General features: G+C 40.3%; 3 protein-coding genes, 4 long non-coding RNA genes and 1 pseudogene across 21 annotated transcripts; 4 read left to right on the top strand and 4 right to left on the bottom strand.

Moving 5' to 3' along the window:
- Nucleotides 1-189,596: 189,596 nt before the first annotated feature.
- On the bottom strand, nucleotides 189,597-201,521 carry LOC144339516 (uncharacterized). The gene is made up of 5 exons (XR_013414545.1): nucleotides 201,497-201,521; nucleotides 193,314-193,627; nucleotides 192,174-192,373; nucleotides 190,820-190,929; nucleotides 189,597-189,719 (listed from the first exon to the last, which is right to left on the bottom strand). It is a non-coding gene; the product is annotated as an uncharacterized LOC144339516 (long non-coding RNA).
- On the top strand, nucleotides 198,233-232,750 carry LOC144339515 (uncharacterized). Of its 2 annotated transcripts, XR_013414544.1 has the most exons (4): nucleotides 198,233-198,575; nucleotides 227,018-227,118; nucleotides 229,484-229,629; nucleotides 230,823-232,750. It is a non-coding gene; the product is annotated as an uncharacterized LOC144339515 (long non-coding RNA). The 2 variants fall into 2 exon arrangements; XR_013414543.1 differs by lacking the exon at nucleotides 230,823-232,750 and having other exon boundaries at nucleotides 198,261-198,575; nucleotides 229,484-229,701.
- A 10,003-nt stretch (nucleotides 232,751-242,753) lies between these two features.
- IL12A (interleukin 12A) lies at nucleotides 242,754-249,249 on the bottom strand. Its single transcript, NM_001044734.1, is given in 7 exon segments — nucleotides 242,754-242,918; nucleotides 244,474-244,617; nucleotides 244,709-244,750; nucleotides 244,827-244,868; nucleotides 245,192-245,305; nucleotides 247,990-248,135; nucleotides 249,121-249,249. Coding segments are annotated over 7 exon segments (762 nt in total). The 5' UTR covers nucleotides 249,239-249,249; the 3' UTR covers nucleotides 242,754-242,762.
- Nucleotides 248,169-323,366, top strand: LOC144339514 (uncharacterized). Its single transcript, XR_013414542.1, has 3 exons — nucleotides 248,169-249,198; nucleotides 319,125-319,209; nucleotides 322,380-323,366. It is a non-coding gene; the product is annotated as an uncharacterized LOC144339514 (long non-coding RNA).
- Nucleotides 323,367-340,924: 17,558 nt separating this feature from the next.
- SCHIP1 (schwannomin interacting protein 1) lies at nucleotides 340,925-952,292 on the bottom strand. 9 transcript variants are annotated; one of them, XM_077990478.1, is made up of 8 exons: nucleotides 506,018-506,117; nucleotides 473,063-473,764; nucleotides 371,886-372,004; nucleotides 352,288-352,405; nucleotides 350,715-350,912; nucleotides 349,696-349,819; nucleotides 346,106-346,199; nucleotides 340,925-341,566 (listed from the first exon to the last, which is right to left on the bottom strand). In XM_077990478.1, exons 2-8 carry the CDS (start codon nucleotides 473,744-473,746, stop codon nucleotides 341,515-341,517), a joined length of 1,389 nt encoding a protein of 462 aa, XP_077846604.1. In that variant the 5' UTR covers nucleotides 473,747-473,764; nucleotides 506,018-506,117; the 3' UTR covers nucleotides 340,925-341,514.
- On the top strand, nucleotides 412,276-445,966 carry LOC144339513 (uncharacterized). Of its 6 annotated transcripts, none has more exons than XR_013414536.1 (5): nucleotides 412,276-412,472; nucleotides 413,393-413,468; nucleotides 414,523-414,570; nucleotides 415,751-415,973; nucleotides 419,472-420,064. It is a non-coding gene; the product is annotated as an uncharacterized LOC144339513 (long non-coding RNA). The 6 variants fall into 6 exon arrangements; XR_013414540.1 differs by lacking the exons at nucleotides 412,276-412,472; nucleotides 414,523-414,570 and adding exons at nucleotides 433,097-433,324; nucleotides 443,265-445,966 and having other exon boundaries at nucleotides 413,011-413,468; nucleotides 419,472-419,632; XR_013414537.1 differs by lacking the exon at nucleotides 414,523-414,570 and having other exon boundaries at nucleotides 412,286-412,472.
- On the top strand, nucleotides 493,677-516,925 carry LOC106997020 (splicing factor C9orf78 pseudogene; annotated as a pseudogene).
- An 8,521-nt stretch (nucleotides 952,293-960,813) lies between the features above and the next one.
- On the bottom strand, nucleotides 960,814-1,140,396 carry IQCJ (IQ motif containing J). The gene is made up of 4 exons (XM_077994173.1): nucleotides 1,140,274-1,140,396; nucleotides 980,132-980,196; nucleotides 973,183-973,263; nucleotides 960,814-963,338 (listed from the first exon to the last, which is right to left on the bottom strand). Exons 1-4 carry the CDS (start codon nucleotides 1,140,280-1,140,282, stop codon nucleotides 963,155-963,157), a joined length of 339 nt encoding a protein of 112 aa, XP_077850299.1. The 5' UTR covers nucleotides 1,140,283-1,140,396; the 3' UTR covers nucleotides 960,814-963,154.
- Between the last annotated feature and the right edge of the window lie 13,037 nt (nucleotides 1,140,397-1,153,433).

Raw genomic sequence — 1,153,433 nt, 5'->3', positions numbered from 1 at the left:
AGAAGGGCGCCTTCTTTGAAGTAAGTGCTGAAGAATTTAGTAATTTTATTATCAGCAATGTCTCTACCTGAGGTGTTATTTCTGAACTATTGGGTAACCTCTAGGACAAGTAAATAGTTCAGTCCAAACTCTCACCAACTCAGTTACAAGTTTGCCCCCTGAAAGGCCTTTATTGGGAAGCCCACATTCCTGCGTGAGGTAGTGAGGCGGTTTACCTCTTTTTAATACATTGTTCATCATGCTACATTGCTTAGGAAAGGTCAGATTCACGAGGTTTGTCATGGCATAAAAATACTTCCAGAACCCCTAGGAATGGTGGCTGCACAAAGCCACTCATGTAGGGGTGATGGTGCTTATTGATGGGGATCTGCAGGATGGGGATTGATTTTTCTCACTTGTCTCTTGGGGCTTATGGAGTGCTCATGAATACTATTGCCACATGACAAAGCTTAGTGTCATAAAACATTGGCCATTTGATTATGCCCCCAAGTGCTGTAGCCCAAGAATGTGAAACAGACACGACAGGGATGGATTTTCTCTTCACATGTTTGAGGCCTCAGCTGGGAAGACTGAAACACAGAGGGCAAACTGAGGCTCCAACTCCCATGTCTCTGATGCCTGGGCTGGGGGACTTGAAGACTCACTGCTAACTGGAGCATCTACATGTCTCTTCTTCACTGGATTGCACCTTCTTACAACATGGCAGCCTCAGAGAAGCTGGACTTCCTTCGTGGCAGCTTCGAGTTCCAAGAGTGTGTCACTGTCTTCCTGAATCATAGGCCTTCCCAGACTCCAGTGGGGGAGAATATGACTTGGGAGCTATTGTTATGATGGCCATTGTTGGAAAACAGCCTGCTATGGGAGCCCATGCCCCTTTCCAGCCTCGAACATCTCAGATTCCAACAGAGCCAGGTGAAAGGACGCTGCGCCTCTAGACAGGTACACAGCCACTAAAAGCACCAAGAACAATATCACTACACTGTGGAATTATTGTTTTATTCTAGAGAGTGAACAATTATTTAAGGTGTCTAAAGATGTCAAGAGCAGGAGTGGTTGTCCTGTCCTATTTTCAAGAGTACAGTGCTCACAGAGGGAAGCATTTCCTATGGGCCACTTGTTGCAGTGCCACTAAGCTGTACCTCAGGGATAAAGCTGTCTCAGGATCCAGGGCAAAATTCAAATTTTGTGACTCCCACCCAAAAGGGCAAAGACACCTCAGGGCATCATCATCATCGTTATTTTTAATTTTTATTTTAAAGAAATGGAGTCTCAGATATGTTGTCCAGGCTGGAGTGCAGTGGCTATTCACAGGCATGATCATAGTACACTACAGCCTCAAACTCCTGGGCTCAAGCGATCCTCCCACCTCAGTGTCCTGAGTAGCTGGGACTACAGGTATGTGCCACTGCACCCAGCAGGACATTATTTTGAATCTCCCCAAGTGAGACAGCAAATGTTTGAATCTCTCTGGTCCCTTTGGGTGTGGTAACCAGGATGGGCCATCCATTAAGGTTCATGGGGTTGGTGTTAGAGAATAGAGCTTCTCTCTCTGAATCATGGAGTTGCCAGAAGTAGAAAGTGAAGTTTAGCCAGAGGAGAAATGAGGTCCAAGAAACCACATGGAGGTTCAGAGAAGGGAGCAGAACTAGATGTAGAAGTTGTGATTGGGTCAGGCATTTGGGAGATAAAGAATTAGTTTGGGAGGAAATGGAGGAAGGGTCTTGTACTATGCTGTGCTGTTCAATATGGTAGCCAGTAGCCATGTGTGGCTTTTTAAAATTAAATAGCTACAATGAAATAAAATTAAAAAGTCAGTTTCTCAATCACACTAGCCACATTTCAAGTGCTAAATAGCTACATGTATCTAGTACATGCTGTATTAGGTGGCATAGATTATAGAACATTTACATCATCACAAAAAGTTCTACTGGACAGTGCTGACTCTGTAACAATTGCCTAGAGCAGACAGCTTTTTTCATGAACCAGCCTTAGCATGATGGGGGATGGGAAGGAGGTGAAAGGTGGGGAGGCGGACAGCAGAATGTAAGCAGTCAAGAGTGGATTTGACTTTCCAAAACAACCCAGAGTCATCTGGAGCCAAGGAGTTTTGGGATAAGACAATCGGATCAGACACATGGCTCCTTCTCAGAACTATCTTGACACGTCTGTCTCTCTCTGCCTGCCCTTTGCCTGCCTGAAATTTAATATTCAAGCTATCCTACTACCTGGATCTGGGAAGCCCCTCCATGTTTTGGATTTCTGCATGCTGGATTTGTCCTTTCTCCCCTGGCCCCAACTCCTTCCCTATTGATTTTCATCTCTAATAACCTCTGATCTTTCCTTTGTGCTCAACATTTCTTAACCTGAAATCTGTAGGGTAAGCTTTGCTCTAACCACAGGCCCAAGGTAATCAATGAAAACAATAGTATTGCCCATATATAGAGACTAAGATCTGTGCCTGTAAGCACTCCCTACCCTTCCCTTTGTATTCAGTCTTAGTGGCTCCAGACCCCTCCTTGTTAATGAGAAATCACTAGGATCCCTGTGACATGGTCTGCCTCCCTACCCCGGTTCTCAGAGGTAGCTAGCCACATGCAATCAGATGTGTTAAGTAGCTGCCTTGTCAACATGCAGCAGCCAAGAAAAGTCCTTTCTAATCATGCTTCCTGTGGACTTTGAGATTCAAGTTCCATTAGGTACTCCAATGATCCCAGCAATGTGATAACATTTCTATAGCAACCTCCTCAGGTTCATGCAAGCCAAGCACTCAGGCAACTTGGTTCCACCTCTGAGGCATGAGTGGACTGCTTATCTCCTGACTTTTAAACACCTATCAACTGTCCCCACACTTGTTTAAATTTGTCCATTTATTACTAGCCAAAGAGGAGAACTGAGCTTGGGAAGTCATGGGGAACAGCCATAATGCATAACTCAGTTTATCCTGGTTGCAAAATTAATTTAGGTGAACATAAGTCTACATGGTATTTAAAAGACTGCACACTGTGGCAGATTTCCCATCTTAGTGGGACACATACATGAAATTTTGCCTCAGCATCTGATCTGTAGTCCCTGCTCTATGCACATGGGCCTCTGCTCATATTTACCTGCTGTCTGGCTTTCAGATCTGTGAGTGCTTGACTTTCCTTTAAACTATAGATTAGCTATCTGGATTTCTGATCTCCTGTGTTAGCTGGCCTTTAGCAACAGCATGTTCTTGTATGCTTGCATATTTGTATCTCTGCACTGATGCATGTGGTGGTGGCTCTAATAATATATATTTGCTTACTATTTTTTTTTTCGTTGTTAACATTTCCCTGGAGTAGCCCTGTTCCCTAAAACCCATCACCCAGGATAATAGCCACAGACCATGATCCACATAGATATTTTGGACAATTTTCAATAACAGGCTGACAAATGTTAATCTCAAAAGTTGGTTAACATTTCAGAATACCAGGTAAATTCTGCATTACCGCCAACACAAGGTAATTAGTTTTCCTTCAGCTTAGGTTAGCTGAATCAATCTCAAAGAACAGGAAAAAAAAAAAAAAAAAACACAAAGACCATTCACACTTTAAAGGGTCCCCCTCAGCTGTCCTTTACCCCCTTCCCTGCAACCAACAGGCTCCTATGGACTTGGGATCTCCAGCATTCTCAGAGCATCTGTAGGAAGAGACGGAGTTATTTATGAACACTGTGCATGATTACATGATTGTTACAATAACTCATGTGAAGTCATCAAATGGATGCTTAAGCCTTGCTAAATATATCGGACGGAAACTTTTAAACATTTGAAACACGATTATGCAATTGGCTTTTGAGGTTCACATTCTGAAAAGTCATGTATTTAAAGATAAGGGGAGTTTCTTTCTGGCTTGGAAACTTCCCATCTCTGGCTCTGAAACCATTTTAGAAGCAAGATGACTCGGCAAGTTGGAACCAAACAAAAGAGATGAGAAATATTCTGCTGTGAGCAAGTATTTTCTTTTAAGTTATGAAGAAAGGCGTTTTCCTCAATACTTACACAAGATTTCACGTGATATTTTCCCTTCCCAGATTAGGTTATTTCTTCTGCTAACAAGTTGGATAATGTCCCAAAACAATCTAAATTACTTAACTCCACTAAATTTTGAAAAATACTGTAACAAAATCTCATCAACACCTTGGCTACTGTCAAAGTTCCCAGATTCTAGTCTTGTGTATGCCATTTAACCCATGTGAATTTAGATATAGTTGTCAAGGTAGGTTCAAACACATATGTCTTATTAGCATATGTGTGTAAGAATAATCATGATGATAGTTTTAATCTAATACTATTTTCTTTGTCATGACAAGAACTGGTTAATGTGCAAAATAATAAACATGACTTCATGCTTGCTGCAAAAAATGGTGAAAATCTGCATCAATCCAGAACCACACACCAAATGATAGTCTGAGTTGCTCTTCCTAATATGATACATTTTTAAAACATACATCCGGAATCACTGAAATGTATGAAACCAATGATTACATTTGCTGGTCTGGAAAAATTCAGGATAATGATCTGATGTAATAATAATAATAATAATAATAATAAAGCATTTATTTTTAAATGAACAAGTTTTTCAGACCAGAATTTTAAGTAGTGACATTTCTCAGGCAGCAGTAATGCTATTGCCATGGATTTTCCAGAGAACATTTCACTTCACTGTTATTTATAACTTAGCTGAGCCTCTTTCTATTATTTATATTTAAATGTAGAAAGAAATCTTTTCCTGTTCCTATTTCTTTGGATTTTTCTTTTCAACACCCACACAAATCCATGAGTCATAAATGAGACTATGAAAATGAATGGTCCCCATTGCAGAAGAACACTCTTTGGCTACCCATGTGAATTTAGATACAGTTGTCAAGGTAGGTTCGAACTGCAAATGAAACAATGTCATGTGAATTCTACTCAGAAAAAACCCAGAAATTAGGAAGTTGGCATATTGTCCTTATATTCTAATTTAACACAATATATTTTTTATACAAACACATCCTTTTCTGAACTCTCACATAAATACTGTAAAATATGTATAAGTAGTAGAATGGGATGGTAAGAATCCAGCTTCTAATCTTAGCTCTCCACTTCCTGATTAGGTGAAGAGCTAACTGTGGCCATCTGCAAAACAGACAATACTGTCTGTCTAGCCTCCCCAACAGTGTTGCTAAGAAGGTCTAATGCATAAAATATTTAAGAGTGTTTTGTAAACTATAACACACCATCACAATTTTAAGATATGTTTATTACCGTTTCTTTAGCTAAATTAATTGTATGGGCAGAAGAATGACTAGGCAGTGGAATGAACTGACAGGCAGATTATAAATTCGTCTGCTGCTGCAAACATATTTAATGTTAAACTTAGTCCCCAAGGATCTTATAATGAATTTGGTCCTGTAATACAAAAAGACATAATTGATCACCATAAGTCAAGTCCAATTCAACCTGAATGATCCAATGATGAGTAAGAAACAAACATCCAATATAGAGATCTTATTGCTTTTTGCAGTTGAACTCAGTTTTACTTTTATCCAAGAGTGAGCTGTCCCTGCAAAACTCCATCTCAGTTACTTTGCATATGAGTATATACCAAATCTTACAAATGTTATTCATCACTCTTTATAATAGTATCTCTGTTTGAGAGATGAAGAAATTGGAAAAACATTTTATTTTGAGATAAGGTCTCGTTCTGTTGCCCAGGCTGGAGTGCAGTGGCCTGATCATGGATCACAGCAGCCTCCATCCCTAGTAGATGGGAATGCAGTCACATGCTACCACACCTGGCTTTTTTTTTTTTTTTTTTCTTGTAGAGATGGGATCTCACTGTGTTGCCCAGGTTGGTCTTGAACTCCTGGATTCAAGCAATCTTCCTACCTTGGCCTCCCAAAATGCAGAGATTACAGACATGAGCCACTATGCCCAGGCTTGAAATCTTAGAATAGCTTTATTATTTTATATAATTATAATAGCATATACTTACAACTCTGACCAAAGTTTTACTGATTAAACAAAGTTGTAATTGTACGCCATTACTATTGTATTTGGACAAAAATTGTTAGAGTATTTGAATTGCATTTTTAAACTTTTTAGCTGAACTAGTTTACCAAACGTACCAAAGGGTGTAAAACATGAAAAAATTCAAAGGATAATAATATAAATGGTAAACATTCCAACAATATGAAAGAATATATAATGAAAAGTTAGTCTCTCTAGTAGGGCAAACACTCAAGTCACCCAACTCACTTCCCTCCAAGAACATACTCTTACCAATCTGGTGTGTCTATGCTTTTAGATTCTTATGCATATATAAGCATTTATATATATATATTTTAAAAACAAAATACACAGGGTAGCGTAATATACTTGCTATTCCACATTTTAAAAAATTTAACAATAAACCTTGGAGGTAGTTCTATATCAACTTATTTCATATTTGGACATATAACAATTTGTTTAACCAGTTCCCCAACAAGGGTAAAATCCTTGTACATACATCTGCACATATTTTAAAAGGAAAGAATAAATTGATACTCTAAGACTTATCGAAATACAAATACATCACAAGTAAAATAGAAAAAAGAGATTATCCATAATTTCTTTAAGTTTGAAAAAATCCTCTGAATTACTTTTTAACCAGATGAGAAAAACAGAATGGAATGCTATAGCTTAAGTAAATTTGACCCTATGCTGATTAACATTTGGATGTTGCATAAGATCACCCAAAAGCAAACTATTCTGCAGCCAATTTCAAGTGACACTCTAGTGTTTAGACAATAGTGTACTTCCTATAAAAAATACACAAAGCAAAGTCACCTTCAGCAAGTAGAGGAGATGTATGTAAGAAGATGATATTCAGCTTTGCTACATTAAAAAAAATTGGAGAATTTTGCTATTTGAACTTGGTTTGAGGAGTTGTTTGTGGCAAGTCTCAGGATGTAATATAATTTCACAAAAATGGTGCCATGCAGGTCATTTTCTTTGAGACTTCCAGGGAAGGAAAATGTAACCCTCCAAATGAGACATTGTCTTTCCCGGAGGCCCCGCTCTCAACTCTGCACGTCAGGCCCGCTTTGGTGGTGCCAAGGCTAACATGAGCTTGTTTGGAGATAAAGCCTTCCCATGTGCCCATATGATGGAGACCTTCCAGAGCATTGTCACCACACTCAAATCTACTCTACACCAGTCCCTGAGATCCAGGAGAAGATGGGCCTGCAAATGCTTTCCTTCACCTATGGCTTCATTTGTGCCTCAGTTTCCCCTGCATTTTCTCCTTCGTTCACCTAATATCAGTCTTTTTCTTTAATGGATATATTGTTTATCTAGCTTTTCAGGAAGAGATACATTTGCTTAAAAATAGATTGTCTTCATTAATATTCCAGTTAATTCCAGGATGATGTCAAGAGCAATCCTCTTTGCTAGTGGCTGTGAGAAATCCTGTGTCTGGTCCTGCTGTGTGACTTACCAGTGTCCTCCTCATCTGAAAAACTGGCCTGCCAGAGTTTTTGGAAGGAGCAGACATGCAATGTGGTTTAAAATGCATGTAAGTGACTAAAATTTATGGATCACTGTAAAAATGTCAGCCATCCTAGTGATTATTTATCTTATCTCTGTTGCTTTTATGGCTACGTAGGTCCTGAGGCCTGATGGGAAGGAAGTTCTCTAAAGATGAATCGCACTTAACGCCTCTCTTTTTCTCTGCAGTCAAACCAGTGTGATTGCATAATGATCCTAACTCCTTTCATTGGCTTAATGGCTACATTTCCTTCCATGGATGGAGACTTGGGGGGATGAATGTTTTTTATGGCTCTTTCCCTTTGGCCATATTTCCAAGTTGTAATCCCTTTTTGGGTTTTGTTAGAATTCTCTCAAGGAAGATTTTTAATGTCCTTGCTTGCCAATGTCCTGTTGGCAGGAGGACACATCAAGAGCCAGCCAGTACTAAAACTCTGCTGCCAGGAAATGAGGCAGCAGTTAACAGGCTGGAGGAGCGGAGCCGCATTCGACCTGTATCCTGCTCTGCGCCCGCCCGACAGGCTTTGCTCCTTCTGCCTACTTAAACAATGTATTGTTTTCTTCTGATATAGAAGTGAATAAGTGCTTGTAAATAATTCAAACAATCCAGAGATGTATAATTTAGGAATTCAAAGTCATCTATTATTCCTTTCTCTTAACTACTGTTAACAGTTTGTGGATTATTTCTCTGGATTTCTATGTGTATACTAAGATACGCAATCATTTTCTAAAGTGGAAATTAGAGTAGACACAAAGTTCTGCACCTTGCTTTTACCCTTAATATTACATATGAGACTTTTTCCTCAACTTTAAATGTATCTCGTTCTTGCTAAAAGCTGCACAGTATTGTATGGATGTAGCACACATTCATTAGAATCTTACTAAAGAATATTCGGGTTGTTTTCAATATTTCAGTATCATAAAAAGGAATAAAATAAACATTTTTGTTCATATTTATTTGCAATCTTGACCAAGTGTTTTGGTTGGATAAGTTCTGAGACATTGCTGTATACTCTTAAATAATGTTAAAATTTTAACTGCAAAATAAGACAAAATAAGCTGTATTCTGTTATTAGAGTAAGAACTGTTGCGTGAAGAAAATTTGGTCAAACCCAAGTGGAAATTTAATTGCCTTTGTAACAGTGGGATCTGTTAGTGGTTAGGCCCTGAGGGTGCTGCCATCATCAATGTATTAATGTTTTTACCTTGGGAGTGTGTCCCTCATAAAAGGATGTGTTTGACTCCCTTTTGTCTCTCTCTGCCCTCTCCCTCTTTCTGCCCTTTTACCGTGTTATGAGGCTGCAAGATTTTTGAGGTGCTGGAATTTTGATATTAGATTTCCCAGCCTCCAGAAGTGTGGGTCAACAAATTTCTGTTTATTATAAATTACCCAGTCTTAGGAATCCTGTTACGGATTCACAAAATAAACTAAGACAGGTATACAGGTGTTCACCACTCTCTTCTGTTCACTTTTCTATAAATGTTAAAACTATCCAATTAAAAAGTTGAAAAAAACAAAACAAAACAAGATAATTACCCAAAACCATAGTAAGTCCTCACTTAATGTCATGGATAGGTTCTAGGAAACCATGACTTTAAGCAAAATGATGTATAGTAAAACAATTTTTTCCCTCATCAATTTTATAACAAATCACATTGAGTGAAACAATGTTATTCTAGGACTGCTGTATGTCACTTTGCTTAAAGTCACAGTTTCCAAGGACCTATAAGGACATTGAGAATTTACTGTATCTTGCTTTAATTTGCATTTCTTTCATGAACAAGGTTGAATATTCTTTCTCATTTTCACTTGCTAATTCCCATTTTAATTATGTGACTGATCTGATCTGACCCTTTACTCATCAGTGGGGTCTTAATTGTTTCATATATAAGCTCTTTGTAGATATTGATATTAAAATCCTGAACCTCATCATTGCAAATATCTTTTTCTCAAGCTATTTTCCTTTAATATTGGAGAGCCTGGCTATAGGCTGGCCCGCTTTTCTCTGTTCTCCTCCCTGAGTGATCTTATCTGGTCCCATAGCTTAATGGATCATCTACACGCTAATGATTTCCAATTTTCGATCTGTAACTGTGACTTCTCTTGTGACCTCCAGCAACATCCCAAAGGTAATGACCACCTAGTGCCCCGACATTGGTTTCCAAATATCCTTGCCAAGTAAAATGAACGAGGGCTCCATGGAGAAATGGTTGATTTCAAGGCAGACGCAGGAAAAGTAAAAAATAAACCTAGAACATCTTGTTGTATCAGAAAGTAAGGAAGAGTCCAAAGAATGATGAAAATTTGTCAAAGGGACACAGAAGCCAGCTTGAAGTGGCTTTCAGTGGCCAAATTTAGAATAATTTGAGCATCAAAACCAACAATAAATGATAGTAATGGGGTAAAATAAGAATCCACAAGTCCACATGATACAAATCAGAAGTTGGCTTTTCCTACAAAGGGTTGGATAATAAATATTTTAGTCTTGATAAGCCGTACAGCCTCTGTCACAACTATTCAACTCTGCCATTGTAACACAAAAGCAGCCATAGACAATAGGTGAGTGCGTGGCTGTGTTCCAATAAAACTTTATTTGCAAACACAGGCAGAAGGCCAGATTTGGCCCATGCATCATAGTTTGCCTATCCCTGCATCAAATAAACAAATGAATAAATAAACAGGGAGGAGAAGAAGCTCTTAATCATAGCAGAATGCCAACTAATAAACCGAGAGGAGCGTTGGGGTTTAAAAAGTCACAATGTGGCAACCATCACAGTAATTATTAATTCAGGTAGAAAAATCAACAGATGCTAAAAAATAGTGTGTAAAAGAAGGATGAGCCAAGATGCTGCCATTGCACTCCAGCCTGGGCAACAGAGACTTTTCGAGGAGCCATGAGCAGCAGAAGCAGTGGTTCCAAATCAGCATCCAGTGAAGGTTATACATGGGATTGAGGTGGAGGCTGCAGCCTTAGCAGCTACAGAAGGGGGCTCTTTGGGCTGCAGTGTGGCTTGGGTTTTGCAAGGCTGGCTTCATGGGCAGTGGTCTCTACAGTCACAACTGCCCTGCACTTAGAAGGGCTCCACACTTGGTTTAATGCTCTACTTTGCTGTCTTAAAATTATTAATAAATTTGAACGAGAGACCTGCAAATTATGTTAACTCGTCCTGGGGTATTGGTCTGACTGTAGTTTTGGCTGTTGGTCCTGACTGAGGAATCTAAACCCAGTCCTTCAGCCCTTCTAGAGACCTGGGGAGTTACCCAATACCAATGGTGTGCCAGGGCAAATGTTTAACAGTTAGTAGCTTCTTTGAGGATAAAAACAAATACAAACCATTTGACTTGAAGTGTTTGCTGATTCCTGTGGTGCAAATATGCTCACCACTGCTGAGCTCAAGCTATCAGTGTAATGTCAGTCAATATGAAACTGGAAAGAAAAATACAACAGCACATTGCTATATGGTATTTCCACCACCCAGACACAATACATGTCATAGCCTCGAGGGTATAGATGCCAATAAAATCTAGAAACATACTTAAGAAGTGATGAGTTTTGAGCATTTATTATCTTTGATTTTGATATAATTTATTTAATTGTAAGTTTACTTTTTATTTATTTATTTTTTGAGATAGAGCTTACTCTGTCACCCAGGCTGGAGTGCAGTGGCACAATCTCGGCTCACAACAACTTTCGCCTCCCAGGTTCAAGTGATAATCCTGCCTCAGCCTCCCAAGTAGCTGGGATTACAGGTGCCCACCACCATGCATGCCTTTTTTTTTGTATGTTTAGTAGAGATGTGGTTTCACCATGTCGGCCAGGCTGGTTTCGAACTCCTGACCTCAAGTCATCCACCTGCCTCAGCCTCCCAAAATGCTAGTATTACAGGTGTGAGCCACCACATCTGGCCTAATTGTAAGTTTATAAATTTAATTTTTAATAATGGCTGTGTTTAACAACTAGCTTACAGAATTCTTAAAATTTCACAATTGACTCTTATGAGCCAGTACAAGCCAGCCCCAGCACATGACTCCTTTCTCCTTTTAATGAATTACTTTTCAGTTTAAGTCAGCCAGCATTAGCTTCTGCCGCTTGCAGTGAAAAACCCTGAGTGACAGGAGCAAGAATTATCAAGGTGTGTGCAAGGTGTAGCTAATTATCCAATGTTGCCTCCCATTTCCTGTTTTAATGATCTCACTAGAAACAGGAAATAGGAGGCAACACAGGAGACTGACATGAACTATGAAATCCCATAATTCCTGGCCTGCTGATGATCCCATAGAGATAGGGTCTGCTGAGGAAGACAGAGTGGGAGTTATCACAGAGTAAAGGTGGTCCCAATGCCGGGTATTACTTGGTTATGTGTTAAATTCCGGGGTTCACATTCTAACTGCTTCAGAACCTTGAAGACAGGAGAGGTCAGTTCTGAATGGGGCAGTCTAGAAAAGCCTAACAAAAGAGATTAGATTTGAGCTGGCTTTGGAAGAGTGATAGGATTCCATAAAAATTTGGCTTCCATTTATAAATGTGGGAACATCTTGGAACCTAGCTGCCCTAAAAAAGCATACACTTGTTAACTAATAAGCATTTTTTTGGTCATAGAAACCTCAGGAATATAAAAGTGTGGGCGAGGAAACTTGGAAAACTCCAAACTTGTTCTTTCTCATGAAGTCCCTGTTACATCAGCCAAATAATCTCAGCTAAAAGTTCTTGATACCCAATAATAAATTCTCTTTGTGTAGCAGTCCTAAGAGACAGAGTCTGTTACCATTCCCATTTTACAGATGAGGAAGCTGATGCACAGAGGTTAATAATGCATCCCGAGTTGCACAGTTAGAAAGTAGTGGAGCTGAGATTTGGCAGACTGGCTCCATAGCTTATGCCCTTATCCTGTATGTTCCACCACTTTTCCAAATGTTGGTTTTCTCATCTATAAAATGGAAATAATAATACCTGCCTACTCTATCTCACAGTTGTGTAAGGATCAGATGAGATAAGACATACGAAAGTGCCTCAAGAAGGCCATGAACAGACTAAAGACATGGTCATAGTCATCCATGTTTAAATGCCAATGGAAGGAAATGCAGCAATTTCTTGTTATTCTGTTTACAGCTCTCATTCTGCCTCCTGACATCTGGATGATGGATTTCTTGCAAGCCTATGTTTCTTCCCAACTGTAGCATGGAAAATTTTTTTCACACACCACATCCCAACTCAAACCTTAACTTGCCAACATCATGATGTCTCCCATTTGAAATGGCCTCCTTTGGAAACATTATCTCCTTTGGATAAGTGTGTAGTCTTTCTGATGACCTCCCTCTTTAAAATATACCTGGGATAAAGCCGGGGATGGTGGCTCATGCCTGTAATCCCAGAACTTTGGGAGGCTGAGGTGGGCGGATCACGAGGTCAGGAGATCGAGACCATCCTGGTCAACACGGTGAAACCCCGTCTCTACTAAAAATATAAAAATATAAAAGTATAAAAGTTAGCTGGTCGTGGTGGTGGGTGCCTGTAATCCCGGCTACTCGAGAGGCTGAGGCGGGAGAATCTCTTGAACCAGGGAGTCAGAAGTTGCAGTGAGCCGAGATCACGCCATTGCACTTCAGCCTGGAGACAGAGCAAGACTCTGTCTCAAAAATAAAATTAAATGTACCTGGGATTTGTTTGATCAGGTATGGTAAGGTGACTGGCTCAGAGACAATTGCCTTGAAAGAATAGCTTATTACACTTCCCCAGAGGAGGAGGGATGCCATGTCATGCAGGGCCCAGTGGGGAAGCACCAGGGTTGGTAAACGGGCAGAAGGAGTGAGATAAAAGCATGGGCCAGAGTCTTTATTGTGTTTTTTGCACACAATAAATATATATGCTGGGAGGATATGATGAGCACATTTAGGACTGGATAGTAGGCTGAGGCTGGCAGATCACCTGAGGTCAGGAATTTGAGAACAGCCCGGCCAACATGGTGAAACCCCCTCTCTACTAAAAATACAAAAAAATTAGCCAGGTGTGGTGGCAGGCACCTGTAGTCCCAGCTACTTGGGAGGCTGAGGCAGGAGAATTGCTTGAACCCAGAAGGCGGAGGTTGCAGTGAGCCAAGACTGCACCATTGCACTCCAGCCTGGGCAACAAGAATGAAACTCTGTCTCAAAAAATAATAATAATAGTAAACAAATAAAATAAAAACAAATAATATAGTTTCCTTCCCCCAACTCCTCTACAAGATGATATCTGGGAATATAGATGATTCTAGATTCATGAGTGTTCTCTACACCCTTAGTGGTCTGTTGCTGATTGTCTGCTCTGGACAGGCCCCTAAGCAGATGCATACACAGATCCCTGAGTGGATGCATGGACGAGCTCCTAAGCTGATGCAGAGTCAGATCCCAGAAAGAAGATGCATGGACAGGCCCCTAAGCTGATGCAGGGTCAGATCCCTGAGCAGATGGATGGACAGGTCCCTAAACAGATGAATAGACAGATCCCTGAGCAGATGCACGGACAGGCCTCCAAGCTGATGCAGGGTCAGATGCCAGAGAGGAGATGCATGGACAGGCCCCTAAGCAGATGAATAGACAGATCCCTGAGCAGATGCATGGACAGGCCCCTAAGCTGATGCAGGGTCAGATGCCAGAGCAGATGCATGGACAGGCCCCTAAGCTGATACACAGTCAGATCCCTGAACAGATGCATATTCAGAGTTCTGAGCAGATGCATGGACAGGCCCCTAAGCTGATGCAGGGTCAGATCCCAGAGAGGAGATGCATGGACAGGCCCCTAAGCAGATGAATAGACAGATCCCTGAGCAGATGCATGGACAGGCCCCTAAGCTGATGCAGGGTCAGATGCCGGAGCAGATGCATGGACAGGCCCCTAAGCAGATGAATAGAGAGATTCCTGAGCAGATGCATGGATAGACCCCTAAGCTGATACACAGTCAGATCCCTGAACAGATGCATATACAGATGCCTGAGCAGACGCATGGACAGGCCCCGAAGCTGATGCATGCAGAGGGGCAGCTGGCCCCATTGGGTCTTCTAGAGCATCTGCTGGCACACATTTGAAGTCTCTAGACCAGCCATTTGCCTCTGGCTGTGGAGGCCCCAAATGTGGTGGCTTTTGTCTGAATTCCAGCCTCTATCAGAGACTATGGAAAATCTCTATGCTCTGCGTCAATCAAGTGTGCTAAGCAGAGATGATGGAGAAAGAATATATTGGTTTGATATTTCAGAGTATTATTTGCCTTTGGGTCCCCCCTTCAGGTGTGTGTGTACTCAAAGGCAGGCATATGCAGTCAGAAAGGGTGAACTGGGTTTACTTCATGAGGATCAAATGACTTATTGCCTTGATTTGCAAAAGGAAGGTACTAACATGGATATTAGTTGTGAAAAGACATCATCTAAAGCTTCTGGAGAGATGACTGCCAAAAAGAACGAGAAGATACATTACCTGAGATGGTTTTTAATAGAGCAAGGTATTAATTTGGTCCAACTGAAGTTCTCAAAGTCAAAATGAAATTATAGCCAGGCCACATTGATTGGCCCCTAGCCAAATCCACACCTCGGAAGGAACCCTGCTGTTCCAGAAGACAGCAGTTTGCTAAGGTCACCTGTTTCAGTAGAAAGCAGGAAAAGGATGTGGTAGCAGCATATCAGAACCTCATCTTACGAGCTTCAGGTTTAAATCCCTGACAGGGAAGAAAGTATATTTATTGTTGTTGCAGCTGTTAACATATTTTAAAAAGAAATAAATGGAAAGGGAATGATTTATCTTCTGTTTACAGCTTGTGAAATGGACTTCTGTTTTTACTGACCTCCTCAGCTTTCATTCCCTCTCCATTTCCTCTTGAACCCTCACCCTCCGTCGAGCACATCCTCAGAGACACTGGAAATGGAGGTGTCCAATTCTTCCTGGCCAAGGTGGCGGCGGCAGGGGCAGTGTAGGCAGACTCTCCTTTATCCATGCTGTAGATAAAAATACTGCAGGGAGAGGGATGCAGAGAGCTGGGGTGGGAGTATAATTTCAAAGATGGTGGTCAAGAAGGGCCTCACTGAGATTTAGGATTTACCTGAGGCTCTTCCCTAAAATAAATATTGCTCTACCCACAATCTTCCTCATCTCAGTCTATGGTTTCACCACCCTTTCAGTTATGTTAGTGAAAAAGTAAACAAATAAAAATGAACAACATGGAATAATCACTCCCATTCTCTCACATCCCACATCGAATCAGTCATCATTACATCCTGTTTACCTTCTAAATAGATTCAGCATCAGACCATCCCTTCCCTGCACAGCTATCAGACTGACCAAAGCCCCCACTTCTAAACGGTCTCTCTGCTCCTGCCCTTACATCCTGTCATCTATTCTCAGCACCACAGCCAGAGGAACCTCTACAGGTAGAAGTCAGTTGATGTCACTCTTTTCAAAACCTTCTAAAGCTCCCCATCTCACTCAGAGAGAAAGCAGTCTTTATCATGACCTGCAAAACCCTAACTGATCTGGCTTCCTATTCAATTACTTCTACGACCACATTTTCGGTTATGTTCCCCTTTGCTCATTCTTCTCAGCTGCCCGGCCTTCTGTTAATCCTCAATGTCCCTGTGCAATCTTATGTCCCAGGGCCTTTGCACATGCTGTTCATAGTTTCAGATGTTGGATGGCTCACCCATTCAATTCCTTGAAGCCTGTGTGTTTTCTCTGGACTTCTTCAGCCGTGTGGGCACAGGCAGAGTAGGCAGAGAGCTGAGGTTGACCATGGGAGTTAAACTGGATAAAGAGAGCAGTGAGGAGAAGAGGGGCTGAGAGACAGTTAAAAGGCAGTAGAGTAGATGAATTATCAGCTCAGTGAGGTACTGGAAAGAATGAGATGTGTTGGGGCTCAGATTGTGATACCCCTAAGTATGGCACCTTAGCATGCTGAGTATTTTGAACTGAAAGAGACTGTAGCGCTTCAGCAGCAAGGTCCCTCTGCCCTTCTCCTGCCCTCCTGTGTCTCACCCCTCTCTCTCTCTCCCTAATTGAGTCGTAGAAACCAGAACTCCTGTTCTCTAAAGCTGACCATAGCAACTAGAATCCCTATCTCCAAAATCAAGCCATATGACCTAAAAGGTGTATACTTGCAGCCTGCAGCTCAGCCGTTTGCCTCTGACTGTGAAGGCCCCAAGTGGTGTGGCTTTTGTCCCAATTCCAGCCTCTACCAGAGACTATGGAAAACCTTTATGCTCTGTGTCAACCAAGTGTGCTATGCAGAGGTGATGGAGAATAAGAATATATTGGTCACTCTCTCCCTTCTCCCTTGAAGACCTTCATGTAAGAAGTATTCTGTCCTACTCCATAGAGGAGGAAATGCTACACAGAGAGACCAAGAATCTGAACACACAGGCCTTGCTGGGTTTTCCTCTCAGTCTATTACCGTTAGATCATACCTTTTTGTCTCATCACACTTTTACATGGCTATCCATTCTTCATAGAATCTAAGCTTAAAAACAGAATGTTTTTCCTGGGTCTTTGAGTCTTCATTTCTGAAGTGTCCTTTGTCACATAAAAATGTGATTAAATAAGTTTGTTATGCATTTCTCTTGATAACCTGTCTTTTGTTATAGCAGCGTTGGCCATGTCCCTTATGATGAGTGAGGAAAGGTATCACTCCTTACTGCCCCTACAGATAGAAAGATAGGAGATGGTGTTGGAGGACAGAATGCTTGGGATTAAGATTAGGGAGAGGTTGTTGTTGAAAATGCAAAGTTGGGATATGACTCTGAAAGTGAGTAGCTGAGGTCAGGTTGGGAACAGGATCCTGGAAGAGAAGACAGGAACTGAGAAGCCAAGAGTTTGAGAGGATCATCTTTGTGGATGTTGAAATCCCCAAGAATTAAGGCAAGAGTAGGGTTGGAGAGAGTGATAGCGAGCTAGCAGCTAGAATCACCTGGTGGGGTGTGTTCCAAGAGCTGGGGAAAACTGCAAGCAGTAGAGGTGTGGAAGGGCCTGCCAGAAGACCTGAGATTCAAAGATGCTGGAGGGTGCAGCAAGTCAGAAAGGAGAGAGGCCAGAGGATCTCCCACTCCCAGCCTCAGGGCCAGTGGTGTGAGGCCTGGTGGGGGCTGTAGGGGAGCTGTTAGAGCAGGAAGGCAAGGACTGCATTTACAGAAGAGGCTGGGGATAGAGAGAGTTTTGCTGATGACTGTGAGTTTCCAGGGGATGGCTTTGGGAGTTTGGGAATGGTGAGGAAAAGGTCAGGAAGGGATGTGATTTTGAGGTTCAGAGTGTGGGAAAGGAAGGTGATCTGAGTCCTAGGATAAAAGGCAAAATGAGATGAGTAACAGTGGTAAAACCCAAATTCCTTCTGCAGCTGCCGTGACTCAGCAAATCAACTAGTCGCTGGTTATTATGAGCAAAAATAACATTCAAAAGTATAAAAGAAATACATGCTCCTGGAAGAAAAATCCAAATAATTTAGAGAGGCATACATTGGAAAATGAAAATCCACCTCTCCCTCCCAGTCCTACACCCAGAAGTAACCACTGTTAACAGTTTCTTGGGTATCCTTGCATCCATTTTTTATGCATGTACAAGCAAAAACAGTAGGTTTTTTATGGAATAATTTTATACAGCTTGGTCTTATCCATTAAAAATATACTTGCTGTACTTTGTCATACATATATAAATTCCTCCATTCTGCTGCATAGTATTTTCTTATATACAATATATTTCCCCAGTCTTCTGTTGTTGGCCATGTATGTGATTTCCAATTTTTTGCCTTACAAACAGTGCTTCAGGGAACACTGTTGAGAATAAATCTTTATTTTATTTCTCATTTTATTTATTTGTGCTCACTGGTTAATATTCATATTGTTACAACTATTAACCAATGAGCACATATATACATATACAGTGTTACATATTGTTGATATTGTTGCATTGTAACATATTCATCCTGACAAAATAAGAAAACATTTCTAACATTAAAAGTACAGGACAGATATAATACATAACTACACACACACTACTGGGATTGAATATGTGTTAATGTTTTACCATAATTGCTTTAAGTCTTTAACTTTACTAGGTGTGGCTACCTTGCTTTTCCAGGCAGTTGTACTAATGTATGGTCCCACCAGCAATTATAAGTGTTCACATTTTCCCACATCTCTGACAACACATAATGTTGTTAAGCTTTTGTTTTGCCAGGCTGCTGGGTAGAGAAAATCATACTGCATTACTTCAGTTTCATTCTCCTGTTTCAAAAACTATTCAAATGTTTCTTGGCCATTTGAGTTTCCACCTTTATGAATAATCTGTCCTTCACATTTTCCTGGTTCTTCCTGGCAATATGCTCTTCCAAAAGGATACAGGATTAGTTTGCCAAGTTCTATGAAAAACCATTGTTTTAGCTATAGCTCTTTGCATATTTTTCCATTTGTTTTAGTTATGTCAGCAGTAGCCTTTTTTTTTTTTTTTTTTTTTTTTTTGAGATGGAGTTTTGCTCTTGTTGCCCAGGCTGGAGTGCAGTGGCACGATCTTAGCTCACCACAACCTCCACCTCCTGGGTTCAAGTGATTCTCCTGCCTCAGTCTCCCAAGTAGCTGGGATTACAGGCATGTGCCAACACGCCCGGCTAATTTTGTATTTTTAGTAGAGATGGGGGTTTCTCCATGTTGGTCAGGCTGGTCTCGAACTCTTGACTTCAGGTGTTCCACCCGCCTCAGCCTCCCAGAGTTCTGGGATTACAGGCGTGAGCCACCGTGCCTGGCCGGTACCCAACTTTTTTGGCACCAGGGACTGGGATGGTTCTAGGATAAAACTGTTCCACCTCAGACTATCAGGCATTAGTTAGATTATCATAAGGAGCGCGTCACCTAGATCCCTTACATATGTAGTTCACAATAGGGTTCATGCTCCTATGAGAATCTAATGCCATTGCTGATCTGATAGGAGGCAGAGCTCAGGCAGTAACGCTCCCTTGCCACTCACCTCCTGCTGTGCAGCCTAGTTCTTAACAGGTCACGGACCAGTACCAGTCCACGGCCTGGGGGCTGGGGACCCCTGCTCTACACCCTTTACTTTGCACAGTCTTTTTAGAGTTGACATTGTATCATTTTGTGTGTAAATATTGTTAAAAAGAAATATAAAAATTTTACAGTCATAGAAGTCTATTTACTCCCCTCCATGCTTTTGCACTAGTTCCTATATGTAACACATATAAACCCATAAATGTTATAATTTTTGCTTGAAGTATTACTGTGTATTTTTAAGGAACTAAGAGGAAATAATAGTCATTTATATATATCCACATCTAGTTACTATTTCATTGCTTTTTTTTTTTTTTTTTTTTGAGGCAGAATCTTACTTTCTTGCCCAGGTTAAAGTACAGTGGTGTGATCACAGCTCACCGTAACTTGGAGCTATTGGGCACAAATGATCCTCCAACCTCAGCCTCCTGAGTAGTTGGGGCTACAAACACATGCTACCACATCTAGCTAACCTGTTACTTACTTACTTACTTACTTATTTTTGAGAGAGTCTTGATCTGTCGCCCAGGTTGGAGTGCAATGGCATGATCTCAGCTCACTGCAATCTTCACCTCCTAGGTTCAAGAGATTTTCATATTTTTAATAGAGGTGAGGTTTTGCCATTTTGGCCAGGCTGGTCTTGAATTCCTGGCTTCAAGTGATCCTCCTGCCTTTGCCTCCTAAAGTGCTAAGATTACAGGCATGAGCCACCTCGCCCAGCCTAACTTTTTTTTCTTTAGATATGGAGTCTTGCTATATTGCCCAGACTGGTCTTGAACTCTTGGCGTCAAGTGGTCCTCTCACCTCAGCCTCCCAAAGTACTGGGATTACAGGCATTAGCTACCGTGTCTGGCCTTTATTTCATTGTGCTTTATTCCTTCCTAGAGATTCTCATTTCCATCTGGTACCATTTTCCTTTAGTTAGAAGAAATTCCTTTAGCCTTTCTTGTAGTGCAAGTCTACTGGGGACAAATTATCTTGTGCGTTTTGTTTTTTTAACCTGAAACTATATTTTGCTTTCTTTCTTGGAGGATATTTTTCTTGGATGTAGAATTCTAGGTTGATAGGTTTCATTTTTTCAACACTCTAAAAGTATTTTCCACTGTCTTCTGGACCTCGTAAGTTACTTTTCAAATCATCAGGAACTTTACCCATTGTTCTCCTGTAATGTGCTGCTTTTATATTTGGTTTTCAGCAGTTTCACCATGATGTGCCTAGGTGTGGTTTTCTTCATATTTATATTGTATGGGATTTACTGAAATAATTGAATCTGTTAATTTATGTTTTTCACCAAATCAGGAACTTTTTCATCCATCGTATCTTCAAATAATTTTCTGCCTCAGTCTCACCTTTCCTTTTGGGACTCCCAGGGCATGTTTCTTTAACTTTTTGATATTGTCCTTTAGAGCCCTAAGAGTTTGTTAATTTTCTGCATTTTTTTTCTGTTCTTAAGATTGGATGATTTCTATTGATTTATATCCAAGTTAATTGACTTTTTATCGTCATCAGTATTCTGCTGTAGAATTTTAATTTTAATTTAAACCTTTATTTCTGCTTGTGATTTTTAAATGTCAGAATATTATTGTGTTTGAATTTTCAGTGATTCTTTTTGAAGTTTTTATTACTCTGTTGGGTTTTTTTTCCCATTTATTGGGAAGATATACCCTTCTATTTTGTTGAGCATAATTAATATAGATGCTTTAGATGCTTTAAAATCCTTGTCTGTTAATGCCAAACTTTGGATAACACTGGGATTGGTCTCCATTGATTGTCTTTTCTCCTGACACTAGATCACATCTTTTTCTTTTCTGCTCTTCATACGTCAAATCTTGAATTGTGTCTTGTACGTTGTGATATGTTGTGTAAATTCTGACATTTGTTATATCCTTCCAAACTTTTGCTGTTTTTGTGTTTGGAGGCAAGTAACTAGATTGGACTCAAGCTGCAAACCATCTTTTGCTTGGCAGCTCAAGTTTCAGTTCAATTCTGTCTTTCTGTGAGTTGCCCTGAGTCTGCCCCATGAATGCTGAGAATTGGATATAAAATAGGCTCAGGATCTGGGGGTTCCCCTACTCAGATTCTTTCCTTTCTGGGATTCTCCCTTCATTTTCTAGTGTATGCAGCTGCTCGAAACTCTTTCCTCTGGTTTTCCAGCCCACAAAAACTATGCTTTTTTCTATCATACTTTTAGTACTCTGTGTAACACTGACCTCAGGCTAAAAGCATTAAAAAAAGGTAAATCACATTTTATTATTTCCTTCTTTTATAACTTCCTTTCAGAATAGATTAACTCTCTTGTTCACTGTTCAGTGTCTTCAGATCATTCTGTGTGGGTGTCCACATATGTATTACGTGTGATATTTTCTCCAGAGGTTATAGTTGCCTGTGGAAGTCATATCCAGGGAAAGCTTACTTGTTTACTTGGGCACACTGGAAGCAGAAGCATTCATTCTTTTTTTTTTTTTTTTTTTTTTTTTTGCATCTTTAAAATTAGAATATGGTGGAACATCTTTTTATGTGTTTGTTTATATTTGCATTCCTTTATAAAATCAATTATCTGTTCATGTCCTTTGGCTATTTTTTCATTGTTTTTTTTCCTTTGGTCTTTTGATGTGTAGAAGCTCACAATTACCTTTCCCAGATTGTTATTTTCTTTTGACTGTTCACTTTTAACTATTAGGAAGCTTAAATTTTTTATGTAGTCAAATTTATGAATCTTGCCTTTAATGATTTCTGGAGTTTTGGGTCATGCTTAGAAAACTTTTCTCCACCAAATACTAAAATAACTACTTTTAAATATTTTAACACTCACCTATTTAATCTATTTATAATTTGTCTTAGTGTAAGTATTTAGAAACTGAACCAGCTTATTTTTCCAAATATGTAACTAATTATGCCAATTTGATTTATTAGATAATTTATCTTTTCCTCACTGATTTTATACTGCCAACTATTTTACTTTTATATTTCTATTATCTTCCTGCATTTTCTCTTAAAATTTATATTTCTGACTCTTTTCATCAGTGTATATTCTACTTCTTGCTTTTTTTTTTGATGGCGTTTCATTCTTGTTGCCCAGGCTGGAGTGAGTGGTACGATCTCGGCTCACTGCAGCCTCTGCTTCCCGGTTTCAAACAATTCTCCTGCCTCAGCCTCCTGAGTAGCTGGGATTATAGGTGCACACCACCACGCCTGGCTAATTTCTGTACTTTTAGTAGAGACGGAGTTTTGACATGTTGGCCAGTCTGGTCTCGAACTCCTGACCTCAGGTGATCCACCCGCCTCAGCCTCCTAAAACGCTGGGATTACAGGCGTGAGCCACCGTGCCTGGCCCTCTTGCTCCTTTTAGGATGGCTTTCATTTTTGTAACGTTTATATCTTTATTTTCTTTTTATTGTCCTAAGACTCTGCCATCTCACTCTTCAACGATTTTGTCATCTTATATGATCTTATTTGATCTCTCGAATTTCTTCTTTGAGTTTTATTTCTTTCAGAGTTCATATCTATTCCAGTTTCTTTGAGGGCATAAAGAAGCATTTGTCTGACATTTTCTTCTGTTTCTGAAGTGATTCTTCTCCTGTTTCTGAAGTGATTCTTCTTCTGCTGTGAACCATTAATCTGTGTTTTGCTTATTCTTTTCCTTCCCCCAGCTTCTGCCAGTTTTGAACCACATTAATTTATCTGACATTAAATCCCAAGTTGCACTGATGCAGGATATAATATAAGGGGTGAGAGTGTAGACCCTGGAGCTGTAAAGGCTGGGATAAAATCCCAGCTCCACCACTTACCAGTTCTGTGACATTGGACAACTGAGTTGGTGTCATATTATCTGTCTTACAGGGCTGTTGTTAGGATTAAAATGTTTAATACAGTGTGTGGTACATAGTACTCAATAAATACTAGGGAAAGATAATTCTGGTTATTATTTTAGCAAGAAAGCTATAATACTTATATAATTTTGGTGTTATCTAATTAATATATGGACACAAGAATGCTAATTTAGTTTTACTTTTTGGTTAATCCAAAAAAATTACAAAATAGATTATTTGTGATATTTGTTATTATCCACCAATAAAGAACTATCCCCATCTGCTGGCCACACTCAAGAATTAAAAATCAAAAGCTGTTCAAATACGGTTGTTGGAATATTTCATTGTGTAGCCACTGTGACTTGGAGCTGTCTTTGTAGCAAACAGCCTCTCTCTCTCTCACCTACACAGTCAAACAGATTAGCATCTTGTCACACAGTGCTGGGTAATTGTTGATACACTTATTTAGTTGGAGGCAAACATTTATTTTCATTTGGGAATTTAGATTTGTCTTAGGTGCAGGCTATATAGGTTTCCCTTCTTGCTTAGCTTGGCTATTTCATAGGTTTAGCTTTCCAAATCTTGAATCTTTGTCCCAAGAAAGGAATTTCCCCTAATGTCTTTTTTATTTTTTCCCTTCTTAAGACTCACTGCAGTCAACACACAGAATATTCCTAACTACCATCAGTGTTTCACTGAAAAAAAAAAATCTCTTAACTGGTCATTCTCTCTCTCTCTCTCTTTTATGAAGATGTAAGAATTGCTGATAAATGAACTGTTGGGGAGAGTTCTATTTAAGTTCTACCTGCAGTCATTTCAGACTGAATAATGAAGGTCAATAGGTCTTGACCTTTGAGTTTTGACCTTTCTGAGATCCATACATTTCATCAGAGCTTTCTTTGGGGTACAGAAAAGTGGCAATCCAGACCTGGCTCTTTGGGGAACTTCCATTGCTGTGGGTCGCAGGGATTGGCTCAGGGCAGTGACTCAGGTCGGTGTAGCAGGAGGGAAAGTTGAAGCAGCACCAGCTGTGGATGCTGAGAAAGACCCCAGACCTGCCTGTGGCATTTCTGCATAATTGGTGTCAGCCTGTTTGCTCTTCTGGCCTTCTTGTTACCAGGCAACAGTGGGCCTATTCTGAGCTGACTGAGAGGTTGCTACCCTCCTCTGCCTTCCACCTTCACATTCATCGTGGCCTCCTCGCTGTGTGCCTGCTCCCAATGGCCTCCAGCTCTTTCTCTATCTGGATTCCCAGGGATTCTTTCCTGAGCCCAGCCAGAAGACAAAGGGACTCTCTTACTCTTTATTCCAAAGGATACACCTCTTACTACTTCACTTTCACTCCCTACCCCATACACAGCCTTCTGATGCTACTGCAAACCCTTTCCACCATCTTCTCTCCAACTCCTCCCAAGCCCATCTGCTGTTCCTTCACCAACTCTCTGCATCTCTTCCCACTCTGCCCCAGCCTCTATGCCTTCCCAACCGCTCTCCTGGTCCCTCACTCTACCTTCACAGGGCCTTTCTTTTCTGCACTTTTGTAATGTCTTAGGCTGTTTTGTGCCTACCGATGACACACCCTAGTTTTTTACTACTTTTTTTCCCTCCGTGTTCCTGTGACACCTCATTTGCTTCTCAGATAACCCCTCAACACAGCATCCTATCATTTTTGTGTCTGGATCCTTCTAGTCCAGACTCAGGCCTCACAGATATCAGGGACTGTCTTCTTCCTGGTTGTATCCTCACTTCTAAGAACAGCCCCTGGCATACAGTAGACCCTTTTTATTGAGCAAATGAATATTTCTGTCATTCCAAATCTTCATTTGTTGATTAAATTTCTCTGATGTTTATTTTCTCTGATTTTATTGTCCAAGTTTTAAAATAACTTTCATTTTGAAGTACTTTTAGACTTTTTAAAAACTTACAAAAATACTGCAAGAAATTCCCATACACTCTTCAGCCAGATTCCCCACATGTTAACATCTAAAATATCTACAGTATGATGATCAAAACCAGGAAGTTAACACTGATGCAATACTATTAACATCTCTAGATATTACTCAAATTTTCTCAATTTTCCCATTAATGTCCTTTTTCTGACCCAGGATGCAAATCCAGGGTCACACATAGTATTCAGTTTCCACACCTCCTTAATCCCCTTTAATCTGGTACAGTTCCTTCATTTTTCTTTGTCTTTCATGATCTTCTAACTTTTGAAGGATACTTGCCTTGCCAATCATTTTGTAGACTGTCTCTCAAATTCATTTTGTGTAATGTTTTCTTATTATAATAATCAAGTTTTACATTTTTTCCCAGGAATCTCCTTCACAGTGCATCATATCAGAGGGTATATGATGTCTATTTGTCTTATTACTGATGATATTAATGTTGATCTCTTGGGTAAAGTGGTTCTAGCAGTTTTCTTCAATCTGAAAGCATTATTTTTCCTTTGTAATTAACAAGTATCATGCAGGAATATGTAACTATACTGGTTCTCATCATACCACTGACTTTAGTATCCTTTGATGATTCCGTATTGCGTGATTATTATTATGGTGTTTTCCAAATGGTGGTTTTCTATTTCCAAGATTTTAAATGGGGCTGGGGAAATGATTTTCCCATGGTGAACTGTCAGGGTCTAATGCCAGGCATGACCCTAAAGCATTCTCTAAATGAGACTTGAGCATTTCAAGTAGCACTCTGGGTCACAGATCTCTGTAAACGACTTCAGTGTATGGACTGCTCCCTTGCTCTTTTCTCCCCCAACCCCCAAATCTCCTATTTGTGGACACAAATAGGCTTTCCTGATGGGATGGTAGTGTTCCTGATGAGACACCAAGAAGGGCTATCACAAGTAAATTGATCATGACTTAATTATTAATTCATGCCCTTAAAGTACATACTGTGGAGATTAATGCTCCTAGCCAAAAGATCCTTGGCTCACATTTTTAGAACCACTGTCTTAAAGGACAGCTGCATAGGCTAAGATCAAGGTAGCATATAATAAACCAAGACTTAATGTCTTTAGGGAATACGCTTCACAATCCATTATGAGCTATGTCATGAAATCAATGACCTTGGGATCTTTTCTAAAACATTCAAGCACAGAGTTAATGAGTTTAGGGAAGGAGTTGGAGGTGGCATGACATTTTAAAATGCTTAAGACACTGGATCCTTGACGGAATGCTTGTTAGATTCTGTTATTTCCTGAAGTATAGGGTATTTATGATCTACAAAAAGTTTCAAATCCATAGACAGTGTCAGAAAAGAAAATCTTTTCTTTTATCATGTTTGCAGTAGCTAGTTTTCAGTGTGACCAAGTCTGGGTTAATTATTCCCTGATTAGGAGGTCAAAGTGGTACAATTCTGAACTGTGTTTAGGGGACTGCAAAGCAGTCCACCAGAATTCCTAGCTGTAGGAGGACTCCTTGGGAAAATCAGGTAAGTGTATACTGGGATTCATAGTCAAGACTGAAATGAAGAAAAAGTAGCCTGCCTTTGACCCTGTGCTGGGATCAGTAGGCTGCTGAGGCAATTGGTGTCACCAAAGCAAGAGAGAATCCAAGTCATGGGCCTGGTTCTAGATTGAGTTTCAGTGCTGGAGGAGTAGCTCAACAACTGCCCTTCACCACATTACCTGCCCAGAAACCTGGGAATTATAGAGATGAATGAAAAAGAACAAAAGGCCTCAGTTTGGCTGAGAAACACGTGACACTTGGGGGACCAATCACTGCCCTGGCTTTCTCCTGTGTGAGAACACTGTAGGCAGAAGCTGAGGATGGTGTGTGCTACAGGGATGTGGCGAGGGCTGGCAGCAGCCCCAGGGTGACAGTTACGAAGGCAAAGAGAGTTCCTGCCATCATTAGAACCCCTGCCTGCGACTCCTCCGACCCATGGCTGGTATAGTCCAAGAAACAATGGTTACCTTCATGAATAAATTAGAAGCAAACATTATTTCCTCTTTTTGTGAAATTCCTTAATGCTGATTATTATATCTTCTGAAATCTATAAGAAAAGGTAGTCTTCCCTTGAGTTGGAACAGAGAAATCTTTATGCTCAAGTGACAGTGCTAAGTGAATTGTTCAAAATCTTTTAGGAATTAAACAGCCTAACTACTCAAAAGCTGTTTGTCATGAGAACCATATTCTCAACAAAGGCCTTCTTTGGAGCTGTAGACTTTGGACTGAGTTTAGCCTTTGGTAACTCATAAATTCTGGTCAGCCGTTGAAGAGGCCCTTTCTGAGGGTAGCTCTGCCCAAAGGGATAGCACTATCTAGGGAGGACTTCTCTCTCTTGTTTCTCAATAGCATCTCAGGGACAAAGATCTCACTTCACAGCTCTGAACTTCAAGATGACAGGCTCCTTTTAAGGCCTGGCTTCATCCAGCTGGATTCTCTGAAAGAATGACCACAGAAAGCACTCAAACATATACATCACCACTGTGCACAATAATTTGAAATAACCAATGCGCAAATGGGACACCAGGCTGGGTACTTGTCATGGGGGAGGAGGACGAAGTTAGGTCCTCGTCTATCACTGAGCAGTGAGCTAGGTGATGCTGAGACATGTTTTGCTTAAGACCTGTGTGAATTCTATCAGTCAGATCCGTCAGTCAACCTGGCCTCTCTTTGGCACAGCTTGATTTGGAAAGACCTTGAAGAGGCCTGAGAGACCCAGGCTGGAGGGAGGGGTAGTGACTGATCCCCTGCCAAGGCTATTTTCATTAGGAATATTAGTATTGTTTCCAGCATAGAAACCATTAGATACACAATAAGCGTCCTTCCTCTCCTAGAATACCCTGGGAACATACCAAAAAGAGAAGATCTGGTAAAATAACCTTTCACTGAATGTATTCATTCATTTAACTAATCACACTGCTGTTCCGCGAATATTTATTGAGTGTCTAGTAAGTGGCAGGCACAGTACCAGGTGCCAGGAATGACAGCAGTGAACAAGACAGACACAGTCCCACAGTCCCTGCCCTTGGGGAATTTGCTTTCTAGATGAGGGAGACATCATCAATACATTAATCAGATATATTGTGGATAACAGTGCTATAAAGGAAATAAGGCGGGTTAATGCAATGGAAATGGTTGGGGTCTAGAGGGCCCCCGATCTGAATGGCACGACAGATCCTGTTGTGCGAACACCTGAGGCATGTGAATTCCAAGCAGTGGGAGTATCCCAGGCACAGCCCGGTGGTAGGACCATGATGGAACTGTGTTTGAAGAGCAGAGAGAAGGCCAGTGGAACAGAGCTCAGAGAGCAGACGTGAGGGGGGCTGGAAGGTGAGGGTGAGATGGTGAATCTAGACAAGACCAGAGAGACAGGGAGAGACTGGATTGTGCAGGGCCTTGCAGGCCACGCGAAGTCTCCTCAAAGAAAACTAGGAAGTTATTCAGGTCAGTCTTTAAAAACTGTCTTCTCTAGGGACCTCTGTTTTATCTGAAGTCCAAGGGAGCAGCAGAAGGAGCAAGGCTCTGCCCCTCCCCCGGAGCCCCCACGTCCAGCTAATATGCCTCCCTCCCCGTTATCAGTTTTGCACAAATTCTGTGTAAGATTAGCCTCTCAAAGGTTTCAAAGTTGTGATAGGTTAAAGATGGACAGAAATTCTTTCACTCCCCCATCAAAAGGTGGAGTTTTTATTTACCCTGCCTTTGAAACTGGGCTGATTCTGTGACTGCTTTAACCAAAGACTGTGGTGGAAGTGATGCTGCACAGCCTTGAAGAGGACTGGCACTTTCCACGCCCTCCTTGACTGATGGGCTCTCAGAGCCTTCACTGCCGTAGACTAAGGTCTATTCTACTGAAGAGGCCATGTAGCAGACAGCCAAGCAACCAGCAGACAAGGAGACCTGCGGCACTGCCCCACGCCCTCCACTGGACCATTCCAGCCAGCCCCCATAGCCCCCATCCATCTGTGCCCTCTCGGCAGATGTGAAGAAGCGTGGGCATTCCGTCTCCAGCAGGCATCATCTGGGGCAGAGACGAGCAGATCCTAGTTGCCTTGCCACGGACCTCAGAACTGTGTTCAACATAAAATGGTTGCTGCTTTAATCCACTTTGCTTAGGGGCAGTTTATTACACAGCAATAGATAACTGAAGGAAAAGTTCAAACAAAGAGGTTGAAAACCACTTCTCCATACTGTTTTCCATAATGGTTGAACTAGTTTACAATCCCACCAACAGTGTAAAAGTGTTCCTATTTCTCCACATCCTCTCCAGCACCTGTTGTTTCCTGACTTTTTAATGATCGCCATTCTAACTGGTGTGAGATGGTATCTCATTGTGGTTTTGATTTGCATTTCTCTGATGGCCAGTGATGATGAGCATTTTTTCATGTGTCTGTTGGCTGTATGAATGTCTTCTTTTGAGAAATGTCTGTTCATATCCTTTGCCCACTTTTTGATGGGGTTGTTTGTTTTTTTCTTGTAAATTTGTTTGAGTTCTTTGTAGGTTCTGGATATTAGCCCTTTGTCAGATGAGTAGATTGCAAAAATTTTCTCCCATTCTGTAGGTTGCCTGTTCACTCTGATGGTAGTTTCTTTTGCTGTGCAGAAGCTCTTTAGTTTAATTAGATCCCATTTGTCAATTTTGGCTTTTGTTGCCGTTGCTTTTGGTGTTTTAGACATGAAGTCTTTGCCCATTATATGGAAAACAGTATGGCGATTCCTCAAGGATCTAGAACTAGATGTACCATATGACCCAGCCATCCCATTACTGGGTATATACCCAAAGGATTATAAATTATGCTGCTATAAAGACACATGCACACGTATGTTTATTGCAGCACTATTCACAATAGCAAAGACTTGGAATCAACCCAAATGTCCATCAGTGACAGATTGGATTAAGAAAATGTGGCACATATACACCATGGAATACTATGCAGCCATCAAAAAGGATGAGTTTGTGTCCTTTGTAGGGACATGGATGCAGCTGGAAACCATCATTCTTAGCAAACTATCACAAGAACAGAAAACCAAACACCGCATGTTCTCACTCATAGGTGGGAACTGAACAATGAGATCACTTGGACTCAGGAAGGGGAACATCACACACCGGGGCCTATCATGGGGAGGGGGGAGGGGGGAGGGATTGCATTGGGAGTTATACCTGATGTAAATGACGAGTTGATGGGTGCAGCACAGCAACATGGCACAAGTATACATATGTAACAAACCTGCACGTTATGCACATGTACCCTACAACTTAAAGTATAATAATAATAAATAAATTAAAAAAAAATAAAAAAAAATAAAAAAAAAGGGCAAATGCATTAAAAAAAAAAAAAAGAAAAAAGAAAACCACTTCTCTGAGCAAAATCAATGGTTTTACAAAGACCTCAGAGAACTCTGCTCTCACAGCTGGGAAGGCAGTGGAGTATGATGGAGAGGGCAAGGACTCGAGAGTAAGATGGTCCTGAGGCTGAGTCATGGCATAACCTTGAGATTCTTTGCCGCTTTGTTTCTGAGACACACAGAACGATATGTACTGTGAAGGGTTAATGTGAGACTTAAAATCAGACATGGTGTGTGAAGACCTTGGTACATACTAAGAACTTGACATGTTGTAACTATCGTGTGGTCATCAGGGCCCTTCCAGGGCTCCCAGCCACCTGGGTTAGGAGCCCACCTGGTGGGCCAGGCCCTGTCACTGCCAGAACCCAGGTGAAATCACAGGTGTGGGAAGTGGCAGGAGGAAATCTGTTACCCAGACTTACTGTTGAGTTTCCTTATGTGTTAATGTGTTTCATGAAGACGGTATTTCATAATGTTGAATTAGGATTGAGAATGGTTTTCCCTATTCAATTCTCTTTCAATCCTGATAAAATCTAAGCAAAATTGCTACTACAGCTTTAACATCTCTCTAGCCCTTGATGATCTCTCTTCCCTCCTTCCTTTTTTTTTTTTTTCATTTTGACAGAGAGAGTATAACCTCAGGTTTAGAGTGTTTGGCAGGCAACAGTATATAACTAGACTAATATAGATATCATTTAGTTTTCACTCTATTTGTGTTTTTTTATATTACTAGTTTCCTTTTTTTTTTGGACTTGATATAAAGATTTTCCTGAAAATGAAGGAAGAAAAGTGAGTCAATTTAAAGAAGACTATTAGATAAGAAATATACAGGTACGATGTGACAAAGATTGTGATGAAGGTATGCGGTTGACTGATGCAAATGTTGCTCCGTTGAATAGCCCCCAAGCTTTGTCTATGGGCCTACTTTGGGTTGTCATGTGGGGAAAAGCTGACAAAGCCACTGTGTGTGTGAACTTTCCCTCTGCCTCCTCTGAGGCCCATGCACCCTACAGTCCCCCACAACCCAGAGTGGTCCAGCAGAGGTGACAGGAGAGGGCAGTAGAAGGGAACAACAGCTTCATGCTTAAGATCCTAACACACAGTTGTTAAGACTCTTTCAGCCAGCCCCAGGCATTTGGCCTCTTGGTCTCTAAGTTCTTTTCAGAGCCAGGCTGGCCCATGAGCCATGCACCTGGCCCGGGACTCCTTCCCCGGGCAGTTCTGTCGGCTCAGCTCTCCCTGACCTTCTCCTTGTCTGCAGCTCTTCCCTCCCTAATGCGCTCAGCACTTTTAGCTGTTCTGTGATAGTCTCAAAGGGCGTGGGGATGAGAGCTTTGCTGAAAATGTGCATCTTCTGCAGAAAAGGGCCATGGAACACTTAGAGAGGAAAAGGACAAAAAGATCAAAGTGGTTTTGGAACAGAAGACGGAATGAGGAGCTATAAAATTTGAATGAAGAGGCTGGAAAAAAGAAGCAGGGGAAGGGAAATGGCTTTGTTTGGTAGTTAGAGCTAAGAAAGGAGAAATGATAAGAACAAGGATGGAAGCCCTTTAAACTAAGGGGCTGCTTTAAAACTAAAAATATCAATATGATAGTGATTAAGCTATCACAAACTACTATGGCGTGGATCTCAAGCACTGAAATCAAGTATAGCATTTCCATCTATCTATAATACAGTGTTTCTATGGTCCTTTATCCTCCCAGGTATCTGCTGTTATGTCACCTCCTCCGTGAGGTCTTCCTGGACCACATCATCTGAAATAGCAATCTCCTTTTCTGATCCCTGATCCCACTGTGGTTTTCTTCATCACATCCCTACATGGAATTTTGTTTGATCATGTATTTGTTATTCTATCTCCATTAGATAGTAACTCCATGAAAGCAGGGACTTTGCCCTGTCACTTTCTATCTCCAGTTCCTCTGGCACACAGAAGGGATTCAATTAAAAAAAAAAGTCAGAGGAATGAATTCAAATAGTTAATGTAGGCTGGGCACAGTGGCTCACACCTGTAATCTCAGCAATTTGGGAGGCTGAGGTTAGCGGATCACTTGAGACCAGGAATTTGAGACCAGCCTGGCCAACATGGCAAAATCCTGTCTCTACTAAAAATACAAAAATTAGCCGGGCATGGTGGCATGCACCTGTAGACCCAGCTACTTGAGAGGCTGAGGCAGGAGAATTGCTTGAACCTGGGAGGCGTAGGTTGTAATGAGCCGAGATTGTGCCATTGCACTCCAGTCTGAGCGACAGAGCAAGACTCCATCTCAGAAAACAACAATGACAACGACAAAAAAAAAAAAAGTTTTTGTATATAAAGCCCCTAATATTCTATGGAAAATACTAAGAGCAAAAGACAAGTCAGATATGAATTTTGCCCTCAACACATGGTCTAATAATTATGATAATCACTGTACATTTTAGAGGGCTTCTATGTGCTAGGCACTTTATACACATTATGTTATCTTTAATAACTAGTAGCGATGTTCAATGTAAACATATTTAACAAGTATTATAGAAACTGACCTATCAGTACCATGAACTGGCACTCCGACATATTAAATAATATTGCCAAGATCTGAGAACCAGAAAATGACAGGGTCAAAATCTGAATGAAGGTGTGCCTGACTCCAATGTGCATTCTTCTAGGTGTACTACTGCCCTTCTTGGAAATACATGTGAGCACATGTATTGAGACTCACAGTTCTTTGATGCTGGAGAACATTCTTTTATGTGTGTCATAAATAGTTGTCAAAAGACAGATTTTATGTGTGCACAGAAATAGTATCTTTCCAGCATCAGAGAACTGTAAGTCTCATTGAAGAGCTAAGGACTTTGGACCAGTTAGGAGCTGGGGAGCCAGCCAGCTCCTTCTCTCACAGCCATCTTAGCTTCAAGAGGTGCTAGGTTCAATGTCTATACAAAGAGAGATAGGAGAGAAGGGCAAGAGGAGTGGGGGAGAGCTGAGCAAGCAGATAACTTTGAGGAAGTTTATAGAAACTGGGAGAATAGGCAGAGAGAGCCCAGATCCTTGGATAGTTTGCTGGTTCCCACAGGGCTGTGTTCCTCCTCACCTCTTCTAAGTGACCTCCGTCATGAGGGAGTCCAGCCCAAGGAAGCGGCAGCAGGCTGAGCTCTCTAGGATAGGCTTTTCTCAGGCCTGGCAGTGCAATTGGAATTTTCATCCCAGATGATACCTAATAGAAACAGTATCACCACAATCAAGGAGAATTGGAACCTGGCCTTCTCACCGTCTGCAGAGCCTGTGCCTTTGGTAGTAACAGTTAGTGCACACCAAATGTCCATGTGCTCCCTCTGTTTCCCAGCCTTTCTTGCAGTTCACGGGTGGCAGAAGAGATGTGCCACTTTCAGTCTTAATGCCTCTCTTCCGCTGCTATGGCGTTAGAGTCACCTTTTCCAAATTCATAGTTACAAGGTGGCGGTCAGCCTCCTGACTCGTGACCAGCAACCATAACAAACTTGTATTGTGTTAAACCATTGAGCATTCGGGTTTGTCTGTTGCAGAAGCTAGAGTTAATTACCTCAGACTAGTATGTCTCCCTAAATGCGCTCTGCACTTCCTAATGAATCTGTAATGATCACTGCTAACAACAGATGTATCATACACTTTCATATTAACAGTGCTTGACTTAAAATTACATGGGCTTGGCATATGGCACAATTTTATCTGGTCATATGCCAGAGAAAGTAACAATGATGGAATTAAATCTGTGCTTGTGCCTCTACAGTGCTGTGGCACTATACGATAGCTTCCTAAGACATACCTATAGATTTTATACATCATCTGGGTAGGCAGACATTTTTGTATTTAACCTGCTAGGGAGATACTGTTCCCACCATGTTACAGAAGGAGAATGAACCTCAGAAAGGCCAATTAACCTGCCCTCAGTTGCATGGCTACTGAGCAGTGGAACTGGGCTTCTAACCAGGGAGCACTGATTCCAGAGCCCATTCCACAGTGCCATGCTTCCTTGACTGACAAGTTGCCTCTATTTAATTCACAAATAAGACTTGGATATTAACCTCAAAAAGAATAGAAGCCAGATGAGGCAACTAGCTGAACCCAGGTAAGATAGAAGGCAATATTAAAAAACACCAGTGTGAATGAAACAGATTTGAAATACTACAGGTACCCAGATAAGGGGAGAGAGAGAGAGAGGAATGCATGAGTGGGAACTCAAGGCTTCCCAAAGCTTAGAGAGCTGAGGGATGCCAAGAAGGATGGAGAAGGTAGGGGCAAGAGGAAGGAGGAATGTGTCCTACATGAGGGAGAGCATCCCTTCAGGGCCTGGGGACAGGGAGGGGGAACCAGCCAGGGGCATCAGGTGACAGGGAGAAAACTGATGTGGCAAAATGAAGGCTTTGTATGGAGATGAGTGGGATGGAGGCCACAGAACAGGAAGCTGTGGAAAGCCTGGCTGGGGAGTTTGGAGTTGACCCTGAGGCAGGGCAGAGCCGAGAAAGTGAAAATAAAGGAATCAGTTGTTTGGAGGAGACAGTCTAAGAAAGATTTTGAGTATGTACTTCCTTTAAAAATGGAATTGATTTGCAGGCAGTTAAAGGTAAAGGGATTTGACTCAGGAAAAATGAAGATCCAGGATGTCAATTTAGAAGATATTCCGTGGTTGCAGTTGGCACCAAAGTGAACCCTGTTTTCCTTCCTGAAGACCAGTCGACCCCTCCAATGACTTACCCTCTCCTAACGTGGAATGGAAAATGACCGAGGATCAACAGCTGTCCTTGGCCTTTATTTCAAATCACTTTATCTCCCTGGCCTCAGTTGCTTCACTTATGAGTTGGCAGCATTGGACCTGGCAGTCTCCGGGTGGTGGCTGGCCATGGTGATGGCAAGCTCTTCATTTATGTCTACCTTGTTCTGCTTCTTTTCATCAAGCCCTTGCTCCCCCTCCTTTTTCCCCCTTTGGAGGGTGTCTTGGGATATATGATCAGATTTCCTCTTTGAGGTCTTTGGTTAGGTGGGAACATAGTGCTCGGGTCCTGACTGCCTATTCTTAGGTTTGGGCCAAAGCTTAGAGTCTCAGGAAATATAGTTCTCTTCAGCTGCAGCCTGTGAGGAATTGCTCCCATGCTGACATTTGGGAGACCCTAGAAGAGATAAATGTTCAAAAACTACCTCTGTGAGTACACACTGAAATATTTATGGATAAAATGATACAATATCTGGGGGAGTGGGTCATGTATGAATGAAACCAGATTGGCCATGACCTGGTAATTGCTGAAGCTGGGTGATGCTACATGGGGTTTAACTGAACTGTCCTGATGACTTTTGTATATATTTAACATTTTTCCATAATGAAAAGTTGAAAAAGACACAAAAACACACTTTTTTTTTCATGTTGTGGTATTCAGAAAACTGGACAATTGAGTCTCCAGAGAGCACAAGTTGAATACCCACAAGGCAGTATCCATAAAGCACCCCGATATGTGGGACAACAGTAAACTTGATACAGCTAAATAATTGACTGTACATGGTAGGGTGTCTCTGAGCACACTGGCCTTGGATGCCTTGTTGATGGCCTTGGATGCCTTGTTGACCAGAGTATCTCCCTTTATTGTGCGCTATTTTCCTGTCTGACGACTCCACCTTCCACTTCTTTCTCTTTCCATTTCTTCATTGGCAAGTTAACTTTCTCCCATAGGCAGAGGGAGCTTCTCTTTGAGGAACCATAGAGGAAGGATGAGAGAGCCCTCCAAAGCTGCAGTTTTCAATTTTTTTGACCACAACCCAGTGTAAAAGATATATATTTTTATCATCATAGACAACCATAACTAAAATGTAAGTTTCACAAAATAACACCCTTTACCAAATGGGATACATTCTGATATTTTCTCTTCTATTCTAGACTAGTCTATTCTATTCCATATTTTAAAAGACTGTCATGATCCACTAAATGTAAATCACTAATAAATTCAGGATTCCTAATGGGTTGCCACCTGCATTTTAAAAACAAAATTGGTTAGTGGAAAAGAGATGTTGGGCAGGAAACTTACCATTTAACTCATCTGGCCTGGGGTTGAAGTCACAGGCAGCTGGATTTCATTTGCATCTGACAGTGGAGAAGCCCTCCATACTTTGTGTGGGTGTTAAGGTCAGATCTACAGTGCTAGCCAAGGATTGACTAGAGTATTAAATTTCAGCAGATGTGTTAATTGATGTGCTCATCAATAGGGAGAGATCACAAGTCACAGGCTTAAGATGGGAACTTTGTTGAACTGGGCTGTCACATGCCATCTTGTAGTTTTAAGGCAGGAAAAAAAAACAGGAAAAAAAAAGAAATACCTCTGTTATACACACCACCACTATGACTGTTGCTCAGAGAAGACACCAGGCAACAGGGTAAGGCAGTACCTTCAGAACCAGGTAGATCTGAATTTGGACCCCATAAACTACTAACCATGTGACTTCAGAAAGATTACTTAATCTCTCTGAATCTCAATTTTTCTCATCAGAATAGGAGAATGATAATACTTCATTAAGTGAGAGCATTCTGTATAGCATCTGGCCCAGAACCTGACCTGAGGGCAGACCCTCAAATGTTAACCCCTTCTTCTCCTTGCACAGAGGCTCTTTAAGGTTTCTTTCAAAGGTTGTCAATCTAGTACACTATATGACAAATCTATCACTCTACTTTGCTCAGAGATTTACTGGAGGGGGAAGAGAGCCAGGAGAAAACCCAAATAGAAACAAGTGAAGTGCCAGGAGAGAAGCCACATTTTCAGACTAAGTGACCTAGGCAGAGCCATTCACCAACTTTAGCTCTCCAGTTCTCAGTCATGAAATGAAGATGGGGGAAATCCAGTTCTCAGTCATGAAATGAAGATGGAGGAAATGCTATGTTCTCCAAGAACTCTTGACTCATATTTCCTAAAGATAGTTGGCTTCCTGGGCACCAACTCAGACCCAGTGAATCATAATCATTCTAAGCCAATGTCCAGTAATTTACCAAGTCCTTTCCAGCCTGCTTCCTAACCATATCTCAAGACAGCTCATTCTCTCCTCCCCACCGCCCCTACTTCTGTACCCTTCCCACTCCTGCTTGCCCTTTTCTCCTGTTGACTGCATTCCTGGCTTTCAGTCTTGCTTGTTCTTCACCCAGTCTTCACTCTGCAACCAGAGAGACAGTTTTATCATGCAAATACGACACCGAGACTGCTGTCCAAAGCGTCTAGTGATTCCTCTTTCTCCTTAAAATAAAGTCTAAACTCTTAACCTGTCCCCAGGGCTCATCTTGATCTTCTCAACACCAAACCTTGCTCTTTCTTTTTTGATCATCTGTCCCCACCCCTGGACTGTCAAGTCTGGGATAGTGGCAGCAGTGTCTCTCCTGCTGTTGATGTAGGCCCAATGCCCAGGACATGGCCTGATGCAAGTCAGGCACTGAATGAAAAAGCAGTTGCTGAACTCCAACTAATCTTTTTCCATAAAACGATAGCAAGTGACCTATTTTCTGGATAAAATAAATTCCACGTGCTATGGCAAACTGTCTCTTAAAGTCCTTATTGTGTTCTCTGCTGGCTGTGTAGAGACTAAATCAATTGTACTATAATGTCCATTATTTTATATTTTGGTACAAGGATGCTTTCAAGGATTTTTGGGGGGGTTTTGAAGAACAAATATGATTTGGGTGCCGTTTCCATACTCCTCAAATACTCTAAGTGGATAGTGAAGCTGTTCTTTATTTCTAAATCCTCATCTCGCGCAGACATAATGGCCAGAGATTTCCCTTAGCAGGAGGAATGTCACGCATTATGGTTTTCACTTCCATTTAACTGGATTAAGTCTTTGTTGAAGAGCTTTATGCTGATTAGAGATGTCTGAATATGAAGTGCTCCTTGAACAAAAGTTATGGGTAGTCACATCAATTTAATTGAAAAATGTTCCATAATTAAGGCAAAACCACTTCACTTAAATAATTAGCTTGAAGTGGTCATAGTAACAGAGTTCATAGATTTGCTTTTATTTCCTCTGTGTCACTGGTGCCTGCCTGACAAAAGAACACTGGTGACATGGTATTCTATAGAAAATTTTGGGCTTAGCAATTTAGGGTTCTGTGCCATATAAGTACTGTCCAACTCTCTTCCTAAGAAGGCACCTAAAGAGGTGTCAAAGTGCAATAATCACCAGATCATGATTTATTCATAAAGTTGAGTAAGCATTCAGAACACAGTGTTCTGGAGAGAATATGGGCGGTTCCACCACACTTAGTAGTGCACACTGGAAGAATTATTTCCAGAGTTTTCTAGAGTAGTGATCTTCCCATCACTACTGATTTAGGATGCTGCAAAATCTTTGGGGTGTCAATTGCAGGTGATTCACTGTAGGCAAAGGATTAGTAAATTATCAGTTAGATATGTGTTCAGAAGCTCATAGCAGAAAACCCAATTTATAATAGCTTAAACAATTTCCCTTTGACATCATCAAATGTCCAGAAGTAGATGGTTATTTGTCTTGGTTCAGCAGGTCCAAGATCCAGGTGTTTTCTCTTTCCATCTGCCGTCTTGTGATGTTGCCTTCACCCTTGGGCTCCTCCCGCCCTGGTCACAAGCTGCAGTACCAGCCATACATCATCAATCCAGGTGACAAGAGGGGAAAAGGCAGGTAAGCCACAGATAGCATCCTTTATCAAGAGAAAACAAGGGTTTCTTAGACCCCTCTACCTTGCTTAGATCTCACTGCATGGCCACTCAGGTCAGGAAATACAGGACAGTGGAGGACAGGAGTTTCATATTTGCTTTAGACCTAGTCTTATTGTAGGATAAATACAATGGACAGCAAAAATTTAAGGATACCCTTAGAATGACCCTGTAAGGCAGATGCACCTGAATGTGTGTACCATGCTAGGGAATCTGGGAGTGGCCAACTCAGAGACTTGCTCCTTTTCTATGAGGAACATCTGAGTGCCTGGCACATCCTATAGAACATGCACTGTGCAGGGTATTGAGGCTCTGAGTTTTGGATTAAATGAAGATTACCAGGCAGAAGTCATTAGGGGAGAGTGTTAAGTGAAAAGGCAATATCAACTGCATGATGTGTGTAGGTGTTTGCAGTTTTCCTGCCCAGCCCATCACCACTGGACCATGAGGTTATTTTGTCCAGCCCATGGCCCCGGACTGTAGGCAGGTAGATATCTTGCCTAGCCCACTGCCACTGGACTCTCTGCTTTGTATGTAAGCCCCTGGATTTAATAAAACCCTATGTCTTGTTTGCTGGCTCTGAGTCTCTTCATCGGCCTCTAGAACCTGGTGTCTCTTCTCTATCAAGGTTAATAGGGGTTCAGCACAACAACTATCAAGACAGGTCTTCCCTTTTATTCCCTCTTTTTAAAAAACAAATATTTCTTTGTAAACTATGCATTCAACAAAGGACGAATCTCCAGAACCTATAAGGAACTTAAACAAATCAGCAAGGAAAAAACAACCTCATTAAAAAGTAGGCAAAGGACATGAACAGACACTTCTCAAGAGAAGACATACACGTGGCCAACAAGCATGAAGAAATGCTCCATTAATATCAGAAAAATGCCTGTTAAAAAACACAATGAGCTATCATCTCACATCAGTCAGAATGGCTATTATGAAAAGGTAAAAAAAATAACAGATGTTGGTGAGAATGTGGTGAAAAGGGAACACTTATACACTGTTGGTGGGAATGTAAGTTCGTTTAGCCCCTCTGGAAAACAATATGGAGATTTCTCAAAGAACTAAAAATAGAACTACCACATGATCCAGCAATCCCACTACTGGGTATCTACCCAAAGGAAAGTAAATCATTTGATCAATAAGACATCTGTACTTGAATGTTTATTGCAGCACTATTTGCAATAGCATTCAGGGAATCAACCTAAGTGTCCATCAATGGTAGCTTGGATAAAGAAAATGTCTGAGGCAGGAGAATGGCTTGAGGTTAGGAGTTCAGGACTGGCCTGGGCAACATAGCGAGACCCCCTGTCTGTATGAAAAAATTAAAAATTAGCTGGGCACGGTGTTATATGCCTGTAGTTCCAGCTACTTGGCAGACTGGGGTGGGAGGATGACTTGAGCCCAAGATATCAAGGCTGTAGTGACCTATGATCACATCAGGCTGGGTGACAGTGGGAGAGAGAAAGAACGAGAAAGTAAGTAAGAAAGAAAGAGAGAGAGAGAAGGAGAGAAGGAGAGAAAGAGGAAAAGAAAAGAAAGAAAGGAAGAAAAGAAGGAATGAAGAAAGGAAGAAAGCAAGAAAGCAGAAAATATGGTATATATACACTCTGGAATACTATGTAACCATAAAAAAGAATGAAATCATGACCTTTGCAGCAATATGGATGCAACCAGAGACCATTATCCTAACTGAATTAATACAGAAACAGAAAATCAAACACCATATGTTCTCACTTATAAGTGGGAGCTAAACAATGAGTACACTTGGACATGAAGATAGGAACAATGGACACTGGGAACTCCAAAAGGGGAGAAAAAAGGATGGAGGAAGGGAGGGAGAAAAGGGTTGAAAAACTACCTATTGTGTACGATGTTCACTATTTGAGTGATGGGTTTCATGGAAGCTCAAACTCCAGCATTATTCAATACACTAGTGTAACAAACCTGCAAACGTACCCCCTGAATTTATAATTTAAAAAAATTTTTAAATAGAAAACAAATATTTTGTAATATTCTTTTATCCTTAAAGGCAATGAATAAATCATATAACCCATTTAAATTCATAATTTCAAAGTAATGCCCTAACTGTAACATAGGAATTAGAGGAAAGTAGCCCAAGCAGGACCTACCCCCACAAGACCTCTTATCTTGGAGGAGGAGAAGGTGGAGAGATGAGCATCCATGGGGAAGTCAAAGTGGGTGACAGGAGGACTCAAGGCAAGGTGTTAAATCTCAGTCCCACCGGTGTCAGAGCCTGGCACAGGGAGAAGCCGTCCGTGACACTCACTCCCAGCTCCCAGCAGGAGCAGACGGCATCTCCAAATAAGAAGCAGATTCCTAACCAGGGCGGTCATGGCTGAGGAAGGGTTAGATGCCCCAAGAACCTTGGGGTACACAGGAAACTCAGAAAAGAAACATCTGCAAAGCTTCCTCCAGCTGCCAGGCCCCTACTTCCCTCTTGAAACAAGAACTCTAATCTGGAAAAGCAGGATTAGAGAAAATCTAAACCGTTTATGTCAACAGTCCTACGAGATTTGATCAGGGATCCTCACAGTTGTTGCTAGAATCTATCTCACCTTCCAACGTTGGACACATAGAGACCGATCCTTTATATGGAGAAAAACCACTGGACATATTAATAGATATTTTTAAAGACACAAGAGGAGCCTAACCTGAAAAATCAGAACAACAATGTTCCCTTCTGAAAGTACTACTTCAAGCCCATTAGGAAGCCTTAAGCTAGCCCTAATTCGTATCCAATAGGGAGTCAAGGGCACATTGCGCTCAAGACACAGGAGCAGGCAGACAGGAAATGGGGAATGATTGGGGCAGGAAAATTGTTTACATGTTGCAGTGGATTGAATGTGTCCCCCCAAAATCCATATGTTGAGATCCTAACCCCCTCAATATGATAGAAGTGGGAGGTGGGGCGTTTGGGAGGTGACTAGGTCATGAGGTTGGAGCTTGCACGAATGGGATTAGTGTCTATATATAAAGGACATCAGAGAGCTCCCTCACCCTCTTTCTCGAATGTGAGGACATAGCGAGAAGATGGCAGTCAGCAACCCAGAAGAGGGCCCTCATCAGAACCTGACCCTGCTGGCACCCTGATCTCTGCTGGCCTCCAGAACTGTGAGCAATAAATTCCTGTTACTTAAGTGCTATTCAGTCTATGGCATCGTGTTACAACAGCCTGAACTAACTAAGGTACATGTGAAAGACACAATGTCATGGCTGGAAATATAGTGGAGACAGTCAGTGGAGATACAGCTGATGCTAAATAGGGCAAGAAGACAAATCAGACTGTTATGCCCAGACCGTTTATTCCCCGAAGAAGACCACCAGAGTCCAGAGTCAAAGCTAAGCAGCAAGGATCTTTATTACAGGTTCGAACCTGGAGCTCTCACTTGCTCGTGAAACGAGACGGGCAGGAGAGCTCCCCTACTGAGCTCCGAACAATGTTATATAGTCTAAGGAAAGTAGACATAGAATCATTATACAAATTAGAGGTATGATTGGCTGGAGTTTGAACAAAGCGATTTGGCAAACTATGATTGGTTCCCGCCATTTCTGATATTTCAGTACAACCCTTGAGGCGGAAGAGCAGTTTTACACAAAGGCAGTTAATTATATTGCATCAGGTTGCACGACCAGTTTATGGCTATCTTGCTTAAACACACCTTGTGACCTGGCTATCTTACTTAAACATTCCTTGTGACCTGGCCTCAGAAAGAGAAACATGTACTTACAGAACTTACGAAACCTCTGGTACGTGCAAAGATTAGAGAGCAGAACAAGGGTGTAGCGGGTGGGGGGCGGGTACACATCTATCTTTGTGTCCTTTCATTTCTCCCTTCTCATAAGTAACTGGATGTCCAATCTTGGATTTCCAGAGTCTTATAATATAGCCTCACTTTCTGGGTGCAGGAGAGGCTGGTGATGGCTACGGAGGACCATTAGTTGGATGGTATCAAACCTTTCTCTGACAAATTGTAAAATTTTATTTACCACACAGGGGCCTATAGTGAATAGAAGTAGACATGGTTACGGCTATGGGGATGACGGCGCAGGGTTAGCTTTAAGGGATTGTTCTTAGCTTTGTCTACAGTCCATGTAACCGGTGCTCCAGACGGCTCGAGAAGGTCGGATGTTGGGTCCACTGGTTTGACGTGTGTGTAGTGGATCCACGAAGCGATGCCTTCTACTTTGAGAGCGGTGGGAGTAGTCAGGAGTACTTGCAGTGGTCCTTTCCACCTGGGTTGAAGAGTTTCTTGCCGGTGGCGCTTGACTAGGACCCAGTCTCCCGGCTGGAACGGATGAGGCGTCGGCGGAGGTCCTGCCTCGTACAGTTCTCGTAGTCTGGGCCAAATTTCCTGGTAAATTTTCTGTAAGGCTTGTAAGGAGAACAGGAGCTCAGAGACATTTTCAGTTTCAGGTTTGAGTAAGTCATCTTTTAGACTGGGGACCAGGGGTGGGGGTCTGCCATACATGATTTCATATGGTGTGAGGCCTAGTCTGTAAGGGGTATTTCGGGCCCGGAACAGAGCGTAGGGGAGAAGTACTACCCAATTGGCGCCAGTCTCCATGGTCAATTTAGTTAAGGTCTCCTTCAGAGTCCGATTCATCCTTTCTACCTGTCCTGAGCTTTGGGGCCTATAAGCACAATGTAATTTCCAATTTGCCCCCAGAATGGAAGCCAAATCCTGACTTACCTTAGCAACGAAGGCTGGTCCATTGTCTGACCCTATTTGGACGGGAAAGCCATACCTGGGGAGGATTTCTTCCAAAATTTTCTTTGCTACAACCTGAGCAGTTTCTCTCTTAGTTGGGAACGCTTCTGTCCATCCTGAAAAAGTATCTACAAACACAAGTAAGTACTGATACCCATATTTTCCAGGCTTTATCTCAGTAAAGTCTATTTCCCAATAGATACCAGGCCTAGTTCCTCTACACCTAATTCCTGTGGTGGTCTGGGTTTGGGGGCAAGCGTTGTTTAGTTGGCAGGCTTTGCAATTTGTTGTGACATCGCTGGCCAGTTCAGCTATGCGCCTGATTCTAAACTTGGCGTGCCTGATTAAGTCCATCATTCGCCGGGCACCCAGGTGGGTTGTCCGGTGGATGTGTTCCAACACCTGCCGTCCTAATTTTTCTGGTAGGATGGTTTGGTCATTTATATCAGTCCACCACCCATTTTTAACCTGTTTTAGTGGAAGCGTGTTCATCCATTCGCGATCCTGTTCGGTATAGTCGGGAAAACATGGCAAATTTCGCGGGCCAGGATCGGGGAGCTGGAGCGCGAGGAGCTGACTGGGAGCTTTTACTATGCTCCTTGCGGTTTGGTCGGCTAAGAAGTTGCCTCGAGCAATTGGCGTAGTTGGTTTCTGATGCCCAGGGCAATGTACAATAGCCAATTTCTTTGGTTTCCACAAAGCAGTTAATAGAGCTAGGATCTCTTGCTTGTTTTTTATTTCTTTGCCTTCGGCTGTTAATAGTCCCCTTTCTCTGTAGATGGCCCCATGTATGTGCGCAGTAGCGAAAGCATAGCGGCTATCCGTGTATACTGTTAGTTTTTTCTCTGCCCCTAGGGTGAGGGCCTGTGTAAGGGCTATCAGTTCGGCTCTTTGGGCCGATGTCCCTGGAGGCAAGGGTTCCGCCCAGATTACCTCAGTCTCTGACGTTACAGCCGCTCCTGCATACCGCTGGCCTTGGTGGACATAGCTGCTGCCATCAGTGAACCAGGTGAGTTCTGTGTCGGGGAGCGGACGATCTTGCAGGTCCTCCCGCACCCCATGCACCTGAGCCAGTATCTCAGTGCACTCATGGGACGGGGCGTCCAAGTCTGGATTTGGCAGCAGTGAAGCAGGGTTTAAAGAGGTTGGGGGCAGAAAAGTTATTCTGAGGGGGTTTAACAGCAGTCCTTGATAGTGGGTGAGCCGGGCGTTACTCATCCATCGGTCCGGCGGCTGCCGGAGGACGCCTTCAATGGCATGCGGGGTTATAACGCGCAACTCTTGCCCCATGATAAGTTTATCAGCGTCTCGGACCATTAGGGCGGTCGCCGCGATTATCCGGAGGCAGGGTGGCCAGCCAGCAGCCACTGAATCTAATTTTTTTGACAAATAGGCAACTGGCCTCTGCCAGGGGCCTAGGTACTGTGTTAACACGGCTTTTGCAACACCCTTACTTTCATCCACGTATAAGTGGAAGGGTTTGGAGACATCAGGGAGCCCCAGCGCGGGGGCTGATAACAAGGCAGTTTTGATTTGCTGAAAGGCCAGCTCAGCCTCTTCCGTCCAATTGAAGGGCTGCCGTTCCTTTGTTGCCTGGTATAGGGGCTTGGCTAACTCAGCAAATCCGGGTATCCATAACCTACAGAACCCTGCCGACCCCAGGAATTCTCTCACTTGCCGTGTTGACTGGGGTCTAGGGATGCGTAGGACTGTTTCCTTTCGGGCTTTGGTTAGCCAGCGTTGCCCCCCTTTTAATAGGTACCCCAGATAAGTTACCTCCGACTTGCAGATCTGAGCCTTTGTTGCTGAGGCTCGGTAGCCTAGCTCCCCCAGAGTCTTCAGGAGGTCCTCAGTCCCTCGAACACAAGTTTCCGGGGACCTGGCCGCTATTAAGAGATCATCAACATATTGCAAAAGAGTTATTTCAGGGTGTTGCTGCCGGTACTCACCCAGATCTTCATGAAGGGCTTCATCGAACAGAGTTGGCGAGTTCTTGAACCCTTGTGGCAGTCTGGTCCATGTTAGCTGACCGTTGATGCCCCTCTCAGGATCCGTCCATTGAAATGCAAAGAGTTCTTGACTTTTGGGAGCCAGAGGAAGGCTGAAGAAAGCGTCTTTTAGATCAAGAACGGTATACCACTGTTTTTTGGGATGTAAGGCACTCAGAAGGGTGTATGGATTGGGCACAGTGGGATGTATGTCCATGACCCTTTTATTAACTTCTCTTAAATCCTGTACTGGCCTGTAGTCCGTACTGTTGGGTTTACGAACAGGTAACAGTGGAGTATTCCAGGATGAGTGGCAAGCCCGTAGGACTCCCTGGTCTAGGAGTCGGCGGATATGGGGCGTAATTCCTTCTCTTGCCTCCAGGGGCATAGGATATTGCCAAACCCGAACGGGGTCCGTCCCTGGCTTAACTTCCACAAATATGGCAGGTCGATGTTTAGCTAGCCCCAAGCCCCCAGTTTCTGCCCACACTTCAGGGAAACGCTGGAGCCAAGAGTCAATTCCCTGATCGGGGGGCTTTTGCTCTTGATGGAGTCGGTACTCATCTTCTAAGGTGACAGTCAGGATAGATATTGGCCTGTTTTGGGAATCAGTTATCTTGGGCCCTTCTGGCTCAAAGTGGATTTGGGCCCCCATCTTTGTCAGCAAGTCCCTCCCTAGTAGAGGGCAGGGGCTCTCTGGGATGACTAGGAAGGAATGGGAGACTTTTCCCGTTCCTAAGTCTACAGTCCTCTGGGTTGTCCAGGGGTATTTTTTGATGCCTGTGGCCCCGTGCACCCAGGATGTTTTCTTAGACATTTTTCCAATTGGTTTGGTTAGGACTGAGCGTTCCGCCCCAGTATCGACCAAGAAGCGAACTGGGGACCCCTCCACTTGCAAAGTTACCCTGGGTTCGGGGAGGGGGTCCGAACCCCGTCCTCCCTAGTCAGAGTCCTGGGTAACGAGTACGGAGGTAGGGTTAGCTGGTCTCCGTTTCTTTGGGCAGTCTTTAATCCAGTGGCCACGTTCCTTGCAATAAGCACACTGATCTTTTTCTAATCCTTGCCTAGGGCCTTGCTTTTTCTGCTTTCTGTTTTGGCCATTTCCTGCCTGGGGGAAAGCTGCTACTAAGACTTTGGTCATTTCTTTGGTTGCCTTGAACTGTTTTTCTTCTGGAGTATCCCTATTATTATAAACTCGCTGGGCCATCTGAAGGAGGTCCTGAATCTGCTTTCCCTCTAAACCTTCTAATTTCTGGAGTTTTCTTTTAATATCTGGTGTTGCCTGGTTTACAAAGGACATTACTACCGCTGCCTGATTTTCCGGTGCTTCCGGGTCCATAGGGGTAAACTGCCTGAAGGCTTCCATTAATCTCTCTAAATACACAGCGGGGCTTTCTGTCTTACCTTGTAACACAGAATATACTTTAGCCAAATTGGTGGGCTTGCGAGCTGCAGCCCGGAGACCCGCCATTAGAGTCTGGCGATAAATGAGCAGTCGTCCCCTACCTTCTGCCGTGTTGTAGTCCCATCTGGGCCGGGTCAAAGGGAAAGCCGCATTAATGAGGTCAGGATTTGCAGTTGGCTGGCCGTCATCTCCTGGAACCAGTTTTCTGGCCTCAACTTGGATTCTTTCCCGCTCCTCCGTTGTGAACAGGATTCGGAGGAGCTGTTGACAGTCATCCCAGGTCGGCTGGTGAGTAAACATGACACTGTCTAACAACGAGGTTAGATCTTTGGGATTATCTGAGAACCGAGCATTTTGGGACTTCCAATTGTATAAATCACTGGTGGAAAAAGGCTAATACATGAGACGGGAGAGCCCGGTATCATCGAGCGATCCTATTTCTCTGAGAGGCAGGGCTACAGTGGAGTCAGGGAGTCGGGAAGCTTGGTCCCGCTGTACGCGGCCTCGTGTTCGGCCGGCCGGCCCCCCCAGGTTACTTTCACTCTCGGCTGCTTCCGCTTCTCGGTTTCCCTCTACGGAAGCACCACCCTGGGGGACTGGGTCCTGCGGGATAAGGTGCTGATATGGTGGGGGAAATGTGGGTTCTAACGTTAGGGGGTCCTGGCTGTCCGGCAGCACAGGGGCCGAGGGAGCAGAGGGAGTCTTTTGTCTTGTAGGTCGCGTTACTAGGACTTTGCAGGGCTCAAGGATGAATGGAGTTATCCAGGGTGGTGGGTTTTCCACAAGATCCTGCCACACTAGAATATAAGGAATTTGATCAGGATGTCCTGACTGCCCTGGCAGGAAAATCTTAGTTTTTACCTTAGTAATAATAGAGAGACAGAAAGTTCCTTCAGAGGGCCACCCTACGCCGAAAGAGGGCCACTCCGAATGGCAGAAAGTAACTAGCTTTCCCTTCGTTAGTTCTACACTTAAGTTACGCCCCTGAGCCTTCACATCCTTAAAATTGGTAACAAGGAGTGAGAGCGGCGTGCTCTGGTTGTTGCCCATCTTTGGACTGCTCCTACAAAGAGAAGGGGGGACGAAAATGAGTGTGAAGCAGAGGGGAGTATCCGACAGGTCCGGTCCTGGAGGGGGAAGAAAAGGTTTTATGTTTCGTTTTGGGCTTACACTTAACACTTAACAATAACGGACAGACAGTAATAACGATGAGCATTCGCGAGCGCGTGTCGGACTTCCGACCTGAGTCAGACGGGGCAACCAAGGATGGAGGCCCCCAGATGGGCACTGGGGAACGTCTCCCACCAGTCCCGAGTGGCTGTCTTCTAGCGCGTCCGCCAAGACCGTGCCACTTACAGAACAGACCAATACAGATTACAGATTACGGATTTCGCGAAATTTCAGGGAGACAGACAGAGACAAAGACAGAGACAGTGACAAAGCCGGCTTACCTACAGATTAAGATCCGTTGACTTGGGGGTCTGGTGGGCTTGGGGGAAATCCCGGACGAGCCCCCATTTGTTATGCCCAGACCGTTTATTCCCCGAAGAAGACCACCAGAGTCCAGAGTCAAAGCTAAGCAGCAAGGATCTTTATTACAGGTTCGAACCTGGAGCTCTCACTTGCTCGTGAAACGAGACGGGCAGGAGAGCTCCCCTACTGAGCTCCGAACAATGTTATATAGTCTAAGGAAAGTAGGCATAGAATCATTATACAAATTAGAGGTATGATTGGCTGGAGTTTGAACAAAGCGATTTGGCAAACTATGATTGGTTCCCGCCATTTCTGATATTTCAGTACAACCCTTGAGGCGGAAGAGCAGTTTTACACAAAGGCAGTTAATTATATTGCATCAGGTTGCACGACCAGTTTATGGCTATCTTGCTTAAACACACCTTGTGACCTGGCTATCTTACTTAAACATTCCTTGTGACCTGGCCTCAGAAAGAGAAACATGTACTTACAGAACTTACGAAACCTCTGGTACGTGCAAAGATTAGAGAGCAGAACAAGGGTGTAGCGGGTGGGGGGCGGGTACACATCTATCTTTGTGTCCTTTCAAGACATTTTCCCAGAGTTGAATAGAGGCAAAAATGACATGGAGAAGAGAGAATCCATGATGCACAAGTCCAAGAAATCCAAATCTATAAAACAGGGAGGGACTTCCAAAATGAGAAAACAGGGCAGATGCTGTGATTACATCCAAGTGGAAAGTTACTGTTATTTTCTTCTTCATACTTTTTGCTTTGCTTTCTTCTCCTTCAAATTATCATGGAATGTGCTACTTATAAACTCAGAAAACTACAAACTACAAAAAGCATACAACTCGGACAAGAAAATCTGTATAGAGGCCATATTTTCTCTGCCTTTTGAAAGAGAAAATATTCTTTTTAAATTTTTACTTTTTAGAGACAGGGTCTTCCTCTGTCACCCAGGCCGGAGTGCAGTGGCATGACCATAGCTCACTGCAGTCTCAAACTACTAGGCTAAAGTCATCCTTCCTCTTCAGCCTCCCAAGTAGCTGGGGCTACAGGTGTACACCACCATGCCTGGCTAATATTTTATTTTTTGTAGAGAGGTGGTCTCACTGTGTTGCCAAGGCTGTTCTTGAACTTCTGGCCTTGAGTGACTCTCCCACCTTGGCCCCCCAAAAGTGCTGGGATTACAGGCATGAACCATCGCACCCCACCTGAAAGAGAAAATCTCCTAGAACTACGGGAGGATCCCAGGCTAAAGCCCAGAAATTAACACGTATGACTGTAATTTTCAATCAAAGGTGAACATCAGCTGCAAGAGAAATGCCCTGATAGGTTTACTCACTTGCTCCTAGGTCCCTTTCACATCTGGGGAAGGCTGAAGCAGTTTGGCTGACTGTAGTCCTCCTTTTGAGCAGGCCACATGCAACCTCCCTCATCTCATTGACTGGGGCACCCACCATGGATTGGGGCTCCCTCCTCTAGAACCCTCTGGCATAACCACAGTTATTGCCTGCAGTCTGGGGCTAGCATGCTGCTAGTGAGGAAATGGTCAGAGGTTAAATGCCAGAGTGAATCTGTGAGTTTTATGCAATGGAAGCTGCAGACCTTCTGTGCCAGAGAAGCCCTAACTTCGGTGGCTCAGGTCACAATCAGAGTCAAGGGCACCAGATGAGGACTCATTGCAACTCTTACAACTGGAAAAATAGCTCATATCACTGCTCTGTTAATGGTGTCTAAATGAAAGGAAGGGTTTCTCACTGCATGGACTTTGCAGTGGTCCACAGTTTTCTTTTAAGCAGAGTTAGGCAGACATTTAATTTTTTCATGGCCATCAATGAAAACAGCATTCCACTCTTAAGTCATTCATTGCACTTCCCAGGTTAGTATTTGCTCTGTGACACATTGCCCCTTAGAGGAAGCAGAGGCATTGCTCTTTTAAAGTGAATAACATGGACTGTTTTTTTCATACTCAAATGTGAAATGAATGAAACATGTGGCTAACAAGCAATTACAATTTCAGTCTTTCTCTTCAGCATAAACCTTAGGCATATCTTAACAGGATTGAAAATGCCAGCATGTGGTAAATAAAAGAATTCATCATGTCCTCACTCTTAATGATAATTCAGCTGAGTGTAAAATTCTGTCCAACTCATAAGTGGATAAACAAAATGTGGTATGCCCATGAAATGGAATATTATTCACTAATAAAAAGAAATGAAGTACTGATACATGCTGCAACATTGGATGAACCTTGAAAACATTATGTTAAGTGAAAGAAGATAGATCCAAAAGGTCACATAGCATATGATTCAATTTATATGAAATAGCTAAGATTGGCAAATCTATAGACATAGAAAGTAGGCTAATGGTTGCCTAGGGTTGACAGTGGGGTGGGGAGATTGAGGAATGGTAGCTAGGGTGTGGGTTATCTTCTTGGGCTAATGAAATATTATAAAATGGGTCAGTGATGGATGCATAACTGCGACTATAATAAAAGCCATTGAATTGAATTATACACTTCAAATGGTTGCATTGTATGTGAATTATATCTCTATAAGCCTGTTTGTTTGTTTTTAAGTAGCCATGGGCAGTCATTCTTTTCTGGGCATGTGCTTATATTTAGGACACTGTTTTTGGTCTCCTCTTTGTGGCCGTAATATTCCGAGCTTGTTTTTAATGCCTTCCTTTCATTGCCCTATTTGAAATCCCCTTTTCGTTTTATTGTACTGAGCTTTTCATTTGCCTTTCAGCTCTGCTTGCTCTCCTAATTTTGGTGAGTCTGTCAACCTCTTCTTTCTCCAGCCCCTGGCAGTCCTATCGATAGGCTTCCTCCATGATCTTGCGTAACAGATGAGACAGACCCACGTTCTCCTCCATAGCAGCTTTTCCTTGGACCATCAGAGGAGCTTGGTTATTTATCGGTACTGTAACTACCTTTTGTGAGTACAGTTCTTTCACAGGGCAGCTTTCTCAGTCACTATTATCCTTGCTTTTCACAGTAATCCTGTGAAGTGAATACAATAAGGGTTATCCTCCTTGTTTTACATGTGAGGAAACTGAGCTCAAAGAGGTTAGCTGGGCTCCAAGTCACACACAGGATCATACAACTCAGATCTTCTATTATTCTTTCCACTGATTCAGGATTTCCCAACATAAAATTCTAGGATTAATCCTTTACTCTAAATAAATTGTTTTCTTTAATCTCTGTTCTTATCTCATGTTTATTGAGCAACTACTATGAGTCAGACACTGCTAGGTGCTGGAGATATGTTTGAGAAAACAGATAGGGTCCCAGCCCTACAAACTATCAGAGAAAGTAGACATGCATCTCTCCTTACCTTTGCCCAAATAGTATCTCCACCGCCACCCAAGACCCCCACCTCCCATCTCGCACTACCACCCACCATCTGACGTGACTTCTATCTCCTCTCTAAAGGTTAATGTCTAACTTTGAAGGTTCTCCCACCTAGCATAACATACCTTTCTGAGAATACACAATATCCAGGGGTTTTTCTCTACTTTCTCTTGTTGTTACATACAGGTTTTAAGTGAAGGCAACCATGAGCTAAGTGCTGTTCCCTGCCACTTTCAGAAAAAAAGAAATAAATGATCCTCTGAGCCTGAAAGGGCTCAGAGCAGAGATATGCAAAGTCATCTTAAAGAGAGAGAGTGGCTCCCAAGTTTACTGCTGGTAACTTGATTGAATGTACTAAAGTGTCCAAAGAAGGAAACTATCATGAAGAGGGGTTGGTTAGCCAGGGAAATTAGAAAAGGGACAGTCCCTGAAGCAAATGTTACTGGTGCCATTCAAACGTCACTTAGGGAAGGGGGTGCCCAGCCAGCATGCAGGATAGGAATGGCTATTGTAGAAATGGTCCAGTGGCTACCAAAATCTTCTGGGACCAAGCCCCCGATTCATATAACTCCCATCTGTTGCTCTGAAACCATGCTGACCAGATAACCACCAGTTAAACTGGCTTCCCCTGCTTGCCTTTGGGGAAGAAGGAGATGTTCAAGCTGGCATATTATCTGACCTACCCATCAGTTCCTTTCTCTCTGGAAGTTAATAAATGAGCAATGGCTTTGTGCATCAGCATGGGAGTCTTTGGGAGGTGGTTAGGTCATGAGAGTAGATTCCTTATGAATGGAATTAGTACCGTTATAAAAGAGGCCCCAGAAAACTGCCTTGCCCCTTTGATCATGTAAGGACACAGCAAGAAGATGCCATGTGTATTAGTCAGGGTTCTCTAGAGGGAAACAAATATATATATATTTGAAGGCTCTCCCACCTTCAATATATATAAAAATATATATATTTTATATATAGGGAGGGGGAGTTTATTAAGTATTAACTTACATGATCACAAGGTCCCACAATAGGCTGCCTGCAGGCCAAGGAGCAAGGAGAGCCAGTCTGAGTCTCAAAACTGAAGAACTTGGAGTCAAATGTTTGAGGGCAGGAAGCATCCAGCACAGGAGAAAGACGTAGGCTAGGAGGCTAGGCCAGTCTCTCTTTTCACACTTTTCTGCCTGCTTATATTCTAGCTGTGCTGGCAGCTGATTAGATTGTGCCCACCCAGATTAAGGGTGGATCTGCCTTTCCCAGTCCACTGACTCAAATGTTAATCTCCTTTGGCAACACCCTCATAGACACACACAGGATCAATACTTTGTATCCTTCAATCCAGTCAAGTTGACACTCAGTATTAACCATCACACCATATATGGACCCGAAAGCAGTCCCTCAGCAGACACCAAATGTGAAGGTGCCCTGAGCTTGTACTTCCCACCCTCCAGAACTGTGAGAAATAAATTTCTGTTGTTTATAAGTCCATCAGTCTATGGACTGAGACACACGAGTCAGCCTTCAGTCAAATCTAGAACAGATGAAGTGACTTATCTCACTAAAACCTCACAAAAGCTGGTGTTTATCTCACCAAGGCCAATGACAGAACCCTGCACCGCCCTAAATCATCAATGAAAATGGCACTTTATGTGGCTGAGTAGGTGATACACCCACTTCCTTCAAACCCTAAACGTAACAACAAATGCTAATTGATTGATGCATTATCCTAGAGGGAAGACTTGAAGAAAACTCAGGCCTGACCCTTGCTTGCCTGAGGCTTAAGCCCTTCCATAATTTTGGTTGCTGTTATTAATGTTGCTCTTGCAGTAAAGCCAAATTATCAAGGCTATGGCATTTGTCAAGGGAAACCTGGGAAGAATGATCATTTGAACAAAAAGGTATTTTATTTTTATTTTTATTTTTATTTGAGACGAAGTCTATCACTCTGTCACCCAGGCTGGAGTGCAGTGGTGCAATCTCAGCTCACTGCAACCTCCACGTCCCGGGTTCAAGTGATTCTCATGCCTCAGCCTCCTGAGTAGCTGGGACTACAGGCGCACACCACCACACCTGGTAAATTTTTGTATCTTTAGGAGAGACTGGGTTTCACCATGTTGGCCAGGTTGATCTTAAACTCCTCACCTCAGGTGATCGCCCTTCTTGGCCTCTCAAAGTGCTGGATTACAGGAGTGAGCCACCACACTCTGCCAAAAATGCATTTTAAAATATATTTAGTTGTGACTATATTTAATAGACAATATCTTTACTCAGTATTTAATGTAATTTTCAAAAGCTGAATCCATTTTAAAGCTATACAATTTGGAACTTCAACAAGAGTCCATCTGTGGAGGTGGACCATCCACATAAGTCCCTGTGTCATTGCATATGGCTCCACTGTACAGAGGAAGGGTAAATGGCTTGTTTAAACAAATTTTTGTGTGTGTGTGGTGGTGTATCTAAATTTTATTATTTGACCTTGTATGTGTTATAGAAGTTCATTTAAATACTGAAACATCATTTATTGGAAGAAGAAGTAACTATTTTAGTCCATAGAGACTGTCCTGAGTCACCTTGACAAGCAAATTGGCCTCGATGACAGAGCTCTGCACAGATGCAGGAAGGTATACTCTGGTGGCTAGCTGGTAATGATAAATAACGAGTTCCTTACATTAAGGTCTCTTCTAATTTAAGAAAGAAAAATAACATTTGGTGACACAATAATTCAGGGGTATCTGTGTTTTCAGGCACAGACAAAATTGGAAAGATCTGTGAAGATTAAAGGAAATTTTAGAATTTTCTATAATGTACACTGTCTTCTAGGAGGAAAAAATAGTATCAGGTTGAGATAAATTAGCCTAATTCTGTTACCTGAATGTGTTCACTGGTAGATTCTTTCTTCTATTTGTTGACTAATTGAATATAAATTCCATAAAGGGCATTGGATTCATTTTTCATTTGAATAAAAGGAGCTCAATTTCCTACAAGAATTGGCTTGCTGAGAATTCTTAACACACTGCTAAAAGTGCTCTAAATTTGCAATTCAAACCCCAAGGGATGCCAAGCCTCACGTGATGAACACACACACACATACACACATAGACGCACACATACACACATAGGCACACACACACACACACGACGAGTTAAATTTAAGAATATTTACGTCATGAAATAAATTAGTTGTCAGATTATTGTGAATTACAGATCCCCAACAAGAAAGGTAATTCAGAGCTTCCTTTTCCCTCTTAACAAGTAGGTTAGCTTTATGAAGAACATACGAAGAAAATAAACAGTCTAAGGAGTAATCATTACATTTCCAATGGCTGGAAGCTTTTGGCAAAATGAGGAGGAAATTTAAAAACACATCATAACGTGGGAGAAAATTTGTAGTTTTAATTGGGAATGTACTTGAACAAGTAAATTTTAGTTTAGACATTGGTAAACTTGAATTTTAATCTGAAATTAAATCCTTATGGAATTACACTATCACATCCATGGTTTTTTTTGTTGTTTTTGAGACAGAGTCTTGCTCTGTTGCTCAGGCTGGAGTGCAGTGGCGTGATGTCGGCTCACTGCAACCTCCACCTCCTGGGTTCAAGCGATTCTTCTGCCTCAGTGTCCCAGGTAGCTGGGATTACAGGTGCCCATGCCTGGCTAATTTTGAAAATATTTTTAGCACAGATGGGATTTCACCATGTTGGTCAGGCTGTTCTCGAACTCCTGGCCTCCAGTGATCCACCTGCCTTGGCCTCCCAAAATGTTGGCATTACAGGCGTTAGCCACTGCACCCAGCCTCTCCTATGTCATTTAATCATCTATTTTTATGTAGGGTTTACATTACGGCAAAAGAAAAAAAATAGATACGGCTCCTTCATTCTTCCATGACAGCTAAATGAATGTCTTTTTTATTTGAATTCTTTAAAATTTTACTCTAAGTTCCACGATACATGTGCTGAACGTGTAGGTTTGTTACATAGGTATACATGTGCCATGGTGGTTTGCTGCACCTATCAACCCATCATCTAGGTTTTAAGCCCCACATGCATTAGGTATTTGTGCTAATGCTGTCCCTCTCCTTGACCCCCACCCCCCAACACAGGCCCCGGTGTGTGATGTTCCCCTCCCTGTGTTCATGTGCTCTCTTTCTTCAACTCCTACTTTTGAGTGAGAACATGCGGTGTTTGGTTTTCTGTTCCTGTGTTAGTTTGCTGAGAAGTCTCTGTTGGACATACAATTATCTAAGGCCTTCTCCCATGTAAAGGCCTCCCAGTTACCCTCTAGTCAAACAGATGAGTGTCAACTCTACACTGCTTGCTGGGACCTCATGTCATTCCACAGTCCTGTTCTTGTTTCTAGGTGAATCATACAAGTCAGTATATTCAGGGTGAAGAATCTCTGGGTATCATATACAGCAACTCAGCAGAATCACCAAATTTAGCTTGGCAGGATAATGCATTAGTCTGAACTGTTTCACCCAGTGTCTTAGCCCTAACCTGTAGGGAAGCCAGGTCTTTTAACCTGAGACTTGCTTGGCAACTTGAGCTGCAAATCCTAAGTGCTCCTCTGTAACCTCCTGACATCCATGCCATTTGTCCCATGCCTGGTCTATCTTGAACTCCTAGGTCTTCAGGGTCTCTCCAGCCTGAACCTTTACCTCCATCAGTTCTTGGACTTCTTATTCTAGTTCTTTTGAAGTTTTTGCTCTTCTTGCTCCCTTTTTTCTCAGTCTTCACAAATAAGATCTTGGGACCCATACTATCTGTTAAGATGGGGAAAAGAGAGGCTAGCTGCCTCTGGGCTCAGAAGTGCTAGTGACTGGATCCTTCCTTCCTAGCCTCTCTCCAGAAGAGGGGGAGGAGAGGGTTTGATAGGTGGGTGGGATTTTACCTGTGGAAAAGTAAAGACATTATGAAAGCTAGTGAAGCCTTTTTGGTGAACTTTTAAAGTCAAAGAGTTTATCAAAGAATCATGGGAAATTTGACTGGGGAGCTCTGGGTTGGTGTCTCTGATTGGTGGCTCAGGTAGGAAGAAGCCAAGAGCAGACTTTTTAGGCCCTAGGCTCCAGAAATAAAGAGAGCCTCCTGGTTTCCTTCTCAATGGTCTCACCTACTTCCTAAGCCTGGAGGAGGGGCAGGGACTCTGGTAAAACCTGGCCGTAAATCTTCCTGTCGGTTTTGGTTTTCAGGATCCTGACCCATTATATGTGGTGCTAGAGAGCAAGAAATTCTAAGCAGTAAAGACTTCAACCGCCCAAAGGTCTGGGAGGATATTCATTCTTGTCCTAAAGCCCACTGTGTTTTCCCATCTTGTAATGGGGTGGTCATCTAAATAAAGTTCCACCAAGCATTATGACCTGGCATAGTCCCATTGTCCCAAACCACTGTCACCACCCAAATGTTTGTGTCTTGCCTACAAATGTCAACCAAGTCTGTTGGTCACCTATCCTAGCATGCCACCTGTACTGAGTCCAGCAGAATTCCATAAGAGCCATTTTTGTATTTTTTTTTTTTTTTTTTTTTTTGCCACAGGCAGAGGAAAAGCTGGCCCTTGATGTTCCTAAAGCCAGCCCCTGCTATCCACAAGCTCCCTCGAACCCCCTGACCTTCCCAGGAGACCTTATCTTGGACTTGTCACTTCCATTCATTAAGGACAATATAAACTTGAGAGCTGTTGGGAAAGGCTATTTTAGTAGATCCCAAGTTCTCTGTGACCATGGCTATACAAGGCTGTGGGGTGGGGCCTGTCACTTCATTCCAGTTGTTCTCACTAAGCCTCGGCCATTAGAGACTCCTCTAGGAGGAAACCTGTCTTCTTCTGTGTAGATGCTTCGTCTACAAAAAGCATGATCTCATGTTTGTGGGGCCCCTTCTGCACCCTTGAAGTTGTCAAGACACACATGTGAGTCATCTGGGGGCACTCCGTCATGACAACTCTTCACCCAGTTCTCACCTCACTGAGCAGGCAAATTAGTTTTATGTTAGGGTTGATAGCATTTATGCTTCAGTTCCTTTCGATGCATGTATAACTGCTGAGCCACCAGAGATCTAATAGGTACCACATTCCAACACACAAGCTTCCAGAAGACTTAGCAGAAAAGTGCTTACAGACTCTCGAACTCTTCACCTATGTCAAGGGCACATGAAACATTGACGAGAGTAGGGACAGAAAGTTGGTGAAGTGAATTTTTGGAAAACGTTGTTGGTGCATGAAGAGTCTGATCCCCAATAAAGAGCAAGGACTCCTCCCATCTCAAACCCAATGAAAGGGGCTTCAAGACAACCTTGGGGGAAAGGGGCCTCCCAGAGCTGGGTCATGGCAGTCTGGGGTCAACTTTGAGAAGTGAAACTAAATGTTGAAGAGTGGGCTGGCCAACAGTTTTGGTTGTGAGCAAAGGAGTGAGACCCGGATAGGACCAGATGGCACTCACAGACTTTGTGAACACATGTTTCGTGTGCTCCAAATGTAGGTCACAGCATGAGAGAGAGCTGGGGGCAAACAGAGCTGAGAGAATGTGAAGGTCTGGCTGGATTCCTAGAGGCTGGTATCCGAAGTCAGGTGCCAGCAGATTAGAGATGAATTCACCTGCGGCATGATAGCTGCCAGCTGGATAACCTATGTTCTTGTTTTGGGGAGTCAGGTGGGGGTGAGCACAGCTCTCCAAAGAATCCACAAAATACCCACAGGAGGAAGCCTGCACTTTAAACACCTACCAGACCTAGAAAGCTTGGAGCCAGAAGATGACAGAACAAGTCAATTCAGAACCTTTCTGTGACCCTCTGACCCTGGAGAGATCAGAAGCTACTGCAGCAAAAGGGCAGGACCAGAAATTAGCAAGGCAGGGGCCAGAGAGACCAGCACAGGCTTTCCTCAAATTGAGGTTTCCTGTCAGCAGCGAGCCCCGGGTGGGCACAGACCCAAGAGGGACAGCTGCAAATTTAAGTCACAGTTGGAGTGTTTAATTTGATCCTGGCCAGATATATTAAGAACAGTATTGATGTGAGAGGGGATTTGTGACTTAAGAAGTGAACAGAGAAGTTGTAAGACCCACCTGATCTTTTATGCAGGGCATGGGGAGAAGGAGTACCAGTGACATTTTAAAGGGACAGTGGCAGGCAAAATTAAGTTGCTATGTGCCAATATTCCAGACGATTCACTTCTTCAATGTGCCTGTAACATATCTTTATAGTTTGCTTCATATAGTCAGCATACATTTATTGATTTATACCCAACACTGAGAACACAAAAGTGAAACATAGTCAGGATTCCTGTCCTTGAGGAATTCATGGTCTTGTCAGGGAAGTGGACATTTTCTCTACAATGAGTCTGAGTCTGAGTCATTTACAACTGTGTCTGCTATAGTGGTCTTGCGTAAGGTTGAATTGAATTGCATAATGCCAAACCCACAGAGCCTCTCTCTCTCTCCAAAGTTCTTTATTTTTTATTTATTTATTTTTTTAGAGATGGGGGTCTCACTGTGTTGTCCAGGCTGGAGTGCAGGGGCCCAGTCATAGCTCACTGTAATCTTGACCTCCGGGGCTCAAGTGGGCCTCCTGCCTCAGCTTTCCAAGTAGCTGGGACTATAACATATGCCACCATGCCTGGCTAATTTTTTATTTTTATTTTTTGTAGAGACAGGGGCTGGTCTAAAACTCACGGGCTCAAACGAGCCTCCTACCTTGGCCTCCCAAAGTGCTGGGGTTACAGGTATGAGCCTCTGTGTGCCTGACCACTGTCCCCAGAGTTCTAATCTAAGGCACACCAACTCAGGAAAGGTCAGGTGCCTCCCAGCTAGTCATGCCTTAATGCTGTGGCTCATTGTAAGTGGTCCTTGCTATTTGCAGGCGATGCACTCGCCCAGTAGGAGGACACTGTGTCTATGTGTTTCCTCCCAGGTGAAATGCAGGGACCTTGGTCACCACCCACTGAGAGTTATTCCTATGAATTGCAGGTGTGAAAGCTGAGCAGTAGCAATATCTGGACATGGAGAGAGCCACGCTTACTGTCCTGAGAGTCACAGGGATGATAAAGAAAGAGGTTCATGTAGAGCTTTCTTATGCAGCAGAGAGGAGAGAAAAGAGCACTGGGTGTGAGTAAGAAGACTGACCAGAGGAAAGGGATGGAACAGGCCAATGTGTTTGGGACAGTCTCTCCTCTTTACAGACTGAAGTTGTCAGGGGCTCTGCTGAGCTGCCAGGAGTTAGAGCAGCCAATGAAAGCAACAAGCCAAAAATGAGAGTCACAGTCAAGCCCTTAGTCACTTACTGTGATTGTATAAGCAAGAGCTAAGACCAGAGAAAGCGCCAGCTCCCCTGTGTTCCATCTTCCCCGTGGAACAGTGTATCAGTGGAGGCTCAGGTAGATCAGCATGGACGTAAAGGAGTGGAGGATCATCTCACCCCCAAAAGCTCTGGCAGCTTTATGGAGGAGCTGGGGGTGGTGTGCGATAGGGGGCATAGCAGGTAAGGGCTCAGAATGGAGAAGCGCTGAGTCAGAGCAGAGAAAAGTGGCTTGGACGTTCCCTGATAAGGAGCCCTCCAAATGGAGGCACCTAGGCTAGGAATCAGTGATGCATAACAGCGCAGGCAGCTTCCCCATGAGGCCTGCCAGGCTAAGCCTTGTCATTGCTCATAGACAGGCCTGAAAAATCACCCACAGGATTTTGGCCTGGAGGTGGACTTCACAAGAGTGACTTGATAATGCTGCTAACACAGATCTTTATGACAAAAAGCCTGTAGCTTCTACAAAGAGTGAGAAACAGACAGGCTCCTAAGGACTGAGACCTTTCCCCCACTTTTTTTAAAATTAAAAAAAAAAATTGAGACGGAATTTCACCATGATGCCTAGGCTGGTCTTGAACTTGAAGCTCGGGTAATCCATCTGCATTGGCCTCCCAAAGTGCTAGGATTACAGGTGTGAGCCACCACACCAGGCCAGGGCTGAGATCTTAAATCTGAAACACTTTCTTCCCGCAGTGTCACTAGGAAAACGAATCCCCTCTTGGATCTGGCTTTATCCAGGAGGGTTTGGGTCATCCCCTCTATGGGGACTCAGGGAGCCAGGAAAGCCTTTGTGGAAACCTGTGCCTTCCTTCCCTTGACCAGCTCCCCTCCCTCCTGAGGAGCTGAAGTTCCCTGCCCAGTGCTCCAGAGTTCATGCCACCCTGTTGGGGTTACAGGAGGGACGCTGAACCCAAGGTAATGCCTGTGTTATATTAAGTGAAGGTGAGGGTCATTTTAATCAAGCAATTGCCAACTCTGGGGATTTCTGGGTTATGGAGTAGGGTTCGGATCTGGAGTCAGAGTGTCAGGTTTAGAATCCCAGCTCTGCATCCTACTGGCCATGTATCTTGGGTTAATTATATAAATTCACTGAGCCTCAGTTTTCTCATCTGTAGAATAAGCATCTCGCCAATACCAGCCTTATGCAGTTGTTAGAGAGAATTAAATGAGTTAATGCACATGAAGTGCCTAGCCTATGCCCGGCACACAATGTGCGTCCAAAGGCAGTCATTGATTTGGGCTTATTTGACTATCTGGGGGAGAGGAGCAGCCGAGACGGAAGAAAAGTTGAGGGTGCAAGTGATGGGCATTTTGCTGCTTCATAGCTCCATGGAGGACGTTACTCTTGAATCTAGAAGCTCGATTCCCAGAGAGAGAAGAACTTTTCCTCAATCAAGGGTAATAGAGTAATTTCAGCTCCCTGCTTGAGTCTTCTTTTTCAAGGTAAAGAGTTGTGCCATAGAGTGCTGTATGATAAACACACATGGTAGCAATAACTTAAGCATACCCTGATAATGACCCTGTAGGGCGGGTGCACCAGAGTGTATGTTCCCAGCTAGGGAATCCTGGAGTGGCCAACCTGGAGATTCATTCCTTGTCCATGAGGAGCATCTGGGCCTGCAGCCCATCCCATGGAACATGGGCCCTACAGGGGATCAAGGCCCCGAGCTTTGGCTTGAATGAAGGTTGCCAGGTGGAGATTGTTAGGGAAGCAGTGCTAAGTGAAAATGCTACATAAACTGCATGCCTTTTGCAGTTGGGTTCTTCTGCCCAGCTCACTGTCACTGGACTCTCTGCGCTGTATGTAAGTTCCCAGTAAAAGTCTATACCTCATTTGCTGGCTCTGGGTCTCTTCTTTAGCCCCCTGAAACTGGTGCCTTTCCCACTGGAGTTGATTGGGATTTGGCACATCAGGCACGTGGGCAGAAGAACTCGTTTAAACCTAGAAGGGATTTCCCACTTGCCTACGAGTAAAGTCCATCTAAGAGTGGCTGATACTAGATGGCTTCAAGGAAGAAAACCAGCCTGGTTTTGACAGTCCTTATTTGCTACTATTCATAGTAGTGAAAGCATAAATGATTTAGGATTAACTCTGGAGACATCTTCTAAAAAAAGAAAAAGATTTTCTGCTCTCTACAATAGTGATTATTCTTTACATTGGCCCATAATACTTTATTAATAAATTAAAATTATGTTCTGAATGAATGTTTAATCAAATAACGCAAGTTGAACAATATGGTCAAAATATCCATGACCACACAAAACAACAACTGAGAACTCCCTTCTCCAGATTGCCAACGTGCCTTACCTGTTGATGCTGCTTTGCCGACTCGATGGCTACTAACATTGCCATTTCAAGTTCCACATATATCGTGAGTTACTCTTCACCATTCTTGCCACATATCTACATTACATTGGCTTGCCTATTAATGAAACTATATGCTATTTTATTAATTTCACACATGGGTTGCACACATATTCTCTTCAAGTTGGGAATTTGTATTTGCAGTTGAGATGGGGTTTCACCATGTTGGCCAGTCTGGTTTCGAACTCCTGACCTCAAGTGATTTGCCCACCTTCGCCTCCCAAAGTACTGGGATTACAGGCGTGAGCCACTGCCCCTGGCTCAGAATCTGCTTTAAGTTCCAGAATTCTATAATCAGATTTTATTTCATTTTTGTTTTTAGGATGCATGATTATAGATGAGATGGAGGGAGTTGGGAAAGGTAGGAAATGATTACAGAAACATTTCTTTAGTTTGAAATTGTAATTTTATGCTCTAGGGGCCTTCTATTAGTTCTTGGCACTGCTTTTGCTAGAGTCTTGGGTGTGATTACTCACCACCATGCTCAAGAGGAAAACTAAACAGCCAAGGGATCAAGAGCAAACTAAACAGCCAAGGGATCAAGGATACTCAGCCAGGCTGCACTCAGGGAACAAAAGCCCAGCTAAGCCCCTGAAGGGTCCAGGGAAGGAAGCAGGACAATTGAGGCACTCCTAGGAAAACACAAGCTGAAAGAAATTGAGAGGCTTCCTAAGAAAAATTATTAAGGGAGAAAGGTATGAGTTATATGAACAGTAGAAACTTGATAAATATGACTGAAATGGAGCTTACTTATTTTGATAATTATAATGTATTGTCAACCAAGTGTTGGCAAGATTATGCATTCCAGGCTGGGTGTGGTGGCTCACGCCTATAATCCCAGCACTTTGGGAGGCTGAGGCAGGCGGATCACGAGGTCAAGAGTTCGAGACGAGCCTGGCCAATATGGTGAAACCCCATCTCTACTAAAAATATAAAAAATTAGCCAAGCATGGTGGCATGTGCCTGTAGTCCTGGTTACTCTGGGGGCTGAGGCAGAAGAATCGCTTGAATCCAGGAGGCGGAGGTTGCAGTGATCCGAGATCACACCATTGCATTCTAGCCTGGAAGACAGAGTGAGACTCTGTCTAAAAAAAAGACTATGCATTCCAAATAGTTACAGATTAACATTATGGAGGGGAAAAGGAGTGTTTATCATAATTGTGTGTGAATAGATAGAGGGCTGAGCAAAGTAGGCATAAGGAAATGTAAGGGGAATATCAGGATAGGAAGAAAAACACTTCCAAACTTGATTGGCTGTGAACTAGCCTTGCAAGGATAGCAGTGGTGATGACTCTGGAATTCAACAGTTATGTACCTTCTCTTGGGACCACTGATGACTACAGACATGATGTATGACAATCACCCTGGTGATCTCAGAGAGCTTTTGGACCTCTAGGTTTTGGCCAGCCCAGCATCCAGAGTGTCCTTCAGGGAACTAGCCCTCCTCCAAAATATGCAGCCTGAGGGAATGTCAACCATGTCTCCTCACCTCCACCACAAGAGGTGTGCATGTGTGCAACGCAACTTTTACATCAGTTAGACTCCTGGTCGCAATTACTGTGGACTTGCTGTGTGCCAGGAACTGTTCTTCAAGCTTTACATATATGAACTCATCTAATCCTCAGAACAACTCTATGAGGCAGTTACATTTTTCAGATGATCTAAGTGAGGTAAAGAGACGTTAAATGACTTCCTCAAGGTCACACAGCTCATAAGAGGAAAAGCCAGATTTGAACCTGAGTAATCTAGTTCCTTCTGGCTGCAGGGAAGACAGGGAAAGAAACTATTTTAATTTTTCCAGCCTTTAAAGCAGAGTAAGGCAAGCAAAGTTGGGAGATACTGAATGAGTCAACTGTGATGTCTGCCAAATCTGTCTGGTCAGTTTCCTCTTCCCCTGTTGTTAATTATTTCCTCCTGTCTGTTGTGGCTTTGTATGTGATTCAAATAATTCTCCAATGTCACACTCATTGCTTCATGAACCACATCTTTTATGAGACTTGCAATTTCACTTTGCAATTGATTGCACTGTAGTCTTTGTAGTCATGAATATCATCTGAAATTGGCAGGTACATTTACAGTATCTGACAGCCGATGAGAGACTGACCCCAGATCTTTGACTGATAGCTGGTATGGGTACTAGTGTGTTTGAGCAGGGATGTTTCAGTAGGGGATGATTTAAATAAATGGACAGCTCAGGAGGACATTTTAATAACATATTTACTTTCCTACATAATCTGGTAACCCAAGTTCTTATATAATGAATACTAGGATCATGATTTGAAATTTGCAGATAGCAGGATGAAATCACTTTTGTCAGACCCAGACAAAATAGGGCCAGAAAAACCTGAAAGAGAGGAGGTCCATGCTTTCATGTTTGAGATAAGAAAGTCCCAGGATTTTCAGCTGGCACGGTGGCTCATGCCCGTAATCCTAGCACTTTGGGAGGTCGAGGTGGGTAGATCACCCAAGGTCAGGAGTTTCAGACCAGCCTGGCCAACATGGTGAAACCCCATCTCTACTAAAAATACAAAAATTATCTGGGCATGATGGCACGTTCCTGTAATCGCAGCTACTCGGGAGGCTAAGACAGGAGAATCACTTGAACCTGGGAGGTGGAGGTTGCAGTGAGCCGAGACTGCACCATTGCACTCCAGCCTGGGGGACAAGAGCAAAACTCCATCTCAAAAAAAAAAAAAAAAATGTCCAAAGACTTTCTAGAAGCCCTTTTACACCTCCTGCTTTGATAAGGCTTATCATTAGATATGCTTTAGAATTGGCAGTAATTCAGACAAGATGTTCTCAGAAGAATGCTTGCCCAGTAGTGGAATCTCCACCAATAACTGACAACAACTCTGGCTTTGAAACTCTGGAGTCAATGAACTCTGTTCTAAGCAACTTATGTAAATCTCTTTTTGCTAGTAAAAGCTCCCCTTATCCTTCTCTCACCAAACGGGCTGGTGGCTTGCCATTCTGTGCATTCCAGATTATAATCCTGAGTAAATGCAACATATTTAGACATAATTTTCTGTCTTTATTTAAGTTGACAATAAGAACTTCTTGAATGTGGTACACAGTAACCTAATTCTTAATTCCCCTCAGCCCCATATCTGCCTTAAGGAGGATATTCAAAGAATGTGGATGCCATTAATAATGACAACAAGAAAGATCTGTAGGCTTGAGGCCCCCTCGGCTCAGCCTCATGCATTCTTCAGTCCTTCAGGTTACCCCTCTGTCCATAGCTGGGTTTGATGTCCATCAGAATTCTTCAGTGTCAGCTGTAGATACAGCTCTCCTTGAGCCACTCCTGCTGCCTTAGGTCCCTCTGTGGCTGACCACAGAACCTGACTGCAGTTGCAGTCTTGCTTTTGACTTGCCTGGAGACCCTCTATCTGTTGTTCACCAAGGAGTGTCTGTTGAGCAGCTGATGCTGCTGTCTTTATGTGGAAGAAGATCTCTTCAACGAATGTTTCACAATTCTTTTTTAAGTCCTGAAATGGTGTCATTATTCCCTCAGTCTTCTGTGATTACATGAAGACCCTTAGACCATGAAGAAATTTGGAAGGAAGCAGGCAGTGTCTTACTTACCCTCCGTGAAAATTAAAATTATCACTGTCATATATCTATCTATCTATACATATATATATATACATGTTGAAGATTTTATTCATTGATCAGTGAAGGGATTGAATCAGGCATACATTACAACCTGAAGAATAGACATTTATAGATCAAGAATAGTGAAATGGGCCAGGTATGGTAGCTCACATCTATAATTCCAGAACTTTGGGAGGCTGAGGCAGTAGGATTGCTTGAGGCCAGGAGTTTGAGACCAGGCTAAGCAACACAGTGAGATAAAAAAAATTTTTAAAAATTGTTTTAATTAGCTGGGCATGGTGGCACACCTATAGTGCCAGCTACTTGGGAGGCTGAGGCAGGAGGATCACTTGAGCCCAGGAGTTCAAGGTTGTAGTGAACTATGATTGCACCACTCACCGCACTCCAGCCTGGGTGACAGAGCGAGAGAGGGAGACCCTATAACAACAACAACAACAACAACAACAACAATAACAAAAACGGAAATGAATATATATGAATGTATAAATGAAGACAAACTAGTTTTCCTGTAGAGGTAGGAGAATCAAGTGGACCTCTACCAGAAAGGACAGATTTGCATGTGGAAGTGAATCATTTTGCATTGCTATCAATGAATTACAACTTAAAAGGTTGTAAAATAATTCAAATGCAATAAAAGATTAGAATCCTATAAACTGGAGGGCTACCTTTTAGACAGTGTCTAATTTTCCATTGAAATACAATTCCTTTTCTCTAAGTTCCAAAGCATCTCTTTCCTTTGACAGTCAAGCAAGGCATCCTGGGGCCCCATCGTCATTGGGATAACCTTGATGTCAGGGTTCCTGAGGTTACCACTAAATGTTCTTTTTTCCTTGTTTCTCTCAGGATGATTTGGTCCTTATGTAAACTGAGGGCTCCTGGTGTCCTGCATTGGGGCTCAGAAAATGACACCCCCAATATGGAACTTTGACATGTTGAACTAAAGAAACAGACTCTCTGTTCACCCCTCAACCCCCACCCCCCCAACCATCCTCTCTCCCAAAGCACAGAACGAGGCTGTTCTCTGGAGTTTCCTTATCAGCCTAGAAACTGGAATCACCAAAGGGGAGCATAATTGCCTTCAATCACCTCTCTGAAATGTCATAACCAGAGAATATTAAAATTCATCGCACCAAGGAAGAAGCTGAAAATTATACATCATACCTAGAGCCCAGATGAACTTCAATCCCAACGATTGTCAATTCTCTGATCCCATTCAATTTCTAAAGGGAATTATTTGCTAGCCATTGTCTGAGCATTGGGCCCATTCATTTTTCCTTTTTTATTTTTGAGATGGAGTCTCACTCTATCACCCAGGCTGGAGTGCAGTGGTGTGATCTCGGCTCACTGCAGCTTCTGCCTCCTGGATTCAAGCGATTTTCCTGACTCAGCCTCTTAAGTAGCTAGGACTACAGGTGCCCGCCACCATGCCCAGCTACATTTTTGTAATTTTGGTAGAGACGGGATTTCACCATGTTGGCCAGGTTGGTCTTGAACTCCTGACCTCGTGATTTGCCTTCCTCGGCCTCCCAAAGTACTGGGATTACAGGTGTGAGCCACTACACCCAGCCCATTTTTTCCTAATGATCATTTACCACTCAAAAGAATTGTCCATGTCCCTCCCCATGTCTTCCTCCCCTATGAAGAAGGGTGTATAGGCACCCGTACCATGTTGGGTTATTGGGTAATCATTCTCCTCTGAGTCCCCGTACTATGCGTGTTAAATAAATTTTGTATACCTTTTCCCCCCAATTTATCCATTATTGGTTCATTTTTGTGAACCTTCAGAGTGTGGAAGGGAAACTTTCTCTTGTCTCCTACACTTGCCATAACCTGCCAGAGTTCCTATATGGGGCACATAGGTCAGGCCTCCCCGGGACCCCCACTGTAATGACAGATGCTTCATTCGTATTTTTGTATGATGTTCGGATGGGGTGCATGGCTCATTGGTTGCAGTGGGGGAGGCTGCAGGGAAGACATGATGGGACCAAATTGTGAGGCGCCTTCTGTGCCATGCTAAGCTGTTTGTTCTTGACCTCAAAGGCAAGGGAGAGCAACTGCAGGCTTTTGGATAGGTCAGTTAAGTGAGCAGACTGGATTTGAACCAGGTAACTGGAGGTGGTGTGAAGGACACATCCCAGTAAGGAAACTGAAGATTTTTTAGGGGGTGGGAGGGGTGAAGTAGAATGCAGGGGTATTGGCTTGTGGAATTGTCTTGAGTAAATGGAAATACCTTTTGTTTTGTTTTATTTTATTTTATTTTATTTTATTTTATTTTGAAACAGAGTTTCATTCTTGCTGCCCAGGCTGGAGTGCAATGGCACAGCCTCAGCTCACTGCAACCTCCACCTCCAGGGTTCAAGTGATTCTCCTGCCTCAACCTTCCAAGTACTTGAGATTACAGGTACCCACCACCTCGCCTGGCTAATTTTTGTATTTTTGGTAGAGACAGGGTTTCACCATGTTGGCCAGGCTGGTCTTGAACTCTTGACCTCAGGTGATCTGCCCGCCTCGGTGAGAGCCACCACACCTGGCCGGAAATGCCTTTTAAAGAATTTTCGCACACCTTTCACTCTTCTCTTTAAAATATCTCCAGATTTGCTGCCCACTATTCCTCCCTGCCTTCTTAGGGCTTCTCTCTAACAGTTCCTAAGCAAGGAGAACATTCAGCCACCATCCTCAGTCCAGTGCTGTGACTCAGTTGCACCTGAAATGTTTGAAAGGGCTCATGCTCCATGTAAAGACTGTATATGTCTTCAGGAAGAGGGCCAGGGGATGCCAAAGGCAAAAAGTCGGAAAAAGTAAGGAAATTATTTCTATTCAGGCTATTGGAATAGACAGAATACTCCAGGTGTAAAGATCAGAGGGTCTTAGCAAGGTTATCTCTTCTTAGACTTTGATAGGAAGGAGTAGACAAGTTATAGGGATGGCGATCTGGCAGGAGGGGTTGTTTTGTCATCAGGGGAAGTCCCTGTCTATCAGTTGAACAAGAAACATTTATCTCTCTGTGTTTAGCTAGTTTTAAAATTTTGTTTCTGGGCGAAACAACAGGAGACAATTCAGTTAATCATTTCTAAGAAGGAGAATAGGAATTGGGAGAGTCTGTATCTGGCCCTTTCATAGGTAAACAATGGGGTGCAAATTTTATCTAAGTCATATTAGGAAGGATGGAGGATTTCAGAAAACAAAAGGTCCAGGACTGGGTGTGGTAGCTCACCTCTGTAATCCCAACACTTTGGGAGGCCAAGGTGGGAGGATGGTTTGAGGTCAGGAGTTTGAGACCAGCATGGGCAACATAGTGAGACCCCATCTCTACACAAAGTAAAAAAATTAGCCAGGCATGGTAGCACATGCTTCTAGTCCCAGTTACTTGGGAGACTGAGGAGAGAGGATGGTCTGAGCCCAGGAGTTCACAGTTACAGTGAGCTATGATCGTACCAGTGCACTCCAGCCTGAGCAACAGAACAAGACCCTGACTATTGGGGCTGGCGGGGAAGAGAGAAAATAAAAAGTCCAACAAATTAATCCTCCCTGTTTTCCAGAAGCACTGGACTCAGGAAAGTTCAATATTGTCAATTATTATGGATTTATAGATCCAAACCCAGTGTGAAGAAAAGAAGCCAAATGTTCAGTGTTGATGAAGAGTCAAATTCTATAAAATATTTGAAGAGATTTATTCTGAGCCAAATATGAGTGACTATGGCCCCTAACAGCCCTCAGGAGGTCCTGAGATCATGTGTCCAAGGTGGTTGGGCTATGCTTGGTTTTGTACATTTTTGAAAGACTTAAGACATCAGTCAATACATTTAAGATGCACATTGGGCCGGGCGCGGTGGCTCAAGCCTGTAATCCCAGCACTTTGGGAGGCCGAGACGGGCGGATCACGAGGTCAGGAGATCGAGACCATCCTGGCTGACACGGTGAAACCCCGTCTCTACTTTAAAAATACAAAAAACTAGCCGGGCGAGGTGGCGGCGCCTGTAGTCCCAGCTACTCGGGAGGCTGAGGCAGGAGAATGGCGTGAACCCGGGAGGCGGAGCTTGCAGTGAGCTGAGATCCGGCCACTGCACTCCAGCCTGGGCGGCAGAGCGAGACTCCGTCTCAAAAAAAAAAAAAAAAAAAAAAAAAAGATGCACATTGGTTCCATCCAGAAAGATGAGACAACTGGAAGCGGGGGTTGGAGTGGGATGGGGTGGGCTTCCAAGTCATAGGCAGATTCAAAGATTTTCTGATTGGCAATTAGTTGAAAGAGTTTATCGGAAGACCTGGAATCAATAGAAGGGAGTGTTTGGGTTAAGATAAGGGGTTTGGAGACCAAGGTTCTTATTATGCAGATGAAGCCTCCAAGTAGCAGGCTTCAGAGAGAATAGACTATAAATGTTTCTAACCAGACTTAGAGTCTATTCTATCAGTCCTAAGGTCTCTGTTTTAATGCTAATGTTGGTCAGCTGTGCCTGAATTCCAAAGGGAGGAGGGTATAATGAGGCATGTCTGACCCTCACTTCCATCATGGTCTGAACTAGCTTTTCAGGTTTACTTTGGAATCCCCTTGGCTGACAGGAGGGTCAAGAGGCGAGGTCCATTTAGTTGGTTGGCAGTGCTTAGAATTTTATTTTTGGTTCGCACTAGGAAGAAGCTGGAAGGCAGATAACCCTGCTCCCAATATTGCAACTCTCTCCTTTACAGGGATGAAGACATCAAATGCCTGTCTGCACCAGGCAGGTTCCATTAATGAATGGGTAGTGCTGGGCACCAGGGTAACAGGGAAAGCAAGTGCCCTATTGAAAGTGGGGAAATGAAGCTGGGGATGGTGGCTCACACCTGTAATCCCAGCACTTTGGGAGGCCAAGGCAGGCAGATCACTTGAGATCAAGAGTTGGGGACCAGCATGGCCAACAGGGCAAAATCCCATCTCTACTAAAAATACAAAAATTAGCCAGGCATGGTGGAACACACCTGTAATCCCAGCTACTTGGGAGGCTGAGGCACGAGAATCGCTTGAGCCCAGGAAGCTGAGGTTGCAGTGAGCCAAGATTGCACCACTGCACTCCAGCCTGGGTAACAGAGTGAGACCCTGTCTTAAAAAAAAGAAAGTGGGGAAATGCTCCTCACTTCCATATGTGAGAATGTGAGCCCAATATTGAAAGGACTTACTTCCAGTTTTTTTTTTTTTTCCAGAAAAGATGGAAAATCAGATTTTTTAGCAAAATCTCCTAATTAAAACATTGAAGCTAAAATGGCTGGGTGTTGTGGCTCATGCCTGTAATCCCAGCACTTTGGGAGGCAGAGGCAGGAGGATGGCAGAGCCCAGGAGTTTGAGACTAACTTGGGCAACATAGGGAGACTCTATCTCTACAAAAAATTTTTAAAAATTAGATGGGTGTGGTAGCATGTGACTGTATTCTAAGCTACTAGGGAGGCTGACAGAGGAGGATCACTTCAGCCTAGGAGGTGGAGGCCACAGTGAGCTGTGATCGTGCCACTGCATTCCAACCTGGGTAACAGAGCAAGACTTTGTCTCAAACAAACAAACAAATACCCAAAATACAATCAAAGCCAAACAACAACAAGAAAACATCAAAACTAAACAAGAAAACATCAAAACTAAAGTAAATTTTAGGAAATCATGTCAAAAGAATGACAAGCCACTGTCAGGCTCAGAAAATGCTATCCCAAAGTATTTTGAATGGAAGGGGACCGGAAGGCCTCAGAAACAAGATCTCTTCAACATCTTGATCTCCTCCCATTCTCCTGTCTTCCCAACTACCCTCTGCAAAATTAGTTATAGAAACCAGAATTCTTCTTCACCAAGTTGGGTCACAGAAACTAAAAGTCCTCTTCCCCAAAGCAAGTCATAAAACATAGAAAGGTAACTTTGTCCCTTCTCTCTTGAAGACCTTCATGTAACAGGTGTCCTAACCTCTACTGGAGAGGAAAGGAATGCTACGCAGAGAGACCAAGAAGAACCTGAACAGACAGGCCTTGAGGGGTTTCCCCCTCAGTCTATTACCATTAGATCATAACCTTCTGTCCAATCACAGTTCTACACGGCTATCCGTTCTTTATCCAACCTAAACATAAAAACAGTTTCCCCTGGATCTTTAGACCTTCACTTCTGAAGGCTCTTGTGTCACACACAAGTTTGATTAAATAGATTTGTTATGCTTTTCTCTTGTTCACTTGTCTTGTGCTTTAAGAGTGGTAGCTGTCCCCCTTCTATGGGAAGGGAAGATATCACACTTTTCTACCCTTATACCACCAAGTTCAACCTCCCATCATGATGTTTTCCAGATACAAACTCATTTGATCGTACTTAACTTTTTTCAACATCCCATAAGGGGGGCACAGCAGCAATTGTTACATTTTGCAGGGGGAGACACGGTTGCAGAGAAGTTGAAGTAACTGCTAGGGTCACATAGCTGATACACTGCCTTGCCTGTATTGGAAACCAGCTCTGCCTGACAGCAGCTGCTGTTGCTCGGTACCACACAGCCTCCCTAGAGGCTGGTTCCCAAGTCTTCTCTTCTGTTAATAGAAAAATGGGATAGTCATCATTTTATTTTTCAATTCTAAGATTCTGGGCAGCTTCTCTAGTTTCATTTGCAATTCCACAGGGGAATCTAGCAGGTTTGTAAGTTACATCCTCGCTTACTCATTTTAGAAAATGGGTGATTATATTCACTCTCAAGCTGGTTGGCTGACTTTTCAAAAACCGTAGTCTCCCACAGTGAAGAATCTAAAATGACAATCAGGACCTTAAGAGACGCGAAGGTGAAGAAAAGACAAAATAATAATTCTAATTGTTCTATTGATCTCTTGGCCAAGGAGCAAGATAAAAATCAATTATAAATAGCAATAGCTTTTAACTCATTGAGCTATCTTTTCTCTTAAAATCAAGATAAAAGCCAAATTGTAGATAGCTAGAGATAGAATAAATGTTGATTTCCAGAAAGTCCCCTTCCGCAGTCATATGAGTAACAAATAGATTCTATCAGGGCTCAGAACACAGTGTCCCAAAATATGGCACCTTGTCATGCTGAGTACTTTGAACTGAAGGAGATTGCAAAGACTCAGAAGCAATGTTTCTCTGACCTTCTCCTGCCCTCCTGTCTCCCACGCCTCATTCTTCCCTGAATTAAGTCATAGAATCTAGAGTTCCTCTTCCCCAGGGCTGATCATAGAAACTAGAATTCTTCTCCCCACGAACAAGCCATAAAACCTAGAAAGGTCACTCTCCTCCTTCTCTCTTGAAGATTCTCATTCCAGAGGGATCCTGCCCCATACCCGGGAGGAAAGAAATGCTACACAGAGAGGCCAAGAAGAATCTGAACAGACAAGCCTTGCTGGATTTTCCCCTCAGTCTATTACCATTAGATCATAACCTTCTGGGTTTCACCCTCAGTCTATTACCGTTAGATTATAACCTTCTGTCCAATCACATTTATACATGGCTATTCATTCTTCATTGAATCTAAGCTTAAAAATGCAGTTTTCCCTGGGTCTTTGGGTATTTATATTTCTCAAGGCTCCTGTGTCACATAAAACTTTGATTAAATAAATTAGTTTTGCATCTCCCTCATTAACCTGTCTTTACAGAATGTTGGCTGTACCCCTTAATATGGGGAGGAAAGGCACACTTCTCTTATTTACCTGGGCTCTCGTTATCTTATTTACCTGGGCTCTTAAAAATATCAGCTACAATCAGAGGTTGTAAGAGAGCCTCAAGAAAGATGGCCTTTCCAAAAGCATATTTCATCTAGTGGGAGCTTGTTGTATTTTCTTGCCCTCTGTTGAAACTTTTATAGTTAAATGATGTGACAAAATAATGACACTAGCTTCCGTTTTGATGATGTGACAAGATAATTATATTAACTTCTGTTTTTCCTTTCTCCTTGCCTTACTAAGGGAATTTTATTTTTCTATAGTTTGGGAATAAAAGCCTAGAATTTTCAGAATCTGGGAAGGCAGCTAATAAATGTCACCCTCTGAAAACAAAAATCATCAGAATAAAAAAAGGATGACATTAACTGACTTCTGAGGAAATAACACATTGACGCAATGATTGGTAAGTGGGAGGCAGTTTAGATCAGAACATTTCTCAAAGTGAATTGTCACTAGAAACCTTCCTGAAAGAAAGAGTTCCATGGTCAAATATTTTCTCAAATGCTGAGTTAAATAATGTTCAAACACGTTTGTTTATTGTAGTACTTCTCAAAACCTTTAATATGCTCATGTACACTATTCTAAGAGAACCTATGGTATACAGTATTTTCCAAATGTATGTTACCAGAGAATTAATTTTTGTAGACAAACCTACTTTGAGAAACTTCTTACTAGAGTATTTTCTTAATTTCACATTAAGGGATTCACATTATCTACCTGTTTATATTTCTATAAATAATTTATACAAATAAATTTCTGTTATTAAGTTGATACGAAAAGATTATTTATACAAATGAATTGCCACATGTCTCAGTATGTGCTGTAATTCCACTCTGAGAAGCAGGGTTGACAAGGAGAGTGAGAGAGTAGGAAGAATTTGAGCCAGGCTCCCTAGGTGTTTCTCTATAGCAGTGTATTAGTCTGCTCGGGCTATCAATCTAAGTGGCTTGAACAACAGAAATCGTTCTCTCAAGTTCTGGAGGCTGGAAGGCCAGGATGAAGATATTGGCAGGACCGGTTTCTTCTGAGGCCTCTCTCCTTGGCTTGCAAGTGGCTGCCTTCCCCTTGTATCTTCCTGTGGTCTTTCTTCTGCACACATCTGTGTTCTAGTGTCTTCCTTTTAAAAGGACACCAGTCATATTGGATTAGGGCCTACTCTAATGACTTCATTTAAACTTAATTGATCTGCGAATGCAATTCTATTCTGAGGCACTGAGGAATCAGGACTTCAGCATGTGAATTTTGGGTTGACTCAATTTAGCTCACAACAGTGAAACCACCTTTGCAAAAATATGACTGAGATTGTGAAAGAGATCTAACCTAATCAACTCCATCTTGGTTCTAACCTTTAAATTGTCCTTGTTCCTTCCTGGGTGTAGGCTGAACTAACTTTGGGAGGAACTTAGTTTGTAGTTTAAACAAAGATGATAACAGCCCTTTTCCAAAACAAACCTCCTTCTTGCGTGGGGACTAGACTGCCTTTGTAGGACTAACAAATTAGCCACAAGATCAGAAATTATGGTTTAGGAGTCATGCAGCTGGAGGCTACGAGATTCTGACCCTACTTAAACTGCTCCTAAGATCAGTGCTTCAGATATTTTGCAGACCCTGCACTGGATGGATCAGCTGGCACCACCCAGATCAATAAACTGGCTCATCTGATCTTGTGGCCCCCACCCAGGAACTGACTCAGTGCAAGAAAACAGCTTCAACTTCCCATGATTTCATCTCCTACCTGACCAATCAACACTCCTGGCTCACCGGCTTCCCTCCACCCACCAAGTTGTCCATAAAAACTCTCTGAATGCTTGGGGATACTAATTTGAATAAAAGTAAAACCCCCGTCTCCCGCACAGTGGGCTCTGTTTGAATTACTCTTTCTCTATTGCAATTTCTCTGTCTTGGTAAAATGGCTCTGTCTAGGCAGTGGGCAAGGTGAACTCATTGGGTGGTCACAACAGTGGGCTAGGGCCATAAAATACCAAAAGCGGCTACACATTCCATGGAGACCCGAACATTTCTGCACTCCATCCTGGTCCTTCTTGAGCAGGCTCTGAGCCTGAATTGGTTTTTCATGAGGATGTTTCAACTAGGAGGAACCAGCTTCACAGCCAGACACAATCTCTTGAACTGTTCTATTTCCCCAAGAAAATAAAACAGTTAATGCCTGAGCCTGCTCTGTGAGATAATCTCTTGAAAATTTGGCTAAGTTGATTCAGTTTGCTGGCCCTGATACACTAACTGCCCTTACCTGGGAGTCGAGGGGAACGACTTTAAGGATCGGTGATGTGGCAGGGGCTATTAACAATAATGGCTCCTATGTCCTGAATTGTGTTGGGCATTCTGCATCAGTGTTGTCTCGTCTGTTGCATGTAACATCTCTGAGATAAAGGTGCTATTATTGCCTCTAGATTACGGATGAGGAAACTGAATCCTACAAAATGTAACTGCCATAGTATAACAAATAGGAAAAAATTTGAAGTTTCCTATGCTCTGAGCTACAATGTTACATACAGTTTAAATGATCTCAGTTGGTTTTGTAGGGGAGGAAAAACTCCTTCTATCGTTTTGGGATGTGTGGCTGGGAACTATGAATCGAACTGACAGAAAACAGATTAACAGGAGCAAAGGCATACAACTTTTATGAACGTTTTTACATGCACGAGAGGTTCACAAACTCAGGGGCGTGTATATCGTCCTAACAAAACATAATAAGTTGTGAAGGAACTAGATAAAGGAAAAGAGGGTTAAACCTCCTAGGCACAGTGAATTTTGGGAAGGCGATGAGGAAATGTATGGCATATAAGGATTGTTTAGTAGGGCTTGTTATGCAGACTCATTTTGGTGCGAACAGTCAGGCTCCTCTCCCTGGTATGGTACAGGGGGATACCTTAACAAATGGAAATCTATGCTTTACTTTTAGGCAAAAACAGGGAGGGCAGAGAGGCCTTCCCACATCTGCTGTTTTGCAGCTGCCTTCAGCTAAAAGTAATTTTTATGCCAAAGTGGCATATTTTGGGGCAACAGTCATATTCCCTTCAGTTTCTACAACACTTTGAGGCAGGTCTGATTAGCCCCATTTTTTCCTTCGGCAACTTAATGTTAATTTTTCATTTTTGTGAGGACACAGTAGGTATATATGTTTATGGGGTACATGAGATGCTCTGATAAAGGCAGGCAATATGAAATGATCACATCCATGGGGAATGGGACATCCATCCCCTCAAGCGTTTATCCTTGGTGTTACAAACAATTCAATTATACTCTTTTAGTTATTTAAAAATATATAATTACTATTGACTATAGTCACTCTGTTGTGCTATGAAATAGTAGGTCTTATTCATTCTTTCTAAGTGTTTTTTTGTACCCATTAATCACCCCCACCTCCAGCCCAGCCCCCTCACCAGCCTCTGGTAGCAATCCTTCTACTCTCTATCCCCATGAGTTCAACTGTTTTAATTTTTAGCTTTCACAAATAAGTGAGAACATGAGAAGTTTTACTTTCTCTGCTTGGCCTATTACACTTAACATAATGACCTCCAGTTCCATTCATGTTGTTGCAAATGACAGATCTCATTCTTTTTTATGGCTGAATGGTATCCATTGTGTATATATACCACATTTTCTTTTATTATTATTATACTTTAAGTTCTGGGGTACCTGTGCAGAGCATGCAGTTTTGTTACATAAGTGTACAAGTGCCATGGTGGTTTGCTGCACCCATCAACCCATCACCCACATAAGGTATTTCTCCTAGTGCTGTCCCTTCCCTAGCCCCCAATCCCCAGTAGGCCCCAGTGTGTGATGTTTCCCTCCCTGTATCCATGTATTCTCATTGTTCAGCTCCCACTTATGAGTGAGAACATGTAGTGTTTGGTTTTCTGTTCTTGTGTTAGTTTGCTGAGAATGATGGTTTCCAGCTTCATCCATGTCCTTGCAAAGGACATGAACTCATCCTTTTTTATGGCTGCATGGCCTTCCATGGTGTATATATGCCACATTTTCTTTATCCAGTCTATCAATGATGGACATTTGAGTTGGTTCCAAGTCTTTGCTATTGTAAATAGTGCCACAATGAACATACATGTGCATGTGTCTTTATAGTAGAATGATTTATAATCCTTTGGGTATATACCCAGTAATGGGATGGCTGGGTCAAATGGTTTTTCTAGTTCTAGATCCTTGAGGAATCGTCAGACTGTCTTCCACAATGGTTGAACTAATTTAAACTCCCACCAACAGTGTAAAAGCTTTCCTATTTCTCCACACCCTCTCCAACATCTGTTGTTTCCCGACTTTTTAATGATCGCCATTCTAACTGACGTGAGATGATATCTCACTGTGGTTTTGATTTACATTTCTCTAATGACCAGTGATGATGAGCTTTTTTTCATGTTTGTTGGCTGCATGAATGTCTTCTTTTTACAAGTGTCTGCTCATATCCTTCACCCATTTTTTGATGGGATTGTTTGCTTTTTCTTGTAAATTTGTTTAAATTCTTTGTAGATTCTGGATTTAGCCCTTTGTCAGATGGATAGATTGCAAAAAATTTCTGTAGGTTGCCTGTTCACTCTGATGATAGTTTCTTTTGCTGTGCAGAAGCTCTTTGTTTGAATGGTATTGCCTAGGTTTTCTTCTAGGGTTTTTATAGTTTTAGGTCTTATGTTTAAGTGTTTAATCCATCTTGAGTTAATTTTTGTATAAGGTGTAAGGAAAGGGTACAGTTTCAGTTTCTGCAAATGGCTAGCCAGTTTTCCCAACACCATTTATTAAATAGAGAATCCTTTCCCCACTGCTTGTTTTTGTTGGGTTTGTCAAAGATCAGATGGTTGTAGATGTGTGGTGTTATTTCTGAGGCCTCTGTTCTGTTCTATTGGTCTATATATCTGTTTTGGTACCAGTACCAAGCTGTTTTGGTTACTATCGCCTTGTAATATAATTTGAAGGCAGGTAATGTGATGCCTTCAGCTTTGTTCTTTTTGCTTAGGATTGCCTTGACTATAAGGGCTCTTTTTTGGTTCCATATGAACTTTAAAGTAGTTTTTTCCAATTCTGTGAAGAAAGTCAATGGTAGCCTGAGGAAGATAGCATTGAATCTATAAATTACTTTGGGCAGTATGGCCATTTTCATGATATTGATTCTTCCTATCCATGAGTATGGAAGGTTTTCCATTTATGTGTGTCCTCTCTTATTTCCTTGAGCAGTGGTTTGTGTAGTTCTTCCTTGAAGAGGTCCTTCACATCCCTTGTAAGTTGTATTCTTTGGTATTTTATTCTCTTTGTAGTAATTGTGAATGGGAGTTCACTCATGATTTGGCTCTCTGTTTGTCTGTTATTGGTGTATAGGAATGCTTGTGATTTTGGCACATCGATTTTGTATCCTGAGACTTTGTTGAAGTTGTTTATTAGCTTAAGAAGATTTTGGGCTGAGTTGGTGGGGTTTTCTAAATATACAACCATGTCATCAGCAAACAGAGACAATTTGACTTCCTCTTTTCCTATTTGAATACAGTTTATTTCTTTCTCTTGCCTGATTGCCCTGGCTAGAACTTCCAGTACTGTGTTGAATAGGAGTGGTGAGAGAGGGCATCCTTGTCTTGTGCCGGTTTTCAAAGGGAATGCTTCCAGTTTTTGCCCATTCAGTATGATATTGACTGTGGGTTTGTCATAAATAGCTCTTATTATTTTGAAATACATTCCATTGATATTTGGTTTATTGAAAGTTTTTAGCATAAAAGGGTGCTGACTGGCGAAAGCATTCTCTGCATCTATTGACATAATCATGTGTTTTTTGTCATTGGCTCTGTTTGTGATGGATTACATTTATTGATTTGCGTATGTTGAACCAGCCTTGCATCGCAGGGATGAAGCTGACTTAGTCATGGTGGATGAGCTTTTCATGTGCTGCTGGATTCAGTTTGCCAGTATTTTATTGAGGATTTTCACATCAATGTTTATCAGGGATATTGGCCTAAATTTTCTTTTTTTGTTGTGTCTCTGTCAGGTTTTGGTATCAGGATGATGCTGGCCTCATAAAATGAGTTAGGGAGGATTCCCTCTTTTTCTATAGTTTGGAATAGTTTCAGAAGGAATGTTACCAGCTCCTCTTTGTACCTCTGGTAGAATTTGGCAGTGAATCCATCTGGTCCTGAACTTTTTTTGTTTGGTAGGCTATTAATTACTGTTATTGGCCTATTCAGGGATTCGACTTCTTCCTGGTTTAGACTTGGGAGGGTGTATGTGTCCAGGAATTTATCCATTTCTTCTAGATTTTCGAGTTTATTTGCGTAGAGGTGTTTATAATATTCTGTGGTAGTAGTTTGTATTTCTGTGGGATCGACGGTGATATCTCCTTTATCTTTTTTTTATTGTTTCTATTTTATTCTTCTTTATTAGTCTGGCCTGCACTCTATTTTGTTGATCTTTTCAAAAAACCAGCTCTTAGATTCGTTGATTTTTTGAAGGGTTTTTCGTGTCTCTATCTCCTTCAGTTCTGCTCTGATCTTAGTTATTTCTTGTCTTCTGCTAGCTTTTGAATTTGTTTGCTCTTTCTTCTCTAGTGCTTTCAATTGTGATGTTAGGGTGTCAATTTTAGATTTTTCCTGCTTTCTGTTGTGGGCATTTAGTGCTATAAATTTCCCTCTACATACTGCTTTAAATGTGTCCCAGAGATTCTGGTACGTTGTGTCTTTGTTCTCATTGGTTTCAAAGAACACCTTTATTTCTGCCTTCGTTTCGTTATTTACCCAGTAGTTACTCAGGAGCAGGTTGTTCAGTTTCCATGTAGTTGTGCGGTTTTGAGTGAGTTTCTTAATCCTGAGTTCTAATTTGATTGCACTGTGGTCTGAGAGACAGTTTGTTGTGATTTCTGTTCTTTTGTATTTGCTGAGGAGTGTTTTACTTCCAATTATGTTATACCACATTTTCTTTACCCATTCATCTGTTAATGGACTCTGAGGTTGCTTCCAAATCTTAGCTATTGTGAACAATGCTATAACAAACATGGGAGTGCAGATAGCTTTTCAAAATACACATTTCCTTTCTTTTGGGTATATAACCAGCAGTGGAATTGCTGGATCAAATGATAGCTCTATTTTTACTTCTTTGAGGAGGCTGTAAACTGTTTTCCACAGTGGTTGCACTAATTTACATTCCCACCAACAGTGTACGAGGGTTCCCTTTTCTCCACATCCTTGACAGCATTTATTATTGCCTGTCTTTTGGACATAAGCCATTTTAACATTTTATCTGGGGTGAGGTGATATCTCACTGTAGTTTTGATTTGCATTTCTCTGATGATCAGTGACATTGAGCACCTTTTCACATGCATGTTTACTATTTGTATGTCCTCTTTTGAGAAATGTCTATTCAAATCTTTTGCCCATTTTTTGATCAGATTATTAGATTTCTTCCTATACAGTTGTCTGAGCTCCTTATATAGTCTGGTTATTAATTCCTTGTCAGATGGATAGTTTGCAGATATTTTCTCCCATTCTGTGGGTTGTCTCTTCACTTTGTTGATTCTTTCCTTTGCTGAGCAGAAGCTTTTTAACTTGATGTGATCCCATTTGTCCATTTTTGCTTTGGTTGCCTGTGCTTGTGGGGTATTACTCAAGAAATTTTTGCACAGACCGATATCCTGGAGATTTTCTCCAATGTTTTCTTGTAGTAGTTTCATAGGTTGAGGCCTTATATTTAAGTCTTCAATACATTTTGATTTGAGTTTTGTATATGGCAAGAGATGAAGGGCTAGTTTCATTCTTCTCCATATGGATCTTCAGTTTTCCTAGCACCATTTATTAATGTCTTTTCTTCAGTGTATGTTCTTGGCATCATTGTCAAAAATGAGTTCACTGTGGAGAAATGAGTTCACTGTGGAATTATTTCTGGGTTCTCTATTCTGTTGCACTGGCATATGTGTCTGTTTTTATGCCAGCACCATGCTGTTTGGGTTACTATAGCTCTGTAGTATAATGTGAAGTCAGGTAATGTGACTTTTGTTTTGTTCTTTTTGCTTAGGACCGCTTTGGCTATTCTGAGTCTTTTTTGGTTCAATATAAATTTTAGAATTGTTTTCTTTATTTCTGTGAAGAATGTCATTGGTTTTTTGGTAGAAATTGCATTGAATCTGTAGATTGCTTTGGGTAGTATGGACATTTTAATAATATTGAGTCTTTCAATACATGAACATGGAATATTTTTTCATTTTTTGGTATCCTGTTCAATTGTTTTCATCAGTGTTTTATAGTTTTCATTACAGAGATCTTTCAGTTCTTTGGTTAATTCCTAAGTATTCAATTTTATTTGTGACTATTGTAAATGAGATTGTGGTTTTTATTTTCAGATTGTTCACTGTTGGCATACAGTGATTTTTGTATGTCGATTTTTGTATCCTGCAACTTTACTGAATTTATCAGTTCTAATAGTTTTTTTGCAGAGTCTTTAGGTTTTTCCAAATATAAGATCATATCATCTGCAAACAAGGATGACTTGACTTCTTCCATTTCAGTTTGGATACCTTTTATTTCTTTATCTTGTCTATTTTTGCTATGACTTCCAGTACTCTGTTGAGTAACAGTGGTAAAAGTAAGCATCCTTGTCATGTTGCCATTATTAGAGGAAAGGCTTTCAGTTTTTCCACATTCTGTATGATACTAGCTGTGGGTCTGTCATGTATGGCTTTTATTACATTGAGGTGTGTTCCTTCTACACTCAGTTTATTAAGGATTTTTATCATGAAGGGATGTTGAATTTTATCACCTGCTTTTTCAGCACCAATTGAAATAATCATATGGTTTTTATCCTTCATTCTGTTGATATGATGTATCACATTGGTTGATTTGCATATGTTGAACCAGCCTTGCATCCCAGAGATAAATGTCCTTGGTCATGACAAATGATGAATGATTTTTCTAATGTATTGCTGAATTTGGTTTGCTAGTATTTCGTTGAAGGTTTTTGCATCAATATTCATCAGAGATATTGGCCTGTAGTTTTCATTTTTTTCATGTGTCTTTGTCTGGTTTAGGTATCAGGGTAAAACTGGCAATATATAATGAGTTTTGAAGTATTCTCTCCTTCTCTGTTTTATGGAATAGCTTGATAGGATTGGTATTAGTTCTTTAAATGTTTGGTAGAATTCAGCATGAAGCCATTGGGTCCTAGGTTTTTCTTTATTGGGAGAATTTTTATTATGGCTTTGATCTAGTTACTTGATATTTGTCTGTTTAGATTTTGGGTTTTTCCTGGTTCAATCTTGGTAGGTTGTATGTGTCTAGGAATGTCCATTTCTTCTATATTTTTGAATTAATTGACATATAGTTGCTCATGGTAGCCACTAATGATCTTTGAATTTCTGTTGTAGTGTCCATTGTAGTGTCTCCTTTCTCATTTCTGATTTTACTTATTTGGATCTCCTTCTTTTCTCTTTTTTTTTCTTTTGTTACCCTACTTAAAGACTTGTCAATTTACTAAAACTGTTCAAAAACCAACTTTTTATTTCATGATCATTTGTGCTATTTTCTTCATTTCAATTTCATTTATTTCTGCTCAGATTTTTATCATTTTTTTCTTCTATTAATTTTGGGTTTGGTTTGCTCTTGCTTTTCTAGTTTGTTAAGATGCATTATTAGATTGTTTAAAGTTTTTCCTCTTATTTTATGTAGGCATTTATAGCTATAAACTTTCCTCTTAGTACTATTTTTGCTGTATCCCATAAGTTTTGGTATATTGTGTTTCCATTTTCATTTGTTTCAATAAATTTTTTAATTTCCTTCTTAATCTATTTATTAACCCACTGGTCATTCAGGAGTGTATTGTTTAATTTCCCTGTATTTGTATAGTTTCCAAAATTATTCTTGTTATTATTTTCCAGTTTTATTCTATTGTAGTCAGAGAAGATGCTTGATATTATTTTATTTTTTGAATGTTTTAAGACTTGTTTTGTGATCTAACACATGGTCTATCCTTGTGAATGATCCATGTGTCAACAAAAAGAATGTATATTCTGCAGCTGTTACATGAAATGTTCCATAAATGTCTACTAGATCTATTTGGTCTATAATGCAGTTTAATGACTTTCTGTCTGGAAGCTATGTCCAATGCTGAAAGTGGGGTGTTGAAGTTCCCAGCTATTATTGCTTTGGGGTCTATCTCTCTCTTTAGCTCTAACAATATTTGCTTGGTATATTCAGTGTTGGATGCATATATATTTAAAATCATATCCTCTTGCTGCATTGACCCCTTTATCATTATACAGTGAGTTTTGTCTCTCTTATAGTTTTTGTCTTGGAATCTATTTTGTTTGATATAAGCATAGTGACTCCTGCTCTTTTTTAGTTTCCATTGGCATGGAGTCTCTTTTTCCATCCCTGTATTTTCAGTCCATGTGTGTCTCTATAGGTGAAGTGTGTTTCTTGTAGGTAACAGATCAATGGGTCTTGTTTTTTTTTATCCATTCAGCAACTCTGTCTTTTGATTGGAGAATCGAATCTATTTACATTCATTGTTACTACTGATAAGTAAGGACTTCTGCATTTTGTAATTTGTCTTTTTTTAAAATTTTTTTTTTTTGTGTGTGTGTGTGTGTGTGTGTGTGTGTGTGTGTGTGTGGTTTTCTCTTCCTTCTTTCTTTCCTTTCTGTCTTCCTATAGTTAAGGTGATTTTTCTCTGGTGATATGATTTAGTTTCTTACTTTTTATTTTTTGTGCTTCCAATGTGTGTTTTCTGGTTTGAGGTTACCATGAGGCTGGCAAATACTATCCAATATATGAGCATTTTAACCTGACAACAACTTAACACTATTTGCATAAACAAACAAACCAGCAAAAAGAAAGTAAAAACTCTATGCCTTAACTTCGTCTCTCTACTTTTTAACTTTTATAAATAGTTTCTATTTATATTTTATGGCACTGTGTATGTCTTGAAAAGTTTTTGTAGCTATTATTTTTGGATTGTTCATCATTTAATCTTTCTACTTAGGATAAAAGTAGTTTACACACTACAGTTACAGGGTTATAATACTCTGTGTATTTCTTTGTACTTATTATTGCCAGTGAGTTTTCTACCTTCAGGTGATTACTTATTGCAGATTAACATCCTTTTCTTTCTGATTGAAGTACTCCCCACTTAAGCATTTCTTGTAGGACAGGTCTGGTGTTGATGAAGTCGTTCAGCTTTTGTTTGTCTGGGAAAGTCTTTATTTCTACTTCATGTTTGAAGGACGTTTTTGCCAGATATACTATTCTAGGGTAAACTTTTTTCTCCTTCAGTACTTTAAATATGTCATGCTACTCTCTCCTGGCCCATAGGGTTTCCACTGAAAAGTCTGCTGCCAGACATACTGGAGCTCCATTGTGTGTTATTCATTTCTCTTCTCTTACTGCTTTTGTGGTCCATTTTTATCCTTGATCTTTGCGAGTTTGATTATTAAATGCCTTGAGGTAGTCTTTTTTGGTTTAAATCTGCTTGGTGTTCCATAACCTTCTTTTACTTGGATGTTGATATTTTTCTTTAGGTTTGAGAAGTTCTCTGTTATTATTCCTTTGAATAAATTTTCTACACCTATCTCTTTCCTTACTTCCTCTATAAGGCCGGTATGTCATAGATTTTCATGAGGAGGGCAGATAACTTGAAGTCAGGAGTTCGAGACCAGCCTGGTCAACATAGTGAAACACCGTCTCTACTGAAAATACAAAAATTAGCTGGGCGTGGTGGTGCACACCTGTAATCCCAGCTACTCAGGAGGCTGAGGCAGGAAACTTGAACCTGGGAGGTGGAGATTGCAGTGAGCTGAGATCACACCACTGCACTCCAGATTGAGTGACAGAGCCAGACTCCATCTCAAAAAACAGAAACAAAAACAAAAACAGAAAACACCAGGTGCAGTGGCTCACATCTGTAATCCCAGCACTTTGGGAGGCCGAGGTGGGTGGATCATGAGGTCAGGAGATCGAGACTATCCTGGCTAACACAGTGAAACCCTGTCTCTAATAAAAATACAAAAATTAGCCAGGCTTGGTGGCAGGTGCCTGTAGTCCCAGCTACTCAGGAGGCTGAGGCAGGAGAATGACATGAACCTGGGAGATGGAGCTTGCAGTGAGCTGAGATAGAGCCACTGCACTCCAGCCTGGGCGACAGAGCGAGACTCCATCTCAAAAAAAAAAAAAAAAAAAGTCTTAGATTTTCCCTCTTGAGGCTATTATCTAGATCCTGTAGGTATGCCTCATCATTTCTTATTCTTTTTTTTATTTTGTCTCCTCTACTTTCAAATAGTCTGTCTTCAAGTTTGCTAATTCTTTCTTCTGCTTGATGAATTCGGCTATAAAAAGACTCTTACGCATTCTTAAGTATGTCATTTGCATTTCTCAGCTCCAGAATTTCTGCTTGATTCCCTTTAATTATTTCAATCTCTTTCTTATATTTGTCTGAGAGAATTCTGGGTTCCTTCTCTGTGTTGTCTTGAATTTCTTTGAGGTTCTTCAACACAGATACTTTGAAATCTGTGTCTGAAAGGTCACATATCTCTGTTTCTCGAGGATTGGTCCATGGCGGCTTATTTAGTTCATTTGGTGAGGTCATGTTTTCTTGGATGTTGTTGATGCTAATAGTTGTTCTTTGGTGTCTAGGCATTGAAGAATTAGGTATTCATTATAGTTGGCACTGTCTAGGCTTGTTTGTACTCATTTATCTTAGGGAGACTTCCTAATATTTGAAAGGACTTAGGTGTTGTGATCTACGCTGTATCTGCTTTAGAGGGGTCCCCAAACTTAGTAATACTGTGGTTCTTGAAGACTTGTGGAAGTACTGCCTTGACAGGCTTGGACAGGATCCAAGAGAATTTTCTGGATTACCAGGCAGAGACTCTTTTTCTCTTTCCTTACTTTCTCCCAAACAAATGAAGCCTCCTGTTCTGAGCCACCTAAAACTTGGGGAAAAGTGACATAAGCAGTCCTGTTGCCACCACCGCTAGTCTGACCCTGAAGTGGTCAGACCTAGTGCCAGCACAGCACTGGGTCTTGCCCAAAGCCTACTGTAACCACTCCCTAGCAACTGCCTATGTTTGCTCAAGGTCCAGTGGCCCTACAATCAGCAGGTGGCAACCCAGCCAGGACTGTGTCCTTCCCTTCAGAGCAGTGGGTTCCCCCAGAACCTGGGTAGGTTCAGAGGTGCCAACCAGGAGTCCGGCACTAGAATCAAAAACCTTAGGAGTCTAGCTGGTATTCTATTGTACTGCAGCTAAGCTGCACTCAAACCACAATACATAGTCCTTTCCACTCTTCCCTCCTTTTTTTTAAAGGCAGAGGGGCCTCATCCCAAGTACACCACCACAGGCCATGGTACTGCCAGACTATCATTGATAGTCCCTCAAGGCCTAAGGGCTCTTATGTCAGCTTGTGAATGCTGCCTGGCCTGGGACTCACCCTTCAGGGCAGCGGGCTTCCTTCTGGCCCAGGGCAGGTGCAGAGATGCCATCCAAGTTAAGCCCTGGAATTGAGGTCCCCAAGAGCCTCCTTGGTGCTCTCCCACACTGTGGCTGTGCTGGTACCTAAGGTGCAAGATAAAGTCCTCTTTACTTTTCTCTCTGCTTTTCTCAAGCTGAAGGAGTTTCACCTTGCAGCCACCAAAGCTGATAAAGTGCTGAGTCTCACCTGAAGCCGACAAGTCTCAGAGGCTCTCTCAAGACACTTGACGTAGTACTTGGGTATCACTGCTTGTTATTTAGCACCCAAGGGCTCTTCAGTTAGCAGGTGATAAATGCTGCCAAGACTGGGTCCTTCCCTTCAGGGCTGCAGATTCTCTTCTGGGCCAGGGTGTCTAAAAATGTTATCTAAGAACTAGCATCTGAAATGGGGACCTCAAAACTTTGACTGATTCCCTATCGTGCTGTTGCTGAGCTGATATCCAAGATGGAAGACAAAGTCCTCACTCCTCTTTCTCCTCTCCTCAAGCAGAAGTAAGGAGTCTCTTTTGGAGCCACAAGCTGTGCAGCCTGTGGTAGGGGAGGGGTGATGCCACTCCCTTAGCCACCCCAGCTGGTGTCTCAGTATGTCATGTGCCTTCCACACCCCAGGTCCACTGTCTCTGGGCCCAGTTCAGCACTAGGACTTGCCTAAAATTTGCAGTCCTCATGGCCAAGACTGCCTTTTCAGTTTACTTAGAAACCCAGGGCAGTTTAGTCCTTGGTGGTGAGGTTTGTGGGAATTCAAGTTCGGACTGCTGGAATCAGCGATTCCCCTCTGGCTAGGGCTGGTTTAAATATTCCCTTCATGGGTGGGCAGCTGAGTTTGGTCCAGTTAAACAGGGAAGCGCTGAGTTCAATGCCTCAGAATTACTATGTTCTTATTCTCCCTGCACAAAGAAATGCTGTCTGCCTCATCTGCTGCTGTGGAGTGGGGAGGGGTAGCACTGGCCATTCAAGACGTTTTTCTATCTCTTCAGTGCTACTTTCAGAGATATGAAGATAAAACCCGTTACTATGAGGGTTAACCTGAGAGTTGGTTCTTATGCAAGCGATTTCCCTGTGTAGATAGTTGTTAAATTGGTGTTTTTGTTGGGGAGACGATCGGTGGTACCTTCTATTTCACCATCTTGCTCCACCTCTCTGCTTCAGCCTCATTTTAGAGATGAGAAAAGTAAAGCTAAGGGTTACAAGGTTTATAAACAGAAACTAAATTATAAGCCGGTGTCTATGACTTCAAAACCACTAGCATGTGTACCATGTAAATAAAATTTTCTTTAAAATTACCATTTTATTGCATAACAGTTTTAGATATATAGAAAAACTGTAGAGATAGCTCAGAAAATTCCTATATCCTCTGCACCTAAGTTCCCCTCTTATTAACATCTCACATTACTATGGCACGTTTGTTACAAATAATGAACCAATACTGACACATTATTATTAACTGAAATCCATACTTTATTTCAATTTCCTTAGTCTTTATTGAATATTCCTTTTCTGTTCAATGATCCCATCCAAGATGCCACGTTACATTTCCCTTCTGTGTCTCTTTAGCTTCCTCTTGGTTGTGACAGTTTATCAGACTTTCCTCAGTTCTGATGGCAGTTTTGAGGAGTACTGGTCAAGTAGTTTATAGAACGCTCCTCAATTGGAATTTATCTAATGTTTTCTCATGATAGGACTGGGATTATGTGTTTTGAATGGAAGACCACGGAGTAAAGTGCCATTTTCATCACATTATACCAAGGATACACACTATTACCATGAGTTACCACTGTTGATGTTGGCTTTTGATCATCTGGCTAAGATACTGTTTGCAGGTTTCTTCACTGTGAATACATATAATTATTTTGTCTGCCTATTTTCTCCTTGGTCTTACTTCATTTTCACATTTCTAGATAGTAGCAATCTCTGAACTTGTCCTTTTACAATAATTTCACATCATCCCATTGTCAACTTATCATGTGTACTAGCTGCTTGTCATTCTGCTATTTCAGTGAGAGGTTTGTTCTTGCCTTTGTCTTGTGTGTGTGTGTGTGTGTGTGTGTGTGTGTGTGTTTTGTGTGTATGTGTGGGTGCACATGTGTAAAAGGGAGTAGGTAGCTTGTCGCGAACCTTTTATTCTGTCTAAGGATTCTGCTGACCAAAAGTATAGAGTCTAACAGGGCTCCAGCACTGTGTTCAAGCAACAGCAATCAGAGGGCACTTGGGAGGTACCTAGACTGAGGCATTGAGGGGAGATGAAGTTTAGAAAAAGCTCCCTGAGTTGCAGTTTTCTCAATGGTAAAATAGTAAGATTGTGAATGCTAAGGTCCCTTCCCACTCTGGAACGAGGAATCTGGGGTCTGTAGGTTGGAAAATAAGCCTGGTTCTCTTCCTGTACCAACTTTATTTCTTCAGCAGTTCATTACAAGCTAAAGCATTAGCAAGAATCCCAGCTCATAGTCCCTGGGGGTATTTCCTTGGCTAGAGTCTCTGATTTAATGAAGAGATAAACATTTCTTGTGGAAACAGATCTCAGCTGATTGCTTTGCCCACACTTGCTTCCTTGAAGCAGCTCTGCCCTGTTTCCTCTTGTCCCTGTTGTGTTTCCTACTATCTTCCTTATGCCTTACCATCAGTAAGACACAGTAAGACTTGTAAGACTTCTTATTTATCCTCTGGGAGCACTTTTGTAAACCCAGGTGGGAGCTCACTCAGATTAGGCATGTATGGTATTTAATTTGGCCATTTTGGTTCAAGGCTCTTCCCATTTCTGTAATTATTTAAGGTAAAAGTCAGAGTATAAAAATTTTCATTTCTGCTTTGTGAACTTGAGAAAATTGCAGTTAATTTTTCTCTATCCTTGGCCATTTGCCACACAAATGAAACTTTCTTGTGAAATTTATGCCTGCTGATAACTACTTTTTGTTTCTTTAATTAAATCTTATATGTTAACTAAGTACCAGTAAACATTTACTGTATAAGCCTGTTGCAATCTTTCTGTTTTTGGCAAAGTACCCTTGCACTCTGCTATGTAACAATTAACTTTTTGCAAGCTAGCAACTTGTCCATTTACAATGCACACTGAATATGCTAATAATGATTGCTTCTGGATAGAAAAGGAAAAGTCTAGGAAGGTGTCGTCTTGTCCCACTTTGTCTTGCACTCATTTCTAATCTTCGGCAACTGAAAATTGAAGTTCTTTTTCCATCATTCTTTTTCCCTCATTTTCTCATAGCCCCATTTAAGACAAAAACTTTCACTTTGTGCGTTGTCAATTCCTCTGGGTTCACTTACATCAGCTTTGGCTGGATTCATGTTTAAAACATTTTCAGAGGACTAAATAATTTATTTGAAAGCTAGCGGCAAAAGACACTTAAAAAATTAAACCAAGAGAATAGGTTTGAAAGAAAAAATGTTGCTGAGAACCAAGATGTGTTCTCTAAAGGAGAGATCCCCATTTCCAAAGCAAAAGTAAATGTCATTTAAGTGTGACCTTCATACATATGATTTCATGAATCTTGTTTGAATGTATAAATATGGGTCAAAATATGCCTGAATAATTAAATATTTCTTTAAAATATTGGCTTAAAAATCCTCTAAGTTTTGATACTATCTTGTTACTTATGTTTGTATCACATTGCAGTTGTGAAAAGATTCACTAGCTCTTTGAATAATAATTAAATACTCTTCATGCCCAATGTCAACAAATTCAGATTTTGTAAAACTGTATTGGATTTTTTCTACTTTATTTTTTATTACAGATTCATCGTATCTTACTCTACTCTGATGTTATCTAGAATTAATTCTGCTTATACTTAACAAAGTTTTCCTTTTTCTAGCAAATTTTATTTAGGGGGACTAGTCTCAAAGTTTTCCCCCCAAAATTCGTGTTGGTTTGCCAGAAAAAAACTGAGGCCTTGAATGAACAGGCGCTGGCTTTTCAGGAGCAAAGCTAGAAATAAAAAACCAGGAGGTAGCTGGGCGCAGTGACTCACGCCTGTAATCCCAGCATTTTGGGAGGCTGAGCTGGGCAGATCACCTAACTTCAGGGGTTCGAGACCAGCCTGGCCAATATGGTAAGACCCTGTCTCTACCAAAAATACAAAAATTAGCCAGGCATTGTGGTGCATGCCTGTAGTCCCAGCTACTCAGGAGGGAGGCAGGAGAATCACTTGAACCTGGGAGGTAGAGGTTGTAGTGAGCCAAGACCATGCCATTGCACTCCAGCCTGGGCAACAGAGCAAAACTTTGTCTCAAAAAAAAAAAAAAAAAGAAAAGAAAAAAGAAAAAAAAGAAAAACAAACAAAAAAACCACACAAAAACCCAGGAGGTTCATTGGACTTTTCATGGGCAACTGACCTCCACTGGGCATCTGCCAGACCCTCAGTAGGAACAACTGAAACTGGGAAATTAGAACACCAACCCGATTTGCCCTTAAAAATTTGCAATTTAGTATGCTCTGCCTCTCATTATAATGTCATGCTATTTACATACATTATTTATTTGAAAACAGTCCCAAAGTCCAAAATGGTTGGAGGACAACTGAGTTTATTGTATTTTATAATTTGGGAGTCCGTGAAAGGAGAAAAGATGTGGTACATAGGATCTATGTATATACATAATTTGCAATCATATATTCATGCCACTTGCAAATTAAACTGTTTTTATGATAATTTTTCCTTTTTTCGACACAGGCTCTCTGTCACCCAGGTGGGAGTACAGTGGCACAATCATGGTTCACTGCAGCCTCGACCTCACTAGAAGGATCCTCCCACCTCAGCCTCTCGAGTAGCTGAGACTACATTTGTGCACCACTAAAACCGGCTAATTTTTTTATTTTTTATAGAAAGGAGGTCTCCCTATGTTGTCTGGGCTGGTCTTGAACTCCTAGGCCCAAGTGATCCTCTTGCCTTGACCTCAGTGCAAAGAGCTGGGATTACAGGTGTGAGCAACAGTGCCCAGCCTATGATAATAATAATACATCCACATGTTTAAAAAAAAATCAAAACATACATTTGGATATAAAATGAAGATAACTTCCCCATTCTAGCTATGGCTGTTAGGAACATGTCTATTCTATGCAAGACAGCGATTCTCATTCCTGACTGCAATCTATGAAGGTATGAAATAATACAGATACGTGGTTCTTTACCCAGAACTACCGAATCACAGTACCTAAGATTGGGAGCAACTGTGTTTTAAAATCTGTAGAGGTGCTTCTGATGTGTGCCTAGATTCGAGATCCAATGGTTCATCTGCTACTTTAACTTTTTACTTATTTATGAAGTTATCAAGTGTTTGGGTTTTCCTGGGAGTCCTTATCTTTACCTTAGGATACCTTAAAATTCTGGGCTCCTATTTTGGTCTCTAAAAGAAATACACACAAATCAGAGGGAGGACATACTTGCCCTCAAGAAAACTCCCCCTTGACCCTAGAGGAAGCACTGTGCAGGAAATATTGGTGAAAATGTAGTAGTAAAACTGTGTCCGCAATTGGTGGGTTCTTGGTCTCAACTGACTTCAAGAATGAAGCCGGGTACCCTCGTGGTTGAGTGTTACAGTTCTTAAAGATGGTGTGTCCAGTTCGTTCCTTCAGACATTCACATTTGTCTGGAGCTTTTTCCTTCTCGTGGGTTTGTGGTCTCGCTGTCAGGAGTGAAGCTACAGACCTTCGTGGTGAGTGTTACAGCTCTTAAAGGCAGCACATCTGGAGTTGTTCATTCTTCCGGGTGGGTTTGTGGTCTCGCTGGCTTCAGGAGTGAAGCTGCAGACCTTCGCGGTATTACAGCTCATAAGGTCTGCCTGGCTTCAGGAGTGAAGCTGCAGAGCTTCGCAGTGAGTGTTACAGCTCATAAGGACAGCGTGGACCCAAAGAGTCAGCAACAGCAAGATTTATTGCAAAGAGCGAAAAAACGAACATTCCACACTGTGGAACGGGACCCCAGGACGCTGCCGCTGGCTGGCTCAGGCTTTTATTCCCTTATCTGGCCCCACCCACATCCTGCTGATTGGTCCATTTTGACAGAGTGCTGACTGGTGCGTTTACAATCCTTGAGCTAGACACAGAGTCACAGAGTGCTAGTACTCCGAGTCTCCACAATTGTATTCACAAACCCTGAGCTAGACACAGAGTGCTGATTGGTGTATTTACAATCCTTTGGCTAGATATAAAAGTTCTCCAAGTCCCCATCCGGTTCAGGAACCCAGCTGGCTTCACCCAGTGGATCCTGTGCCAGGGCTGCAGGCGGAGCTGCCCACCAGTCCCAAGCCGTGCCTGCACTCCTCAGCCCTTGGGCTGTGGATGGGACCTCGCGCCACGGAGCAGGGGGCGGCGCCCGTCGGGGAACTTCAGGCCGCGCTGGAGCCCACTGCAGGGGGCTGCGCTCAGACATGGCGGGTTGCAGGTCCAGAGCCCTGCCCCGCGGGGAAGCAGCTAAGGCCCGGCGAGAATTTGAGTGCGGAGCCGGCTGGCCGGCTCTGCTGGGGGACCCCGGGCAACCTCAGCAGCTGCTGGCCCGGGTGCTAAGCCCCTCACTGCCCTGGGCCGGCGGTGTGTGGGGTCCGCTGAGCCCACACCCGCCGCAACTCACACGCGAGCGCAGCCCCATTTCCCACCCGCGCCTTTCCCTCCACCCGCGTCTCTCCCTCCTCACCTCCCCACAAGCAGAGGGAGGCATCTTTGGCCTCAGCCAGCCCAGAGAGGGGCTTCCACGGTGCCGTGGCGGGCTGAAGGGTTCCTCAAGCGCTGCCAGAGTGGGCGCGGAGGCCGAGGAGGCGCTGAGAGTGAGGGCTGGTAGCACATTGTCACCTCTCAAAACCACGATAATAGGCCGGGCGTGGTGGCTCACGCCTGTAATCTCAGCACTTTGGGAGGCCGAGGTGGGCGGATCCCGAGGTCAGGAGATGGAGACCATCCTGGCTAATATGGTGAAACCCCGTCTCTACTAATAATACAGAAACAGTACCCGGGCATGGTGGCGGGCGCCTGTAGTCCCAGCTACTCGGGAGGCTGAGGCAGAACAGCCTGAACCCGGGAGGCGGAGCTTGCAGTGAGCCAAGACTGTGCCAGTGCACTCCAGCCTGGGCTACAGAGTGAGACTCCATATCAAAAAACAAAAACAAAAAAACGAAACAAAAGCAAAAAAACCCCACGATAATGGTAGCAACATTAACATCAATCAGAAAACAACAACAAAAAACTGTCCATAAACCCTTTATTCATCCCAGTAAATCAGACTACTTTCTTTTGCTGTCGAAGTTTGTATACATAAACAAAGGAAACATTGATGAAACCTTCCAGCGTATGTTTGCTTCTCTCTCAGATCAAACCAAAATACGGAAAGAGTTGGTATTACCAGATGCTTAATCAATTACCCAAAACCATTGGGCTTTGAACTTTCTAAAGAAATAAGAATGCTTTTCAAATTCCCTTTACCAGGAACTAAATGTGACAATGCTTTATCCTCAACTCAGCTACTTAAAATCACCAACGAATGCATTTTAATTTCTTTCAAGGTACTATGTTCTTCAAAAGATGATCTCAAATCTATCCTTTTTCTTTTATCAGAAGCTTATAGGCTTCAAAACAACAATGATATATTTGAGGCTATGTGTTATAGTGTGCAGTTCTGAGTTTGGATTTTTTTAGGTATTTATTTTCAAATCTAAATATTTTAAAAAATTATCTGCCTATAGCTCCTGACATGTCAAAGTGGCAACATTTAAAATCAAGGATTTGATTTTTTTTAAAATCATTTGAAAGACTTAGCATCTCTCATAATTGGAGTTTGTGTAGTTTATTTGTGTTTTATTACTCTTAGACATATGGCTAAGCAATTTTATAAGATCCACAGGGCTATTGAGAAATGTGAGCCCTCTGCAATTCCCTCAGGTTCTTTTTGGCGCCATCAATATTTTATTGTTTACCATTTACTTCATGGTTTGGAACTCTTCCTGTCTTCCTCTCAACCCAATAAAACTCTGTAGTTTAAGCAGCTCAGGAAATGAGGGGGATGAGGTTGGTTTGGATCTTCTGAAATAGAGGGACTGCATAAGAGCCTAATGCCTAATATAAGAGGAACCTTTCTGACTCCTGAGCCCATGATGAAGAGATTTGGGGCTGGAGTTGAAATACAGGAGACTGTGCCTTTTATGAAAGAAATCTTCTCTGGTTTGTGTAGAACTTTAGTGTTTTGGACATAAAAACATGATCCAGAAAATCAAATGGCACACAAATATGTTCCAGAATTTATAAGGAATGTTCTGGACTCAGACTCTTAAAAACAGTGAGTTTAATTGGGGACCCATTTTATCAATTTACAGGGTGCCTTTCCTTGACTGCTTGCCCAATAAAAAGTGGGATTTTAATTTTGAAGTTGCCTTCAGCGTCTAATGAAAATATGTCTCTAATTAACAGTGACTTGGATGACTTTTGTCACTGCACTACACAATAAACCTTTGTAGTGCTACCTTGCATGCTAGTGGTAAGAAAACTATCATGCATCTGCCTGTATGTACTTCACTTCAGACTTGTGACTGGAAGCATTCTTTAGATAAAATAGTATTATCTTATAAAGTTACATGTCAGTCTCTTTGAGATTAACATTCACAAACTATGTAAGAGTGAAGCATATTTTTGTAAAGCATTCATACTATAAAGATTTCCAATATCTACCATATCCCAAGTGCTGCCCCAGAAACTATAGAAGCAGAGATAAGAGACGATCCCTATTCTCAAGGACCTCAGTGTTTCTGGAGAAGCCATTGGGTGGAGAGAAAACCGCTGATGATCCTGCTGTGTAGTGACTTCCATGGTCTGGGGCTCTCCAAGGGTCTGTGGGAGTGAGGGAGGCCCTCCTACCTGCTTCCTCATAGGTCCGTTAATCTTAAAGTTAAAAATCCTTTTATTGATGTGACTTTAACTTGGACTCATGGGACTCAAAAAAGCTGTTATACTCATGGTTGTAGTTTACTAAATATATATAGTTTGTGAAACATGTTTTAGTACAGTGAAAGAATATACATTAAAATCAGCAAAGGGAAAAGGTACATGGAGCCATCCCCTCCCAGTGAAGTTGCGCGAGAATGTGCTTAACTCTTCCAGCAACAATATGTGGCAACATGTGGGAAATGTTGTCAACCAGGGAAGCACATCCAGACATTGGACTGGGGTTTTTATTGCGAATCAGCCATGTAGCCCTTGTGTGACTGGTCTCAGATACAAGACACTAGCTCTTTTCCCAGAGTAAAAATAAGCATTCCCTATATATAACATTATTAGAATAAACCTATGTGGTTAAATGAGTCTTGCATGGCCCAAGACCTCAGCCATATGAAAGTACTCTCATCAAGCAGAATATTCTAAGGGCTCAGAGGTTGGCTCCTAGGAGCTGGCCGATGGCCAGTTCTGACGGTAAGCTAACTGTACTAACAGTCCTTGCTAAGTATTCCACATGATATGTCTTATTCTGATCTATTCTTGGGGTGAATGTAGTAATACTGTATCTGTTTAAGTTACAAGTGTCCCTAGAGAATGCTCTTAAGACTGGAGGTCCATAAGGTTACTATAAACAAATCTCCCCAGTGGCCCAGCAGGATGTAGTTATGAAAATTCCTAACTTAATTATCTCTTTTGTAGGAGAGGTAACCTGAAAAATAAAAGTCAAAGAACTGGAACATTACTAGAGTTCCACTCAGTCACTAACAATTCATTCAGTTTATCTGATGGCTAAAGTGTCTCCCAGAGCAATGCCACTCAGGTATGCAGATTTCTGTTTGACCTTGTAGGGTTCCAAAAGGAGGGGTAATCTTGGCAAATATATAGCTTTTCTTTTTCTGGCATCTAGTATAATTGTTCTAAGAGACAGGATCTTTCTATTGTGCTAAGCCTCTCTAGAGGCACAGTTGTAATATTGAATTTCCCTTGCTGCATAACCCACTTTTTTATTCTCTTCCTTCCAACAATAGTGTTGCTCCTTCTCTCCACTTGCCATTGATTTTTACCCAGACTTTTCCACCTGTAGAAGAGATATTAGGTTCAACAACTGTGCTGGTCCAGACTGCAGGCAGCAACACCACTCTAGCAAGTACCTACCTCTTAGACCACTAGTATTCATATAACGTAGGAGTACATAGGTACAGACCAGTGGGCTCTCTCAACCACCATGCAATATAGCTGCATTCACTGTCAACCAATTATGCCAGATAAGGTGAAGGCACCATCCAAACCATTAGGCCCTCTGGAATTCTGGCATAGATATTTAAAGGCTTAGTTACACTTTTTGCTTAGAAATCATCCCTACTTCATTCCTGTTTCTGGCACTAGAGTTGCAGCCCTGCTGGCAGGAACACTGTATCAGTTAGGAAAAGAGGAAGTTAAGGTGATGTGGGAATAACTGTACAGTCAAGGTAGCATTCTAGTCACCCACTTTCTCCCAAATCCACCAGAAAAGCAGAGGAATCTACTGACTGGAGACCCTCCTCTGGCCCCAATCAGGTTGAATCTGAGCACCCAAGAATGAAAGTGTGTAAGCCAGCCCTGCATGCCTTTTCTCCTCATGTTTGGGACAATAAATGTTTCCAGTGCCCCTACCAGTTCTCTAGCAAGCTATTCCTCTGAGGCTGATAAGCAACATGATGTATCCACTTGGTGTGATACCTCTTTTTCCACTGTTGGACATTATGGGCAGTAGAGTATATTCTTTGGTTTAAAGAAATGTAACTCAGTGGTTTTACGTGGTGTAGTATTTTTGCTCCATTCCTTTTACGGTGCGTCCACCCCTGGGTATGCAAAGTGTGGTCTGGAGTGTCTATTCCTGTCAGGACCCATTCCAAGGCAACTGGCACTGAATGGCATAATAAAGTCTCTTGGTCAGCTCTGCACCAGGGACCTACCCTGAGGAAATGTGCCCCATTACCTCCTGCAGTGTCTGTCTTTCCTGCTGACAGACAGGCCAGTTCTTGGCATTTTGTGCCTCTGAGGGTGCAGAGGAATATGTGTCTATGATTACCCCTCTCTGTATTGCTGCCACTCCTGCACGTCCACTCACTTCATGGACCCAGTTGGCCACCTCAAGTAAGTGCATCAAGATTTTGACTTAAAGTTGCAGTCACCTTTCAGTCTAGGAAAGAGGTTCTTCTCATGAGCATTGATTTCTCTTAATTAATGCATCCCTTAAATTCTTTATTTTGAGAAAAAGTCTCGCTCTGTCACCAGGCTGGAGTGCAATGGCGCGATCTCGGCTCACCACAACCTCCGCCTCCTGGCTTCAAGTGATTCTCCTGCCTCAGCCTCCTGAATAGCTGGGATTACAGGCGCCCACCACCATGCCCAGCTAATTTTTATATTTTTAGTAGAGATGGGGTTTTACCATGTTGGCCAGGCTGGTCTCAAACTCCTGACCTCAAGCAATCTGCATGCCTTGGCCTCCCAAAGTGCTGGGATTACAGGCGTGAGCCACTGCGCCCGGTTGCATTCCTTAACTTCTTATTGATGTTCATAGGGCCATGATCCATATGGACATTTCTTTAAGAATTCAGTTTTCCATTGCCCATCTTCCTGACCGTGTAGCCATCCATTGGCCAATGCCCATGAGTTGGAATGCACCCAGACTTTGGGGAATTGTTCAATTCTTCCATCACCGTGAGGAAACCAGGAGGCAATCAAGCCACTGAACTTATTTGTTCTCAACTTCTTCAATTAGAATTTTTGCATTATTTGGTTATAGTGCAGAGCCTTCCAAACAGGATGCTGACCATCCACTGTGAAACTGTTATCTGTAAACCAAGCAGCTTTTTTTGACCAATCAAGGACTGTTTATAAGGACCCCACCCCCCCCACCAGGTGGTTATACAATTTGGTATTTTCTCAGAGGGTTCCAAAGTGTGTCCTAGAGGAAATGAGGCTACCCATTCCTGAATACGATGAGAACCTCCTGGCATTCTTCCAGTAGTATGCTCCTGTATAAACCATTTCCATTTTATTACAGAGTCAGCTCTTCTGGTCAATGGCTTCCTCATCAGAATTTTTCTCTGACATCACCCAAGACATCATAGGTATATCAGATTTTAAGATTATCATATGTCTTTCAGTTATTGGAGCAGTTTCAATTAATGCCCAAAAAATCACAACACAACAGCAACACAAGAATTGCACAATAATGACACGTACTATACTGCCACATCTGGAAACTTTCTAGTTCCCAATTCCAGTGGTCACCATCAGGCAGCACTTATGTGCTTTTTTTTTTGTTTGTTTTTGAGACAGACTCTCACTCTGTCACCCAGGCTGGAGTGCACTGGCACGATCTTGGCTCACTGCAACCTCCACCTGCTGGGTTCAAGCGATTCTCATGCCTCAACCTCCCGAGTAGCTGGGATTATAGGCACGTGCCACCGTGCCCGGCTTATTTCAGTTTTTTTTTTTTTTAAATTAAGTAGAGACAGGGTTTCACCATGTTAGCCAGGCTGGTCTCAAACTCCTGACCTCAGGTGATCCACCCACCTCTACCTCCCAAAGTGTTGGGATTACAAGTGTGAGCCACTGCATCTGGCCCACTTATGCACATTTTAACTTCAGTCTGTAGAAATGTAAGTTGCAGATATTTCCAAAGTCAGAATATGGATTTTTTAAGGGCCTAATATTCATTCAGCCATCACTTCTTACAATTCAGACAGTTGGCTATTGTGAAGAGTTCCATTCAAATACAGCCTTCCTTCAGAGACTCTTTATTCTTTTTATTTTTTGAAACAGGGTCTTGCTCTGTTGCCCAGGCTGGAGTGCAGTGGTGCGATCACAGCTTACTGTAGCCTCAATCTCTTAGGTACAAATGATCCTTCCACCTCAGCCTCTGGAGTATCTGACACAACAGACACATGACACCGTGTCTGCTTAATTTTTTGATTTTTTGTAGAGATAGGATTTCACCATGTTGTCCAGGCTGGTCTCCAACTCCCAGGCTCAGGCAATCCACCTGCGTGGGCCTTCTAAGGTGCTGGGACTACAGGCATGAAACTATTTTGCACAGGTCAAAACTGAAGCTCAGACAAGATCAGAAACTTGTTCAAGGTCACAGAGTACCAAAACTCAGGGAGGAAAAGACTCCTGGTTTCCTGGTTGTCCAATATCTATTCTTCCCTTTATTTATTAGTAAAATCTGTAAATTTTAGCTGAGCACATGACTGCCTAGTTTAAAATCAGCATTCCCAAGCCTCCCCAGGATAATCTGCAAAACTAAGTTCTGACAAAAGGGGTGGGAACAGAAATCATTCATGCTCTTATAAAAAAGGGGCATGTGCTTTTATTCTTTTCTCCTCTTCCCACTGGCTACAAAGACGACTAGCTTGTGGGAACAGGAGAAACCCTGTTGATGGTAATTGTCAGACAGATCCACTAGGATTTGAAGCCACGTTTTTCAGGTGCTAGAGCCTGTGCTGTATTAGGGTTTCAAAGGAAAGAGTGTTTGAAGAATTTACCAAAACTTAGAGGTAACCTGTTCTAGGGATGCCAACAGGCTTTGGCAATGAACCTACATGAGGTTGGACATAGGCTCCAATATTTGCTAATTAAGGAACCATGGGCAAGTTTCTTAATCTCTCTTTTTTCTTATCTGGAAAATGAGAATGACAATAGTAGCTACATCATAAGGAAGATGTTAGGGCAAACAAGACAGTACATGTGAATCAGCTTAGCTAGCACTATTGCTGGCTACCTTGTACAAAGTAGTAAGTATTATTATTATTATTATTATTATTATTATTATTATAGCTATTCATCCACTGTAAAATGTTCATAACACCAAAGAGGATTTAAGATACTGTATTTAAAATGCTTACCACAGTACTTCTTATATGGTAAAGACTCCATAAATGGTTAAATATGTACCAACATTTATATATTTAAAATAGAAAGGATTTCTTTCCCTGCAAAAGAGTCAAATAAAATGAACATGAATAAAATTATTCCAGTTGAGATTTCACTGTAGTAATATTTACCATCATTTACTTGCAGAGCAGAGATGGCCTAACAGTAAAAAAAAGAAAAAAAAAAGCACTCATTCTTTTTTCACTGCTTCAGCTGACAACTTATTTCATTGGGCAGGATTTGCCAACCATATTTGATCTGAGACGTGAATTTAAAATTGTGTTGAAAAGGCTTTCACTTTATGTCATAACAATAACAGAAAACTAGAGACTGAGGATTCATGACAGATGATTTAAAAAAAATGAAACCCATAGGGGGTGTGACCTCTTATTAGAAGACAGAGAAGAGGAAACAAAATTTGTATACCTTTCTAGAGAAAAAAGCAGAAGAGACTCATTATTTAAGAAACTCAAGGCCAGGTGCAGTGACTCGCGCCTGTAATACCAGCACTTTGGGAGGCTGGAGTCCAGGAGTCCAGAAGTTCGAGACCAGCCTTGGCAACATGGCAAAACCCTGTCTCTACAAAACATACAAAAATTAGCCAGGCACGGTGGTGTGCAATGTAGTCCTAGCTACTTGGAAGGCTGAGGTGGGAGGATCACTTGAGCCCAGGAGGCACAGGTTGTTACACTGAGCCGAGATTATGCCACTGCACTGCAGCCTGGGTTAAAGAGCCAGACCCTATCTCAAACAACAACAACAACAACAACAAGTCCTCAAAATAAACACTGATCTTGAGAAGAGAAGACCTGAAATCTGGTCTTGTCATTGTCCTTCTCCTTTAGCTACCATTTACCTCCTAGAACTGGATGAAGAATTTTGTAGAACTTAAGAAGTTCATTTAAATGATCGCCATTTTATTTCCTCCGAAGAGTGCTAAAGAAACACGTGAGATTCTCTCAATTACTTTCTAGAGAAGACTCTTAATAAGGAAACTATTTTAATCAATTCCTTCCATCTGGGTTTCTGTGGCATTAATATGCACCTCACCACTGACATTAATTATTAACTTTTCCTAGTAATAGTTTTACGATGCCACTAAAAGGGAAAGGGGATTACTTTACTGATTCTGGGTCAACATCTTGGTGGCTGAATCAATTAAGTTAGATATGTATTTATAGAGCATTACTAGGGCAGTAGGCAACACCTTTTCAGGGGAATGACACATTACAGTGTTTAACTTACTTTCACACACATTAACTACTTGACTGTGGTTACAGGACTGCATTGTGAAGAGCCTGAAGACTTGGAGTTTCTTAGACTGGTCACTCCCAGCCTCTCTCTCTTCCCATCTGTAAAATGGAGATCACACTACGTTCCTTCTTTATCACAAAGAGTTGTACTGTGGCTCAAATGAAAACACATGCAAGGGAATGCTTTGCAAATTGTAAAGCCTTGTGTATAAAGCAAGCATCATATTTAAATACTGTAATATTAAAGATGAGGAAACAGGGGGTATAAAATATTCCTGTCCTTGGTAAAGGTAACTGGGCAGGTAGTGGCACAGCTGGACTCCCCAACTCTTCTGCCCCCAAAATATGCAGGAAGTGGAGTCTGTTACGTCTTTGGCCACACAGCAGCTGAACTCCCTTGCTTGTGTTTTGAAGCCTCCCCTCCTTCCTTAGGCACACCTCTGCTCTCATTGCTTAAACTGAAAATGCCACTCCCTCTCCTGGTCTCCCCTAAGCTGAGGGACAGGCTGTGGCCCAGGTCACAACGACCTTCTGTATCTGCCTTGGATTGAAAGCTAGAGAATGAAGAAAGGGCAGGCCCACATGGGCTGCAGGGTAAGGGAGGAGGAGATGGCAGCTCTGCTGTGAAAGCAGCTCTCCACTGTTAGTGGTGCAGCCTTCTGTTCTTGCCTGCCACCTGCTGACCCAGGCACTGGGCTTGTCCCCTCTGTGGAGTGATGTGGGTGTTGTACCTGATGGCAATATTCCCAGATCTGGCTCTCTGGCTTTCTGGAGAGTCTGTGAGCTACCCAGTGGCTTTAAAATGACTTCTTCTCACTCAAACATGAATCATACAAATCCCTGGAGGGTTGTGTTGAAATGTAGATTCAGATTCAGTAGGTCTGGGTGGGCATAAAACTCTGCATTTCTTTTTTTTAAATTAGTTTTTGTCTTTAGGCACTAGTCCACTATGAGAGATTCTGCATTTTTTTTTCTTTCTTTTTTTCTTTTTTTTGAGACAGGGTCTTGCTCTGTTACCCAGGCTGGAGTGCAGTGGCATGATATCGACTCACTGCAACCTCCGCCTCCCAAGTTCAAGCAATTTTCCCTCCTCAGCCTTCTGAGTAGCTGGGACTACAGGCATGCACCACCACACCCCAGTTAACTTCTGTGTGTGTGTGTGTATTTTTAGTAGATATGCGGTTTTGTCATATTGGCCAGGCTAGTCTTGAACTTCTGGCCTCAAACGATCCACCCACCTTGGCCTCCCAAAATGCTGAAATTATAGGTGTGAGCCACTGTGCCCAGCTGAGACTCTGCATTTCTTTTTTGTTGTTGTGTTTGAGACAGAGTCTTGCTCTTGTCACCCAGGCTGGAGTGCAGTGGTGCGATCTTGAGCCACTGCAACCTCTGCCTCCTGGGTTCAAGCGATTCTCCTGCGTTAGCCTCCCCAGTAGCTGGATTATAGTCACGCGCCACCACGCCCCGCTAATTTTTGTATTTTTAGGAGAGACATTTTGTATTTTTAGGAGAGACATCATCATGTTGGCCAGGCTGGTCTCAAACTCCTGACATCAAGTGATCGGCCCAACTTGGCGTCCCAAAGTGTTGGGATTACAGAAATGAGCCTCCGCACCCGGCTGAGAGTCTGCATTTCTAACAGGCTCCCAGTTGATGCCACCGCTGGCCTGACGTCCCCCACTTTGCACAGCAAGGTTTCACTCAATTTGTTTTTGGCTTAAACTAACACTCTGACTGATAGCTATAGATTCCAGCATCTAAAAACTTACAATGTATGGGGAGGCAGCATTTACACATACATTACCAAAGCACACTAAAGGACATTATCCAGTTTTTCTGGACTTGTAACACCCTATGTCATCTTTGGAAAAAAAGTTAAGATGGTATTTAATTTGTAAAATCAAAACAAGTTAGAGGCCTGGTGGGGAGCTCATGTTTGTAGTTCCGGCACTTCAGGAGGCAGAGGCGGGCAGATTGCCTGAGCCCTGGAGTTGGAGACCAGCCTGGGCAACATAGCTGGACCTCATTTCTACAAAAAATAAAAAAATTACGGCTGGGTGAGATGGTTCACTCTTGTAATCCCAGCACTTTGGGAGGCTGAGGCAGGTGGATCACTTGAGGTTGGGAGTTCGAGACCAGCCTGGCCAACATGGTGAAACCATGTCCCTACTACAAATACAAAAATTAGCTGGGCATGGTGGCAGGAGCCTATAATCCCAGCTACTCAGGAGATCAAGGCACAAGAATTGCTTGAACCTGGTAGGCAGAAGTTGTACTGAGCTGAGATCATGCCACTGCACTCCAGCCTGGGTGACAGAGTGAGACTCGGTCTCAAAAAATAAATAAGTAAATAAAATAAAAGTAAATACATATAATAAAATAAAATAGGCTGGGTGTGGTGGCTCACACCTGTAATCCCAGCACATTGGGAGGCCAAGGTGGGCAGATCATGAGGTCAAGAGATCAAGACCATCCTGGCTAACACGGTGAAACCCTGTCTCTGCTAAAAATACAAAAAATTAGCTGGGCGTGATGGCATGCACCTGTAGTGCCAGCTATTCGAGGTAGACTGAGACTGAGGTAGGAGAATCACTTGAACCCAGGAGGCGGAGGTTGCAGTGAGCCGAGATGGCGCCACTGCACTCCAGCCTGGGTGACAGAGATTCCATCTCAAAATAAATAAATAAATAAATAAATAAATAAATAAATAAATAAATAAAATAAAAAATAAAAAAATTAGCTGAGCATGGTGGCACGTGCCTGTACTCCCAGCTACTTAGGGGGCGGCAGTGAGAGGATCACCTTGAGCCCCAGAGGTCAAGTCTGCAGTGAGCTGAGATCATGCCACTGTCCTTCAATCTGAGTGACAGTGCGAGACCTTGTCCAAACAAGCAAACAAACAAACAAACAAAAACAAGTTAAAGTGTGCTGATGGATATTTTATTATTCTGTAAGAGCCCTCGAGTTAATTGGAGACACAGTGTCAAAGAAGATCTGGCAATCACTGTATAATGTAGTCACATCTTGAGATGCATGATTATATGGGGATATAAGGGTGTAAGTGGCAGGAATGATGACTCCCTGGCTAAAACTACTTTCCTGAAATCTCTTAGTCACACATTCCCAGTCTCTTTAAGTAACTGAGGCAAAGTGATAAAGTTTAGCCAGATAGAAGGCAGAAGCAGAACGAATGTATCCCTTACGTGTGTTGATTGATGTCTTATGTCTCTCTAAAGTGTATAAACCCAAGCTGTAACCTGCCCACCTTGAGCACATGTTCTTAGGATCTGCTGAGGCTGTGTCACGGGCCATTGGTCACTCATATTTCACGCAGAATCTTTTCAAACATTTTACAGAGTTTGACTCTTTTCATCAAAAACTGGCAAGATTCATTCACAATGTAAGTTTAGTGTCTTAAGTAATCTGGGGCTGCCATGAAAACATACCACCAGGACCAGGTGCCTTAAATGACAGCAGTTTATTTCTCATAGTTGTGGATGTTGGTAAGTCCAAGATCAATGTAGGGACAGATTTGGTTCTTGCTCAGGGTTCCCTTCCTGGTCTGCAGATGGCCTTTGCCATCTGTTTGTGTGTTCGTGACTTCTTGTGGGATAGAGAGCTCTGATCTTTATTCTTCTTATAACAACACTAATCTCATTGTGAGGGTTCCATCCACAAGACCTCATCTAAACCCCATTACCTGCCAAAGGACTTACCTCCCGATCCATCACATTGGGGATTAGGGCTATAAACAAAAAATAAAATTCTAAGCCTTCTGACTAACTGAATGAACTCCTTCTCAGAGCCAAGGGCACCCAAAGTCAACCTGAAAAACTAGTTCAGGTCATGATGAGAGGTGGGGATTGGACTTCCTTCATTACACCCTCCTCTGGTTGGAATTCAGGCACAGATGACAAGTATTAACATTAAAACAGAGATCTTAAGCCTGACCAAACAGACTTTTTTTTTAGCAACAAGACACCAAATTTCAGCCTGACTCTAGTATAGCATCACATGACATAGCAGGGCCGGAAAGAAATCTGAGTATTTTATCTCAAAATATGTTTCTTTGATGTATTTTGAAATGGTCCTGCAAGCTGTCTCTTGTGGGGAGATCTACATTCTGTAGAGAATCCCCATTCCTTTCCATATCTTTTCCCTAATCCAGTAGAGAATTAACTGAGAGTCTGACATCTTTTTAGGTCTGATAAGAGCCTGAAGCCTGCTACCTGGAGGCTTCATCTCTCCAATAAAACCTTGGTGTCCACAACCCCTTAACTTAGACATTCCTTTTGATTGATTCCAGGCCTGTAGATGGTAAGTAACTCTTTTAACCCATTGCCACTAAAAAAATCATTGAATGCACCTGTGACCATGAAGCCCACCATCCCAAGTTGTCCTGCCTTTCTAGACAGAACGAATGTATCCCTTACTTGTGTTGATTGATGTCTTATGTCTCTCTAAAGTGTATAAACCCAAGCTGTAACCTGCCCACCTTGAGCACATGTTCTTAGGATCTGCTGAGGCTGTGTCACGGGCCATTGGTCACTCATATTTCATGCAGAATCTCTTCAAACGTTTTACAGAGCTTGACTCTTTTCAGCAACAGGTCTTCCACATAAGAGATTTTTTGGGGGTACAAACACTGGGTCCATAACAACTAAGCTAAAGATTCTTTGATATGAACATTTTGGTTTCAGTGTTAGGAGTCTGTCAGTTCTGGATACAAACCTCTGTTGCCAGCAGTAGTGTGATTTGTAAACCTGGAATAGAATTTTAGTTGGTTTACAGATCCCAAGAAGTAAATGAAGGTGTCCTTGTTGGTGGGGGTTCTCGTGGTCTGCAGGTGAAAAATCCACCCATACAGGAGTATCTAATCCCAATCAGTGGGGAGAGGAGTTCTCTGCCTCTCCAGAATGGCAGCGGCCTTTTCTCTTCAAGTCCTTTCTTTTCTTTTTTTTTTTTTTCCTGTAGTAAGAAAATACTGGAGACTGGGTAATTATTAAAACACAGAAACGTATTTTCCAGTTTTTGAAGACTGGAAATTCAATATTCGCGTGAAGTTTAGGTATCCTCACATGCACAAAAGAGACCAAATCCGTCCTCTAAGTGCTTTTGAGGAGGACGCTGGTGCAGCACTGAGAACCTCCCAGCCCTCAGACCTCATCTCCTCCAGGCCCCACTCCTAATGCTGTTGCACTGGCGATTATTTTCACTGGGGTGTTGGCAGGGACACAAACATTCAAACCAAAGCGTCTTTCCACCTCATGGAAGATCCAGGGTAAGTGACACTAAGCCGGGTTCTGCAGAGTCAAGACACTCACAAGGCACACAGCGTGGGTAATGTGGGCTTGCCCAGCAGGCAGGCGTTTCTAATCCGGGATCACTGGTGGCCCCAGCGGGCACTAACCTGCAGCCACCGCCCAGCACCCGCCCCAGTCGTCTTCCGGGCAGCGTTAGCCTCAGGGTGCCCAGCGCAGCGCCCCGCACGCAATCTCTCCTGCAGCCATCCTGGGCAGAGAGCGCCAAGGCTCCCTGGGAGCCCTTCCCTGGGTCAAGGAGAGCAGGTGAGCACAGCCTGAGGACTCCAGGCAGAGAAAAGGTGGACGGCGTTGAGAGCAGAGGGCAGCTGGGCTCTATGTCCCACGGGCAGCACATGCTGTGCCCTGTCAGTATCCCCAACCTCGGGCTCTGATTCTAGTGTATTCCCAAAAAGTCCTCAGTGTTTGATATGAATATTGGTCCAAATTACAAAAGGTTAAAACATTAAAATTCAGATGCTTCCTTGGTGCAAAATAATTATACATGCTTATAATAGGGAAAAAGTTCAAATTTCACATAGGTCTTAATTGACTCCAAATAAATCTCTATGGTTAGAGTATTAATATGTCTATGCTTCAGAAACAACACCACAGCTTTGCGTGAGAATCCCGTTTACTTCCCAGTAGGTTTCAGATGTCTTAAAAACACGATCCTAGACTACTGCTTCAAGAGACCCAAGTAATCACATCCGCTGACTTCCAGGTTGCCCTCTAGAAGCAGGTCAGGTGCCTGGAGGGCCCCTCAGCATCCCCTTAAAATACTCTCTCCCCCAATGAGCCCCCACCGCCGGAGCAGCCCCACTTTTGAATGCTTTACTAATCCAGATGTAAGGTGACATTTCTTTTCACAAATGGCTTCCATGGCTAAGGAAGAATTACACACTCACTGAACTGGTCCAAGCCCCTCTCTATGGTGGTTTTTATAAAGTAACAGGACCTTATTGTGGATATTCAAGTTTCTTTCAAAATAAAACACTGCTATAAATCCATAGAATGTCCTCCCCTCTGAAAACTTGTGCCAAATGGGGAAAGCAAACAGCAAGAACGCGATTGTGCTGAATAAATGTGGCTGAACAGCTAGGCTTCCTAACTGTAGACTTACATCAGCATTGGAACAAATTAGATCTAAATCTACAGTGGGCTCCAGGGTAGAGCTGAGGTCCCAGCTAAGAAGCAGGAGGAACCATGGAACTCAGAGCCTGGAATCCAACCCCAGGGACTCTGTGTTAGCATCAGTGGCTGCAGAGCCATTGTCAGGACTTTTCAAACCCAGGCAAGCAGGCAGGAAGGTCAGGAACCCCTGTCACCTGAAAACACACAATCCCAGCAGTGAATCCCTTATCCACCTGGGATCAAGCTCTTCAGCAAGCAGTCTCCTGTATCACCCCAAGGACACCCAGAAAATGGGTAATGGGCTAACCCAACTTCTGGAAACCACCACCTTAATGGAAACACATTTAAAAAACCAGCGGCCGGGTGCCCTGGCTCACGCCTGTAATCCCAGCACTTTGGGAGGCCGAGGCGGGTGGATCACGAGGTCAGGAGATCGAGATCATCCTGGCTAACGTGGTGAAATCCTGTCTCTACTAAAAATACAAAAAATTAGTTGGGCGTGGTGGCGGGCGCCTGTAGTCCTAACTACTTGGGAGGCTGAGGCAGGAGAATGGCGTGAACCCTGGAGGTGGAGCTTGCAGTGAACTGAGATTGTGCCGCTGCACTCCAGCCTGGGTGACAGAGCGAGACTCCGTCTCAAAAAAAAAAAAAAAAAAAAAAAAAAAATCAATTGTTGTGTTCTCTACAGAGAATGGAGTGAAGCGAGCTTCAGCATGAAAAAGCAGGAAGAAACTTTTCCCCTAAAGCAGTAGAGCAAAAGAACCCCGACATGTGCAGAAAATAACACTTCCAAGAGAGATGCACAGGCAAGGAACAAATAGGAATCTGTCTGGCTTTAAATAAAAACAAGCTTTCCCACCCATGCAGGGGAGAAAACTGTAATCATTTATGTGGCAAAAGAGGAAGGGGGTTATGCAGGTTGACCTAGTGAACGGACTTACCCTGGTTTATTCTCACTCAGCCTCAGACTAAAACCCAAGTATCACAATCAACTTTTGGCAAAAAGCCAAAGGAATAATAACCAAGGATAGGATGCTTTAAAATATGGCCTGTAAGTAAGTAATAATACAAAGACACATGAGAGGTGTCAAAAGGCAAATTTACTTTCCTTCAATTCATCCATAATTTAGGAATTCTTCCAATAACTTAGAGAAGATATAGCCAAGTTATGAATTACTACACACACAATGCCAGGATAGTGGCAGTGTATATACAGACCAATAAAACCATTTCACCAGCTAATAAAAGCCAATGTGGCCCATTATTCCCTGGGTCAAGTACTCTTCAAGACAGCATGATCACTTTAGAAAAACCAAGGGAAAACAATTTCTGAGTAGCATTCTTCCCCCAAAAGTACATGATCCCAGAGTGAAAGTTAATAACTGTGTCCTTTGGCCTAGTGATTTCTGGAAGGTGGCTGAAACTTGAAGAGACTCATTGAAGATGGAGTGGCTTCTCCAGTGCGATAAGGAAATCACCTGTGAGCTTGCAGACCAACATTACAAGGTGGGGGAGAATTGCATTCATTTCTAATCTCTTGAGGCTTCAGCATCCAAAGACCAGAGAGTAGGAAAGGAAACTTCAGTGGCCTTCCTGGCAAAGTGGTCCCAGGGAGTTCGAAACGCTTGGCCAGCATGTTTGAAAAGTATCCAGAGAGATAATAATATTTGACTTCTGATACAATCTTCTGGGGATGTTTTCACACTTTTACATGATTTAAGGAATAAAAAATTTAATAGAATTTTAAATAAAACCTCTCCAAATTTCTGAGGATTCTCAGAAGGAACATGACATTTGTTAACCGTGGTAACAATGTATAACCAAAGTTTTGAATTGATTTGAGCTCAGTTTTAACAATGTACTAAGTCCAGCCACAAAAAGAGAAGTGCTTGAAAACCAAGATAGGAACCCTGTTGTTTTCTGGATCAAGACCAGAACGACTCCCTCCAGCCCTCCCTGGGCTCTGCTTTCTCCCTTCCCCTTTGCCGGTTGAGCATCACTGGCACCACCCAGTGGCCCCCATGACTCCTACTTCAGTGCCACGGAAGGCTCAGAAGGCTCAATGCTACCAACCCAGTCTCAAGTACCAGAGTGACATGATGGACCCCTTACTGAGCTTGACCACCTGCCTTGTCTCCTTTCACTCTCATCGCAGCTCAAGATACAGGGGGTTTTGCATCCATTTGGCAGATAGGAACACAGAGGCTTCAAGTTGTGTTAAGACTTTGCTTATAGTCGGAAAGCTAGCCGGCACTGGGGCTGGGCATTCAACCCTTCCTCTGACCCAGGTGCACACATTGTCCTTATGAAGAGGATGGCAGTACTTTGCTTGTTGTTTTATTTGCATAACTCTCGGAACCCAAGCTTATAAATAACCAAGCAACACATTCTATATTACACATTTGCTATTCCCAAAGACATAGCTTAATTCCAAATAAATGACCAATACAATTTTCTAAATGTATTACAGACTTAAATCTAAGACATCAAACTATGAAACTACTACAAGAAAACACTGGAGAACTCGTCTAGGATATTGGTCTGGGCAAAGAATTCTTGAGTAATGCCCCACAAGCACATGCGACCAAAGCAAAAAATGGACAGATGGAGTCACATAAGGTAAAAAGAGACGAAGGTGGGAGGATCGCCTGAACCTAAGAGTTTAAGGTTGCAGTGAGCTATGGTTGCGTCATCGTACTCCAGCCTGGGTGACAGAGGGAGACCTTATCTCTTGTGTGCAAGTGCCACAAAGAAGTTTATGTAACTGCTGATCCAGGCTCCCTTGGTAAAGGTGAACTTGAAATTTAGGTTTCCTGAAGTCAAGACCCAAGAAAATATTTTTCTACATAGGAAAAAAAAATCAATCAAAGAAGAAAGGTATAAAAGTAAATTATCAGCCAAGAAAGATGGCCAGCCTTTGCCATGCCAGTGTCCCTGCAGTTCGTGGTCAGGGAAGTCCGCAGAAGCTAATGTGATCACCTCTTCCAGATTCCCAGCAAGTATGCATGAGGCCTTTCTAGTGAATTTACTTTGAACAATGTAAACCTCATTAAATAATAGCACTTCTTCTGAAATTGTGGTAATTACACTTCATTGGTATTATTTTTATACCAAGTTGAAGATGATTTTCCAACTGAAAGTATTATGTGAATGAGATTACAGGAATCATGCTTTACCTTCTTAGGAACAAACTAAAAACTTACTATTTAAAAAAAGTTAAACTTTCATATATATTGCTAATTACAAGGATAACTTATTTGAAAAGCACTAGAAATAATACAAGCTAGAAATATTAGGAGTACTTTGAGTTATAGAATTGACACCAAACTATAATTAATCAAGAATAATTATTATAGATCGAATACTTCTTTAAAACCAGACATTCTTTTTGAATCTGAACGTGTGATTTTCAGTGACCATTGAATCTGTCTGCTTTGCTTCTTTCAGTTCACCATCCACTGCTGCAAACATTACGATTATACTGGTGATCAGTACAAGTATGAAAGGAGTTTCAAAAACCCCTAGGCTGATTTACACAAAAGTTTGGAAAATGTGCTGAAACAGTGAAGCTTTCTTCCATATTCTGGAAAACTGGTTCCATTTTGGAGTATCCAAACCATCGCCACTCAGGCCACACTGCCTTGCGCAAAAGAGGTGCTTCATAAATATTTACTGTGACAAGATCCAGAATGTTGAACCCATGAGCCCTAGGTGATTTTTAACTTAAAAAACTAGTATAAAATGGGTTAACCTGGGAGGGCTGTCTTATTTGAGGAGCTCTAAACTACGGAGAAACCTCAAATCACTCTGTATTTGACCCAAACACCTCAAATGGCTTCCCAGTGTATTCTAGGGCACTTGCTTCTCGAATCTTCAAGAAGCAAAGGAGTCACGTGGGATTCCTGCCTAGTGTAGGTTCTGATTCTGCAGGTCTGGGGTAGGGCTATGATTTTGCTTTTTGACAAGCTCCCAGTTGATGCTGATCCTCTGGTCTCCTAGTTTGTAGATCCTGCATTTTGAGTAGCAAAGATGCAGAAAAGAGGTGGCCTAGGCTGAATGTGGGGCACCCAGTTCCATGGCCAAACCTGCTTGCCGGGATTCACCCCACCTCTGGATAACTCTTCCTCATCTGTTATTTTCTTTTCACGTGTAGAAAAAAACCCTGCTCCATAGATTTGAGGATGCGGCACATGGGATTTTCTGTAGCAAGCTCCAAGTTAGACCCCCACAGTGGTGGCACCCACCTGCAGTCTTAGCTACTGGGAGGGGAACTTAAACAAGACCCACTTCAATGAACAGGTATGCTTGACCACAAAGTCTTCAACATTTATTATTCATTTCCACTGGCATTACCTTGTTAAAGGGCTCGTTATTGGTTGTTGCATACACATGAAGAGTCAAAAATGGCTAAAGGTAGATAACATCGTACAGAATCAGGAGCCCATGGAGGCGCAGTGTTTCTTCACCTAGACTATCCAGTACTGCAGGAGAAAGAGAGCTCATGTACCAGTTGATATGGGTTGCAGAGTGAACCACAGTATCTTTAACTTTTCGAAATGGGAGACATTGAACACTACATTGGCAACATGGTCTGTTAAAATATGATAATTGGCTGGGCATGGTGGCTCACGCCTGTAATCCCAGCACTTTGGGAGGCCGAGGCAGGTGGATCACTTGAGGTCAGGAGTTCAAGACCAGACTGGGCAACATGGTGAAACCCTGTCTCTACTGAAAATACAAATGATTAGCAGGGCGTGGTGTTGGGCACCTATAGGCCCATCTACTCAGGAGGCTGAGGCATGAGAATTGCTTGAACCCGGGAGGCGGAGGTTGCAGTGAGCCAAGATCATGACCCTGTACTCCATTCTGGGTGACAGAGTGAGACTCCTTAAAAAAGAAAAAAAATGAAGATAATTAAGTGTTAGAGGTTTTGTATTGGGTGTAGACGGTGTGGGTGCATGTACTCACGTGCATGCACATGCCCACAAATTAAACCTTAGCAGGTAAGGCGCGGTGGCATACACCTATAATCCCAGCACTTTGGAAAGCTGAGGCTGGTGGATTGCCTCTGGAGCTCAAGACCAGCCTGGGCAACATGGTTAAACGCCGTCTGCCAAAAGAATACAAAAAGTAGCCAGGTATGGTTGCCTGTGCCTGTAGTCCTGGCTGCCATCAGCCCTCCAGGCTCCTTATGCAGTTCAGACATGTGTTTGGAGGTAAGAAAGGCACTGACAACTGGTTTCAGGTGACTTTAAAAGAGAACTATTCTAAGAGTCTCCATCTCGCAGGAGCTTCTTTCATTGTGGCCAGGGCCCTCTAGGCTCTCACTGTCCTTCTTCCATCTCCTCCCAGCCTCTCTGTACTTGCTGTCCTCCAGCCACTCCTACCCATTTCTCCTTGAAGGCACGCTCCTGCCTCAGGGCCTTTGCACTTACTGTCTTCCCCCACAAATAGCCCTGTGGCTCACTCCCTCATATCTTCTGGTCTCTGCTCAGACGCTGCCCTGTCAGAGAGACTCTCCTGACACAGCCACTCTCCCCTTTCCTTTCTTTCAGGGAATGGGCCCCTCCTGGCATCCTGCACATTTTAGCATTTGTTTCCTGTCTCTCCCCACTAGAATGCAAGCTGCAGAGGAACTGTACCCCTGGGGCCTGGTAAGTGCTCAATGACCACTTTTTCAAGGACCACATTTCCATAATATTAAAATGTATTGTGAAAGGGAACAGCAGTGAATTTTCCTGTTGTCTGCACTGGCCACGTGTTGCATGAGCATGTGCCTCGACGTGTGTAATTGAGTCTCTCTGTGCCTCACTTTCCTTATCTGTTAAATGGGAGTTACAATATTATTACCTCCACAAAGTTATAGAAATTAAATCACAGGTATGGATTGTGCCTGGCAGGCAGCAAGCACTCGGTGAGTGTTAGCTATCTGATATTAACTATTATTTTGCTATGGAGATGGGTGGGGACCATGTAAAAATGCAAGACTTCAAAAGTAGACAACAACCCTCTCACTTGGGGTTCACACCTCATGTGTCACGAGATGGACTTTGGACCTTCCAGATCTCAGCCACCTTTGGGAGGGTCACCTGAAGGGAAGCTAGGCACTCCTGCTCAGCATGATTGGCAAGGTCCTTATGCCAGCACTAGTGCCCAGAAGGTGCAGGCAGTTCCAGCCGTTGCCACATATGGTGTCTAGACTACTGATCTATCAGGGCAGTGTCTGGGGTACCAGGGGATGGCAAGAGAACCAGCTTTTTTTTTTTTTTTTTTGTATTTTTAGTAGAGATGAGGTTTCACCTTGTTGGACAGGCTGGTCTCGAACTCTTGACCTCTGGTGATCTGCCTGCCCCAGCCTCCCAAAATGCTGGGATTACAGGTGTCAGCCACCGCGCCCAGCCTTTAATACTAACTTCATTTTGTGCTACCGAAGTCCTACCCAGCCTTGACTTGGCCCTTCTCCACCAGTCTTACCCCTGTGCCTGCACATCTAGAAGGCTCACATGCACAAGTTCAATGATACAACAGTGCAGAAAGCTGCACTGGGAATGCCATTTCTCCATTGCCCTACTTGCTCCTTTCTGTTAACCCATCTCCAACCATTCCAGGCTCCACTGCCCACTCCCAGTCTCCTTTCCACCTTGAGAACCCAGGGAGGGCATCTAACCTACTCCCCAGTCTGTGAGTAGGACCTCCACCTCAAGAAGGACCCGAGATTTCTCTAGCCAACCTCACAGATGCACCCCAGGTATACTGCTGTCCAGCACAAGCTCATGGCCTCACTCCCACACCTCCCAGTTTTACTGACATGACCTCACTCTCAACTCAGGCTCAGGATTAAGTGAGGAAATATAAGGAAGACATTAGCACTATTCTCAAATCTTTCCCTCCCTCCACATAACTATAGACAACCAGAACCAAGGATCAGCAGGAGACACATGGAAGAACAAAAGGATTTTAGTATAATGATGACAATAGTAATAATCGCAACTAATAGTAACTTTTAAAAAAGAGAGGGCCAGGTGGGGTGGCTCACACCTGTAATCCCAGCACTTTGGGAGGCCGAGGAAGGTGGATCATGAGGTCAAGAGATCGAGACCATCCTGGCCAACAGGGTGAAACCCTGTCTCTACCAAAAATACAAAAATTATCTGTGTGTGGTAGCACACACCTGTAGTCCCAGCTACTCAGGAGGCTGAGGCAGGAGAATCGCTTGAACCCGGGAGGTAGAGGTTGCAGTTAGCTGAGATCGTGCCACTGGACTCCAGCCTGGCAATAAAGTGAGACTCTGACTCAAAAAAAAAAAAAAAAAAAAAAGATAGGAGATGGGATCTCAGCTGGGCACAGCCCTCATGCCTGTAATTCCAGCACTTTGGGAGGCTGAGGTGTGTGGATCACTTGAGGACAGGAGTTCAAGACCAGACTGGCCAACAAGATGAAACTCTGTTTCTACTAAAAATACAAAAATTAGCTGGGAGTGGTAGCACACGCCTGTAATCCCAGCTGCTTGGGAGGCTGAGGCAGAGATTTGATTGAATCTGGGAGGCGGGGGCTGTAGTGAGCCAAAATTGCACTACTGCCCTCCAGCCTGGGAGACAGAGTGAAACTCCATCTCAAAAAAAAAAAAAAAAAAAAAAAGGAAATAGAGTCTCATTATGTTGCCCAGGCTGGACTCGAACACCTGGGCTCAAGCGATCCTCCCTCCTCAGCATCCCAAGTAACTGGGAATATTGGCAGAAACCACTCCGTAAGCATATAGCAGATTTTTTGATTGCCCACTATGTGCTAGGCACTGATTATATATTTATCCTTTTACATATATTTACTAGTTTACATATAAGTAATTTCACATGTATTTGTATGTGTGTATACAGATGTATAGATAAACACACCTCACATTATCTCAATAATGTCAGTGTGGCTCGCCTAACCAGTTGAAGATTTTAAGAACAAAAACAGGTTTCCGGAACAAGGAATTCTGCTTTAAGACGTTAGCACCAAGATTTGAGACATGCCAGCCCCACCCAATCACACAGACAATTTTTTGATACAGATCTCTTATTAATATTACATATCTCTCACTGGCTCTGTTTCTTTGGAGAACCCTGATAGACACAGGAGAACTGGAGATGGACCATTCACAGGAGCAGCAGGAGGAGGAAGACAGACACAATAGTCCCTAAGCTAAACATGGTTCTGGGAGGCTGTGATGTGGAAAAAAATTAGGAGAACCAGGTCTAGGACCCAGAAAGGGCAAGACCAGCCCAAGTTCCCAGCAGGAGCAGAAGAGGACCCAGTTTCCCAGGAATCCTAGAGAAGGGACAAGGCGGGCAGTTCTGGCATCTTCCTAGCAGAGCCACTGCTCTCAGATGAAGGCAGCATGGTGATGTCATGCTGGTTTTTTGGGTACTGAACTCTTCCTGGAATTCTCCTGAGGAATTCTGAATGCATCAGTCCTGAGGGCCGGAAAGCAACACCGAAGGTACCTTATGGAGGAGACAGAAGGACAGAAAGCAACGCGCTGTGAGTCCCCGCTCCAAGCCAGTCCTGTCCCTGGGCTCCAGTCTTACTCTGGCCTATGCTTTCCCCACCTTTTCCACCTGGACAGCTTCTGTTCGACCTTTAAAATTTCACTCAAGAGGTGCCTCTCCAGCTTTTCGAGCTTTGCTTACCAATCCTGGGTACCCAGGGCAGATGGTGATGATGGCCAGGGTCCTGTGCACTGTGCACAAAGTGCTGCTTAGGAAGTACTTCTGAGCATGAGACAGCTCCATTAAAGGACACTCCAATGTGGACAACCAGCAGGAGGCCACTGGACCCTTCCATCTAAGGAAATGCTAATAAATAACCAAAGTGAGCAGCTCACAGGAGCTAGAACACCGCCTGAAGTCACCCTCAAAACTCCTGGGCTAGAAATAAAAGGAATCTGCTGATGAAGTCAGCACAGGAGGGTGAAACGAGCCCAGGCACAGCCCAAGCTCATGTGCCTGAGGACAAGGGGGCAGAAGAGCCCGCAGGGTAGAGGGCACCCGGAGCCAGAACATAAGGAGAAGCTATAACTTCTCATTAGGAAACGGGATGGCTCCTGAGGCTCGTGGCAGGCAGTGGCTGTGCTGACAACAGCACCTCAGTGCCCAGTGGGAGCCACACCTCGAGGCATCGTCAGGTTCACACACAGGGCCCTCGGGGCTGAGACGCTTCCTCTGACACCCACGACCCTATTGCCCAGAACAGCATCTGCTGGGGAAGTGAGGACTATACACTCAACCAACACAGACACTCTCGCATTTGTTAAAAATAATCCTCTAGAATGAACATACCAAAGTAACAGTGGTGCTCACCTGCTCGGGTAGGAGAGAACGGGGAATGGAGCTGAGGGGGGACATCACTGTGCACCTTTTCAAACTTCAAAATGTTCAACCGACATGAGCGTGTCACTTACTGTTTTAAAATAAGTTTAACATAGCAGCTTCTGAGCTGGAAGTCAGAGGAGAAGGAGTGTGTGGGTATGGGTGCTGGTGCCTGGCAAGAAGCAAGAGGGCACAGCGAGGTGAGCCGCAGGGGGTGAGGCGGTCGGCTGCCCACTGACCTCAGGAGCACGACTGACCAGTCCTGAAGCTCAGGTGGAAGCAGAACAGCCATGACCCACAACTGAGGCTGCAGAAACACTCTGGATAAGCAAAAAGGGAGGTGAGATATGGAGAACAGAAGATTTTCTACGATGCAAGGAATTCATGCCAGAGGATTTTATTTCCTAATCCCTCCATTTCAACTCTGGTTCACAATTGAATTCAGTTTAGGTTTAAGCACAGATTTGTTAGTAAGAATTTCGAAGGAGATAATCAGTTTGTGATCATAAGAAAGCTTACTTGGATAGATCTAGGTAACAGGGGAATTCAAAATCAACACCAAATTAGACTGTCATTTCCAAGGAAACGCAGTGGCGATCTTTTTCATTATTATTTCATCTTCATGACTTGAATAGAAAATGTTGTTCGAAATTTCTGAAAATGTTAACTGTTCAATTAGTTACACTGAAATAGAATTTCTCTCAGGCAATCTGTGAAAGCTACAGATCAAGATGAAAAGCTCAAAAATATTGTACTTCATCCCAAGAGGGCTCTTTAAATGTAATCTCTATCCTTGGAAAACAAGCAGTGAAAGATCAAGGATCAGCCCCAGCAGAAAAACAGGACCCACCACGCTACCCCCTCCCCCCCATGAAGGAGCACACAGGGAGGGCTGCCCACAACCTGGAGATTAGAGTCCAGAGGGGCAAAGCGGCCAGAGAGAGCTGTGCTGTGCGGTGGACGGTGCTCTGCCGGGCCTGCAGCACCTGACCTCTGCAAGGCACCAGAAGATCCTGGAAGGGCATGACCTTGCTCAGGTCATGGAGTCAAGTCCTCTAAGGCTCTCTTCTCTGCCCGAGGGAAGAGATGCGACCAGGACACGAGAAAGGGCCCAAGGAAGCATGTGCACCTGATCTCATGTGGACAGTCATGGCTGGAGGTACATACCAAGCTTTGCTTTCCACACTAGTGCCAGGCACAAAAGAACAGATAAGCAGGGGCATAGACATGGCAGAAGACCAGGTGGGGCACCTGGTCATAACTTTGAACCTGCCCAAAGTTATAGTAAGCATCGAGAAACCACTTAGGAGTGGCTACTGTTCATAGTAAAAAGACACTATGTACACAAATAGTTAGAAAAATCAGAAATAATAATGTGTAAACAGAGCTTAAAACTGTAATACTTCAAGGCCTTTGGACTCCTAGTTTGCCTAACCCATGTGAGGTGGATGAAATGGCTCAGACCACTCACAATGATTTCACCTGGCGTTCTGCAAGCCAATTCTTCTTAGGAAAGTTAGGGTTGTCCACAGGCTGATCTTTCACCAATATTATAGCAGAGTGCAATACAGTTAGGTCGTGCAAATCATCGCAGCTTGATACCAACGCAGTCTTACAATGGGCGAGGCACTGCATATCAGTGCTTCCAACATGTGTGTCCTTTCGATCTGGCAATTCTCTCTAAGGATTGACCTGAGGAAGCAAGCAAGAGCACAAACACATGCATCAACAGATACTCACGGCAGTGTCACAATCAGGTCTAAAATGAAAATTCTGCAAATTATAGGATCATTGACGAGCTGTGACTTTAACCTCTCCACCTCACTTCCTCCTCAAGGAAAAGAAAAACATCAACTCCTCAAGATCTATTACATAAGATTCATTGACACCGAAGATACTCACTTTGAATGAGCTGTGCACCGAGGCCCACTGTGGATCCTTCTTTCATTTTAAATAGCATTGCTGTTGCTGGTCACACAAGACCCTCCTGAAAGAGTCCACAGTATTGGTGAGCTATTTATTATCATTCAGGTGAAGGAAAATAAGTGATCTTTTCTTCTTTACATTTCTCCTCATTTTCTGAACTTTTGCAAATAGTATATAAAACCCTATTAGAAAGAAGAATAAACAAAGCTACGGGTGTGCATCTGCAGGTGTCTTCTAAATGTTAGGAGGTCCCAGCGTCACCCATGAAGGTTCCCAGATTACGCCTATAATCCTGCTACTTTGGGAGGCAGGTGGATAGCTTGAGTTCGAGATCAGCCTGGGCAACATGGCAAAACTCCGTCTCTACCAAAAATACAAAAATTAGCCTGGCAGGGTGGCACATGCCTATGATCCCAGCTAGTCAGGAGACTGAGATGGGAGGATTGTTTGAGCCCAGATGAGCGAGGGAGCCAAGACTGTCCCTGTACTCCAGCCTGGGTGACAGAGCAAGATCTTATCTCAAAAAAAAAAAAAAAAAAAAAAGAAAGAAAGAAAGAAAGAAAAAGACTTCTCTATTGCCTTCAATTAGATGAACCTGCAGAAAATAACAATAATAAATACAATATCTAGAAGAATTATAAAGCAAAAGTTTTTACCAAAATTATCCTTGTTAGAGGATTCTACAAAATAGCACCATAAAAAGATAAAAAGGCCACTGTCAGGCAGGGGACTCCAGCAACAACCTAGGTCTTTGGAGCAATGCTGAAGCTGTGGTTACTTCCAGTGACCAAAATGCCAGTCTTCTAAGAAGCGGTTATGACTTCGAGAACTCATGCAATTATTAAATATCAAAAAGGCTTTCATGACAGAGGAAAATGCTGACAATAGAATGTTACATGAAAGGTACATTTAATTATCACATTGAATATAAACACCTAGGTCAACATCTCAAGAAGGGATCTTACCAGAACTATCAGCCTCATCCTGTTTCTCCAAGAAAGCCAGTGGAGACCTTCCATTCTGTCCCTATTCTAAGGGAAATGTCAGTTCCCAGGGGCAGGGCTCTTCCATGGATCTGCAACTCAAGAGGAAGCCTCAGAGGCGCAGGCTCTGGGAGCACCAGGTGGCAGCTACAACCCAGGAGGGCACTCGAGTGCAGTGCACTTAAACACTCCAGGTCAACTGTGGAAGGCCCCCTAGCTCAGGCAGTGGGATAGGAGACAGGAATGGGTTTATTGACTTCATAGAGTATAAAAGTAAAAACAAGTCAAATACACTCTCCCAAAGAACAAATTGAGGTAACAAAATGCTGGCCCATGATGAGATCCCAGATAAACATTAGGGGTCACCAGGGGTGAAGGAAACTGGCAACAAGTCAGGGGGCCAAGACTCAAAGCCTGACAAGACCACTGGGCAATTTCCTGGACTTCCTGAAAATTCCACGTTCCTGTAGAATATGAGGGAAGCAAGAGCTGCCCATGAGCTCTTGACTGTCACAGGATCATACCCAGTTTGGGCTAGAAAGACCCCCATGAGGAATCCACCATGGTGAAACCAGTTAAATTGCCCTTTTCTGAGTCACTCTGTGCTGCAGGCACTGCCCCGCCCCCCTTCCACTGAGACCTGATGGAAGACAGATTAAGGTGGCTTCTTGCTGACCTTGCGGTCACCGGCTACACAGACCAAGAGCAAGCCAGTGCACCGGGCCAGGTAAGTACGCAGGGCACTCGCATGGACACCCAGAAGTTTCAAGATCTGACCTTGGAGAGACCAGGTCCAGGAGGTTGCCGGGAAGTCTCCAGCACACTGGCCTCAGCCGAGTCACAGGAATGTAGGCTCTGCCATGCCCGGGAGCCCGAGATGCAACTTCAAGGACAACTGGAGCCAGAACACTCGGCCTCACGTGGAAGGTGCCTCCTGATCACCAGTATACTTGATGTAGCACCAGCACACGGAGATTAGGTGAGAGTGGGCTCTGGTGCAAAGGTAACAGTGCTGGGGACCTGCAAGCCAGTCACTGACCAGAGGTGGATGCGGCCTGCTGGATAAGGGCAGGGGGAAAGGCCACAAAGTTAAGGGCAGGTATAAGACCAGGTGACTGAGGCCTGGTGGGTGAGGCTAGATGGGTAAGGCACTAGGTTAAGGCACAGAAGATAGGGCAAGGTGTTTAAAACAAAGTGGGCAAGGCCAGAAGAATAAGATTGGTTGAGTATGACCAGGGGACTGGTAAGGCCATGGGGGATCTCTAGGTAAATAAGGCGCGGTGGTATGAACAGAAGCTAATGCCAGGGAGGTAAGGCCAGGAGGTTGCATCCAGGTTCATATGGTCGAAAGGTTGGTGAGACCAGGTGGGTAGGTCCAGATAAGTAAGGCAAAGAGTAATGCTACAGGAGTAAGGTGAGACATATAAACCAAAGGGGTATGGCCTGATGGGGGAGGCCATGTAGATAAGGCCAAGATGGGCAGGTGGATAAGGCCACTAGGTTAATAACTTGAAATTGAGGCCAAGTGGAAAAGGCCAGAGGGGTAAGTCCAGGTGGGCTGAACCAGGTGGGTAAGGCCAGCTATATAAAACTAGGTGGTTAAAACTAGGAGGTTGAGGCAGATTAGTGAGACCAGATATGTAAGACTATGTGGGTGGGGGCACGTGGGCAAGGCCCAAACAGTAAAGCCAAAAAAAAAAGAAAGAAAAGATGGGAGGAGGGAAGGAGGGTAATGCAAAAATGGTAAAGCTCTGGGGATAAGGCCAGGCGGTTATTTAGGGCACAAGATTTAAGGCCAGGAGTCAAAGCCAGGTACATATGTCCAATTAAGTAAGGCTAAAGAGTGAGGCTGGGGTTGGGGGGAGGCTAGAGGAAGAGCATGGCCTGGTGGGTAATACTAGGTGGGTGAGGATAGGAAATTAAGGTCAGGTGGATAAGGTCAGGTGAGTAACACCAGGTGGGTTAGGGTAGTGGCCTAAGGCCAGTGGAGTAAGGATAGGTGGGTAAAGCAAACCAGTTCTAGTCACCTGGCTAACCTTAGTAGATATGGCCCACATGGGTACCACTAGGTGGGTAAGGCCACCAGGCTAATGCCAGGTGAGTAAAGCCAGGAGAATGAGACCAATTGGGTTAAGGCAGGTGAGTACGGCCATAAGGTTAAGATTAAGTTAGTCAAGAGGCTAATATGGCCAGGTGGGCAAGCCAGGTGCATAAGGCCAGTAGATTAATACTGTGTGAAACCAGGAAGTTAATAAGACACGTGTTTGAGGCCGGGGGCAAAACCATGAGTTTAATAACTTATAAGTTTAGTAACTTATAAGTCTACTGGCCTTAAACCATTTGTTTTAGGCCAGTAGACTTATAAGATCATGTGGGCAAGGACAGCGATAAGACCATGTAGGCAAGGACAGTGAAATAATATCAGGTGGTTAACACCAGGTAATTAAGGCCAAGAGTGTAAGGCCAGGAGGCTAAGGCCAGGTGGATACAATCAGAAGGTAAAGGCCAAATAAAAAGTTGAGTTGGGTAAGGGCCAGTGAGTCAGGCCAGGAGTATAAGGCCAAATCTGATAGTCATATGCAAAGGCCAGGTGTGTAAAGTCTGCTGAAGACCAGGTGAGTAAGCTAGGTGGGTAGACCTGGTCTAAGGCCATGAAGCGAAGGCCAGCAGGCTAAGGCTTACTGAGAAATCCAGGGCAGTAAGGCCAGGAGAGTGAAGCTACAGAGCTAAGGCCAGGTGATAGGTCCAAGGGGCTAAAAGACTAGGGGGTAAGGACTAGAGGATAATGCTAGGTAAGGACAGGGGAGTTAAGTCAGAGGTAAGGCCAGGGTCGTGCCAGGCCCCCAGCTGACTTCCATAAGGGTGACACCATGTTTGAGAGGCCAAAGAGGAGACCTAGAGCCAGTGAAGAAGATACAGGGTTTATCGAGAGGCCTTACATACAGGGTGGTCGAGTGGCATTGGGCTGGACAGGAGAACTGCTACCTTTTGTAAAAAGTATGCTGTTTATGTAGCATTTTCACTTAGCACCCTCTTCCTAGCAATCTCCATCTGGCAAACTTCACTTAACACACCACAGGGTCCGGATCTTCTGCATGATGGGCTAGGAGTTCAGATGTTCCTCGTAGATAAGGAGTAAATCTCTGGGTTGGCCACTGCCAGATTCCTTTGCTGGGAACTCCGAAAGCACATTCTTTTTAGACTGCAGCGTCATTCTCAGGGTATACTTAAGTGAGGTCATTGCTGTCAACTGCATCTGGCATACAACTGAATGTGTGGGGCCAGATGTGGTGGCTCATAGCTGTAATCCCAGTGCTTTGAGGGTCAGAGGCAGGAGGGTTTCTTAAGCCTAGGAGTTCAAGACCAGCTAAGGCAACATAGCAAGACTATCTCTACAAAAAAACTTTTCTTTTAATTAGCCAGACAAGGTGGCACGTGTTGGTAGTCTAACTACTTGGGAGGCTGGGGCAAGAGGATCACTTGAGCCAAAAGGTTTAAGGCTGAAGTGAGCTGGGATTACACCATTGTACTCCAACCTAGGCGATAGAGCAAGACCGTGTCCCTAAAAAAAAGGTGAGGGTCGGGGGTTTGTGTATAAGGCTAGGAGATTTATTGTGCCAGGTGAGCAGGATCATAAGAATAAAGCTAAGTGTGAAGGCTGTGAGTTCAAGTCCAGGTGTATCAGATAAGAATTTTAAGGTCTTTAGGTAAACACAGGAGACAAGGTCTGGTCCATAAGGCTGGCTAAGGAAAGCTACATGGTTGACACCAGTTGGGTACAATTAGATAGGCAAGGCTACATAGGCATGGGCAGGAAGTGAACCTAAGCTGTGGAAAGCCACTTTTGTTTGTTTTTCAAGACAAGGTCTCACTCTGTTCCCCAGGCTGGAGTGCAGTGGAACAATCAGCTCACTGCTGCCTCAAACTCTTGGGCTCAAGAAATTCTCCTACCTCAGCCTCCTAAGTAGTTAAGATTACTACAGCAGCTGGGCTCAGTGGCACGTGCCTGTAATCCCAGAACTTTGGGAGGCTGAGGCAGGTGGATTACCTGAGGTCAGGAGTTCAAGACCAGCCTGGCCAATGTAGTGATACCCTATCTCCACTAAAAAATACAAAAACTAGCCGGGCATAGTGGCACATACCTGTAGTCCCAGCTACTCAGGAGGCTGAGGCAGGAGAATTGCTTGAGCCCAGGAGACTGGGGTTGCAGTGGGCCAAGATCATGCCACTGCGCTCCATCCTGGCCAACAGAGCAAGACTCTGTCAAAAAAACAAAAAAAGGAGACTACCATGGCTGCCTAATTTTTATATTTTTACCCTTTGTGGACACTGGGTCTCACTATATTGCCAGGGATGCTCTTTAACTGCTGGCCTCAAGTGATCTTCCTGCCTTGGCCTCCCAGAGTGCTGGAATTACAGGTGTGAACCTCTGCTCCCGGCCTTAAGTCTGATTTTATAAGCCAGCTGGGTGAAAGCAAGTGAGTAGGACTAGACAGGCAAGGCTAGCTGGATAAGACCAGGGAGATAATGCAGGAAGGGTAAAGCCATGGGGATTAAGCCAACTAGACTGAGGTCAGCAAATTACAACCAGGTGGGTAAGAACATGCGGAAAATGACAGGAAGTTATGGCCAGTTGGGGAAGGATTTTTAGGCAAGCTCATGAAGACGGGGTGAGTAAGGCCAGGAGGTTACTAAGGTCAGATGGATAACATCAAGTTTGTCATACCGTGAGGATAAAATAAGATGATGAAGGCAATCAGGTTATTAATAAGCTTGGCTGAGCTCAGCCAGGTTGTTAACACCAAGTGTTTAAATCCAGCTGCATAAAAGACTATTTCAGTAGCCCCAGGCTTGGAAATCAACAGGGGAAATACCCAGGAGGATTAAGGCACCAAGCTGGTAAAATAATGACAGGAGGCAAATACTAGGTGGGGAAGACAATGCGGGGACGGTGAGGTGGTGAAGGCCAGCTGAATAAACCAGGTGGTCAACACCAGTAGGGTATGAGGCCAACAGAGGAAGTCATGCTGGCTGAGGCCAGGCTGCTGAAGAGGGTAGGTGAGTATGGCCGTGAGGTTAATGACATGGTTAACCAGAAGGTTAAGCACAGCTGTATATACCAAGTGTGAAGGCCGTGTTTGCTCAGATTAGGTGGGAAAACCTGGTAGCTAATCCAGTTTCTTAAGGCTGTGAGGTTAAGGCTCATAAGATTAAGCCAGGTGAGCGAGGCTAATGGGGTCTCACCAGAGAGAGTGTGGAAAGGCCAGAGTGTAAAGACAGGGAAGTAAAGCCTCATGGGTAAGATCAGGTGGGTCTTGGTGGCAGATTGAGGCCAGCAAATTAAAGCCAGGTTGGTGAGAACAGGCGGATGATGGTAGGAAGTTATGGCCAGGTGGGTAAGGCCTAGGGCCATATGGATGAAGCTTGTTTAACAATGCCATGAAAATAAGGTGATAAAGGCAATAAGGTTGAAAAGGTCTGCTGAGTAAGGAAAGGTTGTTAAAACCAGGTATGTAAATCTGGCTGAATAAAAGACTATTTAGGTAACACCAAGCCAAGTAGGTACACCAGCTAAATCATCACAGGAAGCTAATACTGGCTGGGCAGGATGGTGAGAGGAAGGCTAGGAGGTGAAGGCCAGCTGAACAAAGCTAGGTGATTAACCCCGGATGGGTATGAGGCCAGCAGATTAAGTCATGCTGGCTGAGGCCAGGCAGGTGAATATGGCAGGTGAGAAAGCCTATAAGTTTAATTAAGGCCAGGTGGGTAAGTCCTAGTAAGTAAGATCAGGTGGGTAAGACCAGGTGGGAAAGGCCAATAGGTGAAGGCCAGAAAAGTAAGGCCAGGGGAATGTCCAGTGACTAATGACACCAGCTTAAGGTCAGTGGGGCTGGGACAGGTGAGTAAGACCAGAAGGTTGAGTATAATTGTGAAGGCCAACTGGTGGTTAAGCCTGTTAGTTGGGTAATCGGGTTGGTAAGGATGTGAGGTTAATGCCAGTAGGGTATTAAGTGGGTGCGGGGGTAAATCCAGGGAATAAGGGCAGAAGCATAAGTCCAGGAAAGTAAGCCTATGGAGGTAATTTTAGCAGGGTAAGGCCAGGCGAGTATAGCCTGGTAGATAAAACTAGAAATTAAGGACCAAGTGTGAAGGCCATATGGGTAACCTATGGTAGGTAAGACTAACGTTAAAACTAGGTAGGTAATACAGGTTGTTAAGCCCATTAGGTTACAGTCCATAAGGTTTGCCCAGGTAGATGAGGCTGATGGGGTCTGGCTAGGGCAGTAAAAAGAGGTGGTAAGGCCAGTGAATTAGGGAAGGAGAGTATGGTCCCATGCGTAAGATCAGGTGGGTCTTGATGGCAGATTGAAGCCAGCAAATTAAATCCAGGTGGGTAAAAACAGGTGAATAATGGTGGGGAGTTATGGCCAGGTGGGTAAGGCCAGGACGTTTAAGCCAGGAAATGAAGCCTGGGTCAGTAAGGCCAAGAGTTTCATAGGGCCACATGGATGAAGCTTGTTTAAGAATACCATCAAGATAAAGTGATTAACATAATGAGGTTAATCATGTCTGTTGAGTAAGGCCACGTTGTTAAAACAAGCTGCATAAATCCACCTGAATAAAAGACTATCTGGGTAATAACAGGCCTGTCAATCAAAGGGAAACAACCAGGAGCATTAAATCCAGGTCGGTAAGCCAGCCAATAATAACAGGAGGCTAATACCCGGTGGTGAGGGGAAGGCTAGGAGGTGAAGGCCAGTTGAGCAAAGTTAGGTGATTAACTTCACCTGGGCCAGCAAATTAAGTCATGCTGGCTGAAGCCAGGCAGGTGAATACAGCTGATAAGTATGGTCCTAAGTTTACTAAGGCCAGGTGGATAAGGCCAATAGAAGAAGCTCAGAAAGTAAGGCCGGGAAGGATGATCAGAGGATAATGACACTAGGTTAAGGCCAGTAGGACTGAGAGAGCTGAATAAGACCAGAAGTTAGTTATGAAGACCAACTGGTTAATGTTGGGTAGGTAAGATCAGTTGGGTAATTCCTGTTGGTGAGAACATGAGGTTAATGCCAGTAGGGAAAGGTCAGAAGGGTAAGGCAGGTGCATGAAGCCTGGGGCGTAATACTGGATGAGGAAGGCCAGGAGGCTAATAAGGCAGGTGAGTAAATCGACGTAGGTAAAACCATGAGGTTAAGACCAGGCCAGGAAGCCAAGCCATTTAAAAGGCCAGGTGGATAAGGCCAGCAAGTTAAGGCCTCCTGAATAGACCTAGGAGGCCAACTCCTACTGGGTAATGCTAAGAGGTTAAAGCTATGCAGATTAGACCAAAAGGTTAAGGCCATGTGAGTAAGAACAAAAAGTTAAGGCCAGGTGGAAAAGCCAGGTTGACAAGCTATATTGGCGTTCCAGGTTGGCAAAGCCATGAGGTTAAGGCCACTTGGATAAGTCTATGTTGTTAATGGGAGGTGTTTTAATCCAAAAGCAATGGGGAAGCCAGCATGTACATATAGGAAATAAGGCAGGGGAGTAAACCTACGGCTATACATCCAGGGTTACTACCTGGTAGATAAAACCAGAAGGTTAAGGATAGTTGTGTCAACCAAGTGTGAAGGCCATCTGGGTAACCTATGTTCTTTAAGACTAGGTAGGAAAACTAGGTGGCTAATACAAGTTGTTAAGGCCATGAGGTTAAGGCACTTAGGGTTAGGACATGTGGGGAAAGCTAATAGGGTCTGTCCAGGGCCCTAAGATGAGGTGAGTAAGGCCAGGTGTGAGGGGCAGGGGAGTAAGGCCCCATGGGCAAGATCAGGTGGGTCATGACCAGTGATTGAGGCCAGCAAATTAAAGCCAGGTGGGTAAGTACAGGTGGCCAATGGCAGGAAGTTATGACCAGGTGGTTAAGGCCAGGACTTTTAGGCCAGGAAATTAAGACTGGGTGAGTAAGGTCAGGAGTTTAATAAGGCCAGATAATGCCAGGTTCATAATACCATGAGGGCAAGATAAGGTGATGAAGGCAATGAGCTTATAAGTTCTGCTGAGTGCAGTCAGGTTGTTAAAACCAGGTGTTTAAATCCAGCTGAAGAAAAGACTGTTTGAGCAACCCCAGGCCAGGATATCAATGGGGGAACTGCCCAGTAGGATTAAGGGCAAGTTGCAAAACCAGCCAAATGATGACCTGAAGCTAATGTAGGTGGGTAAGACAGTGCAGGGAAGGCAAGGAGGTAAAGACCAGCTGGATAAAACCAGGTGGTCAACACCAGAAGGGCTTGAGGCCAGCAGATTAAGTCATACTGGCTGATGCCAGGCAGTTGAATACAGCATGTGAGTTTGGCTGTAGGGTTAACGAAGTCAGGTAGGGGAGACATAGTGGGTAAGACCAGAAGGTGAGCAAGGCCAAGTGGGAAAGCCCAGGTAAATAAGGCCATGTGATAACATCAAAAGGTGAATGATGTGAAAGTAAAGCCAAGGGTCAGGACAGAGGATAATGACATTAGGTTAAGGCCAGTAGGGCTAGGAGAGGTGAGCAAGACCAGAAGTTTAAGAGTAATTGTGGGCAGGGCACAGTGACTTGTGCCTGTAATCCCAGCACTTTGGGAGGCTGAGGTGGGTGGATCACTTGAGGTCAGGAGTTCAAGACCAGCCTGGCCAACCTGGTGAAATCCTGTCTCTACTAAAAATAAAAAAATTAGCCATAAATGGTGGTACACGCCTTTAATCCTGGCTACTTGGGAGGCTGAGGCATGAGAATTGCTTCAACATGGGAGGAGGAGGTTGCAATGAGCTGAGATTGTGCCACTGCACTTCAGTCTAGGTGACAGAGCAAGACTCCATCTAAAAAAAAAAAAAAAAAAAAAAAAGACTGAAGGCCACTGGGTAAGGCTCGGTTGGTAAGATCAGTTTGGCAAGTTTGGTTGTTACGAACATGAGGGTAAGGCCAGGTGGGTAAGCCAGGTGCAGGGGATTGATACTGAATAAGTCCAGCAGGTTCATAAGGCATTTGGGTGAACCTAAGTTGGCTAAACACTGAGGTTAAGACCAGGTCAGGAAGCCAAGCAAATGAAAAACCTGGGTGGGTAATGCCAATAAGTTAAGGCCTCCTGAATAGAGCTAGGTGCCTACTCCACATGGGTAATGTTAAGAGGTTAAAGCTAGGTAGATTAGGATAGGAGGTTAAGGCTATGTGAGTTAGAATGGAAGGTTAAGGCCAGGTGGGAATGCCAGGTTGGTAGCTATATTGGTCATCTAGGTTGGTAAGGCCATGAGGTTAAGGCCAGGTGAGTAAGTCCAGCTGGCTAATGAAAGGATTCTAAATCCAGGGGTTGGGGAGCAGTGGTAAATTCAGAGAATAAGGGCAGGGGGATAAGGCCCGGGAAGTAAACCTAGGGAGGTAAATCCAGTGGTTTAAGGCCTGGTAGATAAAGTCGAAAGGCTAAGGACAATTGTGTAAACCAAGTGTGAAGGCCATGTGGGTCATGTATAGCTGGTAAGACTAGGTGGGAAAGCTGGGTGGCTAATCCATGAGGTTAAGGCTCATAGGGTTAGACCAGGTGGGGAAGGCTAATGGGGTATGGCCATGGCCCTACAATGAAGTGGATAAGACCAGAGAGTAATGGCAGCCAAGTAAGTCCTCATGGGCAAGATCATGTGGGTCTTGACCAGAGATCAAGGCCAGCAAATTAAAGCCAGGTGGGTAAGAACAAGTGATTTATGGTGGACGGGAAGTTATGGCCAGGTAGGTGAAGCCAGGACTTTTAATCCAGGAAATTAAGACTCGGAGAGAATGGCCAGGAGGTTAATAAAGCCAGATAGATAATGCCAGGTTCATAATGTCGAGAGGATAAGACAAGGTGATGAAGCCAATGAGCTTAATAAGTTCTGCTGAGTGCAGCTGGGTTATTAAAACCAGGTATTTAAACCCAGCGAAATAGAAAACTATTCCTAGGCTGGGGAAACACCCAGGTGGATTAAGGGTAATTCTCCAAACCAGTCAAATGATGACCTAAGGCTAATATTAGGTGGGCGAGACAGTGTGGGGAAGGTGACAAGGTGAAGGCCAGAGGAATAAAACTAGGTGGTAAACACCAGAAAAGTATGAGGCCAGCAGATTAAGTCATGCTGGCTAAGGTCAAGCAGGTGAAGAGGGCAGGTGAGTATGGCCCTAAGGTTAATGAGTTCATGTGGGGAAGCCCTAGTGGGTAAGGCCAAGTAAATACGGCCACCGGGAATGCCACCAGGTGAAGGCCAGGAAAGAAAAGCCAAAGGCTGGGACAGGGGATAATGACACCAGGTTAAGGCCAGTAGGGGGGGCAGGTGAGGAAGTCTAAAAGGTTGAGACTAATTGGGAAGGCCAACTGGGTAAGGCTGGGGAGGTAAGATCAGCTGAGTGATTTGGGTTGGTAAAAATGGGATGTTAATGGCACTAGGGTGAGGTCAGGTGGGTATGGTAGGTGTGTAAGGTCAGGAGATTCATACTGGATGAGTAAGGCCAGGAGGTTCATAAGGCAGGTGGGTAAATCTAAGTTGTCAAAACCATGAGGTTAATACCAGGTCAGGAAGCCAAGCAATTGAAAAGTCCAGTTGGCTTAAACCAGTAAGTTAAGGCCTTCCTGAATAGAACTAGGTGGCTAACTCCACCTGGGTAATGCCGAGAGGTTACTACTAGGCAGACTAGGTCAGGAGGTTAACACCATGTGAGAGTTAGAATGACAAGTTAAGGCCAGATGGGAATGCCAGGTTGGTAAGCTATGTTGATCATTCAGGTTGGGAAGGTCATGAGGTTAAGGCCAGGTGGGTAATATAAGATGTCTAAGTATGGGGCTGGGGCTGGGGCATGGAATTGAGGGTGAAGTTAGGGGAAAAGGGCAGGGGGTGATAAAACCAGGGGAGAAAACCTAGGGAGGTAAATCCAGGGGGCTAATCCCTGGTAGATTAAAAACAGAAGGCTAAGGACAGTTATGTAAACCAAATGTGGAGGCCATGTGGGTCACATATAATCAGTAAGACTAGTTAGGAAAACTAGGTGACTAATCCAGGTTGTTAAGACTATGAGGTTAAGGCCCATAGGGTTACGCCAGGTTTGGAAGGCTAATGGGGTATGGCCAGGACTGTAACATGAAGTGGAAAAGGTCAGAGAGCAAGGGCAGGGGAGCAATGGCAGGAATTTCATAAGGCAGGTGGGTAAATCTTAGTGGGTAAAATCAGGTAGATTTTGATGGAATATTGAGGCAAGCGAATTACAATCAGGTGAGTAAGAACACGTGGACACAGCAGGAACTTATGGCCAGTTGGGTAAGGCCAGGATTTTTAGGCAAAGTCATGAAGACTGGACAAGAAGGGCCAGGAGGTTAATAAGGCCAGATGGCTAATGTCAAGTTTGTCATACCATGAGGATAAAATAAGGTGAGGAAGGCAATCAGATTAATAAGGTTGGCTGAGTTTGGCCAGGTTGTTAAAACCAGGTGTCTAAATCCAGCTCACTAAAGGACTATTTCAGTAACCCCAGGATGTGAAATCAACGGAGTAAATACCTAGTAGGATTCACGGCAAGTCACCAAGCCAGTCAAATGATGACTGGAGGCAAATACTAGGTATGTAAGACAGTGCAGCTAAGGTGAGGAGGTGAAGGCCAGCTGAATAAACCATGTGGTAAACACCAGGAGGATAGGAAGCCAGCAGATTAAGTCATGCTGGCTGAGGTCAGGCAGCTGAAGAGGGTGAGTATGGCCTTAAGGTTGATGACATAGTTAACCAAAGGTTAAGGACAGTTGTATATAACAAGTGTGAAGGCCATGTTTGGTAAGACTAGGTGGCAAACCCTGGCAGCTAATCCAATTTGTTAAGGCTATGAGATTAAAGCCCATAAGGTTAAGCCAGGTGAGTGAGGCTAATGGGGTCTCACCAGAGAGGGGAATAAGGCCTCATGGGTAAGATCAGGTTGTTCATGGCGGCAGATTGAGGCCAGCAAATTAAAGGGCGACATAGATGAAGCTTGTTTAATAATCTTGTGAGGATAAGGATGATTAAGGCAAGAAGGTTAATAAGGTCTGCTGAATAAGGCAAGGTTGCTAAAACCAGGTGTATAAATCCAGGCGAATAAAAGACTATTTTGGTAACACCAGGCCTGTCAATCTAGGGGAAACAGCCAAGAGCACTAAAGCAAAGTCAGTAAGCCAGCTAAATAATAACAGGAGGGTAGTACTGGATGGGATGACAGTGAGAGGAACACTGGGAGGTGAAGGCCAGCTGAATGGAGCAAGGTGGTCAACATCAGATGGGTGTGAGACCAGCAGATTAAATCATGCTGGCTGAGGCCTGGCAGGTGAATACAGTAGGTGAGTAAGCCCAGACTGCTTGAGACCCGCCTGGCCAACATGGTAAAACCACGTCTCTACTACAAATACAAAAACTAGATGAGAGTGGTAGCACACGCCTGTAATCCCAGCTACTTGAGAGGCTGAAGCAGGAAAATCTCTTGAACCCGGCAGTCTGAGGTTAACAATGAGCCAAGATGGTGCCACTACACTCCAGCCTGAGTAAGAGAGCAAGATTCTGCCTAAAAACAACAACAAAAAGACTAATTGTGAATACAACTGGGTAAGGCTTGAATGGTAAAATTAATTTGGGGCTGAGCGCAGTGACTCATGTCTATAATCCCGGCACATTGGGAGGCTGAGGCAGGCAGATCACCTGAGGTCAAGAGTTTGAGACTAGCCTGGCCAACATGGTCAATATCCATCTCTACTAAAACTACAATAATTAGCCAGGCGTGGTGGCAGGCCCCTGTAATCCCAGCTTCTAAGGAGGCATAGGCAGGAGAATGGCTTGAACTCGCGAGACAGAGGCACAGTGAGCTGAAATCACGCCATTGTACTCCAGCTGGGCGACAAAAGGGAAACTCTATATCAAAAACAAAACAAAACAAAACAAAACAAAAAAGAATTGGGCAACTGTGTTTGGTAAGGACATGAGGTTAATGACAGTAGGGTAAGGCTAGGTGGGTAAACCAGGTGAATAAGTCCAGGGGATTCCTAATGAATGAGGAAGGCCCAGAGGTTCATAAGGCAAATGGGTAAATTTAAGTTGGCTAAACTATGAGGTTAAGATTGGGTCAGGAAACCAAGCAATTTAAAAGGCCAGGTGGCTAAAGCCAGTAAGTTAAGGCCTCCCTGAATAGAGCTAGGTGGCTAACTTCAAATGGGTAATGCCATAAGGTTAAGCCTAGGCAGATTAATCCAGAAGAATGAGGCCATGAGAGTAAGGATGAAACGTAAAAGCCAGGTGGGAAGGCCAGGTTGGTAAGCTATGTTGGTCATCTCGGTTGGTGAAGCCATGAGGTTCAGGCCATCTAGGTAAGTCCAGGTGGCTAATGCAAGGTTTCTAAGTCCGAGGGTGGGGGGTAAATCTAGGGAATAAGGGCAGGTTATTATTCTAGGGGAGTAAACATAGGGAGGTATATCCCAGGGTTAAGGACTGGCAGATAAAACCAGAAGAATAAGGAAGGATGTATAAACCAATGTGAAGGTCATTTGGGTCATGTATGATCAGTAAGACCAGGTGGGAAAACATGCTGGCTAATCCAGGTTGTTGAGGCCATGAGGTTAAGGCCCATAGGGTTAGGTCTGGTGAGGAAGACTAATGGGTTCCGGCCAGGGTGGTAAAATGAGGGGGGCAAGGACAAGGAGTCAAGGCAGGGGACTAATCATGGGCAAGATCAGGTGGGTCATGACCAGAGATTGAGGCCAGCAAATTAAACCTAGGTGGGTAAGAACAGGTGGATAATGATGGGTGTGAACTTATGACCAGCTGTGTAAGATCAGGACTTTTAGGCCAAGAAATTAAGTCAGAATGAGTAATGTCAGGGGGTTAATAAGGACAGAAGGATAATGCCAGGGTCCTAAGACCATGTGGACAAGATAAGATGATGAAAGCAAGAAGATTAGTAAATTTGGCTGAGTGTGGCCAGGTTGTTAAAATCAGGTTTATAAATCCAGCTGAATAAAAGACTATTTGGGTAACAGCAGGCTGGTAAATTAATAGGAGACACATGCAGGAGAATTAAGGCAATGTCAGCCAAATGACAGGAGGCTAATACTAGGTGGGTAAGACAGGTGAAGGGAAAATAAGGAGGTTAAGGCAAGCTGAACAAAACTAAGGGGTAGACACCAGATGGGCATGAGGCCAGCAGATTAAGTCATGCTTTCTGAGATCAAGCAGGTGAATATGAGTGGTGAATATGGCCCTAAGGTTAATAAGGTGTGCTGGGGAAGCCCTAGTGAGTAAGTCTAGATAAATAAGGCCACATGGGAAGGTTAATAGGTGAGGTCTGGGAAGGTAAGGTCAAGGGTCAGGACTAAGGATAATGCCACCAACTTAATGCCAGTAGGGCTGGGAGATGTAACATCAGAAGTGGGGACTAATTGTGAAGGTCAAGTGGGTAAGGCTGGGTAGATAAAATTGGTTGGGCGATTCAGGTTTGTAAAGACATGAGGTTAATGACAGTAGGGTAAGGCCAGGGGGGTAAGGCCAGGGGGCTAAGCCAGGTGAATAATTCCAGGGGCTTCATACTCAATGAGGAAGGCCCAGAGGTTCATAAGGCAGATGGGTAAATCTCAGTTGGCTAAAGTATGACATTAAGATAGGGTCAGGAAACCAAGCAATTTAAAAGGCCATGTGGCTAAGGCCAGTAAGCTAAGACCTCCCTGAGTACAGCTAGGTGGCTAACTCCATGTGGGTAATGCCATGAGGTTAAAGCTAGACACATTAATCCAGGAGGATGAGGCTATGAGAGTAAAAATAAAAGGTAAAGGCCGGGAGAGAAAGCTAGGTTGGTAAGCTATGTTGGTCATCTACGTTGGTGAAGCCATGAGGTTAAGGCCAGGTGGGTAAGTCCATGTGGCTAATGCAAGGTTTCTAAGTCTAGGCGTGGGGAATAAATCTAGGAAATAAGGACAGGAGTATTAGTCTAGGGGAGTAAACCTAGGGAGGTAAATGCAGGAGTTAAGGGCTCGCAGAAAAAACAGGTGATTAAGGACGGTTGTATAAGCCAACATGAAGGCCATTTGGGTCATGTATGGTCAGTAAAACCAGGTGGGAAAACATGGTGGCTAATCCAGGTTGTTGAGGCCTGAGGTTAAGGGCCATAGGGTTAGATCTGGTGAGGAAGACTAATGGGGTCTGACCAAAGTGGTAAAATAACAGGGGCGAAGCCAGGGAGTAAAGTCAGGGGACAAAAGCCTCATGGGCAAGATCAGGTGGGTCATGACCAGAGATTGAGGCCAGCAAATTAAACCTAGGTGGGTAAGAACAGGTGGATAATCATGGGTGGGAACTCATGGCCAGGTGTGTAAGACCAGGAATTTTAGGCCATAAAATTAAGTCTGGGTGAGTCAGTCCAGGAGGTTAATATGGACAGAAGGATAATGCCAGGTTCCTAAGACCATGTGGACGAGATAAACTGATGAAGGCAAGAAGGTAGTAAGTTTGGCTGAGTGAGGTCAGGTTGCTGAAACCAGGTTTTAAATCCAGCCGAATAAAAGACTATTTGGGTAACACCAGGCTAGTAAATTAATAGGAGAAACATGCAAGATAATTAAGCCAAGTCAGCAAGCCAGTCAAATAATGATAGGAGGTGCGGTGGGTAAGACAGGTGAAGGGAAGGCAAGGAGGTTGAGGCAAGATGAATAAAACTAGGGGTAGACACCAGATGGGCATGAGGCAGGCAGATTAAGTTATTCTGTCTGAGAGGTGAATACGGCCGGTGAGTATGGCTTTACGGTAAGGTTGGCTGGGGAAGCCCTAGTGGGTAAGGCCAGATAAATAAGGCCACATGGGAAGGTCAACAGATGAGGGCTGGAGAAGTAAGGCCAAGGGTCAGGACTAAGGATAATGCCACTAGGTTAAGGCCAGTAGGTCTGGGAGATGTGAGTAACACTAGAAGTTGGGACTAATTGTGAAGGCTAAATGGGTAAGGCTGAGTAGATAAAATCAGTTGGGTGATTCGGGTTTATAAGGACAAGAGGTTAAGACCAAGTGGGTAAGCCAGGTGCATAAGGCCAGCAGATTATTGCTGAATGAGTAAGGTCAGGAGGTTAATAAGGCTGGTGGGAAAATTTATTTTGGCAAAACTATGAGGTTAACACCGGGTCAGGAAGCCAAGCGACTGAAAAAGCCAGTTGACTAAAGTTAGTAAAGTTAAGGCTACCGAGTACAGTTAGGTGGATAACTCCAACTGGGTAACACTGAGAAGTTAATTCTAGGCAGATTAGTCTGGGAGGGTGAGGTCATGTGACTAAGTATAAAAGGCTAAGGCCAGGTGAGAAGCCCGTTTGGTAAGCTATTGAGGGCATGAGGATAAGGTGGGATGGGTAAAGTCCAAATGGGAAATGTAAGGTGTGTTAAGTCCGGGTGTGGGGGTACATTGAGGTAAATAAGTCCAGGGGAGGAAATGTAGGGAGGTAAGTTTAGGACAATTAGACCAGGCGCTAAGTTCCGGAAAATAAAACTAGAAGGTTAAGGAAAGCTGTGTAAACTAAGCATGAAACCCATGATGGGTAAGTCTAGGTGGAAAAACTAGGTTAGTAATCCAGGTTGTTGAGACTGAGGCGAAGGTCCATAGGTTTAGGCCAGGTTTGGAAAGCTAATAGGTTCTGGCAAGGGTAATAAAATGCGGTGGGTTGGCCAGGCGCGACGGCTCACGCCTGTAATCCCAGCACTTTGGAGGCCAAGGCAAGCAAATCACAAGGTCAGGAGATTGAGACCATCCTGGCCAACATGGTGAAACCTCATGTCTACTAAAGATAGAAAAATTAGGTGGGCGTGGTGGCATGTGCCTATAATCCCAGCTACTTGTGGGGAGAATTGCTTGAACCAGGGAGTCGGAGGTTGCAGTAAACTGAGATTACACCATTGCACTCCAACGGGGCAACTTAGCGAGACTCTGCCTCAAACAAAAACTAATAATTAAATAAATAAGTAAATAGGCTGAGCACGGTGGCTCATGCCTGTAATCCCAGCACTTTGGGAGGCCAAGGCAGGCAGATCACAAGGTCAGGAGATCAAGACCATCCTGGCTAACACACTGAAAACTGTCTCTACTAAAAATATATATATATAAAATTAGCCAAGTGTGTGGCAGGTTCCTATAGTTCCAGCTACTCGGGAGGCTGAGGCAGGAGAATGGTGGAAACCTGGAAGGCGAAGCTTGCAGTGAGCGGAGATTGCACCACTGCACTCCAGCCTGGGCGACAGAGAGACTCTGTCTCAAAATAAATAAATAAATAAATAAATTAATTAATTAATAAAATGAGGTGGGTAAGGCCAGGGAGTAAAGAAAGGGCATTAAGGTGTTTGGGCAAGAGAGGGTAGGTTTTGACAGCAGATTGAAACCAGCAAATTAAAGCCAGGTGGGTAAGAACAGGAGAATAATGGTGAAAAGTTATGGCCAGGTAGATGAGGCCAAAACTGTTAGTAAGGCCAGGAAATTAAGGCTAGGTCAGTAAGGCCACGAGTTTCATAGGGCCACAAGGATGAAGTTTGTTTAATAATGCCATGAGGGTAAGGTGATTAAGGAAATGAGGTTAATAATGTCTGGTGAGTAAGGTCAGGTTGTTAAAACCAAGTGTTTAAATTTAGCTGAAGAAAAGACTATTCGGGTAACCCCAGGCCAGTAAATCAATGGAGATATTCCCAGTAGGATAAATGCCAAGTGGTCAAGCCAGCTAAATACTGACAGGAAACTAATACTAGGTGGGCAAGACAGTGTGGGGAAGGTGAGGAGGTGAAGGCCAGATGAATAAAACCCGGTAGTCAAGACCAGATGGGTGGGAGGCCTGCAGATTACATCACACTATGCTTACTGAGGCCAGGCAGGTTAATATGGCAGGTGAGTATGGCTTTCAGGTTAATCATGTTGGTTACAGAATGTCTAATGGATGAGGCGAGTAGTTGGAGAAGGCCAAGTGGGTAAGGCCAAGAAAATACAGCCATGTCAAAAGGCCAATAGGTGAAAGCCAGGAAAGTAAAGCCAGGGACTGGGACAGCAGATAATGACACTAGGTTAAGGCAAGTAGGGCTGGGACAGCTAAGTAAGACCAGAAGGTTGAGACTAGCTGTGAAGTCCAATGGAGTAAGGCCAAGTAGGTAAAATTAGCTGTGTCATTCTGGTTAGTAAGGACGTGATGTTAAGGCCAGTAGGGTAAGGCCAGGTAAGTAAGCAAGGTGCATAAGACCAGGGGATTAATACTGAATGAGTGAGACCAGGAGGTTAATAAGGTAGGTAGGTAAATCTAAATTGGCAAAACCATGAGGTTCTAGCAAGGGTGATAAAATGAGGTGGGGAGATTGAGGCCAGCAAAGTAAACCTAGGCATTTAAGAAGAGGTGGATAATGATGGGCAGGAACTCATGGCCAGGTGTGTAAGATCAGGACTTTTAGACCATGAAATTAAGTCTGGGTGGGTGAGTCAGGCCAGGAGATCACTAAGGACAGATGCGTAATGCCAGGCATCTAATACCGTGTGGACAGGATGATGTGATGAAGGCAAGAAGGTTAGTAAGCTTGGCTGAGTGTGGCCAGGCTGTTAAAACCAGGTTTATAAATCCAGCTGAATAAAAGGCTATTTGGGTAACACCAGGGCTGGTAAAATAACCAGAAATTGCAAGAGAATTAAGGCCAAGTCAGCAAACCAGCCAAATAATGACAGGAGGCTTATACCACGTGGGTAAGACAGGTGAAGGGAAAGTGAGGAGATTAAGGCAAGCTGAATAAAACTAGGGAGTAGACACTAGATGGGCATGAGGCCAGCAGATTAAGTCATGCTCTCTGAGACGAGGCAGATGAGTATGGCCCTAAGGTTAATAAGGTTGGCTGGGGAAGCCCTAGTGGGTAAGGTGAGATAAATAAGTCCACATGGGAAGGTTAATAGGTGAGGTCCAGGAAAGTAAGGCCTAGGGTCAGGACTAAAGATAATGCCACTAGGTTAAGGTCAGTAGGACTGGGAGATGTGAGTAAGACCAGAAGTTGGGACTAATTGTGAAGGTCAAATGGATAAGGCTGGGTAGATAAAATCAGTTGGGTGATTCGGGTTGCTAAGAACATGAGGTTAACGACAGCAGGGTAAGGCCAGATGGGTAAGCCAGCTGGGTAAGTCCAGGGGCTTCATACTGAATGAGGAAGGCCCAGAGATTCATAAGGCAGATGGATAAATCTAAGTTGGCTAAAATACGAGATTAAGACTGGGTCAGAAAACCAAGCAATTTAAAAGGCCAGGTGGCTCAGGCCAGTAAGTTAAGGCCTCCCTGAATAGAGCTATGTGGTTAACTCCAAGTTGGTAATGCCCTGAGGTTAAGCCTAGGCAGATTAATCCAGGAGAATGAGGCCATGAGAGTAAGAATGAAAAATAAAGGCCAGGTGGGAAGGCCAGTTTGGTAAGCTATGTTGGTCATCTAGGTTGGTGAAGCCTTGAGGTTAAGGCCAGTTAGGTAAGTCCAGGTGGTTAATTCAAGGTTTCTAAGTCCAGGGGTGGGGGGTAAAACTAGGGAATAAGGGCAGGGTACTAGTGTAGGGGAATGAACATAGGGAGGTAAATCCAGAGGTTAAGTCCTGGCAGATAAAACCAGAAGATTAAGGACAGTTATGTAAACCAACATGAAGACCATTTGAGTCCTGTATGGTCAGTAAGACTAGGTGGGAAAACATGGTGGCTAATTCAGGTTGTTGAGGTTATGAGGTTAAGGCCCATAGGGTTAGGCCTGGTGAGGAAGACTAATGGGGTCTGGCCAGGGTGGTAAAATGAGGGGGGCAAGGCCAGGGAGTAAAGGCAGGGGACTAAGGCCTCATGGACAAGATTAGGTGGGTCATGACCAGAGACTGAGGCCAGCAAATGAAACCTAGGTTGGTAAGAACAGGTGAATAATGATGGGCAGGAACTTATGACCAGGCGTGTAAGATCACGACTTTTAGGCCGTGAAATTAGTCTGGGTGAGTAAGGCCAGGAGTATGAACAGAAGGATAATGCCAGGCTCCTAATAACATGTGGACAAGAGAAGGTGATGAAGGCAAGAAGATTAGAAAGTTAGGCTGAGTGCTAGCCAGGCTGTTAAAACCAGGTTTATAAATCCAGCTGAATAAAAGACTATTTGGGTAACACCTGGCTGCTAAATTAATAGGAGAAACATACAGGGGAACTAAGGCCAAGTCAGCAAGGCAGCAAAATAATTACAGGAGGCTAATACTAGATGGGTAAGACAGGTGAAGGGAAGGTGAAAAAGTTAAGGCAAGCTGAATAAAACTAGGGGGTAGACACCAGATGGGCATGAGGCAGGCAGATTAAGTTATTCTGTCTGAGACCAGGCAGGTGAATACGGCTGGTGAGTACGGCTTTAAGGTTAATAAGGGTGTCTGGGGAAGCCCTAGTGGGTAAGGCTGGATAAATAAGGCTACATGGAAAGGTCAATAGATGAGGGCTGGGAAAGTAAGACCAAGGGTCAGGACTAAGGATAATGCCACTAGGTTATGGCATGTAGGTCTGGGAGATGTGAGTAAGACCAGAAGTTGGGACTAATTGTGAAGGCTAAATGGGTAAGGCTGGGTAGATAAAATCAGTTGGGTGATTTGGATTGGTAAGGACATGTGGTTAAGGCCAGTAGCGTAAGGCCAGGTGGGTAAGCCAAGTGCATAAGGCTGCAGATTATTGCTAATGAGTAAGTTCAAGAGGTTAATAAGGCCAGTGGATGAAATTATTTTGGCAAAACCATAAGGTTAACACCGTGTCAGGAAGCCAAGCAATTGAAAAAGCCAGGTGGCTAAAGCTAGTAAAGTTAAGGCCACCGAGTACAGTTAGGTGGATAACTCCGACTGGGTAATGCTGAGAGGTTAACACTAGGCAGATTGGACTGGGAGGGTGAAGTCATGTGACTAAGAATAAAAGGTTAAGGCCAGGTGAGAAGCCCGTTTGGTAAGCTATTGAGGACATGAGGACAAGGCAGGATGGGTAAAGTTGAAATGAGAAATGTAAGGGGTGTTAAGTCTGGGTGCGTGGGGACATTTAGGTAATAAGGGCAGGGAAGTAAATCCAGGGAAGGAAACCTAGGGAGGTAAGTTTAGGAAAATTAGACCAGTCGCTAAGTCCTAGAAAATAAAACTAGAAGGTTAAGGAAAGCTGTGTGAACTAAGCATGAAACCCATAATGGGTAAGTCTAGGTGGGAAAACTAGGTATGTAATCCAGGTTTTTGAGACTGAGGCGAAGGTCCATAGGTTTAGGCCAGGTTTGGAAAGCTGATGGGTTCTGGGAAGGGTGATAAAATGTGGTGGCTCACGCCTGTAATCTCAGCACTTTGGAGGCCGAGGCGGGCGAATCTGGAGGTCAGGAGATCGAGACTATCCTGGCCAACATGGTGAAAACTCATGTTTACTAAAAATACAAAAATTTGGTGGGCATGGTGGTGCATGCCTGTAATCCCAGCTAGTGTGAGTCTGAGGCAGTAGAATCACTTGAACCAGGGAATTGGAGGTGGCAGTGAACCAAGATCATACCCCTAAATAAAGACAGGAAATAAAGACAGGAAAATAAAGCCAGCGAAATAAAGACAGGAAAATAATACTAGGTAGGCAAGACAGTGTGGGGAAGGTGAAGAGCTGAAGGCCAGGTGAATAAAACCAGGTACTCAACACCAGATGGGTGTGAGGCCAGCAGATTACATCATGCTATGCTTACTGAGACCAGGCAGGTGAATATGGCAGGTGAGTATGGCTGTCAGGTTAATAACGTTGGTTGCAGATGGTCTACTTAGTGAGACCAGTAGTTGAACGAGGCCAAGTGGGTAAGGCCAAGAAAATACAGCCATGTGAAAAGGTCAGTAGGTGAAGACTGGGAAAGTAAAGCCAGGGTCTGGGACAGCAGATAATGACACAAGGTTAGGGCCACTGTGGCTGGGACAGCTAAGTCAGACCAGAAGGTTGAGATTAATTGTTAAGACAAACTGGGTAAGGCTGGGTAGGTAAAATCAGCTGTGTCATTCTGGTTGGTAAGGACATGATGTTAAGGCCAGTAGGGTAAGGCCAGGTAAGTAAGCAAGGTGCATAAGGCCAGGGGATTACTACTGACTGAGTGAGGCCAGAATTATAAGGTAGGTGGATAAATCAAAGTTGGCAAAACCATAAGGTTAAGGCTGGGTCAGGAAGCCAAGCTATTTAAAAAGTCAGATGGATAAGACTAGTAAGTTACAGCCTCCCTGAATACAACTAGGTGGCTGAGTTTAAGTGGGTACAACTAAGAGGTTAAAGCTAGGCACATTATGCCAGAAGGTTAAGGCCATGTGAGTGAGAATAGAACATTAAGGCCAGGTAGGAAGGCCAAGAAGGTAAGTTGGTAATCCTGGATGGTAAGGCCATGAAGTTAAGGCCAGGTGGGTAAATCCAGATGGGTAATGCAAGGTTTCTACATTCAGGGAGAGGATATCTAAGGAATAAGTAAAGGGGGATAAGTCTAGGTGAGTGAACCTAAGGAGGTGAATCCAGGGGGTTAAGGCCTGGTATATACAACTAGAAGGTTAAAGCTTCATACTGGATGAGTAAGGCCAAGAGGTTAATAAGGCAGGTGGGTAAATCTAAGTTGACAAAAACATTAGGTTATGACAGGGTTAGGGGGCCAAGTGATTGAATAGTCTGGGTGGCTTCAGCCAGTAAGTTAAGGCATTCCTGAATAGAACTAGGTGGCTAATGCCACCTGGGTAATGCCAAGAGGTTAGTACTAGGCAGACTAGGTCAGGAGGTTAAGGCCATGTGAGTTAGAATGAAAGGTTAAGGCCAGATGGGAATGCCAGGTTGGTAAGCTATGTTGGTCATCCAGGTCAGGAAGGTCATGAGTTTAAGGCCAGGTGGATAGTAAAAGATGTTTAAATAAAAGGCTGGGGCTGGGGCTGGAGCTGAGGCTGGGGCATGGGGTTGGGGGTAAGCTAGGGAAAAAGGGCAGAGGGATGATAAAACCAGGGAAGAAAACCTAGCGAGGTGAATCCAGGGGCTTAAGTCCTGTTAGATAAAAGCAGAAGGCTAAGGACAGTTGCGAACACCAAGTGTGGAGGACATGTGGGGCACGTATGATCAGTAAGACTAGGTGGGAAAACTAGGCGGCTAATCCAGGTTGTTAAGGCCATGAGGTTAAGACCCATAGGGTTCGGCCAGGTGGGGAAGGCTAATTGGTCTGGCCAGGATCATAAAATGAGGTGGATGTGGCCAGAGAGCAAGGGCAGGGGAGCATGGCAGGAGCTCATAAGGCAGGTGGGTAAATCCTAGTGGGTAAAATCAACTGGGTCTTGACGGGAGATTAAAGCCAGCGAATCACAACCAGGTGAGTAAGAACATGTGGACGTTGGCGGTAAGTTATGGCTAGTCTGGCAAGGCCAGAATGTTTAGCCAAAGTCATGAAGACTAGGTGAGAAGGGCCAGGAAGTTAATAAGATCAGATGGATAACATCAAGTTTGTGATACCATGAGGATAAAATAAGGTAATGAAGGCAATCATGTTAATAAGGTTGGCTAAGTTCGGCCAGGTTGTTAAAACCACGTATTAAATCTAGCTCAATAAAGGACTATTTCAGTAACCCCAGGCTGTGAAATCAACAGGGGAAACACCCAGTATGATTCACAGCAAGTGTCCAAGCCAGTCAAATGATGACTGAAGGAAAATACTAGGTGGGTAAGACTGTGGGCGAGGAGGCAAAGGCCAGCTGAATAAACCATGTGGTAAAGATCAGTAGGGTATGAAGCCAGCAGATTAATTCATGCTGGCTGAGGCCAGGCAGCTGAAGAGGGCAGGTGAGTATGGCCATAAGGTTAATGACATGGTTGACCAAAGCTCAAGGACCACTGTATACACCAAGTGTGAAGGCCATGTTTGGTAAAACTAGGTGGGAAAACCTGGCAGCTAATCTGATTTGTTAAGGCCAAGTATGTTTGTTAACTTTACAGCCCATAAAGTTAAGCTAGGTGAACGAGGCTAATGGGGTCTCACCAGAGAGGGGGTAAGGCCAGGGTTTTTTTTTTCCCCAATATTTAAAGTTTTATACTTTGTAACTTTATCATTATTTGGAGGAGGAGGTGTTTGGCATAGAAAATGCATTATTTGGTATGATGCTGAAGTTTCACATACAATTATTTCTTGATTATCTATTTCCAAACTGAAAAATAATGTATATTTCACTTAAATGGGGAAAACTCCTGGGCATATTTATGTATATTTTCAATATCTTTGTTGGTGGAAATTCTATTTTCCTGAAAATCTTAGCAGGTAAGAACAGATATGTCATGAAAAACTTTGACATTTCTGTAAGCTCCTTTCATTTTGCTCAGGTCAGAAGTGATGGTGCAGTCATAGAGATGGAGAATCTTCAATCATCTATAATTTTTGCAGAGTTTTTCAACTGCATCCAGGGTGACATTCTAACAGAAACTGAATTTTACACATTCCAAACCAGTATAACAATAATTAGCCACTGAACAACCTGTTTATTTCAGAGTCAAAAAGGCCTCTTCTGGGATAAGGGATCTCTGTATAATCTAAATCACTAGTTCTCAAAGGTAGATGAAACCAGAAGGCTGAGGACAGTCGTGTCAACCAAGTGTGAAGGCCATGTGAGTCATGTATGGTTGGTAAGACTAGGTGGGAAGGCTGGGTGGCTAATCCAGGTTGTTAGGGCCGTGAAGTTAAGACCCGTAGCGTTAGGCCAGGTGGGGAAGGCTAATGGGTTATGTCCAGGGCCCTAAAATGAGGTGGGTAAGACCAGGGATTAATGGCAGCACAGTAAGGCATCACAGGCAAGATCATATGGGTCTTGACCAGAGATCGAGGCCAGCAAATTGAAACCAGGTGGGTAAGAACAAGTGGTTAATGGAGAGTGGGAAGTAATGGCCAGGTGGGTAAGAGAAGGACTTTTAGACCAAGAAATTAAAACTTGGTGAGAATGGCCAGGAGGTTAATAAAGGCAAACAGATAAACGCCAAGTTCAAAATTCCATGAAGATAAGAAAAGGTGATGAAGCCAATGAGCTTAGGAAGTTCTGCTGAGTGCAGTCAGGTTGTTAAAACCAGGTGTTTCAATCCAGCTGGATGAAGACTATTCCCAAGCTGGGAAATCAATGAGGGAATCACCCAGTCGGATTAAGGGCAATACTCCAAGCCAGCCAAATGATGACCCAAAGGCAATATTAGGTGGGCAAAACATTGTGGGGAAGGTGACAAGGTGAAGGCCAGCAGAATAAAACTAGGTGGTAAACACCATATAACCATGAGGCCAGCAGATTACATCTTGCTGGCTGAAGCCAAGCAGGTGAAGAGACTAGGTGAGTATAGCCCTAAGGTTAATTAGGTCGGGTGGGGAAGGCCTACAGGGTAAGGTCAGGTAAATATAGCCACTGGGAGTGCCACCAGGTGAAGACCAGGGAAGGAAAGCCAAAACCCGGGACAGAGGATGACACCAGGTTAAGACCAGTAGGGCTGGGACAGTTGAGGAAGACTAGAAGGTTGACACTAATTGTCAAGGCCAACTGGGTAAGCTGGGGAGGTGAGATCAGCCTGGTGATTTGGGTTGATAAAGATGGGTCATTAACGACCCAAGGGTGAGGTCAGGTAGGTATGCTAGGTGCATAAGGCCAGGAGATTCATACTGGATGAATAAGGCCAGCAGGTTAATGAGAAAGGTGGGTAAATCTAAGTTGGCAAAACCATGAGGTTACGACCGGGTCAGGAAGCCAAGAGATTGAAAAGTCTGGGTGGCATAGGCCAGTAAGTTAAGGCCTTCCTGAATAGAGGTAGGTGGCTAAATCTAACCTGGGTAATGCCAATACATTAATTCTAGGCAGACTAGGCCAGGTTAAGGCCATGTGAGTTAGAATAAAAGGTTAAGGCCAGGTGGGAATGCCACGTTGGTGAGCTAAGTTGGTCATCCAGGTTGGGAAGGTATGAGTTTAAGGCCGGGTGGGTAATGCAAGATGTCTAAATATGGGGCTGGGGCTGGAACTGGGCGTGGAGATGAGGGTAAAGCTAGGGGAAAAGGGCAAGGCGATGATAAAACCAGGGAAGAAAACCTAGGGAGCGGAATCCAGGGGCTTAAGACCTGTTAGATAAAACCAGAAGGCTAAGGACAGTTGTGTAAACCAAATGTGGAGGCCATGTGGGTCACATACGATCAGTAAGACTAGTTGGGAAAACTAGGTGGCTAATCCAGATTGTTAAGGTCATGAGGTTAAGACCCATAGAGAGGCTATGGTGGGGATGGCTAATGGGGTCTGGCCAGGGCTATAACATAAGGGGGATAAGACCAGAGAGCAAGGGCAGGGCAGTAATGGGAGGAGCTTTATAAGGCAGGTGGGTAAATCTCAGTGGGTAAAATCAGGTGGGCCTTGACAGGAGATTGAGGCAAGCAAATTGCAACCAGGTGAGTAAGAATACATGGACATGGCAGGAACTTATGGCCAGTTGGGTAACACCAGGATTTGTAGGCAAAGTCATGAAAACTGGGCGAGAAGGGCCAGGAGGTTAATAAGGCCAGATGGATAATGTAAAGTTTGTCATACTGTGAGGATGACATAAGGTGATGATGGCAATCAAATTAATAAGGTTGGCTGAGTTTGGCTAGTTTGCTAAAACCAGGTTTCTAAACCAACTCAAAAAAGGACTATTTCAGTAAAGCCGGGCTGTAAAATCAACAGGGGAAATGCCCAGTAGAATTAAGGACAAGTCGCCAAACCAGTCAAATGATGACTGAAGGCAAATACTAGGGGGGTAAGACAGTGTAGGGAAGGCGAGGAGGTGAAGGCCAGCTGAATAAACCAGGTGGTAAACACCAGTAGGGTATGAAGCCAGCAGATTAAGTCATGCTGGCTGAGGCCAGGCTGCTGAAGAGGATGAGTGAGTATGGCTATAAGGTTAATGACATGGTTAACCAAAGGTTAAGGACAGTTGTATACACCAAGTGTGAAGGTCATGTTTGGTAAGACTAGGTGGCAAACCCTGGCAGCTAATCCAATTTTTAAGGCTATGAGGTTAAACCCCATAAGGTTAAGCCAGGCAAGCAAGGCTAATGGCATCTCACCAGAGAGGGGAATAAGGCCAGGGTATAAGGACAGGGGAGTAGGGCCTTATGGGTAAGATCAGGTGGGTTGTGGTTGCAGCAATTTAAAGCCAGGTGGGTGAGAATAGGTGGATGATGGCAGGAAGTTATGGCCAGGTGGGTAAGACTAGGAATTTTAGGCTAGGAAATTAAGCCTGGATCAGTAACGCCAGGAGTTTCAAAGGGTTACATGGATAAAGCTTGTTTAATAACGCCATGAGAATAAGGATGATTAAGACAATGAGGTTAATATGGTCTGCTGAGTAAGGCAAGGTTGCTAAAACCAGGTGTATAAATTGGTTGAATAAGACTATTTGGGTGACACCAGGCCAGTCATTCAAGGGAAAACAGTCAAACGCAACAAAGCAAAGTCACTAAGCCAACTAAATATTAACAGCAGGGTAATACTGGATAGGGATGACAGTGAGAGGAATGCTGGGAGGTGAAGTCCAGCTGAATAAAGCAAGGTGGTCAACACCAGATGGGTGTGAGACCAGCAGATTAAATCATGCTGGCTGAGTCCTGGTGAATACGGTAGTGAGTAAGCCCAGGCTGATCGAGACCTGCCTGGCCAATATGGTGAAACCACATCTCTACTACAAATACAAAAATTAGCCGGGCATGGTGACACACACCTGTAATCCCAGCTACTTGAGAGGCTGAAGCAGAAGAATCGCTGGAACCTGGGAGTCCGAGTTTGCAGTGAGCCAAGATGGCACCACTGCACTCCAGCCTGGGTGACAGAGCAAGACTCCACCTCAAAACAACAAAAAGACTAATTTGTAATACCACTGGGTTAGGCTCAGTTGGTAAAATCAATTGGGGGCCGGGTGCAGTGGCTCACACCTATAATCCCAGCACTTTGGGAGGCCGAGGCAGGCAGATTACCTGAGGTCAGGAGTTTGAGACTAGCCTGGCCAACATGGTGAAACTTCGTCTCTGTTAAAATATAAAAATTAGCCGGGTATGGTGGCAGATGCCTGTAATCCCAGCTACTCTGGAGGCTTAGGCAGAAGAATTGCGTGAACCTGGGAGGCGGAGATTGCAGTGAGCTGAGATCGTGCCATTGAACTCCACCCTGGGTGACAAGAGGGAAATTCCATCTTTAAAAAAGAAAAAAAAATCAATTGGGAATTCTGTTTGATAAGGACATGAGGTTAATGCTAGTGGGGTAAGGTCAGGTCAGCCGAGTGAGTAAGTCCAAGGGATTCATACTGAATGAGTAAGGTCCAGAAGTTCATAAGGCAGACGGGTGAATCTAAGCTGGCTAAACCATGAGGTTAAGACTGGGTCAGGAGACCAAGCAATTGAAAAGGCCAGGTGGCCAAGGTCAGTAAATTAAGGCCTCCCTGAGTAGAGCTAGGTGGCTAACTCCAAATGGGTAATGCCATGAGGTTAAGTCTAGGCAGATTAATCCAGGAGAATAAGGCCATGAGAGTAAGAATGAAAGGTAAAGGCCGGATAGGTAGGCCAGGTTGGTAAGCTATGTTGGTCAACTAGGTTGGTGAAGCCGTGAGGTTAGGGCCAGGTGGGTAAGTCCAGGTGGCTAATTCAAGGTTTCTAAGTTCAGGGGTGTGGGGTAACCTAGGGAATAAGGACAGGGTTATTAGTCTAGGGGAGTAAACCCAGGGGTTAAGTCCTGGCAGATAAAACCAGAAGATTAAGGACAGTTGTGTAAATCACGTGAAGGCCATTTGGGTCATGTATGGTCGGTAAGACCAGGTGGGAAAATATGGTGGCTAATCCAGGGTATTGAGGCCATGAGGTTAAGGCCCATAGGGTTAGGCCTGGTGAGGAAGACTAATGGGGTCTGGCCAGGATGTTAAAATGGGGAGGCAAGGACACGGAGTAAAGGCTGGGGAATATGGCTTCATGGGCAAGATCAGGTGGGTCATGACCAGAAATTGAGGCCAGCAAGTTAAACCTAGGTGGGTAAAAACAGGTGGATAAAGATGGGTGGGAACTTATGGCCAGGTGTTTAAGATCAGGACTTTTAGGCCATGAAATTAAGTCTGGGTGAGTAAACCAGGAGGTTAATAAGGACGGAAGGATAATGCCAGGCTCCTAACATCATGTGTACCAAATAAGGTGATGAAGGCAAGAAGGTTAATAAGTTTGGCTGTGTGCAACCAGTTTGTTAAAACCAGGTTTATAATTCCACCTGAATAAAAGACTATTTGAGTAACACCATGTTGGTAAATTAATAGGAGAAACATGCAGGAGAATTAAGGCCCAATCAGTAAGCCATCCAAATAATGACAGGAGGCTAATACTTGGTAGGTACACAGGTGAAGGGAAAACAAGGAGGTTAAGGCAAGCTGAATAAAACCAGGGGGTAGACACCAGATGGGCATGAGGCCAGCAGATTAAGTCATGCTGTCTGAGACCAGGCAGGTGAATATGGCTGGTGAGTATGTCCCTAAGGTTAATAAAGTTGGCTGGGGAAGCCCTAGTGGGTAAGGCTAGATAAATAAGGCCATATGGGAGGGATAATAGGTCAGGTTTTGGAAAGTAAGGCCAAGGATCAGGACTAAGGATAATGCCACTAGGTTTAGGCCAGTAGGGCTGGGAGATGTGAGTAAAAGCAGAAGTTGGGACTAATTGTGAAGACCAAATGGATAAGGCTGGGTAAATAATATCCGTTGGTGATTCGGGTTGGTGAGGACTTGAGGTTAACAACAGTAGGGTAAGGCCAGGGGGGTAAGCCAGGTGAATAATTCCAGGGACTTCACACTGAATGAGTAAGGCCCAGAGGTTCATAAGGCAGTTCGGTAAATCTTAGTTAGCTTAACCATGAGGTTAAGACTGGGTCGTGAAACCAAGTAATTTAAAAGGTCACATGGCTAAGGCCAGTAAGCTAGGACCTCCCTGAATAGAGCTAGGTGGCTAACTCCAAGTGGGTAATGGCATGAGGTTAAGGCTAGGCAGATTAATCCAGAAGGGTAAGGCCATGAGAGTAAGAATGAAAGGTAAAGGCTGGGTGAAAAGGCCAGGTTAATAAGCTATGTTGGTCATCTTGGTTGGTGAAGCCATGAGGTTAAGGCCAAATGCGTAAGTCCAGGTGGCTAATGCAAGGTTTCTAAGTCCAGGGATGGGAGTGTAAATCTAGGGAGTAGGGCAGGGGTATTAGTCTACGTTAGTAAACCTAGGAAGGTAAATCCAGGGGTTAAGACCTGGCAGATAAAATCAGAAGATTAAGGACGGATGTGTAAACCAACGTGAAGGTCATTTGAGTGATGCATGGTCAGTAAGACCAGGTGGGAAAACATGGTGGCTAATCCAGGTTGTTGAGGCCATGAGGTTAAGGCCCATAGAGTTAGGTCTGGTGAGGAAGACTAATGGGGTCTGGACAGGTGGTAAAATGAGGTGGAAGAGGCCAGAGAGTTAAGGCAGGGGACTAAGGCCTGAGGGGCAAGATCAAGTGGGTCATGACCAGAGATTGAGGCCAGCAGATTAAAGCCAGGTGGGTAAGAACAGGTGGATAAAGATGGGTGGATACTCATGGCCAGGTGTGTAAGATCAGGACTTTTAGACCATGAAATTAAGTCTGGGTGAGCAAGGCCAGGAGTTTAGTAAGGACAGAAGGATGATGCCAGGCTCCTAATACCCTGTGGACAAGATAAAGTGACGAAGGCAAGAAGGTAGTAAGTTTGGCTGAGTTTGGCCAGGTTGTTAAAACCAGGTGTATAAATCCAGCCGAATAAAAGACTATTTAGGTAACACCAGGCTGGTAAATTAATAGAAGAAATATGTGAGATAATTAAGCCAAGTCAGCAAGCCAGCCGAATAATGATAGGAGGCTAGCTGGGTAAGACAGGTGAAGGGAAGGCAAGGCGGTTGAGGCAAGATGAATAAAACTAGGGAGTGGACACCAGATGGGCATAAGGCAAGCAGATTAAGTCATGCTGTCTGAAACCAGGCAGGTGAATACGGCTGGTGAGTATGGCCCTAAGGTTAATAAGGTTGGCTGGGGAAGCCCTACTGGGTAAGTCTATATAAATAAGGCCACATGGGAAGGTCAATAGGTGAGGTCCATGAAAGTAAGGCCAAAGGTCAGGACTTAACCACTAGGTTAAGGCCAATAGGGCTGGGAGATATAAGACCTGATGTTGGGAATAATTGTGAAGTCCAAATGGGTAAGGCTGGTAAAAGCAGTTGTGTGATTCGGGTTGGTAAGGATGTGAGGTTAACAACAGTGGTTAAGGCTAGATGGGTAAGCCAGGTGGGTAAGTCCAGGGGCTTCATACTGAATGAGGAAGGCCCAGAGATTCATAAGGCAGATGGGTAAATCTAAGTTGGCTAAACTATGAGGCCAGGACACCAAGCAATTTAAAAGGCCAAGTAGTTAAGGCCAGTAAGTTAAGGCCTCCCTGAATAGAGCTACATGGCTAACTCCAAGTGGGTAATGCCCTGAGGTTAAGGCTAGGCAGATTAATCTAGGAGAATGAGGCCATGGGAGTAAGAATGAAAGGTAAAGGCCAGGAGGGAAGGCCAGGTTGGTAAGCTATGTTGGTCATCTAGGGTGGTGAAGCCATGAGGTTAAGGCCAGGTGGGCAAGTCCAGGTGGCTAATGCAAGGTTTCTAAGTCCAAGGGTGGGGGGTAAAACTAGGGAATAAGGGTAGGGTACTAGTGTAGGGAAGTAAACATAGGGAGGTAAATCCAGGGGTTAAGACCTGGCAGATAAAACCAGAAGATTAAGGACGGATGTGTAAACCAACGTGAAGGTCATTTGAGTGATGTATGGTCAGTAAGACCAGGTGGGAAAACATAGTGGCTAATTCATGTTCTTGATACCACGACCTTAAGGCCCATATCATTACATCTCGTGAGGAAGACTAATGGGGTCTGGCCAGGGTGGTAAAATGAGGGGAGCAAGGTCAAGGCGTAAAGACAGGGGACTAAGGCCTCTTTGGCAAGATCAGGTGGGTCATGACCAGAGATTGAGGCCAGAAAATTAAACCTAGGTGGGTAAGAACAGGTGGATAATGATGGGTGGGAACTTATGACCAGGCGTGTAAGATCAGGACTTTTAGGCTATAAAATTAAGTCTGGGTGAGTAAGGCCAGGAGGTTAATAAGGACAGAAGGATGATGCCAGCTCCTAATACCATGTGGACAGGATAAGGTGATGAAGGCAACAAGGTTAGTAAGTTAGGTTGAGTGTGGCCAGGTTGTAAAACCAGGTTTATAAATCCAGCTGAATAAAAGACCATTTGGGTAATACCAGGCTGGTAAATTAATAGTAGGAACATACAGTGGAACTAAGGCCAAGTCAGCAAGGCAGCCAAATAATTACAGGAGGCTAATGCTAGGTAGGTAAGATAGGCAAAGGGAAGGCCAGGAGGTTAAGACAAGCTGAATAAAACTAGGGGGTAGACACCAGATGGGCATGAGGCCAGCAGATTAAGTTATTCTGTCTGAGATCAGGCAGGTGAATACAGCTGGTGAGTATGGGAGTATGGCTTTAAAGTTAGTAACATTGGCTGGGGAAGCCCTAGTGGGAAGGCTATATAAATAAGGGAAGGTCAATAGGTGAGGTCTGGGAAAGTAAGGCCGAGGGTCAGGACTAAGCATAATGCCACTAGGTTAAGGCCAGTAGGGCTGGGAGATGTAAGACAAGAAGCTGGGACGAATTGTGAAGGCTAAATGGAGAAGGTAGATAAAATCAGTTGGGTGATTTGGGTTGGTAAAGACATGAGGTTAAGGCCAGTAGTGTAAGGCCAGGTGGGTAAGCCAGGTGCATAAGGCTGCGGATTAATACTGAATAAGTAAGGTCAGGAAGTTAATAAGGCCAGTGGGTAAATTTATTTTGGCAAAACTATAAGGTTAACACCGGGTCAGGAAGCGAAGCCACTGAAAAACCCAGATGGCTAAAGCTAGTAAAGTTAAGGCCACTGAGTACGCTAGGTGGGTAACTCCAACTGGGTAATGCTGAGAGGTTAACACTAGGCAGATCAGGCTGGGAGGGTGAGGTTATGTGACTAAGAATAAAACACTAAAGCCAGGGGAGAAGGCCAGTTTGGTAAGCTATTGAGGACATCAGGATAAGGTGGGATGGGTAAGTCCAAATTGGAAATGTAAGGTGTGTTAAGTCTGGGTGTTGGGGGACATTTAGGTAATCAGGGCAGGGAAGTAAGTCCAGGGGAGGAAAGCTAGGGAGGTAAGTTTAGGAAAATTAGACCAGTCACTAAGTCCTGGTAAATAAAACTAGAAGGTTAAAGAAAGCTGTGTGAACTAAGCATGAAACCCATAATGGATAAGTCTAGGTGGGAAAACTAGGTACGTAATGCAGGTTGTTGAGACTGAGGTGAAGGTCCATAGGTTTAGGCCAGGTTTGGAAAGCTAATGGGTTCTGGCAACGGTGATAAAATGAGGTGGGTTGGCTAGGCATGGTGGCTCACGCCTGTAATCCCAGCACTTTGGAGGCCGAGGCAGGCAAATCACAAGGTCAGGAGATAGAGACCATCCTGGCCAATATGGTGAAACCTCGTGTCTACTAAAAATACAAAAATTAGGTGGGTGGGTTGGCATGTGCCTGTAATCCCAGCTACTTGTCAGGCTGAGACAGCAGAATCACTTGAACCAGGGAGTCAGAGGTTGCGGTGAGCTGAGATCACACCACTGCAGTCCAACCTGGCAACACAGCAAGACTCCATCTTAAAAAAACAATAATAAAATAAATAAATAAAATGAAGTAGGTAAGGCCAGGGAGTAAAGAAAGGGCAGGAAGGCGCCGTGGGCCAGAGTGGTAGGTTTTGACAGCATTTTGAAACCAGCAAATTAAAGCCAGGTGGGTAAGAACAGCAGGATAATGGCGAAAAGTTATGGCCAGGTAGATGAGACCAAGACAGTTAGTAAGGCCAGGAAATTAAGGCTAGGTCAGTAAGGCCACGAGTTTCATAGGGCCACGTGGATGAAGTTTGTTTAATAATGCCACGTGGGTAAGGTGATTAAGGAAATGAGGTTAATAATGTCTGCTGAGTAAGGCCAGGTTGTTAAAACCAGGCATTTAAATTTAGCTGAAGAAAAGACTGTTTGGGTAACCCCAGGCCAGTAAATCAATGGAGACATTCCCAGTAGGATAAAAGCCAAGTTGTCAAGCCAGCTAAATAATGACAGGAAACTAATGCTAGGTGGACAAGACAGTGTGGGGAAGGTGAAGAGCTGAAGGCCAGATGAATTAAGCCAGGTACCCCACACCAGATGGGTGTGAGGCCAGCAGATTACATCATGCTATGCTTACTGAGGCCAGGCAGATGAATATGGCAGGTGAGTATGGCTGTCAGGTTAATAATGTTGGTTTCAGAAGGCCTACTGGGTGAGGCCAGTAGTAGAATGAGGCCAAGTGGGTAAGGCCAAGAAAATACAGCCATGTGAAAAGGCCAATAGGTGAAGGCCAGGAAAGTAAAGCTAGGGCCTGGGACAGCAGACAATGACACTAGCTTAAGGTCAGTAGGGTTGGGACAGCTAAGTAAGATCAAAAGGTTGAGGCTAATTGTGAAGGTGAACTGGGTAAGGCTGGGTAGGTAAAATCAGCTGTGTCATTCTGGTTGGTAAGGACATGATGTTAAGGCTAGCAGGGTAAGGCCAAGTAAGTAAGCCAGGCGCATAAGACCAGGGGATTAATACTGAATGAGTGAGGCCAGGAGGTTAATAAGGTAAGTGGGAAATTTACATTGGCAAAACCATGAGGTTAAGGGTGGGTCAGGTAGCCAAGTTACTTAAAAAGCCAGATGGTTAAAACCAGTAAGTTAAGGCCTCCCTGAATACAACTAGGTGGCTGAGTTTAAGTGGGTAAAGCTAAGAGGTTAAAGCCAGGCATGTTATGCCAGAAAGTTAAGGCCATGTGAGTGAGAGTAGAACATTAAGGCCAGGTAAGAAGGTCAGGGAGGTAAGTTGGTAATCCTGGATGGTAAGGCTGTGAGGTTGAGGCCAGGTGGACAAATCCAGATGGATAATGCAAGGTGTCTGCATCCAGGGAGGGGATATCTAAGGAATAAGTAAAGGGGGATAAGTCTAGGTTGAATGTACCTAGGGAGGTAAATCCGGGGGTTAAGTCCTGTTAGAAACAACTAGAAGGTTAAAGCTAGGAGGTTCATACTGGATGAGTAAGGCCAGTAGGTTCATGAGACAGTGGGTAAATCTAAGTTGGCAAAAACGTGAGGTTAAGACCGGTTGGGAAGCCAACTGATTGAATAGTCTGAGTGGCTTCGGCCAGTAAGTTAAGGCCTTCCTGAATACAGCTAGGTGGCTAACTCCACTTGGATAATGCCAGGAGGTTACTACTAGGCAGACTAGGTCAGGAGTTTAAGGCCATGTGAGTTAGAATAAAAGGTTAAGGCCAGGTGGGAATGCCAGGTTGGTGAGCTATGTTGATCATCCAGGTTGGGAAGGTCATGAGGTCAAGGCCGGGGTGGTGATGCACAATGTCTAAATATGGGGCGGGGCTGGGGCTGGGGCATGGAGCTAGGGATGAAGCTAGAGAAAAAGGGCAGGGTTTGGAAGATAAAAGCAAAGGAAAAAAATCTAGGGAGGTAACTTCAGGACCTTAAGCCCTGTTAGATAAAACCAGAAGGCTAAGGACAGTTACATAAACCAAGTGTGGAGGCCATTTGATCACATATGATCACATATGATTAGTAAGACTAGTTGGGAAAACTAGGTAGCTAATCCAGTTGGCTAATCCTTAATCCTTAATCCAGGTGGCTAATCCTAAAATCATGAGGTTAAGACCCATACAGTTAGGCCAGGTGAGGAAGGCTAATGGGGTCTGGCCAGGGCCTTAACATGAGGTAGATAAGGCCAGAGAGAAAGGGGAGGGGAGCATGGCAGGCGCTTCATAAAGCAGGTGAGTAAATCTTAGCTGATAAAATCAGCTGGCTCTTGATAGGAGACTGAGGCCAGCAAATTACAACCAGATGAGTAAGAACGTGTGGACAATGGCGGGAGGTTATGGCCAGTCGGGTAAGGCCAGGGTTTTCAGGCAGTCATGAAGACTGGGTGAGAAGGGCCAGGAAGTTAATAAGGCCAGATGGATAATATCAAGTTTGTGATACCATGAGGATAAAATAAGGTGAGGAAGGCAACAAGGTTAATAACGTTGGCTGAGTTCAACCAGGTTGTTAAAACCAGGTGTCTAAATCCAGCTCAATAAAGGACTATTTCAGTAACCCCAGGTTGTGAAATCAAGAGGGGAAACACCCATTAGGATTCACAGCAAGCTGCCAAGCCAGGCGAATGGTGACTGAAGGAAAATACCAGGTGAGTAACTGTGGGGAAGGCGAGGTGAAGGCAAGCTGAATAAGCCACGTGGTAAAGATCAGTAGGGTATGAAGCCAGCAGATTAAGTCATGTTGGCTGAGGCCAGGCAGCTGGAGAGGGCAGGTGAGTATGGCCATGAGGTGAATGACATGGTTAATCAAAGCTTAAGGACAGCTGTATACAACAAGTGTTAAGGCCATGTTTGGTAAAACTAGGTGGGAAAACCTGGCAGCTAATTCAATTTGTTAAGGTTATGAGTTACAGCCCATAGGGTTAAGCCAGGTGGGTGAGGCTAATGGGGTCTCACCAGAGAGGGGTTAAGGCCAGGGTTTTTTTTTCCCCCAATATTTAAAGTTTTATACTTTATAACTTTATTGTTATTTGGAGGAGGAGATGTTTGGCATAGAAAAATGCATTATTTGGTATGATGCTGAAGTTTCACATACAATTATTTCTTGATTATCTATTTGCAAACTAAAAAATAATGTACATTTCACTTTAATGGGGAAAACTTGGCATATTTATGTATATTTTCAATATCTTTGTTGGTGGAAATTCTATTTTCCTGAAAATCTTAGCAGATAAGGGCAGATATGTCATGAAATACTTTGACACTTTTGTAAGTCCTTTTATTTTGCTCAGGTCAGAAGCGATGATGCAGTCATAGAAATGGAAAATCTTTAATCGTCTACAATTTTTGCAGAGTTTTTCAACTGCATCCAGGGTGACATTCTAACAGAAACTGAGTTTTACACATTCCAAACTAATATGACAATAATTAGCCACTGAACAACCTCTTTATTTCAGAGTCAAAAAGGCCTCTTCTTGGATAAGGATCTCTGTATAACCTAAATCACTAGTTCTCAAAGGTAGATGAAACCAGACGGCTAAGGACAGTCGTGTTAACCAAGTGTAAAGGCCATGTGGGTCATGTAGGGTTGGTAAGACTAGTTGGGAAGGCTGGGTAGCTAATCCAGGTTGTTAGGGCCATGAAGTTAAGGCCCATAGGGTTAGGCCAGGTGGGGAAGGCTAATGTGTTATGGCCCAAGGCCATAAAATGAGGTCGGTAAGACCAGGGATTAATGGCAGTGGAGTAAGGCCTCACAGGCAAGATCATATGGGTCTTGACCAGAGATTGAGGCCAGCAAATTGAAGCTTGGTGGGTAAGAACAGGTGGATAATGGTGAGTGGGAAGTAATGGCCAGGTGGGTAAGGGAAGGACTTTTAGACCAGGAAATTAAGACTTGGTGAGAATGGCCAGGAGGTTAATAAAGCCAAATAGATAAAATGCCAGGTTCGTAATACCATGAAGATGAGATAAGGTGATGAAGCCAATGAGCTTAGCAAGTTCTGCTGAGTGCAGTAAGGTTGCTAAAACCAGGTGGTTCAATCCAGCTGAAGAGAAGACTATTCTCAGGCCTGGAAATCAATGAGGGAAACAGCCAGTCAGATTAAGGGCAATTCTCCAAGCCAGCCAAATGATGACTCAAGGGTAACATTAGGTGGGCAAGACAGTGTGGGGAAGGCAACAAGGCGAAGGCCAGCAGTATAAAACTAGGTGGTAAACACCAGGTAAATATGAGACCAGGAGATTAAGTCTTGCTGGCTAAAGCCAAGCAGGTGAAGAGGGTAGGTGAGTATGGCCCTACGGTTAATGAGGTTGGGTGGGGAAGGCCTACAGGGTAAGGCCAGGTAAATATGGCCACTGGGAGTGCCACCAGGTGAAGACCAGGGAAGGAAAGCCAAAACCCAGGACAGAGGATAATGACAGCAGGTTAAGACCAGTAGGGCTGGGACAATTGAGGAAGACTAGAAGGTTGACACTAATTGTGAAGGCCAACTGGGTAAGCTGGGAGGTAAAATCAGCTAGGTGATTTGGGTTGGTAAGGATGGGTCATTGACGGCACAAGGGTAAGGACAGGTGGGTATGGTAGGTGCATAAGGCCAGGAGATTCATACTGGATGAGTAAGGCCAGCAGGTTCATAAGACAGGTCGGTAAATCTAAGTTGGCAAAACCATGAGGTTAAGACTGGGTCAGGAAGCTGAGTGACTGAAAAGAACCTAATGGCTTAGGCCAGTAAGTTAAGGCCTTCCTGAATAAATGTAGGTGACTAACTCCACCTGGGTAATGGCAAGAGGTTACCACGAGGCAGACTAGGTCAGGAAGTTAAGGCCAGGTGAGTTAGAATGAAAGGTTAACCTGGGAATGCCAGGTTGTAAGCTATGTTGGTCATCCAGGTTAGGCAGGTCATGAGGTTAAGGCCAGTTGGGTAATGCAAGATGTCTAAATATGGGCCTGGGGCTGGGGCATGGAGTTGGGGGTAAAGTTAGGGAAAAGGGCAGGGGGATGATAAAAGCAGGGAATAAAACCTAAGGAGCTGAATCCAGGAGCTTAAGGCCTGTTAGATAAAAGCAGAAGGCTAAGGACAGTTGCGAACACCAAGTGTGGAGGACGTGTGCGTCTGAGCCTGGGCGTCTAAGCAAGACTCTGCCTCAAAACAACAACAAAAGACTAATTGTGCATACCACTGAGTTAGGCTCGGTAGGTAAAATCAATTGGGGGCCGGGCACAGTGGCTCACACGTATAATTCCAGCACTTTGGGAGGCCAAGGCAGGCAGATTACCTGAGGTCTGGAGTTTGAGACTAGCCTGGCCAACATGGTGAAACTTCATCTCTACTACAAATACAAAAATTAGCCGGGTTTGGTGGCAGGCACCTGTAATCCGAGCTACTCTAGAGGCTTAGGCAGAGAATCGCTTGAACTTGGGAGACGGAGGTTGCAGTGAGCCAAGATCGTGCCATTGCACTCCAGCCTGGGTTACAAGATGGAAATTCCATCTCAAAAAAAAAAAAAAAAATCAATTTGGGCAATTCTGGTTTGTAAGGACATGAGCTTAATGCCAGTAGGGTTAGGCCAGGTTAGTAAGCCAGGTGAATAAGTCCAGGGGATTCATACTGAATGAATAAGGTCCAGAGGTTCATAAGGCAGATGGGTAAATCTAAGTTAGCTAAACCATGAGGTTAAGACTGTGTCAGGAAACCAAGCAATTTAAAAGGCCAGGTGGCCAAGGTCAGTATGTTAAGGCCTCCCTGAGTAGAGCTAGGTGGCTAACTCCAAGTGGGTAATGCCATGAGTTTAAGGCTAGGCCAATTAATCCAGGAGAATAAGGCCATGAGAGTAAGAATGAAAGGTAAAGGCCGGGTAGGAAGGCCAGGTTGGTAAGCTATGTTGGTCATCTTGGCTGGTGAAGCCATGAGGTTAAGGCCAGGTGGGTAAGTCCAGGTGGTTAATGCAAGGTTTCTAAGTTCAGGGGTGAAGGGTAAACCTAGAGAATAAGGGCAGGAGTATTAATCTAGGGGAGTAAACCTAGGGAGGTAAATCCAAGGGTTAAGACCTGGCAGATAAAACCAGAAGATTAAGGACAGTTGTGTAAACCAACATTAAGGCCATTTGGGTCATGTACGGTCAGTAAAACCAGGTGGGAAAACATGGTGGCTAATCCAGGTTGTTGAGGCCATGAGGTTAAGGCCCATAGGGTTAGGTCTGGTGAGGAAGATTAATGGGGTCTTGCCAGTGGGTTAAAATGAGGGGGGAGAGGCCAGGGAGTAAAGGCAGGGAACTAAGGCCTCATGGGCAACATCAGGTGGGTCATGACCAGAGATTGAGGCCAGCAAATTAAACCTAGGTGGGTAAGAACAGGTGGATAATGATGGGTGGGAACTTATGGCCGGGTGTGTAAAATCAGAACTTTTAGGCCATGAAGTTAAGTCTGGGTGAGTAAGGCCAGGAGGTTAATAAGGAGAGAAGGATAATGCCAGGCTCCTAATACCATGTGGACAAGATAAGGTGATGAAAGCAAGAAGGTTAGTAAGTTTGGCTGAGTGCAGCCAGGCTTTTAAAACCAGGTTTATAAATCCAGCTGAATAAAAGACTATTTGGGTAACACCAGGCTGGTAAATTAATAGGAGAAACATGCAGGAGAATTAAGGCCAAGTCAGCAAGCCAGCCAAATAATGACTGGAGGCGAATACTAGGTGGGTAAGACAGGTGAAGGGAAGGTAAAGAGGTTAAGGCAAGCTGAATAAAACTAGGGGGTAGACACCAGATGGGCATGAGGCCAGCAGATTAAGTCATGCTCTCTGAGACCAGACAGGTGAATACGGTTGGTGAGTATGGCCCTAAAGTTAAGCAGGTCGGGTGGGGAAGGCCTACTGGGTAAGGCCAGATGAATAAGGCCACTTGGGAAGGTCAATAGGTGAGGGCTGGGAAAGTAAGGCCAAGGGTCAGGACTAAGCATAATGCCACTAGGTTAAGGCCAGTAGGGCTGGGAGATGTGAGTAAGACCAGAAGTTGGGACTCATTGTGAAGGCCAAATGGGTAACGCTGGTTAGATAAAATCAGTTGGGTGATTTGGGTTGGTAAGGACATGAGGTTAAGGCCAGTAGGGTAAAGCCAGGTGGGTAAGCCAGGTGCATAAGGTCAGCAGATTAATACTCAATGAGTAAGGTCAGGAGGTTAATAAGGCCAGTGGGTAAATTTATTTTGGCAAAACCATGAGGTTAACACCGGGTCAGGAAGCCAAGTGACTGAAAAAGCCAGGTGGCTAAAACTAGTAAATTTAAGGCCAGCAAGTACAGCCAGGTGGATAACTCCAACTGGGTAAGGCTGAGAACTTAACGCTAGGCAGATTCTGCTAGGAGGCTGAGGCCATGTGACTAAGAATGAAAGGCTAAGGCCAGTGAGAAGGCCAGGTTGGTAAGCTATGGAGGCCATGAGTTTCAGGCCAGATGGGGAAATCCAAATAGGAAATGTAAGGTGTGTTAAGGTTGGGTGCGGGAGGAAATCTAGGTAAGAAGGGCAGGGAAATAAGTCCAAGGGAGGAAACCTAGGGAGGTAAGTTTTGGAAAGTAAGACTGAGGGCTAAGTCTTGGTAAATAAAACCAGAAGGTTAAGGACAGCTGTGTAAACTAAACATGAAACTCACAATGGGGAAGACTAGGTGGGAAAACTAGGTAGGTAATCCAGGTTGTTGAGACCACATGGTTAAGGCCCACAGGTTTAGGCCAGGTGTGGAAAACTAAAGGGTTCTGGCAAGGGTGATAAAATGAGGTGGGTAAGGCCAAGTAATAAAGAAAGGGCAGTAAGGTGCCATGGGCAAGACCAGGTAGGTCTTGACGGCAGATTGAGGCCAGCAAATTAAAGCCAGGTGGGTAAGAATAGGTGGATAATGGCAAGAAGTTGTGGCCAGGTAGGTAAGACCAAGATCATTAGTTAGGCCAGGAAATTAAGCCTGGATCAGTACGGCCAGGAGTTTCATAGGGTCACATGGATGAAACTTGTTTAATAATGCCATGAGGGTAAGGTGATTAAGGAAGTGAGGTTAATAATGTCTGGTGAGTAAGGCCAGATTGTTAAAACAAGGCATTTAAATTTAGCCAAAGAAAAGACTATTTGGGTAACCCCAGGCCAGTAAATCAATGGAGACATTCCTTGTAGGATTATGCCAAGTTGCCAAGCCAGCTGAATAATGACAGGAAACTAATACTAGGTGGGCAAAACAGTGAGGGGAAGGTGAGGAGGTGAAGGTCAGATGAATTAAACCAGGTAGTCAGCATCAGATGAGTATGGGGCCAGCAGATTAAGTCATGTTATGCTGGCTGAGGCCAGGCAGGTGAAGATGGCAGGTAAGTATGGCTATCACGTTGATAATGTTGGTTGCAGAATGCCTACTGGGTGAGTAGGCATTCAACAAGGCCAAGTGGGTAGAGCCAAGAAAATACAGCCATGTGGGAAGGCCAATAGGTGAAGTCCAGGAAAGTAAAGCCAGGGGCTGGGACAGCAAATAATGACACTAGGTTAAGGTCAGTAGGGCTGGGACAGCTAAGTAAGGTCAGAAGGTTGAGACTAATTGTGAAGGCCAACTGGGTGAGGCTGAGTAGGTAAGATCAGTTGGGTAACTCTGGTTGGTAAATATATGATGTTAAAGCCAGTAGTGTAAAGCCAGGTGGGTAAACCAGATGCACAAGGCCAGGGGATTAATACTGCATGAGTGAGGCCAGGAGGTTAATAAGGTAGGTGGGTAAATCTAAGTTGGCAAAACCATGAGGTTAAGGCCAGGTCAGGAAGCCAAGCTATTTAAAAGGCCAGATGGGGAAGGCCAGTAAGTTAAAGCCTCCCTGAATACAACTAGGTGGCTGAGTTTAAGTGGGTAAAGAGGATGTCCATGTGAGTAAGAATGGAAGGATAAGGCCAGGTTGGTAAGCTCAGTTGGTAATCCAGATTGGTAAAGCCATGAGTTTAATGCCAGTTGGGCAACTCCATATGGGTTTAGAAGGGTATCCAAGTCTGGGGAGGGGAAATATAGAGAATAATGAAAGGTGGACAAGTCCAGAGGAGTCAACCTAGGCAGATAAATCCAATGGGGTAAGGCCCGGAGATTAAGGCCTGTAGATAAAACCAGAAGGTTAAGGACATTTGGGTAAGGCCCATAGGGTTAAGCCAGGTAGGGAAGTCTAATGGGGTATGCCCAGTGTAGTAAAATGAGGTGGGTGAGGCCAGGGTGTAAGACCTCATGGGTAAGATCAGTTCGATACTGACCAGAGAATGAGGCCAGCAAATTAAATAGCTGGTTATAAACAGGTGGATAATGGCAGGATGTTATGACCAGGCTGGTAAGCCCAGTTCTTCTAGGCCAGAAAATTAAGACTGGGTAAATAAGGCCAGGAATTTAATAAGGCCAAGTGGATAAAGCCAGATTATGAGGATAAGATAAGGTGATTAAGGCCATCAAGTTAATAACATCTGGTGAGTAAATCCAGGTTGTTAAAACCAGGTGTTTAAATCCAGCTGAATAAAAAACTATTTAGTTAACACACCAGGCGGGTAAATCAATGGGGAAACTTCTCAGAGGATCAAGGCCAAGTCAGTAAGCCAGCTAAATGACAGGAGGCTAATTATACATGAATGGGACACAGAGGGTACCGTTTAGAGATGAAGTCTCGCTGAGTCAAGGTAGGTGGTTAACAACAGATGGGTATAAGACCAGAAGATTAAGTCATGCTGGGTGAGGCCGGGCAGGTGAGTATGGTCATATGTTTAAGAAGGTCGGCCGGGCACGGTGGCTCACGCCTGTAATCCCAGCACTTTGGGAGGCTGAGGCGGGTGGATCATGAGGTCAGGAGATCGAGACCATCCTAGCTAACATGGTGAAACCCTGTCTCTACTAAAAATACAAAAAATTAGCTGGGTGTGGTGGCGGGCGCCTGTAGTCCCAGGAGGCTGAGGCAGGAGAATGGCGTGAACCTGTGAGGCAGAGCTTGCAGTGAGCCAAGATTGCACCACTGCACTCCAACCTGGGTGACAGAGCGAGACTCTGTCTCAAAAAAAAAAAAGAATGCCACATGGGTAAGGCCTAGTGGGTCAGGCCAGAAGGTGAATAATGCCAAGTGGTTAAGGCCAGGTAGATAAGGCCAGGAAGTGAAGGCCAGCTCTATAAAGCTATGTGGTTAACATCAGGTGTGTAAATTGAAGAGGTTAAGGTAGGTGGGTAAAATTCAGTTTGTAAGGACAGGAGATTAAGGCCAAAAGATTAAGGTCACATGGGTAAGGCCAGAGGTTAAGACCAGGAATCTATAGCCGTGTGGGTCAGACTGGAATGTTAAAGGACAGCTGTGAAGCCTCTGTGAATGGGGCTGGGAGGTTCAAACCAGAAGGTTAACATCAGGTGAATAACATCAGCTGTTTGAGGTCGAGTGGGGATGTCTGAGAATTTAAGGCCAACTGGGCAATGCCAGGAAGTTAATGTCAGGTAGGCATGTCCTGGAAGTTGAGTTTTTGGCCAGGTCTAAGCCATACCTGGGTTCCACGTTCAGCAATTGTAGTATTCCTTGCTTATCTGCAGTTTTGCCTTTTATGGTTTCAGTTTCACACGGCCGAGCGTCTCCAAAAATATTCAATGGAAAATTCCAGAAGTAAAGAATTCATAACTTTTAAATTGCAGGCAATTCTGAGTAGCGTAATGAAAATTACACCATTTCTAGCTGTCGTGCTCTGTCCTGTCAGGGACATCAATTATCCATTTGTCCACCATAATTGGACAAAGATTGATGTGTTCGAGTAACCTTTATTTTGGTTAATAATGGCCCCTGGCCAGGCATGATGGCTTTAGCCTGTATTCCCAGCACTTTAGGAGGCAAAAATGAGCCCAGGATCAGTTGGAACATACGAGTTTCAGACCAGCCTGGGCGACATAGCATGAGTCCATCTCCACAAAAAATTATTTTTTTTAAATTAGCCAGGCTGGGCACGTAATCCCAGCACTTTGGGAGGCTGAGATGGGCAGATCACGAGGTCAGGAGTTCGAGACCAGCCTGGCCAACATGGTGAAACCCCATGTCTACTAAAAAATACAAAAATTAGCCAGGCACGGTGGCGCATGCCTGTAGTCCCAGCTACTCAGGAGGCTGAGGCAGGAGAATCGCTTGAACCTGGGAGACGGGGGCAGAGGTTGCAGGGAGCCAAGATCATGCCACTGCACTCTAGCCCTCTAGCCTGGGCAACAGAGTGACACTCTGTCTCAAAAAAAAAAAAAAAAAAAATTACCCAGGCATGGTGGTACATGCCTGTGGCCCCAGCTACTTTGGAGGCTCAGGCGGGAGTATTGCTTGTGCCAGGATATCAAGGCTGCAGCGAGCCATGAGTATGCCACTGCATTCCAGCCTGAAAGACAGAATGAGATCCTGCCTCATAAATAAATAAATAAATAATGCTCCAAAGCAAATGAGTAGCGATGCTGACATATTGTCCTAATTCTTCTACTTTACTCTTGTTGATCTGTCACTGTGCTTAATTTCATAATTAAACTTTAACATAGGTATGTATGTATAGAAAAAGAGCAGTATATCTAGAAGTCAGCATTAGCTGTGGCTTCAGACATCCTCTGGGGTCTTGGAACACATCTCGGAGGATGAGAGGGGACCACTTACTGTACAGTATGAGGGGATCAGCTCCTCATCTTCAGCTTCCCCTACTTCTCATGGGCATGTCCCTGTCTCTGAACATTGGTCTGGGTATCTGTGAGGCTCTTAGTGCAGCACATGTAAGGCCACTATTTCAAGTTAGTGAATCTCTTGCACAATCACCGTCATGGTCTACTGGAGTCACTGGGACTAACTTACCTGCACACTGGACAAACAGTAGCTGTCAAAGGACGGCTGCCTTCTCACTTGATCAGTGTCAAGGCCATGCCAGCCCGCAGGTCCCTTGCAGATCATTGTTCTCCATGACAACCCCATTTCATAACTCCATAAGAGGATCATTTTGCTACTGACTTCTTTCTTCACCATGACAACTTACAAATGAAGGGACACTGTGTAAACTGCACAGGATCAGGGACTGCAGGTGGGAGGTGGTGGCATTCCCTGCCTTTGGTAGGAAACTGGGTTTACACATTGGTGGGGATGAGTGGAGCGGAGGCTGCTCCTCATCCCCGTGGCAGCAGAACATGCAGAAGACACCTCGGAAATGGGATCTGTTCACTGCCTAGTGCTGAGTCCTGCCTCAGTGGAACTCCGGCAAGTTGGGCCCCATCACAGAGGGACAATGCCCGAGGATGCAGCACGCTCACACACATTGTTGTTGCTCAAAGAAATCAGTTTCTAATAGAGGAGGTCCTCTGCATCCTGGGATTCAAACAACCTTGGATCAAATAATTCGGAAAAATGAACACAAAATAACAAAACAAAACAAAAATACAAGCAAAAACACTGTAATATCTATTTACACAGCAAAAAAATTGCCTCTACCTTGCTCCTGACAATGTTGTATGAGCCTCGCGGAATCTGAGACCCTAGTTTGTAACCTCCCATGTCCTATCCTATGTGAGTCTCTTCTCCACTGTCACTTTAGACATTAAAATGGTCCAAGGTCATCCAACAACTTAATCGATGAACGCCATTATCAATACAAGAATATACATCCAATTATAGCCTCATTATGATTTAATATTAAGTTAGTCTTACAGGTCAATGTTTAGTCAATCATACAACCACAAAGATGGACTTGAAAAAATTATTTGTTACACCACCCGAAACATACCATTCACAGGAGTCTTTCTTCCTTACATTTCATAGCACATAGGCTATCGCCTACAAGAACTTGATAATGAGTATCAAAACACAAATTATTATATTTTTTAAATATGGTGCTGAAATTGCTATTTTTTTTAAGATAAGTGCTCTCGACTTATTTTCCTATGAAGAATTTATACTCAAGATGCAAACCCACCAAGAGGTCAAGCTGCCAAAAAAATCAGTGCATAAACTGATGGCAAATGTAGTCAGCTACAACTATCCTTAATTTCTCTTAGAAAAACCATGCTTAACCATTTGTGTTTGTAGTTACTGGAAATAAAAGTTAACTATTCTCTTCTATCTTTTATTAAACTATACCATTAGTAGCGGCAATAAAAGTAAAACACGTGTTCCCAAAACACATCACTGCTGGAAAAAGCCAAAGCAATTAAATATAAGAACTAAAAATTTGTTTTTTTCTTTTTTCTTTTTGAGATGGAGTTTCATTCTTGTTGCCCAGGCTGGAGTGCAGTGGTGTGACCTCGGCTCACTGCAACTTCTGCCTCCTGGGTTCAAGCGATTCTCCTGTGTCAGCCTTCCAAGTAGCTGGGATTACAGGCATCTGCCACCACTCCCGGCTAATTTTTGTATTTTGTATTTTGATAGAGATGGGGTTTTGCCATGTGGGCCAGGCTGGTTTCGAACTTCTGACCTCAAGTGATCTGCCCACCTCAGCCTCCCAAAGTGCTGGGATTACAGGCATGAGCCACCATGCCTGGCCGAGAACTACAAATTTGAATACAATGACTTTGCTTCATTTAGCACATCTTTCTAGTGCTCATGGAGTGCCAGGCTTTACAAATGCCACTGATTTAAGCTCAGGCGCAACCATGGAAGGGGGTCCTATTACTGCCATCTTTTAAAAGAAATGCACAAGTGACCACAATTCTTGTAACCTGAAGTTGCACTCGTTGCCCACACAACAGATGCAAACTCCTAAGCAAGAAAGAGGCTGTGCAGAAAGGAGATGGTGCCCCGCCCACCCTTCCCCCACTACTGCCCCTCCAGTTTCCCCTCCCAGCCACTCAACACCCTGGCCACATGGCCCTGTGGTGACTGTGTCTTGTGCTCAGTCCAGGAGACTCTTCCTCTGGAGATCCATAGGACCCCCAGGAGGGGACTGATGAAAGGAGGTGTGAAGACATTCCGGTTACTCTGGAAGGTCCCTGTGTGGAAGGAACGTGGGGTGAGCACACAGGTGGAAGAGCAGCCAGGCTGGGCACAAACCCACAACCTCAGTGCGGCCTGTGCACACTTCCCACTTCCGCTCACCCCTCCTGGCTTGACTCTTCTCGCACTTTCTAATTTACTGTACACTTTACTTATTTTTTATTGCCTATTATTCCCCAACTGAAGTATAAACTCTGTAAGGGCAGGAATTTTGCCAGGTAAGAAAAGTGCTGAAGCAAGTGCCCTGTAGTCTGGACAGAACAGGCCCAGGAGGGGTCAGGGAGATGCAAGCAGAGGGTCAAAAACTTCTTAAAGGGCTGCCTCATAAATAATTTGGGCTTGAGGACCCTCGGGTCCTCATCACAAGTTCTGATCTATGCCACTGTGGCAGGAAAGCATCCAAAGATGATTGTAAACAAATCATCGTGGTTGAGTTCTAATAAAACGATGTTCCAATAAAAAACTACTGACAAGAACAGGCGGTGAGCGGGATCTGGCCCCAGGCAGTGGCTTCCTAGCTGAAATGCAGGTGATGTTCCAGCACAGAAGAAAGAAAACACCAAGATGGGGGCCAAATAACAGTATGGAAGAGGAGAGATTTTAGTAAGTATAATAATGACACAAAAATCTGAAAATGAGGCCACAGAACAAGAACATTGCAACCAATCTCATTTGTAGATATTTATTACCAGGCACATTGAAAACATCCACTAATGGGGAACTGGAGACAAAGCCACACATGGACACATTAGCAATCTGCACATATTACTGGCCACACTGCCTCAGGAACGCACATGGTAAGGTTAGCGCCCACTCTGACCAAGTTTTTCCCCACACATACATCTCAGCTCCATAACCAGCATCATGATTAGTCAAAGGTCAGAAGCAAAGGACAGGCAGGAATACTGAAGCCACCTGATGGTAGCTGCACCAGTTCCACAAGGTAACAGAAAGACACAGACAAATTCATCACTCTTTGCCTCCATGAACATCAATAGAAAAAATATATCAGTAGCTTTCCTGTACATGACCAATAACATGGTAGAAAAAATAAAAAATTAAATCCTTTTCACAATAGCCATCCAAACACAAATTACCCAGGAATAATTGTAATATTAAAAACGTATGCAGAGCCAAGAAGAAAGCTCCCTAACTTCACTGAGGGATACATTTAATGACTGGAAGAAACATATCCCATGTTATAAAGCAGAAAACACTAATGCTGCAAATTAAAATGCATAGTACAAGCACTTTTAATCAATACCACAAATGTTGGGTGTGATTTTAAGGAGCTGAGAAACAGATTTAGGGCCGGGTGCAGTGGCTCACACCTGTAATCCCAGCACTTTGGAAGGCCAAGGCAGGCAGATCATTTGAGGTCAGGAGTTTGAGACTAGCCTGGCCAATATGGTGAAACCCTGTCTCTACTAAAAATACAAAAATTAGCCAGTGTGGTGGCAGGCACTTCTAATCCCAGCTACTCAGGAGACTGAGGCAGGAGAATCGCTTGAACCCAGGAGGCGGAGGTTGCAGTGAGCCAAGATCGTGTCACTGCACTCCAGCCTGGGCGACAGAGCAAGACTCTGTCTCAAAAAAATGAAATAAAATAAAATATCCAACAGACAATGAAAAAATACCCAAGCAGACAGGAAGGAAAAGTTATGACCAAAAAGCGCAACCACAAAAATAGACACACAGGGATCAGGATGATGAAATCGCCAGGAGTAAACCCTAAAAAATCTATCATTAATATGTCCAAGATATTAAAGATCAAGGTTGAGAATTTCAACAAAGGAACTAAAAACCATAAAAGACATCAAAAGGAAGTTCCAGAGCAAAAAAAATACATTAATTGTACAGTAACTCCTCACTTAATAGAACCTGTGTCTTTAAGCAAACCTACAAATAACAAAAGGAATCTTAGCATAGGCTAATTAATATAAACCAGAGTTAAATTCCTCCAGCATATTTCCAGTCACAAAAATGTCACCAAACTTCTAAAGAAAGAATAAAAACATTTCTAACATTATACATTAAAATAAATATGAGCTATATATCCACTGAAGATTAATAAAAACAAGACAATTACTGAATTTTTGGTGAATGAGTGCGTGATGGTGATTGTAGAGGTGGTAGGTTAAAATCAAGAATAGGCTGGGTACGGCGGCTCAGGCCTGTAGTCCCAACACTTTGGGAGGCCGAGGTGGGTGGATCACCTGAGGTCAGGAGTTTGAGACCAGCCTGGTGAATATGGTGAAATTCCGTCTGTACTAAAAATACAAAAATTAGCCAGGTGTGGTGGAACGTGCCTGTAGTCCCAGCTACTCGGGAGGCTGAGACAGGAGAATTGCTTGAACCTGGGAGGCAGAGGCTGCAGTGAGCTGAGATTGTACCACTGCAGTCTGGCCTGGGCAACAAAGAGAGACTCCATCTCAAAAAATAAATAAATAAATAAAAATAAAATAAATGTTTGCAAAGCCACAGATGGAGGGAGCACCTCCTACCACACCATGCAGTCATGATCACAGATATGGTGACTGGATGCTTTCAGACCACATTGTTTATTGTCATGCATTTGTAAAATTATCTTATGTTTTAGGAATTTTTATTTCGTGATAATTTGCATTTATTCGTTTTCCAACCTGCTTATTGTATTTCAGGGTCTCGGGTAGTCGGAGCCTATCCCAGCAGCTCATGGCACAAGGCGCAAACCGATCCTGGCCAAGACGCCATCCCATATCAGGGAGCTCTCACATATGCCCACTCTCACTCACTGAGACTGTGACCAGAGACCCAGATTCACCTCAGGGGTGCAGCTTAGGATATGGGAGGAAACCTGAGTACCAAAAGAAAATTCACAGACAAGAGGAGAACATGCAAACAAAACCCAGACAGCAGCCGTAGCCCTGGCTGACAGCTTTGTTTTCTCATCAGTGTTATAACAAAATGAAGTTATTTGAGGACCTGCTATAGATGAGATGAAGCTAGAGAAAATATCGAGGTTTCAGGAGTTCAAATTCAGCCTAGGCAACAGAATGAGATGCAGTCTCTGTAAAAATAATTTTTTAGGCTGGGTGTGGTGGCTCACGCTTGTAATCCCAGCGCTTTGGCAGGCTAAGGTGGGCAGATCACCTGTGATCAGGAGTTCAAACCAGCCTGGCCAACATGGTGAAACCCTGTCTCTACCATAAACCAAAATTAGCCAGGCGTGGTGGCGGGCACCTGTTATCCCAGCTACTCAGGAGGCTGAAGCAGGAGAATTGCTTGAACCCGGGAGGCAGAGGTTGCTGTGAGCTGAGATCGTTCAGCTGCACTCTAGCCTGGGCGAAAGAGCAAGACTCTGTCTCAAAAACAAACAAACAAACAAACAAGCAAACAAACAAAAACGAAGGCACACAAAATGATGTAAAAACCCCTAACAAATGTGTAATTTGAATGGAAGAAGGAAAAAGAGACTAACGCAGAAGCAATATTCCAATAGAAATAGGCAGAATAATCAATCAATAATCTCTTCATCAAAAGAAACCCTTACAAATTTTAAAAAAGCAAGTCAGAGACAGGGACATGAGCAATTTTTGCATACTTGTTTGCATACAAACATATTTGCAATACATAGACATGAGCTAGTTGTATGTCCAAAATAGACAAAGAAGCCCTACAAATCACCACACAAAAACAAATAGGCCCCTCTTTTTTAAGAGATGGGATCTTTTGCCCAGGCTATGAGCAACACAGGGTCTATGCTGTGTTGCCCAGACTGGTCATGAACTCCTGGCCTCAAGCTATCATCCCATCTTGGCTTCCCAAAGTGCTGGGATTATAGGCGTGAGCCACCGTGCCCAGCCAAACAACACATTCTTTTAAGTGGACAAGAGATTCTAACAGGCATCTGATGATAAAGGTCATCTGAAAGCCAGCAAGCACAAGAAAAAGTGCTCAACATGCTTAATCACCATGAAACGCAAATCGAAACCCCAATGCTAACCAACACACACCAAACAAAATGGCCAAAAACTGTTGTATAGTGACATCACATGCTGTTAACCAAGGAACAGGAGAAGGCTCCCATGTGCTGTGCATTCTGGAAAACTGTTGGGCATGAGAGGAAGACCCCATGGGCTCACCACCTGCCCTACCACCCCGCCGTGCCGCCCTGTTTAAACACTCAACAGGAGCACACACAGATGTACACCAAAGCCTTTGGCAAGATGCTTAAAATTAGTTTGTCATTATTGCCAAAAACAGGAAATAATAAAACTCCTTTAACAGTAGAAGAACAGATAAAGGAGGTGCATTCAGGAAACAAAGTATTGCTGTTGGAAGCCTAGCTGACTTCTCATAGGCTTAACATTGAGCATGAGAAGCGAACTCCCCAGAGGGAGGGCACTGCAGGTCCCGAGCCCTGTCCCGTAGGGAGGCAGCTGAGGCCCTGCGTGAATTCCAGCGCTGTGCATGTAGCCCTGCAGTGCTGGGGGACCCGGCGCAACCTCCGCAGCCTGCCATGTCTGAGCCCCCCGCCTCCGCAGTGGGCTCCCAGGCAGCCCCAGCCTCCCCGACGGACACTGCCCCCTGCTCCGTGGCACTGGGTCCCATCAACCACACGAGGGCTGAGGAGTGCAGGCACTGGGGACTGGCGGGCAGCTCTGCCTGCAGCCCCTATGCTGGATCCACTAGGTGAAGCCAGCTGGGCTCCTGAGTCTAGTGGGGACTTGGAGAACTTTTATGTCTAGCTAAAGGATGGTAAAGGCACCAATCAGCACTCTGTGTCTAGCTCAGGGTTTGTAAATACAATGATCAGTATTCTGTATCTAGCTAACCTAGTGGGGACTTGGAGAACTTTCCTGTCTAGCACTCTGTGACTAGCTAAAGGACTGTGAACGCATCAATCAGCACTCTGTGTCCAGCTCAGGGTTTGTAAATACACCAATCAGTACTCTGTGTCTAGCTCAAGGTTTGTAAATACACCAATCAGCACTCTGTATCTAGCTAACCTAGTGGGGACTTGGAGAATTTTTCTGTCTAGCACTCTGTGTCTAGCTCAGGGATTGTAAATGCACCAATCAGCACCCTATTAAAACAGTCCAATCAGTGCTCTGTAAAATGGACCAATCAGCAGGATGTGGGTGGGGCCAGATAAGGGAATAAGATCAGGCGGCCCTAGCCAGCCTGCAGCAACATGCTTGGGTACCTTTTCACAGTGTGGAAGCTTTGTTATTTCGCTCTAAAATAAATCTTACTGCTCCTCACTCTTTGGATGCACGCTGCCTTTAAGAGCTATAACACCCACTGCAAAGGTCTGCAGCGTCTCTCCTGAAGTCAGCAAGACCACGAACCCACCAGAAGGATAAAACTGCGGACACATCTGAACATCTGAAGGAACAAACTATGGACACACCATCTTTAAGAACTGTAACACTCACCGCGAGGGTTTGCAGCTTCATTCTTCAAGTCAGCGAGACCAAAAACCCACCAATTCCAGACACACCAAGTATACAAAATATATACAAAATGGACCTGTAGTCCCATCTTGGGAGGCTGAGGTGGGAGGATCATTCTAGCCCAGGAGGTTGAGGATACATTCACCTGAGACTGTGACATTGCACTCCACACACTCCAGCATGAGTGACAGAGCTACACTCTATCTAAAAAAAAAAAAAAAAAAATTGCAAAATAAGTATACCGTTGTTTAAATTTTAAATGAAGTGTTTCAATGTCTATCATATTTTGTTATTTTCCATATGAACTCATTTCTTCAATAGCGAAACATTTACGATTCCCTAACATGTAAAATAAATATACACAGCTTCTAAAAACATGGTAGAAGGCCAGGCACAGTGACTCACCTGTAATCCCAGCACTTGGGGAAGCCAAGGTGGAAGCATTACTTGACCCCAAGAGTTTGAGACCAACCTGGGCCACACAGGAGGACCCTGACTCTACAAAACAATTCTTAAATACGCTTAGCATGGCGGCATACACCTGTAGTCCCAGCTACTTGGGAGCTGAAGTGAAAGGATCACTTGAGCCCAGGAGTTCGAGGCTGCAGTGAGCTATGATTATGCCACTGCACTCTAGCCTGGGTGACAGAGTGAGATCCTGTCTCAAAAAAAAATAAATAAAAAAAAAATAAAAAAAATGGCAGGAAAAATGACTGATATGGTAAAATACTGATAATACATTCAAGTGAAAAGGAAGATTAGAACAAAATGTCCAGTACATTCACATCTTAGAAAAGTATGCCTTTGTTACATATGGCTAAATAGAAATCCAACAGGAGTATACTACAAAATCCTAACAATTCTTCCCAGACATGAACTAAGAAAATTTTATTTTCTTCCTTTTGTTTTCCTAGGATTTTCCAAATCTTCTAAAACTAAGATTACTTTTATTTCTTCCTTCTTTCCCCCCCCCCGCCCCGGAAACACAGTCTCACTTACTGTTACCCAGGCTTAAGTGCAGTGGTGTGATCTCGGCTCACTGCAACCTTTGCCTCCCAGGATCAAGCGATTCTTCTGCCTCAACCTCCAAAGTAGCTGGGATTACAGACATGCACCACCACGCCCAACTAATTTTTATATTTTTGGTAGAGACGAGGTTTCACCATGTTGGCTAGGCTGGTCTTGAACTCCTGGTCTCAAGTGATCCGCCTGCCTCAGCCTCCCCAAGTGCTGGGATTACAGGCATGAGCCGCTATGTCTGGCCTAAGACCCTTTTTATAATCAGAAGAAATATTGCTTAAGTTTTTGTTAGTCTTTCAAATTCTTGTGGAAATGCCACTAAATGGATAATCAAAAAATGATTGTGTCAGAAAAGGCCTTTGAGGCTACATGAGCCCATGGAGGTCACTCAGTGAGACGAAAACTCAGTTTCTGTGGTGAATAGACTACAATGACACAGAATAAACCTGGACATGACTGAATTTCTGCTGCAGGGTAAACCACAGAGGAACGCACAGCACCCCTGTCACCCAGGGGTGGAAGGACACCAAGGAGGAAGGGAGGCAGGGCAGAGCTGGGGGGAAGCTCTGGTAAGGTCAAAGCCTGGGTTGATCCTGTTCAGATTTCTGACTTCTTTCTGCTCATTCTCTATCAGAGCTGCTCACACTGTCTCCTTTTCTCAGACCCTAGGGCCTAGGCGACAAAATGTTATTTAACGAGAGATCAGGGTGCACAGGACAAGCAACTGTGTTAAGAGGTGCTGTATCCTAGAACCACAGGGGACTCACAGTGGTTTCATTCCATCAAATACATTCTTTTTGGCTGGTGTAAATACAGGATTTGATGAAAAGGGTCCTAAGTTCAAATGACAGAATTTGATAAGAAGACATAGATACAACAGTTAATTTAGTTTCTGAGATAGGGTATCCCTCTGTTCCCAGACTGGAGTGCAGTGGCACCATCACGGCTCACTGCAATCTCGACCTCCCAGGTTCAAGTGATCCTCCCACCTTAGCTTTCTGAGTAGCTGGGACTACAGGTGCTATCACCACACCCGGCTGTGTGTGTGTGTGTGCGTGCGTGTGTGTGTGTGGAGATGGGATCTCTCTATGTTGCCCAGGCTAGTCTTGAACTACTGGACTCAAAAAGATCTTCTTGCTTGGATCTCCCAAAATGCTGGAATTGCAGGTATGAGCCATCATGCGCGGTCTTGAATTCTTAAAGTTACCTGTACCACATGTGAATAGAGTTTGTGATCTCTGCAGGAACTTTAAGTCATAATCAGCATCCACCTGAGAACCTCATAGCAGAGTAAGGCTTTTGCAGGAATCTCAGCCAGCCTAGTAAATATTCACGAAACGCTCACTCTTTTCCAGGCCCTGTGCTGTGTACAAAGATGCAGATTCCTTAGTAGTTGTCGATATCCCACTAACTATGATCATTTGAGTAGAAGGTGCTTGGAGATGAGGGGTCATCAACTCCAATATCTAATTCAGACAACGTCCACCCCCAGCCCATCTGGCACCAACCCCCTAGGCACTCTAAGACATTGTTGCCAATTCTCTCTGAGCAACACTTGAGAAACATAGTCCCTGATAAACAACAGCAGAAAGCTACACTGCAAGCCAAGCTAAATCAATTCCAATTGTAAATTTTCTAATTGTTTGACAACGAAAAAATACACAATTTAAATAATACCAGGAACAGGCTGGGCAGTGGCTCATGCCTGTAACCCGCAGCATCTTGGAAGGCAGAGGTGGGCAGATGACTTGAGGTCAGGAGGTCGAGACCAGCCTGGCTAACATGGCAAAACCTGGTCTCTACTAAAAAAATACAAAAATTAGCTGAGGGTGGTGGCATGCGCCTGTAATCCTGGTTACTCAGGAGGCTGAGGCCTGAGAATCACTTGAAACCAGGAAGTGGAGGTTTCAGTGAACTGAGATTGTGCTGCTGCACTCCAGCCTGGGTGACAGAGTGAGACCCTGTCTCCAATAAATAAATAAATAAATAATACCTAGAGTGAAGAGCTTTAAAAACAGATGTATGTAAGGCTGGGCACAGTGGCTCATGCCTGTAGTTTCAGCAATTTCGGAGGCTGAGGTGGGCGGACCACCTGAGCTCAGGAGTTTGAGATCAGCCTGCCCAACATTGTGAAACCCCATCTCCACTAAAAACAGAAAAATTAGCTGGGCGTGGTGGTGGGCGCCTGTAATCCCAGTTATTCAGGAGGCTGAGGCAGAGAATCACTTGAGTCCGGGAGGCGGAGGTTGCAGTGAGCTGAGATTGTGCCATTGCACTCCAGCCTGGGCCTTAAGAGTGAAACTCCATCTCAAAAAAAAAAAAAAAAAAAAAGAAAAAGAAAAAAAAAAAGCGCCAGGAATGATGGCTCACTCCTGTACTCCCGGCACTTTGGGAGGCCAAGGTGGGCAGGCAGATCACGAGGTCAGGAGTTTGAGATCAGCCTGGCCAACATGGTGAAACCCCAGAAGGCTGAGGCAGGAGAATCACTTAAATCCAGGCGGCAGAGGTTGTGCACTAAGCCGAGATCTCTTGCCATTGTGAGAGGTGACAATGTGCTAGCAGCCCTCACTCTCAGTGCCTCCTTGTCCTCTGGCCTCGGCATCCACTCTGGTGGCGACTGGGAAGCCCTTCAGCCCGTCACAGCACCACGGGAGCCCCTCTCTGGGCTGGCTGACGCCGGAGCCTCCTCCCTCTGCTTTCAGGGAGGTGTGGAGGGAGAGGCGCAGGCGGGAACCAGGGCTGTGCTCATGGGCCGGTGTGAGTTCTGGTGGGCGTGAGCGTGGGCTCGGCAGGCCCCACACACAGAGCGGTGGGCGCACCACTGGCCCAGGGCAGTGAGGTGCTTAGCACCTGGGCCAGCAGCTGCGGAGGTTGCACCGGGTTTCCCAGCAGTGCCAGCCGGCAGGTGCCGCGCTCAAATTCTGGCTGGGCCTTAGATGCCTCCTGGCGGGGCAGGACTCGGGACCTGCAGCCCGCCATGTCTGAGCTCCTCCCCCTGCGGTTGGCTCCCTGGCAGCCTGAGCCTCCTAGATGGGTGCCGGTCTCATCGACAGCCCAAGGGCTGAGGAGTGCAGGCGCGGCTCAGGACTGGCCGGCAGCTCTGCCTGCAGCCCCAGTGCAGGATCCACTGGGTGAAGTCAGCTGGGCTCCTGAACCGGATGGGGACTTGGAGAACTTTTATATTAAGCTCCAGGTTTGTGAATACACCAATTGTTACTCTGTATCTAGCTAACCTAGTGGAGACTTGGAGGACTAGCACTCTGTGACTCTGTGTCTAGCTCAAGGATTGTAAATGCACCAATCAGCACTCTGTGTCTAGCTCAGGGTTTGTAAATACACCAACCAGTACTCTGTGTCTGTCTCAGGGTTTGTGAATACACCCATTGGTACTCTGTATCTAGCTAACTCTGCATCTAGCTAACTAGCACTCTGTGACTCTCTGTCTAGCTCAAGGATTGTAAATGCAACAATCAGCACTCTGTCAAAACGGACCAATCAGCTCTCTGTGAAATAGACCAACCAGCTCTCTGTAAAATGGACCAATCAGCAGGATGTGGGTGGGGCCAGATAAGGGAATAAAAGCAGGCTGCCTGAGCCAGGCAGCGGCAACCCGCTGGGGTCTCCTTCCACACGGTGGATTCTTTGTTCTTTTGTTTTTTGCAATAAATTTTGCTGCTGCACACTCTTTGGGTCCATGTTGCCATTATGAGCTGTAACGCTCACCATGAAGGTCTGCAGTTTCACTCCTGACAGCGAGACTGCGAACCCAACAGGAGGAAGAAGTTCCTTCCAGACACATCTGAACATCTGAAGAAACAAACTCCGAACACCCCATCTTTAAGAACTGTAACACACCGTGAGGATCTGCTGCTTCATTCTTGAAGTTGGCGAGACCAAGAACCCACCAATTCCGGACACAATTGCACTGTTGCACTCCAGCCTGGGTGACAAGAGTGAAACTCCATCTCAAAAAAAAAAAAAAAAAGACCAGGTGAGCCAGGTGTGGTGGCTCATGCCTGTAATCTCAGCACTTTGGGAGGGCAAGGCAGGCGGATTATGAGGTCAGTAGTTCAAGACCTGCGTGACCAATATGGTGAACCCCATGTCTGCTGAAAATACAAAAATTAGCTGGGCATGGTTGTGCTCGCCCGTAATCCCAGCTACTCAGAAGGCTGAGGCAGAAGAGTCGCTTGAACCCAGTAGGTGGAGGTTGCAGTGAGCCAAGATCGAGCCACTGTACTCCAGCCCAGGTAACAGAGCGAGACTCCATCTCAAAACAAAAACAAAACAGATACATGTGGAAAAAGTCACCAAAAAAGCGCATTGAATTAAAAATGAAATGATTGTCCTTATTTCCCATATTACCTCAGTTCGTCAGTAAGTATCAGGCTGGGTGTGATGTGTCATGCCTGTAATTACAGCACCTTGGGAGGCCGAGGCAGAAGGAGTGTTTAAGCTCAGGAGTCTGAGACCAGTCTAGGCAGCAGGGCAAGAGTTCATCTCTGCAAAACATAAAAATAAAAAAAAATTAGCGAGGTGTGGTGGCGTGCACCTGTAGTCCCAGCTACTTAGGAGGCAAGATAGGAGGACACTTGAGCCGGGGAGGTCAAGGCTGCAGTGAGCTGTGGTGGTATCACTGCCTGGGCCACAGAGTGAAACCTTGTTTCAAAAACAACAAACAGAAACCAACCATGTGCAATTCTTCACCATGTCAAACATATTGGGAACAAGAAACAAAGAAGTGGAAGTCTCAATTCAGGGGTAGCTATTCCTAGCATCTTGCTAGACTTTTAAAGGTACTCAGTAATACACTATAGCTGAAGAGCGAAGCATGTTTTGTTGTTGTTGTTGTTGTGTTCCAAGACAGAGTCTTGCTCTGTTGTGCAGGCTGGAGTGCAGTGGTGCCATCTCAGCTCATTGCAACCTCTGCCTCCCAGGTTCAAGTGATCCTCCTGCCTCAACCTCCCGAGTAGCTGGGACCACAAGCTCACACAACCCCGCCCAGCTAATTTTTTTGTATTTTTAGTAGAGATGGGTTTTCAACATGTTAGTCAGGATGGTCTCAATCTCCTGACCTCATGATCTTCCCGCCTTGGCCTCCCAAAGTGTTGGGATTATAGGTGTGAGCAACCGCACCTGGCCCCTACTCCCAGCTACTTTTAACATTTTTTTTGGCCAGGCTCAGTGGCTTACCCCTGTAATCCCAGTACTCTGGGAGGCCAAGGCGGGTGGATCACAAGGTCAAGAGTTCAAGACCAGCCTGGCCAATATGGTGAAACCCCATTTCTACTAAAAAAAAAAAAAAAAAAAAAAATTATCCAGGCTTGGTGGCAGGCCCCTGTAGTTCCAGCTACTTGGGAAGTTGAGGCAGGAGGATTGCTTGAACCCAGGAGGCGGAGGTTGCACTGAGCTGAGATCGCGCCACTGCACTCCAGCCTGGGTGACAGAGCGAGACTCCCTCTCAAAAAAAAAAAAAAATTCTTTTTTCTTAGAGACAAGATCTCACTATGTCGCCCAGGCTGGTCTTGAACTCTTGGCCTCAAGGCATCCTCCTGCCTTGGCCTCTCAAAGTGCTGCAAGTACAGGCATGAGCCACCCTGCCCAGCCAAGACAATCATTTTTTAAATGAAATGTTACCTACTAGTCACCAAGGAGTTAGAATTATTTTCATATGTGGCTGAAAAATATGGTATTTATTTTTAAAAACTTATAGTGTTTTCTTTAGATATCTTTTATAAAAATATTCAAACGTTTATGTGTGTTTTAGAAACAGAATAGTGGACATAAGATTTACAATTGATGCCAGAGCCCACACATGCCAGCTGACAACCACCTGACTTTCTCTGAAACTGACCCAATAGTCCCAATGGCATTTTTTTTTTGAAATTAGAAACTTACCCTTCTGATCTAAAAGCTAGAAATCTACACTTGTTTTATCTGAGCTCCTTCCTCAGCAAAAGACCTCCAGACCTCTCAAAAAGTACCAAAGACCTCAGACTTAGCAGCTCATCGGCTCCAGACAGTGAGACGTCTGGCCCCTCATTCTTCATGACTGCTTCCTTATTAACCACCTGAGTTCCCGTTTTCCCACACATGGTTGCATTTCTCCCCCACTATTTAAACCCCCAATTTTAGTTGGTGAGGGGTGCAAATTTGAGATTGGTCTTTTACTTCCATAGCTGCAGCACCCGATTAAAGCCTTCTTCTCTGGCAATACTCACCTCTCAGTGATTGGCTTTCTGTGCTGTGAGCAGCAGGACTCAGGCCAAAGCCCTGGTGGTGTGGTAACAGCTGCACATCTGCATACATGTCTCTGCTGCTCTTCGGCCTTCCTGCTGCACTTCACACCTCCCTATTCTGGCATCTCCTAATGCCCTGCTCTTCCTGACCTGGCCCCCCGTGCCACCTAGTGACTGCCCTGAGCAGGTCAGACCATGCCATTGGTCACCAACTGGCCCTGCCTGGCACATAGGCACCCTGTGAAAGTTAAGAAAATGGATGTGAGAAAGAATGCAGTGAGGCTATCGTTATATCAGGTGTTTCTACTTTGTTCACACAGTCAGGAATCTGCTCACGGGCCCATATAATATTATAAACAAAAATACATATACCAGCCAGGTGTGGTGGCTCACGCCTATAATCCCAGCACTTTGGGAGGCCAAGGCGGGTGGATTACCTGAGGTCAGGAGTTCGAGACCAATCTGGCCAACATGGTGAAACCCCATCTCTACTAAAAATACAAAAATTTGCTGGGCGTGTTGGTGTGCACCTGTAATCTTAGCTACTTGGGATGCTGAGGCGGGGGAATCGCTTGAACCTGTGAGGTGGAGCTTGCAGTGAGCCAAAATCTCACCATTGTACTCTAACCTGGGCAGCAAGAGTGAAACTCCATCTCAAAAAGCAAAAACAAAAACAAAATGCATCTACCACAGGATGTACTAAAAGTGTCAAGTTCTTTTAGAAGGCATCTTAGCAGAAAGAATCCCTGAAGCACACTAGTGAGGTCCAGCATTTTAAGTAGAACCTCCATACTGCTCACTCCCCTTCCCACTCCCCACCAACCCCACTCACATCCCTACTCACTCCCCACCACGCAAGCTCACTCTCCCATTTGGTGTCCCTTTTGTGTGATATCTTTTCCCACTGTTGCACACTATGGACTGTAGAGTGTGTTTCTTCGTCTAAAAAAAGATAAGCCAGTGGTTCTGCATGGTACACTATTTTTGTTCCATTCCTTTTATGGTGTTTTAAGCATTTGCGTCTATTACTGGATGTGCGAAGTACAATCGGGAGCAAGTGTCTCTTCGTATCAAGACCATTTTATAGTCTTCCAAGGTGACCAGCACTGAATGGTCACCTGCAGGAAATCTGCCCTGTAATCATCCACAGTCTTCTGTCTTTCCTGCTGGCAGACAGGACAGCTCTTGTTGGCATTTTATGCTTCTGAGGGTGCAGAAGAGTATGTGTCTGTGATCACCCCTCTCTGCATGGCTGCTGCTCCCCAATGTCCACTCATTTCATGGGCCCAATTGGCCACCTTGGGTGTACCATGATATCCACTTGGGGTTCCAATCACTTTCCAGTCTGGGAAAAAGGTTTTTCTGATGGACATTAACATGTCCTATTTAATGCATCCCTTAAATTCCCATATGATTTCCATAAGGCCATGTTCCATATGGACGCCCCTTTAACAATCCAGTTTTCCATTGTTTCTCTTCCTGACCACATTGCCAGCTATTGGCCTGTTCCCATGAGTTGGAATGCACCTAGATTTCAGGGCTTTAATTGTTCAGTTCTTCCATCACTGCAAGAAAATAGCATGCAATTCAGCTCACTGAGCTTTACTTGTTCTCAACCTCTTCAATTCGTTTTACCATCAGTTGGTTACAGTGGCGAGCTTTCCAAACAGGATGCCGACCATCTACTTTAGAAGTGTTAATGTAAACCAAGGAGATTTTTATTGGTCAGTGGAGAGGTGTTCATGAGACATCATCAGCCACATGTCAATAGGATCTGGCAGCTCCTCAGATGGTTCCAAAGTTGGTCCTAGAGGTAATGAGCCTACCTGCTTGTGAATATGATGCAAACGTCTTTGCATTCCTCCAGTATCATGTTCCTGTATAAACCATTTCCATTTTATTACAGAGTCAGCTCTTCTGGGCAGTAACTTCCTCATTAGTGTTTCTCTGACATCACCCAAGACATCGTGGGTATTTCAGATCTTAAGAATATTTTATTCTTCAGTCATAGACTGCTTCAGTCATAGGAGCAGTTTCAATTAATGCCCCCCAAAATAGCAACCCAATAATTGTCTCTGAAATGAGACATACCATATTGTCCCATCTGGAAATTTTCTGGTCCAAAATTCAAGTGCTCACCATTAGGCAGCACTCTTGGGCTTTTACCATAGACTCTAGTCTGTGGAAATGCAATTTCAGATACAGGTGACCCTGGCTATCTGTGGGGAATTAGTTCCAGGACTCCTCCCTAAGGGGATACTAAAATCACAAGGAACTGAAGTATCTTTTTAAAAATGACATAGCATTTGCATATAACTCATGTACATCCTTCCCCATACTTTAAATAATCACTAGATTACTCAATAACTAACATAGAGAAAATGCTATGGAAATAGTTGTTCTATTATTTTAAAATTTGTATTATTTTTATTGTTGTTTTGAAAACATTTTCCAAATATTTCATATATATACACATATGTGTATATATATGTAGATGTGTGTGTGTATGTATTTATTTATTTATTTATTGAGACAGGATCTTGCTCTGTTGCTCAGGCTGGAGTGCAGTGGCATGATCATGACTCACTGTAGCCTCCATCTCCCAGGTTCAAGCAATCCTCCCACCTCAGCCTCCTGAGTAGCTGGGGCTACAGATGCATGCCACTACGTCAGACTCATTTTTGAATTTTTTTCTTTTTGAAACAGGGTCTCATTATGTTTCCCAAGCTAGTCTTGAACTCCTGGGCTTAAGCAATCCACTCTACTTGGCCTCCCAAAGTGCTAAAATTTCAGGTGTGAGCTACCACATGCAGCAGCAAATATTTTAGACCTGAGGTTTCTTCAATCTCCAGATATGAAGCCTACAGATAAGAGTGCTGACTGAGGCCAAGTAAGGTGGCTCACGCCTGTAATCCCAGCACTTTGGGAGGCCCAGGCAGGTGGATCACCTGAGGTCAGGAATTCAAGACTAGCCTGGCCAACATGGTGCAACCCCGTCTCCACTAAAAACACAAAAATTAGCTGGGCATGATGGTGGGCACCTGCAATCCCAGCTATTTGGGAGGCTGAGGCAGGAGAATTGCTGGAACCCAGGAGACGGAGGTTGCAGTGAGCCAAGACCGCACCATTGTACTCCAGCCTGGACAACAAAAGCGTAACTCTGTCTCAAAAGAGAAAAAAAAAAGAGTCCTGACTAAACTTCCAAAATCGTATCAGAGTGGACCATAAGGGCCTAATATATATCCAGACATCACTTCTTGAAATTCAGTCATAGACTGCTATTGTGATGGCTCCCATTCAAATACAGGCTTCCTTCAGACAGTCTTAATGGATAGGAGCTCACACTCTTTCCAGATGCAGAATGTGTCTTCCAAATCCAAACAACCCACCCGACACTGCTTCTCACAGAGTTCCAGTGGTAGGTAACAAAAGCAATCTATTTTAGCTGTCTGTGGGATGTGATAGCTCCTGCCCAGGTTATGCCTGAGAATTTCATTGTTGATATGGACTCTGGGATCTTTGCTGGATTGGTCAGCTAGCCTGTGCTAGTCATGACTGTCACTACTGCATTAAAGTCAACCCTGGCCTGTTTTTCAGTTTCTGATGTGATCGCAGCATTAGCGATGTAGCGTATCGACACAGCAGTAAACTGTGAAAACGATTGAAGCCATATCAGGAACTGCTAGTGCTGTAGGCAGGACTACTTTATTTTTATTTATTTATTTTTTATTTTTTTGAGACAGAGTCTCAATCTGTCGCCCAAACTGGAGTGCAGTGGCACGATCTTGGCTCACCGCAAGCTCCGCCTCTCAGGTTCAAGCGAAGCTCCTGCCTCAGCCTCCATAGAGTAGCTGGGACTACTGACGTGCACCACCATGTCTGGCTTATTTGTTTGTTTGTTTGTTTGTTTGTTTTTTGAAATGGAGTTTTACTCTGTCACCCAGACTGGAGTGCAGTGGTGCAATCTCAGGTCACTGCAATTTCCACCTCCCAGGTTCAAGCAATTCTACTGCCTCAGCCTCCCGAGTAGCTGGGACTACAGGCGCAAGCCACCACGCCCAGCTAATAGTAGTGGTGGGGTTTCACCATGTTGGCCAGGCTGGTCTTGAACTCCTGACCTCAGGGTGATCCACCCGCCTTAGCCTCCCAAAGTGCTGGAATTACAAGTGTGAGTCACCGTGCCCGGCCAGGACTACTTTATTCAAGTCTGGAAAAATCTACTGTAGTCTTGATGAACCACTTCCCTTTTCATGGGCCACACCGGACATTTGCACAGAAAATTTGTTAGTACCAGCACTCCAACTTCTAACATGTCAGCAATTAAAGTGGTATTCTCTTTTTGTCTGCTAGGATTCATCCGACACTGGGTCAAATTAACAAGCTATGTGGGCTCAGGCAATTCTACAGGTTCCCATTTAGTATGCCCAGTTAATGATTGCAGAAGGGCAAACTTATATACCTTTGATTTTATAATACTAGGAGTGGGAAGTGCTCCCAGTCAGATGTAATTCCATCTAATAATACACTTAGGTAGAGGAGACACAAGCACTTCACATGAAGTCCGTTCTAACTTTCCAATTTTTATCTGAACTTTCACCTTCATCTCATCAATCTTTATACCCCCAGATACTTCCTAGAAAACTGTCACTCAATTAGGACTTCACCAACAGGTTTTGATAACATAATGCATTGGGATCCTGTGGGAAGGACTCCCAAAAGTTTTTCTCCACTCCGTGTCCACTATCCTCACACATATGCACAAGCCCTGGGTCTGCTGTTGAGGATCAGGCCAAGGGACTCTGACCCCTGCATCAGTCTTTGTCCTGATTAATGTGTCTGATCCCTAGCCCCATGATTTGAGGTCACATTTGTCTCTTTTTTTTTTTTTTGAGATGGAGTCTTGCTCTGTCGCCCAGGCTGGAGTGCAGTGGTGCAACCTTGGCTCACTGCAAGCTCTGCCTCCCGGGTTCACGCCATTCTCCTGCCTCAGCCTCCCGAGTAGCTGGGACTACAGGTGCCCGCCACCACGCCCGGCTAATTTTTTTTTTTTTTGTATTTTTAGTAGAGATGGGGTTTCACCGTGTTCTCCAGGATGGTCTTGATCTCCTGACCTCGTGATCTGCCCGCCTCGGCCTCCCAAAGTGCAGGGATTACAGGCGTGAGCCACCACGCCCAGCCTTTTTTTTTTTTTTTTTTAGACGAAGCCTCACTCTATCGCCCAGGCTGGAATGCAGTGACCCGATCTTGGCTCACTACAACCTCTGCCACCCGGATTCGAGCAATTCTCCTGCTTCAGCCTCCTGAGTAGCTGGGATTACAGGTGTCTGTCACCGCAACCGGCTAATTTTTGTATTTTTAGTAGAGACAGGGTTTCACCATCTTGGCCAGGCTGGTCTTGAACTCCTGACCTCGTGATCCAGCCACCTTGGCCTCCCAAAGTGCTAGGATTACAGGAGTGAGCCACCGCGCCCAGCCAGATTTCTCATTTTCATCTTTGCCTTCAGTCTTTTCAAATTCCTGCAAACTCAGGTAAATAGGGTGAATCTGTTTAGGGCCCTTCAATGTTAGAACACCAGCAGGGGTGCCTGTGAGTCCCCTGAACCTTCCATAGGGCTGCAGTATTTCTTTTGAATCATCAATATTCAGCTTTTTCATCCCAGTTCTTTTTTTTTTTTTTTTGTCGGGGGGTGGGGTAGGGGAGGGAGTCTCGCTCTGTCACCCAGGCTGGAGTGCAATGGTGAGATCTCGGCTCACTGCAACCTCCACCTCCCGTGTTCAAGTGATTCTCCTGTTTCAGCCTGCTGAGTAGCTGGGACTACAGACATGTGCCACCATGCCTAGCTAATTTTTGTATTTTTAGTGGAGACGGGGTTTCACCATGTTGGCCAGGCTGGTCTTGAACTCCTGACCTTAAGTGATCTACCCACCTCAGCCTCCCAAAGTGCTGGGATTACAGGCGTGAGCCACCATGCCTGGCCCATTCCAGTTGTTAGTTAATATTTGAAAATTTCTACCCTGCTGGGATAAGTGTCTTGACTATTTCCTTTGACTTTGCCCATTCTTTTGTGACTGGGCATCATTTTCTTGGCATCTGTAAGACCCATGAGGGGAAACTGAGATAACAAATCTGCTATGATTTCTTGAACTGGGCTTGATTTGCAGCAGTAAGTTTCCATGGGATTCCTGTGCAAAAGGAGCTCTCGTAATCACACTGAGGCAGGAGATCAGCAGGACTTGTTTTCTGAGCACTGGTCACAACCCAGCTGATTGAAACAGGATCCGGTCAAAAAGGATGCAGTAAAGAAACTGGCCAACACCACCTAAAACCAAGATGGCAACAAAAGCAACCTCTAGTTGCCTTCACTGCTCATTACAGGCTAACTGTAATGCATTTGCATGCTAAAAGACACTCCCACCAGCAAGTGACAGTTTACAAATGTCATGGCAATGCTCTGGGAAGTTACTTTACACGGTTTAAAAGGGCAGGAACCTCAGTCTCTGGAACTCCCAACCTCTTTTGTAGAAAATTTGTGAATAACCTGCCCCTTATTTAGCTTATGATGAAGGAGTAGCTATAAACACAGCTCCCCAGCAATACCCAAGTGCTGCTCTGCCTATGGGGTACCCTGCGCTGTCTATGGAACAGCCATTTTCTTGTACTCTCTTGTTCTAATAAACTTGCTTTGCTTTCACTTTACTCTGTCAGTTTGCTCAGAAATTCTTTTCTGTGTGAAGTCAAGAACTTTACTGGGCTGAGCTCCAATTTGGGGGTTCACCTGCTCAATATCTAGGTGCTATGACCTGGTTAAGGGACATATGAGGGGATGAACATCCCAATCATTATAAAGTAAGTCCAGCCAGGATTGGATATGTGGCAAATCAGCTGCCTCTTCTGGGGAGGCCACTTAGCATGTAAAGGAGGGAAATGTCGATTTACCTTCTCAGGGTAAACAAACTACAGTGGCGTTTCTCCATTCCAGCAGGCTAGCTGACTCCTCAGGGACAACCTGCCATGTGTTGGGATCACATACAGGCATCTTTTATTGTTCCATAATAAGCTTGTGGGTCCTGCAGCAATCCAGACATGCTCTTCTACTCCACAGCATTCAAAATCTAGAAGGCTGCTCCTCAGTTAGCCACTCTCACAATCCATTTTGGTAAAACTTCCTCAGGAAGTTGCAGATACCTATCAACAAATGAGACATTCCTTCACATTTTATCCTCTGCTTTAGTAGTTTCTTGGGTTTGCACAGCCTTGCCATCCTGACTTTGCAACAGTGTTATCTGTTGTTCAGGCACAATTTTTCCCTTAGAGAGTGGTCCTGAGACTAATAACCATAGCTCTGACCAGCTGAAATGCAAGCGTAGCACAGCACCGGAATCTGTCCCAGCACTCTCCTTTACTGTCATTTTAGCTATTACAGATAAAAACCACTGAAGGAGGCCAGGCATGGTGGCTCACGCATTTAATCCTAGCACTTTAGGCGGCCAACTGAGGTGGGTGAATCATTTGAGGTCAGGAGTTCGAGACCAGCCTGGACAACATGTCGAAACCTCATCTCTACTAAAAATACAAAAAAATTAGTCCGGTGTGGTGGTGCATGCCTGTAGTCCCAGCTACTCGGGAGGCTGAGGCAGGAGAATGCTTGAACCTGGAAGGTGGAGGTTGCAGTGAGCCAAGATTGCACCACTGCACTCTAGCCTGGGTGACAGAGTAAGACTTTGTCTCAAAAAAAAAAAAAAAAAAAAAAAATCACTGAAGGATTTACACTTTACTTTGTTTCTCATTGTTTTCCATTTATTTATGTATCTGAAGAGTCAACACCTTGGGAGTTGGGGTCATCATTTCTCAGTCCCATTGACAACTACGCCTTCAGTAACAGACATCAGGGCAGCTGCTGTCTTGTTCCTGTTTTGAGAGACAAGACAATTAAATTGTGGAGAGGTTATGTAGCTCGTTCAAGGTCACACAGCAAGAAAATGACAGAGGTGGTATTTGAAACCACACTTATCTGACTTCAAGGGCTTCTCCTTAAGCTTTAGCAACACTTTCTCCTGTGAACAGATTCTAAACCTTAAAAACTAGAAGCTGCTCATGCCTGTAATCCCAGCACTTTGGGAGGCTGAGGTGGGAGGATCTATTGAGCCCACCAGCTTGAGACCAGCCTGGGCAACATCATGAGACCCCCAGCTCTTAAAAGAAACCTAGCTGAGTGTAGTGGCATGCTCCTCCTGTTCCAGCTACTCAGGAGGCTGAGGTGGGAGGATTGCTTGAGCCCAGGAGTTTGAGGCTGCAGTGAGCCCTGATCATGTCACTACACCTCAGCCTAGGTGACAGAGGAGACCTTGACCCCTCAAAAACCACAAAGAAACAAACAAAAACCCTAGAAGCTTCTCCCATCCCACTGAGCATTCCTTACATTATTCCATGGGTATTCTACTTTTGAGGCATAGCCCTCTTTTCTCTTTGGGAAGGCGCAGTCCTCTTGATCTCTTTCAGTTTTGCATGTGTTTGGGGGCCAGAACATCCTTTGGTCTCTCTTTTGGGCTTCTTGTCTGTTTGTACCCAGGACCTCTGCTGGGCACAACATGGCAGTTCAAGTAGACCAATGATTCTCAGCCTTGGCTGAACCTTGGAATCACCCAACGACCTTTAAAAAATACGAATGCTGCTCCGGACGGGTGTGGTGGCTCACGCCTGTAATCTCAGCACTTTGGGAGGCCAAGGCAGGTGGATCACGAGGTCAGGAGTTCAAGACCAGCCTGACCAAGATAGTGAAACCCATCTCTATTAAAAATATAAAAATTACCTGTGCGTGGTGGCAGGCACCTGTAATGCCAGCTACTTGGGAGGCTGAGGCAGGAGAATCGCTTGAACCCCAGGGGGTGAAGGTTGCAGTCAGCCGAGATCGTGCCACTGCACTCCAGCCTGGGTGACAGAGCGAGACTCCATCTCACAAAAAAAAAAAAAAAAAAAAAAGAATGCTGGTGGGCCGTGGTGGCTCATACCTGGAATCCCAGCATTTTGGCAGGTTGAGGTGGGAGGATCACTTGAACCCAGGAGGTCAAGGCTGCAGTAAGCTGTGTTTGCACTCCAGCCTGGACAACAGAGGGAGACCCTGTATTAAAAAAAAAAAAAAAAAAAAAAAAAGCAAATGCTCAGGTTTCACCCTAAAGACTCTGATTTACTTGGTTATATGTAGTGGGTTGAGCAGTCATTCCTATAAAGGTATGTTCATATCCTATAAGCTGTGAAATTTAACTTGTTTGGAAAAAGGGTATTTGCAGATATAATTAAAGACCTCAGATGAGATTATCACGGCTTAGTCAGTGAGCCCTAAATCCAACTACACGTGTCCTTGTAAGAGATACCCAGAGAAAAGTCCCATGAAGAAGAGGAAGAGATCACGTGAAGACGGAGGCAGAAATCACAACTATGCAGTCACAAGGCAAGGAACGTCGGAATAATCAGAAGCTAGAAGAGACAAGGCAGAGTTCTTCCTTACAGCTTGTGAGGAACTCGGCCCTGCCGACATCTTGATTTTAGACTTCTAGGCTCCAGAATTGTGACAGAAGAAGTGAGTGTGGTTGCAGCCAACACTTTTTTTTTTTTTTTTGTAGTTTGGTTATTGGTTGTGACAGACACAGGAAACTAATACAGTTGGTGGGCAGGGGCAGGGCCTGGGCCTTTGTACATTCTTTTATTTTTAATTTTTTTTGAGACAGGGTCATCCATGTTGTCACGTGGATCAGTACTTTCTATCTATTTGTCTGAAGAAGCAGAGTATGGTAGAAAAGGCTCAGGCTTCAGAGACTATCAGACTTGGGTTGCAACCAGCCACCTAGAAAAGCTCAGAATGTCAGTTCGGTTACTCCACAGTCGCACAGAGGAGGAACAGAATTCCTTTACCTGGAATACAGATGCCTCCTCAATACTCTCTGGCATCTGCTCCCCCAGGGCTAGATTGAAAGGAAACTAGACATCAGAAACAGCGTCTCCCTGTTCAGGGACACAGATACAGGGCAAAACATCAGAACCTCACTGCGGCCCTCTGCTCCTGTCCTACTCAACACTTCATCAGCCCTGATGACAAAGCAGCCACAGGTGTCCATCTGGAACCATTCTTTGTCCTTCCTCAGCCCAGTGTTTCCGGAGGTGCTAATGAGCCCTGGGATAAACTCCCCCAACACAGGCATGTGGAGGGAGATGGGAAGGCAGGAGAGGAAAGCAGCAGGATAATTTATAAATTAAACAGAGAAGCAGAAGCAACACTACAGTTATAGCCCAAACAGCCTTAGAGACACAAACTACTTAAGATATAGATACCTATATGCAGGCCCACAGAGCTTTTTATTTTCTTACCATCAGGTTTATTTATCCTGGCTGTTTTCATAGTGTATCAAATATTTACTCTGCTAAAAAATGATAAAAATACAATTAAGAAAACATTATGATAGCCAGGCACACGTGTGTGCTTGTAATCCCAGCTACTCAGGAGGCTGAGACAGGAGGGTCATTTGAGGCCAGGAGATCCAGTCTAGCTTGGGCAACATAGCAATACCCTGTATTAAAAAAAAAATTAAAATTAAAAATTAAAAAGAAGACATTTTGATATTGCAGAAGCATTTATACCCTAAGCTGAGGAAAACTGCCAGAGGGAGATGCTTCTGACATGCCCTATTCCAGTGGTCCCCAATCCTGGATGCACATTAGAAGTGCCTAGGAAGCTGTTAAAAAGGTACAAATGTGGGCCGGGAACTGTGGCTCACACCTGTAATCCCAGCACTCTGGGAGGCCGAGGCAGGCAGATTACCTGAGGTAAGGAGTTCAAGACCAGCCTGAGAAACGTGGTGAAACCCCATCTCTAATAAAAATACAAAAAATTAGCCAGGCATGGTGGTGTGCACCTATAATCCCAGCTACTCAGGAGGCTGAGGCAGGAGAATCACTTGAACCCGGGAGGCAGAGGTTGCAGTGAGCCAAGATCGTGCCACTGCACTTCAGCCTGGGTGACAGAGCGAGACTCTGTCTTGGAAAAAAAAAAAAGGTGTACAAATGTGGCCAGGTGTGATGGCTCAGTCTATAATTCTAACACTATGGGAGACCGAGGCAGTAGAATCACTTAAGCCTGGGAGTTTGAGACCAACCTGGACAACATAGTGAGACCCCCGTCTCTGAACCATCTCTGAAAAAAAAAAATTGTAATTAGCTGGGTGTGGTGGGGTGTGCCTGTAGTCTCAGCTCCACCAGCTTCAGAGTCTGAGGTGGGAAGATCACTTGAACCCCGAAGGTCAAGGCTGTAGTGAGCTGTGATCATGCTACTGCACTCCAGCTTGGGTGACAGTGAGAACCTGTCTCAAAAAAATAAAAAATAAAAAAAGTACAAAGGCCCAGGCCCACTCCCCGCCCCCACTAACTGTATTAGTTTCCTGTGTCTGTCACAACAAATAACCAAATTACAAAAAAAAAAAAAAAAAGCTTGTTGGCTGAAACAATACTCACTTCTTCTGTCGCAATTCTGGAGCCTAGAAGTCTAAAATCAAGGCGTCGGCAGGGCTGAGTTCCTCACAGGCTGTAAGGAAGAACTCTGCCTTGTCTCTTCCAGCTTCTGATTGTTCTGGTGTTCCTTGCCTTGTGACTGCATAGTTGCAATTTCTGCCTCCATCTTCACGTGACCTCTTCCTCTTCTTCATGGGACTCTTCTCTGGCGGCTCTGCTGTGAAGTCAGCTGCCCACTGTTAGCAGTGCAGCAGTGCAGTGCCTGGTGACCCGGGCACTGGGCTCGTTCCCTCTGTGGAGTGATATGGGTGTCGTACCTGATGGCAACATTACCAAATCGGGCTCTCTAGCCTCTGGAGAGTCTGTGAGCTATCCAATAGATTTTTTTTTTCTGTAATTGTTTTTTTGAGATAGGGACTCACTCTGTCACCCAGGTTGAAATGCAGTGACAAGATCATGGCTCACCGAGTCTCAATCTTCCAGGCTCAAGCAATCCTCCCACCTCAGCCTCCCAAGTCACTGGGACCACAGGTATATGCCACCACACCTGGCTAATTATTTTATTTTTTGTAGAGACAGTACTTCCCTATGGTGCGCAGGCTGGCCTTGAACACCTGGGCTCAAGGGATTCTCCTGCCTCAGCCTCCCAAAGTGTTAGGATGACACGTGTGAGCCACCACGCCCAGTGCCCAGTAGCTTTTGAATAACTGTTTCTCAAACAGTAATCAAACAAATCGCTGGGGGAGTGTGTTGAAATGTAGACTCAGGGCTGGGCACGGTGACTCACCCCTGTAACTTTGAGAGGCTGAGGCGGGTGGATCACGAGGTCATGAGATCGAGACCATCCTGGCCAACATGGTGAAACCCCGTGTCTACTAAAAATACAAAAATTAGCTGGGCATGGTGGTGCATGCCTGTAGTCCCAGCTACTCGGGAGGCTGAGGCAGGAGAATTGCTTGAACTCAGGAGGCAGAGGTTGCAGTGAGCCGAGATCTCGCCACTGAACTCCAGCCTGGGTGGCAGAGCAAGACTCTGTCCCCCCTCCCCCCCCAAAAAAATGTAGACTCAGATTCAGTAGGTCTGGTTGGGCATGAGCCTCTGCATTTCTTTTTTTTTCTTTTTCTTTTTCTTTTTTTTTTTTTTTTTTGTGTGTGTGACATTGTCTCGCTCTGTCACCCAGGCTGATGTGCAGTGGCATGATCTCAGCTTACTGCAACCTCCGCCTCCCAGGTTCAAGCGATTCTCCTGCCTCAGCCTGCTGAGTAGCTGGGACTACAGGCATGCAGCACCATGCCCAGCTAATTGTGTATTTTTAGAAGAGATGGGGTTTCACTATGTTGGCCAGGCTGGTCTCAAACTCCTGATCTCAAGTGATCTGCTGGCCTTGGCCTCCCAAATGGCCTTTAGGGAGAAAACCAAGATTTGCTTAAATATACCACTAAAGATTTCCACCAGCTAATATCAGCATCCAAAAAGAACTTCTTAGTGTTGATTTCTTGGCTGCACCTGCCTTTTCAGGTGTGATAACAGAAGACAGGAGTCTATGATACAGAGAAAACAGACATGGAGAGAAAACTGAGTAGCATCTGTCATATCAAATTTCAACAATGGGGCCGGGTGTGGTGGCTCACACCTGTAATCCCAGCACTTTGGGAGGCTGAGATGGGTGAATCACTTGAGGTCAAAAGTTCGAGACTAGCTTGACCAACATGGTGAAAACCTATCTACTAAAAATACAAAATTAGCCTGGCATGGTGGTGCATGCCTGTAATCACAGCTACTTGGGAGGCTGAGGCAGGAGAATCACTTGAATCCGGGAGGCAGAAGTTGCAGTAAGCTGAGATCGTGTTATTGCACTCCAGCCTGGGCAATAAGATAGAAATTCCATCTCAAAAAAAAAAAAAAAAAAGGAAAAAAAAAGAAAGGAAAATTCAAGCATGGGCTTTGCTGACCGGGATCCCCAAGTACCCCTACTTGGCCAGGCGTGGTGGCTCACGCCTGTAATCCCAGCACTTTGGGAGGCTGAGGCTGAGGCAGGCAGATCACCTGAGGTCAGGAGTTCAAGACTAGCCTGGCCAACATGGTGAAACCCCGTCACTACTTAAAATACAAAAATTAGCCAGGCGTGGTGGCAGGCACCTGTAATCCCAGGTACTTGGGAGGCTGAGGCAGGAGAATTACTTGAACCTGGAAGGCGGAGGTTGCAGTGAGCCGAGATGGCGCCACTGCACTCCAGCCTGGGGGACAAGAGCAAGACTTTATCAGGAAAAAAAAAAAAAAAAAAAAAAAATAGAACTACTCCTACTTGGATCTCAGCTAAAGGAAAAACACCACCTGTATAATTTTATACCTTCATGGGTTTAACCAAACATGTTGGGAAAAACAGTAAACAAATATATTTTTAAACCCCATCTCTACCAAAAATACAAAAATTAGCTAGGCATGGTGGTGCACACCTGTAGTCCCAGCTACTCGGGAGGCTGAGGCAGGAGAATCACTTGAACATTTAGATAAGGAAGTTGAGAAATGTTACAGGATTTCCTCAAGTTCCTACAGCCAGAAAAGGGCAGTGCTGGGTTGGAACTCCACTTAGCAGTTAAAGTTCATGTAAGTAAGCAAAATGCTAGCTTGTCGTCCAACAAAACTATGTGAAAATGAACCCTAGGTCTTCACTTAAAACCCAGCAGCCCTGTGTGAGCTATGTAATCTAAAAGAACCTCAGTTAGCTCATGTGGGAAGCGGGGCGTAATATTTTTCTTGCACTGTTATTGGGATGTGTAAATAATATAATTTGTTGATGCTCTCCAGCCAGAAACCACTAGGAACACATCTATAGTTAAGAAAGTTGGGTTTAATTCTCACTGCAAAGAGGGAAAATGCAAACAATGGGAAATCCTGGGGGTGTCTCAGTGAGAGGATGTTAGAAAATGTTATTAAAGGATTTAGGCTTTGGTTAGCTGCTTTGGGAGAAGTTGAAGAAAGCATAGCTTTTCTCTGGGTTGGATAGGGTCAGGAAACTGGGGTAATTTTATGAATGTGTATCATCATAAATCTTACCCATAGGGAAAGCAGACTACACCAAGTCTGAAGCTGTAATTGGGGCTGAGTGTGGTGGCCCACATCTGTAATCTCAGCACTTTGGCAGACTGAGGTGGGAGAATTGCTTGAGCCCAGGAGTTTGAGACCTGCCTGGGCAATGTGGCAAGACTCTGTCTCCACAAAAAATTTTTAAAAATTAGCCAGGTGTTGTGGCATGTGCTGTGATCCCAGCTACTCAGGAGGCTGGGGTAGGAGGATTGCTTGAGCCCAAAAAGCTGAGGTTGCAGTAAGTCATTGTACCACTGCACTCCAGCCTGGGTGACAGAGCGAGACTCTGTCTCAAAATAAAAGCTGTAACTGGCAATGAAGCAGCAGCCAGTTCTATTAGCCAAGACAACTGCTATATTTGTGTGTACGTGTGTGTTTTTTTGTGGCTTGAACAATGTTTATACTTTGTCTGTTTTCAGATACGATGTTGCAGTGGTCTTATTCTGGTCTAGATCCATCCTGGTCACAGAGGAGTCTTGTCTAACGGTGCTGTGGGAAATTGTTTTTGTTCATGTTCAACAGGAGAACATGGCCCAGGATAGTGCCAGGCCAGATCTATTTCAGAATATACGGTATTCATCCCGGTGCTGGACTCACAGGTGTTGGAACCACAGGGGTTATGACTCTAATGGTGTATACCCAAATGCCATCCCAGACCTCTGAACCACAGTAACACAGGCAGGTGCATTCTGGAGAGGCTAAAAGACAGATGTCCCATCAGGGAGTAATGACTCATTTTCTTCCTTAGCTTCAAACATTACATGAAGCCATTTCCATGAAGTCAGTGGTATTTCAGCCCAGCGAGAATTTTGGACACAGCAAAGAGGGGCCTGCAAGTTAGATGACCTATCTTGTGCTCTGCCGTTGCCTCCTTCATGCAGCAAATATGTAGGGTGTGTCTCAGAGCTGGGCTAGATACTGCGACACCCACCACCTCACGAAAAAGGCAGAGAAGCAAACAATCTAGCTGAAAAAAAACGTAAAAGCACATAGTGTTCAGTGAGGGCAGTGGTGCTCACTCTTTCCTATGTAATGGAATCACCTGTGAATCTTTTAAAACACTAATGGCTGGGGTCCCATCCTACTGAGTGAAGTGATCTGGGCTTCCACTCGGGGCTTCCAGCTTTTAAAAACTCCCTGGGTGATTAGTGTGCAGCCAAGTTTGGGTACTATTGGTTTAATCCATCATTTTTACAGGTTTGGAGAGGGGTTTTGGGGGGTAGGGGTGGAGGTGGGAAGTGGGCAATAGGGGGTGTCACAGATGTCGAATTGGATAAAAACTTTTGTCCCTCAATCCAGGCACTTGCATTTAGATGTAAAACCTGGCATAGTATTTCAGGGTATTTACAGATCCCAGGAAGTGAACCAGGGAATGCCTGTGAGCCGTGTGGTCCCCAAGTGAGAAAAGTCCAGCTGCAGGAGTGTCCACCTCCAATCGGGGTGACAGGAGCTCTCTTGTCCTATCCAGAATGGTGCTGGCCCTTTGTCTCAGTCTTTTTGTGCTGTAATAACAAAGTACCCAAGACTGGGTAATTTGTAAAAAGCAAAACAACAACAACAAACCAGGAATTTATTTCCCACAGCTTCTGAAGTCTGGGAAGTCCAAGCTCAAGGTGAAGTCTCCTCAGGTGGCAGAGAGCAGAAGCACACAAGAGACCAAACTCCCTCCCTCAAGCTTTTTTACAAGAACACTCAGACATTCACAAGAGCTGAACCCTCAAGCCTACTCACCTCCTGAAGGCTACACCTCTAATACGGATTGAACTTTCGCATGAGTTTTGAGGGAGAGCCATTCAAAGCCTAGCACCCTTCGACTTCAGAGAAGCTCCGGCCCTGCTCTCACCAAGCCGGTTCCCCCTAGGCAGAGCGCCAAGAAGCAGCCCAGGCGATCCCAAGGCTCACAAGTGCTCTCATCAGGCTGCGCGCTGGCCGGTCAGTGCACCAGGGCAGGGCCGCCGCCCACGCGCGCTTGGTTCAGGCAGTCCAGGCTGCCCCCACTGGCGGCTACAAAAGCGCGCCGAGTCTTCCTGTCCACCCAGTCGCCCCACATGTCAGCGGTTGGTCGCCTCGCGGTGCAGCGCTGGGCACGCAAGCCCCTCCCGCAGCCATTCGCAGCACAAGCACCACCCGCAGCGACAGAGCTAAGAGCCCCCACGCCGCAGAGGTCGCGCGGAGCAGGTAAGCGCAGCCTCCTGGGTGGGGAGCCACGGAGGAGAAAGGGCGGCTGGGTCCCACGGTCCCGCCAAAGGACAGGCTATGCCCTTTCAGTACCCCCTCATCCCCGGCTCTGTTTCTAATCTAGGAATAAACAAGAAAGTCCTTAGTCTTTGAAAAGAAAATGATTCCCAAATACAAAACAACAACAACAACAACAAAAAAGTTAAAAAGTGAAATATCACATGTTTGTTTGGCTTAAAATAATTATACATGCTTGTAATGAGGGAAATCAAAAATTCACAAGCCTCTTGATTTAAAATAGTTTAAATATCTTTGGCTTGGGATTATGTGGTTACTACCCTTCAGAAACAATGTGCCAACAAAACATACCACAGCTGATGGGAAAGTGGTTTACTTCCCATTAGGTTGCAAATGCCTTAGAAACACACTCCTGGACCACAGCTTCAAGAGACACAAGCAGTCACCTCATCTGCTGGTTTCCAAACTGCCCTGCCAGGAGCAGGTCAGGGACCCCACAGGGCTCCTCAGTAACCCCTCAAAATCCTCTCCCATCAATGGCCCCACCAGAGCATCCCTACTTTTGAATGCTTGTCTAACGCAGGTTCCAGGTAAGATTTCCTTTCACAAGCGACTTCCATGGCTAAGGAGAAATTTAACACTCTAGAACTAGTCCAAGCCCCTCTCTGCAGCGGTTTTTATAAGCAGTGGAGCCATCTTGTAGATTTCTAAGCTTGCTGGAAAATAAAACACTGCTATAAATGCATAGAGCCTTCTCCCTTGTGAAAAGGAAACTCCTGCCAGAGGTAAAAGCAACAGCAAGAATAGCATTGCTCAGAGTAAGGATGGCTAACACCAGTCTTCCTCCTGGGGATTTACATCAGGATTGTAACATATTAGATGTAAATCCACGTGTGGGCTCCAGGGTGGAGCTGGAGTCAAAACCAACTGTTGCTAAAAGCCAAGGGAATTACAACTAAGGAACAAGATGCTTTAAAATATGACTTGTGGCTGGGCGCAGTGGTTCACACCTGTAATCCCAACATTTTGGGAGGCCAAGGTAGGCAGATCACCTGAGGTCAGGAGCTCGAGACCAGCCTGGCCAACATGGCGAAACGCCCTCTCTACTAAAAATACAAAAATTAGCCAGGCGTGGAGGTACATGCCTGTAATCCTAGCTACTAGGGAGGCTGAGGCAGGAGAATCGCTTGAACCCAGGAGGCGGGGGTTGCAGTGAGCCAAGATCACACCACTGCACTCCAGCCTGGGAGACAGAGCAAGACTATGTCTCAAAAAAAAAAAAAAAAAAAATGCTTGTAAGTAAATAATGATACAAAGAAGATACATGAGCAGTATCAAAAGGCAGGTTTTTTTTTCTTCCCTTTATCCATAATTTAGGGATTCTTAAAATAGCTTAAGCAAAATATATCCAAGTTTTTAATCACCACATGCATGATGCTGGGTGGTTAATTTAATTGGTGAAATGGTTTTGTTGCCTCCGTAGAGTAGCAGTATCTATATGGACCAACAAAATCATTTCACCAATTAACAAAAGCCAGTGTGGCCCATTGTTCTCTGTGGCAAGTCTCCTTTAAGAAGTGACATGTACCTGTACTCCTAGCTGCTTGGGAGGCTTGAGGACTCCTTGAGCCCAGGAGTTCCAGGGTACAGTGAGTATAATTTGCCACTGTGCTGCAACCTGGAGGGCAAAAACCCCGTCTCTACTAAAAGAAAAAAAGAAGAAAAAGGAGAAGAAGAAGAGAAGAGAAGGAAGTTTTTCCTTGGTTCTTTGAAAGCTCTTTCTGAGTAGCATTCCTCCCTCACTACAAGTGTAAATGATTCCATGGTGAAAGACAAGAAAAGAACTTCTCCAATAGGATGAGGTGGTCTCATACCAACCAAAGCAACCAAGGTTTGCATACCAACATTGCCAGGTGGGTGAGGATTGCATTCATTCCTAACCTCTTGAGGCTTCAGCATCCCAAGACTAGATGGTAGAAAATCTCAGTAGCTCTCCAGGCAAAGCTGGCCGGGGGCGGGTGTTCAGAACACTCGCCTACCATGTCTGAAAAGCATCCAGAGAGATCATAATGCTTTGACTTCCGATATAACCTTTTGGGGTGTTTATGTACTTTTACATGCTTCAAGGAATAAAAAGTCTAAATAGAATTCTAAGTGCAAAACCTCTCTCTGTACTACTGAGGATTCTCAGACAGAAGAATACATTTGTTAACCATGGTAACAACATATATAATCAAAGTTTTGTATTGTTTTGAGCTTGGTTATAACAATGTGCTACATCCATACACACACACACAGAAGGAAGTGGTTGAAAACCAAGACAAGGAACCCTGTGGTTTTCTGGATCAAGACCAGGATCGACCCGCTCCAGTCCTGCCTGGGCTCTGCTTTCTCCCGTCCCCTCTTTGCCGGTTGAACATCTCTGGCGCCACTTAGTGGTCCCCATGATCCATGCTTCAGTGCCCCAGAGGGCCCAGAAGGCTTAATGTTACCAGCCCGGTCTCAAGTACTAGAGTGACATGACCGCTCCCTTACGGAGCCTGACCAACCGCCTGGATCTTGACGTGCATGGCCTCCTTTCACTCTCACCACAGCCCAGATCATGGGGGGTTTGTACCCATTTCACAGATGGGAACAGAGAGGCTTCAAGTTAGGTTGAGACTTTGCTTACACTCCCAAAGCTAGCCAGCACTGGGACTGGGCTTCCAACCCTTCCTGTGACTCAGCTGCACACACCATCCTTACTAAGAGGATGGCAACCCCTTGCTTACTGTGCATTTGCATTAACTCTCTGAACCCAAGCTTTTAAATAACCAAGCAACACATTCTGTACTATGCATTTGTTATTCCCAAAAGACACAGCTTGATTCCAAATAAAATGACTAAGTTTATTTCCTGCTCACCTTCCAGCACATCTTGGACTTCAAGAGAGATGACGTCATTCAAGCACTTACATAAATTCTGTGTTGCGGCAAGGCTCTGATCCTTTTCTTGTCACTTCTTCAGCATCCTAAACTTGCACATGATAACATCTGTTGTCCTCCATCGGATATCATCAGTATTGCTAATCTACAGTGCCACATTGGCAGTAGTGATTTTTTTTTTTTTTTTTGGAGACAGAGTCTCGCTCTGTAGCCCAGGCTGGAGTGCAGTGGCACGATCTTGGCTCACCGCAAGCTCTGCCTCCCGGGTTCATGCCATTCTCCTACCTCAGCCTCCCAAGTAGCTGGGACTACAGGCACCCGCCAGCATGCCTGGCTAAGTTTTTGTATTTTTAATAGAGACGGGGTTTCACTGTGTTAGCCAGGGTCGTCTCAGTCTCCTGACCTCGTGATCCGCCCACCTAGGCTTCCCAAAGTGCTGGGATTATAGGCGTGAGCTACCGTGCCCGACCTGGCAATAGTGATTTTTATCTACTTTTTCTCCAGGTTCCCAGAAAGAATATTCAACTTAATATCTATTTGGGTGGGAGGGCAGGGTGTTAGTGTTTGCTTCATCTAAAAGTAAATGAGGAATTCAGTATCTCCTCTGACCACTTCAATCACTTATAGACATGTATAATGAAAATATATTCTTCTTACTTAAAAAAGATTACCTGACGTCAGGAGTTTGAGACCAACCTGACCAACATGGTGAAACTCCATCTCTACTAAAAATACAAAAATTAGCTGGGCCTGATGGTACATGCCTGTAATCCCAGCTACTTGGGAGGCTGAGGCAGGAGAATCACTTGAACCTGAGAGGCAGAGGTTGCAGTGAGCCAAGATTGCACCACTGCACTCCAGCCTGGCTAACAGAGTGAGACTGTCTCAAAAAATAAATAAATAGGGTGGGGGTGATGGCTCATGCCTATAATCCCAGGACTTTGGGAGGCTGAGACAGACAGATCACCTGAGGTCATGAGATCAAGACCAGCCTGGCCAACATGATGAAACCCCATCTCTACTAAAAATATAAAAAACTAGCCGGGCATGGTGGCAGGTGCCTGTAATCCTAGCTACTCAGGAGGCTGAGGCACAAGAATCGCTTAAACCCGGGAGGCGGAGGTTGCAGTGAGCCAAGATTGCGTCGTGGAACTCTAGCCTAGATGACAAGAGTGAGACTCTGTCTCAAAAAAATAAATAAATAAATAAATAAATAAAACAAAATAAAAAACTATGCCATGATTGGTTACTTTAACCACATTTATTTACTTATTTTTTTTTAGACGGGGTCTCGCTCTGGAGTGCAGTGCCATGATCATGGCTCACTGTAACCTCTGCCTCCCGGGTTCAAGCGATTCTCCTGAGTAGCTGGGATTACAGGCATGCACCACCATGCCCAGCTAATTTTTGCATTTTTAATAGAGACGGTGTTCGACCATGTTGGGCAGGCTGGTCTCGAACTCCTGACCTCAGGTGATCCACCTGCCTTGGCCTCCCAAAGTGCTGGGATTACAGGCGTGAGCCACAGCGCCCAGCCTAACCACTTTTAAAATATATTTAAGTGCCCCCAATATCACTGCTTTCTAAACTATTTCAAAAACTGAAGGGTAATATTTGTATAATAATAAATTGTTAGAGTGTAATATTCACAGTGGTAATTCAGGTAATGAGTATTTTACAAGGCAGAACTAATTAGGTTGGAATAAAACAAAATCAGACACCAACAATAACTCATGTGTCTCAAATAGTGCCCTTGCCCACCTGTCTTTATCGAAATATTAGCTCTACACACTGACACCACCTTAGGAGCCACTAAACAGAACAGCAAGCACTCTGAATTTTAGTCTCTGTTACACCATTTCCTGGCATTTGGAGGAAAAGCACATTCCACAGAAAAGTCATGGGATGGTACTATGTGTTTCGTATCTGATTTTAACATGTGTTATCTCTTAGGTACAGGGTCATACACTTGGACGGTATGATATTGTGAAATATGTATTTGGTCTTCCTCATCTTTTCCCGACACATATGTCCTTCAATCCTTGGAATCTTCTGTGCTAATGAGGTGACTGGAGGCTGAGGGCCTCTAGATAGCCTCAGGGTGGGAGCTCGTTGTGGGAAAAATCAAGGTCTGATTAGACGGTTAAGATTTTCAGCCCCAGCCCCCAACCTCCAGGGAAGGAAGGGGGGCTGAAAATTGAGTTGATCATTAATGGCTAATGATATAATCAATCATGCCTACAAATGGAAGCTTCCATAAAAATTCAAAAAGAGGCTGGGTGCGGTGGCTCACGCCAGTAATCCCAGCACTTTGGGAGGCCAGGGTGGGCGAACCACGAGATCAAGAGATCCAGACCATTCTGGCCAACATGGTAAAACTCTGTCTCTACTAAAAATATAAAAGTTAGCTGGGATTGGTGGCGCAGCTTGTAGTCCCAGCTACTTGGGAGGCTGAGGCAGGAAAATCAGTTGAATCCAGGAGGTGGAGTTTGCAGTGAGCTGAGATCGCGCCACTGCACTCCAGCCTGGTGACAGAGTGAGATTCTGTCGGAAAAAAAAAAAAAAAGAAAAATTCAAAAGGACTGGGTTTGGAGACCTCCTGGGTTGGTGAACACATCTATGTGCTGGGAGGGTGGTGTACCCCAACTCCATGGGGACAAGCTCCTAGGATCGGGACCCTTGCCAACTTCACCCCATGGATCTCTTCATCTGTATCTTTTATCATATTCTTTATTTTTTAGGCTAGTCAGGTGAAGCTTTATTATATTCTTTAGTAATAAACTGGTAAATGTGTTTCCCTGAGTTCTTGTGAACTGCTCCAGCAAATTAATTGAACCTGGGGAGGGGCATGTGGTAACCTTAATTTGTAGCTGGGGGCTCAGAAGTTCTAGAGGCTCAGATCTGCAACTGGTATCTGAACTTGGGGTCAGTTTTGTGAGACTAGTCCTGAACCTGTGAGATCTAACACTATCTTTAGGTAGGGAGTGTCAACATTGAGTTGACTTAGAGGACATCCAGCTAGTGTCCACTGGAGACCCTGCTGGAAAATGGATTGTTTGGTGTCTGGGGTAAACCTTCCTCACATTTGGTCACAGAAGTATTCTGTGTTGATTGAGTGAGAGCAGAAAAAAAAAAGGAGAAGAAAAAAAAAAGCTTTGGTTTGGGTTTTTCCTCTCTATCTCCTGTATTGCACAAAAGGGCACATATGCCAATAAAATGTCTGCCAATGAAAGCCATTGACCCCATATAAATACTAGCCCTATCATTGAGCTAGTTTTTTCCTTAGCTGGTTGTGCTACAGGGTAGCACAGCTCCCTGGTTGCAGAGTTTTAGTTAAGGATCCTTGAATTATTTCAAATACTGGAGGGGAGCAAGAGGTGAAAGAAACTCTTCTTGCCCTTTCATCTGCAGCAACTATTTATTAAAGTGCATTTAATGTGTTTGCTTGGACTCTTCACCACTTCACAGGTTTCCTCTCTGACCACTTTCTATACTGAAGAATGGGCTCCAAGGGATGGCCCCTGCCACCTAGTGGCTTCCTGATGTATGGCAGATTGCTCCTGGCTTTCAAATTTCCACACTATGAAAGATGCCCAGGGAGCCTATGAAAAGTCCAAAATATGGCCGGGCACAGTGGCTCAGGCCTGTAATCCCAGCACTTTGGAAGACCGAGGCGGGTGGATCACCTGAGGTCAGGAGTTCAAGACCAGCCTGGCCAACATGGCAAAACCCCGTCTCTACTAAAAAATACAAAAAAAATTAACTGGGTGTGGTGGCAGGTGCCTGTAATCCCAGCTACTCGGGAGCCTGAGGCAGGAGAATGGCTTGAACCTGGGAGGCAGAGGTTGCAGTGAGCTGAGGTTGCGCCACTGCATTCCAGCCTGGCGACAGAGCAAGACTCCCCACAAAGAAAAAGAAAGAAAGAAAAGAGAAAAGAAAAGCCCAAGACCTCAGGGCCATCCCCAAACCTACTGTTATCAGATTTTGAATCTATCTTTTTTTCTCTTAAGGGACAGGCACTCACTCTGTTGCCCAGGCTGGAGTGCAGTGGCATGGTCATGGCTCACTGCAGCCTTGAACTCCTGGGCTGAACTCCCGAGTGGCTGGGACCACAAGTGTGTGCCACTATGCCTGGCTAATTAATTAGTATTTATTTATTTTTATATAGACAGAGGTCTCCCTGTGTTGCCCACGCTGGTCTTGAACTCCTGGGCTCAAGCAATCCTCCTGCCTCAGCTTTCCAAAGTGCTGAGATTACAAGCGTGAGCCATTGCACCTGGCTGAGTTTGGGATTTTAACTTGCTTTCCAATATATCTTCTGAGTCAAATGTTTCCCAAACTTAAGTCATTTGCCTTCCATTGTCATGATTTTTCCCATACTCATATGCTAGGTGAAATGTGATTTCCTCAATATTTCTTCAAATTCATAACTAATATAAATGGAACATTGGTATCATTTGCCATATGAAAAGGAGGTCAAAAAAGAAACATTTAAAAATTTATTTTCAGGAATTCCACCTAAAACAATTTTCTATATCATTCTGTACTTTGGAAAACAGTACTTCAGGAGTTCCTTCTGGACACTTCTCTGTGATTGAACACCACATTCTCTGTTTGAAATTTAGCTCCTTTTCTAACAGGTTTCTATGTTTCATGCCGAACTTCCATAGTTCCTTTTGGTGAAGATGCCTTAATAGTGATGCATGGCCTCAATTAGCCATTGGTGTAGGCCTGAAAAAAGAGTGGAGACCAGAAACATCTTACAGTGCTAATAATTATTGAAGAAGATTCTAAGGCCGGGCACAGTGTCTTATGCCTATAATCCCAGCGCTTTGGGAGGCTAAAGCAGGTGGATCACAAGGTCAAGAGATCGAGACTATCCTGGCCAACGTGGTGAAACCCCATCTCTACTAAAAATACAACAATTAGCTGGGTGTGGTGGTGGGCGCCTGTAGTCTCAGCTACTCAGGAGGCTGAGGCAGGAGAATCACTTGAACCCTGAAGGGGGAGGTTGCAGTGAGCCGAGATCACGCCACTGCACTACAGCCTGGCGACAGAGTGAGACTCTATCTCAAAAATAAAAATAAAAATAAAAATAACGCAATGTCCCAACTAGGACTCTTTATGGATCAGAAATTTTAGCTCGAATAAATAGGCCTGGGTTTTTTTTTTTTTGGGGGGGCGCGGGTGGAGGGTGTTGTTTGTTTTGTTTTTAAGACGGAGTTTTGCTCTTGTTGCCCAGGCTGGAGTGCAGTGGTACCATCTTGGCTCACTGCAACTTCCAGCCCCCTGGGTTCAAGCGATTCTCCTGCCTTAGCCTCCCAAGTAGCTGGGATTACAGGTATGTGCCACCATGCCCAGCTAATTTTGTATTTTTATTAGAGATGGGGTTTCTCCATGTTGGTCAGGCTGGTTTCGAACTCCTGACCTCAGGTGATCCGCGCCTCAGCCTCACAAAGTGCTGGAATTACAGGCCTATTTTAAAGTGGCTAATTGAAGGGTAAAATATCGAGAGCAAAAAATCAGTCACATCCATAGGAAAGGCTGAATTCCAAAACAACTGAGAATCAAAAACCATTTCCTTTTGAAAGATAAAGACATGATGGGAAATAATGATCTGTAATGATCATAATTCTGTGTCTTGGAAAACAGTCATCAATGGATGACTGGTGCAGAGCACTCCTTCTGCATCATCATCAGTACTTACCAGATCATCTGTCCACATATAACCTGATGAATACCACAGAAACAAGTTAAAAAATGATTCAAAAGTTATTCAGATAACTAGATGTATGGAATACCTAACAGATCCCTTATATCATTACATTTATGCAGCAAAATAAAAATTCTGGAGGACAGAGGCTGGGCACGGTGGCTCATGTCTGTAATCCCAGAACTTAGGAGGCTGAGGTGTGTGGATCACTTGAGGCCAGGAGTTCGAGACCTGCCTGGCCAACATGGTGAAACCCCATCTCTACTACAAATACAAAAATTAGCTGGGAGTTGGGGCACGAGCCAGTAATCCCAGCTACTTGAGAAGCTGAGGCATAACAATCACTTGAACCTGGGAGGCGAAGGTTGCAGTCAACTAAGATTGTGCCACTGTAATCCAGCCTGGGCGACAGAGTAAGACTCTGTCTCAAAACAAAAACAAAAACAAAAAAAGTAGGGGGGCGGTGCTGGGCTCGGTGGCTCATGCCTGTAATCCTAGTACTTTGGGAGGCCGAGGTGGGCAGATTGCCTGAGCTCAGGAGTTCAAGACCAGCCTGGGCAACATGGTGAAACTCTGTCTCTACTAAAATACAAGAAATTAGCCGGGTGTGGTGGCACATGCCTGTAGTCCCAGCTACTCAGGAGGTTGAGGCAGGAGAATTGCCTGAACCCGGGAGACGGAAGTTGCAGTGAGTCAAGATCACACCACTGCACTCCAGCCTGGGCGACAGAGCAAGACTCCATCTCCAAAAAACAAACAAACAAACAAACAAATTTTGGAGGACAGAAGAAAGAGAAGAGTGGGTTAAAACTCCTTTGATGTCCAGCTACTTAGCCCCTTGTGATGCTTTTCAGAATGATATGATAACCACCACTGGGCTGTGTGTGTTACTTACTGGGAAAGATGTGAAATATGATCCAAAATGTAAAGGATGCAGAAATCAAATCAATCAAGCTTCTGTACTGCTAAAACAGACAAACCAAACCGGTTCCACACCTGGCTGAGCACACTGACTATTTGAAGTGTTCCCACACTAGCTGTGCACCCCACTGACCTCCAGGGATTTGGGCTGTGGGTGCCTGTGGAACCAGAGCTGGCACCTCTGCTCCAGCAGCTGGGGCTTTTGTTTTGCTTAGTCAAATCTTTAAATGTTATAATGATGGGACAATTATGTTTTTTACTCCTCTGTCCCCAGCTCTACCCACCCCACCCCACAAATCAGAGTTTATTTATTTATTTAAAAATTTTTTTAGAGATGGGGGTCTCTCTATATTGCCCAGGCTGGTCTTGAACTCCTGGGCTCAAGTGATCCTCCCGTCTCAGCCTCCCAAAGTTCTGAGATTACAGGTGTAAGTGACCATACCCGGCCAAAATCAGAGTTCTTATTCAAGATACAACTTACATTATCTTAGTTTTCTGTCCATATAATTTCCTCAGAATCCATTTCAACCAAAAGTAATTTAAATTCCACTGGTTTCTCTGGATACACTTCAATATAACTATTTTATGTTGTTAAGTTTTTGAGACATGGTCTCACTCTGTTGCCCAGGCTGGAGTGCAGTGGTGCAATCATAGCTCACTGCAGCCTTAAACTCCTGGGCCCAAGAGATCCTCTTGCCTCAGCCTTCCAAGTAGCTGGCTACAAGTACACACCACCACACCAGGCTAATTTTTATTTTTTGTAGAGATGGAGGTCTTGCTAGAGGGCCCAGGCTATTCCTGAATCTTGGTATGAAGCCATCCTGCTGCCTCTGTCTCCCAAAGTGCTAGGATTACAGGTGTGAGCCACTGCACCTGGCAAACGTCATAATTTTAAAAGTGAATCATTAATATCAGTTTCCTTTAAGAAAACTTTTTAAATTAAAAAGTTGTATTAATTCAAAATATACAGTATCAAGATATAAAATGATGACAATTAGAAGGGTTAGATTGCTTGAGTGGTAACTGAAACTTCGACCTTGGGAATCCTCATCTGGAATCACACATCTTCTTTTCTTTTGCTACCAGCCCCACCTTCCAGACCCTGTTTTACTACTTCATTGAGGCTTCTAGCCCCTCACCTCCATTTTTCCAAAGTCTTATTTTTCTGCCCTCTCATAGTTTCACAGTGCTTCATGTTTCAAACTGGGACATGAGCTTACTTACCATCAACAACCATTGCCTAAGAGCTTTCTAATCTCCTCACCATCTTTGCCTAAATCATTCTCCAATCTGGAATTGACTCAGCATTTACACAACTAAGCTAGGGGTTTAACTGCCTCTCCTAATAACATATTTCCCTAACAAACCCTCTTATTGAGAGGTGACAACATGCTAGCAGCCCTCACTCTTGGTGCCTCCTCGGCCTCGGCATCCACTCTGGTGGTGCTTGAGGAGCCCTGCAGCCTGCCACGGCACTGTGGGAGCCCCTCTCTGGGCTGGGCGAGGCCCAGAGGGAGGAGGTGTGGGCAAGAACCGGGGCTGTGGGGGGCACTGGCAGGCCAGCATGAGTTCCAGGTGGGCGCAGGCTTGGCAGGCCCTGCACTCGGAGTGGTCGGCAGCCGCTGCTGGCCCTGGGCAGTGAGGGGCTTAGCACCCAGGCCAGCAGCTGCAGAGGGTGCACTGGGTCGCCCAGCAGTGCTGGCCTGCCAGCTCTGTGCTCAAATTCTTGCTGGGTCTCAGCTGCCTCCCAGCAGGGCAGGGCTCCCAACCTGCAGCCCACCATGCCTGAGCCTCCCCGAGGAGCGCTGCCCCCTGCGCTGGCGCCCAGCCTGATCGACTGCCCAGGGCCTGAAGAGTGCGGGTGCATGGCGCAGAACTGGCAGGCAGCTCCACTTGCAGCCCTGGCGCGGGATGCACTAGGTGAAGCCAGCTGGGCTCTAGAATCTAGTAGGGAGTTGGAGAACCTTTATGTCTAGCTAAGGGATTGTAAATACACCAATCAGCACCCTGTGTCTATCTCAAGGTTTGTAAATACACCAATCAGTACTCTATATCTAACTAACCTAGTGGGGACTTGGAGAACTTTTCTATCTAGCACTCTATGTCTAGCTAAAGGATTGTAAATGCACCAGTCAGCATTCTGTCAAAATGGGCCAATTAGCGCTCTGTAAAATAGACCAATCAGCTCTCTGCAAAATGGACCAATCACCAGGATGTGGGTGGGGTCAGATAAGGGAATAAACGCAGGCTGTCCGAGCCAGGCAACGGCAACCCGGTGGGGGTCCTCTTCTATGTTGTGCAAGGTTCGTTTTTTCTCTTTTCATAATAAATTTTGCTGCTGGTCACTCTTTGGGTCCATGCCACTTTTATGAGCTGTAACAATCATCGCAATAATCTGTAGCTCCACTCCTGAAGCCAGCAAGACCATGAACCCACCGGGAGGAATGAACAACTCCAGATGCGCCACCTTTAAGAGCTGTAGCACTCACCGCTAAGGTCTGCAGCTTCACTCCTGAAGTCAGCGAGACCACTAACCCACCAGAAGGAAAAAACTGCGGACACATCTGAACATCTGAAGGAACAAACTACGGACACACCATCTTTAAGAACTGTAACACTCACCACGAGGGTCGGCAGCTTCATTCTTCAAGTCAGCGAGACCGAGAACCCACCAATTCTGGACACATTATCGCTGTGGGGTTGCTGTTGTTGTTAGAGATGGAGTTTTACTATGTTGCTCAGGTTGGTCTCAACTTTTGGGCTCAAATGATCTGCTCACCTTGGCCTCCCAAAGCACTGAGATTACAGGTATAAGCCACCGCACCCGGCCTTATCACTATGTGATGGACAAAGAACCTCTGAGAAGCTACTCTACTTGCTCAAATCGTCATCTAGGAAAGGGTGAAACTAAAATCTGAGCCCAACCTTCTGGCTCTAAAGTGTGATCTCTGACTCTCACTACACAGATCGGGCTTTCCCTACTGGCCGTATGCGCATGGCTTCACGGACTTACATTATCCTCCTAGTTTACTTACCTGGTCTTATTCATCATACTTTACACACCTGACCTTTACATCTGGCCTTCAGACTTAGCTTTCCACTTCTGGTTGTATCTGCTGGTCCTTACCCAACTACTGGCCTTAAGCTTCTGGTTTTACCAATCTGGCCATAGCTTCCTGACCTTGTCCCCCTGGTCTTACCCCCCTGGTCTTACCTACCTGTTCTTACTCACCAGGCCTTAAACTCCTTGCCTTACCAGCCTGTTTCTATTAACCTTCTGGTGTTACTCACCTGGTCTTAACCTCATGGTCTTACCCACTGTGCTTACCCACCTGGTATTATCCACCTGGCTTTGATCTCTTGGCCTTAGTGATTTGGCCTTACCTGGCATTAGCTTTTGGCCATACCACGTTGCCTTAACCTAGAGTTCCTACTTAGCCTTATCAGCCCCTTAGTCATACTCACCCAGTCTTACTCTCCTGACCTTGCCCACTTTGCTTTAACCACCTCACCTTAACCTGGTGCTCTGTCCATCTAGCTTCACCCACCAGGTCTCACTCACCTGGTCTTACTGCCTGCTCTTAACCTTGTGGCCTTTCCATCCAGCTTTTCCCGCTGCCCTTATCCAGCAGGCTGCATCCACCTCTAGTCAGTGTCTGGCTTACAGGTCCCCAGCACTGTTACCTTTGCACCAGAGCCCACTCTCACCTAATCTCCGTGTGCTGGTGCTATGTCAAGTATACTGGTGATCAGGAGGCACCTTCCATGTGAGGCTGAGTGTTCTGGCTCCGGTTGTCCTTGAAGTTGCGTCTCAGGCTCCTGGGCATGGCAGAGCCTGCATTCCCGTGACTCGACTGAGGCCAGTGTGATGGAGACTTCCCGGCAGCCTCCTGGACCTGGTCTCTCCAAGGTCAGATCTTGAGACTTTTGGGCACCCATGCAGGTGCCTGACCTGGTGTGCCAACTTGCCGTTGGTCTGCGTAGCCGGTGGACACATGGTCAACATGAAACCACCTTAACCCGCTTCCCATCAGGTCTGGTGGGAGGGATGGGGCAGTGCCTGGAGCACAGAGAGGCTCAGTAAAGGGCAGTTAAACTGGTTTCGCTGTGGCGGATCCCTCATGGGGGTCTTTCTAGCCCAAACTGGGTGTGATCCTGCGATAGTCAGGAGCTCACGGGCAACTCTGGTTTTTCTCATATTTTATAGGAACGTGGAGTTTTCAGGAAGTCCAGAAAACTGCTCAGTGGCCTTCTCAGGCTCAGTCTTGGCCACCTGACTTGTTGCCAGTTCCCTTCACCGCTGGTGACCCCTAACGTTTATCTGGGGTCTCATCATGGGGTCAGAATTTGTTACTTTAGTTTATTTTATGAAAGAGTGCATTTGGGTGTATTGGAATTGTTTGTTTTATACTCTATGAAGTCAATAAACCCATTCCTGTCTCCGATCCCACTGCCTGAGCTAAGGGGCCTTCCACAGTTGACCTGGAGTGTTCAAGTGCACTGCACTCAAGTACACTCCTGGGTTGAAGCTGCCACCTGGTGTTCCCAGAGCCTGCGCCTCTGAGGCTTCCTCTTGGGTTGTGGATGCATGGAAGAGCCCTGCCCCTGGGAACTGGCATTTCCCTTAGAATAGGGAGATAATGGAAGGTCTTGACTGGCATTTCTGGAGATGCCAGATAAGGCTGACAGTTCCTCTAAGATTCCTTCTTAGGATGCTTGCCTATATGTTCATAGTCTATATTATAAACCTATGGTACTTTTCATTTAACATTCTATTTTTGAAAATTTTCCTCTGTTATGAAAACTTTCTTGATGTTTAATGGATTCTCCACTATTTTCTGGGAGACTGTGGCATTTTGGTAACTGGAAGTAACCACAGTTTCAGCATTGCTCCAAAGACTTAGGCGTTCTTCTGGTTGTTGGTGGAGTTTGCATGTCAGTCATGTATCTGCTTCTGATATTTTATAGAAATGTTTGACAAGGATGATTTTGCTAACTTCTGCCTTGCAGTTCTTCTAGATATTGTACTTATGATTATTATTCTTTTCTGCAGGTTGGTCTAATTGAAGGCAATGGAGAAGTAAGTCTTTATAGATAAAAAATCTTAGTTCTAGAAAAGGTGAGGGAGGCTGTTTTGGAAATACATCCATTCATAAATATATTGTTTGATGTATTTATGAATTTGATGATATTTAAGCCTCTCAGTACTCTCAGTTACCCTTATGGGTAATCTTAGGGCTTACAACATTTAGGAGACACCTGCAGATGCACAACAATAACTTTGTTTATTGTGGTTTCTAAGTTATTTATATGATTTGCAAAAATTCAGGAAATGTGGAATAATGTAAGAAGAAAAGAAAGATCACATGTATTTCTTCTGCCCGTAGATAATGAACACCTCACAATGCTGTAGACTCTTCCAGGTTCCTGTGTGGCCAGCCACAGTAATGCTGTTTATTTATTATTTTATTATTATTATTACTATTATTTGAGATGGAGTTTTGCTCTTCTTGCCCAGGTTGGAGTGCAGTGGTGCCATCTCCACTCACTGCAACCTCCACCTCCCAGGTTCAAGCAATTCTGCTGCCTCAGCCTCCCCAGTAGCTGGGATTACAGGCATGCACCACCATGCCCGGCTAACTTTTTGTATTTTTTTTTTTTTTTTTTTGAGACAGAGTCTTGGTCTGTCACCCAGGCTGGAGTGCAGTGACGGGATTTTGGCTCACTGCAAGCTCCGCCTCCCAGGTTCACGCCATTCTCCTACCTCAGCCTCCCGAGTAGCTGGGACTACAGGCACCCACCACCACGCCCGGCTAATTTTTTTGTATTTTTAGTAGAGACGGGGTTTCACGGTGTTAACCAGGATGCTCTCCATCTCCTGACCTCGTGATCCACCTGCCTTGGCCTCCCAAAGTGCTGGGATTACAGGTATGAGCTACTGTGCCCGGCTAGTAATGCTGTTTAAAATGAAAGAAGGCTCTACAATGGGGCCATGGTGCACACCTCATATGAAGTGAACATCTTCCGTGTCTGTAAGTTTTATGTATGTATTCTAATAATTCTTGAGGAACCTGTATTTTTCTGTTCCTAGAGGAATCTAGGGAGGAAGTAAGGTGGAGAGGTTAAAGTCACAGCTCTTCAATGATCTTATAATTCACAGTTTCTGTTTAAGTCCTTAAAGTGACACTGTGATGAGCATCTGTGAATGTATTTGTGCTCTCCTGGCCACTTCCTCAGATGAACTTCTAGGCAGAATTGCCAGGTCGAAAGGGTACACATCTTGGAAACATTGATGTGGGATGCCTTTCTCTCTCTCTCTTTTTTTTTTTTTTTGAGACGGAGTTTTACTCTTGTTGCCCAGGCTGGAGTGCAATGGCATGATCTTGGCTCACTGCAACCTCTGCTTCCTGGGCTCAAGCGATTCTCCTGCCTCTGCCTCCTGAGTAGCTGGAATTATAGGCATGCACCACCATGCTTGGCTAATTTTGTATTTTTAGTAGAGATGGGGTTTCTCCATTTTGGTCAGGCTGGTCTCAAACTCCCAACCTCAGGTGATCCGCCCACCTCGGCCTCCCAAAGTGCTGGGATGACAGGCGTGAGCCACCGGCCAGTCTCATTTTAAGACTGCATTGGTGTGGAGCTATGATAATTTGTGCAAGACAATTGAAGTGCAATTTATTGTAATATTGCTAAAGGTCAACTTGTGGAAAAGTCCACTTTGTCCTGAGAAGAACTGGCTTGCAGGAGGTCAGGTGAGGTCCTTGGCATGCTCTGAGCCATCGTGTCCACTTCTATGTGTCAGGCAGACTATGAGCCCAAAGGTCTTGAAGTATTACAGTTTTAGGTTTTGTTTAAACATAAGTTATTTCTGATTTTTCTAATTATTTGCATATACAATCTCTTTTTACTCTTAACAGTGAGACCCTAGTAAGTGGTCTCTTAATGCTTACTATAACTTTGGGAATGTTTGAAAGTGGTGACCGAGTCCCCCACCTGGTCTTCTGCCATGTCACTTGGCCCTGCTGGTCCATTTGTTTTTGGCCAGTGCCAGTTCGGGAGCCAAACCTTGTCACCTACCTCCAGTCCACCTTGCCCCTGGGGAGTCAGGTGCAGATGCTTCTCTGGGCCCTTCCCAGTGTCCTGTTCTGATCTTTTACCTGGTGCAGGGCAGAGGGGCTTAGAGGACTTGACCTCATTAACTGAGCAAGCACATGTTCTCCCTGAAGCCTCCTGGTGCCTGGCAGGGGTCAGGCACTGTACGCCAGTCAAGCCAACACATAATATTAACCATCACAGGGCCACTTGTGCCTCTCTTCTTCTTCCTCCTGCTGCTGCAGATAATTCATTTCCAGATTTCCCCTGTATGTATCAGGGTTCTCTAGAGAAACATATGCATTTATATGGAAGATATAGAAAAGATTCATTTCAAGGAATTGCCCTGTGTGATTGTGGGGACCGGCAAGTCTGAAATGTGCAGGACAGGCAGGAAGTGGGCAAGAATTGATGCTAAAGTCGAGGCAGAATTCCTTCCCTCTAAAACCTCAATTTTTTTCTTAAAGCCTTCAGCTGGTTAGTTGAGCCCCACCCCCATCATTGAGATATATGTGAAGTGTTTGTGCTTCTGTAGACCCACATAAATATATGCATATTAGTCATATATGTAAATGAGAATATATGGACAGTGCCTAGCACACAGTGGGCACTCACAAAAATCTGCTACTAGCCGTGTGCAGTGTTGCCCACCTGTAGTTCCAGCTACTTCTGAGGCTAAGTCAGGAGGATCTCTTCAGCCTAGGAGTTCTTTGAGTTCAGCCTGGGCAACATAGTGAGATCTTGTCTCAAAAAAGAAAAAATACGCTGCTATTAGCTGCTATTGTTATTGTTCTCTTTGTTAGTTCAAATCTTTTTCCTTCCTCCATGTAACAATTGCCGATCCTTGGTTCTGGTTGTCTGTAGTTATATGGAGGGAGGGAAAGATTTGAGAATAGTGCTCATACCTTTCCCTATATTTCCTCATTTAATCCTGAGCCTGAGTGGAGGGTGAGGCTGTGTCAGGGAAATAAGGAGGCTTGGGAGTGAGGCCATGCGCTTGTGCTGGGCAGGCCTGTGCATGGGCGCACCTGTGAGATGGAGTAGGAGAGATGTCGGGTGCTTCTGGAGGTGGAGATGAGACTTGCAGATTGGGGAGTAGATTAGATGCCCTCCCTGGGCTCTCAACATGGAAAGGAGGCTGGGAGTGGGCAGTGGGGCCTGGGGCATTAGCAGTGGGAGGTGGGATGACAGAGAAGAACGAGAAGGCCAGTGGAGAAATGGCATTCCCACTCCAGCTTTCTGCAAGGTTGAATCATTGCAGTTGTGCATGTGAGCCTTCTAGATGTGCGGGTAGAGGGGTAAGACTGGAGAAGCAGGGCCGAGTCGAGGCTGGGTAGGACTTGGGTGACACAAAACGAAATTAGTATTAAAGCCAGACTTGTGATTTGAGCTCAAATTCAAACAATTAAATTCTCTGTTATCCATTTTCAAAGAAGAACAGGCTCCTTTGATGTGAAACAGACTGGCTGTGGACTCAGTGAGAATTTAGAAAAGAAATTGAGTTTGGATCTGTTTTACAAAATGTATGATTTTTTAAATAAATCATTTGTACTCTTTATTCAGTGTGTGCATTTCCTGACCTTTGTTTTCATTTAAGAGAGGACAACAGTTCTGACAGCAGTTCTGGAAGTGAGTCTGTTAAGTAAGATATAAATTTCCTTAATTACAGAAATTACATAGAAACCTTTATTTTTATTTTAAATTGATACACCCATCACTTATTAATTATTGTTTCCAGATGTATTAATTACAAGCATGGTTTTAGACAGCATTGGTAAAGTAGTTATATGGCAAATAAAATAACTTCTAGTTGGCAAGGAAAGTGAAAAACAGGGTAAGTTCAAGCAAGACAAGACTCGTGTCTGTGTTTTAGAACCTTCAGATCAGCCTAGAACCTTCTGAGACAAGGATTCTGAAAACTTTTAGTCTTTATTTGCCATTTTATCTTCAATGCTGTTTTTAAAAGCTGGTTCTCTTGCAACCCCTGGTCCCCCAACACTGCCCTGATAGGCTAAAAGTCTAGGCAGCAGTTGTGGCAACAGGTGGAACTGCCTGCACCTTCTGGGCACTAGTGCTGGCATAAGGACCTTGCCAATCATGCTGAGCAGGAGTGCCTAGCTTCCCTTCAGGTGACCCTCCCAAAGGTGGCTGAGATCTGGAAGGTCCAAAGCCCATCTCGTGACACATGAGGTGTGAACCCCAAGTGAGAGGGTTGTTGTCTACTTTTGAAGTCTTGCATTTTTACATGGTCCCCACCCATCTCCATAGCAAAATAATAGTTAATATCAGATAGCTAACACTCACCGAGTGCTTGCTGCCTGCCAGGCACAATCCGCACCTGTGATTTAATTTCCATAACTTTGCGGAAGTGATAATATTGTAACTCCCATTTAACAGATAAGGAAAGTGAGGCACAGAGAGACTCAATTACACACGTAGAGATGCTCATGCAACACGTGGCCAGTGCAGACAACAGAAAAATTCACTGCTGTTCCCTTTCACAATACATTTTAATATTATGGAAATGTGGTCCTTGAAAAAGTGGTCATTGAGCACTTACCAGGCCCCAGGGGTACAGTTCCTCTGCAGCTTGCATTCTAGTGGGGAGAGACAGGAAACAAATGCTAAAATGTGCAGGATGCCAGGAGGGGCCCATTCCCTGAAAGAAAGGAAAGGGGAGAGTGGCTGTGTCAGGAGAGTCTCTCTGACAGGGCAGTGTCTGAGCAGAGACCAGAAGATATGAGGGAGTGAGCCACAGGGCTATTTGTAGGGGAAGATAGTAAGTGCAAAGGCCCTGAGGCAGGAGCATGCCTTCAAAAAGAAATGGGTAGGAGTGGCTGGAGGACAGCAAGTGCGGGGAGGCTGGGAGGAGACAAAGGAAAGGGCAATGAGATCCTAGAGGGCCATGGCCACACTGAAAGAAGGTCCTGTGAGACAGAGACTCTCAGAATAGTTCCCTTTTAAAGTCATATGACCAGGTGTCAGTGTCTTTCTTTCTTTTCTTTCTTTTTTTTTTTTTTTTCTTTTTTTGAGACGAAGTCTTGCCCTGTTGCCCAGACTGGAGGGCAGTGGCACAATCTTGGTTTACTGCAACCTCTGCCTCCCGGATTCAAGTGATTTTCCTGCCTCAGCCTCCTGAGTAGCTGGGACTACAGGTGCCCAGCACCACACCCAGCTAATTTTTACATTTTTAGTACAGACGGGTGTCATGAGCATCAGGCAAGGACTGGCCATTTTCACTTCTTTTGTGGTGGAATGTCATCAGTTAAGGCAGGGCAGGGCATTTTCACTTCTTTTGTGATTCTTCAGTTACTTCAGGCCATCTGAGCGTATACGTGCAAGACACAGGGGATGCGATGGCTTGGCTTGGGCTCAGAGGCCTGACAATGGGGTTTCACCACGTTGGCCAGGCTGGTCTCAAACTCCTGACCTCGTGATCCACCCGCCTCAGCCTCCCAAAGTGTTGGGATTACAAGCTTGAGCCACCATGCCCGGCCCTAGTGCCTTTCTTACTTCCAAACACGTGTTTCTGAACTGCATAAGGAGCTGGAGGGCTGATGGTAGCCAAGTGTCATCGTGAGCACTGTGAGACTCTAGCAGAGTTCTGGGGTCCTGGTCACCCCAGATGACTCTCGAATGGGAGCAGCTGCCCTCCAGTTGCGATGCAGGTCTCCGAGATGAGTGACTGTAATGAAGAGATTGATGATGACCCCATGTCCTCAGACCTTCATTGTTTCCGCAGAAGGGAACTGGGAGAGTCTTCCACCAAGGAAGCTTTTGTGAAGCAGTGAGCTTGCCTTCCTGTTTTCTGTAATTCCCCCCATTCTCCGGTGTGCTCATGGTGAGAGGACAGGAGGATTGTGCTGAAGGGTGATGAGAGAGCAGGAGTGGTTGCAGTTCTGGAAAAAGATAATAAAACACTTACCTGCCTTAAGGCAGTGCACTAAAATGAAGAGGCACGTTCAACAGCATTGTCATGCATTGGACCTCTGAGGGGTGTCATTGAATTGACCACTTGGGATGTGTAAATGTTTATTTAAAGTTGCCCTTGGCTGTAAAGCCTGAGGTGGATGCTGGAGTAGTCAATGACTAACCCAGGATGGATCTGTGCCAATACACAAGTGACAACATCTTTCACAGCTAAAGAGTGGGAGGATAAAGCCTTGCCCACAGATCGCTGTCACACAGGTGCAACCTTACATTTTCCAAAATAGTCTTTGAAGAGCCAGCATTGTTGAGTGGCATGCACTTTTTGAATTATGTAATCTGGGCATATTGTATACATTTATTTTAAAAATTTTGTTTAAAAATGCCAATCACATTTATTTTACTTTATACATATAAGTAACATTTTTTTTCTATCACATATAATTTAATAAAATCCAATCTCACTGTGAACACTGGACTGCTGAAAATGCATTTTTACTATAAAATAGGATTCTGTAAATTGCTTTAAGAAAGCATTTGTTGGCTGGGCACGGTGACTCACGCTTGTAATCCCAGTACTTTGGGAGGCTGAGGCGGGCAGATCAGGTCAGGAGATGGAGACCATCCTGGCTAACATGGTGAAGCCCTGTCTCTACTAAAAATACAAAAAATTAGCTGGGCGTGGTGGTGGGCACCTGTAATCCCAGCTACTTGGGAGGCTGAGGCAGGAGGATGGCGTGAACCGGAGAGGCAGAGCTTGCAGTGAGCCGAGATCATGCCACTGCACTCCAGCCTGGGCGACAGAACGAGACTGCATTTCAAAAAAAAAAAAAAAAAAGAAAGCATTTATTGATATAGTACTTCTATATTGTCTATGTACTTTTTCCCGGACACACACAGTGAACAAGTGATCACTGGGCTCCTTTCCTGGGCACAGTTTTTGTAAGTAATTGTGAAAGCAGGATACCTAATATCTTTGATCTTTTAAGTTTTTACATAAAACTAACTCTAGTGGGAGAAGAACAAAGGTGCATAAGTCACGTTCACACATCTTATGTAATCACTTTGATTGTTCCCTTGGGTAATGATGCTTTGACAGAGTGCTATTGAGTTCTCTTCCTTCCTTCCTTTCTCTCTCTCTCTCTCTTTTCTGTCTCTCTCTCTCTCTCTTTCTCTTTCTCTCTCTTTCTCTCTCTCTCCCCCTCCTAAGCTGGAGTGCAGTGGCATGATCTTGGCTCACTGCAACCTCTGCCTCCCGGGTTCAAGCAGTCCTCCTGCCTCAGCCTCCCAAGTAACTGGGATTATAGGTGTGCACCACCACGCCTGGCTAATTTTTGTATTTTTAGTAGAGACGGGGTTTCACCATGTTGGCCAGGCTGGTCTCAAACTCCTGGCCTCAAGTGACCCACCCGCCTCAGCCTCCAAAAGTTCCGGGATTACAGGCGTGAGCCACCGCACCCGGCCTCTTAGTGCTTTTGAATGAAATAAAAACCCATAATAATTGGAAGACATCTTCTTCTATGTAAAAATTAGAACTAGGCTGGGCGCAGTGACTCATGCCTGTAATCCCAACACTTTGGGAGGCTGAGGTGGGTGGATCATCAGGTGTTTGAGACCAGCCTGGTCAACATGGCAAAACCCCATCTCTACAAAAAATACAAAAACTAGCTGGGCATGGTGGCATGTGCCTGTAGTCCCAGCTACTCAGGAGATTGAGTCAGGAGAATCACTTGAACCTGGGAGGTGGAGGTTGCAGCGAGCCAAGATGGCGCCAATGCACTCCAACCTGGACAACAAGAGTGAAACTCCATCTCAGAAGAAAAAAAAAAAAAAAGAAAACAAAAAAAATTAGAACTAAACATGTAATCTTATTTGTCCAACATAGACTGGTAGACTCGGAGGGAGTATTCCACTGTTCAGAAACTGAAAACTTTATTTGAGGTCAACAGAAAAGAAGTTGAGATCAAGTATCATGTTTTGTCCTGCAGCCAAATATGTAGACTTTGTTGTTAAGCCTGGCTTGACACTGGACCTTTGATTGATGTTAACTGTGACTCACCCTTTCTTGCCTCCTTTCAGTTTCCATATTCTCTCTGCGTGTGTCAAAAGTGGTTGTTTGCCAAAAGTTTAATTGTGTGCATTGTGTGTTTGTGCATGCCAATATGTATGCAACCCATACAACGCCTATAACACCAATTTAGCTTCATATTTTAACAGACCACGATTCCAGCATCATGTCAAAGTCTCACAGGTTAAAAGTTCTGTGTCCACATTAGAAGGTACTGTGGATCGCTGTGTAGCCCATGCCAAATGGCACATGAGCTGTCTTTTTCCTCTGGGTCCTGGTATTGTAAACAAAGAAACAGTGTGCCATTATGGGCCCTTGATTCTGTGTAAAGTCATTGATCTTTACCCATCTTTGACTTGTTTTTTTGGTTTTTTTTTTTTTTTTTTTTTTTTTTTGAGGCAGTCTTGCTCTGTTGCCCAGGCTGGAATGCAATGGTGCGATCTCGGCTCACTGCAACCTCTGCCTCCTGGGTTCAAGTGATTCTCCTCCCTCAGCCTCCCGAGTAGCTGGGATTACAGGCACCTGCCACCATGCCTGGCTAATTTTTGTATTTTTAGTAGAGACAAGGTTTCATCATGTTGGCCAGGCTGGTCTTGAATTCCTGACCTCGTGATCCACCTGCCTCCGCCTCCCAAAGTGCTGGGATTACAGGCGTGAACCACTGCACCTGGCCTCATCCTTGACTTTTAACCGTACAGAGCAACCAATAACGAGTCCTTCCTCAAAGTAAAGTCAGTGAAAATGAAGAATAAATGTCTAAGACTTTGTGGTTAAACGTAACTCCACACTGAGGTGAGTCCTGTCTCTGTTTATTTAAATTTTCTTCCACTGGGGGCTCTAATTTGGAGCTTCCTTGCAGAGGATTGTGTGCTGCATCCTCAGATCCATGGTACCAGGTTTTTTCCACAAGTGAAAAGAAGATAACAGATGGGAAAGAGCTGTCCAGAATTGGTGTGGGTGCTGGCACCACGCCTGACCATGGAGAGGACTCCCCCATATGTAACCTAGGCCATCTATTTTCTGCAGGCTTGCTACTTAAAATGGGGTCTGGAAACCAAGGTACCATGAGGATCAGCATCAACTGAGAGCAGCTTGTTAAGATGTAAAATCTCAGCCCCTCTCCAGCCCCGCAGCATTGGAACCTGCAGCAGGCAGAATTCCAAGGCAACTCTTACTCACATCAGAGTTTGAGAAGCAACTGCTCTAGAATACACTAGGGAGCCATGTGAGATCTCGGGGTCAAGTGTAGAGTGACTTGAGGTTTCCCCTTGGTTGAGAGCTCCTCAAATAAGACAGGTTAGCTAATTTCAGAGCAATTTTTTAGATTTAGAAAGTTGGGGTCAGGCGCAGTGGCTCACGCCTGTAATCCTAGCACTTTGGGAGGCCAAGGCAGGCGCATCACCTGAGGTCAGGATTTCAAGACCAGCCTGGACAAAATGGTGAAACCTCTTCTCTACTAAAAATGCAAAAATTAACCAGGAGTAGTGGTGTGCACCTCTAGTCCCAGCTACCTGGGAGGCTGAGGCACAAGAATTGCTTGAACCTGGGAGGAGGAGGCTGCAGTAAGCTGAGATTGTGCCACTGCACTTCATCCTGGGTGACAGAGTGAGACTCTGTCTCAAAAAAAAAAAAAAAAAAAAAAAAGAAAAGAAAGAAAGAAAGGAAAGAAAAAAATGAAAATTGGGTTCATTTTGGGTTTTGTTGCACAAATATATATATTTAAGCAGCTGTTAGGTGCAAGGCATTATGGCCTGAGGGGAGGTTGTTTGGATATTCATAATGGAACGAGATTCCTAGAATATAGAACAAAGCTGCAATGTTTAAACCATTTTTCTAAACTTTTGTGTAATTCAGCATGGAGGTCATTGAATCTCCTTTCTCATCTGTGCCTATTATAAGTCCAGTTAGAACGAGGGTAGACGTGGAGGGTGAACTGAATGTAGCAAAGTAGACAGATGCAATGGTGACTACAAATCACACTTTCAGATTTGAAATGTGGGGTTGACAGCAGTTGAAAAATAAGGATTAGGTCTATAATAAACTGTCTTTATTAATGAGCTATAGTTTGAGTAATTAACACAAATTCAGAATAAGTAGTATATTTAATGAGTTTATGTTTTTAACAAGTACATTAGGTTAGTTAGAAAGGCCTCATGCACACCTCTGGGAAGCTAGAATAGCTGACCATGTTCAGCTAATGTGGAGGGAGGTTCCCCCAGGAGCAACAGGGACAATGACATGGGAAAGGCTGGATGTCCTTCCTGGCTGATGCTTTACACCTTTCTTCTTGAGTTGATTATTTTTTTCCTATGTAGAAGATTTCTTGGACTTGGCTTTCAGAAATTCAGAAAACCTAAATTTAAAGTTCAGCTTTATCAAGGGAGCCTGGATGAATGGTTACGTTAACCTCTATGTGGTCTTTGAACAATACATAGAAAATATCAAGGGATAGTTGTAAAAATGAGGATAGAAACATCTAAAGTGCTAAGTAGAAAGTAACTGAGTAGAACGGAAGCCTGTAGAGTAGAAAAGTTAGATTGAGGGTTGAGTGTGGTGGTTTATGCCTGTAATCCCAGAAATTTGGGAGGCCAAGGTGGGAGGATTGCTTGAGCCCAGGAGTTCAAGACCAGCCCGGTCAATTAGCAAGACCGTGTCTCTATAAAAAATTAAAAATTAGCTGGGTGTGGTGGCGTGCACCTGTAGTCCCAGCAAATTGGGAGGCTGAAGAGAGAGGATAGCTTGAGCCCAGGAAGCTGAGGCTGCAGTGAGCCACATCACTCCAGCCAAGGTGACAGATGGAGATGCTGCCTCAAAAAAATGGAGTTAGATTGTATTTGCATGAAGAGCATGTAGTTAGCCTACAGGTATGATGCTAGTGCTTATTTAATTTTCTGAAATCTTTTAGAAGAAGGTTGCTGGTGCCACATGGAGTACCTGTGTTCTTTTTACTGTGGAGTTTGTGCAGGAAGAGGTTTGGAGATCCAGGAGCCTAAAGTCAGATGACAGGTGCCTTGGCCTCTGTGGCATGTCTCTTTGGACTCTGTGAAAGTTATTTCATTGCTGTGGCTTTCTAGAATAATATGAAGATAACTGTAAGGTGCCACATGCACTGCTTGGACTCTTACAGTTCTGACAGTTATTCCTGACAAATTTCAAAACCAGAGTCTGTTTCTACTTGTAGGATATTTCAAAAATATCCCCTAAGAAATTAATGACAATGGAGAAGCCTCTTGTTTGCAAGAATTTATTGTAGAATGGAAATAAATACAGAGTGATAAGTGAACCAGAAGCTATAATTACCCTAGAAATACACTTTTTTTTTTTTTTTTTTTTTTTTGAGACAGAGTCTTGCTCTATGGCCTAGGCTGGAGTGCAGTGGCAGATCTTGGCTTACTGCAACCTCCACCTCCTGGGTTCAAGTGATTCTTCTGCCTCAGCCTCCTGAGTAGCTGGGATTACAGGCATGCACCACCATGCCTGGCTTATTTTTGTATGTTTAGTAGAAATGGGGTTTCACCGTGTTGGCCAGGCTGGTCTCGAACTCCTGACCTCAAGTGATCTGCCAGCTTCGGCCTCCCAAAATACTGGGATTACAGGCGTAAGTCACCACGCCTCGCCCAGAGACACATATTCTAAAAACCAACTTGAATTAGCAGCAGAGATGTATATCCCTTAGATATGGTATTTTTCCTTCCTTCCTTCCTTCCTTCCTTCCTTCCTTCCTTCCTTCCTTCCTTCCTTCCTTCCTTCCTTCCTTCCTTCCTCTCTCTTTCTCTCTTTCTCTCTTTCTTTCTTTCTTTCTTTCTTTCTTTCTTTCTTTCTTTCTTTCTTTCTTTCTTTCTTTCTTTCTCTTTTCTTTCTTTTTTCTTTCTCTTTCTTTCTTTCTTTCTTTCTTTCTTTCTTTCTTTCTTTCTTTCTTTCTGTCTCTCTCTTTCTTTCTTTCTTTCTTTCTTTCTTTCTTTCTCTTTTCTCTCTCTCTTCTTTTTTTTTTTTTTTTTTTTTTTTTGACAGAGTCATGCTACGATGCCCAGGCTGGAGTACAATGCCATGATCTTGGCTCACTGCAACCTCCGCCTCCTGGGTTCAAGCGATTCTTCTGTCTCAGCCTCCCGAATAGCTGGGACTACAAGTGTGCGCCACCATGCCTGGCTAATTTTTGTATTTTTAGTAGAGACAGGGTCTTACCATATTGGCCAGGCTGGTCTCGAACTCCTGACCTCAAGTGATCTGCCCGCCTTGGCTTCCCAAAGTGCTGGGATTACAGGAGTGAGCCACCATGTCGGGCCAGATATGGTATTTTCAATGTTTCAAAATAGTGTATTGTGTTCTCACGTTTTATAACCCTATTTCTGAGAAAACCATTGTTTGCTAACCTTGTAGTTTATTCCAAAGAAGCAGTTTTGGAGGATTTTGCAGAAGTGGCATCATGGGAGGGCATTTTCTGAACTCTATCGGCCCTGGTGATTGTCAGAGACTCAGATGATCCTTTCAAAGTTTCTAGGACTAGGAATGGAATGAGAGAGGAGTCAGGTTAAGGCAATCAAGTGGCGATGGCAATGCCCAGTGCAGTTAAGTGCTTTGTTCCTGTATTTCCACCAGACTTGCTGTCGAACCTGGAGAGGAGCTGAGGAGGTGGGAGGCAAGGGCCAGTGCATGTAGTGGGGTTCAAATTCCAGTTCCACACCTTCCTAGAGGAGGACTTGGGCAAATGGAGTAGCTCCTCTGAGGTTCTCTGTCCATAATATAGTGATAAGAGGGTTTTCTGGGGGAAGGTGGTATTCAGTGAGGGGAGACAGCTAAACTGTTAGCTTAGTTCTGTAAATGTTCTCCAATTCCAGGTTGGAGAATGATTCAAGCAAGCAAAAATTATGAGGAGGTTGGAAAGCTCCAATGAAACCATGGTCAGTAGGTGGTAAGCGTGTGTTGCAGTTTGATAACATGAAAGACTGAAACAGAGGGAGCTGAAAAATAAGTCTTTAGAAAAACAGAGTTTAGGGACTGGAAGCCTCAATGAGGTAGAAAACCAGGGTGGAGAAAGGAGGGACTGGAAGCAAAAGAAAAGCACGTGTGTGACTTGAAAGTGAGATTTCCAAGGTCATGGTTTCAGTTACTGCCCAAGCAATCACTGACCCTTCTAAATTGTCATTATATCATATATTGATGTTGTATTTTATTAATTAATACACTTTTTTTTTTTTTCAAGACAGAGCCTTGCTGTGTCACCTAGGTTGAAGTGCAATACCGTGATTATGGCTTACTACAGCCTCAACTTCCCAAACGATCCTTCTAACCTCAGCCTCCTGTGTAGCTGGGACCACAGGCATGTGCCACCTTGCCTGTCTAATTTAAAAAAATGTATTTTTTTAGACATGGAGTCTCACTGTTTTGCCCAGGCTGGTCTCGAACTCCTGGGCTCAAGGAATTTACTCGTTTTGACCTTCTAAATCCCCTCAGATTATAGGTATGAGCCACTGTGCCCAGTCTAAGTAAAATTTTAAAAATCTCCTTTTCTAAAGAAAATTGAATTTGTTGATAGTAAAGTTTTAAAATTAGGAAGTTATATTGAAATGTATCTGGTGCAACCAGTGGATTTTAATTTATCCACTGGTTGCATTTGATCAAAATGGATTCTGAGGAAATCGTACGGATAGAAAACAAAGAATATTAAGTTTTATCTTCAGTAAAAACTCTAGTTTTCAGGGTGGGGTGGGTGGAGCTGAGGGTAGAGAAGGGCGAGAAAGCAAATATAATAATTGTCTCATCTCTATCACGTTTGGAGATTTGATGGAGTGAAACAGAGCCCAGCTGCTGGAGCAGAGGCACCTGCTCGAGTCCCACGGACACCCGCAGCCCAATCCCCGGAGGCCAGTGGGGCTCACGGTGAGTGTGGGGCTGCTTCAAACAGTGCGCGTGCTCAGCTGGGAGTGGGTGTGGTTTGGCTTCGCTTGGTTTGGTTCAAAGGGGCAGAAGTCTGCATCTCAGCTGTCTTAATGTGAATGTGGGGTCTTGTGACAGGGTCTCTTCTGTATCATGGGGGTGGATCTGCACCCTGCCTGATGGCCCGACTGCTTTGCCAGACCCTGCCTGCTTGGTCTTTACCGGCTTGCTCCTGCTGTGTATGATTACAGCGTTGGCATGGGACCGCCTTTCCCCTGTTTCATGTTGGTACTGGGAAGCCCTTTTGCAACCACTCCTTTAATATCCTCCTCTCTCCTGGGAGAAGCTGGAGAGAGCTACAGGTCGTGGGGACCTCCTCTGGGAGAAGGAGTTGGAGAAAAACACCAGATCCCCTCCATCTTCTGCAGCTGTTTTGAGTTTGATTTCTTATTCTATTTCAAGGAAGTTTTTTAGAATAACAGACACATGTATAATAAACACATTTTCAAACCTAAAGAGGTGCAGTGGAAGTGAGACCACTGAAATTCACTGGCTCCATGTGGGGGTTCAGGGCCGTAGTGTCATCATCTACAAATGTCACTGAGGTTTCTCCTGCCATTGATACAAGTTTGGAGTAGATATTATTTCTGCATCATTTACATTTTCAGTTATGATACTTCACCTCTTTGTCAGCATCACACACAATTCAGTGTTGACTATGATATTCTGAAAAGCACACAGGCCGGGCATGGTGGCTCATGTAATCCCAGTGCTTTTGGAGGTAGAAGTGGGTGGATCCTTGGTGCCAGGAGGTTGACACCAGCCTGGGTAACAAAGTGAGACCCCCATTTCTTTTTTTCTTTTCTTTTCTTTTTTTTTTTTTTGAGATGGAGTCTCTGTCTGTTGCCCAGGCTGGGGTGCAGTGGTGCTATCTCGGCTCACTGCAACCTCTGCCTCCCAGGTTCAAGCCATTCTCCTGCCTCAGCCTCCCGAGTAGCTGGGATTATAGGCTTGCACCACCATGCCTGGCTAATTTTTTTTTGTATTTTTAGTAGAGACAGGGTTTCACCATGTTGGTTAGGCTGGTCTCAACTCCTGACCTCATGATCTGCCTGCCTCAGCCTCCGAAAGTGCTGGGATTATAGGCATGAGCCACCACACCTGGGCAAGACCCCATTTCTATAAAAATATTTAAAAATTAGCCAGGCATGGTGGCATGTGCCTGTGGTCTCAGCTGCTTGGGAGGCTGAGGTGGGAGGATAGCTTGAGCCTGGGAGGTCAAGGCTGTCGTTAGCCATGATGGCTGCAGTGAGCCATGATGGTGCCAGTGCACTCCAACCTGAATGACAGAGTGAGATCCTGTCTCAAAAGAAAAGAAAAGGAAAGAAAGAAAGAAAGAAAGAAAGAAAGAAAGAAAGAAAGAAAGAAAGAAAGAAAGAAAGAAAGAAAGAAAGAAGAAGAAGGAAGGAAGAAAGAAAGCAAAGCAAAGCAAAGAAAGAAAGAAAAAGAAAGAAAGAAAGAAAGAAAGAAGGAAAGAAAGAAAGAAAGAAAGGGAAAGAAAGAGAGGAAGAAAGAACACAAATGATTTTAGTAGTTGGACATTAAAAGAGTTTTAACTAACTCTTTCATTTCTTCTCTCTCTTAAAAAACTATATGTTGCCTACAAGAAATTCTATTTCTTCTGTCATGTGGAATTTTTATTTTGCTCCATAAATGTAATGACATCGGGATATCATGGATCTGTTTTCTGTACATCTACTTATCATTTAAATAACTTTTGAATCGTTTTTCAACTTCCTTCTATTATATCCATCAGGTTATATGTGGACAGATGATTTGGTAACAACCAATGCTGACACAGAATGAGTGCTATGCACAGGTCATCCATTGATGTCTGTCTCCTATCATGTCTTTGTCTCTCAAAAGAAAACTGTTTTGGCACTCAGTCATGTTTGGAATTCTCAGTTTAAGCATAAGCCTCTCCTATGGATGTGGCTGATTTTTGCTCTAGATGCTATCCCATTCAATTAGCCAGTTTAACACAGGCCAGTTTATTAAAAGCTAAAATTACGGCCCTGTAAAGAGGTCGTTTGGACTCTGTATTTCAGGAATTGGGTTGTTTTTCATGGTATTCATTGCCATGTTCAAATAAATGAACCTGAAAGATGTGACTACTTTTTCATCACTGCGGATGCCACAGTAATAGAGATATTTAACTGGTAGCAACCAGAATAACAGATATTCTTCTATACTGAGTTTCTTGGCTGTTTAAAAAACTGCTTTATAATACCTCTGGTTTATTTGTTTAGAATCTATTTTAATAATATTTTGCATTGTAAGATGCTTCTGGTCTCTGCTCTTTTTTCAGGCCTAAGGCAATAGCTAATTGAGACTATGCATCAATATTCAGGCATCGTCACTAAAGGGCACTGCGGAAGCGCTGCGTGAGATGCGGCACCTGTCAGAAAGGGGGCTGCATTTCAAATGAGGAATATCGTATTGTATCACAATAAAGTTAGTGTCCAGAGGGAACTTCCGCAGTACTGTGTTTTCTAATGTGCTGAGTGATATTGTAGATTGTTTTTTTTTTTGGCTGGAATTTCTATGAATACATTTGAAGTAAAAGTGTTTTTTTAATATTTAATTTTGTGGCTGGGTGCAGTGGTTCATGCCTGTAATCCCAGCACTTTGGGAGGCTGAGGCAGGCAGATCACGAGGTCAAGAGATCTAGACCATCCTGGCCAACGTGGTGAAACCCCGTCTCTACTAAAAATACTGGGCGTGGTGGCGCGCATCTGTAGTCCCAGCTCCTTGGGAGGCTGAGGCAGGAGAATGGCTTGAACCCGAGAGGCGCATGTTGCAATGAGACAAGATTGCTCCACTGCACTCCAGCCTGGCGACGGAGCAAGACTACATCTCAAAAAAAAAAAAATTAATTTTTTGGTACATAGTAGGTGTATGTATTTATGGGATACATGAGATATTATGATATAGAAATGCAATGTGAAATAAGCACCTCATGGAGAATGGGGTGTCCTTCCCCTCAAGCATTTATCCATCGAGTTACAAACAATCCAATTACACTCTTCAAGTTACTTTAACATGTACCATTATTATTGACTGTGGTTACCTTGTTGTGCTATCAAATAGTTGGTCTCAGTCATTCTTTCTTATTATTTACTTGGTACTCAAAATACAGTGTTTATTTTTATACTTCCTTCTCCATATACCTTTGATAGCAGTATAGCAGTGTTTTATTTACAGTAATTACAGGTTTTTTTTTTTTTAAACAGAGTTTCACTCTTGTTGCCCAGGCTGGAGTGCAATGGTGTGATCTGCAATGGTGTGATCACTGCAACCTCCGCCTCCCGGGTTCAAGTGATTCTGCTGCCTCAGTCTCCCCAGGAGCTGGAATTACAGAGGTGCCCACCACCATGCCTGGCTAATTTTTTGTACTTTTAGTAGAGACGGGGTTTCATTATGTTGGCCAGGCTAGTCTCGAACTCCTGACCTCAAGTAATCTGCCGACCTCGGCCTCCCAAAATGTTGGAATTACAGGTGTGAGCCACCGTGCCCACCCTCAAACTCATATTGGAAATTTAGAGAGATTGCCAAGACCCTAGAATTTTGCATGTTTTCGCAAATTGATTTCATTAGTTCAAATCTCATACCACTTTTTCTAATTGATGGTTCTTACAACTTGACAGGTGACTGAGTTCAATATGATCAGAATTGAACCATTTCAAAAAGCAGCGCAAGTGGCAACTGCTAGAAACCAGACTAACTGAGTTTGATCCCCCTCTTCTGCTCCTTCCCTCTGATGGAATTCTCATTTTCCCTGGCCTCCCACATTGACATTCATCCAATGCCCATGCTGCTGGATCAGCCTTCCTGGAGCCACATCCAGCTTAGAAAGATGAAGGGTTTCCAACCTTTTTGGAGATGACAATGTGTTATCAAAATCAACAAATTAATAGATTTGCTTCCTTTGTGTATTTTTTGCAATGTTCTGTGAGATATCAAGCCACTTTCCTGGTAGTTTCTTATTCAGTATTTCACCGAACTGCTTTAATAAAAGATGGTCAGGCCTCAACCCTAACAGTCACTTTCAGATCTTGTTAATAAGTTGGGTTTATAATCTGATACAGGTTTTGAGATGGCCCTGAGAACTTAGGTTTTTCGTAGGCTCTCTGGGCAACTTTCATGGGGCAGAGGTTTAGAAAGCTGGGAACAATCTGCCAGGCATCGAGAAGCCACTAGATGGCAGGGCCATCCCTTGGAGCCCATTCTTCAATCTAGAAAGTGGTCAGAGAGGAAACCTGTGGAGTGGGGAAGAGTCCAAGTAGACACGTTAAATGCAAGTTAATAAGTGGATGGTGGGGCCGGGCATGGTGGCTCAGGCGTGTAATCCCAGCACTTTGGGAGGCAGAGGTGGGCGAATCACTGGGGACAGGAGATTGAGACCATCCTGGTTAATGCGGTGAAAACTCATCTCTACCAAAAATACAAAAATTAGCCGGGCATGGTGGCGGATGCCTGTAGTCCCAGCTACTCAGGAGGCTGAGGCAGGAGAATGGTGTGAACCCAGGAGGTAGAGCTTACAGTGGGTTGAGATTGCGCCACTGCACTCCAGCCTGGGCGACAGAGCAAGACTCCATCTCAAAAAAAAAAAAAAAAAAGTAGATGGTGAAGATGAGCTTAGGCGTTGCATCCTAGTGGGAGAGTGGGAAGGATTCCTGTCACTTCTCACCTCTTTCTAGCTTTACCGCCAGTATTTGAAATGCGTGGAAGGTCCTTAACTGAAACTCTGCAGCAGTCAACTGTGCTTTACTATAGCACTACCACTTTAAAAAGGTGAAAGTAGGAAAACTAGCTCAATGAGAGGGCTAATATTTTTATGGGGCAAATGATTTGAGTTGGTAGACATATATGCCCTCCTACATGATATAGGAGATAGAGTGCAAAAACCAAACCAAGTGTTTTTTCCTACCCTCACTCACCACACGCTACTCCTCACTCCTCACATGCCAACCAAGCAAGCAATTTTTCTGCAGATTCTGCAGTGCACACCAGCTGGGTGTCCTCTAATTCAACTCAATTCTGACACTAGCCATCTGGAGATACTGTCAGGTCCCACAAGACTGTCCCCCACTTCAGAGCCAGTTATAAGACTGAACTGCCAGAACTTCTGATCTACCGGCTACACATTGGGGCTCCCAAGACTCTCCCCAGGGGTTCGATTAATTTGTTACAGTGGCTCAAAGAGCTCAGGGCAACACTTTACTTACATTTACTGGTTTATTAGTTAGATGTATAATAAAGAATACAGGTGAACAGCCAGATGACAAGATACTCAGGGAGCTATCTGGAATGGTCCCAGCACTGGAGCTCCTGTCCCTGTGGAGTTGGGGTGCACACACTCCCTGCATGTGGATGTATTTGCAAACCTGGAACTTCTCTGAACCCAGTCCTTTTGGTTTTGTAGAAGCTTTAATTTGTAGGCATGATTGATTTCATTACTGGCCATTGGTGATCAACTCGATTTTCAGCCCCTCCTCCCTCTCTGCATGGGGTGGAGCTGAAAATGCTAACCTTCTAATCCAGCCTTGGTTTTTACTGTGACCCGCTGCCATCCTGAAGCTATCCAGGGGCCCTCAGCTACCAGTCACCTCATTAACATATAAAGGTGTATATGCTAATTACATAGCATATATTATTATGTTATATAATTATAATAATATATAATTACATCTATAATTACATGCTATATTATGTATGCTATCTAATAATATAATTAGCATACAATCCTTTATATGCTAATATGTAATTTTGCTATATAATTAGCATATACACTGCAAACACTCCTTAGATTCTACGGATTTTAGGAGTTTTATGCCAGGAAAAGATAAGGAAGACCAAATGTATATTTCACAAAAATCACACCTCCTAAGTGTATGACACTTCCTAAGAAATTAGCAGGTATTACAAATCAGATACAAAACAGATGTAACTATCCCCTGAGGTTTTTTTTTGAAATGTGCATTTCCTCCTAAAACCAGGAAATGGCATAATGGAGATGAGAATTCAGATCTCTTGTTTTTCTCTTTAGTGGTCACTGAGGTCACTAAGTGTCTCAATGTGCTGCTAACATTCTGATAAAGACAGATGGGTAAGACCAAAGCTGTATTTCTTTTTAAGCCACTTGAATTATTTTTGGTGTCTGAATTTTTCAAAATTCCAACCTAAGTTGTGCTGCCTTCAAAACAGTCTTATTATTGGAATTATCACTGTGAATGAACATTATACTCTAACAGTGTAATATTATATGAAATAATACCGTTTAGTCCTTAAGATTGGTTGGAAAACAGTGATTGGGGGGCATTTAAATCTACTTTAAAAGTGATTAAAGTAACAATTAATGCTACACTTTTTTTTAAAATAAGGAGAGTATATTTTCATTGTAAGTATCTATTAATGATTGAAGTGTTCAGAGGAACTCCTGAATTCATCATCTGTGTTTAGATGAAGCAAAGACTAAATTTCCTTAACAGTTACTCAGTTGATTACCCTTGCTGGTGACTTGAGGAAAGAGTGGATAAAAACTGCCACTGCCAGCCAGGCGCGGTGGCTCCCTCCGGTAATCCCAGCACTTTAGGAGGCTGAGGTGGGCGGATCATAAGGTCAGGAGTTCGAGACCAGCCTGGTCAGTATGGTGAAACCCTGTCTCTATTAAAAATACAAAAATTAGCTGGGCATGGTGGCACATGCCTGTAATCCCAGCTACTCGGGAGGTTGAGGCAGGAAAATTGCTTGAACCCGGGAGGCAGAGGTTGCAGTGAGCCAAGACTGTGCTATTGCAAACAAAACAAAACAAAAAAACTGCCACTGCCAATCTGGAGTTGGATGTTATCAAAACTGGTGATATCTGGGAGAGGGCAGAAGATGTTACCATCTGCAAGTTTAGGATGCTGAAGAAGTGTCAAGAAAATGATCAGAGGCTTGCCCAGCCCAGAATTTATGTAAGTGCTTGAAAGACATCATCTCTATCTCTCTTGAAGTCTAAGATATAATGGAAGGTGAGCAGAAAATCAACTTAGTTATTTGTTTGGAATCAAGCTGTGTCTTTGGAAATAGTTATAGAACGTGTTGCTTGGTTATTTATAAGCTTGGGTTCAGGGAGTTAATGCAACTGCAAAAACAAGCAAGGGGCCGCTGTCCTCTTAGTAAGGATGGTATGTGCAGCTGAGTCAGAGGAAGGGTTGGAAGCCCAGCCCCAGTGCTGCCCTAGCTTTGGGACTGTAAGCAAAGTCTCAACCTAACTTGAATCCTCTCTGTTCCCATCTGTGAAATGGGTGCAAACCCTCCTATGTCCTGGGCTGTGGTGAGAATGAAAGGAGACCATGCATGTCAAGATCCAGGCAGTTGGTCTGGCTCAGTAAGGGAATGGTCATGTCACCCTGGTACTTAACACAGGGCTGGTAGCATTGAGCCTTCTGGACCTTCTGTGGCACTGAAGCAGGGGTCATGGGGGCCACTGGGTGGCGCCAGCAATGTTCAACCGGCAAAGAGGGGAAGGGAGAAAGCAGAGCTCAGGGAGGGCTGGAGGAGGTCGTTCCTGGTCTTGATTCGGAAAACCACAGGGTTCTTTGTCTTGGTTTTCAACCACTTCTCTTTCTGTGTGTGTGTATGGATGTAGCACATTGTTATAATTGAGCTCAAATCAATTCAAGACTTTGATTATTATATGTTGTTACCACAACAAATATAGTGTTTTTTTCTAAGAATCCTCAGTAATTCAGAGAGAGGTTTTAACATTCGATTTAGATTTTTTATTCCTTGCCAGGCGCGGTGGCTCATGCCTATAATCCTAGCACTTTGGGAGGCTGAGGCAGGCAGACCACGAGGTCAGGAAATCAAGACCATCCTGGCCAACGTGGTAAAACCCCGTCTCTACTAAAAATACAAAAATTAGCTGGGCATGGTGGCGCATGCCTCTAATCCCAGCTACTCAGGAGGCTGAGGCAGGAGAATCACTTGAACCAAGGAGTTGGAGGTTGCAATGAGTCGATATCGCGCCACCACACTCCAAACTGACGATAGAGCCGGGCTCCATCTCCAAAAAAAAAAAAAAAAAAAAAAAAAGTATGTAAACACCCCAGAAGGTTTATATCAGAAGTCAAAGCATTATGATCTGTCTGCATACTTTTCAGACATGGTGAGCGAGCATTCTGAATCCCCGGACCCACTTTGCCTGGTGGACCACTGAGGTTTTCTGCTCTCTAGTCTTGGGGTGCTGAAGCCCCAAGAGATTAGAAACAAATGCAATTCTCTCCCACCTAGCAATCTGGGATGCAAGCTGAAATGTGAGCTCCTCATCCTCTGGAGAAGTTCAGCTGGCCAAACACTACTTTTCTTGGACTTTCATGGTGGAATCATTTACTTTTCGTGGGGAAGAATGCTACTCAGAGATAGCTTTCACAGAACCAAGGGAATAATCTTTTCTTGAAAAAGACTTGCCTCAGGAAATAATGGGTCTCATTGGCTCTTGTTAATTGGTGAAATAGTTGTTTTGGTCTGTGTAGATATTGTCAGTACCTCAGCATCATGAGTGTGGTGGGTGATTAATATTCTGGATATATTTTACATTATTTGATCCATAAATTCATAAATCATGGATGATGGGAAGAAAAGGAAATCTGCTTTTTGACACTGCTCTTCTTTGTATTATTTACTTACAAGTCCTGTTTTAAAGCATCCTATTGCTTGGTTGTCATTCCTTTGGCTCTTTGGCAACAGTTAGTTTTGATCCCAGCTCTCTGGCTCCTAGGCCCAGGCTGAGTGAGTGCCAGCCAGGGTAAACTAGTTCACCAGGTGTTCACACAGGTTCAGGACAACCTGCATTGTCCCCACAGCCCTTTTGCCACAGGAATAATTATGGTTTTCTCTCTTCCAAGGATGGGAAGGTGTGTTTTTATTTAAAACCAGGAAGATTCCTATTACTTCCTCATCTGTGCATTTCTCTTGACCAGGGATTTTTCTGCACATGATGGCTCTCGTTTGGTCCTTTTGCTGTATTCCTTTAGGGGAAAAGTTTCCTCGCTGCTTTTTCATGAGAAAGCATGCTTCACGCCGTTCTCTAAAGAGAACACAGCAGTTGCTGAATTTTTAATGTGTTCCCATGAGAATGGTGGTTTCCAGCGGTCAACCTAGCCCACTGCCCGTTTTCTGGAAGTCCTTCTTGGGGTGAACCAGCACATGGCTTGCTGAAGAGCTTGATCCCAGGGATTCACTGCTAGAATCATGTGTTTTTAGGTGACAGGTGTTCTCAGCCTCTCTGCCTACATGCCAGGGTTTGAGAGGTCCTGATGATGGCTCTGCAGCCACTGATGCTAACACGGAGGCCCTGGGGTTGAATTCCAGGCTCTGAGTTTTGAGATTTCTCCTGCTTCTTAACTGAGACCTCCATTTCCACCCTGGAGCCCACCGTAGATTTAGACCTAATTTGTTCCAATCCTGATGTAAGTCTTCAGTTAGGAAGTCTAGAGTTAGTCAGCCACCTTTATTCTTTGCTATCCCATTCTTGCTGTTTGCTCTAACCTCTAGCACAAGTGTCCTTTTCAGAAAGGAAGACGCTCTATGCATTCATAGCAGTGTTTTCTTTTTGAGCAAGCCTGGGAATCAACAGGTGGTTCTGTTATAAAAACAACTGCAGAGAGGGGCTTAGAGAATTCAGCAAGTTTTCATTTTTCCTTACCTATGAAAACGTTTTCTGAAAGGAAATCTTACCTGAAAATATTCAAAAGTGGAGCTGCTGTGGTGGGACCATTGAAGGGAAAGGGATTTCAAGGGCTTACCGAGGAGCCCTGCAGGGCCTCTGACTTGTTCGTGGCAGGGCAGCTTGGAAATCAGATCAGGTCATTATTTGAATTTCTTGAAGCTGTGGTGCAGGAGTGTGTTTCTAAGACATCTGCAACCTAATGGGAAGTAAAGCACTTTCCCGTTCATAGGTGTGGTATATTTATTGGCACATTGTTTCTGAAGCATAGGAATATACTCAGACCATAGGTATTTAAATTATGTTAACTAAATCAAAAGGTTTATGAATTCAGATTTTTCTCCATTATGAACATGTATAATTATTTTAAACTAAGTAAGCATATGCATTTTCAATTTTTAACTCTGTTTTCGTAATTGTGAATAAGTTTCTTTCAAAGACTAGAGACTTCTCTTTTTAATTTTATTTTTATTTATTTATTTCTTTATTCTGAGGTGAAGTCTTGCTCTGTCACCCAGGCTGGAGTGCAGTGGCACGATCTCAGCTCACTGCAACCTCTGCCTCCCAGGTTCAAGCAATTCTCTGCCTCAGCCTCCTGAGTAGCTGGGACTACAGGTGCACACCACCACACCCGGCTAATTTTTGTATTTTTAGTAGAGACAGTGTTTCACCATGTTGGCCAGGCTGGTCTCAAACTTGTGACCTCAGGTGATCTGCCCACCTCGGCCTCCCAAAGTGCTGGGATTTCAGGCATGAGCCACTGCACCCGGTTGAGACTTCTTTATTTCTATCTAGATTAGGAAAAGACATGAGAATCATGGGGGCTCATGAAGATTCCCTTTGTCTGTGTATCATTTTTAAGTTCCTGGGGCTGGGAACACAAATACGTGGGTAATACTACATTGCCTAAATCTGAAGTTCTCACAGTTGAGCAAGAGGGAGAAGGGAGATACATAAATAATTGGGATGATAGTTATATGGTTATGGGGAAAGCGTTCCCTTGACTTACAGTGACTTTAACATGAGCGTAGCTGCTGGCACAGGCTGAGACCCCACCACTTAAGATGTTAATGATGTGAGCTGACATAATCTTATTGTTTATTATTTTTATTTTTTGTAGAGATGGGGATTTTGCCATGTTGCCCAGGCTGATCTTGAACTCTTGGGTTCAAGCAATCCTCTGTCTCGGCCTTCCAAAGTGCTGGGTTTACAGGCATGAGCCACTGCACCCGACCAACTTAAATAATCTTCTTCACTTTCCACATCCATAAAAAGAGTTATTAGGATGATTATGTTTATTTGTGGTAAACTCTTAGGAACATGCCTGGCATTTAGGAAGCACAATTGAGCAGTTGCTACTACTTTTTTTTTTTTTGTCTAAAACAGTCCATAAATATACTGTTTTTGATATTACATAGATTTAATTCATACTCATATTTTAATGTAAAATTGAAAGATCCGTAAGTATAACTAAAGTTTTTGTGCTTGTTCTCACCACATACATTTCACAACGTTTATACACATCCTACTTCACTTTTTAAAATAAAATATTTCAAGTACATGAATTCAAGTTTTGGAAAATGAAGCCAGATTTTTTTTCTTACTTATCATATTGTAATGCAATTTGCTTTAAACTAGGAAGCCGAATTATGCTTCCAGAACCAAAAGTGTTTTTTAATTTTTAATTTTTTTTTTTAGATGGAATCTCGCTCTGTCGCCAGACTGGAGTGCAGTGGTGCGATATCGGCCCACTGCAACCTCCACCTCCTGAGTTCAAGCAATTCTCCTGCCTCAGCTTCCTGAGTAGCTGGGACTACAGGCACACACCACTATGCCCAACTAATTTTTGTACTTTTAGTAGAGACGGGGTTTCACCATGTTGGCCAGGATAGTCTTGACCTCTTGACCTCGTGATCTGCCGGCTTTGGCCTCCCAGAGTGCTGGGATTACAGGTGTGAGCCACCGCGCCTGGCCCAAGATGTTTAGTCCTCAAATAAGGATAATAACCGAATGGCCCAGTGTGACACAGGGAAGAGGACTTATGATGGCTGTGGGTGCTGGTCCCCAACAAAGCTAGTGTTCTTTTCTTTTTGTCTGTAGTTTCTTATCCTCCTTTGGGTGTCTAAGGGTCTTTTACATCTCTTGAGTTTTTCAATACTCACCTTTGGATGTCTGGCCAGACCATGTCCTAGAACTGTTCTGTCTCCTCAAAGTCCTGGACCTTCAATGGGGCAGCTGGCAACTCAGTATGTTTCATGTTAATTCTCTGATGTGGCCATTCTGAGGTGTCAGATACACTTTCAAGGTTTAGTTTCTTTTGAATAAAGTAATTTGCTAATCAAACGAATCTCCAATTGACTGGGGAGTATTTTTTTTTGAGGGGGAGTTCCTTGGTTTTGCTCCTGGCTGGGCTCAGTGGCTCACGCTGTAATCCCAGCGCTTTGGGAGGCTGAGGTGGGCGGATCACCTGAGGCCAGGAGTTTGAGACCAGCTTAGCCAACATGGTGAAACCCCGTCTCTAAAAATAAAAAAATTATCTAGGCATGTGGTGGGTGCCTGTCATCCCAGCTACTCAAGAGGTGGAGGCAGGAGAATCGCTTGAACCTGGGGGATGGAGGTTGCAGTGAGCCGAGATCACGCCACTGCACTCTAGCCTGGGGTAACAAGTGAAACTTGGTCTCAAAAAAAAAAAAAAAAGTTACTGTGCTCTCCACCCTTTGTTCTTGGAAGGCAGAGGCCCTACCTTTTGCCCTCATACTTCACACCGGGCAACTGCTTGTCCTGACCACACTTAATACGCTGAGTGCCATGGGGGCACAGTGTATCAGCGGGTTTTCTGATGTCTTGTGAGAGCTTTAACAAATTTATGTTGAGTAATAACTAGGTGCTGGCACTGTGTTGTGTCATTTAATCTTCAGAATAACACAGTTAATTAGGTCCCACAGTTTTCTGAATTTCATCAATGAGGAAATAGCAGCAAAGAGGAGGTAACCAATTTGGTACAGGTGCCTAGCCCGAAGACTAATAATACATTTCAAAATGTGCTTACATTTACTGCGCACTTACTATGTGCCAGGTGCAATGCTAGCCCTTTGCACGAGTTGTTCCATTTTACCCTTTCTCTGATCCTTTGAGGTAGGTCCTAGTATTACCTTCCTTTTTCAGAAGAGGAAACCAGTGGGGAGCATTGGGATGATTTGGTTGCAAGCGTATTACACAACTTGTAAATTGCAGACACGGGCTTAAAAAAAAGTGAAAAACTAACCATGTAATAAAGACTGGAATGAATCGTGAAGCTGTTACTGCATCCCATCATGTTTTTGAAGCATATCCCATGTTAATTTCTAGAACAGAAGAAACACACGTGTTCTTGTGTATAAACCCAGTTCATAGAAGAGACAGTCCGCTTGTCCCTCCTGATTTCTGGGCCCAGACAACCAGTAGTCACCATTCCAAGTAACAGGTGGCCGCAGCTCTACAGCCTGTTTGTCTCTTCTCACTGTCAAAGCTGCTGAGACCCCAGACTCGACACTTGAAAGAAACCCATGTCTGTGAAGCACTTGTGGACCATTCAAGAGAAGGAGATAGGTGATGGGATCTAGCTTCTGATGGTTTCTATTTTATTAAATGTCTAATAGGGCAAGAATCTGAAAAACGAGAAATTTGTCATGCAGGAGGACCTGGGAAGGAGATAAAACATTTACAGGGGTAAAGATTGGGATTCAGTTGGGAGGAGTAACTGAGGAAATGGGTCACTCAAAATATTTTATGTTTTAGGTCCTTTATCTATTAAGGAAGAATGGATTGTCAAAGCCTTAACATTGCATTGTATTGTGTCAGGTGAATTGCTATGGTTTGAATGTGGTTTGCCCTCTCCCAAACTCACGTTGAATTTTTTTCTTTTTCTTTTTTTGAGATGGAGTCTCGCTCTGTTGCCCAGGCTGGAGTGCAGTGGCGCAGTCTCGGCTAACTGCAAGCTCCTCCTCTCCCAGGTTCAAGAGATTCTCCTGCCTCAGCCTCTCGAGTAGCTGGGATTACAGATGTTCATCACCACGCCTGGCTAATTTTTGTATTTTTAATAGAGATGGGGTTTCACTATGTTGGCTAGGCTGCTCTCAAACTCCTGACCTCAGGTGATCCATCTGCCTCAGCCTCCCAAAGTACTGGGATTTGAGGCATGATTCACTGCGACTAGCCTCACATTGAAATTTAATTGCCATTGTAACAGAATAAAGATGTGAGACCTTTACGAGGTGATTAGGCAATGAGGACTCTGCCCTTATGAATGGATTAATGCTGTCATCATGGGAGTGGTTATAAAAGGACACGTTCAGCACCCCTTTGCTCACTCTCTCACCTTCCGCCATATGATGACATGGCACAAAGGCCATTGAGGCTGGCCCGTTGTTCTTGGACTTTCCAACCTCCAGAGCAGTACAAAAATAAATCCGTGTTCTTTACAAATGGCCCAGTCTCAGATATTCTGTTACAGCAGTACAAAGTGGACTAAGTCATGAAGCCTAAAGATTTACATGGTTTCCAGTGGTGGTCCCCAACCTTTTTGGCAGCAGGGGCTGGTTTTGTGGAAGACAGTTTTCCCACAGACCCAGGGGGCAGGGGGCAAGGATAGTTTCGGGACAAAACTGTTCCACCTCGGATTATTAGGCATTACTTAGATTCTTATAAGGAGCACACAGCCTAGATCCCTTGCATGTACAGTTCACAATAGGGTTCACGCTCCTGTGAGAATCTAATGCTGCCACTGATCTGAGAGGAGGCAGAGTTCAGGCGGTAATGCTTGCTCACCTGCCACTCACCTCCTGCTGTGGGGCCCACTTCCCAACAGGCCATGGACCAGTATCAGTCCATGGCCTGGGGATTGGGGACCCCTGGTTTAGAGAATTGAAAAGATGGAATTTAACATTTAGCTCATCAAGAGCACATCTCTTAAGCCAAAGTAAGGCAATCATCCATGTGGTTCAGGTAAAAGTTCTATACAATTTTAGACAAATGGAGAGGTTTTCTGGTTGTAAATTAGGGACAACTTTTCTCTCAGAGACCAAAGGGTCACAAAAATTAGAATAATTAGGCTAGAAGGCCTCTTAGTGACATTTTTTTTCTGGTTGAAGAATATTATGATGTATTTGTCTAATGCACAGCACACTTTTAGACTCATGTTGAACAAAAATAATAAACCCTCAAAAACCATGACTCACTTGGCTCCCTTAGTAGTAAAGCATATCTTGTCTTACTAGGATCCCTTTAAAATGAGATGAAAGGAACTAGGAAAGGAATAAGAAGAATATTGTGGCATTCTTTCCAGAGTAATTTTGTTGAAGTCTCATCAGAGTTTTCAATGTTCCCACAATGTGTATTTTAACACTTAAAAGTACATTAGAAAAATAGGAGAATCACTTTAATTCAATAATTTTATTTTTAGAACACTTAAAAAATACTTTTCAAATCCACTTGATAAATAATTTAATAAATATAACATAAATAAATATAAGTTAGTTCAGATGCTTTCATGATCACAAAGTTATATAAATAAATAATTTAAAATAAATTATGCTTACATGTTTGTTTCTACAAACACTTTGGTACAGAAATAGCTTATAAATTCTTGCCCTTCTATTAAAATGAATGTAAAACGCCTTCAGGATGGACATTTTCCCTTCTTGGCAATTCATTCATGAAAACTGAAAAGCAATTTATCCACAGTAAATGTCAAAAATACTTGATCAGAGGTATCATGTGGATGTAATAGTCCCATCCTTCTTTCCCCCTCCCTAGTTCTTAATCCACATCCTATCAAAATTTCTTCATTTCAAATTTTTATAAAAATGACAATGGTTTGGAGAAACCTTGCTTTTTAGGAAGCATTCAGATAGCTCATCACTCTATCAATAGTCACTGCCCGAATTCTGAAAGCATGAAGAAGTATGCAGAGCTTGATTTTAGTTTTATAAAAATCCGGTTCTTCAAGGGAGGATTTTTGTGGCACAGTCTCACTGTTGAAATTCAGGGCCTAGGAGAATGAACAGTAAGCATGACTTATATCGTATTCCAAAATTCAAATATTCATTCATAAAAATGAGTGAAGCCAGTACATGTGTCAGAGCCTGCAACTCAGTCCCTTATGCCACTCCTAACCCAACCCACATCTACTCTCAGCCAGATTACCAGGCAGAACCTGAGAAAAGAAATACTCATTTTCCAAGCACAGCCATCTTCAATGAGCTCAGAAAAGACCCTTGAAACTATTTAGAAAAAAAACATCAGTGGGAGTTGTGTCTTAGAAAGAAACAGTTCCTTTAAAATGACATCTGCTGCACTATCTAATTAATTTTGTATATGTTACATTAAAAAGCCCACTTCTGTTTAGCACAGGGAGGTGATGGATTGCTATCGATCAGAACTCGCTATCAGTAACAGGCCTGTTTACTGAAGACATGCCATTTGTGTCAGATAAACCTGGCAATGAATTTCCCAAGTTTAGCACTTGGATTTGATAACACAATATAATTTGCACCCTTGATGAATAAATACTTTCATATCTTCCTCACAAAAAGTCTAAAAGAAAGCTAGAATAAAGTCACCCCATTTTATACCAGAGGAAACTGAGGCACAGAGGGGTTAAGTGGCTTGGGAATAGTTGTCTGGTTACTGGTAGAATTGATTCTAGCACCCAAATCACCCAAATCTTGGTCCTAAAAACAAAACAGCAACTACAGCTCTCTAGATGGTAACTTTTTTGATACTTGGATAAAGCTCATTGCCTTTCAAACAAGTAATCTGGCACATGCACGCGCGTACACACACACACACACACACGAAAAGAATAAAAGTAAATCAATTACTTTTCAGACAATGATTTTTGCAACCATATTTTTATCCTGTGTCCTAGTCACCAAAGCAATCACCCTCGCTTATATAAATATTTGCTTTATATTAGCATCTGTGTTACGGTGATTCGGAACATTACAAAGCAAGTTCTTGCCTATGAATAACATTATAGATGCCCCAGATGATAGGTCATTCTTTTATTTGGTTCACATTTTGGTTCACAATGGGTCATAATCAGGCACCAATCTTGCTTGTTTTCCCAGCAATATTTGCAGATGCGCAAGCTGGCCCCTTGTATGCACATCCGGGAGCACATCCTGGAGCCTTTAGAGGTGAGTGAGAAGGTAAGTGTAGTGAAATCCTCTTGAAGGATTTTAAGAGGCAGAGCCTCAGACAAGTGGTTTAACTCTCCTAAGGTTTGGTTCCCTCCTTTGTGCAGATCCCATATGGTTGTTTTGAGGCTGACATAAGAAAATGCACAAAAACATTTGCAGAGTGTGGGGGATACCACAGAGTGAATACTTTGGAGTCTGCTTTTCATAATGTCATCCGCTCACATTTGTGCTCCCTATAGGGGGCACCCTCAAGGCTGTCTCCTTGAAAATGTAGGTCTGTCAGGCCTTTAAAAGGCCTCCACCAATCCAGGAAGAGCTGATTTTATCCCCTCTTTATTGAGGACCCTGGCTAGGTATCTTTAGCATGAAAAAGGTGCTCTCACTGATAGAATGAAGTCTTACCTGCATCAGCTCATCAATAACTCCCAGTATGTTTTGATCTAGAAAGATCTGCCTCTTAGGATCCCTCAGAAGCTTTGCATTCATGGTCTTGAACTCCACTTGGTACATCTTCAAGTCTTCATAAATACTCCTAAGGCACAGGGCCTGGGTGACATGACAAGATGGGGAAGTATCCTTTGAGATGGGCTAAAAACATTTCTCCCATTGCATTTGAGGAAAGAGCTGTGTGTCTTACCATCATAAAAGAGGTCTTTCTGGAGGCCAGGCAACTCCCATTCTAGAAGAAAAAATAAACAGACATCAGCGATATGAATTCATCATACAGGCTGAAACTTTTCATTTTTTTGACTTACAGTTATGAAAGAAGTCTCTCTGGAATTTAGGCAACTCTCATTCTAGAGGGAAAAATATCATATATCAAAGTATTAAATCTTAGTATAAATCTGTCTGACTTTTCAGGTCAAACTTTTTTTTATTATGGTAAAAACACATATCATAATATTTACCATGTTAACTATTTGTAAGTGTTAAGTATATTCATATTATTGCAAAAAAACCGTTTATTTTTATAATTTTTCTCCCAAATCTAACTTCGGAAGTAGGACCAGTTAAAGTCCCATAATGATGGATACCAGAAACGTGAATTTTTAGAAGCAGGTGAGATTTGATGCACAGCTTTTAACCACACTGCAAGTTTTGGGAGGAAAATCCTCTATACCTTGATTAATTCCAATGGTAAACAGGCCTCTACTGTGCTGGTTTTATCTTTTGTGATATCTTCATGATCAATCTCTTCAGAAGTGCAAGGGTAAAATTCTAGAATTTGTCTGGCCTATGAAAAATGAAAGAGAAACTCAGTTTATAACATTGATAAGGCACCTGGCACCCCACAAGGCTGGTACGCCAGGGTGCCAGGCAGGCTCTGGCTGGCTGCCCTTGACCTCTGTTGCTTTGACCTGCAGGAAATTCTGGTTCTTCATAACACAAAAGGAAACAGATTCCTTACATTCTGGCTCTCACCCTCCTCTCCCTATGCTTGGGGCATGTTTCTCTGGATGACATATTTTTTCATTATGTAAACACAATAAATCATGTCATCAACCTGTGCTAACCAGCCTCCACACTTCACTGTGACACTTGCTTCTGGTGAAAACTGTTTCTTCTTTTGCTAAAGTGACTGTATTCTATGAATACCTATTTCAAGTATAACTTCTAAAGGGGCAACTATTAAGGTCACAGCTTGATGGGTATAACAAACATGCAAACCCTTAAGACAAGCGAGATTTAATTTGCAGTGCACACATGCGCACACATACGCGGAGATGTCATCTTAGTGTGTTGGAAAGCACCGCTGGGTAAAATTATGAAATGTATCTTAGGAAGTAAAGGACTGTATGATTGAAGATGACGATCATTTTTCCATTCAACAGCCTGATGGGTGCCAGGCGCTCCATTAGGTACTAAGAACATGACAGAGAAGAGGACCATGTATACCCTCCTGGATTGCAAGTTTAGCTGCTGAGACAGACAAGTGCCCAGATGGACCAGGAGGCATCAGTAGGTGAGACATGGTGAAAAGGGCATGAAGCTTCTGAGGAGGGGCAGGAAGGGAAGCGAAGCTTCCTAGAGATGGGACACCTGCATTAAGAGGAGTAAAATGTCATCAATGGAGGAGGGAAATTTCAGACAGAGGTAACAGCATGAGCCAAGAAGCAAGGCCTGAAAATTCAGAATATGTTTGGACACAAGTAGTAAAATCCCTTTCTGTGGTAGCTAGACCAATGCTCCGCCTCCAAAGACATCCACCTCCCAATCCCTGGAACCTGGTAATGTGCTATGTGACCTGCCAAAGAGGAATGAAGGTGTAGATGACATTCAATTTGCTAATCAGCTGATCTAAGAGTAGAGAGATGATCCTGGAGTATCTGGGTGAATCCAGTGTAAGCAGTGTCCTCAAAAGTAGAAGCGGGTAGAAGGTCAGTCCAGAGGGAGCAGCATGAGAAAGACTCAACCAGACATTGCTGGTATGGACAACGGAAGGGGCCACAAGTCAAGGAATGTGGACAGCCTTTAGACCTGACAAAGCAAAGCAACACATTCTCACCAAGAGCCTCCAGAAAGGGCTACAGCTTTGCTGACACATTGATTTTAGCCCAGTAGGACCCATTTTGGACTTCTGATGCCCAGAGCTGTAAGATAATAAACTTGTGTCATTTAAACCCACTACATTTGTGACAGCAGCAGGAGGACATGAATACACCATTCCTGGAGGTGTTTAAATAGACCTAGGCAATGCCACTATTCTGAGCAGGTTCTAAAGAGTTAGATTTGGAAGTGTGAGTCCAGTGTTGTTCTTGAGGTCTTTTCAAGAGAAGCTAGAAATTTGAAATCTCAATTGAAAGGTTCAGTTTTTGAATAGCATCAAACTAAAAAATAAACATATAGCCCAAACTCTACAAAACTGTGGGCTGGCTATGGCCAGTGAATCACTTGCATCTACCTCCTTTGTTTCCTACTGCAGCAAATTTGACAAATGATGTACAAAACATTACACTGATTTCTATAATCTTTTGACTGTACTGGGAGTAGAGGCGTCAGCTTTTGCACAAAAAACACCCATATGAATTGGAGCACCTACAAGTTATCCATTTTGAACCTTTCTTCAGGAAACAAAGCAGTTCTCACTTGAGCCCCCTGTCTGATGAAGATTCATTGAATTGTGAGGAGCAATGCACAGCACATTATGAAAGACTGAAAGGGGAAAAGAGCCCTTTTGGAAGGCTTGGTGGCATTGAGCTTATTTTAAGATATTCATAAGGCAACAAGCTAGAAAATACGCAAGAAAAATTTCCTAGAGATCAAAAAGGCAGAGGACATCTTTTAAAACACTAGCCTTTAGCCTTTGCAGCAATAGCTACTGGAGCAGTTTTTAACGGCAATGGTTTTCACATTAAAATATGAAACCTAAAAGAACGAAGCTGTAAATAAAATTAGGTAACTCTTCCCTAGAAAATGAAGGCCGCATGTGCACTGTCATAGTCCTCCCTGAGAAGTGTTGCTCTGAGAAGGAACTGTGTCACCAACTAGAAGCTGGTGGGCAGCAGGAGGGACAAGGCTATTTCATCTTTGTACCCCTGCCCCCCAACACAGAGTATGCACCCAAGTAACTATTTCCGGGTTTGATCAGTGATGCAGAGAAACCATGTGGACCTGACACAATTCTATCTCTGTTGGCAGGCTACAGGAACACTGCAAATATCCACTTTACTCTGTGTAGACATAGCCAAAACCAACATCATTATAATTTATTATTACTCTTGCTTTCTCTGGAGACACAATTTCACTAGGACTCTTTAACACTTGGGCCATTTGTAAAGTTCCCTCTCCTGCTGTTGACAGCTACTAATGAACCTCCACAATTTCTCTGCAGTTCCATCAGGTACCAGAGGGTAGGATGAGAGGCCCCTTCCTCAGGGAGGGTACAGGTGCACAGCGGAGAAGACAGGAAGAGCTCACCTTCTGAAGCGTGTTGCTGGCGGCCTTCAGCAGGTTTTGGGAGTGGTGAAGGCACGGGAACATTTCTGGGCCTGGGGTGGCCACGGAGAGGTTTCTGGCCAAACTGAGGTAGTCCAGGAGGACTAGGGTGGCCACAAGGAGGAGGCCTGGAAGGGAAGTGAGGAGCAGGTGGAGGAACTTCAGCCTGGATGGCCTCCCTGCACCACCTTCCCTCCATTCTAGCCACCTTCACCCATCCATTTCTGCTTGGCACCCACCTCCCTCCACCCATTTCCAACACTTTTCCCTCAACACCTGAGAGATGACTCAAGTTATTACAAAGCGCCACTCTATTCTAGGACTAGAAGCCAGCTCCTTGTGAGGGTTTAGGGATGAGCTTGGACAAGGGTGTCGAACCCAAAAATCACCCAGAGAAAGCCTTCATGTTTTTGATGAGGGAAACCCAGACCAGGTGGTGAAGTGGCTGAGTCAGACTTGGGACCCAGTGTTTTAAAAACAGTGGAGTGAGAAAGCCTGACTTGTTTGTTTTTTTAAGACGGAGTCTCACTCTGTGGCCCAGGCTGGAGTGCAGTGACACAATCTAGGCTCACTGCAACCTCTACTTCCGGGTTCAAGTCATTTTCCCGGCCTTAGACTCCCCAGTAGATGGGATTACAGGCACCCACCACCACACTCGGCTAATTTGTGTATTTTTTAGTAGAGACGGGTCAGGCTGGTCTTGAACTCCTGACCTCGGGTGATCTGCCCGCCTTGGCCTCCCAAAGTGCTGGGATTACAGGCGTGAACCATTGCACCCTGCCAATCCTGACTTTACAACTAGCTAGGATCTGGATCTGCCTTCTGTTTGTAGCTGAGGGACCCTAGGCAGAAAAGCAGGAAATCTCCCATGCTGGGCCTCAGTTTCTCCTCTACGAAGTGGGCATAATGATAGTTCATCAGGCTGTTTCGAGATGAAAAGAGACATGCCCTATTTAGAGCATGGTGAGACCCCTATTCTTATTCCTCTTTGCAGGAGAGGGCTGCTGCTATTCCAGTCTCTCCTTAGGCAGACTTGAGTTTCCACCCCCTCTTCCCAAGCAGCCGCCCCTCCGCACTCGAGCAAACCAGAGCCCTGGCCAGCTGGGTACTCACTGCGCGCTGGACACATGCTGAGCCGGCACTGCAGGGGCTCTGGGCGAGCCGCTGGATGCAGACCTGTGGCCGTGGCAGGTGAGGGCGGTGGCTGCGAGGCTGACCCAGGGGGCCACATTTTTATAATTGTCTCGAGGCGCGGCAGGACTTTCCCGGGACACTGGTCTGTTGCTTTCTGTCTCTTTCTCTGTCTCTCTCTACATCAGCTTTTCGGTGACACGTGCGGTCCCGCCGGCCCGCGGGGCTTGCGGCGCTTTCGGATTAACTCCCGGGGTGCCCGGCCGCAGCCGTTCCGGGACGGCCCCGCCGCCTCCAGCTCGGCCCAAAATGAAAGCGAAATGTTCGCAGTTACTTCGCGGGGTCCACAGGCGGGCGAGACACCCCGCCCACCACCCTGGGTCCCCGGCCTTAGCTGGACGCCCCTTGTCTCAGCCTCCCCGCCCCGCAGCTGTGCAGCGCCCCCTGCCGACGTAGGGAGAGGAGTGCCTCCCACTTTCCATGTCCTGCATAGGGATGGGCCCTAACCACAACCTCCAGCCTACTACTGGAAGGGGTAGGCAAATCATTCACTCATCATCGTTCCTTCAGATGGCTCACTAGATGCCAGGTCGACGTTGCACTAGGTGCAGGACACCCAGGGAGAACAGGACCCTCGGGGCATTGCCACACTAAATCAGACTCAATGCCTTTTGTTCACAGGTCTTTTCTGAAACCTGAAAAGGGATGAGAACTGACTGACTATGCAATTACTACTCTTGTAGAGAATCCAGTTTACCGATGGGATGAATGCACAGAGTCCTGGGAGGAAAGACCTAGAGAAAGAGTCCACGCTCAGCCGGAGCAACGGGGTCCAGGAGTCAGCAAAGACTCCCGGGAGCTGGGGCCCCAACCTGAGTGTTAAAAACAAGTAGGCATTAGACCGCGTCCAGCGGGAGGGCACGCAGGGTTTAGCCAGGGGAAACAGGGATCAGAAGCGCAGTCATGAAGGGTTGAGGGAGGTGGGGGTCTAGGTGTCCTTGCAGGTTGTGAGGCTGGAGAGCTGGATGGGGCCGTGCCATGAGGGCAGGGGATGCCATACTAAGGAGTGTACCTTCTGTGCTGGGAGTAGTGGGGAGTCTTCCTGGGTTTTAGGCAGGGAGATGTGGCAGAATTTGCATGATGGGAGGATCCCTTCAGCCACATCGTGACGGATGGATCCAGGGGTCAGGAGTGGAGCAGAGGGAAGAGTTGACAAGGTGTGGCCAAGTCCTTATTCAGTATGGAGAACACAGGGTGATCAGGAGGGACTCTCAGAGGGCCTGTGGGCCAAGGCTTGGTAGCTCCTCAGGTGAGAGGGACAGGAAGGCCCTGAGAATGGGGAATGGAGATTGTTCTCGCTTTACAGGGATTACTGTATAAGAGGACTGAGTTTGGAGGAGATGGTGAGAAGTTCCATTTTGGATGTGCTGGGTTTGAGGTTCCTGTGGGACTTTTTAGTTCAGTTGTTCTTCCCACAGGCATTAGTCACCCTAGGCGTGGGTAACGGGAGGATGTGTTTGGTCTCTGACTTGGAGCTTCCAAAGGGCCTGACTATGCCCAGGCCCCAGGGCCTAATAATTGGAGCTGCCTTCTGGTTGGCTCATCCACTCTCAAAGCTGATGAAGCACCGCTGTGGGGAGTTTTAGGTGTGTGTAAGAGAGATGGTTGATCTCTAAGGCCCCTTCTAATGCTGCTGTCTGTGAATTCCCCCGGGGATACAGAGTAATCCATTGTCAGAAACAATTGCATTTAGCAGTTTGTGTGAAGCAAATGACAGGCACAGAGCTGTGTTGTGGCTACAGGGGTTTAGTGTGGAGTTAAATGTACTTAAAGTCAGGATGGACACAAGTGTATCACAACTGAGCTGTTTCTCCCCTGGAAGGGACATCTCCTATATAAAAGTAATTTCCATTGCTTAGATGAGCACAGGGCTCATCTGTTAAAAATGGATTCTTGGCTACCGGACACAGTTTCTAACTTATATTTTTGTGAAACAGTTTCTTGATGCGCTCCATGTACTCTAGCTAAGATAAAATGAAAACCTTCTTCTAGGAATACATGATTTTTCTGTAAGCGACAGTCTTTGCTCACAATCACCACTTTACAGTGTGTAGCATTGTCATGGAGGTCTTGGCCAACACTATAAGGAAAGAAAAGGAAATGAGAGATTTAAACTTGGAAAAGAAAAGGTAAAACTGTCACTTTTTACAGTTGATATACAAAAAGAAAAAATTAATAGACTATTAGAACTAAGAAGATAATTTAACAACATCGCACAATACACATACATACTAACTTTAAAAAAATCAACCAATTTCTGCAACAATCCGTCAGAAAATATAATAAAAACAAGATGACATGCATAGAAGCAGCCAAACTATAAAGTAACTGACTGTAGATACAGAAGCAATACAATGGCTAAGAGTATGGACTAAACTATGTTAATCCAGGTTCTGCTACTTACTTGCTGTGTGTTCTTAGGCGAGTTATTTATCTCTCTGGGCTCAGTTTACTCATCTGTTAAATGATGATAATAAAAGTACCTACAGTATAGAGTTATTATGATTATTACATGAGCTGGGATAACTACAGAATAGTGTTTGGAGAAAAATTTTAAAGTTCAGTCAAGAATATAGTGTGATTTAATTAAATAATTCTATACGCTTGGGTGGAAGGTTTCTCTATATAGAAAGCTTAAGTCTCTTATCATTAATTCACATGCTCAATGTAATTCCAATATAAGCTACAAACAAATTTTCTCAGAAACTTAATAATAAACCTACTCTAAAATACAGATGTAATAACAAAATCTATGACTAAGTTAAATAAAATTTTTGGGAGACATGGTTTTGCTGTATCACCCAGGCTGGAGTATAGTGGTGGCACAGTCACATCTCACTGTAGCCTTGACCTCCTGGGCTAAAGTGATCCTCCCACTTCAGCCTCCTGAGTAGCTTGGACCACAGGCAACACCATCATATCCAGCTAATTTTTATTTTTATATTTTGTAGAGACAGAATCTAGTTTTATTGCCTAGGCTGGTCTCAAACTCCTGGGCTCAAGTGATCCACCCACCTTGGCCTCCCAAAGTGCTGAGATTACAGGTGTGAGCCACTGTGCCTGGCCTTAAATTAAAATACTAAAGGAATAATGAAAAGGGGGACTAACCCTATCACATGTAGACATAATTTAAAGCCATAGAAATTAAAGTAGTGATATTGGCAACAGATCAGGCATATGGACCATTGAAACAGAGTAGAGAAATTATAGATAGATTTGTATATTTGGGTATTAAGTATAAGGTAATATGTATGATTCCCTGATTAATGAGGAAAACATGCAATATTTAGTAGAAAATACTCAAAGGGCTGGGCATAATGGCTCACACCTGTAATCCCAGCACTTTGGAAGGTCAAGGCAGGAGAATTGCTTGAGGTCAGTAGTTCAAGGCCAGCCTAGGCAAAAACTCCCTATAAAAATTTTTTTGAAAAAGAGAACATGTACAATGTATGATGAAAAATAAAACTGGACTCCAATCTAAAACAACAGAGGTGAATCCGTTTGGAAGTGAATTAAAGACCAAATGTGAAAAGTAAAATTGTTACAGTAGTAGAAGAAAATATAGAGGACTATCTTTGTCCTTTATATCTTAGGACACTTAGAAGTGGGAAGGACTTTTTTTAAACTTAGAAGTGGGGAGGACTTTTTTAAAACTTCTAAAGTTCCAAACCATACGGCAAAATACTGATCAATTGGATTACATAAAAATTAAGATTTCTGTTGTACCCATTTCTGCTATGCATGAACCAAATGAACAGACAGCTGACAGGTTGGGAGAAGATATTTTTCAGTGTCTAAAGCCAATCTTTTCAATGTCTAAAAACAAGGAACTCTTGTAAATCAGCAAGAAAAAGACAGAAACACTAGTGAAAAATGGGTAAAGCTCATGAATAAGCAATTTAAAGAGAAGAAACCCCAAAGACTAATGAGCATACCTGGAGGCTCAGTTATATCTGAAAATGCAAATGAAAACAAGAATGAGATATCTCTTTACATCTCTTAGACTGACAAGTGGAGAACACTGGATACTGGTAAGTGTTGGGAAAATGGGGGACTACAGGATCTATTATACCACACCATGCCAGTAGATGGACATGGCTGTTTTGAAGGGTATTCTGGCATTCCTTGGCCAGATTAAGTATATTCACACCCATGACCCAGCTGTTAACCCTGGGTGTATATCCTGTGGAGATTCTCATACAGGTCCACAAAGGAACATGTATGAGGATGTTCATGAAGTCATTGTAGTGATGGGGAACTGGAGGTAATGTAGCTGCTCATTACTGGGGGAGTGAGTGAGTGGAATGTAGGACTCCACTTCATGGAGTATTCTACAGCAGTTAGAAGTAATAGACTAGATGTACATGCTGTAACATGAATATGTATTAAAAATATAATACTGAGTAAAAACAGGAAAACAGAGTAAGATCTCTCTATATAATGTATAAGTAGACAATTAAAACCCTTTGGGGCTGGGCACAGTGGCTCACGCCTATAATCCAAGCACTTTGGGAAACCAAGGAAAGTGGATTGCTTGAACCCAGGAGTTTGAGACCAGCCTGGGCAACATAGGGAGACCCCATCTCTACAAAAAATACAAAAATTAGTCAGGCATGGTGGCAATGCCTGTAGTCCCAGCTACCAAGGAGGCTGAGGTGGGAGGATCACCTGAGCCCGGGAGGTCGAGGCTGAGTGAGCCATGATTGTGCCACTGCACTCTAACCTGGGGAACAGAGTGAGACCCTGTCTCAATTAAAAGAAAAGAAAAAGGAAAGAAAGAAAAAGAAAAAAATGGGGGGCTCAGATTTGTTTTTGGAATTCAAAATACTTGGAATTTAGAAAAAGGAAGAGGTGGCATCACATAATCAAGCACAATAGTTCTGCAGCAAAATGTAGGAATAGTTACATCGAGTGGCTAAAGAACCCCAAGTAACCCCTTGTTGCTTCAGTCAGATTTCGCTGTTAAATGAGTTAAGAGAAAACTTCTGGTGTCCAGAGCTGTGTAAGTTTAAGAATTGTGAGTAAGTAATTGTGGAACTCTATTGACTTAAATGAGAATGATATATTCAAAATAGTATACATTATACAAAGACACAAACAAAAGGATATATGTTAAAGACATTAGGATAGATCCCACTGGGGAGTGAGGGGAATGAGAATGAGGACTAGTGATAATGAAAATATATAAATACATTTAGATGTTTGTATTTGATGAGGACAAATAATGTCATGGATTAAAGGATATGGTCCACTCCATCCTCTTCATCAGAAGTCCTTTGTTCAAAAGAGAGATAGACACCCTTTGTAAGCAGATGACTCAAGGTAGTTGTTTGCAAACTTCAAATTCAGGTAGTTTTCTTTCTTTTTTTTTGAGATGGAGTCTCGCCATGTCCCCCAGGCTGGAGTGCGGTGGTGTGATCTTGGTTCACTGCAAGCTCTGCCTCCCGGGTTCATGCCATTCTCCTGCCTCAGCCTCCTGAGTGTCTGGGACTACAAGCACTTGCCACCACATCCAACTAATTTTATTGTATTTTTAGTAGAGACAGGGTTTCACCATGTTACCCAGGCTGGTCTCGATCTCCTGACCTCGTGATCCGCCCGCCTCGGCCTCCCAAAGTGCTGGGAATTCAGGTAGCTTTTATTGTTAGTTATTCCCTTCCCATTCGGTTTGAGCTATGAGTCAGTCACGCATCCTTATCACTGAGAGACAAGGGTCTTTGCAAAAACTTGACAGCGGCCGGGCGCGGTGGCTCACGCCTGTAATCCCAGCACTTTGGGAGGCCGAGGCGGGCAGATCACAAGGTCAGGAGATCGAGACCACGGTGAAACCCCGTCTCTACTAAAAATACAAAAAATTAGCTGGGCGCGTTTGTGGGCGCCTGTAGTCCCAGCTACTCGGGAGGCTGAGGCAGGAGAATGGCGTGAACCCGGGAGGCGGAGCTTGCAGTGAGCCGAGATCGCGCCACTGCACTCCAGCCTGGGCGACAGAGCGAGACTCCGTCTCAAAAAAACAAAACAAAACAAAACAAAAAAAAAAAAAAAAAAAAAACTTGACAGCATATATTAAAGGTCTATTTCTGTGGTTCTCTGTTGGAGATCTTGCTCTCCAGGGGACACTTGGCAACGTATGGAGACATTTTGAGTTGTCATAATTGGAGGAAGGGGGTTGCTACTGGCATCTAGTGGGTAGAAGAATGTTGCTAAATGCTGCTGAACATCCTACAGTACACAGAATAGCCCCTCACTCGCCATCCACCCCCCCAAACAAAGAATTTTGTGATTCAAAATATCAGTAGTGCTGGAAGAGAAACCGTGGCTGATGTGAGTAGATAGCTCAGTATGCCTGCCTTCATTGTTATTTTCCCTGACAAGTAGACAAGGTCAGAGTCATAGGCCCTGAGCAGAAGATTTGGGACTATATCTTTGGTGCCATAATTTAGGGTGGCAGCTCATCCTCAGATGAAGTGAGATCCCAAAGAGACTTGTGATCAGTTGACACTGTAAATTTGCATGTGTAGGTCAGCACTGTAAATGTGAGTTTCCTTCATAAAGTAGCAAGGTCTCTGCTGTCACTTTTCCTGCAGTTGTTGTCTGTAAATGTCTTTCAACTTGAGCATAAATCAGCTGGTGCCCACATGGCATCAATCTGGGCTCCAATTCTGAGCTTCAGTCCTGAAAGGTGGCCTGTCAGGGTAAGAAGCAGAGCTCTGTGTTCCTTGTTGAACACCAGCCGGCAGTATTACATGCTGAGGAGCCTGGTTCTGTGGAGCTCTTTCTTCTTTGCTGAAATATCTGAGCAGGAGGGGGAGAAATAGTGAGTAAGCTGAGCTAGAAAGGCTACAGCACTAAAGGAACTTTGGGCCTACAATCAAAAGACCTAAGTTCTAGCCTCTTTCTGCTACTTGGTACCTATGTAAGCCGGGGCAATCCACTGCCTTTTCTAATTTTCATATCAGCAAAATGGAGATGGTAAACTTTTGTTGTGCTAGTTTTGTCATGTAGATCAATTATACAATGAAGAGGTAAGAATTTTGTAAAGTAGTAGAATGTCATCAATATTAGATATCATTCTACAGTGAGTGATAGTGAAGTATGGTTATTAATTTTGGATTAAGACACACATACAGTTTCTTCCAAAACTACTTCTTTGCTCTCTTTGAAATATTAAGTGGCAACTTCTCAATAGCGGTGGAGGGGAGTCCTAAATATTCACAAGACAGTGTCTATAGGTGAGCTATCTATACTGTTTTTGAAAGACTTCAAAAATCTTGACAACAGGCTTCAAGAAAAAAAAAATCCAGAAAGGTGTCATTTATTACTTATTGATGCTCCGGAAGAAAGATTTTATGAATACTTTTGCAAACTTTTCTGCATCTTGGGACAGTTTAACAACTTCTCTGAATATGATACAACACCCAGGCATTGTAGTCTCGTGAATAATTAAGATCATCTGATGCCCAGACATTATAAAGAAAAAAAAAGGAGAAATTTGACTATAAAAATCAAACACTTCTGCTAGGAATATTATAGACAACTTTTAAAGAGAAATCATAACCCAGAAAAAACATTTACATGAACGTGTAACAAACCAAGACCTAATGTCAGTATGTAAATGCAAAAGTCAATAAGAAAAAGGCCAATAATTCAATTCAAAACTGTGCATAGGATATGAACAGACTGTTCAGAGAAGAAGATACACAAGTTACTTATAAACATATGAAAAATACTCAGCTGCACTGATAATTGAAGAAACGCAAATAAAAATAATAGATATAATTTTTAACCTGTAGTTTGCAAAGCTAAAAGTTTGATAGTTTGTAAAGTGTGTAAGGGTATGTGGAAATGTGTAATCTAGTGAAATCTATTTGGAGGGATAGTTGGCAATAGCTATCAAAATTAAAAATGCACATACACTTGTTCAGCAAATCTACTTCTAGTAATTTATCCTATAAAACTATTTGCATGTATGCACAAAGACTTATTTCCATTAAAAGTATCATTTTTAGTATCAAAAAACTTGAAATGCTTCAAATGTCTCATTAGCAGGAACCTGTTTAAATAAAACATGACTCATCTTTTCAAGGAACTATTATGCAACTATTAAAAAGATTGAGGCAGATTTATATATATGACAGGAAAAATCTTCATTACTTGAAAAGTCATGCAAAATCAAGGTTCAGACTAGTTATAATATGCTTCTATTTGTACAGAGAAAAAGTATATCAATGTACAGACATATGTAGATACAGGTGTAGTATAGATATAAATCTATGCTTATAAGAGTAGTGACCATTGCCTCTAAAGAAGTAGATTGAGTCTTTGAAGTAGGAGGAAAACCTGACTTTTATTGAATATGCTTTGTACTTTTTGAATTATTTACCATACAAATATATTATAGCTTCATTTATTTTTGTTTGTTTTTATTTGTATTTTAACTGCTAAGACAGCTGCTGCAGCCATTCTGACGGCTTTTAGCAGAGAATTTCCTCTATGTAGCAGCATTCTTGCAGGGTTTACCATGTGAACATCAAACATTGAGTCTGTAAGTAGATTAACTCTCTACTCTCAAGTCAGGGGCTTTGTGTCTGACTCTAGCTATCCATCCATCTTTTCATCTATCTTTTCATCCATCCATCTATTCATCCATCTATCCATCCATCCACCCACCCACCCACCCATTTGTCTTCTCACTCTGTTTTGTAAGTATTCTGCATGTGTACTATGCACATTTAAATTTAGAATACCATTTTAACTCTATTATATGTACTAATATAATTTAACTGGCTAGAATTTTTCTGCCCTGTGGCCTTGTAAAGTGGAAAGACTATGGGCTTTGCAGTTCAGGCTAAAATCAGTTTCCATCCCTTTCTAGCTGTGTGATCTTGGTCATTTCCTTAATGTTTCTAAACTTCTATAAAATAGGGAGAAATACACCTGCCTGGTGGGGTTGTTGGAAGGAGCTATTGAGATACTGTGTACACAGTGAGACAGAAGGTAGAGCACTGTAACACAAGCATCATTGCCCTGAGCAGGCTGCCAGTTTCCTTTCATGGCATTGATCTCTAAACAGTGACTAACAGGGCTTTAAATACTCCCTCAAGGGTTCATCACATGCCCTCTTTGGTGAGTATTAGTAATACTATGATGATATTTGGGCTCCTAATGTGGAAGAAAAAAGAGTATTCCTAGTCAAGGTCATCTTTTTTTTCTCTTTATGATATGAAAATTTCTCAACATGAGACTTGCAAAGCAGGCTGCTGGCACTAGCTTTTTAAACTTCCCAAACAGCCACTTTTATTGTTTTATACAGTCATTATTCATGTTTAGCTTCCAGTGTTTATCTCTTTTTTTCTTTTTCTTTTCCTTTTCTTTTTAGAGACTTTTCACTCTGTTGCCCAGGATGGAGTGCAATGGTGTGATCATAGCTCACTATAGTCTGAAACTCCTGGGCTCAAGCTATCCTCCCACCTTTAGCCTCCTGATAGCTGGGACTACAGGTGTGTGCCATCATGCGTGGATAATTTAAAAAAAAAAAATGTAGATATAGGATCTCACTATGTTGCCAAGTCTGGTCTCAAATTCCTGGGCTCAAGTGATTTTCCCACCTCAGCCTCCCAACAGTGTTTTTCACTCATTTCACTTGTATATGCTTTTCCATCAGTGATAATGTTTCTTCTGCCTCAAGAACAAATGCCTTTAGACTTTTTAAAAGCAAAAGCCTGCTGACAACAAATTCCCTCACCTTTTGTTTGTCTGAAAATATTTTTACTTTGCCTTAACTTTTGAAATATATTTTTGTTTGGCAGTTATTATCTTTCATCACTTTAAAGATGATGTCACAATGCCTTCTGGCTTCCATTGTTTCTGCTAAGAAGTTAGCTGTCAGTCTTACTGTTGCTTCTTTGAGGTAATTTGTTTGGGACGATTATCTGACTGCTTTCAGAATTTTCTTTTTGTCTGTTTTTCCCTTCTGGCAATTTACTTACTACCTTTCTATGTGTATTTTTTTTGTATTTATCCTGCTTGAGATTTGTAGCATTTATTGAATCTATAACTTGATACCTTTAACTCAGCTTTGGAAAATTCTTTGTCATTACCTCTTCAAATGTTGGACCTATTGCTCCCAACTCAATTTCACTTTCCTACCCTTCTGGAGCTCTGATTACATGTCAGACCTTTTCCTGGTTTTATGGTATTGCCTACATATTTTTTTCTTTTTAAAAATACTTGGGTGCTTCCATAGGGATATTTTCTACCAACCAATCTTCTAGGTCACTAATACTTTCTTCACCTGTGTTTAAACTATTGTCAAATTTATTTATTGAAGTTTTAATTTCAGGTATTGTATTTTACAGTTTTATAATTTTCACCTTTTTAAAAAAAACATATAGATTTCGGTTCCCTAGTGAAATTATTTGTCATCTGTTTTCTTAAACATATTAATCAGTGTTATTTTATATTCTGTATCTGACAGTTTTGGCATCTGGATAATCTGTGTGTCTGTTTCTATTGTGTTTTTTTTTTTTTTTAATCTCTTGTTCCTGTCTTTGTATGCCTGTAATTTTAAATTGAATTCTGGACATTCCATAGGAAAAACTGTAGAGGCTCTCTATGATGTTAGTTTGTCAGGCATCAGAATGAAGCAGAACACTTTAAAACAATCAGTAAAAAAGCTGATTTGAACCTGAGTTACAATGCTTATGAAGGCTGATTTATGTCTGTGTAGTGTTATTTTTAGGATGTAATTCTATTAGTTCCTGCTAGAAGCAGGAGGTGATTACCATGGTTCCTCTGCTTTGGTGGACTCTGAACTCCAATGTTTATTTACTGAGCACTATGAGACAACCTCTAGCTCTGCTTCATTTCTCAATCTCTTAGCAGTCACTTTTTGTTTTGCCTCTCTAACTCTTGGCCTGCTCTGGGTGTGCTCACAGTTCCAGTTGCAAAGTTGAGCCCTCAGAGTGATTATGACAACAAATGATATCCTCCTCCTCCTTTCAGACATAATATACTTCCCTTCATACTAGATGGGCTGTGAGGGACCTAGAGTAATAATAATAATAATAATAATAATAATAACCTGTGGCATAGGCTTTGCAATTATCATCCCCATTTTTATGGCTAAGGAAACCGAGGAACAGAGAATCTAAGTCAGTCACTGAAAGTCATATAGCTAGTAAATAGCAGTGCTGGGATTTGAATCCATGTGGTCTGAGTCTTGAAGCTATTTTCTTAACAGAAAGGTAGACCTTCAAACAAGTTTTTATTGTTGAGAAGGCTAGATGGCATCTTTCTTTCCCCTCTCCCTCCAAATCTGTAACAAACAATGACAAATATGAGAAACAAAAACAAGAGCCTTTTATACCATAGCATCCTTCAGGAACCCATGGAAGTATTCTTCATTTGTGTACCCTGCACATCTTGCATAGAACTAGGCACATGGAGATTCATAATACAATGTTTTGATTGGCCAGGCCCGGTGGCTGACACCTGTAATCCCAGCACTTTGGGAGGCTGAGGTGGGCAGATCACGAGGTCAGGAGATTGAAACCATTCTGGCTAACACGGTGAAACCCTGCCTTTACTAAAAATACAAAAAATTAGCCAAGCGTGGTGGTAGACGCCTGTAGTCCCAGCTACTTGGGAGGCTGAGGCAGGAGAATGGCTTGAACCCGGGCGGCGGAGCTTGCCGTGAGCAAAGATCGCATCACTGCACTCCAGCCTGGGCGACAGAGCGAGACTCCATCTTAAAAAAACAAAAACCAAACAACAACAAAAAAAGTTTTGATTTCCAGAGCTTAGATCTGAAGTTGTATTTTACCACTTGTCCCTGGTGCTTTTCCTGTGTTACTGCAAGAATTAAGCAAAACGTATGTGAAAATAAAATGTAGGATTGCATAGTACAGACTAAAGAGGTAGTCTGGGGCAAAGTCTAGCCTGTGCCTTGTTTGTCAAACTGTGATCCTTACTGCAGAATGAAGGAGGGGGTACCTTTTTCTTATTCAGGTTCTAGGCAACTCTAAGATAGAATTTTTCCCTAATCCATCTCACTGGACTAGTTTCCTATCCTTTCAGGCAGAAAAAATTGGCTGAGAAGACAGTCTAAGCCCAACTGTTTATTATCACATATCTCGGCTAATTTGGTGACCCGCATGGGAAATTTACAGATCTGATGACACTGAACTTAGAGTAAAGAGAAGGAAAATAGGACAGGAAAACACTGGATATATTTGTATTTCTTACGGGTGCAAATCTGTTGAATCAGTTTTCTGTTCCCAAATACTTCATTCAGTGTCAGACTGAAGCTTTTTTTATTTAGTAGATTCCCAGAGAAGAAACTCCAGATGAAAGCAGCAGCTAGGACCTCTTATAATATCCTACAATTTCATTTCCCCTGTTGTTTTCACATCATGAAATGCCCCAGTATTTAAAGACACGAAGTTACCCAATGTCAAAAAACTCCAAAGAGTTTAGAAGAACAAATTCTGAATATTTATCCCCCTGGTAGTAATATCCTTTTAGGCAATGGACACTGAACAGTTTTGAGTGGTTTCTCTCCAGAAGCTGAATACTAATGTTCCCACGCCTAATAAATATGTAGTTTATAAAAAGATTAAGCAAATGTATGCCCATAAAGCAATATAAAATAATCTACTTTGTATTTAAATAGAGCTAAACCAATTTCATGCAATTGTTTCAGGGCATCCGTCTGACAAACAGCTTTTTCCAAGTGATTCTGTTTATCTTGGGATCATCTCAACCAAAAATTGTGGGAACCACCAAACAAAAAATTGACTGAATTTACACAAAATTCCAGAAAGACTTCCAAATTAATTGGAATGGCTTTTCTTAGTTAAACTTCTCAAGGACATTTTTAAAAGGCTTATAACATAGAACTCTTTTGGGGTGCTGAGGACCAGACTGTGGCAGATGATGCCTGTGAGGTCTGCTTATGATGATTAATAATGAAACTATTTATGTGGACTTCACCTTTTTCTGAAAAAAACTTATTTTCCAGGTTGAAGCCATTTCCCCTTAAATAAATTTGTTTCTTTTGGAATAATAAGGAAATATATGCCATTGTTAAAATAATATGTAGAGGGCAGAAAACACCTTTCTGAAGAGCCTTTTGCTTCCAGTGGTAACAGGCTATTATTTTTAGAATACTGAGATCTCTTGTGTGGATAGAGTAGTTGAGTGACTTCAGCTATTAAACAGTTTTATTAAACAGGGAAACTTGGTACTTTTTCCAACTGTGTTTAGGGGATTTTGTACCCAAATATTACCCTGGCCAGGAGTGATCTGGGGAAGAGTGATATTACTGGTTACTGGTAACAGTTGCTAACATTTATTGACTATATATGTTATAATGTTATTATAGACAATTTTACATTATTGCTTTATTAAATTCTCATAGGAACCCTGTGAGCTGGATATTATTACTACCCCTGTATTATAGACAAGGAAACTGGACATTGGCAAGGTTAAATAACTTTCCTAAGATAGTAAAGCTGGGATATGAACCCAGCATATTTTTGCTGCCCTCTTAAAATATAATGGGGTGAGAGGGCTGCTTGAGGGTAAGAGAGTATAAATTAATACGACATTTTTGAAAAGCAGTTTTGGAGTACTTATCAAAATTCTGTAAAATTAGCATACATTTTCATCAACTAATTCCACTTCTAGGGCTCCAGTTTCAGGCATTAATCAGAGATTTGGACAATGATTATGTACAAGAATGTTCACTGCAACGTTATTTACAAGACTTTACAATAGAGGAAAAAAAACATACTGTTTTCCTTTTTCCTCTCACAGTCAACAGAGAACACTTCTGTGACCACATTTATGATTCCCCCCACTCCCCTGCCAAAACCAAGGGATTCTCCAACAGATGCCAACTGGGTATGCTATAATTCAATTCTGAGGCTATCTACCTGGAGACAGTGTCAGATCCTACAGGTCTAGGGCTGAGTCCAATAAGATTGCCCCCACTCCAGGTGCCAAACACAAGTCCAGGCCATCCCTACTTCAAACTGACTGGCTGCAAATTGAGGTTCCCATCACCTGCTCCTTGGGTTCCATAATTTGCTGGACCAGCTCACAGAACCCAGGGAAATGCTTTATTGTATTTACTGGTTTATTATAAAGATATGACAAAGGATACAGGTGAACAGCCAGGTGAAGGGATGGATAGGGTAAGGTTTAGTGGGGCATGGAGCTTCCATGCCCTCTCTGGTTATGCACCCTCCCAGCACCTCCACATGTACAGCTCATCAAATCTTATTGTCCAAGAGTTTTTATAGAACTTGATCTCCACTAACCCTATCTTTCCTAGAGGTTGTTGGTAGGCCTGAAAGACCAACTTTTGGAGAAGTAGGGTAGATATGGGGAAGCCTTGATTATAATGCTCAGGACTTTCATTTGTTTGATAACCAGTTGCCCTCTGCTTTTGGAAGCTGACTGTTAGAGGGGAGAATCTGAGGGCAAGGACCAGAGAGCCGGCTTTAACCCATTTATGCTGGAGGTTACAAATTTTTTTGGTGAAAATCAGACCTTGGCAATGACCTTGAGCAGTAGGATATAAATCACTCACACAAGTTTAGGGTTCCAATAATGGAACACTAGGCATAAATAAAAGACTGGCTAGACAGGATCAAAGAGAGGGGCTTTGGTCAGGAGGTATCTTTAGGCTTGGCATTGGACTGGATATTTACAGGTGTGTGAGTGGGGACGAAATGCACAAACGCAAAGGAAACTCTGAGGCTTTAAGCCTGAGTGATCGGGAGAGTGATGATGCCATTTAGTGGTTTAGGGAAGAAAAGGAGGAAAAAAGTAGTGCATAGACACTACTCGTTGTCTACCCAACAGTCATGTCGCCGTTCTTCACAGAGCCTAGATTTTGTCAAATGGTTAACCCATCCTGAGCCCCTGAGGAGTGTCCTAGTTGGTGTAAGCCAATCAGCTCAGGGCATCCCTTTGCTGACTGTTCTTGGTCCAGGTGTAGACATGGCACTTAAATTGGCTGTTTCATATTGAGTGCATATTTTGTGGTTGGGGATGCATACAACGTATGTTGGGAAGTACACAGAAGAGTAGGGTAACTAAATACCCAGAATGAAAAGGGAAGCCATAGTGAATTGGAGAGAATCAGGGAGATCTTGGAGAGAGAAAGGCTCAGAAAGCCCATCCCATAGAGTTGTTTCTGAACCCCAGGGCTCACCCTTGACCTGCATTTGTGTACCTCTGACCATAGATAGAATACCAGACACTATGAGAAGATAACTATGGGATGGGGTGGCACATGAGACAGATCCAAGTAGCTTTGCAAAGGCTTTGTAAACTGAACTGTCATTAAAACTATAACCCACAGAAGTTGGTCAGGCTTTTGATCTGAACTCAACTAGGTCAGTTGCCTGCTAAAACAAAAATATCAAAATTTTCCATAGGATTTAAACAAGACTCTGAGTCTCATAATGTAACATTCAGAATGGCAAGAACACAATCCAAAATTGCTCAGTGTACAAAGAACCAGGGAAAATGTCGACTTCCATGAGAAAAGATAGACAACAGATGCTAACACTAAGGTGACAAAATTTTGAAATTACAGACTTTAAATGTTATATAAATGCATCACAAAATAAGCACAGTCTTTAAATGAATGGAAAGGTAAAAAGTCTCAGCAAATAATAGAAAATATAAAAAGAACCAGATGGAAAATTTAAAACTAAAAAATACAATAACCAAAATAAAAACCTTTTCAGATAGTCTGAGTAGCAGAATAAAGATAACAAAGAATCAGTACATTTGAAAAAAGATCAATAGGAATTATCCAATCTGAACAACATAAAAAAGGACTTGGCAGAGGTGGGAAGGGGAGAAGCACTCTCTCTCCTGTGGGAGAACATCAAAAAGTCTAAATTTATACCATCAGAGTCCCAGAAAGAGAGTAGAAGGAGTAAACTTCAGAAAAAAATATTTGAAGACTAATGAGTGAAAATTTCCTAAATTTTGAAAATGAGCAACAGAGATACAGGACAAGAATAAGGCAAAAAATAAATGTCATAGAAGACATATAAGAATTGGAAAGAGTTCAAGACACCTGAATGCCTAATACTGTCCGTTTACTCATTGTGTAACCTTGGAGAATTTTATTTATCTTTCCTCATCTGTAAAATGGATAGAATAAGGCTAAAGATAAGAGTGTCATGAAGACTGAATGAGATAATCTAAATAAAGCACTTAACACCAATTCCTGACTCACAGTAAGTGCTAGATAAATAACAGTTTGTTTTTTAAAGGGGATGGAAGGAGATCAGCAAAGGTTTTAGGAATGAAAAGGACTCTAAAGAGAACCCAGAGTTTTGCAAGGTGAAGATGATCCTCCGAGACTGTTTTGGTAGCATGGTCAGACTACCTTGAATTGAAAAGTAATTAAGAGCAGTGGAAAGGGAGAAAGTTGGCATAAACTTTTGGACAAAGTTTGATGGTAAGACTTGCCTGAGAATGCAAATCTGATAGAATATACCCAAATCTGATAGAATATAGCTGGGCATGGTGGCGGGCACCTGTAATCCCAGCTACTTGAGAGGCTGAGGAAGGAGAATCGCTTGAACCCGGGAGGTGGAGGTTGCAGTGAGCTGAGACCATGCCACTGCACTCCAGCCTGGGCAACAAGAATGAAACTGTCTCAGGGGAAAAAAAAGAAAGAAAGAAAGAAAAAGAAAACAACATCTACCCACATTATATGTTTATCTCTTAATTGGTTTCTAACTCATGAGAGGGAGGGGCTGTTATTTGCTGGTCCAGTTAAAACTCCAAAACTGGAGTAATTGGTTGGAGAAAAATTTATGTCCTAACACATGCAATATATGAAGAATGACCTCTATAAATGTTTAACTAATACAAATTAAAATTAAGACACATGATCAAATTTTTGGATTGAGGAAGACTGTCTAAGATTAAAAGCAAAGACAAATATCCCTAGGCAAAGACACACAGTAGCTCTAACAAGATTTTCTCGTAGTGTGTAGGCCAGGCACAGTGGCTCATGCCTGCAATCCCAACACTTAAGGAGGCTGGAGTGGAGGATCACCTGGGTCCAGGAGTTTGAGGCCATCTTGGACAATATAATTGGGTCCTCATCTCTACAGGAAAAAATCAAAAATTAACCTGGCATGGTGGTGTGTGCCTGTAGTCCCAGCTACTTGGGAGGCTGAGGTGGGAAGATCAGCTGGCCTCTGGAGGTCCAGGCAGCAGTGAGCAGTGATTGCTCCACTGCATTCCAGCCTGGACAGCAGAGCAAAATCCTGTCTCAAAAAATAAGTAAAATAGGCTGCGTGCGGTGGCTCATGCCTGTTATCCCAGCACTTTGGGAGACTGAGGCAGGTGGATCACTTGAGGTCAGGAGTTCAAGACAAGCCTGACCAACATGGTAAAACCCCATCCCTACTAAAAATACAAAAATTAGCGGGGTGTGATGGTGCATGCCTGTAATCCTAGCTTCTCAGGGGGCTGAGGCAGGAGAATCACTTGAATCCAGGAGGCAGAGGTTATAGTGAGCTGAGATCAGGCCATGGTGCTCCAGCCTGGGTGACAAAGCAAGACTCTGCCTCAAATAAATAAATAAATAAATAAATAAAATAGTGTGTATATACATTAATAAAAAAGCAAAAACAACAAAAAGGCAGTTATTATTGTTAGTAAATGTTATACGTAATTACTACATGACATTTAATAATAACATAGACAAAATAATCAAGAAAATGAACATTTCAGTAGATGGATAGAAAAAATATTAAGAAGGAATTCATAAAAAGAAAAATACAAATAGCTAATGAATATGTTTAAAAAGTCATATACACAAAAGAGCAAAGAGATGCAATTAAAATGAAACACCATTCTTTGTCTATCCAGCTAGAAAATAATTATAAAATGAGAATTTGTAGTCCTGGTGAAGGTATAATGAAATGGTCACTGTGAGTAGTAGGAACAAATCAGAGCAACTTTTCTGAAAAGAAATTTGGCAACATTCACTATGAGTCTTAAAATGTTTATACCTTTTAACTCCAGTAAATCTGGTAGTCTACCCTAAGGAATTTGCAGAAATGCAAAATAACAGCTATGTCCTCAGATTTTTGTAATAACGAAATAAATGGAAAAATATGTGTTCAATATTAGTGAAGATTAAGTACATTATCACCTAATGGAATATTATGCAGCCATTAAAATTAGGCTTACAAAGAGCTTTTAAATATCACCTAAGGACATTAAAAAATAAAACTGTGTAACCTCTGTGTTTAAAAAGAATAATAATTTAAGGCAGCTTATGAGCAGACTTGAAATTTAGCAAGATTACCTAAATTAGAAGCAGATGAGAAAAAGAGAAGACAAAAAGAGTAGGAACAAAAGACAAGCTGCGAAGAACCTATTACAAAAATGAAAACAATTGCTGGAGTCTGAACATTGGCTATGAGTGAGTTGAAAATCCCACTCTATGCAAATCCAAAAAGGAAAGGTGTTTTAGAACATCACAGCATGGAGTTTGCTGGGGAGGTAACATAAGATAAATACACAAGGTTTGTCAGGCATGACTGAGGCGCATGTGAGGTTTAGCAATACGATTTTACCGTGGATCCACTTGGCAGATGTCTGTGATTTTCTACGGTAACTCTCAACAGCCTGAAACTAGCAGAAGCCACAGCATCAGAGACTGAGAAAATGATGATGGATAAATTCAAGTTTGAAAGTTGAAACAATAAAGTGGGAGGACGCTGGGGTGGTGAAGGCATCTGGGGTGCTTTCTGAGCAATCATTTATTCATTCAACAAAAAGTTATTGAACAAATACTGTCTACCAGGCATTGTCCTAGTCATTCTGATGATACATCAGTGAACATAACAAAGATCTCTAAACTTTGTTAACAGATAAAGTGGGATGAGGAATATATAATAAACAGAATACATCATGAATACAATAAAATTGTGTGCTTGAGAACAAAGGAAACTAAGGAGCAGGGGAGAGGGAATTGGGAGTATAGTGTGTGTGTGTGTGTGTGTGTGTGTGTGTGTGTGTGAGAGAGAGAGAGAGAGAGAGAGAGAGAGAGAGAGAGGGAGAGACAGAGGCTGGGCAATAAAGACCTAAAGGAGGTGAGGGAGTGAGTCATGAAGATATCTTGGGGGAAAAGGTCAAGGAGTGAGAGCATCTGGACCACTAGGATCTAGAATAGGCAGCGCAGAAAGAAAGGTGAGTCAAGGACCTGCCTTATATGGAGAAAACAGAGATTGGGTAGGTACAATTTATTAGGGAAAGAGAGAGCAGTCAGGTGGTCATCAGCCAGAGTGGGGAACTCCTGAGCCTGGAGTCAGAACTTTACAACTCTCATCTTAAATCTACTCCCTTTGCTCACAGAACTACTGTTAAATGTTCCGGTGACACAGTCTGCAGTGGTGCACCCCTCTCCCTGCTTTGAGTTCAGAACAACTGCTAGGTGGGCATGCTGAAAATTAAAATTTCACAGGAGAGAGTTTTTTGGTCAAAAATTGTATAAAAAGAATTGAGTGACTCCCACATTCAAATATGCCTTCTTTAGAGGTTTAAAAACAAAGATAGAGGCCAGGCATGGTGGCTCACACCTGTAATTCCAGCATTTTGGGAGGTCGAAGCAGGTGAATCACTTGAGGTCAGGAGCTCAAGACTAGCCTGGCCAACATGGAGAAACCCCGCCTCTACTAAAAATATTTTTAAAAAATTAGCTGGGTGTGGTGGCAGGCTCCTGTAATCCCAGCTAGTAGGGAGGCTGAGGCAGGAGAATTGCTTGAACCCGGGAGGCGGAGGTTGCAGTGAGCCGAGATCACCCCACTGCACTCCAGCCTGGGTGACAGAGGGAGACTCCGTCTCAAAATAAATAAATTAAATTAATTTAATTAAATAAATTAATTTAATTTAATTAAATACATAAATAGATAAATAGAATTGTGAGGCATGTAATTGTACCAGTAAGATGATCCCAACATTGTTAGATAACACCATCCAAAATCATATGCATAGAAAAAAAGGATAGAAGAAAACACCAAAATATCTACTGTAGCTGGACATCGTTGGGTAGTGGGATTACACAAACTGTTTTCTTTATTTGTTTCTACTTGTTTTACTTTTAATAATGGCTGAATAATTTTTACTTAGAAGTAGGCTGTTTTTAGCAATGTTGGTTTAAGTATAGTCCTACTAGACAAGAAGAAAATGCAATAAACAGTACAAACAGATAACTAACATAGGAAATAAAAATAGTAAAGACATGGAAATATACTCAACATCATTAATTACCAAAGAAATGAAAATTGAAACTTTAAACATTTTTATTTTTTGCTCATTAAATTGGTAATTTAAAGAAGATTTATAATGTGGAACTAAAAAAAAATGGAGGCGAAATAATCAATGAAATCATTTGACAAAATTTCCCAGAACTAAAGGAAATTGAAGGAGTCTACCGAGTGGCCATCAACATAGATGAAAATAGACTCTGCTGGGCACGGTGGCTCATGCCTGTAATCCCAGCACTTTGGGAGGCCGAGGCGAGCAGATCATAGGGTCAAGAGATGGAGACCATCCTGGCCAACGTAGTGAAACCCTATCTCTACTAAAAATACAAAACTTAGCCGGGTGTGGTGGCGGGTGGCTGTAGTCTCAGCTACTTGGAAGGCTGAGGCAGGAGAATCTCTTGAACCCAGGAGGTGGAGGTTGCAGTGGGCCGAGGTGGCGCCACAGAGCTCCAGCTTGTGTGACAGAGCAAGACTCTGACTCAAAAAAAAAAAAAAAAAAAAAAGAAAGAAAAGAAAATAGACTCATACATATTCTCACAAAATCTCACAACACATGGGACATAGATAAGATCCTACAAATGTCTAGGGAGAAAAGAAAACAACTTATGTAGAAAGGGCTTATGAATCAGAACGGTTCTGGATTGTCCAACAGCAAAACTGGAAACTAAAAGAAAAATGAAGAAATGTCTTCAAAATATAGGAACAGAATAATTTCCAGCCTTTAGTTTTCAACCTACCAAGTTACTAATCAAATGAGGATAGGCATTTTCAAAATATCATAAATTTACCTCTGATTCATTCTTTCTCAGGAAGGCTATTGGTGGGTGTGTCCACAAAACTGGGGCATCAACTAAGAAAGAGAAGAGCTGAAAGAAGAGGCAGGGAAAGAGCATATCTAGACTGATGTTAAAGAAAGACCTTAGGCCAGGTGCAGTGGCTCTCACCTGTAATCCCACCACTTTGGGAGGCCAAGGTGAGAGGATGGCTTGAACCCAGGAGTTCAAAACCAGCCTGGGCAACATAGCCCCATCTCTACAAAAAATAAAAAAATTAAAATAAAAAATTAAATAAAAATAAAAAATTAAATAAAAATAAAAATAAAAAATTAGCGGGGAGTGGCCTCGGCTACTCAGGAGGCTGAAGTGGGAGGATCACTTGAGCCCAGGGTGTTGAGTCTGCGGTGAATTGTGACTGCGCCACTGCACTCCTGCCTGGGCAACAGAGTGGGACCCTATCTCGAAAAGAAAAGAAAAAGAAAAAGAATAAAAGAAAGACCTGCAAATGCCAGTTTAGACCAGAGGTCGGAAGTCTCCAAGAGAAAATTCTTCAGGGCTCTGATTTTATAAATACCTGATGCTTCTAAGCACCTTAAGAGGAATTAAGATGAGCCATAGAGACTTTGTGATTGATGCAATAGAAAGTACGTTTGAAAATAAAATTAGTAATTATTAACTTTAAAAAAACCCCACAAAGCTGTACAGGAAAGGAAATATAAATCCTAGTATCGCCTCTGACTCATTTCTGACTAATGTCTAAGATGTCATTGGAATGTAAATACTGAGTATGTCTCTAGTCGAATTGTGATATGACTCTGTTGGGAAGGTAGGGTACTGAGAAGGGCTATGTGTATGGTGGAGAGAAGAAAGTGAAATCCTTTCCTTTTATGGAAGCAAATTTAGAAAGAACACCTAAGCCAGTTACCCCTTCTCTTTCTGGACATTCTCATGTTTGGATGGGGAGTTATTAGAAAGGCAAACAGCCTGAGGATAAAGGTGACACACTGAGGATAGCAGAATGGAAAGCAGAAACTGGGCCCTTGATGATCTGTGACTGAATTAATGAATCCCAGAATTGGTCTACCTCCAATCTATTTGTGTAAGGTCCTCTGATGATACTGTGAGCCTCTATGGCTTCCACATTCAAGTACTTTGCACGGCTATCTCTGCAAATTGGCACAACTTCTAGACAAGGCATATAAAACTCCAGAGGCCATCAAAAAGGTCAATGTTAATGATAAGATACTATTAAGCACTGACAATATGTATGTCCTTCAGGTTACCTGAAGATTGATAACCCTTTCCGACTACGAGTTTTACTGCCTATGATCTTAAATCTTTGCATCCACAGAATTATTAAAAGAAAAATATGACTTTACTGAAAATAGCCACGCTAATGTTTATGTACAAGTTTATACTTTCAAAAAATAATTTTGACACATGGCAAGTAACTATTCTAAAGAAACACCTTGTTACGTGCTACCTACTTCAAAATGATAAACTAAGGAAGTGAGTAAGACCATATATAAATTTCTACAAGAACTTTTAAATACAGTTGACCCTTGAACAACATCAGTTCGAACTGTAAGCGTCCACCTATATGCGAATTTTACAAATATATTTAAAAACTTTTTGGAGATGTGCAACAATTTGTAAAAATTTGCAGATGAACTGTGTAGCCTAGAAGTATTTCTAAAATTAAGAAAAAGATATGTCATAAATGCATAAAATATACATACACACTAGTCTATCATTTACTACCGTAAAATATTCAGAAATCTATTATAAAAAGTTAAAACGGGACTATGCCCGGCTAATTTTTTATTTTTTGTGGAGACAGAGTCTCACTCTGCCAGCCTGGGCAACATAGTGAGGCTCTGTCTCTACCAAAAATAAAAAATTAGTCAGGCACAGTCCCAGCTACTCAGGAGGCTGAGGTGGGAGGATGGCTCTGAGCCCAGGAGTTCTAGTCTACAGTGAGCCATGATTCTGCCACTGCATTCCAGCCTGGGTGACAGAGCAAGACCCCGTCTCAAAAGAAAAAAAAAAAGAAAAGAAAATCACCCACACAAACACAGACTGTACATGGCACTATTTGCAGTTGAGAGAAATGTAAACAAATGTAAAGATGCAATATTCAATAATAACTGCATAAACTAACAGCAACAATACTCTAATCCTATACTACAGTAACAATTTTGTAGCCGCCTCTTATTGCTATTGCAGTGAGCTCAAGTATTGCAAGTATCTGCTTAAAATGCCATTGTGACGCTAATCATCTCCAAGTGAGCAGTTCATTTCTCCAGTAAATTGTGGATTGCAGTAGAAAGTGATCTCTCCCAGTTCTGCTGTATTTTTCATGTGTAGTGCAATAATGTAAACCTGGAATAACACCATGAGATGCACATGAAGTGCCACTAGTGATGCTGAAAGTGCTCCCAAGAAGTGGAGAAAAGCCATGATGTTGCAAAGAAAAGTTGAATTGTTTGATCTGAACCACAGATTGAGGTCTGCAGCTGTGGCTGCCTGCATTTCAGGCAGATCATTCACCTTATATACAGACAAGGTAAATCTATGGTGTCAATAGAGTACACTGTTGTACATGTATTTTTTCTTCCATATGATTTTGATTCTCTTTCTTTCTTTCTTTCTTTCTTTCTTTCTTTCTTTCTTTTCTTTCTTTCTTTCTTTCTTTCTTTCTTTCTTTCTTTCTTTCTTTCTTTCTTTCTTTCTTTCTTTCTTTCTTTCTTTTAAATTTATTTATTGTTATTATTATACTTTAAGTTCTAGGGTACATGTGCATAACGTGCAGGTTTGTTACATATGTATACTTGTGCCATGTTGCTGTGCTGCACCCATCAACTCGTCAGCACCCATCAACTCGTCATTTACATCAGGGATAACTCCCAATGCAATCCCTCCCCCCTCCCCCCTCCCCATGATAGGCCCCGGTGTGTGATGTTCCCCTTCCCGAGTCCAAGTGATCTCATTGTTCAGTTCCCACCTATGAGTGAGAACATGCGGTGTTTGGTTTTCTGTTCTTGTGATAGTTTGCTAAGAATTATGGTTTCCAGCTGCATCCATGTCCCTACAAAGGACACAAACTCATCCTTTTTTATGGCTGCATAGTATTCCGTGGTGTATATGTGCCACATTTTCTTAATCCAGTCTGTCACTGATGGACATTTGGGTTGATTCCAAGTCTTTGCTATTGTGAATAGTGCCGCAATAAACATACGTGTGCATGTGTCTTTATAGCAGCATGATTTATAATCCTTTGGGTATATACCCAGTAATGGGATGGCTGGGTCATATGGTACATCTAGTTCTAGATCTTTGAGGAATCGCCATACTGTTTTCCATAATGGTTGAACTAGTTTACAATCCCACCAACAGTGTAAAAGTGTTCCTATTTCTCCACATCCTCTCCAGCACCTGTTGTTTCCTGACTTTTTAATGATCGCCATTCTAACTGGTGTGAGATGGTATCTCATTGTGGTTTTGATTTGCATTTCTCTGATGGCCAGTGATGATGAGCATTTTTTCATGTGTCTGTTGGCTGTATGAATGTCTTCTTTTGAGAAATGTCTGTTCATATCCTTTGCCCACTTTTTGATGGGGTTGTTTGTTTTTTTCTTGTAAATTTGTTTGAGTTCTTTGTAGGTTCTGGATATTAGCCCTTTGTCAGATGAGTAGATTGCAAAAATTTTCTCCCATTCTGTAGGTTGCCTGTTCACTCTCATGGTAGTTTCTTTTGCTGTGCAGAAGCTCTTTAGTTTAATGAGATCCCATTTGTCAATTTTGGCTTTTGCTGCCGTTGCTTTTGGTGTTTTAGACATGAAGTCTTTGCCCATGCCTATGTCCTGAATGGTACTACCTAGGTTTTCTTCTAGGATAGAAAAGAGAGAAGAATCAAATAGACGCAATAAAAAATGATAAAGGGGATATCACCACCGACCCCACAGAAATACAAACTACCATCAGAGAATACTATAAACACCTCTACGCAAATAAACTAGAAAATCTAGAAGAAATGGATAATTTCCTGGACACTTACACTCTTTCAAGACTAAACCAGGAAGAAGTTGAATCCCTGAATAGACCAATAGCAGGCTCTGAAAATGAGGCAATAATTAATAGCCTACCAACCAAAAAAAGTCCAGGACCAGATGGATTCACAGCTGAATTCTACCAGAGGTACAAGGAGGAGCTGGTACCATTCCTTCTGAAACTATTCCAATCAACAGAAAAAGAAGGAATCCTCCCTAACTCATTTTATGAGGCCAACATCATCCTGATACCAAAGCCTGGCAGAGACACAACAAAAAAAGAGAATTTTAGACCAATATCCCTGATGAACATCGATGCAAAAATCCTCAATAAAATACTGGCAAACCGGATTCAGCAGCACATCAAAAAGCTTATCCACCATGATCAAGTGGGCTTCATCCCTGGGATGCAAGGCTGGTTCAACATTCGCAAATCAATAAACATAATCCAGCATATAAACAGAACCAAAGACAAGAACCACATGATTATCTCAATAGATGCAGAAAAGTCCTTTGACAAAATTGAACAGCCCTTCATGCTAAAAACGCTCAATAAATTCGGTATTGATGGAACATATCTCAAAATAATAAGAGCTATTTATGACAAACCCACAGCCAATATCATACTGAATGGGCAAAAACTGGAAAAATTCCCTTTGAAAACCGGCACAAGACAGGGATGCCCTCTCTCACCACTCCTATTCAACATAGTGTTGGAAGTTCTGGCTAGGGCAATCAGGCAAGAGAAAGAAATCAAGGGTATTCAGTTAGGAAAAGAAGAAGTCAAATTGTCCCTCTTTGAAGATGACATGATCGTATATTTAGAAAACCTCATTGTCTCAGCCCAAAATCTCCTTAAGCTGATAAGCAACTTCAGCAAAGTCTCAGGATACAAAATTAATGTGCAAAAATCACAAGCATTCTTATACACCAGTAACAGACAAACAGAGAGCCAAATCATGAATGAACTTCCATTCACAATTGCTTCAAAGAGAATAAAATATCTAGGAATCCAACTTACAAGGGATGTAAAGGACCTCTTCAAGGAGAACTACAAACCACTGCTCAGTGAACTAAAAGAGGACACAAACAAATGGAAGAACATACCATGCTCATGGATAGGAAGAATCAATATCGTGAAAATGGCCATACTGCCCAAGGTTATTTATAGATTCAATGCCATCCCCATCAAGCTACCAATGAGTTTCTTCACAGAATTGGAAAAAACTGCTTTAAAGTTCATATGGAACCAAAAAAGAGCCCGCATCTCCAAGACAATCCTAAGTCAAAAGAACAAAGCTGGAGGCATCACACTACCTGACTTCAAACTATACTATAAGGCTACAGTAACCAAAACAGCATGGTACTGGTACCAAAACAGAGATATAGACCAATGAGAACAGAGTCCTCAGAAATAATACCACACATCTACAGCCATCTGATCTTTGACAAACCTGAGAGAAACAAGAAATGGGGAAAGGATTCCCTATTTAATAAATGGTGCTGGGAAAATTGGCTAGCCATAAGTAAAAAACTGAAACTGGATCCTTTCCTTACTCCTTATACGAAAATTAATTCAAGATGGATTAGAGTCTTCCTTCCTTCCTTCTTTCCTTCCTTTCTTCCTTCCTTCCTTCCTTCCTTCCTTCCTTCCTTCCCTCCCTCCCTCCCTCCCTCCCTCCCTTCTTCCTTCCTTCCTTCCTTCCTTCCTTCCTTCCTTCCTTCCTTCCTTCCTTCCTTCCTTCCTTCCTCCCTCCCTCCCTCCCTCCCTCCCTCTCTCTCTCTCTCTCTCTTTCTTTCTTTCTTTCTTTCTTTCTTGCTTGCTTGCTTGCTTGCTTGCTTGCTTGCTTGCCTGCCTGCCTGCCTGCCTGCCTGCCTTCTTTCTTTTTTTTTGAGACAAGGTCTCAGTCTGTAGCCCAGGATGAAGTGCAGTGGTGGGGTCATGGCTCACTGCAGCCTTGGCTTCCCCAGGCTCAGGTGATTCTCCTACCTCAGCCTCCTGAGTAGCTGGGACTACAGGTGCATGTCACTATGCCTGCTACTTTTTCTATTTTTTGTAGAGACAGTGTTTCCCCATGGTTAGTCTCAAACTCCTGAGTTCAAGAGATTCATCCACCTCAGCCTCCTAAAGTACTGGGATTACAGGTGTGACCCACTGTGCTTGGCCTCCATATGATTTTCTTAATAACATTTTCTTTCTTTTTCTTTTTTTTTTTTTTTTTTTTTGGAGATGGGTCTTGCTCTGTTGCCCAGACTGGAGTGCAGTGGTGTGACTATAGCTAATTGTAACCTTGAACTCCTGGGCTCAAGTGATCCTCCCACCTCAGCCTCCAGAGTAGCTAAGACTAGACTATAGGCACACACCACTATACCTGGCTAATTAAATTTTTTTTTTTTTTTTTTGGTAGAAACAGAGTCTTGCTATGTTGCTCAGGCTGGTCTTGAACTCCTGGCCTCAAGACAGTACTTCCTGGGATTATAGACATGAGCCACCACACCTGGCCAACATTTTCTTTCCTCTAGCTTATGTTAAGAATATATAATACATATAACATACAAAATATATGTCCAGTGATTGTTTCATGTTTTCAGTACACCTTCCAGTCAACAGTAGGCTATTAGTAGCTAAGTTTTTGGGGAGTTATATGCAAAAGTTATGTGCAGATTTTCGACCGAGAAAGAGATCCATGTACACGTTGTTCAAGGGTCAATTGTGCTGTATATAGAATTAAAAAAGAATTTGTAACCTCACAGGACAAAATAATGAAAATAAAAATAAAGATGAAAATAGGTAGAAATTTTTAAAATTATGAAACTCACCTTTATAATAAACAATAATAATGTTGAACAATAATAATGTTGAAAGTAATCTTATAAATATGTTTGTTGGATGGGTGGAAATCCAAGGAAGCTTCAATCTCTAAACCTTTATCCTTAGCTGAAAAGGAATTCATTTATAACCAAATACACAACAGTGATAATGTTTATAACTAGTAAGTTTCCTGGATATGCTAGGCACTATATTCAGTATTTTATTTGCAGTTTTATCATTTAATTTTCACATTTATCTCAGGAAGGGGGTATTGTTATTCTCCCCATTAGGCTTGAGAAAAGTGTAGTTCATAGAGGTAAGATTTGTGCTTAATTCCAGAGCCTGGGTTCTTAACCCCTGTGCTGTATGCTCTTTCATTAACTATGAAGAAATCTGAAATCAAATACAATAATAATACCTCATCCATTTTCTAATAGATTTCTACATTACCTATTTCAGTGTAGGTTAATATGGGCCCGACACTCTGATTGCAGGTGCACACATTCTAGAGGCCCCACACCTCATATTCCCACAGCTCCTATCTCTCTTCATGCACAAATGTACTTGACCCTGGGCTGGAAGTACTGTATAAAGGCTGCTTCATATTTGCTTGGGATTTTAGTATTCTGTCTGAAGGTCTTTCACTTATTCACCATGTGGTGTGTGATGTCTGCTTTTGAATGCATGTGCCCAGCGACCACGGAGTGTGTCTGTCTCCATGCTTGTTACAGAGTTGTCACAGTCATCAGCTTTGCCAATCATTCATTCAACCTATGGGTAAAGAAAAAATGAGTGGGTTGGAGGGCCTCAGTAAGGGGAAGACAGTGTTCATACCCGCCTCATGTACGGAGCCTGGGAGCTGTCTGAACCAAGTACCCAGGGAAGCATTGGCCCTCCCCACACCAAGCACAGAGACACACAGAGTCTGAATTCTCCTGATATGGCCAGTGCTGACCCGCCACCCTCCAAAGGTGTTTCATTTGCTTATCGAGGAATCAGAATAAAATGGCTTGTGAATAATGTCCCAGCATGCTCCTGATGAACCCCAAAATGAGATTCAAAAGCGTTAAACAGGATTGGATTGTCAATAAATGATATGTAAGAACATTAACATAAAAAGCTTTTTTATCTGCCTCAGTTATTTAATCTCTGCCCAGTTCAGATGTGCATTTCCCCCGCCCTGCTGTTAATACATACTGACATCTGAAGTGAAGCGGAGGTTTCCATATCCTTTGGAAATGGAAATGGAGGTATGAAGGGAGCACAGAAAATAGAAATGATGAAATGCTGTTCATCATAGTAGTGCTAATTAAAAATGCGCAACAGTACCACAAGGGCCATGAATTTATACAGTGGGTCTTCTGGATGATAAAATGTTAGTCCACCCTTTTGTCCAACAGAGGAGGGAATACAACCCAGAGAGAGGAGACAACTTGCTAAGGTCAAAGTGATGATTTATGTCAGGGTCCAGAACAGAACCCAGGCCTTCTGGGAGTTCTTTCCCCTGCTCTGCAAGGCCTTCCCTAGCAAAATACTCTGTTGTCTGTTAATTCATCTGCAAGAGACATTCTCACATGGTGCTAACAAGCGCATGGTTTGGTTGACAGGCACATCCATCTTGTGATAGACTGGTCTAATCTTTCTGCCATGCACCCCAACTCCTGGCATCATACTTGCTCAGCCATGTTCTATTATTTCTGAAGGGTGGATCATGGGTGAGTTTATTTTTTTCCCTTTTTCTTGTTTTTTAATTTTTAAAAAATTTTTTGTGGGTACATAGTAGATACATACATTTATGGGCTACATGAGATGTTCTAACACAGACATGCAATGTGAAATATTGTTCCTTTCTTTTTTAAAAAGTTAGTATTTACATTGTTTCTCCTATAACTAGTCGGTATTTTTTGTGTGCTTTAAAATATAATATTTTAAAAAGGATTTCAAGGTCCAAATAGGATCATGAGAATAGGTGGTTGCATCAGAGTAGAGTGTTGAAGCTGGGGGAGAGGAGGTGTAAATACTTTAAGGCCAGGGTGTCAGCTGATTTGGCCATGTAGGTGTTGAAGTGATGATGGTGTGAGATGGATCAGAGTCAGAGAGAAAACTGGGCGTCAGGTGCCAATGTCTTCAATAAAGGGGCAGGGGTGTAGGGGGTAGAAATCAAGAAGGACAGTGGGTACCTTAGCAAGGCAGCATAGACTTCAATGGAAAATAGAGGAGTTATACTCTTGAAGCAGCACTGATGCACTGAAAGCGGGGGAGAGATGTGGATGAGAGTCAGAGTTCCACCAAGAAAAGGGGATTGAGTGACTATTTTGTCTGGAGTTTGAAGGTATAGGGAAGATTAGTTTCTCATTTTCTATTCTTTTTATTATAAAATATAACACACATAGAAAAAGTATGTTAATACCTAAATGTACAGTATAACAAATAATTATAAAGCATATAGCCATGTAACTGCTGCCCTGTTAAAGAAATAGCTTATTGTTGACACCTCAGAAGCACTCTGTGTATATTCTCTCTTTATCATATCCCCTTCCCTCTGGAATTAACCACTATCCTGACTTTTAAGGCAATTATGTCCTTCTTTTACATTTATTGAGGGTTTTTAAAAATTCCACTTTTCCTGTCTACTCATTTGGAAGTTATACATTACTTTTGATATGAAAACCTGTATCCTTAATATATTAAAGCCTAGTGTTATCCTCCTTAAGAGCAATAAAAAAATTAGGATACGTTTTCCTGGTATATATGTTATTATCATCATATATTTTAATTCTATATATTTTAAAAGCACACATTATTATCATTGTTGTTTCATACTGTTAGTGTTCATTTAGCTTTATACACATACTTCCTACTTTCTTTGCTCTTTTTTCCTTCTTACAGTTCAGAACTCTTTTTGCAATCATTCTCCTACTCTGAAGGGTGTCTTTCAGAATTTTCTTTCACATGGGGGTGATGATGGCAACATTGCTGTTTTGTTAGTTTGAAATGTCTTTATTTTATTCTCTTGTGGGGTATATTTGATGAGTATAAAATTGTAGGTGGCAGTAATCTTTTAGCATAGTGGAAATAATCATTCTATTGTCTTCTTGTTTCCAGTATTGCTGTTGAGAAATTATATGCCAGTTTAACAGATACCCTTTTGAAGTTAATCTGTCTTTTTTACTCCTCTGAATGCTTTTTGAGGTGTTATCTTTGCATCCAGTTTTCTGTAATCGCTGTTAATAAAGACATACCTGAGGCTGGGTAATTTCTAAGGAAAGAGGTTTAATTGACTCACAGTTCTTCATGACTGGGGTGGCGTTACAATCATGGCAGAAAGTGAAGTAGGAGCAAAGTCGTGTCTTACATGGTGGGAGGCAAGAGAATGTGTGCAGGGGAACTCCCCTTTATAAAACCATCTGATCTTTTTTTTTTTTTTTTTTTTTTTTTGAGACAGAGTCTCGCTCTGTCGCCCAGGCTGGAGTGCAGTGGCTGGATCTCAGCTCACTGCAACCTCTGCCTCCTGGGTTCATGCCATTCTCCTGCCTCAGCCTCCCAAGTAGCTGGGACTACAGGCGCCCACCACCTCGCCCGGCTAGTTTTTTGTATTTTTTTAGTAGAGACGGGGTTTCACTGTGTTAGCCAGGATGGTCTCGATCTCCTGACCTCGTGATCCGCCCGTCTCGGCCTCCCAAAGTGCAGGGATTACAGGCTTGAGCCACCGCGCCCGGCCAAAACCATCAGATCTTATACACTTATTCACTAACATGAGAACAACATGGGAAAGACCTGCCCCCATGATTCAATTACTTCCCACTGGGAATTATGGGACCTACAATTCAAAATGAGATTTGGGTGGGGACAGAGCCAACCCATATCACTCATTATGATGTGTGACATTTTAGTTATATTGCTTAAGAGTTGTAGTGATTCTTGAATCTGTGGATTGATAGCTTTCTCGAATTCTAGAATATTCTTAACCATTATCTCTTCAACTTTAATCTCTGCCCCCATTATATCTAGCTTCTTCTGATACCAATTACACGTACAGTAGACTTTTCGGTCTATCCTCAATGTTTCTTTTCTTCTCTTCTGTGATTCCCATTTTTATGTCTCTCTTCACTACACTGTGGATACTTTTTCTGGCTTATATTCCAGTTCACCAATTTTCTCTTTGGCTATGTCTGGACAGCTGAAGAGAAAGCTGGATGCCATCTGGAGGCTGAATGAGCCTGTATTTATTCACTAAATTTTTCTTTGTGGATTGCATTTTTCTTTCACTGAAGTTCTATTTGGTTCTTTAGAAATGTGTTATTTTGTGTTTTATGGTTTTTTTGTTCCTTCAGATATTTTCAAGCTTGTCTTTGTAACTTTAAACACCATAAGCATATGGTTTTTGTCTGACAATTTCAATATATGAAGTCTTGCATGTGATTTTTATTTATTCTGGTGCATATTGCTCTCAAGTTGTTAACTAGGATTGTGTGCTTACCATTATATTTGGAAAAAATTATAGTTTACAATTGAAGGCTTAGGATGACTCTCCAGAGAGAATTTTCTGTGTTTGGGATCTTTGTCCACTAATAGTCAAGGACCACATTATATCAAATTTAAGAATTGTAGTTCCCAGAATAAGCCAGGTCAGCCTTATTCTGAGTCTGTAGTCCTTTGAGGTTCTAGCTTACTGTGGGCATGTTTGTGTGTCTCCTGTTAGATCCTTTGTCTTGTGCAGGTCTTGGGATTGATAAATGTTCCTTTTGCCCCACAAGGACATCAATACCAAGGTTTATACTTTTCAGAATAAGGCAAATGCCCTCAGTTGCTTTTCTGCTTATTTAACTCACTAGGTTCTCATTTTCTCTTCAGTTTTGGAGTTCCTTGCTGTCTTCTCAGCTTTTGGATGTTTTTAAGAGTCTTAAATGTAAATTTAGCTTTAAAAAAAAGTCATTTCTAGTGGAATGTTGTTCCAAATAACCAATGATCTTAACATAAATAAAAGATTTAGACATTTTCTTACATAAAGTGAGAACTCTAAAGGGAATTGTAGGAAGTTTTCTTAGGAAACAAGGGTCATAGTAGAAGGAGGTGGAGAAAGAAGCTTTAAGAAATATAGAATTAATGATATATGAGATACTAGAAATCCAGAGAGGCTTACCATTTGAACTATGAAATATGAGGAATTACGGTTTAACCGGTCTCTAAGATCCCATTCATATCAGTCCCATAACTGGCCAGACATGGAGACTGGGGCTATGAGCACCAGCTTTGCTGGGAATGCAGACAGGCACTGAAAAGGCATTGTTCTAGTGATCCTGAAGATTTCTCTCCCTGGTAGTTTGGGAAGGGAATTCTTTAGTTCCAAGAATGCTTACCTCGTGAAAAAAATTAACAGCAGCACTAGGCGGCTTGGAAACCTCTGTGTCCTCACTATAATTTTGGATAACATCTGCAGTAGAAATTATGAACACTACTCATGTTAAAGGACCAACTATTCATTTTATAATTTTCAAAGATTATAGAAGTTTGTAGTTGTGGCAGTATTTTACGGTACATCATTTGTGGCCTCTGCAATGTATAAAATGCTGAAATCCAAATCAGAAGGCAATCCCAATTATAACATTGTTTCTATGGGAAAATAGATCATGCTTCTTAATGTTATAATTACAGATATATTCACATATGTACAGAAAAAAATTCCCTAAGAAAACATATCAAATTTTGACAGGAAATTTGTTTTCTAAAATTTATCAATAAGTATGTATTATTTGAATAATCAAAAAATAATAGAGGTTATTTTGGAACAGAAGCAAGGTGCCGTCTACCCCACAGCTGAATCAGAACAATCCACAAATCTTCTGTAATGTGGAATTGGAATGCAGTGACACCATCATTTAGAATTAGAACATACCAAAGAGTAAGTATTAGGAATATGGGGGAATGTATCTTATGTTCTCTGGTTTAGGGAATAAAGTCAAAAGCTTATTGAGGACAGGCTCCAGGGTTGTCTTGTTATCCCCAGTGCTTAACACTGAACTGGGCACAGAGTAAGGAAGAATGATAATAAGATTAAGTCACCTTCAAAGGATTAGGGAATGTTTTAAACATGTGCTGCAGACTATGAAGGCAGTAAGCATTTGTTCATTAAATGCATGCTACCTTAGGCACTAGGCTTACTGTGGTGAGTCAGAAATGCAGAGGACCTAGTCCTTATACCCGAAGAGGTACAGACTAAAGGAGGAGACAGAAGGGAATCTGGAAATCAGGTGACAGCAGGACATGTTGTGGAAGAGCTGAGGAGGAAGAAAGCTAGCATGAGAATGGCGCCTTATGAGGTGATTTCATTGATCACTGATTTGGGTGACAAATGCTGGCCCTATTGTTAAAACAGCAGTCTAATGAGATAGGGTTTTATTTTTATTTATTTATCTTTTTGGAGACGGAGTCTCACTCTGTCACCCAGGCTGGGGTGCAGTGGCGCAATCTTGGCTCACTGCAACCTCCACCTCCCAGGTTCAAGCGATTCTCCTGCCTTAGCCTCACTCTGCCACCCAGGCTGGGGTGCAGTGGCACAATCTTGGCTCTCTGCAACCTCCGCCTCCCAGGTTCAAGCGATTCTCCTGCTTTAGCCTCCCAAGTAGCTGGGATTACAGACGCGCATACCACACTCAGCTAATTTTTTTGAGTGATTTTAGTAGAGATGGGGTTTCACCATTGTTGGCCAGGCCGGTCTTGAACTCCTGACCTCAGGTGATCCATCCGCCTCGGCCTCCCAAAGGGCTGGGATTATAGGCGTGAGCTACCATGCCCAGCTGAGATAGGGTTTTGAAGGACCCATCTAGGTTTGGCTTGGCCTCAGATAAAGTTCTCTCACTGCCTGTCCTCCATTGCCTGACATTCCCATTATAGCCTACCCCTTTAGTGAATTGCATTATTTGCTCCAGAGTTGTTAAAATATGCATGTGTCTTGTTGAGATGATCTAAGAGTACCTCATATCCCCCAGACACCCCAGGATGATGGAGGTCATCCTGACTCCTCCATCTCCCTTGCCTCACACCTCTGCTCACTCTTCACGTCCTGGAGATTCTTCTTCCTCAGTGTCTTTCACATCTGGCACTTCTTCTAACTCTCATGGCCACCATTTTAGTTCAGGCAACAGCCCCCGGAATTATCTTCTTGACTTCAGGCTCTCCTCACTGTGCTCCATTGCCTGATTGATTCATCTACTGAAAATAGTATTCAAAAATCTTCAGTGGTTTGTCCAAGCTTTTAATTTAGCATTCAGGACCCTTTGTGAGCTGATTCCAGCTGGCTTTTCTAATTTTGTGTGGCAAATTAGTAGTTTCATTAGGAGATAGATTAGGCAGATGTAAGAAAAAGACTCCAAGTATGCTAGCATAAACATGATAGGTGTTTATTTTTTTCAAAAGCAAAAATCTGAGTAGATGGTCCAGGGCTAATACGTGGTTTAATAGTGACAGGGCAGTGGTAACCTGCCTTCAAGATGGTCCCCAATAATTCCTGCCTCCTTCTGTTCATAAATTTGCATAGCCCGTCTCACAATGTACAAAGGCAAATACAGACAAATATCTTTATTTATATTGTGTGATGATTGATTTTATGTGTCAAGTTGGACTAAGGGATGCCTAGATAGCTGGTGAAACATTATTTCTAGGTGAGTTTGTGAGGCTGCTTCTGGGAGGGATTATCACTGAATCAGCAGATTGAGTGAGGAAGCTTGCCCTCCCCAATGCAGGCAGCCATCATCCAGTTCACTGAGGGTCCACTGGGATAGAGAAAAATGGGGGAGCAATGGTGGATTCTCTCTCATTTCTGAGCTGATATATTCATCTTTTTCTCCCCTCAGACATTGGAGCAGCTCCAGGTTCTTAAGCTTTCAGACTCAGGGACTTACACTAGCACCCCCTGCCCTCCCACACCTACTCCCCCACCCCAGTTCACAGGTCTTTGGAGTCAAACTGAATTACACCACCAGCTTGCCTGCTTCTCCAGGTAACAGATGGCATATTGTGGGACTTCTTGTGAAATGAATGAAATCAAACATTTTCTATCTATTCAGATGGTTACTCACAGCGTTAAGCAGTGCCCTCACAACCAGAGGTAATATACAGTCACATTTATGCTTCAAAATTATTTTCAGTTAAATACATTAATAAATGATGAGTAACATCAAGAGGGGTGTGTACCCCCCATTTCCTCCTTCATCTTTTTAATTAATCACCCCATCCCATTTTCTGTTGGCTCAGAGATAGAAAGATTTGCATAATATCCTGGTGCCGTGGCTGATAACGTCCTCTTTGTTAGTTAACTCTTAAAGGAAGAGTCATGTAAAAGCCTGTAAATGACCATATGAATTATGCATAAAGGACTCAACTCAAGCCTTGCATATAAAATGGGCATTAAGAAGGCAACCTTGACTCTCCTATTCTTTTATAAATAGACTCTCACAGGGCTTGCTAGCCTAATTTGTACCCCTCTCCTAAGCACAAAATGGAGTTTGCTTTGTTGGTTTGAACTAATTTACAAAATTACTACTAAGAAAATAAAATTGTATAAATGCAGTGGCATCTGGTTAATAATAGTGTCTTTAAAATATTTTATGTATCAGGTTGGTGCAAATGAAAAACCACAATTAAGTTTGCACCAACCTAATATCTTGCACAACATTATATAACATTCCACACACAGTGACTGATGAAAGCTAACTTCGTCTTTTCTCGTGGAGACAAGAAGAACCAGTTTTAGACTGGTGAGAGACTGGCTGAAGAGCCCAGAGGGAACCAGAGGCAATCCATACTTGTATTAATCAGGGGATGCCAAAGAAATGGAACCAATAGGAGGTGGGTGGGGAGCCTGTGGTGGAAGTCCTAGCCCAAAAACCAGGAGTCTCAATGTCTGAGGGCAGAAGAAGATGATATCCCAGCTGAAACAGAAGAAAATTCACCTTTCCTCTGCCTTTTGTTCTGTTCAGGCCCTCAATGGATTGGATAATGCCAATCCACATTGATGAGAGTGGATCTTATTTATTCAGTTTACAGATTCAAATACTAACCTCTTCTAGACACACCCTCAGAGACACACCCAGAAATAAAGTTTTACTAATGATTTGGGCATCCCTTAGCTAGTCAAGTTGTTGCATAACATTAACTATTGCAATGCTTAAATTCTGTCTCCTGTTCTCCAACCATCCTTCCTATGACCCCTTTAAGATCAAAACTGCATCTCCACAGCCTGTGACATGGCCTTGCCTAGCTTATCTAACTAATTTTGTGCCACCCTCTCCCTTGCCCATCGCTTTCCACCCTTTAGCTTCTTTCTACTTCTTGAGCACATGAAGCTTATATCTACCTTAGACCCTTTGCATTTGTTCCTTTTGCCTGGAATGATCCCACCATCCTATCTTGACCTTTCTAATTCCTTTTTTTGGCATTTATGTTTCTTGTTAAATGTCATTTTCCCAGAGAATCCATTCCTGATCACCCAATCTGAATTAATAGTTCTAATACATAACTTGGTTTTATTTTCATCCTATCTGTTCCTGATATATCCTTGTTATTTAATCTTTTTGTTGTCTATCTTTCCCCTACCAAACTGTAAGCTCCACAGGCAGGAACTTGTGTGTCTTATTCTCCATTGTGCCTCCAGTGCCTACAACATTGACTAGCACTAGCAGACACTCAATGTTTGTTGATTGAACAAATGCCTTTGTTTTAGTTTGAATCAGTCATATTGGAAAAATACGTTGGTTTATTTCCATTTAAATTGATTTAGTCATTTTATAAAAACAAGTCTTTTCCAGTTAAGGTCAATTTATAGCTTAATAAGAATTAATAAGTGAACCAACCTAAGCTTCAGCAATTAATGTGCCATACCCCTTACATGAACAATTCAGATTCCTGACTCGGATACCCAAAATGTCATTTGAGTTACAATTGTTAGTTCTGGGACTGTCTTACCTTTTTCTGAGATCCAAGACCCAACTCAAGCCCCATGTCCTCTGTAAAGTGTTCTTTGACCACCCCAGACCACAGAATTGCTCTCCTCCTCTTCCTCTTCCCGTTTACAGCATTTAATATACCAGGTGCTCATAAAGCCTTGGATAGAGGTGACTCTTAGATAGTCTTGCTCTATGGAGAGGTATTTGCAGGTAGGTTGTTAACACTTTGAGGGCAGGGTGAGGATCTATGTATGTCCTTTATTTGTCCTGGGTTTCTTGCTTTGACACCTTCCCACAGTGTTTGTCCTTCGGATATTCTTTAAATATTCAACTTCAGTGGTTTATTCCTCCAGTTTTGTTTGTTTTAAAATAAGTGTCTTCTGCTGGCAGGAATGGGGTTCCAGAATGGACTGGTCCTAACTTTGGCCATGGTCAGTGGTAGTGGGCAGGGCAGAGTTAAAAGCTGTGGCTCTTTCCGGGATGTCAGAAGCATGCAGGGCACTTCACCTTTTCTTTGCAGTTGAGATCATCCAGTGACATCATTCTTAGCCAGAAACTGGTTGTAAAAAGACAAGAACTAGATCCCTTTACTTCCCATAATAGCTTTCTACAAAGGAAGGAGATCCTGCCAGCTGAGATAATGCCTAATTTTAGCTGATGCTGCTGGACAGACTCATGATGGTTTCTCCTCTCCATGGCCAGAATCCAACTTAGCACCCCTTTACCAGATAAATAATGACACATTAGCAAGAGACTCCCGGTGTCTTCTTGCCCTGAAAAGGGGTTTGGACCTTAGGAAAAATCGTGTTGTAAGTATAAAGATGTGGTAAAGATCCTACTTTTCTCAACAGCAAACAAGTCTTCTCCTTCCCTTGGAGAAACCTGTTACTACTGAGTGATTCTTTTAATAAGATACTTGGCCTGAGGATGGGGGCATTTGAATTACAAACATGGGTCCTAGGACCGATTTCTAATGAGAGTGAATTCAGATGATTGAAATGCGAGAGGAAAATCCCTGCCCTCAAATCTTTATTACTGGTAAGAAGCTTCTACCCTATGGATGAATTCCTTTTCATCTTGAAAGTCTTTCTGTCTTTCAGCATTTTTGTTAAAACACAACTCTCCCAGATAGGGGTAAACTCTGAGACATTCATCAGGTGATGAATTATGGGCATAGACCCTGTATATTCCCTGGAGTCCTATAATAATATAACTGTCCTATATTGGCAGAACTTATTACATTGTTTTTTTCTCATGTCTGTGACCTCACCAGGCAGACAGGTATCCTGGAGAGCAGATCATATATCTTATCCATCTTATCACTCCCAGGTCCCAGCACAGCACCTGGCACATGAGAGGTCCTTGATACATATTTCTGAATGAATGACTGACATTACCTGATGCATCCAAATCTAAAAGTCAACTTAACTGAGAATAGAACACAGATGCTGGAATATTTGTGGAGAAAGGGTCTCTGTAGTGAATGGTATAATGAGCCGCAGACTTCTGAATCTTCCGTTCTTGGCCACGGGAAACACAGATGGAGATAAGGATATCTGCCTCACCAGGGAGGAAGTGAAAGTTCCCTGGGAGCTCTATCTATATCTTTAAAAAAAAAAAAAAAAACATGTATTTTCTCTTTCCTACCGACAAGCCAAGGCTCCTCCTTCTATGACTGTGATGACTAAGAGAAGTAGTTTCATCTCATTGCTAATCAATAAAATTCTCTTCTTGCTAAAGCATTTGGAGTGGGAATTCTAAAGATACCCCTGGGAACAGCTGCTTCAATAAACGGGGGGGGAATTGATATAGTCTTCAGGGTTGCCTGTGCCTGAGATAATGGCAACTTGATTTTCTCAGGTCATGTCTCCTCCTGCAAGAAGCAAGCAGTGTTTCCTTGCCGACCACATGCTAAGGGCCAGGGTTGTGGCTGACTGTATAACTGAGGAATATTTCCATAGTGCACGCTGTGACAGAACTGGAGGCCCCAGCCCCAGGCAGCCCTCAGCCCTGGACAGCCCCCATGGCTTTCCAAGCCTGGGGTGAGGCAGGACTGTAGCTGGTGGAATTCTGGTGCCTTGGCTGAAATGGCCCATCTCCTAAAGCAGGAGGAATCAGTTCAGCAGAATGCTTTTTGAGAATTGCCAGCATGCTGTCAAGATGCATATTTGTCACTGAGGGGTGTGTGGGTTCCTGTGGCACTTCTTTTCTTGGAGCTGTTGTGGCTTCTGTTTAGGTTTAGAAACAACAGCAACAACAATAATCTTTGTTAAGCATTTACTACATGCTAAGCAGAGTTCTAAGTGTTTATAAATGTATGAGTTCACCGAGTGCTTACAATAGCCCTATGAGAAAGAAAGGCACAGTTTAAGGGCCACACCTTAGCAGTTCTCTCCTCATTTGAGAGTGATGTTTTATAAAAAGGTCTCAGCTTTTATGTTTTCCATCTCAGAGGGTCTCCATGCACCTGGCCCTGTCGTCTGATTTGCCTCCCTCTTCATGGCTTCCTCCTCCTGGCCCTTCATTTCCACTGTAGCAGATCTGACTGTTGATGTGACCTTTGTCTGTCTGAGTGCCCTGGGCTCTGGACTTACAGCACACAAACCAGCCTCGCCTCATCCTAGCACCCAGCTGGTCTCTGAAACCCCTACCTGGGGCCAGATGAGTGGTTCCACAGGCTTCCAGGGTCTGGAATTAGAGAATATGGTTGGGTGGAAACATCAGGTCCTCTTGCTAAAGCGGATACTTAGCAATGGGCAGGTCTCCCAGTGCTAAGTATTAACGTGCTTAGGAAGCACATTAATACTTCATTTTCATCATCTGGGGGTTCTCTCCATTTTCTGAGATGTTAGAGAGTAAAATGCAGCCATAGGTAATAGAGTCGTTTCTTCTTTGAAGAGTCATTATTATCACTCAAAATTCATAGTTTATATTAGGGTTCACTCTTTGTGTTGAACATTCTGTGGGTACAATGCATCTTGACATGTATCTACCATTACAGTATCACACAGAATAGTTTCACTGCCCTAAAAATCCTCTGTGCTCTACCTCCTTCTCCCATAACCCCTGGCAACCACTGATCTTTGTACTGTATCCATAGTTTTGCCATTTCCAGAATGTCATAGAGTTGGAACCATTAAGTATGTAACCTCATTTTAAATTCAACCTCCTACTTTTCATCTGTTAATTGTCTTCTTTGCTAGACCCTTTTCAAATACAATGTTTGGCTCCTGAGGTATCTTAAGTAATCACATTGTGAGCAAAGCCTATAGGCTTCCCCCAGATTGAGTGATCCAAGAGAGAGCAGGGATGAGGCCACAATGCCACTCAGGACCTAACCATTTCTATCATATTTTATTTGTTAGAAGTGAGTCACTAAATCCGGTCCATGCTGACAGGAAGAGGAATTGGGTTTCACATTTAAAGGGATGGATATTGAAGAATTTGTGGACATATTTTAAAACCACTGAACTTATGTTGTATGTGCTTGTGCAGTCTGGACTCCTGGGAAAGTGGAGATTGAGAGAAAATGATAGATAGATTGAGAGAGAGAGAGAGAGAGGTGATTGTCTGTTTCCTGTTGTTTATAACCTTGCTGGTGGGGATTCTGCAGAGTCCCAAGGCAGCGCAGGATATCACATGGCAAGGGGGCTGAGCGTGCTAATTTGCAAAAGTGCTTACTCAGGTCTCTCTTCCTCTTTTATAAAGACACCCATTTCCCTCCCATGATAACCCATTAATCCATTAACCCATTAATTAATCAATAAATGGATTTATTCATTCATGAGGGCAGAGCCCTCATGATCCAGTCACCTCTTAAAAGCCCTATCTCTCAGTACTGCCATAGTACATTGGGGATTAAGTTTCAACATGAGTATTGGAGGAGACATTCAAACCATAGCAGTGGTGTAGTGGAGAGAATAATCTATGTAGCAGCAGAAGACCTGGCTTGGTCACTGCTCACCAGTTGGCAAACTGCAACTGCTCTGAATCTTAGTTTTTTTTATCAGAATTATATAGTCAATCATGCCTCCCTACAAGCTGCCAAGAACCTAATAGAGGGCTAAAGATTACGTTTGTGAGCCCTATTTGCGCACCACAAAATACTATGCAAACTCAAGCTACTTTTATTTTACTTAAGTGGGCTATACATGTGGCCGAGGGAAATATTCATAGCAAAATTTTTCTGCACACAAATGTCCCCTATTCTCCTATCCAGTCACCCACCCTTTTTTCACCAGACAGTACAGGTCTCAGAGCTCCTGCCCAGGTTAATTTCAGGATCAAATGCCAGGGAGAAATTTGTAGAATCAGGTCTTTTTGTTACATATCCTTTCCCAACCTCATCCCAAAAGCCTGGGTGGAACATTCTATGCAAACTGTAACCCCTTTTCTTGTAGAAACAAGTTGGAAACATCTCTAAGGTCAGATAGACTTGAATTCAGAGAGCAGATTCAGCATTTTGTTTTTTTGTGCTAACAGATCATTTCATATGTAGCCATGTCTCCCTATTGTTAAGCCTTATTTGATTTTCTGTTTTATTCACTCACACAGTAGCAAATTTTCAGCTCAAACATCAAAATGATATAAGGCCAGACTTGTGTTGTGGGGATGCTATAATTTTCTTCCCTTTAAACTCACCCACCCAGTTTCTAGGGGATGGGAGACAGACTCCAACTCTTCATAGGGAAGTGACAAGTTTCTCGAAGAGCATGAATGATTGGAAATTATTTTTAGCCAATTTTGGAAAACAGAGTCTGTCACACTCCTAAAGCTTCTGGTTCCTCATCTGCAAATGAAGATAACCATATCTACTCCACAGGCAAGGGTGACATTAGAGGTATTTAGCCACAAGTACAGGATGGTCACTGACCAATCACAACAGTCGCTGGCATTAACACTTTAGTCCTGGATCATGCAACAGTCCTGGAAGAGGAAAGGTAATGGTAGAGTGTGTATGCATGAGTGGGAGGGGGCTGTTACTCAGTGGGGTCAGGGCAGTGTGTATATACCAACCAGTAAACAAATACTTATGTAGTTTAACCATTTACTGTTGTGTAGTAGCTGAGTGTCAGCTTTGCTGCTAGGATGATTTTGAGGATTAAATAAGATATTGCATATAAGGCACTTGGCTCATGGTAAATACAGAATACATGGCAGGTATTATAGCTGTTTTTGGTAATTTTCCATTCTAATCTGCAGCATAGAAATTAAAATCTTAAAAACATAAGGCCCTAATGTTTTCTCTTTCTTTTAACATAAGGACAGACTCCACTTCCCAAGAGCTAATACATTATGCAGCATCAAAGGTCTTTAACAGAACAAGTAGATGACATTTCAATGGACAGATTATTCTTAAGAAATAAGGAGTCTTGGTTTTTATCCCTCTTATTGGAAACCATGAGTCAATGGCAGTATTGCTTCGTGTAAGTCTCTTTCAACACTTATACAATGCTTAAAAAATTCCTAGAAGTTTTGATATAAGTTTTCAGTTAATTAATGTGATACAGAAGAGAAACAAAAGAGTATTACCCAACTAAAATTTCAGAAGGGATTTCTGTGACTTCATACAGAAGTGTGAGTTGCACAATGGAACCCCATATCCTAAAATTAAAATAGGCCAAGAGGTACAGAGTCCAGATCTATAGTTCCTCATAGAATAGCAACATTTTCTAATAATGAAATTATGCTTATAGGACCTGACTCACGAACACATTTCCTGGACATAAACGAGCTCCCCAGAGTTGGACTGGCAGATATCTGAATTATCTTGAAAAAGGCTGATTTATGCTGAAGGATTTTCCACTGTGCTGGGAGGCCCTATTTTTGGCCATGCCACATCAGTTGGGAAAGGTCAGACAGTGGGTTCGCTGATAATGGTGATAGGAATGAAAGCTAACTTCAGTTTTCCACAGCTTCCCAATGATGGGACTCAGAAAGTGATACGTCAAAGACTGGTGCTTGGACATACTGAGAGGCCTTAGAAGCTGCCTCAGAACCAAGGTCCCTCTAGCCTTGCCTTGTTCTTTCACCTGAAGTGCAGGGAAGGAGCTCTTTCTGGAATTCTCTTATCTGACTGAGAAAAACTTCAGAAAGAATTGGCCAGAGGCAGTGGCTCACACATGTCATCCCACCACTTTGGGAGGCTGAGGCAGGTGGATCACCTGAGGTCAGGAGTTCAAGACCAGTCTGGCCAACATGATGAAATCCCATCTCTACTAAAAATACAAAAATTAGCTGGGTGGCACATGCCTGTAATCCCAGCTACTTGGGAGGCTGAGGCAGGAGAATTGCTTTGAAGCAGGGAGGTGGAGGTTGCAGTGAGCCGAGATCGCGTCACTGCACTCCAGCCTGTGAGACAGAGCAAGACTCTGTCTCGAAAGAAAATAAAAAAAAGAATTGCAGTTGTCTTAAACCCCTCCCCAGGAATCTCATCAAATAACCAGGAGAGATTAACCACCAGAGAAGAGAAGAAACCGGAAGTATCACCACACCCAGACAGACTTTTCTTCTATTCTTCTAAGGGCAGCTCTGAGAGGTAACTTGGGGGTCTTTTTCTGCATAATAAAATAACCTTTGTTCCCGTGCAATTTTTCCCCTCAACTTCCCAAGAGAATTATTTACTAGCTATTGTCCTAGCATTGGGTCTATTCATTGCCCCATTTTCCTCTCTCCTGTGAAGAGAGAATTTAAGTTTCAACCATACAGCCCCTCTTTGAGTTCATATTTTGTATGACTCCTATGCACACATGTGCATATAATACATTGGTTATGCTTTTCTTGTTAACCTGTTTTTGTTGTTGTCGTTGTTATGGGGTGTTGGCTGTGAGCCCCTGTGATAGGGAGGAAAGGGATCACTTCCTTTCTGCCCCTATAGCAAGAGTTTGGACCAGAATTCATCTCAGGATTCTTCTTTCCTCAAAGTCTCTGAGAGTCTCCATCACTCTTCTTGATGCCTTTTCGAGTATTTCTGTGGCTGCTGTAGGCTCCATACTCCATCTCTGCAGGGTCTGAATGGAAGCTGCTACTGCCATGGTCTCCTCTGTCCTAAGGATTAACCTTAAAGCTATCTCAGTGAGGACATTATTGCTGGGGAAGTTCACACTTAGTGGACTAAGAGGACATAGGCCCTCCCCTCCAGTGTTACATCTCCTGAATTAGCACAGAAAGGATGCTGTGTAGTCTCAATTTTTAACCACTCTCTCTCTCAACGATTGGTACTAATTCCACTTGGAGCAAAGTTGGGGTACAGCTGAGAGGCATCAAGCAGTTGTCCCTTAGAAATGTCTCTCCTCATCAACTTTCAACTGGTTTCCAGTATGGCATCCCAGCATCTTCTCTGGCTTTTGGGTGTGTTCCTGATCCCCCTAGGGGTGTTCTCTCTGAGAAACTGGGCTTGACCCCTTTCTCCCTTGCTCAGGAGTCTGTCCCAAATATAATTCTTCTTTCTCTCCCAAGTGTTCTTTGTGTTCTAATGCAAGTAATTGTCCTATGGGCAACTCTCACTGGTGGCTGTAAATATGGGATGGGAGCACACATCTCCCAGATCCTTCACTGTAACTTGAAGACCTTCACTTAATCCTGGTAATTGCAAGAGAAGGAATTCTAATTTCAAAGCCAGACATGCACTATGCAAGCAAATCTCATTAACCCCCTGGTTAATGAAATAACTTAGCAAATTTAAATGTGGTACATCACCTGTGGTGGATCTTAAAAAATAGCAGATTTGCTCATTTTTTAATTCACCAAACATTTAGAAAGTGCTCAAAACTACATATAAGGCACCAAATTGTGGGAACGCAGGGGTACATAGTTCCAGGCACAAGGGACTCACGATTTGACGAGAGACAAATAATGAGATTGTGACATCTCTGCATGGTCAATTTTCAATGGGAGCACAGATTGGGGCCACTTGCTCAGCATAGGTTCACCAGGAGTCTGCACCCAAAACTCAGTGCACAACCCTAAAATAAGCAGAAATTTAAAATTTGAAGCCTTTTTAGGTGGTTAAGAAAAAGCATTTCATAAGTGATCACTCATGTTTTTCCTGTCTCCTCCTTGAATTGAGGATCAAAGATTGGGAGAGAACCTTCAGACACATTGAGAAATCTGAGAGGCTATTCTCAAACTTGTACAGTGAGCTGTTAGGTTGGTAGAAAGTAAAACTTTGGAAGTGTTTCCAACTTAGCCCAACAATTGTGGAAATTTGATAGTCTGTGTTTTAAATAACTTTTTACTTTGAAGATCAAGGCCAGTGTTATTTCAACCAAAAGTTGCTGCACAAAACAGTACTTACTCATACTGTATGAAATGCACTTTATTTTGTCTTTCTCTTTCCCTCTTCCTCCTTCCTCCCTCTTTCCCTCCCTCCTTGCTTCCTTTCCCCCTCCTTCCTTCGCTTCCTTTCCCTTCCCTTCCCTTCCTTCTCTTCTGTTCCCTTCCCTTTCCCTCCCTTTCCTTCCCTTCCCTTGCTCTACCCCTCTTCTTTTTCTTTCCCTATTTCTTTTTTCTTTCTGTCATGTTGGTTACCACTCAGTAAATTGATCTAACAGATAACTAATGTTTTAGAAACATTGCTGTAGAATACTAAGCCAAAACTTCGAGTTGACAGTCAACCCCTTCCAGCAGGTGAATGACTCATAATGAGATGCTATCTTCATATCTTCAGTCCCGCTCATCATGTCTACAGTAAAGGCAATTAGAGCTCAGAAGGCAAGGTTAGATCACTGGCTGGGTCACAATGGCTCACCTGGAGCACTGCTCTGCTCTGTTCTGCCCAATTGAATCAATTAATTTTTCTGCCTGTGGTTGATGAGGCTTGCAGGATTGGCCAAAGCAGACAGTTGGTGTTGCCGTGTCATATAATAATTTTATTCTGTAATTCTCAGAGCTTACTTGGACATAATAAGCCTAAATACTTGGGAAGTACTTTAAAATGTATTTGGAGCCATTTTTAGGAAAATTAGCTTCTGAATCAATTCATGATTATAAAGAATACTCTGGTCATGGTGAATATATTTTCATTTCTTGGGCTGAGCTTCAGTAGTGGTTAGCAAAGTCCTACTCAGTGTGCTGCAGTGGTGGGGTTAACAAGGTCTGAAGTCAGGCTTTGGTGTCACTAAGCAGTTTGAGCCCCTGTTGGCTCATCTGTTAAATGGGGATAATGATAATCCTGCTGGCATGGGAGTGTTGTGAGGATTAGATGATGGCATGACTATAATGTGATGTACTTGGTGGCTCATGGTATGCACACAGTGGCAGCTGAGGTTCATTGTTGTTATCATTCTGCACTTCTGCAAATTCATTTCCTTACTTACTTTGCTCAGGTCAGCCGTCCTTGCTATGACTATGGAGACTCAGTTCAGCTGAATGTAGATACTTGAGATGTTGAGACTTCCTTGTTTAGATTCTTCTTGGTTCCTCCTTCGGGACCACCATCCTTAATTTGTTGAATGACAGGAGAGAACCTTACATTAATAAGGAAGAGAAACTCCCCACTGCTGTTCAGGAGGACACGTAAGGGAAAGTGCCAAGTTCAAACTTCCCACAAATATCTTTATTCAAATTTTTTGGGGGATGCCCTCCACCTAGTAGACTTGCCCCTAAGTGAGAGGTACTGAGAGAAGACTCTTGGATCTACCTGAATTTGGATTAAAGGCTAATGGTAATGATTGTGATTTGAGGAGGAGGAAAATGAGGAGAGGTGAGGAGTTCTATGAATAACGGAAATACTGACAGTTTTTACAAACATTTATTGTACACCTACTGTTCATGTTGCCCTGTACTAAAAAACACGGATGCAGACCTCCAGGAACTGGTCTTCTAACTGGGGGTTAAAATATAATGATATATATTGACATTTAAGAGCAGGCTGGGTGCAGTGGCTCACACCAGTAATCCCTCCACTTTGGGAGGCCATAGTTGGGGAATTGTTTGAGGCCAGAAGTCTGGGACCAGCCTGGGCAACATAATGAGATCCTGTCTCTATTTAAAATCTAAAAGTAAAATAAAATAAACGTTTAAGAGTAATCCAAGAGAATTCATGGGCCATTGGATAATGTACTCCATGTCTGATACTTGATGCAATATGCTATGAGTTCTAGACATTCTCCAAACAGGCCCTGTTCAGGAGGAGGGACTGAAGCTGAGTCTTCCTAAATTGTAGACTCTAGATAAGTGAACAGGATGGTGAGGGAAGTGTATACGGTGTAGAGGAGTGATCTTGGGAGAAAGGGAGTATAAACTGGGGTGGACCACAGGGTGGATACTTGAAAGAAAAAAAAACTGAGCAGGTAGACTGAGGCCAGATTGCACAAGGTAACCAAGATGTCTGTTTTTAAAGACCAGATTTGTTATGTTCCTGCAACAAGCCTTTCACTAGTGTTACTAATAAGCAATGAAAGGACCAGGGCTGGATTAAGATCAACTGATGCCCTAAGCACAGCACGATAATGGTGCCCTTGCCTCTTCTATTGCTTAAAACAAAGGATCTGTTACACAACTCAGCTGATGAGTTAAATGCTAGTCAGACCCAGTACTTGTGTTTATATTGGATGGAAGTGAAACTCTCACACCATGAGATGGAAACAATGAGATATCTGATGACAGCTTCATGCCAAACTTTTAAACTTTAGTCACTCGCCATGCCAAAGAAAATATTTTTTAAACAATGCAGATTAAAGGCGAGGATGGCAGATAAAGACAATTACAAAAACATTCTACTGAAATCAAGAGTGGTAGTGAAAGAGTGAAGGGCATGAAACCCACGGGAAAACTCCATGGGCGGAAAAGAACAAGGAAAAGAAGGGGACATGAATACTTTCTAGGCTTATATAATGAGTCTGGGATAACTGGGAGTGGATAATTGTGAGCTTCTTGAAGGCCAGGTCATTGTCTCATTCATCTTTTTATCCTCAGTGTTTGAACCAGGATCTGTCACATAGAATTCAAATTAATAAGCATGTATTGAATGTCTACTATATGCCATCAGTCAGAGCTGGGAATAAAAATATGAATAAGACCTGGGCCTTGCCTTTAAGATTCTCATTGTCTGGTATGGGAGACAGGTATGTGAAAAAGCAAAACACAGTGTGATCAATTTATATAATTATATAATAATGTATTTTGTTATATATAATATATAACTATAAATTGAGTAATGCTACATGTATAAAAGTTGAATTTTTATAGGAGAAATATAAAAACTCTTATCCTGCCCTATTCTTCCCAAGGTGGATTGTTTCCAGAATTGAGAGATCACTCACACTTGTAGGTAAAGCGATTGTCTTAGGAAAGGATCAGAATGAATGTAGCCAGGCTCATACAAACGAGTACACTTGCTTTCTTCTATTACCATCTATTTCACTTGACTTTCTCTCCTCAGGGGTGGTAGGGTGAGCAGAGTTCTAGGACCAGAAGCAGAAAAGGATAGGTTGAGTCTCTCTTGCATCCCACCAGGGTGCCTTTCTTTGGCTTTAAGGACTAGGCAGGCCTGGACTTCAGAGGCTTCCTGGGAATCTTTACCACTCATGTCCTGACCACATTTACACCATGGTGCTTAGCTTGAATCCCTGTCCCATTGTTGATAATATGCTTTTAGCTTTATAGTCCCTCTCAGAGCACTTGCATGCACATTATTTCATTTGAAACTGACAGGAGCTCTTGCTCTGTGCTTTGTTTTTACAGATGAGGCAAATGTAGCTCAGATCCCCAGACTATAAAAGTCCTCTGAGCTGAACCAGCCTGTTTGATTTGACTCAGAAGCCACAGTTGTTCCTCCCCTGAGAAGGGGGCATATATGCCTATAAGCATAGAAATGGACTACTTTCAATTTTTTTCATAAAGAAAATAGCCTTCATTTTTTTCTAGTGCTATAAAATCCAAAATGCCCAAGCAAGTTTGTGTGTGTATGTGTGTGTGGTGTGTGTGTGTGTGTGTTCTACAAACTGTTTATTAGGTAACAAAACCCCTCAGTAAATGTTAAAAGTAGAAATATTAAAGACCATTTTTCTTAAAAGGCAGTAACATCAGACATTAACAATAATGAAAAGAGAAAAATAACCCACCACTAAACCAGGAATTTAAAAACATTATCTTTGAAACTACAGAGCAAATAACTGAAATTGTAATAATATCAAGAAAATAACAACAATGAAAAGTCTTTATTTCCCCAGTCTATGATTTAGCCTTTGCCAAATCATTACTCAGAGAAAAATTAGAAATCAATCCAGTGTTATATTAGGTAGCTGTTGATACAAGTTTGATAGTTAATATGGAGAAATAAAACAAAAAGATGTAAAAATGCATATTGATTTAGTCCTAATTGAGGGTCACTTGTAGTAGAAATATTTTTTCTGATTGTGTTAGGTCTTTTCTCTAAGGATTACCAACAGCTCTACAGAAGCAAACAAGTTTTCATATACAAAAATATCCCCATAGCATAGAGAAATAAAGTTAATTCAGTAAACAAATATGAATGCTTATAGGTAATGGAATAAAGGTGGTCACATAACTCAGATTTTTAAAGAAAATTCTAACTTATAATGATTAAAAATCACATAGCTGATGATATATACATGTATAGCTAAATCTATTTTTTACATGAATTTTTGCTTCAATAAAATACTTTGTTAAGCATACCACTGAATGTGACTCATAGGTCAGAAGATGATTTGTCATTAGACTTTATGTACTAATTTTTAGTTTCGAAAAATATAGTCATCATATGTAAAAGAAAAGATATATTAGCTTTTGAATTAGAGTGTCCTTAAGGTAGACTGGCCCAAAATTGACTTCAAGTGGACCAGATTGGTACAATGCAGGGCTATATCTGCAGAATGTGGCAGAACTCAGATGGTGAACAACTAGGGTGCTACTGTCAGGGCAGGACTCTGTAAAATCAGCATGATGCTGGCCATTGAGTCATTCCTTTCTGCCTGTCCTTGCCAAGGTAGATTGCTTCCAGATTGGAGAGATCGGTCAGACTTACAGGTGTAAAGTGATAGTGACCACAGCAATAAAACAAAAGTAGTGCCAGGACAAGGAGTTAAATAGATCATTACAATAGGGACATTTATCCATCATGCTGAAGAGCCCCAAGCTGCTAGTTTTTGTTTGTTTGTTTGTTTTTTGTTTTAACTCTTAGAATTTTAAACTTGTTTTTATACTTTTACGCAAGTTCTTAAAATTTTGAGAATTATGCGTGATATAAAAATAAATTGGTGCTGGGCACAGTAGCTCACACCTGTAATCCCAGCACTTTGGGAGGCTGAGGCAGGCAGATTACGAGGTCAGGAGTTCAAGACCGGCCTGACCAACATGGTGAAACCCCGTCTCTACTAAAAATACCAAAAAACTTAGCTGGTCATGGTGGTGCGCGGGCCTGTAATCCCAGCTACTCAGGAGGCAGAGGCAGGATAATCGCTTGTACCTGGGAGGTGGAGGTTGCAGTGAGCTGAGATCTTACCACTGCACTTTAGCCTGGGCAACAGAGGGAGACTCTGTCTCAAAAAAAAAAAAAAAAAAAAGTAAATTGGTTCTTAGTGATGGTATAGAAGTTACTTACAATGAGGAAGATTGTAAATTTCAAGGCACAAACCACAGAATGTCTCTTCTGGGCATTGTGAGGGCATTTCAACTTAACATTTCCTTTCTGCTTTTGATAAGTTATTTCTGAGTAGATATAATATTATTATAAATAATAGTAAATACATATGGGGCACAGGATGCATGGAAAGCTTCAGGTTTTTTTTAATATCTATTGGTTGATGCATTTTCTTGGCATCCACAGAAGGCAGGAGGAGGCAGATGTCTCACAGATGCATGGGACACTGAGGCACAGCTATGTTAAATGTTATCTGGTACTAAAGCCTCTAGAATAGATGCCCCTTGAAGCAAAACTACTGCATAAAAACCATACTGTTATTAAAAACTATGTGATATGGTTTGGCTATGTCCCCACTCAAATCTCATCTTGAATTGTAGCTCCCATAATTCCCATGTGTTGTGGGAAGGAGCTGGTGGGAGGTAATTTTACCATGGGGGCAGGTTTTTCCAATGCTGTTCTCGCACGACAGTGCATAAGACTCATGAGATCTGATGGTTTTATAAAGGAGAGTTCCCCTGCATATGCCCTCTTACCTGCTGCCATGTAAGAAGTCCCTTAACTCCTCCTTCCTCTTCCACCATGATTGTGAGGCCTCCCCAGCCATGTGGAACTGTGAGTCTACTAAAACCTCTTTTTCTTTATAAATTACCCAGTCTCAGATATGTCTTTACTAGTAGCATGAGAATGGACTAATACAGTAAGTTGGTATTGGGTATTGGGACGCTGCTGTAAAGATACCTGAAAATGTTGAAGCAACTATGGAACAGACAGAGGTTGGAACAGTTTGGAGGACTCAGAAGAGAGGAAGATGCAGAAAAGTCTGGAACTTCCTAGAGACTTGTTGAATGGCTTTGACCAAAATGCTGATAGTGATATGGACAATAAAGTCCAGGCTGTGGTGGTCTCAGATGGAGATGAGAAACTTGCTGGGAATTGGAATAAAGGTGACTCTTGCAATGTTTTAGCAAAGAGACTGGCAACATTTTGCACCTGCCCTAGAGATTTGTGGAACTTTGAGCTTGAGAGACATGATTTAAGGCATCTGCTGGAAGAAATTTCTAAGCAGCAAAGTGTTCAAGAGGTGACTTGGGTGCTGTTAAAAGCATTCAGTTTTATGTATTCCCAAAGATATGGTTTGGAATTGGAGCATAGGTTTAAAAGGGAAGCAGAGCTTAAAGTTTGGAAAATTTGCAGCCTGACAATGTGATAGAAAAGAAAAACTCATTTTCTGAGGAAAAATTCAAGCTGACTGCAGAAGTTTGCATAAGTAACAAGGAGCCAAGTATTGATTGCCAAGACAATGGGGAAAATGTCTCCAGGCCATGTCAGAGATCTTATCGTGGCAGCCTCTCCCATCACAGGCCCAGAGGTCTAGGAGGAAAAAATAGTTTTGTGGGCTTGGTCCAGCACCCTTCTGCTCTGTGCAGCCTAGGGACTTGGTGCCCTGAATACCAGTTGCTCCAGTCATGACTAAAAGGGGCCAAGATACAGCTTGGGCCGTGGCTTCACAGGGTGTAAGCCTCAAGCCTTGACAGCTTCCACGTGGTGTTGAGTCTGTGGGTGCACAGAAGTCAAGAGTTGAGGTTTGGGAACCTCCACCTAGATTTCAGAGGATGTATGGACATGCCTGGATGTCCAGGTAGAGGTTTGCTGCAGGGGCAGGGCCCTCATGCAGAACCTCTGGTAGGACAGTGCAGAAAGGAAATATGGGGTGTGAGCACTGCCTAGTGGAACTATGAGAAGAGGGGCACCATTCTCCAGACCCCAGAATGGTATATCTACTGACAGCTTGCATCATGCGTGTGGAAAAGCTGCGGACAATGCCAGCTTGTGAAAGCAGCCAGGAGGGAGGCTGTACCCTGCAAAGCCACAGGAGCAAAGCTGCCCACAACCATGGGAGCCCACCTCTTGCATCAACTTGACCTGGATGTGAGACATGGAGTCAAAGGAGATCATTTCAGAGCTCTAAGATTTGGCTGCCCTGCTGGATTTCAGACTTGCATGGGGCCTGTAGCCCCTTCATTTTAGCCAATTTCTTCCATTTGGAATGGGTGTATTTACCTAATGCCTGTACCCCACATTGTATCTGGGAAGTAACTAACTTGCTTTTGATTTTACAGGTTCATAGGCAGAAGGGACTTGCCTTGTCTGTGGATTTTTGAGTTAATGCTGAAATGAGTTAAAACTTTAGGGAACTGTTGGGAAAGCATGATTGGTTTTGAAATGTGAGGAGATGAAATTTGGGAGGGGCCAGGGTGGGATGATATGGTTTGGCTGTGTCCCTATCCAAATCTCGTCTTGAATTGTAGCTCCCATAATTCTCATGTGTCATGGGAAGGACCTAGTGGGAAGTAATTAAATCATGGGGGCAGGTTTTTCTCATGCAGTTCCCATGATAGTGAATAAGTCTCGTGAGATCTGATGGTTTTATAAAGGGGAGTTCCCCTGCACATGCCCTCCTGCCTGCCGCCATGTAAGATGTGACTTGCTCCTCCTTCACCTTCCGCCATGATTGTGAGGCCTCCCCAGTCATGTGGAACTATGAGTCCATTAAACCTCTTTTTCTTTATAAATTACCCAGTCTCAGGTATGCGTTTATTAGCAGCATGAGAACAGAGTAATACACTATGGATACCAAATTTTATTTGATTCAGGTATTTTGGGCCAGAAAACAAGACAGCCAATGACCAAAGAGCTTCTATTTTGTGAGACTCAACCAATCAGTCAAGGTCTTCTGTGCATATGACTTCTCTAAAGAGCCAATAATCCTCTTGTATTGGAATCTTTTGGAGAGTTCTGTGGAAAGGTGTATGCACAGGTGGGAAGCTCTCTTTCATGATTTGGATGAAAATATGCTTGATTATAATAAATAGTTTAAAATATTTTAGCCAGGTGTGGTGGCTCATGCTTGTAATCCCAGCACTTTGGGAGGCTGAGGTGGGTAGATCACTTGAGGTCAGGAGATCGAGACCAGCCTGTCCTACATGTTGAAACACTGTCTCTACTAAAAACAAAAAACACTAGCCAGGTGTGGTGGCATGCACATGTAATCCCAGCTACTTGGGAGGCTGAGAGGCAGGAGAATTGCTTGAACCTGGGAGGTGAAGGTTGCAGTAAGCGATGATCGTGCCACTATACTCCAGCCTGGGTGACAGAGCAGGACTCCATCTTAAAAAAATAATAATTTTAAGTAGCTTTGGGTCAAAAGATATAACTGGCTAGAGTATAGTGAATATATGACTTGGGAGGTGAAGGAACTAGATCAGCATTTCTCACACTAAGTTCCTCTGCATAACAGTGTTCCATGAGATAATACCTGGCGTTCACCGAAAAATAAGAGTGGGATCCCTTGGGCAGATTTTGAGAAAATAATTACTCTCTTAGAGATTTATAGTGCACACCAAAACAGTAAAGTTTCTGAGAAGTCCTGCAGATTTGTATTTAGTTCATGCATTCAATCAACAATACTTACTGTATACCTGTTATGTACTAGGCACTGTTTTAGGTATGATAAACTTAAACATAGCATTTGTGCCACTTTCTTGACCATGAAATCCTGGTTTTTGTAATATGCTGACATGACTTGTTGCAAAGAGTGGCATTTGGGAGATGTTGGCTACGACTTCCTCATATTTTGTTAGCATTTGGCAGTCTAAGATAGATGCCCCTTAAAGTAAAGCTACTGCATGAAAACCACACCAATATTAAAAACTATGGGTACCAACTTTTATTTGATTCATGTATTTGGGGCCATAAAACAACACAACACATGGCCAAAAAGCTGATTTTCTCCTCCCAGAGAAGAGGAGCCTTCTTTAGGGAGCTGAGTTGTGGTGTTGGAGCTGATCAGTAACACTGGGTAGGATTTGCCCATAGGCTATAAAATATGAAATTGAAGATGAGACAGCAAATGAACTAGGGCTGAAACAAAAAACAAAACCTGCATCTCAGGACAACTGAGTAATCCACCCAGAGACTGTGGGAAAACTCTAGGTTTGGGGGAACAGAATGGCATTTTTGGAAACAGAGCTAGAGAGAGAGGGGGCTCAAATCAAATGTGATGTGAGAGAAGCCTAGAAAATTCTCAAAATCTTTGATGCCTGGTTATCAGCATTTTTACAGGGTGATGCTGACCTTAGCCATGGTGGCTAGGGGACTATCAAGGACAGATGTGATAGCTAAGATAATGTGTCCACTCATATGAACTTGTGTATTTTACCAGTGATCTTAATTCTGTTAAGCGGTGGCCAATCGCTGCATGGCAGCCATTTTGAAAAATGACAACTACAGAGAAAGTCCTAGAATGAGTTTTACATAGTTTTGAAGCACAAGCAAGCTTCACAATTCTTCAAATAGCTTTTGAAACAGAGGATAGTAGTTGAAGGAAGGGAGTGTGCAAAATGGGTTAAGGCAGGGGTCCTCAGGGCAGGGGCCCCCACCACTGGGCTGTGGGCTGGTACTGATCCATGGCCTGTTTGTAACCAGGATGCACAGGAGGCGGTGAGCAGTGCCAGTGAGCATTACCGCCTGAGCTCTGCCTCCTGTCAGATCAGCAGATCACAGGAGTGCGAACTCTACTGTGCAATGCATATGCAAGGGATCTAGGCTGTGCACTCCTTATGAGAATCTAACTCATGCCTGATGATCTTCAGTGGAACAGTTTCCTCCCGAAATCATCCCCTCCTGCCACCCCTATGGAAAAATTGTCACCACAAATTTGGCACCAATCCCTGGTGCCAAAAAGGTTGGGGGCCACTAGGTTAGGTGACCGAGTGGCTAGTTAAGTACATTTTCTCATTTTTCCTCTGCGGATTTTAAAAGATCTTGCTCACCATTTTTCACATAACTTTTTATATATTTAATGACACTTAACAAGTCATCTCCTCCCCAAAGTCCCGTCAGCATCTGCGGGCTTTTCTTCTTCAACCCGTTTCTCCAAATGAAAAAAGAATTCAATTACTGTAGCTTTCCTACTTAATGGTCAATTTCTCAGCCCATTTATCATTTTCATTGATTACCAAAAGAGACTCTTGGTTTATGAACGCATTTTTAGGAGCCAGACTTAGTCAAGGCTGGTCCATGCTAGTGCATGCTAGTCTCACATGCATCAATCAATACTCTTCTCCTAACTGGGCACAGTGGCTCACACCTGTAATCCTAACACTTTGAGAAACTGAGGCAGGAGGATCACTTGAGCCCAGGAGTTCAAGAGCAGCATGGAAAACATAGCAAGACCCTGACTCTACTAAACAATTAGCCAGGTGTGGTGGTGTGTGCCTCTAGTCCCAGCTACTCAGGAGGTTGAGGTAGGAGGATTGCTTGAGCCCAGGAATTTGATGCTGCGTTGAACTGATTATTGTGTCACTGCACTCCAGCCTGAGCAACAGTGAGACCCTGTCTTTAGAAAATAAACAAAAATAAAAATAAACGCTGTCTTCTCAAAGCCCAGTGCCTGGGTAAACCTTAAACCTAGATACTTGAGTTGTGGTATTCAGAGATGGGGAGATATGCTTCCATGGAAGGATTTTTACTGTATACATGGTTTGTAAAATAACTGCTTGTTTCTTGCTTGAGATGTGCTCATCATTCCTGTGTGTATCATTCAAGACATGGTTAATATTTACACGTGTCAAGTTTTCATCAGTCTTTTCAAAATGGCCTTTGAAAGGTAAAGACTAATGGGAACTTTTGAACACTCAAGCCTCATTTCTTCCTGAAGCCCCTCTGAGGATGAAGCCGCATGCAGGCAGAAACAGAGGGCTCTGTCTGGCCCAGAGGCCTGCCTCATGAAACCCTTGTTCCTGAACAGCAAGAGGAAATCCCGCTCCCCCTGGCTCCACTCACAGAGCCACAGTTCACATTTGTGGTAGTTTTAGTTTCCTTCTTTGTGAGGTAAGCAGCTTTCTCCCAGCCAAACCCGTGTCAGCACCCCTTCTTTATTTTGGCTTCCAGAATGAGTGTTGGAGTCCTGCTGTCACTGAGGGCAAGGCCTGGACTTCCTACAGGCCCCTCCCCACACAAGATGAGCTCACGGGCCTTCCCCTGTCCTGTTTCCCTCACTGTTACTGCTGAACCTTGTGGGGTTCACACCATTCTTTTAAAACCATTCTTTTTGAGGAATGAGACTCTATCAGGGTGAGTTGTTTGCGGGAAGTAATGCTGTTTCAATGTTTTAGTGTTTTGGCTGACACCTGCCTGGAGGCCAAGAGAAAGTGAAAGTTCATGTTTACTCTTTTATGGGAAACATCCACCTCCCTCCTCATACTTCTTCCTCAAAGGCCTGGCTTTGGTTCCCTCTAATGTTCACTATAGCAAGTGGGCCAGATGGAGCTTCTGTTGGTTGACTATGAAATGGAAGGCTTGGTTTTTTGCAAGACGTGTGATCGACGGAGCCCTGTTGAAGCCTTTAAAACATAACCCAGCTGGATCCCCTAACTTACCAATCACAGCCAGGACAATCACAATTTCCAGCATCCATTTACATCGAAGCTCTGTCGCTCCTCCCCAGGCAAGCTAGAGTGCTCAGAGGAGGCCTATCTGAGGAGGTGACGGCAATCTCAAGGGCCAGCTCTTTTTTTTTTTTTTCTTTTTTTTCTGAGATGGAGTCCTACTCTGTAGACCAAGCTGGAGTGCAGTGGTGCGATCTTGGCTCACTGCAACCTCTGCCTCCAGGGCTCAAGCGATTCTCATGCTTCAGCATCCCTAGTAACTGGGACTACAGGTACGCACTACCACATCTGGCTAATTTTTTTGTATTTTAGTAGAGACAGGGTTTCATCATGTTGCCCAGGGTGGTCTCAAACTTCTGAGCTCAGATGATCTGCCCACCTTGGCCTCCCAAAGTGCTGGGACTACAGGCATGAGCCACTGCACCCGGCCAGGCCAGTTCATTTTTATACTTGAATCATGGCCATGGAATGCTGAGTCAGACACACTTTTGCTTACATAAAACCCAACACTGGCTTCTGCTGTCCTCATAAGCACAACTTCTAACTTGGTTTACAAGCCCTTGGTGACCTTGCCCATCCTTGTCCCACCAGCCTCCTTTCTCCACATTCCATTGCCATCCTATCCCTCACATTTTTCACAGCATTCCCTATTTAAAAGCTGAGGATTTCTTCACAAACCAAGACCTCTGCATGTGTTCCTCTCTCTGCCTCAAATCCTCTTTCGCCCAGTTCTCCTTCCTCTAAAGTCTGCTTGTTTAAACTCCATTCATGTTTTAAATCTCAGATTTCCTCCAGAAAGTCTTTCCTAGCCCCCCCCAGACTAGGCTAGGCTTCCTAGCCCTAATAATCATTAGTCTTTGTTGTGATTGCCTCTGTCCCCATTGGACCATCAATTCTGTAAAGCAGGGGACCGTATTTGCCTTATTTACCACTTGATCTCTGGTACTGAGCACAATGCCTGGCACATATCGTCTGCTTAATAAATCTGGGATGAATGATGGTTTTAAACTGGCTGTGGGTCCCTGAAAGCAGTAGCAGAGTTAGAAGGCTTTTCAGACCAGGTTCCTTGTATTGCAGGGATATGAAATAGGCTGATGCTGACATGGTTGGGACCTAGAAACATCAGCACAAAGGAGACGAGCCTGTCTTGTTCTTCTCTGACAGCAGGAAATAGCTGCAAAAATGTGCTGAAAGGCGAGGAGTGGTGTGTGTGCAACCCAGGCTCAGAGCTGGCAGGCTTGAGGCCTCTGTCCACATTCCACAGGCCTGCCTTGTTCAGGGCCAGCTGGAGTGGTTCGCCTGAGAGACCCCAGAGGGGACTTTTGACTTGACATTTCATGAGGGCCCTGGATCTAATCCGCAGATCTGTCTCAACCCATCTGTTGAAGTTTCTCCACTCAAATGTCAGTCCTAATTGGAGATTGATGATTTGTTTCCTCAAAGTCAGGCAAAGGCCAAAAGAGGCTACAGGACTTGGTGAGAGAGGAGTGGAGAGGGCTCAGCTGGAGGATGGGGGCTATTTGCTTGACCTCCATTGTGTCTCCAAGGGCTTTTCTGTGTGACTTGGGAGATGCCGTGAAATCACTCTCCCAGGCTGACTGAAGGCTGGGAGAAAACAGCAGAGAACAAACTCCTCTCTCGTTTGTTGGCTGGGCTGCCACTGACCCCATTTCTGCTCTCTGCCTCAAGACCAGGCCTTGTCTGGCATGCTGGGTGGTGAAGAGGGTATCCTGACAGGTATGTGGGAGAAGGGCTGGTGCCTTGCAGCGGACCAGAGGCCTGGCAGCTCCCAGTGGGCTCACGTCCTATTCCCCATTTAGTAAGACAGACAGGTTAGTGGTCAACAGTGTGGACTCAGAAGCTGGGCCATCAGGGTTTGAATCTCAGCCCTGACATTTATGCCTGGCTATGCAATCCTAGGCAAGTTACTTAAAAGTTCTTTGCCTCTGTTTCTTCCTTTGTACCTACCTCATAGTTTCAAAGTCCTTAGAATACTGTAAATATTTAGAATACTGAAGCAGCATTTTCATCTATAAAACGAGAGGATTGGACTCAGTGAACTCGAAGAACCCTTTTGATGTAAAACTCACAACCTGCCTGGCTTCATATCCTGACTACACCACAGACCAGCTGGCATTCTCAAGGGTAGGGACTGTACCTGTACCTGGTTCAACTCTGGTGTGACCAAAGTACCTGAGACAGCACCTGGCACATAATAGGTACTCAGAAAATGTTGCTATTGTTGGTTGTTTTTTAGAAATGGGGTCTCACCCTGTTGCCCAGGCTAGAGTCCAGTGATGTGATCATAGTTTACTGGAACCTCAAACCCCTGGGCTCAGGGGATCATCCCGCTTCAGTTTCCTGAGTAGCTGGGACTACAGGCACACACCACCATGCTTGGCTAATTTTTATTTGTATTTTTGTAGAGACAGGGTCTTGCTATGCTGCCTAGGCTTATCTCAAACTCCTGACCTGAAGTGGTCTTCCTGCCTTGGCCTTCCGAAGTGCTGGGATTACAGGTGTGAACCACCACTACTGGCTGGTCTATAATCAGGGAATTTTGAATGGGTGGTGCATGGATGAGAATCCCAGGAAGAGGTATAAATAACTGTTATGAAGCAATGAATACTGGCTTGCCTTGGCCCAGGGGCCAAAGACTTCAGGAAGAAGAAAAGGCCTTCTCCACCTTAACAGATGGATTTATGGTCTTGAGGAGCACCGAAGCCCTGAAGAAAAGGGGGGGAAACTAGGGTTTTGGAGACCAAGAGTAGAAGAATATGCAGAGGAATCCACCATACACTATGGCCTGCCCTCCTGAGCCGGAAGGCTTCCTTCCTGCTGACCCGGAAACCAGCTGTCCAGCAGAATGGAAAAACAGGTGGACTTAGACCCAGAGACCTGAATTTGAATCCAGCCCTGCTCTTCTCTACTATTGTGCCATGGCACGGAGCACACACATGCCATGCCAGGCAATTGATTTTAATCAACTAGACAATGATATTTAAAGCACTTCATATAATATTGAGAGAATGAATGGGAGCATCACTAAATAGCTTCTCAGGATGCCAAATTTTGTCTTTGACATGAAAATATTTAGTTTTCAAAGTCGTTGTAACGTACCTTCCCATACACAGAACACCCCTGCAGGGCAGGAACCTTTCTTATGCCCATTTTGGAGATTTGATTCAGAGTGATCGCTCAAGATCTGCAAGCTATTTTGAACTCAGGTCTTTGGACTGCAAATTTTTCTTTCCCCTCTGCCTCCCAGTATGCGCATGAATCTCTAGACTGATGGGAGACCTTTTAGATGATTGAATAAGGAAGAAACCTTGAGAACATATATGTGGGTTAGAAGTCATTATGGCTCTGAAATCTCAGGCTGATGCCATTGTTAGTGGGTAATGGAGACAGAGCTGAAGGACCCACGGAACTGGCCGGCCCAGCTATTAACACCTCAAGAAGCTCAGCTTGTGCATGGATGAGGCATCCAGGAAGGCAAGACAAGGTAGATGCCAGGCTCATAGGAGGGAGATTCTTCTAAAAAAGGGAAAGCACTGGAGGGAAATAAGTATAATTGCTTCTCATTTGAGATATTCAGCAATGTCTGATGTGTATCTCCAGAGAGGATACTTTCAGTTTAGGGGAGGATTTGAGAACTTGGTTTGAGGATTCTCAGCCTAGCGTGAACAGTGAAGAAAATCTTTCATGCCTCTGTACAGAATCTTCACCAAGCAACATTCATTCATTCTCAACTCCAAGTACCTACTATGTGCCAAGCACAGTCCCGGGCCCTTTCGGGTGGTACAAAGTTGATTCAGCTGTTGTCTCTGACCTTGAGGAACTCCTGGAGGCTTAGTCATGTAGTCAGGATTTGAACCCAGACAATCTGACCCTGTGCTGCAAATTAGCACCGTGCTACCTCTGTTAGAAAACACACCCAACTCGGCCTGGAGGAATCCGGGAAGGCTTCTAAGAAGGAGTATCAGCTTTGAGTTGAGTTGAATTGAATTCAGCAAATGGATGAAAAGGGAAGGACGTTCTAGGGTAGGACAATGTGTTGAAAGGCTAAAAGGTATAAGGAGAGGAAGGCATATTCAAGGAAATGCAAATAATGTGGAATGACATAAGAATAATGATAACAATAGAAAGAGGTTAGATTGTGTGTAGGAAGTAGAAGGAGAGGAGGCTGGGGACTCGAGATGGGCCCAAACCACAAAGCACTTTAAACTCCATGCTCGGTATTTTGTCTCAATGGTATTGAAAAGTGATAGATATGTTTTGGGCAGAGCAGTGACATGGCCAGCACTGTGACATGGGACATTGTGTGTGGGAGCTTCCTCTAGGGCAGCGGGTCCCAAGCCCAGTCATTTACTTCCTGGAGTAACCATTTTTTCTTTTTTGGACCCACTTCTTCTCCAGCCTTCCTCATCTCAGTAAATGTTACCCACAAATGTCTGTGTCTCAGGTGAAAAATCTAAGGGTCATCCTTGATTCCTGCTCTTCCTGTACCATGTACATCCAATCCATCAGCGTGGTCTGTCAGATGGCTCCTGAGCCCATTCGCTTCTCTCCATATCCATCATCTCTGGCCTGGACAACTGTGTCTGCTTCCTACTCAGGAAGGAGGCTTCCTGCCTCCTTGCAATCTAATCTCCACATAGAAGCCAGGGGATCTTTGGAAAAATCTGATACTGTCTGTGATAAAGAATAACTTGAGGAGGTATACAGGGGACATAGCACAGAGCCAGATTGTCTGGGTTGAAATCCTGATGACACCATTAAGAAGCCAGGAGTTCCTTTTTAAAAACAAAACCTTTTTTTTTTTTTTTTTTTTCCTGAGACAAGGTTTTGCTCTGCTGCTCAGGTTGAAGTACAGCGGCGTGATCTTAGTTCACTGAAGCCTCGGCTTCTTGGGCTCAAATGATCCTCCCACTGCAGCCTTCTGAATATTTGGGACTACAGGCATGCACCACCAAACCTGGCTAATTTTTAAATCTTTTGTAGAGAAGAGGTCTTACTAGGTTGCCCAGGCTGGCCTCCAGTGAACCTTCTGCCTAGGTCTCCCAAGGTGCTAGGTTTATACATGTAGGCACTGCACCTGGCTGTCCCCCTCTTAAACCCTTTTCAGCAGCTCTTGGAATTTCATTGCCCATGGAATACAATCCAAACTCCTTTTGATGGCTATGGGAGTCCTGGCTGCCTCTTCAGCCATCTCAGGCCAGTCCGCTCACTCCCTTGTCAGCAGGCTCTGGCCAACTGGCCTTCTGACCCTTTCTAGAACTTGCCAAGCTCTTTGTGGCTCAAGACTTTGTACTTCCTATTTCCAACCCTTCCCTGAACAGTTCTATGACCTGCTTCTTCTCCACTTTCCAGCTTAAATATCGTTTTCAGGGAGGCTATCTGCATACCTCCTCAAGTTATTCCTTATCACAGCACCCTGTGACTTTCCTTCATAGCTTATTTTATACAAATCTTTTCATTTTATTTTATTTTTTAGATGGAGTCTTTCTTTGGTTGCCCAGCCTAGAGTGCAATGTCATGATTTTGGCTCCCTGCAACCTCTGCCTCCTGTGTTCAAGAGATTCTCCTGCCTCAGCCTCCTGAGTAGCTAAGATTACAGGAGCCCACCACCATGCCCAGCTAATTTTTGTTTTTTTTTTTTTTTAGTAGAGACGGGTTTTCACCTTATTGGCCAGGGTGGTCTTGAACTCCTGACCTCAGGTGATCCACCCTGCCTCGGCCTCCCAAAGTGCTGGGATTATAGGCGTGAGCCACTGCGTCCAGCCTGAAAAAAATATTTATAATCTTAATTTGATCTTTCTGCTTAGCTATTTGATGTCTGTCTTGTCCTGGGAGAATGTCATCCTGCCAGTCTTTCCACTATAGTGCCCCTGAAGCCTAGAACAGGGGCTGGAGTGTGTAGGCATTCAAGAAATATTTGTTGAATGAATGAATACGTGAGTGCAACTTAATACTCCAGAGCACAAGTTTTTTTCTTAAGTTATCCCTCTCATTTTAATAAGGGAAGAGATGCTGAGTGGAAGAAAAAACCCACACAACGATGGTTTTTCCCCTTTAGTCTTGTCTTTCTCCTTTGCGAGCCTTCACTTCCTAGTTATGAAGATGAATGTCTGACACCTTTTTTTTTCAATTTTCCCCAAGATGCTCTTTCAGAGTGTTGACTGGTTGAAACCTGTGGCGACAGCTTTCATCAAGTCCAAGAGGTGTTGCTTGCTCCTGCTGGTCAGAAAACAGCACTGTGTCATAGCAGGGGAACAGAAACGAAACCAGACCATGCTTGAGTGCAAGCTGCAGAGTGGAAGGGACTTAAGAGAGCCTTTCAGGCCCAGCCCCGTTGCTGTATAAATGAGGAAACTGAAGCTTTGAGAGGCCAAGGAAACAGAACCCATTTTCTTTTTCCTGACTCCCCTCACCCACCACACCCCACCCCTTACCTTCCCACTCCCAGTGAGATCCTGGATCTGAGTTGACTGGTGACACTGTCACCCTCTTGTCCATTCCTCATCAAGATTTGTTCTGATGGGGCCATGAAAGACTGTGTTGTCAATAGCCCGTGTGACCTTCTTGAGCACTTAGGGATGTGTCTTACATCTCTGAATACCCTCAGCAACTCTAATTTTGGTTATGCCTTCCATGAATTTAGTGAAACTTTAGGGAACGCTTATTTTTATTCTTACCCCTAATTGTGCCCTATGGGTTAATGAGGTTCCTCATTTTACTACTTATTTTGTAGCAATAGAACTTTACTTATCTTCAATTAACTTCTTCTAAAATCTAAGGCAGGAACCACCACAAGCAACTTGAGAGTCTTATTTAGCTCAACTGTCTCAGGGCAAGTGTCCTTTGTTGAACTCCCACAACTAATTTGAACTAATTGGCAACACTAACAATTGGGCAGTTTTGCATAACAATTTGAGATTATGTCTTCTCTTGGGAAATAAGAAAACCTGGCAATTCTGGGACCATGATCCTTCGTGGTAACAGTTAGCTGGAACTGAGTAGAGGCTGCCCCATTTAGACCTGGGGAACACCCAGTTTAACACAATCATCACCACTCCTCATTGCTTTACATGCAGCTGCATCCACTCAGTTACTTTACTTGCCCAGCTCCTGAAAATATTTTGAGTTTGTATCCCTGAAATATCCTTCCAAAGCATTCTGGAACTTGAGATCTGTGATCAATGACCACATTCATGATCTATGGATTTTTAGTATGGTGTTCTTCAGATTTGGCCTTCCTCATGTGACACCCAGCTTCAGAGACTAGGGCTGGCTGCTCTCCACTGGGGGCATGACCATCAAGTGCTTCCTCTAGAACAACTGTGAAATTTAAAACAAAGTTAGTCCAGAGGGATTTTGGAAGCAGGATGCAGAATGCAGAAGAAACTCAAGAGAAGGTGTAACAACCAAGTTAGGAAGGGTGCAGGTGAAAGTTCAGAGAATCCTAGTCTTTAACTAATATCTATTAAGGTTTTACTATATTCTAGGCACAAAGTGCTAAAAATAAAGGTGGCTACTGCCACCCATTCCCTATCATTACCATCTGTTTCTGCTTCTCCTACTCTTCTGAAGTTGCTGTCTCAACGGTCTCTAACAATCTCTGCTGTGGACTGAATTTCTCCCCTCTCCCAAATTTATATGTTGAAACCCTAACCTCGAATGTGATGACATTTGAAGATGGGGGCTAGGAAACAATTAAATGTACATGAGGTCATGAGGAAGAGGCACTCGTGATGATATTAGTGCCCATATAAGAAGAGAAACTAGAGAGCTTACTCTCTGCACCATGTGTGGACACAGCAAAAAGATGGCTGTCTTCCTGTGAAGCTGCGAAGAGGGCCTTCACTAGAACTTGACCATGCTGGCACCCTGATTTTAGACTTTCAGCTTCCAGAGCTGTGGGAAAATAAATTTCTGTTGTTTAAGCCACCCAGCCAATGGCATTTTGTTATGGAAGTTCAAGCAGACTAATACAGTCTCCTAATTGACAGATCCTGTGGTCTTTATCATATGTGGATTCTCTGAAAGGGAAGATATACTCTACTGCTTCACTCACATCTCTTAGCATTAATGGGACATTCTCCTCTTATATCTTAGGCTGCTTCTAAACTTCCTTAACTTAATCATGTCTCCTAAGTCATGTTATTCAAACAAAGTAACATTTGGTTCCAAGGATTAGGACCTGGTATCTTTTTGGAGACATTATTCAGTCTACTACAGACTGCTATTGATTTTAGTGTGCTAACCTTGAATTCAGCAACATTTATCTGAAGAGTCAACTTTATATAGACAATTATTTCATAAGCAAATTACAATTTTGTGTTTACTGACTCAAAACATTTCTATTCATTCTCCTTTTCCTTCTGTCTCTCCTCTCCCTTCTTTAGATCCTCTTCCCCTTCCTCCTCCTTCTATTTTTGGTCTAATTTTCTTAATTTTGAATAATTTCTTTTTTTGTATTTTTAACAACTTTTTGAGACATAATTCACATACTGTACAATTGACCCATGTCAATTGTAAAACTCAATGTCTTTAGTGTATGTATACAGCTATTCAACCATCATCATGATCAATTTTAGAACATTTTCATCACCCCATAAAAAACTGCATATGCCTTAGGTGTCAAACCTCAGTGCTTCTTCTCCAAGCCCTAAGCAATCACTAATCTGTTTTTTTGTCTTTATAGATTTGCCTATTCTGGAATTTCATATAAATGAGATTATATAATATGTGGCCTTTTGTGTCTGGCCTCTTTCACTTCTTGTGTTTTCAGGCTTCATCCATGTTGTTGCATGCATCAGCATTTCATTTCTTTTTTATTGTGGTAAAATATAAATAACCTAATGTTTATCATTTTTAACCATTCGTAAGTGTATAATTCAGAAGCATTAAACACATTCACAATGTTTTATGACTGTTACTGCTATCTATACTCAAAACTTTTTTATTGTCCTCAAAAACTCTGTAGCCATTTTATAAGTCTCTCTTCCCCTACCCTCCAGCCATATAAGTTGAATCATATAGTATTTGTTTTTCTGTGTTTGGTTTATTTAACTAAGTATAATGTTTTCAAGGTCCATCCATGTTGTAGCATATGTCAACATTTCATTCCTCTTTATAGCTGAATGATAGTCCATTGTATATATGTACCACATTTTGTTTAGCTGTTCATCTGTTGATGGATATTTGGGTTGGTTCCACCTTTTGACTGTTACGAATAATGCTGCTATGAACACTGTTATACAAATATCTGAGTCTCTGCTATTTTACTGAGTTATTTTCAGTTCCCTAGGAGTGGAATTGCTGAGTCATGTGGTAGGTCTATATTTACTGTCTTGAAAAATCACCCTGGGCAATATGGTAAAACCTCATCTCTATAATAGATATGATAAAATATAAAAAGCACCACCACTAAACTGTTGTCTACAGTGACCACACTTTTATATTCCCACCAGCAAAGTACTAGGGTTCCAGTTTCTTCACATTCCCATCAATATTTGTTACTTGCTGTATTTAAAAAAATTATAGCCATCCTAGTAGATGTGAAGTAGTAACTTATTGTGGTTTTGATTTGCATTTGCTTTTACTTTATGACTAATGATGTTGAGCATCTTTTAATGTGCTTATTGGTCATTTGGAGAAAGGAGTTTTAGGAGTTCCTTGTATATTCTGGCTAGAAATCTCTTATCGGATCTATTATTTGCAAATATTTTCTCCCATTCTGTAAATTGTCTTTTCACTTTCTTCGATGCACAAAAGTTCTTAATTTTGATGAAGATCAATTCATAGTTTTTTATTTTGTTGTCTATGCTTTTGGTATTATATCCATGAAGTTGTGGCCGAGGCATGTCATCTTATTGCCAAATAACACTCTATTAAACAGATACACCACATTTTATTTATCAATTTATCACTTTATGGACATTTGGGTGTTTCTACCTTTTGGTTATTTTGAATAATGCTGTTATAAACACTCGTGCATTCATGTTGTTATATGGACATATGTTTTTATTTCTCTTGGATATATACCTAAAATGAAATTACTGGGTCATATGGTAACTGTCTGAGGAACTGCTAGGCTGTTTTCCAAAGTGACTGCATCACTTCACATTCTCATCATCCGTGTATGAGGGTTCCCACTTCTCTACATTCTCACTAACAATTGTCACTATCTGACCTTTGATCATAGCCATCCTAGTGAGTCTGAAGTAGTGACTCATTGTACTCATATTTATGTGCATATGTTTTATTTTGTTTATTAATACACAAGAGGTTAGCTTGTATTTACAGGCCTTTATTTACATTTCCTTAGTGACTAATGATGTTAAGTGTCTTTTCATTTGCTTATCGGCTATATCTTATTTGAAGAAATATCTATTCAGATCCTTTACACATTTTTAAATTGGGTTGTCTTTTTGTTATTGAGTAGTAATAGTTCTTTATATATGTGAAAATAAGTAACCCAAAATCTAAGCTATTGGAACTCTAAATTATTTTAAGCCTGAAAGGAATGTGATTATGAAGCCTGAGTCACATGACAGGCAGCTATAACCTTGGCAGCTATATCCCAGGAAGCTATAACCTTTGTTTCTCTGATTATAGATTAGCCTTCTTCCTTACCTGCATTGTTTTGCAAAGTATTGTAAGTGACTGAAAGGTGCCGGGAAGGCCTCTTCTCTCATCACTGTTGATCTTCATTATAAATTAACTTCCTTTTTCTCACACACAGAGTTCATAGCTATCACACTGCATTAAGATGGAATGTTAAATATACTCTTTTAAATTGGAAAGAAAATCAAAACAAGCCATACAGAAAGAAAACAGACTGTAACTGATTAAATTGTTGTAACTCACAAACCAGCTTTGTATAGAAAATGCTATAATCTTGTTAAATTTCTTTGTGTCATGCCTATATAAGCAAGAACTTAACTTTTAACTTTGGAACATTAACCCCATTTCTCTGGAATCTGTGTCATCTGCATGGCCATTCCAGCTTTTTGCTTGAATAAACTCTTCAAAACTGAATTCTGATCCTTTCAATTATATCAGGTTGACATATATTTTAGATACAACTTTCTTATTAGATGTACAATTTGCCAATATTTTTGTGAAAGTCTTTTTTAATGTATTTGTTTTGCTTCTTGAATTTTCAATAATTTCTTCATTGACCATGGATTTTATTTTAAAATTTAAAAATCTGTTTATTAATTTTTAAATATATATTTCCTTGTAAAAATAATGCTTGTTCAAAAGCTTTTAAAAATAAGGAAATGTAGACATTTTAGAAAGTTCTTGCCCAACTTCTCTAAGTATACAGAACATACATTTATTAATTTAAAAAATAGTATTATATAAAAATGTATACAGGTGTGATTTATATATATATATGTATGTATACTTAAACACATGATTGTATGATTTACACACCTACCCTGCTCAAATCTCACTGAAACAACAGCACAGATATAGCTCCAAAGAGATCAAAATATGAAAACAAATCCTGAAAAAGGTAATGAATGATAAAACACAAAGAGAGAAAACCCTATCAAGTTCTTAAGAAATGATGGGGCCGGGCGTGGTGGCTCAAGCCTGTAATCCCAGCACTTTGGGAGGCCGAGACAGGCGGATCACGAGGTCAGGAGATCGAGACCATCCTGGCTAACCCGGTGAAACACCATCTCTACTAAAAAATACAAAAAACTAGCCGGGCGTGGTGGCGGGCGCCTGTAGTCCCAGCTACTCGGGAGGCTGAGGCAGGAGAGTGGCGGGAACCCGGGAGGCGGAGCTTGCAGTGAGCTGAGATCTGGCCACTGCACTCCAGCCTGGGCGACAGCGAGACTCCGTCTCAAAAAAAAAAAAAAAAAATGATGGTACCAGTTACCCAGGAAAGTGAGGGTATAAAGCAGCTGTGTTGAAAGAGCTAACCATCTCTGCTTCCTTCCTGGCTTCAGTCAAGAGTTAATTCTTCTGAGAAATGAACCAGGGAGGCTCCAAACTTGGAAATACCAGACAAGGAAATTTCTCCAGGATATATTGGTAAGTGAAACAAACAAACATGTTATGGATACATACGAGCAAATCTCTTGTATATTAACAAAACAAAACATACGTACATAAATATAACAGAGAAAGTGTGGAAAGATACACCCAAAATCTGTAGCCACATTAGAGTTTTTCAGGACTTGGTTCTAGGGCTCTTCTGTTCTCTAAATTCTCTCCCTGGATGATTTGATCCAATTCTGTGGCTTTAAATGCTGAAGACTCCCCAGTGTTTTTCTTCTTTGGGTGCAGCTCCAACTCTGACTCAGCATAAACCAGTCAGGGGACTGCATTCTGCAACCACAGTGGTTGGTTTAGGGATGGGGATCTGACCCAGGGGATATCAGTCCATGGACTGGATGGGGATATGAGCCAACGACCCAGTGGATATGAGCCCTGCACCCATCTGAGTATGAGCCCATGGACCAGATGGAACTTTGAGGCAGATCCTTTCAGATAGCTTTGAACCTGAGAGGAAGACAGGTCTTGTAGCATTCTTGCTATTGACTGCATCAGTTCACATTGCCACCAACTGTTACTAATCCTGAGTGTCAACAATTATCCCAATGTGTTAGAAGAATATACACTAGTTTACATTTTGTTTGTTGTTGGTGAGATTAAGCATCTTTTTATACTATATAACCATTTGTATTTCTTTTATAAATTGTCTATTCACTTTGTTTTGTTATTTATAAACTGAATTGTTGATCAGTTTCTAATTGATACCTAAGAGGTTTTAAGACATTGTGAATAAAATACCTTTGTTATATGTGCTACAAATATATGTAACATGTGGTTTTAAATAACTTTTTTCTAATTATTTTAATGCTATTATTGATACTGAATGTGTCCTGGGACAGTCACTAATCTAATAACCAATAAATTTATATGGGAATAAAAGAGCGTAATAGGCTCTTTCCTAGTGTTTATTCCCCTAGCAGCATTTCCCAATGCTGGCTTAGTGTATATCAGTAAAATATGAAAATTCTCCTCCACTGACCATTAAAAGTATGAAAGCACAGACTAAATTCTTATTAACATTTTAAACAAATGGAGCAAAATATTTATACACTTCTTTCCTCTATTTTTCACTGAAAACACAAATTGCATTGAAAACAGTGACTTACTATATAATTTACCGTATTAAGAATAATGTGAGTTCATATCTTAAAAATCCATTTAGTGCTAAGTTTTTGTGGTCTTTTTGAGTTCCATGGACCAGCAGTTAGGAAGTGTAGATTCATCTGACTAGCAAATAGTATAATAAGAATGAGTAGAAAACTAGCCAACTTTTATAAGCATCGATATAAAGTGTGAGGCATCGTTCTAAGTGTGCTACACACATTATGCCCTTTATTTCTTAAAATAACCCCATGAGGCAACTACTATCATTATCCCTATTTTCCAGATGAAGGAGCAGGCACAGTGAGGTTAATTAGCTTATTCAAGCTCACATGGCTACTTGAACTTAGATAATCTGTGTTCACTAGCACTTTAAACAACGCGTTCTTAGTGCTTTCTTTTCTTTTCTTTTGATTTGTTTGTCTTAACCTTGATTTTATCATTTAGCCCTATATGGTGTATATCTGAGTTTGTGTTAGATAGCAAGACAGTGGGAAAGTATATTGGGTTCTCCAAATGGGGTTGGCCCATCTTTCTATCTTTTTAAGATACTAAGAATCATTTAAAATTCTCTGTGGAGCCTTCTGCAGCCCTTGAAAGAACTGAAGTCGAATTCTGGAATAATTGTAATTTTGACCTACACCTAGAATATGGTATTCACTGAGTTTGTCTTTATCAAACTGGTGGTTGGTTGGTTCAGATGATCAGAAAGGCAGATCCAAGCAGTCTTGGCAAGTTTATGGGGCTCCAAAGTGTCACTTTAGGGAACGTTGGCCATTGCCTGGAGTCAGGTTGAGCTAGTAGGCTGGCCTGGGCAGTACGGGCTTACAAGGACCTGGCTACAAGAGCTGAAGGGAAGCACTAGGAGAATCCAGGTCAAGGGCCCTCTGATTCTTGGATGCCCAGCTGGGGTAGAGTGGTGCTTTGTCACTAGGCCTGTGGTCCAGCACAGTCGGGGCACGATAGCTCAGGAGGTAGAGGTAAGATGGGCCTGAGGAGCTCCCAGACATGTATTTGAGAAGCATAGTGGCCACTGGATCATTCTGAGTAGATCTGTGATTATTTCATAGGAAGAAACACGACTCTCAATCTGCTGCTTTCACTCACTAGCTCCACCATAGTGCTAGTAAGAAAATTTCCTGGCCAATAGGGAACCCCAAAACAATCATGTTTAAAAATATTAATAAAAACTGACATCTACTGAGCTCATAATATGGAACAGGCATGATTATAATGCCTTTCACATGTACCAATTTTCTGAGACAGGTATTGTAATCCTCTTCTGCATTGTACAAGTAGGGCAGGTGAGGCAAAAGATGCTAGTGAAAATTGCCCAAGGTCATACAGCATGTAAAAGGGGTAAGGGTTGGTGGGGAAAGAATTCAATCCGCGAGAATTTGGCTCCAGATGCTGCATATCAAGCTATTCTGCTATATTGCCTTCTTACTATTTTAGTAAAATGAATTTTCTCTCTGGGTTTAAGAGGAGCACTAAATACTAAATTTACTACATTCCTTTTTTTTTTTGAGACAGTCTCCTTCTATCACCCAGCCTGGAGTGCAATGGGGGGATCTCGACTCATTGCAACCTCTGCTTCCTGGGTTCAAGTGATTCTCCTGCCTTAGCCTCCCGAGTAGCTGGGATTACAGGTGCCTGCCACCATGCCCAGCTAATTTAGCAGAGACAGTTTCACCAGGTTGTCCAGGCTGGTCTCGAACTTCTGACCACAGGTGATCCACCCACCTCGACCTCCCAAAGTGCTGGGATTATAGGCTTGAGCCACCGCACCCAGCTTATATCTGCTACATTCCTTAGAATAAAATGTCAGTCTCAAAACAGTAGTTGCTTTCAGCCCCACAGATTTGTCTCAGAAGTCTAATTGTACACATTCCTATGTGAGGCTGTCATTTGTCTGAAGGTCTTCAACTTTAGATTTTCTTGGGCTGAGGAAGGGCTTAGGTCTCAGCTTTTAATCCACAGGAGGAGATTTTATTTATCCTGTGGATAATTAATACATATTTTTCATTGCTGCTTCTCTTGTCCAGTTGGGCTTATCTTGCCCATGAAGTTGCCCCTGAAGAACCAAGTCCGACTGTGTATGCTGAGAGATGTCTGGCTACTTCCTGATTGACGGTTCTGGCAAGGTGGCATTGGGCCCTGGCTTTTCCTCTGAAGGTGTCATCACTTATAGGAAAATGTCCCCTGAAGTCCAAGGATCAACGCTGCTGGAACACTGACAAGCTGAACAAAGGAAAGCTGCTTTTCATCAAACCCAGACTTCCAGACTTCCAATAGGGTAGAATAAGCAAGTCAGCAAGTCATCTTCCTTGGAAAAATGATAAAACTAGGTGATACTGTCAACAACAGTCATTTCAGAAATCTAGAAATTGACCAAAGGCAAACAACAAACTGAGAAGCATTTTTTTTTTCATGAAAAACGGCTCTATTTCTGCAAAAATAGTGGTAGTCTATGGCTTCTCACCCAGGACTGCTTCCCTCCCCACCCCAGCTCAGTCAGTACAAAGGTACTGGCAGCATGAGGCAGATTGAACAGACCTGAAGTTTCATCGCTGGAAGAAACTCACTCCAGGTTTGGCAGAGGGTGAGAAACGTACTCCCAGCTATGTTGTCAGGTGACATGGTGATCTTAGGGCAAGTGAATAGGGAAGGCCAATGATTCATTAACCAGAGGTTGCAGTCCTGGTTGGGGAAAGCATCAGAATGGCAGACAAGCTAGAAATTTAGTAGGGATATGCTGGAAATGAGACAACCCCAAAGGGTCTTGACCCCAAAGTTGTCCACACACCTCGGCTGCCTTCTGAGCAGGTATAGGAAGAGACCAGAGAAGACCTAGGCTATCCACACATCCCTGGCTAACCCAGGCTGTAAACCTGCGGAGGAGACATAAAAGGTGGATTGATTGCTAATGGGCACATGGGGGATCTTACTGGGTTGATAGGAACGTTTTGAAATTGGATTGTGGTGATGCTTGCACAACTCTAAATGTATCCCAAATTGCTAAATTTAACACTAAAAAGGGGTGAACTTTAGGGTATATAAATGATACATCAATAAAGTTGCCATAAAGCATTCATATTGTAATAAATGGCTCTAAGAAATATTGTTTTGAAATTTTTCCTTTGGTGTATTATGGCACTCCAAAATCAACTTCTGTCAGAACAATAATTAACTATTTCTGGTAATAGATATTGGTCATCTACAATGATTTCTTCAGTCTTTTATGTCCTGCATAAAAGCTTAGAATGCTTTAAATTTCTAAGACCATCAATAGCCAGGACTCACCTGAAAACTATATATATATTTAAAAGGATGTATGCTCTGGGACACCATATGCCAACATTTGTTGAGCCCACAGTTTGCTACAGAGGTTGGGAGATGTACTATTTAAATCTAACTTCCTCAAGGGTCTCACACTATTACAATAGTAAGCTAAAGAGATAGAAGAAGTTTATATATAAAATATCAGTACTGGGATGGGCTTGGTAACAAATAAGATGCTGCCACTTACATTTGATAAATTAGAAAATATCTATTGCATTCATTATTGGAGGCTGACCCTTATAAAAACCTTGTGGGTACTGCAAAGACAGGGAAACTGAGGCTCAGAGTAGTTCAGCAACTTGTGTGAGGTCACATGCCTCATGTCAAATCCCAGACTTAAATGTGTGTGGCTAGGCTGGACATGGTGGCTCACACCTGTAATCCAGCACCCTGGGAGGCCGAGGTGGAACACACTCCTTGCTTGTGTCCAGGAGTTCAAGACCAGCCTGGACAACATAATGAGATCTCATCTCTACAAAAAATAAAAAATTAGCTGGGTGTGGTGCCACACCCCCCAAGTCCTCAGGAGGCTGAGGCGGGAGGATTGCTTGAAATCAGGAGGTTGAGGCTGCAGTGAGCCGAGATCACGCCACTGTACTCTGCCTGGGTGACAGAGTGAGACCCTGTCTCAAAAAATAAAAATAAAAACAAATAAGTGTGTGTGGCTGATTCTCATGCAAATATTGGTGAAGATCTGGTAGTGATGTAAATTGGTAGAACTTCAACGGGAGATAACTGCAATATCTGTCAAATGAAAATTGTGTATATTCTTTGTTTCAGGAATTTCACCTCTAAGATGTTTTTAATATAGCAGAAATGGTTATCCATAAAGAATTAGTTCAATAAAGTTTTATCTGTAAAATTGAATGCAATGCAGCCATTAAAAAGGAGGCATATCTGAGTATACTAATATAGAATGGTCTGCAAGGTATGTTAAGTTTTTTACAAAAGCTGTTCCCCACACTTCCTTGTGTTGTTTGAAAAGACATGAAGGCTCAGACAGGCCTTCATTGTGACTTGCCCAGGATGAGTAGCAGGGATGGAATTCCTACTCAGGAGTCTAGATTTATAGTCTTCCTCTTTGCTTTATCTTATTTCATAGATGCCTCTGTTGCCAGAGCCATGGAAGGGCTTTAAGGAGTGGAAAGACAGGTAATTGGGTTTTCCTTTTTGAAAGACTATGAGGAACAATGTGGAGGATGGACTGGAGTTGACCTAAGTGAAGTTTCGGACTCTGGGTAGGAGGTTTTTATAGCCATCCTTATGAGAATTGATTACTCCACTAGGGCATTGGCCCTAGAACTTCTGAGGAGGAGAAGGGTGTGGATTTACTTAGAAGGCAACAATGACAGGACCTGGTAATGATTATATTTGAGGTGGTACAAGACAAGGAGTCAACAATAAGTCCCAAGTTTCGAACTTGGATACCTGGACAGATGGTAGGGCTGTTTGCTGAACAAGAGGAAAGAGGAGAAAGAGCAGTTTTAGGGGAAACAATCATGGGAATAGATTTGAAGTGTCTTCCAGAAGCAAGTGGAAAATGCCGGCTTAGAATGCAGAAGAGCTCAGGGATGGAGCTAAATACCAGGAAGTCATCATCTGAGGTTGAAAGATTGCTATGAAAGGATCCCTTCTTTTGGGTTCCTTGGCCCCTACCCCTGAGTGTGATTTCCAGGGTTTCTTATTCGAAGGCCGTGAGCAGAAACTTCCCACGGCATGTCACCTCATCCAAATGCCACAGAAATGAAAAGTGAAACCACCAGGGACAGACTCAGAAATCAAAACAAAACAAATTCTCCTCTCAGAGGCTTGGTTTCCATTTGTGCCAGTGTAATTAAACAATTCTTTCTTTCTTTTACTTGGAACTCTTCATTTGACCACCAGGAACTTCCCTCTGGCAAGGGCAACAGCCACTCCAAGGACTTACCCCAGAGATTTCAGAGCAGAAGCAACTGCGTTTCCTCTTGAACTGTTATTTCTCTGCCCAGTGAATCTTCTTGACTATCATTCCTCTAACCCTTCATGGGAAATTTGACCTCTGGGCTCTATAACAGATCTCAAATTCATAGTGAAACTGTAGAAGACTCCCATTCATTAAAAATTCCATTCATACTTTGCATGTGAAGTCAAGAAACCACATTTTGGGTTGTAGAGGCAGCCACTCAAAATGATCCTCCTGACCAGTTGTTCCTGTTACAATGTACATTTCCTGTGAATTCCAAGGAATTCATGAATAGTGGAAAAAAGAAGCATTTTCTTATTTCACTTTTTATACAGACACTAAAGCTTTGTTGGGAGGTTACATGGGCATGGGCCAGGGACATTTTCTCAGTGGCAGCTATCAAACTGGGGCTATGATAAAGTATCATGGATGCAGAATTTGTCTGGATTCAAGGTATCTAGAGATTGTTTACTTGCTACAAACAGGATCTAATGCTGACTAGATTGGTGATCTTGGCAAGCCACTTCATCTTTCCAGACTTCATTTTTTTTTTTTCTCTAAGTAAAAGAGAAATGGGATCAAGTGGTTACTAAGTTCCCTTCTAGGCCTAAAAATGTTATGATTTTATAAATGACACTAAACTAATTAGACATATATGTTTTGAGAGCTTATTATGTGCCTGTCACTCTGCTTTGTCCTGGGGAAACTTAGGACAAAGGCCACAGTACATTGCCCTGGTGGGTTACAAGATGATGTGTTCCAGGAGCAGCAACGGCCTGAGCTTTCTATTTCTCTCTGTCACGTCCTTAGTTTGCTCAGTGTAAAATGGAATCAAATTCCAACTCTTTATTTCTATCTCCTCCACTCTTGTGGAGGGCAGCAATTTTGTCTCTTTTATTCTTTGCTGTGTCTCCAATACTTGGAAAAATGCCCAAAACATTTTTGGTGATTGATGTACATGGTGCAATGAGGTACAAGTTTGAAGGATACATCTAAAGGTCGTGGAAGAATGAGCTACAGGAATGGTTTTTACACTGCAGTGTGCTTATCTCAGAAGAGTTTACAAAGACTTTCCATGCATGTGTGTGCATGGATAGCTTTGGGGGAATCAATTTCCAGATCCTGAACTTCCACATGAACCATTTCCCAAAGCTGATCTGTCTGAGTGTCCACTGACAGAGTTGTCTTGCCGTCTTCTTTCCCCTCTTAACTTTCTACACTTGCTCTCCTCTCAGTTAAAGAACTAATGAATTTTTTTTTTTCTAGTCTTACTGAGATGCATTCTCTCAGGTGGTAAAAAGAAACAGAAGAAACCTTTGGCGGTATAGGTACAGGCTTGGGTCAGTAAATGGCTGTAATGACTGGCTAATAAGTTTTTGCAAGTCAGAAGGTCTCTAATTCTTTGTTGCCAAGAAAATTCAAGTAGAATCTAATGGAGTTTTCAGCTGATAGATCATTAAAAATAATTTTTGATGCATCCAGGTGTCGTGGCTCACACCTGTAATCCCAGCATTTTGGGAGACCAAGGCAGGTGAATCACTTGAGGTCAGGAGTTTGAGACCAGACTGGGCAACACAGGGAAACCTTGTCTCTACAAAAAATACAAAAATTAGCCAGGCATAGTGGCATGCACCTGTGGTCCCAGCTGAGGTAGGAGGGTTTTTTTTGTTTTGTTTTGTTTTGTTTTGTTTTTGAGACTGAGTTTCACTCTTGTTGCCTAGGCTGGAGTGCAGTGGCATGATTTCGGCTCACTGCAACCTCCGCCTCCTGGGTTCAAGCAATTCTCCTGCCTCAGCCTCCTGAGTAGCTGGGATTACAGGCATCTGCCACCATGCGCAGCTAGTTTTTGTATTTTTAGTACAGACGGGGTTTTGCCATGTTGGCCAGGCTGGTCTTGAACCCCTGACCTCAGGTGATCCACTTACCCCAGCCTCCCAAAGTGCTGGGATTACAGGCATGGGCCACTGTGCCCAGCTGTGGGAGTATCTTGAGGCCTAGAGATGGAGGTTGCAATGAGCCAAGATCCTGCCACTGCACTCCAGCCTAGGTGACAGACCGAGACTCTGTTGCACAAGAAAAACAACAAGAAAACCCAGTAATTTTTGATAATAGATCACAATGTGATTTTGGTGTATAATTCAAACGAAACTCAAAGAATTGATTGACATTGCCGTAGCAAGACGTTTCCCATTTTCACCTACATATTTATAAAGTTTTCTCAAGGTTTACATCTATAAAAACAAATAATAGAAATGGAATTGATGGAGAATTCTGTCTCAGTCTGTCAATAAATGTTCATCAACACATACATGAGTGAACTGGAAAAGAAAATAGGCTTCTCTTTCAACAAAAGGCACATTTTCAATACAGTTTTCCTATTTATTCTACAATTTTTATCAAAGTTTATAACATGTTATTTTAATCAAGTGATGATTAGTAATTATAATAATAACTCAATATAGAAGAATTTTATTACTTATAACTTTGTGGTCACAGAAAATGTGAAAAAATTTAGGTTGATGTTTATATACATATTCTGGTGCAACAAAGTTTGATAGGATGATCAATAAAACATTTCTAAAAATGAAATAAAATTAAATTAGGACTAAATTCTGAGGGAGAATTAGGGATGGAAATAAATATAAATTCAAGAATAAAGGATAAAAAATTTCCAACAGTTAAATAAGAGCTCATTTATTCATTTTTTAAAAAAATTGGATATAATGGTCAAATTGCTCTGGTTTATATTCCATTGACTATATTTAAAAGATACATTATATTGGATATATCAGATATCTTTAAAAATTTTCATATTGAGAGTGATCTGGAAATATTTTTGCAGTTCTTTAAACATATGATAAATATTTTGAGATCAACGTAGAAATATGTGAGTATTACGTGGCTCTTTTTTTTTTTTTGAGACAGCGTCCAGCAGCTGTGTCACCCAGGTTGCAGTGCAGTGGCATGATCATCGCTGCCTGCAGCCACAAACTCCTGGGCTCAAGCGATCCTCCTGTGTTAGCCTCCTAACATATGGCTTTAAACATTTTTCTTTTTTCTTTTTTTTTTCTTTGAGACCGCCTCTCACTCTGTTGCCCATGCTGGAGTGCAGTGGCATGATGTCAGCTCACTGCAACCTCTGCCTCCCAGGTTCAAGCGATTCTCCTGCTTCAGCCACGCAAGGTGCTGGGACTACAGGCACATTCCACCAAGCCTGGCTAATTTTTGTATGTTTAGTAGAGATGGGGTTTCACCATGTTGGCCAGGCTGGCCGCGAACTCTTGGCCTCAAGTGATCCTCCCACGTCGGCCTCCCAAAGTGCTGAGATTACAGGCATGAGCCATCGTGCCCGGCGGGCTTTAAACATTTTTCTGGGGGCTTTGCAAGCAGCAAAGCTTAAAGACCATCAGGCTAATAGTATAAGTGCAGAATTCTAATCCTGACCCAATTGTCGAGCCCTGGGAAATGCCCTTCTTAACCCCTCTGCATCCATTTCTCTTTCTGTAAAATAAAAATCACACCTCCTTGCTTTTCCTTATTCTTAGGAAACTTCTGAGATCATAAGAGATAATGAAATAATGTGAAAAGGTCTAAATTATTTCCCGGGGGCAAGTTGAACACCTCTGGGAAATTGCAATAACTTTTTCAGGCCAACAGGATACTGGCTAGTTCCTCAAAGAGTGTAAATAAAAGGTATTCTTATTACTACTTCTACTTTACCACTTCCCATGTTCCCCAGCTTTGATTCAGCCATTGGCCATCCAACCTTGTAGAGTTAGTCTCTGCATCTCTGTGCCATAAGGTTAGCAAGAAGGAATCTAACTCTATTTCAGGGCTAAGTCCAAGATTCTACCCTGATGTTCAGTAAGTTAAACCACAGACATATGCAACAGGAAAGCCAAAAAGCCTAAACTCCCTTCCTAAACGGCAGTGGGAGCACATATTTCTTAGCACAGAAAATACTGATAGAAGTTCTGCATATTGCCACCTATTCAGATAACCGGAAATGGTCAGCCCATACCACATGGACCTTTTTCAGCTTGCGAGGCCATCTGTCATCTGTCTTGTACTCAATCCCTTTCCTCTTAAAAAGATGCTTATAATTTTGTAAATAATTAATGGACAGTTATAACTTGAGCCTGTCATTTCAGTTTATAAAGCATATTAGATTCTGATATCTAGCAGGCTTAATATGCTTCAGAACTGGCTCTGTTAGAGACCTTATTTGAACACTGAATCTCAAGTGGGGGCTTTTAAGACACTTGCCGTCTTGAAAAGACATGGAGTTTTAAGTTGTTGCATAAGGTCTTAGAACTGGTGGAGAAACAGATTGGTGAGGAACTGCGTGGGTAGTGAGAAGCTAGGAGTAGGATTTCTCTATGAGATGGTATTGAACACTTATTCATTCGCCTCTTCAACATGTTTATGAGTGTTTATTTACGTCCTATTAAGTACCATTTTCTGGGCTGGGCATGAAGAAACACAGATAAATGACCTTCCCTGCCCTCAGGGGGTTTATAGCAAACAGGATAATGACACGATCAGCCAAATAATTTACAATGATAATCAGAGAAACTTGACTATTGTTGGTATTGACATCTGAAAGGAATAGCTCCCTCAGTGCTCATAAAGTTGCCATTGTGTAATGTAGTAAATATCAGTCTGTCAGTAAACATAACAATGAATTTTGTGGGGCTCTTTCTTAAAAGGATTTTCAGTGTTGAACAATGTCATATAGATAAAACATTGGTTAATAGAAGTAATGTGTTTTATATAATAAATCCAGATATTTTGAAATCTTAGAAAAACTAGGTCAGCCTAGGCCAGACAAATTGTCAGTATTTACTTAGCAGTGAATCCCTTTAGTCGGGGCATTTGTTCCTCATCACTCCTTGTAGTCTTGCATTCAGCTTGCTTCAGTTATGTGTTTGTCTTATCAGTCTGTCCCCTATATGCATTTATATTTGTGACCCATGGAAAGATGTGCATGACCAGGGTCTGTCTGGCTCTTTCCCTCTCTACACTTTTCAGCTTCCATATATGTTAGTGCACAGTGATTTCTTTTCCTCTTCCCAGTTGCCTCTGACAGCAGTTTTCTCAAATATTTATCCAATTCTCTTTCAGTCTTCTTTGAGGAAGGAGTGCTCACATTCACTCTTCTGCTCTTGGCTTCAGAACCTGGAAGGTAAAGTCACTGACTTCCTGAAAACCCAGCAGCTCCACCTGCAGTGGGGTGTAAGGTCTGTATTTATGGATGACTTGCATGACTGGCCTGGAAACTGATGCCAAAGGAATTCCCATGAAAATGCTTTTGTCTTGAGCCAAGGAGCCTGGGGTAAATTTGAGTAAAGAATGACCATGACTACTTGTTTCAGAAATTGTAAGTAGCCCCAAGATTTGGCTTTCATTTTCTGGTGTGATGTGAAAGAAATGTTGCTTGCCCAGTTAATTGGTAGTAGAGGAAAATCCACGCAAGCACCTGAAATGAGAGTCATTTGTATGTGAACTTCCTACTTTCTTTAAATTTCAGAATTCTCAGAAGGACAAGTGAGTGCATTTGGCCCCAGCTAGCAAGTGCCGATGCTCTAAAAGCATCATGTGAAGTCAGGTCAATTGGGATGTTTTACAGGAGCAGTTTACTATCTCTAAAACAACTCTTTGATGATTTTACAGCCAAGAATTCTTGACAATGAGCAGAATTTAGGAAGTGATACACATGTGTGTACTTTTAAAAGAAGGAAGTGGGCTTTTGACTTTTTATTTCAGTGGATTGGAGAGGGCATTATTAATACAATATTGGCACACTGTCTGTCTATGTAAATTAGTGGACTGAACTGAAAGAAATGATAGATTTTGCATGTTCTCACTCATATGTGGCAGCTAAAAATTTAAAACATTGAATTTATAGAGATAGAGTAGAATGAGGTTACCAGAGGCTGGGAAGGGTAGTGGGGAGTGGGGGACAAAGTGAGGATGGCTAATGGGTACAAAAACATGGTTAGAATGAATAAGATCTAGTATGCGGTAGCACAATAGGGTGACTACAATAAACAATAATCTATTGTTTATTTTTAAATAATTAAGAGTGGAGTTGGAATGTTCTTAACACAAAGAAATGATAAATGCTTGAGGTGATGGATACCCCAATTACCCTGGTTTGATCATTACATATTAAATGCCATACAAAATCATTACATATATCTCATAAAGATATACAACTATTATGTACTTATAATAATTAAAATAAAAATAAATAAGAAGGAAGTAAGAATGAGAGCGAGAAGACCGAAAATACAATTTAGATTCAAAACCAAGATGAATTAGCTAGGACTCTTTCTTGTAAGGAGCAAATGAACAACACATTTCAAATGTGGCCAAAAAAGTATAATTCAAAACTTTTCGTGTTTTATTGTTTATTGTTGGCTGTGCCCCTTCCCTCCAAACCACATTCATTTATTTATACTTTTTGAGTTATTCTTGCTTACGTGTTTGTGGGAAGGTAGCCCCCCAGATCAGCTTGGGAAGTAAGGGAACCTAAAAAGAAGTTTGTAGGTTGGGCTCAGCGGCTTATGCCTATAATCCCAGCACTTTGGGAGGTTCAGGCAGGAGGATCGCTTGAAGCCTGGATATCAGCCTTGGCTACAAAGTGAGACCTAACTCTACAAAAAATTAAGAAAAAACTTAGCCAAGCATAGTGGCATGTGCCTATAGTCCTGGCTACCTGGGAGGCTGAGGCAAGAGAATCACTCAAGCCCAGGAGTTCGAAGCTGCAGTGAGCCGTGATTATACCACTGCATTCCAGCCTAGGTGACAGAGCAAGACACTGTATCTTAAAAAAAAAAAAAAAAAGTTTTTATATATTCACGTATTGCCCCCCGATTCATTAAATCTCAGGTATTTAGCCCCTTCAAAGCTGCCGCTGACAAATGCCCTGTAAGCCTTAGCACACATGGGGTGGGCCTGGCTCTGAGCTTCACTGGGTCCCACTGTAGTGCCTGAAGAATGTCGTCACAGGAAACTGCAGATTGGTGACAGACAGGCCTGGCAGTGGCTCTAGTTTTTACTCTCATAGAAGCAAAACCCACCAGGCACTTTTTTGGCTAATGGGTTCAAGGCACCAAAATGCATTTGGAGGTGTTGGCCGTGGCAAGGCCTGCAGTGGCGCTGCCAAGGTCTGAAGATGCGGTCCCGGGTCCCCTGGCCTCTCACTGAGCAGCCATCCCATTCCCCAGTCCTCATGTTCAGCCAGGTTTCTTCTCCTGCTCTTATGCTGTCGCCCTGAAGGCCCAGCACTCTCACTTGCAGTGTGGTGAGACTGGTTTGCAAACTCCAAAAAGCCCCATGTCTGTCTTACTCCCACTCTTAGTTTAGCCAGAACTGCAGGGAGACAGATTTATTACTCCCATACAAACATTCCCCCACCTAATTATTCTTCCTGAGGCATTCATTACTTTCCCCAAAAAATTACTTAGAGCACCCGCCTGGTGTTCTATTCTCAATCTGATTTGCATCAGAGACAATGACACATTCTCTTTTTTTTTTTTTTTTTAATTTATTTATTATTATTGTACTTTAAGTTGTAGGGTACATGTGCATAACGTGCAGGTTTGTTACATATGTATACTTGTGCCATGTTGGTGTGCTGCACCCATCAACTCATCATTTACATCAGGTATAACTCCCAATGCAATCCCTCCCCCCTCCCCCCTCCCCATGATAGGCCCCTGTGTGTGATGTTCCCCTTCCTGAGTCCAAGTGATCTCATTGTTCAATTCCCACCTATGAGTGAGAACATGCGGTGTTTGGTTTTCTGTTCTTGTGATAGTTTGCTAAGAATGATGGTTTCTAGCTGCATCCATGTCCCTACAAAGGACGCAAACTCATCCTTTTTGATGGCTGCATAGTATTCCATGGTGTATATGTGCCACATTTTCTTAATCCAATCTGTCACTGATGGACATTTGGGTTGATTCCAAGTCTTTGCTATTGTGAATAGTGCTGCAATAAACATACGTGTGCATGTGTCTTTATAGCAGCATAATTTATAATCCTTTGGGTATATACCCAGTAATGGGATGGCTGGGTCATATGGTACATCTAGTTCTAGATCCTTGAGGAATCGCCATACTGTTTTCCATAATGGTTGAACTAGTTTACAATCCCACCAACAGTGTAAAAGTGTTCCTATTTCTCCACATCCTCTCCAGCACCTGTTGTTTCCTGACTTTTGAATGATCGCCATTCTAACTGGTGTGAGATGGTATCTCATTGTGGTTTTGATTTGCATTTCTCTGATGGCCAGTGATGATGAGCATTTTTTCATGTGTCTGTTGGCTGTATGAATGTCTTCTTTTGAGAAATGTCTGTTCATATCCTTTGCCCACTTTTTGATGGGGTTGTTTGTTTTTTTCTTGTAAATTTGTTTGAGTTCTTTGTAGGTTCTGGATATTAGCCCTTTGTCAGATGAGTAGATTGCAAAAATTTTCTCCCATTCTGTAGGTTGCCTGTTCACTCTGATGGTAGTTTCTTTTGCTGTGCAGAAGCTCTTTAATTTAATGAGATCCCATTTGTCAATTTTGGCTTTTGCTGCCGTTGCTTTTGGTGTTTTAGACATGAAGTCTTTGCCCATGCCTATGTCCTGAATGGTACTACCTAGGTTTTCCTCTAGGATTTTTATGGTATTAGGTCTAACATTTAAGTCTCTAATCTATCTTGAATTAATTTTCGTATAAGGAGTAAGGAAAGGATCCAGTTTCAGCTTTCTACTTATGGCTAGCCAATTTTCCCAGCACCATTTATTAAATAGGGAATCCTTTCCCCATTTCTTGTTTCTCTCAGGTTTGTCAAAGATCAGATGGCTGTAGATGTGTGGTATTATTTCTGAGGACTCTGTTCTGTTCCATTGGTCTATATCTCTGTTTTGGTACCAGTACCATGCTGTTTTGGTTACTGTAGCCTTGTAGTATAGTTTGAAGTCAGGTAGCGTGATGCCTCCAGCTTTGTTCTTTTGACTTAGGATTGTCTTGGAGATGCGGGCTCTTTTTTGGTTCCATATGAACTTTAAAGCAGTTTTTTCCAATTCTGTGAAGAAACTCATTGGTAGCTTGATGGGGATGGCATTGAATCTATAAATTACCTTGGGCAGTATGGCCATTTTCACGATATTGATTCTTCCTATCCATGAGCATGGTATGTTCTTCCATTTGTTTGTGTCCTCTTTTAGTTCACTGAGCAGTGGTTTGTAGTTCTCCTTGAAGAGGTCCTTTACATCCCTTGTAAGTTGGATTCCTAGGTATTTTATTCTCTTTGAAGCAATTGTGAATGGAAGTTCATTCCTGATTTGGCTCTCTGTTTGTCTGTTACTGGTGTATAAGAATGCTTGTGATTTTTGCACATTAATTTTGTATCCTGAGACTTTGCTGAAGTTGCTTATCAGCTTAAGGAGATTTTGGGCTGAGACAATGGGGTTTTCTAAATACACAATCATGTCATCTGCAAACAGGGACAGTTTGTCTTCTTCTTTTCCTAACTGAATACCCTTGATTTCTTTCTCTTGCCTGATTGCCCTAGCCAGAACTTCCAACACTATGTTGAATAGGAGTGGTGAGAGAGGGCATCCCTGTCTTGTGCCAGTTTTCAAAGGGAATTTTTCCAGTTTTTGCCCATTCAGTATGATATTGGCTGTGGGTTTGTCATAAATAGCTCTTATTATTTTCAGGTACGTTCCATCAATACCGAATTTATTGAGCGTTTTTAGCATGAAGGGCTGTTGAATTTTGTCAAAAGCCTTTTCTTCTCAAATCAGCCTTCTGAGCAGCAGGGACAGGAGTCCTTCACTTTGATGGAAGGAGGAAGTGGATGCTTTGTGAGAAATAGTAAAGCCCTTTCTCCCCAGTGCCTGTAAAATTCAACATCATTTTCACCTTGAACCCTCACATCGAAATTGCTCTCAAGGTGAAGTATGGATCCCTGGCTGACTTTCACATGCCCTTTCTAAACCTGGGGATGTTATGTGACCTAAAAAGCTCCTGCACAAAGTGAGATAACACGTCATTACAGACTGTAATTTCTACTGAGAACTAACACACATCTGGAAGGAAGTAACTTTATGAGGCAGAAAATTAAAGCACTCACTTCCAGCCTTGCCTATGCTTTACCACAGTCAGGATATACACCACTATTTTCTGAAAAGCCAAAAAAGAAAATAAGGTATTGATTGAATATAAAAGAAAAGAGAATCTGGTAGTAAATAATAAACAAGAAAGTCTGAATGCCTAGTCTGGAGGGTGAAAATAAAATTACTTTCCTCATAAGTATCACTTTACTACCTTGTACTCTTGTACTGGGGTGCAGGGAAGTGGATTCAGTCGTTTTTAAAACAAGGACTGTGTTACAACCGTAGGCAGAACATTGTTCTAGAACCGAGAAATGTACAGAAAGAAATTTGCTACAAAAAAGAATTTCTTATGATCAATTAGTCTTGGTGAATCATTTCTTACCAAAGCTACCAAATGAAATGGCTTTAGGATACTCACTCAGAAATTAAAAGGACATTTTCATTTTGCACAGCCAGGCCATTAATTCATGAATTATTTAATATAATGTTAATTTATACTGACAACTGACTATAAGCCTCAATTAAAATATCCTGAAAAACTCATTACCCATCAACCTATCTCATAATGAATGTGTCATATCCTATTTAGAAAAAATAAATGAACACCAGTGCAAATGGTAATTGTATATTGTATTTTGTGAGCATCAGAATTCAGCTGGGGTGGCAATAATCAAAGTGTGTCTTAAAGATCATAGAAACCTAAGACTTTTCCAGCTAGACACCAAATAGGTCTCCTGTTGTCACTTAACAATATTTGTGTTTCTGGCATCATCATAAATTCCATATTCTTGTTTCTGGCATGAATTGTTTGTTCATGACAAATCTCATTTTGATCAACTTCTGATTTCTGTCCTAATGGCTAAAGGAAAAGATGGAGCAGGGGAAAAGATTTAAACTAAACCGAAGAGGTCCGCTAACTGACAAAAGGGTCAATCTCTGACCTAGAGATGATTTTCTATAGAAAAGAAGCAGTGTAACGTGGTGGTTAAGAGCACAAGGTTTGTCTAACTGGGTCTGAGTTTCAGCTCTTTCTTAAACGATTATGGCTGTCCTCGTTAAGGACTTGCATTACTTAGTGTAATGCTAGCTGTTGTAACAGATTCAATGCAGTATAAAGGCACACATGTAATCATAGTTTATTTTTCACTTTTTTTTTTTTTTTTTCCAATTTGAGGTGAATCCTATTGGATGGCAGGTAACTCTCTCCATGCAGTTTTTCCAGATGGAAAAACCCAGATTTTTTCCATCTGGTGGCTCTGCATCCCTCTAGGTTCTTGTGATTATAGCTGGTACAAGGAGAAAGAGAATGGAGAGGGCAAGCCCTTTCTTCCAAGCCTTGGCTAGAATTAAGGCACATCACATCCACTGACATTCCATTGGTAAAAATGTGTCATGGGATCACATCTAGGGCCAAGGGGCAGAGGGCTGGGAATGTCTCTGTCTCTCTAGCCATTTCCCAATAACAATTCCAAAACTATAAACATGGTGGAAAGGTATGAATTTTAGCAGATTGGTAGCTAAAAGGGCTGTTTATCAGAGATGACAAATTCTGAGGAAGGAAATTTTTCAGATCTTAGATTAGATTTGAGGGTAACTGAAGGATTAAAAAAAAAATCAACCAGTCATGGAGGATTAAACTGGAGAACAGTGAGATTAAATCTGAAGGAAAGTCAGTCCCAGGGGCTCATCCCTAGGCTAAGAGGAGAGGCGTCATACATCAGAAGAGTAGAGTGACGTCAGTTAACAGAGGCGTCAAAAGGCAGAGTCCTAATAATTAGAGCTTCTCATTCGGCCAGTCTTCAAGGGAGGACTGTCTGCTTGGTTCTGTGCTGGGGGCTACAGTTACAAGGGTGGCTGAAGTTTGCCTCTACCCTTAAAGAGGAAATAGAGAAAAATCTGTACTCAGGAGGTAGAGGAGAGCTTTTGGAGGCTAAAAGCGTGTGTGTGTGTGTGTGTGTGTGTGTGTGTGAGAGAGAGAGAGAGAGAGAGAGAGAGGCGCTCTAGTTGAATCTTGGAAGATGAGAATGTGTTGGTGTGGTCAAATTTCATTGCAAGGAATCAAACTTCTCTGCAATTGCCCCTCCTGGTCTTCCCTACCTTAATTAGCTCTCTGTACTCTGAAGTATTTAAGCAGTACCAAGGAATGGTTAAAGAAAAAGTGAGGTAATCACAGAAAAAAAGGTAAAAATAGATGTTAAGTACAAGCATAATTATTGGATCACTGTTTCTGGTGGCAGAAATCTGAAAAGATATAAGGTATGTTCCACCAACACTGGGGATTACTACAAAGGTATTAAAAAGAATGACTTTGGGCCGGTCACGGTGGCTCATGCCTGTAATCTCAGCACTTTGGGAGGCCAAGGTGGGCAGATTACCTATGGTCAGGAGTTCAAGACCAGCCTGGCTAACATGGTGAAACCCCATCTCTACTAAAAATACAAAATTAGCCAGGTGTGGTGGTACACACCTGTAATCCCAGACACTCGGGAGGTTGAGGCAGGAGAATTGCTTGAACCTGGGAGGTGGAGGTTGCACTAAGCTGAGATTGTGCCACTGCACTCCAGCCTAGGCAACACAGCGAGACTCTGGCTCAAAAAAAAAAAAAAAAAAAAAAAAGAAAAAAGAAAACAGTAACTTTGATCTGTATGTCCTGACCTGGAAGGATGTCTATGGATAAAGCAAGCTACAGAGATCCTACCTTTGTAAAGACAAATGGAAATATAAAACCCCATGCGTGTGTATCTATATAAGCATAGAGAAATGTGTTAGAATGCATTCCAAGTTTTTGCACTGGTATTTGGAGGAGGGAGTGGGACTTGCAATTATTAACCTTTCCCTTAAGCATCACTGTTTTGTAAGTTAATAATTAATAAACAGGAAACAAAGCTACAAGGATGCCTTAAATCTCAGAAACTGGTAAAATTCAGAATGTTCCCACCACCTGAGCTCTGATCATTTACTTTTTATTCAACATTTATTTATTCAGTATTTCCTGGGTGTCAGGTACCTTCATAAACATTATTCAGTCTTTATAATAATCTGAGGAGATAGTATTTACAGGTGATGCGATAAGACACAGACAGCTTTAGGAACTTGCTCAGGGTCAAATCCGTGGGAAGATGGAGTCAGCATTTGTGGTCAGTCCCTTCTGGCCTCAGAACCTGCACACTCTCATCTATGCCTCACTCTCTAAAAATGGGGAAGAGAAGCAGAACTTGATTTTTGAGGTTGGTTAGTCTAGCATTCTAAGCCGGTAAAGGTCCTAGTTTACATGTGGAAGGATGATCTAGAGCTAGAGCAGGTAAGAATCCTGTTGGATATAATCCCAGTCCTTGCTGATAAGCGAAAGCAAAATTACTGGAAAGACTCAATCTCAAAAGAATCCCCTTGGAGAGTGACATTTCTACCATGGGCAGAGAAGGCTGAAAGGAGCACCAGTAAATTGAATGTAATTCTCCTCTGAGTATCTCAAGGCATGGTGGGAAGAACAATTGTATTATCAGCTAGGCTTTGACCCAGAGGTATTCTGAGAGGCCCTCTGTGGGTATAATCTCATTTTCTCTCTTTTCTTCTCCAGTTGGGAGCTATTCGGTTATGATTATGGGCTTCAAACAATTAGAAGAACTTAGAAGCCATGAATTTCTTTACAACATGCATTTCTAGCCAGAGATTGCATGGCTTAAGACACAGAGAAAATGCATTTCTAAATTTTTACTGGAACTGGCAGTTCTGGCAAGGATTTTAAAATGTAAGTCTTTTGTGGTGGGCTAAGTTTTAGCCCCAGGGCTCCAGGTTGTGAGTGCCACCACAGGAGGTTCAGAAGGCCACACTACCTTCTCTTGCTTGGACACAGGCATTTTCCATAGCACTCTTTCCAGCTCTGCTCTCCCCACAGATTGCAAACTAATAGGAATATAATATTTTTTAATTAGAAAAAAACTAGATACTTAGAAAACATGGTTTAACAAAGCTAAAGAAAAGAAGAAAGTGGAAGTCAATGGTTCTCAACATGAGAATCTTCTGGAGACCTTTAAATACCTCAGTGCCCAGGCTATACCCCAGACCATTTAAGTCAGTCCATGGGGGCGGGACCCAGGCACCAGTGGTTTCTAAGGCTCTCCAGGTGGTTCCACTGTGCAGCTAAAGACGAGAGCCACTGGCTCACTGACCAACATTCTCACCCAGTAGAAGCAGCAACGACGGTCCAGCAGCTGTGCTTGGATTCACAGGGCTGGGATCACCCCAGGAGATCCCTGACAGCTGGTGTGGGAATTCAGGGCCCAGTCAGAGACCTTTGGGCAGCCTAGGGCCCCACTCTTAAGCTCAGTAGCGAGCAGCAACCTGTCCTCCTCAACAGCCAACTCACAAAAACCAAAATATATTTATGAACTGTGTTCTTTTTCTATTCTAAATGGAAATAACTTGTTTGAGGCCCATAAAAAATGACTAGTGTTACAATTTAAGATTACCTATTTTGCGAAACAGAAGGCTGTCTAGGAACATTGGCAAATCTTTTTAATTCCTTACAATACTTAGGATCTGAGTATTTTTGAGAAAGGAAAATGGAGACAGTTGTCTAAAGTTCTATCTTCAGATTACATCATGGACCTTGGAGTGAAACCAGGTGGTCCGTGGGTGGTTCTGGAATGTTGAATTGTTCATCTTTGCTTTAGTTTATGGGTCCCTAATCGCTACATGAATATTAGCTAATTAAATCTATTTTCTGAAACTCTCCACTTATTAAGAAACAGTCTGTAACTGCTTTAGACTTCGAATCTTCTTTCATGAGACCAACAGAATGGTTAAAAATTTGAAAATAGCAACAACGGGCCTTGGAGAAAGAGTTCACGTGGTGAATTTAGTAAATGGAGTTTGATACAGTCATAGTGCCCTAACAAGACCAGCAGCTATTAAATACTAACGTGCTACAATTCCAGATGGATCACTTAAGCAATAACAGAAGTGCAGGCTCTGATGCTACTGACCTTTGGTATTCTTCGGATCACTCTCTCACACACACATACTCACAGACACGCACTCACACTCATAATTTTCTGGGCAATTTGCCACCTTGTGTGTCCTCTAGAGCAATTAGTTTTTTCACTGACAAAAGTTTCCTGGTGGGGAATTTAGTTGGAGAGGGGTTAAGCCATTATAAGGCTTGCTAGTGAGCAAAAAGACATATCATATGAAACAAAGTTTTAATTTTTATTTTACATATTTATACATAAAACTTTCAAGGAACCCTCTGAATCCAACAGAATGTTAATAGCACATCTAAAAAGGAACTTCAGGTAGTCAACATTCACAAAATGTTGAAAACTGAGTAAAATATACATATTACGGAGAGCTACAACTTCACTACGAGGCAGGCATGTATTTTTTGACTTGTATAGCACCGTCATTTACAGTTCTTCTTTAAAACTACAGTGAAGAATGAAAAGTAGTCAATGGGAAAATACTGTTCCAACTTAAAATCTCTAAACAAATAAAAATAAAATTAAAACTACTCTCTTTTATTAACCGTGATTTGTGGTGGTGTCAGTACTGTACATTTTTTTGTAACAATATTTTATTAAAATGCCTGATATTAAGTGGCACAAGTAAAAAATTAAAATAAATTAAGAAGCAAAGGCCAATCACTGGACATTAAGCTTCAGACATTATCAATGACTAACACTGATATTTGTTTGTTTCTGCACCACCTTTAGCAACAGCATTTTTACAACCACAGAAGCAAAATAAATTCTAGCTTGTTCTCTGGTTGAATGGCTTCTTTTCACTTTGCAGGCATTTTCTCTGCCATGTGCTTCTGCTGACTTTCAGCATGTCTGTAAAATAATTAATACAATTATTTAGCATTATGTAGAAAGATCCAAACTGCTTTTCAATCAATAGCTACAGCATCCTGCAAACTGAAACTCAGAGTTACTGACAGTGAAATAGATGAGAATCAAGAAAAAGTACGTTATTCAAACTCTTTGAACTCTGATTTGAACTCCTTAATTTTTACATTTTGTGTATGATTCCTTTTATTTAGTAAGCCACTGGATGAACCTGAGACTTATAGACATTACTACTTTTAAGAAGAAAAGTTATGTTTGAAAATGAAAAGAAATAAACATCTGGGATACTTTTACCAACAAATATTAAATATGTCTTCCACGGGTCCTGATACTGGGGATTTGATGGTAAGCAAGAAAATGAGGTCTTTGTTCTCATGGGGAATATGTTCCAATGGAGAGAGACAGGAAAGGAATAAATAGCAAACAAGGAAATAACAGATGGAAATAAGCATGAAGCCAAAAGTCGAAACAAGGTGTTCTGATGAGAGTAACTGACTACTTGTATCTAAGGACACATGCAGACACAGACCTAGATATTAACTAAGACTCCTGACAGAAACTTGCAGCCAAAAATCTAATTCACTCCTGCAAAAGCCAATGTCTAACAAATGGCAGGTCTTCGTGGATGTAAAGATATTCCATGTTTGCATGTTTTTTCCCCCAATTAATCCTAAGGGCATGGTCTTGGCAGTGAGGATAGGGTGAGTCTTCTTATTTACCAAGCTCTATTATGGGCCAGGTCTGGTGGCTCACGCCTATAATTCCAGCACCCTGGGAGGCGAGGCTGGTGGATCATGCGAGGTCAGGAGTTTGAGACCAGCCTGACCAACATGGCAAAACCCTGTCTTTACTGAAAATACAAAAATTAGCTGGGCATGGTGGTGTGTGCCTGTAATCCCAGCTATTCAGGAGGCTGAGGCAGGAAAATTGCTTGAACTCGGGAGGCCGTGGTTCCAGTGAGCCGAGACCGTGCCATTGCACTCCAGCCTGGGTGACAAGAGTGAAACTCCGTCTCAAAAAATAAACAAACAAAACCAAAACAAGCTTTATTATGACCTGTGAACCCAAAAATAGGCCAGTGAAGCAGCCAGACAGTGGGACAGAGTTAGACAGTGGGGCAGAGGGGGAGGAGTGTGACCAAGCTGTTTACATCACTTGAATGGTCACTTCTCAGAGAACGATGGGGTTTGAAGGCTGCAAAAGACAATGGTTTTAAAGGACGATTTTAGGAAATGATAAATTTGGCAAGAGAAAAACATCTAGGGCTGTGGTTTTCAGCTATAATCAAAGGTTTAGGCATAGTTTGTGTGCTGCCTGGACTTCAGTAGTCAGTGATGTCAAGTTGAACTCACTGGTTTTATGCAGAGTGTGTCATATCAGGGAAGACAAACTATAAATACTTTCAGAAACAGGGGAGTGACAACAGTGTCCTTGCCACACTCAGCAGCCCATCAATAAATGGCACTATTCAACTAACATTAAAGGTACTCAGGAAAAAGTACCTTATCAATAGCTCTCCATTCCTTAAAAAATCTGTCCCCTTTAGCAGAACATCTCATGGCCCTGTTGATGTGTAACAAGAATCAAATATTTTCATAACTAACTCATATGCCTCACTTAAGCAAATCCAGATCAAGATATTTTGATGCCTAGTGAACTTGATTCCACTGTAGCTAATTACATTACAGTTCTCACAGCAATTTTTAAATATACTACTCTGTACATGTACATGCACACACACTCCTGTGTACGTGCACACACATACATCAAAATGTTTTCCAAGAAGGAAAGCAGAACAGATGGCACACAACTTCAGAAAATATTGAAAATTGGGTAATTTTTTGAGACATAAATAAAATAGTGAATTTCATTAAAATTTTAAACAAAGGAGGGAAAGAGTTTCAGTCCATAAAACTAAAAGGTTCTTATCAGCAAGTTATATAAGAGTCGCTATTAGGATTTGTTTCACTGAAGCCCCACCAAAACTCTTTTTTTTTTTTAATCAACAATTGCTATTGAGGGCTTACTATGTGCCCAGCAGGCCCTGTGCTAGGCTCTGGGGACGCAGTAATGAATGAAAATGACCTCACCTCTGTTTTCAGGGAATTCATAGTCAGGTGGGGAGAGACAGCAAAGGAAACACAGTGCCATAAGGCTCCACATGACAGAGATGAGATGCTGTTAGGAACACTGAGGAGAAGGTCTTAACACAGTCTTATGATCAAAAGCAGGTCATATAATTGCTGGTGCTGTTTTGTAGACCCACCACATGGCTGTTCATGTGCTGGAAACATGCCAGCATGGAATGACCCTGACATGCCAGGGTCAACTCCCCTGGGAATAGTCCTGATTTACATGGAGGTGTAATAAGTTTAATGCACTGACAATCCATACGAGAGGAGAATGAATGCTAAAGAGCCAAGTGTTTGGAGGTCAGGGAGGGCTTCTCCAAAGAAGCATCATCCAAACCTGTGGTTCTCAAATTTGGCTATGCATGAGAATTATCTAGGAGCTTTAAAAAAATTCTCATGCCCAGGCTAGCCCACAAGAATAATTAAATAAGAATATCTGGGGTAGGATCCAGGCATCACTATTTCATAAGCCTCCCCACATGGTTGTGTTGTGCAACCCAAATTGAGAACTACTGATGAATGGACATCTGGAATAGTAGGAGTTCTATAGGTAAAGGGAAGAGGTGGATCACATGTCCCAGCAGGACCCACAGCTACTCCTTCCGCCTTCTGAGATCTGGCTGTAGGACTCTGGGGCTGCTGCCTTTAGGGATGCTTAAGTATCCTCAGGTCCCTCCAATGAGGAAAGTTACTTTTCTGCAGCCAGGAGCAGATGTAGAAGCTTCTTCTCACCAAGAGAAAGGCTAGGCAAGGACATCATGCCCCTGGGGCCTATGGTAGGACTGCCCCAATTCAAAGGATGCCACAACACCTTTAAATTAGTGACTCCTCTCCTTTTAACTCCATGGTTTTGCCTGCCCTGTTTCCGATGGTCACACCATCTGAAAGTTATAAAAACATATGCTGCAAACCTAAGTATTAGCCTAACACTTAGAAGAGGCGGGGACTCTCACCATCCTCCTTGCCAAAAAGAAATGCCAATACTATTTTGAGAAACAGAGAAAAGATCTCTGCTGTCACAGGTAAATCATAGTTTGCAAGACTTTATATATTTTTCAAAAAAAATGTAGGTCCTGATTGTATATTTCACCATTGATTTCCCATAATCTTAACACCTGCATGCAAACTTCTTGAACTAACAAAAAAGGGATGTTTTATAATTGCTGGTGGTGTAGTGCCTGAATACATCTTTAGATGGCAATAATATTATTTGAGTGTTATTGTGATATTTCAGATGCAGGCAAATACGTTCAAAGAGTATGAGAAGGCTTACTGTTTTGTTTTGTTTTTGGCTAGGGATAAGGCAATATAATACGTAAAACATACAAAACAGTGCTGCTTGTAACTCTTAAAAAAGAAAGCTTAAACATATTTTTCCAGCATTTTGCTACTAAAACCATTTTTTATATCATTGCATCACTAGACAATTATTTTACCCAGCATTACACATTGAGATGAGGTCCTATGGTAGGTGCTGGGAGCATTATTATCACTACATATGTTTTCAAGCTTCTCTGGGATTGTTGTAGATCATGTGGTTAACTCCTTACATCATTGTGACAAGAGGTGTTCCTTCTTTGCAGAGCCTTCTACTCTCTAAATACTATTTCTGGGATTAATAGCAATTACTCTCTCTTGGTTTAAAGATTCCATATGGACCGTCTCAGAAAAGATGCCATAGTAAATATGTGCTCATAGGAATGTTTACAGCATTCCATGTACTTTATATGCTTACAGTGATATGCTTTACTGCAAGGAAATCTGCAAAGAAATGCAACATTTTGACCAGCATTAGCCTAGTTTCCTTGTCCCTTAGGAAGGGAAGCATTCTTTTTACCTCTTTAAAAAGAGGAAGTTGGAGCAAAGCCCAGCTAAAAACTCAAGTCCTGGAGTTTCCCCACGGTGAGAACAATCTGGTGGCACTCTGGCTGCAGAGAGATGCCAGTGTCCCTGCCTTCTGGGCATGGCAGAGGCGATCAAGAACTGGATCATATAAGAGCTTGTGCTTTGGAGAACTCGTCACATGGATGCTTGTCTGGAAACATGCCAACATGACACGGCTTATGCCCAGCTTCCCAGGGCACAGTCCTTCAAGGTAAAGTCCTCCAAGACCAGAACTACTGACCTGATTTAGGTGGAGATGTGAGAAGTAATGCACTGACAATTCATCACAAGTGGGTTGTTACCAAATGGTTGCTAACAAGCATGCATTTGGTAGGGACAATGGAATTCTGCTTCTCCTCCATCTGAACAGCTGGCACCAGCAAAGGCAAGGTGAGTTATTCATGGAAGTAGAGGAAGAAGTTCTCTAGAACTAGTTTTTGCCTAATGCTTAGATTTCAGACCACCCTGGGCTTCATTTCTTCTTTGGCAAGAGTGAAGCCACACTGACCTGGTCAAGTCTTCGATGTCCACCAGCATGGCATCCTGCTCTGTGTGCAGCTCATCTCGGATGAGAAGCAGCTGGACCAACTCTTCATTCAAGCCTGTGGCAAATAAAAGAGCATTTAAAAACAGATAAAACTGCCTCCAAGTCAGAATGTGTAACTATTTACAAACCAGTATACCCACAAACAGCTACACATAATAGGAAAGATATTTTTGTAAAAGGTTAGACTTCTTATGTTGCAGAAACATGTCTAATTTGCATAATTATAGAGGTGTGGGAAGAAAAGGAGTCAAGTAGGAACTATTTCCAATTACCTTCATATTAAGGTGGGAAAATAAATGTTAGCTGTTAGGAGACTAGCTTGTTAGAAAAAGCAGGTTTTGTTTTGAAGAAATGTGAACAACAAAGCCTGGAGCACATTAAGTTTTCCATCCTTCAGCTTCAGGACTCTCCCCTCACACTGACAGTCAGGAGGGCCTTGAGGCCTGACTACTACATCAGATGCCGGCTGAAAGGAAGGTATGCCAGGCGTGCTCAAAGCCTTCACACGGCCCTAGGAAAGGAGAAGCCCTAGGTGCAGGTTGTTTTAGGAGAAAGTATTATCTGAAGATATTGGAAAGTCAGATTTGTAATATAGTTAGATATGTAAGACCTGAAGAAATAACCCCTGAAATTTCTAAACAACAGGGTGCCAAGGAAAATATTACTTAAGACTTACTCTTTCTTTTCTTATCTTCTTTCTTTCCTTTCCTTTTCTTTTCTTTTTTTTCTTTTTTCTTTTCTTTCCTTCCTTCCTTCCTTCCTTTCCTTCCTTCCTCTTTCTTTCTTTCTTTCTTTCTTTCTTTCTTTCTTTCTTTCTTTCTTTCTTTCTCTTTCTTTCTTTCTTTCTTTCTTTCTTTCTTTCTTTCTTTCTTTCTTTCTTTCTTTCTTTCTTTTTCTTTCTTTCCTTTCTCTCTCTCTTTCCCTCCCTCCCCTCCTCCCTCCCTCCTTCCTTCCTTCCTTCCTTCCTTCCTTCCTTCCTTCCTTCCTTCCTTCCTTCCTTCCTTCCTTCCTTCCTTCCTTCGTTCTCTTTCTCTCCTCTCTTTCTCTCTCCCTCTCTCTTTCTCTCTTTCTTTCTGTTTGAAATGGAGTCTCACTGTGCCGGCTAGGCTGGAGTGCAGTGGCGCGATCTTGGCTCATTGCAACCTCCACCTCTCTCTCTCTCTCTCTCTCTTTCTTTTTGAAATGGAGTCTCACTCTGCCGCCCAGGCTGGAGTGCAGTGGCGCGATCTTGGCTCATTGCAACCTCCACCTCTCTCTCTTTCCTTCTTTCCTTCCTTCCTTCCTTCCTTCCTTCAAAGACAGGGTTTTGCCTTGTTAGCCAGGATGGTCTTGATCTCCTGACCTCGTGATTTGTCCGCCTCGGTCTCCCAAAGTGCTGGGATTACAGGTGTGAGCCATTGCACTTGGGCCCAAAATATTTCTAATCTCCCTGAAATCAGTGCACTGGGTTAATTGGGCTCCTGCCACTGAAAAACATGAACAAGCCAAAGCTCTCTCTTGCTTTTTCCCTCAGAGAAGCTAAGCATTACAGCTGCTAGTCCCAGACACATGGAAGACAGTACCCATCTAGCAAGAGCTCTAGGCAGGAAAACAAAAGATAGAATGGGGGTGATCAGACAGGTCCCCCTCGGAAATGCTTTTAGATATCCTGACTTCAAATGATGCATTTATCTGCCTTTAGGTCAAACTAGTTTCCAATTTTAAAAAGAGAGCCAAAAAAAAAAAAAAAAAAAAATCACACAAAGAGGTCTAAAATTTCATCTGTTCCTGAAAAGGACTAGATGGCAATTTTAGTGTTTAAAAGTCTAAGGAAGATGTTTTAGTGGTAAAACATCAGAAAGCATTTTCAGTACTTGAAAGAATAACAACTCTAGTAAGTAATTTTCAACTAAAATTAAAATGTAGTTGTAGAATTTTTAAAAAATCCTGTGAATCTATGGTTTCTTAATCAAAATGTTTGACTCTTTCTCTTAATTTTAGAACAATATTCCATGTGTTAACTTGGCACTGAATATATCCAATTTTTTATCTGGATCTTGTGGAAAAATTTCATTTTTTCCAGTGTGCACTTGGGTAGCCTTTTATACTATCACTTAGTAGAGTATCTACATATCTGAACCCTTAATGCATAGAATTTTTTTTCCAATATGAAGTTTTAAGCTTTTTATTATGGAAAATTTTCAAACTGTTACGAAAGCAGAGAAAACAGTTTAATGAATTTCCATGTATCTAACTAGCTTTAACAATTTTCAACTCATGGCCAAGCTTGGATCATTTCTCCGACTTCTACTGGATTATTTTAAAGCAAATTCCAGTTATCATATTATTTTATCTGTAAATGCTTTAGTATGTATGTCTAAAAGACAGGGGTTTTCTTTTCTTTTCTTTTTTAGAGATGGAGTCTCGCTGTGTTACCCAGGCTGGAATGCAGTGGCACAATCTCGGCTTACTGCAAGCTCCACCTCCTAGGTTCATGCCATTCTCCTGCCTCAGCCTCCTGAGTAGCTGGGACTACAGACATCCACCACCACGCCCAGCTAATTTTTTGTATTTTTAATAGAGATGGGGTTTCATCGTGTTAGCCAGGATGGTCTCGATCTCCTGACCTCATGATCCGCCCGCCTCGGCCTCCCAAAGTGCTGGGATTATAGGCGTGAGCCACCGTGCCTGGCCGGCTTTTCTTTTTTAAATTCACATAACTGCAACACCTTTATCACACCTAAAATAAATCAATCTTTACTAAAACATTCAGTTAGTATTCAAATTTCCCTGTTTGGCTCATAAATGCTCTTCTCTTTTTATAGTTGGTTTACTTGAATGCATTTGGTTGGCATATCTCTTGAATTTCTTTTAATCTGTAATATCATATAATTATACAGACTCATTCCTCCCTGGGGCTGAAGAGATTGTGACTTTATCTGGCTTAACCAAACTGCCTAAGTGAGAATGTTCTCTCTTTCATCAGGCCAAGCAAACTGCCTATTCTCTGCATGACCAATCACCTTGAGTGAGCACCACTCACCACTCCCTGTGGCCACTTCTGTTAAAGGTCTTTCTTTATTCTGGGGAGAAAAGTCCATATTTTGTCACCCTGTAATTTTCACATATTGGTTCCACACACTTCTACCATCTGGAGTCCCAGGAAATGTGTCTAATTTAATTTTATTGATGATGATGATACCTATGATGAATGTGTATACAACTAAAGTAGAAAGTATACTTGTACAGCAAATGACTTGTAACTACTGAATTGTGTTCCAGAAACAGGTGTTGTAAGTCAGGTACATGCACTGTGCTAGGAGCTGGGGATTTAAAATAAATAAAAGGGACCTGTAACTATTGTGAATCTTTAAAAATTCTTAAAGCTTCTGAACATTTTACAGCTAAAACAAATAACAACAACAAAAAAGAGCCTTGTAATTCTCTTATTTTCCTTGCAATCACACAGGAACCCAATGAAATGTTGTATGAAAAAACTGGACCAAAGAAGTAGCATTATTCCATGATGTTTTACATTGAATATCCTATTTTCAAGCATATCTTACACTTACTTTCTATCTGGGAATGGAGATCATTGACTATCACTTGTAGCTGCCCAATAGTCATGTCTCTCAGGTCGGTGGGTTTTAAACTTCTTTTCATCAAGCATTCACTTATATGAGGCATGTGTGGCAGCTGAAGATACAAAGGGGAAGAAATGGAGGAGTGAATAGAGCCACAAACACACTGAATGTAAGACTCAGTTTTCTCTTAAAAGATCCACTCATCCACCCACTGCAATTCAGTGATTAAAAGCTTTCCCAGGCCGTGTCTTTCCCAGTGTGGGGCCCTACATCCACACTACATTACCTAATATGCAATTGGCATCAAAGCACAACACTCCCAGCATCAAAAGCTTTTTGACTGGTTGTGAGTCAATGTTATAGCCACAAATGAATTACCAAGGAATATCAATAATATTGATAACAAGGAAAAAATTAGTATCAGCTACTATTTAATAATTTATACCATGCTACAAGTACTGTGCTATGTGCTTTGAATACTTTATCTCACCGAATCCTCACAATCATACTCTGACACAGGCATTATCATCCCCATTTTATAGAGAGAAAACTGAGAAGTAACTTGCTTAGAACTTCATAACAGGTCAATGGCAGAGCTAGACTTAAACTCCAAAGTCCAGGACTCCCGTTCACTATGCTATATTGTTTTCATTGAAACATGAGAATGAGAATTATAGCAATAGTAAGTTTGCCAGGACCAGTAGGTTCTTAGACTGAGATTGCTTTAAAGCAATTTAAATATTCCCATGACAGCTAATATTGTTCCTAAGAAATAGTAGATATCAATCAAGAGCAAGCTTTACTTTTGTGAAATCTATTGCTTATGTATTTTTCAGCGCTACAGTAGGAAGGAAAAGGAAACAAACTTAATCATTTCTCAATGACAGGACTTTTTACAAACTGCCTTAGAGAAACCCAAGTTTGCATAATTCTGGGAAAGGACTGGGACAGTGTCAACCATTTCTGGCCCCCAAACTCTTTCTTGCATTTCAGCTTTTGCTGCTTACAAGATCAGCGACGGGAGACTTTTTCCTGTTCTGTTTCTCCACTTCTACTTGCATTTTGGCCATTGGTTTGGCCATGGCAAGGGCCATTTTGGCTTCAGCTTGCAATTTCTTTTGCCTTGTAAGGAAGTCCATGTCATCCAAGGATTCAGACTCCTCTTCAGTAGTGTCTCTATCAGAATAGGAAGAACTCTGTTTGCTCTGCAAAGGGAAAAAGAGCAGCCTGAGCCTTCCATGCATGCCAGCTAGCATCCACTTAGACATGGGCTAAAATACCCTCTGAGCCTTCTCCCAGAGCAGCTCAGAGTTTCCTCCATCAATGTGACTTGCTGCTTGAGTTGATAAATCTAAAGTAACATAAAAAGGGTCTAGTTTAAAATAGATTTTAGCATAAACAGAAAGAGCAGTATAGTTAATAATGGGAAATATATTTATAACAACCTTGAAATATGTCTTTGATTCTTGGTCTCAAAACTTTCCTGAAGTGACCAGACATAACAAAATATTGACTCAGAGCCAAGGCCCTACGTAGGTTCTTTGAGTGGACAGGATCTCAGGTATCCAATGATGTTCTGATGTCACATTGCACTCAATGACAACAGTTTCCTCTTTGTTGGTCTTTGGTAAAAAAGGCTATAGACAGACCTCACAGAGAGGAAATAATTCCAGCAACAGGCACCCAAGATTATTCAGCCAACTTCTGTAATGTGAAGGAAAGACATGAGCTCATATTTCTAAGCCCAATAGGGAAGAACTGGATTTAGCTTATTTTCTCTTTATAATTTTTAGAGCATATCTAATTTCTCTCTCTCTCTGATACGGTTTGGCTGTGTACCCACCCAAATCTCATCCTGAATTGTAACTCCCACAATTCCCATGTGTCGTGGTAGGAACCCAGTGGGAGGTAATTGAATTATGGGGGTGAGTCTTTCCTGCACTGTTCTTGTGATAGTGAATGAGTCTCACTAGATCTGATGGTTTTAAAAAGTAACATGTGACTTGCTCCTCCTTGCCTTCCGCCATGATTGCAAGGCCTCATTAGCCATATGGAACTGGCTAAGTCCATTAAACCTCTTTCTTTTGTAAATTGCCCAGTCTCGGATATGTCTTTATCAGCAACTTGAAAATGAACTACACCCTCTCTCTCGTTAGAGACAGGATCTCACTATGTTGCCCAGGCTGGAGTGCAGTGGTGTCATCATAGCTCACTGCAGCCTTGAACTCCTGGGCTCAGGTGATCCTCCCGCCTCAGCCTCCTGAGTAGCTGGGACTATAGGCACCATGATCAGCTAATGTTTGTATCTTTTATAGAGACAGGGTTTTGCCATGTTGCCCAGGCTGGTGATTTCCCTAATGGTTTAATATGAAAATAGTTATTAGCTTTAAGAAAGCTTATATATCTCTATTTTATTACAACTTTGACTTTTTAATCATTGTCAAATTTTAGAAGCATGCAATTCCAAGAAACTTTTCTTTTTTAATCTCTGAAATGTTTGTTCCTGATTCACAACAGAAAAGAAGCTAAATGGCCAGGAAATCACAACACCGAGCTTCAGCTGGTGCTGTTTGGACTCACCATGGGAGACAAGGGGGTGTCCAAGCTGGTTTCAGTCTTACTGTCATCAGCATCACTGTCCTTATCACTGCCACTGTCGTTGACAAAGCATATCTGCAAGTTCATCCCACTCTGCAGTCTGGGCAGAAACAAACAGGACACTAGTTCTAGTTAGCTATTGGTTATTTGGCTTCAGCCAATAGAACTGTCTGATTTTGCTAACAGAAAGTAGTCTTATGTGCTCTTCACATGTAGAAGTGAGCAACCAATATTACTCTCCACGTATGAATAACTCTTAGTAGAGGATTTTCCAATGTTCTGTGAGTTTTTTCCTCGCCAGTTTCATGGTAAGTGAAAAATAATTTAAGGCCAAATGTTAGGGCACCCAGCACAATACCAAATAGATAGTTGGCACACAATAAAAATGTGTTGAGTCTTTGAGTTTACAGTCCTGTCAATCAAGATGAATGGGGTCCTCAGGCAAATAAGGCTGTGTGGTGTCATCTAGAGTCCCGTCCCAGGGGACAATCAAAGACTCTCTCACTGGAGCCAGCATCCCAAGGCCACAACTCTCCGAAGAAAGACTCCTTTTCTCCCAAATAGACAGAATAGGGTCATCTGAAGGAAATCTTTAAGGCAGTTGCCAAAAGCCAACCGAGGGAGCTCATTTATATCATTAAGAAAGAAAAACACCACACGTTCACACTTAAAAACATGTAAGGAAGCCCCAAACCCAGGCAGGAAGGTGCAGCCTTAGAACACAGCAAGGTTCTGCAGACCGCCTCCTGCACACAGAACCTCAGGGACAGAGACCTCTGGGAAGCCATTATATGTGTGGTGAATCCTGAAGCTCCAGGGCTGATGTTGTTGGAAGCACAGTCACAAAGGGTAACCTCACCATGTAGCTGCCACTCGCAGGCCAGACTGCAAAGCCAACTTTTTGTCCTAACCTTCTTTTGAAGTTGAACACATTTCAATACTGTTTGGCGATAAAGCGTTTTTAAAGAAATAGTCTTCCTAGCATCTCTAGTAGCCCCAGTCTCTGTTTAAGCTTAGGGAAAGAAAAGGCAAAGGAGGTTCCTACACAAGAAGAGATCCCAAGGAAGGTGAGGTTTAGGGCAGAGGACACTGCCAGGTTTAGGTCAGAGGACGCTGAATTTCTCTGGCATTATTACTGCCATAGGGAGAAATGTCAAGAACAACTTACCTGAGATTTGACTTTTCAATTCCAATGGTAGGAATGCTTTGTAGAAATTGCTCAGATCACTCATTTAAAGTGCTTCTTTTATTGAACATAACACAGAACCCAGAAAAAGAAAATCTGATTTAACACGGGAACCATAATTGTTATGGGTATGCGCTGCCACCTATTGTTAAATTCTATAATTACTGAAAATCCCAGCTTACAAACCCTGTTAAGAAAATGCAGCCATTCCCTCAGTCTGCCCAGCTCTATTCGCTCCCTACCCTCAAGGCACAGGCAAGGGAAGCCAGGCACAGAGCTAGGGGTTAGAAAGCAACACACCCCACTCTGAACATCTAAAGGTGTTTGGAGTGAGCTGAACTTAGGTTCTGAATCCTTACTTCTTTCTCCAGGCACATTACAAAAGCTCTATGACCCTCAGTTTCCTCATCTGTAAAATGGGTTGAATAGTAGCAAACCCAGTGTTATGCAGGAAGGATTAAAATAGTTCATTCAGAGCTTAGTGCAGGGCAAGTGACCTGCACATGTGAGTTGGTCTCCATTCTCTATTTGTTGAAAGTCTAAACAAAAGTAACAGAATTTTAGAGGTGAAGTGATTCTCTAAAGTCACTTACTCTAATACTGCTTGTCCTGTCACAATAATCCCTGATGTAGAATCAACTCTCTGAGACGACACATTGTCTATTAGGCAGTCTGTTCTTCTATTGAGCTAGGATTTGCCGCCTTTTTACTTTCATCCATTGGATATACATACATACCTACATAAACACACACACACACACACACACACACACACACACACACACACACATATATATATATATATATTTTTTTTTCCTGGAGAAATCTAATATGTTCAGGTTACCCTTTGATTCCATGCAGGTTTAGAAATTTTAATGTCTGTTAGTCTAAAAAAATAAAATCAACCCCCTTTTAATAATAATACTCAAGATCTATGGGTTGGAAGATGGTGGGAAAAAAACTGTTAGCAAATTAAAAACAGACACATTTTAAAGACAAATCCTAATTTGAATCTAGGATTACGTAGCATTTTCTATTTATTGAATAAAGTCTTGAGAAGAAGGGTCTCGCTACTGGATACACAGATTATAAACATATAAAATAACCCACAATACAAAATACAAAGCAAAATAAAGTTTACAATGTCCAGAGATATATATTTTCACTCACAAGAAGTTTGATCATAAGTTCTGTTGTTCTGCTGCTATGCTGACTTCTTTTTGAAGGATTAATCCAGACTAAAACATCCCATACAGTCTAACTCAGGAAAGAAAAAAAAAAAAAGTTGGGGGAGATTTAGTAGTCTGTGTAAAATAAAAAAAATGCCGCAGGTAGAAATTCAGAAAATCGCCTTAGTACCACATTATCCCCATGGGAAACTGAAGAGAGCTTCTTATAGGGTGAGACATAATTCCTTACAGTGGTAATCACCAAGAATGTTACTCTCAGGAAAAGGAAATTATATGACATAACAGCTAATGGTTCAGAGGGGATTTTAGTAAAGACATCTTAAAACGAGCTCAGGTTTCAAGAAGGATTTGTTTGCCTTTAGCTTTTAAGCGGGTTTTAAGAAGAAGTCAGCTCTCAGTGAAACTCAACCACAGCTCCCAAGCAGCCTGAATGGATGAGTGGGGCCACCTGGTGCTGCTGAAGGCCTCTGTGCCCAGGGTGGAAGAACAGATAACCCCTGTTCCAGGACCCTGTCCACCCTGGGAGACGTGGCTGTTCTTGAGGCTCACATCTGAAAACCGAAGTTCCCCGGGCCTCTGTCCCTCACACTGCAGTGCATCTGGCTGCCCTCACAACCAGTCTTGCAAAATTCAGGCTGCAGGGGGCCTAATTTACCTAGATTTCTCAAGCACAGTCTGAGGTGAAAACAAAACACCATCCTCATCTTGTTAATTAGAGATATAATTTCAAGGTATCCAATTCAAGGTTACTTGATGTTTCAAGTGGCATTTACCAGAGCACTGTGCAAAGACTGCTGGAAGTCAGCCTTGCCTGTCGATTTCATTTCTGAAAGGTCTGTCCTGGTTATCCCAGAAAGCTCTTCTCCCTTACATACCACAAAACAATCAAAACCAACGCTGCTGCCCAGAGCTACTGACAGGGAGCACCAGGGGTCTGGAAAGAGGGTGTCCTCGATGGAGAATGCCCAGAAACATGAAGAGCTAAAGACTAAGTATGTCTTCTGGACATCTCAGTGTGAGCAGGAGTGGCCTCTGTGTGACAGTGCCTACTGGCCAGGAGCAGGAGGGCACTTGGTCGGGAGGCTGCACAGCAACCTCATCTGCTTGGCATTTACAGTGAGGAAGGCTGATATTTAGAAAACACTGGTGCTGACTTCCAACTACTGTTACCAGGGATACTATTAAAATATGCACAGGAATTGAGAGGATGGCAGAGATGAAAAGTTTTTAACTACGAAGAGAATATCTCGAAAACTCAGCCAAGTGGTAATATGATTTTGTATAAAGGTAACTTTTATTTCAAAATACAGGGACAAGAGCAGTTTATTCCCTAAGAGAAACAATGCCGTGGCCCTGAAGTTTGCTGGTGACTTCTAGAGGAGCAGTGGTCATTGTGAATCGGGACTTTGTTCTTGGCTTTGGGTTGTAGTGACCGGGATTGGGCTGGTCTGAGACCAGCTCTGAAGCCTGGAACTACTTGCTTTTTTTCTGATTTTAGGAACGGGAATCTCCCAGCACCTGCTTAGACCACTAGTATCTATGTACAAGTGTTCAAGATTCATTAGTAAGATTTTTATCCCCCTGTCCACAGCACCTTGGTTCACTTCACTTTGAACTGTTGCACTGAATTTTAAAGTATGTTCACTTACATTCTCTCCTGGGGCTGTGGATTACAGGCAAGATATACTTACTCAGAGAAGTCAAATGACTTGCCCCAGACCTGTGACAACCTCTTTATAAAAATGGTCTCAATTCTTCCTCTCCTTATACCCATCTCCTCTGTAATGTGACTCTGCAGCTTCTCCCATTGAGAAGTGAAGTCTACTTCCCTAGCCCTGGGCTGGCCTTGGAACTCATCTTTGCCAGTAGAATGCAGAGGAAGTTCCAGTTTCCCCCTCAGGGAGCCCTGCCACCACCCTCAGAACAGGTCCAGGCTAGCCTGCTGGCAGTGTAACTTTGTAGCACAGAGCCCACTTTGTAGCACAGAGCTCAACCGGCAGTTGTCTCAACTGAAGCCCTAGACAGGTGTGAGAGCCCAGCCAAGAGCAGTAAATACACCTTGCCAACGTGTAGCTGACCGGAGATGATTGAGTAAGCCTGTCCAAGCTCAGGTCAGATCAGAACCACCCAGCTGACCTATAGGATCCTAAGGAAAAATAAAGGTTGATCATTGTATGCTACTGATATGGGTGGCTTTTTAAAAAAATTATGCATCATCATTGTGGCAATAGGTAACTGGTACAGGTTCACAAAGCAAAAGGCTACAGGCTGGACTTCTGATTTCAGAATCCGGTGGCCTTTCCCTTATACTACACTTAGCCTCAGGTTTGAATTTATTAGATCCTTTCCGTATCTGGCAATATAATTTTAAAGGAAATATGCCTCCTATACTTGCTTATAATTTCAAGGCAATTGTATGGTTTTCCTTAGGAAACAGAGTGAAAGGGAACGCCCCATAGGCCAGGGATTTCAAACATGCATTGCTCATTATCTGCCTACAACCAGTGTGGCTTGAGAGCCTTTGGTCCTGCTATGCCATTCATTACTCAGTATCCCCAACTAGTTTGTGGCTGGGTCATTAAAATATATTATTTCCATTTATTTTGAAGGATCTTTGATGTATGATTTCAAGATTTTATATATAATGAAAAATTGCCCATAGTTTTATAGGATATCTTTTTCTGTTTCATGAGAATTTCAAAAGTGATGAAACATAAAATATGGATTGCAACTACTCAAGTAGCTATAAACACATTTCATTTTTCCGAGAATCTGTCATGAAGAAAGAATGTGAGAACAATTGAGGTTTGGGTAAGCTTTAGACATACTGCACGTGTGATGGTGTCTCTATAAAATGTGTTCAGTTAGGTTAAAATGACGTACTGCTACTCCTTGTAAATTGTGAAATAGTCTTCCTGTCCTGCAAACTCTGCCCCTTTCCCTTCTTTTCCCTACTGACTGTTCTATGTTGATATTTACCTTGAGTTACAGAAATGCCTATTACTACTCAAAAACACAAAAAAGAAAGAAAGGCAAAATTTCTGCCTCACAATATTTGTTACGAAAATACAATGCTATATTTTAGCAAATATTGCTGGTCCAACAAAAATCATCACACACACAAAATGACTATAAATGATTTTTATAACTATATAATGCAGAGAAAAAAGAGTTACATGTTCATGCATGCATGCATGCATTCATTCATTTGATGATCAGGCCATAATAGTTCTGTAAATTTCAAGGCACCAATAGGCTGGTGTCCCTGTCAGTCAGGGCACGTTCTAGTTTACTGCAGTCCCCAGTATTCTCTATTGCTTTTTATCTGTGCTACTTCACTCACTTATGTATCTTTTCGGCTCCTGAGGGCATTTTATGGTTCGTGGCCCCTACATTAAACGGATGCAAATAAAAACTAGGTCTTCTAACAGATAACAAGCGCTTGGATCATTAAGTTACAATGTATAGATAGAAATGTGAAATACACAGAGCGTATGTTTTCTCATATGTGAAACAGGGACCTCAAGAAACACTTAGTGGAATCTCCCTGTCTTATATATGGGAAAATACTTTTGCTACCTGGACATTAACAAGGTGTTAACCAGAAGACTGAAAAAGCAGAGAACTACAGAAGGAAGGAGGTCTTGGGGAACTGAGGTTGAGTGGAATGAATACAGGAGAGAGAGAGAAAAGCTGACCCTCCGGTAGTTATGTGCCCAGAGGAGTAATGGGTAGTTTCTAACTATATGCCAAAGAGAGGACTGGGGAGGACATTATGTCTCTTTATATCCTGTCCTGATCCCCATCTTACAGGACTCAGGCGTTTGGCTTCCTCAGCAGAAGTTCATGAAGGCAGCTCCAAAGGTAGCTGGAGTGTGAATGGCCCTCTCTGGGTTTTCTCCTCCTAATCTTATGCATAACTCTCTTTTTTTCCACTTGCTCTTCTAAGACTAGTTCTGGACCCTTCCATCTGTACATGTTCACATGATAGCTGGTAAGCACACCAGCCATTCTGTGGCACAACATGGCCACAGAATCTCCTCACTGACTTAGGCAACTAATAGAAAAGGGAAATTACCACTTACCAGCTTTTCTTTGGAGAAATATTGCCCCTGTATCCTAACCTGAATCTCCAGAGAGCTATAAATACTTGCATTCCTCAGACGGCTGTTGGTTCTAATTCTACATCTAATTCTACAGTGTCCATTTCCTTCACTAATGACCATTCTCATGTAATTAAATTTGGAATTACAGAATCTTAATGTTGGGAAAATGCATTTTCTACTGAAATGTTCTCTAGCATGAATGAAAGACCAGAACAAGGCCTCTTCTGATGCTAGGAATAAAACTGCCATCTCTCATAGGCACCAAATGTTATCTACTTCCATCTTAAATAAGGCCAAGTAATTTCCAAGTAATCTGTATTCTGAAATTAAAAGTTACTATTTTTGAGCATCTACTATGTGCCAGGCATTTTGCTATTTTACGTGTAACCCTCAGATACACATGAAGTAGCACTGTGAACCCTGTTTCACATATGAGAAAACAACGGCTCAGAGAAGTTAAATTACACACTATCACAACACTGATACTTCAGGAAAGTCTGTCTTGAAATGTCAGAGCACTTTAAAAAGGATGAAACAAATTCATTAATGGTAGGAAAAAAGAGAAGAAAGATTAAAAAAAAAGAAAGAAAGCAAAACCAAACCAAAACCAAAACAAAAAGCTGGCAACAACTTAAATGCCTAACAATAAAGATTGATAAAGTATATTATGGTGAAATATATGATGGGCTATTCTGCAGCTAGTAGAAATACTAACCTTATGAATAAGATTAGTCCAATATTATTATATTAGATGAATCTTATGAATAAGAATAGTCCAATATTATTAGATTGGATGAAAGTTTCCAACTATTAAGTAAAAGAAAGTAGGCTAAAAATAGTACCTATGCTATAATTTCAATTTTACAAACAAAAATATGCAGATATATGCATAGAAAAAAATGTCAGGAAATATACTTTTTTTTTGTTGTTAGCGAAAGAGATTCAGTTGGCTTTGGATTTTCCTCTTTTGAGCACCTCTGAGGTGCTACATATGGGCATTTGGCAGGGATTTATTTATTTTTCTTTTTATTTTTTTGAGACAGAGTCTCACTCTGTTGCCCAGGCTGGAGTGCAGTGGTACAATCTTGGCTCACTGCAACCTCTGCCTCCTGGGTTCAAGTGATCCTCCTGCCTCAGCCTCCCGAGTAGCTCGGACTACAAGCACCTGCCACCACACCCGGCTTTTGTATTTTTAGTAGAGACAGGGTTTCAGCATGTTGGCCAGGCTGGTCCCAAACTCCTGACCTCACGTGATCGACCTGCCTTGGCCTCCCAAAGTGCTGGGATTACAGGCATGAGCCACTGTGCTCAGCCTTGGCAGGAATTTAAAAAAGAAAAGGAAAGAACATGACTGAGTTGATGATTAGCATTTGTGTGTTGGAGAAAAGGTGAGTAGATCAGTGTTTGATAGCTGGAAGAGGATGGCTGTGTGTCTGACTCAGCCACGTCTATGCAGGGACTGACTCACACATGAGTCAGGCCGGGTTTTTGTTTTTGGCAGAGTGCTAGGGGTCGTGGGAGATCCGTAGGCAGCAAGAAACATTTTCTTATAAGTGAACATTTCTGTGGATGGACTGTGATTCAACTGTTGACATTCCTCCTCAATTCAGTCTCGATTTCATTCTCCTCCTTGGATCTGCAGTAAATTATAGACTCTAACGTAATTGATATAAATTTAACTGTATTTTTAAAGCCAGGCTGCCTATTTATTCTGCTCAGCCCAGACAGAGTTTAAATATCTATCTACCCCACCTGCTGATGAGTTTCGGCTGTTGAGGCAATGAAGGTTAGAGAAGAAATACTTTTCCCCTTCCAGACCTTTGAAAATGTTCATGCGGACTGGGTAAAAATATGACAGCGGAAAGTCAGTGCCTGTGTGTGTTTTTGAGGCATATTCCTGAAGTAGGTGAAAATCTCAATTGCCAATTCTTTTATTCTTTTGACCACTAAAGCACTGCTTTACCACTTTTTATGTTCATGTTTAGAAACATTTTGGGGACACTATTTAGGCTTGGTTCCATGGTAAGCTTCATCTCAAAAACATTGGCTTTCATGATTTAGTTTGTGACTGTTTGAATTCTAAGCAGTTGTGAAAAAGAACGCAGTGGATCGATAAGACTGCATTGATTCCATGAAGCGTGGTTATTTACCTTTTGCAGTCTTTATTTATTTTTTATTTTTTGAGACGGAGTTTCGCTCTTGTCACCCAGGCTGGAGTGCAATGGCATGATCTCGGCTCACCGCAGCCTCCGCCTCCAGGGTTCAAACGATTCTCCTGCCTCAGCCTCCTGAGCAGCTGGGATTACAGGCGCCTGCCACCACACCTGGCTAATTTTTGTATTTTTAGTAGAGATGGGGGTTTCATCATGTTGACTGTGCTGATCTTGAACTCCTGACCTCAGGTGATCCACCTGCCTCGGCCTCCCAAAGGGCTGGGATTTCAGGCAAGAGCCACCACACCCGGCCTAAGATAGGGATGTATCTCAGCTGCTGTACCTCAGGTAGGTGGTGGCATGATTGCAGTACTTAACCCTATCAGCCCACAAACCAGGTAATAATCCCCAAGGAAGAGGTGGGCACTGGTTGTCCACTCATGCCTTCTGATAAGAACAACAAGCTCCAGCATCAAACCTTGCAGATGGGGGTACAATGGCTTGGAAGGTGATGTACTCCATCTCCCGATGGCCCAAAAGCTGAGACATGACAGCTCTCAGGTAAAGTGGTTAAGTGGAGAGTTGGACTGTAAATGTGAAAAAGTTTTAGAACTACATTTGCCAACGTGTTTCACCTTTTTTTCTTCTTTTGTGTGCACAAGAGACATATGATAAAAGCGTATATCCAAAAAAGTCTAAAACGACTCTTTCAATAACTAAAATAAAAATTATAAATGTTAAGAAGGCAAGTGTCACCGTTTGAATGGCAGTGGCTTTTCGTTTTTACTGGTACATAAAATAACTATTTGTCTTTCAATCAATGGTGTCTAAGAGTAAATACAAAGGATAATGAAATATTGTAGCAGCACCTACTAATGCAGCACTGACTCTCGTCCAGGCACTCTTCTGAGTGCTTTACTGGTCTTCCTCACAGTAACCCCATGAAGTAGGCACAATTATTGCCCCATTTTACAGATGAGGAAACTGAGCCACAAATGAAGTCATTAGTAAGTGCTAGTAAGTGTCAGAGTCAAGATTTCAAGTCAGACCCTCTAGTTCCCAACACCCTGCTTGTACCCACCACACTACACTGCCTGCCTAGTGAACAGGCAGGCAGTGTTGAAACATGTTGATGAGTGAAAAAGCATGGTGAGTAACAGAGCATGTGGATACACCACCTCATGATCGATGGTGGAAGAACAAATACAAATCCTGGAACAGTGATTGTCTCTGGTGAGAGAAACAGGGAGACTGGAAGAATGGGGGACAAATATGGCAGGATCTAAGCTTTTTATAGTGTTTTCAATGACACTGATTTTCTAACGCCATACATAAATATTCTGTCTACTTAGAAAGCATTTCACAAATTATAGCCATTGGATCTTGTTTTCTTCTTTGTAATCTGTTGACTGCACTAATGGTTTCTGTTCTCATCAGAAATCTCTTCCATGGTTTGTTTGTTTTGTTTTTTTAAGAGACAGGGTCTCGCTGTGTTGCCTAAACTATCCTCAAGCTCCTGGACTCAAGGGATCCTCCCATCTCAGTGTCCTGAGTAGCTGTTACTACAGGCACATGCCACTGTGCCTGGCCTTCCATGGGTTTTTAATGTGTACAATAATCTGAATGAGAACAATCCAAGCAGGACAGAAAATTTTACAACAGGATTGAATAAAAGGATGGCGTTAAACCTTAGATGCCATGGCTCACCTGCAGTCAGTGAGAATGTTTTCTAGCAGCTTTGTGCACTCTCAATGGAGCCTTGTCACGTGAACTGTGTGTGTCTAGACACATGTGTGGGACCACTGTCCAAAGAGAATGCAAACTAGAGTAATAAAGTCATCATAGCTTGTCAAAGATGCACCAATGAAAAATAATTCCTTGAAGCTCTTTTAATTAAACATTCAGCTGTCCACTAGAGCCATTTTTAAATATAAAATGCAGCCCTGTGGCCTTTTTCTTCCTGCCTCCCCCTCTTTTGCAATAGCTCAGGCAATTGAATTCTCATTGGTGATAAAAAAAATTCATAAGACAGGGTACAGCTGGTTGTGCCTCTAGCAAGATGTCAAATTCAGCTTGCACAAAATTAATTGCACCTAATTAAACCAGGGTCATTGGCGTTATTGTAAAGTGAGGCTATTTATTAGACAAAGAAAATTTCACAATACCAATTTGCTTTTCTTTTAGGTTTGTGAAGGAGAAGAATTGCTTACATAATTAAATTTGTTTTGCCATTTTAATCTTATTACTCCTCAAAAGATCCACTTCAAATCTTGTTTCACTTTTGAAATTGTGTAATATTTTAGAATATTGGAAGTAATCCTTGGAGGAGGACATAAAAAAAGATAGTTTTTTGTTTTTTGTTTTTTTTTTTTTTTAGATTACCCAGTGGCTTTTCAAAGAGTGTAAAAAAAGAGGTCATAAGCTACCATTTGCAAAGACACACACCTTGGAAATACTTATATGAAGGGTTTTTAAAGCAAATCTTTAGTATATGTATGAGATTAATATGAAATGTAAAAGATATGTTGCATGTTATAAATAGGTTGCTAGAGTATGCATCTATTATTTCAAGAAAGATGCCACAGACAGGCAATTTCACTGAGTTGGAACTAGACAACCTCTTTCCTCGCTAACGCTGAGCAGATACAACCATTCTGCTTACTTCTTCCAGAAAATCATACAAAAGTTATTACTGTTAGAGACAAAAGGATGATTGACTTTCTTGGCAAAATGATGCTGGTTCGACCTGTGATTCTGTGGCACGTCGTATATACAGATTCCCAATTCCTCACTTTTAAAGTCCCTGTGAATCCTATGTCTTTGAAGTCTCTCTGGATTCACTGTTATTGGTCCAGTTGATAACAGCTCCCTGATTAGGGTGCCCCCCACTCCTTGCCCTCCAGCCCAAATACAAAAGGAGATGGCAGGTGTCCATTATTGGCCTTGTCTCAGCCATTTACCAATAAACCTATAAGGCCAAGAAAGAAATGAGTTTTGATTGGGTGATGTTGGAATGGTTAAGTAAACAGTAATCATTATTCAAAGCAGCTGCTCAAAAGTTCTCTGGGGAATTTCTGTCTTTCATAATATTCAGCATTTGGAGAAAATGGTATAGCGTATTTTAGGTTACATCATCCCATTGTACACTTTATGAAAAAGACTATTTATATTTATATGTATGTAAATAAGATCTCTCTTGGGGTAAGGTAAGAAGAGAGGTGAGAATCAAATTTATTTCATGGTTACTGTGAGAAAAGGTAAAAGGAGAAGGCAGAGAAAGCTTCCTTCACAATGTTAGGTCAGTTTGTAATGTTTAAAAAATAAAAGATTTCCTAGATATCTACCAATAAAGACTACTCTATCTTGTGTTCCCACAGCAGCTAAGCCTGTTTCTATTCCTTTAATTACACTAAGCTACATAAGCTCATCATCTGAAACATAATGCTAACTGATCATTAGTTTGGCCAATGAAAACATTTTTTATAGGAAAGTATTATACTAGTAATAATAGACAAAATGTTTCTTCAAGAATATGACTAACCCTAATATTTCTTAGAAACCTTATTTCAAAAATAGATAATTCATTTTTCTCATTTCATTTTAAGCTTTAAAAAATTTTTTTACAGAAACACTTTTAAATAGAAAAAATGACAAAGGTTGTACAGTTTCAGTTTGTAAAGGGCTGATACTGTGTGGATTAGCAAATTTTGAAGAAAAAAATGACACTCCCTCTACTTGTCACATTTCAGTATAAGCCAAATTTAATTAGTTGAGTTATGAAGCAACATCAAATATTATTTTGCTGCAGTATTAGGCATGAAATGTCTTTATGGGATTATTGTAGCCTAGCTTTCATTTAACAGCTTGTCACTCTTAAGATGTGCTTTAGGAGATAGCAACATCTAGAAAAATCCAGTGGGACTAAAACCCAACAGACAACTAAGAGGAACTCATGCTCACAGGAACAGTTGAAACTCCAGTCTTCCCAGACCCTCATGTTACTTAATAATTTCTCACATTCTGTTCATGAAGTTAGTTTTTACAGGCAAATATACAGCCTTTAAAGAAACATAAACAGAACTCCATTAGTTTGCCAAAGATCCCACTCACCTCAGTAGGCCCTGCCTTAAAAAGTAAGCTTGCCATTTAGGAATCCACTGCTTGGTCAATTAATTTTAAATCTCCGGCCTCATGTAAAATTGGGCATTGAGCTCTTCAGAGTAGTAGATTGGTATCAGGTTTACCTGGTTTTAATCTTATTACTCCTCGAAAGATCCACTTAAAATCTTATTTCACCATTGAAATTGCGTAATATTTTAGAATACTAGAGGTAATCCTTGGAGGAGGGCATAAAAAATGATAGGTTTTCTGTAAGTTACCTAATGGTTTTTCAAATACTGTTATGTGCTCTGGTACATTTTGGAGTACCATACTGGTGAACTCAATGTTCTGACATCCCTCAAGTATTTTTGTAAGTAAGAGGTAAGGTATTTCCAGTTCAATGAAGAATTTCAGGGATAGTGATGCAGTAGAAACAAATTCTAACAGGGATAGGGAGTATGGGTTACACAATTGCAACTGAACATTCTAAAGGCTTTTCTCCTACATTATTACTGATGAGGAGGATGACAGTCAGTCTTTGCAAACTTTAAATTTACAGGGAGAAAGTGATACTTCTTAGAAACATTTAGTCTCATCATTAACCATCATTCTGAGAGAGATCCGAAACACTCATCATGTTCTCAGAGGATGATCTCATCCCAGAACACGAAGATGAAAGTATCAGAAAAAAAGGGATATAAATAATCTTCCTTATGGTGAGTCAACAAATGTAGCTTGTTATGAGCTACTGTGAAATACATTTGTGTTTAGACAGCCCTGTCTCTGCAGGGGGCAGATGACTCAGTGATTTTCAAATTCTGCTCTGCCAGAAGAGTTTCAAGTAGGCTTCAGGGGCTTATAGGGGAAGGATGGAGAGAGGTGCCAAACGGGAGGCATGGAAAGGGGCAATTAGGATGGAGGACACATTTTCTGGGCAGAGGTATTCCAGTCTCTCTCCTTCAGTCCTCCTGAACAAAAGGAGGACTGCCAAACTGGGTTTCCACACAGGGTTTTATTCAACATATTTCTGCTATTAAAAATAGTGAAAACCTTCTAGTTAACTATGGCATATTGAGCACAAGTATCTACTCTCACTTCTGAAATCCTACCAAAATAATATTAAAGAAAAAAAGAAGGTATAAATCTACATGGACAAAGAAAAAGGAAACAGAAACAACAGCACACAAGAGATTTTGACGAAATTTTAGAAGATAATATGCAGATGGGTGGGGAGTATTTGATGTAACTACCTCAATCTACCATGTGCCCACACGGGAGGCTGGTAGAGGAAGCACATGCATTTCCACTGCAGAATCCTGGGAATGCTCAGACACAGCTGAAAGTAGGGGAGTGAAGTAGGACTGAACACAAAGGAAGACTGATTTAACACCTGAAAGGACCCTCTTGCCCTGCTATCTGCCCTGACCACCTGTGGCCTGGCAGAATCAGAAAACTTACTGTCTTAAGAGGTTGAGACTGGAGCACGCTCAGGCACAGCTGAGGTGGCAAACAGGTGCTTTACTGAAATCAAGGAAATTAAGTAAAATTTTACATGCTACGGTTCCCATCTTTCCCCTGCTAGAGTCTTAAAACATTGGCAGCCAGGTTTAAAATGACTGAAGATGAGGTTGGAGGGTTTCTCAGTCACAATTCATAGCCCAAGAGAAAAGATCCCCAGATACTCTTAATTAGATGCATCCCAATGAAAGAACTGTGTCCTTATTCGGCCATTCTATAGTGAAGTTCACCATTCATTTGTTCAATAAATATTTAGTGATTATGTATTAGACACTATTTTAGGCATTAGTTACAGTGGTGAACAAAATAGAGATGAAGACCTGCTCTCTTAGAGCTTATATTTTAGAGCTAGAGAAAGACAGAACAAAGTATACACACTACAATGTCAGGTAGTAATAAGCACCCCCCTTCTCTCCCACCCCCCACACATACCAACAAATCAGGATAAGAAGATAAGCAGGATAAGACAGGACAAAGTGATGGGTATGAGAGTGTTTACTTTTAACAGGGTGGTCAGGGAAGAGCTCTCTAAGCAGATGACGGATGCCAACTAGCGCCAACCACAGTTTATAAACAGCTTTTAGTGTCTTATACTTAGTTATTGGTGGGCAGAAAGCAAAACAAACAAAAAATAAACTCAGAAAGTCATGATGGACAACAGGTCAGAAGAAAACATTTTAAACAATTTAATTAAAATTAATATTTTTAGTGAAATGAGAAAATATGCCAACAATTTTGAAAACAAACAAAATGGACATATACCTAGAAAAATACAACTCATCAGACTGATCTGAGGAAATAAAAAGTATGTATAATATTATAACCACTTAAGAAATGGAAGCTGTTGTTAAAGCAAATACACAAAGTAAACACCAGGCCCAGAGAGAAATGAGTCCTACCAAACTTTATAGAAACAGATCATAAAAATATTATGTAAACTTTTCTTAGACAATATGAAAGAGAATAGTTCCCAATCCGTTTTTAAGCCAGCAGGACCCTGATACTAAAACCAAACAAAAATATCAGAAGAAAAGAATACAATACATCCATGTCAATCATGAATATAAACCTAACAATACTAAACAAAATGTTATAAATAAAATATTAATTTTATTTATAATTTATTTACTCAGATTTTATTTATAATATTAGTATCTGAAAAAATATAATACTCCCTAACCAGTTTAGGTTTAGACTGGGTATGCTAGCACAGTTTAATATTTTGAAAATCTATAAATGTAATTCGTTAATTCATACAATAGCTTAACAGAATGAAATTGTACTTTTTCTTCACCTCAACAGATGAAGAAAAAGCATGTGATAAAGTTAAATACCCATTCATGATAAAAATTCTTTGTAAGTTATAACTGGAAGGAATATCATCTCATAAAGAGAATCATTAAAGAAAACATAAAATTAACATAATCTGAAATGGGAAAACAGTAGAAACATTTCATTTAATATGAGAAATTACCTAAGGATTCCAACTACTACTATTTCTAATTCTCACTGTGTTAGGGTACCTACCTAATCCAATAAGACAAAGAAAGAAACCAGGAGCATGAGAATTGGAAATGAATAAATAAAGCTGCCATTATTTGTAGATGATATCATTGTTCAAAAATCTCAGGGAATCTACAGACAACTTTATTAGAAATAATAGGAGAGTGGAGAAGTAATAGAAGCAATAACAAAGTGGCTGGATATAACACTAGTATACAAAGTTCATTGCATTTCTGTTCACCAGCAGCAAATGAGAAAGCATTACTGAAGAGAATTTAAGATATCAGAATAGCAAGTATCTAGAAATAAATATAACAAGGGATGTGTAATATGTCTAAATGGGAAATTATAAAACCTTATTAAGAAATATCTAATAAGATCTAAATAAATGGAAAGACAGACCATATTCATGGATAGAAAGACAATGTGAAAATGTAATGCTTCCTAAATTGGTCTATAGAATCAACGCAATTACATTCAAAATTCCAAGAGAGTATTTTATTAAACTTGATTATATTATTTAAAGTTTATGTAGAGGAATAAAAAAAGCCATAACGGGCAGCATACTTCTGAAGAAAAAGAATAACAAAAAGAACTTTCCTGTCCAGATATCAGGACTTATTTTGAAGCTATTGTAATTAAGACTATATTTTGCTGCTGAGATAGAAACAATAATGAAATAGAATATATTTCCATTAATATGCAGTATCCATGGGAGTAGTCTATAAGATCAGTGAGTAAAAGAGTGATTGTTCAATAAATATGATAAAGAAATGGTCATCTATAAGGAAAACGATCAAATTTGACTTCTTCACCCCATATTAAGAAATCAATTTTTGATTGATTGCAGACTTTTAAAAACTCAACACTTTCAACTCTTGGTAGGAAGTCTAATGAATGTCTATTGGATCTTGGGGGAGAAGAAAATTTTTTACACAAGATACAGAAAGCCATTAAAGTTTGATAAAATTCAGTATAAAATTAACCCATAAAATTAATAACTTATGGTCATAAAACACATATTAAAAAAGTGAAAAACAAGTTACAACTTGGGAGATGATATATGCAATACATACAATGTATTAAGCATTAGTATCATGACTGAAGAACTGCGATAAGTCGATGAGAGAAGCATAAGGAATCCAACAGCAATTTGGCATAGGACCCAAACAGATACTTCACAGAAGAGAAAACAAATATGGCTAATATATGCAATAAAAATAATTTTATACCTATTCAATTCACAAAAACTTAAAAGAAATTGGCAATATCAAATGTTAGCAACGTTATGGACCCACAGGATCTCTGAAACATTGATGGCAGGAGTATAACTTTTTGCAACCATGTTGGAAAACAGTTTGACATTATATTCTAAGTGTAAACATTCATGTATTTTCCTAGTAATTCCACCCCTAGGTATGCCCCAAAGAGAAACGCTTGCATATGTACAGCAGAAGACATGTACAAGAATGTTTGTAAGTAGCATTGTTCACAAGAGCAAAACCTTTGAAACAATCCAGTGCCCATTATCAGGAGAGTGGCCAAATAAATTGTGGTATATTCACACACTGGAATACAAATGCAGTACATGGGGAAAAAGCAGGCAATTCTAATTTCAGGACAAAAAAAATAAAATTTCTCAAGTAACCACAGTTTACTACATGGTTCAGTGAGAATAATGCATAATCTACACTTGATCTTAGCTAAAAGGCCGAGAAGCGATGAATAATGCATAATCTTAATAATGTAAACATTAAATAGCTATTTGACTCTAAATTATGAAATTACTCTAAAGGAAGAATAGAAGAGATGAGAGTCTTTGGGAGGGCTATAAAAAAAGCTAAATCACTGTTTTTTTAATAGTAGATAGTCTGATGGTTAAAATAAAAACTAAGAAGATAAGCATTTTATTTAGAGATATGTAGGTAAATACCAGAAGAAACAGTTAAGAAGTAAAAAGTTATTACTTCTGGAGAGTGGGACAAGGATAATATAAATATACCTGGAGTATACATATATACACACACACGGAAACACATATATATATGTATACATCCATATATACCTATGTACATATACATGTATATGGGTTATATATATGTACATAGGTATATATATGTGTGTGTGTGTGTGTGTGTGTATATATCATTGATTTTCAAAACCAAAACCTCTCATTTGTAACAGGGATATGATATTGTTGAACAGACAGATTGGGCTTCTAAAAGAAGAAATTTTGGCACTCTGGGAAATATCAGAGTGCAGCGGCAGAGATCTATTAAGATGATATGGTCCAATGCTCTCATTTCACAAAAATGAAGAAAATGAGACATGGTAAAACTAAGTAAATTGTTAAAGTCTCAAAATTAGAAATGTACTAGGACTAATCCTCAGACCTCCAGGTTCCTAGGCCAAAGCATCTTCTGCCACATCTAACTGGGAGGGGAAAGAGGTGCTCCCAAGGGAAAGGGGAGGGCTGACCATCCAGTTCTGGAGGGATGTGTAGGAATACAAGGGAATGTTCTGAGACAGAACTGGCACCCTGCTGAGGAAGAGATGCTGGAACACTGCCTGGTGAAACTGGCGTTCTTGTCTTGATGTACTGATCTGCCTGCAGTGCCTCACAAATAGGTGTATATGTGAGTATGTGTCTGCTTTCTGATTGTTGCTGATTTAGAATCTCTCAGGATAAGACAGTAGTACAAGCCTTACTGAAAGCCATATGGAATACAGATAGATATTTTAAAAATGCCTAGTTCCAGGCCTCACACGAAGACATGGAAGAAATATGTTGGTTAAATGGATGCATAAATACTATAATTTGTTTCCAATGCCTAGCTGATGATGGTAAAATAACTGAGTATTTTAACAGAGTATATTTGCTTTTAGCCCAAAGGAAGACTGAGAGGAAACAGACATTTGAGGAGTGAGGTGGAGACCATGAGAATGCCGATAGGTCATCAGTTACTATATCTTAGTAAAAACATTCTACGTGCTTTCATCACTTGGAATACCCGTATTTGTAATGCCTAACTTTGCAGACTGTCTGTACTTTCACTAATCAAAGTAACCTATGGAATGGCAGCATGAATATCACAGCTGAGGCTTCACAGAAATGGAGGATCTTGAGCCTCACCTAGATCTACTGAATCAGAGTCTTCATTTTAACAAAATCCCCAGATGATTCATAAGCACATTAAAGTTTGAGAAACTCTGGCCTATAGCACTGTTTTTTGGATAAAATTATAATTTAAATATGTCTTACTTGGAATTAGAAGCTATGCAAATGACCAATAATATCCTGAAATAAATTATGATAAAGAGTAATGATATCCTGAAATAAATTAAGATAAAGAAAAACCACCTGGAGGACAGGTTAAGAACTGTAATAAACATTGAATGATCAAAGCGGGAATTGCATTTCTCAGTTACGAGTATTTATTGCAATCAAATGTGTCAGGGGGGTGATTCTGGGTGATCTGTGACTGCTTAATGGGAAATTTGGTAGTCTGCCACATGTCTCTAATCATAAGTCAGCTTGCTTAGGAGTGTGGCTTGATTCCTCTATCAGTGTACAACATCAGTATTGTGTCTAGAAAAAAAATGGAATATAAAAATCTGACCTCAAGTAGCTGGGCAATGAGCCAATAACAACAATAATAACAACAAAGAAACGAACAAACAAGTGGGGAAGGGTCTAAAACCCATTATGCGAGGGGAAAAAAAAAAAAACTACGGAAGATTTAAAAGCCATTTTTTATTAGAATAATCAAGTGACAAAATCCACTGTGTACATATCAGAAATTCAACTCAAAAGAACACTCACCGGGAAGAAAGGCTTGGCTTCCCACTTTTGCTACAGCTGGTATAAATTCCTGGGCCATCATCAAAGAAGCTTCCAAGTGCCAACTTCTGTCTGATAGACTCTCTCTCATTTTTCTGTGCCTAAAATTTCAAGAAAACAAAAAATGCTGATAAGTGGGCAGATATAGCACAACCACAGGCAGTCTAACTTGTTAAGTTTCTTAGAACTGTAACATTAGATGAAAAACAAATAAATAGGCTGCAGCACAAGAGCATTTGAATTATTAAAAGCTGAAATTTTACCAGTCTCTCTGGCTTGAATTTCAATTCTTCAGAGCTCATTCTAATCTCTAGTCTACGTAATCACCATCATGGTACTCAATGATTTTCACCAGGATAGAACTACATTATTTGTCACTACAATCTTTCTTCTTCTTACCTGCTAGGTATAGGTAAAGTTGTGGAGGGCAAGTACTTTCTCCTGAATCAAATCACTTCGATCCCAAATGTGCCCTTTCCCTGATCTTGTCTTCTCTCTGCTTTACATGTCCCTTTAGCCAGCCCATTTTCTCTATGGCAAGAACAGTAATTCACTTCACCAACATGCAGCCTCTGGGATCTGGCAGGTGCCAAAATAAGGCCAGAAGAGAACCCAGGACAAGACAGACATAGCACCTGCCTCCACGCAGCTTACAGTCTTGTCAGGGACTCTTGGTTCCATTCAAGGGCAAGCCTCATCTCACCAGGTTTTAGAATGTGAGAAACCTTGACAATAATGTCTGGAATAGCTGGAGAATTCTAACTGGGCCCATCTGTTTCATATTTTGAAGGGAGGTCAGGTCAGTGTGCATAGGAAAAGGATTTGGTAAACTACACTACTGTGATCCTTTGGATATGTTTACAATGCTTGGCTTCTCATTAAATGCCCCATAAAAACTCACCATGCTGAACTTTTAAACCCTTTAAACAACAGGGGAGAAGATTAAAAATGATTTCCTTGGTTAAAAATGAAACTACTACAAAAAAACAAACAACATGAGTCAAAAATCCTGGGCTGAGGATGAAATTTTAGTTTTGTGAGATGACAAAGGCTTTGAGAAGTAACATTTCATGCACTGAGCGAGGGCTTGAAGACCACACTGAGCAAATTATATTACAAAATGCAGGTCATGTGACTGGGTGTGGCTACTAAAGGCTTGGTGATGCCTTCATTCTCCCAGAAGGAGGTTCTGGAGCATCACTGTGTCACAATGACAAAAGGCACAGCCTGTTGGAAGGGCGCACTGAAAATAACTTCATTCCCAAGTGAAGGACAGTATACAATAGGTTAAGGCTGCTCTGTCTAATATGGTAGTTATTAGTCTCATGTGGCTATTTGCATTTCAACTTAAGAATTAATTAATTAATATTAAAAATTCAGCTCCTCAGGCACACTACCTCATTTCAAGAGCTCAACCATCACAGATGGTTGGTGGATATTGTACTAGACAGCACAGAATAAAATACATGACAGCAAAGTACAGCTAAGACAGTGGTTCCAAAGATCCAGCTTCTACAGGCTGCATTAGAATGCCTCAGGCTCTAGTGCCAGATATTTAATTTCAACAGGTTTGAGAACTAGTTCGAAGAAACCTCATCTCTACTCTCCTTTTCTCTCACACTTTTTAATCCTTGGACACCATAAGCATTCTTTCAACTGTACACACTTAGCGATTATCTCTGTCTATATATATAGCACCCCATTTTAGCGTGTATCAATGAAACTGCATCATACTAGGAGCTAGCGTGTGTGTGTGTGTGTGTGTGTGTGTTTGTAGTACAGTCATAAAGTGAAAGACTACTTTTATACAGATTTTTTTTTTTTTTTACAGATGTGAAAGACTGCTTTCATAGTTCTTATTTTTTGCTGGGCTAGCATAAAACCGAGCCTTAAGAAAGCAACCATAAGGTTATAGAGGGAAGCAAGAATACCTTTTATTTCACAAACCACTTGCAACTGTACTGCTTGGAACCTTAATTAGGGCAAACCACCTTTCCGAATATGCAAGGCTGGCACTTGGGATGGTCCAGCCAAAACAGAATCACATCACTTGACACCTTTATTTAAAACAAGTTCATTTCAAATCCCCGTATCTGCCAGGCAGATTTTGTACAGTCAGTGAACCTATTTCTCAATCCATATCACAGACAAAAGAGATTCTCACCAAAGTCTTCAACAGGCAGAAGACTGTTGAGTATAGCTGAATATCCAAATATAAAATCAGTAGATAGCAACATGAATGTTAAGGATTAATGTTCAACACACGCTGGCCCGACATTAGCCTAGGGTCTAAAACAGGCTTTAAAGAAAACACTTATCCCAGGGTATGAATGTGTGAAGATACCCTTGATTCCTTGTCTATCTTTCTTGATAAACTAGAGCTACAGATATTGGGAGAGGCCTTACAAATATTTCCATTTACATTAATTGCAGTTCTTTACACCTGAATACTTCATTAACAGTTTAAAGAGGACTGTTGTATAATACACTCTTTCCCCCTCTCTCCTTCTCTTTCTGTCTCTGGATACCACTGAACAAATCAAGAAAAGCATAAAGAATATAAACATCACCCATAATCCCACCACTTAGAGAGAGATGATTGCTAACATTTTAGTATATTTCCTCCTAGTTTTTATCATATGTGTGTATTATTTTCCTTTTTATAAAGTTGAGATCATATTGTTTATTATATTTTCAGAATTGCCCTTGTATCACTTCAAATTCTTTAAAAACATAATTTTAAAATCTTTAAAAAATTTTTCCTCCAGAAAAGCCAGAAAGGAATAAAAATACAACCTTTAATGGTTGCATATCATTCCATCCTATGGAGTTACCCTCTATGGTTAGCCATTTGGGTTGTGTTAAATTAAAAATAACATGGAAGTTAGCCTCTTTTTTTTTTTTGGTGAGATGCAGTCTCGCTCTGTCGCCAGGCTGGAGTGCAGTGGCGCCATTTTGGCTCACTGCAACCTTCACCTCCCAGGTTCAAGCAATTCTCCTGCCTTAGCCTCCCAAGCAGCTGGGACTACAGGCTCACGTCACTATGCTCAGCTAATTTTTGTATTTTTAGTAGAGACGGGGTTTCACCATGTCGGCCAGGATGGTCTCAGTCTCTTGACCTGATGATCCGCCTGCCTCAGCCTCCCAAAGTGCTGGGATTACAAGCGTGAGCCACTGTGCCCGGCCAGAAATTAGCCTCTTTACATAAATGCCTGCCCACATGTCTGATTATTTCCTCAGGATTAGTTCCTGGAAGTGGAATTAGCAGATCAGTTGAGTGTGAACATTTGTTGAGGCTCTTGACACATTTTGTCACATTGCTCTCAAAAAAAGCTGTTCCAATCCACATGCCCGCCAGCAATGTAAGAGGGTGCAGCTTTCACTACATCCTGGCTAACACTGAAATTTTCACTTAAAAAAAAAAGGTTTTAAAAAATTTGATAGGCAAAAAGTAATGTTTTTATATTTTAATTTCTTTGATTACTAGTTAGAGTAAATATTTAAATGTTTTAGTGACTGTACTTTCTTTTGTCTGAATTACTTATTCCTAGCTTTGCTTATTTTTCTACTAAGGTCTGAGAATTTTAAACATTTTATAGTAGAGTATTTGTCCTTTTGAGTTTCAACCGTAAATGTTATGTAGTTAAGTCAATAGCTTGCTTCCTCTGTCATGCTGTCAGTGGCTTTTGTGCTTGGAAAACTCTTCCCAGTCCAGAGGCAAAGGATCTCACTAGATGCTGGAAGATTAAATGAGAAAACTTAGGTAAATTACTTAGCAGCTGTACCCGACCTGTGGTAATGTAAATCTGTGATAGATGGTAGCATTATGGTTCATACTCCAATTTCTGCTTTGAATATGAGGAAACTGCGGGAGATGAAAGGTTACCATACTGTTAGGCAGGAGCAGTAGGATCCAAGTCCATGCTTTCTAATCCCAGATCTTTCTGCTTTTTCACATCACTTTTCCACGTGAAAGAGTAAGGTGTTCAGACTAATAATAATGGTAGGTACCATGTAGGGGATAAAATGTGGCACAGAGAGTTATGGGTCTACTTCTTCCCTGAGATGGATGTGACGTTTTCTCACAAAAAGAGAAAACACTGGCAAAGCATACATACCACAGGCTAAATCATAACCACAGATATCCACAATACAAATATCTTCTCATCAGGACCACTCTCCTTACCATCACTGCTCAATGTTAAAATGTAACAATGAGAACCTAATTTTCTTTCAGTTGCCCACACGTGTAAAATATATGTGTGTGTGGTTTCAAAGACGGTTTATTCTCTGAGGAATTATACCTGCAAGGCAAATACGTCTTCCACCAGCCCCCTCAATCCAGCCAAGCCCAAGACGCTCCAGGGTGAGAAACAGCCAAGGGTACAGGAAAAGGAAGAGGCTGACTCAAAACACCACTGTCAGGTTGCACTTATGACAAGCAGAGCCTTGTCCACTCCTAAAACAGCCTTGGGAAATACCCTCATAAAACAAAAGTACAACATCTAAAATTGGTATTGCTAGCAAAAGCAAAGGGCAACTGAGGAATAGGGCTCATCACTATCAGGCAGAAAAGCTATTCAAGCCCCAGATGAAAGCAAAAATATGATTAGAAACTCACCGCTATTCAGCCCCAGGAAGATTTTGTCCTCATCTGTCGCTAAATTCCCTACTGCCACCCGCTGTGCCTGAGCAGATAAGGCTCACAATGACTTTCAATGACGCCATGCAAGCCACCATGATCTTAGAACACAGATCACTGAGCACTTGTAGACTCTGAACACCAACGCTCAGCCTTTCCTGATGTGCTCTGTTCTACTGCAATTCCCCAATCTGGACAAGAACAAAGAGGGGCATTCAGTAATGAAATAAAAAGCAAAATGTTCCGCATGGGTAGGTATCATCTCTCTTCAAATCTAATATGTCCCCAGGACCTTTCCATACTTTTTTTTCGGCATATGGCATGGCCCCATCCCTTACACACCAAGATCATTCCTGCATCCCCTCCCCAGGTTCTGCCTTCCTGCCTCTGGCCCAGCCCACCTTACTAGCAGCATTGTGGTGTCTCTGAAGCAAGAAGCCTTCAGCATGCTAATCTGCACGTAAATTTACAAGTGGAAAATTGGGTGTTTTCTGCATTTTCAAAATCTATTTAATTGACAAACTGTATTTTTTGTGGGAAAATCGGCGGGGGTGGGGGGGGGGGTGGGCTCTAGGGCTCTCAGGAACACACTTCAGGAAATAACAGCCTAAACCTGAACCTAAAGCCATCTGGTGCTTAGGACACAACAAGCAGCTGCTTCCTTCTGAGTCCTGCACAGATGATAAAACCCACAGAGGCGGAAAGGGCCTGTCAGACCAAGAGGAAAGGGCTCCTCAAACTCCCCTGAGGACGAATGGATTTAAGGAAACCTGGCCTAGGGAATCAGGGGATCCAGTAGATGAGAAAGGCACAGAGGTGGGAATAAAAGCAGATGTAAGATTTGGAGCAGGAACAGTTGTAGGCCTGGACAAAATTCAGTTGTGGGAAGGAGGAGTGGGAGAAAGAAAAGTGTTTCCCCCAATTTTCTGTCTTTCTGCTCTTCCCCGCATTGAGCTTCCCGTCCTCCCAGATGCATTTGTTTCTTACTTTTCACCCTTTGCCACGGGAACTGAAATAGACTTTTAAAAATTATTGGATGTACTTGTTTTATAATGCTCATTGTCTCAGTACTAATTCACTAATAACCCCTACAGATACCACGTCTAGCATCCTCTTTTTCACACTGCTAAGTTGTTACCTGGTGCAATGCTTCTCAGGCTTCAGGGTACTTATGAGTCACCTCAAGATCTTGCTAAGATGCATGTTCTAAATCAGAGACAGGGCCGGAGACTCTGCGTTTCTAATAAGCCCCAGGAATTGCAAAAGGTTAGAGGTTTTGCAGATCTTCTCTAAGGTTAAGAGGCCTCACAGGCCTTGACTGCTCTTTCTCTGTCTTCTACACTGGTGTTACCTGCAGGCCTCAGGAAATGCTTGTTAAAGCAACGAAGTAAATACTTGCCACCAATGGTAAAAAGGTAAAAAGTTTTTTGCCATTGACAAAAAACTTCCTAAGGATTATGGGCTGCATCATCCCAGAAGCTGATGAATACACTGGTCCCCCGTGGCCCAGAAAGGAACTCAGGATGCCAGGGGTTGCTGGGACACTGGTCGGCCAAGTGGAGACCAGGGAGGAGCATGCATGTGCGCATGCACAGACACACACACACACACACACACACACACACACACACACACACCCCCTCTCTGTCACACATTTCTTTAAGCCAATAGCTCTCAAACTTGATTGACTGTGCAAGAGGATTACCTGGAGGGCTTGTAAATACACAGTCTATTTTTCTTTTTCAAGAAAGTCTGGGGTGGAGGTGAGAATGTGCATTTCTAACAAGTTCCCAGATGCTGCTGATGATGCTAGCATAGGCACTTTGAGAACCACAGCTTTAAACAAATTGAGCAGATCAAGTAGCTAGATGAAACACAGGGTTGGTTCTTCTGTAATTGAGCATACATCTGTTCCATGTGGCATGGCCAGACTCTGGAGCCAGGTGGATTTCATTTGTAGCAGCCTGGCCTCTGCCAAGGCCTTACCAGGATGCTTGTTTTGAAGCAATTAATGATCCCCTTGCTTCAGTGCAATCTATTGCCTAGTGATATCTGGCATCATCACCATTAGGAGCATCCGCCAGGGAATGTAACTGGGATTCTGAGGCTCTCTCTTCCTTTAGGAAAGTGGTAGTCACTCTTCTTTCTTTCCCCAGCTTGAAAGACAGCTTTATTCTAACATTTATAGGCAGCATTACAGTGTGAGGAGTCTGAAGCTCTTAAACATTATGAACCAGAAGTATAGAACTTGTTTGTTATGTAAATGTTATTAATTTTCTTTGAAACGAAAAGGCCAAAAGAAAACCAAAATACACTGACAGTACTTTCTAATTATTTTCTCACTGAGACAAATCATGAATTTGTCACTAGACCAGAATATAAAAACAGCATTCCACAAGAAAAGAAATTGTATGCTATTGAATGTCAAGTGCATAAATGCTTGCACCATGCAGGTTATTTTAAATTCTTGAATCTTATTTTATCCCCTGGGTAGTGCTTTTTAATTGGTAGTGGAAATATAAGTTAAAAAATAGTATCTTTCAATTGCATCACTGAACGGATAGTAAGTCAGGACACTTTCTTTTCATTGTGTGTTTCTGACATTTTCCATTTCAGTCACTTACACTAAACATCCAGAAAGGTCAAGATGAGCTGCCAAATACAGGTTTCCTGAAAAGGTGTTGAAATGTCTTATCTTTGCATCCTCGTACCAACCTGCCTGAACACATTTCCTTAAATAAGTGATAGCCTGGGCTGCTGGGCAACGTTAAGGCTTTTGGGCGTAAACTGCTCAGGACCTGTACCCATGAGAGAGCTGGCCTCGGATATCTAAAGCCCAGGATGGGGACACAAGGGGAAGGACTCTGGGGCCCTGCGTCTTCTGACACCTATTTTACTTGAGTATTGGCTGACATCAAAAGAACTGGGATGCCAGTCCAGAGAATGCAGATATTTATTTACAATTAGTCTAACTGTGAGGATGGTTTTGCCTAGTGTTGACTGCATTCCTTCTTATGCTATAGGGAAGCGACATACGCAGAAGCAGGCAGATAAAAGTGCCACTGCACAAGAGTCCATAGCACTTGAATATTTTGATTGTGAAGGTAAGCAAAGGTATTTAACCAACACCTAGGGTAAAGTTCAGTAGCCACTTAGAATGGGAACCTTGCTGAAAGTAAAGGAGTCTAAGGTGCAGTCTACAAAGATGGCTACTGTAGAGAAGGTGTTTCAACATTAACTCCTCAAGGGATACGGTGGAAAACTGAATGATTTTCCTCCCCTGCGAGCACCATATCCAAAACACAAACTGCTGGGAATGAACCTGAGCTCATTCTACTTCTCACGATTGCCTACCAGAGAATACTTTTTAGCCCAAGACAGTGTTATCTGGCAAACCTATTTTTAACAGGTGCCATTTTAGAAGCCTGGAAACCCATCACAGTCATTCAGTATCACTGTCAGGAACACAACAGTCCCAAACACTTACTGCATGGTTATGAAACAGCCAAGCCTTAATCAGCAGCCAGAGAGCTGGTGTCCTCAACCTTCTGTGTCAGAATGGACCTAGGATCCAGGGGAGGTAGACACAGACTCATGGCCAGAAAGAAGGTGGGGAGGAGGATTTAGAGTCACGAAGACCCTGCTTAACATGTTGACTCTGACATGACTATGAGTTACTGAGACTCTTTGAGCCTCAGTTTCTTCTTCTGCAAAAAGAAATAATATCTATTTTTAGGTTATTTTAATAATTAAATGAAATACTATATAGAAAGTGCTTGGCGCTGTGCCTGGCACAGAGAGAAAATTTATAAAGTAGTAGCTGTTATTAATATTAAAAGGAAGGGGTGGGGAAGGTAGTGAGAAGAATGGAGAAAGGGAGAGAAAAGGAGCCTGAAATATCTGGAACAGGTCCATTTACAAATACATAAAGTGAATTAGTGATTGTCAGAGGCTGAGAGAAGAAAGGATTTGGGAGTGACTCCTGATGGGTACAGGGTTTCTTTGTGGGGTGACGAAAAATTCTGGAATTAGACGATGGTGTGCACAGCCTTATGAATATACTAAAAACCATCAAAGTGTACACTTTAAAATGGTGGCTTTTATGTGTGTGAATCATATCTCAATTTTTTAAAAAGCCATACACATACACGAAAATGAGGAGAACTGGAAGCCTAAGGAAACTAGCGAGGAGAAGGGAAAGAGACAAAGTAGAGAGTGCTGCAGAAGACGACCATGACATGGAAAGGGGCGTGTGTATGCATGTGTGTGTTCACGTTTGTGCGCATGTGTGTGTGACAACAAATACATTTAACACACTTGCATTTCACTGGAAATTCTAGTTACCTGAAACAACCCACTCCCTGACCAGGCTGGCTAACCGAGCTGTGCCAACAGGGTGATATGATAAGAAACCTGAGCCACGAGCCAGGGATCTTTACATTTATAACATCTAAGACCGATCAGGCTAATTCTTTCCTTTTAAGAAAAGGAGACCCTGGCCCACAAAGCGGAAGAGATTTTTCCCAGGTGGCTGAGGTGGGGCTAGGTCCCAGCCTTCGGTAACTTAACATGGTTCTTCAAGCGTATTCAGCCCTCGCAGGCAAGAAAACGTGAGGGTTAATGGAGGTCGACGGCTGCTTTTCCTCAGTAATTGTGTGGGGAGGGCAGAGCGCTTGTCTGGAATGGCAGCTGGCATTCTGTGTTCCTGTTTATTGCAGTTTATCTCAAGCAGTCATTTCCATTCACCTTTTAAAAAAAACATGAGGCGCAGCTGTGGCTTCACTTTAAATATTGTTCCTTCCAGCCTTTTAATTTTTTCACAGGGTCCTCCCTAATCTTTCACCATAATTGGATGCACAACACTCGAGACGGCACCCCTGAGGAACAAAGCGAAGCGAGCGGCTGGCCCGGCCCTGGGCCCACTCACCGCCCTGCTGTCAGCTCCCTGATTCTGTGCATAGTGGCCTAGGAACAGAAGGCAATACCAGCTTCCCTGCATTTTCTCTGCTCTGGGACAAAGTTGGAGCCAGTCTTCTGCCATATTCTACATTAAATTTTCCCGATTTCCTTTTCTCTCTCTCCATTAGTGTCATTAAGATCTTTCCCTGCCCCAAGAATGTACACATGAACAACTCTCGTGTTTTAGGTACACATTCCTGGGGCAGGAAAAGATCTAAATGGCTGCACAGTTTAGAAGTCCACACCAGCTATCTGGACACTCCAGGCAGCATCAGTTCCATGTGGTTTGCTCCTTTATGTGCCTCCCACACTGGGGCTGTCAGCTCCTGGAGGGAAAGCTCAGTCCCCCACTGGTGATCCTAGCGCCACGCACAGTGCCAGGAATATGAGAGGGCTCTTGGTAAGTGATGGTGGAATGGATGAGGACACTGACTCAGATGCTGCGTACCATGTTGGTCCTGAAGACAATCAGCTCTGTGGTTCTTTATCAGGGGATCAGAAGTTGCTCACAGCAGGGCAGGGAAATAATGGGCTGAACGCATACACCTTGGATTCTGCTAAGGTCTGCACTTTTCTTCTTAAACACTAAGATCTGTTTTCTGTTGAGTGCAGTTTTACTATTACTACTGAATAAACCAGAGGTCCTTAATGAAACATTTTTCTTACAATCAAAACCTTCCCCACGGAAAAGGAACAGATGCATAATCTTTTTCTTCCTTTGCTTTGGTGGAATCTAATTTTAGTCATCAGAAAGTGACCTTTCCCCTTGAAGGCTGTTTGTCTGACTTCAAAACAACTCTGTAAAATAATCCCTATACACATGTGGTATTTATTAGTGCGACTGGTTCAGGGAATTCTATGGTACCTAAGCAGGGGTGTATCAAATTTTTAATTGTTTTTGACAACTGACCTCAAAATGGGGTGAAAGTACCACACAATATAAAAAAAATTACAACTTTTACTTGTATTTATATTTTAAACATTTTATTCTTTAAAATGTCTATTCATATGTATATCTTTTATATATACATATTATATTTTATAGTAGTCGGTGCTATTTCTGAATAAAATATATGTATATTACAGGCATGGACTCAAAACCATCTTACTGATAAATGCAAGGTCAAAAAAGCCTGCAGAGCCCCACTTTATGGCATCTAATTTAATTTTCTACTTAGCCAACAAAACAGCAAAAACATTAGAGAAAATAATTAGAAAAGGAAGATTCTAATAGGGAAAGTCATTTTTATACTAGGTAACTATTTTCTTATTCCTCATATTTTTAAAAAAGCATATGTTGCCCTGTTTCACTAGAAGCTCATAGTAAAATTATAAAGAGCGGGTTTAAAGAAGGATAATTATAATGAAGTCTTCATAATAATTACGATACATATAAAAATTTGAAAGCACTTTGCCTGAGAAAGGTATTTAAAAGGCTGCAATGAGAAGAGAACAATGTTTAAGGTCTGGAACACAATGAACTGATCTCTGAGCACGCCACACATCTAGAAGGTTTATCTCGCAGTTTTTTTGTACTAACCTATCAGATACTGAAATCATATGTGGCATTCTACTGCCTTTGTTAGATAATGGGTTACACAGTGCAATTCTGTTTTGTTGTTGTTGATGTTTTAAAGCTCCTTGAGCCTTACATGTCTGTAGCTTTAGTCAGCCCTGTCTCAGGTTGCTGGTGTATCATTGCTCACTTATTCCAGGCATCTGGGTTCTCTCTCTGTTTCTAAGTAGAAGAAAACTACAGCGGTGATGACTTCATTGTTAATGCATTAATAATGGTATGTCTTTCATTTTTCCTAAGTGCAAACTGACCTATACTTTTCTATTCGAGAAATAGTTTGACAGAGGAAACCATGACCAGTTCTTTGACACTGAAAACAGCAGAAGTATGATATAGCTACACTTGTTCTGCAGAGTTGGATAAGCAATCTGACTCTTACGGCAGAGTGTCCCAAGCATCTTTTGCACACCACTTCCGGTAGAAGCGGACAGCTGAGAAGCGTTACGGTTATAAGACTCAGCGAACTATCACCTTGGGTTCTCATTCCTGTCTTGGGGATCACAAGGGATGAAAAACACAAAGGGCAACATGGCAGGTCACTGAAACCTCTTTTACATATTTAAGTTTCAGCTTCTGGAGAAAGAACATAAGCTGTTGTGAACTGCTCTAGGAAGTACAGAATATACTTAAAACAGTCCCCACACTCACACACACACACACACGTATGTATATAAGATATAAACTACTATATTTTACATTACTATATGTAAGGCTCTATCATGACAGAAGCTTCTTTCTATATCTCGCTCCAGGGAAAAAAGTTAGTGATGTATTTGATCAAATTAAAAATCAAGTAGCAAGTTTTACTGTTCTATCATTAACTGATATTTGCCTCTGAGGTAAAGGGGTCTTCATTTTCAGGCCCATGATGCAAGAGCTTTTATTCTTCACGTTATGCCATGTTGTGAACTACACTTGACTTATGGCAAATAATGAAGAGGGAAGGACATAGTGTGTGTTTTAGGCTTCTGTGGACAGATAAGCATATACTCGTAGTTTAATTTCATGACCTCACCCATATAACTAAAGCTATTTTTACTCGGGCCTGTGATTACCAGAACATTACCATATAAAACATTCTTAAAATATATTTACTGACTTTCAAAAAAAAGGCAGGCAAAAGATGAACAGATACTGTATCAACTTCTAAAAACCCCAAACATGTTAACTGAAACTTGATAGTTTTCATTGTCAATAAAATCAAACAAAAAATTGGAAAAATAGGTTAAACATTCTAGTAATTATTTTTTGTCAGAGAACCATAAATACGTCAGTAATTTTTAAAAAATTCCTTCACATAAACAGCCTGCCTAGCAGTTAAATGCATAATAGAATTTTTTCAACTTCAGAATAACAACATGTGTGTTTTAGTTACTGCTGTAACATATTAATGAATATAAGCTGGGAAAAGCAGAAAGAACTTTCCTAGTTTAATGCATTTGATTCTGTGCATTTAGTTTTTCCTGACTATATTATGGCAATAGCCACTGAATGTGGAATTTGGCCACTCCTCAAGGGTGATTTTTCTTCCAGTTAGAAAAATGGTCCAATTGTTTATAAACAAAAGAGCTCTCCCCCCTTACCTTTTTATAATTCCCCTCCATATCCAATGAGGATTCTTGACTGATGATGTCATCCATTCCATCACTGTCCAAATTCATCCTTTAACTCTTTAGAATTTCACTTAAGAAATAACCTCCCATGAATTCTGATAGGCTGATATGCCAATTGCCCAGTTCCCTGGTTACTGCTCATGCTGACATGGAGAGCTGGCTAAGAGGCTGTGCCCAGCCGTGTGTGTTCTTGCCCTGCTCTGCCCCAGAGACACCGCCCCGCCCAGCTCCCCGGCCTTTCCTTGCTCTGGCACCGGGCAGCTGCTGTTCTCTGAGGCTCACTCTACCCCTGACACTTGGCTTGCTGACTCCGGCCTTCCAACCATCTGCTGTCACCTTCCCCTGAATGATCCCGCCCCAATTCCTCTCCACAGCACCTTTCCTGTTCCCAAGAAAGGAAAAGAGAGGCACTCAGCTTCAGCCACGCTGATTCAACTCCCCTGTTCAGGGCCGAGTGTGGACTGGAGCTCTGTGAGGAAACTAGCAATCTGAAGCAGGGGTAGATTGTGTGGGATAAAAATAGATGTGAAAACTTCCAGCCCAGCCGACTTCACTACTGAGTTAAAAGCTGGGTATCCCATGACAAAATGAAAACAGTATAATTTAAAGGCTGACCTGTAACACAGATGTTTGCTTTTTTCCCCCTAAACTGATCATTTCTTAAAATCACGTGTAAAAGTCTCATCTGGTAGGATCTCCAGGACGAGACTGAAACTCACTTCCAACAAGAGGAGGCCCTTTCTGCCCAGGAGCAGCGCTTTGTTCTATTAATATAGGCAACAGAAAAAGATCCATCAACTTTTCTTTAAAATTCAACCAGTGGCGGGCTTTTTCACAAAAGCAAATGTTCTTTTCTGCTGCTCTCTTTACACTTTTCCCATGGCTTCTGGTTTTGTTTACAGGCTTTACTAAAGAGAGGGAAAAGGCCCACAGCTGGAGGATGTTTTGGTGCAAGACGCAGACAAGCAGAAGTGCACACACACACACACGCTCATCAGGATCAGCTTACTACTGTCATAAACTACAAATTATGCCCTCTATTTATTTCCAAAAAATAAAGCTACTGTTTGCAGGAGAAATAGGTCAGAAAAGAATTCAAAGGGCAAGCCTTCATTTAGCAACACCATCTTACACTGTGACAAGCTTAGATAGAAAGCAGCAAGTATATCAGTCAATAAATTTTCCAATATAGATTCTTGCGCAACCACAACACTGTTAAGAACAGAGTTCTAAAAGCAAAAAGGCCATTCAAGATAACCTTTTGGCATCTGAACCTCTGCTGACATGCTCATCTTCAGTGTCTACTTATTTCTCTCCACATTTTTTAAAATTCAATTTGTAGAAGACTTGTGGCATAAATGTGTCTCAAGGTAGTTTATAATAGCCCTACTTCTATAAAGGAAATACTTCCCTCTGTAGCCCCGAGCCAAAGTGAAATCTTCCCTTTACTCCATTCTCATTGCCCCACCTCAGTTCCGAAAAGAATTAATTGCATGTTTGTCAGATGTTACAGTAACAAGTTGTCTCTCATGAACCACATCTGCATTTGGGCAGGGTTTTCCCTGGAAAAGATCTCCCTTGTCTTACTCTCCTCCAAACCCCAGGACCCTCACTTCAGATGGGGGGCCCGCTGTCTGCATGCAGGCAGCCCAGAATGCTTCCCGGGGCTGTGGCAATGCTGGCCACAGACTGCTGCTCCCAGTGCCCAGTGCAGGTACTCAAAATACAGCAGAATTCACCAAGGCTAAGACTTTGGGGTTAAAGTATGCTCTTGTTTGAAGGACCCTGTATATGTTAAATCCTGCCAAAGGAGGTTAGTTAAAATGAAGGAAGCAGGCATCTTCTTACCTGGCATATATTAACATAACAATAGCTACCCTTTATTGAGGGAGGCGTTGCTATGTGCCAGGCACTTTATATGCACCTCCTACATATGTCTTTAATCCTCTCAATAATCTTTTGGAGTAGATATTACTATCAGTTGTGTTTTACAGCAAGATGAAAGAGCTCAGTGAGGTTAAGGAAGATGAACATGGGCTCTCTGCCTCTGCAGCTCACACTCTAAATGGGTGTGCCAGACCATCCCACACTGGTCGCCTCTGCAAGAAATAATTGTGCCCAATAAAATAATCAAGTATAGCTTTTATTTATTTATTTATTTATTTATTTATTGAGACAGGGTCTTGCTCTGTTGCCCAGGCTGGAGTGCAGTGGCATGATCATGGCTCACTGCCACCTTGACCTCCCACGGTCAAGTGATACTCCCATCAGCTTTCTGAGTAGCTGGGACTATAGGTGTGCACCACTATGCATGGATAATTTTTAATTTTTTTTGTAGGGACAGGATCTCACTATGTTGTCCAGGCTGGTCTTGAGCTCCTGGGCTCAGGTGATCCTCCTATCTCGGCCTCCCAAAGTATTGAGATTACAGGTATGAAGCACCACGCCCATCCAAGTGTAGCTTTTAAAGATGAGAGTTCAACACAGACAAATCTAGCAGAGCTCCAGATATATGGTTTGGATCTGTGTCCTCACCAAAATCTCATGTTCAATTGTAATCACCAATGTTGGAGGTAGGGCCTGGTGGGAGGCGATTGGATCATGGGGGTGGTTTCTAATGGTTTAGCACCATCCCCCTAATGCTGCTCTGGTGATAAGAGTTCTCATGAGATCTGGTTGTTTAAAAGTGTGTAGCACCTCTCCCCTCTTTCCCTTCCTCCTGCTCTGGCCATGTGAAGATGTACCTGCTTCCCTTTCACCTTCTGCTGTGATTGTAAGTTTCCTGAGGCCTCCCCCACCATGCTTCCTGTACTGCCAGCAGAACCATGAGCCAATTAAACCTCTTTTATTTATAAATTATCCAGTCTCAGGTATTTCCTTTTTTTTTTTTTTTGAGATAGAATCTCCAGCCTGGAGTGCAGTGGCACAATCTTGGCTCACTGCAACATCTGCCTCCCAGGTTCAAGCGATTCTCCCACTTCGCCTCTCAAGTAGCTGAGATTACAGGCGCCCACCACCACACCCAGCTAATTTTTGTATTTTTAGTAGAAACGGGGCTTCACCATGTTGACTAGGCTGGTCTCGAACTCCTGACTTCAGGTGATCCACCTGCCTCGGCCTCCCAAAATGCTGCGATTACAGGCGTGAGTCACCACGCCTGGCCAGGTATTTCTTTATAGCAGTGTAAGAATGGACTAATACATCTCCCTGTATAACAATATCAAGAGCTGAATCAACATTTTCCAAATCATACATCTGGAACACCCAGCAGGTATTGTCGCATATCTCTTCCTGATGAAGCCTCAAGAAATGAAACGGAAGCTACTTCACTGATGTCAGGACCTAGTACGCTATATGATGAATTTTCCTTTCCAGTTTACCTGGTGTCTTTTAGCGCCACCGTTGCTTCTTTCCAACAGCCACTGTGGTTTCAAGCTCTTTTCTAAGGGGACAGGGATTTGTGTTTATTCATCTTGTTTACCCCATAGCATGTAGAACACTGCCTTGCATACAATAAGCGCACAATGAAGAGCTGTTGACTAAGTACGTGAACAGAGGAAATATGACCGCGCTGCTTAAAATGTTTCCTCTAAATGCTGTCCACAGTAGGAAACATTAATAGTGCTTTTCAACTGAAATCTTCTGTGGAACTCACATATGTTCAAAAGGAAAAAAGGGTCTGCTTTGATTGAATGAGGAGGGCTACCACGCCCCACCTGGATGCTCTATTCTCCTATTATCCCAGCCCCAGCACAGCCTCTCAGGAAAGCTCTGTGGAAAGGAAGCCCTAGGACCCTGCAGACCCCACTCACTCTGCAGACCAGAGTTTGAAAAGCTCTAAAGACCGTAAAAATGGCTTTCACAGTAGCAGCAAAGCAGTATTCTGCTCCTGGCTCCATGACTGTACTGATTTCCAGACCTCAGTCCACTCCACTTGGGGTTCAGCTACTACGTGAATTCATTCTTATCTGGGTTAATATCCTAGTCCACTTAGCAACCTACAATCGATAGCTAACATGGATGAAATTATAAAAATTTAGAGGCTGCAAGACTCAGTAAGATACATAAAATGATATGCCTAATGACTAATATCTTTTTACTTTAATTTTAACAGAGTGGGCTTAAATATATAATTAAAATGAGAAAAACTGAACTCTCATGATTATGTATATATACATACAAATTAATATATTTGTACTAGTAATATAGTAATGATATACATACATATGTATATACACATACATTGATAATATATTATCTTTTGGAGAAAGGCACCTCAAAATTCAAGATAGAAATTTCCCAACGAAACAACAGCAACAAGGAATAGTACTGAGAATACTAAAAGACCATTCCACTCCTCTATCTGCTAGCTCCTTTTTTGTCATAAATGATTCTCTAACAAGCACTATACAGAGACAAGTGATAGAACATCTGCTCCTGAAACATGAATGCAAGAGGTTGAGCGCAGTTCTCAGTGGTGGTGACATCACTGTGCACCCTCCCTAAAGAAGCTCAGCACATAGATAGGCTCACAGCCCAAACCCTTTCCAGATCGAGCTGTGCCACCATTTTCAGGATAGCTTATGCCAGCTTAAAATATCTGAGAGTTTCCTATTATGTGTGGCATCACTGATCTGTGAAACTTTCTAGAGTTTTGCTACTCAAAGTGTGTTCTCTAACCAGATTATCAACAGCACTGGGAACTTTCTAGAAATGTAAGCCCTCCAGTCCCACTCCAGAACCACTGAATCAGAAATTGCATTTAAAAAAAAAGAGATCCCTAGGATTTTTGAATACACCTTAAAGTATAGAAGGGTTGCTCTAGAACTTGCAAAAAAAAAAAAATCATTATAAGCCATTATCCCTCTATTTCAAACCACAGGGTGGCAAGACCTTGACACATGCTTGGGATCAACACTGTAATTAATTTCACTTCCATGTGGTCCAGATGAATACAGGCAAGGAAAACACAAAACCAAACACCACCTTGGCAGAGACTTGAGCTGAATGTAATGCCTGATGGTTTGGCAGTAGCTTGCAAATGGGAAGACAGCCACTCCTATCTTTCTATGGGGATGGTCTCTGGTACCTCTTCTGCTGCTGCCCTCTCTAGAATGAACTGTCCAGGAATAAGATGGGCCCAGTTACTAGTGCTCTCCCTCAGAAAACCTACGCACAGTCACTTAGAATCCCTGAGGTTGAAAAAGCCTCTTCCCACTCCTGCTCTGAATTTCAAGGACTAGCATGAAGAGCTTCGGTTTCCTGTTGAGCCATGATCTGAATTGCAAGTCACATTGCTCACGTGAGTTAATGCTTTTAAATGATCATTATCAGCCACTGGTGGAAATTATTGACTCTGAGAACACTGACCACATTACTGGGAGATCACTTATGCACTGTCAAAAGATTTTCCTATTCATACATGGAAACTTGATTTCATCCTGATTAACCCTTCATCTCCCACTGCCTTCTCCTCGGCCTTAACATCCATATTCCATGTACTAGATTTATAACTTCTTTTCAAATAATTTTTTTCTTCTGTGCAAAGTTCATCTAAATTTGGTTTGCTTTTCAATTAAAGTATTCTGACAGCTAGAAAAGCCATGAAAATATGCAGGCCATTTAAAGGACTTTGCTGCATAGATTTTTTAAAAATCAAAATAATGGTATTAAAAGTATGGGGTGGGGATGTGGCAATGTTGGGAGTAGACAGAGTGTCACACGTTTTCCCACATCTAAAAGATCATGGGCCATAGTTGTAAATCTTCCTGTTCAATTAAAACTGAGCACGAGAAACTCAACTACGGTCACTCTGATGACCATCGTACAGCTTCCAAGTGGAACCAATTATAATGTCCTCATTATGTTTATCTGTGTGTTCTTTCCCCATTAATGGCTTTCTTACACTGATTGTCACTTAGGCCTCTCTGATGGTTGTTTTCTTCTGAATTCAAGCAGTTTTGTCAAATTACTTTCTATTTCAGGAAGCTTGGTAGTTTCTGATGCTCCTATATAATAGTGCACAGGGGAATACTAAGTCCAATATTTCAAACTTTCCCTTGGTATAGAGAATATAAATAAATAATGGGATATGACTCCAGTGGGATATGGCTCTATTAATGTTGGGCTTCTGTATGTAAAATTGCGATTAGTTGCCCAATATTTTATATATTTGTGTGTATGTATGTGCATGAACAGGGAGTCTCTACTTTCAAGCAAACATCAATGCAATGTGATATTTTCCACAGAGATGCCCCATTTCCTTCCCATCCCCCATCACCACCATCCTTTCCAAGAATAAATACTAGACCTTTGTATTAAAATATGTTTCACACATGTACTTCTTAAAATCACTCGAAGTCTGAATCATGAAGTTTGAGGCCCACGTGCTACTTTAAATAGAAATGATGTGCTTGTACTAAATTTCTATTTCAGATCAGGCCCACAGTGAAGCCCTGCTAATTTTTTTTTTTCCATGTGGGGCTCTTATCATTGTGCTCCTTTTGTGGTAAAGCATATAAATTAGATTTCCAGTCATCTAAGCTAAAAAAAAATGCATATAAATTTATCGCCAAAATTATTTTATTGATTTCAAAGGTTACTACCTCTTTGGAAAAACAGAACTATATCTCAACAAGGCAGAACATAATTATATTTTAAACAGGCAAAACAATGAAGACCAAGTACTCTTCAGCACTGTTAACTATAGAAAAAAAATTCCCCATAAAAAAATCTATAGACTAAAACAGAAAATTGTCTTATTGAACTTATATTTAAAAGCCTCCATCACATAGAGCACTAAAATGCTTTGAAATTCCCTTTTCCATTCTAATATCTTTTTCCCTGCTGTGGATGAAACCAGGCTTAAATTGGGTGGAATCTTGAACTCAAATTTGATACCTTGTTTTCTCAGTCACAGGAAGAAGGGATTGAGAGACTAGTCCTCACTTGTCCTGGTGTCGATAGGGATAGAATATATTTGCTCTCCTTTGTTAACCATTAAATGACCCACTAGAATCTGGGCATAAAAGGCTGTTTACTACTTTCTCCAACAAGAATTTTAAGAATATCTTGATGTACTACTTAAACTGATATACTCCCTAGTTTTATCATTTAAGAGCAACATAGGGTGTCTTTTACTTTACGTGCTGGGTATGATACCTCAATTGGGCTGAAACATTTGGCCACAGAAAACTTTGGTATTCCATGCGGTAGTAAAATTATCCCTTTATAAGGCAGATGGATGTATTAAAACTTTGCAAAATCATTATAGTAAGAAAGGCAGCTTGGAAATGAGTATTTGCAAAGCACTTGGGGATAGACCATGAGGTTCATCTTGGGAAAATTCTCTGGATGAATAAGTAGGCATAGAGGTATTTTCTTAATGCATTGTCTCTGGGAAGGCTGGAATGTCTATGCATCCCAGTGATTCATTTATTTTGTGCCTTGCACTGCATCCCCCATTCTGGCACAAGAAATGTTTAAAGTGCTGGCAACTGGCCAAGACGCTGAGAAGCCAGGTACATGGACTTCTGAGGTCAGCTTCACCAACTCCTTGTTACAACATACGGATCTGAGCTTATCTCTGGGGTTACGATGGGAAACCTTGATCCTAGGGACTCAGAACAGCAACAATTGCATAAAGTGCCATTCAATCCAACAAACATTTATTGAACGCATACTCTGCGTACAAGGCAGAGACTTGTGAAAATTTAAAGAAGGTCGCTTGTCTTCAAGAAGCCTGTTGTCAGCCAGGCGCGGTGGCTCACGCCTGTGATGCCAGGACTTTGGGAGGCCGAGGTGGGCAGATCACCTGAGGTCAAGAGTTTGAGACCAGCCTGGCCAACATGGTGAAAACTGGTTTCTACTAAAAATACAAAAAATTAGCTGGGCGTGGAGTCTTTATGGGCAAGACTCCGTAAAAAAAAAAAAAAAAAAAAAAAAAAGGCACTTGTCATCTAATGGAGGAGACAGACCTATATGTAAATAGTTGTAAATGGGTTCTAATACAAGTAAAAACAAAATGTACTGAGAAGGAGAAATTTGGACTGAGAAATAAGTGGGAAAAGTTTCCTGAAGGAGGTGGCATTTGAGCCTTGAAAGCTGCATTAGCCTGCAGTGGGTGGGAGCAGGTGGTGTGTGGGTAGGTGACATCTCAGCCTGAGGCATTGCAGCTAAGAACTGATGGCAGTGTGAAGGCAGGAGTAAAGGGTCTGGAGCAAGAAGCATTTCTGCCCAGGGTTCAGAAACAAATGTCGGGCCTTGAAGGCCATGCAGAGAAGTCTGAAATGTATCCTAAGGAACACAGGGAGGCATTAAAGATTTCTGACCGTGCTTCTCATGACCTGGCATGTGTTTGAAGAAGGGACTCTTTATGCTCCCAAGGGAGGAAAAAGATGAGTGTTATTCACACACTATTTTACTTTTTCTTCTTCAAGTCTCCATTCCCACAGCAGCAAAGAATGTCAGAGTGTGATCTATATCTGGGGCGGTCATAAGGGAATTTAAGCAATGGCAAGAAAGGTATGAAAGCACGTCATTGTTTTTATATACACACTTATCCCAAAACCCCACTCCAGGAAAGAGGGAAAAAATATTTAAGAGCTTTTAAGCAAAACGGACCCTTCGACCTAAACTTGTGCATTCAAGTTTACAATATTTCTAAGCTGTCTATCAAAAACCATTTAGAAAAATTTGGCCTCTTGAAGGCTGCCAGGCCTGAAGTTGTGGGCGAATTTCTTTCCTGAAGAGATTGGCTTCCTCCCAAGACTGGAAAATGGAGGTCAATAGCTCTATCTTTTAACAGGGCTATGACCAAAAATGACAACACATGCCTCAGTAACCTCTTTGCTAAAATAAATCCTGTGAGGAAGAAAAGTATATGAAGATGACGACAATGTGAGCACCTTTAAAAACGAAACAAAACCACCATGAAAAATTCTGTAGGAGAATTCCTTCTGTTTATTCCTCCTTGGTTTAAGTTGTTCAAAGAACAGTGCATACAAACCCTTGCTCAAACAGGGGTGTTCGGGCTCTTGGCAGCAGCGAAGCTCTCTTTTTCAAAACAGCCATCCATTTAGAAAAGCAATGTATAAGAATCCATTGTATTTCTACATATTAGCAAGATACAACTGGGAAATGAAGTGAGACACGGTTTCCCTGGGCCGCTGAACAATCCTCACTGAACCCGATGTGCTCAGAAGAAATGACACAAGAAGAAGGGAGCTCTTAATTCATGATAACTGACTTGTTTATGCAGAAAGGCAGCCTCTGGCAGAGAACCTGGCAACAATCATGCCAGGAAGTTAACTGGGAAAGTCTCCATTTCACAGATGAGAAAACTAACAAGAAATAAGGGGAGAGATAATCAGCCCACACACAATGAAAACAGTGCAGGTTAATGGTGGAAGAGGGGAAGGCGTAGGACTGAAAGTCATAAAATAAGAAACCACAGTGCCATAGAATGTTGACAATGCCTTTTTTCTTTTTTTTTTTTTGTTTTTGAGACGGAGTCTTGCTCTGTCACCCAGGTTGGAGTGCAGTGGCGCGATCTCGACTGCAAACTCCGCCTTCCCGGCTCACGCCATTCTCAGCCTACCGAGTAGCTGGGACTACAGGCGCCCGCCACCACGCCCGGCTGATTTTTTGTATTTTTTAAACAGAGACGGGGTTTCATTGTGTTAAGCAGGATAGTTTCTCCTGACCTCGTGATCCGCCCGCCTCGGCTTCCCAAAGTGCTGGGATTACAGGCGTGAGCCACCGCGCCCGGCCTTACAATGCCTTTTTTGTTAGTCAATTTTACAAATAGTAGACATATCCATCCGTATTACTTGAGGACCTATTCTAAGCACTGGGAAAGCAGATAGAACAAAGATAAAATCCCTGCCCTCATGATGTGAGTGAGGGAGCTAGAAAATAGACAAATAATTAAGTAAAATATGTACTATGATAAATGGTGATAAATGATAAGTAAAAAAATAGAGAAGCATGATAGAAATATTGGGATAGGACATGCGCGGTGGCTCATGCCTGTAATCCCAGCACTTTGGGAGGCCAAAGTGGGGGGATCACGTGAGGTCAGGAGTTTGAGACCAGCCTGGCCAACATGGTGAAACCCCATCTCTACTAAAAATACAAAAATTAGCTGGGTGTGGTGGCGGGCGCCTGTAATCCCAGCTATTTGGGAGGCTGAGGTAGGAGAACTGCTTGAACCCAGCAGAGGGAGGGTGCAGTAAACCAAGATCGCACTGCTGCACTCCAGCCTGGGCAACAGAGCGAGACTCCGTCTCAAAAAATAAAGACAGACAGACAGAAAGAAAGAAGGAAATAAAGAAAGAAAGAAAGAAAGAAAAAGAAATATTGGGATAGAACTGGAGAGCTGGAAGTTTACAGATTATATCCAGATAAGGCTTCACCTAGAAGTGACATCTGAGCAAACACTCGCAGAAAGTGAGAGAGTAATGGATGGGGGTAGAGGTGACAATATAAGGTAAATATGTATAAGATGTAAAATATAAGATGCCTGGTTGAATGTGAATTTCAGATAAACAGTGAACAATATTTTAGTCTATGTCCCAAACGCTGTAGGTTATTTGCTAAATCTGGCAACCCTACACAGTGAGGCGGGGAGGGGGGTGGGTAGGGGAGGTAGGGGTGCACGCCAGGCAGAAGGAATAGCAGGTGCAGGGCCAGCCCAGCATGGTGGGAAGGTAGTGGAGGAAATCAGGAATATAGGAGAGGAGTCCAAGAGGAAGCAGAGATGAGCTGATATAAAGCCCTGTGAGGACTTGGATTTTTACTCTGAGCAGGATGATAAACTAAAATTTTTGAGATACGGGACATGATCTGTCTTCAGTTTTAAAAGCTCATTTTGGAAACTGTGTTGAAAATAGACTATGGAGTGTGGGCAAGGGCAGGGGTAGGTAAAGCACATAGAAGGCTATTATTGCTGTAATTATGATGACAATAACAACCACAACAACAATGATGAACATCTATACAAAAGCACCAAAATGTGCATGCAATTTTCAGGGGAATGGTCCCTGAAGCCCCCATTCATGAACTATCCATTAAGAAATCTTGGTGTATATCATTTATGGGAGAAAAGGAATCAATATTTCAAATAAATTCTATCAACTGACTAAAAATGCTAACCTAAGAAATTTGCTTTTAACCACTGTAATATCATCCTCAAAAAATAAGTAAGTCCTTGTAAAATGGTGGGGAAGTTTCCGAAAGCCATTCAACTGCAGATATCATCAGTGACTACAAACATCAAGCTAAGGACTTAGAGAAAGCACCTTTTCTGAATCCAATTGCATGTGGTGCCAGCTGGGTTCTAAAATGAAGGTTTCTAAGTGGGATTAAGATTTGGCTTCAAGGTTAATGTTTCTGTTTTGTTGAACTATGTATAAAGACAGAGCGCTTCAAAAGAACACACACATGTAGGTAGTTCTACTATAAAATCCCATGCAGATGCAGAATCTATTGACCATTATTACCCAACCAATACACTTAATTTTATTGTGGAAAAGCAATAAATACTTCAAAACTATTAAACACATAATGACACTGTTATATATTGCAGCTCATGTAAAATAAAATCAATTTATCTTCCTTTGGAAGAAGCAGAATGCTAACATAACCCCTTTTCTCCAGATGAAATTGCTGATATTTGACCAATTTTCAACCTACGAACACAATGCTTTTATGTTAAACCTAATGAAAAGACATAGAGAATAATCTTATAGTAGCTTGCCCTTCAAAAATGAAGTAAATAGCTTCTTTGAAAAGAGAAAGTTATTTTAATTATTATAGTAATTCAATCACCTGGAGCCATGCCATGTGTAGATTAGGCTCTCCATACATACTTGACATCCCCTACCCTCAAGTTCTATATTATGTGTAAGTGACATGTTGGTTGTTTTCTGAGCATCTCTGACCCCTTTCTCGTGGAAAGAATTACTGTGAGGCATGAAGCTGGATATTTAGGATCTATGGCCCTAAATGTACCATAAAATGAAAATACTATAAAATAAATCTGTAAGTACAAATTTCTAGTTATTAAGCAAGACAAAGTATATAAATACATTTTATAGGCACATGTTACTTAGCTGAGAAACCACTGCCTTGAGTTTTGTGAAATGCACTATTTCGCCTGCACATATTTACCACTGTGAAATCTGACCTTATGAGAAACATTTGCTTGTCTCAGGTAACCTACCTCACACAAGGAAGAGGCATTGTTAAGTTAGAGAATTGGTCTCTCAGAGCTTCTAAACTCAGTCAGTTGTGTAATATCCCAATATTAACTCTCCAGGATTTGGACCAGCCGTGCCTGCTGCTGCAAAGAGCAATTTCTCTGAGAACATTCTTGCTGTCTGTTTTCAACAAAGATACTTTCAATGTTGCCTCAACAGTCCAAGTCCTAACAAGGAGTTACTAAACACTCTACAGCCGATCTTTTGCAATCGTCTAAGTGTCTAATTCATAACTCCAGTAGAAAATTACCATACAAATGAATATGCATTACTAAGATTTTTCTATTTGGAGTTTTTGATGCATGTTGATACTTTAATGCTTATTTACCAACCAATTAAAACAACATACTAGTAAAAATAAGTTCAGAAAGACACACAAGTGCAACTTTAAACATCGAGTGCATACTGGGTGATTTTTGAAAATTTCTAAGATTATCAATCGCGACTATCTATTTACATAATTTCTTAAAGACAGTCCTAAAAGCTGGATGTGAAGCAACTCACATCCTATGCAACGAGCAAAAATTACGTTTTCCAATGTTATCGATGTGAGATTCCAAACAGATTTTCCTCTGAAATTCCCTTAAATTCAAATTACAGTCCAAAGCAATTCCTCTTATTTGCAGACATACAGAATATGCAAAGCACAAATCACCTCCGTGAATTTCACGAATGCTTTAAAGGCCAAGGAAGCAGTGTTTTCTGCCCCATTACTCCCCAGAAAACCTAATTACAATTCAGATACTGTATGTGATGAAGGCCAGGCGCAGAGGATGGCAAAATCCCTTGAATATCCGGAAAGAGGCAACCTGCTGCTTTGGAAGAGGAAGGCCTCCTCTCCCAAAGGATGCCGGCCTCAGAATCAGGCTTTAAATTTTACCTGATACGAGCAGTTATCCTGATGTACCATCTCAGTGCATCCTAGGGCGCAGACCCCAACGCAGGACTGCTGAGCGAGGCTGCGGAGGGCAGGCGCGGAGCATCCACTGGCGGGCGGAGAGAACGCCCTGGTAAGGCAGGGGCTCCCCGCAGATTAAAATGGATGCTGTTTCGCTGATCAACCTGCGCAGTGGCACTGCCTGTGCCGGGAAGCGCGCAGCTAGAGAGCTGAGCTGCTCTCCAGTCCTCCGAAACCAGTGAGGCAGGCTTAGGAACATGGAGCTGGGACCGGGCTGGGGGAGGGGGCGCTCATCACCCGCACAATCAGCCAATTATATTATAGGCACAAAGAAAAGGATCAGTCTGGAGCTGGTGTGACCTTCTGGTGCTTTATGAAGGCAGTTAACTGATGTGGAAACATTCTAGTCCTCATTAACGAGAAAAAGGCCAGCAAGGGAGAGGGAGAGAGACAGACACAAATCAATGTTGCAGTTGAACATTTCTAACCTCAGGCATCATCCTTCCTGCCCACTAATGCTGCTTGGCTGGTGCTTATCAAAAAAAAAAAAAAAAAAAAAAAAAAGGCCTTAAAGATAATTTTAGAACTTTTAACATGCTAAACAGAGAGCAATCCATTCTGAATACCAACAATGAAAGGATGTTTGTCTATGTTGAGTTTTTGAAGTGTTTGTCAACTTTATAACTAAAAGGTCTTTACTCTTTAAAAGGATTATTTGTAATTCTTTAAATTCCCCGCTTCTTTTTGGCTCCTAGCTTCTTTTTAAGTCAAATAGTAATAAGATGGAATAATTGCTGTTATAAGTTTTTTTAGGGAGACAGCTTATTAAAATATTAAAGTCACTATAATTTATTTCATGAAAACTAAAGTCTTAATTGGAAGGTTTTTTTTTTTTTAAATGTAAGGCTTTGTACATATATTACTAACCAATGCTGTGACTTGAAAATATGGACACCGCCAATGTAGCATATAAAATTCTTGGAACAGACCGACCCTCCCTGAGAGCGAGTAATTCTGGACTTGCGAACAATACTCAAAGGAAATACAAGTCAGACAATGCATGTTTCTGGGAAAAAAACTGGGGCCAATTTCTGAGTGGCTTCAGGGCCACTTTAGGACTTGAGGATATACAAAAAGAAAAAACTGGGCTGTAAAGTCTTCAAGCTAATGTAATGAGAAAATTAAGGGGGAAAAGTTAAATAAAATTTTCTTATCTGTATTCCTCAGTTGCCACAGGCAATTAGTTTTGTTGTTTCTTTTTTTTGTTTGTTTTGAGACAGAGTCTCACTCTCTTGCCCAGGCTAGAGTGCAGTGGCAAGATCTCAACTCACTGCAAACTCTGCCTCCCGGGTTCACGTCATTCTCCTGCCTCATTCTCCTGCCTCAGCCTCCCGAGTAGCTGGGACTACAGGCGCCCGCCACCAGGCCCGGCTAATTTTTTTTTGTATTTTTTTAGTAGAGATGGGGTTTCACCGTGTTAGCCAGCATGGTCTCGATCTTCTGACCTTGTGATCTGCCCGCTTCGGCCTCCCAAAGTGCTGGGATTACAGGTGTGAGCCACCACGCCCAGCCCATGTCGTTTCTTAATAAAATAGCTCTGAGTACCTCAATGGTACTTAACAAAAACATGACTGAATTTAAACCATCAAATTAAAAAAATCAATAGGGACATTATTTTTAAGCTATTTTAGTATATATCTGTCCTATGTTCTACTTATGTAGCCGTCTCAAAAACTCTTCCTCTTCCCATTAACCACGCTGTTTCACTGTGCTACTGACAGAGAAAATAAGTACTTTTTGTGTGTGAAATAGAATTGACATGTTTGACAAGTTTTCATATCAGGCACTCTCTTAAAAAACGGTTTGTGTTAGGATTATTTGCTAATGTACTTTTAATAACTTATCTGTTTTGTGGAATGACAAAAACCTACTTTTATAAAAATTCTTAATTTTTACTATTTGAGATTCAAGCAGGAGCAAAACCTGCTATCTCAATTCGACTCCCTTGATGCACTCACAAGCACACTCATTTCAGCCTTCCTAGTGAGGAGAATAAAAAGATGGCCGTGAAAACTCAACTGGTATCCTCAGAGGCTTCAATTTCAGCAGCAGGTTGAAAGGAAAAATACTCTGGAGACTCACCCTGCAGAAGCTCACTGCCCTTATCCTTCCTAGTCCAGGAGAGAGGTGGGCCACATAACATGTGCAGGACTTTCTAGGCCTACTCACTGGCTGCACAACGAAAGCTTGATGAATGAAGCAGAAGCCTGGGCATAGGGAATGAACCAAGATCAAGAAAAGAAGATGGAAACTTTTCAGGGATAAGAAACAATAAACAATACACCCCCATCCTAAAACTCCATTCTTCTCTCAGAGACAGAGACTTCTGTGTAGAGTGCTGTGCAATACAACCACCCAATGAGGTTCTGGAATTCCTTTTTTTGGGGAGGGTGGGGGGAAGGGGGATGGAGTCTCACTCTGTCACCCAGACTGGAGTGGCGTGATCGGCTCACTGCAACCTCTGCCTCCCAGGTTCAAGCAATTCTTCTGCCTCAGTCTCCCGAGTAGCCAGGACTACAGGCACGCGCCACCACGCCCAGCTAATTTTTGTATTTTTAGTTGAGACACAGTTTCACCATGTTGGCCAGGCTGGTCTCGAACTCCTGATCTCAGGTGATCCACCCCCCTTGGCCTCCAAAAGTGCTGGGATTTCAGGCCTAAGCCACCATGCCCGGCCAAGGTTCTGGAATTCTAAATATGAGCAAAGAAGAGCAGGCCCAAGGAAAAAAGTTCATTTTGCAAGGTAGCAGATAAGATGAAGTGGAAATCTTATGTTTAATATAGAAAACACTTTCCAGGACAGAACAGCTCTAACTTCAAAGGCAGTTAAAACCTTACTCAAGTTACTCCCTTGACAATCTACGATCCTAAGACTCAGGAACATGTTTCCAAGCTGTGCAAAGGTTAAAAAGCTGCTTCCTGGACTCTGTCTCTTCTGAAAACTGAAGACACTGGAATATATTACATAAGCTCCCAAAGACATTTATCATGTGTTGTTAAAAAAAAAAAAGTCTAAACATGATTCCACTCTTCACAGTTGCTGTTCCGTAAATAGTGGAAGTGACTCAGAGGTGGCTCTAGGGAGAACAGATTTCTGACAATTGTATCCCAAATCCTGTCAAAAAAAGTCTCCCAAGAGGTATAAACAAGATGAAAAAAAAATGAATATATTAGACAGGCTTCTCTTTATAGTCATTCATTGGAAACAACTTTGTGTTATAATTTGAAGTATGATTTGCTAGTGCAAAAAACTTTAAACAGAAACCAGCTGTTCCAAGAACACTTAAGCTAGAATAATTTACCAAACTGCAGTAACATTTGTTATCTTTAACTAAAAAATATCGATGAGCTCTTTATGTGAAGCATAGTCTTTGTAGCATAGAGATTATTTTTTTTCTTCTCAGATCTTCACAGCTTCCCTTCCCATAAAAAGTATTGCGTTTCAAATTTAGATGAGACCTCAAGAGATCATTTCGCCTAACCCTGTTACTGTTCAGATATGGAAACCAAGGTCTAAGAAAGTTGTGGCATGTCCAACAACAAAAAGGCATCAAAGCAAGGAAACCAAAGAAACACACCTGATTTTCTGGGTTCATACCAAATGAGTATGTTTCATATGGGTTCATACTAAATGAGTATGGTGAATGTGTGTGTCCTCAAACTTTGTATGTTGAAACCTAATCACCAGTATGATGGTATTCAAAGGTGGAGCCACTAGGGGGTGATTCGGTCATGAGGGTGAAGTCCTCACAAATGGGATCCATGCCCTTTTTAAAAGAGGCCCAAGAGAGCTGCCTTGCCCCTTCTGCTGTGTGAGGACACAGTGAGAAGATGCCATTGCCATCTATAAATCAGGAAACGGGGCCTCATGAGATACCAAATCTGCTGGTGCCTTAATCCTGGACTTCTCAGTCTTCAGAACTCTAAGAAATACATTTCTGTTGTTTATAAGCTACCCAGTTTATGATATTTTATTATAGCAGCCCTAACAGACTAAGACGAATACTAAATGAGGACCCACTAGACTTGGAGAAATAAACCCCTTTTGACTGAGCCAAATGAGGCTGCCCTTGAAATCAAAATCTATCATAAAGAGTGAGGCTGCAGTGTGGGTCTACCTAAAACTCAATTCAAGATATGTTTTAAGGGAAGAAAATTTAGATTATTTCCTTATTAAAATATTGTTTCTGCCACCTACAAACTATTGTGTCTTTAAATCCAGAAAAACATTTTTTTTTTTCAATTGTGGCAATTAGCAACAACAGAATGAAAGGGGGTTTTGGACAATAAATATAATAGTAAAAAGTTACATCCTCAGGCCATCGAGCATACAGTTTTGAAAGTGAATAGCATGGGTCAGGAACTGACCCGGAAGGGTAGTAGGAAACTGTCTGGCATAAGCTGTGTGAGTTGTTTAAGTGTTTGGCTATACAGGTGTGTATTTGTCAATACACATTGAATAAAACATTAAGATATGTGCATTTCTTTGTACATAAAATTTACCCCAAAAGAATAAACAAGAATAAACATGAACTCAAGTTGATGATATGCAGGCTAAAGTATTTAGGGCACTTACTGATGTCTGCAACTTACTTTGAAGCACATGAAGTAAATGAGAGGAATTGATGGATGGGTAGATGGATAGGTCAGTGGAAAGCTGTGACAAAGCAAGTTTATTAAACATCAGTTGTTGAATCTAAGTGGGGCAGCAATGGGTATTTGTGGAAAAAAGTCCACTGGAAAGTCAACTCTTGCACTTAACTCACACGGCTTATGCCAGAAAGTTTCGTATGCCCCTTCCAGTCAGTTCCTGACCCCAGTTACTCACTTTTGAAACTTATGCTCAGATGGCCTGAGGATATGACTTTATATCACTATCTTTGTTGTCCAAAACCCCTTCCATTCTGTTCTTATTATGTTGTTATTATTCTGTTCAAATTGAAATGTTAGAAAAAATGAAATATTGGGGGTGGGAAAGATGAGCAGGGAAGTCACCATCTTAAGTAATAACTTTTAAGCTTCTCAGGAAATTGGGGAGAGTAAGTACACATATAGCTTAAGTGGTACTTCTTTACTGGGCAATGAAATAAAAGGAATGATGAAAAAATTAATATGTGGACATCAGGGGAAACTAGGTCCTTGAATACCCCACCCAAAGAAGAATTGCTTGTCACTACAGGTTGAGTAAACTTTATCCACAGTGCTTGAGACCAGAAATGTCCTGGATTTTGGAATATCTGCATATACATAATGAAATATCTTATGGATGGCACCCAGGTCTAAACACAAGATTCATTTTTGTTTCATATGCACCTCATACACATAACCTGAAGGTAATTTTATGTAATATTTCAAAATAATTTTGTACATGAAACAAAAGTTTGACTTCATTTTGACTGCAACCTGTCACATGAGGTCAGGTGTGGAATTTTCCACTTGTGGCATCATGTCAGTACTCAAAAAGTTTGGGACTTTGCAGCATTTCAGATTTCAGATTTTGGGGTTGGGGAATGCTCAACCTGTATTGTTGCCACCAACAAAACTGGCATCATCTACAGACAATAAACCTTTAAAAATGCTTTGCAGAAACACAAAGTGTTTTCCTCAACATCTTCCTTGATTTTTGTAGTTGAAACAAGCTCCTGTCATGTGCCATGTGAAGTAGTGTTTCTGCCCTCAATAAGTTTGGTAAGAGAAATGAGGCAGTACACAAATGACTAGGTATGATAAAGATGAGTTAAATACCTCTAAATAATTTGTTTGCTCACTAGAAATTCAAGAGAAGAAGAGAACACTCAGCTAGAGTGAACCAGGAGACTGCAACAATCTTGTTCATTTGGTTATTCACTTATTTAATGTCTGTCTTTTGTAGATCTAGATTAATGTGAATTTCCTTAGAACTTGCATCTTGGCTGGTTTACTCAGTGCTATATCCCCAACATCTGAAATAGTACCTGGTTCTCAATAAATACTTTGAAACAATTGAATAAATGAATATGACCCTCAGAGAGCTACCATATTTCTCTTTGCCTTAGTTTCCTCATCTATAACTAAGAATGTTTATTCCTTGCTCACTGGGTTGGTAACATGAAATGAGAGTAAATGTAAAACAGCTCTTAAGTATTCAGGAAAGGAAGAGAAATGGATGTTTTCTTCTCCTAATTAAGAACAACATCAACTGTTCAAGGAATAGAGTCCCTTGGATGATAGAGGAGATCATGGGAATGGAAGGGCAAAGACAGAGGGATGCATCCCAAGACACCGAAAAAGGAACCGATGGCACTTAGGCAGTGATCTACATGAGGGAGTGAGCAAGATAAGGAATTGTGAGGTTTTGAGACCATTACTGGAGTAAAATTGGTGCTGTGAAAACAAACAGGGAAGTTAGCAGAAGGAACTGATTCTGAGGGGGGTTGGGGTACAGTAAGGAGGTTTAAATTTTCATAAAATTTGCAGTTGAAGGTGTAAGAGGCAGCTGGGGCTCAAGAGAGATTGGGCTGACAGGTAGAATTTGGGGGTCTTTTACACAGAGAGGATAGTTGAAGCTGTAAGAATGAATTAGATTAAGGGAGAGATTGTAGAGACAGAACTAAAGAGAAACAAAGACATTACTGTGGAAGGCACAATAATGTCCCATCTCCTGGGCCGACTGTTTACAACCTAATCCCCAAGCGACAAAGTAAAATTATGATAAGCAGCTGCCTTTGAGATGGGGAAGTAGTCTGGTTATCCAGATGAGCTCAGTGTAATAATCACAAGGGTCTTACGAAGTAGAAGTGGGGGAGGCATAAGAGGAAGAACCAGAGAGACGGCAGTATGAGAAAGGCTTGGTCCAATGTTGTTGTTGGCTTTGAAGATGGAAGAAGAGGCCACAAGCCAAGGAAGGTGGGCTGTCCCTAGAAGATGGAAAAGGCAAGGAAACTGATTTTCCTCTAGAGCCTCCAGAAAGAATGTAGCTCAGTGGACACCTTGATTTTAGTCCAGTGAGGCCCATTTAGGACTTGTGACTTTTGGTATTATAATACCAATAAATTTGTGTTGATTTAAGCCACTAAATTTGGGAGACTCTTATAGCAGAAATAGAAAACTAATACAGTAGTCCCTCCTTATCCATGGGGGATCACATTCCAAGACCCCTAGTGGATGCCTGAAACTGAAGATAGTACTGAACCTTATATATACTATGTTTTTCCCATATGTACATATCTGTGATAAAGTTTAATTTATAACTTAGGCACAGTAAGAGATTAACAACGATAACGGGTAACAAAATAGAACAATGATAACAATATACTGTAGTAACAGTCATGTAAATGTGGTCTCTCTCTCAAAATAGCTTAATATTTTCAGACCACAGTTGACCGATGGTAACTGAAACTAAGGAAAATGAGACCGCAGATAAATTGGGTAGGAAGCCCGCATTTAGAGGGCAAGGCCATGCAAAGGAGACATGGTCAACAAAGTAAGAGGAGAATGAAAACGAACACAGTGAGGAGTCAGAAAAAGAGAGGGAATGCTGTCAGAGCCTAGTTTCTTCAGATACTGCAGGGAAGTGGAGGAGGAAAACAACCAGAAGCCATTAATTTGGACTATTAGGAAGTCATGAGTTATGCTGAGGGAATAATTTCAGTAGTCGTGCATTAGGGGTGGAAGCTGGGTGGTTGTGGCTAAAAAGTTGAGAGGCTGAGTTGAGAGTTCGTGAACAGGTTTGTTAATAAATCAGAGCATTAGGGTGGTAGCATGGAGAGGTTGCCGATGTAGCTGATGTTTAAGATGTGGGAGACCCAAATGTCTAGGTAGGCAGCAGGAAAGGAGCCAGCAAAGGGAGAAACTGATGATGGTGAATAGAAAATAAGGGCCAGGTTCTGGAAGAACTGGGCCAGGAGTGTCTGGCAGGCATTCATTCAGTCTTGGGACAGAAGATATGGTGAGTAGAGTTACAAAGAAATGTTGAGTAAAGAGGAAGTTGTGGTGATAGGGGAAGATATAGGAGCACAGATGGCTGGGTAGCCTTGATCTGGTCCCTAAAGCTGCTTGGTTGGAGCTGCTGCAGGTTAAAACCCCTAGGGCAAGGACGTGGAATCAGAGGCTGCACCAGTAAGAAGAAAGCATTTCCAAGAGATTTTGTAGGGGCTTTGTTGTATTTTTTGACAACAGTCAATTCTGGTACAGACGAACAAGAAGATGGATGAAACTCATAAACATATGTTAAGTATAGATAATGACTACGTAATAGCTTATAAGACACAAGTGAAATGTATGTGTTAGATTTAGATAATGAGCAAGTAAGTAGACATACAGTCATTCCCCCTTATCTGTGGTTTTGCTTTTCAAGGTTTTAATTACCTGTAGTCAACCATAGTTTGAAAATATTAAATGGAAAATTCCAGAAATAAACAATTCGTAAGTTTTAAATTCTGTGCCATTCTTCTGATGAACTCTCATGCCATCCTACCCAGGATGTGAATCCTCTCTTTGTCCAGCATATCCATGCTGTGGACACTCTACACCCATGAGTCACTAAGTAGCTGGCTCAGTATCAGCTGGACTGTCTTGACATCATAGTGCTTGTATTCAAGTAACCCTTACTTTACTTAATAACGACCTTAAAGTGCAAGAGCCATGATGCTGACATATTGTTATAATTATTCTATTTCATGATTATTATTGTGAATCTCTTCCTGTACCTAATTTATAAATTAAACTTTATAATAGGTATGTATAGGAAAAAAACCATAATATATTGGGTTTGGGACTATCCATGGTTTCAGGCATCCTCCGAGGGTCCTGGAAAGTATCCCTGGCAGACCAAGGGGGAGACTACTATAGTCAGAATTCATGAGATGTGTAAAATATCAATAAGTAAGTTAGTAACAGATTTGTTAGGCCTAGATCAAGTGTGTAGGTGCCAAGCATAGAAAGGGATGAAAAGACTAAAGAACCGCCTAATATTCATGACACACTAAATAAGCTGAGGCACATGAGGCCCTCATTCATTAGATCTTACATTGATTTCCCATTGGTGACACCCATTCTGGTCCTATATGTCCTCTGCCCAAGAAATGTAAATGCAATCCCCAGCTTCTCATCAGGCTAAGAGGCAAGCTACAGAGGAAGCCAGAGGGAATTGGCTCTGTCTCTTACAAAGCAAGTCGTGTGTCACTGGCAGATACCTTGTGTCTAAGTGGAACGGGAATCCTTTCTCAAACTTCAACTGTGGTTCATAACCATATTCTCAATAGGAAAGGCTGTCATGGCAGAGAGGCTGGACATATAAATATTGCTTAACTCAAGGTCCTGCCATACTCCTGTGCCATATCCTAAGTATGTCAGCTCATCCCATCTCTTTCCCTTGCTTCTTGCCTTGCATTTTAAATAGAGGTAATGAACTGTGTGATCTGAACATCTTAATTTGGCCTGTGGCTTCTGGGAGAAATGTCTGGTAGTGTACTTGTAGGCTACTATTGCATCAAGGTCATTTCCCACACTACAGATATGGAACAGGAGCCCCAGAAGAGGACAGCTGGTGTCAGGATACTTCTCCACTTCTAACAATACTCTGAGGCCCAAAAATAGAAAGTGAGGGAAGAATAAAAATGAGATAGGTTATAATTTTTTAGCCTTATAATTATAAATAAGAAATTTACCTGAGAGTCTTATAACCTATGTAAATTAATTTACTTAGAAGTTTGGACTATTCTGACCTTGGTTATATTTATGTTTATTATTTCATATTATAAGAAAAAAATGGTTTCCTGAGAAAATTATTAGTGTGAATCACTAATTGGTTGTCACTTTGTTTCTATTTTCTTAAATACTAGAATTTGCTTTAAATGAAAATCAATATGAAAACCAACATACAAAACCATCAAATGTTTCTATCGGGATAAAATTATTCTGAGGTCAAATCTATATTTATGTGTCTCTCAATGAGAACATGATGCTGTTTTGTGATACAAAAAAAGAGAAAGCAGAATTTATAGAGGTCAGTTACAATGTTATTCCAGATATAGCTTTAACATATAACTAAATGTAAAGCTACATCTGGAATAAGATTTTGTTTGGTTGTGCCACATCAAAAGAATCCTGTTTCACACAAGTAAGTAGTTGTAAATGGTAACCGTTCTTTTAATGGATTATGCTGCAATCTCTGCGTATTCTTCACTAAACATGTCCAGAATCTTAAAAGCAAAGTAGCAAGAAACTTATTCAAAATTGGTTTACTAACAATATATAGCAATTACTCATATTTCTGATTATGAACAAGATAAGACAGAGTACCCAAACTTACAATAGGCCATTAATCTACAACAGGACCTTCTCATTTGATATACTGGGTGTTTGCTTGTCATTGCACAACCGACTGTTAGGCTTGATGAGAGACTATGCCAAACAGATGTGCCTGATCCTAACCTGGTACTGAACCAAGCTGGGCCTCTGGGCAACTTGTGTAATTTTATTGCTTGGGCATGCACAGCCATGAATTTTTTAGAAAGGCCAGTACAGAGCTACCACCTTCATGGTCGATGACACATATTTATAAGTTCGTTGATTTTTAAGGACTGTGAAAGACTACTTCACCTGGCAGGATAAATTAAATATGCTGATGTTGAAAAATTGGGTTGAGAGAAATACTTTGCACAGATAATGAGGGAATTAAATCACTACAGTTTGGGCTGAAATGTTATATTCTTCTTACCACAGCTTTACAGGACTTTTCTCCAAAGTCCCACAGACTATCTCGTTTGTAGTTGTATTCTGAATTATTTTCACATTTCAGAACTCTTTAATTTCCAGTTTGATTTTTTTTTTTTCCAGGGTTGGGGATGAGGTGTTTAGCCGCTCATAATATAGGTACAAATTAATCTCTAAAAATACCTCCAGCAACCCTGGGTTTCTACAGACACAGTTTGAAATGTAATGCATTAGGCAGTGCTCTAGCAGGCAGCCTCCCTTTGCCTCTAGAATAATGAGATGGTTTTATATTTCAATAGAATCTGCCAGAGTACTTGTTTATTGGACACAATCCTATTCTTTTCCCCGTAGTATTTTATGCCCAACACTAACTGAAATTCACATGCTGTAGAAAAACAGCAACTGATGGATAGGTAAATCTGGGTGAAGTCTACATCATTTCGTCCCAAATTTATGTCAACATTTAAAGACCATCTCTTTTACTCTCTGTTTTCCAGCATTTGGAGTCAGAGAACGCAGTGGCAGAAAAAGTGAAAAGTAGTATAAATTTGCCAGGGCTAAAGCAAGACTTTCCAAATAAAAATAAGTTAGGTTATCATGTCAAGAAGGGCTAAGCCCAAACTAACACAAAGTTTGTGTGCATGCATGTATGTGTATAGCGGAAGAAGGGTCATGCTTCCCTGCATCCTTCCAGGTATCTTAGCAGCACAGATAGCCTTGCCTACCAATATACATGCATTTTGCTAAAGCAATACATGGAATCTCTGACAATAAAAAAACTTTTCTGTGCTCCGAGGCAATAGTGGCTGATTGAAACCAGGTTAATAGAGTACTGGGGAAGGGAACTGACCCTGATGTTGAAGAAAGGTGCCCTCTAGTGGACTATTGTGTTTTTTAATCTGTTTGGAATAGGATTATGAAACAAAAATAATGTTAAAAGTACGATACATTGTTTTACTAACATTTCAATAATATATTTAATGACTGTAATATAAATACATAGGTCTTCAGCTACATTAGTAAATGTATGTATATATAAAGGTTACACAAATGCGAATTCATCCAAAGTTGCAATCTAGGCCATCTTTGAAGGTTCTAGAGTTGAGAAAACTTTGGATCAAATCAAAGACCTGGTTCTGGGCTTGACTGCACTTCTTATTAGGTGTGTTTCCTTGGGCTACTGCTTCAGAGCTGTCAGCCTTTATTTCCTAATCTACAATATGAATTGAGTTATAAACTGCCCCTGCCCCCCACTTTCAGGCTGTCAGACAGCTGTCTTTTTATAACAATTTCATTTTATATCATGAGGTTTCCACATCAGCAATACAAAATAATATAACAATAATATATTATATACAGCATTGGGTGAGTCAACAAAAAAAATTAGATTTCAATTGAAGGTCTTCCTTATAGAAATTTAATGACAGTAAAGGTGATGAGTTTGTTTTTTCTTTTGACATTGATCATGGACATTTCAAAAACTAAACACACTAGATCATGAGTTCATTATAAAAACTGAATTTAATATGAAAATCATAGTTACTATTTAAAAAATATTTCTAGTGTTTCTATTTTTTAAAAAATGATTTTGTAGGATAAAGTAAAATATTAATGAAAAGAAACAATTTACATAGCATAACTTTTCTGAAAATGTGTTTTCCTGGTATGCCACCCTACAGTTTGGGCTGAAATGTTATATTCTTCTTACCACAGCTTTTTATGTTTCTTACCACAGAAACATAAAATTTATGACTAAACCGTTAACATCATCTCTAAGGAGCTATTAAATTTGTCAATGGTCACTAAATCTTTTTTTCTTTTTTAAATACAGAGGTAGTGTTGAAATGCAATTGCTATTAGTTATAAAGAAATTTTGTACTTAGGAGTTTCCTTAGGTCTGTTCTCTGACCAGCTTTTCTAGGGCGAGTTAAGCAGCAACATGGACTGTTCTTATATCCTTTCTCATTTTCATTCTCTCAGAAGAGAGATTCAAATTATTTTAGTCATTTGAATAGTAGAACAAACACTGTTCTAAAAAGTTTTCTGAAGTATAATAAAAATGCCAGAAAAACATTTAATGAGCTACTTAACTTGCTTTATCCTAAAGCTGTTGAATTAAGAAAGCTTCTCATCTTTTAGAAGCAAGTTATTTCAGAATTATAAAGGTACTGATCAGGAAATTATGCTACTCCCAACACATGACAACAGGTAAACTCATTCTCAGTGAGAAAGGTTAAAGTCAGTCACAGATGATTCCTACGCAGTAAAATTAGTCTGCACATTAATCCCAACTCTTCTAAAACCCTCCAATTTAAACCAGTTTTCCTTGGTGAATAGCAAAGGTAGCCTCTTTCAGACACATAAGTTGGGCCCAAATGTTCACTTATTGAAAATGCTGGGGCTTTTTTATTATTTACCAAGAATGTCAGGATAGAAATGAGCAGTCCTTTTGAGTTTCAGCGTCTTAGATAAACCTACCTCATTCCAACATCTCTCTTCTCCCCTTATCTGAGATGATGCTAAGGGACTTTAGGGTTGGTTTGTTTTCACTCTTGACATTCAATCAAATTTTTTAAATCTAGGAAAATGAACACCATCTACCATACCCAAATACCCACACTTGCTGTCTTCTCACGGCCTCTGATTTCCAGCATAACTGTGAGGAAGAGCAACCGGCTGAAGAAGTACACATTTGCATGGCAGATGTCAGTGGAAACTTGTACTGATGGTTGAAGCTACTTGGGCTGTGTTTGGAGGTTTTTAAAATCAAATTTATTTTCCAAAGGACAGAAGGGATTTCTGCAGCAGAACTGTCACTACAACCGAAGCCATCAGAACTTTGACCTCAATTTCAGATGCCCCACTCACTCACCCAGCTGCCCCTGATTCAATCATTTTGATGGTTTCATGCTCCTTGATTTAGTTCCCAAAGTGATACAAAAAATTAAGGGCTTGCCCTTAATTAAACCTTACCCTTTGTGAATTAAAAATACTTCTAAAAACATAATCAGATTTTGTCACATCTTGGTTTAAAACTTCTCAGTTTTCCACAACATTTAGGATAAAATCCTAAATCTCTAATGCTGTTATCCAGCATTATGTTATTGGCCCTGATCTACCCTCCTGACTTCTTTGCACCTCTCAAAAAACCTTGCTCACACAGCTCTAGGTACACTGGTGGCCTTTGAGTTTTCTGGAAAAGCCAAGCTCATGCCTGCAACTGCCCCAGGGCCCTCACACAAGCTGTTTCTCAACCTGTACACCCTCTGCCTTCATCTGAGTCACCTCTCTTGCTTAAAGTTGGAGGCTTTTCCTTAGCCCCCTGTCTAAATAAGGTCCTGCTTTAAATTCACTTAGCATACTGTTTTTTTCCCTCTAATTTGTGGGATGTGTAATGTTGATTTGCTCCACTAGATTGCATGCTCCGTGAGAGAGCAAGGGCCATATGTATCAAGTCGACCACTGCCCACCTAGCATCTGGCACAGTGCCAGGCATATAGTAGGTGTCCAAAAAATATTGGAATAAATGAAATTCTCGAGAAGTTCTCTCACTTTAGGGCCTTGGGATTGAGAGCAGGAGTGTGCCTGTGACCAGCTGTCATTAGTTCTATTGACTACCTATGGGAAAGCTGGTCAAGTGGCCACTTGCTCACCTCAAGACAATGAATGAAGCTCTCCTGGATGCTAAGTGACTGCCAGCTTGTGAGCTAAGCCTGGCAAGGCCTTTGGGCTGCACTTCCGTCCTCACTGTGAGCCGTGGCTTGGGCAGGCTCAAAGGGCCCACTCACTCTGCAGATGTGCCTCAGGGACAGGGCTGACTGTGCCAGCTGAACTTGAGGGCAAAAGAATCATTTACAGCTTCCCAGGTAAGGCTAACACTTACTCAACTGCAGTAACTAGATGCCCCCCCCCCCCAAAAAAAAAGCCTAGATTTTTTTTTTTCCTTTTCTCAATTTGCCACGTTATGTGATAAATTTGTAGTTCTGGGGATAGCCCAGCAAAACAAGGAAATAACTTAATATTGCCAACTTATACACTCCAAAAAAGTCTGTTGATAAGTGTAAAAAGTCAGAATTCTTATATCTAAAGAAGAATAAAGTATCTCAATTAGCTTTCCAATCAGAGAATAGAAGGCAAAATGGCCAGTAGGAAGACAAACTGGGTTTTTGAAAGACATACTTTTAAATTTGCCTGTCTACTATTAAGGTTTAGGTGAGAGAAAAAAGTAAATAAAAAAGAAAAGAAAAGAAAAAAGAAGCATATTTGTTTTCTTAGAGGAAAACAAACAAATAAAAATGACAGTTAAAACCAAGAAACAACATACAATTTAAGCTGTGGTTTTCCAAAAAGTATTCTAATGTCTGAAGAAGAAATTGTGGATGTGGTGTAAGTCTCTCTCTAATCCAAATGCTGTCCCTCTAGGAAATATTTGCTGTTTTATATTACAGCATCATTACTGTGATTCCCACATTAAATAACTACTAAACTTTCAGTACTCCAGGTACTTGGTTGCCTGTCAAGGTGATAAATTAATTCTGAATCCAGGTCAAGAGTACAAAGAGTACAGGTCTGGCCCTGCTGAACCTGGAAAACCTGTGTGGACTCTTCATTTAGCATTAGTCACCATAATCTAAGTTTGATGGCTATATCTGTGTAGGGAGTTTGTTCTTCCCAGCTGGTGAGTGGAATGAGGCCAGTATGCCCTCTGTCCAGATAAATGACAAATGACGATCCAGTCTGGTATGCATGCCTGCCCTGCCCATGTTCTTTCTTTCCTCATCTCAAGGCTACAGTTCTTGGACGTACACATTGGAGGAAACAGATGTCTCCTGTAAAATTAACAAGAGCACTTCTACATCCAGGTAAGAAATGCTCTAAAGAAAGAACTCAATGCTCTGTTTGGCATGAATAATAATAATTCAGTCAAGCTTCACTTGAAGTTAAAATAACTTTCAGATTTTCAATGTATTAATACGGGGGGTAATGACAATAAATGAACAATCTTTCTGAAAAGATGATGTTTTTACATGCTGAAAAAATATGATTAAAAATTAGGCGTTCATAGGGGTTTAGATGTACTCAATTATTTTCTTGTTTACAAAGGATATGGTTAAGGTGTTTTCCATTACTTTCAAAATATCCTTCATCCTAAATGTTGACACATGAATGGGATGATAAATCAAATTACGTGACTGTCCTGTGGTCATGTTTTACCAGTTACTTAGTTTTTAGGGGTTAGAATGGGCACTTTGCAGGGCTCTGTGCAAAATGAAAATGGGGAACCATTGTTAAAAAATTAAGAATTTTAGGGTGGCAACAGCAGAACATTAAGCCAAGAGCAGGGCCTTTCAAAGCCTACAGAGGTCACATACCCATGAAGCCTGTCAAAGGTGGGCAGATGGAAGTAGAGAGAAACCAGACATACAGTCATTTATGTCGAGAATTACATAGGTTCTCAGTCTGGGAAGGAAAAGGCATCTGTGACTTTTGGCATGCAAATACCACTGGAAAGACAACTTCCCTTCATAGGAGGGGAAATTCAAGAGGGAGCTGAGGGAGGAGAGGAGGAAACTGACCTGTACCAAGCACCACCGCTAGGCCCCACGCTGGCCCTGACATTGTCATTATTTGTCCTTGCTCCAACACTAAGCTCTACCATAGGATTAACTCCACACTATAGAAGAGGAAGCTAACTGAGGTCGTTGATGAGTTTAAGCCTAATTGCTTCAAGTTTGAAAAAGCAGGTTAAGAGATGCAGGCACTGTAGGACACCTGGGGGGTATTCTGTAATTTTCAAGGAGGTTTCCCTTATGACCCTCATCCTCTTCATAAGACCACCTACCACCTATTGCTGTCAGTCCAAAGATCCAGAGATCTTGTTCTGATTAAGAACTCTTCTCTTGCCTCCCATACTAGCAGCCTCAACTCTACTGTCTTAGAGACCCCATCAAGCTTCAACTTAAGGTACTTCTTACTCCAATTTATACTCCTCAACTCCTCATTCACCTTATTCACTCTCCTTCCCATATGGCTCTGTCCAACCCTCTCTGGCCAACTCCTATTCCTCCCCAAGTCCATCATAAATCCTTTCTGTGGGCCCTCTCTTATAAGCATTCTTTTCACTGTCTTGCTCCAACAGAGCCTGAAGGCACTGCCTTCTCCTATGGCTCTCAAGTGGTGGCTGCTTTCTCTCCCACCTCCCTCTTGCCAAACGGCCTGTTGGATGAGTAGGTGCCTTCCTATCTACTCTCTTGCTTGCAAACAATTAATTGTCTGTCCTTCCTAACACCCTGCTCTGAATCTCCTACCTGCAGACTGCTGATACCAACACCAGTTAGCCCTCGCAGTTGCAGTTACCTATTCCTCCCCAGATTACTCTGCCTCATGCCTTGAAGAGTCATTTTCCAATGTTAGTTCTGTTACTAGGTTGGTGCAAAAGTAGTTGCGGTTTTTGCCATTGGAAGTAATGGCAAAAACCGCAACTACTTTTGCACCAACCTATATAATTCCTGGAAATTTCCACGTCTGTTAGATGGTCCCTGCAAAATTTTGGCCTGGAAATTCCATCTTCTTCCATTCCATCTCAGCTATACCTGTTCCCATGGCCATATCCTACTTTGCCATTACCAGCAACTTCATGCCCTCCATAATTTCGTCTTCAAGCCTCCCATTCTCCAACAGTCTTCATTGTCATTCCAGCTCATTCTTTCTAACTACTCTTAATCCAATAATTCTTCCATTGCACTAGGCCTTATACCCCACGTACTGTCCACTTTCACCATTCTGTACTCTCAGGGTGTCCTTTCTTCTCTCTCTGTGTCTTAGATTCCCTGACCTATCATTGCAACCCCTAACTCAATCACTTCATCTCACTTGCCCCCTCACTTCATACTCACTTGGCTAAATCCCACCTGTGGATAAATTCAGCTGTTTGCTACTCTGTGCCTGCTCTCAGCTGACATATGTGGCTGGAGAAAAATATACAGTATCTCCCCTTATTTGCCATTTTGATTACCCACAATCAACAAAGTTCCAAAAATATTAAATGGAAAATTCCAGAAGTAAACAGTTGATAAAATTTAAATTGAGTGCCATTCTAAATAGCATGATGAAATCTCACACTATCCCGCTCTGTCCCATCCAGGGCTGAATCATCTCTTTGTCCAGCACATCCACACTGTCTACAGTCCCTGCCTGTGAGTCACTGAGTAGCTGGCTTGGTGATCAGATGAACTGTCGCAGTATCACAGTGCTGTGTCCAAGTGACCCTTATTTTACCTAATAATGGCCCCAAATGAAAGAGTAGTGATGCTGGTGATTCGGATATGCCAAAGAGAAGCTGTAAAGTGCTTCCTTTAAGTGAAAAGGTAAAAGTTCTTGACTTAATAAGGAAAGAAAAAAAATGAATGCTGAAGTTGCTATGATCTACAATAAATCCAAATCTTTTATCTGTGAAATTGTGAAAAAGGAAAAATAAATTTGTGCTAGTTTCACTGTCATGCTTCGAACTGCAGAAGTTACAGCACAGTGCGTAAGCTCTTAGTTAAGATGGAAAGGCATTAAATTTATGGGTTGAAGACATAAACAGAAACATGTTTCAGTTGATGGCAATTGCGTTCAGTACTATCCATGGTTTCAGGCATCCACTGGGGGTCATGGAATGTGCCTTGGTGGATAAGTGGGGATGACTGTAGGATCACACTAACTGATCTCATTTAAATTCATGACCACTAACCTCAAGCGTGCCCTCGGCACTGCCTGGCCTCTCTACATTTTCCCAGTCTGTTTACTCCCACACTCTCCTAGACAACCACAAAACTCCTTGAAAGACTTGTCCAGACTTGCTGTCTACGATTTCTCTCTCCCCTTTATTCTCCTTTGAACACCTTCCAATCAGGCTTTTGTCTTCACCATGCTACATCATCCTAAATCTTCCTCATACTAGATCTACGAGCAACATTCAACATAGCTGGCTTCCAAGACAATGTTCTCTTTTGGTTCTTTTCCTTCATTAAAGGCCTCTCCTCTGCTCATCCCCCATTTCTTCTACTTTTACCCACTGGAGCTGTAGTCACTAACTGCATGTGGCTAATTAAACTGAATAAAATAAAAAATTCCATTTCTTAGTTGCACTAGCCATGTTTTAAGTGCTCAACAGCCACATGTGTCTAGCGGCTGTTGCATTGGACAGTGATGATAGAGAACATTTCCATCTTGGAAGAAAGTTCTATTGTATAACACTACACTACAATATTCAAGGCTCAGTCCTTGGAGTTCTTCTCAATCTAAACTCACTTTCTGGGTAATGTCATCCATTCTCTTGGCTAGTCACTCATACCTCTAGCCTGGACCTTATTCTGAACTCCAGACTCCTTTATCCAACCACCTACTCCTCATTTCCACTTGCAAATTAAACAGGTATCTTAAAGGTATCATGCCTAAAAAATAAACTCCTGATGTCTCCCAACCCTGACCTCCTAACACTCTTGCACCCACAATCTTCTTTTCTTACTTTTCTTCAGATTTCAGTTACTTTACTTCCCACTCCTAGAAACTAAAATTCATTCCATTTCAGACAGAATGAAAGTTAAATATTTTAAAATATTCTATACCATATTGATAAACTCATTTTAAAATATATACATATATATTTTTCTTTAAGGATTTGTGTGTAATCATAATTTGTAGAAATTTTAATCATTTCATCTCACAGGAAGAAATTATAATTTCAAGTGTTTAGGCTTGGTGTCTGATTTATCTTTAAGTGGAATAAGTTCCTAATACTTATTTTGATTTAAGGTAGGGTTGTGGGGGTTGGGGGGTGGGTTGTAAAAACACCTTTATTCTAGAATTGGTTTTGCTCCCTTATCCCCCAAATCACTTTAAATTACAGAATTAACTTTAGGGTTGTTCTTTTGGGGTCATAGAAGTCTTTTTTTCAGAATGTTCACCAGGTGTTTGGTCAGAGGGGTTCGAAGAGCCAACAGCAGAGTTCTCCTGGTTGCCAGGTGCGTGAGCCTGGTAACCTTGTACAGCTTTCATTCAAGTCTATGTGATCCCCCCCCCCCCCACAAAACTGCCAGAAATATCTGGCCAATCCCAACCAAGATCAACTCTGGCTCTGGGAGACATGGCTCCCAGGATCTGGTTACCTGAGCCATCTGGCCTGTGGCTGGGAATATCATGCAGGAATGAGCTGAGGGCTAACTCTCATCCTCTGAGGGCTACACCTCACCTAAGCGTGACAGGAAGGCAAAAGCACCTGCAGAAGAATCTGTGGAAGGTCCCAGGTACCAGCTCAGCCACCTGGTGGCTTCCCTTAGGCTTCTGGCCTGCAGTACAAAGAATGGAAGTCAGATCCTAGATAGACTGCCTGGTCTAGAGTCAGGGCTTAATCAAGAGGACAAACTATTATTATCTCTACACTTTCCAGTCCCCATAAATTCCTTTGAAAATTAAAGATTTCTCTGCTATGAAAACATTCCCTGTGAAGCAGTTTAGGGAAGGGGAAATGTTTTTTTAACTGGAGCCACTGGTGACCAGAACATGCAAGTGACAGTCAAACAGATAAAGAGCAGAGCCATTTACTTTTAGTAGTGATGCTGGGCTTTTTTCTTTCTATTTTTGTTTTGTTTTGTTTGCCTTAGAAGATTTACATATATGGGTTGGGGAAGGTACGTGGTTTTAAAATATGTCCCTAAATTCTTTGATACTCTTCCCTTGAAAAGAAGAGCTTAATGCCCTTCCCCTTAAGTGTAGGCTGGATATAGTGACTTTGTTCTACAGAAACAAAAAGCAGAAGTGACATACCTGCTACCATAGAGGCTAGGTCAAAAGAAGCACAGCAGCTTCATCCATCCATCTCTTTCTCCCTCTCTCCCTCTCCCCCAAGCCCCCACACTCTTCCTTTCTCTCTGATCACCAGCACTGGGGGAAGTTATCTGCCATGTCATGAAAACACACAAACAGCCCATGGAGAAGGCCACGTGGTGAGGAATTGAGGGCTCCAACCTCCAGCCATGTGAATGAGGAGGACCCTCCAGCAGCCCCAGTCAAGCTTTCAGATGACTGCAGCCCCAATGCACATTCTGCCTAAACTGTCATGAGAAATTCCGTGCCACAAACACCAGCTAAGCAGCTCTGGGATTCCTGATGATCAGAAATTGTGAGACAGTAAATGTTTGTTGTGTTAAACTGTAGTAAACTATTATTTATACAGCAATAGACAACTAAGACAGAGGGTAAGGATCATATAGTTAATTTTTGTCAACTAATATTAAGAACCTGCAACATATAATTTTGTTAACGTACAAAAGCCAAATGCTGTCAAAAAGGAAAAGGAAAAGGACCTGTGATGTGACCATGGCTACAGCAGGGTCTCCATGCTGGACACAGCTGACCCGTGCTCTGTGACCTTGGGCAGGCTGCTCCAGCAAGTGCTGCTTGCAGAATGAAGGCTGCAGGAGGTCAGGAGTGCAAAACCCCTGGCACAGCTCCTGGTGCTGATAACAGATAGCAGTGCTGGTGGCAGGGGCAGTGGTTCCTTGCCCCAGGCTTCCCTGCGGTCACACAAAGGCTCTGCTGCTGGCAGGTGGCCCCACTGACCCTGCAGATTCCCAGGCAGTGCTCTACCATGGCTCCACAGTGCCCCTTCCTGGGGAAGATGATACGAAGCTGAGGTGTTTAGTAAATCCCAGAGGGGAGGTAGGGGAGAGAAGCTGGTGACAACATGTCAGGAGGTTTCCAAGTGATCAATGCTGCACTTTGCCTGCTCTTTTCTACTTTGAATCTCAGAGTGTTATTGTCCCCACTTTAAAGTCTACCCAACTATTGTTAACAGCTTTTCAACCACTTTCTCTCCCCAGAACTTTCGCATTAGGCACAGCACTCTGGGGCCAGATGAGAAGAGCATAGAAGGTGCTACCTTGGTGTAGAACGCCTTCTTCATGTACATCATTTGAGGATGCATGAAATTTCCACACCACTGCAGCATACGCGTCGATCCACACTCCGGTCCTGCTTGGGTGTAAGATATGCGGGCTTTGTGAATGCTCCCTGGCTGATTATTGTGGAGGGGGCTGGGCTGCTGTCTGACTTGAGGGTCTACCTCTAGGCTTCAGTCTACTGCAGCTGCTGATGGCCTGTCTCACCATTGGATAAATGAAAGGGGACTGCATGTTTATTTTTAAGTTTGGGTTTTGGGCTGTACCACACTGTAGGTGGATATGTGTAAAAAGGAAAATCAAAACAATGAGGGTCCTAGGGAGGGTCTGGGAAACCTACTTTATTCCCAGGGCCGCTCAAACCAAGGTCGCTCAAGCCAAGGCTTAGACTTAGAGCCTGTGACTGGCAGGTCTTGCACACAGTAAGAATACAGCGACAAAAGCACAATGAGGAATTTCACCAGAAGGTAACAGGTGACACTCCATTCCTTCTCTGTTGTCAAAAAAAGAAAAACCTCTAGCTGAAAAGAAGTATTGATCTAGTCAGTACTTTGCCAAAGGGTCCCATTGGTTAACTTTAATGTAATCTAATTAGTAGAAGAAGGTATTCTTTTTTTTTAGTAATCCATGAAGAAAAACAAACCAAAGTTCAGGCATTTTAAAAAGTCAGCTACAGAGGTACAGATATGGGCAAACACCCAGAGTGGCCACACAAAAGTGAGGAAATTACTTTAAACCCAGCTAAGCGCTCAAAGTGGTTCTCTTTCACTGGAAACCAGATGCAATTCAGTGTTCAGGTTGCTTTATACCACACTGAAGTCATTAGAATCTGCTCAGTGCTGCTTTCATGGACAATGCACCTCCCCTCAACCCCGCCACCTGCAGCCCGCCACCCCGCCCCATTGCTTGCTTTTCTCCTTCAGACTTCACCAGCCATGCAAAGCAATCATTCTTAGTGTGCAAAAGAAAATTCTCTACCTAAGTATTGGTTATATTTCTGATGTTGATGGGTTGCTATTAGCTTAGTTTTATTCATCATAGGTATTTAATTCCTTCAATTAATCCATGCATATTTATTAAGCACTTGAGATAAATGCAGGTATGGTAACAGGCACAAGGAATACAGAGGTAAGACACATTCCCAGCCTTAAGGCAAAAATAGACACATAAACAAAGAATTATACTATATATCATATTTATATTATTTATTTATAGCCCAACATACGTAATTGGTTAGGGCTCTAATCAAGCCTGGGGGTCAGGAAAGATTTTCTGAGTTCTGCGTTTCAGTGATAAGTAGAAATTAACTGAGCAAGAAAGAGAGAGTGGACAAAACATTTCAGGCAAAGGGTACCACAAAAACAAAGGCATGGAAGCTAGAGACAGCATGAGTTAGGCAGGTCAGCAGACTGGTTTTGTTAGAGTACAAGGAAGTGACGAGAAATGAGACCAGAGGTCAGCAGGGCTGATACGGGAGTTATTTAATGCTGAATTTAGGTTAGGCTTTACCCTAAGGAAGTCATTACAGTATTTGAGAAGGAGACACACTTGAATAGGCAGTCAGGTAGGTAGACTAGGGCAGGGGCTTAAAGAGTACAGGATCACAGGCAGAGGCCGGGCTGGCTCCACTCTGTAATCCCAGCACTTTGGGAGGCTGAGGCAGGAGGATCACTTGAAGTCAAGAGCTTGAGATAAGCCTGGGCAACAAAGCGAGACCCCCGTCTCTATGAAAATTAATTTGTAAAAAGCCAGGTGCTGTGGTGTTTTCCTGTAGTCTTAGCTACTTTGGAAGCTGAACAAGGGGATCCCTTGAGTCCAGGAGTTTGAGGCTGCAGTGAGCCATGACTGCACCACTGCACTTCAGCTGGGGTGTCAGGGCATGATCTGTCTCAAAAATGGGTAAGTAAAATACATTTTTAAAAAGGACCAGAGGCAGGCCGCACAGTGGCTCTCACCTGTAATCCCAGTACTTTGAGAAGCCAAGGCAGGTAGATCACTTGAAGTCAGGAGTTCAAGACCAGCCTGGCCGACATGATGAAACCCTGTCTCTACTAAAAGTACAAAAATTAGCCTGGTGTGGTGGCGTGTACCTGTAATCCCAACTACTTGGGAGGCTGAAGCAGGAGAATCACCTGAACCTGGGAGGCAGAGGTTGCAGTGAGCTGAGATTGCACCATTGCACTCCAGCCTGGGCGACAGAGCGAGATGCTGTCTCAAATAAATAAATAAATAAATAAATAAATAGGACCAAGGCAGAGAGACTATGTTGAGGTTGAGGTGAGAGTTAATAGCATTTGCAGAATGGGGGTGGCATCTGGGATGGGAAGGGGAGTGATTTGAGACACATTTGGAAGGTAAATTGATAAGATTTGGTGACTGATGGGTTATGGGAAATGAAGACCAGGTAGGAATCATGGGTGTGTTCCTGGAGACCACCACCATCATCTCAGGTGGAGAGAATTGGCATAGAAGGGGAGAAGATGATAATGAGTTACTTTTGAACACACTGCACTTGAGAGGGTTTAAATGCTCTGTCTTCAAAAGGTAAAGGAGTATATATGGTAAACTTAACTGTGGTCTAAAACAAAGGTGGAGAATGCTGTTGTTAATGGTGACATCACTAATGCATCATAGCACTCCTATTCCCACAGTCCAGACACACCTGCGTCCTTTTCAACATATTGTTTCATCCCCACAAGGTGTCAACTATAAGTTCCAACACATGATGGCTACTACTGTTCGAATGGAGAGTGTATGCCTTGGAAAGCCACATTTCTCCCCAGTCTAAAAGCTTGACTGAATAACATTCTTTAAAACATACATGTCTTGAACATAGATTTGGATGTAAATTGAAGTAAATTATAGCTTACCAAATGTAAATAACCAAAAACACATCGATCATGAGCGCCAGCCTCATTGGGAACTCTTGTGATATTTCTGAGACTGCTAACTTGGTTTAAGGTTAGGGCAGGGCAGACCATGGTAATCAATAGAGTCTAATTTGACATTTATTAATTGTCCATTATGGGATGGGACAGGGCTTCTCCATATGACTCCAGCAAGATCCAGGCTTATTAACGCTCCATGGAGGGTGTTGGCAGCAAGAAGTCTTCCTGATGGGTTGAGATGATTTGGATTATACCCCCTCCTTAAGGAACTTAGAAGGAAGAGCAACATACAAAAGACTGAGAAATCCTCAGAAATCAATTTAACTTAGTTTGGCCTAGTGTCACCCAGACTAACTTGGCCATGAAATCCTCCTGTCACATGACACTCATGAAAAGCCTCAGAAATTAGGATCATTTCAATCCTCAAAGCATACCCATTTTTCAAACGAGAAATACAAGCTCTAGAATCACAAAGCCACAAAATTGTCAAGGGAGATCTAAAATCAGATCTTCCGGTTCTAGCCTCTGGGCCAAATTCATAGGACTGCAGCTGAAGAGGACAGTAAGCAGTGAAGATCAGAGCTGATACCTGGGCTACACACCCACTTTACAAAGCGAACATCGGGTCCCGACAGTATCCCTACTCGGCAATATGTGCGGTACATGGGCCAGCTACAGCTTTCTGAGGGGTCCCCATCAGGGCTGACAGCTCATCCTGTCTTTCAAAATCCACCACCATTGCCCTTTTCTTTTGTAGCCACTATAAAACACTACTCTGTTTACTTTCTGCTACACCCATGAGAGGAATTCTGGCCTTTGGGCATTTCCTGTTGCCTAGAAACCTTATAGATCATTGGGTGCAGGAAGCTGACCCTCTGGTAGAGATTCACAGGCAGGAAGTTTATTCAGCGTGCTCTGGAGCAACACCTGTAAGGGAATACAGGCAGTAAGACAGGGCAGAGGGAGAGGCTGGATTCTGATGCAGCTGCAAACAGAGGCCTGACTGATCCAGGAGGATGCTCTGCAATGGGGATGGGCCTTCAAAGTGGATCCACGAAGGGCCAGGCCTTCATGTCCCAGCATTAACCTGTCTTTGGATATGGGTTGCTCCTGCTCCTACCTTGGGCATCCTAGTTCTCCTCAACCACAGGCAATCCCAAAGAGGGTCTCAGCTGAGCACTGTCAGTTGCCAACATTACCAGCAGCTGAGAAGGAAGTCCTTCCCTCCTGGAAGCGGGTGGAGGGAGTGCTGCAGATCTGGGCTGCCTGACAGCATCTTCTGCATTGCTCAGGGCATGCTTCCCACTCAACTGTCAGGTCTGGATAGTTGTCTGCTTTCTATAGACGCTACTAGAATCTAGAGTCTGGGCTGTGGCCTCCATTATATTAACCCTAACTTTACTATGCTTCATATTAGTTTTATCTTGGTACCTATAAAGCTTTCCAAAAGTTTTATATTTCTCTGTATCCTAGCAGGGTTTCAGGAAGTGATCAATAATCAGTACGGATGTAGAGGAAAGAGTAAGAGATTTGGAGCCTGAACTCCTAATTTTATTTCTTTTTCTTTTCTTTTCTTTTTTTTTTTTTTTTTTTGAGATAAGGTCTCACTCTGTTGCCCAGGCTGGAGTGCAGTGGCGTGATCGGTCCTCATTGCAGCCTCAAACTCCTGGCCTCAAGTGATCCTCCCACCTCAGCCTCCTGAGTAGCTGGGACCACAGGTGCACACCACACCTGGCTAATTTTTAAAACTTTTGAAGAGACAGGGTCTCCCCAGGTTGCCCAGGCTGGTCTCAAATTCCTGGGCTTAGGAGAGCCTCCTGCCTCCTGGGCTGAAGAGTTCCTTCCAAAGTGCTGGGGTTACAGGTGTGAGCTACTGCACTCAGCAATCACAGAACTGCCACTTATGGATGTATACAATTACACACATCACTTAATTTCTGTGAATCTTAGTTTCGTGATTTATAATATGGGAATTTTAAAAAGCCCTATTTTACCCAAGCTCCAGTGTTACTGTGAGAATAACAAGATGGTGAATTGAAAATGCTTTGTAAAGTAAAAAAAAACTAGAGCCAGTGTTTCACAATAGTGAGTACAAAATAGATAGCTGCTATGGTTTGAATATGGTCAGCTCCCTCCAAAACTCATGTTGAAGCTTAGACCCCAACGTAATGGTGTTGAGAGGTGGTGGAACCTTTAAGAGGCATTTGGTTGAGGAATCCACCCTCAGAAAGGGATTAATCTATCTCTTAGTCACTGAGAGAGCAGGCTGTTATAAAGCAAGGCTGCCTCTCATTTTTGTCCCTTTCTGCACACTCCTGCTTTCCCTTCTGGTTCTCAGCCTTTCTCTGCCATGTTGTGATACAGCACAAGGCCCTCACCTGAAGCTGAGAAGATGGCCACGCCATGCTTCTTGGACTTCCCAGCCTCCGGAATTGTGAACCAGACAAACCTCTTTTCCTTATAAATTACCCAGTCTCTCAGGTATTCTGTTATGGCAACAGAAAATGAGCTAAGATAACACCTATTAAAGGAAAAAAATATTGAGCCAATCCATGTGAAACTAGGTGTAAATTCCTTTTGCTAATAACGCTTATAAAAATCCAAGTGAATTTACAAAATATAAACAAAAATAGAATACAATTAATTTCTTTTTTTTTTTTTTTGAGACGGAGTCTTCCTCTGTTGCCCAGGTTGAAGTGCAGTGGCACCATCTCGGCTCACTGCAAGCTCCGCCTCCCAGGTTCATGTCATTCTCCTGCCTCCGTCTCCCGGTAGCTGGGACTACAGGCGCCAGGCACCCGCCACCATGCCCGGCTAATTTTTTTTTTTGTATTTTTAGTAGAGACAGGGTTTCACCATGTTAGCCAGGATGGTCTCGATCTCCTGACCTTGTGATCCACCCTCCTCGGCCTCCCAAAGTGCTGGGATTACAGGCTTGAGCCACCATGCCTGGCCAAATGCAATTAATTTCAATTAACAATACTGATTATTGCACCAGATGACATTGTTTTATTGGCTTATACACATACGGTACTGACTGTAAGGACAAAGTTCATTTGGACTGGATATGCATGCCATGTAATAATTTGGTTTTCTCCATTCTTTCCACTGTGAAACTGTTCATTTACACAATGCACCATTTGGCCTTCACATAGAAATATCATTTACATATATTAAGTACGCCTCCACTTGTTTAAATTTTCCATTTTATTTGGTCATAAGAATATGTATCATGATTTCAATTTGGCCTTATGTATCAGAAAGTCCGTATAACAGTGACTTGAAAAATTAGGAGCAAAAGAAGTGCAAGACTTATACACGGAAAACTACAGGCCGGGCGCAATGGCTCAAATCTGTAATCCCAGCACTTTCGGAGGCCAAGGTGGGTGGATCACTTGAGGCCAGGAGTTTGAGACCAGCCTGGCCAACATGGTGAAACCCCGTCTCTACTAAAAATACAAAAATTAGCCAGGCATGGTAGCATATGCCTGTAATCCCAGCTACTCAGGAGGCTGAGGCACGAGAATCACTTGAGCCTGGGAGGCAGAGGTTACAGTGAGCTGAGATCACACCACTGCACTTCAGCCTGGGTGACAGAGCGAGACTGCCAAAAAAAACCCCAACGACCTACAAAACATTGCTAAGAGAAATTAAAGAAGATTTAAATAAAGGAATTGGAAGACTCAGTATTATTAAAATAGCAATGCCCCTCAACGTGATCTATAGATTAAACATAATTCCTATAAAAATTCCAACAGGCTTCTGGGCAGGAATTGACAAGCTGATCCTAAAATGTATATGGAAATGCAAAGGACCTAGAAAAGCCAAAACAATCTTAAAAAAGAACAAAGTTGGAAAACTTAGACTTCCCAATTTTAAAACTTACTATAAAGCTACATTAATTAAGACTGTGTGGTACTGGCATAAGGGTAGACATATAGATCAATGGAACAGAATTGAGAGTCTAGAAATAAAACTTTACATTTATAGTCCATTGATTTTTCACAAAGGTGCCAAGGTAATTCAATGGGGAAAGGACAGTCTTTTCAACAGATGGTGCTGGGACAACTGGATATCTGCGTGCAGAAAGATGAATTTAGATACCTCACACTATACATAAAAATGAACTTAAAATGAATCATATGCCAAGTGTAAAAGCTAAAACTATAAAACTTGTAGAAGAAAGTAGAAGATCTTTGCAACCTTAAGTTACACAAAGAGTTCTTAAACACAACATCAAAAGCATAATCCATGAAAGGAAAAATTGAAAAAACTGACTTCATCAAAATTAAAAACTTTTATGCTTCAAGAAACATCAGTAAGAAAATGAAAAGTAAGCCACAGTCTGGGAGAAAGTATATACAAATACTTTTTCTAGTAAAGGATTTGTATCCAGAATATATAAAAATCACTTGTAAGTTAATAATAAGACAAGCCAATTAAAAATGGGCAACAGCTGCATAGATATTTCACCAAAGAAATATAAATGGCTAATAAGCATTTGAAAAGGTGCTCAACATCATTAGTCACAAGGGAAATGAACATTAAAAATACAATGAGATGCTATTATACTTCATGCCCAGTAGAAGGAATATAATAAAAAGACAAAATAATTTTTGATAGGAATATGAAAAAACCGTAAGCCTCATACATTGCTGATGGGAATATAAGATAGTATGCTTACTTTGGAAAACAGTTTGGCAGTTACTTATAAAATGAAACATAAATTTACCATATGATCTTGCAATTCCTCTCCTGAGAATCTACCCAAGACAAATGGAAACATACATCTGTCCAAAGATGTATATGTATTCATGCAACATTATTCATAAGGTCTAAAAAGAGAAAACAATCCACATGTCCATCAACTGGAAAACAGACAACCAAAATATAATACAGTGATACAACAGAATATTATTCAGCAACAAGAAGAAACTACTGATGTGTGCTACAGCATGGAAGACTATCAAAAACAGTATGTTAAGTGAAAGAAGCCAGATGTAAAAGACTGCATGTTCTATGATCCCATTTATATGAAATGTTCAGAAAAGGCAGATTTATAAAGACAGTGGATCAGTGGTTGCCTTGGCCTGAGGAATGAGGATAGATTGTCAATGAGCAAGAGGAATGTTTTGGGGATAACAGAAAGGTTCTAGGTTTGGTTGCGGGGATGTCTACACAAAACTATGCTTACTAAAAATCACTACACATTTAAAACAGGTGAATTTGAGGCCGGGCGCAGTGGCTCACGCCTCTAATCCCAGCACTTTGGGAGGCTGAGGTGGGCAGATCATGAGGTCGAGAGATCAAGACTAGCCTGGCCAACATAGTGAAACCACCTGTATTAAAAATACAAAAAATTAGCTGGGCGTGGTGGCACGCACCTGTAATCCCACTTACTCGGGAGGCTGAGGCAGGAGAATCGCTTGAACCTGGGAGGCAGAGGTTGCAGTGAGCTGAGATTGCACTACTGCACTCCAGCCTGGGTGACAGTGCAAGACTCCGTCTCAAAACAACAACAACAACAAAACCAGGTGAATTTTACGGTATGTAAATTATATCCCTTTGGTTTATTTTTTTTGAGACAGGGTTTCATTCTGCCACCCAGGCTGGAGCGCAGTGGCGTGATCTCGGCTGACTGCAACCTACGCCTTCTGGGCTCAAAGGATACTCCTGCTTCAGCCTCCCAAATAGCCGGGACTACATTTGCGTGCCGCCATGCCCCAGCTAATTTTTGTATGTTTTGTAGAGACAGGGTTTTGCCATGTTGCCCAGGCTGGTCTCGAACTCCTGGGCTCAAATGATCCACCTGCCCCAGCTTCCCAAAGTGCTATGATTACAGGCATGAGCCACTGTACCTGGCCATAAATCATATGTTAATAGAGCTATTTTAAAAATTAGCTTTTCTTTCTTTTTTTTGAGATGGAGTTTTGCTCTTGTTGCCCAGGCTGGAGTGCAATGGCACCATCTTGGCTCACCTGATGGTAGGAGTGTAAATTAGTTCAACCACTGTGGAAGACAGTGTGGCGATTCCTCAAGGATCTAGAACTAGAAATACCATATGACCCAGCGATCCCATTACTCGGTATATATCCAAAGGATTATAAATCTTGCTATTATAAATGCACATGTATTTATATGTGTTTATTGTGGCACTATTCACAATAGCAAAGACTTGGAACCAACCCAGATGTCCATCAATGATAGACTGGATTAAGAAAATGTGGCACATACACACCATGGAATACCATGCAGCCATAAAAAAGGATGAGTTCATGTCCTTTGCAGGGACATGGATGAAGCTGGAAACCATCATTCTCAGCAAACTATCACAAGGACAGAAAACCAAACACTGCTTGTTCTCACTCATCAGTGGGAGGTGAACAATGAGAACACATGGACACAGGGTGGGGAACATCACACACTGGGGCCTGTCGGGGGGTGGGAGGCTGGGGGAGGGATAGCATTAGGAGAAATACCTAATGTAAATGACGAGTTGATGGATGCAGAAAACCAACATGGCACATGTATACCTATGTAACAAACCTGCATGTTGTGCACATGCACCCTAGAACTTAAAGTATAATAAAAAAAAGAAAGAATGAAGAAAAAAAAACAGCTTTTTTTTTTTTTTTTTGAGAAGGAGTTTCACTCTTGTTGCCCAGGCTAGAGTGCAATGGCACCATCTCGGCTCGCTGCAACCTCTGTCTCCCAGATTCATGCGATTCTCCTGCCTCAGCCTCCCGAGTAGCTGGAATTACAGGCATGTGCCAATACGCCCAGCTAATTTTGTATTTTTAGTAGAGACGGGGTAATTAGCTTAATTTTTATACATAATGAAGTGTCTGCAGACAGTCACATCCTGGGCTGGTACAATGAGGGTTTTTTGGTAGTCATTAGAGACCCAGACTGCTTATATCTTTGCTTCCACCACTGCTAGTATGTGTTCTTGCCCTCATGGTCATATCTCAACTTCCTTCCTGGCTAGATGAGGAGAAAGACTGGCGAGTGAGAAAGACACTGACCATTGCTTTTTGAACTTTTGTCTGAGATCAAATGTAGCACCTGCTCGTATCAGCTTAATACCTGATTATGTCCTCTATTGATCTTAAAAGTCAGCCACTTTTAAGGATCTTTCTGGGAAGCCCCATCTAATAGCTCAGACATCATGAGCTCAAACCTTGCCACATGAACATTCGTAACTGCAAGGAAGTCTGAGAACCATAGGACCATTGCTGATTCCAGTAGGTTCTGTTAGTAAGGTAGAGGGGAGGAATGGATATTGGGTAAAGTAGTTTGAAATCTCTGGGGGCTGAGAAACACTTTTTGGTGTCAATGTATACACAGACAGAACCAGCATTACTTGTATCATAGAGCAGTCCTTGCTTATAAGGTGATGAACCAGAATATGCTTAACATTAATGGATTATTATAAAAATAAAAACAATTAAATATTTAGTGAAAGCATAAGGGCTTCAGAGAAGCTATCTGTCACTCTGTTGAGAAACACTAAGCTGAACAAATGTTCCTTGTTGTTTATATTTTTATTTCTAAGACAACAACTTGAGGACTGAGACATTTGGTATAGTAAGAAGAACAGGGCTCTTGAGTTAGAACTGTCTGGATTTTAAAATTGGCCACACTGTTAACTATGCTTTGGACACACTGCATAATTTAGCTAAGCCTCAATTTCCTCCTCTGTACAAGAGAAGTAGTACCTGCCTTACAGGGTTATTGGGAGGACTTAAGAAGACAGCAGGTGTAAACACCTGCTTGTGCATTTGCTTCTCTCCTTCACAACTCACACTGCAGTGACACAGCCCTGCCTCACGCACCAGCAAAGAACAAGTCCTCATTTTTTTCTTGGCAAAATTAAACGCTGTCCAGCTGTATTTTCCCCACATTTCTCATGCTGAGAATTTTTCCCAAGAGAATTTACCTACTTAGAGATCATCTATTCAGCGCGCGCGCGCGCGCGCACACACACACACACACACACACACACACACACACACACAAATTATGATGTGGGGCAGAGGAAGCAAAATGAACAAAAACCCACTACAGATAAAATTAACACATGGAGAACAAAATTCTAAAAATACTCTTATTTTTGTACCCAAAGTTTTGTAATCTTCCTAATAGCTAATCTTTTTACAGAATCAGAGAGATTATGTACTTGGTACATTAAGAAAGGTAGGTGCCTTGTCAAGTGCTTGTGAAAGCAGGTGTGCAGGTGGGTTGGCTGGCATGAACCCCAGGTCATCCATTACTTGCCCGTTTATTCATACATCAGTGTGACGAAGCCAGCATGGAGCCTCTTCCATCACTTTCTCCTCGAAGCACAAATACAGGTTAAAACAGGGGACTGTTCAAATGGGTGGACTGTGATAGACTTACAACTCTTAAGTAGTTTGCAACTTTAGTAGCTTCTAAAAGTCTCTGTTAAACACTGACTGAACAAAATCCATATTTCTGCAAGAATGAGATGTATCCCAAAGAAGGACTCTGAAGCAAAATTGCGAAATTTGTCAACGAAATGTAGAACCAGTATTTAGTATCTACCTTTATTCTCTACAAAGTAACAGAATTGTAATAATGACAATTTTGATAACACACAGCATTTAGTTTACTTAATTAAGAGACAAGTGCAGGCTGACAAAACTGATACTTTAGGACACAATGTTACCGTGTGGTTTTCCAGTCACTCTTTCTCTCAATGTTTGATTTTTTTTTCCCTATCCCATGACCTACCTGACTGCTATGATACTCATCTGCCCATTTTTCTCCTCCCCTGTGAAAAGGGGAAAAGAAAGATGGTGCAGGCCTCCACCCAGAGCAGGTCTTACAAGCACTACGCGAGCGGAGGGCCCTGCCCAGGAGGCACTGCAGCTTCTCCAGTGAGCAGCAGCCCTGCCTGCCAAGACTGAACAACTGTCAGGATTTCTACAGCTGTGGCTGCCACTGTTCCCCAGAACTCGCCCTCAGCTCCCAGATTGAGAAATCCTCTCTATCCTTTGGTGCCCTCCACAGCTAATGGCAGTTAAATTCTAATATTGGGTTTGTGCAAAGCTTCTCCAATCCTGACAGCTGCCACATTTCACGCTTGAATTACAAGTCAATTAAGAGCAAAACAAAACAAAAACCTATTCTTTCTTGTCTTGAGTCATTCTATATTATAATTACCATGTTGTTGCCTTTCCTCTTTCTTCCTAACCCAAATCATGAAGCACAGGAGAAGTCTTGTTACCTGCCATGCACAGACCAAAGAAGAACCCCTTCTAACACGGCTTTGCCTACTGCTCAAAGAATTCACAGTAGCAATGTTGATCTGCTTATAATAAAAAATTCTGCTTTCTCTGCTGACCAGATAGTGGGTATTCCACAACACAAAAGCAGTTGCTTAGATGTGTATTTGGGGTTGGAATATTTTCCCATTTGTATAACATGCAGTTTCAAAACACAATTGATTGCTTAGTTGTCTTATTAGGAATACAATTGGATGGGCACGGTGGCTCACGCCTGTAATCCAGCACTTTGGGAGGCAGAGGCGGGTGGATCACCCGAGGTCAGGAGTTTGAGACTAGCCTGGCCAACTTGGTGAAACCCTATCTGTACTAAAAATACAAAAATTACCTGGGTGTGGGTGGCGGGCGCCTATAGTCCCAGCTACTCGGGACGCTGAGGCAGAAGAATCGCTTGAACCTGGGAGGCGGAGGTTGCAGTGAGCCAAGATCGCTCCACTGCATTCCAGCCTGGGTGACAGAGTGAGACTCTGTCTCAAAAAAAAAAGAGTACAATTAGGCTGGTAGAGCTGATATTTATAAGAGAAAGCCATGGCTATGGAAGGGCAGAGGAGAGCTGAACAACGGCCGGGTCTTTCATTTACTCATACAAGTGTTCACTAAGCATGCAGGAGTTCAAGGTGAGGAGCTGGGTGTTTTGCACTCAGCCACCCTCAAAAAGCACATCCTCTGTCTAGAGAGAAAGACACTGTGGATGACAATTTACAGTTGCGAAAAGGACTACAGAGTGTTCTGAAGTTGCTGATCAGCAAGGTCAGGGAAGCCTAAATCTTATAGTGTCCTTGGAAGACTTTCAATTAAACTCACTTATTCATTAAAGTATTTCCAGAAGTTTTAATTTGCTTACAACCTCTGTGTGTGTGAGAGGGTGTCACAGCCACTGTGATTCTCATGAGAGGTAAACCCATGCCTCTGGATTCTAGAGCCAATGCTTTCCTCAGACACTAGGGGTCAGCAGCTTCCAAGAATTGTGAGCCAGGCTAAGCGCCCCAGTTCCTTGGGTGCTGCTAGGAGTGGGTTGGAGCTGATTCTCAGAACAGCGGGTGTCTAATAGGCACTGTAGTTGCTCTTCCAACACTATTCTCCTTCTTTCAGTAACTACCTTAACTTTTATTTGAGCACCTTCAATTCCTCCTGCAAAGCCCAGGTGCTTGGGGGAAGCTGATCAGGTGGTGGGGCTTGTGGCTCATTATCCCATCCCCTGGCTCCACATATGGGTTCAAGGATAAACATAACACCCTATTTGGAACAATGAGATTGAGGAGAAATCTGCTGAGGATGACTAAGAAAATAGTTCCTGGCTCTTCTGAGAGAGTTCCCGGAAGTGACCTTTTCTTTTTCTCCCTCTCCCTAGATAGTGATGAACAAACTGAAAGCCCTGGAAAGGAAAATCACTTGGCAACCGGAAGCTGTGTGGGGACAGCTGTAAATGAAACTGATTGCAAAAAACAGACCAGAGAGGTTTAAAGAAAAAAGAAAAAATACCAGGGTTCCTGGTGATGCCCCATTGAGTCAATGAAACAAACACATTCTGAAGCCTTTCCTAACCAGGAGCCAACCAATCTCATCACTGTGAAGCCAGGTTAGTTTGGTTTTCCATGATTTTCATCTGACTGAAGGCATCTCAAGTATACACCGAGGGGACAAAGGCAGCAACTACCAGCAAGCTTTGGAAAATGTGGTAGCAAGTGATCTGTAAGCTACTACTTATTAAACTTTATGCCAGCTCACCCTACCCTGCTGACACCACAGCAGCAAATAAATGAGAGGGAGGGGACCCAGAACGCTTAACTGGTTAAGAAAAATTGAGTGAGGAAGACGTTGGATACCCATGGCCTGCCTCTTTTCCAGTTGGCTGAGAAGCCCTTTTTATTCATTTGTTCCATTTCCTTACCATGTCCTTAGTAGTGGAGATATATTTTTTGGAAATGTACTGATCACAATTATATTTCCCTACACTGGAAAGACAAGGAGACTCCCTGCAACAGACCTTTGAAAGTAATGAACTGACAGAGAACAGGCCTCCAGTTCCAGCTCTCTGCTACCAATCTCCCTCACCTGCTCAGCCCAAATCAGGCTCTAAATCCTCAGAGCTCTAAAAGAGTGGGATTTTCTATAGTTCATTGTGGGGTTTTACCTGTAACTCAGTAAAGAATCATCGAGAGGGTGAAGGGAGCCCTATTACAACTGTAGGGACCAGGGAACGTTGACTCGACCTCTCTACTTTCCTTAGGTCATTATACAAAAAAGAAACATCAAAGGGGTCATTGTACTACTTTTCAAAGGTGTGAGGCCATTGTGATGCAGGGTATGGATTTGGGAGTCCAACAGACCTAAGTTTAAATCTTGGCACATCTCCTTACTAGTCGTGTGACTTTGTTTCCGAGCTTCTACGTCTGTAAAATGGGAATGGATAAAGCCCACCTTCAGGTTGCTCTGAAGCTTAAGTGAAATGTACATGTAATTCGTTTGGCATTTTAAAAAGTTGCTAGAATTATTATTTCAGTATTCCTCTGGACGAAGAAACACTGACAGAAGAAAACTAAGAAGTATTCAGCTCCCTAAACATTACCAATGTATACATATACTTCCCTGGGTGCATGCCGATGAAAGCAGTACAAGAAATTGGAAACTCATGCCCCCCATGCAGGTTCTGTATCTATGTTAGGGAGTTCAGCCTTTTAATGGAAGTCACAAGCTTCTGAAGTAACTGCAATTTTCGACTTAGTGAAAGATCTAATTCCTTAGGTAGGTCTTATTTGTAGTGAAGCAGTGTGCAAAGGAGCTGCTCAAAAAAATAAAGGTTATGGTTATCTTTGCCTTTCTTTTTAAAGATGTGGGCTCCTAAAAATTTTTACCATTCACTCAAAAACAAGTGCTCAGAGGAAAAGTTTAGGACTTACACCCATACATCTGTTCTAGAATTCCTATCCTAGGCAAAGGACTTCGTAGGTGTTCTGGAACAGAGGCTGGCATGGAGGTGATCTTTCTATGTTGCATGGCTAACTCGTTTTCATTGATTCTTTCTATGGGAGACTTTATTAGTTTTTCCCCAGTATGTTTTCTCCTTTTTCCTTATTTATAGAACTCCCTCACCCTTTGCAACACACACACACACACACGCACACCCCTTGTAGCTGGGCATATGGATGCTTAGGACAAAAATACATTCTCCAGCCTCTCTTGCAGCATGTATGTGAGGTCACAACCATGTGACTAAATTCTGGCTAATTGAATTTAAGCAGAGGTGTCACGTGTGACTTCTGGGAAGTGTCCTTAAAGGAAAGGAGATGTGTTCTTCTTCTTCCCTTTCTCCTTCCTACAGTCAATTACAACACAATAGCAGGTGTTTAAGCAGCCAACTTGGACCATGAGGCAGAAAGCCATGTATGGAGGATGAGCAGGATTGAAGAAAGAAAAAACCTTCAGTCATCTTGAACCTGCCTTAGACTCCTGACCTCCACACTTATTTTATATGCATGAGAAATAAACTCCTATCCTTTCTGAGGTCCTGGCATTTTAGGTTTTTTGTCACTTACACCTAAACCTAATCCAAACTGATACTTTGCTATATCCACTGTTTATGTTTTCTCTATTCATCATCATATGACAAGCCACTTATAAATGGAGTATGGATTCATCAGTCATTCCCATCATACTCCCAAAATCCCACTCACATCCTCCAGAATTAATTCCACCCACAGTATAACATCAGAAAGGTCACCTCTCACACATGGAAAGAAATAGAACTTTTTTTTTTTTAAACCAGGCACAAAACCCTTTTGTTTATTTTACAGAAAACCCTATCTATTAAAGATGACTGCTTTCTTCTCCTTTAGCTGGCAACTTTATGAAGTGAAGAAAATTTGCTCTAGTTGCAAGTGACAGACACCTCTTAAATGCCTACTATCAATTAAAAATAAAATACTTGTTACTTGCAACTATCCATTAGATACAATATACTCTGGAAGGAGATCAGGGGCCTTGGCATTCAGACATAGGAGCATTTTTTTGGCTTTGCCACTTACTTGCAATGTGACCTTGGTAAGTGACTTAACCTCTTTTTCAGTTTCTTTATCTATAAAATGAGACCTCATACAGTACCTGCCAAAAAAATAAAAATAAATAAGCTAATATGGACAAGGCACCCAGCACATAAAGGTGTTAAGATAACAAAAGGCCCTCTTTGTTCTTTTTATTTTTTATTGGTATAAGTGAAAGGTTATGGATTTTAAGTCCATAGACCTGTGAGTTAATAAGTTTTAGTTTTTAAACTTTCCTAATTTTATAACCATAGTGGCCTTAGCTTCCTTACTTAGTTTTTTACTTACCTAGCTTACCTTACTTACTTACTTACCTTACTTACTTAGTTTCTTCAACTGTCAATCAGGCTTAAAACAACAATAGTGATATCATTAATTGTAGCAATAACAACTGTAAACACCTTGTATGGTTAGCAGGTGTTGGGGGCTGCGTCAAGTTCTTTGTTTTTATGATTTCATTAAAATCTGGGTTTTTTCTACCTCCTAGGGATGTTTTTAAGGATATAAATGGAATGAAAAAGTGATTATAAGGATACTGTATGGAACAGAATTTTACAAAATTGTAAGGTATATAGAAACATAGAATTATTTTTGATTGAATAGATAACTCCCTTTAAAAGAAGATATCCTGATTTTTAGAAAGTGAAAGATTTCGATTATAACAGGAGGTTAATTTTTTTTTCCTTTTCGAAACTTGCACTTAATTTAAGAAGTAATGTAAAATTATATAATGCCAAAACAGAGGCCCATGCTTATGGAACTGCTTACCATAAAAGTGATAACAAAATGTCCATGCAGAATAGACTGGTTTTCTCTCTTTTCTACTTTAAATAGTCTTCATCATTTGATCCAGGAAAAAAATCTGATAATTCCCAGGAAAAGTATATTATGTATTCATATGTACTGGGTGTAAATATGGATTTAATGCATCCGCATGTACCTTCTTTCTTTTACTTACAAACAAATGTTTATGTTCCAGGACACAGGTTTGGAAATTGACTAGAAATCAGAAATTTCTCCCCTTAGAGAAACAACATTTATGACCGTATCTTACTTACAGTAACTGTTACCATCCCCAACTGAAAGTTCTTCCTGATATAAAATCCTTGTATACAGAAACCTTCTTTTGTATATAGCTTTTCCATAAACTCAAGAAAATTTTGGCTAAATTTCAGTCACCCCTAAATTTGATATAATAAGAGACTAAAGGACTCAGGATTGGGGAGTGAAAAGAAAGAAAAGCAGATGCCAGCAGTGGAGGTTTTTACAGGGCAGCCTTGGAAAAGATAAAGGAAGAATCCAGCCCACAGATGATTAAAAACTGCATATAAAAAAAAAAAAAGCAGGCCGGGCGCGGTGGCTCAGGCCTGTAATCCCAGCACTTTGGGAGGCCGAGGCGGGCGGATCACAAGGTCAGGAGATCGAGACCACGGTGAAACCCCGTCTCTACTAAAAATACAAAAAATTAGCCGGGCGCGGTTGTGGGCGCCTGTAGTCCCAGCTACTCGGGAGGCTGAGGCAGGAGAATGGCGTGAACCCGGGAGGCGGAGCTTGCAGTGAGCCGAGATCGCGCCACTGCACTCCAGCCTGGGCTGGGCGACACAGCGAGACTCCGTCTCAAAAAAAACCAAAAAACAAAAAACAAAAAACAAAACAAAACAAAACAAAAAAACAGACTTAGTTGCCAACATTTAAATACAGAAATTTTCACATAAAAATCCTATGGCCTGCATTTTTGGTACAGCCACAAACAGCTGGCCATGCACAGTGCTGTTGAGGTCCTTTTAGACTGGCCCACTTTCACTCTCCATTTGTGGGGAAGCATCCCTCATTTAGACATCTGCCTGGATTATATTAAAGGCATATGAATTTAAGGTATCTGAGCTTGCACACATACCTCTGCCCTGTATAAAAATGAAAGTCAGTGAAACTGCAGGTCATGGACCCTTAAAAACAAAAGAAAGATCTGGCATGGTTAGCTTTTCCTTATGTCACTAGAACCCTCACGGACCACCAGTCAGTAAAGTCTACATGTGGAGAATCACTGTCATGCAGCCACAGAGCAGCAATTGCTATTGAGGTCAGTGTTCTTCAGACCCAATGGTCTTCTTGCAAAGTTCACCTTCTTGCACCAGATAGCATCTGTGTAACATAAAGTTCATAACAATATTCTGCCCCTTTAAGTGTCTGAGTTTCCGACCCTGGCTTTGAATCAGTTCCCTTCCTGTATCTGTTAGTGAGGGAGGGGGCAGCCCCAAGAAGGGCTCCTGGAGCAGGTATGACATTATCCTGGTCAGAGATATCCCCAGAGATCTCTGTGCATTGGAGAGGTAGGTCTGAGTAACACCTGCTCAATTACACTTGACTTCTCCTTCTAAAGGTAGGTTCAGGGAGGTGAGTATCAACGTGGTCATAAAATCAGAGTGTTACCTATGTTTTGTTTATATTCATTTACTCATAGACTCATCTGTGTTTTATGTTGAATGTAGCTCCACTGAGGTAGGGGCTTTGTTTTGTTCACTACCATACCGTTGGAAGTTAGTGCACGGCACATAATAGACACTCAATTAATATGTGGGGAATAAGTGAATGAATGAAAGCGCTACTTTCTTCTTCCTGGAAGTCTTCCAAGATCAGTCCTCCATCATTTCTCATATGGAGGACTTCAACTGGGGGTCCCGACTGAACTAGACCCCAGGCATTGGTGTAGCTACCCCTCAAATCTAACCTCTACCTTGAGTTATCTTTCTAGAATCCAAATCTGTTGTATCACTTCTTCACTTAAAATGTTACAATACGTTTCTCACTATTGTTAGGATAAAGTCCAAATTTTAAAATGAGGCTGAGAAGGCCCTTTTAATCTGGCCCCAACCTATCCCTCCCATCCTAGGCAGCCTTATGAAACTTCTCTGTGTGCCTGGCTCTCTCTTGCACTCCCACCAGACTGTGTGGCAAGCTCCTAACTTACTCATCAGGTCTCAGCTTAAGTCTTCCATACGTTCTCACCACTACCACTTATTCCCTTATTATCACACTTACACCTGTTGAATTGTCTGTTGGTTGGCCAGCAGGCTTGTCCGTCTTGTGACAAGACACCTGTATCCCTGGCACCTCCTCAAGAAGGCAGCAAGGATACTTCTATTGAACAAACATATTTTATTTTGTGCCAGGTTAGAAGTTGAGGCTCAGCGAGGTGAAGTAATTTGCCCAGGGTTAGGATTCAAACGTGAGTCCAGGGACCCTGCAGTTTGCTTCTTTTCACCACGCTGCCTAGTGGCCTTAGCCTTTTCTTTCTAACAGAGAAGCTGAGGCAGCATACCTGTGTCTCAGTGCCCCAATGGCGTGCACATCTATTACCTCAGGAAGAAAGAATGTCTGTGGAGATGGAATTTGCAACCGGTTACAAAGGACTGCACACACAAATGTGAATAAAGCCTCTTGAACACCAGAGTAAAGGAATGCAGGTCAAATAATTGCCCTGCCCAGGGTCTCCCTCTCCCTCTATTACCCAGCTCCTCTCATTTGCATACATGAGGCCCCAAGTAGAAGATAACTTGGTGGAAAATTCCAGGAGCTTTGCAACTATCATTAAAAGCAAAAGCTCAAGAAATAAGGAAAGAATTTTAAATTCACTTTGTTTTAACTCATGATTATTCTAATTTAAAAGCTCAGATTTAGTAATGTGTTGACAGCCAACTAGGCATAGAAAACTGTAGCAAGTCTCTGGAAAAATAAGTCTTGTTTGGCTGTTTTGTTGTTGTTGTTGTTGTTTTGTTTTTGTTTTTGTTTTTTGAGACAAAGTCTCACTTTGTCGCCCAGGCTGAAGTGCAGTGGTGTGATATCAGCTCATTGCAACCTCCGCCTCCTGGGTTCAAGCAATTCTCATGCCTCAGCCTCCCGAGAAGCTGAGATTACAGGTGTGCACCACCACACCCAACTAATTTTTGCATTTTTAGTAGAGAAGGGGTTTCACCATGTTGGCCAGACTGGTCTTGAACTCCTGACCTTAAGTGATCCACCCACTTCAGCCTTCGAAAATGCTGGGATTACAGGCGTGAACCACTGCGCCTGGCCTTGTTTGGCTGTTATGAAAACAAAGTAAATCATGATAAGGAAGAAGAAAAAGATGAGGAAAAATAACTAACATTAATTATGAGCCAGGTACACACATTGCCATTTAATCCTCCTAAAAAGCCTGTGAAGTTAGGCAGTATTCGTACTTCCATTTTACGATGTCAAAATCATGGCACAGAGATGTCAAGTAATTTGTTCAAGGTCACATGACTAGGAGAAACACAAAAGATTAGGATCCAGTCCCGCTGTTTCCAAAACCTGCTCTTATTCCGCAATGCCAACTTTCCAGTTTGTGTAATACTAATTGTTGAATAAAATTTATAGGAGGCCATTGGTTTGAACTGAGCTTCTGTATTAGGCCCAACAGACCAAAACCAAAATAGAGTTATTCATGCTGAAGTTCCATGCCACCAAGTTGAAACTAAGCTGTTCATCTGACCTTTCAAGAAACCAGCAGAGAAAGATAACAGCCAAACTACCAAACAGGCCAGTTTTAGCTGGCATGATAAGGAAGCCCCCTCTGCTTTAACCTTTGCAAAGAAAGTAACGGAAATAATCCATTTTCTGCTCCCTCTTCCTACTTTCCTCAGCCCTTTCCTGTCTATAAAGTCAGCTTCCTCTGCTCAGCTTATTGGAATACTCATTCTGTTCTATAGAATGAGGTGTTGCCTAATTCTAGAATTGCAAGTAAAAACTAAAGATCTTACCCCGTCTCTACTAAAAATACAAAAAATTAGCTGGGTGTGGCGGCGCAGGAGAATGGCGTCAATCCGGGAGGTGGAGCTTGCAGTGAGCCGAGATCAAGCCACTGCACTCCAGGAGCCTGGGCAACAGAGCGAGACATTGTCTCAAAAAAAAAAAAAAAAAAAAAAGAGAGATCTTTAAATTTGTTTGTAAGTTTGTTTTCTGAGAAATGTAAATGACATTTTCCAATCATTAGATTTACATTTGTTCCAGAAGATTTTATTTCAAAATATAGCACAGAATTAGACTAATAACATTTCAATCTTACCAATGTGTTCTTCACAATGTGAATCTGCATGAAGCTGGTATCATGCTTAATTCGTTTTAAAGTAAAAATGTAAAGGAAGAAAGAAAAATCCTTTGGGGGAAGAATCTGAAGGTAAGACTGAGGAAATTACAAGTGACTGTAGAAGTTCCACATTTTAACCTAAGAGAAACTAAAGGACCTCCAATAAAATCAAGTTTTACAATGATGTGCTAGATACTGTTACCAAGAGGGACAATATAAATATTCAAGTTCAAAAGCATGCAACAACCTTACCAACTTATAAACAGTATGCTGCAGAAATGAGTGGTACTATTGTCTCCTATTAATCTAGAGGATTTTTACAAAACAAAACAAAACAAACAACCAACACAGCCCTTTATGTAAAAAATAATTGTGAAGGGTTTGAGGTTGAACATGTAGATGTGGATCTCCCGGGCAACAGAAAGCCTAAGACCAAACATAACAGGAAAAGTCAGTTAGTCATGGAAAACTGTAATAATTCAGTAGCTGGTTAAGTCCTTGTTCTAACTAAATGACATCATCTGGAAGAAAGACACTGCAGTGCTTGTCCAGAAAATTTCAGTCATTTCCCTTCCTGTCATACAGAGTATATGGTTTTAGTTTTACCTCCCTTTCATATCTTTTGCCTTGATACTCTCCAAGGGTGATTATTACTTCACTTCCCCATGGTCAATGTCACGTCTGTCTGTCACCAAAGTATTTAATAGGTCAGTACTTTGCCGTAAGACAATGGTTCTCAATTCTTTGCATCGCATCTCATGTCCCAAATCAAAACTCTAAATTTTTTTTTACAGTCATGATCATGAACTAGTAAGTGTCACAGGAGAGGGGGGCTGTAGCTCAGCAGATGGCTTTCTCCCTGTCACCTGCAGATGTCATTGCTCCAGTCATGCTGTGTTCACATTTTACATCTCTGCTTTCCTCTGGGAAATCTGGGAAGGCTGGGTGCATGATCACTCCTCCCTGGCAGGTCTCCCTTGCAAGTAGTACATCAAAGCCTCACTGAGTTCTAAGCAGTCACTTTGCCAGCCCAACAACCAAGACTCCTCAGAGCTCCCTCCTCCCCTCTCCCCCTAGCTTCTGATGATTCAACATGCTTTATTATGGCTTGTATTTCTGCTATTCTCTCTTCCACTGCCCCCACCTTGTCTTAGTTCAGGAGTCCTTTTCTTAAAACTAGTATCTCCCCACTAGAATGCATTCTCACCACTATCAGACACCACTCCCCAGCAAACCTCTTTTATTCCATCTTCTACACTGTGTCCAGTGATCTATCTGACCTGCAGTGGCTCTGCACAAATCCGAGCACCTTAGCACACATAAGGCCTGCTATGATCTACTTTTTGCCTCCATCCTTGTCTGTGGTTCACCAAATCTTAGTTCTTACACATTCACATGGCTTGCTTCCTTTAAAATGCATTGCCAAACTCTAACCTCAGTGATTTTGATTCATTATGCCTGGGGAGAGGCCCAGAATCTGCACATCAAATGCTACTAATATATATCTGATGCAGCAAAACCCTGGAGAAAAACTGCTCCACAGCCTCTCTCTTACTATTGGCTTCTGTCAACACAACCTACTCCATGGCCATACAGTACCCAGTGCAAACTGCTCTTCCTTGTCTCCATAATTTTACATACACTGTTCCCTCTGCCTGGAATATCTCCTTCCACATCCTCCTGGCAAATTCTAATTATTTTTCAGGACCCAGCTCAAGATTCTCCTCCTCTAACCTACCCAAATGAAGTGAACACTTTCTTCGGACCACCACTGTGTCTATAGCATAGTTTTACCACATTTATTACTCAGTCCAGGGACTGCTTGCATGTCAGGCACCCCTGTCCGGGTATCAGAGGTATAGTCCCAGCTCTGACCCCTTACTGGCTCTGATGTCTTGGGCAAGTTACTTAGCATCTGTAAGTCTCATCTGTAAATCAAGCCAACAGAAGTACCTATCCCATTCATCCCATTCACCTGTTGGTACTATCCTGGGAAGTACTACTACTAGTGAGGAAACTGAGGCAGAGAGATTAAGTAAATTTCCAAAGATCACATAGCCAGTGAGTGGAAGAGCTGGGATTATTAGCCTTGAAGCAGTCTGGCTCATGCCCACATTCTTAACCACCAGAGACTTATCTTCCCTACTAGGAACTAGGCTGGCTAGAGAAGGTTAGTTGTGCTGCCAAATGTCTAAGTTTGGTTCTATCCTGCTCTAAGGTCACAGATAGTCTTTAGCAGACCGTGTTTAGCAGAAGAATTGGAGCAGAAACAGGGAGGGCTAAGGGACTTATTAACCATATCTATATCGCAGCTCTTTAGTACAGTTTACTGCTCCTTTACTGAGTCCCTGATTTCTGTCTGGCTTTCTTAGGTCTTCCCATTCTACCTCACATCTACAAGACCAAACACGACATCACTTCTTCTGTGACAGAGGTCAGAGTCCCCAGGCCAATCAAATCAGACTCTCTAGGAGCGGGTCCCAGATGCTCACGCTTTTTTAAGAGGACATCACCCTGCTTCCACCCATCATCCCAGCAAGCAGCTAGAGTTGGAAACCACTGCCAGGAGCCTTTCCCCTCCCTTGGGCAGCTTCTTGCATCTGGAGATCATCACTGTGGTGAGACCTACCATTTTATTATAATACTATTTTTTGGCCTCTCCTAGGGGCTCCTAATCATTTTTGTGCCATGGAGGGCCCCTTTGGCACTCTGGCGAAGCCCGTGGACCCTTTCTCAGAATGATATCTTTACATGCATATAGTAAAAAACAGGATCACAAAGAAAACCAATTATATTGAAATACAAGTATGTTGACCACTAGAGGTGAGTTCTTTGGCCTTGACCTTCAGGTTCGGAATCTAGTCTTTTTGTGTGTAGGGGTCTAACACAGAAAATTCTTGCTGGAAGAAAAAATTCAAGAATAAGCCACACCTACTCCCTGTTAAGAATCACTGTATTAGTAGCAGAAAAGTTCTCTACCTGAGGGAGACTTCAGCAATGCACCATTTCAGCGTGATGAGACCCAACTGTTATGCAATCTGCTTCTGAAACAAGCTATTAAAGCACCTGAAAATCTGAAAATTGGCAGCCTGTTAAAGAAGTCATAAAATTAAAATTCTGAACATGGTATTATCACTTAGAGACTTTGCAAAATCTTTCTCTTACCCATCAGAAACCGTAGAGGACGGAAGCTGTGGCTGACTCAGAGGTTTCTGTACTCAAATGAGAAAAAGTAGAGATTTCAATTTAATTCTTGCTCTGGTAGGCAGAATAATGCCCCCATCCTCCCATATGATTATGTTCTGATCCCCAGAACCTGTGAATATGCTACTTTACATGGCAAAAGGGACTCTGTAGATGTGATGACGTTGCTATGGGGAGACTATCCTGGATTACCTGGGTGGGCCCAATGTAGTTAGACAGGTCCTCGTAAGAGAGAGGAAGGAGAGTCATAGAGGAGATAGGATGACAGAAGCGGAAGTCAGAATGATGTGGGGCCATGACCCAAGCAATGCAGGCAGCCTCTAGAAATTGGAAAAGGCAAGAAAACAGGTCGGGTGCAGGGGCTCACACCTGTAATCCCAGCACTTTGGGAGACTGAGGCAAGTCACTTGAGGCCAGGAGTTTGAGACCAGCCTGGGCAACATGGTGAAACCCCGTCTCTACTAAAAATACAAAAATTAGCCAGGCATGGTGGCACACGCCTGTAATCCCAGCTACTTGGGAGGCTGAGACATGAGACTCACTTGAACCTGGAAGGCAGAAGTTGCAGTGAGATGAGATGGCACCACTGCACTCCAGCCTGGGCAACAGAGTGAGACTCAGATTCTCCACTAGAGCCTACAGAAGGAATCAGCTTTGCCAATAACCTGATTTTAGCCCTGTAAGACCATTTCAGACTTCTGGCCTTCAGAAGTATAAAATAATAAATATGTGTTGTTTTAACCCGCCGAGTTTGTGGTAATTTGCTAATGGGGCAATAGATAACTAACAACTAATACATCTGCCTATATCAAATAGGCAAGAAAATGGCCAACAGACACAATATAAGAGAAAGAACCAACCACAAAGGTTAGATTTATCCTTTGTGCCAGTGGTTTTCAATCCTGACTGCATGTGAAAACCACCTAGGAAGCTGAGAGAGACAGAGAGAGAGAGCATGCACAAGAGTGCACTCACTAATGCTAGGATCCTAAATGAATCAGAATCTTAGGGTGAGGGGTGCGATTTCTTGGGTCTGAACATGTTAAACGTGCTCAAGGATTATGATGCATGGGGAGGGCTAAGAATCCTGCCACATATTAACAAAAGTAGGGTAAGTTACAGTTTGTACACAGCTCTTTTCATCCGAGATAAAAATACACTTGGTTGTAAACATTTTCATTAACTCTTATAAGACCATTGTGAGTCAAGGAGATGGCAAACACATAGTGAAAACAAGCAGAGAGAAGAAAACAGGTTGCTCAAGGCTATGGACAAATTCCTGACTCAGTTCAAAACTGCAAATTCTTTCTAAAATTTTAATTCAGTACTCTAGCCACTAGAACAGAACACATCTCCACACCCAACCCCACATAAAATCTCCATTCCAATGAACAAACTATCAACTTGTAAATAAATATGAAAACCAAAGGCCTGAAAAATGGTTAAAGCATTTGAATTTTTAAAAATTCTCTTGTTAAAACCTTATAAATGACAAGCCAGCCACTTCAAATCCTTACTAGAGATGAGCAAGGGAACTGTAGCCATTTCCTTCTACGCCAATGACTGAAAACTAATAAACAACTAAAATGACAACTAATTGTGTGAATGAAATACAGATATCTAAGCAAACAAACATTCTACTATTAAATTTTACGGTGTCTGAAAAGTCTGTACCCAAACCACAGATGATTATCAAAATAATAACAACATGTTACCATTTATGAAGCCTTTATTGTGTTCCAGACAATTGTCAAGTGCTTTACCACATACAATCCTGTAACAGCCTTGCAGTACCAGTGTTCATCCTCACATCCAGGATGAAGCAACTGAGCTCCACAGGGTGAGACTCTTAAGTGGTAGAGCTGGAACTCAAAGCCAAGTCTGTCCTATGCCCCGGGCCATGCTCTTCCACACGGCCTGAGTCTCCTCTGCCTCCATATCTTTGGGGCACAGCCTGGCACTTGACAGACCCCCTAATAAAGGCTCATTGAACTGAGCTGAATACAATACAAGGAGGGCACTATCAGTACCAACTCCATCATCTCCAGAAATGAACAAACAAAGGAATTGTACCAAAAAGAGATGCCCATGGAATTCTAATCTTTAGAAGAAAATGAGTCATTTTTTTTTTAGGCCCAAGATAGACACACGCAGATAAAAATAATTATTATGGGCACACACGTTCATACCCCAAATAGAACATGACTTTTTAAAAAATGTCAAAAGTTAAATAAGAATATTACCCAGCATTCCATTTTCCAGGATTTTAAAAATAAATTGATATTTTTCCTCATTAAAAGTATTTTCCAATAATCACTGGGGAATAATCTGTATGATATTCAAAAGGGATTAATAGATTCCCTCCTTGTTCTTTATCAATAACAGATTTCTGTCTCACTAATACTACCCTGTTTTGTAGTCAGATAAGTGAATACAACTGATAATAAAGGCCAACAAGGAAGGGAGAAAGCAAAGGAAGCCACAGGCTTCTGCTCTGATGACTGTGAGAAAGATGTTTCCCAGGCTCCTTTCTCACCCAGCTCCCTGCTAGATCCTGCCAATGGGAGGCACGGGAGAATGGCCAGTGAGAGGAGGGCCCAACTCCTGTGGGACACCCCTCCAGCAGCTGCAGAGAAAGCTGGCCCTTGGGCACCCCTGCTGTGATTTGACTGAGGCTGCCAGATGCCCCAAGCAGGACTCCCTCCCTGAGGGCTATGCCTGAGCAACAGCAGGCACCTCCCAGGAAGGTTCTGGTAACACCGCCTCTTCCCTTTTGTTGTCTTGGTCCCAGGGGTGGTGGCTGCTTCTTGCAGTTATTAGTCTCTGGGTTATCTTGGTTTCCACATTTTGCTCTTTCTGTGTTTTTTTACTTGTTTAACTGATTCTTTGCATTAAATCTGCTCCCTGAAATTCTTAGAATGGTTTCTATTTGCTGATGGGCCCCTGGGCCAATATGACAATGAAACTGAGAGAGGTTAAACATGAGACTGCACCTCCCTGCACTGAATGGTTGGATCTACTTCTTATCTGCGCTATTCCTTTGAGGCAGTTCCAGGGCCACCTTATCCCCTTGCCTTAGGCTATCTATTCAATTGTCTTTCACAAGAAGTCCAAGGCAGGCAAGGTGTGAGGGGTCTGCCCAGACTCAGCCCACATTCTGATTGCTCAGAAGCGGTTTTAGGGCCAAAGTTTCCATGCTGAGGATAATTGCAGGATTCTAAAAAAAGAATATTAAAATAAATAACATAAAGCTTTTTCACAACACAATTTGGTTCAAAGGATTAAGAAACAAATCCCATTTTTAATGTAAAAATCTTAAAATAGCATGATAAAGGCAGAAAGCCAAAGCTTAGGGGAAAAAAATTGCTTCTAAGTAGACATGAAAAATTTTGAAAACATGAAATGTGTAAGTATTTTTTCAAAGTGAGGGCCTCTCAATGTGCAGAGAAAAATGGAAATAGCCTTTTTGTTTTCTTTTTGAGACAGTCTCACTGTGTCACCCAGGCTGGAATGCAGGGGCTCAATCTCAGCTCACTGCAACCTCCACCTCCTGGGTTCAAGCGATTCTCCTGCCCCAGCTTCCTGAGTAGCTGGGACCACAGGTACATACCACCATGCCCAGCTAAATTTTTGTATTTTTAGTAGAGACGGGTTTTCACCATGTTGGCCAGGCTGTTCTAGAACTCCTGACCTCAAGTGATCCACCCACCTTTCAAAGTGCTGGGATTACAGGCGTGAGCCACCGCACCCGCCGGAAATAGTCTTTTAAAGGAAGATTGTAACTTCACTCAAATTATTACCAAGAAAGGAAACTGAGCATATGAAGGACATACATTAACACATTCTAATGCTGCCCAAGTTCCTCTTTCATAAAAACAGCATAAGTTATATCTAATAAAAAGTTTCTATAAAAGGTAACATTTTAATGATTCACTAAAAGCATTTCCAATTTCTATGAACTTTCAGCCCAGCTGCTGAGTAGAGTCAGAGGAGTAGAGAGGAGCACTCTTTCAGACCAGTAAATACCAAAGCTTTCCGCTGAAAACATCCATTCCCCGAAAGTTGCCCCTGTCTTAATCCAAGTACAAAGTCCAGGGAGAGGGGGCCCTGGTCAGGGGCTGAGAATATGACCCTTCTGGTGGTGGGGGCGGTTGCAGCAAACAATCAAATCACCTGTTTTGGATGATTGGCTGGGATCTCCAGCTCCTTCTGATCACTGACTGCTCACCTTTCAGTGGAGCTGCCCACAGGATGGACTGCCCCTTCCAGGCTGACAGGATTGTTCTGCTTACCACTGTAGGTTTAGTGCTTATCATAAATCAATAAATTGGAATTGCTGTTTTACACATCAGGTTTGGAATCTTGGTTTACTGGGTACATCCCTGATAAATAAAATGATCTTTCTTATGATAACAAAATCAGTTTCTGGTCCACGAGGCTAACGGTCACACCCTGAATTATGTAATCTTATCATTCTCAAAGTATGATCCCCGGACCAGCAGGATCAGCATTACCCGGGACTTGTTTGAAATACAAATTTTGGGACCCAACCCTAGACCTCCTGAATCAGGAGTGTGGAGCCCAGCAATTGTGTTTCAAACAAGTGTTCCAGGGGATTCTGATTCCTGCTCAAGTTTGAGAGCCACTAAATTGAAATGACAGTTATTTGGAGGTGGGGGATTATGGTTAATTTTGTGTCAACTTTGTTAGGCCATGGTGCACAGTTGTTTGTCAATACCAGGTGAGATGCTGCTGTGAAGGTTTGCTTTTGATGTGATTAACATTTAAATCAGTCAATTTTGAGTAAAGCAGATTACTCTCCATAAAGTGGGTCAGTCTCATCTAATCGGTTGATGACATTAAGAGAAAAGAGAGGTCCCCTGAAAAGGAAGAAATTCTGCCTCCAGACAGCCTTTAGACTCAAGATTGCAACATCAACTTTCACTGGAATTTCCAGCCTGCTGGCCTGGACTTGCCAGACCTCACAACTGCAGGAGCTAGTTCTTTAAAATCAGTCTCTCTCTCTCTCTCTCTCTCTCTCTCTTTCTCTCTTTGTGTGTATATATATATACACTACCAGTCAATATATATATACATATATATACACACACCCACTTATATATACACACACACACACACAGCTTGTATACATACACATATACAGGTTGAGTATCTCTTATCTGAAATGCTTGGGACTAGAAGTTTCTCAAATGTTGGATTTTGCTGGATTTTGGAATATTTGCATTATGCTTACTGGTGAAGCATCCCTAATCTGAAAATCTGAAATACTCCAAAGCATTTCCTATAAGCATCATGTCAGCCCTCAAAAAGTTTAGAATTTTGGAGCATTTTAGATTTCAGATTTTTTAATTACAGATGCTCAATTTTATATATATAGGGTACAATATATATTTTATATATATTACATATAATATATGTAACATATATTGCATATATAACATACATATATATTATATATGTGTTATAGACACACACACACACACCAATAGGGTGTAATATATATAAGTACAACATATATACATATATAATATATATGTACAACATATATATATATTACACCCTATTGGGGGGTGTGTGTGTGTATATGTATATTACACACATATATAATTACACCCTATTGGTTATGTTTCTCTGAAGAACCCTGACAAATACAGGGTTCATATGTTCATATGTTTAATGCATGTATCCTACATTAGGACTAGGATTTTATCATTTTTTATTTTTAGCACTATATGCTCAGTGCCTAGTATGTAGTAGTTAGGCTCTTCATGCATATTTTTGGTGAATGGATGAACTGTGGTGAACTCACTGAGAAAGGGAATTGGATAATTTGGCCCTGAGAGGGGGCTCCTGGAACTCAGCCAACCCTGAAAATACCCCCACTGAATTCCTCTGGGCAATAAACCTCTCCTCAGGAATCTTCTAGAGTGTGTAGATGAACCAACAGGAAATCACATCCAGGAATTGTGTTAAGTGTCTCTATATTTAATTTCTTACAAGTGAAAGAACACTCTACACTCAGCAGGCCACTCTTCAGCTTTGTTTCTATCCAGGGGCCATGACTTTAAGTGCAGTCACTGCATTTGGCACTTCTGTAACGCCTTGTATTTAAAACCAGCTTTTAGAGTAGATCCCTATCAGTACTTTGTTTTTCTGGAAAGAGTGAAATTGAAAACTCAGCCTCAAATATCATCTATTTTAGTGTCAGCCCCAGTACGGTAATCTAAATAAGGTGCTTTCCTGAGAGATGGGAACAGACTTTGAGGCCGACACTCATCTCTACTCCCACGTCACACCCTCTGTGGGGCCAGCTCACTCAGAACAGCAGCAGAGCTTAGTCTCCAGGCTGCGGGGATTGTTGTAATACTATTGAAGATGGGTCAAAAGTCATCTCGATAAGATTATTTTGAAACCTCCAGGATAGCAATTCCATCTACTATATGAAATCAGAAAAAGTAAACATTCCTTGGTTAACCTTCATCATTCCCCTACATAAGTCTCAATCACATTTCTTTGAAACCATGCTGGATTTTCAGTGCTGGCTAATGGGATTCAGGCTCAGAGGAAGGAAGTTGGTCCAAATGTGTGAAGTGGACCAAAGTGGCCAGAGGGGAGGACTTAAAGCCCAACTAATGCTTCTTCAACTAAGTAGCCAGTCCTCAGTTTGAAACTTTGAAAGTGCTGTTAAACTGCAAAGTGTTCCTTCCCTCGGAAGAGGAAAAAAACTAAGACTTAGTTTGGTGAATTTGCTCTCCACTTACCTGGCAATTTGCTCTCTACAAATCTGGCATGGTTTCAAAGAAATGTGATTGAGGTTTATGTAGGGGAATGACGAAGGTTAACCAAGGAATGTTTACTTTTTCTGATTTCATATAGCAGATGGAATTGCTATCCTGGAGATTTCAAACACAGAGTACAAGGAAAGACATTCATTATTTCACTAGGAATCCATTCCGCTCACTAAGCTCCTACCAGATGCTGGGGCAGCCTCTGGGGCAGGGCCCAGGTAAGGCTGACAGTCATCTAGTGTCCACAGAAGGAACCAAGAAGCCTGAGTCAAGTGTGTATGAGTGTATGTGGGGTAAAGAGCGATGGAAAAAGTAGAGGGAGATGACACAGCAGCATCCAGTGTTTACAAAGACAATGGACACCTAAACCAAACAAAAAGGACTGGAGGCTAGGCAGAGGCTCATATCCTATATTCAGCCCATATGGGAGCTACTTTGAAGTCAATTTTAAATTAAGTCTCACATGAGAGTTGGAATTCTAACTCAACCACTTACTAGCTACATGGAAGTTACTAAATCTTCCTAGGTCTTAATGTTCTCATTTTTTACTTTATAAAAAGGGGTACAAAGTTTGTTAAGAGGACAAAAATAAGATTACATAGGTCAAATCCCTGGTATCTAATCAGACCCAAAGTCAACCCTCAACAAGTTTTCTCCTTGCCAGTGAATACCAAAGCTGGCCAGTCACGCACCTACTCAACTCACTTACTGTGAGTTCTTCTTTGTCTTCAAAACTCTGTTCAGTGTTCACTTTAAGTTTTACAAAAATATCGGGCTTTTTAAAGGGGGAAAGGGTTACTCTAAACTATCTGTCTTGAAAACTGAGGTCCCAGGGAAGGATTCTACATGCTGTGGCTGGTCCAGCTATGATGCTTCATTTCTATTAACCATCTCCCCACTACACACAGACCACAATCACACCACAAAACACACACACACACGCACATACATACACACACACACTTTGATTCAGAGTCGCTTCACTGCTTATCTGACTAAAGGTGAAAAACTAAACTATGATTCATGACCATTCCTTCTCATTTCAGTTTCAGCAACACGAAATCCATTTCTCAGTACATTTCAAGGAAGAATAGTCGTTGATATTTAAGAAACACTAATCTTTTTGAATAGACATATGCCAATACCTCTAATAGGAATTAATAACAACCCAAATCCATATGAATCCATTTTGGCTCAATTTGAATAATTTGAGAACTATAATAATCTTTAAAAGTATCTTTTAATTTCATTATACCTTGAAGATAGTGATGTTGATGTCCAGATGACCATCACAATAAGGGTATTATAGATGATTTAGAGGTTAGGAAATGTCTATTAAAACTTGCTGGAATAAAAAGCAGACATTTTAGATTACTATATTTGCTGAAAAGGAGACCTATGTTTAAATCATTCTAACCAATAAAGAATAAACAGATTTTGCTTCACGGCACTACAAAAACTGTTGAGTAAGTCTTCCAGGTATTTCCTGCAGGGTTTAAAAGTCTTCAGATAAAAATAATAAGATCTTATAATGAAACTTATGAACAGAAAGAAATGGAATAAAAATTATAATTGATTTTCCCCATAGAGGGAAGGAAAATATCAATAGCATATTTTAAATAGATGTTTAAAACAACAAAAAAGAAAATATACATAGAACAAAAATAAGAAAGAAGATGTTTTAAAATTTTCCAAACATATATTCATGTCCCCAAAATAAATCTGATGTTTCAACCAGTTTGTTTCATGTAAACCAAACAATCGTTGTCTGTGAAAGTATAAGCTGCCCCAGTGATGGACAGCTCTTTTGTTTCCACAAGCAGCAGCATTCAGTGGGTACACTGGATGTTTTGCTAAAACGTCTAACTAGCATTCTGCCTATTATTCAGATTGATTAGAAAAATATATTTTTCTTTTGACAGTTGGGTGGCTTTTTAAAGAATTACTTGTTTCAAATTACACCCTTCTACTGCAACACTTGAATCTGACACCTGAAGCATAACCTACAACTTGCTGGCTCCCCATCTCCCAACAGAAAAAAAAAAACCCAAAAAACTATGGTCCTGAGAGGATGGCTCTGTATTTACATTCAGCATCATATATCAGCATTTACCAGGGTGAAGCCAATGGCTGTCAACTCCTGGCTCTTAGTCAATATTTAATCACTGTGCAGTTATGTAGGAAGAAGGAAACATTCCACCTCCCAATAACATGCCTTTAATATGAAAAAAGCTTTCGTTACATTTATGGAAGCCTGGTTATGCTTTTCAGAAAAGCTATCAAATTGAGAAGTTGCACAACTGTTCTGATATGGCATTTTAAGTGCATTGCCATTGGTAGCTGTATAAAACGAATAATACTTAATCATGATTTTTTAAAAGTATTACTGAATTTTGGGTTCACCCTGCAACCTTTTCATTTTATTCATCTGTTTATTTATTAATGGAGAAAGGTGGCTGGAATGAAATTCTTGTCTAGTTCATAACCTCTAGCTCTGGTTCAGTCTCTGGGCTATGAAGCAAAGCAGCCATACTAAGCAAAAATTTCAAATTGCTTTTTGACTGTTACTTAATTTAAAAGATTCCAGTTTTGTTTTTTGGTAGAGCTTTGTAAATAATTTCCCCAGACCTAGCACCATGATTTAAAACCATTTACTTGGGCCAGGTGCGGCGGCTCATGCCTGTAATCCTAGCGCTTTGGGAGCAGAAGCAGGTGGATCACTTGAGGTCAGGAGTTCGAGACCAGCCTGGCCAATATGGTGAAACCCTGTCTCTATTAAAAATACAAATATCAGCTGGTCATGGTGGCACGTACCTGTAGTCCCAGCTATTCAGGAGGCTGGGGCAGGAGAATCGCTTGAACCTGAAAGGTGGAGGTTACAGTGAGCTGAGATCACGCCACTGCACTCCAGCCTGGGCATCACGAGACTCCATCTCAAAAATAAAATAAAATAAAACCATTTACTTTTCCATTTATTCTACAGGGTAACTAAAGCAGCACAAGGCTTAAGTTAAGGGAGAAGAACAAAGAAAACTGATGGGAAAGCCCACATCACCGGGATTCCTTAGATTCCTACCTGACAAAATATTTCATGTTTCTTGTGAAGCACACAGCTATTCCAATGAACTGGTCAGCTGAGCTGGAGATATTTTTACCATTTAAAATGAGATCTACAATGTTCCATAGGGAAAGATCATGCATTCCTTACAGTGTCAAGATGAAAGAAAAACTGCAGAGAAGGTGAAAGCAGGAAAGTAAAACAGACTAATAAATACTGAAAAATGTCTTCGCTCAAAGGCACAGAGTTTCTCTCTTTCATTCTTTCTGCTAACCCATGACCAGATGAACAGGTGTAGACTTGCTCAATGGGATGACATGTGGCAGAAAACATTTTCACTTCAAAGGTACAAACCATATTTGACATTCAACAGCTTTTCATTGTGGTAGGTAGAAGAGGAAATTAAGCTTTACCTCAGCTCGTTACAATTCATTGGTCGTGCTTGGATATAGTAATCATCCTTCGCTCCTAACCAAGACTCCCCAGTCCAATCATCACATATGGGATAGAAGGGGGACTGCAGGGGTTTCTCTAACCTCCTTAGACCTGCCTGCAAAGCACAGAAGTGTTTTAGAAAGAAGCGCCGGGGTGGAGTGCTCATGTGGCTGGCATGAGAATACCTGACTTTCTGTTGGCAGCTGGCATTACAATGCCTTTACTTCATCTTGGGTTAGTGTACCTAAAGCTTCAGGTAAATAACAAATAACTAATTAGGAAAAAGGCTGGGACCTCTGTTTTACTATATTCCCAGCTCACAGCTTCCAGTAGTCCTGGGAGAAAAACCCACAAATATGCCAACTACTTTAAATCAAAATACTCAAGAAGTTCCTGGAGGCTGAGAAGTTTAACACTAATTCATTCCTGGATTCAAACAGCTTCTTCCCACTTACTTCCCTAAAAGGCTCCATCCTCCACTCTACTCCAGTTCTCCAAATATAAGGAACTGACATTTCAAGTTTTGTGCCTGTTATTAAACTCCTTGCAGCAAAAGAATATTTCAAATCAACTATAGGAAATTTGCAAGATTATTTTATTGGGCACAAGATGGCTTTTAGGACTGGTGGAAATTTCCACAAGTGAAGTACAGACTCAGATGCCTGGGATGTGTTTGTGAGGTAAGGGAGTGATTTTCCACGAAAACTTTCCAAACTCCCTCTTGCCCCGAGCCGGGCAGCTCTTGCCATCCCTCCTTTCACCTGGCTCCCAGAAGCTCTTCAGGTCTCCATTCAGCTGTGAATTCCTCAGCACTGTATCTGCCTCAGCAGCTGTCCAAGTCAGTCTCCAAAGTCAACTGAATCACTTATCTCGGATGTTAAATAACCAACCTCGGTGTTTGTTTGATGTCCCTCTCCCTCAACAAAATAAATAGACCACTTGGGAAAAAATCCTAGCTAGGTTGACTCCCGAGTGTCTAGCAGAGTGCAGCTACTGAGAAAATAAATGACTATTAAGTGAATGAGTAAACGAACGGGAAAAACATTGCAGAAGGTAGTGGATTTCCCTGTAGCTTGTGCACCCTCGGCTTCCCCCTACCCAATCTTGTCTCCCCTCCTGGTCTTTCGGTGAGAGTCTCTTTGCTGGACATGCTGCCACAGAAGAAATTATTGCTGGATGTGATTTCAGGACTTATGGGAGGAGAGCTCTCCGGATGCGCTGCCACCAGGTGGCAAGGGCTCCCAAGTCATGCCCATCACAGCAAGGCTGCCTGTAACCTTAGGGACCTATAGTCCTATTCCATATATAAATCAATTTACAAGGAGCAGCTAGCTTGACATCAGATGTCAAGAGAGCAGCGCACATTGAATGCATCCTTTAACCTCTCAGACCCTCTGCTAAACCTGAGGATCATTACAATCACTTCCAGCAAATATACAGAACGAGTTTCTAACTGCGCCTTAAGACTGGATGGATTTGATAATTAGAAGTAAGCACAGAGTGGTGGTGGGGACCTTCAAGGCAGAAAGAAGGGCATAAAGCCATGCATTTATGTTTAAATGATTTTTCTGCAAATTAAAAAAAAGTTTCCATTTATGAAAAAATCTTATATAGAAGTATATAGACATAAGAGGGTATTACATACCAAGAGATAACAGATATTCAGATGTGGCCCTACTATTAGCAAAGAGAAACAGCTATTGTGTGATGAAGGTTACAGAGACTAACCTCCAACTATTTGGTATAGTAGTTTATAACTGAAAGTGGAAAGCACACGTACTCTCTCTGTGGTTCCACCATAAGCTTCAGTTTCCCTGTCTGTAAAATGGAATGAATAGTATTCACCTGCCCCAGTATGAGTATCTGATGAAAAGTAGGTGGCTCAGCACTCTGCCATAGCTTGAGCACCCTCAGCTTCCCCTACCCAACCTTTTCTCCCTTCCTTGTCCTTTGGTGAGAGTCTCTTTGCTGGACATGCTGCCGCAGATGAAGCTATTGCTGGATGTGATTTCAGGACTTCTGGGAGGAGAGCTCTACGGCTGTGTTGCCACCTGGTGGCAAGGGTTCCCAAGTCATGCCCATCACAGCAAGGCTGCCCGTAACCTCAGGGAACCATAGTCCTATTCTACAAATAAATTCAATACATAATAGCTATTATTATTAAATACGACACAATGTGAACATGCTTGCTTTTTTAATAATTTCTGGATGTTTTCTAGATTTTTAGTGCAAGGGTATGAAGGCTAGTGGTCCTGTGCCACAGAGAAGCCCTGTCCTGGGAATGGATGACAAGTGATTCCTTAGGTCAGGTTTAGTGTGTGTCTGTCCACTTCTTCCTGCATTGTCGCCCTCCTGGGATGCACCCACCACATTTGTGTGTTGATGTGATTTCTGTCACTCTTCCCTGTATGACCGCAAGCTCCATGACATGACAGCTCCCGGTCAATTTCCACTCCTCTCTGTCCTCCATACCTAACACATAGTGGGCATTCAATCAATATTCACTCACTGAATCAAGTTATGAAGAAAAAATAATGGCATATATTAAGAAAATTCTTGGCAGACATCATTTTGTGTGCTATGCTTTGCTGAAAAGCTTCACATAAGCAATTTAAAAATATAACTATTGACTGGGCACAGTGGCTCACACCTATAATCCCAGCACTTTGGGAGGCCAAGGTAGATGGATCACCTGAGATCAGGAGTTTGAGACCAGCCTGGCCAACATGGTGAAACCCCATCTCTAATAAAAACACAAAAATTAGCCAGGTGTGGTGGCATGCACCTGTAATCCCAGCTACTTAGGAGGCTAAGGCAGGTGAATCGCTTGAACCTGGGAGGCAGTGGTTGCAGTGAGCTGAGATCATGCCATTGCACTCCAGCCTGGGCAACAAGAGCAAAACTCTGTCTCAATAAATAAATAAATAAATAACTCTTGCTCCAAAATGGATTCAGAACATTTATGCCCGCAGAATTCAGAGACTTGCTTGCTACACTTAGAACACACAAAAACAGTTTCTACAAGATAAGGAACGGTTAGAAAGCAATCTTTAATTTACATTAAAAATATAAAATTTATGCTGTAAAACTAGTTGTTTTTATCCCCAATAATCATAAGGAGATGACGATCTGATTCCTGGGGCTGCTGATAGCCACCTCCTCATGCACAGTCTCCGCCTCATCAAGTGGACGCATCTGAGCTGGCATCAGAGCACACAGGCACACCTGGGGCTGCAGCTAGATGCTGACATTTCAGCTCAGTGTCTGAATCTTGGTATTAACACCACCAGAGTAACAGGTCGAATCCCTACGGGGGCTAGTTACCTGTGACCCTTTCCAAGTCACTGGTGCCACCGTAGGTTCTGCCCTGTCATCCCATCCCATAAGTGGACACTATGGGTCACAGAGGTAAAGGAGTATGGTGAGGGTGTGTGGACAAGATGCCAAGACCAGTGAGCCCTGATGTCTCTATGTAGGATGCCGACTTGGCATGTTACATTTATGACACTTTGAACATCTCTTTCACTTGGTGTCTTTATTTCCTCACCACTGGAGGAAAATATAGGGGATTGGGCCAGATGAGCTCTAAGGTCCATTACACCTTTGATATTTAATGACTGGGCAAGAGAAATGTATTTATTAATACTGGGTCTTCACCTGTCATGGTTTGAACTTGAGTCCTAAGTCAAGAGACTGCCTGCTGTTATTAATGAGGGTTCCTGACTTGCAAGCAATAAAACCAACACTGGCTAACAAACCCATGGAATCAACAGGAGGCAGACAGTGGAGCGGCACTTTGGAAACAAGTAGAAACAAGGTCAGGAAGCAGAAGTCACAGCCATGGTCCCTTCATGGCATGGGTTTGGCAACAGTCAACACTGCGAGGGCCTCCGACTGTCCCTGAGGACCTTGCTGCAAATGCTCTAGACATAAAGTCCCTGGGAGCTCTTCCACCTGCAGCAGAGCCAGGGGAGGAGGAGGAGGAGCTCGAGCTGAGATTCCCAGAACATGAGTCAGCCACTTGTAATTACTCTTCCACCAAAATCACATATGACGCGGAAGAGGTAATTCCTCAAAAGGAAGCTGGGAGCTCTTAGGAAGGGTAACTCATGCTGGGTACCAAAACCCATGAACATCCATCATAGGAGGAAGAACCTAAGAAATTAGAGGAGGGTATTTCCAATATGTCCCATCTTCCAACACAGCATGTAATGAACTTCAAAAGAATATCTAAGTTGAAGGAGCTATTCAAATCACTGTGGTCCAGAAAACACAATTTTCCTGAAAGAAATGTTGAGTTAGTGCTATCATAATCCACAATATATTGAACATATAATTAGTTTAAAACAATTTAACAAGAGGAAATTACTGAGCCTGTTGACAAAACCAGATGCCAGATGCTCTATGGGAATTCACTGAGTCACAGGGACATCCTTGTTTTCTTTTCTTTTCTTTCTTTCTTTCTTTTTTTTTTTTTTTGAGATGGAGCCCATGGAGTTTCATGGACTGGAGTGCCATGGTGTGATCTTGGCTCACTGCAACCTCCACCTCCTGGGTTCAAGCGATTCTCCTACCTTAGCCTCTCAAATAGCTGGGATTACAGGTGTGTGCCACCAAGCCCAGCTAACTCGGTTTTTGTTTGTTTGTTTGTTTGTTTGTTTGCTTTTGTTTTTTTGGTAGAGACAGGGTTTCACCATGTTGGCCAGGCTGGTCTCAAACTCCTGATGTCAAGGTGTTCTGCCCACCCAAGCCTCCCAAAGTATTGGGATTACAGGCATGAGCCACTGCACCTGACCGGGGACATCCTTCTATGGGCAACAAAACTATGCCTGGTGCCCATTAGTGCTTTAGTTTTTGAAATTCTGACCATTCAATCAGTGAACAAATATTGAACATCCTGACGTGCCAATTTCCCTTTCCTTTTCCACTTCTGCAAGAGTCCCAAACCCTTTTCTATACCATTTCTAATCTGTTCCTCATGACTTAACCCAGTCCTTTAGCATCCTGAGTGGCATTTGTTCCACAGGTCACTTACACCTCTGTGGGTTGCCTGTAATGTACCCTCTCCCAAGACTTTCACCAGACACTCATAGAGCCTTCACAATTCCACCAGAAACTTAACTTTAAAGAAGTAAATTCCCAAGCTGAAAAGTTGTTTTCTACTTTAAAACAATAAAAAAATTGGGTATCAGAGAGCAAATAACAAGTGAGAACTTGTGGCTGTCCACAGCCCAGATGGAAAGCAGACTGTGGTCAAGTTTATTTCTACACTTCAGAACTCACAACACAGCCCCCTCACTCCTTCCTCCCTCCCTGTGGAGATTCACCCTCCACAGGCCGTGTGTGCACGTATTTCTCTCTTTATCTGCCCCTTCACTCCATCTGTCTTCTCCAGAGGCAGCCCCAGAGTTCTACCGAGGAGGGATAGAGGCAAGGCAACCTGATTGGAAGAAGAGGCTTGTCTTCAAAAGCATTTACATAGCAAATATATTAGCACCATATTTACTTAAATTTCATGCCTGTTTGGGATGGCTTTGTGGAGGGGCAGTGTAGAATGTGGAGGAACCTAACTCTCCCCTCCCTCCTCAAGTCACAGCCTATGAGGATATATTATCACAGTTGTCTAATAGTTTTAGTATACCCTTTTTAATTTCAAAAGCCAATATAAATCTCAATAAAGTTTGTAGGTGAGGTGATAGTATTGGGTAAATGTTCATTTCTTGAAAAATGAATAGCTTGAAAAACATCCTAGTTATATAAGACACTAACAAAGGGGAAGCTGCGGAAGGATGTTTGAGAACTCTGTGTACTATCTTTGTAATTTATTTGTAAATCTAAAATTATTTCAAAATAAGTTTAAAAAATATATAAAAAATGTTTTCTATTTTTCTAAAGAAAAGTGAATAAACATCCCAAAATTGTTTAATTTATTTGGAATCTATGTTAACTTTGTACTTATAGCCAATAGTTCCAAAGAGGAAAAAAAAGTCCCAACTTTTACATTTTCAACAGGTCCTCCACCATATTATGTATGACAACTGCAATTAAATAAAGTCTCAATATGACTGAGCAATATTGAAATTTCTTTAGATTCTATATAACAAGAAATTTTATAAAGACTCACCACCACCCCTTGGAATTAAATGGTTTCAGATGAATTTCTAGCAGATGAAACAGCTGAGGCCACATATGTGTATGTGTTTACATTTCAGATACCCTGTTCTTAAAGAGTTCTTTCCTTTTTATTATTCATAAATAATAAAAAATAAATCATGATACATTTCCCTGACTACAAATAACGAATCAATTTTTGAACTGCTTTGAAGATGAAAGAGAAAAGTAAATGCTAAGTAATGGGATGTGTATAAAAATTAAGTGAACTAGAGGTGTGTAGTGGGTCTTGTTTTTTCCTTTGGATGTTATTATTTCTAATTATTTTAAGCATTGAAAGGAGAAAAAAAGAGCTACTCTGGTGTCAATAAATAAGAACAACACTCCTTCATGGGTTTTCCTCCTTAAGATCTCTTCTACAATCTCACCAGACCTCTTGGCAAATGGTCCCACCTTGCCCCAACTCATCCTCATTTCAGGTAAGACATTTAGCCTCTTTGGATCTCAGTTTTCTCCTATGAAAAGTGAGGAGGTTGGATTAGGAGCGAGGTGGGTAACTGGTAGCCTAGAGACAGTATTCCGGACAGCAGATATTTGTTAGTCTCACAAATGTGTATGTATATTTAAAGTTATTTGCCAATGTGTAATAGTCAAGATAGTGCTCATAACATCTCAGGCTTGGATCTTGGGCTGCTCCTGACACATCAGAACACTGAGACCATGTTCTGGCATGGCACAAAGTCAGGCGGCAACTGACAGCAGCTGCCCCTTTACCCCGGGACACATCTTCCAGGACACCACGGTCCTCTCCCACTGGGCCCACTGCTTCTATGGGTTATTACCTATGTGACCTCTAGAAGCATCCGAGTTTGCCACCCTTGCTCTGGAGTCCCTCTTGGCTCTAATATTCTCATTCCCAGTGTGATTGTTTACTAAAAAAGAGAGCTTTAATTTGACTTTCAGCACACTGGAACTCTACAGGGGCTTTAGTCATATGTTAATACAGACACAACTGTTCATCTGCTTTGTTTAGAGTTTCTATATGAGACACAAGAAAAATAAATCTAATATTTAGATCACTATACCACAGTAGAGCAGGTATTCAAAATGTTTTAAATTTACTGCTGCCTAAAGTTGTTCTTCTAGAATGAGCTCTTATTTTAAAGGCTATTTGGGTTAGATGATGGGGTCACTGTAGGAAGGATAACAACTCTAACAGATTACTGGTTATACAATTTAAGTGTTCTAAAATAAAATCCCAATGGTCTACTCTCTTACTCCTTGCAGAACCAATTTTAGAGTGGAAACAAAAAGGACAGAGCACTTAAGATGTAGTTGTTCAAAATAAAATGTCAGACTAGGTCAAAATGGACCAAAAATTATGTAAGACTACATAAAGAAAAAAAATCGTCTGCAATTTTCATTAAGTAGGGTAATTTTTAGCTACTGGTGTCATGAAGAGAAAAACAGTAGACTGAATTGGTTCTGAAACTATTTGAAAACATGTTATTTTTATGAGTGTAGATTAGCCTTTAGGTTCTTTTCTAAGATGATACTGTACCAGTTTCCTAGAGGTTCAGACTCCTTTTATTTTGGAAATAAGTTTAACACTACTCTTTCTTTAGGTGGGGAAAAGAGGTAAAAACTATTATGCTGCTGGATTTGACATTAAAAATACCCTGGCATTTCACAGCACAGCAGCTTTTCTGCTTTTGTTTTTATTTTTTAGTACTCTAACCTCGAATCTATATTTACAACACTGCTGGAGATCTTAGGAATTATGAGGAAATTACCTCATTCCCTTTAAACTTTTTCAGAAAGCAAAGTTCTCTCCATATATGGCAAATCAAGAAGGAAGCAGAATCAAGTTACATTCATTTAGGAGCTGCCAAGACTTACCAATTGTTTTGTTCTAGGCATGACTACAACCCACGTGTGAGCAGGCCGCCCCTGGCACAGCTGGGTGGCTAGGGAGTGCCTGTCCTCATCTCTCCAACATCAGGCAGTATGAGAGTGGGCCTGGCAAGGGGTCCTGGCCACCACAGGCACCCTGTGCTAGATAAGCCACTTTCTTAGGGACTTTGAATTGGTAACCTGCACAGGAGAGAAAGGCGAAACAGGTAGGCTGAGGACTACAGTGGGGAGATCTTAGAAGAGGAAGCAAGGGGCGTGTGCTGCTGAGGGAAAACAGCGTGACCCAATCAGCTGGGGTATGCCCAGGGAGGCACAGTCAGACCATCTGCTGTCTGAAGTCCTGGCTGGGAGGCTGCAGAGATGGTTTCTGCCCTTTCCCAAGCATCCCGAAAAGTAGCCCCATCAACCTGTGGCAAATGGAGAATCACCTGCCCCTGCACCTGGAAAAGCCCAACCCCACATACTTTCTTGATAGAAGTTTTTTGCAATATGTTGTAAAACAAAAACAAAAACCAACTCTGTGAATAACTAAGACATTTTTTCTATAAGGCAGAGTTTTGTAGGGATCAATCATCTCGGACATGGGCAATAAAACCCTCTTGAATTGATGAACTTGCAGAAATCAGGAGCAGACTAATGCAGTGCTTCTTGTAACCCATAAAAACTGAAGCTTTTTGTTTGGGTCTACTATGCTAATATCCCAAGCAAGAAAGATTCACAGTCACTTTCATGAACCGTAAATACTAAGAAGAGACTTTGAGAAACGGAAGAAAAAAAAAGAAAGAAAATTATGAATGTGATATTGCTGATGATGGATGAGCCAAAGAGGTTATTAGGTTACACATAAATATGAAATGTTTGGGTGGAGATACACAGGCATCAGTAAAATGTACAGATACAAGTGGCAATAATTAGAAAACCTGATACACAAAATCCAACTAAAAAAGTTGGTAACTCTTTAGCTTTCAGTAAGTTTGGCTTTAATACAACCACACGTTGGTTAGAGATAGCAAAAAAAGTGGGTTTACAAGTACCTTTTAAAAAACTATCAACCTGGGGCTGAACAAAACACTGGTTGGGATCATTCCTACCACCTGGGCTTTTCCTAGCCTAAACATCATCTTTTGAACTGCCTACGCTTTACGGGAAATAAACCACTAGAGTAGGGAAAAAGTGAAAATAACATAAAATGATGCAAATATTGAAAAATCAGTCAATGGAGAGAAAAAAATAGATTAAGTATACGCATAAATGAGAACAGACAAAGACAAGTGACAAGGATCGGTGACAGAACATGATTGACATAATTATTTAACAGATACATACAAAGGGCAACAATTACTTTTTTTTTTTTATCTTCCATTTTCAGAAGACAGGAAGATAATTATTCACAAAACGGAAGTAGTAGCCAAAACTAAGACAAAATAAATACACAAACAACAAAAAGAAGCAAGAGCATCTGAGAAACAAGGAGAGCTCTTACAGATTTGGAGACTTGGTAAGTGAAGGAGAATGATCCTGGATGTAAGACAAATAATTAAGGACAGTTCAGTCCTACAAATTTAACTGGGGAAATACACAAATAAAAACTCAAATGTATTTCCCTTTCCTTATATTCATTTTTCTATTTCTTGCTCTCACCAGGGAACACTCAAAAACACTAAAAATCAGCAAGCCTTTTAAATTCTAAGTACAAATAAGTGGCATACAAGTGGAATAAGAAGTTCTCGCACATATTCTAACTATGCCAGGCATCCTAATCTAGACGATTTTATGGGCTGCTTCTGAACCCCACAAATATCTTTCCTACTAGCCCTTTCTTGGTTTTGTTATTTCTCCTTTTGGAGGGTACTTTTTAAGACAGAACAAAATCTGTCTTCATGTGTGGGGTGAGCCACACAGAGATCTTCTCTCCCCTAGCTTTCTGTCATCCAGGGAGAGCACTGTTCTGTTGCTAGAAACATACACAGTGATGAGCTGAAGTCTAAAAGGAAGAAAGCAGTCTTGTAATTGTTCTGACAACGTAGGTTTAAAAAAGGAAAAAAATCAATGAAATGAAATCTTTTCTACGAAATCATAAAAATTAGAATCTAATTCCAGTTTTGGAAGCTCTTAAATTATGAAACTGGATCTGTACTCCAAATTAAATTTGGGGAACACCCATTCTTTAAAAAAAAAAAAAAATTTAAAGGTGGCATCCACTGAAGCACTGAAGTGGGGCACAGGACATTAAAAGTGGGAATTAGGAGTCGGGTGACTTGAGGCTGGGTCAGACTTGGGCTGAGGAAGTTGGGTGAAGATGTGTAATCTTCATAGACCTCAGTTTCCTCTTTTGAAAATAGTGAGCGTTTGATGAGATGATCTCCCAGAATCCCTTTCTATCTCTAAAATCCTATGACCCTTCTATTGAAAATGCTCAATTTCACAATTGACACTTGAATTTCTACAAAAGTTTAGTGCAAAATAGTCTCCCTGTAAGTGACAGAGAAAGTGCATTTGTGCTGAGAACACAGGGAGCATCTAGCAGCTAAGGAAAAGCATCAGAAAACGCCCTTTTCATTAAAACACTAAGGGACCGATTTTCAAAAGTAAGAAAACAACACCATTCATCTCTTCAGTGACAGAGGTCCAGAAATAAAAACAAATTTCTATTTTAAAATGCAAATATAGGCCGGGCACAGTGGCTCACGCCTGTAATCCCAGCACTTTGGAAGGCTGAGGCAGGCAGATCACCTGAGGTCAGGAGTTCGAGACCAGCCTGGCCAACATAGAGAAATCCTGTCTCTAGTAAAAAATATAAAAATTAGCTGGGCATGGTGGCTGGCACCTGTAGTCCCAGCTACTCAGGAGGTTGAGGCAGGAGAATCACTTGAACCCAGGAGGCGGAGGTTGCAGTGAGCCGAGATTGTGCCACTATACTCCAGCCTAGGCAACAAAGCAAGATTCCGTCTCAAAAAATAAATAAATAAATAAATAAATAAATAAATAAAATGCAAATGTAATATCACAGCATTTGGATAAGCTTTTAAGAAAGGACTTGGAATTACTACTTTAGCACTAATAAGAAAGTTTATAGTGTAGCAACTTTGAGTAAATTAAAGAACTAAAGAGAAAGGCTGGCACAAAATACATTAACCAACTAGATAACAACTGTACATAAAATGTCTACACTTCAGGGAATGTGTAATATGTGCTTAAGGGGGAGGGGGAATTTAAGATAGTTGGACTGTTAAGAGACATACCCATAAGAAGACAAGAGAGAATTCAAGATAAAAGTAGTTATGGGCCGGGCGTGGTGGCTCATGCCTATAATCCCAGCACTTGGGAGGCCAAGGCGGGCAGATCACTTGAGGTCAGAAGTTCGAGACCAGTCTGGTCAACATGGAGAAACCCCATCCCTAAAAAATTAGCTGGGCGTGGTGGTGGGCACCTGTAGTACTACCAGCTACTCCGGAGGCTGAGGCATGAGAATTGCTTGAAACTGGGAGGTGGGGCTTGCAGTGACTCAAGATTGTGCCACTGTACTGCAGCCTGGGAGACAGAGTGAGACTGTCTGAAAAAAAAAAAAAAAAAAAAAGTAGTTATGATGTCACCAAAAGAGCCAGGAATCAAAATCAGAAATTGATGAGTCTGGCCTGATGTTTGTCAGGTGTGAGATTTCTGTCAGGAATGCCAGCAAGGAGTCTGGAACTGGAAATGCAGGCGGAGCGGGAAGGGATGGAGGGAGGTGAGGTGTTCATGAAGCTCTGCAAGTGTGTGATAAGAATATCTGCCTCTGTTTTTCAGATGTGCATCCTGAAAATTTTCCGGAGGATGACTTAAAGGTCCACTATGTGCAAACTAATTGGTAGGCAAAGATTTCTTTTAATCAAACTACATTTTCAAAGACTGTTCTACAATACAATGATCCATCCAATAACAATTGTACACACACATAGCCCCAGAACTAATGGTATATTTTCAAAATTTTAAGAATTGTTTAAATTAGGAATTGTTTAAATTAAGAATTGTGGTTTACCTGCAACCTAATTTTTTTTTAAAAAAGACAAAAACCTAACCATATTTCTTTGAAGTCCAGAGTACATGCCAGTAGACGGAGCAGCCTTTGTAGCTCTTAAGCAAAAATTATCATAAATAAGAAAGTAGGCAAAGAACTTTTCATTATAGTACAAGATATTTCAAGGAAAAAGGTTGAAGCACAATACATTTCACCCTGGTAATTTCCAGTTATAGTTAAAAAAAAAAAAATTAACACTGTCATGTCATGCTCTCCAAGTAACAGGAATAAGTGATAGCTGCATTCCACACAGAATGCTTTCAATGCTGTGCCCCAGGCTGCAGAATCACACAACTTATTAAACTTATAAACTTTACTATTTTTGTAGGAATACTAAAGACATCTTAATTCAGTCTACAAAACAGAAACTTATGTAATTTAAACATAGCCCAAGTAACTAAGGAAATAAACTACTCAGCCATTTAAGCTACTTTAGTAGCGTCATTGATGGGGAAGGAGTAACTGGGCTATAATTCTTACAGAATAATACATTGAAAATAACCTATAATTAGTACCATTCTAGGAAAAAATGTAGGCAATTAAAAAAGTGTGCTACTAGCTAATAGTATAAACAAATAAAAAGACAAATTATTTTCAAGTACTTTGGAAATAACTTCGTCAGAAGAATTTGCTTTCAATTAACGTGTCAATTAAAATTGTTCTTATCTTCTCATTAAATGAGGAAAATGCACCTGTCATAGGCACTGAAAAATAATAAAACTGCACTTAAAATGTGTTGAGTCTACAACTAGAGCTCTTCTCTAATTTAAAAATGATTCCTTTTTTAAACAACGGGAGTAAAGACTGGTTGGATGTGACAAGTGATCTCCTTGCTCTCTTCTTGTTTTCTCTTAAGAGGGAGGAAGCAGCCACCCAGCCACCTGAAGGGAGGTGTCCTGGAAAGCAGGATGCAGATGGAATAGAGCAATGGGAAAGAGGGGAAACCTCGTTCATTGCTTTAAGCATCATGTGATGGCAAAGTAAAATAATACTTCCTTGGAAGACAGTTAGGCAGCTTCTTATACAGGTAAACATACACCTACTACATGATGAAGCCATTCTTACTTCTAGTTATTCACCCAAGAAAAATGAAAGTGTATATTCAGGCCAGGCACAGTGGCTCACACCTGTAATCCCAGCACTTTGGGAGGCTGAGGCAGGTGGATTACCTGAGGTCAGGAGTTCGAGATCAGCTTGACCAACATGGTGAAACCTCATCTCTACAAAAATACAAAAATTAGCCAGGCATGATGGTGGGTGCCTGTAATCCCAGCTGCTCAGGAGGATGAGGTGGGAGAATCACTTGAACCCGGGAGGCGGAGGTTGCAGTGAGCTAAGATAGCACCATTGCATTCCAGCCTGTGTGACGAGAGCGAAACTTCGTCCCAAAAATAAATAAATAAAGTGTATATCTGTAAAACAACTTGTACATGAGTGTCCATAGCAATTTTATTTGTAATAGCCAAAACCTAGAAACAATGCACGTGTCTGTCAACAGATGAAAATGGTATTTCCACAAAATGGAATACTACTCAGCAAGTGTTGGAACGAACTACTGATATATACAATAACATGGATGAATCTCAAAATAATCACTTTTTGAGTGAAAGAAGCCAGACAAAAATCCACACATATTGTGTGATTCCATTTTCGTATGTTAATTTTAGAAGACATAAACTAATCTATAACATAGAAATCAGATCAGTTGGTTGCCTAGGGATAAGATGGTGATATTATAAAGGAGTGCAAGGATACTTTTGGGGATGCTAAATATGTTCGTTATCTTGATTTTCATGATGGTTTCACAGGTGTGTCAAAACACATACATATGCCATACATATGTCAAAACTCATCAAATTGTACATTTTAACTATGTACAGCTGATGTATGTCAATCATACTGCAATAAAGCTATTTTTATTTTATTTATTTATTTTTTTTATTTTATTTTTGAGACAAATTTTCACTCTTGTCACCTAGGCTGGAGTGCAATGGTGCGATCTCAGCTCACTACAACCTCTGCCTCCCAGGTTCAAGCGATTCTCCTGCCTCAGCCTCCTGAGTAGCTGGGACTACAGGTACCCACCACCACACCCGGCTAATTTTTGCGTTTTTAGTAGAGACGGGGTTTCACCATGTTGGCCAGGCCAATCTTGAGCACCTGACCTCAGGTGATCCTCCCGCCTCGGCCTCCCAAAGTGCTGGGATTACAGGCCTGAGCCACCATGCCTGGCCAATAAAGCTATTTTTAAAGAAAAAAGTCAAAATGGGCTGAGTCTTCAGAGACAGAAAGCAGGCTAGACATGGAGGAACACACGTCCCCTGAAGGAGAGGAAGCCTCAGGGAAAAACACAGAGAAAAAGATGTGTAATTATATTCCATTTAGGAGGAAGAGTACACTGAGGCAGTGGCCCTCCCACCCTACTTGGCGACAGGTCCACAGAGTCTTTTGAACAGGAGCAAGAGGGCTACAGTGATGCACTAAGGTCCTGGAGAAGCAGAAGAGAGAAAGCCGACTATTTGTGGCCTGCTGTCATAAGAGAGAAAACTGTTCAATCCTACACACCAGAGTCACAGTAGGCAAGAAGATAAGAATTTAAGAGAAACATGAACTTCCGCAAGCAGGACTCCTAATCTGAAATCAAAGGCACCAACCCCAGACCCTTTCTTTACTGTGTCTATGGTCCTTGAATTTAATAAGAGGGTTCACCCACAAGAAGGAATACAAGCCCAGGGCAGGACTGTGAGAAGCACACTGACACCAGATGAGTAGGGGCTGCCCATGGAAGGGGTACTTCTGGGAGTAGTTCCGGTTTTTGGGTAGAGCCCCTCACCCTCTCTGCATGTGTCAGGCATTTATTTGTGCCAGGCACAATGCAAACTACAGGGGATATGGCTGCCCCAGGTGCTGACATCACAGTGGAGGGCTTGGCCAGGTGCTGGAGGTCTGTCTTGAGCCCCCAGCTCTGAGATGGATCCAGTCACCAGAGTGTTTCCATCAGGACTCCTCAGGCCCCTGCAGGCTCTGACACCAAAGACAGTTCCTGACAGCATCCAAGCTCATCACCCTCCACAGATACCAAGAGACAGAGATTAGTTGTTTAAACCCATCAGAAAGTGAAGGTCAGTGCTAGGTTTTAAATCCCACCTAAACATTGTGTGTTTTTAAATTTGCCTCTCAATCTTTCCTGAATTAGGGACAGCAGATTGTCATCCCATTTTTGAGACTTCAGTCATCCTTCTGTGTGCATTGCCGCAACTGAGAGGAAGGAAAGAGCAATGGATATGGAGTGAGGAGACCTGAATTCTGTCACTATTCTGTTCTGCAGAATCCAACAGTATGTCATTAAAACAAAACAACACAAAAACCTGTCTGTGAAAGGAGACTCACAAGTAAGGGAGTTTTGATGATTTCCCAGTTTACTTATGTCCTTAATTCTAAGGAAGTGCAATAAGGGACTTGTCAATAGGAAACCCTTTAAGTTTCAGGGAGATGGGAGCTGCTTCCTTTCCTTTTATTTCAAATTATTTTAAGCATTAAAAAGAGCGGGGAAAAACTAGACTGGTGTCAGAAGAAAGAACAAAACCCTGTTCATGAGTTTCTCACTGGGCCTGAGGCAAATCACTTAACCTCTCTGGGCCTCAATTTTCTCAACTGTAAAATGGGAGTTGGATTAGGTGTGGGCTGTGTTGCTGTTATAAACATTCATTCATTCATTCATTCATTCATTCATTCACTCATTCAATATTTGAGAACCTATTCCATCCCAGGAATGTCCCAAGCAATAGGTTATAGAGTTAAAAAACAGACAAGAACCTTGCACTCCCACCTACATTTCAGAGGAACCAAAAATAGAGAACTAAATAAGATAATGTCAGACAGTGACAAGCACTAAGAAAACAATACACCAGGAGTGCTTGAGTTGGGGTGGAGTGTTGTTACTTTACTTTAGAAAGGGTGGTGGGGGACAGCTTCTCTGAACTGGTGAGACTTGAGCTGAGTCTGGAATGATGAGAAGGAACCAGACACTTGCCTCCAAGCAGAGGTAACAGAAGGGCAAAAGCCCAGAAGTAGGAATAGGCTTACTTGGTGAAGAGAAGCTATCCCCTTTTCATTGTATACCCCACTCCTAGTGGTGTGTATTAATGCCACTTAAATATATTCATACAAGACACTTTAAAGAGGAGTAAAATATCATTGGATTTGAACAGTTCCCTCAAGGCAGGCCTTCTCTTCCACACGGCTCCTTTGTTGTTCTCAGGTGTCTGTCCTCATGGTCATAAATTCCCTTACTCCAGGCAGCACTAAACAGGATTTAAATCAGTGCTTTTCAATCTTTTATAACAGCGACCCATAGTGAGAAGTAAACTTTATGTTGCAACCCAGCATACATATAAAACTAAACAAAAGTTTTAAAAATCACCAACTTTACTATGACTCCCTGCAATACACTATCAAACATTCTATTTTATTTCATTTTTTTAAAATGCTAAGGTGATTTCATGGGTAACTTACTGTTTGTAAAACACTATTCTAAACCAACATTGACTAGTAATTTTGTTCAAACACAAACCAAAACATGAAAAAATACAGCATTAACCTCCAATGCCACCTCCTCCCTTTTTTCTGTACACATCCTTGCTTTGACACAATGAAATCTAAATTTCTCTGTGTAACTTGTAGAGGAAATGACCAGAAGAGGCATTTCCAGGAAAGCTGGAAGTGAAGGAAAGAAACCCAAATATGCAAATATGCAAACTGTTCACTAGGTGAGGATACACCATTGGTTTCAAAGACTGCCCAAGAAAAGATTCATAGTCTTCACAATAACCAGAAGAGGTGTGTATGTGTTGGGGGTGAGGGTATGAGGTGGTGCTAGGTAAGCCATCAAATTTTAAGTTCCTGGAGGGAAGGCAGTCTGTATCCCTACCTTCCCTCACCAGAATTTCAGCCCCGTGTGGACTGATGTGTAACCACAGCACTCAGAACCATCCCTGGCACACAGCACATACATGGGAGCTCGAAAACAATTTGTTTCACAACTTTAGAATAATGGAGCTCACTGTCACCATCAAACCCTAACTTTGCACGTATGCCCAATTATTAAATGTTCCTGGAATGTATAAATGTCATGCAATAGTAAACTAACCTCTTGTTTATTTCCCAGTCATTGTTCAAGCCCGGGTATTAATGAGGTATTTTTCTCAAGCACAAAGTGGGAAAAGGATATTTTCTATTGCAAGGTACAAGAGACAGTATTGGCTGTAATGGAAAGATTCCACCTCTGTTAGTGGCTATGGTAAACTCCTAAACAGCTGGGATTAAAATAAGTATGTTAATTTCATAAGTAGTTTCCCAAGGGAAACTAACCAGCAGGCTGTCAGCCAAGGGTTCTCTCTGATAGAACCACGGAAATTTCTCTGTGAAACAGTTACCATCCTCACCCCTGAAGTCAGAAGTGCATGCACCCAATTTTTAGGAGCCCCGGGGTCCTAGTGTCGCAAAAATTACACCTGCAAGGCAAGCATTTTCCCACCTGCCACACAGCTGCCACACACAGAAAGCAGCTCCTTTCAACTATGCCCTTCAGCCCTAATTAGGATAATTACTAATGATTTCAAATTACAACTGTTGCTTTATCTCAAAACAGTGCTAAACAGGGGAGCTACATTCATGACGGTTTTCTTTTAAGTCATTTATCTGCTCGTCTCTCAGGGGCAAAAAAGATGTTGAGACAAGTGTGAACCTGCCAGAGCTTCTTATTATAGATGCAGCCCTCCTCTCCTCCCTCCCTCTTTTCCACTCCAGCACCCCTCCCGGTCTGGCTTTCCTGAATTGAGGCAGTAGCCTCCGGTAAGAAACTGTAAGTGGCTCCGTTATCAAAACAAGGAGGGATTCACAGCAGAGGGAGTGAGTCAGGCGACCGAGGGAAGAACCCCTCCCTTATCCTGACAGATCCATTTACCCCGTTCCCCCAGGTCAACAATAATTCGGGTTTCATAAAGGAAGAAAGTCTTAGAGGAGGAAAAACAACCTATCCAAATACAGGAGCATCTGCTTAACGCAAGACGGAACGAACCCCGCTGCCAGACCGGTGGTGTGGGCAGGAGAATGTGTGCGCGTGCATAGGGACAAGCCTATATACGGATGAGACATTAGTGGCAACGAGAGGAGAGCCACCACCATTGACAAAGCCACAACTATTACGTTTTGAAATACCCCCGCAGGCACTGACTTTTGGTGCCAGAATCTCCCCAGATTTATTTTCAGGCAAGTGACTCACAACCTGGTCTCCATAAGTAATTCCATTAAAATGAGTCGCCGGTTCCACTAACCCGACTTTCCGCTGCCCTCTGGCTGCTCCTCCTTCCTCTCCGCCCATCCTGCAAACCCAGACAGCTCACAGACCGAGAAACCTTATCCCCAGGGGAGCAGACGGCAGGCTCTCCGGCCTGGCCCCTACCCTCAAGGAAGAATGAATGGGGCCGCGGGCGGGCGGGAGCGCAGGGAGGGGGCGTGCGGGCTGTGCGCGGGGTGTGTACGCGTGTGTGCGCGCGTGGGCACGCACCCCGGCCAACTTACGGAGGTGGAGTTGGTCCTCGCCTGGCCCTGGTTCCGTACCTCCTGCTCCCGGAACTGCAGCCCAGCCAGATGCTTCTCCAGAGCCTCCCAATCCATAGGTGGCACCGGGGGCTCTTCGGGGACGCACGTCCCGCCGTCTGGGGGCTGAAGGCAGAGCCCCCCAGCCGCCGGGCCGAGGCCACTGCGCCGGCCCCCAGCCGGCTGGGGCTTTTGGATCGCCCGGCGGGGGCCCCGGGAACTGCTCGGCCGGCCAGCCACCACCACGTTGCCATTGTGCCTAAGGTCCTGGGGGTCGTGCTGGTGGAGGTTGCCGTTGGGCACCGGGGGCGGCATGGCGGTGGTGGCGCTCCTGCCCCCGCCCCCGCCGCCGCCGCTGCGGGTCCTGGCGCTTACGTCCCCCGGCTCCCGGGCCGGACAGCGGTCATCCCGGTACCCTCGCTGGTTGCTCTCGTCCTCCTCTTCTTCCTCCTCGCCGTCCTCCTCCGGCGCCCACTCATCAATCACCTTCTTCTGGTAGACCGGGAAGGGCTCCTCATAGTCCTCCAGGGCAGACACCAAGTCCAGGCTGCCCCCCGGCGACGATGAAGATTTGCACTCGGAGCAAGGGGTCACTTTGGTGGAGTTGGACTGTGAACTGGCGCGGCTGCTGCTGCTGCTGCTGCCGGCGTCACTGCCTAGATCCATCCCATCCTCTCGGTAATCCTGCGGGGAGGAGGTAGAGAGAGTGAACCGCTGGGCCGAGCCTGCTCCAGCCTCCCGCCGCCCGCCGCGAACGCCCCGGCCCAGTGCCCCGCACCCTGCGCCCGCTGGGTCCGAGGTGCGTCCCCCAAGGAGGCTTGGGGGCGGGTGCCAGCACCAGCCTGAGGCTCCCCTCCTGCCCGCCTTTCCTCTCGCACAGCCAGACTTCCTGCCGGTAACTAACCCTCAAATTAGCAAAGGGGTGCCCAGCCACCAGCGCGTACACTTTTCATACGAGGGGCCCCGCGGCGCGTGCAGACTTTGTATTAACCATTTTGCGCCGGGCGCGCCCCTTTACCCCGCCCCAAGGATTCTCCGAGAACCAGACACTTTCCCAGGAAATTATAATTCCCTGGGGGCGGGAACTGCGAAGAGGGTGGGAGGCTACTAATTTCGCACCTCGCTCTAGGCGCTGAGACCACCCCCCGCCTGGCCCCGCCCCGCCCCGCCCCTTCCCCGCCCGCGGCTGGGAGCCCCGGTCCGCGCGGGAGCTGAGCTTTACTTTCTAAGGAACCGCTGGCAGTCGGAGGTCTCACTCCCGCCTCCGCGCGTCTCTGGCCGGCCCCTCCTCCCACCCACCGGAACTTTCGGGGTAGGGAGCGCCCTCGGCCCGCGCCGGGCAGGGTGGTCCCCCGCCTCCCCAAAAGGTGTTCCTGGCCGGGGCGCGGCGGCAAGTCGCTGCAGGCGCCGCCACCGCCCTAGGGGAGGGAGGACGCGCCCTCCTGGCGGCGGAGCCGGTCCCGCCACCGAGCATGCCCAGAGGCTGCCGGGCGCGGCGCAGTCCGCAGTCCGGGTTTCCGCGGCAGCGGCGGGAGCGGGAGGCAGGCTGGGATGGGGTTGGAGGGGCCCAGGATAGGCCCAAAAGAAGGGGGCACTGGGCGTTAGGGGCGCAGATCTAGCCAGTTAGCAAGGGCGGCGCGCTGGGGAAAGTGGTGTATTTTTTCGCCGACACCCGTATTTTCTTGGCGTGCCTCAAGCCGTCTCTGCGTGACTCGTTACCCCGCCGAGGCCACCCAGCACCCCAGAACACGAGCCTGGCACCTCCTATTCCACGCGGAAATGCCCGAGTGACCCTGTGAAGGACCTCCCTCCCCTCACACACGCATATACACAAGCCCATGTGGGAGCCCGAGTGACGTGTGCTCGGTGGTCATGCACCATCATTTCCCTTCCACCTTCCTCCTCGCCGCTTCCTCTCCCTCCACTGCACAGCTCCAGCCGCCCTGCCGCCGCCGCATCCCCTTCCAAGTTCAGGCTGTGGGTGGAACCTGTTGCTTTAGCTCACGTTTCCTTTCCCCTCCGGGCTGCACGCTGAGGATGACCTCAGCGAGGTGTGTGTATGGGGAATGGAGGGTAAGTGCGAGAAAGGACTCCTGTCTGGCAAGGAGACGGAGGAAGCGGGTGGGGGCGAATGTTCTAAAGGGTTGGGCAAGCCACCAGAGACTCTTTCCGCCACCTCCAATCAAGGGGACCTTAAAGGAGGGGAAGAGGTAGATATCAAGTGAGGGTGCCCCTGGCACATCCGCTGCCTTTGCTTCCTTAGATATTTCAGGTACCTGAGTCAAACCTATGCTGGCGTTTTCAAAAATGTACGGGCTGCCTGAGTCTGGCAGCTAATCTCCTTTGGAATAAGGTTCTGTGAAATGAAAAATACCAACACTTGGAAAAACATAGATGCGTCACAGAGCACCTACTAAGAATTTCCTGTGAACCAACCATTCTGACCTGTAAGAACTGGGAAACTAGGAAATGCTGTTTTCTCTGTGGTGATTGTGAAAAATATTACTTAATTTTATAACAAATTGGAGAGAACCAATTTCTCTGAACTTCCAGATTTGGGCCTGTTGCTAATTATTCCCAGTGAATTCTAGCCTGGACCAAATGACTTCCCTGGCGTGGCACAGTCCAGATGGAAGAACAGGGGAATGCATGGGATTCCTAAGTAGGGAGTGGCTGCCACCCTGAGGATTCTTCTAAGCCCTAGTGGAATGTGGTGCTGAGACCCTTTTTGAAGTGATTTCTGTGAGGCACGACTCTCCTGTCCTAGGTAGACCTGAGCCAGGGAAGATCATCTAACCTTTCAACTCCTCTGGAAGCAGCAATCTTAGGAATAACTGGAAAAGGGGACTTCTGGTCTGGCCAGTTCTTTTGTAAAACGGTACTGATGGTTATTTAAATTGTCTTTTATGGTAACATCTGTAAACAGCCTTTCTTGTGCTCCAAATATGGTTTGATTTTGAGATTGCTCTGGAGCCCTGCCTGCCACTCCAGCGGGTGGAGGTGGCCCTGTGAGTAGGAAGATGTGAGTAGGAAATATTTGATGTGCTGGGAATTAGATAGCTGTTTTTCAGTTCACCCTATGACCTGGCATGGCTTAGATCACAAAAAGCTCCCTGCTTTGTGGCAGGACACAGATAGACAGATAAGTACTGATCACCTGGGGTGTGATCATCACCTGGGGTGATGAGAGAGAGCTGTGGTTTCATTCCAGGTTTTGAACATTAGGACCTCCTCAGCCACCCACCCAGACTCTCTCTGAGCTCTGGGCTCATCCCCCTGTTGCCCAGATGGTCCATGTTCAGGGAATGCAAAATAAGGCCTAAGAAAAATGTTTGGCAAAGAAAGTCTACTGCCAAAAATGCATGGCATTTCAAAGCCAAATATAAACATCTTTGAATTACCTGTACTTTTAAATTATTTTCCGACCAGATATTTCTGGATCAGATGGGAAAGTACCAGGTTTCCCTTCTTTTCTCTTCACGCAAGGTGCCTGGCTAGCCCAGTTTCCTTTCTGTTTCCAGCCTTCCATCTCCTGCCAGGAACCCTCCCACTTTGGAACAGGAAGCTCTGCCAACTCCTAGGCCCAGCAACAGCCTGCAGATATGTCCAGCAGGATAGGGAGATGATTTGCAAAGTGATTGAAAGATTCTGTCTTCCTGTTTACAGGAACATTTTTTCAAGTTAGGGGCTTGGAGCTTTCAGACTTAGATTTGTCTCCTGAAACCTTTGTAAATTAGACATCAGAGGTGTGGGATAAGCACCTTCATGCTCTGGCTCCAGCACCTTTCCCCATCAATCAACAAGTCCTGTCAATCTACCTAAGTACAAGGTCCCTCTCAAATACCCACTGCCCCCACCCTATGGGCTGCTGTGTCCTGAAATTACTAAATAGTTTCCCAACTGATTCCTGCCCATTCTCTTCATGCAGCCAGAGTGGCCTTACTAAAATGCAAATCTGAACAAGTTTCTCCCTTGCTTCATTAACTACTCCCCTACCCACCCGGGTCTACTCACTGCTCTTAAAGGAACTATTTCTCCTCCTCCACCCCACTTCTTTTGGTAAATTTTTACTCATCCTTCAAGTCTCAGCTTAAATGTTACTTCCTCAGGGAAAGCTTGCCTGATTCTCTACACCTGCCCTTACTGGGTCAGGTGACATTCGCATGTGCCCATGACACTCACTGCATATTGAGGTTGCTGTTTAATTGCTAATATTCTCTACTAGACTCATGATAGGAAATACATTTTATATCAAGACACAGGCCACACATTCATATAAAAGTATATGCAAGGGAAAGAAAGTTTCATAAAACTCTTATTTTGTAAAATCATATCGAATTCATGTAAAACTAAATCTGGTCACACCTTACTGCATTGACTTCCCAACCCTTAGATGGGTCAGGGCTTCTAATGTGAAAAAAATACTCTAAATTCCATGAAGTGGGGGACAATTTCTCTCATTCACGGTAATTGGAATGGAATAGGAGCTTAATAGGTATTTGTTGCTGGAATTATTAATGATAATATCTAATTCATATCATCCTCAAAGATCCTATGAAGAAACTACTATTATCCCTACTTACAGATGAGGAGGCTGAAGACAGTGAGATTAAGTAACTTGCCCAGTGTCAAAAAGCTGGTAAGGTAGATGGCAGAGTCAGGATTTGAACCTGAGTAGTTTGCATTCAGAATTCTCGTCCTAGTCACTCAGCTCAGTATCCTCTGGTCAAGGTGCATATGAATGAATTTACCAAGCAAAAATGTCAGAAAGGGTCTCCTTGCAGCAACTTCAAACTAGATCTCAGTCTGCCTTGCAGAGGTTCCTTGGGCAGTATTTATGTCTGTGCAGTGAAGAAGGCATCTGGCAAGAACAGCTGTTCCCCTTTGCTCACATGTGCTCAACCTCCTTAACCACCAAGTCCAGCAATATTTAGCAAGTAGGGAGATTTAATTGTGTAAAGGAAGAGTATAGATACTTCCAGAAATGCAATTTCACATTGTTATGAACTATGTGCTGTATGTCCCCCCACCCCCCCAAAACAAATCCTTTAAAAAGAAAGCCACCATGAGATTGGGGTATTTATTTTGGGGTATATCAATAGGAAACTGTCTAGATTAATACTCAAAGATAGGGGTAAGAAGATCGTGTTCCTCAGGGGTCAGTGCTATTTATAGGATTTTAATCTGTAAAGGCAACATTTGAGAAAGGACATGATTGAAATATTTGAATCAAAGAGTATGAATAGATAGGAAAATATTTATTTGCAGAATTTCCAGACTAATCCTTATATTATTAGCCCTGATGCTGAACCTTAAGTTGTGGCATTTAGAGTAATAAAGAAATGGCTGGCAAAGGGTTTGTATTTCATCTTTATTACATGAATTACATGCAGGTCACATGCAGTACACAGACGTTCTCCTATTTCATCACCTGAATATAACTACATGGAGATATTTAACAGCCCTGTGGGGTAAAGTGTCCTGGATACAGAACATCTGGGGTTTGTTTCTGGCCCTATCTCTAACCAACTTTATGACCACAGTTTCCTCATGAAGGAGCCCAGACACATGATCACAGTGTTTGGCAAATAGTAACAATTAATTAAATGAATAAATAATGAGTGAACTAAAAAGCTACTTCCAGCTTGAAGACTATGGATTGCATTCTAGAAACCATGAGGAATATAGTATAAAAATGTCTCTGAATCTTTTCATCACCTCTCTTGTTGGTGATATAAAGTTGGTTCCTCCACTAATTAAAAATCAAGGTCTATCTCTGTTAGGCAGGTTGGCCTTCTTGGATGCATAGTAGTTCTCTTTTATTTCTGTAGAGCCAATGGGTTAATCTTAACTTACTAGTCTATACGTGTAGATACTTTGGAGATGGATTCTATGTACATCTAAAATTATTTTCTTCTCACTTTCACTTACAGAGCTATATTTTAATGAAAATATTTCCTTTAAAAAATTAACATATTAAATGTTTTCATTTTCTAGCAAACCATGAGATTATATTTGTTTTCTACGTTTTCCTAAATTAAAAAAAAAAAAATGAAATGGCAAAATGTAGGCAAAATCGCACTTAAAAGATATCTCCAACGACCTACTTTCCAAACTTGAAACCGGGACACATGGCTTGACAAACACTATAGTGCTTACAGAAAGTAGGTGAATGTATGTTTGAAATGAAGATTATCCTGAACCATCCGTAGACATTGGCAAATGAAGCAAACCTAACTGCAGCAGGGGGATGGTATCTTTATCAGAGAAAAGTCACACAGAGGGTGTCAGTCAGGACCTCAGCACGTGGCTGCACAGATTGTGCCCTGTATAGCGCCAGGATTGTGAACTATACAACAGGTCTCTGCCAGGAGGGACCATTTGGCACCATTCACATAGATGGCAATGTGAATGGTGCCCTCTGGAGTTATGCAGTGCACAATCTGCACAACAGTACACAGAATCTCTCCAATAATTCCATTGGTAGGAAATGTGCTCTCTTGACAAGATTGGAAAAGGCAGCCTGCTGTTCTTTTTTAAATAAAATCATTCCTCAGATTGGATGGCAATGACAAAAATTCAAATAAATTATTGTGTTTTTTCCTTTTCCAGAAGTTTTCTGCCACTATATTCTACTTTCCTTAAGTTCCTAGCAATTCTTAAAAATGCAAGTCTGGGCCAGGCACGGTGGCTCATGTCTGTAATCCTAGCACTTTGGGAGGCTGAGGAGGGCGGATCACGAGGTCAGGAGTTCGAGACCAACCTGGCCAACACGGTGAAACCCCGCCTCTACTAAAAATACAAAAATTAGCCAGGCATGGTGGTGGGCACCTAGAATCCCAGCTACTCAGGAGGCTGAGGCAGGAGAATCGCTTGAACTCAGGAGGCGGAGGTTGCAGTGAGCCAAGATCGCGCCACTACACTCCAGCCTGGGTGACAGAGCAAGACTCTGTCTAGAAAAAAAAAAATGCAAGTCTGTAAGTAACTCTGAACTTAGTTTTTGAGCTTCATTGAAGAGAATAAATTGAACAAAAGGGCATTTAGAAAAAGCTGGGGAAGTTTGTAGACAACTGCAAGGGTCAGGGAAGCATTGTAAGTCATAGGCATGGAAGCCCATATATACATGACTGTAATATAAGATGAAATGTCTCCAAAACTGCATGCCCTCTACTTTAAAGTGTTTAGCTTATCAAAGAGGAACATTTTCACAAGATACTCTAGGAAGTAAAAACCCTGTTTTGGTCATGTCTTGACATAATTCTGGAAACCTTATAAAGTCAGAAAATAGCTACTGGCATTGTCAGTGCAACACAGCAGTAGGCATGGAGGTAGCTTGGTGGGACAGGGAGAACTCTTCAGGATACTTGGCTCTGCCTCTGACTAGCTCTGTGTTTATGGGCAAGACCATCCCTGCAGCTAGCTTTCTGGGCCACTGACTTCCTCATGAAAGCAGAGTTGTATGAAATTGTCTGAGGCTTAGAAACTGCCAGAATTTCATGGGCTGTAACTTAGGTGCCTCCAGGGGCCAGGCAGGTGAGGTAAATGAGTGAAGGGGGCACCAGGGGTGACAGGGAGTTCCAGATCTGAGTCATTAAGTCAGTGAACCACACAGCACAAAGGTATCTGATATGGTTTAGCTGTGTCCCCACCCAAGTCTCATCTTGTAGCTCCCATAATTCCCATGTGTTGTAGGAGGGACCTGGTGGGAGATGACTGAATCATGGGGGCGGGTCTTTCCTGTGCTGTTCTGGTGATAGTGACAAGGTCTCACTAGATCTGATGGTTTTAAAAATGGGAGTTTCTCTGCACAAGCTCTCTTTTTGCCTGCTGGCATCCACACAATATGTGACTTCCTCCTTCTCGCCTTCCACCATGATTGTGAGGCCTCCCCAGCCATATGGACTTATAGGTCCAATAAACCTCTTTCTTTTGTAAATTGCCCAGTCTTGGGTATGTCTTTATCAGCAGCATGAAAATGGTATTAGTATATGGTAAATTACCGTATTAGTATACGGTAAATTTGTACCAATAGAATGGGGCGCTGCTGAAAAGATACCTGAAAATGTGGAAGCGACTTTGGAACTAGGGAACAGGCAGAGGTTGGAACTGTTTGGAGGGCTCAGAAGAAAACAGGAAAATGTGGAAAAGTTTGGAACTTTCTAGAGATTTGTTGAATGGCTTTGCCCAAAATTCTGATAGCAATATGGACATTAAGTCCAGGCTGACTGAAGTGGTCTCAGTTGGAGATGAGGAACTTGTTGGGAACTGGAACAAAGGTGACTCTTACTATGTTTTAGCAAAGAGACTGGTGGCATTTTGCCCCTGCCCTAGAGATTTGTGGAACTTTGAACTTGAGAGAGATTATCTAGGGTATCTGGCAGAAGAAATGTTAAGCAGCCAAGCATTCCAGAGGTGACTTAGGTGCTGTTAAAAGCATTACATTTTAAAAGGGAAACAGATCATAAAGGTTTGGAAAATATGTAGCCTGACAATGCAGTAGAAAAGAAAAACCCATTTTCTGAGAAGAAATTCAAGCTGGCTGCAGAAATTTGCATAAGTAACAATGAGCCCAATGTTAATCCTGAAAACAATGGGGAAAAATGTCTCCAGGGCATGTCATAGGTCTTCATGGCAGCCCCTTTCCTCACAGACCCTGAAGCCTATGGGGTGAAAGTGGTTTTGTGGGCCGTGGGCCAGGCCCAGGGTCCCTGTGCTGTGTGCAGCCTAGATACTTGGTGCCCTATGTTCCAGCAGCGCCAGCCATGGCTGAAAAGGGCCAACATAGAGCTCAGGCTGTGTCTTCAAAGGGTACAAACCCCAAGCCTTGGCAGCTTCCATGTGTTGTTGAGCCTGTGAGTACACAGAAGTCAAGAACTGGGGTTTGGGAACCTCCACCTAGATTTCGAAAGATGTGTGGAAATGCCTGGATGCCCAGGCAGATGTTTGCTGCAAGGGTGGGGCCCTCATGGAGAATCTCTGCTATGGCAGTGTGGTAGGAAAATGTGGGGTCTGAGCCCCCACACAGAGCCCCCACTGAGGTACCATCTAGTAGATCTGTGAGAAGAGGACCACCATCTTCCCGACCCCAGAATGGTAGATCCACCAACAGCTTTCACTGTGCACCTGGAAAAGCCACAGACACTCAGCAACAGCCCATGAAAGCAGCCAGGAGGGAGGCTATAGCTTGCAAAGCCACGGGAGCAGAGTTGCCCAGGACCATGGGAACCCACCTCTTGCATCGGAGTGACCTGGATGTGACATGGATTCAAAGGAAATCATTTTGGAGCTTTAAGATTTGACTGCCCTGCCAGATTTCAGACTTGAATGGGGCCTGTAGCCCCTTTGTTTTGACCAATGTCTCCCATTTGGAATGGCTGTATTTACCCAATGCCTGTACCCCCATTGTATTTAGGAAGTAACTAACTTGCTTTTGATTTTACAGGCTCATAGGTGGAAGGGACTTGCCTTATCTCAGACGAGACTTTGGACTATGGACTTATGAGTTAATGCTGAAATGAGTTGAGACTTTGGGGGACTGCTGGGAAGGCATGATTCATTTTGAAATGTGAAGATACGAGATTTGGGAGGGGCTGGGGCAGAATGATATTGTTTGTTTCTGTGTCCCCACCCAAGTCTCATCTTGTAGCTCCCATAATTCCATGTGTTATAGGCAGGACCCAGTGGGAGATGATGGAAACATGGGGCAGGTCTTTCCCCTGCTTTTCTCATGATAGTGAATGGGTCTCACAAGATCTGATGGTTTCAAAAACAGGAGTTTCTCTGCACAAGCTCTCTTTTTGCCTGCTGTCATCCACATAAGATGTGACTTGCTCCTCCTTCCCTGCTGCCATGATTGCGAGGTCTCCCCAGCCATGTGGAACTGTAAGTCCAATAAACCTCTTTCTTTTGTAAATTGCCCCGTCTCTGGTATGTCTTTATCAGCAGCGTGAAAATGGACTAATACAGCATCCAAATTAAAATTCGGAATGAAAAGCAGGTTTCATCCTCAACTCATCCCTAGATCACCACTTGGACCTCTGCTCTTAGCTCCAGATTTCTAGAGTTCCAAGTCTACATGAACATGAAAGAGTCAGGGAGGCTGTACATCTTGGCTTGGGCTGGATGGTCCTGCTTTAAACCTGTTGTCCTGGCATAACTACAATGGCACCCTCCTTCACTCTCAAAAGTGTCCTAGTTTACATGAGAAGTCATACAGCCATCCAAAGTAAGGGGGAATCAGCAGTGACCTAACACAAACTTTTGGGAGCAAGTTCATTTATTCGAATTTGTGCAAGCCTTCAGATGAAGCTAAGTAGGTTTGGCATTGTTTTGTAAGTATAAAGATAATTAAATAAACTTCCAAAAATATTCCAACAGAATGGTTCAATAAAAGCAGTATGTAATGAATTTTAAAATCATAGACAATATAGGAAAGGCTATCAATATATGAAAAATGTTGAAATTCACTAATAATCAAGAAAGAAATTTCAATAAAAGTGAGGTAACATTTTGCCTGCCAGAGTATTTAAAAATTATTTAAAACTCTAATATCCAGTGTCAGGATAGGTGATCAAAGGAACTCTCATATACTGCTGATAGGTTTATAAATTGGCTAATACAAACCTTCTGGAATGATATTTGATAACATGTTTTAAACATCTTTATGAAGTTTATGTCCCATAACCTGTTATTAATTCAACAAATACTATTGAGCACCTACTATGTGTCAGGCACTGAGGGATAAAGTAGTAAGAGAGACAGATGCTGTTTTCTCCAACTAGGATTTCAGTCTAGTGGAGGAGCAGACATTCCAGGGAAAAAATACACAACAATTTAAATTACGATTTGCAATAAATACCCAAAAAGTAGACTCAAATGATGCTAAGAGAGCATGTGGTTAGTACATGCATTGGGGGAGGTATCAGGAAATGGGTTGAACAGCTGAAGACGGAGGGAAAGGTGAATAAAGTCTTGAATAAAGCCTTGAATAAAGGTTTTGAGGATGGAAGAAGCTTACCACATTGGAGTAATGGGAAGGAACCACTAGGTTGGAGTAAGAAAGGAAGGGGAAAAGTGGCAAGTTGATGGTGAAGAGTGAGGAGGGGTTGCAACTAAGATCTTCATCCTAACAGCCACTCAATGATTGTGAAAGCAGATTGGTATTTTTGAAACTCTCTACATGGTGGAGAACTGAGAAATGAAAAGGTCAGAACAAGGCTGGGTGCAGAGAGACTAATTAGGAAATATGTATAGCAGTCCAGGAAGGAGATGATGGTGGATTCAATGAGGATTGGGAACACAGAGAGAAATAGAAATACTAAAGATATTTAGGAAGTAGAATCAACAGGATCTAGTGACTAAATAGATGGGGGTGGTGAGGGAGAGAAATGTCACTGATGGGTTCCAATTTTGTATCATAAGCAACTTGGTGGAAAGATGGTGTCACTTTACTGAAATGGGTAATAGGAGGAGGAGGTTTTGGTAGGGGAGAAGAAACAGGGAAGATAGTGAATCCTTTTGGACGTTCTATATCTAAGATGTTATAAGACATACAAGTGGAGATGACAAGTAGATATTTAGCTATGTAAGTTTGGAGCTTAGCAGAGAGATCTGGGGCTGAAGATATAAAGATGGGAATCATAGCATATGGATGGTATTTGAAAGCTTGGGTTTGGGTGACATGATCTTGAGACAAATATGGAGTGAGAAGAGAAGGCCAAGTTTCTAGTCCTAATGGACTCTAGCACTTATAGAACTAGGAGAAGAAGCATGAATTTGTAAGGAAGACAGGGAGCAGAAACGGGGAAGGGCCAATAGTTACTGTTCTAATAATATAGCCTAGGGATACAGAAATGAGGATCTAGATTTATGCACGAAGAGGCTCATTGTGGCATTTACAGTAGTGAAAATTTCAAATGTCAAAAAATAGATGTTTACCTACATTGTGACACATTAATTCTGGGTAATAAATGCAGTCAAATAAGATGCTTTTGAAAATTATAACATTAACTGAAATTATATGGTTTGGATCTGCATCCCTACCAAACCTCATGTTGAATTGTAGTCTCCAGCTTTGGAGGCGGGGCCTGCTGGGAGTTGGTTGGATCATGGGGGTGGATATCTCAGGAATGGGTTAGCACCATCCCCTTGGTGCTGTTCTCGTAATAGTGAATTCTCAAGAGAGCTGGTTGTTTAAAGGTGTGCAGCACTTCCCTCCAGCCTGCTCTCTCTTGCTCCTGCTTCCACCATGTGAGACACATCACTCCCACTTTACCTTCTGTCATAAGTAAAAGCTCCCTGAAGCCTCCCCAGAAGCAGATGCTGTGAGCCAATTAAACCTCTTTTCTTATAAATTACGCAGTCTCAGGTATTTCTTTATAGCAATACAAGAACAGACTAATACAGTGAATAAAAGAGGGTATAAATTATACATACCACATGATCACATTAAAAAAATTAAATGGTTATATGCCTAGAAAAAAAAGGTAGTAGAATGTTAACAGAAGTTAACTATGGATGGTAAGATTGCAAATGATTTCTTACCTTCGTATCTATTTGTATTTTTTAGTTTCTTTGCAATAATCACAAGATTGGTGGTGTTTTAGTCTATTCTTTCACCACTATAAAGAAAAGAGGTTTATTTGGCTCACAGTTCTGTAGGCTGTACAGAAGGGGAGGCCTCAGGAAACTTACAATCATAACAGAAGGTGAAGGGGAAACAGGCACATTTTACATGGCCAAAACAGGAGGAAGAAATAGAGCTGGGCCTGGGTTGGGGGTGGGTTGGGGAGGGTGCTACACACTTTTGAATAACCAGATCTTGTGACAGCTCACTCACCATCACAAGAATAGCCCTGAGGGGATGATGCTAAACCATGCATGAAGTATCTACGAAGTATCCACCTCTATGATTCAATCACCTCCCACTAGGCCTCACCTCCAACATTGGGGATTACAATTCAACATGAGATTTGAGGCCAGGCATGGTGTCTCACGCCTGTAATCCCAGCACTTTGGGAGGCCGAGGCAGGCAGATCACGAGGTTAGGAGATTGAGACCATCCTGGCTAACACGGTGAAACCCCGTCTCTACTAAAAAATACAAAAAAATTAGCTGGGTGTGGTGGCAGGCGCCTGTAGTCCCAGCTACTCTGGAGGCTGAGGCAGGAGAATGGCGTGAACCTGGGAGGTGGAGCTTGCAGTGAGCCCAGATCACGCCACTGCACTCCAGCCTGCGGGACAGAGCAAGACCTCGTCTCAAAAATAAAAGAAATAATTGTTCAGAAGAGCTGGAATTACTTTCTATAAATTCTGTGGTGAATTGCTTTATAAAACAATAATTTTATAGTTATATAAATCACCCACTAATTTCAAGTTTGGTTTTTTTTTGTTTTTGTTTTTGTTTTTTTTTTTGAGATGGAGTCTTGCTCTGCCGCCCAGGCTGGAGTGCAGTGGCCGGATCTCAGCTCACTGCAAGCTCCGCCTCCCGGGTTCCCGCCATTCTCCTGCCTCAGCCTCCCGAGTAGCTGGGACTACAGGCGCCGCCATCTCGCCCGGCTAGTTTTTTGTATTTTTTTTAGTAGAGACGGGGTTTCACCGTGTTAGCCAGGATGGTCTCGATCTCCTGACCTCGTGATCCGCCCGTCTCGGCCTCCCAAAGTGCTGGGATTACAGGCTTGAGCCACCGCGCCCGGCCTTGAAGTTTTTGAATATCAGATTTTCTTTCCAAATATAGACTGCATCAGCACACTATGGGGTCATAAGACTGAAGGACGGATTGGCAAACTTTTTCCGTAAAGGATTAAATAGTAAATATTTTTGGCTTTGTGAGTCATATGGTCTCTGTTGCATATTCTTTTTCGTTTTTTTAAAGCAATCTTTTAAAAATGTAAAAACTTTTAACTCCCAGGCCATAAAGAATAGATGACAGGATGGATTTGGCCCACTGGCCACAGTATGCTGACCCTTGGACTAAAGGATGAATTCACAACAATGCATACGTACTTTTTAAATAAAAAGCTAACATGATATTGGAATTGTAGGTGAATCTTCTATCATTAGAGTACTAGAACCAGTTTGTATCTATTTTCAACAGGAAGCAGACTAAATGGAAAAAGTCTAAAAAAGCAATACTTAAAAAAAAAAAGTTTATGTGTTTTTAATGGGAAATTGATCCCATGCAATTATGTCAAAGAGTTGTTATTTTTAACCTAGAAAAGTAAAAGCAAAGGGGTTTTTTTTTTTTTTTTTTTGTAAAATGAAGAGTCTTTTAGTATTTCTTCTAAAATCTTAGGTTTTTGGTATTATGAGGGGAGTGTTGCTGTTATATACAAGAAGCTATTCAGTTGTTTATATCACAAATTTGGGAGCCATCCTTGTCACCCTCCACCCGCTGCCCCATCACCAAATGTGGTTAATGCTGGTAGTGTTCCAAGCAGATCCCTGTTCCTGGCTGCTGTGTACACCCGACCCTACCCCTAGCTGCTGTGAGTGTTTAGCTGTGAAGGACACACAGCTGTCCTTTATGGTGAAATTTATTCCTCTGCTTTCATCAGGCCAAGGATAGACTATCTGATTCCACATCCTACCTGGCATTTTATCCCTGTCTATCCTGCTTCTCTCACTTTCTCACAAGTTTCTCGCTCAATAAAGCATCAGCACCCAAATCCCTATCTCAGGGTCTGCTTCTAGGGGACCTGATATAAGACACTAAGTCCTAATGATTCCACCTTCTAATTATATTTGGCTATACACCTACTGTGTACCCACAAAAATTAAAATTGAAAAGTAAAGATATAAATTATATATATGCATATATATGTATATATGTGTGTATATGTGTGTATATATGTGTGTATGTGTACATATATATGTACACACATATATACACACATATATACACACACGTGTGTGTGTGTGTATATATATATATACATATGTGTGTGTGTGTATATATATATGTTTGGCTTTTTGACCAGTGCCTCTGCTTGGACAAAGGGTATTGAAGTAATCTTATAACTTTATTCTTCTCTATGAATAAACTTCTAAATTTAGTATATGATATCAATACTTTTTATGAATATAAGGAAATGGTTTCAGTGAAGTGATGCCCCAATGATCTGATAAACAAGAACTCCCATAAGGATAAACAAAGAACTTAGAAGAGGGTTAGTTTTCAACTGATATTACTATATAGAATTATTGCTAGTATTACTAGTACTAGTGAGTGGAAACCACTGTATATCCAGTATTATCAATTTTGCTAATTGTTACTGATTATGTTTTAAAATTACACTAATAACTAACAGCCTACAAATAATCTTCTAAGACCTTTCCACTTTATTATACTATAATACGTTCATTGATGCTTAATAGGATGTGAATATTTGCTGACTCTAAAGAATACCTTTATTAGGATTTGCATATGTGTTCAATTTATCTTTTCAATTACACCTACATTAAAACCTTCAAAATTAAGTTTGCAAAAACAGGCTATGTGCAAGCTGCAGAGCCTCTATGACTTGTGACCTTCTGCTCTGTTGCATTTGGGTTAATGATTCACAATAACCTTCAAGAATAAGCACCGAGTAAATCAAAGGGTTCTGCATGGCTCTCCGGGAATGTTGCACACAATGCCCAGCAATCGAAAGCGCGACCTACTGCAAGATGGGAGCTGGGAGCATGATGAACACAAATCCACAGCAATGGCCAAGGAGATGGTGTTTTCCCAATGGAAACTTCACAGCTTTCCCCAACTCCACCTAAAATGGTTCTGTCTTCATTTTTCTTATTCTGGAAGTAGGAAATTAGTTGCTATTGCTCCTTCTTTTCTTTTTTTTTTTTTTCTTTAATTCTCTTTCAAGATGGGGGTCTCACTTTGCTCACTCTGTTGCCCAGGCTGAGTGCAGTGGCACAATCTCAGCTCACTGCAGCCTTGACCTTCTCAGACGCAGGTGATCCTCCCACCTCAGCTGCCCTTGTCCCCTCACCCACCCCCACCCCACCAGTAGCTGGGACTACAGTTGCACACATTTCCCCTCCCCAGGTAGTTGGGACTACAGTAGTGCACCACCATGCCTGGCTAATTTTTTGTATTTTTTTAATGGAGATGGGGTTTTATCATGTTGCTTAGGCTGGTCTTGAACTCCTGGGTTCAAGCAATCTGTCCACCTCAGCCTCCCAAAGTGCTGGGATTATAGGCGAGAGACACTGTACCCAGCTTCTTCTTGTACTTTCCCAGTGAAACACATTTTGTTTCAAGTTATTCTTAATCATTTTCAATGGTAACTCCATGGTAAAAAATAAAGTAGACCATTCTTTGGTTTCATAATCACTGAACTGCTTAGTGTTTGGTTACCCATTTTTAGTATATATATTATCCAGCAACAGAAACTAAAATGCTCTTTTTCCCTTCTTTACTTCTTGAAGAACAGGGTCAAAACAGAAACCTCTGAGTATCTTGTTATTTAAATAGAGGCAAGTCCAGATTATTCCAATACTGGAAACGAGTCTATTACCTAGGAATTCCTTTTGACTCTCATAAAATGGCTTTGGTGAGTTATAGCCACATTCTTCATTCTAAGCATCGGTATGATTGCCCAAACCCTGCTCCCATGCTTGGTGGTCCAGGTAGGAGCTGGGCACAGTGCTGGAGGGTGGCAGGGGTTGGCATGAGCTGACACATGGGGCCAAAGGGCAATATCTGGACCTAGGCAGTTAGGCCAAGTCACTATCATGCTGGTACCACCTCCATGATTTTGCCATATTATACTCCATCTCTACTTCTTCTTATATAATTCTTTTATTTGAATCAACTCATTTTTAAGTTTAATTTATTCAAAATAGAAACTTTACATTACTACTATCAATGAAATATAAGTATCACTTGCTAACGTAGAAGAGTTATGTTACACAATAAACACATATACTGTGTTTCATCAATTTTGAGACACACTTTAAAAAATAATTGTGATATCTCTGAAATTGGGGTGTAACTTACAATCGATGGCATCTAGCAATTATAATTGGCAACATTTCTCTCGTTCTTAGTGGCATATAAAATAATGTGCTTTACACATAAATGGCATATTAGATCTGATGAGACAAACTATAAAAATGATGTATTAAACTTTTAAAAACAAAAGGTAAAAATAGTAAAAAAAAAATGGAATAAATAAAACTGACTTACAAAATGTATGGCTGAAGATATTTCTTATTAGAAGGATGGAACTTTTTGATCAAAGTAGTTGGATATTCTACTTTATAGTTTCAGACAAAGTGGAGGATCCACATTAATGAGACAAATCTGTCCATTTTTATATTAACCTACATTAAAAATCTGAACTTGCATGGGGATGTGGTTGGAAAGCTCAAAAGATATTTGACTATTTTATGTGTTATTATTATTATTTTATTTTATTTTTTCCTGGGAGAGAAGGAAAGAAAACGGGGGTGCCGGATTTAGAAATCGGTCACTTCCAGCCTCAAGAACTGCCGTGGGCGACCCTGGCCACATGTGCATCAGTGGTTCCTTTGTTATGTGTTATAATTAAGTATACATGTATGTACTCTGCAACTTCAGGGAGTGACATTTCAGCATATCACTGAATAAAACACACAGATGCCTGTGAAATTCAGTGTATGGGAGTCTCGCCCTGTTAGTGGTCTTGGCTGTCTCTGCTTCTCACGGCCATGAGTACTGAACCGTGATCATGCCTTGCCCCTGCTTTATTAAGTTAGGGTAAGGTTGATTACTTGGTCCTACCTATGTTTGTCTCATCCTAAACAACGTTCTGCATGAAATCACAGGTCTTATGTGCTAAGTTTTCCCCCAAATGTAAATGAATGTAAATACAAGACTGCCAAAAGACATTTAGCTGAGTATCACTTAAAAATTACCCTCTCCCACGCTCTGGGAAACATTTGTCTAGATAAAGCATTAAATAGGAAGGACTCACAGAGACAAGGAAGATTGGGTTATATAGCTGGAGCCAGATGCATCAGGTGGGTTAAAGAGAGGAGTTAAGAGGCAAAGACTGCAGGAGCTTCTCAGGTCCAAGACTGTTGGCCCAGACTTCTAGAGAAGGCCGTTGGCAAGGAGGTGCTACCTTAAGGACATGACATAGTATTCATTTATCCATTTCTCTGTTGACACAGTTACTCTTTCATCCAAATATCTACTATGTGCCAGGTACTGGGTTGGGTGTCTGGGGAAAGAAAGCTGAAAGAGTTCGAAGAGTTCGTGGCTCAGAAAGGAAACAAAGAATACTCATGGTTAACAGTTGGGTTTCAAAGTATTAGGGTGGACATAGACAAAGAGTGCTATGGAAAAGGTACTGGAGAGGTGTTTAACTCAATGTGGGCGGCTTAAAAAAGCCTTCCCAAAGGAATCACGCTTGAATTGGGTGTTGAGGTATAAACAAAAGTTGCTCAAGTTCCCCAAAGGCTGAAAGACAGAAGGATATTCCAATTTTGGGGAACAGTATGGTCAAAAGCTTGGAGATGTAAGAAACCATGGTCCGTCTCCCACAAATGAAGGCAGCTTGGTATAGAATAGCTGGAAAGAGAATGAATATTGCAGGATATAGGGAAAGAGGCCGGAAATGGTAGGAAAAGCAAGAGTGGATGTGAAGGATATTGAACTTTACTTTCAACCTGAAATTGATACAGAGATCTGAAGAATTTTAAGACAGAAATGGCTAGATTATAAGTATTTTGTGTGTTGACTGATGTTGAGAAAAACTAAATTTTATATCAAAACATAACCTAAAGGCCTTAGCCAGAGTGCCAGACAGTCAGCAGTATAGATCTGCACCATTTATAAAATGATTTAGAGTCTAATCAAGGAGTAGTGGTGACTGGAAGGGAGTGAGAGTGCAGATGATTAGTGTTGTGGATATAAAGCACTGGATAAGCCACACATCAAGACAATGTAATCTCCCACGTGAGAACTAGAGTATTGAAGGAAAGGAAGAGAAGAAGCAAGTGCTAAACTTCTCAATGAATGTAAGGAAATGGCTGGACCACTGATAAATGATAAGACAATGATAGGATGAGGTAGAGAAGGATGAAGGAATTACCCTTCTGTAAATCCTAAGGGAAGAATTCACAGGGCTAATTTTATATCTATAGTTCTATATTTTTTGCTTTTTTAAAAATAATTTTTCATTATGGAAACATTCCAAGCATTTACATAATTGCATAGTACTATGAACCCCATGTCCCTATCACCTCACTCTAGAGATTATCACCCCATGGCAATCTTATTTCACCTCTTTGCTCCTCTTACCCCCACTAGATTATTCTGAAGCAAGTCCCAGATATCATATCATTTGAAGACAGTGGTCTTCATTCTTCTCAGCCCAAGCCTGTATCAGAATCAGAGGATATGATAAATCTTGCACTGTGACTAATTAGACAAACACCGAAAATTAACAAATATAGAGGCAAAATCTACTCTCTAATAAAGAGAAATAAAAAATAAGACAACATTAACATGACTATGAGTCATTTGGAGAAGAGGATAAAATAGAATAATTTCTAAATAATAGTAATCTACTAAACAAGGTTACCAGCAAAATCCCACAACATGAATTAAACTAATATGGTTAAATATATGAGCAGGGAATTAAAGGAAATTCAGTTTCAAAATGTGTAAACTAAAGCATCAATGAAATAAGCTATGAAATAAACTACTAGATTGCAGTGAAAAACCTGAAAGCAGAAAGAGACTAGGGCTGAGGGTGGAATGGGAAAGCAAATGAAGTGCAAGTTAGAACATGGCCTAACCCATTTAAAACAGATCCCAATTACTTCCTCCATTTGGTGATTATTACTATGCATCTGCTATAGTAGAACACTGTCTGGGCTCTGGAATTTTTAGTAAACCATCTCTTCCGCTTAAAGAAGAGGCAACACTCTACCTGGGAGCACGCAGGGGCGTTTACCTGATTCGGCCTGACTCTTACCCAGATTCTTTATTAAACACCTGGCTCCTTAAGAAATGGAGGCAAGTGGAAGAGGTTCAAAGAAGTGGAACAGAAGATAATTAGAGGAAGAGATTGGTTTTAGCAGAAAGATCAAAGGAACCAAATGCAGGGAACTTGGCTAAGCAAGAGCTCAGGAAAAATGAGCTATTTGAGGCATGTAAAGAGTGAAGCAAATAAGAAATATGGAGCGGGTGCACAGAGCATAATGAACAGCCGTGTGATAGACATACACATAGGAAAAGGCAGGCCGAGGGCAGAACAAACTGCTCACCTGGCACAGGATTACACAGCAGTCCCATTGAACACTTTCTCCTTCTTTTTTTTTTTTTTTTTTTGAGACAGAGTCTCGCTCTGTTGCCCAGACTGGAGTGCAGTGGTGCTATCTCGGCTCACTGCAATATCCACCTCCTGGGTTCACACCATTCTCCTGTCTTAGCCTCCCAAGCAGCTGGGACTGCAGGCGCCTGCCATCATGTCCAGCTAATTATTATTATTATTTTTTAGTAGAGATGGGGTTTCACTGTGTTAGCCAGGATGGTCTGGATCTCCTGACCTTGTGATCCACCCGCCTTGGCCTCCCGAAGTGCTGGGATACAGGTGTGAGCCACCATGCCCGGCCCCATTGAACACTTTCTGACATTCAACAGGCTTCTGTTCAATGGCTACCTTGAACACCAAGCTGTTAGAATGCCAGCTTTCAAAGAGGTAGGCATCATTTTTAACCTTTCAACTTTGGACAGGAAAATGTGCTTAATCAGTACTGCTTTGGCAGGCAGGATGGGCAGAGGAAAAACTATTTCTCTGAAATGTAATTTATAGATAAGTTCTAGTGCTCCTCACTCCTACAGAATTTTTTCTAGTCAGCAAAATTTTTACCAGTGAAGGCAGACAGAGAGAGAGAGAAAGAAAGAGATTGATTCTGTCTGTACTGGTTCTAATGGGTTATATTTAAAGTTTTTGCCTAAGGTCTTATTGACTTGATTTTGGCAACATTTTAAAGTTCTTTGATCAGTTTCTTTCAGACACTGGGTCTTTATGTTTTATGGAGAGTTAAAATTTATCCTTTTATTTTTAAATATATCATACATACAAAGCAAAATATAAAAACATGTATGTGCAGTTTAAAGAATAATGCTTAAATGAATGCCTGCATTTCTCACCTCCCACTGTAAGTCAGAATATTTTGTTTGGCACCTTTGAGGCCCTCTGGGTGTCTCACCTTGATGACGTTTCCTTTTCTACCTCTTCCCTCTCAATACTATCCTAAAATTCACCTTAATTCCTTGCTTTTCCTTATAGTTTTACTATACGGTACAGTATATATACTGTTTAAAAATGGGGGGTGCTTCTTCTTTTGAGACTGTGAGTTAGGGGTTCATCTATGTTCATTCATTTAACTAGTTATTTTTTAAATTAAACTCTTAATTTTGATATTATTGTACATTCATATGCAGTTTTAAGAAATAATATAGAGAAAAATCCCTTGTGCCCTTTACCCAGTTTCCTGCCAATGGTAACATCTTGCAAAACCACAGTAGAGTATCAAACCAGGGTACTGACACTGACACAGTCAAGATATAAGACATTATACACAGTAGAGTATTAAACCAGGGTACTGACACTGACACAGTCAAGATATAAGACATTCTCTTCACAGCAAGGACCCATTATGCTGCCGTTCATGGTCACACCAGTTCTCTTCTGTCCCCATTCTCTAACTACTAATCCGTTCTCCAGCTCTTTACAACTTGATTCAAACTAATGAGGTCAAGTATATGAGCAGGAAATAAAAGGAAATTCAATTTTAAAATGTGTGAACTCAAGTAACCATTAATCTGTTCTCTAACTCTGTAATTTTGCCATTTCAAGCATATTATATAAATGTAGTCATACAGTATGTAACATTTTGGGATTATTTTCTTCACTCTGTCATTCTCTGGAGATTTATCCAGGTTGTTCTTAAGTGTCAATAGCTCATTCCTCTTTGTTGCGGACTAGTATTCCATGGTATGGATGTACCACAGTTTGTTGTACTGTTCACCCACTCAAGAACATCTGTGTTGTTTCCAGATTTTGGCAGGCTCTTTATTTTTTAAAACAGAGAGATATTTTTAATGTGTATGGATTTTTTAATGTCTTAATGTTCTGTTTCTAATCCAGATTCAGAAAAACCAACTAAAATGACAAAGACCAAAGCAACTACCCCTTAGGAAAAGATTAAGAATCCATTCAGCCTATGAGAGAGGCTCAGAAGGGATTGATTGAAGCCTAAAGGAAGAATATTAGCTTGTTCTTCATCTCTTACAGTTATAACAGTTAGAAAGAAGATAGTCAGTTTTAGGAGGAATACACTCGAATTCACTAGTCCTCTAAAGAGTATATCCAAGGCCGGGCGCGTTGCCTCACTCCTGTCATCCCAGCACTTTGGGAGGCCGAGGTGGGTGGATCACCTGAGGTCAGGAGTTTGAGACCAGGCTGGCCAACATGGCAAAAACCCATCTCTACTAAAAATACAAAAAAAAAAAAAAAAAAAAGATTAGCTTGGTGTGGTGGCGGGCACCTGTAATCCCAGCTACTTGGGAGGCTGAAGCAGGAGAATTGCTTGACTCTGGGAGGCGGAGGTTGCAGTGAGCCGAGATCGGACCATTGCACTCCAGCCTGGGTGACAGAGTGAAACTCTGTCTCAAAAAAAAAAAAAAAAAAAAAAAAAAAAGAGTGTATCCAAAATGAATCAGAACAAGGTCAATTATTGCCATTAACCCCATACTTATACCATGGTCTCATGGTGGTCCCTTCCCTCACTACCAGGACAGCATGAAGAAGAGTTCAAAAGACTTGCTTCTGTAAACAGTGGGCAGAAAAAATAAAAATAAGTGAGTTCCTAACACTTGCTACTTGAGTTGCAAACAGAGCTCAGAAGAATGGATGTACTAGCCTTATATGGCACATCATGATGATGAAGTTAGAGGCATTTGTTATTCCTTGCTTCATGGACAATATTTTGAAGAAATCCCCAGGGGATACCACTGGAGATTCCACACTTTTGGGGGCAGTGTCTTCTTGTCCCAGTCCTGCGATAACTCCCAATGGCAGCATCTGCTCAGCCCTAGTGCAGGAAGAGGCACAATTAACTGCATTGCTTTTCTTTTCTTTCTTTCCTTTTTTTTTTTTTTTTTTTTAAGACAGAATCTCATTCTGTCACCAGGTTGGAGTGCAGTGGCACAATCTCGGCTCACTGCAACCTCCGCCTCCTGGGTTCAAGCTATTCTCCTGCCTCAGCCTCCCCAGTAGCTGGGACTACAGGTGTGTGCCACCATGCCCAGCTAATTTTTGTATGTTTAGTAGAGACGGGGTTTCACCATGTTGGCCAAGCTGGTCTCAAATTCCTGATCTCAAGTGATCCACCTGCCTCAGCCTCTCCAAGTGCTGGGATTAAGGTGTGAGCCACTGTGCCTGGCCTCCTTTTTCTTTTGACTCTTTTTCTGAGGCTGGAATCCCTCATGCATGGTGCTCCCTGGTTAGTCTAAGACTGATCAAACATCTGGCCACTACCCAAAAGTTCTGATACTGCACCCTATCTCAGTCCCCTCAAATCCATACTCCTGGAACTGGACCTTGTTTGGGGTTGCCACCTCTGCTGCCCTCTGGGTTTCCTCCCTTGTTCTCAGCACCACATCAGCAAGACTTTGCCATTTTTGGTAACTTGGCTAGACAGGCCAGAAGTTTGATCCCATATGGCCTTTCCTATGTCCTTTAGCAATTCTAATGAGGCCTTGATGGTTACATATTTTAAATAAATGAAAGGATCAAAGCTTATGAAGAAAAGATGAAGGCAGCTTTAAACTTTTCGATTTGTTATGTTTTTTTTTTTTTTCTTTTTTTCTGGAAAGAGCTTAAATAGGCATGCAGTTTGAGAGTAAGGAATCTAGAAACGTCTGCTCAGCAAGTTTATACTAGCTCTTTATAACTGTAAGACATTCCATAAAAGCTCGGTAAAACTCTAGTATTTCTAAAATCCTGTGAAACTGGTACATCTCAGTGGAGACACAGGGTATTAGAAACTGTGATGTCTGAAAATTACTGCTATAATATCTGAAATCCCTCTTTCCTCTCTCTCCTTTTTTAATTTTAAGAAGTCCAGAATCTTATGGGCAGAATATATGGTTTTAAGCAAAGCTTGCTCTTGAGCTTTGGATTAGCCTGGGCTCATTCTTCTCTATTTTTATGTTCACATTATCCATTCATTCAACAATAAACATTTATTGAACATCTAATGAGTGTCTGGTACTCTCCAGACACTGGAGATTCAAAGAAAAGGCCATGATACCAATACCTCTCTTCACGGAGTTGAAGAGCTAGTGGAGGGAAAGGGATATTCAAAGAAAAAAGGAAATACAGTGTTGGGAAGGGGGAGTTGGGTGAGGTGGATGGCTTGGTTTGGTTTGCAAGAGGCTTTAGGGGAGTGTTGAAGATCTTGAGCCAAATTATAAATCCACTCAGAGCAAATCAGGGTCTGAAAAAACTTGATTCAACTCCTTATTTCTGAAGCCCAAGAAGGTGACCTGGTCCAAATGTGTGTGCCTAATTAATAGCTAAGATAGGATATCTTAATGCAAGGTATTTGGTCTTCCCCCCCCCCCCCAAATATACAATTCTGGTTTCCTCCCTTTTTGGCTACACAACGAAGTGGCCTGTCTCTCTTAGGGGCATACCTACGGACCAGAGATGAAGGCAGAGATTCCTCTTTATAGTAAAGTAAGACCACTTGCTTTTTAAATTCTTGGAATCTTGGCTTACGTAGCTTGTATGATGGATTTAAAGAAGATTTCATTGGATTTTTGGGGGGTAGGGGGATGACCCTATCTTCTTTCTGTCTCTCTTCTCCAGTTTAATCCAGAAACTAGAAGACAGGCTATGGGTTGGCAAGCACCTGCTTCCCTCAGTTTAGTTGGAAGCTGTGGTCTGTTGTTCCACCTGCCCAGCACCCATTCTCCAGTGTTCCTGAGGTGACTCTCCTCTCAGGACACAACAATCTTGGGAAAGACCCTCATCCTGACTCAGAGGCACCTACCACTCAGTAGAACCATTCACCAGTGTGGGGATGGCCTGCAGCCAGCTTCTCCCCTCTCTTTTCTTGCCACCCACTTCAGCTCAGCCTGGGGACAGGATGCTCCTCCCCTCAAATGAGAATTGAGTTGTTCTCCAAGTGAACTGACAAGTTTCCACATTGCTGCTTTGTGAATCTCTGCATTTGCAGAGACACAGTGAGGTCAGTATGGGGGCCACTTGCTGTGGAGGTGCAGAAAGAAGAGTTGGCTATGAGACAAGAGGACAACAGTAAGAATTTTCTGAAGTCTTGGAAGCTGAGTTGCCTTTGTCAGGGAGGAGCCAATGCACCTGGAAACTATTTGTGAGGCTTTAATGCCTACGTAAAATTAGTACTGAAATGCCTGAATCTCTGCAAGAGATTTTGATGTTGAATGTTACTCTTTCAACAGAATAAATGTAGACTTGGTCCCAGTTATTCATGTAATAAGGCACCGGTTTGGTAAAATGATATATGTAGGCTAATTCATATTGACCCTCAGAGAAAAAAAATCACCTATTGTTATTCAAGAAGCACAAGTAATTTTATCTCTTTTTACAAGCCCAAATCAAATAGATTACCTTTCTGAGCAATGAACAACTTGAAATGCAGATAGATATGCAAGGTTAAAGAGCAAGAGGATAAGGACTTGCATTTGAAAGAGCAAGGTCTTCTGTAATTTGGTACCACAAAATTCTCTTAAATGAATGTAGAGGAAACCAGGGGATTCTGAAACTGAAACAAATATCTCAAGGAAAAAGAAAAAGATAACATACAGGTGTCATGGGAAACAGCATTTTATATGTATTTAGCAACCTTCCTCTTGAAGGAAAAACACTTCTCAAAACCTTCACCAATACTCCTCTTGTCCAGGCCACCGTCATCTCTGTTGTGGACACTGAAAGAGCTGCCTAGTGAATGTCCCTCTTTCACCTTTGTCCCTTACAATTCACTCTCCACTCAGTAGCCAAAGTGATCTTTGAAAGATTGTCTTTTGAAGCTTGCAATTCTCCAATAGCTTCCCACTGTACTTAGGATAAAATTCAAACTTCTTAGCCTGGCTTTAAAGGCTCTTCAGGATTTCTCAATAGAGACATTTTTTTTCAGGACAATATGAGCAAGACAAATCTTGTGTGAATCAAGAGCAGTGCAAGATGTTTATCATCCCTGGTCCTTGCCCACTAGAAGCCAATAGTGTCCTGCCCTCAACTCTAGCATTGTATATGCAAATTGCCACCTGCGCATCTTCAAACATCCTCTAGGCGGAAGCAGAGATGTTGCAGCACCTCCAGCTGAAACCCCCTACTAGCCTATGCAATCTGGCTCCTACCGACTTTTAACGTCAGGATCTTTGCATTGGCTATTTTCTCTGCCTAGAATGCTCCATTCCCAGACCGACCCATGTTTGGCTTCTTTTCCATATTCGATCTTACCTCCTCAATCAGGCCTTCCCTGACCACCTATAAAATAGCAAAACACACGCACACTTGGGCACACAAATACACACAGAGTTTCTCTCTCTCACTGAACACGCTTTATCACTATTTACAATTTCCTTCTTTGTTTACTCATTTATTGTCTCTCTCTTGCCTCTCTAGAATGTAAGTTCCATGAGAACAATATATTTTGTTTGCTGTTATATCCCCAGTGCCTGGGGATACATTTTTGTAAATATTTGTTGATCAAATAAAATAGATGCCATTACGTTATATGCCATTTAATCACATTTATAATAAATGTTAGGATGCAACAGAAAAACATTATTTAATTCATTGTTCATATAAAGCACTGAGACACTAAAAATAACAAGTCCCACAGTGAATATGAACATGGAGAGAGAAACTAAACTAGAAATGTCATTACCTTCCTAGTAAGTCACACTGGATTATTTCAATATAAGGCAATCCATTAGATAGGTCACATTGAAAGACATAAATATGCAAAGACTATAATTAACATAACTCTCTTGTCCCAGCCACTTTAGGACAACATGCTTATGTTGGTTACTATCTATATACCGGCTGCATTTTTTTTTTTTTTGAAATTTAAAGAAAAAATTTATTGAAGATCTGAAAAACAATTCCGAAAAGATGGACTTTTCCAGAAAACTAGCTACACAATGCATTGTGTCAATTGTGTTAAAATGTGCATTAGACACAAATACAAAAACCATGAATATTTCATTTCACTTTATAGTTTATTACACCTTCTCAAATATAGGCTCAAAAATTTCACCTTTCAGAGAAAGGAAGAGACAAGGAAATAAATTTACTGTTTCCTCTGGAACAAACTTAAATACATGTCTTTCAACTGATTCTAGATCCTAATCAAATTGATCAATGAACAAGGCAAAGCATCATGTGGGGACAGCAAACACAACACATACCCACTGCCGCTCTCCACTCCCACTCCCGTGCAGTTTGCCTTAGCAGTTCTAGAGCTCTCTCCTACTGAGCACCCATCCCACCTGGGACTCCTCAATCCAGTGCTCCAGGAAGCTGCTGCCAATGAATTGGAGTTGACAGATAAGTTAAAAATCTATTTGCCAGCCCTGGAATCATGGAAAGAGCAAACACTGTTCACATCAGTCTGAGTATGATATCTTCTCTTTATCACTTGTGAGATCTTGGTTACTTAACCTCTTTCTGTTTAATGATACCAAATTTGTATTTGAAATAATATATGTCTTTAGCACAGTGCCTGTTACAATTAGAATTCAATAATAGTAACACATAACTGTGGTGAGATGGCTGTACTTCACCTCCAAAAATAGAAGAAGTATTATATAGAAAGGCGAGAGTAAGTGCAAGTTACTGGGAACACTAGAGTGAGATTTACTATTGGACTAGAGGAGCAGTTCCCAAAGTATAGCCCCAGATCACCTGTAAACTTGTTAGAAAATGCAAACATTCAGGCCCCAGCCGAGACCTACAGATCAGAGACTCTGGGGATAGAGCCTGGCAATCTGTGTTTTAACAAATCTTCTAGGTAATTCTGATGTATGCTTTCTAGTTTGGGAGACACTGCACCAGAGGGGCAAGCAGGAGTGGAGAATAGAAGTGATGAAGTCAGGGGAGAAGGATGTCTACTCACCTGATGATTAATCAGGCCGAAAACAAGGAAGTGCTGCCCCTCACAGAGGCTATGACCATATCAGCACTCCCCACTTTAGTGGAAATTTCCCATAGACAGGATATCAATTTGCCGTAAACACAAAGGACAGACCCGGAGCACACTAAAAGAATATGGGCTTCAGCCGGGCGTGGTAATCCCAGCACTTTGGGAGGCCGAGGCGGGCGGATTATGAGATCAGGAGATCGAGACCATCCTGGCTAACATGGTGAAACCCTGTCTCTACTAAAAATACAAAAAATTAGCCAGACGCGGTGGTGGACACCTGTAGTCCCAGCTACTTGGGAGGCGGAGGCAGGAGAATGACGTGAACCTGGGAGGCGGCGCTTGCAGTGAGCCGAGATGGCGCCACTACACTCTAGCCTTGGCGACAGAAGGAGACTCCGTCTCAAAAAAAAAAAAAAAAGAGAAAAAAACGAATATGGGCTTGTATTACAAGGGTAGGTGTGGGGGGAATGTCCCCAGTGCAGCCCCTGTGCAGGCATGCAATAGACTGAACTGCAGTCTCTCTCCCTTGGAAGGGTAGGCAGCCGTGGTTCCTGATTGTTTCAAGTGCAGCTTTGACTAAAGGCAAGAAGCTGGCATAGACTTCTTCAAGCTTCCCCAGCTTGGTGGTTTCATGAATGAATTACATCTGAAAAGCTTAAGGAGAATAGTTGGGGAGTTGGGGAAGAAGGGAGTCAAAGATGTATCAAGAGATTCAACTTCACTAGGATCTCTCATTTCCATCTGTTTAATGCTTTCCCCCATTCTAACTCCTGCCAGTGTACCAGACACAGAAATACTTGCCTTGGGGTAAAAAGTTAAAAAATATTTTTAAGGAGCACAGCCAATCCAAAACTCTTTGAGACCCAGCAGCTTTTAAGCCACATCTGCATTTGTAGGCTGTTTCCACAGTTAACCCCTGTAGCAGGTCGATGGTTGCCTCAGCATCTACTTCTTTTTGATCCACCTAATTAGAAACATAACTTACATTTTTATTAAAAATTGAATTTACACATCCTTAGAAACATATCCATACTTGCAGATTGTCTAAAGCGTGTAAATAAGATCTGGGGCCATTACTTTATTATTAAGGTACAAGACTTTGTTAGAGACTATTAGGCATTCAGATCCAACATAATTACTGAGCACCTGTCCTGGCACATTTCATGCGTTCCCTGAACCACGTGCATAGGTATTATTATCATTCTCATTATGCAGGCCATAGATCGAGGCTCAGACACATGTAGGAACTAGCCCAGAGTTTCAAAGCTACTTTAAGTGGACAAGTGTGGACTCTCAACACCAGTCTCCTGACAGAGGCGGTGTTAATCCATGACTAGAAGATAGGCTGTGTGTGTGACCTGTTCTTAGTTTAGTTAAAAATGGCATACTCGGTTCCCAGCTTATGTACATGCTGGGATGTGCACTTCCAGTGGAATGTTTCTGCTACTGAAATTTGTCACCACCTTCCTAAACTGGTGAGAGAATTTTTTTGGGTCATACACAGACTCATTGCAAGTAAGGCAAACCTACTCTTAAAGTGACCTAAACAATGAAAATGCTGAAGTAAGGATAATCATGTTCTTAAAGACCCCTGTGTGAATAGGCTAGGAGTTTTTATAGAAAAGTAGCAATTGGGGCCAGGCGTGGTGGCTCACGTCTGTAATCCCAGAACTTTGGGAGGCTGAGGTGGGCAGATCACCTGAGGTCAGGAGTTCAAGACCAGCCTGGCCAAAATGGTAAAATTCCCATCTCTACAAAAATATAAAAATTAGCCAGGCATGATGGTGGGTGCCAGCTACTTGGGAGGCTGAGGCAGGAGAATCACTTGAACCCAGGAGGCAGAGGTTGCAGTGAGCTGAGATCACATCACTGCACTCCAGCCTGGGTGACAGAGCAAGACTCTGCTAAAAAAAAAAAAAAAAAAAGTAGCAATTTTTGAAATACTTCTAAGAGGTGCCTTATAAGAACCAAAAAAGTTCCTTTTAAAATACTTTTTTAGCTTATTATTGGAATAGACCACCTTTATAGAGATGCTAAGATAACTTACTATTGTTCTTTAAGAATATGGAGTAATTTTATATTAAAAGAAAACAATCAACAATTCTTCACGTCTCTGAACACAAAATAAGTGGAAGTGGGTTTGCTTAAGAAGAGCTTCCAAACAGTGAGGTGGCTGATGATTAGGAATGGGTTTCCCAGTGAGTTGGGCATCCTTCTATGAAGGGAATGGACACAGGGGATGAAATAACTGTAGTTCTAAAGCTGAGCTACAGAGCTGGTTTCCATTTTCAAAACTTATTTCCTCTGCCAAGGAACAGTATAGTTTCCCAGGTAATAGAAAAAGAAAAAGAAAAAGAAAAAAAAAAAAAAAGGAGAAATAGCATTTATGGAGCCTATGCTGAGTTCTGGGGTCTTCTGATCCTAATTAACATTCATTTTCTTTACAAATAAGAAAGCTAAAGTTTAGACTGGCTGAGTAATTTGCCTATGGTTATGGAAATAAATGAAGAAACTAGAAATATAACTCAGATCTGCTCAATTCTAGGTCAGAAACTGAGGCACAGATAAAGTAAGCGGCCTGTGTGAAGTTGTAAGATCCATATGTGACTGAGGGCCATATGTGACTGAGTCATTGTGTGAAATGTATGGGAAGACACATCGTTTTTTGCCTTTGAAATGCCTTGATTTATCTTATAAGAGATAACAGTATGGGCTGGGCATGGTGGCTCACGCCTGTAATCACAGCACTTTGGGAGGCCAAGGCAGCAGATCAGGAATTCGAGACCAGTCTGACCAACATGGTAAAACCCTGTCTCCACTAAAAATACAAAAATTAGCTGATGTGGTGGCGCACGCCTGTAATCCCAGCTATTCGGGAGGCTGAGGCAGGAGAATCGCTTGAACTTGGGAGGCGGAGGTTGAAGTGAGCCGAGATCGCGCCACTGCACTCCAGCCTGGGCGACAGGGCAAGACTCCCTCTCACAAAAAAAAAAAAAAAAAAAAAAAAGTAAATAATAATAATAATAATAATAATAATAACAGTATGGGACTTTTAGAGATTTTTCAGCTTTAAGGACAGAATTTTGTTTTCCTCAGTGGCATCTATATTTGAAAGCAATGTATTTGACACTGCTTTCTGGATTTAGCTTGGTACAAAATGAAGCAAAACTATACCCATGCACTCTGCTCTCTTCCACATTGTGAATGCAGAAGTTAACTTTTTGCTTGGGACACCAATGTTTCTGAATGAGAAAGGTCCAAAGTAAAGCCCTTTGTGATTTTAAAGTCAAGAACAGATCTTTCTTTTCAGTAACCAATAATCACCACTTTGCCCATCCATCAGAAGTCAGAGGAGAAGAGAGGAACCCTTACACTAACAAATCCCTCTTGATAAAATCTTTTTTCATGAACATTCTGTCTTTAGAAAGCACTAACAAGTGGATAGAACACTTGTTAGTTAATAATAAGAAGAATTCTTCAGTGAATACTCAGATGAATGAATATTCTTAAAAGGCATGCAGTATGTAAGGAATTTTAATCCAGCCTTCTTGTTCACTCCCCCACACAACAACTGTAGAGAAACCACTGCCTCTGAATGATGAATGGACCTAGACTCAATTAGGAGGGAAGAGGACCCCCAGCCCTGTAATTTAGCATCTCTCCTTTTAAATTCCCGGGTGGACTCCTTTTTTGGCTGTAGGCTCAGTTAAACGGCTTTGATATTATGTAAAATGACCATCAAGTGTTTCTCCTTCTATACCACACCCATCTCTTTTCAAGCTCTCAATAAAATCCCAACCCCAGCTGTATATACGTCTCAATCTTAGAGAGAAACACACTTCTGCTAGCAAATCTTTAGCTATTAAAAAGTTTTATTACCTAATTTCAAATTAATATTGTACAAGGCTCCAGACCATGGAAGAAAAAAAATCAAGAAGCTGAATTAGTAAATGACGGAGCAGTAATTAGCTTAAATGAGATTTCTTCCAGCCCTTTGCTGGAAGAAAGATGACACAGAAAATCTGAGGTTTTTCTGTGGATGACACAGAAAATCTGAGCTTAGAAAATCCCTCTTCTCTGCACGTGATACTAAGAGGATGCCAGAGATGCATTTCCACAGTCATAGTCTTGTTTATTTATTTAGTCTCCTACTGCAGTACTTGACACATGCACCCCCACCTTCTGCTCTGTGGCAGCCAAACCCTAATGGTTAAAAAGCCAGGCTGCATAAAGGGTTAAGGCTGCAGCCTTCCAGGCGTATAGACATTGCAAACATTGGCATGTAACTTTCTCCTCTGCAGTCAGTCCTGTAGCTTGAGCTCCTGGAAAGCCTTCAGCACTTGCAGAAGCAGTATTTCCTACCAGCTATGTTTGGTTTTAACTTGCAGTTCACCAGATTATATAGCTCAAGATTATATAGCTCTAAACTTATCCCTCCACGGTCTTATCTAGAATTTGTCCCTCTTCCCGTGCTGAATTTGTTTCCCCCGCCCTGCCCTGGAAATGCCTCAGGGCCTTCTGTAACCTTGCTGCCTTCTCCCCACAGGAAGTTAGATGCATCCTCACTGGCTGCATTACTGCACATTTCCCTTGTAACCTTGTTTTTTCCTTCGACTCAAACTTCCCCAAACAGCACCATCTCTGCTGACCCTGAAATTCTCTAGCTCTTTCATTCCAATATTTCTAACCCGCCATGAGAACGATTATAGAGGGCAAACTGGGGAGAGAAGGTTTGGGAACTCACCTGCACAGCAGCAAGGATCAGACACAGGATGGGGCTGCCCGCAAACTTCCCAGGGACTGTCTGCAGCCAAGTCTCTTGGCCTTAAAGGGATAGGGCGCTTTTCACCATATAAGGAAGACAATTTCACTTGACTGCTTTGGAACCTGTTTGGGCAAAGCAGCTCCTTCTCTTGACATTGCCTGCCAGGCTTCAGCCTTTTGAGGAAATTTGGAGCCTGACAATTCACAAGGATCTGCACATAGTAGGCAATTTAATAATTCCTAAATAAGGGGCCAGGCGTAGTGGCTCTCGCCTGTAATTCCAGCACTTTGGAAGGCCGAGGCAGGTGAATCACCTGAGCTCAGGAGTTCGAGACCAGCCTGGCCAACATGTGAAACCCAGTACCCAGTCTCTACTAAAAATACAAAAATTAACCAGGTGTGTTGGCGGCCTTCCAGCTACTCAGGAGGCTGAGGCAGGAGAATGCTTGAACCCAGAGGCAGAGGTTGCAATGAGCCAAGATCGTGCCATTGCACTCCAGCCAGGGCAGCAGAAAAAAAAAAAAAAAAGAAAAAAATCCTAGATAAGGCACAAGAAAGATATTTGGTGGGGTATTTTTAAAGGCCAGAAAACCCTTTATGTGGGGCTTATTCTCTTACAAAAAGGGTTTCTGGCAACTGTGAAGTCTTCCTCAATTATATGAAAGGGCTTCTGCTTCTATTTCAGGTTTGGCTTCCTTGAAACAAATAATCTTGCTCACCTCAGAGAGGAGCGGCAGTTTGCCCCCTTCCTCCTGACTCGGAGACAAAAGAGAGACGACTGAAGAGTGGTAAAGCCTGTGCTGTGAGATTCGGATTGTAGCACTGCACGCTGAAAACAGCGAAGTGGAGATGATTTTGCTCTTTCAGCGGGTAGAGAGCCCTTCCAAAACCGATAAACACGCACAGTCCTCAATGGAGGCTCTCTACCAGCCTTGTCTACTTCTGAGCACACCTCTTGGACTCCCTTGGCTAAAGCCCACAGCTGAAGTTTGAGGGTTCCTTTTACCTTTCCAGCTGGCAGGGAAGAGGATGTGCTTTAGCAACAGCAAACATTTGCTACTGATAATATTCAAATGCAAAGCTGTCCTGTTGATTGGGGGTGGATTAAAAGTAATTATAAAATGTTAGATTCTAAGAAGACAGTAGAGCCTAATTTGGTCATCACTTGTGTGGTAACATACTTCTTTCTTTGCTGCCAACTGGATGTTGTCTTTGAAAATGCTTTGACGTCTGCCAGGTGGCTCCAGCCAGCACCTACTCTTTTTTGCTTAGCTTACTATGCCTGATATCCAGTGTCTGAATCACAGATTTGGGATCTTTTAAAAATGGAATTTGGCACTTGATTATAGAGTCTCATACTATCTTCACATCTTACTTTCTTGCATAAATTTTGAGTTTTAAGGAAAAAGACCACTCCATATTCCTCCATATTCTGATTAACACCCAGCATGGAATAAGCATGTAGTAGACTGCGAAACCCTTGTTGGATTTAATCAACTGAATAGAATCCTGGGTTTTTGTATGATGTCTAGATAGTTTTATGAATAAAGTAGGTGTTTACTAAATAATTGTTTAGTAAATGGCTAACCCATCCCAGCCTCACTGGGAAAGAGAGGGAAAGGGGAGCTCGTCTTCATTTTGCTGTGGTCAAATAAATACATGGTTTCTTTGCTTTACTCTCTCTTTTATATCAACTAGTAATTTTCATGTCATTAAATTTTCTTTAAGGGAAGAGGTCAAAGGAATATCTTTAAAAGGTAATTATTGTGATTACTGTTTGATCCAGTAATCTGATTTCTAGGAATTTAATCTAATAAAATAATTAAACAGAAGCAAAACATTATATTAATAGAGCTACTCATTGTATTACTATCTATAATAGCCATAACGAGAAATTACTTAAAGGCTCTAAGGTTATTTCATACAGCAATAATAATAGCTCATGTTGATTGATTGCTCATTATGTATCAGGCACTGCTCTAAAAGCTTTATGCAGATTAACCCACTTAATCTGTAATCTCACTTAATCTGTCTCAATTCTCATGACAAACCTATGAGGTAAAAATGGTCATCATCCTCATTTTACAGGCCGGAAGACTAAGGCACAGAGGTTAAACAATTCCCATTTGGACTGAGGTATTTTGGCACCAGCACTTATAGTCTTAGCATCATTCTTTGCTCTCATTAGGACTTCCTGAACATTATAATAGGCACTAGGAACAGACAGATTTATGAAAAAGAAAGGACTCCACTTCATATAGTCATTAAATATAACAATTATGAAAACTATGTACAAATGAGGAAACATCCTAATTTATATGGACATACATATTTATAGGTATATTATGATGCCATTTATTTTATATAGATAGATATAGTGTAGATATAAATTGTGACCCTTTTATTTAACAACATATCTTGGATATTATTCCATATCCAGGCCTACAGATCTCCTTTACTTTTTAAATGGCAGAATACAAGGCTGTCTTCTGGGAATATACCGTAATTTAACCAATGTCCTATTGATGTACGTTCAGACTGTTTCTAGTCTATTACAGCTAAAGTAATTGTGTAATGAATATCTTTATTTGCCATATGTGATTTCAACAATAGCCAAAAAAATCTTATTTTTATTGATATTACATTCAATTAATAATTTGATTTTGGGAAAGTTGACTTCTTTATGATATTTAGTCTTTTTATCTAAACATGGGGAATGTCATTTCATTTTATCAAGATTCAGTTACATATATTCTGCATGTTTATTGTTATTTTTAATCTAATGTATTTTATTATTCTAGAAGCTATTTTAAATGGGAACTTTTTCATTATGTTTCCTAACTTGTTTTTGTACAGAAAAGTTATTGATTATTGCATTTAATAACCAGCTTTTGTACTGAATTATCTTATTGTTTCCAATAATTTTCTATGTGACTCTCTTTTAGCTATGCGATTATATCATCTGTAAATAATTATCACTTTGGCTCATCCTTTTCATTGTTTTATACATTTATTTCCTCTTATTTAATTGGGTAGTACTTAAACAATATTAATTAAATACGTTAAACAAGGTCATCATTTCCTCACATTATTGGGAAGGCTTTTTGTATTTCATCATTAAACAACATGCTGCCTTGGAAAAAATAGGTAATTTTTTTACCACTGCCACAATATTATAAAGAAAGTGTTACCTGGAACACATCTATTTTCTTTTCTTTTTTCTTTTTTTTAGATGGAGTCTCACCTCTCTCCTAAGCTGGAGTGCAGTGGTACGATCTCAGCTCACTGCAACCTCTGCCTCCCAGGTTCAAGTGATTCTCCTGCCTCAGCCTCCCAGGTAGCTGGGACTACAGGGGTGCACCGCCATGCCCAGATGATTTTATACTTTTAGTAGAGATGGGGTTTCACTATGTTGGCCAGGCTGGTCTTGACCTCCTGACCTCAGGTGATCTGCCTGCCCTGGCCTCCCAAAGTGGTGGGATTACAGGCAAGAGCCACTGCGCCTGGCCAGAACACATCTATTTTTAATGACTGAACTTGATAGCTCCAAAATCCCCTGGCCTGACAGACAGGAATAATTCTGCTTCTAACTGTCCCCCACTATTTCTCCAGGGATCCAGGGCCTCTCAGAGTTCACCTGAGCTTTCCCAAGGCATGTTTGTTCTCTCTACTCTGCTGTTACTACTGCAAGTGACTTTCAGAAGATGCTTCTGAGCCTAGCATTGCTCTGCTGGTGACCACTGCAGCTAACCCATCCCAGCCTCACTGGGAGAGAGAGGGAAAGGGCAGCTCCTCTTCCTTTTGTTTTTCAGACTAATGTGAGACAGATTCTTCCCTTTATCTCATAAGACAGCTGATGCCAGGAACCAATTTAACAAGACATTACTGGAAGTTGACAGTGAGTGGGGGAGAAGTAGTATAGCACACTCTAGACTGGCCTTAGGGTCCCCTGTGAAGCTGGTTAGCTGCCTCATTCTCCATCCTCTTTCAGATGTCGAGAGAATTTCTGCCTTTTGGAGCTTGGACAATATTGGTCACCTACCCAGAGAGAGGAGAAAGATAATCGCGATATAAATGTAAGGCCGACTTCTTTAGTCTTTATTGCCTGCCTAGGTGTGATCAACTCCCAGAATGATAGTGAAAAGATCCATTTCCTTCTAAGAGGTACTCAACTACCCACCCACTGGCATATGGTCTGTCCCTAAGACACTAGCAAGACAATCACAGCATAATCTGACATCATGCAGCTTATATATTTTAAATGTGCCCTGGGGAGCTAACAATGGGCCCAGATTTATTGAAGTTACTCTTAAATTACAGATTGCCTTTTTTTTAAAGACAGGATTTTTAAATTTGATGATGACATGGCTGTGACCAAAAAACAAACAAACAAACACAACAACAACAACAAAAGTTTTTTGGGGCCTGAAAGAGCAGAACCAGGAATCATCTGGACACCCATTTAGGGGAAGGACTGACCAGTGCATGAGGCAGCCTAGATATACTGAACAGGGGCTTATTAATTTGTTGACTATCATGAAGGCTTTGCTAGCAGCCCTTTGTTTCATATAAAAATATAGGCATGAAACCAAACATATATTCCCTGTGTGTTGGCCACACTTTACTTTGCTCCCTAGACCCACACTAGGTGAGGAAATCAAAGTTCACCCTAATCACTTCCTCTAGGAAATTTGATTCATCCTATAAGATAACATCCCTCAATCCTCCAAGCCCTTTATTGCTATGCTTAAGCACTTTTTAAAAAAGTAAATAAATATATTAACGAATATTATTGATATTTGGGGCTTCATTTTCCAATCCTTGCAAGTTTATGCACCTTCTTATGGTGGGAATTTATGCAGTCATTTGAGAAGATTTGTTAAAAGTCTATAACATGCTGGGCACTTCAGAACCCCGGGGATACAGCAGTGGAAAAAAATAGGCAAAATCATGATACTCATGGAGCTTATGTTCTTGTGGGGAGGCAGACCAGTAAATAAATAGAAACAAAAATGTCAGGTAGTAATAAATTCTGTGATGAAGATAAAATAGGATACATGAAAAGGTGACTGGGTGTTGATTAGGAAAAAACTCAGAATTCTTGAATTTGAAGCTGCTCACATCTTTCTTTTTAGAAAAGATTCTGCAGCATCTACGAGCCAGTTCACCTTGCAAATGATTGGTGTTCAATAAGCATTATAGGATGGTTTAAAAAATTTAGTTTGGAGCCTGACCAAAGTTTCTTTTTCATGGCTTTAACTACATTAGTTCATAGAGGATTTGTTTTTTGATGTCTAAATCAGGTGGTATCCTCAGTGGGCTTTTAATGCAAGCTTCCTCTCCTATGTTTCCGTCATATTGCCAATTGCCGCTTATACAGGTTACATAAAAGCAAATGCAAAAAATAAAGTTATCTCAAATTCCGGTCAAGAAACACCTGCTAAATAGTTGGCATTATCCTTAGATAATCTTCTCTTCGAGCAATTTTGGAAACTCCCTAGTTGTACTTCTGTAAAGCTTTGCACCTGGGAAATGGCACAGAGGCTTTTATGAGAAATGCTATTATAAGCCTCTCAGTAGAGCTGAGAGACAGGAGAGGCTGCGGGAGCCCTATTTTATAGTACAGTAAGGTTAGCCATTTACTGTTCCCATAGGCTATTTCACTTGCAATAAAGGTCAATGGGCCTTTTTAGGGAGGAGAGCTAGACCCCTGTCTAAAACTGCCATCTTCAGCAGTCAAAAAGACAGCCTGCTTTAGATTCTTCTGGAAAGTGGTAGGATTTTTATTTCACTGGGAGAGTGGTTCAATATGATCAGCTGATGAGCATGGCAATAAGAATTCACAGACTTCAGAGCAGAAGACTTAAACCCTAAGGTAGCTTGACCACAAAGCTAAGCAAGGGTGTGTCAGTCTGTGGCTCTGCTTGTTACCTTCATTTATGAACTCTGCCAAAAAATGCAACATTTCTGTACCTGGAATTCTTTGTCCCTAGACTTCCTGAGAGATTGGTGTCCTAAAAGACAGTGGTTTGCAACCCATGGAGCTGCAAATCCAGTACAGCAGAAGTCGTCCTACTAACAGTTGAATGAAATCAAACTGAGTATTTCCTTAAAGACACTGGGCTTCAACATTTTTGTTCAATATCTTCTAAAGGAATTTTGAAAATCTATATACGTTCCTTCAGTTTTATGTTATAATCTAAAAGTTTTCATCAAAACTTAAATGGTTGCAAAGGGTGTAATATATGGTCTGTTGTAAATATTGGCTTTCAAAAGTAATACTATTACTCAGCTTGTTATAATATATCTAATGGAATATAAGTAGTATAGCACCATGACACCCACCATCATCCATTTAGTAAGCAATAGGAATTTTACATCATTTCTTTTTCCCTTTGAATTCTTATTTCCATTCTTTTACAAAATTTTATTATAATAAAAGATCTTTCTGTGCTTAGGAGTATTTAAATTTTACCTTAGTATAATTACACCTTAGTTTTCTATAATAAATATAAAGTGAAATTACAATTTGTTTCTTTCCTGTGACCTTTGGCTCTGTTAAAAGACAATGCATCTGGATGGAGCTGTCATTGCGATTATTGCCAGTAGTACCTGTGGCAGAGACAGTACTCTGTGCTCACCACACCCTTTTTCTTCTTGAAAGTCCAAGAAGTTTTTATTTCGTAGTCTTCCACTGGGAGAGTGGGCAGAACTGAAATCTTGTTTCCTATCCTAGACAGTTAAAAGTGTATTGAGACCAGGTGTGGTGGCTCACACCTGTAATCCCAGCATTTTGGGAGGCTGAGGCAGGTGGATCCCTTGAGGCCAGGAGTTCGAGACCTGACCAAGATGATGAAACCCCATCTCTACTAAAAATACAAAAATTAGCTGGGTGCAGTGGTGTGTGCCTGTAGTCCCAGCAACGTGGAGGCTGAGGCAGGAGAATTTCTTGAACCCAGGAGGCAGAGGTTGCAGTGAGCTGAGATCGTGCCACTGCACTCCAGCCTGGGTGATAGAGGGAGATTCTGTCTCAGAAAGAAAGAAAGAGAGAGAGAAGAAAGAAAGAAAGAAAGAAAGAAAGAAAGAAAGAAAGAAAGAAAGAAAGAAAGAAAGAAAGAAAGAAAGAAAGAAAGAAAGAAAGAAAGGAAGGAAGGAAGGAAGGAAGGAAGGAAAGAAAAGAAAGAAAGAAAGAAAGAGAGAGAGAGAAAGAAAAAGTGAATTGAATTTCTCTGTCTCTCTCTCTCTCTCATCTTCCCAAGTGGAACTAGAAACTCTGGTGGCAGAGATACAAGATGGAAGCAGAGCTATCTGGGTCACCCTTGGAAGAGAGTCCCCAAGAAGGGCTCCTCATCTGCATCAAACTGTGCGATGAATGAGCAATCAAGTTTGTTGTGTTAAACCATTGAAGTTTTAGGTTTACTTATTACAGTTAGGGAGTTTATACTGTCCTGATGATTATGGGGTATAACTGATGAAAACAACATGAATATATTATAACTTTAGACAGGTAATTATTAAGATTAGAAAATCAAACTCTTAAAATGCATCTCAATGAAAACATTGAGAAATCTTGTTTGTGTAGATGGGAATGAAGACAGCCGTGGCAATGTCTCTCAATTCCCATTGAGTTATATGCACAAGGTGATCTATAAGAAAAAATTTTTAATAATCTGTCAATTTAGCAACCGCTTGACTTGCAAAGGAATTTTTTTTTTACCCAGGGATTCGAGTCACTCATTTTCTTGACATCCTCCCCAATATTTCAAATTACCATTTTTTTGGAGCTCCAGAGTACTTTGTATCCCATTGCAAATCACCATAGCAAGATTTTGTGAAATGGGAGAAAACTACTGGAAAAGGGAGGTGGGTAAAGATTTCTCAGACAGTCAATTTTATGAACAAGTTATATGCAATTTGAAAATCCGTAAATTAATTCCCTAAAAACTATCTATATCAATATACTCTTTGACGGTCTCTATGAATGCCCTGGGGAAAAAGATGCTGGTTAGGGAAGAGGGAGAGGAGTCAGGAGCTGCAGTGTCTCCTGACCTAATCCTCCTTTGGCTGCAGACCTTTACCCAACCCTTGGTCCATCTTTCCCTGAGCTTCCTCCTAACCCACATTAGCTCCCAGTAAAAAAGGTCCTGATCAGGATTAAAATCTGTAACACATAAGGAGTTATTTTAAATCAATGAGAAAAGTATGATTACTCTAACAAAAAAGATGAGCAAATGATATGAAAAGACAATCAACAAGAGAAGAAATACAAATGGTTAATCCCTATAGAAAATCTTAAAACTCACTCAGAAATCATAGATATGCAACTTAAGATAATGAAATACCATTTTGGAAATCAAATTGGAAAGAATACATGAACCTCTAGTGGTGGTTAGGAGGAAAATAAACTGGTTCAACTCTTCCAGGTAGCAATTTGGCAATGTGCATCAAAAGTCTTAAAACGTATAAAATTGAGCTAGCAATCCCAATTCTAAGAATTATTCTAACAAATTATGAATATGGAAAATGAAGATTCAGCCTCAAGTTTTATCACAGTGTTTTGGTCAAGGTTCTTTTGGTTGTAAGTATTAGGTTGCAAAGTATCTTTCATTTGAAATGCCTCTCCTCTACTGTTTTTGCTGGGTCTCTTAGTTAAAATTCTTGGTTGATTTAGTCTGATTGCTTGCTGAGTGCCAATAGATTAGCCTCATCCTAGCAGCTGTTTGGGAGAAGAGGTGTCATGATGTATAGGGTTGCTTCTTCCAGGTACTATATGGGGTTAGAGTTGGGTTCTTCATATCAAACAGGAAATGAAATAAACATAGCTATCTAAAATGATGAAGAACAGAACCAATTTATAATTCTGACCTAGTGTGTGAAGCAAACTCTGACATCATGCAATAAGATAGTTATTAAAAATGTTCTTATGGAAGAACACTGACATCATGCAATGAGATAGTCACTAAAAATGTTCTTATAGAAGACTACTTAATAACATGGGACTAGACTTGTGATACTTTTCTATTTTTAGAGAAAACATAGAAACACTGCAAAAAAGAGTGTAACTTCATTTTAAAATTCTTATATTTGTAAAGAAACAATATGCAGCAAAACTGTAGTAATAGAAATATGTGGATGGTGGGACTACCAGCTATTATTAATTTCTTTTCTTTATGAAATCATTATTTTCTAAATTAATTACAGTTAACATGTATAAGTATTTTGATAAGAAAAACAACATTACGATTCAGCAAGAATTCTTCAATCTCCAAGAGGACTGAAAAGAAACAAAGTGAATCTCAAATTTTGGATGAACTATTAATAATTAGGTTCTTTTTGGGGATTCAGACAACAGGCTGCAAAACACCTACCCAGCTCCTGGAAGCGCTGAGCATACATGGGCTCTGCTCAGCAGCAACAGCAGGTTCCAATTGCTATAGCCAGGGGAGGAAGAGATGCCACGGAGAGGAGTCCCCACATCTGTTCTTCCTGCTCCCCACTTTCCTCCAGGAATTCTAAAGCCCTTCAGCTATATTTTATGATTTCTATATGAAGACATGTAGCTTAGGGCAAAGAAAATTGGACTCAGAAACAGAGGGTTCAAATCTGTTCTGATACTTTACTAGTTAATCATCATTAAGCCACTAAACCTCTTTGAGCCACAGTAAAATGGAGAAAATAATAGGCAACCTGTTTATTCATATGGTTGTTTCAACACTTTAACGAGACAATATGTGAAAGTACTTGAAAAAATGATATGCATACAAGCACACATACATGCTTCTCTCTCACACACACCCTCTCTATACACACAAATACACATACACACACATGCACACACACAAAAATACTGTATCTCAAATGTATACATTAAACAACTGGGGAAATACAAATTAGAAACCTAAATCCTTGATTAGACCTTGGCTAAACATAAATGAAATTATAGATCCTGTGGATTCGATGAGATGCCTCGAGAAGAAAATGTCTTGTTGACGCGAATACTTTGAGAAGTGCTGATTATTATTCTCTCTATAAGATAGAAAGACAGACTTTCTGTTGGTGCCAGGCCAACTCAGAGTCAGAAGAGAATAAGCAGGATTCAGAGGAGGTTTGATTCAAACTGGAAGAGACAAGAGGGTGCAGAACTTGAGGAACAGGCCCAATAGGCTGAGTGCTGTGGCCCTGCTGGTGGAAGAGAAGGTACAAGAAGAGACCACTCTAGTGGATGATCCCTTTCAGATGAAAACAGGTGGTATGGTATCCACCACAGTTTCCTAAAGAAACTAAACAAAAGGCACAAAAATAAAATCAGTGAAGAGGAAAACCCTGGGGACACTGTTTTCTGCAGAAACCAACTGAAGGGATGAGAATGCAGACATAATAAAGTGCGTTGAGACAGAGCTGAAGAAGAGGAAAGAGATTATGGAAGACAAGGAATAGAAAGTCAAACTGAAGAACACAGAGGACTGCCTTTATGAACTTCAAGAAAACATTTGTGTTTCCTCAGCAAAGAAGACAGAGGAGATGCTTTCTAGCCAGATGCTGAGTGGCATCCCCAAGGTGGACCTCAGCATCAATGCTAAAATAAAAAATAATATCATTTCCATGGAGGATGCCAAGGCCCATCTGGGAAAGAGCAGCAGAACAAAAAGAAAGACAGTGAGACGTCCTTTGTGCCTACCAACGTGGCTGTGAGTATGTGCTGAACAACCAATTTTTATCATGAGGAGCTCAACAGCCTCATACACAGAAACAAATAGCCTTGAAAGCAGGTGACAGGGAGAAGCCAGAGCCTGAGTGGTCCTTTCCAAATGGCAAGCATCCTGTTAATGAGAAGGCCCCTGATGACTATCACTATGAGAAGTTCAAGAAGATGAACAGGCGGTACTGAGATGTGTAGAATGGAATGTAAATACCAGTTCTTTCTCCCTCCATCCCTTTCACTGAAAAATGCTTCCTGGATAGAACCATGCTCATTTGCCATTAAACAGTTCCAAAAATAGACTTTCTTACTCCTGCTGCTTACCTGCTGGATTTTTCAAGCACTAAATTCGTAACTTTTTGAAATAAAGCAATGCATAGATTTCCTATTTAAAAGCAAACTCTATTCTTGTGGGCACTAAATCTTGTTTGTAAAGGTATTGGCTTTCTCTTAACATTTGTTCTTGGTCGGGAGGAAGCAACTATGTGTCCATGGTATGCTATTAACAATACCCTTTAGACTGTGCTTTTATCATTATATATGCAATCTTGTCTTCTACTTTCACATATTTGAAATGGGTTCAGAAATCCATCCTTCATTGTTTAGAGTGGGTCTAGCTGACAGCAGAAAAATACTAGAATATCAGAGGAATACTGGTATATTCTAACTTTTACAAAGTTTTTTATTAAGAAAGAAAAGGCAAAACTATATATATTTTTATCACTTTCAGAATTTAATTATTAAATACAAAATGAATTTAAAAAATGAAAGATAATCCTCCTGCCATCGCCACCATCCTGGCCTCGGGGGCGTCGGCCTCCAGGTCCCCGGGAGGAGAACTCCCAGAGCTACCAAATCCTCGCTGGAGGCAGTGGTTTCTTATGCGAGGGGACGTTGCGGAGGGCCCAACTTTGGGAGCCGGGCCGGTCAGTCTTTGAGGTCCGCAGAGGGACGTGATGGGCGGGAATGGGACGACCCGGCTCCTCCACTGGTGGGGCCGCCTGTGGTGCTTGCGGACTCGGGAGATCCAGTGTCCAGTGGTAATCTGTGAAAATGGTTCGCTATTCACTTGACCCGGAGAACCCCACGAAATCATGCAAATCAAGAGGTTCCAATCTTCGTGTTCACTTTAAGAACACTCGTGAAACTGCCCAGGCCATCAAGGGTGTGCATATTTGAAAAGCCACGAAGTATCTGAAAGATGTCTCTTTACAGAAACAGTGCGTACCATTCCGACGTTACAATGGTGGAGTTGGCAGGTGTGCCCAGGCCAAGCAGTGGGGCTGGACACAAGGTCGGTGGGCCAAAAAGAGTGCAGAATTTTTGCTGCACATGCTTAAAAACGCAGAGAGTAATGCTGAACTTAAGGGTTTAGATGTAGATTCTCTGGGCATCGAGCATATCCAAGTGAACAAAGCACCTAAGATGCTCCGACGAACCTACAGAGCTCATGGTCGGATTAACCCATACATGAGCTCTCCCTGCTACATTGAGATGATCCTTACTGAAAAGGAACAGATTGTTCCTAAACCAGAAGAGGAGGTTGCCCAGAAGAAAAAGATATCCCAGAAGAAACTGAAGAAACAAAAACTTATGGCACGGGAGTAAATTCAGCATTAAAATAAATGTAATTAAAAGGAAAAAAAAAGATAAAGAATGTTTACTTTCTTCTGAAAACAGGAGCTAAATAGGCCAGGTGTGGTGGCTCACACCTGTAATCCCAGCATTTTGGGAGGCCGAGGCAGGCAGATCACCTGAGGTCAGGAGTTCACAACCAGTCTGGCCAACATGGCAAAACCCCATCTCTACTAAAAATACAAAAATTAGCTGGGCCGGCTGGCTGGTGCCTGTAAACCTAGCTACTTGGGAGACTAAGGCGGGAGGATCGCTTGAACCCAGGAGGCAGAGGTTGCAGTGAGCCGAGATGGTGCCACTGCACTCCAGCCTGGACAGCAGGGTAAGACTCTGCCTCAAAAAGAGAAAAAAGAAAAAAAAGAAAACAAGAGCAAAATAAACAAGAAACATTGCTGAAAGATAAGCTAGGGGAACAAAGGTCTTATTTAAATTGAAATATTTTACTGTAGTGTTTAGAATATAATAAATTATAACCCCTTTCTTCTAACGTTTACTGAGAAAGGCAACATGTTCTCTAAGTTACTCAATTTTTTTTTTTTTTTGAGACAGGATCTTGCTCTGTCACCCAGACTGGAGTGCAATGGCGCAATCTCAGCTCACTGCAACCTCTGCCTCCTGGGTTCAAGCGATTCTCCCGCTTCAGCCTCCCAAGTAGCTGGGACTATAGGAACCTCCCACCACGCTTGGCTACTTTTTGTATTTTTAGTAGAGATGAGGTTTCGCTACGTTGGCCAAGCTGGCCTCAAACTCCTGACTTCAAGTGATCCACCCGCCTCAGCCTCCGAAAGTGTTGGGATTACAGGCATGAGCCACTGTGCCCACCCAGTTATTCAAATATTAACAATAATTTGACCATTAACCATAAAATCTGAGATTACCACAAAGCTGGTAAAACATCTCTGATACAGAACATTGTATTTGTTTGCTTCGCTATGTGTAGAATATATTATAAGAAATTCCCTTTGTTCTCAGCTGAATATGAGCTATCCATTTTGGAGAGGCCACCTATTCCTCAGTCACTAAACTCACCAGCCAAATTAAACCCCCACCATACGTACTGGCTAGGTTCTCTTATTAGTCCAACACCTTGGCTCTAGCTTTCTCTGTATAGACCCCCTGAATCAAAGGATGCTTCTAGCAGATTCAGCTTCCAATACAGAGAAGTCTGACTTATTTCACGTTATTCCAGGTTACATGTGGGCAGTGGGCAGTAAAAGAAGATAAACTAAATTTTACTATATGCATTTATGTGTTGTTGAAATATGATTTTATCAATAATTTACTGTCTTTGTAATAATAAATACCTTTGTAAGTGCTTTGAATATAGCACACTATAGACACTATTATTCATATATAAACTGGAGTGAGGGGTTGGGGCTTCACATCTTCCTCCATGCACTGAAGTGAACCAAAAACTACCCTCCAGTTACTTGTCCTGAAGCTGGATCTGTTCACAGATGCATTTCCTTTCTTCTTTCTTTTCTTTTATTTTCCTTCCTTCCTTCCTTCCTTCCTTCCTTCCTTCCTTCCTTCCTTCCTTCCTTCCTTCCTTCCTTCCTTCCTTCCTTCCCTTCTTTCCTTCTCTTTCTCACTCTTTCCTTTTCTTTCTTTGTTTTTCTTTCTTCTCTCTCTCTTCCTTTCTTCTTTCTTCCTTCCTTCCTTCCACTCCCTCTCCCTCCCCCCTCCCCCTCCCCTCCCCTCCCCTTCCCTTCCTTTCCTTTTTCTTTTTCCATCACTCAAGCTAGAAAGTGGTGGCATGATCATAGTTTAATGCAGTCTTCAGCTCCTGGGCTCAAGTGGTCCTCCCACCTCAGCCTCCCAAATAGCTGGGACCACAGGTGTGCCACCATGACCTGCTAATTATTATTATTATTATTGTAGTGACAAGTGTCTCTCTATGTTATTCAGGCTGGTCTTGAACTCCCGGTCTCAAGCGATCCTCCTGCCTCAGCCTCCCAAACTGTTGGGATTACAGGCATGAGCCACCAGACTGGATCACAGATGCCTTTTCTTGACATCTATGTTACTGGCCTGCCCATCCATTAATTTAAAAAAAATTGAATTGCCAGCATTAAAAAGCTCAGGTGATCTTTGCATAAAAATACAATATGGTGAATAAAGTGGATTTTTAGTTTGCATACATTCTACATATTGTCACTCCCCGCCCCCAGAGGCTGGGCAACTGAAAGGGACATTTCTAAGCTGGGCAGTCAGATGTGATTTAACTTAAACTTTGACCAACGAGATTCATTCAAGTAAGATTTAAAAAGCAGGCGTCCTGGCTGCTCCTGGTGGTTGGCATGATCAGTTCAAGCCCGCTTTGGGGTTTTTTGTAGCAGCATTACTGCTACAAAAAACCCTTTGTAAGGGTCAAAAGGTGGATGGTGTCAGCAGCATCTTTACGCTGTTGTTATTTTTGTTGGTAGTGTGGCCCTGGATGGGTGAAGCATGGCTCTGGAACCAGCAGCAGCAGCAGCAGCAGCAGCAGCAGCAGCAGCAGCAGCAGCAGCAATATCTTCCCATTTCCTATGTTGTTCCCGGAGCAAACCGTTCAGGGGGAAGCTTACTGATTTCCGGTCCTCTGACTCAGGCAGGGTTAGCAGCTTCCTTTAGGGGCAATTTTTCCTTGTTCCCTGTCAGCAAGTCCTGGAGGCCTGGCCTTAACACGTTCTAAGCACCTAATTCCCCGTGTTGAAGCCCTTTGCCCTTTATGCTTAAAATAGCTAGAGTGGTTTCTGTTTTCTGTAATAGAACTCTAATACACAGGAAAAATAAGAGACCTAGCAACATCTGGCTCCTATTTCAGTTCTGATAACAATAAGCTGGTCATGAGCAGTCAGCTCTAGGTTGCATATTCCCTACCACACCTTATTGTAACCCCCAAATGGATATCACTTGTCAAATGCTATTTTATCATTGTATTTTTTAGTGTTTGTTTTTAACAGACATCCATTTCTCTTCATTGTTTTACCTTCTTGCACTGTGTAGGGATTTGAGTTTGAAAACTTACTAATACCTACCCAAAGCTTGGTGGAAAACATTTTTTTAAAAAATTTCTTAAAGAATGTAATTCTTTCATTTTGAACATACTCCAAAATGTCCCCTAATTAAAGCCAGAAAACTGGACACCTGAACTGCATTATTTAGGTCCCAGTTAGAACTATTTTTACTGAACAATGAAACCAGCGTTATTAATCCTAGATGTGTTATTGAGGAAACTGTAATGTCACCTCTACAGGGACACAACAAACAGATTTCTTTCAAGTCAAGTTTTATCTTATAATCACGTAATAGGTCACGTTTGTTTTTTGCATTGGCTGTTAGAAAGGTAGGGCCAGAGGCTACTTGAAGGGCTGACTTCTCACACTGTACATGGCTTTATTTAGGCTTTTATGCTGTGTACTAGCCCTACTCCTGACTGAGTCTCATGGTTACTATCCTGTTTTTCTCTTCAGCAGATTTATTCCTATTTTTAAAAACATTCCATTGTGCTTTTTTCTTTTAGTTTTATAGTTTCAGATCTTACATTTAAGACTTTAACCCATTTTGAGTTGATTTATTTAAATTTAATTTTTATTTCTTATTGACAAATAATTACATATTTATGGGGCAAAATATGATGTCTTAGTGCACATATACATTGTGGAATAAACAAATTAGACGAATTAACATATCTGTCCCCTCACATACTTATCATTTCTTTGTGGTAAGAACATTTTAAATCCACTTTTAGGAATTTTGAAATATACAATACATTATTTTAACTATAGTCACCTTGTGCAATAGATCATCAGAATTCGTCCCTCCATCTAACTGAAACTTTGTACCCTTTGACTAACATTTCCCCTTGCTCTGCCTGCTGCCTTCCCCTCCCCCACCAGCCTCTGGTTCCAGAGAGATCATGCGGTGTTTGTCTTTCTGCGCCTGGCTTATTTCGCTTAGCAGAATGTTCTCTGGATTCCGCTATGTTGTCACAAATGACAAATTTTTGTTCTTTTTTTTAAGGCTGCATGTTATTTCATTGGGTATATATATAGCATATTTTAAAAAAAGCAGTTCATCTGAGAATGGTCACTTACGTTGGTTCCATATCTTGGCTGTTGTGAGTAGAACTGCAATGAACATGGAAGTACGAATATCCCTTCAACATACAGATTTGTTCTTTTGGATGTATACCCAGAAGTGAGACTGCTGGATCATATGGTAATACTATTTTTAGTTTTTGGAGGAATCTCCATATTGTTTTCCAAAATGACTGTACTACTAATTTACATCCCCACCAATAGTGTGCAAGGGTTCCCTTTTCTCCACATCTTTGCCAATACTTATATCTCATCTTTTTGATAATAGCTACTCTACCAGGTGTGCGGTTTTTATTGTACTATGTTTAATATCCCTATTAAATCTTCTTGTAACAAGATGGAGAATGAATATTTTAGTGAACTGCCTTCACTTCCCCTGCTCTACTCCTTTGATTATTTCTAATACACATCTGTTCCTTAGTTCTCTCTGTGCTCAAGTATGCATTTCCTCCAGTGTCTTAACAGACCAAGGCTATTCATGGGTGTGTTTGGGGTTTTGCAATCTAACAAATATTCTAAAGATATGGTCAAGTCAAACAGTGAGAAACTTTTAGAAAAAATCAATTTGTTCAATGATTATTGCTTAAGAATTGCAGGAGCTACAGATTTCTGTGTAAATCAAATGGAAGACTCAGTTTTTTGAGGAAGCAAATAATTATACTTCTTTTGATGACATAAGACTGAGAAATATCCAACATCTGATCCCAAGTAACTTGTTTTTTCCTTTTTTTAAATTAAATATTTTATTTTGAGATATTTATATTTCACCTGCTATTGTAAGAATAATATAAGACCTCTTGTATACCTTTTACCCAGTTTCCCCTAAGGAAATATCTTACAAAACTAGAACAACATCACAGCTAAGATATTTACAGAGATACAGTCAAGACACAGAATATGTTCATCGTCACAAGAATCCTTCATGTTGCTCTTTTATAGCTATATCCCCTTCCCCACCAACCCCACCCCCTCTTCAATCCCTGGCAACCACTAATATTTCCTTCATGTGTATACTTTTTAAATTTCAAGAATGAGCCAATCTCTGTGGCTGGCCTAAATGTTCCTCATTAGTAAATACACTACACTTACCAGCACCCTTCCCTCACGTTGATCCATTATTTGCTCTTCTCTAACCTACCGTATGCCTAAGAAGGCTGACCTTTGAGGATCACATGACCCAGGCTCCCTGTTCTCTGGTTTCCAATTGGGTTCAGCTGTTGGAGGAACTTGCAGAAAATGGAGGGAGTGGGAGAAGACAGATTAAGAGTATTCATCACTCTGTGTACCTCTCCACTCCAATTCCTTATCATGATTAGGGCACTGGCTATATTAGCTGTGCTGGAAGATTGCATCTCCAGTTAGGTGGTCCTACTTCCATGGCTTGAGGTTCTCTGTAGATTCTGGTAACTTGGTTCATTGCCTTTTAGGCCTAAGAGTGACAGCTCTCCACTCTTGCTAGTTCCTGCAGTACCTCACATGTTGAGAGGTGACAACATGCTAGCAGCCCTAGCTCTAGGTGCCTCCTCTGCCTTGGCGTCCACTCTGGTGGCGCTTGAGGAGCCCTTCAGCCCACCAGGGCACTGTGGGAGCCCCTCTCTGGGCTGGTTGAGGCCAGAGGCCGCTCCCTCTGCTTGCCGGGAGGTGTGGAGGGAGAGGAGCGAACGAGAACCGGGGCTGCGGGCGGGGCTCACAGGCCAGGGCGAGTTCTGGCAGGTGCGGGCACGGGCTCCGCGGCCCGCACTCGGAGCAGCCGGCTGGTGCCACCTGCCGGGGGCAGAGAGTGGCTTAGCACCCAGGCCAGCAGCTGCGGTGGGTGCGCTGGGTCCCCCAGCAGTGCCGGCCTGCGGGGGTGGGGGGGTGGCTCAAGTTCTCACTGGGCCTCAGTTGCCTCCCCACGGGGCAGGGCTCGGGACCTGCAGCGTGCCATGCCCAAACCCCCGCCTTCCACCGCAGTGGGCTCCCCCGCCGCCGGAGCCTCCCCAACTAGCACCGCCCCCTGCTCCACGGTGATCGGGACCATCAACCGCCCAGGGGTTGAGGAGTGTGAGCACATGGCAGGGGACCCGCGGGCAGCTTGGCCTGCAGCCCAGCTGTGGGATATACTAGGTGAAGCCTGATAAGCTCCTGAGTCTAATAGGGACTTGGAGAACCTTTATGTCTAGCTAAGGGATTGTAAATGCACCAATCAGAACTCTGTGTCTAGCTCAAGGTTTGTAAATACACCAATCAGTCTGTATCTACCTAACCTAGTGGGGACTTGGAGAACTTTTATGTCTAGCTAAAGGATTGTAAATGCACCAATCAGCACTTTGTGTCTAGCTCAGGGATTATAAATGCACCAATCAGCACTCTGTCAAGATGGACCAATCAGCTCTCTGTAAAACAGACCAATCAGCTCTCTGTAAAATGGCCCAATCAGTAGGATGTGGGTGGGGCCAGATAAGGGAATAAAAGCAGGCTTGTGTCAGGCACTGCTCTAGCCTAGGCTATCAAAGACACTTGCTTCATGTTCTGGAAGATAGGGAGAGACAGAGATTTTTTTTGAAAAGAGGGAAGAAGAATAGAAGGAGAGAAAGAAGTGGGAGGGAGAGAGTTAAGGAGGAAGAGGAGAAGAAATACTAGAGCGGAGAGATTGCTTCAGATGAGAAAAGGGACAGAAACCTTGGTCAAGTGAGTTGCCTGCTGTCAAGGAGTGAAGTTATCTTGGAAAATGAATTTATTAGGCACCACCTTGATGAACTGAAAATTAGGAGGGACAAAGGAATCCAATAATAATTGAGATTGCATTCCTCGATCTAGAACAATTCTTTACGAAAAAAGTTTCCTGATCTAGGCAAGAGTAATATTTAATTAGGTTTGAAGAAAAATGAAGAATTATGGGATATTGTTCACAACAGATTTGTGGATTATGGTTCACACTACCTACTTAATGATTTGATGATTCCAGCCTTAATGCTGAGATTTTCAGGATCCGAGAATGGACTGTTTTGTAGTTTAAAAGGTTCTTGCTCTATCTTCAATAAATAATTTGTCATTGTCATTTCATGTCAATTTATGGATTATCACCAAAGTTTAATAAACACTACACATTGGCTTAGTCTAATCATTTTGCATCTCTTATTTCATTTGTCTTAACCCTGTGAAATATATATTTTCCTAATTTTGCAGATAAGAACCCTTAAGTGCTGAGAGCTTAAATAACTTTCCTAAGGACACACAACTCATATGTGGAAGGTACGGAATTCAGCTTTATCTTTTAATGACTATGCCATATTGCCTTTTGATGAGGCATATTTTATTCAATGGTCTTGACCGCTCTTCCTTGCAGGGGAGGGAGGTAGCTCCTACACATCCTTTGCATCCCTGATCAAGAGTCATATACTTAAAGAGCTATCCTCACGTTCCTGTCCAGGTATACCCCAAATAAAAGTTATGATAGCACTGTGCATTCCTCCTTTGTAACACTTACCACCATCGAAATTTTATTTGCTTGTGTGATTTTGTCTGCCTTCTCTCCTCTAGACTGTAAGCCGCATGAGAGAGGCCATGTCTCGTTTTGTTCCGTTACATCTCCAGCACTTAACACAGTGCCTGACACATAACGAGTGCTCAATAAATGTTTGTTAATTGATTAAATGAACCCTTTGTCTTTATTTCATAGAATTAAAATTAGAGTCAGAAGTAATCCGAGCTACTCACCATCCCACTCACCCTTTAGAGGTCCTTTGGCACCATTCTAACAAACTGGTCAACTAACTGATCTTGAACACTCCAGTTTTGGATCGGTCTGACTGCTAGTGGCAGTCACAGTTCAGGGAAGTATAGTAATGAGCTCCAGTGCTCTCCCTTACCCTACAGCTCATGAAAGACTTCACCCAAGTTTTGTCTTCTTTAGACTGTGTGTGCCCAGTGCTTTAGACTACTCTCCTATGATCATCCTGTCTGTATTCTTCTGAATGTGTGCTCCTCATGGTTGGTATTCAAGGAAAACATCTCAACATTGGATATAGTCTGACCAGATTTATTAGATTCTGAACCGACATTCTGCTAATTTAATCTCGCCACTAATTTACACAGAGTTTGCAATTTCAACTTCCATTTAAAATATGTGTAATGGAGGTAGTTTGATCACTGTCCAGTGTTTCCTAAGTACCTGTGCTGTGCCTCTCTCTTCCACACCACCCTGTTCCCCTTGACACACTAGAAGCCAGGAATTCTCATCCACCATATTTAAGGGACTGGCAAGAGGCTTAAGAGTATCCTGGACAATTGAGAAATGTGGGGATATTCATATGGGGCAGTATAGATGGAGTTCAAAAAAGTCTTGGGACACAGGTGAATGTTCTTAGGCTAAAAAAACCACAGGTGTCATGAGAACACCCATTAATAGAAGGGATAGCAAAATAGCCCCTCCCCCCATGCTGTGTGTAGTGCTCTTTCAAGCTATAATTAGTTATCTCAGCTTCCCGTGAAAGCTCCTACGTAGCTCCTACACATCCTTTGGATCCCTGATCAAGAGTCATGTCCTTAGAGAGGCATTCTCATATCCATCCTGCTACCGAATTCCAGCAGTTCTGCATGGTCTTCTGATGTTGACCATCTTCACCTCCACCAAACCTCTTCCCTGAGTGACTCCAAGTCAGGTTCTCCTCTCCCCTATCCCTGACTCCAGGTGCTGTTCTGTCTCTATATCTGCCAGCTCTCCTTGAGGGGAGGCTGAGGTCTTGGTCCTTCATCTAATCTCTTTCTGTTTCTATGTCATGATCTCTGGAGTCCCTCAGGATGGTGCTTTGGTTCTCAAAAGCATGCTTCAGAGTCACAAAGCCAAACATGTACTATTTATTCCCTTTTATTCTCAATGTAACCATTCTACTTTCCTTGAGACAATGTGGTCACATAAAAGGAAGCTGGGAAAGAAAAACCCAAAATTAATTTTTGAAAATATTGTATTGTTGGCCGGGCATGGTGGCTCATGCCTGTAATCTCAGCACTTTGGTAGGCTGAGGCAGGTGGATCACCTGAGGTCAGGAGTTCAAGACCAGCCTGGCCAACAAAGTGAAACCCTGTCTTTACTAAACATACAAAAATTAGCCGGGCGTGGTGGTGCATGCCTGTAATCCCAACTACTGAGGAGGCTGAGGCAGGAGAATTGCTTGAACCCAGGAGGCAGAGGTTGCAGTGAGCTGAGATTGTGCCATTGCACTCCAGCCTGGGAAATAAGAGGGAGACTCCCTCTCAAAAAAAAGAGAAAGAAAGAAAGAAGAAAGAAAGAGAGAGAGAGAGAGAGAGAGTGAGAGAGAGAGAGAAAGGAAGGAAGGAAGGAAGGAAGGAAGGAAGGAAGGAAGGAAGAAGGAAAGAAAGAAAGGAAGGAAGAAAATATTGTATTGTTACAATCGTGTTGCTGCTAAGCTATATTGGTATTTGTGCCATGAATTCTTTTGGCTTCAATAACATGATCTGAACACTTTTGAATGGAGGTTTTTTGGTGTTGATGAGATTATTTTGTCTAAAGGAAATTCCCATTTTAATTTTCAATGGAATTGCCTAATATAAGATATTCTTTCATTAGAAATGCTCATTTATTCAAGAACCGTTTATTGAGTGACTACTAAATGCCAGGATGTTTGCTTTTCTACTTTCCTTATTTAAAGAGCATATGCCTGGGAATTATCAGAATTGATACACTCTGATAATGAACAAGCTAGTCTTTGTTCTAATGGGCTAAACTTCTAGTACAATTTTTTTTTCTTTTTTAGAAAAAATTGCTGGAGTGCAATGATGCAATCTTAGCTCACTACAACCCCTGCTTCCCAGGTTCAAACAATTCTCCTGTCTCAGCCTCCCGAGCAGCTGGGACTACAGGTGCGCACCACCACACCCATCTAATTTTTTGTATTTTAGTAGAGACAGGATTTCATCATGTTTCCCAGGCTGGTCTCGAACTCCTGAGCTCAGACAATTCATCCGCCTTTGCCTCCCAAAGTGTTAGGATTACAGGCGTGAGCCACCGCGCCTGGCCTAGTGCAATTTTAGTATGGATATATTCATGTATTCATTCAACATGTTTTCTGAGTCCCAGATTAACCTTTAGCACTCAGTGTAGGAAAGACATGGCACCTGTACTCAACTGTAGTGGATAAAATAGATAAATAAGACAATAATTTCTTTAAAGAGTCTTTAAGGTTATTTGATGCAGACAAGGAAGGTCCTTGAGTCAGGGAGGACTTCTCAGAGGATGTGAGCCTTGGACTTTAATTGGGGGGATGAGAGGAAGCTCACCAAGTGAGGAAATATGAGATAGAGGCTTCAGAACTTGCAAAACACAGAGGCAAGAGGAAGAAGAGTATGTTTGGAGAATGACAACCTGTAGACCAAGCAGAATGACTTTTGTCCAAATATAGTTCATCATGTAAGAAAGAACTTAAGTTCTCTGAATCCCTGTGTTTCTTGTTTTTTTTTTTTTGTTGTTGTTGTTGTTGTTGTTTTTTCTTTTGAGATGGAGTCTCACTCTGTTGCCCAGGCAGGAGTGCAGTGGTGCTATCTCGGCTTACAGCAAGCTCCGCCTCCCGGGTTCATGCCATTCTCCTGCCTCAGCCTCTCGAGTAGCTGGGATTACAGGCGCCCGCCACCTCTCTTGGCTAATTTTTTTTTGCATTTCAGTAGAGACAGGGTTTCACTGTGTTAGCCAGGATGGTCTCGATCTCCTGATCTCGTGATCCCCCCGTCTCTGCCTCGCAAAGTGCTGGGATTACAGGCAGTGAGCCACCGCGTCCGGCCTCCTGTGTTTCTTCTTTCTTAACAAGAATAAAAACTTGACAGCCTAAGTGGAAGCCATCCACATGCTTGCTGGTATGAATGAACTGTATCATGCTGAGAGACACTGGTGCCTCAGGATACTTCAGTGCACGAGAAAGCAGAGAAGTGTCAGGGTTGGCTCCAGAAGTAAGATTGCTTGGGAATCTGTTTTTTTTTTTTTTTTTTTTTTTTTTTGTCCTAAAATATTATGGTATGTCCTGCTGTGGGACCTCCAGTTCAATTCTGCAGTTTTTTGTGACACAATTTACCCATATCTCTAGGGTATATCAGCTACAAATCCTGGGAAAAATCCATACCAGGCTTTGGTAGACGTCACTTACTGTCAAGCATGACTTCAACTTTTCCTCTACCACGTGCTCTCAGGTTAATAAGAGGAAAATGCTTTTGAAAGGTGAATATTTATGGAAGACAGTTTGGAAACACAATTTTCTTCAATGTAAATGGTTGATGGAGTTTTTATTTATTCAATCTATAAGTGCCCTGAGATGCTCCTTAGTACCGCAAATGAAGTTCCTAAATCATTTCTTTGTGACTGACCCTTCTTACCTGCTTCAGTCTAAACAGAAAGGTACCACATTGGATTCTAATCACTTGGCTGAATTAAGATCAATGCTATGAATTCAGCTCAAGATCCCTAATAACAGCCTCCTCCTTTATACCTCAGCACTCAGAGGATGACAAGTAGATAAAGAACCAATGTATGTATTATGTCAATTATGCTCACAATTGTTTAAGGAAGAATTGCCAATTTTATAAATGGAAATGCAAGTAAAAGGCTATCATTGACCTTTTAACTGATAGGTCTACTTGTTTCAAAGGTCGTCACAAACTTTTGCTATATCTTGGTCTTGAAAATAGCCCTTTTATTGGACTGGAAAAAATGTTGTAAAGTTTTGAAATGTGCAAACCTTGTATAATAAAGTTGGTATAGTTGAACCTCGGAAAATTAAACCCATGAGTACAATTGCACTTTCTGTTTCAAATGCTTCACTCATTTTCTGAAAATTTCAATGAGAAACTAATATCAGATCCTAAATTAACCTGCTAGGAGGAATCTGGACAAGTTATTTTCAGAGCGCATTTTTTTCTTTTCAGAATTCATCTTAGCTTCTTGCTCTTTGCTTAGACTTTGAAGCTCACTTCTTCACATGTATTTTGTCAGGAGAAGATTAGGCTTGGCTTTATGAACTGTCATGGAAAAAGAGATGGCCAGAGGGTCTTAATTTACATACGAAAGTGAAAGGAACAGGCATTGAGTAAAATTCTGTTATCATTTTGACAATTAATAGTTTCTTGGGGTATTAGGAATATTATGAGTGACTTAATAGATTACTTTGGTTAGTCAAAATTTACTCACAAAATGATAACTGAGGAGAGATTTCCTTCTGCCTCTGAAACACGTAATGAAATGAGGAATTTGGGGGATTTCTTCTTTATCTCCATCTCATTTAGTGCCTCTGAAAACTGGGGTGATGAAGCAGTGATTCAGGAACAATGACCAATTACACTATGCCAACTGGAGATTTTATTCTAGCTAGAAAAGTTTTAAAAATAATTCCCTTGTAGGCATTTAGTGCTATAAATTTCCCTCTACACAGTGCTTTAAATGTGTCCCAGAGATTCTGGTATGTTGTATCTTTATTCTCATTGGTTTCAAAGAACATCTTTATTTCTGCCTTCATTTCATTATGTACCCAGTAGTCATTCAGGAGCGGGTTGTTCAGTTTCCATGTAGTTGTGCGATTTTGAGTGAGTTTCTTAATCCTGAGTTCTAGTTTGATTGCACTGTGGTCTGAGAGACAGTTTGTTATAATTTCCATTCTTTTACATTTGCTGAGGAGTGCTTTACTTCCACTATGTGGTCAATAAATGCAATCCTCCATATAAACAGAACCAATGATAAAAACCACATGATTATCTCAATAGATGCAGAGAAGGCCTCTGACAAAATTCAACAGCCTTTCATGCTAAAAACTCTCAATAAATTTGGTATTGATGGAACATATCTCAAAATAATAAGAGCTATTTATGACAAACCCACAGCCAATATCATACTGAATGGGCAAAAACTGGAAGCATTCCCTTTGAAAACTGGCACAAGACAGGGATGCCCTCTCTCACCACTCCTATTCAACAGAGTGTTGGAAGTTCTGGCCAGGGCAATCAGGCAAGAGAAAGAAATAAAGGGTATTCAATAAGGAAAAGAGGAAGTCAAATTGTCCCTGTTTGCAGATGACATGATTGTATATTTAGAAAACTCCGTCTTCTCAGCCCAAAATCTCCTTAAGCTGATAAGCAACTTCAGCAAAGCATCAGGATACAAAATCAATGTGCAAAAATCATAAGCATTCTTATACACCAATAACAGACAAACAGAGAGCCAAATCATGGGTGAACTCCCATTCACAATTGCTTCAAATAGAATAAAATACCTAGGAATCCAGCTTACAAGGGAGGTGAAGGACCTCTTCCAGGAGAACTACAAACCACTGCTCAATGAAATAAAAGAGGACACAAACAAATGGAAGAACATACCATGCTCATGGATAGGAAGAGTCAATATTGTGAAAATGGCCATACTGCCCAAGGTAATTTATAGATTCAATGCCATCCCCATTAAACTACCAATGACTTTCTTCACAGAATTGGAAAAAACTGCTTTAAAGTTCATATGGAACCAAAAAAGACCCTGCATTGCCAAGACAATCCTAAGCCAAAAGAACAAAGCTGGAGACATCACACTACCTCACTTCAAACTATACTATAAGGCTACAGTAACCAAAACAGCATGGTACTGGTACCAAAACAGAGATATAGACCGACGGAACAGAACAGAGCCCTCAGAAATAATACCACACATCTACAACCATCTGATCTTTGAAAAACCTGACAAACACAAGAAATGGGGAAAGGATTCCCTATTTAATAAATGGTGCTGGGAAAATTGGCTAGCCATAAGTAGAAAACTGAAACTGGATCCTTTCCTTACTCCTTCTATGAAAATTAATTCAAGATGGATTAGAGACTTAAATGTTAGACCTAAAACCATAAAAACCCTAGAAGAAAACCTAGGCAATACCATTCAGGACATAGGCATGGGCAAGGACTTCATGTCTAAAACACCAAAAGCAATGGCCACAAAAGCCAAACTTGATAAATGGGATCTAATTAAACTAAAGAGCTTCTGCACAGCAAAGGAAACTACCATCAGCGTGAACAGGCAACCTACAGAATGGGAGAAAATTTTTGCAATCTACTCATCTGACAAAGGGCTAATATCCAGAACCTACAAAGAACTCAAACAAACTTACAAGAAAAAAACAAACAACCCCATCAAAAAGTGGGCAAAGGATATGAACAGACACTTCTCAAAAGAAGACATTTATGCTGTCAACAGACACATGAAAAAATGCTCATCATCACTTGCCATCAGAGAAATGCAAATCAAAACCACAATGAGATACCATCTCACACCAGTTAGAATGACGATCATTAAAAAGTCAGGAAACAACAGGTGCTGGAGAGGATGTGGAGAAATAGGAACACTTTTACACTGTTGGTGGGACTGTAAACTAGTTCAACCATTGTGGAAGGCAGTGTGACGATTCCTCAAGGATCTAGAACTAGAAATACCATTTTACCAGCCATCCCATTACTGGGTATATACCCAAAGGATTATAAATCATGCTGCTATAAAGACACATGCACATGTATGTTTATTGTTTTGGCACTATTCACAATAGCAAAGACTTGGAACAAACCCAAATGTCCATCAATGACAGACTGGATTAAGAAAATGTGGCATATATACACCATGGAATACTATGCAGCCATAAAGAAGGATGAGTTCATGTCCTTTGTAGGGACATGGATGTAGCTGGAAACCATCATTATCAGCAAACTATTGCAAGAACAGATAACCAAACACAGCATGTTCTCACTCATAGGTGGGAATTGAACAACGAGAACACTTGGACACAGGAAGGGGAACATCACACACCGGGGCCTGTTGTGGGGTGGGGGAAGAGGGGAGGGATAGCATTAGGAGATATACCTAATGTAAATGACGAGTTAATGGGTGCAGCACAAGAACATGGCACATGTATACATATGTAACAAATCTGCATGTTGTGCACATATACCCTAGAACATAAAGTATAATAAAAAAATAAAAAATAAAAATAATTCCCTTTTCATTACTACACGTAAGTAAACTCTCTCAAGCTCGTGTATTTTTCATTGTCAAAATGGATTTATTTCCCTGTTAGAACTTTCAGGAAATTTGTCAAGATCCTGCAATACCCTAACCTATACCCCAGGGTACCTCGAAAGTATAGATTTGTTTTGGGGTAGGTACAATGATCATCAGCTACATTTTACAGATGAGTAAATTGAGAGCAAGCTTTGGAGCTTGGACTTCAATCCAGATCAGTCTTCATTCAAAGAACATGCTAGTAACCACTACACTATTCTGACTCATATTGCTTGAAGTCTGCCCAATCGCTCCTGTTACTCTTTCCCTCATGGTGCCTTTTTCTCTCATGTAAACTATTTGCATGAGAAAATAGAATATAAGGAAAAGAAGAAAAAGGTCACTGAGGATTAAGAGGGCCACTACATAGCCTTGAAAATCTAAGAAAATGATAAGACAAATCACAAGAAAAATGGACAAATACATGATCGTGATCCAATATTTAAAAGTATATATAAAAAATAATAGATCACACAGAAAGTATGTAGGACCCAGTATATAGAAAATATACTGTCTTTTTACATATTTACCATGTATTACATTATAAAGGAAAAGAAAAGTTTAAATATTAGTTCTTAAAGCATCAAGATCATACAAACCATTTTCTTTGATGACTTTGCAATTACATATCAAATTAGCAGTTAAAAGTACCTATTTCTTTGAAAATTTAAAATCACACCTAAAAACTCAAGGTTTAAAAAGGATACACTGTTGATAGTAGGGAAGGTTGTGCCTGTAGTGGGTAGGGGGTATATAGGAACTCTGTACTTTGTGCTCAGTTTTGCTATGAACAGAAAACTGCTCTAAAAAATAAAGTTTATTAACTACAAAAAAGGATGCACATACACTCATAATGAAAATGACAAAAATGTTAGAATTGAATGACAATGAAAGGCAATTTAAAACAGAAAGGGTAAAAAAGTTCACCATAGTTCCTTCTGTAGATAGAGATGATCATTCTCGAGAGTCTGGTGTATATTCTGGAAGGATATATTGAATGTTCATTCTGCCAGGCCTTGTGCTTAATATTATCCTATTTAATCTCATAACTTCCCTATCAGATAGGAACTTTAATCATCCTCATTTTAAGATGAGGAAACTGAGTCTTAGAGAGGTTAATTTGCCCAAGCATGTTAAAATCTAGGTTTTCTGATTACCACACCATATCACATCACACCATGCCATGACATGACATACCATACCTACTGCCTGTAACTTGTGTTCCCCCAACCTTAATTTATTTTTCTGTCTCAGAACTGCATCTCTCTTTTTTTTTTTTCTTTTTTTTGAGATGAAGTCTCGCTCTGTCACTCCAGGCTGGAGTGCAGTGGCACGATCTTGGCTCACTGCAACCTCTGCCTCGTGGGTTCAAGCAATTCTCCTGTCTTAGTTGCCCAAGTAGCTGGGACTACAGACACATGCCATCATGCCTAGCTAATTTTCATATTTTTAGTAAAGACGGGGTTTCACCATATTGGTCAGGCTGGTCTCAAACCCCTGACCTTGGGTGATCCACTAACCTCGGCCTCCCAAAGTTCTGGGATTACAGGCACGAGCCACCACACCCAGCCCAAACTGCATCTTTTTCTACCACTACAAACAATAAAGCAGTGAACACTCACCTACATACATCTGTACTTGCTTCTCTAATTGTTTACTTAGGAGAAATTACTAGAAGTTTTATTATTACACCAACTATTGATTTTTACATTAATATCTATTAAGTGTATTTCATTCTATAATCTATCTGTCCTTATTTCATGCCATTAATTTGCTGGAGAAACTGGGTAGTTTATTTTTGGAGAAACTGCATCACTTGTCCTATAGAATATAGGATTTGCCCAAGTGCTTCATTTGCGTGTCATTTAGCTTGTTTCTCTATCGCCTGTGTATACTGTAAACTGATCATTATGTGGAGGTTAGATTAGGTTTAGATTCAATCTTTTAAGCAAGAAGACTTTATAAGAGCCGATTGTGTCTGGTGAAAGCAATTCATATACTTCTGATGTGATAACATCCCATTTTATTAAGGTAGAAAACTTTCTAAATGGTAGGTATGGTTACCTCTGAGGTCTGCACCCTGTGAAATGAGATGGCCTGGTATTATAGAACATTAGCACCAATTGCACCCATTGTATCTTCCTAGTTATAATTTTCAGGCACATGAGGTTTCTTCCTAATATACCTTCTCCATCTCTCCTTTCCTTCTTTGCCTAACTTGGAAAGCCTTTCTATTGTGCCTTGCATGAGTCACTGGGAGAAGCTCTAGCACAAACTACTTGCCACCTGTTTCTTAAAGAGTATCTTAAAGATACTCTCACTGTATTTTCTTATGCCATCACTAGATAATGTTTGAAGGAGAATTTTCACATAATCCTGTCATACCTCACCTTAGTGATGAAGACTTGGAGAGAATTCTGCTAAGATCCAGTTCTAAGAAGCTAAGATTCTCCAGGCTACCAATGTCACTGCTCATCTTCCCATGTCTATCCTTGCCTCTCCCTGTGTGGATGTGATACTTCCCGCAGCCTTACAACCACAGTTCGTGCAGCTCTCCAGCATAATCTTGGTTCTCCCTTCCTTGATCACCTCTCAGATCTGTATTTTGTGGATAAACATCCTGGATGACTTCACTCAACACTCCTTCCTGGATGTTACCTGTGTCTACTGGGTTCGCTCCAACCCTCGGAGAGAGATCCAGCCAGAAATCCAGATATAACATAATGGTTAAAAGCACAGGCTCTGGAGCTGGCAGATCTAGGGTTGAAATTCACCAAGAACACTTTCTGTCAAGTTACCAACATACACAGGTCCCAATTTCATAGTTTGTAAAATGGGGATATAAATATTTATTATATAAGGTTGTTGTGAAGATTAAATGTGGTAGAGCAAATGCCTTGGTCAATGACTGATGTGTAGTAAATGCCCAAAGAATAGAAACATTATTATGAGTGCTAGCATATTCTCATGTTGTGTTCCTAGATCTTTAGCTTCCACTGGGCACAGACACAGTACATAAATCTTGGTAATTAATAGAGAACATAAAATAATAAAGCAAAGTCAAATTTAATAAAGTCTACATAAAGTAATAAAATGTTTTCGAGGATAGAATAAGATCATAGAGCTAGAAGTGGTCTTAGAAGTAACTAAATCCCAGTATTTTGGAAGACCGAGGCAGGCAGATCACTTGAGGCCGGAAGTTTGAGACCAGCCTTGCCAACATGGAGAAACCCCGTCTCTACCAAAAACACAAAAATTAGCCAGGCATGGTGGTGCATGCCTGTAGCTTGTAATCCCAGCTACTCAGGAGACTGAAGCATGAGAATTGCTTGAACTCAGGAAGTGGAGGATGCAGTGAGCCAAGACCATGCCACTGCACTCCAGCCTGGGTGACTCAGCAAAACTCTGCCTCAAGGAAAAAAATAAAAATAAAAAGTAACTAAATTCAATTCCTCATTTTACAGTTGAGACCAATAAGACCTAGAGAGGTTGAGGGATCTTCTGTACGTATGAAGCAAGTGCATTGCAATGTGAACCCATGTCTGCCTTTGGCCAGGATGTTTTCTGCCACAATGCACTGGTAGTAATGACTCACTTGAAATTTATCTTTCGGCCATGCACAAATGATGGATTACATGCCAAAATTCAAAAGAACAATTTCTGAGTGGTACTTGTACTTTGTAGGTATTTTGATGAAATGAAAGAATTAACAAAAATTTATTCAAGAGAGGGGAAAAAAGACATGCTTGAAAAGTACTGGGGAACATATCCTTTCTTTGAAGAGTGGAACTGATATTTATTACCATTGCTGGCAGACACTGTTTGGTCTCAGGGAATGTATTCCCGCATTTAAATGTTATTTCCAATAAAAGAATAAAAAGATTCAAAGAATTTCCTTTCAATATAATTATAAAATTACCATGATAATACACATGAAGAGTTTTGTTTCATCCCCACATATAAGCTCTGTGAGGGGAACTAGTGGAAAATGAAAAGCAAGTCACCATGATAGGCTGTTGCTGAAAGCAGATGTGTGTGGTGCCAAATGCATGGCTGAAAGGTTGCTCATTTTTGGTTTTTCTTTAACTATCCTTCTAATCTCTTTATCTCTTGCTAATTATTATGCATAGACAAATACATATATCACATTTTAATTGCTCCATCACACTGTACAAATGATGATAAAATAGCACTTGCAATCTGCTTTGGTAATTTTTGGTCTGTAACTATGCTTTAATTTGTACAAGTGAAATGCATTTCATTTGTCTTCAAAGTAGTTATTATTCTGCCCAACATTTTTTTTAGATTATCCAGTTCAATATCACTTTTCTGAAAACTACCTATCATCCATTATTGTTACTTCTCAATTGTTGATGCATATCAATACCACACAATTTTTGTATTCTAATATTTTATATTAAGGAAGATTTTCAAATTAAATGTGATTGTATTTCACACTGTTAATTAGTTAATATTCATTAAAGTCAATAAAATTACCAAAGCACCTACTCTGTTCCAGAAATAGTATTAGACCCTGGAGATGCAGAGGTAAATAATGTATGGTCCTTGCCTCACTAGACCTATAGTTTAATGGGATTATATCCATCCACTTAATTACAATCTATATGATAACGAGTTTCAAATTTCCAGACCTGTGTCTACTGTGTCCTTTGGCCCTAGATCCATGCATATTCAGATACCTACTGGACAACTAACTCTACTTGTTTTAAAAGGCACTTCAGAATCAATATGTCCTAAACCGAGCTTATCATCTTTCTCTCAAAACTGCCCCCTCTCCATCCAAAAATTCCCAGTTACAGGAATGGCACCCAAAACTACCTAAATCTAAATATTCTGGATTATCCTTTAGTCTTTCTTCTCCCTCCTGTCTTTTTTCCTGGTAAGTCAACAAATCCTGTTAATTCTACCTTGTAGGCAGCTCTAAAGTTTGTCTACATTTCTTCTTTCCTACTGGTGCTATCTAGTCCAGCCCACTAGCATCTCTCACTTGGATTAGTAACAGTGTCCCAATCAGCCTCCCTGCATCTCCAACAGGCAGCCACAGTGGCCACTCTAAAAGGCAAGTATGACCATGTCACTACCCTTCTTAAAATCGTTCAATGGCCTTTCCATTGTTTCAGGGATAAACAAATCTGACTCCTTAGACAAGGCTTTTACAGCCTTCCACTAGCCAGCACTGCTGTGACTGCTCCATCTTGCCATCTTGCCGGTGCCCTGCCTTTCTCCATTCATAATGAACTTATTTCAGTTACCTGAAGAGAGGCCCCATGCATGTGCTCTCTCATTTCTAGGCCTTTAATGGGCTGATCTCTTTTCCTGGTACATACGTCAGGCTCAACTGAAGGATGGCTCCCTTAGGAAGCCTTTCCTGACCTCCTGGATTGTATTAAGAACCCTGACACCCACAGAATCTTCTACTTTACCACCTATGATCCATTATTGTTACTTCTCAGTTGTCTTTCTCCCTGCTAGCCTGTAAGAACCAGAAAGTAGAAAAACTATCTAAGTTGCCCACTATTGTAGGACACATAGTAATAAATATTTGTTGAATGAATAAATGAAACTGACAAAGTAAATATGTGATTTATGGCAGATGCTCTAGTAGAGGTATTTAGAGAGCTATGGAACCCAAATGAAGGGCACCTAAGTTGGAGTTGGAATTCAAGGAATACATGTACTGCTCTCAGCATAGTGCGTGACACATGGCAAACTGAGTTTGAGGGACTAATAAGAGCAGTAAGAGTTAACTTCACTATTCACAGAAAGAAGGGCATTCCAAGTAGAGAAAACAGTCAGTGTATGGGAAATAATGGAGGTGTGTATCAGCAGCAGGGGTTACAGGAGCTACACACTGTTCTATATGGGTGACATAGAGATTGCATGGATGGATGGTAGGGTGGTGGAAAAGGAAGCCACAAATGTGAGTAGGACCTGACTGTAAACCATTTGTTATAAACCAAGGAGTTTGAACATTATTCTGAAAGCTAAGGGGATTCAGAATATGAAGTGATGTATGTTTTGGAAAAAATATGTGACAAGTTGTATAGGGAGAGATGAATTTGATGGGTACCAGTGGCAGCAGCAATGTGATGTTTGGTGATGGGTGTTGGTAGGTTTGACTACTCAACGAGGTGGCAGGGGATGGGGTAGGGCAATATGTCAGGCCAGAAGTGATAAGAACCTACAAAAGGCAGTGATAGTGAGGACAGACCCATACAGCTTGGTGAAGGAGTGGATGAAGAAGGTTAGTGAGCAGGAAGGGCCTTGGATCAACTCTAGGTTTCTGGTTCAGGTGATTATATGGATAGTGATCTCTTCACTGAGAATTCAGGCTGGCTTAGGGGGAAAATGAAGAAAGTAAATGGTCTGTAAGGAACATGGAAACATTTACCACTAGAAGCAATGGGACAAATAGTGACTAGATCCTAACAGCAGTACTACAAAGCTTTTTTAACCAGTATGTAGCCAAGGTGCAAATCCAAGTCCCAAATTAAGTTATTGTACCCTATTAAGCCCTGAACTGTTCAAAGACAAAAGCCATATGGTGCCTTGATTCTCCCTGAGTCTTGATCTCCTCAAAATCGTCAGTGAGAAGAGAGATGAAGGTGGAGAAAAAAGTAACTAGATATGGGATGGAGCAGCTAAGTGGTTCTAGGAGTCAGAAGGAAGAACGGAGGATCAGAGTGAGAGTGGGGATCAAGTGGCAATTTATATGCTAACAGCAATGCCAGGAGAGAGTAGGGAAGACACAGGAGGAAGGGTCAATCATAGGGCAGGACCATGTGAGGAAGCCTGTAATGGAAGAGGAAAAGCTGGCGGTGAGCATTTGATAGCCATTTTAAGGGTTTTGGTCACTGAGAATGGCCTGATTGAAAATCTTCTCTAACACTGTTCACTAGGCTATGGGTCCTTATTAGAAGTCATTCAAGGTGTTTAGTTACAGGGTCAGCATAGGACCTCTAGTGACAGCACAGTCCCCTGCACATGGTAGGCACTCTGTAAATATTCGTTGGATCTATTAACAAATGAACACCAAACATGCAGATGATGATTTCATTTAGAAGAAAATCTTGCCATAGAAAACAGTGGAGCAAGAAGCTCTAGAGTAGTTGGGGTGGAGCTTGTCTTCCATGGTGGGGACAAGTCTTCTAAATAACTCAGCCTGTTAATTGCACTACTCAGCAATCAGTCAAGCATTGGGACCTGGTATGACAGATAGATACAATGAGCCCAATCAACCAATTTATTGAGAATCATAAGGTAATTGAGACACTCAGTTGGAAGGGACTGAAGTGCTGCTTCAGGAACCCCAGATATGTAGTTTTAAGGCAAATTGAACTGAAATATTTCCTTATTCTATTAGCCCAGTTTCTGGAATTAATGGGCCCAAGAGAAGACTTTTCTTAAATCAGTGATAGAGTTGCTGCTCAGTTGTAAACTTAGGGGATTTGGATTATTCCCATATGCAATCCTTTAATTTTTTAAAATATGCCATTGGTCATAATTTCTTTTTTTTTTTTTTTTGGCAGAGTTTTGCTCTTGTCGGCCAGGCTGAAGTATAGTGGCACAATCTCGGCTCACTGCAACCTCTGCTTCCTGGTTCAAGTGACTCTCCTGCCTTGGTCTCCCGAGTGGCTGGGATTACAGGAACCCGCCACCATGCCCTCTTAATTTTTGTATTTTTGGTAGAAATCATGTTGGCCAGGCTGGTCTTGAACTCCTGACCTCAGGTGATCTGCCCGCCTCGGCCTCCCAAAGTGCTGGGATTACAGGCATGAGCCACCGCACCTGGCCTACAATCTCTATTACAAAAATATTTTAGTACCTCATGGGATTTGAAAGCCCTGTTAAGGCTGTGTTTATTCCAAGCTTAAATGTTAAGTAGATCTTGACATGATAAGAAGGAAACCTTAGTTCTTATGAGAAATACCCTATCACAGATAGGTGAGTGCACACTTATATTCACCTACAGGTGTTCATCATGGGCCTAAATTTACTAGCACAGGCTGAATAAAGTACAAAGCAAGGATTCAAGCAGACAGAGCAGAGCTGTAGTTGCTGTGGAAACCACAGCACTGATCTTCACAACACACGTACTCTCAGCTCTACCATTCTATAAATGACTTAATAATGGATATTTACTTTTTGAAACAATTTCTAAAACTTATTAACTGAAATCTTAGAAAATAAGAAGACTCTATAGTTTTGCTTTTGTAAATTTCAGCTCTAGGTGAATTTTTCTACATACTTAAATCCTGGAAATTGGAGGATTTTCATTGTTGTTTGCTTCCCACCTAGGTGTACAAAATAAATGCTGATTTCATAGAACTGATGTGAACTCTACCTACAGTCACAATCAGGAATGTGCAAATAAAACCATGGGTGTTTTGGTGTTTTCTTAATGCTTTCTCCAGTTTGTCTTATAGACATTTCAATTCTAGCTGAAAGAGACACTATTGTCTCCCATCTGAAACATTAATAGCCAGTGTACCAAAGTGGCAGCTCAATTACATATGGATCAGGATCCAATTAATCCTTTCTGATAACTTTATCTGCTTGGTCTACACCCAAGACTGCTGGCAGGAAAATCGTCTCTGAATTTCCTTCCAAATATAAAGTCGGCAGATTTCATTTACTCTCCTTGCATATATACATATATGTTGTATTTTATCCTTGAGAAAAAGAGAGATCTTAGAATTTCCATTCTTTTGTGTGAAAACAGTTTCTGCATCAATGAAACTAAAACTATTCTTAATAATATTAGATATTGTACTATTTTTAGATGCTGAGTCATTTTTGAATTGTGAATTTATAGCATCAATTCTCATTAAAAACAGCCCCTTCCTACTGATATTCGGGTGTGATACAATCACTCTTGCTGGTGTCAGTAGAGTACTCTTAATTTTGAGATTTGAAAAGGTTTCATTCTATCTTTATAGCTACTAGTCAAGGTAAATATGTCTTTATTCAAAATCTACAGTTATTGCAATAACACTATTTCTGACCTGTGAGAAGTGCATGGTAAATTAATTTAGTTTGCCAGAGACCTGCTCTTGAAACCCATGAACTGATGAAATCCTTACATAACAAAACTCTATGTGTCTCATATAGTTTTTGGTCTCAGGATGATTTTGTTACAACAAATATTTTTGTTAAACATGTTTTCTTTTTGTAGGAACTAGATAAAAAGTTGTTCATGCAGCAGAAAAATATTTTGAAATATTATTGGACATATTTTTCCTTCTTAGTAGTCTCCCTTTGCCATCAGCCTGAGAGAAATACAAACAGAACAGTGAGAACAGTCAGACTCTTAGCTTTGAGTTTAAAAAGGCTTTCCAATACAAGGAAGCTAAGAACTTGATAAAAGGTTAGAGGAATTGCTAACTAGAATAAGCAGTTTAGAGAAGAACATAAATGACCTGATGTAGCTGAAAAACACAGCATGAGAAGTTCATGAAACATACACAAGTATCAATAGCCAAACTGAGCAAGCAGAATAAAAGATATCAGAGATTGAAGATTAACTTAATGAAATAAAGTGTGAAGACAAGATTAGAGAAAAAATAATGAGAAGGAATGAACAAAGCCTCCAAGAAATATGGGACTATGTGAAAAGACCAAATCTACGTTTGATTGGTGTACCTGAAAGTGATAGGGAGAATGGAACCAAGTTGGAAACACACTTCTGGATATTATCCAGCAGAACTTCCCCAACCTAGCAAGACAGGCCAACATTCAAATTCAGGAAATACAGGGAACACCACAAACATACTCCTCAAGAAGAGCAACCCCAAGACACATAATCATCAGATTCACCAAGGTTGAAATGAAGGAAAAAATGTTAAGGGCAGCCAGAGAGAAAGGTTGGGTTACACACAAAGGGAAGCCTATCAGACTAACAGCAGATCTCTCTGCAGAAACCCTACAAGCCAGAAGAGAGTGGGGGCCAATATTCAACATTCTTAAAGAAAAGAATTTTCAACTAGAATTTCAAATCCAGCTAAACTAAGCTTCGTAAATGAAGGAGAGATAAAATTCTTTATAGACAAGCAAATGCTGAGGGATTTTGTCACCACCAGGCCTGCCTTACAAGAGCTCCTGAAGGAAGCACTAAACATGGAAAGGAAAAACTGGTACCAGTCACTGCAAAAACAAACCAAAATGTAAAGACCATTGACACTATGAAGAAACTGCAGCAACTACTGGGCAAAATAACCAGCTAGAATCATAATGACAGGATCAAATTCACACATAACAATATTACTATTAAATGTAAATGGGCTAAACTACCCAATTAAATGACACGGACTCGTGAATTGAAAAGAGTTAAGACCTATCAGTGTGCTGTTTTCAGGAGACCCATCTCACGTGCAAAGATACACATAGGCTCAAAATAAAGGGATGGAGGAATATTTACCAAGCAAATGGAGAGTAAAAAAAAAAAAAAAAAAAAAAAAAAAAAAAAAAAGCAGGGGTTGCAATCCTAGTCTCTGATGAAACAGACTTTAAACCAACAAAGATCAAAAAAGACAAAGAAGGGCATTACATAACAGTAAAGGGATTGATGCAACAAGAATAGCTTACTATCCCAAATATATATGCACCAATTACAGGAGCATCCAGATTTATAAAGCAAGTTCTTAGAAAACTACAAAAAGACTTAGACTCCCACACAATAATAATGGGAGACTTTAACACTCCACTGTCAATATTAGACCAATAAGACAGAAAATTTACAATGATATTCAGGATTTGAACTCAGCTCTGGACCAAGCAGACCTAATAGACATCTACAGAACTCTTCACCCGAAATCAACAGAATATACATTCTTCTCGGCACCACATAGTGCTTATTCTAAAATCAACCACATAATTGGAAGTAAAACACTCCTCAGCAAATGCAAAAGAATGTAAATCATAACAGTCTCTCAGACTACAGTGCAATCAAATTAGAACTCAGGATTAAGAAACTCACACAAAACTGCACAACTAAATGGAAACTGAACAACCTGCTCCTGAATGACTACTGGGTAAATAATGAAATTAAGGCAGAAATAAATAAGTTCTTTGAAGCCAATGAGAACAAAGACACAGCATATCAGAATCTCTGGGACACAGCTACAGCAGTGCTTAGAGGGAAATTTACAGCACTAAACGCCCACACGAGAAAGTGGGAGAGATCTAAAACTGACACACTAACATCACAATTAAATGAATTAGAGATGCAAGAGCAAACAAATTCAAAACCTAGTAGAAGACAAGAAATAACTAAAATCAGAGCAGAACTGAAGGATGTAGAGATACTAAAAACCCTTCAAAAAATAAATGAATCCAGGAGTTGGTTTTTTGAAAAGATTAACAAAATAGGCCACTAGCCAGACTAATAAAGAAGAAAAGAGAGAAGAATCAAATAGACAATAAAAAATGATAAAGGGGAGATCACCACTGATCCCACAGAAATACAAACTACCATCAGAGAATACTATAAACACCTCTGTGTAAATAAACTAGAAAATCTAGAAGAAATGGATAAATTCCTGGACACATATGCCCTCCCAAGACTGAACCAGGAAGATGTCGAATCCCTGAACAGATCAATAACAAGTTCTGAAATTGAGGCAGTAATTAATAGCCTACCAACCAAAAAAAGTCCAGGACCATACAGATTCACAGCCGAATTCTACCAGAGGTACAAAAAGGAGCTGGCACCATTTCTTCTGAAAATATTCCAAACAATAGAAAAAGAAGGTTTCTTCCCTAACTCATTGTTTGAGGCCAGCATCATCCTGATACCAAAACCTGGCAGAGACACAACAAAAAAGAAAACTTCATGCCAATATCCCTGATGAACATTGATGTGAAAATCCTCAAAATACTGGCAAACCAAATCCAGCAGCACATCAAAAAGCTTATCCACCACGATCAAGTCAGTTTCATTCCTGGGATGCAAGGCTGGTTAAACATATGCAAATTAATAAACGTAATCCATCACATAAACAGAACCAATGACAGAAACCACATGATTATCTCAATAGACGCAGAAAAGGCCTTCAGTAAAATTCAACACCCCTTCATGCTAAAAACACTAAATAAACTAGGTATTGATGGAACATAGCTCAAAATAATAAGAGGTATTTATGACAAATTCACAGCCAATATCATACTGAATGGGCAAAAGTTGGAAGCATTCTCTTTGAAAACTGGCACAAGACAAGGATGCCCTCTCTCACCACTCCTATTGAACATAGTATTGGAAGTTCTGGCCAGGGCAATCAGGCAAGAGGAAGAAATAAAGGGTATTCAGATAGGAAGAGAGGATGTCAAATTATCTCTGTTTGCAGATGACATGATTGTATATTTAGAAAACCCCATCATCTCAGCCCCAAAACTCCTTAAGCCGATAAGCAACTTCAGCAAAGTATCAGGATACAAAATCAATGTGCAAAAATCACAAGCATTCCTATACACCAATAATAGACAAATGGAGAGCCAAATCATGAGAAAACACCCATTCACAATAGCTACAAAGAGAATAAAATACATAGGAATACAACTTACAAGGGATGTGAACACCTCTTCAAAGAGAACTACAAACCACTGTTCAGGGAAATAAGAGAGGACACAAACAAATGGAAAAACATTCCATGCTCATGATTAGGAAGAATCAATATTGTGAAAATGGCCATACTGCCCAAAGTAATTTGTAGATTCAATGGCATTCCCAGCAAGCTTCCACTGACTTTCTTCACAGAATTAGAAAATACTACTTTAAATTTCATTTGGAACCAAAAAAGAGCCCATACAGCCAAGAAAATCCTAAGCAGAAAGAATAAAGCTGGAGGCACCACATTACCTGCCTTCAAACTATACTACAAGGCTACAGCAACCAAAACAGCATAGTACTGGTACCAAAACAGATATATAGACCAATGGAACAGAATGGAGGTCTCGGAAATAACACCACACATCTACAACTTCTGATCTTTGACAAACCTGACAAATACAAACAATGAAGAAAGAATTCCCTATTTAATAAATGGTGTTGGGAAAACGGGCTAGCCATATGCAAAAAACTGAACTGGATCCCTTCCTTACATCTTATACAAAAATTAACTCAAGATGGATTAAATATTTTAATGTAAGACCTAAAACCATAAAAATCCTGGAAGAAAACCTAGACAATACCATTCAGGACATAGGCATGGGCAAAGACTTCATGTCTAAAACACCAAAAGCAATGGCGACAAAAGCCAAAATTGACAAATGGGATCTAATTAAACAAAAGAACTTCCACATAGCAAAAGAAACTGTCATCAGAGTGAACAGGCAACCTACAGAATGGGAGACAATTTTTGCAATCTATCCATCTGACAAAGGGCTAATATCCAGAATCTACAAGGAACTTAAAGAAATTTACAAGAAAAAAAAACCATCAAAAAGTCGGCAAAGGATATGAACAGACACTTTTCAAAAGAAGACATTTATGTGGCCAACAAACCTATGAAAAAAAAGCTCGTCATCACTGCTCATTAGAGAAATGCAAATCAAAACCACAATGAGATACCAACTCATGCCAGTTAGAATAGTGATCATTAAAAAGTCAGGAAACAACTGATGCTGGAGAGGATGTGGAGAAATAGGAATGCTTTTACACTGTTGGTGGGAGTATAAGTTAGTTCAACCATTGTGGTTGACAGTGTGGCAATTCCTCAAGGAACTAGAAATACCATTTGACCCAGCAATCCCATTACTGGGATTATACCCAAAGGATTATAAATCATTCTACTATAAAGACACATGCACACGTATATTTACTGCAGCACTATTCACAATAGCAAAGACTTGGAACCAATCAAAATGCCCACCAATGTTAGACTGAATAAAGAAAATGTGGCACATATACACCGTGGAATACTATGCAGCCATTAAAAAAAAGAATGAGTTCATGTCCTTGCAGGGACATGGATGAAGCTGGAAACCGTCATTCTCAGCAAACTGACACAGAAACAGAAAACCAAACACTACATGTTCTCACTCATAAGTGGAAGTTGAACAATGAGAACAGTGGGCACAGGGAGGGGAACATAACGCACCGGAGCCTGTCGGGGAGTGAGGGGCAAGGGGAGGGATAGCACTAGGAGACATATCTAATGTAACTGATGGGTTGATGGGTGCAGCAAGCCACAATGGCACCTGTATACCTGTGTAACAAACCTGCATGTTCTGCACATGTATCCCAGAACTTAAAGTATATAAAAAATAGACAAAAAAGAGAGGGTTTTCAAAGTAAGATCTTTCAACTCTGAGAGCAAAGTTCTGAATGAGAGAAATTTTTTTTGTGGGGGTGGGGAGGTTATTATTTGTTTGTTTTTTGTTCAAAAATCTTGAATATCAAAACAAAGCCTGCAGGTCTCCAAGCATAGAGTTTATACAATGAACATAAAACAGAAAGAATTATTCAATAAACATATAATATTTTCTTGCCATTCAGAGATGGGACAGAATCATTTCGGAGATGGGTAAGAAATTTGACAGAGAGAGAAAAGAGAAGAAAAAGAGCTCTTTTTTCCTATTTTGGTTGAGTCTCGGTGGGGAGAGGAGTGGGATTGTGAAAGAGAAAACACACAGATAAGTTTGTGGAACTGATTATAGACAGAATTTTTCTCCCACTTTCTGTCTGAGAAAATATAGCTTCCTAGATAGGGCTTTATAATCAGAGGCCATAAAGAAGTCTTATAGTTGAGATTGACAGGAGTTATCAAGGGAGTGTGGGCACTTCTGTAGTGGGTGCAGTGAGGAAAGAGGCCAATAAATGCCTAAGAATGAAAGAAAGCAGGGTTCGTACAGAGCGGAGAACAGAAGACCTCCCAAACCAAACTGCCCTCCAAGGATGTGCTAGACCCTGGAACTTAGATTAGTTCTAAGTTACTGCCTACTAAGTTATCATTTACCCAAAAGAGACAGAGTTTAATCTGGAGGTGACTGAGTTACCTTTAATCATGAACACATTTGTCATTTCCATTATCAGCAGAAATAAGGACTCAGGGGCTAAGTTCAATTATAGAAAAAAAAAATGTATCATATGGATTATTATGTTTTTAGTTTCTAGAGCTATTTGCCTCTTTTTAAGAATTGCTTTGACAATTTTTATAGATTCTTGTGCCTTTCTGTATCTTCAAGCTTTAAAAATTCCTTTCAATATAATAAACATTTTTCTTTAATAATCTGTGTGTGGTAATTCCAATATCTTAAGTCTGCAGATGTCTGATTTTGCTGTCTGCTGGTTCTTGCCCATGGTGCCTTGTTTCTTTGTGTGCTTGGCTATCTTTGATTCTGTGTCACTTGTAGCACTCGAAAATGTATTTCTGAGGATTCTCAAAGACCTACTAATAGGAAGATACCTTCCTCTGGGAGAGGTTTGTATTTTCTTCTTTTAGAGAATTAGGTATAATGTCATTCTGGTACTCTAAACTAGATTTTTGGCAGTAGTACAAATTTGAGGCTGCATATCTGGGCTTCAAATATTCCTATGGTTATAGCCCCTCAGGGCTGGATTTCCTTTTTCTTTTTCTTCTGCCCTGCTTTGTGCTGAGCTAAAACAATTCTTTCTGTAGTTGTCTGAGCATGAAGGGAGGGAATGGGTTTACCTCTGGTGTGGCCTTTTGTGTTCCAGTTTAATATGGAATTGTCCTGTCATATTCTCTACTTTTGGTGGGCCTTGGGATGTGATTTCCATCTGCCTCACCCCAGGAATCCATTGTAGCCATAGCTCAGTTTCAGAGTCCAAATAGGCAAATGCCTTTGGAATAGAAACAGCTTCTAGTGGTTGGGCTACTTTTCTATGCTCTCATTTATTCTTGGTTTTGGCCTGATAGTGCCTTACTTATGTTTTAGCATATTGATGTTTTAAATAAAGACTAAAACGTATTTTATTCAGTATTTTTATTAATTTTCAGTGAGAGAATTGGTCTGAATAAGTTAGCTCATCACTGCTGGACATCAGAAGTCATATCTGAGTTATATGTGGGTAAAATTCATGTTTAGTACATTGACAGTGAGGTAAGAAAAAAAAGTGTTCTGAACTTGAGAGGAGGAAGAGGGAAACTGAGAGAGTCACATTTCCCCCTTTTAAAGCTCTCTGTGCTTTTTGCAAGTAAAATGAATTGTTGGGTAAATTTGGGAATTTAGGCACACTCTTATAAGGGTAGTAGAGATACTTAAGAAGAAAATATGAGAAAAATGTAATTACATCATTTTGATTACAGAATTAAACAGTAAATAATTGTTGTTTATTCTGTCTCTCTAAATTTTGGGTCTTTGATTCTAAACAGAATCTCAGATATGGGCAGGAAGCAGTGACAGAAAGTGTTATTTATAATTGTTTTTTAAATAGCCAGAAAATAAAAACCTTGTACTCTGAGTTTTGACAATCAGACATGAAATGGCTTTGTCATAAATGTATGTTATGCTTTCTGTAATGAATGTAATTAGTTACTTTAATAAGTCCTATGGGAAAATGCAAAACAAGTAGGGGAACAACTTCCTATTGTGGAATTTACAATCTCTTTGGGGAAGTCATGCACACAAAGATATAAGTTCCTTGGGGGGCAGGGATTTTTGTCTATTTTGTTCAAGACCGTGTTTCTGGGGCCAAATGCATGTTCTGGTACATAGTGGTGGGTCAATAAATATTTGTTGAATAAATGAAATAAATAACTGAGACAAGTGTAATTTAAGAATTTAGGGCTGAGCTTGCAGTGAGGTCACCTGAGCTCAGGATGTTAAAGACAACCTGGAGGCTGGCAGGTTAAGCAGCATCCAGCTGCATCTCGAGGAAGGTTTTGAAGTTTGACTGGCAATTATTGATTGTTGACAAGGAAGCCTTAAATGTGAGAGAGGATTTTTTTTTTTTTTTGCAATGGAGTCTCACTTTGCCGCTCAGGCCAGAGTACAGTGGCACCATCTCTGCTCACTGCAACCTCCGCCTCCCGGGTTCAAGCAATTCTCCTGCCTCAACCTCCTGAGTAGCTGGGATTACAGTCGCACGCCACTGCACCTGGCTAATTTTAGTAGCGATGGGGTTTCACCATGTTGGCCAGAATGGTCTCAATCTCTTGACCTCGTGATCCATCCGCCTGTGCCTCCCGAAGTGCTGGGATTACAGGTGTGAGCCAATGAGCCCGGCCGAGGATTTTTTAAAATCTACCTGAGACTTAATTTATAGAGGTATGACTGACTGTAACATGGAAAGGCTGATGCCATTGAAAGAAGAATGTGTTATTCACATTTCCCAAGAGAAGGGGGCAAACACACGACACCTGGCCGCAGTGAGAAAACACCAATGTTGTCAGGAGACAGCAAGGAGTAAGGAGAAAGCATAAGCCAGAGCCCTTATTAGGGGTTTTGAAGGAAAGGCAAGGCAGGGCAGAGTGAACAGAAGTCAGTGTGGAGTGAACAGTTTAGGACTGGCTAGTTTGAATAACATCAGTGAGACCTGGGATATAGGGGTGGTTTCTAGTCTGCTACTTGGCTGCTGGGCTGCTTTAGAGCAAGAGAAATATTGGCTCGATCAGTGACAGTTAGATTAAGAGGTGTAGGTTTGGGGGTGTAGACTCAGATTGGTTGGTTTTATATATACAAGGTGTCCTCAAAGCCCAGCAGAGCCCTTTATTATCTCTAAGAGCTTCACAGACCTGGAAGAGGCAGTCTCTCCCTGGCCAGCAAGATTTTTAACATATCAAAACATCTTTAAGATACAGAAAATTAAAACCATGATTAATACAGAAAGAGAGAAGTTTTACACAAAGGAAATAAAGCCTTGGCAGACAGGAAAGGGGCATAGTAAATTTAATCTAAGATGATGCTTTGTAGAAGATTGTTCTATACACCAGAGTCTTATCTTCAAATAAACTTTGTGTGGAAGCACAAGTGGAGCTCTGGTTGGAATGGAAATAGAGGGTCCTAAAAACTCCATTTCCCACCCTGTCTCCCACAGTAGCAGCCCTGATGGTCCTCTATGGAAACTCCAAAGCTCTGCTGAGTACACTTTGAGGGCATCTTATGTTGACCCAAGTGGACAACTGATGAGTTGGGAACAGGCCTAGTGAGATAGCGAGATGGCACTGGAAAGACAGATGGAAGGCCTTTCACCATGAAGGGATAGGTCTAAACAGAATGAGGTGATCCAAAGGAGCCATACCAGGTTCTCACTGAAAGAATGGCATGAAAAATCTAGAACCTGAGAAAGAATATTACAAAAACGATTGGAAAAAACACAATGGAGCAAGAACACCAGCTAAGGATCTGAACTTTAGTGCTCATGTGAAATATCTAGATAGCACATTTAAAATTCAGATTCCTGGGCCAGGTGCAGTGGCTCAGGCTTTTATCTCAGCACTTTGGGAGGTCGAGGTGGGCAGATTACTTGAGGTCAGGAGTTTGAGGCCAGCCTGGCCAACATGGTGAAACCCCATCTCTACTAAAAAATACAAAAATTAGCCGGGCCTGGTGGTGCGCGCCTATAATCCCAGCTACTCAGGGGTGCTGAGGCAGGAGAATTGCTTGAACCTGGGAGGTGGCGGTTGCACTCCAGCCTGGGCAACAGAGTGAGACTCCGTCTCAAAAACAAAATAAAATAAAACAAAATGCAGATTCCTAAATCCTGCTCCCAGAAATTCTGAGTCAATAGGTTTGAGATGGGGCTTAGGAATCTGAATTTTTAACACCATCCCTAATAATTCTGATGTAAGTGGTCTGAAGCTCTTATAGCTGAATATTTCTCACTTTTATCCTCCTTATCAAGGTCACTGTTAAAAGTTTATAAGGAATAAGGAAAAACTACTTAATTCAACACTACATTACATTGAAGGCATCAGTGGAATATACAAATGAAACAATGGTTTGAATGTCAGTTGTGAAATTTGAGCCCAAATAAAATTTTGTTATTTCTATATGTTGGTAGAAATAACCCCAGCTGCCAAGGGACGTAGATCAAGCAGGGCCAAGCTCAGATTCTACACTTCATCTTGTGTACTTTGGTCACCAGATAGTCTGTCAATTCCAGTAATTTTTCTGTAATAATGTGCTCAGGAGACTTCAAGGAGAAGTACACAGTCTCCCTCTAGATTTAGAGTTTTCAAAGATTTAGCAGGCACCTCAATCATTTCCCATTTTGGACTTATCATCTACTCATTCAAGCTTTTTCGAAATTTATAGTTCACTGATATCACTGTGCCCAATATGTAAATAGGTATGATATAATAAAGCAGCCAAACTTTGAGTGGGTGTACCAGCCACCTTCCCATGCTACTTTGTTGAAGCTGAGTCCTTTTCTCAAATTATTTTATGCTCAGTTGGCTTTTCTGGCAGCAATTATTGAGCCTTAACAGTTGTCTCCTTTAGACACTTGATATTTACTTAACATAGGAAAGAAAAAGGGAAAAGGGAGAAACTAATATTTATTGAGTGCCTACTATATGTTAGACCTTCTAAATATGTTATCTCATTTGGGGGGAAGATGAGGATATTAAATCTCAGAAAGGATAAGTAATAAAAGATAAGTAAGATGTGTGCATTAAATACTCCCCAAATACATTTGAGGACAGGGATTCTCCTGTATCATCCCTCCTGTACATATCACATAGCACCTGTTAGTATCTCATGGGAAGGTTTGTGGAATGTGGTTTGGGTAACATTGGGTTAATCCAAGTTAGTTGAGTTAACCTAAGTTAACCTAAGTTAACATTGAGTTAACACAAGTTAATCTACATTGGAAGATTTTGGTCAAAGTCCAACTGATAAGAGGTCCAATGAAAAGAAAAGATCAGGGAAATAGCCCAGGAAAAGGGGAAACTGCTTCTGAACAAGTAAACTCTGTAGTACATCAGTGACTCCATGGACTATTATTCAGGCACAAAAATATAATTTTGAAAATGCTAAGGTAATATGGGTAACGTTTATAGAATATAATTATTCAGGGAACAAACCCTAAGGATACAAAACTTTTATCCGTGCTATGATTGCAATGATATGAAAAATTACAAATGCATGTGAGCAGGAAATGGAGGGACATATATAATAATGAAAACAAATCTTGATTAGGGTCATAGTCTCAGCAAAGACTTTAAAGAATTCTATTACTTGTGATGATGTTAGTTTTACAATCAAAAGTAAAAATAAAGGAACGTTGCTTGAGAATTTAATTCTGCCTTCTTTTCCGTTAGTCTTTTTTTTTTTTTTCTTCCCATTTCTCCTCTTCTGGGAATCCAAATCTTCCACAGGATAATAAGTTCTGGAAACTGCTGCCGTGCTCACTCACTACCACCTCTTATCCCTTCCACCAAAGAACTCTCTGAATACATTGCGTATCCCTCACTTGCTGCAGAGAGATTAACAGCCACATACCAAGACCAAGTATGGCATATGATTAAAACATGTCACCCGTAGTTCACAGAGGAGCCAGTCAGTAGCCAGTTCTTGATATACACAATATTCTGCTGCCTTCTTTCAGATAAATCAAAGATAAGTAAATTACAAAGCCAAGTTTCCAAAAGTTGATATTTGAAGCATATGTAGCAATATACCGGCTGTAGGATTTTCAGTCATATTGATAGAAAATAAAAGTTTAAAAATTTATATTTTTAGACTAAACATTCAAAAAATAACCAGGCATACTATTCCTCACAGATCATGCTATTTATGCTATTTTGTGTAAAACCCCAAAGAATATTAACTATTATAGTAAATAACTTTACCATAGTTGAGGAGGCAAAGCATATATTATATATTTTATATATATATATAGATATATATAGATAGATAGATAGATATATTTTGAGACAAGGTCTCACTCTGTTGCAGTCTGGAGTGCAGTGGCATGATCTCGGCTCACTGCAACCTCAACCTCCCGGCTTCAAGCAATTCTCCTGCCTCAGCCTCCTGAGTAGCTGGGTTTACAGGCATGCGCCCCCACACCCAGCTAATTTTTGTATTTTTAGTAGAGAAGAGGTTTCACCATGTAGCCAGGATGGTCTCCATCTCTTGACCTCGTGATCCGCCCGCCTCAGCCTCCCAAAGTGCTGGGATTACAGGCGTGAGCCACCGTGCCCGGCCCCACATATACTATTAATAAATGTGTTAACATACTTATTTAGAAACATTTTTTTTGCATGCCTATTGTGTTCCAGGTGCTGGGGATATGGTGGTGAAAACTCCCTGTCCTCACAGAGGTTATATTCTAATGGGAAGAGAACTATTGAACTGGGTAAGAAGTAACACATGTAGTGTGTTTCCCAGTGAGAAGTACTGAGGAGAAAAATAAAGCACAGCAGGGAGCTTAGCAATGCAGCAGGGACAGTCTCACAGAAAAGGGAGCATTTGAGTGAAATATCTGAAGGAAGGTGGCTCTTGGATATCTGGAGTGGAACATTCCAGGCAGAGGGACCAAGGAGGGCAAAAGCCCTGGGCTGAATGTGTCTGTTGTAATGGTAGATGAGTGCAGAGAGAGTGCAGAGGCCAGTGACAGTGATGAGGGGCATTGAGCAGGGGATGGTGAGCACAGTACTGCTCTAAGGAATGTGGAGGGGACAGCAGTAGGTGTGCCAGCGGGCACACTTTCTACCCGGGGGCTACCATGGAGAGCTTCCCCAGAGCCTTGTGCTCCTGGGAAACTGGCAGTTAAAAAATCCCCTTCCTTTTTTGTGTTATGACACAGGTGACTATAAAGAATCACTCTTCTCTATGTAATTTAGGTAAGACTCGAGGATGATACCTCTGTTTACCCATGACAAGGCCAGATATGGATCCTCCAAATCTCCCTTTGTCTGAAAAATGATTAACTAAACTATTTGTCCTGCTGAAATTAGCTAGATGTTGCCTGTGTATGATGGATAGAAATTCCCACTGTAAAATTACTTCATCTACAACTTGTTTACTCTTCCCCACAAGTCTGAGGTGAAACAACCCGTCGAGATGCTCTCAACTTCAGATCTGTGATCTCCTGAATGCAATTGGGAGAATAAAATTAATTTCCTTCCTTGTTCCATTTTTGTGTTTGAACATGGTAGTAGCTGTATTATAAACCCATTTGAGGGAGATTTGTTTTTCTTCATAACACGTTTGACAACAAGCCCTCTCTAAACTTTAAAGTAACTCTCTTGGGTTGAAATCACCTCCAAATGGGCTTGAAGAGCAGAGACAGTCATGATTCAAATTTAATTACTAAATTCTAAAGTCATGCTTTGTGAGAATTAAATTGGGAGGTAGAGGAGATAGTTCATCAATCAAATCCTTTGGGCATTATTCAATATTGAGAAAGTAAGTCATGTGGTTTGGCTCTAGGTCCCCACTCAAATCTCACCTTGAATTGTAATAATCTCCACGTGTCAAGTGTGGGACCAGGTAGAGATAATTGAATCAAAGGGTGATATTCCCTATACTGTTCTTGTGATAGTCAGTGAGTTCTCACGAGATCTAATGGTTTTATAAGGGGCTTCCCCCGCCATCCCTCATACTCATTTTCTCTTCTGCCACCCTGTGAAGACTATAAGTTTTCTGATGCCTCCCCAGCCATGTGGAACTGTAAGTCAATTAAACCTCTTTCCTTTATAAATTTCTCAGGCAGTTCCTTAGAGCAGTGTGAGAATGGACTAATACAGTAAGTTTCCCTTCTACTTTTCCAGCCAGTGCCACTGATCCAATACATAACCAATTAAGTTTGGTTTACATTCTTTTGAGATATTTATTGTATGGAATATTTTATTATATTAGTCTTAGTTATAAATAAATTGTAAAATTAAAAGTATATTTTATCAATGTCAACAAGTTTTTGCTCTAAAAACTTTACCAATAAAAGTAAAAATTAACACCTGCCTTGTTCCCAAAATGTGTCTACTAGAGCTGGCAGCTGAAATTACTCACTTTGTTTAACCAGAGCTTTTTGAAATAGTCAGTTGTACTTGAAATAGTAAGAAGAGGACTATCAGTGATTCATTTCTCAGTGTGAATTAGTCTCTGAAGACTGCTTTTCTTTCACTTGGATGAAATAATCTTCAATGAGGAAATGGGACTTGTAACAGACTTGTAAGGAAAGTGAAAAATAGGACAATTTAAGGGAGTTCAGACCTGGGCAAGTGGAAATGTTGGATAGCTTGAGAATAGCACAAAAACTATGGATTCAAAAGAGGAGATGAATTAAACACGACAGACAGATAAGATTTATTTGGAATATTCCTGCCCCAATTACTAGAGCTTTCACAGGTTTGTGAAATAACTAGATTAATGGACACAGATCTGATAAAAGTTCTTTTGAAGATGGGCCTGAGGCCAAGCTTGTACAATGGCTCATGCCTGTAATTCCAGCACTTTGGGGAGGCTGAGGTGGGAGGACTGCTTGAGGCCATGACTTCGAGGTTAGAGTGAGCTATGATCACACCACTGCACCCCAGCCTGTGTGACAGAGTGAGACCCTGTCTCCAAAACAAAAAAGATGAGCAAGTTTAGATGTGCATAGTGAGAATTCTCTGTGTTCATTAAAACTGTTGAACTGAGGTGTAATCAAGAGGGGGCTCAGCTAGTCTTGCAGAGCCAGGTGATACCAGAAAAAAAGGATTTCACCAGAACTAGAGATCTCCCTGGCCACTTCCGTTTCCCTAACATTGGTGGACCCCAGGACAGGGCTACAGATGGAGGCTCATCTGCCATGTGTAAATATTTAGAAATTGTCAAGCTGGTAAATTATTAAAATGATCAATCCTCTTAACCTAACAAATATACCTTCATACCTACCTGGAAGATTAGGTTTAAATGTATGATCCTCAGATTTTTGGGGTCCACATCAGAACATGGCAGTGCAGGAAGCACTGGCTCCCTGATTCTCAGCCTGCCGTCCAACTCCCTTCTCTTCCTATCCCTGAAGCATGGGGCCTTGTCTGCATGTACGGAAACACCTCCAACCCATTACTACATGTCCAAGTTCCATTCATACTCAACATCAACATCCCCCCTCCACTGGCCACTCCTTGGGCTTCTGAGTGTGCATACTAGTGGCACAGTCTCTCCTTGGAAGAGAAGATGTGAGGTAGAAGGCTGGGTAGGTCAGGGTTGTAGGCTTGCAATCAAATTCCCTCAAATGAGTAGGGAATTCTAGGGTCTTCGGTACCTGGATCATTGCCTAGAAGGGTAGGCTTGGGTTCCAGGTGGGCAAGACCTTTTGGCCGCTTGAACTCTTTGCTATGGGGGATGGAAAATGTGAGAATGTGGCTCTAGGATGGCCAGAGATGGTTCTGTAAAACGTGGCTTTTACTTGCAGGGGTCTAAGGGCAGTGTTGTTAGTAGGCATAACCCCACAGTAGTTCTGCCTCTACTGTGTGTAATGTGTTTGCTTTAGACATAACAGTTTACTAAATACATTTCACTGCATAATGTGGATTTATTTCTTTTCAAGGAACTATTGTCTCTATAAAATCCTGAGTAGAAAGACTTCCTCTGAGTTGCAGGGAGGTTGGGTGGTGGGATGATCACGGAGCTTGGAGCATGCAGCCCAGGTGGCAGCCCTCTTGGGAAGTGCTGCTCAGTCGTAGACTACTCCAGCTGGCAGGGGCAGCAGTCTGTTCTACTTCTCCTCTCCTATCCTCCAGACACGTGGGTTTTGACGGTTGGTCCACAGCTAGAGAGACTGCTCAAGGTCTGTTTACCCTGGAAACTCCGTGTGCTGAAGGAATGTAGAAGACCTGAAGTTTCAAAGATGCTTTGTGTTTTTTAAGGGGTCTTGAAAAAAACTTCTTTATCCCATATTCAGGCCAACTCAGTATTCTATGTAATGAAAGGAAAGCTCCTCACAACAGGGGATTCCTAAGGCATTCGTTGTGACAGTGAAATAGACATTTTTGAAGTACTCAATGAGTTTAATTTGCCAAATAATAATTAGCTGTGATTTAAATGGAAGATTATTTCAAGAACTGAACAGAATAACACTGTTTATGTTCAGCATAATCTGAGTAATTGACTGCTCTCGAACTTTGATGTAGATAGAGGAAGCTACCTACCATCTGTTTCCTTAGGAAGAATATTTTTGAAAAGAAGAACTATAAAGTATAAACCCTTCTGGAGCCCAATACCCCCTCCATATCTGAAAAAGTCCATAGATTTCATATGTAAATTTTTTTTTTTTTTTTTTGAGAGGGAGTCTTGCACTGTTGCCCGGGCTGGAGTGCAGGAGTGCAATCTCAGCTCACTGCAACCTCTGCCTCCCAGGTTCAAACAATTATCCTGCTTCAGAGTAGCTGGGATTACAGACACCTGCCACCATGCCTGGTTAATTTTGTGTTTTTAATAGAGATGGAGTTTTTCCATGTTGATCAGGCTAATCTTGAACTCCCGACCTCAGGCAATCTGCCCACCTCAGCCTCCCAAAGTGCTGGGATTACAGGTGTGAGCCACTATGCCTGGCCTCATATGTAAATATTAACACGCTTCTGAGCCCAGACATGACTCCAAGTTTTCTGCCCTGGACAAAGATGGGGAGACACCACTTTTCTTTACATAGATTTCAATTTCCAAGCAGGAGGGATTTTTATGAAAGCAAAACTCGCCTAATAAGTCAAGTTGCTTAGGGCTGTCAGCGTTCCTGAACTACCCTCAGCAGAGTTTCTTAAACACATAATTCTCTCTAAACACTTGTGCAGACCAAGCTCATGTGGGCCTGGAAGGCAGTTTCGGCCTTTTGGTGGAACCATCCCCAAAGATTTCATAGTGATGCACATTGTGTTCTTTCTACTTAAGGTGACTATTTTTAGAGTGTGAAAAACAAAGACATTCAATTAAGTTAATTTTCATCATGCATAGTTGGGGATGGTGTCAACCTTCATGACTCATCTATATGTGTGTTTCAGAGAAGCATTGGAATACATCTGTAGTTATATTTTTTCTTAATTTGCAGGGACTGTGTAATTTAATATATGCATTTTCCTCTTCACAAGCATCAGCCATAGCAAACGTGGGATTTTCCAAAGTATAGAGAAGTTGTGCCTATAAACTAAAAGACCTTTCAGACTTGTACAGGAGATTCACTGGCATGTCAAACCAACAAGTTCAATGTTTTTGCCTCTGAATGTCTAAAACCATACAAACCAGCTACCTAGCTGCTGTTTTCTCCTCCTCTACTTCTGCCTTTGTCAAGCCCTGAAGCTAGACTCTGAAGCACAGAAAACAGAGAGCACAAACCAGTCTGTGGTCTGGGCTCCTTTCTGAGCTTTCCTGGTCCAATGTAAATTGTACACCAATGGCATCCTCATCCCTGCTGCTGGGGTTGGTACAAAGTTGCTCCCAACCTTGAGCTCTGTAGATCCTGTGGCCATTGTAGGGCTCTTCACCATCTCTCCCTGATCCCTGTTTCTATTTCACAAGTTATGGTTTCCAAGGAGACATGTGCCCAGATATTCAAGAGGTGTGCCCAGTGGGTCCGGGTACTGAGTCATATCCTAATTGGAACTGGCCTAGCCTTTGGGATTGCATTTTTTCTAGGTTCTCACTTAATGAGCAGTGGCCTTGCTTATATAAACCTTGCCTCCCTTATTATCCTACTTTTAATTCAAATCTATTTTTCTAGGGCTAGCTTTTCCCAGATTTTTTTTTTTTTTAAATTTAAATACTGACCCTATATGTAAGAATAGTGGATCAAAATCCTGCTATGCATGGACAGGTTTCCTCCAAAGACCGCCGCCACATGTCTGACCTTGATCTTTCAAAGACTGCCTGGACTCCCAGTTTTTGTATCTGGTTTACCTGCTGGATATGCTAGCAGCAGACACTGGAAATTAGGGCCCTGGGCGCTCTGCATGGGCTGCCCAGATGCCCTCTCAGGGGCACTTTCTGTAACTGGGCCAGTCCTCTCCAGGCCCTCTTCAACCAGTGCTGGGGACTTAGCTTGGTGCCCCTCTCCCTGACCCGTCTAGCCACAGTTTGTTGGGGATCAATGGTTATGACTCGTGCTTAATTAATGTCACAAATAGGCTCAATTTAAAAAAGAATTTGTAAGTTATATTATAAATATATGAAGGAGATGGCAAGGGATTGATGAAGAGAGTGAAAGTTTGTGGGATAAATGGAGCGTGCCCATTACCTGGTGCAGGTTTTGCAGATGAGTTAGATTTGGAAATAACTTTGAAGAACAAAGGAAGTATTCTGATAAAAAATACGTAAAGAGAGAGTTTCAGGTAGGTTGTATAAGCTCCTTGGAAAGGAATGGGTAAACACTTGCACAACAAGGGGTACCAGGGTAGAGGGAATTGCAAGAGGAGAGAGCAGCACACTGGGAACATCCAGATGGCAGTGACTGGCTTGTTCATTTTTGTATCCTGGGCCCAGCACAGTGTCTCAAACATGGTTGGCATTTGGTAAACATACTGTCCTTGAATGAATGTTAAATGAGGCTGAGGCTGCACATGGTTTTTTTTTTTTTAATAAACCATTAAGCCATTTGCTGGTGGGAAACAACATATTAGACAGCAAGTAACTTTCTCCCTCAGCTCTCCCCTCTGACAAAGGGTAAGCTGGCTTACGCATTTCTAGAGATAAATGGGGACCTCTCTTCAGGGGACTTAGGATTTGCAGTAAGGCTCATTTGCATCCCAGAGGAAAACTCCAACCACTGGGCCTGTATAGCTGCTCACATGAGAACTTTCTGAAGTTCTTTCCTCCAGGAACCTGTTTTTTGATATTACTGACAAGAGATACAGAATCAGGTGACAGATTGCCAAATCAGCCTCAGCTATGCCTTTTTGATCAATTTAATCAACACATTCCAAAGCAACGATATCTGAATACTGAAGAAATAGTCTATAGCAGCAGAAGTCATAGACATACATGGCTCTAGTTAAGCACAATGCAGGAACAGTGCATTTTCTTTGAAGTGCTGGAGAAGTAACCCCAGAGCAGGGCCACACAGACTGCTCACCAGGCTCAGCACAGCTGAAACTTTGCACCTTACTGTTGCACATTTTTTTCTGTGAAGAAATTAAGGCAGAGACCCAGTGTCGATGATAACCAAGTAACAGAACAGAAACAGTGTTTCAAGGCTGTGTCACTGGACAACTGGGATTTTTGTGTATTGGAGGAGGCAGGAAACATTGAGCCTTTTTGGAAATCTCTAAATGGCCATTACAAGAAACAAAAGAAGAAAACAGATTTCTGTTACTTTTTTTCTTATTTGGATAACAAAAAGCCTACATGGTTTCAGAGACTCTCTCGTTCCTGTGGTGTGAATAGGGAGGGGCATGTTGTATTAAAACTGCAGTACTCGCCACCACCACTTCTATTATTACAGGTGTGTTTACTATGCCAGAGACTCCACTGGGCACTTTTCATTTACCTTTACTTCTATTTTATTTACAACAAGCTTTCAAGTAGGATGTTATTTCTTCTCGTTTCTAGAGATGAGTCTGAGGACCAGTGAGATTAAATGTTCCAACAAGGTCTCTCATGGAGCAGAAATTCTCAACCTTGACAGTAATGACACTTGGGATGAAATGGTTGTTTTTGTTGTGAGGTGAGGGGTTGTCCTGTGCATTGTAGGATGTTTAGAATCCCTGGCTTCAGTCTATGCTAGTAGAATACCCATCAAGTATGACAACCAAAAATATCTCAAGACATTGCCAAATGTCCTAGGTAGGGACACAATTGATCCAGTTAAGGATCATTACTCATTGTAGAGTAAGTGGCTGACCTGGGCTTTACATTGCAATCTTTTTTCTTGGCTTAGCTAGAAACTAAAGTAACATGTAGATGGTGTAAATAGCAGCACCGATATGAACAGCCTGCCTTGCATGGCAGCAGAATGACCCTGATCTACTTTAGTTGTCACAGTAGTTAACGTCATTTCAAAATAAGGGAATACATAGTTATAAGTGCTAACATTTATTGAGTGCTTACTATGTTCCAAGAACTGTGCAAAGCACTTACTATACTCATTTGCTCATTTAATTATCTCCATACCTTGTGAAGAATGATAAGCCAGCAGGCTCAGCAGATAATAAAATATTCAGAAAAGAAAATTTTGCCACTGCAGTAGCAGGAGGATATTCTGTAATGACTAATAGTTTTTCAAAGTTCAACTATGGAGTCCTTGTGAGATATCAGATTTTAGTGACATTTGAGGTTCCAATTATCCCCAACTTCCTCTGTCAAAGGATTGTTTTGAACAATTTTCATGGAGTATATCAATTAGTTAATATGATCACACATTCTTTTTAGTACCAAGTGCTCTCCTGGTGTGGAACTGCAGGTCACTCCCTGTTTGGGGAAATACATGGAGGCTTCTGGAAAAATGGGATTCATTCAGAAATCGGTTCTCACACTTCTCAGACTCTTCGTTCCTTAACCCTGTCTCCCCTAAAATGCCATGGGTTTTGAAAGTGTTTTCTAAATCAAAGTCACAGTCTCAGGAAAAAAATATAATCGTGAACTCGTTAGTTTGAGTTAAACCAATGACTTCATAGTGATCATTTTAGGGGAGAAATTAAAGAATATTGCCAGCAGAAGACAGCTTAGGCATCTGCACCACACTGCCAATAAATGACAGGCTGGCCCAGAAGCTGGTCTAATAACTTGACAATAAACTGATCCATATTATGGTTCACATAGAGAAGACTTCTAACTTACAGATCAAGCAATCGTGATAAAAATCTTTATTGAGTGCACTGTTGGGTTTATGAGATACAACGATTTGAACAAGGGATGGGGAGAAAGAGCCTTGGGAGTGAGGCAAAGATGCTAATTCTGAAGCAGAAGACACCTGGACTGAGAAGGAGGACAAAAGTGACCAGAGAGAGGAATCAATGAAGAAAAGCTGACACTGTCCAGGGCTCAGAGTGGGGACTATGTCACCCAGATCCATGTCAGGAGATCACCTGAGGCTTCACTATGCTCACAAGGGACTTGCCCTGCCTTTCACAAGACACAATAGATTGCTTGAGTATATGTAGAATAAGTTGTTCAAAAACGTATGGTGTGACTTAGCTGGGGGATGGTATTGAGGAAAGCTGAAGTATCAGTGAGGGAGGGCTTCTGGAGCATATGAGGACTTGTGTGGCATTTGAAGCTCAGGACCACCTGCTCTGTTCAGAAGCAGCGGGGCCAGGCCTATGGGTATGTGACCTGTGCAGCTGCACAGAGCTCTGTGCTCAGAAGAGCCCTATACTTGGTTTAATTGCTCTGTTGCTATCTTGAAATCCTTAATTTTTGAACAAGGGTCCTACATTTTCATTTTGCATTGGGCTTTGCAAATTATATAACTGATCCCGATCACTTACACACCCACCTACCCACAGAGAGAAAGAGAAAGCAAGAGAGGGAGAACACTATTTGGATATACCTTTGTGATGTGCCACATCTACATTATTCCAGGACCCCAGGGAGGATGGGGTTGTTTGGGAGGAAGCTCAGTAGTAATGCACAGGACATTGTATTGAGAGTTCTTAGAGGAAAGCAATGAAGTATCTTCTTAAAACAATTCTAAGATATCTAGGAACACTTTTACACTGTTGGTGGGATTGTAAACTAGTTCAACCATTACGGAAAACAGTATGGCGATTCCTCAAGGATCTAGAACTAGATGTACCATATGACCCAGCCATCCCATTACTGGGTATATACCCAAAGGATTATAAATCATGCTGCTATAAAGACACATGCACATGTATGTTTATTGTGGCGGCACTATTCACAATAGCAAAGACTTGGAATCAACCCAAATGTCCATCACTGACAGACTGGATTAAGAAAATGTGGCACATATACACCATGGAATACTATGCAGCCATAAAAAAGGATGAGTTTGTGTCCTTTGTAGGGACATGGATGCAGCTGGAAACCATCATTCTCAGCAAACTATCGCAAGAACAGAAAACCAAACACCGCATGTTCTCACTCATAGGTGGGAACTGAACAATGAGATCACTTGGACACAGGAAGGGGAACATCACACACCGGGGCCTATCACAGGGAGTGGGGAGGGGGGAGGGATTGCATTGGGAGTTATACCTGATGTAAATGACGAGTTGATGGGTCCTGACGAGTTGATGGGTGCAGCACACCAACATGGCACAAATATACATATGTAACAAACCTGCACGTTATGCACATGTACCCTAGAACTTAAAGTATAATAAAAAAAGAAATTCTAAGATATCATCAAACATTACTCTCATTGGCTTGGTGACAGCCTTTTTTTTTTCAATAGAAAAGTAAACACATTAACTGTCCATATAGAATATGTGACCTATACTGATTTAGTAAACATTGCATTGTGCAACAAAAGGAAAAGTGTGTATTAGAATGGCAAAAATACAGTTCTTGATGAGTTTTCATATACCCTCAGATTGAATTATGGACAGCAAAAGGAAGCACTCACCTTGCCTGGCTGGTCTGTTTTCAGTTCAGAGAATTTTTCTGGGCTGTTTAAATTCAACTGAACATTGATATACTTTGTAAAAGCGCAATGAAAGAGCTCTTTTTTACTTGTGATTAGTTGGAAGATAACTAATTGAAAACAACTAGATACACAGGCTCTGAGATTTAACTTTGATGACATTGAACATTAGTGAGAAGAAGCCATTTGAATATTTATTCCTGATGGGTTTGTTTATTCTGCTTATCTTAAGTCAAACTTTACAATCTCAGTGCCTTGAATGGTCTAATCCAGCCAAAAAGCAAACAGATACATTTATATAACCAAGATTTTGCCTGCAAGCAGAACATAAAGTCCCTTTTCAGGATACAAATGTTCCCTACAACAGATCATTTTCTTAGAGTTTTGGTTGACATCATCCCTCAGGGTGGATTCTTCTTTAGCTGTCCAGAAATGGTGGCCTGGCAAATCTCATCTCATTAGACAGCCCCTTACCAAGGAGCTTGTCGCTCACAGTAGACACTGACTCGTGCAGCTCCCTGACAACAGGCTCAGGCCCTGTCTTCCTCACATATGCCTCCCACCAGCTCTGACTTGAAAAACGATTCATCACATAGCTTCCTCCTAGGGCTTGTGGGTAGAACACAGTGGGTTGCCTCTGAAAAGGGCCTTGGCATTTGCTCCTTATCCCGAATCACCAACAATGAATTCGAAAGCATAACCTGGTTTTCGAATTCAGTGTCACAGAATGGTCTAATATTTATCCACCTAGGAAAGTTTTGCTAAATATTAATACCTCCTAAGTACAGGGAGCAGAGTAAGTTGAGGGGTTAGGGAGAACTTGAAGACAAGTGAAAAGAGTCTGTGACCTGGAATGAGGTGGGAGTGCTCTTAATCTAGTAGAACAGAAAAGATCTGTGCATAGAATCTGTACCAGTGAAGCCAGTTGCCCAGATCCCACTTCGTGCAAACTGCTAATTTTACGTTTTCACACAGAATGCTATCACGTCACATCCACGTTATCCATCTTAAAGGCCTTCCTATTGGATAGGCACTGGGTCTAATATTGTTTATATAGTGATGTGAACAGTAGATTGCCTAACAAATACTTAATGATGACGACAATCATGATCCATTTCCTATTTGGTTGCTGTTGAAATGAGCTGGGCTTTCTTTGGGTCTACCTAAAAGGAAACTTAGGACTATGACAACTCCTCCTTTTCCTCTGATGACTTTTCAGTATCTTCATGTGCCTGGCCCTCTCCTTTGCTTTACGTACATTGTTCCTTACCTTTACAATACCACCACAATTTACTTATTAATATCCTTTTCCAGGAAAAGAAATGGAATGTCAGAAAGTTGAGTAACTTGACCCAGGGGGTGGAGCTAGAGTTCAGGCATGGCTTGCTCCTAAACACCCCATGCAGCCCTTCCTTAAATGAAAACTCTGGTCTTTTGTAGCCCCTACTCTGGCAGCACTAGGGAAAACGGGCCTGAGGGAAAAAGACTACTTTGCTTCAAATGAAAATTGCACGTGTGAGGTAGAACCGTCTGACAATTTTTTTTTTTTCCTTTCAGGTAAGCATTAGTATTCTGGAATAGCCAGAGCACTTACTTGCTTGTGAAAACAATTCCTTCACACTTTTATTTGAAAAGTCCAATGGCATAAAGGAGGAAAAGGAAGAAAGTTCTATACTACAGAAAGAGGAGTGTTGAAGGGAAAGCATTTCTAGAAAATTCATGTAATGTCTGAACAATTGATAGTTGTTCAGCTCTCTCCAGCTGATGGGAACCTGGACTCTGAACATCCTTAGAATATCTTCAGAGAGGCCCAGTGTGTCAGGCCTCAATAGAGCATGTGACCTTGACTCTGTTAAGAACCTGCGAAAGCCCAGGTGAAGATGATGAGAGACACCATCCACCTGGTCCTCCAGGTTTCCTTTTTTTATTTTTAAAAATTTTTAATTGTGGGTACATAGTAGGTATACACCTCCAGGTTTCTTGAATGCCTACTACTGTGTATAAGGCATGAGGGACTCGAGTCCTTCATGGGACTCACTCTTTAACCTAATTTGCAGTCACACTACAGGGTGAGGCCCTTGGCTGTTACTGTCTGTTTTAATGAAACTACTCATTCACTGACTTGGACCCAGGGTTCCCTAAAATGGTTCTTTCTCCAACTTTTTCCTTAAAACAGTATTTTCAAAAGTGAACTGAAACAGCATTAAAAAAATAGAATGGGTATGATAATGTCAGAATGCAGCATCCGTGGTGAGACTAAGAACTGCTGGAACTCTTATTTAGTTCTATGTGTATGTGTGTACTGGGATGTGATGTAGAATATATTTCTCATTACAGATTATGGGCTGAAAAGTTGGACCAATACTTGAGAGAGCTCTCTGTCCTCTATTTCCTGACTTCTTTCCTTGTCAGGCCCCATAAAAGACATTTCCCTGTGGGGATTGTTCTGGCTTTGTGCCTACTTCTTGGACTCAGTGTTTCAAACACTCTTTCCTTCCAGAGGCCAGCTGATTTAGGACTAGGACTATGGCTCCTGTGCACCCCATGCCCCCTACCTGTGTCAGCCTCCCTCATCCTGCCACCCACCTTGCACACCAGGCTGTGGCCTGAGTCTCTGGCCTGGCTAGATCACTGGATGCCCTGATCATCCCTCAGGAATGACTCAAGAACCCACAACATGTACGGGTTCCTTCAACATTTGTAGCAAAACTATTGCTAATCTAATAGTTATTTCTTTTCCATGTCACCCACTGGTTGCAAAGTGATGCTTTAAAGAAAAGCAAAGGCTTGCCTGAGGGGTAGAACCGGGGCCTTATTGAAAGTATTGTGTACAAAGACTGGTCATCTCAGGATTCCTCCAAAAGTCTCCTCACTCTGGCTTCCTTGCCCTGTCATCTCATGTGTCCTTTGATTTTAAACCATTCCTATCTGCTTTGGGCATCTTGGTGTATAACTCTAGCATCTGATCTGAGCTATAATCTCTCACTCCCCCTCTACTATCCCAAACTTCAGCAATGAGAACAAACATATACTGAGGGCTTACTGTGGAACAGATGGTGTGTTAACACACATCATTGCCATTATTTCATGCACTCTCTCACAGGCAGACCTAAGGTGGGTAACATTTTACCTCCATTTTACAGGCCAGAAAACTGAAGCCATGCTAAGCAGCTGGTCCAACGTCAGCTGGGATTTGAACCTAACTGGCTGGCTTAAATGCCTGAAACCTTGACATCCACATCAGGCAGGTTTGGTCGACATAGGTATCAAAGTTCTACCCTCCCACCCAGTCTCACCATTGCTACCTGGCCAAGATGGTAAAGTACATTAGCTTCATGATGATACATTTCTTTAATGATAGTCAGGAAAAGGAGTTATGCTCTTAAAGTTTTGGTATGTTTTCATCTATTACCTATGAATTATGTAATTATGGTATTTCTCTATTTTTCCTTTGCTTCCAGAAGACTTAATTAAACTTAAACATAATGTTTATAGTAAGTGTTAATTCCATGGTTAGCATAATTTCTTTATCCTTTTCACTGCTTCAATCTTTCAACTCTATTTGAACATATGTACATATATAAATATAACTATAAACCACCTCAGACTTGTAACAAGGAAGGAAATAAACAAGCATTCTATTTATTCAGAAAGAATCTGATTTTCTTGAGCAGATGATAATTTGAATAACTTAAAAGAAGTTTTGATAGCATCATTATAGAACATTTTGTATAGCAGGGTCTTCTATTCCTACTCTGTCTTGGACAAAGTGAATATACAGTATTACCTTTTATTATTTGCCTGAGCAAAGCCTCAGGGTTAGTTGGCAGGGCTGTCACATATAGCTGTGCAGATTACGTGCTGCACAACTTCAAGGGGTGTTATTCACTTTGCAATCTATGGAGTTGCTCAGTGTGCAACCTGTACAACTATGTGCAGGAGCTCTAAGGGTTTAACTGGGCTCCTACCACTCTGCTTTTCATTAACTACAGACTGGGATTGGAGTTAGTTATTTGGAGGGGAGGTGGCTGTAAAGCAGGAAAGTATTCCATTGCTCCTTTTCCCAGGCAAACATATTCCTCTTTGCTCTGGATTAAAGTCCCAGGAAATGTAGGCGATAACGAGAGCTTTTCCCTCTGCAGAATAGCATGGAGGCTGGGAGGCAGGAGGAGGAGGGGAAGAAGCTCAAGGAGACGCTAAACTGAGCAGGCAATCAATCATCTGAAAACCTCTCCTGCATTTCTTCTGGCTTTATTTTGGGCACTAATTGGAAATGCCTGCCCCTTCAGAGTCTGTTTTCTCTCTAGAAAGGAAAGAATGTTCCAGCTAAGCCCGGGGATGCTGAAAAGAAGTGAGACAACTTTTCACACTATGGGCATCCTCCGCTGCTTCTTCCTCCAGAACCTCACTTTGGGGTGCTTGCATGTGTGGGCTGTCAGTGGCAAGGGAAGTCCTGTGCCTACTGGGCTCCCCTATCTGGAGACCACTGGGCAGGGGATGGAGGGGATTTTATAAAGTGTGTTGAATGTATGGCCTTAAACACACACATGCACAACCCCCCCCAAGAAAAAAAACAAAAAAAATGACAACAAAAACCAAAAAGAATATAGAGTATGTTTGACCAGTGTGAAATGGGAACAAGGGCTCGTCTGAGTGCTGCTATTGGAAAAGGGTGTGGGGGTCCATACTCGAAGAGAAGAGACCAAGTTCTGCTTGATCTCATAGCAGTGGTCTCAACAATCTTGCTGGGTTCATAATTGCTGAGAAAAGGCTTATTACTGGAAATGAAATGAAGGTAAAATGACCCCACTGAAGAAAAATCATTTGAAAATTGGCTCCAGTTTTGGGAAACAGTGGGTCTGAGTGCCATTTTTGCACACACTATATCCCAATCGTGTTACAGATTATGAAACTTTAGTCTGAACCAGTGGTTCTAAGCCTGGTCGTAAATTGAAATTATCTAGTGAACTTTCAGAAAATACCAATGATAGAACCCATCTCTCAGATTTAACTGGCTTGGGTGGAGCTCAGATGTCTGTATTCAAAGTCTCCCCGGTGATTCTAATGTGCAGGAGAAATCTTTCAGCTTGGTCTACACTCCTGGTTTTCAGGTGTTTGGAACCAAAGCATTAGAATCACCTGGAGGGCTTGTTAAAGCACAAATTGCTGGGCCTTCCTCCAGAGTTTTTCATTCAGTAGATCTGAGATGGGGCAGAGAATCTGCATTTCTCAAAAGTTCTCAGATGGTGCTGGCACGGCTGGTTCTAGGTCACATTTTAAGGGCCACTTGTACACAGAGTGACTGACCATCAAGATAGGTGTTCTCTCCAGCCTCAGTTCTTGCCTCCTGCCTTTTTCATACTCAGTTCAGTCCATCCAGAATGTCTTATATGCCTTTTATAAATGCATGGTGCTTTCTCTACCCTATAGGCCTCTGAACACTTTCCTTCTGCCTGCAACACCTTCCCATGTGACAACACATGTTTCATTAAGACCCCATCATTTAATTTTTACTAATTGGCATTAGAGTTCCTGCAGTAACATAAATTAGGAAAATTCTATTGAACTTACAATGTTAATATGTACACTTTTACAACTTTTTTTTATTAAATAAGCTTTTATTTCCTAAAATGAAGTAAATAAAAAAAACTATGGGTGTTCATTTTTAAAAAACACTTGAGATGCTTTAATACATTTTAAAATATGCCACTATATGCTTTTTAAAAATCCATAATTTTAAAGGAATGAATAAAGGAATATAACTGTTATATTATTAATAACAGAATCACAGATGTGACATTGAGTGAGTATATATCGGTGTAAATATAAAGTAGATTCTAAGTCTCTCCACCCTCCACCCACACCAGGCAGAGATTCATTTCTCTTACAGTGACTTTGCCTCTGGGGAAAGGGCACTGTGCCGAGTGGGGAGAGATGAATGAAATGCCTGACCTTTGCTCCTACAATTTTCTGTGCAAGTTTCCCTGGTCAGCTAATGCCTTATGACCCTTCTTGGCTTCCATTGCTTCCATTAAATCCTGTCAAAAGGACCAAATAAAAAGAGAGAAACCTCAAATAAACGAATATGAGATAGTGTTCAATTGAAACTTTGTTTTTATTTTTCACACCAAGTTAGAGATTTTAAAAGTAAGATTCTTATAAGGTCTGTCAAAATTGAGGCCCAAAGTAGTTATTTTATACCCTATATCCTATATTGTGTTGACATGAACAATTTTGATGTGCTTTTTGTGAGCGAGGAACTGCTGGAAAAATGCAATTAATGTATATCATATATACCCCACCTGTTACAATACAACTGGCTTTAATTTTTCTGTCCTGGGGCTTGTCCATCTAGGAAAAACAATTTGAAATAAATACTACTGGAAAGACTTTGTCCAAACAATGTAACTAGCTTCTGCATATAGCAGTTATTAATGAGTCATTTTTCTAAGTGATATGTGTATGTATCATACACACATACACATATATTCCCTCATTTAAGCTTCACAAAACACTGAGGTAGGTACTGTTATTATCCCCGTTTTACACATGAGGAAATTGAAGGTCTGCTTTCTGGAGCAGACACTAAATTGGAACTTAAGGGCTGCTGAGCAGTTAGACATACAATGGATCCTAGAGACCCCATCCAGGTGCAGGATGTGTTTCCTCAACCAGGTGAAAAAGCAGATTCTTCTCACTGAGCCACTCTGTCAGTCATCTGTCATCTGCTTATTGTAGGAGCTCACCTCAGAACTTCACCCGGAACCCTCCCAACCTGTCCTACCAACAGGCACACTTAGGTACACACTCACTCCAAGGGTTACTCAGGCTTTTCAAAGTCCTGCCTCAGACCTGAGTTACATTAACTGAATGGCCTCGAGGACATTGATTTACACTCATACCAGGAGTGGACCATCTCTATGGATTAGGTCCTGAGCTATACATATCCCTGGAGACCCAGAATTCTTGAAGGTTAGATAAGGTCTTTCTGACCAAGAATACCAGAGTAATAAAACCTACTTCCCATTCCAACCTTCCAAGAGATCTGAGGAGAATGTCATCTGAAAGCGATTATGATTTTCTACCCAAGACACACATCCCGCCGAACGAAGCTCCAACGCTGTTGATGGCAGAAAGGATACCCACTGATGCTACATCTAGATCAAAGCAACACAATTCAATGAAAAGTGAACATTCTATTGTCTAGGCCATTTCACCTTTTTAAAAAAATTGACCATTTGACTAATCAGACTAAGATACCCAAAGAGGCCATTTAGAATAACTTAACACAGACTCTAAAGTGGAGCTGAGTTCATATCTTGGCTCTGTCTCTTACAAGCTGTATGATCTTGGGTGTATTGCAGAGGAATACATAATAATTATTAATGGGTTTGGCCTAGAGGATAAGAGACTAGGAATTTTGATTATATACCCCTTTGAGTGGTATGATTCTTCTAAAATGTGCATATGTTCTTGTTCTTTCCCCCCAAAAAAGCAGAGTTTTAAAAGCATATACACAGAAAACAACTAATTAAGCAAAAGCAGCTTAGTTGATTTTGATGTGACCAGGTGTAGTTGATTCGTAGTTGATTCTTAGTTGATTCTGATGTGGCTGGGTGTAGAACCCAATAGGGCTGCCTCATGTGGCATTTGGAGTGGTTCACATGAGTTAAATTGTCTCCATGTTGTTAGAAATGCTCGTTTCTCAATGTGGGAATGAAATAGCACTCAAACATAAATTTAATTTTCTCAGCAAGGCAATTTTACTTCTATAAAAGGTTGCAGCTTACGGATGGAGCAATAGCAAGAGCACACCTGAACATGGGAGGGGAAGGGGTTCTTATTCCAGACACAGGTAGCCCCTACTGCTGTGTCATTCCCCTATTGGCTAGGGTTGGACCATGTAGTCTAATCTAATTCTGATTGGCTAAAGAGTGCAGGGGTATGAGCCAGGGTGGCGGGGTGAGCAGTTTGGCAAGAAAGACGGTTATGGAACAGCTAACTAGGGGTGACTCAGGTCAAAGAAGGTGACCATGATGAGTCAGGATGGAGCAGGTGACCAGGGGAACAGATGTGAACTACTGCTTAAAACTGGTGGAAAAGATTGTTTACTGAAACTATGAGGAAGTTAAACTTTAAAATGGAGGACAAAGAACTGAACATACTGACATACTGATTCTCTGAAGAGAAATCTAGAACCACTGTATCCAACAACGTCTAGATGCCAAAGTCCTGGAGGACAAGGACCACTAAGCACTGACTGTGGGAAGTGAATTAATTTCCCCCAGCCTCCTTTTCCTCACTTGCAAAAGGAAGAGCTTGCACCAGGATTCAGGGATTATTAACTCAGTCTTCAGACAAGGCTATGAGAGGGTGCCCTGGAAAACACTAGAGGTGAAGCCTTAACCCCACCCTCCCCATACACATCTAAAATAAACATTCAAATTAAACTAAGCAAAACACTATGTGTTTTGAGCACATTTCACTTGCAGGCCACCATGAATTAGACACTCTTTATTTCTAGGCTAACCCTACTGATCATGTGTCATATGTTGCATGATATTAGTAGATAAAATGTATGTATTTGTAGTATACATTGTGAGGGTAAGATAGTTTCCTGGCACAAAGGTTGGCACATGGTAGGGGCTCAAATAAAAATCTGCAAATATTATTTGACTATGGGAATGGTCTATACATAGCTGTGATTGAGCAGTAAAGTCATTTATGTCAGTTCTTAGTATATGGAGAGTTACATAGAAAATGCCTCTAAAACATTATAAATGATTATATAAGTTATATAGTGTAAATAAACAAAATAAGAAATTCAGCTTTCATGTAGCTTAATCTTCACAGAAAGGAGTTGCTTTCTGACTCCTGAAAGTCTGGAATCTTAGATAGCTTTGTGATGAATAATTATTGCCCCCTCTTTGCATACCCAGAGCCTGCTACTCCCTTCTTATCATAGCTCCACATATGATAATCAAATTCCGGGTTTCCTTGTTTCTCTCACCCACTGGGCTGAGGGCTCAGTGAAGTGAGGGGTTCTGGTTTTTTATTTCATATCCACAGTACCTTGCATAGTGCCTGGCATTCGTATAATTCAGTATACAAACAGATGGACAGGTGGGTGGATGGGTGGATGGATGGATAGATGGATGGACTGTCCTTTTCCCAGCTGCAGACTGCTGCCTGATTCTGTGGGCTGATTTCTTTACTTTTCCCTTTGTCCTAATCCCTTTGGGCCAACTTCTAAAAGACAACCTACAGCAGATAATTTATGGATTGACTCAAGTACCTATTGATTTATCTTCTCTGCTGAACCTCTGAAAGAGAACTTTAAATTCATAGTGTTCCTGAGGTTTAGTCTTGTCCTAATCACTTAAATCCTCATTCTTTATTAATTTGAGCCTTGAGCACACTCATGGTAGTTTTTTAAAAAAACATTCTTTGCTGCACTGTTCAAATATATTCATCGCATGTGTGCATGTTATATGTATATGTGTATGCGTGTGTATAAAATATACCCACACATATATACACACACAGATCTACATTATGTGCATCTGATAGAAATTCATTCTTACTCATAAATATTAACCCATGACAATCTATGCACAGCTAAAATAAACTCTGCTTTCATTTGGAACACTAGAGCTATGCTTTTAAAAGTAGTTTCAGGGGAAAAGACTGTGAGGAAAAGGTATTAAAGCAAAAAGGTAGCTCTATTGGCTTTTATTTGTGGCCTACTCATAGACATCATCTATACTTGAAGCTTCCTTTCAGGCCATTTCATATCGGACTCCCATCATCATTTGCATGGTAGAGATAAGGAGAAAGAGCACTAAACCAACTGCCCCCAGCGCTCTTTTCTGCTTTCCTTTCTTCTCAGTGGCCATTCCTTCAGGATTTGGAGATTTGAGTTCAAAAATAGACTCTAATTCACTGGGCATCAAACATTCAGTCTTAACTCTCCTCAGCAGCTGCCCGAGTCAGAAGGAACTAAATATGGTGTCAAAAGATTTCAATATAATCGCCTCAAAATGACTCGATGGTGTCCTATGTTGCTTGAACTTCTGTTAACCCTCCAAATGCAAGGAGATCACCAGAATGCAAAATAGATCTGCCTGTCTTTCCAGAAGCCCCCCTCCCCTATATTTCATGCTTTAACCTTTTGCAAGAAGGGGAAAAAAATCGGTGTCTTATTTGAATTATTCATGCCACTTTCTGTTCTGCCAATTCCAGGACACATTTGAAATCATTAATATGTCATGACTTTCCTTTATCTAGCTTTTTCAGGTTTTTTTAAACTGAAGAATCACCACAAAAAAGGTATTATGATTCATTAACAAGGATATTATATTTATAGTTTTAGTTCACTATTCTCAGTCTTATTTAGCACTTCTAAAATTGTGCTAAGGTTTGATGAGGTGACACTGAAGATTGTACACCTTCAGGGAGCTTTGTAAGCAATCCTGCCAGACTCACAGTGGCACTTGGCAATGAAGCTGCATGGTTGATGGTTCTTGTAGCAGTGCCATGCAGGTAAGTATCTCATCCACTCCTGACATTACCATTTAGAGATGCTGAGGGCTCATTCTCATCCCAGTGATTCTCACACATTCACAAGCAATCTTCCTTTTCTGGTGAGCCTTGTACCTGGCCACCTTGTGCTGGGCCTTGTGCCGGCACAACAGAGAGCACAGTAGGCATGATCTCTGTCCTCTTGGAGATTTCATGATCAGTCCGATTACCACAGCATCAAAGGTCCTGAAACCAAGTCCAAGGACGTGCCAACTAGGAACAACAACAAAGAGGTGGCTAAGGGCTTCTCTGAAGCTTTTCAAAAATACTCCAGATGAATGTGAGTCTGATCAACAAAATGCAGATTCAAATCCAGCCAATATTTTCAAGTATGTACTATGTGCTGGGTCCCAAACAGCATTCACAAATATAATCTCAGTTAATCCACAACACAACAAATGTACCTACTAATATTCGTTAAGTGAGAGAGGCATATGTCTAGGGGAATGAATTGTTGAGCCGACAGGTACACATGTTGGTGTATTTTGGGGAAACAGAGTAAACAATGTTTGTTGGATTAGATGTGGGGCATAAGAATTGAGAATGACTCCAAGGTTTTTGGCTCCTACAACTAAAATGGAATTATTTAGTGAGATGTAGAAGACTGGAAGAACCGGATTGTAGGGGGAAATATTAGAGATTCAGTTTTGGGCTTGCCTGATATGGCAGGTAGACATCCAAATGGAGGTATTGAATAGAGAGTTGGATATATAAATCTGGTATTTGGGTGGCATGTCCAGGCTAAAGATGCCTATTTAAAAGTGGTGAGGACGTGAATGGGTTTTGGACAGACTTAAGGCTGTGAGACTTGATTAGATTGCCCAAGGGAGTGAGTATAAGCAGATGAGAACTGAGGCTTAGCGTCTGAGCCAGGGACAGTCCTGGCTCAGGATTGCAGAGATGAGAAGGAGCCAGCAGGGGCATTGGGAATAGGATATCCTGCACACAAGTAAAAGTAGGACACATTCCTTTCTTTAATTTTTCTCAGGTTCTCAAACTTTAGTATGCATAAGAATAGCTGAACAGTATGTAAAAAACTGGGTGTATTGTATCTGACTTGCAAATTCAGGGGTTTCCCACCATTATTTTAAATATCTGCCATTGTTCCCTTTCTCACTGACTTAAGAATCTAAAGCCTGCTCCCCAGCTTCAGATTTGGAAGTGACTCCATGATACTGTCACCTGGATATCATAAACATAGAATGGGGACTGGTGAAAAAGCCAGATATCATGTTTTGTCTTTGAATTGGGAAGAACATCAGGTCTTCTGATGTGTGTTCTGATTAGTGTTCAGAATGAATTTTATGAAATGAATTCATACGTCTCATCACAACGTCAGGGCTCCTGTTCACCCATTCTTCCTCTCCATACACACAGGCAATTTGCTGCTCTTTCTAGTACCTAACAGAGGGAGAAGCTGGGCTAGGCACCACTCCTGGAACATTTGCCGGACATCAATGGCATTAGCCCACAAGCTGCTGCTTCTGCCAAGGCACTGCTGGAAGCAAAACCACCTTTGGTGGGACCCTGGAAGCTTCATAGCTGTAAATCAGGGTGGGCTTCATGTGGACAATGATGTCCTAGTTCCAAGCATCCTGTGTTCCAGCTTCTGTCTCCTGGAGAACAAACTCATCACCATAGCAACTGCATCCACAGACTGTACCTCCAAGGACCCCTCGAATCCTATCAGTTGCTTCTCCACCATTGATGGCACTTATTAATTTAAAATTGGATCTAACAATTAGCTTATCTTCAGGAGGCTAACATCTCTTTTAATCCCCACTGTTGCACTTACACCTGGAAGGTTCAGGGCCCTCATTGCTGTTCCCTCAAGAGTTAAATGACATTTAGGCAGCAGGAAACTTGTGCCAATAAGATCAAAATCTAAACCGGTTGCCTTTTATTATCACTTAAATTATTCTCTCCACTTGACATGGATTTATTGGTCAGTTTAGACTCTGTGACAGATTTGGTTGTAGTCACATGGAGTGTGACTAACAGCCTTCACTACAAGCCTGTAAACGGAGTGTGATGTACATGTACATTATCGCCATCTAATAATATCTGTGGGCTAATTATATAAGGGCTAAAGTAAATGAACACAACAGTGACTGCCATGCACGAGTCCAGAGAGAGCCATAAATGTGCTTTGGCAGCTGACTTGGATTTTTCAGGTGGAGCTGGGGTAATTGTCGAGGTCACTGATCTGTGTCTCACATCATTTATTAGCACCATCTCTGTTGGAAGATGGTCACTTGCATCTATTTCTTGGTGATTTCATCTCTCCTGGAAGCTTATTTTAAACAAAATAATTAATATAATACTTCTGGCTATTTTAGTGTGTGTAGGCTTAGAGTAGCACATGTGATAGTACAGGGAAACCCATTACGCTTCTAGCCATTTATTTGGTGTGTGCATTCGAGATTGGCAGTGTGCATGAGGAGGGACCCCTCCTCATCAAACACTCTGAATACAGGTATGTGACCTCAAATGCCCCTGGATGTCACTTGAGGGAAGTAGGTGAACAGGTAGATATACACTATTACAACAGAAGAGGATAGGTGGAGGGGAGACAGAAGACATGGCTTGGAATCCTTTCCTTATCACTCTGAAGCAGTGTGTCTGGGCAGTTTACAAACTTCTCTGAGCCTCAGTGTTTTCATCTGTAGAATGGAGAAAGTACCTTATATATAAAACCTGAATGAGCTGCTGAAACTAGTGGCAACTCTGGAACCAACATTTACAGAACTATGTTCAGGTGTTTTCTAAGCACTTTATTCTTATGACTTAATTTTTTCTCATGGAAACCACATAAGGTGGATACCATGTAATTCAGATGAGAAAACTGAGGCACAGGGTAGATGAATAACTTGCCCAAAGCCACACACCAAAAATAATTTGTAGTCTACAGAATACCATGCCCTTGTATAGTATAGTTAAGATTGCTAACATTATTATCAATAGATTAGTCAGTTGCCACCTGGGCAGAGCAGGAGAAGCCAAGTGGGCTTGCCTTTCTTTGGGAACTCTCTAAGGTACAAGAAGAGGTTGTGGGGGCAGCAAGAAGAACATAGGCTTAAGAGTCAGGAACATCGAAGGGTCTAATGCTAGTTCTGCGCTAAGTAACTGTGAGATTCTGGAAATGTCAACTTTTATTGAACTTGGATTCCCTATCTGTGAGAGAGAATGATTTCTACTCATAGGATATTGGGATTACTGAGTTCATGCATGTGAAGTACCCAGAGCACCTGAGAGATTGCAGCTACTCATTTAATGTAAATTCCATCCCCTTCCCATTTGCTTACCATAGAAGATTCTTCTTACCAGTTCTGTCCTCATATCTCTGAAATCTATGCCACACAATGAAACCTCTGGTCTTCCCTGAATAGCTAGGCCATCCACAGCTTTTTGCCTTGGGACTACTGCTCTCTTTGCTGGAAATACTGTTACCCCATCTTTCTTTCTGGAAAACTCTTCTTTGAAGAGTTGAAGAACTAGTCCATTAACTGTCAAAGCACCCACACTAAAGCTTTGCAGTTTCGTTTCTTTCTTTCTTTTTTTTTTTTTTCCTTCTGAGACAGAGTCTTGCTCTGCCGCCCAGGCTAGAGTGCAGTGGCACAATCTCAGCTCACTGCAACCTCTGCCTCCCTGGTTCAAGGGATTCTCCTGCCTCAGCCTCCTGACTAGCTGGGATTACAGGTGCCTGCCACTATGCCTAGCTAATTTTTTGTATTTTTAGTAGAGATGTGGTTTCACCACGTTGGCCAGACTGGTCTTGAACACCTGACCTCATGATTCTCCTGCCTCGGCCTCCCAAAATGCTGGGATTACAGTCATGAGCCTCTGTGCTTGGCCTACTGTTTCTTTCTCATTGGTTCTATGTCCCCTTCTCTCTTAGTAATGTTCCTATCTCCAGCTTCTGATACATCACCGAGCACTGAGAAGGACCAGGGACTTAAGTGTGCTCCTACCCGAGAGAGCTAAGCATTCCAGCCAGCCCCATAGTGCCTGGCCCCTTGTTAGTTCTTAATAAGTGGTAGCTATCATCATCATCATCCATCATTACTACTACTACTACTACCATTGTTGCATGTTTCAGAATCTTCTGCCCCAAAATGTCTTTCCACCTACTTGTTGACATCTGAAAATTGTTCAGACTTTCATTTCATACTTAGAGATGCAAATGCAAGTTAATTAACACCAAAGTCTTACCAACTATACAATAGGTAGTAACTGGTAGCATATTAAACACTTACTATATGCCAGATATTTTATGTTCAATTTTTATAAAACCTATGAGGTAAGTTTAGAGAGTTCAAGTGACTTGGTTGAGGTCATACAACAAATAAATGGTAGAGCTGGGAGTCGAACCCAGACTCATCCTCTTAATGACTATACTGTGCTGAACAGGGACTCTAAGTGACTAGCAGCACAGCCTTCCTGATTTATGAACGGAGGCAGTTCGTGGGCAGCAGACACTAAGGTGACATGAAGGGCCTCAGGGTAGCCAGTCCCATCGCTTCTGGTCGGCACTGCTCACTGTCAACGAGCTTGTTACAAATCAGTGTGTCACTTTGAATGTGTACAGATAGTCTTTGCATGATTTGTGAGGATTTTTTTTTTTTTTTTTACTTAAAGTCATAGATCATGTTGTAAAGTAGTTTCATTTTTCAAGGAGGTAGTAATTGAAATTGAAGTGTCCCGTAGCTCCATCCATACTGACACCCCAATTCTGCATGGGCCCCTACTGACTCCCCACTGCCCGGCCACCTCTGTGGAATGCATGTACACTCAACACCCTCCATCCACCTGTTTTCATCACCTTCTTCACACACTCACGTCGTCAGATTACAGGCACCAGACACGTGCAGGCCAATGCACTCAGGGAGTAAGGAGGTGGAGAGATGACTGATAATATATGTAAGTGGGGGGTTTGTAGATAGTGAATTGTAAACCAGAAAAACGTTAGACTTGAAAAAGACTGTATAGACAATCTAGGCCAGCCACATAATTTTATAGGTGCAGAAACTGAGGTCCAAGGTGACTCAGCAAATTAAATGGGTCTGCAGAGTCAAATGGTAAATAAAAAATGAGTGCCAAATCTGATAGAGAGTAGGGAAAAATGAACTAGTGATGAGTAGGAGAGAGAATGAATGAGGCTGCAAGGGGGAAAGAGCATGGTGCCAGAGAGTAAAAAGTGGTTCATTTTTAAATAGTGTTAAAATTCTGCAACTCATGAAAAGTGTCTTGGAGGAAGCTGGATTAGGGAGTTTCTCTGACATCTTTACATGATTTGCATGTGAATATCTTCCTAATTATTTGTAAGTAAGCAATTAAAAGAAAATCTGTATTTAAAAAGATAAGCAGGAAATAGTGACTGACACCAACTGCTAAAGGCAATTTCCCCAGAATGTATGATGGTATATTTTAGATAGCAAAATCTGAGATTAGATTCTTAAACTGATCATTTTTGGGGGGTACATGAGATAATTTAATACAGTCATATAATTTGTAAAGATGAGATTAGTGTATTTGGGATATCCATCACCTTAAATACTTGTATTTATGCTAGAAACCTTCAAATTATTCTCTTCTATGTCTTTTGAAATATACAGTAGATGAATATAAACTAGATTCACCTACTGATCTATCAAACAAATCTTTTTTTTTTTTTTTTTTTTTTAAAGTTCTGGGATACATGTGCAGAATGTGCAGGTTTGTTGCATAGGTATACATGTGCCTTGGTGGTTTGCCACACCTATCAACCCATCATCTAGGTTTTAAGCCCTTCATGCATTAGGTATTTGTCCTAATGCTCTCCCTTCCCTTACCCCCCACCCCCCAACAGGCCCCCGTATGTGATGTTCCCCTCCCTGTGTCCATGTGTTCTCATTGTTCACCTCCCACTTAATGAGTGAGAACATGGGGTGTTTGGTTTTCTGTTCCTGTGTTAGTTTGCTGAGAATGATGGCTTCCAGCTTCAGCCATGTCTCTGCAAAGGACATGAACTCATTATATTTTATGGCTGTATAGTATTCCATGGTGTATATGTGCCACATTTTCTTTAGTCTATCATTGATGGGCATTTGGGTTGGTTCCAAGTCTTTGCTATTGTAAATAGTCCTGCAATAAACATAGGTGTGTATGTCTTTATAGTAGAATGATTTATAATCCTTTGGGTATATATCCAGTAATGGGATTGCTGGGTCAAATGGTATTTCTGGTTCTAGATCCTTGAGGAATTGCCACACTGTCTTTCCACAATGGTTGAACTAATTTACACTCCCACCAACAGTGTGAAAGTGTTCCTATTTCTCCACGGCCTTGCTAGAATCCAAACAGTAGATCTTATTTCTTCTCAAACTGTATATTTGTACCCTTGATCAAACTCTCTTCATCCCCTCCTTCACCATACTGGCCCTGGCCTCTGACGACCACCAATCTATTCTCTAATTTTAAAAGATCCACTTTTTTTTTTAGCTCCCAGAGATGACTGAGAACACAGGATTTTTGTCTTTTTGTGCTTGACTTATTTTATTTAACACAGTGATCTCCAGTTCCATCCATGTTGCTGCAGAAATAGATCATTTTTAAAGAAAAATTTATCATTAGAAACTAGTCCTAAATGGTTAATCTTAAAGATCGCCTCATCCTTGCTTTTCTCATTGTGCCTCCAAAGCCTCACCCTCTTATGTGGCTTATTTCACTCCTGCCCTTCAGGTTTCAGCTCAGATGTCATTTCAACAGTCATCATTGCACACCCCTCCCCACCCACCCTATCCATGAGGTCACTTTCCTTTATAACCACTCTTAGTAGGTCCTTCATGGCACTTATTGGCTGCAATTGTCTTGTTTACATATCTGCTTCCTTGTTTGTCTCCCATTAGGACATGAGCTTCACTGAACCAGGGACCACCCCAGCTTACCACCTGGCAGAGTAGCTACTCAAGGAAAACACAGGGCAGGTCAGGGGCCCCCACTAGCTTAGGTAGAGACAATTTTTCAAAACCTAAAAATTTGTAGTGACTGTTGGTTTTATTCACTTCTACTTTATGTACTTAACAGTGTCTAACACTACATTAGATATGTTAACCACCAATCACTATTTTAGCAAAAAATAATAAATGTAGCAAAAAATGCCTTACCAAAAATAAAAATAATTTTCCTCCAATAATGTTCAAAAAGAAATATTGAAGGTGTTCTAACAAATCCTAATGAAGTTGGTAGCCTGAATAATGAATAAACTGCTTATAGACCGTAAACATGAGCTAAATATAAAAAAAAGTAGCAAAAGCACATTGTACCTATTCTTCTTTTTATTATTATTATTTTGAAATGGAGTCTCACTCCGTCAGCCAGGCTAGAGTGCAGTGGTACAACCTGGGCCCACTGCAACCTCCTCCTCCTGGGTTCAAAGGATTCTCCTGCCTCAGCCTCCTGAGTAGCTGGGACTACAGGCGCGTGCCACCACGCCCGGCTAATTTTTCGTATTTTTAATAGACATGGGGTTTCACCATGTTATCCAGAATGGTCTCGATCTCCTGACCTCATGATCCACCCACCTCAGTCTCCCGAAGTGTACCTATTCTTTTAAAGTTAAATTGTAATGTATAATTTTACTATACTTATGGTAATAGTTTGTGTAGTTCAACAATAAAATGCTTTAGGCTTCCAAACTTACTAGAGTTTTCAGTAAAATAAGTTTGCTTACTAAAAAGTAATAGAAAATGATAAGAAAAGTTGGGTATAATACTTTCATAATTATACAATTTGCCTTTTATCTTGCAACTGCTCTCTACAGAGGTGCTAATGGAAATTGCCAAACCTTTGGTGCACTTACAGAAACAAAAATGCATTTTAATGTGATTGAGGCAATAACCAAACAACTATATTGTTAGTGATAATGGTAGTAAAACTGCTTAAGATGTTGTGCTCTTACAAAAGGGAGAAGGATAGACAGTCTTTGTCATAAAAAGGCTTCCAGGAGCTTGGCTGTCCACACTGCTCATCTATGAGAGATTCAAGTACTGGGGACACTTCTAAATTTACCTGATAAACTTTACTAAAAAAATCTTCCCTGCTGTTTATCTTAAAAGTTTCAGTCATCTGAATTGCAAAAGTAACACACATTTGTTGCAAGAGTTCAAACAAAAGCAAAGTATCTATATAAAATTCATAATTTTTGCTTCCTCCTCTAATTCCACTCATTTCAAATAACTGATGCTAGATATTTAGGTAATGAATTCTATATTTTCTCTTTTGCTAGTATAAACATAAGTAATAACAAAATGACAGCAAATAACACTTATGTAATGCTTAGGATATGTCAGGTTTTTTAAGGACTTTACATATAGTATGCTATTCATATCCTATGAGATAGTACAAATATTCATCTTACTGTATAGATTAGAAAGATGAGGCACAGAGAGGTAACATTACTTGCCTAAGGTCACACTGCTAGTGTGTAGCAGACACAACATTCAAATGCAGGTAGTTCTAATTACTAAGCTATAGTGTCGCTCACACTCAGCTTTTTTGGTTGGTTTATGTAAAGAAGGTAGTAGCACATGTTTCCCATAAATTTTTCACACACCTAACAAAATATCATTAACCTTGTTCCAGTGCAATGGAGATAGATTGAAGATACTCTTGACTTTCAGTCACCTGGATGTATCATACTTTGTCCCACTACTCTCTTGTTATGAACATGTAGATGGGTTCCACTTTTTTGCTGTTATAAACACTAATGCAGTAAACAGCTTTGTACATAAATTCCTATGCACTAGCACTTTGCACTTTTATTTTTCTCAGAATCGGACTTCATGGGGGGAGCGTTCAAAGGATATATACATTTAAGCTCCTAACACTGCCAATTAATCTTCCCCAAATATTGTGGACATTTATAGCTGTACCAGAAGTGTATCAGGTTACTTCTTCTCTATACCCACTCTACCTCTTTTCTCACTACCTAATATTTTTAAAAAAACAAATTTTGTGAATATCTTTTATAACAATTCTATTTTGCAGTTATTGATATTCTGTACTATTTCTAGAAAATATGTGTAGGCTAGTCAAAATAATTAGCACAAGTAAATTAATGGTGAAATTATAAATAGCAGTTTGGAATTTTCCCTTTTTTCGTTATTTCAAATATAGAGCTTTATGTTTTTCCCTGCCAGCAGTGTTCATTTCTTATTCATTCTCCTCCATCTCTCTTGTGCTCCAGGGAGAACAAAGAGGGGACAGAATACCATCTGTCCTGGATAGTTTATACCAGATGATCTCTCAAAGTCCCTTCCAGCTCAATGATTCTTTGAGAGTATGAATTAAAAAATAAAAATAAAACTACAGGCTCTAGGAGGCTGGCTTGTGATTTCACAAGGCTTGTGTGTGGTTCTATGAAAAAGTGTAGCTCTGCTATTAAAACAAATAGAATATACCTATGTCTTGGGAAAATAGAATTTTTGAAAATATGGCAGCAACCAGAACTTTCTGGAGGTCACATATTCAGGATTGTGTTAGGGGCACAGGATATTTGCATCCCCCTCCAGTGTGGTCCTACTATTTTGATGCAAAGGACACTTTAAATACATTTATTTTAATCTGAACTATAACAACGTTGACGAACTTTCACTGAGAACACAATTCCTGAAAGGCACTTCACCAAGTCAATGGAAATCTCTCCATCAATCTTCCATCTGATGTAGTCCACAACATACCTATTTTGTTCAATTTACATTTTTATTTTGCTGAAATCATTTGCATTGGCCTAAGTTCTTTTCCATTTAAATTTTACAGACTTGATTTCTCAATTAGTTTTTTATCTATATACAATTGTTCCGATTTTTGTCTTCTGACTTTTTTTGATGGCCAATATTTCTCAGTTCATTTTTTGAGCCTACTTTTGCAGGTCTAAATTTTGTGATGATTTGGTTCTTTTGCTATTTTTATTCAATGTTGACTTCACTTTTACATTTTTAGCCATTGTCAGTTTTGTGTTTATTTTCAACCCTCCACATTCATTGTTTATTATAAATTTGAATAGAAGACTGATGGCTTGCATTTATCTCCTAGCTAATTCCTGATAAAATTGTGAGCACTTTTGTGGTAGAGAGAGGACAATGGCAAATGGAGACTGACAGAGACAGGCCCAAGGGGAAATGACTGTAGTTCTGAGACATCATTGCTAAGTGAATGCACGCAGGCCCAAACATCTACAAGTACAAAGCAACGGAAGCAAATGACATTGGGCAAATTACCTTCCGTCAAAATGGCAGGGCCCAGACCTCTTGTTTTATTGTTGTTGAACAAAAGTCAGATATCTAATCTCTAGCTTCTCTCCCTGAAATCCTTCCATCTGGGTTCTTTACCAGGATAGCCAAGTCCCATTGTGTGTATCTTCCATCTCCAAGAAGTCAGGAAAATGGAGATGGGTATGTTAAGTAGGATTAGTTTCAGGTCCTAGTGACAAGAAATACAAATTAACCATAGCTTAAGATAGAACATTCTCTTTCTCTCTCTCTCTCTTCTCCCCCACCCCCCTCCTCCATACAGAAAATCCAGAGAGAGGCAGTGAACAGTGTTACTTGTACCACTGAGAGCTAGAACTATGGAACCCGTGCTACCTAAAAGAGGGGACCAGCCAGAGCTAGAGTCAGGCTGCTGGTATGTTCTGTTAGTGGAATCTTGGTGTAAGTAAGATAACAAGGACGCCTGGCTAAAGCTGTCCACTGGGGTCAACTCCTAGGGCACAGACAAGGGCAGGGAGTAGATTTTGCGGGGGGGTGGGGGGGGGCGGTGCGCAAATGGAGATTATCCAGCATAAAAGGGAAAGATGATGAGGCAATGTTCAATAAATATCATGAGTAGCAGTTTCTATAATAATACTATTAGCTACCATTGGTTGAATGGTTGTTATGTGTCTAGCACTGTGCTAAACATATTCCAGGCAGTATTTTGCTTAGTCCTCATGACCATCTGTTAAGGTAGGCATTATTGTCCTTATTTAAGGAATAGGAAACTAAGACTGAGAGTTGGACAGAAACTCACTGAAGTTTATACAACAGGTGGTAGAGACAGGGCTCTAAACAAAGTCAGCCTGACCCCATGGTCATGCTGTCAATCATGATGCTATTTCCTGCCTGAATGTCAGGCAGATGTGCATGATGTCAGGGCAGAGGTGGGTGTGCAGCTGCCTCACCCTAACTTTCTGTCAAGGGCAAGGCCAACACTCTTTCCTCTCACTTTCAGAGAAGGTAAGTTGAGGCTGGGAGTGGAGAGGAGTGTGCCTGGGATAGACAATTTCAGTCTTCCACTTTCTATTTCTGTTCCTTTCAGGAAGCTCTTGCAGCCTCCTTCATCAGTGCTGGCTTGGTAGCCAGTTTCTGAAAAAAAACCTGGGCCATGGGTAGGTTCAGTTCATTTGTTTAGTGGGATTTAGAGGAATAAGTGGTTTGCCTGTTTCCTGTCTTATGAACTTACTTCTGGACCAAGATCTCCAGAAAAATCAGTTTCTCCATGACCCTCTGGAATAACGAAGCCTATTTTTGGGAGGGAGCTTCTTAAAGAAATTTAATGTTTCTAAAATTTTCAAATCTTTTCTGCCTCCTAAAGAAACTAAATGGGAAGAAATACGTATTTAGTTCCCATGGCTTTCCATTTTTGTTTCTGTCAGCAATTGACACAAGCTTCTAGACAGGACAAAGGAAAATGAACAGTGTTGAACAATTGTTTTATCTTGGACCAGTCCAGTGGGTAAAAGTAGTAAAAAGCATCAGAATATTAGCGATAATGGCCTTGTAGGACAAAGTGCAATGACAGTGAAGGCACACAATGAGTAGAGTCATTTCTTCTGACAGACACTGCTGGTACAGGGACAGAGCTGTCATGAGGACTTGCTTCCCCATATGAAGTTTACTGTTATTATTGGAAATTCTCACAAGCACATTTTGTCCCTCTAACCCCAAAGGACCTGAGAAGGATCTACAGTCCCCTTCCCCGCAGCCTTGTCTTTCTCCTTCAATCCAGTAACAAGATTCTTGAAAGAGCATTGGAGACTTTGGGTCACTACTTCATTCCCTGTTCAACCCTCTCCTCCTCCCACTTCACCATGCTCTCCACTGAACTCATTTCACTCATGGCCTTGCTTGGACTTGGAAGCATTTTTCGTTGCCTACCACTTCCTTATTTTTGGATTTCTCTCTCCTCTTGGCTTTTTCGACGACACTCTTTTGATTTTCCTTTTGCCTTTCTACCTTTCCACTTTGCGCTAACGTCTTCTCTCCTCTGTCTTCCTTCAAATGGTGATTTACTTTCTGGTTCTTCCCTTGGCTGTTTTCTCTCTTCCTTTAACACTCTTTATGTATTCCATCTCGGTTACCTTATCTACTAGTCTTAACCTGACAACCACACACCATTATCTTCCAATCCGTAGCCCCTATCTCTGTCCTGTGTCCCAGATCTACATGGATATCCAGCGCCCTTACTAGATGGGGCAGATAGTGCTGGTGCACTGCCTAGGCACCCCTGGGTCCCTTTTAGTATTCCTGGTTACTTTCCTCCTCAGCCATGAGGCCCGCCTTTTCAGCTCTTTGTCAGAAGTCTGTCCTTGGATTACTGGAGCAGTTTTGCCTATGTGCCTGGAGAGTTGTAGCTTTCTGGGAGTTTATGTGCCACCCCCCAACTTCCCCATCTGTCCCATTGTTAGCTCTTAGCCAGCGACTGTTGGGTACAAGGTATGACAGACCAGCTCCCTTGTATTCAGTGTTGTGTTGGGTCTGCCAGAAAGCAGATGCCAAGATGGAGTTTGAAGTTACCTTATTACTGTCTTACTGAAGGTAAGACCTGTGAAAGGTTAAGGGGAGAGGGAGCAAAAGTAGGGAGAGAAAGACTTTAAACCATGATGATGAGCTGATTCCTGTAAAGGAGAGGATGAAGGAAGGAGGAGCGTGAGATAGAATAAGCCTCAGACTGCAGTGCAGCTCTGAGAAAGCCTGTCAGTCCAATGGGGTGTTCCTGTGCAAAGACTGCATGTAGAGAGCCAGAAGTGGTAAGGCATTACACTGCCCCTGTGCTAAGCTGCTCACTAGAGGCTGCCTGGAAGGCATGTAGTCTAAGCTAGAAGCTGAGGCTGAAAACACCAACAGCTAAGTGATAATAGCTAATTGTACCTTCTGGAAGATTTTCTCTTGAGAGGCATTCTGAGCTGCTCCCATCCATGGCTCCATAGGTGGAGAGTGGTGAGATGCATCTTCCCCCATGAGAATTCCCCCATGGATCAGAGTAAAGCTTGTGCTCCGTAGAGTTTTTGCTTCAGATCAAGGCCTTGTTTGGCTTGCTCCTCTTTCCTGTCTCGCTTTGCCCACTCTCTGACTAATCTCCCCTGGGAGCAATTTTTAAATAACTTGCACATGACATCTTGACTCACAGTATGTTTTGGAGGACCCAATTTAAGACAGGGACAAATTCATTTTGATATTCCACAGAATCTTTAAACACAATGGTATCAAAATTGAATGTGTTTTCTTCCGATTTAGACTTTCCCTTTGCCACAGCAAGCAGCAACTCCACTCACCCAGTCACCCAAGCCTGAAATTTGGGCACCACCCTTTGATTTTTTTCCTATGGTTATTCACCACATCCGATACATGACCAAGTCCTATTTCTTTTTGCTCATTGGTATTTCTCTATTTTTCCTCTCCAACTCTAAGGACATGGACACAATGGACATCATCTTTTTCCTGAATGCCCTAGATAGCAATGGCTCCCTCACTGGTTCTGGCCTTTAGGGTACCCTCCACAATTCATTCTCCACACTCCTGCCAGAGGAGATACCAACACATGCAGAGAGTGTCTGGTGAAGGCAGAATGTGTAGATGATTGAAAGACTACAATGGTCATTCTGAAGGTTGCAAGCAGTCTATCCACTCTAGCATGTAAAACGGAATTTGTTCTGAGAGTAACCTATCACTTTGTTCTAGGAAGAACCTTTTGAGTTGTCTTTTTTGTAGATATAAGGCAAGATTCTACCCACTGTTCTTGTAGGAGTCGATGTGATGAGCACTTTTTGGCTCCTTGGCTTCCCAAGGAGCTTGGATATGTTGGTGAGTGTAATAGGCAGCCTGCCTTGTTTCAGATAAGCCTGATCAGAGGGTCAATCTTGGGCGAAGAGGTGTTCTTAATTGAAGGAGGGTTTTTCTCAGGTTTGTGCCACAGCCGTGGCTTCTCCAACTCTTGTTTACATGGATTGTCTTGCCTTCTTAAGAATTTCTAAAAGTGAAAACAACTACATTGACCTTTTCTTCCCACTGGAACAATGATTTATTAGATAAAATAGGAAATAAAATCCAGGCAACTTGTTTGTATGTGTTTGGTTAAAGCAGATGTTCTCTGCCTCAGACTTTTGGGGGATGGTTGCATAGCTGTGTTTCAGGGATCAGTTAGAGGGGTATCAAGGTGTATCAAGATTTAGTTAAATATTCTCATTCCAGCCTTTGTTCCCTCAAATGAGAATGTTAGATCCTTGGAGGCAGGATTTTTGTCTACTTTAGTTTTCATTCCCCAAAATTTCAATATTTTTGTCTGACTGATAACCTCTTTCCCATGTTGCAGAATGCTTATACGTTAAATGCCAAGAGATAAACATAGTACTTGAAAAAGTAAGGAAAATGGATAATCTTGTGATTTTTTAAATAATGAAGTTAGCTTTTAATTTGAATTTAATGGGCATTATTCAATATGCAGAGTCGTGTTCCACCTTGTCTACTTTTGGAATAACAAGTACTTTTATGGCCCTGCTTATTGATCAACATGAGATGAGCATTTTAGCTAATTGTGTTTCAATCTTGTGGTCACCAATGTAAAAGAAAAGTGACTCATAAAAAACTTCAAAGGAGGCCGGGCATGGTGGCTCACGCCGGTAATCCCAGCACTTTGGGAGGCGGAGGCAGGTGGATCACTAGGTCAGGAGATCAAGACCATCCTGGCTAACACAGTGAAACCCCGTCTGTACGAAAAATCTAAAAAAAAAAAATTAGCTGGGCGTGGTGACAGGCGCCTGTAGTCCCAGCTACTCAGGAGCTGAGGCAGGAAAATGGCGGGAACCCGGGAGGCGGAGCTTGCAGTGGGCCGAGATCGCGCCACTGCACTCCAGCCTGGGCGACAGAGTGAGACTCCGTCTCAAAAAAACAAAAACAAAAACAAAACAAAAAAACAAATTCAAATGAATAAAGAGAAAAAGATCAAGAAGAAATGTGGTTGATGCATTTACATCACACTAGAATTACAGACCGCCTGGACAAGGTCAAGAAAACAATCACTTTTTGTAGAAATTCATTCTCTCATAGGTACCCAAATGTTTACATAGTTCCTGATCAGTGATAAACCAATTTTAACATGTTTGATAGTCTGTAATAATGGGTCAAAGCAAGAAAAAGGAAATTTAATAGAAGTAAATAAAAAATACTACTCAAAAGCTAGAGATATTTAGTTTAATTTAAAAAGACAATTTAAGATATTTAGTTTATTTAAAGCTCGAGGTAAATCAGCAATGCAGTATTGCTGCTGATTTAGTTAATGAATTCTCTATTAGAGTACATTACTGGAAGTATAGCACCTAAGGAAAATGGGTGGGCAGGTTGCAGTGTCTGTGAGGCCCTCAAAACATACCTGGAACATTGTGTTAACTTCTAGGTATGGCTTTTTAAGATGGACATTGACAACCTAGAAATGTTCCTATGTTGAGTGGGGAAAAGCAAAGAGCATGTTCAAATTCACTGTATCTGTTATCAGTAAATAGGGTTGATAATGAGAGGTGCTTGCTGTCCTGTCCACCCACCTCTGGCCCTAGATAGAGAAACTATGGAAATAAAATGGACTTCCCAGAGTCAAAACATCAAAGTCAACATATATTAGATGAGAAGAGAGAGAGTTTAGGCCAGGTGAATTATGCACTAAACAAATCTAAGGAAGAAAACATCAATTATTGAGGTGGATCACAGGAAAAATATGAGTCAGAGAAAATGATCAACCATTTTCCAGCCTAGTCCAGGGCAGAAGAGAGAAAAAGTTACAGAATTTTGCAAACAGTCAAGGACTTTTCTATTATGATTAATGAATACAACCTTCTGTTGTAGTTTGATGCCATTAAACATTCAAATCATCTCTTTCCTCATGCCATGATTCTGTGTCCACCAAACTACCCTCTGGTTACAAATTGACTTCCCACATAGGCTTGCTACAGGGAGAGAATGTGCTGGTTGTGCCATGTCAGTATTCTGGGATGTGTGACAGTAATGGCTCCTGTTGTAAATGAGTCTGTTGGCAATCTGTCTCTCATGGGCTTGGCTACTGCAAATCTGTCCTGCAGGGTCAGAGTCACTATTGATGTGCTTACAGAATCCAGTTTTAAAAATTGCAAAGCTGAGCCACAGACTCTGGATCATGGTAAATTCACCAAAGTAACAAATTCTCCCTCATTGAGAATTCTTGGGAAACAGCCAGCATTGTACTTGGACAATTTCACTCTGTTTTCTGGAAATCAGAACAATAACCTTCTTGTGAACACCTGTAGCAGACATGTCATTTGATTCTTAGGTGTTTCTTCATTAAATCTTCTTGGAGGAACTGAGTTTGATTCCTTTTTGTGTAGTTTACAATACCCAGCACATAGATGTTTCACCAACCAACCAGTAGGGCTTTCCTGACCACCCTAGATCTGACTACCACTCTTCTTTATGCTCAGTGCTTACTCACCTTTACCTCCCACCATCCCACTAAAACAAGCAGGAATAGCCACATCCCCAGCAATCTCCTCTCATTCCCCAAGAACAGTCTAAATTCTATAGAATAGCATATTCTATTCTCATAACATATTATGTTCTCTCCCTATGCCACAGACCTCATACTTTCCTTTGTTTCTGTCTCTGAGTCCTTGTACTCAGTCTCTCCTATCTGGCAAGCATCCTTGGCTTGCTGACTACTGTAAGATGGTTCAAAACACTATTTTTCCTATTGGCTTCACAATCTGCAACCCATGAGCATGTGGTGCTCTGTCCCTGTGTCCAACCCAATATTTTATATCCTCAGATGTTGCATTTGATTTTTATTTTTTGCCTATGCCTTAGAGCTTTTGAACCTCAGCTTATCTGGGAGAGGTGGTCTGGCAGTGCCCTTCACAGAACCCTCCACATAATAACCCTTAATCAAGTGTTTGTTCATGGAATGAATAAATTAACCATATCATTTGAATAATGTGTGAACGTATTAGAGGAAGCTAAACAGAGATGAGAAGCCACAGGAGTATGTAGTTGAAGTCTTCACATATTGGGTGTTATGCCATGTGAATAAGGAATCATATTCGTTATTCCTTGAACCTGAAGGAGGTGCAGATAGAAGTTTCCTGGAGGCAGAGGTGGTTGTCCATGTAGGGATAGGGGATTTGGACTGGATAATAGGGTCATACATACTTAGACCAAGGCAATGCAAAAATCTCGGTATCAATATGACTCTTATCACTACTCATACTAATATTACTACACTGAAATTAAAGTGTATTTAGCACTTTACAGTATATTGAGGGCTATTTATATGTATTATCTCTTTATTAATCCTCCTAATGTTGGGGTAATTTTTGTGGCGCTTTGCCATTTTACATATGGGGAAACAGTCTCCAAAAAGTTAATCACTGATCATAGAGTTCAGTAAGTGGCAAAAGTGAGCAGGATTCAAAACCAGGTCGTCTGGCTCTAAAGCTCCTCCTCCACATTTTCTCTCAGCTGCACTGCCTACACAGCAAGGCTACGAAAACAAACTCTGAAGATCTAGTTCAAGTTGAGATCACAAGTGATGAAAATCATTTAATGTATTAGTATAACAAAATCATTTCGTTCTTCTGCTTTAATGTGGACTTCCTTTGTGCTACAATAAACTGTCCATAAAGAATTCAGCACCAATATTTTATTTCTTAGAGACTATCATTTGTTTTTCTTTCTTGGTAAGTTATCCACTGTGAAGAGTGGGTCTTTGAGGATTTCCAAGTGTGCTGTAAACTGCACATGTGCCACCCATTTGGGTGAATTACACTCACTTAGGAGCCAAGGCAAATATCAGACATTCGTTCTGTAATCTATGCTTGTAATTTTTCTGAATTTCCTTTGAAACACTGCCCTATTTGAGTGTCATTTCTCAGTAGGTTATAAGATATGTTGCCATTTTCAAACGAACATTTGAAAATAAAAAGCCCTATTCGTATCCAGCCACAGAAAACCATTTAAACTCATCTCCATGAAATTGATGTTAAAATTTAAGAGCATAACTGTACTAACTTTTGAACAAATGAGAAAATAGGAACGCCTTTTGCAGAGCATAGCTCTATGCAAATACAATTAAAATTCACACAGAGGTAAATCTTTAAAACCTATCTTTGATGCAGTAAAATAATTAATACTGAATTATCTAAAAGAACACAAATCCAAATCAATGATAAATGGTTCTAAAAGCAGAATTTATTTATTTATTTTTTTGGTCAAATTTCCATGTTGGAGGGATGAGATAGAGGAATATAAACCCGAACAAGAAACTTCATTTCATTATTTAACGCAGATTCAACAACACCTATTGAATGGCTATTATGTACCAGGTATGGTCTAGATAATTGTTAACTTCTGTTCTTTCAATCAGTTTTCCCCCCAAAAATTTATGAGCATGTTGGATACCCTAATTTAGGCTTCTTTTTCAAGCTCACATAAATACTAAATGAAATGACCAGAATTCCAACTAAGGTCATTTGATTCTATGTCAAAAATGTGTGTCCACCATGACATGCCACATGCCAGATTATGCAAATGTAACCATTGTCTTTCTAATGTTGGCAAGAACTGCTTCAGAGCTGATTAACCTTATCTGCATTTCTGCTCATGGGGGACTATCAGCTAGAGAAGCTGATCTTTCCACAGCATCTATCAGTCCCCATGGTGGCATGCAGTGTGGGCTTTCCTGGCCATTCAATGGTAATGAAACCAACAGAAAAGTTGGGGCTGTGTTTTGGGGAGACAGCTTCTCTGCATATCTGATTGTGACGCTGTGCCTTCTCATGGCCTGGCCCTTTAGAGTAACCTGCTTTCTTGTTTTGGGGCGAATGATTAAAATTCAGGCCCAGTTTCTCATAAATTAAGGCAGAGAGTTGTAGAAGATGAAGTTGACTCTCTGCCTTTTTTGTGTGTACACGTATACACGCTCATACTGAATCTAATCTGGCCATATATGGATAGAAAAACCAACATTCCCTGCTTCCCTTGAGAAATAAGATAAGGTTTATCCCCAAAGATGCAGGCTAGAGGATTACACAAGTCACCAATTGGAGAGGATTAGATTTGACCGCCCGCGCTCAGAGACCTGCATTGTGGAATTGACCCTGAGAAAGGATTTGCAGATCTATCATACACAGTTGCTGGTAGAATCAGGATTAGAGCACCTCAATTTCTCATTTGTACCTCAGAGCTCAGATAACTTCATACCCTGGGAATCAATGTTCCGTATGCTGGAAGAGCAGACAGGCCTACACGAACAGACTTTTTTGTTGTTACTGTTATATTGTCAAACTATTTTATCTTTAATCTCTAAAATATAACAGGCCTTCAGAACATCATTTACTTCTATGAAGTTAAATAAAATTATCAAAGTGTCAGATTACCTGTATTAGTCAATAGAAAAATTCTAAACATTAACTCCAGATAGGAGATTTGCTTTGTACTAAATGGGAAAAAAAGATACAAATCATAATCTTTGAGGATTTAAAAGAATAGCAAAAATACTTGCCACTTAATAATCTGCTCTTTTCTGGCACAGAACTAAGAGCTTTATAAACACACAGTCTTTACAACCAGGTTAAGATGTAGTGTCCTATTTTGCAGAATAAGAAACTGAGACTAGGAGGTTAAGCAATTCAGTTGCCCAGCATCACATAATTAATGATGAATTCTGGTTAAAAGTCCTCCAAAGCCTCTGTCTGTATACCACATTACCTTCCAAACTAGGTGGAGAGGCTAACATCTACAGTGGGGTCTATGAAGAAATAAAATAGATTGTTACAAACCATAGACTCATATATTTCCTTTAATGTATAAATTGTTTATACACTGATGATATATTTTGGATTTACTGCTGGAACTCTAGCACATATTGTTTTAAATAGCCCCAAGGATGCTAAATATTTGCCGTTATTTAGCCATAAAACACACCTTTTCTGTGGGTCTGAGTTTTGGAAATGGTTAAAAATCATTAATGGCTTAAACAAGTATCGAGTAATTAAGATGGGTCACAGAATTAAAAAGGAAACCAAAAAAAGGAAATAAAGTATGATTATAAAATAATACAAATGCAATTCTATACTTCCTGGAGTGTTTGTTACCAAACTGGCATTACTATCTTATCATGCCTCACATGCACGTAAAAAAAATTACTGTCATATCAACATGCCTCACATGCACTTCCAATAAGAAGAAAAACATATTCGAGATCCAATAAATGGTACAGAAAAATGAGGACTAAGGGTGAGATTTTGGAGGGCTGAGATGAATCAATAATTTTAATGATGATGATTTGATCTGATATTATGTGCCTGCTAAACTTGACCTTCATTTACCTCTTTTATTCACAGAAAAAGGCAAAACTGACTGCCTCTCACAAAAATAACAAAACTTGGGGATTTTAAGAAATTTAAATATTTTACAATTTTGAATAAGCAGTTATTGAGAATTTCAAAAGATTGAAGAATAGAAAAATGATGTAAATGTCTGGATCATTCAGAAGAGTACTTTAAATCAATTGTCTCAAAGTAGGGCACTCGAGATAATCCACAAGAGTTCAGAAGGAATATTGGAACTTCAACTTGTATTTTTAAAAATCTCATACTTTAAAGAGTCTATTTCTGTTTGTTTTATTATCTGCACGATTTAATAGTTCAATATTATGTGAATATTCATAAATATGCATATGTAATTATAAATGAATATAAGTATTTATCTATATATTGATGAAGTGGTATGTGATCAAAAAACCCTGGGACCACTGCTTTAGACTCTTTCAGGAAAGACTAAGTGGGACAGGTTCAATGGATACATTATAATGCTATCAAATGGCAGAGGCAGCACCCCCTCTAGCTGTTTTGTGTTTTTTCCCCCCCTCTATAATAGGGCCATAGAAGGTTGTCTGGAGAAAGGTTTTTTAATGCTTTGGGTGTTTACCACCTTGAAGTCTTTCATATTCTTTGTGCACTCTGACTTGGGCTTAGGGTGATGTAGTTGAAAGAGCAGCCCTTGCTAGGTGAAAGCCTAAAAGAAGAGCATTGGTCTAACGTGCTCCGCTTAGGGGTGGAGAAATACAATTATGACTCAGGTGAGACAAGCCAAGCCACAGTTAATAAGACCCTTGATCTCCATAGCTGGGACTCTTGCCAAAGAAGTGGTTTCATTGACTGGTGTTGGGAAACCCATTAGGATGTGAAACATGAAATGAAAATCTTGTAGAGGGACTGTTAGAGCTGAGAGACCTTAGGGGTTATCCAGTCTACCATCTCATTAAAAAACTGAGTTACACGGAAATTGTGTGGGTACATTGCATTAATGCAGGAGGCATGGACAGTCTATATCTTCTAGGCCAGTCCAAATCTTAGCTGGGCTCAGAAGGAGGACTTGCTACTTGAGAACATGAGACTATTTTACTTTATAAGGAATGCACATTTCACATGACTCATGTTAGCTTTTTAATTCTCCATTTATATAGGGAAAACTATGTTATGGAGAGAAAATTTTGAAGAGCTCACATTGTGATACATAGATGGACTACATGTAACTCTTCTAAAAATATTCAAACATAGCACATTTCAGTCTTAATTCTATGGGCATAAGCATTTAGTATTTACCTTCTCAGGGACAGAAATTTTAAATATTATAGAAATATCTTGTAATGGCCAATGCTGGCATTTTCCCAAGCATTTTTATAGCTAATCCTTGGGAAGTTTTCCATATATGTTTTATTGAAAGCAACAGAGAATATAATGCAATGATAACTCTCAAAAGGAAAATGTTAATTATTTCACTCTGTATGACTTTTTCTAGGAGGAGATTTTGAGCCTCTGTGTGTCTCATTAATTTAAACACTAGATTTTCTCTAAAGAATTCCAGTCTGAGTTTATGCTTGTGCAATTCCGCATGCATTCCCCGAGTTTTCATTCCCTCTTTCTGGCATGTCTTTCCTGCCTGGCTAATGTCTCTATTTCCTTACAAACTTTCTTAACAAGCTCAGGCTGGGTTGCTTAAGAGACTACTTGGTTACTCCTATCTCCCACCCTTAGCAGAGAGGAGAGTCAGGTTTGTGTGTGTGTGTGTGTGTGTGTGTATTTGGCTGGGGCCGGGGTTTCTTTTGTTGTTAAATTTCTCAGGCTTTGCTGAAATTGTCTGTGGAATTGTCTGTTCCCCGCACTAAGTCTTGAGTTCCAAAACGACAGATTGTTTTTTATGTCTGCATTTTCAGTGTGGTGAGAGTGTAGCACATGGTAGCTCCTGAAGCATGTTATTAGAGAAACACAAATCATTTTCAGAATCTTATTAAAGAACAATGAAAAATATCCTGGAATCTAACAGATACTAGTTACAGTGTTTTGCTATTTACTTCAAATGTTCAACTGTTCTTACATTAAATAAACCATTCAGTTGCTTGGAAAGAAACAGCCTTCATTTGATTCATATCAGTAGTGTCATATCAATAAGTTAACTCCCTTCAGTTTCAGATTGAGCTGAGAGAATTCTAGGCAATTATGTTTTGAGAACATGAGTAGCTAAAACTACAACTAATAAAGTATTGGAGAGGCAAGATAATACTTTGGCCTCAGTCTCTTCTTTGAAAATTGTTTATTTTGGTCTATTTCTATCATCTTACATTAATAGCTATAGTTCAAAAGGAATTATTACTTTAATATACTAGAATTATCTTTTTGTCCTAGGCAGTCATGCAATGCATGCTTTAAAAGTGTAGTCCCTTGATAAATTTATTTCATGCCAATTTCTCTCTGGATGAAAAAATAAATGTTTTAACCTATGAATTCATGTTTCAGATCCTGCTGGGTTGGCACATTATAGATGCCTCTCACTTCTACATTTAAATTAAGAAAGGAAAACAGCTGTAAATTTTATGACCTAGATAAAAATCATATTCCTTTACAATTCCTTATCCTTATAGCTTGATAACTTTTTAGGTCCTGAAATTGATTAAAAAAAAAAACTAATTTCCTCCTTACAATTTATGGATTTCTCTCCTTCTCTGTTCTTCAATTGGCTTCAGCAGAGAAAACAGTTGCCAGTGTAGTGCTTATGGTTTGATGCTCTTGTATTAATTTAAATGTAAAATATTGCAAAATTAGGCCGGGTGCAGTAGCTCATGCCTGTAATCCCAGCACTTTGGGAGGCCAAGGGAGGTGGATCACTTCATGCCAGGAATTCGAGACTAGCCTGGCCAACATGGTGAAACTCCGTCTCCACTAAAACTACAAAAATTGGGCGGGCATGGTGGCACATGTCTGTAGTCCCACCTACTCTGGAGGCTGAGGCGGGAGAATCACTTGAACCCAAAAGGCAAAGGCCTCAGTGAGCTGAGATTGTGCCACTGCACTCCAGCCTGGGCAACAGAGCAGGACTCTGTCTCCAAAAATAATAAAATAAAATAATAAAATATTGCAAAATTAAAACACTGCCAGTGAAATCTCCATTTTTTAAAAAGAAAAATTGTTAGCATGAGATCTTTTCCATTGCATCCCATGCCTGCCTACAAAATTAACAAAGTACAAGGTGTATACTTTCTTCTTTCTCCCAAGTATCTATTATGACAATAATAGATACTTTCCTTTTCAAGAAAAGAGCATAGTTTGGTTCCTGCATGTTTATTTCTAAGTCTCTTGTCCTCACAAAGAACTGTGTTTATGATTATGAAATGTCCTTCTTTACCTAAGTTTTGGCATGTTTTCAAATGAAAAGCTTTCAAATAAGAGTAAGCTGAAATGTTGAAATGAGAGTAAGCTGAAACATTTAAATGTTTGCAAATGAGAGTAAGGAAGCTAGACTCAGAAAGGAGAATAAATAATTCGTCATTCATCCCTCATTTACTCATTCATACACTCATCCAGAGGAAGCATGGTGTCACACAGAAGAATCTGAGTCTCAATATCACCTCGAGGAACTTACAAACTAGAAGGAAGAAGAATTTATAATTATATTACAGGCAGGATGGGAATCACACAGGAATGGTATTTCACTACACATAGATACTGCTCTATGGGTGGTCAAAACACTAGAATACTTCCATGTTGATTAGTTATAGCTACTGTTCTGGCCTCCCAAGCACCACTGTTGCCCCTCAGGTCCCTGACTAGAGACCTCTCCCGCTATTCCTACCACCTCTCCCATGGGCCAGCAACTGAAAGTAGAAGGCTTGTGCTGGCTAGGAGCTCCCACCCGACTGCTCCTCTGTTTGCTTGGCTAATGCCTGGGCAGTTGTGGTTTGGAAATATTCGACTTATCACTCATGGATAAATTATACAAAGAGAGCAGATTCAGTGGGAAACAGCCTCCAACTGGATTTCAACTATCTGCAAAGTTAGAATTGTAAAAAACAGAGTAAGAGGAATTGAGAATTCCATTTTAGAGCCTAGGTTTGCAGAATATCGTCAGAAAATTCTGATTCTTCTTATAATACAAAGACCAAGGTTGTAAGCAGGGCTGGCTGCTAAAACATGTGTGCATTTATAGATCAGGTGGAGCTCTCAAAAAACACAGGCATGGAAGTTTAGTTGCTTTGTTTGCCACCCATGATTTTCAGCTTGTATTGTCAAATTTGCATTTGAAGGCGCTATTAAACCATGGCATCAAAATAATGATGACAGTTGCTGCAAAATATAAGAAATCAAAAGAAAAAAGGGGGAGAAACTTCGGAAGAGAAGAATGGCTCCAAATGCAGTAATTATGCAGAGCTGTGACGAGCCTCATTCCCATATAATATATACTTTGGGCAAGCGAGGAAGTGCTGTACAAACAAATCTGAGAGCAACCTGCAATTCCCATCAGCCACACACCGTGCAGGGGCTGCTCTTGCGGGCTAGACAAGAGTGACTCAGAAAAATAAGTAATTTGTAGTGGAGCACAGGCACTAAGGGAAATTTGTCAAAATCAGTGTGGAAGTCATAACAAAAGGAAGATAAATTTGGTTTCTTTGCCTTTGTTAAACCAATGACTAAACTGAGAGGTGGGCCTCTAACTGTTCAGCATCTCCTATTTGTTTATTCTGGCTGGAAAAAACTTGAATTCTTATAGATTTTGATGAAATCTGATACACTGGTTTAAAAATAAATATTTGTTAACCAAAGTAATACGTTTAACAGTTTTTTTCTTTTTTTCTTATTTTTACGGTACGAAACATTACTAAAAGTAAACTAATCCTCTTCTATTCTTCATTTCTACCTCCCAGAGGCAATCCATTACAACTCTTAATGACTTTTTATTTTAAAGTATACACTCTCTCTGCATTTCTAACTAGCATCTTAATATTACTATTGCTTATTTAACCAATTTTAAACATGATCTCTTTATTTTCTGTTACTAAGCTCTCTAATTTACCCCCTAAAATCCTTGAAAAACAAATCCCCCAAACTTCCCCATATCCCATCCCTTCATATGTCACAATCTTTGGTTAAATCTATAGTCAGTCTTTACATTTTTGTCACTAAATATTACTACTAAGTTGACTTGTGTTCTAAGATGACAGTTTTTCTTTTGAATTAGTTATTGCTTTTTCTCCTGTTATGAGTAGGTCCATGTATGTATTATTTCCCCCTCTCCAAATAGTTCAAAAAACCCTCCAATGCCTATCGCTAATATTTTCCAAATATTTCATCACATCAGATATCTGACTGCTCTAACCCTTCTTTAGTGGAAACTCTTTTTTGGTTTGTTGTCTTGTTTTGCTAAAAATGAATTCTCAATGTACTTCCTAATTAAGAGTGTATAGGATATACATTTCTTGAGCCACATATATGGAAAAATATATTTTTTCTTGGGTACTTGAGTTTTGATATGTCTGGTAGAAAATTTCATATTAAAATTACTTCCTTCTGAATTCCCAGGGCACTACTCCATTCTTCTCATGCTTCCAGTGTTGCTGTTGAGGTGTCTGATGTCTTTTAATTTTCGAATTTTGTATGTGATTTATTTTTCTTCTCTAAAAGCTGTTAGGACTGTTTCTTTACTCCCGGTGTTCTGCAGTCCCATTGAGATGGTGTGCCCTGTGGGTGGGGCCCTTTCTCTCTCTCCCACCTCCATTTATTGTGCCAGGCATTGGTGGCACCTTTAAATTTGGAGACGTGTGCTTTTCAGGTTTGCCGCACTTTTACATATTACATCTTTAATACATTTCACCATCTGGCTTTTCTGTTGTCCCTTGTGGGATGAGCTTTCTTAGAGAATAAATTCAAGGTTTATTATATGTGTATAGATAGCTGCAGTAGAGAGTGTGATATCTCAAAGGAGAAAAACACATGGAAAATGAAGATTTTGTGTGAAAAATCTGTGTCCCAACCCTTAGTTCAATTCTGAAATTATGACACTGCAGAGTTTAAAAGCAAAAGAATGAAATTCCAAGGCATGGAATTTCAGGGTGTGGCCATAAGTTTTCTCAGACATAGGAGAAGGTTTTCACTGTTGGTGCTTATTCCCTGGGGCTATCACTGACCTAAATCTAGAGTCAACCTTCTGATACAACCCCAGAAGAAAAGGCAGCTGCATCTTCAGCACCTTATTTAGAAGTCTCACACATGTGCCCCTTAACAGTGAAGGAGCTTTCAAGCTAGGGGTCCACATCTCCCCACCTTAAGGTTTAAACCTATCTTCTTTTGAAATATCCTGAGTATCATCAACATAAGGGACAGATTTCCTGGGAGCTCATCATATTCCATCCTCCCCTGGCAGTTCAGTTGCCCTTCAGTCAGACCAGCTCAAGACAAAACCCTGAGCAAACTAGCAGTGCCCCAGGTCTTTGCTTGATGATCCAATTCCATGGCAGGGCCCAGTTCTAAAACTATTTGTTCCAAGTTTGAAATACATGGCTACAGTATCATTTGCACTTTCTTTCTGACAAAGGGAAGGAGAGCAGGGGCCAGAAGCCAGTTGCTAATACAACAAAATTAGTTTCCCTCCGTTCCCCAAAATGGGAAAAGCCTTGGTGCTGGATGTTTGGTCCTACACAGCCAAAGGCCTCGCCCTCAGGGAGAGGGAGTCCCAGGAAGAAACTAGCTGATGTTTGCATCCCACCTCCTATTCAGTGGAAAGTTGTTATCTGACTCTTCTAATCTCTGCAGAGTCCTTCAGGTCAGCTGGGAAGCTGCATTCCAAGGGAGAGGTGTCTCTTTGAAGTTGGAGCCTATAGACGTCTTGCCCTATATGGGGCTGCAGCGCAGAGCTAAAGCTTTGCAGAATGCTCCCAATAATCAGGATTCAAGAGAGGTTTTCTAGGGCAAGATGACCCATAGCCACATTTTTCTAGTCATAAAACGAGCTGGTTGCAAGGTTGTTGCCAGCCCTCGTAAAATCTGGATGATGTCCTCCCCATTCCCAAGGTACCACCTGGATGATGTCCACTCCATTCCCAAGGCACTTCGTACATAGATAAAACATATATTTAAAAAGCCTTACCATATTTGTTTTGTTCTTTCTTTTTTGAAAAGTAAAATTTAGAGTTTTAAAAACATAGAATAGGTATTCATTAAGGAAAAAAGAATACAAATTAAGCGGAGAAAGAAAGAGATGAGGTGGGGGGCTCATATCACACAGAGAAACCATTGTTAACATTTAGAGATATTTTTCCATTTTTGTTCCTCTGCTTATTAAATTTTTTTTGTGGTAAAACATAAAATTTGCTATTTTAACCATGTTTAAGTATAAGTTTCAGTGGCATTAAGTATATTCACAATCTTGTATAACCATCACAACTATCTATTCTAGAGTTTTCATTATCTCAACTAGAAATTCTGTAACTATTAAGCAATAACTCCCTATTCCCCACTCCCTACAGCCCCTGGTAACCTCTATTCTAATTTCTGTCTCTGTTGATTTGCCTACTCGAAATAGCTCATATTAGTAGAACCATACAATATTGGCCCTTTTGTTTCTGGCTTATTTCAGTTAGCATAATATTTTCAAAGTTTATTGACAGGGTAGCATGTGTCATAACTTAATCACTTTTTCTCCTTGAATAATATTTTATTGTATATCTTTACTTTGTTCATCGGCTGGTCACCACTTGTTTCTACCTTTTGGCTCATACCTAGTGACTCATGCCACTATGAACACTGATCTTCAAGTATCTGTTTGAATTCTTGTTTTACATTCTTTTGAGTATGTACTTAGAAATGGAGTTATTGGGCCATATAGTAATTCTATGTTTAAGTTTTTAAGAAACCATCAAACTGTTTTCCACAGTAGTCATACCATTTTACATTCCCAGCTGCAATACATGGGGGTTTTGATTTCTCCATATTGTTGCCAACACTTGCTATTTTCTGATTTTTTTTTTTTTAATTTTTAGTAATAGCCATCCTAGTGTGTGTTAAGTAGTATCTCATTGTGGTTTTTATTTGCATTTCCCTAATTACTAATGATGTTGAACACCTTTTCATATGCTTATTTCCTCTGTTTCCTTTGGATAAATATCTTTTCAACTTCTTTGCCCAAATTTTTAACTTTTTTTAAACTACTTTCCTTGCAATTCAACTTTGGGTGATAATGCACCACTACCCAAATCAGGTTTGAATACCACATCTGATTTTAACACTATTCTTTTTAAAATTTTTATTTAATTTTACTTTTATTTCAATAGGCTTTTGGGGAACAGGTGGTGTTTGGTTACACAAATAATTTATTTAGTGGTGATTTCTGAGATTTTGGTGCACCTATCACCCAAGCAGTGTACACCATACCTAATTTGTAGTCTTTTATCCCTCCCCTCACCCTTTCCCTGGAGTACCCGAAGTCCAATGTATCATTCTTATGCCTTTGTGTCCTCATAGCTTAGCTCCACTTATGAGTGAGAAGGTATGATGTTTGGTTTTCCATTCCTGAGTTACTTCACTTAGAATAAGGGTCTCCAATTCCATCCAAGCTGCTGCAAATCTCATTATTTAGTTCCTTTTTATGGCTGAGTAGTATTCCATGGTATATATATTTATATAACACATTTTCTTTATCCACATACACTTGATTGATTGATGGGCATTTGGGCTGGTTCCACAGTGTTGCAATTGTGAATTGTGCTGCTATAAACATCTTTGCCCATTTAAATATTGGATTATCTCTCTTTCGTTTCTAGTCTTTTTTTTTTTTTTTTTTTTTTTTTTTTTTTTTTTTTTTTTTTTTTTTTTGAGACGGAGTCTCGCTCTGTCGCCGGGGCTGGAGCGCAGTGGCCGGATCTCAGCTCACTGCAAGCTCCGCCTCCCGGGTTTACGCCTTTCTCCTGCCTCAGCCTCCTGTGTAGCTGGGACTACAGGCGCCCGCCACCTCGCCCGGCTAGTTTTTTGTATTTTTTTAGTAGAGACGGGGTTTCACCGTGTTTGCCAGGATGGTCTCGATCTCCTGACCTCGTGATCCGCCCATCTCGGCCTCCCAAAGTGCTGGGATTACAGGCTTGAGCCACCGCGCCCGGCCCGTTTCTAGTCATTTTTATACATAGTTAAAAAAAATTCTATAGATGAGATCATACAGCATGGAATGTTTTTATTTTTCCACATAACCATTAAGATTAATCATATGTGTTTTTATCTTTCATCAGATTGAGCCCCTGAAGGTCAGTGATCAAGATTATGTCTCTGCTTCATTTTATGTATTCTCAATGTGCATCTCATATTTTAGTAAAGGGGAAATTGAAACTTTACAGTTTCATAAATGTGTAATGCTCTTTCATGCTTCTGGGTCTTTGCACATTCCCTTTGGCTGCCACTGTCTTTCCAATTTCCTTCATCTGCCTCATCTCCTTCTTACCGCCCAAATCCCAGCCTTCCCTGACTTTTAGAACAGAGTTGATAACTTGCTGTTTTGTTCTACCACTTATCATAGTGTCTTGCAATACTTTATTTACTTGTCCATCTTCCCCCCTGGGCTGTGAGGTCCTTGACTGCAGAGTGCATGCCTTACTGGTCTTTGTATTCTCAGTGCCTGCCAGGGATTCTGGAACACAGCAGATATTTAATAAATGTGTGTTGAGTGAAGGAAATGTGGAAATTTGTTTTTTAAAATACAGGATTTGTCTATACACATAAATAAGGCCCAGGGCTTTCACATGGTCCATTTTGTTTAATCTCTACAACAGCCTTGTGAAGGAGGTGGAATTGAGCCCACTTTACAGACGCAGAGGCTCAGGGAGGCTGCGACTTGCCCCAGGTCACATGCTGGTAAGTGTCGTCCTGCAACAAGTCACTTTCATTCTGGACATCACACTTTGCTGCTGACTGCAACTGCCAGGCCTGCCGATTGGCATGATTCATCCTTTAAGCCAACTGCCTGACTCCTGAACAATAAGATTTGGTAGGAATAAAGTGTTAACTCAGAAGCTCAAATGTAAAATGAAAGGTTTTGTACCAAAATGGGACAGGGTGAACTCATCTTTGGAAAAGCAAATTTCTGAAATAAGCAAATACAGAAGATTTAGCGAGAAAAAGAAAATTCAATTAAAAAAAATTTTTTTTTAAAAGACAGGGTCTTTTTCTGTTACCCAGAGTGGAGTGCAGTGGCTTGATCACAGCTCACTGCAGCCTGTACCTCCTGGGGTCTCCATGTCTTCTTAAGAGAATAAATTAATCAAGTTGTGTGTGTGTGTGTGTGTGTGTGTGTGTGTGTGTGTGTGTTTGTTTAACCTCAAGTAACTTGATGAGCTATAGATACAGTAATGACAATGCACAATATGTTCTGTATTTTCAGCATGTATAATTGATAGAATGTGCTCTTTTGAGTTTATTATTTTTAGGATAGTGTCTAAATAAAGGAAGATTTACCATTTTTACCCCATCTTTTGTGAATTTTATAGAGACAATTTTTCTTAAAGAGTAGGCCTTGTCCATTCTCTACCAACTGTGTGTTTTATGATTTTTTAAAATTTTCACGCATAAAAAATCTTTAAAACATTATCAGGTGCTGCTTTGATATCTTTAATATTTGAGATTTTATGGCCATGCTATAAGGTCATTTTGTGATTTGTTATTTCTGATATTGTTTGATTGCCCTCGTTTTACACATAGAAAATGCCTGCTAATAGCTATGTGTCTATGTGTATTGTTGGCTTTTCCTAAATTCTGGGTTTAAATAAACAGGTATACCTTTGGGTTCTTATATATCTTTTACTTTCAATTCTTGTACTTTTTTCCATTTCTAGATTGTTTGTGTAATTCTTTCTCACAGATTCCAGGTCTTTGATGAAATTCTACCTCTTGTTTTGCATTTTCTTGAACCTAATAATCATAGTTATTTTGAAGTATGTGTCTTAAAAAATCCAATATCTGCATCACTTGTGTGTCAGCTTCCATTTTCGTTTTTCTTCTTCTCTTGGTCCTAGTTCTTGGTATGCATGGTAACTTTAGATGAATGTTGGACGCTGTGCATGAAGTATTGTAGAAGCTGTGGATGATGTTAACTATTTTCCCAAATATCCTATATTCTGTCAGGCAGGAGCAAACCTCCACCATTCAATCACTCACAGCTCGTTTCAAGGTTTGTAAGTTGTTTCTTCTTCTGTTCACCTACATTTCTTGAGTGTAGGTCTCTAGTGTTAAGTCCCTGAGTGCTTAGAGGGCTTCTCCTCTTTGGTGAGCCTTGAACTCCAACTTTGATCTCACAGCTCTATAAGACTGCTAAAAACTCCACTCCTCAGTTACTTTGGCTTCTTAGCCTCTTGCTCTTCAAAACTTAAGAATTAGCGAATATCCTGAGATGAAAACTTGGTTGAAATGATGGGTTCACTTTTCTGCATTAATTTATTTCTTAGGATCTTGGCTCCCGAAGTTCTGACTGCTTTAGTAAGACCAACCCTTTTCTCCAGCCAAATGAAGTTATGGAAAGCTCTCTGGGTTTTATCTACCTTTCAGCAGCTGCCTTCTGTTCAAAACCATGTAAAAGTCAGCAAACACTTTTACAAGCATAGCAAAGTACACAATATTGACATGGCCTCAATAAATTTCTCATCTCTTCAGGATCTTGGCCTCAAGTCCCGGCAGCCTCAGAAGTCCTCCAGTAGATTTTAAAAATAATTTGACTCAGCCTATCGGGTTCTTCAGATGAATGTTCTTCTTCATCATAGGCTCAACCTGGCTAGGCCATCTCACTAGGCGACGAACTCCCAGATAAGCAACATAGCACAACTTAGTGGGAAGAATATGCCAGATAGACTTAGGTGCAAATCCTGGCTTAACCAGTTTATAGCTCTTGGACAATTATTTTGCATCTTTGATTCTTCATTTGTGTATCTGTAAAATGGGAATTATAATAGTACTTCCCTCATAGGGTGAGGATTAAATGAGGTACTTTGCTGAGAATAGTGTCTGGCAGACAGCCAGTGCCAAGTAAATGTTGTTTTCCTGTACTTTCTCTTCCTAGCACCATTCCTGTGGATAAAATATATTTGCCTCACCATGCAGTTTGAGATAAAATATTTAAATAAATCTTTAAAGAATAACTTAGAAGATTCTTTGTTCCCATAGTGGCGCTGAGAAGCCCATGGTCTGTAATTTCACTAATAATTACAAAAATGCCACAGTCTTTGTGGGGACATGGATGAAGCTGAAAACCATCATTCTCAGCAAACTAACACAGGAACAGAAAACCAAACAGCACATGTTCTCATGCATAAGTGGGAGTTGAACAATGAGAACACATGGACACAGGGAGTGGAACAACACATACCGGGGCCTGTCAGGCGGTGGGGGACAAAGGGAGGAGAGCACTAGAACAAATACCTAATGCATGTGGGGTTTAAAACCTGGATGATGGTTGATAGGTGCAGCAAACCACCATGGCACATGTATAGCTATGTAACAAACCTGCACATTCTGCACATGTATCCCAGAACTTAAAAGCTACAGTCAAATGGCAGCTGACTGGCAATATAATACTGTCTTGTCTAGGACACTTGCCAATCCCAATGCATATACAAAAGGGAGGGCAGGAATGCAATCTAGGAGACCAGCTCCTTCAGGGACTGCATCAGGGGACAACAAAACACACAACAGCCTGTAGAATACTCACATGAGAAGGATACTTCTTACAACTGAATGGTCTTGTTAGTTTGGCCTAAATGTGAAAAAGCAAACTACTATCTATACCAGGCAGACTGTTATGTTTGCTAAGCTTTGTTTGGTGGATAAATTTTTTAACCTCTTGAGTTTACTATCACGTTGTATAATATGATGTGTCATTCATGCCCCAGATGATCCTTGGTGGACCACTGATAGAGAGCCACTAGTATAGAAACTGGTGACATCATGTCTGATTAGATCCTTCAGGAAACATGGGCAGGAAAAACAGACTCCAGGTACCATCTGAGACAGTGGCTGAAAGTGACATAGCCCCTGAGGTGAAGGAAGGAAGATTCAACAAGCCCTCATTCCCAAAGTAAATACCTTGCTTCCTTTTATTTTGTTCTTTGGTTAAGGTTAAAAAAAAAAAATACATGAGCTGGACTCTAGAGTGGGGAGCCCTTCAGTCTTAGTTTTAGAAGGTGCCACAAGTTTAGTATAGAACAACTACCATCGTTGTTCATGTCAAATCCTCCTGAGGGGAAAGCTACTGTTGACCCAGTAGTGGCTTAACAGCCTCTTTTTCCTATTCCACCAGACAGCCCTGCATTTGCTAGCTGGGTTCTTCTCTGTCCTCTACATGTAGAGAAAAGCACAGTTGATGTATGTATTAACTTGCTGAGACATAGGGAGTGTAACACAGAAGGGAGGGAAGCTGTGAAGCTTCAGAGTGAAGGATGAGTTTATTCTAGAGGCAGGTGGGTGGGGATAAGTTGGGAGTTAAGAAGAAAGGCTTTGGAGAAGCTGTGGGTTGGAACGGTGGTGTGCAGATAAACCAGCTTTCTGGAAACAAAAAGCCCATTTGTAGCATTTGCCCAGTTCCATCGTGTAAGAATTCCCACTACAGCTGATTGCAAACTACCAACGTGAAGCAAACTCACTAGAAAAATTCAGTGCAATGTTAGGTAGGAGGGAAATAAAGAGAGAAAAAAAAGAGATTTAGTATTGTAAGCACTTTAATGTGCTTTGAGAAAGAGGACTGAACAATCCTGTTAATTTGGGCTCTTGAACTATGTATTTGAAATGTAATGCTTCAAACTGGTCCCCATAAGTTTCCTGGTTAATAAGAGTGACTCTCAGACAAAAAAAGAGAAAGAGGACTTAAGTAGCTGAAAACTTATTATGTGTTGGCTGTTTCACAAGCTTTATGCCATTTACGCCTCCCAAAACCCCTAGGAGGCAGGTGTGATTGGGTTTATTTTACAGATGAGGAAATGCGGATTCAGAGATTCAAATGAGGCCATAGGGTTAGGAAGTGGGAGATTTAGGAGATGGACCTGGTTTCTCTAGCTCCAAGGACCAAGGTTCTATCAGTACACTGCGCTGCACAGACCCCTGGTTCCACAGGCCCAAGGCAAAGGACATTGAGTTGTCTTAAGTTTCTTGTTTGCTGCTGCTTCTCAAAGGACCCCTGTTCCCATGTTCTTGCTTTCTCTAACTGCCTCTGCCTTTCCTGTAGTGGCTCCTTTTATTCCAAAATCCAATATATAATGCTGACTCAAGTATATTACAAACTTTCAGTGTGAGGGTTTTAGAGGGTATAAACCTTGTATACAAGGGAAGCTACAAGTTTAGGCTCAGGCTATCCAGGGAGCTTTGCCAAAGCCAGAAATCCCAAACAAGTCCCTCAGGTGCTGAGACTCACAACCTTTTTTGGAAGGCTCTTCTAGTTCTTCCCTGGGGCCCTGGATCTCTGGGTCGTGGTGGTTCTTATTAGCTTAGCTCAAGATTGCTTCCTTGGTCCCAACTGAGCTATTTGTAGCTGTCCTTTCCATCTCCAGCCAAGTAGATGCCTTGGGGGTGGAAGGCACATATCTCCATGGCCTTAGATGTCACTTGTTAAGTGGGTGAGTCAGTCCATGAATTTTGGGTAAAACACACATCTCTAGATTCAGTTATTATTCTGTCTTCTAGCTTCTTGTTCTCTGCATGGTTTCTCCCTAATTACCCTGCAATTCTCCACCTCTAGGATTTGTCTGTCCTGGGTACAGGTCGCCTCCATGCTGAGAGAATATTATACCTTTGCCAGTTAAAGGCAATCACTGAGTTGTCCAGAAACAGCCTGATAGGCTTTAATGTAAAAATGTTAGAAGTACCTGGATAAGTACTTGGTAAGCTGGAAAGTATAGGTCTATTAAAGCATGGTCTTGGCGTCACAGGTTACTTTGGTTCCATTTAACAGAGAATTTATTTTCAAATCCCATGTTCTTGATCTGGAATATGGAACTATTAATGGAACATATTTTAGAGGGTTGCTGTGAGGATTGAATGTGATAATGCATATCTAATGCTTAGCAAAATTCCTGGGCCAATAAATAGTAACCATTATGTATTTTTTTCTTAGAATGTAGCACTATACATAATACTTCACAAGATGCCTTTGGCATATGAAATAGTGACAATTTGTGCTTTGATTGACTGGTTACACATTAACTTGGAAACATCAGATTTCTGCCTCATAGGAGAATCTTGTTCCTCCTATAATCAAGAGGCTTAGACTCAGGTGGAAGGCAGTGGGAGTAGAGAACGCCTTTTATCATGGACCTAGCATTCCCAGGTTGTCTACTTTTGTGAGAGAGAGAACGTGGGGTATGGGCAAAATAGAGATTCCTTTTAGATCAAGGCAGAGCTTAAATGTGATCCCAGTAGGGTTTTGTGGGGGTACAGTACATTCTCTCTGCAGGATTCTTTTACCCAAAATCTTCCAAATTTTATACAAGTACCCTACAGCCTGCATCTGAACATTTACTTTTCCCACTAAAGGTAATGTAGGAAGCAGTTTCCATGTAAAGTGGAAAACTGTTTGTTTGTTTATTTAGAGATGGAGTCTCACTCTGTTACTTATGTTGGAGTGCAGTGGCAAGGTCTCAGCTCACTGCAACCTGTGCCTCCCAGGTTCAAGCAAATCTCTTGCCTCAGCCTCCCTGGTAGCTGGGATTACAGGCATGTGCCACCATGCTCGGCTAATTTTTGTGTTTTTAGTACAGATGGGGTTTCACCATGTTGGCCAGGCTGGTCTCGAGCTCCTAACCTCAGGTGATCCGCCCACCTCAGCCTCCCAAGGAAAATTGTTTATTACTTCTCTTGTTACTCAAACAACATTATAACAACTTTAAATACACAAGAGGTATATACTTTTCAAGTTTCCCATTCCTATGAAAAATTTTCTCCCCACTTTAAAAATATTTCCTTTCAGGTCTTGTCTATATGCATTTATTATTTTTTCCACAATTATATCCATAGTATAAATATAATTTTACAGTTTACTTTTTAAAACACTTATACCCACTTCATGAGCATTTTCAAGTCTATTATGGCTTTAAAGTCTATTTCTGTTGCCTGGGGATCATTCATTTAAGAGAATTAACTACGGTTCAATCAATGTTTTTCTAAAAGAAGGTATTCAGTCTGTTGACAATCCTACAGACGACACTACAACAAACATTTTTGAATATATATTACATATTTGTGTATGCACACCTATCTATGTACATGTTTCCTGCATGTAAATTATTTCTTTGCAAAAAATTATTGTAATTTGGATTATTAAGGGGAACATTTGTATAGAGGCCAATATTTTTGAGCATTCGCTTGTAAGGATTAATGAAATTGCAAAGGTCCTTACAATCTTGAGATAAAAAGAACTCTAGTGATACTATAAACCTAGTATATTACTCCATGAAATAAAGCTATGCTCAGCTTCCAGGAAAATTCATCAGAAACAAATAGCATTTCTTTTCAGATCATGTATCTCTTATGCCTACAGATGCTATTTGTTTATATAATTATCTTAGTTGAAATTGGCAGAGCCCTTTAACCCAGACTGTAACTATTCCTGGCAGTCAGATGTGTTGACATTGCCATCTTGGACTTGCACCTCACATGTCCCCATTCGTTCCTGGTCAGCTGTGCCCCTGCCTGTGTATTCTGGTGGCACCTTGCCTGCTTAGGAAACATGATGTCAGCATGCTAGGTCCAAGCCTGAAGCAAAGTAGGTTCTGGGAAGGCTGACTGAAAACAGAGCTGCTTTGGGATCATCTTGTGGATCTCTGGAACTATTTACTCCTTCACTTCTATGATAAAAAGGGATGCTGCTGTGTTGAAGGGAAAGGGTTAGAGGTTCTGCCAGGGGCCTTGCAGCTTGGAAACAGATGCCTTATTAAAACACAATGCAGGGCTGGGCACGGTGGCTCATGCCTGTAATCCCAGCACTTTGGGAGGCCAAGGCAGGCGGATCACCTAAGGTCAGGAGTTTGAGATCAGCCTGGCCAACATGGTGAAACCCCGACTCCACTAAAAATATAAAAATTAGCCAGGCATGATGATGGGAGCCTGTAATCCCAGCTACTAGGGAGGCTGAGGCAGGAGAATCACTTGAAAGCCAGGAGGTGGAGATTGCAGTGGGCTGAGATCATGCCATTGTACTCCAACCTGGGTGACAAGAGTAAAACTATGTCTCAAAACAAAACAAAAAAACCCACACACATGTGCACACCCATTCTACTTCAGCTGCCTTTAAAAAAAGAAGCATATGTAGTTGTTAAAGTTATTAGAAAATGAAAGGATTAGCAGCCTCCTTGCGGAACACAATGGTTTCACTCCAAGTTGGCTTTACTGTAGGCACTGGAGATGCAAATGAATACTGTGAGCTAGAGAGTTGGAGATATTTGAGTTACATCAGAATTGCAGAGATTAAAAACTGTTAGTGGCTATGAAGAACTTTTCTGCCTTTCAGAAGCCCTGAGTTTCTTCAGCTAAGTACTCAGAAAACAAAGCAGTCTTTAATGTTAGCTTGAAATTGTAGAATTTCCTTCCATTATGGTACTTATAGTACACTTGGCATATGCAGAGTTGGTGCTTCTTTGAAACATGTACAACTCTTGCAGACTCCTGTCCGCTCATCACCTTACTATTCTTCCCAGCTTTCTGCATCCCAGGAACCTGCAGGCTTTTAGGTGAAAACGGGAGCACATCTGACAGTGATATGATACCACATCAACAGTGTTTCTCATCACATAGTCTGCCGCTGATTTCCTTCCCATCATAGTGAGTAATAGATGACTCAGTCGGGATGTCAGAAAGGTGTTGCACATTTGCTTACTTATAAAAGGCATGTTGAAATATGATATTTTTATATGCTTAACATATTTGTGCAAATACCAGAAAATACAAACTTAAAGCTATAATCTGATTGTCAGGCTAATTCCATGATTAGGTAGTTTAAGGGATGCCATGATAAGAATAATTAAAACAATTAAAAAAAAAAAACCCCACAAAGTCTGAAGCTACATTCAAGGAAAAGAAAAGACTTTGCTCATGATCCTCCATGGTTCTGTTAGTTTCCTGACGTGGTCAACTGATCTCTACACCCAACAAGCCAAACACAGGCACCACACACCCATGGTCACACAGAATGTGCCCGGCACTGCACCAGGTGTGAGGACATAGCTGAGTGGGACCCAGTCCACAGCATCTGGTCTGCCTCCAATGGTGCCTTCTTACAATGTTCTGCAAAGTGCATTATTTCCCAAGAATTACAGGGTCAGTTCACTTGAAGAGTCTGGGCATGAAAAGAAAGAAGAGACATGGTTGCTATGTTACTTTACTAGACTTCTTTCCAGTCACCACAAAACTCGGATGAATGCCATTGTCTATTTCTTTCTCCAGTTGAAATTGAGCTTTATACATGTCATAGCTTCCAGATGAATTAAATCTTCAAAGGAACATGCGGTTCCACAGAAGTATGCATGGCCTATCATGTAGTTCTTAATGCCATTTTTCTTATCCTCTCTGTTACTCATTTTCCATTTTGGACCAAAACAAAAGCGCTAATAAATATGCAACACTCAGTGGCATCAGAGATACATTTTAGTATTATAAAATTAATAGGGCCTTGTCACAATTTTTTATAGGACCTTCACATGAAGTGTTATGCTTCAAAATTAAATGAATCTCTTATATTCTGCAAGGCAGGGGCAAGCACAGAGGGTAAGAACTCTGGGACAGTGACAGAGGCACTGGTCTATCTCCAGCTGATTCTGTGTTTCTATGGTGAATGACCTTAGAATGGGATGGGTCCTAGACTGAGTCAGTATACCTATCCATAAAATGAGATAAACGTATTTTTCACTCACCTAGATACATTGTTGTTATGAAGGTAAATTTGATTTTATTGATGCTTTTACTACTTGGCAAAGAATTGCTTTATATACCATGGACTTAATGTTTTAGCATCCCCCCTTTCTAAGATTCTGTTTTGAAAATGATAAGGCAAATACCAACCACTAGAAACCTCTAATATATGATGTTACACGAAGCACTGCCATTTGTTTTCTTTTTCTAGGCCAAATAAAACTAGAAAGCAAACCACAACAGTTCACTCATGCTGCAAACTTTTGGATTGCAGCCTAGATTAAAAACAATAACAACAAACAAAAAGGGTACAGTTTCCCCAGCTACAGAAATTTGTTTTATGGACTCCAATAAATTCTTGGCAAATAAATAGAAACAATCTGCAGCCTTTGTCTGGCAGAGGCCGAAGGTTATCCATTTACAGGGATGTTAAGACAGTTTTCCTCAAAAGAGATGGGTGCTGAGGTTTGAAAGGATTCTGGCTGGCAGTAGGAAAAAGCATGTAAGCCCACTGATGCTGGTGGCTCAGTGGGGTTTCTCTTTCAGTGTCTGCTAATCCCTCTGTTTTCATAAGCAAGGGGGAACCAATGGCAATGGCTCCAGTTGCACTCCAGAGGTACAGGCTGTCAGGCATGCACGTCTGCAGCTGAAAGCACAGGGTTGGTGAGAAGCAATGGTTGGTGACACTGAAGATTTCTCTTTATTTCCAGGCATTACCAGAGAGGTTTATGAACCAGGCTGTTGAAATGCTTCAGTCAGTTGCTCTTCATGGATGTTTTCTTTTTTTCTTTTCCATTAAAAAAGAGGAGAAAAGAAATACTTTCACTTATTAAAATTCAAAGATAAATGCTGACGGGAACTTTATTTTTTTGTATTTTCTTCTTTTTTAATTGAAGGGCTTTCCATGGTTGACCTGGTATAAACTTATAGCCCAGGCTACCAGTCCCGAAGTAAATCTACATACATATTTTATTGGAAGTCACCTTTAAAATTGCTGAAATGGCGCTGTTTACCATGCCAAGGAATGCTGCTAAGGGAAAGAGAGGAGGAGTACTGAAGCGAGATGATGTGATTTATTTGGCCAATCAGAGAGAAAAACAGCCTAGGCCATGTGGCTTCTGGGGTGCAATCAATAGCCTACCAGGAGCAGGCTCCCACACTCCTATCCCAAGCAGGACTCATGAAACAAGGGTTTCAGGTCAAGGACTGATGGCCAGCACTCAGAGGGTTGGAAGACTTGCTGCCAGGGCCACAGTTTCCCCAAATCTATATGGAAAACAATGTTTCTGTTCCAGTGCCAACAAATAAGCAAGAACCGTGCACTGATAGTCTTAAGTTTTTTTTTGTTTGTTTTGCATCTAAGAAGATGAAAAGTTGGTAGAACTACTTCAAGAAAACAAAAGAGCAAGACAAATGCCGCATACTTAATAGTCTCTTCATCATAGTTGAGCACTTTGCACAAATTTTCTTAGATTTTCAGGGTTTCCAAGGAGCTTAATCACCCAGATCAGTTTCATAAACATACATGTGTACATACATATGTTTTCTAAGCAGTTCAGCATATGAAATAGACTCATTTCTTATCTGTGTGCTCATGGTTGTTCATGCCTACGAAGGCTTTTAAATGAATAGTTTTGTAACTAAGCCAAAAATACCTACCCCGCTTCTTTAAGGCCTTTCTGTAGAATTAGAAGTTAGAATTTGATATCATGGAACTGAAGGGTAAAAATTAAAAAACCTGGGAAATAATATTTTCCTTCTCCATATAGAGCATCTCCAGTGCTTTGAGATCAGGTAGGCCTCTGTTGGTCAAGTCACTTAACCACTCTGAGTCTGTTTCCCCATATTTAAGGTGGAAAGTACAGCACACCTACACAGGGTCATTTTGAAGATATAATAAGATAGGATGCATAATGCAGATGCTCAGCCCAGGGAAATGTCTTTTCATTCTGAGTTCACAACTTCCTTGTGATACGTTGGAGCAAAACACTAAATTACTTTTTTTTTTTTTCTGTTCTGCTTTTCACATGCCCAAATTACAAGTTCTTTTCTCCCTGTTCACATCCTGGATTATAATAAAGGTAAGGGGAAGGGTGAACTCTTGAAGTCACAAATGGGTATGTAGGGATGAAGGTCAGGTTTCCCCTCTGCCCACTAAATGTTCATTGAAATGAACTGAAAGTAGACAGATCAATGGGAAGAAAATGCATAGAAAATTTATTAATGTTCATAAGTACAGCAGCTGTATAAAACATGAGGGTCAAAGAAAGGCCTGATGGTTGAAGCTTATATACCCTCTTCCTAGGGGCTAGTAAATGGTTTTCAGGAGAAATGAGTGAGCCTAAAGAAGAATCACCAGGGACAAAGTTCTTCTGAGCTCTGGGGAAGATGGTGGGAAGGTCAGGGCTGGAACTTGACTGTGAACAAAGATTGTCTTATTGTGCAGATAAAATCTCCCAGGTAGTCTGTCAGAACTGCCCACAAAAGAACAGATGAAAAGTCTATCTGAGTATGATGAAGACTGTAAGTTTCTTCCCTTCTCTGGTGGTCAATCTTTCCTGGTTATTTAATGAGATTGTTAGGGAGGGAGTTTTAAGGCCATTGCATTTCTCCTAGAAAAACCTTGCTTAATCAGATAAGGAAAGTTCAGAAAAAGTCCCTTCTGGTTGCTTGCAGAAAGAAAGGGGATCAGAGAGACAGGGAGGCAGGGAAAGATCAGAAAAAGACCTTAGTTCTAAGGCTTACTTCTGAGGTCTTTAAATTCAAAACATTCAACATGCCAAAGCACCATACTTTGGGGTCTCTTTCTTTGTACCTCAACAGGTAGTTGTTAATGTTGCTTACCAGATATCTCCAGCTCTGTTTTCAGAGCACAGGAAAGAATTGCACTTTTTAGACCCTAGTGGTTGGATGGGACCACACGATATTTAATTGTTGGTACAAGAACCCAAAAGCCCCAATGCTCTTACCATGTCTAGTAGAACTTTCTGTAATGATGGAAATATTCCCCATCTATATTTTCCAGTAGAGTACCCATTGGCTACATGTGGCATTGAGCACTTGCAATGTGGCTAGGATAACTGAAAAATTAAATGTTTAATTTTATTGAATTATAATTAAAATGTAAGTGGTTACATGTGGCTAGGGACCACACATATTGGACAGTGCAGATCTAGATGGTGACTGTCCCATTAGCCTGAATCCAGGAGTGAGGACAATGATGAGGTAAGGGAGAGCCCCAACCAACCTGCGAGGGACATGTGGCAGGCATGAGAAACAAGCTTGTGTTGCTCTAATCTATTAAGGTTTTGGGGTATTTGTGACCACAGCATAGCCTAGCCTAGCCTTTCTGATATACTGTCTGAAGGAAGATATTATTACATTGACAGGAGTCTTATATCAACCAATAAGAAATGATTTCTCTTCTATGTGGCACTGTGTCTAGTCCTGGAGGTCCTGAAAGAAATCACCCATGTTACCAGCCCTCATATGGTTGATCATTTCCTTGGTAATTTCTGATATGGTTATGCTCTCAGAAGAAGGAATAGGTCCTCTCTTCTTTCCCAGTTGGATACAAGGGAAAGCCTCAGAATGCCATCTTGTGGCCGGGCGTGGTGGCTCACGCCTGTAATCCCAGCACTTTGGGAGGCTGAGATGGGCAGATCACTTGAGTTCAGGAGTTCAAGACCAGCCTGGCCAACATGGTGAGGCCCCGTGTCTACTAGAAATACAGAAAAAAATTAGCTGGGCGTGGTGGCATGTGCCTGTAATCCCAGCCACTCAGGAGGCTGAGGCAAAAAAAAAAAAAAAAAAAAAATTCCTATCTTGCCCCAGAGCTTGCAAGCCCCAAACTCTACTCATAGTATTCCAGGTCAGCTCTCAGGAAAGGCAGAATGTGCACTTGGCTCTCTGAGAGGACTTGTGCCCCACATTCCCATCACTGAGACAGGGAAAAGAGAAGCAACTCTAGTGGGGGATGGGGTGCAGGCCTGAGAGAGACTCTCCGGAGCCATAGGGCAACTGTACAGGGCACAGAGAACGCTACATCCTAGTAGAATTAGGCACTGCCGATCATCAAGCGGCTTCTCTGGATAGACAAATATATTTTGATTCTCCAGCATGTGTACATTGAAAGCATTCATTTTGACATAGTTCTCTGTTCTTTAAAAAAAAAATTTTTGTTATCACATTTTCTTTCTTTGTAAATAGTACTGTCATTCACCCAAATCAGAAATCTGGGAGTCATTCTAGACTCATCGTTTCTGCATCTCCCATGTTCCATTCGGTTCTGTCAGGTGAACCTTATTCTTCTTCACCTCCACAGCATCTGCCAAGGCCATGACATGCTGCATGTGCTGACCAGTTTGTACCCACACAAAGGCGCCTGGCTGAGGCAGGTGAGGCTCATCTTCATCCAAGTCAATGGGACTTCTCAGCCCGAGGTGATAAGGTGTCTTTTTCTAAATCCCATGAAGGTGCCAGGTAGGCCAACTGTAGCTCTGTCAATTGCCTTAGTATACGCTCAACGTCTTTCACTGTAACAAAATAATCTCCTAATTAGCCACCTTGCTCTGTCTTTTCCTCTACTGTTCAAGCTACAACCAGAGTGATAATTCATAAACACAAATCTGATATGACCACTCTCCACTCTCTTGCTTAAAATCCCAAATGGCTTCCCACTCCTGTCAGAAAGTACAAACTCGTTTAAGTGTGGCCTCCAGGGCCTCGTTACCTGTCCAGCTCTTCCCTCTTCCTCACAACACTGAACATGATCTGAATGCCTTGTAGAACCCTGAATGGGACCTGTGGTTTTGGGTCTGTAGATATTTGTCCCTCTGTACGTTCTTCCTGGAATGCCCCTACCTCTACCCCGTTCTCAGGCTGGCTGCCTTGGAAACTTTTCTTTTGAGAGTTAACCAAGCATTGTACATTTTGAGGAAATTTTCCTGACCGCCACCAAGGAGAATTTATGCTTTCTCTTTCACATCCTCACTGAACCCACTATCACGGCACCTGTGCATTTTTAATTCTCACGTTTGTCTTCCTGTCTGAATCTCCTGGCTGTCCTGTGCCCTCCTTGAGGACAGTCTGTCATGCCTTATTTCATTCCGTGTCCCTTGCATGCACCTAGCGCAATGCCTGGCCGATAGCAGGCTCTTCTTAAATATCCATTAAATAAATGAACAAAAGTCAGTTCCATTTTATTTTTCGGGATCAGGTGCATAGTTTGCCAGTGAAAGTAAACAGAAATCGAAGTTATTTTAAATTTAAGCTTCCTTCTCACCTTTTCATTTAAACACCGTGGTTTAAACTATGCAGTTGCCTTTCTGAACATGGTCACTTTCACGGTCTTACCAGAATTGAGAAGGGTTGAGATAGGAGGAGTTGGGGATTAAGAAAACATAACTGAGTATGCTGGTATTATTCCATCACTCCTTCACTTGATCTTCCCCAAATGCAAATGGAAAAAAACCAACACCTTGGTTAGGTTTAAAAAGATAAGGCAGCTGTGACCCACACATGGGGTGAACAAAATAAGACAAGGACATTAACCTAGAATTCTTACAGTACCCTGAATTCTAAATGGCTATTAAATTGTAGTCAAAAAAGAAAGAGAAACTTTAAGATGGGAAAATAAAATCCATATTAGAAAGGACACAGTATAATTTTGCCAAAGAAATTATGGTCTTTAGATTTATAGTTGCAAAGGAGTTGCCTTCCACATTAAAGGGAAAATGTATATCTAAAGTTCTCAATTGGTTACTGTAGAAAATTAATTTAAATTCTGTATGCAATCATTTTCTTTCCAAAACCTACACTATTCTGGGGAGGCTAAACTCCATAGGCTTTGGAACCATACTACTTGTATTCAAATCCTAGATCTGACATTTCCTAGCTGACTTTAAGCAAGTTATAGGATCTCTCTGAACTCGATTCCTCATCTGTAAAGTGTAGATAATAATGGCACCTACCCCATAAGGTTTTAGTACAGGTTAAATACATATGCGTTTAGAACAGCGAGTGCTTCAGTGAATGTTAATATACATTATTATTGTTATTAATTTAAGGCTGTAATAATTTATATATGCCAAGGAACACAACCTCGATGATCTGAGACAAATGATTCTGAATGAAACCCAAGTTTTTGTTGGAATGCTTTGTTTTATATAATAAAATATATACATAGATAAATGAGCAAAAATGGCCACATTTGCATGTTAAAGGTCTTTTTGAGGACCTGTAGTTCCTCCAGCCTGGGAATGGGAGGACTAGCCAGTAGCTATCTGAACCAAGATCACAATCCTTTTGTAGGAGATCTTGTTGGCTTCTCTAGCCAGATGGTTTGCTGCACAACAGTGGCTTTTGAATGAGTGCCCTGCATATTCTGCTACAGGCTGTCAGGATGCATCTTAAGTTCAAGCTGTAGGTCATACAATCACCTTAACAGGAAATTGTAATTAGTGAAAATGCCTTCAAACAGGAATATTTTAAATAATGTTTAAAGTTTTAGTGAAATCAGATACACATAGCAAAATTAGAGGAAACAAATTTTGACAAAATAAATTCATAAACCTATTGATTATTTACTTGACTCAATTTTACATTGGTTGATTGTTTTTAAATTGCCATAATGTGCTTTATTATCTTATGATTGCTCTGAATGAAGTATCTACTTCAATATTTAAATTTTCTGTCTGGCCAGTAGCATAAGACATAAAAAAATCAGATTTTGAGGACTTAACCTCAGATTCCGTTATTCATATAGATTCAAGTGTGTCCCTCATATTCTATCTTGCAGAATTTCAGAAATGAAAAATGAAGATTTTTGTCTCAGTTTATACAGTAAATCAATTTTTTGTTATTTATCAAAGTGACAAAGTGTTTTCATTGCTTTAACTCTGTCATTTATATAAGTAATTGTCTAACTCTTCATATTATGTGACCAAAAACAACATTTTGCCTGGGTTTATTTCTGACTGACGTTCATGATCTGTTTCCATTTATAATGACTTGGAAGTTAGTTTTAAAAATTGTAAAAGAATTTAATACTTAATTTTTTTTTTTTTTGAGACGGATCTTGCTCTGTCCCCCAGGCTGGAGTGCAGTGGTGCGATCTCGGCTCACTGAAAGCTCCGCCTCCCGGGTTCACGCCATTCTCCTGCCTCAGCCTCCCGAGTAACCGGGACTACAGGCGCCCCCCACCTCGCTCGGCTAATTTTTTTGTATTTTTAGTAGAGATGGGGTTTCACCATGTTAGCCAGGATGGTCTCGATCTCCTGACCTCGTGATCCGCCCGTCTCGGCCTCCCAAAGTGCTGGGATTACAGGCGTGAGCCACCGCGCCCGGCCGATACTTATCTACTTCATCATATAATTATAGAAACAAAATAAACTATATCTGGCTAAACATGTGATTAAATAACAGAAAAATAATCTATCTCAACATCATCTGAAAGAGATGAAAACTCCAGTCCAAGGAAGAGATTTTCCTGGCTAAGGAAGTAATTTTTAGACTTTCAGATATCTGAAGTCATTGGTAAAGGATTTTTAGTGTCGAGACAGTCTCGCTCTTGTCACCCAGGCTGGAGTGCAATGGCGCCATCTTGGCTCACTGCAACCTCCACCGCCCGGGTTCAAGCAATTCTCCTGCCTCAGCCTCCTGAGTAGCTGGGATTACAGGTGCCTGCCACCACACCCGGCTAATTTTTGTACTTTTAGTAGAGATGGGGTTTTGCCATGTTAGTCATGCTGGTCTCCAACTCCTGACCTCAGGTAATCTGCCCACCTCGGCCTCCCAAAGTGCTGAGATTACAGGAGTGAGCCACCGCGCATGTCCGGACATTCTTAGTATAAACATTTCAGTCAGAATTATGCCAACGTTGAATAATTTGGTTCAACAAAGTATTTTTTGGAGTGAAAAACCTCTAGGCCAATTTAATTTCCTGATTAATTTTCTATAGAGTGCGTTTAATGGTTTTTAATATTTTTCCCTTACCATTTTTATTTTACTAAAATTATTTTCACCAGGATCAATTCTTTTCATTTAAATTTTATGTCAGTATTCATTTTTGTCATTGATAAGTTATCTTAAACAATGATTATGGCTTTGATCATAATGAGTTTTTCTCTTATGGCCATTATTTCTACAAAGCACAGTTTTTATGAGTCAGTTTTTTCCTAACTAAATTTTCTCAAGAATATTTTATATTTTCACTAATTTTTAGTTAATAAGTTTTATTTGGTACAGTTTTAATGCTTGTAAAGTTTTGATTTTAACAGCAATATTAATCATTCTTACCTGGAATAATTAATAATGAATTTTATAAATAATTTATAATTTCCACTTATGAGAAAAATTACATGGAATTTTATAAGAGAGAGGGAGATTGAGAAATACACAGAGGGTCAAGGAGAAAGACACTGAGGAGAGGAGTAGAGTGGAGTGAATGACAGTGAAACCCAGCAATACTGGTGGGGTCAGAAGCAGAGGGTCTTCTAGTGTATTTGATTGGCATCTTCTTCAGTTCACTGCAGTTCACTGTTGGGGTCAATTTACTCATATGTAAAAAACTAGAGTGAGTTTGCCGATGCTATTTTGCAAAATACTGGCAGAGCTCTTTTTTTTTTTTTTTTAACTTTAAGTTCTGGGATACATGTGCAGGACGTGCAGGTTTGTTACATGGGTATATATGTGCCATGGTGGTTTGCTGCACCCATCAACCCGTCATCTAGATTTTAAGCCCCACATAAATTAGGTGTTTGTCCTGATGTTCTCCCTCCCCTTGCCCCCCACCCCCAACAGTCCCTGGTGTGTGATGTTGCCCTCTCTGTGACCATGTGTTCTCAGTGTTCAACTCCCACTTATGAGTGAGAACAGACAGTGTTTGGTCTTCTGTTCCTGTGTTAGTCTGCTGAGAATGATGGTTTCCAGCTTCATTCATGTCCCTACAAAGGACATGACTTCATTGTTTTTTGTGGCTGCATAGTATTCCAAGAGCTCATATTTTCAATCAGCTGTACCGTTGAGTGTGTCCTACAACTTCTCAGCTATCTCATCTCTGACATTCCTTAGAACGAGAATTGTAAGCCTGGTTCCCTGGACTTGACTGCTAAAGGAGTTGAGTTAATTTTCTAGAAGTTCATGAAATTATCTACACAGAGTTTGTAATAGGAAGAAGCGTTTTTCTTCTGAATTATATTTCTGCCCTGCCTGTATTGGCTTTATACCACAGAGCCCATGGCCAAGTTGCCTAACTGCTTGAGCCTATTTCTTCTTCTGTATCTGGAGATAATACTTCTTACTTTGCCTGCTTCTTAGAGTTATTAAGAGGGTAAAATGTCATAGTAAATATGGAATTATTTTTAAATCTGTGAACTGCTAGATAAAAATAAGATTATCATGTGTGAAGGTTGAGTTTTGAAACACAAATACACCTGTCATGGAAGGTTAATCTGATTTTCAAACTCTTCCTCTGGATGTTTCATTGAGATTTTCACTGAAAAATAACCAGAATTTTATGTCTCAATGTTACAGCACAATTAAACCATCTTCCATGCAAGCTCTGAAGAGCAATAGAGATTTTTTAATGCCATTCTATACCAGATCTCTGGTTCAAGCAAAAGATGATTTCACGCTAATGATAGCAGGGAGCAATATAACCAGTTTTCTAGCTTTACAAGAATGTTGTCAATAGATTTTGTTTCAAACTCCAAAGGGTAGGTGTTTGATGTGGAAAAGGAAACAGATACCCTAATGAAAACAGAGGGAGATAGGAAGTCTTTGGAGACTTCCACTGCAAGGGTCTTTGAACCACATTTGGCATTCAAAGTGAGAAAACAAACTGAGCTTTGAAAAGAACAAGACAAATATAATACTGAATCCAACTTGGGAAAAAACAAAGAGGTCAGAACATCACCCCCTGCTCCCCCTCCCCCACAAAATCTTGGATTCATGCCTGGAAAATGAATAGGTGAATAGGTAGGTAACTCCTTATTTTCCAGGGCTGTCAGTCCTCAGTTCCTATCAGTTCCACCTCTGAAATGTATTTTATAATGTTTGCTGCTATTTACCACTGACTCCACCTCCATCCCATGTCATCTGTCATCTAGGGGGAAGTTGGGTGCAGAGGAGAGAACACTAGCTTTAGAGACAGATAAACTTAGATTTGAATTCCAACTTTGCCACTCAACCAGATGTGAGACCCTGGGCAGGCCTATCAAACCTGTCTGAGCATGGGATTCCTCATCTGTAAAATGGGAATAATATAATCTTTACAAGTTATGAGGATTAAATGAGACAATGCTTAGCAAAATGTCCAGTATAATATGTGGCATAGGGCAGGCAGTCCCTCGTAGCATAGGTCCTTCCACTCCTGTCTCTCCATTTCATTGTTTCCCATCAATTCTTGCTTTCCATAATGCATGTCTGATTAGGTCATTTCCCTCTCTGCTTGCTGTGGTTTTCCATCATTTAGCAAATAAATTATAAATTCCAGAATGTAGTCATATCAGTGCTGTAACAAAAGTACCTAAAATACAGTTACTTAAATAGGACAGATGTTTATCTCTCACATAACATTCAGAGGCTAGTCGTCCAGGGCTTGTAAGGCAACTCTGCTATCTCTAGGTTTTAAGTGGCTGCTTCTGTTGGTTCCATCTCCCAGCTAGTGGGAAGGGACAGGGCCGGAGGAACTCATGCCAGGCTTTTTAGGGGACACACTCTGAAAGTGGCACTTATCACTTACAATCTTTTTGGCTGAACCTTAGTCACGAGGCCACATCAAGCTGCCAGGAAGGCCAATGGGAAATATTTCAGCTAAGTGGCCATACACTCAGCTAAAACATGGTAGTTATTTCATTAAAGAAAAGGACCCTGGATATTTACAAACAACTAATAGCCTCTGCCATTAGCTGAGACATAAAGTGACAGAGCATTTTTCTAACTTTATTTCATTTTTCTTCCCTTCTACATACCTCATGGCTTATGAACACTGGACTACTCACCACTTCAAACATACAACCTGCTTGCTCACTCCAGTTCCTTTGCACATGTGGGCTTCCCCCTACCCACCTACTGGGTTCCTCCTTATTGCTAAAGGATCAACTAGAATAGCTCTTCCTTTGTGGAATCTTTGTTGATGCCCTACCTCCACTGGAAAATTTAGCCACTGCACTTGTCTTCTCTTGAAATTTCAATATAACTTGATTGGAGAACTTTGTTTATGGATCCATCTTGTCTCTAGGTTGGAAGCTCCTCAAGAGTAGGGGTTATATTTTATTCTTATTTTGAATCCCTAGAAATTAGTATTTGCTTGGTTTATAGTTATCTAGGTATGATGAATGGATGGAGTTTAAATAAAAGTAGAAAAATCAAGCCAGTGATTCCACATTAATTGCTACAAAAGTGATGGCTGACCACTTGTAAACTGAGAGAGTGCATGGAAGCAGAAGTAACAAGGAGACTTAATTGGAGTGGTTCATTGACTTGTTTAGGATACCAGCTATCTTTTGCTCACAGAGCCTTAACCAAATACTTATTCTGTTCGTTTTAAGATGGGGACTAAGGCCCAGAAAGGCAAGAAATTTATCTGTGGTCATTCAGGTCCTAAAAGCAGATTTAGACTCTTGCTGAGGTCTCCAAACTTTCTTTGTAGAGCTACTTCCATTATATCCCACTGCTCTAAAAAGAATTTTATGTGCGATTGCAAATATTGAAGTACTTAACTGGCTGACTGATGTTGGATGGATTTATTTTACAGCATTTTGAAAAATCTCTGTTAAGTTAGACTGTAAAACTCGACAACAGTCTGACACATTATTGCCTGAAAGAGTAAAAGGGAACAGACAGTCAGAGTGTTGTTTGCAGCAAAACAGTAACTGTCCTAGTCCAAAATTGCAATAGTTTGTGGCCTAGTAAAGAATGAAATATGTCACTTTTTTTTTACTCATGACAATTTCCATGTATACATTTTGAGAATAATTTCTGAGAATATACATTTTAAATGATGTGCTTATAAAATGTGGAGTATCAGTATTGGAGACAGCATGAAACTCTCAATCTGTGAATTGAGATTTTACTTCAATTCCATAAAGGTAGCAAGTTGAATCACTGAGGTCTCCTTGACCAATAGCAGATAGTCATCATGGCTTTCTGGAATTTAGTGTTTAATTCAGATGTCCATAACGATCACATTGTCTTGCTGAGCTTTAAATAACATTGCCTTGAGCCCACCTCTGACTTTCTGAGGGCAGCCCAATGGCTCCCCCAAGAGTCCTGTGAATTCCTGCAGCTCATGTTCTCTTGGTTCCTCACAGCTCTCAGGGTCCACTGCCTCTGGATTCTCAATCATGCTAGGGGCTGTCCTCCCACACTGCTGACTTCCCCTGCTTCGTGCTAAGCCACAAGTGGCACTCAGCTTTTTTTCCTTCCCTCAGACTGTCCATATGAGGCATTTATATGTATGTCAAACTTGACTGAAGTTTGAGTCTATGGAGAAAGCATTACGTTATAGAACACAAAACCACTTGACATCAGATATCCCTTGTTCTTCACAGCTCTGTCCCAGCTACCTTGCAGGGGGCTCCTGTTCTCCTCAAGCTCCGGCTGCACGTCATGTTGCTCAGTCCTCCTACACTCAGGTTTCCTACCTCTTTCTTCCTGTTTTCTGACTCTTGACAACTTCTGGAAACTCAGTTTCATTCATATTTTTGTGCTGCTTGGTTTTACAGCCATTCTCTGTGGCCCTGGTTCTCCCTTGGATACTTTCTTAGAGAAAGAAAGGGCTTCCTCATTTTACCGGCAAGAACAACTGACAGAGGCTTAGACAGTTGAATGTCTTCTTTATACCTCCCTTATCAATCTGTTATAATTTTCGAATTTAGGTTTCTACTGATATAAATATGCTACCTACCTCTTTCCTCAACAGAAGTAGCTAAAATCAGGTGCAGTTTTAAGCAAAAAAAATCTGCCAGATTGTTATATATCATTTAAGAACAAAATTAAGAAGATAAAGTGTATAAACAATTATTGGAACTGAATGACTAATGGTAGTAAATCCCAAACTTATTCAGGACAAGAAAGTTTTAGAGAGCAAAGTGTATGTATATATAGAATTTAATTCATACATCAGCACTGAACTCTTCAATAGGAAAATGGCACTAGAAAGAAAATGGTAGTAAAAGAAGGATGGGCATATGAAAACGTTCTCAAGACTGTTCTTTTGCAGTTTAGCCCATGAAAAGGGTTTTAAGTTTCTAAGAACTGAAGTGTTCAAAAGTAGAATGACCACCTATTATAATTCTGAAATTTGTTTTGTGTGAGTCTTCTCCATTCCGCTCCTTCCTCCTGTCACCAGATCCATTCTTCACTTTGCTTTAGGCCCAGGAGGTTAAGTGCTTGTGGATCACATTATCTGGGCTCTCATCTCCTGGCTTCCAGTTGAATTCAGCCAATGGAAGGTCCAGCAGGAATCTGGAGGACAGGAGAAGTCAAGATATACCTCTTCTGCTCCTTCCCTACCCTGGGTAGTGTTTTCTGCAGCTAACTGTATTATCGCATGATTACATTGTTTACCTGGTGGTTTCAACTCTTCTGGCTAGCCTGCTTCCTCCTCGAGTCCCTCAGGCCTGGGTGGTAACAGCTTCCTGCCCATGTTTGACATGGGTGTCCTGCCATCCTTCTTGTTCCCTGAACTCTGCCTATACCTCTTAAGTAGCCCCTTCACTGAAATTTCTCAAACTATCTTAGTTGGAATCTGTTTCTTCTTAAAGCTGTTAGTAGATATTCTGAATAAATGTTTGTGGTGGTAAAGATATTTTCTGATGCAGTAAGATCATGGTTTCCAAATGCTGTCTACGGACTGGTTGGAGATAACCCTGACAAAGATGTCACTGGTCCAGTATGAAATGAAACTTTAAAAAGAAGGGCAGTATAGATTTTGAACTAGTACTGTATTTTTTTTTTCATTATACATCTCCTTCCTACTTCTTTGAGGTTAAAATGATCCTTCCTTTATGATACAAATGTATACTTAAAAAATGTTCTTGCTTGGCAAAGTAGAAAGCTACCAGTGAGCACTGGGAATTTATTTGAAAATGTACTAGTCCGTAAAATCTGAGCATTGAGGGACCACTGGACTCTGTTTATGAATCAATTCCCTCAGAAAGACATTTACAGAGAATGCCAATTCTGCAGTATTTTATGAACAGAACTACCTGGGGGAGATTCATGTAAGAACACTCTGCCCTAGATGTCACAGTTCGAGTGCTTTCTGCTATGTGAGGCAGCTGTATTGTAGATTTAAGATTTCCACTGCAGAGTCCTCTGAGGTAGTTCTTGTATCTGAGTTTCTCACAAGCCTGTGGTAGGGACGTGGGGTGGAATTACTCTTATTTTTCCACAGGAGAGTGAGTCTCTAATACCTTAGGAAGTAGAGTACTCTAGTTTGTCCCCACTGGGATCCTGTAGCTACCCACTCACCCAAGATAATTTCTTTATATGATCAGAGTTGACAAGAATTGTTGTCCTCAATTAAAGGACTCTAATTAATTATTTAAATAAGCCTTAACTTTGATTCATCAGTTTGATTATCTGTACTATCTCAAACTTTAACATAGTTGTTTTTTTCTACCCATTTGATTGCATTTTTAGGTCAGCTGTCATTTCATTTACTGACAGGTCAAGATTTTGTGTGTGTTCTCAAGTGCAGACTGTTTTGTAGACCTACCACTGCCATTAACTATCTGGGTGACCTTGCCTAAGTCTCTTAACCCCTCAGATACTCAGTTTCCTAACGTAGAAGTTGATGGGATTGGTCAGGAAGATCTCTACATTTCTTTCCAATTCTAAAAGTCGACGATCTAAGCCTCAATTATTTCCCAGCACTGAGTTCACTCAGGAGTTCAAAACCAGTTCAAACCCATAAATTAATTACTGGGATTTTAATTAAGTTTTGCCGGTATTATAATGCATGTCTGTGCATGTGGCACTGTGAAATTTAATTTGGCAAATTAGTAACATATATGATTAACATTCTTGTCAAAATATATGCTCCCTGAAGCCCTACATTTATTGTTTCCTAGCCCACTCTCCTTCTAATACTTCACCCTTTTAAATCTTGTCTCTGATTATGAACTACAGGTTTCAGCCTCATCTAAATTTCAAGTCTACTAACTTGGGCTTTCCTGCTTGTCATTTTGGATCGGCCCTGTAGGTGCATGTTTTGTTCATCTCATGTCCCTTGATTGTTTTTCTCTGGTGGAAGAAAAGTAATATTTCAAATTAAATCAGTAGCTCTCTTAGCAAATGTCATTGAAAATTTCCTGGGTCAATTAGTAGCTGCTTCTTGTTTCACAATTTGGTCATTTTAGTGGCTCAAGGTTATTGCTGATCATCTATGAGAACTTAGTTTCTTGGGCTGTGTCTATACTATTTTCCAGTGACTTCATGAAACATTTTAAATGTAAAAACTCTGATTACCTGTTGGATACATGTCATGCCAAGTATTCTTATGAGCAACACATGAACTGCCAATAACTTAGGCAAAATGTGCTGACAAAGTCTGAAATTTTTACCTTTAAATTGTGTTTAGATAACGAAACAACTTCAAATGTAGATCTAATTTATTTGCCTGTTTTTAGTTCATAGTGGAAAGGTCACAGTGGCCCTCAATTGCTGGTTTACTTGAATAACTTCCCTATTAAGCTGTGAATGAGCTGGGGCAGGCCACTGTCATCTTCCTTGACGTATCTCAGTATTTCCAGCCCCTGGCACAGAGAAGCCACTCAGCAATGCCAGTTAAATGAGCAATCTCACGGTGGCCACCCGTATCACGCTTTGCCCACTCGTGACCAAGTTCTTGGCATGAGGAGATAGCAAGGAGAGGGAGATGTGAGCCAAGTTCATCTAAATGATTCTCTTGGGTCTGCAGACTTACTCAAGGGAAGGTACTATAATTGGCATCAAAGAGTGTGCCTAGAATTCTCAGGCTGCTTATGACTTCATTAGGAAATTGGGGATAGGCACACAGCACAGAAAAGACAAAGATGGATGTTGGTTTATTCTTACATTTCATTCAAATGTATCTGGAAAATTGCCAGAAAATGAGTCACATTTACATTTTAGGTAAATTTCTCTCCTTCAACCCTGTACTACATCATGGGGTGCTGTAGTTTCAATGTGTCCCCCTGAAATTCATGTGTTGAAAACTTGATCTCCAATGCAGCAGTGTTGAAAAGTAAGACCTTTAGGGGGTGATTTGGTTATGAGGACTCATTCATCCATTCATGGCTTCATGGGTTATCAAGGGATGGGTTTTCAAGGGAGTGGATTAGTGATGGCAAGAGTGGGTCTGTTATAAAAGGCAGTTTAGCCATCCTTGTGAGTCCCTTACCATGTGATATCCTGTGCTCTCTCAGGACTCTGCAGAGTCCTCACCAGCTGCAAGCCTCTCACCAGATACAGCCCCTAGATGTTGAACTTCCCAGTCTTAAGAACGGTAAAAAATAAATTTCTTTTCTTTATAAATTACCCAATCCTAGGTATTCAGTTACAGCAACAGAAAATGGATTAAGACTTGGGACTACAGGTACTGGATAGGGTTAGAAATGATTCAATAATCAAGAAATTCCTTAAAATAAGATAGAGACTTTTCCTAATCATTGATACTGCAAAATATATGTTTGGTTTTCCTCCCCAGTTTCCTGGCATAGCACTCTAAAATCCTTAAAACATTCAAAGTTATGTGTCATTTTGTATGTTAATGAGTTCACTGCTGGCTGGCAGCCCCTAGATAGCTTCAGGATGGAGGCTCGTCACTGGAAACAACAAGGCAGGAGTAGAGTTGGGACTTTCAGCCTCACCCCACCGCCAACATCCAGGTAGGGAAGAGAGTTTGAAGGTTAAGCTGATCACCAGTAGCCAGTGACTTAATCATGTCTATGTAATGAAGCTTCCATAAATCCTTCAAAAGGACAGGGTTCAGTGAGCTTCTGGATAGACAAATACACGCAAGTTCCTGGAGGGTGGCATACCTAGGGAAGGCATGGAAGGAAGCTCTGTATCGTTTCCCCCTGTAACTCATCCTCTCTATATTTTTTTAATCTGTACTTGTATTTTTTGTAATACCCTTTATAATAAATGGATAAACATAAGTGTTTCCTTGAATTATGTGAGCCAGTCTAGCAAATAAACTGAACCCAAGGATAGCATTTTTGTAAGGACCCTGATTTATATCCAGTAAGTCAGAAGCACAGGTAAAAAAAACCCTGGGGCTTATGATTGGCATCGAAAGTGGGGGACAGTCTTATGGGACTGAGTCCTCATTCTGTGAGATATCATGCTATCCCCAGGTGGAGAGTGTCAGAGTTGAATCGGGGAACACCCAGGTGGTGTCTGTGGAAGTGTTGCTTGCTTGGTGTGGGGAAAAATACCCCACACATTTGGTCACGGAAGTCTTCTGTGTTGATTGTTGAGTGAGTATAGGAAAATAATTTTGGTTTGTTTATTATTGTATTTTCAGAAAATCCAAACCTTGGGCTGATGTTTTCTTTCTTTCTTTCTGCCCACCACCACACCCAGCTATTTTTTTGTATTTTTAGTTGAGACGGGGTTTTACTATGTTGGCCAGGCTGGTCTCGAACTCCTGACCTCATGATCTGCCTGTCTTGGCCTCCCAAAGTGCTGGGATTACAAGTGTGAGCCACTGTGCCTGGCCCGGCCTAATGTTTTCTTTTAAATTTTAAATAAGATCTGGATTCTGGTTCAAGATGGCTGACTAGGGATATCAGGCACCTGCTGTCTCCAGGAAGAAGAGCCAAAATTATAGACTGTCACACCTCAAATAGAACATCTCGGTGAGAACACTAGAGTACAACAAAAAACTCGTGGGAAACACCCGATATACAGATGAGAAGGAAACAAGTGGCCAGCTAAGCCAAGATCAGCCAGGAGCCTGGAGGAATGTGGTATTGAGGGGAAAGAAAAGATTGAGAGGGCTTCGGCGGTCCACATTTCTACCATAGACTGCTGCGATGTGAACCATGGGAGAGCTCCTCTATCCACATGAAACCCTGATACTAGATGAGTGGCTATTTGGAGACCCCATGAGGTTATTGCACCAGACAAGGAACTTGTTCTGGGTTACTCACCCTCCTCTATGAGACCTAAATGGTATGGCAGGGTATACTTTTGGAGCACAGCCAACAGGAACAGCATCCTGCTCTGGGAACAATAGCCCCTGTATCTCCCCATCCCAGGAGCTCTTGCTGACATTACCCACTGACCACTTGGAGGTCTGCAGCAGCATACCACTGGCTAGAGCCAAAAGTGCTGCAAAGTCCCCAGTACTCTAGTCCACAGGGAGTACTACACTGTGGGAAAAGGATTGTGCAATGCACCAAAAGGCATCCCCTGGGAAAAAGAAAACCAAAGTGTTTGCTTTCCAGAGTCCAAGAACTCCCTGTCTGGGGCTGTGGGAAATGACTCCATCCGTAGCAGCAGCACAAACTCTGGTGCCCAGCTTTGCAAATGAAGAGTGAAATCCTTTGCCACTGGCAAAGCAGCCTCTGTGCTTAAGCTCTCATATAGAGAATATGACCCCTTCTCCCCCTCTCCACACCTGATCCTACTGCCACTAAGGGCTAGGGTGGGTGGGCCAGAGGGCTACCTGTCTGAGGTGGTGAGTAACAACAACTACAACCTAACTGGCAAGTATGTTCTCTGTGCTGAGAATTCGTGCTGAGGCAGGGCTTCTCTCCCCTTCTGTGTGGTGTTGTGTTGCTGCTTCCATAGAGGGCAGAAAAGACTGATAATAGTGTATGTGGGGTTGTTGGGGGTGATTCCATACCACAGCTACTGTCAACACCAGCCCATACCACTCAAGACCCAGGGGGTAGTCCCACCATTGCTACTGCCATCACCCACACTTTGCAGGCTGCCCAGAGACCCAAGTGGGCCCACTGCTGGGCAGATGAGCAAGGCACCTGGAGGCTCAAGAATCATCCCACTGGTAGCTACCTGCACAATTGCCAGTGTGCACCACCCTGGGGCACAAAGACAGGTATGGTCAGACCACCACTGCTACTCTTGGGACCTGAAGACTGGCCCACCTGGCTTTCCAGACTTCAGCACAATTTCTTCACAGCTTACACTAATAGCCACACACTAACCCTCTGAGGAAATCACAGAAAGCACTAATACTGTTTATAGTTAAATAAACCATGCAGAGAATATACTATTGCATGCACCCAGAATCAAAGCCAAAGGGCCCTACCCAACCAACATCACAGATATATCTTCAGGAAAAAGTTTTTTCCTACTAAAGTAGATTCAGAAATAGGAGATATGATTGTTACACCAGATGTGCAGATGTCAATGTAAGAGCATAGGAAACATGAAAAAAGCAAGGAAATATGACACCTTCAAAGAAACACAATAATTCTCCAGCAATAAATCTTAAAACTTCAAAATTCCCAATAAAGCATTCAGAATATCGATTTTTTTTTTTCTTTTGAGATGGTGTCTCACTCTGTTGCTCAGGTTGGAGTGCAGTGGTGTGATCTTGGCTCACTGCAACCTCCACCTCCCAGGTTCACGCAATTCTCCTGCCTCAGCCTCCCGAGTTGCTGGGACTACAGGTGCTTGCTACCATGCCTGGCTAATTTTTTTTTTTTTTTTTTTGTATTTTTAGTAGAGACAGGGTTTCACTGTTAGCCAGGATGGTCTCAATCTCCTGACCTCATGATCTGCCCACCTCGGCCTCCCAAAGTGCTGGGATTATAGGTGTGAGCCACTGCGCCTGGCCCAGAATATTGATTTTTAAAGAAGCCTAGTGAGATACAAAAGAATTCTGAAAAAAATTCAAAAAATTGGGGATATGAGAAATTTACTAAAGTGATAAATATTTTCTAAAATAAACCAAATAGTTCTTAGAACTGAAGAATTCATTGAAGGAAATGCAAAATACATTTGAAAGCTTCAACAATACACTAGAAGAAAGAATCTCAGAACTTGAAGACAGGTCTTTTGAAACAACCCATCTGGACAAAAAATAAAATGGTGAAAAAGTATGAGCAAAGCCTTAATGACAAATTGGACAATGTAAAGCATCTGAATATAAAGATTATCACTGAAAATAAAGAGAAAATTAAAGGATTAGGAAATACAATGAAATAATAGATGAAAACATACATTTGGCAAGATAATTAGACATTCATATACAGAAGTTTCAACAATCCCCAGGTAGATACAATGCAAGAAGGTCTTCTCTATGGTATGTTATAATCAGAATCCCTAAAGTCAAAGATAAAATGTGAGTCCCAAAACCATGAAAAAGGTGCCTAGTCATCTATAAAGGAAACCTCATCAGACTAACCACAGATTTCTCAGCAGAAACCTTACAGGCCAGAAGAGAATGGGATGATAGATTCAAAGTACTGAAAGAAAACTATCAACCAAGGATACTACCTCCAGCAAAATTATCCTTCATAAATGAAGGAGAAATAGTCTTCCAGACAAGAAAATGCTAAGGAAATTTGTTATGAATAGATTGACCCTACGTGAACTGCTTAAAAAGTCCCTACATTGGAAGTCAAAGGATGACATCTACCATCATGAAAAAAAACTCACTGATGAAGCGATCACTCAAAGGAGTATGAGAAAAGGCTCAAACAGTACCAATACCAAAATCCACCAGACCATAATGACAAACAATAGGATAAAAAGATACTTGCATATGCATTTTGATAGAAGCACAATTCGTACTGCAAAAATATGGAAACAGCCCAAATGCCCATCAATGAGTGGAAAAAGCAAATGTGGTATATGTACATTCCATGAAATACTTCTCAGCCATAAAAAGGAACAAAATAATGGCATTTGAAGCAACATACATGGAACTGGAGATCCTTATTCTAAGTAATATAACTCAGGAATGGAAAGCCAAATATTGTATATTCTCACTCATAAACGGGAGCTAAGCTATGAGGGTGCAAAGGCATAAGAATGATACTTTAGGGACTCTGGGGAAAGGGCAGGAGGTGGGTGAGGGATAAAACACCACCACATTGGGTAAAATGTACACTGCTTGAATGATGGGTGCACCAAAATCTCAGAAATCACCACTAAAGAACTTATTCATGTAACCAAACCACTTGTTCCCAAAAAAACCTATTGAAATAAAAAAATTTTTTTAAAGAATATATAAAACAACCAGAAAACAACAATATTAAACAAAGTCTCACATATCAATAATAACCCTGAATGTAGAAGAATTAAATTCTCCACTTAAAAGATATAGAATGGCTAAATGGACCAAAATCAAAAACCAAAAACCCCTCAGCTTCTCAGTAAACTATAGACTGAAAGTAAAATAATAGGATAAGATATTTTACTTAAATAGAAACCAAAAGCCAACAGGAGTAGTTATACTTACATTACATAAACTTTAAGTCAAGAAGAGTGAAAAAAGCAAAGAATGTCATTTATTTCTGTAAGCATGTCATTATATAATGAAAAAGCAACCCGGGAAGATATAAAAATTTGAAATATATATGACCCAATGCTGGAGCATCCAGATTCATAAAGCAAATATTACTAGACCTAAAGAGATCTAGTAAATCTTTCACTACATGACTGCTGGAATCTCTCTGAATCTGCTGTGATTCTGGGGGCTACCTGATTCATGAGTCGTTTATTGCTTAATTAAACTCCTTTCAATTTAATTCGTCTGAGCCTTTTCTTTTAACAGGTAGATCCACTGATAGTTTGCACTTTGCTCCTGGAAAAGCTGCAGGCACTCAACACCAGTCTGAAGGCAGCTGCAGGGGCTGTACCCTCTAGAGCCACAGAGGCAGAGCTCCCCAAGGCCATGGGAGCCCACTTCTTACATTAGGTGTCCTGGATGTGAGACATGGAGTCAAAGGAGATCATTTTTGCACTTTAAGATTTTATGACTGTCCCACTGGATTTTGGATATGCATGGAGCCAACAGCTTCTTTGTTTTGGCCAACTTCTCCCATTTGGAACAGAAGCATTTATCCAATGCCTGCACATCCATTGTATCTTTCAAGTAACTAACTTGTTTTTGATATTACAGGCTCATAGGCTTATGTTTGTACCCCTAAAGGGTACAAACATAAATCCAATGTTTAATTGGATGTAGAGTGACTATACTTAACAAAAATGTATTGTACTCAGGTGATGGACACCCTAAATAACCTCAGTTTATCATTACATGTTATATATACATTACAAAATTTCACATGTACCCCATAAGTTTGTACAAATAAAAAATAAGATCTATATAATTGGCCGGGCGCGGTGGCTTAAGCCTGTAATCCCAGCACTTTGGGAGGCCGAGGCGGGCGGATCACAAGGTCAGGAGATCGAGACCACAGTGAAACCCCGTCTCTACTAAAAATACAAAAAATTAGCCGGGCGCGGTGGCGGGCGCCTGTAGTCCCAGCTACTCAGGAGGCTGAGGCAGGAGAATGGCGGGAACCCGGGAGGCGGAGCTTGCAGTGAGCCGAGATCGCGCCACTGCACTCCAGCCTGGGCAACAGCGTGAGACTCCGTCTCAAAAAAAAAAAAAAAAAAAAAAAAAAAAGATCTATATAATTAGTTTATAGTTTCCATATCTCATATTTTACAACCTTATGCCATTTGATTTTCACAATAAATTTATATGGTATGCATGCCCTGGGCTGTTTCCCCCATTTTCTAGAGTAGGAAACTGAGTTGATGGTGTTAAGAGAAGTCAGTTGATTAGAAAATGACCTATCAAGATTTAAATTCAAGTTCTGGAATTCAAGCCTAGGGCTCATTTCTACTCTGCTATGAAACCTAACTGGGTTTCTGATTTCTCAGTTGTGTTGTGTTTGGTTTGTTTTGAGGACAGATGAGTTCAGTTCGGTGAACAACAACTGAATGCCAGGCATTTTCATGGTACGTATCGACCTTACTACAAAAGTACTCATAAATATTCCTCTTTTGGCTAGGATCAAAGCAGTTTATCTTTTTATGTTTAAGTTCTGGTATTCTTTTTTTTAAAATAGTGGTGATTTAGGGGAATCATATCTAGTCTTAAAAATCTAAAGTTTTCATCTCAAGGGTACTGTTGACCATGTGTCTGATGGTGGAATTCTGACCATTGTCTTGTGTTTTGGGATCCAGGTTTGTACAGCTCCTGAAGGGCAGAGATCTCTTCAGAGGCAGGTCTTGGTCACCTACTTCCCCATGTTCTTGGGTCTCCCCTTTTATATCCTTTCCTAGCCTCCATGGCACCAACTTCCTTGATCTTGTGATTTCTTTCTCCCCTCCCCTCCCCTCCTCTCCCCTGGCTGCTGCTGCTGCTTCTCCTTCACCATTGAAGCAGGAATAACCTTCACTGAATGATTAGAGAACATCTCTGGACAGTTATATAGGCCCTCTTCCTCCAGTTCCTTGATTTGAGAGCTATAGATACCTGTTCCTCTGTTTTGAGGACAGTTGGAGAAGCAGGGGCTCAGTAGGCATGACAGTTGCTCTGTGTTTGCTAGCAGAAGCACATATAGTCAGCAGTGTGGGGTCTACCCTTCCTGGACCAGTCTTTATAGATGTTCTTACATGGATGCAATTCTCACCACTAGCAGAACATGCCTCAGCCAGTGACTAATTGAATCTCATTTGCTTTGTCACTTGCTGGGTGATTGCGGGCTTTCCCTTGAATTTATGACAGATTCTGGCCAAAGAGCTCTTTAGAAATTGGGGGACTTGGGGAATTTTAAGAGAATTAGGCTCTGGGTCTACACAAGGTTGGAAACCTGACATCCTTCCCATTTTTCTTCTCTTCAGATCTAACAAAACAATAGTCAATTAAGTGAACAACCAGGCTTCCTGCTTTATTGGGCACTGTTTCCATCATTGAAGGACTTAGCAGATTGAATAATTTGTGTATTTGCGGCAAACATATTTCAGAAATGAATGCACCCAGCCATCTGAGTTTATATTCAGAAATAAAATTATAATTAAATATAGAAACAATCAGCTTGCCTCTATGCTGAAGATGTTGTTAATGGATTTTCTAGAGGTGAGCACCATCACTTTCTGTATTCCAATGATGTTCAAGATTCATGGTTTATAGGTTCCTGCATCATTTGTGATGGGCACAGAACCCTGGAAAACCGATGACTGGTTTATTGGAAGCCAAGCTCTTAGACATTATGTGCAAATTTAGGAGTCACTGTGGCTATAATTTCAAGTGTCATATGTTACCTGGAATGGACTGAGTCCAATATTTTCATTACTAACTTCCTTCAATTAACTTTTCTTTATCTTAGCAGGCAAACATGTCGTATTGTCACTCAGTGTGCGAAGGCAATTAACCAACTGACATAACATTTTTAAAAAGTTCAAAGATAAAGCACATTTGCTCAGGAAAAATTACTTGGTGATTTTCTCTTGTTAATTAATTTCCCAGTCATCAGTGCTGGCCTCCAGCTTTTGTCTGGCCACTTTCCTTTTTCACCAAGTTGCCATTTCTTCAGCCTTGTAAACACAGGAAGCTAGTGAATTGATCTAGCCATACTTTGACAAAGAGATGAAGGCAGCTGCATCCTGGGCATCTGTTGCCTTCTGGAAATGTGTCAAGGTTCCTTTCCCTACACAGGGGAAACCAGGGGTCAGCAGAGGGCAATGCTGTGAACAGCTCCAGAGTGAATTTGTGAATAATCTTGGTGTTTTCTACTCTGTGCAGGTGGGGGATGGGGCCAGTAGCAGAGGTGATCACAGAGGCAATTAGGAGAGAATCACATCTACCTAGCTGAGCCTGGAGCTCTGGATGCAGCCAGAGGGCTTTTGCCCTACAGTACTTCAGAGACAAACATTTTAGAAACAAACGGCATTTGCAGTAGCACGATCTATACATGTTCTCCAATACAAACTGTCTGCTTTTTCCATTTGGACACTTGTTGAGAAGGGCCCAGCATTCCAAACATGGTCCCCTCCTTCTTCTTCAGATCTCTTCTTCTACAATGGGTGGCAGGGGCAGAGAGTCAGGTTCCTTCTGTCCAGGAGAGACCTCATTTATCTTTGCTTTACTTGGGTCAGCTGATGTTTTGAGGGCAGCCTCTTGAGGACTTCTCATCACTCCACTCTCTCTCCCCAGAAGGGGCGTTACAGACGAGGCCGTGGAGGCCCAAGAGGTTCGGCTACTTTCCTACGTTCACATGGCTGCTTGGTGATGGAGGCAGCTTCTTCCAGAATTCCCACTCTTGCTCAGGGACTGTGATATTCTGGACTGGAGCAGCAGACCTCTGCCAAGTGGAGCCTAAACCAGATGAGTCCTCCAGTCAGGCTGGGTCAGGGTGAGGTACCCCATACAGAGGGCAGCCTGTTGTTCAGGAGGGGCGCCTCTCTGAGGCTCCTCGGGTGTGTCATTCCTTAACTCCAGAGTTGGGCTAAATGCCTCTTTCTGATTCCACTTAAGTACTTACTCTTGTATATTGAATTTGTCTTCTCTGATTATTATTAATGGCTAATTTTTATTAAATATTTACTAAGGGCCAGGATCTCTTCTACATGCCCTAAAATAGTGTCTTTTTAAATTATCACGACAATTGTATAAGGAGATTTCCGTTATCCTCATCCTGCAGATGAGGAAACTGGGACTCACAGAAGGTAAAACTGTTGCTGGAAGGCACACAAAAAGTGATAGAATTTGGGCCTCCCTCTCCCTACTCCAGGGCAGAGCATAACAGATGCTCAATAACTGTTAATTTGTGTCATCTGTTTTTATTTTTGTAAGGTCAGGCAAGATCTTCCACTCTGGAAGAGCAGAGGGGCCAGTAGAGACTACTTTTGCTACTTAGATGAGCAAGATCCCATTCTCAAGCACCGACCTATTGTTTCCTCTCTATTCACTTAGTCCAGTGTGTATTGTGCATGGCACAAGGACAACAGGCCATGACTTGTGTTATGAGGACTTGTCTGTACAAAGTGTTATGTAAACCAAGTAGAGGGAGTCATAAACTGCTGGGGGAGCAAGAAAAGATTTCACAGAGAAAGAAACACTGGATTTGGGTACTGCAGGATGTGCAGGAGTCCTCCAAGTACAGGCAAGCAGAGGGCATGCACAGAGAGGAACAGCATGTGCAAAGAAAAGGTGGCAGGAAGGGGCCTGATGTGTTCACAGAAAGGAGAGGTTTGGTGTTACTGCAGGGTAGGGGATACATGGTAGAGATTTTAAGGACAGGATGGGGAAAGAAGGGAAAAAAATCTAGCTGTGAAAAGGCCTTATGCTGTGTTAAGTTTGGAAGGCTTATCCAATCTATAATTTATAGTGCAGGATAGAATTGTTATTTGAATAGGAGGTAGGGAAAAACTCTGGCAAATGTACATTCAGAGGTACTTTCCCTAATAAAGTAGAGAAGGAGGGAGAGCCTTGGCAGCACAACACCTTGGAGATTACAGATTTTCATAGATCCCTTCTGTTCAGCAAGTCAAAAAAGAATGGGAAATGAGGGATAAAAGATCCCATTTCAGTTCAGAAGAACCCATACAAGGCAACAATTCTGTTTTAAAGGCTATGAGGATAGAAGCTGAGTACATCAACTTGCGTTTGCTGCAGATGTGAGAAAGGGATTTGACCAGACCCCAAGCTGACTAAAAGCAGCTGGGCCAAAGATAATCCACACTCAATTTCTTTCTTTCCCTTGCCTTCCCTTGCCTTCCCTTGCCTTCCCTTGCTTTCCCTTGCCTTCCCTTGCCTTCCCTTTCTTTTTTGAGAGCCCTCTACATTTAGTTTTAATTTTAATTTTTTTAAGTTCCGGGATACATGTGCAGAACATGCAAGTTTGTTACATAGGTATACATGTGCCATGGTGGTTTGCTGCACCCATCAACCCATCATCTAGGTTTTAAGGCCTTTATGCATTAGGTATTTGTCCTAATGCTCTCCCTCCCCTTGCCCCCAACCCCTCCACAGGCCCTGGTGTGTGGTATTCCCCTCCCTGTGTCCATGTGTTCTCATTGTTCAACTCCCACTTATGAGTGAGAACATGTGGTGGTTGGTTTTCTGTTCCTGTGTTAGTTTGCTGAGAATGATGGCTTCCAATTTCATCCATGTCCCTGTTTGCAGGACATGAACTCATTGTTTTTTATGGTTATACAGTATTCCGTGGTGTATAAGTGCCACATTTTCTGTATCCAGTCTATCACTGATGGGCATTTGGGTTGGTTCCATGTCTTTGCTATTGTAAATAGTGCTGCAATAAACATACGTGTGCATGTGTCTTTATAGTAGAATGATTTATAATCCTTTGGGTATATACCCAATAATGGGATTGCTGGGTCAAATGGTATTTCTGGTTCTAGATCCTTGAGGAATTGCCACACTGTCTTTCCACAATGGTTGAACTAATTTACACTCCCACCAACAGTGTGAAAGCATAGTATTGGAAGTTCTGGCCAGGGCAATCAGGCAAGAGAAAGAAATAAAGGGCATTGAAATAGGAAGAGAGGAAGTCAAATTGTCTGTTTGCAGATTACATGACTGTATATTTAGAAAACACACTCAATTTCTATTGGCAAATACAAGATCAGGCTCTAGGAACCAGAAGGAAGTTCAGAATATCATTTGGGGGTCTTTAGTAGGGTGCAAAAAGTTATATCCTCTAACAAACAAGAGCAGAAACCATAAGGAGAGGCTTTGTTTTAAAAGAAAACAGGAGGCCGGGCGCGGTGGCTCAAGCCTGTAATCCCAACACTTTGGGAGGCCGAGACGGGCAGATCACGAGGTCAGGAGATCGAGACCATCCTGGCTAACATGGTGAAACCCCGTCTCTGCTAAAAAATACAAAAAACTAGCTGGGCGAGGTGGCGGGCGCCTGTAGTCCCAGCTACACGGGAGGCTGAGGCAGGAGAATGGTAAACCTGGGAGGCGGAGCTTGCAGTGAGCTGAGATCTGGCCACTGCACTCCAGCCCAGGCAACAGAGCAAGACTCCGTCTCAAAAAAAATAAATAAATAAATAAAATAAATAAAAATAAAAGAAAACAGGATGATGAGGGTTAAAAAGGGCTATGAGTAAAAGAAGCCAAGAATGCAAGGAAAGTAAGAATGGGAGGCAGAATAAAAATTCATATTGAAGACAGTAACATCTGAGTTCAAATGATAAAATCAAGTCCTGGACAAACTTAGGAAGTTTCCCCAGGATGCAGAAGAAAGGAAAAAGAAATAAAAATGAGGTCAAGAAAACTGTAAACATGGAGGACAATAAATGGAACTCTAACCTAAATCTCTGTTTACAAGTAAACGGTAAGAGTTAGAAATAAAAGAGTAATCAAAGTCATCATTACAGGAAACTTTCCTGAGCTAAACCCTTTTTTCAGCTGATTGAGATATGCAGCTGAAAAGGCTACATGGGGAGAGGGTTTAACATACTGTGCATAGAGATGGAGTTGAGTGCAGGTAAGGATCGTGACTGCTTTATTTTTATTTGTTTTTTTTTTTCAAGATGGTGTCTCACTGTTGCCCAGGCTGGAGTGCAGTGGCACAATGTAGGCTCACTGCAACCCCTGTCTCCTGGGTTCAAGCAATTCTTCTGCATCAGCTTCCCAAGTAGCTGGGACTACAGGTGTGTGCTACCATGCCCGGCTGACTTTTTGTATTCGAACTCCTGACCTCAAGTGATCCTCCCACCTTGGCCTCTGAAAGTTCTGGGACTGTGACTGCTTTAGATGAATGAAACGCTCTACTGGTTTGGTTCTTTCATGCACTGGGCTGGAGTGGGTTAGGGTTTGACTTTGAAATGTGGCAGAGCTGTGCCAGATTCTGAGACATGTCAGAGCTGTTGAAGCTTTGCCTTGACCTTGTTCTTGACCTGGAGTCTGATCATGTATCTGCCCATCCTCTGCTTCTACCCTGAGCCAACTCTTTTCAGCAAAGCATGGGGCCCCTCCTCCCAGGGCTGCCAGATTTAGTAAAGAAAAGCACAGGATTCCTAACTAAACTTGAATTTCAGATAAACAAATTGGGACATATATTCAAAAATTATGTGAAATTAAATTTGAAATCTGTATTTTATCTAGCAACCCTACTCTTTCACTTGCTCACTTTTTCCTAACACTTGCCTTCATTTCCTTCCATTCTCAGACTCTTGTATACATATTTGAAGGTTTTTGGTTCACTTGCCAATATTTGGGCTAGCACTAACTTGAAAAATTCTAACATCTAATGAGATAGAATATCGCTCAGTAAACATAAACATTTCTTCACAGTATAGTCCCTTTTGTATCAGGTCCTATGGAAGCTTTTATACAATTTCTAATTTTGTCATGAAATTTCTGCCAAAGCCTGTCCTCAGAATCCATACCCTTAGTTAACAGAATGATTAGTACACATGTGTAAAGTTAAGCTAAGGAAATGGACATCTATTTAAAATTATATATTCACGTCATTGTTTGAAAAAATTTCTCCAAAATATTAGCAGTGATTTCCTCTGAGTAACAAGATTTTTAAAAAGCGATAGTTTTTTATTCATCTTGTTCTAGATTTTTGAAGTGTTAACACGAGAATAAAACATTTCATAATAAATAATAAAGATACTTTCATTTAAAAAAGAAAATTGTATTTCAAGATGATCCATAATTCAAAAGTCTTGCCAGTAACTCTTAAACTTGATTGTGCTTCAGAATCACATGAGGAGCTCTTAAAAATTACAAACTACTTCCTGGGTTTTACCTCTTACTTAATGAATCAATCTCTATCACTAGATCCAGGAGTCAGTGTTTTGGAAAAGCTTCCCAGGTGGATCTGATGGAGTCTGAGTGGCATCTACCCTTGGACTGGCATTCAGGAGCCAGAGACTTAGAAACAAATAGCACGTGCAGTTTTAGATTTCCCAGGTGTGGAGAGAAGTTTCCTCTCTCTGCTGACACATGTATGATAGCCCTAATGAGGATAAATAACTGTCTTTCTAAAGTTACCTGCTGCCAAGTAAATTTCCTAATTGCCACGGAACCTTTAGTTTGGCCACTTTGTTTATTTTGACATGAGTTGCTGAAGTATTTTAAAAGGAATACTTGGAATCTGTGATGGAAGGACTTCAGGCCTTGTTATCCCAGCAGAGGGCAGCAGCCATGGGGTCTGCAGAGAAAGGCCTTGGACCATCCTCAGGCCTAGCGTGGAAATTGAATCTTTCCTTTTTCTAGCCAACCCAGGAGCAGAGGCAGGAGATGAGATAAACAAGTTAAAACCATTCTGGGTGACAAGGAGGCTGAGACTTATAGCATCCTCAGGGATCTGCTGTGATGCCATCCATTTGTAAGATGTTATGTTTAAACATCAGAAAATGTCTTCTGGATACAGCATTTAATACAATGAGACAGAAGCAGGAGGAAAGAATAGGGTTAAAGGATTCACTAGGATGGTCAGGCAGCCATAAGGCAATCTGCATTCTTTCTGCATTCTTTCAATTCTAAGCATAGCATTTTTAAAAATTTACTTTTATTATTGGGTGCTGATTGCATACGAAAATAAGGATCCAGTCACTGAGGCGAAGCTGATTCATCCTTCCAGCCTCACACAGAGGAAGGGGGCATAGCCCAGCAACCTTTGCTCCCCTGCTGGTGCTGCTCTTTATCTTTTGGGGAGGGGAGCAGGACAGTTGGAGAAATAGACATCCCTGTGGCCAAAACCACCTGGGAACAAATGTCCTTATCATTCAGTTTCCCTTATCTGATCCCTTACACATTTTTTTTTTCCAATTGCAAATCCTCAGGCTTATCTGGCAGATTTAAGTTGAGGAAAAACCAAAGCTTATTAATTTATTTCTGGAGTTTCAAGGGACTCTTTAGTTATCTTAGAGCTGAATGTAACAGCCAGCCTGAAACTTACATCCTTCCACATCCATCCATCCATCCATCCATCCAATAACATTATGCTAGGCACTAGGTAGGTAGGGATGATGAACAAGAAAGGATTCCCCCTCACATTTTTTTCTAGCCTAGCAGGGAAGATGTAACTATAAAAATTATGATAAAACATTCTAAATGCTAATACACAGGTAAGACATTAATTTTGAAATGGTTTTATTAGATATAGTCTAGCTGTTAAGAGTTATACTATAGGGTCAGATTGCTAAGTTCAAGTCCTATCTCTTTCATATACCTTCTGTGTTAATCTGGGCAAATATTAATCTTTCTGTGCCCCAGTTCCTCATTTATAAAAGAAGGATAAGTGTGGTATCTAGTAAGTTTCTAAGGAGATTTAAATTAGTTAGTATGTATTTATTTGAAAAACTCAGAAATCACAACCTGAAAGGCAAAAATATAACAGGGAGTTTATACAAACAGTTCTAACTTGTGCCCAACATCATTCTTGAACATTTTCTCTACCTTTTATCTCCATCCTTCCAAGTAGCACATGGAACAACATGAAAATGGAACAACATGAAAATAATAGTAGGTGAATTGGCTCTAAGAAAGGAATCTCCTGTGAAAGAAAATTACCAAGTTGTCTCTGGAATAGTGTTTTTAATCCCTTTTAGAGTCATGGATTCCTTTGAGTATTCATTCACTGATTCAATAATTACTTTAGTGAGTACCTACTCTGTGCTAAATGTTATTCCAGGCACTCAAAGCAAAGACTGTTGCCCTTCTGGAGCTAATATTCTGAGATGCAGGTAGTTAGACAAGCAAAAACCATAATATAGAAGTCAATTATCTAATAGACAGGAGGTGACATGTTTGCGAAAAACAAAAGCAGCAGGAGAGAGAGGGTCAGAAGTGCTGGTAGATGTGGTGGGGCATGGTGTAATTTAAAACAGGGTGGCCGGGGTAGAACTCATTGAGAAGGTAACATTTGAGCAAGGATATAAAGAAAGTAAGGGAATTGGCAGCACACATATCTGAGGGAAGAGTGTTTGAAGTTTGGGAGGTGCTAGTGCAAAGGTCTTGAGGCAGGGAGTGCCTGGCGTGTTACAAGGAGGTCAGTGTGGCTGTGGCTGAGTGAGGCAGGAAAGTGGTAGGAGATGAGAGCAGACTACCTAGGAAAGCCATCCATCCTTTCTTTGGAGCAGTGATTCCCATACTTCAGCATGCATCAGGGCTTATTGAAACACAGGCTGTGGTGGTCCCATCCCAGAGTTTCTAACATTTCTAACAAATTCCCAGGTGATACTGACGTTGCTGGTTAGAGGACCACACATTGAGAACCTCTCATCTAATACATAGTTACACGATGATACATATGTTTTGATGGTATTTCTGGGCCCCTAAAGTCTGTCCTGGACTGCAATTTAGGAATCCTCTAGTAAAAAGCATGATATTTGACCTGTAACTCAGGTTAGGCTAGAAAAATTCCTAATAATGTTCCTGATTAAACTTCTTAACTACAATGGTGGCTCTTTAGCTCTGCTATATGTATGTTTTGTTCTACTCACTGAATAAGAATTTGTGGAGTACTTTGTTACAAACACAAATTTGAGCTTCTTGAAAGATAACATTAAAAAGCACTAAAAGCCTTTCTACAGGGCACATAATTGGCTTGACGTATTGCCTTCTAAAATAGCACGTGACTCTGTCAATGTCTCGAGGGGAAGATTAAAGGCCTGGAGTTCCGCAGTGTATCCTCATCAGGATGGTACCCATAAATTGGGAAGAAGCCAACAAATTCCCTAGACTTCTAAATAACAAAAGGTTTTTTTTGACTGTTTTTAAAGAGAAGCTGAAGCAGCACTCAGAGAACCAAAATGACCTGGCAATTATCTGTTGTGAAGAGATAGTGGGGAGAATATTAAGTGAAAAGAGGGAAATGTGAAAGCTAGAATCAGATAGCTTAATCAGTGCAAGATGAGGTCTGAATTATGTGCAACCTACTTTGTATTTACTTGGTTTTGCAAATTAGATTGGAGTTTGATCTATAGGCTGGACAAGAGCAATTGTGCATTTCTGGGATACCTCAGAGAATAAGTACTCAGCGAGAGACTAAAGAGCTGATTGGCATGTTAAGAATGCAAATGATGAGAACACAGAAATGCTCCAAGGAGCAAGAGAGGACAACTGGGCAGTGAATAAAAACATGCACAAAACTAACGTAATCATTGCCTTATGACACTTACCGTTCCTACCACGGAGAAGGCTAAGCAACCAAAAGATTCATTGACTCAATGATACTGATTTCCAAAGATGACTAAGGCATATCTGGCCTTAGAGGGACTTAAATTATGAAGCAGTGGCTCATATTTTGAAGCAATTACCACGTCATTTTCAGACACATGTTTCTCTTCAGTTTTCTGTGCTTTCTTATGCTCTGGGTTTGGAGATAGTGTCTCTTTTCCAGTTGAAGTTAAAGTGAATACATACTATGCATTTCAGTTGAACCTACATCTCAAATAAATGTCTATAATGTTTAGCTGATACTCTCCTTCTCAAAATAAATAGTGGAGTGCTTCTTTTAAAATAGGATTGTCTTTTGTAATAGTATCGTAGGAGTATAATTTTCTAGTTAAAGCAGTATTTAATAAATTGGGCTGCTTTGTGAGTCTCAAATATTCACCCACAGGAAGTCAGATTGGTGATAGGGAAAAGTTGCTAAACTTGGTGCTATGACATGTGAGTTAGTCTTTGTTGGGTTTCATGGGTTGTGTTGCCTTAGAAAAGTCACTTATCAGAGGGGCGGAGCAAGATGGTCGAATAGGAACAGCTCCAGTCTCCGACTCCCAGCGCGAGCGACACAGAAGACCGGTGATTTCTGCATTTTCAACTGAGGTACTGGGTTCATCTCACTAGGGAGTGCCGGACAATCGGTGCTGGTCAGCTGCTGCAGCCCGACCAGTGAGAGCTGAAGCAGGGCGAGGCATTGCCTCACCTGGGAAGCGCAAGGGGAAAGGGAATCCCTTTTCCTAGCCAGGGGAACTGAGACACACAACACCTGGAAAATCGGGTAACTCCCACCCCAATACTGCGCTTTCCCAAGTATCTTAGCAAACAGGCACACCAGGAGATTATATCCCACACCTGGCCAGGAGGGTCCCACACCAACGGAGCCTCCCTCATTGCTAGCACAGCAGTCTGCGATCTAACCGCAAGGCAGCAGCGAGGCTGGGGGGGGGCGCCCGCCATTGCTGAGGCTTAAGTAGGTAAACAAAGCTGCTGGGAAGCTCGAACTGGGTGGAGCTCACAGCAGCTCAAGGAAACCTGCCTATCTCTGTAGATTCCACCTCTGGGGACAGGGCACAGTAAACAACAAAAGCAGCAGAAACCTCTGCAGACGCAAACGACTCTGTGTGACAGCTTTGAAGAGAGCAGTGGATCTCCCAACATGGAGGTTGAGATCTGAGAAGGGACAGACTGCCTGATCAAGTGGGTCCCTGACCCCGGAGTAGCCTAACTGGGAGACATCCCCCACTAGGGGCAGTCTGACACCCCACACCTCACAGGGTGGAGTACACCCCTGAGAGGAAGCCTCCAAAGCAAGAATCAGACAGGGACACTGGCTGTTCAGCAATATTCCATCTTCTGCAGCCTCTGCTGCTGATACCCAGGCAAACAGGGTCTGGAGTGGACCTCACGCAATCGCCAACAGACCTACAGCTGAGGGTCCTGACTGTTAGAAGGAAAACTATCAAACAGGAAGGACACCTACACCAAAACCCCATCAGTACGTCACCATCATCATCAAAGACCAGAGGAAGATAAAACCACAAAGATGGGGAAAAAGCAGGGCAGAAAAGCTGGAAATTCAAAAAATAAGAGCGCATCTCCTCCGGCAAAGGAGTGCAGCTCATCGCCAGCAACAGATCAAAGCTTGACGGAGAATGACTTTGACGAGATGAGAGAAGAAGGCTTCAGTCCATCAAACTTCTCAGAGCTAAAGGAGGAATTACGTACCCAGTGCAAAGAAACTAAAAATCTTGAAAAAAAAAGTGGAAGAATTGATGGCTAGAGTAATTAATGCAGAGAAGGTCCTAAACGAAATGAAAGAGATGAAAACCATGACACGAGAAATACGTGACAAATGCACAAGCTTCAGTAACCGACTCGATCAACTGGAAGAAAGAGTATCAGCGATTGAGGATCAAATGAATGAAATGAAGCGAGAAGAGAAACCAAAAGAAAAAAGAAGAAAAAGAAATGAACAAAGTCTGCAAGAAGTATGGGATTATGTAAAAAGACCAAATCTACGTCTGATTGGGGTGCCTGAAAGTGAGGGGGAAAATGGAACCAAGTTGGAAAACACTCTTCAGGATATCATCCAGGAGAACTTCCCCAACCTAGTAGGGCAGGCCAACATTCAAATCCAGGAAATACGGAGAACACCACAAAGATACTCCTCGAGAAGAGCAACTCGAAGACACATAATTGCCAGATTCACCAAAGTTGAAATGAAGGAAAAAATGTTAAGGGCAGCCAGAGAGAAAGGTCGGGTTACACACAAAGGGAAGCCCATCAGACTAACAGCAGATCTCTCGGCAGAAACTCTACAAGCCAGAAGAGAGTGGGGGCCAATATTCAACATTCTTAAAGGAAAGAATTTTCAACCCAGAATTTCATATCCAGCCAAACTAAGTTTCATAAGTGAAGGAGAAATAAAATCCTTTACAGATAAGCAAATGCTTAGAGATTTTGTCACCACCAGGCCTGCCTTACAAGAGACCCTGAAGGAAGCACTAAACATGGAAAGGAACAACCGGTACCAGCCATTGCAAAAACATGCCAAAATGTAAAGTCCCTTGAGGCTAGGAAGAAACTGCATCAACTAACGAGCAAAATAACCAGTTAATATCATAATGGCAGGATCAAGTTCACACATAACAATATTAACCTTAAATGTAAATGGACTGAATGCTCCAATTAAAAGACACAGACTGGCAAACTGGATAAAGACTCAAGACCCATCAGTCTGCTGTATTCAGGAGACCCATCTCACATGCAGAGACATACATAGGCTCAAAATAAAGGGATGGAGGAAGATCTACCAAGCAAATGGAGAACAAAAAAAAGCAGGGGTTGCAATAGTAGTCTCTGATAAAACAGACTTTAAACCATCAAAGATCAAAAGAGACAAAGAAGGCCATTACATAATGGTAAAAGGATCAATTCAACAGGAAGAGCTAACTATCCTAAATATATATGCACCCAATACAGGAGCACCCAGATTCATAAAGCAAGTCCTTAGAGACTTACAAAGGGACTTAGACTCCCATACAATAATAATGGGAGACTTCAACACTCCACTGTCAACATTAGACAGATTAACGAGACAGAAAGTTAACAAGGATATCCAGGAATTGAACTCATCTCTACAGTAAGCAGACCTAATAGACATCTATAGAACTCTCCACCCCAAATCAACAGAATATACATTCTTCTCAGCACCACATCGCACTTATTCCAAAATTGACCACATAATTGGAAGTAAAGCACTCCTCAGCAAATGTACAAGAACAGAAATTATAACAAACTGTCTCTCAGACCACAGTGCAATCAAACTAGAACTCAGGACTAAGAAACTCAATCAAAAACACTCAACTACATGGAAACTGAACAACCTGCTCCTGAATGACTACGGGGTACATAACGAAATGAAGGCAGAAATAAAGATGTTCTTTGAAACCAATGAGAACAAAGATACAACATACCAGAATCTCTGGGACACATTTAAAGCAGTGTGTAGAGGGAAATTTATAGCACTAAATGCCCACAAGAGAAAGCTGGAAAGATCTAAAATTGACACTCTAACATCACAATTAAAAGAACTAGAGAAGCAAGAGCAAACACATTCAAAAGCTAGCAGAAGGCAAGAAATAACTAAGATCAGAGCAGAACTGAAGGAGATAGAGACACAAAAAATCCTCCAAAAAATCAATGAATCCAGGAGTTGGTTTTTTGAAAAGATCAACAAAATTGACAGACTGCTAGCAAGACTAATAAAGAAGAAAAGAGAGAAGAATCAAATAGACGCAATAAAAAATGATAAAGGGAATATCACCGCCGACCCCACAGAAATACAAACTACCATCAGAGAATACTATAAACACCTCTACGCAAATAAACTAGAAAATCTAGAAGAAATGGATAATTTCCTGGACACTTACACTCTTCCAAGACTAAACCAGGAAGAAGTTGAATCCCTGAATAGACCAATAGCAGGCTCTAAATTGAGGCAATAATTAATAGCCTACCAACCAAAAAAAGTCCAGGACCAGATGGATTCACAGCTGAATTCTACCAGAGGTACAAGGAGGAGCTGGTACCATTCCTTCTGAAACTCTTCCAATCAATAGAAAAAGAGGGAATCCTCCCTAACTCATTTTATGAGGCCAACATCATCCTGATACCAAAGCCTGGCAGAGACACAACAAAAAAAGAGAATTTTAGACCAATATCCCTGATGAACATCGATGCAAAAATCCTCAATAAAATACTGGCAAACCAAATCCAGCAGCACATCAAAAAGCTTATCCACCATGATCAAGTGGGCTTCATCCCTGGGATGCAAGGCTGGTTCAACATTCGCAAATCAATAAACATAATCCAGCATATAAACAGAACCAAAGACAAGAACCACATGATTATCTCAATAGATGCAGAAAAGGCTTTTGACAAAATTCAACAGCCCTTCATACAAAAAACGCTCAATAAATTCGGTATTGATGCAACGTACCTCAAAATAATAAGAGATATTTATGACAAACCCACAGCCAATATCATACTGAATGGGCAAAAACTGGAAAAATTCCCTTTGAAAACTGGCACAAGACAGGGATGCCCTCTCTCACCACTCCTATTCAACAGAGTGTTGGAAGTTCTGGCTAGGGCAATCAGGCAAGAGAAAGAAATCAAGGTATTCAGTTAGGAAAAGAAGAAGTCAAATTGTCCCTCTTTGCAGATGACATGATTGTATATTTAGAAAACCCCATCGTCTCAGCCCAAAATCTCCTTAAGCTGATAAGCAACTTCAGCAAAGTCTCAGGATACAAAATTAATGTGCAAAAATCACAAACATTCGTATACACCAGTAATAGACAAACAGAGAGCCAAATCATGAATGAACTTCCATTCACAATTGCTTCAAAGAGAATAAAATACCTAGGAATCCAACTTACAAAGGATGTAAAGGTCCTCTTCAAGGAGAACTACAAACCACTGCTCAGTGAAATCAAAGAGGACACAAACAAATGGAAGAACATACCATGCTCATGGATAGGAAGAATCAATATCGTGAAAATGGCCATACTGCCCAAGGTTATTTATAGATTCAATGCCATCCCCATCAAGCTACCAATGAGTTTCTTCACAGAATTGGAAAAAACTGCTTTAAAGTTCATATGGAACCAAAAAAGAGCCCGCATCTCCAAGACAATCCTAAGTCAAAAGAACAAAGCTGGAGGCATCACGCTACCGACTTCAAACTATACTACAAGGCTACAGTAACCAAAACAGCATGGTACTGGTACCAAAACAGAGATATAGACTAATGGAACAGAACAGAGTCCTCAGAAATAATACCACACATCTACAGCCATCTGATCTTTGACAAACCTGACAAAAACAAGAAATGGGGAAAGGATTCCCTGTTTAATAAATGGTGCTGGAAAAATTGGCTAGCCATAAGTAGAAAGCTAAAACTGGATCCTTTCCTTACTCCTTATACGAAAATTAATTCAAGATGGATTAGAGACTTAAATGTTAGATCTACTACCATAAAAACCCTAGAGGAAAACCTAGGTAGTACCATTCAGGACATAGGCATGGGCAAAGACTTCATGTCTAAAACACCAAAAGCAATGGCAGCAAAAGCCAAAATTGACAAATGGGATCTAATTAAACTAAAGAGCTTCTGCACAGCAAAAGAAACTACCATTAGAGTGAACAGGCAACCTACAGAATGGGAGAACATTTTTGCAATCTACTCATCAGACAAAGCGCTAATATCCAGAACCTACAAAGAACTCAAACAAATTTACAAGAAAAAAACAAACCACCCCATCAAAAAGTGGGCAAAGGATATGAACAGACACTTCTCAAAAGAAGACATTCATACAGCCAACAGACACATGAAAAAATGCTCATCATCACCAGCCATCAGAGAAATGCAAATCAAAACCACAATGAGATACCATCTCACACCAGTTAGAATGGCGATCATTAAAAAGTCAGGAAACAACAGGTGCTGGAGAGGATGTGGAGAAATAGGAACACTTTTACACTGTTGGTGGGATGGTAAACTAGTTCAACCATTATGGAAAACAGTATGGTGATTCCTCAAGGATCTAGAACTAGATGTACCATATGACCCAGCCATCTCATTACTGGGGATATACCCAAAGGATTATAAATCATGCTGCTATAAAGACACATGCACACGTATGTTTATTGCAGCACTATTCACAATAGCAAAGACTTGGAATCAACCCAAATGTCCATCAGTGACAGACTGGATTAAGAAAATGTGGCACATATACACCATGGAATACTATGCAGCCATAAAAAAGGATGAGTTTGTGTCCTTTGTAGGGACATGGATGCAGCTGGAAACCATCATTCTTAGCAAACTATCACAAGAACAGAAAACCAAACACCGCATGTTCTCACTCATAGGTGGGAACTGAACAATGAGATCACTTGGGCTTGGGAAGGGGAACATCACACACCGGGGCCTATCATGGGGAGGGGGCAGGGGGGAGGGGTTGCATTGGGAGTTATACCTGATGTAAATGATGAGTTAATGGGTGCTGACGAGTTGATGGGTGCAGCACAGCAACATGGCACAAGTATACATATGTAACAAACCTGCACATTATGCACATGTACCCTAGAACTTAAAGTATAATAATAATAATAAAAAAAAAAAAGAAAAGAAAAGTCACTTATCATACCCTAGAAAATCCGTGCAGTGATTGCAGTTAAGGGGTTGTTGGAAGGTCAAATGTGATAGAGTGTGTAAATTTAATTTTAAATCCTAACGTGTGGTACAACTGTTTGATATTAGTATTATCTATATTTGAGGAATGAAATTTACATCATTTTTCAGAAATGTTGCTGGAAGATACAAAAGCTTTTAAATAAATGAACTATTTACAGATCAACAAAATATTGTATTAAGAGTAAAACTGATTTAACCAATTTTTGTGCTTATTGATAAAAATTGAACATAGGCCCTTGTATCAGAAAAGAACAACTACCAACTATATTAATTAGCACTAATTTGCATTTAGTGGGGTGTCCTGAAGTAATTTCCATGAGTTAAGAATAATGGATATTTTTGAGTGTATGTGTATTATGTATGTGTCTGTTTGTATGTATGTGTGTATATATATGTATTTCAGTTGTGTGTCTTATATTTACAGGCATACCTCAGAGAGATTGAATTTGGTTCCAGACCACTGCAATAAAATAAATATCACAATTAAGCTAATCGTATATATATATTTTTGGTCTCCCAGTGCATATAAAAGTTATGTTTATACTGCAGTCTATTAAGTGTGCAATAGCATTATATCTTTAAAAAAACCTCAATGTACGTATCTTAATTTCAAAACACTTTATTGCTTAGAAGCAGGCTGCCTGGCAAAAGTAAAATTATTTAAAAAAATACTTTATTGCTAAAAAATGCTAACAATCCTCTGAGCCTTCAGATGGCTGGGTGTGGTGGCTCATTCCATCCTAACACTTTGGGAGGCTGAGGCAGGAGGATCACTTGAGTCCAGGAATTCAACACCAGCCCTGGCAACATAGTAAGACATCATTTCTATTAAAAATAAAAAAATAAATCAGCCAGACATGGTGGCACAAGCCTGTAGTCCCAGCTACTCAGGAGGTGGGAGGATTGCTTGAGCCCGGAAGACTGAGGCTATAGTGAGCTATGATCGTGCCACTGCACTTCAGCCTGGGGAACAGAGTGAGACCCTGTTTCAAAAACAAGACAAAACAAAAACAAAAAACCCAACAACAAACAAAAAACCAACAACATAAAAAAAAAACCTATGTAGATCATAGACTGAATTTTGGCTTTGGATCTGGATTTTGACTTCACAAATAACACTCAAAGTATTTTAAAATATAAGGCTAAGTATTATGTAAATATATCTCGTGATTCAGTTTTAATTATACACTAAAATTATTTCTACAATTGTCAAGATTTTGTGTAGGGAAAAGACCCCTCAACTCTTCAGCAATATTTTCTGTATAGACACAGCTTCATAAAAAGAAAAAAAGAGACCGGTGTGAATATATTATTTATAGAATAAATTTTTTTTATTAAAACTTTCATTTTGCGATAAGTGGAGATTCACATTCATTGATCTATATGTTTATCCCTCTGCCAACATCACAATATCCTTATTACTGTAGCCTTGAAATCAGGTAGACTTTCCTTTTAAAAATGGGTTTAGGTATTTGAGTTCATTTCCCTTTCCATATATATTTTAGACTGCTCTGCCCTCCTCTGGAGAGGGGTAGATAGTCCAGGCTTTTCATATGGTGTCCTCTGATATCATGGGGGAAGGGTGTGCTATTTACCTGTTAGCAAAAATGGGAATTACTGCATCTCATTTGGCTTCCTCTAATACCACCCTGACGTTTGGCTTCCCACTTGGTCTTTGCTGGTGTGGGTGGGTGTAGTATTAGGCTGAAGTAGAATGGTTATTGTCTAAAGTTTTCTCTTATAGGCTACTGTTTGCTGTTCTTTTGGCTAGAGAAAACAAGCTTTTGTTGAGCCTTTTCTGTGCCCACACCCATTGGTGGTTTTTGGTTGCCAGCTTCTTCAGCTCCAAGTTTGAAATGTATGAGACAAAAAATCCAGGAAACTCAACACTGTCATTCTGTGAGTCCTGAAGTCCCTAGTTATTTTGCCTTATTTTCTCTGTTTTACATATAATGCCTAGGATTTTTAGTTGCACTTATAGAGAGGAATAGGGATAATACGACTATTCCATATTCTTAGAAGCAGAAGTCGTCTTCCCCAAATTTTACTATTTTCTACAAGAAAGTACAATCAACACTGTTTATTTTCCAATGTGACTTGTAAAATGGGGTAATAAAGATGGGGTGAGGCATTACACCAAGACAAGTTTTTCAGAGCAGTAGTAGGCTGAAGTTCTAAAAAAAGACAATTTTTCAGAATGCCCTGCCACCTTACTCATGAATGCTAAATTGTTCCACATCCCTGAGAAGTAGGATGGATCATGGAAAGTGCATGGGAAGGAGTCTTGGCTTTGACTCTCTTTCTGCCACTAATTCTGATTCTAGAAGAGACAACCATCTCTTAGAGAGGTCCAACTAATGCTAAAGCATTGCTGAAGCCACGTGAGAGCACTGGACACTTACAACTTCTGTCTCAGTTCTTTGAAAAGGGGGCCAAATTCTGCTGGTCTCAGAAAAATGAAAAAGGGTACTGTCTGCTGAGGCTCTGTCTTGACCAAACTGAATGTTCATGAAAGCAGGCATCTTTTTTCTAGCCTCATTTTATTTTTGCTATAAAATATTTGCTATCATTTGTGGGAAATTCTGTATTTCATCCAATAAATATTTTATGAGACATTTCAATCTTGTAAAGAGATGGTAAGTTACTCTGTTCTGGATTGTCGGAAGCAGCCACCTCTCTCTGTCTGCCTTCATCATGCTTCTTGCATGTACTGGCCTCACCTGCTTCTTCCTCTGGTTGAAACAAATTGCTGTCCAGTCCTATGTGAGCTCCAGTAGTAACCAAACTGTGAGGCCCTGTGTCTGTACAGGCTCTGGAAATGCCTGGCACTTAGACATGCTTAATTAATAACCATGACAAAATAGGGCCTTGGATTTTCAGGCTGCTCCCTGCAGATTCCTCAAATTGGAATCCTGGTAGAGCCCTCAGGATAAAGTTGCTATTTAATAGATGGATGGATGAATACATAGATAGAAGGATAATGTAGGTCTATGTATAATTTATAAACATGGAAGTTTTCTGCAGTGGTTGTATATTTAGACCATAACAGAATCTTAAATGTTTTGAAATGTATAGTAAGTTAGAGCATGCACCTACAATATCCTGAAAATAAGCTGGTTTCTATTATTTTGAAAAACTAGTTTATGGCTATATTTTTGAAATCTGAACACAGGTTATTTTGTATTGAAGATAGGAAGTGTGGCGAGAAAACTGCAATAATTTTCATTTTTAAAAATTTTTTTCCTTTGCCCTCATTTTCTGTGTCCTTCGCTTCCTCTACTGATCTAACTTCCAAGGTTAATGTTTAAGAAATAAAAAAAGAGGAAAACTCAATACTGCCAACATCAGTATTTATTACAAAATGTGCCTCTTAAACAAAATAGAAAACTTACAGAATTGTTGAACTCAATTCTTAAGGTATCCAGATTGAATTTATTTCCATTCTTGAAAATTCAGATTAAAGTCCACTTTTTCCAAGCAATCTTCCTAGATCATTTTGAGCTAAGACCTTGCCACACTGCAGTTATTCCTTCCTCTCAAGTCCTTAGTATCACTACCACCCAGGTGATATTTTTCATCGCCTATCTGGGCCATCTGCCATTGGTGTTCATGTCTTATTTTGCTGCTAGGTTGTGAGCAACTAGAGTCCAGAAACATTTCCGCTCTCTCAAATGTCTTCATATAGGAGTACCCCAAAATATTTTTTCAATAAATTTATAAACAATGTACTAGAAGAATCAGCTCTGAAAGTTATGCTGTCTTTTAGGCACATTATGCTGTAAGCAGATTTTGACTCTTCTGTCCAGACTTTATCCTTTATGTTTATTAATCATTTAAATTCATTACCCCTCATCTACCAACTAATAGCAGGAATTGAGGGCCATAAAAATACCTTACATTAGCAAGTGAATCCAGTATTCTGCGTTATTTTCAATACTTCCCACAAAACCTGTTTATATTACATTGAATCTATTCAGAAATTGAACTCCATTCAAAAATACATTTAGCTTTTTATAACCCTATATTTGGCATTGTGATACTCTAATAAAATACTTTATTTCATATTCCTGACTCCATTTGTAGAGTGATTAGAGTACACAGCTAGCTATGGCATAATGAAAAATGGATGAATTATGTAGATCAGTGCTGATCTACATAAGACATAAGATTTTGTCTACAGAGGTAGACAAAATCCCCACCAGGATGTCCACGTCCTAATCCCTGAAACCTGTGAATATGCTATTTCACATGGCAAAGGGAATTTGTAGATAAGATTAAGGATCTCAAGATGGGGAGATTATCCTGAATTATTCTCCCTTCCTCTTATAAGGTAATCACCAGGGTCCTTAGAAGAGGAAGGGAGAATCAGAGTAAGAGAAGGAGATATGATAACAGAAGGAGAGAGGGAGAGAGAGAGAGGCAGAGAGACAGAGAGACGGAGACTTGAAGATACTATGCTGCTGCTGACTTTGAAGACAGAAAAAGGGGCCATAGCCAAAGAATACAAAGGTAGCTTCTAAAAGTTAGAAAAGGTAAGGAAACAGTCCTTGTTTCCTGCTGAACCTTGATGTTAGGATTTCTGATCTCTAGAACTAATTGTAAGATGGTAAATTTGTGTTGCTTTAAGGCACTGATTCTGTAGTAATTTGTTATAGCAGCAATAGGAAACTAATAGAGAAACAAAATTTGAGCCACATATGGAATTTTACATTTTCTAGTCGTCACATTAAACACATTAACATATAAAGTGACATAAATTTAATAATCAATTTTGTTTAACCCGATATGCCGATAATATGATTTCAACATATAGTCAGATTAAAAGATGGCTTATTTTATATACTTTTTTCTTAAGTAAATCTTCAAAATTCAGTGTGCACTTTACAGTTACAGTGCCTCACAATCTGGATTAGCACATTTTGAGTGCACAATTGTCATATATGGCTGGTGGCTACTGTATTGGATAGCTTAAAATGCAGATTATTCGAGTATAACCCATTTTGCCTGAGTCTTTCACGACCTTGTCACTCAAAATGAGGTTCATCAACAGCAACATTGTCACCTGTGAGTTCATCAGTTAAGGTTGCAGCACTCCCCCCTTTCCCTCCATCTATGGGCAGAATTTTCATTTTAACAAGAATGCTGGCAGTGACTCAAATGCCCATTAACCTTTGAGAAGCACTGCTCTAGATATTGGATAAAACTTTTTTTTTTGCTTGCATTATCCATATGAAAAGTTGCTTAAATATTTTGTTTAAATCACCTCTTTCTCAAAATGATCAGTATTTTCTGGTGATTGCTTTGAAAAATGTTAAGCATTGCTGGGAAAATCCAGGATTTTCTATGGAGAATTCTGCATTTTTTATCTGTTCCTTCACAGTGAAGAACTGTGAATGCTATAATCACCTGCAAAGGGATTAAATTTGATCTCTCTTCTAGCTGCCTTCAAGGTAAAATAGTGAATGAGTCTATTCAAAAAGTGCTACCACCCACTGAATAGACCTGCAGTCATGCATGAGAACAAATTGCCTGATGATTTTTCACAATGGTGTGGACAGGTAGTCCATGGGAAATCTGTGGTACAGTTGCATCACTCCCACCCTGCTGTTCATTCATACACATAAAAAGGAATTGTCAATGATGTGAAGGCTAAAGCAGGTGTACTTTCTCTAAGTTCCTTACAATAACCAGCATCTTTTCTCTGGAATTTTGTGACACTCACGCTTTGAGATGGATCGCTCATCAGCAAAATGAACACAATACGTTTGGGTGCTCAGAAAATGTTAATTGACAAAATTAATGCCATTTAAAACCACAGATGAACTTCAGCAACTGCAAGATAAAGCACAGAGTGTAAATTCCCACACTTCATCCTTTGCTTGGTGATTTGCCTTCTTGTTTTGCTTTGTTATTTTCTCCTTTGGTTCAGGAGGATTTGACAAATGAATCTTTAGCTAAAGTAGGGAAGAGCAAGTTCCTAACATTTTTTTAATACCTGAAAAGGACCTTAGGATAATGAAAATTACGTTCTTTAATGATCTAAGCAGGACAATGGAAAAGCCTGAGTCATTTAAATATTATAACAAAAATACAGACTGCTTTTGGCAATACAGCAGTCTAGATTTTATGTGTGTACCTTTAAGCTACAAAGCACTTAGATAAGTTGATAAAATGCAAGAAATATCTTCTCAAATGTGTATTTGAGATCATGGGAGTATAAGGGAAATACAGAGGCAGAACCAAAATATAAATAGTAAGTGGATAGAGGCAGCTGCTCTCAGGATAGTCGCCTGTCTTAGTAAACCTAAGTGTGTATTTCAACAGATGCATGCAGGAGGTTAGTAAACCTAAGTGTGTGTTTCAACAGATGCATGCAGGAGGTGGGCATAAGTTGGAGAGTTGAAACTGGGATCTCTTCACAAAGCCAGGATCATAGGAGAGTCACACTTCAATGAAAGGGGTAGACTAAAACTTCTGTCTACAACCAAATGGTGGTAACAAAGTCGCTAATGGAAACACAAGATGAAGAAAATAAAGAGAATGGGGGAGAATTATTAAAAAAGAGACTGACCGACAATTTTGCAGAATTGATAAATGACTAGAGGCTCAGAATTAAGCACAAATCCCAAGCACATAAATAACAATAAATCCATAGGTAGATACATTAAAGGGTAACTACATAACACAAAAGACAAAATATCAAAAGAGCAGCCACAGAGAAAAGATGGATTATTTCAAAGGAATAACAATTAGATTGATAGCAGAATTCTCTACAGTAAATATAGGAGTCAGAAGACTGTGCTCAGAGTGTTAAGATAAAATATCAACCCCATTATTCAATAAAAATGGCAAATAGTCTTTTAAAAATTTTTAGTTGACATGTAAGAATTGTACATGTTTATGGGATATGAAGTGATATTTCAAAATGTGCATATGATGTGTAATCAAATCAGGATAATTAGCATATCCATCACCTCAAACATTTATCATTTCTTTATGTTACAAACATTCAAAATCCTCTCATCTAGCTTTTTGAAAATATACAATACATTTCATGGAAAAAAAATCAGTGAGTTTATCATAGTCAATTACTGAATGAACTTCCAAAGGTTGTTCTTTCTAAAAATTAAATTGAGCCTAGAACAAACTGAAATATGGAAAAGACTAATGAACAGAGTAATTAGAATATACGATGTAAAATATAAGCAAATACTAATTGCAAAAATCAATAACAAAATGATATTAACTAATCTGGTGGGGAAAAATAGTGGAAAATATTGGAAATCAATAAAGTGAAAAGGAAGGAGGAGGATCAAAGTTTTTAGGAGTGTAGAATTACTGACCAACTTTGACTTTAAAAGTAAACATTTTGAAGGTAACTAAAAAAATAAACAGTGGCTGGGCACAGTGACTCATACCTGTAATCCCAGAGCTTTGGGAGGCTGAGGTGGGAGGATCACTTGAGCCCAAGAGTTTCAGATCAGCCTGGGAAAGAGCAAGACCCTGTCTGTACAAAAAGTTTAAAAAATTAGCCAAGCATGGTGACACACACCAGTAACCTAACTGGGAGACATCTCCCAGTAGGGGCCGACAGACACCTCATACAGGCAGCTGCCCCTCTGGGACGAAGTTTCCAGAGGAACGATCAGGCAGCAATATTTGCTGTTCTGCAATATTTGCTGTTCTGCAGCCTCTGCTGGTGACACCTAGGCAAACAGGTCTGGAGTGGACCTCCAGCAAACTCCAACAAACCTGCAACTGAGGGACCTGACTGTTAGAAGGAAAACTAACAAACAGAAAGGAATAGCATCAACATCAACAAAAAGTTCTTCTACACCAAAACCTCATCTCTAGGTCACCACCATCAAAGACCAAAGGAAGATAAAACCACAAAGATGGGGAGAAATCAGAGCAGAAAAGCTGAAACTTCTAAAAACCAGAGTGCCTCTTCTCCTCCAAAGGATCGCAGCTCCCTGCCAGCAATGGAACAAAGCTGGACGGAGAATAACTTTGATGAGTTGACAGAAGTAGGCTTCAGAAGGCTGGCAATAACAAACTTCTCTGAGCTAAAGGAGGATGTTTGAATCCATTGCAAGGAGGCTAAAAACCTTCAAAAAAGATTAGGTGAAAGGCTAACTAGAATAAACAGTGTAGAAGAGCTTCAATGACCTGATGGAGCTGAAAACCATGGCACGAGAACTTCATGATGCATGCACAAGCTTCAATAGCCAATTCGATCAAGTGAAAGAAAGGGTATCCATGATTAAGATCAAATGAATGAAATAAAGTGAGAAAAGGTTAGAGAAAAAAGAGTAAAAAGAAAAGAACAAAGCCTCCAAGAAATATGGGACTACGTGAAAAGACCAAATCTATGTTTGATTGGTGTATCTGAAAGTGACAGGGAGAGTGGAATCAAGTTGGAAAACACTCTTCAGGATATTATCCAGCAGAACTTCCCCAACCTAGAAAGGCAGGCCAATGTACAAATTCAGGAAATACAGAGAAGGCCACAAAGATACTCCTTGAGAAGAGCAACCCCTAGATACATAATTGTCAGATTCATCAAGGATGAAATGAAGGAAAAAGTGATAAGGGCAGCCAGAGAGAAAGGTTGAGTTACCCACAAAGGGAAGCCCATCAGACTAAGAGCGGATCTCTCAGCAGTAAATCCTACAAGCCAGAAGAGAGTGGGGGCCAATATTCAACATTCTTAAAAGAATTTTCAACCCAGAATTTCATAACCTGCCAAACTAAGCTTCATAAGTGAAGGAGAAATAAAATCCTTTACACAAGCAAATGCTGAGAGATTTTGTCACCATCAGGCCTGCCCTACAAGAGCTCCTGAAGGAAGCGCTAAACATGGAAAAAAACAACCAGTATCAGTCACTGCAAAAACATGCCAAAATGTAAAGACCATTGATGCTATGAATAAACTGCATCAATTAATGGGCAAAATAACCAGTGAACATTATAATGACAGGATCAAATTCACACATAATAATATTAACCTTAAATGTAAATGGGCTATGTGCCCCAATTAAAAGACAGACTGGCAAATTGGATAGTCAAGACCCATTAGTGTACTGTATTCAGGAGACCCATCTCATGTGCAAAGACGCAAATGGGCTCAAAATAAAGGGATAGAGGAAGGTCTACCAAGCAAATGGAAACCAAAAAAAAAAAAAAAAAAAAAAGCGGGAGTTGCAATCCTAGTCTCTGCTAAAACAGACTTTAAACCAACAAAGATCAAAAGAGACAAAGAAGGCCATTACATAATGGTAAAGGGATCCATTCAACAAGAAGAGCTAACTATCCTAAATATATATGCACCCAATTCAGAAGCACCCAGATTCATAAAGCAAGTCCTTAGAGACCTACAAAGAGACTTAGACTCCCACACAATAATAATGGGAGACTTTAACACCCCACTGTCAATATTAGATCAAGACAGAAGGTTAACAAGGATATCTAGGACTTGAACTCAGCTCTGCAGCAAGCAGACCTAATAGATATCTACCAAACTTTCCATCCCAAATCAACAGAATATACATTCTTCTCAGCACCACATGGCACTTATTCTAAAATTGATCACATAATTGGAAGTAAAGCACTCTTCAGCAAATGTAAAAGAAGTCACAGCAAACTGTCTCTCAGACCACAGTGCAATCAAATTAGAACTCAGGATTAAGAAACTCACTCAAAACCACACAACTCACTCCAACAACTTGCTCCTGAATGACTACTGGGTAAATAATGAAATGAAGGCAGAAATAAAGATGTTCTTTGAAACCAATGAGAACAAAGACACAACATACCAGAGTCTCTGGGACACAGCAAAAGCAGTGTTTAGAGGGAAATTCATGGCACTAAATGCCCACAAGAGAAAGCAGGAAAGATCTAAAATTGACACCCTAATATCACAATTAAAAGAACTAGAGAAGCAAGAGCAAACACATTCAAAAGCTAGCAGAAGAGAAGAAATAACTAAGATCAGAGCAGAACTGAAGGAGATAGATACATAAAAAAAAAAACCCTTTAAAAAAATCAATCCAGGAGCTGATTTTTTGAAAAGATCAACAAAATTGATAGAGTGTTAGCAAGACTAATAAAGAAGAAAAGAGAGAAGAATCAAATAGACGCAATAATGATAGAGATGCAAAAAAATGATAAAGGGGATATCACCACCGACCCCACAGAAATACAAACTACCATCAGAGAATACTATAAACACTTCTACACAAATAAACTAGAAAATCTAGAAGAAATGGATAATTTCCTGGACACATACACCTTCCCAAGACTAAACCAGGAAGAACTTGAATCTCTGAATAGACCAATAACAGGCTCTGAAATTGAGGCAATAATTAATAGCCTACCAACCAAAAAAAGTACAGGACCAGATGCATTCACAGCCAAATTCCACCAGAAGTACAAAGAGAACTGGTACCATTCCTTCTGAAGCTATTCCAATCAATAGAAAAAGAGGGAATCCTCCCTAACTCATTTTATGAGGCCAACATCATCCTGATACCAAAGCCTGGCAGAGATACAACAAAAAAGAATTTTAACTATATCCCTGGTGAACATTGATGCTAAAATCCTCAATAAATACTGGCAAACCAAATCCAGCAGCACATCAAAAGTTTATCAACAAGATAAAGTTGGCTTCATCCCTGGGATGCAAGGCTGGTTCAACATATGCAAATCAATAAATGTAATCCTTCATATAAACAGAAACAATGATAAAAACCACATGATTATCTCAATAGATGCAGAAAAGGCCTTTAACAAAATTCAACAGCCCCTCATGCTAAAAACTCTCAATAAACTAGGTATTGATGGAACATATCTCAAAACAATAAGAGCTATTTATGACAAACCCACAGCCAATATACTGAATGGGCAAAAACTGGAAGCATTCCCTTTGAAAACTGGCACAAGACAGGGATGCCCTCTCTCACCACTCCTATTCAACATAGTGTTGAAAGTTCTGGCCAGGGAAAACAGGCAAGAGAAAGAAAGGGTATTCAATTAGGAAATGAGGAAGTCCAATTGTCCCTGTTTGCAGATGACATGATTGTATATTTAGAAAACCCCATTGTCTCAGCCCCAAATCTCCTTAAGCTGATAAGCAACTTCAGCAAAATCTCAGGATACAAAATCAATGTACAAAAATCTCTAGCATTCATACACACCATTAACAGAAAAACAGCCAAATCATGAGTGAACTCCCATTCACAATTGCTACAAAGAGAATAAAATATGTAGGAATCCAACTTACAAGGGATGTAAAGGACCTCTTCAAGGAGAACTACAAACCACTGCTCAACTAAATAAAAGAGGACATAAACAGATGGAAGAATATTCCATGCTCATGGATAGGAAGAATCAATGTCATGAAAATGGTCATACTGCCCAAAGTAATTCATAGATTCAATGCCATCCCCATCAAGCTACCAATGACTTTCTTCACAGAATTGGAAAAAAATACTTTAAAGTTCATATGGAACCAAAAAAGAGCCTGCATTGCTAAGACTATCCTAAGCAAAAAGAACAAAGCTGGAGGTATCACACTACCTGACTTCAAACTATACTACAAGGCTTCAGTAACCAAAACAGCATGGTACTAGTACCACAACAGAGATATAGACCAATAGAACAGAACAGAGGCCTCAGAAATAACACCACACATCTATAACCATCTGATCTTTGACAAGCCTGAGAGAAACAAGAAATGGGGAAAGGATTCCCTATTTAATAAATGGTCCTGGGAAAACTGGCTAGCCACATGTAGAAAGCTGAAACTGGATTCCTTCCTTACACCTTATACAAAAATTAATTCAAGATGGATTAGAGACTTAAATGTTAGACCTAAAACCACAAAAACCCTAGAAGAAAACCTAGGTAATACCATTCAGGACATAGGCACGGGCAAGGACTTCATGACTAAAACACCAAAAGCAATGGCAACAAAAGCCAGAACAGACAAATAGGATCTAGTTAAACTAAAGAGCTTCTGCACAGCAAAGGAAACTACCATCAGAGTGAACAGGCAACCTACAGAATGGGAGAACATTTTTGCAATTTACCTATCTGACAAATGGCTAATATCCAGAATCTACAAATAACTCAAACAAATTTACAAGAAAAAAACCCATCCAAAAGTGGGCAAAGGATATGAACAGACACTTCTCAAAAGAAGACATCTATGCTGCCAACAGACACATGAAAAATTGCTCATTTTCACGGGTCATCAGAGAAATGCAAATCACAACCACAATGAGATACTATCTCATGCCAGATAGAATGGCAATCATTAAAAAGTCAGGAAACAACAGATGCTGGAGAGGATATGGAGAAATAGGAACGTTTTTACACTGTTGGTGGGAGTGAAAATTCGTTCAACCATTGTGGAAGACAGTGTGGCAATTCCTCAGGGATCTAGAACTAGAATTACCATTTGACCCAGCAATCCCATTACTGGGTATATAACCAAAGGATTATAAATCATGCTACTATAAAGACATGTGCACATGTATGTTTATCACAGCACTATTCACAATAGCAAAGACTTGGAACCAACCCAAACATCCATCAACGATAGACTGGATTAAGAAAATGTGGCACATATGCACCATGGAACACTAGCCGTAAAAAAAGATGAGTTCATGTCCTTTGCAGGGACATGGATGAAGCCAGAAACCATCATTCTCAGCAAACTATCACAAGGACAGACAACCAAACACTGCATGTTCTCACATACAGGTGGGAATTGAACAATGTGATCACTTGGACACAGAGTGGGGAACATCACACACTGGGGCCTGTCGGGGTTTGGGGGGCTGGGGGAGGGATAGCATTAGGAGAAATACTTAATGTAAATGATGAGTTGATGGGTGCAGCAAGCCAACATGGTACATGTATACCTATGTGTCAAATCTGCACGTTGTGCACATGTACCCTCAAACTTAAAGTGTATATATATATATGTCATTGGATTATAGGAAACCCAAATCTAGTCTGCTTATGAGGGACACATTTAAAACAGGGACTCAGGAAGGTTGCAAGGAAAAAAATGCAAAACAATACATTGGGTAGATTTCAACCAAAAGGAAGCTTTTTTTTGGTAAATTATTAGGCAAAATAGTTTGTAGGGCAGAAAGAATTTTCAGAGTTAAAGAGATAAAATGGTCTTTCTCTACCTGCATAATAAAAGTCTCACTTCACTAGAAAGAGACAACGTTTCTAACCTGTATATGTCTACTAACAAAATATTCAGAGATAAAATTTACACGCTAATGAGAAATTGACAAATCCACAATTGTTGAGGGAGATCTGAATGTAATCTCAGTAATTGATAGATGAAGAAAACAAAAATTCATTAAGGATATAGAAAATTACAACATAATTAACAGTCGATCTATTGGAGACACACACACACACACATGCACACACACAGACTTGCACTCACCAATTAGAAAATACATATCTTTTCTCAAACAACATGGAATATTGAAAAGAAAATTGACCCAAAGTATTAACCAATTCCAGCAATCCATTAGAAAGTGCATCATGACAGTTAAGTGAAAGTTATCTTGATAAATTTAGGAAGTAAGACTGTATGAGCATCTCAATAAAAGCAGAGGCATCTGATAAAATTCAGTATCCATGATAAAAATTCTCAGTGAACTAGGAATAGAAAGAATTTTATTAAGTTTGTGAAATATATTGATAAAAAGCTTTTATAGTAAGCACATAATGGTGAAACATTAGACATTCCTTTTAAAATTAGAAATGAGAAAAAAATGCTCTCTGTCTTAAGATTGTACAGAGGGCCTAATCAATGGATTAAAATGAGATAAAGAAATATTATGTTTCTGAATCACAGAGGAAGAAATGAAATTGTTGTTATTCTCAGATGATATGTTTTACAGCATAGAAAACCCAAGAGCATCTATAGTAAAGTTATTAGAGTTAATAAGAGCTCAGCAAGCTTACTGGCTATTAGATCAATATAAAAAATTGCATTCCTTATTCATCAGGAACAAACAGTGACAATCTATAAAAATATGAAAGGTGCCCTTTACAATGTAGCGGCAGCAAAAATGGCTCCTAGAAATAAGTCTAACAAAATTTGTATATGAAGTGTATGGTAAAAATTACAAAACTTTAATGAATGACATTAAAAAAAACCTAAACAAATGAAAAGATATACCACATTTGTAAATAAGTACACTCAATATCATAAAGATATTAACATTCCTAAATTCAAGGCAATTTCAATAAAAATTCCAAAATGTTTTCCTATAGTACTTGAAAACAAGGATTATAAAATATTCATAGGGGAGCAAAGGATCAAGAATAACCAAGACAATTTTGAAGAACAAAGTGGGGGAAATCATCTACTTGTCCGAATTGTTCAAGTTTCGAATATATATTTGTGTATGTACACATATCTATCTATCAAGACTTATTATAAAGCTATAGCAATTAAGATGCTGTAGTACTATTGTAGAGAAAAAAATTTGACTAACAAGAGAGGCTAAAGAATCCAGGAAACACATATGTGGAGATTAACAAATTACAGAGCTGCCGTTTTGCTAAAGAGGAAGGAGGTACTGAGACAGTTGGTTAGCCATGTAGAAAAAAAATCTGTCTCACATCATTCCGGGGAGACAGAATTCTTAAGTATAAAAACTAAAATGTTAGGCCATCAGGGGAAATAATAGAGATGGTGAATATCTTGTGTATATAAGAAAGTATTTCTCAAGACAAAAAGGATGAACCATAAAGGAAAAGATTAACAAATTTAATACATTAAAGTTTAAAACTTCAATACATCAGTAAACACTGTAGGAACAAAGTAGACAAGCCACAAGCTTGGATAATAGAGTAGTATGTTTAACAAAGCAGTAATATTTAGGACATGTAAAAATTCCACATCAACAGGAAAAAAAAGAAACAATGTAATAGAAAAATTAGAATATAAACAAAATTCATAAAAGGAGAAATCTGGAATAGCCAATAAGCAGATGAAAAGATCTTTAAGCTCACTAGTATTTGAGGAAATATCCCAAATACTGCAATACAAAGCATCCAAGAAATACCTCAAAATGCAATAGATAACCATTTCATATCTATCAGATGTCTAAAAATTTAAAAGTATGAAAATGTCAAGAATCAGATGTGAAACAACAGGAATTCAAAAGCTGATAAAAGTGTGAAAATGTACGCTTAAGAGCAATTTGGCAATATCTAGCAAAACTGCAGATGTTCTTGTCTTACAACCCAGCAGTGCCACTCCAGGGTACACATCCTGAAGAAACTAGCACATGTACTTAGGGAGGTACAGTGCTCTGTGGTTTCCTCTTGGTTACCTCCCTGATGCCACTGTCTGCCACTCTTTCTCCCAGTCTGTTTTAGCCACACTGGCCTCCTTGTTTCTAGGACACACTGGGCACATTTCTACCTCTGGGCCTTTGCACTGGCTGTTTCTTCTGCCTGGAATGCTCTTCCTTAAGGTGCCCCTAGGCATCTTCTTATTCCTTTCCAGTTTTTACTTGAATGTCAACTGTCATTGAGGTCTTCCTTGTTCCTTTATTCTCTATTGCCTTCCCAATTTCATTTTCTTTTACATTAGCACTTATTAACATAATGTACATTCTATTTATTTTCTTATTTATGTATGTAAATTTATGTATATAAATGAAGTTACACATAAAGGCAGGGTTTTGGTTGGTTTTGGTTTACTGCTGTGTACTGGTACCTAGAACAATACCTGGTCCATAGTATTTGCTCATTAAATATTTGTTATAAGAATAAATGTGCATAAAATGTTTCTTACAGCATTGTTTGTAATCTTTTCACCTGTGTGAAATAAAGCAGGACAAATAACATTCTTATTTGTGCCCTGAGAGGAAACTGAGACACAGAGAGGTGAGGAGCTTGCCTGAATTCACAGGACAGGTGACCAGCTGAGTGTCAGGTATATAAGGCAGCCCTGTCTCTGACTTGAATAAATTCTACATTGCTGTGTTTTAGTTAAAACATGTTAAAATGGAAAATCAGTTTATTCTCTTAAATATTATATAATCTCCTAGAACATGTATTACTTTGGAGATGATTTTTCCATTTATTTCATAAATAAGAATTACTTCAAGCCAATTTGAATGCAAAAGCTTCTCAGTCATGTTTGCCCTGACGTATATAGGGTAAGTGATTATCCTACTGTGAATTTTACTAGTGAGAATTTAATTAGTAAGATGTTCACTATATGAGGCATGTAAAGAATGCTGAGAATATGAATGTTGTACATTACATGCATTTACTGTAATCATGTAATATATAATTTTATCTAAAAGGACCTTCTATTCCACTTTGTTTAAAGCCTAAAATGAAGGAAAGAAAAAATGCATTTAAGAGGATACAATTCAGCTTTTCCCTACAAAATGCAGAGGCCTGCCTATTCCACAAAAAACATCTCCTGGCTATTAGTGTTAATGGAACTTACGAGCACATGTAAACATAAAGAAGTTTCCTTAGTGCGAAAACATTTAAGAACAGTCCATCTTGTATCCATGACTGTTCTCTCTCCTTGTGGAGGAGAGAAGTGTAGAGAGAAAAACAGAACTGACATCCTGCCACTAGGGCAGGAAATAGAAACAGAGATGGATAGAAACATAGGAGATGTGCCAATACCCCAGGCAGAAGTCCAGAGTCAGGTGTTCATGTCATTACAAACATCTAAAGCTGTAGTCTTCAAGGAAGGTGGAAAATGGGGCTGATGAGTTGAAGAGAAATGCTCAAGACTTAGTATAATGTTCTTGTTTACAAGAGACTTATGATTGATTGTAAGCACATCATGTAGACAAATAAAAATGACTTTCCTGTTCACTAGATGGGGTTAATGGGATAAAGTAAGCTGTGCTAATCAGGTTTTAGGATTTGGAGTGGGTGGCTCCCTACCGATGAGCTGAGAGTCAGGTGTGACGTGGCTGTCCACCAGGCTTGGCGTCAACATTGACTGCCTTATGATTGACCATCAAAGAACTCCAGCTTGAGATAATTAAAAAAACCAACATCGCATGTTTGAAAACTATTTGAAATGATCTGCTAAAGCTAAACACATGCACATACATAATCCAGCAATTCTACTCCTAGATATATACTGAAGAGGAAAATGTCCTTCTGTTCTCCAAAAGACATATGAGAGAGTATTCATGTCAGCACTATTCACGATAGCCCCAAACGGAAATAAACCAAACGTCCATCAAAATTCAAAGGAACAGGAATAATCATTCAATGGGATATTACACAGCAGTGAAAATGAACAAAGCACTGCCATATGAAACAACAATGGATTAATCTTAAAATCACAATGTTGAGTAAAAGAAGCCAGATATAAAAGAGTATACACTGTACAGGGAAAAATAATCTATGGTGTTAAAATTCAAGATAATGGTTTGGGCACGGTGGCTCATACCTGCAATCCCAGCACTTTGGGAGGCCAAGGTGAGTGGATTATCTGAGGTTGGGAGTTTGAGACCAGCTGATCAACACGGAGAAACCCTGTCTCTACTAAAAATACAAAATTAGCCAGGTGTGGTGGCACATGTCTGTAATACTCCGGAGGCTGAGGTGGGAGAATCACTTGAACCCAGAAGGTGGAGGGTGCAGTGAGCTGAGATTGCGCCATTGCACTCCAGCTTGGGCAACAAAAGTGAAACTCCATCCTCCCCCCATCAAAAAAAAAAAAAAAAAAAAAATTCAAGATAATGGTTCCTCTTGGTAGAGGTGGGAGGAAAGTACCGAAAATGGAGCGTTGTGAGAGCTGCTGGGTTGCTGGTCGTGCTCTTGATCTGGATTTTGCTTTGTGAAAATTCATCTAGCTGTACAGTTAGGATTTACGCATTTGTCTGTGTGTGCATTACACCCCAATACAATATTTACATTCAAAATGCAACATATAGGCAAGTATATGTGAGTGCAGGGTACAGAAGTTTGACAAAATGAATTTTAGGATGGGACTGATAAAAGAAAATTTGTTGAAGAAAGTAAAGTTTTAGTTCAGCATTGAGATTAGGAAGGTGCATGATTTGGCTGAGAAATGTGAGTGGCTTAAGGGAGATAAAAGTGTCTTGTATGTTAGGAATGGGGGAGAATAGGACAGGCAGAAGGCAGTAAGTGCTTTGCTGAGGCAGAAATCCACTGAAGATACATAAAGAGAAGGTATGTTCTCATGTAAGAGATATATAAGAGGACATTTAGATTTTGATATGCAATAGAGGACTGCTGTTTTTCCTTCCACTTTTTTTTTTTTTTTTTTTGAGACAGGGTCTTGCTCTGTCACTCAGGCTGGAGTGCAGTGTGCTATCATAGCTCACTATAACCTCAAAGTCATTGGCTAAAGTGATTCTGTTGCCTTAGCCTCAGAGTACTGGGACTGCAGGTGTGAACCACCATGCCTGGCTGTTTTTACTTTTTGTAGAGACAAGCTTTAACTATGCTGCTCAGGATAGTCTCGAACGCTGGAGCTCACATGATCCTCCTGCCTCGGCCTTCCAAAGTGCTGGGATTACAGGCATGGGCCACCACACCTGGCCTCATTTAGTAATTTTTAATTTAAGTAGATAATTATATATGTAACATATATTACCTGTATTTATACATAAATTTAAGTATAAAAAATACATATAGATCTAAGTATATCTAGGTATTTTATGTATTATATTTGTACATAAACATATGTATAATTATAGCTTATATAAACAGTATCTGTTCTCTCATTATGGAGCATTTTTTAAAATAGTAAAGTGTATGAAAAGAAAATGACTTTTAACTCCATTCCTCTTATATAACATTGTGGCAGCCTCCGAGTGTCTATATTGAGAATTGTGGAGATATAATTGAGGATTAATCACATGGAGGGATAATATTAAAGAAACATAAGTATTAAATTCATAGGGGTCTGATTTTCAAGCTTTGTATGCTTCCTAACTCCAATTTGCTGCCAGGGAGCTGACATTCTCTGAAGAATGGCATCTGCAGGTACAGTCCTCTTTTTCTTTTTCCTCTCACCTGACTGAGTTGTAATACCTCTGCTAAAACAAACATACCTAAAGATGTCAAATACAGTTATAATCCCCACCCTTTCAAAATAAGTTTCCATGAGAAAGGTAAAGAATGTTTGTCCTTTCCTATATGTTTTGTCAAATCTAGAATTTAGGATTTTAGAAGTTTGCCATGGAGAGCAAAGGATTTTGGCCACAATTTAGCTGAAATATCAAAGATTGGGTTGAGGTCACAGAACAAGGTAAGACAAGAGACCTCCTAGAAAATAAAAGCTAAAAACTGCACCAATTGTAGCACCCAGTTCATTAATTTTATCTCCTCAAGTATAATTTTCGTATTTGTCTTCCGTGTGGTTGCATCTGGGAGAGGATGAATTGGGAAAAGACTTGTGAAGTCACTGAGAGTTGGCAACTTACACAAACTTTATGCAAGTCCCTCCTGAACACGGACTAAAGGGCATTACTTAACTCTCATAGCTTGGGATACAGCTCAATGTAGCCAACAAAATCTGGACACTTAAAGGTCTCTGTCTTGATCGATTTTGCCACAGAAACCAGAAGGTGTAACGTCAAAGGATCCTGGTAGCTGAGACAAATTTACTTCACCCTCAGCTGTTTCTGCACTCAGCTGATGGGTAGCCAGTGGGTGCCTCCCTCCCTGAAGAACATTAGCTCTAAAGTTCTCGAGGCTGGCTCCTTGGAAAGGACATTAACCTACAGTGGAGATGGGACAATCTTCTGGAACATAATTTGGTTACAACCTATACTTTCCTCAGCAATGAGTATTTTAGAAATACCTTGCTCATCAAGGATAATTGTTTATTAGTTAGATATAAATTCTTCAATGAAAGTGGAATTTGGTACAGGTTGATGAAAACAGAGGAAGTAAGTAATCCAAGGGGCATGGTGGTAGTTTGTCCATGAACTGAAAATGAGAGCAAAGGATTGAGGGAATTTAGGGTTGGTTCAAAGGGCATAAATTAGGAATTGCAAAGCCTGCTTAAGGAGCGTTCAAGACTTAGAGGTAACATTCTGAACTATCTCAGGAAATGCAAGGAAAGCACTTGTATATCCTTGTATGCTTAGTTCAAGGGTATCTGATGCACATGTGACTTGTTGAAAATAATTCCTTCTGCTTTTCACAAATATAAAGCTCAAGTTTACTCTAAGGAAACAATTACTGGGAAAGGTAAAACCACTGTGGGAGAAGGGAAAGGACCTCCTATTCTCATATCAACTCATATTAAGAATAATAGCAGAGTTCTATTGCTCCAGAGGGACTAATTTGTCCCTTTGTTTCACTGAACACTTGCTGCGATCCCCTGGGTGGTTCAGCAAAGTGTGTCTTAAACCACCATCTACATAAGTCCATTAAAATTGATGTGTCCTCCACACAAACTCATGCCTAGAGCCCTAAATTTACAAATAAAATGTGGATTATTTGCATCCTGAAAGAATTCTTTAAGCAAGATAAAACACAAGATTTCTTTAAATAGAAAATTATGTGGTGTGTTTTACAACACAGTTGCATGTACAACAATTTGATCTACATACAATTTTTCTAGGAGCACATCTTTAAGGTCAAGAGCAGAATGTCTGTATATTCGTGACAGTTACTGATGTGGCTAACTGTCCCAGCACACAATGTATTGGCATCTGATGAATTATTGGAATAGCAACTTCTTGACCACTGCAAGGTGTTTAAGAAAGATCCCAGTCTCATGGGAAAGCTTTTATTTTAACTGTTGATTCAGTACAGGAAAACCCAGTGGGGAGGGGGAAAAGCAAATTTTTCATTAGCCTCTTATAAAAGAGGTATTCTCCTGATTAGCTTCTGTACTGACTGGCTAAGCTGGTTATTCTGAGATTCTCCCTCGTTGTAATCCTTGTGGACATTCTTCACTTAAAAGTGATAATCATAAAAATAATGACCCTACTCTGATAATCATTAATATTAGAATCAAATTAGACACTGTGTAAGAATACACTTTACAAAGAATAGAGCTATACAAATATCATAAAAAACACTGAATCTGGTGTGCTGTTTGTATAAACATCAGGATTATTTGTTTCTGAAATATGGCACCACAAATAAGTCTTCAACAGAAAAATGCTTTCCAGAGTATCAAACTCCAATTTAATAATCAAAAAAGGGAAGCATATAGTTTCATTAACGAAAAAGCTGATGGAATGTTACAAGATTCACACACCATCACAGAGCTGTCCTGTGATGAGCATGACTGAATTCTACTTCCATCTGCTCGGAGCACCCCATGAGCAAGTGACAAACCCAGTGGTGCTGCAGGCCTCTCAGTATTGTAAGCACAGCTCATCAGCAGGAAAAATCATTAAGCAGCAGGAAAGAGAAAAAGGATAATAAGTGAAGGGGGGCAACTTGAGAGAGATGGGGGAGAAGAAGGGGTGGGAATTTACATGAAGAAATGGCAAGTCCAATGATGGGAATAAAACATAAAATGATGTGTGGAAAAAGAGACATGGGGAGGGGCTGTAGGGGACTTAGCAAAGAGAATCCAGAAAGAAACTTAATGGGATATAGAGGATATAGAGGAAGAATGATACCAGCTATTAGAAAACCCAAACAAAGACCAGTGCAAAGACCATGTGTTGGACGTAAAGATGCCACAGGGTTTAAAAACTTTCCATTTAATTTGCGAAACAATGGGCCGGAAAGCCACATCCTGCAGGCAGTTGCTATTTTAATAGTTGATTCATCCTCATAAGCCATTAGGTACCATTCCTGAGCACAATTCAATAGTAACTCCCTACTCAGCTTCCCATTGACTTACAAGAATTGTAAGCCTTCCATAATTCTTAACTTACACACAGGAGTGGCAAGATGTAGTTATTATATTTGTATTTTTTTCTAGGACCCTAATATTATTGATAAGGAAGAATAATTGGCCAAGAAGAGCTTGTTAGTAGTATCAAAATCTGTTCTCTTTTGTTCTGTGTTCTGAGACCAGTAATCATATGACTATATTCAGAAATTGAAGAACTTCCTTGACCCTTCATTATGAGACAAATGAAATTGCTGATTTATCAGGCAGAGACAATGTGTACTTTATTTCTTGTCTGGGCTATTAGATATGAATGAGCAGGAGAGGAAGATGACTTATGCAGTAGAATAATTCTCCTTTTACTCATTTATCTACAGTAATCAGTCATTTAAGACTGTTAACTTTTTGTTGGGTTGAAGCCAAATGTCCCTAAAGTTTGGCCAACTGCAAAGGTTCATCACTAAAACCATTATTTGTACAACTCTGTCAAGCATGAAAATACTCTCATCTAGGAAAAAAAATCAGAGTTGATGACTCCGGCAGAGATTGAAGGGTGGGAATTGACTGCAAAGGGCATGAGGGAACTCTCTGGGGCTATGATAATACTAGAGAGAATCCAATATAAGATATAATACTGTTTTAGTAGGAGTTAGGATCACACAGATTATATATTTCTCAGAACTCAGCAGACGAAAGAAACTTAGCAGATAGACACTTAAGATTTGTATATTTTATTACATGTAAATGTTGCATTAAAATCTGTAAGCAAATGTTCTAGCTAATATATGTACTGAAGTATTTCAGGGGAAGTTATGATGTTTGGATTTTGAAATGCATACAACAATGACTTGTTGATGGCTAGACAGATTTGTGGCAAAGCAAGCATAGTAATATACTGATGACATAATTCAGATGGTAGATACATGTTGTATATTTAAAATTTTTCATAAAAAATGTTGGGATAAAAAAATGAAAAAATCGCTCACCTTGAAAATGACTTTGTACTGAAGATAACTCTGTATGCTAACATGAAAGAAATTTGAGCTAAAACCTGGATTTTGAATGCAAATTAGAGACCCAAGCAGCCTTCCTCTATCTGTGCAGAGTTGGGTCTCTAACTCTTGAGAAGTCACTTCTGTTATGAGAGAAGTTCCTTTTTTAAAAATGTACCAAGCACTTGGCTGTACCAATCCATCTTGTCCCCATTCCATTCCTTTGGGACATTCCTTTGTTCATTCCTTCTGGGAATGGCACTGAGCTGAAGGGGCAACATAAGACATATCATTACTATATTTGTAAAAAGTGTGTGGGTGTCATAGACAACACAGAGTCATAAGGAAAGGATGGGGCAGTTTCTGCTCTTAATGGGATTATAATGGAGACAGGGGAGGTGGGGTAGCAAACAAGATTGAAAGACCTAATAACCAACTAGCTGATAGAAAATGCTTTCTCATATACACTCGGCTGCTATTATAGCGTTTGTGGAGTCAAGGAGCTTGGAAAGTGAGTTAGTAAGGGGCTACCGATGAGACTCTGCTGTGAGCAAAGGTGCCCACTTCCAGATCAATCTTCTGGGCTCCTTCTCTTTCCCAAGTCCTTAGTCCATAACTCCCCTTCTTGGCACTTTTCCTCCAGCTCCACGGATTTATTATTTTTCTTTCCTCCATAATCCTCAGAATTCTTCTCTCACCAACTAGGACACCAAGTTAGATGTACTCTCCCCAGATTCTCTTATTGTCCTGGAAAATCCAGGGTAAATCTCTCTTGGATTCCCTTATTGTCCTGGAAGAAGCAGGTTGCTGCGTCTTGTTTCCCTGCTTCTCTTTTTTCCAGGACAATAAGAAAGAGAATATCTTATCTATTGTCAGAAATGCAAATAAAAATACGTAATAGACATGAAAAAGCTACAAAAGTTTAAGAAGTCACACATCTTCTTTAAGCCAAAGTTCCTGAGGCATATTTTGTGTTTTTCTGTCTGGCTGGTTTTTAGGAACCATGGAGAAGTACCTTCCAGTTTTATTCTTGAAAGAGTTCCTCAAACCCCCTTATGGCTTTTGATGCTTGTCTTCTGACTCTTGATACCTGGTTCCACCGGCACCTTCCTACATGAGCATCCCAGATGAAGATTCAGAGCTTACAATGAGCATCCCATTTAGGCTCAACATTGTTCTTGAATGGGGTAGGGAATTTATATCTTACAGATCCTTGTGGCCAGTGATTCCCTTCGTAAAAGGCTTCGTATGTTATCCAGGAACTGCCTCCTTACACTTTTTCACTTGGAAAACTCATTTGCACAAAAGACCTGGATGGGATTTGCCTTATTTTTCTACACTGATTTTAATCTTGTTTTGAGGAAAGTTTAATTTATGCCTTTTTTCCTAGAGATGAGACTATTTGATATGATTTAATTTTCTTCTTAACTCTTAGAAGCATATTACTGCAGCTCAGAACAAAGGGGACATATTAACGGGGCTATTTTCAGGGATCATATTTTCAGCTTCAAGTTTAATCTGCATGTGAATTTTGATTCTTTTTTTTTTTTAAAAAAGTTTACAGATAGGGTCTCACTATGTTGTCCAGGCTCATCTTGAACTCCTGGGCTCAAACAGTCCTCCCACCTTGACTTCCCAATGTGATGGGATTACAAGCGCGAGCCAGCATGCCCAGCCAAAATTTTGATTGTTAAATACTCACTATTCCAGTGTTATAACTAAGTATTCCATTTTTTCCTAGTCCTTCTGTGGATTATTAAATAAGGCCAACAAATAGGATCATTTCTTGGAAGAATGAGAAGACATAGTAGGAATCAATATCATGGGTTTTCTAAGACTAATTCTTATTTACAAACGTTTTTCTTTTTAAAAGTACAATTATAAAATGAGCATGAAATGTAATAGAATTTTTATACCCTTATAAGAATGATTACATAAGTACAATTTCAGAATCTTTTCAAAAAAATTATACTTTAAGTTCTGGGATACGTGTGCAGAACATGCAGGTTTGTTACATAGGTATGTACGTGCCATGGTGGTGTGCTGCACCCATCAACCCATCATCTACATTAGGTATTTCTCCTAATTCTATCCCTCCCCTAGCCTTCCACCCCACAACAGGCCTTGGTGTGTGATGTTCCCCTCCCTGTGTTCATGTGTTAAGAACAATTTTAAAGGAAATTCTTTGCCATAACACATGTCCTAAATTTTGGTTTGGAAAATATAGTCACCATAGAGATAGAAACATGTGTTCAAGATTATAGCAACATGCTCTTAGTTTCCTAATTTGAATTACAACAAAGTTTTTAGTACACTTATTTCTTATTATAAAGGTGGTTATGGATGTCTGGTGAATTCATGCCCTTTAACAGAGAATGAAAGTCAAATTTAAAAAATCATATCCGATTCCCACTCCCAGTATATTCATACAAGCAAAACACACACACATACACAAGACAGAGAGAATTTGCTCATCAAGAAAGAGCAGTTAGATTGGTTGTAAATTACCCAATATAATTTGTATCAAATGACATTTAGCTTTGCAGAATGCTCAGTTCCCACATACTGTGACCATTAGAAAACCACGCAGTAGTTTTAAGAAGTAGATGCTTTCAGCTCTGAACTCTGTATAACAAAAGCCAAAAGTAAAAAGAAAATGTATTTAGGGCCAAACAGCAGTAAGTCTAATGACCACAAAGACCATTAGGAAATGAGCAAACAAAATTAATTCTCAGTGGGAGTTTTGGGCTCTCCAAGCACATATTCAAGTTTCATTAACCTCCTACCACAACCAGGGCCAGAGTCACTATTCATACTGGATCCTCCTTGTATCTTTTGGTAGCCAGAGAGGGGAATTAGCCCTACCCATGAACCTAGATAGAAAGACGGTAGTATAATACAATCCGGAATCCATCTGTTTGAGCTTTTGACTTAAAGCAAGTGTCAGGAAAGACCAATTATGCAGAGATTAAATGCTAATTTAAAAAAAATTAATATGTGTATGTGGTGCTGGTATCAGTTTCACTTTTATTCTCCCTTTTCATAAAACAATGTATCCATGTCATTTTGGGTGTCTTCCCTTTCCTCTCCCATCCTAAGACTGCAATCTCCTTTTGGTTTATTAAACAAACTGGAGCTGGTAGTAGTATTTGCCACAGCAACTTGGGAAATAACTGGATATGCCCTAGCTACAAAGGTGCTAGAGGAACTAAAAGAGCAAGCAAGAAAGACAAGGCAGCCCAGAGATGAGCAACTTCAGGAAGCCACAGCCACTCCTAGGGTTAGAGACACAAAGGAAAGAAGAGGCATCAAAGCCTGGAGCAGCGACCACTCAGAAGCAGCTAGAACCGTGGTGAATCCACCTAGAGAAAGCTGGAGCCACGGAGGGCAGAAGCTGTTGATAGAAAAGCTATCAAAGCATGGCGAAAGGAGGAGAAATATCATGGCTTCTTACTTCCTTTTGCATCCTGTCTCCTTCCAGTATCTCCCATTGACTAAACTTAGCTAAAAGCCAGTTGGCAAAGGAGCTTTGTTAATAGGATTTTTCAGTGTCGGCACCCTAGCAAATCAAGGGAAGGTAGGAATGTATCTAAGACCATAAACACAAACAGCACAAAAGTGCTGGTGAGTCCCGTTTCTCTTTCCATTGCCCTCACTTAAAGCCCCACCTTACATAAAATTCTCCCATGCATAGATATGTTAGGGGAGACAGGTAGAGTAAATGAAATTTCATGGCTAACTTTCTGCATTTCTATGGTATCCAGTTTTCATTCAGAACAGCACAATCAGGATACAGTAGATGTGATCAATTCTAGGAAACCAAATTGCTTTAAAAATATTGGCCGGGCGAGGTGGCTCACGCCTGTAATCCCAGCACTTTGGGAGGCCACGGCTGGCGGATCATGAGGTCAGGAGATCGAGACCACCCTGGCTAACATGGTGACACCTCGTCTCTACTAAAAATACGAAAAAAAAAAAAAAAAAAAAAAAGCCGGGCGTGGTGGCGGGAGCTACTCCTGAGGCTGAGGCAGGAGAATGGTGTGAACCCAGGAGGCGGAGCTTGCAGTGAGCCGAGATCTCACCACTGCACTCCAGCCTAGGCGACAGAGTGAGACTCCATCTCAGAAAACAAACAAACAAACAAAAATATATATAAATAATTACTGGCTGGGCGCAGTGGCTTACACCTGTAATCCCAACACAGTGGGAAAGACCAAAGTGGGAGGATCTCTTGAGCCCAAATTTGAGGTTGCAGTGAGCTATGACCACACCACTGCACTCCAGCTTGGGCAACAGAGCAAGACCCTGTTTCTATTTATGAGATAAATGTATATAAAATTGCTATTACATAAGGTTGAGAGCAGGAAAAAAGTTTAAGTAAAACACACAGAAAAGGTTAAATACCCTGTTATTAAAATAAAGTTCTATTTATCAACATTTCTATTTGTTTTTCTTCTACAGTAACTTAATAATGAGCAGACATTCAAAATATCAATAAAGGCCATACATTGAATATCTAGACAACAGCATCCGTTTTGGCAAGAAGAAACTCCAAAGTTATCTCGTTACTGAATCTGTGTAAAACGTTTGCATAAAAAATTGAAATAAAAATAACACTTTTCTCTCACCCCTCATAAAACAAATGAGTCAATTTTTTTCTTTTCCATGTCTTTTTTTTTTAACCTTTTCCACTCGAATGAGTACTTTTTCATAAATACATCCATTTTGTTTGCTCATATTAATCTAGTTGTGCTTTCAAAATCTGGCTAAAGTACATACCCAAATTTATATTTATCTAAAAATATTTGTAATTAGAAATATTGCCTGATTAGAAAGGAAAATTATTTGGTTTCACAATATCAAACTTAATAGGTATTGTCAGCCATGCACTGTCTTTCAGTTTTCTAATTTGTAATGTGATAAGATGGCACTTTTTGACAGTAACTCATATGATCTATAGCCATAAAGATACAGTCTCTTGCTTATAAGAAAGATTTATGATTCTGGTTATAAAAGATATTTTACTCCTCAGCAACATTATAGGCATGGCTGAAAGCTCAACAAAATCGAAATAAATGTACAGAATGAGCAAGCTTGTCAGGTAATAAAGGAAGTTCTTCAAATCAATGGTAAGGTTACATAAGGAGCTCGGGTTTGATTGTAGGTATAATTTTAATACTATGTTATAATTTCATGTCAAATATTTCTAGACCTGTGTCTGCTTATGTTTAGAAAAGTAATTTTCCTTGAAAAACTGAAAAGCAAGAAGGATGGATTAAGTGTTTTTAAAAACACTGATCACAATATTCTGTGTCTTAGCATTTCTTTTCAGGGACATGGTGACTATATGTAAAGAATGTTTCTAGAAATTTCCTCTATTCAAATTCCTTATTCTGTAAAATAGTCTTTTAAAGCTGAATGTACTGCAGTTGAACATGGAAGCAATGTCACCTTTAGATTCAGGCTTGGAAACTTAAACTTTTTTTTTTTTTTTTTGTCAATTCATTCATTTCTAGAGAATAATTAAGAAACTGAAGGTCAGAGTAATTATTCTGTGGTCATTGTCCAAAAACTAAAGGACTCTAATTAAAATGCAATATGGGCCAGGTGCAGTGGCTCATGTCTGTAATCCCAGCACTTTGGGAGGCTGAGGCTGTTGGATCACCTGGGGTCGGGAGTTGGAGACCAGTCTGGCCAACATAGTGAAACCCCATTTCTACTAAAAATACAAAAATTAGCTGGGCGTGGTGGCAGGCACCTGTAATCCCAGCCACTTGGGAGGGTGAGGGCTGAGGCAGGAGAACCCCTTGAACCTGGGAGGCAGAGGCTGCAGTGAGCTGGGATCATGCCAGTGCACTCCAGCCTGGGGAACACAGTGAGACTGTTTCAAAAAAAAAAAAAAAGAAAAAAAAAAGCAACATGGCAGCTTAAAGTAATATCTGTTCACGTGAAATTACGATACCACAAGCAAATGCAAATAAGGTAATTTCACATTTCTCCTTTTGTAAGTATCACAAAACATTTAGTCAACAGTTGATTTTGCAAATCTTAATCCCATATACTAGTAACATCAACTGGGGATAACTTGCCTCCAATCTGAATTCTGGCATCCCTAATGTGGTTTCATGTTCTAACATAATGCAAATCAATTTGATCTCATAATTACTTTTTAGCCAATTTTATTGAAATTTGTTAAATCTTTTTTTTTTTTTTTTAATGAAAAAGAATTAGAAAAGCACAAACAACACTTTAAAATAGCAGTATAAAGACCAAATCTCCATGGTGGTAAAACTTAACATTTGCCATATTTGAAAAATATATAAGCTTTAAACATTTTTATTGAGCAACCCATAAGCTTTAAAATGAAAGTATTTTACAGTTCATTATTATTTCAAACGTTACCAGTGAAATAATAATTTTATAGATATTGATTCTACTGGAAGAAATCTGTTTTTCCTTTATAATCACAATCTCCCAATCCTGATTTTTTTTCTCAGTGCACTAAAGCTGGTGATAAAGGGGAGGAAAAGAACCCAAGTTTATAGAAAACTGCTACACAGCAGGCCATTTTAGGCCATTTGTTTGAGATAACAGTTCAGATGGGATTTGGTGTGGTGCATATTATTATATTCTATTATGTAGTTTGGCATACTCTTTTAAAAGTAAACCTTGTCAAAGCAGGATTCTGTAAAGGAATTGCTTTCCCTGTTTTATTTACTCTGGGGACCTGAATTCAGATACTGATGGGATACCAGGGGTCCTTAAATTTGGGGGGATCATAGACTCTTTCAAGAAACAGATCAAAGCTTTAGAACCTCTCCCCAGAAAAATGTTTAGCCATCCATCTGTACAGAATTTGGTACCCATGGCTACCAAAGCAGGATCTGTAGACCAGACTTCACATTAATATCCCTGGTGTATTAGATAATTTATAGTGGTTCTTTATTTTAGGATTTTAAGGAACATAAAAATATCTCATTGAGAATAAATTTATGAAATAAAATAATATAAAGTTAACTCACAATAATTATTTACAATAAATAAAAATATTGCTTGATGAGGTTGACATTAATTTCTCATGATTTACTGGTCTGGTCTATGGTGCCATTTTGTTGTAGCAGTTTTTCTGGCAATAGTTAAGTCTGCCTCTACAACTGTGATTATTTATAGTTCACCCTAAATACAGAATTGAGTTCCATTGATTTTGCTGTAATTTTGCCTTAGTATGCCAATCAATTAGGGGATGAAGATAGGTTGGATACAAATTTTGATAAATATATAAATATAAAAATATAACTTTATCTTATTTTAAAAAGACTTAAATATAAGAAAACAGAACACTTTTACTTTCTATATGGAAATAAAATTAATGCCATGCAAACACTAAGCAAAAGAAACCTGGGTTAATCAACAAGAATGTTAAACAATATAGTCCTTAAAGCAAAAATTCTTAGTAGAGATAAAGAGGTGTATTTTATACCATTAAAAGAACTATTCTCTAGACTATAGAAAAAGTAAATCTAATAACATACACTTAAAATATATATAGCAAAAAATCAGAACTAAAAGGAGAAATAGGCATTTTTATAAGCATAGTGTGACATCTTAATAACTTCATTCAGTAAATAATAGAATAAACATCAAAAAATTTAATACAGAGGATTAGAAAAGCATAACTAATAGTACTATTCATGTGTTAAAAAGAAGGCTAAAAAATCAATGATTTAAGTACATTTCAGCAGGTTGGGAATGCAAACTTAGTAAATGAAGCCTCCCACACACATAAGAAAGATAATTAAGATAATTAATTTTCTTAAGAAGTCTTAAAATAATTAAGAGAAAAATAGAAATTAATGGAACAGAAAAATATATAGTGGAGGGAATAAACAAAGAGATGGTTTATTGAAAATACAAATAAAATTGATAAAAATGTATTCTACTTCTATCACCAAATAAGCTCCTACCAGACATGACTCTTCCCCAGATAATAAGTATAAACTTTGGACAAAATACAAAAGCAACAACCTAAAGTTGGAGAATGAACAAAAACAAGCAGATTCTGGAGGGAAGTTGACATTGGGGAAAGGAATGATGCAGTGTGAGTTGCCTGGTTTTATGGCTTTTAACCTGAGAATAGGCCAAATCAGGACTCCATGGGTGTATGAGTTTTCTCAGGCTGCCATAACATAATATCATAGATTGCGTGGCTTATACAACAGAAATTAATTTCCTCACAGTTATGGAGACTGGAAGTCCAGTGTCAAAGTGTCAGAAGGGTTGGCATCTGGTGAGACATTCTCCTTAAACTGGAGATGGCTGTTATCTCACTATGTGCTCCTATGACCTATTCTTTGTGCATGTGTGAGGGAAGAGCAAGCTCTGTGGTATTTCTTCTTAAAAGGACACTAATCCTATCAGATAAGGGCCTCACCCTTATGATCTCTTTTAACCTTAATTACTTCCTTAGAGGTCCCATCTCCAAATAAAGTCACATAAGGAGGTTAGGTCTTCAACATATAAATTTTGTGGGGGGACACAAACATTTAGAACATAACAATGGGGTAGCTATAATTCTGATAGAAAACTCACAGCCCTTTGCCTGAAGAATCAGAGAACAGAGTTAAGGACAACCAGACTTACTAGAAATTAAATGGAAAATCCCAGAAAGGAGAATGCTGAATGGGGAAGTCTCAAATTCTATGTATAATCTTGACCCAAATTTCTAGCTGACTACTGGGTCATGCATTGCATGGGTCAGACTACAGCTAATGATAAAAGGGTTAAACTAAGCTTTGAACTGCTACTCAAGAGATAGAGTTTGCAATTTCACTTCAACTAAGCTAAAGGTCTGCTAAAACAAAAACATTAATATTCTTCTGAGGAGCATAGCAGATTCCAGGGTCTTACAGTACAACAATCACAATGTCCAGGATATAATTCAAATTTCTTCAACATATAAAGACAGGAGAATATGATCCATTCTCAATAGAAAAGAAAATCAATGGTGACTAAACCTGAGATAACTCAGATGTCGAAATTAGCAACATCTAATTTTAAAGCAGCCATGATATCTATGCTCAAAGATGAAAAGGAAACATATTCACAATGACTAAACAGATTAGAAATTTTAGTAGAGAAATAGAAACTAAATAATTTAATGGAATTCTAGAACTAAAAAAATTTTTAATTTAAAAAATAGATATACTTAGTAGAAGGGAAATGACAGGTGAAAGTATAAATGAACTTAAGAGAGATCAATAGAAATAATCCAGTAGAAAGAACTATAAAAATTAAATATAAACAGAGCTTCAGAGATCTATGAGACAATATCAAAAGGTTAAGATATATATCATTGGAGTTCTAAAAGAAGATAGAGATTGAGGTAAAGAAAAAAATGATTTTTGGTAGGGGAGAATGAGAGAGAGAGAGAGCCACTATGAGCAAGAAAGTAGTTTATTAATATAGATTCTATAGCTCTTAGAAAAAGAATGAGCTCATATTATAAGACACTCATGACAATAATTTTGAAAAAAGGCAAATTCCTAAAAATAACTTACCAAAACTAACTCAAGAAGACATAACAAATGTGTATAATACTACATAAAATTCTAACTACTAAAGAAATTAAATGCATAAATAAATATGTAAATAAAAATCTTTAGAAAGCTTCAGGCTAAAATGGCTTCTCTTAACATTGTCACAAACATTCAAGTTAGTTGTAATAGTAACACCTTACAAGAATATTACAACAAAAAAATGTAATTTCTGGCCAAACTTACTCATGAACATAAATCTAAAAATCCCAAACAAAATATTAGAAAATTACATGGAGTGATTTATAAAAGGGAAAAAGATATAAAATGGAAAAGGTAAGTTTATTTAAGAAATGCAAGATTGGTTCAACATTAAACAATTGATGTAATTCTTCACTTTAATAGAATACTAGAGAAAACCATATGATTATTTCAATAGATAAATGAGAAGCATTTCTTAAACTCAACATCTGTATAGCCAAGACAATCCTAAGCAAAAAGAACAAATCTGGAGGCATCACGCTACCTGACTTCAAACTATACAAGAGTACAGTAACCAAAACAGCATGATACTTGTACCAAAACAGATATATAGACCGATGGAACAGAACAGAGGCCTCAGAAATAACACCACACATCTACAACCATCTGCGCTTCGACAAAGCTTCCCCAGAAATGGGGAAAGGATCAGCGCTGGTCTTCCCCAGCAGTGGGGAAAGGATTCCCTACTTAATAAATGGTGCTGGGAAAACTGGCTAGCCATATGCAGAAAACTGAAACTGGACCCCTTCCTTACATCTTATATAAAAATTAACTCAAGATGGCTTAAAGGCTTAAATATAAAACTAAAACTATAAAAACCCTAGAAGAAAACCTAGGCAATACCATTCAGGACATAGGCATGGGCAAAGACTTCATGACTAAAACACCAAAAGCAATTGCAAAAAAGCCAAAATTGACAAATTAGGATCTAATTAAACTAAAGAGCTTCTGTGCAGCAAAATAAACTATCATCAGAGTGAACAGGCAACCTACAGAATGGGAGAAAATTTTTGCAATCTATCTGTCTGACAAAGATCTAATATTCGGAATCTACAAGGAACTTAAATTTACAAGAAGAAAACAACCCCATCAACAAGTGGGCAAAGGATATGAACAGACACTTTTCAAAAGAAGGCATTTATGCAGTCAACAAACATGAAATAAAGCTTATCACTAGTCATTAGAGAAATGCAAATCAAAACCACAATGAGATACCATCTTATGCCAGTTAGAATGGCAACCATTAAAAAGTCAGGAAACAACAGATGCTGGTGAGGATGTGGAGAAATAGGAATGCTTTTACACTGCTGGTGGGAGTGTAAATTAGTTCAACCATTGTGGAAGACAGTGTGGCGATTTCTCAAGGATCTAGAACCAGCAATATCATTTGACCCAGCAATCCCACTACTGGGTATATACCCAAAGGATTATAAATCATTTTACTATAAAGACAGATGCACAGGTGTGTTTATTGCAGCACTATTTACAATAGCAAAGACTTGGAACCAACCCAAATGTCCATCAATGATAGACTGGATAAAGGAAACGTGGCACATATATATCATGGAATACTATGCAGTCAAAAAAAAAGAATAAGTTCATGTCCTTTGAAGGAACATGGATGAAGCTGGAAACCATCATTCTCAGCAAATTAACACAGGAATAGAAAACCAAACACCCCATGTTCTCACTCAGAAGTGGAAGTTGAACAATGAAAACACATAGACACAGGGAGGGGAACATCACACACTGGGGCCTGTCAGGAGGTGGGTAGGGAGGGGAGGGATAGCATTAGGACAACTACCTAATGCATGCGGGGCTTAAAACCTAGATGATGGGTTGAGAGGTGCAGCAAACCACCATGGCACATGTATACCTGTGCAATACACCTGCACATGCGTCCCTGAACTTAAAAAAAATCTTAGCAAACTAGGAATAAAAGGTATTTTCTTAGCCTAATAAAAGTTATCTATAAAAATGTACAGAAAATGCAACAGTTAATGCTAACATATTATGTCTGCTCTCTTTTAGCTACTCCTTTCCCCAGAAATTGGATTAAGAAAATTATGCCTACCATTACCACTCGATTCAATATTTTGCTGGAGGTAGAACAAGACAATAAAAATAAAACGTACAAGGTTTGGAAAGGAAGAAATAAAACTACGGTTATACACAGATAATATGGTTGTATATGAAGAAAACGCAAATAATTTTGATTAACCACTAGAATTAAAAAGTGATTTTATCAAGGTTACCATGTAAATAAATATATATGCAATGAACGTAAGATAAAACAAGTAAAAATGTCTTTCACAATAGAATACAAACAATAAATATTTATAAATACATCTTATAAAATATGTAATACCTCTACACAAAAATATTCAAAATATTTTTGAAAAATATTTTTAAAAGGCTTAAAGAAGTGGAGGTATGTCCTCAGTCCCCAGATTGGAAAGTTTAATGTTGTCATGATGTTAACTATTTTTAAACTGATGTATACACTTGTGTCAGTTCTCTAGAGGGACAGAACTAATGGAAGTGCAGAACCAACAGAGGAACAGGACTAATATATATATTATATATATATAGTGTGTGTATATATATGTACACACAGTATATATGTACATAATATATATTATAATAAAGACCTAAATGTAAAAAATGTAAAATATATATATAATATATATTTACGTATAGACATTGTATATAGGTATATTGTATATATTTTGTGTATATGTATATACACACACACTATATATATAATATACATATATATGAAAGGGAGTTTATTAAGTATTAACTCACATGGTCACAAGGCCCCACAATAGGCCATCTGCAAGCTGAGGAGCAAGGAGAGCCAGTCCAAGTTCCAAAACTGAAAGAACATGGAGTCTGACGTTCGAGGGCACGAAGCATCCAGCACTGGAGAAAGACGTAGGCTGGGAGGCTAGGCCTGTCTCTTTTTTCACATTTTTCTGCCTGCTTATATTCTAGCCTCTATGGCAACTGATTAGATTGTGCCCACTCAAATTAAGGTTGGGTCTGCCTTTCCCAGCCCACTGAAATGTTAATCTCCTCTGTCAACACCCTCACAGACACACCAAGGATCAATACTTTGTATCCTTCAATCCAATCAAGTTGACACTCAGTATTAACCATCACAAGACTTAAAGCAATTCTGATAACCCAACAAATCTACACATGTTTGGACATTTATGACAGAGGAGGCATTGCCTGGCACTATGTAAAACAATCTCTTCAATCCATGGTGTTAGGCCAATTATATATCCATATCCAATTGGGAAACATGTCTCTTGATCATCCACAAATATCACCTACAAATACCAGTTTCAGGTGGATTACTTGTTTAAATATGAAAGTGAAATTTAACAAGTGAAAAGGCAATCTAATCTACATTACGGGAGAAGGTATCTGCAATACATATAGCTAACAAAGGATATATATATATATATGTATGTATATATATAAAATATATAATGAATTCCTACACATCAGTAAGAAAAAGAAAATGCAAATAAGAAATATTGACAAGGAACTTATCAGGGACTACATAAAAGATAATATTGAAATTTTAAGAAAACATGAAACGATGCTTAACTTCATCAGTCTTCAGGGAAAATAAATGGATGAAATGTTATTACAGACCTACCAGAATGGTCAAACTTAAACAACCTGACTGTACAATGATGTTAAGCAACAGGAATTCATATGTTGACAGTATGCTGATAGAACTGTGAGTTGGTACTACTCGTGTTGGAAAACTGGCTTTGTCTACCAAAGCTGAAGGTATGCATACCCTACCACTCAGCAGTTCCACTCCTCCACTCCTAGGTATATGTCCAATATGTGAAAGAATGCTCTTGAAACATTGTTCATAATACCCTAACACTGGTAATCTCTCAAATATCCTTGAACATATAAGCGCATACGTAAATTGTAGAAACTCATTCAATGAAATTTAACATAAAAATTTTAAAAAGATTGCAGGGAGTAATCTCATTAATAAAATGTGGACTAAAATAGTTCATATATATATACACACACACATGTATTTTATATATATGTATGTATATATAATGCACGATGCTACATATATAAAAATCGAAAACAAAACTAATCTATTGTGATAGAAGTCAGGCTGGTGTTTACCTCTGTGGATGAAGGTGAGGATAATGACTGGAAAGTGACCTGGTAGAGCTTCTTAAATACCAGTAGGGTTCTATTTCTAGATCTAATTGGGGTTGCTTGGTTGTGCTCATTTTATCCATCAAGCTATTCACTTGTGATTTATGAGTTTTCTGTATGTATGATTTGTTTTAAAAGTGCCATTCTACTAAATGACATTAAATGGAATGAGTTATATATATATACATGTATATATGTGTGTATACACAAACATGTATGTGTATATACATGTGTGTATATATGCGTTTGTGTATATATATACATACACACACAATCAATGTAATTTTTTAAGTATCCTAGTTCCTGGCACTTGGAATAATAATCCTTTAAATACATTCAAACTAACAGAATTTGGAAAAGATCCCCAGACACCTGGGTCCATAGCTTTTATTAATTTTGTTGCAGAAACAACTACTTTGCAATCTGTACTATTTATGTTAATTTCTTTATTTTGGTCTCAGTTCTGAAAGGTCCAACAGATCACTCAGTGGGAGGCATAACTCCATTCCCTCAATTATAGGAATCATAACTCAGTGGCGTGCTCTCAAATGGCAGGTTCAGAAATTCCTTTGTGGGAGGATGTAACTTATTAAGCATCCCATCATGCCTCATGCTGAATGGACCTGGAGGTGGCAGGATTCCTGTTACCACCAACTCAGTTCCTAGACTCCTTTCAATAGAGGGCCCAGCATCACCTAGCGCTTTGTATATCCATACAATGGAATACTGCTCAGCAATAAAAAGGAATGAATATGGGTATGTGAAACCACAAGGGTGAATCTCTAAATGATTATGCTCAGTGAAAGGGCCAGACCCGCCAGACCACATACTGTAGAATCCCACTTACATAAAACTCTATTAATGGAAAATGCAATTTAATATGTAGTGATGAAAAGCATATTAGTAGTTGCTGGGGATTAGGGGGAGATACTCAACAAGCAAGTGCAGATTTTTGGTGGCAATGAAAATGTGCATTATCTTGATTGTGATATCAGGTTCACACTGTATACATATGTCAAAAGTATCCAATTGTACATCTTATATACATTGTTGTATGTCAATTACACCTCAACAATGCTGTTTAAAAATAATAATGTGAAAAAAGAAAGGCTATTTAAATGATCTAACAGAGGATTTCTGCATTTCATTTGCTGTGTTTAGAGCTTCAATTTACTAATACAATATTAACAAAGCATTGATACACTGTGTTTTCGTTTATAAGGGAAAATACAAAGAAAGTAGAATTCAGTAAGATAAATGAAATCCCAAATATCCCATCCCCAAAGGTTCCTGGAAGCCACTTTCATGCTAGAGCATCATAGAGATCTGAACTTCATCCATAAATTGTAGCTGGGCAAAGCTGCAGCCTTGACAATGTGTGCGACATATTTCAAAGCAATTTTACAGCTCCCTTAAACTTTATTATTTCTGATTTTTTCTCCCTGGGTAAACCTTGAGTTTATCAGTTTAGGTAAAAGAGAACATATTTCCTCATACAAGGCAAACTGCATGGAATATTTTAACATTTGAAAAGATTTTGATGCTAGGTCTAACACATTTGTGATCAAAAAATCATTAAAATTGCCTACAAAACAGGAATGCAGCCTTGTCTCAATTAATTTTGTTCAATTAAGGAATAACACAAATTTTACATGCACAGTTATTCCCATCCACTTTCTCTCCTCATCCTTCCCACTGCCTGCCACTTTTCCAGGCTGAGATTTGGTCTGCAAAGATACCCATAAATCTATCAGCCACAAGGGAAATATGTCACCTTTTCATAGGATTTGCTACAGGGGATCTATGAAAGCCTATTTAAGTAACTGCTCTCTGGGAGGTAAATTAATCAGAAGAAAAAGGGAAGAACTAGTTACAACGTCCTCACTTTTAATCCTTTCCCAGATCCAACCGCACGTCTCCCATAAAAAGCTCCCTTTTTAAAAACCATTTTAGAATGTTTATGCCCCTGTAGCCATCTGCTCTAACTTTCTTTGTATCATTTTAGTTTATGAGCCTCCAAAACACATATTGCCCGTTTTCTGAATGGGCTTGCTGATACTCTTTGCTGTCAATTTCATCTAACTCCCAAGTCCTCTGTATTTGTGATTCACAAGGGCAATCGATGTGCCCATCATTTCGAACTGCATCAGCAGTTCAATCCTTAGGCTTAACCTTCTGTTGAGTGTCTTTATTACTCAGCTCCTCAAGAATATGGCTGAGGAGCGGGTATGCCGGTTCATCTGTAGCCTGTTACACTAATGAGTTTCCAGGCAGTATTTTATCAAACAATGTGTCAGAGTCTTTCTGTTATTGCTCCTTGTTTTGATGGGTTAGTGTTAGTTATTAAAGAAGAACACACATTTTTTTTCTTTCCCTTGACAGGCAAGTTGAGGGCTCTCAGTAATAGGTGCCAGAACAGGAACATCTGGTATACATTTAATGATGCATTGTTGCATTGTTAACATAAAGCTGTTGCGTGCCTCGATAAACACATAATGGGCCTCAAGAAATTAAGAGAAAATTAAAATGTAAATGTTTACCCAAATTATACTTCCCCTTTATTTCCATTCAGTTGTCTACGCCTGCACCTTATATATAAATAAAAGGTTAGTGCAAAAATTCTCTTCTAACCCTCTTCGGGTCATGTTGTCAGGAACCAAAGGAAAGTTTTATCTCTTCTGCATGGGAGATACAGGTGAGGACTAAAGGCGCCATGGTGGTCTTGGTAAGTTATTTGAAGGCTACATGTGTTTCTGAAAATAAGATAGATCATTTAAAAAGTGACTCCCCTTGGAGGCAGATTTGCTCCCCTCGGGGCCAAGATTCATATGGGGTTAAAAGTACTGTAAATATGTTGAAAATATTTTTATCACATCACTAGTTTTCAGCTCCAAATTTTGGTCATGGTTAAATGTTTAAAATGCATTAGCCTCTTTTTGGCTACATTGCTGGGTAAGTGCACTAAACAGCCTTTCCTATAGTGAAAACGTACAGATGCAAGGAGAGAAAGTACCTTTCTACACCCTTAGCAATGACTGGGGTTATTTGAGATAAATAACTTTTTTAAAAAAACATCAGGCCTAGAAATTGTACAAAAGGTGGGCCTCTTTTCTTTGATGAAGGATATGATGTAATGCAACGGAATGGTCAAGGAGATGTAAAAGGGAAGTGGGGAGGAGGAAGGGAAGGCAGAAGGCATGAAGGGAGAGAAGGAGTAAGGGAGCAGTAATAGAGGGAGAAAGGAAAAGCAGGGACAAAATAATAATAATAAAAAAAACCTGAGTTCATAGAACTTTTTACAAAATAAAACACTCTTATAGTTCTGTTAACAAAACTCATAACAAGGTTTGAGCAGATTTTGAATAAAAAAACTATGTCCCCAGGAAATTGTTAGAACTTGACATATGGACTTACCTTTGACTCACAGCTATTTAATTTGATATAAACTGCCTAATATAGTTATTTGCGTATTTCCAGGGTTTCATTTTACATGTTTAAAAATACTCAATTCTGCAGAAATAGCTTGATAGAGTTAGGGGGAGGATTCCACTGTTCAGTTCCCTGCTTAAAGTTAGTTTTTATCTAAGAATTCAATTTTAAGGAAACTCTGTAGTTAGAGGTAGTGAGTGACTGCCCATGTGTGACACTAGGCATACAATGAGCAGTGCAAATCAAATGGGAACTCCTTAAAAAGATTCATTTTTTAAAAACAACCAGACCATCTGAGTTAAAACAATGAAAACGGTTTACAGACGTAGATACAACTGGAGTCACTTGCAGGACTATGGAAAGCTTTTATCAAGAAATTAGAGCAAATAAAATGATTTTTCTAGTTTGAGCTTATAGAATCTGCACAGCCAACATTAGAAAGTGGCTAAGATAGCTTACAGAGTTTCTTCGATCTGCTTCCATCAATCCTAAAAGATACTCAGGCATCTTCTGGCCACTCACTATATTAAAAGCAAAAATTGGATATTCAAGCCATTTACACCAAGGCATTAAAACAGGGACCATTTCACGTTCTTGGCCTTTTCCCCCCATTATTTAGTTGAAAAAGTAACTCTTTCATTTGCATTTGAACTTCCCTTTGGAAAAGATAGTACAGACTTTCTCCTTTAAAGGTTTCTGAAAATGGGATTGCTGACAACTTACTTCCCCTGGTTGCAATTTTAAGAGAGGCCCAGCATTTTAGGGACTTGAAATGAACTCAAGATAGCCGCCCAGAGGGGGCAAAATGGAAGAGGGACTAAATTTGGAAACTGAGTGTGAAACCAATTTTCAGAGAGTTTAAAGATCCCTCAACAGTGCTCCTATGAGAGCCTAACCCTTAATTACCTTATTTCAGGTAGCAAGTAGGAATATTCCTGTGGGTAAGAAGACTTCTCATGCATTCCTAAAATGAAAGGAAGGAAAGATGGCCAAAGCACTGACAATTCTTGGAGAGAAATGTGTTATATTCTGTGCTCTTTTGAAAAATATTTTATTTTATAGCACAGACACCATTAAAATTCAAGAGATGGAAAAGCTAGAGGTGACATTAGTAAAAACAGTGAATATGCTACTATTAAGAGCTGCTTTTTTGAAATAGAATTTGATTTATATCTTTCAGAGATCCTGATGGGAAAAGGAGAGAAGAGAAAGATTATACCTATATCTATATAAAAATTAGACTTTCGAACTTCAGGGAGGGAAAACAGAGAACAACATGTCTTTCCTAACTTTAAAGAAACTCTCATGTCTCTAAAATAACATGATATGACTATGTTTCCTACAGAGAAATCATCTCTTTATTTCTTTTTTTTCCTTTTTTTAAATTATTATACTTTAAGTTCTAGGGTACATGTGCACAATGTGCAGGTTTGTTACATATGTATACATGCGCCATGTTGGTGTGCTACACCCATTAACTCATCAGTTACATTAGCATTACATTAATGCTATCCCTCCACCCCCGCTCCCCATAATAGGATTCGGTGTGTGATGTTCCCCTTCCTGTGTCCAAATGATCTCATTGTTCAGTTCCCACCTATGAGTGAGAACATGCGGTGTTTGGTTTTCTGTTCTTGTGATAATTTGCTGAGAATGATAGTTTCCACCTGCATCCATGTCCCTACAAAGGACACAAACTCATCCTTTTTTATAACTGCATAGTATTCCATGGTGTATATGTGCCACATTTTCTTAATCCAGTCTGTCACTGATGGACAACTGGGCTGATTCCAAGTCTTTGCTATTGTGAATAGTGCCACAATAAACATACATGTGCATGTGTCTTTATAGCAGCATGACTTATAATTCTTTGGGTATATCCCCAGTAGTGGGATGGCTGGGTCAAATGGTATTTCTAGTTCTAGATCCTTGAGGAATCGCCACACTGTTTTCCACAATGGTGGAACTAGTTTACAGTCCCACCAACAGTGTAAAAATGTTACTATTTCTCCACATCCTCTCCAGCACCTGTTGTTTCCTGATTTTTTAATGACTGCCATTCTAACTAGTGAGATGGTATCTCATTGTGGTTTTGATTTGCATTTCTCTGATGGCCAGTGATGATGAGCATTTTTTCATGTGTCTGCTGGCTGAATGAATGTCTTCTTTTGAGAAGTGTCTGTTCATATTCTTTGCCCACTTTTGGATGGGGTTGTTTTTTTTTTTTCTTGTAAATTTGATTGAGTTCCTTACAACTTCTTGATATTAGCCCTTTGTCAGATGAGTAGATTGCAAAAATGTTCTCCCATTCTGTAGGTTGCCTGTTCACTCTGATGGTAGTTTCTTTTGCTGTGCAGAAGCTCTTTAGTTTAATTAGATCCCATTTGTCAATTTTGGCTTTTGTTGCTGTTGCTTTTGGTGTTTTAAACATGAAGTCCTTGCCCATGCCTATGTCCTGAATGATATTACCTAGGTTTTCATCTAGGGTTTTTATGGTTTTAGGTCTAACATTTAAGTCTCTAATCCATCTTGAATTAATTTTCATATAAGGAGTAAGGAAAGGATCCAGTTTCAGCTTTCTACTTATGGCTAGCCAATTTTCCCAGCACCACTTATTAAATAGGGAATCCTTTCCCTATTTCTTGTTTTTGTCAGGTTTGTCAAAGATCAGATGACTGTAGATGTGTGGTATTATTTCTGAGGGCTCTGTTCTGTCCCATTGGTCTATATCTCTGTTTTGGTACCAGTACTATGCTGTTTTGGTACCAGTACCATGCTGTTTTGGTTACTGTAGCCTTGTAGTATAGTTTGAAGTCAGGTAGTATGATGCCTCCAGCTTTGTTCTTTTGGCTTAGGATTGTCTTGATAATGCGGGGTCTTTTTTGGTTCCATATGAACTTTAAAGCAGTTTTTTCCAATTCTGTGAAGAAAGTCATTGGTAGCTTAATGGGGATGGCTTTGAATTTATAAATTACCTTGGGCAGTATGGCCATTTTCACAATATTGATTCTTCCCATCCATGAGCATGAAATATTCTTCCATTTGTTTGTGTCCTCTTTGATTTCACAGAGCAGTGGTTTCTAGTCCTCCTTGAAGAGGTCCTTTACATCCCTTGTAAGTTGGATTCCTAGGTATTTTATTCTCTTTGAAGCTATTGTGAATGGGAGTTCATTCATGATTTGGCTCTCTATTTGTCTGTTACTGGTGTATAAGAATGCTTGTGCTTGTGATTTTTGCACATTGATTGTGTATCCTGAGACTTTGCTGAAGTTTCTTATCAGCTTAAGGAGATTTTGGGCTGAGATGATGGGGTTTTCTAAATATACAATCATGTCATCTGCAAAGGGGGACAATTTGACTTCTTTTCCTAACTGAATACCCTTTATTTATTTCTCTTGCCTGATTGCCCTGGCCAGAACTTCCAACACTCTGTTGAATAGGAGTGGTGAGAGAGGGCATCCCTGTCTTGTGCCAGTTTTCAAAGGGAATGCTTCCAGTTTTTGTCCATTCAATATGATATTGGCTGTGGGTTTGTCATAAATAGCTCTTATTATTTTGAGATACATTCCATCAATACTGAATTTATTGAGCGTTTTTAGCATGAAGGGCTGTTGAATTTTGTCAAAGGCCTTTTCTGCCTCTATGGAGATAATCATGTGGTTTTTGTCTTTGGTTCTGTTTATATGCTGGATTACATTTATTGATTAGCATATGTTGAACCAGCCTTGCATCCCAGGGATGAAGCCCACTTGATCATGGTGGATCAGCTTTTTGGTGAGCTGCTGGATTCAGTTTGTCAGTATTTTATTTAGGATTTCTGCATCAATGTTCATCAGCAATATTGGTCTAAAATTATCTTTTTTTGTTGTATCTCTGTCAGGCTTTGGTATCAGGATGATGTTGGCCTTGTAAAATGAGTTGGGGAGGATTCCCTCTTTTTCTATTGATTGGAAGAGTTTCAGAAGGAATGGTACCAACTCCTCCTTGTGCCTCTGGTAGAATTTGGCTGTGAATCCGTCTGGTCCTGGACTTTTTTTGGTTGGTAGGCTATTAATTATTCCCTCATTTTCAGAGCCTGCTATTGGTGTATTCAGGGATTCAACTTCTTCCTGGTTTAGTCTTGGGAGAGTGTAAGTGTTCAGAAAATTATCCATTTCTTCTAGATTTTCTAGTTTATTTGCATCGAGGTGTTTATAGTATTCTCTGATGGTAGTTTGTATTTCTGTGGGGTTGGTGGTGATATCCCCTTTATCATTTTTTATTGCATCTATTTGATTCTTCTCTCTTTTCTTCTTTATTAGTCTTGCTAGCAGCCTATCAATTTTGTTGATCTTTTCAAAAAACCAGTTCCGGGAGTCATCGAGTTTTTGGAGGGTTTTTTGTGTCTCTATCTCCTTCACTTCTGCTCTGATCTTAGTTATTTCTTGCCTTTTGCTAGCTTTTGAATGTGTTTGCTTTTGCTTCTCTAGTTCTTTTAATTGTGATGTTAGGGCATCAATTTTAGATCTTTCCTGCTTTCTCTTGTGAGCATTTAGTGCTATAAATTTCCCTCTACACACTGCTTTAAATGTGTCCCAGAGATTCTGGTATGCTGTATCTTTGTTCTCATTGGTTTCAAAGAACATCTTTATTTCTGCCTTCATTTCGTTATGTACCCAGTAGTCATTCAGGAGCAGGTTGTGCAGTTTCCATGTAGTTGAGCAGTTTTGATTGAGTTTCTTCGTCCTGAGTTCTAGTTTGATTGCACTGTGGTCTGAGAGACAGTTTGTTATAATTTCTGTTCTTGTACATTTGCTGAGGAGTGCTTTACTTCCAATTATGTGGTCAATTTTGGAATAAGTGCGATGTGGTGCTAAGAAGAATGTATATTCTGTTGATTTGGGGTGGAGAGTTCTATAGATGTCTATTAGGTCTGCTTACTGTAGAGATGAGTTCAATTCCTGGATATCCTTGTTAACTTTCTGTCTCGTTGATCTGTCTAATGTTGACAGTGGAGTGTTGAAGTCTCCCATTATTATTGTATGGGAGTCTAAGTCTCTTTGTAAGTCTCTAAGGACTTGCTTTATGAATCTGGGTGCTCCTGTATTGGGTGCATATATATTTAGGATAGTTAGCTCTTCCTGTTGAATTGATCCTTTTAGAGTTTCTGCCGAGAGATCTGCTGTTAGTGATGGGCTTCCCTTTGTGTGTAACCTGACCTTTCTCTCTGGCTGCCCTTAACATTTTTTCCTTCATTTCAACTTTGGTGAATCTGACAATTATGTGTCTTGGAGTTGCTCTTCTCATGGAGTATCTTTGTGGTGTTCTCTGTATTTCCTGAATTTGAATGTTGGCCTGCCTTACTAGGTTGGGGAAGTTCTCCTGGATGATATCCTGCAGAGTGTTTTCCAACTTGGTTCCATTTTCCCAGTCACTTTCAGGCACACCAATCAGATGTAGATTTGGTCTTTTCACATAATCCCAAATTTCTTGGAGGCTTTGTTCATTTCTTTTTACTCTTTTTTCTCTACACTTCTCACTTCATTTCATTCATTTGATATTCAATCGCTGATACTCTTTCTTCCAGTTGATCGAGTCAGTTACTGAAGCTTGTGCATTTGTCAGGTAGTTCTCATGTTATGGTTTGCATCTCTATCAGTTCTTTTAAGGTCTTCTCTGCATTGATTATTCTAGTTATCCATTCTTCCATTCTCTTTTCAAGGTTTTTAGTTCCTTTGCGCTGGTTATGTAGTTCCTCCTTAAGCTCTGAGAAGTTTGATCGACTGAAGCCTTCTTCTCTCAACTCGTCAAAGTCATTCTCTGTCCAGCTTTGTTCAGTTGCTGGCGATGAGCTGCGTTCCTTTGGAGGGGGAGATGTGCTCTGATTGTTTGAATTTCCAGCTTTTCTGCCCTGGTTTTTCCCCATCTTTGTGGTTTTATCTGCCTTTGGTCTTTGATGATGGTGACGTACTGATGGGGTTTTGGTGTGGGTGTCCTTTCTGTTTGTTAGTTTTCCTTCTAACAGTCAGGACCCTCAGCTGTAGGTCTGTTGGAGTTTGCTTGAAGTCCACTCCAGACCCTGTTGGCCTCAGTCTCAGCAGCAGTGGCTGCAGAAGATAGAATATTGCTGAACAGCGAATGTTGCTGTCTGATTATTGCTCTGGAAGCTTTGTCTCAGAGGTGTACCCCACCGTGTGAGGTGTCGGTCTGCACCTAGTGTGGGATGTCTCCCAGTTAGGCTACTCAGGGGTCAGGGTCCCACTTGAACAGGCAGTCTGTCCATTCTCAGACCTCACCCTCCATGCTGGGAGATCCACTGCTCTCTTCAAAGCAGTCAGACAGGGGCATTTACCTCTGCCGAGGTTTCTGCTGCTTTTTGTTTAGATATGCCCTGTCCCCAGAGGAGGAGTCTACAGAGGCAGTCTGGCCTCCTTGAGCTGTGTTGGGCTCCACCTAATTCGAGCTTCCCGGCAGCTTTGTTTACCTACTTAAGCCTCAGCAATTGTGGGTGCCCCTCCCCCAGCCTTGCTGCCGCCTTGCAGTTAGATTTCAGACTGCTGTGCTAGCAATGAGGGAGGCTCTGTGGGCGTGGGACCCTCTGGGCCAGGTGTGGGATATAATCTCCTGGTGTGCCATTTGCTAAAACCCTTGGTAAAGCACAGTATGAGGGTGGGAGTTTCCCGATTTTCCAGGTGTTGTGTGTCTCAATTTCCTTTGACTAGGAAAAGGAATTCCCTTCCCCCTTGCACTTCCCAGGTGAGGCGATGCCTCGCCCTGCTTCAGCTCTCACTGGTTGGGCTGCACCCACGGACCAGTGCCAACTGTCCGACATGCCCCAGTGAGATGAACCCAGTACCTCAGTTGAAAATGCAGAAATCACCCGTCTTCTGTGTGCCTCACGCTGGGAGCTGAAGGCTGGAGCTCTTCCTGTTTGGCCATCTTGGGTGTCCCCCCTCCCCATCTCTTTATTTCTTTAGAGTGTCCATAGTTCTTACTGTAAGATTTTTAGCCAAAATAGGTACATATTTGTTTTCTTATCTGGTTCAGGGTAAGTGCTGTAATAGTGTCCATGTTTGTTTTATTATCTAGAGCATCTAGTAATGATTAAAATGGGGGGAAAGCACTCAGAGGAGAAAATAATGTACAAAGGAAGTAGATACAGTAGATACCATCAAAATGAAGAGTGACGTCCTGTTGTGAGATCATTACTGAGTCATGCTCACATGGTCAGGACGTAGTATAGATATTCCACAGATACACAAGGACTGTATATCTAGCCTCAAGGATCTACCATTGTGGTGAAGATTCATGAAGGGGGAAGGGACAGGAAAATGTGTGTCAAACATACCCACAACATTCTGCACTAACATCCAGCGGTTCATTGCTCATCCCTTCCCTCACTCCCCACCCATTCCTTAACCCCATCTCAAGTCCATTTGAGGTTATTAAACTTTATATACTAAATTAATTATGACATATATATTATTTTCTCTTTTTTCTCTTTTCTTTGTTTTTCAGATTTACTTTTGTTCCAATATTTATGCTGTCTTTCATAAATCTGTGTGTGAATCTAAATCCCATCTGAATCAAAGATTGTTATAAATAAATAATTATAACCATAAGTTCTTTGAAAATTGATCCATATTATTGACTACCAAAAAAGTTACAAAGAAAGGTATATTTAGAGTGTACACAGACTCACATAGATTTTAACTTTCAATGGGCACTGTGTTCTCTAATATGACATCTTTTTGGGTTCATATTGCATTATAAGATAAAAATTTTTATACTAAAGTCTGAACCCAAGGCTATTCTTACTATTAGGCATTTGTAGGAATAGATACTGTTTGGAGGGAGGGTACACTCACTTATGTAAGCATCCATGGGTGAGAGGGGGAAGGCAGACAGAGGATCTTATCTGTAAGATTACTTTGTTTGGATATAGCATGTTCTTATAGAGCATTGATAGTATATATGCAAAAGATTATTTTAAAAGAAAGACAAATATAATATGAAGCATCCAATAAGCCATTCCAAGTTAGACAAAGAGCACCCAAGAACAGCAAAAATAATGTTGAGTTTTTGCTTAATAATCTGGTCAATGAATGCAACTGTAAGCAGTTATATAAAATGTTTGCTTTCAGTGTGATGACAAAACCCAATATTTAAAGACAGTGGCTTGGTAGGTACAGGCAAACAAAACCAGCGCTTCCTAAAACTTAACTACCTCAGGCTACTGTCATGCTCCTTTTATCTTTTTATGGCTGTGCTTTCACTATGTCAAGGTTGAAGCTATGAAATATTTCTTTAGCTTCTTGGCTAATGCAAGGTATTATGCACAGTAAATTACTGCTACTGTCACGCAAGAGGAGATGGTAAGTGTTTAGGAAAAAAAATAGTATTCCTTAAAGTTCCCAAGTCCCAGTTCTACACAAAGGATTTGAAAGGGATCATTAAAATACCTTTTCATTTAGCTATTGAATATTTTTAAAACATTTCATAAGAAGGAAAATAACAAGGGGAATAAAAGTCAATTCCTCAAGTCACAAGTGGACAAAAACAGTATAATATTTAGTCAAATATTGCTTTCTCATCATCAAATTGTTATGGCAGTTGTTTTTTACTACTTGAGTTATTTGTGGCTGTATCCTAAAACTTCTCCCTCACTTTTCTTAGCAATTTTGGTAATGCTTAGATTACCTTCTTTAACATAGCAACTTCTTGTATTACATAATTTTTCTTTTTAAGTCTAAGGGCTCTCACTGTAATCATTATAATTACACGTAAGTGATGTGCTCTGCTTTTGTGGTTTCCTTCCTCACTCTGGCAACATGGCTAATCTCCCTTGATCCACCACAGTGTACAGATCAGGTCACAAAAAAAGATGACGTTTAACAATTTGTGTCAAGAGTTAAATGAGTTTGTGCCTATTGGCTTCTGGACTATGTATCATCTTAATTTGATCTTCTGTGAATTGCCTTTAATACTATATATATATATATTTTTTTTCTACTGTTTAGATTAGGTTGTTTAAAACTTCTAACAGTTAATTTCTTCTAAGCCCCTTGAAAATGACATTCTATTTTTTATAAAAATACTTTTTAACAAATGTAAATGTAGCCATAACAGTTAATCTTGTACTCGCCCTTCCCTTCCATGGAAGCCATGTTTATGGCTCTATGGTTGGGTAGCTGTATCCATGTAGTAGATTAAAAGAGGGCATCAGCAGGGTTATTCAGACGAGAAAGTTTAGGGACTGAGCTCTCAGACAAGTGGGGTACAGCGTGACAAGGTGATGATTAGTACAGGAATAGCAAAAATTTATAATCAGAAAGAAACTGAAAGGAGATTAATCCAGGGGAGGGAAGACTGGAGGGAGACAAACATTGTTAGCTGTGATTGAAACAGGTTCATCATCTGTGATATCAAACTAATGATGGGACAGGAAATCAAGGGAAGTTGAGAGGGCAAGTAATTCTCAGAGGCCCTGAGACAGGTGTTTGATATTCAAGAAGCCTGGCAACAGGTATCTGGTAGAAAAGCCACTGAGGCAGGATAGTTCAAGGTGTTGGGGCAATTCTACTTGGGGTGATGCTCCCTCAGAACTGGGGTGAACTGCAATCAGCATTCAGCTGCAGAAGCAGGGGTCCAGAGTCAGCAGAAATTTCATCCCTCCTTGGTCTGAATTCCTTTGTCTTGCCCTTCGGTGATGATGGTTTATAGCTGCCTAATATCCTGCATTCTTTTTTCTCTGGCTTGTACAGGAGCAGTGGTATTCTGGTAAATGTTTAACAACTGGCTGTCTGGGTAAAAGCAAAACAAAACAAACCATCATGGCCAATTTTAAACTACCAACATGACACTATAGAACATGGAGTTGGGAGGAGATGTGCAGCAACAAACCACAATATAATATTTCTACCACACATATACCATAGGCATAAATAGCCTCAAGAGCTAGATGATAGTAAAATGTAGTGAAATAATTAGGAAGAGATGAGTTTTATGCATTTATCCCCTTTGTTTTTAATATAATTTACTTAGCTGTGTATTTATATGATTTAAAGGATTCCTGAAAATGTAACAGTTGGTTCTCATGAGCCAGTAGGGGCTGGCTCCAGCTTGCCCTGAACTGTCCTCCCTATTTTGTCTTCTTTCCCTTCTCCCCTTGCTCCTTAGGTGATACCTCTAGAGGGACAAAGTCTTCTCTAACATTCTGCTTTCCCTTCTCCTTAGAACTTTCACAGTCTCTTTTGGGGTTGGGTGGATTAGGATATTGGTAGATATTCAGAGCTGGGGTTCGTCACATTCTTCTATTTGCTGTAGGAGATAGAGTGTATCTTGGTTCTTCCTCTAACCATGGATTTAGAAGTTGGTAAGAGCATAAATAGGACCAAGAAATGTAAGACTGCTCTAGAAGCCTTTCAAAAGCTAACTGGCTAATTTCCATTAGGAAACAAATAACTTGGGATGAAAGTCAAGTTTGCAAGCTCACTACTTCATTTCTCTTGATCACAGTCCCCACTACATATAGGGGCATGGCATGGATTGTTATAGTAATGAGAGGTGATATAACTGGGAGGAAAATGGAATAGATATGGGGGAGGGGATTGCAGTGTGAACAGGGAATTAATCTAAAGAAAACGCTGTGAAAAACTTGCTAATTTGAACCAGGCTTTAGACCTGTGTTGTATAATTGAATTTTCTGTGATGTTGGAAGTGTTCTATGTCTTTGCTGTTCAACATAGTAGCCAATAGCTCCATGTGACTATTGAGCAATTGAAATATGGCTATTGAGCTAGCACAACCAAGGAATCAAATTTTATATAACTTTAAATAATTTAATTTTAAATTTAAATAGTCACATGTGGCTAATAGCTACCATACCGCATAGGGCAGCTCTAGACCGGAAGTCTGCAAAGTATGGCTCACAGGTCAAATCCAGTCTGTCATCTGTTTTTCTATAGCCCATGAGCTAAGAATGGATTTTACATTTATAAACAATTGAAGAATACACACACACACACACATACACATACATACAGACACACACATACACACACACAAATAATATGAGTGACTGGATGTGACCTGCGAAGTCTAAAATGTTTACTATGTGGCCTTTGGTAGACAATGTTTGCCGACCCTTCTTCTAAATATTGTAATTAACTACTTCTGTAATGACAGTGGTTATGATGAGGCCAATAAATTTTCCTAAGAGTCTACAATCCAACTAGTCTATGTCTTCACTCTATTACCCTCAGGTCCTGAGAAAGCCAAAGCTAACTTAGAGGAGTCCTGGTGTTGGTAATACAAGGCAAGAACTAAGCCGGGAGAAGCTAGGTACAAGACAGAAGCCAAACGGCTGGGTACCAGAGAGGCAGGTTTGAGCAGAACAAGGAGGAAGCAGGACCTGAGGACCAGCCCTCAAGGCTGATGCTCAGGGTCACTTTGGGCCAGAATGGCTGCTAGGCTGAGTTCACAGGCAGGAGTCAAGCTGGCCCAGTTTCCAGGATTAGGATAGTGACCTGAGAGATCTTTTGAACAGTAACAAAACCCTCCATATACCTGTAGAAGAAATGATGGGCTGGTGAATGAGTGGAGAAAATGAGAGATGAAAGAGAAATCACCAAGAGTCATTGGATATCATAATGTATGCTAAACGCTGTCATGGGTGTTTGCAAAAATATTATGCAATTTTGTTTGCCTCAATCATAATACTATGCTGTCACTGTCTGTCTCACAATAGGGTGCCTGTTTCAGCTATGAATCCTGGCATATCAAGGGTGCTCAATGTGTTAAATTAAATATTATACTCATTTCATAGTTGAGGGAACAGGGACTCAGAACAGCAGACAGCAATTGCCTTTTCTTCTGTATGTATCTGAAAGGATGTGCTGTTACTAAAAGGGAGAACTGGGAGACCTGCGAAATGTTTGTCAGATTTTGGGTAGGGGGAGGGTGGATAAATAGAGAAACCTTCATAGATACATAAACTTGGATTTAATGTCAAAGTGTGGATTACATTTTCTTCATAGCTCAAATTATCCACCGAATACAAGGTTTAGAAAAGAAAGCAGAATTCTCCTAAATCCGTCCTGTACAGAAACTGACTACTTGATTCCCAGTCTGTTTCCCTCACCTCTGTGGCTTACAGTGAAACCATGTGACCATAGGTGGGTGTGACTGTGTTGCTGAATTCTGGTCAATGGAATGTGTCAGAAAGTCACATACACCACTCCGGGGCCTGGCCACAGAACCCACACACCCTTCTGTTTTCTCTCTTTCCCCACCTGCTTGTTGGATGTTAACACCCAAGGCAACTTGAGAAGCACACACTGAAGATGGCAGAGCCTCCATCATCCTGGGTCTCTGAATGATGCATGGAATCATCAGCTCCACCTCCCGCTACTGCCAGGATTTTGAGAGCAAGAAGTTAACTTCTATTGAGTCAAAACACTGAGATTTCAGATTTTATCTGCTATAGCAATCAATATTGTCTTACCAAAGCCACTTGTCCACCCCAGCCTCCACCCAGTCCACTTCGATATCAGTACCATAAACATTTGCTTAGTTCATCTGTTGGCAAGAATAAATATAGCTCTTTCATTTTGGAAAAGGGTAAAAAGTAGAAGTAGAGAATTTTATCTTGGCAAGAGGCTGACCCTTGATTGAATTCTACTGTAATCCAGAGATGTCTAGAAAAGGTGAAATATTAAAAGGATAGAGTAAATGAAATAAACAGAATGTACATTATTAAAAACAATATTTTAGATTGTTGTCCAGTTGTCTTTTACCCCCATGGAACTTGCAGTTGACTGTGGTCTGCAAGGAATGAAGATGACCAAACTATTTGCAATCACAAGGAGGAGGAGCAGGGTTGGCTTCTTCACTTGAAGCTGTGGTTGGACTTTCCAAGTCCAGGCTTAGCACTATTGCTAATCACAAAGTGTTGTTTAAAAAAGTATTCCAGTGTATTTTCTCTGGCTAATTCTTGACTTAGATCCTAAAAATTAAAAGTTCCCTCCTTTCTTCTCTGCTTAGCTAGCAAACCCCAGAATTAGGGATACATTTTAATTGGCCTTGACTATGTTTACTGAAAATCATGTGATTAGAACTGCAGGGTTAAGAATCCATTGCTGAACTGAAGGAAGAGTCTTGGATGTTTCCTTGGAAGTATGACCAAATCGATCCCCTCACTACCTCTGTATTAAAGAACAGAGAACAGAGATGGTGGGGTGGGGGGGGGTGGGGGCAGACAGAGCAGTGAGATGGCTTGTGCAGGAGTCAGGACATCTAAGTTATGAATTATTTCTCTGCCACATATTATGAATTTGAAAAGGTTCCCTTAATACCTAGAATGGAAAAATGTCAGCCTCATTGGTCACTGTGAGAGAAAAAAAAATATATTAAAGCACCTTTCCAATTAAAACTCAGAGCCAACACCTTCTAGAACACTGCCAACCCTGCAAGGTTGGGATGGTGTGCTTTTGCCTACTGCCTTCCTCACTTTGTCCTTTGCTCCCCTTCACCTATGTGTTCTTGTGACATCTACCTTCCTTTGCTTCCCTCTGTTCTCTCTCACGAGGAGATTGCACGCCTGCTGTGCCCTGTCCCTTTCTCCAACCCCTTGCCTTGGCCCCACCTACTGTCAAGTCTCTTCCTCTGACCCACCAGCCTTGATCAGCTTCCTTGGCCATGGGCTCTTTTTCCTTTACACAATTTCTCTCAGTTTGTAGTTTGCACCCTCATCTGTGGCATTATTTGGAAAATGTCCATTTTACCCAGTGGATTATGACTCCATAAGACAGGCATAATCAACTACTAAACTAACTAGTAATGTAGTTAATGTGTGGCTTATTTTTTATATGGTGTAACACTTTGTATTGTCTTTTCAACTTAATTTTATAACATAATTGTTGGTCATACTCATACATAATTAAAAGTACCTTTTGTGACTTAAAGTTTGTCTCACTCAACAAACTCAATACACTCAATACACAACTCTGCTTCATTTTCACTTGAAGTGTAAGCACATGGCAGCTGCTTAGCAGAGCTCTCCCGTCAGTTCTAGTAATGTCATCAACAAAGTCTGGTATCCTGTTCAGACCACAGGAGGCATTTCCTATAGGCAGCATAGACCGAAGTAAGCACTGTAGCTAGAATTTGGTCATGACATTGGAACAACACACCTCACCCCAAGAAAGCCTAGAGTATTACTTTTCTGGCGCATCTATTGCCTTGTTTTTTAGATATTTTTTCCTTTATGAAACTCCATTATATTTACTTTCTTTCTGTATTTTTTCCTGCAATTGAACAAAAAAAATTAAGGATAAAGATAAAAACACATTTTTGAATACTAAATATGTTTATAGCATAGAAAATTATGACAGAGCTCAGATAATTCACTGTTTTGCATTTGCAGGGCACACATGAGTGAACCAAATGATGTTTAGATTTTTCTTGGTTCTTTCTCGATAATGGGTCAGATAAATCATCGTCTGATTGCCTATTACGTTCTTGAGATTGCATTGGGAATGACAGGCACTAAAAGGCCCCAATTCAGACTCACTTGTATGCAAACAATAAACATTGTTTACCATTTTTATATTTATGTCAATGATTATAAAATACTCAACAGGTAAAAGATACTTAGATAAAAAGCAGCATCTTGCCTACAGAAAGAAATATTAGACAAAATTTTTTTTTCCATTTCCACTTGATTGTTACTCCACAACACGGTAATCATGTGAGATATGCAACAATCCCCAAAGCCATTTATAGCTTTGCTATCAATTATAAAATAATCAGCTAGAGAATACAAACATGCTGAATATTAAGGAAAAACAATACCTCTGTGTGGTCGAAATGTTCTGTTTCTAAGTGCATATTTCAGAATCTCCGGATTGACTCAGTTTACTGTACAGATTTTCCCCTGGGCCTGATTTTCCCCTCTTTCATTGAAATAATCGTGGTAATTACTAACATTTACATCATTTATGAGGCTTTTGCTCATTCGTTCTCTCTTTGGTTTGGTATTATGCTTAAAAAGTGAGGCAAACAATTTCTAAGACCTATAAAATAACTTATCTAATGTTTGGTTAAATAGCCAAACAGAGCTTGAACTCATATAGCATTACCCCAAATCTGAATCTTTACTTTTAGGCAAGGATAATACTGTTTGGTAAACTTAAGCTCAGGGCATGACTTTCTGGATCAGGTTTCTAGACTGACATACTTTTGCATTGATTGATTAACTGATAGAATCATTTTCTTGATCATTTAGTCATCAGCCTATCAGTTTTTGTAGGTATGGGATCTTGTACTCTGCAGAGAGTTTGGTCTTGTATGTAAGCTATCTTACTAAGTTTCATGAAGAAAACAAAGGATAAAAAACATAGTGCTAACTTAAAAAGAACTTAAACAGTTACAAAGCAACCTCTGTTCAGGTGTGTGATAGTGGGACTGGAAGGAAAGGATTCCTTGTAAAAGGTGAGACTCGAGTCTTGCAAGGAATGATGGACTTACATTATCAGGGAGAAAGCAGACAGGCATCCCAGGTGGTGGAGAATGCAAGAAACATCTCTAGGAATCATTTGAATGGCTATAGTGAGTAATTAATGTGGTTATCCCCTAGTATGTCTGCACACTGTATTTTAAATGATAATCTATGATTATAGGTAGTGTCTGATTCTCATGAGTGTCAGTTAAAATTATTCCATAAAGGTTTCATTAATTGAAAAATATCCAACCTCCATTATCATAAAATTTTGAAATGTTTTAGGGTCTCTTGAGATGAATGCAAGTGCCATATGTCCGCAAACTAACAGATAGGTTCAATTGTGATGAGGCTCTGGACCATGGCAGTGAACTGTCAGAAGAGAGTTTTACTTCTGGGGATTTTGATAGGCAGAAATGTGGCTGATGCTATCACATTAAAAATCATAATTCCCTGGGCAACACAGAAGGGTATTCTTGACTCCTTGCATTTGGATTTCAACCTCTTGGTAATGTGTATTTTGTAAGCAGAACCTGATAATATTCTGAGCAGGGTAGTGCCTGCAGGGGACAGGGACAGAGACAATAAGGCCTGCTTGTCAGGGCATACATATGAAAGGGCGGCAGGAGATTCCGTGCAGGCTGGATGTATTTGAGAGTGCAGGAAATGGGTTTTCTGTTAACATCTTCTGCCAACTCGTTACTCTTACTTCCATGGAGCACTCCAAGGACACAGGGTAGAGCGAAGGTCAAAGTGAAATCCAAGGGCGAATCTGCTCAGTACATACCATAGTGAAGTGGGAGCCTGAATGAGCAAAGGAGACGGATATTCCCAGGAATCAGGAGGCTGCTAGTGGAAGAAATTATAGAAGTAAGGAAAAGGCCAGCCATCTGCTGGAGTATAGGGAAGGGAGAAAGAGGGACTGACACTCAACCTTGAATGAGGGTGGGGAGAAGGCTGTTGGTGCCATATGGTGGTCAAGCAAGTGAGAGCTCTTTCAGCAGCTCTTCCTCAGGACTGAACTTGAGGATACTGTCCAGGTTCTGTGAAGAGAGAGTTGGGAAGGGAAGGATACTAAGGATACTGGGTCATCAGATGACTGAGAGCAGCTTCCAGACTGGAAGACCAAGAGAGTAGGTGGATGAGTGCTTCCCTGTTGGTGGGAATGTAAACTAGAAGAGCCACTATGGAAAACAGTATGGAGGTTCCTCAAAAAACTGAAAATAGAACTACCATATGATCCAATAATCCCACTGCTGGGTATTTATTCAAAAGAAAGGAAATCAGTATATTGAAGAAATATCTGCATTACCATGTTTAATGCAGCACTATTCACGATAGCCAAGATATGGAATTGACCTAAGTGTCTGTCAGTGGATTTTTAAAAACATGGTATATATTCAGAATAGAATACTATTCAGCCACAAAGAGAATGACATCTTGTCATTTGCAGCAATATGGATAGAACTGGAGGACATTATGTTACGTGAAACAAGTCAGGCACGGAAAGACAAATATTGCATGCTCTCACTCATATGTAGGATCTAAAACGATCTCATGGAAGGAGGGAATAGAATGGTGGTTACCAGAGGATGGGAAGGTGGGGAGATGGAGGTGAACAGAGGTTGGCTAATGGGTACAAAAATACAGTCAGAAGGAGTAAGTTCTAGTGTTTGATAGCAAAATAGAGCGACTATAGTTAACAATAATTTATTCTACATTTCAAAATAGCTAGAATAGAAAATGTGGAAAGTTCCCAATACAAAGAAATAATAAATGTTTGAGCTCCTCAGAATCCCAGTTACCCAGATTTGGTCATTCCACATTGTATGCTTATATCAAAGTATTACATGTAACCCATAAATATGTATAACTATTATGTATCCATAATTTAAAAAAAATTAAAAAGGGACCAGGTAGGAGCCAGCAAAAGTGAATGGCTTTTTAAATAGCTCAGATATCACATCCTGACTTGCAACTTGGCTTCTAATTTATGCCTTGGGACTCCTCCCTGGCTAGTAAAATTTGTTTTTGTTTTTTTTTAACTTAACATTTTTTCAATATTTGTTCAAAATTTGTTTAATGAGTGAAGAAGTTATTTTCTATCAATAAAACTAGTATATATGCAATGAAAGATTTATTATGTGCCCTGAAGTTACCATTTTTACCCATTTGGATTTCCCTTTACTTCTATGGTTTTTCCATCACACATGCCTGAATAGTGTCTGGCATCACACTCTAAAATAAGTGCAGAAATGTATATAGATATGGTTACTAAGACTTATTACTGGCAAACAGCAATATTCAGTGTCTGAATTTTAATTGACTTTGATGGCTGACATCAGAGGCTGTCAGGTAGCTGTTCTTAAGTTGGTGATCTTCCCTGAATATATAAATTGTCATGTGCACATAGAAAAAAATTATTTAACAGAGATTGGAGTGTTCTGGTGAGGATTTTTATTGCAGGTTCTACTTTTCATTTCTCTCTTCTTCTGCCAACCAAATTAGCAGAACCAAATTAGATTTTGCAGATTACAGAGTTGTGTGTGAAAAATGTGTCAGATGTTTTCCCGTGGTGATCCATCCTTTTCCCATTATGGTTCGGGGATGCAGGCAGCTGCCCAAACCTCTTGTGTTTGATTCAGCTTAGGGTATGGGACATTCTGAGGCTAATATGGTCCAAGAAACCAACTGTTCTCCAAAACGTGGGAAGGAAACTTTGAGGGGGAGATTTCAAGAGAGAGAGGTCTGGGCTATGTGTGTGGTGGGGAGGAGAAGATGCAGGAAACGACACAATTAAGCCAGGAGTGAGTAAATGAGAGAAGCAGAGAAAGAATGGAGTACAAGTAGAGTCGCCACTGCCAGCAGGTCTCTCCCCATCATAGCAGGGAGGCAGTAGCTGGCCCTTTTTCCTTCATGAAGGGAAGGGATCAGGAGTAGCATCTTGATGGTGGTGTATTTCTCCTCTTTTCCCTTCATGTCAGGCTACTGGCTATTACAGCTTCACTGATCTAGATTTATATATCCTCAGCAAGGCTATTTTACCACTGCTGATCTGCCTAAGAATGTAAATGAGTACATTTAAATATCCTGTTCTCAACAATTTTATGTTTTGTTCTAAGCTCAAAATAAAGTTACCCAGGTGTTCTTTTATAAATAGGACTGCATGAATTTAAACAAACCTTTGCATTATTCATTGCAACAAAGGAATTGGAGTTCCTTCTCTAGCTATAACTAATTTTAACATTTTTTAAAGTAATAAAAGACTGAAGGTAATTAGCACATCATTAGGCATTTTCTATAAGAGACATACAAAATTTAACTTGGAAACCATTTTTTTGGATGAACAGTCATTCTGAAATTCACTAAAAGTTGTCTGTCATCACTTTTTGGCCAAGCTAACTTTATATTATAGATTGTTTTTAATTCAAGCCTTTGGCAAACAATTTAAATGAGATTTGCAACGTATTACTGCTAACCTCATGGTTGAAATATTAAGGCTTAATGCATGAAAGATTTATCCTTTTAATAAGATCAATCACACTGGACATCACTTACCCTCCCCAATTAAAACCCACTTAATTTGCAAACAGTTTATTTAAAATACTACCTACTCCAAATGCAAATTAGCATAATAGATTTTCAGATCCATTTAAGATGGGCAACAATTGGCCATATATAAACTCAAGTACTTCTATCAAAAATTCTTTATTATAATACTTTAAGTCAAAAAACAAAGCTTCTAATAGTTTTATAAAATAGGTACACCAAAGAGCATGCAGTAATGAACAATTTAATTCAGTGGGACTTTCCAGTTCTTAATCCATCAATGCTTACAACTAAGAGAGTTTGGTTGTTTAGTCAATTGTTTCTTAGTGTCCCCTTGGCGCAGAGATCTTCTCTGCTGAATGAGTCCTTTCAGTGGTCCCTCTTAGCTCTGGATGTATAAAGCGAGTGTTGCTTTCCTGGGAAGGGCATAACTGGACATTTGTTGGCCTGCCAGAGGTCCTGTTTTTCCATCCTCCTTGGTTGTGAAAATAAAACTTTGATGAGAAGAGAACAGGGTATATTTGCATGGGTATAAGGGATCCTTTGGAAGGAGAGGGGTTAAGATTTTGATACACTGTTATGAGGTTGATCGTTTCTCTTACACCAAGGTGTCCCTGAGAGAGATCAACTGTCAAGAGAAGATCTCAGAAAGTTGTGAAAGGGATTTTTGCCTAAGGATGAGGGCATCTGAACCAAATGGCTGGTTCTGACCACATTTTCCAGGCAAGACTAGAAACCTAGCACTAGGAAAATATGACGTGTGTATGTCATAGTAGGTGGGACCCAGGAGCATGGCGACTTGAGATGATTAAGGTAGTTTAACACTGGAAAAGAGACCTTTTATTCCCTTTTCTTCCCTGACAAACACTAGGCAGGGACAGTATCAGATTGTCCTGGACCGCCAGTTTACACTGAGCAGCAGTGCTTGCAGCAGTGTCAGCAGGGAAAGAGACCAGGGCTGCTCAGAATGTCCACTTTTCTCCACAAGGTGATTGACTGTAGTGCCGGCTAATGCAGATTGCCACAAGCTTCACCTTCAGATATGGCAAGATGTCAACTGGTCCAGCATCAGTTGAATAACTTTATTAAAAAACAATAACAACAAAAACAAACAGGAGATACTACCCCTCCGCAGGAACCTATATCTCTTGTGCATGTTAGAGACCTAGGCCTGCATCTCTAATTTTATAACCTATCATTTGATGGACACAAGTCAGCGTTGGAGTTAGCAGAAACAGAAACCAAATAAAGACCTAGGAACAAATGATTTATGCTACTCACTCAACTTTAAACCCTTTAATACATGGCTCAATAAGTTGTCTCAGGCCAGGTATGGTGGCTCATTCCTGTAATCCCAACACTTTAGGAGGCTGAGGTGGGAGGATCACTTGACCCCAGAGTTTGAGACCAGCCTGGGCAATATAGGATGAAATCTGTCTCTACAAAAAATAAAAAAAATCAGCTGGGCGCAGTGGTGCACCCCTGTAGTCCCGGCTACTTGGGAGGCTGAGGTGGGAGGATCACTTGAGCCCAGGAGGTCGAGGCTGCAGTAAGCCATCAGGCAAATCAGCTTGGGCAATAAAGCAAAACCCTATCTCAATAAAAATAAAATAAAATCAAAAGTTGTCTCATTTGAGGAAAAAAATGTAAACATCGAAGAGAGAAAAGTGGGAAGTATTTTGCCAACATGAAGGACAGAAGAAAAGACAATTTAAATACATTTTGAACATACTAATGTAAGGGAAGTTTGTTTTCAGTGAGTTTCATGACTAACTCGAGTTATGAGTGACAGAAAAACTGTAAAGTGAAGAATTCCGAATACATTAAAATATGGTGTTACTACAAGGAATTAAATAAATACCTCACATTGAATTTAAACAAAAAGTTTGCAATTTTATTAATAGAACATTTCTTTTCATGTGCTTATTAAATGAATGTTGAATGAATATGTGTAAAATAAGCATTTAAGGAGCATCAGCTCACTAGCCTGTCCAGGCTGTCCAATTGTTCTGCCTCCCCCTCGGCCTACCCATTAGGAAATCTGGACTGACTTTAATGACTGTTGCTGCCCTGAGGTCCTAGATCTACTTCAGTCCGTGAATATTTTAAATCAAAGGAAAATGCAAATGGTATATAATGACGTAGCCTTTCTCTCCAGCATCTTCTCCTCATCACTCTGTGTCTGGGCACCCTTAGCACATTAAACATTTTAGCTGAATGGTGCTGTCTCAATCCACCAAGCACCTTCCCACACACTAACATTTCCAATTTAGTTCAATAACTATATTAGATATGGGTTTGCTATCACCATTCAAGTATTGTGTGCTTCAGCACCTCAAAGGCAATAGTTATGTCTAACTTGGTGTCACACAAAGGGATCCCTAATATTTTGGGAGAAGTCACCCCTCCCTCCCTCCCTCCCTTCCTTCCTCCCTCCCTCCCTCCCTCCATCCCTCCCTCCCTCCCTCCATCCCTCCCTCCCTCCTTCCCTCCCTCCCTCCCTTCCTCCCTCCATCCCTCCCTTCTGCAAATATTTACGAAGCACTTACTACGTGCTAGGTTCTGTTTTAGGCACTAAAGGTACAGCAGTGGACAAAATTGACAAAATCTTTGTCCTTGTAGAACTCACATTCTAGTGAGGAAATGAGAAAGAGACAATGAACAAATAAGGAGAAATATCATGTATTACAAATTGGAGAAAAATAAACTAAGAAAATGACATTGGAACAACTGGTATTACTGTACGTGTGTTATAATTTTAAGTAGGGGGTCAGGGAAAGTTTCACTAATAATGTGACATTTGAACATGCACCTGAAGAAGATGGGGAGTGAACACCAAGGACGGAATTTCCTTGGGAAGTTCCAAGGGGAAGAACTTCCCAGTAGAGAAAAGAAACTGGGAATGCAAAGGCCTGGAGGTGGGAAGGCGTCTGGTGTGGAAGCAGGGAGACCAGCCAGGAGGCCATGTCACTCATCTACGTGAGACATGATGGTGGCTATGGGTGGGGTGTACAGGGGTCATGAGCAGCGCTCAGATTCTGGAAATGCTCTGAAGGAGGGGCCTGCAGGATTTGTAATTGATACAGACTGTGAAAAGAGGAATAGCTTTGAGCAGAATGGCTAATGAGCTTACTGAGCTTCCCTGTTCTGTACATCTCTTCACTGCTCCACATCTGCCCTTTCCTCTTCGGGTCATCTGAGACCTAACCCTTTTCTTAGGTACAACAGTCTCTTCTTTACACAATCCCTAACATCATATGTTTCAGAGGCTTATTCCAGACTCCCACTATCTCTTACAAAGCTTGGCTTATATGTCTATGGGGTAGAATGCACAAGGAAGGCAGCAATTTATAGGGCTTCTGGAGGAGAATACTGCAAGTCTTTGGATCTACTGAGATGGGTTTGAATGTTTAAGCAGAGGCTGAAGAAAGAATTTTCACTGACCGCAGATTCCCTTGATTGGAGCGATACAGCAATCTGGGCAAGATGAAGTCTGAGCAAGTTTGAGAGGGGACCTGGCTACAAGGCTTTCTTGGCTTGATAAGAATGCATCAAAATTAGGTGTGAGTTGTAGAAAAGGATTACACACAGTTCTAGGCTAGACCCAGGAAGGGAGAAGAGACCTTTCATATTTAATGAAGAAATAAGCACTCACTGTGAAACCAGTCTTTTGTTCTAAGAGGATGGCAGAATATCTGCCAAGAGCACGGACAAGTACAGGCTGACTCATGCCCACCTCATGCAGCAGCTGGACATTTCTACACGGTGCATAGTAAACCGGATTTCAATGAATCCTTGACAGACGTGGGAGTTAATTGATGAGGGCTATTATGTATGCAGGTGCACACTGAGACCAGGATCTGTGCCTTCAGGAATCAAAAGTTGTGTAATAAGAGGATGCTGTTATTTCTGCATCAGGAAATGCTGAGTGGGGGCTGGAAATAATCACCAAAGCTTAGAATGCCTGTGTTGACTCAGATTATTGGGGAATTCAGCAATTAAGCTGATTCAGAAACGCAGTTCTGAATCTGAGGGGGCAATTCTTTCTTTCCTGTGCGATTGAGCTGTAGGAATAATTGGAATGTGTGTCACATTGTTTTTGTTTCTAGATCTGACTCCTAAGTGAGCAAGCAACAAGAGGGCAGAGATCAGTGTTTTATTTTACCTGGTAGGCCCTACTGGTTGGAGGATTGCTGGCAAATAGAGTGCTCAAAGTGTTAGTGAGTGGATGGGTGGATGATGGGATGGATAGATGGATGCGTAAATAAATGAATGCATGCATGCATGGAATTCCACTGTTGCTAAATGTTCCTAAAAATGATACTATATCACACACACACATGCACACATCTACACATTTACAGACATACACTGTCAGACATTGATTCCTCTTTCCCTATTTTAATCAGATACTCACTTTTTAAAAGACAAAAACCTTCTTTGAACTTTATTTCCAATCATTTACATAATTTAAAACCCAATATTCTTTAAGAAATAAACTTCAAGAAAAAGAAAAGATGATGGCGGAGGAATCTATCACATTAATGCAACATAAATGAAAAAGTAACAATTATAATGTACCTTATTCGAAACTTGATTCTTAGAAACAAGCTATTTAAACTATAACATTTATGAGACAATTGGAAGTTTGAACACTAACAGGATATCTGAAAATATTGAGAATTTTTTTTTCCAGTGTTATAATGGGAGTATGGTTATGTTCAAGAAAAAAAAGGTTTTATTTGATTTTTTAGAGATACATTCTGTAACATGTTTGGGTGAAATATGATATCTGAGATTTGCTTCAAGTTAATACAGAAGGGGTGAAGGTGGTTGAGAATATGGATATAGCAGTACTGGCCAATATGTGACAGTTGTTGAGGCCAGATAATGGGTATACGGAGGTTCCTTATATTACTCAGCCTATTTTTGAGTATGTTTGAAATTTTCTTTGATAAATAAAAAATGAAAAACTAAAGTGGGTATTAAGATCTAGAAAACTGATATAGCAGACTCAGTGGTGTGTGTGTGTGTATGTGTGCGTGTGTGTTTTGTTTTTTGAGACAGAGTCTCCCTCGGTCGCCAGACTGGAGTGCAGTGGCAGGATCTTGGCTCACTGCAACCTCTGCCTCCCAGGTTCAAGCGATTCTCTTGCCTCAGTTTCCCATGTAGCTGGGACTACAGGCTTGCATCACCATGCCCAGCTAACTTTTGTATTTTTAGTAGAGATACGGTTTCATCATGTTTGCCAGGATGGCTCAATCTCTTGACCTTGTGATCTGTCTGCCTCTGCCTCCCAAAGTGCTGGGAGTACAGGTGTGAGCCACCATGCCCGGCCCACAGTGGTGTTTTACGTTAACCACAGTAGGCAGGCTTCTAAATTCTTTATTCATCTAATCTATTGCTGCTGTACATGCATATTCATAGGGCAATAGATGCCTTGGTGAAGAAAGCGTTTATTTTTATCTTGCAAGTCATTTAAATAAAACAAACCTTGGAAACCTTCTCTTTCTTACTTGTCATGTAAATCACTTTATATAGGACATCTTGAGACCAATGCCTTGTGCTTTACAAGAACTCTGTATTACTTGCAAACCTTAGCATAAATTCTCTTGCTATGTTTAACTAAGATTTACCAAAATAAAACCTTAGGCCCATTTCTTCTGACAAAGGTATGTGTTTATACTCTATCATTTGTTCTGTTTTCTCCTAAGGGCTTTGCCAACTTTATTCTGCATGACTGTATTTATGTTGCAATTGAAAAAAACTTCATAACACTTATTTCACAGGCTTTAATTTCTACGTGGTCTTGCATAACTAACTGCCTGCAGAATTCTGACACCATGCACAGATATATGTCTAATTACACTTTTGAACTTAATGAAATGAATATAATTCTGTCCTCTGATCACAGGCTAGATATTTAAAATTTTTAATTGGTTATTATTTTTCCAAGTAAGCTTATTGCAGTTTGAGGTTGAATTAAATTGGAAAGTACGTGTGAACAAAATTCTTGTATTTTAATGTTTGCAATCTATTGTTGCACATATTTCTAATAATAGACTAGCAATTATTTTTAGCTATGCATATTTCACACATGAATTATGTATAGATATATGTAAACATATTATGGTAAAATTTCTTTATAATGTAGAACTGGATATAACTCACCAACTCAGAGGCACAACACACTGTTATATTTCAGAGGTTATGCTTTGATTTTCACTATATCTAAATTTGTGTTATAATTCTGCTTCAGCATAATTTACTGTTTTTCCGGCGAAGAAGCAGTACTTAGAGTATTCACACTGTCAAACTCAAATGCTGACAATGGCCAGGCAGGTAATACAAATGAGTGAAAGCATCTGGGTGAAATATATAATCACCTGGAGGTAACTTCCTGTCTAAAGCGGCAACCCCTCTCAGCTCTAGTCAGTAGTACCTCTCATGCATAGTGTTTCCAGATGTTCCAATATTTCTAAAGAAGCCATAAATCCAGATTTTTTCTTCTGATTTTAAAATGTGAGCCAAAGAAATGATACCTGCTATTTACATGGAACAAATAGTAATCCAGGATAAACAGCAGTAGAAGGATTTTTGCCTCTGATGCTTGGCTTGCTACTGTAGAATTTCTACAACTTGCTTACCTGCTCAATACATGCATTTATTTCTTCTGATCAGAATAAGAGTACTTATCCATTAACCATCTCTGAATGCTGACTGTACGTGTCCAAGAAAGACATGAGGTCACTTTGCAGATTCAGCTCAGCATTATGGACTGAAAATAACTAGGAAGGTGAGGAAACAGGCACTCTCCTCGCAGGATAGTAAATGGGAATAACTTTTACAGAGAGCAAGTTGGCAATATGTTCAAAAGATTTTCTTTTAATGCTCTCTTTGACTCGACACTTCGACTTCTATAAATTTATTCTTAGGAGAAAATTACAGACATTAAACCACATGGGTTTAAAATCACATAGCTCATCCAAGGTTTGTCATCTCAGTATTACCCATGGTAGTAAATACTGAAATAACCAAAATGTCTATAGCAAATTGGTAAACCAAATTATGATGAAATCACTTCTGTGTGATGTAATAATTTCTGTAATTAGATAAACACAAATATTATTTTAGATCAAAAAATAAGTTGTAGATTGATGGCATGTTTTAAAACATAAGGAAGCCCTAGGTCTAATTCATTAGGATGGAGAATTAGTTGAAAGCTGTCAATGGCACTTGATACAAGGAAATACAGGTAAACCGAGAAACAGAAAGCAATCAGTAGAACAAATGTATCTAATGGAATGCACACTAGAAGACAAAAGTGATTGTATGCAAATGATCAGGCTGTAGTTTAATCTTGTAGAGTACATATGGAAGTCAGAACTTTACAGATTTGGGCTCTTCCAAAGTGGATGGTTGTATCTGCTCTTGTAATGCTAGACTTCACACAAGTCAGATCGGCTTTTTGAGCAGTCACATATTTGTTGCCCGATACCTTGCTTTGTAGGGTCCTGACCCCGAGACTGCTCACAGCTTTATGGATACACTAGGCCATTTCTTGTCACTACCTTAGTCATTGCTGCTCATCTGCCAGGGAAGCTCCCATCCTGCCTTCTCTCCATTAGCTGCTACTCACACTTTCGGGTCCAATTCAGGCTTCCTCACCTCATAAATCATTACCTGAGTTTCTTCCTCCATGCAGTGTCAGGTTCTCACCTTCTGTGCCTACCTCTGTCTTTGCATTCTCACCTTGTTTCTTTTTTTTTTTTTTTTTTTTTTTTTTTTTTTTTTTTTTTTTGAGACAGAGTCTCGCTCTGTCGCCCAGGCTAGAGTGGAGTGCAGTGGCATGATCTCGGTTCACTGCAAGCTCCGCCTCCCAGGTTCATGCCATTCTCCTGCCTCAGCCTCCTGAGTAGCTGGGACTACAGGCACCCACCACCACGCCCGGCTAATCTTTTGTATTTTTGGTGGAAACAGGTTTTCACTGTGTTAGCCAGGATGGTCTCTATCTCCTGACCTCGTGATCCACCCGCCTCGGTCTCCCAAAGTGCTGGGATTACAGGGGTGAGCCACCGCGCCCGGCCTCTCACCTTGTTTTATAAGTTTATCTGTTTATGTTTCTGCCTTCTCCACTAGCTAGGAGTATTTTTTATTTACTTATTTTTTTTGAGGAGGAAGATTGTGTCTTACTGATATTTATATCCTAGCTATAGCATAGTGTCTGGAACCCAATACAAGTGAATCCAACTCTGTACTTGCCCTGTCGTGGTCTCTGTGAACTTTGCCACTGAGGGTTGTGCTGTGCCCCAATTGTACAACTATATGTGGTGGCCCTGTATCCCAAGGGCTTTCAGTTCCACATACATACGTACATACATACATATTTTTTTCATGACTGATAATGCCTTGAGTGCCTGCTGTCTATCTTTACAGAGTAAATATCCATTACCCTTCTCCTAACCCCCAACAGCTAGTGCTCAAGATATTGTTTTGTACAATCTTGAGACTCATATTTTTAATGATAACGTATTTTTATAATTTTCTTAAACCTGAAACATCCTATGCTTTCATAATTTTACTTTAAAAAAAGAAAAGGGGAGCCATTAATGGAAATATGCTGTTGTTTACAACAAAAAAAAATTTTTTTTTAAAGTTTTTATGTATTCAAAGTGAATCTTCTGCAATCTTTACCCTAAATAATTTGGAAATGAGTGCAGCAGTTTGGAAAATGACAATGGGTTCTTGTTGGGATCTTGTGAAATTCTTATGTTGGAATCTTTTAGACATTTAGAGTAAACTGGCATTTTAAAAAAATCAATTACCAGTATACAATAATGAGTCACGTATTTTCTTCTTTCACTAGATCCTCAAAATAATCTTATTTTCATTTTACAAATGAGGAAAGTGAAGCTATAAAAATTTATAATGACTTGGCCAAATCAAGCCTGTAGTTGGATTCTTCTGACCACAATCTTCTCCTCAACACCATACCCTAAAGCTTTCTTTAATTGCTTCTTCTCTTTTAATTAAAAGGGACTAACTTGGCTACTTCAATATACTTTAAATCTATTTAAAAAAAAATTTTTTTTTTTACCTCATCATTTGATTGGAGATTCAGTTATAAGCCTTTAAACTTGGACCACCTCTGGTAAGTCGGTAATGCTTTATTAACTATTACTTTTTTTGAGTTCTAAGACATACATTATTATAGAGCTTGGTTTCTTAAATGGAAGTTGTCATCTATTAAATAAATTAAGAAATATTTCCTCAAGTTAAATGAGTATAAATATTTACTTATTTTGGCTTCGATGTGTAGATTGTCTACCTAACTTTTATTTGGGTTTCTAGGAAAAATCTAATCTGAAATCATCCTTGACAGAATTTAATGAGAATAAATTATTTTATCTTTCTTAATGCATTTTTGTTTGATTTTCTTATGCATGGGAAGATATTTTCATACTAGAAATTGTTGGAGGAATATGGAAAGATGCCTAAAGTCCAAAGATGAGAATACAGTACTGACCTGCTTCCACCTCTGACCCCTACATTTATATCTGCTTTTAGATTCTAGAGATTATATCTCTCTAGGTTGTTCAGCCATTCAGTATTTTATGTTTAACACTCTGAGAAAGTGTCCTTAATGGGTAGAAAAACATAGCACACACTTTCAGAAATCTAGTCGTTCCATGCCAGCTTTCTAAAATTAATAGAGCATCTCAGAATGTTTTTGTCATGGACGTAAGTCTACGAATTTTTCATTGTAATTTCTTCAGAGGGATTTAAAAAAAATATTCAGTAGTGAAAATTTTTTTATTATGAAATAATTCAGGTGCACATAAAAGCACAGAAGATAATAAAATAAAAACCTATGTAGCCACCATCCAGTGTAAGTAATCAAACATAAAAATAACGATTAAAATCTTTTCAATGGCCGCCCAAACCCCATTCTTCCTCCACTCTTCCAAATGCAATCATTTTCTAAATTCACTGTGTCTCACTTTTATAGATGTGTTTTTATTTTTATTACATATGGATGTATTTAAAACAATAAATTCAAGATTTTATATTGTTTCATATGTTCCAAAATGACAAATAAATAGTCTCAACCTTTATATATCCATCTGCAACTTATTTCTTCTGTTTTTGCTCAAAAATGTTTTTGAAAATTATATTGCATGTAGCTGTGGTTTCTCATTTTTGCAGTTGTATACAATTACATTATATGAATAGACCTTTTTTTTTTTTTTGCCATTTCCATAGTGATGGATATTTAGGTTAATTCTCCTTTTGTGTTATTATCAGTAATACCCCATTGAATATTTGCTTGAAGCTGTGTAGTTCCAAATGGAAAAAGTGCATTGATGGCTACACTTACTAAGTCTTTTTAAAATCTCTTCCACTAGTTATGCTAAAGCTGTTTGTTTTGTCTTTTAAAAATATTGGCTTCCTTTCCCTGAATATGTAGCTTCACTAAATGTCAATCATTTTGTTTTGGAAACCATTAAGAAGGTTTTAGGGTGTACTGTCAATATAAATACATAAAGAAATAGGTCGATATATACAATATATATTATATACACACATACACACAAAGAGATTTTTAAAACAATGAAAAATAGTTTTTTAGAAAATTTTTAAGCAGATTAGAAAATTTAATTCCAAGTTATTTAAGCATATAGCTTGGGTATTGTAATAGGTGACACACACCATATCAGTACTTACACCTTAACAATGAAAGCATTTCTACACTTACTGTCTTAAAATGCTCACTTTATCACAAAATCTATTTGGAAAAAAAGTTAATTTTTCATCCACGATCCAAATGTCACCTTATTTTGAAGGCATGTATTTATCTTTGTATTTTAAAATATGTACTGGGTAGCAGGGTCCCAACAGTCATTTTTTTCTCACAGAAAAGGCCAGAGATTTGGAAATACTTATCTTCCTTGAAAGAAAAAACTGCCAACTCAGCTTTAAGTTTGCCAACTCTTTTTACCAAACTTTTGTCTGACAAAAAGAGTTTGTAATTACTGCTCATCTCAGTATAATAATATTTTTTTCTGATAATCCATGAAACCACTTAACCAGAATTTTAGAGTAAAATTTGCCACAGTGTGCTGGAACATGAAGGGGTGAGAGTAGCCCAATACTCGTTGTTCTGGGGAACGTCTTCTCACCTTCAGAATACCTGCTGTCTGAGAAAGGCATTTCACACACCGGTATTCATGCCAGCATCAGTTTGCAAATTACATATTCGTAAAGCTCAGCAAAAAAAAAAAAAAAATAGAATTTTCTATTCTACTTCTGCCTCCAAATGGATTATCTTGTGCAGTTCCTGTAGTGCATACACCTTACTTTGAGGATCAGTGGCTAAAATGACGAGTGGGTTTTGGACAGACTAAAGGTAGGGGTGAGGGTTTTTCTAGTGGTAGCAATTGTGAGCAGAAGCTCAGGCCGGAATGAATGATACGTGTAGTAGAGACGATAACCGGAGGAGTCTAAGCAGTGGGTAGGAGTGTGCACTGGTGAGATAAAGATGGAAAAAAAGATTCGTGTCAGACTATAGAGAGTGTTTATTGCCAGGATTAGGAATTATGTCAAGGGCCAAAGGAGGAGATCTTGGGATAGGTGAGGGATATAATCAAAGCTCCACTTTTAAGAAATCCATCTAGCTGCAGAATGGAAGGAGGAGTTGTAGAGCGGAGAAGATAGGAAAAGGTTTTTAGAGGGCAATTTCATACTGAGTTAGTAGACATCATGAGAAATGATGAAAGGAGGAGAAGGATTTGAGGAATTTTTATGAACATGAGTCTGACAGGCTATATGTCTGATTCTCCAAGGCTGGAGAGGCAGAGGGAGGAGTCAAAGTACACTGAGGTGTCAATCTTCAGAGGCCTCGTAGATGACAGTGTCCCCACTAATGGGGCAGAGTCAGGAGGAGACTTGGCCGAAGGGAGTGGAGGAAGGAGTTCATTCCAGACACACGGACTTTTGATGTCTATGTAGGCAGGTTCGGGAGCAAAGGGAATAGGAGTCTGCCCTGGTAAGGTGAAGATTTGGGAGCTTACCACTTAGAAGAAATAAATGAAGCCATCAAAGTATGGCCTGAAATCACCCACTGAGAGTTCAGAGAACAGGAGAAGAGGGCTGCTGATGTTTAAGATCTAGGAAGAAGGAGAGGAGTCACCAAAGGGACCCAGAAATGATCTGAGAGGTAGAAGATATGGTCATTCCTCACTCCCCTGTCCAAAATTTCCCTCCCCAATTCTTTATCTTCCCCTTTCTTGCTTTGTATTTTTCACTTGGCACTTATCTGCAAATACTATGTATTTTTCTCATTTATGTTATTTATTTTCTGTTGCTTTGCACTAACATTCAAGCTTTGTGAGACCAGGAGTTTTTGTCTATTTTATTCACTACCGTATCTCTCCTGTGCCTGGTACACAGTATGTATTCAGTAAATGCTTTCCCATAAAGAATAAAGAAATCAGTGAACTAACAAAGTGTATTGTATCCCAAAACCCAAGAGCTTTATAAGGAGTGAAATGTTCAACAGGTTCCCTGCTGCTGTTTAAAGAGTTTCAAGTAGTTACTGCACTACATATGCCTTAGAACCATGCTATGATAAGTATTTTTCCATTAAAACAGGTACTAATAAAAGCAGCTCCGTTGATCACAAAATGTATGGCAAGCAATCTATATATTTTATTTTATAATCATTGTATGCATTATTTCCATTTTACAAATGAAGAAATCAAGAAATTCAGTAATTCGGCTAAACCATGAAGTGACTGAGCTGGATTTTAAACCAGAAGTGGTGCTCTTCCCACAGGACCATGCTGACTTTGAGACCCAAAAATACCGCAAATTACTCCTTTCTTCCTTTATTCATGAATTTATTCAAGGAGGCTAGCAAAAGGACAAACGGAAATAGATGAGGTTAAGTAGGTAATGGGGGTCCATATCTGCTTGTGTGCTGAATGGGATGAAAAATTATTAAAGGATTGTGAGCAGAGGAGTTCTGGATCCGTCTTAGGTTTTTTTTTTTTTTTTTTTTTCAAACCGCTTTGCTGTGTTGAGAACAAACTAAAGGGGAGCAAGACAGAAGGAGAGAGAGAAGTTTTGAGACTAAAATAATCCCAGCCAGGGGTTATGGTGGATTAAAACAGGGTCACAGTATTGAAGGTGCTGAGATGTGATCATTTTCTTGATGTGTTTTGAAAATAGATATGAGAGGATTTCCTGATATACTGGATATAAGGGTATGTGGCTGTGATGTGAGGGAAAAAAGGAATCTAGGAGAGCTCTGAAGTCTTGGCCTAAGCAACGAAAGGTTGAGGCTGTCATTACTGCTAGGGTGAAGATAACTAAAGAAGCAGTTTTGGGGTAAAAGTGGGCAGATCTGTTTTGGAAACAGTAAGGTTGAGATGCTAATTGCACATCCTAATGGAGATGCTGGGAAGCAGCTGGCTACCAACGTCTGGAGTTCAGAGAGAGGCCCAACATACTGGTTGTATTTGAAGTGATAGAGTGGGTTGAGATTCCAATTACATTTAGAAACAAGAAATAGTTTAGTTTTCAATAAAAAGAGTGTTCAATGTAAAATATTCTGGCTACCCTCATTTTTACTCACAATAGAAGGTTGGCAACTAAAGAAACTTGGAAAAGTCAAATAAGAAAAGTGAGCCACACCTTGATTGCACTTCTTCATCAGCAATGAAGCTGACACATTCATTCATTCAATATGGTAGGACTGTCAGGTATAGCCATGCTGACTCTGTTCATGAAGGACAAACTCAATTTGTTCATAAATCATGTATGCACTGAACTGAAGCTTGTTAGTAATTCATTATAAGGTACTTTATAAACAAATAGATAATTTCTTTCAGGAATTTATTTGAACCAGCTGAATGCACTATAGTGACAAATTCCACAAGCCTAATAGTTGTGAAAATGTATCAGCAAACAAGAATTGTAGTGTATCATCAGTTGATTTTTTTTGCATGTTTCTTTGCTAAACAAAAATAGACCTTTCTGATGCACATTTATAGTTTTCCATGATGGTGGTGGTTTTCCATTCTTTGTGTTCTGAACCTACCTGTGAGGGAAGACAGTTTGCCTGTAGAAAGTGCTTGGGCTGAAAAAAAGGGCTGCTTTCCAGATGTCCGTAAGTTAATTCCACTTTAAAACAATTATTGTGTCTTTCTGCCTAATGCCAGGTTCATTTCACATCTTGCACCTGAATTACTATCAAGTCTGCCTAATTTGTTTTTATAGGATGCTACTGTCCAACAGACACAACATTTCACACCTAAAGAGACCGATCTTTAATCATGCTCTGAGAGGGGATTTGGAACATTGCACTAGTGGCAAGGACTGTTGCAATTAGTGCCTTGAAATGTGAAAAGAGGGAGGCTGATCAGGCTCCTGCCCCCTTATCAATGCATTTCTGCAGTCACTTGATTGGGCGGCATGCAGTCTCATCCCACTGACCCTCAGCATCAGCTGTGGAAATAGGCTTTCTGTGCTGCTGTCTGGGGACTGCTATTTGGAGCAATTTGGAGCCCCTTTCTGCCTTCAATCAAGCCACTTCAGACCGTCTCCATGGCACCAATTTTTTCCCTGACACTGAGTGGCAGCCAGCCTGGAGGAAGTCATGTGAGGGCCAACCAGCTGGTTTCAGTCTTGGTTCTGTCATTCAATTAAGTTGGCTCAGGAAAGACACTTAATCTGAGTCTCAGCTTTGTCCCCTATCTAAAATAATATGCTACTAAAAAGACAAAAAAAAAAAAAAAAAAAAAAACAAGAAATGTGAAATTCCTTCTTATATTAAATGCGAATAATTATGGTTAAGTAACCTATGATTCAAATAGAAGAATACCTGAATCAAGCTTATCCAGGTTCTTAAACAAAAGTAACAAGGTATTTGAGGCATATAGAAAGGTATAAGAATAATATAACAAACATCTGTGTACTCCCCACATCAAATCTCCCCTCTCTCTACCCTGCATTAGAGTAACCATAATTGTGAATTTAGAGTTTATCCATTCAATATTTAAAAATGTAGTTATGTATATAAGTACTTCTAAATAGCATCAATAAATAACATACAATAATTTTGCATACTTTAAAACAAATACCTTATTGTATGATTCTGAAACTTTGTTCAATATTTAATAATATATTTTTGAGAGTTATCCAGTTTGATACCTGTATTAAATCCACTTACCTGCTGTATTTTAAGTGAAATAAACCAGGCACAGAAAGATAAACATCACATGTTCTCACTTATTTGTGGGATCTAAGAAACAATTGAACTCACAGAGAGTAGAAGGATGGTTACCAGAGGCTTGGAAGTGTCGTAGGGGGCAGGGGTGGGGAGGTGAGGATGGTTAATGAGTACAAAAAATAGAATAAGTAGGACTTACTATTTGATAGTACAACAGGGTGACTGTAGTCAATAATAACTTAATTGTACAGTTTCAAAGAAAGAGTATGATTCGATTGTTTGTAACTCAAAGGATAAATGCTTGAGGGTATGTCCCATTCTCCATGATGTGCTTGTTTCACCTTGTATGTATCAAAACATCTCATGTACCCCATAAATATATATACCTACTATGTACCCAAAGAAATTAAAAATTACAAAGTTTAAAAAGTGCTGTATTCCACTGTATGACTAAACCACAATGTATATATTCTATTCTTTCTATGACAAACAATACTTCATTCACAAACTTGTTCGTGTGGGATAGGTTCTCCTGGGGCACTTAGTGACCAAATTGCTGGGGTATGAAATATTCATATTAAGAAATTTGCTTTTTATTGTCAAATTGTCCTCCAAAGTGGTTGTGAGACTTTATATTACCTATAGCAATGTTTAGGTACCCCACATTTTCAAGAACACTTGGTATTGTCAGAATTCTAAATTACTGCCAGTCTAATGGGTATAAAGTGCTATCTCATTGCAGTTTTTAATTCGCACATCCCTGATGAATGAAGTTAGTGTTTTAAAATGCTTATTGTCTATTTAGACTTTCTATTCTTGTCATTTCCCCTCTCTCCTTCCCTCTCGTTCTCCCTCTCACTTTCCTTCTTTCCCTCTTTGTCTCCCACTATTTTTCTGTATATCTTGTTGATTTGTAAGAGTTCTTTTTATGTTCTGGACACTAATTATTTGTTGGATATGTTGCTTACATTTTCATTTTTCTAGTGATGCTTTTTGAAGCCCACAATTATCACATTAAATGTTGTCAAATTTATCATTTTTTTCCTTTGTAGTTTGTATTCTTTTGGTGTGTTAAGAAATTCTTCTCTAGCCCTAATTCATAAATATATTCAACTACACTTTCTTAATAAAAGATTTAAAGTTTTGTTTTTCACGTTTTGGTTTTTAATTCATGTATAATTGATTTTGTATGTATGGTAAGAGATAAAGTTACATTTTTGTTTCTTGAAAATCAATAGTCTCAAAAATTTATTGGAATATCCTTTCTTCTGATCTGCAAAGCAGATTTTGTCAAATGCTGTGTCCACATACAAGCGTACTTCTGCATTGGGATTTTCTATTTTGTTCAGCTGATCTATCTGTCTATCCTTGTACTGAAACCACACTGTTAAAAGTATAATGGCCTAACAATAAGTTTTGATTTCAGATATCACATGTCCCCCAACCTTGTTCTCCTTCATAATTGTTTTGGCTAGTATGCTTCCTTTTCCTTTCTGTATAAATTTTCCAATTATCTTGCCAAATTATTTGGAAAATCATGTTGAGATTTCCATTGGATTGCATTGAATTCATAGATTAATTTTGGTATAGATAAAATGTTAAAGCAGGTTGACGTACATTGACTTATTCAATAATTTTGAGTGTTTACTTTGTGCCAGGCCCTGTGCTGAAGTTACACAGGAAACTTTATGATCCAGGCTTGGTTTATCATGCCCTCCCACTCTACATCTCATGCGGCTATCTGCACTTCAGTTATCAGGAACCTCTTTCCTATGAGCAGACGCACCTTGCTCTCTTCTGTCTTTCTGGTCTTTGCAGATGCTCTTTCTTTCGCCTGGAGAACTCTTTGCTCTCTCCTCACCTTGCTAACTCCTGCTGGCTTTTAAATCTTCCTTCTTTGAGAAGTTTTCTTCGTCCCTTAAGTTAAGTGTTATGCTATGGGCATCCCTGGCATCCTCCATGCCTGTCCTGGCGTAAGCTGCCTAACATGGTATGAAAATTTCTCATATCCCCTATGGACTGTCAGCTCAGTGAAAACGGGTGTTATTATACGTTGTTCATAGAGTTATCTCTAGCACTAATGGGTTTCTAGTATCTGGCACCTGATTGGTACTCAATAAAAAAAATTGTTGAAAATATGAATATTGATTGTCTACATAAAGCTAGTCCTTGTGATAGGCAATTTGTGAGGAGGGGTACAAAAAATTAAACAAGCTCTCAGGGAAGGAGCTTAGAGTCTAATGGGCTAATCAGACTTGTATGTATAAATTATAATACAAAGCTAAATATAAGAATTATTGGATTGGAGATAACCATAAGCAATGCTGGTGTGTTAAACTGCCTTCCCAGACTTACTGGAATTAGTTTCCTGTTGAATGTATAAAGATTTACTATCATTTCTGGTGTTTTAAGTCATTTTAAATGTAAATATACTTTAAAATTCCACTGATATTTTCAGCAACCACCATGATCTGTTAAAATTACAAAAACCTCTAATTCTATGGCAGGTTGAAATTGGTTCTGGCTTCATATGCAAGATATTCTGGGAGAAGAATTTTGACAAAATAATTTCTGGTTAGCTCCTGACATCATTTCTTCATGACACTTCTAATCTCTAGTACAGAACTTAATGTTTCCTGTAACAGGATTTTAAAAGAAAAGAAGTGACAATTTCATCTTTTCACTGCCTGAGTTTGGGATCCTATCATCTTTCCTCCAGAGGGTGCTCTGTCCTCTATCCTCTGTTAATTGTCCTCCACAACCTGAGAGATAGAGTTCCAAAAAAACAGATCTGAATAGTCATTTTTATCCTTAACAGCTTCTGGCCAAAGGATCAAGTCTAAACTTCTGGTGCAGCATAGAAGGTGTTTTACTTCTTGCACAAACTTAATTTCCCTTCCTCATCTCCTGTTCTGTATCATAATTACTGACTTTCACGGTTCTCTTTCTAGACTCTGAGTCCCTTAAAGGTAGGAACCTGTTATTCCCCCTTTTATCTATGATTCCTGGCACCCAAATGTTACTCAGTAAATGTTAGGTTAATTACTTTTATGTGACTCCGGAGGCTTCTCTAAATTCTGAATGATTGTTGGCGACATCAAATTGAGAATGTCATGTTTCTTAATTGAATGTTGAAAGGGTGTAATTGTTGTCACTTGGTCAAAGGAAGTTCATTTGGTAGAATTCTCAATTATCCTTTTTACCTGAGAGCCGTGTCATTAATAGCCACTCATGTGGCTAAACACTCTGAATAGCATATGAAAGGTGTGGGCTATGGCTAAGCCAGAAGAACTGACTCCAGGAGACCAGAGAGATCCCCTCATGGCTTTTACTATCAGGTTCCTAGTATGATGATAGCCATCCCTGACATTTTGTCATATTGCCAGAGGGATATGCACATGTACTGAAGAAAATGGTATGTATAAATATTTCCTTCCACTGCTTGAAGTCTGTATTATTATTTACCATGTGTAGTAAGAGTGATGAAAGGAAAACAAAGACTATTTCATGTAAACAAACTGGGAAGAGGCCATAGTTTGATATTGTCTCATTTATCTTTGACTTGGTCAAAGAAAAGGAAAAGAACAAACAGTCTATGAGCTGTCAAAAGAGACATGTCACCATGCCTCCCAAATGAAGTGAGGCACCTTCAGATAGTACTAAGCTGGGGGGAGCCACCTGTAAGGGATACTATTTACCTGTCTTCAGATCTTGATTAATGTCAACGAGACACACTTTACCACTACCATTTCTCCCTGTCTCCACAGAACAAATGTCAAAGTCTGCCCCTCAGAAAGGGAAAGTATGGGAACACTTCAAGTGTCTCCTGGGGAGAGAAGGCATCATTTATCTGATTGGTGGGTCTGGAGAAAGAACTGACCATGTTCAATCTATCCCCTTACAGATGCTACAGCATCTTTTTTTTATAGGTATTTGCTTGTGTCTTCTGCCCTTCCTTGCTTAATCCTGCAGGGGCCAGTCTGCCCCTGTGTGGGAACCTGTGGTTGTTGAAATATGCCTGCATTTGGCCAAGCAAATCTGTCTAATTAAGAGGTAGATGTTAGAAAGGCCATTGTGGCCGCACATTTCAGGCTTGTGTACCTACCCAGACCTTGTCAGTAATGAAGCTGATTTTGGTCACTATATGTGGGTCTGCCCTGTAGGACTCGATTGGATTTGGAAGCAAAATAAAAGGGTGTCCTTCTCCACATTCCCAAAACCACAATCACCCATTAGCCCATCCATGTAAACAATGCGCCAGACACCCATTCAGTGGCCTCTCTCAGGTCCCCAACACATGCAGATAACACACACAATATGGTCACACTAAATCCTGCATCTCATTTGTTTTCCCTCCCCACTCAGAAGCAATCAGTATGAGGAGGTTAGTATGTCTTTGTCCCAAGCAAACTTGAGACCAGGTTTATAGTAGGTTAGGAGATTTCTTTTTCCCTTTTATAATTACATGTTAACACCTTTATTCAATTTGTTTCTTAAATTCATATTCATTGACTTTCTACAAACTGAAATTTCTCTATGTTTGAGTTTGTCAGTGGAACTAACTAGTGGAAGGTTCACTGCCCTGACTTGCAGTTAATGATGACTGCTGAAGTTTGAGAAATCATAGGATTAATGATCAGAAGATCTGAGTCAAAACTTGCTGTATGACTATGTCAGACTAGGTCAGATTCTCATTCAGTTTCCTCATCTGTAAAATGGGAACTCATGTATCCAAATGCAACATTTGGTTTGTATGAGAACCAAATAATCATGTATATGAAAATACTTTAAATGACATAAAGTACTAGTCATTAGTGATGCTATTAGGTTTTCAAATAAATTAATATATCTAGGAAAAATAGTAGGTACTGTACTATTCATTATAGGTGACTATTAAGTTTTAGAAATGCTATGTATGAAATTGAGTAACCATAATTTGAGAAAAAAGTATTACTTTGCTATAACACATGGTTTACTAGTAGAATCTTCCAAGCCCTGGTCAGTAGTGTATGGGATTTACATATACTATGAGAATACCATGTAAGTTATTCATACATAAATGGAAGTCCATAGTTTTATGCCATATTTTTAATTCCTGATGCCGTTTATCTGGTTATCCTGGTCAAGTAGGTAATTAGGCAAGTCTCCATTATGTTCTTTACCAGCAATAAAATGTAAATTTGCTTTTGGGGAAAATTAAAAGGTTTGGAAATGGCAGGAGTTGTAAAGCAATTAAATCTGTCACTAAATTAGTGAAGCTACATAATTCCTTTTGTTTCCAAACTTTAGAATTAGGCAACTGTTTACCATCCTTTTTAATAGATGAGGAAATAAATGTCCCCAACTGGGGACCAGTAAGTGGTGAGAAGTCACAGCAATAGATAAGAACACAGCCAGAATTGGATGTCATAGTTCATGAGTTTCTGGTTTGAAAACCAAATAAACAACTCAGCTTCTTTCCCAGCTCAAGTGTAAAATATCACTTTGTCCTAGCCCCAGTTGTCTGAAATTTTCCAGAAAAGCATTGAGTACTTCCAAAACTTTTTATTATAATAACTGTGTATATGTCTACATACAAGTGTACAGTACAGCATCACTAATACATTGATTAAAGCAATTTGTTAAAAAGAATGAAGGCCTAATTTGTGAGTAGGAACTAGAATAATCTGCATAAGCTAAGTAGCTTTTAATTGGTAAGTAGACAATTCAATATACAAGTATAATATAAAATTATGAAAAATGTGGTTGGGGAAAATTCCAGAATAACAGTTTGGTTCTTAGGCAAATATCCTAATATTAAAAGGGTACCAAGAATTTGTAACACATTAGCATATAGGGGGCCGATAACGTTTTTGGTTTCTTCTTTTAAGGGCATGAAATAATACCTGTTGTCAAGTAAACGAGAAATTTGTGATACAGTAACTAAGCTAACTATTTAAGGAATGTCAACAATATAAATCTTAAGAGCCCATGGGTAAGAACAATTTGAAATGCCCTGGCACATATCTGAGATTCATGAGTATTCAGGGGAAAACTGTTTTCTCCAGGAATCAAACACACATCCTGAGAGTGGATATACATTGTTATTTTAAAATCAGAGTTTTCTTCAATTAAAAAAAAAAAAAAAAACTGGACTTAGTGGCAGTGTAGTGTGATGGAAATAGCCCAGAGTGAAAGCTTCAATGTCTCAGTTCTACTTCAGGCTCTTCCATTGACTATTTGAGTCTTGGCAAGTCCCTTTCCTTCTCCAGGAGTCACTTTTTAAAAAAATGTATAAAATGAGGGAATAAACTAATCGAGGCTGATAAGCATGTGACTGGCCCAGTAATTGAACCTGTGATTTATTACACTCATGTTTCAAAATGAGAAACTGGACTACAGAATAAACCTAAGCTCTTTAGCTTCTTTGAGCCTCAGTTTCCTCATTTATAAAGTGGGTTTAGTGAGGCCTGATTGGGGTATGGTGATAGTTAAGTAATATGAGGTATGTAAAACAACTAGCATAATGCCTTTCACTTGTTACATATTTAGAAATTGGCAGCTATGATTATTACTATGCACTAGATGTTTTGAATACTTTATCTCAGTAGTTCATGAATTTGAGCATGTATCAAAGTCACCTGGAGGTGGGGCTAGATAATTGGCATTTCTAACAAATTCCCAGGTGATGCTGATAATAAAATAGTTATGAATACCTGAGACTATGTGATCCTAAGAGTAGAAAGTGTCAGTCTATTTGATTATCATCTCAGTCGACTTGGCAATACCAAATATGTTTGACTTTTAACATAAATGTGGATCCCTAATGACTACTTAACGTCTTCAAAAAGATCACAGCATGATGGGGCTTTGAAAGGTAAAGTTATGGTGTTACGGTGTATGCAGAAGGAAGCCTACCATACCCTAGGCAGTGGAATTAAAGGCAGTAGAAATGGCCAGCTTCTTTAGAGTAGATCGTAGTATTTTCAGCTAGGAGAATAGATGTGACTGATCATGAATTGTGATGGCCCATCACTCAGGCACTAAACATCTCTGTCAAAAACTTCCAGACTGCTTTGAAGAGAAACTATGTAATATATGGTACAAGTAATTCAGGAGAGGAAAGAACTATGAGTTTAACCAATGCAGAAATGCAGACAGAACTTTGATATTCTTTCAAGTGCCTCAAAATTAAATGGTTAATCCCAAAGGTGTTAATGGGGTGCAATTGAAATCAAGGCCTGGGTTAGAAAAGCAGCATATCTGTCCTGAGCTATAGAAGCTGCCCAGCGTCAATGTACTCAGAGGAGACTTTCTACTAGAAGAGCCAGTGAAGACTCCACTGTTGACTGAAAGAATGTATAATTGCTCAGATAAATGGCAGTATTGGTTAAAAATATTTGGTGAATATTTCATATATGATGTATTTTTTCCCCAAAGAAGCCTGTAAAATAAGATTGCTACTTGCAATCAATGGCATCTAAGGATCAAAGAAATATGGCATATGTTTATACCATAATTTAGTTATTCTCTTTTTGTTAGTAATTTCTAGTGGTTGTTATCATAAATAGGACTGCTATGAGCATTTTTGTACCTATATATTTTTCTATAACTGATTTTTTTTTTTTTTTTTAGGCAAAGTGTGACTTAGTCTTGAGGAAAAGAGATTTTGAAGATATATAGGTGGGAGCACAATTGTCCCTTTCCCTAATGTTGAAGAATGGACATTCCTAAACTTCCATGTAAAGAATCCACCTTAAGGCAGACTTCCTCCACTCAGCTGTGTTGGTGATTGCTTAAGTCAAGGAGAAAACAGAGACGACCAGTTCTATTCCTTTCCCTTTGACATTTATCCACAAAAATGATTAGACTATTTTTAGTTAATTTGCCTAACCTTTTCATTTTCTTGCAGCCTAGAACAATTTTCTCTTACAGGAATTACTGGTTGTTCTTCTTTTGCATCTTTTTCATATTCATGGATAAAATTGCTGCTCTTTGAACAAGACAATTATTCCTTAAAAGATAGAAATGAGTTTACTTCCCCTTTGGTTCTGAAGTAATTATATAAACAAAATTTTAGAATGCAAGTGAGAATAACGAAATAGAAAGAGCTGTTGGCAGAGTTAATTGGCTGATCTTTTTATGTAGATCTAATTGGGGATGTCAATTGAATTTTTGGAAATCATTGCTTATTTCCTTTGAGAATTATTTATTGCTCTATGTAATCTGAATGTATAATACATAGTTTGTTCACTTCTGCATTACGGCTTGATTGAGAAAAACTATTTCTATTAGGGAGAGATAAAAAAAATTTGAGTAAGTTTTCTGCCCTTCCAGTAATGGTTTAGGGAAAATATACAGATGTAAAATGAACACATAATGAATCATTAGATTTGTCATGGTCTAGTTATTTCTTGACATCGGAGAGCTGGCAGTGGCATAGTAGGGAGGGTATTTGTGTAATGTGAGCTTTGTTCTGGATTTTGCTACTTACTATTTGTGACCTTGGCAATCTGAAATAACTTCTGCAGTACTCAATTTTAAATGTGTAAAACAATGTAATCAATAATAGTGTTTCCTTCTTCCCTCCCTCCCTGCCTCCTTTTCTTCCATTCTTCCCTCCCTCCCTCTTTTTCTTCCATTTTTCCTCTTTCCCTCTTCCCTCTCTCTCTTCCTTCCTGCCTTCTTTCGGCTTCTGTTTCTTGTTCCTCTTATCTTCTTTTAGGAGACAACGCACTGGCTTCAAAATTAGATAAACATTGGCATCTTAATTCTGCCATGTGGTGACACTGGCAGTTTGCCTAGCCCTTCTGGGCCCCAGTTTCTACCCTTGTAATGTGATAATAATACATACTTGTGGGTGGTTTTGAAGATTAAGTGAGATGGCCCATATAAAGCAGCAGGCGTGGCATAGACACATCTCAGGCCCTCAATAAACACTGTTATAATGCAGCTGTGAAGAACATGTGATAGAACGTTTATCAAGGTCCTTTATTGATATAGAGTGGTATCACCTTGAATGTGAAGGAGTTAGCATGCGCTTACCTTGGTAAGTCTGACTCAGTCTTGAATGTGTGGCAGCTGAAGCTCAGCACTGGTGTTGCTCTCTTCCTGCCTGCCCAGAATTTGCAAAAGGTCTACGTCCAAACTACTAATTTTAATGAGTTCATAAACATGTAAATTAAATGGGACATCTTATTATTGAATGACCCTTTAAAGGTGAAAGCCAGGATCTTACTTGGTAAAGTTGAGAAGTATCTTAAAAATCAGATTCTAAGCTTCTTGGTGTAGAGCCATACCCACTGAATCAATTCTCCTTCCCTTCTTGGCATCTCTCTGTATAAAGTAATCATTTTTCCAGTTATTTTACAAGTGAAAATCTAAAGATTAATTCCTTCACTCTACCCTAGGACAACCCAAAGCTTCTTTCTGTGGAGTTTGCAGTGTAAATCTTAGAATTTATCTCCTCCCCATACATGAGGGCTCCATTTTATATCCACAGCTTTGGTACACCTTAATAGCAAATCAATTAATTCAATCTTAGATTTCTCATTTCTCCACTGTATGTTTGTGTGCATGCACTTGGGCATTTATCTTAGCACTTGACAAGTGTAGGCACTCAATAAATATTTCTTGGATAACTGAATGAAGTTGAGTGTTTGTGTGTGTTTGGTAACGACACATCTAGCTATAAAAATTCATCGAGCTACTCTTGTTTTCTTTTCCTGATATCCTTTCTTCTTTGTACATCAAGTCATGGCACTCACAGAACCTGGTTATTTGAAAGTAAAAATTTGCACATTGTTATATTTTTAAACCTGAAGAAGGTGAGATCTAAGAAAAAATTGGCCTCAACATTCCACAGCAGTGTGGTGACAATAGTTAGCAACAATGCCTTGTACATTTCAAAGTAACTAAAAGAGAAGACTTGAAATGTTACTAACATGTAGAAATGATAAATACTCAAGATGATAGATATTCCAAATACTCCGACTTGATCATTTCACATTCTATGCATGTAAAAACTACTCACATGTACTTCATACATTTGTAAAATATTTGTGTAAATTACAAAACAACATAAAAACAAAAACAAAAATTACCCAGCAACTACATGAATACATTCTCATTGTGAAAAACTCAAATTATATAAAATTATGTCAGCAAAATACTGAGGACCTTCTTCATACTCAACCCCTCTTCTCTCCAGAAGTAACTAGCTCTGATAATTTGGTATATATTGTTCCAATCTGCCTTCTACAAAATTACATACATATAAAAATATACAAATATATAGTTTTTTACATAAAAGACACCAGAACGTATGCATTGTTTAACCACCACCTTGTTTATCAACATGCCTTAGAATTCTTTCTATTATCTCTGTACAAATATATCATCTTTTAAAATGTTATAGAATTAAATATAACCATATTTAATTAAATACGTGTCTGTCTTGTTTATTTGACCACTTTGCTCATAATAAACACATGCATTTTCCCACAGTTTTTGGCTGTTTTAATCCACACCGCAGTATTGAACATTCATTGTAATTCTTATGTACAAATATTTCAGTAGGACAGATTACTAGGCATGAATGCTGGTCAAAGAGCATACATACTTAAAATGTTGGCATATATTGTTTTATCAGTTATTTACAGTCTCACAAATAATGTTTTAGAAAGCCCAGAATGAAGCATTTGTACTCTAAATTAAAAGATGGTTTTTATCTTCTCATCACAAGCATTACTAGAAAAATTCAGGGATAGTGGGTGTATGTAATGAAATGAGTTAGCACAAGATGTTGACTCTTTTCTATCAGGCTAATAGTGAAAGTCTTCTTAAATAAACAAATGTTTCTGGCTCAGTGGTCTCATTTAGTAGAACATAAATTCACAGAGACAGAGTGAGTCAACATGGGCAGAATGGAAGAATAGGACAAATATTTTACTAATCAAAAAATGAGTATCAGCACCTAATTTTAAAGCCAAATTTAAAAAGAAGATACACAAAACTGTTGCATGATTAAAAGATGAAAAGGACTTTCATATCACTTAATCAAAATTTGAAATTAATCAGTGCTATGACTTGCATTCTATCATTGCATACAGAGGAGCAAGAACAATTAAAACATTACATTAGCTCAACACTTACGAATTTGGGCAATAAGCATGTACTAAAAAAAGACCCTAGAGAAACACAGAGGCTCAGAGTTACCTTCCTATTCAACATGTGCTCCATTATCTTGGGAATTCCAGAATCAGGAGCAGAATTCTCACAGCTAGGCTAATTACTTTAATAAGATCTGCTTGATTTAAAAATAAATCTGAAGCAGATGCCAGAACTGGACCTGGTGACGAATATTTATCCTCTCCATAGTGTTCTTCTTTTCCTATGACATTGCACAGTTGCTTCCTGATCTCCACTTTGATGGTGCCAAGGGGCAGCGTAACTTTTGTCAAATGCACAAGACAGAATGCCTGTGTTTTATGGGCTGCTCTGGCCTTCTTTCTGTGCTATTTCTCCCCAGATGTCTAGTTTCTTCTTGGCAGCCAGTGCTCACCCCTGTCCCCTAAGAGAGCCATCTGCCTCTCAGCTCTGCCCTTCTCAGACCTTCCCCTCTGTCTCCATGTCCCATCCCCTTTGTCAACTTCAGCCAATATTTCTTTTTGTAAACACATTACATTTAATTTTTTGGGTACATAGTAGATGTACATATTTATGGGGTACATGAGATATATTGATACAGGGATACAATGTGTAACAATCATGATCATCAGGGTAAATGGAGTATCCATTACCTCAAGCATTTATCCTTTCTTTGTGTCACAAATGATTCATTTATACTCTTCATTATTTTAAAATGTACAATAAATTATTGACTGTAGTCACTCTGTGGTACTATCAAATACTAGATCTTATTCATTCCAGCTACTTTTTGCGCGTCCATTAACCATCCCCACTCCTCCCACACCACTACCCTTCCCAGCCTCTGATAACCATCATTCTACCCTCTTGAGTTCATTTGTTTCGATTTTTTGCTCCCACATATGAGTGAGAACATGTAAAGTTTGTCTTTCTGTGCCCATTGAGAGAGCATTCCTTGATGCCTGATCTGTGCCCAGCATCATGCCGGTCCTTGGATGCTGGAAGAAAGCACAATTCCTGCTCCCAGGAAAATTGTGACTTAGAGGAATTTTATTTTTTTTTTAATTTTTTTTTTTTTTGAGACGGAGTCTCGCTCTGTCGCCCAGGCTGGAGTGCAGTGGCGCGATCTCGGCTCACTGCAAGCTCCGCCTCCCGGGTTCACGCCATTCTCCTGCCTCAGCCTCCCAAGTAGCTGGGACTACAGGCGCCCACAACCGCGCCCGGCTAATTTTTTGTATTTTTAGTAGAGACGGGGTTTCACCGTGGTCTCGATCTCCTGACCTTGTGATCCGCCCGCCTCGGCCTCCCAAAGTGCTGGGATTACAGGTGTGAGCCACCGCGCCCGGCCCATGAGGAATTTTCTAGAGTTAATTTGATAAATGTATTTAAGATCATGTTTTATGGAAGATAAAATCTAATTATGTCACTTATCATAAATAGCATCTGTAATTTAATGGAGACTTGAGAAGACTCACATAAAAGCTTCAGTCACTGGGTTGAAAGGAGTGCAGAACAACTTTTATTTTCGCTTGTGTTAAGGGGAACTTTCATACTAAGAAGGTGATTCTGCCTCCCTTTAAGATCCCCTGTAGGTGGGCTTATATCACACAGGCCTGCTATGGACATTAATATTTATTTTTTGTATTTATGGCTCCAATCTCAGTTTTATGTGTTTGATTTATCTTCCCTTCTCAGAGCATTCATAGCAACACCTCAGGCCTGTGTGGAGTTGGGCCAAGCTTATTTGGATAGAATTTATATTTCAGTTGAGTGTTCCCTTCTTCACATGGAAAAAAGCAGCTCCAACTGTGAAATGTGGGTGGCTGCTCCTGCACTGCTGTGCTGTGCCTGGCAGGGTGTCTGCCAATTAAAAGGAGGGTCCGGACCAATGTGGGGAACATCCAAAAAGTACCTGAGGGAGACCAATCTCCAGTCACAAACCATGGGATACAGGAGTGTGTCTGCCTGGACACCTGAGGCAGTTGCAAACTATAGAAAAATGAAGACAATGAAACTGAAGCAAACCAAAATCAATCACATCACAACAAAACAACCACTACAGATATGAACTACTTCTCTCAATTGCACACCCACATGCCCTGAAAGTAAAGTAGGAAAAGCAACATTGCTCCATATAATAGAAGACAGCCTGAATCTTAGAATTCTTAGTGCAAAGCATCTTCTGAAGCAACCTGAGGAGACCTCTGCTCTGTTGAAGGTGGCACCAGCTCATTGTCACCAGTCTATTCTCCAGAAGTTCAGACTACTGGAGACATTGCTAGCTGCGAGAAAATATCTACTCTCCCCTTCTCTTGTGCTCCTAGAATCCTAATTTTATTTGAGGCAACAATATAGCCAATTAAATATTTCTTTCAGACTCCCTTGCAGCTAGAGGTGGCTATGTGACCTAGATCTGCCCTATGAGATATGGAATGTGTTTGCAGCCATGGAGACAAAAGCTACAGACTGAAAAAGAAACACCAGGTAGATGGAAGGAGCCCATGCCTATGGTGGCATTGCTGAGCCGCTGAAGCAGTTTCAAATTGCCTTCCCTGCATCTTCTCCTGTGTGATGTGAATAAATTCCCATGTACTGAGTCTGGATTTCTGATATCTGCTGCAGAAAGCATATCACAAATGAGGCCACTTTCCTGAGGGAGTGCCTTCTTTTGGCATCAGAAGACATGGTGATTCTGAGACTTTAAAAGTCACGAGACCTGAAATCACAAAACCCCTAGAAGAAAACGTACAGATCAAGGAATGTTCCCTATTACCAATGAAATATTAATCTTAAAAGGAAGGATATCCTGCCATTTGTGACAACATGGATGAACCTAGAGGCTAAGTGAAATAGCCAGTCACAGAAGAAAAATACTGCATGGTTTCATTTACAACTGGAATCTGAAAACCTTGAATTCATAGAAGCAGGGAATAGGATGGTGTTTACCAGGACATGGGGAGATGGGGAAATGTTATCAAAGGATACAGTTTCAGTTACTTAGAGAGAATGGGTTCCGGAGATCTAATGTGCAGCATGAGGTCTATAGTTAACAATACTGTATCGTATACTTGAAATTTGCTGAGAGAATAGATCTTAAGTGTTCTTACCATACACACAAAGGTAACCGTGTACAGAGATGGATGTGCTAATTAGCTTAACTGTAACAATAAACATCACACGTATACCTTAAATATGTATAATTTCAATAAAAATTCAAACAAAAGTCATGAGACTTTTAAGTTCCAAAGTTTGTGGTACATACACCTGGCACCTGGGAGGTAGGAACTGGTAAAGATTTCTGCAGGTTGTAAGTGGGGGTTGGAAGAAAGAGCTTACTGGCTCAACTTCCAGAATGGCAAAATAATAGTGGTGAGGTTGGTAAGTAATATCTACATAGTGTGATATGGACAAGAAAATAGTTCACAAACAATGCACCTGCCATTTATCAAGTCCCTACTATGCATTAGGAACTTTATAGAAATTAAATTATCTTGGTAACTCTGCAATGGAGGTATTATGCGGCCTGTTTTACAAGTAAGGAAACAGACAATTTGCTCAAGATTATAGAGCTAATAAGAGGAAGAGCCAGAATTCAAACCCTCCATTGGAAGCCAAAGTCCATGCTCTTTCACTAATATTTCCCACAAGCATGTTACTTTAATTTTCTCCTCACAAACACCCATAAAGTGATTATATTCTCCTATTTTACTAGGAGAAACTAAGTGCTAAGAGGTGGCCCAATATCTCACAGCCAATCAGTTTAATTTCCAAAAGCACAGCTCTTTCTACTCCACCAAAATGTTGCCCTTCAGAGATTTCCAGAATGTTTTTCTCCCATCGACATTTGCCACGTGCTTACTTAATAAGCCTGGTAGTATGTGTGGTGTTCTTATTTTATAGATGTTATTCTTATTTTACTGATCATCAGAGATGAAGTAATTATTCAAAGTCACTCAGAGAAGTAAGTGGGCCACTGCAGACCTGACCCCAGGCAGGCTGGCTCCTGAGCCTGTCTCATCCTCTCCTTGCCTCTTAGACGTAGTAAAGCCATTCTGAGATGATTCTGGGAAAGTGTGGCTATCCAGGAAGTATGAGAGAGCAGGGGAGAAAGTATTTCCTGAAATTTCCTTAGGACAAAACTTTGATTTTGAGAATTCTGCTCCTGTTTGGCCAAGAGAAGTCTGGCGCTTCTTCTGTTCCTCAAAGTCAAATATATAAGGTAATAAAGACAGAGTTATGAAATTACTATCCATGTCCTGAATGTAAAATGTCCATTTACTCTTTAAAAACCAAAAAGGAGAGGAGAATCCAACATGCTGAAAAACTAAACGTTCTCTTTCTTAATAACCCAGCTTGGAAATTAATGAGCTTTAGGAACCAAAAGAGTCATTTTGCTTTAGCTCAGACAGAAAACACTGATGGGATTCTGTGCCAATGCATTGTGGAGCTTTGTAATTGTTCTCCTAAATGGTCAATAGTTTTAATTTGTATATAATACGTGATTTTAATCAACCTAGGCAACTGTTTATGTAGGGTTTTTTTTTCCTCACAGAAGTTGCAACATAATTGATATTTGATTTTTCAAAGAAGATAAACACCTGCATTTAAGAAGACAGAAACTTTTCTTTGGGTTATGACAAAATATAGAGGAGGTCCTCTCCTGCCACATAATGACATTCCCACTTGATTCTGATTCTGGGTTAGAAAAACTTTTGGTGTCAACAGGCCTTTCCCATTCATACCATGGAGATTTTTGTGGACCCTAAACTACTATGAGAAACTCAACTCTGGCTATAATTATCTAAGCAATAATAGTTCCAACTGCACGGATTGCCTGAAAATATCATATTTTCTCTTAATTGAGTTTTTCACTTTTCAGTTAGTTTCAATGATGTCATATTGATGTAGCCTAAGGAACACAAACTAGAATATACTTTCAATAAAATCATAGCAACGTTTTCATTTGTATTAAATGTTTGAGAAATGAGGCAACTGGTACAGTTGAATGTCCTGGTTTACCAGCTACCATGTAACATGCATGTTCATAATTTTCAACTAATCAGAGTACAGTATAAACTCCTATGATCATGCCTGTTCACATGTGGTGGCTCTGGTACCCTCCCCACTCTCATTTTTAAATGCAGGAGAAAGCAATGCCTCTTTGGAACTCTCTTAGTTCGCACTGTGGTCTGTAAATACCTCTTTTTATTATTATTTTTATACTTTAAGTTCTAGGGTACATGTGCATAATGTGCAGGTTTGTTACATATGTATACTTGTGCCATGTTGCTGTGCTGCACCCATCAACTCGTCAGCACCCATCAACTCGTCATTTACATCAGGTATAACTCCCAATGCAATCCCTTCCACCTTCCCCCTCCCCATGATAGGCCCCGGTGTGTGATGTTCCCCTTCCTGAGTCCAAGTGATCTCATTGTTCAGCTCCCACCTATGAGTGAGAACATGCGGTGTTTGGTTTTCTGTTCTTGCGATAGTTTGCTGAGAATGATGGTTTCCAGCTGCATCCCTGTCCCTACAAAGGACACAAACTCATCCTTTTTTATGGCTGCATAGTATTCCATGGTGTATATGTGCCACATTTTCTTAATCCAGTCTGTCACTGATGGACATCTGGGTTGATTCCAAGTCTTTGCTATTGTGAATAGTGCCACAATAAACATACGTGTGCATGTGTCTTTATAGCAGCATGATTTATAATCCTTTGGGTATATACTCAGTAATGGGATGGCTGAGTCATATGGTACATCTAGTTCTAGATCCTTGAGGAATCGCCATACTGTTTTCCATAATGGTTGAACTAGTTTACAATCCCACCAACAGTGTAAAAGTGTTCCTATTTCTCCACATCCTCTCCAGCACCTGTTGTTTTCTGACTTTTTAATGATCGCCATTCTAACTGGTGTGAGATGGTATCTCATTGTGGTTTTCATTTGCATTTCTCTGATGGCCAGTGATGATGAGCATTTTTTCATGTGTCTGTTGGCTGTATGTATGTCTTCTTTTGAGAAGTGTCTGTTCATATCCTTTGCCCACTTTTTGATGAGGTTGTTTGTTTTTTTCTTGTAAATTTGTTTGAGTTCTTTGTAGGTTCTGGATATTAGCCCTTTGTCAGATGAGTAGACTGCAAAAATTTTCTCCCATTCTGTAGGTTGGCTGTTCAGTCTGATGGTAGTTTCTTTTGCTGTGCAGAAGCTCTTTAGTTTAATTAGATCCCATTTGTCAATTTTGGCTTCTGTTGCCATTGCTTTTAGTGTTTTAGACATGAATTCCTTGCCCATGCCTATGTCCTGAATGGTATTACCTAGGTTTTCTTCTAGGGTTTTTATGGTATTAGGTCTAACATTTAAGTCTCTAATCCATCTTGAATTAATTTTCATATAAAGAGTATGGAAAGGATCCAGTTTCAGCTTTCTACTTATGGCTAGCCAATTTTCCCAACACCATTTATTAAATAGGGAATCCTTTCCCCATTTCTTGTTTTTGTCAGGTTTGTCAAAGATCAGATGACTGTAGATGTGTGGTATTATTTCTGAGGGCTCTGTTCTGTTCCATTGGTCTATATCTCTGTTTTGGTACCAGTACCGTGCTGTTTTGGTTACTGTAGCCTTGTAGTATAGTTTGAAGTCAGGTAGCGTGATGCCTCCAGCTTTGTTCTTTTGGCTTAGGATTGTCTTGGCGATGCAGGGTCTTTTTTGGTTCCATATGAACTTTAAAGCAGTTTTTTCCAATTCTGTGAAGAAACTCATTGGTAGCTTAATGCGGATGGCATTGAATCTACAAATTACCTTGGGCAGTATGGCCATTTTCACAATATTGATTCTTCCTATCCATGAGCATGGTATGTTCTTCCATTTGTTTGTGCCCTCTTTTATTTCACTGAGCAGTGGTTTGTAGTTCTCCTTGAAGAGGTCCTTTACATCCCTTGTAAGTTGGATTCCTAGGTATTTTATTTTCTTTAAAGCAATTGTGAATGGAAGTTCATTCATGATTTGGCTCTCTGTTTTTCTGTTACTGGTGTATAAGAATGCTTGTGATTTTTGCACATTAATTTTGTATCTTGAGACTTTGCTGAAGTTGCTTGTCAGCTTAAGGAGATTTTGGGCTGAGATGATGGGGTTTTCTAAATATACAATCATGTCATCTGCAAACAGGGACAATTTGACTTCTTCTTTTCCTAACTGAATACCCTTGATTTCTTTCTCTTGCCTGATTGCCCTAGCCAGAACTTCCAACACTATGTTGAATAGGAGTGGTGAGAGAGGGCATCCCTGTCTTGTGCCAGTTTTCAAAGGGAATTTTTCCAGTTTTTGCCTATTCAGTATGATATTGGCTGTTGGTTTGTCATAAATAGCTCTTATTATTTTAAAATACGTTCCATCAATAACGAACTTATTGAGCGTTTTTAGCATGAAGGGCTGTTGAATTTTGTCAAAGGCCTTTTCTGCATCTATTGAGATAATCATGTGGTTTTTGTCTTTGGTTCTGTTTATATGCTGGATTACATTTATTGGTTTGCATATGTTGAACCAGCCTTGCATCCTAGGAATGAAGCCCACTTGATCATAGTGGATAAGCTTTTTGATGTGCTGCTGGATTTGGTTTGCCAGTATTTTATTGAGGATTTTTGCATTGATGTTCATCAGGGATATTGGTCTAAAATTCTCTTTTTTTGTTGTGTCTCTGCCAGGCTTTGGTGTCAGGATGATGTTGGCCTCATAAAATGAGTTAGGGAGGATTCCCTCTTTTTCTATTGATTGGAAGAGTTTCAGAAGGAATGGTACCAGCTCCTCCTTGTACCTCTGGTAGAATTCAGCTGTGAATCCATCTGGTCCTGGACTTTTTTTGGTTGGTAGGCTATTAACTATTGCCTCAATTTCAGAGCCTGCTATTGGTCTATTCAGGGATTCAACTTCTTCCTGGTTTAGTCTTGGGAGAGTGTAAGTGTTCAGGAAATTATCCATTTCTTCTAGATTTTCTAGTTTATTTGCGTAGAGGTGTTTATAGTATTCTCTGATGGTAGTTTGTATTTCTGTGGGGTCAGTGGTAATATCCCCTTTATCGTTTTTTATTGCGTCTATTTGATTCTTCTCTCTTTTCTTCTTTATTAGTCTTGCTAACACTCTATCAATTTTGTTGATCTTTTCAAAAAAACCAGCTCCTGGATTCATTGATTTTTTGGAGGGTTTTTTGTGCCTCTATCTCCTTCAGTTCTGCTCTGATCTTAGTTATTTCTGGCCTTCTGCTAGCTTTTGAATGTTTTTGCTCTTGCTTCTCTAGTTCTTTTAATTGTGATGTTAGAGTGTCAATTTTAGATCTTTCCAGTTTTCTCTTGTGGGCATTTAGTGCTATAAATTTTCCTCTACACACTGCTTTACATGCGTCCCAGAGATTCTGGTATGTTGTATCTTTGTTCTCATTGGTTTCAAAGAACATCTTTATTTCTGCCTTCATTTCGTTATGTACCCAGTAGTCATTCAGGAGCAGGTATTATTGAATACAGTTTCCATGTAGTTGAGCCGTTTTGATTGAGTTTCTTAGTCCTGAGTTCTAGTTTGATTGCACTGTGGTCTGAGAGTTTGTTATAATTTCTGTTCTTGTACGTTTACTGAGGAGTGCTTTACTTCCAATTATGTGGTCAATTTTGGAATAAGTGTGATGTGGTGCTGAGAAGAATGTATATTCTGTTGATTTGTGGTGAAGAGTTCTGTAGATGTCTATTAGGTCTGCTTGGTGCAGTGATGAGTTCAATTCCTGGATATCCTTGTTAACTTTCTGTCTCGTTGATCTGTCTAATGTTGACAGTGGGGTGTTGAAGTCTCCCATTATTATTGTATGGGAGTCTAAGTCTCTTTGTAGGTCTCTAAGGACTTGCTTGATGAATCTGGGTGCTCCTGTATTGGGTGCATATATATTTAGGATAGTTAGCTCTTCCTGTTGAATTGATCCCTTTACCATTATGTAATGGCCTTCTTTGTCTCTTTTGATCTTTGATGGTTTAAAGTCTGTTTTATCAGAGACTAGGATTGCAACCCTTGCTTTTTTTTTGTTCTCCATTTGCTTGGTAGATCTTCCTCCATCCCTTTATTTTGCGCGTATGTATGTCTCTGAATGTGAGATGAGTCTCCTGAATACAGCAAACTGATGGGTCTTGACTCTTTATCCAGTTTGCCAGTCTGTGTCTTTTAATTGGAGCATTTAGTCCATTTACATTTAAGGTTAATATTGTTATATGTGAACTTGATCCTGCCATTATGATATTAACTGGTTATTTTGCTCGTTAGTTAATGTAGTTTCTTCCTAGCCTCGATGGTCTTTACATTTTGGCATGTTTTTGCAATGGCTGGTATTGGTTGTTCCTTTCCATGTTTAGTGCTTCCTTCAGGGTCTCTTGTAAGGCAGGCCTGGTGGTGACAAAATCTCTAAGCATATGCTTGTCTGTAAAGGATTTTATTTCTCCTTCACTTATGAAACTTTGTTTGACTGGATATGAAATTCTGGGTTGAAAATTCTTTTATTTAAGAATGTTGCATATTGGCCCCCACTCTCTTCTGGCTTGTAGAGTTTCTGCCGAGAGATCTGCTGTTAGTCTGATGGGCTTCCCTTTGTGTGTAACCCGACCTTTCTCTCTGGCTGCCCTTAACATTTTTTCCTTCATTTCAACTTTGGTGAATCTGGCAATTATGTGTCTTGGAGTTGTTCTTCTCGAGGAGTATCTTTGTGGCGTTCTCTGTATTTCCTGAATTTGAATGTTGGTCTGTCCTACTAGGTTGGGGAAGTTCTCCTGGATGATATCCTGAAGAGTGTTTTCCAACTTGGTTCCATTTTCCCCCTCACTTTTAGGCACCCAAATCAGACGTAGATTTGTCTTTTTACATAATTCCATACTTCTTGCAGGCTTTGTTCATTTCTTTTTCTTCTTTTTTCTTTAGGTTTGTCTTCTCGCTTCATTTGATTCATTTGATCCTCAATCGCTGATACTCTTTCTTCCAGTTGATCGAGTCGGTTACTGAAGCTTGTGCATTTGTCACGTATTTCTCGTGTCATGGTTTTCGTCTCTCTCAGTTCGTTTATGGCCTTCTCTGCATTAATTATTCTAGTTATTAATTCTTCTACTCTTTTTTCAAGATTTTTAGTTTCTTTGCACTGGGTACGTAATTCCTCCTTTAGCTCTGAGAAGTTTGATGGACTGAAGCCTTCTTCTCTCATCTCGTCAAAGTCATTCTCCATCCAGCTTTGATCCATTGCTGGTGATAAGCTGCGTTCCTTTGCAGGGGGAGATGCACTCTTATTTTTTGAATTTCCAGCTTTTCTGCCCTGGTTTTTCCCCATCTTTGTGGTTTTATCTGCCTCTAGTCTTTGATGATGGTGACGTACTGATGGGGTTTTGGTGTGGGTGTCCTTCCTGTTTGTTAGTTTTCCTTCTAACAGTTAGGACCCTCAGCTGTAGGTCTGTTGGAGATTGCTTGAGGTCCACTCCAGACCCTGTTTGCCTGGGTATCAGCAGCAGAGGCTGCAGAAGGTAGAATATTGCTGAACAGCGAGTGTACCTGTCTGATTCTTGCTTTGGAAGCTTCCTCTCAGGGGTGTACTCCACCGTGTGAGGTGTGGGGTGTCGGTCTGCCCCTAGTGGGAGATGTCTCCCAGTTAGGCTACTCAGGGGTCAGGGACCCACTTGAACAGGCAGTGTGTCCCTTCTCAGATCTCAACCTCCGTGTTGGGAGATCCACTGCTCTCTTCAAAGCTGTCAGACAAAAGTCATTTCCATTTGCAGAGGTTTCTGCTGCTTTTGTTGTTGTTGTTGTTGTTGTTTAGCTGTGCCCTGTCCCCAGAGGTGGAGTCTACAGAGACAGGCAGGCCTCCTTGAGCTGCTGTGAGCGCCACCCTGTTCAAGCTTCCCAGCAACTTTGTTTACCTACTTAAGCCTCAGCAATGGCGGGCGCCCCTCCCCCAGTCTCGCTGCTGCCTTGCCATTAGATCACAGACTGCTGTGCTAGCAATGAGGGAGGCTCCCTGGGTGTGGGACCCTCCCTGTCAGTTGTGGGATATAATCTCCTGGTGTGCCTGTTTGCTAAGATCCTTGGGAAAGCGCAGTATTGGGGTGGGAGTTACCCAATTTTCCAAGTGTTGTGTGTCTCAGTTCCCCTGGCTAGGAAAAGGGATTCCCTTCCCCCTTGTGCTTCCCAGGTGAGGCGATGCCTCGCCCTGCTTCAGCTCTGGCTGGTCAGGCTGCAGCAGCTGACTAGCACCGATTGTCCGGCACTCCGTAGTGAGATGAACCCAGTACCTCAGTTGAAAATGCAGAAATCACCTGTATTCTGTGTCGCTCACGCTGGGAGCTGGAGACTGGAGCTGTTCCTATTCGGCCATCTTGCTCCGCCCCCTGTAAATACCTCTTTTAAATGTATATTGTAGGCTTTTGAGGGATTATAGACTAGATGAAAATATTGTTTTTTTAAACTCACTGCACAACAAAGTAACTCCACATTTGGATTTTTGTTTTACTTCCACTTATCACATCATCATGTGGGTTTGCCGTACTTGGTAATAATAATGTTTACTGTCTGTTGAGCAACTACAATGTGCCAGAACACTGCAAAATATATGCATACATATTTACATGCATTTATATACACATACAAATCTGTATATAGCCATGCATATATATAGTAGTTCAAGGCTGTCATTGATACAGAAAACAAATATCTAAAGATTAAAAATGATCAATTTTATCACAAATTTCATTTCCATTTAATTCTGTTGATTTAATAAAATGCAAGAAGTTAAAAAGTAAGTTATAGGCCGGGCGCGGTGGCTCACGCCTGTAATCCCAGCACTTTGGAAGGCCGAGGCGGGCGGATCACAAGGTCAGGAGATCGAGACCACGGTGAAACCCCGTCTCTACTAAAAATACAAAAAAAAAAAAAAAATTAGCCGGGCGCGGTTGTGGGCGCCTGTAGTCCCAGCTACTCGGGAGGCTGAGGCAGGAGAATGGCGTGAACCCGGGAGGCGGAGCTTGCAGTGAGCCGAGATCGCGCCACTGCACTCCAGCCTGGGCGACAGAGCGAGACTCCGTCTCAAAAAAAAAAAAAAAAAAAAAAAAAAAAAAAGTAAGTTATATTTTATAACCTTTCTGGAAACTGAGTTTATGGAAAATCTCCAAATCAAAGTAATTTTTTTTTTTGGTCACTGATGTTGGCATGCATATCCTGCTGTATTTTATCAGGGGCTACTTAGCACCACGTTTCAGCACCTGGCTTAACAAAGCACGTAATAAGCATCTGTTAAATAACTGTGAATGCCTGCAGAGTTCAAATGTCATGTGCCAATGTTTAGTATCTACACTATTGGATAGACATACTTTCCTGTCCTTTAGATTGTTCTTGCTTCTCCCACTGCTTTCTGTGGATTAAATGAAATTCTGTGTAGACCCAGTGAAGCAAATGAAATAATTATGTCAAGCAATCCCTTGTCTTTGGAATAAAAATCACAAAACCAGCATATTTGATCGCAAAGGAGAAATAAGAGCAATTTGAGTGCCTATAAAAGTGATTCCTAAATTTGAATTCGTTTAGAAAAAAAATCTCCCAAAACAGCTGCTTGGTTAATGGCTCATGAAAACCAGTGGGAGCTACTTCAGCGATCCCCAAGTTGCAGCTAAACTAATTGGTCGGGAGGCTGCTTTGAAGAGTGCTAAGATACACTGCTTTAAATTTTATGGAAAGTTACAAATAGTTTTAGGAATTTTGACCTGCCCTTCCTTAAATCCAGTTCAGACCCCTGGGGCCCACTCTCTCTTCTTTACTCCTTTCTGTTCTCCCACTGCCCTGATCCCACTGCCTGGCCATTTGCTCATTTGTTATTCAATGAAAATGTACTACTCACTCTTGGGCATTGCCAGAAATGAGACTGCAGGCTCTTCTCCACTATCAGGCTTACCCCGAGGTGGTAGTTGGAGAGTATAAGGGACCATTTGGTTTGTGTTGACTTATAATTACTCTCCCATCTGAAATCCTCTTGCATTTCAGAGGTAGGAGATGGGAGGGATGTTTGGATGTCTCTCTCCTTAATCCTTAAGAGCTAAAGTGTACATATACTAGAAAAACAAAATTGAGACACGAACTATTTCTATTTTTGGTTAAGAAATACAAATTTATATAAACTAGTTAATAAAAATGCAGTTGTCATCATTTTCACAGTGTTTCATCACTAGTGCCTGTAGATCAGGGTACTCAACAGGATGATTAAATTTGTGAACCACATTCAGCTGAGTCTCTCTGGAAATGTGTTACATCTCAGTGAATCATTCAATGCTTCCATAGCCGCTTGTTAGAAGATTTCTCCTCCGGGCAACCTCAGAATTTAACTCCTTGCAGTTTGGGACATATTTTCCCTCTCTTCTAAAATTATTCATAAGTCCTTGAAGGGAAGGCATGCGCAATGAATATAAATAGGTGTCTTCTTTTACCTATTCAGGCAAAGCGGAGGTAATGGCTTCTTGGAGAAGCACACATAGCACTGGAGGGGCAATATTGACGTCTGTGCTAAGCTACCTTGTCTCTAACATACCTTTCTCAAGGAATGTTTCTGAAATAACATCAAGATGAAATACATCATATGCAAAGCACCATGCACAATGCCTGACACCAGTAGAAATTCAGTAATATTAGTTTTCTAATCTTGTATACCCCATCCATGCATGCACCCATGCATATACAGATATGCGCATACCACCTCCCCCAACACACAAATGGACCAAAAAATTAGCCTCAGTTTACTGACTGCCATTCTATTATTTTTCTAATCAACACACAACCTCTGTTTCATTTTGTCCACTCTGCCCAATTTTCTGAAATTCTCTGGAGGAAGACAGCTTGTGTTTTCTTATTAAGGTTAAAATGGAGAAAAGACATTCTCTTTTTCCGTGATACAAAATAAACAAGTAATGTTAAGTATAGTAATTACCGTTTTCTCAAATCACAGCATGCAGCAAAGGGCTTATAAAAGGCACAGGCAGGAATTACGTAGTGTTTCCTACCAGCTTGCCCTACTGTACAGTCAAAACAAGAAAAGTCACCTGGTCCCATCAAACTGGCAGTTACTCCTACCTCTCAGAACTCACTTACAGAAAAATGGGTTGGTGATCAGGTTGCCAGATTTAACAAATAAAAATGCAGAATACCTAGTAAAATTGGAATTTCCAACAAACAACAACTTTTTTTAGTGTAAGTCCCAAATATCTTATGGGAGATACCAACATTTTATTTGTATATCTGAAATTTCAATTCAACTGGACATCTTGTATTTTATCTGCCAACCCTAGTAAGTGTATAGTCAATAAATAGAACACTTAAATCACTCTGTCTTCGTGATCTTTTCAGAGCTGTAGACTATATCACCTAAAACTTTTTTTTTTTTTTTAAATAAAATCATTTATATGGACATGGTTTTCATGCTTATGGTACATCAAGATCATCTGCAGGGCTTTAAAAACACAGATGGCTGGGTCCACATCTCCAGAATTTCTGATTTAGTAGGTCTGGGCTAGAGCATGATAATTTACATTTCTAGTAAGACCCCAGTGTCAGGCCACTGAGCCCAAGCCTGCATGTATACATCCAGATGGCCTGAAGTAACTGAAGAATCACAAAAGTGAAAATGGCCGGTTCCTGCCTTAACTGATGACATTACCTTGTGAGATTCCTTCTGCTGGCTCAGAAGCTCTGGCACTGAGCACTTTGTGACCCCCGCCCCTGCCCACCAGAGAACAACCCCCTTTGACTATAATTTTCCACTACCTACCCAAATCCTATAAAACAGCCCCACCCCTATCTCCCTTTGCTGACTCTCTTTTCAGACACAGCCCACCTGCATCCAGGTAAAATAGACAGGCTTGTTGCTCACACAAAGCCTGTTTGGTGGACTCTGTTCACACGGATGTACATGACACCCAGGTGTTGCTGATGCTGCTGTTCATAAGAGACACCAAAGTGACCTTGCTTTGCCTAAGTTACCATGAGTCAAACCTTCATAATGAAAATCTTGGTTTAGTCAAAGAGGAGGTGGGAAGGAAGGAGAGAGTGATGTTTAAAGCAGTTTCTGTTAAAAGAGAGCGACATTAGTGTTCTTCTGTTTTGAGAGAAGGGATTTATAATAAATGCTGAGAGAATAAGCAGTAAGAAAAGAAAAAAACTACAAAATTCCTAAAGAAATTGTATTTTATATAGAGGTAAGATTAAATTATTCCAAGTCATCATCATTTTACGGTCTTTCATCAAGCCACGATTCAAATCGACATCAACCTAGAAACAGAGTGAGAAAATTGGATTTGTCTGTGTTTTGGTACAGAGGGAACATGTGGAACAACTACTGGGCAACTTCCCAGGATCAACTACCAGTGATGGCATCTTCTGAGGGAGAAGTTTCTAAAAACTTGTGAGAACAGTGGGGCAAGAGATGATTACTATAACCATGTAGTCATACACTGTGCCAAACAGGAAGTATCTTTCACCTTTATCCCTTTCAAAAGCATTATTTATATCTAACACCAAAGAAAAATGAATTCGGACCATGACTCACTCAAGTAGCTACAAGTAGAGGCAGGTAGCAAATATGCCATATCCAAGGATATTGAAGATGGAAAGCCATGATCTTAGACAATAAAACCTGTTGTTTTCTATGTATTAAAAGGCTGGTGGGCTTCAGAGTCAAATGGTCTACATGAGAATTCCAGTTTGGCTACTTACTAGCTGAGTGATCCTGAGAAACTCTCATGACCTCTGAGCCTAAAAATTTTCCCCAACTCCAAAGTATGGATAGAAATAGCATCTTCATTACTGTGAGGTTATGGGGGTTCCACAGGATGATGTAAGGAAAAGAGCTTTGGATAGAGTTGCACATTATAGAGGCTCCATGCGTGCATAATTAGTTCACAACAAATCCATTGGGAATACTTTGGACCTGAATCTTGAATGCTTGTAATCATTTTTCTCTCCTACATATCTCCTTGGTGTCAGTTTTCTCATATGTAAATGTGGGTGGAGTAGAGGTGGAGAGTTAACCTTCCATTCAGGGAAATCCTTTTTTTAAGATACAGCTTATATGTCTAAATATCCAGTGCAAAATGAAATTGAATTAAAACTAGCCAATTAGTTGCCTACTATTAGGAAAAATAAATGTCTTTGTTATTTAAAAGCTAAATCAACTTGTCTATATAAAGTTTTGATCTGACCATATGTGAAAAAATTGACAGTATTCAAAAAATTGAATACTGCAAAACTCATGACATAAAGGCTATTCTACTTCCTGAAGACAGAATCATGTTTTCTTATCCTTCTTGCATATGTTCCATCATATACAATGACATCTGGGAATTTCAGCTTTCTCAGACCTGGCTTTTAGATTTTTTCTGAACTTTATTTTAGTGAATGTGTGAAGTTTTTTCTGAATTAAGAAAGTATACACAAGAAAATTGGAGAAAATTCAGAAACATAAAAAACATAATACTCATTAGTAATCTCACTCTCTAGAGATAATCATTGCCAAAATTTTAATCTTTATTCTGAACTTTTTCTGATACTAACATTGCATGATACACAAAATTTGGCATTCTATTTTTCTGGCTTAATAGTATGTTAATTTCCTCATGCTTTTTTAAACCTTTGTAAACATCATTTAAAAAATTGATGCATATTAGGCAAGAGAAACAAAAGACATTTTTATAGGAAAGGAAGAAGTAAAATGGTTTCTATTTGCTGATGACATGATTTTATATAGAGAAAACCCTAAAGACTCCACCAGAAAAACCTATTAAAACTGATAAACAAATATAGTAAAGTTGCAGGATACAAAATCGTCATACAAAAACTCAGTAGCATTTCTGCGTACTAGTAATAAACTATCAAAATATAAAATTAAGAAAACCATCCCATTTACAATAGGAACAACAACAAAATAGGTGTAAATTTAACCAATGAGGTGAAAGACCTGTAAAATGCTGATGAAAGAAAATGAAGAAAACACAATAAAAAGATATTTCATGCACATGGATAGGAAAAATTAATATTGTGAAAATGTCCATAGTACCCAAAGTGATCTAAAATTCAATGTTATCTCTATTAAAATTTCAATGCCATTTTTTTCACAGAAATAGAAAGTAAAACTCTTCACATGAAAACACAAAAGACCCTGAATGGCTAAAACGATCTTGAGCAAAAGGAACAAACCTGGAGGCATTGCACTCCATGATTTCAAAACATAGAGCAATTGTAATCCAAACAGCATGGTACTGGCATAACAACAGATACATAGACCAAAGGAACAAGATAGAAGGCCCACAAACGAAGGCCACACATTTGCAGTGAATTGCTTTTTGACAAAGGTGCCAAGAATATCCAATGAAGAAAGAACAGTCTCTTCAACAAATGGTGTTGGGAAAACTGGTTATCCATGTGCAGAAAAATAAGAGTGGATCATTATTTTACACCATATTAAAAATCAACTCAAAATAGATTAAAGATTAAAGGCTGGGCATGGTGGCTCATGCCTGTAATCCCAGCACTTTGGGAGGCTGAGGCAGGTGGACCACCTGAGGTCAAGAGTTCGAGACCATCTTGGCCAACGTGGTGAAACCCCATCTCTACTAAAAATACAAAAATTAGCTGGGCATGGTGGTGTGTGCCTATAATCCCAGCTACTCTGGAGGCTGAGGCAGGAGAATGACTTGAACCCAGGAGACAGAGGTTGCAGTGAGCTGAGATCCCGCCATTGCACTCCAGCCTAGGTGACAGAGCGAGACTCTATCTCAAAGAAAAAAAAAGATTTAAAATGAGACCTCAAACTGTAAAACGACTAGAAGAAAACACAAATAAAAAGTTCCACGATGTAAATCTGGACAATAATTTTTTGAATATGACCCTGGAAGCATAGATGACAAAGGCAAAAATAGACAAATGAGATTATGTCAAGCTAAAAAGTTTTTGCACAGCAAAGGAAATAATTAACAAAGTGAGGGACAACCCACGGAATGGGAAAAGTTGTTTGCAAACCATACATTTGATAAGTGGTTAACATCTAAAATATATAAAGAACTCAATAGCACGAAGAAAACACAGTTAAAGAGTGGGCAAAGGACTTGAACAGACAATTCTCAAAAAAGACATGCAAGTGGCCAACAAGTACATGGACAAAATGCTCAACATCACTAATCATTAGCAAAGCGCAAATTAAAACCACTAGGAGATACAATCTCACACCTGTTAGTATAGCTTTTATCAAAAAGATGAAGGATAGTAAGTGTTGGTGAAAGTGCAGAGAAAAGGAAACTTGTATGTTGCCAGTGGGAATGTAAATTAGTACAGCTATTATGGAAAATGGTATGGGGGTTCCTCAGAAAACTAAAAATATCATATGATTCAGCAATCTTACTACTTGTTATGTATCCAAAAGAATTGAAATCAATAAGTCAAAGGGATACATGCACTCTGATGTTCATAGCAGCATTGTTCACAATAGCCAAGGCATAAACTCAACCTACGTGTCCACCAGTGAATGAATAAAGAAAATGTGGAATATATACACTATGGAACACTATTTAGCCTTAACAAAGGATAAAATTCTGTCATTTGTGACAATGTGGATGAATCTGGAGGACATTATGCAAAGTAAAATAAGCAAGGCACAGAGAGATGAATCCTACATGATCTCACTTATATGTGGAATCTAAAAAAGTCAAGCTCACAGAAGTAGAGTAGAATGATGGTTACCAGAGGCTGGGGAAGAGGAAAGGAAGGAATGGAATTGTTGGGCAAAAGGTATAAAGTTTCAGATACAATAAGTTTTGAGATCTATTTCACAGCACGGTGACAATAATCAATAAAAATATATTACATTTTTCAAACTAAGTAAATTTCAAATGTCTTTCTGTACAAAATGGTAGATACGTGAAGGTATATATATGTTAATTAGCTTGATTTTATTCCACATTGTATGTATCTATCAAAACATCATATCGTAGCCCATAAATATATAAAATTATGATTTGCCAATTAAAAATAATAAAAATAACATTTAGAAATTGCTGCACATCACATTATATAAATTTACCGTAATTTGCATTTCCATTTTTTAATGATCTAGTTTTTATTTTGCTTTGTTTTGTGTTTAGTTGCATATTCTATTCATAGTGCACATTGATAGCTTAAATAAAAATTTTACTGAGTCTACTCTTACGAAAGTTTGGTGTACCTGTTTTGAACTTCTTAAACCAAATGCAACAGCTCACCTCTTCAACCACAAATGAAAATTCTTTCACAAGATAATCTGAAGTTGAAGAATTTAAGATATTATAGAAAAAATAAGGCTGGAAATGCAGATTAAAGGTGTTATAAATATTGTGGGCAATAAACTCAACCCACTATTATCTCAAGATCATATCAATGGCATACTATATATCATAAATTACTGCTGGTGAGTACAATACAATGGATTTTGCCTTATCAGCTCTTAACTAACTTTAAACATTTTGGACTCTCCCTTGAAGCCTCATTAAGATGCCTGTAAAGTCATTTTGAATGGTCACAGAGGAGCTGCTCACTAAGAAATGTAGTTGTTCTTCTGTGACCGGCCCTTCCAACGAAGATTCTTTTCAGTTTTTCCAACTCTGAGCTGTCAACTTTCAGAGGCTTCTACATCCTAACCAGGCCCAAGTGGCAGCTTCGAGGCACAGACCCCTGGTTTCTGGTTTACATAGCTCAGCATTTGCCTTCTTGCAGACACAGAAATGTGGATTCTTGTCTAAACTGAGGATTACTTACCCACAGTTTCCTCTCTTTTTCCCAAGACCTCATTATAAAAGCTTCAACTACTGCCATGACTTTTCCCTTAATTCCTGTTTCTACTCCCAGCTCAAATGCTTCTTTTCCTAATTATATCCAACTGGAGTGACTCCTAGCTAATGGAAGAAAATTTTTGAAGTTGCCAAAAAGAGACACAGAATTGAGATCATATATATGAAAAATTTAAGTACAAGAAACTCCAAAATTAGTAGTGGGTTAGGGGTTAAATGGGGAGCTCTATGTTTTCAGCATGAAGCTAAAAGTAAAATTAGTAAATAAACTCATACGAAGCCTTTACTTTTATTGGAATACAATTTAAATACAATAAAATTCACTCTTTTAAAGCATACAGTTCAGTAGTGTTTAGTGTAGTCTCAGAGTTGCAACCATCAACACTATCTAATTCCAATCATTCTTCACTCCCTGCCAAAAAACCCTATACCTATTAGCAGTCATTTCCCATTTCTCCCTTTCTCCAGCCCCTGACAACCACTAACCTACATTTTGTCTTTATGGATTTGTCTATTCTAGATGTTTCATATAAATTGAATTATACAATATGTGGTCTTCTGTGTCCAGCTTCTTTCATTTAGCATAATTTTCAAGGTTCATCCACATTGTAATATGTATCAGTACTTCATTCCTGTTTTGGAATATGGCTGAATGATACTTCATTGTATGGATATACCACAATTTGTTTATCCATTCGTCAGTTGACGCACATTTGGGTTTTTTCAACTTTCTGTCCATGAGTAATGCTGCTGTGAACATTCATGTGCAAGTTTTTATATAGATGTATGTTTTCGGTTCTCTTGGATATATACTTAGGAGTGGAGTTGCTAGATGATGTGATAAATCTGTGTTTAATTTTTCGAGGAACTGCCACTGCTTGCCAAAGCAATGGCATCATTTTACATTTCCACCTGTAATGCATGAGGGTTCTAATTTCTCTACATGTTCACCAACACTTGTTGTTGTCCATCTTTTTCATAATAGCTATCCTACCAGGTGTTAAGTGGTATCTCATTGTTGTCAAAACTTACTTTTTAAAGTAGTTGTCAAAAACATCCAAGGATGGATACAGGACATATTTATTTTATCTGCACTGGAGGTCTCTGGTGGTTCCCCAAGAGCCAAATTTGACCAGTGAATGTGTTTTGTTTGGCTATTAGGTGGGATATGAATTCTTTAGTTCTTCATGTGCCTTTAAGCTCCCTTCCCACCTAATCTTACATCTGGCTGGACTCACTCCTTTATGTTACCTATCTGGCTCCTGTGGACATGTGTTTGGGATCCCTATCTATATGTTCTGTTTCTGTATTTAGATATCTTTGTTCTATTATTAATAAGAATAATGGATCTGGATACAGTTGAGAGAGATTTTGAAATAATGAGTTTTGGGGATTAAACTTTCTGAAATGTGAAACTTAAATTAGCCAATATACTTATTCATAAGATACTCAATTTAATCAGGACCTTAAAATTGCTTTGGCAGTTTAGCAAGTTTTGGCACACCATTTTAGAAATTGTCAAAGCTTTCAGAACAAAGACCAACAGTAACACACCTTGCAGACACAGTCCATCATCCCTAATTGTGTTGTTTTCAGAAATCTTGAAGTTTGCTTAACATGTTCGTGGTTCGACAGATTCTGTGAAATGGTCAAAAACAAGGCAAAGCTGAAACCATGTTCATAAAACCAAATAACTATTTGAAGCATTACAGGTTGTTTATAAGCTGGGATATTTTTGTCTCTTATCTGTAATAACGGGACTCGAGGACATCAAACAGATAGTGGAGAATAATGATTGTTGAAAAATGCTTCAAAGGAGATCAATACATTTAATAAAAAGAAAAGAAATAGCCTGTTTTCAGAGTGAGTAAGTGTCTATCAGAAACCAGACACTTTTTATTTAGAGACAATTTAACCTGCATTTTGGAATAAAAAACTATCCTCACTGAAGATTGAAAGACAATTGGGGTGGGAGAAAAAAGGTGATCAAATTATTTGCAAAGTTAATCTTTTCAAGATGTGTTATGTAAACTATCTAGCACTTAAAATATTAGCCATACCTGTTTCCTCTTGATTTCAAGAATTTATTTTTGAAATTCAGTGTGAAAAATCAAAAGTAAAATTGTTATAAATCTATCCAAATATTGTCCATCCAATATTTATAAACTTAGATTGCCAATGTTTTGGTTGTTTTTTCCTTTTTTTTTTAAATTGTAGTTACATTTCCTGTAGGGTAGATTTCAGGGCATTAGAAATCCTTCTTTCCCAAATTCAATAAAAATAGATTTTAGCATCAGACATTCTGCAACAATTGTACAGGGTGTAGCAAATTTTCTTTTAAGAATTAATAGGATTTCCCAAAGGATATATTTTCCTGTCAAATATAATCCTCATGATCAACAACTATAGCTCCAAGTAATTCTTTACGATTTCTTTTATTCACATTTTTCTAAGCTTACTCTTACATATCCTCTAGGGTAACTTTTATTACAGGAATTGCTGGCTTTTCTGCCAAATAAGAAACATACTTTATATTTAGATGACAAAGTAACAGAGCCAATGCTTTTTTTTTTCCCCATAGTGATATTTTTAAAAATATGGGCTATTTTTATAATTTTTATTTTTCCCCAATTGCAGCCTAAAGCATCGACAGCAAATTGTCTCTTCTGTTTCAAAAACTAGAGATAAATTATACAACTTTTTAGTCAATATTGTTCCAATGGACTTTAATAAGTAATTTAGCCTATAGCTATATAGCTTTATATACAACTGTTATAACTGTTTCATATGGATCTGGGTAGTATGTACTTTTTAAAAACTGAGTTCATTGACAAAACAAACACATCCAGCATTGTTTTTATTTTTCTATATAATGCAAAATAATGATCACTCACTGGGACTAGTAAATCAGGGTTCTTGCTACCTAATGTGTTGGTATAGATGAGCCCAGGTGAATTAGAGAACAAACATTTGACTCAACTGCATCACAACCCACTGTGTGACTCCACATATATGATTCTTCCACTGAATCTTAACTACAGGAAGCCCTTCCAGTTCCCTCACCCCACATACACTCATACAGGGCACACAGTAGCTTCTCAGCTGGTTAGGCTGGGACTGGTGGCTCCTTAAGTTTTATAGCATCTGGGCAACACATGGGCCAATTTCCTTTGGCATAGATGGGTGCTTGTGATTCCTTCATTATGCTTCACACTTTTTATCTCTCCCCCTAGGGCCTTTAAATGTCTTCTACTTAAACATTTTTGAAGCATGTGTTTAAATAAGAATATTACAGAAAGATTGTAAAATAAAAGTTACAGGTTGTATTAACACACCACAGCTTAACATAATTACATTAACTTCTCTGCTTCAGGGAGCACAGCTGACTCAGGCAACACAGCGTAAGAGGTAAAAGGCTGCTGCACAAAAATACCAGCAATTGCACTGTGTGACCTTGGGCAAGTTACTTAACCTCTCTGTAGCTCAAATTCCTAATTGACAAAATGGAAGTTGTGAGGTTGTGAGTATTCAATATTTAATAAACTATCACACAACAGGGTCTTAGGATAGCGCGTGGCACAGTGTGAGTTGTATAAGCTTTTACCGTTGTCCTTAAGTGGTATTTTCTGTCTTTTTCTCTTCACACAACTCTTTAAAAACACAGTTGAATAGATAATATGCATACAATTTTGTATTACACTTGTTTCATTTAAGATGATAACAATTTCTTCTCATGCCGTTTTATAGTTTGTATAATTAAAATAGTAATGACTGTATACTATTCTATCCAGCACAAGAGTTAACATTCAAGTTGATCTCACTTTCCCACAGCTATAAGGCTTCAATGAATATCTTTATGTAAATATTGTCTTTCTTTATTTGAAATAATAAAGGTAAAAAAATGACCACAGAAGGGAATACTTTTATACTGCATATATGTCTTTCTAAATGTTCAATTTTTTACTATCAGCAGCAAGAAGAGAGTTCATCAGTGTCACAGTACACATAACAGGATAGCATGCTGTGGTTCAAAATAACATGCATCTTAATATTTACCATATTAAAATAGTTCCATAAGTTGAGTTCACTAGTTACATTTACTTCTTTATGGTTAGTGAGATTAAGTCCTTTGCTCAATTAGTATATTATAGAGTTTTAATGTTTTCTTGTTAATTACATTGCATTGTATACTAGTAAACATAGCTCTTTTTGCAGTTTTTGCTGGGAATATCGTCTGCTCATTGTTTTTATTTTTCTCTTTGGATTTTGTATGGTAATGTATATTTTAGATGGTTGGATTTATTTTTGTCATTTATTTATAATATTTCTAAATTTATTAGAGCTCTGGCAAATGATTTAATTTTTAAGATTTGATACTGATTATCTAAAGTCGATATGAAATTATTTTATTTTATGGTGTGAGTCATAAATCTAAATGGAAAAGCCATTCACTAGTTAGTATTCTATGACAATTTACTAAAGAATCTTTCTCTTCCTCATTTTGGTGAGGCCGCTTTTTACTGCATATTTAATTATGTAGAATGAGGTTGATTTTGTGCTCACGTCTTCTATTCCAGTGATCTGTTTATCCTCTTGTGAATAAGCCACTGCTTTATTTCTTTTGCTTTGAAATACATTTAAATCTTTTGTAGGAGTAAAGGCAAACAACTCCTTTCCAGGAAAGACTTTTAGTGGTTCATTTTTTATTTTTAGGGGGTGTGGGTATTGTTTATTGTTCATTTAGGTATAATACACATACAGTAAAATTTACCTTTCTATAAATTAGGACAAACTTACAGAATCATATAACCACCACCATCCCCAAAATGTTCTCTTGTCCCCTTTTGTAGCCATTTTTCCCCTCTCCTCCAACCCAGTCAACCACCAGTTTGATTTTTTCCCCTTGTACTTTTGCATTTTCCAGCATGTCAAATAAATAGAATCATACATTAGATAGTCTTTTGAGTCTGGTTTTTTTATCTTAGTATAATGCTTTTGAAGTGCATCCATGTCATTATATGTATATCAATACTTCATTCCTTTGTGTTGATAAGTAGTTGTTGCAGTTTGTAGATGTACCACAGTTCGTGTTTTGGTTCGACAGTTGATGGAATACTGTTGCTACAGTGTTCCATCCAGTGCCCTGTGTTCTGTGTAGACAGAGAAACAGATTTGAGGGGCAAGGAAATGACATGGTTTGGTATTTTAGTCTTCTTAACCTGGAAAATAAATCGTTCATGGTTCTTTTATTTTATCATGTGTGTATATGTGTGTGTGCCTGTACAGTTTTCTTCAAATAGGACATGCATTTTCAATGTGAGATTATTACTGGGCCCATTATAGCTCTGTTGTTAATGTGAACAAAATCTTTTAAAATAATATTCTAAAACAGTTATAGAATACAGAAATATCATTGATTTTTGTATATTCATCTTGCATTCAGCTATTTGTCTGAATCATTTATTATGCCAAATGTTTTTTTCTTATACCTTTGAGTGTTGGTGTATACGCTCATGCCACCTCTCTCTCCTTCTCCATGTGTTAAACTATTTATGTTTCATGTCTTTGATTTAATATTACTTTGGAAATTATGTTCAATGCAATAATGACCATATCATTTTTGTTTTCTTTCTGATTTCAGTAAAAATGATACCAGTAGTTCATGATGAAATATAATATTATCTGGTAGTATGTAATAACACCATTTAAGTTAAGCGTCTTTTTATTATTTTTAATGTTTTCAGGAAGACTCGTGTTAAATTTTATCAAAATCATTTTTTGCATCTATTGATAATCATGTGGGTTTTCATGTCTAACAGGCTGGTGAAGTATTATATATAAATATTTCATTGCATTGAACTATCCTTACATTACTAGAATGAAACATATTTGGTTATGTTCATTATTTAACTATATGTTGAATTCTCTTGGCTAGTATTTAACATTCTAACATTTATATTAATAAGGGGAATTGACTTTTTGGGACACATCTTTGGGTTATCCAGTTATATTTGCTTCATCATTTGTACTGGGTAGCTTTTTCATGTGATTTGTTCTGGAACTGCTTATGACAAAAGTAGCCATCACTAGTTCTTTGAATAAATGAAATAACTCATCAGGGATTCATTTAGAAGTTTTTTCAGGATTGATCTGAGGGAGAGAAAATTGTTTGATAAAACTTCTAGCTTTTTAAAAACGCCGTTCTCCCCAATATCCCTGTTCCCCAGTGCTCATGGTGGTCTTCCACCAAGGCCCGCCTGCTCCTGCACATTTCTGTACCCGAGAAAGGAAATAAATGAATACTTGTTGAATGAGTACTATCCATTTTTTTGCTATTAACTATCTCATTATATTCTCACAGCTACCTTCTCAGGAGAGTATTATTGTACTCCTATGAAATGGAAGCTCAGAGGATATTTAAGAAATTTCCCAATTTCACTTTGAATTCAGCTGGTAATTATGTTTAAATTAGGATGAAGGTCTAGTTTTAGCTTGGCAGTGTCAGCACTAGAATTCCAATCCAGGTTGCTTTTTCTATTATGCCATACTCCATCATTACTTAAAAACACATGGGATTGAAAATTCCCCTCTTTCACCTTCTTATTTGTGTTTTTTGTAGGTAATACTTTATATTTTCACATTTAGGCTTAATATTAAATGTCTTTCCAATAATGTTAGCTCCCAAGGGTTGCAAAGTCCTAAAATTGGTCTTGTGTGTGTATGAATAGACCACAGTTGTTGATAATTCTGTTTCCTTAATAAAAATACTTGTGATTGGGTGGCACGGTGGCTCACGCCTGTAATCCCAGCACTTTGGTAGGCCAAGGCAGGCAGATCATGAGGTCAGGAGATCAAGACCATACAGGCTAACACAGTAGAGACGTGAAACCCCGTCTCTACTAAAAACACAAAAAAGTAGCTGGGTGTGGTGGCGGGCGCCTGTAGTCCCAGCTACTTGGGAGTCTGAGGCAGGAGAATGGCGTGAACCTGGGAGGTGGAGCTTGCAGTGAGCCAAGATGGCACCACTGCAATGCAGTCTGGGTGACAGAGCGAGACTCCGTCTCAAAAAAAAAAAAAGTTCGTGATTTCCCTATTGATTGGCAGTTCATATTCAACATGTAATAACTCACCATGAAGCCAATTTAGAATAATTTTATTATTTTATTTTAAAATAAATAGTTTATTTCTCTTTAGAATATTGACATTGTTTAATCTTTCTCAATATTCACTCATATGTAGAATGAGGAGATTGGATTAAATATGTGCTTATCTAACTAGTGACACAAATAATACTGTTTTAATGAGTACTTTATAAAAATTGTGAGGTCAGACCACTCTGAATGGTTGCATGTAATATAGGATTTTGGCACATATAGGTTCATGAAAGTCTTTCAGTAGAAAAACCTACTGTTTATCTGTTTCGCAAATTTACTTATATCTGCTCACTTATATATACATTTTTGGATAACACATATGACATTATTATCTGGGGACATATATACCTTGAGGGCTAAACTTTGGGAAATAATGAACCATAATTTTTCTAGTTCTAAAACTTTCATAATGATTTAAGGAAATTACAAGGTTCAATAATTAGTCTGTTATACACAGAAACATATTCAACAGGACAGAATCATTAAATCCAGCCTACTATGATAAATCTGAGAATTACATCAAGAAAATAATATAGACTTTGACAAATAAACCAAATTTTCCAAAATTAACTAGCACTAACAGGTCAAGAAATCAAGAAGCCACACTTGGAACAATCAGGTCACATTGACTGGAGGCTTCATACGCAAATGTAAAAACAAGACAACCCATGATTAAATGAAAGTAAATTTCTCTATTATATATTCTTTCTTTTTTTTGAGAGACGGAATCTCGCTCTGTCACCCAGGCTGGAGTGCAGTGTGCAGTGGCCGGATCTCAGCTCACTGCAAGCTCCACCTCCCGGGTTTACACCATTCTCCTGCCTCAGCCTCCTGAGTAGCTGGGACTACAGGCGCCCACTACCTTCCCCGGCTAGTTTTTTGTATTTTTTAGTAGAGACGGGGTTTCACCGTGTTAGCCAGGATGGTCTCGATCCCCTGACCTCGTGATCCACCAGTCTGGACCTCCCAAAGTGCTGGGATTACAGGCTTGAGCCACCGCGCCCGGCCAAATTACTCTATATATTCTAAGAAGAAATGAGAGGAAAGGAGAACTGCATAGAAGGGATTAAATTAGTACTAGTTCACAGGTCCTCTATACAAGAGATTTACAATCACTCAATTTAGTTCAACATTCTATAATAACTCATCAAACTGTCAGACAATTGCGCTGGAAAATCAATTAATTTAATTGTGTAGTTAGACATTTAAATTAAAAAGTTTGGTTAGTTTAATTGGCAAGACTTTCTACAATAAAAACACCTCAATTTGATCATTTGTTCTCTCATTTTTTTCTATTGTTAAGACATTGCTTTACATAGAATTACACAGAATAACTATTTCTAATTATGTACTCCTATTTTTCATGTTTTGGTTTCAAACATTAATTTTAAAAGAGTGGCTGTTTTATTTATTCACGAAAGTTAAGAGTGGCCAGTTCTTTTTATTTTTTTTAAAAGTCTTCTAAGATTAAAATGTGGTGATTTTTACTTGTCATTTCTGGTTCTAAATACCAAAATTGTAAATGTGCATTTGGTCCCTCTATTCTATCTCCAGTTATTTTTCTTAAGGGGATAACCATAATCATGTAAGTGGGCCAAAATGAACGTACAAGGATGGTCACTGTAGCACAATGGCACGTTTTTCCTAATAGAGAAAAACTGGAAACAACTAAAACACCCATTAAAGAGTTTATTAAATTGTTATATATATATATTTTTTTATATATATGTGTAATCAAATGTGATATACTCATTTAAGTGTAATGAAGTTTTTCTTTGGCGTGAAAAGATATTTACGGCATATTGCATATTTTTGAAGTAAGAAATGAGAGTAGACAAGTGTGTGTGTGTATGTGCAGAGAGAGACACACACACACAGAGACAGAGGTACAGAAAGCTTTTTAAGGACCTTCAGGAAAGTATTAATGGGAGGTTTTATATTAACAGGAAAGTGATTTTTTTGTTATTTTCATTTTTCTTATTTTATTTTTAAGGTCTATTTTTTATTGAAAGTGGTTTTTCATTTGGGGGGGACTAAAACAAAACAGGAAGAAACAAAGGAGACCCAGAAGAAATAATTTTAAAAATACTTTTAAACCCTGGAGCCAATGTTGGTGTTAACCTAGGAGAGAACATTTAGAAGGAGGATGTGCTCAAGCCCAGGCTGAAGAGATGACTCCTCTTTTATTGGCAGTTGTAAGGCTCATTACTCCTCTTTTACAACTAATAAAACCCTATTCCTCAGTCAGCCTCTAGTTCAAATCCCACCTCTTTTTTGAAGTGTTGACGAACCATGAAATACAATTGTAAGAGCTCTTGTCTCTGGAATTAAGCTAAAAGTAGTGTTTTATTCCAAATGCAATCATCATGTACATCCTTGAGTTACCCCCATAAAAGTTACCTTCATCTGTCACTATAGCAATACATCTTTAAAACAGCTACCACTTATGGAGTGTTCTCTTTTTGATAGGTACCTTTTCAGGGCTTTCCAGACCTTTCGTTCTTACTGTTATCCTATGAAATCAATTGTATTATCCCCTTTGTACACATTCGGAAATCAAGGCTCAGAAAACATTGTCAGAAGTCATAGTACCAGAGCTAGAATTTATACTCATTAAAATTCCAAATCTCATGTTCTTTTTTTTCTTTCTCTCTTGAGACAGGGTCTCTCTCTGTCACCCAGTCTGCAGTGCAGTAGCGCAATCACGGTCTTCCCACCTCCCCTGTAGTCCCAGGTAGCTGGGACTACAAAATCTCATGTTTTTAACAACTACACAATTCTGTATTTGCATGTTTCTGCTCTTCTCCTCAGTTAGATTGTCATCTTCTTGAAGATACATTTCTATATTGCTTACTCCCTAGCTAAATGATACTCAAATGTTTTATACTTACTATGATATAGTTCTTTTTTGAAAGAAATATTTTTCAAAAAAATCCTTTCTATGAATTATTTCTCCAAAATTACATAACACAGCACATGACATAAATGTGTAGGAGGAAAAATAATTAGCTCATTCACTAAATAGGATCATATTCAAACTTTGGTTAAGATTAATTGTTCATTTTATTTAAGTCAATAATGTTTAATGTGTATTATATTTATGTACGTTGAGCTTTCCATAAATGAATCTTTTCATCTTCTATTTAACAATAAGGACTCAGGCTTAGCCAACACTTAGGCCAATATCTACCATCAGATCTGAATTAAGCCAAAAGTGATTATCCTTTGTAGCATTGTGCATGAAAGAAAGATGCCTTAGAATTCACTTGATAATAATATTTTCTGGTGTGGCTTTGGATAATGTTTAATCATTAGCTATAACATAAAATCTTATTTAAGTGTATAGAAATATTTATTGCAGCTCAAAGGAAATACTGACCTTTGCTTTGCCTTAGTCAGTATTTATCCCCCAGGTAAATATATTTTAGTATTTACCTGAGCAGAAGTCAAGATCTATTTACTAGAAGCCTAGAACATATCATTTAATCCTCCACCACATAGCCACATATTATCCAGTGACTAGCACAACAATTCAGTAAACATTGTCAAAACGCTTTTCATCTCCAAAATTCTAACATGGATTAAAATAAATAGTGTATCTTTCTAATTTCCACACACACACACATGATCATACACGTTAAGCTAGGAATGTAGAACAAGAGCATTACAATGTACATTAAAAGTATTATTTGCCCTATTGGATACTTCCTTTTGTTCAGATTTTCAGTTTGATACCTGGTCAAAGAAATAAGGAGTATTTCTGTAGAAAGCAGCAGTGGAAAACTTAGCTCCCTAACAGTAAGCACAAATTTGCACTTAGAAGAACCACTGTATAGGCAACACTCCTCTACCTGTGGGGAGGAGGACATCATCCTTGGACTGAGCTCTCTGGGAGCTGGAAGAGTAGGAGGTGACTGCTTTCATGCAGGAAGAAAGGCTATAGTGTCTTGCTTTAGGCTACATTCTTTCTGACATGAGAACAAGATCCAGGCTCTTATATCACCCATAAAAAACTGTAGTTCTAGTGAATATTCTGCAATTTTTATACTGATGCCTGTCATATGTCTATTCTAGTATTAAATGCTTAGGGGAAAAAGCAACACCATGGAGAAGATTAGCTGTGCCCTGTTCTCATGTATGAGCATGCGGCAAAGCAAACAGATGAGTTTGGATAAATGAAAATCAATACACTTGAAAAGGCCTCTTTCATTCAATTGATTCAAGCTCAGTGGGTAATAGCACAGCAGAATGTGAAATGGTGTTAACCTGGCCCTGGCGTAAATCCCATTTACAGGAAATACAGTAACTGAAGTGGATAAAAGCATGAAGGGATTTAATGAACCATAATGAACTCTTTACCATGAACCTTTTATAAATGCTTTTAATATGGTCTTATCACCATACCATTGGAACCTTCAATGAGGCAAGATAACCCTTTACAGTATGCATACATTTTTCAAAATCTAAGAAGTCAGAGGAGCAAAATGTAATCCTTGTCTTTAGAGTTAAGAAACATTTAGTGCCAGATCTAGAAAAGTCTTATTTTACAGGAAAAGAAATGGAAGTCAACTGTGGCATCGTTTATTGCACGAGGGTGAATAGCAACTTGTTGGCCAAGAGTTCACCAGAACTCACACAATTCATACCCCAGTTACCTTTTTCTACAAATCAACTTGGAGATGTTGGAATGACAAATGTGCAGGCAGTTGCCAATGCTGGTGAGGCTGTGAGTAGGAAACGAGGCCACAAAAGAATATAAGCAGCTGGTTCCTGAATCACATTCTCTCACTGCTGCTAAAATTTTCAGAAATTCTGATACAGGAAAAGGCCTATGTTTTTTTGACCTAGTAATTCTATTTCTGGAAATCCATCTTCTTGCAAAAGACAGTCTCATATGTGAACAGTGAACAGACATAGAGTTAGGCAAAGATGTTCATTCTGGTATTGTTTATAATAGCAAAATATACAAATGACATGATCATCTATGGGGGACTGGTTAAATGATGATAGCACATCTATACAATAGATTATTATGAAACTGTTAAATACATTGAGCATGATCAATATGTACAGACAAGGAAAGACATATAGGATGTACATTTTAAGTGTAAACCAATTCATAGAATAATGTAATATGTAAAATAATGTTGTTTATATTTTAAGAATCTTTATTTGTGCTATGTGTGTCTATCTTATATGTATCTCTCATTTTGTTCTCTTCCATGGTTGCCATACTTGGGGATATGGGGACAAGGGAAGGTTTGGGGGAGAAGAGCAATTAAGTGCAGCTGTGTAAGACAGGGAGCACATATTTTATTAGCTTGTATTTTTGGAAAAATGATACTTCAGTATTATGTAACAATGCCTAAGAGGTGCTTTGGAATCAGAAAAACAGGTTTGAATCCCATCTCTGCCTCTCACTAGTGGTATGACCCCGGAAACACTTCTTCACTTCCCTGACACTCAGAACTAAATGAATTACCATAGATAAAATATCAAACAGAGTACTTGGCAAGTAGCCCACAATAAATGGTAACATCTATCATTGTGGTTGTGTTTAAATAAATTCAAATTAAATAGAAAATACTAAAAATAAAGTAAATATCAACTAAATTCTACTACCTATAATTTACCTCTATTATAATTTGATGATGTCTTTCCCAAAAGCTCTGCAAATACATGCACTTTTACAACATATTTACAAAAAAATTACAAAACCCACTGTTTGAATTGATGATATTCTACAGACTTTTCCCCATGTCTATATAATAAATGCAATGTATATATATATACTATACACTACATACTGTATATATAGTGTATATATATAGATTGACAGGATTCTATAAACTTTCCCATGTCTACATATTGATTGACAATATTCTATAGACTTTTCCCTGTGTCTATATAATAAATACAATGTGTATATATATATGTATGTACACAGGTATGTCATTTTAACAGCTGAACTGTATTCCATTGAACAACTGCATGTACCATACTTACCTAATTAGTTGCTTTCTGGTAAACATTTAAGTTGGCCTTAATTTTCCCCTATTATAGACTTGACAGTAATGAACATTTCATTCTCGTGCAAATGTTTTTTCATACCTGTTAAATTATCTAAAAAGGGGGAATTCTAATGGATGGAAATGCTTAGATAAAATGGTATTTCTCTTGGAGAAAATAATATGAACAAGAACTGAGAGGAGGAAAAGTTCCCAAGGGAACAATGAAAAGTTTAGTTTTAGTCCAGATCATGGAGTCTGACACTTTTTATCGATGATGGGGAGTCGCTGAAGGTTTTTGAACAAGGAAATAACATGATCAGAGCTAGGCTTTAGGATGATTAATCTGGAGGCTGTGGGGTGATTGGATGCAAGGAGGGAGAGGGAAAATAAGTGAGAGTCCGATAGGAGGCGACTGCCACAGAGCAGGGGAGAGAGAATGAGAGACTTGACAAGGGTGATGGTAATGAAAATAGACTGACAGATACCAGAGGCCCTGCAAGTGCTGAGGCAAATGGGAGGGCTTTGCAACTTGCTAAGGGTCACCTTCAGTAAGGAGGATGGCAGGGCAGGCTGGGGAGATCTATTTGGTCAGTCTTTGTATCTCCATCAGCAATGGTGCCCAGGGAAGGACTGGCAGGCCGCTCCCCACACTGCTAACAGTGGTACCTCTGGTGGTGACATTTCAGATAGTTTTGTTTTATTTATTTTATTTATTTATTTATTTTTATATGGAGTCTTGCTCTGTTGCACAGGCTGGAGTGTGGTGGTGCGATCTTGGCTTACTGCAACCTCGCCTCCTGGGTTCAAGTGATTCTCCTGCCTCAGCCTCCCAAGTAACTGGGATTACAGGTGCGCACCACCATGCCCAAATAATTTTTGTATTTGTATTTAAAAATACAAAAAAAAATTTTGTATTTTTGTATTTTAGATGGGGTTTCGCCATGTTGGCCAGGCCAGACTCAAACCCCTGACCTCAGGTGATCGGCCCACCTTGGCCTTTCAAAGTGTTAGGATTACAGGTGTGAGCCATCATACCCAGCCTTCAGATGGTTTTATGTTGCTCTTTATGTTTATCTGCAATTTAAATTTTTTGCAGTGATCATGTACTATCAATTTAATTTTTCCACAATGAACATGTATTATCTTTGCTTGGAAAATAGTTACATATGTTTATTCTTTAAAAATTTAAACAGAGATGTATATAAAGTAAAAAAATAAAAGGATCCCCGTTCTGTTTCCCATCAGACGCTCTCAAAATAGTAACTGTTAAAAGTTTGGTATACCGAGAACTGCTTGAACCAGGGAGGCGGAGGTTGCAGTGAGCCGAGATTGCACCACTGCACTCCAGCCTGGGTGACAGAGTGAGACTCCATCTCAACAACAACAACAGCAACAACAAAAAACTTCCAGATGATTTTTCCTATATGTTTGTGTTAATATATATCTGGAAGTACCTATATGTAATCTGTATGAGTACGAGAGCATTCTAAATATCCATTGTTTGCAACTTTGTTTTCTTCAGCCACTTGTTTTCAGTGGCTGCAGTGTATTCTGCAGCATGGGGATGGGTGACTGGAGAACGGCAGCATACTCAACAGACAGAAAGCAGTAGGTGGAAGAGGTAATGTTGGGGGGAAGGTGAGCAGTTAAGTGGTAGGTATGGTGGGTTTGAAGCCCCTGGTTGGCAATTGGAAATGAAGGCATGAAAAGGTAGAAAGAGAAAAAGAGACACAGCTTTTAGAGGAAGATATGCAGAGAGGATAGTTGAAGATGAAGAGGCAATTCCACTTACTAAGGGAAGCTTATTAACCAAGAATCAACTAGTATTTGTGGGGCCTTGCGATGTGCCCAGCAGAATGCTGACCCTTGACCCCAGGGATCAGTGTCTCTGAGTTCGAAGAGTTGGCCTGGAACTTTTTGCTGCTCCCAAATGCTATATAGCCCTCAAGTTCCACGAACTTCCTGAAGCAGGTCAAGTTGCAAAATGTCCATGGCATTTGTATGATTAACACACAGTTCGTCTACCCTCCATAGAGTAATGTCCTACTAACTTACTTTGCAACATGGCAAAAGAACACTACAGATCTTTTTCTCTACTTCAAACTAAGGTCATGAAAGGTCCTTTCCAATTAGTTTCAGCCAGTCTTTCCAATTTTATCTCCAGCCAATTTGCTTCATAAACCTTGCTCATAATTCCCCCAACATAGAGTGACCAACCACCCAAGTTTGTCCAAGACTAAAGGGGTCTTGGGATGTGGGACTTCCATTTAAAATAGATACAGTTCCAGGCAAACTATATCTGCCAGGAACAAAGAGAATTCTCAGGATGTAGGACTTCCAGGGCTAAAACTGGAAATTTCCAGGTAGACAGGGACATACTGATTACCTTACCAGATACAACAGGCTCTTTTGTGCCTTCTGTGCCCTCATATACGCTGCTTCCTTTGTGTGTATTATTTTTTGAGTCCTTCTCTACAGAACACCTATTTATTCTCCAAGACCCACCTTAATTCCCCTCAAGGTTACTTTTGCTCAGCTTTTCCAAGTAGATTTATTTGATCACTTTCTTTGGGTCTTTGTAGGTTATCCCATGCTATGCTCTACAAATATACCTTGACCTTCCTTTGGGGACCTCACCTTATGTGGTTTGGATGGAACTGACCTCACCTACCCTCAGGGCGTGTCCTGGACGGCTGAAGCCGGTCCACAGATTGCATTCCCTAAGCCACAGCAACTGTTCAAACAAAGGCATGGTAAAGAGTAGGAATTCTAAAACTAGAAGAGCTAGTAGAAGCTTCCTCTTGCTGCCCTTAGATAATATAGTGAGAAATCGTAAAGTGCGGAACAGCTGATGCTATTTTGTAGTCCAAAGGGTGATGGTAAGAACTGAAGAGAAGCCGCTATGGAGCCTGTGACTATACCCAGTATTAGTTTGCTAGGGCAGCCATAACACAGGACCACAGACTGACTTAAAGAGGAGGTATTTATTTTCTTATAATTCTGGAGGCCAGAAGTATGAGATCAAGGTGTTGACAGGGTTGTTTTCTTCTGAGGCCTCTCTCCTTGGCTTGTGGATGTTCCTGTTCTCCCTGTGTCTTCATGTGGACTTCCTTCTGTGTATGCCTGTATCTGAATCTCCTCTTCTTATAAGGACACAGTCATATTGGATTAGGTGTCACCCTAACGACCCCGTTTTAACTCAGTAACATTTTAAAAGATCTACCTCTAAATACAATTACATTCTAGGTACTGGAGGTGCCTAGGAACTTTTTTGTTTGGGCTACCCTGAGTTTTAGTCTTACTTTGTGTCTTTGCATTGAAATATTTCTATCTGATACAGCTGCATCACATTTTTTTTTTGTTGTTATATAGCATTCTTCACAGAGTACTATAATTTGTTCAGCTGTTGCTCTACTAAAGTTATGTGTAGACTTTTTCAGGTGAGGACCTTTATTCACATTTCTGTATCTCCAGCCCCTTAGATTTGGGCACCTAGTAGGTACTCAGTGATATTTGTCAAATGAATAAAGGCTGATTAGCATTATGAGCAAGAAGCCTGGAGAAGCAAGTCTTCCCTCAATCTTTTTTATTAAATTTTTTGATTAGTATTTTCTGGGCCATAATCTTAAAATGGCTGCAATTAAATCTCTGAGCTATGATCCCAGCATTATAAAACCACCATGGGGCCCAGGAGACCATACCTGGGATAGCAGCAGTCGGAGCATGAGGACTTCTAAGAAGGTGAAGAATGTGAATGAACAGCAAGCATGATTGAGTACTGAGGATGCAGAGAGAGTAAATGTGCCCTCATTATATTTTGCATAATCAAAAAGAGAGAGAAACTTAATAATTATCTTCTTTGAATCATCAAAATATACATGCAATTTTTGATGCCAAAGTTTAGAACAATGAAGAATAATATACTTACAGAAATGAAGGTATTCAGTGAAAACAAGTCCACACGAAGATGCACGTTAAAGTGCATTAAGAACAAAACCTCTTAGCTCAGGAAAGACCCTGTACTTTCTAGCAAATAAGTAGCTCCCTCAGGATTTTGTTTTTTCGTTTAAAGCAGATAAAAGAATACGTTTTCTCTCCTTTAACTTTCTAGTTCCATGGATAAAAGATTAATTCCCTAATGAGATTTCACCATCATTTATCGTGTTAAAATGTCATGAACTGTTCTTCTCTTCAGTGTGCAAGTTCTCTAAGCAATTACCTTCATGTGTTTTTCACTGAAAGTAAGTTGGGCTTCAATCCAGAAAACTCTTTACTACCTATTACAAGGAGCTATTACAACCAGCCCAAACCATTAGCTCCTTTTTTTTAAAAAAAAAATAAAGTCAGTTCATCTGTTATGAGGCTGAACTAAATGTACAACTTTTAAAAATTGCCCACACTGAGTCCACTTCTTCCCTTATTCTTAGTTTCCGGGAGCCAAACAAGAAAAGAAGCTCAGAGGCCACTCTTGTGTCCTGAATACTTTGGCTGCTGAGATCACCCTCCTGGGCTTGCAGGTTTTCTTTGGGGAGGATGTAGTTAAACACATCCTCCAGGGAGTGCCCTCAGCAGTTAGAGCGAATTCCTGGACAGTGGACTTTTCTCGGGTGAGGGATGAATGTGATTAGGCAGGTGTGGCCACCTGTTCCTGAGAAAGGACAACTACTGCGGAGGACAGAAGGGTTGTCACTGGATCAGTGCCATGAGTCACACAGACACATTTGCGTGAAGATAACTCATGATGATTTCATGTTACAATTAGGTTTAAAGTTTCTTTTGGATTATTTCCTCAGAGTTCTGCATCGCTTTGCAAGTATATGCATGATAAAGTACTTAAAATTCCTTGCATAGAAGACATTCTCAAAAGTTTTAACAATTGCTAAGCCAGTTTTGAGATTTAATATATTTTTGCCAACATTCTTTAAAAATACAGCAGTGCTCCTTCATCTGTGGTTTTGCCTTCCATAATTCCAGTTACCTGCAGTCAACTAAAGCCCAAAACTGCATGAGTAGAGAAGGGTAAGATATTTTGGGGGGCACATTTATATAACTTTTATTACATATATTGTTATAATTATTCTATTTTATTGTTAATCTCTTACTGTGCCTAATTTATAAATTCAACTTTATCATAGGAATGCATGTATAGGAAATAATATAGGATATACAGGGTTCAGTACTATTCACAGCTTCAGTCAGCCACTGGGGGTCTTGGAACATATCCTCTGAGGATAAGGGAACACTACTGTATATATTTCTCTTTGACATGTCATATTTTCCTGAATGATATAACTCTGTCGAATTAGCATCTAATACATGATATTTTAAATCAGATATTAATACAACTAAACATTCTCTTTATAGCTTCCTTCCTTCCCTTCAAAAAGGACTTCTCTTACTCCTCCAATCCAACTCATACCTGCCCAGTAAATGAATTGTCCCAAAGCACAGCACCAATTTTGCAACTTCCCTACTTCCAAAATGTCATACACATTAAAAAATACAAAACAAACAAACAAAAAAAGCAGAAAAAGCACAAACATAATAGAAATGATAATTACAAAGAATGGTAAAGACAAAGATATTCACTATAATTCTACAGCAGGATATCACTTTATGCATCATTAGCATAACTCATAAATACATCCTAATTTGTTTATAATGATCTTCAATTAGATGAGCTATTATTCTTGGAAATCTCCTACTTTTTAAATGAGGAAGTTGGAGCTAATTATAGGCATGGTCATCAGTAAACACATCCAGAATTTCTCACCATCTCTCATTTTAAAAATACCATGTGTAAATGAATATATTTAATTTTTACAGAGACAAAAGAAATGGCATCTGCAAGCTTTTGTAATTTGAGGAAAAAATTCTTACAGTACAAAAATTCCAAATTATAATTATAGTAAGGGTTTTATTTTGCCAGTCTAATTAGATAAAATTAACTTGAAAAATACCATGTGAATACAATGTTATGTTTTAATAACCCTTTCTGATATTGTGTGCTCCTATAAAATTAAAATCATGATCTTTAAAATTTTCTGTATATTTTTATGAGGATACACACCTATTAATGATGTGTGTATGTGACTACATGTGACTTTCTCACTCTTTGATACTTCTAAAGTCAGGTCAGGGTGACCAAGAGGTTTGGGAAGAAAAACGCCTATCAAGATCTTAACGGATTATTTTGTGAAGTGGAAGCCTGTCACCCTGTTAAACTCTAATCTCTCATCCTGAACATCTATTAACAACTTCTTTACACTTCCAAGTGCTCTTCTGTTCTCTTCCTTCTGTCCCCCAAATCATCTAGAGGAGCATTTATAAATGGGCATATATGTATCTCATGTATCATTTAAAATGTGAGAAAAGATCTCTAACCTTCACAGGATAGAGAAAGTGAGGTATAGATTTCTTATAAGATCTCTTTTTCATGGAGGAAAATTTTCTGGGGTATACATAAGGCATTTAGTTGGGTAAGAATTTTGTTTATCTTTCCAAACCAAAGTACGAAAGCTCTCAATATCCACACAGATGAAAAGAACGATATATCTGATTTTCTCTAAAATGAAGTCCATTATTCCATCATTCCCTCAACATAGAGAAAAGACACAGAAATGCTTCTATTCTTTATATTAAACAATTTATTTAAGTTCCACAATATTCATTCGAGTTAAACAGAGACAAAAACCATAAGGCAACATCACTCAAATCCTATCACTAGCCAACCCAGCAAGCTCCAGCGAAGGGAGGATGACAGAGCGGCTCAGGGAATGTGATCAGTCATCCTAAACTGGGCCTGAAACCATCTGATCAGAGTGAAAAAATCCATTAAGTTATTTTATTAGGTCGAGGCAATATCTGAGTGGTCATTTGAGAGACAGACTTAATACTGCTCAGCCGGCTCAGATGGTCTTCAGTGCGGATACAACCTGGGCACATAGACATTCCAGAAACACTCATTAACTATGTCAGCATCTCTTCCTTCATCAAGGTAGACAGCAGTCCCAGGCCTCTGCCCTAAGTTCAACCACCTACTTACCACTCACCAACCCAGGATGTCTCACACCCAGTCCTAGATCTGGGCTCACCAAACCCGCTTCTTGCTGCTGTTCCTCCTGACTGTGGCATCCTGGCCTCTCAACGCTGCCTGCATTTCTTTTACTTGAGGCGTCTGTGGTATGATAGTAAAATAGACTCTGAATGTGAAATAAGAACCTTGATCATTAGGATTGGGCCTATCATTATTTTCATGTCAGCTTGACAAGTCACATAATCTTGCTGAATTTAGTTGCGCCACCTATGAAATAGTTTTCTTCAAATCATGGTGCATTCCTACAGTGATTTTTCTCCCCAGCTTCTTAAAATAGCTTAAGTTGTTTCAACTTATTTTGTGACATTTGCTTGACTTGTATACTTTTCTGAGACATGGCTACAACAGTGCCTTAAAGTGTTTTGTAAACTGTAAAGTGTAATGCTGCATATTACTGTTATTGCCATGCTTGTCTTCTCTGGCCATCTGGGTCTGTCGGTAGATTCCCTCAGACTTAGCCCCAATTAGCTGAAGTCATCCAGGGATATGAGACTTTTAGCGGCTCTCTCCTGGCCTAACATTCACCTATATGGAAATATTATTCACATGCACTTGGTATCTGACTATATTATGAGTCCTTAGAGGAATCAATACCCTGGCTCTAGGTAAAAAATGCATCCCAGCCAGGTGATTGCCCTCCCCAAGAAATTACAGAGCAAATATATTAGATAATCTTTTTTTAAATTCTACTTTAAGTTCTCGGGTACATGTGCACAACGTGCAGTTTTGTTACATATGCATACATGTGCCATGTTGGTGTGCTGCACCTGTTAACTCATCATTTACATTAGGTATATCTCCTAATGCTATTCCTCCCCCCTCCCCCAACCCCTTACCCCCTGGCAGGCCCCGGTGTGTGATGTTCCCCACCCTGTGTCCATGAGTTCTCATTTTTCAATTCCCACCTATGAGTGAGAACTTGCGGTGTTTGCTTTTCTGTTCTTGCAATACTTTGCTCAGAATGATGGCTTCCAGCTTCATCCATGTCCCTATAAAGGACATGAGCTCATCCTTTTTTATGGCTGCATAGTATTCCATGGTATATATGTGGCACATTTTTTTAAATTCAGTCTATCACTGATGGACATTTGGGTTAGTTCCAAGTCTTTGCTATTGTGAATAGTGCCACAATAAACATACATGTGCATGTGTCTTTATAGCAGTATGATTTATAATCCTTTGGGTATATGCCCAGTAATGGGATGGCTGGGTCAAATGGTATTTCTAGTTCTAGATCCTCGAGGAATTGCCACACTGTCTTCCACAATGGTTGAACTAGTTTACAGTCCCATCAACAGTGTAAAAGCATTCCTATTTCTCCACATGCTCTCCAGCACCTGTTGTTTCCTGACTTTTTAATGATCACCATTCTAAATGGTATGAGATGGTATCTCATTGTGGTTTTGATTTGCATTTCTCTGATGGCCAGTGATGAGCATTTTTTCATGTGTCTATTGGCTGCATAAATGTCTTCTTTTGAGAAGTGTCTGTTCATATCCTTTGCCCACTTTTTGATGGGGTTGATTTTTTCTTGTAAATTTGTTTAAGTTCTTTGTAGATTCTGGATATTAGCCCTTTGTCAGATGGGTAGATTGTAAAAATTTTCTCCCATTCTGTAGGTTGCCTATTCACTCTGATGGTAGTTCCTTTTTGATGTGCAGAAGCTCTTTATTTGATTAGATCTCATTTGTCAATTTTGGCTTTTGTTGCCATTGCTTTTGGTGTTTTAGTCATGAAGTTCTTGCCCATGCCTATGTCCTGAATGGTATTACCTAGGTTTTCTTCTAGAGTTTTTATGGTTTTAGGTCTAACATTTAAGTCTCTAATCCATCTTGAATTAATTTTCATATAAGGAGTAAGGAAAGGATCCAGTTTCAGCTTTCTACTTATGGCTAGCCAATTTTCCCAGCACCATTTATTAAATAGGGAATCCTTTCCCCATTTCTTGTTTTTGTCAGGTTTGTCAAAGATCAGATGGCTATAGATGTGTGGTATTATTTCTGAGGGCTCTGTTTTGTTCCATTGGTCTATATCTTTGTTTTGGTACCAGTATCATACTCTTTTGGTTACTGTAGCCTTGTAGTACAGTTTGAATTGAGGTAGTGTGATGCCTCCAGCTTTGTTCTTTTGGCTTAGGATTGTCTTGGCAATGCGGGGTCTTTTTTGATTCCAATATGAACTTTAAAGCAGTTTTTTCCAATTCTGTGAAGAAAGTCATTGGTAGCTTAATGGGGATGGCATTTAATCTACAAATTACCTTGGGCAGTATGGCCATTTTCACAATATTGATTCTTCTTATCCATTAGCATGAAATATTCTTCCATTTGTTTGTGTCCTCTTTGATTTTACTGAGCAGTGGTTTGTAGTTCTCCTTGAAGAGGTCCTTTACATCCCTTGTAAGTTGGATTCCTAGGTATTTTATTGTCTTTGAAGCAATTGTGAATGGGAGTTCATTGATGATTTGGCTCTTTGTCTGTTACAGGTGTATAAGAATGCTTGTGCTTGTGATTTTTGCACATTGATTTTATATCCTGAGACTTTGCTGAAGTTTCTTATCAGCTTAAGGAGATTTTGGGCTGAGACAATGGGGTTTTCTAAATATACAATCATGTCATCTGCAAAGAGGGACAATTTGACTTCTACAGAGTCCTCAGAAATAATACCACACATCTACAGCCATCTGATCTTTGACAAACCTGACAAAAACAAGAAATGGGGAAAGGATTCCCTATTTAATAAATGGTGCTGGGAAAATTGGCTAGCCATAAGTAGAAAGCTGAAACTGGATCCTTTCCTTACTCCTTATACGAAAATTAATTCAAGATGGATTAGAGACTTAAACGTTAGACCTAATACCATAAAAACCCTAGAGGAAAACCTAGGTAGTACCATTCAGGACATAGGCATGGGCAAAGACTTCATGTCTAAAACACCAAAAGCAACGGCAGCAAAAACCAAAATTGACAAATGGGATCTAATTAAACTAAAAAGCTTCTGCACAGCAAAAGAAACTACCATCAGACTGAACAGCCAACCTACAGAATGGGAGAAAATTTTTGCATTCTACTCGTCTGACAAAGGGCTAATATCCAGAACCTACAAAGAACTCAAACAAATTTACAAGAAAAAAACAAACAACCCATCAAAAAGTGGGCAAAGGATATGAACAGACACTTCTCAAAAGAAGACATTCATACAACCAACAGACACATGAAAAAATGCTCATCATCACTGGCCATCAGAGAAATGCAAATCAAAACCACAATGAGATACCATCTCACACCAGTTAGAATGGCGATCATTAAAAAGTCAGGAAACAACAGGTGCTGGAGAGGATGTGGAGAAATAGGAACACTTTTACACTGTTGGTGGGATTGTAAACTAGTTCAACCATTATGGAAAACAGTATGGCGATTCCTCAAGGATCTAGAACTAGATGTACCATATGACCCAGCCATCCCATTACTGGGGATATACCCAAAGGATTATAAATCATGCTGCTATAAAGACACATGCACACGTATGTTCATTGCGGCACTATTCACAATAGCAAAGACTTGGAATCAACCCAGATGTCCATCAGTGACAGACTGGATTAAGAAAATGTGACACATATACACCATGGAATACTATGCAGCCATAAAAAAGGATGAATTTGTGTCCTTTGTAGGGACATGGATGCAGCTGGAAACCATCATTCTTAGCAAACTATCACAAGAACAGAAAACCAAACGCCGCAAGTTCTCACTCATAGGTGGGAACTGAACAATGAGATCACTTGGACTCGGGAAGGGGGACATCACACACCAAGGCCTATCATGGGGAGGGGGGAGGGGGGAGGGGGGAGGGATTGCATTGGGAGTTATACCTGATGTAAATGACGAGTAGTTGGGTGCTGAGGAGTTGATGGTTGCAGCACAGCAACATGGCACAAGTATACATATGTAACAAACCTGCACGTTATGCACATGTACCCTAGAACTTAAAGTATAAGAATAAAAATAAAATAAAATAAAATAAAAAGAAATAGATGAATGGTGGTGATTCTCACGTGGTTTATCCATATGCTCTCCCTTTTATTTTGACCACAGTGTCTTTGTCTAACACTCTCTTGCCCATTGGCATAAAAAGACATGTATCATCAGGGTTAAGAGGGTTGTGTAAACATTAACATAAAAACAAATGACCACCCACGTGTACTTTAACATGCGCCCTTCAGATAAAGAATGGTGTTCCTAACTGTATGCTTATAACAAAATCTTAGCTTATTATAGTAAATTAGTAGTGGTTTTAAATCTCATAGTCATTACAAGAATACTAAGTGTGGAAACTTAGGTATTTTGAACATTTTCAACTGTCATAATTTTGTTCTTGTAAAAGTGTCAAAATTTTCCTATAGGATGGGCTTGGGGGAGGCCATAGAATTGAAGAGGAGAAAGGTACTTGGCTTGAAGCTGTATTTGCACAGCAAGTGCCATGCTCCTGCTCTGATTATATGTTTATTTGAAGAAGCTTTAGGGGCAGAGCTGAAGGAACTTATGAGAGGCTGTTTCATCACCATATAAACCCAATGTTTATGCTTTGTATTAGATATGTTATCAAATGTGCTTCTTGTCCTGAATCTGACTTGACTTCCAAAAGCCTTAGTTACCACGAGTGACATTAAAGGCACCACTTATGAGTGGAGCATTGCTTATTGAAACTATGGATTTAGAAGCATGTAGCTAAAGTCTTCTATCAATATAACAAGCAATTCCAAAGGCATCCTGGAGTTACGGGCATTTTGTTGATGCTTATAAGCAGGCAATAGAACTTATGGATGAAATGCTGTTCATTTTATATGCCTCATAGCATCACTTAATTGTGAATTTATGGAATGAATCCCTTTCTGTGATTTTACTGTCCACCAAAAACATGGGCATGTAGAACATTATTGAATATGAGACAATATTTTAGCATAGGAAGAGTAAAAACACTTCTAAATTAAGTAGACCAATTTGTTGAACTTGAAGCCTTGAACTCTCTTTATTAGAAATAAGTCTGATTTTGCCAATAAGAAAGATGTATAGCTTACTACTGAGAAACTGATTCTTTCAGCTCACTGAAAGTAATTTCTCCCCTCTCCTCCTCTCCCCTCTTCTTCCTTCTTCTCTTCCCTCTCTTCTCTTTCTTTTTCTTTCTGTTCTTTTTCTTTCCTTTCTTTTCCTTCCCTTCTTTATTTCTTCCTTCATGCTTCAAGCTCACTTAATTTATCATTTCCTTTCCACAGACAGCAATTTATTTTCCAGACTCAGAAATTGAAGTTCAACCTGTTTAAAGAAAATTAAGCTAAGATTTCCATTTCTAATTTGAAATTAATCTAAATGGCATTGGGAAAATCATTTTGAACCAGGGGCACTTTGAATAGTAACCATAGATTTCAGTTTCTACATAATGATGAAATATTTAGGTTTAAGTTGCATTCAGTATCCCTGTGTTTATTATTTTATGATATGAAAAAGGCATATATAAGGCCTTTTCTTATCCAAATAATGAAAATATTCTCTGAAGTATTATGATGTATGACTGAAAAGAATTCCTACTATTTTGTTAGGGTATTTTTCTTCATTATTGTTAATGTCTTTGGGCCTATTGGAGTCCTGAGCCTCACTTGCAACAAGGCATGATTAAAGCACTATTGTCTTTAATAGTGTTTTAATAAAAAGGGAGGAGGGCAAGAAAATACACTGCTCCATGTCAAGGAGGCCTTCCCTCTTCTGCATTTATTGCCATGCCTCCCTCTTGAGTTTGCTGCCTTGCAAATGGCTTTGATTCAGCTTGCAGGCTTGTGTTCTTATCCAAGATCTACACACCATTTTACAAATGGAGTCAAGAGAGGTACATTAGATTAAATATTGATTTAAGTGTAAATCCATTCCTTCTAGCATTTGAGCAAAGCAGAAGGGCATCAGGTTAGCTGCAGGTAAGGCCATGACGGCACAGTGATTCAATCTGGGCATGATTATGCAAGCCAAGGGCAACCAAAGCCTAGCAGTGCCATTCTGGTACCCAGCTAAAGACATGGACAGGAATAGCAGTGCTTTAACTTCTTTTTTATTTCCTCTTCCCATCATCCTCTAGAAAGCTTAGTTGAACAACATTTTTATGTAGGAGTAGACATGAAAATTGACAGTGTTATATAAAAGGTCAGAAAACCCATATTCAATTCCTGGCTGTCGTGTTGGCCAGGCATGAGTAACTTCCCAAGGGCATCCATCCCCTCGTGGACTACCTCATGATGCTGTTGTGAGCACCATATGAGTTCATGAGTGTGTTAGGGTACATTAAGATGACAGAGGCTAGAGAGGAGAAAGTTCCATGTCTGTAGCACAGGATGACACAATCTACAAAATGATAGTTTTGTTTATTTTACTTCTGTTCTTTGAGATTATTGTCACCAAACATGGAGTCTTGCAGAGAAAGTCCTCTTGGTTTCCTGGACACTCTTAACACATATTTTATGGCAAATCTTAAAATTACACAACTTAATCAGTACACAGCAGCCCAGCAGTCTCATCAGACATACTCTACCAACCCACTCCCCACAATTCCCTTACAACAGAACAATACTTTTTTTCTTTCTTTGAGACGGAGTCTCCCTCTGTCGTCATTCTGGAGTGCAGTGGTGTGATCTCAGCTGATTGCAACTTCCGCCTCCCAGGTTCAAGCGATTCTCCTGCCTCAGCCTCCTGAGTAGCTGGGATTACAGGCATGCACCACCACACCTGGCTAATTTTTGTATTTTTAGTAGAGACAGGATTTCACTGTGTTAGCCAGGATGGTCTCGATCTTTTGACCTCATGATCCACCCGCCTCAGCCTCCCAAAGTACTGGGATCACAGGCGTGAAGAACAATAATGTTAAAAGACTTTTAGTTTGCCAAACTCTTACACACTAATGAACTTATTTGATCCTCACAGTTATATAATCAGGTGGTCAAGAAAGGGATTATAATCCTGACTGGAAGCTAAGCAAAGACTCAGAGTGGTGGAGCCGGGCATTGTTTTCTCAAGTTCCTAAATAAGCCTATTTTCCTGTCTACCCTTGCCAGGATCCCTAGGCTCCTTGTTCCTTAGCACACTGTGAGACCCTGCTTCCCTTAAGGGAAGGGTAACCTTATAACCCCAAGGCCTGAATAGTGCAGACTTGATACCTATTTTAAAATGAATGCAAAAGGAAAAAAATTAATTGTGGACAGTTGGGAGTTAGGAGAAGGTACTGATAAACTGCACATTTGTACAAGAAATACTACCCCCTTCACTCATATGTTAAAGTATTTTTGAAAATATGTTCAAAGTAACTTGTTGTAACGATCATATTGAGCTTGGGAAGCAGGATGGGAGAAGAATCAATAAACTAAAGCTCACAATGTATCATAATGAGAAGAATTCTCAGGGCTCATCTAGGCTCAGTAAAAAAGTGATTTGTTTGATTGGTAATACCTGTCAATCATATGGCACAGCAATGGGAGCCCAGATAATGATCTAGAACAGTGGCTGAACACTAGGATCTGGCAAGCAGAACTTGGTTGGGCAACATATTTTGTTTGGAAAGCCCAGACTCATGTATTTTAAAATTTGAAGACCTTTTTACTCTCTAGTTCCCCACAGTGTCCATCACTCTATTTCCTACTCTTGGCCACCTCAAATTTTTACTGGCTCCTGAAGGCATTTTGGATCATGATTTTGATCTATTGGCCAAATTACTTAGTCTGACTCCTTCTGTAGCCTGAATCCTATCAAGAGCCAAGATTTTGGTAAGTTACATTATTCAATCATCACAATTATTTTTCAAGGTTGATCTTTTTACCTCCATTTTATCAATGAGCACACTGACACTAGGATGAGTAACTTACTAAGGTCACATATCAGTAAGTGTCTTTCTGACCTGGCATTTAAAAGGTCTCTTGTGTTCAGCTGAAGTCAGTACATAATTGTCAAATGCATACTGATAAAAGTTCATGTGGGAGACTAGGTTTTTCCTTTTACACTTAAATCAGAAAGAGTTGTCTCTAGTCCCAGAATGTTCCATTCAGTTTCCCATTTTGCCACACGCATAAGTTGTATTGCAATTTGCCCAAACACATATTTTTATTACAGAAAACCCCTCATCTATAGGGAACCGTGGAGAACCCATGTCACTGTTCATGCTCTTAATAACAGGTCACCTTACTTTTCTGCAAAAAAACCTTGAGATGGTTCTCCATTGCTTTAAGTTGATTAACAACCCTTTTGGTTTCTGGGCATACTTCTAAATATTAAAATTGGGCAGGGACAGGTTCCCAGTTGACAGTATTGAGAGGATTTGACCCCTAATCACTGAACTATTGGTTGCCTTTTGCATTTGAGGTATGTTGAGATCTCCTTGTTGCCCTGCCTGTGCCTGTTTATATACACACAAGGCAGTATTTTCTGTATTGTTGTAAACATTGTCTCATTATTCTCTTCCACCTCTTTCTACTTGTTTCTTGCAAGTTGTATCCTGTTGCACACTATGACATATGACCCAGTAATATATGTTTATTGCCTGAGAGGTACCATCATAACAATATTAATGGGCGTGTGTGTGTGTGTGTGTGTGTTTGCATGTATATGTCTCTCTGCTGCAGAAAATAAAAAAAGTGATATCACACCTGAAAGAGTTGGTAGCATTCCATATGCCTGGTACACCATTGCAAACCACTGGCCTAAACAGTAAAGGCTGACATCCTGAGCCTGGTATTGAAGACTTTTCACAATTTGGGCTCAGTTGAATTTTCTAATCTTCCCCCAACTCACCTTCACTCCCTCAACAACAGGTTCAATGGATGCAAACCTTGTCCTTTGCTTCCCATCCTGTGTCTGTAATGATTCCGCTTCATTGCATGGAAGGTTCACCCTCTTCATCTCTGAGTGTGAAAGCCAAGTACTGCCTTCTCCGAGAAGTTGTTCTTGAGTCCTTCCTACCTAGAGGTTGTCCCTGCCACCTCTCATTCTGCGAATGATTTGCCATATCTCATCACTTTGTCTCATGTATTAGACTTATTTGTAAATGTATCTTAACTCCTTTATGAGATTATAAGCTCTTTCAGAGTATGATCCATGGCTGAGTATCTCCTCTGAATGGGTCCCTCAGAGAAATTCAATTCACCACCTTTAACATCATGGCAAGTTCTTTAAGGATGCCTGTGCCTTTTTTTTTTTAAGGTACAGCAATTGATTTTTTCCCATTCATTTTGCATCAGCTGCTGATTGTGCTCTGCCATTTCTCCAGGGACTATCCTGAAGGTTGCCCGCAGATAGTTCTTGTGTATACAAATGGCTTCTTGGGGGCATTCTCTAACTGCAGGTGCATGTGTCACTTGCGTTTGGGTGGAGAGTAGGCTGGGAGTACTGAAGATGTAGCCCCACCCTTGAAGTGACCTTCAGATGAGAAGCTGATGGTTAAATGCTTCCTCTCCTCTCAGTGGGACAATCCTGAAGTGTGTCCCACACAGTCTCCCTGAGGGTCCTCCATGGGATTGCGCTCCTCTTGCTCACAGCTGTGCTGCTCAATGATGCACACTTCATTGCCTTTTCTCTCTTCCTATCTTGCTTCACCACCCCCTCTCAGTGCTCCCTAAGTAAACTAGCTGCTCTCAGATTCTTGTCTCAGGGTCTGCAGTTGGGGGATGCAAACTGAAACAAATTCTACTCTTTCCCTACAGTCCTCTGGTAGTCAGAAGCAAATGTTTCCTAACTGGTGTCTGGGATTACACTATGGAACCTGGTGAACCTAATTTGTAGTTCCAGAAACTGGCCTCATCCTCTCAAGCAGATTCTTCAAGGTGGGACTCATACAGAGAATCCAAAAAGGGCATTAGTGCTGTAAGAATAAGTTCACTGTAGGTTGGGCGTGGTGGCTCACGCCTATAATCCCAGCACTTTGGGAAGCCAAGCTGGGCAGATCACGAAGTCAACAGATCGAGACCACCCTGGCCAACATGGTGAAACCCTGTCTCTACTAAAAATACAAAAATTAGCTGGGCATGGTGGTGTATGCCTGTAGTCCCATCAGGAGACTGAGGCAGAAGAATCGCTTGAACTCCGGAGGCAGAGGTTGCAATGAGCCGAGATGGCACCACTGCACTCCAGCCTGGTGACAGAGTGAGACTCCGTCTCAAAAAAAAAAAAAAAAAAAAAAAAAAAGAAGAAATAGGTTAACTGGAACCATCAGGGCCAGGTGGAACGGAGGCCAGAGTTTTACCACAATGACTTCACCTTGAAATTACTGCTGTTTCCGGGGTTGAGAAAAGTGATTGGCTCCACTGAATAACTTGAAAAAAATACTTCCATTACTGTTTGGATAATAAAATAAAACCAGTTATCATATATTTAGGGGTTCTCAAACATGCTTGCTTATAACGCCGAGGATTTCAGAACCAGAATCTCAGCTGAAGATAGAATACCTGATCAGTAAGATTAATGTTCCTCACAGTAATGACATTTTTACCAGTACAAAAAGAGCAATTTACTTTTCCAACATCCTCTTCTTTCTACCCCAGACTGTCAGAAAGAATCGTAGTCTCACACATGAAATATTTTCAAACTAGAGGTGGCAGGTTTATGGAAACTTACTCTGAATGTATTTGGGTTCCGACCAACTCTCTCAGCTCTATATTATTCATGATAAGCATGACTTTCAAGCCTTGGCTTTGTCAGATTTTCCTATTAATTGTTAATGTAACAGCTAAGTCTCCCTGGAGTGTGTGTTATTTTCTCATTTATAAAATCGTAAGCCTTGGGATAATCCTTCATTAGATCAATAATATTCTCATCAAATGAATGTAACGCTGTCTAAGCGAGGGATATTATAGTAAACTGTGGCAGTGGAGTGCTATTTCTACTACCCTGTGAGCCTGTCTCCTCACCTCCATCCCCATGATCACCCTGAAGACTTAGGAGTTCTCACCTGGACCAAAGCAGTAGCCTCTTAGCAAGACCACTGCCTCTCCCACAAATGTCTGCAAACCTCCCTCCATGTTGTCAGGAGCAGCCAGCTCATGGATCTGACCATGTGGGTACCCAGTTCTGAAAGTATAGATAGTTTCTAAAGAGGAATTTTTAAAAAATCCACCCTGCACCCATTCTCCCAGCCTAGCAGAGCCCCTCTCCTTTATTTCTGGTAAATTACTCTTCCCTTTCATGTAAAAAGCTGAAAAAAAAAACCCAAAAAAACAACAAAAAAAAAACCACTGGATGCTTTTCCCACAGCCTTATTCCCTAAGGCCTGGGAGGATAGGGGACCTGAGCTCAGCCAGCTGGGTGTTATCCTGCTAGACTCTAGATCTCCAACACGTGATAGGAGACAGAAACAAAGGTTGCAGCACTCCTATCCTGACCAGACCCTTCCTGCTTGGGACCATTCCTGATATTCCTCTTTCCTGCCTCTCTGGAGGTGCTATTCTCTAAACAATTCCTGCCAGTCTCAAAGGCCAGCTCTCCAACTGACTTTGTAAGCTCCCGGTGTACTTCCTGTGAATTTACTTTAGCTCAACCTGGAGTCTGTTTCTGTTGCATACATGCAAGCAGCCCTGGCTGATACAGCTCAAAATAAAGACCCATTTACAGTCTCAGTTCTTGCCAGTTCTCCCATTTTCACACTCTAGCCACATCAGCCTAATCTCTACTCTCTGGACACAACCTATAGCCATACAATTGTTCATGCTATTTCTTACAAAGATTTTTTTTCTCCTTCTCAATAAGTTTTTCACTCCTGCTTATAATCCCAGCTGCTTGGGAGGCTGAGGCGGTAGGATTGCTTGAGCCCAGGAGTTCAAGACCAGCCTGGGTAATATAGAGAAACCCTATCTCTAAATAATAAATAAATAAATAAATAAATAAATAATAATAATAATAATAAAAGATTCCTTGCCTACCATTCAAGGACAAGATGAAAGGACTTCCTCTGCAAAACTCTCCTTGATCTCTGCCTCTGCCCTGTTCCCTCCAGGCAGACTCAATTCTTCCCTGGCCCAGGACCCTACGTTTTAATGTTCTATGTAGCACCTATCACTCCTCATCAGATTTCTGTATCGGTGTGTTTGAGGGTCCCAAAGCCAGGTCTATGACTTAGTGGTTCTTAACCATGTAAATCCCATCAGATAGAGGCACTTCACATGGTGGTTGAGAGTGCTGGTTTGAACTCTCACATAATACTTGGCTTCAAATCCCAGCTCTCTACTTCTCCTACCCCTTCCCCACCCCTGCCACCCCGCCAAAAAAAAAAAAAAGAAACCTGGGCCGGGCGCGGTGGCTCAAGCCTGTAATCCCAGCACTTTGGGAGGCCGAGGCGGGCGGATCACAAGGTCAGGAGATCGAGACCACAGTGAAACCACGTCTCTACTAAAAATACAAAAAATTAGCCGGGCGCGGTGGCGGGCGCCTGTAGTCCCAGCTACTCAGGAGGCTGAGGCAGGAGAATGGCGGGAACCCGGGAGGCGGAGCTTGCAGTGAGCCGAGATCGCGCCACTGCACTCCAGCCTGGGCAACAGCGTGAGACTCCGTCTCAAAAAAAAAAAAAAAAAAAAAAAAAAAAAAAAAAAGAAACCTGGCTGCTTGGCTTGTGCAAATTACTTTAGCTTTCTAAGTTCTCTCACCTATAAAATGAGGATAACAGTGCTTAATTTATATGATGTTTGTGAATGTAAAATAGAGTCTGAAGACAGTATTCATCACCACTAAGTACTCAATAAATGTTTGTTGAAAGAATAACAGGCCCAGGCTACCTCTGGAATCCTGATAAAAATAATCTACAAATGAAACATGTAACATGTAGAATCACCTAAGGGTAATGAAAAGCACATATTACAAGGAATGTAAATATGTGTGTGTGTATGTGCGCATGTGTGTGCATGCATATGCACACAGAGACGTATTGTTTCAAGGCCTCTCTTTTGGTCAGAGTCTAGCAAACTAATGCAAAAGACAGATTTTTGGGGATAATCCACATGCTTTTGCATGTAACAAGGAAGCTGGAAGTGCCTCTTCTATCACTGTGATGATTATAGTTCTCTGAACTCAGCCATACAAAGATAACAATCTTCTTGTCTCTTGAGAAAATAGTCTGTACAGCTCTACAGTGTGTAGCTGGTCAGAAGGGTTGTGCTCTAGAAAACAAAGATATATTATTTTCCCCATCAGAGTGAGCTTTAGTTACTAATACAGGAGCTGTTGAGTTGAGTGAGGATAATAACCTGCTCTGAATATCTATGCTGAGTCAACCAAGTAAGCAATGGTAACTACAGCAAAAGCTAGGTTGGTTTACCGGTGTGTCTATTTATATAATAATACAAACATTCTGATTAAATTACAGTGTAGACGTGGAAAGTATAGCCATAGCCTACTCGGGACAATGTAAATGCTCAAATGGGAGCAAATTAGGAGTAAAAAATATGGCTAGTAATGAATTAAAATTGGGGCAATTTTTTTTTCTTTTTCTTTTTCTTTGTTTGTTTTGTCTGAGACAGAGCCTTGCTCTGTCACCCAGGCTGGAGTGCAGTGGTGCAATCTCAGCTCACTGCAAGCTCCACCTCCTGGGTTCACACCATTCTCCTGTCTCAGCCTCCCGAGTAGCTGGGACTACAGGCACCTGCCACCAACCCCAACTAATTTTTTGTATTTTTAGTAGAGACGGGGTTTCACCATGTTAGGATGGTCTCAATCTCCTGACCTTGTGATCTGCCTGCCTCGGCCTTCCAAAGTGCTGGGATTACAGGCGTGAGCCACCGCACCTGGCCGGCAATTCTTAAAATATTTGGCAAGAGAGCGAACCTCAGTTCTAATCTTACCAAACAGAACAGGGCAAGTTGCACAGTAAAAATCACATCTTCATTTCTTGTCCTCTTTTCTTCAGACTCTAAAAAGTAAATCTTGGAGTCTGCAGAAGCACACTTCCACCAGGCAGAAAACAATGAGGTGCAGCCATATCATTAAGCAAACTTTTTGAGGGGGCACTCAAAAATGACTGCAGGAAAAAGAACAAGGCTAGAGGCATCATGTTACCTGACTTCCAACTATATTATAAGGCTACAGTAACCAAAACAGCATGGTACTGGCACAAGAACAGACAGGTAGAGAATACAGAGCGCAGAAATAAGACTGCATACCTATGAACAATCTGATCTTTGACAAATCTGACCAAAATAAGCAATGGGAAAAGGATTCCCTGTTTAATAAATGGTGCAGGGAGAACTAGCTAGCCATATGCAGAAAATTGAAACTGGACCCCTTCCTTACACCATATACAAAAACCAACTCAAGATAGATAAAGTCTTAAATGTAAAACCCAAAAGTATAAAAAACTCTAAAAGAAAACCTAAGCAATGCCATTCAGGATATAGGCACGGGCAAAGATTTCATGACAAAGACACCAAAAGCAATTGCAACAAAAGCAAAAATTGACAAATAGGATCTAGTTACATTATGGGATGTAATTAAGAAACTAATGAGCTTCTGCACAGCAAAACAAACTATCAACAGAGTAAACAGGCAACCTACAGATTGGGAGGAAACTTGCAAACTATGCATCTGACAAAGGTCTAATATCCACCATCTATTAGGAGCTTAAACGAATTTACAAGAAAAAAAAACCCTATTAAAAAGTAGGGAAAGGACATGAATAGGCATTTCTCAAAAGAAGACATACATGTAGCCAACAAATATGTGAAAAAATGTTCGACATCACTGATCATTAGAGAAATGCAAATCAAACCCACATAATCAGATACTGATATGGTTAGGCTTTGTGTTCCCACCCAAATCTCTTCTTGAATTGTTATTCCCATAATCCCCATAATCCTCATGTGTCAAGGAAGAGACCATTTGGAGGTAACTGAATCATGGGGAGGTTTTCCCCATGCTGTTCTTGTGATAGTGAGTTCTCATGAGATCTAATGGTTTTATAAGGGGCTCTTCCACCCTTCACTTGGCACTTCTCTTTCCTGCCAGCTTTTGAAGAAAATGTCTTGCTTCCCCTTTGCCTTCTGCCATGATTGTAAGTTTTCTGAAGCCTCCCCAACCATGCTGAACTGTGAGTCAATTAAACCTCCTTCCTTTATAAATTACATAGTCTCAGGCAATTCTTTATAGCAGTATGAAAATGGACTAATACAGATAGCATCTCACACCAGTCAGAATGGCTATTACTAAAAATTCAAAAAAAACCAACAGATACTGGTGAGGTTGTGCAGAAAAAGTAACACTTTTACACAGTTGGTGGGAGTGTAAATTAGTTCAACCATTGTGGAAGACAGTGCAATGATTCTTCAAAGACCTAGGGGCAGAAATACCATATGACCCAGCAGTCTCATTACTGGGTATATACCCAAAGGAATATTAATCAGTCTATTATAAAAATACATGCATGCATATGTTGATTGTAGCACTATTCACAATAGCAAAGACATGGAATCAATCTAAATGCCCATCAGTGATAGACTGGATAGAGAAAATGTGGTACATATACACCATGGCATACTGTGCAGCCATAAAAAGGAATGAGATCATGTCATTTGCAGGGACATGGATGGAGCTAGAGGCCATTATCCTTAGCAAACTAATGTAGGAACAGAAAACCAAATATCATGTGTTCACACTTATAAGTGGGAGATGAATGATGAGACAGCATGGACACATAGGGGGAAACAACACACACTGGGGTTTGTCAAAGGGTGGGAGGTAGAAGGAAGGAGAACATCAGGAAGAATAGCGGGGCTTAATACCTGGGTGATGGGATGATCTGTGCAGAAAATCACCATGGCATGCATTAAGCTATGTAATAAACCTGCACATCCTTCACATGTATCCCTGAACTTTAAAAGCTGGAAAAAAATGACTGCAGAAAGAGGAGCAGAACTCAATTCCTTCTGTCCAGTCCATCCTAATCCTGTGTTCTTTGCAGGGGACGGGGATAGAAGAGATGGGTCTTCGAAGGAGCTTGCTCTGGATTGAGGGGATTGAGGGATCAGGTGACATTAGTCTTCCCAGAAAATGTGGGCTTTATGATGTGATCAGAGCTTCTCAACCAGGCTTCTATAGTCTTAAGTGCTCCAAGGAACCCCTCAGGCATGGTCAGGGAGGAGCTCTGGGCTTAATCCCAGCCCCATCCCCCATTTCAACAAGACAGATCTGCATTTATGTTTTATATGTGAACTTCTGGACATTAATAAAGAAGAAGAACTCAAAAATCCTTGGTTCTGAGTCAAGAAAAAAAAATCCTAGAGGAGGAACCTTTACGTATTAGAGGACGATCGCAGAAGGATTTACCCAGAGAGACAAAATGGGGGAGGCCAACTTTGGTTAGGGTAGAACATATTCAAAAGCATAATGTGAGACAGCCCAGGATCCTTGGAGCCCCTCAAATATCAATAGTTGGCATGGCTGGCAGCTAGCACGTATCACAGGCAGCAGTGAAGATGGCTCAAAAGAACAAGGACTTGATAAGGGAAAACTTTATACACTAAGGAGCTTGAATTTTATCCTTAGACAGTGGAGAGTCTCACATATTATAGTATGGACATAACAAAGGCCAGCAGGAGTTAGAAGTGGAAAGGATGAACAATATTTATATTCCCAATTAATCATCAGTAATTAGGCATCTATAATTCAAAGCTAAGAATTAGAAGGAGTTGATCACCCTCACCATGACTCGCTTTCCATGACAGTGCCTTAGAACTTCCTAAAGGACAAATAAAGGACCCTAGAGACTGATGGAACCATGAAGGTGTAGACTCCTGGCATATACCATATACACAGACCAGGAGGCAAACTGACATCCAGGCCAAGAAAACCTCACTCTCACTAAAGCCCAATGGTACCTAACACCTAAGCCATTACTGTTCATATAAGGAATATGTCACTGGCCCTCTCAGTATTTAATTCCCTTTGAAGATACCTTTCAAGTAAACTTGAGTCTTGACTTTTCATTATTTTCTATATTGCGGTCTAAATAGACTCTACCCTCCAAATTTAAGGCCCAATTAAATAACTGGGGCATTCATTAGCTTTGCCAAAAATTAATTATTTCAGCCATTAATATTTGGAAAAAGATGAATGCAGCCAAGGAAAGGTACAAAGCTCCTCTAGTACCAGTGAGAAGGGAAAGGAAGGGACTATTATTGATCGCTTTACATGGAGATAAATTCCCTGCTAGATTCTGTCTAGGAGTTAATTTCCCTTAATCCTCAAAGCAATCTGCTGAGGCAGGTATTTTCTCATTTTACAAATGAGAAAACTGAGACACAAAAATGTAAATATCCTCCATGAGTAGGAGCTGAAAAGATCCAAGCCCAACTCTGCTTGACTGCAAAGACTACACTACTACTTTTCTTTTTTTTTTTTTTTTGAGACGGAGTCTCGCTCTGTCGCCCAGCCTGGAGTGCAGTGGCGCGATCTCGGCTCACTGCAAGCTCCGCCTCCCGGGTTCACGCCATTCTCCTGCCTCAGCCTCCCGAGTAGCTGGGACTACAGGCGCCCACAACCGCGCCCGGCTAATTTTTTGTATTTTTAGTAGAGACGGGGTTTCACTGTGGTCTCGATCTCCTGACCTTGTGATCCGCCCGCCTCGGCCTCCCAAAGTGCTGGGATTACAGGCGTGAGCCACCGCGCCCGGCCTACACTACTACTTTTCATGCACAGCTTATCTTAAACGATTGGAAAAGATAAATGATTACATGATTGTGTGCAAGAGTGTGCATGGATGTGTGGAAAATTCCAGCATGATTTTTTGGATACCAATGCTGATTAAATCACTAGCAATATTGTGGGGTTACTTTGGGTGACCACACCTGTAGAGCATTTTTAGCAGCTTTTTGTTCATGATCACTTTCCAGCTGAAGCTTTCAGGCTGAGCTGTCAGATCTCATCATTTAAGACACACACTTAGGAGGTTCTTATCATGCAAACAGGATTAATCTGCTTTTCTTCCCTTTGGCCTGGCTGTCTATGTCTCTTGCTGGGTGATAAGATTCAATAAGCTTGACTCTGAAAGAAATCGAGTTAGATTTTAGGAAATTATTACCCACCCACCTTCCCTCAAATATCTCCAAGGATTTGAGTCTGGTGTGAGAGAAACTCTCACCTGCTTTGTGTGAGGAGCATCACACACTCAGCCTGGGGAGATGACACCATGCAGAGGGTGGCATTTCCACGAGCACAACTGAACACAAACATGGTCTTCTTATTAACATGTTTCAAATATTTAGCAAGATTAATTAAGAACTACATTTACATGCATAATGTCTGCAAGAATGTACCTTCTGTTATGAATGAACCTTGAAATTGCGAGGCACCAAAGGCAAAGTTCTTCACTTGCCTTTACTGGTTCACATTCAATCATTTTGAAGATCCCAGAAACCCAAGGGGACACACTAAAACAAAAGCTCATGTGCTGGAACCTATGGGGAGAAAACTGACAACTCTGATAGCAGTGATTCCAGGATTCAATATGAGCGCTAGAGCTTATCCCTGTAGGTGCAGGAGGAAGTGTTTGGGGCTTGTTTTGAATGTTCTGTTACTTTGATATGATTGATTGGATAGCAGAATTGTGTAAAGAGGTAATAATAGCTACAGCTTACAAAGAACATTCACCTCAAATCCTCTTGTGAAACTAACCAGGTTATAAACAAAATGCAAATTACATGGAATATCTCATTTAACCCACATAGCAACCTTGCTGTTGGGCATAATTATCTCCATTTAAATGATGAGAACTCTGAAGCTTGGAGAAGACATGTGACTTGTCAAAATCCAAGGCTCTGACTAGAGCCCAGACATATTGACTCCTAATATTCTGTTCAAATGAGTGTAAAGTGTGCACAGTATCTGAATGAAATGAAATGAAAGCTGGTTGTGATCAAGTCTTGCTGCCCATGGTCTATGGTCATAGATAACTGACTTTAAAAAGCGAAAGTGAATGGACCCTCAAGGACTACCCATTCTATCTCATCATTTTACAGGTGGAGAACAGGGTGAGGTTGAGTGCAGAGAATCACACAATGCCTGCTCACACTGTCTTGTCCTTTTAGGTCATGGGAAACAAGAAGAGTAAGAGTAGCCAGACAGTGTAACACACTATTGTTTGACTACCCCAAAGCCATTCCTGCTACTTTTTCCTCTTCCAACTTATTGTTACAGGCTGAACAAAATAAAAACTCAATTTCCCAGCCTTCTTTGAAGGTGAGAATGCCATATGATCCCATCTTAGATGATCTAAAGTAGATCTACTGGAGAGATTTGGGAAAAGATATTCCTCCTATTAAAAGGAAACAGGCACATGGAAATTCCTCATGCTTCCTCCTTTTGGAGATGATGGGGATGAGGACATGCCTGGAGCTTTGGTAACCAACTTGCTACCTTTAGGGGAAACCCATGGAATTGCTGATACACTAACCTATCACCCTGACACCCTGACAACAGAGAACTAATGAACCATCTTCAGAACCATCTGACACCAGACTTTTTTAAACTAGAACCGTATGTGTCTTAAGGTTTAAGTCACTATTAGTTGAGCTTTCTGCTATCTGCTGTCTTAGACATCCTAATTGATATGGAGTAGGATCAGCAAACATTATGTATTGCCTTCTTCCTCTCTCTCTCAGTGTCCTGAAGGGACTCAGGGTTCTGCAAACAGCTCTACAACATGGTAAACTCCATTAGAGCAAGGATAGTGTTTGTCTAGGTCATTGCTGTATTCTTGCAACTAGCAATGTGCCTGGCACATCGTAGGTGCCTAATGAATGTTTGCTGATTAATTTTAATTAATCACTCCACAAACATTTACTGTTCACTGAGATAGATGCTGATGAAAAAGAGCTAAATAAGACATGCACTCTACCCTTAAAATGTTTGTAGTTCAAGTGGAGGAGACAGATGTGGACCACAATTATGATTCAGTGTGACAAGTACTATAACTACAACAAAGTGTCACTAGAGCATGGAGGTTGGGGGCAGTGGATGGAGTAGCTAATGCTGTAATGGGGACAGGTGAAGATGAAAGAGTAACCTCTCCCAACAGACTCTGCTATATTTATCAGTCTTAGTGTTCAGTTCAAATAGCAAATATTTATTCAGCACCTACTTGGTGCACAACTATTCTTAGTAATAATTAAGAGTCATCATAAAAAAGCTAACCTTTGCAGTTCTTAAAATGCCCTAGTCACTGTTTTTGTGACTTACATGTATTATCTACTTCTTCACAGCAGCCCTTTGGAGTAGGTACTGTTATTTTCCCCATTTTACAGACAAGAAAACTGAGATAGAGAAAGAGGAAGTTAATTTCAGTTGTGTCAAATCACACAGCTATTAAATGGCAGAGCCAGAACTGAATCCAGGAAATCTGGCTCCAAAGACCATATTTTAATCAGTATATGAAAGACATGATCATTGTTCTGTAGGTATTTCCAATCATTTGAGAAGAATGGAAATAGATATCTTCATCATTGCCCTGATTTCTATATTTGATCTAGACAGATATTTTGCTGGATTTTAATTCTAGTCAGGAACCTGGCATCAGCCCTGCTCTTAAGTGGTCACCCCTTTCTTGCAGAGCATACAAATAATCTAAAACATGACTACATTGATTTCTACCTTCATTTAAAATGTGGTCCACAAAGGACCAATCCCAGGGTTGGGCTTAGAAAGCCTTTTCTGTCCGTGGAAAATGAGTTTAAAGACATTTTCCACTAAATACATTTTTTTCCCTTACAAAATGTGAGAAATGTGAAGTCTAATTACTTAGCTGTGCCAGATATGCTTTTTCAGCTTCTGCTAGACTTAGCTCAACACAAACTGTGCTTACCCTTGCATACACAATGAGCCTCATTAATTCCTTCTTCCTTCCAAGTGCATTGAAGGAAAATGGTAACAAAACTAGGGGCAAATTCTTCTCTTTTTATTGTGCTGTGTTAGAAGCTTCACCTCAAATCTGGCTCTTTTTACTTTACAAGGGCTGCCCTGCTCTAAGCAGCTGGACAAGGGAGGTCAGAACTTACAGGAACTCTGTAACTCACATCATTGTTTCTCCTGCGAAATACTACATCAAAGAGGACTCACTGAGGAAATCTGCAAAGAAATGGAGTAACACATGGAGCCACTGATGCATCCGCTCCCTCCCTTTCCCATTCTATTATCAATGCAAGCATGGCCCTGTACTGTCTGAGGCCACAGCAGATAGGATTGAGCGATAATATGCTCTGAATATTATACCTTCCCAGGCATGTATATACAGAACTATATATACACTTCATTATTTCACACCTAACGAATCTCAGATCATTTAACTACATCAAACATCTCCAGTGTGAGATTCCCCAAATTTCTTCATTTATCCACCTCAAGACCTAGTTGCCAGTGGTAGTTTTAAAAGACGTCCACAAGTTCCTTGATACTACTTATTTCAAGTGGTAGAGCCTGGTTCCCTTTCCCTTGAATGTTTCTCTACATAGGGAAGTACTTCTCACCAACAGAATGCAGTAGAAGTGAACATGTATGACTTCCACAAAAGAATTTGTGACTTTCTTCAAGTCTAGGTGATTAAAGGATTTGAGATCTATCTCTTCTCTTTCTCTCTCGTATCACCTACTCTGGAGGAAGGCAGCTGCCATGTTGTGAGGGCTCTCAAGCAGCCGTATAGAGAGGTCCATGCAGAGTTCCCAACACCTCCCGCCAACAACCAGCAGTAACTTCTCTTGTGTGAGAGTGATTTATCTTGGATCCTCCAGCCTCAGTCAAACGTTTAGCTCCAGTCAGCATCTTAACTATAACCTCATGTGAGAGTCCGAGGCAGACCACCCATCCAAGCTACTTCTAGGTTCCTGATCCACAGCAACTGTGTGAGAGAATAAATACTTATAGTTTTATACTACTGCATTTTAGAATCATTTGTTAAGCAAAACTCATTAACATAATGCCAAGATAAAAAGGTAAATGACCTAAAAGTAATGACATCTCATTTTGCAGACTTCCATCAGCAATAGTAATGCCCAAACATAATAAAATACCATGAATGATAAATAAGAAAATCATTGCTTTTACCTACTTTTTTGTTTGTTTGTTTGAGATGGAGTCTCGCTCTGTCATCAGTCTGGAGTGCAGTGGCCCGATCTCGGCTCACTGCAAGCACCGCCTCCCAAGTTCAATTGATTCTGTTGTCTCAGCCTCCCGAGTAGCTGGGATTACAGGTGCGTGCCCCACCATGCCCAGTTAATTTTTGTATTTCTAGTAGAGACAGGGTTTTACCATCTTGGCCAGGATACCTACTCTTTTTCATTGTTAACCCCACCTGCTTTTTGAGTCCACTTTTCTGTTTCCTCCTGGTTTTTGCTCTATTATGGTAATTTAGATTTCAACCTCTCACTCCCCACCCCGCACTTTGACTTTTTGCTTACAAACATATAAACATGTCTTTTATCCTCAAACAACAAAAACAACCATCAAAAAATGAAAGCCTATTTAGGCTGGCTACTCCTTCATTTTTCTGCATTTTTTTCCCTCACCTTTTATACCTCCTCTGCCTCAGCTACATCTACTCCCTCATAGCTACTTCATGTGAGCACTCCTCCACCACACCCTCCCACACACGCGTCATCAAGGAGACTTCCGATGGCCTCTCAGACTGCTTCTCCCTTGACCTTTAAGGCCTCTTTTCCTGGCTTTGCCCACTTCACTTCCGGTCCTCTCCTAGCTCCTCTGTGGTTCTACCTCCTTTTGCTGTTTTGTGTTGTTTTTCTCCTCGCTGAATTAAATGCTCTACTACTCCAACTCTCTTTAAAAGCCTAAGAGCCCTTTTCCATAGGACATGCTCACTGTGTACCTCAAACTGGTATATTGAAGGTCCTGGTCCCAAGGTCAGTTTCACTCCTTGGACCTGTTGGCTTCAACTCCAGCTTTTTATTCCAGTTTTGAGTCCCTCTTCATTTCCGGGTCTCAAGATATCCCTTGCCTGCTTGGAGCACTGCTCTGTATTTTGGTAAATGTGGTACTATTGAGGGGCATTTCTATACTCCATGGGGGATGGGGATGTGGGCCCCCCTGAGCAGCTCAGTCCATTCTTTTGCAGAAGACCACTTGCCTGCTTTATCTCATACTTTAGACATATGCCTACTTGACTTATCCCTGCCCCTATCTGCAGAGTCCCTGAGGGCAGTGGCTCTGTTTTATTTTTCTTTAGTAGTTTTTCACATGGGGCTTTCACCCTAGGAGTGTCTAGACAGATAGAAAAAATCAAATATTAAGCATCTTAATTTATCTTTTGAAAAATTCTATCAAGCCTAATAACCACTTATTTCCTCTCTCTCTCTCTCTCTCTCTCTCTTTTCTATTCAATGCCCCAAGGAACCTCCAGTGCCCTCAATATGCACAAAAATGTTCTGGGAAACCAGAGTAAGTGGAGAGCATAGAACCAGAGCAGAACGTAGCCTCAGGAGGAATTCTTTTTTGTCTGGTATAATCACTAGTTCTGATTACTTTTCTGGTTCCTGATTTTAAAAATGTAGGTTGTATCTAAAATTAAAAGTAGATTACTCCATTTTTGTGCATCATAAATATAAAATGAGAGAAATTTTCCACAGGCCTAGGCTTTTTTTCCATTAGAAAATAATAAACCACATTTAATTAGTGGTTAATATCTAAATAAAGACAACCAGGGCTTACATGAAATCTGATTATTTTTTTAAAAATCAGAAGAAATTCATAATCAGATGCCCATTTCTAATCACAAACACACTCAGGAACAGACATCACTTTTTCTCTATATTTACAAATCTAAGTGTCCTTTCACCTATGCATCCTTTTCTAAGCAATTTTTCAAATTTTCTGTTTGGATTGTAGTGGAATGGGGGGAACTGAGAGTAATCACTTTAGTCGTCTTTGCTCAGTGCCATGTTCAAAAACATTTAGCAATTCTTCCCTCTTAAGTTTCTTCCACAGCTTCCTCAGGAGCTATCACATCATTGATATTCATGAGCAACCACTGTGACAGTTTAGTAAATAAATCCAACAACAAATCCATCTCTCCTGTCATATGTGACAAAAATTCTTCAGAGGCTTTATTTGTGCAATTTAGACCTCCAGGCTCAAAGTATGTGGTAATTTTATTTCATGAAGGCCCCAGGCAGTGAAGTATTTATTTTACACTCTTGGACCTCATAAATGATATGGCATAACCTGTTCTTGTGTTTATCTTTTTGCAAATGAGTGACACAATATGGGGATGCCACCTGCTTCATGGTGGGGAGAAAAGGTGGGGGAACAGGAGGAAAGAAGTGAAGGATTAATTAGTTAATATCCATAAAATACTTTACAGATGGAGGGTGATTTGCAAGCATGAATTTTCATTATGGTTCCCTGCTCTCCTTGATGCCTGCTAGAAAGGCAGATACAAATAGGATAATTTCTTGGAATGAGAAGCAACAGTCTAAGTTATCACTTAGATGCTTTGATTTTGGAAAGTAAAGTTCTCTGTGTTTTTTTTTTTTTTTTGGTGATGGTAATATTTACCCCCACCTCATCTCTCTGTGGGAGAGATAAGGAATTTGTATTCCTCATAGCACCAAGTAGGGGACCCTATGAAAACCTTGTAGTCTCTTACGAAATCATCAAGAGCTTGACTATCACTGGATTCTATTGCCATGACATATTCTTTACTCATCTACGCATATTTCTATGTTTTTCTTTGGGGAGAACAATCAGTTCACTTACAGAAAGGTGTTGGAACCTGAAATTCTACTCCTGAGTATGTAACTAATAGAATTTCCTGTGTGTTTCCACCATAATTCCATGCACTAGAATGTTCATGGCAGCATTATTTGCAATAGCCCCTCACTAGAAACTGTTCAAATGCCCACTGAGTGTTGAAAAGACAAGTAAATTTTGGTATACCCACACAGTGGAATACTGTACAGCAATGAGAATAAGTGACCTCTAACTTTATAAATCCAATGCAAAATATATATCTCACTGATGTGAGAAAAATGAAGCCAAACACAAAGGAGTACACATAAGGTATGATTCCATTTACATAAACAACAAAAAAGAAGGGAGAACTAATCCATACTGTACTGGTGAGGTTAGTGGTTCACCTTGGAGGGTGGGCAGTGATTGGAAGGGCTTTTGAACTGCTGACATTGTTCTGTTTCTTGATCTGGGTGTTGTTACATAGGTGTATTCAGGTTGTGGGAATTCACTGAGCTGCATGCTTGGGATCTGTGCACTTTTAAACAACAAATGTCAATAAAAGATTTAATTAAAAAACAGTATTAATTGATTCATTAATATTCATTTAGCTGGATTTCAAGGTGCTAGATATCCCTTATTTCTGGTCTACAACTTGCTTAGCAAAGCCTTTGCTAGATATATTTGGCAAAAATGATATAAACTGGGAGTTTTTCATGAAATTCAAGGAGTTTTTAAAAAAACCTAAGTTAGTGGATAAGTAGGTAATATGCTTCCACTCTTTTCATTTCCTACCTAGCAATCCATTGATGAAATTAAAGAAGTCACCCTCAGATTTCTGCCTAGCACACAATATATTGAAAGCCACACCAGACAAAAGATCTACAGAATGTTTTCCTTTCTGGAGAAAATGCTGAAAATGACCATTGGAATTTAAATTCAGCAACTAAATAACAAAACTTAATGCAATTCTCACATAAATATATGCCATTCACTTTCAGAAGATAACACTGGAAAATCTTGCCTTTATTTTTTTTTCACTTAACTTACTTTCTTTCCCCGACCTCTCTTTGAAGTATCATGGTGCTAAAAAATTGCAACATGACTCAACTGTGTTCTTGAGGGGCTTAAGAGAAACATATAGTGGGCTCAGTATGAATTTAATTAACGAGGATGGGTGGTGGAGGGTTAGGAACTACTTGTAAAAGTTGAAATTCAGCAGATGAACTGATGTGTCTAATTTGATTACTTTGCCAGAATATATAGTCCCAATCCCAAACTCCAGTGGTCAAGAGCAATAGAGTCACTTTTGTAAATCAAAGACATAAGAATATGCTTACATCAATTTCTGTCAGCTTTTTTAAATGAAAACTCCATCCAGGCTATTTATCAAGCGAAAAGACCTATCCTGGCATTAGTCATATCTGTAAAACGTTGCTACACACATGTTGCACCTCAACAAATGTTAAGCATATTTTAACTTTATTTGTTCTCCTTTTTCATAGTATAAAGTCATAGATTCCTAGAGTAAAGAAAAAGCAAAGCCACAGAACCAGATATGGAACTTATCCCAGGAGTATATGATAGTCTCCTCCACAACATCCCAAGCTTCCTCTTGATGAAAGCACTCATCCAAGTGACAGTTCCTCAAATATTTGAAGTTTGTAAACTTCAGGCACTGTTCTAGACTCCCATGATACAGCAATACACAGAGCAGACTAAAACTCCTGCCCTTGTAAAATATACGTTCCAGCTAGGTAAGAAAATAATGAACAATAAATTTAGTAAATATGTATATTATATAGTATATCAAAAGGTGACAAATTCTGTGTAACAGAACCAACACCACAGCAGGTAAGGGTGTCTAGAGAGTGCAGGATCCTGGGGGGAATGGGAGCAGGTTGCAACTTTCAGTAGCTTGATCATGGTCTTAGTTCTCACTGTAAAGATCAGTCTCATCCTTGATGAACATCTGAAGACTTTAATGAGGTGAAACTTTCAATTGGATGGGTTCTCCTTCTCAGCATCAGGCAGGTTTGTCTTAAGAAATTGCCTGGATCTACTCCATAAACAAATAATGCTTATGTCTTAAAAGTTGTACACCATATGGCCAGGGTAATACTGGCTTGGTGTGATCCTCAAAACAGGTGTTACCAATTGCCCACTGTGGCCATAAAAATGTCTCAGTAAAGCTTCTCAGTAACCAAATAAATCGACTAGCTTCCTGGGGTTATGAAATTGAACCAATTACATTTAAAAGGCATCTGCCAAAAACAATGCTCTCCATTTCTGAGTGGTTGATAATTATGCCATTGTTTCCAGTAATAATCAGATATCAGGACAAATTGTCTTTTGAGACCTCTTCTAGTTCTGAACAATCAGATCAAATCATCCATGAAGAAGAAATTTCCCTCCTATTCTCAATGGCCTAAATGGCAATCATCCACAAGCATTCACATCATTAACTTATGAATTAAAAATAAGGAGGGACATCCAAGGTGACTTTAAGGTCATAGTCTAGCCTGTACCTAACTGTTGCTTTATTTACCACCCTATTCCCTTCACCTGGTGAACCTGATGCATCAATCTAAAGAGGGTGCTTCTATTTTTTAATACTCTTCAGGTATTTTTCCCCCTGCTCCATTGTTCCAACCATCCTCCATCCCAGAAAGACCGCCCTTTTCCCCTAAGTCCAAGCCTCATTTCAAAGCCTCCTGATGTTTTTTCTCTTTTGTGAGGCTGTCTCTGAATCTTCACCCTCCCAGTCATTTCTCTTGTCTTTGCCCCCTGAAGCATTTATATAGTGTCTGCACTATTGCTTGGCACCAGCCACAGACTACTTCATGGAGTTAATTACATTTTAAATCTATGCCCTGTTTCCCTGGTGATATTTAAGACTCTCAAGGGCTTTATATTTCTGGGTCTTATCCAAGATTCCTTCACCTGTTAGGCTCTTAACTGATGGTCATGAAAATAGCTGTGGTGGAAATAACAAGTTTTCAGACAATAAGCAGAAATTTTAGACCTTCCTCAAATGGTCCTTAAATGGTCTTTAAAGTGAGACATGGAAAGGTTCCAGTTGTCCAGTCATGCCACCAAGTTTTTGCATGCACAGGCAATGGCAGTTACATTATGACTGTGACCTGGCTGTCCACAATTATAAGATATCATCATTTTTTTTTCTTAAGATAGAGTTTAGCATTTGCTACCCAGGCTGGAGTGCAATGGCGTGATCTTGGCTCACTGCAACCTCTGCCTCCTGGGTTCAAGCAATTCTCCTGCTTCAGCCTCCCTTGTAGGTGGGATTATGGGTATCCGCGACCATGCTTAGCTAATTTTTGCATTTTCAGTAGAGATGGGGTTTCCCCATGTTGGCCAGGCTGGTCCTGAACTCCTGACCTCAGGTGATCTACCCGTCTCATACTCCCAAAGTACTGGGATTACAAGTGTGAGCCAATGTGCTCAGCCAGATATAATCAATTTTAAGCCACAGACTTTCCAGAGATGTGAAAATGTGGAGAAAGAATGTGCTCCCTAAATTAAATTAAATACTGCGGGGCGGGGGGGAAGAGTGAGGTAAAATGACAACCACTCATTTATGGTCAGGAGAGCCACACAAATAAAAGTACTAAGTACCACTATTGAGAGTCCTCTGTGTGTCAAACCTTGTGCTAGGAGCTTCACACACAGCACCTCTAGTCCTCCCTCCCTGCAAGATAGATTTCATATCCCCATTCATAATGGAGGAAACAAAGTGCAGAGAGACCAACTGACCACACATAAAGTCACTCAGGAAGGTCGTCAGGAAGACACACTGTGAACCTTTAAACACAGGTTCGTGGTGCTCTTTTCACTTCAATATGCTTCCTCATTCCTGAGATGTGAGTTGTCCCTGTGGCTGCCTCATGTTTTTGTTTGTTTGCAAGGAGCAACAGATACGAGACGTGGACTAGATTTCACAAAACAGTAAATATCACCATTTTCTTGCGTGGGCAAGAAAACTGAGGAGAATTTCTATAACATACCTAAACCCACACAGTACATAAAAGGCAACATACTGATCAAACTAAATTCTGGGGAACCCCAAAGTCTTCATTCTTTTCATTACCTAACATCAAAGAGTTGAGAATCTTATGAAGCGAGAGGTAGTTTGGTGGCTACTGAGTTCTGACATCTGTTCCCCCTGAGGCTTCAGGCTATCACCAAGTCTTAGAGCTGAAGCCCTGCACTTCCAGTCCTTTATGGAAATTTCCCAAGCCAGACCTGCAGAGCTAATGAAGTCTGACCTTGAGGATATAACTTCTTGTATTCAGAAATGAACAAAGAAAGAAAGAAAAGGCTCTGTATATCAAAACATAGTGATGACAATAGTCAATATTTTGTATACTTTGAAGACAACATTATAAGGTTAATAAAATTTGGAAGTTAATAAATATCAAATTCCTGTAACATTCTTTCAAAAAGATGCATTATTTTTAGAAGAGGCTAGCAGCCTTTCTCATCCTTAAAATTAGATGATGACCTGCAATGACAGTTTAGAAGCAAGTTTTTATGACAATAGTTAGCAAAATTTGAAATGTGCATCTTTTGATCTAGCATTTCTACCTCTAGAAATTTATCCTTTGGATCAGCGTGCCAAGTCTACAAAGATATCTATCTGCGATATGTCCTTGGCAGTGTTGCTTGGCTAGCAAAAACCTGGAAACAACCTAAATGCCTGTCAATACAGGATGAATTAACTAAATCAGAGTACTTACACACAATGGAATATTTTGCAATTAGTGAAAACAAAAGGGACTTTTTGTGCCAATATGGAAAAAGCTCTAAGACATATGTATTAGTTACCTACTGTCACAATAATGCTGCTTAACAAATAACTACCAACCTCAGTGGACGTACAACAATGTGTTCATTCCCCAAGCATCTGGGGTCAAATGTGGGTGGAGTAGTTAGTAGTCTTTTTTGATCTTTTATGATGAAGTCATATATCTGAATGTTGTTGGCAGGCTGTTGGCTGATCCAGGCTGGTGTGGGCTGGGGTGACTGGGATCACTCAGCCCTGCTCCATGTGCCTCATATACCCTGGCAGGCGAGCTGAGACAAATTCTTAATATGGCGGCAGAGGTTTGAGAGAGCAGCCCCAATGTACAACACTATTTTAAACTGCTGCTCTTTCAAATCTGCTAACATCCCATTAGCCAAAGCAAGTGACGTGGCTGAGCTCAATGTCAAATGATGGAACAGGTCAATTACCCATGGCAGGAGAGCACTGCAAAGTTACAGGAAGGAGTGAAGAATTAGGGCCATGATTGCAGAGTGCCATGCTCTGTAAGTTGAGGAATTGTATTCTTTGATTGGTCCGATCACTATCCGTCTATCTATTTACCTATGTATGAGCACACATATCTAGAAAATGTTTAGAAGGATGCCAAGAAAACTTATAATAGTGGTTATCTCTTGAGAATGTGCTTTTGTGGAGGTGGGTGGGATTGGTTTTTAAATCTATTTTCCCATCTCCAAGACTGTATAATTTGCATGCTTATCATGGATGAAGATTAATTTTAAAATTTAAGAAATACTTTTTCTATCGGTGTTTCAAACTTATGAGATTCCGAGTGATTGCATGACTGTTTACAATTGACTGATTTGGAACCCCAAATTTCTTCTGCCAATTCAGTCTCCTAAGCTCTGAGCAGTCCTCCAGATCCTTCTGCTAATGACTTGGACCCCAGGTTGGGAGGAACTTCTCTGATGGAGGAAGAGCTCGTTAGTAAACAGGATGAATCACTCCAGACTTGTCTTGAACAAATCCTGCCAAGCGAAGTGAACCAAAGGGACTGAAATATGACACATGTAATAGCCAGTGCTGAGGAAGCTTTCTTAGCCTGAAATTGAACACCCAACCTCTGTTCATTTTCAGCCACATTACAGATTGAGGTTGGCCAGAATCATCACAGAGTTTATTTTTCTTAAAATGTGATAGTATCTAACTGCAGCTTTCTGTCAGGGATCCACACTGGCCTTCACAAAGCTAAAGGCTGCTTTTCCTTGATGGAGCAACAGAACTAATCACACACAAACAGATCATCCTGTCTGATGCAGCCTCAGGTGTGTTATTGGTATTCTGTTATTGTCACATAATTTAATGCCCTGCCCAGAATCCCTACAAAGCCATGCCATATTCATGCATCAGATGCTGAGAAGTTACACAATTAATGGCTTCCTACTTTCACTGAATTCTTTTACTAAAAATACTAAATCCAGATTTTAAATGTAGAAATCAATCCAAATTTAAATTTACTCAAGGATGTTGATGAATTATTGAATGTTTGAGGGATTAGAAAGTGGAAAAAATCCAATTAAATGAACAAAAATATTTATCGATTTCCTTCCAGTAGAATAAAGCAATTCAAGAAAGTGTGAACAACAAAATGAAACTTTGCTTATGTAGTCAGCAAGAATTTAAAAGTCTGTTATATGCCAGACACTGTTGTAGACTCTGTAGGAAAAAGATGTCTACATCGTAGAACTGACATTTTACCGGGTGAAAATGGACAATAAACAAGAAACAAAATACAAATATAAATAAAATAATTTCAGATAATGATAAATGCTGTGAATAAAATTAGTAAGGTAGATGGTAATGGATGGAGGTGGGGCCAGGACCTAAGATGCATAGTCAGGGAGGCTTCTGTAGAGAGATCACATTTGCTCTGAGACCCAAATAATGAGAAAGCACCAGCTTTGTGAAGATTCTGGGGAAGAAGGTACACTGATGCGAAGATCATAGGATCAGAGAATTGGGGGAAATATTAAAAATGCCCAAGAATAGTAAATAAAGGGGCACTGGCATGAAATAAGGTCAGAGAGATAGGAGGGGCTAGATTATGTGAAATCCTGGAGGCCATCAGTTTGACTCTGCCATCAAATGGGTTTTATCCCATTATACTCTTATTAGCACCTTTTACTAAAAAGAATATAGTTGTAAAGCAAAGCAAAACCAAAGTAGATCTTTGGCATGTGCACTGAAAGTATCACTGTTCTTTCTTTTCTATAACATTTTTTTACTGAAGTATGTGTTACCTTAAATTAGTAATAACAATATTGACTACTTACTATGTGCCAGGCACTGTACTAGGGGATTAGCATATTTTCATTTCAATGTTTAATTTGTATATTTTTATTTAATCTTCAAAAATATCTAGCAATCGTTCACAATAGCAAAGACATTGGAATTAACCTAAATGCCCATCGATGACAGATTGGATAAAGAAAAATATGGTACCTATTCACCATAGAATACTACACAGCCATAAAAAACAAGATCATGTCTTTTGTGGGAACATGGATGGAGCTGGATACTATTATCCTTGGCAGACTAACACAGGAAGAGAAAACCAAATACCACATTCTCACTTATAAAAGGGAATTCAATGATGAGAACTCATGAACACAAAGAAGGGAACAACAGACACTGGGGTCTACTTGAGGGTAGAGGGTGGCAGGAGGGAGAAGAGCAGAAAGGATGACTATTGGGTACTAGGCTTAATACCTGGATGATGAAACAATCTGTACAACAGACCCCCATGATATGAGGTTATCTATATAACAAACCCTCACATGTATTCCCGAGCCTAAAATAAAAGTTAAACAAAATATCCAGCAATGTACTATTTACTTTGTTTTACAGTGAATAATACAGACACTCAGTTGGAGTAATTTGCCAAAAGTCATGTTGCTATTAAGTGCCTAAACTAATATTCAGTACATACATAATTTAGTTTCTGAATCCACAGACTGTTCATTCTTCATGAACATGCTGGTGCTAAATCAACTGTTTCCTCATTCATTTGGTTTAGCTGCTGGTCTGATCTCAAAACAAATTAATCTTCAATAATATTAATTAGCCTAGTTAGGAAAACATAGGCTATAACCATTTAAGGCAGTCTGCAACCCCTGGGCTGCAGACCAGTACTGATCAGTGGCCTGTTATGATCACCTAACAGCAGGAGGTGAGTGGCAGGTGCACAAGCACTACTGCCTGAACTCAGCTCCTGTCAGATCAGTGGCAGCATTAGAATCTCATAGGATCATAAACCCTATCAGGAACTGCACATGTGAGATCTAGATTGCATGCTTCTTATGAGAATCTAATGCCTGACGATCTGAGGTTGAATAGTTTCAGCCCCAAACCATCCCTGCCCTCCAACCCCATACTATTCCATTGTCTTCCATAAAAACAGTCCCTGGTGACAGAAAGGTTGGGGAACACTGATTTTAGGAGAATAGTTAGTATATTTGAGGACTATAGAGGGGATATAATTTTCATGACTTGGAAAAACATTGTTTATATACATTTTTAAAAGCGTCATTTTCCATAAAAGCCTTCAGACATACTCAGTAACGTGGTCAGAGAATTTGTCGTGTTCACCACTCATCCCCAGCTCCTGGAAGACTTCCTGGAACACTTAATGGGCCCTCAAGAAATATTTGTTGAATGAATGTAGAAATCTTAAACTCCTAGAGATTAAGTGCTATGCCTTATGATGGTTTCAAAGAATATTGGAGTACAAAGGTTTTAAATGTTCATTTTTCAGTTAATAAAAGTTATAAAAATATCAGTATCTGAAGGGAATCTGCATAACCACCATTGAGGATAGCTCTTCTTAGCTCTGCAGCCTCATTTTGCTCTGTTCTCTCCCATTAAACCTTTATGACTAATATGGTTTGGCTCTGTGTCCCCACTCAAATATCACCTTGAATTCTAATAATCCACATGTATCAAGGGCAGAACCAGGTGAAGATAATTGAATAATGGGGGCAGTTTCCCCATATTGTTCTCATGATAGTGACTTAGTTCTCATGGGATCTGATGGTTTTATAAGGAACTTTTCATCTTTTGCTCAGCACTTCTCTCTCCCGCTGCCATGGGAAGAAGGACGTGTTTGCTTCCCCTTTCATCATGATTGTAAGTTTCCTGAGGCCTCTCCAGCCATGCGGAACTGTGAGCCAATTAAACCTCTTTCCTTTATAAATTATTCAGTCTCAGGCAGTTCTTTATAGCAGTTTGAGAATGGACTAATACAATGTCTCTACCACTCATCTCTTGCCTCTAGACCTTCTCTGACATCCTAGTTCAGCCTGGACCCAGGCTACAGATCCAGTGCTGCTGATGTGTCTGTCACCTGTTCAGTAGAACTGCTTTCCTGCAGGGCCAGGGACACTGGGAACTGGTTTTGTAAAGAGGTACCAGCCTTTTTTCATTGACATAAATGTTCTTGCCTCTGTTAAATTTCACAGTGCAAACTTGCTCCACATAGCCCCAAAGCACCACTTTGGACCCATAGAATTGATTGGTCCCTTTCAAGCCAGGAAAATAGATTTTCTTCTAGTGCACTAGAGGTCTGTTAACACATCACTATATATCACAATGGTTACCCTGCAGGTGTTTGTAGTACACAATCTAACTTGTACACCCAATTACAGTTACAAACTGGTGTTAAAATTCTTGCTGTGTATGTGTCATGCCAGGATGTAGATTGGAAAGTTATTAAATAGGATTACATATATCCTTGTTTGCCTGGGACAGTCCTTGTGAATGCCCAACAAAATTATTGATCATGCCTCCTTCTACTGACAAAAGGATCTCAGTTTGATAATAATCCTCATAATAAAAGATGCAGTCTAATCTGTGATAGGACATTAACTAATAGTACATTGAACATGGAATACAATGATGGAATACAGTTATTAAGAGCATGGACTTTGGGTTCAAAGTCTTGTTTCACTACTTATTGGCTAAGCGGTATTGAAAGGAGTTGCTTATCCTTTCTAAGCCTCAGTTTCTCAGCTGTAAATTGGGTATGGATAACAGTAACTACCTTGTTGGTTTGTTTTGAAGTTTATACAAGACAATATATGCAAAGCAGCAGAATTCCGGGTATAAAATAAGCACTTCATAATTGTTACCTTTAGTAATAAAAACATATTGATAGTTGCATTAAGAGATAAGTGCCTAATTTCATGGCCTGATTTTTCTCTTCTCTTTCAAGTCTAGGCTTTTCTTGGTGACCTCACCATGTTTTCCTTATGATAAAATGTATCACAATCTTGGTCTTCATGCCTCCTGAATGTTGTCTGGTTTAAGAACTCAAAGCGACTTTTGGATCAGATGATACAGACTTCAATTTTGATCACTGTTACAAGGTTACGTGAAAGCAATTCTCAATGTATGATTTGTGGCTCAGTGCCAAGCTATGAAAGTCCAGATAATGGCCAGATAACTGATTCAAACATACAAGTGCTTTGTTTTACTGTTACAGATAAATGACATGTGACTTCACAGATTTCAGTTTAATAAAGAATTAAGAGTTCCTTATAAGTACTTTTAAGATTTATTATTTATTTATTTCTTGGATTACTTAATCATTCCGTGTATATTGGTGCATTAACATAATTTTTTATTTATTTTCGAATCGATACTGAACACATATGTGCTGCAGTTCAAGTAGAAATCATCCATATACTTTTTTCAATTTTTAATTTTTAGCATTTGTGGTCACATAGTAGGTATACATATTTATGGGGTACATGAGATATTTTGTTACAGGCATACAATGCGTAACAATCACATCAAGATAAATGGGGTATCCATCACATCAAACATTTATCCTTTCTTTGTGTTACAAACAACTCAGCTATAGTCTTTTAGTTATTTTTAAATGTCCAATAAATTACTGTTAATTGTACTTGCCCCGTTGTCCTATCAAATGCTAGATCTTATTCTAGCTAACAATATTTTTGAACCTACTAATTATTCCTAATTCCTGCTGCCCCCTCCCCCACCACAATACCCTTCTAAGCCTATGGTAACTATTATTCTATCCTCTATCTCCATGAGTTCAATTGTTCTAATTTTACTTCCCACAAATAAGTGAGAACATGCAAAGTTTGTATTTCAGTGCCTGGATTATTTCACTTAACATAATAACCTCTAGTTCTATCCATGTTGTTGAAGATGATAGAATCTCATTCTTCTTCATGGCTGTATAGTACTCCATGGTGCATATGTACCACATTTTCTTTATCCATTCATCTAGTGATGGAAATTTATGTCGCTTCCAAATCTTAGCTATTGTGAAGAGTGCTGCAATTAACATGGGAGTGAAGATATCTCTTCATATACTGATTTCCTTTCTTTGATGTATATACCTAGCAGTGGGATTGCTGGATCATATGGTAGCTCTATTTTTAGTTTTCTGAGGAATCTCCAAACTGTTCTTCATAATGGTTGTACTAACTTACTTTCCTATCAACAGTGTACAAGGATTTTTTTCTCCATATCCTCCCCAGCATTTGTATTGCCTATCTTTGGATTAAAGACTTTGGATAACTGAGGTGAGATGATCTCATTATAGTTTTGATTTGCATTTTCTGATGATCAGTGATGTTGAGCACTTTTTCATAGGCCTGTTTGCCATTTGTATGTCTTCTCTGGAGAAATATCTATTCAGATCTTTTGCCCATTTTTATTGGATTATTAGATTTTTTTCTATAGAGTTGCTTGAGCTCCTTATATATTATGGTTATTAATCCCTTGTCACATTGGTAATTTGCAAATATTTTCTGCTATTCTGTGGGTTGTCTCTTCACTTTGTTGATTGTTTCCTTTGCCATGTGGAAGCTTTTTAACTTGATGCAATCTCAGTTGTCCATTTTTGCTTTGGTTGTTTGTGCTTGTAGTGTATTACTCAAGAAATTTTTGCTCAGTCTAATGTCTTGGAGCGTTTCCCCTATGTTTTCTTATAGTAGTTGCATAGTTTGAGGTTTTAGATTTAAACATTTAGTCAATTTTGATTTGATTTTTATATATGGTGAGAGATAGGGATATAGTTTTATTCTTCTGATATGGATATCCAATTTTCCCAGCACCGTTTATTGAAGAGACTGTCTTTTCTCCAACATACTTTTTGGGCACCTTCATCAAAAATGAGTTCACTGTAGATGTATGGATTTGTTTCTGGGTTCTCTAGTCTAGATATTTTTCATTGGTCTATGTGTCTGTTTTATGCCAATGCCATGCTGTTTTGGTTACTATAGCTTTGTAGTATAATTTGAAGTCAGGTAATGTGATTCCTCCAGTTTTGTTCTTTTTGTTCAGGATAGCTTTGACTATTCTGGGTCTTTTGTGGATCCATATAAATTTTAATATTTTCTATTTCTGCAAAGAATGTCATTGGTATTTTGATTGGGGTGGCATTGAATCTGTAAATTTCTTTTTGAAATATGGACATTTTAACAATATTGATTCTTCTATTCCATGAACATGGAATGTCTTTCCATATTTCTGTGTCCTCTTCAATTTCTTTCATCATTTTTTTATAGTTTTCATTGCAAAGACATTTTACTTCTTTGGTTAAGTTCATTCCTAGGTATTTTATTTTATTCATAGCTATTATAAATGAGACTACTTTTTAAATTTCTTTTTCAGATTGTTCACTGTTGGCATATAGAAATGCTATTATTTTTGAATGTTAATTTTGTATCCTGCAATTTTACTAAATGTGTTGATCAGTTCTAATAGGTTTTTGGTGGAATCTTTATATTTTTACAAATATAAAATCATATAATTTGCTAACTAGGATAATTTGCCTTCTCCCATTCTAATTTGGATGTTTTTTTTTTTTCTATTGTCTGATTGCTCTAGCTAGGAATTCCAGCATTATATTGAATAATGGTGGTGAAATGGGCATCCTTGTCATGTTCCATATCTTAAAGAAAAGACTTTTAGTTGTTCCCCATTCAGTATGATACTAGCTGTGGGTTCGTCATACATGGCTTTTATTCTGTTGAGGTATGTTACCTCTATACCCTGTTTTTTGAGGGTTTTTATCATGAAGGGATGTTGAATTTTATCAAATGCTTTTTCAGCATCAATTGAAATGATCATATGGTTTTTGTCTTTCATTCTGTTGATATGATGTATCACGTTGACTGATTTGCCTATGTTAAATTGTCCTTGCATCTCTGGGATAAATCCCACCTGGTTATAATGAATGAACTTTCTAATGTATTGTTGAATTTGGTTTGCTAGTATTGTGCTGAGGATTTTTGCATCAATGTTCATCAGGGATATTGGCTTATACTTTTCTTTCTTTGATGTGTCTTTGTCTGGTTTTGGTATCAGGATAATACTGGCCTTATTAAATGAGTTTGAAAGTATTCCTCCATACTCTATTTTTTGGAAGAGTTTGAGTAGGATTGGTGTTAGTTCTTTTTTAAATATTTGGTAAAATTCAGCAGTGAAGCCATTGGGTCCTGGGCTTTCTTTTGCTGGGAGACTTTTTATTATGGCTTTGATCTTGTCACTTGCTATTGGTCTGCTCAGTTTGTATGTGTCTAAGAATGTATCCATTTGTTCTAGGTTTTCCAATTTATTGGCATATAGTTGCTCATAGTAGCCTCTAAGGATTTTTTGCATTCTGCAGTATCAGTTGTAATGTCTCCTTTTTCATCTCTGGTTTTTAAAAATTTATTTGGATCTTCTCTCTTTTTCTTAGTGTGGCTAAGGGTTTGTCCTTTATTTTTTATCATTGCAAAATACCAACTTTTTGTTTCATTAATGTTCTGTGTTATTTTCTTTATTTTAATTTATTTCTGCTCTTATTATTTATTATGTTTTTCTTCTACTAATTTTGGGATTGCTTTGCTCTTGCTTTTCTAGTTCTTTGATACACCGTTAAGTTGTTTATTTGAAGTTTTTCTTCTTTGATGTAGGCACTCAAAGTCAAAACTTCTCTTAGTACCACTTTCACTGTATTCCATAGGTCTTGGTATGTTTTGTTTTCATTATCATTCATTTCAAGAAATTTTTCCATTTCCTTCTTAATTTCTTCATTGACCAACTGGTCATTCAGGAGCATATTGTTTGATTTCAATGTGTTTGTATACTTTCCAGTCTTCTTCTTGTTATTGATTTCTGGTTTTATTCCATTGTGGTCAGAGAAGATATGTAATATTATTTCAATTTTTTGAATGTTTTATGACTTGTTTTGTGATCTAACATATGATCTATCCTTGAAAATGATCCATGTGCTGAGGATAAGAATGTGTATTTTGCAGCCATTGGATTAAATGTTCTGTAAATATCTATTGGGTCCATTTGGTCTATACTGCAGATTAAGTCCAATGTTTCTTTGTCTATATTCTGTCTGGATGATCTGTCCAATTCTGAAAGTGAGACACTGAAGTCCTCAGCTAATGTATTGGGGCCCATCTCTCTCTTTACTTCTAATAATATTTGCTTTATATATCTGGGTGTTCCCATGTTGATTGCATATATATTTAAAATTGATATATCCTCTTGCTGAATTGACCCTTTTATCATTATACAATGACATTTTTTGTCCCTTTTTATAGTCTTTGTCTCAAAATCCATTTTGTCTGGTATAAGTATAGCTACTACTGCTCTTTTTGGTTTCCACTGACATAGAACGTATTTTTTCATTCCTTTATTTTTGGTTTAAGTATATCTTTATACATGAATGTGTTTCTTGTAGGCAACAGAGAGTTAATTCTTGCTTTTTAAAAAATCCAGTCAGTCACTCAATGTCTTTTCATTGGAGAGTTTAATGAATTTATATTCAGTGTTATTATTGATAGGTAGGGACCTCCTCCTGCCATTTCGTTATTTGTTTTCTAGTTGTTTTGTGGTCTTTCCTTTTTTCCTTTCTGTCCTCCTTTTAGTGAAACTGATTTTCTCTGGCAATATTATTTTACCTTCTTGATTTTCACTTCTTGTGTATCTGCTGTATGCATTTCGATTTGGGATTACCATGAGTATTGCAAATAATAGAACCCAATATTTTAAACTGATGACAACTTAACACTGTGTAAACAAGCAAGCAAAGAGAAAACTAATAAAAAATTTACACTTTAACTTTGTCCCCCTACTTTTTAACTTTTTGTTGTTTCTATTTATATCTTATTGCACTGTCTATGTCTTGAAAAGTTGTTGTAATTATTATTTTTGATTGGTTCATCCTTTAGTCTTTGTACTGAAGATGTGATTAGTTTACACATCACAATTACAGTATTAGAATATTCTGTGTTTTTGTGTGTACTTACTATTGCCAGTGCATTTTATACTTTCAGATGCTTACTTATTGCTCATTAATGCCCTTTTCTTTCATACTACAAGCACTTCTTGCAGGACAGATCCGGTGTTGATGAAATCCCTCAGCTTTTGTTTGTCTGGGGAAGTCTTTATTTCTCCTTCATGTTTGAAGAATATTTTTTGCCAGATATACTATTCTAGGATAAAAGTTTTTGTTGTTTCCTTCAGCACTTTAAATATGTCATGCCACCTTCTCCTGGCCTGTAAGGTTTCCACTGAAAAGTCTGCTGTCAAACACATTGGAGCTCCTTGTATGTTATTTGTTTCTTGTCTCTTGCTGCTTTTAGGATCCTTTCTTTATCCTTGATCTTTGGGAGTTTAATTACTAAATGCCTTCAGGGAGTCTCTTTGGGTTAAATCTGCTTGGTGTTCTATAGCCTTCTTCTACTTGAATTTTGATATCTTCCTCAAGGTTTAGGAAGTTGTCTGTTATCCCTTTGAATAAACTTTGTACCTCATCTCTCTGTACACCTCCTCTTAGGTGTATTTAAATCTAAATAACTCTTAGACTTGCCCTCTTGGGGCTATTTTCTAGATTTTGTAGGTATGTTTTATTCTTTTAAATTATTTTTTCTTTTGTCTTCTCTATGCATTTCTTTTTCTTTTTTTTTTTTTTGAGACACAGTCTCACTCTGTTTTCCAGACTGAAGTGCAGTGGTGCAATCTCGGCTCACTGCAAACTCCGCCTCCTTGTTCAAATGATTCTCCTGGTTCAATCTCCTGAGTAGCTGGGATTACAGGTGCGCACCACCATGCCCAGCTAATTTATTTATTTTTGTTTTTAGTAGAGACCGGGTTTCACTATGTTGGCCAGGCTGGTCTCGAATTCCTGACCTCATGATCTGCCTGCCTTGGCCTCCCAAAGTGCTAGGATTACAGGTGTGTGACACCACACCTGGCCTCTGTGCATTTTCAAATAACTTGTCTTCAAGCTCATTAATGCTTTCCTCTGCTTGACTAATTCTGCTATTAAGAGACTCTGATACGTTCTTCATTGTGTCTATTGCATTTTTCAACTCCAGAATTTCTGCTGAATTCTTTTTAATATTCAATTTATTTGTTAAATTTATCGGAAATGATTTGTAATTCCTTCTCTATGTTATCTTGAATTGAGGAAACTAGTTGAGTTTCCTCAAAACAACTAGTTTGAATTCTTTGTCTGAAAGGCCACAAATCTCTATCTCTCCAGGATTGGTCCCTGGTACCTTATTTAGTTTATTTGGTGAGGTCATATTTGGATGATCTTGATCTTGATGCTTATAGATGTTCATCAGTGTCTGGGTATTGAAGAGTTAGGTATTTGCTGTAGTCCTTGCAGACTGGGCTTGTTTGTACCTGTTTTTCTTGGGAAAGTTTTTCGGGTGTTCAAAGACACTTGAGTGTTTAAGATTTTGGCCAGTGCACCCATGTCTGCATTAAGGGACATTACAATCCCAGTAATGGAGTGGCTCTTACAGACTCATAGAGGTACCACCTTGGTCTTGGATAAGATGTGGAGGAATCATCTGGATTACCAAGCAGAGACTCTTCTCTTCCCTTACTTTCTCCCAAACAAATAGAGTCTTTCCCTCTGTGCTGAATTTCCTGGAGTTGGGGGAGGAGTGACATAAACACCTATGTCACTACCATCACTGGGACTGTGGTAAGACCTGAAGCCAGCACAGCACTGGGTCTCACCCAAGCCCTGCAGTAACCACTGTCTGGTTACCATCTACTTTTGCTCAAGGCCCTAGGGCTCTACAATCAGCAGATGGCAAAGCCAGCCAGGCTTGCGTCTTTCCCTTCAGAGAAGTGAGATCCCACTAGTCCTGGGTGGGTCCCAAGATGCTGTCTGGGAACTAGAGCCTGGATTCTGAAACCTTAGGACTCTACCTAGTGCATTATTGTACTGTGGGTAAGCTAGCACTCAGGCCACAAGACAAAGGTCTTTCCCACTCTTCCCTCCATTTTTCACAAGCAAAGGAGTAACTCTTCATGGCCACCACCATCCCATACCTGTGACAAGTACTTCCTGGCTACCACTGAAGTTCATTCAAGGTCCCCGGGCTCTTCAGTCAGCTTGTGGTAGATGTTTCTAGGCCTAGGACACTCCCTTCAGGGCAGTGGGCTCCTCTCTGACCCAAGGCAGGAACAGAAATGCCATCGAAGAGCCACGACCTGAAATCAGACACCCCAAGAGTCCACTTGGTCCTCTACCCCACTGTGGCCTAGCTAGTACCTAAGCTGCAAGACAGGGTCCCCTTTACTCTTCCCTCTGCTGTTCTCAAGCAGAAGGATTCCTCTCCTGTAGCCACTAAAGCTAGGAATGTGCTGGGTCGCACATGAAGCCAGCACATCTCTGAGTCTTACCCAAGGCCCACAGCAAGTACTGCCTGAGTATTGCTACTAATTATTCAGGGCCCAAGGGCTCTTTAGTCAGTAGGTTATGGATCCTGCAAGGACTAGGTTCTTCTCTTCAAGGTAGCAGGTTTCCTTCTGGCTCAGGGTGTGTCTAAAAATGTTGTCCAGGAACTAGGACCTGGAATGAAGGCCTCGGGAATCTGACTGGTGCCCTATTCTACTGTGGCTGAGCTGGTAGGCAAATCGCAAAACAAAGTCCTCTACCCTTCCCTCTCCTCTCCTTAAGCTGAAGGAAGGAGTTTCTCCCGAAGCTGCAAGCTGTGCTGCTTAGGGTTGAGAGAGGGGTGGCGCCACCTTCGCTCATGTCTAACTGTGCCATGTGTCCCCCAATTCCACTGGCTTCAAGCCTAGAACATCATCAGGACATGCCCAGGAATTGTAGTTTTTGTGACCTAGACTGTCTTTCAAGTTTATTTAAGGCACCAGAGAATTTTAGCTCATGATGGTGAGGTTTGCTGGAGCTCAGATTCTGACTGCTGGGATGGGCGATTCCTCTTGATTAGGTCTGGCCTAAATGTTCCCTCTGTGGGCACCAGCTGAGTTCTTCTCAGTGTTGCTTTCCACTGTGACAGGGCAGCACACAGTTCCAATGCAAAGTCTCACAATCGCTGCACTCTCTCTCCCTCTATTGCACAAATTCTCTCTCTGTGCCATACAGCCACTGCCAGAGGATTGGTGTGAGGTGGTGTTGACAATCCAAGACTGTTTTCTCTGTCCTCTTCAGTGCCTCTTTACTTGATACAATGTTAAAACCAGGTAGTGTGGTTGCTTATCTGATTTTTTGTTCATATGAAGGTGGTATTTGGTGTGGATACTTGTTCATTGTGGTATTTCTGTGGAGAGAGTTAAAAATCTCCAGAAAAATTCATCCATACTCTTGTTGATACAGTAGGTGTATATTTAATACTCCACCCTCCTCATTTTTTGCTTTTGTAAATACATTTCTTGATTATTCCTACATTTTATTTGTCCATTAAAAGAATGGATAAAGTATGTGGGCTGTGAGATCTTTACTTTTGTAAATGAGCTTTTGTCAGTTTGACAGTCCCTGGCCCATGTTCTTCCATGATGCTACAGTTTAGATACAATATTAGCCATATTTGTGGGAGGCTCTCACGTTCATAAGTACTTAGATTGGGGAGATGCTTCTATAAGTAAGTCAAAATATGTATAGAGAGGACAATGAAAAGAGTACGAGTCTTGGAGTCACATTTTCCTGGATTTAAGTACTGGTTATATTACTTTTTAACTGATTGTATTTGAACAAGTTGCTTGACCTTATGAGATATTACTTTTATTTTAAATAAGGATGAAAATAGTACCTATCACATAAGGTTGGTATGAGGGTAAAATAAAATTATGCATGTGCCAGGCATATAACGAGAGGGTAAAAAACTGGTAGCTATTTTTATTACTACCTAAAATTATTTAATTCAACAAATAGATATCACTCAACCTTGTTTACATTAGAACTACATCCCACTTAGTCTAGATGCCTCAAAGATAGAGTTTGTATATTTTCAAATTTGCACATCCTCTCACCACTAAATGCAAGCTCAGCATTTACTAGAAACCTGGATATTTACTGGACTTAGTGGAATAATGGTCAGTTCACTTATCATTACAAAGCATGTATTTATTTGTGTAATATTATTGGGTATGGAGATAGGAGAATGAATATCTTACACTTGAGGCCTTCAAGTTGCTCACTGTTGGTGAAGGAACAGATAAAATCCTGTAGGATGCGCTATTATCATTTGCATTCATTGAGTCATTATGTGTCAGGTACAGGGTTAGGAGATTTATATACACAATCCCTTCTGATCCTCATAACAGCCCTATTAGGCAGATGAAATTATTATGTTCATTAATAAATGAGGCTACTGAGCTTTACAGAGATTAAGTAACTAGCCCAAAGAAACAGGTATAACAGAAGATAGGGAAGACCTGGAAGTCTAGAGCCTGCTGTCATCACTTAGGCCCAAGAGATGGATATTATGTGCTTATGTCTCAACATGGGAGCCCCAAATGAAAGGGGAGTTAGAGTGTAACTGAGGAAAGATGAGAAGTGGAGAATAAAGCAACAATCCATCAATTGTTTATTGTTTCCAGAGCCCATGATAGGTTCACTCCAAATTATTCAGAGGTTGGAGGAACCTGAGGATTTCTGGTAAGCAGAGGACACCACGGTCAGACTCATTCACTTCTTAAAAGCATGATACTGTAGTAGTAGAAAGAAAAGGAGCTTTGATGTTCAACACACCCAATAACAAACAGTTACTAGCTGTGTACTCAGTCCAGCTATTTAACTCTTCTCCTTCATCAAAAGGAGATAATACAATTTTACAGACTGAAGGGGAGATTAGGATAATACACATAAAGTACCTGGCATATAACAGGTACTGAATTTGTTTGAAATATTATTTAATGAATATTCAATACCTCACTCTGTTCTTTGATAATAACTAAACATTTCTTAACCACTTGTCTCTCAACCAATTATCATAGGTGAGTACTCACCCCTACAACTTTGACGTCCCCTTTCCTCAATTCTCATAAGTAACAGTCGTGTGCATCATTTCTTCTGGCACTTAATTGTCTTAATGTATTGTTACCTAATTCATATTACTATATATTTATTGCCTTCATAGAAATGACAATCTACTAACATACAGAAAAGCATCTGTGACTTTTAGCAGGTATTAACCAGTAGTTGGATGTTCTCTTAAATTCTTGCTATCAACATGTGGTCCACAGACCAGTAGCATTGGCATTAGTGGAAGCTTGATAAGCATGCAGAATCTCTGGCTTCACATTCACTGATCAGTCCTAACCTGCATTTTTAAAAGATGCCCAGGTGAAGCCTGTAATCTCAGCACTTTGGAAGGCCAAGGCAGGATGATCACCGGAGGTCAGGAGATCAATACCAGCCTGGGCAACATAGTGAGACCTTGCCTCTACAAAAAATTTTTAAAAATTAGTTGGGCATGGTGGTGTGTGCCTATAATCCTAGCTCCCCAAGAGGCTGAAGAAATAAGATTGCTTGAGCCCGGGATTTTAAGGCTACAGTGAGCTGTAACTGCCATTGCACTCCTGCCTGGGTGACAGAGCAAGACCTTATCTCCTATATATATATAGGAATATATATATATATATATATATTCATTCATATTCTCAGGTGATTCATCAGTGTGTCTAAATTTGAGAATCACTAAACTAAGGATCTGTTGCATTGGGTTAATGCAGTGGAGGGAGTGATGGAAATAGGGGCTCCCACATGGAGATTCTGGTGCTTCAGTAAGTCAATAAAATGGAGCACTTATGTGCTAAGCAAACATTAATGTAGACAACAAATATTTATTGAGCACTCACTGTGTCCCAAGCACTGTTCTGGGCACTTGGGATACATCAGTGAACAGACAAAGATCCTTACCCATATGGACCTTCCTTTCCTGCAGTGGGAGAGACATAATAAGCAATAAACATCATGAATAAATACATGATCTAATACAATACAAGATGATAAGAACTATGAAATAAAAAGTAGAGCTAAAAAAGATCAGTAATATGTCAGGGAGGGGGCTGTGATTACAACTTTAAACAGCGTGATCTTGTTAAGGCCACATTGAGAAGGAGATTGAGCAAAGCCTTGAAGGAGATAATAAAATTGGCTGTGCAGATTTGGGGAAAAGAACATTCCAAGCAGACAAAACAGCCACTGCCAAGGCCTCCAATCTGGAGTGTGCCCGGTGTTTTGGAGACTCACCAATGAAACCAGTGTAGCTGGAGGGGAGTGAGGGTTTGGGGTGGGCACTAGAATATGAGGTTAGAGTGGGAACAGTTCTCTGGGCTGGGCTGTAGACTGGGCAAATTGCCCAAACTTGTTTGAATAATCCTCTTCAAATCTAAGTTCCATATAGTATATCTGACTGTCTATAGGACGTTTCTACTCGAGTGTCCTAAGGTATTCAAACTCAACATGAACAAAAACTCAACATATTTGCCTCCAAACCTGTCTTTTCTCCAGACTTCTCATTCTTATGAATGGGACATGTACCCACCCAGTCAGCCAAGCCAGAAACCTGGGAATCATTTTTGAGTCTCCTAATCTCTCACCCTCCTCTCCATCAGATTCAATGAATTACCAAGTCCTGACTATTCTACCGTAAAATACCTCTCAAGTCCTTTCACTTTTCTGCAATTCTATGACCTCTGAGATCAAATCACCTGCAAAGACCACCAGGATGATAGCTACTGCCTCCTAATTGTTTCCCCTGAATCCAGTCTTACTCTGATGCTAACAAGCTGCTGCCGTAGTTACTTTTCTAAGGTTACTTTTACAAGGGTCAATTGAATATTTCATTTCCTAAATTAAAACCCGTCCGTCCGTGACAACCCCTGACCTACCAGAACCTTCATCATGGCGCTCAAGTCCTTTGCCAACCCGCTGTAATGGTAGAACTCCTTAAGAAGAGTGCTGGCAAGGACATTTTCTTAAATCTCAGCCATGTTTACATGTAATCATAGAACCGTACCTTGGACTCTGGTCTGATTGTGTTGACAGTAGCACTGCTTTGTGGAAAGTTCAGAAATGACTCTGCTTGTGTGAATGAAATAGGTAAAGCTGATGACAGGCAACTAAGGGGATGTTTGCCAGCTCTGAGGTGCTTCCAAAGATGTGGGCAGTTAAAGAAAAATAACAAACACCAAAAGGTCTTTTAGGACCTTTCTCGTTTCCCTCCAGAAAGAAAAAAAGCCAAAGACCTGGACAGGTTGCCAGAGTCTCGCTCTACCCTTTGCTGATGTTATGGAAACACACCCAACCCAAAAGACAGTCTGACATAATGAGGGTCATTGGATTGACAGCTGGAAGGCGTGGATTTGCATCTGGATTTTATGCCATTAACTTGCTGTGTAGACATGGGTAAGCCCCTTCAAAACTCCAAGCCTCAGATGCTCCATCTGTAAATTATAGAAATTGACTTTAATGGTTGTTAAGATCCAGCTATGTTATTGTATAAATTCATGATTTGGGGGTAAGTAGGCAAAGAAGGGCAAAGAGAAATAAAAAGATAATTTAACTTTGTTCTCCCATTGATAGAATAGAATAATGCATAATGTTTTGTCTGTGCTAACTGATTCAATAAATTCTTACGCAGCTATTATGAACAGGCTCTGAGGCTAGGACCTTGACCTAAGAACTAGACTGAAACAAAAGTACACTGAGTTGCAGGAATGGTTTTTATACAGATATACATTGTATAACTTAATTGCTTTCAGGCAAATGCCCCACTGCGCCTAGATATCTAAAGGTTTTCCTTAGAGAATATATCATCTTTTTAAACTCAAAATGTCTTTAGTATTATGTGTTAAGTCCCTGTAATATAAGAAAAGGAAACGCTGAACTGCCACCTTGAAATCTAACATTTGGATGAAATAATTTTAATTCATGAATTCATCAGGATTGCTTTCAAAATGATTGAAAGCAGTAAAAAAAATTCTAGGAGAACTGGATCTTTAAGAACTGATTTTTTGTTGGCAGTAGAAACATGTCCACTATAATGGAACAATTTAAATGCATAACTGTTAAAACAAACTCCTTAAACTATTCCCTGCATGTCGCAACATTCATCATGTTGACTACCAAGACATCAATTTTTCATAAAATATTGTATAACTGAAAATGAGACATTTAAAGGAGAGAAAAAAATTGAACTCACTGTTTCAGCTCAGGCTCTGATGATTTCAGCATTTTATAGGGTGATTAACTGATTGTATGAAGGGAAAAAGCAAGTGGTACTTCACTGAGCTGTACAGATTGAGTTCTCTTCTGTTTTTTTTTGTTGTTGTTGTTCTTTTTTTTTTTCCTTAAGCACCTTAATTTTTTTCTCTCCCTGAGACATTGCTTATGTGGCAAGAATAATAAATTGGCTGCATGACAAAGTCTGTACTATTGTGCCTTCACTTCTGCCTCAACAAATACCAATGTTGATAACCCACATGTGGCCAAATGTATAGAAAAGGGCAAGAGTCTGTTTTGTTGAAATTTAATACTGATGATGCGTTTTACCTTGGTAAAGGGGAAAAAATGTAAGAATTTTAAAAATTAAAAAATATTTCCATTCTTAATATGTTAATTTTCACAGAAGCTGAGGTTTTTTTGGTTTTGTTTTTTTAAAATAAGTTCACTAGAATGCCTCAGTTTTTTTTTGGTGTCCATAATCCCCTTCTCTTTTAGCACAAATGTTATCTTAGATCTGTGTTGAAGGATCTTGAGATGAGGTGACACAGAACCTCCAGAAAACGTTTCTTGTTTTCATGTATAACTGATAAGCCTCATGATTATCCCAACCTAGAGTTCAACAGTATCACTAAATAGAATCTAATTCTTGTCTAGGGCATAATAAAATCCATTTTGATTTTAAATAAGAAAAAATGGTTAAAGCCATAGCAAAGACCATGCAATAAAGAACTTCTTGTCTCATAAAAGTTAACTGCTTTAGTATTGCACTGATCTATAATTTTCACAAAAATATAATCCTGACTCTCATGCAAATATAATCACATCAAAGACTGTTTTAAATTCATAAATTAATGAGGGAGTCAATAATATGTTAAATAATGGTTAAATAACAAGTTCAAAGGACAACCTGAAGAACAGACATTACATATATATGCAGTCAGGATTGTGAAATATAATTTGTTAATAAATGTAAAACTGCTTAATATTCCATGGAGCGATTAAATTTTATATTTGAGATTATCATTTTCTATAGGGCCCAAGTCAATTGTATTAATATGGAGTAATTCATTTGCATTGCCATGAACAGGAATCATTTGCATTAATATCTGTTTTCCAAAACTTCTGCCAATTCAGTTACAAAATAGCTTACTTAATGTAAAAGTTGTACCCTCCTTATGGAATCAGATCATTCATGGGGAGTCACCATGGACAACTATACTCCATTGGAAGAATATCCAGTAACCTCTTTTGCCGGTTTCCAACTCTTGGGCAATTTTTTTCAAACAATTTATGGTAAAAGAGTAATCACATTTCTCTGTCTTATTCTTAGTTTGTAACAGTAATACACTGCAACATTTTTGTTCCATTTTTTTCCTATCAGAAACAATACTTCTCTAATTATCCTTGTGCACGTATTTTAATACATATATGCAAGTATTTATGCAGGAGAATTTTCTATAAGTAGAATTGCTAGATCAAAAGCCATGATCATTTTAAAGAGTGACCGAGCAGCCAAATTGTCCTCCAAAAATTCTGTGCTCATTCCCCCTAAGTATATGAGGGTAATCTTATCCCCAAACCTTGCTAACACTTCATATTATAAGTCTTTAAAATTTTCATCAATCAGATAGAGGAACATTTTTAACATGTCTTTCTATAATGATTAGTAATGTTTGGAAAAAATTTTTGTGAGGATTAAATAAAGCACTTTAAACCCCTTGCCATGTAAGAAAATATTAAATATATGTAGACTTTGTTCACTTTTTAGGAAAAAATACACTTTCTAATTTCAATGAATTTTAGAAGCCTTTTCTATATTGGAGATATTAAGCCTTTGTCCAAAATATGTATTGCTGCATATTATATATTGTGTCTATACACACACGCCCACCCACATACCCATACACCGCATTCAGATAAAATATCTCAGTATTTTCCTTCTTGGGTCCAGGATTATATGGTGTTCTGTGAAGATATTCCTAGCCTGAACTTGTAAAATATTTTCTAATGCTTTAATAAATTTGTATATATTTAGATTGTTAGGCCATCTGGAATTTATTTTATGAATGGCGTGAGGAAATGATGAAGATTTATGCTTGTTTTCATATGAATAAAATGATTGTTTCAAGATACTTTATGAAATAGTTTATCCATTTCCCAAGTTGAACTATTATCTTTATTACAAATTTCTTTTTATATGAGTTTACTTGTGAAGTCCATATTCTGTATCATTGATCTATCATTTATTTTTCAAAACTACAGACCACTTTAAATTACAGTGACCTTGTAGAAATTCTGACATTTGGAAAGGCAAGTGTCCTTCAATGTTCCTCTTTTTCACATTTTGCTTAATTCTGTCTTCACATTTTATCTTCCCATAGAATTTTAAAATCAATTGTCCACTTCCACAAAATACTTGTAGGAATTTTGAGTGGCTTACATTAAATTCGTAAATAAATATATATAAGGAAAATTGACATTTTAAAATTACTAAATCTTGTATCTAGAAACTCAACAACCACTTCATTATTCTTGGTATTATTTTATGTCCTTTAGAAAAATTTTGTGGTCCCTTCATTTAGGTTTTACATGTTTCTTAATTTACTCCTTGGCATTGTAAATTTCTGGCTTATTGTTAGTAAAATCTTTACTATTACATTTTCTAAGTGCAATTGGTGGTATATAGCAAACCAATTGTTTTTTAATGTTTACCTTATTGTTGATTTTCTAATTTTACAAGTTTTCAGTTGATTGTTTTAGATATTCCAGGTAGAGTTTCATACTCCTTATACAAAATATAATTTGCTTTCCTTCTTTCCAATATGTATTCCACATTGTTTGCTTTTTTATTCCATTGCCTGGAATTCCAAAACATCACTGAATAATGAATGTGTGTCAGGTGTTCTTTTCATGTTCTTTACTTCAAGCTTAGTGGAAATTACCTTAATATTTTGTCATTAACTGAATACTTTCCTTTTTCTTTTATTTTTAATTATACTTTAAGTTCTAGGGTACATGTGCATTACGTGCAGGTTTGTTACATATGTATACTTGTGCCATGTTGGTGTGCTGCACCCATCAACTCGTCAGCACCCATCAACTCGTCATTTACATCAGGGCTAACTCCCAATGCAATCCCTCCCACCTCCCCCCTCGCCATGACAGGCCCCGGTGTGTGATGTTCCCCTTCCCGAGTCCAGGTGATCTCATTGTTCAGTTCCCACCTATGAGTGAGAACATGCGGTGTTTGGTTTTCTGTTCTTGTGATAGTTTGCTAAGAATGATGGTTTCCAGCTGCATCCATGTCCCTACAAAGGACACAAACTCATCCTTTTTTATGGCTGCATAGTATTCCATGGTGTATATGTGCCACATTTTCTTAATCCAGTCTGCCACTGATGGACATTTGGGTTGATTCCAAGTCTTTGCTATTGTGAATAGTGCCGCAATAAACATACGTGTGCATGTGTCTTTATAGCAGCATGATTTAGAATCCTTTGGGTATATACCCAGTAATGGGATGGCTGGGTCATGTGGTACATCTAGTTCTAGATCCTTGAGGAATCGCCATACTGTTTTCCATAATGGTTGAACTAGTTTACAATCCCACCAACAGTGTAAAAGTGTTCCTATTTCTCCACATCCTCTCCAGCACCTGTTGTTTCCTGACTTTTTAATGATCGCCATTCTAACTGGTGTGTGATGGTATCTCATTGTGGTTTTGATTTGCATTTCTCTGATGGCCAGTGATGATGAGCATTTTTTCATGTGTCTGTTGGCTGTATGAATGTCTTCTTTTGAGAAATGTCTGTTCATATCCTTTGCCCACTTTTTGATGGGGTTGTTTGTTTTTTTCTTGTAAATTTGTTTGAGTTCTTTATAGGTTCTGGATATTAGCCCTTTGTCAGTTGAGTAGATTGCAAAAATGTTCTCCCATTCTGTAGGTTGCCTGTTCACTCTGATGGTAGTTTCTTTTGCTGTGCAGAAGCTCTTTAGTTTAATTAGATCCCATTTGTCAATTTTGGCTTTTGCTGCCGTTGCTTTTGGTGTTTTAGACATGAAGTCTTTGCCCATGCCTATGTCCTGAATGGTACTACCTAGGTTTTCTTCTAGGGTTTTTATGGTATTAGGTCTAACATTTAAGTCTCTAATCCATCTTGAATTAATTTTCGTATAAGGAGTAAGGAAAGGATCCAGTTTCAGCTTTCTACTTATGGCTAGCCAATTTTCCCAGCACCATTTATTAAATAGGGAATCCTTTCCCCATTTCTTGTTCCTCTCAGGTTTGTCAAAGATCAGATGGCTGTAGACGTGTGGTATTATTTCTGAGGACTCTGTTCTGTTCCATTGGTCTATATCTCTGTTTTGGTACCAGTACTATGCTGTTTTGGTTACTGTAGCCTTGTAGTGTAGTTTGAAGTCAGGTAGCGTGATGCCTCCAGCTTTGTTCTTTTGACTTAGGATTGTCTTGGCAATGCGGGCTCTTTTTTAAAGCAGTTTTTTCCAATTCTGTGAAGAAAATCATTGGTAGCTTGATGGGGATGGCATTGAATCTATAAATAACCTTGGGCAGTATGGCCATTTTCACAATATTGATTCTTCCTATCCATGAGCATGGTATGTTCTTCCATTTGTTTGTGTCCTCTTCCATACAATAATCATGGGAGACTTCAACACTCCACTGTCAACATTAGACAGATCAACGAGACAGAAAGTTAACAAGGATATCCAAGAATTGAACTCATCTCTGCAGCAAGCAGACCTAATAGACATCTATAGAACACTCCACCCCAAATCAACAGAATATACATTCTTCTCAGCACCACATCGCACTTATTCCAAAATTGACCACATAATTGGAAGTAAAGCACTCCTCAGCAAATGTACAAGAACAGAAATTATAACAAACTGTCTCTCAGACCACAGTGCAATCAAACTAGAACTCAGCACTAAGAAACTCAATCAAAACCACTCAACTACATGGAAACTGAACAACCTGCTCCTGAATGACTACAGGGTACATAACGAAATGAAGGCAGAAATAAAGATGTTCTTTGAAACCAATGAGAACAAAGATACAACATACCAGAATCTCTGGGACACATTTAAAGCAGTGTGTAGAGGGAAATTTATAGCACTAAATGCCCACAAGAGAAAGCTGGAAAGATCTAAAATTGACACTCTAACATCGCAATTAAAAGAACTAGAGAAGCAAGAGCAAACACATTCGAAAGCTAGCAGAAAGCAAGAAATAACTAAGATCAGAGCAGAACTGAAGGAGATAGAGACACAAAAAACCCTCCAAAAAATCAATGAATCCAGGAGTTGGTTTTTTTGAAAAGATCAACAAAATTGACAGACTACTAGCAAGACTAATAAAGAAGAAAAGAGAGAAGAATCAAATAGATGCAATAAAAAGTGATAAAGGGGATATCACCACCGACCCCACAGAAATACAAACTACCATCAGAGAATACTATAAACACCTCTACGCAAATAAACTAGAAAATCTAGAAGAAATGGATAATTTCCTGGACACTTACACTCTTCCAAGACTAAACCAGGAAGAAGTTGATTCCCTGAATACACCAATAGCAGGCTCTGAAATTGAGGCAATAATTAATAGCCTACCAACCAAAAAAGTCCAGGACCAGATGGATTCACAGCTGAATTCTACCAGAGGTACAAGGAGGAGCTGGTACCATTCCTTCTGAAACTATTCCAATCAATAGAAAAAGAGGAAATCCTCCCTAACTCATTTTATGAGGCCAACATCATCCTGATACCAAAGCCTGGCAGAGACACAACAAAAAAAGAGAATTTTAGACCAATATCCCTGATGAACATCGATGCAAAAATCCTCAATAAAATACTGGCAAACCGGATTCAGCAGCACATCAAAAAGCTTATCCACTATGATCAAGTGGGCTTCATCCCTGGGATGCAAGGCTGGTTCAACATTCGCAAATCAATAAACGTAATCCAGCATATAAACAGAACCAAAGACAAGAACCACATGATTATCTCAATAGATGCAGAAAAGGCTTTTGACAAAATTCAACAACCCTTCATGCTAAAAACGCTCAATAAATTCGGTATTGATGGAACGTACCTCAAAATAATAAGAGATATTTATGACAAACCCACAGCCAATATCATACTGAATGGGCAAAAACTGGAAAAATTCCCTTTGAAAACTGGCACAAGACAGGGGTACCCTCTCTCACCACTGCTATTCAACATAGTGTTGGAAGTTCTGGCTAGGGCAATCAGGCAAGAGAAAGAAATCAAGGGTATTCAGTTAGGAAAAGAAGAAGTCAAATTGTCCCTCTTTGCAGATGACATGATTGTATATTTAGAAAACCCCATTGTCTCAGCCCAAAATCTCCTTAAGCTGACAAGCAACTTCAGCAAAGTCTCAAGATACAAAATTAATGTGCAAAAATCACAAGCATTCTTATACACCAGTAACAGACAAACAGAGAGCCAAATCATGAATGAACTTCCATTCACAATTGCTTCAAAGAGAATAAAATACCTAGGAATCCAACTTACAAGGGATGTAAAGGACCTCTTCAAGGAGAACTGAATACTTTCTTATGTTTCTAATTAGCTCTTCTTTTTTTCAGAAATAAATTTATATGGCAAAAGTTGGCAGCTGTTGAGATAACTGAATTTTCTATCCATTCCCTTTACAGTCTATACTGATATCACTTGATATTACTTAGAGCAAGCACTGCTATGTGGATGGTATATTACAGAGATCAGCAAACTACAGCTCAGCCCATGGTCCAGTTTAAGCTTACCACTATTTTTGTGTATGTGTGTGTCTGTCTGTGTGGTGTGTGTCTAAGAACACATGCTCAATTATTGTATGGTGTTTGACTGTTTTGTACTACAATGGCAGAGTTGTATAGTCACTAGCGAGACCATACAGCCTGCAAAGCCTAAACTATTTTACTATATGGACTTTTAAAGAAAAAGTGTGACAATTCTTGATGTATTGGATAATTCAATAGTGCCCTTAAGAAGCATTTGAATTCATTGGTCAAGAATACGCTAAAGAGCTGCCTGTCTGATAAAACACCAAAGGGCAAATGACACCAGGACTGCGGGAGGGCCTGGGAGCCTGCAGAGCTCACAGAAGCAAGACAGAGGTGAGTGGCTCCCAGTCACCAAGTTGGGCTTCCTGGTCAAGGACATAAAGATCAAGTCCGTGGAAGAGATCTGTCTCTTCTCCCTGCGCATAAAAATGCTGAGATAATTGACTTTTTCCTGGGGGCATCCCTCAAGGATGAAAATTTAAAGATCATGCCCTTGCAAAAGCAGACTCTTGCTAGCCAGTGGAGCAGGTAAAATGGCCACATCATCTGGGTGATAAATGCTTCAGGGAGGTAGCCACTGCCGTCTGAGGGTCCATCACCCTGGCCAAGCTCTCCATTTTCCCCATGCAGAGGCTATTGGGGAATAAGATCAGTATGCTCCACATCATTCCTTGTGGAGTGACTGACCACTTTGGCCCTGTGCTGGTCACCTCTGCTCCTTTGCCTAAGAAGCTACTGATGATGGCCAGTATTGATGACTGCTACACCTTGATCGGGGCTGCACTGCTGCCCTAGGCAACTTTACCAAGGCCACCTTTGATGGCATCTCCAAGACCTACAGCTATCTGATCTCTGACCTCTGGAAAGAGACTGTTGCTAAGTCTCTCCATGAAGAATTCACTGACCATCTAGTAAAGACCACACAAGAATTTCCACACAGAGGACCCAAGTTCTAGCTGTGGCCATTACATAGTGTTTTTATACAAGAAAAGTAAAGTGAACTAACTAAGCCCATTTTAAAAAATGCTCTATATATTTGTTTTAGTACCAGTACCATGCTGTTTTGGTTACTGTAGCCTTGTAGTATAGTTTGAAATCAGGTAGTATGATGTCTCCAGTTTTGTTCGTTTTGCTTAGGATTGTCTCGGCTACGTGGGCTCTTTTTTGGTTCCGTATGAGATTTAAAGTAATTTTTTCCAATACTGTGAAGAAAGTCAAAGGTAGTTTGATGGGGATAGCATTAAATCTGTAAGTTACTTCAGGCAGTATGCTCATTTTCACAATATTGATTCTTCCTATCTATGAGCATGGAATGTTTTTCCATTTGTTTGTGTCCTCTCTTATTTCCTTGAGCAGTGGTTTGTAGTTTCCCTTGAAGAGGTCCTTCACATCTCTTATAAGTTGTATTCCTAGGTATTTTATTCTCTTTGTAGAAATTGTGACAGTGTGGCAATTCCTCAAGGATCTACAACCAGAAATACCATTTGACCCAGCAATCCCATTACTTGGGTATATACCCAAAGGATTATAAATCATGCTACTATAAAGACACATGCACACGTAAGTTTATTGTGGCACTTCTCACAATAGCAAAGACTTGGAACCAACCCAGATGCCCATCAGTGATAGACTGGATAAAGAAAATGTAGCACATATACACCATGGAATACTGTGCAGTTACAAAAAAGGATGAGTTCATATCCTTTGCAGGGACATGGATGAAGCTGGAAACCATCATTCTCAGCAAAGTTACCCAAGAACAGAAAACCGAACACTGCATGTTCTCACTCGTAAGTGGGAGTTGAATAACGAGAACATATGGACACAGGGAGGGGAACATGACACACCGGGACCTGTTGGGGAGTTGGGAGCTAGGGGAGGGATGGCATTAGGAGAAATACCTAATGTAGCTGATGGGTTGATGGGTGCAGCAAACCACCATGGCACATGTATACCTATGTAACAAACCTGCACATTCTGCACATGTACTCCAGAACTTAAAGTATAATTTTAAAAATGCTCTAAAATACCCTACAATAAGAAAGTATTCATTTTTGAACAAGTGTTTCGTTTTTGGCAAGTGTTTGTTGGCTGGATTAGATAACGTTGATTATTTCTGTGTGTGTGTGTGTTTTGTTTGTTTGTTTGTTTGTTTTTTGTGTGTTTTTTTGGCAGAGTCTTGCTCTTGATCTGTCTCCCAGGCTGAAGTACAGTAGTGCAATCTTGGCTCACTGCAACCTCTGCCTCTCAGGTTCAAGCAATTCTCATATCTCAGCCTCCTGAGTAGCTGGAACTATAGGCATGCACCACCATACCTGGCTAATTTTTATATTTTTAGTAGAGACTGGATTTTGCCATGTTGGCCAGGCTGGTCTCGAACTCCTGGCCTCAAGTGATCTGCCCATCTCAGCCTCCCAAAGTGCTGGGATTACAGGCATAAGCCACCATGCCCGGCTGTTCAACTGTTGTTTATTATGCAAGATGTGGTAAAAGTTTTCCTCTCTTATGAACTGGTGTGATCTTATTAGGCAGAGAGAGCAATTTAAACTTTCACTTTTTGCTTTCATCGCCAAGTGGCTTAGATCTAAGTTGTGGTATCATTACTTATGTTTACCCCTATCTAGTTCTCTATTTCTGATAAACAGAAGATTACTATTCCCTGCTCCTTTGAAAGTAAGTGTGGCTATGTGACTTATTCTAGTCAAATGAAAAAAAGAATGAGTAGAAGTGATATGAGTCCCTTTTAGGCCAAAGCATTTATGGCTACGGCTCAACTATCCAGCTCTCTTTTTCCCATGCTATAGCAACCAAGAAAGCTGTGAAGCAAGGAGATCGGTTCAAAGGGTATTACAGAAATCCAGGCAAATGGCTGAACGTGGTGGCTCACGCCTGTAATCTCAGCACTTTGGGAAGCTGAGGTGGGCAGATCACTTGAGACCAAGAGTTCGAGACCAGCCTGGCCAACATAGTGAAACCCTGTCTCTACTAAAAATACAAAAAATCAGCCAGGCATGGTGGTGCACGCCTGTGATCACAGCTGCTTGGGAGGCTGAGGCACAAGAATGTCTTGAACCCAGGAGGTGGAGGTTGCAGTGAGCCAAGATCACAACACTGCACTCCAGCCTTGGTAATGGAGTGTTAAAAAAAAAAAAAAAAAAAAGGAAAGAAATCCAGGTGAGAAATGATGATAGCTGAGTCTAGGGTGTAACTGTAGAGCTGGGAAGAAGTGTTCATAATCTCCATAAATCTTTAAGGGCCAGCATCAAGCGTTTTTGGATGGATTGATTAGATATGCGGTATAAGACCAAAGGCGTCGAGGATGACTCCAAGTTTTTTGGCCTAAACTAAATATGCTAAAAACTTTTGTTTTTTTGAAGAATGCAAATCTATTGTAAATAAGATTCAATTCAGACTTTTTAAAAGAGAAAGCTTCCCATCTACTGAAAAATCGATACTGTGAAATACAAACCAGTGATCTGGGCATCAGGGTTACAAACAGGAATCAAGACTCTTTAAGTTCAAAGTTTTATCCTCAGCCCTCTTAGTACACTATGTCTACCTTGTGTTTCAAGCTAAATTTGCTTGACATTCTTGTTTGAGCGGGTATTTTATTAATCCACTCCTTGTGTAACTCTAAAAATAAACTGCCCTAAATGATTCACCTCACACAAGAGCACTCATAAACAAACTGTAGTAAAAGTAAATTAAGCATCTCCTTGTAAATGTAGTTCATGAGGTAGTTAAAATTTGCCCACATGAAGGTGACACTTATTTGGCACATTTATAGCATTAGCAGAGACTAAAATAGCAACCACTCTTTAAGCTCTGTTATGAGCTGTTGCAGACTGTGTTTTTCCATATACAGCACATCTTTTACTAGAGCGTGGTCCACTGCGTGAGAAAGAGGTGCAGTAGGATATGATAGAAACTACTTGAGTTTTGGAGTCAGACCATATGGTATTTGAATATTAGCTGTGTTAATTACTAGCTATGTGGCACTGAAAAAGTTGCTAAATCTCTCTGGGCCTCACTTTTTTTCTGCATCTGTAACCCTGGGACAATAATTTCCATCTTGTTTGGATGCTGTGAAGATTTTAAACAATGTATATAAAGCCTTGCACTTGGTAGGTGCTAAGCAAATAGAGATATTATTATAAATGCAATATACTAGTATTAATGACCATCATATATTAGTGTATAAAGCTATATTTTAACATTACCATTAATATATTAATAAGTTTTATGTTAATAAAAATGGTAATAGTAAAATAATGACATAAGGAAGATTAAAAGCAGAATTAATCTTATTTCTTTTATGAAAAGAAATAAAGTTCTATCTGGCCATGTCACGTCTAGAATTTGGGTGGCCTATATATCACTAGTGACTCTTATGGAAAGAAAACACATAAATTGAAACTATGTCAGCCTTAAACACATCAACAATTGATGGAAAACAAAGCAACTGACAGCTGTTTCCTGATGTGGTGGTGATTCTGATAGAGCTAGAAGAGGGAGAAAGATTGTACAACCCGATGTTCACCAAAGAATGGGATTTCTGCTGTCAACCACCTTCTTGGGATTGTAGGACTGCCTATCTTTAAAATTCAAGCTTTTTCAATGAAAGAACTTAACAAACATTTCCAGGAACTTTTGGACACTCAAGGCAACTTGACTCAGCATTACAAACTAGACATAGTTTTGAAATTTTTCCTTTCTGCCATATTTTCTCTAACATCGACAGTCACATTTCGATTTTAGTGAAAATTAAATCCACATCTTAGGCATCAAACTAGGGCTCTGCAATGCAAAATTGTATTTGTGACTCCCTGCTAGAAAACAAAAGGAAAATACAGTTGAGTACTTCAAATGGGCCACAGCCTTCTTGATTTCTTTCATGCATAGTACATGGTAGAGCTAGGTGAGAACACAGACCTCTCTCATTTTCCCAGAGAGTCTTCTCTCCACATTTCTTCTCAGAGATGAAGGCACTGACCTATCACTTTTCCCATCCAATTGTTTCCCCAGGAAGCCAGGCAGCTTTTCTTTTTGTCGTCTGTTTGAAATCAACATTGCCACTATGGTGTCCATATCTCTGAGTTAGAAAAATCTATTGTAAATAAGATTCAACTCGACTTTTTAAAAGAGAAAGCTTCCCATTTACTGAAAAATCGATTAAAGGCTGAGGAAAAAGCCTATGGAACTTCCCAGTGTGCAGTGGGTGTTGCACACTAATAGGGGACTATCAGTGCACTACATGAATCTTCGGAATCACGTGAAAGCCCTAAATATCTGTTGGGGGAATTAAAACTAGTAATTGGCTGGGCACGGTGGCTCACGCCTGTTATCCCAGCAGTTTGGGAGGCCAAGGCGGGCAGATCATCTGAGGTCAGGAGTTTGAGACCAGCCTGGCCAACATGGTGAAACCCTGTCTCCACTAAAAATACAAAAAAGTAGCCAGGTATGGTGGCGGGCGCCTGTAATACCAGCTGCTCAGGAAGCTGAGGCAGGAGAATCCCTTGAACCCAGAAGGCGGAGGTTGTAGTGAACCAAGGTTGCGCCATTGCACTCCAGCCTGGGTGTTGCAGTGAGACTTTATCTCAACAAACAAACAAACAAACAAACAAACAAAACCCCACTAGTTATTCTAGTTATTTCCAGTAATTACAAATTATATTACTCCATTTTATGCATGGATGGTTAAAAAGCCACCGCAGACTATAAAATCATTGGCTAATGAAAAGAACATCCTAAGGTTTTGATTTATTGTCCCTGCTATCAGAGACGACCACAACCACCGTTACAAATGTGTAAACAACCTCAATGAAGGTTTAATGTGCTTTTATCACAAGCCTCCATTGTCCGCTGGCCGGGAGATGAAGCTTTGTGCTGCTGTGCATTGTGTAATTAAAATCCTTTCACTCAACAGAGAAGCAGAGACAGTTATCAACTAATTTGTGAAAGAAACAGGAAGAATCTTATATTACCAGCAAGAGCAGCAGTAGGAATTTTGATTTAGATGTGGGCATTATTAATTGCCACCGTGACTTTAGAGGCAGACTTCTCAGATACAAAGCCTTTACAAGAGGCTGTGTCTTCATGATAATAACAGGTGATGATGAACAGATCCAACTTCCAGAGTTGCTTTCAGTTACTTGCTTTTCTGCCTGAGAGAGCTAAGAGGCTTCCTGAGAGTTCTATACCAGGAGTTCAGAGAGTGTAGTGTGAGTCTGACATAAAAACAAGGGAGTCAGGAGCCTATAGCTTGACACCAATTAAGCAATAACATAACAGATGCATATTTACTACCTCTTCCTCCTTAGAGAGTTTTTGTCTGTGCGGTTGGTCAGAGATGAGATTTAACAGATCCCAAATATTCTGAAAGTTAACAACAACAACAAAACAACATCAACAAAAACAACCATCCAAGAGTCAGTGATCTGTTTGATATTATATCTCTATGAAAAGACCTTTAAAAATCAACACAGCCTCATAAAGAAATTATTATTTTTGTCCAGATACCTCTACATGCCACCTTATTGTGTCTGGAACTGATTGATGCATTAAACCTGAGTGGAAGATCCGGCTCTACAGAGTGAACTACTGACGCCACATTAATACTGAGATTAGCCTGGGCTGCTCCACCACGTGCTACAAATTAGGTAATGAGAATACAGATATGTGGGGCTACTGAAGATAGCTTTCATTTCAGCCTGAAGTCACTTAAGAAAATACTTTTGCGTTTGAAGAGCTTTTATTATTGTTAGGACTATATCCTGTTTTCCAGGGAGAGTTATCGATTCTGCCTTCATATGCTGTGAATCATTCCAAAAGTCTATCCTATTTTCTGGCTCCACACTGCTCGCACACTACAGGGCCTTGCAGCAAATTTACCAAAGGCAGTGCCTGATCATGAGGAACAGAAGATGTACATACCCATCTTCCTGAGTCTGGATGGTCACGTCTGCTGTTCCTCTCTTACACTCTTTTTGTGGTTGTGCACCCCTTCTTTTGGTTTATAAATTCTAAATCAGTAAGATTTCTCCTAAGAAGCAGGCTTATTAATAACACAGTTTTTAAAAAGTGTTTAAATACCACAGGATGATGAAGAGATAAAAATATGCAATTAATTTTGCATTATTTAGTTCCAGATGAAAAAATTAAAATTACTCAAATGTAAAGGATTCACAATCCCCAGGAGAAGTACTTGTCTTTCATTACCCAAAAACCACCACTTCCTGGAGTCACTCAGCGTCTCAAATGACTACCCAAAGTAGATGACTGAAACAGCCACCTTCAGCCAAAGTCTGAAAAATGCAATAGATTTTCCATGGCCTCTTCTTCCTATTTAATTTTATTTTCCACAAGATTACAGGACATAGGTCTGTAGGCCACAACAAATCATTTGCAAAAGAAAAGCAGATCCAGTCCTCCACTGGAGTAAACCTATAAAACTCAAAGTATGTCCATGAAGCACTTGGAAGAAAATGATTCCGGCTGTTGCTCTTTGGTAAATGAGACCCAGGATCAGACACTGGGCTCCTTGGTGACTGGCTAAAGTTGTCTACCCAGTCTTGATTGGAAACTAAGCAAGTTAATAGATATGTAAGGAGAATAGGGTATTTGTATGAAAGGAAATGGTGCTTGGCTTTTAGCACTATTCATTCCATTTTTCCACAATCTAGCTAAATGGTTAATCTACCTCCAACCCCTGGCAATCAAGGCTACTTTTTGGTTCAAAAAAATCAAAGAACTGAGAAAGAATGAAGTGAAAATGGAAGCATTCAGACACTCTTGAAGATTCAACTTCAGTATTACAATGGGTCAATTAGCCTGTGAAGAGAAAATCCAAGCTCATAAAATTAATCAGATAGCACATTTAAAAACTATAATAGTGAGGGTTAAAAATAGCCTTTTCAACAGAAGTCACAATTTCTCCTGACTTCTTATAAAGTGTGCTTTTCTCAGTGAGTGTTTTCAATATGGAGCCCAAAACGGGGGCGCTGATGTAGAAGTAGGGGTGTCCAGGCCCATAAACTGTGGTACACTGGCCAGGAGGTAGGCAAGGGCCAGAATCACAGTTTGCTTACTGGAGTAGGACAGGCCTGAGAGGTAGAAAGAAGGGAGAAGGCCTGGCCAAGAATATGAAACACAGCACTTGGCAGATGTGATGAAAGAGAATGACAAGTGCCCATTCAGGTGAGTTTGAAAGTAAAGTGCTTTTCCGAAGCCTAGTTATCAGACCTGGAATTTGAGGTAAGAACAAATATGAAGTGATATCAAGCCAAATAATATGCTAAATTAGGGGTCCTTAAAGTGTTCCTTACTTAGGAATCAACTGGCTCCAGGATGAAGGGTAAAGTTGAAGTTTTTGTGGGGAGGCAGGTGGCCACAGCTGTTGGCAGAAGAGTATTCTACAGGCAAAAGCCAAGCAATGGTTGTGCCAGGTTGACCAGCTTCCAGTGCAGAACTGGCCCAGAAACATGATTTATTTACAAAGTCCTTGAGGTTATGGTCATTTGTCTCTTTCTCGTGAAGACTGCATAAAGCATGAAAAGTTGTATGCTGGATGGTAGAATACAGCTTCCTTTTTGCATAAATAATTAGTGAATTACAAGCTGAAGTAAGTAGCCTTTTTCTAATGGTTGCATCCTCCTGAAAACTGTTTGTTTCCCTGTTACCTAACAGGGCTTTTTGACTTTTCATCACCTTTCTAAGCGTTATTTATATTTCATACACCACACAACAATACTATTGGGCACTCCTCTGTTTGAATAGCCATAAGTTAGTTGATTCATGAAACAATTGCAAACGAACAATCAATATCATTTCTAGAATTCACATTAGGCTGTTTTGGAGAAGGTTCATTCCAAAGCTTGTAAGTACTTCTTCAACATTATTGGAAAAGGGCACATTTTAAGATATGATCAGGTCTAAATTTCCTCCAAGTTTTCCTTAGTGCCTGACTTCCAAATCCTTTCATTGATGATTCCTGTCTGTCTAGCTTTACTTTTCCCATCTCCAAAAACCCACCCTAGTTTTAAATGTATCAAGCAATTTTTTTTTTCTTTGAGATGGAGTTTTGCTCTTTTTGCCCAGGCTGGAGTGCAACGGTGTGATCTCAGCTCACTGCAACCTCCGCCTCCTGGGTTCAAGCGATTCTCCTGCCTCAGCCTCTGGAGTAGCTGGGACTACAGGTGCCCACCACCATGCCCAGTTAATATTTTGTATTTTTAGTACAGATGGGGTTTCATCATGTTGGCCAGGATGGTCTCGATCTCTGGACCTCATGATCCACCCACCTCAGTCTCCCAAAGTGCTGGGATTACAGGCATGAGCCACCACGCCCGGTCATTATATCAAACTATTAATAGTTTTCCAAATATGAGAAGCTATTTCAAACTGCTGTGTCATTGCACATGCTCTATTCTCTACCTGGAATATTCTCCATCTTACTAAAGGTTTCCTCCTGCGCATCTGTGAAAATTCAGCCCAGGCATCACCTCTCACTCCAGGTTCCCCCTGATCCTCCTGGGCTCATCTGAGCATCCTGTTTGGATGCTGTCAAAGCAGCTCATGTTTACCTGATGGTCATCTGTCATTGCTTGCTTACTTATTGATCTGACTAAAATGTGAGTTTCCTGGAGGACACTCTTTTTTATTTCAGCGCTGTCCAGTGGAAATACAATGCTATGTGTGTAATTTGGAATTTTTTACTAGTCACATTATAAAAGGTAAAAAGAAACAGGAAAAATTAATTTTAATGACATTTAATATGACCCAATACATCTAAAATATTATTTTCAAAATGTAACAAATATAAAAACTTATAGTTTATAACAAAAAAGTCTACATTCTTTTTTTTTCATAGTAAGTCTTGGAAATTTGGTGTACATTTTATGCTTAGAATACACGGCAGTTTTGACCAGCCACAACTGAAGTGCTCTATAGCCACATATGGCTAATGGCCACCAGACTGGACTGCTTATTTCTATTACTTTAGTCCATAGTTCTAGTGTAGTATCTGGAACCAAACAGACAGTTAATTGTACAAATGAGTCTCAGGCACAGGCAATATTAAGTAATACATCTATTAAGTAATATAATCATAAGGTTGAAAGTTACCTGGAAGGTCATTATGATAGATAACGGTGAAATTAAATATTTCTGTAACTTCTAAATTCTTAATTTTTGGTGCATGAATTGATTTGTCATGTCTCATCATTAAGTAACAGTATGACTAATAACCTTACCGTGCTTCACCCTGTTTCTTCGTGATATGTGGAGTGACGGAGGAAAAAGAAAGCTTTTCCTATAACTAATCTACTTATTAGTGCCCACAGATTCCCACAGGTCACAGAGATGTGTGTGCCTCTTTGACCCTAATTCGCTCAATTTCTTTTTTTTTTTTTAAGTGTCTTCTGTTAAATCAGTGCTTTGCCATCACCCTGCTCACCTCCTCCGCCCTTCCTGCTTATCCCTGTTTGCTCTTTTTCTCAGCTCCACTAACATTGCTGAGTCCAGAGCAAAGTACGAATGGAGCCCCATCTACCTTATGTCTAAATACTTAAAGCTGTAAATCAAGTCAACAAACTATTGGACATGTTTTAACATATTCATTCCTCCTCCATTATGAAACATGCAGTCGGAATATAAAAATTTTTAAAAATGTGTAAAGCTATGATTTTACATTCATGGGTCAGTGATATTTAGAAGAGTAACAAAATTTAAAAATATTTCAGTGGGAATGTAAATTAGTGTAGCCATTATAGAAAACTGGAGATTTCTCAAAAATTAAAAATAGAATTATCATATGATCCAGTAATCTTACTTCTGGGTGTTAACCCAAAAAGATATGTAGTATGTGGAAGAAGTGTCTGTACGCTCCTGTTCATTGCAACAGTGTTCATAGTAGCCAAGTTATGAAGTCAACCTAAATGTCCATCAACAAATGAATAACTTTTTAAAATGTGGTTTGTATATATATATATACACACAATGTACTATTCAGCCTTAAAAAAGAAAGGAATTTTGTAATTTGTGACAACATGGATGGACTTGGAGAACATTATGCTAAGTGAAATAAGCCAGACATAGAAAGACAAATACTGAATGTTCTCATTTACATGTAGAATCTAAAACAAACCCAAAGAAGTAGAGAGTAGAATGGGGATTACCAGAGGCTAGGAATTTGAGGGAAATAGGAAGATGATGGTCAAAGATACAAAGTCTTAATTAAACAGGAGAAATAAGGCTGTATTTTCTTGGAGATACACTGCACAGCTTCATTTAATTATTCCGCATTATATTCATAAATTATAACATCACTTTGTATCCCGTAAATACATACAATAATATGTATATAGTATAATTGTATTAACTGTATAATATGAAAAATATATATACATTCATATACATATATAACTGTATAATATGTATTATAATTTGTCAATTTATAACAAAAGTTATGTAGAGGATATTAAGAGAGCTATATTCATATGCAAATTCAAATATTTGCATATTTTAACTTTTTTATTTCAAAATAAGATATGTTTCTGTGGCCTTGTGTTTTTCTGTTTTAGAGCAAATACCTTTTTTTCAGAAAAATTAAAAATAAATTTAAGTGGATAAGTGATTTGCTTATAAAAGTTATTTTTTGTGCTCTATTGACAGTAATCTAAAGCGGGAATCAGCAAACTTTTTCTATAAAAGATATGTAGTAAATATTCTCAACATTTTAGACTATAAGGTTTCTGTTGCCACTACTCACCTTTGCTGTTGTAATGAAAGCAGCTGTAAACAACATGTAATTGCACAAATGATTGTGGTTGTGTTTGAATAAAGTTTTATTTATCGACATTAAAATCAGAATTTCATGTAAATTTTATGTGCAAAAAATATTATTACTCTTTTGATTTTTCCCAATACTATTTAAAAATGTTTTAAAGAGAAAAACCCTCAAACCCATTCTTAGCTTTTGTAGACTATATAAAAACAGGTGACAGGCCGGATTTGGTCTGCAAAGCATAATTTTCTGAACTCCAATCTAAATTGCTGAAATCAAAATGCAATTGATTTCAAAGTGTACAAAGTTTAAATACGTTATAAAATGTAAAGTAAATGTGAAAATATAAAAATAATTTCATTTAAAAATATTTTATTCAAAATTTAAAATCCTACTAAAAAACAAAATGCACATTTCAATCAAGTATAAAAACTTTAAATCAAAATTATTTAAATATTTTTAAAATTACCTATTTCTACTTCAGCCTCCATAAATCTTAGCTCTTTATTAACGCCAGTGCCAAACATGGGTCCGTTTTCAGTTTTAATTTGAAATTGAAGGTCTTTATTTTAAGCTCCTTCTGTTCACTTCCCAATTCTAATTAACAATTTGTACACTTGAGAAATATAGTATGGCTTATTTTAAGACTAATTTTTTTTCACAGTGTCCTACTTAATTTGTACTCAGCCTGAGAAATTAGAGATAACAGCTTTTAATTACTGAAAAACAGGTTTTAAAATGCTGAGGCATGCTATTTCATATGTTCATTGACCAATATGAATATTTCAATTCTGAGAAGCTATTTCAATAAAATTCAAATGCATATTATTGTTTTTTGTCATAAAGTTGCATTATGAAATGTCTTATGAGATGATGCCATTGGGAAAAGAAAAAAATTAACATGGGTAAATAATGATAGTACATATACAATTGGCCTTCTGTATCTGTGGGTTCTGCACCCATTAATTCAACAAATTGCAAGTCAAAAATACATTTTTAAAAATTGCATCTGTATTGAACATGTACAGACTTTTTTCTTGTATTTCCTAAATAATACAGTATAATAAATATCTACATAGCATTTACATTGTGCTAGGTATTATAAACAATCTGCAGATGGTTTAAACTATATGAGAGAATGTGCATAGGCTATGTGCAAATACTACCCAGTTTATATTGGGGTCCTCAGCATCTGTGAATTTTGGTATCCTTGGGAGGTCCAGGAACCAATCCCCAACAGATACCAAGTGATGAACTGTACTCTATTATTGCATTACTTTTCAAAGCACTTCCATATACACTATTTCTTTTTAACTTTTAAAACCCTGTGATGTAGGGAATGCCCTTATACATGACCCCTCCCTCTCTTTATACAGATCTCTTTCTAGTCTCATCCAATTGATAAATTGCTATATAACTCAGCCCGAACATTCTTTCTTCCATGAAATCTTCCTCAGTCCCTTCTGTAGGAGAGTTAGGTAACTACAACGTGGAGGTTGGAACATCTGTCTTATTAAACTCGCCCAGCTGTTTAGGTAAGGGCTGGCTTACACCAACAGTCTGTGACCTCCCCTAGGGTTAGGATTCCAATTTATTCACCTCTGGATTTTCAGCAACCATCATGATGTATGGCAAGCTACACATGTTTAGGACATACATGATCAATTCAGCTACTCATTCAACAAATATATGTTGAGTGTCTTTTATGTTCCAAGTGTGGTTCAAGGTGCTGAGGAAACAATAGTGAATAAAATAGATAAAAATCTCTGCCCTTGTGGAGCTCTCATTCTAATCAGGAAAGACAGACAATAAACAAGCCAGTATATTATTCTGGGTTCTCCACAGAAACAGAACCTAAAAGAAGATTATGAGACTCGGTTCATGTGATTATGGAGGTCTAGATATCCTGCCATATGCCATCTGCAAGTTGGAAAACCAAGAAAACTGGTTGTATAATTCAGTCTGAAGGCCTGAGAACTAAGGGAGCCAATGGTATAACTCCCAGTCTGATTCTGAAGGCCTGAGAACTGGGGAGGTGGGAGGACAAGATAGGGCACTGATGTAATTCTGGAGTCCAGGGGACTAAGAACCAGGAACTCTCATGTCAGGTGGCAGGAGAAGACGAATGTCTCAGCTCAAGAAGAGAGAGAGGATTCATCCATTTCTCCACTTTTTTGTTCTTTCTGGGCCCCAACGACTGGATGATTCTCACCTACATTGACGAGGTTGGATCTTTTTCACTCAGTCTACTCACTTAGAAAGATTCAAATGCTTTCTTCTGGAAATGCTCTCACAGACTCAACCACAATGTTTTACCAGCTATCTGGGCATCCCTTAGCTCAGTCAAGTTGACACATTAAAATTAACCATCAAAGCCTATAAATGTATAGTATGTTTGATGGTTATTAGTACCAGGGAGGAAAATTGAGCTGGAAAGGGCATAAGAAATATTGGGATAGGGCTGTCCCATTGCAAATGTGACATTTAAGTAAGGAATTAAGCAAGTATAGAAATGAACCACACCCATGAATACCTAGGGGAGAAAAGGAGAGAGTGTGCATGGTCTGTTGGAGGCCAGCATAGCTGAGATAGAGTGAGCAAGTAAGAATCAGGGAGATGAGAGGAGGAGGAGAAATGGGGAGCCAGATCTACAGTCTCAATGGCTATTGCAAGGACTGGTCTTTACTCCATTTGGAAGCCATTGGAGGGTTTCCAGCAGAGTAGTGACATATTCAATTTAGGTTTTAACAAGATTACATTCATTTATAAATGTGCATGTGTAGAAATTGATGCCTAAACAAGAAAGAATTTTACCTAAGGTCACACAGTTGGTACTTGGAAAATTGGGACCAGAATTCATGCTTCCTGGCCTAAGTCAAATTCCTTTTCTATCATTGCTCACGCAGAAACAGTTCTCAGAAATGTGAATATGGTTGAAGAGAATGATTTAGTTTCCTTTTAAATTGTTCATTGATTATGTCTAGGACCAGTTGATTGCCCTCAAGAAAAATAAAAAGAAATCAATCAATCCTAATATTTTAACAAGATAACCTCAATATTCTACATATGTTGAATATTTAAAATGTCCACGTGTCTGTCATTGTTCAGACAAAACATTTGGATACGAGGCTGAATTGTTCCCTTTACGTTTGGCTGCCCTTGGGTTATTTATGTACCAAATTGACTTCTTCAATGTTATTTATATTCATGACAAGTATCACTTGGGGGCAGTTATTCATGAATTTAAAAGCTATATGGCATTCCTTTCTTTCAGAAGAACCAATATATCTTTGCATATAAGTAATATCAAATAAATTTATTTTCCCCCCAAATTGAGATCCTTTTGCTATAGATGATCAATCTGATGTTAAAGGTATATAGATATAATGTTGATTGCATATCTCTCTGAAATACTATCTCTATTCTTGAGAAAGAATACTCACTTATACAGCTGACAAAGAATACATACTACAATGAAGTATTACCAATATTACAATATTGCTAAATTGACATTATTGAAATCAAATTCCTCAACAGTACATTTATGTTATTATTTCATTGAAAAAGGATTTTATGGTTGCTAAATTATTAAAATAAATAAAAGTGATGCGGGACCAGAAATTTGAACAGAGGAAGAGATGTGAATAGTTAACAGGTTGTTACTGAAGATAATGGACTAAAAAACTGAAAATTGTCATTGATATCACACAATTTTTGAAACAAGAGAAAAAAACTCTCTGTTTTCAGGTAAAAATACAAAGTCCCAGAGAGCAGAAGCCCTCCATGGGGTAGGGACAGGCTGTGACCTAGCCCCAGATACCATCGCTTCTCTTCCATTGCTTGTCCAAAAGCACCGAGTACCCAAGTGTAACATCAGTAGGATTTAATCAGCTGCAGAATAGTGGTTGTCCTGACTTATTTACATAGTGCAGTCATACACATCATCTCATTTGTTGATGTATTAATTTGCTTACACTCAATAACTTACCTATTATTATAATCAGTAGTTTGTGTCAAGACACGTCTCTCCAGGATTAAGCACTTGCTGACTTCCAAACTCATCTCTCACAAGCTCCAAGCCCTACTGGGCCTAAAGTTGGCAAAACCTGAGCCGCATCATTTCTCTACCTGTATCTCTCACCATGTCCACTAACGTAGGAATTGTCAGACATGTAGTTTGCATGTCCTAGCAACGCTTCCAAAAGTAGTTTTTAATGTTATTGTTAGGGGCAAAGGCTACCTTAAAGGGTTGTCAAATTTTTATTTCATGAAGTAATAAAATTTTTAATAGTACCAATGTCTAGTACCACCATTTTAATGCTGTGGTCATAACTGATTCAGTGATTTGTTCAACATTAGCCAATATGAGACTCTTCAGGACTTAAGCGTAGGTCTTCTGATTGCTAGGCCAGTGCTAAAAACTGCAGTTTGATTCTATAAAAATCACAGGGCTGGTAACTAAGTTAGTATGGTTAGATGTGTGCAATAAGAGAATAAATGTGGTGGAGGTGGAGAAAGCATGCGGTGGGGAGCTAGGAGATGGAACGTGACTACCCAAGAACTGTTTAGTCAAGGAAGAAGAGAGAAGCAGCATCTTATAGTAGCACAAAACAAGGTAGGAAGGGGCTGTTAGGTAAGCTAGTAATTGGGAGCCCATGAAAACTTGTAGAGGATACAGAGAATATGGCAAACAAAAGGAGGTACTTACTGGCAATAATTGCATTGGGTGCACTTAAGAAGTGGAGAGGTTTGATCAGAGGAGTTGGGAGGACTCAAGACAGGTAAAAAAGGAAAGATGTTTGACGTGGAGGTTAGAAAGACTCCTCCTAAGATCAGGAGTTAGGCAATAATTAGAAAGTTGGAATATAGAAATAAAGAGATATTGGAGAAATATATGAAAACAGTAATGTGCTATCTTATGAACAAATTAATACAGACATTAAAGGTATCCACTAATTCTGAGTTACTGAAGCATGGATTTTTAATGCCATTCATTTGACAATGATATGCTATCTTGTGACATTCTTTATATTGTTGTTTGAATAATTATTATTTCTTGCATTATTCAACTTTTTATCTAGTAATGTCTTACCTCTTCAGGATATCCTAGGGTGAGGGCATTTTGGATGAAGCTAGCTGGTGGGAGCAAAGTTTCACAACTCTGTGTGAGAAAGGAAAAAATCTGATGTATGGATAAATTGTGTTAGGAATATCCAGGAATGCCCATATGTCCTAACTCTACACAGGCTATATAAGCAAAGTGTCTGATAAGCAGCTATGCATCTATTATTTGACTGGCAGTGAGGCTATACGAAAGTTAATTAAAACAAATCACAAGCTACAACATGTGGGTCACGGAATTTCACAGAAGAATTAAGTTTCTGACAGAGAGTAGGATTGACCATTAGAAAGTATGGTTTAAAGGAGACTACAGAATTTTTCCTGGAGACTTTTTTTTTTTTTTTTTGAGATGGAGTTTCGCTCTTGTTGCCGAGGCTGAGAGGGCAATGGTGTGATCTCGGCTCACGGCAACCTCTGCCTCCCGGGTTCAAGCAATTCTCCTGCATCAGCCTCCTGAGTAGCTGGGATTACAGGCATGCACCACCACACTTGGCTAATTTTGTATTTTTAGTAGAGATGGGGTTTCTCCATGTTGGTCAGGCTGGTCTCAAACTCCCCACCTCAAGTGATCTGCCTACCTCGGCCTCCCAACCTGGAGGCTCTTAGAGTTTGAGATAGGTTGAGTATGGCAAAGAAGAGCTTTCAAATGCCAGCCTGCGGGCCAGTGTTTATCTGTACTACATTTTCGTAGGTCTTCAGTGAGATGAGAAAAACATAGATGGCATGGCTCAGATATTGTTGCTAGATCTTCATTTTTAGGAGGGCTATTAATCTACATTTTTTCTAGTTTTCAGGGGCATTGAAATACTTTTTATTGAAATCATGGTGATAGCACAGATTGGTATTTCTAAATGTCATTTGTTAAATAACAATAGCATTCCTGTGATGTAGACTTTTTTTTCCTATCAAAAGCATCTTTTGAAATGTTGCTGTCCCATGCAATCTACATGCAGGACTCCTCTAGGTTAACAGGCATAGTGGGAGGTGTGGGCAGGGAGATGATGTGGGTGAGTTTTACTGGATGATTCTTAACTCCAAATCCAGTGGTGCCTATGAGAGACGGGTCTGGAGAGTCAGCGAGTGATTAAGCCTGGAGGGACAAATCTAGATACAAATTATTAGTGATAGCAACAGGCAATGTTTATTGAATACTTTATGCCACCATGTGAAGTGGATATTAACTAATTTTTACAGCTTAGGGAACTGAATGGTAGGGAGTTTAAGTAAAGGGTGCTGACACAAGGATTTGAACCCAGGCTTGCTTGAATTCAGTGCCCAAGTTCTTATTCACTGTTCTACACTAATAATATGTTTGAATATTTGTCTCTGCCCAAATCTCATGTTGAAATGTAATCCCCAATATTGACGGTGGCACCTGGCAGGTGGTGTTTGGATCATTGGGGCAGATCCCTCATGAATGGTTGGGGCCATTCTCTTGGTGGTAAGTGAGCACTCACTCCAAGTTCATACCAGATCTGGTCATTTAAAAGTGTGTGGTGCCTCCCAGCCCACTCTCTTTCTCTCTTGCTCATACTTTTGCCATGTGACATGCCTGCTCCCTCTTTGCCTCCTGCCATGATTGGAAGCTTCCTGAGGCCTTCCTAGAAGCCAAGCAGATACCAGACCATGCTTCCTGTAAAGCCTGTAAAGCCATGGGCCAATTAAACTTCTCTCCTTTATAAACAACCCAGTGTTGGGTGTTTCTTTATACCAATACAAGAATGGTCTAATACAACTGATTTTCATTTGTATTTAAGTAGTTGTTGAGAACCCTAAGTACAGAAAAGTCTGCCAAGAGGATCAGTGTAGGATAAATTAAAAACCAAGAGAGGGGTTCTTAAGGGTGATAGCAAGACACAATGATAATTCACTGTATCCAATGTGTGAAGTAGCTAAAGCAAAGGAGCTGTTGCTTTGGGCCACACTGAGGTCACTAGAGGTGAGGGCCACGCATTCTCTATGAAGTTACTCAGCCAGAAGTCATCCTGGAAGGAACAGAGGGCTACTGACTCAGACAAACTGCACCACTGGATTCCAAGAGAAGACTCTAGATCAGGACAATCAACTCAACCATTTAATGTAGTGCATAGAAAAGGAACTTAAACAAAATATCCATGCCAGGTACTGTTCTTGACACCAGGGTATAGCACTAAACAGGCAGACAAACTCCCTGCCCTCATGGTGCTTACATTTATATAAATAGAATACGTACATTTTATATATATGGTATGAGAGAGTGATCAAGACAAAGGGATAAAGAGTAATAGAATGGGTGCTATTTTAGACACTTAGTGATGATACACATCATATGCCCCTGACAGTCAATTTCTACTTCCCAGAAAAAAGCACATTTCAATATACCACTCCATAACAAAGCAATATCATGTAATAACCTGTGACATATAATTTCTGTTACAGAATATTCTGAAAGTGGAAAATCTGTCTCTGGAGCAATATCAATAGAGGCAGGCCAATAATACTATACTTCATATCAGGAGACATCCCTGTCAAGACTGCCGTCTCTCTGGTACCCGCCCCAACACTTCTCTTTTCAGGGTGTGGAGATGGTAATGAATTCAGCATGATCCAGGCATTGCTCCATGGCATCACTGTCAGGCTCAATTCTTGCCATGAAATGAAATACCAGATTTAAGAGCTAGTGTGTGGAGGATGCGTTAACTCCAAGCCTATTAGGTGCTTCATTTTGCACTGAAACAATTTTGAAACATAGTCAACAAACCAAGAGCATCCAAGGGAATGAATGAACAGCCCTCCAACAATCCTGAGCACACACAGGCATTAGCTATGAAAGTATCTGATGACATAAATTTGCTAAGGACTACCTCAATTCTATTCCATCCTGAAGGGAAAGGGCCACATTAACTCCCACATAATGTAGGGATGAATTAGTCAAGTGGAGGATTTTTGCTGAGCTTTGAACCCATGCGTCACTTTCACATTGCTCTTCCCAACTCCTTGCAATGGGAGCTGTTTCCCCCATTTCTGCTGCCCAAACTTGCAGAGGTGGCATTCAATCAAAACACAAAGCATTTCTAAATCTCTAACAGTACAGTAGAGGTAATTGAGAGTTCTGCCTCTGGGGTAGCCACAGGGAGAATATTATAAATATTTTCTGCTATAAATTCATTTAACAAATGTTCATGGAACACCTACTATGTGCCACACACAAGTCCTAACATGCAAACTTCTCTTTTGACATGCAAGAAGCAGAAATAAAGATTTATTTCTCTGTGGGTCTTGATTTTGTTGCTATTGATCATTTATAGGCTATTTTAATTCCCAGATCCGTAGTTCTAGAAAATCCATACATTCTAGGCCACAGTCCTCCCTAATAACTGCATAAATCAAGAAGTATTTTTATTGAGTGTCTACTATGTGCTCACTTCTAAAAGTAACATTCTCATATATTATTTTTATTGGCCATTTAGAAGGCTGCATCAAACTCCAAATCCCTGTTTCCCAGCTTCCCTAATATGCAGTTCTTGAAACAAGCTGACAGTAGTCAAAGTGATAAGATGTGCTGCCAACAAAAAAACGGTAAAAATGTTCTTCCTTTGAAAAGTTATCAAAATCTGTATTATACTATTATTGCATTATTGGAACCAGTAACATGGAAACTAGAAGTGCAACACTGTGAGAAAAAAAAGAGAAAGTTTGCTATTTTAGAATTGCTTTGTCCAAAGAAATACAGTTTTCATCTTAAAAATATTGAAGAGTTTCTGTATATTTTTCCTATTTGAATTCAGATACATTCTGATTTTCTCTTTTATTCTTCCCCAAGTACCAGGTAAAAATAGAACTGGTTATCAATATCAAAAAGTATACTTTTATTTTTCTGTCAAAATGGGGATAACTGACACCAAACAAATGGCTTTCACATGACAATGTCAGTTGCAATTCCAAACACCATGCTTGGAATGAATTGGTATTACCTGACTAAATGTTAGGGGTCTATGGAGCAGAGATGTCAGATAATCATCTTGTACTGTAAAAATAGTTGTTTGGAGAGTGATTGGGTTGGTGGGTGTTTTGTTGGGGTCTCACCGAATCCAAGATAATAAAGCATGACGATTTCATCCACCAAAGCGTGCCAGATGGGTACCTGCACAGATGTGTATCTGTCTGGTGGGGAGGGGCAATGGCTATCATATTTATTCAATATTTTATTATCGGACAACCTGTGAAAGCCCATTGGGTTCATCCTTTGGGCTCCTTACTATTATTGCATTACTAGCTTTCAAACCAATGTAGCAGCTGCTGTACTCATTTATCATCTTTTTGTATTTCACTCTGCTCTTTACAAAAGAGGAAATTTTACTTACTACCTAAGGACATGGGTCCTTGGTTATTTTTTATTTTTTTACATACAACATAAAATAACTATTACTTATTAAAATGATTTACTTATTAGGCCAATTTTTACTTTTTGAATCACTTTATGCTACTTTTTACACTTTTTAATTAACATAATTCTATTGCGTCTGTTTGTTTTTGTTAACCGCTCCGAAACCAGACCTACACACTCAAGGGAGAGTAAGAAGAGTAAGTATACATTTGATTTCAAAAGAGTTGCCATTGGGAATATTTGGAAGTAGAAAACTGAGAAAAGAGAGAGGGAAATGGGGTAAGTGGCTGTTACTGAGGCTCTTTGAACCACCCTTCCTTGTTCATACAGCTTTCTTCGTAAGGGCCCAGTTACCCCAGGACACGAGAAGGCAATGGCATTGCTGATCCAGGGGTGGGGATTGCTTTATCAGGCAAAAGCAGAATTACTGGGGAGTGTTTTCCTAAAATGACCAGTCTTCAGGGGCCACCTGTGTAGAGACAGCAGTATATAGAGAGGAAATGGATAGGGATAAAGCAAAAAGGTCATGATCCCTTCTGCCTGAAGCACATGCTCAATGTTAGGAATGACAGGCTCATGGCCAGAGAGGGGGAATTCCTAGGCCGTACTCTATGAGAGGCAGCTGTTCCTGGGCCTGAGCAGTTTTCCTGCAGGTAATTGAGGAGTGGAGGGAAACAGTTATTTGAGAATGGCGTGTACAGGAACATATAATGCCCAACTGAACAATGAGGATGGTTTGGTTCCCTAGGGAGAAAAAGCAGCTCTTGGTAAAATGTATCTAATCATGTACCACATGAAAGATCTGACTTATTCCAGAATCGTGACCCTACTGGGCAACTTAATAATCCAAACACTTGAGAATTTGGAGGTGCAGCTGAAATAAGCAATTGTCTCCCATGCTGTGCAGAAGTTCTTAAGTAAATCTCACTGGCTGCCTTCTCCCTCACAGCCAAGACTACAAAATTCTGCACCATCCTTTTCAGTAGAATTTGGGTGATTCCTAACTCTAAATCCAGTAAATCCTCACCTTACTTACATTCACCATTTGACAGAGTTGGCCACTCTCTCCTTCATACGCATCCTTCACTGGTTTCCAGAAAACCTCATTGTCTTGGATTTTTTTTTTCCTGCATTTACTGTCATCCTTCCAGGTGTCTTCAGCTGGTACTTTTAATGTTGGAAGGCTCCAGGCTAATCGTTGACCCTCTTATTTTTTCTATCTACAGTGACATGATAGATGATCTGATCCAGTCAAATGACTTTACCAACTATATACCAAGAAGTCTCAAGTGTCCCTAGCTCATACCTCTCTTCCAAACTCCAGATATAACCCAAATGTCACGTGTCTAATATCTCTCTTACATTCAACATGTCCTGATCTTCTTCCCTCAGATCTGATAAATTCATGTCTTTCTATTTCATTTGATGGGATTTCCAAACTTCCAGTTCTTTGGGCCAAAAATAAATGGAGTCATTTTTGAATATACTTTTTTTAAAAATCACAACCCACACCCAAACTCTTAGAGAATCATGTTGAATCTACCTTAAAAATATATCCAGAATCCAACTCTTCCCCTCCCACTGTGAATAGCATGGTCTGTACCACCCTGGTCTCTCTCCTGGATTACTGCAATTGATTCCCTGCATCTACATTGCCCCCTACCATCTATTCTCCGAACACTTGCTGGAAAGATCCTTCTAAATGTAAGTCATATCAAGCATTTTGTCTTCTCAAAACCCTGCAGTCATTCCAATTTCCCTCAGAGCAAGAGCCAGATTCTTTACAGTGGTCTACTGTGGTCCCAGGTGATCTCATTCTCCATCCCCTAATTATTTTCTAATGGCATCTACTAGCCCCTTGCTCTCTCTGCTCCAGCCAAAGTGACCTTCTTGCTCTTCCTTAAACTCTGGGCATGCTCCCACCTCAGGATCTTGGCACTCTCGGTGTCCTACATGGGATACTCTTTCCCAAGGTAACTTTATAACTAATTGCCTTTCTATCAAATATTTGCTAAAATGTCACTTTCCCTAAAAATGTACACTGCCAATTATTTAGTAACCATATCATCCTATAGCACTCTTATTTATTTCTACTTTATCTTTTTGCATATCAATCATCCTTCACTTTCTAATGTACCATGCAATTTATTTATTCTGTCTATGGTTTATTATTTGTCTTCACAAGCTGGGCTGTCAAGTCCATGAGGACAAGAATTTTGGTCTGTTCTGTTTCGCTGGTTTTATCCCAAGGTGTCAAGAATGGTGTCTGGCACATTGTACATGTTCAAATGTTGAATATATAAAGATAAAAATAACCCCGATATTGTCTGAGGAGAATGGAGAATTCCATAGCAAACATCTGGCACCAGAAAGCAGCTGATGGAGCACTTCTTGCCTCTTGAGAGCAGAGACAAGGGCCTCTTACTTACAAATTTCCAGCATTGTGCACCATAGCCTATTTTAAAAACAAACAGTCAGTAACTGATTATGGAATAAAGCTTAGTTCCATTGATGAAATAAAGCTACTGATGCCCTTGAGAAGAAAGGGCTATTGAAAAAAAAAAGCATTTATTAGAACATAATCTTGTAAACCTTATGTCACAAAGAATGAACAGAAAGCATATGGTTGGCCAAAACTAATCCTGTCTCCAACTGAATCTGAGCTTAGCTTACTTTTGATAGCATAGTCTGCATGCACTTTTACAATAACTTGTCATAGCTCGAAACCTAAACCAGCAAATGACTACATAACTGAACAATTCCCTTTATATGACATTTTGGACAAGGCAACACTATAGGAACAGAGAACAGACACCAGTAATTGCCAGGAGTTAGGGATAGGGGAAGAGTCTAACAACAATGGACAGACACAAGGAAATTCTTTGGGATATTTGAATTGTTCTATTTCCTGTTTGTAGTGGTAGTTACAGGAATCTATGCACATTTTAAACAAAATTCATGCAACTGTACACCAGAAAAAGTGAATACTACTATATGTAGTATACCAAATGCAAATTTTTAAAAATGACATTCCCCATTTAGAAGATACTGCTGATGCCCTGCTAAAATCTAAGCTGTAAGACTACATGCTCATAAATTTGAAAGAAAGTGAAAGCTTAATGGTCCCTGGGCTCCTTATGATGTTTGCATCGAACATCTTTAGACAAGCAGGGAGGGGTCCTCTGGGTCCAGATATTTACATTTGTCCAGTCATGCACAATTTGGCAGTGAAAAGTTCTGTATACATGTTTGCTCTAAGGTGTCATTTATTAAACCCACCCTGCCCTGTCACCTCTGTGTTTGTGCTATCAGCTAACAAACAAGGGAAAGCACACAAAACTTATACCTATGGGTCTCTGTTTTCACAAGAGGCATGCTGTTTGCAATAACTGCATGAGACTAAACCTGCTTTCTCTTCATAAGACTTGCCTACTCAGGTATTTTACGAGTTGCTTTTTAAAGGAGGATCTTTTCTTAGAGTAGCATTCAGCCCTTTGATTATTGGCTTAAAGCATAAGCTTCCTTCTGCTTTTATTTGATTATTGATTATTGGCATTCAGTCCTTTCATTATTGGTTTGAAGCATAAGTTCCTTCTTCTTTTACTATCCCCACTTTACCCCACCTGACATTTTTGTTCTATTCTAATTCCCAGTTCATAGAATATATTATACATTTAGAAATAAACTCCATTTTGGAAATTTTAAAGTTATAAAATTGACTACTTTGATAACACTTATCTTTAACATGTATCTTATAATTTACCAAACACTTTTATCTGTGTGACATCTTTTAATTCTCACATTAATTAATTAAGTAGACACGCAAGTAAGTATCATTTTCGTTTTTAAAATAAAGACTCAGGGATCCAAAGTGGTTACGAAACTTTCTCAAGGTCACATGACCCATCAGAAAGGCAGGGCAAAGACTAGATTCCCATCAAATGTAAGGGGTCAGTAATCCACACTTCTTTTATGAAAAATTAATTTTCACACCATTTTATGTGACTGTGAAATCTTTCAGCATATAATTGTATTTTTCTTTGCCTTGTCCTTTAAAAATCAATGAATGCGGCTGGGCACAGTGACTCATGCCTGTAATCCCAGCACTTTGGGAGGCCATGGTGGGCGGATCATGAGGTTGGGAGATCGAGATCATCCTGGTCAACATGGTGAAACCCTGTCTCTACTAAAATATAAAATATTAGCCGGGCATGGTGGTGTGCGCCTGTAGTCCCAGCTACTCGAAAGGCTGAGGCAGGAGAATCATCGCTTGAACCAGACAGGCAGAGTTCTCAGTGAACCGAGACTGGGACACTGCACTCCAGCCTGGCAACAGAGCAAGACTCCATCTCAACAACAACAAAAAAAAAGAGGTGGGGGGATGTTAATACTGTATGATATTCCACGGGCACTTTAGCTCACAATACCATGCTTCCATTTTTATTTCCACTATCAAGGGAGTCTCTCATAAGTGCAGCCTAAGCATGTCCCGGTCATCTACATCTCACCTACTCTCTAGGTTGCTTTGTGGATTTTTCACAGATTATATAATTTTAAGCCTACGTGACATACGAACTGTAGTTAGGTCCAGTTTTTAGGCACCTGTTTTTTTGGCACATATCTTTGAAACTCTCTGAAGTCTTTGGATGAAAAGCTTTAGAGTCAACCAAGTTCTCATTGAAGCAGTTTTATCAACAGCAGCGTGGCTCTTTTGGGAAGTGCAGAGACTGTGTCAAGGCCTTGGCCTTCCCACCCGTCCCTGCAGCACCTGCTGTGCAGAGTAGGTAATCCTGTCAGAGGCATAATCTCCCAACAGGCGAGGCCATGGTATTATATTTCATGCTCATGCTTCACACTCAAGCCACAAATACCTCTTGCCATTTCCCAATTATACTGCAGAATTTAGCCTTAACTTAGGCTATTTTCTCTGCCTGGATTGCCTTTTCCTGCTATGGTTCTGGGAAGTGGCCAGATACCCCCATCTACCTTTATGAGAGTCCCTGGGGTTGGGAATGATTACAGTAGATGCTGGGGATAATCGAAGACACTGGAGCAGCCAGGCATGTCCAGCAGAAATTTCTCATCTGACCCTGTGACTGCTGGCCTTCCCCATCTTTCTTACATCCCTCTCTTTAGGGCATTGAGTTTGCTTCCATGATAGCCGTTGCTGGCTCCTGGTTTGGCACTAAACCAAGTGCCTTCTAATTTTGTCTTTTGACTGCTATTCACATACCAACATTCCCCAGATGCTAAGTCTTATCCTTCAAAGTTTGGTTTAAATATCACCACCCTTACCTTCTCATCTCTATAGCTTTCCTCTCTGTGTGCCCCTTAGGAGCAGAATCAGCTGTTCTTTAGCCTGAGCTCCCAGGACTTTCTGTATATCATCCCTCATGGCACTTCTCGCATTTATTCCCCAGTTGATCATATCTTGTAGTCCTGCTAGATGGTAAGACTCCAAGGGGAGTGGTTGTGTTACATTTATCCATGTTCTCATCAGATATCCTGGATAGAACCTGGTGCTTCATAAATTCTCAATAAACGTTTCTTGCTTCAATACATAACTAAGTACTATTTTACTCCTTCTTGTGAGGATTTGTACATATTGATATGATGAAGAAAAAACCTCCAATGAAGTAAATACGGTTACTCTAAAAACAGGATGAATAAAGGACCTTTGTTTCAGAAAATCCCCTATCAGAATTCATTCATGATCTTTGATTAGGTATTTGAGTCATTCTAACCGACACAGTAATTTTTCCTCTGAAACAATCTATTCAAAGGGGCAAGAGTTCCTGTCCTCTCATTGATAGAACTTACCTGAGTCATCTTCACTGATTTTCCAGTCTGTGCGCATTTGTACATGTGTGTGTCTGTGTGCCCAGGCTGATTTTGTGCCACGCTCATTAGTTGAAAAATACATATCACCAAAGAATTTCAATTATTACCTTGAAATATATCAGAAAATAGCACTTTCTCCTTAGTCTCTTCTGTGTCTCTGTATTTGTATATATGTAAATCCTAGTAAGTTCCATAGGGTCTCTCTCCTGAACTTAGATTCTCTTAGGTTTATTTTAATAACAAAAACCCCACATTGCTAGACAGTGAAACATCATGAATACAAGTGATATTCAATTACAGGAACGCTATCTCACCATCCTGAAACAAGTCACTTTCTCTCTCTTAAAAACTCATTCTACAAATTCGTGCTAAGGTGTTTTATCTTAAATTTGATCTAACCAAATTCAAATAACGGGAGTGTAGTGAAATTACGGGAATGGAACACATAAAACGAGGTTGGTTGTTCGGATTTATTTTCCTTTGGATATTCAATTTAGTTTAAAAGAATTGAATTCATTTGCCATATTCTCTTTGGGAAGCATTGTGAGAAGTATAATTTAGAACTGCTCTCTCTTTTGCATGGCCTCTGCAAGGCATCAAAGGGGCTCACAGTGCATGCTTCTGCTATAATGAAAGCTCTGTTCTATCTGTCTGCCTCCATGTGAATTGCTCCTTCAGATAGAAAGTTAAAACTAGAATGAGTCAAAAACCACCCAGGGCCTAAATTACTCTTAGAGAGTAAATTAGGCATCTTGGGATGCTTAACTCTTTCAGACCCTGACGCACATTTTTAAAAGTTGTTAATGGTTCAAGATATTTGATTCCACCGTCAGAAATGTTTAATTAGCTCATTAGGAGCTCAGGATGTTCTCATGACTATTTTCTTCCATACTAAAATGGGTAATTCAGATGCTAACAACAAAATCAAAGTTTTTTCCAGGTTTCTCTGTCCACCACCCTTACTATAGACGTAGCAATAGGGACTTGCTAAATAACACACTACCGCCCTCCAAAACAAAACAAAAATCCCCATCAAAGCCTGAACACAACCTATCATTCTGAGGAAATATATGGTCTCATTACAGAGAGAAGACAGGCATGGCCAAAATGGGCACATGTGACACTAGAATATGTTTGATATTTTCCTTGCCTAAAATAGCATATTCAAGGTATAGCATAGGATTAAACGATAACACAACTTAACCCTAAGAAGAATTTTTCTTATGAACAGAATCAGCCTTTATTAAAGATTTTTGAATTAAACTACTTCTAATTTCTAAAATAAAGCAGTGAAAAAAATGACTCTATAATTACTTTAGTAAAAAGAGTAGTATCCTAACTCATAGAGTATATAACCCTGTAAGGAAATTTCAATTTAAATTGTCCAGGTCAAATTTAGCCTTTCCAATAGTAACGTAGAAAATGGCAGAGTTGCGGATCACAAGGTGGGCGGATCACAGGGTCAAGAGATGAGATCATCCTGGCTAACACGGTGAAACCTCGTCTCTACTAAAAATGCAAAAAATTAGCTGGGTGTGGTGGCGGGTGCCTGTAGTCCCAGCAACTCGGGAGGCTGAGGCAGGAGAATGGTGTGAACCCAGGAGGAGGAGCTTGCAGTGAGACCAGATTGCGCCACTGCACTCCAGCCTGGGCGACAGAGCGAGACTCCATCTCAAATAATAATAATAATAATAATAATAATAATAATAATAAAGAAGAAGAAGAAGAAGAAGAAGGAGGAGGAGGAGGAGGAGGAGGAGGAGAAGAAAATGGCAGAGACTTGGTAACCACAGGGTGGGGGTTTTGATGGGGTGGGGTGAAGGGGTGAAGACAGGAGGGGCCAGGAGGAATCAATATTATTAAAGGAAGAAACTCTTTCTCCAAGAAACTGAATATAATTTTGAATCCAGGGTAAATACATAGTACCAGAACCACAATAGATGCTTATCAAGTTTCTATTTTATGCATCTGAAGAAATCAATTTTCAGATTTCTGAGTACATATAGCTATCTGATCTTATATGATGTCACCTTCTTGTGCACTAAATATTTAGATAAATGCCCTCAGCCCTGGCTGTTTTGATCTAGTCATTTCCTTGTTTTTGCTCTGACACAGTAATAGCGTTGGGGGGATTCAGCACAAGAGAGATGCTGGATTGGGATGAGCATCATTGATTTATGCCCTCCAAGAGACTTTCAGGGAGTAAATTATTAGGTACCTTTTATCCTTTTGGAAGTTTTTCTCAGTTTCCATAAACTCTTTTTTGGTATATTTGGTGGTGTAGGGGGAGGGAGGTTTGTATGTGTGTGTTCATGTGTGCCTGTGTATGTAAAAGAAGCATCTAGCTGTCCTATCCAGCCTGAATTGTTGTAATGTCTGCAAGGTATGACAACTCCAGAGGGCTGTTGATGTGGCTCAAAGTCTCTTTACCTGTAAGCTGAGTACAACTGTGGCAAGTCTAGCCACCCTGGAAAATGCTTTGTCAATTAATACAGCCAAAAGTTTAGTACATCTGTGGGAGGCAATGGATTCAGACTTGTCAATATGTGTACACTTAGCATCTTAACAGGATGGAAAAGGCAAGAAATCTTTCCAATATAATCATTGCTTTCTGGGTTCTTTTAATACTGCCATGAAGAATCAAAATACAGTGTTATTTGCATTTTTCTGTCTAACATAGATCTAGTCCTCTATGTGAAATAAATGCTATGTTTCTTTCTTATAAGTAGCTATTATACTTACCACGCATAAAGTTTAAAAAATGCTAACCCTCCTAGTTCTCTTAGTGTAGTTTCTCTCCTTTTCCTGCCTGTCAGATTTGGAAATAAGAGTTACTCAGGTGTCATCAGTTCTTCTTCGATGTAATTTTAAATCTCCAACCAGCCATTTTCACCCATACTCTTTCCTCAGGAGAATAATCACTCTGCATTCTTCAAAATCCCAATAAGAAGAATGTTATAGAAATCTAGTTTATAAAATTTAGAGCATGAAATGAAGCTTTCTTCTTTCCCAAAATAACCATTGAGAAACTTCAGACACATTTTTCTAAAAGAATATGCACTGCCTCTCTTCATAATATTCAGGGGGGAAATTCCTATGAATTAATGCAGTGATAAATATTACAGATATAGCTTCTAGATATATAGTATCATGATGTTTCTAATTAAGATGCAGTAAGATTCTCAAACACGAAATTGTTCTTTTATATTAAGAGCCAGAATTAGAATAACTTGTGTTAAAGATTACGCTAAGTCTAGCACAAGCCATTTCCATTGTGCATTTTCAGTAAAAGCTGACTAAATTTATTTCTTAGAATGTAATGAAATTATGGAGTGAATCTAGCTGAAATAACAGATTTGTTTTTAGTCTTATAAGTCAGTGAGTAACAATTTTTCATTCAATTTTGTTGTTATTGTTTAGAACTTCATGGGAAATGAAAACAAAAATTTAAAATAACTCTAGTGGTAACAGTTAGTTTTCATGAAATGCAATTTGCACTTCACTAGGAAATGAAACAATTTGTAACTTTTGAATTCACTGTTAAACTAGTAAAATTTATCCTAAATTAAATAAATGAAGTAGCTAACAAAGAATTATTGAATCCTAAGTTGTTTACAATAGGATAGAAGGTGGTGTTTGATGGAACTGATGTTGCATTTCAATTGGAACAAAACTTACTTTGGATTTTCCATTCTAGTTTACCAGACAGAAGATAAATATTAATAAATACATCTGGGTTGAAAAATTTATTCTTATTACTACTACAAGAGCTACCTTGGCAAAGTAAATTTTAAAATACCTGTACTTAAGCTCTTTTTAAAAATTGTATTTTCTTTAGTATCACACTCACAGGATGAATGAAACAAACAATAATATATTAGACATAAGAGTCATGTATTTTTAGCCCTGATTCTTATTTATTTATTTATTTTTGTATATGACAGACAAGTAAGTTTTGTAGACTTGTACAAATTCCTCAAGAACAAGCAGGTTTTATTTTATGCCTTGTGGTATAACTTAAAATCTCTTAGGTATTCTAATTCTACCTCATTTTTCCCCTTGATTCAGTAAGAACTAATTACAAGTAGAAAACCAAAACTTTTTCAATGAAAATGTTCAGGGTTTAGACTCTGCCTGTCACCTGGTAATTTTCTATTCCGCTAGAGAGTCAGCCGGGGTGTTGGTAAACTCTTTTGTGCTTGATCTGCCATGCTTGCTCAATGTATGTGGGCAACTAGCTGGTTTTATAACTAAGCCCTAAAAACTGAACTGGAAGTGAAATGCCTAGCCACATTTAAAAGTTACTTTTAGCATGAAAAAGGGTTGAACAAGTGGTCTTCCTCGCCCTAACCATTTATTCCATCCTGTTCAAATGTTCTGTCCCCCACATGCATCATCTACTACCTTCATAATTTTCATCAAAGCTGTGTACCACCTGAATTATTGTTTACTTACTATATTTCTTTAAATTGCTACTTTTTAAAAACTTGCATATCCAGTTAGAATGGCGATCATTAAAAAGTCAGGAAACAACAGGTGCTGGAGAGGATGTGGAGAAATAGGAACACTTTTACACTGTTGGTGGGATTGTAAACTAGTTCAACCATTATGGAAAACAGTATGGCGATTCCACAAGGATCTAGAACTAGATGTACTATATGACCCAGCCATCCCATTACTGGGTATATACCCAAAGGATTATAAATCATGCTGCTATAAAGACACATGCACACATATGTTTATTGCAGCACTATTCACAATAGCAAAGACTTGGAATCAACCCAAATGTCCATCAGTGACAGACTGGATTAAGAAAACGTGGCACATATACACCATGGAATACTATGCAGCCATAAAAAAGGATGAGTTTGTGTCCTTTGTAGGGACATGGATGCAGCTGGAAACCATCATTCTTAGCAAACTATCACAAGAACAGAAAACCAAACACCGCATGTTCTCACTCATAGGTGGGAACTGAACAATGAGATCACTTGGACTCGGGAAGGGGAACATCACACACCGGGGCCTATCATGGGGAGGGGGGAGGGGGGAGGGGGGAGGGATTGCATTGGGAGTTATACCTGATGTAAATGACGAGTTGATGGGTGCTGACGAGTTGATGGGTGCAGCACAGCAACATGGCACAAGTATACACATGTAACAAACCTGCACATTATGCACATGCACCCTAGAACTTAAAGTATAATAATAATAAAAAAAAACTTGCATATCCAAGTTACTTTGATCCCAAGCAATATCTCTTAAATTATGGTTTTAGAGGGCTAATTTTTCCCAATACAAGTAAAAAAAAAAAAAAAAGCTATTACAATATTCATCTCCTAACAAAATTATAGAAATAGGGAAAAGATTTGTGGTTCCAGGCTTTTGGGAGGGAGAAAAGCGGGGACGTGACTATAACTACAAAGAGTAGCATGAGAAAACCTTGTCATGGAATGGTTCTGTACTTTTACTGTGGTGGTTATACAAGTCTACATGATAAAATTGCATCACGCACACATACAGAGTTTGTAAAATTGTTGAAATCCGATGAAAGTTGATGGATTATACTGCTGTCAGTTTCCTGGTTGTGATTTTGTGCTATAGTTATGCAAGATGTTACCACTGAAGGAAATTAGGTAAAGGATATGCAAGATTTCTCTATCACTTATTTCTTACAGCTGCATGTGAATCTACAATTATGTCAAAATAAGAAGTTAGAAGAACCTACCTATGTAAGAGCATTACAGGCAGTGAAAATCGCATATGCAGAGGGCCTGGGGCAAGAGAACACTTGGTATATTTAAGGAGCTGAATGAAACCTGTGAGCATGGTGGGAAATGGAGCAGATAAGGAGCTGTAAGAACCTGGGACTCCTGAGTATGCCCCAAAACATATTAGAGGTGTGATCATCATGATGCCTGCTACAGCTCCACACCCCAGTGCTGAAACACAAGGTCCCATAATGACCCCATAAGCAACGGGGCTGCCGAAACCCAGATGAAGCAGGGTTTGGCCAACTATGAAAAACATCTTTTATTCTTCCATGTGTTTTTCTACAGTAAGAATTTTTAAAAATGCATAAATATACCAGTACATTAAAAAAATTATCATCTTAGTAGCATCCCAAATTGTCCAATATACTGGTGGTGATCTGTATTTTCCACACTGTTAGGGATAACGAATGAGTTCTTGCCTCACTTTAGACAAGCTGTGTAACCTGTCACCTCTTCCTTCATATCTGAGGTCTCAGTTTCCTACTTTTTTATGGCAAGGGATTTGACAAACTAAGGTTCCTCCAGCTCCTATGGTCTATGATTTATCTACCCATCTTGCTGTGCACTCACTGTACCATAAACTAGGACTAACCCAGTGAGAAATATTAAAACAAAATTGATGCAAGAACTTATCTTGCAATTTGATCTTGTACTTACTAGTGTATGCCATGGAATGCATTGATTCCTACAGAAGCAGCACTAAAATAAAATTTTTAAAATAAGATAAAAATTTTAAATAGAAATATTAAAATAAAAAGACTGGTAGCACTAAAAAATCCTGCAGTTACTATGTGGTGACTGTGCTATTAAGGACACGCAATGTTGACCATTTTCCCCCAACTCATTGAAAACACAGAAACATAAGTAATTATGTGTTGGATTATTGTAAGAATAAGTGGGAGGTATTGGAAAATGATTGGAGTTGACTTTGAGAGACCTGAGTCTGATTCCAGCCCCAAGAATTTGAATAAGTCACTTCACCTCTCTGAACACTGACTTCCTCATTTGCAAAACAGGCATATTCATACCTGCACAGCTGATATACTGGGACACTGCAATGTTGCCTGGGAAACCATAGGCAAATGGAAAGCATAACCATCACAAATCTGTATATCCTCAGCTCTACAGAACAGTAAGAGCATGAAGGTGTCAGGGACTGTTCAAGGCAAAAATTGATACATCAGTTCCTCCATTGGTTTTCTGAGAATCTTGGGTCTCTAAAGCGCTGACGTGATGTTTTTCTTACCCAGAGAATGAATTTCAAAATAGTGTGCAGATATATTTTTTAAATTTTTATATATTTATATTAGGTAATTTAATCTCTATTGAGAGTAGTACAGTTTACAGATTTTTTTTTTAATGAAAAATTCTTAGAAGTATTCATCAATTTTTTCCCAACAGATTCCAGCTTAAAAACATCAGGATGAATAAGTCAAAAGATGCAATGTACTACAGGAGGGCTATAGTTAATAATAGTGCATTGTATTCAGGATTTTTGCTAAATGGGTATATTATTGCTGCTCTTGCCACCAGGGGAAAAAATGAGTAACTATATAAGATGATGGATACCTTAATTTGTTCCTCTATAGTAACCATTTTGCTATATATTTGTATCTTATAACATCATTTTGTATACCTTAAATATACACAATAAAATTTATTTAAAAAAAGCATCAGGTAGCCTTGCTATCCCTTTTTGAAAATAAGTATTAAAAATATAAAGTTCATTGAAAGGAAAATACCAGTTTACTCCAATTCCTATTTTATCATCATCATTTCTAATTAAAACCGAGGAAAAAAATCAAAAGATTTTCTGATGATTTTCAGCCTGCCACGTTTAATAGCCTCAATTTCAAATTTTAGCATATTTACAACACAAACCCTTTTTTACTATACAATCTCTTATTTTTTGCATAAAAATTTTCACCAAAATGTTCAAAAATTCATTTAAATAACCAAGAATTAAGCCTATGCCATATGAGATACTGTACAGTGATGGAATGAATGTGGGTTTTGAGGTCAAAAGGAGCTGGGTTTTTAACTCAACTTTCCCACTTTCTTGTTTCTCTGAGTTCCAGTTTTCTAACTGCAGAGTTATTGTGAAACTAAAGTCAGATGATATTAAATACAATAATATGTGTAAAAAATCTAGGAGCTAAACACAAAGTGCTTAATATCAGCTATTGAGCCACCATGAAATGTACCCAGCATTCCTGTGGATTTTCAGCAATCTGAAAATCTCCTTACACCTTGAGAGCTAAGCCCTATTTCATAGAATTATTTACACAATGACAAAGATAGAACCAGTGCTCACCAAATACTGACCCACCTCACAGAGTTGAAAAGGTAAGGTGGCTAAAATGTTTTGGTAGAGCTTAGAAGTTTAAGCTTCCAACATCACTGTTCAGCTATGGAAGAATTCATTTTCTAGAAAGTTCAAACTGGAAGGAATTTTGACTATTATTTTTAAGCTTAATCCTCTATTTAAACATAAGGAACATGAGGTTCAGAGATGCAAACCTTGACCTGAAAACCCTAGAGGTGATGAACCTGAGACACAATCCAGGTGCTCTGACTTCCAGGTTGTCACTTTCTCTATCATGTCACACATAAGAACTGTACTTGATAGAAGTTATTTAGTAAAGTTTGGGCAGATTAGTAATCACAATGATAATAAAAATAAGAACAGATTTTAGTAGGAACACCTTATGTTTTCTGAAACTTTACCTATGTTAGGCAGTGGGGTGAGTTTTTGACATACATTTTCTCCCTCAATTCAGAGAATAATGATTGTCATGATTGCTACCACTCTTCTAAGATATGTAAATGGATTAAAACGGTTTTAAGAAAATTGCATGCAGAATTAATAAGAGGCAGAGCCAAATTCAAATCCTGTTCTAACTCCATTGTGGAACTCTAAGCTACTTATTAATGTATAATAATATTTGCAGAGTTAGCTATTAAATAAAGTAGCATATAAAGTACCTCTCTAATATCTATCCTCACATACAAGTGAAACTATGAACATCCCTTGCATGACATGGGTGAAAATAAAGGTGCTGTCTCATATCACTGGTAAAAAAGTCAATGGGCTTCTGGAAATTTGGTTAGCACACCAATCATGACCAATCTTGAAAATTGTAGCTCTGAGGATGAATGTTATCTTTGCACTAAAAAAGATGGCATTCATTTAAATAAAATGAAGATTCTTGCTCTATAATATCCCGATTCTATGACAGTCACCTGTCATTAACTCAGCACATAGCTCTTTCATTCAAGCTGAATAATGTTCTGGAAAACTCAGCCAGTCTACTTAAACATTCATACCTATATTGAGTAGAAATTCATTTTTTCAACCACTGAATACTCATTCCTTATGGACATAAACAGTAAGATATGAGTAAAATATGTATTGAAGAAAGAACTATTTCCCCAGGACAGTTCAAAATAGGTGGAAAGCACTATAGTAATTTCCTTGCAATTGCATAGTTCCTTTGCTTATTAAATTTTGAAGAGGTTATCAATTTGGAATATAACCTGAAGAGTTTATGTTTCATAATTTTATTTTATTGCTGAAATATTTATGCAAATATTCAGTGTAGGAAGATGCTGCCAGATGGAAATGCAATAGTTGTGGAATTCTTCCTGGCATTTCCAACAGAATATATAATATCGAATCACTTTATGCTAATGTTTTGCAATGGAATACATATTTTATAGCTACTTTGAAATGCAAATTTAAAAGATCTAAACACTTTAGAAATCATGCCGATGCAAAGTAAACTAATATAAAAAGTAGGAGTTAGATAGATAAATTACAGCAGTGTCATATCAACTGCATTTTGGTAAAGTAATGAGCCATGTCTTTATACTCTTTGTGTAAATATGCTTTAATATTTAGAAGTAAAACTGTGTTTGGTAAGATTAACATTAACTAACCTCAAGATTTATATGACATCTGTCAAATATCTGACTTCTAAAGATACTTAACTTTCTTACTACACTTCCTCACTTTAATTTCCATCATTGATAAATTCTCTGATGGCAGGTATGTGGTATCTTTGCTACATTCAATACTGAATGAAAAATACAAGGTGACTGTCACAAATAAGTTTGAGTTACAAGAGGATTAAAGTTTTATTATTATTAAAGAACATTGCGTCTAAAATTTGTTAAGTTTTTACAACTTGTCAAATCAATTTCATTTCACTACATTACAAAAACTTCTAAAAATGAATATTGTATGCTAAGCCTGTCATAAACTTGTGGTCAGAAACTCAGTGTTTAAACAGTGAAACATTCTTAAAAGACACCATAAAGCATAATCTTCTCACTGAATCCGTTGAATAATTCCCTCTTTTCAAATTGGGATATATTTCACACCAGGATTGTGAATAAAATGACATCTTTTTTTGAAAGGCATGATTGTTCTTGACAATGCCTTCTCTCCTTTGTAGGGATATTTTAACACCAGTCATAACTCAGGAATTGAATCTGGACCAAAAAAAGGAAATTGTGAGCTTCTTGTAAATGATTAAAATTATAGACCCCAAAGCTTGATTAAAAATAACTACCTTGGCTCATTAGAGGTCAAAAAAACCTGGAATATTTTCTCTTTTGCCTCATCTCTCCTGAGTTTCAGAAAAGATATTTTAAAACATCAATGCCACTGTCTTTTATTCAGACTGTAGAATGTTCAAATCCAGTAGAACTAAAAAAAAGTTTCTGAATTCACTATTAATATTTTACATTCTGACCATTACAAAATGCTTTAGTAGCCCTTATTCCATTCATTCCTTACAACTAGTGTGGTAGACAGGTATTATCATTTCTTTCCACAGTTGGACAAATTAACTCATAGAGGTTAAGTAGTTCACCCAAGTCACACATCCAGGGAATACTAGTTTGCTTTTTTCTCTGAAATGTAAGACTTGGATAATTAAAGTTGGGTTTAAATACTGCTGAGATTATGATCTGGAATACTTCAGTGTCAGTTTCACTCTGCTGAACAAGGAGAAACTCTTCTGAACAACTGCTACTCTCTGGTGCACCTTGTTTTCTCCTGCTGTGGTCTATAACTGTAGAACCATACTTACCAGTGTAGTTCCTATAGTACTATGGTATGGTACAATGCACACTTACTATCATCTATAGATGTGGAATATATGAGGCATATGTATTTGTGGAGGACAGAGTTTGTGAGAAATTCAGGTCTGGTCATGAAGCCAGTGAGATGTGAAGCTGCAGAAAAAAAATAAGGGAGCCACAGTGTAATTCGTACCACTCAGATTCATTGGAAGTCATGACTGCCACTATGAGTGGACTCTTTTCTGGCAGTATTTCTTGGCCCTGACACCTGGCACTCAAATGTCGTTTTGCATTTGCAAACCTGAAACTGATATCCCCCAGATTTTATTTATTAACGAGGAAACACTGGTCTATTTCTTTTTTGAGAGTACATGCATTAAAGTTTTACAAAAAAGTCTTGTTTATGCCATTAGAATTCCCCGCTGAATATCTGTAAGACACACCCACTAACGCCACTGACCACACCCCCACACACCTATTTCTCTCACCTTAAGGGGTGCTGTGGGTAATTATTTTTCATAATAAAATTATTATTCTCTATGATGCACTAAATCAGGCTAATCCAAAATGAATCATGTGGCTCCCAACACATTTGAGGTAAATTAGGAATCACCATCTGGCAGAAAGCTTCTCTTCTTAAAACTGCTCTCTTTTTTTAATTAAAATGTGTTTTAATTAAAAATAGGCATGTCAAGCAGCACTGTATATCAATTATATGACTGACAATATGCTTTCATTTTTTTCCTAAACCATATGAACCAGAAATGGGATGTCATGATTTCTCTCAAGAGAAACAGTAAAATATAGGACAGAGAAAGGGAGGATTGCTACTGGGAGCCGTTTTGGCTGTAGCAAAATCCTACCAAATCTTTCATTGAATGTTGTATTGCTTTTTTTTTTTTTTTTTTTTTTTAAAGAAGAAAAAAAAACCTGAAAGGGTGTTTATTCCTCATTGTTTCTATGCAAATAATGGAGTTTTTCTTTATTCTTTTTTCTCTTTATTTTTCTGAGACGGAGTCTCATTCTCTTGCCCAGGGTGGAGTGCAGTGGCACAATCTTGACACAACCTCCTCTCCCAGGTTCACGCAATTCTTCTGCCTCAGCCTCCCGAGTAGCTGGGACTACAGGTGCATGCCACTATGCCCAGCTAATTTTTGTATTTTTAGTAGGCACAGGGTTTCCCTCTGTTGTCCAGGCTGGTCTCGAACTCCTGACCTCGAGTGATATGCCCCCTTCAGCCTCCCAAAGTGCTGGGATTACAGGCATGAGCAAACATGCCTAGCCAAATAATAGAGTTTTTCATTCATTCCATACTATCAATGATTTTGGAGCAGTTGTCACATGTTCTTAGCCAACTTTTTCTTAGTGACCTTGGGATGTTCCAAGACACATCCTCAGGCCCAGACCCTCCTCTTAGCCCTTCCCTGTCTTCACTCCTGTCTGAGAAGCACAAAGTAATACACACAGATGTCTTTTGCCAGAAGTGCCATCAGGGAGAATGAAGTAGGTGAGGGTGAGATATAAGGACTCAGAAGCAATAAGAGAGAACAGAAACCACAGTGAGGATGGTTGGTACCTCACAAATGCGCGTGAGGGTGTGAGTGAGAGAGAGAGAGAGAGAGAGAAAGAGAGACACTGCTGTCAAAAAAAACTGAACTTCTCTTCCATTAAGACTAACATTTGAACCTTCCTGGCTCTGCCTTGCAGAGTCCTAGGGCAATTCCCTCAGGACGCCCAGCTCTGAATGTTTAAAGGTCAAATATTAATGATCACAATGAGACTTAGATAACAACAGTCATATCATTTTTAGCATTGATTGGTTTCCCCAAGTGCCACAAATATTTACTATCAATGCAATTTTCTTTCTTAAAAATTTTTTTTCCTAGTATTTGGCTTTGGCTTTTAATTTCTTTATGTCACTGCAATTTAGCACTTTCTTTTTTCTTTTTGTTTTTTGAGACAGTCTCGCTCTGTTGCCCAGGCTGGAGTGCAGTGGCACGATCTTGGCTCACTGCAACCTCTGCCTCCCAGGTTCAAGCAATTCTCTGCCTCAGCCTCCCCAGTAGCTGAGATTACCGGCATCCACCACCATGCCCAGCTAATTTTTGAATTTTTAGTAGAGATGGGGTTTCACCATCTTGGCCAGGCTGGTCTTGAACCCACCTCAGCCTCCCAAAGTGCTGGGATTACAGGCGTGTGCCACTATGCCCGGCCAGCATTTTTCTTAAGTAAAACTTTTATTTCAGAATAGTTCTATATTTACAGAAGAAGTGTAAAGACAGAGTTCCCATAACTCCCATACCCAGTTTCCCTACTGTTAACATCTTAATATTAGTATAATATGTTTGTCACAGTTTACAAACCAGTAAGGACACATTCCTATTAGCTATAGTATATACTTCATTCAGATGTTCTTAGCTTTTAGTTAATGGACTTTTTCTATTCCAGAATTCCATCCAAGATACCAGTTTACATTTAGTTACCATGTTAATTTAGGCTCCTCTTGGCTGTGACAGTTTCTTAGACTTTCCTTGCTATTGAGGACCTTGACAGATTTGAAAAGTGCTAGTCAGGTATTTTGTCAAATGTCCCTCAATTGATATGTGTCTGATGTTTATCTCATGATTAGACTGGGATTGTGTGTTTGGGGAGAAAGATCAACAGACATGAAATGCCACTTTGTCTCATCATGTTAAGAGTAAATACCCCCAATATGACTCATCGCTGTTTATATTAACTTTGATCAACTAGTTGAGGTAGTGTTTGTCAGGTTTCTCTACTGTTTTCATACTTTTCTCCTTTATTGGGGAATGGTATTAGAAACCAAGATACAACTTAATTTCTTTCTTTCTTTCTTTCTTTTCTTTTCTTTTTTTTTTTTTTTTTTTTTTTTTTTTGAGATGGAGTTTCGCTCTTGTCACCCAGGCTGGAGTACAATGGCACAATCTCAGCTCACCGCAACCTCCGCCCCACTGGGTTCAAGCGATTCTTCTGCCTCAGCCTTCCAAGTAGCTGGGATTACAGGCATGCACCATCATGCCTGGCTAATTTTGTATTTTTAGTAGAGACAGGGTTTCTCCATGTTGGTCAGGCTGGTCTCGAACTCCCAACCTCAAGTGATCTGCCGGCCTTGGCCTCCCAAGTGCTAGGATTACAGGCATGAGCCACTGTGCGTAGCCAATACAATTTAATTTTTATAATTCCGTATGTTTGTTACTAAGTAACCTATCTTGTTTTAAAATGATTTTAAGCCTTATTAGAGTTATTCCTCCAAATAATAGAAACTCGTTTTTTAATTTAAAAATTACTATCAACATTCAAATATTATCCATAAAAACAGAAACACTACTTGACAATTTATAATTTGCCTGTTTCTAGATAGATCTGAGACATGTATACACACTGACATTGTGCAGATTAAGCATGTGCAATATTGATAACAAAGAACACATTCATTCTAGGGCATTGTCCAAATGATATGTGATAGATTGAATTTGTGTTAGAAATATTCTCTTCATTCTCCCTTCTTTCTCTCCCAGATGACATATACTTCCCTGCCCAAGTGACTTGGGACTTGGTCCTGTGATTTCCTTCGGTTAATGGACTGTGATACAAGGAATATTAAACAAGACTGCATGGGTTGGATTGTCCGCTTGCCCTCTTGTGATCTGCCATCAGAAGAACATGCCTTAGGGAGATGTTGGTGACAAGAAGAACATGGTGACACATAGAACAGATGTGAACCCAGTTCTAAGCCTGAAACCAAGCCCAGCTGACCAGCAACTTGAAACAGGGTCTCTCTGGCTTTCCCACACTCCTATGATCAAGAAAAATAGAAGCTGATTGTTGAAAGCATTGAGTTTTGGAGTGTTTTGTTATATGGCATTGCAAAAATAACTAATTAAAATGTATGTATGTCAAGAACAACATTTAATACTAGGTGTCTTAGAATGTGACTACTCAATACATAAAATACACTGGGGAAGAAGTATGATTAAGTATCTTGAAATTAGGTCTGAGTTTAAACCCTTGCTATGCAACTTACTAATTATGTCTTAGACAAGTTGCCTGACCCCTCTAAACTCAGCCTTCTCGTCTCCAGAATGTAGATAATAGGAAGCGTATTTTATAGGGTGTTATGAGGGTCAAATAAGAGATCTTATAAAGGGCCTGGCACAGGGGTTGGCATAGAATAACTTGCTTTACTGAAAAAAACAAGACATTTATAGTTAGGCATTCTAATTGTTTGTCTGCTTACCTCTAAAGTGTTTGAGGATTAAAAACTATTTCATTTAAGTTAGTTTTTAGTTCTCCATTAAATATGGTTACATAACTAATTTACTTTATAAACAACTGGTAGTAAAAAAAGAAAAATTTTATTCTATTTTCATCCCAAACAATTATGTCTTGAATTAATAAAGACTAAAAAAAGTAATAACTTTTTCTACTGTGGACTGCCTAGTCATTTGGCACCATGTGAAGCATTCTAAAAAAACAATAAACAATATAGCCAAAATTTACTTTCAAATAATTCTGCTAAATTGCTGTTCGTTATCAAATGGCAAAGTCAGCAACCTTTCTAAAAGTTATTACCTTTCTTCTTTGAGTAATAAAAGGAGGTTTTATAACCTTTAAAGTTTGGTTGCATTAAATGTTATGTAATAAAAACTTTGGTTTTAAAAAAAGAAAACTGAGTAAATATTGTATTATAGGTGATATACTAGAAATGCATAGATATTTCCTGCACTATATGTCAGACAGTGTTTACTTTGGATCAGAATATTTCATACTGCTGACTTAGTAAAGCAAAATTTGCTGTAACAATTTCTTTTTCCCAGGAGCAATTCTGAATTCTAAAATGGATTATATTTGAGTTAGACATTGAAACTCAGCTTTATCTAAATCAGGGATATCGAAAATTATACATCTTTAAGATAAAAATTACAAAATTAATGTGTTAGCTTCTAAGATCTGTTTTGAAAGAGTTCTAGATTAGTCTAAACTCCTGCAATTTCTGTCTAGTGAGAAGCTGACAAGGTCTTGAACCCCCTGTTCCACTCCAGCCTGCAGAAAGGGGATTGGAGCTGAGCCCAGAAGACCCACAGCCTGAAGCAAAGCAAAGCCAGTCACCCACACTGCCCTAATCAAGAAAGAATAAAAAGATTACCTTTACTATTATTCCTGAGCTCAGACATGTACTCCCAATAGAGTAATGAAGAACTATATATTCCCTTACATATTTTTAAGTTGACATCTAAAATTTTTCGTCATAAGCTTAAATAGTTCTGAGGCATATAATTCTTGACATAGTGTTTTTATAAATATTTTAAAAGCAAATCGAAATATCATTTTTAGGTGAAACTAATGCAATCTAAATGCCAAATAATTTGATAACTGCAATCATCAGTTTTAATACATATTTGAACAGAACTTTTGGTTTGGATGCAGAAAGTAGCAAAAGATCATCACTCCCACCCTAACAAGCAAAATGTTAAAATAAATAAATAGATAATAAAATAGGCTACAAAAAAGCCAGATCAGTTATAAAGATGTCTAGGTAAACAAAACTCGAGAAAGTGGCAAACCCTTCAGGGAAGAGGAACTATCTATGGCTCCTCCCACAGATGGGGATAGAAAGAAGCTAGCCAAACACTTAACAACTATTGAACAGCCCTGTGTGAGCTGGCTTGATGGATGGCATCCCCAGGAATCCCATGACCCTGTGACCACGCATCTACCTGCCAACTTTCACTCACAGGTCTTACGTAGGTCACAGTATGAGGGGTAATTTGCCCAAAGGAAGGGAACCAGAGAAGAAAAGCTGAGAGAGAGTTTTTCTTTAAGGTATTCGCCCAAAGTCAAATCCCCTTCAAAAGGTGAGGAGTGTTGGGGGGCACACAGCAGGAGAGTTGAGAGAGGCACGCTAAGCTTTCAACTGCTAAGAGAAACCCTTCCAGGACATTCCAGGTCTTCAGAGAGCATACAGCAGTAAGGCAGCAGCACTTCAAAAGCTAGGAAAGGGACCATTAGGTTGAAAGATGTCACCCCAAGTGCAGAAAGCAAGAGGCGGGTGAGATAGCAAAGAAAACACTCCAGGGACTCAAAATCACGCCAGCTGGGCCGTAAGCGGGCAGATATCACCCACAGTTCCAAAATTTGGCAGCTGAACTCTAAAACTCAGGAAAGTTTCTGGAATCTTTCCAATGCTCTGATACCAGGCTATGTTGAAAGAAAAGTTGATCATATCCTCAAAATATTTGAAAACAGTGGTGAACCAAGTACAACTACCAGTGCAAAAAAGCCCTGAGTATTCAAATATGGTTCAGATTGACTAGGTTCTCACTCTAGAAAAAGGAATGTCTTACTTTTTGGAAGAAATTTTATTTTCTTCAGTTTTTACTGATCTCTTACACAAAACATTCTCCCCTCCCCCAAAATTATAATGCACACAGAAAAGCAAAAAAAAGTGACTCATGACCAAGAGAGGAAACAATCAATAGAAACAGACTCCAGGATGGCCTGGAGGCTGGAATTTTCCAAGAGAGAGGTGAAAATAACTGATAAAAATGCTGAATGATTTAGAATAAAGTTGGACATATGAGTGAAGTGAACAGGTGACAAACTTGACATTTTACTTTATAGAATTCTATCTGAATTTATTGTCATTTTTATTTTAAAAGTCTTTTATTGATTACTCAATTTTATTTATCTATATAAAATGTGAATGCATTTTTAGAATTTATTTCTTATGGCTATAAGCTTTCAGTATTTAAAATTCTTCTAGTTTTAATAATCATAATTGTAGGTAGTACATAAAATTTATTCTTGAAACAATATTAATTCACTACAAATTTTGATAGATAATTATTAGAGATAAAATTATTTTTATTGGAATTGCATCATTTAATGCAATAAATCACATCATTTTTCTGTTAGTTCATCTATCTTTGAATGAGTATTACCTCTTAAAATGAGAGAGGGTTTTTCCATCTATTCTATTCTTATTTATCATTTTTAGTAAGCCCAAGAAAACTTATTTATATACATATGTATATGAGATTGAACAGTAGTAATGTTGCTCAAGTCTCTAAAATCCTTCCAAGTTATCCTGTTAAAGTCATTGTCTGTCATCAAACAGTATATTTAATGATCTAGCAACTGAGAGTTGATTAGGTCCTCTTCAACTTTATTAAAAACTAATAATTGAAAACTATCTGACTTGCAAAATAATTTGTTTCCTGGTTATTAGAATTAGTACCTTTTTCAAAATCATCATCATATTTTATATCTTAGAGGTTTTGCACTTTGGGAAATGCAGCATATTAAATTTTGAGTGGACGAGAGCTTTATCTTCTTTTCAGTGGACAAAAGCAATAATGAAAGAATAAGTGAAAAAGGAGAAATAATATGAAATGCATTCTCAGGCAGATTACTTCTAGAGAAAAGTTTAACACGAAGCTGAAATTTTAAGAATTTTTATCCGTTAAATTCCAACATGCCCTCACATTCCTTGAAAAATTGTTGTATGCCCTAATTTTGAATACCATGGACTTAAAACATCTGTTAAATAAGTCAATGCATGAAGGCATGTCTATCAAACTATTACCCAAGGGAACTTTGTTCTTAACTGAAGCTGCTGCCTGAAATGCAGAAATGCAGTTACATGTTTCAAGACGTTTGGTAGAAAATTAGAGATCTTCTATGCAAGGAGAAACACTTCACATTCTGTTCCCACTTCTTAATGAAACTTCTTATAAAAGTGGTTCTGAAGAGAAGGTGATGCTTGTGACCTTGGACAAGATTTCTTTTTCTTTTTTTTAAGATATAGAGATGATCATGGATGTTATTAATCATTAGTATAAACATTATTAATCATTAGCTTTTAACATTACTCTTTGTTGTATTACTAATATAACCAAGGAATAACCGGCGGGTAATAGGGTCAGGTGCTGGAGGGACATTGTGAGAAGTGACCTAGAAGGCAAGAGGTGAACCCTCTGTCATGCCTGCATAAGGGCCACTTGAGGGTTCCTTGGTCAAGCAGTAACACCAGTGCCTGGGAGGGCACCCATTACTTAGCAGACTATGAAAGGGAGTCTCCTTTCCTTGGAGGAGTCAGGGAACACTCTGCTCCATCAGCTTCTTGTGGGCAGCTGGATATTATCCAGGCCTGCCTATGATGCTGTGCTTCAATGGTCACACTCCTTGTCCACTTCCATGTTCCTCCCATACTCCTGATTCTTCTTTGAAGTTCTTAGTAGATAGCGGTAGAAGAAATAGTGAAAGTCTTAAAGTCTTTGATCTTTCTTATAACAGCATAGAAGAAAACGCTGCGATATGCTTTGGCTACCTAAAAGGGAAGGACCCTCGTCCCATGATCATGTGACTTGCTTGACCTTATCAAGTCTTTCAAGCCTGCTGGCAGGAACTAACACCAGTGCTTGCTGATGTGAAAACAAGGAGTTTCTTTATTGACCAAAATAGCAAAACTCAGATGTGTGATCAAGCATCACAGTGCTGCCATCTGAGTAAAGAACACCAAGGTTTTTTGTTTTTGTTTTTGTTTTTTTTTCTTCTAATGATGTTTGGCTTGGCAAAGACAATTTTCATCATTTGAACATGTCAGAGGCCTTTGTAGTTTCTGAAAGGGGCTCATAATATAGCAATTCTTTGATGGAATAGCCATGCACAAAACAGAAGAAAACCTGGAGATGGCTTCATTTGGTTGTTTCATTAGTCTGCTGTGAATGGCCATGGAACCTATGAATATTTACATTATAGACTACAAAATGTTAGGAGAAACGTCCTCAGTAATGGTGATGAATTGTGTCATCTGAGACCTGAGGCACTATATTTTAGGTTTCTTCCTCAGTTATAAGCTATAGATGTCACATTTTCCAGCGTATGTGAATTCAAAATTCTATTAATGACATAGCTTCTTTCACTAAGAATTTCGGCATGCATGATATAGATTCCTCAAGCACAGCCTTTTGTGTTTGATGAAATCCAAACATTGGTAATATTCCAGCATGTGGAAAATAAGTCTTAAAAACAACCATAGCATCCAATATATTATCAGAATGTTCACATAAAAGGTACTTGTTCAGCTTGGCTGGATTCATGTTTCCATTGGGTACCAGCCTGATTCAAGTCACCATTATCTCTTGCTTGAATTACCATAATAGTCTCTAAACTAGTCTTTCTGAATCTACCCTTGACCCCAGGTCTATGCACCGCATAGAAGACAGAGTAAGTCCTATCACATCACTTCTCTTCTCAAGGCCTTCCAATGGTTTCCTGTCTAGAACAAAACCCAAAATCATTAAAGTGGCTTATAAGGTCCTACACAATATAGTCCTAACCTCATCTTATACCATGTTCTTATTTGCCCTCTCCACCAGCCACCCTGGTGCTTTACTGCTCTTCACTCATGACATAGACGGTCCTGCATCAAAGCCTGTACACTTGTTTCCTCTGCCTGCAACACAGTTACAGAGGTTTCTTCAGGATTTGCCATCAACTTTTACTCAAGCATCACTTTCTCACTGAAGCTTTCCCTGTACCCACTATTTAAGGTTGTAACCTCCCTGCTTTATTGTTTATAACATTTTGCATTTAAAATATTACCTATTTCAATTATTTATTTTCTATTGCCTGATCCACCCCCAAATTTTTAGGATTGTAAAGGCAAGCATTTATGTCTGCTTTGTTCATTGCTGTATCCCCAGCATCTACAAAAGTTCCTGGCACAAAGGGAACTCAGTAAGTATTTATTGAATGCAAGATTGCTAGAAGGAACCATGCTCTTGCTTCATCACAAGTGATAATGAAGATAAGATTAAAGGACATGGAAAGTTTTATTGAGTGTTCTTTGACATTTTTCAGGTTGACTCATGGTAAACAAAAATTAAAGCTCATTTACACAGTGGCAGGGCTTGTTCTGGATGTCTTCAGATGAAGAAGATAATGATTTTACAAGGCTTGATAGTCTTCAGGAGTATCTCATGCCACCACACACTATTTTGGATTGAAATAAGGCTAATGGTATAAATTGGAGAATGTGTTCCAAGATTTCTTGATGGAAAAATTTGGGTGGAAAGTTGCCACTGGTGGTCCCTAGTGGTACAGAGGACAGAAACATGGTTAGAAGACAGGGCATCTATTAGAATGACTAAACCAAAAGAGACTGGTCATGCCAAGTGCAGGGACGTGGCAGAACTGGATCTCTCATATGCTGCTGGTGGGAGTACATGGTTCAATCACTCTGGAAAATGGTTTGGCAGTTTCCAGAGTGCCCCAAAGGTAAATAACTTAGTTATTTAGAAATGAAAACATTTGGGAGGCCAGGACAGGCAGATCACTTTAGGTCAGGAGTTCAAGACCAGTCTGGCCAACATGGTGAAGCCCTGGCTCTACTAAAAATACAAAAATTAGCCGGGTGTGGTGGCACGCACCTATAATCCCAGCTATTCAGAAGGCTGAGGCAGGAGAATTGCTTTAACCCGGAGGCGGAAGTTGTCATGAGCCAAGATTGCACCACAGACCACCGCACTCCAGCCTGGGTGACGGAGCATTATTTGGTCTCAAAAAAAAAAAAAAAAAAAAGTCTACATAAAAACCTGTACATGAATGTCTACACATGTAGTTAAATGCTGGAAACAACTAAAATATCCTTAAATTGGAGAATAGATTAACAAATCTATTGAAATTGTATGGTACAACCATACAATGGAATACGACACTGTAAAGGCACAAACAAATGATGTATGCAACCATGTGAATGACTCTCAAAAGCATTATTCTAAGTGAAACAAGCCAGTCTCAAAAAGTTACATGCTGAATAATTTTATTTATATGTCTTTTCTTAGAAGGCATTGGGGTTAGGGGATGATTTGACTGTTAGGGGCAGCAAGAGGGAATTTTGGAGAGTGTATGGAATTGTTCTATAAACCTGTTGTAGTAGTGGTTACCTGAATCTAAGTATGTGTCAAAACTCGTAGATGTGTGTACCAAAATAATAATGGTAGTAATACTGCTTCTAATTTTTAAAAAATCACCAGTGGTTTTTTTTTAAGTGCAGGATTTTCCAGCACTGATATGGGAGCAAGCTTGAAGGCCTAAGATGTGCATATCAAACCAAATATATAACTATCTCTTATACAAAATCTCTATAGGTTATCTTCATTGCCTCTCCCTTGTGTCATGAGTTGACGAGCAAAACCAACTGGTCAGTCTCACCAACAACCTCTTCATACACTTTCAGATGATCTGTCAGGCCAATTTGAAATGAGCAGATATCATCAAGCAGTATTTCCATATGATAAAGATGATTCTCTAATGATATATTCTCTTGTGGCTTTACACATTTAGGGGTATGTAATATTGTTTTGTTTTTCTTTTCCCCAAAAAACATGATCTTTGGCAATATATTTGACTAAGATATTGAGCTATATGTTTTAAAACTGGTAGGTATGTGTTATTGCTTGCTTTATTTTCTATTAATTATCTTTTTTGGCTCAACAGGGAGATACTGTTCATTCTTAGAACTTAGAATTAAATATTTGAACTACAGGTCCAGCCCATTAGGACTAAAGATTAATTAATCACCTCCTAAATTCCAATGTGTATTTCAGAAATCACAGGAATGTTAGCACTTCAGTCTCCAATTTAATATGAATTTAATATGAAAATTTTTTTCACAGACAAAGCTGGTTAACAGAAAGGATCCTATGATATTTTGTTGATATCAGACTAATGCAAAGATTTAAACTAAAGGATGACTTCAAGCAAGTACCTCTGAAACAAGTCTTGTAAGAAGGCCCATATGTGTAGGAATAGTCTTTGCTATATTCTACTTGTCAGTTGTATCTGCTGTGTTCGTTGAGGATGGTACCGTATCTGATAAATCACGAATTTTAATTTCAGCCTCATAGAAAGAGTCAGTGGAGTGTGTGTGTGTGTGTGTATGTATGTTTGTGTATGTGTGTGAAATTGCTAATAGCCGAACACTGATTAATATCAGCATGACAGAAGAACAAGATCTCATTCAGTAATTGTATTTCTTATAATAATATGAATAAGAATCATCGCAAACATTTATTGACTATTTACTATATCCCAGATACTACACTAAGTGTCTCACATTTATTTTGTCATTTATTCTTCCCCTGAATTCTTATTTGAATTTTCCAATTCTTATATTTTGTATCAGGGATCCAACGGACCCAGAACTTATAAGGATGTAAAGAAATGTACTTTGCAACTTTGAATTTATAAACAACTTAATAACTTTTTAATATAAGCAAATTTAATGTTACACAACACTAAAAAATAACCTTTTGTTAGACTGATATGGTTTTATTTGGGGGAAATATTTTCCTTATAATTTCCCAGGTACATGATTTATTTGAAAAGTAACATTCTTTCAGTATCATCTCTTCTTTTTGCCTTTTATTTGTTCCTAAATCCAATAGCCTCTCTGTGTCTCCAACAGGCACTGAAAGTGATGCAGGCTGTCCAGCACGGACTGTGGTACAGGAGCAGCTCTTCCAGGAGACCCGGATACATAAATAGTGCAGTAAAAACCAAGAAACATATCTACTTAACTGCTTTGTAATTCATGGATAGTCATTTCACTGTCACAATCAGTGATGTATGAAAATTTACTGCTTATATTTCCAAATTGCTTCACCCTGCCCAGCCCCGAGGCCCTCATATATATCCTTTTGACTGTCAAACTGATGGATGCTTATTGAGATTCCACAGCTTAGACGCATCACAAACTAACCATGGATATTCATTCCCATGATCTAACCCAAAGCATAAAAATTCCACTACACAATCATAGGCTCTTCTCAGCGAGCTCTACAAGGTTTGTAGCACAAACCTTGCAGGGCTCATATTCCTGGGGACTAAATATTTATTGCATTTCTAGATGCCACCTGTGAAGACATTTATTTCTAGAAAAATAAAAAGATTAAGGCAATTTAATTTCATAAACAGTAAAATAGAAGAAATGTTTAGAGCATTACAAAGTAAAACTTAACATGATTTAATGGAAAGAATATGGACTTGGGAGACAGATTTGAGTTGAAATCCTGATTTGATCATTTATTAGGTTTGTGATCTTGAGCAAGATGTTTGGCCTATCTGACCTCAATATTTTTGCCTGTAAAACCAGTAATACCTATCTTATAGGACTGTTTTAAAGATTAAAGAGACTCATAGAGACAAATTAATTCAGCAACTATTTATTGAGCACCTATTATGAACAGGTATTGTGCTAGGTGCTAAAAATTTGAGATGAATATAGAGTCACTGCCTTTAGAGAACTTAAACAGCTGAGTTCAAGAGATAGTCAAAGGAGGCAATAACACTGTGGTATGCTAAGAAATGTGAGCAAGCAAGGCCACATCTGGGGCAGCTGCACAGCTTGGGAGGGGGAAGGTGAGGAGTCAGAAAAGGACACCCTCAGGAGGTGACACCTGAGCTATGGTGATGAGCCAGGACCAGGTAGAGCCTATGCAAAGACCCAGGGCGGCATACACAGTATATGGTGAGGTGAGAATAGTGACATGGGATGATATAAAACCATGAAGGGCCTCACATGCAGTACCCTGAACTATCATCAATGACTTTAAGCAGAGAATGAACATGGTCAGATTTTCAGTTTGGAACCCTCACTCTGGCTATAGGAAATACTACAGGTTGGTGTGACTCAAGGCAGAGAGACAGTCAAGAGGCTAATACAGAAAAGTGTGGGGAAAATAATGGATTTCCAGTGTGGTGAGAGAAAAAAGTGGACAGAGTAAGGATCTTTGAATAGATGGAATTGATAGAATTTTACCCATGAGAGGAAGTAGGGAGATGGAGAGGGGTTCCTGCCTGGATCAAGGAGTACACTGTAGCACATTCCCCAGGATACAGACGAAAAACACGTTTGGAGAGCTAGGGTTGGATATGTGGAACTTGATGAATCTGTGTACACTCAGGTAGAAATGTCACTCTCAGACACTGCAGTGCCCTGTCCTCACCTATATCCCTTTGGCCTCACCTTGTCAGTACATACACCTGTGACTTTCCACCTGAAGGCTTTTGCTCCTTCTTGTGGGAGGGACATCCGAAGGAAAGAGTGACCATTTAACATCTGCAAAAGGAGCCTTCAGGCAAGGACAGATGGAGCTGAAGGATCAATGACCCCGCTCCCCAGCCCTCTGGAGGATCCCTCTGGGGGAGGTTAATTCTAAGGTGTCTTGTGTCCTGTCTCCCAGAGCTCCCCATCAGGAGTGAACTTCAGTGGCCCCCAGTGGAAATCTGCCTCATGATGAACTCTTGATTCCTATATCACTTCTTCACTTCCCTACCAGGGCCTATGGGACATCTTCCCAAATTAAATACTTGCACTCAAACCTTTGTTTCAAGGTCTGGTTGTGGGAAAGTCCCATCCAAGACATACCTAATAGGCATGGAGGCATTGAATCTATGTATTGGAAGAGACGTCTGGGGAGGAGACATAAATTTAGAAACTCCTATATATAGGAGGTAGTTGAAGCCCAAGGAGGAAACGAACTCACCTTGAGGAAGGAAGTAGAGGGGAGCTACGGGGATGTAAAGTAAAAGAAAAAACTCAAGCACAGTGTCCAAAACTGGACAGATTTAATAGGGACCAGTTCCTTTTCAAACAGTGATCTGTGGCAGGGAAGTTCTTTTAAAAAGTTGTCTGGAAATACTAGACTAATTATTTTATAGTTATGTAATCAATTTAATTTATAGTTCTTCGGCTGTACCTTGAAAATTGAGTATTTACTGGTTCTTTATGAGCTGTAACATTTTATGACCTGCCAGGGCATTGATTGATACAGTGCACTGAAAAATAATCATATAAGATTACCTTAAAATACGTATCAGTATCTATCATTTTGACAGTGGAATCGCAATACTATAAATCTACAAAGATTAAAAATTTTAAGTGGAATGCTCTAAGCCAAATATTTATAAGAATACCTCACCTGCACCAAAAGAAGAAACAGACACAAAATACTAATTTGACTTGAGAAAATTTAGCTCTGGAATTCTAGGACTACAACAGGTCTCATATTTTTTATGGACCTTAAAGTTATCCATTATTCTTAATACATTTCTCATGACAAATAATTGCCAGACTAGTATGCAATCTTAGAGGATGCCATCTCTCCAATTACATTTCTAAGAAACACATAGAAATAGAAAAATAAATTACTGATCTATACATACTTTGATGTCTACGTTAAAAATCAAGAGAAAATGTTTATGATTGTGACTGCCTCTTGACAGTCTTAAAGAAAAGGTGATGTGGTTGGTTTTACCCTTCCACATATCACAATAGTCCTGATAGGAGCCAGTGATAAACAGTGTGTTCACCTCCTAGTGTCCTTCTTAACTCATTTTCAATGGATCAGGTATTTTGAAGGATTATGCATCAAACGGCACATATTGACAATTAGTTTTCCAGTGTTTTATTAACAGGAGATAAATGCTACTTGGAGCTTTAGATCAATAGGACATAACCATTGTCACCACTCTAACTTAACAGAACTTAAGTCAAAGTTTGTTTTTGAAAAAAAAAAAATACTGAGGGTGCTGTGCCTTTCACTTTTGATTTCCACCTGCCATGTTCTAGTTGAGAGTTTTCAATTGGGAAACAGTGCCATAGATTTACAATGAGAACTAGACTTCTAGTGTACTACATACAATTTTCAATTGTTAACAGAAAATAGGAAATGTCGGAAGCTAAAAATGGAAGGAAGATAATGGCTATACAATAGAAGCAGGATTTGGTATAAAATCTGAATACAGACGGCTTTTTATATCGATAAATAGGAAATCTAACGAACTCCACAGCCAGTGCTCCATATCTTAGACTTAGTCCTCATGCCCTTACTCTGAACCCCATCCCACTGTGACCTCTCTTTATGTTACCTCCCAGCCAGGGAGTACCAGGGCAGCCTGTTGGAGAGGAGGGAGGTTGAGGGGTGGTTCCCTATAGGCCCCATCTCTTGCTACTTCATGACCACACCAGAGACCGTCTTTTCTTTCCTGCCCTGTGGCAACATCATCTTCTCCATGGTTCCATCAATTCTCTGCTTTTAAGCACTCATTCTTTTACTGAAAATGAAGCAGGAACAAACCATCCCACCGGTTAGTTGATGCCAGATTCCTCACTCATAGCTTAAACTATCTCCTTGGGCAGGAGAAATTATGTGTGTGTGTGTGTGTGTGTGTGTGCACGCGCATCTGTTAGGCATTGGTATGGTTGTGTGTGTGTATGTTTGGGGTGTGTCGGGGGTGTGGACATAGTTACTTGTGTCCTTGTTTTACTCATCCACACAGGTCCACTCCCTGCTCTAAGCTCCCCGAGGGCACAGATGGACCTCACTCATTTTGTTTCCCTTGCCACAGTAAGTCCAAAAGGAAAGGATCTAAGATTTTTTGGCCACCTACTATGTGCCAGGAACTGTACTGGCTGCTTTACCTACATTATGTTATTTTATCCTCATATCATTCCTATGAGATGGAGATAAGTCTCATTTTATAGATGAGAAAACTGAGAATCACAGGGGTTAAATAATATGACCGAATGTCAAAATGTGCACTGTTCAAAAGAGCATCCCATTGGAAACAAACTCCTAGCTTTTTCCATTCCCATTCATAGAAATCTGATCACAAAATGCATTCTCCTGTTTAAAACCATTCACTGACTTCTCACAGCCCAGAAGACAAGTCTTGACCCCCGGTGTGGTGCCCAAACACCCCAACCTGGCCCGCCTGCCTCTCCTGGCCTAGCTCTGGCAGCACACTCCAGCCAGGCTACGATAGGGGTGTTTCTCTCCACTCCACACTGTATCTCCCTTCTTGGTTCTCACTTCCACTTTGGCTTATAATGCCTTTTTCCACCCTTTTCCACCTGAGGAAAATCTACATATCTTTTAAGACTCTGATCATGTTCCACCCTCTACATAGTCTTTTTGAAAAGCTGTTCTTCCTTTATCCTACTGTATTTGACCACTGTCTCTGTTAGGCCTCATCACCCTATCCCCAGTTCCCACAACAGTGTGCTGACATACTTCCGTCACAACCCTACTAACTTATTTCCTTCTTTACATGTTCCTCTGCCTTCCAAGACCATAAATTCCTCAAGGGCAGGAGTCAAATATTTGGCCATCCACATACCTCTGGGGCACCATTGTCCAATAGAACTTTCTGTCATTTAAAAAAATACTCCTCTGTGCCATCTAATATAGTAGTCACTACACACAAGTTTTGTGTCTTGGGAACTTGAGAAATAGAACAACTGAGGAATTGAGTTTTTAATTTTATTTAATTTTAAATAATGTAAATTCCAATAGGCACATGTGGCTAATGACTACCATATTGGATGGTGCAGCTGTATGGCTATAAAGGGTCTGGGACATAGTAGGTATTAGTAAGTATTTGCTGAATTGGACAGAACTCATTTAGTTCAGGTCACTCAGGGTTTCCTCCTAACCAAATTCAAGAATCTTTGCTATAGTTTTAATTCTGTTCAACTACTTCACTGATGGAGGCTTTCTGGACCACCCTTTATCATCCTCATATACCCTCCAGGCCTGGCTTGAAGAACACACATTTCTGTCTTGGAACCCTTTCTGACCACTAATTTGCTTCCTTTGCTTTTCTTCTCTGCCTCTCATTTCTACAAAGACTATAAAATGGGACTGTATTTCCACCAGAGTCTCATTCTACAACATGTAACCATAAAACATAGGAGCAGAGTTATTAGAGCCTTGAGGGAAAATGTATGAAGAAAATATCAGCCTGATTAACTATGAACAGTTATTATAAACAGTGGGCCTGCTAGCAAATGACTGGAAAACTAATTTGCATTTGTGACAAATTTATGTCACACACATCTGCCATAGCTCCCATCCCCCTAACCAACACATTCCTGGGATTCTTTAATTAAAGAAACCCTGCTAACTCCAAAAGTTTTGGGGTCTGTGACTTGTGTTCTTGAGGGCTTGACTTGAAATCTTTATTAATAATCTCAGTATTGCCTAGATTTCCAGTCCTCAAAATACTCAAGAGGAGAACCTGGGCAAAGAATCACTAGGCACTTGGAACATTCTAGACACTGTGCTAAAGATTCCCTCTCGCCTCACCACCACCCAATAACTTCTGAGTAGGTATTAATATTTCTATTTGACCAATGAGGAAGAGGAGGATGGGACAAGTTACTACTTGCCCCACGATCTGGCAGTGCAATCCTGGTTGCCCAGCTCCAAAGTCCATGCCCTTCCCGGTCTACCTCTCTGTCCCATGAAAATTTTAAGCCAATAGTCTAGCAGTTAACGGGTTCTAGAAAAGGTCATTTTCTTTACTAGGGAAATTTTAAATGTATTTATTTTTTCCTCCATATAAAAACCTTCATGATTATAAATCACATTTTTAAGACTATCATTTAGATTCTTTATCCTCATATATATAAAATATATATTTTTTTTATTATTATACTTTAAGTTCTAGGGTACATGTGCACAACATGCAGGTTTGTTACATATGTATACGTGTGCCATGTTGGTGTGCTGCACCCATTTACATTAGGTATATCTCCTAATGCTATCCCTCCCCCCTCCCCACTCCCCACAATAGGACCCAGTGTTTGATGTTCCCCTTCCTATGTCCAAGTGATCTGATTGTTCAGTTCCCACCTATGAGTGAGAACATGCGGTGTTTGGTTTTCTGTTCTTGCGATAGTTTGCTGAGAATGATGGTTTCCAGCTGCATCCATGTCCCTACAAAGGACACAAACTCATCCTTTTTTATGGCTGCATAGTATTCCATGGTGTATATGTGCCACATTTTCTTAATCCAGTCTGTCACTGATGGACATCTGGGTTCATTCCAAGTCTTTGCTATTGTGAATAGTGCCGCAATAAACATATGTGTGCATGTGTCTTTATAGCAGCATGATTTAGAATCCTTTCAGTATATCCCCAGTAATGGGGTGGCTGGGTCAAATGGTATTTCTACTTCTAGATCCTTGAGGAATCGCCACACTGTTTTCCACAATGGTTGAACTAGTTTACAGTCCCACCAACAGTGTAAAAGTGTTCCTATTTCTCCACATCCTCTCCAGCACCTGTTGTTTCCTGATTTTTTAATGATTGCCATTCTAACCAGTGTAAGATAGTATCTCATTGTGGTTTTGATTTGCATTTCTCTGATGGTGAGTGATGATGAGCATTTTTTCATGTGTCTGTTGGCTGTATGAATGTCTTCTTTTGAGAAGTGTCTGTTCATATCCTTTGCCCACTTTTTCATGGGTTTTTTTTTTTTTTTTTTCTTGTAAATTTGATTGAGTTCTTTATAGGTTCTGGATATTAGCCTTTTGTCAGATGAGTAGATTGCAAAAATGTTCTCCCATTCTGTAAGTTGCCTGTTCACTCTGATGGTAGTTTCTTTTGCTGTGCAGAAGCTCTTTAGTTTAATTAGATCCCATTTATCAAGTTTGGCTTTTGTTGCCATTGCTTTTGGTGTTTTAGACATGAAGTCCTTGCCCATGCCTATGTCCTGAATGGTATTACCTAGGTTTTCTTCTAGAGTTTTTATGGTTTTAGGTCTAACATTTAAGTCTCTATTCCATCTTGAATTAATTTTCATATAAGGAGTAAGGAGAGGATCCAGTTTCAGCTTTCTACTTATGGCTAGCCAATTTTCCCAGCACCATTTATTAAATAGGGAATCCTTTCCCCATTTTTTGTTTTTGTCAGATTTGTCAAAGATCAGATGGCTGTAGATGTGTGGTATTCTTTCTGAGGGCTCTGTTCTGTTCCATTGGTCTATATCTCTGTTTTGGTACCAGTACCATGCTGTTTTGGTTCCTGTAGACTTGTAGTATAGTTTGAAGTCACATAGTGTGATGCCTCCAGCTTTGTTCTTTTGGCTTATGCGGGGGTGTTTTTTGGTTCCATATGAACTTTAAAGCAGTTTTTTCCAATTCTGTGAAGAAAGTCATTGGTAGCTTAATGGGGATGGCATTGAATCTATAAATTACCTTGGGCAGTATGGCCATTTTCACTATATTGATTCTTCCTATCCATGAGCATGGTATGATCTTCCATTTGTTTGTGTCCTCTTTTATTTCACTGAGCAGTGGTTTGTAGTTCTCCTTGAAGAGGTCCTTTACATCCCTTGTAAGTTGGATTCCTAGGTATTTTATTCTCTTTGAAGCTATTGTGAATGGGAGTTCATTCATGATTTGGCTCTCTGTTTGTCTGTTACTGGTGTATAAGAATGCTTGTGGCCGGGCGCGGTGGCTCAAGCCTGTAATCCCAGCACTTTGGGAGGCTGAGATGGGCGGATCACGAGGTCAGGAGATCGAGACCATCCTGGCTAACACGGTGAAACCCCGTCTCTACTAAGAAATACAAAAAATAGCCGGGCGAGGTGGCAGCGCCTGTAGTCCCAGCTACTCGGGAGGCTGAGGCCAGAGAATGGCGTGAACCCGGGAGGCGGAGCTTGCAGTGAGCTGAGATCCGGCCACTGCACTCCAGCCTGGGCTACAGAGCGAGACTCCGTCTCAAAAAAAAAAAAAAAAAAAAAAAAAAAAAAAAAAAGAATGCTTGTGATTTTTGCACATTGATTTTGTATCCTGAGACTTTGCTGAAGTTACTTATCAGCTTAAGGAGATTTTCGGCTGAGACAATAGGGTTTTCTAAATAATCAATCATGTTATCTGCAAACAGGAACAATTTGACTTTTTCTTTTCCTAACCGTATACCCTTTATTTCTTTCTCTTGCCTGATTGCCCTAGCCAGAACTTCCAGCACTATGTTGAATAGGAGTGGTGAGAGAGGGCATCCTTGTCTTGTGCCAGTTTTCAAGGGGAATGTTTCCAGTTTTTGCCCATTCAGTATGATACTGGCTGTGGGTTTGTCATAAATAGCTCTTATTATTTTGAGAGATGTTCCATCAATACCGAATTTATTGAGCGTTTTTAGCATGAAGGGCTGTTGAATTTTGTTAAAGGACTTTTCTGCATCTATTGAGATAATCATGTGGTTTTTGTCTTTGGTTCTGTTTATATGCTGGATTACGTTTATTGGTTTGCATATGTTGAACCAGCCTTGCATCCCAGGGATGAAGCCCACTTGATCATGGTGGATAAGCTTTTTGATGTGCTGCTGGATTTGGTTTGCCAGTATTTTATTGAGGATTTCTGCATCAATGTTCATCAGGGATATTAGTCTAAAATTCTTTTTGTTGTATCTCTGTCAGGCTTTGGTATCAGGATGATGTTGGCCTCATAAAATGAGTTAGGGAGGATTCCCTCTTTTTCTATTGATTGGAATAGTTTCAGAAGGAATGGCACCAACTCCTCATTGTATCTCTGGTAAAATTCGGCTGTGAATCCATCTGGTCCTGGACTTTTTTTGGTTGGTAGGCTATTAATTATTGCCTCAATTTCAGAGCCTGCTATTGGTCTATTCAGGGATTCCACTTCTTCCTGGTTTAGTCTTGGGAGAGTGTAAGTGTTCAGGAAATTATCCATTTCTTCTAGGTTTTCTAGTTTATTTGCGTAGAGGTGTTTATAGTATTCTCTGATGGTAGTTTGTATTTCTGTGGGGTCGGTGGTGATATCCCCTTTATCATTTTTTATTGTGTCTATTTGATTCTTCTCCATTTTCTTCTTTATTAGTCTTGCTAGTGGTCTATCAATTTTGTTGATCTTTTCAAAAAACCATCTCCTGGATTCATTGATTTTTTGGAGGGATTTTTGTGTCTCTATCTCCTTTAGTTCTGCTTGATCTTAGTTATTTCTTGCCTTCTGCTAGGTTTTGAATGTGTTTGCTCTTGCTTCTCTAGTTCTTTTAATTGTGATGTTAGGGTGTCAATTTTAGATCTTTTCTGCTTTCTCTTGTGGGCATTTAGTGCTATAAATTTCCCTCTACACACTGCTTTAAATGTGTCCCAGAGATTCTGGTATGTTGTATCTTTGTTCTCATTGGTTTCAAAGAACATCTTTATTTCTGCCTTCATTTCGTTATGTACCCTGTAGTCATTCAGGAGCAGATTGTTCAGTTTCCATGTAGTTGAGCCGTTTTGATTGAGTTTCTTAGTCCTGAGTTCTAGTTTGATTGCACTGTGGTCTGAGAGACAGTTTGTTATAATTTCTGTTCTTTTACATTTGCTGAGGAGTGCTTTACTTCCAACTATGTGGTCAATTTTGGAATAAGTGCGATGTGGTGCTGAGAAGAATGTATATTCTGTTGATTTGGGGTGGAGAGTTCTGTAGATGTCTATTAGGTCTGCTTGGTGCAGAGTTGAGTTCAATTCCTGGATATCCTTGTTAACTTTCTGTCTCGTTGATCTGTCTAATGTTGACAGTGGGGTGTTAAAGTCTCCCATTATTATTGTATGGGAGTCGAAGTCTCTTTGTAAGTCTCTAAGGACTTGCTTTATGAATCTGGGTGCTCCTGTATTGGTGCATATATATTTAGGATAGTTATCTCTTCCTGTTGAATCGATCCCTTTACCATTATGTAATGGTCTTCTTTGTCTCTTTTGATCTTTGATGGTTTAAAGTCTGTTTTATCAGAGACTAGAATTGCAACCTCTGTTTTTTTTTTTCTCCATTTGCTTGGTAGATCTTCCTCCATCCCTTTATTTTGAGCCTATGTGTGCCTCTGCATGTGAGATGGGTCTCCTGAGCCCAGCAAACTGATGGGTCTTGACTCTTTATCCAATTTGCCAGTCTGTGTCTTTCAATTGGACCATTTAGTCCATTTACATTCAAGGTTAATATTGTTATGTGTGAACTTGATCCTGTCATTATGATATTAGCTGGTTATTTTGCTCGCTAGTTGATGCAGTTTCTTCCTAGCATTGATGGACTTTACATTTTGACATGTTTTTGCAGTGGCTGGTACCTGTTGTTCCTTTCCATGTTTACTACTTCCTTCAGGATCTCTTGTAGGGCAGGCCTGGTGGTGACAAAATCTCTAAGCATTTGCTTGTCTGTAAAGGATTTTATTTCTCTTTCAGTTATGAAACTTAGTTTGGCTGGATATGAAATTCTGGGTTTAAAATTCTTTTCTTTAAGAATGTTGAATACTGGTCCCCACTCTCTTCTGGCTTGTAGAGTTTCTGCCGAGAGATCTGCTGTTAGTCTGATGGGCTTCCCTTTGTGTGTAACCTGACCTTTCTCTCTGGCTGCCCTTAACATTTTTTCCTTCATTTCAACTTTGGTGAATCTGACAATTATGTGTCTTGGAGTTGCTCTTCTCATGGAGTATCTTTGTGGTGTTCTCTGTATTTCCTGAATTTGAATGTTGGCCTGCCTTACTAGGTTGGGGAAGTTCTCCTGGATGATATCCTGCAGAGTGTTTTCCAACTTGGTTCCATTTTCCCTGTCACTTTCAGGCACATCAGTCAGACGGAGATTTGGTCTTTTCACATAATCCCATGTTTCTTGGAGGCTTTGTTCATTTCTTTTTACTCTTTTTTCTCTACACTTCTCTTCTCACTTCATTTCATGCATTTGATCTTCAATTGTGGATACTCTTTCTTCCAGTTGATCGAGTTGGTTACGGAGGCTTGTGCATTTGTCACATAGTTCTCGTGTTATGGTTTCATCTCTATCAGTTCTTTTAAGGTCTTCTCTGCATTGATTATTCTAGTTATCCATTCATCCATTCTTTTTTCATGGTTTTTAGTTTCTTTTCGCTGGTTACCTAGTTCCTCCTTTAGCTCTGAGAAGTTTGATCGACTGAAGCCTTCTTCTCTCCATTCGTCAAAGTCATTCTCCATCCAGCTTTGTTCTGTTGCTGGCAACGAGCTGTGTTCCTTTGGAGGGGGAGATGCACTCTGATTGTTTGAATTTCCAGCTTTTCTGCACGGCTTTTTCCCCATCTTTGTGGTTTTATCTGCCTTTGATCTTTGATGATGGTGACATAGTGATGGGGTTTTGGTGTGTGTGTCCTGTCCTTTCTGTTTTTTTCCTTCTAACAGTCAGGACCCTCAGCTGTAGGTCTGTTGGAGTTTGCTTGAGGTCCACTCCAGACCCTGTTGGCCTTCTGCAGCAGAGGCTGCAGAAGATAGAATATTGCTGAACAGCGAGTGTTGCTGTCTGATTCTTGCTCTGGAAGCTTCGTCTCAGGGGTGTACCCCGCCGTGTGAGGTGTGATGTGTAGGTCTGCACCTAGTGGGGGATGTCTCCCAGTTAGGCTACTCAGGGGTCAGGGACCCACTTGAGCAGGCAGTCTGTCCGTTCTCAGATCTCAGCCTCCATGCTGGGAGATCCACTGCTCTCTTCAAAACTGTCAGACAGGGGCATTTACTTCTGCCGAGGTTTCTGCTGCTTTTTGTTTAGCTGTGTCCTGTCCCCAGAGGAGGAGTCTACAGAGGCACGCTGGCCTCCTTGAGCTGTGGTGGGTTCCACCCAATTCGAGCTTCCTGGCAGCTTTGTTTACCTACTTAAGCCTCAGCAATGGCTGGCGCCCCTCCCCCAGTCACACTGCTGCCTTACAGTTAGATCTCTGACTGCTCTGCTAGCAATGAGGGAGGCTCTGTGGGCGTGGGACCCTCTGGGCCAGGTGTGGGATATAATCTCCTGGTGTGCCATTTGCTAAGACCCTTGGTAAAGAGCAGTATTCGGGTGGGAGTTACCCAATTTTCCAGGTGTTGTGTGTCTCAATTTCCTTTGGTTAGGAAAAGGAATTCCCTTCCCTCTTGTGCTTCCCAGGTGAGGCAATGCCTTGCCCTGCTTCAGCTCTCACTGGTTGGGCTGCACCCATGGACCAGCGCCAACTGTCTGACACGCCCCAGTGAGATGAACCTGATACCTCAGTTGAAAATGCAAAAATCACCCATCTTCTGTGTCACTCACCCTGGCAGCTCGAGGCTAGAGCTGTTCCTATTCGACCATCTATCCTCATATTAAATGATCCTATCTATTGCCAGTTTTTAAAAGTTTCTTATTATGTAAAGTCACCCAATATCTCCAAATCATCATAAAAGATGAAACTCTGGAACAGGATAATGCTATCTGGATCTGCTTGGTGCATAATACAATTGGGTTTATAGTTTTACTCCAGCCAAGTAATGCTTTTGTGGAAATGACCCAGAACTAGCTATTAAAGTACTCAGTGCAAATCTATACTTAGCTAAATACTAGTTTGGGGCACATCACTCTCCTCCTCGTTTCTCAACTCCTTCACTCACAAAGTGATCAAGATCATAACTGGGACCATAGGAGAGGTTTGCAAGAATACCAAATGAGTATAGTATACATAGGAAAATAGTAAAATATTAAACAAACCTAACCTTAATATCATCTTCATAATTTTATTATTGGTATGTATAAATCATAATTAGCATGCATTCTTACTAAATTAATAAAAGAACTGGACCTTTAAAATGGGCTATCTTTGACAAGGGTAGGGCAGAGATGGGAAAAGAGATAACTCACTCTATCACATAATATTTGGACATAATTGTAATGGTTAAACATATGAAGAGATAAATTATGTAGAATAGAAATGAGTTTCACAGCTTCTTAGCTGATGTACTTTTGGAATACTTATTTTAGCCAATAGAATAAGGTAATAATACAATAATACTGAGCCCAGGTTCAATATTCAGTAGATGGTATTTAACTTACTATACCTCTGAGGTCTAGATAAGAAATATTCATCAAATTAAGCTGCATTTTCACAAGAAGGAATGGGCAATTCAAGAAATAGAGTAGAGTTGTAGTCAAGAACCAGTCTGTGGATTTTAATATAATCCTAATTCCCCTATTTGCTTACGGTCTTGGGCAGGTAACTTAGCCTCTCTGTGTCTCAGTGACATTATCTTTAAAATGGGAATAATATTACCTAACCGATAAGGTTACTATGATGAGTCAAGGAATTAATACGTGTAAACCTCTTAAAACAATGTGTGGCACATTACAAGTGTCCAATCATGTTATCTGTCATAAACATTAAAGAAGAACCAATATAGGCATTTCAGTTGTAAAAAACCATGACTACAGTAATGCAAACTTTTCAACATATAAAGCTATTATTATGAGCATTTTAGGAGGAGGATAGTTCTTCATCTCAAAATCAGAAACACTAAGAGAAAAAAATATAAACAGTAAATACATCAGTATCAGAGGATGTGTGCTATGTTTTTTGAGTAGGAGAGCAATTCAACCTTCCTATGACCAGATCCAGGTGCTTTTAGAGTAAATTAGCAATAAAAGAAAGATAGAAATTTTCGAGTAGTGATGGTGACAAGGAAAGGAAGAAATAATAAATATGAAAAAAATGTATCCCACATAAATTAGTGTATTTATTACAAACACATAGATGGAGATGATAGAGAGGCTTAGATTAAAAGGCCATTTGGATTCAGAATCACATCCAAGCAATTCCAGCTTTCATTATGCCCACAGAAGCCAACTTTCCCACACTGGTTAAGACAAATTTTGTTTTAACATTTTCCAGGCAAGACATCTGATTGCATGTGTGTATGTGTGTGTATAACCTCTCTTCAAATATCAAAGATTGTGGTGTAAATTTACAGATGAATGATTTATGATTTACTTCTGGCTTACAAGTATGTTGCTTCAACTATCAAACTGAAGACATTAAAACAATATTTTTCTGGAAAGAAAATCTTCAGAAATATCAAAACAGAGTTGAGGAGAAGGTGTAAAATCCATGAAAAAATACTGCTAATTCTTATCTTAAAAATTACAGTGACTTGAACAGGTGAGGATAAGGTCTCATTTCTTTTTAAAACCTAGCATAGAGGCAGAGATACTGTCTACAATATGGGACATATGGAATTGATGCATAAAGAAGCCACCAGATTCAGTACGATCTTAATTAGTGAACACTATTTGGTCTCTGTTATGAACACTAATGCATACAACTTTATGAAGACAGAAACATTTTTCAAAAGCAAACACATACTTGGTCAGGACTATTTGAGATTACACTGTATGGAAAAAGTGTCTAAGATAATATTCATTGTTTTATTATTGCTTTTTTTAGATCACTCAGATAAGTAATAATTCTATTTCTGATGTCATAGTTGAATATCTCAAGATTTACATAGAAAAATTGAAAGCAAAAATGAATTAGAATTCCAGATTAAAACTCTGCCTCTATCACCAATACCTTTAGTACCTCTATTATTAATCCTCCATAAGAGAAAAAGATAGATGCTAGTTACAGGTGTTTAAAAAGAAGTTAACTTTTCTAATAATCTATTATCTATTCTATTCCCCAATATTTTAGACATTCCCAGGCCTGATTCCAAATTGAACGTTTTAAGGTAATAATTCCAGAGACTTACTCTGTTATCAATAACTTCCCTGGTCTGGGAGCACTTACAAATATGCTAATAACAGAGACATGAATAAATATTTCACAAAGAAGAAAAAAAAACATTATTTAACACATGAAAAAACATTCTCAACCTCAAGTATAAATTAAACTACAGTGAGATACGATTTTTTTTACCCATCAGAGAGGCAAAGATTAAAAAGTTTGGTAATATACCCTGTTATATCCCCAGAAAAGTACAGGAATTATAAATTTATCAAATTTTGTAATTGGTCAAGACACACATAAATGTCATAAATCTTTGACTCAACAATTCAACTTTCAGGAATGTATTTCTAAAATAAATATTTTATTTATAGTAAGTATATTACCATATTAAATATATACAAATATATTCACATATATGTTGAGAGACTGAATAGACAAATGGACAATAGCTGGACCATATATAAAATGCAGCTCTGACTCACAAGCTGTAGTAACCTGCCCAGGAAATTGCTCCCCCCTTATCTATAATAAATAACCTGTTATAAGTCAGACTTGTAGGAAGCCAGGTTGCTATCTCTAGTAAAATCCAGGAAGGTAAACACTAACTCTGTAGCAATCACCCAAAAAGAGCCAGTTATTGATTAATGACTGACAGTTTCTCTATTTTTTGGTCCCTGCTTCCAACTCAGCATGAACCAAAGAAAGCTAAATATGCATTGCTAACCAGTTCCATAGGATGTCCCACTTCTGGTTAGCTCACCAATAGCATTCCCAGGCCAACAGCCTCCAGTCAGCCTTTATACTTGAAGCTTTCACTTTTTTCTACTTTAAAGCTTCCCTTTTCCTCTGACAGCCTTTCATATTCTGCCAAACGAAGTGACAGTGGCTGATTCCTTACTATAGCAAGCTTTGAATACATAGCCTTTGCTTTTCTCATTTGGTTGGACTTTATTTCCGCCGTGTTCAAAGATGTATGTGGAAAGATATTTATTACAGCATTGCTTAATAGAGTAAAAGACTGAAGACAACTCAAACGTTCATCAATAGGAGACAGGTAAAATAAATTATGGCCCATGCATAGACAGACTACTGTGCAACTATTAACAAGAAAAAGGTATATAAATATGTGTGTGCACAGACCAATCACCAGGACATATCATTAGAAAAAACCCACAAATTTTAAAAAAGGGTGCAAAGCAACGTGTATGGTATACAACCATACATGCCTACGTATCTCTAAATTGGTACAAATTGTTATTCAGAGAGACAAAGTGGAAGACTAAGAAATAAAGCTAGTATGCAAAATTACTATGCACCTATATCATTTATTTATCTTGACTTTGGTATTATCTGTATAATTATCTATTTAAATATAATCTATTATTTAAAAATTTAAATTTGCAACATTTGGAATAATGGGAGAACAGTCATTTCCCCATTAAGATATCTGAATTAGTGTATAATTTTCAGGCTTAAAAATATGGCAACATATTACAAAAATAATTTTAATGGCAATCTTTTGAGTAGAGAAACCAAGCTAATCAAATACCACACATCTTCCCAGTCCTCCACTATCAAGAATGCTGCCCTTGCAACAGAGTAGTTACAGATGGAGCTGTGGTTGACAAAGAGGATACTGCCCATTAACTCTGGTGGTCACTGAGGTGTCACAGACAGAAATCTCTGGTATTCCTAACTTTTGTTACTCTTTCAGAACAGAGTTCCATAGCCTCATATCTGTCCAATAACAACCACATTATTATGAGATTATTTTGTTGCTCTGCCAGCCTTTTCTTTTTCCCATCTCAGGAAAAGCCAGACACCCTGCATCACGATTACTAGAGCAAGGAAGGACTAGGGAGGGTGTTAAAAGGGCAGATTCCTGCCCTGAGTCAGGTTTAACAAGCATCCTGGAACATTTATGTGCCTAGCGAAGAAGGCAACCCCACCCCACCTCACACTCCAGATTAAATTATCTAGTGATATTCCTTTCGAAGGAATGGGATCAGCTGGGGACAGGCCAGATCTTAAGCCGAATGTTTTTTCACTAGGCCATAGACTCAGTTGCGCCCCCTGGTGACCCTGAGGTGGTGAGTGGCATTCAGCACTCTGGGTGGGTGGTGAAGTGGGAGATTGACTCCTTGTACTTCGACAGCAAAGTTGGATTATCAGAAAGTCAGCAAAATAGGCCAGAGATCCCATAGCTTTCAGTAAATTTCAAGAAGTCAGAGAGACATTAAGACAATAGTATGGTCTCTCTGTTTCCATCTGATAATTTTGAGTGTATGCTGTTTTCACAGCCCCCACACCAAAAAATAGGCTGTGCAGAAAATAAATTTGGCTCTGTTTTGTTGACTGACATTGCTGAAACACCAAAATGGTGTCTTCCACACAGTGGATGCTCACTTAGACAATTCAGGAGCACTAGTGTCTCACACTCAAGGTTAGGAAGCTGAACTTAGCTTCTGTTAGCTAATCAGTCAAACCTAGTTCTTTAATTCTGCTCCCAATGCTATCCAACTTTAGTATCTCCTGCTTGGACAAAGTGATAGGAACTACTGGCAAAGATGTAGCCTGGAATACTGCTTTCCACACAGATAAAATGCATTTAAAGCAAAAGATATGTATTCTCTGACTAAAATACTGCTTAGAAAAAGGAACTCATGAAATATATATTCCTACTAACAGAGTTAGTAATATAATTTTGAAATAACACTGTTGTAAGTCAAGAGGTTTATTAAAAGAAATTCAAAATCTTCTTTATTTTATAACAATGTTTAGGATGCATGCCATTATCTAGAAAACATTAAAGATGTTCCTTTTACTTTACCTGAGTAGGTGATGACTTTATCTTTTTTAAATAGTACGGATTTATTTAAAAAGAAAACTAAAAGCCAATACAAATAATCATTTTAAAAAATAAATATCCACTGTTTTATACTTCAATTCTTGCCTGAAAGAGTAAATCATTGGTGTAATTTCTTAATATTCAAATATTTATCTTAACAGAATCTGCTTCATTAAAAAGAAGCAGATTATGTTCAACCTTCTCTGGAATATCAGACGTCTTTAATTCTCAGATTTCTAGCTATTTATCCAGCTGAAATGCAAAGATTTTATCATTGTAGAAAGGAGAAACTTCTAATTGAGGACACAATGAATGCATAAGGGAGAGGAGGTATTTCTTGTTATTAAAATAACCACCAAGGCCAGGCATGGTGGCTCACGTCTATAATCCCAGCACTTTGGGAGGCCAAGGCGGGCGGACTGAGGTCAGGAGTTCGAGACCAGCCTAGCCAACATGGTGAAACCCCGTCTCTACTAAAAATGCAAACATTAGCTGGGCGTGGTGGCGGGCGCCTATAATTCCAGCTACTTGGGAGGCTGAGTCAGGAGAATTGCTTGAACCCAGGAGACAGAGGTTGCAGTGAGCCGAGATCACGTCACTGTACTCCAGCCAGAGTGACAGACAGAGACTCTGTCTCAAAAAAAGTAAAATAAATAAAAATAACCACCGAGTATTAAGTACTCACTCCATGCCAGGTACTTTAAATTTATTACATCTAAATGTGCATAGTCCCCTAGGTAGATGATACCATCTTTTTTTTCGGATGACAGAATGAGATTAAATGAATTTCCAAAGGCTACATGGCTAAGAAATAAGAGAGCTGTTATTGGAAGTGCATCTATGATACTGCATGGCGCGCACTTGTTTCATGTGTCCCTTGTACATTTTTGGAAATTGTAGAAATTAAGAAATTACCCTATAAACAAAAATGTACTTCACAAATAGGAATGCCCAGGATTTAACCAGCCAAGGTTTTACTATTCCTAACGGGGAAAAAAAAAGACACACACACACACACACACACACACACACCCAAAAAAAACAAAAACAAACAAAAAAAACTTACCACCATATGTCAGAAATAAATGGCTCTAAAGTACAAAATGCCAAGATCTGAGCCTGAATTTGACTGATGGTCAGAGCTGAACCACCATAACCAGATAGCCAAAGTATCTTAGTCAGTTTAGGCTGCTATAATGAACTACCATAGACCAGGTGGCTTATAAACAATGGAAATTTGTTTCTCACAGTTCTGGAGGCTGGAAGTCTGAGATCAGGGTGCCTCCATGGTCAGGTTCTGGTGAGGACCTTCTTCTGGGCTACAGACAGCTAACTTCTCACTGTGTCCTCACAAGGTGGAAAGGGGCAAGGCAGCTCTCTGGGGCCTCTTTAATAAGGGCACTACACATGTTTTTTCAGTCTCTATCAATTATAATTATTTGGGCAGAAAATAGAATGAAATTTTTCTTTAATATCAGTTCCTTATAATGCAAGTTAATTATGTAACCATAATTAATGGAGAACTAAAAACTAAGTTAAATGAGATAGTTTTTAATCCTCAAACACTGGGAGTAACCAGACAAACAATCAAAATGCTCTGTCTTTGTGACCCGATCACCTCCCAAAGGTCCCAACTTCTAATGCCATCACATTACTGATTAGGTTTCAACACATGGATTTCGGGGCACACAAAGGTTTTGAGCATAGCACCAAGCAAACCTATGTCTCATTATCTGTGCCATGATGTGATACTATTAGAATATCAACAGAGCAGATCTGTGAAATGCTAAAACACTTAATTGGCCCACACTAAATATTGCTTGACAGATTCAAACGAGGAGTAAACCATGATTATAAAAGAGGAGGAAATGCTTTTATCATTAATTATACTTGAAAACTAGAAAACAACATGTGGATAGATGTTTTCCAGAAAAAAAAAAAAAAAGAGCAACAAATTTCAAAGCAAACAGAAAATGAAGACTTAATGCCAGAGAAAATATCTGCTTATTCAACCAAACTTTAAATATTAACATCACTGCCCAAGAAAATGTTGCTCCCATTGACATTTTAATAGAACTTTAACATATCCATTGAATAAATTGTCTGGTCCAGGTCTCAGTCACAATCCATGATCTTAAAGGCTCACCCTAAATAAACATGGAGACTTGCACAGACATTTGTAACAGATATTTAAGTTACCAATGTGCAGATATGTTTCTGTCAGAAGTTTTTGGGTCCAAATAGTCATTTGTCTTAGAATTATCTCTCTCTTTTCAAAACCAACAATGGAGCTTCTCATACCCCAACCTTTGTTACACTGACCTTTATTGCTGCTCACAAGTATGAGTTTCAGCCTAAGGAGAAAATGAACCCTTTTCTCCAGAGAAGTGTCCATATCGCGTATCACCAATGCTCAAATTCAGATGTTGATTGGGGTCCAGAAGAGGAGAAGGCTCTGCAATAGGTCCAGGCTGCTATGCAAGCTGCTCTGCCACTTGGGCCATATGACCACTGGGCACTATACATTTTTTTTGTCTCTATCAATTGTAATTGTCTGGAAAGAAAATAGAATGAAATTCTATTTTCATTCAGATTCAATGGTGCCTGAGGTGTCAGTGGCAGATAGCGATGCTGTTTGGAGCCTTTGGCAGGCTCCTATATATGAATCGCAGCAGAGGTCTCTAGGATTTTGGAGCAAGGCCCTGCCATCTTCTGCAGATAACTTCCTTTTGAGAAACAGCTCATGGCCTGTTACTGGGCTTTGGTGGAAACTGAATGTTTGACTGGGTCATCAAGTCACCACGGGACCAGAACTGCCTATCATGAACTGGGTGCTTTATGACCCATCTAGCCATAAAGTGGGTCATGCTCAGCAGCATTCCATCATCAAATGGAAGTGGTATATACATGATCGGGCTAGAGCAGGCCCTGAAGGCACAAGTAAGTTACATGACAAGTGGCTCAAATGCCCATGGTCTCCACTCCTGCCACCGTGCCTTCTCTTTCCCAGTCTGCACTGATGGCCTCAGGGGGAGTTTCCTATTGTCAGTTGACAGAGGAGAAAACTAGGGCCTGGTTCACAGATGGTTCTGCACGATATACAGGCACCACCCGGAAGTGGACAGCTGCAGCACTACAGCCCCTTTCCAGGACATCCCTGAAGGACAGCAGTGAAGGGAAATCTTCCCAGTGGGCAAAGCTTTGAGCAATGCACCTGGCTGTGCACTTTACATGGAAGAAGAAATGTCCAGATATGTGATTATATACTGATTCATGGGCTTCAGCCAATGGGTTAGTTGGATGGTCAGGGACTTGGAAGAAGCATGGTTGGAAAATTGGTGACAAAGAAATTTGGGGAAGAGGTATGTGGATGGACCTCTCTGAATAGTCAAAAACTGTGAAAATATTTGTACCCCATGTGAATGCCCATCAGCAGGCGACCTCAGTGGAGGAGGAGTTTAATAATCAGGTAGATAGGATGACCCGTTCTGTGAACACCACTGAGCCTCTTTCACCAGCCACTCCTGTCATGACCCAATGGGTCCATGAACAAAGTGGCCATATTGGCAGGGATGGAGGTTACACATGGACTCAGCAACATAGACTTCCACTTGCCAAGGATGATCTGGCTACAGCCACTGCTGAGTGCCCAATTTGCCAGGAGCAAAGACCAACACTGAACCCTCGATATGGCACCATTCCTTGGGGTGACCAGCCAGCTACCTGGTGGCAGGCTGATTATACTGGACCTGTTCCATCATGGAAAGGGCAGAGGTCTTTCCTCACTGGAATAGACACTTACTCCAGATACGGTTTTGCCTATCCTGCACATAATGCTTCTGCCAAGACTACTATCTGTAGACTCATGGAATGCCTTATCCACTGTCATAGTATTCCACACAGCATTTTCTCTGACCAAGGCACTCACTTTACAGCTAAAGAAGTGCAGCAGTGGGCTTGTGCTCATGGAATTCACTGGTTTTACCATGTTCCCCATCATCCTGAAGCAGCTAGATTGACAGAACAGTGGAATGGCCTTTTGAAGTCACAATTACAATGCCAACTAGGTGACAATACTTTGCAGGGCGGGGGCAAAGTTCTCCAGGAGGCCATGTATGCTCTGAGCCAGTATCCAATATATGGTACTGTTTCTTCCATAACCAGGATTCATGGGTCCAGGAATCAAGGGGTGGAAGTGGAAGTGGCACCACTCACCATTACCCCTAGTGATCCACTGGCAAAATTTTTGCTTCCTGTTCCCATGGCATTACATTCTGCGGGCCTAGAGGTCTTAGTTCCAGAGGGAGGAACACTGCAACCAGGAGACACAACAACGATTCCATTAAACTGGAAGTTAAGATTGCCACCTGGACAGTTTGGGCTCCTCCTACCTTTAAGTCAACAGGCTGAGAAGGAAGTTACAGTGTTGGCTGGGGTGATTTACCCAGACTATCAAGACAAAATCAGCCTATTACTCCACAATGGAGGTGAGAAAGAGTATGCATGGAATACAGGAGATCCATTAGGGCATCTCTGAGTATTATCATGCCCTGTGATTAAGGTCAATGGGAAACTACAACAGTCCAATCCAGGCAGGACTACAAATGACCCAGACTTTTCAGGAATGAAGGTTTGGGTTACTCCACCAGGAAAAACCCTCACAACCTGCTGAAGTGCTTGCTGAAGGCAAAGGGAATACAGAATGGGTAGTAGAAGAAGGTAGTCATAAATACCAGCTACAGCCACGTGACCAGCTGCAGAAATGAGGACTGTAACTGTCATGAGTATTTCTTCATTCTTTTGTTAAAAACATGTTTGTGCATGTATACACTTGTACTAAGAAAATATCTTCATTTTATTTTCTTTTCCTTTATCACGTGACATAAGATTTTTTGACTTCATATGAGCATTTAAGTATTGTTAACTTTATGTAATAGTATTTGGGTTGGGGATTGGTGCATTTCCGGTTATACAAAGGATAGTTGTATTATGTTAGGTGTAATTATGACCTCATTATTGTCTTTATTTGAAGATTATGTATGATCTCAGGAGATGTATACTGGTTCAAGTTGACAAGGGATGGACTTGTGATGGTTAATACTGAGTGTCAACTTGACTGGATTGAGGGATACAAAGTATTAATCCTGGCTATGTCTGTGTGAGTATTGCCAACAAAGATTGACATTTGAGTCAGTGGGCTGGGGAAGGCAGATCCACTGTTAGTCTGGTGGGCACAATCTAATCAGCTTCCAGCGAATATAAGCAGGCAGAAGAACGTGAAAGAGAGAGATGGACCTAGTCTCCCACCCTACATCTTTCTCCCTTGCTGGATGTTTCCTGCCCTCGAACATCAAACTCCAGTTCTTCAGTTTTGAGGCTCGAACTGGCTCTCCTTGCTCCTCAGCTTGCAGACAGCCTATGGTGGAACCTTGTGATCGTGTAAGTTAATACTTAATAGGCTTCCCTTTATAGATATACATCCTATTAGTTCTGTCCCTCTAAGAGAACCCTGACTAATACAGATTTGAACCAAAGAACCAAAGAAATTCTGTCTAGGTACCTGATCTCCAGGGATCATAGGCAATGATTTGAGCCTCAGGAGCCCTCCTTGCCTCAGACTTAGTCTCAGGGTCTGATGTGGATGACAAGCAATATTTACATTAAAAGAATATGAAGAAAGTAGGAAAATCTTCTAACTCCATTTCATCACTTTACAGATAAGCCCCCCATCCCCAACCCCCCCAAAAATAAGTGATTTGGTGAAGACCCATCTTTCCACTGTGCCTTTTTATGTCTCTCCTACTGGTGAGTATGTTTTATTTCTAACATGTCATAAGTTGGAGCAGTTTCTGTCTTTTGTTTTAATCTTGCTGTTCTACTCTACAAAACCTACCCTTAGAAATAGACTAGTGCTTATTTATAGAACAACATACACAAGTTTAATATCTCTCCCTTCTTACCCTCTTACCTTCAACTTAAGTTTGCATGACTATTATCTGTCTTCTAATGGTTTCCCAACAATTTATACTTAGGTTATGGTTCCAAAATGATAAAGTGTATAGACATTACTTTAGAACTGGTATAAATATAATTATGAATATGTATATAAAAATCATTAGTCACAATGTGATACTGCTATACATATACAAGCATCAGAAGTCCTAAACACTTTGGGAGGCTGAGGCGGGCAGATCACGAGGTCAGGAGATTGAGACCATCCTGGCTAACACGGTGAAACTCTGTCTCCACTAAAAAAATAAAATAAAATAAAAAAATTAGCCGGGAATGGTAACGGGCGTCCCAGCTATTCAGGAGGCTGAGGCAGGAGAACGGCATGAACCCGGGAGGCGGAGCTTGCAGTGAGCCAAGATCATGCCACTGAACTCCAGCCTGGGCAACAGAGTAAGACTCCATCTCAAAAAAAGAAAAAAAAAGAAATCCTAAACAAAAAGACTGATAGTACCAAGTGTTGACAAGGACATGGAACAACTATAACTCTCATACATTTCTAGTACGAGTGTAAATTAATATAAACCCTTTAGAAAAACTTTTGGCAATAGCAACTAAAACCTAACATGAACATTGTTTATAACTGAGCAATTTCATTCTTGGCTATATGTACATGCAAAAGAAATGTGGACATTCCAACAAAAGACATCTATTAGAATGTTCACAGCAGCACTGTTCCTAAACAATAAAACTGGAAACAATCCAAATGCCCATTAACAATAGAACAGAGAAATAGGCTGTAATATATTTGCACAAAAATCATACTTTCCTTAAAGTGGTGATATCAGTTACAAGCCATTGGGATCCAAGTAATTGAAACACTAAGACTCAAATTGGCTTAAACAATAAAGAAATCTACTATTGCTCATAACTAGAAATCCATAGGTAGGTTCAGTTACATGGTTGATTGGAACGACAGCTTAGTAATATGATCAAGGATCCAGGTTCTTTCCAACTTTTGTTTTGCTATTTTCAGTGTTGGCCTCATTTTCATATTGGAAACAAAATGGTAGCCAGAGTTTTAAGCAATATATCCAGACATACCTACGTCCAGAGGTAGAAGGTAAACTATCTTTTATTTATTTTCCCCTATTAAGAGAAAATAATTTTTCCTTGGGAGAACAGGAGCATGCTTCCCCTCATCTCATTGGCAACAAGTCAATCACATACTGATTCCAAAGTACATCACTAGCAGAAGAAATGGGATGATGAAATTTGACTAAGAGTGATCTTCTAGAATGAAAAGGAGTATTGATCTCCTGACAACTAACAATAACACTTAATACGAAGAGCACTATTTGAACTCCAAATACTGGATTTCCAGTTTCTGCTTAGAGATGGAAACAGTGCTATTCTCAAGCTTACAACAAAATTACTGACAAACAGTAAGTTTACAAACTTCTACCCATCAGAGTGCTGAGGTTGTAGGGCCATCAACTACTCAGAATCCAGGGAAAAGCAGGTGTCTGCAGTGAAAGATAAAATGCGAGCACTGACCCAAAGTATCTCCCTGAAAATATCTATTAATTAGAAAAAGAAAAATGGTACATTTACCATAAAGAAACCTGACAGATATCATTTATACAAGTGAACAAAGATAACATCACTAGTGAAAAGTCAGGGTAATATCATGTGACTCCTTGTATGACACAGCAAAGCATGCACTTTACCTCTGTGGTGTTCTCCCAAATTCATAACCTCAGTCTAACCTTGAGAAAACATCAGACAAACCAAAATTGTGGGACATTCTACAAAATACCTGACAGTATTCTTCAAAGGAGTTAAGGTAATAGAAAACAAGCCAATAATGAGGACCAGTTGCAGATTAGAGGAGATTAAGGAGACATGCCAGCAAAATATAATGTGAGATCCTGGATCAGATGCCAGAAAAGAAAAAATAATTAGTGGGAAAAATAATGATCTAAATGACGTCTGTGGTTTGGTCAGTTATATTAGGCCAGTTTAAATTTCTTACTTTGATAACTGTACCTGGCTACGTTAGATGTTAACATGAGGAGAAACTGGATGCAGGGTATACAGAAACTCTGGACTAGGATTGCAACTTTTTTGTGAATCTAAAATTAGTTTGAAATTTAAAATGTTTGCATATAACTACTTCTGTTCTTATTTCAGGACTTAAAATCTTCAATAAATATTATCAAAGTTTCAAATATTTTCTCAGTTCTCTACAGCAGTGGCATTTGTGCCAACAAAATGTAGTGGCTGTCATTATGGTCCTTAGGCACTAAACAGAAAAAGAAACAGAAAGTGCCCAAGTTTAGGGAGGTACAGACAGATATACGCCAGTTAACAATAATTTAAATGTCATGAAGCCAAATAACTTTGTTTTTGTACTATTTCTTTCTTTCCTGTGTATCTTGCTTCAGAAGTAATTTCCTCAACTCTTCTAGAGCTCATACATCTTCTTCCATAATCCTTATAAATCACCAATAAAGAACCTTTTTTGTTGTTGTTAACTCCATTATATGCTTTAAATAATAAGGACTATAGAGGATTTTACTAAGTAGCTTCATCGTTGCTAATCTGAGCTACAAGAGACCAAACAGATTTAATAGGTTCTTAATATGATACAAATACTTTGGCGATTTCTCAAGATGAATAATAGCAAAAAGAAAAGGAGATGACATTTGTGATTGAAATTAAAGAACAATGCAAGGATCTGCAAAAGTAAAGGTGACAAAAATGCTTTCTAGTTGACTATTGATTATCTGTTTTTCCCTGTTGAAAAATGCCAGTCATAGTGTTTATCCTTGTTCCGCTATGGTTTGCTGAAGGTACAGAGGAGGGTGAGAGGTGATAATTTGCCTTTTTAATTCATAGGTCAGCAGATGATAAGGAACCACCTCTGAAGCTGTTAAATTGGACCAGGCACCTCTCAGAGATTCTAGACTCTGAAGTCCATGCAAGGGTTCAGAATTCCTCATTCTACCTAAAGGATGAAGTGTGAAATGAGTGCTTGGTGACCAAAATGGGGAGAGAGAAAGATTGATAGGTGCTCACCAAACCCATTTCCACTTCATCCTGAGTAGACAGTCAGAACGTGGTTCCCAGTTCCCCTTGCAGTTAGATGGGATCATAAAATTGAGTTTTGGACCTAATATGTGGGAGGAGGTGATGCATGTCACTTGCGAAATTGGCACAAAAGTTCCATGCAATCCTCCACACCCTCTCTCTTCTGCCATTTTTTGGCTGAATGTTTATAACCTAAGGTTTCCTTCCTTGTGCCAAGTTCAAAAGAAGGAAACCCTTGTCTGTGTAAGTTACCGAGCTATAGCCCATCGATCACTACTTTCTCCCCAGTCTGTGATGAACATTGATGTGAGTGAGAAATGAACACTTATTGTCTTATGACACTGAGATTGTAGAGTTCCTTATTATAGCAGCTAGCCTACCCTAACTAATATGGATTCCTTATGACTTAGAAAATAGTAACATAGGAGATCCCTGGCTCATAACCTTCTAAGTGATATACTGTATGTTATATCTGTATGATATATATCATATATACTGTATGATATACTGTGTCTGGAAAGATCAAAACCAGGCAGGCATGCTTGAATGTCTTTCCAGACACAACATACAATACTCCTTCTTATAACTTCTTTGCCCTTTTATGTTATGTTGTCTAGGCTATGGTTTTATTGTATTTGAGATTTTTGGTATGACTATATCTTCTAGCTTTCCTGAGATAGTGCTAGCTTATGTCTTTTGCCCCAGCATGATGATTAAATTAAACTTTCACTCTCAAAAGTTTGGAAGATAAATTATATGGTCGCTCTAACTATAAGCCACCTTATCTCCTTGGGAGTGAATGAGACATAAATGAGAAAATAAATAAAACAGATTTATCATGAAGAGTATTATAATTTATGAGTATTTGAAGTTGCATTTTCCCTACTATTTTTTAGATAGTCAAAATACGGTACTTTCCAGTGCATTGCACAATATTATTTCTTTACAAGTGTATAAATCACAATAATTAGAAAAAGATTAAACGAGAAGCTCATAGAATACAGAAATTCTTTCAATGATTTATAACAAATATTTTGGTGCATATTATATAACATTATTGAAATATTGAGTGTTGCATTTATTAAATTTAATAATTATAATTAGCCATAATCATTTTGAATGAAGAAATCCTACACAAAAACTTAGGATTCTCAAGAGAAATACAACTGGAAAAGTGATCTGGATCACATATCACACCTGGGTAGCTAGGAATTTAAGTTTGTATCAAAAATTATGCATAAAAATTAATTCCATTTGAATTTTTCCATTAAAGAGAATTTCAAACTGATGCAAAATATTCTTCATTGGTGAACTGGGGATAATTCTTGATTTTCTGCATCATTAATTGCAAATAGACGTTTTTTCATACTCCTTAGAGATAGCTTTAAGAAATCACTTTCGTTTAGAACATTTTTTCCAAGACAGATTTAAAACAGAAACAACAAAAAGGAAGCTCTAATGACTATGATTCACTTAGGGTTAATTATAAATTAACCTTAAAATAGCTTCATTTAAACAATTGCAGTGAAGAAACTTCCCTTTAGGAAAGGAGAGCATGGAAATAGGGGAATGTGCTCTAGTAAAGATGGCATTATAAAATCATAAAAACTATCATGTGACATGGGAAGGACTATGAATAGGTAAGTAGAAGATTCACCTTTGCTATATCTTCCACAATCATCCAAACCCTTGTCATTCTGAAGATGGATCATATCTCTATTTTAATTCTGGCATGCAAATCTTATCGATTTTATTCAGGTCACCACCTGAACCTATATTACCGAAATCTCCCTCACCTTAGCTCTAATTTATTGTAAAAAAAAGTCATTAACCTTTCATGAAAATTAATCACAAAAGATGCTGAAATTTTGTGTGATAGTCTGTACCTGCAAACCTATTTGAAACATGCTCTACCACATTGAGTTTCTGTCTGAAATAGCTGATTTAAGCCCTTGATATAGTAGAGCTGGTACCCCATTCATTGTGTTATCATTTTATACAGTCTGTCCATAAAAACCCCAAGAGAAGAATGCACTGTCTGTTCATGAAAAATAACCCACCGTCTGTGGCTTATGGAAACAACGATAGAATTTTAAATACTTTGGAAAAGCCAGGCACAGTCATTTACTTGATTTTTGCCAGCCTTCCTCTAGTTGAATGGCAACAGTCAAATACAATGAAGAGAGGAACACAATTAAATATGCACCCTAATGAGGAATAAAGAACAGATCTTTGTCATATTTTTAAAAAACAAAGCTTCTAAAATTTAAAATAATGAAGTAACATGGCTGTGAGAGAGAAGTAAGGGATGCATTATTAGACACAGCAGTAAATGTCAAATATAATATACTACAGCAATATTCTTCAGTTTGACTGTGGCTCTTTTATTTCTTGTTCCCATGTATCTCCTGCTGTTAACTGTTCATCTCCCATCAATTTTATTCTCATTGGTAGTTGCCCTGGTCAGGCAGAAAGACTGTGTTGGTTTAATTAAATGCCCCCACTAATAAGAGGACGCATGCCTCTTGGCAGACTTGGGCATGCCTAAAGCACCAGCTCTCACATTTGAGCAGGTAGTGACAAGCCCTGAGCTTACACTGAACCCTGGATTTTATATTTGCTTGAGTTGAAGACTCAGAAAACTATTCTCTCTAAAAATTTCTTTGAGTCTCGAGGCTTTCCCTAAAGAATGAAAATAATTTAAACCAAGATAATTATTATTGATTCTTGCTACATGGAACTCTATCATAATGACTTCAGATATATTAAACACTCAATAATTTTCCTCTCAGTAAAATTGTGATTCAAATATTGCACTGTGGACCCTGCAAAGTCTTCACCCAAATAAAGTTTATTAGAACTGAAGTATAGGTTTTGAAACATTCCAAGAAGTTATTGGTTGTTTGCAGGTCAAGGGATAAATAATGCAGGCATCTTTAATTCATCTTTACCAATTTTAGTCTGATAAGAGAAAGATGAACAAGGAGTAAGAAGGAAAACAGTAGTGTATGATCTGATGACCTGGAAGGTTACAAGATACCTTCCACACGTAAGCAGGAATCCAAAGGACCAGGCAACAGCATTGTTATCATCAGATGGTCATGACTCTGCATACCCATATAGCATGAAAATGAGTCTAACTCCACATTTGTCTGCAGAAATTGTGTGAACCAGTGAACGGTGGCAGAGTCTCAATAGTTTATGAGCAGCAGGAAACACAGAAGCAGCAGTCCTGCACAGGACTACTCTGAGAGAAATCATCATGGTCCATTTGGCTGACTTCACGTGTTTGGAGTGACAGGAGTCTAAATAAGAGATAAACTTAATGTATTTTAAACGTGGCCAACCTTAGTATTTTAAACATGATTTTATTTTTCCATTAGTTGTTATTTATTGCATATGTCATGTAATACAAATTTTTTTTCCTGTTTAAATATTTGGAAGTATATTTATGTTATTTTTTCCACTATAATTGTTTTTTAAATTTTAACTTTTATTTTAGATAAGGAGGGTACATGTGCAGATTTGTCACATGGGAATATTGCAATCCCATCACCCTGATAGTGAGCATAGCCCTCGATAGGTAGTTTTTGAACCCACCTCCCTGCTACCCTCTCATAGTCCACAGTCTCTACTGTTCCCATATTTATGTCTATGTGTGCTCAATGTTTACCTCCCGCTCATAAGTGAAAACATGGTGCATGTAACTGCTTTCTGTTTCTGCATGAATTTGCTTAGGATTATCGCCTCCAGCTCCATTCATGTTGCTGCAAAGGACATGATTTTATTCGTTTTTATGGCTGTATAGTATTCCAGGGTGTATATGTACCACATTTTCTTTATCCAATCTACCATTGCTGGGTACCTGGGTGGTTTCCATGTCTTTGCTAGTGTAAATAGCACAGCAATAAACATACAAGTGCATATGTCTTTTTGGTAGAATGATTTATTTTCTTTGGGGTATATACCCAGTAATGGGATTGCTGGGGCAAATGGTAGCCCTGTTTTAAGTTCTTTGAGAAATCTCCAGACTGCTTCCCATAGTGGCTAAACTAATTTACATTCCAACCAACAGTGTATAAGCATTCCCTTTTCTCCATAGTCTCACCAGCATCTGTTTAATAATGACTATTCTGACTAGTCTAAGATGGTATCTCTTTGTGGTTTTGATTTGCATTTCTCCGATGATTAGCAATGCTGAGCGTTTTTTCATATGTTTGTTAGCCACTTGTATGTGTTCTTTTGAGAAGTGTCTGTTCATGTCCTTTATCCATATGTTGATGGGGTTATTTGATTTTTGCTTGTTGATTTAAGTTCCCTATTGATTCTGGATATTAGGCCTTTTTCTGATGCATAGTTTGTGAGTATCTTCTCCCATTCTGTAGGCTGTAAATGACACAAATAAATGGAAAAATATGCCATGCTCACGGACTGAAAGAATCAAAATCAGAAAAAAATGGCCATACTGCTGAAAGCAATTTACAGATTCAATGCTATTCCTACCAAACTCCCAAAGTCATTCTTCACAGAATAAAAACTATTCTAAAATTCATATGAGACCAAAAAAAAAAAAAAAAAGAACCTAAATAACCAAAGCACTCCTAAACAAAAAGAACAAAACTGGAGGCATCACACTACCTGACATCAAAATATATATACTGCAAAGCCACCGTAACCAAAACAGCTTGGTACTGGTACAAAAACAGACACATAGGTTAGTGGAATAGAAGAGGAAACTCAGAAACAAACCTACACACCCACACCATCTGATCTTTAACAAAGCCAACAAAAACAAGCAATGGAGAAAGGAATCCCTAATCAATAAATGGTGCTGGGTTAACTGGCTGGCTATATGCAGAAGATTGAAGCTAGACCCCTAACTTTCACCATATACAAAAATTAACTCAAAATAAATAAAAAACTTAAATGCAAGACCTCGAACTATAAAAATCCTGGAAGACAGACAACCTAGGAAGTACTCTTCTTAACACTGGCTTTGGCAAAGAATTTTTGGCTAAGTCCTCAGAAGCAATTGCAACAAAAACAAAAATAGACAAGTGGAACCTTATCAAACTAAAGAGCTTTTGCACAGCAAAGGAAACTATCAAAAATTTTTAAATTAAGCCACAGTTTTTCTACCCAAAGGCATCAATTATTTTTTTCTTTGTCCATATTCCCTACTAGCCCTTGCTCCTATGCATATGTAATAGATCTGTGTGCCTGATGCTGTCCTAGGCACTGTCCATATTTGCTCATTTAGTCCCTGCAATGACTCTGAGAGTGTTGTCCTCATTTTAAAGGGGAGAATGAGACTTAAGAAAGTTAAGCAACTTGCCCTAGGTGGCATGACAAGTTAAAAGATCCTGGAATCGAGTCCAGGTCCAAATCTAAACCCTGTACTCTTGGCCCTTGAGTAACATGTTCCCACTCAAGTTGTGAATAGACTTTTATGTCCTCCTTTAATTTTTTCATCTTGTAAATGAAATTCTTATCATTTTTATTGGCTACCTGAAAGTCACATGAAGAAATGTATTGTAATTTAACCTTTTCCCTATTTTTGGATATTTACTTATATCTCATTTATCTGCTTCTGTAGCTAGCACTGCAACAAACATTTTATCTCTTTGTATAATTTGTTTTTTCTCTTCCTTCTATTGAATTAGTTCCTAAGGATTAAATCCCAAGAGTAGTATTATTTTGTCAAGAGATATAAACATAAAATCTTTAATTATTTGAAATACATTTACATACCTTATAAGGGTTTTAGGAGACTTTCAAGGAAGGGATAAGAATTACCATATTACATTGTTTCAGCACTTTTTATGAGTTTTTGCTACCTGCTGTACACTAAGCTAAATGTTAGATATACAGAATCATCAGAAGATCAGACCCCTGCCTTCTTGGTACTTACTTCTCAGAACTAAGGTAGAAAATTACATATATATTTTAAATATACATCTTCTCCATAAATCATATGATGTCAAAATATGAACCAGATCCTTAAAACTATTAGAAATAAAGAAGGCTAAAGTAATGAGGTGTTTGTATATTTTTTTCATAAAGGAAAATAGCATTTTTAGGTGCTCAGTATAATTCTAGATCCCACACATGATGGCATGACCTTGGCCAGTTTACTTAATCTCTCAGTTTCTTCATCTGTGAAATGGATAAAAATGTATTGCAGAATTAAGTGGGATAATCCTTCTTGGCATTTAGAATGCTGAAAACACTGAACACATGCTCAATAACTGTTAGCTAATACAATGGTATACTGGAACCAGCTCAGAAAGGCTTGTGATTGTTAAATTTTTAGGATTTTGCAAGAAAGTTATTAAACATAGGCATTATTAAATACTCCTCATGGTGGGAGTATTTCACTATAGAAATTGGCAAACACTACTAATCAAAGATCTTTCTTCAGAGAGCAGTTGTTAAACATTCATCATCATACCACAGACTGATATTATTCATGTATATAGTATTATTCTTTCTGTGAAAGTTACTGCAGATGGTGATTAATATCCACAAGTCAAGTGGGTAGCCAAAGAAACCACGGTCAGCAAGGTTTCTTCCTGCCTTGCTGACCAATCAAAGTGTTATCTAGGTTGGGTAAGAAGTTCCTGGTTGCATATTCAATGTGTAGATACATCTTAAACAATCCCACAGAGACAACTCATTAGCAAATCAGGTTGAAGTAGAACTTAAGTGATTTGTTACTCTATTAATAAATATGATTGTGAGGGGAAAGACAAGTGAAATTGGAGTGGGCTAATGGAGGCAGCATTCATGGTTTTGCCATTAGACCAAGTCAGTTTCAATCCTGGCTCTGCCACTTACTAACTTAAAACTTTGGTCCATTTAAGCTCCCTGAATCTTGGTTTTCTTATCTAAATCAAAGAATAAAGATAATAACGCCTAACTCATAAACCTGTTATGAGGATTATATAAGATAATATATTCTCAAGTAACCAACATATAGTAGGCACTTACTATAACTCTGTCTTCCTTTCTCCCTTTAGATGGGAGAGTCTTAAGTGTATCTCCATGTTGAAAGAAGGAACCAGTGGAAATGAAAGAGAACTTATTATTGATGGGACATGGTCTCAGAGGAATCTGAATGGGATGATATCAGTGGAAAGTAAAAGGATTAGCTTTAGACAGAAAGAGGAACAATACTTTCTATGAGAAAAAGAAGGAGAAAGAAAGGCAGGATTTAAAGGAAGACAAATTTACAGGCATGGAGTGGGAAGATCAAGAAGTTCACACCAGTTGGCCTCTGTTTTCTCTGACATAACAAAGGAGTTACTGTTCAAGAACCAAGAGCTGAAGAATACAGGTAGTCAGGGACATGGGAGACTGGAGAAGTCCCTGAGAGGGAAAGGCTGCTGAGAAGCCTGAGGACACAGTTTGGATGGGAGGCCAATTTGTGAGGTATCCCCGCTACTGGACCCAGCAGGGCTCTGGGCCAGGTGTGGGGGAGGAGACTGCATGCAGGTGAACTGGCCCAGGGTCAGCATTGGTAGGACAGGGCAGTAGAAAGGTAAGGCAGGAGAGGGGGTTGCTGGAAGAGGGGATGAAGGAAGTCACAGGCATGAGAGGGAAAAGCTGGGAAGTTAAGAGCTGGTTTAAAGATTTGAAAAAATGGGAACAAGAGATGTCTATGAACTCCATCAGCAGCAGGGAGGGATCCGGGTTTGAGAGAGACATGAGGGTGTGTATGGGCTGTTGTCAGAAGCTGGGAACAGAGGCAGGGATTTCTGAGGTGAAAGTCTGGGTGGTAACAAAGGTTTTGGTCAAACCCAGTGTTATTTAATACTAAGTCCTCTAAGGCAGGAAGGGGTGTGGCTAAATAATGAGAATTGAGGATATAGAGAAGACATAGGCCAATATTCCAGGTGGCAAATATATATCTGAAGGAATTACAAAGAAGAAAACAGATCCAAACATTCAAAGTCTTTAAAAATTCCAGCAAGATAAGTAAATGCTTCTCCGAGGAAACACTTTTTGCTTCTTTAAAGGAGACAACACACACTTGGATATGTTAGCATGTGTATGTTTATGTGAAAAATGAATCTTATTGCTTCATAGCCACATGGAAGCTAAGAAAAGACAAGTTATAAGACCCATATTGGAGCTTGTTAAATTGTGGGAAAAAATGTAAGCATGAAGATGTCATTCTAGCTTCATTTATGGAAGGAAAACATTAGAAATATTAATGAAGTATAATGATTAAGGAAATTGTGGACTATACCCAGGATAGATACCTTAGATAGATAGATATTAACCTTCTGTAATGGTTTAATCATCCTTGGAGAGCTGTAAAGTTTTAAAACTCTTGTCCAAATTCTGAATCTTAAAACCACAGATAATGTATTAACTGGTTGTTAAAGTGATGGTTATAAAGACTACGCAATAACATGGGAAATACTTATGGTAATAAATTAAGTAAAAAACAAATGCATGATTTGGATCTATTAAGTACACTGTGATTTTAGGTGTGAAAGAAACAAACATATGGTAAAAATCTAAAATTATAGCATACTTTATGGAAGATTTCTCCTTTTATTTTCCAGAGTTTCTTATAATATGGCTGTGTTATTTTTGAATTAAAAATTATTACTGTGCAATTTCAACTCCCTCCTACTGCTCAGGAATCCTCTTGTTGGACACCTGTGGATTTCCTAAAACAGCTCAAGAAAGGAGCTTGTAAACCTTCATACCGTTCCCTAGCTCTCAATCTACCACTCAGTAGGTGACCTTGTCTGTGACCCAAGAGGTTAAATCTCTCCTAGGAAAGCTTCTCCCTCCCTCCCTTCCTCCCTCCCTCCCTCCCTTCCCTCCTTCCCTCCATCCTTCCCTCTCCCTATTCTTTTCTTTTCTTCCCTCTTTCTTTTCTTTTGTTTGTTCTTTCTTTCTTTCTCTCTCTCTCTCTTTCTCTATCTCTCGTTACATTCATTTGTCTCAGTACCCCCCTATTAGGGAGAAGGGCTCCATCCTTTTCCCTAAAACTTACTCCTTTCTGCCTCTGGAAAAAGAAGGTTAAGCCCATTCTTCCTTCCAGTCCATGCTGTGTGATCTTCACTCCAGACCCCTGCTTGTGTGATTTTCCCATTTATAAATGATATTTTCATCTCCTTTCTAACTCTCTTACTTTTGCTCACTTTTTGAAGCCAAGATGTAGTCATTCAGCCCCTCCATGATGTCCTCCCCAGCGCTCCTGTCTCTGCCTGTCTCTGCTCTTAGAGAACTTTCCATACAGTGCTGATTATGGTGTGTGTTCTAAAACTAAACTTTCTGGGTTTAAATTCTGGTGCCTTCACTAACTAACTTCTTTACCCTTGTGTATCTCAGTTTGCTCATCTTTAAAATGGAGATAATAGTATAATACTTACTTCATAAGCGCTCAATAATGCAAGGTTTTATTGTTTGTGCTCCTTGATTATTAGGGTGTTCAACTTGTGTTCCTAGCCACAATGAAAGTGTTTGGACCTAAGTTTAGTCTTACTTGGTTTTCTCTTTGTATGGTAACCACGGGTCTCAGTGTGCCCAGGACTGAGGGGTTTCCCAGGATGTGAGATTTTTCAGTACCAAAACTGGGGTAGCCCCAAGCAAGTTGGGACGGTTGATCACTCAGCATTCCCACCTAAGACAATGTTTTACTTGTAGCAGGTGCTTAAGGAATTTTTAATCAGTTTGAATATAAATTCCAGGCAACATTATGCACACACAAATATTTTCTGTATAAACATGAATCTACAAACCTACTTTCATAGTGGGATAATTTCAAAAATAGTGAAGTCTCTTTTCCAGTGTTGACATGGCAACTGATATTTAATAAATCCCCTTTTGGACAGATAACATATTTAAATAAATCCTCTTTTGGACAGATAACATACCTTGGCATTAAAGGCAGGTTTCCCTTTTCTCATTTTACACCACTGATATTTACTTTCTGTAACGGTTTAATCATCTTTTGGGGGAGATGTAAACTTTTAAAAACTGTTGTCCAAATTCTGAATCCTAAAATCCCAGGCACTATCTGAGTTTCTTTACTTTCTGAGTTTATTCTACCCTTGGAAAACTACTAGATTACAATGAGTTATCTCTGCAATACGAGTTATTTCTGCAAGTTGAAGCCAAGTACTTTGCTAATTGCTCAGGACTGAGAATTCCTCATCTCAGAAAAATCCTAGCCAATAGAACATGGGGTTGAAGCAACTTGTCATCTTGACATCACAGGCTTAATTCTCTCACTACCCCTAGCAACCAATATGCAAGCATAGCAACAGCAGCTGGTGCACCGGAACAGCATTGTTTAAAATAAACACTCTTCCCAGTTGGCATTTGCAAGTGATCTTTTTCTTTCCATCGTTTAAAATATAAGTGTGAACATATCTTAAGAAAATGTAAAACAAATGAAAATGAAAACTACTTGGAAAGGTATGCAAGAGAAGAAGAATCATGAGAAAATGCCAACTTCCAATATGGATTTATGCTTTGCCCTTTACCATCACCAGAAATTTCAGTCTCAGATATACTGAAGTTTTTCCCTAAGGGTTCCTGTAGTAGTCCATTCTAATACTGCTATAAAAACTTACCTGGGACTGGGTCATTTTTAAAGCAAAGAGGTTTAATTGACTTACAGTTTCACATGACCGGGGAGGCCTTGAAAACTTACAAACATGGCAGAAGGTGAAGGGGAAGCAAGGCACATCTTGCATGGCAACAGGAGAGAGAGATTGAAAGGGGGAAGTGTCACACTTTTAAACCATCAGATTTCATGAGAACTCACTCACTATCATGAGAACAGCAAGGGGGAAATTCACCCCCAAAATCTAATCACCTCCCATTAGGCCCCTCTTCTGACATGTGGGGATTACAATTCAAGATGAGATTTGGGTGGGGACACAGAGCCAAATCATGTCAGTTCCCAAACGTGAGAATTCTATGACCTCCTAAAAAATATCACCCCATGTAGTTTAACTCAAGTGCTTGAAGAGTGCTCACCATGTTCCAGGAGCCACAGGATGCCAAGATGGAAGAAAAAAAAAGTCAGAAGTACATAAACTCCAAATGTACAGAGGAGCTATGTAGAGTAACAGTTAGGAACATGGTCTGTAGAGCCAGACTAACCAGGTTTGAACTATGGCCTAGCCACTTAGCAGTGGTGTGACTTTGTAAGTCACTTAGGCTTTCTGTTTTTAATTTCTTCACCTGCAAAATGGGGGGCAATAGTGACACTTACTTCCAAAAGTTGATATGAGGCTTAAATGTTTTAATTATGAAAAGTGCTTAGAATAGGGTCTGACACATATCAAGTGCTATATATATATATGTATACACACATATATGTACTATGTTCTATCAATATGTACTATTAATTTTATTAGTAGTACTACATAATAGTACATTACATAATTAGTACAGTATTAGCAGTACATGTTATTAATATGTACGATTAATTTTAAGATAGAATGTGACAGGTGACATAAGGCAGGTTAAGAAAACATGTCATGGATATTTAAGAAACAGCATATCTCACGAAATCTGGAAAAACTTTAAGGAGGTGGTGATTTGGTTTTCCCACTGAGTATGATAAGGACAGTGAGAAGTGTAAGCCAATTAACCCCACAGAGGGAGAGAGGAGGAATTATGGTTTGAGAAAGAAGACAGAGGGGCCACAAAAGGCAGGAAGGGAGCCATGGGGCATTATCAGATAAAGTGGCTCCACACTGCCTCTTTCAGAATAAGCAGGTCTTTGCAAGGCCTGAAGATGAAAATAGGCCATTGTAGTCAGTACAAAAGCTCTGAATTTTGATGTAGCTCCATGTGTTCAGAAAATGTTAAGAGTTCAGTTTTGGCCAAATGTTAACTGCAGGGAGTTGTGGGTTAAGTGAAGTGGGTGCAGGAGAGGAGCAGAAGAGGGAGCTGGAAAAATTCACCAATACCACGCTAAGGGACTGGGCTTTGTTATGTAGACTGGTGCTTTTCGAACGTAGCAGGCGGTCTCCTTTAAGTCTCTGCGTTAGAACCTATTGAAGTGTTGGTTAAAAATGCAGATTTCTGCTTGAGAACAGGAATTACAGATGAGTCTGGGCAACATAGTGAGATCTCATCTCTACAAAAAAAAAAATCTTTTAAAAATTAGCAGGGTGTGGTGGTACTTGCCTGTAGTCCCAGCTACTTAGTAGATTGAGATAGGAGGATTCCTTGAGTCCAGGAGTTTGAGGCTGCAGTGAGCTACAATTATGTCACTGCACTCCAGCCTGGGTGATGGGGTGAGACCCTATGTAAAAAAAAAAAAAAAAAAAAAGGAGCTTTCCCTGGGGGTCACAATATTGAGATTAAAGTGAGAGGGCTATAGACAAAGGAGGCAAATAGAGGTACCTCAGGGAAACAGGACACTCCACAGTCACCTTCTGAGGCCCCTGCTTCTAACCTCTACCTCCTCAAGGTCTTGCTTTGCTATGCAGTACGAGGGAATGACATAGACAGACAGGACAATTTATAGTCTCCTACTGTCCCCCATGGTTTGGCAATTATCACAGGAATGCCTAAGTGTATGTTTGAACCTTCTTTGAGGTCCAATGTGTGGGACCTCACTCCCCAACATGGTAGACAAGGCTACATCAGGGAAGAAACCAGTCCATGGCCATTTGTAGGCATCAGAAATACATTGTGGAAGATCAAGAGAGGCCTGTAGACAGTGTGCGATCATTGTGAGGATCCTTGTTCCACACCATAGCAACCCATCCAGACAGCCGCAAAGTAATGCAATGGCAACAGGAACCCTAACAAAGATGTTGAAAATATAAGCTGCAGAGCCAGGGGAATGAGGAACACACATTTTTCTTTTTTTATGTTCTGGCAACAAATCTAAACAACCTTTCTTTTTGGTATAGTAAATGCCTACAGGGAGCTGTCACCTTGGTTTCATGAGTGTCCCTTCAAATTCTACTCTTTTGCCTTGATTTTTTTTGTTGTTGTATTCAAAGAGCCATCTGTATCCTTTTCTAAATTTGACAGAACAGAGGCTGGGGCTGTTATAAATTCCATTACTCAAACCAGCACCTGTATAGGCTTCCTATTCACATTCACATGGGTAAGAGGATAGAACAGTCCCTGTTGAAGCTCAGACTGTTAGAGGTAAAGGGCCCTTGAATGACTGAAACATAAGGGGTGTATCTTCCTGTGCAGACCAATTTGACAGTTTTGAGAGCGCAAAGTACACACACCCATACACTCAGTCAGCCAAATAATCTTGTTTGTAAAATCAATAAAGAATTCAGTAAACCATATGTTCTAAAATTAAATAATGATTTAATGCTCTTTCTGTTAGAAGGCTTGGAAAGTTTCTGACTCATTATAAAGCTTTGAGAATTTGTATTATGAGAAGGTAAATCCTAGAACTTTCAACAAAAAGCTTTTTGTTGAAGACACTCATGCACTGAATGGTGAAGCAAAAGGTACAGAGAGGAGAGGCTTTACAGAGATGCAAGGGGGCTGGAGTAGGTGAACTGGGGCCAAAAACAAAAAACTCTCCAGAATGAACTTTCACAAAATGCCCATCTAGCTTAATTCCAGAAAAGATGCGGCATGGGCCAACACTGTTTCATTTAAAAATTTGAAACTTTTTATTTTATTTTCTATGCTTTCAGTCCCCTTTACTATTTCTGATGATTGCCTTGCAATGTTATTGCTCCTTTACAAACACTTGTACATTGTGCTTCACAGAGGCTTCTGCAGCACTTCGCTTTGGGTGTGAAGTGTTTGAACGGCTTCAGGTGCAGATCTGATCTGCAAAACTAGGACTGAGAGCTCTGCAGGCAATATAAGAGTGTCCATGTATTATATTATTCCATCAGCATCTGACTTAAAGGGCCCTTAATAAATGCTCCAAACATAAGCTATCAGAGTAGTCAAGTTTGGTGATGTGAAGAAATCAGCAATACAAGTTTTTATTTTTAATCTGTAAGTTGTGTGCTGAATTGTGTGTAGTACTACAAAGATGCTGGGGAGCCCGTAGGTGACACGTATGATTTGCTGCAAGAAATTTCACAACAATTAATAACAACTGTATGTCTATGTGGGTGATTTGTGATAAAAGTCACCTATGGCAAAAGCAAGAGAGAAGTTGTGGGGAGTAGTTTGGGAAGTAGTAAGGTGAGCAAAGGCAGGAATTTTCTGGACACCAGGAAGGTAAATTGGAGGAAGAAAAATATTCCAAATTTTCTAGTCATAGAGGAACTACCAGGAGCACTAATTATGAATCAGCTATGTGAGCTGTAGAATGGTCTTTTCTGTGTTTGTTCATCCATTCAATAAATACATACTGGGGGTGTCCAGGCACTCTCTGGACACTGAGGATACATCAGTGAACAAACAGAGCAAAGTCCCTACTCTCATAGAGCTTGCTTACATTCTAGTGAGCAGAAGACTGGCGTCACACAAATAGACAAATATCTCATGATGTGTCAGATGGGAATGCACACTCTGAGGAAAAACACAGTATGTTGAGCCAGAAAACTTGGTGGGCAGGGACGGGGCTGCAGATTTACACAGGATGGTCAGAGAAAGTCTTCCTGACAGATGCCATTTGAGCAAAGCCCTGGTGGAGTGAGAGGATAAGGGTACAGTTACTAAGAGGGAAGATGGTTGTAGGTAGACAGAAGTTGAAAGACCTCAGGGTGACCCTAAATTGATTGGAACTTACAAATCCTGCCCTTTTCTGATTGACAGTGTATTAGTGGCATCTGGAATATGGAAGCAAAGTTGTAAAAGAAAACTGGGCTTTTTTTGACAGTGGTGTGTCTGTATATCATTTTTTTAAAAAACATTTTACCATCATCATTGCTTAGGAAGGCAGTACAGCACATTAGAAGAGCTAGGCCTTTGGCATCCCACACTCCTGAGTCCAGATTCTGATTTCAGCTCTATTGACTGTGACAGGCTGTGCAGTGACTCAACCTCCCTGAAAAATGAGAATAGCAATGCCTTTCTTAAAGTACCAAGTGCAACTGTTAGTAGAAATGTAAATTGGTATAGCCATTATAGAAAACAGTATGGAGGTTCCTTGAAAAATTAAAAAAAGAACTATCATATGACCCATCAATCCCACTTCTGGGTTTATATCCACAGCAAATGAAATCAGTGTGTCAAAGAGGTATCTGCTCTCTCATGTTCACTGCAGCATTATTCGCAACAGCCACACTATGGAAGCAACCTAAGAGACCATCGATGGATAAATGGATAAAGAAAAGGTGATTATGTACATACACACACAAACACACACATGCGCCCTCACAATGGAATATTACTCAGCCTTAAAAAAGGAAGTCACATCACTTACAACAACAATCGATCAACCTGCAGAACAATTATGCTAAGTGAAATAAGCCGGACACAGAAAGACAAGGCATGATCTCATTTAGACATAATATCTAAAAAAATCAAACCCATCTAAGCAGAGAATAGAATGATAGTTGCCAGGGGCTAGGGAGTGAAGGAAATAGGAAGATGTTAGTCAAAGAGTATAAATATTTAGTTTATAAGATAATAAATTATAGGTATCTAATGTACAGTGTAGTAACTATGGTTAATAATACTGCACTGTTTACTTGAAATTTGATGAGAGAGCATAATTTTTTTTTTCTTTTTGAGACAGAGTTTCACTCTTGTTGCCCAGGCTGGAGTGCAATGGTGCGATCTTGGCTCACTGCAACCTCTGCCTCCTGGGTTCAAGCAATTCTTCTGCCTCAGCCTCCCGAGTAGCTGGGATTACAGGTATCCCCCACCATACCCAGCTAATCTTCCGTATCTTTAGTAGACACGTTGTTTCACCATGTTGGCCAGGCTGGTCTTGAACTCCTGACCTCAGGTGATCCACCCGCCTCAGCCTCCCAAAATACTGGGATTACAGGTGTGAGCTACCACACCCAGCCTGAGAGAGCAGATTTTAAGTGTCCTTCCCACACACACATATAAATACACAAAATGGTAACTATGGGTGGTAATGTGTTAATTAACTTGACTGTGGTAATTGGTACACAATATATATGTATATCAAATCACCATGTTGTACACCTTAAATATATGCAATTCTTGTCAATTAAACATATTAAAATTAAAAAATACTCCCTCTATAGGTTCTGGGGTACTTGGGAAATTCAGAGCAAATTCTGCTAAATGGAGAATAGTCTTAATTCTATTATTTTGTTCACATGTGAAATAATTTTGGCTCAAATATTTTTACAAGTAAACATATTTTACTTCCAAAAAAAAAAAAAAAACCAGCAAGCATAATCCCTGCCTCCTCAAATTTTGGTTGTTTTCCTCTTTCCTCCTCTCTCAGGAATGACATTATTTATTATTGGAAATTGAGGTTTGAGGCAATGAAACCTAACTGTGCATCCTACTGAAAAAAATGAACATTGATAATCTCTGAAGTTTCTACTCTTGTTTCCTCTTTACATTTAACCTTCATTTTATTTTGTTTTCCCTTATCATCGACATATATGTGTACATTATTAACTATACATTAAGAAAGACTAAATATGAGTGAATTTAATTCAAAAAATTTATGGAATATCCATTATGTAGCATATCATGCAATAAATACAAGGGTTAACATCAACTACATCTGTCTTCAAGTTTACAGTCTAGAAGAAAACACATAAGCATGTATAGTTCTAACACAGGGCAGGGGCAACATGAACAGAGATCTATACAGTAAATGCCACAAGAGCTGGCAGGAGTTAAAGCCCTGTTTCTCAGAGGCTGAGAGATGGGACCTGGAAGCAGGCCATGCTTGATGGCAAGAAGGACTCTATAGGTGGATATGTAAGCAGGGATGAGAGAGGATGCTTCTGGAGGCAGAAAGAAAAAAAATGAAGGAGCCTGAGGAATAATGTGAGGGAAGCAAGAGAGAAGAGAGTGCTGAGGATAATATTTTAAGATGGGCAAATCATCTTATTGATTGATTGATTGATTTTTGTGAGACGGAGTCTCACTCTGTCACCCAGGCTGGAGTGCAGCGGTGTGATCTCGGCTCACTGCAACCTCCACCTCCCAGGTTCAAGTGATTCTCCTGCCTCAGCCTCCCAAGTAGCTGGGACTACAGGCGCACACCACCGTGCTGGCTAGCTTTTTTTATTTTTAGTAGAGATGGAGTTTCACCATATTGGCCAGGCTGGTCTCGAACTCCTGACCTCGTCATGATCCATCCACCTCAGCCTCCCAAAGTGCTGGGATTATTAAATTAAATGAGAAGAGCAATTCTGGGGAATGTTGTAAACTTCCTCATTGGACTCTTCTTTTATGTGAGGTTTGACCTTTATATTGAATCATTTTGGCTAATGTGCTGTCGGATACAAGCCATTTCTATCTGCAAAGTCTAAATTTGGGTCAGTTGATTGAAAAAAAAAAAAAACTTTGTAATAAGGTAAAGATTCAGGACAAAACTACCTTTCCTTTTCTGGTAATGATCTGGTTCTGATCCACTCTAAGATGCTTATGAAGAGTTTTCCTAATTGTTATGAGCCAGTCAGACACAGGTCTGAAACATCGATGGAGACTGAGTAGTTCAAGTTGCAAGTAGAGATTTATTGCCAACTCAGCCCTTCAACGTAATTTAAGACTCTAAAATCTACTTCACCGTTCTCTGAGAAAAGACAAAAACTTGATCTCTCTCATTTACTTTTTCCCTTCTCTGAAAAGTCCAATCTTGATTCTATATGGAGACTTTAAAATGTTTTGAAGGAGGGAATCTGAGTAGCAGAAATATAACTGTAAATACATTTGGCAGGATTTGAATAATTTTTCAACTTTCTGCAGCATAGGCAGACAATAGCCAAATAAAATTATAAATCATGGTGTGCCACTTGAGAGTTTTGTTGAAAGAAAAATGTCATCTCAAATCTCAGCCAAAAGGTGGGCTATACATAAATACCCATATACTCTCAAGTTACAATTTCCAAAGTTGTTTCACTATACAAAGGCGAATATTTTTAAAGCATCACATTAGCAGTTCCAGCTTGTGAGAGCTTATTGAGAACCCCAAATCAACTTGATTATATTAGTATTTGTCATTTACTATTGAGGCTGAGCTGGAACCACATAGACATTCTGCTACTATTAAATAGTAAGATGAAAATAATCCACATTTTTCTTCTTCTGCTAAAACAAATATTTGTGAGTTTCAGAATCAGGCCACTTGCCCTAGCACATGAAGCCATCATACTAGAATAGCAGTTCCCAAAGATCCAAATGAGCAACAAATCTGCCCTTCTTATCATGTCTGGGTAAAAGCAGAGTCCTAGAGTGGTTAACTTGTCCACACTGTCCAGCACAGGCAATCCACTCAAGATGGATAGTCACACAGCACCTAAGACATGATACTCACAGATTACTGTCTTTGGATAGTATTGGGAACCATAATCATCTTGCCCTGTAGTATCTGGCCTGGATTTCTAGCATGAATATAACACCAATTTGTGGGCCCCTTGGTTCTTGGAAGTCCCCTATGTTACTTTAATTATCTTCTAAAGAAAAACATTATCTGAAAGAAGTTGTGTGTGCTCTGTTTCCCTTCCCATTCCACCTCCAAGAGAAAGAATTATTTTTCGCCCTATGACTATTGAGTTAAATTGTCTGAAAGACATCCTGAGAATAATAGGCTTTTAAGCTCCAGCAGCTAATTTGATGTCAGGACAATAAACAGAGGAAAGGAAGTATGGAAGAAAGACTTACGCCTCCTATTTGTCTGAGATTCCTTCTGCATTAACCACCTGCTCTTTGGCTCATTTATAATTCTTCCTGACAGATTGCTACTTGGCATTGTTAATAGTGCCCTATCAGAATTGTGGTGTAGCTTCAGGCCACAGATTAGAGCAGGTGAAGACCAGAGCAAGAAATAAAATTGTGACCTCCATACCACCTTCTCACCTCTATACCACTATACAAACACTCTATACAAACACTGATGCTCCTCAAGATGAATGAATGGAGCAAATTTGGTGGCCTGTATATGTTCACAAATGCCTCAAGGACAGTTTTCCTTGGGTTGACCAGCCCTTTTTGAAAATAGATGTTTTCCCTTCAGATTTTGTACCCATATCCACATGGGAACACGGCTGGGCAGATCTTGGGCCATCCTTACTGTTAGAGGACATAGTGAATATTCAAACAAAGAACTTCAAAGATAATGCTAGAATTTGTTCTAGCATCTCTATTGCATCCATTTACCATAAGTAATGTATGCAAATATCAAAACAGCCAACCAAACTGAAAAAAATTGTTTTAATTATTGGTTATCATGTGACCCTGATGAAATGTTGCTTAACAGCTATTATTTTTAATCCACACAAAGTAATGTTGATTATGGTCATCATTATATGGTGTTGAGACGACCATCAGATAACATTGTCATTGCGAAGATGCCCTGTATTGACAATCAACTCCAGAAAAAATACAAGGGGGTAGCTATAAACAGGATGAGAAAAATCTGCCCAGCCCAAGAAAGACTAGTGCTTTCAGAATAGAAACCCAATATACGGGAGGCCGAGGCGGGTGGATCACGAGGTCAGGAGATCGAGACCATCCTGGCTAACACGGTGAAACCCCACCTCTACTAAGAATACAAAAAAATTAGCCGGGCGTGGTGGCGGGCACCTGTAGTCCTAGCTACTCGGGAGGCTGAGGCAGAAGAATGGCGTGAACCTGGGAGGCGGAGCTTGCAGTGAGCCGAGATTGTGCCACTGCACTCTAGCCTGGGCGACAGAGCAAGACTCTGTCTCAAAAAGAAAAAAAAAAAAAAAAAAGAAACCCTATATACATCCCATGATTCCCTAAAACAAAACCAAAAAAGTATGATGTCAATATCCAGAAATCTTTGTACATTGTATGATGATATATCAAATAAAAAGAAATTGAAAATAAAGCAAAACTGAAATATGGATAATGTAGTAGGGAAACTGATTACATATTAAATTTATTTTAGTTATTTAACTAGCATGCACATTCCAGTCATTGCTGCAAGCACTTGACAATCACTAACCTCTCAAGTCCTCATGACATTCTTATGAGGGATGTACTACCTCGAATGCTGAGTTCTACTTTCTGGGTTCCCCTCCTCTCCTAGATCTCAGCAAAGTAATTGCTCCCTTTCTTGATAGTTATTTCATGCCCCCTTTTAAAGCATTATCATCCTAATGTCTTTATATTAAATAACTTGCAACACAAAGAACACATATCACTTATAATGAGGAATAAAGTATTTGTCTCATTTAACTAGCCAACTAACCAAGACTGTTTACTTCACCAAGCTATAAATTCAACATTCTTATTTCTTTGAAAAAAATTAAATATACAAAATAGAACGTTGCAATGAGCCCTCATGTATCCATTACGCAGATTTTAGCTATTAAGATTTTCTTATACTTGACATCTTATTCTCTGCCTTCCCTCCTCTCTCTTTACCTGTCTTCCTCCTGTCTCTTTTTCTTTCTCTTCCTCCTTCTCAACTATTTTTAAAATAAATGCCAGATATGAGGTTATTTTACCCCTAGAATTTCAATATCTATCTCTAAAATAACATGGAAGTTTTCTTCAATTATTATGGCCTATGTTGTCATCAATACAAGTAAGAAAAGGATTAATGGTATTTTGTTACTATCTAATACTAAACTTTTTCTAATTGTCTCAGTCTCTTTGAGTCAGAAGCCAAACAAAGCCCACATACTGTATTTGGTTGTTACATCCTTAAAATCTCATTTAATGTAGAGTAGCTTCCTCTTTCTTCTTTTTTAAAAATAATTTTAGTTTTCATCCCATTGATTTTTTGAAGAACCCAAGTCAATTGTCTCACAGAATATGACACATTCAGTTTTCCAGTTGGCTTCTTTAAGTTGTCATTTAACTTGATCCTTCACCTGCCATATTTCCTATAGTGGAAGTTAGCTACAAAGACTTGATTAGATTTGGATTCTATTATTTTTACAGGGATACGTCCTGTGGTGATGCTGTGTACTTTGGGTTGAATTACAGCAAGAAGATACACTCTTACTGATGCTGAGATTGATAAATAGGTGGGTTCAGGTGATGACGACCTGATGCGTCCTTGGTATAATTTCCCATCAACCTTTCATCTTGTGGCTTCATCCATTCATGATTGTCTTAGATCATAATCTATTATTTCATTGGGGTTGCAAAATTGTGATTTTCTAATCATTTCACTTTTCCTTTATTTATTGCCTGGAAGTTTGTAAAGCAGAAATTTATCTTATTAGCTAGGTTTATCTGGTTGCCCAAAATATAGTTCATGCTGGAGAAACTTAATATATGCTTAATTTTTTCATATTAATCACATATTTTTAGAGTAATTAGTGTTGCTCTACTTATTACCGTCATGTCCAATAATTTCTCTCTTTTTATAGTTTTATTATAAACACAAAGGCTTTTACATATTCTGTTTCCAATAATTGCATTCATTATCTTTTTATACCCAAATAATCTCATCTTTGGCCAGAAAAGCCTCTGTGTACTTTCACACAACTCTATTGGTCTGTGGAATCTTCCTTGTGTATTTTGTATATTTTTTGTCTGAAACCTGGAATCAGCCGCCCGTCTAAGTAATTCTGGTTTTTACAGACTGGAATAGTATTTGGAGACCACAAACTAGGCGCACTCATTTCTGTTGTGTTATTTTTTTTATGCTTTTTCACGAAAAATAACTAAGAATATACATTTTTAAAATAAAAATAAAATTTTATGCTTATATTTCTATTTTATATTTAATAATGCAGAATTTTACATAATTTTTTGGCTTTATACTGAATTTCTTTTCTCATATCTAAAAATCTTAATTCCTCATAACAGTAAGATAATTACTTGCATTATGTAAATTATAAATTAAAACACTGTAAAATAATTACAATGTAGTAATACCAATATCACTATTGAGTAAAGTTTAAGATTTCCTTGTAGTTCTGTATTCCCTTACATAATATTCTTTTAAAGAATGTTTTTCTTTAAAATATTTTACAAGTAGACAGAATATTATGTCCCAAAGTCACCTGAAATAATTTTTTTCTTTTTGTGGTTATGGCACAAACAACTAGATTAATTTGTTTTCATTATTTTTTTGTTTTTAGAGATGGCCTTATTTTGTTTTTTATTTGGTTTTCTTCTATGAATATATTTACCTTGTTCCAAGTTCAAAACTTTAAAACCAGGTATATTCAAAGAGGTTTAATTTTCATCACTGCCCACTTTGCTATGCTTCCTCTGTCCACATATAGGTAAACATTTTCTGTTAGTTTTGTTAGTTTGTTAAGTTTTCCTTTTGTTGTTTCTTTTTTTGGCAAACAAAAACATGCAAGTACAGACACTTATTACCACCTCCTTCCTGCCATTCTTACACGAAAAGTAGAATACTGTATATACCTTTCTGACTCTTTCTTTTGTTCTTTCAATAATACATCCCAAAGATCACTTTGTATGAGTAAATTAAGATATTCTTCACTCCTTTTTATAGCTATATAATATTGTGTTATGTGTTATCCACCTTTTTTTAGTTGTCTTCAATAGAAAGGCTATTCTAAATAATTACTTAGTTCCCCATTACCAATGTCATCTTCTTAGGTCTGTAGATAAAAAGTTTGTTTGACAAACATAGCCTCATGCCCCATATTTGGTGTTAGGAGGCAATTGCTTAGTATAGCTTCATTGGGTGCAGCAGGATCTTTTCTTACCCGCTGGTCCTCTGGCATTCTACTCTAGTGGAGTATAAAAAAGACCACAGTGCTATTTGTGAATGTTCCCAAGATTTTCCCTCTCTCTTACCCTTCCCGTGTAAGCATGTTGAAACGTGCCACCACGTTGAAATATGCCACCACCATTTATTTCCTCTCCTGTTGTTTCCTGAGGACTGCAGCATCTGGTGGATCCTCTGATTCATTTGTTAAATAAATGTTTATGGGCTATCAATCCTTTGGCAGACCCTGAGCATTCACAGAAACTAGGTATGGTTCTTGCCCTCATAGAGTTTTAATGGAAAGACAAACAATATAAACAAGTACAATAATTTAATTAAGGAATGATAAATTGTGATAAACCAGATAAAGGAAAAACACTAGGGTGCACTTTGAGAGAATAATGGTAGTTGTGAAGAACTTCTACAAGGAGCTGCCACTTAATACTCAAATCATGAGGAAGAGGTTGCCAGGTGAAGAAGAAGGAAAACATTCCAAACACAAGGACTGCGATATGCAAACCTCTAAGGCAAGAAATAATAAATAAATAAATAAATAAATAAATAAATAAATAAATAAGAGCTTTATGTGTTCAATGAACTGATAGGCTGGTGTGGCTGAGGCAATATGAAGAGACAATGACCAGATCACATAGGACTTTGGAGTTAGGATACGGCAAGGAATTTGGATTTTACATAAAGGGAAATTTGATGCTACTGAAATAAGCAGGTAATATTAATGCAGTTTAAGTTTTAATAAGTCCATACTGGGTGCTTTATGGAGACTGGATTAGAGCAGGCAGGAAACTCAGCGTAGGAGGCTATGGTAGTGATGAAGGTGAGAGATGATGGTGGCTTAGGCCAGGGTGTTGGCAATAGTGATGAGGTAAAGTTACATATTTAAGATACATTCTTGAAGATAAACTCAACAAGACTTGGTGGTTGATTAGATGTAAATGGAAAAGATGGAATGGTGGTAAAGAAAGGAAGGAAAGAAGAATGAGTTCCAGCATTTCTCTTGATCAGCTCAGTGTTGACTTGCTGACATAGGGAAGACAGAGGGGAAGAAAGTTATTAATGTGACTAAAGAAAGCTGGTGTGGTGTGTGGAGCATGGGGAGGGAGCAAAAAAAATCTGACTACCCTCACCACAATCAGAACATTCCCATTTGCCTTGCCAGTTTAGATTTTGAGGTTGCTTTGTTCATGAGCTAAAGCATGTGTTCTCAATGTTGTCCACCTTTGTTGATTCTTTCTTTCTTTCTCGGCTCAACGCAACCTCCACCTCCGAGGTTCAAGTGATTCTCCTGCCTCCGCCTTCCTGAGTAGCTGGGATTACAGGCAAGTGCCACCATGCCCGGCTAATATTGTATTTTTAGTGAAGATGGGTTTTCCCCATGTTGGTCAGGCTGGTCTCGAACTCCCAACCCCAGATGATCTGCATGCCTTGGTCTCCCAAAGTGCTGGGATTACAGGCACCTTCATTGATTCTATTGTCAGTGCACATGCCTCGAAGATCCTAGCAAAAGGTTGTCAGTCATCTGTGATTTCGGTGGTAATATTCATTTTCATTTTTTACTGTGGCCTCATAGGTATGCTAATGGAGAATTAGAAGCAGTTGCATGAGGGGATACTAGCTAGGCATCATTTTCAATTAGAAATATGTTATTTATTTTTAAAAAATTATATTGCTAAAAGTAACTTTATTCATGTGTAGGAGTATAGCTGAGAGTGTGGTTGTCTTTGATTTCTTCTTTATAGCCTGCACATAGACTGTCCTTCAGACTCACAGTGCAGAGGGAATAACACTGGACTTGAACTTGTATGACATGATTTTACAGTTTTATTTCATGTAGTATATCTCAAAGTGGTATTGAGAAGATCAAGTCAGACACCATATGTCACCTCTGGCACATCAATACGTTTCTTCTCTTTCTCATCTTTTCCCTACTTTTATCAAGCAAGTATATTATGTTCTGAAAGAAATCAAGAAAAATATCAAGAAATTGATATCATACGTGAAGCTCTGTTTTGAACCCTACAGAAAACAATTTAATATTTTCATTTATTTTCCTATTTTAATTTGAAAAACATTTGTTTATTAATAGCACAGGCATCAGAGCATGGAAGTTAAGATCCAGCATGCTGAGCTGGCTGCCTTTTAGTTTCACTTGCTACTCTCCAATAGTCAGAAACAGTTACTTAGCATCTCCGTGACCCAGATTCTTCACCTGTAAAATGAGAAAAATTACAGTTCCTATTTTATAGGATTGCTATGATGATAAAAGGACTTAAAGGAGTTAGCATATGTAAGATACTTAGAAGAACACTTAACATATAGCAATGTAGTACAAATTTTAGCTATTATAATTATCGTGTGCTAGACAGTCATTTAAAATAGAATGTTGTTTATTCTCCAATCATAATATAAAAATAAAAACTATATTGTCATTAAAATGTTCTTCAACACAAATTACTAAAAGATAATAAAGCAATAATTATAGAATACTACAATGAACAGTTAAGAGTCAACAATTTTATACCCAGCCCAGCTAAAATTCAGGCACAAGTGCCCAAAAAACACATTATCTGATATGCAAGTATATAAAGTATTTTTGTCTGTCTCAGAAATTGAAATAAAAATAAATATAAGACTAGAAAAAGTATAGTATAAAAATAGTTAAAAATCCTTATACTATATATAAGAATCAATTCAAAATGGATTAAAAACTTAAGTATAAAACTTAAAACTATTAAAACAAGGGAAGACAACCTAGTAGATATCATCTGAACCTAGGACCTGGCAAAAATTTCATGATGAAGATGCCAAAAACAATTGCAACAAAAAGAAAAATTGACAAATGAGACCTAATTAAACTAAAGAGCTTTGGCACAGCAAAAGAAACTATCACCAGAGTAAACAGACAACCTACAGAATGGGAGAAAATATCTGCAAAGTATGCATCCAACAAAGATTGATTCTAATATACAGAATCTATAAAGAATTTAAACAAACCATCGTGCAGAAAAGAACCCCATTAAAAAGTGGGCAAAGGACATGAACAGGCACTTTTCAAAAGAAGACATATGTGGTCAACAAGCATATGAAAAAATGTTGCATCACTAATCATTAGAGCAATGTAAATCAAAACCACAATAAGATACCATCTCAGCTGCATCCATGTCCCTACAAAGGACACAAACTCATCCTTTTTTTGATGGCTGCATAGTATTCCATGGTGTATATGTGCCACATTTTCTTAATCCAATCTGTCACTGATGGACATTTGGGTTGATTCCAAGTCTTTGCTATTGTGAATAGTGCCGCAATAAACATACGTGTGCATGTGTCTTTATAGCAGCATAATTTATAATCCTTTGGGTATATACCCAGTAATGGGATGGCTGGGTCATATGGTACATCTAGTTCTAGATCCTTGAGGAATCGCCATACTGTTTTCCATAATGGTTGAACTAGTTTACAATCCCACCAACAGTGTAAAAGTGTTCCTATTTCTCCACATCCTCTCATTCTTAGCAAACTATCACAAGAACAGAAAACCAAACACCGCATGTTCTCACTCATAGGTGGGAACTGAACAATGAGATCACTCGGACTCAGGAAGGGGAACATCACACACCGGGGCCTATCATGGGGAGGGGGGAGGGAGGAGGGGGGAGGGATTGCATTGGGAGTTATACCTGATGTAAATGACGAGTTGATGGGTGCAGCACACCAACAAGGCACAAGTATACATATGTAACAAACCTGCACGTTATGCACATGTACCCTACAACTTAAAGTATAATAATAATAAATAAATTAAAAAAAAAAAAAAAGAAAATAAATATTGCCTTACCAAGTAAAAAAAAAAAAAAAAAAAAAGATACCATCTCATACCAGTCTAAATTATCATTATTAAAAAGTCAAAAAATAGCAGGTGCTCGTAAGGTTGCAGAGAAAAGGGAACACTTACACACTGCTGGTAGAAATGTACATTAGTTCAGCCATTATGGAAATCAGTTTGGCCATTTCTCAAAGAACTCTAAGCAGAATTACCATTCTACCCGACAATCCTATTATTAGGTATATACCCAAAGGAATACAAATCATTCTGCCATAAAGATACATGCACATATATGTTAATCACAGCACTATTCACAACAGCAAAAACATAGAGTCAATCTAAATGCCTGTCAATGGTAGACTGGATAAAGAAAATGTGGTACATGTACACCATGGAATTCTAAACAGCCCTAAAAAAGAATGAAATCATGTCTTTTGCAGCAACATGGATATAGCTAGAAGCCATTATCCTCTATTACTATCCTCTATCTACTTCACTTCATTATTGAAGTGAAGTAACACAGGAACAGAAAACCAAATACCACATGTTCTCACTTATAAGTGGGAGCTAAATGATGAGAACACACAGACACAAAGAAAGGAACAACAGACACCAGGGCCTACTTGAAACTGGAGGAAGGAAGGAGGATGAGCATCAAGAAACTAACTTATCAAGTACTGTGCTTATTACCTGGGTGGCAAAATAGTTTATATACCAAACCCCCATGACATGCAATTTACCTATATTACAACAAACCTGCACATTTACCCCTGAACTTAAAAGTAAAAAATGCATGAATAAACGCAATGAATAAAATATACACTAAATCTAAGTAATTGTTCTTAAAAGATCACAAAACAATGTATATATCAAAAAATAGTTCTTGAAAGACAAGTATTAAATATAAATAAAAGAGATATAGAAACAACAAACTGAGAAGTGAAAAGGAGAATAATGAGATAGGGGAGAAATCAAAGAGAATAGGAAATACATCTATCCTGGTTTCTATTGTATTCCCAATGCTAGGTCAATGCCCAGCAAGGAGTAGGTCCTCAACAAATGTTTATTGAATGAGTGAACATTCACTCAAAATATTGCAGAAGGATAAATTAACAGGAAATTTTAGTTTTTATTATTAAAACCAGATACACACATTACTATTACACATCTGTAATTAACTACCAACAGAGTAAAAATTGAATGTTTATATTCCAATTTGAGACGATAAATAAAATATAATTGATAAGAGAAAAAAACAGCAATGAAATATGAGAAACACAAAACAAAAAACAAGAGAAGATCAAACTTAATAATAGTTTGTTCGTATGTTATTAAAATGAGCTCTTGATTAGTGAAAACAACTTGTGTTTATGTTTAAAACAAAATTCAGCTACATACTGCTTATGAAATGATCAGTTAAAATAACTCAGAAATGTTGAGAATAAGTTTTGTAACTGTTATCTATCAGTTATCTGTTATCTATCAGGGAATAGATATCTATCTATCTGTTATCTATCAGGGAATCACTACTATCTACCAGGAAAACAAAAAATAAAGTAGGGATAAAGAATGTGAATATTTGACTAATTAATTAACATAGGAACTCTTTGTACCTTAAAAAGAAAGATCAGAAACTCTTTTCAAGGATCAGTGGAATGTAGGATTGATTATATTTTTATATGAAACTAAAAAACAATCCCTACGCAAATACCCCAAAATAAAAATTGTAAAGGCCATCTTTGATGGCTTCAATCTAACAAAATAAGAAATTATTGTCTATTTCACATTTTTAGAATTGTCACTAAATAAAAATTTTAAATGCTTTTATAATAGTTGAGTCATAGGAAAAAATATGTAATTATAAAATCTTTACAATATAAAGAAAATGCGGATACTGCTTATTAGATTGATAACACAATTGAATTAGAACAAATTCAAAAACCTAACTTTGTTATTAAAATATTAATTCATCAAAACAAATAAATTATTCATTAAACTGAAGAAAAAATAAATGGAACAATAAAAATACACCTAAAGTTGGCCAGGCGTGGTGGCTCAAGGCTATAATCCCAACACTTTGGGAGGCTGAGGCAAGCAGATCATCTGAGGTCACGAGTTCGAGACTAGCCTGGCCAACATGATGAAAACCCATCTCTACTAAAGAAAAAAACAAAAAACACAAAAATTATCTGAGTGTGGTGGTGTACACTTGTAATCTCAGCTACCTAGAAGGCTGAGGTAGGAGAATCGCTTTAACCCAGGAAGCAGAGGTTGCAGTGAGCTGAGATCGCACCACTGCACTCCATTCTGAGCAACAGAGTGAGACTCCATCTCAACAAAACAAAACAAAACAAAACACCTAAAGTTAACAGGCAAAGTAAATATTACATTAAAATACCAAAATATATTAATTAGAAAATACAGAATTGATTAACACAATAGCTGATTGTTACAAAATTTCAGTTAACAAAATTATAAATATTAAAAGTAATAAAGGAGTAGGCAGAGAAAAATTTTAAACAAAATATGATAGTTAATCTCAAGATATTCACTGATATATCTTGGAAAGTAAGTACCAGAATTTACTTATGATATTGTAGAAAACCTGAATATCTAACAACCATGGAAGAAATGAAAATGTTATTTTAAAATATGTATAAGAAAAGACATGGTGGCTGAACGGTTTTATTAAGAATTTTTTTCAAACTTTCAAGGAACATGTAATTACTATGCTATATAAAATTAGAGACCAAAGGAAAATCTAGGAAGCTTTTCATTTTATGAAGCTTGCATAGCCCTGATTCAAATTTGAGAGAAATATAAACTACAGGTGAATTTCATTTTATAAGCAGAGATGTAAAAACTTAAATAACATACCATAAAATAGAAATTAAAAGCAACATATAAAGAACTACGCGTTAAAACCAAACAGCAATACCACAATGCAAGAACAGACCATAACTCATTGCATCAGCTATGGATAATAAGACAACCTCTGTTGCTTACGTTGAATTTTCTAATCAATACAATAAGACTTTTGGAAAGGAAGAGGCAATTTAGTACTATTTGCAGTTGAGAAAATTACATGGTTAACAACCTCGAAAGAATCAACTAAAAAAATTCTGAAGTGCTATTAAGAGATTTTAATAAGTTGAAAAGATACAAATCAATACGACAAAAAGCTATTGCTTCCTATATTCTAGTAATAACCAGTTAGAGGTGGAATAAAAGGAAAGAAATAGCCAGGCACGGTGACTCATGCCGAGACTGCACCACTGCACTCCAGCCTGGGCAACAAGAGCAAAACTCCATCTCAAAAAAAAAAAAAAAAAAGAAGGAAATAATCCATAATCCATTTGTATAGGAATAATCATAGTAAGTAAAGTGAAAAAAATATGCCGGGCATGGTGGTTCATGCCTGTAATCCCAGCACTTTGGGAGGCCAAGGAGGGCGGCAGATCACCTGAGGTCAGGAGTTCGAGACCATCCTGGCCAACATGGTGAAACCTCATCTCTACTGAAAATACAAAAATTAGCCGGGCATGGTGGCATGGGCCTGTAATCCCAGCTACTCAGGAAGCTGAGGCAGGAGAATCACTTGAACCCAGGAAGCAGAGGTTGCAGTGAGCTGAGATCATACCACTGCACTACAGCCTGAGCAACAGAGTAAGACTCCATCCCCAAAAAAATAAAAAAAATAAAACATATAAAATGAAATTTCAAATCTTTCCTGATATCTATATCTACTCATGTTCTTATGCGTATTTATGTCAATATTTATTTATCTACACAGTGTTCCTAGATGGTAAGAACAAATTTGCAAAGGTGTCAGTTCTTATATTAGTTTACAGATTTGATGCAATTGTTATTAAAGTCTCTAAATGATTTCATAAGTATACAATTGTAAAGTTTATCTGGAATGAGTCTGACCAATGAAAAAATATGAAGTGGAGAATTCTCTACTAAATATTAAAATTCATCATATAAATGTAATATTTAAGACAGTAGAATACAGGTACTAGAATAGACATGTGAAACCAGGAAGGTAGTTCAGAAAGAGATTCTAATGGATTTATTTTTAACATATGGTAAAGATTCCTGAGCACCATTTACTGAGTCCTTTGTTCTCTCTTACAAACTGGTAGTGGTGTTCAGTACTAGTACTAGTACTAGTACTCAGTAATGGTGTTCTCTACTAGTTTGTAGCAGAGAGCAAAGGACTCAGTAAATGGTGCTCAAGTAAAGGGTTAACTACTTGGAATAAAGTAAGACTATTATTTCTCACTATGCCATACACGAAAATTTCAATGAACTTAAGACAAATGATAAAGTTGAAACCAGTTTTCAAAAAACACAAAAATATATAGGTGAATGGGATACTTGGTTTTGTTTCCAAAAATATATCTAAAATTCTAAAGATTGAAATATGCAATCTAGGAAAATATATCTCACATATATGAATGGAAAAAATAATGTATACATAATATTTAACACATAAAATCTCAGTGAAACAATAGACAATTCACAGAATAAGTCAACATGGCCACAAAATGTGAAAATGTTAAACCTCAACAATTAAAAATAAATTCAGGTTTTAAACACAGACCACTTTCAATCTATTAAATTAACAGAACTATCACAACAGTTTTAGGAATGTAAGAATATATATCAATATCCTTAAAATTTTTATATAAATTTTTATTATACTTATAGTAATCTCTTGTAAGGAAACAAAAATGTGAAAATATATAAACACCCTCAATGTTGACATTGATAACAATAGAGGCATAATTCAATAAGTTATATGTCTATTTGATTTAATCTTACTCATTCACAGTGTACTATAAAACTTTGAGAAATTTTAATGACAGAGAAATTAAAATGTTGAGTTTTTAAAAGCACAGTTAAAAATGTTGCAAATATGTTTAAGAGTTATATTTTTATATATTCATATTCATATCTAGTGTATACACATTGAGGAAACTCCAAGGAAATTCACTGAAATGTTAATAGTGGTCTTTGTTCGATTAATGGTGAGATATATTTTCTAACATTTCATATTTTCTAAAACGAACATAGATATATATTACAATGATAAATGAATAAGCATTGCTATAAAATGAGACAGAGAATATTACAATGTAGTTTAGAAACAAAGTCATTCAAAATGTTTCTACTGAAAAAAAAGTAACCGTCCATTATTGATAGATTTCATTTATACAGAAGCCTCATTTCCTATCAGTTTTTGATAAATTAGTGATCATTGTACTTTGCTCTAAAATATAAATAGTTCCCTTCTTCCACTGACAAAGCACAGATTTGTTGGTCTTCATGAAAATATAAAACGTATATACATTAAGAAGTATAAGCACATTCATTCAAAACTATACTTTTCAGCTCTTGACACTGAAAATTTATCATCTTTTAATATATGAAGCATATTATTTTTAAAATATATGTGCATATGTGTTTTAGGCACATATGTGGAATCCTATGTATTTGAAAATAATTCTTGTCCAAATAAAGTAAACCATTTAGAATCTTTCAGGGTAATTATGATCACATAGCTTAAACATCAATTACAGGGAATGAATAAATGTTTCCCCAGATTCTAGCAGGTTTTCCCGCCTTTCTCTTCCTTCCAAAATCCCAAAATGAAGTTCCAAGAGGATGTATTTCTCTTTCCTAGCTTCTAATTAGCCCAGTCTTTGGTTTAGTTGGCAAAGGTGACTTTTGCATAACCAATAGCTCTCTTTCAAAAAAGACTGATGTGGGAGATTGTGAAAGACCTACAAAGGTCCCATCATCTTCAGTAGGGTCCATCCGAGCACCCAAACAGAAGCCTCCAAGCCATGATTGCCCCACGTGTCACATAGGGAATGTATTTAACACATGCAATTGTGGATTACTCCCTTCCCATCATCCCTTTTCTACTGGCACAAGTCAGAGGTGCTGTTCCAAGTGGAAAATGTGGGTTCACACAGCAATTTAGAGTGTGCATTGCTTTTTTGTTTGTGGGACACTGGAAGATAGGCCTGGCACAGTTCATCCTTCGCAAGTGCTTAATGCCATCCCTGGGGACAGGAATATCACGAGCCTACAAAAACACAGCTTTTAGCCGTGTGGTGTTGAAAATTTCAGGCAAAATTCCAAAAGCCCTCAAAGCTAATGCTGAGTTGACAAAGTGCCAAAACCTCTCTGGCATTAAACTTCCACTCTTTATTTTCCCCCTTCAGGTTAACAGCTTGTGAAAATAATAATGTGATAATGCCACCCTGTGTTCCAAATATCTCAAAGCACGATCTTGTTAAGCTTTGGTGTCCCTTTGAGACTAATGGGAACTGAGCCGACTTATTCATTTTACAGATGAGAAAACCCCCCAGGAGATGAGTCAAATGTCTGAGTGATGGCCCTGCAGACTTACCATGTAGGTCCCAGGTCTAAATTAAATTCTCCAAACAAGGCCAAGTGTTGTAGGAAAGGACTTGAAAAGCTCAGCTAACATCAAAAAGGGCCAAAGAAAGATTCATAGAGGTTACTAGGCAGGCTACGGCAATAAACTGGTGAAAGTGGTGAAAACACATATTCCAGGAGGGGCAACAAGGCATAGTCTAAGCATAGCAATAAAGCACAGGCTAAGCGTGTGGCCAACTGGGATCAACAAGAATCACCATGGTCATCAGTAGATCTAATGTGACATCAGGGGCAGCTTACAACATCAGGGACACTGGATTTTGGCTTTTTTTAGTTTATCTGAGACCCTCTCATAATTACAGAATACACTGCTTTGCATATTACAGTAAGGAACAGGACTCTATCCCCCATTATAGAAGTAATTCCCTTCCCTGAACTCTAGCAATCAGGCCTGAATGCATAATCTAAACCAGTCAATGGCATGGCCCAGTTCAGGACTTTGAATCTGGAAGAAGTGTCTCAGAAAAGTGAGGGGTATTTTTGAACTGTGTAGCCATTGCATCCAGTGTACTGTGAGGCCAACAGCATTCCAATAATGTTGTCTCTTGTGTGTGCCTTTCCATGGGTTTCTTCTTTTTCTGAGCCTGATTCTCTAGCCTTCCTGTCAATTTAATGAGCTATCTGTTGTGTTTCTAATAAATTATTTTTCAGCTTAAATTACCTAGGGTCAAGTTTGCAACCTGGAAGACTGAAATTAGCAATGGTCGAGGCCGCAGTAAAATTAACATCAAGCATACCTAGCAGGCTATACCAGGTTTAGAGCAACAGGAACTGTGGGTTTGGAGAAAGAAGTCTTCCCATAGTAGAACAGAAGTCCAGGTATGGCAGAAAGTACTCGGTGCTCTAAAATCTATTTTATTTTCTTACTTCTATGTAACCTGTAGGATATTTCCCAGTCTCCCCTACAGTTAGGTATGGCATGTGTATTAGTCCATTTTCATACTGCTATGAAGAAGTATCTGAGACTGGGCAATTTATAAAGAAAAAGAGGTTTAATGAAATAACAGTTTCACCTGGTTGGGGAGGCCTCATGATCATAGCAGAAGGTGAAGGAGGAGCAAAGGCACGTCTTACATGGTGGCAGGCAAGAGCATGTGTGCAGGGAAATTGCCCTTTATAAAACCATCAGATCTTATGAGATTTGTTCACTATCATGAGAACAGCACAGGAAAAACCTGCTCCTATGATTCAATTACCCCCCATTGGGTCCTTCTCATGACACGTGGGGATTATAGGAACTGCAATTCAAGGTGAGATTTGGGTGGGGACACAGCCCAACCATATCAGCATGTGACTGGGTTCAGTCAAAAGAATGTGAGTTGAGTGAGGTGTGCCTCTTTCAGAATGGGCCCACTAGAACCTCCCACATGTGCCCTTTTTCCTTTCTATTTTGCTAGAAGGCAGACAACTGGAGGGTGGTCTTGAAAGCCACGTGTTGAAGATGGCATAGCTCCCACCATCCTGGGTTCTCTGAATGACTATATGAAGAAGGCTCACCCCACTGTATTGCTTTGCCTTTCGCTACTGATGCCTAATCAGGAAATAAAAACTGCTGTTTGGGAGCTATTATACTTTGGGGGATCCCTTTGTTACAGCATAGCCTAGATTCACCATGTATGATAAATTAATCAAGCAAAGATTCAAGTTCAGAGCAGGGCCAGTAGCTATGCTGACTTGATGTTGACCCCTTGAATTGATGGTCTACAGCTTCAGGATTTCTCCCAATTTATAAAAGAACAGACGACAATTGGAACGGAATCTTTAAAGGTATGATGCAGCTATAGCTACACAGGTTGAAAGGATACAGGCAAAAGAGCAAAAAAGCTCATTAGGGATTTGACAGTCCTAAATAGAATCCTAGAATTGATTAGGGATCAATAAATTCTAAATTTTTCATTTCTTTTTTATGCATTGTAGTATCTCTATGCTAGGGATAATGAAAAGATAAATTATAACTCCAGTTCTGCTTTTTTCTCCTTTAACCTAGTTTTCCCTTTTCAAATAGATCCAAGTGATGCATCTTACTCTCCCTCCTGGGATTTTTCCAACTCCTGAGGTTTAAAATAAAACCCACCTGGGGTTTTATTTCCCAGTTTTCCCCTTTCTTACTCCTTTTCAACTGGGTGGTTTCTCAAGGAGCGCAGGGAGGATTAATCATCTCAGTTCTTTTAATCACAAGGGTATGTACCCAATACATATTTGTTGAACGAATAAATTATTGTTTTCTTTTTTAAATGAGACAACACTGCACTGATGACTCTTATCCATGTCTAAGTTGGAAAAGACCTTAGAGATCACGTAGACCTTCTGCTACATATGCACACACACCATTAGGGAGTCCCCTTCTATAGCATCTTTTATGTGGGTCATCCAGTGTGACTCATATTTCTGGTGATGAGAAGCTCAATGCTTTATTCCTATACCATTGAAAAACAGCTCCATCCTTTTTTTGTTTTTGTTTTTGTTTCTTTTGAGGCGGAGTCACTCTTATCGTCCAGGCTAGAGTGCAATGGCATGATCTCCGCTATTGCAACCTCCACCTAGAGGGTTCAAGCGATTCGCCTGCCTCAGTCTGTAGCTGGGATTACAGGCACCTGGCTAATTTTTGTATTTTTAGTAGGGACAGGGTTTCATCACTTTGGCCAGGCTGGTCTCAAACTTCTGACCTCAGGTGATCCGCCCACCTCGGCCTCCCAAAGTGCTGGGATTACAGTCATGAGCCACTGCACCAGCCTGTAATTATTTTTTAAAAATTTCTCCATAAATCTTCCACTGATTGGTCAATGTTGAGGTCCCTTACAAGTCACATATTCTGACAGAAATTCCCTTGCCCAGGGGTCAGTAAATTGGTTGCTATCTCCAAATTATCATTCCATTCACAAGTCTTTATCTTCTCCACCAAGACATCAGAAAAAAATCTTCAAAAGTCCAGATATAATGCTTGTATTTATATTTCTAGGAATCTCAACGAAAATTAAACATAAGAAAATTAGTAAGAATTGCTCTAAGGCACTGAAGCTTTATATTCTTTCATATCTACTGTCACATCATTAGGCTGAGTCTGTCTTTGACTGCTTTTAAAAATAGATATTTACTATGTCATGGGCAGTCAATGTACATGCTTTCTATACCAACATTGTATTCTACACAGTACAGTTCCATCAGTTTCAAAGCACACAAAATGAAACCTAAGGTGGAGAAGTGGGGTCTTATTTCCTGCCATTGTTGTGCACAGGAGTCAGAGATCGAGCACTAAAACAGCATTCTAGAGAAGCATGCTACTTAGGTCAATCCAGAATGTTGGATTCAAAATGTGTATTGCATCAAGATGGGTCTTATTAATGGAGTCAGGGACTGTGTGATGTAGCATGTCAACTCCAAAAGTGTAGATGAGATGGTGTCAAAAATCCAAGAAGAGAGTCAGAATTACAGGACAAATTAGGCAAGATGGAAGTGGCCTGACTTCACCCTAGGACTGGCTGCCTGGATGTGTACTTGTTCTTTACATGCTCCAACTTAAGTTTACTTATGGGGGAGAGTAAAATCCAGAGGGACTGGAATTTGAAAGATTAGTTAAAGTGAGAAAAGCATCATATCCAGACATTTCTATTTGCATAATATTCTCGGACTTTCAGCTATGTGTATATCTTCCATGAAAAGTCCCTAAGCTCTTTTCAGTTCTCTGGAAAATGTAAGATTATTCCATCATTTCTTGTAATATTTAATGTAAATCTCAAATCAGTCAGGTCATATCTAGTTAGATCCATCAAGTAATATAAAGTAGGAATGTGCCTTGCAAATAAAATTGGGAGAGAGAAAGGAACAACAGTAAAACGTAGTAACTGAGGACAAAAATCACTTGATAGAAAGTTTTATGCTGAATCATGATTCTATAATGATTCTCTTGGATGCTAGGGTACCTCTCTTGAGCCTCTAATGTCCACTGAGCCCCTTAGAGTGTTAGAACCATACTAAAACAAGCCTAGAACCCATTTGGAATCAATCAGCATCCTGCTCACTGAAATAACCCCAAGGATCCCTATGTCCCTCTAAGAAGCTACCATTTAGGATCTTCTTGCAACACATTCCAGTTTCAGGCTCTTCCCTACTGGAACTGCTCCTATTGGGACCATAGCTAGAGGAGCTGCTTCTACAGGAATATGTGATGGAGACTGATGCAACAGAGATGAGTCTGAATACCTTGGATGTAAGAACTATTTCCGAGATCAACTAATCTTTCTTAGTGCCAAAAAGGGTTAAAATCAGCAGTAAAAACCACACCTGCCAATTAACTGCCTCTATATTCAGCCACCCTGTAAAGCATCCTAACTAGGGTGGCTTTCATAAATAAATATGCCCCTACATTCTTTGTAGCCAAAGGTTATAAATCCGTTGCAAGGGTGGGTGGACCACAGTAAAGAGATCTGGGAGCATATTTTTACATTGGCAAGAAAAGCAAAATGTCACTCAACTAAATTTAAGATTGTTCACATACATCTGCTACCACCAGAATGTTATTCAAAAGGAAAGAAAGAAAGAAAAAGAAATGTGAATATCTAATAGTTTAGCTCTGAACATTTTTCTACTATTCAGGTGACTGTTTCAATAATGATTGAAAGGCTATCAAAACAGAAGCAAACATGTGCTTGTAGTTTGTCATACAGCAACAATTTCTGGTTAAATAAATACATAGGCAATGATATCTCAACTACAGAAAAGTGTGTGTGCTGGATAACTGTAGTTATAAATATATCACTAAAATGTTTGCAAAAAAGCAGCAAATATAAAATGTTACACTTCTGACAATATCATAAATGAATCACATCCTTCAGAGAGACAGAGACAAAGATCAAATAAATTTCTGAATCAGGTACATCTCCTCCTGACACCATTTCAGAGCAAGCAGATGCATTTTATGACATGAGTCTTGGATTCTTCTGGATTAGAATGTACAATTTAATAAACCAGAATAATTTGTCCAAAGTTCATCAGGGTCTGGAAATGGATACAGTTTACCGTAGGGAACAATTTAAGTTTAAAATCACAGAGGTACATGCAATGGTGTGTGAAAAGTCCTACTTACCTATTAACGAAAGCAGAATAATAAAATTCGGGGAAATGAAACTTAAAAAAACTGAAATCATAAATCTACCTTTCATTCTTTTCAAAAACTAAGGCCTTTTAAATACTGACATCAATTACAGAAATTATCAGTGGATCTATTGAGGAAAGATGACAAAACTGTATACCAAGGTCTCCTTTACATAAAATTGTTACATCCTCTAAAAGTCTGAACTTCATACACTGTCAAAATGTAAGTACCATTTATCCCAAAATCAAATACCAAATTACCGAAGAGTTAAGAAGCAACAGTAATTCACTTGGAAATTATCCATAACAGAAATAATCCATTATATTTGAATTAGAGATAGAGCTGAGTAAATTGCATTTACCACTGGTTTTTAAAAATGAAGAAAACTACTAAGGGAAATACATTTTATAATACAATAATATAAATATATATGTTTATTAGGTTTTAAAATAAATGATTCTGCATAAATAAATGTTCCAAACCGCATTTAAGTGGTCTGAGAAAAGACTCATGATTTATTAAAGTTACTTTTTAATGATAATATGTTCTCTTAGAAAAAAAATTCAATAGTTAATCAAAATATCTGTTGGGGTCATTCTGGGTAGTAACTCAAAGTATTATTTCTTTGTTGGTTGTGTCATATCATAATATCATGGAACTACACCTTTGATAGTCTTAAAGATGGAGTTAAAAGATGTTTTTGAAGAAACCATATTTTTTAATTTCTGGTTTGAACATTTAAATTGAACATTTTGAAACTAATTATTTTCAATAATGCTAAAAGTACTATTTCAATGGCCCATATATAATTTTATAAATTTACTTATTATTTCTACTTATAATAAACTGCCACTCTATACATTTCATACCAATAAATTTGAAATGTTTAAGTCATCAAATATCTCCCATGTACTGACATTAGAATACCTAGACATTCGTTCTTTTGGTAACTGAAAGTATAATCTAAAGTGAAAAAGTTTAACACTGACCTTCCCAAACTGTACAAATCAGGAACTACTTTCCAAAGGAGGCTTGTGCATACAAAGGGCAACAGATTGTACATTTGGAACTATTTATATGTGTCTATTAAAATGCTATTTCTAAAGCCATTGTTTTGTCCACTGCAATGCAATTAGTTTTGGTGTACTAAAAAAAAAAGAACACCCAAACATAGATTCACAAAATTCAAAGCATCAAATATCCACATACTAATTATGCAATGAGAAAGTATTTTTTTCAAATGAATACTCTGATATATTTTAAATGCTTAATTCTGAATTTAAAAATGTAATGAAGGCCATCAGCTTTTATAGCTTAAATTTAACCTGACTCAGTTCGACTTTGAAGTTTTCTCTCTTCATATGTAAAAATATGATACACCTAAAATAGATGGCAGACATTTGTAAAACTTACACTGTCAGAGTGCTTGCCCTGGTCACAGTCCCACGTTGTAGCACGCTGCGCGGACCTCTCCATGGTGCTGAAGAGTTACTCTTGCCCATTTGAGAGGGAAGAGTTGTTTATTCAAATTGGCTTTGAAAGAAATCCGTAAAGGGTCACCTGGGTTAGCTAGTAAAGTTATCTAAAAAATTTCTATAACACACACTAAATAGGTGATGCTTTTGCCTTTCAGTTATCAACCACCATGCTCAAGCAGCTCAAAGTAGATTTTGGAGCAGAAATCTTCAAGTACTGGCAAAAAAGAGCGAGAGCTTTTTGGGAGATGAAGTTTGCTGATTTTTGCCAGTGTTCTTCAGATTGATAAAACACACAGAGAAGACAAGGCTACTCGGAGAACAGAGGATTCCAGAAAAGTTCTTGATCTTAATGCAGAAAAGAAGATCCCATTAGTCCAAAGCAGCCAATTCACTTCATGCTATCATCCGATCTACTTTTTGATTAAATATAATACAATAAAATAGAGTTAAGAATTCCACAAGGCACTGCACACACCATATAAACAGGTCTGCCTCGTTCTAGCCCCAGCCTCGGTCTGCTGAAGATTATCACAGCAGAAATCAGGCTCTGTGGCTTTCACAGATTATCTCTTTCTGAGGCTGAAACATATAAAGAGCCACATGACACCCAATGATGTCATCTCTAAAGCAGGTCACAGTTGCTGCTATATGTAGATAAAGTCCTTCTACTGAAGTATTTAGCATAGTGATTTTCTTGAAAATCTACTTACATTAGATAGCATGGTCTTCTATGAAAATACTTAACCCTATCAATACAGTGCCATGAAGAGAAAATAAATTTGCTGCTCATATGTGAGATGAGTCTCCCTTTAAGCTAAGATCAGCTTCTAGTGCTGCTTTAAAAAATGAATAACTGCAACTAATTTGTGGTGAATATAGTGAAGAAGGGCTTTTCCCTGGAGAAGCTGCTGTGGGAACTAGAGGGTCTCTAAGGATACAGAATCTACTTCTAAAACACCTCTCAGAATATTTAGCATGTCCAAAAATTATTTTTAATTCAATCCATAAAGATTGCAAAATAAAAATTAAGGCAACCGTCTTCAACTTCTAACAACAGTTTATGTAATAAAATTTAAAAGCTACATAAACAGAAAAACATCTTACTATCTCTGAAATGATTGGAGTATATTTTCAAGTGTTGATTAAAGAAAAACTTTCTTTAACTCACTATTTTTAGATGTTTTTCAGCTCTGAATAAAGTAAAAATAGAAAATTAGCTCTATTGTTACTAATCTGTACACCTAACTGGTAATTGATAGTACACATATTCTTTTAAAGAATGTTTAAATGAGCAAAGTCCATGACCATTCTTTGCAACACATTTTTCTCTTTCTATTTAGTCACATGCCATAATTTACGATTTTCAGTCATAATTGTCATTTCTGCCAGTTAATAAATTATCTAATCCCCTTTCATGCCAACTAAATAATTCTTATAGCCCAAGTGAAGAATAACTTGAAATTAATCTAATCAGTGCTTATTAAATGTATTCCTCCCTTAAGGCCAAATAGATCAAACAAAAGCAGCTTTCCTTGAAGAGCATAGTATTCTGTCATATTTTTGAGAAAGAACCATAAATCTGAGGAGAAAACAATTTTCCACACAACCAGTGCCACTGAACAAATTCTATTAAAGCAATGGTGATTGTTCTGGCATCTCATCAGGAAAATATTGCCTCACCAGCTTCTCACAGCATATCTATACAATGCTAAAATATCCAAATAAAAATTGAGAAAAAAAATGGATCACCTAAATGTTCTGATCCACTTAGGTTTCCTAAATAAATTAGATAATTTTGTTCAATTTCTACAGCTTAGTGTTTTCTACACTTTAATAACGATGAAGATTATCTGGGGCATTTTTAAAAATTAAAAGTCCCTGTAATCCCAGCACTTTGGAAGGTCAAGGCAGGTGGATCACAAGGTCAGGAGTTCAAGACCAGCCTGGCCAAGATGGTGAAACCCCATCTCTACTAAAAATACAAAAATTGGCCAGGCGTGATGGTGGGTGCCTGTAATCCCAGCTTCTCAGGAGGCTGAGGCAGAAGAATCGCTTGAACCCGGGAGGCAGAGGTTGCAGTGAGCTGAGATCACACCATCAGCCTGGGCAACAGAGTGAGACTTCGTCTCAAAAAAAAAAAAAAAAAAAAAAAAAAATTAACAGTCCCAGACTGCTTCTCAGATATTCTGACATGATAGATCTGTTGTGGTTCTGGAATCTGCATTTAAAAAAAAAAAAAGTTCCAAAGTAATTATTATTTGGAAAACACTAATTAATATATATCAAACTGAATAAAAAGTACTTGTGATTCTTAAAATTATTTTTAAAAAAAAGCCCAATTTTTGCTCCCCGAAGTATCCAGTGTTGGGCACCCCCTTCTCATTTTCTCAGGTTTCAATAAGAAAGCATTTTTCTAAAGACTCCCAGCCTCTGATTTCCATCCTGTTCTCCTCTCTACAAAGGTGGAAGGAGTTACACTGATTGGAGGATTAGGCAAAGGAACTGGGCTTCTACAGCTCAGGATCGCCCTCCCTCCGTCTCTGTGTGGGATCCAGCTCTCTGCAAAGGATTCACTCTGGCTTGCCCTGTAGGCGAGACTGGTAAGTTTCTCTCATTCCAAAGTTCAACAGTAAGAGGTCAAATGTTGCCACAGTCAGAGTCACACCCTCAAATCCAGCTTTGACAGGAATAAAGTTGAGATTTTGATCTCCCTCTGCCTAAATCTCTTATTTCTGAAAATAAGTTTCTAAATCAAGAAGGGACATTGAGTTATTTATTGACTTTCTAAAACTCCATCTTCTAGTACTATTGTTTTGTTGACTAGATTTGTTTTTTATATAAACCCTATGAGCCAGTTAATGCAACAAGTTTTATCTGTGAACTAACTTAATAAAATTTTCATTTGCATAATACAGCTGTATAGATACAGACCTACAAAAAGGACATGTTGTGTGTAAAACTTTCATTGGAAGTTTTATGAAATGCATTGTTCAACTCATTAATTGAATTATTGAGCCACTTAGAGGAAAATTCGAGCTATTGGAATTTTTCTTTAACACCTAGTAACTCTAGGATAATGTTTCCCAAAATGTGTTCCATGGATCCATTAAGTCCAGTAAGATGTGACTCATTTCAGGTTACATGCTCAAAGAAGCATAGAAAATGTGAAAACAATACAGCCTTCCTACAGAATCAAAATGTGTATAAACTTCTCAAAGAAGTTGTAAAGTAAATATAAGTCTCAAAGAAGTCGTAAAGTAAATAAATTGACTCATTTTACCTCTCTTCCAATTAATATTTACCAATGTCCTATAAAAATAATATTTCAGGTGCCACATTCAGAGAAATTCTGCTCTAGAAGATGTTTCAGCAGTAAGATTTTTGTTAATAATAGCACCTAAACCTTCTATATAATTAATCAATTAATAGTTATTATTGCCTGAAGTTATCAACAGCTCTGTTACAAGAATTGTCAACCATGACTGAGGAATTTATAAATTCCGCAAGGGCAGAGGTTGTGTTTCTTTTGGTGATCATTGTATCCCTGGCAAAGGTATTACTTGGCAAAGGTCTGGCACACAGTAGACATTCAAATAGTTGTGGAATGAGTGAATGAATGTAGACCTAATCCACGGATGTGAATAATTATCCCCCACCCACAAAGATGTCTTATTTATAAAAAGACCCTTAGGCTAATGAGCTTTCCAGAAGAAATGAAACACAATGGTATATCACACTCCAGTTTCACCACATCTAATTTCTCCTTGGACCCTAAACCATCTTTTATACCCATTCAATGAGTGGAATGTTGGTTTGTTGTTAATATTTTATATATTAGGTGCATATATTTATGGGGTACATGAGATGTTTTGATACAGGTATGCGATGTAAAATAATCACATTATTATCCATTAAGTAATCATGGAGAATGGGGTATCCATCCAAGCATTTATCCTTGTGTTACAAACAATTCAATTATACTTATAGTTATTTTAAAATGTACAATTAAGCTATTACTGACTATAGTCACCCTGTTGTGCTATCAAAGAGTATGTCTTATTCATTCATTCATTTTTTTTTTGTACCCATTACATTAACCATTCCCAGTTGCCCCACTCCAGGCTCCCACTCCCTTTCCCAGGCTCTAGGAACCATCCTTCTGTTCTCTCTTCCAATTAGTTCAATTGTTTTGGATTTTTAGATTTCATAAATATGTGAGAACATGCAATGCTTGTCTTTCTGTGCTTTGGAATGTTTATTTGTAATAATAAAACTGGATTTATTATGTAGGTGCACTCTGTGTCTCAATTAGAGATCTAACAATTTATCTCACCTAAGCTGTAGAATAAAGACAGAGTTTATGTGAGGACAAATGCCAAGAGCAGACTTAAGATAAACTACAAAGAAAACAAGTTATTTCTCAACTATCTTTATCAAAGGTGACATACTTGATGTCTAGGTTTTTGCATTTATACTCATAGGTCATTAAGTGTGGAGACTGCTAAGGAAGATTTATTATATTACTATGGATGAATGAATCAGTGATCAATTCACTGTCAATTTTGCATATCATTCTGAACTCATGCAATGTTTAATATTAGCAGTCCTTCTGAAAAAATTTTAAATCCCCAAACCAAAACAACATGTTTGTTTTTAAACCTATCAAGAAAAATTACCCTCAAATCATAATGTTAAAAAATAATTTGGGAAAAGGAGTCTATATTATCAGTCAATATTTAGAGACATAAAAGGGAGTGGATGTTTGTGGTATAAATATACTATTTTATATAAAAATATATTTATGCATACTGTCATATATGTTTATATATTATATAATTTATAAAACTTTGGAAAATGAAATACTCTCTCAGGCTCTGGTTTGAAAAAAGAGAAATGTATCTACTTCTAATACTAAGAAGACTTCTCTTTTTATATATGGTTAATATATTCTTAGAACCAAAATTTGGAACAAATAGACAAAGAATTTGTGCTATTTAGGGGTCTGAAAGGAAGGATGAAAGATAATGTTTGGATACTAAAACATTAGAATTCATGGGACCTAAATTTATAACAGCTGAGCTTAATACTGTAACCTGTCCCTGACCTGGAAAATCTAGGTTATTAAACTGTTAAGTAGCACAAAGCTTATATTCTCTATAGTTTTGTGTTGTTGTTCTTGTTGTTTTTGTTGTTGTTTTTGAGACAGAGTCTTGCTCTGTCACCCAGGCTGGAGTGCAGTGGCACGATCTCGGCTCACTGCAGCCTCTGCCTCCCAGGTTCCAGCGATTCTCCTGCCTCAGCCTCCTGGGTAGCTGGGATTACAGGCACACGCCATCACACCCTGCTAATTTTTGTATTTTTAGTAAAGACGGGGTTTCACTACGTTGGTCAGGCTGGTCTCGACCTCCTGACCTCAGGTGATCTGCCCACCTCCGCCTCCCAAAGTGCTGGGATTACAGGCATGAGCCACCGTGCCTGGCCTATATTCTCTAGTTTTAAATCTCTCAAAATTGTATTAGAAGGGGTCCCAGAAATCCTCTTTTAGGGCTGAGTTTTCCCCCAACCAAGTGTGACTTTGTAACAGGACGTTCTCCCTAATTAGTCACCAGAGTTTTCTCGATGTATTTAAAGCTTGGAGGTTGTAAATCTAAAAAGGGCAGTAAAGCTTGAGGGTAATGAAGCAGTCTGAATGTTAGTGAATATGCTGTGTTCAACAGCAAGGGTAAGACTGACTTTTAGAAGTATATTTGGAAAGGTTTGGTGGGTCATCTGTTGAATATCCAGACACTCTTGCTAAAAGCCGGGACACTTAAGCAGTGCTGTTAACCTGTGCATCCCACAGCCTTCACTCTAGAACACTTGAGGTAACAGAGACTATAATTCCTCTTGACCAGGAGTGAGGCAAGGTCTGCTGGTAGAAGTTGGGCAGCTGCAGGAATGGCACGTAATTCTGCTTTCCCCAGTGTCCTAAGAATCTGCCTGTTCCTTATTCATCGGGTCTTGGAAGGAAGGAGAGCGGTCTGTGCTTGCTTTTACTCTGAGTGTGGGGGTGGTCTCTTAGAGGAGGTCTACTCATTTAGATGCAAAAAGACCCAGTTCATTTTCAGAACTGGAAAATCAATCTTTAGTAAGAGCAGCACTAAAATAAATGCTTAATTTATTACCTTTGTAATGTACAGTTCCCATATATATATTCATATTCATTCTGGGACATGAGTTGATTCTCATGGATTCACTTGGGGAATCACAAACAAGTACTGTGCCCCTCAATCAGTGTCAAGTTAAAAATTCCATCTCTGCTCTCCACAATTTTTCCAAAGCATTTTGAATAAACTCACTGAATGTTTTCAAGAGCAGACTCAAAATCAACTAACAATTAGTGAGAGCCTTCAGAGTCCCAGGTTCTGTGCTGTAGTTTACATGGGTAGTGCCGTTTAACCTTCACAGCAATCCCAATCCATTTCTGAGGTGGGTATTATTTCCAGTTGTAGATGAAGAATGTCCTCTCAAATGATATATCTTGGACACATAGAAATAGTGGCAGAGCTGCTATTTTAAGTCACAACCTCTTACCCAGGCAGCGCCTCATTCCATGAGCCACAGTGCCCCCTATAGGCCAGATCATAATAATATCGGAACCAATGGGAGAGAGTAGGCGTGACCACAAAGCAAGGCCCACGCAGGAGGAAACACTTCTAAGCCAAAAGAGATTGAGAATGTCTCTAAATAATCCCAAAGATTTTTCTGGACTTATTTGTAAGGGCATGCTAATAATTTCTGAAAAGGTTATCAATCTCGGAGTTTAGAAAATACCATACTATAGTTTCTTTCCATGATAATCCTATTAGACAAGCTACAGCTCTCTGGGAGCTGGAAACGAAAAGCAGTAAATATTTTATGATATGAAATTGATTAATAAAAAATACACAAGGAATTTCCTACTGTTGTCATTTGTGCAATAACTAATATTTTTTAAGGAGAAAAGATTACTCTTTTTAAAAATCATTTTGATATCCACAAGCTCCATCCCCTAACAGTTGCTATTCAAAATTCCTATTTCTAAAACAAATTTTTCTGTTACCACATGATACATTGTGGTATAAGGGCACTTAATATGCAAATTGCTAACATAACTTAATATTATCTTCCCTCTTGTTGCTCTTTAATTTGGCATTGAACAGCTGAGGTTTGAGATTTTAATCAAGGAGCATTGAATGAAGCAATTTATAAAATCAATGAGGATTTTGAAAATATTGTTTCATTCACTGTTTATGACTACCAAATTGTAAAACAGTCTTAGAAATGCATGAACTGATTGCTACCCCTACAGCTTGACCGTGTCTAAATGCAGCCTTCTTTTAAAATAATATAGTGGAAGAATAAAACATGGAGCTCCAGCCCAATGGGTGGCCCAAGAAAAGGTATTTATCTCTTTAAGTCTCATTTTCATCATCTGTAAAATGGAGATAATAATAGTGCCTTTCTTTGTATGATCATTGAGAGGATTAAACAAGATAATAGCAGAGTGCCTGGCACATAACAAGTGCTCAGTTCTTATTAAGATAATGAATTTGAGCACTCATACCTAAACATTACTGTCGTTATATATTTTAAGGCAGAAATGTTCTAAGAACTATATTAAACACTATGCTTAGCCAGAACAATCAGAGCAGAAGCATGCAGAAGCATCATTCTCAGCTGCACACAGGAACTCAACCAGATTAGTGAGCTGATTTCCCATGTAGTACATGTCTGAGTAAGACAGTTGAGATAGGCAATAATTGCAGTTTATTATCGGCTCACTGCAACCTCTGCACTGTAACCTCATGCAGTATATTACAGCTGGCAATGTCCAGAAGTTAGGTAAGGGCATGTTGGCCTCCATTAAGGTTGTGCTAGAGTTTAGTAGCAGGAAGGCAGGGACTTGGGACAATACAGCAGTTGATCAGATTTAAGAAGATAGAAAATTGTCTAGGCAGCAACAGCAATAGATTAAACCCAGCGAAAGAGAACTGAGGTTCAACAACCTGGAAAAGATCAAGCAAGAGGCAGGGCCTAAAGAACTCCCCAGGGACACAGCTCACTGACAACATTTGACTTGGACTGAGGCTTTTAACACAGAAGTTCCAAATGGACTCATGGATGTTAGAGGAAGCTCATTTCTTGATGACAGGCTTAGTCAGTGTAGGCCAGGGGTCATCCTATTCCCTCCATAAACTTGAGGTCAATTCACTGGAGGGTGAGAAAACCAAGTCTTCCTATCTGGGGCTCCCTGAGAGTGTGTATGAACCCAGTGGGTCTGGCAGGCTGGTCAAGGTAGAGCAGAATCACCTTCCTTCCACCAGGCAACTTGTCCGCGGGTGACTGCAACCCCCAAGAGAGCTAAGGATGAATCTTCCCAAAAGGGGCCCTAGCAAACTGATGATCATGGCAGATAAAAAAAAGCTTAGCTCACTAAACTCCAAACAACTACACATAAAGTTTTCTTTTAAATTATGACTTGGATATTTTACCTAAGTGACAAACTAGAGACTTGGAAACATCCCAACATCTTATATTTTCATATTTTATTTTTTACATTTAGTGTCACATCACTGTCATTATCAATATTTAAGTCATTTGTTATAATCAATAACTTCTATTTGTATTCTGGGCAGGGCCTGCTTGCTTTCTGACAGCTAATTCTTTTTGAAAATCTGTTCTAACTTTTTTTTTTCTTTTTTTGAGAAGGAGAGTTTCCCTCTGTCACCCAGGCTGGAGTGCAGTGGCATGATCTCGGCTCACTGCAACCTCTGCCTCCTGGGTTCAAGCCATTCATTCTCCTGCCTCAGTCTTCCAAGTAAGTGGGATTACAGGTGTGTGCCAGCACACCCAGCTGATTTTTGTATTTTTAGTAGAGACAGGGTTTCGCTATGTTAGACAGGCTGGTCTCAAACTCCTGACCTCAAGTGATCTTCCCACCTTGGCCTCCCAAAGTGCTAGGATTACAGGCATTGATTCTCACTTTTTATAGGCAGTCATGGGTAAGCCAGACTGCCATTCACTGAATATAGTCGTCCTTATCCCATGAGCACAGAGCTAAAGGATGATGATATGGTGGGGCTACAGGATGCACTCTCAAGTCCGTCTGATATACCTTATGGGAGACCAAATTGCTGGGAATATTTGAGGGAGGAAATATCTTCTACTAAAAACCAACAAGGAACCAGGAGGCTAAGCCAAATTAAATAAGGTAGAACTGTTAGTGAAGCTGTGCAGAGATATAAATGAACTTGATGACTCATGAACAGGGAAGAACATGCATTTATGCACAAAACACTTATGCTAGAATCGAAGCAGTACAGCAGTACAAATATAAAACAAACATATATTCTCATAGGAGTCCAGTAAAACCAAAAGGTTAAACACCCTAAAGCAACACTAAAACTTTTAGATATCACTGGATTCAGCAGCAATTGAGAATTATCTTGAATTAGGCTGTGAGAAGGTACAAAAATAGTAAATCCAAACATTTAACTCACAAAGTGATTTCTAATATTGAGTTTCCATCATTCAAATAAAATCCTAAAGTCATCTAATTTGCACTTTCTATTGGCATTCACAGCAAAGACATCCTAAACACTCAATTCTCACTTTATTTTTTATTCACAAATCATGAGTTAGACACAAACGAGAAGCCCTGGCATTTTCCAGTGTGGTTCACGAGTGCCCTCTAGTGATAGTGAGGTCAGTTAGGATAAGCCATTCCCCCAAATAATTGTTTTAAAAAGTGAGGATTCACTAAATGTTCAATTTCTGCTGTCAATTAAAAATAGATCTTCTGCCACTTTTATTTGCATTGCTATAAACTCAACTTATTCTCTCTCTTCAAATCCATATCTAAGCAAAACCGTTTACTAAAGAATATGCAATGCAACCATCTGAAAACATTTCCAATACAGTAACTTTTACCTGATCCCACAAAGAATACATTGTTTTGAGTGTTGGGAAACCTTTTTACCACATAATAAACATGATAACCAATAGTAAAGGAAAATTTTTGGAAGTAATATACTTGTGTAATTACTTCATTTCTCTAACTTTTCAGCATTTCAGTGACTGGTTACAAATGATCACAATGCTTAAATCCACAAAACCCTGGTTCATAAATCCCTCATCACTGATTTCTTCCCACTTTTGGAGTTTTTTAAAAATAAATACTTCCAGCAGTTTCCCTTATTCCTTAACTCTCTATCTCAGATTTCTTAAACTGGTGGCCTGTAGGTCAATTGTGGTGGGTAGGCAGGGTTGCTTTACCTTTTAAATTTTATTACTGGATGCTAACACTTAAAAAATACAGATTTCTGACATCTCCTAAAGAAAGAAAATCACATTTGGCCATGCTTGCCTGTATTGCCACAGGTTGACACATTCTCAGGAGCCAAGTGCGCTGCCCTTCGGGTGAGGCCTATGTTCTCCATGTAGCCAGGGGCTCAGGTCAGCCACCTCAGTTATGAGGGTGACTTACCTGGTCCCTGGAGGCATTTGAATTGCAACCCCTGAGTGTGTGACCACTTTCGATTCTTCCTGTAAAAGTTCTCTTTCTACTCCTTATAACCAATCTTATCTTCTATCATATTAGCACCACACAATAAAAGAAACACACAGCACATACCAAAAGAAATATGCTATTATAAAGAAAAGGAAAAAAGACACCTCCGTAATAGAGAAAAGAGAACACATAAATGCAATCTATTTTCTCCAGACTTGATAAAGTTCACTTTGTGCTTATGAATTGTGTCTTCATTTTGAGGTGACAAAACTCTCACCATGGGTTCCTGTGTAGCAAATAAGCAACATAGATCCTCACTGTCACAAACCACCTGCTCACATCCCAAGATTTCTCTTAGAACCAAAGTCTAGGCTTTCAGCTGAATGTCAAGTCAGGACATAGAAAAAGAAACATGACACTCACGGGTGTGCTGCTGTCAGAGAAGGTGTTCATGCTGACAGAGCTGCTCAGCTTCTCTGAGGAGAGGGAGGGTGGGGATGGGCTCCTCTTCTCCAGAGGCTCCTGCCGCTGCAGGTACTCTCGCCATGCTCGCTGAATGCTGAAACAAAACAAAACAAAACAAAACAAAACAAAACAAAACAGCACACACATGATTACTGCTGGATCATAGCCCACAGACTCAGAAATTCACTGAAGACTCCTCAGAAAGGAGTCTGAAGGAATTGGCTTTGGTGACAAGGGAACTAGAACACACAGAATGTGATGTAGTTAACCAGGAGACCTGAACTTTAACTTCAATTCGGCCACTGAGACTGTCTCCTTGCCTTACTGGTTTGACTTTCACAGACTTGACTGCCCTCAACTGGCCTAAAAGAGTCAACTTAATAATAAAATTCATTGGTCAAAACAAACTAGTTTGCACAAGTCAATGTACTTTGATTTATGGGACACAAAACTCTTTCAATTTTTCATCTTATATTTTAAATGAGAATAATAAATAGGCTGACTACTACTTCTGCATTCACTCAGTGTGTGATTTCTGAGGGGCCATTCTGTGCCACGGTCAGCCGTAGACTCTGAACAGGGACTCTGCCATGCACAGCTCCAGAGCTGTCCTTTGCATGACCGCAAGGTGAAGGGTGTCAGTGATGTGCCACACAGTCTGCATGGCCAAATGCAGTGACCCTGATGTGGGGCACAAGGCAGGCAAGAGTACCGCACCATGGGTTTTATATACTGTGGAAGGGAATAGGAAAAGGACAAAGATTATAAAGAAAGAAATGGACAAAGATTATTCAAGTGTTATGTACTACCCAGAGAATTAATGTAATGTGATCAGGCAGCTATTTCAGGTTTCACCTAAGGAAGTTATTTTCTGTGATTAGTATCAGAAGAAATAAATTATCTTCTGCTTAGGATAATAGAAACCTCTTCTTAGTATAAGCTAACGGACTCCCCCATGGACAGACTGTGTATTAGTCTGCTTTCATGTTGCTATGAAGAAATACCTGAGACTCGGTAATTTATAAAGAAAAGAGGTTTAATTGACTCACAGTTCTGCATGGCTGGGGAGGCCTCAGGAAACTCACAATCATGGTAGAAGGCACCTCTTCACAGAGTGGCAGGAGAGAGAATGAGTGCTGAGTAAAGGGGGAAGCCCTTTGTAAAACCACCAGACCTCCTGAGAACTCACTATCAACAGAACAGCATGGAGGAAATTACCCCCATGATTCAATTATCTACATCTGGTCACACCCTTGACATGTGGGGATCATTACAATTCAAGGTGAGATTTGGGTAGGGACACAGAGCCAAACCATATCAGACTGGCTTCTGATCTTTGAGATTAACATCTAGGTTTTCATAGGGGGTCACTGAACACAATCTAACCTCTTCTGGGAGTCAGCAGTACATGCAGACCAGTTGTTAGGATTCAGCCTTTTAAAGTAATTTAAGATAGCTGTATTAATTCCATCACTATCTTTTCTAAACTCCTGGAAGCATCTGATCTTCTGTAATTCTTCCATGCACAACCTAAGTCGTTAAAGTTGTTTCTGAATAAACAAACTGATTTATTTTCATTTGACTGGAATAGTTCAAAGATCATCATCAATTCTCAATAGTCACAGGATATAAATAACACAAAAATGCTACCACATTATCGAATCTGTATGTTTTCCCTAATTTATTAAAGGTCTGAGAATTATAATGCTCAAGGAAAAGTCCAGAAACTGTAGTGAAAACAATACTTTTGGATCAGTGGCCAATTCCCTGAAGCTAGGAAACTTAAGCTTTAGGGGTTCTTCCTTAAAGGCCAGCAGCCTATTCCAAGACCCTGATGAAGGGCTCTTCATGATTTGTATAGAATTGTAAAAATACAATATTTTTAGAGTTTTGTTTGTTTGTTTGTTTTTTGGTTTTGTTTTTTTTTTTTTTTTTCAGGGACCCTTCAGAGTATACATACTTCAAGCCCCACTAAAGCAGAATCTGGCCCAAATTTGAATTATATTTGGTCACTGTTTTATTATGAAATCTTGCTCAAAGTGCATTTTTATTTCTGTTTTTCTTTGGCTTAAAGATTTTAAGCAGAATGGAAAAGGGAGTCCTGTAAGATTGCCTGCCTGAGTTTAGTGGTCTTATTGCTTCTTCAGGACCCATTATATCAGGGAAGAGTGAACTTAAGGAAGCTGTCAGTGATTTTCAGATCCTCTGAGTTGCCTGGGGTATCCCAGAGCCCAGCTAACAAGTTCTGCTGCTTGCAGGTGCCTCAAGTCTCTAAACCTGCCCATCAAAAGCTCAAAATGTGTAACATTTTAAAGGCAGTTTAAACATTAGAAAATGTTGACAACCCATAGACCACCCACAACTTTCTAGGACTTTGCGGTATTCTACACGGTCTTTTTTATTCCCCCCTTTAAATCGTCTTCATTACTCAGAAAATATAAAAACAAAATATAGTGACCATTTGAGATATTACATTTTAGCTTGTTGAACACCAGAGGGCGGTGTGACACCTATAAAGAACCAAATAACATTGGGCAAAGTTGAGATGAGCTGTTTGCAAAGGAGTTTGCACTTAAAACATCCTCTTCTCCCTCTTGGTTTTATGGAATTTGGAAATTAACGTACCAGTTCTCCTTAAGTCAGATATTAAGGAGACAATATTATTTTATTCCTAATTAATGGATGTCCTTTTTTTAATTTATAAGGTGACAATATTAAGTACTTTTAAAATATGTATTTAAAACATCTATACACCCACTGACTTTCTTAATACAGCAGCTATTTTATTTTGTAACATTTACTTTATAGTCATCAACATATGTAAAAACAATGTATTACATGATCTTATTATTTTTAAAACATGCTATAACATGATATATATATTTCTCGTTACTACTTGTCCTTCATAATTACAGTTTTAAGGACTAGATAAGCTGGACGAGTCTTTAAATTAGCATTTGTGGTTAAAAAATGACAGGGCCCTCATGTCACACCAGGCTATTACCCAAAATTGCTACACTGTTTTTTAACGATGGAGCTATGCTATGTTACTCTCTGTATCATAGAAAAGTGTTTACGTCACATGTTATTTACTCCCCTTGGCCATTCCTACAACATGACCTTCAAAGATTAAATTGTTCCAATATTAAGCTGTCTTAATACCATCTCCAGATGCTATTTTACTGTAAGAGGGAACTAAAATAAAATGTAGAAGCACCTCATCTCTCAATCATAATGAATCACTTTCAGACTTCTTCTCCTAGATGTACCATAATTGCTGCTCACAAGTCTCCTTTGTGGCTACAGAGTAAATTATACACTACCTTGACATATTTATTTCTGAAACTAGACAATGCTATTCATATAATTCTTTAAAGACTTGTTGAAGTAAGAAAGCACATGTTGTGTGTTCCTATATTTTGAATTATAGATAAAGTATAAGGGTTTACATCTAAACAGATGACAAATACATTTTCAATAATTTTTTTTGCTAGGTCAATTCCTATCTATCTTTTCTCATAGCAGGGGTGGCACAATCTGCCTGCCTCTGCCCTTTTTCTGTATATCCCTGTTTGTTTTACAGTGCAGTTGGCTCTCTCATGCACTCACAGCCATTTGGGGGACTCACATTCTGTGCAGTCCTGGTTGCCAAGGGATGTGTTTATCTAGAAGAGGAGAGGAGAGGAGAGGAGAGGAGAGGAGAGGGCTCTCAGAGAGCTAGGGTGCTTAGAGAAAGCTTGAGGGACTCCTAGGATTTTAATTAGTCCTAAAGCATGGATAGGATTGAGATTGATGGGGAGGAAGAAGATCTTTGGGCAAAGGCACAGAAGTGAAGACACCAGGCAGGAAGCAGGAGGATCCCAGAGAAGAGCAGTAAGTCTGAGGCTACAAAGTTGGGAAGAGGATCTCAGAAGCCACCTGAGGTCAGGCTGGGGGCAGACTGGGCAGTTGGGTGTAGACTGGGCAGTGTGGGCAACTCTGCTTTGGTGCAGTTGATAATTGACAGATGTTTCAACTTTTCAAGAACAGCCAGAAATGTTGATTTTTTTAACGAGAAAGTACTATTTCTTATATGTTACCAAACAATTATAAAAAATTCAAAATACATTATAACTCAAGTAGGCTGAATTTAGGGATGGACGAAAGAGGACACAATGAGAGAGGATACACTGAATCTGAGTATCTTGGAAACAATAGCTGATATACATAGAGCTCTTGTTTGTGTGCATTCTCCCATTCAATCCTTACCACAAGTGAGCTGTGAGGGAGGCACCATGATTATCACATGGGTAGATTTTGTGTGCCCAATATTAATTTCTCCTTTTCATTAGTTTTGCGGATCCACCAACTCTCTACTAGTGAGCTTTGGATGAAACAGATTCTACCCTATCACTGTAGACAGTGGCCCATTCCCCTGGGCTGACCAGCCAGAGGGCAGTGGTTGGTTCATTTTGGAGATGCACACATGGTTCAAGCCAGGTCTATTAAAGGCTGCTCTGGGGATTGTACTGAGACTACTGAGAAAAAAGCCCTCTTTTTCATCTAAAGTTTCAGCAAGCAGAGCTGTAACTACCTGCAAGCCTAGAGCTGGCAGTGGCCACTCTGTTGCAATGTTGGGAGAGCCCACATGAGAATGAATCATGGGAAGAGCAGAGTTTACAGAAGAGGAAAGACAGATGCCTGATGACCTTGCCCAGCCACCTGGGTTTCACTGTGCTTAAAGCACGTTAGACCATGGGTGTTTCTGTTATGTGATTCAATATAATCTTGTTTACATCTATAAATTAGTTTGAGTTGAGTTTCTGATACTGACAACCAAAGAGTCCTGGCCAGTCTCAGGGAACAAGATGGGAACTGATCATCATTCCCAACACTTGGAGCAGATGCCTGGCCCCCATTACATGTGCTCCCTCCTTACAGGTCAGCAAAAGGCAGAAATAGAGAAGCAGGGTGGGTTTGGCTTGTCATATACTGACTGTGAGTGGAGAAGGAGAACTCCTACTTGTTTCAGTCTGTTTGCTGATTTTTCTATGTGCAGCTAGCTAAAAGCTATCCTAACAGATACATCATATTTTCATCATTTGTTATCTATCCCAACCCTGTATCCTGATGCAAACTTGCTCAAATGTCAATACGGGGCCACTGCATGCAATAGGCAGGTTTCCCACAGAAACTGCCCTCTCTCTCCAGCCTGCTTCCCCTCCACTCCAGCATCTGCCCGGTTTGTAGCTCTCGACTTCACTGCCACACTGATGGATGATGCTTCCTATGCACCAGGGCCTATGCCGTCTTGGCTCTTTCCACAGGTCTCTTCTCAAATACCCATGACTCTGCAGACTGTCAAGAATGCCAATGTTCTCACACATGAGAATTGGGGCAATTTGGGTCCTGGATCTATAACACTCTTTTCTTTATGAGGACTGAGGAGGTTATAATGCACTCAGGGTTACTGAGTCTAAGAAAGAGAATAGTGGTCCTGCAATGCTATTAAACACCCAAAAAGAAGAGTATCAGATTAGGCCAATCCAATTGCCTCTTTTCAAACAAGTCCTCTTCCCCCACTAGAATGTACAATCCTTGAGGGCAGTGACCACTCCACAGTTCTGGGACATATATTACAGGTGATTAACAAATGTAATTCTTCTAACATTGCATCCCAGAAATAGCTCAAAAAAGAAAAAGTTTCATCTCATGAGAAAGCGTGCTTAGAGTCATAGAGGTTCTTGCCTAGTTTACCTCTCATGAGCTGTAGCTTTAGACAAAATACTAAACATGCTGGCCTCACTCTTGCTTATCCATAAAATAGGAGTAAGAATAACATCTTTGTAACCCCTGCAAGAAGTCAAAGATAATGTATGTAAGTTACTTAGCCCAAACTTGACAAATAGAACTCCTAGATAAACTATTATAATTACTTAAGGAAAGGACATATCAAACACTTTCAAATACTTTGAAGTCACCATTGCAAGTCATCTAAGGATCCCTCCTGGCAATGTTTTATTAGCCCAAGTGGAAATAAAAATATGTTTGAAAAAAGTATGTTTGCATGGAAAAAATACACTAGACTAAATGTCTAGTCTTGAATTTTCTCATTGAAAGCTGACTACAATTTAATAAGATACGTTAGCATTCTCATTTTACAGAGAAGTGCAGCTGAGGCCCAGAGAGGCCATTGGTGTTCCCAAGGTCACACAGCAGGTAAAAAGCAGAGCTGGGATTTGAACCTAAGTTACTCAAATTCCAAAGTCTGTGCTCTCAACCACTCTTCTCTCATATCTTCTTTTAATTAAATTTTTGACTAAAGTAGATATGTATTACTCTCAAATGCAATTTAATAAGGGTTTACTAAACATCTTTAAAGTTCTTTAGGAAATGCTCTCTCTCTCTCTCTCTCTGTGTGTGTGTGTGTGTGTGTGTGTGTGTGTGTACCCCTTCTCTCCTTTATAAAACCTAAATGTTGTTTCATTGCAAAATCAAATATAATAATAAAAATTAAGAGAACAATTGAGCATATTTATTGAGCTGACTTTCAAAAAAGCAATTTGTATTCAATACATCTCTATGTTTTTCCATCACAAAGTAAATATATTGTTAAAATGTAAGGAAGGGGATTGGGGGATTACACAGAGCTAATGAACAACTTTTACACAAGGGTTTGTATTGGGAAGATCTGTTTTAGATCTTGCTACAACATGTAAAGAGTGACTTACAAGATGGAGGGCAGCAGCTTGCTGGGGCTTGGGGAGCCCACCTCTTCCTGTGCTGTGAGTGCGTCTCACTAAGCCTGCATTCCTTTGCTGTGCACCTTCATCCCCCAAAGCTTGTTCCAGCCTTAAGGCTCTTGGGAACACATTCATCTTTAGCCTTAGAGTTGCTCAGAGAGCCTTCCTTTTGGTGTTTTCACTATTACTTTTACTTTCACAAATTTTCTGACTTGAGAGGCTTGCCTTTGTTTGATCTTCGGAGAACTTGCCTTTTACCTCCCCCAAATGCCTTTTCATTAATAGCCATGTGATCTTGATTGCTTTTGCCCTTTTGACGCACTCTTTTGATCCTCTGGTCTAATACTCAAAATTACCTCTTAACAGTTGCATTCATGAACCAGGTAATGGACCCTTTCTGACACTCCCTTCAACTTTGATACACACACCCTCCCCGACACTCACACATTTTTTCACTGAGCCACACTTTCTGACAGGCCTCTGCCTCCCGCCACTGATACTTTGCACTGCCACACGCAGGTTTACACTTTCTTATAAATTCTTTCCTTTTCACGATGTCCTGAGTATGAGGAACCATCCGAACCCTTTCCTGCTATTCTGACTCCCATCCTGGGATTCCCACAGGTAGACAGTGAAGGCAGCCTACACCTGAGAACAGGTCTCATCTTTCCTCTCTTTAACATTCAGAGATTGCCTTGCCACAGCACCTTCATCCCCCTCAGGGCTTGCAGGCACTAGTCTAGCCAGACACCCTGTATGGGAACTGTTTAATCTCTTCTCATCAGGGAGGGGAAAGGAGAGCCTTCAGGGGAGGGGATTTTATGATGGAGTGATCCTCACTTCCCTCTACCTCTGGGAGAAGACAGACTCTCAGTTGGTCCCCACCAAAAGAAGTCAAAAGGCCCTAAAAGAAAGCCTGTGATAATAGAGGGTAACTGTGGCACCTTGGACAAGGCCCCATTTTTTAGACCCAATGCTCTGCAGGACTAAAAAACTTCTCTTGGAAAGCAGGAATGAGAATATCCCAAGATTGTCCCTGTTGAAGATGCCACGGTCGGCAGAGGAAGGCACTGTTTGGTGCATCATGGGGCAAAGCCCCCACAGAGCAAGAGGCACAAACCCAGTGAGGATGAGCAGCCTATACCATTGGGGGGGGCTTAGAGGAGACCCAATGACCCCTTCCCTCAGAGTCCCCAAACATAGGACAGTTGTTAAAGGGAACAACTGCTGAGAGTGAAAGTGTCTGCCATCTATTCACAGGAAACCCGGGGCAGTCTAGGTGTTTAGCACAGGTGGGTGGGAGAGATAACACTGATAAAGGAAGGCAGAAGGAGGGAGGAGAGAAGGGGAGATAAGTAAGAGGAGAGTGAAAGGAAGGAAGCAGAATACAGAGCTGTAGAAAGGTCTCCTGTAAGCAGAGGGGAGATTTTCAACCTGCCATGAGAGTTAAGAATTTAATAACCAGATTAGACAAAAGTCACTGAACTAGACTAAGCTCTCCAATGGGAGTCAAGTTCCATTATTTGGCAAGATTAAGTATTCTCTCCCTTCTTTCTCTCCAGTGAACAGACATGGGATTCAGAATTATTAGAAGAGATAAGAGCCATTCTGTTTGTACCTCATTGAGCTGAGACTCCTCCATCAAATCAACAAATATAAAATCTCAGGCTCTCTTAGCTGGCTGGAATCTGAAGCACAGAGATTTTGTCTTTGCCTAATCCTTCTCCTGGTACCTATCCCGCAGCCCCTACATATTGAAGATGATGAAAACTAAAAAAGACCCAGGAGTTTTTCTAACTTAATTTCAGCATTCACATTAAACACTCTAATTTTTCATACACCAACTTTTCTTTCACCAGCACATTTCATTTAAAAGAGCCTTATCTTAATGAGAAAATTCCTAATGATAAAGCAACCTATGTTGGCAAACTAAAGTCCTGTGTAGTGAGGCTGACACACTGCTTACACAAAATGATTCGATAGCCTGATTCATTATGTATTTAGTAAGTGTGTGACGCAGAACTTTCTAGCTGAGCACCCAACTGGTTCAGAAGTCTTGTTTGGATTTTATCTTGAGGGGTAACCTTACATGCTCATGTAGAGGCAAGCTTTTTACTGATGACCAAGGTTAACATAGATTTACAGGGGTATGTATTAGTATTTGCTTTTATCCAGCAGGATATTACGTATTTGTGTCATTTCTGCTTTAGTTCCTAAGTCCAGCAACAACTTGTTGTTGTTCAAAGTTGTACACACCTCAAGGTGCCCTTTTTTAAGGTGATTTCTTTTCTAAAAGGTTCCTCCTTGCACTTTAAAAAAATGATCAGTGATTCTGGCCAAGCTCAGATATGTTAACATTCTTGTTTAAATTCTCATGCTTCTCGGAGTGTTAAACTGAGAGAGAGAGAGAGTTTGTGAGGGAGGGGGTGGGGAGAGAGATTAAATATACACTCACTGGCATTTCTCATATATGCTTCTGAAGGAAAATCAGAACAGGAAAAGATCTCATAAAACAGTCATAAATATTTTTGAAATTGCTTCCAATTATAATAGGCCCCTTCTCTACTTAAAAATGGTTTGAGAAGATTAATATTTTGCTCTATAATAAAGTCTTTCTCACTTTGGATATTGTTAGTTTCATTTTGTTAATATTGAAATGTTTTTAGCACTATTTTAAGGTAATAGTCATTTATAATAGGGGGAGTAGGCTTACATTTGGGTGTCTTAAGAGAGAATAAGAAGAAAAGGATAGGAAGTGAGAAAAAAGAAGAGAAGAAACATTTTCCCAAAATAATTGAACAGAAGCTGAAATAGATTTTTGAAAGGGTATGTGTTTGTGTGTGTGTGTTTAATAAATAAATGGCTTGAGGTAGAAATAACCAAATTATTCTAAGACAGAATTAACCAAGTTACTAAGATGAAAGGCAAAGGAAAATGCTAGTGGAAGTTAAAGGATTGTACTAGACCAGAAATGGAAAAACCAAGAGGTGGTAAAAGCAGTGGCAAGCAAATAATTCCCTGTACTACCCAGTAGATGGCGCTGTGCACCCAAAGTAGCTGTGTTCCGGCTTAGAAGAGGGAGGAAATAATGTGCAGCACATGAATGTAAAATAAAGATGCATAACTGTTGTACCCGAAAATTCTAGATTTATTCAGTAATTCATAAAACAAGAACTGTAGAACTAATTGCTTAATTTATACTTTGAAATAACTTACATTTTCACCTTTGATTCCAAGGGCTGTACATTGAGGGGATATTTTTCAATATTATTCTCCGTATCCATGGCCAGCTGGTGACTAGAAACAGAAATAATATCTCAATATCTCTCAATCCAGAAGCTTAACATTTATAGCAATAATACTGCTAATTTATACTTATTTGTAAAATAAGATATAATTTTGTTCATTTTAATTTATTAAAGTTCCTGTTGATGGACGATGGATAAGTAACCATATCATGAAAAAAAAATGTGACTTTGACTTTTTTTTCTGTTGTCCTTTTGCTGTTCTCAACTCAACATTCATAGCTATGGTATGAAAATCATTTCCTTTAAGAGAAAAGAAAAGGAGCACATTGGACAATTTCAGGGGGAGAAAAAACACAAGGAGAGGGTTATAAATTCCATGCTACTGGCCAACTAGTAAGATGTAGAGAAGACCTTACTCATCCCCAGCAGTACCACTGCCACTGGACCTTCCCTCCTTTCATTTTTAAGCTGTTTCAGGGCTTCCACTGGGAACAAAGCATGGATCTTTGACCTGTAGAAAGGCAGAGGATTATAGAGAAATGATCACTGCTTTCAGTGAGCTTACAGAACTCTTAGTGCTACAACAATCAAGAAGGGCTTCACGGAGAAGGCAGCTCTTGGGATGAATTTTGAAGAATGGATAGGAGGTAGGTAAGCTGAGAGTGAAAAGCAACATATGAGGAAGACTACAAAACAAATAGTAGAGGTGAAAACATTCAAAGGATAATTTTAGAAAATAAAGAGAAATTTGGTGGAAGTAGGTGAAAAAAATAGGAGAACAAAAGGAAATAAGCTTTGATAAGCAGAAAGCTAATAGTTACTGATCCCATAATGTGTATAAAACACTGTCATAGACATTTTATATTCATTATCTTATTTATCACAGTAACTTCCATTAACTAAGTATCACTTTCCCCACTGTAGAGCTGAAAAATCTGAAGCTTGCAGAGATTATGTTAAATTTACTGTACAGGAGGAACTACATTAAAACTCACATCTCAGTCCTCTGTCCACCAGAAGGCACTGGTTGGAGTATTTTAATATCAGGATTATTATACTTAATCCCACTGACTGAAGTTTTCATAGGTAATATATTCAACATCCCAATTCAATACTCATGCATGTGGTAAGGTAGGGGCACGTGTGTGTGTGTGTGTGTGTGTGTGTGTGTGTAACAAAAATTTCAAGAAACATTACTTCCCCAACTACATGTGATGTACTTTGATTTCTGATTTATATTTGAAACTTTTTTAAAAGGCCAGTGTGACCCACCAAATTTATTGAACAAACCATCAATAGATTATGATCTACAGTGTGAAAAACTTTACAAAATTTTTCACGCTGTAGATCACAATCTATTGCAGCAGGGAGCTCCATGCATTTGGAGCAGGGAAATATGATCAATGGAGGGTTTAAGGATGATTTGTGGTGGGAGTGAGCAAGGAGAGTGAAATAAAATAGTTAGAAAGCTATTCAAATAGTCCAGGTTATGAGGACTAAGATTGCACTGGTAGTAAAGAAAAGGAAAAAAAAAAAAAAAAAAAGAAAGAAAGAAAGAAAAAAATTGTGCCGGAGAGATCCCTTAGAATCACAAATGTATTTTTTTCTTTTTAGAAAGGAATGATCAAGCGGTAGGAAAAACACAGGAGAGCACATAAATTCCTACATGGCAAGTAGGTGGTGTCAGCACCCCAAGATAGTTTGGGGTTCCTCAGCCTGGTTGTTGAGGGGCAAGGAAGCACTCTTGTTTACTCTGTGCCATTGGTATTCAGGGTGCATTACTAATTCATTGTTAATCATTTATTCTACACATATATTTAATGTCTCCTGTGTGCCAGGAATGATGCAAAGCATGGAGGATAAAATGGTGAAAACACTAGACATGGTCCCTGTTCCTGTGGTACCACAATCTAGGAGAACATGAACATTACATAAGTATTTGCAAGTGTGACAGATATCATTAAAGGAGAAGCACACAGGAACCTAATCCTGGGTAGGTAGGCATAGAAAGTGATATGATCTGGCTGTGTCCCCAACCCAAATCTCACCTTGAATTATAATAATCCCCACATGTCAAGGATGAGACCAGGTGGAGATAATTGAATCATGGGGGCAGTTTCTCCCATGCTGTTCTCATGATAGTGAGTTCTCACAAGATATGACGGTTTTATAAGGGGCTTCCCCCGATTGCTGGGCACTCATTCTCTCTCCTGCTGCTCTGTGAAGAGGTGCCTTCTGCCAAGATTGCAAGTCTCCTGAGGCCTCCCCAGCCATGTGGAAATATGAGTTAATTAAATCTCTTTTCTTTATAAATTACCCAGTCTCAGGTATTTCTTCAAAGCAGTGTGAGAATGGACTAACACAGAGAGTCTTATTTTTATTATTGTATGGTCTTGTAGAAATAGCAGACTTATGACAAGGATACTTTAAGACTCTGTTACTTATTAATTACAAATTAAGCAATAAAGTTATACATTGTAGGGCCTGTAGATACGTAACAAACAAAGACAGAGCCAATGTTTTCATAAAGAAAATAAAACTTCCACAATATTAACACATTTGCTAATTTGAGGATATAATTTATATATCCTCACCAAACTATAAACTACCAATACCTGTTGGTTTAAATCTGATAGCTTTAGTTCATTCCATCAATAATTGTCTATGGGTAATAAAGTGATTATGCCTCAGTACAATGTGTGACTTGCAATCACACATCTTCTACCAGAAACCCAGGCTGATTTAATAATTACAAAAATATGGCAGTCAGCCTAAGGTCTTACTTAAGTTAATAAGTGATTTTCATAAACAATGGAGTCCTAAGTAGCATTCCAATTAATGGCCTTACCAATTGCTCTTCTCTGCTTATTGGCACATGCCAAGATTTGCTAAGCTCATGTGTGTGTGTGTGTGTGTGTGTGTACACAAATGCACTTGATTGGCTCTGCCAATGGTCTCAGATAGTATGGAGCTGCAGCTTCCCTCCCCTTCACACTAACTCTCTACCACAAAACCCTGTTGAGCATTCAGAATAAATGTAATGTTCCAAGGGGGAATAACCGATCAACTGTTCTGACACCACTATCACTTAACTTATGGTCATTTCAAGTAGCTGAGATGATTTACATCAGCACCTAAGTCAGCTGCAGCTATAACGAAATGCCTAATCTGCTCACTCAAAGTACACCAATTTTTCAATCAAATTTGACAGCTTTCAAGGACATAGTCCTGACCTGAAACAGACCAAAAAAATCTCCAGGATTCCAGGCAAATGGGTATAGTTGTTAGGGCTGGCGGTCACTGCTTATTTTCTCTCTGTCCTGGATAAGCATAAAAGGAAAGTTTACCCCCATGGGCCCATGTGCTTTGAAGGAAGTATTTAATTCCCATTGCTGGAATTTCTCAATCGGGATTGAAAAAAAATAAGCACACAAAACAGACTGGTTATTTCCAGAAGGTTTTAGCTTTCTCAGGCCTCTGAATAATAAAATGGAAAGAGTAGGGTAGGGCAGATGGAAGCCCACATATATACCATTAATTTTCAAATATCGTCCTGAGAGCAGACAGCTGAGAAAGATATACACTGGTGTTAGTGAGAGGTTTAATATAGAATTGTGGTCAATTAACAGAACAAAAAAAACCTTCATTTCCTACATCAAAATCAATAATGGGAGGCGCAGTAGCTTATGTCTGTAATCCCAGCACTTTGAGGGGCCAAGGCGGGTGGATTACCTAAGGTCAGGAGTTCGAGACCAGCCTGGCTAACATGGTTAAACTCTGTCTCTACTAAAAATACAAAAATGTGCTGGGTGTGGTGGCAGGTGCCTATAATCCCAGCTACTCGGGAGGCTGAGGCAGGAGAATTGCTTGAACCCAGGAGGTGGAGGTTACAGTGAGCCGAGATTGCACCACTGCACTCCAGCCTGGGCGACAGAGCAAGACCCCATCTCAAAAAAAAAAAAAAAAATCAATAATGAAAAACCATCATGGTCAGGTTTAATAAATAAATGGGCCAAATATCATAGAGAAAGTGTGTCCTCGGAGAATTAAGCTGCATGAGGAGATTACTGAATAAGTGAAATGAATCTAAAATATATTTACACTACTGGTTCTCAATCCCAGCTCCTCGTTAGAGCTACATGAAGGAAGATGTTAAGAAATACTGATTCCAGGGCCTCATCTCCTGAGAATCTAATTCAATTTGTCTAGAGTGGAGCTTAAGCCAGGGCATTTTTATTAAGCTCCCCAGCCGATTCAAAGTGCAGCCAAGGTGAAAAATAACTGATTTAGCCTAATGTCATTACAACACTAATCTCTATAAAAGAAAAGTCTTCATTCTAGAGTCAGCAAAAAACTCTTTAGGTATTGTTTACATATAGCTAGTGATGGTGATGGTGGAGGGAAATTCTACCATTTTATTCTTATTTATTCATATTAACGAGAGTAGGCGTAATAAAAATATATGAACAGAAACTTCATTTGTCCAAAGGGCTGAAACTGCCTTTCAATGTGATGACATGGCAGATTCTTAGGATCGTGCAGATGTAATGAACCTTTGAGACTGTCTTGTCCAAACCCTTGCCCAGATGGAAAGGAAAGGAGCCAGCATTGAAGGCATCAGGCTATTATGGGCTGTCTCATTTAATGCTCTCAATAAGACAGTCAAGTCAAGACTACTATTATCATTTTTAAAGATGAGTATAGTGGGGCTCAAGGTGGTTAAAATTTTTGTCTAGACTGACAAAGCTTAGAAAAAGTAGAAAGAGGCATCAAACCCAAAGTTTTCCATTTTCTAGGATATTTTTTAGCAACATTTCAGATGTATGGTCATTTACACTCTTCTTGGGCACTTCCAGTATCTTATCAGCTAGTGGGGCTCAGCACGTACTGTAAAGTATGGTGTTTGGCATGCTCAGTTCTTTGAACCGAAGGAGAAGAGGCCTCAGAAGCAAAGTCTCTTTCTCTCTGACCTTCTCTTGCCCTTCTGTCCCTGCCCCTCTTTCTTCCATGATGCAAGCCATAAAAACCAGAATTCCTCTTCTACAAGGCCGGTCATGGAAACTAGAACCCTTCTCCCACAAACAAGCTACAAAATCTAAAAATATTCCTCTAAAGTTACCCTGCCTTTCTGTATAAAATCTGGTCATAAAGAAATTCTCTGACCTACCTAGTCTGATGGAAAGTCCTAAGACCCTCATTCCAGAGGTTCTTGCCCCATGCCCAAGAGGAAGGAATGCTGCACAGAGAGGCCAAGAAGAATGTGAATAGACAGCCTTGCTGGGTTTTCCCACCTCATATATTAGATCCTTCCTTTTTGTCCCATGACATTTCTACAGGGCTATCCATTCTTCATCAAAATTAAGTATAAAAGTGAACAATTTTCCCCAGGTTTTCATTTCTGAAGGCTCCCAAGTCACATAGAATCCTGATTAAATAGACTGGGCGCAGTGGCTCACACCTGTAATCCCAACACTTTGGTAGGCTGAGGTGGGCAGATCACTTGAGGTCAGGAGTTTGAGACCAGCCTGGTAACACGGTGAAACCCTGACCCTATTAAAAATACAAAAATTAACCCGGTGTGGTGGTACGTGCCTGTAATCCCAGCTTCTCAGGAGGCTGAGGCAGAAGAATCACTTGAACCCAGGAGATGGAGGTTGCAGTGAGCTGAGATAGTGCCACTGCACTCCAGCCTGGGTGACAGAGTGAGACTCCATCTCAAAAAAATAAAATAAAATAAAGAACCCTGATTAAATAAGCTTGTTGTGCTTTTCTTTTGTTAACCTGTCTTTTGTTACAGGAGTGTTGGCTGTGCTCCTTACAATGAGTGAGGAAAGGTGTGATGCCTTCCTGCCCCTACATGGCTCACTTCTTAACAAAGTTCATTCTGTTTGGGGGTAGGCTGAACTTTTACAGAATCTTTTCCTTATCTGAGTCACAACGCTGTTTCTCCATATATCCTACTCATTGACTCTTGTTCTATTTTCTGGAGCAGGAAGAGCAACTTAGCCTCTCTTTTATAGGAGCATCCTTCAAATGTTTGAGGATAGCTATTACGTTTCTTCTGAGACTTCTTTTCTCCAAGCTATACATCCTCAGCTCCTTGTAATAGTTTCACATGGTTCCAGAACTCTCACAATTTTAATTGACCTCTTTCTAATACTCTTGGGAATGTCAATGTGATTCTTAAATGTAGTGTCCAGAGCCAAGCATGACACCCAACTGGCTTGACTGGTCCTGAGTACACTGGGGCTCAGCCAGTGATTGAGAGCAAGGATTCTGGAGGCAACAAAACCTGGGTTTATTTCCCATTCTCACCACTCACTAGCTGAGTATACATGGAGTTGCTGAAACCTCTCTGAGCCTGTTTTTCCTCATCTGTGAAATGGAAATAATAATGCCTATATCAAAAGGCTATAATCAGAATTTGATGAGGAGTGTCTGTGAGCGTTCAACAGTACAGGGTACATTATAAATGTTTACTTTTATCTCTGTTCAATTTCATCTCTTCTTTTTGCTTTATCTTAGCTCAATTTTGTCCCATTCTGTAGTGTTAATCTGAATGTTCAGTCTATTAGTCTTAGTGTTAGCTTTGTACTTTTCACAAATTTTGTACCTGCCTTCTGTAAATGTCCCTGATTAAAAGACTAAGACAGGTCAGAGTTAAGTTTCAGCCCTCAGACATACCACCAGAAACAAATTCCAGGCATCGTATTACTCTGTTAAGCAGTAGAGCTTGCGTATCATTGCTCAACCAGTCATACATTTATCTACCTATATCTCAAATGAGCCACCTTTCTGGGCTCTGACCACAATGATAACAAGAAACTGTCCAATTTACTTATTTTTACCAGAAAGATTTTCATTTTACTCAAGCTTTCCAACCATGCAAATGATTTAACTTAATGCTTTTTACTTACTTTTCAAATAAATATTTTCCATCATTAACTTGTTCTAGAGGATTCTGCAATCTTTTCAGTTCTTCCTGTGAAAAAGAAAAGATATATCTTACAAATTATCACCAGCTACTTCTGAGCAATACTATTCAAGCATACTTGTTAGCAAAATTGATACAACACAACATTAAGAGTTCTGGACTGCACTTTGGTAGGCCGAGGTGGGCGGATCACGAGGTCAGGAGATCGAGACCATCCTGGCTAACATGGTGAAACCCCATCTCTACTAAATATACAAAAAATTAGACGAGCGTGGTGGTGGGCACCTGTAGTCCCAGCTACTCGGGGGCTGAGGCAGGAGAATGGTGTGAACCCGGGAGGCGGAGTTGGCAGTGAGCCGAGATTGTGCCCCTACACTCCAGCCTGGGTGACAGAGCGAGACTCCGTCTCAAAAAAAAAAAAAAAAAAAAAAAAAGAGTTCTGGACTTTGTGCTGGTTAAGTGTTTAAACACACAAAAATACAGCATGATCCTTGATCAAATTAGAATATTGTCACTCAAATTGTGCGATTTTTTTTTTTTTTTTTTTTTACTCAAGATAATGTTTCCTATTTTTTTTTTTCAGAGTTTGGATATGTTTACATAGATCCACCCACACTCTTTCCAAATTCACTTTCTCAACAGTAATGTCATTGCTGATTGCTGGGTAAGAGACACTAATGACTGCATGCTGCATTTGGCCATTCAGCAATCATCCTCTCTTGTCTCTTAGTAACTCTTGGCAACCTCTTCTCCATAGCCCACATGCTCAGACACACACACAAACACACACACACACACACACACACACACACACCCCTTCCCTGAATTCCAGGCATTTGTTGTCTCTATAATCTCATTTCTCTGACCACAGAGGTGTGACAGGATTTGACCCACGTTCCTGGTAAGACTCCCTTCTTCAGTCTTACCATGGCAGGATTTAAGGAAGACTCACAGAACTCTGTTCCTGGGAAGACCACCATTCCCTGAGGCCACACTACCTACCATACCATTCACCACACCACTTACCCCCCACCAGAAACTGTCAAAGTGACCAGTCCCAAGGGGAAGCCGCAGTTAGAAATAATTATTCAATTACATCCAAAAGACCATCAGGACTAGTCTCTCTACATGCTTATAACCCACCAGACACCCAAGTCGCCTAGATCACCTCTCCCACTACGCAATCTCTTAAACCCATACTGCATTCCAGAATGTGGCCTAATCACCCACCTCTCCCCAGTCCTTCCAACCTTTCCAATGGGTCCTTTACAGTCTGTCATCAGCAAAATCCTGTATCTCCCCAACTTCTTTGAATATGCCCTTAATTATGTTGTTCTAACTAAACTATGCCTCACTGTTCTGGGACAGCTAAGTTTTTGTTAGAGCAAGAAGAGCAAATAATTGTTCAGAAAAGAGGTCTAGTATATAGAGGATTTTGCATATGAAAAAGTTGGCTGAGTACCTGAGCACACCCTCTCCCCTGCAGTCCTCTTAAGAGGTGGCCATTTCTTCCCCACATGCTACATACTACATGGTGTGGAGGTCGGGTGGGACCCTCTTTGCTCCTCAGATCTTCGCCACTCCCACAAAACCTCTGGAAACATACCAGCTGCCAGTCTCAGTCATCTGTCCTCTTCTCTATCTATCTTAACTCCTCAGGGGATCTCAGCCGGTCTCACAGCTTCTATTTTATATTTGTACCTGACCTCTTCTCTAACTTCACTCTTCTGTATCCACCCTGCCTACTTGACAGTTCTATGTACGTGTTTGACAAGCATCTCAAGCTCAAAAGCAAAATGTTGATATCCCTGCTTATACCCTCCTACCCAAACCTCCTTCTTCACTGCTTCTTCCTCATTTTAGCAAATGGCATCACTATTCACCAAGCTATGAAGAGTTAAACCTAAGAACCAGACTTTACTCATTTCTTCCTCTCACCATCTATAGTCAATCAATGAGCTACTCTTATTGACCCCACTTTCAAAATATATTTGGGACTTGGCCACCTCTCAGTCTGGTCTAAGCCAACCATGGTAATCTTCTAATTATTGCCCTGCTTCCTATGTTAGGCTGCATCAGTCACTTCTTACATCAGCCTGAGTGGTCTTGTAGTACCTGGGTTTTCTTTTGTAATTGGAGTATAATTTACAAAGTATGAAATGCACCTTATAAGTACACAATACAGTGATTTTTATCAAACGCTTCCATTGGTAGAGCCACAGCCAAAACAATATATAGAACATTTATCATTCCCAGGAAGTTCCTTTGTGCCCCTGTACAATCAATTTTCCTATCCCAAAGGCACCCCTGTTCAGATTTCTATCTGTGTAGATTAGTTTTGCCTGTTCTAGACTTTTGTATAAATTTATCTATTGTGTCCAGCTTAATTAACTCAACATTGTATTTTGACATTTGTCCATGCTGTCCGTTGCATATATCAGTAGCTCATTTCTTTTTATTGCTGAGTAGTTTTCTATTGTATACATACACAATAATCCATTCTCCTGTTAATGGGCATTCTAATTGTTTTCATATCCATATGGCCTAGTATGAATAAAGCTGCTATGATCATTGTTGTGCAAATCTGTTTGTGCAAGTCTGCTGTGCAAGTGTGTTTGTGGATGTGTTTTCATTTTTCTTCAGTAAATATCTAGGAATGAAATTGCTACCTTATGAGGTAAATACATGTTTAACTTTTATTTTTATTTATTTATTTATTTATTTTTGAGATGGAGTCTCGCTCTGTTGCCCAGGCTGGAGTACAGTGGCGCAATCGTGGCTCACTGCAAGCTCCGCTTCCCAGGTTCACACCATTCTCCTGCCTCAGCCTCCCGAGTAGTTGGGACTACAGGGGCCCACCACCACACCCACCTAATTGTGGTATTTTTAGTGCAGACGGGATTTCACCATGTTAGCCAGGATGGTCTCGATCTCCTGACCTCGTGATCCGCCTGCCTCGGCCTCCCAAAGTGCTGGGATTACTGGCATGAGCCACCGCACCCGGTCACGTTTAATTTTAAAGAAACTTCCAAAGTTTTCTAAAGCGGTTGTACTATTTTATATTCCAACCAGCAATGTAGGAGAAGTCTAGCTGCTGTACATTCCCACCAACGTTCAATGTCAGTCTTTTTCACTTTATTCTCCTGGATTTGTGATATCTTATTGTGACTTCAACCTGCATTTCTCTGATAACTAATAATGTTGAGTATTTTTTGCATGTGTTTTTAACTGAGTTATATGTCTTATTTTTCAAGCAGTAGAAGTTCTTTATATATTATAGGGTACAACTCTTTTGTCAGATGCATGTGTTGCTAATATTTCTTCCCAATCAATATATTTTGACAAGCAAATCTTTTCATTTTGATGCAATGCAATTTATTATTTTATTTTTGTTATTTAGTATTTTCTGCATCCTAAGAAATATTTTCCTGCCCCAATGTTGCAAATATAGTCTCCTATATTTCCTCTTAGAAAATGTATAGTTCATTTACATTTAGGAGTACAGTAAATTAATTTTTGTGTATGGTGTGTGGTAAGAATTGAGATCAATTTTTCTTCATATGAATATGAGCGTAAGTCTACTAAATGGGGCTTCTGTATAAACTATTGTTTTCTGATACCAAAAAAAAAAAAAAAAAGAGTCAGCTGGCATGTGGCTTTTAATGTTTGGTCTTCCTTCTTCCTGCCGGGATCATAGTAATGAAATCCAGAGTGCAAAAGCTATTGTGCCTATAAGGAGGAAAACCACACATTAAAGTTAATAAAATAGAAAGACAGAAGGTGCGTGGGACCCTGATGAAACCATGGAGCTGCTACTTCAACTCTGATCTACCAACATCTGAACATACTTGTCATGCAAGAAGACCAACCTACTAATTTATTGATTCATCATAGTTAAACAAATGTAGATAAGTGATATATTCCTCTTCATAATTCAGTGGTTTTCCATCACTTTTGGAATAAAATCCAAACTCATCACCATGGCCTATAGAACCCTATGTAATACGAACCCCCACCTATCTCTCTGACCTCATTTCCTACCACCCTCTATACATACAACTCACACTTATCTAGCCATATTGGTCTTGGGGTGTTTCAGAAATAGCCATGGTTGCTCCCTTTTAGATCACATATCTTCGCTGTTCCTCGTACAGAGAATATTAATTCTGTGCACAATTACAATCAACATTACCCTCACATGGCTTCCTCACTTCATCCAGGTGTTTGCTCATATATTGCCTTCTCAAAAAAGCCTTCCTTGATTGAACTCTCTAAGACGTCACCCATTACTTACTGTATATTTACCGTGCTTTATGCTCTGATTCACTTCTTTATGATCTTCATCACTTCCTAACATATTTGTGTTTCATTGTCTCCATTCACTAGATTGTAGGCACCATGGAAGTAGATTTTTCATCACATCCACCATTATATTTTCAGTGCATAGAATAGTGCCCAGCACATAGCAATTGCTCAACCAATGTTAATTATTTAAACTTTACCTCAAGATTTGGAGAAGAACTTCAGTTTATTCCTCTGGATTTTGGAGTGTTAGGATTTTGAAGTGTGAGGGACACTGGAACTGTGACAGAAGTATTTGCATTTGTGACAGGTACTAACTGAAGGAAAAATATAACACAGCAAAGGGGATGGAGACAAAGGAAAAAGAGCCAAGAGGCCAGAGCCAGGGTGATGTTGTGAACATCTGTTTCAAACTGGAGCTTGAAACCAGCACATTGATGGACTTTTCAGTTTTGTCAATAGATTCTATAGATTCTTTTTTTTTTTTTTTTTTGAGACAGAGTGTCACTCTATCACCCAGACTGGAGTACAGTGGTGCGATCTCGGCTCACTGCAACTTCTGCCTCCCAGGTTCACGCGATTCTCCTGCCTCAGTCTCCCGAGTAGCTGGGATTAGAGGCACCTGCCACCACACCCAGCTAATTGTTTATATTTTTACTAGAGATGGGGTTTCACCATGTTGGCCAGGCTGGTCTTGAACTCCTGACTTCATGATCTGCCTGTCTTGGCCTCCCAAAGTGCTGGTATTACAGGCATGAGCCACTGTACCCAGCCAGATTCTCTCTCTTTTAAAAAACACTTTCAGTTGAGGTTTCTGTTTTGTTTTGTTGTTTTTATACAACTAAAAGAATCCTGAGAAGTTACCATGTGAGCCATAACCTAGGACTAGAATACAAAATTCGAAGATGAGCGATAGCATTATAGAAGTTCAGAACTGAACTGTTGTTTGCTTTGTTTTGGTCATGTCTTTTAAAATGTCTTATTCAGAACACTAACGGGGCCAGGTGTGGTGGCTCACGCCTGTAATTCCAACACTTTGGGAGGCCAAGGTGGGTGGATCACTTGAAGTCCAGAGTTCAAGACCAGCCTGGCCAACATGGTGAAACCCCATCTCTACTAAAAAATACAAAAAAATTGCCGGGTATAGTGGTGTACTCCTGTTGTGCTGGGCCTTGGCCTCCCAAAGTGCTGGGATTACAGGCGTGAGCCATGGTGCCTGGCCGTGAATTACTTTTTATGTATGTTGTGGTGAGGTAGGGATTGAGATCTATTATACAGGGTGTATATAAAACATTGTCTATTTTGCTACTGGATCTCTTTTTATATAATGGAATGAAAGAGAAATACAATTTAGAATTTAGAAGTAGGGTATATTTGCCCTTTTTGATGTAATAGTACACTACTTTTCATCAACAATAACAACTTGTAAGTCTTAATGAAGTCATTTGTTTTGCTTTGGCTGGTAGAAGCTTAAGCAAAATTAAATATTTAATTGCCACAAGGATTCTTTTTAGGCAGTTAGAACGATCATTCCTCACCTCTTTAACTACCTAATTTATAAACATCTTTATATTTGTTTTACCTCTGTTATTACATTTGTAATATTTATAGTAAGCGAAAGAGTAATTATACTAGGTAGAAAGATAGAGATGATAGATAGATTATCCTTTGCAATCTTTAACATGACATTTTATTTTTGGGATAAAACTTACTCTTTAGCCCTCTCGACTCTGGTTCCATATTCTAAGAATAAGCCTCCACATTTATCCTCTATTTTCCCCTACACCTCCTACCTAATTTTTAAAAATCATATCACACCTCACCTTCAATGACATAAGTAACAAATCGAGGTCATATATTGTCATGTGTTGCTTAATAACAAGGATATGTCCTGAGAAATTTGTCATTAGGAGATTTCATCACTGTGTGAACATCATAGAGTATGCTTACACAAACCTAGATGGTATAGCCTACTACACACCTGGGCTATGTGATACAGCCTATTGCTCCTGGGCTACAAACCTATAAAGCATATGTTACTGTAAGAAAATTATAACACAATGGTAAATATTTGTATATCTAAACATATCCAAATCTAGAAAAAGTACAGTAAAATATTGTATTGCAACCTTTGTAATGTTTTGTTGTTATGGGTTGTATATGTGATCAGTATTGATCAAATGTCATTATGTGGTGCAGGACTGGAAATGGTCAGACTTGAAGTTGCTTTGATATAGCAAGGAAATAGTTTGAATGAGAAATCTTAACTATTCTTAAAAACCAAAAGTGAATTTTTATGTTGTAATTTTTTCCCCCCTGCATCATGATTAGAAAAGAGATGGAGCTACTGACAGTCCTGGCACTTTCTTCTCCAAGATGTGGCTGTGGCACGCTTTCTTCTATTCTTTTTTCCCTGGGGACTTAGCAGGCATAAAGAAAAGCCTTTTTGCAATTTGTGCCAGCCACTCTCCTTTCCTTGAATATTTCATTGCAGAAAGCTTGCTGGGTGGTGAGGGCTTTGATGCAGTACTTTATTCAATATCTGACTATCCCCATTCTAGGAAATCATATTAAACATAAGGTCAATGACTAACAAGAGCTTTCTGAGCAGCTGCTCTGCTGACAATTTGGAGGATTGATTTCATCATTTGGTTATTTAAGCTAACTATACAAAAACACTTCAATTCAATTGGCCTGGAAGTTCCAAACCACGTCCTCATTTTCTCAGAGATGGATAAGCAAGTCAAATTACTCCACAGATCTTCACTCAGAGTTTAATCCTTTGAGAAAGCTTTGTTTTATTTTACTATTAAAAGCATATACAAATAGATCTATCCCATCTTTGGTTTCTCTTACTAGTCCCATTTGTCTCTGATTTTATATCTGGCAATACCATTTTCTTACTAGAAACCAATGCCATTTTTCTACTAGCTCCCTATTGCTGTCAGGATAGATTCCAAACTCCTCAGCCAAGGTCTGTGTGACAGGGCCCAGCCCGCCTCTCCCCACTCCACCTCACTGACCCCTACACACACTTCTTCTCTGAGTCCAGTCAAATGATTCATCACAAAATCCCAGAAATCACATGCCCACTGGACATTTCAGTGACAGCATGCCTCTAACTCTTCTACTGATGCACACCATTCTTTTTTCAGGAAGACCCCAATTTTCCTCTCCTCCAAGCAGATATTTCTAACCCAACAAGAAAGTTGAGTACCCCACCCTCCTTCCTCTGCAACCTCTGGTGATCACCGATTTTAGTATTTAATCTTTACCTGCCTCCCCCACTCAGCTCTTCAAGGTCAGGGATGGTAACTTATTCACTCTGATGTGCCTGTTCCCAAAATGAGTTATTGAAGAGGTGCTTGATATTGTCTGTTGAATAAATGAATGTGTTATTCTGACTAACATGAAAAGAAACTTTAGTAGCTTAATGGTCCAAAAAATCCCAAGTAATTTTATATCCTCTGCTGACCATTGTCTGCCTGTCAGATACAGTCTTTACTCTTCTCCATTCTTTACTGTGGCCTGAGAGGCTCATAATTTTGGACTTTATCTATTAGGCCCTTTATTCTATGGCCTTGGGGAATGTTTGAGCAGAAGCAGGCACTCGCATGAGCCCAGAGGATAGCAGAAGAAAGAAGTTGGAACATTTTTTCTCTTTGTTCTCCTCTCTTGCTGGAGCATAGGTTGGACATAACTAATGGCCATAGTTTCCACAGAGTGGCCTTTCCCACAGGATAGTGCATATTCCCATAACTGCTCCATTTTCTCATCCCTCCAAGACCTACCCTTCCTTCCTCTCCCTTCCTTTGCCCCCTCCAACTACTTATAACCCCAGATGCTTCCTTCTTCCTTGTGGCTTCTCCTCTACTCTGCCACATCTACGTGAACAGTCACTTCATTAAACTCTCAGTCGCCCTTTTACATGAGTTGTCCCTGAATCCAGGTTGATATGCTTCAAGAATCCTAAGTTGCTTTTGTTTGTCCTGTCTTTGCAATTCTTTTTCTATAAACCAATAAACTTAACTAATTACATTAATTAATCATATTATTTACCAGTAGAACCTGTGTGTTTGATGACTAATCTTTACAGGAGAAGCTGTCACTATCAAGGACCTGAACCCAGCTTTCTGGTTCAGTTTGACTCACCAAATAACAGGACAATTTCTACTATGCTCTATTTACTTCTTTTCTTTTAAATGTAGGCTAGACCTCTCTACAAAATACAAGTTAAATTATTCAAGTACAATCCAGACACACAGCATTCCAGAATCCTTAATCCCATTTCTCCAAATGAAGTCTGTGTTATGAGTGGCAAAGGAATCTAGGCTACTTTGTTACAGTGAAAAATTATTGACTACTTTCCAGGCTTCCCACTGCTGTAAAAGTTGTTCTAAAGTAACTTGGGTGTGAACTATTAGAATGAATGGTGGATATTGAATTTTGTTCTTTTGTGTCTGGCTTTACCCTCCTGTCTCAATCCTGGAGGTTTTTCTTGTGTCACAGACAGTGGAATAGCTAAGAGGTTAGATAAGCCCATCTCTGTGGCTGCTTAGTCAGCTTCTTGACCTGCCCAATAATAAAACACTGTTCTGGTTTGTTTTTTGTTTTTCCTCCTTTTTCAATCTCTACCACTTCCATTGTCTAAACAAGCAGCGTATGTTCTTTGGACAGGTTTAAAACAAGAAATCCAATCAAAATTGCTTTTTCTCTAAAGTACACTTGTTCACTTGTTTCTAAATGCCAACCTTTTAACTTTTCTGACTTACATCATGACCATTTAATCCTAGCATATCCCAGAGCATTTAAGTTAACTTAAAATGTGAAAACAATCTGCAATTTTCTTCACTGTGTAGCTATAGGTGACAAAACCTGTGCCACTTGCATAAATCAGGGTTTTTTTGTATTGGAAACAATTATATATTAACCTAAGGGCAACTATTTAACAAAAATTAAAAACCAGAATCACTTTTGATGCTTTTGACTATTCAATAATTTCATTATATATTACCAGGCTTCCTCACCCGCTCCCCTCCATCTGTTTTTTAATGGAAGTGTAATAAGGGCACTAAAAAAGGGGTTACTAATGTTTGCATAATTTGGAAAAGTAGAAGACATAAAATCTATAGTAATTTTAGCTCTGCATCATTAAACATGAAATATTGATTATTGCTCTTTGCAAGAGAATTTATGAAGCTAGCTAGGCTGCTGTGTCCACATTAAGTGATTCTGATGCTTTGCCCTCAGACCTCAGTGGCTGTAAATGATGCTCCTTGGTGACAGCTGGGAGGCTGGCATTCTGATCCACAGCCTTAAGAGATACATTTCCCAGATTAGAACAGGAATGACCCAGCTGCACAGCCCAACTTCAGAAAATTAAATTGGAGGGAGTCCAAACCTCTGTTGAAATAACTGTGTGAATTACAGTGCTTCCACAGGCCTTGTTATAATGTAAATGTGCTTTACAATTTACTGCCATTTCCCTTCTATCCCTGCTGTGAATATAGGCATTAATAGTCATCTCATATATTTAAAGGCAAAAAGGCATCAAAAATAAAAATGCAAGATTCATGTATTCTCCCTTTGGAAAGCAAGGACTAAATTCCTTGTTTTCCTTTTGCCATTTTTTTTGCAAAAGGAGTATACATTTTGTTTATATATTATGCATTAATGTTTTCTATGGCTGGCAAACCTGTAAATTTCACACAGGGAAGTTACCTTGCAGCTAAATATGAATTTCTTTGGGAGGAAAAAAATTGCAAATAGGACATCAACAGCTCATTTAAAGGATTCATTCAGTTAAGTTATGAGCACATGAAGCATACATGAGGTACTAGATTTAAAAAAAGATTTGCCTGTTTCTAACACTTTAAGGACATTTTGAATGTCCAACGAGATTCAGAGGGACTGTGATTTTACAGCAGTAATGACTGAGTGAGATAGTCCTGTGCCTTACTACACTTGTTGACAGTGTACTTATTATTAATATTAGCTGCCTCATATATTGTAAACTTAGAAACATAAGATATGCCTATGAAAATTGAAAATTGTTGTGATAGCTCATTCTTTATTCTTGTTTGACCAACCAGGCTATGTTCATAAACATTAGGACATAAAAGCTTTTGCCTGCCATGTATGAAAATGTCAAACACTCAATCTAAGTGGAAACATAGCAAGTACAAATCTAATTTTAACTGGTTAAGTCATTGTCCCTGGTAACCTTGAATCTGAGATAATTTCAGTCCCTGAGATCCTCCAAGAGTAGATGGGTACTTCTGGAAGGGTACACTTACAGCCAGATCATTCAAGCCAGCTCTTTGCCCTAACCTGAATAAGCACCAGCAAACTGCAATCCACTCGCACTGCATCCAGGATTGTTAGACAGGATAAACCAGCCCAGTGCTATTTTGGAAAATAACCTTCAGGCTTCAATATTCCCCTCTCCTTTCCATAAGTAGTACATGGTCTCAAAACTTTTGCTAGTTTTAGATCATGACATTCGAAAACTATCATTATAGAATGAAGAACCAGCTCATTACAAAATGTCTAACCACTTCCACTAAATCTAGGATACAAGAAATTGAAACACTACTAGTAAAATTTTTTAAGTGGTCTCTTTGCTCAATGTTAATTCAGCTTAACAGCAGGACAACTATAAAAATTCAGCTGAGATCAAAATATAGGTATAGGCACAAGGGTGTAGATATTTTTACATTTCATATGTTTCTGCCTTCTGAGAAAATTATCCTAGAGACCATGCTTCAAGATGAGAACACAATTACAAATAAGCACAGAAGCCAATAAATAAACACCCTCTTAGAATGCAGACAGAACAACAAATGTGGATACGTGAATCCATACACCAACTCTGGGTTTCTTGCACCAAAGGACAAAAACAAAGTGCAGGCAATCAGAACATGTAACTCCCAAATTGTTTATACCTGATTCTGGAATGCATTTTGTTGTAGTGTAGCAAACACCATCCAGATTAGATTTTTTTGCTTAGCCAGGTTGAAAATGAGTTTGCATTTCTTATGTATTTACCAAGTGATGTTGTGAGGAAGCAATCCAAATGCATGCTGGGAAGAGCTCCCAAAATGCCCTGCAGCCCCTCATACCAATCTATCTCCCCCTTTCTATCCCCTCCACTACCACCCTTCTTCAGGGCCTTGATTCTTCTCTCTGGGACTATTTCATTGTGCCTCCTAATTGCTTTTCTTTAAGTATATATTCAACTATTTAAAACATTATTATTATTATTATTATTGTAGAGACAGGGTTGTACAGGCTGATCTCAATCTCCTGGCCTCAAGCAATCTTTTTGCCTTGGCCTCCCAAAGTGCTGGGATTACAGGCATGAATCACTGTGCCTGGCCCATCTCCAATAATTTAACTCTTCTGCTCATAAACCCTACTGCTAACTTAAACAAAAACAATCTTCAGAATTAAAAACATTCTTAACTCCCTAGCCATAGGATTGCTTCTCTTATACCTTCTGAAATTCTTCAAAATTCATTTGAAATGTGATTTTATATATTTTAGTATTTCCTTCTGCAACTAATTCTATGTCATTTCTTTGAACTATTTTTATTACTACTAACATTAATTGACTTTTACTAGGCTCCAGGCATGTTGCATGAATTATCTCTTAAAAATTATCACTGAAGCCTTATAAAAATAGAAAAATATGGCATTATTATTCCCATTTCTTGGATAAGAAAACATATTTAGGAGATTAAGTAACTTGTCCAAGGTCTTATAGCAGAAATGAGGTGCCAATATAATAAGAAGTCTGATCCCAGAATCTAAACTGTGTCATCTGCACTCTTTTCCCATGAATGACTTGGGACTTACACCAGTGTGAGTAGTAGCAGTATCTCATCCATGGTATTTGTAAAGAAGTTGTAATGTTCTGCAAAGTGCTCAGATTTATCATTTAAATTAAATGTGTCACCTAATTACTATCTGATCTTAGAAAGCAACTCCTTCCCTTTAGATCTCAGTTTCATCATGTGTAAGATGATGATGGCAAAACCTACTACACAGTACTATGTGGGGATTAACTAAAATAACATATTTAAAAGTGTTTTGTGTACTCTAAAGTGCTGATCATCCATAGACAGATTCCTTAAGTGTCATACTGAGGATAGCAATTATGTCTTACTTGTCTTTTCATTCCTGTGGTGCCCAGCTTGGCTTCATTCCTGTGTAATCTTGGGTGGTGTGACTCAGTTTTATCATCTGTAAAATGGGGACACTAATTGTACCAAATTTCAAAGCTTGATGATTAAAAATTCAGTCTTGCACCAGGCAAATAGCAGGTGCTTGATGACATTAGTCAGTGTAACTATCACATAGATTTTTATTATTATGTATCTCAGTCTCTTCAAAACATGGATGTTAACCTAAGTATCTTCTCTTGGTTCACTCTCAACCCATTTCCCATTAGTTACCCAGTTTTGCCAAATGGCCTCTGGAACACTATCTATTTGTACCGTCCTTATTTGAAGACTTATTACCTGCCAGAAGGAGAAACCTGAAATGCTAAACTCATCAGGACAGTCAACTCCTTGGAATCTTTCTTGACCCCCCGCACCCTCCCCTGCCTAGCAGATAGAGCCTAAGCCCCTGGGCCTGGCAGAACTTCATACCAAGTTCTGTGTGACGTGCCCTCTCTTTCCATCCCCAACCTACTTATTTCTCTTGGAACATAAACGTGTCATCAAAATCCAGAATAAGATCATGAACTCAAAAACTTGGGATGAATCAGTCCAGATGTGGGTTTAAATAAATCAATAAGAGAATCTTTTGAAGAAGAAAGAAAAGGGTAGAATATATTGCAGTGTCTATATTATCATTAAATAGCACAGCATTACCTCAATTATCTGGAGAGCAGTCCCTAGGAGAGCATTATATATTGGAACAAATCTCTCTCCCTGGATATTAAGTCCTACCTGTCTCAAAAGATCCGTCACACAGCTCTCAGCCAAACCCCACCTATTTGACCTGAAAGTTTTCATTTAAAGCCCTCTTTAGGAATGATTCTTTCCCACACATTAATAGTGGGAGACTTTAACACCCTACTGTCATTATTAGATCAACAAGACAGAAAATTAACAAGGATATTCAGGACTTGATCTCAGCTCTGGACCAAGCAGACCTAACAGACATCTACAGAACTCTCCACCGCAAATCAACAGAATATACATTCTTCTCAGCACCACATAGCACTTGCTCTAAAACTGATCACATAATTGGAAGTAAAACACTCCTCAGCAAATGCAAAAGAATGGAAATCATAACAAACAGTCTCTCAGACCACAGTGCAATCAAATTAGAACTCAGGATTAAGAAACTCACTCAATGAGCTGAGATCACACCACTGCACTCCAGTCTGGGTGACACAGTGAGACTCCATCTCAAAAAAAAAAAAAAAAGAAAAAGAAAGAAAGAAAGAAAGAAAGAAAGAAAGAAAGAAAGAAAGAAAGAAAGAAAGAAAGAAAGAAAGAAAGAAAGAAACTCTCTCAAAACCACACAAATACATGGAAACTGAACAACTTGCTCCTGAATGACTACTGGGTAAATAAGGAAATTAAGGCAGAAATAAATAAGTTGTTTGAAACCAATGAGAACAAAGACACAACATACCAGAATCTCTGGGACACAGCTAAAGTAGTATTTGGAGGGAAATTTATAGTACTAAATGCCCACAGGAGAAAGCAGGAAAGATCTAAAATCGACACCCTAACATCACAATTAAAAAAGAAAAGCAAGAGCAAACAAATTCAAAAGCTAGCAGAAGACAAGAAATAACTAAGATCAGAGCAGAACTGAAAGAGTTAGAGACACAAAAAAATCCTTCAAAAAAATCAATGAATCCAGGAGCTGGTTTTTTGAAAAGATCAACAAAATAGATAAACCGCTAGCCAGACTAATAAAGAAGAAAAGAGAGAAGAATCAAATAAACACAATAAAAAATGATAAAGGGGACATCACCACTGATTCCACAGAAATACAAGCTACCATCAAAGAATATTAAAAACACCTCTATGCAAATAAACTAAGAAAATCTTGATGAAATGAATAAATTCCTGGACACATACACCCTCCCAAGACTAAATCAGGAAGAAGTCGCATCCCTGAATAGACCAATAACAAGTTCTGAAATTGAGGCAGTAATTAATAGCCTACCAACCAATAAAAGCCCAGGACCAGACAGATTCACAGCCGAATTCTGCCAGAGGTACAAAGAGGAGCTGGTACCATTTCTTCTGAAACTATTCCAGACAAATAGAAAAAGAGGGACTCCTCCCTAACCCATTTTATGAGGACAGCATCATCCTGATACCAAAACCTGGCAAAGACACAACAAAAAAAAGAAAATTTCAGGCCAATATTCCTGATGAACATCGACGCAAAAATCCTCAAAAAAACACTGGCAAACTGAATCCAGCAGCACATCAAAAGGAACGATTCTTAAACAAGCTTAATTTTATTATTTCCTAGCTTGCAGGAAATAAAAGAATTCAAAAGAATGTGATTATCAGAAAACATGAATGAGATAAGGTGATCACAGATTAGATGTGGGGGGAAGAAACAAGAAACTGAAAACCAGATCCTAAACTATATTTTCACTGAAGACATATATAAAGGTTTCTACTGCCTGGAATATCGTCTCCTCTTGAAACTTCTGGAAGTTTTCTCATTTGATGTAAGCTTTCACTCCCCAGACTCTTACAGCTGGATGTGGCTATGCTGGGTATAGCCTTTATGTTGCCCATATACGATGTCTGATCCTCCTTACTATAGCCTAAATGTTGGGAGCAGAATCTTTTTTCCCATTAATTCTAAATATCTTTCTAACTTACAAACCCTAGTTTGGCCAACTGGGGCGTGCAAGCTACAAACTAGGGGTATGTGGAGCTTGTGGTCAGGCATATATCTTCCCAGAATATCAAGTGTACTCCATGAACAGCAAAAGCATGATTTCAAAATGTAGTACAAAGTCTGAATTAATTTTAGAGCTAAAACAGGAGGCCTCAAATAATGTTTAGGTTTGAATATGGCTATTTTTCCTACACACCCCCAATAATAATACACACAGTCGCTATTTTCTGCCTTTGAGATTTCTGGGTAGAGAATTTGACAAACACTACCCTAGAGAAGACAGGAAGTGAGTATCATGTGTTTTTAAAATTAATATGGCTAGAAACTATGTAATAGTGTGAGTTCTATTAACAATGGATAAAGTTTTTTAAAAAGTACTTGTGAAGGCAGCATTCTTCTTTTAAATGCCATAGGCCTTTATTATATTTCCTCATTGCTTGTCAGGGAGGAAGGTGAAATCCATGTATGTCTAATGCCTTCTTTCTATGTGAGATTGTACGAAGCAGGCATCACTGTACTTAGGAAAGGGAAAGTTCACTTCTACACTTGATTGCTTATCAGACCCAGTAGATGCTGGGTTTTCTGAGCTTGTATTATGATCTCCTGGATACACCAAGTGTCATAAATTTTAGCATTCAGTATAATTCTTAAGTGCACACAACAATAACTTAAGTGTTAAGAGGAATATCCAATAGATATTCATTCACAATATCAAAAAAGACACATGCACTTGTATGTTCATTGCCATGCTATTCACAATAGAAATGACATGGAATTAACCTAGCTGCCCATCAGTGACAGATTGGATAAAGCAAATGTGTTGTATACACATTATGGAATACTACACAACCATAAAAAAGAATGAAATCATGTCCTTTGCAGAAACCTAGATGCAGTTGAGGCCATAATCCTAAGAGAATTAATGTAGGAATAGAAAACCAAACACTGCATGTTCTCACTTGTAAGTGGGAGCTAAACATTAAGCATACCTGGACATAAATAGATACAATAGACACTGCAGATTATAAGAGGGTAGAGGGAAAGAGGAAAGGGACATGGGATGAAAAAGTACCTGTTGGGTACTATGCTTACTACCTGGGTCCAATATGCCCATGTAACAATCCTACACATGCACCCCCTGTATCTAAAAGCTGAATTTTTAAAAAAATTAACAAAACTGTGGTTGAAGTGGCAAGCAACTTTAACCCGGAAAAAGGAAAAGAAAAAGAGGAGGAGGGGGAGGAGAAGGGGAAGGGAGAGGAGGAAGGAGGAAGGAGAGGAGGAGAGGGAGGAGAGGGAGGAGAGGGAGGAGGAGGAAACTGTGGAGTTGAGTAGAAGCCACAACACAGAAAGCATGACATTGAAAACAGAAGTTGAGAAAGAATATGAAAAAAAGGGGCACAAGCAAGAAAACTTTTAGTCATTTAATCATTGTTCCATTCATTATTTAACAAAAATGTAATCACGTGTTAGACACTGTGCTACGGATGGGTCTACGATGGCGGCGGAAGGGGAAGCTAATAAGAAGACACAGCCCCTATCTTCCTGCAGCCTGAAAGGCCCAATATAACCAGAGAGAAGGAAAGGAGTTGTTGAAGACTGTTTCTATGCAAAAACTGACTTAAACATTTTGACATTCAGGACAGAATGAGATCAAATAAGCCTAACTGTTGTATGCATGACAAAGGAGCTTGAAAAAGCTCCATTCTAGAGAGGGCCAAGAAAAGGCTAAGAGTAGACCCATGTGCTCACTGCTGGGGAATTGCTCCTTATTGGCCGAATGAAATGGCATGCCTGTGTGCAGAATGTGGAAAGAGTGATGGAAATGCCACCAAAGTTAAAATGTAAAATTCCAGGGTGTGGATTAGAGGCTTATTCAGTAAAAATGGCATTCACTGTCAGAGACAGACAAGGCAGGCAGACAGATAAGAAAACAAAAGACAGTGTGGCCAAATCTGCTTTGTCATGTGATGAGGCTATAACAGCATTGTGGATTAGAGGATCCATTTACCCCCTGCATATTATAATCTATTAACAACAATTGAGTACCTCATCATGTCTAGTAACATCAAAGGTAGATTATGCAGAAGATTAAGTCTTTCTTCTATAGATTTATCCATTCTAAACCACATATTAATTTTCTTATATAGATACCAACACCAAAGGGAAAATATTAGGTTTATGTAAACAGACCATCACTTTTTAAAGTCAACAAGAAATTCCCAATGACTTTATTCTGCTCATATGTGAAATTCCGCATTAGTGCACCATTATGTTTCATAATCTTAGTGATTGCCCCAAATTGCTTCATAACAAGTGGGTGAACAACACTGATAAGGAGAGGTATTCTATTCTAAACTGAGATATGTCAGAATTGGTATGTTTTTCTTCAGACAGCTACAGCAGCATGTTCAGAAAGAATGCCTACATCCCAAAGAGGAAATTAAATCTCAGCTGAGCTTTCTGCTATTAAAACTACTATTACATCTTTTAGACATGTGATCTCCATGTGCTCAAGATATTGATACAACTGTTATCTAAAAATCAAGTGGAAATAACCAGGGGGAAAATACTTGATTTTCTAAAGGTAGAGGATGAGGAGGGAAAGAGAGGGAGTAAGAAATTATTGGAACAGAACATGGAATGGAGTCTCTACTATTCAGAATTGCCTAGAATCATGGTGCTAACTCCGCAGTACACAGCTCACTAAAGCTCTCATCCCCAGCCTGATGACTACTCTTCTCTCTTCTCCCTATTTACATTAAATTGTCTTGCTGACCATTCTTTACTCCTCTCTCTTCAATGCGAAATTGTCATGCTTAATATCTGTAAAGTCTTCAAATTGAGGATTGCATCCTGTATTCTCTGCAACATCCATGTTCTCACCTGTATTGGAAAGGCTCTTCTGAAAATGCATTCCTTCTTTGATAAAACATTTACAACATAGTCTTTGGTAAAGGTTCTCCTCTGCTATGTAGATCTCTGGAATAATCCTCTTTGAGGAATGTTCCAGCCAGAATTAGCAAGGGAAACCTGATGCATACAATAGGCTCCGTCTAGCTAATATTTTTTGAGAGTCCATTCCAGACCTAGCTATTTTCTGCCATCAGCAGCTTTGAAGTTCTGAGGTGTGGAGACAGTCATTGAATCCATAATGTCACATTTGGAGTCCATTATAGTAACTTCCAGCATTTACCCAGATGTAACTTGAATGAAGCCAAATGCATTCTTGGATATCCCCTTAAGGGAAAAAATCTTGATATTTTACCCCACCATCTCCTACATAAAATAATAAAGATGCTTACTCGAGGTAAACAGGTCTCAAAAATATCAATATAAGTAGTTATAAGCTTTAATAGACCTTGGAATCCAATTATCTACAATTTCATGGTGGCTAAATAATTTATGATAATTGCAAATTCGTAAGATTATAATTTGCCACAGCCAAACCTATGAATTTCCTGATATCTTTAAAAACATGCATTCTCAAGGTGAAACATGGCATTTTCTGTGTTTGTTGCTACCAAAATTATCTAATTATAACAATTTAGAAAGCATCCCATTACTTAAACCTGGATCATTTGGAGGTTTTCCCTGTTAATGCAAAGACATAAACCTAAGAGCATTGCACCATCTCATTAAGCCTCCTGATTTCAGCAGCTGTCTGGTATTAGCTGAAAGCAATCTACTGTGTGTGCTTAAACAGTGTCCTGTTCACCTCTGCTCCACAAACAAAAGCAAATTTAGAGAATGTACACATACATGCACATGGACACAACACACACAATACAACATACAACACTTACATAAAACACGTATAGCTTGGTGAGTCATAAGGTAAACTCCTGTGACCATCACCCAAGTCAAAAAATAGAACTTTGCCAAATATGTCACAAGCCCCTTCATATGCCCTATCCTGATTACACTTGCCTCCCTTTCTCCAGAACTAATCAGAAACACAACTTACAAAGCAACCACTTTCTTACATTTCTCTATACTTTTCTCGCCCAATTGGGCATCCTGAAATGTTATTATTTAGTCTTACCCATTTCTAAAACTTTTTATTTAAAAGTATAGATTCGCAGAAGTTCCAGAAATTTACAGGATGGTCCCACACACCTTTTACTCCTCCTTCGCCAATATTAGCATCTTGCACAACTGTAGTTGTGATTAGAAATACATATTTGGTCTCTTCCTGTGGTTCCTGACACAGAGCTCCTAAAACCCTTATCGTTTCCTGAGTGATAGGGGTGATAAGAGCATCTTTCGTTATAATACTTGGTATTAGTTCCTGGCTCCATACATAAGAACTTCTAAGATGCTTGGAATCTTCACAGTGATGAGTGTGTCTTTCAGTATTCTAATGAGATGACTGGCACCTGGGGCCCTACATAGCTTCATGATGAGGGCTGGTTGCCAGAGGAACCAACCATGTGAGTAGAGGATTAAAACTTTCAGCCCCATCCCCGACCTCTGGAGATGGGAGAGGGACTGGATATTGAGTTCAATCACCAGTGGTCAATAACTTAATCCATCATGCCTAGATAATGGAACCTCCATAAAACCCCTAAAAAATGGCATGTGAAGGGCTGGTGAACACTTGGAGGTGCCTGGAGGGTGGAATGCCTGGATAGGACATGGTAGCTCCACATCCCTTCCCACATACCTTGCCCTATGCATCTCTTCTATTTGGCTATTTCTGAATTGTATTCTTTATAGTAAACCAATCATAGTAAGTAAAGTGTTTCTCTGAATTCTGTGAGCTGTTACGGCAAATATCAAACATGAGGAGGGAATCGTGGGAATCCCCGGTTTGTGGCTGGTCAGGCAGAAGTAGAGATGGCAACCTGGGATTTATGAATGGCATCTGAAGTTGGGGTAGTGTTGGACTGAGCCCTCTAACTTGTGGTATCTATTGCTAACACTAGGTAAATAGCAGTAGAATTGAATTGACTGCACCCAGTCGGTGAATTGAATGAACCCAGTTGCTGTCTACAGAGAATTGGAGAATTTCTTGGTGGTGGAAAAAACACCATATTTGGTGTCAGAAGTGTTGTGACTAAGAGACAAATTTTTTTCTTTAATAGTATACCATGAAATCCACGAAATTGACATTGATGCGATTCACAAAGTATATTTAAATTTTACTAATTATATATTCACTCATTTGTGTGTGTTTATAATGCTATGAAATTTACATCACATACATAGCTTTGGCTAGCAACTACTACAATCAAGATACGTAACTGTTCCATTACCACAAGGCTCCTCTGCTCCCCCGTTATAGCCATAACCACCCCTCCTTTCCCAAATCCTTACATCTAGTAAGTATACTCTTTTTTTCCATCTCTATGATTTCATTATTTTAAGAATATTCGAGTGAATTTATACATCATGTAAGCTTTTGAGGGTGGCTCTTTTCTCACATAACATAATTTTCTGGAGGTCCATTCACTTTGTGTGTATGAACAGTACATTTTTTATTGCTGAGTTATATTCCATGGTATGGATGTGTCACAGTTTGCTTGATCATTCAACCGTTGAAGAACATTTAGGTTGTTTCCAATTTTTGGCTATTATAATAAAGCTTCTATCAATAGATATAGTTTTATTATAAATCTATCAGATACATATTTTTGTTTGAACACAACTTTCTATTTTTCGAGATAAACGCCAAATTTTATGGGTTATACGTTTTAATTTTAGAATAAATTGTTAAAATGTTTTCTAGAGTGACTTTACCTATTTTTTTTCCCACGAGCAATACATGGGTTATCCTGTTTCTCTGCATCCTTGCCAGTGTTGTGTGTTTACCATTTAAAAAAGGATTTGTTATATATTTAATTCTCCCTTTATCTTTCTTTTCCTTATAATTTGTTTGCTGAAGAACTCAGGCAGGTTGACCTGTAGAGTTTCCCGGTCTGGATTTTACTGAGTATATGCTCATGGTGAAGTTAAACAAGAAACTAGGTTCAAAAGCTTGATTAGATTCTACTTTGATCTTTTTGTGGAGGCATTAGGTGGTAGTGTATACTTCTGTCAGGAAGTTCATAGTGATCTACTGATCTTCTATCTCTGTTGATAGCAGCTTTTGAAGCTCGGCACCTAAATCCATTAATTTATGCCAGATTGAAAAACGGTTCTATGTTAATTATATGATTATATTACATGAAACAAATTTATAAAAAAACTTTTCTTTATCTACTGTTTGCTTACTCAGTAGTATATTCACACAGAAGAAGGACAAATCTTATTTTCTTTTACCAATTTTCAGGATGAAGTGATTCTTTGTTATTCTGCAAAGGTGGCCAGTTCTCTTTTTAACATCACTAGGAGTTCATGAATGCAAACAAATTTGATAGTTTTATCTTATTAAATATTGGGTATTTCTAATTACTATTATTTCTCCTATTACTATAACTCAAATTGTTCTACTTGGGGGCAGTGGGAGCCTCTCCAAATTGTCTCCTGAGTTCTTTTGACACAACCCTTGCAGCCTCAGCTAACTTTGTGGCTATTTGCTCTGACACAATGGTCCAGGCTTATATACTTCCTGTCACATACCCAGAGCCAGCCATTTCTTTTTTGTTTTGTTGTTGTTGTTGTTTTGTTTTGTTTTTGGTGGGAAATGATATTTTAATATTATAATCTGGGGTGTATAAGTGATTATTACAGGTTGAGCATCCATTATCTGAAATGCTTGGGACCAGAAATGCTTTTAATTTCTGATTTTTTTAATTTTAGAATATTTGCACATACATAATGAGCTATCTTGGGGATGGGACTCACATGTAAACACAAATTCGTTTGTGTTTCATACACACCTTATGTACATAGCCTGAGGTACTTTTATACAATATTTTAAATAACTTTGTGCACTCATCACATGAAGCGTAGAATTTTCCACTTGTGGCATCATGGTGGTGCTCAGGAAGTTTTGAATTCTGAAGCATTTTGAATTTTGGATTTTCAGATTACAGATACTCAACATGTATTACTGCACTAGTCATTAGTTCTAAGACTTTTTGGTAGACAGAGCTGGAACATATATGGTAAAATGCCTCATAGGTGCATTCTGATATTTCTAATTCAATTTCAGGACAGCAGGGTTTTAACTAAACCTTTTTTTATGGCATGTCTGTATCTCCATCTTCCAAACCAGTCTTAGTTCTCAAAGATACATGAGGTGATAGAATTAGAATATTACTTACTTATTCTGCAATTATGTCATACACATAAGAACTTACACATGTAACATTACTAATACTGCTACCACTGACTGTGATTAATAAAAACAGTCACATTTTTACATATGTTATACTCCTTTTTATTCCCCATTTCTTCAAATAGTTTTATTATGTCTATATCATTGCATATGGCCACTGCCTATTATATCGTTTCCTTTTTGACACTTATTTCATCTGAACTTTTTAGTGAGTATATATTTAACACTTGCCATCACTTCATAGGCTCACATCTCTCTCATCATTTTGGTTGTCTGAAGCTTAGTCTCTAGCAAATTCCTCAAGGACTCTTAGAAGCAAAATCCCTAAAGTTCTTAGATGTTTATAATAATTTGTGCTCTCTATATTTGGAAGTTTTGTTTTCAAGTATATAAAATCTTTGGCAAATATGTTCTTTCCTTGAGTAGTATAAATATGTTGCTCCATTTTCTTCTGGCATAATGAAAATTTGATGATAATCTAACTTTTCCCCCTAAGTCACATGTACTTTTTGCACAGGTTTCTAGTGGGTATTTTTCTTTTTCTTTAGAGTTGAATAACTTTACTAGAATATGTCTTGGCATTTATTATTCTGGGTTGGTAATCTCAGGTACATAGCAAGGTCGCTGTTTATAGATAATTTTTTATTGTATAAACTTAAGATATACAATATGAACTTTTGATTTACATATCCATAGTGAAATGATTACTATAGGTAAGCAATTTAATATATGCATTGCCTTCCGTACTCTTTGCTTTTGCTTTTTTATTTTTATGGCAAGAGTACCTAAAACCTACTCTCTTAGCAAATTTTCAAAATACAAGTATAGTGCTCTTGCTGTACATTAGATCTCTAGACCTATTTATCCTACATAACTGCAAGTTTGTAACCTTTGATCTTCATCTGTCAATTTCCTCCCTCTCTCCACCCCTGGTAACCAGCATTCTATTCTGCTTCTATGAATTTGACTTTTTTTTATTCCACATAGAAGTGACATTTGCAATATTTTTCTTTCTGTGACTGGCATATTTCACTTAGCATGATATCCTCCAGGTTCATCCATAGTGTCACAAATGGCAATATCTCCTTGTAATTTGTCACAAACGACAATATCTGCTTCTTTTTAAAGGCTGAATAATATTTCATGTGTGTGTGTGTATAACACACACAATTTCTTTATCCATTCATCCATTGACAGACACTTGTTTCTTTATCTTGGCTACTGCGAATAATGCTGCAAGGAACATGGGAGTGCAAATGTCTTTGAGGCACTGATTTCATTTACTTTTGATATCTACTCAGAAGAGGGATTGCTGGATCATATAGGAGTTCTATTTTGATCATTTTTTATTTCAGGAAAGTTTCTTGCATTATAATTTTAGTATTTGGTTCCCTTGCTTTGACTTTTTTCTATAGGGATTGAATATGTTGGATCTTCCTGGCATGTTTTTCAATATTAGTCAGATTCTCTCAAATCTCTGTTTTATCTTTGTTTTTTAGTTTAAAAATTTTTTGTTTTTTAACCTTTTATTTCTCTTAAAGCACTATCTGTGTGTTTATTCACTCTTGTGTGTCTTCCAGTTTACTGTTCAATTCTAATAAATTTTTTTTCTCTTTTTTTTTTTTTTTTATTCTTTCTTGGTTCTGCCACTTCCCTGGCAGAGAGGCTGACTCTAGGTTAAGCCCACCACGTCGGAAGAGAGTGGATGGAGTTAAAACTGCTTTTTAAAACTGCACTGGTAAGGCTTAAGGGGTTGAGACAGCAGGGCCTTTTCTTTTAACTTGGAAGAATTTGGACCAAGGGGGAAAAATGTAGAAAGCTGACAGGTGATCCCTATTCACATCTCCAAGATGTCTCTGAGATGTTGAGCAGAATATTATGTGCTTTTAAAGCGCTAGTGTTTGCCTCTACTTAGAGAAAATTGTAGCAATTTATAATGACTTCATTCTCTGCAGGAAAATACTCAAGGGCAACTACCTTCAGGCCCTTCCCTTCAGAATTCTAGGACTGCAGCAGAGACCATTTTAAAAAGAAGTTTTCAGAAAAGCCTTACTTAACCCTTTAAGATCTCATATGAAGCATCTGTGTTGTCAACGAATGAGGCCTGGAACTTCTGTAGCATCTACTTCATGTCAGGCACCTTATATTGATTACATTATTAAATTCTCCCCCACTATTTTAATAATCACCATTTTAAATGAGAAGAAATGTAAACTCCAAGAGGTTAAGCCCTTGTCTAGGATCACACAAAATGGTGAACATTTGAATTCTGGCCTTTTCTAACTCCATGATCATAAACTACATTGTCTTCTGTTTGAAATTTGAAGGAAACAAAGTAAAACAAAACAATGAAACAGGTGTTGTTTTTCTGACTTCCTAAATTACCTGATCTCTGCTGCCTTATTCTATTTTTCAAATGCTGTCAACCTTACTTTTATTCTCTCCATAGCACATGTATTCCCTTGTAGTGTTAGGTTTCTTCTCTCAGCTCAAATTCTGAAATAACCCAGCATGTAAATGACAGTGGTATGGGAGCAGCATAGGTCTGTAATGGAAGCTTTAGTCCAGAGGACAGAAAACTTTGGGCAAGTCACCCAAACTGTAACTTTGTTTTCTTGTTTCTAAGAAAGAAATAACAAGCCCATAGTTAGTGGCTAGGCTGTGCAGCTCCCAAATGTCAGTTTCTAAAACCACAAGGTTAATGTTTTCTCATGGTCCTGTTCATCGGGGATCCTCCATTAGGGTGTGGTATTTTTGTTGTGCTGATGCTGGATCCCAGGACAACAGAACAGCCACTTTCTGGAGTGTCTCCAGTCCCCATGACAGGAGAAAGAAGAAATTCCATTAGTTTGCTAGAGCTGCCATAACAAAATACAACAGACTGGGGGCTGAAACAATAGAAAAGTATTTGCTTACAGTTCTAGAGGCTGGAAGTCCAAGGTAAAGCACAGGTGCAGGATTGGTTTCTTCTGAGGCCTCTCTTGTTGACCTGACAGCTCTGTAGCTGACCCTTCCTCAGTGCCCACACTTCGGTGCTTCCTCCTCTTATTAGGACACCACTCTTACTAAATTAGAGCCCCATTGTATCACCTCATTTAACCTTAATTACCTATTTAAAGGCTCTATCTCCAAATACAGTCACATTCTAAGGTACTGGAGATTAGGGCTTCAACATATGAATTGGGGATGGCAGGGACACAATTCAGTCCCTAACAGAGGCCATGGAGAGCTGTGTGCTTGACTGTATCTCCATAACGCTTTTCCCATTTTTAACCTGCTGCAGAAGATGCCTTTTAAAATCTGACAAAGTGAGAGTAAAATGGATTATCAAAGACTCTTCAGGGAGCCCATGTCATAGAAATCTGAGATATCGAAAGAATGGAAGCACGCTACTTGTAGACTTGCCCCTCATCCATTAGGTTTTTTCATGCCTCATCAGAGAAAAATTTCGAAAACATACAAGGCAAAGGGAAACCTGTCAAACTCCTCCAGAGACACCACTGAGTGCAGAGGAAAGCATCCCACTTAAGTCAACTTTCTCCTTCACGCACCAGGGCCTTCTCCGGTGGGACTGACACTGAGAGAGCATTGCAGGCTTGGATGTGAAGTGGAAGTTATGAGGTCTTTCCAGCTGAGACTACAAGTCATTTCCCAACTATAGAATATGGGTCCACTAACATGTATCTCCCAATGAGACTAGCCCCTCCATATTGTTAAGACAGGCCTGCAAGTCAATACAGTCAGAAAAAAATCAAAATCTCTAGCAAAGGAGAGATCTTTAATATTTTCTCTATAAAACCATTGCGATCCTTTTGAAAGATCTGGAATTGACTCTTTTCAAGTAACCTTTTTGAAGCTTGCTAATTTATAACTACAAAATTTACCTTCTCCTCCTCTGCTGAACATCAAATGGTGTTGTTTCTCCTGAGTGTCAAAAGGTCATGTCCTCTGCTGACCACAGGCCAGTACCCAGAATGGACGCTAAAGTATCCCCATATAGAGAAGGTGACCAGTAATTTTTATGTGTCATAGAATTGAAATGTGGTATTTTCTAGCCTCTGGCTGAAGACTTCTCTCCATCCTTCCTGTGACATAATTCTTATAAAGAACGGGTTTTTTGTATTTTTTTTTAAATTCTAAGTTTGAAAAAATTCTGAGTCTGTCGTTTTATATTCCTTCAGTACCTCCAGACAGACAGAATGAATGGGGGAGTCCTTTGATCAGACATGCTTCTCCTAGAGATTTTTGATGTAAGATTCTAGTAAACAGAGTAATGGTCCCTAGAGATGCCACCTAGAACTGTGAATTTGGTACTTTACATGGCAAAAAGATCTTTGCAGATGTAAGTCAAGGATTTTGAGATTGAGAGATTATTTTGGATTATCCAGAGGGGCTTAATGTAATCACAAGGGTTCTAAGAGGAAGGCAGAGGGCTGAGAATAAGGGAGAGAGATTTGAAGGTGCTGTGCTGCTGGCTTTGAAGATGGAAGAAAAGATCATAAACCAAGACATGCTGAGAAAAACGAGTGAATTCATTCTCTCCTAGAGCCTCCACAAGGAACAACGTCCTGCATACACCTTGATGTTAACTTATCAAAACCTGGTTCAGACTTCTGACTTTCAGGACTGTGAGATCATAAATCTGTGTTGGTTTAAGCCAGAAAGTTTGTGATAATTTGTTATAGCAGCAATAGAAAACTAATACAAAGGTTCACTCCAAACAGCCCCCAAATGCAATTTGAAGTACAAAATTCTTCCTGCTTTATATTCACCCTTACTGATAATATAAACACTTATTCAACTAAAAAACTCTCAAATCTTCTCCAGGCCTGGTCTTCTACGGAGTTCCAAATGGTCCAATTAAATCACAGGCATATTCTGACATTACTTCTTGTCCTTTCTTCTTATATAAAAGACAAACTGGTTCAAAAAACTTATGACACAGTATTGTAGTATTTTTACCTTTCTCACCTGACCTCTAGACCCATCCCAAACATGTCATTGACTGACTTATGATCTTGCATCTATCTGTATGTTTGAACTTCCGACGATATGTTTCTTTTACACACACACACACACACACACACACACACACGTTCTCTTTTGGGAAACCGTATCCCACTGTCCCTAAATGTCAGCATAATCCCTGGGGTACCCTAAGTGGGACTCACACACCATATCCCCAGGTATGCATGTGTGTAAGAGGGACTCTGTACTCCTTCTTATATAGTTGTTTATTTAACAATATTTATTAAGAACTCGTGGACTCTGGGGCCAGAATGTCTGGGTTCAAATCCCAGCAACTCCCCTTGCTAGCTGTGTGACCTTGAATATTCAATTTAATAAACATTTTAAAAACTTCATTTCATCACATTTAAAATGGGAATAATAGCAATAACTACTACATAGGATTGTTTATGAGATTTGTATGAAAAGATAATATTCATACTTAGGACAGTGACTACCATGTACATAAATGTTTGCTATTATTATTGTATATAATATTATTATATATTATTGTTATTACCACCATGTGCCAACCACCAAAGCTGTAATACTGAAGAGAATGCAGCCGCTGTCCTCAAGGAGCTGTCTTTCTAGTGGGAGATTCAGGTAAGAAAAGAGGCCAGTGTGATTCAGGGCAAATATCAAGAAGGAAGAACAGGTTCTGGGAGCACATGGGTCGCTGCAGAACCCACTGGGAGTGGAGAGGGGGACAGTCAGGTAAGGCTACTTAAGCAGGTAATCCTGCAGGGAAGACCCAGGAAATGAAAAGAGTCTGCTAGGTAAATGGAGAAACTGGGGAGGAGGGATTTTAATGTGGAGTAGACATAAAAAAGGACAAGAATATCTTAGCAGTGGAAACAAAATAGAAGAATGTTCCCTGAAGGACGGACAAGATATGTACAGGAAGGAGAGTACCTCCAGTAAGAAGTAACACCACCTTGATTTATTAGAGCTGTGCAGGTTGAATTTTGTTTTGAGTACAATACACACATTCAAGATTATTATTGCCAAATAATAAAGACTGAGTGGAAATCAACATTTCTGATTCTTATATGGCAGAAATTATATATCTTACAAACTCTCATGCCACTATGATTAAGTGCAGCCAACCATGTGATAACACTCAACCAACACAAAAGATATACTTCCATTTTTTAAAAGAAAAATATCTTGAAGGACTACCTCGAAATCTGGATGACAACTCAGTCACCCAATAAGAAAACAACAATTTAATGTTATTTATAAGTGCTATAGTGCAACATTTCTACAGAGGTTTTCAACACTGATTGGACATTAGAATTACGTAGCGAGAAAATTACCTGTTCTCAGGCCTCATCCCAAACCAATTAAATATTAACATCGACAGATTGGACTTGTCCAACAGCATTTTTTAAAACTTCCTAGGTGGTGATAATGTGCGACCTGTGCAGCCAGGCATAAGAATGACTGACTTAGCATTATCTATAAGATTTTAAGATTTTTGAAATATTTCAAACTTTCTGATTAAATGATCTATTTCAATTCAGAGTACTCAAATTTGTTGGACAACAAAAAGGGAGAGATAACTGAGCTATTAAGTTGGTACAATGGGAGCTGCTATTTCAATGATTTAATTGATTTTGCAGTTTGGATTGTCTTTTTGCCTTCATATATACTCACAAGTCTAGTTATTGACTTCTATTGTTTTAAGTCACTTTGTTTTGTTTTTAAAGATAACTTCAAAGGTTGTTTTGGTAACACCCTTCTGACATTTTATTGTATTGCCAACTGAACACTCCATTAATGGGAAAGGACCATGCGTTTCTACAAACTCATTTATTTTGGGGGAAGAAAAAATGCATGCATGTCAGTCAGTCAAGAAACAAGTCACAGGCTGCAGAAAAATGTCCTGCTGAACAGAAAATGAGGCAATGGGCAGGAAACAAAGGGCACCATAATGGAAATCTTTCAAGCTTGAATTAAGTTACCGACTAATGAGGATCCTGCAGGGAACAGTGATAAGGGGGCTGGATGTTTATTAAATAACTATTCTTGCAAATTACCTGACTGATGGTGTTGCTGGCAATGCCCTGAAGATCCCCCTGATAAGGCAGGACCTAAGGGGCAGCAGCCATTAAGCAATTTACATGCAGAAGCATCTGAAAAGAAAGTAATTATGAATTTTCTTTATGTGTATTCCAGGAGGAGAAATAGCATTATTTATCAAAAGAAAGATACTTCAGCAAATATGCCTTAAGAAATCAGACCTGGTTGACAGACAATTTAAAAAGAAGGATCTCTCATTTGCTATTCACCTACATCTGTGTGATGCATTGATGATATGTTGACACTAGACAATCGGTGGCAAGCCCGATGGATGCCTGGAGTTAACAGGAGGGAAGAGGGGGAAGCAGAAGAGCCTCAATTCTTTCTCTCTCTCTCTCCATCCACCGCACAACCCCCGCAACACACACGCTTTCTTTTTTCTCAAAACTTCCCCCTCTTCAAGGGAAGGAAGAAAAATCTTACAGTTTGAGAGACATTTATGCATTAATTTATTCAATATGCACTTAGTGAGACATTTCCTAATATAACATAAGTAGTTCTAGGCCCTGGGTGTACAATGGTGACTTGAACACAGCCCCTATTCCTGAAAGACACTTGATCTTGTAGGGGAAACAAACATGAAACAAATAATTACAGTGTCATGTAGGAGAAAATTGTGCTTCACTAAAAAATAATGTATTGTTAACATCCAGCACATCCTTCTGAACTGAGTACAGCTGTTCATCGCCTTTGAGCTATTTTTCAAGTCTGCAAATTGTAGATAACTGATAGCAGTGCAGAATAATTCTTGCCTACAGATATACAAACACTGTCCTGTCTGGTGGAAGTCCAATTGACTTCTCTCTCCCACTATGGAAGTTCATTTTACCTCCATTTGCACACTCATTTAAATACTCCTGATTTATAAATGTGTCTGGTTTTCTACTTCTTTGAAACAGTTGTAACACCTTTGCTGGTTTTCTCATTGTAGGTTGGTTTTTAAATCTGTATGAGAGTTATGATTTTACTCTTAATAGGGCTTAGAACACAGTATCCCAAAATATGGCACCTTGGCATTTGAATATTTTAAGCTGAAGAAATACGAGAAACAACATATAGAAAGGATTTTCTGACCTTCACCTGAGCAGGTCATAAAACCTTCGTGGGAGAGGTGTCCTCCCTAGTCCTGGAGGAAAGAAGCTTCTGAAGAGGAAGAGAGGAATCTGAAAAACAGGCCTTGATACATTTGGTCTTTCCCCTAGTTTATTATGTTTACTTCATACTTCCTTTGTCTCAGCCACATTTCTCCATGACTTTCCATTTCTCATCAAGCCTAGCATAAAAACACTCAGGTATAACCACTTCTTTGGGTCTTCATTTCCTTGTGAAGGCTCCCATGTAGTGTAAAATTTACACTAAGTAAATTTGTATGCTTTTCTCTCGTTCATCTGTCTTTACTATAGGGGTCCCAGTCAATAACTTAGAAGGATAGTGGAAAAAAGATTTGCTTTCTCCCCAATATCTGCTTTTGAAATGACCTTTAAACAGCAGACTTCCCATTAAGGTGGCAGACTGAAAGGGGGTAGCAATATCCCCTGTGGCTCCAAACACACAGACTTGCTGGATACAGTTTTAAAATAATAGATACATAGCCAAACTCAAAAATAAGAAAGAAAAACCTCCAGCTGCCAGAAACAAAGAAAGAACCAATAGTCATAGATATGAGCCAGAGCTGAAATCCTGTAGCTCACAGGAAAGGTAGATTGGACGCATACTTCACCTTATGTCTCTGCAGGCCCCACACTGGTGCTAAGATGGAAAGAGCCTATTTCATAGGGCTGGGAGCTAGAAGGAAGTTACAACATATGCGAATGGGTGGAGGAAAATCATTGCCAGCATCCTGCCCTGGGCCACATGTAGAAATTGAGTCATTGAAAGATAGGGATCTAAAGCCTATGCTATGTAGGTGAAAAGCCTGAATTGAAACATTCATTTGATTAGAAACCTCAAGCCAAAAAACTAAATTAAAAAACCAGTGAATCCTGTAGGACCTGAATAGGAAGGTTTTTGGAGTAGTTCCAGCAAGATATGGAACTAAGAAACTAAGGCAATGACAGTGAGGATCTAGAGAAGGTGGGGTGAAGTCAAGAGATCATCAGGAGGCTGAACAGCTGGAGCTACCCCCAGGTTGTATCAGGGAAAAAGGGAAAGTTGTCTACAATAATTCTCAACTTCTTTACTCCATTAACAGAGAGAATAATGGTGTCATTTATAAGAATGGAAGGAGGGATAGTGAACAGAATGAGCTGGGAATGGAGTTGATAATGTTTTGTGTTTGGGTCATGTTGAGTTTAAGGTCTAGATGGACATGTCCAGCAAACAGGTCTGCAACTCAGGGGACGGTCCAGGTTAGGGACAGAAATTTAGGAATCAGCAGGTAGTAATAGGAATGAATAGGATTTCCCAGGGAAAGTGTGCCAAGTAAGAACTAAAAAGGAAGAAAGACAAAACTTTGAGGAATATGAACATTTAAGGGGCAGGTTAAAGAAAGGAAGCTCACAAAGTAGACTGAATATCAGCAACCAGTTAAGTAGGAGGAGAAAATGGGGTCACAGAAGTCAACTTAGGAGTTTCCAAAAAGAGGCCACAAATGATAAAGAAGATTGGAAAACTGTGATGGCATGAAACTGATTTGAGGAATTTGAAAGAAGATGATTGAATCTAAGATTTAGGAAGTCATTTTGAAGAATTTTAAGTGAATATTTGGGGTCCATTGCTTTAAAAACTCATTCATAAGCTATGCAGCAAAATAGGATTATGACTAGTGACGGAGCTAAGATTCAAGGAAGGTGTTTTGTGTATTTTTTTTCCCAGAAAGTGGAAGACATGAGAATAAAAATTTCCCATACCAATGTGAAACATAAACAAGTTCAATTGTTGACACAGACACAAACAGTAATAATTCTTTATATAGTACTTTGCAATTTTGAAACACTTCAATATATATCATCTCCTTTAAAAGTTGAAACTCCTTAAAATGCACCTTAAGACCCATTTCATCTCTGGAAACAGGAATGAGAAAGGCCAAACACCTTGTCCAAAGTCATGCAGCTTGTGATTGGTGGCAACTAGAATAAAACCAGATGGTTTGACCTACTTCAGTGTCAGCACCTCTGGAGACAAAAGTGGCTCCACCTTGAATGCGAATCTGCTATGCTGTCTTCTGATTAACTTCATGAATGCCTCCTGGTTTTTACTTTATTGACTGTCAACTAGCGTAAGAACAGAGCAAACTTGATGCTGTCCACAAATTACGGGCTGCAACACACATGGCATTCTTACCTGTTCTGGAGGGTTCCCTTTAACCATCTTGCTGGAGCAGGGATGCCCTTTCCCTGTGCGATAGAAGCCTTGGGTCTGAGGAGCAGCAGTGTGGAAATCTACCTGCCTTGCTGCTGCCTAAGACTACGTTTCTGTCTGTAAGTTCTCTCAATAAATCACCCAATACCAACAAAAGGAAAAAAGAAAGAAAGAAAAGAAAACTCTTTACTGGTTTTTTGTTTGTTTGTTTGTTTGTTTTTGAGACGGAGTCTTGCTCTGTCGCCCAGGCTGGTGTGCAGTGGCCGGATCTCAGCTCACTGCAACCTCCGCCTCCCGGGTTCAGGCCATTCTCCTGCCTCAGCCTCCCAAGTAGCTGGGACTACAGGCGCCAGTCACCTCGCCCGGCTACTTTTTTTGTATTTTTTTTAGTAGAGACGGGGTTTCACCGTGTTAGCCAGGATGGTCTTCATCTCCTGACCTCGTGATCCGCCCATCTCGGCCTCCCAAAGTGCTGGGATTACAGGCTTGAGCCACTGCGCCCGGCCTACTGGTCTTTACTATAGAAGGATGTTTATGGTGACGGCAAAATTTGCTCCTCCAGTCTAGTCATATACTGAGTGAGGCTGTGAACCCAAAGGAAGGAACAGTTGGGTTGCCTGGAGAGGGCTGCCATGACCTGAAGGTATCAGAGCCCAACCAAGAGTGGCCAATGGGAATGATCTTCCCAGTGCAGACAAAAAGGGGTGCCTTGTCTGTAGGGAATGTAAGAGAAAATAAAATCAGCCAAAAATCACTCTGCTTTTTATTTTTTATCACCAAGGGCCAACAATTTGAAACAATGTCAATAATAAAATGATCCTCCCCACAAATTTTTCATTTGTATAAGTTTTAAACAATTGCTGCACTACTGCTGAGTTTTATTACTATATATGTAAACCTCCAATTAACCCATTTTTGTCACTTAGCCTTTCATAAACATTGTACTCTACATAGAAGTTAATTTGAGCTATACAGTTGGCCCCTGAAATGTGCTTGTTTTGAGATTAAGTGTATAATGGTAAGGAATGGTTTGAGGTCATTTTGGGTGATGTTTATGTCTCTGACTCCTGTGATACTCATATCCCTGTGTGTGAATAAGAGATTCATAAGAAGCAACAATCACACATGGATTCTAAAGACAAGGAAACAGCTTCAGTTACTAGTTACTTCAATTGTATCACTCATTTTGAATTTTTATTTGTGATTGATCACTTTTTTTTTTTTTTTTTTGAGACTGAGTTTCACTCTTGTTGCCCAGGCTGGAGTATAGTAGCCTGATGTAGGCTCACCGCAACCTCCATCTCCCAGGTTCCAGCGATTCTCCTGCCTCAGCCTCCCGAGTAACTGGGATTACAGGCATCTGCCACCACATTCTGCTAATTATTTTTGGATTTTTAGTAGAGTTGGGGTATCTCCATGTTGGTCATACTCCCTGGTCTTGAACTCCCGACCTCAGGTGATCCGCCCACCTCTGCCTCCCAAAGTGCTGAGATTACAGGCATGAGCCACCACGCCCTGCCTCAAATTTTAAAAGTATGAAATAGAGTGCAAATTTCAAGGAGTACTATTTTTGTTAGGTAAGTGCAAATTTAACTCATATGTAAAATATTTTACTGAATTTGGATATCTTTAAAAATGAAATGAATTATTTTAAATCAATTGAAAACTACAGAGCAAATAAGTATGATTAGTACTGATTATTAATGGCCATTTCTGAAAATAACTTTATTGTATTGGAGGAAGTATTAAAAAATGATCCTCTCTGGGTATCAAATATGTGAAATACACTATTGTGGATGAGGAAGGCCAGGAAGTAGATAAATGTTGGTTCACTCCTCCAAATTTAAATCTGTTGCTTAAAATTATCCTGGCCAACTTGAATAGCATTTTAACAAAACTTTTGCAGCGAACAAGGAGGTTATGTAGATTATTAGGGTGACTGTATATTCTGGTTTGCTGAGGAAAGCTTCAGTTTAAGTGGTTGCCCACTGTCACCATTAATAAAACTTCTTTTCCCTCTCAAAGGTGTTCCTCACATTGGTCACTCTGTAGATGATGGACAAGTTGTGCCCACACAGAACAAAGTTTAGAATCTGAAATACTGTTTTTGTTCTAAAGAGATGAATGTTAAGGACCGCCTAGTAGTAAGAATGGCAATTGACAACTTTACTTTCAATTGCAAATTAATATTAAATAACCAGTGAGTAGTGAAGGGAGATCATGAGTCTGTTTAAATGGCAATAAGGTGCAGCTCTTTTCATTGGTTGGACTTGCAGATGAGTAGTGTAGAAGAAAAGCACTGGTGTGGATCATCAAGTTTCTATTTCTTTGCTTGACAGTTTTGAAAGGAATGCCAGAGTGATGATATACAATGTAGACAGAAGAGGAGTTTGAGGGTGAAATTTGAAAATTATCAAAGCTGGGGTCAAATCAAGGAGAATGGAAAGGGAGGCCATGCCAAGTATTTGAGGAGGCAGAGAAATGTATGTGGTGGACAGTGTGGGTGAGAGCGGCTGAGTTCAGTAGAAAAATGTCTAACTGCTGAGAGAAGAAATCTATATTCTGAGTTTAAAATAAAATCTCAGTGTGACTCAGACACTAGATAAGACCAAATGATGCAAGCCCTGGGAGAATATTTTTCCACAGGGTAGTTGTGAATGGAAGCCACCATAACTGTGCTGTGTTCTTCTGTGTTTCTTTGTCTTTGTGTGTGCCCTTTTTGGATAGGAACACTCATTTCCCTGCATTTGCTGAATAAATTCTGAGCTATCTTTTAAAAGGCAGTGTAGTGTGGTGGCTTTAAGCATGAACTTTGGAAGTAGAGTACTTGTGTTTGAGTCCTACCACTATCACTTTGTAGCTGTGTGGTCCCACGCCAGTCAATCTCTGCACCTTAGTCTTGTTATCTGTAAAATGGAGGTCATGATATTGCTTACCCTGGGCAGTGGTTGCGAAGATGAAATGAATTAAATGTTTGGTACTTAGGATGAAACCTGGATCCTGATAAATACTACATGAATGTGAGCAATTGCTTAAGACTAGACTAAGAAATTACTTCCTCTTGGGAACATTTTCCAGCTCCGCTTCCAGGCTGTCATGGGGCATCCTCCAATAAGGCCCTGTGTATAGCAGGCCAACACTGTAATGATTTGTTTTATTTTATTTTACCACTCATATTAAACTCCTTCCACTAAAGATTGGGTCTCACAGATTTCTACAGCCCACTGTCTAGCTGAGTTCTTCATAGCAGTAGGTGCTCGATAAATGTGGATTAAATGGATGAATGAATGAATGCTGGCAATTCATCTCTTCAGGTCTCTATCTTTGAAAGGGAAAATACTTGAAGGGAAAATATTAAGCCAACTTTTGTGGCAGAAGGCTGAGAAAAGAGGAATTTACTCCTCAACCACTAAAACCTGACTTTTAAAAAGCAGAGCAATTTTTAGCTGATTTTATTGTTCTCTTACATTCCCTACAGACAAGGCACCCGTTTTTGTCTGCACTGGGAAGATCATTCCCATTAGCCACTCTTGGTTGGGCTCTGATACCTTCAGGTCATGGCAGCCCCTCCAGGCCACCCAACTGTCCCTTTCTCTGGGTTCACAGCCTCACTTTTTCTTAGCTTTATCAGTTTATTTTGATATGCCTTGTGTTTGTCCTCACAGTTAGTTTCTGTAATAACATGACATTTAAAAAATGTATTTAGGCCCTGTGCTAGCAACTAAAATACAACATAAACTACTCCAGGGTGGAGGCAGACCCAACCCTTCTGAACCTCAGAGTAATGTCAGCAGGGTTGCATCCCTGCAAACGCTCTACTGGAGGATCTTTGCCTCTTCTGATGGCTCTGAGATGGGAGAGTTCCCTGACCCCCTTACAGGACTCGAAATAGGGGTGGCTTGTTTTGCTCGGCTTCCAGTTCAAATCCCTTGTGGGAAGGAGAGCATGCAGGTGAGTGGGGGCAGGAGCTGGGGTGAGTGCTGTTAGGTGCTGGCAGGAACAAACCCCCATGCCTGCCCACAGCAGTGTCTAGCAGTTTCCCATGACCTCTGGAGTCCCAGAGGATATGTATGACAAGCAGTACCCTTTTAGCGGTTGCTGTTGTGGATGGCTAAGTGTTAACGAGCTCAGTGGAGAGTCAGAGTGACAGACACCCTGCCCTTTTGGTACCTGGCTTCTCCTCCAGCTTCTCTGGCATCTGTCTGTCCAGGAAGAACCAGGTCACATGGACTTGAAGGGTGGTGAATGGGGAGACTTCATTAAGCAGTGGAAGTGACTGTCAGCAGAAGGGGAGCTGGAAGGGGGATGGTGCGAAAAGGAAGTGATCTTTCCCTGAAGCCCAGCATCTCTGGCTGAGTTCCTCACCAAAGTCGTGCCATCTGAAGTTAAGCTGCATCTATTGTAGTCTCTGATACTCAGTTGCTGCTTCTCCTCCAGACATTCAGCCACTTGTTCTCTTCTCTGCCACACCACTCTGCTTCTCTGCCAGTGGAGTTTGGGGTTTTTATGGGAACAGGATCAGGGGGTGTGGCAAATCAGGGTGGTCTTGGAAAAGGCGACATTTGAGTGGGAAAACAAGGATGTAAAGTTCTCATTTGGGGCCACGGGTTTAGACTTGTGAGTGAAACCCTTGCCAAGGGACTCCGCCCTCTTCTACCCAGTATTTCCCTGCCTTCTGTCCTTATCAGCTCCAGGTGTTTCTTGGCATGTGTTGACATCATTCCAATTTATTTATTTCTCCTCACATGGCCTTCTCTCTGTGTTTCTTCTTGTGTCTCTCTTCTCATCTAAGAACACCTGCTATTGGATTTAGAATACTCCCTAATCCAGGATCGTCTCATCTCAAAAGATCTTGAGATCCTCAATTATGTCTGCAAAGATTCTTTTTCCAAATAAGGTCACATTCACAGGATCCAAGGGTTAGGACATGAAAATATCTTTTGGGGAGCCATTATTCAACCCACTACATAGAGTAACAGTGTTCAGTTAATCCAAAGACCCCTCACAAATAAGAAGTTGGAGAAAAAAAAAATTCCCCTTTGCAAAATGAGGATTGTTAGGAATTGAGTAGATCCCAGTCTGTTATTTAAGAATCCTTGATGGGGACAAGTACCCTGGAAAGAGGCTGAAAAATATCAGGATCCCAAGATGCCAACAAAGAGGCTTCAGTTTACACCGATCTCATCTCAGAGAACAGTAGGAGCCAAAAATATCACAGAGAATACTGTCAGTGGGCAGAGTGTGGGCAGAACAATCTGTGGACTCTGCAGGCACATCAGTTGGGGTAGGTGATGGCTGACCTGGTCTCTCTCTTGACAGAGGGAGAGAGTAGAGCAGCTTGGAAACTGCAAAGCATTCCACAGGACTGGCTGGGCTGGGATGAGGTTGGGAGCAAAGACTGAGCATTGTGCAGTTGTTCTTAGGATGGATTTTCCTTGAGAAATAGTCTGGGCCCTTTCTATCATCTGTCAGGAGCTCCCCAGAGGCACTAACAAAGGACTCTTTCACACTGAAAGGTCTCTGGACTTGATGGTCCATGAAGACTCAATGAGCTCATTTTTTTTCTCCCTTCTAAGTTGCTGCACTCCCATACCGGCAAATGCACATTCATTATCTTGTCACAACTCTGCTAAAGGATAAATTTTAAAATAATGGTGCTCTGTACCACAGCAATAATTGCCTCCAAACTATCGTGTATTTGCTTTCTTCGAATGTGTACAAATGAAGTCAGAAGATCTGCCTGCATTTGTTTTCCAGCTTGTTCAGCTGGGAATGCAAACTGGAAAAATCAGCGTAATTTCTAAGTGCCCCAAAGATTTGAGATGAAGTTCGTTACTACCCCTCCCAACGCCAACCAGATGGAGCTAGATTTCTAATAACTACCACAAATGTTTTCAAAAAAATCTTTTTAAAACAACTTTCTAGCCTTGTTTTGCTATATTCCCAAAACACTGAACTTCCCTTTTTATCAGCTTTTGATGAATGATCAGAAATCTTATTTCCAACTTCTATGAGTGAATATGACTCCATTAGGCCTGCTTACCCCCATGACACCAGAACTGCAATGGTTTTGAAACCCATCAAGGCAACAACAGACAAGTGAGTTTCAAAGTCATCTATTTATTTTTTTCAAAATAGTATATTGGACATTTATTCTTTGCTTTGATCATTTTATGGTATCTTGAATTTCCCCATAGCTCTTCATTTTGAAATGTCATAGCTTTTAACTTTCATATTTTATTAATAGGCTAAAAATCTGGCAGAAAGTAAAACAATAAAGCCTTTTTCTACAGTTTTTCATTACTACATACAGTTGAATGCTGTGGCCACTAGGGTTTTGAAGCAAGGTTTTGAAGCAAGAAGAAAATTATAGAATGTTAACTATGAAAGTAATTGTTTGGCTTTATGGCATGAAAACAAAAGGAAGTTACAAAATAGGGGCTGTAAATAGACGGTATGTGTAATGATGCCTTCCACTAGTATTGCATGTAGAACAAAGGCTGCTGGGCTCAGAAGTTTTGTATAGTAACTCTAGCTTTCAGTAGGAGTCTATTTGGATATTGGCTACTGAGTAATAATATCCCAGAATCTTAAAGGAGGGAAAGATACAGAAACCAAATTAGTAGGGCTCAAGAATGGAGAGGAGCCTAGATTAGGGAGTCAGCAAACACAAATATCTCAAGAAATTTGGAAGTGATAAAACAATACAAGACTTTAGAAAAGGTACAGAACCTTTCAAACTTCAAATTTACTTGAAAGATCTAAACTAGAAAATTTCAGTAAATATTAGTTTCACTTATCTCCTGTACTTTATATGCAACTAATGAAGAATCAGACAAAAGGAGCTATCAGAGTTCTTTGGTTGCTAGCAACAGAAGCTGACTGACTGACTTAGAGGAAAGGGAAGAATGTGTCAAAAGGATATGGGGTAGTTTATAGAATTAAAAGAAAAGCTGAAGAATTAGTTCTTGGGAAAAGACATGAACAAAGGCAAGGTTAGAGGATGTGGTAGTAGCATCTAATGTGTGGCCTGTTCTATCAGAATCACAAAGATGAACACACATTAGCTATTTACAATCTTAATTCCTCAGCTAAGACTCCAGTTCCAAGGAGAGTCCCTGAATGATCAGCCAGTGTCACACAGCAAGATCAAGGTGAACATCTTGATTGACAGTTCCAGCAAGATTATTAGTCCCAAATTGGACAATGCTTCTTTGCAAAATTGGGCTGTTGTTACCTAAAGAAAGGGGAACAGATACTAGGTACACTAGGTACACAAAAACAAGAGATCCCACCGTGGCATTCTACAGTGTTTGGTAATCTATTCAGCAGCACATAAATACCAGTTGCAATCATTGTGATTCTATTGGTGGAGAGGGCTAGAAAAAAAAGGAAAAGGAAGAAATTGCTTAGTTTAAAAATGGAAGATAGTGAAATACTGAAAACGGTGGCTAGAAGAAGAGTTTGTGGGTTTCAGCAAGTTACACTAAAAAGGGAGAAACTGAATCTGAAAACAAGGAATAACTGAAGAAGAAAGATTCAGAGAAGTGAGTGGAAGAAGAAATTTTGAGGATGGAGGCATTGGCCCAGGCCAACACTCCCATCTCTACCCAGTCAGGAAGCAAAGAATAGAGATGATAAAGAAAAGAAGAAAAATCTGTGGCAGAGAGAAGTTAAGGCACTGCCTACTCAGTGGCATGCTCTTAATGTTTCTGAAAAGTGAAAGGTGGTGTCCAGGGTTGGGTAGGGGGCTGCAGAGAACGCTGAAAAGAAGAAACAGGAGAAGCAGAAGGAGAAGGAAAAGCAACCTGAAGCATTTTATAATTTGGAAGCAGAAACATTCAAGTTGCCAGAATTTGCCTGCCAACCAGAGAAACATGTAATCCTAATTCCTGGATGTCACAGAGTACTTACATGAAGCAAACCCCTCCACCCAGCTTGCTGCCTTCTCTTTATCAGACTGTGTAGTAAAGGATTTAACCCTACCGAAAAAAGACGTCTGGCCTTTGCCCTCCACTGCTGTGAGGTAATCTTTATTTGGCTGAGATCCTTGAATTAGTCAAATTAGTAACAATATTATTGGGTTTGGAGCTGGACACTCCAGAAAGACCATCAGTGTAATTTAGGATGGGGCTCTGGGTCACACAGTGTTAGTTGACCTGAAGACTGAGATCAATCACATAGACAATTAATCAATCATGCCAACATAATAGAACCCAACAAAAACTCTGAACATTGAGGCTTGGATACAGTCTTCTGGTTGGCAGTACTCCGAGTATGTTGTCACACACTGATGCTGGGAAACTAACATGTCCTGACTTTACAGGGAGAGGACACAGAAGCTCCATATTTGGTACTTCCCTTACTCTGTCCTGTGTTTCCTCTCTTGGCTTATTTTAGTCTGTATCCTTTCCTTGTAATACACCATAATCATGAGTGTAACTTCTTTCAGTGAATTCTGTGAATCCTTCTAGCAAATTCTGAAATCTGAGGGTAGTTTTTGGAAGCCCCCAAACTTGCGGTAGGTGTCAGAAGTGAGACTGTCTTGGGAATTCTTCCTTCTGTCTTTGCAGTTGGCCAAACTCCTTGCAGAGAGACTTTGCATGGTGCAGAATTACTTGCTTCTGGTCAACCTGGAAACAAACAAGTGAGACTAGGAAGAATAGGTCCAGAGTGGAAGGTAAGGAAGACCTGCCACCTCACGATGTACAATCTGACATCCATAGCAGGACATCCCTGGCCTGCTACCCCTTCAAAGCATCAAGGACACAGGAGACAACAGATGCAGAAAGTACAGTGCAGACTGCAGAGGCACATATTATTTTAGTCCCATTCAGAAACTTCCCTGTTTTGTCAATTCTCCTACCTTCATTCCCACGCACATTCAGATGCTGTCCTCTCAAATACCTGGCCCTGTTATTTACAAGAAGACTCATTCATCATTATGGCAGATTGAAGATAGCCATAAATTCTTTGACACTTCTCTCATTAAAAGAAGAAATCTACGGTCCATCTCCTAGAACCTGGGCCAATTGTGACTGCTTTAACCAATAGAATATAGCTGAAGTGATGCTGCATATTTTCTGGGCTCAGGTCTTGATAAACTAACAGCTTCTACTTCTTGTCTTTTGGAGCATTGGCTCTGGGGGAAGCCAGAGACCATATAAGAAATTCAAAGTAGCCACTTGAAAAGATGACTGGCCAACCTCAACTGTTCTTGCCATCTGAGCCCAGGTGCCAGACATGGGAGAGGAAGCCCCCTAAGTATTCCAGCCTCAGCAGGTGCAATCTAGAGAAGAACCAGGAAACAGCCAGAGCTGAGAAGACAGATATATGGCCCTACTAAAACCATTCAATCATCTATGGTTATTTGAGTCATTGCAGATGAGGCTGCAGTCAAGAAGGAGCAGAGACAAGCTATCCCCAACTGTGCCCTGCCCAGTTTCCTAGCGACAAAACTGTGAGATAAAATTAAAGAGTCATTGCTTTATATCACTAACTTTTAGGAAGTTTGTTATGCAGCAGTAGATAACTATTTCATTGCCTCATAAATGGAGCCCAGCCTTTCATAGGTGGAGACTCAGCTCTTTTGTACCCATGGGTCTTTTCTTTCTTATGCTTACTGGGGCCTAGTTCTCTCTCATACACAGAGCCATGACCTTCTGATCACTGACAGCTATAGAGAACTGACCCTGTTAAACATACAAGAATTCAACCCTCTCACTTGAGGACCTGCCCTCTTACCACACAGGGACACAACCTTCTCATAGCCACAGAAAACTGCTCTTGACATACACACAAGGACTGAATATCCTCCCATCTGGGGACTCAGACCTCTCACACACCTGGTACACCATCTTATAATCTTACACCCACTTGGAGAGTGGTGCTCGTTTGGGTGACCTGCCCTCAGAGGTGCATCTGTCTTGCATCTGTCTCTCACAAGCAAGGCTTAGCCTTGCTCAATCCCTCTGTCTCCTCTCCCACCTCCCCGCTTCTCTCTCACACACACACACACTGATACAGCACCCACCTCCTCCCCTGCCTTTCTCTTTTCAGCTACAACGCACACTTAACAGTGCCTTGTGGAGACTATGAGGCTACCTTTAGAGTTTGATGCATTGAGTTACTTCTAATGACAGAAATTGCAAACTCTTAGGAGGGGAAGGTTGTGATAGGGTAGATGGCTAGGCAAGGGAGTGGAATTGAGTGTGATGTTTGGGGCCATGCTGTCACAAAAGGAGCACACACTAAACCAGAAAACCTAAGACCCAGAATATCCAGTCCCCAATACCGCTGTAAACTTTAATTCTCATCACTCTTCCACTTACTGAGCTGCAATTTCCTCATCTTTAAAGGGAGCACAATCACCTCACAGACCACACTCTCCATACCTGCCACTGACATGCTCAAATCCAAGCCCTGAGTCCCTTTGGTAAACAACTCCATACTAGATGACCCAAGAAAAGGAGAACTCCCTCCCTAACTCCTCCAATGACACCAGGAGCTTACATCTTGAATGAAGGAGGAAAAGGAGTTATTTAATTTCTGGGTAGGAAAAATCAGCCAGCAGAAAGAGATTTTGTTAATGACACATTTCCAAGAATGCTAGATCCACTAACAGTTATCAGGTACGGGTCAAAAAGCAGTTATAAATGTAACAGTCAATTAAAAACCCATTGTAACTTATCAAAAAGAATCTGTGTCACTTGTCTATGGGCTCAGCTGAGATCATTGAGCTGAAAAGAAAGCTGACTGAAGTGGCTCCCTCCTTTCCTCAAAAGGCACACCCAGCAATCTGTGAAATTATGTTCTACAGCCCCAAAACAAGGGTGGTGATTTGGTATTTAAAACTTGCTTGGCTTAAGTTGGGCACAGTGGCTCACTCCTATAGTCCCAGCTACTCAGGAGGCTGAGGCAAGGTGGGAGGATCTCTTAAGCCTGGGAGTTTGAAACTAGCCTGGGCAACATAGCAAGACCATGTCTCTAAAATATATATAAAAAATAAAATAAAAATTGATTAGCTTGTCACTATAGAACATTCCCCAGGCTTTGGCAATGGAGGTGCAGATTAGGAAAAGCCAACAGGACCAAGAGGAACCACGAAGGAACAGCTACCACTATTTCCTTATCTGCTTCAAGAGAGAACCCACTTGGGCACCCAGAACAAGAATGTGAAAGGATCCACAGGAAGCACCTGAGAAACTGAGACAAATGGATGGAAATGTCTCCAGAGGACAGAAACTGAGGAACCTGCTATTAAATCGCATCTTTATGTTTCTATTTGCTTCTGTTTTGATAAACCATCTGGCCCTGAGTTTTCTATTTAGAAAATGATGCTGATTCACCAAATTATCTTCACCTTCTTTCCAGGTCTCAGGCTGGCAACGGTTCTTTTTTGGGACATTTCAAAACAGGAACTGGGATTTAAAACTCCAAACAAGTTGTAGCCACTAGAATCTTAAAGAGTCTTTAAAGTTACAAATGGATCTTTGAGAGGCTGATGGAACTATGGACACCCTCCCCCAAATAATACATACATGCATGTACACATGAGTTTGCATACAATTTCAGGTAACCTGAGTCAATTGGATCTCAACCAATAAGAAGTAAAATGACTTGCCCAAGATCACATACTAGTTAGAGGAAACCAGCATAGAGCCCACCCATGTCTTCTGTCTTCCAGTGTAGTATATTTTATGCTCCACATTCTGTGCATTGGAAAACAGGTCTTCCAAACTTTAAGCTCCATGAGGGCAAGTCTTATTCACCAACCTAGCATCTAAGTGCCCAATAAATAAGTGACTCATTCACTTACTGATGGAGAAGAGTAAACAACAACAACAGAGGACTTCCAAATCAACAACAAAAAAAACAGATTAAGAATCATTATCAACAGTTTTGTTTCTAATGTTTCCAACTCTCAGCAGATTTGAACTTCTATTCAACTCATTCCAAAATAAATGGTTTTTACACACACACACACACACACACACACACAAAGAATCACCCATGGGTGCTTACATAGATGCACTGATAAAAAATACCATAAAATCATATTTTGGTAATATTGATAATGTTTTCTGTAAATCCCTTTTCTCCACTAACATGCTTAATTGTTTACAAAATACCTTTGTTTGGCATTTTCTAAATCACACTACTATATAAAACCCAAATCTTCACTTTTCAAAAGAATTACAGAGTAGCATCTGTTGTATGTAGCACTACTAAATCAGGCTACAATTAATTTTAACTCATGTGGGTATATGTACATGGTAAGTACAGTTTCTTATACAATTATTAAATGTAATCAGCCTGTTACTCTTCAGTTTCAATCCTAGTGCCTTTTATTCTTGAGAAAGCACACTCCCTAACTCTCTTACTTCATGCCCCAGTAAGGTCAGTTTCAAGCCCTCCGTGTGATTACTGATGAATTTCTCTTAGCTTTTACTACATATACTTCTTCACTTCTTTCTTATACTTGTGTCTTTCCAGTCTTAGTTCTACAAATATCATTAATCTATATAGGGAAGCTTCTCATCAGAACACAGAATTCCCTGTATTTGTTTCTTTAATCACCTCCACTAAGGACACACTTCTATCTCACTCAGCTCAGCCACAGGTGGGACTCCGCCCCCAGCCTGAGGCCAACACTAGCCTTCTCCCCTCATCTGTCCAGGAGGCTTTTTTAGAAATCAGTAAAGATGTGATGTAGTCTTGAGTATAGTCTTGATATGTCAGGGATGCCAGAAGCCATATCCTTTTCCTCTCTGCCCCAGTACAGCCAGAAGAAAGGCATATGACTGGAGCTCAATGAATTAGATGTTCTCTTCCAGGACTTTGAATCTTGAGCAAGGGACACAAGGACCACTCAGATTATTTAACCTAACCTAACCTGTCCCTTCCTGCTGGAGGATGGTGACTGGGGCTTCTGCTTCCTAGGTCTCCAGGCTTCCCATTAATTCTGCAAGTCCCCTCCCTGCGTCAACGCCACCCAAGCTTATCAAGTTCTCTTTCATTTAAGTTAGCTCAAGAAATTCCTGTGCTTGCAGCAGAATAACCCTGACTGATTAATGAAGAAATCCAGGGAGCAGGCTAAACCAGACCATTCCCCTTCCTCTTTGATGCCACAGTCATGATCATACCACTAGAAGGTGGTTAACTGCTTCTCCTCCACCAGCTATTTTAGAAGGTCACTCCATCAGCAGGGAAACAGGCCCCCTAATTAAGAAGTAAGACATCTGGATACTGGCTCTGGCTGTGCCAATAACCAGCTATGAATCTCAATGTTATCCATTCACTCTCAATGTGGCAAGTAGTAGTGGCAGCTTATACTTATTGAGGACTTAATATGTGCTAGGCACTGTTCAAAGTGATACACATATATATATTTATGTATAAACACACATACATACATATGTACACACATATATAACACATATATAACTACATATAGTCATTTATTCCTTATAACAATCTTATGAATAAATTACAGTTTTCCCTATTTTTCAGAAGGAAAACTGAGGCATGGGGAGGTTAAGTATCTTACTCAAAGTTACACGGCTAGGAAGTAGCTTGAACCCAGAAAAGCTAGCTCAAGCATATGTACTCTTAGCCACTACACTATGCTGCTCCTGTGGGTCTTGGTGTCCTTTTCTCTAAGTTGTAATTAGACTACTTTGAAGATACTGAGATTTATACTCTAATCATAAGACCATTGTGACCCAGTATCATGGGTCCAGGACTGCTCCACACATAATGGTTTAAAGTTTTAGCTCTTTCAGAAAAGCCTTGGTTCCTCCTGTCAGCTCCAGATGAATGTTTCTTCTGAGTAGTACCGTCATACCCCGTCTAATCAAGACAGACCAGCTTTCCTCCTGCCACATCAGTGATTGTCGCTTTAACTGTCTGTATTTTCTCCTATTGCTGCTATAATAAACTGCCACAAACTTAGTAGTTTAAAACAACACAAATTTATTCTTTTGCAGTTCTGGAGCTCAGAAGTCTAAAATGGGTCTCACTGAGCTAAAATGAAGGTATTAAAGGTCTCTGTTTCTCCCAGAGGCCTTAGGAGAGAATCTGTTTCCTTTCCAGTGTATAGTGGCTGTCTGCATTCCTTGGCTTGTGGCCCCTTCCTCCAACTTTAAAGCTAATAGCGCATCATCTTCAACTTTTTCTCTAATTATGACATCTGCTTTGGTCATTACATCTTTTCTGACTCCTTTAAGGAACCTTGTTATTACATTTAGGGCCAACCTAGATAATGCAGAATAATCACCTGGTCTTATGGTTCTTAATCAACTCTGCAGTCTGTTTTGTCATATAACATATTCACTGCCTGGGAAGATTAAGATATCAAAACCATTGAGGGGCTATTATTCTGCCTACTACAACTATCTGAATACACAACAGTTATACTTACCACCACAATGTTTCCTGTTTTAGACATTGAAATCCAGAAATAGGAGAATTCCACATTTCTTTAAATATTCCAAGTGAATATTTCTTAAAGGGTCTAATCCTTCTTCTGGCTGTGGCAGGTAAATGGAGGCAGATACCCAAAAAAAGGGAAGATCATGAATTGGAAATCTATCTGATCAAACTGCAAAGATTTTCCAAGACTTTATTGTTCAACGTATTCTTCAGTCTCTCTTTTATCACTTAAATTCAGAAGCAGTTGGCTTTTAAAGCCCAGTGAAGCCCCCCATTCCTGGATTCTAAATTTCTACATTTCCTTCCATTTTAAAATCTCAAACCAGCCAATTTTTGCTTGATTATCTTGTCTAAGAGAACAAAAAGAAGCCAAGACACACTAATAGGCTCTTTCCAGCCAATACCTTTCATGCGACAGTCCTAACAGGCAAGTGGTCTAACTCATCCCCTTCCTAGCTATGTGGTCTCTGATTAGTTACTTTATTTCATTGAACTCCCTTTTTTGATGACAGAAATTATTCTCTTTTCCATTTACCTAACAGTCTAACTACTGGTATCTCAATGGCAAAGATAACAGCTTTTCATCATTGTCTTCACATCCTAATGTCAGCCTATTGCTTATATGAAGAATACACTGAGGAAGTAAATGCTCCCTCAGGAACATTTCTAAAAACCGTATTTATTGTACCAACCAGCATGCTTTGCATATACTAGACCCTCAGTAATGTTAGGTACCATTATTTTCTCCCTTCTTCTTTTCCAGTTGTTCAGAATCAGAGAAACTTGCCTCTGCAAGGAAATGGTGGTACAGAAAAAAACATAGTACATATGCTTTTCTACTTGATTAAAATTTCACAGTCCATCTAGTTACCCTATAACCATTGAGGAAACTTCTCAATTTCTGCCACACGTTCTTTGTTTAATAGGATAAAGGCTCATTTCAGAGATTGCTGGAAAGCACTTTTCATTAGGACCTACTTTTAAAATTCATGGCCTTAGGGTATTTATAAGTCAACCAGAGAGTCAGAGTACATGGAGGAGAAAACAACCTTCCTTCGACCACTGGTTGCAAACTGGAGGCCACAGAACACATCAGCCCATGGGCATAGTTTGTTTGTGTGTGCTATAATAGCAAAAAAAAAAAAAAAATTGATTTGGTTTCTAACATTTAAAAACCAAAAGATATCATATTAAATTTGAATTTCTTGCTTCTGATAAAAAAATGGGTAAAGCTGACCACATTGGGTCCACAGTACCACAAGGTAACAATGTGCTTGAGAGCAGCTGCTCCCTTTGCACAGGGCTGTAACTCTGCAGTTTGTCTCAGTTCCCTCATTTCCCTTAACTCCCATACTTTCCTACTTGGCCCTGTAAGCAACTGAGTTTGTGACCCTTTGTTCTGGATCCTATGATCTGCAAGGTATAACTAGACTTTTTATTTGTATAGTCTATTCCTTCAGGAGAAAATCTGTTGGATCAATGCACACTATTTTCTGTTTTCTAATATTCTATGCAAATTATCCCTGCATTTGGAAATGTTCCTCTCACCAGCTGATCCAGGGAAGGCTTGGATGCCATGGCCAGACCTGTGTTTCAGCCAGCTTTAACTGGATCAAAGACAGATTGAAAGGAGGAGAGAATAGTTAAAAACGAGAGCAATAGCTTAGGAGAGAGGGAATGGAGGTTTGAATTAGAGCAATGGCAGTGACAATGGAGAAATGACAGATGTGGGAAATTTTGAAGAAGCAGAATCAATAGGAGGTAACAACTGATTAGATTTTAGTATTTAATTACTCTTCACTTCCTCTATGAAGCTCTTACTGGACTTTCTACACCCACTTCCTCACTTCAGTCAGACTCTACTGCTCATTCAGAAAAGCCTTGGTCCCTCCTGTCAGCTCATATTTTCAGCTCATAGTTTCATCTCTGCCTAATGTTCTGATAGATTGCTTGCATACAAGTGGCAAAGGAAGTAGAAGAAATCAGGATCAATCTTAAATTTTAGGTGGGAAGACCAACCAGGTGCCTTTAATGAAGACAAAGAGTGCAGAAACTGGTCAACATTTGTTTTCATCTTTAGGGGGTGGGTGGGACACAGAAGGCTGGATATAAGGGAAATTAGAGTTTAGTTTGGCACGTAAAATTCAAGCAATGGATGGAGATATCTATGTCTAGTAAGTAGTGGTTTTGTTTAATGGTCAATCACATGAACTAGAATCAGAATGCCTAGGTTTGAATCCTAGCTCTACTAGTTCCTAGCTCTGTGACCCTGGGTAAGTTACATAACATCTCAGCGCCTTGATTTCTCTGAAACATGGGAATTAATAATGTGTCTACTTCATAGGGGTAGTCTTATTACTGGGACCTAAGAAAGAGTCATGAGCCATTACAGTTGTAGACAATGAATGTGCTCCCTTGGGAAGACCCTGTGGAGAGGGAAGAAAGCCAAGTGCAGAGCCCAGCTGTGAGGCAGAGTGGCAGATGGGGCCCAGAACATCAGTTCTCAAATGTGACTGCATACTGTAATCACCTGGAGAACTTCCAAAAAATACTGATGTTTGGGTCTTACTCCCAGAGATTCTGACTAAATTGTTCTGGCATGTGGCCTGAGTGTTGGGAGTTTTAAAAGGTACCTGGGCGATTCTAATAGACACCAATTTGGGGAGCCATATCCCTAAAGAAAGACACTAAAGACCTAGGATTTCTCATTTTAAAATGGGTTCCATCCATTAAAATGTAGATTCAAATGTAAATTCTAACAAAGTCCTTTCTTATAACATTATTATATATCAGAGACTTGTTAGAAGATATAGTAAAAATAATAGCTACCATTTGCTAGCAATTGGAGTGAAATACTGTACTGATTGTGAGCATGGGCTCTGAAATTAGGCGTAGGTTTAAATCACAGCTCCAATACTTGCTTAGCTGTGTGGACTTGAGAAATTTACTTATGTCACTGTATTTTACTTTCCTCATCTAAAAAATAGGGATTATATCACTATTTGCCACACAAGGCTAATTGTAGGGTAAGTACATTAATTTTTGAAAATAACTTAGAATAGTGTTTGGCACAGAGAAAACACTTAATAAAGGTTTGATATTACTATCCTGATTGTCACCATTTGGTGTTTATCCTATGCAAGACACTGTAATGTCCACTTAACAAGCAATAGGGTGAATTACTGAGATATTACTGGTATCTTGTCTTTCTGCTACTGAGGACCCATCAACAAAAATAAAGACTGATTTTCCTTTTCTTCTCAAGAGATGGTCCGATAGACCTTCAAGTCTCAATTCAACTACGGAGGTGATAGCTTTTATGTTTCAGGCTCAACTAGGAAGATTAAGCGGTCTATACCAGGTGTACTGGATGCTGAAGAACCCCAGGCGAGTACTTAATCATAAGGATAGCTGTGTTCAGAGAAGTCTGAATTCACTAACCTAGCAAGTTCTCAACTAAATAGTAAGGTACTGTTTGGAAAGAAATAAGACCCTGAGACTTATACCAGGGACATCAGGTCTGGCATATTTGAAAATCTTGGAACCCCAGATCCCACCGAACCATTTCAGCTTATAAAATAGGCCCACTCCTCCCTGTTAAAGGCTGCCACTCCTCCATTGCTTGACGATAATACTGCTGAGACTATTTACTTGAACAACAACATGTGCTTCCTCAGTGTCTACCCACATCTCCCTTCTTGACCACCAAACCAATAACCAGGGTCAAGCACTAACATAACCAGCTGGGGAAGTGCTGGGTCTCCTAAGAGAGGAAAGGCACTATGCCCTGAAAGAGCACAGGAACTAGCAATATGTACCAGCAGAGTCAGCACGATAGGTAGGACTAGATCCTCAGGTTGCTGGATCAAGGAGAACAAATGAGGTTGAATAAGGAAGAATTTATAGATATGGAAATGTGCTTCAGTGATACAGAATTTTTTTTTTTTTTTTTTTTTTTTGAGACAGTCTTGCTCTGTTGCCCAGGCTAGAGTGCACTGGTGTCATCTCGGCTCACTGCAACCTCTGCCTCCCGGGTTCAGATGATTCTCCTGCCTCAGCCTCTTAAGTAGCTGGGATACAGTTGCACACTGCCATGCCCAGCTAATGTTTGTATTTTTAGTAGATATAGCATTTCACCATGTTGGCCAGGCTGGTCTCAAACTCCTAACCTCGTGATCCACCCACTTTGGCCTCCCAAAGTGCTGGGATTAGAGGTGTAAGCCACCATACCTGCACTCGGTTGTGATACAGAATTTAAATCCTGCCAAGGACTTTGGGGGATGGTAATAATATGCTGGTAGGCTGACTCTAGGAAACTTACATGGTTCACAATAAGTCATGCTGTAATTGCCACAGCAGAAGATGGAAGAAAAGATCAAACGGCTCAAAGAAGTAGGATGATAAAATAGATACATTATGCAAGGCTAGAAAACCCATCAGTCAACTATGTTTAGCGAACCCAGAGGGATCAGAGGACATTCTGAGCATCTAAAATAAGAAATGTGCTGCTGATCAAGCTGCAAGCGCATCAAGAAGCTTGACAGTGGCCACCTTCTCTAGTCTAGGGCTAATTGTAGGAGATGTTGTTATAGAACAACAGTGTTGGGCTCCCTTACAGCAATTGATCTGACAGTATCCCAACATAGAGACATGGTGATGCCACTGAATCATCAGAAACAAGGTGGGTACAATTATCATAGCAAAGGGTGAAGTCAGAATGGCTACCAGCGGCACTTAACATACAGAGAGCTATCAACATGGTTAATAGAATGCAGTGTCTCCAGGGCAAGATAGATGGCAGCCAACCAGGATATTGCATAGCCAAGTAATCAAGAGAAATTAAGGATGGATTATCAGTAGGTCAAGGGTAATTCTTCAATAAAAATCCCTCACACAGTTTTCATCAATTTTCATATCTGCAAGTTTTCAGACTAGAGCCCAATGACTGAAAAAGAGGCTGAGTTACTGGGCAAAAGGATTTTGGACCACAGCAAGTGTTTGTGGTAATGACTTCCTCAGTTCTTCCCCCAAAAGACCTATGGCCATTTACTCAAGTAACCATACACAGAGGGAAGAGAAATATCAAAATGTCTGAAGGATTTCTGGACATGTATACCCCTTGAAAATCAAGTAGACAGGATTTGATGTAAGCCAGCCTCTGTCATCAGCCATACTAGTTTTGGCACAACAGTCACAAAACAAAATATCCTTGGTGGTAGAGTTGGAGAGTACACCTAAGCAAGACATCATGAGGTCCCTTGTACTAAGTCTTACCTAGCTTTCACTGCGGACCAATGTCCCGCCTGCCGGTGAAAAGGACCAGTGATCCTCTGTAAAGCACCATTCCTTGAGAAGACCAAATATCCCCCTGGTGGCAAGTTGATTACATTCTAATAGAAAGGGGTAGTGAATCATTTTGACTAGAATTAACACATATTTTGGGTATAGATTTTCTCCCTTTGCTCATAAGTTCTTAGCCTGTACTACTATACAAGATCTTACAGCATCTTTGATCCACCAACATGGAATCACAAGTAACATCACATTAAACCAAGTAAACCACTTCAGAGTGAAGAAGGTCCAGCAGCAGGCATACTCATATGGGTATACTCAAATGAATATGGGACTACTGCTCCTATCACATATCAAACATCCCAAAAGCTTCTGGACTTAACTGATCTTTGGAAGACTCCCTGGGGTATCACCTTGGACATAACACCTTTCGAGGCCAGTGCACCAATACTTGGAATTTATGGATCTGGAACCAATAGGTAGATGGAGAATTGGTCCCACTATCACCACTGTTAGTAACCCACTTGGAGAAATTGTGTCTCATCTTCACAACTCTAAGCTCTTTAGGTCTGTAGCTCTTGGTTTGCAGAGAGAGATATTTTCTTCTGATCATGTTTCTACTAGGATATCTGTCAGTACTCTCCTACCCAATTTTGAAGGTCAAATGCAGCAGTTACAGACTGAAAAGGATGGTGGCCAGTGTTTAAGACCCCTTAGAGATGACAGTCTGGGTTGCCTCACAACATAAGCCACTTTAACTTACAAAAGTGCTAGCTGAGGATGAGAGGAAACTAGAATGGATAGTAGAGGAGGTAAATGGTGAGAGTCAGCTGTGACTCTAAGACCAGCTGAGGTTCTTCTTCTAACCTTCTTCTTGTAAGTTTCCCCTTGAGAGAGGCTAATCAGAATTTTTTAGGACCTGTTCCCAGATGAGGTAACTTTATATTTCAAGACAGTGGACCCAAGCATGCAAGGAATAACCTGTAGTACATGCTGTGGTGTGTTGTCCAGGCCACCCTTCAGGACCAAGACACACATTTCCCCAGATGCCAGGCACTGGCCACTGATAATGCACAATAGAATTTCTCTCAGGACTTGCTCTTGGCTGAAGAGGGCCTCTTTGCCTAAGGTTCTCCCCTCTTCTACAGGCAATCAACTCCAATGGCTGATCAAAAACCAGGTCCTTTAATCTCAACTCCAAATAACTCTGAAGGGCCATGCTAGCTCCAGAGTTCCTAGTAGGACTAGCTGAGATCTTTGTCACAATTGCTTCACAGTTCAATATCTACCTCTCCCCAGCTCTGTTTCCTTCACTCTTTTATATATGTGGTTCATAAAACCACTCCTCAATAAGTTCCCTGCATGCAAATATCCATCTCAGAGTCTGTGGGACTGGTCCTAGAGCACCAGAATATAAGTTTTGTATGTAATGGACCAAGAGAAACTGCCCCCCACCCCAAATTGCCCTTGATGGGAGTAGCAATGCCTGGATTATAAAAGAGGTTTGTCTGTCTCCAAAGCACATAAATTATTAATAAAATTTGAAAAGAGAGAGATACCAGGGAGGGTATGCATAAAACAGCCAAAATTCTGATTTTACCAACGAGATCATCTACAAAGACACCTTGGACAGCAAAGTCCCACTAAAGCTTTTGGCATAAAGTCATGCATGAAATTTGCTAAGAGCATAGATTTTGCTCTCACCTCTTGGACTTACAGGAAAGTCACTTCTTTGAGGAGGAAAGGTCAGTTTCCTAAGGGAAATCATTTTCTGATGAAAATGTATGGAAGGGTTTCAGTGGCTTCACTGGTCTCCTTTATGGAGGAATGTACCAAAGATACCAACAAGAAAATCATCATAATGATAAAATACAGATTTCTATATAGTCCCTAATGGGAAGAATGGGAAACAGAGCTTGTGTCCAACTGCCTCTGTTTCTCGAATAGAATTTTTAACCTTGGCCAGAATATTTCCAGAACGGATTTATACTAACTTGTACCAGAGATAAAATCTCCCTGTTAAAATAGCTATAATATTAGTCACCTTAGGGGGATGCTGTCAGGCTTTGTAAAGTACTTTGCAGCTCTTCAGATAAAAGCAGAGATAAAACTGCAGTGTTGTTATTTCTCAACTTGGAGGGCTATTTGGCTAACCCTCTGCATGAACTCACTCTAGTAAACTGACTCAAAGCCTTATATAGGCTATAAATCCCATCGCCCACTTCATTTCAGCAATGACAGGGAAAACACGATGACCACTTGTTCTGTCGGCCTTAGGAAGTATCACACTCCCACCCTGAAGAAAAATAAAAACTGAGCAATGAATTTCAGATGGTGTCTAATGAGATATACCATTTCTGTCCCCCAAACCCTAATGTCTTTAGACAAAATCATCTTAGATTCTCAGTCTGTAAACCAAGATGCTCCATGATCCAACCCCAGCCGCCTCCTCCTCCTCTTCATCATCTTAACTAACAGAGGTAGGGATAGCTAACTGTACACCTAAACCCATGCTCCTCCATCCTGAGCCTACAGTTGGTGCTGGGAAGCCACCATCTAGCCAGGAACTATGTTTCTCACTATCTACTGCATCCAACTAGGGCCGTGGAACCTGTTTCCACCAAAAAATATGTTATTTTCAGGCCTGGGTAAAGGCTGAGAGGAGTTGCATTTTCCCCATTCCAACCTGTTGACTACATGTTAAGGGCACTGAGATTCCTTGGGGCAGTAAAGTCATTGAATTGAAGAATCCCTGAGAATAGGAACATCTGCATAAGACTGAAATATGAGTAAAAATAGTGATTGTGTTAAGCACTGCAATGTGGAGATTTATTTGGTACAATTTGGAATGTTCCCCTAACTATACAAGAACGCCTTTTGAGCCACTGCTATGTGCTAGGAACTTTTCCAAGAACTTATCCTAAATATCTCTTTTACTCCTGACATTAAGCCTACAAGGTAGCTACTATTATTATCCACATTTCTCATATTGGAAAATGAGGCATGGAAAATTCAGCAAAATGTCCAAGGTAGCAGTGAAGCTAGAACCAGGACACAGGTCCATCTGAGTTCAGTGCTGCATCCTTAATGACCCCAGGATGCTGACTCCAATGACCTCCCTTTGGCTATAGCTTCACCCAAGCATGCACCTCATAGCTAGTCTTACTGCCAGGAATGACTTTCCTTTCATCCATCAATTCCTGTCTATTCCAACAAGGCACCGCTAAACTTCCAGCTGCCTCTGAAGCAGTCCTTCCTACTTATGATTCATACCCCTCTCCTCAGCTTCACCTTAACACTCATGTGTCCTTCCATTACCAGAGAAGAATGCATTCCCTAATGAGACTGTAAGTCTCGGAAGTCAGCACTACCAAATCTAGCCCAGAGCTTTAAACATGCCCTGGCAGAAGTAGGTGCTCAGGAAATGTTTGTTGAGTTGAAAACTTGCATTTGAAACACAGGGCAGTGAGACAGATGGCTGTTTTTCTTGATTATATGCTGAGAGAACTGCAAGATCCCAGGATCAAATGATGGCACAAATCCAGAAGAGTCTTAATTGAGAAAGGAGAGGTTTTTCCGCCCACTGCAGCTGAGCAGGGTGCTAATCCTCTGGTCACACACAGGGAACTGGTCCTTAGGGCCAGCTACACATCAGGAACACTGGGATGGAAGGGATCCTGCCTAAAACTGTTCTATCCTCCATGGCCGAGACACAGTCCACTGAGGCCTGAATCTTTATGATTAAGGGTTCACTTCTTGATAAAGGTTGAATATTTTCAGGCATTCCTATCTTGATACAAATGGGTGTGTTAGGCCCTTTCCTGAGTGAGTTTTGAAGAACCCTAGCATAAGTGCTGACTTGAGGATGCAGAGATCAGAATTCAGCAATGAGGGAAAAGAACAATTAGGACTTGGAAGACCAGGTTTGCCTGCTTCACAGGTGTGCTCATGGTTTGTCTGAGCTTCAGATTGGATCCACAGAAGATCAGATGCCTCTTTTTAGAATGGGAATGACTAGTGACAGCCTCTGCCTTATCCAAACATGAGTCTTCTTGAAAGAGGACTAAAAATTCCTACTCTTGGCAAAGACTAAACACTAATGTTATTTGGCAAAGATGCTGTGGTGGGTGGGAGTATATCAGCCACTAAAACGACCCTAGAGCAGCAAAATACACACAGTGAGTTTCTAGAGCTTCATTGCTTACTCCAATCAGTTTCAGGAATCACCTGTCACTATCTCCCTCTAGTGCCTCTAGTGCCAGAGGATGAAGTTTGTGCAGAGTAAAATGATGAAAGAGCCAAAATTTGCTAGAACAATACTGGTCTTGAACGTTCCAGTGCTAAAGGTTATAGGTGCTGTTAGCAAACTGTAAAGGACTAAACGTTGATTTGTTAATTATAGATAGCTAAACCGAAATAAAAAATATTAGCAATCCTTGTCTCCTTGTCCCTAGCCTCAAAGGCTATGAAAAATACAAATATATCTCTATAACTTTTTCTCATGTACTTGAATCGCACCCTCTGTTTCCAAATTTACCTTTCCTTTGACAGGATGAAGCAAGTTACCTGTAATCACTGTTATATTTTTGGCTAGTAATTTTCCCTCCCAAACATACCACCATAGTTGCTATCTTCTGCATTCTATCCTCTACCACGTCAAAGTTCTGCCCCATGATGTGGAACCTTACAGAGGCTTGCATCTATAGTATGAATTCAGATGTGCCATGAAGTCCCCAAAGACTAAATACAATATTCCCTCTCCCAACCCCATCACTACCTCCTCCCCCACAACTGAACCTGTAATTTCATGCTTAGAGCATTGTCCCCTCTGGCTTCAATCAGATTCTAGTTTAAGGTATAAATCCCCATGGAGGGAACATTCCTAAAACCATTAAACGAACTGAGAATATAAAAGTTAGCTTTTATTATTCAACAAATAATTTCCCCAACTCCTACCATGAGCTGGGCACATTGATTTAGTAAAGTTAACCCTCGATTTTAAGTCACAAGGAGAAGGGGGAAATACCAAGGCAAGTAAAAGAACTGCCACAGCCAAGACAGGATGACTAGATGTAATGAAGTATCCTGAATGGAAGCCTCGAAAAGAAAAAGACATTAGGCAAAAATAAAATCTGCTCAGCGTATAGGCCGTACTTAATAATAATGTCTTAATATTGGTTCAGTAATTGTAACAAAAGTACCACAAAATGTAAAATGTTAATAATAGGGGAAATTGGGACTGGGAATAGGGGAAATATGGGAACTCTCTGTGCTCTCACCAATCTTTTACGTAAATCTGAAAATCTAGAGTTGTTCTTAAAACTTTTTTTTTTTTTTTTTTTTTTTTTTTTTTTTTTTTGAGATAGAGTTTCACTCTTGTTGCCCAGGTTGGAGTGTAATGGCGTGATCTCGGCTCACTGCAACCTCCACCTCCCAGGTTCAAGCAATTCTCCTGCCTCAGCCTTCCAAGTAGCTGGGATTACAGGCATGCGCCACCACGCCCGGATAATTTTGTATTTTTAGTAGAGACGGGGTTTCACCATGTTGGCAAGGCTGATCTCGAACTCCTAACCTCAGGTGATTCACCCACTTCGGCGTCCCAAAGTGCTGGGATTACAGGCATGAGCCGCAGCGCCCGGATAAAGTATTTTTTAAAGAGAAAGAAAGAAAAAAGCTGGAGCACCAACGATGGTGGCAGAGGCATCCATAACTATTCCTGTTCAAATGGTGCACACATTTCCTTTTAAAAAATCACCTCTCCCTCTGCCTTGGTCGGTAGTTTGGATGGACTGACTCACGCCCAGCTCCGGTGGAAGAGTTCTCATTGGCTTAAGCTTAATAGTGTCCCACCCACCCGGCCACAGTGATTGGTTTAAAACAGGGCATGTAGCCAATCAGAGCAGTGGGATTCTAGGTCCTGCTTGCTGAAGCCTTAGGGAGGAAAAGCTTTCACTCAGGACAAGAATGTGAGAATTATGAGGCGTCAGACGCTGCAGCTCGTTTGTGACCATGAAGAGAAGGACACCGACGGACACTGTGAGACAGAGCTCACATCCAAAGGGAACCATGCTGAGAAACGGACCCTGGTGCCATCCTTTGAGCTTCCCTGATAAAGTCTGCCGTTAAGAACAGAGCGACCTCTAGGTTCCCGCCACCTACAGCATGGAAAATTCCAACTCATCCTGTGGACTGACAGTTACAGTATGGCCTGTGGCCGCCTGACCGCGCGGAGCGTGGTGCACCAAGAGCAAAGCCCTGCTGTGTTGGTCACAGGGCCTGTAGCAGGGACAAGTTCATTGAAAAGGACGTGTAGTCACAGCTTTCACAGTGCTTGCTTATGAATTTGAAAGCAGAGCAACAAGTCGAATGAGGTAGCTTTAGGCAATAGCCCCCTTAGTTTCATTCCAAAGAGTCTATCAGAAGCAAGTTATCTTCCAGTTCTGTGCCAGACCAAGTAGAGCTCAAAAGTCCAAGGCCTTATTTGGGTTCTGTATTGGGTTTTCAGTCAAGAATAAAAAGCTGGCCCTTTATGAGCCACAGAGGCAATAGCCTTTTCTTTCTGTTACCCTGTATTCATTCTCAGGGCTTAGCACATCAGCAAGTTTCTAATAAGAGCTCAGTAAATACATGCTGAATAAAATAAATGCTGGAAATGCTTTTATTTAGCTGTATAATACAATATCTAGATTTTTACAAATTCTGTTCTAATAGCTTGTCTAATCCAGTGTCTTCAAAGCAGAAACTTTGAGGCAAATCACAAGACCTGATGCCCAATGCCAGCATTTTAATGGGGAGCTCAATGAAGTTCTCAGAACTCATCACCAGAGCTACAGAATGCCCTCACCTTGAGGCTTGTTTTTCCCTCTTCAGAAACCTAGCCATGTGATTCAAGAAAGCCTTTCAAAGATGACCAGTCTGACATCTCGTTTTCTCTCACCAGCAGCACGTTCAAAAGTGCTGTGCTGGTTTAGACCTGCTAGTTCAGACTGATGAGTGAGAAATTTGCTGCTCTGTCATTAACTGCATCTTGCTAGACAGGAAGCAACTTTTCAAAAATAGCAATTCAGTCTGTTGAAGAAAAAAGTAAGATAGAACAGTAACAGTCACCTTTCCTCCCATCTGAATTTGCTGAGCCAAGAGCATGAGCACATTTTCTGCTGCTCAAAAGTAATGGCTGTCTCCTTAATAACATCTAGAGCATGTGGGGTGATTGACCTGCGCTTGACTGGGGCTTCGATTTGCTGGTTCTGAATAACAGATGCATGGGGGTTTCAAATTAGTCTTCCACAATATTTGGAGTGTTTGAAATGCTTGTCTTGTTAAGGAAACAACCCACAGACCTAAATGTAACCAGATGGGCCATGTGAAACACCATATTTGAAGGATTAGTTTAATTATGATTTAGGATCCTAAAAATTAGAATGTATTCATCCAGCCATCACCTATTCAAAAAGTCCTTCACTCCTTCCTTTATTCATTCACTAGTCTTAAGCATTTATGTCATGCTAGGTGCTGGGGATATACAATTACTCTGGCTGACATAGACCAGTAAGACTCATCCTGTACCCTAAAGTTCACCCCTCACTAAGTCAACCTTCACTGTAGCATTTATTTGCTTATCTGTTTACTGTCTCTCTCTGCTTCTCCATTAAAATTTCCACCCTAATCTCTATCGCTGTGCACTGTCAACCCTTGATAGGTAAAGGTAACCATGGTGGTTTTTAAACATGTCCACAAATTCTGTAATACTCTTCTGTTCAAAAGGTGGAGTCTAATTCCCCTTCTGTTAAAAATGGTCTAGAGTTAGTGACTTCCTTCTATCAAATAAAATATAGCAGAAGTGAGAGTCTGTGACTTCCCCAAGATGAGGTTTTAAAATGCTGTGGCCTCCTCCTGGTTCTCTCTCTTAGAACTCCTGCTCTGGGAAAGCCAGATATCATGTTTTGAGGACAATCAAGCAGCTTTATGGAGAAGCCTATAAAGATGAAGAACTGAAGCACCCCAGCAAGTGAAGAACTGAAGTCTCTTGCTAAAAGCCAGCAAGGCTCCTGCAAATAATCATGTGAGTGTCATTTTGAAAGTGGATCTTCGAGCCTCAGTCAAGCAATTTCATTGGGGATGCTGAGTCAGAACCACTGGCTAGCATATTCTTGAGTTTCTGGCCCTGAGAACCTATAAGATAATAATAGTTTTCTGTTTTGAATTAAGTTTTACAATAATTTGTTATGCAGTAATAGAAAACTAATATGACAATGGCCTGACAACCATAGCTTTGATGAATATAGTAGATTGACCCTCAGGATCCTTTCTATCCGTCTTTTAGGGTGCCCACCATACTACAGAAACTAGAATGCTGAAAAACACATTATTATTACATTTTAGAAACTCCCTTGCAGCTAGGATTCAAAGAGTGTTTAGATTCCACCAATCAGAATGCCCTCCTATGAGATATAGAAGGGGCAGGCAAGGAAAGTCTTATTTCTGTTGCCTCCATTAGTAGGCACATTTGCAGAGGGTTGTTTTGTGGCAGCTCTGACAGAGGTCCCAGCATTCTAGTTTTCTGAGTACCAAGAATCAGGATTCAGAGTATTCATTTTTCTGTTATGGATTATAATGGGCCTGATATGGCTCTGGAGCTGACAGAAGTAGGGGCAAAGGATTTAAGATTATGAAAGGTTACTGATGTTGGATGCTTCCTGCTTGTGGCTATGGGGCCATGATTTTGAAACCAGCAGCTAAAGTGGAAGTTTCTGAATTCAGTAAGTAACTTCTTGTCACACAAAAATTAGTGGTTCTTTTGGTGACATGGTTCCAGAGTGGAAATTTTGGAGATGCTCTTGCAAATTCAATCCAGAGCCTATTTCCTCAGCCCTCTTAAATTTAGTAAACCTGTACTACCCTTTAATAAGCTCCCTTTTAATTGTACTAGCTAGACTAGATGCTGTTCTCTACAACAGAAACTGGATCAATATACCAGATCAGTCTTAAGATTCATCCAAATATGTCTACCTGATTTAAGAAGCAAATAAAATGATGGACTCAGTCCTCAAGAACCATGGAATGTAACAGAAGTAGACATGTAAGAAATGTGCAAAAATAGTTGTGGATGTTGTTTATTCACATTCATGGATATTTAGTAAGTCTCCTGTGTGTTGGACTACTGTAGGTTTGGGGAATACACCAGCTAAAAAATAAATAAGCAAACAAAAAGACACTGTTCTTCTAAAGTTTACACTTTAATTGAGGGAGGGAGAGAGAGACAATAAACAGACAAGCAAATAAATACCTCAATAAGTTTAGACATTGAGAAGAGCTATAAGTTATCAGGAAATGATTCAGGGGCGACTTTAGAATGAATAATCATATAAGGCTTTTCTGAGGAGGTGACATTTAAGCTGAGATCCAAATAATATGATGGTACCAACCACAAGAAGATCTGGAGACAGAGTGTTTCAGATAGGGTGAAGAATGAGCTTAAAGGGCCCAAGGTAAAAACAAGGGTATCTTATTTTAGTAATATAAAGAAGGCAAGCATAACCTAAGTATAGTAAGTTTGGGGGAGAATGATGTAAGATGAAGATGGAGAGGTAAGTGGGGGTGAATCACACAAACTTTTGTAGAACATAGCAAAGAGTTTTTATTTTATTCAAAGTTTAATGAAAAATCAATGAAATATTTTAAGCAAGTGTGGGAAAGGGCCTGATTTAGGTTTTAAAAAGATCTCTGGCTGCTGCATGGGCAACTAGATTGTAGAGAGGCAGAGAAAAGGCAGGAAATTCTATGGTCATCTGGGCAAGCAATGGTAGGGTCTTGAATTAAACAGGAATAGGGATGATAATAAAGATGGATTCAAGAAACATTTTGGAAGAATAGTTAATGGCAGGGCATAGTGGATATGGAGATGGCGATAAATCAAAGATTACTGTGAGATATTTGATGAAGCAACTCAGCAGACAGTAGTGTCATGTCTCACTTGATCACCCACACTGCCTTTTATATGTATTATGACAGCATAAAAAGATGGGAGAAGCTTGGATCCTTAAGTTACATCTTGGAGGAGAGCTACTCAACTAGCATTGAACTCAGACATGATCAAGAAATAAAACTTTATTGTAACAAGTCTTTGATATTTCAAGGCTTATTTGTTACTGTCAAGCCTAGCTAACCTTGACAGTTGGCTATGAGAGTCTGGAACTCAGAAGAGAGGTCTTGTCTGGAAAAACAAAATGTGTAAGTCGTTGGCAAATATGTGGAATTTAAAATTTGGGCCTGAAATAAGATCACATAGACAGAAAGGAGCATAACAGACAAAGTATAGAGGGGGCGTAAAGTAGGGAGACATCACTCCTAGGTATAGTGGTAAGATGCCGGGAAATCAGTCCAAAAAAGACTTCGTAATGAAATAAAAACCTATATAAAGTATGAAGAGCTATGCAAATACTCATAATTATTTAAAACAATCTCAAAATGAACCAGATATGTGAATGAGACATATGCATTAGAAAAATAAATATTTCCCTGCAATGTCCTTTCATCCTTTTCTAACTCTGAACCACCTCCTCTTGACTTCGACTTTGCCCTGCAGTGGCTGTATGTGATGTCTATCCTGTGCCAAATCAAAGGAGTCCCATGAATACCTACTCATCCAGACATGAACTAGAACTTTCCCTACTCCTATCGCCTTCATGAAATACTTGCTGTACATACCAAACACTCAGAGGCCTCCATTGTTCCTACTTAGACAGACATTTAATTCATTAAATATTTGCTGAGTTCTTGCCATGAACCAAGTGAGGTGCAGAACTCCACATGCAAAGGTGAATGAGATAGATTTCCTAGCTTCAGAACTCCCATGTGGAGGAAGAGACAGGCTTTGAAAACAAATCACTTCCACCCACCATGGTGAGGAAAGAGTGCTGTTGGGGCACAGCCGTCATTGGGGGTATAGAGAGGCTTTCCTGTTTTGTTTTGTTTTTTTTTAAGTATAATTTTGTTGGTAAGAATTAGTAGGAATAGCCAAGCCAAGAAGTAGGGAAAGAGTATTTTTAAAAAGGAAAAAGCAGCAAGGAAACTGAGGTAAGGCATTTGTTGAGCTACATGCATGAATATAATGAGGGGTACAGTTAAAGCAAATGTAGAGGAAACAAGGCCAGTGTACAGGGGTCAAGTCACATAAAGCTTGGTGATGCATGTTAAGAGGCTGGGACTTTGTCTTATAAGAAAGGTAAGAGTGACACTTTAAAGGAATTTAAGAGGGGAATGCTATGATTGAATTCTTATTAAATTGTTTAGTGGCTGCAAGACAACAGACAAGGCAGAAGTAAGGAACATCAGTTTGGAGATGGTGCAAGAATTCAGAAAGAGTTGATGAGAGCCTAAGGCAGGGCAGTCGCAATAGGAACACAGAATTGGACAGATTAGAGAGGTGGAAAAGAGAAAATCAATAGAACTTGGTTTTTATTCGATGTGGAAGGATTCTAGAAGGATTCTATGCTTCCAGCTCAGGAATCTGGGTAGATGAAGCAATTCACTGTGATAGGTAACTCAGGGAAGCAAGGGTGGCGGAGTGGAATGGGGAAGCTGAGAAGGAGATGGCAATGATGAGTTCAGTTGACGCATTTTGCCTTGAGAGGACTGTGGAAATCCCTGGTGGATTTCCCAGTCAGCCATGAGATTCTGAGCCCAAAGTTCAGTTCAGGTGAGAACTCAGGGATAAAGAGGTAGATTCTGAAGTCATTCTTACTGGGCAGGAAGTCTAGTCACTCACTTGGTTTTAACAAGTTAACAAGTTAAAACTAAGTGAGTGGCTAGACTTCCTGCCCAGTGAGAATGCCAGCAAAAGTAGAGCACAAACCAAGAACAGAGCACTGAGGAGTATAGTGCTCCTTTCTCTCTATGTGATCTTATTTCAGGCCCAGATTTTAAATTCCACATATTTACCAACGACTTACACATTTTGTTTTTCCAGACAAGACCTCTCTTCTGAGCTCCAAACTCTCACAGCCAAGTGTCAAGGTTAGCTAGGCTTGACAGTAACAAATAAGCCTTGAAATATCAAAGACTTGTTACTCTTAAGGAGTGTGTGTGTGTGTGTGTGTGTGTGTGTGTGTGTGAGAGAGAGAGAGAGAGAGAGAGAGAGACAGAGACAGAGACAGAGACAGAAAGAGAAAGAAATGTCTTGAGTTTTGACCCATGAGTCAGGAAATGATTTCAAATAAAACCTCAAGAGCTAAAATTTGCATGTGTTGTTCTCTGCTGATAATGCAGAATCAATGTTCCATTTAAGCATATTTATATTTATAGGCTACAGATAAACTTCCCTGTCTATTACAGGAATCCTACCTTTCCTTCCAAGCCCACCTCAGGTCCCACTGCCTTCACAAAGCCTCTTCTGCTCTAGCCCCTTTTACCAGGTGAAAGCTTTGCTTCTTCTCAAATCTAAAAGCACATCTGCTCACCCTCCTCTTGTGGCTCCTGTTTCACCTGCCATGAACTGCTATTTCTCCACATGCTTAGTTTTTTCTCAGGGCCCCTCGTATTTTTTAATCTGCTTGGGAAAAAGGTCTTGGTCACAGAGTCATGGCCATGGCAGATCTGAATTTGAACTGGGCTCTTCCACTTTTTGGCTGAATGTTACTTAACCTCTAAGTCACAGTGTCTCATTCAGAACTTCCTCAGAAGGTTGTTGTGGAGTAAAGAAAATAATGTATTAAAGGTTCTTATTAAATGATTAATAAATGGTAGTTATTTTTATAGCTATTGTCAGTCTCTTTTCATAGAAATGTGCTTAAGTAAAACTGATACTGGCCTAATGTCTCACATTTTTCCCCCACATCTATGATAGATATTTTAATCCAAGAAGAAAAAATATAAGACATAATAGATTCCAGTGAGAAGATGATTCACACTTTTGAGAGCCTTTTTTATTTTCCCTGAAGTAACTGCATCATGATAACTACTACTTACATTGGTAAGATCAATATTGCTACCAGTCCATCAACCCTTTACCAGTTTGATACGTTCCTGGAAAGTCTTTGAAATCAAGAAGAATCAGGGTGGATATAAAGCTTCTCAGGTCACTGCTGCTGTAAGTAGACGCAGAGGTGAGAACCTCTGACCACGAAAAAACAGTTCAAAACCAACAGTTCCAAACTATTAAATGGAACTGTTAAATGGCCCCAAACTATTAACCTCTTCAACACAGAAGACCAGGGAGCTCCCATCCTACTGTCCCTGGTTCCATGTCTAGCAACAGAACTGCATATTAAAAAATCAAATGACATGAGGGCAATGATTAGCATTTGAATAAAAGAAGGAAGGATTCCCTGATTTAACACCAGTTTGCATAACTCCTATCCATGGACATTGTGCTAAAGACTGTGGTGTCTGTTGCCTGTCCTCCAGTGTGGAGGACAGATAACATGTAGGTTTATTCCAAAATATATTTTTTCTAGCATAATTATATGCATGTGCACACACACACAAAGATATGTCAGCACCCACAGCATCTGAAATCAAAATCAATAATGAGGCATCATCGTACGGGGTAAGTGCCCTGATCAGAAGACTCAAACTTGAGAACTGATTGTATCTTTTTCCTGTTGGGCAACTTGGACAACTTACAACCCCCTGGATCTCCTGTTTTCTCCTACAACTGAGATAATGAGACTTCCCCTGTCCACTGTATAGAGCTGTTTGAGGGTTAATGTACTCTAAAGCTATTAAATGCTATGCAAACATAGCTGCTATTATCTACCTGGGTATCTAATAAGCCCGCTCCCTTCCAATAGAGTAGAACACAGTGAAAAGGTGAGAAAGCATACAATGCAAGGGTGCAACATAAGGGGCATGGAAAGAAAAAAGTGTTGGTATAGTGTGTATGTGTATAAGCTCAAGCTACACAGAGGATGTTGCATTCTGAGAAAATAACACTTTTGCAGCTGTCTGAATATTCACCTATACCAAGATTCCCACTGTATTCCCACTGTATTCCCACCAGGAATGACTTCTGGGCTGATTGAAGGACTGCAATGTCTTCAGTTGTCAGAGTAAGTGGTTTCATTACCAGGTAACAAGTCATTCACCCAAGATTAAGTGGTTGTCAGTCAAGTTGAAGCCTATACGGAACCATCAACACCAAGATGTGCAATATATCTTAGGACGTCCTCATCCCATGATAGTTTCCTTTCTATTGCTCCTAGTAGCAAGCCATTCTTTTACTTCATGTCACCTACCTTTCAGGGAATTCGCTCTGAGAGTAATGACATCCCAGATATGAGAGGATATAGAAATAAAGAAATCTTTAAAAGTTTCCACTATGTGGTGTTCTTCTGAACAACATTCTTGGATTTGCTTTCAAGCAGCAAACATTCTTAGAACTATATTTGCTTTGCTTCAGAGGAGAGCGAGTTATAAAAATGTTCATCATATGCCTGCATATGTCTCACAAAAAAGAACGTTGCTTCTTGAAGTTAGCAGCCAGCTGTGTCTTTCACTATCTATCCCTGACACAGGATAGGCACCCAAATATGAATTTACTGAGTCGAACTAAATTGAGGCAACACTGATTTTCAGGTCAAATCCCATTACTTGTATAAATTGGTATTGTATTTATTTTCATACTTTCTCCCTACCCTCTTTCGGTCCTAGCATTTACTAATTATCCAATACATTTTTAAAACTTCTTTAAAAGTTGAAGAACATCTACAATAACAGTTATTCTTTTCAGCGTACAGATGTATGCATTTTGACAAATGCTGCAATCATGCAACCACCAGTGCAATCAAGGTAGAGTTCTATCACCTGAAAAAATTCCCCTGTGCTTCTTCATAGTCAATGCTTCCCACCAGCTCCAGTCCTTAGCAATCCCTGAGCTGTGTGAATTTCAGTTTTCATTTCACCTCAGGAAATACCTAAGAGTGGGATTGTTGGGTCACTTAATAAATGTATGTTTAACATATTAACTTTTTAACTTTGTTTCTTTATAAGAAACTGCCACACTTTTCCAGAGTGGCTGTGCCATTTTCTATTTCCATACCAGCAAAGAGTCTCAGTTGCATCAAGTCCTTGTCAGTACATGGCGTTGCCAGTTATTGTTTGTCGTCAGACATTCTAATAGGCATGCAGTCATCCAGGAAATCTTCATATATGAGGATTGTTGAACAGGGTGAGGAAAGAAGAGGGAACACCCAGTTTATTATATTGTGTGGGAATTTTGTGATAAACCAATGAAGGCAATTCAAAAAGAGCCCCATTGATATGGATTATTAAACAATAATATTGTTCAACTATTAATTCTTTGGTCTGGAAAAAGAAACTTGGATGTGGAGTTTCCAGCCCAAGCCTCCTCACTGCTTTCTATTCAATGATAAAAGTGTTATTGTCACTAGCAGGATCTTTGGGGATCAACATCCACTTTCCAGCATGTAACAATCGAACACAGCTTTACTGAACTACCCAATAGTGTTTCCAGGAAACCTTCAAAGATGAAATTAGCTTTTTATATTCTCCTGACTACACAGTTGAATCTCATATATTTTATTGCCACTTTGTACAGTATTGTGGATGCCGTAGGAGCTTATTCAATTGAAATAAAGTTTGCCTTTTCTCTAGAACGTCCCTGGCCAATAGGGTACCCTACCCTAGCTATATGTGCTACTGAACACTTGAAATGTGGCTAGTGCCACATTAAAAATTTTTTAACTGGAGTATATGAAAGAAATAAAGTATCTCATTAATTTTTATATTGAGTACATGTTGAAATCATAGCTTTTTTTATATGTCATGTTAAATAAAATATATTACTTAAATCAATTTTACCTGTTTAATTTTTTAATGTAGCTACTAGGAAATTTAAAATTGTATGTGCGGCTTGTGTTCTATTTCTACTAGAAAACATTGTCCTAGAAAATAGTGCTGTTGCTGAAGAGTTAAATTTTACTTTCACCTCCAAGATCCACAAACCATTTCAAAATCTAGTGTTGCTTTTAAATATATATCATTGTTAAGTGTAGTAAGATATGTATTTAATAATTAAATATTGGATTTTAAAAACCTGTTCATTCTATATCAGTATTCTAAAATGGGTATATCAATTTCTAAGGGAAAAGGTATTTTAAAAAATAAAATAGACAAAAAAACAGTAAAATAATAACTAAAACTAGAAAAATTAAAAACAACTTTAGCTTTTAAAAAAGGTACTGTAAACAAGTGAAAAAGCAAACCAGAGACTGGAGGAGATATTTGCAAAATATGTATCTTATTAAGGACTTTTGTGCATAATATATAAAGAACTTCTACAACTGAATATTAAGAAGACAAGCAGTTTGGTTAAACATGGACAAAAGATTTGAAAAGAAACTTCACCAAAGAGCTTATATTAAGGCAAATAAGCACATGAAAAGATGTTCAACATCATCATTTGTTAGCGGAATACACCAACTAAAATTGCTAAAATTAAGAAGACTGACAATTTCAAGTGTTGACAAAGATGTGAAACAACTGGAACTCCCATACATTGATGGTAGGCACGTAAAATGGTAGAGCCATAACAGAAAATAGCTTGGCAGTTTCTGATAAACTAAATACTCACCATACAACTTAGTAGTTCCAGCTCAAAACATTTATCTAGACCATACAAAGACTTGTAAGGTAAATAGAAGCTCTATTCATAATAGCCCCAAACTGGAACCAAACCAAATTTCCATCAATGTTGATAAATATATTATAGAGTATCTATATGAAATACTGATTAGCAATAAAAAGAAACAAACTATTGATATATGAAACAACTTGAATGAATCTCAAGAGCATTATGTTAAGCAAAATTCCAAAAAAGGGAAAACTCTGATGACTGAAGCAGACCAGTGGTTGCTAGGGTTCACGAATGGGAAAGGGAATTGAACACGAAAAGACATGAGGAGAACTTACTGGAGTGATAGAAAATGTTCTGCTTGTTTTGTTTTGTTTCTGAGACAGGGTCTTGCTCTGTTGCCCAGGCTGCAGTGAAGTTTTGTAATCACAGCTCACTGCAGCCTTGACTTCCTGGGCTCAAGTGATCCTCCCACTTCAGCTTCCAGAGTAGCTGAGACTATAAGCACGTACCACCATGCCTAGCTAATTTTTTTTGCTTTTGTTTTTGTAGAGATGGGATTTCACCATGTTGCCAGGCTGGTCTTGAATGCCTGGGCTCAAGTGATCGACCGGCTTCAGCCTCCTAAAGTGCTGGGATTATGGGCATGAGTCACTGCGCCCGGCCTGTTTTCTATCTTAATTGTGGTGGTGGTTACATGACTGTATACATTTGTTAAAACTCATAGTATCGTACATTAAAATTAGTGAATTTTATTGTATGTAAATTGTTCCTCAATAAAGCTGATAAAACTAAAATCAGCAATGCAAGTATCAATGACAACATAAATAATGGCAATTCTATTTTGCTGGTGGCAGAGGGTATAAATTGGAACAATCACTTGGCTAACAACTTGCCAGTATCTAGCAAAGCTGACAATGTTCATTGCTTATGACTCAGCAATTCTATTTCAAATATGTTGTCTTGAGAGAGTCTCAGACATATTTATGGTGAGATACGTACAAGAATGTATGACTTATATGTATTATCATAGATCTCAATAACATGGCTAAGACAAAAAGAAATACTACAAATAATGTATACAATACATCACATTTGTAAATTTTGAGAAACAAAATTATGAATAAATTTCTGTGTAATATATGTGCACAAATTTGGATAAATGTGGATAAGAAACATTATCCCCAACTGTAGGATAAAGATCAGCCTTTCTAAGAAAGTTGCTATCTTCTTGATTTTGTTAGAGATTTTAAACAATTTTTGATTGATCAAATATGTGAAGCAAAAAGAATGAAGTTAAAGATAAATAAAAGTATATTTTAGATATATTCTTAATGATCTACTTCTCTAAAAAATAATTTGAAATATTTATGACAAAATTTTAACATTATTTTTAGTGATGGAAAGATGAGTATTTGTATTTATCTCTGTGTTCCTGTGTACATTAATTTTTTAAGTGGAGAATAATGTTTTTAATCCACCCATTTGTGCCTTAAGAGAATAATTTTCAAAGCTGTTTTTAATCATATAATATAGGTTAAAAACTCTAACCAAAAGGAAATTTTACATTCAAGGGTAGAGATATATTTGAGCAATCAGAAAATTGCTTAAAATCTTTAGAGAAATCTGGAAGATAGCAACTATAAAACAAGCATAAGAGCTTATGAAACAAAAACAAGAGAATATAAAACTAGAATTGGCCTATATTAAAAAACAAGCATTATAAGTTTTAAAAATGAAAAAGGATAGTCATAGAAATTTTTTAAAAATTCTCAGAGGAGTTGATTGAACATAAATGTTATGAGATAACATTTTAATGAGTTAAAAGCTACAGTTGAGAAATTCTCAGATCATGGAGTAAAGAAGTATAGACGGAGGAAAATTATGAAAGAATTAAGATACATACAGGATTTAATGAGAAGTTTCCAGATATGTCTAATAGAACTTCCAGAAGGAATAACAACTAAGGATTCTTTTAGAATTAGAGAAAAACTAAGTCTTCAGATGGAAAAAGACATGCAACAAGAAAAAAAGACAGAATGTAATATGCTTTCATACATTCTGTAGTAAAATTGAAGAATATCAAGAAAAAAGAGCTACAGAAGGAAAGAAAGATTATCCATAAGGAATGACAATCAGTTGGCAGCAAACTTCGCAGCAGCAGCGAGGGAATCAAAAGACAGTAGAGAATATCTTCAAAGTACGAAGGGAAAAGCTAGAATTCTCTACCCTAATTAATTAGAAAGGGTGGAAATAATGACATTTTCAGGTGCATAAGATAATTAATATCCACAGATATCTTCAGCAAGAAGACAAATTATTCTGAAAGGGTAACGTAAAATTATCCTGTGACAGTCAGCAAGGAAATTGGTAAAATTTGTTTATAAATCAAAACATGTTTCTATTAAAAACAATAATAGAAAATATACCCTCCAAAATACAGAAAACATTTTGAAGATGTACAAAAACCATCTGAGTTCCAAGGACAACCTATTTCTGAACATTGTATCAGTGTCAATAGCTTAGAAAATAACCTATGAAAATGATTGGTACAATGAAAAGAACCTAGCATTAAGGAATGCTTAAAGACCAAGTGTGGTATTATACACGTTTTTGACAATTTAAGCTCTGTGCAATATCCAAGAGCTGCTCACGGTCTACTCCTAAAGATGGCATGGTCAAAGCTGAAGAGGGTGTTCATGGCAGGCAATCTAGTAATAAAAAGGTCTGCTAAGCAAGGTTGCCCCAGGCCATCTAAGTCTTAGATCTATTTTACTTACATTGAGCAATCTCCTGAAATAATATTTCCAAGTCATTTGATTTCCAGTCATTGGGATTCAATCGTTATATATTGTCTTACACAGTGACTTAGGAAAGTAACTCTCAAAACCTCTGGTGAAACAGTACAGAATGAGGGTATAAATGGAGTTTCTTACAAATCCTTTAGATATTGAAGGCATAGTGAATAGAGATGAGTTTCATTGTATGCTCTATCATTCATCATAAAACCAAAAAATCAACATCTCCCCCTCCCCCACCTTTGGCTGCTTCCTGCCTAATAGGAACTTTTAAGCTCTTTCTTCGTCACCTCTGAGTAATTAGCATCACTCAGAAAATATCTGAGCAGGAGCCATAGTAGAGAGGGCCTATGCTGTCACTCAGGAAAAGTTGCAATTAGGATCTGCAGGCAAATGCAGGATTCTTAGAAATTTTATTTCAAACCAAGATAAAGCCACATTATCACAAAGAGAAATGGTAATGAGTAATTTGATGACAACTATATATATAATGTTATATATCATATATGGCACTGTTATATAGTTGCAATTATAGTTACAAAATTGATAAACACAAAGAAAATTTGGCAGAAAAAAATAATTCCATCATCTTAGCATGACTTTTATTGCTTTAGTTTCTTTCCTTCTGATATTTTTTCTATGTATACTTTTTCACGGTTGTAAGTCACGACATTTATACATTTTTTATTCAGATTTAAATCACAAATGCTTTTCCATGTTGCTAACTTTCACAGCTATCATTTTTAATGACTATTCCATTATGGGGATATCCCATGATTTATTAAACCAATCACCTACTTACTGATATTTTTAGCTTTATAATATTTTGACCATTATAAAAATCGATTCTGTGAACATCAAGCTTATAACTGTTTTCCATATCTATTTTCTTCAGATAGATTCTCCAAAGCAGAATTACTAGATCAACAGACATGAAGGTGTTTATGATTCTTAATATATATATTGCTACAATATTTTCCCCAAATATGACAATTTGCAGTGACACCATGGAAGTGCTATGATTTAGTCAGCCATCACACATCATGAGAGTCTAAATTTTAAAGCAGCATCTCTCAAAATGTTGTCCTTGGACCAGAAGTATCAACATCACCTGGGAACTTGTTAGAAGTGCAAGGTCGCTGGTCAATCACACGTCTACTAAATCAGACCCTCTGGGGGTGGGGCCCAGAAATTTCTGTTGAGCAAACCCTCCAGGAGATTCTCATTCACACCCACGTCTGAGACTCACTGGTGTAAAAGCAATGGCTTTCAACTTTAACTGTACTTAAGAATCACCTGTGAAGCTTCTAAAACCTACTGAAGCCCGAGAAATAGTCTCAGAAGTGCTGATTTAATTGTCTAGAGTGCAACAAAGGTATCAGTAATTTTTTAAAGGTCTCCTGTGGTGATTCTAATGTGCGGCAGGCCTGAGAATGACTCATCTGAAGCAGGGCTGATTGACACATGATTCTTGAATCTGCAGCATCAGCATTACCTGGGAGCCTGTTAGAAGTACAAATTCTCAGGCTCTACACCAGAATCTTTAGGGTGGGTTCCAGGAACCTGTGTTTAACAAGCTGATAGCGGGTTAATCTTTTACAAGCACTCATGGGCTCTTTGGATAAGGACAGTGTCTCTGATGCACAAATGCCTATATACCCTGCTATCTATAATGTCTAAATATGTATACCTGCATTCTATACTCCTACATTCATGTATGTAAACAAATGGAAAAGTACATCAATAACACTGATGTGGACAGATAAATATAGATTTAGATAGAGAGAGATGTTGGCTAATTTCATGGGGGAGTGCTGTTTAATAGTACCTCATTGCTGGTTTTGTTATTTTTTTAATAACTAGTGCAACTAAACATTGGCCATATTTGTGTACCTACTGGTTTCTGAGAATAATGACTTTAAAGATGGGGTTTGGATGTTTGAGTCCATGCAATTTTTAAAAAATTGGCCGATTACTAAATTGCTAGCTTATAAAGAGAAAAGGAGAAAATTTTCCACAAGTACATGAAGAAACTGGAGAAGTTATTTAAATACAATCATGCCTAGGAGAATGACTAAAGAAAATATTGCACCTTAATTAGCTGGGAATGGAAAGCTAATATTAGATGAAACTAAAATGACAGATGACTTCACTGTTCTTTTTTAACTTGGGCTATGAGAAAGGAATCCACAGCTGAGGCTTTAGGGCTGGTTGCCACCACGCATGGGATTTCTGAGGAGCTGAAGTTTCCCACCTTTGTTGCCCGTGGCAAGGACTGGCCATAGCACATTACCCCAGCTAAGGTAATCTTTGACTCTGACCATCACAAAGCCAAGCGAAAACAAGGAAAAAAAAAGGGGGGCGAGGAGCCGGAAATGGCTGAAAGAACCATAGGCTGAGTCAGGAGGAATGTGTGGCTTCTCATCTTCTAAAGATCTTAAAGTTACTAAAGTTTAGTTTAGTATAAAAAATGTTCATTAAGGGCTTGTTGGCTGCAGTCTCCTCTCAAAATAGCAAACTGGACAAAATTGAATGTTAGTGTCCATCCTACTTTTTAGAACTGCCCCAATTAGACAAATCTTCAAAAATTATTTACATAAATTGTTATTCTAGCTGGAGGAGAAGCGGTGGTGGAGGGTGTTGATATTGTTTGACATTTCATGTCTTCTTTTCTTCCTTTCCTTTCTCTCCCTTCCTTCCCTACCTTGCTTGCTTTCAATATGCTTTATAATCTTGAAAAAAATACTGAAAAACATTTGTCTATGACACTGAATATCCCCGAAGATTTCTTCCTGAGTTCCTTGACCACTCAGTGGAAGCATGGATGGGCTTTAGGAAGTCTCCAAATCCTTTAAAATTATAAATAATGAGTTGTATGCAAATGTGTTGTGCATCTTTTTCTGAGTGAGATCACAGCTTCTATCAGATGATCAAAGACATCTGTGCAGGGAGAAAGTTTACTAACCACTTACTATGGGAAAGTAAACTTCCTTCTAGGACTGAGTCACCAGAGTACATACAAAAGGTCAGTTCTAGAAACAGGTGGAAGACAATTGCTTGCAAGTTCTGAACTGAAGTGATGAGGGGCGGAGGTCTGAAGTTGGATGGGTACAAGTCAGGTCTGGGTTTTTCAAACTTCACCCCTCTAAACCACCCAGGAACTACAATCAAAGGCAGGTAAAGTCCTCAGGGCGCTTCCCATCCTCTTGCAGTGCTGCCTCCACACACTCCCAGAATCTGACCTTCAAAATTACTCTCAAGTTCAAGGAGTACCATTGGGTCCAACTGATCTAAGCTGGAGTCAGGAACTCTGAAGGTGGGTGAAGCAACAAGCCCGAAGTTCTCAAATGCCCCTCTTTTTCATTTTTATTCTGGCAACTTGCTAGAGCTATGCTGTGATTAGGAACATGGGCTTTGGCTGGGTGCAGTGGCTCATGCCAGCACTTTGGGAAGCCAAGGCGGGTGGATTACCTGAGGTCACTAGTTCGAGACCAGCCTGACCAACATGGTGAAGCCCCCCGTCTCTGCTAAAAAATACAAAAATTAGCTGGGCGTTGTGGTGTGTGCCTGTAATCCCAGCTACTCAGGAGGCTGAGGGAGGAGAATTGTTTGAACTCTGGAGGCAGAGGTTGCAGTGAGAGATCACACTACTGCACTCCAGCCTGGACAATAAAAGTGAAACTGCATCTAAAAAAAAAAAAAAAAAGAAAGAAAGAAGAAAGAAAGAAAAGAAAAGAAAAAAAGAACATGGGCTTTGTAGTCATTTAGGCTCACCTGCAACATTTATTTCCAAATTATACATTCGTCGGCAAGTTATGGCAAGTTACTTAACCATCTGAGTATTGGTTTCTTCAGTTATAAGAAAGGAATACCAATAGTATCTCCCTTATAGAGTCAAAATGACAATTAAATGAGATAATGTATTAAACAGATCAGAACAGTGCCACAGTGTTCTTCAGAGAGTATGTGCTAAAATAAATGGCAGGCATTTATCATCATCGTCATCATCATCATCATGTCTTCATCATCATGAGAATGATGGCCTGGCGTCATAAGAATTGTTCTCTCTGCTGCCAAGCCAACAGAGAGAACAATTTCCATGGAAGAGTAACTTCAGGTATGTGGGTCCATCGACTCTACGTTAAACTAAGTTTTTGTTTTTTGAGTTTTTTTTTTTAAACATATGGCTTAAAAGTGTTTTGTTTCAAGAGTAGTAACCAATGAATGTTATGGAATATTTCATGAAGATAAATCAACTATTAGCTATACTAGTACTCATCATCACTGTTAGAAATAAGCTGTTTCATTAAACAATGGAGGGTAGACATGCAGAGTCCTTTACTACTAATCTCGTGGATGAAATGACATACACTGGAGTCAGTGAAAAAGTCAGACACTTACATGCCAAGTCAAATACAGTAGTTGATTTTGTAACATGAGTGTTTAATCAGGTATGACCATTGGTACCATTTATAAGATCACTTCATTGTAGTGGTTATGGTAGAGGAAGAACCACAATTATATTTGACTGAATTTTTAATATAAAAATTTATATTACAGGTATAACCGACAAAATGTTTTAAAACCATTGATCACTAGTCATTTTACAAGTCACGAGATTTACACAGTATTTTTGCTGCAGGAGGACAGTCTCTGCCTGTTAAGCATTCCTGTTTTAAAAGATTTTTTTCGAGAAGCTTCTTCAGTCACTAGGAGACTCAAGTTCATCCCCAGCCTAGTCCCTTTCTAGGGACTCCCCACTGGCCTTCAAGCACTTAGCTCACAGCAAAAGGAGACTGGTAAAGGCCAGATCCCTAGCAGTGAGAACTTCTGCAGATGTACTTCGAAACAGGACTGGTTGTTCTCACATCCAGTCTACTCAACACCATCAGTGCCCTCTCACCACACACTGTGGCCCCCTCTCTGAGGCCACAGACGGTCCTAGAATTGGGGGGAAAAGGCCAGCTCACCTGGGCAAGAATTTTACTGCCAGCATCTACCAATCTTCCTTACCTTCACTGCCTCTGCGGGCCCATCTAGGTGGTACAAAACTTCTCTGAAAAGAAGTGACAAAGAATAGTTTGTAAACCTATGGAATTAAGTTTTATCTCTTGTCTTCTCTTCTCTTCTTCCTCTATCATGGCCAGCATTTGATAGTCTTGCCTTCACAGCAGAGGCAACCTTAGATATAGACAAAGTATATTTATTTTGTGGATAGAAATGAGCTACCTGGGATGTAAAATACATGAGGGTAGGGATTATGTCTGTTTTGTTTCCTTCTGTAACACCAGGGCTGGTAACCTGGTAGAAATTCGTTCAATATTGACTTACTAATTAATTCAAGAATTCTGCCTGAAAATACTTTCTTCCATCTTCAAAACAATTCATGACATTTTAAATGCCCACTTAAATATGGCATTATATTCCGGATTGAGATTCAAATGTTATCTGTAAAGGACAACACTTTAAGCTAAGACAAGCCAATGAGAATTTAACTTACTTTATTTTAAAGTATTAATTAATCAATCATTTAGCAGGGTGCACTAAAAAAGAGATGCAAAACAGAAATTATGAGCTGCAATGTTATGACTAGAGCTCTAAACTGAAAGTAGAAAGTTCTGGGTTCCAATTTCAGTTCCATGACATGGATGACCAATTTTCCTTGTCAGAAAATGGAAATCAATTATTCTGCTTTGCTTTATTGAATAGTGTTGCTATAGGAAGCAAATAAGGACTATGAAAACTCACGTTATAAAAAGCTATAGAAGCACAAGAATTTCACAGTAGCTGAATCCAGTAGATTTGCATGTTCAAATGGCAAGAAATACCTGTGCTGGGATTGATTTCTGGGCAACAGGAATGTTGGATGAGTCCCCAGCAGAATAAATAAGTAGGGGTAAAAGGCAAACCTTGCCAATTTTTAGTTTGATCAAAGGCAGCCTTGTATATGCAAGTCCACCAGTCAGACTAGGAAATACCAGGGTTGCCTCCTACAGAATTTAATTTTATGATATAGGCAGGATTAAGTTTCCAGTGTCCCTAGTATTTGCAGATGCATTAGACACATGCCCCGTAACAACAGGATCTGCCCCAGCTCACCAGCGGTCACTCCCAGCAGCCGCTTGGAAGACTTGCTGAGGGAGCACACCTCGAATACTAAAATATTCTTTAATATTTCCTCTAGGAAGAATTCTGAGCCTTTGTCTTGAAATCAGCTACTGACTGATTAGAGGGATCATTCAATTTTTCCTTTGCATAAAATACTCCTGTAACCTGAGGAAACCAGCCTCCACGCAGAAGAAAATCTGATAAATATATTAAAATGCTCCCGATTGCACATTGCTGCACTTGGTGCTAGGAAGGGTAATATTCCCAAATTCTTGAACTAATTCTTTTATATTACATCACTTAATTTATTTCGGGGAGTAAAGGAGCTAGTGTTAAAGTTTAATTACAATCCAGCGCCCACAAAGAATCCACTTTTCTGAAGGACCCAACACTTGTCCCAACATAATTTTAACTCCAAGGACATCAAAGACAGATTATAAGAATTCTCATGTCAGTGGATGTCAGGTTGGCAAAGCCATAATTGAGAGTACAGCAGGATTTCTAACTGTACGTGTTATGTTCCACGGTTAGCTTGACCCAGATCTAAAACTGCATCTTTGAAGATTGTGCCATTGTTGATGAAAGTTACAAAAGAGTAGGAAACAGAAATGGATATAATTTTTGTAAATTATATAAGTTTGCTCAAAGTTAGATGAAGAGTTATCTAATTTTTCACATGTTGCTGGTATTTAAAAGGAAGGTTTGTTTGGATTTTTTTTTTAACAGTGAAAACGGTTGCTTAGCAACTCCTTCCTGCGTTGCATGAATCTGTTAGGATTTCCACCTGCTGGAGAAAAACATCAATAAAATTATTTCTTTGAAATCAGAAAAGTAGGAAAATGAGCCAATGACTCAAATGTATGATGCATTTGCAAGATTCCAAAGACTTCCAAAGACACGTATTTATTTACTTCAAAACAAAAAAACGGATGCTTTGGCCAGGCGCGGTGGCTCATGCCTGTAATCCCGGCACTTTGGGAGGCCAAGGTGTGCAGATCACAAGGTCAAGAGATGGCGACCATCCTGGCCAACATGGGGAAACCCTGTCTTTACTTAAAAAAAAAAAAAAAATTAGCTGGGCATGGTGGCACATGCCTGTAGTCCCAGCTGCTTAGGAGGCAGAGGCAGGAGAATCGCTTGGACCCGGGAGGCAGAGGTTGCAGTGAACTGAGATTGAGCTACTGCACTCCAGCCTGGCAACAGAGTGAGAATCTGTCTCCAAAAAAAAAAAAAAAAAAAAAAAAGATGCTTTAACATTTTATAAAATGTACTTTAACAAAATTTAACAATAGCCCCAGCTTCACAAAATGAGGCTTGTTTCAGTATAGTTTCTGTTGTAATTGAAAATACAGACATAGCTTATGTTCACAGAGAATACACAATTGCCTGTGTAATGTAATCTGAGGGATAAACCAAAGTCCTGCCATCCCCCACATCTGTCTTTCTCTGGCATATAGTACCTGAAGTTACCACTCTTGGAGTCAGTCCCTGAGTTGAGCATTCGTATTCAGAAGACCCTGTTAACATGATGTGCCATCTGGGCAGGCTAACACCTTAGCACCTTGTGATATGTGCTATCATCACAGAATATATTTGGACATGCAAATATAACATTCAAGACATTTATTTGCCTCATGAGACAATTGAGCTTAGGATATGTGTCCCTAGTGATGCTTCAATCATAATTAAGGTAACTAAGTAGTTTGTGTAGCAAAGGCTGCTAACTACAGGCCTACATCCATTTCACCTTTCTTTCATAGCAGTAAAACTCCTACTTTTTAGTTTGGTACATTTATCAGTTTCCCTTGTCTACATGTAACCATGTGCCTAATTTTGGTGAATAAGATGTAAATACAAATACTGTATAGCATCGAACCCCCGGAAATAAAGATGTGGTTGATGGAGCTCTAGCAGCCACATTAGACCATGAAGTCAAGGATGAAATGTGAGAATAGTGGAACTAAGATCTGGAAAATGCTTAATCATGGTATACCTTCCAAAAGAACTCTAGAGAAAAATAAGACTTTCTGATATTTAATGCACTGTTATTTTGGGCTTTCTGTCACATACAGCTGAACCTCTTTTCTTGGGGACATGGGGCAGGATGGAGTCTCTCTCTGTCACCCAGGCTGGAGTGCAATAGGGTGATCTCAGCTCACCGCAGCCTCTGCCTCCCAGGTTCAAGCAATTCTCCTGCCTCAGCCTCCTGAGTAGCTGGGATTACAGGCATGTGCCACCACGCCCAGCTAATTTTTGTATTTTTACTAGAGACAAGGTTTCACCATGTTGACTAGGCTGGTCTCGAACTCCTGACCTCAGGTGATCCACCTGCCTCAGCCTTACAAAGTGCTGGGATTACAGGCGTGAGCCACTGCACCTGGCCAGCTGAACCTAATTCTAATTATAGTAGGCTTACACAATAAAGCAAAGCTTGACTGAGAGTTTAGTAAGCATTTTAAAAATACTTCTAAAAACAGTAAGACAAAGCAATATACCTGAAATTCAGTAGCAAGGAAAATATGGCCACTCCCTACTTTGTGAACATCTGATTTGTACATACCTAGTACTGTAAAAGGCAGGTCAGTGAGGAAGCAGGAAGTATAACCTGAGACTTTCTTATTGTAGCAAAAAGGCCAGTAGTGATCACGGCTCTGGCAGAGAACCTAGGGATAAGCTTTTGATAAGACTCATTTACTTTGGGGTTTTATGATCCCTTAGAAAATTTATAAAGTAAGTTTAAAGGGGTTACCACTTGGGCGAATTTAACTTGCCAAGCTATTAACAAATATAGCACAATTATACCTTGAATTCATTTCTAGATTCTTTTTCTAAATTACTTTGCATATTTAACCTAAAGATTAAAGACTCCCAGATTTGCACTCAGATGGATTTCTAAGCTTTTGTAAGTTAAGGCAGTTAATATATGCACATATGCAGTACACATATGCAGAGAATGAGGCCAGATCTGCTCATATCTCAAGCATAGTGTATTCAGTGTTCAGGTGTGGGCTTTGAAGCCAGACTTCCCAAACTCCAGTATAGTTCTGCCACTAGTGTATGACCTTGGGCAGATAATAAACACTCTTCACCTCAGTTTCCTCCTGCAAAAGGGGAGTGATAATTGCACCCTACTTTCCAGGATTGTTATAACAATCAAGTGAGATAATACATGAAAAATGAGGCTGGGCATGGTGGCTCACACCTGTAATCCCAGCACTTTGCGAGGCCTAAGTGGGAGGCTTACCTGAGCTCAGAAGTTCAAGACTAGCCTGTCCAACATGGCGAAAACCCGTCTCTATTAAAAATACAAAAATTAGCCGGGCGTGATGGCATGCATCTATAATCCCAGATACTCAGAAGGCTGAGGCAGAAGAATGGCTTGAACTCCAGAGGCAGAGGTTGCAGTGAGCTGAGATCACACCACTGCACTCCAGTCTAGGTGACAGAGCAAGACTCCATCTCAAAAAAGAAAGAAAAAAAAATTAAGAATAGAATTATGTTGGGTATATGGTAAGTGCTCAATAAATTACAGCCATAATGAGTGCCTCCTCTCCCAGGTGAATGTGTGAGTGTTGGTGATGGAAACAGGGCAGCATCTCTTGCAGTATCTTGCTTCTGTCCTAAGTTTTGCTAAACCTCAGTCCACAATAAAGAAAAATAGAAAATACAGAAGAGTTAATCAAGCAAGAAACTATCTCTCTTGATAGCTTTATATCATTTGAGCCATTTGATGAAGACTATGGTATCTCTGTTAGTCAGATTTGCAAAGGAATTCCTGAGGCTGGGTAATTTATAGAGAAAAGAGGTTTATTTGGCTCACGGTTCTGCAGGCTGTATATGAAGCATAGGGTCAGCATCTGCTTCTAGTGAGGGCCTCAGAAAGTTTACAATAATGGTGGAAAGTGAGGAGGAGCAGTGTGTCACATAGTGAGAGAGAGAGAGAGTAAGATAGAAGGGGGGAAAGTTGTAGGCTCTTTCAAACAACCAGCTCTTGTGTGAACTACTAGAGCAAGAACTCACTCATAACCATGGGGATGGCACCAAGCCATTTATGAGGGATCCACCCTCATGATCCAAACACCTCCTCTAGGCTCATGGCCAACATTGGAGGTCACATTTCAACATAAAATTTGGAGGTAACAAAACATCCACACCTCAGCAGTATCCTTCTCAGGATAATGTTTTTGAAGACAGAAAATAAATTACATGGGTTTACAAAGGAAGCTAATAAGATTGGAATATAGTTATTAAAATACTTTTAAAGCACAACTATGATTATGTAGTACCTGTGCTTATTTATCAACACATAAAATAACTATCTAGCTGTATTGATGATTTTTAAAATTTTCTCTGTGCTTGATGCACTGGTATTTGAAGCCTTGATCATGGAAAGACTGTCCCTCCCAGAGCTAGCTAATTCCTAGAAAACGCAAATTACCCTCCTGCAAACACATCTTTGATATACGGACCATTCAATTCAGAGCCCACAGTCCCACTCCTCTCCTTTATCAAGCTCTCACTCACCCAGTCAATAGTTTCCCTGTCCTGAGTTACCCCATAGCCAGGTACCAGACAAGGAGGGACCACCTCTATAGCCCAGAGTCCACCAAAATCATTCAGACTATCTAATCTTACCTTACTCAGCATACCCATGCTTCTTCACCTCTTTCTTCCTATTAAAACTTGTTGTAACCCCTTTGTTGTAAGAGGTTTTCCTTTAATGGTCCATGCTCTCCCCACTTTCTCTCCTGCCTCCTGACCAACCCCAGTGCTTCCCATGTGGCTCTGTGTGGTCTGCTGGGCCTCCAGTTTCTAGAGACCTGTGGGTATAAACCTCTTCCTTCATGAAAATCGTGTCTGTGTCTGCCTATCTTACCATACCTGATTAAAACATATCCCAAGTATAAATTTTAGGACACTAGGAGTGGGTCTAATAACCTCACCACTTGACATGATGATGAATGTAAATGATGTTTTAGAATATTTGCAATGACTATAGTGTGACATGGCTACATCCTTCATTTATTTTAGTGACAAAGTCATAGGTACTGCCAATTCTACTCTGATTTTACTTACAGTTGTTATTGAAGAAAATGCTTCATTTCAGATAGAGGTTAGTAAAAACAAAAATGCATTTTTTCCCACCCAAGTTCACCAGTTCTTGACTTCAACAGTCCATGAATCCCAGATTAAGAGCTCCTGTATATGAAAATAACTAGCACTGTACTAATCATAATGCTGGCAGCTCTCCAAAATTGGGTTCTGAGAATTCCTGAAACCCCTTTCAATCAACCACCAAGGAAGGAAGACCAATGACCAAGAAGCTTCACCATCTGAACTCACAAAACTTCTGAATAATTGTTCTTCATCAGAAGGGAGACACTTTCTACTTTCTCAAGGAAGTATTGTTCTGCCTCCTACAGGGCTTCCAGCATCATCACTGCAGCTGTCACTGGCCTCTAATACAATGGCCTTGTAAGATACACCAGCCCTGCAGCTGCTACAACTGCTGCTTGTAAGGGAACATCTCAAAATTAATCTTAAAGAGATTTGTAGTTTTTCCACAAAACAATACCTTTAAAACATTTTATAACAGAAAAAAACTGGTTTAAAAGAAAATTGCATGTATAAATATAAGGCAATTTGTATTAAAATTACAAATAAATATTCTCTTTGATCCAGTAATTCTACTTCCGGAAATTTATATACATCCCTACTTGCACAGGTGCACAAAAAATATTCATCGTTGCATTGTTTGTGATAGAAAAGAATTGGAAACAGCCCAAATGTCTCTCAGTAGGGAACTGGTTAAATAAACTGCTGCCCAACCATACGGGAAAATTATTTGGATCTACACAAAGAATAAAAGAGCTCTCTCTGTACTGAAGTGGAAACGTTTTTAAGATGTGTTATATGAGAAAATAACATGCACAATAACGTAGGCATAGTATGCAACCTCATGTGTAAATAAGAGAAAATGAATATATATTTGTATGTGCATAAAGTAGAAGGATATATGAATTATTCCAATAATTATTCTAATAATAGTGGTTATTTGTATGCCAGGCCATGAGAATCATGTAGATGTTAGACAAAGGCAGGAGGGAAATTGTTCACTTTTACCTTCACACATTCCTGTATCTGTATCTATACCTAGAGGCACATATTTAAACTGAGACCATATACATGTAACATCTATTCAAAACATGTTTAAGAGAATGGTTTTACCTTAGACCTAATTGTAGGCTACAGTGAGTTCACTGCTCATCATATAAATGTTTGCTTATCCATCAACATTGCCTAAGGCTTCCACTGACCAGAAACATTGTCAAATGTTTGTTTTTGTTAAGAAGATAAAGACAATCATGAGAAAAAAGGATATGGAGGGAAGAGGCGAGAAATGAAAAGTGAGCCACTTTTAAATACATTTATTTTAGCAGACTGACCACAAGGTGAAAAGCGATTCTGGCCAATTGACCATACCATAGTTGGTTGTAATTACCTGTGAGGAGATGTCCACAGACCAAAGATGTGTGACAAATGCCAAAGCCTGAGCCAGCTTCCCTGGACAACAACCCTTCTCCCTTACTTTTTCTTCTCAGACTCCTCCTCCTCTCCACAACTATCCAGCCATTGTGTGCCTGGGAAATGCAAATTAATTTCAACATAGACGAAGAAAAACACAATTAAGAAGATAAGTCTGCCACTGGAAAGATCAGGCCACGCAGCACAAACTCAAATATAACTGACTTTTGGATTATCTGTTGCTTTGAAATGCCAGGTCCATTGGTGAAAACAGCCAGGTGTAGGTTATAAAGACTTAAAAAATTGAAAACAGTCTAGTAAGCCCTCTGGCTGGCCTCCTTCTCATAACTGAATTGGAAGATGAGTCTTTATATGTTATTAATTATTGGATGGGCTCAAATACATTTAATGTCTTTTTATTTATTGGGGCACTGGTTTTTGCACTTTTATTTTAGTACTACAACCCTTCTTCTAAAGAAAACTTTATGCATGAACTTAAGGGTATGCAAAAGTGGAACACTTGGAGCTCTGTCTACTTATACCTCTTCCACCTGCACTCCTTCCCCAAGATAAGACCAGAGTCATCTCCAGAAATGCCTTAGTGTTGAAAGAAGTTTTTTGGAAAATACCAATCAGGTTCAATCTGCTTAGCCTCGCATTCAAGGTCCTCTAGAATCAGAATCTCATCTGCTCATTACTCCAACGTTCTGACCCATTCTCTTCTACAGGAACACTCCACTCCAGCAAAACTTGTCTGTTTATCTCTCTTGGAACATACCACACAGCCTCTTCTTTCTATTCTGCTTATTCTGCACCCAGAAGGCCCATGTGCCTCCCTCCTCAGGAGTCATACATGGCCTTCTAAACCAGCACAGGGCCCCCGTCAATGCTCACCTCCTTCAGGAAGTCTTCCTAGTTATCTCTTGCTTCTCCATACTGCATTTTATCCACCTCTTTCTAAATATATTCAATCTTCCCAGTAAAATTAGAAACTCCTCCAGAACAGGATCTGGTTTTGTCTTAGACTTCTCTCGTCTCCAAGACGAGAGAAGTATAGCACATAGCAGGGCTTAAGAAATATTTGATGAAAACATGTAGGGAATAGACAAAATCGGGAGGCTATATAAAATGCATACAGAGTGCTAAATGTGTATATATTTAGAAGTGAGATGGCATGTGTTTAGTGTCTCTGCCATTCCTTTCAGGTATATATGTTATAACTACAGTTCAATTTTCAAAATAGGTTGGCTAATTTTAACACTAGCAAGAAAAGTCAAATTTCACTACCTCAGAAATGATCTACAACCACTTAATAAATGTACACTGAATGCCCATCTGCTGTTTGCTATGTCATTGTTTGCTACATAATATGGCAATATGCATTATTTTTAAAAGCCACAAGTCCAGGATTGCTTTATTTTGCCAAAAATATTAGCTTTTTTCTAGAATTCCAAGTGATTTGTATGTACATTTTTAATCCCTATGACATTTAGTTTCTATAATCCTTTAAAAAGGTTAATTGAAATTGGCATACTAAAATCATCCTGAATGACTGGAAATTCATCATTGGTATTTGTCTTCTCATGTCAGAAGGTGAAGTAAAAATTACTTTGTTTAAAATTTTCCTGTAATCAAATATACTTTTGTTTGATATTATAAAGGACTAGATAATGACTTAATATTTTAGAAGCATATTGTATAGTCTTCTGTAAAGTTCTTAAGGTTATGCAAGTGGGATCCATGTTAGCTAACTGTTAGGCAAAAGTAAATGACTGAGGCCAGGCACGGTGGCTCACACCTGTAATCCCAACACTTTGGGAGGCCGAGGCAAGTGGATCACTTGAGGTCAGGAGTTTGAGACCAACCTGGCCAACATGGTGAAACCCTGTCTCTACTAAAATTATAAAAGTTAGTCAGGTATGATGGCATGTGCCTGTAGTCCCAGCTACTCAGGAGACTGAGGCAGGAGAATCTCTTGAACCCAGGAAGCGGAGGTTGCAATGAGCTGAGATCATGCCACTGCACTCCAGCCTTGGTGACAGAGCAAAACTCTGTCCCAAATAAATAAATAAATAAATAAATAAATAAATAAATAACTGGTTGCTGCCCTTCATTAACGATCAGCCAGAAACCTTATTTAACAAAGATCACTGAAGAAAGGGGAGCCTGTGCTCAGTGTAGGCAATTTCTGCTTCATTTCATACCAGGGTCTCAGTCTCCCTGGGCCTGAAGGAAGGATAGAAATGGGGATGGCGAAGGATGGAGACGACGAAAGCAGGGGTGGGAAATACAAATGTGAAGGAGAAAGAATAAGATGGAAGACAGGGAGTAAAGGGGAGGGAGAGAAAGGAGAGGCAAGAAAAAAGCAGGAAAAGCTGTGAGGAAATCAGAAAAGTAGTTGATGTATTATAAGACAGTAGTGTTGAGCATGGCCATTGGCTACAGGTATGACACTAGACATCGTGACTACAGTGCTCAATAACACTGACTAGAGACAGCCTGAATTCACAGTGACCTCAGAGAGAGATTCCAACCAAAGAGGTTTGCTTGGAGCTCCCAGAAGCAACAGGCTTGAAATGACATCTTTGAGTTTGAAAAGGCTTTGCTTGAAGAAGTGTGTAGAGCAAACCTCTAGACCCACCTGAGGTAGAGGAAATCCAGAGAAGCCAAGGGTGGGCATGAAGAGAAGGCCCCCTTGTAGAGGTACCTGCCAAGTTCAGAGGTCTCACATGGTATTCGAGAAGTCTTTTCACCCAAAACCAGGCAGAGCTGATACAAAGTTGGTGAATAAAAGTGATTAAAATTAAGAATCTTAAAAAAGGATTCATAAATAATTTAAATATTTTATTCTAAAGAAAAACATATCAGTGTGCATTCATCCTCTCATCTCTTGATAAATCAAGGCCTCTCTGTGTTTGGGTCCATGGACTGGGGCTTCATCATTCTGTGTCCATGCCTACAGTGCCACAGCGCTGATTTCCAATTTGGATTTCTTTAAAGTGAAGCAAAAACTAATGTGAAAAAATTATGAAGCAATCTAAGTGTGAAACCTAATTATTTTTATTGTCCCCTCAGTGTGCACAATTGTATTACCCACACAAAACGTGACCATTTGGGGGTTTGGATTTTTTGGGAACTTTTTAAGGAACCTTTAAGGCCTTTCCAGAGGGTTTTTTTGTGTTTTTTCTTTTGGTTTTTTGTTGTTTTTTTTTTTTTTTTTTTTTTTTTTTTTTTGAGACAGAGTCTCGCTCTGTCACCCAGGCTGGAGTGCAGTGGCTCAATCTTGGCTCACTGCAAGCTCCGCCTCCCGGGTTCACGCCATTCTCCTGCCTCAGCCTCCCGAGTAGCTGGGACTACAGGCGCCCGCCACCATGCCTGGCTAAATTTTTTGTATTTTTAGTAGAGACGGGGTTTCGCTGTGTTAACCAGGTCTCGATCTCCTGACCTCCTGATCCGCCTGTCTTGGCCTCCCAAAGTGCTGGGATTACAGGCTTGAGCCACCGCGCCCGGACTCCAGAGAATTTTCAATAGTTGGGCTTCCTAGCGGCAAACAAAAGGATTTATTATCACTAATTCATTAAGAAAAGGAATTTATTAAGAACTATTTGAGACTTACAGAATTTGGGGAGGAAGATGTAGATAGGCTGAGACTAAGCTTCCAAGAGTTACACCACGGAACCAGTCTTCTGAGGGAACTGCCGCCATAGCCAACTCCACAACCACAGCACTAGGATTTTCTCCGCCACCACCTACTTAGCAAAACGAGTATACTCAGCCCCATGTACTTAGTTACAGGGGCATCTGACTGGTAGAACCTATGTCACAAGGGAAATGGAAACTTGAGACAGAGAAGAAATTTAAAAGATCTCAGGTAGTCACAAAGGACAGATGCCCGCTATAGCTTTTCACTTAATCTTCATGCAAATCAACAGTTGGCCTTTCACATTTATTCTTCATTAGTTGATGGAATATTCAGTTTACATAATTGCAAAAGTAAATACAACTAGAATACAAGGAACGTTGGTCATTGCCATATCTCTAACCCCTAAAGCAATGTCTAACATAAAGTATAAAAAAATTTGTTGAATAAAAAATGAACTGGAATTAATAGCTATGATAACCAGCACCCTTGACAAGCACACAACTCCACTGGTTGTGGAAGACATTCACAGGTGCTATAACCCAGAGCCTTCATTGTGCTGTGGGTATCCATTAGAATATTTTATAGAGGAAATAGAGGGTTTCAGTTATTTGGGGGAGTTGATTAAGGGAAAGTTGACTAACAGAGCTCCTACAGGAAAGTTTCTTAATCTGCCATTAAAGGATACATTGTAAGGACGCATGGTAAAATTTTGATTTCATTTCTTCCTCAAAGTTTATATATTAATAAAATTTTACATAATTTTTATAACTCCATCAGTATGCCAAATATTATCTTAAAAAATAAAAATTTTAAAAAGTTTAATGTTTTGAGATATAAACTGTCCTAAATATATTAAATACTTCTCTGACTCTTAAACTCAGGATTATCCTATGACTTATTAAGGAACTCAAAATAACTTTTTCAGTTATGAAGTATGAGTGATATTTGCCTTTGTGCAAAATGGCCCTGACAGCTCTCCAGAGGTGGGTCACCCACCTACGGTGTACTACCTTATCTCATCTTTTTGCAGATTCTTTGCTACTTAGGTAGGAGAAGCAAAATAAATTTTATTGAAAACTGCATATGCTGTTTCTGAGGAAATTATCGATTCACTGAATCTATTGTTACATTTATCAGATTATTTTGTAATAAATTTTTCTCTCTCCCTTACTAGAATGTGAACTAGAGATAGGAGCAAAGATAATGTCTAATTTCTCTGTGTGGCCCCCCCACCAAGTTTAACACAATAACCTAGGCATAGTAAGAACTCAATGATTGTTCATGGAATTAATTCTCAAAAAATACACCAAAGCAAGGGCTATCCACTTGTTTCAGGTGACAAAAGTAAGCTGCAGAGAGGTAAAAATCACACATTTAGTGAGTGGCTGAGCTAGTATTTAACCCCAGGTCTTTAGTCTGACTTTATTAACCCATGGTCTCTCCTAGTCCAGACACATGGTAACGTACATTGGAGGGTCCTGAGGAGCCACAAACCACCTCCCTCATGCCATCAAAGGGCCCCAGAGAACCTGATGGTGGATGCTGGGATCTCAGAGAAGGGAAACCATGACCTCATGTAGCCAGAATTAACAGCCTTTTCCAGCTCAATATTGACTTCCAAGCATGAAAGAAACTCCCCCTGACGCCGCAGTGACCTGATTTCACAGCCATCATTACCTTACGGAATAGCTCTCAGGAACAGTTCTTCACCGCTTCTAGCATGGGGACCTACTTGATGACCATTTTCCCCCAATCAGATGGTGGGTCCTGGAGGCGGCAATCCTTGCTGTGCCCACCTCACCACCCCCACCACCGCCCCATCCAGTGGAGGGCTTTGTAGCATTCAGAATTCACCAAATTGAGCATGGATCGCAAACCTGGAAATTAGGTATCTGTGGCTGGGAAGGGTAGTGGGAACAACCTTGGATCACAGAATTTGAATCTGATATTTAGAAGCAGTCTTAAAAATAATCTGGTCTGGGCTGGGTACAGTGGCTCACGCCTGTAATCCCAGCATTTTGGGAGGCCAGGGCAGGTGGATCATGGGGTCAGGAGATCAAGATCATCCTGGCCAACACAGTGAAACCCCATCTCTACTAAAAATACAAAAAATTAGCCAAGCGTGGTGGCAAGTGCCTGTAGTCCCAGCTACTTGAGAGGCTGAGGCAGAAGGATGGCATGAACCCGGGAGGTGGAGCTTGCAGTGAGCCGAGATTGTGCCACTGCACTCCAGTCTGGGTGACAAAGCGAGACTCTGTCAAAAAAAAAAAAAAAAAGAAATCTAGTCTGACTCTCCTTAAATTTTGTTTGTTTTTGTTTTTGTTTTGTTTTGGGGGAAGGAAACTGAGACCAGTGCAGGTAAATAACTTGACTGAGTTCTCCTAGGGCCATCGCCACAGGAGGGGCAGCTCCACAGAGGACAGGCTGGGGAGACAGCAGGCCAGAGCAGCAGGTGGAAGGTTGGAAAGAAAGACAGTCTGTCCAGCATGCTGAAGAACTCAGTCGGAGAGAATAGCAGTGCTGAGGACACAGCCAAGCCAGTCAGCCAAACTAGTAGACACAGGCCAAGTAAGCTGGATCCTAGATGCTCTGGCAGGAAGCGTTGGCCTCCAAAGCACAGGGCTGGCTGGCATTCAGGGAAGGAACACACAAGGAGGGTGTGGGCTGAGAGAGCACAGTGGTTCCCCATGCCACCAGGCTAAGATTATTGTTTCCAGGAAAGGGCTCTCTACCCATTGCCTTGGATTTGGGAAGCTTCCTGGTGGAAGAGATGTTCTGCTTCTTCCAAAGAGCCAGGCTCTGGGGACATCTGCCACCCAATACAGTGTGTTGGAGGAGGAAGGTAGAAGGTGACCCAGGGGCTAAAAGCTTGACATTGATTCTACTCCCACCACCTTCCTACCTGCAGTTCCACACAGCTCCCAACATTAACTACCTCCACCTGAAAAAGCCTAATAGAGCAGCGCACAGGACCAGGGAATGGCACGGGCTGCAATATTTATCCATTCATGGAAAATCAAAGCACCCGGGTAGTCGTTCAGAAGCATGGATATGACGCTCTGAACCGTGAGAGCTGAGTAGAGGTGGATGAACGTGCCTCAATAATTGGCAGAATGTGCTTATGAGGAAGCACTGGAAATCAAAACTCAGGATGGGGCAGCCTAACAGAGGCAATCAATCATTCTACACTCGCCACTTCAACAAATGTTCACTGAATAGTTGCTGTGTGCTGAGTACTACATTAGGGCACAAAGGGTACAGAAATGGAGAAGCAGTTTCTTACCCTCAACCTACAGAAGCACAGCCCCCAGAATGCGTGCGTGTGTGTGTGTGTTGGGGACAATGCAACATATGCTATTGGTGCCTGATACACACCCTCCATGGCTCTCACTGCTCCAGTTTATGCCTATGCATCCTACTGAGCCCATCTGCAATTCTCCACCGGTCGTTTTCACAGCATAGCACAGGCCAGACTCACAGGGATTCATACAACGCTTCCAGGAGCAGCCCTCAGCCCTCAGTCAATGGCAAATGGAAACTAGAAGACATACTTCAGCTTGCTTCTCCCTGGATGGCCCTAACTCTACACTGTCTCCCAGAGCTGCCCTGCAGGGTGAGCCTCAGTTGCTCACAGTGGCAACTGCTTATGATACAATACACTTTCTATCGGTTTCCATCCCTTCCCTCTCTCACTTACCCACTACCCTACCAGTATTTCCTGGAATCACTTTCCAAGAGACAACTTGCATTCAAATCCCTGTTCAGAGTTGGTTTCTGGGGAAACCCTCCAACCCAGGCAATCAACAACCATTTTGGGAGTGGGGGAGATGAGCACTAACGTAAGTTTAAAGGATAAAGAAGTAGAGAAAAGCAGGGAGAATAGGGTGTTGGTGGGAGGGAAGTGCTAGGCATTTTAGGCAAATGAGACAGTGCAAAGAAGAGACAAAGAATATTCCTGGTGGATGGGAGAACTTAAAGGACTTTGGCATGCTGGCAGGTAAAGTGAGAGAAGGAGGCGGGGAGAGATGAGTCAGGGGAGAGATGGAGGAACCACATCTCCCTGCCCTTGGAGGCCTCCCTAAAGAGCCTTGTTTTTCTCCTGAAGGCTGAAAACAGATTCAATGCTTGGTGTCAAATGGGGTATAAGAACAATAGGATCAGCCAAGTAAATCCCTCAAATCCAATTTACTTGTAGTTTAGACTGCAGTGAATGAGAATAAATGTTAACTCGAGTCTCCTAAACAATGCTTACACCAGGAGACTATGCTGAGATTTTCAAAAGCTGCTTCAAAATGAAGGCTTTCCCAGGAATATTATATTCCCATTATATTTCTCCATTCTCTTCTCTTTTACCTGGAGAAGTCTTAGCAGTAGCCCCCAAACAGCCTCTTAATGTTTAACGTTTTGTTAATACAACCCCACTCAGAACTACCCAAGAGCAATTTGGAACAGGAAAAAAAAGTTCTATTTTTAAAACGCCAGCAAAAAAGACGCTGCCTGTGAAACCGTACGATAGAAGCTGTTCACATCCAATATCTGAAAGAGCTACCGTTTGTATGAATAATTCAAAAACAGCTCCAGACAAATGATCCTGGGATTATATGGAAATAGAAAAAACCTCCGGAGTCTGCTGCTCCTTTTATTAAAGACTCGTTCACATTGAACACTGTTTTCTCTGGGGTTATTTCGACTACAAATGAGTAGTCAATAAGGCAGAATCTGTTCACGATTGTACCCATGTGAGCCTCAGAAGAAAAGTCATTTTTATCTACTATTCATTTTTACCTTGCAAATTATTAATTAATGTAGATTGGGTAAAAATTAAAAGTAAGCAAATTAGCCTTCATTTGTTTATTTTAATTATTTAGTGGGCTCACAAGCTTCATTACAAAACATACAGGAAGATGCATCTCCCCCTAAATATTTCTGCTTGCTGCATAGATCTGACACAATTAAAAGGTGATAGAGGTGCCATCCGTAAGTTAAATAAAACAGAGCTTTGGTGGCCCAGATCATATTGTTGATGTTATGCTTCATCCTAACTTTCTTAATTATGGTAGTGTTGCCAAAATGTGTCAGAGGCACCTGAAGGAGTGGATGCTGCATGTTTGAATTTTCCTGAAAGCTGAAATTTTATATAACCTTTGACCTTATCCATCTTAAATTAAAGCACTTGTTTTAAAAATCCATCTTTTACAATTACATTTGGCTGTCAATGTGTTTAAAAAACCATTAGGCAGAGGTGATTTTGCAATGTCAGAAGGGATGACTTTGATGGCAAGGGAATCTTTGATGAAAAATTTCACTGCCATTAGGAAAAGATGGTACCTATAACAGGTAAATAGGACTTCTCAGTTTCAATATATTTAAGTTAATGGATCACTTCATACTAGAAAGATGTCAGTATGTGGGAGCTATCAGATGAAATGAGCTTGGATATCTAAACACATATCTTATAGATCCTTTTGAGAATAACCCAAATGAACTTTTTACTTTGTGAATAAAATAAACATATTGAGAACTGACAACAGGAAATCCTGTCAGGGATGTTCACTTACTACTCATGCCAATGAACAAGTTTGTTTACTTAATACATCATCTTTCAAAACGGTTCACATGAGATAATTAAGTGGGGGAAATTAGGGCAAAGGGAAAAATAGCAAGGAAAACAAAAACAGACATAGGAAGGAGGCTAGAAGATCTGTATAAGCCTTCAAATTTGGCTGTGGGATTCCTAACAGCCAAAACTAAAGAGGAAAACATGACTAGTTATAAGAGTCACAGAATCCATAGGAAACAAAAACAGTAAGTGAGGAATAAAGTACATGTATCAGTACAGCCAGGTAATCTACTTTCCTAGAGTAAGGTGTTATCCCATTTGAGTTCAATAATGCACACAGTAAAATGCATAGCTTATTGGGTCCCACCCCCAAAGATTCTGATTCAGCAGTTCTGGGGTGGGACCCAAGGATTTGCATTTTGCACAAATGCCTAGGTGCTGTTGATGCTGCTGGTCTGGGGACCACACATTGAGAACTACTTTTATAAATGAATTGCTTAGCAGAAAGATGTATAGACAAATTCACAATACCACAATTCTCTCACTGTAGTTAGCATCCTTGAAAACTTTATATCATTCCTCTTTTAGTAAGTTTCAAAGAGAGATTCAGTTGTAAAATTATGTAGACAAGATAACCATGAAGTATGTTGACAAGATGACCATGCAGAGTTCATATAGTGGTTATCTTGGAATAAACTGAGATGATTGATAAAAAAGTTCGGTACCAGTAATTGCTTTGTAATATTAATTATTTTGTTACTTCCATATCCTTAATTCCCCTACCCCAACCTAAACTTCTTCAGAAAGAAAGGAAATTGTTGGTCTCACTGAGATTTGCTTAAGGTCATAATCAGTTCACAGGATGTTTCAGGATCTAGGTCAATCTCTGTCCTCTATTGAGAGTATAAAGTTCTGAGAAAGAAGACAAATATTCACAGAAATTGATATTTGTTCTTCAGAGGTCTCATGTTCTCTGTCTTGATGTGAAAACATAACCTATTATTCTGTTTCATGATAGAGATTATGAGGAAGAGGAGAAGCAAAGGCTGCGATTGAAAAGGGAAGTGCTCAGCATCAGCAGGTCACATTTCTTACGACCTGCTGAAAATGATAGTCTTCATGCCTGAATGAATATTTTAATCTCAGCCTGAATTCCAGGAACAAATAAATAAATCATTTCCCTTTGCACTAAACAAATGCTTCTGTCTATTCTCCCATCCTTAAATTAAAGGAGCTCAAATGGAACCTCATTTTGATATGAAAGCATGACTTTAGTAAAAATTAGCATAAATTCTACATTGGCATATTAAAGGGAAATTACACAAATGTGAAAAATGAATAGAATGTTCTCAAGGCCAAATCCTGGCAGAGAATGAGGAGAGTGACTTAATTCATAGATGCTGAAAACCTCTGTGTGAAAAAGAGGGATACAGCCTTTGTTCATTTATTTTAATAACTGACATTGATTTTAATTATTTATAATTCTTCAAAGTATATTTTTAATAGTAATGAAGTCTTAGGAAGCTGAGCCCACCTGACAGCACTTGACTATCTAATCTGGGCTGAAATATGTGATGGAATCACAAAGTTCTCATCAGTGAGGTGATACAGCTGATGAATTAATAAAGTGAGAATTATCATATTTCCTTTATGTCTGGACCTTTTATTTACATATTTGAAAATATATGTTAAATTATTATGGTCCTTTCCAATTATAATATTGTCGTCTTATGGAATGTTTCAGCTTATAGGTTGTTTTGCCCTGACAGATGGGAACTCTAAGGTTCCTGGAAGTTAAATGACTTGTCTGAAGTTAAACACAGTGTCAAGGCCAGGCTTAAGACATGAACACACCCTTGATTCTTGCCCCTCACCATCCATGCAACAAATCCCATGTGAAGACAGGGTTAAAAGAAGCATACATTGTGAAGTGAAGCAATGGAATACCCCTCTCCTCCTTCTTTCATGTGGCTGAAATCTAAAGTAAGCTTCAAAGGGACACAGGAGGCAAGAAAGGCCCAGAAAATAGTGCCTGTGACTGCACTCCACTTGGTTTCCATTCTGTTGTATTTACACTGCCTCCTTTTTTTTTGTACTTTGATTTAGAGCAGCTCTAAATGTTTATTTCCAAAGCCTTCTTACCCTCACCTCCACTCAAACAAATGGCATCAATTCGCCACATCTTCAAACTAGAGCTAACGCCATGTGCCGAGTTCAGCTCCTGCCTTTCAAAGGCCAATGATGTGAGTGAATAGTGGATGGTCTCTACACATGTTGTTAATCTTCAATCTGTAAAGGAGGCCAATGTAATTGCCCCTTTCCAATCACAATTGAATGCACTTCCCACAGGTTCTCTTCCTCTCCATTCTACTTCAATGTACCTATCAAAATCCTGTATGTCCTTTAGTTTTCTCCCCAAATCTACTTCACGTAGCCTTCCTTGAAGAAATAGGTACTTGTTGGCTCTGATAGTTTTGGTACAATAATAATGGTTCTTCATGTTGATGGATGTGGGTCCAAACTTTCCATCCTATTCCAGGTTATGATCACTTTGAGGACAGAGACTGTACTCAGTTCTGCATCTCACTTTGACCTATACGTTTTCTTGCATGTTTAATGCCCAATACATATTTGTTAAATTTAGTAATATTCATTGAATATATCAATGTATAGCTGGAGCCTGGAATAAAGGATCAGTAAGTATTTTTTGAATGGAAGAATGGAAAGTTGGAGAGATGGAAAAATGAGTGATTGGTTAAAATTTATGGATACATTCACTTTGTCTCCAGAAAAGTCTTTCTCCTATGATATCAAGAAATATATTTAGGGAAAAAAAAAGTATAATCAAGGGAAACTATTTCAAGAATCAAAATGTTTCTGTTAACAAACACTTTTTTACAATTCACATTATTCCTGTGAAAAAAAATCTCTGGAAATTTTAAGGTTACTTATGATACAGCTAGCTACCTATGTGATAAAAACATTTCATTGCTTCTTAAAATGCAAATAGATTGTTTGTGATCACTATGGATGAATTAACAGTAAACATAAGAAGACATTTGACTCTATGCATGGGTAGATGGGGCAGAAATGCCTTCCACAGTTCATGTCTTTTTCCTGGTTTGACCCTTTCTCCACCATTCTTTTCAACACACTCTTTTCTCTCCCTCATTTTCTGTCTATATCAGTAGGGAAATCACCATAGCAACAATGTGAAATAAATCAATTCAGCTACTATTTTCTGGATGTTACAGCCTTGTTCAGAGGTCAGATTTCAAAGAAAGCAAAAGACTGAAACTCCTGACAGATGAAGGAGGCAGAATTTTCTGCTAACCTGAATAACACCAATGAAAGGAAACAGAGGTGATCTCATTGCTTCAAGCTCAGTGAGACAGCAGCAAAACCAAAAAAAAAAAAAAAAAAAGAAAGAAAGAAAAGGGAAAAGAAGAATATGATCACTCAGATGTTTGCTTTCCTTCTGAGGAGACTTTTAACCATGTGTGAACAGTACTGGAAGAAACAGTGGAAAGAATTCAAGCAAATTAATAGAGGATGAAAATTTTCTTTATTAGAAATGAGGCCATTTCTTCATATCTGATTCTTTAAGGTTAAAAAATTTCATTTAATGATGAATCATTGCTTTATTTCCTCCTACAGGTACTGAGGTTATCTTTTCTACCCAAAGAAGATACCAAGATCTTACAACTCCCTATGTTACACAATGATTTGAAATGCAGCAGGAACTGTGTGTGTGTGTGTGTGTAGATAGAATATGGCAGTAAGACTGAAAAATAGACCGGAAGTCAGAAGTCAGGTGATCTGGGAATTTATTGTGGCTCAATCCTTCAGCCAGCAATGTTGCCATGAACAGGTTACTTAACCCTGCTGATTCTCAGTTTTTTCATTAGCAATAATATCTATCTGTTCACCTTAGAGGGTTTATGAGGACTGGTGAGAAAGGAATTGTCAACTACATGTTTGTTCAGTGTAAGGTTGGTATCAGAGATACTTATGATCCTTAAATCATGCCAAAGATGTGCTAGCTATCTGTGCTTGAACACACACAACCTTCAAGTCTAGTGTTCCTGCACACAACTGAAGACTCTTTAGACAACTATATTGCATAAGGTTAGTAAGAGCAAAGGTTCAAGAGGCTTGGGTTCAGTCCTGGATCTGCAACTGAATAAATGTTCAAGCTTGTTTGGGTCACTTCATCCATCAGAACATCAATTTCCTTCTTGGTTTCTAGTATGCTTTGCTGTGGTTTGAATGTTCGTGCCCCCTCCACAATTCATGTTGAAACTTAATTCCCAGTTCAACAGAATTAACAAACAAGTCGTTTTGGAAAGTGATTACAGCATAAGGGCTCCACCCTCATGAATGGATTAGTATGCTTATAAAAGGACTTGAGGGCACAGCGTTTGTCCCTTTTGCCTTCCACCATGTGATGATACAACACCGAACCCCTCAGAAGGATACAGCATTCCAAATGCCATCTTGGAAGCTGAGACCACGCCCTCAAGAGACACCAAACTTGCCAGTGCTTTGATCTTGGTCTTGTAGCCTCCAGAACCATGAGAAATAAATCTCTTTTCTTTATAAATTGCTCAATCTCAAATTTTTTGTTACAACAGCACAAATGGACTAAGACGTACCTCCTGGCTCCAATAATCTTGTGAAGCATAGAAGGAGTTGACTGGTTATAATTTTGAAGTAAACACTCCCATTTATTTTAGAGATAATTATTGACACATGGAGATTCATGACCTTCTCTCCTTCCTCCAACTTGTCAAGACCACTCAGGAAACTAATGTTTAACTTCCCCTGCCCAGTTCTTGTCTGCTTCTCTGAGAAGAACAATGACCCGTGTTCTGGGTTTAAGGCAACAGGAGAATAATACAGTGTCTATGGAGCTTACGTGTTGAAGAGAGAATGTAATGTGATATGAGACCATGAAGAAAAGAGCAATGAAGGGATGAGGAACTAAAGATAAAGAAAACAGTCAACAGAAATGGGAAAAAATATTCTTCTAGGGTAGTGGGGTAAGGAACGATTGAGAGATTCAGGCTGTTCGAGAATAGAAAGAACCCTGAGAATTTGTATGGAACTTGGCCCATACTTGAGAGAAATACTAATAAAGATGTGATTTAGGCCCTGAATCTTTAAATGTGGTCCTGCTGTGGACTATGTGAGTTTTATAAGCATTGCTGCCAAAGATGCTGTGAGTGATTTCCTCACACTTCATCATTGGCTATGTGATGCTGAGATGGTGACTTCAGTGTTTTGTTCCAAAAACATGAATTTTCTTTCTTAAGAGCTGATGTATGGATATGACTCTATACACTTGATGGTTAAAAAATGCAGCAACATACACAAAGCAGTTTGCCCAAATGTGATTGAATTTTGTGTTTTCACAGAAATTATTTTGGGCATGATAATGAAGAACAAATGACCATTTAAATTATCAAGACCTAACATATATTAATTATAGGAATATATGCCGAAGGTTTACATGTATATCAATTATAGCATGCTCTCAGGCTGTTTCTCTATCACTTAAAAATTGTAATAATCGAAGTATTAAGACCATAAAAAGACTCAGTGGGATGTGAGAAAGCCAATATTATGTATTTGGGGCGATAATTTGGCATTACAAAAATAAAATTTTATTTTACAAAAATAAAATAAAAGACCTGCCCCCAGGCTAGGCACGGTGGCTCAACGCCTGTAATCCCAGCATTTTGGGAGGCTGAGACAGCTGGATCACCTGATGTCAGGAGTTCAAGACCAGCCTGGCCAACATGGTGAAACCCCGTCTCTACTAAAAATATAAAAAATTAGCCAGGTGTGGTGGTGGGTACCTGTAATCCCAGCAACTCGAGAGGCTGAGGTAGGAGAATCACTTGAACCTGGGAGGTGGAGGTTGCAGTGGGCCAAGATCGCACCACTGCACTCCAGCCTGGGTGACAGAGCAAGACTCCACCTAAGGAAAAAGAAAAAAAAAAAAAAGACCTGCCACTCAGTGCACTTACCATGATGGATATTTGAACAATGCAGTTTCTCATGGACAAAGCCCATGGGGCCTTGGAGACCAGCTATGAAGAATACAAGATCTTATACTCTCTTGGGGTACACACATAAGGCAGTTTTTGCCTCTGAACAATCCTTGGGAACCCTCAGGAAATAGATTTACCATGATCAGTTCAGGATACAGTAACAGGTTTTTGACTGTGACTGCAGACTAAAAAACAAAATCAAATCAGATATTTATGCTTCATTTCAAGGAACTGTCACAACTAGCTGTTCAAATAGAAGAAACAGAACAGTAATGTAATTAGTCTACAGAGGCAGGACTGGTGAGGGCTCTGAGAAATGCAAGGTAAGTGATTACTCCATGCCTCAAGATATTCAAAACAACTTAAGAACAGATAGACTAATGCTAATCTTTTATCTTCATTTCCTTTAGCAACAACAAAAAGGTACAACTGGAGGTGATGAAGTTGCAAGTACAGTAATCATTGGGCAATGGATGATATTCTAATATGTTATCATAAATAATTTGTTCCATAAAAGTAGATAAATAAGACAATATAATTAATATAATTAATGCTCAAGTGTATGGAATGTCTTAAAATAATTCTAGCAGGATTTATCAGAGTACCTTGCATATAGTAAGTGCTCACATAATTTAGAAGAAAAATATGGCTTTAGTTAGTAATTTACTTATCAAAATCATACATCTAACTTGTAAAGAAAATTTATTCAAATGCTAACTATAGATATTAATTAACAGAAGATTTGTGTTGTATTAACAATATTTGAAGAGAATTTCTACTACTCTCTTAGCTAATCAGAAACTTATCGCAAACATGGACTGTTTTGTAAATGATGTAAGCTGCTTTTGCCTTATTTGTAGTCACAGTTACAGGTGGAAAATTCTTCTTGATTGTCAAAATTCTAAAGAGACTGTTATTATTCTAATAAGTCTCACCTCCACTGCTTAAAACTCTCCAATGGCTTCCCACAAATCTTAGTATAATCATTAAAACCCTTAATACAGCCTACTGGGTCCTGTGTGATCCATCTTTGCTTACCTGTTCAATCTTACCATTCACCTCCACCTCCTCATTTAATGCCCCCCAGCCTCCCTGGACCTCAAGATTTCCTAGCCTGACAATGCTCATGCTCTCACCTCTGCATATGATCTTCTCTTCCAAATTCCTCTTTGCCTGGATAACTTCTATGCATTTTTTTAAAACGCACTCTCCAATACAATTTCCCCAAGGAAGCTTTTCTGGAACCTGAATGAGATCTAGTCCTTCTTGGGAAACAGTTGTTTTTCCTGGCCTCTTGTTCTCCTGTGTCTTGCTGAATAGGTCAACATTGCATGGTCCTGTTTACCCTTTCACTCTTTAACCAGGCCATTTCTCAGGATTGTTTATACATTCAGCAGTCTTGAGAGGTGAAATAGTATATTATGGACAGAAAGCAAGCTTGCTTACTGCTTGCTATGAAAAGTGCAGGGCTCTTTACCCTGATTTTCTCAGTTGTGGCACAAACCCACTGGGTGCGTAGCATGCATCTGTGAGACAATACATTTCTGCAGTTTTAAGCAGCCTAGTTTGGCAGCCTCATTTGTTGTAGCAGCCTTAACAAACTGATACGGGTAGGTACCATCATTCTCATTTTACAGATGAAGAAATAGAGGGACAGAGCAGTAGAACGACATACCTAATGATTCACAGTTGCTGTGTAGCAAATTCACAAGACAAACTGAAGCACTTTCATTCCAGACCCTGCACTCAGAATCCTATTTAACCCTGCCTCTGTGTCATACTCTTTCTTTCATGTTTCATGTTTGCTCTTGGGTATCCCCGTGAAAACCATCTAATGACTTCACACTGTGGACTAGCACAAAATTTATATCGTGATATTTTACATATAGTACTATTCAAAAACTGGAAGACACTAGAGGCTTGCAACCAGCAGGGTGACCCACAGACCTGAACACACATCCTCTCTATTATGCTGCATCCACAACTACTCATCTCTGGACCTTCCTTTCCTTCTCCAGGGGTTACTGGAGCAGCTGAACTCACATGGAAGAGTCACTAGATTTGGAGTCAGAAGGCCTTTTTCATTGCTATTTAAAAATTTAATGCAACTATTCTGTATGATACTCTAATGGTAGGTACATATCATTACATATTTGTCAAAACGCATAGACTGTACAACACCAATCGTGAACCCTAATGTAAACTATGGACTTTGTGTGCTAATGATATGTCAATGTAGCTTCATTAACTGACAAATGTAACATTCAGGTGTGGGATGTTGATAATGGGCTGCATATGGGGGTGAGCAGGGAGAACGTGGGAACTCTCTACTTTCTGCTCAATTTTGCTGTGAATCTAAAACTTCTATAAAAAAAATCTATTTAAAAAATTTTTAAAAATTATATCCTATCTCTTTTTTTAAATGACATTAGAGTGCTCCATCAGAAGATCTGGGTTTAGATCCTGGCCTTGTTCATGGCTAAATGTAGAACATTTAGCAACATTTCTTTATTAGGCAAATGGGCATATAATACCACATCTTACATCTAATCCTCACTGAAAAACACTGAGTGCAGGGCCTTGGAGAGATGGGCAGTTCTCAACAACTATTTGCTCAAGGCCCACCTCCTTGCCCGTTGCTTCAAATGAAGGTGAATGCATGAAGAGAATCTGTTGAGCAGCACCCTGGCAGGTGTCCCAGCCCATTGCTCCTGGGCTCCTTAGCAAGCCCACAGGACATTTCTCCTGCTGGTCTTCACAGTAATAGCCCCAACAGTTGGCAACCTGTTACCACCTCTGGCTGCTGAACAGGGTCAGCCTAGCCAGGCAGAACTTTGGCAAGTAGACTTCAGCTGGGGGGAAGTGCAGTGAGCCAGACCTCATGAGAGAGGATCATTGGGTGACTTGACAGTAAAGATATATGTAAATAATACCAGGGAGAAGAAACTAACCACGACCAGGAGTGAGAAGTTGGGGTGCAACGAAGTCACACAGTCACACAGCAAACAGGCTAACAATGTGCTGTCACACAGAATACATTTTTCCAAGTAAAGCTGTTTTCAAATATAGTTCTATTAAAAAAAAAAAACAGAAATAACCAATTTATTTCTTTTAAATTTTGTTACTTCTGGACCAAAGTGTTGACAGAACTTAGGATTCACTTTTCATCACTATGTCAATGCACAGATGTAAATAAAATCTAACATCCTTACAACACAGAATCCAAGAAAGAAATAAAATAGTCCTTGATTTCATCTTTTACTCAGGAAAATCCATTTTATAAAAATATGAATATGAAGGCATAGATTTAGTCTGGCTTCTTTAGGAAATAAAGTCATTAGTTTCCAAGCACCAGAGAAAAGAAAATTGTTCGATTTTAGGCTGAGTGACAAATTGTCCCTAGGTCTTGTCCTCAGAATTTCATTGTTGTAGGCAAATAACTGTTTTTCATATAAAAGTCAATCACTACTTTATGACAAAATCCTCAAATTGCCTCTCATTAAAGAGCTCCACAAATAAATATGCATAGAAAACTAAGTATGAAATACCAGGTTAAGTGTCTCAACCCCAAATACAAAAGGGAACAGTCTCATCTGAAAGCACTAGAACATACTTACCAGGTGAGCTCAGATACCAGGAGTGAAGAAAGATTGAACATGAACATGACCATTAACACAAACGTATTCACTCAATCAGTAATGCACACAACCACCACACAAGACCCAGAGTGATGGCCAATTTCTCCTTACTTTACGTATTGTCCAAACCAGTACAGGTGTTTACTTAAGATTCACTGTTTAACATAATACAGGTATGTCTAAACACACACAGAGTATTTAGAAATAACTTTTTACTTTGAAATAAATATTTTTAAAGCACAGAATTGTGATCTAGAAGAACAGAGGCTTGAATTCAAATTTTATGGTATTAACCATGAACTCTCGGATAAGTCTCATAGTCTCTCAAAATTTTATGTTTTTTTCCTCCCCGCCCCCGCCATAAAAAGGAGGATAGTAACATGAACTCCAAAGGATTATTATGAGAATGAAGTGTTTAGGAAGAAGGTCAAGTTTCAGCAGATTTCTGGGAACATGTAGAAGGCTCTTCCTTGATTCAAGGACTCTGACTGCCACGGTTTTAGTGGAAATATTCCTACTAACGTTTGGTCAGCAGAAAGAGTCAGGAGAAACCAGATTGTCAGTCTTTGTGAAAAGAACATGCCTCAAACTGTCCCGTCTGAGCTGTGGGGCAGGAACATGTCACTGTGCATCTCAGGGCCTCTGTTCCTTTATGTGTAAACTGAAGACAAGTAAATGCAGTTACATTTACTTCCAAGAAATGTGGTTAATATATTACATAAAATGATGTATATGAAATTATTCTATAAATTTCAAAGTAATCTATAAACATTGGAATTTGCATTTTATATATAAAGACAAAAGGGAGATATACAGATATACAGAAATATAAAGGGTTATGTTGGAATGGTAAAAATCCCTTTCCTATTGGTTTTGCTTTAAAATTTTATTTTACAAATCTAAATTTAACAAAAACCTTGGGGTTTTTTGTTTGTTTGTTTTAGAGATTCATTGCACTTTTGTAGTGAGAGCATTAGAGATGAAAAATAGGTTTCTTAAAGCAGAGTCATTTGTTATTGATGCTAGAATCATGACATTCATAAAATGGCACTAATAAGCTCATGGTGTAATCCAAAGAGATCAGGTATATGGTCATGATACTTAAATAAGAAGGTCAATAAATCAAAAATAAAGAATAAAGTTATACAGCTATTTGCTAAATGTAATTAAAAGGCTGAAACAGAGATACTGTCCCAATTTTTTTGTTTTATGTTTTTAAGGGATCATTGTCTTATGATGAATCTGATAAAAATCTGAAAATTCAAGGGAAGAATTTAAAAGGCAGATCTTTAAGTATTTTTCATACTGAAACATGAAGTATAAAGGTCAAATCACTGTGATATATTCTTTAGTACTCTTTGTAGCCTTCACTCAAAGAAGTGTGAAGGTCACATCAATAGTTTTATGCATTATTTTTCAACAATAAGTAAACATGAATCATGTGCAGGATTTTCTAAAGCTTACTGTATTTCTTTCTTTCTTTTATTTTTTTAAGATGGTGTCTTACTCTGTTGCCTAGGCTGGAGTGCAGGGGCGCAATCTTGGCTCACTGCAACCTCCGCCTCCCGGGTTCAAGCAATTCTCCTGCCTCAGTCTCCCGAGTAGCTGGGATTACAGGTGCCCACCACTGCACCCAGCTAATTTTTGTATTTTTAGTAGAGATGGGGTTTCACCACATTATCCAGGCTTATCTCGAATTCCTGACCTAGTGATCCACCTGCTTCGGCCTCCCAAAGTGCTGGGATTATAGGCGTGAGTCACCGCACCTAGCCAACTTACTATACTTCTTAATACCAGTGGTTGCTGGCATCACCCAACACAGAAACCTTTGTATTTGTGCTGTCAATTTATACCATACTTAAGATCTCATGAAACCTTGAAGGTAGCAACATTTGCGCTTCCTTTCTTGGATTAAATGAGTTGCTATAGTTTGAATGTTTGTGTCTCTGCAAAAATCATATGTTGAAATCCTAACTTCCAGGGTGATGGTATTAGGAGGTGAGACCTTCTGGAGATTACCAGGTCCTGAGGGCAAAGCCCTTGTTGAATAATTTTAGTGGCCTTATAAAAGAGACCCCAGAAAGACCCTCGCCCCTTCCACCAGTGAGGACCCAGCTGTCAGGGAAGTGGACCATCATCAGACACTGAATATGCGGGCACCTTAATCTTAGACTTCCCAGCCTCCAGAACTCTGAGAAATAAATTTCTACTATTCATAAGCCACCCAGTTTTATGGCATTGTTGTAGCAGCCCAAATGAACTAAGACATCAGTCTTTTGCCTTAGATATAATACTCACATTTTGGCCTATAAAAGTAGCGCCAAAATGGTCTCTAAGGGGAACACACTCAAATCACCATCAAGAAAAACCAGATGTGGCCTGAGGAACGTCGAATTCAATTCAAAGTGAAATTCTTCCCAAAGGCCATGGCAATTTACTGCTTCTGGTTGTGTGATTTGGGGAGGTCCATTAACTTCTGTGAACTGTACTACATAATCTATAAAATGGGGATAATATTGTTTTATTTCAGGGGGCTGTACTAAAATATCCAATTTTCTTACAAATAAAAAGGTTTTATTCTGATAAGAGTCACAGTACTGATAAAGAATCAGCATAGTTATGCAGCACATACTCTGAAGTCAGGATGCCTGAATTCAAATTCTCACTCCAGCCATTTACTGGAGCTGTTGTCTTGAGCAATCTACGTAAGCACTCTGTGCCATCATGATCCCTTCTGTAAATGAGGATAGTGACAGTACTTACTTTATTGGGTGGTATAAGGATTAAATGAATTATTATTTAAAAAGCACTTAGAGTAGTATCTTTAACATATTAAGTTCTGCATACCTGTTTAATACATAAATAATTGGTTACTGTCCCTTTCCTTAAAGGTGCCACCCACTAAGTTTGCCCAACATGAATGCGGGTATAACTTCATGGTTGCCTAAAGATTCCATGGGGCAGAAACTGCTGCTAAGTTTCCCCTTCTTCCTGGCCACGTAATTATACTACATTTCCCAGACTCCCTTGCATTTGGTATGGCCAGCAAAAGAAGTGATGGGTATTACTCCACGCTTAACCCATAAAACCTTCCACACACACGCTGCCATTGTCTTTCCCTCTCCACGTCTTGATACAGATGTACAAAGTGATGGAGGAAGTCATGTGTTAAAGATGGCAGGGCCACAGGTAGAAGGAGCCTGGGTCCCAGCATCACTGTATTTTGAGAGAGTTGCCTGACCAGGAACATCTGCCTTATCCTTAGGGGTCTATAAGCAATAAACTCTGATTGTTTATTAAGCCTCTGAGGTTTTGTTACAGCAGTTAGTGATGCTGTCTTAACCACACAGTCCAGTATTTCTTACATGAGGCTTCATACTGAGGTAAAGTCACTACAACCTTCAGTGCCTAGAGGGAATGGCTGGGTCAAAATTGTGATTGGGCTGGGATTAGATGCCAGGAAAGCATGGATGACATAGAAAAGCCTTATCCAGAAAAGAAAGCAGAGTTATGGGTAGGACAGAGGTAGAGACCAAGTAAGCCTTGCAAGAAATGTAAAATCCAAAGCTTAAGCACAAAAATCTAGAAGAAACTATGAGTTGAAAGACGGCCACAGTCATCACAGCTGTCAAAATCATAAGAACAAGTACAAGAGTCCAAATGGCTTCACATAATTTCTAGAGGACAGCCTCCCTCTGTTGACCAGACTTCCTATTCCCATCAGCACAAACTGTCCTGGTATATAATTTTCTAGGTCTGACATTTTTAGTGTAATATGCCCAAACATTTTCCAAGTAGACTTGCCTCAGGGACTAAAATTCTCATAATTCTTACAACCCTGAGCTGACATAGTGTTGCATGTTTTATTATCGTGAAAATGCAATTCATATTGGATAATAAATAAGGTCATTATTCACCCTGAATTTATGAGTTTCTATTTCTTTATAAGAGCAGTTTTCCAATTGCTTATAGGGTCCCAGGGAATGGAACACAGTACAGGTAATTATTGATGGTGGAAGTGGGGCTGGTCTTCTGTATGGACAGCTACCAAGAAAGATAAGTTTGGGTATGTCACTTTTGAGAGAAATGCTAGTCATCTGAGTGCTAGAAATCTGTCTGTTGAGAGTCCCAGGAGGACAGAAAAGGCCACTGAAAGAAAGATGTATAAGCTTCTTTGTATAAATGATGTATTCTCTTCTTTGTATAAATGTGGTTCTGATCACTCTTGGGTTTATTCCATGGTCCTCTCTCTACAATCAAAACTATTCTAAATGTATAATCATAAAAGCTGAGTTAATTCATGCCCTTAGAGTCTATGAATGTTGGACAGGCTTATAGGTGGCTCCCCTGTGATCCCCACTTACTGGTGTTCACGCTGTTGTGTAACCATCTATTCTTGAAGGTAGAAGAGACCTATGACTTGCTTCTAACTTACAGAATGTGGTAAAGGTGATGGGCTATTATTCCCATAATTGTGTTTTAGTATATTAGACTCCATGTTGCTATCAGACTTACTCTAGAGACTCTTCTTGTTGACTTGATAAAGTGATCAGCCACAGGGGAAAACCCAGCATGGCAGGGAGCTGCAGGCAGCCTCTAGGAACCACAGGCAGACTCTAGGAATGCCAGACAGCCTCTGAGAACAAAGAGCAGCCTCTATCTGTGACCTAGCAAAGGTGGGACCCTCAGTCTTCTTCTAAGAGTGCAAGAAAAATAATTCCGCCTACAAATCCAGATGAGCTCAGAAGTGATTTTTTCCCAGTTGAGGCTTTGGAGGAGAAAACAGCCTGGTGGATACCCTGATTGCAGACTGGGAGGCCCTAAGCAAAAGTCCCATTTAAGCAGAGCTTTGACTCTTGACTCGCAAAAATTATGAGATAATAAATTGTTGTTTAAAGCTGCTAAGTATGTGGTAATTTGTTACATAGTAATAGATAATAAGTACATTCTATTAACAGAAACAGTGACCATCAGTGCCTTCCACTCTACCAAGGTTGCTCTTGTAATATTATTCATGTAATGTTATTCATGTAACATTAGTGGGGCACTGGTACAGAAGACCATTCTAGCGAATTATAAAATGTTCCTCCCACTTCCCCTGTCATCGTCTGCACAGCTTTAAGCCCCTCAAAGATCCCATGTATTTTGTTCTTGGAGGCATCAGTCCATATGACATAAATAATATTATGTGTACCCACATCACACATTAAATATCATTTTCTCTGCAGGGAAATTAAAATGAAAGGTTTTTATTTACAATTTTGCCTTGAAAATTAGTTGGCTCAAAAACTCATTTAATTTAAAATGTCAACGATTTCTTGGCAATTATCATGCAGACTTGGGAATTTGTGAAAGAACATCTCACCCTCACATGTTTTCTAAGACAATGAAATGTTTATAGATACTAAATTGAACAAGGAATGAAACTGATATAATGTTATTTTTAGGAGATGTTTAAATACTTATTAATTTCATTTGTAAAGGATTTTCTAAGAATTTTGGAACCAATGATTTCTTATTCAGGTCTTAATCTGTTCTGGTTTTCCCTGAGAACCACATGTGTCCTGGGCTCTGTGCCAATAATACCTGATGAATAAAGGGCCCTGCTTTTCTTACATACCTCTTTTCTTTTCTTATTAAAAATTTATGATTTTTCACACAAGCAAATGTCATGCATGGTTCAAAGAAAGAGAAAAGAAAAATAAAAGTAGAATTCAGACATACATATGTAGAAAAACTGAAATCAAATATTATAGTTCTCAGAGCTTGTTAGCTTAAAACAAAGAAAGAACGCAAAGAAAGCAAGAAAGCGAGAAAGAGAGAAAGAGAGAAAGAGAAAGAAAGCAAGAAAACAAGAAAGCAAGCAAGCAAGCACGTGTGCAGGGAGGCAGATTTCCTTCTTAATTTTAAACTGAGAGTCATATAGATCAGTGTTCTCACATTTTTGCTTTTCTTTCCAAAATAGTCGATGGAAATGGTAACCTTTCTCTACTCAAGGTTCTAAGATCAATAGCAACACTTAGATTATTCTTTCGAATTTATTAGCCATAAAAACTAGATACGACATGTTCCTAAGTGAGCAAGTAAGTTCCTAAATTTGAGCCTCACACAGTGGCCTTATCTGTAAGTAAGAGGAATTGATTGGTGATCAGTAATGTTCTTTCCATTCCTAAAATCCCAGGAGTCTAAAGCATCAAAGGCAGGAAACAGACTTGAATTAGACTCTGAATATTGGCAATCACATTATTCGTCTCTGGTCACACAACTTCATTACTCACCTATCTTTCTCCTACTGGAAATTATATAATAAAAAATCATTTGTGATTACCAGAGGAGATGCTATAAACTTAATTGTGTTAACTCAATCATTTAGGGGAAGAAAAATCCAACCAGAAAGATCTTCAAATGACAGCATCTTAATCCATGCCTGGATATCGTGAGAGAAGAGCAGGGGTTTCTTTTAATTTTTCTCCAAATCACACTTCTCAGCTACCTAGAGCTTCAAAGGACTGGGTTATGGATGAAAAAGAAGCTGAAGGAGACAACCCCAAGGTAACTTCCAATTCTGAGCCTAAATCTTAAAAAACAAACAAACAAGAAACTCCAAGACCTTCTCAACTGAAAACGGCAGGCTGTAAAAATTCCAGGAGAAGCTCTTCTAATTTACACATGATCTTTCTTTAGCATTTAGTACAAAAATACAGATAGTTTCCAAACAGAGGGTGAGGATCTATGGGTCAGCTGGAAAGGCTGAGAGACACAAATTCATGGCAGCATAATCTCTGGATGGGGAAACCAGGCTTGCTCTATTTGTGTGTGTGTGTTCTTAGTGTAAAAGAGTGGATTTGATGTAAGCCATAAGGAATAAAAAGAAGTTACTCTCTGCACAAAAACTAAGCAAAATCATGTAAACAAATGAGAGGCTGAGAATCCCTGTTTATTATTGTGTGCCAGATCCAAGGCTAAATAATGTTTATTTATATTTAAATTTAATCCCTTTCCACCTGTACCAGTTGGGATCTCGGCAGGAATAATTAGCTCAGCTAGTTCAAAGGAACAGACCTTAATGAAAGGAGTGCAGAGGTGCAGAGAGGAAAAAGTGAACTGGTAAGGGATGGTGAGGCATCCAGAGACTTACAAGAGTAGACAGCTGTTATCAACCTCTAGGAAAATACAATTTTACTAAAGCCCAGGGAGGATTGCACCCATGTAGGAGGGGTTATCCTGGAGACTGAGTTCAAGGAGGGGCACAATCCTTGCCAGAGACTAGGCACAGAAGCAGGGAGAGCAAAGAAGTGCCCTGGCTTCTTTCCCGTAACTTTCTGATTTGCCAATGCCTCTCACTGGTCAAATTTAATTGACAGCTAACTGGCCAGGGAGCTGGATGAGGCATTCATAGGTATCAGACACCCAGAGCACAGAGCAAAGGAGAAAAGCAGAGAGGCATTGGGCTGGGGGTGAGGCGGGGCGTGGTGTGTAGTGCCCGGAACACAACGTTAAGAGGGAGACATACTTATGTGTGATGTCATTCTTATTTGACATGTCAAGAAACTGAAGCCCCAAATAGTTGAATTACTTGCTCCAAGTCACACAACTAGCACCGTGTGGCTGATACAAGATTTGAACCCAGGACTTCTACCTCCAGGTATGTGCTCATTCCTCCATGCTGCTCTTGTGGTACCTCACATTCCCAAGCTCTTTGCTGTTTACCAATTCTTTTACATACTTTGCCTTCTCTGTTCTTCCCAAATTCTTTCCCTAGAATAATCCTAAGAGGTAAGAAAGATGGAGTTAAGTCTTATTTTACAAATGAAGGAGTTAAGGATTAAAGAAACAATTAACACTTTTCTTCTGAAAGGTAGGTGATAATTAACAGCTTGGATCAATAGCAGAAGGGAACAGGCAATAAAGGGTGGGGTCTGCCTGGCACAAAAGTTAGCAAAATAAAAAAGATTAAGCACAGATTTGATGACATTTGAAATTTAAAATGAGAAAGGCACTAAGAGGTATTTATTATAATTCTTATTAAGTTTCCATATGTCTTTCATCATTAGTCTAAATTTTATTTTTCCCTAAGAATGTATAAACAAAGACAAGAATTAACATCTAGCTAATTGAGTGTTGCTATTTGAATGGTGAAACTTCTTTAAAAAATCACCCAGTAAAGCTACAGACTTGATCTCAAAGGTGTGATGCTAAACCTTTTCCTTTTCTCCAGCAGGGTAGGGGCATGGGCTTGCAATCTTTGTTGTTTAACAAAATGGAAGGGGTTGTTAAATTGTAACAAAGGAGAGATAAATTTAATTTATAAAAAAGAACTTGGCTGGGCGCAGTGGCTCACGCCTATAATCCCAGCACTTTGGGAGGCCAAGGCGGGTGGATCACTTGATGTCAGGAGTTCAAGACCAGCCTGGCCAATACAGTGAAACCTCATCTCTACTAAAAACACAAAAATAAGTTGGGTGTGGTGGCGGGTGTCTGTAATCCCAGCTACTCAGGAGGCTGAGGCAGGAAAATCACTTGAACCTGGGAGGCGGAGGTTGCAGCGAGCCGAGAACATGCCACTGCACTCCAGCCTGGGCAAGAGCAAGACTCTGTCTCAAAAACAAAAACAAAACAAAAAAAGAACTTAACCAGAAGTATGATTCTACTAAAATAAAAAAACTGTATTTCTATAGAAAAGTAAATCGGACTAAATTATGCTCTAATCCTGCTTTTGTATGCTTTCTGTAACCATACTCCACTTAACTAAAAGTAGTACGTATTTCTTAGAGATTATTCTACTCTTGCTCACCTTTATATCTGACCTGGTGCTTCCTGGCATATAGGAAATGCTCTACAAATATTTGTGAAATAAATCTATACCTGAGAAGTTACAATGTTTCAAACTGTACATGCCAGGCAAGGTACACAATGTATTTTATTTCATCTTCTCCTCAACCTTATGAGACTGATATCATTATCATCCTCATTTTACAGATGAGGAAACATCTTACACAGTTAGCAAATGATGTGGCCAGAATGCACTCACATCTCTAGTCACTCTATGTCAAATATTATCTAATGCAATGTCACATGTACCTCTTTTGCCCCTTAGAGATCTAGGTACTATGGGCTCACAGTTCCACCAATTCTGTGGTGTTTGAAAGTCAAAGCTCTACCTATAACTTCTGTCAATTCCCAGGAACTTGCATTCCATCACATACTGCCTCTCCATGGCCTAAGTTGTAAAAGCAACAGCAAGCAGCATAGACTATTTTGAAGATGATATTAGAAAGACAGATGAGGTACTTATATCACAAAACTTCCCAACAAATAACTGAAATTTTTATATTAAAAGTTTACTGTATGATTCTATTTATATACAGTACTGTATGATTCTATTTATATACAGTCTTGAAATGATACAATTATAGAGCTGGAGAAAAGATCAGAGGTTCCCAGAGGTTAGGGATGGGGAGGGGAGGGAGGTGGTTTGCTACAGGAGTGCAACACTAGAAATCCTATGGTGAAACTGTTCTGTCCCTTGACTGTGGTGTTGGTCACACCAGTCTACACTTGTGATAAAATTGCATACAGCCAAATACACATCGGCATCTGCACACACCCACTTGTGCACACACACACAAGTGCATGTAAAACTGGTGAAATCTGAATAAGTTCAGTGGATTTTATCAATGTCAGTTTCCTGGTTGTGATATTGAGCTGTACTTATCCAAAATAATACCACTGGGGGAAACTGGGTGACATGCCTAGGGGATATCTCTGTATTATTTCTAACTGCTGTGTATGAATCTACATTGGGGATAATGTATATTAGTTCAAAATGAAACAATTTTTAAATGTTTCTATATGCTAAAACTGCTCTTTATTATGAGGTTTTTCTTTCAGACCACACCCTTCCTTCTATACAACTGATTTCCCTTTAGTTCTCATTCCTCTCCCCTGAACTTTTCTTCTGGGAACTTTACATCCCTTTCCCCTCTATTACACAGAGAAATTTGGCCTTTTTGAGCTTCTGCCATCACAGATGCTCACCAAGTTTATGATGGTGCTGAGTAAACAAAGAACCCTACCTCTAGTCAACTTGTGCCACATGCTTAGAAGGCAATGAGGTTACAAATAACGGAACATATTTTCAGGTGCAATTAGATTTGCAGGTGTTACTTAAGGGGAAATGGCTAGCTCTATAGGACTAGCCCTCAGTTCTCAAACTGTTAAGTGAAGACAAGAGACAGAAATGAAAATTTTTTCCTATTTCACAAATCAGCAGTTTTGGTGTAGACTTGTTATCATCCCATCTTTCTGCTAGTTACAGGATGTGTGGCCCAGGCAAATTATTTAATCTCTTAGGGCCTCTGCTTCCTTATCTACAAGATGAAAATACTAACAATTATTAATACATTAGATACTTGTGATTGTTTTCTCCTCTATGTTCCAAATTATCAATGTTATAGTAATTTTTTCATAAAAGTTGAAAAATTTGTTGTTATTGTTGTTGTTGAACATGTGATGAGTTGGTATGGGTGGTTGTTTTTAGCAATGGATAAGATTTTAGCAAACAGAGATAGGGATAAAAAAAGAAACAGACTTCTGAAGAAACAGGATGAGCAAAGACAGAAACAGGAAAGCAAAGGGCATGTGAGTTCTGAAAACAAGGGGCTACATCGTTTGGATAGAATATGAGCAAGTATTTAAGAACTGTGCAAGACATAGGTAGAAAAACATGAGTCAGATTATATTGTGAAGGAGAAGTTTGTTCTCAAAGCATAGTGGGAAGAAAGGGTGCTTTATAAGCTTTGGGAAAGGGAAGGGTGATGTGTTGGGAGTAGATCTTTAGGGAGACTGATCTGGCCACACCGGCAGGATGGACTGGAATGTTAGTAAGCTGGAAGATGACAGTGGCTGACAGAGTCCATGCAAGATTTCACATAGAGGGGAGGTCAGTCTAGAAACGAGGGGCATGTGTATCAGCACTACAAAAAGTGTGGGATTTGTGGATGAGACACCAAGATTGAGAAGGGGTATTCCAACAGACATTCCTAGAAAAATATTTGTGAATTCTGCTTGTGTATCTTCAGATAATGAGAGAGGAAAAGATGTATTTCTAATATCTATTCCATCACCAGATGGATGAGAAGATTCTTGTCTGCATGAGTGAAATGACATAGCCAGTCTGAAATTAATTCTTAATGTCTGGATTTCTATCCATTCCTCTGGCTCATATACAGACATATCCACAACCAATTATAGTTATTACTAATTTTCAGCCCTAGAGCATATTTGAAATTCATAGCCTCCCAAATTTCTCTTATGAATGTATTCTCTGGTAATCTCAGCCCATTGTCCCATGAATTTTTACATGTACCTTTGCCTGATAATAAAACAGAAGCATCTTGTTAGACTGTGGTTTATTCAAGCAAAATGGAAGAAAAAAATTCCGTGTTTCTTTACAGTATTATGAAGATGGTAACTAGGGAGTGGTGATTTCAGATATTTCTCTCTACAGTCTTTCAAACACACTATAATAAAAGTGACCAAGGCCCCTTTTAAAATAGACAGCAGCAGTAACTTATGAAAGATCAATGATAATCGTTTATCACATAAATAAGCACTGTGGAGTAACAGAACTCCCAGATTAAATGAGAAGCATTTATTACACTTCTGCACTGCAGCAAAATCTTTGGTACACATTGTACCAAAAAACCCAAAGGCAGCCCCCGACTGATTTTTAATTAAGTGTCATTCCCACTGAGTTAATAAGCATACTATCAATAATATGACTTTCTTCAAAGTTTTGATAATAATAGTTCATGCTATATTTTGTAATTACTGATAATAGATTTGATAAAATTCTCTTAATTGCCACTTCTTCTCAGTCAACATGACTAAATGCACTATGCTTTCTGTGTCCAGGAACAGTCATTCCTAGAGCCTTAATAAACATAAATCATGTGAAATTGATGTGCATCTTGAGAATAATATACAACTAGGAGGTTCAATCTTGAAACACAAATAGATGCTTTATGGCTAAAAAATAAGTGCTGCCAGGATTAAAAACAACTAGAGTTTCCTGAGCTCTTATTTTGTACCAGGATACATTGTCAGCATTTCATGAGCGCTCACTGCAACTAGGAATCAAATACAACATACAGGGGTGTAAACTGGGATGCAGAAAGATTAGGTTTCTGGCCCAAGTTCCCACAGCTGGTCAGTGGAGCCAGAATCCCAAAGCCTGTGCCCTTGCCAAACCCCCTCAACTCCCTCTGCCTGGTGGAAACTTTGTCCTCTCAATGACAAATGAAGAAGGAGGTAATGGGCTCCAAATGAACTATGGCTTGGTTAGTATCACATTCACTTGGCTATGATGGTGCTCTGCCAACAACCTTCAAAATATGTTTGTTAATTGCATGGAATTCCTTGTTACTAAATTAATAGAAACCTGTCAGCATCATGCCCATTTGTTTCACCTCTGTGCTCCCTTATCTGTGCCACACAGGAGCCAAAAGCAGCGCCAGGGCCCACTGTGGCTAATGGCCAAACAAATCTGCCCAAGGCTTCCAGCAAGGGGAGGTCAACCACCGGCCGACCCACCTGTGTCAGTCACTGGTGTTTGGCTTGCCCTCATTTTCTGCCATTCAAGCAAGATCAGCCGAGGCTGAAAACAGGTGCACTATAGTGGGAAGTTGATTTCAGTTAACTTGGAAGCATTGTATCAACAGCTGATGACCAAAGTTCTTTATCAACAAATGAAAAAAAAAAAAAAAAAAAGTCAGTGTGCTCCTGGAAAGATTGCTTCCACCAACATTGACAGAAAGCCTAGGGTGCTCTCAGAAGTCATTGGGTGTGCTCTTATCCACTTCTGTCAAATTCCCTAAGAGGAAACACTGTTTGAAAAACACCCAGCTTTTTCAATTCAGCTTAATTCAGTTCAGTTAAATTGATGATTTATTCAGAACCTACCCTGTTCTGTTTCAGGCACTGGAAACACAAAGATGATTTAAACATAGCCTGTTTCTTCAAGAAGTTTGTGGTCTTGTGGGGACACAGTCATGTTTGTAATTAATAGGAAAGACTGAAGCAAGTACTTAATAATGGCATAAGAAATGTGCTGACTCCAGAGAGAGGAAATTAGGAAGGAGACACACAGAACTCACTCTTACTTAGCATTCATTTTGTGTTGAGCTGGGTACTTAAATATTCACCTTTCTCTGTCGTCCTTCACAACCCTAAGAGGTAAGAATTTCTATCCCTGTTGTTTAGATGAGGAAATTGAGTCTCTAAGAAGTTGAAGAGCTAGCCTGGGGTCACACGCCCAGGACTGGCAGAGGCAAGATGCTCACCCATCCATTTTAAAGCACATGCTCCTCCACTCTGACTTCACTCTGCCAGAGTTTGCTTTTTCCTGGGAGGATCAGAGAGTTTCATAGATGATAGGGATACTGGAGCTTATACATGGAATTTCAACAGAAGTTAAAGGAAAATCCATGCGATGCCAGCAATGAGCCCTGCCCTGCTCTCAGCATAACTTTCTGGGGGAAGCTGCTGTACTTGCCACCTCAGACCAGCCCAAGTCTGAGTGTAGGGATTATCTTCACTTCTCATTAGCCATTGCTTACAACCTTCCCCAACCTGGTTGGAATACCGATCCCACAGCACACCTGTGACTCTCCTCCTACTGGAGATGCCCAGGTTGGTCCCCTGTAGGGGTCAAGGCTGCCATATTTGGACTGATTAGCCTGAATTTGAACTTGAAATTTGAAATGTTGTCATATTTTCCAAGGACAGCCCTAGGGAAAACCTCACCAGTTAAGAGCAAGGAATCTGGTCAGATGACAGGGCAGTGAATTTTAACTATATCCACTACCAGCTCTGTGACCTTGCCTTTTTAAAAAAATAAATTTCGGCTTTTAGAACAGTTTTAGAATTACCAGGAAAAATATAAAGGTAGTACAGAGACTTCCCATATACCCCACATCCAGTTTCCCTTCTTATTGGCAACTTATATTAGTATGGTACATTTGTTGCACTGTATTGCAAACCAATATTGAGACATCCGTATCAACAAAAGCCCATGCTTTATTCAGATTTTCTTAGTCTTTACCTAAAGTCCATTTTCTGCTCTAAGATTTCACCTGGCATGCCACATTCCTTGAAGCCATCATGTCTCCTTAGGTTCCTCTTGGCCATGATAGTTCCTCAGACTTTGCTTGTTTTGGATGACCTTGATGGTTTTGAGAAGTGCTGGTCAGGTATTTTGTAGCATGTCTCTGAATTGGGATTTGATATTTCTCTCCTGATTAGTGTTTTGTGGAGGAAGATCACAGAGGTAAAGCACAATTTTCATCACATCATGTCAAGGATATGCACTGTCAACATAATGATCTTGATCACCTGGCTAAGGTGGTGTTTGTCAGGTTTCTACACTATCAAATTACTCTTTTTCCCCCTTTTCATATGACAATATTTAGAAAGTAGTCACTATGTGCATCCCACACTAAAGGAGTGGGTACCTTGCCTTTTTGGGCCTTAACTTTCTCATATGTAAAGTTGGGGATAAGAATAGAATGTACCTTGCGAGTATGTTGTGCTTCTTGAGGTAATCAATGTAAAGCACTTAGCATGGTGTCTGGAACAGCATAAACTATAAGTATTAACCACTCTTATTATCATTTTCCTTATACACTATCTTCTTTGTGGAAAAGCACATTGAGTCATTTTTTGACTGTTTTGAGTCATCAAAACATTCAACAAACATGTTTTGAGCATCTACTCCGTGCCAGACGCCATGCTAAATCCTGGTGTTGCAATGGTTGCAAAAATAAATACAGCAACTGACCTTACAGAACATAGTAAGGTCCACAAGAAGAGAGAAATATTAAAGAGATAATCATGCAAATGAACATATACATCCGAACAGTGAGAAGTGCAGTCAAGTCACAGGATGCTATGACGGCATGTGTCAGGTGAACCTGCTTATTTTTTCCCTGAAAAGGTGAGAGTTGAGCTGACAGCTGAAGGATGGGGCCCTGGGAAGCACATGACTAAGGAAACAACTGTGAGGAGGACAGTACAACAGGATTGAGAGAGCGAGGAGGACAGTGATCTAAGCCTGGGGGCCACATTTTTGGTATTTATTCATAGTAACCATTGCAGTCAAGCAAGAAGATACCTGATTCAATATTGGTTTTAAAGACATTACTGTGGCTACAAAGTGGACCAGCATTGGATAAGGTCCAAGTAGATGTAGGAAGACCAAAATCTCCTGCAGTAATCTATGTGGAGATGATGATAGCCTGCACCAGACAGGTGACCAGGAAGAAAGAAGAAATGGAAGGAGTCCAGAGCACCTAGTGGCTGACTGTAAATGAGGGCAGAGGGAGCTGGAACTAGGAAAGATGACTCTGCCTCTCTGCCTTGGGGTGATTAGATGGCAGGTGGTGATATTTAAGGCAAGTGAGGCACTGAAATGAGATAGATAGGTATGACAACCAAGGTGCATGAAAGGATGTTGCAAGAATGTAAAGAGGTTGAGGGTAGGCAGTGATGGACCCTGAAAACCACTGAAAGAGTTTGGACTTCATACAGTAGAACCTAGGGAGGAGAGAAACATTTAAGCGGGTCTGTCTCCAATATTCCCATAGCTCAGGGCAAAAATCTAGATGAAGTTCCTAATTTCATGTGTCTTGAAGCTTTTCCTCACCCCACTAAATCACAGTCAGGCAACCTCTATCTTCAGGGAAGCCCAAGGTCCTCACTCCTGACAGCATTGTTTCCTCAAGTTCTTTAAGAGCTTGGAGCTGGAAAATCAAAATGTAGAATTTTAAGACCTTGTGGAGTTTCATACTTAAATATGGAGGTGTGGAGTGGTTCAGCCCTGATCGCCTAGCCCCCAGCCCCTGTCCTGCCTACCCCTTCTGTTTCCACCCCATAACCCATTCTGTGCCATGAGGGGCCTCAAGTGCAAGTCAGTAGATACCCCAACCCACCCAGTCAAGCTCCAAACCACCCACTATTATCACCCTTAGGAAAAACAGCTGTCCCTTGACCACCTCCACACAGATCTTAGAAGCTGACTGGGTAGGCGGTGTCCAGGATCCTAAACATCTGCAGCAAGGTTTCTAAGAGGAGCATGTATGTCAGGTGGGCAGTGTGAATTCTTCCACTATGGGGAGGGCCATGACCGTAGCAGGGTCTGAGCAGGCTTTCTAGAAAAGGAGACAGAGAGGCCACACTACCTAGATCTAAGGGCAGAACTGACTTTAGGTGGTTATTTTGAATAGAGATGTGGGTCATTCATATTTTGGATATCAAGTCAAATATACAGCCATTGAGTAGAATTGTACTGAAATAGAAAAGTGTCCATCCCAGTGCTTATTTTATGTCAATTACATTAACACCATTGTTGTGTTACCTCAAGCATAACTTATTTACTGCCTGTCACATTTAAAATTTGCTATTTTGAAAGAAGGGAAACATCTAGTTCCCCTATCTTTCCAAATTCTAAGGCTGACCAAGATAAATGCTGCTTCCCTCTGGAAGTTCAAATAAGAGAAAAACCATCATAATAATATCATCACCATTCATCTCGGTAGCAATTACCCATTAATGCCAACCCCTCTCAAGATTTAAACTCTAGTTAAAATGCAGAAAGATGAACAGATTGAAGAATGTAGCTTATTTGTTTACTTCCAAAGTGAAAGTGCCATTTTACCACCCAAAGACTGTAAGACAAATCTGACAGCGTAAATTACTCCCTACCAAAAGAAATGGCTTTTACAGAATAAGACATTAATAAACAATCTGGATTTTTCTCTTTTATTTTCACTTTATTCACTTATCATTTTTATTCTATATTTCAAAAGGTAGCTTAAGATAAAAATCATATACAATAGAAGATAGTTAAAAGTGAAGTTAAGAAAAGGAAACTTTTTGAAGAAAAAAGGAAATGATATTATCAGGAATCTGAAATAAGAAATGTCTTATTCATTTGAGCACTAAATTGGCTCTGAGTTTCCCAGCAGCCAAGACAAAGAAAAAAAAAATGTGCGACCGGAGTCAAATATCTCTCAAAGCCTTCTAAGGGACATTTCTCAGTTCATTAAAATAGATACATCTTCACTTGTCAATGAAGTCTCATATCAAACAGTTCCTCCAAGTGACAATGTTGAGTGTTACAAAAAGTCTTCATTTAATCTGCATGTAATCTGTTATGAACTAAATATTTTTGTCCCCCTACTAAACTTATATGCTGAAATCCTAACCTTCAATGTTATGGTATTGGGATGTGAGGCCTTTGAAAGGTAATTAGGTCATGAGAATGGAGCCCTCATGAATGGGATTAATGCCCTTTATAACAGGGTCCCCAGATAACTCTCCATCTTTCCACAGCACAATGAACCAACAAAAAGCCAATAAATTTTAAGACCGCCCAACCCAGAAGAGAGTCCTCACCAGAACCCAACCATGCTGGCACCCTGATCTTGGACTTTCACACTCCAAAGCTGGGAGAAATAAATTTCTGTTGTTTATAAGCCATCCAGTCTATGGCACTCTGTGATAGCAGTCTGAACTGAGTAAGACATAATCTAAATGTATAATAAGAAATGTTGTCTGTGGATAATAAGCTAATGTCAAGTACATTCTTTTTGAAGAACCAGATTGTCGCAGGGTTCAATATTAGGGAATCCAGAATATGGAAGTCAGTCTATCACTTCTGCTCTCTTCAAATAGCAGTTGCCCCAGGTGCATCTGGTAACCAATACAAGACTGAGTTTTAAATGCTAGCTCTCTTGTTTACTTTGAAAATGTGTTTCAAAAGGCTTCTATGATAGTTAACTAAGAGTAAATAACATGTAAAGAATTTCACCCTCGAGGAAAATATGGCTTAATTTTTAGGCCAGTTATAAATGATCCCAGCAGCCAACTGGAGCTTAGACAAAAAATTGAAAAGGCATGCATACCAAACTCCTTTCACCAGGATGGACTTATGCAGAGACTGAAATTTCTGGATTATCAAATGGCTGCAGACAGTAATTTCCCCCTTCTTTCCCTCTGCTTTGTTCAAGTTGATAACATGCTCAGCTTAAGCTGGACGCAGCAGCTCATACCTGTAATCCTAACACTTTGGGAGGCTGAGGTGGGAAATTGCTTGAGCCTAGGAGTTAGAGATCAGCCTGGGCAACATGGCAAGACCCAGTCTCTAAATAAAATTTTTTTTTGATTAGCAGGGCATGGTAGTGCATGCCTGTGGTCCCAGCTATTCAGGAAGCTGGGGTGAGACAATCACTTGAGCCCAGGAGGTGGAGTCTGCAGTGAGCCATGATCATGCCACTGAACTTCAGCCTGGGCAACAGTGCAAGACCCTAATTTAAAAATGAAGAAGAAAAAACAAAAATGCTCAGCTTAAAGACTCCCTTGCAGCATAGGCTGGGTATGTTGGTCTTGGGATAGTTATGGCCAAGGAGATTGGAGTGAAGGTCTACCAGAAGGGACTTCAGAGCTACTTGTTAAGTGAGACAGGCTCAACTAACATTTGTATTTGCATTTTGCCTTTTACTGTTCACCCCTCATCTTATTTGAATAAAAAAAAAAAAGTCTGAAGAAAGAGCAGCCATCTGGGGACAATAAATATAAATCCAGAAATAGGCACAATGAAAAGGGAGCTAGAAGGAGCTTGGGTGCTTGATGCCTCTAGCAGCTGCGACAGTTCTAGACTTCCTACTGCCGTACTCCATGACCTAAGAAAACTAAAACGCTTTACCGTTAGCCACTTTAGATGAGTTTTTGTTATAATCAGCAGAACATATTACCTACCTAGGTCCCTGAACTACGGAGCAGAGCTCTGCAACAGTTGGAACTGGATAGGCATACACACAAGAAGAAATGTTTAGTATGTTAAGCAAGCAGCATTTTGAGGTTGCTGTTACAGTAGCCAGCCTACTATAAATGTAGCTCTAGGACTCTCTCCAAAGTGGAGGGCTAGCACTGCGGGGGGTATGCATGATGATCCCCTGGGGTACAGGGAGAAAATACTGCAACTTCTACTTAACTGCACTTTTAACTAATTTAACTAATTTTTGACCATGTAGTAATGCACATATTAATAAAATACTACATGTTTATAACAAATAAATATATTGAAGGCATGCACAAAATCATTTTTTACTAATGAAATATACAATTCTAAAAAATAATGGATCTCATACTAGAGTAGGGTTTTTTAGATATTTTTAAGCCACAAAACTCATTCTTCAAATGAGAACTTCCATACAAGGTGAATACAGAAAACAGGTGATGGTAGTACTTCTCTGGTCAATGAAGGTGGGGAAGCCCAAAGCCCCATTCATCAATTCCCCAACCCATACGGAATGGGGATATATGGGGAAAAGAGAGCCTCAGTATTGAAGTATTGCATGAGAGTTTGATCAAAAAGGAGATACACTGCTTATTTTTCAAAAATCACACTTTATAGAATCTGTGGAGCAAAGCAATGTTGACAACATTCTGAAGATCCTTACAGTTGACATATCTCTAGTCTCCTTTCTCTTGGCTTTAATTTTCCAAAGTGCTCTCTATATACAACTTTACTACTTCATGGAATGTTTTTTCTGATGTTTTACTAGTAAACATCTTCAAATGTTCTGTGAAAAAGCAAGAAATTTATATAATTTTTCATCTTAAAAAAGGCATGGGCCTAATATCACATTCAACATTTGTGGACCATTTAAAACTGATACTCATTCTGCATCTTTGATTTTAAGTTTTGGTAGTTTGCCCCACGTTCAGGGATCAGGGAAAAGTGATTAGTTTTATAAGACTGAAGATGGCAATGCACACAGTTCAGAACAGATCCTCAGCACCCAACTAAAATGTCCTCTACCATTTACAAGGAGTTATGTCCACTTTGAGCAACCTCCTAGGCTAATTGGTTATTCTAAGGTCTTGGCTTTGAAATGCTGAGCTTCTGGAACCAGGGGACATTGCAGTAGGGTGGCCAATCCTCTGCCACAGCAGCAAACAAGAGCATACCCCGGCGTAAGCAGGAATGGGCTCCCATGGAAAGCCCTTGGATATAGCCAAAACAGATTGCCAAGGCTCAGTTCTCAGAGTTGTGATCTATTTTGTGGAAAGCATGAGTAAATGTAGCCATCAAGTCTCTGATATCCTGGAAACTTTCTGCAATTCATCTCTCCTCCTCAACCTCAAACTCCATTCTAAGAATATACTCCAGAGTGGTTAGTGAGAAGAAAGACTGTTGTCTGGTAGCTTTTCCTGATAAGGATCATTTTATCAAGAGCTATGCATGAACATTCCTTCGGTACTGTAGATTAGGCATAGACTCTGCTTTCAAGGAGTTTCCAATATAAGGAGAAGATGCCAAAGATGTTACTGTAACAAGACATTCCAGGATTACCTAAGTTGAGACCATAGATATGGTGTTCAGTATGTGTATGGTTTATATTCATAGACCAACACGGAAGCTTAGATTGGGGTAAGAGCAGTATAGTTCATTATTAAAAACCTAGGCTTGGGAGTCAACTGGTTGAATTCAAATTCTGGATCTGCCACTGACTAGCTGTAACCTTGAGCTAGTCACTTCACATCTCTGATACTTGTTTTCCAAACTATGAAATGTGACTGATAACTTTTACCTCTTTAGGTTTTTGGAGATTTTATGTGCCGATACATGTAAGATGTTTATAATAGCATCTGGAAAGTCATAAGCTTTCATAAATATTGATTGGGGTCATGGTTGTTTTTGCCATTATTTGAGAAGTTCCCTGGAGATAGAGGTCAGAAAGCCTTCAATAGATTCCTTCTGATCAAGGGGAAGTCTGCTGGGAGCATCTACCAACTAGTTCTGCTTTCTGTTGTGCCCAGGATTTCTTCCTGTTCTTCTGTGAGGAGCCTTGCAAGCCATCTCCCTTCTCCCCTCCAACAAGCCTTATCACTTCCCCATTTCTCTCTTTTAAGCTCACACCTACATCATTCGAGTTTAGTACCTTAAAATTCCATTTTATAATTGCTGCTTTTATGAAACTAAAGACATAGAAGGTTTATTATTTTGCTTCAGGAAAAAATTAATACACTTTAGCAATGCTTTCAAATATATTTTGAGTAAATGAATAAAATTACTCTTTACCATTTTTATGGAATTATTTTTTAAACTACTTTGCACCTCAGTTTGATCATCTTAAGGCAGAGCTGGGGGATACGGTGCATCATGGAGTAATTATGAAAATTAAGTGAAATGATGCATGTGGAAGCTCCTAGGACAGTAGCTGGTAAATCTGATGCCAGGTAAGTTATAAACAGTGTAAAAACTGTGTCATTCTTTTAAATAAGCTGGCAATATTATTGCGTCTTCTCTGATAGATTGTAAGCTCCCTGAAGGCAGAAACTGTCTCTTCTATTCAGCACTGTGTCTCCAGGCCTAGCAGGGTACCTATCACATAGAAGACACTCAATAACTATTTGTTGAGTGAATGAACTGTTGAGTGGCTTTCTGGTGTCCCACAGTTTATCAATGGAAGATCCAGAACCAGAACCCAAGCCAAGAGCTCCTTCCACTATGTTCTATGACTCTTTACTATTCAGCTTTTACAAAATTTTAATCACTTTGCTATGCCTGGAGTTCCTAGCATATGCTTTGTACATGCAATAAACTCAACATTTTATTAAATGATTAAATAAGTGAAAGGACTAAACAAGAAATAAGGCCAAAAAGGATCAGGCAGAGAATCACAGAATCTAGAGCCTGGAATTGGAAGGGATCTAAAAGGTCCTGGGTCAGAAGCACAGCCCTTTCCTGACACATGAATTGTCCCCATACTATCACAACTAGTAGTTGCCCGGCTTCCTCCTAAGCCATCTTCAGCAACAGAAATAGTGGAGGAGAACCTGGACAGAGGAAGGAAGAAGAGAGCTTCAACAATCTGTAGGTTTGGGAGGAAAAGGCTACAGAATGCAGTGACTAAGGGGATTAGTGATATTCATGTGGGCTTTAGTTGGGGGTTGTGCTAAGGATTAAAGAATTAGGGGAAAGCAAGGTGGCAAAGGCAGCGACTAGACACTACTCTTTCAAAATGTTTTACAGAAGAGTAGTAGAACAAAAAGATAATTAATTAACAAGAAATAATTCCTTAATGTTAACTAAAGTATTTTCAGGATGCTGAAACTTCTATTTTTCTTTCCTTCCTACCTCCACTCACCCCAGGTCTCCTATTTCTGCTCATTCTTTCTCCGGGGCTGGTAGCAAACAGCGATCCTTCTCAGGAACATCTCAACTTAAACAGAAAGCTCAAGAAGAGACTTTTAAGACTCAGACTATTTCCAAGTTGTGTGCTTGTGTGGTTTGGTTCTTATTTTTACCCTTTTTCAATTCCACAAAAGATCTGTGAAGGTTTACAGAGATGTTTAGATATGCAAATGTTCAAGATGTTCAAAATAAAATAAAAGAGAGCAGATGAGAAAATCTAGATGAAGGGTATATATAAGAGCAGGATGCTAAAATAGAACAAGAGGTATAGTTCCTTCATAGAAATGCATGTTAACAGATGCTACAGGTGGCCTGAGATGGAATGTTAACTCAACTTCAAAGTGGCAATGGTGCAAAGGGAAACAGATTAACTTAAGAGATCCACAATTTTCTTGAACTGAAAATAGAGTCACTGCTGAGGAGAAGATTAAATTTCTTCCAAAGATCTTTTAAAAAGAGACACTGTTGGAGAAAGTGGTCAAAGCCTTCTATATATCCCTGAACCAGATCCACTGAGAATTTTGAAAGATTTTTCTTCTTCGTCTTCGTCTTCCTCTTTCTCCTCTTATTCCTCTTCTCCTTCTCATTCTTCTCTTTTTTTGAGACAGAGTCTTTCTCTGTTGTCCAGGTTGGAGTGCAGTGGCACTAACATGGCTCACTACAACCTGACCTCCCATGCTTGAGGGATCCTCCAATCTCAGCCTCCTGAGTAGCTGGAACCACAGTTGTGCCCCACCCATGCCCAGCTATGTTTTTTAATTATTATACTTTAAGTTCTGGGGTATATGTGCAGAACGTGCAGGTTTGTTACATAAGTATACACATGCCATGGTGGTTTGCTGCATCCATCAACCCATTATCTACATTAGGTATTTCTCCTAATGCCATCCCTCCCCTAACCCCCCACCCATTGACAGGCCCTGGTGTGTGATACCCATGTCCCCCAACCCAAGTAGTGTCCATGTGTTCTCATTGTTCAACTCCTACTTATGAGTGAGAACATGTGGTGTTTGTTTTTTCTGTTCTTGTGTTAGTTTGCTGAGAATGCCAGCCATTTAAAAAAAAAAAAATTTTGTAGAGATGGGGACTCCCTATGTTTCCCAGGCTAAAAGATTACCTCTTGTAGCATCCCCAAATACAAGACGATTGCATGAGACAAACACAAATTGCAGAAAAATTAATTCTACAAGAACTAAACAACAAGACAAAGAACTTGCTATGTTGATCAGAAAAAAGGCAAATGAAGTATTTTTCACCATGGCTTCCAATCACTCCTAATCTTCCTCACTAGGATGAATAAGACAGAAGGCAAATTTTACTATTTGTGACAGAGAAAGTGTTATGTGTTCACTACAACTTACACTCTTTCTGGGTACACAGCTTGGCTCCCAGCCTTCCCTACAGTTAGAGGCTCTCAAACCAAATTTTGACCCATGGAAATTGGGCATTAATTATATATACCACTTCTAGGACTTGCCTCTAAATTCACCCATGCAATCCTCAAGGCTCTCACTTTTTTTCACCATCCATGTGTTAATGGGGGTGGAGGTGTTGAAGGGATGAGGCCTAGCCTAGAAGATGACAGAGCCATGGAGGACAGGAAGCCTGTCTCCACTCCTTCATAAATCCAAAATGGAGAGTGGACAAGAAATAAACTTTCATTATATGAAACCACTGAGATTTGGGGATTGCTTGTCAACAAGCAACTTTCCTACTCAAACTACTACACTACCTCATGAAGGTGGTTGAAAAGCCCCTTCTAGATAGGGTGAACCATATTATGTGCTTTCTAGTTAAGGGACTAGAAATATAGAAAATCTTGAAGTACTGCTTGAGCTAACTATTCCAGATTTGATGTGCTATTTTTAAAGCATGAATTACACACTAGCCCTTCCTCACTAGCCCAGGGTGCAGGGGGGCAGGAAAACTGACTAATAAAATTTGCATGATTTTACTGACAAATCTCTTCAGCTTTATTTGAGCTTCTGGAGCAGATCAAGAGAAATAGAGGAGAGAAAATGGCAAAGCTAAGAGAAGGGTGTATTGTTTCAGCAGTTTGGAAATGATGAGCAGCTTTGAAGTCTCAAGCTTCTTGTGGCAGACCCACAGAGCACTCCAGAGCAGAGGCTGTGGCTCCCCAGCTTACCAGTTCCCCTTTCATTAGGTTGAAAATGCAAAGGAGTTCAGAATTTAGCCCAAAGAGACCATTAAAACCACTTAAGGCTGGGCACAGTGGCTCACGTCTGTAATCCCAGCACTTTGGGAGGCCAACGCGGGGGGTGGATCCCTGGAGGTCAGGAGTTCGGGAGCAGCCGAAACCCCTTCTCTACTAAAAATACAAAAATTAGCCAGGCATGGTGGCGCGGGTCTGTAGTCCCAGCTACGAGGAGGGGGCGGCGCTGAGGCATGAGGATCGCTTGAACCTGGGAGACGGAGGTTGCAGTGAGCTGAGATCATGCCACTGCACTCCAGCCTGGGCAACATAGCAAGACTCCATCTCAAAAAAAAAAAAACCATTTAGAAACAAGAAGTCTTGCATGAAATTAAACCTGTGTTACTCATAAGTGTGAAATACAAAAGATTATTCACACAACAAAGGAGCCTAGAAAATACAGTGTACTGTTCCTATGGGAAGACTGCCCAGATACCCAGTGTGTCCAGACAATGTGAGGTCAGCTTCCATCCTTCCTCAACTCAGAAAAATGAGGTCAGCAAATTAGCAAGTGCCAATTTCACACTAAATTACCAGAAATTGCCTCTGACTAATTTCTTCTTTGGCTTCAGGGTGGGGAGAAAGAGCAGAAAATAATAACAAAATCACCCTTGGCAGCCAAGTATAGAGCTGAAAGGAATAATCCACTAGAAATGTTCTTTGACTTTCTGTTGTCTGATGTTCTCAAATCTTTGCATCTGTTCTTAAACTATCACTGCCTCCTCTTTCTTCAATATATAAAAAGAAATGTTTTGGGGTCTTTCCCCTTATTATGGTATCATTCATCTTACTATTTTAGGCTCCATAGAGTTTGTACAATTTATATGGTCAGAGATCATTGAGTAAGCAGTAGTTAGAGTTATGAGTCTTCCATTACTAAATGCTTTCTCCACTCTGCCTCTGCATTTGCCTGCCCCAGCATCTGACAGATACCGATGATGTAATTACTATCTCAGCCCATTATACTGAGGTGCCAGGAATATCACTTCCCATTGTAAGTGTTGTAAGGGCAGACCTACCTTTGAACTCAGTATTGCTTATTAAATGAACATAAAGCAACTCAAAGGACAATAAAAAGCAATTCTTTAAACGGAATGTCCCTGTAAGAATATTCATTTGCTTCTCTGTGACAGACGCTGTCACAAGGCTCATATGTAACTTCTCTTTCTTTTCCTCCTCCTAAATACGTTTGCTGTCCTGATGATAAATCTGCAGTCTACGCTGAGCAGAAGAAAAACGGCCAGGGCTTTTCTGTATGCCAAGGCTGCAGGTCACATCTATCATCCTCTTGCTTCTGTTTTTCTTTTAATTATCTCACTTCAGTCAGAAACTTGACTTCAAATCATAAACCTAAGGAGAAACTAGATTTTAATTTACAGAAGCACAGCTAAATATTTTTATTCTAAGACTATATTTCACAATAAAGATGTGAGGCCCAGGGCTGTTTAAACCAAATGGCAACCATAAACATTTTTCTTCATGGCATGGTTTTTCACTTCAACTCAAACCTGAGTTCACCTACAGCCATCGACCAAAAAGTTATTACAAGATTACATTCCCCTTTTCCAACATGCCACCCAGCACACAGCAGCCTGAATTAATCACACATTAGAGAGAAATTTTCTTAAGTGTACCATTTCTTTGGGAACTTCTGAAGTTATTTAGGCCTCTAGTTGGGGCTAGTTGACCATGTCAGAGGCTGGTAGTCTCTACTCCATTGGGAAAGCACCCTCTCTTTCCATTTCTTTCCATTTTTCTCCAGGTCTGCTGGTCCCACCCAAAGAAACTAAGGAAGCTTGTAATCTAAACTACATTAGAATTGTTCAAACTAGCTCACTGATTCATTAAGCATAAGGACTGTCCTGAGGCACCCCAGCTTGTGTCTCCCATAGCTGAGCAGTTCCTGCTCCCCAAAGCCCCAACAAAACGGTGTGCAAGGCTGCAGTCAGCGTCCAGGTCTGTCACACTGCAGAGGCAAGAGAACTAATGGCCTCAGGATCAGAGACAGGGAGGGGACTGCTACCATTCTTCAGCCTCTGTCCAGCAGCCTTTGTCAGAGATATTAAAGTTCTTTCCAAAGGGATGTATGAGTTCTATATGTCCAAAGGTCTAGGTTAAGTGCTTTCCTTTTATTTCTTTTCTTTCAAGGAAAATAAAAAGACTACAACTTCCAACAAGAAAGGTGAGTTTGTGTTTCAAGAAAACTGATTGAATGTACTCAAATATGGCATTGTTGTTGCTGATGTCTAAGAAGTTGAAAAAAATCCAATTTTATGGGTCAGGCTAGGTGGCACGGTGAGGCAGAAAAGTAAACAAATGGCAGAAATGTCTGGGGTTTGTTGACTCAAATTTTAGAGATGGAAGGAGCTAAAAGAGATCCTTCAATCCAAGCACTTACTTGGTCATATCAGCCAGAGACTTGCTCACAAGCATGTGGCAGAATGAGGACAAGACCCAAGAGCTGTCCTCATATCATGAGGATTTATTGAGTGCCTATGGCATACAGTGGGCCATACAAGAGGCTATTTGGTCACTGACAAACTTTTCCAGAAAAGTCAGCAGCATAAATGGAACCCATTGCAGCATTTCTCAAAATGGACTGGTTATATGATTAGCTTTCAGACAATTGAGGGAAAAAAAACCCATGACACAATGTCACATTACATTATGTTATTTATGTATAAATGTAAAACCCCTTATACTTATTGCTCTTTCAAGCAACCATCAAACTAAAACAAATTTTCAAATTCAATGCAAATAAAACTACAAAACCAGTAAAGTCCAACTAATAGTATTACTTTAATGTGACAAATTTATGTGCTCTTGCTGAAACTGAATCACCTCTGGGAATGTGAACGCAGTGCTAACTGCTAAGGTGCAGGTTCTTTGGGGTCAAGCAGATGAATTCCACCATGTGAGCAGTGATGTCATTTGGCCCCTCCTGGGTCTTTCTCCTTAGACTATGAAGTTGTGATCCTTTGGCACCCACAGGAGCAGAATGCAAACCCTGTATTCAGTTACAGGATGGTCCAGAAGATGCTTAGATTAGCTGCAGACTATCATCAGAACAAAAGCCCTAACCTTCAAGATTCTCCCAGAACACACGTGTAACCCCAAGAATATAGACCCAGATCAGTTTGAGAAACACTGGTCAACTTATTTATTTCAAGATTTTTTTTTCATCATTTTCCATTTAAAATCATATAATCAAAGAGAAGAGAGCTAATTCAAATATAAATATGTTCAATATGATATGATTTAAGACAAAAGAGTTTTTACTGGATAGTTTTATCACTTCAAATTAGAGAATCATTTCGATACTGGAACTCCTTTGTCTACAACAAATGTACTTCATCCATTTCCTGGTAAAAGATTAGAAGACACCCTTTGTATTCATAAATGTTTTGTTCTAGAGCTTTCTGAGAATATTAAAATTATAAATGTACATAAAACTGTGTGACGGTTACATAAAATGTGGGAGCATCAGCAGCAGGAGGCCTGCAGCCAGAGCAGTGAGGCCTAGGGCAAACATCTGAAACTATTACTTGCAAAGCCACATCAATAAGGTTTGCTGAAAGCCTCTTCTGTTATCATAAAGGATCTAGTCATATGCAGGTCATTTTCTTTTCATCTCTATTGTCTACAATGTTGCACTAAAATCCCTTTAACCACAATTTCAGATTGGATTTTGTTTTGTTTGCTTTTGTTTTTTAAGCATAACAGATCTCAACTTGATGCAGCGGGTGGAGAGAAGGACATGTTTATTGTTAAACATCCCCAATTCTCAGATTCAGAATCCTTGGGCCCATTTATGCCAGATTCAGAACAACTTGTGTCCGTTAGAAATTCAACTGAGTAACCATCCATGGAGCACCCTGTCTGCCAGGTACTGCGCTGGGTGCTGGGGATACAATGATGAGTAAGAAAGATGGCCCCTCCTAACAGTCACAGTCTACAAGAGGAGACCGGTCCTGTAAACAACTATCATGGCAGGGTGTGTAAGGCCACAGAAGAATCAAGTAAAAGGAGAAGGAGGAGGACTAAAGAGGAACAAATCATTTTGCTGGGTTGGACATGAAGAAAACCTTCCTGGAGGAAGCGACATTCTTTAAATAAATGAAAAGGAGTTTGCTGGAAGGAAGACCAAGTGGGGAAAGATGCAGAGGAAACAGATGCAAAGGTACAAAGTATAAAACAGTATCAGGTGTTGATAATGCTGATGATAATCATAATAGCTAATCTTCATTGAGTGGTTCTGTGTGCCAGGCACTGTGCTAAAACTAAGCACTTTGGGTGCACTGTTTCATTCAATCTTCACAAGAGATTCATCCCTATTTTATTGATAAGAAATGTAAACCTTAGATAAATTAATCTGTCCAAGATCCTATAGCTATTAAGCCACAGAGTTCAGGCCAAACTAGGAATGAAGTTTTTGCAGCCCACATTGTCCACCTCTCCACTCTAGCATTCAAAAAGCTTTAGGAAGCTATAAATAGTCTGATATTGCTAAAGCATGAAGTTGAAGGCACAGAGAAAAAACACATCTGACTGCTAAAATACTACATTTTTATCAACACTGATCTGTGTGACTATTAAATATAGTAAAACCTCCAATGTCACAAAGGTTAGGAGTGATGCTCCATACACAAACCACACATTAGTGTATATAGGTATTAGTGACCCTTGCTGTACACCAATCCCTGATTTCATTCTTGTCAGAACAGGTAGGACTTTGTGTGTTTATTTATCATTTTAAATACTGAAGTGGAACATCTTAAGATGTTCACCTGTAAATAAATTCACAAATCACACAAAATCCTTTTGCAGTCTATGTGTCCCAATCCCATGTTCGGAAATCACGACACACACAGAGGCATTTCCACATGAAGGTGCAGGCCACACACACACACACACACACACACACACACACACACCCCTACACCAAATATAATCCCAAGGCTGTCTCTAGAAACCAGTAAAGATGATGATTATTTCTTGCTGGACAAGTGGAACATTTAATTGGCAAAGCAAAACAAAATGACAACTTTTTTTTTTTTTTTAGTTAATACAAGTAAGAATACTCTACAGCCTTATGTGCTTTCTTAGCTTTTGAGAAATTTTATTTGCTGTTTTTTTTAAATGTGGCTATTTGTGAGTTAAAACGCAGTTGTCTCCCAAGTCAAGAGAATGTGAGATCATTAACTTAAGGCTCCAAGTAACTCTTGTGGGCTGTGTGATCATTTCCTTATAAATGTCTTGCCCTCCTCAAGTAAGCCTGACAGAAAGGTGGATTTACATATTCAAATTGCCCCAATTGGAGAAAGGTCTTGTATGGGAGCTAATCCCTTCTTTACTACAAAAGGAAAACCATAACAAAAGCAGCATACATGGAAACAACTTTCCATCAACCTACTCAGTAAGTACTGGGTGCAAGATTTATTCAACCTGGGTTCCATGCAGCTTAAGCCGCCATAAACCTGGAGATCTCATGTCTAGAGCTCTCAGTTCAGGGCTTGTCATTGGTAAATTAAGAGCAATTATACCTACCTCTATATGTTATTGGAAGAATTAAATTAGATAACGTGTTTAAAATATCTAGTACAGTCCTGGGACCCAGGAGGCATTGGCTGCTGGTTGGCCCCATCCTCTTTCCCACATAAATCCCACTCTCTCCTCTACCATCTGGTCATGAGTGTCATTTTTTTTTTTTTTTTTTTTTTTTTTTTTTTTTTTTTTGAGACGGACTCTCACTCTGTCGCCCAGGCTGGAGTGCAGTGGCATGATCTCGGCTCACTGCAAACTCTGCCTCCTGGGTTCACACCATTCTCCTGCCTCAGCCTCTTGAGTAACTGGGACTACAGGCGCCTGCCACCACGCACGGCTAATTTTTTTTTTTTTTTTGTATTTTTAGTGGAGACGGGGTTTCACCATGTTAGCCAGGATGATCTCAATCTTCTGACCTCGTGATCCACCTGCCTCGGCCTCCCAAAGTGCTGGGATTACAGGCATGAGCCACTGAGCTGGCCATGAGTACCATTTTTTATTACAGTAGTTTCTTAGACAGGTGAAGACAAAAATAAAAACAATAAAGCACAAGGAGTTGATGGCATAATCTTTTGATGTTTTTGGTGATTTCAAATAGTTGCTTCTGTGACCAAGTGGTAGGCATACGAAAGTATCAAGATGATGGGAATTTACTGCAGAGCCCAGTCTTGGGGGATGAAATTTACCAATAAATTATTGCCACAGAGTTTCACAGCTAATACAGGTCTGTGAATCATTCTATTAGTTTCACAACTAATACATCTATGCAAATAACTGAGAATCTTTTTCTTAAGAAAGGCTCAATGTAAGTAACTAATAGAGTACAAGGTGTTTTTACAAACAAACCAAAAATAATTTTTCTCTTATCACCTGTTTTATGTAAGGAAGAGGAAACTCCACTTCAATCCAAGAAATTAAATACCTAAGATGACAAAACACTGCCTTTACTTTTGAATAAGTGGAAACTAGTATAGATTTAAGCTTTTATCTCTTTCAGTGTTGTTGCTATCTTTGCTTTATTTTCTGAGATAAGAAAATATTCCAGTTTATAAGGAATGAGTGATTAACAACATACATGAAAATGAAGTAATTTTAACCAGATCTTCAGTGTCATTATTGCTAACAGGAAAGGGGAGCTAGGAAATTTAATTGCAATTTGTCAATATTTACAATCTCTAAATAAAATAGCAATCGCGATGGTAGCTTCTTGGGACCTTTGGCAGGCCACTTACATTGTACAAATTCTCTTTTCACTAACTTGAACTAGAGAGTACTATCCTCTCTCCTCTCTGCCAACCCTGTTAAAGTTCTTTTCATGCCCATTGGTCATTTTCTAGAATTTTTTTTTTTTTTTAAGAAAACAACAGATGCAACATGCACAATCTCAATTCACACAGCTAGGCTAAGGAAGCCTGCAAGCATGAGCAGAGTGTGGCAGTGAGTTCTTCAGGGGAGAAGCTGCCTGTTATGCCTGTCTGTCACCAATGCTCAACTTGTCCAGGACATCTAGTGAACAAATAAAAACAACCTTGTTGGTTAGAAAGCTCAGTCTTTGCATGCTCAGGTCCCCCACTTACTAGATGCTTGAGTTTTGGTAATGCGCTTACCCTCTCTGTATGTCAATTTCTTCGTCCATAAAATGGAGTAACAACTGAACTTAGCTCATTGGTTGCCCTTAGGATTAGTTAATAAATGTAAAGCCCTTAGAGCAATGCCTGGCAAATGGTAAATGCTAAATAAATTATTATTAATAGTATTATCAGACTCAGCCACACCGTTCTTAAATGAATTGGACAGAAGCTTCATTATCTGTTAGACTGTCATTTCTCAGAAAATAAATGTAAAGGCTTTAAGCCCCTTAAGCAGTTAGGTAGTGTCTCAGTCTGCTTGGGCTCCTGTAACAAAATACTATAAACTGGAGAGCTGATAAAAAAAAAATTATTTTTCACAGTTTGGGAACTGGAAAGTCCAAGATTAAGGTACCACCAGATTTGCTGTCTGGTGAGGTCAACCTCTTGGTTACTGGAAGTTATCTTCAAGCTGTGTCCACAAACGGCAAAAGGGACCAGCTAGCTCTCTGTGGTCTGTTTTATAAGGGCACTAATCCCATTCATAAGGGCCCTGCCCTTATCATTTAATCACCTTTCCAAAGGCCCTACCTCCTAATACTATAGCCTTGGGAATTAGGATTTTTAACATATGAAGTTTGGGGTAGAGAAGACACAAACATTCAAACCACAGCAGGTGGGGCAGATAAAGGAATGAGAGTTTTACTGGAGAAAGAAAGGACCCCTTGAATATGAATAACAACTCTAAGAAAAAAAAGTGAGGGTTATAATTTGCAGAACAACAGAATATTTGACTTCACAAAAGTAATCCTTCTGTAAAGTCAAAGTAATAGGACCTGTGGCTCCTATAAAGCAGACTTGATTTATAAAATTATAAATAAAAATTAAAAAGCATATACATTAGCTTTAAGTAAACTATTTTCTGTGAAATAGAACGGTTCTGCGAGCCATTAACAAATTCTCAAACCCAAAGAAGAGGTCATGGGAACCCCAATTTATAGCTGGTCAGTCAGAAATATGGGTGACCCAAACTCATGATTGGTGTCTCAAATGGGGGCAGTCTTATGGAAGTGAGCCCCTAACTTGTGGGATATGACGCTAACTCCATGTAGATAGTGTTAGAATTGAATTTAATTGTAGGACACCTAGTTAGTGTATGGACAATTACAGGCTTCGTTGGTGGTAAAAGGAAAAACCCCAAGCATTTGGTGTTCAGTGGGTGAAATAAAGATTCTGAGAGTAGTAAATACATCTCTCTCTCTCCCCACCTTCCCCACCCCACCCTCCTACCTCACTGGCCATTCCTTCAATCTTTCTTGCTGGTTGCTCCTCAAATTCCTAACTTCTAAGTGGTAAGGTATTTTGAGGCTAAGCCCTCCATTCTTTTCTCTAGCTTCCCTCACTCCTTGAATGATATCCTCCAGGGGTCTGGCTTTAGCACCATCTATACACAGACGACTCTCATGTTTACATCTCAAGATCTAACCTCTCCTCTGAGCTCTGGGCTATTATTCTAACTTCCTACTTGACAAGGTCTCTGAATGTCTAGCAGATATCTCAAACCAAGCATGTCCAAAACAGAGCTCCCAGCTTTCCACTTGAAACCTGCTCCATTGTCAGCCTTTCCCATCTCAGTTAATGGCTCTGTCATTTCCCTATAGTCAATTCACCTTAGTTCCTTTCTCTCACATCCCCAACTCCATTCGCCTCCTCTCCTCCATACCCATATTCAATGAACTAGCAAATGCTATTTGCTCTACTTTTGAAATGTATCCAGATCTGAACACTTCTCACCATTCTCACAGCCACAACTTCAGGCTATTGCAATAATCTCCTAACTGGTCACTCTCCTCCTACTTTTTTCCCCCTTATCATCAGCCAAACTGATCCTTTTGAAAACATAGATCACATAACTCCCTGGCTTAAAAACCTTCAGATGGCTTCCTGCTACACTCACGATGATATCCCAAGTCCTCATTATGTCCTATATGGCTGTGTGTGATGTGTCACTCCCCTATCTAGCCACCTGATCTCCTCTATGCCCACACGTGTTCACCAAGCTGCAATCCCAGGGGCCTCTTTGCTCTTCCTTATAACACCAGACGTGTTTTCCCACCCTCCACCCCAGCCCCAGTGTTTTCTCTGGATCACGCTTGCCTTGGATTTTTTCATGGCTGGCTCCTCCTCATTCACATCTTTATTCAAATGTCCTGACCAACCAGTCTAAATACCCACTACCAGCACAGATTCACTCTCAATCCACATCATCTATAACTCTACCTTTACTTGCTCCTTGTGTCCCCCATGAGAGTGTAAGCTCCATTGAGAGAGATGTTGCCTGTTACCCCTACCATTGTGTTCTAAGCGAATACCCAGAATGTAATAGATGCTCAACAAATTGTCTTAATGAATTTGTCTCTTATCTTCCCCTTCAGCCTACAGCTCCAGAAGACGTAGGCTAAGCAATAGTAGATATCCACAGGTAGGAGGGTGGTAATTGTAACAAATTCATCCATGAGAAAAAGCCATACTTGAGTACCCAAAGGCCTCTGAGTCTAAAATATGACCATACAGAGTCAGATAAACATGTGCTCAAATCTCAACTCCGTAACTTATGTATATGTGACTTTAGCAATTTACTTTTCAGCGCTTCAGTTTGCTTCTCAGTAGGATGGAAATGCTACTACTTACTGGTTGTGTCATTGGGTGCACTAAGAACTTCTTGGATATAGTAGCCATGTCTTGATTTCATTCACACATTTGTTTATTCAATCAACAAAACATTTTTATCAAGAATCTACTACATTCTAGTCATTGGGCTAATTACTGAGAAGTCAACCATTCAACAGTGAGGAAGGCAGACATGAGCCAGGCCCTTGGGAGCTTATTGATTAGTAGACTATTATAAGAATGTGTGACTTTGGTTTCAATAAGGGAAGCACAGGGTAAAATAAGCACAGAACAGAGCGCTAAACATATTCTGAAGGGGAGATCAGAAACGGTTTCCTAAATTAAATTACATCTAAGGATGCATAATAATAAGTGCTACTTAGGAGGTGGTCACAAGGGCACACAGGAGTTGCAAAGATCTTCTGCTTTAGAGGAATGTAGGGAAGACACCATGGCTAGAATGGCAGGCTGCGGAAAAATGGTGGGCGAGGAGGCCACTAAGGTAGGCATGAGCTCTAAGAGAAGAGGTAAATAATGCATGGGGGATTTATTCCAAAACAACCATGTAGTAGTAGAAGCAATGAACTAGCTACACATGCATGAATAGATATTTAAAATGTATTAAAGGGAAAAGGTAAGAAAGAATGAGAACTATAGCACATTAACACATAAAATTACACAAAGTGATTACATATTTTATAAAGAATCACACATCACTGTACTCATACCGAACACAATCTAGTGGATACTTTAGGGAGGAGGGATGAGTGTGATAATTAGGAGCTACGAGGAAAATAAATTCACAAGAGAGGGACCTTGCACGGACTGTCAGTGAAAGTGTTCAAAGAACTAAGGAGTGAGTTAGCTCAGTTCTAAATCCAGGTCCGAAGTGAAGGAACAACTGGAGGGGTGAAGTGGGAGAAGGCCAAAGACTGGATCACCAGCAGTCCTAGGAAATAATATTCATGGGACATTTAGGGAAGAGTAAATGGCCCTTTATGGCTTGATATCCCCATGAGGCCACAGCCCATATCTGCTTTGCTCATTTCTGAACTATCCATTCCCCACCAACCAGCCCTGCTGAGGCCTATAGACCAAGAAGCACAGAGACTGGATGAAGCCTCTCTCTGCCTCACTAGATGGGGCCCCCAAAATGAAATGAAGCAAAGAAACCCACATAGGTGTATGCAGTTTGAATATACATTAAATTAAATCAATGTAGTATTTCCATTTCAAAATGGAGAAAACTACCTAGCATTATTACTTCTCAAAACAATGTACCTATTCCAGATTTAAGCTTCAGCAGCTGCTGGGCATTTAAAGTGTTCCTTTCTGATGTAAAGAGAAGAGAGTGCTGCTTCTGTCCCAGCAAACCAGCAACTTAGATATGAAACACCATGGACAAGAGGGTGATTCAGTGTCAGCACTGGAATGATTCCTGGCAAGTTTCTATGAGAAATACCCACATTATGGAATTTTAGACTCGGCCCAGAAAAGGAAAATACAAAACTTGTTTCATAAATATTTCATTTCAAAATGGTGAGCTTTAGTTTGGGCTTTTTGTCCTAAATTGTCCTGTAAAACATGTTTACTCTTTAGATGAGGAGAATGTCGATCCTAAAATACCCTTAATTCAAGCCATAAGCTATTACAACTCCATTTTGTATTTAATTTAGTCACCAAGTACCTCAAGAGTGGAGTATGACATATCCCAGGAAGCTTTATAAGTGTCGATCAAATCATATGACAGTGCCTAAAAGGGGAAAGCGTAAGTCAAGTCAATTTACCTACAAAAGAAGTAATTCTCCAGGTTTTTAAAATGTAAAAGACAGGAAATCCACAGATTTCTTGCAAATATACAAATACTGTGTATACATTTTACAACTGAGAGGATATTTAATAACATTAAACATTAAGTTTATACTAATTTGTAAATAACCTTCAGGTGAAATCTTTGTGAATGAAAGTGGATAATTTTCCATGATGTGAATCAGAGTTATACCTGAACTATACCATTAATTCACAATAGACCTATATAGAAATGAATGAAAAGCCTAGTACTAGAGGCTAGTGTAAGATACAGAGATGCTTGAAAATGCACTTTAATCTGAAGCAAAAACATGCAGAGGAAAGCCTGTGGAAATGGCAAATCATTTTATGTAGCTTTTATATCAATGAAGTTAGATCAATACAGGATGATCATATCAGGAATAAATAAAATCTACCACCCTTGGTTCATCTGAGTAGCAAAGTTGGAGATCCCCTCACTCAAGGCAAAAATGTCAGAAGTCACCAGGAATTTTAATTGCTCATACAAAATGAAGAGAAGAAAGCACAATATCTATACCAACTAAAAGTTCGGGCACTAGCTATTGTTCTCAGCAGTCAATTCATTAATTATGGTTCTGATTGCACATCTCCTATCAAAGCTAATTATTTATTTTTTAAAATGGTGTTGCAACTTCAAAGCCATTAGTGCCAATAAACAGTAATGTATTAGAAACGCCACAGGTGAATATCAGTGCTCAAGAAATTCAGTTTCGCCAGCATTCACCCATGCAGACCCATGGGATTGGTATTGGACATTTCAGTAGGAAAATTACTACCTTTCCCATTCAGAGTCTAAATAGAAGCCTAATTCATGAATTAATGCTTACTCTTTCCTGCTACAGATATTAGTTGTTATTCATTTCTAAGCTTTTACCATACCCATCTCTGCAACTATTTTTTCCTGAAATTTTGAATAGATTTGTCTTTTATCACTCTTCTCCCCAGGTGCTTAGAAGGATAAATACTATTATCAAGGTGTACTGCAAAAGTGAATACATTTTAATAGGATTATGATAACAGAATCTTTATCCAGTGACTATTGCAAAGAGAAGAGAGAAGATTTCTGCTTTCAGATTAGAGTACGGACTTTGAAATGAAAAGCGGATTATCTTATTAGCCTGACAACTGATGTACAGCACTCAAATTCCTGTTTCTTGTTTGTAAAGGGAATCATTTTACGTGAACATGCTTTTGACTAGCTACTAGTATGATATTCATTACAGCGAAAGAGCAAGAGAAAATACAAGGACTGCCATTCTGCACGTCTCACACCAGATGTGATTACTTTTTTCTGAAGCTGAAAAACAGTCAAACACCTCAGTAGCTAAAAATGTGCAGCTGCTGCGTGTAAGTAGTAGATACCTGAAATTGTCTACTGAAGCATACGCTCATGGAGATTGGTTAATGTTTTTAATTCAACTATAAAATAATTTAATGAGTCTAGTCTTTCCTACAGTTAAGAAAAACCATGTTTAACTGAACATGAACTAAGGGCTGGGGTCTTGACATTAAGAAATTGTTGATCCCAGAAAGACGTGGGGCTGTATCTGGTGAAATCTGAACACAAAGATCAGTCTGGGACACAGTAGATGGGCTTGAGTTCATGTCCAAAAAGGAGCATTGTTGAGGACAGCTAAAGCCAGCTCCTGTGAGGTCACTACCTAGAGCTCTGTTGGCAAAGATGAGGTGCAGAGAAGATGTCAACAACCAAAGAAGGTTGCCATTATAATGAAACACATGGGGATGATAGCTGATGCCCACTGAATGACTCTCCTCTCCCCATGAAGCAACCTTGCCTCCAACAGGACCAACCACCAGTTTTCACAGATATGCCAGGCTCCCTTCTGCTTGATTTCATTTAAATTTTCCTCTTGATCTGTGGTCTCTATATTCCAAAAATAAGCAGCTCCTCCATCAAGCATACAGGAATAAGAACACTGTCTATACACATTTACTTTTACTATTTTAAATTTAAAAATTAAGATTGTGATTTTTCACTTGATGTCATGGTTTTGAAATAGAGCTTAATAGTCGGTTTGCCAGCTTCTAAGGTATAAGGGTATTATAGAGAAAGAATTGTGCAATTGATTGGCAAGAAATTAAGAACTACAGTATAATAATAACTAGAGAAAAAGAGATATTCAAAATATGTGACAACCAGTGTCCTTGCTGCGCCAAGCACTAATACTTGGGTTGCTGGATTTGGAAATGGGAATGGGGAAACCAGTCCCAGAGAAGATGCTGAGAGAGCAGAGGTGAATGATCTTGTGAGGCAGCAGTTATTAACAGCTGATGTGGAATAACTTCAATACTGTAACTAATGATACAGGTACATATTAGATAAATATCAACTTGCTTATGATGAGAATGAAGTTACATCAACCAACATGGATAATAAAGAAACTGCCTCTAAAATGTCATTATTTGACCCATCCAAGGTCAAGTCCTATTTCCCAAAACAAAAGTCCATGAAGTTAAGACCTCATAGAGATCAGACATCTTTCAGCAACTCTAATCTCATTTTTCTGTTCTAAGGATTCTAAGGGATTCACAAGGATTCCCTGTATTCTCTGCTTCTAAGTGAACTCATCCCAGGTAACACATTGGCTCTCTCCATTTTGTAGATGTACAAAGAAAGACAACATTGAAGGATGGAATCGTGTAAGGTAGGGTCTGATATCTGTCCTCCTAAAACTTCCCCACTCTAGAATCAAAGAAATCATCATGGATGTATATTTAAAACTTCTAATAGTTAAAAAAAAATACAGATTCTGTCCAAAAAAAACTGCAGAAAACTGCAGAGAATTAAAACAAAAAAGATCCTGAAGACCACTGAGGTGCCTCTGAACAAATTTTCCACCTTCCTTTTCTATAATATCAAATCTCTGCTATCTAATATCTAGTTTCTACGTATCTGTAATATCTAATATCTAGTTCTTTTGAACAAAACACAAGAACCTTGAGGCCAATATTTGTCTTTGTCCCCAGTGTTGGTCCTGGTCTGGACCTATAGCAGTTTCTCAATCCATTATTGTGAATGAAGGAAACGTCACTTTGAAGATGGCTAGGAGCATAGAATTTGAACATTGCCAAGAGAAAACATGTAAAGGAGAAAAAGCTCTCGTCAAAAAGCCAGGAGGCCCAGACCCTGTTCCTTTCACTAACCAACTAATTACCTGTGTGACTGACAAAGGCTCTTTCCTGGCTGATATGATTTGGCTGTGCCCCACCCAAAATCCTTATCTTGAATTGTAATCTGAATTATAATCCCCACGTGTTTGGGGAGGGACCTCATGGGAGGTGATTAGGTCATGGGGGAGGTTCCCCCATGCTGTTCTTGTGATAGTGAGCAAGTTCTCAGGAGATCTAATGGTTTTATAAAGAGCTTCTCCTCCCTTTGCTCTGCACTTCTCTCTCCTGCTGCCATGTGAAGAAGGATGTGTTTGCTTCCTGTTTTGCCATGATTGTATTAATAAGTTTACTGAGGTCTCCCCAGCCATGTGGAACTGTGAGTCAATTAAACCTCTTTCCTTTATAAATTACCCAGTCTCAAGCAGTTCTTTACAGCAGCATGCGAACAGACTAATACACTGGCTTCCCCAGCCTCTACCTCCTCATCATGAAAATGAAGGTAGCCCCTGTCCTGCCAGGCTCCCCAGGTTATGGTGAGGTCAGTTTCGAGGCCAGGGCACAATACAGCTAACTGAGGTCACCACTGAAAGGTGGAGCATTTTATTGGAAGTGTGGGAGCCAAATCTTGACAAAAAGTTGTAAAACCTTTATACACAGAATGTCATCTATTATCGAAGAATTAGTTAGCAAAAGGAGTTGGAAGTGGTGATATAAAAGCCCCTGACTTTTCTCTTTGTAAATGATCAATCTCTAGGAAACTGAGCTAGATTTATTTTCAGGCAAAGGCTAGCTGGAAACAAGGAAAATACTAAATGCTTCTTGCCAAATTGTCACGAGAGTCTAATAAAATGGTAAGAATCCTACAGGCTTATATGCTAACCTACACCTGCTGACTGAGATGTGAGTAGGGGATTCTGAAGGATACAGAAGGTTAATACAAATCCAGGCATTTGCTTCATCATTGCTAAGAAGGTATGGAGGTGAAAAGGAATCAAAAAGCAGATAAAAATGGGAGTCAAAGTTTGAACTACCACAGAGGAATTTAAAATGAACTGTCATAACTTTGAGAAATAAGGAAAGTCCAAATAAGTCACCAATAAATTAACAGCCTAAACCAATTGTATCAGCTCATAAGTCCACTGAAAATTTAGCTATTTGAAAGTACATTGTAGAGATCATGAAACTTCACCCCTAAATACCTCAGCACATGTCTCCTAAGAATAAGAGTATTCTCTCGCATGACCACAATATACTATCCTGGCTTAAAAAAAAAAAAGTTAATTCAGAAATATTATCTTATAAACAGTTAACATTGACATTCCCCCTGTTGTTTCTAAAATGTCCTTTTTTTTTTTTTCTTTGAGATGGAGTCTCGCTCTGTCACCCATGTTGGAGTGCAGTGGCACAATCTCAGCTCACTGCAAGCTCCGCCTCCCAGGTTCACACCATTCTCCTGCCTCAGCCTCCCAAGCAGCTGGGACTACAGGCGCCTGTCACTGCGCTCGGCTAATTTTTTTGTATTTTTAGTAGAGACGGGGTTTCACCATGTTAGCCAGTATGGTCTCGATCTCCTGACCTCGTGATCCGCCCGCCTTGGCCTCCCAAAGGGCTGAGATTACAGACATGAGCCACCGCGCAGGGCCTAAAATGTCTTTTATGGTCTTTGTATGGTGTAGAGAGGGAAATCCAGGATCTAGTCAAGGTCCACATAGTGCATTTGGATGCTACGTTTCTGTTTGGTCTTTCCATAGCTAGAACAGTCCCAAAGATACCAGCCACTTGTCTTACAAAATGTCCCACATTCTGGATTTGTCTGACTGTATCCTTGTGATTATATTCTGATTTAACATTTTTGCCAAGAGTGCTATGTAGGTGATATTGTATTCATCTTACTGCAACTCATCAGGAAGCAGATAATGTCAAGTGGTGCCCCTCTTGATGATGCTGGGTTGGGGAAGGTGATGTCCTCCAGATCTGTCCACTGTAGAGGCACATTTTCCCCCTTGTAGTAATTTAAGTCATCTGAAGTGTTAGACTTTGAGAATATGAGAATATTCTGAATCTGTAAAATAATTTTAGCATTCATTGACACTCTTTGCTTAATTTATCAGAAATTTCAAAATAGATATTATTTAATTCCATTATTCCTTCTACATTTATTAGCTGAAATTCTGTGAAGCATAGCTTTCTGCACTACTCTTTCCTCCTTTCTCTTTCTTTTTAGTATCACTATGAACCCATGGGCTTTTAAAGTTTTTATTTAAAAGTTATAATATTTTAGTGCCATTATCATTCTGATATTCAAATTGTCCCAAAAGCCAAATGGAGTCCTTCAAGCTGCAGGGTGTGTGTGTGTGTGTGTGTGTGTGTGTGTAAATACCCATTTCGGTTTTGATAACTGTCTTAATTTCTGACACTGCAGACTCACTGCTATGGTCTGAATGTTTGTGTCCCTCTCAAATTCATCTGTTGAAATCCTAATCCCCAAGGTGATATTAGAAAATGCAGTCTTTGGGAGGTGATTGGGTCATGAAAGTGGAGCCCTTATGAATGAAGGTGGAGCCCTTATGAATGGAATTAGTACCATTAATCCCATTAGGGACCCCAAAGAACTCTCTACAACTCTTTCCACAAGCTGAGAATACAACAAGAAGTTGAGAAGTCAGTAATTGGCAACCTAGAAGAGGGTCCTCACAAGAGCCCAACCATGCTGGCACCCTGATCTTGGACTTCCAGTCTACAAAACCAAGAGAAATAATTTTTGTTAATAAGCCACCCAGTCTATGTTATTTGTTGTTAACTGCCTGAATAGACTAAGATATTGTCTCTGCCCTACACTTGTATTCACACATTTAATCCAGGAGTATTCTTTCTAATCAATGTTATTATAGCAAAAGCTGATGAATTATGAAGATGACAGTACTATTATTCTAAAAAAAAAGTCCTAAGAAAAATTCAAGTTACAGTTTCCATAGGTCAACATTAATTATATTAATATCATTTTGAAACTTCCTCAATTAATGCTTTCCACTATATTTTAGGGATTTTGTTTTTAGCTACATCTGCAGGAATTATGATACAAATCAACTGGGGACATTAAGAAAGAACAAAACTACATTTTATCCCTTATTCCTGAAAGCTAGTAAGGCTTTTATGTTATGTCCATATGAAACTAGACAACTGATCAATTTTGTTGATTCCTTCCAACTGATAAATTTTGTGAAAAGACAAGGTGGGAAGCCCAAGTCTAGGTCATGCAAATGGGCTGAGTCCTAGCTCTGCCCTTCAAGGGAGAGGCCTGGCTGTCCCAGACCTTGTGGGAAGGGTGACCGCTGTACCCTCTCCACAGTCCCAGACTCAACTCATTTCTCCTACTCTCGCCTCAGCTTCCTCACAGCTGACCTTCATTTCATTCCCCTCTCCTAATTCCTCCAATATGACACACCCATATGTGCCTCTGAGTTTTTAGCCCTGGACAAGTCTAACTTCCCTCCCATGGTGCACTGACTCCATGAATAGACCCAGACCAGTCCCACCCACCAACTCCATGGACCATATGCTTCTCAGAACTGACCCAGAATCCAACAATCTTGTACAAACAGAATTTATGCATTTCCCTTGATAACAAGTAACTAGGATGTGCCTCCAAGACCTGAAGGACAGGACTAGAGTAAATCCCCTTCAAGGCTCAGGATATAAAACCTAGGTCTTAATGGGGTTACCTCCTCTGTCATTTTCATGAGCTTTTTTTTCTGGTTTCTGCCAAAACTTGAAATGATCATATTCCCATGCTTTTATTCAGTGCTTTTCTTTCATGCTGGAGGCAAGGTAACCTCTGGAGTCACATAGACTAGCTCCTCTGATTACCAGCTGTGTGACCCTGGCAAGTTGCTTAACCCTTCTAGGCTTTGGTTTCCCTATCTGTAAAGTAGATATAATAATAGTAGCTACATCATAGGTTTGTTGTGAAGAGTGAATAAGGAACATGTCTATAGGATGCACAACGTCTGAAAGTGATAGGTCAATTATGTGAGCTCTTATTATGATTATGGCTTCATTCTCACCTGCTGGGCAATCTCATCAAAGACTTTCCTATTTTTATGCAAACAACTTCCAGATTTACCAATACCCTCTAATTAGTCTTCCATTCTTCCACTCTAAAACTGTCCTACCAACATGCTACTAGACTTTTCTAGCTTCTCAAACTCAACATTTCCAAACCGAATTTATCTTCTTTTAGTACACTCATTTTTATGCCTTTTTTTTTTTTTTTACTTATTTTTAGATAAAGTTTCCCTTTCCTTAACCTCCACATATTTGCACAGTGCTTCAGCCACACAGGACACACAAAGGTCTTTCAGAGATGCTTTACAGATGCCATTTTTCCCCACTACAAAACCATTTTTTTCCCCCTGTGTCTCCCGCCTCAACACTAGCTAGAAGGTCACCTTTTCCACATATCTTTCCCCCAAAACACTTGCTCCCGTAACTTCCCAGGAAGAATTGCATCCTCATCCAAATTCCCATGAAACTCTCCTCACGCTTCTTTACTGCCTATGTTTTTTCATCTGTAAAATAGGCCTAAAAAAAAAAAAACTTATAGAGTTGTTTGGAAACTAAATGAGTTAATACCTGTAAAGCAAATAGAAGCACAATCTAGGCCATAATCAGTGCTCAATACATTTGTTATTGATGTCATAATTTTCATATACCTTTGTTGTATCTTATGTAATAGTTTATTATAGATACTTTTTCTAAGTTGATTATTTATTCTTCTTCTCTACCAGGTTGTGTAAGGTTTTCTATAGCTTCTCTTACTTTCCCACAATGTTAGTACATAATAGATTGTGATAAACATTTGTTGAACTAAATTCTTCAAATTTAATAAGCCAATACAATGAAAAAAAACTGACCTTTCCCCTTGAATCAACAAGTTGTTTTATTGAACTAATTATTTTGGAAATTAATGGACATCCCTCCACTTCAATTTTTGTTTTGTTTGAATACAAGCATGAGGGTTAAATGAATTGCTGAAAGAAAAGATGATCATGTTATTTATTAATGACAGAAAAGTAGGTTTATTCTACTTAATGCTCTCCAGTAAGACAATACTCTTTTTTGTTTAAGGGCAAAAATTATGCTAACTCTAATAGACAGGGAATATTGGGTTCTTCATTTTGCATTAAAATCATACTTTCCCCACATTCTTGGAAGAAGTTGTATCCAGAAGGATTGTGAAGAAGAGTTAGAATAGGTGAACATTTGGGTAAAGAAGAATATAAAATACATTGGAGAAGGTGATGGAAATGGGAAGGATTTGGTCAACCACACTGAAAAAATGACATGCTCATTTCTAGTTGGTAGTTATATAAAAATAAAACTATCTAGAAAAGCAACAGTATACTTTTATACCACTGAAGAATCCCAGAATATATACACAATTAACTACAAAAAGAAATATCAAAATCTCTGGAATGCCGTATTGGCAGTATTTTTGGTGGTTCCTCCTGCCACAAAGCCTGGCTCTGGTGTCAGCATTCACCCTCCCCACCCTCAGGTGAATCTTGGCTTAAGTCATTCCCAATGCCAAGGTGTGGTTTAGGAAGGGGCCTATGGCACAGTCCTGGGCAATGAGGCACAAGAGAGTCTACTGGGAAGTTTGTCTTGCTCTTACAAAAGAAAGAGGATGTGTGAGGAGGAGCCATTTCATTTTCCTGTCTCTGAACATTGTAGTACACATGAAGATGTTGCACTCAGAGCTTCTGAAGTCACCACACAATAAAAGACACTTACAAGATAGCACTGAGAATGGCAGAGCAGCAAGGTGGGGGACTTGAGTCCATGACGAAATCACTGAGCCTCTGAAAAAAAGCAGGAGTCCCTCTGTCTCAGGATATCTTGTTACCTAAGATAATAAACTCTTAATTGTCTGACTAGCTTAGCAGATTTTCTATTTCTGGCCCACAAAAGTTTGTAAACAGACTCAGTATTCTGAGTGCTCTAAGTAAGACTGACATACTGATTTTAAGAGGAAACCTGCAGTTTAGTTGACTAGAAGTGCATTCATACTTATAATGACTATTCTAGAGGAGAGACAGTCAGACTTGTTGTACAACCAGTGAGAAGTAACAGTATAAAGAACACAGACTCGCGAAGCAGGGAGCCCAGGTTCAAATCTCACTTTTGCAGCTCACCAGCTATGGGGCCTTAGGCAAGATACTTTATTTGACTGAATTTCAGTTCCTTCATTGTAAAATGCCTACAGCAATACCTACCTCATAGGTTGATAGGGTGTACTAAATGCCATAATGTAATAATAAAGGGCCTGTCAAATAGGAACCCAAATAAATGTTAATTTCTCTTCCCCTAATTAATCCTTTGCCTAGATGAAACACTAACTCGGCTTATTAGACCATTAATTCAGACGCCTTCTTTCCAGCAGGAATTACTCTGTCAGCGGGGCTGGTGTCATCAAGAGTAATTTCTGCTGAAAAGTTTCCAATCTTCACGTTTCTACTGTGAAGCCTAGTGTGGTGCAGAAGGGATCAGGCAGGGTTACTTCCAACCATAGAGAAAATTGATGTGACGATAACCACAGTGGAAGGGTTTATACGCCCTTGATTGTTTTATTCTCACACCTTAAAAAAGGTATGTGGGTGGAATTAATGGGCTCCAGGGAAGTGTGCTTGTAGTAACTTTTCCTCCAAGTTATTTCTACATTTTCCATTACATTCCACCAAAAGCAAATTGTACTCTACTGATCATGATTACCAAGCTCCTGAATACAATTAATTAACACACTGACTTAATAATATATTGTGTTTGGATTATAAAAACAAAAGTAGCAGTTGGTGTCAGCAAGAAGTCCTCTTTATTTCTGGTATGGTAATACAGGCTATTGTAAAGGTATTCAACTTTTGCAATAAATAAATAGAAGTCATGTTTACCTAAATAGTCATTAGTTACATGCTTGTACTAATAATGAGGGTAAAATTGGCAAATATAACTGGGAGACAATTAGACATCAAAACACTTTAAAATGCATTTACTCTTTGACCTAAAAATTCCACTTTTAGGAATTTATTTTTTATAAAGAAATAAAGACTTGTGCAATAATTTTTCAAGAATTTTTCTTGCAGGAAGAAAACAACCTAAGCATTCAAGATCCAAAGATTAAATTAGGGAATGTCTACCCAATCAAATACTACACAACCATTGAAAATGAAATCATAGGAAAAAAAAATGTATTGACATGGAAAGATGCACATGATATATTCCCAGATTTTGAGAGGTCATAAACTGTACGTTCAGTGCTTTAGAGTTTTCATTAAAACATATTTATTTTTTTAGTTTCAATGGCTATATACCAAAACGATTATGAAATGCTTCTTCTTAAGGATTTTTATTCCATCTTGATTCTGTATTTTTTTTCAGTAAGTATAAACTGTGTAATAAAGCAAAATAATTTTTAAAAACTCAAATGAGAAATTAGTAAAATACTTTTAAGCTAAATAGCTAGTAAATAGACCTTTCATTGTTTATTATCTAGATTCTGAACTCTGGCTTCTCAGATTTCAGCCAAAATCTGATTTTTAAAGTTATAATTTAGGAGGCTGAAGACCAACTCCCCAGGGTAAGAAGATCATCAGGTTGTCCTTTTAGGGGAGGTGACTGCTCCCTCCTCGTCTTACTGATGATCATAAACTAGAAAGGTAGTGAACTCTGTTTTAAACTGGGGGTATTCTCTTCAGTCAGAAATGTCCAAGCCCCTACAATGACATGCAGGGAAGTTTAAAGTAGCTTTCCTGCCCATGCTTAGTTGGTTCTTTGTGTTTCCAGGGAAGGATCCTTCCAAAGAAAAGAAGCCAATTGGCACCCACTCTGGGATGCAGCTCCTGGCTGTCACCTCCAAGGAGACAAAAGTTCTGGCTTCTATCAGAACCCTGCCTGCCATGCTTACCTGGACCCTGATTTAGTTATCATATTATTAATAATTATTATTGCCTTGGGTGTTTATTGACCTTCTGCTGTGTACCATGCACTTTGCCAGGCACTTTTCACACATTATTTCATTTAAAATCTTAACAGCAGCCATGGAAGGTTAAAGCTATCATTAACCTCATTTTATAGATGAAGAAACAGTTTGCCCAAGATTATATGGCTAGTAAGGATGAGAGGCAAAATGAGAAACTAGATCTACCTGGATTTTATTAGAGATTCCTTAACCAATTAAATTTGGATGTTTATAATTCACTTTGGGGAGAAAGTTCAATTTGCCATTCCTGGGTCTTTCTAGACCAGAGTTAAAAGTAATTCCAAGAAAGTACTAAACCACTTCACATTTCACAACCAGAGGAGTGATTCTGCTGTATAGCCACACCCTTGAGTGCTGGTGGCAAAAAAAAAAAAAAAAAAAAAAAAAAGGCCAAGACACAGCCAAGGGTCCTTCTGTGTTCAGCTCCACGCTGACTTGCTTGTCGCTTAACTTTTCTAAACCTCAGATCCTTATATAGAAAATGAGCTTTATTCTTGTCCTAAATACCTTGTTTGTGAGTATCAAATAAGACAATGTGTGTGTAGGCACTTTTGAAAGTACAAAGAGCAGGAATCTTGATTACTCCTCATGCAAATCACTTCCGCCCTCAAAACTCAAAAGCAATGTAACTTTTATATAGCATTTTGCAAAAGACTGAGTGAGGGGTTTTAGAAATACAGAGAAACCTTAATGTAAAAAAGTCCCCTGTGTAATGTTTCCCCATGTTTAGCGTTAATAAGTCCTGAGGAAAAGTCATTGACTCAATGCTCCCTACCCCCATCTAATGCTTTTGATTTAATGTTTCCTCTCTAAGTGCATGAATTTTTGAAATACAGGAAATTTTGCCACAGGACTTAAGAGTCTCCTGTGACTTGATGTTAGGGTATCTCCTTAGTCATTTTGGTCTGTGCTCCCTGGGAGCAAATTAGAGCTTTGGCCGTGAGTTGATACGCATTCTGTTTTTAACTAAAGATGATAGTTGGCTTCATTACTCAAAAATATTATACCAAGGCTTAGGATTACATTTGCAAGGACTAATTTTTAAAAAAAACTAATATATGGTAGTAGAGGGAACAAAGGAATTTTTTATTGACCATTTTTTAAAACAACTTTAAGTTGTAAAAGCAATATATGCCCATGTTTTAAAATTCAAAGAGGGTACATAAAGTGAAATGGAAAAGTACTCACTCCACATACATTCCACTTCTGATTGGTAAACACTAGTTTCTCATACATGCTTTGAGAATTTTTCTATGATTATACAAGCAAATGGATGTAAATATATAACTATTTTTTAACACAGTATCATTTATGCTATAGACTGCCCCCAGAATGCTTTTTTCCTAAAAGTATGTTTGTGTAGTTTTTAATATTCTCCTGTATTGCTCAAACAGTTTTAAGCTCTCTCCTCTGCAGTATTCCATTGCATGGATATAACAAATTATTTCAATATTTTTCCCTGGGTGAATACTTAGTTGTTTATAGATTTTTAATAACACAAACAATGCTGCAACAAAAACTTCACCACATGTCTTTGCTCAGTTATGTGAGTTCATCTGTAGAAAAATTCTTAGAAGTAAAACTGATAGGTCCGAAGGGAGGTGCTAATCAAGTGTTGATAGATTTTTTTAAATGCAAATTACCATCTAAAGCTGGTTGTCCTAATTTGCTTTTCACCCACCCTTGCTATTGAGAGCCCTGCCTTTGCCAACAATGGGTATAGATGATACAACAATCTATTAAATTAAGATGGATACTATTAATTTTCAGTGGACACTGGATTAAAACAAGTATTTTTTTAGGTCTTAGATAACAAGAAACCGGAAATCCTTGCCCCTAGAGGTACTGTGAATCTCCAGGCCTTGAGCTCTGAGAAGAAATCACATTGAAGTGAAATAAATCTCAAAAGAGGGGCTTAACACTCATGGAGTGTTTATTGTGTGCCAGGCACTGTTCTAAGTACTTCATATACCTTAAGTCTCCTGTAATTCCCAACAACCCTATTACAAAGGTACTTTAGTCATTTCCATTTTACAGACAAAAAAAACTAAGGCACAGGGAACTCAATTCCCCAAGGTAACTCGGCTGATAAATGATAATGTTCAGATTTGAGCCTAGAAGTTTGGGTCCAGGGTCAGGTGCTTTTAATCACTTATGCACTCTGTCTCTGTGCTCCTAACGATATGCTAAACACATTTATTGAATACCTACCCTGTGCCAGGACTGACACAGGCACCGTCTTATCCTCATAGCAATACTAAGTAGTATTATTCCTGTTCCAGAGATATTAAAGTGGCTTTCCAAAGTGACAGCAAGGGGATGTGTACCGGGGCATGTCTGATTCCAAAGCCTGTATTTATTCCACTACAACATGCTTCTTTACAGGAACTAGTTGTCATAATATTCATTTTACAGATAAGAAAATCAATACTTCAGAATGAGACATATAAGGGGCTATAAATGGGTTCATCCTTGCTAACAAAGAGAGCCTACCAGGGAGCTCCATCACATCTAGTTCTTCCTTCATCAGACTGCCATACAGTTGGAATATTCATGTATATTTAATTACATATACATGGTCATAGAGTAGCATATAGTGGCAATTTGCTGTCTCCCATAAAGTATGAGCTCAAATTGTCCAATGTGGACTAAAATTGAAGGCAGAATTAAAGTCTCCCAATTCCAAGTATCAACAAAGCCCATTTTAAAAAAGTGATATAGTTAGGTGAGGATGAGCAGATGGACTCCCACACTGCAGAGACATACATCACTAGAATATGGTAGCAACATATTTTTAAGCTCAGTGAGAAACTCATTATCTGTCCATCAAAAAAATAGGTTTGGTGCTGGTTCCTGAATTTACAACTGTATTTCCTTACAGTATATAGGAAAGTTTGAGAGCCCAGGAAAGGTAAGAAGAGCAGTCCAAGGATGGAGAGCTTCAGAGGAGAGCCTTCTGGGTGGGCAAACCCCACCAGCCAATCACTGCTTCTGCTCACACCCTCCATGCCCAGCTCAATGTCTAAGAGCTCAGGCCCTGGGTCCAAATCCACTCTGCTACTTGACCACTGTGTTACCTTTAACAGGTTATCAAGCCTCTCCAGCAGTTTTCCTCATCTGTGAGATAGGCAGTAACCAACAGTGTCCGCCTCATTGATCTGCCATGAAGATTAAACATCATCCGTATAGATCGCTTCCCTGAAGTTTGGAGTTGGAGCACAGAATTACAAATGTCCACATACACAGACCCCTCCCTTTTATGTTTCAGTGTCTTATTCATTTTTTTAATGAAATCAGGAAAACATACTGTCCTATATCTAAGTCTGAAACAGAAAAGGGAATTTATACTCATTGGCTTACGATAGCTCCATGCTCTGGAGGTCAGAGTATGCAAATCTTGTATTTCTATGTCTGGCAGCCCTAGTTACGAATGAGGCATTAGATCTCTGTTATCACTGTCACAAAACAAACAACATGTTACCAGCTTATCTTTTGATTGTCGCAGCTTGTTAGGCACAAGTCAGTGTAGGCGGTTATTCAGTCAGATTTGGAGGTTAATTTGATTGTCTCTTAAAAAATTTTTTTTGTACACCATGGATGCTAACATAATATTACTACAAGGGGTTTCCTGCACTCTACAGTAAAACAAGTCAGCCTGGAAGAATATGCAAATGTGACTGTTATGTTGTTCAGTTTTCAGGGCAATTAAATATTTGCTTTGAGCTTCTCATATTGCATTGCAAATTCCTATAAAACTTACTACTCATTTCTGCACCTAAAGCTTATTTAGCATCAAGTCTTTGCCATTATTTCCGTTTTATTGAAAATTGAGTTTTTAATTATGTGTCACAATCATATATAATGTGAATCTTTATTTGCAAAGTCTTTTTTCTGTTCATGTTAAATCAATTACCTTTGCCCCTTTGTTAGTTGGGCAGTGGGAGGCAGCAGTTTCAGATTTCCTCTATGAGAAGATGTCTGCAACTCATGATAACAGTGTTGGCTCTTCTACCTACCTCAGGAACAAAGACCTTTAATTAGATGGGCCAGTCTTGTCAGCCTCTGCTGGGCAGGATCAGGCCTATATGAAGCCAATACAACTTCTTAAAAAAATAAAATATAATAATAATTAGTTACTCAAACTGGCTGTTAGAAATTGTGTGGATCCCAAAAAGGTGTTTTTACAGTTGAATTTAGAAAAAAGAACCTAAATGTTGTTAGAATGGTTGGTGTCTGTAAACATAGCTTTTGTCTTTGATGCCTTAATCTTTTGTTTAAAGGATTATTGTGAAAATCTCTAAATGACAGTAAATTAAAAATCAGGCAAAATTTGAGGAGCTGAACAAGCAGTGCCTGAGATGAAGGAAAAATGAAAAATTTGTGTAATATTCATTTGGGGAAATAAATGAGATGGTTAATCTGCAGACACCTCTTAGACTCTTGTCATCTTTCCTCGACAAGATCCTTCTGTCCATTTCTGGTTCCCATATACAAGCCTCCCATCACTCAATTCAAGTGTTCAAGTCCCATTTGAGTACTATCTTCCCCTCACATCTTCTTTTAATGAGCCTTAAAATTCTATTTTTCCTTCATATTTTTTCATGTCTTTTTTTATTTTTTACATTCCTAACTCAAGACCTCATTTCTTCTCACCTGGAATAGCAACACAGCCTTCTTACTGGTCTCCCTGACTCCGATTGCTCTCCATTCAGTGGAGCCTCCACATCGCAGCCTCATTCACCTTCATGCAAGCCTAATTTGATCATGTTACTTCTCTGATCAGATCCCTTCAAAAGAAAAGTTAAACTCCATGACCACAGTTCTTTGGTCAGCTCCAATTTACTTTTCCAGGTATATCTCCCATTAGTTTCCATATATTCTCCAAATATATGGAATTCTATATTCTATATTTAAAAATTCTATTCTATTCTATTCTATAAAATTCTATTCTATAAAATACCTATTCTATATTTAAAATATTTAAAATATTTAAAAATAAACAATTCTAATGTTCCTTAGATACAGCACTGAAATTGCTTCAGCCCTGAATCCAGATTGTCCATACAGTCAGATCATACAGGGTCTTTACATGCCATAGGAAGAACCTTGGAATTCATTCTTTAGGCTACAGGGAACCAATGAAGAGTATTATGCATTGGAATTATAAATCAGAGTTGTATTTCACATAGATGATGCTGTGGCAGTGGAGAGACTGAATTGGATGGGAGCAGAGACTAGTAGGAGGATGTACTGAGCAGTTCTTGGATTTTCCTGAGCGATAAGACTGTAAGAGTACATTTGGAGGGACTATGATGAGATCAATTCTAAGTGTGTTGAATATGAGGTTCTGGGGACTAGGGTGAGACAGGCAAGGTGCCTGAGGGTGCAAAACTTAAGGAGACACTTACTCTGAGGTGCCCACTCAGCACTTGAATGACCCAAAGCATACGTACTTCCTTAAATTCTTCACCCTAGGCACCTAGCTTGCCTTACCGCTAAGTTCCTATGATACATTTTGTAGAGATATCACCTTGACAGCCACGGAGGTACACTGCCCAGCTCTCCCTTCAAGAAACAACTTGCTATTCAGCTGTAAGAAGTGCAGTTAGCTGACAACATCCAGCTACAGGACCTTCAGGATCTCCCTTGACTTTTAAGCCACAGTCATGCTCTTTCAGAGAACCCCTAGCCAGCGATTGAGCATAGCAGGGGTACTAGGCCTGGTCATTTCTGCCCACTGTGAGACTCCTTTAATGGGCACTCTTCCCTCCAGAGGTTGCCATTGGGTTGGGTGAGATTTTGTGAGATCTGCATTGTGTGGTCAGAAGGCTCTCCCTGCCCAATTTTGCTTCCTTCCCCATTTGTCTTTACTCTCAAATAAACCACTTGCACTACTAATTCTGTCTCAGAATCTCTTCCCAGAGAACCTAAATGACACAGTCAGTGAACAACTAGTTATACCAGTCTGGACCTGGAACTAGAGATGAAATAAGCTGAAGTGATTTTTGTGTGTGTGTAGCTAGAAGGTTGGGCTCTAGAATCTGGGTTCAAATCCCACTCCTCCATTTCTGACCTTATACAAACTTAGACAAGTTACATAAACTTCTCAGTACCTCAGTTTCTTCACCAGTAGAATGTGGATATTAATAGTAAATGAGGACTATATAAGATAATGCATTTAAAGTATTTAGTGTAGTGCCTGGCCCATAGCTGGCCCATAGTAAATGCTCAATAAATAGAAATTAAAATTATTATGTAGACTTTGAAATTTTGTTTACAGAGGTTGTTTGGTATAACAAAATAGGATAAATGTTTACTTAATCAAATTATTTTCCACAGACTATAATAAGGTTAGTGAATACTAATTTTGAAAAATGTAAAGCCCAACTCTATAATTTTTTTAATTTTATTTCCTCTTACTTCTAATATAGCTCCTCTCTCCACACAATGTCATTGCCTTCTCGTCTCCTGCCATGATTTACTTCTCCTTTCTGTTCCATCTACCCCAAATTCTCCTATTCCTCTCCTTTATATCAATTTTTGCTAATAACCTCCTCCCCTGCTTGGTTGAGAACTCATCTTCCCCAGAGAATTTTTCTTGATCAGCATGCCCTCCCCACTCTAACTGTGATTGTTCTTCTCTATTGGCAAATGCTCCCAAGAATTTTGTCCTTTTGAAACTAAGTGGTACAAAAAACAAACAAACAAAAAAAAGCCAATGCAATTCTCAAACCATATTGAAGGTGTCATGCCTCCATAAATAACAGTCAATAATGAAATAGTAGGAATGGTATCTTTAAACAGGAGCTTCCCTACTTGACACCTCCTTTTGTCCCAAAGCTAGAAGCCAGCTTGGCAATGTGATGCTTAATAAATGCTTACTTAAAGGAAGAATGTTTTCAGCTTTGGATGCGTGGTCAGCCTACAAATTATATTTGTATGTCTTCATTCTATATATGAGCCTTAAAAATAAAATGTTTGTTAGGACAGTCTCAGTCACATAATGGGGAAACTATTGTATGGGGGAAGTGTTTTACAATCATTTTAGGTATTTGGGGGTAATATAAATTTGTTTCATAAAATAAAGGCCTGGTCTACAATATGTCTAAAGCCAGTAGGAGGTCATACTTAGAGACAGATGGCAAATGCAGCATTCTTTCCTTTCACTTTTTAGTACATATGATATTCACTACAAAATGGCACAGAATGTTTTCCTGTTACCACACAGTACTACATAAGCTTTGAAAAACAAAACCTCTTTTTACACCTATGAAACTTCAAACAAAATAACTGACTTCAAAAGTAAAGTGAGAGTATTTTGTAATGTGATTGAAGGCAAGGAATATTTTTACATAACTTACTATTTCTATATATGTATTTATGCATATTGCAATACACATGAAAAAAGGTACTGCTAAATCTTCAGCCATCCTATTCATTCAATTTAAAATCTTCATTAAGATATTTACATTCAAGGCAAGATTCCTACACTGAATAGGACACAATCTTAGGTTCATTTATAACACTGGAAATGAATAGGACCTAAAATAGGAATCAGTTACACACAGAACAATCTATGAGTATAACATCAATAGCCTACACAGATTCTTAATGGCTCCTAATATAATATGCTGTTTCAAGGAGCCATTTCTACACACTGAAATGCATTTTTACTGTACTATTATACTTTAATTATAAATTGAACATGGTTGATAAAATCAGCATTTAGAGTTATATAAATTTTTAAAAATATACATAATCCTCTATAAGTACACAGCTCTATATGTGATAAAATATTAGATCTCGGATGCTAAAAAGTAAAAGCAGCTTTCACACTGACTTTAATAATATTCATTTTTATTGTTACAACTTAGTAAACTATTTTACTAAAGTTTACAATTGTCCACAATGCGAAGTAAATCAAAAGCAATTGTTGCTTTTATAATCATTATCATGAAGCAAAAATAATAGCCAATATAAAATAATTAACCTATTTAGTACCTCATCTTAAATATATTAAGAAACTACAAGATGGCATTAATACTATCCTAATCTGCTCCACTTAAGTTAATATTTAAGATGCTTCCATTTTCAAGTATCACTACTCACTGAACATTTAGAAAACCTACTTGTGAAAATCTATTTAATTTCTTAGAAAACTACTAGTTCAAAGAAAACCTACTTAGTGCATGCTATTTGACTTGCTACCTCATTTTCTCATCTTTACAACAATTAGTTAATATTGATATCAAAAAGCAAGAGCATAATGCAAAGTGAAAGAATTATGATAATCTGAAGGCAAGAAAACAAGTTTCTATTACAAAAGTAAGCAATACTCAAGATCAGTTGTTTTTAAGCAAATAGCACATTATAGTCATAATTAGCTCACCATCAGTTAGAAATATACATACACATTTTTCAGAATAAGTCTTTTAAATATAGTGTTGCAAGTATCTTTCTAGCTTAAGAGTTTGAAATAGCAATTAAGTACGAACCTTAAATCATTCATCTTTACAACTAGAAGAGCAAGTCCCAAGGATGTAAATCTCACCCAATGAGACAAGGGATGCTGACTGTATTATTAATTGCTAAGTAATCTCTTAATTTTAGAATCTAGCACCCAACACTAGCAAATAAATAATATGATTTATGAGCCTGCACTCTCACGCTGTTTCACTCGAGTTCAATAAACACATGCAGATCCTAAATGTACAGTGTGAATGTGATTCCCACAAGACAGAAAACATAGCAGGATTTGGCTATAGCAAATCTACCCCATCTACTTATTATTCAAGCACTAGTATTTAGAATACCTAAAATGCCTGCTGAACACTGCGGATCAACGTTCCCCTGGGGTTACTCCAAAGCAGAACCACATCTTTTCCCCTCAGTGCTTACTGAGTTTTAAGAAGGCAGGTAACATGGGGTAGAAATTCTCGTGCAGCAGCAATACAACTCTTCTCTCCCAGTTTTCAAAAATCAACACCTCCTCCCCATACACATGCACACACACACACACACAAGAAAGGAGGGCTTTTTAAACAAGTGTTTAAAACATACCATTTGCATGGGTTTGAAAATTTTATTTTTCTTCTACTTGCTGTTGTTAAGATGTTTACAGATCTGATTAGAAAATCTGGATGTTCATATAAAGTGTTGCTTTCAATGAGATTCCTTTAGTGAAATCTGTCTGCACAGACACATGAATACATAAATAATACATATTTATGCACACATGCCTACATTAACAAGGACACATGCACACACACCTAGACCAACAATTAAGCCCACACTGTTCTATAAGCTCTTTTTGACATTTTTTGCATGCATTTTAATTCAGATGACAGATTTTTAAAAAATAATAAGCAGCTGCATATAACGCACATCAAAGTGGCACGTTTAGAAAAGCAAATACATTACCAGACGCATTTTGAAGTTTCTGGAACACCCGCAGGTGAAAGGAGACAGGATCGGATGCTGGCACACTGTATTCCTCAGAATTACAGAGCTCAATGTGACTGTGGGGGAATGTGAGGCGAGTGTGAGGCTGGAAACCTTTGAGTTGAGCTCACTCTAGGCATCAGAAAGCCTCAAAGAGGGGAAAGAAAAAGGCAGCCCACAGACAGCCAGATGAGAAACTTCTGGCACCTCTCCAGCTCAGGAATGAATTCTCTGTAATTTGGAGACGTATAGTGATGGAAACGAAGAGAAACTTGGATTTACGGGTGAATTTGCTCAGCCATGCAGAAATAGGCAGGTAACAGCCTCTCAGCTCATTTTAAAACAGTCATTCAGAAACAAGACTGAATCAAAAAATTAAGAGGTATCCTGCTTTTGAAAAAATGGAAAGGCTACTCCAGCCAGCTTCCCTAGATACCTTTACAAACTTCAAATGGATCATTCCATCAGCTATTTGTTGCACATTTTATTAATCCCAGTGCAGAGGTAAACTGGAAAATCTAATTCCTTTTACGTAGAAAACTAGATTTATTGCTTCTTTTTATAATGCACTTTAGACATATAAATACATAGATTTACTTCCAGAGTTCTCATTTCTCGTGTAAAACCACTACTGTTTGGTCCAGATAAAATGCTAAAAGGCTTGTTCACAGCTTTTCAAGGAAGTAGAGAAAAAATGTTTACTACTCAGAAGCTGAGCTGAGTACTGATATTTAAATGTACAGTTTGAAGCAAAGACAGTATAAAGGAAGAGCCCTGAGCCATTAAGTGGCAGCTAAGAGGTACAATTATATACAAGCATTGAGGAGGCAGGTGGCTTAAGTCTATAAATTTATACATAATTAAGGATAGGAAGAAAAGAGATTTGGCAAATTAAGTGCTTAGAGACAATAGCTATGATTTTGTTTAGGTTTACAAATAGGCTAATAATTTCTGAGGAGCACACATGGACGTCACCTTGTCTGAAGAACTCCTAAACCTCACAAATAGAGAGCGAGGTCGAAGGCATTGCACACTGGCAATCTATATTCAAATGTAATGAGGAGGACGATATTACCATGAAGAATGTTGTCATACTACATTGTGCCTGTGTGGCTTAACTACTCATCCAACCTTGCAAATGGCCATTTGCCTGGACTCAGTAGCAAACGTGCTATTGATGGGAGGGAGTAGGTGGGAGGCTGATTTTATTTGTTTTACCAGGGACAACTCCTTTGGGAGGTTTGGGGATAAAATGCCTGGGCTGAGCATGGGAGTCATTTTGTTCAAGGCCACACTCGGCAATAGTAAATTTGAAGTGGAGTTAATGATGACCAATTAAGCTATTTATTATTTTAACTCTCGAGGTCAAGGGCAGAACAGTATTTACGTTTATTGATAAAGAGTCAATGGTCAGACTGCTGCAGAAGGCCAGACTCACCTTTAAGCACACTCGATTAACACGTATTGACCAAGGCACCGCCAGTCCCCCTCACATTCCAGTGCTCAGGCCTGTCTGCTCAGATTCTGTTCTTATCTCTCCACTGCCATTTGCTTCATCCGTTGGTTCAACAAATATCCACTGAATTACACATCAGATGCTGTGGAGAACACAATGACCCTTAAGATGAGAACTCCCTCAAGGGTTTACCATTGTCAAATAGTACCACAAGGCACTCAGCAGGGGATGGACACATCAGAATTACTTACAAAACTTGTGCTCACTGCCATCTCTTGCACTGTGGATTACACTTGGTAGCATGAGGCAAGCAAAGTTTACACGTGTTTTGAAACTCTCTCCAGGAGATTCTGATGAAGTCCGCCCTCTCACCCATAAAAGCAGCTGCCATTCAAGACCGCTGTTACAGAGCCTGGGAGTCATTCAAGGAGGAAGGCATCCCATCCGCCACTACCTCCAGACTCAAGCAACACAGATGCTGGAGCTGACCTGCACTTTTGTGCTCTTGTGGATCCCTCTACCGCAGGAAGGTCTGGACTTCCTCAGTTCACCCATAGCCTGAGTGCACAAGGCTGAAAATGGATTTGGAAGCCAAAGCTGAAGGCAAAAAAAACCCAAATCTTTTGGTTCATTCGTATAACCTCTCTGGTCCTCTGTTTTGTTTTGTTTGATTTTAATCTGTAGAATGAGAAGGCAGGGCAGGCTTTGAGTCTATGTATCCTCTGCCAAAATGTAAGAGGGAGCTAGTTCTGTGGCATCCTGGCTCTATGCAAGAGCACGCCTGAGACAAGAACTCAGAATTTCTGACGTAAAGGCACCCAGGCAGTAAGTCAAATCTGGTCCCTTCTGCCTAAGGAGTGAGAGTCCCAGCATTCTTCTACCCTTCTTCATGAGAGGACCACTGAGGAATTCGCATGAGAAAGCACATTATCTGACAATTCCCTTCATCCTTTGCTTCAGCGTCTGCCTCAGCTCCAGACCCGAAGGACCTCCTAGTGAGTGGCAGATCCTGTCGTCTTCAAGCAAGGGGCCACATGCTACCAGAAGCCAGGTTACTGCCCAGCTCAACTGCAACAGATCCTCTTCAAATGAGTGTAAGAACCTGAGGAGGGGGTTCGGTGCCCACAAGAATAGCACCCCCCACCACCGGCTCTATTCCTAAATCTCTGGTGGTGGCAGAGTGTCCCATGTCTCTCCTCAGAAACATAAGAGAAGAATATGGCCACAGCACCCTCCACAGCTGATCTGCCTGCCCCCTGCCCAAACCGTCAGCACCAACTGATCTACATCCTGCAAGCTCAGCTCAGAATAGCTCAGAGCACGGGGCTCACTCTGCTTCCCCCACGCCACCTGACTGCCCTGCACTCAGCACCACCTTCACTCACTCAGGAAGAGCCTCACCTTCACAGGTACTGTCTTAGTCTATTTTGTGCTGGTATAACAAATCACCTGAGACTGGATAATTTATAATGAACAGACATTTATGAGCTCATGGTTCAAAGGCTCAGAAGTCCAAGATAAAGCGGCAGACACCTGGTGAGGGTTTCTTTCTGATCATAACATGGTGGAAGGATGAAGAGCAAGAGACAGTGAGAGAGAAATAACTGAACTCACTCTTTTATGACCGTACTCTGGTGATAACAGCATTAATCCATTCATGAGGGCAGAGCCTTCACGGGCTAATCATCTCGTGTTAAGCCCCACCTTCCAATGCTGTTGCATTGGGGATTAGGTTTCCAACACATGCTTTTCGGGGGACACATTCAAACCATAGTATTTCACCCCTAGTCCCCCAAATTTATGTTCCTCTCACAGTGAAAAATATATTCATCCCATCCCAAATGCCCCAAAGTCTTAACTCATTTCAGCACCAGTCTCATCTAAAGTCCAGAGACTCATCTAAATCAAAAACAGGTGAGACTCAAGGCACAACACATCATGAGGCAAATTATTTCCAGCCATGAGCCTATGAAATCAAACAAGTTCTCTACTTCCAAACTACAATGGTGGGACAAGCAGAGGATAGATATTTCCATTCCCATTTTATGAAGACAAAGTTCATCTGACCAAATAAATGTAATGCAAACCATTTAGTAACTTTACTAAAAAAAAAAAAAAATGTGTTTTTCAATCTCCTCTAGTTCTCCATTAAGAACAAGCAGAAAATCTTGACTTTGAAACACTAAGAGATAAATGTTCAAAGGTGATAGCACCATCAAAATTATTAGAGACAGATAGGTCCAAGTTGAAAGACAGCATTCTCTATTTAGTAGACATGTGTCTTTGGGTAAACCATTTAAATTCTCTCATACTGTTTCATGTTCTGGAAAAGAAAAAAAAAAAACCCTATCTTATGAAGTTCCTTTGAGAGTTAAAAGTCTGAGAAGTACTTGGCACATCATAAGTCGCTAAAGAAATAGTAACTCCTAATAACCAAAAGTTCTAATTACCTTTGATATACCCAATAGCCTGAGAGCTCTATGAGGGCAAGGACTATGTCTTAGCCTCCTTCATATCTCATCCTTCATATCCAGAACATCAAGGGCCTCCACATCCATTCCAAAAATGTTTACTGCCTACCTACTTTCACTAACACATTCTGAGTCCTGTGCCAGAGATATGGCAGCAAACAAACAGGTGTAGCTCCTGTCCTCAGGTGGTTCACAGCCTATTGAAGAGATCAGTGTTAAGTAGTGCCATAAATGACCAAAAATCATAAATGAATTAACTAATTAGTTAATAATAATCTTCTTAGTTTTTTATTGAAAACAACCTAGACAATGTCAAGGGCACAAATGGAAGAAAATTTGTGACTGCTTCAGACAACTACCTTTAAATCTGGGGGACTGATGGTCCCACATTAAGTGGCAGGTCTCTCCCAGGAGCTGTCTCCTGACACCTCTCAGGCTAGCCCAGGCAGCCCTTTGATCTGTTCTCATAGTCCCTTATCCCACCAGCAAAACATTCTGGTTCCTGGCATCACTGTTTTACATCCAAGCTGTCTGAAATGCAATAACATTTTTTAAAGAGCAACAAGGATTTTAATTAAAGTTCCAGGGATCCAGCCAAGGATATTTTTCTAAAAGAAAAGCAATATCTGTTTTTGGAGACAGGACATTTCATAACAGAGATCTCATATACTGTGATGAATAACAAATAGTGACATGGGCTGTATCCCCACAGAAGCGTGTGTGTATGTGTGTGTATGTGTACTTGTGTGTGTGTTTAAACTTATCCTGCTTAATGAGGACAGAGATAGGGAGACAAATGCACTCTAGTTATTTAAAGCATTCAGATGTTTAAGGCAGACAGTTAATGGAACACCATCAGGGCCTTCTCTTAAGAGTAGGGGATCCCTTTTTGTTCTCTCTGATGATTCCCTTTGATTTAAAAGGCTTTGGCTACAAGATCCCCAGCAAACAGCGTTAGATAAGAATTCAGTTCTGCAAGTGCTGGTCAGCAGATGACTACCACACACCTACATCCAGGGAGGGACCACAGGGGATACCGTAATTCCATGCCACTTGCACCTGGGAGTAAATAGATTTAAAATTAAATGAAACCCAGAATATTATAGCTGGCAGTTTGGGTTTTGTTCCACCTATGGGTTTTGTTTTTTGTAAACTCATACTTGCTGCTTGGCAAATTGTTGATAATCCCTGTTCATCGAACCAGTCAGGGGCAATACGAAGTAAACTCCAAAGGCACCCAGTTTCTTCCATTAACCTGAAAAGCCTACACTCATGTCAGCATGGGCAGAGGTACGCTCTTATCCATTTCAGGCTCATCTGGGAGTCCCTTGATACTGTGAGCAGAGGTATTAGAGGGAATTCTGTTAGAAACTGGCAGGCCACGTCAGGCAGAAGGGTTGGAAACTTGGATGTTTCTGGTGTCCAACCATCCCAAGAGGCTTTGGCACTGCCTTGGGGCCACCAATTACAGATGTTTCCCAGGCACAGATGGCTGAGGGGCAGACCACCATGGATCTGCTGAGAAGCCTCAGCCAAGGTGCTGGCCGTGGACTTGGAACAGGAAGCTAGATGGGGGTAGTGAATCCTATTTCCCTGACATTATGGATGTTAATTCTCTGGATCCAAAGGACAGAGAATAAAAAGGTGATTTTATGAGAGGGTGATAGCGCCATGTTAGACAGACATCTCAACCCTAAACACTTATTTATCTAAGGGAAAATTATCTGATTCCCCTTCCCCCCAGAAAACCATGAACAAGTAGGCTAAACTGTTACCAGCCTATCTTTTTACATCAATTTTAGCTGGTGGTAACAGATACAAAATCACAAGAAAATATAGTACGTACACATACATATGTATCATCCTATACATATGGCTATACCTTTATATTTAAGCCTCAAAAGGCAAGCCAGTGGACATAAATGAGAGCAATGTGCAAACACCACCCACAGAAACCCAAGGTATGGGAAGTGAGTTACTAGGAGCCAATTACCAACTCAGAATCAAAAAGTAACATATGTGGGTCACTGATTCTCAAATTGTACAGAGCACTGGGGGCCTCCACAGCAGGCACAATTAACCTTCATGACAAGGGAAATGGGTCCATGTGCCACTGGTGTAAGGGATAAGCACTGGTCAGAAGGATTCAACTGTTTTTCTATCACCTGCCACTGTGACCAGAGCCTTAAGTCTCCCATTGCTACAGAGGGACCAGTGTTGGAGGAAGTAGTGCTCTGCCTACTTTACAGTGTTGTTGTGTAAAAACCACATTATGTGTGCCAATTTGCATACCAAGTGAAAAGCAGTATACAGATGTATTGTATCCATACTGCCCAACCTCAGCCCAAGGCGTCAGAGCATCACCAATAAATCACTACTGTTTTATCAGCACAATGACCTAGCAAAAAGGAAAGTGCCTATAAGAACCCCAAGAGGGACTCTGTGTATGGAGGATTAAGCCACATGAAAAAGAAAGCAAAAACATCAAACATCCCCCATGCCTGACAATGCAGCCCAGTCAGGGGTAGTGCACTTCAATTAAGTGCTAGGCTTACAGAGAGCCTTGTAGATTGACTATCAAAGTTCTCTGCTCAGCTGAACTGAAACCTTACAAAGCAGCCACCACTAAGACTCACCAAGGAATTCCTCATATAAACAGTAGTCGATGTCAATTAACCTTTGTGAACATGAAAAATAAATGGAAAGGTTGAGGAATTAACAAGGAGACAAACACAGATGCCAGGCACAAGCATGATGTTACTGTAAATGCTACAATCACATGGTGGTTAATTTTAGTACATTATGAATGGCTTTCATGATAAAAGATATTTTCTAAAAATGGAAGTGAATTAAAAATAAGGACTGAGTCAAATTCATATCTTCCCCTATAGCACTCTGATTTGTCCCACATCTGCAGTGAGAGTGCAAATATTTATTAATACCATAGTGGTGCCTTCTGAATGTTTGAAGAATCAGTAAATATACTGCATTCAGCTGTGTATCATTCAACTTCTTTAATTGAAGATCCAAGCAAAATTAATGACATTCATAAGTTATGAAAATATCTTCCCCCTAAGGGGGAAAAAGATTCATGGAGTATAGAATGGACTGACAACATCACTGAGTCCAATATTAGCCTTAGGGCAATCATGGAGCCTCCCACCACTCCCCGTTAGCCTAGCACCGTTCTCTTCACATCCCCACCTCCATCCTGCAAAAGCTGCAGCCTCACAGGCATGTGCGTGGACAATCCAGAAGACAAGTCTACCACTCTTCACACCACCATCCAATGCCCACAAACACCTTCACTGCACACCCTGTGGGCCGAATATGTGGACACTAGTTATGTACTCACACCCTCAGGATTTTGGACCCAGGCCATAGGAGAGAGGTCTTCACAGATCTTGGAAACAACCAGAGAGTCACTTACATAGGGACTTCTGGTGTCTGAGTTATGGGACCATGTACTAAAAAGGGGACCAAAGACTCCAAGTGGGTATGTCCTCTTGGTTCCTTGAATCCTTCATACCATAAGGAAGGGCACTGACCAGAGAAAGCCACAAGCCAGGCCCTCTAAGATACAGAGTCAGAGCAGGACAGGGACCCTGGTTGCCTGGGTCTAAGGAGGTACTTACTGAACTCAACACCCTTCCAGGGGAACTCTTTCCCTGCTGTGATTCTCTTAATGGTAAAACTAGAAGAGCAAATAATCTATATCCATGGTTCTATTTATCCACTAACTTTTTTGTTAAAACCTTGATTTTTGCCACCCTCAGATTATAATCTGTGTCTTTTCCATGTAGCAAAACTATTTTCACTAAGAGCATCTAACTTTCTTCATATCAAATTTATTTGCCCCAGTTTAATTTGAGAAGCAAGTTTTGTTTTTTGCTTTTAACTGCTAATATAATTCTCCATCTAGACCTTATCTAGCCTTGCTCTTTACATATGCACCCTTGATCCTAACCCTATTAGGCTGGTGCAAAAGTAATTGTCATTATTTTTAATGGCAAAGACCACAATTACTTTTGCACCAACCTCGTGGTCTTTGCCATAAAAAGTAATGGCAATTACTTTTGCATTAACCTAGCATTTCCTCTGCACCTACTTTTCTTTTCCTTCCTCCTACATCCATTCTTTGCACGAGGGATTCTTTCAACTTTACACAAAAATGTTCATCTATTTCCATAGTTAGCAGCTCTCAAACTGGGGAAACCAATTTTTTTAAACACTTCTCTATAAAGTATTTCTGGCCGGTCATGGTGGCTCACGCCTGTAATCCCAGCACTTTGGTAGTCCAAGACGGGCGGATCACGAGGTCAGGAGATCAAGACCATCCTGGCTAACTAGGTGAAATCCCGTCTCTTCTAAAAGTACAAAAAAATTAGCCAGGCATGGTGATGGGCACCTATAGTCCCAGCTACTCAGGAGGCTGAGGCAGGAGAATGGCGTGAACCCAGGAGACAGAGCTTGCAGTGAGCCGAGATTGCGCCACTGCACTCCAGCCTGGGCGACAGAGCAAGACTCCGTCTCAAAAAAATAAAATAAAATAAAATAAAAGTATTTCTACATTAACCCCACTAAGACCTAATCACTCCAGATAATACACAATAATGCTAAGGCTGGGGTTCTATCTTTGTACAAGCAAAATGGAGGAGAACACAGAGATGGTAAAGGGGATTCCTCTTATTTGCCAAACCCACTGACTAGTATTATGTATTCCTAGAGTCATGTTGCACACACTTTTGATGTGCACAGGAATCACCTGGGATCCTGTTAAAATACATATTCCAATACCGTAGGTCTGGGTGGGCCTGAGAACGAGCATTTCCAATAAGCTCTCAGGTGATGTTGATGTTATAGATCAGTGGGTCAGACTTCAAATTCCAAGTGCCTAGAGAACTATATTACAAATTTTTCAGAGTATGAGTTTGGATTTAGTAGTAGAGACTGTCATGATTGATCAGTAATGCCTGTCATGAGCACTGGAAGAGTGAATGCCAACATCAATCAAATTATTCAGTGATTCACTGATTTATTCAACACACACCTATTGATCAACAATGTGTCACACAGTGTACACAGAGTAGAGGCAGAAAAAGTCACTATCTTTGCAGAGTCTACATTATAGTAGGTAGAGGGACAACTGAAAAGCAAACAAGATAATTTTTTGCTGTGATAGGTGTTATGAAGGTGACGTACGCAATAAACAGGTGATACACAGAGAGTAACTGGAGAAAGCCACTTCCAATCTTCCAACCAAGGGGTCAGGGAAAGCCATTCCACTGAGGTCATGGCTGGACTGAGGCCTGAAGAATAGAAACATCCCAGACATAATGTCCGTTAAGGGGACAGCCTTTCACCAGGAAGAACAGAGAAAAGCAACAGCCCAGAATCAGAAAGGGGATCACAATTGCCATTCTCTGACAGTAAAAAAAAAAAAAAAAAAAAAGCACAGACTTTAGATTCAGGCAAATGTATGTTCTAATGCCAACTGTCTTACCATGGACAAGCAATTTAACCCATTCTTTACTTTTTATTCTTAATATTCTTTATTTCTTGCTACCTTGTCAGAACTTTGCTAGATGCCAGCGATACAATAGTAAAAAAGATAGATGTGATCCTGCTCTCAAGAAGTTTCCATTCCAGCCCTGGAAATCTCTTTCCTTATCTATAAAATGGGTACAATAATATTGAGTTTGTAGAGTCATCAAATGAAGTAACATTTTGAAAAATTTAATGTATAACACTTGGTAAGTGGCCAGTAATTATTAGAATCTCTTTTCCTTATATATTTAGAAATATGTTAGCAAAGCTCATATGTCTTCTGTGTATTGAAGATTTGTCTTTTGTAATCATTTTATATTTCTCCTTAGATTACAATGTCTTGAAATTAGGAAACATAATCCTTTACAGCTGCTTGTCACCTTGGAGAGCGCTTCACTCATGCAATTGTTCAACAAATATTTAACGAAGTGCCAAATACACACATAGGTCAGTTGTTTGGTGATTGTGCTATATATATATTTTTAAAACTGGAGCAAGCTAAGAGGAAGAGGGAATGATGAGGAAGGGAGAAATGTTATTATACCTAAGGGTGGCCACAGGAGGTCTCACTGATAAGGTCACATTCAGGCTGAAGACTGAGAGTTGAGGGTGCAGCCCATGTGAGTTTCTGAGGAAGGATTTTTCAGGCAGAGGCAACAGCAAGTGCAGAAGTCCTGACTGTCTAGTGTGTTTGGGGAACAGCAAGAAGGCCCATGTGGCAAATTCCTTCATTTTTTGAAAGAAGAAACTGAGGCCTGCAGAAATATCTTTGGCAGACCCAAGTGTATCAATTAAGTTAAACTTAGCTGCTATAACAGAATTAACAATGACTCAAACTTAAGAGAAGTACATGTCTTGTTGAGGTAAATTATTATGCCAGTGCCCCAGGGCACCACGGGACTCTCCTCTAAGCAGTGATTCAAGGACCCAGGCTCCTTCTTTTATGTGTGCCATCTTCAACATGTGTCTCCCAGGCTCACATGGTCAATCTCTTGTGTCTGATAGGGAGAGATTATGGAGGATCACGTATAGGAGGTTTGTAATAGGGCCAGACTGGTGGATTGTGGGGCACATCACTTCTGCTCACACTGTTGTCCATAATTTAGTCACGTGGCCACCCCCTGCCATAATGGAACCTGGGAAATGCAGTCCAGCCGAAAGATGAGAAAAAGGGATTTGGTAAGCAGCTAGCCAGTCTTTACCAGGCCTGCCCTCTTCCTGCTAGCCCTGTGTTTTCTTGCTTTGCAACACACATGTGCATCACAACAAAACTGCCTATAAAGTGGCCTCTATGTTAATGATAATTGGCACTAGTAACAGTGACAAAATGAGACCAGAAATAGAGAATCCCTAATTATTTGCTGCCAGTCAAAACAATTCCATTGGTCAAAAAGTTTAATGTTACCAAAATGGGAGTCATGGTGAAAGAGAGATGATGAAATGAAGGTATTTATGCAGACTCAAACAGGAGACATGTGATGAGAGGGGAAGCGTGCAGAGACAGAAAATCATATCACAGCCCCTGCATCACCTGCCTCCATAGGTTCACAAGGTCTGCTGCAACTCAATAACCAGTTGCTCTCTGAATTTCCTCATCTCAGCTTCTTACATTAGCAAGATTGTTATGAGACTCATATGGAGATTACATACGCAAAAATAAAATTGAGGCATCATAGTCGTTACAAAATTCAATTATAAATAATGGAAAGAAAATATCAGGTCAGGGAGGCAAGAAATTAGAGTCAGACAATGGAATTGAATTACTCTATGGAAAGTCTTTGTAGATACCAAAAACAGTTTAATTAAAACTTCCAAAAGCAATACACATCTAAGAAGAACATGATTACTAGAGAACAGGTCAGTATGTAAATAGTCTCTAATGAACAAAGTATGTTTTAAAAATTCTATCCTTTCCTCTTAAACTAACAAGTCAAAAATAGCCTTTTTAAAAATAGCCTTCTACAGTTGTAAATTTCTTAGGATGGGACTTAAGTTATATAACTATAGTCAAATGAGCCCATCCCATATGAACATGTACAATAATAATATCAGTATCATAATTAAATCAAGGTTTCGGGAGAAAGAAAATGGTTCAGATACTTCTTTGACAGAAAATGTTGCTTAAAATGCTATTAGACTGGGTTTTATTTAATACTCATTAATGATTAGAAAACATTATGTTGATTAAATCCACTATTGATTTTAAATTGAGTAATGCAGATAACCTGAAACTCCCTCCCAAAACCAATAAAAGTCATGAAAATATTTGAATAACATATAGCAAAATGTTAGGAAAGTGTCTATCAACTTGGAAAAAATAATAAAAGCTGAGTCAGTATCATTTCATGTTAATAACTGTTTGCTGACTCATTGTGAGTACTTTATGCTGACCACCTCCTGCAAATGGCCCTGTTAACACTGATATCATAATTTCTCCAAATCTGGCCATGAGCTTCTAAGCCTTATTTACATCTGATATCAGATTTTTCGTTTTACAAGGACAGGTTAAGGATGATATGGAGAACTGCCATAGATTTGGAGCCATGCTTAATGGAGTTAGTTAAGTAGTAATAGATAATACAGGGGCAAGGGGTATACACAACACAAAGAGTTCTCTCTCAGAACTCATTACTCCTATGTCCTGTTGCACTGATTTGCCAATTAATCATTGATCATGTGCTGCCTGTGACATTTCTTGTCTTGTCAATCTGTATTAATACATTATTCTTATGTTGCTTTAATTTCTTCATCTTGCCTTCCTAACACTGAGAACAGAAACCATATAAAATATACATTTTAACTTCTTTGAAAAGCACTTTTGCACATAGTAGGTGGTAACCTGTAATATCTGTCAGTGCAATTAATGATTCATAATCTGTGAATCATTTTAGATTAGGCCATCCCAAATTAAAATTAGGTGAGGCCAAGGTAGGATATAATCTTATCTCGATAACTGAGGCTCTCAGGCCTCTGTTGGAAGTGTTGAGGTTGACTTGTGTCCATAATTACATGCTGAAAAGCTTTGGGTAGAAGGAAATACAGGGTTGGGGTAGAAATAGACTGGAGGAGAGCAGGAAAGACCAGTGGTTTGAAAAGCACATCACAACCAGACCTCATAAACTCCACCTACTAAAGAGTTCGCTTTGAAGAAAAGAATGAAGTAGGCACAATAATGACCCCCCTAAAGATGTCCACATCCTAATCTCTGGAAACTGAATATCTTGCATTAAATGGCAAAGGAGAAATAAGGTTGTAGATGGAATTAAGTGTGTTAACTGACTTACTTCAAGATAAGAAGTTTTTCTGGAAAAAACAGGTGAGTTCAATGTAATTACAAGGGCTCCTAAAAGTGGAAGAGGGAGGAAGAATTTGTGTCATAGTGCTAAGGTAAGGAAGACTCGACCAGCCATTGCTGGTTTTGAAGATGGAGGTGAAGGGCCACCAGCAACAGAATGCAGGAGGCCTCTGGAAGCTGAAAACAGATTCTCCCCTAGAACCTCTAGAAAGGAATGCAGCCCTAAGGACACCTTGATTTCAGCCAATGAGACCTGTGTTGGATGTATGACCTCCAGAAACAGACCATAATAAATTTGTATTGTTCTAAGACACTAAGTTGTGGTAACACTAAGTTTCGTGGCAACAGAAAATGAATACACACCAGGTGC

Source organism: Macaca mulatta, chromosome 2 (genome assembly GCF_049350105.2).
Source record: "Macaca mulatta isolate MMU2019108-1 chromosome 2, T2T-MMU8v2.0, whole genome shotgun sequence".
NCBI lineage: Eukaryota > Metazoa > Chordata > Mammalia > Primates > Cercopithecidae > Macaca > Macaca mulatta.
This window is presented reverse-complemented; position numbering and strand designations above follow the sequence as displayed.

Excerpts from the sequence above, each read along its gene's own strand:
- SCHIP1 (XM_028843205.2), bottom strand. Across the intron at positions 352,406-371,885 it reads AAGCCAAGCCTTTCTTCCCG|ACTGCAGAGTGGGATGAACT; the intron begins GTGAGTGTTCTT and ends GTTTCTGCCCAG. Across the intron at positions 349,820-350,714 it reads AGTCTCCCGTCGCTGATCTT|CTGCCACACATGCCTCATAT; the intron begins GTAAGCAGCAAA and ends TTGTATCTTCAG.
- IQCJ (XM_077994173.1), bottom strand. Across the intron at positions 973,264-980,131 it reads GGAAAATATTTATTTGAAAA|TCACCAGCTGGCCATGGATA; the intron begins GTAAGTAAAAAG and ends TTCTGTTTCTAG. Across the intron at positions 963,339-973,182 it reads TTGGAATCAAAGGTGAAAAT|CATTCAGCGAGCATGGCGAG; the intron begins GTAAGTTATTTC and ends GTTTTGTTTCAG.